This window comes from Salmo salar, chromosome ssa13, assembly GCF_905237065.1.
Source record: "Salmo salar chromosome ssa13, Ssal_v3.1, whole genome shotgun sequence".
In the NCBI taxonomy this organism is placed as follows: domain Eukaryota; kingdom Metazoa; phylum Chordata; class Actinopteri; order Salmoniformes; family Salmonidae; genus Salmo; species Salmo salar.
Window position 1 is genome coordinate 67,553,610 of NC_059454.1, and position 977,198 is coordinate 68,530,807.

The window sequence follows — 977,198 nt, forward strand, 5'->3', positions numbered from 1 at the left end:
AAATTAAATTACTATAAATATTTAACATTCATGAAAATACAAGTGTAATACATCAAAATAAAGCTTAACTTGTTGTTAATCCAGCCGCCATGTCAGATTTCAAAAAGGCTTTACAGCGAAAGCAAACCATGCGATTATCTGAGGACAGCGCCCCGCATACCAACACATGAAAAACATATTTCAACCAGGCAGGTGCAACCCAAAAGTCAGAAATAGCGATATAAAAAATGCCTTACCTTTAATGATCTTCTTCTGTTGGCACGCCAAAAGGTCCCAGTTACATCATGAATGGTCCTTTTGTTCGATAATGTCCTTCTTTATATCCATAAAAACTCAGTTTAGCTGGCGCGCTTCAGTCAATAATCCATCCAGTTTCCCTCCATCAAAATGCATACAAAATGAATCCCAAACGTTACTAATAAACTTTTCCAAACAAGTCAAACAACGTTTATAATCAAACCTTAGGTATCCTAATACGCAAATAAACTATAAAATTTAAGACAGAGGATAGTATGTTCATTACCGAAGATAAATAAGAAAGAATGCGACTTCCTCCACGCGCTTGGAAACACTACAGCCAAAATGGGAGCCACCAAGAAAAACTACAATTTCTGGGTCATTTTTCCAAAAACCAGCCTGAAACTCTTTCTAAAGACTGTTGACATCTAGTGGAAGCCCTAGGAACTGCAATTTGGGAGGACTTGGGCTTATAATTATAGTACTTGCCATTGAAAACAGTGATAAGGTGAATTTTATTTTTGGGGGGATAGTTTGTCCTCGGGGTTTCACCTGCCATATCAGTTCTGTTATACTCACAGACATAATTTAACAGTTTTAGAAACTATAGAGTGTTTTCTATCTAAATCTACCAATTATATGCATATCCTAGCTTCTGGGCCTGAGTGACAGGCAGTTTACTTTGGGCACGCTTTTCATCCGGACGTGAAAATACTGCCCCTTATCCCAAATAAGTTTTAATGGTTACATTTTTCTGCGTCGGTAGACCTACACTGTCTGGGGGTAGAAAGGTAGGCCTAACTTTTGAAAGTACCATCCTCAGATTCCTAATGACATCTCAGAATTAATTATTTGCAAACAGGGACAGTTTAGTTGCAAACAACACTCACAGATTTGGCATTGGAGAAATATGATAACATAAACAAATAGGCCTACAGTGCCTTCAGAAAGTATTCATAACCCTTAAATTATTCCTTATTTATTTGTGTTACAGCCTGAATTCAAAATAGATTAAATATATTTTTTTCTCACCCATCTACACACAATACCCCATAATGATAAAGTGAAAACATGTTTTTAGAATATGTTGCAAATGTATAAAAAATGAAACAGAAATATCTAATTGACGTAAGTATTCACACACCTGACTCAACTTTGTAGAAGCGCCTTTGGCAGCAATTACAGATGTGAGTCTTTTTGGGTAAGTCTCTAAGAGCTTTGCACAGCTGGATAGTACAATATTTTTTATTATTCAAACTCTGTCAAGTTGGTTTTTGATCATTACTAGACAACCATTTTCAAGTCTTGCCATAGATTTTGAAGCCGATTTAAATCAAGGCTGTAACTAGGCCACTCAGCAACATTCAATGTTGTCATGGTTTTATATATTTTTATTTTTATTTAACCTTTATTTAACTAGACAAGTCAGTTAAGAACAAATTCTTATTTACAATGACGGCCTGCCCCAGCCAAACCTGAACAACGCTGGGCCAATTGTGCGCCGCCCTATGGGTAAGCAACTATTGGTAAGCAACTCCTGTGTATATTTGGACTTTTGTTTTAGGTTATTGTCCTGTTGAAAGGTGAATTTGTCTCCCAGTGTCTGTTGGAAAGCAGACTGAACCAGCTATTCCTCTATGATTTTGCCTATGCTTAGCTCTATTCCGTTTCTTTTTATCCTAAAAAACTCCCTTGCCGATGCCTAGTATACCCATAACATGATCCAGCCACCACAATGCTTTGAAATATGAAGAGTGGCACTCCGTGATGTGTTGTGTTGGATTTGCCCCAAACCTAATGTTTTGTATTCAGGACAAAAAGTACATTTCTTTGCCACATTCTTTGCAGTCTTGCTTTTGTGTCTTTTTGCAAACAGGATGCATGTTTTGGAATATTTTTTATTCTGTACAGGCTTTCTTCTTTTCACTCTGTCATTTAGGTTAGTATTGTGGAGTAACTACAATGTTGTTGATCCATCCTCAGTTTTCTTCTATCACAGCCGGTAAACTCTGCAATTGTCACCAATCCATGAGCTGCTTCCTTCCTCTCCGGCAACTGAGTTAGGAAGGATGATAAAGTTATTAATTACACTTTGGATGGTCTAACAATACACCCATGTCACTGTAGTGACATGCTCAAAGGAATATTCAATGTTTGCTTTTTCTCATTTTTATCTATCTACCAATAGGTGCCCTTCTTTGCAAGGCATTGGAAACCTCCCTGGTCTTTTTTGTTGAATCCATTTTTGAAATTCACTACTTGGCTGAGGGACCTTACAGATAATTGTATGTGTGGGGTACAGAGATGAGGTAGTCATTCAAAAATCAAGTTAAACACTATTATTGAACACAGTCAATCCATGCAACTTATTATGTGACTTGTTAAGCAAAGGTTTGTTTAGGATTGCCATAACAAAGGGGTTGAATACTTGTTGACTCAAGACATTTAAGCTTACATGTTTAATTAATTAGTAAAAATTTCTAACAACATTATTCCACTTTGACATCATGATTGTATTGTGTGTAGGCTAGTGACAAAAAAATCTCAATTTAATCAATTTTAAATTCAGGCTGTAACACAAAAAAATGAGGAAAAGTCAAGGGGTGTGAATACTTTCTGAAGGCACTGCATATCTCTGTTCATTCTTAGCCTGTAATTTTGGTAATTTGTGTGGTATTAAAAAATATTCTGCTAATATGTAAGATGACGTAGAATTGCATAGCATTTTTTCTCGGACCTGCAAATACGTTGATAGATTCATGCAGTGCTTATACTATAAAGGAGATCTTTCTACCCCTACTCTTGTCCACAGTGATCTGCGAACCCACAACCTTCTGGCCCGCAACCCTGTGCGCTATCAAAACTCCTGTATTGCCATGTAATGCTTACAGGATGAAGAACAGTTTCTAAAACTGCATATCTAAGGCTCTGGTCTGTCCAAGAAGTGACGGTAAACCTGTAGACATGTTCTCTGCTATCCACTTTGTTTTAATTATTATTTTGGGTATAGGGGAGGGTCACTTTTTCAAGCATTCAGGGAGGGTTTAGGTCAAATATATTTTGCTGAAGGGAGGGCCATCCATTTTCATTACAGATAGGTCCGATTTTCTTCATGTAACCCCTTTTATAAATAACGTTCCCTCCCTAATCTGTCAAAACAGTCCACAAAATACGAGTTTATAGTATTCCATGTCCACAATTTTATGAATTTCCATTTGGTTTCATTATCACCACCTGCGGGCAGACACCCTTAATACGCAGCTAATACACGATTAAGTCTTGTCCTTCCATTGTATGCTGTAGTAACAGAATCTGAATGAAATCACAGACTTGTACTGTCTTATATGTGACTTTGTCCTAATTTCATGGATATTTGAGTTCATAAAATGATATCATACATTGATTATCTTATTGTATTCAAATGGCCATGAGTGCCTTCTTTGGGCTGCATATAATATGGTTCCTAATATTCTTAAGTGTCTTTAGGTACCTCAACTCTTTTCCCTCATTATTATCCCATATAGATTAAAGGGCAGAAGAGGTTTTTTCAACATGTTGCTTTTAGTGTTCTACTTCCTCCAGATTTGCAGTTATGTACTGAATGAAAGGAGGTGAGGAGAGGAAGATATTTGGGACTGTTGGACTGCATCACAATTCTACACACTTCTCCCAAAGTGGTCACTTGCACACTCCCTCTCATGGATTTAAAAGCATTGGATTGAGAAGAGCATTGGCTGGAAAGGGTTTCCACCACTTTTAAATCCATTAGGCAGAAGCACCTGATGAAGAGAGACCACATATAAAAGGAGAAAGTGTTGCAACACTACAAACAGTTTCATCATATGTACTTTCAACAGATCACGTGTAAGTTGAATTCATAAAAAGCAGGACACCTTTTGCATTTCTGTCTCCTGTAATGTCTTTTGACATCTATCTAACATACACTATATATACAAAAGTATTTGGACACCTCTTCAAATTAGTGGATTCGGCTATTTCAGCCACTCCCATTGCAGACAGATGTATAAAATCAAGCACACAGCCATGCAAAAAAAGAAAAGAAACGCGTGTTTTTTTCTTTGTATTATCTTTTACCAGATCTAATGTGTTTTATTCTCCTACATTCATTTCACATTTCACAAACTTCAAAGTGTTTCCTTTGAAACGGTATCAAGAATATGCAGATCCTTGCTTCAGGTCCTAAGCTACAGGCAGTTAGATTTGGGTATGTCATTTTAGGCTATTTTTTTTTTTTTTAAAGGGGCGGATCCTTAAGAGTTTGTACGTAAGCATTTTACGGTAAGGTCTACACCTGTTGTTTTCAGCACATGTGACAAATACAGTTTGATTTGATTTTAAATGCATGCTGGGCTGGACATGCCCTGAGCTCGTGAAGTGAGCGATACTGGAGCCTAATTGGAGTGGGTGAGAAAGCCTATGCTCCAGCCCAGTGGTGGATTTAGGTAAAGGCGACATGGGTGGCATTTTGCCGGGGGCTGCATGGGGCGCAGCACAAAAAAAAATGTGAATGGTGACATTTGCGTGATCGGTTTTATATCGCTCATTTGCACGTCACGTCAATGATATCATGTCACCATGTGGAACTGTGGGTCAATTAACCTTGTCGGAGTGGGCGCCCTGATTCTAGTTTGTGAGCTTAGCAGGCTACTGCCTGGGAAGGTAACCCACTCAGAAGTACGAGATGGGGAGGGGGGTGGGGGGTAGGTTGACCTCAGTTCTCCCCACTGGTAGCCCGAGGTAGAGGGGGCAGGGCAATCTATCAAATAGCGCACTTCTAACTTTGTACAGTACTAATGCAATTAGTAAAATCAATCACTAAGTCTGCTGTCTCAGTTTGTATGATGGCAATTTGCATATACTCCAGAATGTTATGAAGAGTGATCAGATGAATTGCAATTAATTGCAATGTCCCTCTTTGCCATACAAATGAACTGAATCCCCAAAAAACATTTCCACTGCATTTCAGCCCTGCCACAAAAGGACCAGCTGACATCATGTCAGTGATTCTCTTGTTAACACCGGTGTGAGTGTTGACGAGGACAAGGCTGGAGATCACTCTGTCATGCTGATTGAGTTTGACTGGAAGACTGGAAGCTTCAAAAGGAGGGTGGTGATTGGAATCATTGTTCTTCCTCTGTCTACCATGGTTACCTGCAAAGAAACACGTGCCGTCATCATTGCTTTGCACAAAAAGGGCTTCACAGGCAAGGATATTGCTGCCAGTAAGATTGCACCTAAATCAACCATTTATCGGATCATCAAGAACTTCAAGGAGAGCGGTTCCCCAGAAATTCCAGCAAGCGCCAGGACCGTCTCCTAAAGTTGATTCAGCTGCGCGATCGGGGCACCACCAGTACAGAGCTTGCTCAGAAATGGCAGCAGGCAGGTGTGAGTGCACCTGCACGCACAGTGAGGCAAAGACTTTTGGAGGATGGCCTGGTGTCAAGAAGGGCAGCAAAGAAGCCATTTCTCTCCAGGAAAAACATCAGGGACAGACTGATATTCTGCAAAAGGTACAGGGATTGGACTGCTGAGGACTGGGGTAAAGTCATTTTCTCTGATGAATTCCCTTTCCGATTGTTTGGGGCATCCGGGAAAAAAGCTTGTCCGGAGAAGACAAGGTGAGCACTACCATCAGTCCTGTGTCATGCCAACAGTAAAGCATCCTGAGACCATTCATGTGTGGGGTTGCTTCTCAGCCAAGGGAGTGGGCTCACTCAGAATTTTGCTTAAGAACACAGCCATGAATAAAGAATGGTATCAACACATCCTCCGAGTGCAACTTCTCCCAACCATCCAGGAACAGTTTGGTGACGAACAATGCTTTTTCCAGCATGATGGAGCACCTTGCCATAAGTCAAAAGTGATAACTAAGTGGCCCGGGGAACAAAACATCGATATTTTGGGTCCATGGCCAGGAAACTCCCCAGACCTTAATCCCATTGAGAACTTGTGGTCAATCCTCAAGAGGCGGGTGGACAAACAAAAACCCACAAATTCTGACAAACTCCAAGCATTGGTTATGCAAGAATGGGCTGCCATCAGTCAGGATGTGGCCCAGAAGTTAATTTACAGCATGCCAGAGCAGATTGCAGAGGTCTTGGAAAAGAAGGGTCAACACTGCAAATATTGACTCTTTGCATCAACTTTTGCCGACTTTGTGAACATTAATATTTGTGTCATTCTCAAAACTTTTGGCCACGACTGTATATAATTTTATATTTATTTAGTTTTAAATGTTATGATTATTTATTTGTGTTGTTCCAAATGTCTGAATAAAAATTGCAGTTAGTGCAGAACGGTGCTTTTTTGGGGGGGGGTTGCCCAGGGAGCCATACAAGCTAGAACCGTCACTGCTCCACTCAAATTGGGCACGCTTTACTCATCGCTCCGCTCACTTACTGTGAATAGAACACGACACCGTATACGTCTGTCTTCTATATATAATATCGCAATGCAGAGCCATGTGGAGTTCGGCGCTCTTGCTATTGGACACTTGAATGGTGAAGTTCATCACCATTGGTTAAAGCGTTTCCATCCTATCCGTCCAATCATAGGGACACTCGAGGTATATTAGTACAATAATCCTCAACTGCATTACGTAAAGACAGAAAAGTCGCTGTATAGTACTGTTGGTATTTGGATTGATAAGTGACAATAGAATAATTAACATGTCTGGTAGAGGCAAAACTGGAGGAAAGGCCAGAGCGAAGGCAAAGTCCCGTTCATCCCGCGCCGGCCTTCAGTTTCCCGTAGGACGTGTCCACAGGTTACTGCGCAAAGGCAACTATGCGGAGCGTGTCGGTGCCGGTGCTCCTGTCTATTTGGCTGCTGTGCTGGAATACCTAACGGCTGAGATCCTCGAGTTGGCTGGCAACGCTGCAAGGGATAATAAGAAGACCAGGATCATCCCTCGCCACCTTCAGCTTGCTGTCCGCAACGACGAGGAACTCAACAAGCTCTTAGGTGGTGTCACCATCGCGCAAGGAGGAGTATTGCCTAACATTCAGGCGGTCCTCCTACCCAAGAAGACTGAAAAACCAGCAAAGAGCAAGTAACCAGCTAGCCAGAGATCACAAAACAAAACCTGAGCTCCGTTAAGAGCCACCCACTTCTGTATAAAGAGCCTCCTTTTCAAATTAATGCCAGCGCAACCTGATACTGGATGCTTGCAGACGGACAATGCTTCATGTTATTGGTTTGCACGATGCGCAGGCACCGTCATTGGACTATTCATATAAATGTATGGACATTTTCGTAGAACATATACCAAATTTGACACGGTCTCTTTGGATATGAGCTATAAATGGTGGTTCATTTGAGGGTGGGGTGAATAACGCAGAGATTTCATTGTGTTTCTATTTAGTAGTGCTGTATCAACACATTTTGTGTTAAAGTGATGTCATGAGGTCAGTCATGTCTATTTGACTGAAATTGTTTATTTCAATAAATGTTCTGTACTGATACAGGGAACGCGCACAAACGTCATCACCAGTCTGTTGTTTTCACAATCCGGGAACTTTCCATCAGGGAGCTCATGAACAAAGGACACAGCGCATTGAAATGAATATAGAATTGGTTCTTTGAAGATCTGTGGGTAATTATGCAGTGCAGTGTTTTATTATAGATAAGGTATTTATACAAGGCATAACTGTACACGGAACAAAAGCAGCCAAAATAATTTGTATACAGCAGCCAGTGTATATTCTTTATTTATTCCCATTGAACATGACAAATTAAAAAGGCCAATTCCACGGAATCAGAATCACATTAACAACCAAATGCAAAAACACTTTCAATTGCATGGTTATGTTACTGCATTTCAAAAAAAAAAAAAAAAGCATACTTTACTAATCAAATTATAAACATATTGATTGCTTTGTTTTAAATAAGATCTCACTTTTCAACCATATTGTGCTCAAATATCAAAACTGCAAGACATCGGTCCTTGTGAACTTCAGTGAGGGCAAATGTCTCATTAATTTCCAAAGAATGCATTGTTTTTGTAAGATCAACCCTTCTGCAGAAGTCCTTACTCCTGATAGCCCTCTGTCTTCATGTCATTCAGACCAAGGTCTTCGTTCTGCTCAAAGGTCCTGGCGTACTTCTCAGTTGTCATCTCTGGGTCTGGGTCAGGCGCATAGATGTTCTGCAGACAAACATGAGAAATACATTCCAATTCGTTACATTAATGAACAAGGGCGGGAAATGAAAATGTGATTAATGAAAAATGACATTTATCCAGTGGGAGGAGACTTCATGTTTGAACCTTAAAGGGATAGTCCTGGATTTGGGCAATGAGGCCCTTTATCTACTTCCCGAGTCAGATGTGGATACCATATGTGTCCAGTATGAAGACCATTTCTAACTAGCATTAGCGCAATTGCTAACTAGCATTGGTGCAACGACTGGAAGTCTATGGGCACAGCATGCTAGGTGTTCCTGTAGACATCCAGTAATTACGCTAACACTAGTTAGCATTGGATTGCAAAACCTCTTACTTCCTTCATCCTGGATGCATTGCCAAAATTCCAAATGATACCATTAAAAGACCTGAGTAAGAGAAGCGTCCTCGTACCTGGAGATAGCTGTTCCCTGCAGGGTCATCGAGAACAATGTGAACATCCATGTCTCCCGCCATGATCTACAGATTTTTCAAAAGAAGAGGCGTTTTAAAGTCCCACTCCAGCCTCCATTTCACTTTTAGATACAGTTTCAGCATGGGTGCCAGACTGTCCTGCATTTAACAACTACTTACTTTATTGTCTAGCCAAACATACTCAGGTACAGCATATGTACCCTAATAAGCAGTTCACTCAAGTTTGATCAATCAAATGTGAAATTCTTGCATGAGATTTTCTAAAGTCTAAATAAAATATCTGCAGGGCAGGTAGCCTAGCGATTAAGAGCGTTGGTCCAGTAACCGAAAGGTCACTGGTTCAAATCCCCGAGCTGACTAAATCTGTTAATATGCCCTTGAGCAAGGCACTTAACCCTAATTGCTCCTGTAAGTCGCACTTCATAAGTGTGTCTGCTAAATTACTCAAATGCACAACAATGTCGTACTAACAGTTATTTGATGATTGAGGGCCAGAATACACTTACTGTATACAAGTGAATAAATGCCTCCTAACTATAAAAACTAGTTTCCCAATACATTAAATGTCCAAAAAGCTCTATTTACATGGTAGTTACAATGCATTTACAGTGTAGATAGACATTGTTAGTATTTACAACTGTTATGCCAGTTGGTAACATTCAGTTTCAAAGAATTGCAATAAACTCAAAATGGGAAAAAATGGATCTTAAACAACAAGAGTGAGACAATAGGCCAAAAAGATCGCCTGAGAAAGTTACGAAAATCAAATGCAAAGAAATGTAAAAACATTTAATTCCACACATCACTAACAGTTGTAAGTACTTTGGGATGTGTAATTACACTCAAGTTATAGATGTAAAGTGGAACCAAAACAAGATCCAAACAAAACAGTAGTGAGACTTATTCAATAATTTTATGCCTCCAACCTTGTCAATCTTCTGGCCAAAAAGCTTAAGCTTCTCTGTTCGATCTGAAGTGGAGCTGTCGCCACAAGTGAAGGGGTTTTTAGAAACAATCTGGAGGAAAACAAAAGTGGTGGAGGAGAAACATTAATTAAAAATAACAAGTCCACAGTGAAAGCGAATGCAGACCAGGGGTGCACAACTCAAATCCTTGAAGCAGGCCTGCTGGTTTTGGTTTCTACATAGAAGTTAACTAATCAATTAATGTAAATGATTGGCCACACCTGGCTTCACAGGTCTAAATCAGTCACTAATTAAAAAGGTGAAAATGAAATCAGCACACAGCATCCCTCAGAGTGGAGTTGTGTACCACTGTCTTGGAATTACAGTACATCAGCCTTGGCAAAAGTATCCACCAAGCCAAGTGCGCCCAGGTGCAGAGCCAGTGGACTAGAGCGAACACAAGCGGCGTTAAAACATATACAACTCTCCAGTGGAGACTGGAGTTCAATCCCTGTGATCACCCTTCATAATGCATCTTCCCTTCATCCATTTCCCCCTCTACTTCTCAACCGACTGAATAAAGCATTAAAAGGGTTTACCAGATCTTTGATGTCTTTGAGGATTCCCTCCAAGGTGGTGAATTTGCCACCGACAGCCGCCATCCCCAACTCAAATTCCAGCTCAGGTATGAGGATGCTACACGTCTCCGACTGCACAAACAACCACAACATGACAAAACTGGCATGGTTGAGTCAACTCCAACATGATTCAGGAATAGGATTGCTCTCCTGTGAAAAAGTTCCATCTTCCTCTTTGTATGCTTTATTCGAGGACCACAATGGAAACAAGTCCTTTGACTTTATTATGTTTATATCCTCCACAGTTTTTGGTGTATGTCAGGGTTCCCCAATTTGGGCCGAGGGTGTCCAAATAAAAATCACCCAAGTTTTTTTATTGTTGCAAATAAGACTGGAAAAACACCAGCAAATCAGCGCCAAGTGACTTAAATTTTGGAAATCTATTCCAAAGTATTCCCATGCATAATAGAGCTATACTGTATATGTGATAGTATAGAAATGTAAGCAAGGTTTGAAATGATTATGTTTTTTTGTCAAATATATCTGTTTGGGTTTCTTACGGTCAATTTTTTGCCAACAAATTATTTATAATTATGTTCTGTCCCCCTGACCATCCACTCAAGAAAAAAAAAAGTGGCCCGCAGCTGAATCTAGTTCATGATCCCTGGTGTATGTATTGTTTGGCTTGACAATGGCAGCAACGGAGTTGGAAAAAACACAAACAGACCTGGGACAAGGCTAATGCAATGATACAGTAAAAGGAAACTAGTGAATGCCAGATAAACAGGCAGTACAATGGAGGGGGCTACCTTGAGAAGATCTCTGGACATGTCAGACACGTCAGTGAGGTGAAGGGTTATCTTCGTGCCCAGCTCTTCTGTGGCTCCACCAGATTTCACCTTAACCACAGAATAGATAGTCATGCAGTCATATTAGCAAATTTGCAATCTATGAATATGCCTTGAAAATAAAATGTGCCTGACAATGAATTAATGATAAATATATATATATATATATAAAAAAGAAAAGACAAAAAGAGGACACTTACTTCGTTGGTTCGATGTCCACAGTCATCACAGTTTGTTGCCATGATAATGACTTCTTTAAAATGGGGGATTTCTGAGGAATTGTAAAGGAGGACACCTACACCTTGCAAATTGAAACTTTAAACACCACCTTAATCATAGGACACTACTGAGGACCAGTGATGTAGTGGTAAAATATAGATGGTAAACCCTGATCGCCATTCGCAGTGATTAAAGTAACGGTCCCTATACTTTCAATGTATTTTTCTACAAAAGGAGAGGAATGCTTGCGCAAAATGAAAAAGGTGCGTAAATGGCTTTTAAGTGAGTGAACTAGTTTTCGCGATACCCACATTTTGACTTCGATACCGCTACCAGGTTAAGCATCACGATACTCAATACCGAAATGATACCACATCAAAAAAAAGAAAGCGTATTAGCTAGTCACGGAATAAACATTGAACCAAAACAGTAGAAAGCCAAAATATATTCTATATTTAATTTCCTTAAAATAACAATATTAAATAACAGAAGAATATCTTGCATTTTCCTTATGCAAAACCATATGAGATTCTGAGCATACAAAATAATTGTACAATATATCTAAACTATTGTAAAATGTATTTGATACATAGGGTTAATTTGCTCGTCTATGGCCATAATATTTGGTCAAATTACATTTATTAGACCTATGATTAATTACAGCTAAATATTCTTTAATACATAAAATTATTTTAGTTCCAAATCGACATAAAACATTAAGCTTCTATAGTGCAAGTCTCTACAATGGACTTTACACAGCATACCACGATTCCCAGAATGCATTTAAACTCTGAAGGTAGAACGCTCCGCCCAGGCCTGCTGGCTGGCTACTGCTAGCAAGCCCAGACAAACGGAAAGCGGGTTTAGTCTAAATGCATTGCTGTCATAGGTGCATTTCACATTACCTTTGGGTTGTATATTATAAATCTCACATTGTCATGCTGAATATGTTGTCATTGTCACTTAAAAATCATTTGAATTGCTAGTAGAATAATGTTACAAAAATTGTTTTGATATGTCGTTTGGGAACTAAACCTCCCTTTCCCTGCACTGCTTTGTAACACTTTCTGCTTAGTTGTTTCGGTGTGCTGGCCCTCATCTGCTTCATAAGCAAAAAAATCCCATAGTTCGCTTCTGGAGGCAATTTTGTAAGCGAGCTGTGGACACAGAGGCATGATTTTTTTAGTTAGAAGCCATGCTGTCGGCACTGTCACTCTCCTCTTGTTTGCTTCTCAAAAGTGGCTTGCGCTGTGGCAGCTGCATCCGCAAGCACAAGTAGCCTGGCTAGCTTGGAAAGATGGCACCGGAAGAAATGGCAGCCATTTTACGGGCACCTAACCAATTATGTGTTTTCTTTCACGTTATTTGTAGCTTATTTTGTACATAATGTTCCTGCCACCCTATCTTACGGCAAAAATGAGTTTCTGGATATCAGGACAGCGATCACTTAACCTCGGATTAGACTAAGTTTTTCTTCAACAAGCAGGACGCACAGGATTTACTTCAGACACCCAACAAGGCTAAAATCCCCGTCATTGGCAAGAGAAAGAGACGCAGGTAGAGGACACAGGGCGAAGTGCCTTGTAAGGATACGCTGACGTTAAGGGCAGATTTCCCACTGGCCATCAATATGAATTGCCAATGTACAATCACTGAACAATAAATTAGATGAGGTACGATCACGAATATCCTACCAACGGGACATCAAAAACTAATATCTTATGGTTCACCGAATCGGGGCTGAATGATGACATGGAAAACATTCAGCTGGCGGGATATACGCTGCACCGGCTAGATAGAACAGCACACTCCGGTAAGACAAGGGGGGGCTGTCTGTGTATATTTGCAAACAGCTGGTGCACAAAATCTAAGGAAGTCTATTTTGTCTATTTTGCTCGCCTGAAGTAGAGTATCTCGTGTTAAGCTGTAAACCACACCATTTTCAGAGAAAATCATTTTTTTTCATGGCTATTTATTTACCACCACAGAGATGCTGGCACTAAGACCACACTCAGCCAGCTGTATAAGGAAATAAGCAAACAGGAAACCGCTCATCCTGAGGCAGCGCTCCTAGTGGCCAGGGACTTTAATGCAGGGAAACTTAAATCAGTTTCACCTAATTTCTATCAGCATGTTAAATGCGCAACCAAAGGGGAAAATTGTAGATCACATTTACTCCACACAGAGACTTGTACAAAGCACTCCCTCCATTTGGCAAATCTGCCCATAATTCTACTGATTCCTGCTTACAAGCAAAAATTAATGCAGGAAGCACCAGTGACCCGGTCTATAAAAAAAAGTGGTCAGATGAAGCAGATGCTAAACTACAGGAGTGTTTTGCTAGCAGACTGGAATATGTTCCGGGATTCTTCCGATGGCATTGAGGAGTACACCACATCAGTCACTGGCTTTATCAATAAGTGCATCAAGGACGTCATCCCCACAGTGACTGTTCGTACATACACCAAACAGAAGCCATAGATTACAGGCAACATTCTCACTGAGCTAAAGGGTAGAGCTGCCACTTTCAAGGTGCAGGACTCTAACCCAGAAGCTTATAAGAAATCCTGCTATGACCTCCAATGAACCATCAAAGCACCAATACAGGACTAAGATTGAATCGTACTACACCGGCTCCGACGCTCGTCGGATATGGGAGGGCCTACAAACTATTACAGACTACAAAGGGAAGCACAGCCGTGAGTTGCCCAGTGACAAGCAAAATCACTTCTATACTCGTGTCGAGGCAAGCAACACTGAGGCATGCATAAGAGCATCAGCTGTTCCGGACAACTGTGTGATCAATCTGTCCGTAGCTGACATGAGTAAGACCTTAAAACAAGGTCGCTGGGCCAGACGGATTACCAGGACGTGTGCTCCGGGCATGTGCTGACCAACTGGCAAGTGTCTTCACTGACATTTTCAACATGTCCCTGACTGAGTCTATAATACCAACATGTTTCAAGCAGACCACCATAGTCGCTGTGCCCAAGAAAACTAAGGTAACTTGCCTAAATGACTATAGACCCATAGCGCTCACGTCCATAGCCATGAAATGTTTTGAAAGGCTGGTAATGGCTCACATTAACACCATTATCACAGAAACCCTAGACCCACCCTAATTTGCATACCTATCAAACAGATCCACAGATGATGCAATCTCTATTGCACTCCCACCTGGACAAAAGGAACACCGACGTGAGAACACTACTCATTGACTACAGCTCAGCGTTCAACACCATAGTGCCCTCAAAGCTCATCACCAAGATGAGGATCCTGGGACTAAACACCTCCCTCTGCAACTGGATCCTGGACTTCCTGACGGGCCGCCCCCAGATGGTGAGGGTAGGCAGCAACATCTGCCACGCTGATCCTCAACACTGGAGCCCCTCAGGGGTGTGTGCCCAGTCCCCTTCTGTACTAACTGTTTAGCCACGACTGCATGGCCAGGCACGACTCCAACACCATCATTAAGTTTGCAACAGTGGTAGGACTGATCACTGACAAGACAGCCTATAGGGAGGAGGTCAGAGACCTGGCCGGGTGGTGCCAGAAAAACAACCTATCCCTCAACAGAATCAAGACAAAAGGAGATGATTGTGGACTACAGGAAAAGGAGGGCCGAGCACGCCCCCATTCTCATCAATGGGGCTGTAAGTGGAGCAGGTTGAGAGCTGCAAGTTCCTTGGTGTCCACATCACCAACAAACTATCATGGTCCAAACACACCAAGACAGTCGTGAAGGCATGACAAAACCTATTCCCCCTCAGGAGACAAAAGATTTGGCATGGGTCCTCAGATCCTCCAAAGGTTCTACAGCTGCACCATCGAGAGCATCCTGAATGGTTTCATCACTGCCTGGTACGGCAACTGCTCGGCCTCCGACCGCAAGGCACTACAGAGGGTAGTGGGTACGGCCCTCTGTAGTGCCTTAAGGGGGTTAAGGGGTTAAGCTGCCTGCCATCCAGGACCTCTATACCAGGCGGTGTCAGAGGAAGGCCCTGAAAATTGTCAAAGACCCCAGCCAGACTGTTCTCTCTGCTACCGCATGGCAAGCGGTACCGGAGTGCCAAGTCTTGGACCAAAAGGCTTTTCAACAGCTTATACCCCCAAGCCATAAGACTCCTGAACAGGTAATCAAAATGGCTACCTGGACTATTTGCATTGTGTCCCGCCACCCCCTCTTTTAAGCTGCTGCTACTCTCCATTTATCATCTATCCATAGTTACCTTAACTATACCTACATGTACATATTACCTCAATTAGCTCGACTAACCGGTGCCCCGCATACTGACTCTGTACCGGTACCACCTGTATACAGCCTCGCTACTGTTATTATCACTGTCATTTTACTTATTTTTTTCCCTCTTTACTTATCGTTTACCTAATACCTATGCTTTCCTTATAAATTGCACTGTTGGTTAGGGCTTGTAAGTAAGCATTTCACTGTAAGGTCTACACCTGTTGTATTCGGCGCAAGTGACAAATAAAGTTTTGTTTGATTTGACTTAGTACTGCCCCCTTGAGAAGATTCACACAAATTACTAGACAGACTCGATCCTCTCAATCCGTATAGCACGAGGCACATTTGACAGAAGTACTGAAAGAAACAATTCTCATACCAAACTGTTTTTCATGTTCTAGTAGTCGAAAAAGTACAGAAGTTTCAGTGTAGCGTGCAACACTAGCGTTAACCCTCCACTACACCACTGCTGGGGACAACCAAAGAGACTGGAAAGGATACGGACAAGCTTCATGTTTGTCGAGGCTGGGGCATTGCACTCTGGACAGTTCGTATTAAATGTCAACACCTGAGGGAGAAATTAGATATATTACTCAAGGGTAAATTGAGGAAAAATGCAATCTAAATTGATGCATAAAGTCTGGAAATCCCACCTCATTTCTCATACTCTCAATGTCATTACTGGGCTTTTCCTCTTCCTCCTCGTCTTCAGCCTGAGCAACAAAAAAAAAAAAGAAAAAAAAGTAAGTCGCATTATTCTTATGCTAGATAAGTTTATTGGTGAACATGGGTCAAATTATAAAATGGCGTCCGCAGTCTATTGTTTTCTTGTACCCTGTGAGGATTCCACACGCATTGGCACAAGACATGAGGACAGCAACCGAGGCACTGCCTTTCTAAAACAGATTTGTCCCCTTACAGGAGTAGTGATGTGTCAAGTCAAACTACTCGCCTTAATTCCTAACTGGGCGTCCTGTTGGGGAGTTCTTGTGTAGTTGCAGACCGAGAGAGCCTCATCCTTCTGCGGAGCAAAGGGGTTCTCCACAAAACTGTTCCCAGATGGATCATCAATGACCTACAATAACAACACACATACTCATGTATCTTAAACAGAGGATCATTCTGTAAGAAATCCAGAGTAAAGAAAGAACATTGTACTTTTATTAAACCTGTGCCTTGATTGTATAGCTAGAAATGTTTAATTGTATGCAACTTCAATCTTGTACACAGATGAGAGGCTGGAGCGATACAAATGGACATACCAGTGTGAATCCACTTTCACCTTCTTTCAACTTCTTCAATTTATCAATGAACTCACTGATCTTCACAGCAACTTCTGGTGCAGTTTCCTTCAAGCATAAACATGATTTAGTCAACAAGAAACAGTAAAGTACACTACCGTTCAAAAGCTTGGGGTCACTTAGAAATGTCCTTGTTTTTGGAAAGCAATTTTTGTCCATTAAAATAACATCAAATTTATCAGAAATACAGTGTAGACATTGTTAATGTTGTAAATGACTACTGTAGCTGGAAACAGCTGATTTTTTATGGAATATCTACATAGGTGTACAGAGGCCCATTATCAGCAACCATCACTCCTGTGTTCCAATGGCATGTTGTGTTAGCTAATTCAAATTGATCATTTTAAAAAGGCTAATTGATCATTGGATAACCCTTTTGCAATTATGTTAGCTGAAAACTGTTCTGATTAAAGAAGCAATAAAACTGGCCTTCTTTAGACTAGTTGAGTATCTGGAGCATCAGCATTTGTGGGTTCGATTACAGGCTCAAAATGGCCAGAAACAGAACTTTGTTCTGAAACTCGTCCGTCTATTCCTGTTCTGAGAAATGAAGGCTATTCCATGTGAGAAATTGGCAAGAAACTGAAGATCTCGTACAACGCTGTGTACTACTCCCTTCACAGAACAGCGCAAACCGGGTCTAACCAGAATAGAAAGTGAGGCCCCGGTGCAAGAGGACAAGTACATTAGAGTGCCTAGTTTGAGAAACAGACAGCTTAAATCCTCAACTGGCAGTTTCCTTAAAAATAGTACCCGCAAAACACCAGTCTCAACGTCAACAGTGAAGAAGGCACTCCGGGATCCTTGCCTTCTAGGCATAGTTGCAAAGAAAGCCATATCTTAGACTGGCCAATAAAAAGAAAAGATGGGAAAAAGAACAGACACTGGACAGAGGAACTCTGCCTAGAAGGCCAGCATCCCAGAGTCGCCTCTTCACTGTTTACGTCAAGGCAGGTGTTTTGCGGGTACTATTTAATGAAGCAGCCAGTTAACCTGTTGGGGCTAGGGGGCAGTATTTTCACGGCTGGATAAAAAAACGTACCCGATTTAATCTGGTTACTAATCCTACCCAGTAACTAGAATATGCATATACTTATTATATATGGATAGAAAACACCCTAAAGTTTCTAAAACTGTTTGAATGGTGTCTGTGAGTATAACAGAACTCATTTGGCAGGCAAAACCCTGAGACATTTTCTGACAGGAAGTGGATACCTGATGTGTTGAATTACCTTTAAGCCTATGCCATTGAAACACACAGGGGTTGATTAATGTTTTGGCACTTCCTATTGCTTCCACTAGATGTCACCAGCCTTTACAAAGTGTTTTGAGTCTTTTACTGTGAGATTTACATTTACATTTAAGTCATTTAGCAGACGCTCTTATCCAGAGCGACTTACAAATTGGTGCATTCACCTTATAATATCCAGTGGAACAACCACTTTACAATAGTGCATCTAAATCTTTTAAGGGGGGGGTTAGAAGGATTACTTTATCCTATCCCAGGTATTCCTTGAAGAGGTGGGGTTTCAGGTGTCTCCGGAAGGTGGTGATTGACTCCGCTGTCCTGGCGTCGTGAGGGAGCTTGTTCCACCATTGGGGTGCCAGAGCAGCGAACAGTTTTGACTGGGCTGAGCGGGAACTGTGCTTCCTCAGAGGTAGGGAGGCGAGCAGGCCAGAGGTGGATGAACGGAGTGCCCTTGTTTGGGTGTAGGGCCTGATCAGAGCCTGAAGGTACGGAGGTGCCGTTCCCCTCACAGCTCCGTAGGCAAGCACCATGGTCTTGTAGCGGATGCGAGCTTCGACTGGAAGCCAGTGGAGAGATCTGACCGAACAAGAGCCATGGAACGGTGATGGCCGATTAGACTCTGGCGCGCGAGTTCATGTTGGGTACCCTCGTTCCAATACGTTATAAAAGAGAATGCATTCGTCCACCTTGAATATTATTCATGTTCTGGTTAAAAAAGGCACTAATGATTTATGCTATACAACGTTTGACATGTTTGAACGAACGTAAATATATTTTTTCCCCTCGTTCATGACGAGAAGTCCGGCTGGCTTAGATCATGTGCTAACAACACGGAGCTTTTTGGATATAAATGATGAGCTTTTTTGAACAAAACTACATTCGTTATGGACCTGGGATTCCTGGAAGTGACATCTGATGAAGAGAATCAAAGGTAATGGATTATTTACATAGTATTTTCGATTTTAGATCTCTCCAACATGGCCGTTTGTCTGTATAGCAAAGCATATTTTTCTGGGCGCAGTGCTCAGATTATTGCAAAGTGTGATTTCCCAGTAAGGTTATTTTTAAATCTGGCAAGTTGATTGCGTTCAAGAGATGTAAATCTATAATTCTTTAAATGACAATATAATATTTTACCAATGTTTTCTAATTTTAATTATTTAATTTGTGGTGCTGACTTGACTGGCGGTTATTGGAGGGAAACGATTTCCTCAACATCAATGCCATAGCAAAACGCTGTTTTTGGATATAAATATGAACTTGATAGAACTAAAAATGCATGCATTGTCTAACATAATGTCCTAGGAGTGTAATCTGATGGAGATTGTAAAAGGTTAGTGCATCATTTTAGCTGGTTTTATGGTTTTGGTGACGCCTGGCTTTGAATTGACAAAACATTACACAGCTATTGTCAATGTACTCTCCTAACATAATCTAACTTTATGCTTTCGCCGTAAAACCTTTTTGAAATCGGACAACGTGGTTAGATTAAGGAGATGTTTATCTTTCAAAGGGTGTAAGATAGTTGTATGTTTGAAAAATTTGAATTTTGACATTTATTTGGTTTCAAATTTGCCGCTCTTGAAATGCACCTGCTGTTGATAGGGTGCACCACGGGTGGCACGCTAGCGTCCCACATAGCCCCAAGAAGTTAAGGACTTGTGAGGCGTCTGTTTCTCAAACTAGACACAAATGTACTTATCCTCTTGCTCAGTTGTGCACCGGGGCCTCCCACTCTTTCTTTGCTGGTTTTAGCCAGTTTGCACTGTTAGCCTTTTAAAATTATAAACTTGGATTAGCTAACACAACGTGCCATTGGAACACAGGAGTGATGGCTGCTGATAATGGGCCTCTGTAAGTTTATGTAGATATTCCATAAAAAACCTGCCGTTTCCAGCTACAATAGTCATTTTCAACATTAACAATGTCTACACTGTATTTCTGATCAATGTGAAGTTATTTTAAATGGACAGAAATGTGCTTTTCTTTCAAAAACAAGTATATTTCTAAGTGACCCCAAACTTATGAACAGTAGTGTACGTATGGCATTTAGTAAAATCAAAGAAAACAAAGCTTATACATTTCTTAGCGGCTGGTCTTGCTCCAACCCTGCAACTGCACGGTCTAAGAGGCCTTCGATGGTAGAGAGTGCTAGGGAGCAAGAGGAAAAGTTAATGGCTACTGTACAACTGTTCTTCATCTCCTAAGTGCATGAAGATTCATTTACTACAACAGTTGGATTAATTAAATCAAGTTTAGCCTACGACACTATGCTGCCTTCGGCAAATACCTGTATAATAGGGATGTGCATCTTTCTCTTTCCAGACAATTCTCCGATACAGGAAAGATAGGTTTTAGATTGAAACGATTCAGTGGAATTTGGTTTGATTAGAGAAACGAATCGATGCAACTTTTGTTGCATAAACACATTCATTTTCCAATTTTAAAATAAAATCTGATGCCAATGGAGCTCAAGAGCTGGGCCTGTCTGAGCTGGATCTCTGTGTGTGAATTATGTACTGTCCAGGTCTTTGGTTTATGTAGGCACCTGAGAGGAGCCCTAAGGGAACCTGGGCAACTAACAGAAAATTTTTTTGCACTAGTAATGTATCAATATTTATCATAGAAAACTAGCTATGACATAGCCAATGAATATATAGCACAACTTTGGACTTCACCCCCATCTCAAATGGTTTAGACCGTTTGTAAGTTGACAGACTTAGAGCGACCTTTTCTTCTCAGATTAGACCATACAGTGTGTAATGTTCCCTCTCCCCCCGGGACTGCCTCACAGAAGAAATAGCAAGAGAACTTTCTAGTTAACACTATCAACGTTTCCCTTTACGGTGGGAACTGTGATCGAGTCAATGCAATATCTGCCACCTTCAATGCAACATACAGAAAATAAAATAACTATGCAAGAGATGTTCTTGTACGCAGAGCGCATTGGAGTCGGATTCTATTACATTGACAGGCACGACTAAGGCCCATACGCTACACAGACCAGTGTGCTTTAACCAATCAGAGCTGCAGTACCCCATAAGCAAATAGACCATTACCATACATGGATCTGTGCCATTCACTTTGATCTGGACTGTCTTTACAGCATAAGTGGTCACGAGTAGATGCACTTGTTTTGAGATCAAAGTGAGAGCTGCATGTAGTCACGTGTGCACATTTGTTCATATTCTTTGCGAGTAAGTGAGCTATTAGCCCAGTTATAGCTAATTGCGTGTCAGCAATGGTGGAGTGGTTGCTTCCTACAAGAGCACAACACATGTGCATTTCTATCCTTTGAAACACAAGTCTGGTAAAGAGCTTTTTTCTGTCTTAAAGGGGCAGTGTTACAATTTGAGACAGGCTTGAATAAGTCAAGTAGCCAATAAGCAGATGGTAGCATCATTTGTCTGATTCTTTATAATAAATAGTATGGGAATAATAATGTAAAGTGGTTTCTTGCATCAACCATCACATCCTTTTCAGTCACCTTGTCTGAATGACCAGTGGATAAACAGGTTAATGTCAATCCCTACAGGTTTTCTGTCAGCCTTATGAATGTAGGCCTACATTGGACACCACACATTGGCTTCTACTGCAGGCTGAATGATAGAACCGCTATTTCAATGTTCAAATTTGATGGGATGCATTTGGCCACAGTTTATTTTATGATAGGCCACTCTGATCAAATAGCCACAGTAGCCTTCTTGGCCAAAAACGGGTACAGCCTCAGTGTTGGCAGTAGAATTTTCACAACATTGAAGTGTGCGCTCAGACCTGAAATTTGCTCAGTGCCGAAAAATAATGGAGGCAACATTGACTGCCGGTAGCAAAAGTGACTGCTGTCCTCGCTATGAAATTGCTTATCTGAAAATGACCATATATACTGATTGTTTCAAGCAAAACTATTGCTGATGGTGAACCTGAACAATCAAAATAAAATACAATGAAAGCCCCGATCAGCATGTAGGCTACAGTACAGCCAGATGAGTTGCGTCTCCAGGGGTAGCGTGGGCTACATTTATTCCTGTAAAACACAATTTAACAGTACATTTGATTTAAAAAAATTACATAGCAAATGACATTGGTTGCCACTCAACTAATTAAGCAGAAGCCATTTAACATATATTTGAATGGTGAAGGTGATGCACAGATGTGCCAGATCAGGAATAAGACTACTCTTCATTGGTCAGCACACAAAGCTGCACAGTTTGACTAGGCTACTGATATTGCCTGGGGTTGTTATGCGTGCAAAATGACTTGGAGATCAATGACTGTCAACATGATTACATGCTTAGTTCCACACTGAAGGAGTGGATGCAGTTGTCACAAAGTGAGGTTTTTTCGGAAGGTAGAAAGTAATTGGAGCCAATTGTTTTAGTGAATCAGATTTTGAAACGACTTTCTGACCGATGCATGGTACATTTGAATTGGTTGGATTCCCAGACTGATGCACTCATATCTTAAACATTTGAACAGGGGACCGATGCATATTGGTGAATCGTAACATTCCTACTGTATAAACAAAAAAAGGATAAAAATTATTCCAGTAATATTGCTATGAGGAATCTCAGCAGTAAAATACAGTATTATTGGATGAACATACGAGGCAATTCTCTAGATCTGAGACCAAGCTAGCAATTCTCAGGCCGACAACAGGTGACCCTAATTTCTGGAATCAGTGGCAACCTGACATTGGTACGTATGCCTGAAAAGTGAAAATTGTTTTCCAAATCAACAAAAACTTGAGGGAGTACTTACAGCCCTTTTGTGTGTATGGAGGTATTTCAAAATCCAGTTCAGGGATTCTGGTGGTTGCACTGTCTGCTTTGACAACTTCTCGATTCATATCCTACAAAACATGATAACAAAACAGACTAAATATAGAATAAAAGATAATCAAATAAAGTTAGCTAACTAAGAAGAAAACAGTATGGATCTATATAAAATCAACAGTGTGCTGCATCTAGCCTGGGCCTAGGTGGACCCTCTTGGGTTCTCATGGGAAGCATTGACGACGAAACGGCCAATATGTACAACAGTCCCGACGCTCTGTCTAAACGTTAACAATTCTCACTTGTGATACAGTTTTAGATATGAAAGTAACATTCCAAAGGCTTCCTATCATCGAGAAATAATTAAAAAAAAGGTACAATTAATATAAACCTTGTTTTACATGAAACCCACACAGCCATACTGTTGCACGGTTTTTCCATTACAGCACCAGTGATTATGTTAATGTTAGCTCGTGTGATTTTTTTTGGGGGGGAACTGTGTTTCCGTCACAAAGTGTGACAACACTTGTGATGAACAGAATCAACCACCTCTGCATTATCACCATAGCTGCTTTGCGAGGTGTTAACAGTGGAAGGGGTTAACCAAGTTTAAGAGTTAGCCATTGTTATGTAAATACAAGCTGAAAAGTACCAGCTGCCTCACCATGGCCCCAAGTCAGAGCAGTTCCAGAGGACATGGCCCGGTGAGACAGAGGTGAAAACAAAAGTCGGAGGCCTTTTTGTTAAAACACTTGAGTAGGCCTAAATCCTCTGAAAATTCGACAACTTTTCTAGCATCTCTTAACACCTTTGTGTAAAGGAAGGACGCTAGAAAAAAAAATACTAAATCAGCTGCAACTGTGTTTAACAGTGTATATTTCAGATTTGTAAAATGATTTTGATGTGATATTAAAACTATTCATAGACGTGTTTCTAGAATTGCTTCACAATTACAAATATATTAGAGTTAAGACTGAGTATCAGGCTGTTTCAGCTGCCAGAGCCAGTTTCCCTCTGAACATAATGGTTTATTTCTCATGTGTTTTTTTCCTTATTATTTAACTCTACAACAGAGCTTGTAAGTAAGTATTTCACTGTATGGGCTACCTACACCTGTTGTATTTGGTGCATTTGACAAATAACATTTGATCTTGGACAGTAAAGGAATAGGCTAGCCCACACTCCTTAACAGCTCATCTTGAGCTAGTCTAGTCACAGATCTGTTTCTCCTCTTGCCAATGCCAACTCCATTGACGTTTGGCATGCCAATGTGTGACATGACAGCTAGCACAGACAGGCACTCAGGCTAGCTAGTATTCCCAATTATTGCTAGCCACGCACATTTACATAGAAGAAAAAAAATACCTCCCTTGTTGGTCACAAATGTTGAATAAAATTATATTTCAATTTACTCTGCGGATTGTATGTGGGGTTTGTCCTAGAGGGTCGAAATTCTTGCCAAAATATCTACAGGAAAGTATTATTAAACAGACTTCAAAACAAGGGTCTCTGTGTGGCAAATAAGACTTCTTTGCTCGTGACCAAAAGCATATGCACAAGACGCAAGTAAATGCACACATACTAACAGAAGTCTTGCAGGTGTTTATGGTTTTGCACAAGTGTCAAGTGATTGAAATTTCAACAGCAGTACCAGTGCTCTAAAAAGTTGGGTAATAATACTTTCCTATAGATATTGTGTCTCAAATGATTTCTACTTACTGAAGGACCAACCTCACAGACAACCAGTAGAGTAAGTTAAAGCGTAATTCTAAACATTCTGGCTTGTAAGGAAACTTACAAGCCAGCCATTTTTGCAATGCTTTGTTTCAGACTGTATACCACAAATTGGTATCACAGGCTGATTTATTAGGCAAGCCAGCTAGCTACATCTTAAAGCCTACCACATGTCAGTGGTTCAGCATATGCCTGGGAAAGTAACTGCATCCTAGCTAGATTACATAGGACAAAGTTGTTTAAACGATTTTTGGTATATTATCAAAATAAATCCCAGCACATTTTTTAGACTCATTCAGCAGCTTTTCGCTGATTAATTAGAAAACTACTGTTGAACGTTACATTTTTACTCCTAAAACAACTTGAAAACGATGCTGTCGCTGTTTCCTCTTGAGAAGTGAAAATAAGGAATCCGGTATAGAATACAAATATTCCAAAACATGCATCTAGTTTGCAACACAGAACTAAAGTAATATTGCAAAACATGTGGCAAAGCAATTTACTTTTTGTCCTGAATACAAAGTGTTATATTCGGGCAAAATCCAATACATTACCGAGTACCACTCTCCATATTTTCAAGCATAGTGGTGGCTGCATCATGTTAAGGGTATGCTTGTAATTGTTAAGGACTGGGGAGTTTTTCCAGGATAAAAAGAAACCGAATGGAGCTAAGCATAGTCATATTCCTAGAGGAAAACCCGGTTCAGTTTGCATTCCACCAGACTCTAAATGAATTCACCTTTCAGAAGGACAATAACCTAAAACAAGGCCAAATCTACACTGGAGTTGTTTACCAAGACAACATTGATTGTTCCTGAGTGGCCCAGTTACAGTTTTGACTTAAATCTGCTTGAAAATCTATGGCAAGACTTGAACATGGTTGTCTAACAATGATCAACAAGCAATTTGATAGAGCTTCAATTTTGAAATGAAGAAAACGGGCAAATGTTGCACAACTCAGGTGTGGAAAGCTCTTAGAGACCCAGAAAGACAGCTGTATTCACTGCCAGAGGTTATATTGACTCAGGGCTGTGAATACTTATGTAAATTAGATATTTAATTTCTAATTTTTTTGCAAAAATGTGTTATTATGGGGGTATTGGGTGTAGATGGCTGTGAAAAAAAATATATTGAATCCATTTTGAATTCAGGTTGTAACAACAAAATGTGGAATAAGCCAAGGGGTATGAATACTTCGAAGGCATTGCATATTTCACTAGTTTAACCATTTTGAGTAATTTTTTTTGCATAAAAACATTTTCACTGGCTCTAGAAAGAGTTTCCATACATAACTCGTTGATTGTAACGGGCTAATGTAATGTTCCATTAGCTGTTACAAGATAGTCAAATTCTGTGCTACGCCAAACAGTACCTATCATGTAACGGCTCATGTAACGGCTAATGGAGCATCACAATAGCCCATTACAATCTGCTAGCTAGTTCCCATATATAATGACTGACCGTACAGCAGTTCGTTCATTTCCCCTCCCTAGTTAGAAAGGCTACCTGTTTTGACTTGACATTGAGTGTGTAGGTGATGCCTTGATCCTGTATGCGACCAGCTGATTGGATTTCAGTGTTTGACCAACTGCAGTTGGGGCAGGTGAACGAGCTGATGATAATTTCTTTGAAGAAAGGAATCTTCGTAAGAAGAATACGTGTCATCCCCTACAAAGAGTGAGAGAACACATGTTGGATGACAGTCAATCATACAGCGATAGACAATTCCATACTTTCAATTAACTGGTCTGTGTGTTAGCTAGCTCGTTAACGTTACCTAGCTAGCTACTTACATTTTGGTAACAATTCATGCACAGACTCTCGATTTCGGTGGGTTGGCTGTCTTCGTCATCAGCATTGATCTCCTTGAAAACACTACCGCCACGGACATTTTCTTCTGCGATGACGGACATTATTTCACTTCACGAGAGTTGTCGATAAAAAATGAACTGTTATTTTGCATATGCCGCCTGCTGTTTCTGGAACTTTCTATTCCAACCGAAGGTGCGGTTCAAAACGCACGTTTCAACTCTGCGTTTCTCCTTGTCCCAGAAATAAACGTGAAATACGTCTACTTCGTTGGTGGAAAATGTCACATGTTTTGTGCGCATGCGTAAAATCCAATGAACGTGTCGTCATTTTGCAGGGAGTGGCTTTGTTAGTTATTTAAAGTGTCTAAACGGGATCCTTAGAACGTCCCAATTTTTGTAATGTTATTTACTTATTTAACTAGGCAAATCAGTTGAGATCAAATTCTTATTTACAATGACACCCTACCCCGGCCAATTATGCGCTGCCCTATGGGACTCCCAATCACGAGTTTGGGGAGTTTCTCCCATTCTTCTCTGCAGATCCTCTCAAGCTCTGTCAGGTTGGATGGGGAGCGTCGCGGATGTGATACAGCCTGGATTCGAACCAGAGACTGTAGTGACGCCTCTTGCACTGAGATGCAGTGCCTTAGTCTGCTGCACCAATCGGGAGCCCATACTGTAATGGTCATGGATTGTTCAGAAAGTCGTTTTGTTCATTGAATTGTTTGTATCAATCATTTAAAAAAATTATATCAATAATGGGCAAAAACGTAGCGCAATGGTCATCAAGCCAAAAACGTCATAAAAGGCATCAGGCAGAAGTAAATTAATTCACAAACACAAATATAATTTTATATATAGCTTGAATGACCACTTTTTCACGAATGTAATGATATAATCATCAAGCCCATTCAAAAGATTAGGGGACATGACCCGGAAGTAAAGTGGAAGATGTCATCACGAAAGATGAGGGATCAATTAAGATGTCCCACTCAGGCTGTTAACCATTTTTTTTTTTTACGTCAGTCTTCTTTAACAGGGTGGCTCTCCCATAGGCACCAATGTGATAGCAGCTGGGTCATGTCTGCTTAGTTAATTGATTCTATATGAACCATTAAGAATAATCGAGTAGGATGTCTCCCTTCCGTTTGATGTAAGGGACGCAACATTGTATCTGTCCCATTATGGTGTCTGTGAGAACATGGACAGCGCCATTGAGGCCATCTCAATTTTGAACAGATATCCTGGATGGAATTATGTGATCCTTCCTTAACCCATAGGGAGTCCCACCCAGTTGACTACTTAAAAATTGTGAAAGTCCTCAATGGTGCTGTCCATGCGAAAACAGACTTTTTGGCACTAGAGTCCTATCTAGCTCTATGGTATATCAAGAACTAGGGCAAGTTCGTTTTGCATAGCCTGATACCCCAGGTGGGGAGAGTAAGCACATTTTAGGCCTTCTGAAGGCCCTCGGATCAATTCCCCCACTTAGTCTTGGTCTCAACTTACTGTTGAGAGTTAGAATAAACAAGGTTCCATTTAAAAATGTGGTTGTGCATCAGCAGTTTTCCTCATGTCAGTCACTGATAGTCAATTAGCCCATGTCAGCAAATATTTTTTAGATTGCTAAATTAGCTGGCCACTATCTAAACTTGTCAAGATCGAATTACTGGGCGGGAGGCCCCATTGATTTTGTTAGCCAGTCTCACTCAGATATATTCAAAACTGAAAACATTTCTCTCCAACCTACGGCAAAATGTGTAAAATGCAGGTAATTTGCTGTAAAACAGCTAATTTTCCTCCCCGCCCCATGGCAAAATGAGTAGAATCGCATGAAATTAGTAATGCAATTGCAGAATCCTCTGCCCCTTGGCAAAATTGAAGCAAATTTGCTTTAAAACTGGAACATTTTCTCTACACCCCATGACAAAATATGGAGAATTGCACAACCTTAACTCAAAAAATGTCTCTCCAGTAACAAGCGGGGGTCCACTAAAATGTTTCGCTTGCAGTATGGGGGAGGGTGAGGTATGGAAGTGGGTATGTGGCATGGAGGTTTGGTCTGTACCAAACCTCCATGGGAAAACTCCACTTATTTCTGGCAGACCTCAGACAAGAATATAACCAATGGTCTACTCACTGCATCTTTAATGGAAACTGTTCATATGGTAAACTAAACAAAGCAGTTATTTTGTGAGATTTGGGCCTCAAAATGTTGTCAGTGGGTCATCTGAGTGTTAGCTACGATATATGCGACTTCGATGAGTCACCGGATTCCATTATCAGACACTAGGAGGAATGTGCCTTGCACAAATTTGACATATGCACACCCTCTTATTTAGATAATTCCCTCACAAAATATAAAATAACTGTCCTTCTCAATCTGTGTAAAAGGTAAGTCTACTTAAATTCCCTTCATTGAATTGGGGAATTGGGAGTGAAAAACACATTTAAAAAAAAGTCAAGGTCAATGACAAATAATTTATTCTCCAGGACTCAAAATGTAGACAAACTTCTCTTCCTTAAAATATCACCATCTCAGACAGTGTACATCTTCAAGTATCTAAAACAGACATAGCAGCTATTTTCAGTTCAAATTACTGACCAACCTTGGCTTTACAGATTGGGCCACTGGGGTTATGTGCTTTGTGTTTACATGGTAGTGAGATTGGACATTGGGTTTAATCGACTTCCTCAATGGTGGGGCCAGAGGATCCACCACCTCCAGGAGCAGCACCGGCACCACCAGCACCTGGGAAGCCTCCAGGCATTCCTCCGGGCATACCGCCTGTCATCCCACCGGCACTCTGGTACAGCTTGGTGATGATGGGGTTGCACACCTTCTCCAGCTCCTGTTGCTGGTGCTCATACTCTTCCTTCTCCGCAGTCTGAAACAAATATACAGGTTACGATTAATTGATTTCCCTTCTTGACACGTTATGGGTAATAACTTGTTTTTAAATTAATGATAGGCACATCAATATACTCTACCTGGTTCTTATCCAGCCAGGCAATGATCTCATTGCACTTGTCTAGAATCTTGGTTTTGTCCTCGTCGCTGATCTTGCCCTGCAGTTTCTCATCCTCCACGGTGGATTTCATGTTGAAGGAGTAGGACTCTAGTGAGTTCTTAGACGAGACCTTGTCACGCTGCACATCATCCTCACACTTGTACTTCTCAGCCTCCTGGACCATGCGCTCAATGTCCTCCTTGCTCAGACGACCTGGTCAGACATTTTTTTTTTTTAAAGGGTTAAGTTAAGGATACATGCACTATCCAAGTGGGCATATTGTAATCAAATTTCACTTTGGTCACTTATGCGGTTTACCTTTGTCATTGGTGATGGTGATCTTATTCTCCTTGCCAGTGCTCTTATCAACGGCAGAGACATTGAGGATGCCGTTAGCATCAATGTCGAAGGTGACCTCAATCTGAGGAACACCGCGAGGTGCAGGGGGGATTCCAGTCAGCTCAAACTTGCCCAACAGGTTGTTGTCCTTGGTCATGGCCCTCTCACCCTCATACACCTGGAGGATACAGTCAATATTAGCAAAACGTACATTTCACTAAAATAGTCACTCAAGACATCCAAGGAATGTATTGGGCCATCTTCAGTCTTTCAACCTCTGGTGGAAACTACAAATAGCAGGAGTAAACGTCACAGATAGTGGCCAAAGGAAAGAGGAAACATTGCCCTGAAATGGACAATTCATGCAGGCCCCCCCTCACCTGAATGAGCACACCAGGCTGGTTGTCTGAGTAGGTGGTGAAGGTCTGGGTCTGCTTGGTTGGGATGGTGGTGTTACGTTTGATCAGGACGGTCATGACACCTCCAGCGGTCTCAATACCCAGGGACAGGGGTGTGACGTCCAGCAAAAGCAGGTCCTGGACATTCTCAGACTTGTCACCTGAAAGTATGGCTGCCTGGACAGCTGAAAATGAGACTGGAGGTTAGATGCATGGAAAAACATTACTGTAGACCCACTGTGCCATTGTCGCTCAGACATCCAAGGAAGGTATTGGGCCATCTTTGGTCTTTCAACCTCTGGTGGAAACTACGAATGGCAGGATCAAACTTCATCACAGCACAACTATTGAGTTAAGGCTCATTATAGAAGCCCATTGGCCACAGAGCGAACACAAGATGATCAGTGACCCACCTGCGCCATACGCCACAGCTTCGTCGGGGTTGATGCTCTTGTTGAGCTCTTTGCCGTTGAAGAAATCTTGGAGCAGTTTCTGGATCTTGGGGATACGAGTGGAGCCTCCGACCAGAACGATGTCGTGCACCTGGGCTTTGTCCATCTTGGCATCGCGGAGGGATTTCTCCACTGGGTCAAGGGTGCCACGGAAAAGGTCTGCATTGAGCTCCTCAAAGCGAGCCCTGGTGATGGAGGTGTAGAAGTCAATTCCCTCGTACAAAGAGTCGATCTCGATGCTGGCCTGGGTGCTGGAGGACAGGGTGCGCTTTGCCCTCTCACATGCGGTACGGAGACGGCGAACAGCCCTCTTGTTGTCGCTGATGTCTTTCTTGTACTTGCGCTTGAACTCCGCGATGAAGTGGTTGACCATGCGGTTGTCAAAGTCTTCTCCACCCAGATGGGTGTCTCCGGCAGTGGACTTGACCTCAAAGATGCCATCCTCGATGGTCAGGATGGACACGTCAAAGGTGCCGCCACCCAGATCAAAGATAAGGACATTCCTTTCAGCACCGACCTGAAACAGAAGAGAACATTTAGTATTTGCACTTATAAAAACCCAATGGCTATGCATTCCAGGGCTGGGGTCAATTAAAACTTAAATTTAACAAACAAAAAGGCATCTATTACCAATGATTTGTCAAAAAAACTGGGTAGAATCCATTTATTTCATAAAGTTATTCAATTGAGTTTAAACAATAATTTTTTTTTAAATAATAACTTCCTGAATTAACCGCCATCAAATCAAATTAACCCTAGTTGATGTATTCACTCCGACATCCAGGAAGGTGTTGGGCCATCTTTGGTTTTACACTATGAATGGCAGGCATAAACTTAAATCATAGGGACAAACTAGATTTAATGTGCCATCAACTTTATTTGAAATGAACATATCTTTAAAGGATCATTATTATTTCAATAAAACATAACTAGACCTTGACCTCTAAAAGATATGGGTCTCACCTTCTTGTCCAAGCCATAAGCAATAGCGGCAGCAGTTGGCTCATTGATGATTCGCAAAACGTTCAGACCAGAGATTGTTCCAGCATCTTTGGTTGCTTGGCGCTGAGAGTCATTGAAGTAAGCTGGCACTGTTACAACAGCATTTGATACAGTCTGCAAAAAAATAAAAAAAATAAAGTGGGAATGAATAGACTTACTGTCAATAATACCCCGAAATAGACTGAACCCACTGGGCACACCACAATTTCAAAGTGGAACATTTTGGATGAGATCGATTTCATTTCAACCTTTATTCACCCACTCAAAAAGGACAGCCAGAAGTATGAATTCCCAATGTATTATCACTATGCTTTCAACCATCTAAGGCTGCATTTACACAGGCAGCCCAATTTCGATCTTTTTTCCAATAATTGGTATTTTGTCCAAACAGATATTTTTGGGAAAACGTCAAATTAGTGAGACCCCCCCCCCAAAAAAAACTATTGGGCTGCCTGTGTGAAGTCTTAAAGCATAACCAAATTTCAACAGAAAAAGTGTGTCTAATTTCTGGTTAAATCGTCATCTTAATCTGTCATCACTGCACATTCAACCATTTTAAAGTTCAAATGGGAATAAAATATGCTTCATATAATAGCACAACCAAATGACCTGGATTGCAGTTGAGATTACGAGTCATCAATGCTGATCTAGATTCTGCACAGATTATTATAGCGATTGAAGATTGACCTGCAACCTTTGTCCACTTTCTATGATTACATAAGACATTTATAGTTAGTAGCCTCAAAATGTGGCCATGGATGGGTTACTCATTTAAGGTTGAATAAATACTGTTATATTTGTTTGTAAAATGGCCTTAATTTCTGTTAATAGGCCATTTACTGGATTCAAAAGTGATATTGATTTGTGTTTGGTTGTCAAGGCAAAAAATATCAACATTTGAAGGAGATGTATCTTTTGTGCCACTGACAGTCTGGCTTTAATTCCAGTTTGTCTGCAAATGTATAAATGTTGGATTCACATCTCAATTAAAAGTAAGGAATCTGACTAAATCAAACTATTTAAAGTTTGATTTAGTCCCATTCTTTATCTTTTTGGTTGAGATGGAGACGAGAATCCAACAATTGTTATCATGACTAAATTAGAAATGAACCAACGCTTGAAACCCTAGGACTATATGCATTAGTGAAAATATATATACACATACACAGTTGAAGTCGGATGTTTACATACACCTAGGTTGGAGTCATTAAAACTTGTTTAACCACTCCACAAATTTCTTGTTAAACTATAGTTTTGGCAAGTCTGTTAGGACATCTACTTTGTGCATGACAAGTAATTTTTCCAACAATTGTTTACAGACAGATCATTTCACTGCATTACCAATTCCAGCGGGTCAGAAGTTTACATACACTAAGTTGACTGCCTTTCAACAGCTTGGAAAAAAACAGAAAATGATGTCATGGCTTTATAAGCTTCTGAGGGGCTAATTGACATAATTTGAGTCAATTGGAGGTATACCTGTGGATGCATTTCAAGGCCTACCTACAAACTCAGTGCCACTTTGCTTAACATGGGAGAAAAAATCTAAAGAAATCAGCCAAGACCTCAGAATTTTTTTCCCCTGTAGACCTCTACAAGTCTGGCTCATCCTTGGGAGCAATTTCCAGATGCCTAAATGTACCACTTTCATCTGTACAAACGCTAGTACGCAAGTAAAAACACCATGGGACCACGCAGCCGTCATACCGCTCCTAAAGATGAACGTACTTTAGTGCGAATCAATCACAGAACACCAGCAAAGGACCTTGTGAAGATGCTGGAGGAAACAGGTACAAAAGTATCTATATCCACAGTAAAAGGAGTCCTATATCGACATAACTTGAAGGCCGCTCAGCTAGGAAGAAGCCACCGCTCCAAAACAGCCCTAAAAAAAGCCAGACTACAGTTTTCAACTGCACATGAGGACAAAGATCGTACTTTTTGGAGAAATGTCCTCTGGTCTGATGAAACAAAAATAGAACTGTTTGGCCATAATGACCCTCGTTATGTTTGGAGGAAAAAAGCGGGAGGCTTGCAAGCCGAAGAACACCATCCCAACCATGAAGCACGGGGGTGGGGGTGCTTTGCTGCAGGAGGGACTGGTGCACTTCAAAATAGATGGCATCATGAGGTAGGAAAATTATGTGCATATATTGAAGCAACCTCAAGACAGCCAGGAAGTTAAAGCTTGGTCGCAAATGGGTCTTCCAAATGGACAATGACCCCAAGCATACTTCTGATGTTGTGGCAAAATGGCTTAAGGACAACAAAGTCAAGGTATTCTGGCTTTAACCCTCACCCGCCGAGCCAACAAGTCCTAGACGTGCTCAATGGGATTGAGAGCCGGGCTCTTCACTGGCCATGGCAGAACACTGACATTCCGGTCTTGCAAAAAATCAAGCACAGAACAAGCAGTATGGCTGGTGCCATTGTCATGCTAAAGAACGTTCACGCAGATGAGCAGGGACCCTGGGCATCTTTTGTTTCAGTCAGGATAAAGGCCTCTTTAGTGTCCTAAGTTTTCATAACTGTGAACTTAATTGCCTACCGTCTGTAAGCTGTTAGTGTCTTAACGACCGTTCCACAGGTGCATGTTAATTGTTTATGGTTCATTGAACAAGCATGGGAAACAGTGTTTAAACCCTTCACAATGAAGTTATTTGGATTTTTACAAATTATCTTTGAAAGACAGGGTCCTGAAAAAGGGACATTTCTTTTGCTGAGAGAGACCTATATATACACCCAGTTACATATCAGCATAATCTTTTTTTTAAGACATAGCGCATCATTTGCACAATACTATGGTCGGCTAGACCAAAACTCCAGTATTTTTTCCCCTTCATAGCTTGTTCTCAATCAAGTTAATTAGGAGCCTTTTTTCAGCACTTATTTCCATGACTAATCAAAACTCATGACTGGCTCTTGTCCCTCTGCAGAAGACACTGTGTGCAATATGTTCAGAACGTCAAATCGCAATACAATCAGTATCGAATTGCATAGCATATAGAACTGAGAGTCAACAATACATATTGTATCAGCACTTAAGTATCATGATAATATTGTAAAGTGAGGTTCCTGGCAATTCCCAGCCCTAATATGCATTGTCAAGTTCCTTTGTTGAACCCTGGGTTGAATTTTAAATCAGTAGCTGTTGATGACTTTGCAAATGCTATATAGGCCTAAATAGTATCATTAATGATATGTAAAGTATGGTTATATTTGATTTGCTTTGTTAAATCTACCATTTGGAATGACTTGGACAGCAACAGTACATCTATTTAGTTAAAAGATCTCCAAATCTCACGATAGCACATTGGTAGTAATTGTCTGACAATTATCAAAGCTAAGCGTTGCTTGTTTAAAAGCCTAGATGGGAGACCAAATGGATAGCTGTAGATGGATTAACTCACCAGTAGGAGGTGCTGCCCAGCCTACAGTTTTTTTCTGATAGTGAATAAAACGTTGAAGATCTGACATTGTTTCAAATCAAATTTTATTGATCACATACATGTTATTGTAGCGAAAAGCTTGCGTAAAAAAAGAAATCCTGGCTGTATGTAAGAAAACAATTCTGGTCTAATAATTTAAGAAAAAAAAAGAAAAAAAACTACTGCAAAATTGCCTAGGGGCTAGAAGCATGGCAGCCCTCTCTCCCGGCACCATTTTCTCAAAAATACAAATTCAACATATTTTATACAAGGTTTGTCTATTTGAAAATTGGTTACCATAATCCTGTGGTTGAAATTTCACCATGAAAACAGTTGATGACTTACTTCAAATCCAATGCATTTTCCACATCACAATACATTGACAAATTACATTGAAAAGATGTTGATTCAACCAGTTTGTGCTCAGTGGGCAATGCATTTGAAACTCACCTTTCCGAGGTAGGCCTCTGCAATCTCCTTCATCTTGACCAACACCATGGAGGAGATTTCCTCAGGGTAGAAGCTTTTGGTCTCGCCTTTGTATTCAACCTCCACTTTGGGGCGTCCGCTGTCGCTGATGACGTTGAAAGGCCAGTGCTTCATGTCGGATTGAACCACGGTGTCCTCAAACCTTCTGCCAATCAAACGCTTAGCATCTAGAATACACAAATAAAGTCTTAATGATTGCATTATATACATACTCCAATCATACCAACTGACCTTTGGTTTCTCACTCAGACATCCAAGGAAGATACTAGAACCATCTTTGGTTATAAAACCTCTAATGGCAACAACGAATGTCAGGAATCAACTGAATCTGAGTGAACCAAGTTAGTCAAATTTAACCATAATTAAAACACACACCTTCACTGACATCTAGCAATAACCACCTTTGCAGAACAAACTTACCAAAAACTGTGTTACAGGGGTTCATGGCAACCTGATTCTTAGCAGCATCCCCGATTAGCCTCTCAGAGTCAGTGAAGGCAACGTAGCTTGGAGTGGTCCTGTTGCCCTGGTCGTTGGCAATGATTTCAACCTTGCCATGCTGGAACACACCCACACAGGAGTAGGTGGTCCCGAGATCAATGCCGACCGCTGTTCCCTTAGACATGGTTACTGTGACAAGAGAAATAAATATGTAATGCTGAGAAGTCTTTCCAATAGGTGGCAGTCATGATCACTCAAGGTAAAGCATGAGACTTGGACTGTGGATTAGGAGTCAAAGATCAAAGAGCAACTTCCTTTATGGGGAAATACACTGACTCATTCAATTCATAAGAATGGTGACTAATCCTGTTCGAGGAAAGGTAATAGGCGTTCAGTTTCATACCTGGGCTGGCATTGGATGGGCCAGACAGACATCTTAGGCAGGGCAAGAGGCATATGCATGGTGCCCTGCCAGGCTGAATCCCAAGTCACCCCCTTACCCCTCGCCTCCCCATCTGCACATTCACCGGCGCCATTTGCACAAGCGTCCCAAAGTTGAGGGAGTGAAAATTATCAAGTGTGTAGGGGCCAATTGGACACTCAGATGGCCAATTCGAGCAGAGGCAGCATGCCTCAGAGCGAAGTGCTATCCCGACAGGCACTGCAATACATTAGGATTTTCATTAAAAAAAGGGAGATATGTGCCTAATTATTTGTCACGCACATTTGTTTATGTCTGATTTCGAGACTTGACACATGTAACCGATGAATGATGCTCCCGAGTGGCCTAAGACACTGCATCTCAGTACAAGAATTATCACTGCAGTACCTGGTTTGAATCCAGGCTGCATCACATCCGGCCGTGATTGGGAGTCCCTTAGGGCGGTGCACAATTGGCACAGCGTCGTTCGGGTTTGGCCGGGTAGGTTGTCATTGTAAATAAGGATTTGTGCTTAACTGACTTACCGAGTTAAATAAAGGGTAAAATGAAATACATCCCAAATTAAATGTTACTGAGGTTTATAGTTTGTAAAACGACAGGGGGATTTGTTCATATGAATTTCATGCTCGTTTTATTATTGAAAAGTGGAACATTAACTGTATCATTCAAGTCAGGAGTATGTCCCAAATTTGATGGGTTTCTTGTTCCAATCGCCACTCTTTGGAAGTCACCCTCAGTTTCATCAGCCACACCTTCCAAGCGAGGGGGTGGTTTGGAATTCCAACGGACTATTGTAAAGGCTAGGCATCTGTTAGCCTATTCATAGATACTAACTACCTTTAGCGCCGAATTGATGAAGGTATCTTCTTCCTGGAGGACTTTTGTTAAGAGTCCTGACGCTTGCTCTAAACATGCACATACGTCAATTGCGGAAAATATATATTTCATATCAGCAATAAATAATTTTCATAAAACAAGTGACTTACATTGTTTTTTGTAATTACTACAACTTCATAGGGTGTTCACCCACAGCCATAGCTCCATGTTACACCGATTGTTTACGGAAGACAGACGACCACAGCTATTTAACCATCTAGCATGCTCAAGCACCTGTGTATGGTTAACTGGGAGGAAGTGTAGCGGAAGTGTAGTTCGTCGGCTGGAGGCAATATCATTCCTTCCTGATATGAAAGATAAGGACCATACGTTTCAAAAACTTTCGCAAGCGATGATTGACTTTTCTAAACGTTGAAACACAGCATCGGAATTGTACTTCACAAGTGGCCAGCAGCTGGCGCTGAAAACCCTATGGAGAGAAAGGTTTGCGAGAGCTCGGCTACTGCAGTTCCGTGGACGAATTCCGCATGATGTTCATATAATGTGATAGCAGTTGGAAGAGTAATAGCCAATGGCATACAAGCCCGTAGGGTAAAGACTGTGCGTAATGGCGCACGTACAGGTCTCCATACAACAGTAAATGGCACTTTATTTTTTAAATATATGAACCTAAACAAAATGTAATAGAAAAACTTCACAATACCAGTGAACATAACACTATTCAGCCTAATATTATTATCTGTTATTTTGAATGCCTTGGCATCATTCCCCTTTCACCCAGGTTGGCATGGTTCGTCAACGCGATTAATCTAGGATGATCCCTGACCATCTGGGAAGGGGGAGGCACGTGTTTTACACCCTCCCCCAACCCGGCTTCTGAAGGGCAACGCTGAGTGTGCTGCAGTACAGCTGGCTCCGCAGCCAAGCGCATTAAAATTGCGGCCATTTCACTGGTAGGCTATAACATTTTCTAGAGACTAATCTGGCATCTCTTAAAGGCTGTCGTCTCGTAGAATTGTTGAATAGACCTATAGTGAATACAACAATATTAACATAACTGATCGTAATCGACAAATGTTTATTACATCTAATAAGGACACACTGATACCGAAGCGAATATAGAAACAATTGTAGGAAAAATACAATATGTTACATATGCCTATAACTGGCAATGACGTAGGCTATAACATATTAGATTATGTTTCCTTGTATTACCTGGATGTGATGTTTGCAATTCTGTGTGCGAGCTGTTCACCGTCTCCGCTACCCGATGAATGAGAAAAGAAGATGCCGGCGAAAGCGTTCATGTATCTTCCGGATAACTTGTGAACCAATCAGCTTCCAAGAACTCCTCTCTCACCTGCCTGTGAAATTCTGCACTTCTAGTACGTTCTAGCAGTCAAAATGATCTACAATCAGAATTTAACCACTATTGTTCAATGCGGAATGCGTTATATGGCCACATGTAAGGAATCAACCAGCACTAGGATCAGTTGTAATTTTCTTTATACCCCTCAACGCATTGATTGGTTGAAATCTAGCTCGTGCGTTGCATAAATCACTTGAAAAAAGACGAAGGTCGGTTGAGGATTATAAAACCCCGGAAATAGCGAGAGAATATTCTAGAGCTGTCCTAATCAATTTACTGGCACTGTGTCAAAATAGTCTGACCCACTGAACTGTAGGCCTATATTTAACTAGGCAAGTCAGTTAAGAAAAAAATATTATTTTACAATGACGGTCTACCCAGACCAAACCCTCCCCCAACCAGTACGACGCTGGACCAATTGTGCGCCGTCCTATGGGACTCCCGATCACAGCCGGTTGTGATACAGCCGGGATCGAACCAAGGTCTTTAGTGACGCCTCTAGCACTGAAATGCAGTGCCTTAGACAGCTGTGCAACTGGGGAAGCCCAGGTGAATAAACACTTAATTTTTATTTAACACTTATTTTAGATGTTAAGTCATTACATCCAGCTGTTTTTATCAACAATATAGTTAATTATAAAATGGGTTGTTTGGATCCTGGATGCTGATTGGTTGATAGCAGGGAGTTATAGTGCAACAATCCCCACATTCTTCGGGTAATGCCTGTTAACAGTTCCATTAGATGTATCGATGCGCATCCACTGTCCCACAGCCGAGCCTGTCAATTTATGAACTTAATCCCCCCTGGAAAAAAATGTCTAGACAATATTTCCCCATGCTAATAGACTGGTTGGTTGTTTAGCAACAAAACTGAAGTGTACACAACTATGGGGCAGATGGTGTTGGCTTAGACTGTGGATAACATGTAAACTACACTGCTCAAAAAAATAAAGGGAACACTTAAACAACACATCCTAGATCTGAATGAAAGAAATAATCTTATTAAATACTTTTTTCTTTACATAGTTGAATGTGCTGACAACAAAATCACACCAAAATAATAAATGGAAATCCAATTTATCAACCCATGGAGGTCTGGATTTGGCGTCACACTCAAAATTAAAGTGGAAAACCACACTACAGGCTGATCCAACTTTGATGTAATGTCCTTAAAACAAGTCAAAATGAGGCTCAGTAGTGTGTGTGGCCTCCACGTGCCTGTATGACCTCCCTACAACGCCTGGGCGTGCTCCTGATGAGGTGGCGGATGGTCTCCTGAGGGATCTCCTCCCAGACCTAGACTAAAGCATCCGCCAACTCCTGGACAGTCTGTGGTGCAACGTAGCGTTGGTAGATGGAGCAAGACATGATGTCCCAGATGTGCTCAATTGGATTCAGGTCTGGGGAACGGGCGGGCCAGTCCATAGCATCAATGCCTTCCTCTTGCAGGAACTGCTGACACACTCCAGCCACATGAGGTCTAGCATTGTCTTGCATTAGGAGGAACCCAGGGCCAACCGCACCAGCATATGGTCTCACAAGGGGTCTGAGGATCTCATCTCGGTACCTAATGGCAGTCAGGCTTCCTCTGGCGAGCACATGGAGGGCTGTGCGGCCCCCCAAAGAAATGCCACCCCACACCATGACTGACCCACCGCCAAACCGGTCATGCTGGAGGATGTTGCAGGCAGCAGAACGTTCTCCACGGTGTCTCCAGACTCTGTCACGTCTGTCACGTGCTCAGTGTGAACCTGCTTTCATCTGTGAAGAGCACAGGGCGCCAGTGGCGAATTTGCCAATCATGGTGTTCTCTGGCAAATGCCAAACGTCCTGCACGGTGTTGGGCTGTAAGCACAACCCCCACCTGTGGACGTCTGGCCCTCATACCACCCTCATGGAGTCTGTTTCTGACCGTTTGAGCAGACACATGCACATTTGTGGCCTGCTGGAGGTCATTTTGCAGGGCTCTGGCAGTGCTCCTCCTGCTCCTCCTTGCACAAAGGCGGAGGTAGTGGTCCTGCTGCTGGGTTGTTGCCCTCCTATGGCCTCCTCCACGTCTCCTGATGTACTGGCCTGTCACCTGGTAGCGCCTCCATGCTCTGGACACTACGCTGACAGACACAGCAAACCTTCTTGCCACAGCTCGCATTGATGTGCCATCCTGGATGAGCTGCACTACCTGAGCCACTTGTGTGGGTTGTAGACTCTGTCTCATGCTACCACTAGAGTGAAAGCACCACCAGCATTCAAAAGTGACCAAAACATCAGCCAGGAAGCATAGGAACTGAGAAGTGGTCTGTGGTCCCCACCTGCAGAACCACTCCTTTATTGGGGGTGTCTTGCTAATTGCCTATAATTTCCACCTGTTGTCTATTCCATTTGCACAACAGCATGTGAAATTTATTGTCAATCAGTGTTGCTTCCTAAGTGGACAGTTTGATTTCACATTAGTGTGATTGACTTGGAGTTACATTGTGTTGTGTAAGTGTTCCCTTTATTTTTTTGAGCAGTATATAATTAGTCTCCAAATGTTTATTGAAAACAAATACATTTGCAAAAAGGGCACATGTTGTCTCTCATATACATCGTTACAGTTGTTAGTGAGCTAGCTAGCAAATTTGAGCCATAATAGCATAGACATGACATCAGTCAAAACACCTCAAAACAAGACATGATATTAATAAGATTCTACAACTGTTGAAACGAGCCACCTACGATTCCCCACAAGGCAGCTTCTTGTCATTGTTGCTAGCTATCTGACCAGAATCATAACAATGCACACCTTCCGGCCACGTCGATGCTTGCACATAATTTGTGACATTTACAGCCAACCCATCTATAGAATAGCATTTGGTTTGCAACAGTTGGGGTTTGTCTAAAACAGGGGTAGACAGCTACACTGAATAAAAGTGCATTCCGAAAATATTCAGACCCCTTGACTTTTTCCGCATTTTATTACGTTACAGCCTTATTCTAAAATGGATAAAACATTTTTTTAAATAAAAACAGAAAAACCTTATTTACATAAGTATTCAGACCCTTTGCTATACAACTTGATTGGAGTCACCTGTGATAAATTCAATTGATTGGACATTATTTGGAAAGGCACACACCTGTCCCACAGTTGACAGTGCATTTCAGAGGAAAAACCAAGCCATTAGGTCAAAGGAATTGTCCGTAGAGCTCCGAGACAGGATTGTGTCGAGGCACAGATCTGGGGAAATTTCCACAGTATTGAAGGTCCCCAAGAACACAGTGGTATCATTCTTAAATGGAAGAAGTTTGGAACCACCAAGACTCTTCCTAGAGCAGGCCGCCCGGCCAAACTGAGCAATTGGGGGAGAAGGGCCTTGGTCATGGAGGTGAGCAAGAACCCGATGGTCATTCTGACAGAGCTCCAGAGTTCCTCTGTGAAGATGGGAGAACCTTCTAGAAGGACAACCATCTCTGCAGCACTCCACCAATCAGGCCTTTATGGTAGAGTGGCCAGACGGAAGCCACTCCTCAGGAAAAGGTACATGACAGCCCGCTTGGAGTTTGCCAAAAGGCACCTAAGGACTCTTAGACCATGAGAAACAAGATTCTCTGGTCTGATGAAACCAAGATTGAACTCTTTGGCCTGAATGCCAAGTGTCACGTCTGGAGGAAATCTAGCAACATCCCTACGGTGAAGCATTGTGATGGCAGCATCATGCTGTGGGGATGTTTTTCAGAGGCAGGGACTGGGAGACTAGGACCTCAGACTGGGGGGAAGGTTCATCTTCCAACAAGCCAACAACCCTAAGCACACAGCCAAGACAATGCAGGAGTGGCTTCGGGACAAGTCTCTGAATGTCCTTGAGTGGCCCAGCCAGAGCCCGAACTTAAACCCGATCGAACATCTCTGGAGAGACCTTAAAGTAGCTGTGCAGCGACGCTTGTAATCCAACCTGACACAGCTTGAGAGGATCTGCAGAGAAGAATGGGAGAAACTCCCCAAATACAGGTGTATTTGTTTTTGCAATCTCCATCATGCCATACATATGAACGTGACGAGACTAACAGCTGAGCCAGGCAAATTCATTTATCAGGATGATTAATGGATATATCCAAAGAAATGGCAATAGAAACAAAGGAAAAACAAACAGAAGTGCACATATAGTTTATAATTTCAGCTGATTGATATGATTGTGTTAGCTTTAGTTGGCTAGCTAGCAAAGGCAAAGTAGCTAGCCTGCATAGCTAGCTACATGCCAATGATTTGTTTAGCATAGCAACCATTGCAAATAGAATAGATAGAACGACCAGACCATTTGGCTCGGAACTTCAGAATCTCTGAACTAAAACAAATTTATTTCGATATAACGTTTTTACTAAAAACATGTCGTTAATCTTTTTAATATGTTCAATCATTTTATAAAAGATATAAGGCCCTCGAACACGGGAATTATTGTGCGATAACTCCCTCCTACGGGCTGTTTCCCAACCCTTGGTTTCGCCTCAGGCCTAAGAACAGCCAAGAGTCTGGATGATAATCCCCGGGTTCTCATGCCTTGTTGCTTAATTATACAATGGATGGGTCTAATCCTGGATGCTGATTGGTTTTATGCCAGTGTCTATTCTACAAGTTAAGGCTATAAAGTTGAAATGCCTATTTACTGTTCCATCTCACTGCACAATCCATTGTCTCATCAGCCCAACCAGGCAAGTTAAACTTGCGCTCCACTGTAAAAAATGATCTCCCCTTTCTTTTAGACTAGCATTTGGCTTTCAACAGTGGAGATTTGTGTAAACCTTGCTGTCCGTCTCTCAGAACTTTGCAAAATCGTTTCAATATTGAAATTCGATCTCCACTGTCCCATTGAGGATTGTGTCAAATCTAGACAGATAACTTTTCTCAGCCAGTCAAAAAATGGATAGATACAAATAAATGTCAATAGGAAAACATGAGAAACAAAATTAAATGCATATAGTTTGCAGTCTTTCCAGTTTCAGTGTGAAGTGAAAATGCCCTTTTAGTATAAGAGCTGTTTGAAAAGACCGCCTGAAATATCCGACTGTTTTGGTGGGAGGGGGTTTTGGCCTGTGACATCATCAGGTGTAAATTAGTTAATAGACCAATACGAAAGAGAGTAAGAAACCTCTCTGCCAATAACAACTCGTTTTCACTTCCTCACTCAGACCACTCCCAGATAGTCCTAGCAAAATTCTTGCTTGATAAATTGATCTTTGCTAAGAAGCTATTTGTTTGTTTTTGACCATTTTAATTGAAAACAATCACAGTAAGGTACTTAATTGTTACCCAGAAGCGATTTGATATTAAGATGAAAACGGCTGCATTGGACCTTCAAAAAAATCACATTTTATTTGTCACATGCTTTGTAAAAAATAGGTGTAAACTAACAGTGAAATGCTTAGTTACGGGCTCTTCCCAACAAAGCAGAGAGAAGGAAAACATAAATAATAGAAAAGTAAAACACGTAATAAATACAAAAATGAGTAACTACCAATGAAGTTAGTCCGGTTAGATACTTGGTTACCTATTTAGCAGTCTCATGGCTTGAGGGAAGAAGCTATTCAGGGTCATGTCGGTTCCAGACTTGGTACATTGGTACCGCTTGCCGTGCAGTAGCAGAGAGAACAGTTTATAACTTTATGCCAAGCAGTTGACATACCAAGCAGTGATGCAGCCAGTCAAAATGCTCTCAGTGGTGCAGCTGTATTACTTATGTATCTGAGGGCCCACGCTTCATCTTTTCAGGCTCCTGAGGGGGAAGAGATGTTGTCGTGCCCTCTTCACGACAGTGTTGGTGTGTGTGGACCATGATACATCCTTAGTGATGTGGACAGCAAGGAACTTGAAGCTCTCAACCCACTCCACTACAGCCCCATCAATGTGAAGAGGGACATGCTTGGCCTTCCGTTTCCTGTAGTCCATGATCAGCTCCTTTGTCTTGCTGATGTTCAGGGAGAGGTTGTTGTCCTGGCACCACACTGCTAGGTCTCTGACCTCCTCCCTATAGGCCAACTCATTGTCATCAGTGATCAGGCTTACCACCGTTGTGTCGTCCCCAAACTTGATGGTGTTGGAGCCATACGCAGCCATGCAGTCGTGGGTGAACAGGGAGTACAGGAGTGGACTAAGCACACACCCCTGCGAGGCCCCGGTGTTGTTGCTTACCCTCACCAGCTGGGGTCGGCCTGTCAAAAAGTCCAGGATCCAGTTGCAGAGGGACGTGTTCAGTCCCAGGGTCCTTAGCTTAGTGATGAGCTTGGAGAGCACTATGGTGTTGAATGCTGAGCTGTAGTCAATGAACTGCATTCACACATAGGTGTTCCTCTTATTCAGGTGGAAAACAAGCAATAAAACAAAAAATGTCGCTCAAACAGAAGGGTGAACTAACAGAGTCACAGACCAACAACCAAAACGAAACAGGTGGGGTTCTGAAAGACAGTCATGGGGGTGTCCACTGAAAGTTGACTAGCAACAACAACCAGAAACTAAAAGACACCCACCACGAGCGCCCAATAAACTTGCCTAAGAGGCAAACAAAAGGAAAAACCCAAACTTAAAGACAGGAAGCAAACCAAAAAGGTGGAGCAAAACGAAATCAGGGAAATCAGACAAAGGAATGTTTGAGAAATCAAATAGGGAGAGCCAACTAAAGGTGTTCTTTCAATAACACTCTTAAATAGCACCTGGGCCAGCACATGTGAAACACCTTCCCACTAAGGAGATGACAACCAGCACAGGTGTAACACATACTGACCAATGAGGTGACACCAATCAGTGCGCCGTACATGCTAACGAGTTATACGTGCTAACCTCAAAACATAAATGGAAAAACCAAAGCCTGTAACAAAGGGCAGTGTGGAATGCAATAGACATTACATCATCTGTGGATCTGTTGGGGCAGTATGCGAATTGGAGTGGGCCCAGGGTATCTGGGATGATGGTGTTGATGTGAGCCATGACCAGCCTTTCAAAGCATTTCATGGCTACAGATGTGAGTGCTATGGGGCGATAGTCATTTAGACAGGTTACCTTGGTGTTCTTGGGCATAGGGACTATGGTGGTCTGCTTGAAACGTGTGTGTAAAGAGTGTAGAGAGTATAGGTGTCACGAAATTCGTCGTGGTGTTGCAGGGAAGACCAAAATGCAGCGGGTATATGGATACTCATTCTTTTAATAAAAAAATGTAAAGTATCCACAGAACAAAAACAATACTCACGACTCACAACAGTGTAGCAGGCTCAATAACGCAGTGCTCACAAACAATTCCCCACAAACACACAGACAAACACACCCAACTAATATAGGACTTCCAATCAAAGGCAACACCACACAGCTGCCTTCAATTGGAAGTCCACCCCAATTAACTCTACATAGAAACACCCAACCTAGACAGAACATAGAAAACACAACTTCTTCTGCCACGCCCTGACCAAAACTTATACACCTACTCCACCTGCTGGTCAGGACGTGACATTACCCCCCCCCCCCCCCCTAAAGGTGCAGACCCCGAATGCACCTTCAAAAGAAAAAACACAGAACACCCAAAACAACCCGAAAAAAAATCCCCCTAACTACAGGAAGGGAAGGGAGGGTGGCTGCCGTCAACGACGGCACTGTGCTACACCCCCAACCCACCTATGTTGGAGGCGACTCAGGTGCGGGACGTGCACCCCGCTCCATCCTCGTCGTTGCCCACTTCGGTAGCGCCCCCGGCTGCTCCGGAAGACTAGTAGGCGCACCTGACTTCGCCCGACTGGCGGGCGACTCTTGCCGTGACCGGCTGGCGGGCCACTCTGGCTGATCCGGGCAGTCTGGCCAGTCTGGCAGCCCCGGGCAGTCTGGCCACTCTGGCAGCCCCGGGCAGTCTGGCCACTCTGGCAGCCCCGGGCAGTCTGGCCACTCTGGCAGCCCCGGGCAGTCTGGCCACTCTGGCAGCCCCGGGCAGTCTGGCCACTCGGGCAGCTCCGGCGACTCCTGACTGACGGGCAGCTCCGGCGACTCCTGACTGACGGGCAGCTCCGGCGACTCCTGACTGACGCGCAGCTCCGGCGACTCCTGACTGACGCGCAGCTCCGGCGACTCCTGACTGACGGGCAGCTCCGGCGACTCCTGACTGACGGGCAGCTCCGGCTATTCTTGACTGACGGGCAGCTCCGGCGAGTCTTGACTGACGGGCAGCTCTGGCGAGTCTTGACTGACGGGCAGCTCTGGCGAGTCTTGACTGACGGGCAGCTCCGGCGAGTCTTGACTGACGGGCAGCTCTGGCGAGTCTTGACTGACGGGCAGCTCTGGCGACTCCTGACTGACGGGGCTGGACTGACGCACTAGAAGCCTTGTGCGTGGGGCTGGTACTGGACGTGCCAGCCTGGAGACACGCACCTTCGGGCTAGTGCGGGGAGCTGGCCTGGGGCTCCATTCTTGCCCCGCAAAACTGCCCTTGTGCCCCCCCCAAAAAAAATTATTGGGGCTGCCTCTCAAGTTTCCTAAACTCCTCCATAGCCCTGGAAACGCTCAACCTTATTTCTGTCCATGTCCATCCTTCCTCCTCGTTCCTTTGCTGCTTGGTCCAAGTTTGGTGGGGAATTCTGTCACGAAATTCGTCGTGGTGTTGCAGGGAAGACCAAAATGCAGCGGGTATATGGATACTCATTCTTTTAATGAAAAAATGTAAAGTATCCACAGAACAAAAACAAAACAATAAACAGTACTCACGACTCACACCAGTGTCGCAGGCTCAATAACGCAGTGCTCACAAACAATTCCCCACAAACACACAGACAAACACACCCAACTAATATAGGACTTCCAATCAAAGGCAACACCACACAGCTGCCTTCAATTGGAAGTCCACCCCAATTAACTCTACATAGAAACACCCAACCTAGACAGAACATAGAAAACACAACTTCTTCTGCCACGCCCTGACCAAAACTTATACACCTACTCCACCTGCTGGTCAGGACGTGACAATAGGGATATTGTTATCCATGTCGGCACCAACGATGTTAGGATAAAACAGTCAGAGGTCACCAAGCGCAACATAGCTTCAGCGTGTAAATCAGCTAGAAAGATGTGTCGGCATCGAGTAATTGTCTCTGGCCCCCTCCCAGTTAGGGAGAGTGATGAGCTCTACAGCAGAGTCTCACAACTTAATCGCTGGTTGAAAACTGTTTTCGGCCCCTCCCAAAAGATAGAATTTGTAGATAATTGGCCCTCTTTCTGGGACTCACCCACAAACAGGACCAAGCCTGGCCTGTTGAGGAGTGACGGACTCCATCCTAGCTGGAGGGGTGGTCTCATCTTATCTACAAACATAGACAGGGCTCTAACTCCCCTAGCTCCACAATGAAATAGGGTGCAGGCCAGGCAGCAGGCTGTTAGCCAGCCTGCCAGCTTAGTGGAGTCTGCCACTAGCACAGTCAGTGTAGTCAACTCAGCTATCCCCATTGAGACCGTGTCTGTGCCTCGACCTAGGTTGGGCAAAACTAAACATGGCGGTGTTCGCCTTAGCAATCTCACTAGAATAAAGACCTCCTCCATTCCTGCCATTATTGAAAGAGATTGTGATACCTCACATCTCAAAATTGGGTTACTTAATGTTAGATCCCTCACTTCCAAGGCAGTTATAGTCAATGAACTATTCACTGATCATAATCTTGATGTGATTGGCCTGACTGAAACATGGCTTAAGCCTGATGAATTTACTGTGTTAAATGAGGCCTCACCTCCTGGTTACATTAGTGAGCATATCCCCCGCGCATCTCACAAAGGCGGAGGTGTTGCTAACATTTACGATTGCAAATTTCAATTTACAAAAAAACCCCAACGTTTTCGTCTTTTGAGCTTCTAGTCATGAAATCTATGCAGCCTATTCAATCACTTTTTATAGCTACTGTTTACAGGCCTCCTCGGCCATATACAGCATTCCTTACTGAGTTCCCAGAATTCCTATCGGACCTTGTGGTCATAGCAGATAATATTCACATTTTTGGTGACTTTAATATTCACATGGAAAAGTCCACAGACCCACTCCAAAAGGCTTTTGGAGCTATCATCGACTCAGTGGATTTTGTCCAACATGTCTCCGGACCTACTCACTGCCACAGTCATACTTTGGACCTAGTTCTGTCCCATGGAATAAATGTTGTGGATCTTAATGTTTTTCCTCATAATCCTGGACTATCGGACAACCATTTTATTACGTTTGCAATTGCAACAAATAATCTGCTCAGACCCCAACCAAGGATCATCAAAAGTCGTGCTATAAATTCTCAGACAACCCAAAGATTCCTTGATGCCCTTCTAGACTCCCTCTGCCTACCCAAGGACGTCAGAGGTCAAAAATCAGTTAACCACCTAACTGAGGAACTCAATTTAACCTTGCGCAATACCCTAGATGCAGTCGCACCCCTAAAAACATTTGTCATAAGAAACTAGCTCCCTGGTATACAGAAAATACCTGGCTCTGAAGCAATCTTCCAGAAAATTGGAACGGAAATGGCGCCACACCAACCTGGAAGTCTTCCGACTAGCTTGGAAAGATAGAACCGTGCAGTATCGAAGAGCCCTCATTGCTGCTCGATCATCCTATTTTTACAACTTAATTGAGGAAAATAAGAACAATCCAAAATGTATTTTGATACTGTCAAAGCTAACTAAAAAGCTGCATTCCCCAAGAGAGGATGGCTTTCACTTCAGCAGTAATAAATTCATGAACTTCTTTGAGGAAAAGATCATGTTCATTAGAAAGCAAATTACGGACTCCTCTTTAAATCTGCATATTCCTCCAAAGCTCAGTTGTCCTGAGTCTGCACAACTCTGCCAGGACCTAGGATCAAGGGAGACACTACAGTGTTTTAGTACTATATCTCTTGACACAACGATGAAAATAATCATGGCCTCTAAACCTTCAAGCTGCATACTGGACCATATTCCAACTAAACTACTGAAAGAGCTGCTTCCTGTGTTTGACCCTCCTATGTTGAACATAATAAACGGCTCTCTATCCATGTGTGTACCAAACTCACTAATAGTGGCATTAAGAAAGCCTCTCTTAAAAAAGCCAAACCTTGACCCAGAAAATATTTTAAAAACTATCGGCCTATATCGAATCTCCCATTCCTCTCCAAATTTTTTGAAAAAGCTGTTGCGCAGCAACTCACTGCCTTCCTGAAGACAAACAATGAATACGAAATGCTTCAGTCTGGTTTTAGACCGCATCATAGCACTGAGACTGCACTTGTGAAGGTGGTAAATGACCGATTAATGGCGTCAGACCGACGCTCTTCATCTGTCCTCGTGCTCCTAGACCTTAGTGCTGCTTTTGATACCATCGATCACCACATTCTTTTGGAGAGATTGGAAACCGAAATTGGTCTACACAGACAAGTTCTGGCCTGGTTTAGATCTTGTCTGTCGGAAAGATATCCGTTTGTCTCTGTGGATGGTTTGTCCTCTGTCAAATTAAGTGTACATTTCGGTGTTCCTCAAGGTTCCATTTTAGGACCACTATTGTTTTCACTATATATTTTACCTCTTGGGGATGTCATTCGAAAACATAATGTTAACTTTCACTGCTATACGGATGACACACAGCTGTACATTTCAATGAAACATGGTGAAGCCCCAAAATTGCCCTCGCTGGAAGCCTGTGTTTCAGATATAAGGAAGTGGATGGCTGCAAACTTTCTACTTTTAAACTCGGAGATGCTTGTTCTAGGTCCCAAGAAACAAAGAGATCTTCTGTTGTATCTGACAATTAATCTTGATGGTTGTACAGTCGTCTCAAATAAAACTGTGAAAGACCTCGGCGTTACTCTGGACCCTGATCTCTCTTTTGACGAACATATCAAGACTGTTTCAAGGACAGCTTTGTTCCGTCTACGTAACATTGCAAAAATCAAACATTTTCTGTCGAAAAATGATGCAGAAAATTTTATCCATGCTTTTGTCACTTCTAGGTTAGACTACTGCAATGCTCTACTTTCCGGCTACCCGGATAAAGCACTAAATAAACTTCATTTAGTGCTAAATATGTCTGCTAGAATCCTGACTAGAACCCCAAAATTTGATCATATTACTCCAGTGCTAGCCTCCCTACACTGGCTTCCTGTTAAGGCAAGGGCTGATTTCAAGGTTTTACTGCTAACCTACAAAGCATTACATGGGCTTGCTCCTACCTATCTTTCCGATTTGGTCCTGCCGTACATACCTACACGTACGCTACAGTCACAAGACGCAGGCCTCCTAATTGTCCCTAGAATTTCTAAGCAAACAGCTGGAGGCAGGGCTTTCTCCTATAGAGCTCCATTTTTATGGAATGGTTTGCCTACCCATGTGAGAGACGCAGACTCGGTCTCAACCTTATTGAAGACTCATCTCTTCAGTAGGTCCTATGATTGAGTGTAGTCTGGCCCAGGAGTGTGAAGGTGAACGGAAAGGCACTGGAGCAACGAACCGCCCTTGCTGTCTCTGCCTGGCCGGTTCCCCTCTCTCCACTGGGATTCTCTGCCTCTAACCCTATTACAGGGGCTGAGTCACTGGCTTACTGGTGCTCTTCCATGCCGTCCCTAGGAGGGGTGTGTCACTTGAGTGGGTTGAGTCACTGACGTGGTCTTCCTGTCTGGGTTAGCTAGTACACCCGAGTAGTTTATAAAGAATTTAGCTTGCCAGCAGTAGCCTGCCTAGGCTATATGCCTATGATCTAAATCAACACATGTAAGCTACAATTGTTATAAAATATGTAGCCTTAACTTACAACCAAATACAAGTATACTTAGCATAGGGAAGATCATAACAATTCCTCTAATTCCTTTTCTACAAACGACCCATGCAATTGACAGTATCTGCTTATTTTACCAGTATTGCTCCGTGTAGACGCAAGGAAAATAACTTGCTTTCCAAATTGAAGCGCCATGACGCCGTAGACTCCCTTGGCGCTCGAGGCCCATCTGTTTTCTCTCCTTCACTCCTGTACAATCTAATTCAAGCATGTACAGTGCCTTCAGAACGAATTCACACCCCTTGACTTTTCCCATATTTTGTTATTTCAGACTGAATTTAAAATGTATTAAATGTAAATCTTTTTTCACTGGCCTTTACCCAATACCCCATAATGCCAAAGTGGAATTATGTTTTTTGAAATTCTTACAAATGAATTAAAAATGAAAAGTTGAAATGTCTTGAGTCAATAAGTATTCAACCCCTTTGTTACAGCAAGCCTAAATAAGTTAATGAGTACAAATGTGCTTAACAAGTCACATAATAAGTTGCATAATAGTGTTTAACATGATTTTTGAATGACTACCTCATCTCTGTACCCCACATATACAATGATCAACAACCAACTTGACAGAGCTTGAAGAATATTAAAAAGAATACAGGGCAAATATCAGAGATTCAGAGTGTTTAATAGTCACATGTACAGGGTTGCAGGTGTGATTGCAGGGTAGAGTGAAAATAGAAGGCTTCAAGTTCCAACATGCAGGACTAAGTGAAATAAAATAATGGTAATAAAAAACAACAATAGAAATAGCATTATATACATAATAATTCACAACGGCAGTGATGAATCAATAAATGTCCATTGGGGTGGAGTGCAGAGTAAAGACTGTTGAGGTGGTGGGGTGGAATGACCATAGTGGGAGCAGCAGCAGGACCATTGACAGAAATAAAAACAATACACATTTTTATAAAAAAGATAATAATATACATATTAACAACTGCAACTGTGATGAATGTCGTTGGGGTGGGGGCAGAGTAAAAGTCTGTTGGGGAGGGGAGGTGGAAAGTCCATAGGGGGAGTAGCATGGGGAGGGGGAAGCAGGTAGCTGACTAGCGGTGGCTATTCAGCAGCCTGATGATCTTAGGGTAGAAACTATTGGCCAGTCTTTCAGTTTTTGCCATGATGCTCCTGTACTGCCCACGTCTGAGTGATTGAAGCAAGGAGAACAAAACATGACTGGGGTCCCTGATGATTTTCTTGGCCTTCCTGCGACACCTTTTTTTAGTTGTCCAGTAGGGCAGGCAGTGTGCACCCAATGGTGCGTTCGACTGCACGTATCACCCTCTGAAAAGCCTTGTGGTCGGCAGCAGTGGAGTTGCCGTACCAGGCTGTGATGCAGCCCGACAGTAGGCTCTCGATACCCTGCTCCTTGTCGAACACTGTGTGCCCTCGGGGACAGGACAAATTTCTTCACCATCCTGAGGTTGAAGAGTCACTGTCATGCCTTCTTCACTACGGTGTCTGTGTGATTAGACCATTTCAGCTTCTCTGAGATGTGTACGCCAAGGAATTTGAAGTTATTGACCATCTCCATAGCTCTCACATGCTGGTTTTCTATCTTGAAATGTTGTGCGTCCATTGAACATAACATCTACATATAGAATCAGATGTGTACACGTGTGTGTGTGTGTGGTGATGACAAAGTGTATAGTATTGGGCTTCAACATCAAGTTCTGACAGGACAACACTATAGTGGGCAGATCTTAGTGAATCAGCATAAGTTACTAGTGGGTGAGGCATATCCAGCCAATCGCTCAGACGAGCTCCAGGTAGCCGTTTTTGCAGTCCGGATTAGCGTTCCACTCCTCGAAAGTGGCAGCTCTAGCCTTTAGCTCAGTATGGATGTTGCCTGTAATCCATGGGATCCATGGGATATGTACGTAAGGTCACTGTGGGGAAGACATCGTCGATGCACTTATTAATGAAGTCGGTGACTGATGTGGTAAACTCCTTGATGCCTTCGGATGAATAATGGAACATATTCCAGTCTGTGCTAGCGAAACAGTCCTGGAGCTTAGCAACTGCTTCAATATATCAATTTTGTGTTGAGCGCGTCAATGCTACTTCCTGTTTGAGTTTTTGCTTGTAAGCAAAACAGCAGTCTCAACGTCAACAGTGAAGATGCGACTCCGGGATGCTGGCCTTCTAGGTAGAGTTGCAAAGAAAAAGCCATATCTCATACTGGCCAATAAAAAGAAAAGCTTAAGATGGCCAAAAGACCACAGACACTAGACTGCCTAGAAGGCCAGTATCCCGGAGTCGCCTCTTCACTGTTGACGTTGAGACTGGTGTTTTGCGGTTATTATTAGAACTTGTGAGGCGTCGGTTTCTCAAACTAGACTTGTCAAATGTACTTGTCCTCTTGCTCAGTTGTGCACCGGGGCCTCCCACTCCTCTTTCTATTCTAGTTAGAGCCAGTTTCAGCTGTTCTGTGAAGGGAGTAGTACACAGCCTTGTACGAGATCTTCAGTTTCTTGACAATTTCTCGCATGGAAAAGCCTTCATTTCTCAGAACAAGAATAAACTGACAAGTTTCATTTTGAGCCTGTAATCGAACCCACAAATGCTAACGCTCCAGATACTCAACTAGTCTAAAGAAGGCCAGTTTTATTGCATCTTTAATAAGCACAACAGTTTTTAGCTGTGCTAACATAATTGCAAAAGGGTTTTCCAATGATCAATTAGCCTTTTGAAATGATCAACTTGGATTAGCTTACACAACGTGCCATTGGAACACAGGAGTGATGGTTGCTGATAATGGGCCTTTGTACGCCTATGCAGATATTCCATAAAAAATCTGCTACAGCTACAATAGTCATTTACAACATTAACAATGTCTATACTGTATTTCAGATCAATTTGATGTTATTTTAATGGACAAAAAAGTTGCTTTTCTTTCAAAAACAAGGATATTTCTAAGTGACCCCAATCTTTTGAATGGTAGTATATATAGTAGAATTGGTCAGGAGCCTGTAAAACAGCTTCTATAAATTGCAACGCCATTCTAAAAATGCAGCTACTTTGCTGTTATTCTGGCTGCACTGTTTGATGTGACTGTGTTAGGCATAGTTGGCTAGCTAGCAAGCAAGGGATAAGAACATTGCCAGCCAGCATGGCAACGGAACATTTAGAACAAACTTCTAGGTCGTGTTCTTAGATATAGAACAAAAAGACTTCACGACTGGGTTGCATCTCTGGCAACCTTACCAATAGAATGAACAACCAGCTGGCTTGGGTAGCAACCGTAGATTTGTGTCGGGACATTATCTTGTGGAAGGATGAAATAACATTTTAATTAAAATATATCAGTCATTATTTGAATACGTTGGTAACCTGTTGTACAAAAGTAACACTACCCCCCCCCCCAATTTGAATTGATGAAATAGGTTGGTCAAAGGTTGACATGCAGAGCCACCTGTTTCCATTAACTTGTCCAGTGATTTATTTTGTACGCGTATAGAATGTTTGCATAGAAAATGCAGTGCGTTTCCATTGAAATGATAATGCCCTCGAATCCACTGTGAGGATATCTTGCCACGGTTTTCTGGCCCTTGACTAACTAACAGCTGTGCCAATATATCCTCCGAACACTGGCTTCTTGGGCCTTATCACTAAAATGAAAACATACCGCAGTAGGATATTGTCGCATCCATTTTCTATGCAAACTTTCGAAATGTCATCAAAATATATCACTGGAGAAGTTAATAGGAACATAGCTAGTTTCACATGGTACTGGTGGCTCTGCATGTCAAGCTATTTCATCAATTCAAATGGGGGGGGGGGGGGGGGGTTGTGTTACTTTTATATAACGGGTTACCAACATATTCAAATGGGGGGGGGGGTGTTACCATATGGTTGTGATATAACCAATTAGATCCCAGCAACTACATTTCTGATTAGTCAGGAGACAATAGAAAAACAAATCCAAAATAATTTAATACATTTTTTATTTTATTTTAAGCCAGCCTGACTGGCTGAGTCAGTGTTCAATCAGATAAAATAAAATGTGTAGTTTTATTGGTCACATACACATATTTAGCATATGTTATTGCTGGTGTAAAGAAATGCTTGTGGAGCCATAAGTAGAGCTGTCTGTCGGCGCCATCTTGATCAATCTAGGGTCGGGTCCTGCCGTGGCTTCGCCTCTGAGTTTGTGTCATAAACATTTCAATTTTCTGCTAGTTTCTTTTTTGATGAGAATGTCGACTTAAATGAAATGATAAATGATTCTCAGATTAATTCCATTAGTATGATCTAGAGCTATTTTCGGCTGGCGCTAGGGCGGGGCTATTGTGAAACGCATCAGTTGGCAATTTCAGCTTGTAAAAACTGTCACTCTGGCATTTTCCACCCCTTGCACCAGGTTCAGCAATTTACCTGTCTAATACACAGTTCAGATGCCGAATTTATGGCGAGTTGAAGTGAATAGGAATTGATAGCGGGCTGGCATGGTTAAAAGCTTTGCTTGACATACCGATCGATTTCATACAACCGCTCAACACTGCAGCAGACTTCACCTACGTAACCGAGGCCATGATTGTGCTTATGTTGTGGGTGTGGTAGAGAAGAAACCTTTATTTGCATGCAATTGACATACTGTATATTAACATACAGTGCCTGCAAAAAGTATTCACACCCCTTGACTATTCCACATTTCGTTGTGTTACAGCCTGAATTTAAAATGGATTACATTTAGATTTTTGGGTCACTGGCCTACACACAATAACCCATAATGTCAAAGTGGAATGATGTTTTTGGACATTTTTGTAAATTAATTAAAAATGAAAAGCTGAAATGTCTTGAGTCAATAAGTATTCAACTCCTTTGCCTTTTGTTATGGTAAGGCTAAATAGATTCAGGAGTAAACATTTGCTTAACAAGTCACATAATACGTTGCATGGACTCACTTTGTGTGCAGTAATAGTATTTAACATGATTTTTGAATGACTACCTCATCTCTGTACCCCACATATACAATTATCTGTAAGGTCCCTCAGTCCAGCAGTAAATTTCAAACGCAGATTCAACCACAAAGACCAGGCATATTTTCCAATGCCTCGCAAAGGTCAAATATTGCTATATGGGTAAGAATAAAAAAAGCAGCCAATGAATATGCCTTTGAGCATGGTGAAGTTATTAATTAGACAAACAAAGAGGTGTAATGGGTTTGCAATAAAAATATGTCGCATAAAGCTCACTTCAATATTCAATGTTTTTCATTTTTTTACTGCATCAGTGATAGCATACACAAGACTTTTAGGCTTTACAGCCTTCTTCAGTGTGTAGGTACAATTTTCTTTAATTCAAAACAGCATTTGTAAACCTGTCATGGTTCCACCTGTCACCAGAGCGCGGCAGAGACTGTCCTAGAAACATTAATGACACTCAGGTGTGTCCTACTTACTAAGTATGATTTCCCTGTTAAAAGAGGTGTTTTCTGTTGTTCTTTGCTGAAGCTTGAATTATGTGCCGTGTGCAGTTGTCTCCTGAGTGAGTTGTCGAGACTTAGTGTTTGTTGTTCTCAGTATTACTGTGATCCTTCCTTAACTGTTTCTCAGTAAAGTATTATGTTTATCCTTAACCGCTGATTCCTCGTCTGGTCTCTTCTCTACACGTAGGTCCAACCTCACCATGTCACAGCAAGCTTCAGCCCACAACATGGACCCAGCAGAGATCACCCAGATCAAGAATGTTGTAACCCACCAAGGTTCACTGCTGGGGAGGCAGCAAGAACAACTCTTCCAGATATCAGAAACCCTCCGGGCACTTAACGTCTCCCCCCAACCACAGTCCAACCCAAGAGGAGCCAATGCCCAAGTCTCGTCATCCAGTGCTACAGGCTTCGCCGTAGTTCCCCCAGGGAACCCAAGATCCCAGCCCCCGAGCGGTATGACGGCCACCCGGGAGGAGGCAAGGAGTTCTTCACCCAGTGCTGTCTGGTGTTCGAGCTACAGTCCTCTCATTCCACACCGATCGGCCCATGATCGCCTACATAATTTCTCTACTCTCGGGCGAGGCCCTGGTGTGGGCAACGGCGGTGTGGGAACAGCAGCCACCATCCTACAGCTCCATATAAGCCTTCACTACCGAGCTGCGATGAGACTTCGACCACCCTGTCGGTGGAAGAGAAGTGGCCAGCCGACTGTTCAACATCTGCCAAGGGGCCAGACTAGTGGCTGGCTTCGCCATTGGCTTCCGCACCCTCACCGCCGAGAGTGAGTGGAATACAGAGGCACTGATCACCGCTTTCCACCAGGGGTTGTCTAACTTCATCAAGGATGAACTGGCCTCTCGGGAACTGGGGAGAGGACCTCGAGTCCCTGATAACGCTGGCAATCAGGTATGACAACTGCCTCCGAGAACGTGTGAGACAGCGCTTTTTTGACACCATCCCGGTTTCCTGAGCGCCCCAAGCCCCCTGAACCCAGCAATGAGGAGCCCATGCAGCTGGGACGCACACGTCTGAGACCACAGGAGCGTGACACGGGCATGCACAAAGGCTGCTGCCTCTACTGCGGAGGTCTCTGTCATCTTCATGCTACATGCCCAGAGCTGACGGGAAACGCCAGGGCTCACCAGGACAAGGGGAGATCCTGACGAGCTGTGCAGTTACCCCCCGGCTACCCTGTCACCGTCTGTCACTATCCGCAACCCTCCACTGGGACAACCATCAGCACCAGATTCAAGCCTTTGTGGACTCTGGGCCACAGATAATTTAATTGATCAGGACTTCGCCAGAGAATTACAAATCCCCTGTGTGAAATGTCCCATCCCTCTGCAGATTCAAGCCCTCGATGGATGCTCCGGCCAGGTGGAATATCAGACCAATCCCATTCTACTGCAGGTTGGTGTGAATCACTCAGGCTCTTAGTTTTTTTGTTGATCACAGCTCCAGAGAACCTCCTTATCCTAGGGTACCCCTGGCTAGCGTTACATAACCCACTACTCTCCTGGTCCACGGGACACCTACTAGACTGGGGTAAGAACTGCCAGACTGTCTAAGACCCCCACCTAGAGCCTCACCGCATCCCCCTGCATCCATTGAAGACCAAGACTTCTCTGCTCTCCCTCCTGAATACTTTGACCTCCGGGAAGCCTTCAGTAAGAGGCAAGCCACCACCCTCATAGTCCGTACGACTACGCCATAGAACTCCTACCAGGAAGTAGGAGCTGCAGTCATGGACAATTACGTCCGTGGAGTCACTGGAGGAAGATTTAATTCGCTCTTCAACATCCCCAGCTGGTGCAGATTTATTCTTCGTGGGAAAGAAGGATGGAGGTCTGCGTCCCTGCATTGACTACTGAGGGCTGAACAGGATCATGATTAAGAACCATTACCCCCTATCCCTGATGTCCCAGGGAGCCCGATTCTTCACCATACTGGACCACCGCAACACTTACAATCTGGTGAGAATCAGGGAGGGAGATGAATGGAAAACTGCCTTTAACACCCGTAGTGGCCACTATGAGTGTTTAGTCATGCCATTTGGATTATCCAACTCACCGCCAGTCTTCCAAGCATTGGTCAATGACACTCTTCGGGATACGTTGAATCGGTTCCCCTTTCTTTACCTCGACAACATTCTGATCTTCTCCAAGGCCCTTCTGGAACACATCCTGCACGTCCGCCAAGTCCTGAGACACCTTCTGCAGAGTCAACTATACATCAAGATTGAGAAGTGTGAGTTCCATGTATCCCAAGTCGCTTTCCTGAGCCACATTATCTCTACCGCTGGCATCCAAATGGACCCTGTAAAGGTTAGGGTGGTCACTGACTGGCCCCGTCTTGCCTTACTCAAACAAGTCCAGTGGTTCCTTGGGTTTGCCAATTTTTACAGACGTTTCATACGGAACTTTGGTGCGGTGGCAGCGCCTCTCACGGCCCTAACCCACAAGTCCCAGACCCGTTTTGGCTGGACTCCCAAGGCCGACAGGGCATTCATGGGGCTCAAGGGCCGTTTCACCTCCGGACCCATCCTCGTTCATCCGGATCCTACTCGTCCCTTCGTGGTAGATTTGGATGCCTTGGACACTGAAGCAGGGGCGGTCCTTCACAGCAGGGGGACAAGAGAATGCACCTATGTACCTTTCTTTCCAAGAGGTTCTCGCCAGCAGAACAACATTACGATGTAGGCAACAGGTAGCTCTTGGCAGTCAAGTGGGCTCTTGAGGGGTGGAGACACTGTTTAGAGGGGGCACCTCCTCCTTTCGTGATCTGGACTGACCATAAAAACTTGGTCTCCAAAAACTTGGTCTCCATTCAAGAAGCCAGGAGGTTGAACGCTCACCAGGCTAGATGGGCTCTGTTTTTTAAACAGTTTCAGCCTGTCGCCCGGAATCCAAGAATCAGAAAGCAGATGCCTTGTCCCGCCAATACAATGTCTCTAATGAGGAAAGGGACTCAGAGGCCATCATCCCCAGCTCCCGCATTGTGGCTCCCGTGTTATGGAGTATAGAGACCACGGTATGACAAGCCCAGACCGGAGAACCTGACCCTGGTGGGGGTCCCATTAACAGACTTTATGTTCTGCAATCAGCCTGTTCTCGAGTGCTACAATGGGAACACTCCTCTAAATTAACTGAGCATCCAGGGGTTAATCAGACACGAGTTCCTTAGGCGGAAATTCTAATGGCCCAACATGATTGAGGATGTGAGATACTTTGTTGCGGCCTGTTCCACCTGTGCCCAAAGCAAGTCCTCACGACAGCAACCGGCTGGGTTAATCCAACCTCTGCTCATTCCCAGCCGGCCCAGGTCCCACCTGTCCATAGACCTTATCACAGGGTAACCTCCATCCCAAGGGCTTACCACTATCCTGGTGGTTGTTGATCAGTTCTCCAAGGCAGCCCATTTCATTGCCTTACCCAAGTTGCTCTCAACAAAGGAGACTGCTGATCTCATGATTACACATGCATTTCGACTACACAGACTTCCCTAGGACATTGTCTCGGATCGTGTGCCCCAGATCGTTGCACGGTATTGGAAAGCCTTCTGCTCCCTGTTGGGGGCATCAGTGAGTCTTTGTCGCCACACCTGGAACAGAGTACGATCCTCCTTGTTCCGCTCATCTGCCCAACACCAGAAAAACCGGCACCAAAGGCCTCTTCGGCTTCTCTGACCGGGTCAATGAATGTGGCTGCCCACCCGTGATCTTCCCTTAAAGGTGAACTCGCGGAAGCTTGCTCCATGCTGCATAGGACCATTCAAGATCCTGAGTCACATCAACCCGGTCACCTATCGTCTCCAGCTTCCCAAGTCTAGGGGTCTGTCCATCCTTCGATGTCTCCTGTCTCAAACTGGTAAGGTCCCTTCTCTCCCCCCACACCTGCCCCCTCGACTTGTCGATGGTCGCCCGGCCTACGCTGTCCAGCGTCTGTTGGAGGCTCGTCGGGTCCGAGGCATCCTGCAGTACCTGTTGGACCCGGAGGGCTATGGCCCGAGGAATGGGTGTGGGTGCCTGCCCGGGACATCCTGGATCTGGGACTCGCCCTGGCTCCGCGGCTAGAGCCGCTCCTGGAAGGGGGGGGGGGGTACTGTCTTGCTTCCACCTTTCACCAGAGGGTGGCAGAAACTGTCCTAGTGACATTAACGACACTCAGGTGTGTCCTATTTACTAATTATGATTTCCCTGTTAAAAGAGGTGTGTTGTCTGTTGTCCTTTGCTGAAGCTTGAATTATGTGCCATGTGCAGTTGTCTCCTGAGTGAGTTGTCGAGACTTAGTGTTTGTTGTTTTCCCAGTGTTACTGTGATCCTTCAGTTTTTTTTAATTTAACCTTTATTTAACCAGGTAGGCTAGTTGAGAACAAGTTCTCATTTACAACTGCGACTTTACCCAGTAAAGTATTATGTTTATCCTTAACCGCTGATTCCTCGTCTGGTCTCTTCTCTGCACCTGGGTCCAACCTCTACATTTGTCACAAAACCACTTAGAGTAGGTGACTATGTGTCACGGTTGTCGTTGGAAATGGAGGACCAAAACGCAGCAGGTATGTGTATGCTCATCTTGCTCTTTTAATAAATACAAAATGAACACCAAAATAACAAAGAACGAACAATCGACAAAAAACTGTCTGGTAAGGCACAAGGCTATACACAGAATAATCACCCACAAATCACACACACAAACACACCCTAATATATGGGACTCTCAATCAAAGGCAGATAGACAACACCTGCCTTCAACTGAGAGTCCCAACCCCAATTAACCAAACATAGAAACACACACACCAGACTAACCATAGAATACAAACACAGACCATCAACCAAAAACCCGGAAATACTAAATCAAACACCCTTTACACAAACACACCACCCCGAACCACATAAAACAAATACCCTCTGCCACGTCCTGACCAAACTACAAAAACAATTAACCTTATACTGGCCAGGACGTGACACTATGACAACAAATTACTACAAAGAGAAGCCATGTCGATATATAAAATCATTTCTGTATCTCCACTCAGTTTAAACGTAGAATTAGATTTCACCTCTTTCCTATAAGCCACATTTAGACCACAGTCCATATCAGATTTTGCATATAGTTTATGAGTTGGCTCCACATATTTATGAACGGCTTTGCCTGATTTCCTTTGTAGTGGGCTATCTCATGAATTGATGTGATGTATTTAGGTGAGCGGATGCCTGGGGTGATTAATTAGTGAGTTGCCCTTTGTGCCCACTCCCATACCCTCTAATTCTGTGTCTCATTGTGACTAATTTGTATACAGGTAGACCAGAAAAGCCACGTCCCTGATTGGAATATGAGTGGCAACCCTGATTAGAAGCACCTGCTGCTCATCTGTTTTTCTTTACAAATGCTGTTTTGAATTAAAGAAAATTGTAACACACACTGAAGAAGGCTGTAAAGCCGTAACGTATGTGTACAGTATCCCTAATGCAGTAAAAACAAAATCTAAACATTGAATAATTAAGTAAGCTTTATGCAATTTGAGTGTGAACCCATTACACCTTTTTACTTTATACTCCACAATGCTAACCTAATTGACAGTGAAAAGAAAAAAATATTCTGTATTCCAAAACAAGCATCCTGTTTGTAACAAGGCACTAAAGTAATACTGCAAAGAATGTGGCAAAGCAATTCACTTTTATGTCCTGAATACAAAGTGCTATGTTTGGAGCAAATCCAATACAACACATTACTGAGTATCACTCCATATTCTCAAGCATAGTGGTGGCTGCACCATGTTATGGGTATGCTTGTAATCATTAAGGACTGGGAAGATTCAGAATAAAAAAGAAACTGGATGGAGCTAAGCACAGACAAAATCCTAGAGGAACACCTGGTTCAGTCTGCTTTCCCACCAGACACAGAGATGAATTCACCTTTCAGCAGGGCAATAACCTAACACACAAGGCCAAATATACACTAGAGTTGCTTACCAAGAATACAGTGAATGTTCCTGAGTGGCCGAGTTACAGTTTTGACTTAAATCTACTTAAATCTATGGCAAGACCTGAAAATGGTTGTCTAGCAATGTTCAACAACCAATTTGACAGAGCTTGAAGAACTCTGAAAATAATATTGTTGCACCATCCAGGTGTGGAAAGCTCTTAGAGAGTTACCCAGAAAGACTCAGAGCTCTAATGGCTGTCAAAGGTTATTCTACAAATTATTGACTCAGGGGTGTGAATACTTTTGTAAATGAGATATTTCTGTGTTTCATTTTCAATACATTTGCTAAAATTTCTTAAACATGTTTTCACTTCATTATTTGGGTATTGTGTGTAGATGGGTGAGACAAAAACATATATTTAATCAATTTCATCTGAAGGCACTGTACATTACCATTTCTCCTGATAGCGGAAGAACAGCTCTGACATGCTGCATGAAACAGAGGCATTCTTAACCTGCAAAAGAGCTCAGAGGCTGGCGAACTATCGATAAAAATTGTCGTCACTATTGTTTCAGACAGCACTCTATACTCGCTCTTCAAAAGAGAAAGTTACTTTTTTTTTGTTCAGTGCAGCTATAGAGTCATACGCATTAATGAGCGAGCTTGGACAGACGTAGTCAATATAACTATTTGCTCAGCACTTATGAAATGTACAGCGACAGAATGCAGAATATGGGCTGTTCTTACAGTATTCTCCCTGTTCACAAAATCAGAACTACTGTCACGGTCGTCGTAAGAACTGGACCAAGGAGCAGCGTACATAGCGTTCCACATCTTTATTATAAAGTGAAACTTCAGCACAAACAAAACAAAGAACAAACGAAATGTGACGTTCTGGAGTGCTCACAGGCAACTACACAAAAAACAAAACACGATCCCACAAAACACACTGGGGAAATGGCTGCCTAAATCTGATCCCCAATCAGAGACAATGACAGCTGCCTCTGATTGGGAACCATACCAGGCCAACATAAAAATAGAACAACCTAGATTACCCACCCTAGTCACACCCCGACCTAACCAACATAGAGAATAAAAGGCTCTCTATGGTCAGGGCGTGACAGTACCCCCCCCAAAAGGTGCGGACTCCAGCCGCAAAACCTGACTCAATAGGGGAGGGTCCGGGTGGGCATCTAGCGTTGCTGGCGGCTCCGGTGCAGGTCGTAACCCCCGTCAAGACCCCGGATCCGGCCATGGCGCCGGGATGAACGTCGTGCCTGGACTGGGCACCGGCACAGAAGAGGGCTCCGGCCACGGAGCTGGGTTGGACGCCGTACCTGGACTGGGCATCGGCGCAGAGGAAGGCTCTGGCCATGGAGCTGGGCTGGTCGCCGTGCCTGGGGACCGTCGCCGGAAGCTCCGGACTGGGGACCGTCGCCGGAAGCTCCGGACTGGGGACCGTCGCCGGAAGCTCTGGACTGTTGATGCGCACTGGAGGCCTAGTGCGTGGAGCCGGTACAGGTGGCACCGGACTGGTGACACGCACTTCAGGGCGAGTGCGGGGAGCAGGGACAGGACATGCCAGACTTTGGGGACACACTGGAGGCCTGATGCGTGGGACCGGCACAGGTTGCACCGGACTGGTGACACACTCTTCAGGGCGAGTGCGAGGAGCTGGCACAGGACGTACTGGGCTGTGGAGGCGCACTGGAGACCTGGTGCGTAGGGCCGGAACAAATCGTACCGGAACGATGACACACTTCGCACGGTGAGTGCGGGGAGCTGGCACAGGATGTACTGGGCTGTGGAGGCGCTCTGGAGACTTGGTGCGTAGAGCCGGCACACATGGTACCGGACAAATGGTACGCTCCTCAAGGCGAGTGCAGAGAGCTGGCACAGGATGTACACGGCTGTGGAGGCGTACTGGAGACCTGGTGCGTGGAACTGGCACAGTTGTTACCAAACTGCTAGCACGCTCCTCAGGACGAGTACGGAGAGCTGACTCAGGTGGCATCAAACAAATAACACACTCCTTAGGGCGAAGGTCGTGCATCATACACCAACACAACAACTCTCCGTTCACTCTCCTCCAATTTCTCCCTCTTCTCCCAGATTGGCTCTGGTTCGCTCCTCAGCTCCGCCGACCACCCCGTGTGCAATTGGGGGGGGCTGTCCTTTGGGCTTTCCTTGTGGCCGCGAACCCCGTCGTCGTCGCTGTCCTCCCTTATCTCCTTGCGTCTGCTTCCATGGAAGGCTTTTGTGTCCCTCCATGATTTCCTCCCATGTCCAGGATATCTTCTCCTCCTTGATCTCCTCCCAAGCCGAGGATACCTTCTCCTCCTGGACACGCTGCTTGGTCCTGTTGTGGTGGGATCTTCTGTCACGGTCATCGTAAGAACTGGACCAAGGCGCAGCGTACCACATCTTTATTATAAAGTGAAACTTCAGCACAAACAAAACAATAAAGAACAAACGAAACGTGACGTTCTGGAGTGCTCACAGGCAACTACACAAAAAACAAAACACGATCCCACAAAACACAGATGGCTGCCTAAATATGATCCCCAATCAGAGACAACGATAAACAGCTGCCTCTGATTGGGAACCATACCAGGCCAACATAGAAATAGAACAACCTAGATTACCCACCCTAGTCACACCCTGACCTAAACAAACATAGAGAATAAAAGGCTCTCTATGATCAGGGCGTGACAACTACAGGATAAATAAAGGGGGCATATACATTGCATTCGGAAAGAACATTTTGTTATATTACAGCCTTTTTCTAAAATGAATGATTTTTTTTCTCATCAATCTACACACAATACCACATAATGACAAAGCAAAAACACATTTTTAGACATTTATGCAAATGTATAAAAAAAATACAATGAAAATATCACATTTACATAAGTATTCAGACACTTTACTCAGTACTTTGTTGAAGCACCTGTCTCGTCATTGATCAGGCCTACCACTCTTGTGTCATCAACAAACTTATTGCTGGTGTTGGAGTCGTCCCTGGCCATACAGTCATGAGTGAACAGGGAGTACAGGAGGGGACTGAGCACGCACTCCTGAGGGGCCCCCGTGTTGAGGATCAGCGTGGCGGATGTGTTGTTACCCACCCTTACCCCCTGAGGGCAGCCCGTCAGGAAGTCCAGGGCATAGCGGGATTTCTTATAAGCTTCCAGGTTAGAGTCCTGCTCCTTGAAAGAGGCAGCTCTACACTTTAGCTCAGTGCAGATGTTACCTGTAATCCATGGCTTCTGGTTGGGGTATGTACGTACAGTCACTGTGGGGATGACGTCATCGATGCACTTATTGATGAATTCAGTGACTAATGTGGTGTACTCCTCATTGCCATCGGAAGAATCCTGGAACATATTACAGTCTGTGCTAGCAAAACAGTCCTGTAGCTTAGCATCTGCTTCATCTGACCACTTTTTTATTGACCAAGTCACTTGTGCTTTCTGCTTGTAAGCAGGAATCAGGAAGATATAATTATGGTCAGATTTGCCAAATGGTGGGCGAGGGAGAGCTTTGTATGCGTCTCTTTGTGTGGAGTAAAGGTGGTCTATAGTTTTTTCCCTCTGGTTGCACATTTAACATGCTGTTAGAAGGCTGTTTACCTTCAAGTAGACTTTAGTTTTGCTGGGGTGTTGTGGATGGGGATGGCGAATGGGCGTAATCAACTGCCTCTGGTTCCACGGAGCCAAAGGTTGCATGTTTGAATCCAGCAATAAAGTTGTTTTTGATATTTTAGTTTTAAGCCTATGTCAAACCTTAACCCTTACCTTAACCATTCAGACTTAATGCCTAACTTTAAGATTTCGGAGTTAATGCCTAAACTTAATCTTAGAACGATAGAGAAGTAACCAAATACTTTGAAATTTGACGTTTATTGGAACAACTTCGGAATTTTACATTTAACAAACATAGATGAACACCTAATTCTGACATGATACAGAGCTTGTTGCGCATACTCCCTTAAAATACCTTTGCTTTACAAAGAGAAAAAAAGAGGCAATATTACTGTTTGTCCCTCTTGAGACGCCGTAGCCAGTACTTCCTCAAAAAAAGTACAAATGTGTATAAGATAACTTTGTCATATTTTTACCAAGGAGGTCTGAGTTGCGCACTTTTACATCTAACTAAGATGTTTGGTGTAGTATTTCTCATGCTACAACATTTTTATGAAAACTAGTCATCTGTTTTTGAACAACAACAAACACTTCATTGAGAAATCCCAACTGTTGACCAATCACTGACGAAGGGTAGTAGACTTCGGCTACACGAATTTCAACGAGGCTCAACAAAAAATCCAATGTGGTCGAACAGCCCCCCCAAAAAATATGTTGAACACTAAAACGAACAAAATGTCACAATATATGAGCAAACTGTTTTGACTGGGAAGCATACGGTAAGCTTTAGTAGGGACCCACCAAAATCAGCCCTTAACGCAAACGCAGAGATGGGGCATGGATTTTGTCAGCAGTGACCATGGCATAATGCCTATGTCAAGAAAAATATCTGGTCACTGTTCTGCTGCTCTCCAAACGTGATCTTTAAACAAATCTTTATCACTGAAGTTTTATTGAAATATCACGTTTATGAGCAGCGAAACAGTGAGCGGACATTCCCTTTTTATCTATGTATATGGGACATTCTTTTACAAAACTCGGCATTTCTTTGAGATGTGTGTAAAATCCCCTCCATGGACAACCTGGTATCAGAGCATTTCGGATTATTCTGTACTTAAATCCGGGACTCAATATTTAGTATATGTTACATTTTTATATGGTATGTATTAATTTGCGGATGTCCATCACCCATTTATATGTATATGTTACGAATTACAATTTGTATTATTTTAATCTTCAAAACGTACAATATGTTACGAATTTCTAAAACTTAGCTATTCTAGCTAGGCTGCTAACGTTAGTGTCGTGTCTTTGGGCACCATTAACTTGAAGACATGTTTATCAAATAACTCCCTGTAATTATTATTATGCGATTAAACTGATTAATCGTTTAACTGTAATTAACTAGGAGATCGGGGCACCAAGAAAAATATTCAGATTACAAAGTTATAATTTTCCTAATATAACTTTCCTTTATTATAACATTATATATTATATTATAGGCTGATTATCTTCTGGTTTAAATGGTGTATTTTACCTCGCGTCCAGTCTCATTCCAAACGTCGTAAATTGTTGTATCTGCATGAATCCAGCCTTTACTAAAGTCATCCATACATCAATATTCTTAAAATCATGTATTTACTAAACTAAGTAATTCACAGAAAGCATACAAACAGTAGTTATCGTTACAGGCATGGCGGCCTGTTAAACAAAGGGTCATAAAGGGCAGCTGAGAAGACACTACAGAGTTGATAAATATTAACAATTGATATGCTAATCCTTTGCACATGAACGCTCACTCATTCGGGAACAATTGCAATCAATATATATTTATGCTCAGTGTGTCATCGGGATCCTTGTTGGAGAGTTTTTGTCCTGTTCTCTTTCTCTCGGTTAGAATGGATCTTTCAAAGCGACATTCATTAATGTCGTTATAGAATGAATGTTTCGTCGGTCTTCGCGTTCAATTATACAATTTCTAGCTGCAGACTATTAATTAATATCAAAGACTTGTTATTATTCTGTCGGTCTTGATAGTCTAAAAGTTTAACCATGTGGTATAGTTAACTTTCAGTAGAGGAATTGGATGGTCAAACCTTGGCTCTCTCTTCTGAGGTAAGCTGGTCTCAAGAAAGTAAATCAGGGTGGGGTTTTATACATGAACATAGAACAGGCTTGTCACATGACACCTGGTCCTGTCTGTGTCCCTGGGGGCGTGCCGATGACTGATTTAAGCTTTGAACAGAAATACATTCTATCACATTAACCTCTGTGGGCTAGGTGGGACGCTTGCGTCCCACCTACTCAACAGCCAGTGTAATCCCGTGGCGCGATATTCAAATACCTCAAAAATGCAAAAACTTCAATTTTTCAAACATATGACTATTTTACACCATTTTAAAGACAAGACTCTCGTTAATCTAACCACACTGTCCGATTTCAAAAAGGCTTTACAACGAAAGCAAAACATTAGATTATGTCAGCAGAGTACCCAGCCAGAAATAATCAGACACCCATTTTTCAAGCTAGCATATAATGTCACATAAACCCAAACCACAGCTAAATGCAGCACTAACCTTTGATCTTCATCAGATGACAACCCTAGGACATTATGTTATACAATACATGCATGCTTTTTACATTAGCATGTGACTAGCATGTGACTAGCATTACCACCGAACACTGCCGGTGAATTTACTAAATTACTCACGATAAACGTTCACAAAAAGCATAACAATTTTTTAAAGAATTATATATACAGAACTCCTCTATGCACTCGATATGTCCGATTTTAAAATAGCTTTTTGGTGAAAGCACATTTTGCAATATTCTCAGTAGATAGCCCGGCATCACAGGGCTAGCTATTTAGACACCCAGCAAGTTTAGCACTCACCAAAGTCAGATTTACTATAAGAAAAATGTTATTACTTTTGCTGTTCTTTGTCAGAATGCACTCCCAGGACTTCTACTTCAATAACAAATGTTGGTTTGGTCCCAAATAATCCATTGTTATATCCAAATAGCGGCGTTTTGTTCGTGCGTTCAAGACACTATCCGAAAGGGTAAATAAGGGTGACGAGCATGGCGCATTTCGTGACAAAAAATGTCTAAATATTCCATTACCGTACTTCGAAGCATGTCAACCACTGTTTAAAATCAATTTTTATGCCATTTTTCTCGTAAAAAAGCGATAATATTCCGACCAGGAAAGCGTGTATACGTACAAAGAGAGAGAAAATAAAAACATCTCGTGCCCGAGCCTGAGTCTCAGAGTACTCTGACCGGCCACTATCCAAACGCGATAATGTGTTTCAGCCTGGGGCTGCCTCGATATCATTCAGCTTTTTCCCGGGCTCTGAGAGCCTATGGGAGCCGTAGGAAGTGTCACGTTACAGCAAAGATCCTCAGTCTTCAATAAACAGAGACAAGAAGAACAAGATCTTGTCAGAGAGGGCACTTCCTGTAAGGAATCTTCTCAGGTTTTTGCCTGCCATATGAGTTCTGTTATACTCAGACACCATTCAAACAGTTTTAGAAACTTAAAGGTGTTTTCTATCCAAAGCCAATAATTATATACATATTCTAGTTACTGGGCAGGAGTAGTAACCAGATTAAATCAGGTACGTTTTTTATCCGGCCGTGTCAATACTGCCCCCTAGCCCTAACAGGTTAACATCAGTACATAGCATCTCAACGTATTACAAATAGCTTTATCCTTATTAATATATGTTATACGACCATTTAGATGCAAGTCCCATAGCTGAGGCTATTATATAAAGTTATGGTAATATGGCTATATTGTCTCTTCTGAGTATCACAAAATTGTACCAAGCGGACCAGTTCGTAGCTGGATTCTTCAATCTTTTATACCTTCTCCAGAACATAAATGTCGTTCGGTTCCCCAATTCTGTGAGTTGGAAGAATTTCCTTGGTCTCTCTATGAAACCCCTCTGTCTCAACTGGGCCATGCGGCAGGACATTCTCCTCTAGAATTTTACCACCCCTTCACACAGGGCCTGGGTGGGGGAGGTAGGTTGGGGGATGGTGCAAGGGGTCAACTGTCCTCCCTGTACTCAAAGAGGGCAACGTCATGACATTAGCTAGCTGGCTAATGTTAGCTAGGCTAGGAGTTAAGTTTAGGAGTTAGGTTAAAGGGTTAACTAAAAGGGAAAGGGTTAGCTAAAATGCTAAGTAGTTGCAAAGTAGTAAGTAGTTGAAAAGTTGCTAATTGGATAAAATGCTAAAGTAGTGCGTGATGAGATTTGAACTCACAACCTTTGGAATACTCGATGTTCGTGTTATACACCCACCCATCCATCCTGACAAACCAGCCTAAAGTAACCATCTGTCTTATGTAACCATACCAAACATAACATATCATACTAATTTGAGTGTCCAGGATTTACTATGTTATGTCTACTCTATGAGGCCAGGCTTACTATTGCTATTATCCATTACTTTATGCTATTTAATTTAGTAAATAAGAATTTGTTCTTAACTGCTTGCCTAGTTAAATAAAGGTTAAATAAAAGTAAATACAAAATAAAATAATAAACTGTTCCACCAGGCTACAACATTGGTGCATGGTGATGTCTTTCAAGAGAGATGTCATATTGAAAATTAAATAGACATTCCTAAAATGTGTCAATTCATGATCCAATCAACATTGTATTATTTTTCTTCCCATGATATCAACATCCTATAGATATATGACCCGGGATGCCCTCGAAACTAAATGTATTCAGTGTTGCGTGGAAACCCCATGAATTGTGCTGTGATGTCACGGAAGGCCCCTTCCTGTAGCCAGTGTAGTGTATGTAGCATATAAAGACACGAGAGTAAGTGGCTCTGAGAGTCCACATCTGAATCAAGATGGCACTAAAGCTGCAGCTTTGCTTCCTAGTCTTGTTTGTAAGGGGTGAGTAGGCTACTTCTCTGAAAGTAATTGTTTCTAAGACAATGAAGTACAAAGTACCCAGGCAGGGTACATGTATACAATACAGCTTGACAGAGTTATATGCCTGATCTGTTTTGATCACAACTTTGAAATTACATTCAATGTTTTTGTTGTAAGATATCACAAATCAATGTTTGCTGTATTTATATTTGTATATATATGTTTTATATGTTTCCTCACTAATTCTTTACATCTGTGTGTCAGATCAATTAGAATGGAACTGCTTTTTTCTTGACTGATGCTGTGATGCATTTACAGTGGGGTCCGAAATGATTGACACCCTTGCTAATACTGAGCTATATTGTATGCTCAATGGGTTTCAAGTCCGGAGACTGATGGCCACTGTAAAATGTTGATTTCGTGGCCAATGAACCATTTATTTTAGTTTTTTGATGAGTGCTTGAGGGTTATTGTCTTGCTGGAAGATCCACTTTCGGCCAAGTTTCATCTTCCTGGCAGAGGCAACCAGGTTTTTGGCTAAAATTTCCTGGTACTGGGTAAAGTTCATAAGAACAGACCTTAGCCGTGGTATATTGGCCATATACCATACCCCCTTATGGCTAAAATAACCATCTTGTAACCAGACTGAAAGTTGTGACAACACAAAAATAATAGACATGATCAAATGCTCTGAGGATTGTATCACAGTGAAAATGTGTACTTATTGCTTTGTTGTGGTCTTGTTTAAATATGTTTGGCGGCTGACATTGAAATTATTGTCTTTGAATAACTAGACAAATGCTATCAATTTGAAAACCATCCTATATGATTAAAAAGTCACCAAATTGTGACTTATTAATCATATCCTGTTAGGGCTAGGGGGCAGTATTGACACGGCTGGATAAAAAAACATACCCGATTTAATCTGGTTACCACTCCTACCCAGTAACTAGAATATGCATATACTTATTACATATGGATAGAAAACACCCTAAAGTTTCTAAAACTGTTTGAATGGTGTCTGTGAGTATAACAGAACTCAAATGGCAGGTCAAAACCTGAGAGATTCCTTTACAGGAAGTGGCCTGTCTGACCATTTCTTGAACTTCTTTTCCATCTCTATCTTTTACTAAGGATCTCTGCTCTAACGTGACACTTCCCACGTCTTCCATAGGCTCTCAGAGCCCGGGAAAAAACAGAATGTCGTCATTCCAGCCCCAGGCTGAAACACATTATCGCCTTTCTCAAGTGGCCGATCAAGGGACTCTGGGCTTATGCGCATGACCCGACCGCCCCCGCCTTTGTGATTTTTTTCCTCTGTTTGCCGAAAAGGAGATTCCCTGTCGGAATATTATCGCTTTTTTTCCACGAGAAAAATGGCGTAAAAATTGATTTTAAACAGCGGTTGACATGCTTCGAAGTACGGTAATGGAATATTTAGAATTTTATTGTCACGAATTGCGCCATGCGCACGACACTTCTTTACCATTTCGGATAGTGTCTGGAACGCACGAACAAAACGCCGCTATTCGGATATAACGATGGATTATTTTGGACCAAACCAACATTTGTTATTGAAGTAGCAGTCCTGGGAGTGCATTCTGACGAAGACAACAAAAGGTAATCAAACTTTTATAATAGTAAATATGATTATGGTGAGTGCTAAACTTGCCGGGTGTCTAAATAGCGAGCCCGTGATGCCTGGGCTATGTACTTAGAATATTGCAAAATGTGCTTTCACCAAAAAGCTATTTTAAAATCGGACATATCGAGTGCATAGAGGAGGTCTGTATCTATAATTCTTAAAATAATTGTTATGCTTTTTGTGAACGTTTATCGTGAGTAATTTAGTAAAATGTTAGCGAATTCCCCGGAAGTTTGCGGGGGTATGCTAGTTCTGAACGTCACATGCTAATGTAAAAAGCTGGTTTTTTATATAAATATGAACTTGATTGAACAAAACATGCATGTATTGTATAACATAATGTCCTAGGGTTGTCATCTGATGAAGATCAAAGGTGAGTGCTGCATTTAGCTGTCTTCTGGGTTTTGGTGACATTATATGCTGGCTTGAAAAATGGGTGTCTGATTATTTCTGGCTTGGTACTCTGCTGACATAATCTAATGTTTTGCTTTCGTTGTAAAGCCTTTTTGAAATCGGACAGTGTGGTTAGATTAACGAGAGTTTTGTCTTTAAATAGCTGTAAAATAGTCATATGTTTGAGAAATTGAAGTAATAGGATTTTTAAGGTTTTGAAAATCGCGCCACAGGCTTAAAGTGGCTGTTGAGACCTAGCCCATAGAGGATATAGGATGGTTTTCAAATTGATAGCATTTGTCTAGTCATTCAGTTTTTTCAGAATTGTCAAAAAGGAAGACTCAGCATACTTCAAAACATGCTCTAAGAGTGTTTATTATCACAACGTTTCAACCATTAGGTGGTCATCAGCTCTCATTGGGATTCAAATACCTAATTAAATAATTAACTTTGAATTCAATAATTGCAGCCAGGTCTAAAAATCATTATGGTTAATTATAAAATACACTATTTCCATGGACCCCCATAGACCACCCACATGGAATTTATTTTGTTCAGTCGGTGCTATATACAGCATGACCCTATCATAAGGTGATATTCTGCTAGCCCACACAATGTATGAAAACAGTTAACCTTTAAAACATTTCAAGCCCACCAACAAAATTGGTGTAAATTTGCCCCCACAGTTAATTTTTCCAAATAAAGTAGGCCTATCACTAGTCATCATACCAGTAGCATAGGAAAAAGGAACACATGATGTTCACACAGACAGTGTGAAGAAAACCACAAACCCCTTGCTTTCTCTTTTACACCCCTCATGTTTTCGGTGACTGTCCACACTATATTTGATTTCCTGTCAGTCGCAGTAGAGAAGGTTGGCTGCATAATCTGTAGGTGTACGTGCAGCGGAAATGCACCCCCCTCATGTTGTTGTTTGTCACACCTCCCATAACCTCAAGCCTGACAATGGTAGCTCGACCTCCTTCAGTTTCCCCTGTAGCCCCCAGTGGTAGAGTCTGAGACCAGGGGAAGACCGAGAAGTAGGACAGTGCTGTGAGTCAGAGCTATGACAAATGAAGAGTCTGACTCAGGTCTTATCCAGTTCATTTACACTGCCCACTTATTCATCTGTCTACGACCCCTAAATCTCCTCTTTATGATTGCTTTTCAATACAGTCCATCCATGATCATATTATGTTCATGGCATACTGTGCATGTGTAAGAAAGAGGAAAGGGCTGTTGAAAGGTAAGGTGAACTTGAAATCATGTGTGGTGGTTAGTTTTAGTATTATCAAATGAGGAGAGACAAACTTTCTCACAAGTCAGAGTTATACTTAAACAAAATCTTTATTCACGTATTTATAAGGAAAGCATGTCACACCACACCCACAAGTGAATGATGTGAGTGCTCTACAATAACGATGGCTGGTCAACGAATCACTCTTATATGATTCATTGAGAGCCCCGACACAAAGAATACAACAGCTTTTTATAGCAAAGATACACCCCCTTAGTCTACATGACAAACAGATGTGTGGAATGGGTCACAAGGTTCGGATTCCTATGAAAGATACTAATAATTCACAGCAGACAGTATCTTCTGTTAAGACTGTTCTCATTGTGTAGAAACCAGGGCCTGGCTCCCAAAACAAGGTTCCTCTCATAATTATCCATACTGGAGTCATCTCTACCCGGTACCTCCCAGCACACAAACACCAACTCATGCTATGGAATGCAGTCTTGTTAGGTTTACCACCTAACGCATTGTCCATCTTCTGTCAGCATTAAGCCCCCAGAGGCCCAATCTCAGTTCACACAGACACAATAGAGTTCTAAGAACCCCCTATTCTGTTGCATAAAACAACCATTTGATGCAATAACAGTATTTATAACATAATCTTGTAATTTTGCTCTCACACATGTTGGAATCTTCCATCATGTCAATCAAAGTATGTCCTATACTAAATCATTGGTATTTGCCACTGCAGGATCCATTGCAGTGCAACATTTGACCGTGATGGAGGGTGAGACACTAACCATGAAGTGTCGCATTAGAAATGCCGAAGGGAGCCACGTGGAATGGAAGAATCCTGATGGGCATGTTATGTTTTTTAATAACCAGAAGGGTGAGGATCTTATAATACCACCTATAGATATTTATTATGATGTATTTTATATACTAAAACAAAGCAGTATCTTAATTTGAAAGTAGACTGGATGCCCAGTAAATGAGCCATACAGGATTTGATTTTATTAATGTCGACAGCTGAATCAAATCAAAATAAAATTGTATTTGTCATGTGTCGAATACAACGGGTGTAGACTTTACCATGAAATGCTGTCTAGAATGATAATAGTTGTACATGATACAAGTAAAAATGTTTGTTCCTACTCATATTGTAACATCTTCGTTCAGATCTAAAGTAGTTGAGTTATATTGTGACATGACTTCTCTCTCCCCCAACTTCACTAACAGCCCTGAAGGACAAGCGCTACAAGATAATAAACTTGTCTGAGTCCGTTTTTTCAGTCAGTGTGTCTGATGTCACCTTCAAAGATGGAGGCCTCTACACATGTTTACATTACATTCACAAAGTGCCTGTAGTGAAGTGGGTTAATGTGACAGTTTTAGGTAAGTGTAACATATTGTAATAGCACTGTTTTATAGGGATTAAGAAAGCACACAGCCTTACCCTTAATTTAGTAGAATATTCATATTGGCACAGGAGGTAGAGTGCTTGGCTTGTTCCCACTTCCAACTAATTAAGTTGAAACCAAAAATCATAACATCACTCATTTTGTCATTGTCAAGGTAAGCCAAAATTGGAGATAACAGAACACAATGGAAAGACTGCCATAAAATGTTCTGCAGTGGGAAATGGCCATCCTCCCAAAATCTCATGGCTGTTTGAGAGTGGGTTAGAAATGTATGGTAAGTGTACATCATTCTACATTTATTTCATAGATTTTATGATGCCAAAATGACAAAGGATTATGTTACGAGACCACCTAGCTAGCATACTGATTTTGATACACTCGCCAATTCTGGGGCCCTAGGCCTAGCTAAAGGGTCTGTAGGTCTGTAACCTGATTTGATGTGTGTATTAATGTGAAAAGGTGTTGAATGCATGTGCTCCAGGAGACGGCAAACTTAAAGTTCAGGGCCAGCTCTGTCTTGACCCCTTGGTCGGCCAGCCCAAGTGATTTATGTAAAGAAAAACGGTGCATGACCAACAAATAATAGTATACACAAAAAAGAAAACAAAACATGGCATGCCGAAAACTAAAGACTCAAACCAAACCAAAGGTTCACATGGGCACTAAACTCCAGCAGCCTCATGGCTCTGCCAGATGCCACACCTTCTTCGGTGGAGTTTAATGACAGTTGGCATCCAATATGTTGTATTACCGACTAGAGGTCAACCGATTATGATTTTTCAAAGCTGATACCGATTATTGAAGAACCAAAAAAAGCCGATACCGATTAATCGGACGATTTTATATATATATATTGTAATAATGACAATTACAACAATACTGAATGAACACTTTTATTTTCACTTAATATAATACATAAATAAAATCAATTTAGTCTCAAATAAATAATGAAACATGTTCAATTTGGTTTAAATAATGCAAAAACACAGTGTTGGATTAGAAAGTAAAAGTGCAATATGTGCCATGTAAAAAAGCTAACATCTAAGTTCCTTGCTCAGAACATGAGAACATATGAAAGCTTGTGGTTCCTTTTAACATGAGTCCTCAATATTCACAGTTAAGAAGTTTTAGGTTGTAGTTATTATAGGACTATTTCTCTCTATACCATTTGTATTTCATATACCTTTGACTATTGGATGATTGCCAACCTAATCTCGGGAGTTGATAGGCTTGAAGTCATAAACAGTGCTGTGCTTCAAGCATTGCGAAGAGCTGCTGGCAGACGCAGGAAAGTGCTGTTTGAATGAATGCTTGAATGAATGCTTATGAGCCTGCTGTTGCCTACCACGGCTCAGTCAGACTGCTCTATCAAATATAAAATCATAGACTTAATTATTATAAACACACAGAAATACGAGCCTTAGGCCATTAATATAGTCAAATCCGGAAATTATAATTTCGAAAACAAAACGTTTATTCTTTCAGTGAAATACGGAGTCATTCCGTATTTTATCAAATGGGTGGCAACCCTAAGTCTAAATATTGCTGTTACATTGCACTACCTTCAATGTTGGAGCGGCAGGTAGCCTAGTGGTTAGAGTGTTGGACTAGTAACTGAAAGGTTGCGAGATTGAATCCCCAAGCTGACAAGGTAAAACTCTGTCGTTCTGCCCCTGAACAAGGCAGTCAACCCACTGTTCCTAGGCCATCATTGAAAATAACATTGCTTAGTTAAATAAAGGTAAAAGAATAAATGTTATGTCATAATTATGTAAAATTCTGGCTAATTAATTATGGTCTTTGTTAGGAAGAAATGGTCTTCACACAGTTCGCAACGAGCCAGGCGGCCCAAACTGCTGCATATACCCTGACACTGCTTGCACTGAACGCAAGAGAAGTGACACAATTTCCCTAGTTAATATTGCCTGCTAACATGAATTTCTTTTAACTAAATATGCAGGTTTTAAAAAATATAGTTGTGTGTTGATTTTAAGAAAGGCATTGATGTTTATGGTTAGGTACATTGGTGCAGCAATTGTGCTTTTTTCGTGAATGCGCTTTTGTTAAATCATCACCCGTTTGGCGAAGTAGGCTGTGATTCGATGACAAATTAACAGGCACCACATTGATTATATGCAACACAGGACAAGCTAGTTAAACTAGTAATATCATCAACAATGTGTAGTTAACTAGTGATTATGTTAAGATAGATTGTTTTTTTATCAGATAAGATTAATTCTAGCTAGCAATTTACCTTGGCTCCTTGCTGCACTCGCGTAACCGATGGTCAACCTGCCACGCAGTCTGAAGTCAAATCACGCACCCCCAAGTACTTCTCTGCATCTGCCACCACAACATCTATTTTCTGTGACTTAAGTTCCATCTCTGCGGTACAGTTGATAACTATTGCTATGAACACTAAGAAGCCAACCGTACTGAAACATAGATCACTCATTGGCCTATCCCTTGTCTTTATCATCACCATGTCCATCAATGCAAAGCTCGAGCTCCTTACAACACCTTCTACCCCTTCCATTTTTGCCTCCAGAACGCGAAACTGGCATCCGGCTCACTCTGTTTGATCTTGACACAAATCTTCCTCGACATACCCTCTCCCTTGTTATTGCTAGCTTCAACAGATAGAAACCTATCCTCTGCCTCCCTCAGTCTTTTCAACCTCCTCTCTTTCCCTCCAATCCTCCTCCCTTAACCAATTACCGACTTCTTCTGAAAATATTCAACTTTTCCAATCCGAAACCTCTTTTTAGCTTACTTGAGAGACCTGCTAAGCCCTGTACTCCCTCCACTTTAAACTCGAACTATCGCCAGTTCATAAAAAATCTATGCAGCTATCAGATTGTTTAGAATCGATTGCCACACCTGTGCACAACCAACACTTAACAAGACTTCCTGTCAGAGCACACCCCCTGACCCAGTTGCTACTGCCACCTGGGGATGGAGTGTGGAAGGGGTAGTGTAGTGTCTAATTGTGCTCCTAAAAACTAAACTACCTAACCTATTCCATAACATATTAGTATTATGGCGATCCTAGCTATATGGGTCACGTTTCCCTACATTGGTGTCAGAAGTGCAATGACGGTCGTGAGGCTATCGGAACACACGGCCTGGCGTATGAAGGGTTAGCGGCAGGTTGAAGCACAGAGATGTGCCTTTCCGTTCGGAGGGGGCTGTGTAGCAACCCTTGCTATATGAGCCACAATACAATGTCCCACTAAGTGGATTAACCATGTTGGCACGATGTGTAGGGTGTTTGCCTTTCATGCCACTAACCTGGGTTCACTTCCCTGCCCATTCACTACCGTATTTGACAAATAATAACAGCCATTGTCGTGGCTTGCGTGAATTATAAATATAAGACAAGTGAAAAATAGAATAGGAAAAGACTAGTAGACTGAGAATTTTAACAAAAAGAGGAAATGCCTTCAAATGGTTTAGACTTCCCCTGCGAAACCAAATCCCACACACATTCCCCTTTATCTCTTCCAAAATAAAGGGAAGTGAAATGTCTGTATTTTCCTGTAAAGTGCAGTCAGCTATTATAAGGATGATGGTTGTTGACGTTCTTTTACATATTCAATTTTTACACTTTCAGTCAAATGTTAATTGAACCTCTCTGCTGTTATTTAGCTCAGCCTCAGTCCCAGTATCTGTTGGACAAAAACACATATTCCTCCCTGGATATCTTGCATGTTCAGTCCTACAAGAGGAGAGTCACATTGAAATGCATTGTTCGCCATCCAGCCTTACACAATTCATCCCTGATGAATTTTGTGAAAATTGGACAGAATCGTAAGTACCACGTTTATTGTTCACACTTTTGACCTTTGATTTGATTAGTTGTCGAGATGGCATCCACACTATGGGAGGTTTAATTTATAAGGGTATGATCAATGACAATACATAAAGCTCAGATTACCTCCTTGAGAGTAAGGTGGAAATATCCAACAAAGAATTAAAAAAGCAAGTCTACCTTAATTTTAAATGTAGTTCTGCTTGCAATGGTCTATTTGAGGAACATTGAAAGGAAAGTGTTTACTTTTGTGGTTTCAGTGCACAGTCACACTGTTGGTACTTTCCTCACTTTAAAATATGCCATGAGAACGCCACACTAGGGTACCTTGACCACACAAACATTATAATGTGATTTACTCTCTCTGTAGGGAGGAATACACTGACATCCCAAAGTCACATTTCTACAAAAAATATTCAGATAGATCGTATTATTCACTTCAAGTTATTTGAACTGCACTATAACTATATATACAAGCACTTCATAATAGTGACCAAAAGTCTTGGCAAGATACAATTGTCATTTGTGAACATGGTTTGAATTGTACAACAACTGAAATTCCCTTTTGTCTTATAGCCACTGAGGAATCACACTCCACTACGAGAGTCTCTCATTGGCTCAGTACAGGTCTAACAGAGGTACCAACAACAACAACAGTCTCCCGTTGGCATAGTACACAGGGGTCAACAGAAACACCAACAGCTACAGCCTTAGATTGGCCCAATACAGAGGGATCACCAGCATCAACCCCTGACTTACAACTCAGGACTCACAGTAAGTAAAAAATATTAATATTCATTATTAAAAACAAACTATACGGCTTCCTGATCGTTTTGACATGACAAGACTGATAATGCATATACTGAAGAACAGAACAGCCATGGTGCCTTGAGGTTGAATCTACACATCTTCTGTGAATTGGTTTTCACCATGTTTTGTGAACACTGGTTAGGTGCAAAACCACAGCACTTGGTTCTCATACCACCAAGTCTGTTTCCTGAAATGGGAGTCAATAGCAATATTAACAAAATACAGTCCGTTCGGAAAGTATTCGGACTTCTTCCATATTTTGTTATGTTATATCCTTATTCTAAAAATGATTAAATCGCTTTTTTCCCTCATCAATGTACACACCATACCCCATAATGACAAAGCAAAAACAGGTTATAAGAAATTGTAGCTAATTTATACAAAATTAACTGATATTATATTTACATGCAGTAAGTTGCCATTGGCAAGGAAAACCCAGAGTTACCTCTGCTGCAGAGGATAAGTTCATTAGAGTTACCAGCCTCAGACTGCAGCCCAAATAAATGCTTCACAAAGTTCAAGTAACAGACACATTTGAACATCAACTGTTCAGAGGAGACTTCATGAATCAGGCTTTCATGGTCAAATTGCTGCAAAGAAACCACTACTAAAGGACACCAATATGAAGAGACTTGCCTGGGCCAAGAAACACGAGCAATGGACATTAGACGGTGGAAACCTGTCCTTTGGCCTGATGAAGGTTCTCCCATCTCCACAGAGGAACTCTAGAGCTCTGTCAGAGTGACCATCAGGTTCTTGGTCACCTTACCTGACCAAGGCCCTTCTCCCCCGATTGCTCAGTTTGGCCGGGCGGCCAGCTCTAGGAAGGGTCTTGGTGGTTCCAAACTTCTTCCATTTAAGAATAGTGGAGGCCACTGTGTTCTTGTGGACCTTCAATTCTGCAAAAATTGTTTGGTACACCTCCCCAGATCTGTGCCTCGACAAAATCCTGTCTCAGAGCTCTACGGACAATTCCTTCGACCTCATGGCTTGGTTTTTGCTCTGACGTGCACTGTCAACTGTGGGACCTTATATAGGCAGGTGTTTGCCTTTCCAAATAGTGTCCAATTGAATTTACCACAGGTGGACTCCAATCAAGTTGTAGAAAAATCTCAAGGATGATCAATGGAAAAAGGATGCACCTGAGCTCAATTTCAAGTCTCATAACAAAGGGTCTTATGTACATTACCTTATACTTATGTAAATAAGGTAATTATGTTTTGACAAGTTTTATACATTTGCAAAAATGTATAAAAACCTGTTTTCACTTTGTCATTATGGGGTATTGTGTTTAGATAGATGAGGAGGAAAAAAATATTTAAATCATCTTTAGAACAAGGCTTAATGTAACAAAATGTGGAAAAAGTCAATGGGTCTGAATACTTTCTGAATAAACTGTAGGTCCTCAATAGTAAATCTCAGTAAAAGTTTCAGGCAGAACTTCGGCTTGTGCTTTTATTTGTAGTTAATTTAAGGTACCGGTAATTTGTAAGTCGTTGTTATACATATTGACTTGAATTAGAACACTTTCATCTGTGGTACAATCAGTGAGTGAAAATGACATACACTGTAATGGGGCGGCATGTAAAATGTACAATAAATGAATTTCCTCATTCAGGTCAGCCAGCCCACTCAGTGTTTGAAGCTACAGGGTACACACTTGCTAATGACAGCAGCAGCGGCTAAGAACAGGACTAATCATAGCTAGCATTGTATGGGAAAAAACTTAAGTATCCTCGCCAGCTAGGCTTAATAGTTACTCGGTAGGCTGCTTCTCCACCTAGTGGTGACTCTCCATCACTACAGATGGGCATCATACCAGCATCCAATAGTATTTTATTAGTTCCAATTCAATTCAATTGAATCACTATCATTTTATCCACAAATACACTCCATATCCTCCCGAATAATGTGACTGTACTGTCTAGATCAGCTGTCATTCATTCCCCTGCAATTCCCTGTAGATTGGTCGTCAGTGTCCCAGACAACAGAGAACACACCTCATAATGGCACAGGACACAACTCCAGCAATGCTAAAGGTAAGACAGTCTTACTATTTTTCTAAGTGCATACAGATCCGGTTAAGTGAGTCATGTTCAGGTGCTGTATAAGCCAGACATGGATGTAAGGCTACAGTAGAAGAGGCTAAAGTTGCACTGATGGTCTCATTCACAGGAAGTTTCTTCAATGATACGGAGACGCAGAAAGGAACTGGAGGAAGTGCGCTGTTGCTCATCTTCCTTGTGACATGCCTCATCCTTGGTCTGCTTGTGGTTGTTTCGCTCTTCGTGATCAAGCTGAGGAGGGCTCACATACTCTGGAAGAAAGGTAACTAGAGGCTAGGACACCTCCCACTGTTTAGGATCTTCTTATGACTTGGCATGTTTGGTCATCTTTACCTATCATCTTTGGTTTATGGCAGGTGTGCACAGCTCTAGTCCTCAACTGGAATTTTGCTCCTGTTGGTTGTCCTTTCTCCCTGGCACTTGGATCAGTTGATATTAACCAAACACATAGACCTGCTGCCCTCAAGAACTTGAGTTGTGCGCCCCTGATTTATGGCTTATATGTATGCCTGCCACTAAATCTTAAACTTTTAACAAGTAATTATTCTGAAATTATCATAGTTTTGATCATTACAGAAAATGAAGACTCGGATCAATCTGTGGAAAGCAACAAATCAAAATCAAGCAATGAGGAAAAACAATCTCGAGGAAGAAGGGGCAACGGTAATAATTTATGTGTGATTTCTTGGACATGCCATATAAAATAAAGACTGCAGCCAATGAAACAACACAATGACAAAAAAGCCCAATTATAAGGCCTATGTCTAATACGTGCTCAAATGGTAGGACATTTTATATGTTCCACATGGTAAAAATGCCTGTTTTTCTAGGACTCTTTAACATCAGATTCACAAAGTATGTCGTTGAGGAACCCATGGCAACAGAGACGATGACAACAACAACAAACACCAAAACAGAAGAGGATCCTGAAATTCAAGTCATCCCACAGACAAATGGAGCAACCCAAAGCCCTCAGATCAAGGAGAGGGAACTGTAACATTTTCCAGTGTTATCATATAGAGATTTCACATTGAATTCTAAGTCATCATAAGCACCTTGATGTTACACCATATTTTGGGATGGAATATTGTTTTAAAACATGTACTTTGATATGGTGGATTATTCTGTGTGTACACAGGCTCATAAGCTGCTATTATGTATGATTTCATTGTTTTAATCAAAGTTTATTTTTATACTGAAAAACTATGAAGAATATACAACATAAGGATATGGATTTTTTTCTGTAAATATTGTATAAATGTATTGTATTTACACACTATCTTATCACAAACTGTCTTTGTTTTGGTGATTTCTCTATTGGGCCACATTGCTTTGAATAACAAATACCATGAACTGTCTCCTGCCAGTTGAATGCTTCGCTAGAACAAAACATGCACCCTCCTGGGGGTCTCCTAAAATCAGTTTAAGAGAAATACTGCTACCGAGGGAAACCGTTTAGTACTTCACAAATAAATTGACTGGAAAATTGCGTGCTACACTGTGGTATGTGTAACAAATAGTCAACTTGTTGGAACAGTAGTCACAGAATGACAACACAAGCTGTTTCAACAGTTTGCAACTGATCCATTTCATGCAAAATCAAAGAATGTTGTATTTATTGTGTCGACCCCACAATAGTATATGCATTGGTTGAAGCTCAATGTTAAATTCAAATCTCCCTACTAAGTCAATTTGACACCAATGTCGATGAAAATGTGAAAATCAACTTGATCAGAGGTACACAACACTCCCCTTACTCTTGTCATGAGCTATCCAGCCGTTACCGAGAACCATATACCAGATTTTTAACAGGGTTGTTAGCATTAGGAAGAAAATACAATTTCTTGCCCAGACCTAGCTCAATATCTAGGTATGGGCAAGAAATAAAAACAAGACTACAGTGTCCATAAAGTCACCATTAGAATTGCCACCTTTCGGGCTAAATAAGTTTGTAGGGGCAACAGTTTTGATTACATTTATAATTGATCCATTTTGTCCATTGAGAACCAATGATGTGCTACCTATTTGTAGCATTTCTGACAATGTTGACATATTTTCAGCTGAATCTTTAGAGTTCTAAAACCAGAGCAACAGCACTAGTAGCTAGCTAACACCAGTCAGATGAGGCAAGCTACAAGCAAAGGAAGCTAGCTATATTTTGCTATGGAAAGTTTGATAACACTTCATTTTAAGGGGCCATTAGTTACAGTAATTATATATGTAATTATAAAATTAACTATAAAACATGTCATATAGCAAATATGTATTACATTATAGCAACCAATAGACACAATCATATAGCCAGGTCTAAACAATTAATAAGATTGTCATAATTTGTCTACCACAAATGATTGCCACGAAAGAAAAAAAGTGTTGTAGGTCAACAACATCCGCAAAGGAGAGAAAGTAAGATTTAGTCCAATATTGGGCTAGCTAGCCTAGTGTTGGCTAGACAGCTAACTGTAGCTGGCTAGCTAGCAAATGCTAGCTGGCATTATTGTTGGGCCTACCATCTAGGCTAGCGAGCTAGCTAGTTACTGTCTAAAGAATATACTTTCCATGCAATCTGTTTTTTGGGAGAGATTAGCTAGCAAGTTATTTATTTTTACCTTGACTAGCTAATGGTGGCAAATATGCTATGGTTGCTACTCGCTAGCTAACTAGCTAACGTTAGCTGGGCTCGATGATCTTATCTTCCCTGAACCTTGTTCTCATGGTATCTGTTACCCAAGGGTATTACGTAAGACGCACCCAGCATGTTAACGTGAGCTAGCTAGCTACTTGTGTCAACACACTATGAATAACGTAGTTCCTTTTCAATGTAGCTAAACACTTGCTAACTTAGTGTTAGCAAGTACTATTAATGCCAGCTGGATAACACAACAACTAGCTAGGTAGCTAGCTAGCTAGGCCTAGCTACCACAGATTCTCACAAGGTCTCAGACTCCAGGATGGGAAAGTGCTTACAAGAAAGAAACATATCAACAAAGTCAGAGTTATCAATTTCCCTTGTTACTTGTATTGTTAAAAGGGGAAGAAATAGACAATCCCATTTTTCTAAATTAGCTATCTAGGCTACTCTTACTATAGGCTACAGATTTGAGTCACCACTAGAATAGTTATTTTTATGTTATTGAGTAGGTCTATATCTTTATTTAATAAAATTAATTCATCTTAACAATAGAAATCTTTATTATTTTGTAAGAAATGTACTGTATTTTTACATGTTGCATCTTTTGTTTGTAGGTATAATATTTTCACTTGGTAATGAGTGATAAGTAATTATATAGAAATTGCTCATAGGTAACTATAAAGTTATACACTTCACTTTAAATAGCTAAATCCTGTGTAACAACTTGTGACAACCTTATGCAGATATTACAGATATGTACTCTGGTGTATTAGTCTGTTAATTTTCTGACTTGGATGGCGCTTTCAGAAGCTGACAATATCTCCCACATTCTTCCACAAAGCACAGCTAGCTAGCTAAGTAAAGTTCATAGTCAACACCAAACTTTGGAAAACTGCCACGCTGCTAATGTATAATACATGCAATGGGCATTGTTTATCTTACATTACTCCATACACTAGTCAACCTGGCTTGCTTAGCAATGTAGCTACCTAACGTTGCATCCCATTGATTCCTGTATAATAATAATACATTTGATTTGTCACATTTGCCAAATACAACTGGTGTAGACTTTATTGTGAAATGCTAAAATTGTAACACAAGGAATCAAATGAAATACACAAGAATGGAGCTATATACAGAGAGTACCATTACCAGATCAATGTGCAGAGGTATGAGGTATTTGAGGTAGATATGTACATGAAGACAGAGTAAAGTGCCTAGGCATCAGCATAGATAATAATAACAATAATAATAAGAGTAGCAGCAGCAAATTATGAGTGTGAAAGTGTATGTGGTTATGTGTGTGTGTAATTTGTATGTTTTGTCGATATGCACGTGTGAGGGAGAAGAAGAAGAAGAAGAAGAAGAGAAAGGACTCCCGTATAGTTGGGGACGGTTGCAGAGGTATGAGGAGGGAGTTCAGTTTTTGTGCCCAATAGGATACAGCAAGACCCAGAAGACGGTATCCCGGAGAGGGTCTCATGGGGGAGACCTATCCTTTTCTATTTATTATTTAAATAAACACCCTTGAAACCGAGCTAATCCTACTCTGTCCGTGTCTGATCTGTGTAAACTTCTTGACCAAACCCCCTGGTCTGCCACAACCATTAGCAACGTCATGGTGCATTACTGCCCCCTACTGTACTGGAGCGCTCCCGCCTGTGTACCAGAATCCTAGATGAAAAAATGTACTAATAGAAGTATAAAGAGGGGTTCCTGCTGATGTTGGGCATGCCCATATGCAGGAATGCCCCGAATTGCGGGCTGCAATTGAACCCTTCTTAGTCTTGCTACTATGGAGGAGAGAACAGTGGAGACTGGAGAGATCAACTCTCAAGGAACGTCATTGCCCTCATCAGTCAGATGCACTCCACCCCTACAGTACATCCCAGGGACACACTGCTTAATGGCAGGGTGGCGGATTGTGTTCCCTAAAATGCATACACCAGGTGATTGACGCAACACCAGGCCCTCTATATGTTTATCTTCTGGTACCACTGGAACATCCAGCTTCTCCGCTGCACAATATCAGAGAAGACCACCGTTGTGGATTACCACCTCTAATTTGGATGACCACCTCTAAATCCACACTTGTGCAGCACCAGTGCCATCCCCTTGGTGTATCCTAAGTCGTTTTCACTGAGGTAGATGACTCGGATGGCACGGGGAAAAGTAGCACAGGCCCTCTGTTGTCGCAGAACACAGAGCAGTTTGTGCCACTTCATGCCTTGCTCTCCGAGCCACCTAATTGAACAATCAATAATGTATGTAAATAGTTAATGGGTAGGCTACATGTTGATTATTTGTGTATCTTCCAGGAGCTTGCTCGATTGTCTTGTTAAAAGAGATCAGGGATCCCCCCCAGTTTACTCCATATTGGCTTAAAAGGGTTTCTGGTTTTTCGCTTCTCTCTGGAAAATCATCTGTTAATATTAAATAAATTCTAACTACATTATTTATGTTGCCATTTGTCATTATTGTGTATTTTTACTTTACTTGTATTGCACAGTTATGCTGTATTATGTTGTATAATAATGTTGCATAATCCCCTTCCAGTGTAAAAACCATTGAAATTATGCACTGTTTTGTCTAGGTTTGAATCCTAAACAACCTGCATACACATTGTTTAAGTACAATAGACCAACACAGCTAATGTAGTAGGGCAAAGCTGTGTGCTGGAAAACCTTGGTAGGCATTGTGGTGCTGTGAATTTCCTTTCTTTTTCAGCTTCAGACAAATGCCTACTTCTCACTTAACTTAGTTTATTATTATTTATATATGTGGCTTCGCCTCATCCTTTCTCACCAGGGTGGAAGAGGCGAAGCGAGAGGTTTCACTCTTGGCAAAATCTGTCCTAAATAAACCCAATGCATTTATATGGGCTTATTTTGTACCTAAGCTTGTCACCTGCCTTCCCGTCTTTGGGATGACTCCCATTTTTAGGGCTCCCATTGTTAGGGCGGAGACATGAGCATCTCCTCATTATATACAGATCTCTCCTCTGGCTAAATTTCGCATGAGGGGTGCGTTCACTTCGCTTCAACATTTGCTACATAACAAATAACCCCTTTTACTGGTCAGGACGTGACACCCATGGCAGATGATACTGACTTCACATTTTTCACATCCAGCCACAGGTACTGTACGATGCAATTAAGCATGTATCAGTATAAGCTTTGTGCCCTTAGCCATTAACACACTAAAAACATACTCCACTGACTATTGCTAGGACTTACTAGTGATGTTGTTTCCATGATATGTTGGCTGATGTGGTACACTATTGTTATGTTACCGTGTTGCTATTGACATGGTGATTTTGCTTCTGTTTGTAAATAACTTTGTAACAACGGGCTGTAAAATCAGAACAAGCTTCACCAAGAACATTTACATGTACCAGAAATTTGACCTGGTGACATGGTGCTGATATACAGTAGATGGTTATACAAATATTATAATAATATTACAATAATATTACAAGGGCTCATGTATTCAAGTATGTTGTGCTGGAATATGGTGATGTTCAGCTTGTCAGTTGCACCAAAGAGCTAGAGAAGGAGCTTGAGCCAGTACAATGCAGATTGCTATATTTTGCCACCCTGCTCCCCAGCTCTACCCTCACGTTTTTGGCCATGGATGGTGACTTTAACGGAATGTAGATTGGAAGCCATAATTTCACTCCTCAAAGACAGAGATCCATCATCCATCACCCTTCACGACCTCCCTCAACTCAGAGAGCACTGACAGTTCACAGCTTCTCAATTCTACATGCTAAGACAAAGACATTCCGACTATTTCCTACATTATGCTATCAGCCTCTATACTGTAAAGATACATTTAACGTCTACATAATTCTATGATATATTCAAATAAAATTGTATTGGTTGCATTCACATATTTAGCAGATGTTATTGCAAGTGTAGCGAAACGCTTGTGTTCCTTGCTCCAAACAGTGCAGTAGTATCTAACAATTCACAACAATAGACACAAATCTAAAAGTAAAAGAATGGAATTAAGAAATATAAAAATATTAGGATGAGCAATGTCAGAGTGGCATTGACTAGAATACAGTATATGTATATGAAATGAGTAAAACAGTATGTAAACATTATTAAAGTGACCAGTGTTCCATTATGAAAGTGACCAGTGATTCCATGTCTATGTGCATAGGGCAGCAGCCTCTAAGGTGCAGGGTTGAGTAACTGGGTGGTAGCCGACTAGTGAAAGTGACTAAGTTCAGGGCAGGGTGCTGGCTAGTGACGGCTATTTAAAAATCTGATGGCCTTGAGATGGAAGCTGTTTTCCAGTCTCTCGGTTCCTGCTTTGATGCACCTGTACTGACCTCGCCTTCTGGATGATAGTGGATGAACAGGCCGTGGCTCGGGTGGTTGATGTCCTTGATGATCTTTTTGTCCTTCCTGTGACTTTGAGTGCTATAGGTGGCCTGGAGGGCAGGCAGTGTGCCCCCTGTGATGCATTTGGCAGACCGTACCACCCTCTGGAGAGCCCTGCAGTTGCGGGCGGTGCAGTTGCCGTGCCAGGCGGTGATACAGCCCGACAGGATGCATCTATAAAAATTTGTGAGGGTCTTAGGGTCCAAGACAAATTTCTTCAGTCTCCTGAGGTTGAAGAGGAGTTGTTGCGCATCAACACACTGTCTATGAGGGTGGCCCATCAGATTGTCAGTGATGTGTATGGCGAGGAACTTGAAGCTTTTCACCTTCTCCACTGCGCTCCCGTCGATGTGGATGAGAGTGTGTTCCCTCTGCTGTCTCCTGAAGTCCACGATCAGCTCTTTTGTTTTGTTGACGTTGTGGGAGAGGTTATTTTCCTGGCACTGCTGTATAATGTCTGGGTTTTTTTCATGTATTTTTTGCTGTTTTATATTTTATTTTTTTGCTGTTTTATATTATTTTGTCTCTTGCCATTTAAGAGTCAATGCAATTCACACTGTGCCTTAAAATGTTCTACTTGTCGACTAATACATTCAAACTAAAACCTTGTGAGAATTTTTGCCTATCATGCTGTACCAAATCAATTACCACCAACTCTGATTGTGTGGCAATAAAGAGTTTTGCTGCGACCAGTGTAACAGACCAATCTAATGTCACTACACACAGATTAAATGTGAGACCACGACCAGTCCGTCACATCATTCCTTTTTATCTTTCCCATGAGCAGTGGCAGTCTTTCTGAATTCATAAAGTAGAATCTGTGTCAGCCATCGGTCACCGACCAATGCGTGAGACTCCTCTCTACACAAAAACAAAACTATAGAAGAGCAAATGAGCCGTAGTGGGGCAGTGTGTCCATAAAAGCCTGGGACTTGATTGGAGGCTGCAGTACAGGGTCGTATTCAATAGGCACCAAACAGAATGAAAATTGACTGAATCTGCCTACCTGAACTTGTCCTATAAGAAACACTTATTTTGTTTTCCATTGAAAAAGGGAATTCTGCTACAGTCCGCACCAATAAATATGACCTAGTACTTACATAGGTTACAACAGATCTACCGAACTCTCTTCCTGGAGATCTACCATCATGTGGGTATTCAGTCCAACCCTAACCTAACATACCTGATTCAGCTAGTTGAGGGTCATGTTCCAGGCCCGGACCAAATTGCAGATAATGCATTGCATCAACCAATAATTAAATAGCACGTAATTTGCATGCCACGTCATCGACTGCGCAGTCGGGCATTAGATTGTTATACCACTCCGCTATTTCATATAGGTGGCCTTCCTGCCTGACTACATTGCAGATGCCTGCCAGATCTCGCAAAGCTTGGAGAGGTGTTTAACATATCAGCTAACTAACATCATATGATATAGGAATGTAATTCACGACACTTGACGACGTGGCGCACAACCATTGGTTTATGCAATGCAACGTCTTCAACATAATCAGGCAGGAACACCAACCGTATGTGGTTAGGTGATATGTTCAACACTAGCCTCGTGTGGCCATCCTTCCAAATATTGTCTTGGAAGTCTATAGAAATCCAGTAAAGAATTCTGGGTTTCAATGGGAGTGTAGGTTTTTGTTCAGATCCTTATCTAGCGCACCTAACTAACTGGTTGATAAGTTGAATCACGTTAGTTACTGCTGGGTTTGGAGCAAAAACCTACAGGATGGTCGCTCTCCAGGAATACAGTTGGTCATCCCTGCAATAGTGATTTGGGATTTGTAAAAAATAAATAAAAGTAGAGGCCAATAAATCATAAAATAATCTGAACCAATTATGCTAATCTGTTATGTTAAATATCCGTTATAATACACCCAGAAATGTTTAAGCCAAAAGACCACCTGGAACGCACCCATGTAGACCTGTGACGCGGCTGCGGGCTAACAACGTAACCACAGCCTAGCGATGAACGCACCCTTGTCGACCTGCACCCTGGAACGCGCCCGAGGGCTAGCAATGTCAGTAAAGCTAGTCAGCTGGGCCACGAGTTGCCGAAGCTCGTTCAGAGTTTAAAACTATGTTTTAAATAATTTAGGAACTGCAAATGCAATGCTCACTTATAATTTAATAATTAAAATTTTGCTTCCTATGGCGGGCAAGGGAGGTCTGGTTGTCGGCCATGCTGGAAATGTGATCTCGCGTTATTGTGTCATTGTCAATATAGTACATCTACACCACGACATGAAACGTTGATTTGAACCTTCTGACCCACTTGTGAATCAGGCGGGCCCCATTGTCTGATTTAAATCGCATGATTTCTGATGATAGTTGTCGAGTACATCGACTGATTGCAGTATATCGACTGATTGTTGTCGAGTATATCGACCTCATCCCCATACTGTATTTATGAATTTATCTTGCTCCTTTGCACCCCAGTATCTCTACTTGCACATTCATCTTCTGCACATCTACCATTTCAGTGTTTAATTGCTATATTGTAATTACTTCGCCACCATGGCCTATTTATTGCCTTAACTCCCTTATCTTACCTCATTTGCACTCACTGTATGTAGACTTTCTGTTTTATTTTTTTTCTACTGTATTATTGACTGTATGTTTTGTTTATTGCCATGTGTAACTGTGTTGTTGTAAGTGTCGAACTGCTATGCTTTATCTTAGCCAGGTTGCAGTTGCAAATGAGAACTTGTTCTCAACTAGCCTACCTGGTTAAATAAATGTGAAAAAAAAAAATGTATCCGGTGCGAACGCAACCCGACGTCTTCATAGGCAGTGGGAGGGAGCAACAGCCTGTGTTTTTATTGGTATTTTGGAATGTCAAGATGAATCCTGAGCTATGATTGGTTGGCTTGCCGTTTATATAGTAATGGTAGACTTATCCTTCCTTCTTTCTCTCATAACACACAAGGCGAAGAAAGGGAGGCTTCGCCATTGTTCAACTCCGATCAACATCAGCATCACCTTCGGTCAAATAATTAATTCGGTAAGTACAAAATAGTTTAATTTAATAATAATGTAATAATCATTTTTTTGTTGTTGTTCACAGCAGTAATTTATTTTGCTGGCAACAAGCAGATACATTTTATATCCGGAAGACAAGGCTGGATAACGTAAATTAACCAGTTGGCGTTGTAGCTTTATCAAATATCACATAGTCGACAAATTAAACCTTGTAAAACCTACCTAACTGATCTAGTTAACTCGAATTACAGCAACATATTTACATTATCTGATTTTATATAATTTAACTGTTAACGTTGGGTAACTTGTTAGCTTTTAGCTGACCTTTGCTTGCTAACCAGTCGGTCGACCTTTGTAATATCGTGATTAATGCATAACAGTTAATAATTAGTTGACTACATTCGATCGACAGTTTCAAAATGTTTTTGTCACTGCGCTAGATAACTGAAGGTTTGTATGCGGTATACCAGGATATGGCGCGCGACCACCCTCGTGGTCGGCCTAGTTCTAGAACGTTCTAGAAACTCAGCACCTCGCGTGATGTGACGCACATATGGACGTCGATAGTTTTTACTGAAGTGTAATACCGGTACTTACCGGTATCTGTTGCTTAACTTGGTGTAGACATGAGCACTATCTTGAATTAAACAGCTTTATTGGTTAGTCGTTACTTTTGTTTTTACTTATTCTCATAGGCTGTTCGGGGGACAAATATTTAACTTTGGTTCCTGTTATACTTTATGATCTCTTTATAGCGATCAGTATTTTGAGCGTAGGACCTAAAATGGAGGACGGTCGCTGTGGTATCAATGGTATCAAACCACCTGAATCAACTTTTTGGGCGACCTGACCATAATTCACATGCGAGTTATAGACCTCTCATTGAAAGTCTTAAGAAGCGGTAGATCTGATCTAGGTGCGCCATTTCTGTGCTTCCGGTTCTGAAGTTTCCTTTCTGTTTTTACTTTTTTTTTGTACACCAACTGATAATATCAAATTTTTGGCTTTGGACAAGAATTCAGTGGTTTCGCTGGTACGACCATTCTCGCATAAACTGAGATAAGGCGAACTATTAGTTTCAGCAACCAGGAAATGGCTGCGGTTTATGCTTAGTGGCACTTACCATGTGTTGTCCAATATCTTAAGATGTGGTGGTCATATTGTTAGTTTTTTCAAACCACTAATTGACTTGAGTCAGTAATCCCCCTGAACTCAGTGCACTCATTGCAGCTTATCAAGTTAAATCAGTTTCAGCCTGAACTGTGCCATGTAGTAGGTAGTTCGTCATTTCCAACGGGTCAATTTTCTACACTTGAGAGCATTGTGGTAATTAACTACAGTGACTATAATTGCTCATCTACTTTTATGCCTGCTCCTGAAGAGGCAAACGTGCTAGGGAGTGCCCGAGGTGGGAAAATATACATATGGATTTATCCCTGACAACCCATGTCAATGTAGCTACAAGGCTCTACTTTGTAAAATAATTTTCTATCCTGTCTCAAACATCAATGACAGAAGTGGGGATGTTTCGCGTTGTACGTCAGTCAAGACGTCCAATGACCATAACACCACCGGACTCGACCATACACTTGACATTACGTGTCACATCAATCTTACTCTAGTTAGAGTAGGTTGAGGAATACCCATTGCAAATATGAACACTAATGTAACAGTTTTCAAAGGCCTGTCCCACATTTTAACATTCCTAGGATGGTACTTGGGGCTCATATTGTGTAAATATCACAATGTACAGTCTGGGGATTCTTAGAGGGGTAACTAATGTTTAAAAATGACCGATGTATTTTGATGACCATTGGTTTCTAGTGAACACTGATTTGTTTACTGCGTTTGTTGTATTCTTGCATAGTATCCATTTGTTACCTAACACCCAGCCGTTCTTCATTCTCTAGGTAACATGTCTAAGGGACCAGCAGTCGGCATCGATCTCGGGACCACCTACTCCTGTGTGGGTGTGTTCCAGCATGGCAAGGTTGAAATCATTGCCAACGACCAGGGCAACAGGACCACTCCAAGCTACGTTGCCTTCACTGACTCTGAGAGGCTAATCGGGGATGCTGCTAAGAATCAGGTTGCCATGAACCCCTGCAACACAGTATTCGGTATGTTTTTACATTCTGGTAATGTCTTGTAAAATTAGTAGATATGAATGGTTAAATTTAATTTTTGGCTTGTTCACTGTGATGAAGTTTATTCCTGCCATTCGTAGTTTCCACCAGAGGTTGAAAGACCAGAGATGGCCCAAAACCTTCCTTGGATGTCTGAGTGACAAGCCATTTAACTCACTTGACTCCATGTCCGCCGTAGAAAATGTTAAATCTAACTGGTTGTCTTGTTGCAGATGCTAAGAGACTGATTGGCCGCAGGTTTGATGATGGAGTTGTTCAATCGGACATGAAGCATTGGCCCTTTGAAGTTATCAATGATTCTACTCGGCCTAAGCTCCAAGTTGAATACAAAGGCGAGACTAAGTCATTCTACCCAGAAGAAATTTCATCCATGGTTCTGGTCAAGATGAAGGAGATTGCTGAGGCCTACCTTGGAAAAGTAAGTGTTTAAATTGGACTCAAATTGTGTTGTGGCTATTTTGTTCTGTCCAGGAAAGTGTCGTTTTAGTTTACCATGAATGGTCTATTGGATTATTCAATGCGTCATTGACATTCTCTCCCTAGACTGTCAACAATGCAGTTGTTACCGTACCTGCCTACTTCAACGACTCCCAGCGCCAGGCAACCAAAGATGCTGGTACCATCTCGGGGCTGAATGTGCTGCGTATCATCAATGAGCCAACTGCTGCTGCCATTGCCTACGGCTTGGACAAGAAGGTGAACTCCTTTTATGATCTTTTTCTGTTGAAAAGGACTGCAATGCTTATTTGCTGTGATGAAGTTTATTCCTGCCATTCGTAGTTTCCACCAGAGGTTGAAAGACCAAAGATGGCCCAATACCTTCCTTGGATGTCTGAGCGAATATTTAGCCATGTCATAGATCAGGCATGGCTTGTACTCCCTCATTGCAAATACTGAATGTTCTCCTCTGCTTCAGGTCGGTGCTGAAAGGAATGTCCTTATCTTTGATCTGGGTGGCGGCACCTTTGACGTGTCCATCCTGACCATCGAGGATGGCATCTTTGAGGTCAAGTCCACTGCCGGAGACACCCATCTGGGTGGAGAAGACTTTGACAACCGCATGGTCAACCACTTCATCGCGGAGTTCAAGCGCAAGTACAAGAAAGACATCAGCGACAACAAGAGGGCTGTTCGCCGTCTCCGTACCGCATGTGAGAGGGCAAAGCGCACCCTGTCCTCCAGCACCCAGGCCAGCATCGAGATCGACTCTTTGTACGAGGGAATTGACTTCTACACCTCCATCACCAGGGCTCGCTTTGAGGAGCTCAATGCAGACCTTTTCCGTGGCACCCTTGACCCAGTGGAGAAATCCCTCCGCGATGCCAAGATGGACAAAGCCCAGGTGCACGACATCGTTCTGGTCGGAGGCTCCACTCGTATCCCCAAGATCCAGAAACTGCTCCAAGATTTCTTCAACGGCAAAGAGCTCAACAAGAGCATCAACCCCGACGAAGCTGTGGCGTATGGCGCAGGTGGGTCACTGATCATCTTGTGTTCGCTCTGTGGCCAATGGGCTTCTATAATGAGCCTTAACTCAATAGTTGTGCTGTGATGAAGTTTGATCCTGCCATTCGTAGTTTCCACCAGAGGTTGAAAGACCAAAGATGGCCCAATACCTTCCTTGGATGTCTGAGCGACAATTGCACAGTGGGTCTACAGTAATGTTTTTCCATGCATCTAACCTCCAGTCTCATTTTCAGCTGTCCAGGCAGCCATACTTTCAGGTGACAAGTCTGAGAATGTCCAGGACCTGCTTTTGCTGGACGTCACACCCCTGTCCCTGGGTATTGAGACCGCTGGAGGTGTCATGACCGTCCTGATCAAACGTAACACCACCATCCCAACCAAGCAGACCCAGACCTTCACCACCTACTCAGACAACCAGCCTGGTGTGCTCATTCAGGTGAGGGGGGGCCTGCATGAATTGTCCATTTCAGGGCAATGTTTCCTCTTTCCTTTGGCCACTATCTGTGACGTTTACTCCTGCTATTTGTAGTTTCCACCAGAGGTTGAAAGACTGAAGATGGCCCAATACATTCCTTGGATGTCTTGAGTGACTATTTTAGTGAAATGTACGTTTTGCTAATATTGACTGTATCCTCCAGGTGTATGAGGGTGAGAGGGCCATGACCAAGGACAACAACCTGTTGGGCAAGTTTGAGCTGACTGGAATCCCCCCTGCACCTCGCGGTGTTCCTCAGATTGAGGTCACATTCGACATCGATGCTAACGGCATCATGAATGTGTCTGCTGCTGACAAAAGCACTGGGAAGGAGAACAAGATCACCATCACCAATGATAAGGGTAATATGTTTGACATTGTAATGTAACACTGGAAAATGGGCTATGGTTACTAGCTCTAACCCCAATAGTTTTGCTGTGATGAAGTTTACTCCTGCCATTCGTAGTTTCCACCAGAGGTCGAAAGACCAAAGATGGCCTAATACCTTCCTTGGATGTCTGAGCGACAAATATAGTGCAGTTGATTGTAGTTTTGGTCAAACATAGGTTGATTTGATTATTTTTCCCTAAGGTCGTCTGAGCAAGGAGGACATTGAGCGCATGGTCCAGGAGGCTGAGAAGTACAAGTGTGAGGATGATGTGCAGCGTGACAAGGTCTCTTCTAAGAACTCACTAGAGTCCTATGCTTTCAACATGAAGTCTACTGTGGAGGATGAGAAACTGCAGGGAAAGATCAGTGATGAGGACAAGACAAAGATTCTGGAGAAGTGCAACGAGGTCATCGGGTGGCTGGACAAGAACCAGGTAAGAATTTATTTAGGGTGACTTATACTGTCTTGGACCACTTGCTGTGATGAAGTTTACTCCTGCCATTCGTAGTTTCCACCAGAGGTCAAAAGACCAAAGATGGCCCAATACCTTCCTTGGATGTCTGAGCGACTTAAGTGAAATATATTGATCTCTTCAAGTCATGTATGTTTTGCTAATGTTATCTGTTTGCGTTTCTCAGACTGCTGAGAAGGAAGAGTACGAGCACCACCAGAAGGAGCTGGAGAAGGTGTGCAACCCCATCATCACCAAGCTATACCAGGGTGCAGGTGGGATGCCTGGCGGTATGCCTGAGGGCATGGCTGGCGGATTCCCTGGAGCTGGTGGTGCTGCTCCTGGAGGTGGTGGATCATCTGGACCAACCATTGAGGAAGTCGACTAAACATTCCATTGTTTCTGCAACTACCTCCCCCTAACAAGCAAAGTTTGAAATATGTTCTACCCTCTTGTCAAGGAGTGAAATTTGAATAAAGGTTGAGGGATCACATATTTTGCAACTTTGTTTGCTACACAACAGAACAGTAATTTTCTGTTTGCACAACTAAGCTGTCAAATGTATTTTCTCAGTTGTCATCTGCCTTTGTCACAATGCCTTTAGGACAAAATAAAATACAGTGACCTTCCACCTTTACTTATGAATGTTTGAGTGCTTTACAATACTTTGGATAAGGGAAGATGTTAGGAAGGACCACATTTTGGTAGACTTCGTCATGCCACTTTCCACAAACTTCCAGCTGCTAGACCAGTGTAGGAATGGTTGTCTTGACTGAACAATTTTTCCAAATATCTACCCAAGTAAAGTCTGAAGGGAATATTACACATCTAAAATGTGATCTTTGGTAAATTATCCTCGTGTGCCTAACAAAAGGCCCATGGAAATATAAAATTGAGTAGATGAATACAAGGACTGACACTGCATGAGATCAAGTTTTAATAAACATGCATTCAAACAATGAACATCACTGCTAGACAGCTCCAGGCTGTCTCCTTAGTAAGCAAAATGCAGTTCATATGGTGTGGTTGCCAATTATCTTAAATGTCTCCATTTCTGTGTTTTGCCGATTCCCCTGCCGGGTCAGAGGGAGCTCATCATCAGGGTGACAAAGGACAGCCAAGCGCTAGTAAAGAAATATGGAATGCTTACTTTAACAAATTCAGCTTTGTTTCACACTTTCATTCACATCTGTACTGTTGGGGCTCGGCGCCTGATGAATTTTCACGAGCCAACGCTAACTAGCATTAGGGCAATGTTACCAAAAAGCACAACGGTATCTGACTTGGTAAGTAGAACAAGTGTTTAAATGCCAGAATTGGTGTCCCTTTAAGAGTATAGTTCTCAGCATCCCATTCTCTCTATATTTAGAATTTTACAAGAGCGGCTGGTTGGCCTGGTATCTGAGAAATTGCTTGTTTGAATCCCGGAGCCGACTTGGTAAATCTGTTGTGACCTTGGATAAGGCACTTAGTCAAATACACATGCTCTTATCCAGAGTGAGGGCCATGGCCCAGCCCAGGAGCAATTAGGCCTAAGTACTAACCTGTCTGAGGCTGCCTGTGCCAACGCAGATCTTGCCAATCCCCCACAGTGGCACCAAGAGGATGGAGGAGAGGGCCATGGCCCAGCCCAGTGCATAGGCCCAGTCTGGGTACATGTACCAGCGGTTAAACTTGAGGGGCTTATAGTCCACCATGTGTAAAATGAAGGAACTCTGGGATGATATGATGGAAAAGAAACACCCAATGAGTAAGACCTAGACTCAAGCCATAGCATGGAAGATCTGCGCGATTTACATTTGAAGGCTGTATACAGTAATGTTGGTTCAATCAGAAATTAACTTTAAATGTCAATCTTCTGCGCTACGGATTGAGTCCAGCCATACGTCTACTTTTATACGATGTACAGCTTTCAATATTTACCGCAAGCACCAATCTAACTCACCAGAGACACAAGTGGGGTGAAGTAACGCCAGCACAGTCTGAAGAGGACACATGGTCTCTGTGCAGTCATGTCCTTAATGGCATCCTCCATGTGATCTGCCCCTGGGGATTTTAAAACCGATTTACTGACAACTCACGCATAGCCACGGGAAGTAGTTTAGGGGTGGGGGTGCTGCAGTCCTTTTTAGTAGCCGCTCGTATCCAGAGCAACTCACAGTAGTGAGTGCATACATTTTCATTCTGGTCCCCTGTGGGAATCAAACACACAACCCTAGCCACATATCACAAACCACTTGATGTTTCAATGTACTCAATTGCTGTATTGTGCATTGTTTTCCTTCATGGTGATGGACCATCTACTACAGGTACAAACCTGGATGACCAGCCTATGTACAGACATTATATCGGTCCGCTAATACTAGTAAAGGCCCAGTGCTAGAGGGACACATTTTTTATTCTGATTTTATTTCCCACGGCTATAAACGCAAGTCCAGGAGACGAGAGAAAGACAGTTTACAAACCAAATGATTACAAAAACAGAGTGGTTGTGTATAGTATAATGCGTCTTTTTCACCACTACAACTCCAGTGCTTGAGATGAAGGCTAAGACTCATGTTTTTCCACCATCGTGACCGGGGTGAAAAAAAAGTCTGCGGTCACAGTGGATTTACACTTACCAAAGATCCATCCCACTGCCAGTGACTCAAACACAGCCACAAAGAGAACACACGCTCCGCTGCAGCCGTAGTAATCAATGAGCTGGAACACAAAGATCCCACCCTGTAGATTAGAAGAACCAAAACATGTCCTTTAGAACTCAAAACTGGATGGTGTTCAGAGATAGATGGGAAGGGTTGAGGGAAGCTGAAGGATGGGACTAAAAACAAACAAAAGATAACTATTGTAAATTTACTGTTTCCGTAAAATATATATATGAGTATAAACTGGAAGTAGACGCCTAACTTAACATCTATGAACATAACAAGATTCAATAACTGAGACATAAACTGAACAAGTTCCTCAGACATGTGACAAACAGAAATGGAATAATGTGTCCCTGAACAAAGGGGGGGGGGGGTTAAAATCAAAAGTAGCAGTCAGTATCTGGTGTGGCCACCAGCTGCATTAAGTACTGCAGTGTATCTCCTCCTCATGGACTGCACCAGATTTGCCCGTTTTTGCTGTGAGATGTTACCCCACTCTTTCACCAAGGCACCTGCAAGTTCCCAGACATTTCTGCGGGGAATGGCCGTAGCCCTCACCCTCTGATCCAACAGGTCCCAGACGTGCGCAACGGGATTGAGATCCGGGCTCTTCGCTGGCCATAGAAGAACACTGATATTCCTGTCTTGCAGGAAATCACGCACAGAACGAGCAGTATGGCTGGTGGCATTGTCATGCTGGAGGGTCATGTCAGGATGAGCCTGCAGGAAGGGTACCACATGAGGGAGAAGGATGTCTTCCCTGTAACGCACAGCATTGAGATTGCCTGCAATGACAACAAGCTCATTCAGGTGATGCTGTGACACACAGCCCCAGGCCATGACGGACTCTCCACCTCCAAATCGATCCCGCTCCAGAGTACAGGCCTCGGTGTAACGCTCATTCCTTCAACGATAAATGTGAATCCGACCATCACCCCTGGTGAGAAAAAAACGAGACTCGTCAGTGAAGAGCACTTTTTACCAGTCCTGTCTGGTCCAGCGACGGTGGGTTTGTGCTCATAGGCGACGTTGTTGCCGGTGATGTCTGGTGAGGACGTGCCTTACAACAGGCCTACAAGCCCTCAGTCCAGCCTCTCTCAGCCTATTGCGGACAGTCTGAGCACTGATGGAGGGATTGTGTGTTCCTGGTGTAACTCAGGCAGTTGTTGTTGCCATCCTGTACCTGTCCCGCAGGTGTGATGTTCGGATGTACCGATCCTGTGCAGGTGTTGTTACACGTGGTCTGCCACTGCGAGGACAATCAGCTGTCTGTCCTGTCTCCCTGTAATGCTGTCTTAGGAGTCTCACAGTACAGACATTGCAATTTCTTTCCCTGGCCACATCTGCAGTCCTCATGTCTCCTTGCAGCATGCCTAAGGCATGTTCACGCAGATGAGCAGGGACCCTGGGCATCTTTCTTTTGTTGTTTTTCAGAGTCAGTAGAAAGGCCTCTTTAGTGTCCTAAGTGTCTAGGAAATTTCTCGCATGGAATAGCCTTCGTTTCTCAGAACAAGAATAGATGAGTTTTAATAGAAAGTACTTTGTTTCTGGCCATTTCGAGCCTGTAATCGAACCCACAAATGATAACGCTCCAGATACTCAACTAGTCTAAAGAAGGCCGGTTTCATTGCTTCTTTAATAAGAACAACCGTTTTCAGCTGTGCTAACATAATTGCAAAAGGGTTTTCCAATGATCAATTAGCCTTTTAAAATGATAAACTTGGATTAGCTAACACAACGTGCCATTGGAACACAGGAGTGATGGTTGCTGATAATGGGCCTTTGTACCCCTATGTAGATATTCCATTAAAAAATCTGCCGTTTCCAGCTACAATAGTCATTTACAACATTAACAATGTCTACACTGTATTTCTGATCAATTTGATGTTATTTTAATTGACAAAAAATGTGCTTTTCTTTCAAAAACAAGGATATTTCTCAGTTACCCCAATATTTTGAACGGTAGTGTATATATACCCCAAAAATATATGAGCGATTGGAAATGTTGCAGACAATTATATTGATGGAAGCCACAATCTATCTGCAATATTAAAGCTGATCCTATTGATATTCAGATGTGAAGTGTAGAATCAGAGATCGAGCACACGGAAGCAATCATACACAATATCACTGAAGATAGCTAGATTAATGAAGTCAGTAAATCAACACTGTGGTCATTACAAGACTGCCAGATTTTTTTTATTTCTTATTTAACTAGGCAAGTCAGTTAAGAACAAATTCTTATTTACAATGACGACCTGCTGTTATGGAACATTCTTTACCCTGCAGTCTGGGCCTAGACACGCCAGTGTGCAGAGGGCACGACTTTATTTTACCTCACCTGCACAGAAGTTCTATTTTTTCTTTGACCTTTTCCTTACACTCTATTCTGTACAGTTAAACTAAACTCATTATCATTCTGGGCAGTGTCTAAAACAGTTGATTAGGAGCTAATTCAATGTCTCACCTCTGTGATCAGAGTCAGCTGTATAAGGAAGCAGGAGAGACAGAAGAGGAGCACAAAGCCCTCTCGATATCTCGGCCTTCGCAGTGTAACAGGAAATAAGTCTGTGAAAGATGTTATCACTCCCTCCATTATGACAAACTAAAATAGAAAAGGAAGATAAAAGTGACATCAAGATACAGTACATTGTGGGATCAACACAACCCATTTTTGATTAACTTTTGCATGTAGACCACATCCAGCTAACAAAGTTTGGTTCCCAGGACGTTGTGGGAATGTTATTTGTCAAATAACCAACAGAGAACCTTAAGGGAATGTTACAAGAACATTCTGTGTTAGCTGGGCATGGTCTTTAGGTATGGTAAATAACCTGTGTGTCAATTCCCAGCAGAAGAAGCATGAAGAAGAAGCAGACCGTCCAGAGCTGTGGCAAGGGCATCATGGCTGCTGCCTGGGGGAAGGCGATGAATGCCAAACCAGGACCTAGGAGCAACAGTAAACAAGAATTGGAGGAAAATAACTTAATAACTATGCTCTTAGCATATGATACAGATGCAGTTTTTTTGTGTGCATGTCATGGCACAGTATGCTACAACATTATGGATCGTTATCAGTGCCAATTCTAAAATGCAATAATGAATTGGAATGTGAAAATTCTAAATGTAAATGTTTTAAATGCTCAATTGGAATGTGAAAAATTAAAATGCATTTATCATTTTCGCATTCATATTGAGCATTTAAGCATTGCATTTAAAACACAAATTATAACCCTAAATAATGCTGTGACATGCTGAACTGACTGCATCCGTAAAACATTTTGATACGTTTTTAACAAGCACAGAGCTGTAACAGAAGGCCACTGTGACGGCCACACCATACCTGACTCTGCCACCATCGCGACAGAAACACCCTGTTTCTGTGCCATGAATCCCAGCACCGAGAAGACTGCAAATCCGGCCACAAAACTGGTACAACCATTCAGCAGACACAGCCAAAAGCTGTCCCTGAATGGACATAAAATATGCTAATTATAACTGCGGTCAAACTAATAAAATTGGAATAAGTTGTTCTGTATTAAATTCTACATATCCATTGAAGTATAGATGCTTTAATAAAAAAAAAGTATCCTTTCAAAATGTTGGGGTAACTGAGAAATATCCTTGTTTTTGAAAGAAAAGCACATTTTTTCCCCCATTAAAATAACATCAAATTGATCAGAAATACAGTCTTACATGTAGCAGTTATTGTTGTATTTGTTGAAGCTTCCCAAAACAGTTTGACTTCCCCGTCCAATACAGTAGGAGAAGAACACCTGAGTTCCTGCTTCCATCCAGACCTGGTTGGTGAGAGATTCATTAGTGCATGTAGAAATTCAACAGCACAAAATTGAGAAGTGGAATGCAAAGACTTGATCATGTTTAGCTTGGAACTTGTTCTTCAATGATGTGCAAATGAAAAGGTGCAAATGTTTACTTGGGGGTCTGCAAGGCGGACTGGGTCTGGATACAGGTAAAACTGAACCCCCTCCCAAGCTCCAGGTAAAGTCAACCCTCTCACCAACAACACCAAGAGCATCAGATAGGGAAATGTGGCAGTGAAATACACCACCTAATGAAATGGGGACAGTGTGGACAAAAACAAAACTTACCACCATAGCACAATTACCACCTGTACCTAAACAATCAGATTTATGGTAGTTCCATGGATGTGTGAAGTAATTTAACATTTACTGGTGTAATCATGTATACATAAACTCTTATACAGACCTTTCCTGAGTACCTGATTCCTTTCCAGATACAGAAGTAGCAGACAGCCCAACAGGCAAGGAGACAGAGCATCAGCTCCCATCTTACGCTGCCCACCTCGTCAATGCCTCCAGAGATAGCCAACACACGACGCCTGGGGGAGGGCAACAGAAGCCCCATTTATACCTGTCAAGCCCGTGCTCTCACTTTTGTAAGTGTTACATGGAACAGTGTTGCAAATGTTTGTTTCCTAGATAGATTGTGTCCACAAAAGTATCTGCCATTTTGGAAACAGTGAGTAGCCTAGCCACAGTTTATATTTTGAAGCCTTTGCCAGTGCCACACAGTTAGGTTGGAGATTCGTAACTGCGTCGAGAGGTCGCCTACACAAGATAGTCAGCAATGCAATTCATAGAAGCCATGCAAGTAAGAGATGTTTTCTATTGGGGACTTTATGTTGAGTCAATATGGTAGACTGCTAGCATTGTGATGTCTGGTCTAATGTATGAATGAAGCCAGAGAGTTAATGTTTGTTTGATACAGCTATTCGCACCTGATTATTTTGTGTTTTTGCATTACTGCAGCATATAAATTGTTATTACTTGTCCGAGTTCTCATATTATAATTTTTTCTTGGGAATTGTGAAATATCGGGATTCTGGTTACCGGCGAACATGCGTCCTTTGCTCTGATCTTATCCACATTCTGATTGTGCCCACATTTTTAGACATGCGTCTACACATGGTATAGTGTGCTGTCCAATGTGTCCAAATTGTGAACAGATTTCCTGGTCCCTCCCTGTATGCAAATTATTTGCCAGATATTACTTCAAATTGTTTATTTTATTTTAGGACACAGGCCTATATTGATTCCATAAATGGTGCCACCTGTCAATGATTTTACAGGTCGGGATAATGATGATTTAAATGGTTTCACTGTCCATATCCATCTACACTTGTAAGAAATCCAGAAACAATGCCTGATTACCTCCGGAGGTGGTCATAAAGATCAATGCGTCTTTTAATCATGTACATCTGTCTAAAAATGTGGGCACAATCAGAATATGGACAAGATGAGGACAAAGGACGCATGTTAGCACCAGGTGTAAACAGGACTAGAGGGAGACTTTCAGTTCAAGCTACATTAAGTTGCATCTGAAATGTTACCCTATTCCCTATATGGTGTAATACATTTGACATGCAGGCACTGGACAAAAGTTGTGCACAATTTTATATTCTAGGGAATAGGTGCCATTTCAGATACTGTACATCATTTTAGTGTAAGATAATTATTAAAGGGAAGTCTTGCAGAGTTTTCCTATACAGTATTATCTTATGCTGCTTTGTGTTGTGTGGGGCAGGCTACTTACTCCCAGAACTCAGTGGCAGCAGAGGTAGTGGTGATTTTGGAGGTCCAGTTGGCAGTATGGTTTAGTGAAGTGAAATCCACACATTGATCTAATAAAAAAGTAATTCAAGTCAAATGGAATTCTCTCCCAAAAACATATATACAGTAACTTTGTGTGTCATTGTTTTCTGGTAAAATGTAACCTATGTTTTACCCCTATGCAGAGAATGTAGGTCTACCTACCTGTGTTCCAGGTGTTGCCACAGCTGGCCCAGGGTAGCTGAGAACTGAAAGAGAACACCAAGTAGAAGAGAGTCCAGGCCAGGATCACGAGGTAAATGATAGAGTCATAGATCAGGATGAGAAGCTCTGCCCTGCCAACACCTGTGGAGAATTAACAGGTAATATGAGGTGGGACATTAAAGGGATAGTTCACTCAAATTACAAAATTAAATATTGTTTCTTTTCTCTGCATAAGTCTTTGGACCAGGAAAAAGTATGGATTGCTTACAGGGTATTGATAACAATGTGTAATTTGGTAATTTGGGTGAATTATCCCTTTAACCTTTTGCCTGTAGTAGAATGAAGGAGTATGGCAACATCTCACCTTCAGCAAGTGGACATAAGCTCCTCCAGCATGTGACAATGCCCTGTTGGGTGTACTGACCGATTGATGTCTCGAGAAGGAACAGAGGAAGACCACATAGCCCAACGTACAGCAGGTAGGGCACAAGGAAGGCACCTAAGAACAGACATATATATGTATGTATGTTGTGAACTCGCAATATAGGCAGGCTACTAGTGATTTTGTGCCCTAGAGACCCTAACCAAGCTCCCTTTTTAACTTATATTCATACTGGTAACTGGTATCTTCACTTAACCCACTTTTTAAAGCAATATAGATCTTCATATTAATAAAGGGGCCAATGTGTGATATGGGATAAACATTTCAAAATGGTTTAAACAAAAATAAAAACACTTGTTATGTAGTTTCAAGTGTGTGCTTACAGGAATAAAATGAAAAATATGGCAAATTGGTCAATAACTCCTAACAACGACATAGGCCTGGGACTATACAGTGCCTTCAAAAGCTATTCACACCCCTTGACCTTTTCCACATTTTGTTGTGATACAGCCTGAATTAGAAAAGTATTACATTTTGATTTTGTGTCACTGGCCTACACACAATACGTCATAATGTCAAAGTGGAATCATGTTTCTATACATTTTTACAAAGTAATTAAAAAGGAAAAGCTAAAATGTCTTGAGTCAATAAGTATTCAACCTCTTTGTTATGGCAAGCCTAAATAAGTTCAGGAGTAGACATTTGCTTAACAAGTCACATAAGTTGCATGGCCTATGTGTGCAATAATAGTGTTTAACATGCTTTGTGAATGACTGCCTCATCCCTGTGCGCCACACATACAAATATCTGTCAGGTCCCTTAGTCGAGTAGTGAATTTCAAACACAGATTCAACCACAAAGACCAGGGAGGTTTTCCAATGCCTCGCAAAGAAGGAAACCTATTGGTAGTTGGGTAAAACAATTATCTGCGATTTCACCATGAGGCCAATGGTGACTTTAAAACAGTTACAATGCTCAATTGCTGTGACAGAAAACTGAGGATGAATCAACAACATTGTAGTTACTCCACAATACTAACCTAAATGACAGAGTGAAAAGAAGTAAGCCTGTAACAGAATAAAATATTCTAAAACATGCATCCTGTTTGCAATAAGGCACTAAAGTAAAACTGCAAAAAAAAAATCTTTATGAACTTTATGTCAAGAATACAAAGCCTTATGTTTGGGGCATATCCAGCACAACACATCACTGAGTACCACTACTCATATTTTCAAGCATGGTGGTGGCTGAATCATGTAATGGGTATGCTTGAGATAAGCAAGGACTAGGGAGTTTTTTTTAGGATAAAAAGAAACAGAACTGCGCTAAGTACAGGCAAAGTCCTAGAGGAAAACCTGGTTCAGTCTGCTTTCCAACAGACGCTGGCAGACAAATTCACCTTTCAGCAGGCCAATAACCTAAAACACTTGGCGAAATATACACTGGAGTTGCTTACCAAGACAACATTGAATGTTCCTGAGTGGCCTAGTTATAGTTTTGACTTAAATCGGCTTGAAAATCTATGGCAAGACTTGAACATGGCTGTCTAGCAATGATCAACAACCAACATGACAGAGCTTGAATAATTCTTTCAAGAATAATGTGCAAAGACTGTACAATCCAGGTGTGCAAAGCTCTTAGAGACTTACCCAGAAAGACTCACAGCTGTAACTGAGTGTGAATACTATATTTATTTTTCAATTCACTTGCAAAAATGTTGAAAAACATGTTTCCATTTTGTCTATATGGGGTATTATGTGTAGATGGGGGAGAAAAAAAATCTACTGTGACAAAAGAAAATGTGGAATAAGTCAAGTTGTATGAATACTTTCTGAAGGCATTGTGTCCTTTTATATTCCAGGTGTAACATGGACACAAATGTATTTGTCCTGTCATTTCATTGCCTGATCACAAGATAATTTTGTGAATAATCACAGGCTACTGTGTCATGGGGTTGTCATTCTAAATATCCTGAATAATGGAAGCAAAAAGCGTTGGGTATGCTGCACACAGGTTAGCGTTTCTCATCATGAATCTTGATCTTGAGGAAGCTTGGTAACTAGCTGCCACAGCCACAGTCATAAAATCTGATTTTAAACCTAACCGTTAAATTAACCTTAAACACACTGCTAACTCCAATGCCTAACCTTAAATTAAGACCAATAAGCTGATTTTGGTTTTCATACATTTTTACGATATAGACAATTTTGACTTTGCAGCTGGCCGCTCAGTTCTGCCTCCAGGACAAGACTCATGACAATAGACGTCAACCTGCGACCTACACAATTGCACACAGCTAGACTCTGTGTCCAAGCCGACTCATAGAAACATGAAAACATTACCTCATTACCTTTATGCTTTCTCTGTAAAAATCTATCTAGACCCTGCTATAAATCAAGCAGACAATAGCAGATGATCAACTTCAATGATCAAAATTACGTTGAAAATACGTATTTTACGGACGTTAAACTCGCGTTCATTTTCGGTTGTAAATGAAAGTTGAAAAGTACAGTACCAGTCAAAAGTTTGGACACACCTACTCATTCAAGGGTTTTTCTTTATTTTTACTATTTTCTACATTGTAGAATAATAGTGAAGATATCTAAACTATGGACTCATGTAGTAACCCAAAAGTGTTACACAAATCAACAAATATTTTATATTTGAGATTCTTCAAAGTAGCCACCCTTTGCCTTGATGACAGCTTTGCACACTCTTGACATTCTCTCAACCAGCTTCATGAGGTAGTCACCTTGAATGCATTTCAATTAACAGGTGTGCCTTGTTAAAAATTCATTTGTGGATTTTTTCTTCTTCTTAATGCGTTTGAGCCAATCAGTTGTGTTGTGACAAGGTAGGGGTGGTATACAGAAGATAGCCCTATTTGGTAAAAGACCAAGTTCATATTATGGCAAGAACAGCTCAAATAAACAAAGAGAAACGGACAGTTCATCATTACTTTAAGTCATAAAGGTCAGTCAATCCAGAAAATGTCAAAAACTTTGAAAGTTTCTTCAAGTGCAGTTGCAAAAACCATCAAGCGCTATGATGAAACTGGCTCGCATGAGGACCACAACAGGAAAGGAAGACCCAGAGTTACCTCTGCTGCAGAGGATAAGTTTATTAGAGTTACCAGCCTCAGAAATTGCAGCTCAAATAAATGTTTCACATAGTTCAAGTAACAGACACATCTGAACATCAACTGCATGAATCAGGCTTTCAAGGTCAAATTGCTGCAAAGAAAGCACTACTAAAGAACACCAATAAGAAGAAGAGACTTGCTTGGGCCAAGAAACATGAGCTATGGACATTAGACCAATGTAAATATGTCCTTTGGTCTGATGAGTCCAAATTTGAGATTTTTGTTTCCAACCACCGTGTCTTTGTGAGACGCAGAATAGGTGAACAGATGATCCCCACATGTGAGATTCCCACCGTGAAGCATGGAGGAGGAGGTGCGATGGTGTGGGGGTGCTTTGCTGGTGACACAGTCAGTGATTTATTTAGAATTCAAGGCACACTTAACCAGCATGGCTACCACAGCACTCTGCAGCGATACGCCATCCCATCTGGTTTGCTCTTAGTGGGACTATCATTTGTTTTTCAACAGGACAATGACTCAACACACCTCCAGACTGTGTAAGGGCTGTTTGACCAAGAAGGAGAGTGATGGAGTGCTGCATCAGATGACCTGGCCTCCATAATCACCCGACCTCTACCCAACTGAGATGGTTTGGGATGAGTTGGACCGCAGAGTGAAGGAAAAGCACCCAACAAGTGCTCAGAATATGTGGGAACTCCTTCAAGAGTGTTGGAAAAGCATTCCAGGTGAAGCTGGTTGAGAGAATGCCAAGAGTGTGCAAAGCTGTCATCAAGGCAAAGGGTGGCTACTTTGAAGAATCTAAAATATTAAATATATTTTAATTTGGTTAACACTTTTTTGGTTACTACATGTTTCCTTATGTGTTATTTCATATTTTTGTTATCTTCACTATTATTTTACAATGTAGAAAATAGTAAAAATAAAGAGGTGTGTCCAAACTTTTGAATGGTACTGTATTTTACGGATATATAAGACGTCTGTTTTTGGTCATGGTTTCAATGGCCAAATTTCTAACTTTAAATATTTTCAGACACGTTGACTTTTTCCACATTTTGTTATGTTATAGCCTTATTCTAAAATTGATTAAATAGACCCCCCCCCATCAATCTACACACAATACCCCAAATGACAAAGCAAAAACATGTTTTTAGACATTTTTGAAAATCTATTAAAAAACAACAACTGATATATCATATTTACATAAGTATTCAGACCCTTTACTCAGTACTTTGTTGAAGCACCTTTGGCAGCGATTACAGCCTCAAGTCTTTTTGGGTATGACACTAAAGCTTAGCACACCTGTATTTGGGGTTGTTTCTCCCATTCCTCTTTGTAGATCCTCTCAAGCTCTGTCAGGTTGGATGGGGAGCGACACTGCACAGCTATTTTCAGTACTGCAGATATGTTCGATCGGGTTCAAGTCTGGGCTCTGGCTGGTCCACTCAAGGACATTCAGAGACTTGTCCCGAAGCCACTCTTGTGTTGTCTTGGCTGTGTGCTTAGGGTCATTGTCCTGTTGGAAGGTGAACCTTCACCCAAGTGTGAGTTCCTGAACTCTCTGGAGCAGGTTTTGATCAAGGATATCTTTGTACTTTGCTCCGTTTAACTTTCCATCAATCCTGACTAGTCACCCAGTCCCTGCCACTGAAAATCATCCCCACAGCATGATGTTGCCACCACCATGCTTCACCGTAGGGGTGGTGCCAGGTTTCTTCCAGACATGATGCTTGGCATTCAGGCCAAAGAGTTCAATCTTGGTTTTATCAGACCAGAGAATATTTTCTCATGGTCTGAGAATCTTTAGGTGCCATTTAGCAAATTCCAAGTGGGCTGTCATGTGCCTTTTACTGAGGAGTGGCTTCCGTCTGGCCACTCTACCATAAAGGCCTGATTGGTGGAGTGCTGCAGAGATGGTTGTCCTTCTGGAAGGTCCTCCCATCTCCACAGAGGAACTCTGAAGCTCTGTCAGAGTGACCATCGTGTCTTGGTCACCTCCATGACCAAGCAAGGCTCTTCTCCCCCGATTGCTCAGTTTTGCTGGGCTGCAGGCTCTAGGAGGAGTCTTGGTGGTTCCAAACTTCCTCCATATAAGAATGATGGAGGCCACTGTGTTCTTGGGGACCTTCAATACTGCAGAAATGTTTTGGTGTCCTTCCCCAGATCTGTGTTTCGACACAATCCAGTCTCAGATCTCTATGGACAATTCCTTCAACCTCATGACTTGGTTTTTGCTCTGACATGCACTGTTCACTGTGGGACCTTATATAGACAGGTATGTGTCTTTCCAAATCATGTCCAATCTATTGAATTTACCACAGGTGGACTACCTGTTACCATTGCCTCATTTTGTATCACATTCCAATGATAAAACTTGTCCCCCCCATCCCCAGTGAAAGTGCGCCTCTGGCCTATGTTATGGAGCATAGCCAGATAACATAGGTCATAGGCCTACAGTAGGCCAACTCATATTCTGTTCTTCTAAAAAACATTTTTTTGTCATATCATAATGTTTTTTAGACCTGATTAAAATCAATTATGGATGTATTGTGACGGTGTATATTAAATAGATTTATTATACTTTTTTAATTGTAGATGTTCCAAAGGTTCGCATCAGCGGCTTGTATGCATTGAGGCCTGGAGATGTGAAACATGTTTATGTTAATTAACTGTCAAATGCCGTGAGACCAGCAGTAGAGTACAGTACAGTAGAGTATAGTTCAGTACAGTACAGCACAGTACATTGTAGACGTCTACGTTTGGGCCAAATCAAGGCCAGACCGGACCAAATCTGAACCAATCATAGAAGTCTATTTTTGGACCGGACCAGACTTAAAATCAACATATGTGAAAGTTGAAATCAAAAATCCACTTTTGAACGTCCATGGATGTCCTGTGACGGTCGGAGCTTACTGGATTATTTGGATTTGTGTGCCCATGAAAACCGTTTTCACGGTGTAACATAAGGAGACACTAAATGTTAAGTAGTTACAGTGCATTTCTGAGATCTCCATATAATATGCACAACTTGGCCAGGACCTAGGATCAAGGAAGACACTCAAGTTTTTTAGTACTATATCTCTTGACACATTGATGAAAATAATCATGGCCTCTAAACCTTCAAGCTGCATACTGGACCATATTCCAACTAAACTACTGAAAGAGCTGCTTCCTGTGCTTGGCCCTCCTATGATGAACATAATAAACGGCTCTCTATCCACCGGATATGTACCAAACTCACTAAAAGTGGCAGTAATAAAGCCTCTCTTGAAAAAGACAAACCTTGACCCAGAAAATATAAAAAACTATCGGCCTATATCGAATCTCCCATTCCTTTCCAAAATTTTAGAAAAAGCTGTTGCGCAGCAACTCACTGCCTTCCCGAAGACAAACAATGTATACGAAATGCTTCAGTCTCGTTTTAGACCCCATCATAGCACTGAGACTGCACTTGTGAAGGTGGTAAATTACCTTTTAATGGCACAGACCGAGGCTCTGCATCTGTCCTCGTGCTCCTAGACCTTAGTGCTGCTTTTGATACCATCAATCACCACATTCTTTTGGAGAGATTGGAAACCAAATTGGTCTACACGGACAAGTTCTGGCCTGGTTTAGATCTTATCTGTCAGAAAGATATCAGTTTCTCTCTGTGGATGGTTTGTCCTCTGACAAATCAACTGTAAATTTCGGTGTTCCTCAAGGTTTCATTTTAGGACCACTATTGTTTTCACTATATATTCTACCAATTGGTGATGTCATTCGGAAACATAATGTTAACTTTCACTGCTATGCAGATGACACACAGCTGTACATTTCGATGAAAAATGGTGAAGCCCCAAAATTGCCCTCCTTGGAAGCCTGTGTTTCAGACATAAGGAAGTGGATGGCTGCAAATGTTCTACCTTTAAACTTGGACAAAACAGAGATGCTTGTTCTAGGTCCCAAGAAACAAAGAGATCTTCTGTTGAATCTGACAATTAATCTTGATGGTTGTACAGTCGTCTCAAATAAAACTGTGAAGGACCTCGGCGTTACTCTGGACCCTGATCTCTCTTTTGACGAACATATCAAGACTGTTTCAAGGACAGCTTTTTTCCAACATTGAAAAAAATCAGACATTTTCTGTCCAAAAATGATGCAGAAACATTTATCCATGCTTTTGTCACTTCTAGGTTAGACTACTGCAATGCTCTACTTTCCGGCTACCCGGATAAAGCACTAAATAAACTTCAGTTAGTGCTAAACACGGCTGCTAGAATCTTTTATTTTTATTTATTTCACCTTTATTTAACCAGGTAGGCAAGTTGAGAACAAGTTCTCATTTACAATTGCGACCTGGCCAAGATAAAGCAAAGCAGTTCGACAACATACAACAACACAGAGTCACACATGGAGTAAAACAAATATACAGTCAATAATACAGTAGAAAAATAAGTCTATGTACGATGTGAGCAAATGAGGTGAGATAAGGGAGGTAAAGGCAAAAAAGTCCATGGTGGCAAAGTAAATACAATATAGCAAGTAAAACACTGGAATGGTAGATTTGTAGTAGAAGAAAGTGCACAGGAGCAAAAATAAATAAAAAATACAGTAGGGGAAGAGGTAGTTGTTTGGGCTAAATTATAGATGGGCTATGTACAGGTGCAGTGATCTGTCAGCTGCTCTGACAGCTGGTGCTTAAAGCTAGTGAGGGAGATAAGTGTTTCCAGTTTCAGAGATTTTTGTAGTTCGTTCCAGTCATTGGCAGCAGAGAACTGGAAAGACAGACGGCCAAAGGAGGAATTGGCTTTGGGGGTGACCAGAGAGATATACCTGCTGGAGCGCGTGCTACAGGTGGGTGCTGCTATGGTGACCAGTGAGCGGAGATAAGGGGGGACTTTACCTAGCAGGGTCTTGTAGATGACCTGGACCAGTGGGTTTGGCGACGATCATGAAGCGAAGGCCAGCCAACGAGAGCGTACAGGTTGTAAATGACATCGCTGAAGTCGAGGATCGGTAGGATGGTCAGTTTTACTAGGGTATATTTGGCAGCATGAGTGAAGGATGCTTTGTTGCGAAATAGGAAGCCAATTCTTGATTTAACTTTGGATTGGAGATGTTTGATGTGAGTCTGGAAGGAGAGTTTACAGTCTAACCAGACACCTAAGTATTTGTAGTTGTCCACATATTCTAAGTCAGAACCGTCCAGAGTAGTGATGCAGGACAGGCGGGCAGGTGCAGGCAGCGATCGGTTGAAGAGCATGCATTTAGTTTTACTTGTATTTAGGAGCAGTTGGAGGCCACGGAAGGAGAGTTGTATGGCATTGAAGCTCGTCTGGGAGGGTTGTTAACACAGTGTCCAAAGAAGGGCCAGAAGTATACAGAATGCTTTCGTCTGCGTAGAGGTGGATCGAAGACTCACCAGCAGCAAGAGCGACATCATTGATGTATACAGAGAAAAGAGTTGGCCAAAGAATTGAACCCTGTGGCACCCCCATAGAGACTGCCAGAGGTCCGGACAACAGGCCCTCCAATCTTGACTAGAACCCAAAGATTTGATCATATTACTCCAGTGCTAGCCTCTCTACACTGGCTTCCTGTTAAGGCAAGGGCTGATTTCAAGGTTTTACTGCTAACTTACAAAGCATTACATAGGCTTGCTCCTACCTATCTTCCCGATCTGGTCCTGCCGTACATACCTACACGTACGCTACGGTCACAAGACATAGGCCTCCTTACTGTCCCTAGAATTTCTAAGCAAACAGCTGGAGGCAGGGCTTTCTTCTATAGATCTCCATTTTTATGGAATGGTCTGCCTATCCATGTGAGAGGCGCAAACTCGGTCTCGACCTTTAAGTCTTTATTGAAGACTCATCTCTTCAGTAGGTCCTATGATTGAGTGTAGTCTGGCCCAGGAGTGTGAAGGTGAACGGAAAGGCACTGGAGCAACGAACCGCCCTTGCTGTCTCTGCCTGGCCGGTTCCCCTCTCTCCATTGGGATTCTCTGCCTCTAACCCTATTACAGGGGCTGAGTCACTAGCTTACTGGTGCTCTTCCATGCCGTCCCTAGGAAGGGTGCGTCACTTGAGTGGGTTGAGTCAGACGTGATCTTCCTGTCCGGGTTGGCGCCCCCCCCTTGGGTTGTGCTGTGGCGGAGATCTTTGTGGGCTATACTCGGCCTTGTCTCAGGATGGTAAGTTGGTGGTTGTAGGTATCCCTCCAGTGGTGTGGGGGCTGTGCTTTGGCAAAGTGGGTAGGGTTATATACTGCCTGTTTGGCCCTGTCCGGGGGTATCGTCGGATGGGGCCAGTGTCTCCCGACCCCTCCTGTCTCAGCCTCCAGTAATTATGCTGCAGTAGTTTATGTGTCGGGGGGCTAGGGTCAGTCTGTTATATCTGGAGTATTTTTCCTGTCTTATCCGGTGTCCTGTGTGAATTTAAGTATGCTCTCTCTAATTCTCTCTCTCGGAGGACCTGAGCCCTAGGACCATGCTTCAGGACTACCTGGCCTGATGACTCCTTGCTGTCCCCAGTCCACCTGGCTGTGCTGCTGCTCCAGTTTCAACTGTTCTGCCTGCAGCTATGGAGCCCTGACCTGTTCACCGGACGTGCTACCTGTCCCAGACCTGCTGTTTTCAACTCTCTAGAGACAGCAGGAGCGGTAGAGACACTGAATGATCGGCTATGAAAAGCCAACTGACACTTACTCCTGAAGTGCTGACCTGTTACACCCTCTACAACCACTGTGATTATTATTATTTGACCCTGCTGGTCATATATGAACATTTGAACATCTTGGCCATGTTCTGTTATAATCTCCACCTGGCACAGCCAGAAGAGGACTGGCCACCCCTCATAGCCTGGTTCCTCTCTAGGTTTCTTCCTAGGTTCTGGCCTTTCTAGGGAGTTTTTCCTAGCCAGCGTGCTTCTACACCTGTATTGCTTGCTGTTTGGGGTTTTAGGCTGGGTTTCTGTACAGCACTTTTGACATCAGCTGATGTAAGGACTTTATAAATTTGATTTGAATTTGAATTGAACAACCTGTCAGACAGCAAGGTCCATGATTCATTCAGGGTTGAAGTTAAATGTCTAAGTCAATTGTTAAATGCTCAACATTTCCCTAGTATCTGTGCGTTGGAGATTTGTCGACGATGAGTGTCTCCTCTCTAACGCCCACAAAGCTCTAATTCAAACTCCCATTAAACAGCTCTGCAAGTGTTATAATGTCAAGATACGTTTGTTACTCACAAAATATTACTGTTACTCACTATCTTCATTTACTCCAGTTATGGCTGGTATGTACCTCCAAAAAAGTTCTTAATAAAAAGCCTGAAAATATTCGTAATTGCTCAGTGAAGCTCCATATTTGGTGAGTAAGGAACGTATTTTGACATTATAACCCTTGCAGAGCTGTCTAATAGGAGTCTGAATCTGAGCTTCCTAGCCATTAGAGGAGACACGCCATAGTCATTGTCGACATCTCTAACACAGATGTTGGGGCAACTTAATGTATAAAAACGACAAATAACACTGTCAAAAATGTAAGGAAAGAAAGGTAGTCTTTTATGTCACATGATTTTTGTCAATTCTGTGAAATCTCCAACCGTGAGAAAGGGTGTAAACATAGGTTTTGATTCAACTATGTTCCCTCTTTAAATCTTAATGTTGTAACATTAAACAAGTTAGATTTTTATCAATGACTTTGTAACAGCCCTAAAAATATGTCCACTACAATAAATCCTCATTGCCACCCTAATTTATAGAACGACCCATATGGGGGATTCCCCAAATATAACTCACCTCCACCGTTCTTATAGCAGAGATAGGGGAACCTCCATACATTTCCCAGGCCGACCACATTACCACAAACTGTGAGGAGGAACTCTGTTTTAGAGCTCCACTGTTCCCTCTTCCCTTCTTGAGTCTCCACGTTCATTCTCTTCTTTTGTCCTGTAGTATCCACTGATCTCTAACTTGGTGTTTGCTATTCAGAATATACTGGAACTCGTTGTGTCACCACCCTACCACTGGATCTGTAGTAAGGAGGAGGATATGCTACTCCTGGGTTCTCTTCCAGTGGACTCGGTTCAACATCTCACCATGGGACATACCCTCGTGCAGGTCATTCGCTGAAGCCTTATTCAATCACGCCTAACAGGCCAATTAGGGCTTTGTGAGTGTAAGCCCCACCGGCCTATATAACACCATGCAATGCCCTGGTTCCCCTCATTTTTCAACTCTGTTGAATCTGAGCCTGTTTAAGAGCTTTTTTTAAGAAAACCTAGCTCTCAGCTTAACTGTTCCATTTGGTGTGGGTTACCACTTCACCTACACAGAGTGAAGTTACCCAAGGTAGCTTGTTAGCAGTATTGTTTGTTGTCAGCTAGCTACTGTACCTCTGTAGCCTAGCCTTCATGCAATTACTGCTGTTAGCTTGCTAGCTCCACTGCTAGTATCCTGCTAATATCAGTTTTCCACTAGTTTTAGCAACTTCTACTAGTGGGCTCTAGCTCTCCGTCAGTTCCCACCTTTCAGAGTTGGCTAGCTGAACTGGCGAGTGTCCTAGTTAGCTAACGTCACCACACATGGTTATAGATAGCAACCTTTGGTCTACCCCCCCCATTCGGTTTGTTTGGCTAACACGAGAGGTGTTGTTTCTTTTACACTAGAAGTGCAGATAGAATATATTAATTTAAAATTGTAATATCTTTGCCATTTTAAGAGCCATGTACCTGACTTTTCTTAAAGTCAATTTAACACACTGATGTTAACATTTTTGTTTGATAAACAGTTTTAGCAGGACATGTCATCCCCCTGCCCATCTGATAATGGCCAATTGAAACTACAATTAACTACACTGAGTGTACAAAACATTATGAACACCTGCTCTTTCCATGACATAGACTGACCAGGTGAAAGATATGATCCCTTATTGATGTCACCTGTTAAATCCACAACAATCAGTGTAGATGAACTGGAGGAGATAGGTTAAAGAAAGATTGTTAAGCCTTGAGACATTTGAGACATGGATTGTGTGCATTCAGAGGGTGAATTGGCAAGAAAAGATTTGAACGGGGTATGGTAGTAGGTACCAGGGGCACCGGTTTGAGTGTGTCAAAAACTGCAACGCTGCTGGGTCTTTCACGCTCAACAGTTTGTGTGTATCAAGAATGGTGCACCACCCAAACTATGTAAAGCATTGGAGTCAACATTGGCCAAGCATCCCGTGAAACACTTTTAACACCTTGTAGAGTCTATACCCTGATGAATTGAGGCTGTTCTGAGGACAAAAGGGGGTGCAACTCAATATCAGGAAGGTGTTACTAATGTTTGGTACACTCAGTGTATATCGAAACAGATTTCACATATATAATAATAGATGTAGCCTAAAAACAAGATTAAATTGACAATAGTCTGATGGGTGGCAATATTTACAATTGTTAAACTGTGAATGAAGAGACATCTATTGCATAAACACATTCATTTTCCATTCCAAATGAAAACCTGCTGCTAGTCGAGCTCATGAGCTGGGCCTATCTGAGCTGGATCTGTCTGAGCTGACTTATTCTGTAGAAGACTTATTCTGTAGCAGCATGGAGTCAAGGATTCTGCGTGCCACTGCAATCATGCGCTCCCAGGCACCTCCCATGTGAGAAGAGTTGAATTCCCATGTACAATCTTGCTCACTTAGGTAGCTCTGGACTCTAGGCCTCTGACGCTGCTCCTTTCCGAGTTCCAACTCCATACAGCCTCCTATGTTCCACAATCTGATCTTAGCTGTTTTGCTGGTCCAGAGATGGCGAAGAACCTCCTGAGGGTTTTGATGCAGCTGGAGGTGTCCATGGACTCTATGATTTCGATGTGCACTGCCCGAGTGCTCATGCAGGTGATAAGCACTGCCTAGCATTTGCTTTGAGCTTAACCTCCTCTGGTACGGCGAGCAGTGACTATCCAAGGGCCAAAGACATCCAAGCCCACATATGTGAAGAGTGGGGATGTCCTGAGGCATTCGGGTGGAAAGTCTGCCATTTTCTGTTCTTTCTGTTTCCCATGGAGCTTTTGGCATGTGATGCACTTGTGTAGGACAGAGCTGATGAGCGTCTTACCCCCGACAATCCACAGGCCTGCTGCTCTGACGGTTCCTTCTGTAAAGAGACAGCCTTGGTGTTTCACCTGCTCATGGTAGTGCCGTATTAGCAGTGTGGAGATGTAGCTGTGTCTTGGTAGGATAAGTGGATTCTTCTTGACACTGTCCAGCCATGCATGTTTTAGATGGCCTCCTATTTTGATGAGACCATCATCTGACAGCTTTGTGTACTGCTCTTAGAAATGCTTATTTTCTCTTTGTGTCCAGTGAACACTTCATGGTAGGATTCTCTTTGAACTGACCTAAGGATTACATTATAGGCTTGAGACAGCTCTGCTGGGGTGCGGAGATTGTTGCACTGACGCCAACCTCTGCATTTGTTCGGCTGGCCTGTCGGGTTTGGCTTGAGAGAGCGAGCAACATGGATGAGGAATGCAACAGCTCTCAGTATGGATTTCCAGGTGGAGAAGTGTGTGAAGCACTCTGAGGTAAGTGGTTTGTCTTTGACTTGAGTGATGTAGCTTTTCACCTGGGGGTGGATTTCCACATCCAAGTCTGGACTGACCAGCTCAAAGGGAACTTGCATCTCTGGGTGAGCTTGGTTAGGTTTGTACCGGAACGCTGGTCTTGTGAACCATGATGTACTGGTGAGCTTGGATGGAGGAACCGACCTTGAGGCGTGGTCGACGGGATTGTGTTCTGTGGGCACGTAGTGCGCAGCAGTATGGTCTCTCCCTCAACAACATGCGGCTCACAGGCCCAGACCTAAACAGTCTTCTGGGAGTTCTCATCCGCTTCAGGAAAGAACATGTAGCAATAATGGCAGATATCCAACAAATGTTTATTAACTTGTTGGGGATAGGGGGCAGTATTTTCACGGCCGGATAAAAAACGTACCGATTTAAACTGGTTAATACTCTTACCCAGAAACGAGAATATGCATATAATTAGTAGATTTGGATAGAAAACACTCTGAAGTTTCTAAAACTGTTTGAATGGTGTCTGTGAGTATAACAGAACTCATATGGCAGTCAAAACCCTGAGACAAATCCTAACAGGAAGTGGAAATCTGATTTGTGGAATCACTTTCAACACTTTCAACACTTTGCCTCACACCGTGAGTTAGGATTCATTTAGCACTTCCTAAGGCTTCCATATGATGTCAACAGTCTTTACAAAGTGGTTTGAGTCTTCTCCGGTAAAAACTGACCGAACGAGAGGCCTGGAAAGTTTGTCATAGAGGGAGGGCCATTACTACTATGATGCGCGTGCCCGTGGGTACTCTTTCGTTCCCGAAATGTTTAGTAAGACAATGCAATCGTTCGCCTTGAATATTATTGAAGTTCTGATTGAAAAAGGCCCTAAAGATTTGTTATACAGCGTTTGACATGTTTGAACGAACAAAATACATTTTTTTTTTCACATTCGTGAGGACAAGTCCCGCGCGCTTCGTACATTATGAGTAGCCTTTGGAACGTGCTAACAAGAAGGAGCTATTGGGACATAAATTATTAACTTTTTTGAACATAACTACATTTGTTGTGGACCTGGGATTTCTGGAAGTGCCTTCTGATGAAGATAATCAAAGGTAAGTGAATATTTACAATAGTATATTTGATTTTAGATGACTCCAAGATGGCGCTAACCTGTATCGCCTAGCCTATTTTTCTGAGCATAGCACCTCGTTTATTGCAAAGTGTGATTTCCCAGTAAAGTTATTTTTAAATCTGGCAATGCGGTTGCATTCATGAGATGTTAATCTATAATTCTATGAATGACAATATTATATTTTACCAATGTTTTCGAATAGTAATTTTGTAAATTGTAGCGCTGATTCACCGGAAGCATTTGAGGGAAAATATTTTCTGAACATCACGCGCCGATGTAAAATGCTGTTTTTATATATAAATATGAACTTTATCGAACAAAAAATGCATGTATTGTGTAACATGATGTCCTAGGAGTGTCATCTGATGAAGATTGTCAAAGGTTAGTGCTGCATTTAGCTGTGTTTTGGGTATTTGTGATACGTGCTAGTTGCTTTGAAAATGGCAGTGTGATTATTTTTGGCAGGGTACTCTCCTAACATAATATAATGTTTTGCTTTTGCTGTAAAGCATTTTTGAAATCGGACAACATGGTTCGATTCAGGAGAGGTGTATCTATAAAATGGTGTAAAATAGTCATATGTTTGAGAAATTGAAGTTATAGCATTTATGAGGTATTTGTATTTCGTGCGACGCGATTCCACTGGCTGTTGACTAGGGTGGGACGCAAATGTCCCATGGTTCCCAGACAGGTTCAAATAATAGTCCAAAAGAAAAGAATAGATCTCCCTCAAGAGACCCTCTCCTGGATACCGTCTTCTGGGCTCCGGGTCTTGCTGTATCCTGTAGGGATCAAAAACTGAACTCACTCCTGTTACCTCTGCAACCATCCCCAACTATCTGGACATGGTTCGTCAGGACTTCAAACAGCCAAAGCTAAGTAACATTAACATGGTGCCTTCTAATTGCAGTCGTTGTACTTATAATATACAGGAGAACGATCGCCTTACGGCAAGGATAGCTGTGCTGCAAGCCCAGCTTCAGACGCAATCGTTAGGCAAGGGTAATTTCAGTGTAGGAAAGGATGAAACAGCATCTGTGCCACGAGTAAGTACAGATAGTAACGTTAGTATAAACCCCCTCGCACGGTCCCCGCAGCCGGACAACTTTCTCATGGCTTCTGGAGGGAAACGCTGTAGGAATGCTCAACCAGTGTCGCTTATTCAGCCGACAGAAACTTTCAACCGGTTCTCCCCATTAAGCGAGTCGGAGGCCGAGACTTCTCTGGTCTCTGCTCCTCCCGTTATGGGGTCTGAGACGCCGACGGCTCCCACCATTAGCTCTGACAAATTGAAAACCCTAGTCATTGGCGACTCCATTACCCGCAGTATTAGACTTAAAACTAATCATCCAGCGATCATACACTGTTTACCAGGGGGCAGGGCTACCGACGTTAAGGCTAATCTAAAGACGGTGCTGGCTAAAGCTAAAACTGGCGAGTGTAGAGAGTATAGAGATATTGTTATCCACGTCGGCACCAACGATGTTAGGATGAAACAGTCAGAGGTCACCAAGCGCAACATAGCTTCAGCGTGTAAATCAGCTAGAAAGATGTGTCGGCATCGATTAATTGTCTCTGGCCCCCTCCCAGTTAGGGGGAGGGATGAGCTCTACAGCAGAGTCTCACAACTCAATCGCTGGTTGAAAACTGTGTTCTGCCCCTCCCAAAAGATAGAATTTGTAGATAATTGGCCCTCTTTCTGGGACTCACCCACAAACAGGACCAAGCCTGGCCTGTTGAGGAGTGACGGACTCCATCCTAGCTGGAGGGGTGCTCTCATCTTATCTACGAACATAGACAGGGCTCTAACTCCTCTAGCTCCACAATGAAATAGGGTGCAGGCCAGGCAGCAGGCTGTTAGCCAGCCTTCCAGCTTAGTGGAGTCTGCCACTAGCACAGTCAGCGTAGTCAGCTCAGCTTTCCCCATTGAGACCGTGTCTGTGCCTCGATCTAGGTTGGGCAAAATTAAAAATGGCGGTGTTCGCTTTAGCAATCTCACTAGTATAAAGATCTCCTCCATTCCTGCCATTATTGAAAGAGATTGTGATACCTCACATCTCAAAATTGGGTTACTTAATGTTAGATCCCTCACTTCTAAGGAAGTTATAGTCAATGAACTAATCACTGATCATAATCTTGATGTGATTGGCCTGACTGAAACATGGCTTAAGCCTGATGAATTTACTGTGTTAAATGAGGCCTCACCCCTGGTTACACTAGTGACCATACCCCCCGTGCATCCGGCAAAGGCGGAGGTGTTGCTAACATTTACGATAGCAAATTTCAATTTACAAAAAAAAAAACAATGCCGTTTTTGTCTTTTGAGCTTCTCGTCATGAAATCTATGCAGCCTACTCACTCACTTTTTATAGCTACTGTTTACAGGCCTCCTGGGCCATATGCAGTGTTCCTCACTGAGTTCCCTGAATTCCTATCGGATCTTGTAGTCATAGCAGATAATATTCTAATTTTTGGTGACTTTAACATTCACATGGAAAAGTCCACAGACCCACTCCAAAACGCTTTTGGAGCCATCATCGACTCAGTGGGTTTTGTCCAACATGTCTCTGGACCTACTCACTGCCACAGTCATACTCTGGACCTAGTTTTGTCCCATGGAATAAATGTTGTGGATCTTAATGTTTTTCCTCATAATCCTGGACTATCGGGCCACCATTTTATTACGTTTGCAATCGCAACAAATAATCTGCTCAGACCCCAACCAAGGAGCATTAAAAGTCGTGCTATAAATTCTCAGACAACCCAAAGATTCCTTGATGCCCTTCCAGACTGCCTCTGCCTACCCAAGGACGTCAGAGGACAAAAATCAGTTAACCACCTAACCGAGGAACTCAATTTAACCTTGCGCAATACCCTAGATGCAGTTGCACCCCTAAAAACTAAAAACATCTGTCATAAGAAACTAGCTCCCTGGTATACAGAAAATACACGAGCTCTGAAGCAAGCTTCCAGAAAATTGGAACGGAAATGGCGCCACACCAAACTGGAAGTCTTCCGACTAGCTTGGAAAGACAGTACCGTGCAGTATCGAAGAGCCCTCACTGCTGCTCGATCATCCTATTTTTCCAACTTAATTGAGGAAAATAAGAACAATCCGAAATTTCTTTTTGATACTGTCGCAAAGCTAACTAAAAAGCAGCCTTCGCAAATGGAGGATGGCTTTCACTTCAGCAGTAATAAATGTATGAACTTCTTTGAGGAAAAGATCATGATCATTAGAAAGCAAATTACAGACTCCTCTTTAAATCTGGGTATTCCTCCAAAGCTCCATTGTCCTGAGTCTACACAACTCTGCCAGGACCTAGGATCAAGGGAGATACTAAAGTGTTTTAGTACTATATCTCTTGACACAATGAGGAAAATAATCATGGCCTCCAAACCCTCAAGCTGCATACTGGACCCTATTCCAACTAAACTACTGAAAGAGCTGCTTCCTGTGCTTGGCCCTCCTATGTTGAACATAATAAACGGCTCTCTATCCACCGGATGTGTACCAAGCTCACTAAAAGTGGCAGTAATAAAGCCTCTCTTGAAAAAGCCGAATCTTGATCCAGAAATTATAAAAAACTATCGGCCTATATCGAATCTTCCATTCCTCTCAAAAATTTTAGAAAAAGCTGTTGCACAGCAACTCACTGCCTTCCTGAAGACAAACAATGTATACGAAACGCTTCAGTCTGGTTTTAGACCCCATCATAGCACTGAGACTGCACTTGTGAAGGTGGTAAATGACCTTTTAATGACGTCAGACCGAGGCTCTGCATCTGTCCTCGTGCTCCTAGATCTTAGTGCCGCTTTTGATACCATCGATCACCACATTCTTTTGGAGAGATTGGAAACCCAAATTGGTCTGTGAAGTAAATAAAACTGTGAAGGACCTCGGCGTTACTCTGGACCCTGATCTCTCTTTTGAAGAACATATCAAGACTGTTTCAAGGACAGCTTTTTTCCATCTATGTAACATTGCAAAAATCAGAAACTTTCTGTCCAAAAATGACGCAGAAAAATTAATCCATGCTTTTGTTACTTCTAGGCTGGACTACTGCAATGCTCTACTTTCGGGCTACCCGGATAAAGCACTAAATAAACTTCAGTTAGTGCTAAATACGGCTGCTAGAATCCTGACTAGAACCAAAAAATGTGATCATATTACTCCAGTGCTAGCCTCCCTACACTGGCTTCCTGTTAAGGCAAGGGCTGATTTCAAGGTTTTACTGCTAACCTACAAAGCATTACATGGGCTTGCTCCTACCTATCTTTCCGATTTGGTTCTGCCGTACATACCTACGCATACGCTACGGTCACAAGACGCAGGCCTCCTAATTGTCCCTAGAATTTCTAAGCAAACGGCTGGAGGTAGGGCTTTCTCCTATAGAGCTCCATTTTTATGGAATGGTCTGCCTACCAATGTGAGAGACGCAGACTCAGTCTCAACCTTTAAGTCTTTACTGAAGACTTATCTCTTCAGTAGGTCCTATGATTAAGTATAGTCTGGCCCAGGAGTGTGAAGGTGAACGGAAAGGCTGGAGCAACGAACCGCCCTTGCTGTCTCTGCCTTGCCGGTTCCCCTCTTTCCACTGGGATTCTCTGCCTCTAACCCTTTTACAGGGGCTGAGTCACTGGCTTACTGGTGTTCTTCCATGCCGTCCATGGGAGGGGTGCGTCACTTGAGTGGTTTGAGTCACTGACGTGGTCTTCCTGTCTGGGTTGGCGCCCCCCCTTGGGTTGTGCCATGGCGGAGATCGCTGTGGGCTATACTCGGCCTTGTCTTAGGACGGTAAGTTGGTGGTTGGAGACATCCCTCTAGTGGTGTGGGGGCTGTGCTTTGGCAAAGTGGGTGGGGTTATATCCTGCCTGTTTGGCCCTGTCCGGGGGTATCATCGGATGGGGCCACAGTGTCTTCTGATCCCTCCTGTCTCAGCCTCCAGTATTTATGCTGCAGTAGTTTATGTGTCGGGGGCTAGGGTCAGTCTGTTACATCTGGAGTATTTCTCTTGTCTTATCCGGTGTCCTGTGTGAATTTAAATATGCTCTCTCTAATTCTCTCTTCTCTCTTTCTGTCTTTCTCTCGGAGGACCTGAGCCCTAGGACCATGCCTCAGGACTACTTGGTATGATGACTCCTTGCTGTCCCCAGTCCACCTGGCCGTGCTGCTGCTCCAGTTTCAACTGTTCTGCCTGCGGCTATGGAACCCTGACCTGTTCACCGGACGTGCTTGTTGCACCCTTGACAACTACTATGATTATTATTATTTGACCATGCTGGTCATTTATGAACATTTTAACATTTTAACATCTTGACCATGTTCTGTTATAATATCCACCCTGCACAGCCAGAAGAGGACTGGCCACCCCTCATAGCCTGGTTCCTCTCTAGGTTTCTTCCTAGGTTTTTGGCCTTTCTAGGGAGTTTTTCCTAGGGAGTTTTTCCTAGCCACCGTGCTTCTTTCACATGCTTTGCTTGCTGTTTGGGGTTTTAGGCTGGGTTTCTGTACAGCACTTTGAGATATCAGCTGATGTACGAAGGGCTATATAAAAATAAATTTGATTTGATTTGATCGTCATGCAGATTGCTTAAAAAATTCTGAGTTCATTCTCATTTTAGCGTACATGGCTGATATCTTCGCAGCTCTCAATCATCTCAATCAACAGATGCAGGGCGGTGGAGTCAACATCATCGAAGCGGAAGAAAACCTGAAGGCTTTTCAAAAAAAGCTACCGTTATGGAAACGACGAACAGAGAACGATAACTTCGCAAACTTTCCCCTGCTGGACGACTGTGTAAGTAAGATCGAAGATGTATCTGGAACGGAGACATTTCTGTACCCGCGGAACTGAAGCAAGCAATTGCCACGCACTTAGATGAGCTTGCAAAGTCTCTCGACGGATACTTCCCTACAAGAGAGTCATATCCAGCATGGGTGAGACAGCCGTTCACGTTTAGTGTTGAGACAACAGATGTCAATGATGAATACCTCGATGAAATCATTGAAATTCAGCAGAGCCAGGTTCAACAGCAACTCTTCAGAACAACAACGCTCTCAACGTTTTGGTGTCAACAAATGGTAACGTACCCTGTTATTGCTAAGAAAGCTCTGGATATTTTCATACCGTTTGTTACAACATATCTTTGCAAGCAATCCTTTTCTTGGATGCTGGACATAAAAACGAAGAAAAGGAACAGACTTTGTTGCGAAAATGACATGAGAGTGGCATTTGCCAAGGTGAAGCCGCGCATTTCTGAACTGGTCTCTGAAAGGCAACAGCAGAAGTCACACTGATTTGCAGTAAATATTCATTATTATGTTTTTGTTTTTGTGTGAAAATCATGTTTTTTTTTAATGGTTTTGTTCTTTGAACACTGATGTTGATGCACGGTTCATTTTGTGCACCAGTAAAATATATACCTATGTTTTGAATTTTATTTTTCCAATTAAGAAGGGTTCGGTGAATGCGCATATGAAACTGGTGGGGGTCAGTACCTCCAACAAGGTTAAGAACCACTGTTCTAGTTACTGGGCAGGAGTAGTAACCAGATTAAATCGGGTACGTTTTTTATCCGGCCGTGTCAATACTGCCCCCTAGCCCTAACAGGTTAATGTTAGCTAGGCTATAACTAGCAATGCAAATGGCTCTGCGATATGAATAATAAGATCATACACGTAACGCTAGACTGTCTTACCTGTATACATCATTCATGGATGGACGCGTCTCCCTGTCACGAATGCCATGGTTGTCCTTAGTTTGAAGATGTAATCCAGAGACAGGTGTTTTCTCCATCTCCTTAGCTATCATAATCGAATTCCACTGATTTCAAAACTCAGTCCTTCAGAATGTGGAGAGCATACAAGCTAGAACCGCCACTGGGGAAATCAATGATAAAAAAATATATATTTTGGAGTTATTTTCATGAAATAAACACACACTGTGATTTATTAGCATATAGTGATGTTTTAAAAATTAAATGAAAAAGACTGAATGGGGGCTTTAACTAGTTCATGTCTGATTCATGTCAATCAAAATATGATTACTTTCTTTACTTTACATGCATTTGGCAATCCTCTGTCATCCTGATCATAAACTCCCCCCTGGCCAGAAAGCAGAGATGGAAACTATCATGACATAGTAACCAGGCTAACAGAGTAATATGAAAATTTGTAAGCGGACTTACATGGACTTCAGTATAATAAAGGTTCTGAAAAGTCAATTTTTTTGTTCAATGAATGCATTTAATTTATAGCGGAATTACAACAGCGTTGAACCCTTTCAGTCATCTTAGGGACAGTGAGGAGACAAGATAAGTCAGAGAAATCTACACTAGTGTCATGGTCTTGATGTGCAGTTTCAATGGGCATGCCGACCCCGAGTGTCAACCCAAATTAGTAACACTGTCACACTTCAATATTTTGGTTTGAAACTTGGATTGCAAATCACTCACTTATTGGGCAAAGTTCCTTCCACAGTACGAACACAGTGCAAATTCACAGGTTATTCATAAAACTTAGGGACACATAATATATGCTAAAAAAAAGGTGTTTTAATAGCTTATTAATCTATACAATATATAACTTCCCCTTTAAACAATACCATTTACTTCTGCTCCATATCTTCCCAGAGTTGCTTCATCTTCTACTTGGTGGACTACAAGCCCCTCAGGTTTAAATGGTGGTACGTGTAGCCAGACTGGGCCTTTGCACTGGGCTGGGCCATGGCCCTCTCCTCCAACCTCCTGGTGCCACTGTGATCGATTGGCAGGATCTATGTTGGCACAGGCCGCCTCAGGCAGGTTAGTAACCAGTCAAATACACACCAAGTCAAATGTATAGATGAAAATGATGAGAATTTTACTCTTAAAAGTGTTCCTTCTGCCAGTGACGTTTAAAGATTTTTTGTAAATGATGGTGCCAGTGTGAAACAAAGTTGAACATTAAAAAGGGTCCACTTAATTTATCTTAAAATGGCAGTACAGTCAAAAAACAGATGTTCCTGTGTTTTACATAGTACTATTTCAACCTCATAGAGTGGAAATACTATGAAATTGTGAAAATTATGATAATGCCCTTTTAGAGTAAGAGATGTTGTTTTAAAAACGCTTGGAATTTAATCTTGTTTTGGGCATGTCATGTTTTGGCCAGCCACGTAACTTCACCCGCAATCTGATTATAATAGACCAATGACAGTTCATATTTTATTTGCATAGGTATCCTCTTAGAACAAGATAGAGGCCTCTCAAAGAACACGTCCTGCCCTAGCCTACTAATATTACCATAGATACTTAATTAATGACAGATCTTTGGATTACTCATATTTTTCATCATGGACAACATGAAAAGTAAAGCTACAGTTTTCAACAATGTGTTGCACTGAATTCAGCTAGTGCCATCAATGCAACTCAGTCAAGAATGTCAGAAAAAATGTGAGAATAATGTGTTTCACTTTCAGTCTTCTGCCATGAATCATTCATCCATAAACAGGTAAGAGACTGTTAGTTAAATTGGCTAGCTAGCTACGTGTGCATACATTTTTAGTTCAACTGTATCAAGTCGTTTGATTTGCTAGCTATATTGTTAGCTAGATAGCCAGCTGCATATTGGTAGCTAGCTAGCTATGTAACTACTAGCTCTTGAGAAGGGGGCTTACAGCCGGCCCCCCTTTTGGGTTCTCAACTGAAGGTATGGACCACAGCTGGCTCCATGTGAACTACAATCACGACGCTCTGTTTTAACGTGTAGAAAATCCTTGCTTGAGAATACCATTTTGTAAACCTTTGGAACTTAACTTTCATATCAGCGCGAAATGATCTTCCAAATCCAAAAGATACACGTACTGTATCTAGTTTAGCAAAGTTGCTTCTGGCTGTAACACTGCCTCCTGCCAAATTATGACACATCCTCTCACCTTGCGCTTGCATATCCATTGGACTTTTTCCATTAAACATTTTTGATCGTAAACAGTTGTTACTCAAAACACAGCCAGGTGCAACTTTGCTAAACTGCGTACAGTAAGTGTATCTTTTGTATTTGTGTTTAGACAGAGCATTTGGGCAGCTTCAGGGCATTTCCCTCACAAGGTTAAAGGGGATGTCCAATGGCCCATTGTAATGCAATGGAATTGGAGTCAAGAATAAGGGCTAGGTAATGACTAACTAGCTGCATGTACTAGCTAGCTGGGTTAATGTTGATTGCTCATGCGTTAGCTGCCTAAGATGATCATCTTTGTCATTATTGTCAGTTTGTCATGTTCACTGCCTAAAATATTCACTGTGATTCAAATGCTAATCGATTAGCATGCTAATCGAAGTCCATGTTGAGTCAGTGATACAAACTGTCTCTCCGTGTATTCACAGTTACCTGATGAAATTGCTGAACAATATGATGTTTTTGGCATCTGATGCACAGTCAAATGTCATGAAAAATCAACACTGCAAAAGTCTCCCTGAAGTCTTTAGAAACATATTCCATTCTTATTTACAAAATTACGCTATACATTATTTACGATTCACTTATATTGGTCACAAAATGATCTGAAACACAACCACAACAAACAGTAAATGCATCCAACAAGTTTGTAGAGTCACAAGATTGATGTAATTACTGCGTCATCACAAATAATTCCATTGAATTTTTGAAAAGTACCATCAGTCACAAAAACACTGGCAGACTGAGCATTTCAATGGCAAAAGGAGGCTCAGGGAAATCAATGATAAAAATATATATATTTGAGTTATTTTCATGAAATAAACACACACAGTGATTTATTAGCCATATAGTGATGATTTAAAAATGTAATTAAAAATACTGAATGGGGGCTTTAACTAGTTCATGTCTGATTCATGTCAATCTAAATATGATTACTTTCTTTACTTTACCTGCGTTTGGCAATCCTCTATCATCCTGATGAACTCCACCCTGCAAACACCAGGAAGCCGAGATTAAACATTAATGACATAGTAACCAGGCTAACAGAGTAATATGCAAATGTTTAAGCGGACTTCAGTATAATAAAGGTTCTGAAAAGTCTATTTTTTTGTTTCAAAAAAGTCTCAAGCCAAATTAGTAACACTGTCACGCTTCAAAATTTTGGTTTAAAACTTAAATTGCAACTCACTAACTTATTGGGCAAAGTTCCTTCCACAATACAAACACAGTGCACATTTACAGGTTGTTCATGAAACTTAGGGACACATAATATATGTAAAAAAATAAGGTGTTTTAATAGCTTATTAATCTATACAATATATAACTTCCCCTTTATCAATACTGTTTACTTCTGCTCCATATCTTCCCAGAGTTGCTTTATCTTCTACTTGGTGGACTACAAGCCCTTCAGGTTTAATCTGTGGTACGTGTAGCCAGACTGGGCCTTTGCACTGGTCTGGGCCATGGCCCTCTCCTCCATCACCCCGTAGCACTCACTTCCGTCATCATCAAGTGCTTTGAGAGTGCTTTGAGAGACTAGTCAAGGATCATTTCACCTCCACCCTACCTGACACCCTAGACCCACTCCAATTTGCTTACCGCCCCAATAGGTCCACAGACGACGCAATCGCAATCACACTGCACACTGCCCTAACCCATCTGGTCAAGAGGAATACCCATGTAAGAATGCTGTTCATCGATTACAGCTCATCATTTAAAACCATAGTATCCTTCAAACTCGTCATTAAGCTCGAGACCCTGGGTCTCGCCCCAGCCCTGTGAAACTGGGTCCTGGACTTTCTGACGGGCCGCCCCCAGGTGGTGAGGGTGGGGAAAAATCTCCACCCCGCTGATCCTCAACACTGGGACCCCACAAGGGTGCGTTCTCAGCCCTCTCCTGTACTCCCTGTTCACCCATGACTGTGTGGCCATGCACGCCTCCAACTCAACCATCAAGTTTGCAGACGACACTGCAGTGGTAGGCTTGATTACCAACAACAACGAGACAGCCTACAGGGAGGAGGTGAGGGCCCTCGGAGTGTGGTGTCAGGAAAATAACCTCACACTCAACGTCAACAAAACAAAGGAGATGATCGTGGACTTCAGGAAACAGCAGAGGGAGCACCCCCCCTATCCACATCGACGGGACAGTAGTGGAGAAGGTGGAATGGTCCACCCACACAGACAGCGTGGTGAAGAAGGCGCAACAGCGCTTCTTCAACCTCAGGAGGCTGAAGAAATTTGGATTGTCACCAAAAACACTCACAAACTTTTACAGAAGCACAATTGAGAGCATCCTATCGGGCTGTATCACCACTTGGTACGGCAACTGCTCCGCCCATAACCGTAAGGCTCTCCAGAGGGTAGTGAGGTCTGCACAACGCATCACCGGGGGAAACTACCTGCCCTCCAGGACACCTACACCACCTGATGTCAAAGGAAGGCCAAAAAGATCATCAAGGACAACAACCACCCGAGCCACTGCCTGTTCACCCCGCTATCATCCAGAAGGCGAGGTCAGTACAGGTGCATCAAAGCTGGGACCGAGAGACTGAAAAACAGCTTCTATCTCAAGACCATTGAGTGGCTGCTGCCAACATACTGACTCAAATCTCTAGCCACTTGAATAATTAGAAATTGGATGTAATAAGCGTATCACTAGTGACATTAAACAATGCCACTTTATATAATGTTTACATACCCTACATTACTCATCTCATATGTATATACTGTACTCTATACCATCTACTGCATCTTGCCTATGCCATTCGGCCATCGGTCATCCATATATACTGCTCAAAAAAATAAAGGGAACACTTAAACAACACATCCTAGATCTGAATGAAAGAAATAATCTTATTAAATACTTTTTTCTTTACATAGTTGAATGTGCTGACAACAAAATCACACAAAAATAATCAATGGAAATCCAATTTATCAACCCATGGAGGTCTGGATTTGGAGTCACACTCAAAATTAAAGTGGAAAACCACACTACAGGCTGATCCAACTTTGATGTAATGTCCTTAAAACAAGTCAAAATGAGGCTCAGTAGTGTGTGTGGCCTCCACGTGCCTGTATGACCTCCCTACAACGCCTGGGCATGCTCCTGATGAGGTGGCGGATGGTCTCCTGAGGGATCTCCTCCCAGACCTGGACTAAAGCATCCGCCAACTCCTGGACAGTCTGTGGTGCAACGTGGTGTTGGTGGATGGAGCGAGACATGATGTCCCAGATGTGCTCAATTGGATTCAGGTCTGGGGAACGGGCGGGCCAGTCCATAGCATCAATGCCTTCCTCTTGCAGGAACTGCTGACACACTCCAGCCACATGAGGTCTAGCATTGTCTTGCATTAGGAGGAACCCAGGGCCAACTGCACCAGCATATGGTCTCACAAGGGGTCTGAGGATCTCATCTCGGTACCTAATGGCAGTCAGGCTACCTCTGGCGAGCACATGGAGGGCTGTGCGGCCCCCCAAAGAAATGCCACCCTACACCATGACTGACCCACCGCCAAACCGGTCATGCTGGAGGATGTTGCAGGCAGCAGAACGTTCTCCACGGCGTCTCCAGACTCTGTCACGTCTGTCACGTGCTCAGTGTGAACCTGCTTTCATCTGTGAAGAGCACAGGGCGCCAGTGGCGAATTTGCCAATCTTGGTGTTCTCTGGCAAATGCCAAACGTCCTGCACGGTGTTGGGCTGTAAGCACAACCCCCACCTGTGGACGTCGGGCCCTCATACCACCCTCATGGAGTCTGTTTCTGACCATTTGAGCAGACACATGCACATTTGTGGCCTGCTGGAGGTCATTTTGCAGGGCTCTGGCAGGGCTCCTCCTTGCACAAAGGCGGAGGTAGCGGTCCTGCTGCTGGGTTGTTGCCCTCCTACGGCCTCCTCCACGTCTCCTGATGTACTGGCCTGTCTCCTGGTAGCGCCTCCATGCTCTGGACACTACGCTGACAGACACAGCAAACCTTCTTGCCACAGCTCGCATTGATGTGCCATCCTGGATGAGCTGCACTACCTGAGCCACTTGTGTGGGTTGTAGACTCCGTCTCATGCTACCACTAGAGTGAAAGCACCGACAGTATTCAAAAGTGACCAAAACATCAGCCAGGAAGCATAGGAACTGAGAATTGGTCTGTGGTTACCACCTGCAGAACCACTCCTTTATTGGGGGTGTCTTGCAAATTGCCTATAATTTCCACCTGTTGTCTATTCCATTTGCACAACAGCATGTGACATTTATTGTCAATCAGTGTTGCTTCCTAAGTGGACAGTTTGATTTCACAGAAGTGTGATTGACTTGGAGTTACATTGTGTTGTTTAAGTGTTCCCTTTATTTTTTTGAGCAGTGTATTTATATGTACATATTCTTATTCATTCCTTTACACTTGTGTGTATAAGGTAGTTGTTGTGAAATTGTTAGATTACTTGTTAGATATTACTGCACAGTCGGAACTAGAAGCACAAGCATTTCGCTACACTTGCATTAACATCTGCTAACGATGTGTATGTGACCAATAAGATTTGATTTGATTTGATCCTCCTGGTGCCACTGTGGCGGATTGGCTAGATCTGTTTTGGCACAGGCCGCATCAGGCAGGTTAGTAACCAGTCAAATATACACCAAGTCACATTTATAGAGAATATGGTGAGAATTCTACTCTAACAGTGTTCCTTCTGCCAGTGACATTTAAAGTTTTTTTTGTGTATGTTTTGGCACAGGCCGCCTCAGGCAGGTTAGTAACCAGTCAAATACACACCAAGTCACATTTATAGAGAATATGGTGAGAATTTTACTCCAGCAGTGTTCCAGTGATATTTAAAGGTTTTTTGTATATGACGGTGCCAGCGTGAAACAAAATTTAACATTAAAAAGGGTCCACTTAATTTAATTTAAAATGGCAGTGCAGTCAAAAAACAGATTGTCCTGTGTTTTATATGGAATTGGAGGCAAGAATAAGGGCTAGGTAATCAAATCAAATCACATTTTATTAGTCACATGCACCGAATACTTATGCGTTTACTTACAAGCCTCTAACCAACAATACAGTTTCAAAACAATATGGATAAGAATAAGAGATAAAAGTAACAAGTATTAAAGAGCAGCAGTAAAATAACAATATGACCAGGGTGGCTGGAGTCGCTGGAGTCTTTGATCATTTTTAGGGCCTTCCTCTGACACCGCCTGGTATAGAGGTCCTGGATGGCAAGAAGCTTGGCCTCAGTGATGTACTGGGCCGTTCGCACTACTCTCTGTAGTGCCTTGCGGTCGGAGGCCGAGCAGTTGTCATACCAGGCAGTGATGCAACCAGTCAGGATGCTCTCGATGAGGATCTGAGGACCCAACCTTTTGAGGATCTGAGGACCCATGCCAAATCTTTTCAGTCTCCTGAGGGGAAATAGGTTTTGTCGTGCCCTCTTCACAACTGTCTTGGTGTGCTTGGACCATGTTAGTTTGTTGGTGATGTGGACACCAAGGAACTTGAAGCTCTCAACCTGCTCCACTGCAGCCCTGTCGATGAGAATGGGGGTGTGCTCGGTCCTCTTTTTCCTGTAGTCCACAATCATCTCCTTTGTCTTGATCACTTTGAGGGAGAGGTTGTTGTCCTGGCACCACACGGCCAGGTTTCTGACTGTTGTTGTCGGTGATCAGGCCTACCACTGTTGTGTCATCGGCAAATTTAATGATGGTGTTGGAGTCGTGCCTGGCCGTGCAGTCATGAATGAACAGGGAGTACTGGAGGGGACTGAGAAGGCACCCCTGAGGGGCCCCTGTGTTGAGGATCAGCGTTGCAGATGTCTTGTTACCTACCCTTACCACCTGGGGGCGGCCAATCAAGAAGGTAACGACTAGCTGACCGGCAGCTCCATGTACTATCTAGCTGGATTAATGTTGATTGCTCATGTGTTAGCTAGCTAAGATGATCACCTTTGTCATTATTGTCAGTTTGTCATGTTCACTGCCGAAAATATTCACTGTGATTCAAATTGTAATCGGTTAACATGTTAATCGAAGCCCATGATGAGTCAGTGGTACAAACTGGCTATTAACTAAATCGACTAGCTAGCTTGGATTAACATTACACAATTCGCTTTAGGTCATTGTTTGCATGTTCACCGAGGTGCTAGCTAAAATTAGCTTGCTGGTAATTAGCTGGTGATTTTTAGTGCAGCTGAACCAGTCAACAGGCAATGAATGAATACATGTTTTAACTCTTACCTATTTTTCATTATAATTATCATAATATTTAAGTATATATGTTACATGCTTTCTCAAATGTTAGAGTCAAAGCCTTAGGATTATAAAATGTAACTTTGCAAACAGATTGATAACTTGTAGCTACATAATTCCTTTCCATTCATGATCCCCTTTATTATGTGCTTAAGGGTCATTGCTGAGGAAGGTCTGCAGGATGAGAAGGGCCATGAGATCATGGACTTCTTAGAGGAATATGCTTTTGGTGAAAATGAGGATGAGACACACACACACACACACACACACACACACACACACACACACAGGACAGACAGGTGAACATCGACTGGCAGAGAAGCAGCTGATCTGGTTCCCCCCTAACCCTCCTAGGTTGAAGCTGGTGGAGGTGGCTGTTGTACATACCAAGCTAGTGGTGTAGGTCTTAGAAATGCTCTAGCCTGGTCCCAAATCTGTTTATGCTGTCTTGCTAACTCCTACTGTATGATAGTTGTTCTTTGTTGACTGTTGCTGGGTATTATCGTCTACCATCAGCACCGGCCTGTACCGTCCTTGCCCTAAGCTCTCTCCTGGCCACTTACACTAAGTCTGAATTTGTCCTGCTAGGTAATCTAAACTGGGACATGCTTAAACCATTTAACCAAGTCTTAAAACAATGGGACTCCCTAAATCTCTCTCAGATTATTACCAATTCCACAAGATATTACTCCAAACCTCCAGAAAAGGCTACGCTTGCTGAAAAACTTTAATGTGCAAGCCTTCATGACCTGGCCTCTGTAAATTAATATAGAATCAGCTTGATCCCCTCTGTCGAAGATGCTTGGACCTTCTTTTTTTTGTCTTTTCAGTGGTATTGTTAACAAGCACGCCCCATAAAGAAAATTATCATTAAAAACAGGTTCAGCCCCTGGTTTGATCATGATCTGGCAGAGTTATTCCACCTTAAGAACACCATTTGGTGAAAGCTTGGCACACAAACACTCAGGCTGATTGGCAGTCATCCTAAATGATGTCACCATTGCCCTTGATTCTAAGCAATGTTGTGCTGCTATTTTATCGACTTGGTCAAAGCTTTTGATACGGTAGACCATTCCATTCTTGTCAGTTGGCTAAGGAGTATTTGTATCTCTGAGGGTTTTTTGGCCAGGTTTGCTAACTACCTTTCTCAAAGAGTGCAGTGTGTAAATTCAGAGCATCTGTTGTCTCAGCCACTGCCTGTCACCAAGGGAGTATCCCAAGGCTCGATCCTAGGCCCCACGCTCTTCTCAATTTACATCAACAACATAGCTCAGGCAGTAGGAAGCTCTCTTAGTCATTTATATGCAGATGATACATACTTATACTCAGCTGGCCCCTCACCGGATTTTGTGTTAAACACTCTACAACAAAGCTTTCTTAGTGTCCACCAAGCTTTCTCTGCCCTTAACCTTGTTCTGAAAACCTCCAAAACAAAGGTAATGTGGTTCGGTATGAAGAATACCTGCCATCGATGAGCACAAGGCCATTCTCAAAGAGAAGGGAATATGCTTAAAGTGCTGTACTTCATCCTCTCACCTGGAAAAAGACTGCACCATAGCATTGAAAAGTAAAAAGTGTGAACGTAAATGGCACAGCACAGCAATAAAGGCCCTGCCCCCTGGACCAAACAGCCCCCCGGCTCTATGTCAGAGAACGGCGGGGAGGGGGAAAGAAACCCTACCATTCCACCCACAATCAGCTCCCAATGTACTAAGGTATGTGGTAAGGGTCTTACAGCCTGTTCATGCTCAAAGATTTGCCTAGTGTGAGTATATCCCAAGGTGCACCGTAAAAGCGCTGTCAAGCTGTACGTTATAGTAGACGTCATAGCAACAACTCGTTGGCATAGATCAGACTCCTTCAATCTGTTCAGTATTCAAGGCAACCCATCTCCCTACTCTCTGAGGACCTGAGCTGGAGTCATGGAAATGGCAGGAAGAAATGAGGACAGCTTCCAGATCGAGGGAGTGAATAGAGGGGTAAGCCCTTCCTTCCCTCATCGAGTGCAATGAGATCCTCAATAACAGATGAGAAATACCAACCCCAGAGGTAACACTTCACCACGCCTACCTCAAGTCTGTGGCCACCCCCATTCCAGAGCTCAGTCAAAATGCCCAGATCCTTCTGTTGCTTGGGAGAGACATCGTCAGAGTGCATAAAGTGAGACAACAAACCAAGGAACCACACGATGTCCCTTTGCTCAGAGACTCGACTTAGGCTGGGTCCTAGTAGGCAAAGTATGCCGGGGAAACGCACACAAGCCAATCGTGAACAGCTGCAAAACGAATGTGTTGGAGAACGGACGGCCCTTCTTCCTCACTCCGTGTCAGAACCACATTCATCTGAAAGAAAAGGTGATCTACGGTGGGGAGCAACAGGACAAGAGAAACAGCTGTGTAGCTCCTATCCCCTTCAGAGTATCCAGGCCAACTCTCCCGAACAACCGCACGCAGGCGCTCCACCCATCTCAACTCTCTACACCGTGGCCTGGACAAGAAGCCTGAGATGAAAGAGCAGTTTGTTACCTTCATGGAGAAGATATTCGTAAACAACCATGCAGAGCCCCCACCGAAGAACGGGGAAGACTGTTGGTACCTACCGACCTTCTAGGTGTACCATCCACAAAAGCCGGGAGGTTTTGAACTCCAGTGCGCAGCAGTATGGTCTCTCCCTCAACAACATGCTGCTCACAGGTCCAGACCTAAACAACAGTCTTCTGGGAGTTCTCATCTGCTTCAGGAAAGAACCTGTAGTAATAACGGCAGATATCCAACAAATGTTTAGTTGTGAGAGGAGATCACAGAATCTACCTGAGATTCTTATGGTACAAAGACAATGACATCACAAAAGGCATCATCGAATTTAGGATGAAGGTCTTCGGCAAGAGCCCATCTCCTGCCGTCGCCGTCTACGGGCTCAGGCGAGCCACTCAAGAAGGTGAGCAAGACCACAGAGCAGACCCTCGACAGTTCATGAAGAGACATTTCTATGTGGATGATGGGCTCAAGTCTCTGCCCACAGACACAGAGGCCATCGACCTGCTATGAAGAACACAAGCATCACTCGCAGAGTCAAACCTATGACTGCACAAGATTGCATCAGACATTGCGACTGTGATGGAGGCATTTCCCCCAGAAGACCATACCAAGGGCATAAAATATTTAGGCCTCTAGGGGAGAAACCACACTCATGCAATGCAGTCTTGGTTTATGCTGGGAAATAGCAACAGACACCTTCACCTTCGGAGTATCAGTCAGTAACCATACAGTACAGAGTCATACTGCGGGAACTGAAGAAAATCTGAAAGAATGGGAAGCATGGAAGGCCTCACTACAGGATCTGAAGCAGCTCCATATCCCACACACCTACAGTGGTTGCTCAACTAAAAGTGGGGGAGGGGAGTTGGAGGGGGAGTTAGAGCACTGATTATGCTTTTGGGTCTCAAGGCGCTACTGTGTCTCTAAAAATACACTTCTTTTTTGTTACTACTCGTCAGTATTACTTACTAAAACTGTTGTTACACTAATGTTTTTATTCTAAGAGAAACTTAGACTACAATTAGGGTGTGGAAATGTTAGGATTATTTTGCTCTGACTGTAGTACTGTAGCCTACTCCCGACCGGTCACATTGTACAGCACCTGAGTGCACCGATGCTGGTTCAATGCCTGTGCCGGCCACGACCGGGAGACCCATGAGGGGATGGTAGGCTTGGATTTCTTTCCCTCAAAAAACAGAAATAAATCATTCTAAATAACAAACTGGCTTCATTTACAAATGAGTAACAATGTCTCATCCCATGTTCAAGAATGGCCTTTGTCTCGCTCACTTTACGTTATTTGAAAACGAAATAATCTCCAAAATATTGTTATTTTTTAAAACAAAGCTATTATAATTATTATTATTATTAATTCATTTAGAATTATATAGAAGCCACTTAGATATTCTCACAGATATATTATTAACCCTTGTTTTTCACAAGGGTAGCAGGTTGTGAATTCTGTAAACAACGTTTCTAGCAGGACAATATATATGGGTCATATTGGTCATGGCTCCCGAGTGGCGCACAATGGGATTACTTTGCAGTTCTCCAGCTTTATCCACTGATGTAGCGGTAAGCGCACAAGGTTCAAGGCACAAGGGCAGGAGGCACAGGACAGGCCGCAGAGCAGCACACAGAAGACAGACCTAGACCATGGGGAAGGGAGGAAGGGGGTGGACCCCCACCCCACTGGGTAGCACAGAGCAACACTATAAGGGGCATTGCACTAATAATGGCGCTGACTAGGGAAACGTTCCCGCTGTTCTTAGTGCCTGTCTGCACGTTCAAACTAAAACACTAAAGGCGTCAGTCAAAAGTTATACTTAAATCCAAACTGGATTTAACGAAAAATGGCATGAAAAGCGCACATTTGTAAATCCCCAAACCAGACATTTGTAAATCCCATATACAAATTATTTGTGACATTGTGGTTACAATAAAGAATGTAAACAGGATGTAAACAAGATGCTGTGTTTTTATATACAGTAGTGATGGACAGAGGGAGGCATTTTGAAAACAGGTTTTCAAACGCCTATTTTTCACAAGTATACTGTAGTACTGTCCATGACTGATGCAACCTGAAAAAGCATTAAAGACCGAGTTAATGAGTACTTGAGGTCACCGAGAAAGTCTGGACATGGCCTGCTCTCCCTTATGTAAGGAATTAGGCACATGTTTACTACAGTATGTACTGTAGGATATGTTTACTTGTCAGACTGCACAGTAGCCTAATAAACAAATGCAGGCGGCTTCTATCTTCAAAATGCTTTAAATTATTTATTACCAAAATGTTTAAAGTACGTGTGGGCGACCTCATGCAACCGCAAAATGTCGGATAAAGCATATACTGTACAGTACTGTATTTCTTCATCAGCATCTTTATGCTTTCGTTAATAAAATAATGATAAAAATATTATTTAAAAATGCAGATGTTTATTTAGTTATGGATCCATAATGAATTACTATGGGAATAAATATCACTGAATAACAGAAATATTGGGAAAAAAGAAGGCTAATGAAGGTAAACAAATTGTTGCTTACTGGAAAATACTCTTCCAAACACACATGGTCACGTTGTACAGCGCCATTATGGCTATTAGCAGGCCTATTAGCAGGACAATAGACTTGCCTAGAAGGAGGGTAGGGGGAGAATACTATCATCAAATGCATTTCTTAGTTAGGTTGGCTGTATCACAACCGGCCGTGATTGGTTGCAAGTTTTATCCACCAGAACAAATAATATAACAAATATTGTGGGTAAACTCAAATATACTAATTGATAAAAAAAACGATCAATTGGAACCTTTAACATGTGGAAGAGGGAAAAGTATCATTATTATTAACCCTGTTTTTTACATGCGTAGCAGGTTGTGAATTCTGCAAACGTTTCTAGGATGGGCTATTAGCAGGACAATATATATTAGTCATATTGGTCCTGGCTCCCGAGTGGCACAGTGGTCTAAGGCACTGCATCTCAGTGCAAGAGGCATCACTACAGTCCCTGGTTTGAATCCAGGCTGTATCACATCTGGCCGTGATTGTGCACCGCCCTATGGGACTCCCAATTGGCCGAGCGTCATTCAATTTTGGCTGGCCGGGATGTCCTTGGTTTCTCTCCCTCTAAAAAGCATAAATAAATATTTTGGCATTGATAAATATTATTTTGACCTTTATTCAGATTACAATCATTCACTTTTTTTGTTGAAAATTAAACAAGCTCCAAAATATTGTTATATATAGCCTACCTGCTGTGGTCAACTATTTAAGCACCGTTTTGTGCTGCTCTGAGAAAAGCATGGAGAAACGAACATTTTCAATTATATTCCATGATATTCTTAAAATATAAACTCGGCAAAAAAAAGAAACATCCCTTTTTCAGGACCCTGGCATTCAAAGATAATTCGTAAAAATCCAAATAACTTCACAGATCATTATTGTAATGGGTTTCCCATGCTTGTTCAATGAACCATAAACAATTAATGAACATGCACCTGTAGACACTAACAGCTTTGCTTAGGCAAATTAGGTAGGCAATTAAGGTCACAGTTATGAAAACTTAGGACACTAAAGAGGCCTTTTTACTGACTCTGAAAAACACCAAAAGAAAGATTCCCCGGGTCCCTGCTCATCTGCGTGAACGTGCCTTAGGCAGATGTGGCCAGGGCAATAAATTGCGATGTCCATTCTGTGAGATGCCTAAGACAGCTCTACAGGGAGACAGGACGGACAGCTGATTGTCCTCGCAGTGGCAGACCACATGTAACAACACCTGCACAGGATCGGTACATCCGAATATCACACCTGCGGGACAGGTACAGGATGGCAACAACAACTGCCCGAGTTACACCAGGAATGCACAATCCCCCCATCAGTGCTCAGACTGTCCGCAATAGGCTGAGAGAGGCTGGACTGAGGGCTTATAGGCCTGTTGTAAGGAAGGTCCTCACCAGACATCACCGGCAACAACGTCGCCTATGGGCACAAACTCACCGTTGCTGGACCAGACAGGACTGGCAAAAAGTGCTCTTCACTGACGAGTCGCAGTTTTGTCTCACCAGGGGTGATGGTCAGATTTGCATTTATCGTTGAAGGAATGAGCGTTACACCGAGGCCTGTACTCTGGAGCGGGATCGATTTGGAGGTGGAGGATCCGTCATGGTCTGGGGCTGTGTGTCACAGCATCACCGGACTGAGCTTTTGTCATTGCAGGCAATCTCAACGCGGTGCGTTACAGGGAAGACATCCTCCTCCCTCATGTGGTACCCTTCCTGCAGGCTCATCCTGACATGACCCTCCAGAATGACAATGCCACCAGCCATACTGTTCGTTCTGTGCTTGATTTCCTGCAAGACAGGAATGTCAGTGTTCTGCCATGGCCAGCGAAGAGCCCGGATCTCAATCCCATTGAGCACGTCTGGGACCTGTTGGATCGGAGGGTGAGGGCTAGGGCCATTCCCCGCAGAAATGTCCGGGAACTTGCTGGTGCCTTGGTGGAAGAGTGGAGTAACTTCTCACAGCAAAAACAGGCAAATCTGGTGCAGTCCATGAGGAGATGCACTGCAGTACTTAATGCAACTGGTGGCCACACCAGATACTGACTGTTACTTTTGATTTTGACCCCCTCTTTTTTCAGGGACACATTATTCAATTTCTGTTAGTCACATATCTGTGGAACTTGTTCAGTTTATGTCTCAGTTGTTGAATCTTGTTATGTTCATACAAGTATTTACACATGTTAAGTTTGCTGAAAATAAACGCAGTTGACAGTGAGAGGACGTTTCTTTTTTTGCTGAGTTTATGTGTTGACTCAATATAAGAAAGTGATGTCTGCTAAATAATCAAGTTAATGGCATAGTCATATAGCCTCGGCACCTACATAAAGCTGAGTGACTCACTCATTCATGGCTTTAGATCAAAATAAATAAGTACCAACATTCTTTCTGATAGTCTTTAATAAAGTTTTGGTTATCCTGACCTGGACACTATGTACAGTATTATAATAGCCTATTATGGTCTATTAGCAGGACAATATACGCTTACCAACACCTCTTTGTATTTTGATACTTTGTGCAAGGCAATTGACCAGCATTAAAAACTTTCTGGATGGGGTCTCCCGAGTGGCACAGCGTTCTAAAACACTGCATCACAATGAAAACTGCATTGCTACAGATGCTGGTTTGATACCCGTCTCACCCCATGTTCAAAAAAGGCCTTTTTCTCTCTCACTCTAGGCTCACAGCATCGTTTCCAGGCTGCGTCACATCCGGTCATGATTTGGAGTCCCATAGGGCGGCGCACAATTGGTCCAGCGTCGTCCGGGCTTGGCCGGGGTAGGCTGTCATTGTAAATAAGAACTTGTTCTTAACTGATTTGCCTCGTTAAATAAAATAAAAAGACACTGCATCGCAGGGCAAACTGCGTTGCTACAGATGCTGGTTCGATACCCGTGCCGGCCATGGGGGACCCATGAGGCAGCTTTTGGTTTCTCTCCCTCTAAAAATAGAAGAAAATTATTCTAAATAACAAACTGGTTTTATTTAAAAATAGGGAGAATGTCTCACCCCATGTTCAAGAATGGCCTTTTTCTCACTCACTCTAGGTTTAATGAAAACGAAATCATCTCCAAAATATATTTATTTTTTAATGAAAGCGATTATTATTATGAATTAATTAATTAATAATTATATTTAAAAAAAATACATTTTCTCACAGATCAGATTTGCCCTAAAGAAAAATGCCCCTTAGATATTTATTTAGAATCCTCCTATCCTCTTATGCTCTTAGTACTGTAGCCTACTCCGGACCGTCACGTTGTACAGCGCCATATTTTCCGTTCCATCTTAACGGAAACCCTGAGGGTTTTGTTTTTCGGTTTTCTTGGAATAGAAACACCATAATATTAATCAAATTAATTAAGCTACATTTCTTAAAATCAATCCAATATACAATGTTCTTACAAAAAAGGTTTTAAATTCTCTACTAATGCCAACATTGAAGACTATCAAATGCTTCTCAGAGATGCCCTCTGGTGGTCAAACTAGCACTAACTAGCATTAATGGTAAAAATGTCTGCCAATTAAATAACGTGCCATAGAATTCTGCTGCAGCCTGCAAGGTGTGCTGCAGTATGACGCAACTTTTAAAGGAAGAACCACTGTACACTAAGAATTCCCTCTCAAAGGCAAAATGCACAGAACTATGTGTGGTTTCAGATGCTTCCAACAAAGTCATCGATGCAGTGGTGTACCACAGAGCCACTGATAAAGATGGACAAAGTGAAGTGGTCTTTGTTTTGGGAAAAGCCAAGTTAACCCCTCAATCTGACCCTAGCATATCCCGCCTCAAACTATGTGGAACAGTGTTGGCAGTAGGAATAGCAGAGCTCATCCTAGACTAAATAGACCGTAAACCAGACATTGTTAACTTCTACTGCGACAGTAAAGTAGGTCAGCCACCAGGGGGAGACTCGTCGAGGCCTGGTGACAAACGGACTATACATCACGAGGCGATGGCTCCATCTGCTGGACGTGCCAGGTCTCGACGGGCTCTCCGACCAGGACTAATTGGGGCTGATTGGGAGTTTGTGAGTAATCAAGGGCTGATTGCTCACCAGCTGTACAAGTCCCATAAAGTTGCCAGAAGGGCAGCAACAGGGGAGCGATTGGGGGAAGAAAGGACTCCCGTATAGTCATCAAATCAAATCATCAAATCAAATCAAAATCAAATTTATTTATATAGCCCTTCGTACATCAGCTGATATCTCAAAGTGCTGTACAGAAACCCAGCCTAAAACCCCAAACAGCAAGCAATGCATGTGAAAGAAGCACGGTGGCTAGGAAAAACTCCCTAGGAAAAACTCCCTAGAAAGGCCAAAAACCTAGGAAGAAACCTAGAAAGGAACCAGGCTATGAGGGGTGGCCAGTCCTCTTCGGGCTGTGCAGGGTGGATATTATAACAGAACATGGTCAAGATGTTAAAATGTTCATAAATGACCAGCATGGTCAAATAATAATAATCATAGTAGTTGTCGAGGGTGCAACAAGCACGTCCGGTGAACAGGTCAGGGTTCCATAGCTGCAGGCAGAACAGTTGAAACTGGAGCAGCAGCACGGCCAGGTGGACTGGGGACAGCAAGGAGTCATCATACCAGGTAGTCCTGAGGCTTGGTCCTAGGGCTCAGGTCCTCCGAGAGAAAGACAGAAAGAGAGAGAGAGAATTAGAGAGAGCATATTTAAATTCACACAGGACACCGGATAAGACAAGAGAAATACTCCAAATGTAACAGACTGACCCTAGCCCCCCGACACATAAACTACTGCAGCATAAATACTGGAGGCTGAGACAGGAGGGATCAGAAGACACTGTGGCCATATCCGATGATACCCCCGGACAGGGCCAAACAGGCAGGATATAACCCCACCCACTTTGCCAAAGCACAGCCCCCACACCACTAGAGGGATGTCACAAACCACCAACTTACCGTCCTAAGACAAGGCCGAGTATAGCCCACAATGATCTCCGCCATGGCACAACCCAAGGGGGGGCGCCAACCCAGACAGGAAGACCACGTCAGTGACTCAACCCACTCAAGTGACGCACCCCTCCCATGGACGGCATGGAGGAACACCAGTAAGCCAGTGACTCAGCCCCTGTAATAGGGTTAGAGGCAGAGAATCCCAGTGGAAAGAGGGGAACCCGCAAGGCAGAGACAGCAAGGGCGGTTCGTTGCTCCAGCCTTTCCGTTCACCTTCACACTGCTGGGCCAGACTATACTTAATCATAGGACCTACTGAAGAGATAAGTCTTCAGTAAAGACTTAAAGGTTGAGACTGAGTCTGCGTCTCTCACATTGGTAGGCAGACCATTCCATAAAAATGGAGCTCTATAGGAGAAAGCCCTACCTCCAGCTGTTTGCTTAGAAATTCTAGGGACAATTAGGAGGCCTGCGTCTTGTGACCGTAGCGTACGTGTAGGTATGTACGGCAGGACCAAATCGGAAAGATAGGTAGGAGCAAGCCCATGTAATGCTTTGCAGGTTAGCAGTAAAACCTTGAAATCAGCCCTTGTCTTAACAGGAAGCCAGTGTAGGGAGGCTAGCACTGGAGTAATATGATCAAATTTTTGGGTTCTAGTCAGGATTCTAGCAGCCGTATTTAGCACTAACTGAAGTTTGTTTAATGCTTTATCCGGGTAGCCGGAAAGTAGAGCATTGCAGTAGTCCAGCCTAGAAGTAACAAAAGCATGGATTAATTTTTCTGCGTCATTTTTGGACGGAAAGTTTCTGATTTTTGCAATGTTACGTAGATGGAAAAAAGCTGTCCTTGAAACAGTCTTGATATGTTCTTCAAAAGAGAGATCAGGGTCCAGAGTAACGCCGAGGTCCTTCACAGTTTTATTTACTTCACAGACCAATTTGGGTTTCCAATCTCTCCAAAAGAATGTGGTGATCGATGGTATCAAAAGCGGCACTAAGATCTAGGAGCACGAGGACAGATGCAGAGCCTCGGTCTGACGTCATTAAAAGGTCATTTACCACCTTCACAAGTGCAGTCTCAGTGCTATGATGGGGTCTAAAACCAGACTGAAGCGTTTCGTATACATTGTTTGTCTTCAGGAAGGCAGTGAGTTGCTGTGCAACAGCTTTTTCAAAATTTTTTGAGAGGAATGGAAGATTCGATATAGGCCGATAGTTTTTTATAATTTCTGGATCAAGATTCGGCTTTTTCAAGAGAGGCTTTATTACTGCCACTTTTAGTGAGCTTGGTACACATCCGGTGGATAGAGAGCCGTTTATTATGTTCAACATAGGAGGGCCAAGCACAGGAAGCAGCTCTTTCAGTAGTTTAGTTGGAATAGGGTCCAGTATGCAGCTTGAGGGTTTGGAGGCCATGATTATTTTCCTCATTGTGTCAAGAGATATAGTACTAAAACACTTTAGTATCTCCCTTGATCCTAGGTCCTGGCAGAGTTGTGTAGACTCAGGACAATGGAGCTTTGGAGGAATACCCAGATTTAAAGAGGAGTCTGTAATTTGCTTTCTAATGATCATGATCTTTTCCTCAAAGAAGTTCATACATTTATTACTGCTGAAGTGAAAGCCATCCTCCATTTGCGAAGGCTGCTTTTTAGTTAGCTTTGCGACAGTATCAAAAAGAAATTTCGGATTGTTCTTATTTTCCTCAATTAAGTTGGAAAAATAGGATGATCGAGCAGCAGTGAGGGCTCTTCGATACTGCACGGTACTGTCTTTCCAAGCTAGTCGGAAGACTTCCAGTTTGGTGTGGCGCCATTTCCGTTCCAATTTTCTGGAAGCTTGCTTCAGAGCTCGTGTATTTTCTGTATACCAGGGAGCTAGTTTCTTATGACAGATGTTTTTTGTTTTTAGGGGTGCAACTGCATCTAGGGTATTGCGCAAGGTTAAATTGAGTTCCTCGGTTAGGTGGTTAACTGATTTTTGTCCTCTGACGTCCTTGGGTAGGCAGAGGCAGTCTGGAAGGGCATCAAGGAATCTTTGGGTTGTCTGAGAATTTATAGCACGACTTTTAATGCTCCTTGGTTGGGGTCTGAGCAGATTATTTGTTGCGATTGCAAACGTAATAAAATGGTGGCCCGATAGTCCAGGATTATGAGGAAAAACATTAAGATCCACAACATTTATTCCATGGGACAAAACTAGGTCCAGAGTATGACTGTGGCAGTGAGTAGGTCCAGAGACATGTTGGACAAAACCCACTGCGTCGATGATGGCTCCGAAAGCGTTTTGGAGTGGGTCTGTGGACTTTTCCATGTGAATGTTAAAGTCACCAAAAATTAGAATATTATCTGCTATGACTACAAGATCCGATAGGAATTCAGGGAACTCAGTGAGGAACACTGCATATGGCCCAGGAGGCCTGTAAACAGTAGCTATAAAAAGTGAGTGAGTAGGCTGCATAGATTTCATGACGAGAAGCTCAAAAGACGAAAACGGCATTGTTTTTTTTTTTGTAAATTGAAATTTGCTATCGTAAATGTTAGCAACACCTCCGCCTTTGCCGGATGCACGGGGGGTATGGTCACTAGTGTAACCAGGGGGTGAGGCCTCATTTAACACAGTAAATTCATCAGGCTTAAGCCATGTTTCAGTCAGGCCAATCACATCAAGATTATGATCAGTGATTAGTTCATTGACTATAACTGCCTTAGAAGTGAGGGATCTAACATTAAGTAACCCAATTTTGAGATGTGAGGTATCACAATCTCTTTCAATAATGGCAGGAATGGAGGAGATCTTTATACTAGTGAGATTGCTAAAGCGAACACCGCCATTTTTAATTTTGCCCAACCTAGATCGAGATCCTGGCCACCTCCTCCTCAAGATACATTATGACTGGATGATGATTAGTTTCCATTTGTGTTTTGAACCCGTGCAGTTTTCCTTGAATATCCTGCTTCAGAGAATCTTGTAAATATTTCTGTCTCTGAACAACTTGTTGTTGGTTTTCCTCCATTTGACAGGGCAGGTAAGCCAACCTCTGCTGCACATCTGTCTGATAAGCGTCCACACTTTCACTGAGTTTGCGAATGTCATTCTCCTGCATTGTCAAACTATGATTGGTGTGTGTCCATTGATGTTCCATTTGTCCAGTGATCACAGAGACACCTCTCCCAGTCTCTCTGGACAGGGTAACAGGAAGAGGTTGAGGGGAGGGTAAGGGTGGAGATGTTATAGGTGAGCAGGAAGCCTGGGGATTAGGGTTAGTGCTATCCAACTCCATTAGTCCATCGAGTCCTTCCACAATGAAAGAATCCCGAACATGATTACCATTAGGTGTGTCCACATTGACACAGTATAGGGTTCCACCAAAAGACATGATTCAACTTTGTGTGGATGGTGTCATGGGTGTTTCTCTTCAAGTTCCTATTCAGGTGCCAATTCTGTAGCGGTATTTATTAGAGAGGGGTAAAGATAAAGATTTTGTTCGGGCGCCAGGCAGGTATTAACCATGCCGAAAGGAAAACTGTAGAATAGAGAGATTACCACTACCAGACCCACACACATCAGCAGAAGACACTGCTGGAGTGTAGCCTGTTTACCAGATAGCCAGTGGAGAGAAAAGAGAATACACACCATATATAACCCACGTCACAGCACAGGAGTAACCCCGCCAATAATACCTCATACAATAATAATGGCAGAGCAATTGAACGGCAACTTCATAGAAACAATTTACAAGAAAGAACCCAGTCATCAACAGAGGATTTGCAATAATCTGTATTACCTTCCAGTGGAGGAGTGCAGAGGGTATGAGTGTGGAGGGTGTTCATAGACAAAACAAAGGCCTTAAAATGTCCACAATCTTCCCGGCCACACGTCATTAGTACACACCACCTCAATACAGTTCAACTAACAACACACAACTTGTAAGCAACCTCCCTTTTAACTAAAATGTCAACCCAAATAGTTCTGTCAGGGCAATAATAGTCCAGCGCTAATGAACATCAACAGGAAATGCATTTGAAAAATAGAAAGTCTGCTGCAGTGTAAAGCAATGGAACGATAGAGGGAAGAGAGAGAGAGAGAAAGAGATCTTAGCTGTTGACTTAAGGCTTGCACTTGTACTATCTGACTGTCTGATGGTTTGTTGGCTTGTATGTCAAAGCTTCGCAACAATGTTGCTACTAATCCATGCGATCCATATCCGGTGCAGTCCCAAACGATAACAACCACGACCTAGAGCGGTCACACGATGATTGAGTTAAACACTTTATAAACTAAACACGCTGAAAATAAACAAGGACTTCTACAGCATAGCACACACAATCAAACTGTCGCGCCAACCAATAGCTCCTTCCCAGAGAGCTGAAAGAGCTGTCTTTATCTCGTCCTTCCTTACTGCTGATGCGCTCTTAATGTGGCAGCGCATGGTGAAGGCTCCGTACAGGATTTCGCCACAACTGAACTAAATGACTATCGCCCCGTAGCACTCACTTCTGTCACCATGAAGGTCTTTGAGAGGCTAGTTATGGATCATATCACGTCTACCTTACCTGACACCTTAAACCCACTTCAATTTACTTACCGCCTCAATAGATCCAGAGACGATGCAATCGCCATCGCATTGCACACTGCCCTATCCTATCTTGTCAAAAGGAATACCTACGTAAGAATGCTGTTCATTGACTTTAGCTCAGCCTTCAACACCATAGTACTCTCCCAGCTCATCATTAAGCTCGGGCCTTGGGTCTGAACCCCGCCCTGTGCAACTGGGTCCTGGACTTCCTGTCGGACTGCCCCCAGGTGGTGAAGGTAGGAAACAACACCTCCACTTCACTGATCCTCAACACAGGTGCCCCACAAGGGTGCATGCTCCGCCCCTTCCTGTACTCGCTGTTCACCCATGACTGCCTCCAACTCAATCATCAAGTTTGCAGACGAAACAACATTTGTAGGCCTGATTACCAACAATGATGAGACAGCCTACGGGGAAGAGGTGAGGACCCTGGTGGAGTGGTGGCAGGAAAATAACCTCTCCCTCAACGTCAACAAAATAAAGGAGCTGATCGTGGACTTCAGGAAACAGCAGAGAGAGCACGCCCCTATCCACATCGACGGGACCGCAGTGGAAAATGTGAAATGCTTCATGTTCCTCGGCGTACACATCACCGATGATCTGAAATGGTCCACACAGACAGTGCGGTGAAGAAGGCGCAACAGTGTCTCTTCAACCTCAGGAGGCTGAAGAAATTCGGCTTGGCCCCTAAGACCTTCACAAACTTTTACAGATGAACAATTGAGAGCATCCTGTCGGCTGTATCACCGCCTAGTACGGCAACTGCACTGCCCGCAACCGCAGAGCCCTCCAGAGGGTGGTGCGGTCTACCCAACGCATCACCAGGGGCACACTGCCTGCCCTCCAGGACATGTACAGCATCTGATGTCACCTAGAGCTGGGACCGAGAGACTGAAAAACAGTTTCTATCTCAAGGCCATCAGACTGTTAAATAGCCCTCACTAGCTGGCTTCCACCTAGTTACTCAACCCTGCACCTTAGAGGCTGCTGCCCTATATACATAGACATGGAATCACTGATCACTTTAATAATATTTACATACTGCTTTACTCATTTCATATGCATATACTTCTACTGTATTTTAGTCAATGACACTCCAACATTGCTCATCCTTATATTTATATATTTCTTACTTTAGATTTGTGTGTATTGTTTTGAATTGTTAGATATTAATTCACAGTTGGAGCTAGGAACACAAACATTTCGCTACAACCGCAATAACATCTGCTAAATATGTGTATGTGACCAATAACATTTGATTTGATGTATGTAGCCTACATGAAACAGCCAGCATAAATGTGATATTGACACTAGAAGGCTGCTGGTCTCTTATCCCATGTAAGCCTACTATCTCCTGCCGTTGTGCCCTTGATCAAGGCACTTAACCCCTCCACAAAGTAGAATAACTGCATTGTTAGGCTACTGTATAAAACAACCCTCTATCTGGAGAGCTACTGGGTGTGCAGGTTTTTGATCCAGCCCTGAAACACACCCGAGTCTGCATTATCAAGGTCCTGTTGAGTAGCTGATGTTTAGGCTACAATTCTACTGGGCACAGACGTCAGTTTAACTACTATTCCACGTCTGTTCAACATCATTTCATTGAAATGACGTGGAAACAATGTTAATTCAAGTGTGTGCCAAGTGGGAATGTAGTGTGTTAGAGCAGGGCTCAAATACAAGACTGCACACCCAGTAGCTCTCCAGGAGTATGGTTGGCCACCCTTGATATAAAATATTGCAAAATTACAACCAAATACTTGAATGTCTTTATACAATTATTCCCTCATTCAATGAATCAGGGATACAATAGATAAGGTAGGCTACTCCAAAGCAAGGTAGCTAAGACATTTATCTATAACCTTACAAGGTCAAAATATTCATGTTTCAGTGGAGATCTATGCACGCATGGAAGTTATTCGTCAATTAGGCTATTCAATATTTGTTTACGTTGTCAGAATTACATAGCTAGCCTACTGTTTAATAGAGGGGAATCCCAGCTTTCCAAAAACAGTGTCAGATGTATTTATCAACAGTGCCGGTGCAAAGGTGACATTTACATTAATGCTTGTAACTAAATAGTGAACTAGTGAGATAGCTTGTAGATGGCTAGTTATGTTTTGAATTGGCAATATAGTCTACCATTATTTTATAGGTTACCTGTTGCTGAAATGTCTCTCTCTTCGGGCAACGGCCTACTCTCGCACTGGCAAAAATGCAGATGATGCACAGAACACAGAGACACGCTAAAGGTTATAGGCCTAATTCTGATAATTGCAGATATGTTGATTTTTAAAGCGGCAATCAGCAGAAGAAACAATAACAAAGCGGCATGGAGCTGGATAAATGTAATCACTCTCAAATTCATAAACAGAGCAATGGATGTATGGATTGACCATCAATGATATCCAAATGATAGATTTAACCATGTTTTGAGGCTATATTGTGTTTGTTTACATTGGAGTAAAACAAGCTTAGCCTTGCAAAAGTAATAATCCCCCTTGGCATTTTTCCTATTTTGTTGCATTACAACCTGTAATGTAATTTGATTTTTATTTTTATTTTATGTAATGGACATAAACAAAATAGTCCAAATTGGTGAAGTGAAATGAAAAAAATTACTTGTTTAAATTTTTTTTATTAAAAATAAAATACTTAAAAGTGGTGCGTGCATATGTATTCACCCCCTTTGATTTGAAGCCCCTATATAAAATCTGGTGCAACCAATTACCTTCATAAGTTACATAATTAGTTAAATAAAGTTCATCTGTGTGCAATCTAAGTGTCACATGATCTGTCACATGATCTCAGGAAATATACACCTGTTCTGAAAGGCCCCAGAGTCTGTAACACCACTAAGCAAGGGGCACCACCAAGCAAGAGACACCATGAAGACCAAGGAGTTCTCCAAACAGGTCAGGGACAAAGTTGTGGAGAAGTACAGATCAGGGTTGGGTTAAAAAAATATCCAAAATGTTGAACATCCCACGGAGCACCATTAAATCCATTAATAAAACATGTAAAGAATATGGCACCACAACAAACGTGCCATGAGAGGGCCGCCCACCAAAACTTACTTACCAGGCAAGGAGGGCATTAATCAGAGACGCAACAAAGGGACCAAAGATAATCCTGAAGGAGCTGCAAAGATCCACAACGGAGATTGGAGTATCTGTCCATAGGACCACTTTAAGCCGTACACTCCACAGAGCTGGGCTTTACGGAAGAGTGGCCAGAAAAAAAGCCATTGCTTAAAGAAAAAAATAAGCAAACACCAAAAGGATTGTGGGAGACTCCCCAAACATATGAAAGAAGGTACTCTGGTCAGATGAGCCAAAAATTGAGCTTTTTGGCCATCAAGGAAAACGCTATGTCTGGAGCAACCCCAACACCTCTCATCACCCCGAGAACACCATGCCCACAGTGAAGCATGGTGGTGGCAGCATCATGCTGTGGGGATGTTTTTCATCGGCAGGGACTGGGAAACTGGTCAGAATTGATGGAATGATGGATGTCGCTAAATACAGGGAAATTCTTGACAGAAACCTGTTTCAGCAGGCAGCTGAGGTCATGAGGATTTTAGAAACTGCTGATTGCCCCTTTAAGTGATTGCAAATATATTTAAAAAGGAAAACACAATATAAAAATGTTCTATGATGTTCATGACCATAAGAAACCTCATTTGACAACTTGAAACAGCATCCTGGGCATTCAGTTTGGCGCGTTCTTAATTTGAGCGCTATCAAACTCGAACAGTCTAGCTGGCATGCATAGGCTACACCTGATTCACAGACTAGCAGCAAATAAACTTCAACAAAGCGGAATCAGAATATGAATGCCAAATCTCCATTGCTATTCAATACTGATCCCGCGCAGCCTTCATTCCACTTTGAACATCCTTTTTTTATCAAACTAATTTTGACGGTGTGTGCGAATCCGAGCCAGTAATAGGTACACATTTCCCAGAACATTTGAGGTGCAGGTTTGGTGCTCCAGACAGCTCCGGCCCAAGTCAAGCACTGTCCGAGACACAAATCTTGTCTTTTCAGTCACATTTCTTGAGGTGGAGGAAAACTGAGGCGAAAGCAGCCAGCAACAGTGCATTTGGAAAGTATTCAGACCCCTTGATTTTTTTCCACATTTTGTTACATTACAGCCTTATTTTAAAATAGATTAAATTGTTTTATATCCCTCATCAATTAAAACACAAAATATTACATCTACATCAGATGCTTTACTTAGCACTTTTTTGAAGCACCTTTGGCAGCGATTACAGCTTTGAGTCTTCTTACAGGCACACCTGTATTTGGGGAGTTTCTCCCATTCTTCTCTGCAGATCCTCTCAAGCTCTGTCAGGTTGGATGGGGAGCGTCGCTGCACAGCTATTTTAAGGTCTCTCCAAAGATGTTCTATTCTGGGCTCTGGCTGGGCCACTCAAGAACATTCTGAGACTTGTCCCAAAGCAACTCCTGCATTGACTTGGCTCTGTGCTTAGGGTCATTGTCCTGTTGGAAGGTGAGAGCTCTGGTGCAAGTTTTCATCAATGATCTCTCCTTACTTTGCTCCGTTCATCTTTCCTCGATCCTGACTAGTCTCCCAGTCCATGACGCTGAAAAACATCCCCACAGCATGATGCTGCCACCACCATGCTTCACCGTAGGGACGGTGCCAGGTTTGGCATTCAGGCCAAAGAGTTCAATCTTGGTTTCACCAGACCAGAAAATCTGATCTGAGAGTCCTTTAGGTTCCTTGCGTTAAACTCCAAACGGGCTGTCATGTGCCTCTTACTTAGGAGTGGCTTCCGTCTGGCCACTCTACCATGAAGGCCTGATTGGTGGAGTGCTGCAGAGATGGTTGTCCTTCTGGAATGTTCTCCCATCTTCACAGAGGAACTCTGGAGCTCTGTCAGAGTGACCATCGGGTTCTTGGTCACCTTCTCCCCCGATTGCTCAGTTTGGCAAGGGGCAAGCTCTAGGAAGAGTCTTTGTTGTTCCAAACTTCTTCCATTTAAGAATGATGGATGCCACTGTATTCTTGGGGACCTTCTATGCTGCATATTTTTTTTGCTACCCTTCCCCAGTTATGTGCCTCAACCAATCCTGCCTAGGAGCTCTAAGGATAATTCCTTCGATCTCAGGGCTTGGTTTTTGCTCTGACATGCACTGTCAACTGTGGGACCTTATACAGACATCTAGTTCTGTTTTTTAAATTTTATCAATTTAAAAACATTTCTGAACCTGTTTGATGAGGTAGGTAGTTTGTTGAGGGAAAAAATGTATTTAATCAATTTTAGAATAAGGCTGTAACATAGCAAAATGTAGAAAAATGGAAGGGGTCTGAATACTTTCTGAATGCACTGTAGACCCTCTTTAAGACTATGCACTGTACTCACTGCAATCTAGCTCTCTGCGTAACATCAGTAAACTAGCCTAAACTAAACAGAACAAAAAAAAAAGATATAGTGGGTAAGATTTGGAATTGGTCCACTCATTTTAATACAAACATAATTTACGCAGCTCAACTAAAAAAAAGACGACCTGGAACGCCCCTGGCCCCAGCATGCCTGATCAGGCCAAGGTTGCCATGTTCGCAGTTTTCTAGACAAATTGGACTATGAAAACAATGTCACAGGTGAAAATATATTGGTCGCGGGTAGCAGGTTTTTGGCTGCTTCTAAATTGCAACATCATGATATTTCTCTTAAAAAATGTGTTTTTATATTTCAATTTGACCTGCTGCTGACTATCAGGCAGTGAAGATGCTGTTACTAAGTGAGTGAGTGGGGAGGGCCGGAGGGATGTGTGTGTGTTTGTGTGTTCAGAGCAGTGGTTGAAAGAGCTCTGCAGCAGGCAGCTAAGTCATGGAGACAGAGCAGCATATGTACACCTTGTGACAACTGTGCTATCGGACCACCATTTATTCTGTTTGCAATCGAAACAAATAATCTGCTCAGACACCAACAAAGAATTATCAAAAGCTGCGCTATAAATTCTCAGACAACCCAAAGATTCCTAGATGAACTTCTAGACTCCCTCCACCTATCCAAGGACGCCGGAGTACAAAAATCAGTTAACCAACGAGGATCTAAATGTAACCTTGCATAATACCCTAAATGCAGTTGCACCTCTAAAAACATTTGTCACAAAAAATGTGCTCCCTGTTATAAATAAATACCCGAGCCTTGAAGCAAGCTTCCAGAAAATTGGAAAGGAAATGGCGCTCCACCAAACTGGATGTCTTCTGACTAGCTTGGAAAGACAGTATCGTGCAATATCGAAGAGCCTTCACTTCAGCCTACTTTTCCAACTAAATTGAGAAAATAAAAACAATCCTAAATGTATTTTTGATACTGTCCCAAAGCTAACTAAAAAGCAGCATTCCCCAAGAGAGAATGGCTTTCACTTCAGCAGTGATGAATTCATGGACTTCGATGAAAAGATAATGATTATTAGAAGGCAAATTACGGACAGTGATAGTTCAACTACAACAAAGCTTTCAACTTTGTCCTCAGCACAAAATGGAAGGTAAGAAGAGACCTGAGAATGGAAAGACTTATGTCAGGTTGAAGGATGAACACAGGAAACCCTCCACAACAAATCCAGATGTTGGTTTAAGCCTGTGGGACTCGACTGAATCAGACACAGAGAGCCTGGTCCAGGAGAGGGCCTACCACCTTGAGCTTCAGAGGCGAATTGGTGGCGAGTCTGGCGACAAAAACATAACACAACCCGAAGAGGAAGACACAGACAGGTCATGTCTGAAAGAGGAGGATGAGGAAGAAGAGGAGGAGCAGGATGAGGGGGAACATTCATGTCTATGATAGTCTCGAGGTATCAGCACTCAGGCAGGACAAAAAGAACGCCAGTCCGAGGCCCATTGAAATCCAGCAGCAGAGCAGAGACAAAGAGTTGTCCAGGTAGGCCCTAAAACGTTGCTTTATTAGCACTGCTCTATGGTGATGGTTAGGCTATACCAGGGGTATTCAAATCTTACTCTACAAATTGTGCCCTGTAGTGTTGCATGGAAGCAGGCTTACACAAAGCTTTATCTCTCATGGACAGACTCTTGTAATATAAATGGTATCGCAGTGTCTGTCAACAGACTGTGAAATGCGACGACTAAGAAGGAAATTTGTTCTGGTGACTTCATCACTGATCTCTCTCTCTCTGTCTCTCTCTCTCTCTCTCTCTCTCTCGGACCATGTCTCAGGACTACCTGGCCTGATGACTCCTTGCTGTCCCCAGTCCACCTGGTTGTGCTGCTACTCCAGTTTCAACTGTTCTGCCTGCGGCTATGGAACCCTGACCTGTTCACCGGAATTGCTACCTTGTCCCAGACCTGCTGTTTTCAACTCTCTAGGGACAGCAGGAGCAGTAGAGATACTCTGAATGCTGAATACTTTTTTTCCTTCCAAGATGGCGTAGCAGTTCAGACGTCCTCTACCCTCCTCTTGTCGTGTCCCGTGTATATATATATTTACATTTTTTTTTTCTTCACTTATCTTTATATATATATATATCTTTTTTTTTAAATTCTATATACTCAACCTCAAAGCACTCTCCTGCAACCCGCCTCACCAATTAAAAAAATTAAGTATTATTTACCTCATCTGAATTCCACAACAGAAGCTAGCAAGTGTTTAGCCATTTTCACTGGCTAACGTTGAAGTTCAGCTAGCCACGGTTAGCTGTCCTCAGTTATCCATTAGCTCGAAAAGCTATCGCCAGTTTTTGTACAGCGCGACTCAGACCAGAGCATACCGGACCTATTCTCTCTCCTTTCCCCGATTTCTACCGCAGGCTCTGGACATTTACACCTGGATCTTGCAGCTAACTAGCTGCTACCTGAGTGACTATTGGCAACGTCGGTCACGGAATTAACACACATTATTACGGAGCTAGCCAGCTAGCCAGCTGAAGAGTTCCGTCAGCCACTCCTGGGCTATTCCTGAGCTAGCCAGCTGAAGTGTCTCCTGGGCTACAACTCACCTATCCTGACCCGTTTTACTGCCGATCGCGGAGCCCCATCGGGTCTTCACGACTGGACCACCGACGTTATCTGCCCGAGGGAGTTATCCAACTGGCCCCTCCGTCGCGACGTAACCTGATCGCCCATCTGCGGCCCGCTAATCGTTAGCTGTCTTTTCGGCTGCGATCTGAATAGGTCTATCGGACACTTTTCTTGGGCCACTATAACTAACTATTTTGCCAACTTGGACTGGTCCCCCCTTCCACACGGAACCCCACTAACCCACAGACGGAAACGCACGAGGTGGCTAAAAACAGACCTCCCTCCCATCTTCCACCAGCTTGCTACCTATGGCCCGGCTAGCTGTCTGAATCTCACTGGACCCTTTGATCACTCGGCTAAGCATGCCTCTCCTTAATGTCAATATGCCTTCTCCATTGCTGTTCTGGTTAGTGTTTATTGGCTTATTTCACTGTAGAGCCTCTAGCCCTGCTCATTATACCTTATCCAACCTCTCAGTTCCTCCACCCACACATGCTATGACATCTTCTGGTTTCAATGATGTTTCTAGAGACAATATCTCTCTCATAATCACTAAATGCCTAGGTTTACCTCCTCTGTACTCACATCCCACCATACCTTTGTCTTTACATTATACCTTGAAGCTATTTTATCGCCCCCAGAAACCTGCTCCTTTTTCTCTCTATTCTGGACGTCACAGACGACCAATTCTTATAGCTTTTAGTCGTACCCTCATACTTATTCTTCTCTGCTCCTCTGGGGATGTAGAGGTGAATCCAGGCCCTGCAGTGCCTGGCTCCACTCCTACTCCCCAGGCGCTCTCTTTTGATGACTTCTGTAACCGTAATAACCTTGGTTTCATGCATGTTAACATTAGAAGCCTCCTCCCTAAGTTTGTTTTATTCACTGCTTTAGCACACTCTGCCAACCCGGATGTCCTAGCTGTGTCTGAATCTTGGCTTAGGAAGTCCACCAAAAACTCTGAAATCTTCATCCCTAACTACAACGTTTTCAGACAAGATAGAACGACCAAAGGGGGCGGTGTTGCAATCTACTACAGAGATAGCCTGCAGAGTTCTGTCCTGCTATCCAGGTCTGTACCCAAACAATTTGAACTTCTACTTTTAAAAATCCACCTCTCCAAAAACAAGTCTCTCACCGTTGCCGCCTGCTATAGACCCCCCTCGGCCCCTAGTTGTGCTCTGGACACCATATGTGAACTGATTGCCCCCCATCTATCTTCAGAGCTCGTGCTACTAGGTGACCTAAACTGGGACATGCTTAACACCCCAGCCATCCTACAATCCAAGCTTGATGCCCTCAATCTCACACAAATTATTAATGAACCCACCAGGTACAACCCCAAAGCCGCAAACACTGGCACCCTCATAGATATCATCCTAACCAACGTGCCCTCTAAATACACCTCTGCTGTTTTCAACCAAGATCTCAGCGATCACTGCCTCATTGCCTGCACCCGTAATGGGTCAGCGGTCAAACGACCTCCACTCATCACTGTCAAACGCTCCCTGAAACATTTCAACGAGCAAGCCTTTCTATTCGACCTGGCCCTGGTATCCTGGAAGGATATTGACCTCATCCCGTCAGTAGAGGATGCCTGGTTATTTTTTTAAATGCCTTCCTCTCCATCTTAAATAAGCATGCCCCTTTCAAGAAATTTAGAACCAGGAACAGATATAGCCCTTGGTTCTCCCCAGACCTGACTGCCCTTAACCAACACAAAAATATCCTGTGGCGTTCTGCATTAGCATCGAACTGCCCCCGCGATATGCAACTTTTTAGGGAAGTTAGAAACCAATACACACAGGCAGTTAGAAACGCCAAGGCTAGCTTTTTCAAACAGAAATTCGCTTCGTGGAACTCCAACTCTAAAAAGTTCTGGGACATTGTAAAGTCCATGGAGAATAAGAACACCTCCTCCCAACTGCCCACTGCACTGAGGATAGGAAACTCTGTCACCACCGATAAGCCCACTATAATTGAGAATTTCAATAAGCATTTTTCTACGGCTGGCCATGCTTTCCACCTAACTACCCCTACTGCATTCAACAGCACTGCACCCCCCACAGCTACTCGCCCAAGCCTCCCCCATTTCTCCTTCTCCCAAATCCATTCAGCTGATGTTCTGAAAGAGCTGCAAAATCTAGACCCCTACAAATCAGCTGGGCTTGACAATCTGGACCCTTTCTTTCTAAAATTATCTGCCGAAATTATTGCAACCCCTATTACTAGCCTGTTCAACCTCTCTTTCGTGTCGTCTGAGATTCCCATAGATTGGAAAGCAGCTGCTGTCATCCCCCTCTTCAAAGGAGGTGACACTCTTGACCCTAATTGCTACAGACCTATATCCATCCTACCCTGCCTTTCTAAGGTCTTCGAAAGCCAAGTCAACAAACAGATTACCGACCATTTCGAATCCCACCGCACCCTCTCCGCTATGCAATCTGGTTTCAGAGCTGGTCATGGGTGCACCTCAGCCACGCTCAAGGTCCTAAACGACATCGTAACCGCCATCGATAAGAAACAATACTGTGCTGCCGTATTCATTGACCTGGCCAAAGCTTTTGACTCTGTTAATCACCACATCCTCATCGGCAGACTCAGTAGCCTTGGTTTCTCAAACGATTGCGTCGCCTGGTTCACCAACTACTTCTCTGACAGAGTTCAGTGTGTCAAATCGGAGGGCCTACTGTCTGGACCTCTGGCAGTCTCTATGGGGGTACCACAGGGTTCAATTCTTGGGCCAACTCTTTTCTCTGTATACATAAATGATGTCGCTCTTGCTGCTGGTGAATCTCTGATCCACCTCTACGCAGACGACACCATTCTGTACACTTCTGGCCCTTCTTTGGACACTGTGTTAACAACCCTCCAGACGAGCTTCAATGCCATTCAACTCTCCTTCCGTGGTCTCCAACTGCTCCTAAACACAAGTAAAACTAAATGCATGCTCTTCAACCGATCGCTGCCTGCACCTGCCCGCCTGTCCAGCATCACTTCTCTGGACGGTTCTAACTTAGAATTTGTGGACAACTACAAATACCTAGGTGTCTGGTTAGACTGTAAACTCTCCTTCCAGACTCACATCAATCATCTCCAATCCAAAGTGAAATCTCGAATTGGCTTCCTATTTCGCAACAAAGCATCCTTCACTCATACTGCCAAACATACCCTCGTAAAACTGACCATCCTACCAATCCTCGACTTTGGCGATGTCATTTACAAAATAGCTTCCAATACCCTACTCAACAAGCTGGATGCAGTCTATCACAGTGCCATCCGTTTTGTCACCAAAGCCCCATATACTACCCACCACTGCGACCTGTACGCTCTCGTTGGCTGGCCTTCGCTTCATAATCGTCGCCAAACACATTGGCTCCAGGTCATCTACAAGACCCTGCTAGGTAAAGTCCCCCCTTATCTCCGCTCACTGGTCACCATAGCAGCACCCACCTGTAGCACGCGCTCCAGCAGGTATATCTCTCTGGTCACCCCTAAAGCCAACTCCTCCTTTGGTCGTCTCTCCTTCCAGTTCTCTGCTGCCAATGACTGGAACGAACTACAAAAATCTCTGAAACTGGAAACACTTATCTCCCTCACTAGCTTTAAGCACCAGCTGTCAGAGCAGCTCACAGATCACTGCACCTGTACATAGCCCATCTATAATTTAGCCCAAACTACTACCTCTTCCCCTACTGTATTTATTTATTTTGCTCCTTTGCACCATATTATTTATATTTTATCTCTGAACTTTCTTCAAACTACAAATCTACCATTCCAGTGTTTTTCTTGCTATACTTTATTTACTTTGCCACCATGGCATTTTTTTGCCTTTACCTCCCTTATCTCACATCATTTGCTCACATTGTATATAGTCTTATTTTTATTTTTGTTTATTTATTTATTTATTTATTTTATTATTTATTTATTTTTTCTACTGCATCATTGATTGTATGTTGTTTTACTCCATGTGTAACTCTGTGTTTTTGTATGTTGTCGAACTGCTTTGCTTTATCTTGGCCAGGTCGCAATTGTAAATGAGAACTTGTTCTCAACTTGCCTACCTGGTTAAATAAAGGTGAAATAAATAAAAAAATAAAAATGATCGGCTATGAAAAGCCAACTGACATTTACTCCTGAAGTGCTGACCTGTTGCACCCTCTACAACCACTGTGATTATTATTATTTGACCCTGCTGGTCATCTATGAACATTTGAACATGTTCTGTTATAATCTCCACCCGGCACAGCCAGAAGAGGACTGGCCACCCCTCATAGCCTGGTTCCTCTCTAGTTTTCTTCCTAGGTTCCGGCCTTTCTAGGGAGTTTTTCCTAGCCACCGTGCTTTTACACCTGCATTGCTTGTTGTTTGGGGTTTTAGGCTGGGTTTCTGTACAGCACTTTGTGACATCAGCTGATGTAAGAAGGGCTTTATAAATACATTTGATTGATCATTTGGAGAAATAACGATTTCTCAGGTGCACACATCTTTCAAATTTCAGAAGGGTTGAGGACATTTGACTCATAGCCTTGTCACGAATTTGCAGAGAGAGGAGAGTGGAGCTCCTGCCCTATACCACTTCTCATTCTAGTATCTTTTCTAACACATCTCCCTCGAGAACTTAATCGAGCATCACACAATTGCGCAACATTTCTGTTCTGGGTTTCAGAGATTAGTCTACACATAACAACAACCATAGTAGGCCTAGACAATACACATGCAACTACAATGTAATAGCTTTGTCAGGACCATTTTCATTTTCCATATCAAACATTAGTGTAGAGATCATGTCTTGAACCATGTTGTTAAAATTTGCATGACTCTGCCTATACTTAATAACCACATGTGTAAGTGCATGGAAAGTAATGAGGTTTGAGATCCAGAAGGGGGGAAATAATAGATTTCCCTTAAGACATTTTGCTGAATATCAATGTGACTCTTCAACAAATCTGTTTGCCATGGTCTACTGAGCTACATTCGACTATTAGTCTAATGTTCAAAATGTATTTGCAAAGCAGCACATACACAATTTAATTGTAAAATATTTTATTAGTCTCGTGATGCAGATACAATGAGGCAAAGACCATTCAGAAATGGTCTGACTAAGAGATTTAGTCAATCTGCCAAGTTCATACAAATTCTATTATGTATTCTGACAGATTCTCAGCCACTGGAAATAGGCCAACAGTTAATGTGACCTGTCTAGATGCATGATATCACTGGCATTAGGCCTAAACATTGTTATCTTATCTTTTCCCAAACTAAACTTCAGGACATATTCAGTTTGGTCAGTAGGTGGCAGTAGTAGATCATGCTAAGTGGCACCTCAAATGTATTTCTTCTTCACTGTGGTTGTCCATCTCAAAGGGTAGTGTAGCCTATAACATTAGTGTATGAGTGTATCCTTTTGCCTTTTGTAATGTATGAAGAAGCTGATCAGATTTGGGTTTAGCTTAGCTAGATATGCAAAGTATTTATTACAATTTTGCCTGGAACATGTTATGCTGTACACTAAATCAGTGTTTCCCAAACCAGGCCCTTGTGTCCCCAACAGTTCACATTTTTATTGTAACCCTGGACAAGCACACCTGATTCAACTTGTCAACTAATCATCAAGCCCTCATTGAGGTGCGTTTGTCCAGGGCTACAACAAAAATGTGTACTGTAGGGGGTACTCGAAGACCAGGGTTGGGAAACACTGCACTAAATAATAACCAGAAGTGTCCAAAATACAAAAAGGCTACAGGGGAAGTACAGGACAACATTTATTGATAATTATGTTACAACCAACTGTGATTGTTTTAAAATGAGCCAAGGAATTCCCTTGAATTTAAAAAAAATAATTAAAAACATTACAACATTTTAATTAGGCCTAATCTGATTATTGCATTGGAAACCGACGGTTTTTCAATTACACAAATTAATCAAAATTAAGAAGATAATACAGTGCTTATGTAAATTTAGACAAGGAAAACTCCTTTTCCTCACTAACAAGCACAAAAAACTAATCTGTGTTCATTCTTCACTCAACAATGGTACAAGGCAGGTAATTGAGCCTTATTCACACATTGGAAAATTAATTGTGCTGTCAGCAGACGACTAGGCTAATTTTGGTGCTTTCCGAGTAACTGCCATCGTAAGGCAAATTTAATTTCATTATGTTGGGAGGTTATCACAATAAGCTGTCGCTCTCCTGTCCATTAACTGGCTGGCGCTTAATTGTCAACACGATAGAGACCTCCCTGATGTAGGAATCTGAAGAGAGGACCCCCACATCTGTTTTTCACTCTCCCCATCTACTCAAATTGTTTCCTCACTGGCCTCACAATAATAATTTCACCCTAAACAGAGACAGGCTATCTTCTCATTGTTGTTTCGGGGTAGATTGATGCCTGCCAAGTGATCCACTTCACCATGTATGCCCACATTGTTTCAGTGAAAATTACCATGGCAGATCCTCACAAAAGGGTCAATTTCAGATTGTCTGGCCTGAGAACAGTCCCTATTTCCCAGCGTCATAGTCTCATAGCCTCACAATTGACCGGCTCTGTCCTCAAAGCCGGGCTTCCCCTTTCACAACAGTGGGCATTTTACACCCATGTATAGCCTACTTGTCATTCAATCAAAAGCCTCCCCAATGTCCCCATTCAAACACCTCTATTCATTAAGTGCAATATGTTTCTATGTTTACCTTGCAATTTCTTTAGAATTCTGATGAAGAAACACATCATCTCTTTTTACTTCCCACACAGTTCAGTTTTTAGTCTAAACTGTTTCATGAAAGCAACCGAGTACCTATTGTGCATGGTGGTAGTGGTTGTGTGGCTGGTCTGTATCTCGGCTGCCATATAATAGCCAATGTGTGTTGTTTTGTGCACGGTAAAGAAGGTGTCGCCCAGCTGTATTGCATCCATAAAACATTCTCCAGCTTGTTGCAGTTGAGTCATTACTGAGCCATCCCTTACCCTTTTGGCCTCATTGAGTGAAGTGCCCTACACCTAGGAAGCCCCACGCAGGGGCATCATGAGATGAGGAGTATGATTCCCCTCATCTGCAAAGCAGCACAACAAAGAGGCACTCTGCTAATTATTTTAATGAGATCTTTTCATCACCGTTAGAAGGGGCACATTAGGTAGCAATTCCAGTCCATTTTATCAGCTGAAAATGTCCATTTGTGAACCATTCGCCAGTAGTAGTCTTCAGACACTCCCTCATTAGTGGATAAGGAGGTGAAAATACGGAGATTAGGTAGAAATACAGGCAGATAATGTGCTGATGTCAAATTCAATTTGAAACAGCGGCTTGTCTGTTCAAAGTAGGACTCACTCGCATTGTTTAAGGACACCATCAGTATCATGGCGGTATACAGTAACACCTCTTGTACTTCTGACCTTTCAAAGCTTGTTGTGTTCTAGTTTTCCCCAAATCTTTATTTCAGGGATGGTGGCCTACTTGGTCCTAATACTTTTGAATTCAATGACAATAATAGGATCTTCCATTTCTATTTTATTTTAACAAAGGCCAGCCTATTGTACCTTTGATGTTTTAATCAGTCACATTGAGCTTTGACATTATAGTGTTCTGATTGAGGTTGGTAACTAAAGAAAATTCAAATTCCACTAGTTACACTATTTATACAAAGTATGTGGACATCGCTTCAAATTAGTGGAATCGGCTATTTCAGCCACACCCATTGCTGACTGGTGTATAAAATTGAGTATACAGCCATGCAATCTCCATAGACAAACATTGGCAGTAGAATGGCCTTACTGAAGAGCTCAGTGACTTTCAACATGGCACTGTCACAGGATGCCACCTTTCCAACAAGTCAGTTCATCAAATGTCTGCCCTGCTTCCCCAGTCAACTGTAAGTGCTGTTATTGTGAAGTAGAAACGTCTTGGAGCAACAACAGCTCAGCCTCAAAGTGGTAGGCCACACAAGCTCACAGAATGGGACCTGTGGGTGCTGAAGGGCATAGCACGTAAAAACCCCTGTCCCTGGTTGCAACTAGGGCTGTGGCAGTCACTCAATTTTGTCAGCCGGTGATTGTCAAGTAAATAACTGTCAGTCTCATGGTAATTGACCCGTAATTAACATAAACACATTTGGCATCTCCTGGTTTCCACACATAGCCTACAAGCAACAATACCTTTGGAACATCTACATTTTAAAAAGTCCAATAAATCCATGTACTATAGCTTACACCTTCACAATAAATCCATTATTTATTTTAGACAGTTCTAAAGAAGCATGATATGAAGAAATTGTAGTCTATTTCAGAAGAAAAGAATAGCATACTCTGAGTTGTTCTTACGTTAGGTCCTGACGTGGCTATGCCAAATGGCTGTGGGCTACACTAGTTCATTTACCAGACAAGATTTGCTTAGAATTCGGTGGCATTATTTTATATTATTTTATAGTATGAAGAATACAATTGAACAAAGCTGAATATAATATAAATATTTTCTCCAAACGATTTGAGGGAGTGCGCACATGTGGCTATTCTGTGTTGAGCAGTTAACAAAGAAATCGCTACTCCTATATGCTTAATTTAGAGATATTAATGTAACTTTAATTGTTCTACAAACGTTGGGCTATATGTTTTGATTTTAAATACATTGTAAGGCTGCATGATGAGACTAATGATGATTTGAAAATGTTGCTTGAAGGGCATGAGTCTGCTTTATTTTTTGCGCAGTCTGTACACACTTCAATAGTCTCTCATTCACAATTTCACAGCACTTGATAATGCCTCGAATTTCCCGGTGGCATCCCCTTTGTGGCCGTAATGCAAACTAAAAAAATCCATGTCTTTTGAGGCTCGGTGTGCTGGGTTGTGCCCTTCTCTCTGAGTGCTGCGCAATCCGAAGCGCCTCTCACTCACATGGCCCTCCATCAGGTGATCAGGTCTTTCTACTAGGCTACAAGTGAAGACAGACACATCAGGGACGCAACTGCGCGTGTCCTTATCCAATTCCGAGGTGCATATTGAAGATACTGTACACATTTACTTTTCATCAGCCAACAAAATCAGTAGGCCTAACGAACAGCAAAAGCACTAGCCTTTGTCAATCTACTATCTCCCATAGTACAAAAGTCGACCTATTCTATTCTGTGCGAGAAATAAATATTACAAACACAGTCTGGGACAGTTGTGGTGTGCAATAGATCCCAAATTAATACAAAAAAAAGTTTTTTATGCAATGTGGCTGACGCAACAGATCAGAACGTTTAGCTTAAAATGTTGATAAACTATTAGGCTATTTCTTCACATTATAAGCGCAGCAATACACACATGGCAGTAGGCTATAAGCGTGAATGTTCCATTAGAGGGAAAACACCATAATCAATCACCGCTGCTTATATATACCAGTTAGGCTCTAAACCCCTTGTAAAGTGGATTAATGTGCTTAAATTTAAGAAGTTATTTGGCCACTTTAGTTGTGATACAAACCTTGTCAAAACATATAGTCCTATGGGCTAGGCTACATGAGGTGTGTGACTATGATTAGAAAAAGTCGCAAAACAAGGCAGTTCCTTATGCTGGGCATCATTCACAAATTATAATATAGAATTCACAAGCGATGGGCTTATATTGTCACCCAACAGACTGTTCTTGATTTAATCTTGTCTTTACATATACTAAATAATATGTTTGAAATTTGTTTTGATTCAGAATGGACCATAATCATGCACCTGTCTCGAAACCTGGGCAGCGGGAAAAAATACATGTCATCTATGCACTTAAATAGCAAATGGAGGACGCTTTTCCTGTGGTTCATTATCATGCCAGCCAGGTAGGCTATACTCCTGTTGTAAAGAGAAGCAATGTGCTTAAATATTAGGAAAGTTGAGAAATAAATATAGTAAACCTAGTCTATAGAAATCTGATGGGATCCTCCTCTTTTTAGTTGAGGTCATCACTCTGTTTTCTCACGCAATTGCATAGCTTATAGAAATGTTGCGCAACATGAGCTCATGGGCCCTCATGAAGTGTTTGATTAGATTTTCCATAACATTTGCATTGATGTCAGAGTGATTAGAGGGACAATAGAGTGCTGAGTACCAGGCAGTTAGCAAGTTTGGTAGGCTACTAATGACCATGAGTCAGAGCTTGGAGAAGCCTAATTACCATGACTAAACGGTCACGTGGAATTTGACTGCCTTCATGACTCGTGACCTCCGGTGTAGTGGTAATACGGTCACTGCAACAGCCCTAGTTGCAACACTCACTAACCGAGTTCCAAACTGCCACTGGAAGCAACGTCAGCAGAATAACTGTTCATTGGGAGCTTCATGAAATGGGTTTCCATGGCCGAGCAGCCACACACAAGTCTAAGATCACCATGTGCAATGCCAAGCGTGGACTGGGGCAGTGGAAATGCGTTCCTCTGGAGTGATGAATCACGCTTTACCATCTGGCAGTCCAACGGAAGAATCTGGGTTTGGCGGATGCCTGCCCCAATGCATAGTGCCAACTGTAAAGTTTGGTGGAGGAGGAATAATGGTCTGGGTCTGTTTTTCATGGTTCGGGCTAGGCCCCTTAGTTCCAGTGAAGGGATATCTTAACGCTACAGCATACAATGACATTCTAGATGATTCTGTGCTTCCAACTTTGTGGAAACAGTTTGCAAAAGGCCCTTTCCTGTTTCAGCATGACAATGCCCCCGTGCACAAAGTGAGGTCCATACACAAATGGTTTGTCGAGATCGTTTACATTTTACATTTAAGTCATTTAGCAGACGCTCTTATACAGAGCGACTTACAAATTGACATCATTGAATGCAACAGAGTGACACTGGGGATTAACTCAGCCAGAAGGAGGTGAAATCAGATAGCTCAAATCAGTTAGATTTATTTGGTGAGTTAAGCTGTGTTTTTTCATTACAAGGTTTCTGAATTCGTGGTTTTGTATGCAGTTATTCTAGGTTGAAGAGAAATAAGACCACATGTGGGCTCTCCTGCTGTTCACTCACACCCTTGCAACATTATTTTTGCCTCTCTCTGTTTGAATAGGTTGCAGTTTTAAAATCTGTCACTAGGAGCTGCACAAACATAGTGATAAATTCACATCCTTTCACCCAATCTCTACTAAACCCACTCACTACCTGATGTGAGCGCAGTGTAAATCAACAGGATGTTTAATGGTTTGTTCCGTACTCCAATTTAAACGAGCTGAGAGGGATTAACCAACAGACATTTACATGTGAAATGTACTTTTTTTTCCCCTCAGGAAGGTGAGAAGATATACACACGGCGAATGGAAGGAGAAAGTCTCCCATGTCTCTCATTTTACAAGCTTCCAGTTCCCTTAGATGTAGCAGCAGAAAATGGTGTTGTCCTCAAAGGGAGTTTTTGTTTTTGCACAAGACATGATTATATACAAAATAAACACCACTTACACAAGAATAGACAATTATTTAAATTTCTTTAATAAAATGACAGTTTCAATAAGTCACACAATCTCACCGGTATAGTGAAAAACAAGTCATATTCTACTCATAGGCCTACAGAATGAAGACATTTTACTGTTGAAAATGAGAGAGAAAATGTTTGTTATAAAACCCCACTGTTCACTGTAACCTATTACATGCCCTTACGGACTTAGGCTATTGGATAATGATAATTTAAAATGGTTAGGATAGTTCACACTCTCACTGGATTAGTGAAGGCCATGTCCCATACCACTCATACACTAAGGCATTTTTTATTGTGGAAATTAACATTTGGGCTAGTCGTTTTGAAATTCTTGTGGTAAGGTGCTGTGTCTCTGTATAGGGCAATGGCGAAAGTGTGTTGTAGATATTGGGGTGGACAAACAATAGACGTTGAGAAAAGTTTGCAGTTTTATAGCTCATCTCGTGCTATTCTTCACATTTTGCTATAAGGATGAAATAAAATTTAGCAGTTTTAAAGCAAATTTCTTGCTACTTCACACATTTTGCCATGAGGCTGAGAGAAAATGTTGCACTTTTAAAGTAACTATCCAGTGAAAATCTCACTTTTAAAATTACATATTCTGTTATCTTATTCCCAAATAATGTTGCTGACTCATCCTATACTCGCATTTGTGGCCAAAGCATAAATTGGATAAAAAAAACACTTAAAATACACTGAGGAGAATGAGCTGGCCAATCAGCGGTCTACTCGGATGAATATTTTTAATGACCGGTATACACCCACACCATTCTGTTGTTGGGGTACGCCCATTCCAACACAGGAAGCTGCTTTTTAACATACTTAATTAAAAACTTTTGGAAGGAAAAAATATTTCACTCATATTGTAATATTGTAATAAGTTATATTTAATAGAAATCTGGAAACACTGGACAGTTAGTTTAAAGGTTGACTTTGGGCAAAAAATCAAAAATAATGTCTTTAAACTGTATAACTGATCGATGCACCATAATAGCAGGTAATTTTAATGCTTAGAAACAAAATAAAATATGAATACGATATTTGGCTACAGAAGTGCCATTTCTTATCAATCTCTACAGCTTCCTTCCAAAAACAAATCCTGTGAAATTACATATTTGTATTTATTAAGGATCCCCATTAGCTGCTGGCAAGGTAGTTAGATCCAATAAAAAATATTACATGACATTACATTTCATAACACTTTTCACAACACATTAAGTGTGTGCCCTCAGGCCACTAATCTACTACCACACTAGTCATATTTTTTTATTTATTGTAAAACATAAAAAAAAAAAAAAAAAATTTGATAAAACTATACTAAATATAATCACATCACCAAATAACTGATTAAAACATACTGTTTTGCAATGAAGGTCGACAGTAGCCTCAACAGTACTCTGTAGGGTAGCACCATGGTGCAGCCGGAGGACAGCTAGCTTCCATCCTCTGGGTACATTGACTTCAATACAAAACCTAGGAGGCTCCCTTTCCATAAACCTACACAGTAATTATGACAACTTGACAACTTCCGGAGGACGTCCTCCAGCCTATCAGAGCTCTTGCAGCATGAACTGACATGTTGTCCATCCTATCAAAGGATCAGAGAATTAATCTAGTACTGAAAGCACTAGCGGTTCTGGGGGGGGCAGAGAGTGAACGTGGCTGTTATGAGAGTGAACTCTGTTTACGTGTGATCAGGGGTGTATTCATTCCCGCCGATTCTGTTGAAAAACTTTTCTTAAACGGAAGCAAACAGAACAAAACGGGGATAAACATACCTGCATGTGTACAAATAGCAACTCTTGTTTGCAACTGTTGGACTAATGATTACACCCTACATCAGCTAGATGCAGGCAAGAGTGTAATGTGCAAGGCGGTATTGAATGTCACTGTCTGCCACCTCAAATTTGTTTCTCGACATGTGTGCACCTACTTTGTAAACTTTCATTCATAGACTAGGTTGTAGCAACCTCATGATGAGTATTGGGAAAATTTGAGTATTATGTAGTAGCTTTAACCTAGTAGCCTAAATCGCTGTTACATTTGTCGTGTCTTTGGCATCATTAAAACGGAAGACATGTTTATCAAATAACTCTCTGTAATTATTATTACGCGATTAAACTGATTAATCGTGTAACTGTAATTAACTAGAAGGTCGGGGCACCAAGGAAAATATTCAGATTACAAAGTTATAATTTTCCTAATATAACTTTCAGATATTATAATATCTGATCGATTAGTCTCCTTTAATGATGTGTTATTTACCTCACGTCAATCTCATTCCAAACGTCGTAAATTGTTGGTTATCTGCACGAACCCAGTCTTCACTATGAGTCATCCATACATCAATTGTCTTAAACTCATTTATTTGCTAACTAAATAATTCACAGTAATGCACAACAGATATGGTTACAAGGAAATGATAGGAGAATGTGCCCTAGTGGGCTAAACAGGCATGGCGGCTTGTTACACAAAGAAAGGGGGTTTGGCTTGAATGAAAGAGCGGGAAGACTGAGGAACAGAGAAAGCAGCTATGCCATCGTAAATACATTATCGTATGCATTCTAAATTACCGCCCATTTGGAAAAGGAAAATGCAATAAATATTTACTCTGAGCTGCGCTTCGGTAGGTTGGTCGTAGATGCTGGCCGTGTTGGCCAACAGAGATCTTCCTGTCCTCGGAAGAATGTCACTGGTGGTAAAATGGATACGTTGTAGTATCTTCGTTGTGTTAGACTGAATACGTCGTCCGTCCTTTCCTAGCCCACGTCTACAGCGGCCGCTGCTAATTCAACGGCTAGGAAGTATCACTTCTGTAGTGAATCAGAGTTCAAAGTTCATACCATTCGCAACCAAAGCTCACGCTGAGGTTGGCTTAGTTCTGTACTTGACATGTGTGTCCTTTTAACGCAGAGGCTGCAGACCTCACGTACCCGGAACAGACTGTTTACATTTTGTCACTGAATTATATAGTGGCGAGGGGAGAAGGGTGTGTTTCATCGTTTATAACCCCTGTCTCTTCACAGGGGCGGGCCACTGATTGGTCAGGGCTCTTTCCTTATGAAAACCCAATTCTCTCATTTGGAAGCTAAAATTACATTTAATCTCCTAACAAACAGTTTCAATATCAAACATTTAAATTGCACAACAATTCCATGTGAATCTGATAACTAGAATGTGTAGACTTTCCCAGGTACAGTTTATGTCGTCCTGTCATCAGTCATAATGTCTCAGATGACAACCGAACTGACATCCATACTCATTAAGTACCTGGTATATTTCCAACTGGTTCTATTACCAAAATATGGTTCCTTTACCCCCACTTGTTTGATGTTCCCAGACTCACTATATTTAACAAAGGCTATTCAAAAGTCCTTCAGTAGGGTCAAAGAGAGAGGGGAAGGGAGAAAGGTATTTATGGGGGGTCATAAACCTTACCCACAGGCCAACGTCATGACTAGAGGTCGACCGATTATGATTTTTTTTTTTTTCAACGCCGATACCGATACCGATTATTGGAGGACCAAAAAAGCCGCTGACGATTAATCGGCCAATTATTATTTTTATTTTTTTGTAATATGTATATATATATATATATATATATACACACACACACACACACACACACACACACACACACACACACACACAGCTCTGAAGTGACAACGATACTGAAGAGTCTGCTTAGGAGACAGAGTTTAAGTTACCTGTGATGAATGCTGAAAACAAAAACTGTAATTTCTATATGCAGGAAATCTTATTTTAATAATGGGCATGGTAAGAATTGACTACCAAAGTGCGAGTCACAATTCCCATGACACCTTCTAGCAAAATCTGAAAAGCGGTTCCTTCATTTATTCCATAGGATATTTTTAGATTTACTTAAAATAAGGTCTGTGTTTGGTTTAGGCTTACACCACCTTGCCAATTGTATAACTGTGTGGATATCCATAGGATATAACTCTGATCAATATAAGCGAAGATAATTTTTTTTGTAGAGTGGATTTATGAAAATATGTTGACAAACGTTACCTAGTGACATTTACACGGGTATCAAAACGCCGAGGCGGTTTAAGCACAAAACACAGACCTTATTTGAAGTAGATCAAGACATTCTCTATTGAAGACATGAACGGTAAAATAATGAAGGAACCCCTTTCAAGTTCAGCCGCAAGTTATTACAAGAATTATGGCGCGTCGACTATTTCTCTCTAAACCATATATCTTTGACTATTACGAGCCTGCTGCTGCCTACCACCGCTCAGTCAGACTGCTCTATCAAATATCAAATCATAGACTTAACTATAATATAATAAACCTTAGGTCATTAATATGGTCAAATCCGGAAACTATCATCTCGAAAACATTATTCTTTCAGTGACTTACGGAACCGTTCCGTATTTTATCTAACGGGTGGCATCCATAAGTATAAATATTCCTGTTACATCGCACAACCTACAATGTTATTTCATAGTTCCATAACATTCTGGCAAATTAGTTCGCAATGAGCCAGATTCTGTATACCCTGATTCTGCGTGCAACGAACGCAAGAGAACTGACACAATTTCACCTGGTTAATATTGCCTGCTAACCTGGATTTCTTTTAGCTAAATATGCAGGTTTAAAAATATATACTTCTGTGTATTGATTTTAAGAAAGGCATTGATGTTTATGGTTTGGTACAGTACAACGATTGTGCTTTTTTTGGCAAATGCGCTTTTGTTAAATCATCCCCATTTGGCGAAGTCTGCTGTCTTTGTTAGGAAGAAATAGTCTTCACAGTTCGCAACAAGCCAGGCGGCCCAAACTGCTGCATATACCCTGACTCTGTTTGCAAGAGAAGTGACACATTTTCCCTAGTTAAAAGAAATTCATGTTAGCAGGCAATATTAACCTGTTAGGGCTAGGGGGCAGTATTTACACCGCCGGATAAAAAACGTACCCGATTTAATCTGGTTACCACTCCTACCCAGTAACTAGAATATGCATATACTTATTACATATGGATAGAAAACACCCTAAAGTTTCTAAAACTGTTTGAATGGTGTCTGTGAGTATAACAGAACTCATTTGGCAGGCAAAAAACGGAGGTTTCATGCAGGAAGTGGCCTGTCTGACAAGGTGTCGTTCTTCTTGTCTCTGTTTATTGAAGAGTGAGGATCTTAGCTGTCCCGTGACACTTCCTACGGCTGCCATACGGTCTCAGAAGGCGGTAAAAAGCTGAATCGTGGCTTTGCAGGCTCTGGCTGAAAAAAAGTAGCGCGTTTGGGTAGTGGCTGGTTACAGTACTGTGAGACTCAGGCTCGTGCCCGCGTCGACCGAAAGCTTTGTTTACTTTCCTCTGTTTAGCTAAATGGACATTCCCGGTCGGAATATTATCGCTTTTTTACGATAAAAATGGCATAAAAATTGATTTTAAACAGCGGTTGACATGCTTCGAAGTACGGTAATGGAATATTTAGATTTTTTTTGTCACGAATTGCGCCATGCGCACGACCCTGATATACCATTTCAGATAGTGTCTGGGACGCACAAACAAAACGCCGCTATTCGGATATAACGATGGATTATTTTGGACCAAACCAACATTTGTTATTGAAGTAGCAGTCCTCGGAGTGCATTCTGACGAAGACAACAAAAGGTAATCAAAGTTTTATAATAGTAAATGTGATATTGGTGAGTGCTAAACTTGCCGGGTGTCTAAATAGCTAGCCCGTGATGCCTGGGCTATGTACTTAGAATATTGCAAAATGTGCTTTCACCAAAAAGCTATTTTAAAATCGGACATATCGAGTGCATAGAGGAGTTCTGTATCTATAATTCTTAAAATAATTGTTATGCTTTTTGTGAACGTTTATCGTGAGTAATTTAGTAAATTGTTAGCGAATTCCCCGGAAGTTTGCGGGGAATTTGCTAGTTCTGAACGTCACATGCTAATGTAAAAAGCTGTTTTTTTATATAAATATGAACTTGATTGAACAAAACATGCATGTATTGTATAACATAATGTCCTAGGGTTGTCATCTGATGAAGATCATCAAAGGTTAGTGCTGCATTTAGCTGTCTTCTGGGTTTTTGTGACATTATATGCTAGCTTGAAAAATGGGTGTCTGATTATTTCTGGCTTGGTACTCTGCTGACATAATCTAATGTTTTGCTTTCGTTGTAAAGCCTTTTTGAAATCGGACAGTGTGGTTAGATTAACGAGAGTCTTGTCTTTAAAATGCTGTAAAATAGTCATATGTTTGAGAAATTGAAGTAATAGCATTTCAAAGGTTTTGAAAATCGCGCCACAGGATTCAACTGGCTGTTACGTAGGTGGGACGAATTCGTCCCGCCGGTCCCATAGAGGTTAACTAAATATGCAGGTTTAAAAATATATACTTGTGTATTGATTTTAAGAAAGACATTGATGTTTATGGTTAGGTACACGTCGGAGCAAAGACAGTCCTTTTTCGCGAATGCACACCACATCGATTATATGCAAAGCAGGACAGGCTAGATAAACTAGTAATATCATCAACCATGTGTAGTTAACTAGTGTTTATGATTGATTGATTGTTTTTTTTTATAAGATAAGTTTAATGCTAGCTAGCAACTTACCTTGGCAACGTAAAGCAGGTGGTTAGAGCGTTGGGCTAGTTAACGTAAGGTTGCATCCCCAAGCTGACAAGGTAAAAATCTGTCGTTCTGCCCCTGAACAAGGCAGTTAACCAACCGTTCCTAGGCCGTCATTAAAAATAAGAATGTGTTCTTAACTGACTTGCCTAGTTAAATAAAGGTTAAAAAAAATATATACATTAAAAAAAATATTTTATCGCCAAATCTGTGGCCAAAAATACGGATTACCGATTGTTATGAAAACTTGAAATTGGCCCTAATTAATTGGCCATTCCGATTAATCGGTCGACCTCTAGTCATGACACATTGAACTGGGTGAATGGAATATGAATGACAGTCATCCAATATGCTGTAATAGAAGTAAGGCCACTGACCGCCTCTGGTGTACATGTGTGTAGAGTGCATGTGTCATCATGTTTATGAGTATACATGTGTCTGTGCCTGTCTGTGTGTGTCTCTTCATATTCCCCACTGTTCAATAAGGTGTATTTTTATCTGTTATTTAAATCTGATTCTACTGTTGCATCAGTTACTTGATGTGGAATAGAGTTCCATGTAGCCATGGCTCTATGTAACACCATGTGCCTCCCTTAGCCTGCTCTGGACTTGGGGACTGTGAAGAGTCCTCTGGTGGCATGTCTTGTGGGGTATGCATGGGTGTCCGAGCTGTGTGCTAGTAGTTTATACAGACAACTCCTTCTTACATAAACAAGTAGTGATGAAGTCACTCTCTTCTATTTTGAACCATGAGAGATTGATATGAATATCATTAAAGTTAGCTCTCCGTGTACATTTAAGGGCCATCCCTGCACATACTGGAGGAGTTACTTGATAGCTACAAGTGGCTATTTTAGCTAACAAACTAGATACAGATGGTCACAACACGCATGACCAGAATGACACATCGATGAAACACCAAAGGCACACCCCATTTCTGTTTGAAAATTGAGAAAGAGAAGGAGTTGGACCGTTTTTCAAACCCAAAGTCAACCGTTAAAGCTAATATCCTGCAATTTTACACATTTTGCCATTGCTTATGACGTGTTCATATGCAATCTGAAGGAAATGGGACCCACAACCCCCCCACCCAAATACTGTATATAAAAATTATATTATTTTAAAGAAATGATTGGGAGTACGAATCGACCTGTTCTGAATATTGGGGGGACATGTCCCCCCATACCCTGTGGCAATTTCGCCTATGGTATAGGGGATGGGAGGGGGTTGTCTTGGTCTTGGGTCAATGGCTATTTTATTTACATTTTATTGCACCGTAGTATACTGGTGTTTGATACCTATGATGATACCTGTTATGTGTTTTGTAATTCCATAATACTGACTTTAAATGCTGCCCGGCGTCTCTGGAGAGAAGTAATTAAAACGTGCTAGGTCAATATTCAGTCTTGTTAACGTCTGTAAACTTACTTTGCCGTTTAAAAAAATATAGATATTACGCTGAGTTTGGCATTTATGACGCAGACGAAGGCTTTGACATTGACCACTGATATTCCATTAGAAGGATTGCAGAGTAGACTGCACCTCACTGAAATATATAATATATGAAATTATTTTTTTGTCACTGGTTTTTAAATTCTTATGAGAATAATAGACACTCGTTCAGGCAACAACAACAATTGGCTGTTGAAGATAAAGGGTAAACAGTGTCTTAACATTACATGATCCAACGCCGTAGTACTCACACTCTCCTGATGTGAAGATTGTCAGATTCTTTGGAAATAGCCTTCTCTAAACGTATCCATTGTGTTCCTGAATATTAAACGTTGCCATTATCAATAGTCAGCTTCAAATTTCGATTATCTTTTGAATCCTCTCAATGGCAAATATGAGCAAAATGATAGACTGCCTTTCCTTAACCATAATATTTGAAAACATCTTCCTAGTTTATCCTAATATCCTTTTAAATAAAAGAAAGCACAAAGCAAAAACTTTTATCTAACCAGACTCATGCCCGTCCATTTCTATCATCCAAAACATGAATATGTAATTTTGGCTCACATGGAAACAAGAATATGCAGCAGCGGTCTATGACCCAGTCTGGAAAATTAATTTGGCAGGAGCAATGCTGTTTTCAATTGCCATCCACTCTGAGAAGGGAAAGGGAGCCATGTCTGGCTATGTAGTGCCTATTATGAGTTGATCTGTACAACAGTAGCTATTAAGAACATCAGAGAGGCATGGTTACCAATAGCCTCTTAGATATCCCCCTGCACCTGGCACAGGGGCATAATTGGCTGAGGACGGTAACCTGCTCCCTCTGTGCTGGGGTATATGCTTCTCTGGTAGCTATATCTCCAAACCCTTTTTCCCCATCTACCATCTATCCATCTGAGCCCCTAGGCCTGTCACAATGTCTTGTATCATCCAGATTAGCATAGTCAAGAGCCGTTAGCATTGTACAGCAAAAAGAGCCAGGCCTTCTCCCTCCCCAAAACAGTCTGTTTTTCCAGTCTCCTCTGACTTAGCTTGTTAGTTTCAAATTGCTACTACTGACTACACAACATATTTTACTCAAGGGCTGACATTGTGGATAAAAGTTTCAGTCAACCATTTGCATGTAGTGTAGGCAAAATCCTATTTTAGTGCATTCGTTTGAGAATGATCCAGCTTGTGGCTGTTACCGCATCCTTGATGAAACCCAGCACCATGAAATGAAGCAGTCCAACATTCTTAGAACATTTGTAGAAGGATTTGTTGTTGTATAATTTGTATAAGGATAGCCATTCAGCGAAGATGGAGTTGCACTCTTCAAACAGCCAAAACAGCAGAACAAACACAAGTCACAATTACCAGGCCTACTCATTCTGTTCTGATATCATTTTAGGTTTGGATACTTCTGCTGCACATTTTGCGCTTCCTTCTCTTTGTCCACAATGTCCTTCAAAAGAAGCCAATTCCCTAGCCAAATCGCATCAGTTTCACCACCATCATTATCCGAGCCCAGCTAAGCATGCTCCTTGGGCTCTCTTTAAAAGGCCCAATTTGGTATTTGACCGACGAGACCGTTGGAAACCAACTTGCGATAATTAGCAGTGTTATTAAATGTACACAATCTTGTAATGCGCCAACTTTGTAGCCGGCGAGTGGCAGGAGCAACGATGGGCTCCAGCAGTGGCCCCCTTTGATAAAGACAGAAGTAGCAGCAGCAATCTTCAGCTATTGCACTCAGCCCGCCGAGTCCCTCGCCTGTCTCTCAGGCCCTCACTTCAAAGCCATGGGACATAATGTACAATCTCTTAATAGCTTTAGACCAAAGCCTCCCGGGGGCTCTCTGCCACTATATACCCTACCTCAGTGTAAACACCTAATCAAGATTGCCTGGGCCTGGCCACAATAGCAAGCAAATAGCAATCCAAGATCCGCGGCCCTTTGAAGTCTTCATTGCAAAAGCTGATATTTCCTGGGCGGCTCGAGATAAAATGGCATGCCGCGATTGCCTGGACTTTGTTGTGGCCCATCTCGCAGAGAGGAGGACAATTACGACCCCAATTTAGCAGAATAGATATTACACAGCTTACGATGCTCAAAATGCAATTTGGCTTAGATCATTTGGCTCCAATTGATTGGGACTTTTATAATGGGTGACAAAAGGCAGTGGCAGGGGGCACGGGCAGAGGTTGTGGCCTGTCTTGCCATAGGAGAGCTGGGGAGAGAGAGGTGGGTGGGTGGGTGGGTGGGTGGATGGATGGATGGTGTATGTGGTGGAATCATTGACACCTGTTACTGATCTATACACAAAACAGCTGCTGCTCCAACAGTGTCACATCTGGACACTGTTAGGATCACCTTGAGTTTGATGTGCCAAATGACCAACAGCAAACTTTGTTACATAACCAATCTTTAAATATCATAATTTAAAGTGACCTGTTTTTCAAATATTTGCCATTGAAATGTAAATGATACAATATAGGCCTAGTTTTCCCTGGTTTCACATTGAGAAGTTAGGCTACTACTCATAAAATGTATTTCTATGGATTTTTTTGGTCCACCTAGATTATTAGCTGGCAGCCATTTTAGCACCGGTTTCTGTTAGAGGATAGGCCATAACGTCATATGTATCCTGCACTAAATCCCACCATGATAGTAATCCAAAAATGTCCCTCTTCAGACCAAAATAGAATATCATTCAGTTACTTCTTTCATTTGCTTGTTATTGCAACACTGGCTCTGCTTTTTTCGCCGCTTAGCTATCATCTGTGTGCCTTCTTGCCCAGATAGGGAGGACACTGCATCGTGTTATCAGCCCAGCTCCCCGCATACCTGGCCTTTCAGCAGATAGACAGAACAGTTTGACGCCACACTTATTGATGGATATATTACAACTCCATCCACTCACTCTCTCTGACCTTCGCCTATTCACTCTCCCAGAATTAGTGGCATTCAACAAGGAACTCCTCAGTCTGTCAATACCATCGATCCTCTCAGATTGTCCTTCGGATGCCAAGGGAGGCCTCCAAGTTAACTAAATGATTTTCATTACGGCATTAGCTGAAGACATTCTCTCTCAAAAACGGTGCATTATAGGACAACACGAAGGAGAATGGATATAATGTGAGGGTTTGTGGAAGGTTAGGCCGAAACGTGAGGTAATTGATTGTTGTGCAGGTTACTAAAATATATATATATATATATATATATATATATATATATGGTTAGGCCTATGCTACAGATTTGACAGAGTAGAGTGGGTTTGGTGGCTAGCGAAGCATCAATACAATGTTTTTGCCCAGTATTCTTGTAACACATTTTAAGCATGCAGTTTAGTGCCTCAAAATGCATTCTCTCAAAATAGTATTTTTCTTTGGAGTGTTTTTGTCATTATTTGGGGAAAATAAGGGATATATTGGGCGGTTTTGAGTATTGTGCACCTGACTGGACTGTCATTGATTAACTCGCAGTTTATCGTGCCTTGAAATGTTTACCTCCAATATGCTTTGCTCTTACGCAAACCATGTATTCATACAGTGTTACACAGCACAGACAAAAATGTTCCTATCTAGATACCTGATGTCTTTCAAGCTGTCCCATGAGGGGCTCTTTAATTTTGAATGACACTTTTTTCCCCACTCTCCTTAATCTTTTCTCCATTTCTATCCAAAGATTTAGGATACTACTGAGGAGATTACCATTGTGGGAGCCAGGAGGAGGAAAGCCAAGAGGACAATTCAGACCCAGAGCTGAGGTGGCTCCAAAAAACCCAGCAACTCAAGGTGGGACCCTCTCCACTCCTTTTCACATTATGATCCCATTGATTTTCTCTCCTGTGTGTGTTTTTGGTGGGGGTTGCTTACAAAAACATCCCCATTGCCTTATAACGCATACATTCCAGCGCGGAGCTTTCTGTTCAAGATGAATTGTGTCTGCACAGTAGGTGCACTACTGTCACCTGGGATTTTCCTTTTACCCCCACGACAGACCCAATCTCTGTCTGATAGAGTTGTCGAGGCACAATAGGGCCTTCGCCTGAAAACACTCCTGAAACGGAGCCTCTACAGGCGGGGAAAAGCGAGGGGGATGGAGAAGCATCATTATTTTGAGCACTTGAGCGGTCACCCTAATGCTGCCTTGGCAGAGGAGAGGAGTGTAAATATTTTCCCATTAGAATGAGGGAAAGCTGGTGTTTGCTAAATCAGAGGCATTAGATGCTGAGGCACACAGCCTCGGAGCCCAGCAGAATAATTTGTGAGGGCCATGCTCAGAGGAGCTCCGACATTACATGAAAGGCCCTCTACGGCCATGGCCACGACAATAGCCACAAAGCATCAGTTACATAAGGAAAGAGGGGTATTTTTCTGCATTTTGGGTGGAATCTTCCATCCATTGTCCCACTGATATGTTGAGTTAACGAACAGATGATACCCCTCTTATGTTGTTCACAAATTGAAAATGTGATGGTTTAAAATAATAATTTTAAGTGTATTTTTTGTTTTTCTCAATCATGGGAAGTACATTTAGAGGTTGTATTTTTCAAAATAATAATTTCAAGTACTTTTTGGTTTTTCTCCATCACATGAAGTACATTGAGGTTGCATATCAATTAAAGAAAATGTCCAGTACATTGGCATCCTCCTGGTTCTTGAAATATTTGGTTATTATTACCATATTTTCCTTGGTCAGATAGGGTCCTTCTTAGATGCATTACAGACTGTAAGACTCATCGATCAAGCGTTATTTTAACCAATGCAGGAAGTCCTGATTTCCTACATCATTGATATTGACCTAACCCTGAACTAGTATTTTGTTTTTTCATTATTGTCGTTGTTGAGCTGATTATATCACTGTTAGCCTATTGGTTACTGTGATGTTATTCCACATGTGTGTTCTGTTTTTTACAACCCCTACTCACAGGTTACTCAGATCTACAAAGACAATAAAGCTCAGTGGACAGTCAATCCCAAACTCAGGGGGGCAAAGCCAGACAGAGAGACTGCTACCTGAGCCCCCCCCCCACCCCCACTGACATCCCTAGACCCGCAGCCAGGATCCAGGCTCACTCCCACTCCTACTCCTACTCCCACCCCCACTCTTACCCTCACCACCAACCACAGCATCTACAGATGGATACAGGCCTAATGCTAACGTACCGCTTAGGAACGCTATCCGCGTCAAACCTGACTCCCACCCAAGCACTCACTCGTTCCACCAAGACGGTTCGGTACAGCTCGCTTTGGTTCCACAGGCTGCTGTGTCTCTACCAAGCCCAGGTTGGGGCTCTCGCTGCAGGCAGGGCTTCCAAGGGATGCCCCTCTCTCCCAAGGCAGCAGAGAACCACTGCACCTCTGGCACCAGGAGAACGCCCTATGGCACAGTGAAAACCGCATTGTCCTGCAGTATGATGATGAGGATGGTCACACGTCTACTTACACCTCCTAGACACAATACTCCTCCGGCTCCTACACAGTGCTGCCCTCTATAGGTAAAACAATGACGGGAGCTGGGCAGTGACAGAACCACAGAGATTTACCTCCATGCAGAGAAGCAGCTCTGAGGGCTACCTGGCACAGATGAGGAGAGAGAAACAATTGAAATGAGAGAGTCACTTACAACGTGTGTGTGTGTTAATCTTTAATTGCCACACTAACTAGCCAGGCTATTGTTACATTTCTCAATACGGTTACTGGGCTAATTACAGTACATGACAGCCATTTGCCTAATCTCAAAGGGCATAATCAGTCACACAAGTCGCACAAACAATGTGCTTTGACGACAGATGATATCCTCACATTCTCCTTTACAAACAGAACAACTAAAGGAGGGGCCCTTTAGTGGCAACGAATGCAAAACAGCAGGTTAATTGTCCAATTCCTGTAAGATGCACTTAAACCTTTTACTGCAGTGGAATAAATCAGGGACACGTAGAGTGTTTCTTGGTAGTCTTAAACAAATCTACTTTGAAACAAAAGTATACACCTCTCACACATGGTTATGGGCTTAAAAAAAGAAGACACCTGTACCATGTCAGATATAGTTGAAATGTGTTCAATTTGGGGTTTGCATCCCAATATTACACTTTATATACATCACAGAGAAGACTGAAATATAACAAAACTGTTTGACCGGATTTTCTGCTGTAAAAAATAAATAATGTTTATATTAAAATAATGTGCTACCAGCACTGAGATGATAAGGTAAGAAAACCATTTTGAGACGTGTTAGAGCAGGGGTGTCAAACTAATTTTGCCCCGGGGGGCGCATTCGGTCGCATTCGGTCTCACACGGGGGTGGGGGGGCGCACTGAAAATGAGTTATATTTCTTTGCGTCATAAAGATTGTCCTCTATTCTTAGTTTTTTAAATTTTTGATACTCACTGACTGTCTAGCTTTAATTTAGGTGATTATTAGCGAGCTGGACACAGTCAATTTGGTTTTAGTCATTTTAAAGTATACTGAGTTTGTTGTCCCCCCACAGTGGTTTTATTTTTTAAATCAAACCACCCGCTGTCCAGATTTAACCCCCTCACAGGCCGGATCCAGTTGTTAGAAAATAAGGTGAATAAAAGAGAGCAAGTGAGTCAAAGACATCCAGCCTCTTTGTCGTTCACCAGCTTGAGCCCTGCTGAGGAACAGAGAAAGTCAGCCCGGCTCCCATAAGGTAGTGTAGCACAGACTGCAGACATCCACATACAGTAGTAGACATTCACTTTCTAAGACAAAACACTCAGTTAATGTTACAATGTTACAACGTAACCTACAATTTTTATTTAGTAGGTAGCTAACGTAAATAGATACACTACTGATAATTGTTAAGGTACCAATTAGTCTGAGAAAATGTATTTTATCACATTATTACCATAATTTAAGCATAGATTGGAAACCCAGTGATAGTAGTAAGGGCCAGTGTATGAAAGGATATAGATAGGTAATTGATGCTCTTAAGATGGTTACGGTTGCCAAGTTTTTATCTGACTAGCTTTTTTCCCTAACCAATCAGTGTATGTGCATTTAGAGGTCACTTTACACCACAATAGCCACTAGCCTCTCCCCCTGCCCCTTTCCTCTCCATGTATCCCCACTTTGCCATGTTCACCATCATCTGACAAGATTACAGGGTAGATTTGTAAAACATCCCAATGTGGAGGGTATCACAAAAGTAAAAGCGGATGAGGGTGGGGAGGGGGTTGAAAAGAAAGAAAGATAAAAACAAAACAAGAAGCCGTCCCACAGTGTCCATGACCAATGGCTAATTCCAAAGTGGCCTGAGCCCCTAAAAGGAGCCAGTCCGATCTGGAATGATTAGTCCCCTGTTGTCTGGGGCAGCTTGTGGATTGCTTCTCGAGTGCACCTCAGACGTACATAGTGGATTAAGGCGCTTACCCTCTCTCTGCCTAAGAGAGAGAGTATCTCTCTGTCAACCTGTCCCTGGGACTCCACTCCCCAGGGTGCAATACACACTCCCTCTTTATACTAAAAGACCCAAACATACAGGCACTTAGGAATGACCAGTGTAAAGGAAAAATGTTAGATTTTTGTACTTAGACAGGTATCATTTCCGGAACCAAGTCTAATGTATGTGTGTGTTTCTCAACACCTGCCTGTATAATAACTATTCTCTAGTAATATTTAGCAGTTACCTGTGTGTGTGTGTGTGTGTGTGTGTGTGTGTGTGTGTGTGTGTGTGTGTGTGTGTGTGTGTGTGTGTGTGTGTGTGTGTGTGTGTGCGTGTGTGTACGTGCGTGCGTGTATGCGTGTGTACGTGCGTGTGTGTGTGTACGTGTGTACGTGCGTGCGTGCGTGTGTGTGTGCGTACGTGTATTGTCTTAGGCCTCCTCCCTGAAGGACTACAAGCAGCTGTTTCAGGACGTGAATCTTGGCTGCCTTGGGCCTGATTACACCACCACAGAAATTACAGTGTTCCTCTTCCCACCTTATAACCAGTATCAAATCAAATGTATTTGTCACATACACATGGTTAGCAGGTGTTAATGCAAGTGTAGCGAAATGCTTGTGCTTCTAGTTCCGACCATGCAGTAATATCTAACAAGTAATCTACCAATTCCACAACAACTACCTTGTACACACAAGTGTAAAGGAATGAATACGAATATGTACATAAAAATATATAAATGAGTGATGGCCGAACGGCATAGGCAAGATGTACTAGATGGTATGGAGTACTGTATATACATATGAGATGAGTATTGTAGGGTATGAAAACATATAAAGCAGCATTGTTTAAGGTGGCTAGTGATACATTACATCAGGATGGCAAGATGCAGTAGATGGTATAGAGTACAGTATATACATATGAGATGAGTAATGTAGGTTATGAAAACATTATATAAAGTGGCATTGTTTAAAGTGGCTAGTGATACATCTAATTACATCAAGATGGCAAGATGCAGTAGATGGTATGGCGTACAGTATATACATATGAGATGAATAATGTAGGTTATGTAAACATTATCTAATATAAATAATATAAAGTGGCAAGTGATAAATTGATTACATCAATTTTCCCATTATTAAAGTGGCTTGAGTTGAGTCAGTATGTTGGCAGCAGCCACTCAATGTTAGTGATGGCTGTTTAACAGTCTGATGGCCTTGAGATAGAAGCTGTTTTTCAGTCTCTCGGTTCCAGCTTTGATGCACCTGTACTGAACTCGCCTTCTGGATGGTAGCGGGGTGAACAGGCAGTGGCTCGGGTGGTTGCTGTCCTTGATGATCTTTTTGGCCTTCCTGTGACATCGGGTGGTGTAGGTGTCCTGAAGGGCAGGTAGTTTGCCACCGGTGATGCGTTGTGCAGACCGCACCACCCTCTGGAGAGCCTTCCGGTTATGGGCGGAGCAGCTTCCGTACCAGGCGGTGATACAGCCCGACAGGATGCTTTCGATTGTGCATCTGTAAAAGTTTGTGAGTGTTTTTGGTGACAAGCCGAATTTCTTCAGCCTCCTGAGGTTGAAGAGGCGCTGCTGCGCCTTCTTCACCACGCTGTCTGTGTGGGTGGACCATTTCAGTTTGTCCGTGATGTGTATGCCGAGGAACTTAAAACTCTCCAGCCTCCACTAGCCATACCATCATAATAATATAGCCGTATGGATTCCAGCAATCCTGTACTCTATGGTTTACTTCATTCAGCAATCTTAAATTGAACATCTGAAGAAATTATTTCTTGTAACACATAAACTTGAAAGACTTATTTAACTTTAACACTTAAAAAATAACTTTGTTTTAATAAAACAACAATGAATGTAGTTCTAAAACAGACAACAGCAATGACTTGATGGCCCATAAAACCATTTACCCAGTTCATTTTATTTCGCTGATGATCTTCAATAGTCTCTTTGTGCTTCCATTATCCCCCGCCCCTCTGTCCCTGTTTCTCATTAAAGACTTGCCTCATTCTGAACAGATTAAATTGGATTTACAAAGCAAATGAGAGTAGCCCTGGAAGGTTGAGTGGTATTTGGGGTCTGATGTATCTTTTGTTAATCCCTGAGAGTAAAAAGTGAGCATGTATGGCCAATTTGCACTAGATTGAGGCTGCCTCTGTCTCTAGGGCCGGCCCTATTAGTGAATGATATGTGTAAATGTTGATAGGCCCGCTGAATGGTTTGTTGTATTTGGTTTTGTCAGGCGGTGTGGAGAGGCTCCGCCAAGGTATACACAAAGAGAATAGGGCCTTAAGGGAGAAATGGCTCAGTTAATTAAACCCAGTCTTTTGTAATCTCCCCCTCTGCTCTCTCTCTCTGTTCTTTCACAACATGGCCCAGGACAAGAAAATGAGACGACAGAAGCTGTATTCAAATGTGATCCGTGAGCAGAACAAGAAGATAAGTAGGATTACCTTTCTGCCGGACGCCAAGAACCCATTGGGCAGTGACAACAAGGACAACATGGTTCCCAGAAGGGATTCTCTCTCTGATTCTCTCTCTGTCTCTCTCTCTGTCTCTCTCTCTGATTCTGTCTGTCTGTCTGTCTGTCTGTCTGTCTGTCTGTCTGTCTGTCTGTCTGTCTGTCTGTCTGTCTGTCTGTCTGTCTGTCTGTCTGTCTGTCTGTCTGTCTGTCTGTCTGTCTGTCTGTCTGTCTGTCTGTCTGTCCCTCTCTCTCTGATTCTCTCTCGGTCTCTCTCTGTTACCTTCCTTCTGGCAGATAGACAGAGACAGAGAGAGAATTAGAGAGACTCAGAGAGAGAGAGAGAGTGGGGGTGAGAGAGAAAATGACTTAGAGGTGAAGAGACAGAGACAAAAAGAGAGAGAGAGAGAAAGAAAGAAAAAACAAAGAGAAAGAGAGAGTACATTGCTTCATAACAAGTGCATCCATCTCATCCTGGTTTCCTCAGTCAATTTGTCCATCATCGTCATCTGTCAGCTTGAGTGTATTGCAACTCCAGTCCCCACTTTTAGTTATTTACAGGACCAGTCAAAAGTTTGGACACACCTGCTCATTCAAGGATTTTTCTTTATTTTTATTATTTTCTACATTATAGAATAATAGTGAAGACATCAAAACTATGAAATAACACATATGGAATCATGTAGTAACCCCCAAAAAATGTACTCTTAATGATCGGCCCCCTTTTTTAAATGTTCACCTAAAATGATGTACCCAAATCTAACTGCCTGTAGCTCAGGACCTGAAGCAAGGATATACATATTCTTGATACCATTTGAAAGGAAACACATTGAAGTTTGTGGAAATGTGAAATGAATGTAGGAGAATATAACACATTAGATATCGTAAAAGATAATACAAACAAAAAAACATGCCTTTTCAACAACAAAAATCATCTTTGAAATGCAAGAGAAAGGCCATACATTCAGATAGGATTTTAGGTGTAATTTATGTGTTGTCCACAAGATGGCAGCAGTGTCTGTGCAAAGTGTCATACAAATCCAGTGAAGAATTACAACACTACACAACATTTTGTATCAAGTCTGCCAGGAGTTTGCCCAAATGTGCCAAATTGGTGAATTAATACATTTTCAAGTACAAAAAAATATAAAAAATGTAACTAGGCATGTCAGTTAAGAACGAATTATTATTTACAATGACGGCCTACCCCGGCCAAACCCTAACCGGGATGATGCTGGGCCAATTGTGTACCGCCCTATGGGACTCCCAATCAGGACTTGTTGTGATACAGCCTGGAATCAAACCAGAGTCTGTAGTGACGCCTCTAGCACTGAGATGCATTACCTTAGACCGCTGTGCCTCTTGGGAGCCCAATTATAGAGAACATACAAAAATGCTATGGTAATATAAAATTTACGTTTACACCTCCAGAAATGTCATACATGAAGGGTCATTAGCTTTCCTACAGAAAATACACTAACCTACACACATCTAGATGGCGGGGGCGGGTGGAGCCAGCAGTGGGGTCAAACTGTAGAACCCAGTTCCAACATTTGAAAATAATTTTATTTATTTTTTCAAACAAAACTATGCTACATTTTATCTCTGGGACCTCAGGATGACAAATCAGAGCAAGATTACTGAATGTAAGTACATTATTTACCTTCAGAGGTAAATGTAGCAAACCAGTTGCTGTGATAAAAGTGCTTTGTTGTTGTGCACTCAAACAATTGCATGGTATTTTTTTGTTGTAATAGCTATTGTAAATTGGACACTGCAGTTAGATTAACAACAATTTAAGCTTTTATTTTTTATTTTACTAGGCAAGTTAGTTAAGAACAAATTTGTATTTATAATGACAACCTACCCCGGTCAAACCCTAACCCGGACGATGCTGGGCCAATTGTGATTCCAGTTGTGGTACAGCCTGGAATTTAACCAGGGTCTGTAGTGACACCTCTAGCACTGAGATGCAGTGCCTTAGACCGCTGCGCCCCTCGGGAGATTTCTGCCCATATAAGTTATGTCTATGTCCTGGAATTGGCTGTTGGTTACAATGTCATTCTAGTGACATTATCGCATATTGAGCAACAACCATCCCCTATTAGGGACACCGATCCCTTAGAGGTTAAACAAATCAAAATATATTTTATATTTGAGATTCTTCAAAGTAGCCACCCTTTGCCTTGATGAGAGCTTTGCATGCTCTTGGCATTCTCTCAACCAGCTTCATGAGTAATGCTTTTCCAACAGTCTTGAAGGAGTTCCCACATATGCTGAGCACTTGTTAGCTGCTTTTCCTTCATTCTGCGGTCCAACTCATCCCAAACCATCTCAATTGGGTTGAGGTCGGGTGATTGTGGAGGCCAGGTGATCTGATGCAGCACTCCATCACTCTCCTTGGTCAAATAGCCCTTACACAGCCTGGCGGTGTTTTTGGGTCAGTGTCCTGTTGAAAAACAAATTGTAGTCCCACTAAGCGCAAACCAGATGGGATGGCGTATCGCTGCAGAATGCTGTGGTAGCTATGCTGGTTAAGTGTGCCTTGAAATCTAAATAAATCACTGACAATGTCACCAGCAAAGCACCCCCACACCATAACACCTCCTCCTCCATGCTTCAAGGTGGGAACCACTCATGTGGAGATCATCCGTTCACAAATAGTCTCACAAAGACGCAGCGGTTGGAACCAAAAATCTCAAATTTGGACTCATCAGACCAAGGGATAGAGTTCCACCAGTCTAATGCCAATTGTTTGTGTTTCTTGGCCCAAGCAAGTCACTTCTTGGGGCAGCAGGTAGCCTAGTGTTTAGAGTGTTGGGTCAGTAACCAAAAGGTTGCTGGATCAAATCCCTGAGATGACAAGGTAAAAGTCTGAACAAGGCAGTTAACCCACTGTTCTCCCGTAGGCTGTCATTGTAAATAAGAATTTGTTCTTAACTGACTTGCCTAGTTAAACAAAAAATATATATTCTTATTGGTCCTTTAGTAGTGGTTTCTTTGCAGCAATTTGACCATGAAGGCCTGATTCATTCAGTATCCTCTGAACAGTTGATGTTGTGATGTGTATGTTACTTGAACTCTGTGAAGCATTTATTTGGGCTGCAATCTGAGGTGAAGTTAACTCTAACTGTCACGTCCTGACCAGTAAAGGGGCTGTTTGTTATTGTAGTTTGGTCAGGGCATGGCAGGGGGTGTTTGTTTAGGGTGTTTCGGGGTTGTTTGGGTTATGTTCTATGTTAGTGTATTTCTATGTTATTTCTAGTTGGTTTATTTCTATGTGGTGTTTATTGGGTTGACCTTCAATTGGAGGCAGCTGCTTCTCATTGCCTCTGATTGAAGGTCCTATTTATAGGGGTGTTTGTTCTATGGGGTTGTGGGTAGTTATTTCCTGCTTTAGTGTTTGTTGCACCTGACGGGACTGTTTGGAGTCGTTTGTTTTGTATACGTGTTTATTTTGTTTTTCCTTCTTCAAATAAAAAGAAGATGAGTATACATTTTCCCGCTGCGTTTTGGTCCACTCCTTACGACAATCATGACAGAACTACCCACCACCAACGGACCAAGCAGCGGAGGAAGGAGCAGCAGCAGAGCTATAAGGAATCATGGACATGGGAGCAGATAATAGCGGGAGAAAGACCATGGAGGAAGGCTGGAGAGGACCGGGAAAGTTATGTGGGTACACGACTGGCAAGGAAGCCTGAAAGGCAGCCCCAATAATTTTTTTGGGGGGGGCACACGGGAAGATTAGCTAGGTCAGGCAATAGACCTGAGCCAACTTCCCGTGCTTATTATGGGGAGCAACGGATCATGAGAGCACCGGTGTATGCGGAAGTGCGCACGATCTCGCCCATGCGCACGCACAGTCCGGTGCGAGCGATCCCAGCTCCTCGCAAGTGCCGTGCAAGAGTGGGCATCCAGCCGGGTAGGAGTATGCCTGCACAGCACATCTGGCCACCAGTGCGCCTCCTAGGCCCAGGCTACCCTACGCCTGCTCTACGCACGGCAGCCATCAGGCCTCTGCACAGCCCAGTTCGCCCTGTGCCAGCACTCCGCTCGTGCAGGGCTGCTGTTACCATCCAGCCAGGGCGGGCCGGTGCCTACTCATGACCCAGTGTATCCAGTTCCCGCTCCTCGCACTAGCCTTGAGGTGCGTGTTTCCAGTCTGGCGCCTCCAAAGCCAGCACCAGGCCTCCAGTGCGTCAGCCCAGTCCAGTGCGTCCTGCTCATGCTCCTCGCACATGCCCTGTGGTGCGTGTCCCTAGTCTGGCGCCTCCAAAGCCAGCCCTACGCATCAGGCCTTCAGTGCGCAGTCCTCGTCCAGAGCTTCCGGCGACAGTGCCCCATCTAGAGTCGGACCTCCAGTCCGGAGCTCCCCAGAGTCGGACCTCCAGTCCGGAGCTCCCCAGAGTCGGCCCTCCAGTCCGGAGCTCCCCAGCGACGCGCATCAGCCCAGAGACTTTGGGAGGGGTAAATAATAATAAGCAGTTAGCGGGGGTGGACAGGTTAGGTTGGGGAGTAAGGCCGGAGCCTGAGCCACCTCCGTAGTTGTGGGGGGGGGCTGTTTGTTATTGTAGTTTGGTCAGGGCGTGTTTGTTTAGGGTGTTTCGGGGTTGTTTGGGTTATGTTCTATGTTAGTGTATTTCTATGTTATTTGTAGTTGGTCTATTTCTGTGGTGTTTATTGGGTTGACCTTCAATTGGAGGCAGCTGCTTCTCGTTGTCTCTGAAGGTCCGATTTATAGGGGTGTTTGTTCTATGGGGTTGTGGGTAGTTATTTCCTGCTTTAGTGTTTGTTGCACCTGACGGGACTGTTTGGAGTCTTGTTTTGTATACGTGTTTATTTTGTTTTTCCTTCAAATAAAAAGATGAGTATACATTTTCCCGCTGCGTTTTGGTCCACTCCTTACGACGGCCGTGACATTAACGAACTTATCCTTTGCAGCAGAGGTAACTCTGGGTCTTCCTTTCCTGTGGCAGTCCTCATGAAAGCCAGTGTCATCATAGCGCTTGATGGTTTTTGCGACTGCACTTGAAGAACTTTCAAAGTTCTTGAAATGTTCCGTATTAACTGACCTTTGTCTTAAGTAATGATGGACTGTCGTTTCTCTTTGCTTATTTGAAGTGTTCTTGCTATAATATGGACTTAGTATTTTACCAAATAGGGCTATCTTCTGTATACCATCCGTACCTTGTCACAACACAACTGATTGGCTCAAACGCTTCAATTAAGAAGGAAATAAATCCCACAAATTAACAAGGCACACCTGTTAATTGGAATGCATTCCAGGGAACTACCACATGAAGCTGGTTGAGAGAATGCCAAGAGTGTGCAAAGCTGTCAAGGCAACGGGTGGCTACTTTGAATAATATAAAATATATTTTGATTTGTTTAACATGATTCCATATGTGTTATTTCATAGTTTTGATGTCTTCACTATTATTCTACAAGATAAATAAACCCTGGAATGAGTAGGTGTGTCCAAACTTTTGACTGGTACCTATAACAAACGAATCCCCATGCACTGAGATTGCGAGTCTGAGAACGATTAAGGACACGTCAACATTCTGTCACAAAGTTGAATCGCCAAGTTCACTCAGCTATATGAAAGCCTAGTTGTTTTTCAGCTCTTGCAGGTGTACCTTTCCCTCCCCCTCCATCTCCAAACTATTCTTCTGTAAAACTTTACCTGAAGCCTACAGGTATAATGCTTTATTACATGTTATAAGCATGAGCTTTTATGTCATCTTAAGTCTTTATAGCAAATGTTCAATTGACTCAAGGTGGCTGTTATTTAGTCAAGAGGCATGATATAGGAAATTACAAGAGCATCATACAGTCTTACAATTAATTATAATGGTACTGTACTGCATCGTCATTATACCTGTCAGTGATAAATAAAATGTTACCTTTATTTCCATTGTGTTTCAGGCCCTGGAGTATGCCAGGTGCATCCTGCGGCCCAAGGTGGCGCCCCTGCCTCAGCAGACCAAGACCAGACAGCCAGAGTGGGCCCAGGGGCCACACTCGCCTCCTGGAGGGCTTCGACATATCCCAGCTGGCCACACTGGAGGCCCTGAGGAAACGGCGAGAGCAGGAGAAACAGACCGTGGCCCACTTCAAGGTGGTGCACACCATCTGACACTACATCGGCCCAGTTACTTTATAACACACAGGAGTCACGCAACAACAGGTTTCCCCTTACAGCTGACACGGCCATTAAACTTTTGGGGAAAGGCAGTATATGGACTATATAGACAATATGGAGGAATAAGCAGGGAAATATTGCAGCAATCGTTCATTCATGCTTGTGTCAACTGCAATTTGGCGTGTTACAGAGTAGCCTGTCTGTATGTGGTTGTTGACATAAGCATTTACTGTATGAATGCATTTTTACGACCAATGAAGTTGTAGCTTGCGCGTTTGTTCATATGATTTGATGTACTTAAACCATAGGTAAACATGGTACTTATACCATACCGTAATTTATACTATAGGCAAACATGGTACTGTAATCCCAAACCAAGTGTTGTTGTTTTTTGCTCAAAGTTGATAAGGTATTGTTTGAATAATATGCAAATGTTTGTACACATTTCAGATAAATAATGCTCTGGCTATTGATAATGATTCCACAATTCCTTGAATATTCCTCTGCTAATATTCCTTACAATTGCTCATGAGTCATGACTTGAGTGCACATGACCTGAAAATGTTTAATACAGCTGCTCAAGTCAATTCAGGCATAACACATATGGTTTGTGGTTATACAATATTACACATACAGTGTTAATAGTACAATACTATATACAATCTGAGAGAACATGTAAACCTTCTAAAGCTTTGTGTAGGTTGCTTGATGACAAGGAATCGGCAACTGAGTACAAAGACCATGGCTAGACCATTGGTAGAGATCTAATGGTCAACTTGTTGTCATAATGACAAAGGACACTTATGGAAACACTAAAAAACATAGTGCGCTCCGCCTTTTCTCTTTTTTTTATAGTTTTGATAGCACTCGACATTGAAACATCCTTTGTAAATTCAACAATACATCATTAAATCGGAAAGCTTTTGGTACTGCGGGCTATATTGTCTCATTTTTGGGGGGTACTAGTCGGTAATTCACACGTTGGCATTTTATCCACATTTCCAATTTGCCCCCTTTCACCCTCTCACGCACCTGGTTGCTGCTGTTAATCTGAAATAATCTGCTCTTTTTGTTCCGTGCCTGATTATTTTCTCCCTGTATCCCCCCCGTCTCTACTTCCAGATACAAATGAGTCAAACAAAGATGACCCTTTGAAGCCCACCTGATTAGGGCTCCGTAAACTAGTGATAATTTTCCCACCAATAAAACAAATCTCAAGCACCCCCCATTTCTTTAATAGAGCCGTCAGATCATTATAAAAGAGCTATTTACTCCTATGTAATATTTTAATTTGATTATAGTCTCTATTTAACCCATCATGGCGTCTTTGATGCACTGTGTTTTTAGTGTTTAAGCCTCAGATGCGTGGGGGTAATAATAAATACCGGACCTTTTGAATTAATGAGAAACACTGCCTATCCAGACCAACTCTCTTTGCATCTTTCCCCCCACCCCTCTTTTGCCATAGAAATCCAGTTAATTGAAGGAGTCTCTCACCACCACACATGAAGGGGGCTAAATTAGCATCCCTTTCTGCCGATTGGAATAGCCGGGGCAGACGCGCACGCTTTGATGTGAGGACAGCGCCTAAGTAGGCGGCAGGCCCCTGAAAATGAGCTGATGGCCCCACTATTAGGCCCAAATGCAGATGCATCCATGTGTTGCAAAACGCTTAATCTTTTAATTGATCACCTTCCGCACAGCCTATTCTCTTCAACGCTTTTTATTTTCTCAGTAAATCTGCATCACGTTTTGAAAACGACATGATTTGCTTTTCAAAGGGCGGGAGAGTGCTACATATCCTGTTTGGATGAGCCTGTTAATGTAAACCTTCTAAATTGATGGGGAGCTGCCTCATGGTGCACATTTAAATGACTGAATAAATTAAATAATAGCTGGTATTGATGATTTTGGCCTGTGCGCGTGTGTGTGCGTACGTGTGTGTGGGTATGGTGTGAATGCATGTGTGTGTGAGTACACATGTGCATGCTTTTAAAGGCTAAGGCCCAGAAGGCTAACTGCAAGTGTGACTGCAACTGCAAGTGTGGGTATAGATGTGGGTACATAGACCCGCTAGACACTGCGGCCCCTCATGATAAGTTCTGATTTTTTGTGGCCATCAAAGTTGCCCATGCCTGCTATAGATGATCACAGTTCACTAATTGAGCTATGACCGATGACAATTGAAGTTCCATAACATTCTGATCAAACCAATGTGTTCCCAGTGGTACCCTGAGCAGTGCTCTGGCCAGGTTCTCCATGATTAGGTTTTTGGTCTCAGGGATAACCTCTATGGATTGGAATCCACCCACTCACTCTTGTTACACTACTACTTTGGGTGTGCCAGGTCATCTAGAGGTTAGAGAGGCGGTCCAGCAGCCGGAGGGTTGCCAGTTCGAATCCCAAGTCTGATAGGAAAATCTTGTGGCAAGTGGCATGCCATCTCCTGCCATTGCACCCTTGAGCAAAGCACTTAACCCATAATCTGCCCCAGGGGCAGACCCTGGCATGCAACTCCTTGGTGTGTGTGTGTAGGTGTTTGTGCTTCTCTGGGGTTTGGGTTAAAAGGCAAATTGTCTGAAAATAAAATGGATAAGAAAGTATGTTTCTACTAGAGATGATACCTAAAGAAAAATGTATCACTCATTGCCATAGCAGAAGAAATTAGCGTAGTTACTCAAATGGAAACCATTATATTTCTATGTTTACTCACCTGTAGGCCTAAAGGGTAGCGTTTGCATGCTACTGGTGAGTGTTATCTAAGGTGAGTATCTTCTAAGAATGTGTACAAACAACAAACCAATTCAATGGGCCAAAGGCCCTACTGATCCTTACCATATTCAGAGAAAATGAAAAATGGGTGTGTTACGAAGGAGTTACTTTCACCAAGACATGGACATTATTTTCAATATTGTGATTTAAACTCCCATCAATTACTGTTGTGTTTTGATTAAAACATGCTATGCGTTATTACTGTAACATCTTTGTGTATCATTAATTATACAATGAAGAGCTATCAAATCCCTTAGCCTAATTTGTCCCAATTCGTTTCTGTTAAAGGTCCAATGCAGCCATTTTTATCTCGAATATCAAATCCTTTCTGGGTAACAGTTAAGTACTTTACTGCAAAAAAAGGAAGCATGACAGAATATGATGCATTTGAACAACAGCATAAATACAACTAATTCACTTGTGCATGTCAAAAACAGAATGAACCCTGCTGCACATGCTGCCACTGTTTGGAACAGATTGATTATAACATTTAGAATGAGCAGTCAGCTCACAAAGGAAAAAGTGCACCAGGGAGAACGCAACAAGCATGCAGATGCAATAAGTGAAAACACATTATCGTACTGGGGATATGTCGCTAATATAATGTCACAAAGCATGATGTGCTAGCCAGTGAACGTTCATTCTGAAATAGCTTAATCTTTATGAATTAGTCAGATATTAGTTTAGATAGACTTGAAATTGGCATGGGAGCTAACATCAGCTAGCTGTAGCTTTCTAGCTGTTTATCAAAGTTAGATAACTGGTTAATTTGACCCCAAAAAATCTACCAAACTATTTCTCAATGTTTCTCAAAATTACTGTAAACTAGCTGATTAATTTGATCGTGCTTTGTGATACACCCTGTTTTATGCTGTTTTAGTCCACACAAAACGTCACTCTGCCACCTACAGTACAATATAACCTAATGAACACCATGGGAGAAACAATCAAATTGACCAGCCACAGTCATGCTTTTTTTGTCCTACCAGATCCGCGATGAGAAGGTTCAAGCTAGTGTATCCCTCTGTCCTTTGACTCTTGTTGGATGTAGATGAATGTTATGACAGGCTTCAATGACTGTTATAATCGTTTATTTACAAGTTAATTACAACTTGCTTTTTGCTTTAGCGCCATCGGTACCGGATAGAGCAGATCTAGCCTCACGTGCAGAAAGAAGTAAGCCATCTGGCTCTAGAGACTCATTGGGAGTGAGACTAGAGCAGACCCAAAAGTTATGACTGAGGGACAGTCCATTTACTTTAACTGTTACATTTTATGCTATGAAATCCTGCAAAACAATCCAAGCAATATTCGCACAGCCTATGTGCTCATGGAGCTGCTGTTGCTGGCAGAGTCACTGAGGGGCAGAGTAGTTAGTAACATAACAGCTTGTTGTGAACAATATATTTTGCAAACAGAAAAATGTACACATTTACTGCACTCTTGAGCATTTAAAACATAAGCCATGAATTATATATAGGAGTTTTAATAATACAAAAATATCAAATCGACCTAATGGGCCACACTAAGATTTCATTAATCAATGCATATTGTTTTCAAGTGTGGCAGTGGTGTGGAAGACCTGACAAAATTCCAGGACTGTAGGCTACTGAATTACTTGCTTTTATCCTGAAATATTTCCTTACTTCCAGAAAATAATTATGTTTTACAACATTCCTTAAATGTTCATAAAATTCTCTGAACAAATCAGCTGACTTGGGTGTCAAATGTTGTTTGTTTGGAGCTGGTGGCCTCGATTCATATTCTACCATAGAGAGGCAAAGACCAATGGTTGGTTTACTTGTAATTTCACCAACATTGTGCACACATTATTTGAGTTAAATATCTGTCCAAATGTCTCCATTAAGCTTAGCATTCCAATTTTCCAAATGTCCCAAATTAGCTTACTTTGAACGCAATGTTTTTGTGACAAACCCATGTTTTCTTGAGCCGGCTGCTTGAGTCAGTGGGCGGATTCTATTATGCTGAGCCGCTGGGCATCGGTCTATGGCCCTTGACGTGAACGGGCAAAAGCGGTGAGGGAGGAGCACCTTTCCAAAATCGAAAAGTAATCTGCACAGCTTGATCATGTTGTCAACAAGGCAGCATTGTGTATCTTCCAGAAACATACATCTCTTTTCCATAAAACGATTGTTTTCCTTTTCTGACTAGTTTTCGTTGGGAAGACAGATAAAGCGTTTTTATCAAAATCAATCACTTTTGCATTGTGAAAACACAGAATCCTACTCATGAATCATTGTGCTTAATTACGTCACTTTTGTTTTGAGCCGATTTCGCCGTGGGCTTTGAAGGGGGCACTTTGTTCACGCCAGAGATTAAGCCCTTTCCGAAACGAAAGCAATCATCTTTCACCCGGTGCAAATCACGCCTACCCGGGCGCCCGGGACAGATTATTCGAATCCCCTCACTGGTGCCCGTGTGCTTCATCAGCCTTTTGTGCGCGTCTTCTCTTACTGCTCCTTTCAAGACATTTGGTGATCCAGTAGGCCTAGCAGTAACCAATAATAGCCTAACTCAAGTTCAATAAAAGTCATGACAATGTTTATGAATAGCTACCGCTCTACGTTACATGCAACAACTATTTGTTATTGTATGATGAAGTATTTATTTTATTCCACAGCGGGGTCCCAGCTACCAAGGCGTCTACCACAGCATGAGCACATTTAACAGATAGCCTCCGATTAATATCTCCTCCACTGCTAAGTGACTCCTGTAGTAGTGGTTCTGGTCCATGGCCTCGTTTCCCAGAGCCTTCGTAGTGTTAAGATCTGAAGATGTATCTTTAGTAGCCGAGCTGTTTAACATAGCCTTTGTTAGTAACGTGATTCTTAATTTAAAACCTTCACACATCTATGAGTGATCCAGACTATTCGTAGAGCAGCCGAAGTGCCTCGTTAGATGCTGTTTTGCCCTTCTGCATCACTTTATTCACATAAGATCTCCGCTAAACATTGAATCAAGATTCTTAAATCTGTCTGACTGACCGCAATAACCTCAGAACGAAGTTGACTACAATTAAAAAGTTCAAAGTATTTGCAGTTGTTGCAAACAAGTGAAAGATAAAACGATGCTTCAAATAAAAACTGACTTCGTTAAACGACAAATAGGCTACATGTGCCTATTTCAATCATATTGAGTTATATTTTGCCAATAGGCTACTGTCTGTAATTTTAGCTTCAATACGGTTCATGATGTGTGACAAGATATGCCAAACTGTTAGTTAGTGCATTAGTATTGGGTAAGCATAATAAGCCGCCTCAATATTTGCAGCAATAGGTGGTAATATTTCTCAAGGAGCTGATCCTTCGTCAGTAATGTGGAATAATTCTAATGTTAAGGTAGATTTGAATGGAGAAAGCTGATCTGAGAGCAGCGCTACTTTTCTTTCGATCCTATCAATATCGACACATGGTCTAATAACGCACTTAGCGAACGGCTTCTCAACGTGCTTGTTTGGGAAACAGTAGTTGGCTCGTAAATAACAATGCATTGGGTAGCCAACGATCATCGCAATTCTTAAGTTACATCGCAACTGGGAAACGAGGCCCTGGTTCTTCAAGCAGGTGGGGTTATTTTAGTAAAACGCTATTACAACTGACCTCTCAAGATACGGCCGGGGAATTTTCTGTAAGCTTAAGGTAGGCTATGTGAATGTCGAAAGGCCTATGCAAAATAATCGTCTACTTAAAAATATTATTATAACCATAATTCGTAGCTATTATTAATTAACTATCATTATTTGTATAATATTATTAAAGTACAAAGAGGTCGTAGAATCGGACTGCCAGGAAATAATCATTGGCTATAATTGCTTTTCAAAAGTAGGGTTAGGCATACTTCCGAAATATAATTATGAGTTATGAGTAGGTATTCCAAGAAACTATTTCAATTAAATACAAATATATCTATTCAAATAATTAAATCTCTAGTGTCCTATGAAGATTGATTTATTGACTAATAACTAACTAATACTAAAGTGTTAATGGCATTAAATTGAAACATTGGTCAGTTCATCCAAGTTTATAGGAAAATGCAACTGCAATCCCTTAGCCTAATAATAAACCGACAAATGTACATGATAAATGGTACAGGCTAAACAATTAGTTATGTTTATCATGCACGTTTTAATAGTAACGCAATAACACTTCAAAAGGCATATGCTGCAACATATTTCGATTACCAGAACGAAAGTGCAAAAAGAAAGGGTAAAAATGTGACTTGCTGAAATTAAGAGCTAAGTTGTTTTTGTTTATCAAAGTAGGAACATACAAATGTATTTTCTCACAGATTGTCTCCAAAAAGAATCAACTGGTCCTGCATGGGTCAACGTAAGTCGTCTGCATAACTGGTGGCTTCAAACATTCACCAAAAACTATCTTAAGATGAAAATGACTGTTTTTTGTTTGATTCGAAGATGATAATAATAATAATGATAATAATATCCTAATAATGAACATGGCTTCAGATTATATTTTGTAGGCCTATGTACAATTGTTTGACATGATGCATTTTACACAGCCACGAAAAATATAAATATAGACAGCCTAAAGGGAATGTGTAGTGAGTGACATATTAGGCATATACGCTTGAATAAATAATACTTTGCATTATTGTCATTGATTTGTTTAAAAAAAGCAATATATCATTTCATATGTAGCCTAAAATACACGATTCAATATTGACATTTACACTGGGTTATGGCTATTTGTTTTTAAAACAACTTGCCACTTGCACTATAGTGAACGTTCTGGCGAGCAAATATCATCCTCGATATCAACATCGTCCTCATTTTCCTCTAACATGTATGAGTCTGGGTCGATTCCACTGTTAAGATCATCTGTGTTTTTTTCGTTGAGTTCACTCTCACTTGAGTTCTCCATGGATCTATCTAAGTCATTCGGATTTTTCTGGTCGTCTTGTGTTTTCCTCAGTTGCTTTTTATGCTTCATCCTTCTGTTTTGAAACCATGTTTTCACCTGTGTGACAAAGGTGGAATATTTCATAAACTTGCTTTGCAGCACAATGCGACCATCCCGAAAGGTATGATTAGTGTGATGTAGTTTAGGTTTCTTACCTGGGTTTCCGAGAGACTTAACGCTGTTGCCAACTCCACTCGTTCTGGTGTGGATAGGTACCGTTGTATCTCAAATCTCTTTTCCAGACCAGATAGTTGCGAATCCGAGAAGACCGTTCTCGCCTTCCTTCGTCTGCAATGCTTGCCCGGTAACTCCGGATGATGCTGAAATAACCCCGGCATTTGCATCCCTGTGAAATATATAAGGCATTCAGAATTGAAATTTCAACAACTTTTGCAATTATATTAACAGTTTAATTGTTGTAAGTTAAATTCAATGTACTCCATGCAATTTCTTCACACTGTAGGATATTACTTTAGGCCTCGTTATATTTAGCACACCATTTTATAATGGAGTATGATTTTTTTCTTCTGATTGAGTTGGATTTTTTCGAGAACGTTTTGCACCAACTTTTACGCACGAAAAGGCCAATATACCTGTTGCAAAACGCCCAAGACCACTCCATCGTTTTGTCAGGCTGTTAGGATTGGTAGACTACTAAAATGGAAATTATACATGCACCAACATTATGAAATAACATCCCTTTGGAATTAAATCATTATAGTCCTAATGAAATGTCGACGTTGTCTTAAACTGTTCTTGCACTCTGTAACTGCCTTCGCTTCACTGAATGCATGAACCAATCCAGTGCCTTCCAACTTACCAGACGTGAAGAAATACTGGTGATGGTCCGGCTTGTGTAGATGATGGTGCGGGTGAGGCGCTAGTATCGGAGTGGGCATCAGTGGGTATCCATATTCTAGGAGAGGCATCCGGGAAGCCAGAGAACTTGAGAACGGCAAGTGGAATACCTCTCTCAGGGGCTTTGGTTTGTGTAATAAAATATCTTCGATGAAGAACGACGTTGACCTCTGGGCTGGCATCTGAGGCACCGGGGACGTGTAGTTCAGATTCATCTTATATCTCTGAAAACACCTTCACAATTGAGTCCGTGTGGTGTTGATTATATGTGCACCCTAACAAACCAGGGAAGGGAAGCACTAAACTTCTTGCCTCCGTCTCCTCAGTCTCAAACGCAAGAATGGTCGTCTGTGTGAGATACGGTTGTGTGGCAGCCAGTGAGTGGTGCCAGGTAGATTAGCCTACTATTTATTCAGAGGGAGGTAGATTACTATTTATCCAAGTGGAGCGACTGTGGCAAATTATAAAACTGATATGTAATCAGCCAATAGCACGCCGGTGGGGCGGAGAATGGAATTAGTTGTGTATGGATTAATGACGGTGACGACGGAGAGGGAGGGTCGCTCGCCATGGTGCTGAAACAGCCTTCCCACCGGAGCCCTGCAGTATTTCCCTCCTGCACCTCAGTCAAACTTGCTTTCATTCGTCCCTTTTCCAGTGAATATAAACTATAGACATATGTCCTACTGTTTTAGGCCGTTAGACTATTATTTATATTGTCATATTACCAGTGTGTGTTTTTGATAAACAACATCAACGTTTATAACAAGGCATATGCTACACAATTAGGCAACACTAATGATTAACAACTGGAGGTGATTTGTATCGTGTTTCACTTTTTACATGTAGCATATCTTATCATGTTTAAATGACCTCAATAGGTGGGATTGCTGTTGGCATCCCCAAATATACGACAGAAAACTAACATTTACTGATCTGAATAGCATTTTATTTTTGTGCAACAGTTCCTACCTGTTGTTTCCCTAATACCTGTGTCTGTCTCCTACTATCTTTTCATAGTCATCCCCCGGATCACTGATGCGGGGGATGACAGGTGTATTTGCTAATTCCGCCATAAATTGGCTGTAATTGTTGGTATTAAAATCTGGGAGAGTACAAGTGGTGCTCCTGTGCCATTTAAGCGACGGAAGCCTTAATTTGTTGATATCGTGTTGTCATCACATTTCCAATCACGCTAGCTAATGTGAAAGTGTCTTAATGCAGGCAGTATTCTCGCTGCAATGCTATTAGGCAATTAGGGGAGATGTTAGAGCGGAAGTAGTAATCCTTGGGCGCGAGGACAGGATTTCCATTTGATCAGGTAGGCATAACAAATTAATTACTGAATTCAATTACTCATGAAAGTGCATTACTGCGCCAAATCTAAAACATGTCCTCCATATGCATGAGCTTATATAAGGAAAATGGATGTAGACCTTGCAATTTACTCAAAATGTCAGTTTAAAGAATATGGAAATGTGGCAGATTTAGACACTGTTTTAGTTTGTTTCTTTCCCTGAGCACAGAGTCCATTCATCATTGAGTACACTTTTATGTCAACCACACAATTAGACAGTTGAATGAGTGAAATGGAAGAGTGAACAGAGAAATTAAGTGATGTAAATATGACTTGAAGGGCTTAGCTCACTTTGGAAATGCTCTTGAAGCCTATTTTATTTAATTTTTACATATGGCCTATCTGTAGAAGGCTATTTGTATAAACATTTGTTGAAGATAATTGGCCAACAGGACAAATGATCTGTCTGAAAAGAACTTGCAAAGCAGATTAGGCCTATTATTTTAAATGTCAAAGTCTTTCCAGATAAATTGTGGACTAATGCGAGAAGGCCTCAGATGCACGTGCATCTCCTCTATCCTTAAAGGAACATCAGAGTAACTAGTTGCTTTTAGATGAAAATTAGAAAGTAATTGAACAAATGGCAATTACATTGTCTTTGCACGGATAGTCAATAGGATCCGTTCCGTTCTTAAGGTGGGGTTAAGCTGCTTTTAACAGCCAACTTCATCAAGTAAAATGTGGTGCCTGGGAGCCATTGCGTCACTCTAAAGTAAGTGGCGTATTATTTTCGTTCGATAAGAGGCTTGCAGCATTGCATTTTGTAATACGTCGGTTAGCTTCAAAGACGACGGGTCATTGTTAGCAGTTACAATATTTATTGATCTGGTAACAAGAGAAATCAAATTCAATCTAGTGGAAATAAGTAGTTTTTGATGTTGCAATTCATCTTTGTTTCATGTCAAGGTTAACATCACGCACCAGTGGCTCGGGCACATGGATAGGTTCTATTAGATCATTACGTTTCAGTGACTTTTTGGCATCAATAAGATGATTGATTGTGAAACATTGTTATGTCATATTAATTTAAATATGTGTCAATTTTTCCAACACCTTTCTCTCAAAACATGGTCCTATAGGCCTAAACCAGCATTTCCCAAACTCGGTCTGGGGACCCCAAATGGTGCACATCATGTTTTTTTTTTTTGCCGTAGCACTACACAGCTGATTTAAATATTCAACTCATCCTCAAGCTTGAATATTTGAATCAGCTGTGTAGTGCTAGGGCGAAAAACGAAATGTGCACCCCTTGGGGTCCCCAGGATTGAGTTTGAGAAACGCTGGCCTAAACATTTCTGACATCCATCAATTAACTCCGGTCAATGTTTAACCAATCGAAGTGACATCTTCACACAAATTCTTCACACAGGCAACCCAATTCTGATATTTTGCCTTAATTATTGGCAAAAGAGCTGATCTGGTTGGTCAATAGATCAATTACTGGAAAAATAATCAGAATTTGTCTGCCTGTGTAAACGCAGCCTACAGTATGTGTTTTGCGAATATGTATACCTGGCACCAGTGCATCATCTTGCATGCAATATATTTGGTTTCCTTGTAAGCCTATATGACATCTGGGTCTTCCACTTAACCAATCCTGTTAGTCTGGACAAAATATAATTCATCATGTTGTACAAGAATGCCTGCCACAAGAACACAACATTGGTGTATGATCCAAACACATACATAGTTCATTTTACATAGTTCAACATAGCAACTTGTTGTGCATCCCCTACATACTATACTAAAATAATTTGAATGATATACACATGAAAAATACTATGTTTTTCTGCTGTAGGCTGGCCCTGGACAATAATGTTGTATAATTTCTTGATGGCTCATTAACTCTGCTAAAGCGCTAACTAGGTTGTTATAGCTATTCCACAATATGGATTGTCATACCTGGAGACAGTGCCAAAAATGTTGTATTTTTTTTTACCAGATCTGGGATAGTTTGTCTGTATATAGCATATCAGACCTGTAAGAGTCAAAATGGCCAATATGTCTGACGTGTAAAAATGGGCCCGTACAAATATAAAAGAACAAACATTTAATCATTGAAAAGGTGACACGTTTACCCCCAACGTCCTTTATTCATATCATTTAAATTCTATAATCCATGTTCCAAAAGTAAATAGTGGGTTGATCCATCTTGACTCTCAAATTCAGGGAACAGCCATAAGTCAGTGGCTCTCAAAATCATAAGATATTGATGATCATTTCTGAAGTCTTCTAGTGAGAGTTTGAGTTTCTGGGGCATTCGTGCATCCGATAGGCACACATATAGAATATACCTTTATAAAAAAAAGACAAAGACATCATGTTGTACTTTTGCTCACACACACATACATTGAAGGACCTAGACCAAAATGATATAAAACACAATTCAGCTGCCATTAAAGACTCTATATTCCAAAAAAGCAGATAGTCTGTAAGGAGATTAAAGCATGTTGAAGTAAATAGGAGCTGTACATATTGAGTCTGGAATCGATGTAGCACACATTTGTTCTCAATGAATTACCTGGCTGAATAAAGGTTAAATAAATATAACAAAAATATATTGTTCCTTTATAATACTCTTGGGTCCGTATTCACAAAGTGTCTCAGAGTAGGAATGCTGATTTAGGATCAGCCCCCACTTTTATTCATTATGATTGAAAGGCAAACCTGATCCTAGATCAGCAGTCATTTGCTCTGAGACACTTTGTGAATACGGGCCCTGGATTGACCATTGACTATAATACATTTTCTTAAATAAAACATTTGTTCACAACTTAATGTTATGTGGGGAGTGTGACCAGTGATGTATTGGTTTTACCTGAAAAGAAGGTTAGCACCACTGACACCCAGCCGATGATGTAGGACCAGGAGAACCTCCAGTTGCCATAGCGTTTACCATAGTAATTAATCGTCACACCAGTGTATACTGCCATTGCTAGCAACACGAAAAAGCCTGGAGAGAAAGAGGAGAGCAAACTACTTAATGTAACATTACATCATTTAATGATGGTATCCACAGGCATCCATGTTTTTGCATTCTTTGATTCTTAAAAGACTTTCATGCATCAGGTTTTAACATGGAAATTATTATGCACAATCATTTAGTGAACAGTTTGCATTGGGGGAGGCCCTGTGTTAAACTCACCTCCCTGTAATTCTCACAGAAACCACTTTATGTCACCTCATAATTCATCATTTTCTGTGATAGATTCTATAAATGTCCATATTTTGGAATCAAAGTTTGTTTGTTCACAACAATATTATTGTAGTCCTCCATGGTTTTGCTTTAATATACATGTATACTTAGCGCTACCAATAGGGGGAGACATTCAAACTGTTAGCTGCAGGCACGCACCTCATATGTTGGAAGAAGAGAAACAGGATGAGAAGCCCAGTGGAAAATGTTTAATTGTCCATGTCTCCTTCATCCTGTTTTCAAGTTTATAAAATTTCTCAACATTTATAGCGATAACATGTTTATTAAAATTGTGATGAGTTTTCTCATCATTTTGATGGAAAATGTAATAAGTGTTTTGACAGTGAAAATGGAGTGAGATTTTCCACTTCATGTGAATGTAGCCAAGTAAGCTAGCTAACTTTGTATGTAAATCAATGAGACAAGATGACGTCTCGGATTAAATGTGTTTTCGTTAAAACATTTTGGCTCTTAAATGGTTTTATTTTTTGACAAACGATGGCTTGTATTAACTGTATTTACATGAGTACATATGAACCACGCTAATGATATGTATTTAAGAAGGTTACTTTTTATGAAATGTGTATCTAACGGGGGTGCTGAGAGTTATTTAAGAAGTAGGATTCTAGAAGTTTTGGAAGATGGGCAGGGACTCAGCTGTCCTGACTTTAAGGGGAAGGTTGTTCCATCATTGGGATGCCAGGACACAGAAGAGCTTTGACTGGGCTGAACGGGAGTTGCCCTCCCGTAGTGGTGGGAGGGCAAAGAGACCAGAGGTGGCAAAACACGCTCGGGTTGGGATGTGGGGTTTGAGCATAGCCTTAAGGTAAGGTGGGGCAGTTCCCTTTGCTGCTCCGTAGGCAAGCACCAGGGTCTTGAAGATGATGGAAGCCAGTGGAGGAGCAGGTGACATGGGAGAACTTAGGCAGGTTGAACTCCAGGCGGGCTGAGGCATTCTGGATAAGTTGCAGGGGTTTGATGGCACAAGCGGGGAGCTCAGCCAACAGAGAGTTGCAGTAGTATAGATGGGAGATGACAAGTGCCTGGATTAGGACCGGCGCCGCTTCCTGTCTGAGGAAATGTCGTACTCTATGGATGTTGTAGAGCATGAACCCACAGGAGCGAGACACTGCTTTGATGTTTGCAGAGAATGACAGGGTATTGTCCAGGGTCACACCAAGGTTCTTTGCACTCTGTGAGGGGGACACTGTGGAGTTGATGGAGAGATCTTGGAGCGAGCAAGCCTTCCCCAGGAGGAAGAGCAGCTCCGTTTTGTCGAGGTTGAGCTTAATGTGGTGAGCTGACATCCAAGCTGAGATGTCTGCCAGGCACACAGAGATGCGTGTCGCCACCTGGGTGTTGCTGTTGTTGTTGTTTTTTTGTCATCGTATTTATTATAAATTGTATGACACTGTCACTTTACCATCCTGTGTCACTTTACTTGAACTAAGAAAATACACTTTATGACACTGTCATGAAGCATTATGACCAGGGTTGGTGAGTAACAGATTACATGTAAACTCTAACTGTAATCTGTTACTTTACCTGCAAAAATATTGTAATCAGATGAGATACTTTTGAAAAACGAGTTGATTACCTCGAGGATGACTTTTGAATCCCTATAGGATGTTTGCGTAAAAAAAATCTTTGACATTTCTCTGTTTTCTCAATGACATTCAAATCAGCATTGAAAAAATGTGCAAGTTTAAATTTGTTCAATGTGAGCGAGTCTGACCATAAGTCAGAGACCACTATGATGACACACCAAATGTGTTTGATGGGTCGCGGGAAAAGAGCAGGAATAGGCTTTTGTAGGATACAGTCAAAGCTATGTCTTCCAATGGTGCGACTGCTGTTGGCATCCAAAGATCATCCAACTTGAATAAACTGGCAGCTTCATTAAATAGTACCCGCAAAACACCAGTCTCAATGTCAACAGTGAAGAGGCGGCTCCGGGATGCTGGCCTTCTAGGCAGAGTTGTAAAGAAAAAGCCAAATCTCAGACTGGCCAATAAAAAGAAAAGATTAAGATGGGCAAAAGAACACAGACACTGGACAGAGGAACTCTGCCTAGCAGGCCAGCATCTGTTTCTCATCTGTTTCTCAAACTAGACACTCTAATGTACTTGTCCTCTTGCTTAGTTGTGCACCGGGGCCTCCCAGTCCTCCTTCTATTCTGGTTTGAGACAGTTTGCGCTGTTCTGTGAAGGGAGTAGTACACAGCGTTGTACGAGATCTTCAATTTCTTGGCAATTTCTCGCATGGAATAGCCTTCCTTTCTCAAAACAATAGACTTGACGAGTTTCAGAAGAAAGTTATTTGTTTCTGGTCATTTTGAGCCTGTAATTGAACCCACAAATGCTGATGCTCCAGATATTCAACTAGTCTAAAGAAGGCCGGTTTTATTGCTTCGTTAATTAGCACAACAGTTTTCAGCTGTGCTAACATAATTGCAAAGGGATTTTCTAATGATCAATTCGCCTTTTAAAATGATACATTTGGATTAGCTAGCATAACGTGCCATTAGAACACAGGAGTGATGGTTGCTGATAATGGGCCTCTGTACGCCTATATTGATATTCCATAAAAAAAAGAATCTGTTTCCAGCGACAATAGTCATTTACAACATCAACAATGTCTACACTGTATTTCTGATCAATTTGATGTTATTTTAATGGACAAAAAATGTGCTTCTCTTTCAAAAACAAGGACATTTCTACGTGACCCCAAACTTCTCAACGGTAGTGTATATCCATTGATTCTTGAAGAATATAACTTAAAAATGCCTCATGAGCTTAGTTCCATGAGAACCCAAAGTATAAGCTTGTTTTTCTCCAATGTTTGTAAACATTGTAAATGTAAACAAACATTGTATAGTCTCATAACATGGTTAAAACAACAATTTGATGTCATGGGAAGGTCTTTTAATCTGAACAGAGTCAGGGGCGGCCATTTTGCCGTTGTTTCATCTGTGGATTTACCCTTTAAACAGCTGCATATTATCAAGATGTCAAAGTGTCACCAACAAAAAGGTAAACAATAGGTCTATAGCAAATGCAGCATATGGCATACATTTTTCACATGTAAATAGCATGTTTCAGTAGTGCTCAAAGCATGCCATTCCATGAGCGCAGCATTTATTTTTCAACTCAAATCAATGAGCCCAATCAGTCCTCCATGACAACAAAATCATAAACAACAGAGTAGGGCTGGCTAATAAGTCCTTAGTTTTGGGGTTATGCTCAGGTAAAACAATATGGCTAATCTATACTTCCATATTTCCAAGTCCTATTCTTGAAGATCAAGGGGTCATTTATCAGAATGACTGGAATTCAGATAGACTTTGGTTTTTAATGTAAATATATCATTTCATTATTATATCTAGTAAAAAGAGATGAGTTAGAAGAAGCCAACATAACCAAACCATAAAGTAAAATTTAACATCCATATATGGCCAGCTATGTAAACTTAAACATTGATTTATCCTGCAATAGATGTCGTTCAATTGGTAACATATATTTTTGTCTTCTTCTAATGGCTCTTTAGGGGAAAGTAATCTGTAACTGAATGTAATCAGATTACGTTACTGAGTTTGGGAAATCCAAAAGTTACATTACTGATTACAATTTTGGACAGTAACTGTAATGAATTACATTTAGAAAGTAACCTACCCAACCCTGATTATGACCATCTTGTGTCACTTTACTTGGACTAAGAAAATACACTTTATGACACTGTCAAGAAGCATTATGACCATCCTGTGTCACTTTACTTGGACTAAGAAAGTACACTTTATGACACTGTCAAGAAGCATTATGACCATCCCATCCTGTGTCACTTTACTTGGACTAAGAAAATACACTTTATGACACTGTCAAGAAGCATTATGACCATCCTGTCACTTTACTTGGACAAAGAAAATACATTTTATGACACTGTCAAGAAGCATAATGACCATCATAATCCTATAAGCCAGATAGGTCTATCATGTACATGCCCAGTCACAAAGAGGGTGTCTTTTCCTGCTCCTAAAATCTGCTCCTGCATTCATCCCAATCATCAGAAACAGAGCATTGGGGTAGGTGCATGTCTGACATCAATGTGTGCGCAATTACAATGATAATTTAATATGGTACATTTCAGAAAATGTTATATAACAATCATACTGTTTACAAGTAGGCTATGGTGTAATGGAAAGGTTTGCCTTGTGTGGTAGGTTTTGTGGGTTTTGACAGTCTTATGTACAGTGGATATAAAAAGTCTACACACCCCTGTTAAAATGCCAGGTTTTTGTGATGTAAAAGAATGAGACAAAGATAAATCATGTCAGAACTTTTTCTACTGTTAATGTGACCTATAATGTAAACAATTCAATTGAAAAACAAACTGAAATCTTCGAGGGGGATAAATGAAAAATATAAACCTTACAATAACCTGGTTGCTTAAGTGTGCACACCCCCTTATAACTGGGGATGTGGCTGTGTTCAGAATTAACCAATCACAATCAAACTCATGTTGAATAGAAGTCATTACACACCTGTCATCATTTAAAGTGACTCTGATTAATCACAAATAAAGTTCAGCTGTTGTAGCAGGATTTTCCTGACATTTTCTTCGTTGCATCTCAGAGCAAAAGCCATGGTCCGCAGAGAGCTTCCAAAGCATCAGAGGGATCTCATTGTTGAAACATATCAGTCAGGAGAAGGGTACAAAAGAATTTCCAAAGAATTACATATACCATGGAACACAGTGAAGACAGTCATCATCAAGTGGAGAAAATATGGCACCACAGAGACATTACCAAGAACTGGATGTCCCTCCAAGATGTATGAAAAGACGAGAAGAAAACTGGTCAGGGAGGCTTCCAAGAGGCCTACAGCAACATTAAAGGAACTGCAGGAATTTCTGTCAAGTACTGGCTGTGTGCTACATGGGACAACAATCTCCCGTATTCTTCATATGAATGGGCTATGGGGTAGGGTGGCAAGACGGAAGCCTTTTCTTACAATGAAAAACAGCCAAGCCCGGCTGAAGTTTTCCAAAACAAACATCAAGTCCCCCAAAAGCACGTGGGAAAATGGTCTGATGAAACCAAGGTTGAACTTTTTGGCCATAATTCCAAAAGGTATGTTTGGCGCAAAACCAACACTGCACATCACCCAAAGAACACCATACCCACAGTGAAGCATGGTGGTGGCAGCATCATGCTTTGGAGCTGTTTTTCTTCAGCTGGAACTGGGGCCTTAGTCAGGGTGGAGGGAATTATGAACAGTTCCAAATACCAGGCAATTTTGGCACAAAACCTTCAGGCGTCCGTTAGAAAGCTGAAGAGGAAGTTCACTTTTCAGCACGACAATGACCCAAAGCACACATCCAAATCCACGAAAGCATGGCTTCACCAGAAGAAGATTAACGTTTTGGAATGGCCCAGCCAGAGCCCAGATCTGAATCCAATTGAACATCTCTGGGGTAATCTGAAAAGGGCTGTGCACAGGAGATGTCCGCGCAATCTGATAGATTTGGAGCGCTTTTGCAAAGAAGAGTGGGCAAATATTGCCACATCAAGATGTTCCATGCTAATAGACTCCTACCCAAAAAGACTGAGTGCTGTAATAAAATCAAAAGGTGCTTCAACAAAGTATTAGTTTTAGGGTGTGCACACTTATGCAACCAGGTTATTGTGAGTTGTTTCTTTTTTTATTTTTCCCCCTCAAAGATTTCAGATTGTTTTTCAATTGAATTGTTCACGTTATAGGTCACATTAAAGGTGGAAAAAGTTCTGACATGATTTATCTTTGTCTCATTATTTTACATCACAAGAACCTGGCATTTTAACAGGGGTGTGTAGACTTTTTAACTCCACTGTAGGTGTCATAACCAACCATAAAATAATGCAATATATGTCACAACAGGTCTAAATATATGTGTCATGACAGTGTTATCACAATATTGTGACAGGTTATGTTAAGTTTTGTCAGCTGTTATGGCATATTATGACATGGTTATGACCATGCCATAACGTGTTGTAACGCTAGGAGCAAAATAAAGTGTTACCAAAATCTGCTTAACAAGTCACATAAGTTGCATGGACTCACTCTGTGTGCAACAATAGTGTTTCACTACCTCATCTCTGTACCCCACACATACAATTATCTGTAAGGTCCCTCAGTTGGGCAGTGAATTTCAAACACAGATTCAACCACAAAGACCAGGGCACCTAAAAAAAAGGACACCTATTGGTAGATGGGTAAAAAAATAAAATAAATTGAATATCCCATTGAGCATGGTTAAGTTATTAATTACACTTTGGATGGTGTATCATCAGGCATAAATATCATACCCCCCCCAAAAAAATGTATTGGATGCATGTCCCTGCAAATACATCACAATGTAATGGTCTGGCTATGACGTCATGGTCTGGTAGTATACTGATTGAAAAAAAGGTTAATTTTACGTATCATTTAGGTGACCATAATAAAAATACAAATAAATTACACAAAATATATGACATTTTGCGTAGTGGACAAAAATACCCAGATAACAACCAAAATATTGGCTTTTTATAGTCCTGACATTGCTTCAACCAGAAACATATTTAAACCAAATAACATCATTATGAATTTTGTCTTTTGAGTTTAAGTGGTTCATAAAAACAATTTGATACCATTCCATTGCCAAATCTTTGAAAAGAGAGATAATTTGAACTAAAAGTTGTGTTCATCCTCCAACAAAGTACTGCATAGATCATCAAATAAGGACAACAACATTACATCACTTCTCATACAGTTACAACAGTTGACATGGAAAGAAAATCAAGCAATAAAATGTGTAAAATAAGTGAAAATAAGTAAATTAACCAAACTTACATGAGATGAAGAACAATATGCCTGCAGCAAAGGTTTTGTCAAACCTGTCGAAGGACGAGTAGTGGATGAAGGCCATGATGCCTATGATGATGCCCATGAAACACGCCAAGAGGGAGAGGATCATGAGTGCTCGGGTGGCATCCATGTGGGCTGCAGGGGTCAAAGGTTAACAGGGGTGGGGTTGTCAGGGTACAAGAGTGGCTGACCCTGGCCTGTTCTGACCTGACAAACTACCCATATTGGTAAAACATTTGGATTGTGCTTGGCAAATGATACTCTTATTATGGAAAGCATGCCTTGATGCTTATGCTGTGACTATGATAACGACTCTTTTGTGCCAAAATCACCAATTCAAATGCAATTGTTCACTGATGGATAAGGCGTAAATGCCGTTTAGATACAAAGCGTGATATAAAAATAGTTTTAGTCAATGGAAGTTCAAATCAATCCTTTCTGGGGGTTTTCGGGTTACACTTTGCTTCCTGGACTTTGCCTTTTTATAAACAGATGTGGTGTGATTGACATAGCTTCAATCACAACATATGGTGATTCTTAAGTGACAAGCCGTACCAATGACATGGCACAAAAAATTGAAATAACACCTCTCATTTGTTATGGCTTGTTATGAAATGTGTTGGGTGTTATCACAGTGTTATGACATCATTGTGTGCACTGGCTGTAGTCCTCACCAATGCTGTCATTGTGTGTGAAGCATTTCCCCGGCATGCAGTACCGCCACAGGCCCTGATGCATGTAGTTGTTGGAGTGCCGGTACTGAATCCAATAATCGGTTGCCGTGGAAACAATCAGGAGGATGTTCCCCACGCCTGCACAGAACAGCCCTCCGCCCATGAAGCTGTACATCCTGCACCTGCAGACTGGCAGAAACACACACACACACACACACACACACACACACACACACACACACACAGATGAGAATGAGGTCACTTAGCATACGGGGGTCAGCTGCGGCCCCCTCTCAACATACACACACACTTCAGGGAGAGAGGGCCAAAGTGTCTGTAATTGCATTGTAATGAACACATCATTTCCACTGGATTGAATCGAGGGGTCGCAGGCATGAGTCTACTCTGAGGTCCACTTTGTTCTCTGGGAGATCAGTGGGAAAGGATGGGCCCTCACAGGCACCTTTTATATTATCGAGCTTCACTCAGGGCATCTGCCCAGGATAACTTTGATATTTGATACATGGATTGTCTACTTGTTCCACCTGAAAACAATATTGTCTATCAAACCCTAGTCGTTCTCATTTAAATTTCCCCATTTATTTCAAATTCAATAGATTTACATGGCAGGTTATATCTGGTAAAATAGTTTTTATAAACGTTGCAAATATAGTATATCCACATTTTAATGCAGATTTTTTTGTGGCTCTATGTATTGTTGTTCTAATAGCAGAATTTGGAAAATTCATTAACATTAAATCTGTCATCCCTCTCAAATTCAGCTTCACTTTTCCTCTTACTGTGAGAACAGACACTAATTTGCCACAGATACTCCTATCAATCAGCTATCGGTTTTACACTCGCCAGAAGAGGGCAACCTAGTTGTTTTTGGTGTCACCCATATGGATTAAATCCATATTACCCTAATATTCCATCCATACCCTATTTACACCAACAAAATGGCTGTTTATGATTTGGTGGGGATTTTACAAAGGTCTATAACTGATTCTACAGGCTAAATATTTGGTAAATATTTCTCACCATGGTTCAATAACCAGAGTATTCCCAAACGCAAATAATTGTAGTGCTCTTTTTTCAATACAGCAGATAGCATGTGCCGATGTTATCAATGCAAGTTGGTGATATCAACATGTACATCTATATTCTCATGAATTTATGTAGTATAGTCATTCATTTGAATATTTAGAATATAAATCTACATTTATACTGGAAAGAATCAGAGCTTGGCTGTCACACACAAACACACAAAATAATTATTTCCAAGATGTCATTATTGCATAAATTCAACCACACGCTGACGAGCTTACCTTTATTGACCCCTTTTATGAAGACTAAGTGACTCTGTATTGAAGTCGAGTTGCCTGACAAAATACAACAAGGCCCCTATAATGACAAGACAGGCAGATTTCCAGCAGGCTAATAGCGCTAACGTTTGAGTCGGTGAATAGGGAAACGGCGGATAGAACAAACGGAGAGGTCAGACAAAGGGACCGGCGGAGAGCTAGCCAATCAGCGCGAACTAGATTTGTCGTTTGGGAATCTGCTGAAAAAACAGAAATGTCTAAAGCTGGCAGGTTGAAGTTAATACTGATGACTGGATGGTTTCTATTGAAAGTGGAGGGCTGAAGCAGCTATAGTGAAGGGCAGGCCAGGCGTTAAATCAGAGACTCTGCCTCAACCAGTAGTGCTTATTTTCATTTCCAAAACAAACAAAAGTCACAGAAAATTCAGCAAATATTCTCCCAATTAGTCTTTCCTTGTCCGATTTTTGATTCAAAGGTATTTGTTTATAGATGCAAGCTGTAAGAGATACTCATATCATTTTGTGAGGCATACTCACAATTTCCAGAGATTCTCTATGATAGTTTACTATGATGGGTTCTATATACAGTCAGGACCATCATTATTTGCATCCTTGATTAAGATGAGCCAAAAAGACTGTATAAAATAAATAATACAAACAAATACTGAGCAATATTTAATGCAATTTTTTTGGTTTAAATTATATTATTTTATACAAATACAATTGCTTAGAGAAAGAGATTTTGTTTAACAAGTAATACAAACATATTAAAGGGGGGTAAAATGATTGTCATCCCTGTTTTCAATACTCTAGCACCTTTCCCATGCGAGGTAACGACGCTGAACCTTTTTCTAAAATGTTTTACGAGATTGGATAACATACTGGGAGGGATCTTAGACCATTCCTCTATACAGAATCTTTCCAGATCCTTGATATCCTTCGTCTGTGCTTATGGACTGCCCTCTTCAATTCTAACCCATTTTGATTAGTGTTTGGGGTTATTGCCTTGCTGGAAGATCCACTCGTGGCCAAGTGTCAGCCTCCTGGCAGAGGTAACCAGGTTTTTGGCAAAACATTTCCTGGTGCATGGTAAAGTTCATGATGCCATTGACCCTAACAAGGGCCCCAGGTTCAGTGGAAGCAAAATAGCTCCATAACATCAAAGATCCATCACCATATTTTACAGTAGGTATGAGGTACTTTTCTGCATATGCTTTTGTTTTTCAACACCAAACCCACCACTGGTGTGCATGGCCTATGAGTTCTATTTTCATGTCATCTGACCATAGCACCAATTTCAATCCAAGTGCCAATGTCGTTTATAAAACTCGAGGAAGTGCTATGGTCAGATGACATGAAGATAGAACTCTTTTATCCTCTCAAGGGGAGGGTGCTAGAGTATTGAAAACACGGGTGCCACTCATGTTGACCACGATCAATTTTTTTAAATATAATAATAGTACATTCTCTGAGCAATTGTATTAGTATAAAATATAAAATAATATAATTTCCCTTTTTTTAGCATACAATATAGCTATTTATAATATAGCCATTCATTGTATACAGTCTTTTTTGCTCATCTTTATCAACGGTGCCAATAATAATTAATGTTCAAAAAAGTTGCACCACTAATAGGTTTGACAACCAGATATAGCACTAAAATGTCAAGCTATGTTGAACTAAAATGGTGCAGAATATGTCCAAAGTGAACCAATATGTCAGAGAACCATGGTCCCCTAACCCCCTTTTCTGGAAATTCACCAATAATTTGGCACCCAACATCCTTTTATCATCTATAGAGGGCCCTGGGACACCCTCAACACAAAAGGGTATTTCCTGAAAGAAAGAATGTAACCCATGGCAATAAAATGTATGTTTTAATTTGCACACTCAAATGTTATGAATGTCTGTGGCTGTAATAAAAACAGGATTCAAAACTTTGGTTTGATTTTAATTGGCTTTACTTTAAAGTTGTAATGCAACCTTTTTTTCTCTCAATATCAAATCATTTCTGGGTAACAATGAAGTACCTTACTGTGATTGTTTTCTTAGCAAAGAGCAATTTCTAAAGCAAGAATTTTGCTAAGACTGTCTGGGAGTGGTCTGCGTGGGGAGGAGAAAACGGATAACTAGCTGTTATTGGCAGAGGTTTGGAACTCTTTCTTATTGATCTATTAATTAAGTAATTTACTGCTTGATGATGGCAACATGGAAGGCCAAAACTACACATCACTAAAACAGGCTGACATTTCAGGCGGTCTTTTCAAGTAGCTCTCACACTAAAAGAGCATGATCATAACTTTCACAATTTCACAGTATTATTCCAACCTCATATTGTGGAAATATATATCAAACACAGAAAAATCTTATTTTTGACTGCACTGTGCCTTTAATGCACATTTCTTTAAATTGTACTCTTAAAAACAAGAGAAAAAGCATCAGACTGCTATATCGCTCTCCTCAACCACTGAAGCTCTCCCCAAGTGAGAGAATCAATCATTTGGTAACTCTGCATCGAAAAGATACAAACTGCCCCAGCATCAAAACATTTCCTCTGTATCATTCACCATCACGAGAGATTACAAACAAACACAAACTAGCTAGGCTAGTTGATTGCTCTTTTTAGAATAAGGGTTTGTTTTTCCCTCATATATCCATGCATGTCCGTTACGACTGATGGGCCTTCTCCTGTTGGGCCTTCCCTCGCCTCAGCACACACTCACCCTGAAGATGAAAGGAGAAGAGTAGCTCCATTACCTGCATTACAGCAAGTTGCACGGACCAATTGACGACTACAAAATGTCCTGGGAAAAGGATTTCTCCTCCTCATAGATGTGAGTGGCGTACTTACTTCCAACTTCATTTTTATAGACCCCCGCCTATTTTTCTTTCATTTCAACTCAGCAGCCAGGATGGTATTTGATATCATCCTGCACCATCAAAGTGGACAATATGCCTCTGTGCTGGAAGAGAAAATCCATCTTCTACAAATCCATCTAGCTTTTGACAGATGAATGTTGTTATGGAAAGCACACATTTATGCAAGCTGGGGAATGATCACACAAAATGTTTTAGGAGAGGTTTATAACATTAATGGTTTCATGAGAAATTAGAAATTATAATTTTGGAAAGCTTTGACTGAGAGTTACAGGCACGTGTCCATTACGATGCCATTGGCTTGTATCTCTGCTTGTTGCGTAGTCTTTTGGCTTGCCTCCCTCCGCCTAACATCACCAGCCATATACTTACCTGGTCTGACCAGTCTGTCTGTAAATCACCAGTGGCCATTCTACTGGTACTTGACATAGAGCCTCCTGGCCACTGTGTCCATACAGGACTGGGCCCAGATTCACAAAACACTTCTTAAGAAAAAACTTACCAACTTCTTAACTATCTTCTTAGATGATTGTCGCTAGGCAACCAATCTAGTTAGCTATCTAGCTAGTAATGGCAATCAAGCTTGCATATTTATTACTGAGATTACTGTTCTAAAACATGTTCTTGGGTTTAAAACAACCAGTACTGAAACTTTCAGATTAAGTTTGTTAGTGAATTAAACATGTTCAGTGTATTCCATTGTCTTTCACTGCCCTGAGTTTAAGACCGGCTATCTTTGTCACATCCTGACCAGTAATAGGGGTTATTTGTTATTGTAGTTTGTTCAGGACGTGGCAGGGGGTATTTGTTTTATGTGGTTCAGGGTGGTTGTGTGTTTAGTGGGGTGTTTGATTTATTATTCCGGGTTTTGGGCAATGTTCTATGTATTTCTATGTTTAGTCTAGTCATTTGTATTTCTATGTTTAGATAATTGGGGGTTGGACTCTCAATTGGAGGCAGGTGTTTTCTTGTTGCCTCTGATTGAGGGTCCTATAAATAGGTATGTGTTTGTGTTGGTATTTTGTGGGAGATTGTGCTTGGTATAGCTTTGTTGCCATACCGGCCTGTTATTAGTCGTTGTGTTTTTGTTGTGTTTGTTTTGGTTCACCTTCTTGTCCGTTTAAATAAAAAGAAGATGAGTGCACATTTCCTCGCTGCGTCTTGGTCCACTAAACCCTACGACAACCGTGACAATCTTGGAATTACGAACATTTCCAAGAAGAAATCCAAGAACATTATCAATAATCAAATTTCTATGTAACTTTTAAGGAATAGTAATTTTTCGTAAGTCTCTTCTTAAGTATAAACTAAAGGTTTTGTGAATCCGGGCCTAGTGTCAACATCACTCCCATCTTTCGAGCTCCTTTTTTATACCGACAAAACGTTAAGCTGCCATAACTATCTTTAATAAGTCAATATAGATTTAGTGTAAATTGGGATAATTTAACATTTTAAGTTGACTAAACTGATGCAGCAAAAAACGTGAACTAGTAATTTGAGACTACAAATCATTTTGCACAGTGTACTTTGCATATATCAGATTTTCTTGGCCTTTTTTCCCCTTCTGGATCATGACAACTATGGGTAAACATGTTGCAGCCTTTATCACAACAATATTATGCACTGCTTATTGACGAGAAAACGTAGGAAGTGACACACAGGCACTTCCTACGTTCCTACGTGCAGTCAAAAATGTTGATTACAAAATTGGATGATGTTACATTATTGTAAACCGAAAATATATTCAGTGTAGGCCTATACAATTACCAGGGAATAAAGCCTAATATTCTATTGTTATCAAATAGATTTGAAAGGCTATGATGATATTATATTTACCTTATTATACAGAGCTGGGAATACATATTAAATAATTTGACCTCACTCTATGTTCACTGTCCTCACTTTGCATTGCATTGCACAATAACAAACCACCAAACCTCTATGCTAGCCATGACATGTAAAAGTTGTTGAATGCAGCCGGGAAAATGTTTTTGAATCCTTTAAGTTGCCAGCCGTATTCTGCTTAAATGCTTAAATCAACTCTTTCTAATTGGATTTTGAAGCCTTCGGATGGCTAATTTGGACGGCAAGTGCTTTCAGCGTTTTCCTCAGCATTTAAGTGGTGGCTTTAATCAAAAGAGCATGCAGACGATGCTCCCCTCATCCTGCTAGACAGCGCCGTGGATGGGGAGATAAACCCTTCCACTTAACCACTTAAATGAATATATCAAGAAACTAATTTGCCATTTTAATTGCGTGATTTAAGGAGACGCTGCTTCACTCTCCCTCTTCCATTTTGGTTGATTTCCAATGTGAGCGCACATTAGATTAATCTAGGAAAGACTGCAGAAATCACAACACTTAAGTCTTTTCATTTCCCCCCTAATGAAATAATTGAAATTCCTGTCACTGTCTGCACTTTAGCGACACACATACACACACCGGAGGCAAATGGATCGTGAAAGGTTTTTGTTTTTCCTTTTTTCCCCCTTGCTTGTTTCCTTTTCTTTCCTCTGTCTATCTATTTTCACCCTTGCAAGAGCCAAAGATTCATTCCCTCTGTCAAACCCCAAAATAGCTCAGTGCATGTCCATTTTGTCAACATTTGCTGGTCCCATTAAGTGATTGCTTGCAGAAATTACAGGGGACATTTCTCCTGATACGTTCCCTGAAACACCGCTGTGAACATTAAGGAGACATTATTGGGTCCCATTTTCTCCCGACTACAAGGTTATCCATTAGGGTGGCACACAGCCCTAAATTTTTCAATTTTCTCTCTCACAAAACTTGACTTCGCACATTATTACTGCCTCAAATTATATCCGAAAAAAGCTCTCTCGCTCCATGTTGCTCCTCTTCCTAGGGCTATTTGCCCACAGTGATTCTGGAGTGTCAAAATGGGGACATCATTAGGCCTAATAATGATTGATAGGTGGATGCTTTAAAGGGTAGGAAGCATGCGTTTTTACTCACCAATGTAGCAACACAGTGTGGTCAAACAGTTGTAGTCACAATCTGGTTACCTATACTACAAACATAGTTATGTTTTTGGGTTATTATATATTTATTAACGGATATCTTCTAAACTACCCACAATGCACTATTTCTCAACGTCATATGGAGGATCTACTCTGTACTACCGAGTTTATATGCTAGCTTGGTAGCTAGCTCAAGCTGGCTAACGTTATCCACTAGCCATGCTAGCATGTAATTACATTCCAGACCAAGCATACTCTTCACAGACTTTGTGACTGTGTTATCTAGTGGGAACCTGTTAGCACAACAGGCTCTGGTGACTTCTTCCCTTGGGCTCAAAACAAAAGAGAAAATCCTACCTGCTTGCTCTAAGTTGGTACTCTCTCATCTCATCTCGGCTTTGTGCTAGTGCGCTAGCTGATGGACATCTGGACTCTATTTGGGATTTCCCTGACCCTCCATCGGCCGGTGAAGCAACCGCCTCCCCCTGGGTTTGGTAGCTAACTCAGCCTGCATGCTTTTACAAGTTTTAGTTGTGTTGTGTTAGTTAGGTTCAAACTGTTCTCCTTTAGTTGAGCACTAGTTTGCTGACCATAACTGTGGTTGTTGGCTAGGCTGGCTAGGCTAATAGCTAGTTGGCTAAATAGCTAACGTTAGATAGTTGGCTAGCTTGCTGGCTAAGATAATTGCATATAGCTAACATTATTTAATAACTGGTTAGATGGCATTATGCATTTCCAAATCGTTGGTTTACTTTAACCCCCTAAGGTCAATGTCCGCACCCCCGTGGAAATCTAATTAGCATTTTAAAAAATCCCCATAAAAATCTGCCAGTTTAAGATAGAGATATCTGTTTTTTTGCATTGGAGGTGTCTCAATCCACCGCATCCGCCGTCGCACTTCCGTATCTGCAGTGAAAGATGACAGAGCTAGAGCGGTGTTTGTCAGACCATGAGACATCCCGAATATTGGTCTTCTCACAAAATCGTCTGTGGCCTCTGAACGGTTTGTCCTACAAACTATTATGGAAAGGCAACAAATAAATACTTTGCCTGAACTAACCCTTTAATTAAATGTGTGTAAACCTTTGGGCTGTGAATAAGGAACCTTGAATATAGGAGTGAGCAGAGTTCAAGTGATGGCTTGATGGTTTTATTGTAGAATAAAGTAATTTCCGCTTACCTTATGCTGCTCCCACATGTGATCTTTTCATAAAGCTTTTAGTGAGACAATTTTGACTGACAGTCTGGATTTCTATCTCACTAAAAGCTCTATTTTAAGATCACCTTGTGAGAATGCCAAACAGTAAATGAACATTACTTTATTCTACAGTTCTTTTATGTTCAGCTCCTGTGCTAAGATGGCTGTACGTAAAACACTCTCCTTTCATTTATAGTTTATTACCTATGAGTCGTTGCAAAAACATATTACCATAAGAATGTACTTTGTTTGGTACAAGTGTTTTTGTCGTCTTCATACATCATATGACACCCTTTTTCTTAAATGGTTTTACTCCCTTCTACCTTTTGAATGCATAATGGCCTTCCAACATGCATCTATATGCATACGTGGTACCCTTTTTTACTGCACAATCCCACAGAGTGAGCAAATGGCATATTACAGTAGTAAACATCTTGATACACTGTGGGTGTGTTCCTTGGACAGACTGAAAAGATAAATAATAAATAGAGATACATTTAAACGGCTTAATCTTGGATTATGGAACTAAACCAATGAGAATTAAACCAATGAGGAACAAGGTTTATGTTATGTACATATTCTTATAGACCTGGAGTTATTTTTAATAATAATACAAAAATCAATTTTCAAAGACTGGGAATGTGTTCATGCAACCACTTTCAGTAGTTTGGTTTCGATCAGTTTAGGCCAGGAGGCTGTGTAATCTACCTAGAAATTATGTACAATTTGGAAGATCACTTGGTCAGATAAACATCTGAATAATGTTTTTTTTTTATTTTTACGATCAGCAAACACATAGTTTCAATATGCGGTTCTTATTATAGCAAGCCAAATCAATGATATGCCGAATATTTAACTACATTTGATAAAATACTCTGCACTAATATTTTGTTATTCAAAAGATGACCTTGATGTGCGGGTCACTGGGTAAGCGACCAAATAACCCAAACTGAGAGAAATTGTCAACCCTATACAGCAACTTACGCATTCAAAACAAACAAGTAAACACACAAACAAACAGGCCAAGCCTCGTCAAAGCGCTTTGGGAGAGCGCCATCGTATTGGCGGTGGAGGCAGGCTCAAAGGCCACACACGCCCCCTGTGGCGCTGACATTCTCATCGTGCCTTGCCCATTAATTCTGCCATTGTTGATGCCCCGGTCTCATGGGGTCCTATCAAGGACTCAATAACCACTGCTTATCCAAAGTCCACTGGCAATTCCCCTCTCTCTGTGTGTCTGTCACTGGCTAACCCGGGCCAGCTGACAACACATGGGAGTACATTGCAACTGCCCGGGTTGCAAGCCTTTCACTGGCACTATTCAAAAGGCATTATTACCCTTTAATTGTAAGAGTCAAACTCAATTAAGCAAATCTGTTTTGGGGCAGATGCCACTCTCTGTATTTCCCTGTTGCTCTGCATGACCAAGCTGATCGCCGAGGCCTCCTGAAACAAGCCTCTGCATCGACCCCCGGCCGGGGGGGAGACATGTTGCTAATTGAGTTATCGCTGGTCATTTGCTCCCCTTAAGTGAGCAAGAAGAAAAAGGAGTTCGCTGCCTCCTCTGGGGAAGTGAGGAGTTTCCCAGCCATGGAAAGGGAGGGAGCGAGCACCACTTAATCCACAGGGATGGGACGAAGGAGAGAGGGGTGAGGGGTGAGGGGGTTTAGGGCAGCTCACCGGCAGCCCCGTTTCAGCAGGGCGCCAGACAGCCATGGATCACCTTTCTTTCTGCTCACACGACGGGACCCGCCGGCCCACTGCTCCTCAAGCACTCTAACTGTGTGAAAAAAAGAGTCAACTGCTCCCATCTACTGTAAATGTATTGTATACGTGAAACAAAAACTCTTGTGGTTTGAGATTATAGTCATGTGATTGTTAATGCTATAATGCACAACTCAATGCCAATGTTCATTAGGCTTGTGTCCAAATTGTATATGGTAGCCTAAGTATTATGATTGCCTTCAATGAAAACAACCACAGAAATCGATGACATAGTGATACGACTAGCAACACGTATCTTAATCACTTGTTATATAGCCGTCACTATATCCTTCCCATCACTTTACAATAGTGGCAGGCACACAACTGGCATATTGTCAGTATTCACCCCGGTGGGGATTGAGTGAATGAGAGCACCCACCCAGTTGATTTAAATGTGTGTGATATCATGCTTCTTTCACTCCCACCTTTGTTGCTGTCAGAATGGCGAGGTCGTCACGGGTCAGCAGAGACACATCCCTTGACGGGGGCTGTTTTGTGTGTGACTCTGCCCCTACTGAGGGGATGGATGGAGTTTGATCTTCCCCAGAATGTACAATTGTTTAAGCAGCCACGCAAACATGCCCCCCTCCCGACCCCTTCCACATTCACAACCAGGATGACCAAGACCCAGGGAAGTACAAGGGCTCATGTTGGGAGGATTACCCCTGAATTGGTGAGAGAATCTGGGGGGAAAAGCCTCACTACGCTACTCCTTCCTGCCTCCCGCCAGCACCTTTAGCTTAGCCTAAAGCCCCCTCACTCTATCCAGTCTGGCCGTTAAGCAGATGAGCAAACATGCTAGACAAATGGTGGTGGAGGAGGGGTTAAGTGAAACAAGTGTTTTGTCACCTTCAACATGTGTGCTGAGGCTGCTCCATTTGGGGCCCACCACATGGTACATCTACAGGTAACTTCCAAAATAAAGGAAACACCAACATAAAGTGTGTTAATAGGGTGTTGGGCCATCACGAGCCAGAACAGTTTCAATGCACCTTCGCATAGATTCGACAAGTGTCTGGAACTCAAATCGGAGGGATGCGGCACCATTCTTCCATGAGAAACTATATAATTTGGTGTTTTGTTGATGGTGGTGGAAAGCGCTGTCTCAGGCATCACTCCAGAATCTCCCAACTGGCAACTGGCAACTGAGACGGCCAAGGCATATAGTTTACATCGGTTTCATTCTCATCAAACCATTCAGTGACTACGTGTGGATGGGGACATTGTCATCCTATAGGGCATAGCAATGATAGCCAAAATAATGGCCTACCCAGCATTTTTATACATGACTCTAAGCAATGGAGATGGGATGTTAATTGTTTAATTACCACACCTGTGTGGAACCACCTGCTTTCAATATAGCCTACTTTGTATCCCTCATTTTCTCAAGTGTTTCCATTATTTTAGTAGTTACCTTTGTATTGCCATTGAAATGTTGCATATGGCTTCAGAAAAAAAACACTTTCAAAAAGTGAAAAGTTACCTTTATGTCTGAAAGTAATATGCAAAAATAATTTCAAATAATTACAAATGTAGTGTAATGAAGCAATACAGTAAGTTACCATGTACTAATGTTTAACACTTTCGACATGATTAAAAACATTTCCCAAGAAAGAAATTTGAATTTAACCTTTATTCCGTGCCAAATACATAGCATTTAATTTCAAAACTACTATCAATGCTTTATGAAGCAGTTACAGAAGTAGCTTTTAGAGGCTCACTTTTTGTCAAGAACTGAAATGACGACTAATTCAGAGAGACCTCCATGTTGTTTTTGCAGTCCTCGATATAAGAGGCTTGTTAGTGCCACTGCACTCTGACTTTCCCTTGTAAAACGGCTTAATCATCACCCACATTAATTAACAACTTGTTTTGCGTTAGTAAATGAAACCCACAGTTAGTGCATAATTGAGTGTGCATTTACGTTTTTTTTCTTCCCCAGCCCCCCTCTCCCAGTTCCTCCTCCGTCAATCACGAAATGATGGCGACTAAAGAACAAATGTGCCACTTTAGGGAGAATCGGGGCCAACAGTCAGCAAAGTAATTAACTAGATCATAAGGCAATCTTTTTAATTATCCCCTTCAGTGGCGATGGCAAACTCTGGACTTCCTGATTACATGCCTATTGACTCTGAATCCTATAACGAAATGTTCAGCTCGTCGCTCAACTTCCTAATGGAGTCTAAAAGAGGAGTCATTTACAAATGTTGGGCGGCTATATTAAAGCAGAGTGCCTGCATAGGACCTTTAAAATGTTACCGCCAATCCAATTTAGCCTGTCAAGTAGGCTTTCATGTACTTAAGCTGGGGTTATCCAAGCATCAATGCAATTAGCGAACCTACATTTTATGCCCAAGTACAGTTGATGGTTGATTTTAAACATGTCACACACCTGTTCTGCCTACTCCTTTAAATCATTAGGCAATTATTTTTCTGAGGTGGGATTTATGGCTTTGAAAGACATGTTATTCAGGCTGGTGTTGTATTGTGGACACTGCATGGGGCTCTTTGAGTGGTTTTGTTTGCCGTGGACATCATGGCAGGGACATAGGAAGTAGTGTGGCTAGTCTAAAACCCAGATGGTTTAGTTCAGATTGATTGGCAGCCTTCGCTAGACAACATGCCAATGATCATTCCAACTCACCTATTTTGTTTTATAGTGGGGTTTCTCTGTAGCCCAGCCTTCCCAGGTTCACAATGTGTGGCTTGATATGAGCAAAAAGCTCATCGCTTCCTTCATGTGTTGCTTTTCCACATGAAATGTGTTTAGCAGTGGAACAAAGGGGAATCAGTTGGCATAATTATAAGCACAGAACCAGGTAGCATTTCTACATTAATTTGGACACCATAGTACAAGTATAGATGTGGTTATTTAAGACAAAATATTGGTTGAATCCACAGCCACAATATCCACATTCTCAGTTTCCCCTCTTACAACATTGCCAAAAATCACTCAATATTACCACATTAAGTATTGTAATTTATCAGTAATGGGCATATAGTATTCCAATAACTAGTTGTAATACTAGTAGGTATAAGTATATATCCTCCTGTAAATATCAAAAATATCTAAGCAAACTCTAAACACAGAAAGCCATTGAATGAGCTTCCATTGGTTTTTAAACAATAAGTGCCTTCGGGCACAGTAGCAACCTGCATGAACCTCCCCTATTGCACTATCAAAAGCAATTAAAAACAACTTACTAGTCCATTGTGAAGCAGCTAGATGAAATGGTAAATGCAGGCAGGGCTGAAGTTTCTTGAAACCCCATCGAGACACTCAGTGTGACTCTAAATGCAGATAATGAAGAAATGGAAAATTGAGGCCAAATTGACCCTTTCACAGCATGTTAAGTCTGTTTGTATGGGTACCTGTGGAGGCCATCCCCTTTCCCATCAATAAAATAATTTAAGAACACATTATACTTCTTTGAAAGGCCCCATTTGTCTGACCAGGTGACTCCTAAAAGACCTGTTGGATTAGAGACACCCTGCATCAGGTACTTTTAAAATCAACACACAAGCAATGACTTAGCAAACCATTGTGTTCGAGTGAATATTAAAGAAAAAAAATAGAATATGCTGGTTGAAATGTTTTTAATTTGGATAAGAACTAGGTCAATGGACAGATAGGGGCTTGTTAATGCTGTGTGCAACAAACACTCAGACTAACTGAGTACATGGTCAGGAAACAGATGCCATAATTACAAAAATATAACTTAAGGTTAATAAATAAAGCACAAAAGGCTGATGTGGTTCACACATTTCTTACTGTTACACAGAAGCTAGATCAATTACACCAAATGTTCAAAATAAAGATAGTCAGGTCTAAAATAGACACCCTTGATAAAGATCAGCAAAAAAATCCTAAAATAAATTAAATATTGAGCTATGTAGGGGTCAAAATAATTGACATCCGTGTTTACAATATCTCACCCTGTGAGGATAAGGGCACTGAGTCTCTAAAACGTTTGAGTTGGAGAACACATTGGGAGTGATCTTAGACCCTTCCTCCATACGTGGACAAAGAACTCTACTTTCAATTTATCTTACAAATGTAAACACCTGTAGTTTGTCTAAATGGCATTGGCATCGATGCTTTAATCATATGACATTAAAATAATGCTCTTTGGTCACGCACACTAGTTGTGGTTTTGGAGATGAAATTAGAATGCATAAGCAGATAACCCATACCTAGTGTAAAATATAGTGGTGGATCTTTGATGTTATGGGGGCCTTGTTAAAAAAGTCAGTGTCATGAACTTCACCCATACCAGGACATTTTAGCCAAAAAACCTGGTTGCCTCTGCCAGAAGGCTGAAACTTGGCCACAAGTAGATCTTCTAGGAAGACAACCCAAAGGGCACATCAAAATGTTTAATTGGCCACAAAAATGTACATTTTTGTAATGGCCATCTCAGTCACCAGACTTGAAGCCCATGGTTTAAATTGAAGAGGGCAGTCCATAAGCGCAGATGAAGGACACATGGATCTGGAAGGATTATGTATGGAAGAATGGTCTAAGATTCCTCCCAATGTGTTCAATTCATAAAACATTTTAGAAAAAGGCTCAGTGCCGTTACCCTCTGAAGGTGAGGCATCTTTCTCTTAGCAAATGTATTAGTGTAAAATAGATTTAAAGAAAGGTTTGCATACAACATAGCTCAGTATATGAATTATTTAAGAACCCCTGGTTTAGAGAGTAATTTTTTCTCATCTTTATCAAGGATTTCAATCATTTCAGACCCTACTATAACACAGCACTCAGGTTGGGCTTAATTAATACACAGCAAACTAGCACAGCACACGTGAGGATGCCACAAACTACAATACATTTAACACTAAGAAAAGCTACCAACGAATCAGACTGAAGTCAAAAACAAAATGGCAGCCTTGCCCTTTAAAAGGTAAAACTACAATACAAACATTGAAAAGAGAATCTTATTGGGCTCCAAGCTGCAATACCTAGTTACAAACAATACACTTTACTTCACCAAAATGGTCCAACAACAATTCACTAACGCTCAACCATCATTGGGGCCGCTACCTCTCCCTGGTCTGGTCTGGCTTGCGCCTAGAATACACCATGGGCTCCTCATCTATAGGAAGGGGCACAGGTGTGCTCAATCACCTCCTTACCTGGAAGCAAGCACACACAAATAATCAATCCCAGAGCACATTCAATACAATAGCAACAATGCAAATGATGTAGACGTTCCGAAGTCATATTGTTTGTGCCGAGGCCTATCTATCATCCATCCATCCGTCTATCTGACAAAATGTGCATATTTATTTCTTACCCTGTAAGGACAATTTCAGACAGCTTTGTTTTTGTTTCCCTGCCTGCTGCCACCCTTTAAATTACCTACAGAAATCATCTTAAAGCAGGGCTGCCCAACCCTCTTCCTGGAGATCTACCGTCCTGTGGGTTTTCAGTCCAACCCTAATTTAACACACCTGATTCTACTAATTAGTTGCTCAACAAGACCTTAACTAGCTGAATCAGATACGCTAAATTAGGGTTGGACTGAAAACCTACAGGACAGTAGATCTCCAGGAAGAGGGTTGGGCAGCCCTGCCTTAAAGTAATCCTTGAGCTAAAGAATACATTTTCCAAAAATGTGGGATATGTGTGCTGCTCAATATGCTTTATGGGGGTTATTGACTTGCCCTGTTTTGTTTCATTTGCACATTTTGGAGAAGCATAGTATTTTAGGATTGGACGTGTTATTTGCACATATCACAAGTTAGCTCATTTTGACTATTTCCAAGCAAATACTTATCAACGACATGCGGCATTTGTCATGGCACATCTCCATGTCTCCACCTGTCTGGCGTCAAGTAGAACCCTGTGTTACCTCGCCTGTCTCCCCCAATTGGAGCTCTCCGTGGCCAAACAAAGCAGTGATTTGGCATGTTAGCGTGCGTGTTGAGGCTAATAAGACAGAGGAGCCGCCGTAATGGACAGAATCTGGGCGGAATCACAGCTAGCCCTGTCGCAGCAGGGAACCAGTAATACAACTAATTTCTCCTCTGTCTCAGTAACCGCACAGACTGAAACGGGGTCAGCAAAGGTGCAGGCAGCACCAAATGAACAGCTGTTGCTTTCACGGAGCGAAGAAGCGACACATACCAAAGCACAGAGACAAGACAATACCCCTCCCTTTCCCTCTCCCCCTTTTTCTATAAATGCAGAAGTTTGTATGTTCAAATTAAGGTCAGGACCTGTGCATATTTCTTTCATACTTCGGTAATCATTTTACAAAGCCTTCCCATATCACCCACACTCTGTTTTTGAAACACTCAATATGGGATGTGCAATGAAATGTAGGCAGGGGTCATGGTAGATTGCTTGGCCAAGGTTCGGATTGTTTGTTGGGATGTGGAAGCAATTGGTTATTACATAGATGGCTCTCGTAGGGAAATAAGGGACAAGAGTCTACATTGGAAATCCTTAAGGTGGCTACATGGAGCAAAAGCCATGGTGGTAAGAAGCCGTACATACACTAATGAAACAATATACAGGTAAATTTGTAGGGTTCTGAGTGAATACAGTGTTCATCTTGCTGTTTGATTGGAATGTATTACACAGAACATGAAGATATGAATTTCAATTTTACATGGTGATTGCTACAGTATGTCATTGGAATACTGGCAGCTGTATACTTGAATGTGTTGTATATACAATTGTAGTGCTGTAGTACTAGAGCAGGGGTTGCCAAACTTTTTCACTCAGCCCCCCCTGCGCGCACCACATTTATTTATGTTGGCACAAACAATGTTCATGACACAGACTGTTCACACCCCTCTTGCGGGTGAAGAGAAGATGTTGCAGGTTTAAAGCTTATTTCCTGCAATTATACACATTTTGTCATGGGATGCAGATCATTTTTTTTCAGTTTTACAGCTAATTCTCTTGCTATTCTATACTTTTCCCCGTGTCTGATGTGTATTCATGTGATATTTGAGTGACTCAAGCATTACAAGAAAATCTATGGGCTAAAAAACCAAGCTAAAAACACGTTATAAATAGCTGTCTAAGGAATGTAATGACTGACATGATAAGAGAAAAACTGGTGATGCACTACCCAATTTCGAAATTGCACCTTGTGCATCGTACCATTACAACTTTCAAGAGTAAGTTTAAAGCCGGACCGCACCCCCACCCCCCTGCCGACCCCACATTTTGGGAACCACCGTACTAGAGTATTTGTGCTTTAAAAAACGAATTCAACACTGTAACTAAAGGTATTGATCAGAATCACACTGCCAAGCTTGGTGGTACGTATCATTCAACACTGGCTACATCATCATACATACAATGCCTTGCAAAAGTATTCATCCCCTTTGGCGTTTGTCCTATTTGTTGCATTAGAACCTGTAATTTAAATGTATTTGTATTTCATGTAATGGACATACACAAAATAGTCCAAATTGGTGAAGGGAAATGAAAAAAATAACTTGTTTAAAAAAATATATATATTTAAAAGAAACAGAAAAGTGGTGCGTACATATGTGTTCACCCCTTTTGCCATGAAGCCCCTAAATAAGATCTGGTGCAACCAATTACCTTCAGAAGTCACATTATTAAAGTTTTTCAGAAGTCAACTATAGATTTTAATTTTAAATTAATTTAATTTTAAATTAAAATCTATAGTTGACTTTTGAAAAACTCGAAAGGAGGTAAAAACAAGTGGTGACAACACTTTGAAGATGCTAAATATTTTGTATTGTGAAACAAACAAGAAATAAGACAAAAAAGCTGAAAACTTGAGCGTGCATAACTATTCACCCCCCAAAGTCAATACTTTGTAGACCCACCTTTGCAGAAATTACAGCTGCAGATATCTTGGGGTGTGTCTCTATAAGCTTGGCACAACTAGCCACAGGGATTTTTCCCATGTTGTGTAAATCAAATGATACAAACCCCCCAAAAAGCTATGTTAATTCCAGGTTGTAAGGCAACAAAATAGGAAAAAATGCCAAGGTGGGTGAATACTTTCGCAAGCCACTATAAATCCTTACAAATTATGGTAACATACCAGCATCATAACAGGACATAATAAATGTTATAAGATGGCATGACATCTTGTGCCTACGTGGGTAAGTGACAAACTGTTATGTCATCATATAATATGTCACCTGTCATATCTGTTTCCGATGCATGCACCATGACACGATCTTGTCACTTCAGACATTCAGTGAAATAAGTTTTGTTCCTTGACATTTGGGGACATTTACAACATTGTTTATGTCTTATTTGTTTGTGTCAGTTAAAATAAAGTGTTACCAAACTATTTATGTCATACATTTCCTGCAGCTTAACACAAATGTATCCACTTAGGGCGTGAAAACCAGGTGAACACGACAGGAATCAATTAAAGCCTGTTCGTTCAGTCAGGATACAGCGCTCTCATAGCAACCAACCACCAGTTCAGCCCGAGAGCGAGGGAGAAAGGGGGATGAAGGAGGTAGAGAGGGACTGAAATGCAAATACAATCTACGCTGGTGACGCATTAGGCCCTCCCCGTTAGGAGCTGTAATGGATTAAAGGCCGCAGTCGCTCCACAGTTTGCCAGTCAATGTTCTTTATTTTCTTTATTTTCCATATCGTCCCCAATCTCATCCCCTTCCCCATTCGTTTGGATGCCGTTGGAAAGAGTCGATTTGCCGTCAATCGCCATCTCGGCCAGCGGCATTAATGCGCGCCCACAAAAGGATGACACGTCGCATTATCACCTCACTTGCTTTCAAATTAGAGGGGCGAGCAGCGCTCCGGCGCAGCTTGTGACTGGTTAACACTATCAGCTATTTGTTGGGGATTGGCCCTAATACAGCACCGTCTAAAGATTTCATCAGGCATTTGATGACGGAAATAAACCACTGCCCAGAGGGAAATTGCTCTGATTAATGGAATTAGGAGTTGGAGGGGAATCAATAAGGACAGGGCCCACTCACATGGGGGACGAGCCTAGCTGCAAATCATGGCAGAGGGAGACGAGTGTGGCTGCTCCAGTCCAAGGAGCTCTGCCCAAGGCCCATGGCAGCACACGGTGGCCCACCGGCACACGGCCCCCTCGGCTCTAATAGGGTCGGGGCACCACCGTGTGCGCCTCGAAAAGCCAGGGATTAGCGCCGGGCCCCGCGCCATGGTGGCCACTAGCAGCCGGTTCCCTTCAAATGGCCGACCATATGGGTCCTTCTAGATGCGGAGCATTTCAATACAATGCAATCCATCTCCCGAGGAAAAAATATACTGTAAAGCTTTTAAAGCAGGAGACAAACAAGCATAAAAAACATGTGCCTATTACCCAGGCATTGTACTCGCGGGGTACCGGGGCCCATCTCCACCCCTCTCTCGTCCCAGCATTCTTAGCCAGTTAAGTGCTCTCATGGTGGAGCCTTCCCCTTAATGCACCTCTGCCCCTCACCCCGACTCCCCACCAACCCCCTCACCCCGACCGGCTTTGTGTCCAATTCCGGTCCTTTGCATGAACTGCTGCTGGCGGGTGACTAGGGGCAGATAGGGGTGGAGGGGGGGTGAGACTCTCTTTCTTCCCTGCCCCCCTGTTTGTCCATGTGATTCTCCCATTACTGAGTGACAATCAGATGAGAGAGTCATCATGCCCATTGAAGGCCATACACTTGTAGCTAGACATTAGAATATTAGAATAGTTTGTGTTATGTCAGTCACAAAGAGGGTTGTTTTTGAAAGTACTACTGCTGCAGTAAATTTACCACCACACCGGTCTTTTGAAAACTGTTCTGGAAATTCACACAGATTGGGTTGATGCATGGGCTGTTCTCAGAAAACCACTGTTCACATACCATAGTTTATTATATAGTTGCTATCTAAATAAATAGTATAGTAAATAGTTGCTATTTAAAAAAAATAGGCTACATATTCTGTAGTTCAAGTCTGAAGAATAACTGAAAAACAAGGGAGTGTTTGCACCCCTAGAAATTAGGAAGATCCTGTGTGTGTGTGCGTGTGCGATCACGGATCATTGATATCAGTCAATTGGCTTGCTTCTTTCTCTTTCAAAATGATTCAGACAGACCTCTTACCGTTCCCACCCCTTACCACTCAAACGCTGACAAGTTTTTGTTCGAGGTCACTTTCCTATTCCAGGTAGCTAACCATGTTTGACAGGTGTTCTAAGACCTGTGTGAATGTCTGTAGAGATCTTTCACCATAAACTATGCATCTTTCCTAAAAAGTTATAGAAGTAACAAATAACTTTGGATGACTGACATGTTATTCGCTGTCTACTGGGTTCACATAATACTAGTTTGGTTACAAGACTACAAGATTAAAAGACTACAACTACAGACAGCGACTCTCGGCTGTACCTGACTGACACCATGTAAGCTTTCTTGAGAGACTTTTCCACGATAGTGAATGCAGTTAATGATGTTTGATGAACTAATAACTACTGTGACTTTTCTATGTTGGTGAACTGAACACCTCAGTTCAGGAGATCCACAGAGTGTGCAGTCCTTTGTTCAATCTCAGTACTTACGGACTAATACAACTGATCAACAAATCATCAAGCCCTTGGTTTGTTAAGTCTGGTGTGTTAGTACAAAGCCTACACTCCATGTCTCTCCAGGCTCAGGTTGAAAAACACTAGTTAAATGGTTTGTTTAATCATTCTCAAATCTGCAGCAGTAGTGACCCCTGCTGTCTACTGTTTGTTTTCACACTGTTTTATCAATGTCTTATTACAGTGGCTCAAAAATGTCGACATAGGATTACAAACTGTACAACAAGGTATGTAAAATAGAAACAGAATGGACCCCAGAGGTTACAAATCAGCACCCATAGGCCAGGGTATTTGGTAAGAGCATGGGCTGGATCATTTAGAATCATTCGTGGTTGATGCTGGTGAATGTTGGTGATACAATAACCTAGTGGAATACTGTCAGTACCAAGAACACCCCTCGTATACTACAAAACAATTTAGTGGAAAACTTTAGGAAATCTTGATTGATAAAATTAGTATGGTTACAACATACAAATGTCTTTAAAAGAATTGTAGCTAATAGCCTACTTACCTAACTGTACATTATCCAATACAGTAACTAGCCTAATAGATGCAAAACATCTTAGGACCCTAGAGATCTGCAGCTGATCACACTACATGGAAAACATGCTTTGCTTATTAAAATGGTTTAACGAACAACCAATTGTAGCAGAAGGATAAGATATATCTATCTCTAAATCCCTTTAGTCAAGGTTACTCCAGAGTGATCTGCTTTGCTGCAGGATCCGGCTGAGCCTGAGGTCCAGCATCTCCAGTTTGCAGTCAACAGGAACTTTCACCCATGTAAACCCCAACTGCCCTGCTCTTTTTCAACATGGGTGTATTTACTAGGAACCAAACGGAAGCAAATGGGCAGAAACGGGGAGGGACTAACCTGAACTTGGCGTGTACTAATGAATACACCCCAGCATACTGTACCCAAGCTTTCCAGAAGCCTCAGAGAGAAGAGATGGGGCTGAGGGTATCCACCAATGCTTGCTAATCTGGAATTAATGGTGAAAACCTGCAGGGAACAGAGGACTGCATTGTGGGAGTTTCTGGCAGGTGCTTTGAAATGGCTGAAGGGGAAGAAAGGGACTACGAGGTAATCACTGCAGATTTGTTCCTCCTGGTTTCATCCCTCCCTATGAAGATTAGACCCGTACGCTCAAATGAGTCCTACCAGCAACATGACACACAGACATATTGCACATGGACTTGACAAGAAGAATAAAAGAGAGTCTTAGCTTTTGGCCTGTAGTGGTTAAAGTGAGACAATGTGAGAAATAATATCACTAACTGGGATAGCCCCATGGCATTGTGTCTAAGCCCCTCATGGTGTATTCATCAAATGCATTAAAGTAATCCCATTGCCAATAGCGTCTCCACAATGAGCTTACACAGAGGCTCTTTGGAGATTGAAACGAGCAAAACAACGCCACAATTTGTCATGCTCAAAAATATAAATGATGTCAAAGAGAAGTAGAAGACCCGGGTTTGATCATGTTTCAACATCAAAGAAAACTAAAGCATGTCACCAACAAAGGACCAAATGAATGCAATCATATGAATACACAAAAATCTTGAAACTGTAAATGTAAACTCTTGGACTAACGAATGTTGTTGAATATGATATGTCGACAAACTATCCACTCAATTGCAACAAAAAGAAATCTGACCAGAGAGGATTTTTACTAAGTATAGCTACAGATGTAGAAATAACCGGCCAATATCTCCTGAAATGTAACTGATAGATGAAGGCTCTCTAAGATCTTACTCTCCTGGGAAATTAGTGTCATATCTGAGCATAGCGATAGTCTGCTGTCACAAAAGATCTTTCGCTTTTTGCCTTGAAAAGGCCTTCCCATGACTCCCCTCAGGAACAGAGACGACACCCCACTGTTTAAGAGAGACGACGCAAGCAGGATATCACACTAACCCACAGAGACCTCCTCAAAAGCACTTGTTTGATTCAATTCTCCCAATTCTCCAAAAATGGGTTGACAGGATTTCTAAATCGCTAACCACTGTTGAGGAGCTTGCGAGTCAACTCCACTTTATTTATCTTCCATAGCTTGTAGTTTAAAGAGGCAAACTGGGATTTGTACATCCATTCATGAAGAATCCTTTAAGGAAGAGGAACAGGCAGAATAAGAGTTGGTGAGGGACATATATATATATTTTTTACTTCATGTGAAATAATACACTGCCTGCTAATTGAACCTTAGAATTGAGAGGGCCATATGTTTAAGGCGAGGAATATACAGGGCTGAATCACAATGACATGCTCTCCAAAAGAAGGGGATTTTGTACTAGTGACGTTAACCCAACATCTAGCAACCTGAAGAGGTTTGGGTCATTTGGCATAACGGCTAAGTTGGTTGATATTTGCAAGGTCCTGGGTTCAAGCCCCACTTCGGACTACCTCCTGACTTCTCTACAATATTGACAAATACAGTAGGCAATATATAAACTCTATTTCCCATAGGTCATCTCCTTCAGTAAATTCTTATAGCATCCCATTGAAGAACATTGCTGCCACCTACTGTACAAATGTGTAATATTCTCCATGTTCTAAAACACTAAATATTGGTAAATCCAGCACCTGTTTCTATGCTTACCATTCTCCATGTTATGTCAGGGACTCCCTATCTCTTCCAGAAACAACCCCTAGCCTCTTAACCCCTAGCCTATCCATTTGACTAGTAGATCTGAAAGGATTAGATAGGTATGGCCATATGGCTCTAGGTATGGCAAACATTTAAACTGGTTTACGCCTATCAGAGGAGTAAAATAGAGCTATTACCTATCCATAACTAATTCTTTCAGGTCTACACAAGGGGCTAGTGGTTGCTTCTGGACATGGTCCTCATGAATAGTCCCTTGATATTGCATCATAAACCACCTTGATTCAAATACAATAACAACTTACCACCAGCAAAAAAATTATTGAGAACATTGTGCTTCATGGAATTAGACTATTGAGACACACAAAATAAGTATAGGCTACTCAACAATATATTAAAATACCATACTTTAACCTACTTATGGATAGCCATTTTAATGTACTGTACTGTATATTCATATCACAGCAGGTCGATGGAACCTTAATTGAGGAGAACGGGCTTGTGGTAATGACTGGAGCGGAACCTTTCCGGCCATTATTATGAGCCATTTTCCCCTAAGCAGCCTCCACTGATTCATCATTTTAAAAATATGAATAATTCAATTATTTGATATAAATAATTGTTTGATATAAAAAAGGAAATATCTATATAAAACATTTTAATGTGTCTATATAAATCATTTTAGAGCAACATATCCATTGTTTTTGTCAAAATTACACAAGCTCAGTAAATTTGGTTGTGAATCATTGATGGACAACAATATTCTATGCTTGTCACTGATTTTCAAGCAGATTTAGCAGACTATGGCAGGTTTTCCTCCAACTTTAGACCTCTCCTTTGCTCCTTTAATATTTCTTTTGACCATATTATACTCCCAAGCCCCTGCCGGTAACATGGTGCTGCCACCACAATACTCATCTTATTCAAAATTATTCACACCTGTAATGACTGCCAATGGTTCTTCCACCAAGTTCCCCTATTCTATTCACACTGTATACAAACGACTGCGTCTCCAGGCACCCCAACAACTACATGGTTAAGTTCTTGGACGACACTGCTGTCCTCAGGCTCTTAAACAAGAGCTCTGACACCAACGGCTACAGTGCAGAGATTGAAGGATTTATCAGATGGTGTAATGAACATCACCTATAACTGAATGTGGGAAAAAAACAGAGGTTATGGGAAAAGCCCCATAGTAGTACACGGAGAGAACGTTGAGCAACACCATAGTACCCTCCAAGCTCATCATCAAGCTGGAGGCCCTGGGTTTCAACTCCTCCCTGTGTAACTGGGTCCTGGACTTTCTGAAGGGCCGCCCCAGGTGGTGAAGGTAGGAAACAACATATCCACTTCACTGACCCTCGACACTGGGGCCCCACAAGGGTGTGTGCTCAGCCATCTCCTGTACTCTCTGTTCACCCACGACTGCATGGCCATGCACGCCTCCAACTCAATCATTGAGTTTGCAGACGACACAACAGTAGTGGACTTGATCACAGCAGTGGAGAAGGTGGAAAGTTTTAAGTTCCTGGGCGTACACATCACAGACAAACTGAAATGGTCCACCCACACAGACAGTGTGGTGAAGAAGCTGCAACAGCGCCTCTTCAACCTCAGGAGGCTGAAGAAATCTGAAGAAAACCCAAAACCCTGACAAACTTTTACAGATGCACAATCGAGAGCATCCTGTCGGGTTGTATCACAGCCTGGTACGGCAACTGCACAGCCCTCAACCGCAAGGCTCTCCAGAGGGTGGTGCAGTATGCACAACGCATCACCGGGGGCAAACTACATGCCCTCCATGACACCTACAACACCCGACATCACAGGAAGGCCAAAAAGATCATCAAGGACAACAACCACCCGAGCCACTGCCTGTTCACACCACTATCATCCAGAAGGCGAGGTCAGTACAGGTGCATCAAAGCTGGGACCGAGAGATTGAGAAACAGCTTCTATCTCAAGGCCATCAGACTGCTAAACAGCAATCACTAACTCAGAGAGGCTGCTGCCCACATTGAGACCCAATCACTGGCCACTTTAATAAATGGATCACTAGTCACTTTAAACAATGTCACTTTAAATAATGCCACTTTAATAATGTTTACATATCTTACATTACTCATATCACATGTATGTACTGTATTCTATACCATCTATTGCACCTTGCCTATGTCGCTCAGCCATTGCTCATCCATATACTTATATGCACATATTCTCATTCACCCCTTTAGATTTGTGTGTATTAGTTAGTTGTTGGGAATTGTTAGATTTGTGTGTATTAGGTAGTTGTTGGGAATTGTTCAATTATTTGTTAGATATTAATGCACTGCTGGAACTAGAAGCACAAGCATTTCGACTACACTCACATTAACATCTGCTAACCACGTGTATGTGACCAATAAAATATGATTTGACTTGATTTGAAGTGAACTCATATAAGTACCTGGGGGTCCACATTGACAGCGGGCTGTGCTGGCACACCCATGTGGAGAGCATGCACCACAGGAGGTTGGTGGCACCTTAATTGGGCAGAGCGGGCTCGTGGTAATGACTGGAGGGGATTCAGCGGAATGGTATCAAATACATCAAACACATGTTTTCTAGGTGTTTGATACCATTCCATTTACTCCGTTCCGGCCAATATTATGATACATTCTCCCCTCAGCAGCCTCCACTGGCGTGTGCTCATGCATCCAACAGCGCTTGCACTTCTTGCATTGACTCAGGGTCTATGGAGTCAACCAGAAGATCATGCTCCTCTTGTATAGATCCACCAGAGTCAATCTTACACTACGGCATTGTTACATGGTTTGGTAACCTGACAGTGCAGCTCAAAGCCCAAATCTTGAGACTGACGAAGACATCAGGGAAGATTATAGGCATGACACTTTTCAGACAGGCCAGAAAGGTAATATCGGGCCCCACACATGCATTGAACACAGAGTTCCAGCTGATGCCATCGAGGAGGCATTACAGGGTGCCTATATGCGGCTGAACAGATATAAACATTAGTTTGCACCACTGTCAATAAAACTGCTAAACAGCAGGGGGATCCTTAATAAAAAATAAATACATACTGTACAGTCACCGGACAGTTTATAAGGTACACGACCCCATTCACGAAAATGTATCGCTATATAAAGCAGGCAGACAGGCATCGAGGCATTCAGTTACTGTTCGATTGAAAGCTAGAATGGATCCAGTATCTCAGAGACGGCAACCCTCCTGGGCTTTTCACGCACGACTGTCTAGGGTTTACCGAGAATGGTGAGACAAACAAAAAACATCCAGTCAGCCGCAGTCCTGTGGGCGAAAAACATATTGTTGATGAGAGCAGTTGTAGGAGAATGTCAAGAATCGTGGAAGCTAACAGTCAAATAATGGCAAAGTTTAACAGTGGTGTGCAGAACAACATCGCGGAACACATAACTCATCATCAATCCTTGTCATGGATGGGCTTTTGCAGCAGACGACCACACCGGCTCCACTCCTACCAGTTGAAAACAAGAAGAAGCGGCTCCAGTGGGTATGCGGTCACCAACACTCAACAATTAAGGAATGGAAAAACATCGCCTGGAACATGACAGCGAGTTCAGTTTACTTGAGTGGCCTACGCAGTCCCCAGACCTCAACCCAATAGAGGATCTTTGGGATGAGATGAAACGGGCTGTTCGCAACGTGAATGTAACGCCGTCCAATCTGCAGCAACTGCGTGATGCCATCGCTTTAGCATGGACCAACATCCTTGTGGAACGTTTCCGACACCTTGTAGAATGCCACAAATAATTCAGGTTGTTCTGGTGGCAAGACCCAGTACTAGATTGGTGTACTTAATTAATAAACTGGCTGGTTTTTCACCTAGTCGGCTCAAGGATTCAAACCAGCAACCTTTCTGTTACTGGCCCAACGCTCTTTACCTCTAGGCTACCTGCCGACAGACATGTACTTAACCTTTTGTGTGGGGAGGGGGGTGTATGATGGGGTGTTATTCTCAGTTGATTCTATAATTGTATGTATTTATGTGGAAGCAGCAGCACTTTCTATTGTCCAAGCCAAATATCATATTAGCTATGGGGTGAGAAGACAGTACTTAATCAAGACACCTATGCATTCATTTTTTGAATGAATTTTGAAAATGTTTTATAATTTTTCTTTCACTTTAGAAATTTGCAGTAGGTTGTATACAGCTATACATATTGTTGCGTACAGCAGGTCAGCCACCGGGGGAGACTCATCGAGGCCTGGTGACAGACGGACTATACATCACGAGGCGATGGCTCCATCTGCTGGACATGCCAGGTCTCGATGGGATCTCCGGCCAGGACTAATTGGAGCTGATTGGGGATTGGTGAGTAATCAAGGGCTGATGGCTCACCAGCTGTACAAGTCCCATAAAGCTGCCAGAAGGGCAGCACACTTGGGAGAGACTGGGGGGAGGAAAGGACTCCCGTATAGTTGGGGACGGTACCAGATGTAACAGGAGGGAGTTCAGTTTTGATCCCCACAGGATACAGTACGACCCGGAGCCCAGAAGACGGTTTCCCGGAGAGGGTCTCTTGGGGAGACCTATTCTTTTCTTTTGGACTATTATTTGAATAAACACCTTTGAAACTGAGCTAATCCTACTCTGTCCCTGTCTGATCTGTGTAAATGTTTTGACCCAACCCCCTGGTCTGCCACTAATAAATATAAATATATATATATATATATATATATATATATACACACACACACACACAGTTGGAGTTGTTTTTCAACCACTCTACAAATTTCTTGTTAACAAATATAGTTTTGGCAAGTTGGTCAGGACATTCACTTTGTGCATGACACAAGTCATTTTTCCAACAATAGTTTACAGACAGATTAAATTCACTGTATCACAATTCCAGTGGGTCAGAAGTTTACATACACTAAGTTGATTGTGCTTTCAACAGCTTGGAAAATTCCAGGAAGTTATGTCATGGCTTTAGAAGCTTCTGATAGGATAATTGACATAATTTGAGTCAATTGGAAGTGTACCTGTGGATGTATTTCAAGGCCTACCTTCAAACTCAGTGCCTCTTTGCTTGACATCATGGGAAAATCAAAAGATTTCAGCCAAGACCTCAGAAAAAAATGTGTAGGCCTCCACAAGTCTGGTTCATACTTGGGAGCGATTTCGAAACGTCTGAAGGTACCACATTCATCTGTACAAACAATAGTACGCAAGTATAAACACCATGGGACCACGCAGCCGTTATACCGCTCAGGAAGGAGACACGTTCTGTCTCCTAGAGATGAACATACTTTGGTGCGACAAGTGCAAATCAATCCCAGCACAACAGAAAAGGACCTTGTGAAGATGCTGGAGGAACAGGTACAAAAGTGTCAATATTGTCACGTCCTGACCATAGAAAGCTGTTATTTTCTATGGTACAGTAGGTCAGGGCGTGACAGTTTTTTTTCTAGTTTAGATTTTCTATGTTGTTATGTTGTAGTTTTTGTATTTCTATGTTTGTTTTTTTGGGATGATCTCCAATTAGAGGCAGCTGGTCATCGTTGTCTCTAATTGGAGATCATACTTAATTTGTTGTTTTTCCCATGTGGGTTTGTGGGAGATTGTTTTTGAGTTAGTGTATGTTTCACCTCTTCGTCACGGTTTGTTGTTTTTGTTCATTAGTTTATGTGTATGTATTGCATAGTTTCACAGTTTAATAAAGAAAATGTGGAAAGATACACACGCTGCGCTTTGGTCTGCTCCTTCATCATACGACAACCGTGACAGAATCTCCCACGACCAAAGGACAAAGCAGCGTACCCAGGAGGAGCAGGGATCCTGGGAGGAGGTAATGGCAGGGGACAAGACCCTGCCGTGGAAGCAGGCGGAGATAGCGAGAGAGGAACGGCGACAATACGAGGAACTAGCACGGCAACGACGGAAGCCCGAGAGACAGCTCCCCAAAATTGTTTTGGGGGGGGCACACGGGGAGATTGACGGAGTCAGGTTGTAAACCTGAGCCAACTCCCCGTGCTTACCGTAGGGAGCATGTGACCAGTCAGGCACCGAGTTATGCTGTGATGCGCACTATATCACCAGTGCACATTCATAGCCTGGTGCGATCTGTGCCTCCGCCCCGCATTTGCCGTGCTAGAGTGGGCATTCAGCCAGGACCGATTGTGCCGGCTCAGCGCTCCTGGTCTCCAGTATGCCTCCTCGGTCCAGGATATCCTGCGCCAGCTCTGCGCACTGTGTCGCCAGTGCGCCTTCACAGCCCAGTTCATCCTGTGCCAGTGCCCCACACTTGCCAGGCTACACTGAGCATCCAGCCAGGACGAGTTGTGCCAGCCATACGCTCCAAACCTCCAGTGCGCCTCCACAGTCCAGTATATCCTGTCCCGGCTCCTCGCACTCGCCCTGAGGTGCGTGTCACCAGTCTGGGGCCACCTGTCCCGGCTCCACGCACTAGGCCTCCAGTGAGTCTCTCCAGTCCAGTGTGTCCTGTTCCTGCTCCCTGCACTTGCCCTGAGGTGCGTGTTACCAGTCTGGCACCACCTGTGCCAGCCCCACGCATCAGGCCTCCAGTGCGCATTCCCAGTCCAGAGCTTCCGGCGACGTTTTACAGTCCGGAACCTCCTGAGACGTTTTACAGTCCGGAGCCTCCAGCGGCGTCCTCCAGTCCGGAGCCTCCAGCGGCGTCCTCCAGTCCGGAGCCTCCAGCGGCGTCCTCCAGTCCGGAGCCTCCAGCGGCGTCCTCCAGTCCGGAGCCTCCAGCGGCGTCCTCCAGTCCGGAGCCTCCAGCGGCGTCCTCCAGTCCGGAGCCTCCAGCGGCGTCCTCCAGTCCGGAGCCTCCAGCGGCGGTCTGCAGTCCGGAGCATCCAGCGGCGGTCTGCAGTCCGGAGCATCCAGCGGCGGTCTGCAGTCCGGAGCATCCAGCGGCGGTCTGCAGTCCAGAACCTCTGGTGATGATCCGCGGTCCGGGTCCTTCGGCGACGATCCAGGGACCGGTGACACAAAAGCGGAGGGATCAGCGGGTGGAGCGGGGGCTACGCCCCAAACTGGAGCCGCCGCGGGATGTGAAGGTTCTTCGTCCTGCACCAGAGCCGCCACCGACATTAGTCACCCACCCTAACCATCCCTTTCTTTTTGATTTAGGTTGCGTTCGGAGTCTGCACCTTTGGGGGGGGTACTGTCACGTCCTGACCATAGAAAGCTGTTATTTTCTATGGTAGAGTAGGTCAGGGCGTGACATGTTTTTTTTCTAGTTTAGATTTTCTATGTTATGGGGGGATGATCTCCAATTAGAGGCAGCTGTTCATCATTGTCTCTAATTGGAGATCATACTTAAGTAGTTGTTTTTCCCACCTGGGTTTGTGGGAGATTGTTTTTGAGTTAGTGTATGTTTCACCTCTTCGTCACGGTTTGTTGTTTTTGTTCGTTAGTTTATTTGTATGTATTGCATTGTTTCACAGTTTAATAAAGAAAATGTGGAACGATACACATGCTGCGCTTTGGTCCGCTCCTTCATCATACGACAACCGTGACAAATATCCAAAGTAAAATGAGTCCTATATCGACATAACCTGAAAGGCCGCTCAGCAAGGAAGAAGCCACTGCTCCAAAACCGCCACAAAAAAAGCCTAACTATGGTTATCAACTGCACATGGGGACAAAGATTGTACATTTTGGAGAAATGTCTGCTGGTCTGTTTGGTCATAATGACCATCGTTATGTTTGGAGGTAAAAGGGGGAGGGTTGCAAGCTGGAGAACACCAGCCCAACCATGAAGCACAGGGGTGGCAACATCATGTTGTGGGGGTGCTTTGCTGCAGGAGGGACTGGTGTACTTCACATCATGAGGCAGGAAAATTATGTGGATATATTGAAGCAACATTTCAAGACATCAGTCAGGAAGTTAAAGCTTGGTCGCAAATGTGTCTTCCAAATGGACAATGACCCCAAGCATACTTCCAAAGTTGTGGCAAAATGGCTTAAGGACAACAAAGTCAAGGTCTTGGAGTGGCCATCACAAAGCCCTGACCTCAATCCTATAGAAAATTTGTGGGCAGAACTGAAAAAACATGTGCGAGCAAGGAGCCCTACAAACCTGACTCAGTTACCCCAGCTCTGTCAGGAGGAATGGGCCAAAATTCACCCATCTTATTGTGGGAAGCTTGTGGAAGGCTACCCAAAACGTTTGACCCAAGTTAAGCAATTTAAAGCCAATGCTACCAAATACTAATTGAGTGGATGTAAATGCGATGAAAGAAATAAAAGCTGAAATAAATCACTCTACTATTATTCTGACATTTCACATGCTAAAAATAAAGTGTTGATCCTAACTGACCTAAGACAGGGAATTTTTATTTTGATTAAATGTCAGGAATTGTGAAAACTGAGTTTAAATGTATTTCACTCAGGTGTATTTAAACTTCCGACTTCAACTGTATTTCTTAAAAAAATTATATTGCCGATATCAATAATACGTATATTATCAATATACTTTTCTATATCGGAAATATTTTTTATAGATATTTTTCCTATTTCTGATTTCCATAATAATTGTTTTCATAATATGAATAATAAAAAAAGCATATGATGATTCAATTTCGGATATATAAAAAAAATATTTTTTAGCATCCTGGAGTTGCCTCACTGTTCACGTTGAGACTGGTGTTTTGCAGGTACTATTTAATGAAGCTGACAGTTGAGGACTTGTGTGGCGCCTGTTTCTCAAACTAGACACTAATGTACTTGCCCTCTTGCTCAGTTGTGCACCGGGGCCTCCCACTCCTCTTTCTATTCTGGTTAGAGCCAGTTCGCGCTGTTCTGTGAAGGGAGTAGTACACAGCTTTGTATGAGATCTTCAGTTTCTTGGCAATTTCTCTCATGGAATAGCCTTCATTTCTCAGAACAAGAATAGACTGACGAGTTTTAGAAGAAAGTTCTTTGTTTCTGGCCATTTTGAGCCTGTAATCGAACCCACAAATGCTGATGCTCCAGATACTCAACTAGTCTAAAGAAGGACAGTTTTATTGCTTCTGTAATCAGAGCAACAGTTTTCAGCTGTGCTAACATAATTGCAAAAGGGTTTTCTAATGATCAATTAGCCTTTTAAAATGATAAACCTGGATTAGCTAACACAACATGCCATTGGAACACAGGAGTAATGGTTGCTGATAATGGGCCTCTGTACACCTATGTAAATATAGCCGTTTCCAGCTACAATAGTCATTTACAACATTAACAATGTCTACACTGTATTTCTGATCAATTTTATTTTATTTTAATGGATAAAAAAAAATGCTTTTCTTTAAAAAACAAGGACATTTCTAAGTGACCCCAAACTTTTGAACGGTATTGTACATGTTTTAATTATTGATATCAGAAATTCCAATTCAAAAAATATATTAAAACACCTTTCCATTGCCTACAAGGCTACTCATGCCCTAACCCATTCATAGATGCTGTCTACCTCTAAACGCATCACTTGAGGTACGGTTCTGGAAAAATAAGGAACGGATCTTTCATATCAGATACGGTTTTGGAAACACAAGGGATGTATTTTTCATATCATTGCGAAATAATTTTCAAAAAATAAAAGGTTAAATGACTACACACCTTTATAGTGTTCCCACATGGCCATATTTCCATGTTACAGTGCTTCTTCACGGAAAACAGATGCCAAAAATGTGTTGTCACTGAAAAATACTGTTGACTGCAACTGTGTTAAAACTGGTTAAAATACTGTACAGTAAGAGTATATTTTGCAGTTGTGAAATTATTCTGATGTGATATGAAAGTACAGGGCTTTATGTTTCTAGAACCGTACCGCAATTGAAAATTGATTCACATTTAGATGGAGAGCTTTCAGTACTAGATTCATTCTCTGATCCTTTGAATGGGTGGACAACAAGTCAGTTCTTGCTGCAAGAGCTCTGATAGGTTGGAGGACGTCCTCCGGAAGTTGTCATAATTACTGTGTAAGTCTATGGAAGGGGGTGAGAACCATGAGCCTCCTAGGTTTTGTATTGAAGTCAATGTACTAAGAGTAGGACGGAGGCTAGCTGTCCTCTGGCTACACCCTGGTGCTACCCTACAGAGTGCTGTTAAGGCTAGTGTAGACCTTCATTGCAAAACAGTGTATTAGAATCAGTTATTTGGATGACGTGAATATATTTAGTATAGTTTTATCTACAGTAAAAGGATAACTTTTTGAATGTTTTACAATTTTTATTTTTATGAAATTCACTGAGGAGGATGGTCCTCCCCTTTCTCCTCTTAGGAGCCGCCACTGGAAGAGAGAGAGAATGACATTGTGAAGGAGCGGATTCAAAGCTTCAAGGTGTGGAGGTTGATGTATCTGTGCAGAGTGGGAAGAAAGAAAAGATGGGGATTGAAAGGAGCGACATGTCAGTGATTCTTTGCTGATAGGAATACGATTCAAAGAAAAAAGTAAGGTATGGGGATTTGTCTGACCTGTATGAGGTATCAATGTAACAGTTTAGCTTCCGTCCCTCTCCTCGCCCCTACCTGGGCTCGAACCAGGGACGCTCTGCACACATCAACAACTGCCTCCCACGAAGCATCGCTCCACAAAAGCTGCGGCCCTTGCAGAGCAAGGGGAACAACTACTTCAAGGTCTTAGGGCGAGTGACGTCACCGATTGAAACGCTATTAGCGCGCACCCCGCTAACTAGCTAGCTATTTCACATCGGTTACATCAAGGTAGGGTGAATGTAGGCTATCAAGAATGATTCTTTGCTGATAGGAGTATGTTTAAAACAAAAAAATCAAGCATGGGGATTTGTCTGACCTGTATGAGGTGTCAGTACGATAAAAAAAAAGTCAAGCAAATGGATTTGTCTGACCTGTATGAGGTATCGGTATGATAAAAAAACGTCAAGCCTAGAGAAAGTGCAGTCTATCCAGGTAGCAGATTCATTATGATAAGGTGTACCTCTATCATGAAGAGGGACTGAGCATTGCATTTGGTTCGACTGGGGGCACAAGAGCTAACTTGTTTTAGCCTGAGGAAAAGGGCTCCTCTCAAGAGGGTGATAACAGTGCCGTTAAGTATAAAGGTTGAGCAGCTTAAGAGGAAGGTTCCCGGTGTGTGTGAGGCCAGATGGCTTAGCCGCAATGACGACAGAGTGAAGGAAGAGAGCATGGCTGTGTTGTTGTGGTAATTGTGGAGGTAGTCATGGAAAAAGTGAAACAGATAGCTAAAGCAGAAGCAGTAAGACGGGTTGAGGGTAGAGAATGCTCCCTCAGCCTCTGTTACAGCAGGGCAAACGGCAACAGTGAATGTTCCCATTTCAGTGTGTGGACCTCAGAAACTGTGCGTTGACAAATACCTTCATCGCGATGGTTGTGAACTGTGCAAGTGGAACACACCTTCGGACACACCTAGTCATTCAAGGGTTTTTCTTTATTTTTACTATTTTCTACATTGTAGAATAATAGTGAAGACATCAAAACTTTAAGAACACATGGAATCGTGTAATAACCAAAAAAGTGTTAAACAAATCAAAATATATTTTAGATTTGAGATTCTTCAAAGTAGCCACCAGTCACCTGCCTTGATGACAGCTTTGCACACTCTATTTCTGGCGTCCCACTATCTAAGGCAAAAAAATCCAGGAGTAGTTAATGCACGTTGCTTCACTCGTATGGAGAAGGGGAAAAAGGACACCCTATGTAAAGTTGGGATTATAAGATACGCCGTAAGAGCGTTCATGCAAAAACCGATGCAATGCAAGAAGTGTAAAAAGTTTGGCCATGTGTCAAGTGTTTGCAGACGGAAGGAATATGTTAGTGAAGAGTCTGTGAATGTAAAATGTTGCAACTGTGGTGGGGATCATATTTCCCGAACTCCCTGAGTGCCCTGTTAGGGTGAAAGCGGTTGCGGTGTCAAGGATCAGGGCTGTACAGCAAATCTCCTATGTGGAGGTTGTGAAGAGCGTTGAAGGAGCAAGAGGCCACAGTTCTGAAGAAGATATGGTGGTGGATGCACCACAACTAGTAGCAATTGTTTTTCTTCAATCAAGTGATCTGGATACACATTGTGAAAAAGGTTGATTTTGTAGCATTTATAGCCACAGTTATTAATTATACTGCCCAAGTGTCCAAGAAGTCCAAGAAACTGGACATCGTTATATATGCACCCGAGAAGTTTTTGGGCCTCCAACATTTAACAGCAGAAGCACTGCAAGGACTACTGTCACCAGGAAATGTCACAGGATCCTTCTGAGCCTGTATAGGGACCTGATTTAAACAGAAAAGCAAGCTGATTTAGTTTAATTAACTTTTCGTTATTGATAGTTTGAATGACATGTTTTTTTTATTTATTTTTTACCCCAAATGTTTTTCCTTTGTGGATCCTTATTATCCACCTGTACAGTAGGTGGTGGAATGCACATATAATTTTTGCGAACACCATTATACTAAAGAAGAAGAAGAATACAGTAGGTGGCAGCAATACACCTTATCGGATGTAGTCAGCCAAGAAGAAGAAGAAGAAGAAGAAGAAGAAGATGAGCATCTGCAAACAAACAAATAATAATCACATGGTTATAGATTTTTTTGCAGTTGTATTTTTAAGGGGGAAATGCTTCATAAGAGTTGGGTAACGTTAAAATATGATTAGGTAAAACAGTTGTTGCTGTAGCGCAAAGCATTGTTTTATTCTTTTCTGAAGATAGTAGGCTAGTCTTATTTGCCGAGAAATTGATGTTTGGCCCGCAAACTCACCTCCATCCCTGTGGTAAGTTGTTATGTTCACATAGCATCACGTGACACAACACACTCTTCACGTCTGATCAAGAGTGGTGGTGTTGTTGGTCCATGTCATGTCCTCTGTGATGTGGACGCCAAGGATACTGGAATCAGAGACGGGGGGGGGGGGGGGGGTTGGGGGACACTGTAGCGTCGTCCTACAATACCCCCGGACAGGGCCAACCAGGCAGGTATAACCCCACCCACTTTTCAAAAGCACAGCCCCCACACCACTAGAAGGGACATCAACAGACCAACTTACTAGCCTGAGACAAGGCTGAGTATAGCCCACAAAGATCTCCTCCACGCACGAGCCCGAGGGGGCGCAAAACCGGACAGGAAGATCACGTCAGTGACACACCCCTCCTAGGGACGAGATGAAAGAGCCATACTAAGCCAGAGACTCAACCCCCATAATAGGGTCAGAGTCAGAGAATCCTAGTGGAGAGAGGGGAGCCGGTCAGGCAGAGACAGTAAGGACGGTTTGTCGCTCCAGTGCCTTGCCGTTCACCTTCGCTCCCCTGGGCCAGACTACACTCAATCATAGGAATTCGACTTAAAGGTCTCAATATATTGCCAGAGGGCTGTGGACACACCACGTGGGGGGCCCTGTGTTAAGAGATAGTGTGGAGGTGTTGTTGCCAATACTCACAGCCTGTGATCTGCCCGTCGGGAAGTCCAGGATCCAGTTGCAGAGCGTGGTGTCCAGATCCAGGGCTCTGAACTTGGTGTCGAGCTTGGAGGGAACAATAGTCTTGAATGCTGAACTGCAGTCAATAAACAGCATTCTCAGATAGGTGTTCTTCTTCTCCAGATGTGATACCGCCGTTTCAATACTGAATAACAATGGAGAAGGCACCTATCCCTCAATGTAACCAAGACTAAGGAGATGATTGTGGACTACAGGAAAAGGAGGACCGAGCACGCCCCCATTCTCATCGACAGGGCTGTAGTGAAGCAGGTTGAGAGCTTCAAGTTCCTTGGTGTCCACATCACCAACAAACTAGAATGGTCCAAACACACCAAGACAGTCGTGAGAGGGCACGACAAAGCCTATTCCCCCTCAGGAAACTAAAAAGATTTGGCATGGATCCTGAGATCCTCAAAAGGTTCTACAGCTGCAACATTGAGAGCATCCTGACTGGTTTCATCACTGCCTGGTACGGAAATTGCTCGGCCTCCGACCGCAAGGCACTACAGAGGGTAGTGCGTACGGCCCTGTACATTTCTGGGGCTAAGCTGCCTGCCATCCAGGACCTCTACACCAGGCACTGTCAGAGGAAGGCCCTAAAAATTGTCAAAGACTCAGCCACCCCAGTCATAGACTGTTCTCTCTACTACCGCATGGCAAGCGGTACCGGAGTGCCAAGTCTAGGACAAAAAAGCTTCTCAACAGTTTTTACCCCCAAGCCATAAGACTCCTGAACAGGTAATCAAATTGCTACTCGGACTATTTGCATTGTGTGAACCCCCAAACCCACTTTAATGCTACTGCTACTCTCTGTTTATCATATGCATAGTCACTTTAACCATATCTACATGTACATAATACCTCAATCAGCCCGACTAACCGGTTTCCTGTATGTAGCATCGCTACTGTATATAGCCTCGCTACTGTTATTTTTCACTGTCTTTTTACTGTTGTTTTTATTTCTTTACTTACCTATTGTTTTTGTTTGTTTTTTGAAAATTGATTTCACCTTATTTCCTTATTTCACCTTTTATTTAACCAGGTAGGCTAATTGAGAACAAGTTCTCATTTACAACTGTGACCTGGCCAAGATAAAGCAAAGCAGTTCGGCACATACAACAACACAGAGTTACACATGGAATAAACAAACATACAGTCAATAATACAGTAGAAAAAGTATATATACAGTGTGTGCAAATGAGATAAGGGAGGTACAGTGGGGGGAAAAAAGTATTTGATCCCCTGCTGATTTTGTACGTTTGCCCACTGACAAAGAAATGATCAGTCTATAATTTTAATGGTAGGTTTATTTCAACAGTGAGAGACAGAAGAACGCATGTCAAAAATGTCATAAATTGATTTGCATTTTAATGAGGGAAATAAGTATTTGACCTCCTCTCAATCAGAAAGATTTCTGGCTCCCAGGTGTCTTTTATACAGGTAACGAGCTGAGATTAGGAGCACACTCTTAAAGGGAGTGCTCCTAATCTCAGTTTGTTACCTGTATAAAAGACACCTGTCCACAGAAGCAATCAATCAGATTCCAAACTCTCCACCATGGCCAAGACCAAAGAGCTCTCCAAGGATGTCAGGGACAAGATTGTAGTCCTACACAAGGCTGGAATGGGCTACAAGACCATCGCCAAGCAGCTTGGTGAGAAGGTGACAACGTTTGGTGCGATTATTCGCAAATGGAAGAAACACAAAAGAACTGTCGATATCCCTTGGCCTGGGGCACCATGCAAGATCTCACCTCGTGGAGTTGCAATGATCATGAGAACGGTGAGGAATCAGCCCAGAACTACACGGGAGGATCTTGTCAATGATCTCAAGGCAGTTGGGACCATAGTCACCAAGAAAACAATTGGTAACACACTACACCGTGAAGGACTGAAATCCTGCAGCGCCCGCAAGGTCCCCCTGCTCAAGAACACATATACATGCCCGTCTGAAGTTTGCCAATGAACATCTGAATGACTCAGAGGACAACTGGTGAAAGTGTTGTGGTCAGATGAGAGACAAATGGAGCTCTTTGGCATCAACTCAACTCGCCGTGTTTGGAGGAGGAGGAATGCTGCCTATGACCCCAAGAACACCATCTCCACCGGCAAACACGGAGGTGGAAAAATTATGCTTTGGCGGTGTTTTTCTGCTAAGGGGACAGGACAACTTCACCGCATCATTTGACGGGGCCATGTACCGTCAAATCTTGGGTGAGAACCTCCTTCCCTCAGCCAGGGCATTGAAAATGGGTCGTGGATGGGTATTCCAGTATGACAATGACCCAAAACACACGGCCAAGGCAACAAAGGAGTGGCTCAAGGAGAAGCACATTAAGGTCCTGGAGTGGCCTAGCCAGTCTCCAGACCTTAATCCCATAGAAAATATGTGGAGGGAGCTGAAGGTTCGAGTTGCCAAACGTCAGCCTCGAAACCTTAATGACTTGGAGAAGATCTGCAAAAGGAGTGGGACAAAATCCCTCCTGAGGTGTGTGTAAACCTGGTGGCCAACTACAAGAAACGTCTGACCTCTGTGATTGCCAACAAGGGTTTTGCCACCAAGTACTAAGTCATGTTTTGCAGAGGGGTCAAATACTTATTTCCCTCACTAAAATGCAAATCATTTTATAACATTTTTGATATGCGTTTTTCTGGATTTTTTTGTTGTTATTCTGTCTCTCACTGTTCAAATAAACCTACCATTAAAATTATAGACTGATCATTTATTTGTAAGTGGGCAAACGCACAAAATCAGCAGGGGATCAAATACTTTTCCCCCCCACAGTAAGGCAATAAATAGGCCATGGTGGCGAAGTAATTACAATATACCAATTAAACACTGGAGTGATAAATGTGTAGAAGATGAATGTGCAAGTATAGATACTGGGGTGCAAAGGAGCAAGATAAATAAATATAGTATTGGGATGAGGTAGTTGGATGGGCTATTTACAGATGGGCTATGTACAGGTGCAGTGATCTGTGAGCTGCTCTGACAGCTGGAGCTTAAAGCTACTGAGGGAGATATGAGTCTCTAGCTTCAGTGATTTTTGCAGTTGGTTCCTGTCATTGGCAGCAGAGAACTGGAAGTAAAGGCGGCCAAAGGAGGAATTGGCTTTGGGGCTGACCAGTGAGATATACCTGCTGGAATGCGTGCTATTGGTGTGTGCTGCTATGGTAACCAGTGAACTGAGATAAGGCTGGGCTTTACCTAGCAAAGACTTGTAGATGACCTGGAGCCAGTGGGTTTGGCGACGAGTATGAAGCGAGGGCCAGCCAACGAGAGTGTACAGGTCGCAGTGGTGGGTAGTATATGGGGCTTTGGTGACAAAACGGATGGCACTGTGATAGACTACATCCAATTTGTTGAGTAGAGTGTTGGAGTCTATTTAGGATGGTCAGTTTTACGAGGGTATGTTTGGCAGCATGAGTGAAGGATGCTTTGTTTGCGAAATAGAAAGCCGATTCTAGATTTAATTTTGGATTGGAGATGCTTAACGTGAGCCTGGAAGGAGAGTTTACGGTCTAGGTAGACACCTAGGTATTTGTAGTTGTCCACATATTCTAAGTCAGAACCATCCAGAGTAGTGATGCTGGACGGGCGTGCAGGTGCGGGCAGCGATCGGTTGAAGAGCATGCATTTAGTTTTACTTGCATTTAAGAGCAGTTGGAGGCCACGGAAGGAGAGTTGTATGGCATTGAAGCTCGTCTGGAGGTTAGTTAAAACTTCTTACATCTAGGGGTTCCGCTAGCGGAACGCCTCGCCAATATCCGATGGAAGAACGTGGCGCGAAATACAAAAATGCAATAATTTCAATTTTTCAAACATACGACTATTTTACACCATTTTAAAGACAAGACTCTCGTTAATCTAACCACATTGTCCGATTTCAAAAAGGCTTTACAGCGAAAGCAAAACATTAAGATTATGTTAGGAGAGTACATGGCCAAAAACAATCACACAGCCATTTTCCAAGCAAGCATATATGTCACATAAACCCAAAACACAGCTAAATGAAGCACTAACCTTTGATGATCTTCATCAGATGACACTCCTAGGACATTATGTTATACAATACATGCATGTTTTGTTCAATCAAGTTCATATTTATATCCAAAAACAGCTTTTTACATTGGCATGTGATGTTCAGAACATGCATTCCCATCCAAAACTTCAGGTGAATTTACTAAATTACTCATCATAAACGTTGACAAAATACATAACAATTATTTTAAGAATTACAGATACAGAACTCCTTTATGCAATCGCTGTGTCAGATTTTGAAATAGATTTTCGGCGAAAGCACATTTTGCAATATTCTGAGTACATAGCTCAGCCATCACGGCTAGCTATTTTGACACCCGCCAAGTTCGGTGCTTACTAAACTCAGAATTACTATTAGAAAAATGTTATTACCTTTGCTGATCTTCATCAGAATGCACTCCCAGGACTGCTACTTCCACAAGAAATGTTGTTTTTGTTCCAAATAATCCATAGTTATGTCCAAATACCTCTGTTTTGTTTGTACGTTCAGGTCACTATCCAAAGGGTAACGTGCGAGCGCATTTCGAGACAAAAAAATTCTAAATGTTCCTTTACCGTACTTAGAAGCATGTCAAAAGCTGTTTAAAATCAATTTTTATGGTATTTTTCTCGGAAAATAGCGATAATATTCCAACCGGACAATAGTGTATTCATTCAAAGAGGAAAAGAAAAAACAGCATGGTCGAGGGACCGCGCATATCCAATCTCTTTGTCACCAGGCAGACCACTGACAAACTGTGCTACTATACTCTGCCCAGAGACAGGAGACGCCTCAATCCGCTTTCTGAAGGCTTTAGAGAGCCAATGGAAGCCTTAGAAAGTGCTACGTAACCTCAGATACTGTAGTTTCGAAAGGGACTAGAAAGAAGAACTACAAATTCTCAGACAGGCCACTTCCTGCTTGGAATCTTCTCAGGTTTTTGCCTGCCATATGAGTTCTGTTATACTCACAGACATAATTCAAACAGTTTTAGAAACTACCGACTGTTTTCTATCCAAATCTACTAATAATATGCATATTCTCGTTTCTGAGGAAGAGTAGTAACCAGTTTAAATCGGGTATGTTTTTTTCATCCGGCCGTGAAAATACTGCCCCCTATCCCAAACAGGTTAACACAGTGTCCAAAGAAGGGCCAGAAGTATACAGAATGGTGTCATCTGCGTAGAGGTGGATCAGAGAATCACCAGCAACAAGAGCGACATCATTGATGTATAAAGAGAAGAGAGTCTGCCTGAGAATTGAACCCTGTGGCACCCCCATAGAGACTGCCAGAGGTCCGGACAACAGGCCCTCCGATTTGACACACTGAACTCTATCAGAGAAGTAGTTGGTGAACCAGGCGAGGCAGTCATTTGAGAAACCAAGGCTGTTGAGTCTGCCGATAAGAATGTGGTGATTGACACAGTCGAAAGCCTTGGCCAGGTCGATGAAAACGGCTGTACAGTAATGTCTCTTATCGATGGTGGTTATGATATCGTTTAGGACCTTGAATGTGGCTGAGGTACACCCATGACCAGCTCTGAAACCAGATTGCATAGCGGAGAAGGTACGGTGGGATTCGAAGTGGTTGGTAATCTGTTTGTGAACTTGGCTTTCGAAGACCTTAGAAAAGGCAGCGTAGGATAGATATAGGTCTGTAGCTGCTTGGGTCTAGAGTGTCTCCCCCTTTGAAGGGATGATCGCTGCAGCTTTCCAATCTTTGGGAATCTCAGACAATACGAAAGAGAGGTTGAACAGGCTAGTAATAGGGGTTGCAACAATTTTGGCAGATCATTTTAGAAAGAGAGGGTCCAGATTGTCTAGTCCGGCTGATTTGTTGGGGTCCAGATTTTGCAGCTCTTTCAGAACATCAGCTATCTGGATTTGGGTGAAGGAGAAATGGGGGAGGCTTGGGCGAGTTGCTGTGGGGGGTGCAGGGCAGTTGACTGGGGTACGGGTAGCCAGGTGGAAAGCATGGCCAGCCGTAGAAAAATCCTTTTGAAATTCTCAATTATAGTGGATTTATTGGTGGTGACAATGTTTCCTAGCCTCAGTGCAGTGGCAGCTGGGAGGAGGTGCTCTTATTCTCCATGGACTTTACAGTGTCCCAGAATTTTTTTGAGTTTGTGCTACAGGATGCAAATTTCTGTTTGAAAAAGCTAGCCTTAGCTTTCCTAACTGCCTGTGTATATTGGTTCCTAACTTCCCTGAAAAGTTGCATATCACGGGGGCTATTTGATGCTAATGCAGTACGCCACAGGATGTTTTTGTGCTGGTCAAGGGCAGTCAGGTCTGGAGTGAACCAAGGGCTATATCTGTTCCTGGTTCTACATTTTTTGAAAACCCAAGAAGACTCAATGCTGTAATTGGTGCTTCAAAATTGTACTGAGTAAATTAGCAACAATTTCTAAAAATATGTTTTTGTTTTGTCATTATGGGGTATTGTGTGTAGATTGATGAGGGAGAAAACTATTTAAATACATTTTAGAATAAGGCTGTAACGTAACAAAATGTGGAGAAAGTCAAGGGGTCTGAATACTTTCCAAAGGCACTATACAACAACACAGGTACGAGCAAGCAGGTATTGTTCGACAACTCAGACTCGCAACAGATGTGGCAAGGACTACATCACTAATCTTTTTGAATGGGACATGCTTATTTAAGATGGTGAGGAAGGCACTTTTAAAGAATAACCATGCATCCTCTACTGATAGGATGAGGTCAATATCCTTCCAGGATACCCGGGCCAGGTCGATTAGAAAGGCCTGCTCGCTGAAGTGTTTTTGGGAGCGTTTGACAGTGATGAGGGGTGGTCGTTTGACCGCAGACCCATTACGGAGGCAGGCAATGAGGCAGTGATCGCTGAGATCTTGGTTGAAAACAGCAGAGGTTTATTTGGAGGGCAAATTGGTTAGGATGATATCTATGAGGGTGCCCGTGTTTACGGATTTGGGGTTGTACCTGGTAGGTTCATTGATCATTAGTGTGCGATTGAGGGCATCAAGCTTAGATTCTAGGATGGCCGGGGTGTTAAGCATGTCCCAGTTTAGGTCACCAAGCAGCACGAGCTCTGAAGATAGATGGGGGGCAATCAATTCACATATGGTGTCCAGGGCACAGCTGGGGGCAGAGGGAGGTCTATAGCAAGCGGCAACGGTGAGAGACTTGTTTCTGGAAAGGTGGATTTTTAAAAGTAGAAGCTCAAATTGTTTGGGTACAGACCTGGATAGTAAGACAGAACTACAGGCTATCTCTGCAGTAGATTGCAACTCCACCCCCTTTGGCAGTTCTATCTTGTCGGAAACTGTTATAGTTAGTTGTGGAAATGGCAGGGTTTCTGGTGGTCTTCCTAAGCCAGGATTCAGACACGGCTTGGACATCCGGGTTGGCAGAGTGTGCTAAAGCAGTGAATAAAACAAACTTAGGGAGGAGGCTTCTAATGTTAACATGCATAAAGGCTTTTACGGTTACAGAAGTCAACAAATGAGAGTAACTGGGGAATAGGAGTGGAGCTAGGCACTGCAGGGCCTGGATTAACCTCTACGTCACAAGAGGAACAGAGGAGGAATAGGATAAGGGTACGGCTAAAGGCTATAAGAACTGGTCGTCTAGTACGTTCGGAACAGAGAGTTAAAGGAGCAGGTTTCTGGGCGTGATAGAATACATTCAAGGCATAATGTACAGACAAAGGTATGGTAGGATGTGAATACAGTGGAGGTAAACCTTGGCATTGTATGATGATGAGAGAGATATAGTCTTTAGAAACATTTAAACCAGCTGATGGTTTAAATGTATGTGTGGGAGGTGGAACTAAAGAGTTGGCTAAGGCATATTGAGCAGGGCTAGAGGCTCTACAGTGAAGTAAGACAATAATCACTAACCAGAACAGCAATGGACAAGGCATATTGACATTAGGGAGAGGCATGCGTAGCTGAGTGGTCATAGGAGTCCAGTGAGTAGTTAGGCTGGCTGGATACGATTCAGACAGCTAGCAGGCCGGGGCTAGCAAGCTAGCAGAAGGGCCTTAGAGGGACGTTGTGACAGAGGAAGTCTGTTATAGCCTCATCGTGCAGTTACGTCGAATAGACCAGTCGTGATGGAGTAGTAGGGTTCCGTGTAACAAAGGGGTTCAGTTCAATTGGCAAAATAGGTATAGTGGCCCAAGAAATTGACCGATGGATCTCTTTAGCTAACAGTCCAATATGCTCTAGGCAGCTAGCGGGCCGCGGCTAGCAGACGGGCATCCAGGGGATGTCGCGACATAGGAGCTGGTTGAATAACCCCCTCGGGCATATTACGTCGGTAGTCCAGTCGTGAAGGAGCTCCGACCGGCAGTAAAAGGGGTCCGGGCCAATTGTCAAAATAGGTATTGTAGACCCGGAGTGGCTGATGGACCTCTTCAGCTAGCCGGGAGATGGGCCTAGCATGGGCTAGCTCCAGGCTAATTGGTGCTTGCTTCGAGACAGAGATGTTAGCCGGGAGTAGCCACTCGGATTGCAGCTAGCTAGCTGCGATGATCCAGGTGAAAAGGTTCAGAGCTTGCGATAGGACTCCGGAGATATGGAGAGAAAATAGGTCCGGTATGCTCTGGTTTGAATCGCGTTGTGCAAATTGGCGAGAGTTTTCCGAGCTAAAGGTTAGCTGATGACCGCTAGCAGTGGTTAGCTGACTACTAGCTAGTAGCTGGCTAGCTTCTGTTGGGGGATTCCAGTTCCGAAGTAAAGAAAAATACTTTAGAAAAAAGCAGATCTACACCACATTGGGTGAGGCGGGTTGCAGGAGAGTATTTTGAAGTTGAGGTTTAGAAAAATATAAAAGTTTATGCGAAGAAAAAAAAAAATATATATATATATATATATATATACATATTGGAATATATATACACATGGAACACGACAGGACGAGCACAAAGACGTCTGACTGCTACGCCATCTTGGAAGTGATGTAATTGTTCACCTAATACCTTTTTTGCACTGTTAGTTAGAGCCTGTAAGTAAGCATTTCACTGTAAGGTCTACACCTGTTGTATTCGGTGCATGTGACAAATAAACTTTGATTTGATCTTGTGGATTTGTTGGAGCAGTATGCAAAGTGTGCCTGGCCTGCAGGCCTTGATGTGGGCCATGACTAGCCGCTCAAAATATTTTATGATGACCAGGGTTAGTGTGACGGGGCGATAGTCATTTGGGCGTGTCACTTTGTTTTTCTTGGGCACTGGGACGATGGTGGTCTCCTTGAAGTAGGTGGGGACAACAGCCTGGGACAGGGACAGGTTGAAGATGTCCAAGAAGACAATCACCAGCTGGTCAGCACACACTCTGAGGACTTGGCCAGGGATTCCATCTGGGCCGGCGGCTTCGTGAGTATTCACTCCTTTGAGAGTTTTCCTCACAGCAGCCTTGGAGAGTGATTAGTACCTGTTTGTCCGGAGTAGCGAGAGTCTTCCTGGATGGCTCAGTATTGTCTGACTCGAAGCGAGCATAGCTTGTCTGGGAGGGAGGCTTGTATTAGATTTTTTTATTTATCTTTCTTTTAACCAGGGGAACCCATTGAGACCAGGGTCTCATTTTCAATGTTGCCTTGGGAACAACACTTCAAGCAATGTGAACAACACATTTAAAGATGATCACTACAAAAGTAAATTTCAAAAAATTACGTTACATTCAAAATGAATATATATACAATCAATCAAAACAAGTGCAGTTTCATTGGTCACATGTTTTATCACAGCCCTAAATTCACCTTTTGTGACCAAAGAATCACATTTTAAAGTGAGCTGTAGGTCATTCCAGGATAGTGACAGAAAGCAGTTTTTCCTAACTCAGAGGAGACTCATGGAACCTCTAGTACCAGCCAGTCTTGAGAGCGTGTCTTATAGTTACTAGATTTCCAATGCAGAACTTTGTAGACAGTGATGTAGTCCTTGCCACATCTGTTGCGAGTCTGAGTTGTCGAACAATACCTGCTTGCTCGTACCTGTGTTGTTGTATAGTGCCTTTGGAAAGTATTCAGACCCCTTGACTTTCTCCACATTTTGTTACGTTACAGCCTTATTCTAAAATGTATTTAAATAGTTTTCTCCCTCATCAATCTACACACAATACCCCATAATGACAAAACAAAAACATATTTTTAGAAATTGTTGCTAATTTACTCAGTACAATTTTGAAGCACCAATTACAGCATTGAGTCTTCTTGGGTTTTCAAAAAATGTAGAACCAGGAACAGATATAGCCCTTGGTTCACTCCAGACCTGACTGCCCTTGACCAGCACAAAAACATCCTGTGGCGTACTGCATTAGCATCGAATAGCCCCCGTGATATGCCACTTTTCAGGGAAGTTAGGAACCAATATACACAGGCAGTTAGGAAAGCTAAGGCTAGCTTTTTCAAACAGAAATTTGCATCCTGTAGAACAAACTGAAAAAAGTCTGGGACACTGTAAAGTCCATGGAGAATAAGAGCACCTCCTCCCAGCTGCCCACTGCACTGAGGCTAGGAAACACTGTCAACACCGATAAATCCACTATAATTGAGAATTTCAATAAGCATTTTTCTACGGCTGGCCATGCTTTCCACCTAGCTACCCGTACTCCGGTCAACTGTCCTGCATCCCCCACAGCAACTCACCCAAGCCTCCCCCATTTCTCCTTCACCCAAATCCAGATAGCTGATTTTCTGAAAGAGCTGCAAAATCTGGACCCCTACAAATCAGCCGGGCTAGATAATCTGGACCCTCTCTTTCTAAAATGATCTGCCAAAATTGTTGCAACCCCTATTACTAGCCTGTTCAACCTCTCTTTCGTATTGTCTGAGATTCCCAAAGATTGGAAAGCTGCCGCGATCATCCCCCTTTTCAAAGGGGAGACACTCTAGACCCAAACTCCTACAGACCTATATCTAACCTACCCTGCCTTTTCTAAAGTCTTTGAAAGCCATGTTAACAAACAGATTACCGACCATTTTGAATCCCACCGTACCTTTTCCGCTATGCAATCTGGTTTCAGAGCTGGTCATGGGTGTACCTCAGCCACGCTCAAGTTCTTAAACGATATCATAACCACCATCGATAAGAGACATTACTGTGCAGCTGTATTCATCGACCTGGCCAAGGCTTTTGACTGTGTCAATCACCACATTCTTATCGGCAGACTCAACAGCCTTGGTTTCTCAAATGACTGCCTCGCCTGGTTCACCAACTACTTCTCTGATAGAGTTCAGTGTGTCAAATCGGAGGGCCTGTTGTCCGGACCTCTGGCAGTCTCTATGGGGGTGCCACAGGGTTCAATTCCCGGGCCGACTCTCTTCTCTGTATACATCAATGATGTCGCTCTTGTTGCTGGTGATTCTCTGATCCAGCTCTACGCAGACGACACCATTCTATATACTTCTGGCCCTTCTTTGGACACTGTGTTAACTAACCTCCAGACGAGCTTTAATGCCATACAACTCTCCTTCTGTGGCCTCCAACAGCTCTTAAATGCAAGTAAAACTAAATGCATGCTCTTCAACCGATCGCTGCCCGCACCTGCACGCCCGTCCAGCATCACTACTCTGGACGGTTCTGACTTAGGTATTTGGAGTTGTCCATATATTCTAGGTTTCTGGCTAGACCGTAAACTCTCCTTCCAGACTCACATTAAGCATCTCCAATCCAAGGTTAAATCTGGAATCGGCTTCCCATTTCTCAACAAAGCATCCTTCACTCATGCTGCCAAACATACCCTCGTAAAACTGACCATCCTACTGATCCTCGACTTCGGCAATGTCATTTACAAAATAGCCTCCAACACTCTACTCAACAAATTGGATGTAGTCTATCACAGTGCCATCCGTTTTGTCACCGAAGCCCCATATACTACCCACCATTGCGACCTGTACACTCTCGTTGGCTGGCCCTTGCTTCATACTCGTCGCCAAACCCACTGGCTCCAGGTCATCTACAAGTCTTTGCTAGGTAAAGCCCAATTTCTCTCAGTTCACTGGTCACCATAGCAGCACACACCAATAGCATGCATTCCAGCAGGTATATCTCACTGGTCAGCCCCAAAGCCAATTCCTCCTTTGGCCGCCTTTACTTCCAGTTTTCTGCTGCCAATGACAGGAACCAACTGCAAAAATCACTGAAGCTAGAGACTCATATCTCCCTCACTAGCTTTAAGCTCACAGATCACTGCACCTGTAAATAGCCCATCCAACTACCTCATCCCCATACTGTATTTATCTATCTATCTTGCTCCTTTGCACCACAGTATCTCTACTTGCACATTCATCTTCTGCACATCTATCACTCCAGTGTTTAATTGGTATATTGTAATTACTTTGCCACCATGGCCTATTTATTGCCTTACCTCCCTTATCTCATTTGCACACACTGTATCTACACTTTTTCTACTGTATTATTGACTGTATGTTTGTTTATTCCATGTGTAACTCTGTGTTGTTGTATGTGTCAAACTGCTTTACTTTATATTGGCCAGGTCGCAGTTGTAAATGAGAACTTGTTCTCAACTAGCCTACCTGGTAAAATAAAAGGTGAAATAAAATAAAATAAAAAAGTATGACAGTACAAGCTTGGCACACCTGTATTTGGGGAGTTTCTCCCATTCTTCTCTGCAGATCCTCTCAAGCTCTGTCAGGTTGAATGGGGAGCGTTGCTGCACAGCTATTTTCAGGTCTCTCCAGAGATGTTCGATTGGGTTCAAGTCCGGGCTCTGGCTGGGCCACTCAAGGACATTCAGAGACTTGTCCCGAAGCCACACCTGCATTGTCTTAGCTGTGTGCTTGGAGTCATTGTCCTGTTGGAAGTTGAACCTTTGCCCCAAGTCTGAGGTCCTGAGTGCTCTGGACCAGGTTTTCATAAAGGATATCTCTGTACTTTGCTCCGTTCATCTTTGCCTTGATCCTGACTAGTCTTCCAGTCCCGGGTGCTGAAAAACATCCCCACAGCATGATGCTGCCACCACCATGCTTCATGGTAGGGATGGTGCCAGCTTTCCTCCAGACGTGACACTTGGCATTCAGGCCAAAGAGTTCAATGTTGGTTTCATCAGACCAGAGAATCTTGTTTCTCATGGTCTGAGAGTCCTTTAGGTACATTTTGGCAAACTCCAAGCGGGCTGTCATGTGCCTTTTACTGAGGAGTGGCTTTCATCTGGCCACTCTACATAAAGGCCTGATTGGTGGAGTGCTGCAGAGATGGTTGTCCTTCTGGAAGGTTCTCCCATATCCCAAGATATGCAGTTGTTTCCGAGTGACCATTGGGTTCTTGGTCACCTCCCTGACCAAGGCCCTTCTCCCCCGATTGCTCAGTTTGGCCGGGCGGCCATCTCTAAGAGGAGTCTTGGTGGTTCCAAACTTCTTCCATTTAAGAATGATGGAGGCCACTGTGTTCTTGGGGATCTTCAATGCTGCAGAATTTTTTTTGTACCCTTCCCCAGATCTGTGCCTCAACACAATCCTGTCTCGGAGCTCTACGGACATTTCCTTCGACCTCATGGCTTAGTTTTTGCTCTGACATGCACTGTCATCTGTGGGACCTTATATAGACAGGTGTGTGCCTTTCCAAATTATGTCCAATCAATGGAAACAGGATGCACCTGAGCTCAATTTCGAGTGTCATAGCAAAGGGTCTGAATACTTATGTAAATAAGGTATTTCTGTTGAAAAAAAATTGTACATTTACAAAAGTTTAAAATAAATCTTTTTTCACTTTGTCATTATGGGGTATTGTGTGTAGATTGCTATTTTTTTGTTTGACTCAATCATTTTAAGAATAAGGCTGTAACGTAACAAAATATGGAAAAAGTCAATGGGTCTGAGTTCTTTCCGAAGGCACTGTATATGATCAAATTAGGCCTATTTGTGATTTCAGGTTATATACTGGAAATTGAAATACTGCTACCTGTATCATCCCATTGTCTCTCCAGTAAGACAACAGAAATCAAGCAAAGCAGAACATTTTGAACACACAACATTATCTGCTCTCATAAGCCCATGCAAAATATTCTGTGATCTATTGGCACATGCAGTCAACGTCCAGCAGAGGGCACCATGCAGCTGCATAAAATAATTTTGTTCAAAGTAGAAGTCTCTTATATTGACCTAAAGTATGACCCTCCATAATGTGACAGAGATGTTGTTGGCAATATATTGTTCATGGATAAGTTCTTAGTTGCTCTGCTTAAATATCTGGTTGATAGGCCTACTGTAGGTCAGTTCAGGGGTGCACAACTCTGGTCCTGTTGTATCACTGCCTTCCTGTTGGATTTCATCCTTGCTTTTTGACTAGACTTCATCCTTGCTTTTTGACTCAACTGATTTCTTTTACCCATATTTCCATTTTTATCCCAGTCAGCAAAGGCTATTGTAATGCAGTTCTCATCTTTTGTTTCATGAATGTAGATGAATGTCCTCGCATTAGGATTCAGCAGTACTACTATTATGCACACTGCAATACTCTGTTCCAACCAAAGCCTTTGTCGAGATCTCTATTGAGTACTACCGTGTTCAACTGGGAGAGGTAAGTTAATTATTGATGAGAACGGAATATGGTATAAGTGGGGCCACAGTTTAATGGTTATATGAATAGTGTAGTGCAACCCACAGATCTGCTATGGCATAGTTATTCCACATCAGTGGAAAAGAGTCAGTCTTTGTGTGTCTCACTCTTAGCTTGCATGAACCTCCGTCTTAAGCCTTTTTTCTCATATTCGCTCTGTATTTATATGGTTATTTTCATACTATATGGCGTCTATTAGATTGCCCAAGCTGATTATCATGCCAAAGTCCAAAGAAAATAAATGTCAGAAATGTCAGGCCATTCATCCATCTCTCTGGGACCGAAACGCTGTGTCATTTACCATAAAAATGATTAATTATGACTGGGACCGCCAGAGCGGGGCACCCATCAACAGCCCGAACGGTAGCACACCTCGGCGACGCAATTCAAACTCACTGTGTGATCAGCTTCTCAATTCCGTGTCCAATTCCATAACCCTCTCTTTCCCAGTACAGTAACACATTCCCCGCCCTCTCATCTTCAACTCTCGTCCTAGAGTCACTCCAACACATACAGTACCAGTCAAAAGTTTGGACACACCTACTCATTCAAGTGTTTTTCTTTATTTTTACTATTTTATACATTGTAGAATAATAGAGAAGACATCAAAACTATGAGAACGTGTGTAACAGTGTAGGTTCCGTCCCTCTCTTTGCCCCAACCTGGGCTCGAAACAGGGACCCTTGCACACATCAACAACTGACACCCACAAAGCATCGAGTACCAAGTCGATGTGCAGGGGTACGAGGAAAATGTAGGTAGATATGTACAGTACCAGTCAAAAGTTTGGACACACCTACTCATCCAGGGTTTTTCTTTATTTTTACTATTTTCTACATTGAAGAGTGTGCCAAGAGTGTGCAAAGTTGTCATCAAGGCAAAGGGTGGCTACTTTGAAGAATCTCAAATATATTTTGATTTGTTTAGCACTTTTTTCGTTATTACATGATTCCATGTGTAACCGATGTGAAATGGCTTGTTAGTTAGCAGTGGTGCGCGCTAATAGCGTTTCAATCGGTGACGTCACTCACTCTGAGACCTGAAGTGGTTGTTCCCCTTGCGTTGCAAGGGCCGCGGCTTTTGTGGCGCGATGGGTAACGATGCCACCATGTATATAGCCAAGCTATCATTGTGTATTTAGTCCCTGTGTTACAATTTTTTCCCTATTACTATTATTATTTCTTTGTAAAATGTGTATTGTATTCTGCATTGTTGCGAAGGGCCAATAAATAAGCATTTCACTGTTAGTCTCCACCTGTTGTTTACAATAAAAGTTTGATTTGATTTAAATATGCCGTTTTTCTCCCTGCAGGTCCCCACAGCGCCGGCCCCTTGCCCAATATATCTGCTTTTTTGGGGGGATGCCCGCACTCATAACTCAGTAGGGAGAGTGGATGTCTACTTCTCCTTCTTTGCTTCAGCACACAAGATAATTTATCAACATCTGACTGTCTCATTGCAGATGGGGGCAAGATGAGGTATAAAATGCAAACTGGTGGAAGACAACTTGAAATATGCATGAGGGACTGCGTGGTGTAGCCTAGTTGCCTGCCTGCCAAGTTCCTCATATTTCCCTCTTCATAAAGTATATGGGCAAGTGGTGGGGCTCAAACCAGTGAATGTAAAAATTAAATGAAGGGATCACTGAGCCAAGCGGGCGGCTCAGTGATCCCTTCATTTAATCGGTACATGCACATTCATACTGAGTTGCCATCTTAGAGCAACAGCAACAAGGAAACAGTCGGTTATTGTATTTGATTAACGTTTTATAAAAAAGTATGGATTTCAGCAAACAACGAAAGGCATGCAACAAGAGGACAAACATAGGTACACGGTAAGGGTAGAAGTAATTGAAAGGTGTACATTTTGAAGTATCGACTGCACAGCAACCTGAAGGAGTCGGAGGTTCACTCCAAAAACTTTTGTCTGCACTCACCTCCGAGGACGTGGTGTCGTGAAGTTGAAATATACTTGGCTAGCCGCAGCATGATCCCGGCACCATCCTATTTAACCTCCAAATCTATCTCCATCACATTACACCTGTAGTAGTAGAGACTGGAGCCCTATCCTTATCTCCTTTACTCTGAGTCCTTTCAGAGTATTTGTGTCAACGGATATAATAATAATCCTTATGGCTTGCTTTGACGTGTGGCGCTAAACAGGATTGTCAAATAATCTATTTTTTCCGCATGCCTTATTTTCCGCTGCAGGAGCAGCATTCCTATTGGGATGTGACTTCAGATTTCGACAATTGATCTTGTGGACTTCATTGACACTTGGACTTGACTGCAGTTGCATTTTGCTGAACCTGACTGGAGTTGCACTTGCCCGAGCTGGTTAATATTTTTTTAAACATTTGCATTAAAAACATATTTACCCTTACAAAAATGAATTTGTTGCTGCAAAAAGTTATGCAAGTTTGTGGCAAATTTGCTGCAAACTAAATAGTGTGGCACAAAATGTTGTCAGAAGTTCGCAAATGTTTTTTCACTAGTGGTGAATCTGCGGCAAACCTTTGGCAACAATAATATTTATTGCCACTAGTGGCAAACAATTTAGCAGAAGTTGTTTCAGGTGAATACATGAGTTACAAAACCAGTAACCATAGATTGCCAATCAACCAACCTACAGTTCTTACCAAAGTTGTCCGGTGAGTGTCTAACTAATTAAACTTCCTAAATGATGCCTAGTTAGTAATGTCATGTGTTATGGGATAGAGTGAAACACATTTTGTTGATAACAGTTTTAATCTGTCTGCCCTACTGACTGATTAGCGCTTATCATATTTTTGGCACAGTTCATGTGATTGGAAGCTAGTTAGCTAACTAAAGATATGCCTAGACACTTATTTTTAGGTGAATACGTTACTTTCAATTAATACCAATATGCATGTCAATATGATAGTGTCACAGTTCAGTAGCATGTTAGCTAGCACAACAGCTAAGGTAGGTAGCTAGCAACAATATGAGTTGATCTGCCATCAAAGCAAAACTTCACTTGCAGATGAATACCCTTCCCTTAGCCGTGGTGATGGAAGAGGCTGTATTGGGAGGAGGATGCATAAACACCCTGGAAATATATTTGTGGTGCACTCAATCATGACACTTTGTATAAAAGAGCCTATCGTCTTCAAGAATGATAAGGTACAGTTGAAGTCGGAAGTTTGCATTCACTTAGGTTGGAGTCATTAAAATTCCTTTTAAAACATCTCCACAAATGTCTTGTTAACAAACTATAGTTTTGGCAAGTCGGTTAGGACATCTACTTTGTGCATGACACAAGTAATTTTTCCAACAATTGTTTACAGACAGATTATTTCAATTATAATTCACTGTATCACAATTCCAGTGGGTCAGAAGTTTACATACACGAAGTTGACTGTGCCTTTAAACAGCTTGGAAAAATCCAGAAAACGATGTCATGGCTTTTGATAGGCTAATTGACATCATTTGAGTCAATTGGAGGTGTACCTGTGGATGTATTTCAAGGCATACCTTCAAACTCAGTGCCTCTTTGCTTGACATCATGGGAAAATCTAAAGAAATCAGCCAAGACCTCAGAAAAAGTGTGGTTCATCCTTGGGAGCAATTTCCAAACGCCTGAAGGTACCACGTTCATCTGTACAAACAATAGTACGCAAGTATAAACACCATGGGACCACGCAGCCGCCATACCACTCAGAAAGGAGACGCTTTCTGTCTCCTAGAGATGAACGTACTTTGGTGCGAAAAGTGCAAATCAATACCAGAACAACAGCAAAGGACCTTGTGAAGATGCTGGAGGAAACAGGTACAAAAGTATCTATATCCACAGTAAAACGAGTCCTATATCGACATAACCTGAAAGGCCGCTCAGCAAGGAAGAAGCCACTGCTCAAAAACCGCCATTAAAAAAAGCCAGACTACGGTTATCAACTGCACATGGAGACAAAGATTGTACTTTTTGGAGAAATGTCCTCTGTTCTGATGAAACAAAAATAGAACTGATCTCAAGAGATCAGTCAGGAAGTTAAAGCTTGGTCACAAATGGGTTTTTATAATGGACAGTGACCGCAAGCATACTTCCAAAGTTGTGGCAAAATGGCTTAAGGACAACAAAGTCAAGGTATTGGAGTGGCCATCACAAAGCCCTGACCTAAATCCTATAGAAAATTTGTGGTCAGAAATGAAAAAGCGTGTGCGAGCAAGGAGGCCTACAAACCTGACTCAGTTACACCAGCTCTGTCAGGAGGAATGGGCCAATATTCACCCAACTTATTGTGGGAAGCTTGTGGAAGGCTACCCAAAACGTTTGACCCAAGTTAAACAATTTAAAGGCAATCCTACCAAATATTAATTGAGCGTATGTAAACTTCTGACCCACTGGGAATGTAATGAAAGAAATAAAAGCTGAAATAAATCATTCTCTCTACTATTATTCTGACATTTCACATTCTAAAAAATAAAGTGGTGATCCTAAGACAAATAATTTTTACTTGGATTAAATTGTGAAAAACTGAGTTTAAATGTAATTGGCTAAGGTGTATGTAAAACTTCCGACTTAAACTGTAAGTAAATGCATGTATTATTCTCATAAATGTAGCCCATACATTGATTCTTTGTAACAATTAGATATTTAACCTGTTTGGAGACTGGTTTTTGTTCGGAATTTCGGATGAATGACGTGCCCAAAGTAAACTGGATAGAAGACACTGAAGTTTCTAAAACTGTGAAAATGTCTGTGGCTCAGTTGGTAGAGCATGGTGTTTGCAACGCCAGGGTTGTGGGTTCGAATCCCACGGGGGGCCAGTACAAAATATATATATAAAATGTATGCATTCACTACTGTAAGTCGCTCTGGATAAGAGCGTCTGCTAAATGACTAAAATGTAACAGAACTGATATGACAGGCGAAAACCTGAGGAAAATCCATCCGGAATTTTTTGTTGTTGTTGAGGTCACAGGCAATTTCAGTGCTAGCCTATGGTTAACACAAATAGATAGGACCCAGATTGCAGTTCCTATGGCTTCCACTAGATGTCAACAGTCTTTAGAAAGGGTTTCAGGCTTGTTTTTTGAAAATGAGCAAGTAGTTGGAAAAACAGTCTTGTTGGTGCGTGAATGAGGTGCGCGCTCTTCATTATTTAACTTCCCTATTGAACATACTGTTCTCCGTCTTAAATATGATTGTTTATTTAGATATTAGAGTATCTGAGGATTAATTAGAAACATCGTTTGACTTGTTTGGACAAATTTACTGGTACATTTTGGATTTGTTTGTATGCATGTTGAACGAGTGGATTACTGAGATCATTGGCGCCAACTAAACTGACTTTTTGGATATCAGGAAGGACTTTATCGAACAAAACAACCATTCATTGTGTAGCTGGGACCCTTGGGATTGCAAACAGAGGAAGATCTTCAAAGGTAAGTGATTTATTTAATCGCTATTTGTGATGCCTGTGCTGGTTGAAAAAGTATTTTGATTTTGGGCGCTGTCCTTAGATAATCACATGGTATGCTTTCACCGTAAAGCCTTTTTGAAATCTGACAATGAGGTTGGATTAACAAGAAGTGAAGCTTTTAAATGATGTATGACACTTGTATTTTCATGAATGTTTAATATGATGATTTTTTGTATTTTGCATTTCATGCTCTGCAATTTCACCGGATGTTGTCGCAGGTTTTAATTGCTTTAAACTAGTAGATAGCTCATCTTGATCATGTGTTGTTCCTTCTCTCTTTCTAGAAGCGATCAGTTACAAGGCAAACATACAGATTGAGGCCCTCAATCAAACTGAGGACAGAGAAATGTGTGCACCAGACATGTCAAGACTTCTTACATGCATGGCTTTGTGATGTAAGTTATACAAAAATGTGAGTTGTTTGGATGACCCAGTTGCTGGGTTGCAGGCATTGGGTCAATAGTTGGGTTGTTTTCTGTAAATACAGCAAGGATAGGTTGTTGGTGCTGGGTTAACTTCACTATGGCAGCATTCGGAATTTTGGATGGAAAGCGTGCCCAAATTAAACTGCCTGCTACTCAGGCCCAGAAGCTAGGATGTGCATATAGATTTGGATAGAAAACACTCTAAAGTTTCCAAAACTGTTAAAATAATGTCTGTGAGTACAACAGAATTGATATGGCAGGCGAAAACCTGAGGAAAATCCATCCAGGAAGTACTATTATTTTGAAAGGCTGTTTTTCCATTGAACGCCTATCCACCATACAAAGACTTAGGACCCAGTTCAAGATCTCTCTATGGCTTCTTCCACATGTGGCCAGTCTTTAGGCATTGTTTCAGGCTTTTACTCTGAAAAATGAGGGAGATACAGCACTTTCAATGAGTGGACAATAGAAATTTCCAGACATGAGTCCAGCATGTGATCGAGAGCGAGCCTTTCTTGTTTCTCCTTTTCAATTGACGAAGTTTTTGTCCGGTTGAAATATTGATTATTTATGACAAAAACAACCCGAGGTTTGATTTTTAAACATCGTTTGACATGTTTCTACAAACTTTTATTGTACTTTTTTGACTTTTTGTCTGGATGTTGAGAGCGCACTTTGTGCCTTTGGATTACTGAACTAAACACGCCAACAAAACTGAGGTTTTTGGACATTATCGAACAAAACAAACATTTATTGTGTAACATGGAGTCCTGGGAGTGCCACCAGATGAAGATCAAAGGTTAGTGATTCATTTAATTGCTATTTCTGACTTTTGTGAGTCCTCTCCTTGGCTGGAAAATGTATGTATGGTTTCTTGTGATTAGGCGCTGTCCTAACAATCGCATGGTGTGCTTTCGCCGTAAAGCCTTTTTGAAATCTGACACTGTGGTTGGATTAACAAGAAGTGTATCTTTAAAATGGTGTATAATACTTGTATGTTTGAGGAATTTTAATTATGTGATTTCTGTTGTTTGAATTTGGCGCCCTGCAATTTCACTGGCTGTTGTCGAGGTGGGACGCTACCGTCCCAATGATACCAGAGAGGTTAATAAGGTAGGGCTATGGATATTCTCCTACAACCAGCGTGTGAAGTCCACCAGAATACTTGCAGGTATTGTAGTTCTAGTACGACGAGTGGAAAACAGCTAACGTTATTTTGACAGACTAAGCCTTCATTTCACCATACTTGCTGTATTGGTAATTTGCACAGATATTCTGTCATAGTGACCAACCTGACACACAACACACACACATCACAGGCTGGGAGCAGGTCATGGGCACTTTGGGGTAAAGTACCGTGCTCAAGGGTACAACAGAAGTAGGTATTATACCCTTTTATTATACATTTGAGTTCAGCCATAATATTTGTTGTATCTTTTCAGGGGGATGCAATTGAAATTGTAGCCAGCTCTGCAATGCTTGTTTGAAAAAGAGGGATACTTCGAAAATGTAAAAAAAAAAAAATTTAAACAATGGATGAGCTTTTCTTAGTAATCTAACTGAGAACCATTTAGGGTTCCAGTAAATCTTTTGAATAAGTTAAGCTTTGAGAGCGGTTTAGTGCTTTTATATTTAACAATCTCAACCCCCCCCCAATTCATATTATGTAATTATTATATTTAACCTTTATTTAACTTAAGAACAAATTCGTATTTATAATGACAGCCTACCCCAGCCAAACCCGGACGATGCTGGGCCAATTGTGTGCCGCCCTATGGGACGCCCAATCACAGCCGGATGTGATGCAGCATGGATTTGAACCAGGGACTGCAGTGATAACCCTTGCACTGAGATGCAGTGCCTTAGACCGCTGCACCACTCGGGAGCCCTATCATATAGATAGGCACGCTTTATCTTGTCTGGTTTAGCGTCCTCCCAGGTAAAGCTAAATATTTTTTGCTCGTATGTTTTGAAAAACAAATCATCAGGAGTACAGTAGGCAGCGCCATAAGTAAGTGATTAAACTGAGATATGACTAAGAATATAATAATTTTTCCATAAATAGGCAGGTATTTACCTCTCCATGGTTGCAGGATCTTGTCTATTTTCACAAGTTTTCTTTTGAAATTCGTTGTGGAGAGCTCACTTGGTATTCATATCATAGAATATATAAATATGTCTACTTCACCGTCAACCCATTTTATAGGTATACTGCAGGGTAATGTAAAAGTAGTATTTTTTTTTAAAGATCCAATACTTAATATTGTACACTTATCATAATTAGGTTTTAGTCCAGAGAGTACAGAAAAGTTATCTAGATCTTCTATGAGACATTGCAGGGATCTAGCTTGCGGACTTAATATTAAACTTGAGTCACCGGCATGCATGGACACATTTTTTTTTTTTAAGCCTTTCTAATCCTCTAATGTTATTTGATCTGATTTTATTAGCTAGCATTTCAATCGCCATAACGAATAGATATGCAGACACCCTTGATTAACTCCTCTTGACAATTCAAAACTCTGAGAAGTATCTGCTATTTACTATTTTACACCTGGGGTTGCTATACATTACTTTTATCCATTTTATAAGAGAATCACCGAAATTGAAAAAATACAGGCATTTAAAAATAAAATCCAGTCTACTTTATCAAAAGTATTTTCAAAGTCTGCTATAAATATCAGGCCTGGTTTCATGATGTTCTATTATTTCTAGTAGTTGTCGTATATTATCTCCAATGTATCATCCATGTAAAAAACCTGTCTGATCAGGATGAACAATACCTGGTAAAACCTTTTTAATTCTGAGTGCTATGTATTTCGCTAGTATTTTTGCATATAGATAGACTGGATCTTTATATTTGCCATCTGGGTCTTGTTTTAATAATAGTGAAATCAGACCTTCCTGCTGAGTACCTGACAGACTACCATTTCCATAGGAATAGTTAAAACACGCTAACAATGGAGCTTTGAGTATATAAGAAAAGGCTTGATATATACATCTACTGGTATGCCATCAAGCCCTGTGGTTTTTCCAGACTGAAAGGATTTAATAGTCTCAAAGTTATTTCTGTACATTTCTTAATTTTTAATTTTTTTTATTAGTTGGATAGAATTCCTTACAGTAATCGTCATTCAGTGGGTGAGGATGAGATGGAAAAGAGAACATCTGCTTACAATATTTAACTTCCTCTTATAAAAATATTAATTGGATAATCATAGATGTCTCCCTCTTCAGTAACGAGTTTCTGCAAAAAAATTTTGTTAGCGTTCCTGTGTTGAAGAATTTGGTGAATTCTTTTTCATATTCCATCCAGTTTGCTTTATTTTTGTAATAGATTACATTAGATCGTTCTTGAATAAGTACCTCCAACTTATTGTGTCTCTGTAGTATCATTTTTATTGCTATCTAACTGTACTATTAGTTCATGTATTTCCCTTGTTAGTCTTGTCTCTTTAGCCAGAAACTGCTTTTTTATTACTGATGAATATTGAATGACCTCTGAAGGTACATTTCAAGATATCCCAAACAATAAGGGAATTTGCTGAACCTATATTGTACTGGAAAAATTCAGTTATAAATGATTTTGTCTTAGTTAAAAATAAATTGTCCTCCAGTAAACTTCCAGTAAATTTCCAATATCCCTGTCCACGTGGAAATTCTATACGATTTATGTGAAGGCCAATTAGATGATGATACGGTCGCATTCTGTCTCCTATTAAAACTTATATATATATATTTTTTAAATAGAAACGTATTTTGACTTGTTTTAACAAAGTTTAGCAGTAGCTTCTTGGATTACTTTCTCTGCATGTTGAACGAGTGGATTACTCAAATCCATGGCGCCAACTAAACAGACTTTTGGGGATATTTTTTATTTTACTTTTTTTAATTTCACCTTTATTTAACCAGGTAGGCTAGTTGAGAACAAGTTCTCATTTACAATTGCGACCTTGCCAAGATAAAGCAAAGCAGTGGCACACAAACAACAGAGTTGCACATGGAATAAACAAGCGTACAGTCAATAATACAATAGAAAAAGTATATATACAGTGTGTGCAAATGAGGTCATAGTGGCAAAATAATGACAATATAGCTATTAAACACTGGAGTGAACGATATGCAGAAGATGAATGTGCAAGTAGAGATACTGGGGTGCAAAGGAGCAAAATAATAAAATAAATAACAGTATGGGGATGAGGTAGTTGGATGGGCTATTTACAGATGGGCTAGGTACAGGTGCAGTGATCTCTGAACTGCTCTGACAGCTGGTGCTTAAAGCTAGTGAGGGAGATATGAGTCTCCAGCTTCAGTGATTTTTGCAGTTCGTTCCAGTCATTGGCACCAGAGAACTGGAAGGAAAGGCGACCAAATTAGGAATTGGCTTTGGGGGTGACCAGTGTATATATATATACCTATACCTGCTGGAGCGCGTGCTACGGTTGGGTGCTGCTATGGTGACCAGTGAGCTGAGATAAGGCGGGACCAGCCAACGAGAGCATACAGGTCGCAGTTGTGGGTAGTATATGGGGCTTTGGTGACAAAACGGATGGCACTGTGATAGACTGCATCCAATTTGCTGAGTAGAGTGTTGGATGCTATTTTGTAAATGACATTTCCAAAGTCAAGGATCGGTAGGATAGTCAGTTTTACGAGGGTATTATTGGCAGCATGATTGAAGGATGCTTTGTTTTGCGAAATAGGAAGCCCCCATAGAGACCGCCAGAGGTCTGAACAACAGGCCCTCCGATTTGACACACAACTCTGTCAGAGAAGTAGTTGGTCAACCAGGCAAGGCAGTCATTTGAGAAACCAAGGCTGTTGAGTATGCTGATAAGAATGTGGTGATTGACAGAGTCGAAAGCCTTGGCCAGGTCAATGAATACAGCTGCACAGTATTGTCTCTTATCGATGGTGGTTATGATATTGTTTAGGATCTTGAGCGTGGCTGAGGTGCCCCTATGACCAGCTCAGAAACCAGATTGGGAAGGTACGGTGGGATTTGAAATGGTCGGTAATCTGTTAGTGAACTTGGCTTTCGAAGACCTTAGAAAGGCAGGGTAGGATAGATATAGGTCTATAGCAGTTTGGGTCGAGAGGGTCTCCCCTTTGAAAAGGGGGATGACCGCGGCAGCTTTCCATTCCTTGGGGATCTCAGACAATACGAAAGAGGTTGAACAGGCTAGTAATTGGGGTTGCAACAATTTCGGTGGATAATTTCAGAAAGAGAGGGTGCAGATTGTCTAGCCCGGCGGATATGTTGGGGTCCAGATTTTGCAGCTCTTTCAGAACATCAGCTATCTGAATTTGGGTGAAGGAGAAATGGGGAGGCTTGGGCAAGTTGCTGTGGGGGGTGCAGGGCTGTTGACCGGTTGTTGGAGTAGCCAGATGGAAAGCATGGCCAGCCGTAGAAAAATGCTAATTGAAATTCTCAATTATAGTGGATTTATCTATGGTGAGTGTTTCCTAGCCTCAGTGCAGTGGGCAGCTGGGAGGAGGTGCTCTTATTCTCCATGGACTTTACAGTGTCAGAGAACGTTTTGGAGTTTGTGCAACAGGATGCAAATTTCTGTTTGAAAAAGCTAGCCTTAGCTTTCCTAACTGCCTATATCTCACTAGGTCGTTTTTTAAGTCTCAAAATATGCACTATTTGTAATACATAATATTTGTGATTTCCTTAAGGGCACGGTAATAGTTTGATTTTCTTTACAGTCCATTGAGGTACTAAACACTGTTATAGTCCCCCATCATAATGATTTGATCATTTTTAGCCTGTAAATTTAAAAATTGGTATAAATATTTTTGAAAAAAGGACTGATCATCCTGATTTGGACCATATAGATTAATGAGCCAAATTTGTTTTTCATCCACTATCATATTCAAAAAGATCCACGTTCCTTGCGAATCAATCCTGACTATTTGCACATTCAAATCAACATTTGTTGGTTAATGTCATCACACCTTTTCAGTTCCTTTGTCCATGACAGAAAATTATTTTACCACCCAATTTCTTTTTCAACACAACTTCATCTAAGGATGTAGTGAGTTTCCTGTAAACAGTATATGTTCTATTCCTTTTCTTTTAGCCACGTGAAGTCTGATCTTTTTTATAATCTGCTAAACCATTACAACTAGCTATATTTATTTCACCCCTTACCTAGCAATATTTCTAGCAATATTTGTTTTATTCCCTTGCCTGTTTGCGTTTAAGCCAATGCCATAGATGTTCGAAAATTGAGTCAAGATATTATGTGTGTAGTAAATCTGAGTTGGTTGATCTGTATGATACGCTCACAGGTGTATATACTCATACTCATTAGTGGACCGACATTGGAGCAAGGTACACTGCTTGGGGCACTGAATGTGTGCTTCACGTCCTATTATGTGTATGATATTAACTTTCCCACTGTGCCCCAGCATGTGAATTCCTACTGACCACGGTGTATCAGCTGCTAGAAACAGAATCCCCTGCAGTAATACTGTTGCGAGCATTTTTTTCTTCCACTGAACAATAGTGGATAAGTATCTGCTCTTGTATGTAGTTTGAGAAGTGACAGGAGGAAGCACAGCCCTTCGGCAGATGTGTTCCTGTGAATTAATAGATCAATGGATGAGCCATGAGTGTCTCATTCCAATGCTAATATTCAATTCCAATGCTGTTGAATGGACATTGTTTTTTTATGCATTTGTGCCTGCTTTTTGCCTACAGTACAATATATAGCTTGTTTGCCTTTAGTTCAACTCCTGAAGCACGGTCTGGTATGTTTTCATTCTATAACAACAATTTATTTTAAATACAAATGTTACATTTTGGGGATTGTGAAGAGTGCTTTGAGTGAAATACAGTTATCAAGTAATGACTCATTAGTCCATGTCCTTAGTAGAGTCACCTTGACATATTTTACACTTGTTCTGTGTAACAATGTTTTAACTAGACCCAAATGTAGACCATTATTATATGGCAAAGCAGCATGATGTGTATGTGTGTGTCAGTGGTGGTCGGTGCCGTTTAAGATGAGGGAGGCCGATCAATGTTTATGAGCATGGTATTGTGGATGAAAATGTTATGTTTGTGCTTTTCTAATAACCAATTCGACTGGGTTCATGCAAGTGACCAATTGATCGTGCCTGGGAGGAATCCTCACTATAAGTATCTGCAATTTGGCAGTGTGCCCAGAAAATTGTTCTGAGAACTGAAAGTGTCCGTTTCAAGATCTCAACTTGGAGAGAAGAGGCCTTGTGAGATATTGGCCATTTGATAAATATTAAAGCATTGTATGACTGTCTAAAGGGTCTGGGAAATAGTCTCCGACAAAGATTGGCACATATACACTTTTGGTAAAAGTACGGGACCTGACTTACCCCTAATCAATAAAACTAAAACGGTTATGGGATTTTTTCCACCCTGGTAATACATTAAGAAATAAAACCCATGTCCTGTTAAATAGAATAAGAGCCTTGGGACTGATATTAAATTAGAGGCCGCCATCTGGTGTTTGGGTTAGAGAAAAGCTTCCTGTGGACAAATAGATAAGCCTCCATTAGATCCGAGTGGTACTCACTGAACTTAAACAGGCTGTAAGCAACACGGGGACATTTGGGACAGAGGTATGAATAATTGAATAAGAGACGTTTTTGACAATTTGGAATTATTATTACTAAATTCTATAGTTCGGGTAACACTAGTGATTAAAGTAAGAAGGTAATGTCATCTAAAACATTCTGTTACCATTACGTGGAATGGTGTCCAAAATTGAAGTAAATCCAAGTAAATGTTTTTATCATCGAATACTGAGCTGATAAGTCAGCACCAACTTTGAGGAACCTAGCAGATTTGTTAAACAACAAGTTTCATATTTTGACTAGTTAATGTCACAAGGACAGTCAGTACAGGACATATGTCAATGCAACAGGTCAAAATGATAAAATTATAAGAAAGGGGCTCTGGCATTGTTTTTACTTTAGAAGGTGCCTATTCAGCTTAATGGGACACTATCATCTGATGTATGATTCTGGATAAAGTATGTGAACCCTTTGGAATGATCTGGATTTCTGCATAAATTGGTCATAAATCTAAGTCACAACAACAGACAAGCACAGTCTGCTTAAACTAATGACACATAGTATTTGTCTATATTGAATACATCATTTAAATATTCACAGTGTAGGTTAGAAAAAGTATGTGAACCACTAGGCTAATGACTTCTCCAAAAGCTAATTGGAGTCAGCTAACCTGGAGTACACTCATTGAGACAAGATTGGAGATGTTGGTTAAAGCTGCCCTATAAAAAACACTCACAAAATGTGAATTTGCTATTCACAAGAAGCATTGCCTGATGTGAACCATGCCTCGAACAAAAGAGATCTCAGAAGACCCAAGATTAAGAATGGTTGACATGCATAAAGTTGAAAAGGGTTACAAAATAATCTCTAAAAGCCTTGATGTTCATCAGTCCACGGGTAAGACAAATTGTCTATAAACTCTCCCTAGGAGTGGCTGTCCTGCAAAGATGACTGCAAAAGCAAAGCACAGAATGCTCAATGAGGTTAAGAATCCTAGAGTGTCATCTAAAGACTTACAGAAATTTTACATTTACGTCATTTAGCAGACGCTCTTATCCAGAGCGACTTACAAAATCTTTGGAACATGCTAACATCTCTGTTGACGAGTCTACAATGCGTAAAACACTACCGTAATTTCCGGACTATAAGCCGCAACTTTTTTCCCAGACTTTGAACGTCGCGGCTTAAACAATGACGCGGCTAATATATGGATTTTTCCCACTCTCAAAATTAAAAAAAAAAAAAACAACACATTCTGTGACGTGCTCAGTTTTTTGCCGGCATGAAGCTTTCATTAGACCAATGAAATTGCCAAACGGGTTAAGGTCAAACAACTTTTTTGTTTACTGTTTAGATTAAATCGAGCGCTGTCAAACTTCCCATCATTCTGATTACGGTAGTCATTTTGTCACCCTGATTCCTGGGGGTACAACAAAGTATTTGCAGCCACTCGACATCAGTGTAAATCGTGCATTTAAGGTGGCGCTCCGTGTTCAGCGGGAGGCTTGGATGACAAGTGGGGAGAAATCCTTCACTAAAACGGGCCGCATGCGAAGAGCAACTTATGGTCAAGTCTGCCAGTGGGTCCTGACAGCGTGGAGCATTGTCAAAAAATCCACTATCATCAACGGGTTTCGAAAGGCTGGACTGCTGCATGTTGAAGAGGGCTCAGCGGGGGATTTGCCTCCGGATGAAAGTGACGAGAGCGACAATGAAAACGATCCAATATCGGATGAAGCAATTCTGAGGCTATTCAACTCCGACACCGAAGGAGAGGACTTCAGTGGTTTCAGTGCACAGGAGGAGGAAGATGGTGACCAATAATTTTCTTGGTAGGCTACTGTTTACTGCTAATTTTTTATTTTTTGTTACAAGCCATGTTTCGTTAAAGCCTGTGTAAAGTTAATTTGTTTCAATGTACCGGTAGGCACCTGCGGCTTATTTATGTTCAAAATATTATTATTTTTTAAATTCAGTGGGTGCGGCTTATATTCAGGTGCGGTTAATAGTCCGGAAATTACGGTAAACAAGAATGGTGTTCATGGGAGGACACCACGGAAGAAGCCACTACTGTCCAAAAAAACATTGCTGCACGTCTGAAGTTCTCAAAAAAGCATCTGGATGTTCCACAGTGCTACTGGCAAAATATTCTGTGGACAGATGAAACTAAAGTTGAGTTGTTTGGAAGGAACACACAACACTATGTGTGGAGAAAACAATGGCACAGCAGATCAACATCAAAACCTCATCCCAACTGTAAAGTATGGTGAAGGGAGCATCATGGTTTTGACTTGTTTTGCTGCCTCAGGGCCTGGACAGCTTGCTATTGTCGGCGGAAAAATGAATTCCCAAGATTTGCAGGAGAATGTAAAGCTATCTGTCCTCCAATTGAAGCTCATCAGAAGTTGGGTGATGCAACAGGACAACGACCCAAAACACAGAAGTAAATCAACAACAGAATGACTTCAACAGCAGAAAATACACCTTCTGGAGTCCTGACCTCAACCCTATTGAGATGCTGTGGCATGACCTCGAGTGGTTCACACCAGACATCCCAAGAATATTGCTGAACTGAAACAGTTTTGTAAAGAGGAATGGTCCAAAATTCCTCCTGACCATTGTGCAGGTCTGATCCGCAACTACAGAACACTTTTGGTTGAGGTTATTGCTGTCAGAGGGTCAATCAGTTATTAAATCCAAGGGTTCATACTTTTCCCATCCTGCACTGTGAATGTTTACACGGTGTGTTCAAAAAAGACATGAAAACGTATAATTGTTTGTGTGTTATTAGTTTGAGCAGACTGTTTGTCTAATTTTGTGACTTAGATGATCAGATCAAATTTGATGACCAATTTATGCAGAAATCCACATACCTTTTCTTCGGATAGTGTCTTGAACGCACGAACAAAACGCCGCTATTTGGATATAACTATGGATTATTTGGAACCAAACCAACATTTGTTGTTGAAGTAGAAGTCCTGGGAGTGCATTCTGACGAAGAACAGCAAAGGTAATCAAATTTTTCTTATAGTAAATCTGAGTTTGGTGAGTACCAAACTTGGTGGGTGTCAAATTAGCTAGCCCGTGATGGCGAGCTATCTACTCAGAATATTGCAAAATGTGCTTTCACCGAAAAGCTATTTTAAAATCGGACACCGCGATTGCATAAATGAGTTCTCTATCTATAATTCTTAAAATAATTGTTATGTTTTTTGTGAACATTTATCGTGAGTAATTTAGTAAATTCACCGGAAGTGTTCGGTGGGAATGCTAGTTCTGAACGTCACATGCTAATGTAAAAAGCTGGTTTTTGATATAAATATGTACTTCATTGAACAAAACATGCATGTATTGTATAACATAATGTCTTAGGAGTGTCATCTGATGAAGATCATCCAAGGTTAGTGCTGCATTTAGCTGTGGTTTTGGTTTTTGTGACATTATATGCTAGCTTGAAAAATGGGTGTCTGATTATTTCTGGCTGGGTACTCTGCTGACATAATCTAATGTTTTGCTTTCGTTGTAAAGCCTTTTTGAAATCGGACAGTGTGGTTAGATAAAGGAGAGTCTTGTCTTTAAAATGGTGTAAAATAGTCATATTATGTTTGAAAAATGGAAGTTTTCGAGGAGTTTGTATTTCACCTTATCATTGGATATTGGAGCAGGTGTTCCACTAGCGGAACGTCTAAATGTAAGAGGTTAACCATGGAAACTTGACTGGGAATATGGCCTAATATAGTAGTCATTCACTCCGCAAGGCAATCAAACAAGCGTAATGTCGGTATAGGGACAAAGTGGAGTCGCAATTCAACGGCTCAGACACGAGACGTACAGTATGTGGCAGGGTCTACAGGCAATTTCGGACTACAAAAAGAAAACCAGCCGCGACGTCTTGCTTCCAGACAAACTCAACACCTTCTTTACCCGCTTTCAGGATAATACAGTGCCACCGACATGGCCCACTACCAAGGACTGCGGGCCCCCCTCTCCTTATCTGTGGCCAACGTGAGTAAAACATTTAAACGTGTTAATCCTTGCAAGGCTGCTGGCCCAGGCGACATCCCTAACCGAGTCCTCAGAGCATGCGCAGACCAGCTTGCTGGTGTGTTTACGGACATATTCCATCGCTCCCCATCCCGGTCTGCTATCCCCACATGCTTCAAGATGGCCACCATTGTTCCTGTACCCAAGAAGGCAAAGATAACTTAACTAAATTACTATCGCTCCGTAGCACTCATTTCTGAAGTGCTTTGAGAGACTAGTCAAGGATCATATCACCTCCACCTTACCTGCCACCCTAGACCCACTTCAGTTTGCATACCGCCCCAACAAGTCCACAGACAACGCCATCACACTGCACACTGCCCTATCCCATCTGGACAAGAGTAATACCTATGTAAGAAGGCTGTTCATTGACTACAGCTCAGCATTTAACACATCATTAAGCTTGAGGCCTTGGGTCTCAACCCCACCCTGTGTAATTGGGTCCAGGACTTTGACGGGCCGCCCTCAGGTGGTGAAGGTAGGAAACATCTTCACTGATCCTCAACACTGGGGCCCCACAAGGGTGTGTGCTCAGCCCCCTCCTGCACTCCCTGTTCATCCATGACTGTGTGGCCATGCATGCCTCCAACTCAATCATCAAGTTTGCAGATGACAACAGAAGTGGGCTTGATTACCAAAAATGACGAGACAGCCTACAGGGAGGAGGTGAGGGCCCTCGGAGTGTGGTGTCAGGAAAACAACCTCTCACTCAACATCAACAAAACAAAGGAGATTATCGTGTTCAGGAAATAGCAGAGGGAGCACTCCCCCTATCCACATCGACGGGACAGCAGTGGAGAAGGTGGAACGTTTTTAAAGTTCCTCGGTGTACACATCAGGGACAAACTGAAATGGTCCACACACACAGACAGTGTGGTGAAGAAGGCTCAACAGCGCCTCTTCAACCTCAGGAGGCTTAAGGAATTTGCCTTGTCACCAAAAACCTTCACAATCTTTTACAGATGCACAATTGAGAGCATCCTGTCGGGCTGTATCACCGCCTGGTACGGCAACTGCACCGCCCTCAACCGCAAGGCTCTCCAGAGGGTGGTGCGGTCTGCACAACGCATCACCGGGGGCAAAATACCTGCCCTCCAGGACACCTACAGCACCCAATGTCACAGGAAGGCCAAAAAGATCATCAAGAACAACAACCACCTGAGCCACTGCCTGTTCACCCTGCTACCACACAGAAGGTGAGGTCTGTACAACTGCATCAAAGCTGGCACCGAGAGAATGAAAAACAGCTTCTATCTCAAGGCCATCAGACTGTTAAACAGCCGTCACTGACACAGAGAGGCTGCTGCCTACATACAGACTTGAATCATTGGCCACTTCATAAATGGATCACTAGTCACTTGAGTAATGTAATATGTAAACATTATTAATCTCATATGTGTATATACTGTATTTTATACCATCTATTGCCTATGCCGCTCGGTCATCACTCATCCATATATTCAGATGTACATATTCTTATTCCATCCCTTTAGATTTGTGTGTATTAGGTAGTTGTTGTGGAATTGTTAGATATTACTGCACTGTCGGAACTAGAAGCACAAGCATTTCGCTACACTCGCATTAACATCTCCTAACCATGTGCATGTGACCAATAACATTTTATTGGTTGAAAGCCATGGTATATCAAATCAGCATTTGGGGCTCAAACCACCCAGTTTATAATTGTAAATAAATCCTGTTTGCGCTTGTGCGTAACTATAGATAAATCCGACAGGAGAGTTTGAGTGATAAAAGTTGGTCAGAGGATCTCAATATCTGTGCAAGAAACACTTGGACGAACTTCAAAAAACGAATGTTGGGCTATTTTCTGGCAATTGTGCTGTTATTATGTGCCAGATGTTAAGACTACAAACCCTTGTAAATGGCTTATTTTACAAGATTGACTTGTTATTCAATAGGCATTGGCTACTGACTAAAATCTGGGTTTATAATTGCAATTCAACTTTGCCATGATTTGCTGAGCTAGATGCAGGTAGCGTATAGCCCATGATAGGGCAGCATCTCATTTAAGGGAAAGGTCTACAATGAAACTGACATTTAAATGTGGAGAGTGATACATTCGCGATAGAGCGGTGACTACGATCACAATTGATACTGTGGCAGACCAGGGGGTTTGGTCAAGACGTTTACCCATATCACACACGGACAGAGAAGGATTAGCTCAGTTTCAAGGCTGTTTATTTAAATAATAGGTCTCCCCTATGAGACCCTCTCCAGGATGCCATCTTCTGGGTCTGGCTGTATCCCGTCAGGCACAAAACTGAACTTCCTCTTCTTACCTCTGCAACCGTCAACAATACCACAGGAGTCCTTTCTTCACAGGTTCCTCCTGTGTGCTGCCCTTCTGGCAGCTTTATGGGCGTTGCACAGCTGGTGAGAAATCCGCCCTTGATTACTCACCAGCTCCCAATCAGCCCCAATTAGTCCTGGCTGGAGAGCCTGTCGAGACCTGGCACGTCCAGCAGATGGAGCCATCGCCTCGATGTATACTCCATTTGTTACCAGGCCTCGACGAGTCTCCCCCTGGTGGCTGACCTGCTGTACGCCACAATACCTTCCAATCTAATTAACTAAACATGGCCATTAACAATTGCATAATAATATAAGGCTACAACAACAAACTGAAGTTATAGGCTATTTATTAAATCCATTTGCCAGCTCCAGGTAGGGTAGGCTACACAAGTGGACCAAATCGATTTACAATGACTCCAGTGATATCGTAATTTCAACATATTTATTGTACTGTATGAAATGGTAGGCTACAATGTCAGTCGCCTACAATGGCATAGAAATGAATAGCCTACTTGATGGCCAACAAATGCAAATGTAGCCCATCACTCTCCAAAGTTAATGTCATTTTCCTTGTGGAAGCATGTGAATGAGTTCCATAACTTCCATTTCAAATTTCCACTCTCACAGCACTCCAGACCCTAGAACTGAGCATGAGTAAAACCTTTCGCTTGATACAGACATCCATAAGAAAAGTTGACATTAGAATGCAGTTTATTTTAAACCACCTCTGAGCAAATGTATCTAAACAGTTCTAGAGCGCCTTAAGTCTTTTTCCATTGCTCTGTCACCGTTATTTAAGTTCCAATGTGTTAATATGTTTTATGGAAAAGGGGTGTCTCCACAATGACCAATCGAAATAGACTACCTACAACTAGTTAAATGGTGTCACAATGTGTGTGCCTGCTGCTCTGTCTCCATGACTCAGCTGCTTTTTCTGCAGCACTCTCTCAACCAGTGCTCTCAACCCACACATAACCCTCTGCCCCTCCTCACTCACTAGCCCAATTTTCCGGAAAACCGAGAACAGGCAACCTTGCACATAGCTTACATACCCACGCCTCTACTGCAGCTTTTTTTGCAGTGAGAACATGCAGGGAGGTATTTTGCCAACATCTATTTAGGCATATTAAAAGACTTCCGTTTTTTCAGATGACGAGTAGTATCCGATCCAACAATCAACTGTCAGTCATGTGCGGTCTAAATAACTCAACTGGCTAGTTTGCCTGTCTGTAAAGAGAAGGGCGGGCTGTATGTTGATCCTACTGCTCTGATTGGATAGAGTGAAGCTGTATTTCTCGTCCACTAGCTTCAAAATTTCACCCATCACTTTTCAGTTTTCGGTCTGATCATTTACATTGCTGCTGCCTGCTAGTATGATAAATCACATGGTGAGGGCGTTTGCTATCAAGCTATCAATGTGCATAATATCTAATAAATGGGACAAGGGTAGGGAAAAATAGGAAACAAACCCAGGTAGCCCAAACATCTAGCCCACATCTGGCCTGATTCCGGCATGCCAGATCTAAAACTGCTGGGCTGGGTCTGGCAGCCAGATTAGGACTGAGTCCGAAATGAATGATGGTACAGACTAGGACCAAGTCATTCGGCCCAGATCTGGCAGCCTGAACTAAGCCAAAACTGCCATTTTAGGGCCAGAATCAGCCCAGCAATGGCCCAAATCCACTCGATTCCCTCCCACCACTCCAAATGTTATTATATTAAATGTAAGGTAGTAATATTGCAGCTATCAACAGAACTAATGACAACATAAACATAAGTTCTCATTTTAAAACAAAAATATAAACGCAACATGCAACAATTTCATAGATTTTGCTGAGTTACAGTTCATATGAAGAAATCAGTCAATTGAAATACATTCATTAGGCCCTAATCTATGGATTTCACATGACTGGAATACAGATATGCATCTGTTGGTCACAGATACCTTAAAAACATGGGCCTCGCAATGGGCCTCAGGAACTCATCACAGTATTTTTTTGCATTCACATTGCCATCGCTAAAATGCAAATGAGTTCGTTGTCCGTAGCTTATGACTGCCCATACCATAACCCCACCGCCACCATGGGGCACTCTTCACAACATTGCCATCAGCAAACCGCTCGTCCACACAACGCCATACACGTGGTCTGCGGTTGTGAGGCTGGTTGGACATACTGCCAAATTCTCTAAAACTACATTGGAGGGAGCTTATGGTAGTGAAATTAACATTCAATTCTCTGGCAACAGCTCTGGTGGACATTCCTGCAGTCAGCATGCTAACTGCATGCTCCCTCAAAACTTGAGACATCTGTGGCATTATGTTGTATGACAAAACTGCACAATTAAGAGGTGGCCTTTTATTGTCCCCAGAACAAGGTGCACCTGTGTAATGTTCATGCTGTTTAATCAGCTTCTTGGTATGCTACACCCGTCAGGTGGATGGATAATCTTGACAAAGGAGAAATGCTCACTAACACGAATATAAACAAATTATCTGGAAGTAATAAACTTGGGTAGTACCAAGTCGTCCATAATTTCCAGACAATGTACAAAGCGTCAGTGTTTATCCCTTACATGTTGGTATGTATGTAAATGTATCTATGTCTCTCTGGGTCTGTCAGCCCTTTCCTTGCAGTGTTCGGTCCTCTCCTTTCTGCCTCCATCTCTTTCTGGTGCAAGCTGCAGCCACCGTATGACTAACTTCTCCTTCTCTTCATCTGTAGGCTTAAATATGAAAGTGTTTCTCTTGACAGCACCTTTTGAATAACAGAAAAAAAGAGCAAAAGAAGTACTTACAACAATTAGTCCGATTTTGACACCACACAAAATCCTAGGAATCACAATCCAAACCTCAAATGGGAAGCACATCAACACAATAACTACAGAGGTTTTCAATTTCAACACTGAGTCAAGCAGATCAAGAGATATAAATATGTTATTGTTGTAGCGCCACCGTGTGGTCAATCTAAATATGCTTGCATATGTTGAATGTGGACAGGGTTTGGAACATGTGTACCAAGTTTGGTTACAATACAAATATATGTGTCTGATTTATGTGCCAGACCACGCCCACATGAATGCTTATTGGTCAGTTGTTTGACATGGTAGTCTGGAAAATATTGTGTTGAAAGACATTGGTCCATAACATATATCAAGTTCTGGAGGAGGTGTCATTTAACCTGTTGGGGCTAGGGGGCAGTATTTGCACGGCCGGATAAAAAACGTACCCGATTTAAACTGGTTACTACTCTTGCCCAGAAATGAGAATATGCATATAATTAGTAGATTTGGATAGAAAACACTCTAAAGTTTCTAAAACTGTTTGAATGGTGTCTGTGAGTATAACATAACTCATATGGCAGGCCAAAACCTGAGAAGATTCCATACAGGAAGTGCCCTGTCTGACAATTTATTGTCCCTCTTTAGCCTCTCTATCGAAAATACAGCATCTGTGCTGTTACGTGACATTTTCTAAGGCTTCCATTGGCTCTCAGAAGGCGCCAGAAAGTGTAATGAGATGTCTGCAGTCTCTGGGCTAAGTACAGCAGCAGAGTTTGTTACTGGCCTGCCTGGGGACAGTGACACTGGAGATGCGCGTTCATGTGAATTCTCCATTTTGTTCTTTCAGACTTTGAATGAATACAACATCGCCCGGTTGGAATATTATCGCTATTTTACGAGAAAAATCGCGTACAAATTTATTTTAAACAGCGTTTGACATGCTTCGAAGTATGGTAATGGAATATTTTGAATTTTTTTGTCACATAATGCGCTCGCGCGTCACCCTTCGGATTGTGACCTGAACGCACAAACAAAACAGAGCTATTTCAATATAACTATGGATTATTTCGAACCAAAACAACATTTGTTGTTGAAGTCCTGGGAGTGCATTCTGACGAAGAACAGCAAAGGTAATCAAACTTTTGTAATAGTAAATCGGAGTTTGGTCAGGGCTAAACTTGGTGGGTGTCTAAATAGCTAGCCGTGATGGCTGGGCTATGTACTCAGAATATTGCAAAATGTGCTTTCACTGAAAAGCTATTTTAAAATCGGACACCTCGATTGCACAAAGGAGTTCTGTATCTATAATTCTTAAAATAATTTGTTTTTTGTGAACGTTTATCGTGAGTAATTTAGTAAATTCACCGGAGGTTTGCGGGGGGTATGCTAGTTCTGAACGTCACATGCTAATGTAAAAAGCTGGTTTTTGATATAAATTTGAACTTGATTGAACAAAACATGCATGTATTGTATAACATAATGTCCTAGGTGTGTCATCTGATGAAGATCATCAAAGGTTAGTGCTGCATTTAGCTGTCTTCTGGGTTTTTGTGACATTATATGCTAATGTTTTGCTTTCGTTGTAAAGCCTTTTTGAAATCGGACAGTGTGGTTAGATTAACGAGATTCTTGTCTTTAAAATGGTGTAAAATAGTCATATGTTTGAGAAATTGAAGTAATAGCATTTCTAAGGTATTTGAAAATCGCGCCACGGGATTACACTGGCTGTTGTGTAGGTGGGACGATTTCGTCCCACATACCCTAGAGAGGTTAACACAGAGGCTGCAGGCCTTGCGTACTAGCCCAGAGAGGTTAATATTGCCTGCTAACATTAATTTCTTTTAACTAGGGAAAATGTGTCACTTCTCTTGCAAACAGAGTCAGGGTATATGCAGCAGTTTCGGCCGCCTGGCTTGTTGCGAACTGTGAAGACTTTCTTCCTAACAAAGACAGCAGACTTCGCCAAACGGGGATGATTTAACAAAAGCGCATTTGCGAAAAAAAGCACAATCGTTGCACGACTGTACCTAACCATAAACATCAATGCCTTTCTTAAAATCAATACACAGATGTATACATTTTTAAACGTGCATATTTAGCTAAAAGAAATCCAGGTTAGCAGGCAATATTAACCAGGTGAAATTGTGTCAGTTCTCTTGCGTTCGTTGCACGCAGAATCAGGGTATACAGAATCTGGCTCGTTACGAACTAATTTGCCAGAATTTTACGGAACTATGAAATAACATTGTAGGTTGTGCGATGTAACAGGAATATTTAGACTCATGGATGTCACCAGTTAGATAAAATACGGAACGGTTCCGTATGTCACTGAAAGAATGTTTTCGAGATGATAGTTTCCGGATTTGACCATATTAGCGATAAACTGAAGTCCAAACTGAACAGAACTACACTCTCTTCTACCATTGTCTTAAATATATTTAATGGTCTCGTTGCAAAAGCTAAATTGTCGCAAGGGAACTTTTATTTATTTATTTATTTTATTTCACCTTTATTTAACCCGGGTAGCAAAGATTATAGCAAACACCACTGAAACTGAATTGGTGCTCGCTAGCTTTGCAAATTCAGCTATTGTTGGAAGCCAGACAATATGAAACAAACTATTACAATTACAAAAGGTTGCAGCATATGTTGTGTAAATGGTGAACTCATACAGCTGTCAACTCTTGTCATTTTAATCCGTTTCACATTTGCTAGCTACCTTTTTAGATCGAAGCCCAAATAGAATGATAGAAGATGATAGAAGCCCATCTCCTACTGTAAATAACCTACACACTGTGTGTGTAGCCAGCCAGCCAGCCAGCCAGGTAGAAAAATGGCAGAAAAATAAGACGGACATCAGAGTATTTTTCAATACACCAAAACGCATAGTAAGAACACTAGTAGCCTAATATCTCAAAGACTAGTTGATAAAATGTTCATAAGAAAGAAATGAAATTCTAATGGAAATGTTTCACAATGTCATTAGGCAGAGCAGGCAACAGATGGCACACAGACAGCAGAGTTGGGGACAGATATGCAGGGACAGACTGGCAGAGACAGGGAGTCTCAGGTAAGTTTGTTGAGTCTTTGTTTGGCAACATTATGAAAGGTTCTCAATTTTTGTTGACTTGTAAAATAGGAACATAATTGGAAAATGCCATGGATACCCCCACTCTCAACTTAAACTGGTGACCTGAACTAAGATTTGTTAAAGGCAATGGTATTGCTGTTGTGATTAGTTGTGTAGTTTTGGGTACCGGTAGTTAGGAGTACGGCAAACACCTTATTTCTTTGGTTCCTCAATATACATTTACCATATTACAATGTAGGCTATGTGTTACAGCACTACTTTTGGTGTCCCCCTCAGGAATTGCTCTTGAGAAAATTTCATGTAATTGTCCCCTCCAAAGTTTATCAGATTTTCGCCCCTGCACTGACCATAAACATATAGGAGCTATGGATGCTAGGACTAGCTATCCATTATATACGAATTATAGTTTTAACCATGCTTTGAGGTGTTTGTTTTCAGTTAAACATGCCTATGTTTGGTTCTGATGGGGAAGAACAATTAAACTCAGTTCAACAAACATTTCTAACTTATTTTCTTCAAGAATCAACGGGTATACAGTGCCTAGTGAACGTCTACATACCCTTGAACAGTTTTCACATCTGAGATTGACTCCTTTAATTGTCCAGCCACACCATCTCAGGCTCAAGGTGCCAGCCTTCAGATTCACAGTTTGAGTATTTTGAGCACGGTGGTGGAAGGTGGAGACAGTCCATCAGAGAGGCTGAGGGTGGAGAGACAGAGTCTGCTGTTAGGGAGACAAACAAGAAGACATGTATTGTAGAGCACATCACTTTACATGGGGTTCAAGTAAGGAATGGGGTCAGCTGGAAACATTCATCTTTCAACCTATAGAATGTTGTTTTACATTATACTTAATAGTTATTATTAGCGGAAAGTTAAAATGTATTGTTAACCAGAATGGATGGACTTTAATTGTTGTTCAGCAAACAATATGTTATTATGAGTGATAACTGTTGGGTCACATACGTTTCTGGCTGTGAACTGTCTATTTGGAGCATGGTGGTCTAAGGTGGAGACAGTTCGTCAGAGAGGCTGAGGGTGGAGAGAGCGTCTGCTGGCAGGAAGACAAACAAGCAGAGGTGTGGACTCGAGTCACATGACTTGGACTCGAGTCAGACTCGAGTCACAAATATGATGACTTGCAACTCGACTTTGACTTTAACACCAATGACTCGTGACTTGACTTGGACTTGAGCCTTATGACTCGACCTGACTTGATACCCTCCCCAAGCCCAAATATAAAAAATTATGCTATTAAAAAAAGTGTGCAGCGCATCAACTCTGCATTTAACGGACTAAAGTTTGAATCGGACAGCAGCCAATCAAATTGTACCATCGGAGAAAAAGTTGTGCGTGGCAATGCAGAGGAACGTCGGCGGGTGAATTCAGATTGAGCCATTGGAACAAAAAACAGATTGCAACTTGCCAAACATGCGAGAAGAAAATTACAGATGGAGGCACAACAACTTCCAACTTTGTTCGACATTTGAAGCTGTGCAAAGAACGGTAAGTCGTGGCTAATATAGCCGACAGCTATATATAACTTTGCTAGTATAGCATGTAGGCTAACATAACGCTATATCAATGAGCCTCCACACAGTCAGTCAGTGCGGGAAAGTGATCATTGCACTCAAGATTGAGACCAGGCAAGATTGTGCTACTGCCCCACATTTTTTTTTATATGCTTACAGATTTGAACAATACCAGATGAACAAAAGTGTTACAAGTGAACCACGACAGTCTCCAATCTCACAGTTCATGGAGACCTGTGTAGGGCAGTACAGCATGAATAATCCACAGCAGAAAGCCATCAACAATGCAATACTGTCCGACCCGGTTATCGATTGCAACTTGCCTCTGTCTATTGTGGAAAACAAGAGTTTTCGTAACTTTCTGTCAGTGGTTGACAGTAAGTACAGCCCAGTGTGTCGTAGAACATTGACATCAAAAGTAGAGAACCTCGTAACAGGGAGACGTTGAAAACTGAAAACTCAGTTGAGCAACACTGACCATGTTTCAGTCACAGTGGACATTTGGTCCGACCGAAAGATGAGGAGGTTCCTTGGTGTCACTGTGCACTGTATGGAGAAAGATGGAGAGAGGATACAGCTCAAGTCCAATTTCTTGGCTTGTGACCGCTTCAAAGGCCAACACACAGCCAAAAGAATCTGTGAGCAATTTGAGGCCATATGTGGTGAGTACAGCATTAAAAATAAATTGGACTATATCATTAGTGACAATACTGCCAACATGAGAAAAGTATTCACGGTGTGCTTCCCCATTGAACAAGAAGAAGTACATGACAAAGATCACCATGATGACCCAGAGCTCTGGAATGACCTAACCCTGGAAGACCAGCAAACAGTGGATGCTGCTATTGCAAAAAAACAGCGCTTGCAATGTTTTGCCCACACTCTCCAGCTGGTGGTGGGAGATGGCTTGAAAGAAGCAAAAGTGATGACTCCTTCTCTTTCAAAGTTATCAAAAATCAGCTCACTGCTACATACAAGCACAACATTCAAAGAGGTGTTTGAGGCTGAATTTGGGGAAAGAGGCATCCCTGCTGCTGTCAACACAAGATGGAACTCAACACTGAGACAAGTGAAGGCAATTATCCAATGTGACCATCTAAAGCTCAGTCATGTTCTAGAAAAGGCTGGGCACAAGGAGTTGTTGTTCACAGTACGGGAGTGGAATAAGTTGAAGGCGTTGGTGGACATCCTGAAGCCATTTGGAGAAGCAACAGATATGACACAGGGGGAGAAGATGGTCACAATCAGTTCTGTTGTTCCCTCGATTCTTTCCCTGAATCACCACCTGGAGCAGCGGAAGCCTCAAGTCCATTTCCTGAGCGGCCTGGTCAGAAGTCTCCAGGCATCCCTGAACAAAAGATTTCTTGGAATCTTCATCAATGTAAAAATGGCCAGGACACAAGATGGAATCACTGCCCCCTTTTCAGATCCAGTCTACCTCAAATCACCTGCCTTGGATCCGGCTTTTTCTCTAATGTGGGTGGAGCACCATGTGCTGGTCAAGGAGGAGGTGGCACAAAGAGTGAAAGGTAAATATTATTGAGTTTAATGTAACTTTTTCTCATAATTTAATCCAATTGACTGCAACAATAATACTTTTTTACTTTAACCCACTGCGTCACCAATACTCTTAATACCGGCCTTTTTGTTTCTGCTATGCTTTTACATGTTTTGCCAGAACTGATTCTGCAAGATGCTACAGGGACTGAGCAAGCTGTGCCTCTTGTTGATGAGGAAGAGCGAGAGGACCATAGTCTTGGACAAGTAGAAGCTCTGTTTGCAGCATACTGTAAGAGGCAGAAGAAAGCTGTTGGGACCACTCCAGCACTACAGCCAAGTCACTACCTTGACATATGCGAAGGACAGAATGCCCTCTTGTTCTGGGCAATGAACAGGAAGGCTCTTCCTTCACTGTCCCGAGTGGCCATCAGGGTCTTGGCAGTGCTTGCCTCCAGTGCTCCGGTGGAGCGTGTCTTCAGCCATGGTGGCATCATACTGCGGCCACATCGTGCACAACTGACTGACAGACTTTTATTGAATTTGGTCTTTTGCAAATGCAATGCATCATAGGGCGCTGAGATAAGAGAAAAAATGTAACTGTTTATGCATTACACACACACACGTAGTCTCCATGTTCTGGTTTTATCTCCCATCTTTGGGATCTGTATTTTTTCTCAGACTTTAAGGCCAGTGTTCAAATCGTAGGCCTACTTGAAGTTCAGTGTCAGTTGTTTTGATTTACCTTTTAATAAATGATTAACTTTATGGCAGGATTGTTTTAGGTGTCTAGAGTATATCTGGAAAGAGAGCACTACAATGTTTTTGTGTTGTGATATTGATATTGATGTGTCTTTCTCATGGCTACCCATGTATTTCCATGGAAATATAAAGTTTATTTGGAAAGTAATATATATATATATTTTTAAAAGCATTCATGATTTGCGTAAATTTAATATACTATTACTCTTGTTAAATATGAAATGGTATTACAATTGGTGAAGAGCACATTATGACTTGTTTAGGACTCGAAACTCAAAAGTTTAAGACTTGAGACTTGACTTGATATTTGACCATCTTGACTTGAGACTTGACTCGGACTTGCCTGTTGACGTGGGACTTGACTTGGGACTTGAGTGCTAAGACTTGAGACTTACTTGTGACTTGTAAAACAATGACTTGGTCCCACCTCTGCAAACAAGAAGACATGCATGTATTGTCAAGCACATCGCTTTATATAGGTTTCAAGTGAGGAATGGGATCAGCTGGAAACACATCATTCAACCTATAGAATGTTGTTTTACATTTTCCTTATAGTTTATTTTCTTTTTGTTTAATATATTTTCTTTTCAATGAAGAAGACAGAAGCTGATTCACCATTGACTGTGTAGGGTCAACCATGAACAGTTTCGCAAAACTATTTATTGTTTTGTGGTCGACCAGTAACTATATCCAAATAATTTAGGTAGCTAACGTTACACAGAACCACCAGGACCATAAATATAAAAACATATATATTTTATGTGTTACTGTAATTTAGCGTTTAGCTTCCATAGAACACATGAAACGAAATAAACCATTGTCATCATAATTGAATCTTGAAGCGCTCTTTGCCATATCAGCTCGTGACCAGTAAGGGTCGCACGGTTCCTTTTGTGACACACTGGACATAGCTAGCTAGCTAATATTAGCTAGCTAGCATAGCTAACTGTGACTGTTAGCTAGCTAGTTATGTTAACAGGGGGAGGCGCTGGAAGATGGCGGCGAGTGTAGACGAGATTTCAGCTTGCTCCGAGTAACCTTAACTTTTATCCCTCTCAAACTTACTTAAATGTAACGGAACTTGGCTTATAGTAAACACAATAGAGAACAACACTTAGTTGACCGATAATTTGATTCATAACTTTGAGAAATGGAAGGAAAAAATGTGCGAAAGAGCAAAGGGAGGAGAAGGCAGTTGCTAGCTGAGCACTCATACGTTGGAGAAAAACCGCCACCTGACTCCTCAGGAGAAGAAATGGAGGATTCTGGACATTCGGTTGATTCTGAAAATGCAGTCAATAGTCCTGCACCCAAAAAGACACATAAAGAATTATCTTTGCGCGAACTACAGATCAACATAATCGATGCTGTAAACGAAAGAGCCGACGGTCTGGAGAAAATGATACGCGAAAACACATCAAAAATAGTTGACCTCGAGACCTCTCTGAATCATGCATACAAGAGTATCGAAGAGCTTAAACTTGCAAACACTGCTACGTCTGAGAAATGCATTGCTCAGGAGAAGACCATCGCAGACATGCAAGAGCGCTTATCGGAAGCAGAGCGATACCGGAGAAGGTGGGGGCTACGGCTTTACGGTGTCCCCGAGGACCAGGATGAGAATGTGAAGCGCTTAGTAAGAGACATCTGTAACCGTGTGGCACCGGACTTTCCCGATGGATATATGGATATGGCTGTGGATGTCGCTCATCGTATTGGGAAGAAACAAGATGCCATCGTCAGCCGATCGATCATCATCCAGTTTGCTTTTTGCACAGCGAGAGATGCAGTTTGGAAGAAAGCAAAGGAAAGCGCCTTTCTGAAAGAAAGAAAACTTAGATTCGGTGAGGACTTGACTGCAGCAGACAAGGCAGCAAAGGCAAAATTGTGGCCTCTCGTACAACAGGCCCGAAATCAAGGAAACGGTGGATACTACAGGGGAATCAGAGCTTTTTTCGCCAACAGTAAAGAAATACGACCGGGGTGATTTGATTTGTTCTGTCGGTAGGTTTACAAGGTAGTTCCTTCCCCACTGCAAACTGAACGTTCTACTTTTGAAACATGGTGTTACTATTTTACAAGTTAAGAAGTCTGTTAATACATATATGAAGCAACTTTTTATAGAGAGGGTAAAGTTGAGATTGCATAGGATTTTTCTTTCTATTCTATAGATATGGACTTGAAGTTTATGTCAATCAATGCCAGGGGGATACGTAACCTGTTGAAGAGAAAAGCTTTTTTTTTGTTTTGTAAGGACTGCAACGCAGATCTTGTATTCGTTCAAGAAACACATTCATGCAAAGAGGACTATAATTATTGGAAAAATCTGTGGGGCAGTGACATTTTTTTGGCCCACGGGACAAATCATTCAGCTGGGGTTGCAATTTTAGCACACAATTTCAAAGGGAAATTTTTGTTTACTCAAATGGACTCCAATGGACATTGGCTAGTAGCGGTCATCAACCACATGGACAGATTATTTGTGTTGTGTAATGTATATGGATACTGTTCTAGTCCTCCAAATAACTTACTTCTAGAGGAAATTGAAGAAATTCTTAAAAATCTTCTGAGAAAATACCCATCCAGTCAGATAATAGTTGGTGGAGATTTTAATATGGTTTATTCTAATGAGACTGATAGATTGCCTCATAGGCCTAACATTGGTGTGAACAAGTTGGTGAATTTCTGCCAAAGCCTGGACTTAATTGACATATGGAGAGTAAAAAACCCTGGAGAGATACAATACACATGGAGTAATAGAGATCGTTTCTTACAATCAAGAATTGATTTGTGGGTGATAACCTCTAGTCTTGTGCCCAACACTGTAGAGGTAAAAATACTGCCTGCAGTCCTGACGGATCATAAAGTCATATGGTTGACTGTAAGAATATGCAGTAATGATGGTAAGAAATACTCTGGTGGTTACTGGAAACTAAATAACTCATTGTTATTGCATGATGATTTAAAACATGTGATTAAGAATCTAATTTCTGTTTACTGGAGTTTAGCCACATCTAATGCAGAATATGGGAAATATTGGGAACTGCTGAAATTTAAAATCCGCTCAGCCTGTATTACTTATGGAAAACGGCTTGCTTTAAGAAGGAGATGTGAGGTAGCTGAACTCTCTAAGACAATTGCCGTTATCACAGAGATTGAGCATCTTGATCTTAATGAGAAAGCTAAATTGAATGATTTACAGAATCAACTAGATACATTGTATGAGGAAAAGGCTAGAGGAGCTTTCATAAGATCTAGAAAACAATGGCTTGAAAAAGGTGAAAAGAACAGTAGATACTTTTTTAATTTGGAGAAGAGGAGAGGGGAACTCAACACACTTCGGAAACTTAAAATTAATGGGGTTACCACTGAGGATAGAGAGTTGTTATCAGAATTTACCACTACATTTTATGAGAATCTTTACTCCTTAGATAACAATTTGTGTGACTCTAAGGATCTCCTTGATTCTATAGAGAATGTTAATTCGATTAGTGAAGAACTCAATCAGTCTTGTTGCCAAGATTTATCCATTATGGACATCCAGTACGGGGTTGCTCAGTTAAAAAAGAACAAATCTCCAGGTTGTGATGGATTAACCTCTGAATTTTACAAAACCTTCTTTGAAGAAATAGCACCTTTTTTACTTGAAACCTTTAAGGAGGCTATAAAGAAGGGAGAACTACCTGCCTCTCTGAAGCAAGGGGTTATTACTCTTATACCTAAACCACACAAGGATCTCCTAAGTATTGATAATTGGCGTCCAATCACACTCCTAAATAACGACTACAAAATTATAGCCTTAATCTTTGCAAAAAGGTTAAAGTCTTGCTTAAATGATCTGATTGAGGAATGTCAATCAGGGTTTATGAAAGGGCGCCATATATCTAATAATCTGAGGCTGATATTAGACTTGGTTGAGTATCGTGATCTATTAGATGACTTCGCTGTTATCCTATTTCTGGATTTTCAGAAAGCATTTGATACAGTAAGTCACAATTTTATCTTTGATTGTCTTAAGCATTTGAAATTTGGTCGTTTCTTTGTTGATGCTATTAGAACTCTGTATAATGGTGGCAATAGCTGTATCAAACTCTGTCATGGAACATCCTCAAGATTTAACATTTACAAAGGAATACGACAAGGTTGTCCAATTTCACCTTTTTTATTTTTGTTAGTTTCTCAAATGTTATGCTCATTAGTTCATAAAAGTCCATTTGAAGGCATTACATTCCAGTCCAGAGAGATCAAGATATCCCAACTGGCGGATGACACCTCACTTTTTTTGAAAAATGTATCTCAAGCTAGATTAGCATTGGATATCGTGAAGCAGTTCTCCAAAATCTCAGGCTTGACTTTAAATCTTTCCAAATGTGAGTTGTTTGTTGTGAAAGGAGCTGTCAACCCAGCAGATTGTAACATCTCTGAAAAAGATACTGTAACCTACCTCGGTGTAAAGATCACCAAAAATCTTAAGGCTATGAATGATCTTAATTTGAACCCTGTAACTGAATCTGTCCAAAAAAATATCCTCATGGTTAGGGAGGGATTTAAGTCTTCAAGGAAGGGTGCTTTTATCCAAAGCTGAGGGGCTATCTCGTGCATCCTATCTTTTTTCATCTATTGACATTCCCAAATCCACTTGCTGTACCTTAGATAGGCTTTTGTACAACTTCATATGGAAAAACAAGCCACATAAGATAAAAGAGATGTTATCACCAACAGGGTTTGTGATGGCGGTCTAAATGTCTTAGATTTCACTCTCTTCAATCAGATATCAAAGGTCAACTGGATTAAAAGGTACATAAAAAATCCTCATAGCTTCTGGAATATTATACCTCATTTTGTTTTTCAGAAGTTCGGCGGTCTTAATTTTTTACTACAATGTCCATATATTGTGGGTAAAATTCCTGTGAAACTGGCGGTTTTTCACAAGCAGGCTTTAATGTGCTGGGCTTTGTTGTATAAACACAACTTTTCACCTCATAAATGTTTTATTTGGAACAATGGGTCAATATTACAAAGAAATAAGATGTTATTTAACCATAAATGGTTCTCGAAAAACATTGTTCTTGTCAGCCAATTGGTTAATAACAGTGGGAATCTATTTACACGGAGAGAATTTATGGAAATATACAACTTTGAGGTTTCAAGCAAGGAATATGACACTGTTATTAAAGCTATACCTAGTGGGATAAAAACTTTACTTCAGAATAATGCATATTTTGGAATATCTCCGATTGTAAGCATTGGTCTACTAGATACGAAATTCAACAATCGTTTAATAAGGGATATTTTCTACAGGAAGTCTATTCCCTCTGCGATATTTTGTTGGGCTTCATCGTTTGATGTAAACTGGCGCCGTGCTTGGCTCACTCCACACAGATTTATGGTGACCAATAAAGTAAAGGAGATCTCCTTTAAGATAATCCATAGATGCTATCCGTGTAATAGCTTGATTTCTAAATATATATTTGACGTTACCAGTGAATGCAGTTTTTGTGAACTAGAAACTGAATCTATTGAACACTTATTCTGTAATTGTTTATATAGTGAAGTATTTTGGACTGATGTAAAACTATATCTTAGCCGTAAATTGCATACAACCATTGATATTACTAAGTTTGACATATTATTTTACTACACTGATTCCACAATTGAACGTGAGTATGTCATAAATCTCTTTATTTTATTAGGAAAATCTTTCATCCACAAATCAAAATTTATGAAGAAAAAGCCCCTTTTCTTAATTTTTTTATCTGATTTGGAACAGTACTTAGAATCTTTAAAACGTATACAAAACAATATGTCAAAAAAATGTATTCGATATATGTCTGTATTTGATTTGATATAATAGTTTTTTTTTTTTCTCTAATTTCTTTGGATTCCCTCTGGCTGTTATGTTATGTTTATGTTTTGCATGTTACTGTTATTTACAACAAGTTAAATAAAGATCTGTGCAAACTAAATTAAAAAAAAAAAGTTATGTTAACAGGGTGCTTTCTTGCCTAGTCTTAGCTAGACTACCGATGTTTTACAAACTAAAACACTAGCTAGCTAAATTAGCTACCTAATATCACACAGGCTAGACCCTAACTAGCTACCTTTGCTCTAACAGTTAGCTAAGATAGCTAGCTAACATTAACGTTAGCTGATGTTAATTTAGAAACTTTGACAACAACCATGACCAGTCCCGAAATGAAGCTAGCTACAGTGTCACAAACTAATTAGCGATAATATAATAGTTACAATTACCTATTTTGAACTTTTTGGTATCTTCTAAGGCTGTCCTCGACTGTTAACCAACTGACTGACTCTCACAACGACCATTGGAAAGTCAGGCGCCGAGTTCGGCTCGAGCAGCAACTGCTGGATCGTGTGTTTTTGGTTCCTTTAGGGGTAATGTTAGGTACCTATTAAGGATACTTCAGAAAGTATTGATGTTGGCAATTGACGATACATGTATGCTGCTATTTGCTATGTTGAAAATTACAATCACAGATTTGTAAAAGACAAGAAATAGTAGCCTATTTTTGACTTGGTGTCAGATCTCAATCCCAAATTAAACCTTATCTATGTTTAGTTTCAGCAAAAATTTGGCATGCAACCTTGGGTTATGACAAAGAAACACTAGAACAAAGTTACACAGTTGGGGATACAATTCCTGACTCATCCGGTTTACATACGTTGTTTTATTTTCTTTAGTCTTCTCAGAATGTGCAGGCAGCCCATAGCTACTGTCAAATGTTCTATGCAGAAAGATTGTCGATGTCTCACAAATATGAGGTGTTCAAAAATAATACATGTGACATTATGCAGATGCTTTTTTCCAAAGCGACAGTATGCATGCATTATTTTTCCGTTCGTGGCCAAGGGAATTGAACCCACAATCATGACGTTTCGAGCTCCATGATTTTTTTCATTGACTGTCATGGTCGTTATTTATTTAGCTATTATAATAGGCTATAGACTAAATTTGTAACAGTTTAATAGGCTATTGAAATAATTCAACATGCATGGTGTTGCGTCACTCCTTCAGCCTAGGTAGCAGATGATCAAATGGAAGATATAGGCCTATGTGTGCCTCCAGGCTGCGCTCTGCGTTCTCCGGGCACGCTCCACTATTGATATCATTAAGCCTATGTTTTTCGAAAATACAATTATACCACAACTGTCAGGTGGATGAATTACCTTGGCAAAGGAGAAATGCTCAATAACAGGGATGTATACAAATGTGTGTGTAACAGTGTAGGTTCCGTCCCTACACTCACCCCCCTTTTGACCTCCTCCTTTTCTGCAGCAACCAATGATCCGGGTCCCGGCACCAATGTAACAGTGTAGGTTCCGTCCCTCTCTTCGCCCCAACCCGGGCTCGAACCAGGGACCCTTGCACACATCAACAACTGACACCCACGAAGCATCGTTACCCATCGCGCCACAAAAGCTGCGGGGGGAACCCTACTTCAAGTTTCAGAGTGAGTGACGTCACTGATTGAAACGCTATTAGCGCGCACCACCGCTAACTAGCCATTTCACATCGGTTACATGTGCACAAAATTAGAGAGAAATAAGTTTGTTGTGCATATGTACAATTTTGGGGATCTTTTATTTCAGCTCATGAAACATGAGACCCAGACTTTACATGTTGTGTTTATATTTTTTTCAGTGTAGATACATTTCAATGTTTTTTAACACACAGTAACCAAAAACCTGATATAATTTGCAAACAAAATGTTCGCCACAAGTTTCCCAGAAATTATTTTTCTCCAGAAGTTCACAAGTTGCCGCAAATTAACCGCAACAGTTTGTCACAAAACTCATTAGGCATGTGAAAATATGAGCTTGCTGCAAATTGGCTGAAGGTTTGCCACAACTGTTTGCCAGAAGCCTGTTTTTCCGGTTAGGGTACTTCTGTGGCTCCCCTTTTGTTGAGGCTTACATGCTGACCAAACCGCGCGTGCGACCACGTGCGCTATTGTGTGCAAGTTGATTTTGTTCACCCACACCAGAAGGGATCAGGACATACAGGTTGAAATATAAAAACAACTCTGAACCAATTCTATTAATTTGGGAACATGTCAAAAAGCATTACACATGTATGGCAATTTAGCTAGCTAGCTTGCTGTTGCTAGCAAATTTGTCCTGGTATATAAACATTGGGTTGTTATTTTACCTGAAATGCACAAGGTCCTCTACTCCGACAATTAATCCACAGATAAAACGGTAAACCAAATTTGTTTCTCGTCATCTCTCCTCCTTCCTTCAGGCTTCTTTTTCTTCTTTGGACTTCATATGGTAGTTGGAAACCAACTTTACAGCATTACTACAACTGACCGGAGTGTGGACCTAAGTTCATCTTTCAATCACCCACGTGGGTATATGCTCCTAAAAACCAATGAGGAGATGGCATGTGGGTATATACTCCTAAAAACCAATAAGGAGATGGGAGAGGTGCATTGCAGTGCATTGAGCGTCACAAATAGAACCAATTTCTATTTTAGCGCATGGCCACGCAGACAATGATTGAATAACATGTATGTGTACATTTATTTTGCAACGGCGCAGTGTGGTCAGCATGTTAGATGAACAGGCGAGAAAAGAGAATGTATACAAGAAATGTCTGACAGACAATTCTGTTTTCTTTGCCAGGCCAAAAAAGGCAAGTTTCCCTTTATGTTCTTTTACCTGTCCCTTAGTCCCTCTTCTGCTTTTTCTATTACCAGAAAACTGCCCTGCAAACGATGGTGAAAGAAATTATAATCAAAGTGAATATTTTGGACAGTAACCATAGTGTAGTGAAATGGCACAGTTTTTCAAAGCAAAAACATATAATTAGAGTGCATTAGCAATGCAGTTGATGGCCTCTCGAGTGAACTGTTTGGTCGTCAAAGTGTTGGACCGGGCAGGTTTGTCAATATGGAATTATTTTAATGGATTTTCACAGGAAAGGGGCTCATTTAGGACAATTGTGTGTTCTGAGTGGGATCTGCTGAGTAGGTGCTGATTTAATGCTTTACGTAATGTTGTGTTATTTTACAGTCTGACACACACAGTCCACCCACAAGGATATTGATGGGATTGCACAACATCTTCATTGGGCACACGTTTAACCCATTGCAAAGGAACTATACTTAAAGTAACTTTTCAGTGAAAATCTACTTTTAAAAGTTAATATTCTGATAATACATACCCAAATAATGTTGCTGGCTCATCCTACAGTGTATACTCGTATTTGTGGCAAAAGCATACATTGGAGAAAAAACAACATTTTTAGATCCCCAACTTGTCTCTCAAACAGACCGTTTAAAAAATGCTTGCTATTTCCTTATAGAGGATTGAACTGGCCAATCAGCGGTCTACTTACATGAATATTTTTTATGACCAGTATACGCCCACGCCATTCTGTTGTTTGGGTACACCCACACCATTCCAACACAGAAAAGTTGCTTTTCAACATACTTAATTTCTGTTTTTGGAAGGAAAACTATTTCACTCATATTCCAATTAATTATAGGTCATATTTCATAGTAATCTAGAAACACTGGACAGTTACTTTAATGCTATTGTCCCAACACTTGGTGCACCACAGAAAAGTGTACAGTAAGCATGGATATGTTAACACTATAAGTGTCACGTCCTGGCCAGTATAAGGGTTAATTGTCATTGTAGTTTGGTCAGGACGTGGCAGAGGGTATTCGTTTTATGTGGTTCGGGGTGGTGTGTTTGTTGAAGGGGCATTTGATTTAAGTATTCCGGGGTTTTTGGGCACTGTTTGATTTTCATGTATTCTATGTTTAGTCTAGTGTGTCTGTTTCTATGTTTGGTTAATTGGGGTTGGGACTCTCAGTTGAAGGCAGGTGTTGTCTATTTGCCTGAGTCCCATATATTAGGGTGTGTTTGTCATTTGTGGGAGATTGTTCTGTGTTTAGCCTTGTGCCTTGCCAGACTGTTTTGTTGATCGTTCGTTCTTTTTTTATTTTTGTACGTTCATTCTGAGTTAATAAACGTCAAGATGAGCATACACATACCTGCTGCGTTTTGGTCCTCCTTTACCAACGACAACCGTGACAGAATCTCCCACCACCAAACCAGGACCAAGCAGCAGAGGAACGAGGAGGAAGGATGGACGTGGGCAGAGCTAAGGAGGAGCGTTTCCAGGGCAATGGAAGAGTTTAGGAAACTCGAGAGGCCGCCCCAATAATTTTTTTGGGGGGGGGCACAAGGGCAGTTTTGTGGGGCAAGAATGGAGCCCCAGGCCAGCTCCCCGCACTAGCATGGAGGTACGTGTTCCCAGTCTGGTACGTCCAGTACCAGCACCACGCACCAGGCTTCAAGTGCGTCATCCCAGTCAAGAGTCGCCAGAGCCGCCCGTCAGTCAAGAGTCGCCGGAGCCGCCCGTCAGTCAAGAGTCGCCGGAGCCGCCCGTCAGTCAAGGGTCGCCGGAGCCGCCCGTCAGTCAAGGGTCGCCGGAGCCGCCCGTCAGTCAAGAGTCGCCGGAGCCGCCCGTCAGTCAAGGGTCGCCGGAGCCGCCCGTCAGTCAAGGGTCGCCGGAGCCGCCCGTCAGTCAAGGGTCGCCGGAGCCGCCCGTCAGTCAAGGGTCGCCGGAGCCGCCCGTCAGTCAAGGGTCGCCGAGCCGCCCGTCAGTCAAGGGTCGCCGAGCCGCCCGTCAGTCAAGGGTCGCCGGAGCCGCCCGTCAGTCAAGGGTCGCCGGAGCCGCCCGTCAGTCAAGGGTCGCCGGAGCCGCCCGTCAGTCAAGGGTCGCCGGAGCCGCCCGTCAGTCAAGGGTCTGCCCGGAGATGCCAGAGCGGCCAGACTGCCCGGAGCTGCCAGAGCGGCCAGACTGCCCGGAGCTGCCAGAGCGGCCATACTGCCCGGAGCTGCCAGACTGCCCCATCTGCCCAGAGCTGCCAGACTGCCCCATCTGCCCAGAGTCTGCCGATGACCAAAACCCAAGGGAGTCTAGCAGCAACCTTGAACTGAGTAAGCCTGACAATTCAGAACTTAAAGAGATTAACTGTTTAATTGCTGAGTCTGCATACAGGGTGGAGAGACCGAGTCTGCGTCTCTCACATGGGTTGGCAGACCATTCCATAAAAATGGAGCTCTATAGGAGAAAGCCCTGCCTCCAGCTGTTTGTTTAGAAATTGTAGGGACAGTAAGGAGGCCTGCGTCTTGTGACCGTAGCGTACGTGTAGGTATGTACGGCAGGACCAAATCGGAAAGATAGGTAGGAGCAAGCCCACGTAATGCTTTGTAGGTTAGCAGTAAAACCTTGAAATCAGTCCTTGCCTTCACAGGCAAGGAAGCCAGTGTAGAGTGGCTAGCACTGGAGTAATATGATCACATTTTTTGGTTCTAGTCAAGATTCTAGCAGCTGTGTTTAGCACTAACTAAAGTTTATTTAGTGCTATATCCGGGTAGCCCGAAAGTAGAGCATTGCAGTAGTCTAACCTAGAAGTGACAAAAGCATGGATACATTTTTCTGCATCATTTTTGGACAGAAAGTTTCTGATTTTTGCAATGTTACGTAGATGGAAAAAAGCTGTCCTTGAAACAGTCTTGATATGTTCGTCAAAAGAGAGATCAGGGTCCAGAGTAACGCCGAGGTCCTTCACAGTTTTATTTGAGACGACTGTACAACCATCAGGATTAATTGTCAGATTCAACAGAAGATCTCTTTGTTTCTTGGGACCTAGAACAAGCATCTCTTGGCTCCAGTGACACAATCCCTCAATTGACTGGTCTACTGGTGCCATCGTGGGCTGGAGTCCATTCTGCCATGCTCATTGCCTGAAATCAGCTCTGCCTGCCCCTGGACGTCTTCCTGGGGGCTTGGAAATTGCCCCAAACCTCTCCGCCATTCCAGCGTAGTACCAGGACTTCCAGGAGGGGTTCAGTAAGGCCCAGGCCACTTCGCTTCCACAATACCAACCGGTGCAGCTACACCCCCGGAAGCCAAGACCTTTCCACCCTGCTCCAAAATCAATAGCCCCTCTGCTGTTCATTCTCTGTTGCCCTGTACCCTCCGTATACTTCCTACTTTTCATGTGTCTAGATCTAAACCCATGTCTCACAGCCCTTTGTCTTCTGTCTCCACCCCCCTCCAGGTGACGCCCATCTTCCCCACATATTTATACCTGTGTTTTCTGTCTGTCTGTGCCAGTTTGTCTTGTTTGTTCAAGTCAACCAGCCTTTTTTTCTCAGCTCCTGCTTTTCTCCAGTCTTTCTTTTTCTCATCATCCTGGTTTTGACCCTTGCCTGTCCTGACTTTGAGCCTGTCTGCCATCCTGTGCCTTTGCCTCTACTCTGGATTACCGACTTCTGCCTGACCTGACCCTGGCCTGCCTGCCTGCCTGCCGTCCTGTACCTTGGCCCCACTACTCTGGATTATCAACCCCTGCCTGCCTTGACCTGTCGTTTGCTTGCCCTTGTTGTTGCAATAAGCATTGTTACTTCAACACAGTCTGCACTTGGGTCTTACCTGAAACCTGATGAAGGCAGTGTTGAGCATGTCAAAATACTGAACCAGAAAAAAGGGAACAATACCTTGAGAGAGAGCATCAGAGATGGAAAAGGCAGGGAAAAAGAAAAAGATCAGTGATTTAAGTGAGAGACCAGAGTCAGAAGCGTAAACAGTGGAGTGGAACAGCATACAAAAGAAGCAAGGAGAGGAAAGGAGTACTGAGGAACTTGACCACTCCTCCACAAAGTCCAGATCATGTTCCAGAGCAGTCAGGAACATTGAAGAGTGTGGCGGACAGGTTGGTGGCTAAGGGCCGTGACATCAGTGATGCACAGGAACTTTACAAACACATCAGTGAAGCTGTTCTTTGTGAAGAGTGCCAATGTTGAACGTGTGATGGAGATGATGCCAAGCCCAATAATAGCAGTGCCCTCCGCATGAGAATACACCAGGTCATCACCCTTGCTCCTGGTGAGCTGTTGTCTCGTGATGTCAGCTGCCTTTGTTCAACAAACAAGGACCTAAACTGTACATGCTTTAAAACACAGCACTTCAGTTTCAGGCAGAAGGTCCTGGCTGCTCCAGAACAGCCAGCCAATGAGGAAAATCAACAACCTAGGGACAAAATCCAGTGGGGAAATCCAGGTCTATTTGGGCAGTGGTGTGTAGTGGAATATGATGATGACCTTTATCTAGGCATCATCCTCAGCACGGATGAAATGAGTCTACAAGTGCAATGTATGCATCGTGTAGGACCAAACCGTCTTGAGACGACATCCACTGGTTTCAGTTTGATGAAGTCCTTGCGATGATTCCACCCCCACAGCGTGTGACATCCCACCACGTAGAGGTTGAGAGAGATGTGTGGGCCAGACTCTCAGGAAGGAAACCATGAATTAATGAATATGGTGCTCCTGAGAAGAAGGATAGCCATGCTGACACTAGTGCTGTAGTTACAGCTGTTCTAGCATTCTAAATGCCCTTGGAAAATTGTCCTACAGTTTGATGACACGTTGAACTTTTCTGAAGTTAATGCCTTGTCATTGCTGAATTGTAATTTAGCTATACAAATTTGAATTAGGAATTAGAATACTAGAATGGACATTATCCTTCTGATAATGGTCTAAAGGTCAGCCATTTTGGTCAGGGAGTTGGTCAACCATGTGCTATTATAAGATAGTGTAAAACTAGATGGTAACTTTACATGAATTAAAGTTGTGGGGCTTGCTTTAACTCTTTAAAAATATGTTTGTGGTTGTGGAAGAAGTTCAAAAAGTTTTACTTTACTATTTAAAGCAAAGCAGTTACATATAGTCAAAGTTCAATTTAGTAAAATAATTGGTCTGATCACTTCAAGACTACTTTATCAACCTTATTACTTTGGACTGTGGGGCAGTTAAATGACAATGTCTAAACTAATGTCATGACTGTCATGTGAGGATCAAATTGCTCAGATCTTCTTGGCAATGGTTGACATAGACTTTTGCCCGCCCAAAACTCTAACGTCCAAAAAGTTAATACCTGGACAATATTTCTAACATAACCATTTGGGGAATGGTCAGTGGGGAACTATGGAAAACAAATGTAATATTGGTTTTCATTTTGTGATTAAAAAAAAATTAGATGGACAAAATACTGTAACTTGGAAAGTACATCCCCTTTATCTGTCAAGTTTCCATCCAATACGTTGTGCATATAATATGAACAATTATGAAAGTATTTTTGTTAAGATATTAATCTGATTTTAGGAGGTATGATATAATCTATCTCCTATAAACTGTGCATAAGTAAGTAGCCACATCCCGAGTGAGGTCGGAGAGAGTGTCAGTCGGACAGAGCCGTCCCCTTTGGCGAGAGTGTATAAAAAGCCTTGGTAACAAAATTAATGTTAGACCAAAAAAGCGTGGTGTGATCGCTACACGTCTGAAATGGTTGGAACTTTGAACCCCAACACGAGGTGAAGAAAATGAACTCACCTACCAGACCAGGACATCACCAGTCTGCAGCTGTGCGTGTAAAGTGGTTCAAACTCTGGTTATCCACACGAGGTGGAGAAAGGAGAAAGAAACTGAATGTTATCTAACCTGTTGGGAAAGTGGCCAGAAGTTTGAAAGAAAAGAAAAGCAGAAAGGCATGACATTTTAGCATGAGCCCTGCCCATTCCGGCGATGTTCAGGCCCTACCCTTCCCAGGCCCAATTGCTCAACATGAAATTAGAAATACAGTAACTTCCTCTGTTAGTATCCATAGCTGATTGTCTCTGTCTGTTCCTCACTCCCTGCGCTGCCCCATACGGTCCTCTGAGTATCCATAGCAATGGCTCCGTTTGGGCTGCTCAATGACGAGACATGATAGCACTGTTAGCTGATGTTAGCTAGCTACTTTTCGTTACTCTAAACTCTGACAAACAGCTGTAACTTTGATTGGTAGAAAACAATTATGTTCTGATTCCAGATTGTAAAAGCAGAGTAGACCAAGATGTCATGCCCTCTTAGTGTTTGTTTAAAGTGAACCTCTCTAGGGTAGGTGGGACGTTATCATCCCACCCACCGTGCACACTATTCAACAGCCAGAGTGCCAAATTCAAAATGTCATAATTCAAAGTTCTCAAACATAGGACTATTTTACACCATTTTATAGATACACTTCTCCTGAATCAATCCACGTTGTCCGATTTCAAAAAGGCTTTACAGCGAAAGCAAAACATTAGATTATGTTAGGAGAGTACATAGACACAAATAACCACACAGCCATTTTCCAAGCAACTGGATGCATCACAAATACCCAAAACACAGCTAAATGAAGCACTAACCTTTGATGATCTTCATCAGATGACACTCCTAGGACATCATGTTACACAATACATGCATTTTTTGTTCGATAAAGTTCATATTTATATCCATAAACCCCATTTTACATTGGCGCGTGATGTTCAGAAAATATTTTGCCTCCAATACTGCCGGTGAATCAGCACAACAATTTACAAAAATACTCGTCATAAACGTTGATAAAATATTAAACTGTCATTCAAAGAATTATAGATGAACATCTCCTTTATGCTAACGCTGTGACAGATTTTAAAAAAGCTTCAAGAGGAAAGCACACTTTGCAATAATCTGAGTACTGCGCTCAGAAAAATACACTAGGCAATACAGATACCCGCCATTTTGTAGTCATCTAAAATATTAAATAGCATTAGAAATATTCACTTACCTTTGATGATCTTCATCAGAAGGCACTTCCAGAAATCCCAGGTCCACAATAAATGCTGCTTTGTTCGATAAAGTCCATAATTTATGTCCAAATAGCTCCTTGTTGTTAGCGCGTTCAGTTAGCTACTCCAAGTGTAGGAAGCGTGCGGAAAATGTCACGACGAAAAGTAAAAAATAAAATCTATTTACGTTCGTTCAAACATGTCAAACGTTGTAAAGCATCAATCTTTAGGGCCTTTATAACTTGAAACTTCAGTAATATACCAACCGGACGATTCCATTGTCTTGAAAAATGTTTTTGAACACAGCTACGTCCTCACGTGAATTCGCGCCAATGAACTGATGTCCTTCCCTGGGTCACCAACTTCCCCACCTTCTTGTTCGCTCTCTCTCTGTTCATCATAGACGCCTCAAACAACCTTCTAAAGACTATTCACATCTAGTGGAAGCCTTAGGAAGTGCAAAATGAACCATCACTCACTGTGTGTTCGATTGGCAATGACTTGAAAGGACTACAAGCACCAGAATTCTCACTTCCTGGTTAGATTTTTCTCAGGTTTTTGCCTGCCATATGAGTTCTGTTATACTCACAGACATCATTCAAACAGTTTTAGAAACTTCGGAGTGTTTTCTATCCAATATGCATAATAATATGCATATTGTAGTTCCTGGGCCCGAGTAGTAGGCCGTTTAATTTGGGTACGTTTTTCATCCGGCCGTGAAAATACTGCCCCCTACCCTAGAGAGGTTAAAGTGCTGCGAAAGTTGTAAAAATGTCTGTTGTTTTGGAAAAGTAGAAAAAACACATGTTAATGTCCTTACTAAACAGCTGTATTGTTAGAATGGTAGCAGATATGTTTGTTCTGATTTGAATAGCAGAGAAGTAGAGGAAGATTTCATACACTTACTTTTTGTCTAACTTTTGGGAAAGTGTTCAACATTTTGTTCAATGCGATTCGTTAAACAGCTGTATCGTTTGATCGGTAGAAAATATTTTTGTTCTGATTTCAGAATTGAATAGCAGAGAAGTAATTTAAATAATTGAGTAAAACACTTTCTAAAAGTCTAAAGTAGTTTCTGCGAGCTGCCATGTTTGTTTTTTCGCATCAGCCAAAGATAAGAGGTGACTAGATGAATTGCAGTATGTTGAAGGGGTTTGTTGTCTGCCATCATTCACTTCCCATTATTCTCTTCCAAAAGTTTACTCTAAAGATGAGTGAACCATCCCTTTACCTAGATTTGTTATAACATCTTTGGTTTGACAGATGTTTACGTGACACCCAGAATGCATTGTGTGATATCAACAAACATGGCTCCACAAATAGTTGGCAGTCAGTACAACCTTCAAATAATATTTTTTCACACATTATACGTGTCCATTACAATCTATGCAAGAATTGGAATGCATGATTTGTCACCAGTACTTGAAAACGTGAATAAAAGTAAATAAATAATGAATTACTACACAAACCATTTTCTGATAATGATTTATTGATACAAGTGGTGCGTGCCAGCAGTCAATCACGTAACCTCTGACGCTCACTTGGAGCCATTCAGTGTTGTTATTTATTTATGTAGCTAGTGGGCTAAACTGTAGCGTTCACGTCACAAATGCAGAAATTCTGGAGATTAAATTTTTTTTCTGACAATGAGTCTGAATATGAAAGTGAGGAATTAGATTCTGACAGTGACTGTGAGGAGCTGCCCCCCAACTTTGTGGCCATTGAGAACACTGAATCTGAGGACCCCTTGCACACTGACGAATTCCCAGGTTCCTCGAAAGATGGTGGAGGTGATGGAGGAAGACCAACAGTAGGTGAAGTACGAGAGGTCTGTGGTAGCTTGAAGCCATTTTACCCCTCCTGGCCCCGTTGTTGCTTTGAGTCCCAGTCTGGAGTGCAAAGCACCTTGCCATCTCCCTCTGAGGCAGAGTGCTTCAAGCTGTTTTTGACAGAGGAGCTGGTGGGAGACATAGTGGATGAGACCAATCGCTATGACTTGGAGCTACTAGGCTGGCGTTCCGCCAATATATTCCCTCCAAAAGGCACATTTTTGGGGTCAAGTTATTTGTTATGTGTTACTTATTGTCTATTTATTCTTCGTTTTATTAGCTTTCTATTATTTTTCTCTCTGCATTGTTGGGAAGGGCCCGTAAGTAAGCATTTCACTTTTAGTCCACACCTGTTGTTTACATTGCATGTGACAAATAACATATGTTTGATTTGTGAAGACAAGATTTGTCCAGGCCATTATAGTCTACAGAGGGTCCACCCCTGACATCCAACATTATGAGGGGCTTGGGGTATCCAGGTCCATGGTGATGACCATGCTGGCTCCTCATCTCGGGAAGGGCCATGCTTTGTATATGGACAATTGGTACTGTAGTCCCAGACCCTTCCATCATCTGCTCTCCAACAGCACAGGGGCTTGTGGCATAGTCCAGTTGAAAAGGAAGGGGATGCCAGCATTCTGAAGATGCAGACGGGGAGTTAAAGTTCATGGAAAGTGTCATGACAAATGAGATGTCCTTGTCCTCTCCACTGTCCATACAGCAACCTTGTTGGCCACAAAGAAGGTGGGCCACCTGATGGGAGAGAGAAAGATCAAACCAGACTGTGTGCTTGACTATAACCTCAAAATGGGGGCAGTGTCATTTTTCCTACACTTTGAAGGTGGGTGAGATTGTTGGCTTCTACTTGGCAGGTCAGAAGGACATTTTTCCCCTTGAAGGCTTTGACAAGGTTGTACATCTGATGTGCCAAAAGGTCCTTTCCTTGTAGTTTGGAATTCAGTTCATTCATGAGGGCCATGACGTCCATAGTGAAGGCAAAACCAGCCAACCAACCATTCTTTATCTTGCAGTTGAGGGAAATCTAGATATTTTCCTTTCATTTGCAAAAACTCAGCCATCTCCTACTTCAGGTACCACACCCTTTTAAGCACCTTCTTCCCCAAATTCAGCCATCTCACGTTTGTATGGTAGGGGCAATGACGGACTGGCCATCTGGAGCACTGGGAGTTATCCCGGTGGGCCGCTTGACAATTGGGGCCAATGCAATGCAAAATATAAATAACCCCAGCCCCCACTTAAATAAAAATAACCAAGTGCTGTGTGTCTGACTGGCCCAGGCGAGAGTGCTGCCGGCCCACTGCCACTGCGGTTGGGTTTTACATCTGTCAGCCTCTCTCTCCCAGCCAATTACTTTTGGTCCAGTCCATTCTAACTTACCTGGGCCCCACCCCTTTCCCATCTCTGTTAAGTGGTGACATTTGGATACATAGTGGAGTGGAGCAAGATGGACAACAAAAAGAGAAAAAACAAAGGTGGTGCTGAAAAGCAGAGAGAGAAGAGATTAAAGTCCCTTGAGGCTGATGCAGCCAAATGTTTTATAATAACAAATAATTAATTTGGTGCCGTTACCAGACAATCATCTCAGCCTAGTGAGCCTGAAGGCACTGGCAACAGAGAGGAGAGAGAGCAGAGAGAACAGCCCATTGAGCTCACCGATACCAGTTCAACTGTTAGTCAAGGTTTTGCAGCTGAAGCGGTAAGACAGAAGACAATAGGGATAAGATAAGCAATGTTTGGGTTTGGCTAGCTGGCTATTTAGCTACAGTATATCAGGTACCTTTTGTTGAAACAAGTACTCGTCAATGTCACTTTTTGTGAACCAACCAATCACAGCCTGGATGGGGCGGGACATTAAAAAAAGGTTGACATGAACAGCAACCTTTTGAAAAGTTGAACTCATTGTTATGCACGAATGGTTATGATTATTGACAAGTTAGTACTTAGCATTAACAAATTAGAGACTAACCAGCAATGTAGACCATCTATCTTGGAGGATTTAATGATGGACCAAAATCTGTAAAAATTCTAAATGTTGGTTGTGTATTTCTTAAACTGCTGCATTGTCCAATTGGAATTATTATTATACTAATGGTATATAGTATACTATTATATGAAATTATATGAATATACTAACATTATATAATTAATATCATACTAACATTATAATATTATATTAACATTATACTTTTTATTTAATGTAATACTATTATACTAATATACTCATTTATACTAAATACTCATCCAGGTTGAGGATAGTGCATCTGCAGTGGACAGATGTAGATTGAGCCAGAGTCAGGATGCCATTGCCACCCCAATATTTTATTATTTTAAGAGGCCGAAGTCAGGGGACCTAGATATGTTTTTTAATTTCCACCCCCAACAAAAGTGTGAAAAGTCTGTGGTGCAGAAGATGGGACCAACAGGAAGTGGCTGTCATACAGTGAAGAGAACCATGCTTTATTCTGCTTCAATGGCAGACTGGAAGCATATCCATCAGAGAGTGGAAGAGCATGAGAAGAGCATTATGCATAGAGATTATGCTGAGGCCTACTTTCTAAGGTCCTCCAAAAGGTAACATTGAGAGCCTGTTCATCGGCAGTCAGATGTCTGCTCATAGCACTCACTTCTGTCATCATGAAGTGCTTTGAGAGGGTAGTCAAGGATCATATCACCTCCACCTTACCGGCCACCCTAGACCCACTTCAGTTTGCATACCGTCTCAACAGATCCACATACGACGCAATTGCCGTCACACTGCACACAGCCCTATCCCATTTGGACAAAAAGAATACCTATGTAAGAATGCTGTTCATTGACTACAGCTCAGCATTCAACACCATAGTACCCTCCAAGCTCATAATTAAGCTTGAGGCCATGGGTTTCAACCCCGCCCTGTGCAATTGGGTCCTGGACTTTCTGAAGGGCCGCCCCCAGGTGGTGAAGGTAGGAAACAACATCTCCACTTCACTGACCCTCAACACTGGGGCCCCACAAGGGTGTGTGCTCAGCCCTCTGCTGTACTCCCTGTTCACCCAGGACTGCGTGGCCATGCATGCCTCCAACACATTCATCAACTTTGCAACCGACACAACAGTAGTGGGCTTGATTACCAACAACGACGAGAAAGCCTACAGGGAGGAGTTTTGGGCACTCGAAGTGTGGTGTCAGGAAAACATCCTCTTACTCAACATCAACAAAACAAAGAGATGATTGTGGACTTAAGGAAACAGCAGAGAGAGCATCTCCCCATCCACATCGAAGGGACAGCAGTGGAGAAGGTGGAAAGTTTTAATTACCTCGGCGTACACATCACAGACAAACTGAAATGGTCTACCCACACAGACAGTGTGGTGAAGAAGCCGCAACAGCGCCTCTTCAACCTCAGGAGGCTGAAGAAATTTGGCTTGTCACCCAAACCTCTGACAAAATTTTACAGATGCACAATTGAGACCATCCTGTTGGGCTGTATTACAGTCTTGTATGGCAACTGCAGCACCCTCAACCGCAAAGCTCTCCAGAGGGTGGTGCGGTCTGCACAACACATCAACGGCGGCAAACTACATGCCCTCCATGACACCTACAGCACCCGATGTCACAGGAAGGCCAAAAAGATCATCAAGGACAACAACCACCGGAGCCACTGCCTGTTCAACCCGCTATCATCCAGAAGGCAAGGTCAGTACAGGTGCATCAAAGCTGGGACTGAGAGATTGAAAAACAGCTTCGATCTCAAGGCCATCAGACTGCTAAACAGCAATCACTAACTCAGAGAGGCTGCTGCCTACATTGTGACCCAATCACTGGCCACTTTAATAAATGGATCACTAGTCACTATAAACAATGCCACTTTAAATAATGCCACTTTAGTAATGTTTACATATCTTACATTACTCATATCACATGTATATACTGTATTTTATACCATCTATTGCACCTTGCCTATGCCGCTCAGCCATTGTTCATCCATATACTTATATGCACATATTCTCATTCACCCCTTTAGATTTGTGTGTATTAGTTAGTTGTTGGGAATTGTTTGATTAGTTGTTAGATAATACTGCACTGTCGGAACTAGAAGCACAAGCATTTCGCTACATTGCGTTAACATCTGCTAACCATGTGTATGTGACCAATAAAATTTGATTTGATTTAGAGATCAAGTGTGCAGAAGAAGGCAAGTGCTAGAGTGCATTATAGATGTTGTTAAAGTCATAGGCAAGAGGGGTCTTAACATGACACAAGGCGAGACCCAGATGCAGACACAGGAGGTAGATGGTTTGAGCTCTGGTATTTGTTATAATCCAAGGGACAGACAAAAGGCAGGTCGGGGACAGGCAAGCGTTCATAGCCAGGGCAGAGTCCAAAACGGTACAGGGCGGCAGGCAGGCTCGAGGTCAGGGGCAGGCAGAGTGGTCAGGCAGGCGGGCTCAGTGTCAGGACAGGTAAGGGACAAAACCAAGAGGATGAGAAAAAGAGAGACTGGGAAAAACAGGAGATGAGAGAAAAATGCTGGTTTACTTGGCAAACATGACAAACTGGCACAGACAGACAGACAACTCAGGTATAAAAACCCAGGGTAAGAGTGGGGAAGATGGGCGACACCTGTAGGGAGTTGGAGACATGCCCTAGGACAGGTGAAACAGATCAGGGTTTGACAGGTCTGAGCTACAGAGGCATGCTGTCTGAAGCAGCTTATATGCTAGATGACAGCAACATTGACCATGGCAACTTTTTAGAGCTCATTCTGCTGGGAAAGTACGACCTGTGTATGAAAGAGCATCTCATTGCCTGCATTGAGAAAAGCAAAAAACTACATGGGTCTGGGGGGCAGAGGCTCTTTAATCCCTATTATCAAAGACTACCATCGATAACATCATTACCACCATCCAATACACAATGCAGGCCACCATAGCAAGTGAAATCCAGGAAGCTGGTATGTTTTCAGTCCAGATTGACACTACGCAGGACATTACAACACAAGATCAATGCTCTGTCATAGTCAGATATGTGACAAACGTCATCCATGAGAGGCTTGTGGCTGTGGTGAAATGCGAGGCATCCACTGGACAATACTTTGTCCAGGTACTGAGTGAAGTACTGGAAAACATGGAGGTTGACATCAGCAAGTGCATTGGCAATTCCACTGATGGAGCCTCCAGTATGGAAGGCCAGTATAAAGGCTTCTCTGCCCTGCTCTCTGCAAAGTCCACCAATCAAGTGCATGTGTGGTGCTATGCACAGATTTTTAACCTTGTTTTGACAGACACAACGCAGAGTGTCTTGACAAGTGGGTCAATTTTTTGTGCCATGAACAACATAGCTGTGTTTTTCTGTGAATCCTACCAGAGGATGAACATTTAGGAGAAGGAGAGCAAGGACCCAAGACACAGACATCTTGCTCCAATTGGAGAGACACGCTAGTGGGCTAAAGACAATGGCTTAAAGAAGGTCTTCGGAGCTTTTGGAAATCCAGATGAGGGTCTGTATGTTGATGTCCTTCTCACGTATCTTTCAACCATACAAGATCAGAAAAACATCAACACTACTGCACGGGTCAAGGCACGAGGATACATTGAGGAGTTGCTGAAGTATGAAACAATACTTACAGCTCAGATATTCCTTACAATCTTTCAGGTCACCTCACCAGTCTCAAATTATCTTCAAACAACTGGAATGGACATTCTGTCTGCATATCGTATGGTTGTGTCTACAGAGGAGCAGCTGGAAGGAATTGCAAGAGATTTTGAAAAAGTCAAGGCAGCTGCAGACACATTTGTTTAGTAGGCCAACTGGAAGTTGCAGCAACGGGATGAGGAAACAGTGCTGGATTTAGAGACCACTCTGCCAACGAAAAGGGCACGAAAGAAGAAAACCATGCCTGGAGAGATGGCACAAGTTGAGGCTTTTACTGGGGCAGATAATTATGGTGTCCATAATCAAATTCTGGATACAGTTATAGATGGCATCAATCTGCGATATCTGAGTAATGGCACTTTGTATGCCGACATGGCTCTTCTGGACCCTTAAAACTTTAGTCAGCTAACATCCAGTGCCAGTGACCTTCCACAGACAGCCCTTAAAGAACTAAGCAAATGTTTGATCAAATTTGACAGCAGAGCAATAGTGGCCAATTTATAGAGTGAGCTCATAAGTCTGGCAGAGCAGTGGACTAGGTTAACCTGTTGGGGTGTAGGGAGCAGTATTTTCACGGCCGGATGAAAAAACGTACCCAAATTAAACTGGTTACTACTCTTGCCCAGAAACTAGAATATGCATAATATTAGTAGATTTGGATAGAAAACACTCTGAAGTTTCTAAAACTGTTTGAATGGTGTCTGTGAGTATAACAGAACTCATATGGCAGGCAAAAACCTGTGAAAAATCCAACCAGGAAGTGGAAAGTCTGAGAATTGTAGTTCTTCTTTTGATTCTCTATCGAAACTACAGTTTCTGTGGGGTCACGTTGCACTTCCTAAGGCTTCCATTGGCTGTCACCAGCCTTCAGAAAGTGGTTTGAGCATTCTCCTGTCACTGGGCAGAGTATAGGAGCTCAGTTACTGAGTGGACTGCCTGGCAACAAAGGGATTGGATATGCTCGATCCCGCAAGCGTGCCGTTCTTTCTTTTTCTTCTTGAATGAATATGATATTGTCCGGTTGGAATATTATCGCAATTTTTCGTAAAAAATACCATAAAGATTGATTTTAAACAGCGTTTGACATGCTTCTAAGTACGGTAATGGAACATTTTGACTTTTCGTTTCTGGTTCAGCGCTCGCGCGTTATGCCTTTGGATAAGTGATCTGTACGCACAAACAAAACGGAGGTATTTGGACATAAATATGGATTATTTCGAACAAAAACAAAATTTCTTGTGGAAGTAGCAGTCCTGGGAGTGCAGTCTGACGAAGATCAGCAAAGGTAAGAGAATATTTCTAATACTAATTCTGAGTTTAGGTTGCCCCAAACTTGGCGGGTGTCTGTATAGCTCGCTGTGATGGCTGAGCTATGTACTCAGAATATTGAAAAATGTGCTTTCTCCGTAAACCTATTTTAAAATCTGACACAGCGGTTGCATCCAGGAGTAGTCTATCTATAATTCTTTAAATAATTGTTATATATTTTGTCAACATTTATGATGAGTATTTTTGTAAATTGATGTGCACATTCACCGGCAGTTTTGGTGGGAATACATTTTCTGAACATCACGCGCCAATGTAAAATGCTGTTTTTGCATATAAATATGAACCTTATTGAACAAAACATACATGTATTGTGTAACATAATGTCCTAGGAGTGTCATCTGATGAAGATCGTCAAAGGTTAGCGCTTCATTTAGCTGTGTTTTATGTTTTATTGACACATGTCCTTGCTTGGAAAATGGCTGTGTGATTATTTTTGTCTATGTACTCTCCTAACATAATCTAATGTTTTTCTTTCGCTGTAAAGCCTTTTTGAAATCGGACAATGTGGTTACATCAAGGAGAAGTGTATCTTTAAAATGGTGTAAAATAGTTGTATGTTTGAGAAAGTTGAATTATGACATTTTGTTGTTTTGAATTTGCCGCCCTGATATTTCACTGGCTGTGTCCCGCAGGTGGGACGCTAGCGTCCCACGTAGCCGATAGAAGTTAAAACAATCAGGATTTGAAGAATACACAACCAGGACTATGGAGGATCATGGACCTGAAGGAAATGAAGACGAGGTGGAGATGGTGAACAAAAGCTGTTCATCTTGCAAGGACTGTCCAGTGTGTTGCTACTGTATTCTTAGTCTGTACAACCTACTGACCGACGCATACCACATCCTGGGCCTTGCTTACAAGTTCCTACTTACCCTGTCAGTAACCCAGGTAGCTTGCGAGCGGAGCTTTTCTACTCTGAAGTTCATCAAGAGTAGGCTCAGGAGCATTCTATCTCAACAGCACCTGGAGGCTTTTATGCTCATGGCTACTGAGCGAGATGTTTTAATGGCCCTGGACAGTTACCTGGTTATAGATGGCATTGCGGAGATAATTGAGCTGCTGCAGAAATCACAATTTAAAGATGTAGGAAATATGTTTTATTTTATTCTATGACTTGCCTACTCACCAGTCTTTTCACTACCAAATTTATTCCGGTATTATACTCAGCAAAAAAGAAACGTCCCTTTTTCAGGGCCCTGTCTTTCAAAGATAATTCATAAAAATCCAAATAGCTTCACAGATCTTCATTGTGAAGGGTTTAAAGATTGTTTCCCATGCTTGTTCAATGAACAATAAACAATTAATGAACATGCACCTGTGGAAAGGTCGTTAAGACACTAACAGCTTACAGATGGTAGGCAATTAAGGTGAGAGTTCTGAAAACTTAGGACACCAAAGAGGCCTTTCTACTGACTCTGAAAAACACCAAAAGAAAGATGCCCAAAGTCCCTGCTCATCTGCATGAACGTGCCTTAGGCATGCTGCAAGGATGCATGAGGACTGCAGGTGTGGCCAGGGCAATAAATTGCAATGTCCGTACTGTGAGACGCTTAAGACAGCGCTACAGGGAGACAGGACGGACAGCTGATTGTCCTCACAGTGGCAGACCACGTGTAACAACACCTGCACAGGATTGGTACATCTGAACATTACACCTGCAGGACAGGTACAGGATGGCAACAACAACTGCCCGAGTTACACCTGGAACACACAATCCATCCATCAGTGCTCAGACTGTCGGCAATAGGCTGAGAGAGGCTGGATTGAGGGCTTGTAGGCCGGTTGTAAGGCAGGTCCTCACCAGACATCACCGGCAACAACATCGCCTATGGGCACAAACCCACCGCAGCTGGACCAGACAGGACTGGCAAAAAGTGCTCTTCACTGATGAGTCGCAGTTTTGTCTCACCAGGGGTGATGGTCGGATTCTCGTTTATTGTCGAAGGAATGAGCGTTACACCAAGGCCTGTACTGTGGAGCGGGATCGATTTGGAGGTGGAGGGTCCGTCATGGTCTGGGGCGGTGTGTCACAGCATCATCGGACTGAGCTCTTGTCATTGCAGGCAATCTCAACACTGTGCTTTACAGGGAAGACATCCTCCTCCCTCATGTGGTACCCTTCCTGCAGGCTCATCCTGACATGACCCTCCAGCATGACAATACCACCAGCCATACTGCTCGTTCTGTGTGTGATTTCCTGCAAGACAGGAATGTCAGTGTTCTGCCATGGCCAGCGAAGAGCCCGGATCTCAATCCCATTGAGCACGTCTGGGACCTGTTGGATCGGAGGGTAAGGGCTAGGGCCATTCCCCCCAGAAATGTCTGGGAACTTGCAGGTGCCTTGGTGGAAGAGTGGGTTAACATCTCACAGCAAGAACTGGCAAATCTGGTGCAGTCCATGAAGATACTTAATGCATCTGGTGGCCACAACAGATACTGACTGTTACTTCTGTTCAGGGACACAATATTCCATTTCGGGTAAATCACATGTTTGTGGAACTTGTTCAGTTTATGTCTCAGTTGTTGAATCTTGTTATGTTCATACAAATATTTACACATGTTAAGTTTGCTGAAAATAAACGCAGTTGACAGTGAGACGACGGTTCTTTTTTTGCAGAGTTTATTTATTTTACTGGTCAGATGGTTCCAGAGATTCTTGCCACCTTGCTGCCAGTGCCATTGTGCCAATATCTGCTCATTCTAGCCAGCCTCCTCCTAAGAGCAACACGTTCCCCTTGTTCTATTTTACATCTATTTTAGATGTAGAAATATTGTTAGAAATATTGGTCAGTAATCTTGTTCACATAAAGTGTGGCGTGGGTTGTGTGGGTGGTGGTGGTGTATCGCTGGGGGGGGATTTGGTGGGTCGGTCTGAGTCAAAAAGTCCAGGGCCATTTTTCATTCCCAGTCCGTCCCTGGGTAGGGGAGATCTACATGACCCAACTCTGTCTCTTCCAACAGTGAGACAAACTGCCTGTGATTTAAAGATTTTGCTCTTATGAAGTTAGTGACTGTAGTGACTTTAGTGACATTAGTGACTGTATCCACAACATGACTCATTTTCAGAACACATTTACAGAGCACCTCCTGATGAATAATGCAATGTAGGAAAATAATTTTCTGATCTGTGTTCAGCTCAGCTACTTGATCTTGTATTCCTTTCAAAAGGCCAATGTTTTTTCCTGTCAAGTTTGGGCACCCATCAGTGGTCCCACTGGATAACTTTTCAAAACTCAGTCCCAGCTTTGCCACACACTTATTAACCTCCTCCAATAAATCTTTCCCTGTGGTTGTGCTCTTCATTGACTGCACTGAAGCAAGCTCCTCTGTAATTTCAAAGTCTGGGGTTATGCCTAGTAAGAATATCAACAACTGCGCTGTGCATCACTGCTCTCATCCAGGGCCAAGGAAAAAAAGGTGAAATCCTTTACCTTGTTCATCCAAGTATTCTAGCTACATTTTTAGATATTATAATTTTATAATTTTGTCATAAACTAGTTTTCATTGCAAGTTAAAGCATACTATTAGCTAGCTAGCTAGCTAGTTATGGTTAGCTGGCTGGCTCACTCGCTAGCTAACACTAAGTGTATGATCTGTGTAGGCGCTCTAGAAAGATGCCAGAGTTTTTTCAGTCTTGAGTTTTAATTTTTTCCAGAGTTCCCAGTTGGTGGTCTAAACAAAAGACTCCACTAAGCAAGTAACCATTTCATTGTACAGTTTACACCTTCTGTATCCTGTACATGAGACAAATAAACTGACATTTTATTTGATATAGTGGGTGTTACCCAGATACATTAATGTGAAGAACAACATGACCTGCACCAAAGTCAGATTAGGATATAAGCCAAGGACCTGATTAAGTTTATTTTTAGTACTACTTTTTGCTACTACTTTCACCACTTTTAGGCTTGAAATCTGTGGTTGTTTACTACACTGTGAATTCTTAAAGAGATGGGTGGGGCTAAGGCTTAAGAGGGTGTGAACGATGTTAAATGTGTGTAGAAAAAGTAATTCATGGACCATTTTCTCAAAAGTGGGGTTACAAGTTTATCAACTTTGAAAGCAGAATTACTTTCTCATTGTTCCTCAACTGCAGTGTATGTTATATTTTATTTTCTAGCTCGGAGTGTCTAGCTTTATCCAATGTAAAAAACACAATTTCAAATTTCGCTACATAGGACCGAATCCAGGTGGTGGTTCACAAATTAATACACAGGCCATGGTCATGATAAGGCCACGGCAGCTTCAAAGGATACAGCACAAGCTAATACTTCTCTGATGCCATTCACATTGTTTTACAGAGCTAATAGAATAATGTAGCTTGCTACATAAGCACAATTGAGTATAACACCATAAAGGTTATGAAATTAGTACCTTTCGTGTCCGCGGTTATAAAGGAAAACACACAGAATACATTATGCTCCATACATAGCTACATACGGTGTGCTACAGTAGAAACGACAACACAATATACAGAAACTATAAGGCATTTACTTTAAGGCATTTACTTTAATAGGAACACACACATGCCCAAAGAAATTGACCAGTTGAAACGTAGCCTATAGATAATTAGCATGCAGCATGCCTTGATTTAAGGACAGCGTTATGGAACGCCGTTTGGGTCTTTGCGTGTCAAAAAAGATACACTCCAGATAACACTATTTCAGAAATATGGCACGTCACATAATAATTCATAAATGAATGTTCATCATTTTTTTACATAATTATTACACATTGATTACACTATCACTTGTATTTCATATGTCACAGCGATTCACCTATAAGTATACTATGAGTAATAGATTTTGTTGTTAACTGTTCTTCTGAGGTAAAAAAATCTAGCTAGTTAACAATGGCTGCCCAGTTTCTCAAAAAAATTGTATTTACCATCTCTGATTGCACCAGACTGCTGCTCACAGACAGAAGAGAAGGACTTTAACCATCAATAGCCAGGTAACGTTAACTTAATGTGTTGAGTGAGAGTGGTGTAACAGCTGTAAAGAAAGTAGCTAGATAATATAATGTTACCTAGCTACCAACGTTAGCTAGCTAGATCTGCCTGCCTTTGACATTAAACTAGTCGTCTATAAATCGTTAGCCAGCTATTGTAGCTAGCTAGCTATAGTGATGTTTGTATGAAGAATCTTCTGGGTTTTGTTGCTAGTTTGTTAAAACTGCATCGCCTGTCAATGCACGATTGTCATCATACAGTAGGGCGGAGGCTCTGAGAGTTGGAACAGATTAAACAATTTAATTCTTTAGGGGTTGTTAGCTACATAAAAATTAAAATGTCACTGGAACAATCGGATTGGAAGGTATATCTTCAGCGCCACTCTTTCCTACTCTCCAACCTGACTTACTACACCCCTGATACTCCCCTACTGAGACGACGGATTGGACGCTATATCTTCAGCGCCACTCGTTCCTTTGAATCAGTTAATTTTTAAATGTTGACTCATGTTTTTTCAGTCCTTGAATCAGTTCATTTTTATATCACCAATAATAACACCACCAATTAGGACGCCACCATCAGTGAACTTTTCTTCAACCAGAGCTTTGGAAACCCCCTCCTCCTTGCACAGAAACTGTACCCGAGGTAACACTCCCCCTCTTTCACACACTGTATGATTTGGTCTCTAGAAAGGTACTACAGACATCTTCAGTCCTTAAAAAAGAGTCTCAAGGTTTATGGCCCCTCAGTGCGTTCAGAGACATATCTATGTGTTTAGGTACTACTGGAGTTGGCAGTGCGAGGTAACTAGACAAATCGTACTGTAGCTGAACTGGAGCGGACCTTGACCAGAGATGAAGCTATGAGAGGAGACCTTCCCAAAAGCAGAGTACTTCTCCATTCAACATATACCCCGCCTCTCCATTTACCTTTGATTTTGAATTACATTATCACGCTTTGTTGATTTCCCTATTGGGTTGTGGATTTATCTACTATTATTCATCATTGTTTTTTGCTTTGCCATTACTGTATTCCCTGCTTTTGGAAACACCTTCCACCCTCCCCCCTATACACACTGTATGATTTGGGTGTCTAGAAAGGTACGACAGACATCTTCAACTCTTAACGGACTGGGACCAAAGATTAGAAAGAGATGGCCATAACAAAAGTTAAGTACTTCTCTATTCCATCACGACTTATAAAATAAAATTTGGAGAGAGCCCGGTGCTTTTAAGATATACGACCTATGGTTAAGGTCTATTGTATTTTGCTCTATGGCACTTTAGCACAACAGTGCCATCTGCTAACATAATATTTGTCTTCCACTTAGTACAACACGGACCCAGGAGAGGCCTACTGCAAACACTGGATTGGAGCCTTCAGAGCGTGCCTGGCGTGGGACGGCAACAGAACATTCTGAATGGAAATTAAAACAGAACCTTACCTTTTGGAATGCCCAATCGGGACTTTTATAAGTTATTAAAATTAATAATTGTGTGGAACACCCTACAGTCCTCATTTTAAAAAGAAATTCTAAATAGGGATTCTAATGGACCGGTGTTTTGGCTCCCGTACAGCAGCCTATTACAGTTACCAACATAACTTGTTGACACATTGTGACAGCTTGAATAATGTGGTTGAAGCTGGACTGGTGCCGAGCTCTCCAACCCTGTTCCTGGAGAGCTACTGTCCTGTAGGTTTTCACTCCAACCCTAATCTAGCGCACCTGATTTTAATAATTACCTGGTTAATAAGTTAATCAGGTTAGTTACAACTGAGGTTGGATCAAAATCCTACAGGAGGGTAGCTCTCCAGGAACAGGGTTGGAGAGCCATGGACTAGTGGATCTAGTTCTTATATCAATGCATTTGGAATTTGATAAGTCACTACAAAGGTGCAATTCCCAGAAGTGGAGCTGCCACTTAATGCAATGGATGGGAAGCTTTATCATTGCATATACACTGCTCAAAAAAATAAAGGGAACACTTAAACAACACAATGTAACTCCAAGTCAATCACACTTCTGTGAAATCAAAATGTCCACTTAGGAAGCAACACTGACAATAAATTTAACATGCTGTTGTGCAAATGGAATAGACAACAGGTGGAAATTATAGGCAATTAGCAAGACACCCCCAATAATGTCACAATGCCTGCTCCGCTATTGTTGGCAATGAGACCTGCTCACGATGTTTTATAGTTAAAATGTAAACAACAAAAATAATATTGGAACTCTGCGGTCTTCCCATTGTTTCTTATGGGGGAAATATAGGCATGTCTGTCTATTTCACGTAATATCTCGCAATGTGTAGATTTATAGTTTTTGAAGTCGGGTGTAACCAGTGTGAAATGGCTAGCTAGTTAGCGGGGTGCGCGCTAATCGTGTTTCAATCGGTGATGTCACTCGCACTGAGACATTGAAGTAGTTGTTCCCCTTGCTCTGCAAGGGCCGCGGCTTTTGTGGAGCGATGGGTAACGATGCTTCGAGGGTGGCTGTCTGTGTGCAGAGGGTCCCTGGTTTGAGCCCAGGTAGGGACGAGGAGAGGGACGGAAGCAAAAATGTTACGCAGGCACCATTTTAATCAGGAGAATTTCCTCTTTGTAATTATGTAAGTCTGGGCAGCGAGCTCGTTTGTCATCGATCGCTAGACCAGAAATAGTCCGTTTTAATTTTTTCCCTACTTTTTCATTACACAGACATAACCACAGTTGACACCATCGAGGTGCAGATGTTTACTTTCTACACAAGTTGATTTTGTCCAGTTTCGTCTGATGAACAGATTGTAGTGGTAAAATAAAGAGATACATTTTTTATGGAATTCTAAGCATCACTCCAGTCAAAACAGGCTCTGCGGACGTTCGATTCCATTAATTTGCTATGGGCTCACGCTAGTGTTCCAGTTTAGCCAACGTTCTTAAGCCGTTTTTCAGCCTTGGGTGAATTTTGACTCATTCTATTGTCCAGCCTATAGATAGCCAGAGCGAATTTACGAAAGCACCCGAATGTCCATTGAGAAAGCACAATGACTATACTATTTAGCTAAGCTAAGAATGATGAGAATAATCAAGTCAATAAATGTTGGGTAGTTAGATAGCCTATAGTTAACCTGTTAGGGCTAGGGGGCAGTATTGACACGGCCGGATAAAAAACGTACCCGATTTAATCTGGTTACTACTCCTGCCCAGTAACTAGAATATGCATATAATTATTGGCTTTGGATAGAAAACACCATAAAGTTTATAAAACTGTTTGAATGGTGTCTGTGAGTATAACAGAACTCAAATGGCAGGCCAAAACCTGAGAAGATTCCATGCAGGAAGTGGCCTGTCTGACAAGTGGTGTTTCATCTTGGCTCTTTTTATTGAAGACTGAGGATCTTTGCTCTAACGTGACACTTCCTACGGCTCCCATAGGCTCTCAGAGCCCGGGAAAAAGCTGAACGATATCGAGGCAGGCTCTGGCTGAAACACATTATCGCTTTTGGCAAGTGGCCGCTCAGAGTACTATGGGCTTAGGCGCGTGCCCGAGTCGACCGAATGCTTTATTTTCTTTTGTCTGTTTACCTAAACGCAGATTCCCGGTCGGAATATTATCGCTTTTTTATGAGAAAAATGGCATAAAAATTGATTTTAAACAGAGGTTGACATGCTTCGAAGTACGGTAATGGAATATTTACAATTTTTTTGTCACGAATTGCGCTATGCTCGTCACCCTTATTTACCCTTTCGGATAGTGTCTTGAACGCACGAACAAAACGCCGCTATTTGGATATAACTATGGATTATTTTGAACCAAACCAACATTTGTTATTGAAGTAGAAGTCCTGGGAGTGCATTCTGACGAAGAACAGCAAAGGTAATAACATTTTTCTTATAGTAAATCTGATTTTGGTGAGTGCTAAACTTGGTGGGTGTCTAAATAGCTAGCCCTGTGATGCCGGGCTATCTACTTAGAATATTGCTAAATGTGCTTTCACCGAAAAGCTATTTTAAAATCGGACATAGCGAGTGCATAGAGGAGTTCTGTATCTATAATTCTTAAAATAATTGTTATGTTTTTTGTGAACGTTTATCGTGAGTAATTTAGTAAATTCACCGGAAGTGTTCGGTGGGAATGCTAGTTCTGAACGTCACATGCTAATGTAAAAAGCTGTTTTTTGATATAAATATGAACTTGATTGAACAAAACATGCATGTATTGTATAACATAATGTCCTAGGCGTGTCATCTGATGAAGATCATCAAAGGTTAGTGCTGCATTTAGCTGTGGTTTTGTTTTTTGTGACAATATATGCTAGCTTGAAAAATGGCTGTGTGATTATTTCTGGCTGGGTACTCTGCTGACATAATCTAATGTTTTGCTTTCGCTGTAAAGCCTTTTTGAAATCGGACAGTGTGGTTAGATAAAGGAGAGTCTTGTCTTTAAAATGCTGTAAAATAGTCATATGTTTGAAAAACTGAAGTTTTTGTATTTTTGAGGAATTTGTCATTCGCGCCACGCCTATCATTGGATATTGGAGCAGGTGTTCCGCTAGCGGAACGTCTTGATGTAAGAGGTTAAGGTGTGTCTTAGTAACATCTTGAGGAAGTTAGAGTTAAGTTTGCAGAGAGTAATATGAGCCCTGCTTGGCTGCAGTGAAGGCTAGCTTCGTACTGAGAGTAGCTGCCATTTTATGTCGATCGTCAATGCATGTGCGTTGTTAATAAGATATTTTGCGGTGTTTGTATAATGGTTTTTCAAACACATTATTGACTGTTGATAAATTGAGTTATGGTTTACTGAGTTAAAGCTTTGTGCTTGACAGTTATATTGAAATTAATATATGTTTCTGTGAATTACAGTGTATACTGTTGTGACTTGAATAAGCCTTGTACCCTACAACACTAGCTCTTTCCTGTAGATCTGTTGTTCTGTAAAATGTGTTACTTTTGTAAAATGGTTGCACTAAAGGTTATTGAGGAAACAATACCGTATCACTCTCGTGATTATTTCTCCCCTTTTTCAGGGGCGTAACAGAACCACTCGATATGATTGGTCATATAAAAACCTTGGGACCCAAATGTATAATGAGTGCTCTCACTCCCCCTTGTCGTGGTCTGGAGCAATGAAGCCGTGATGCTGGGTACCTCTAAGTCCCGCGGTGCAAGCTCATAACTTTTAAAGGAGGAACCACTGTAAAGGAGGAACCACATGGTGGCATGTCTGGTGGGATAAGTGTGTGTGTCAGAGCTGTGTGTAAGTTGACTATGCAAAAAAAGGGATTTTCAACACATTAATGTTTCTTATAAAAAGAAGAAGTGATGCAGTCAGTCTCTCCTCAACTCTTAGCCAAGAGAGACTGGCATGCATAGTATTTATATCAGCCCTCTGATTACAATGAAGAGCAAAATGTGCCGATGCAGATGGTGTCGTTGATTGGCTGAGATAATGGATGGACTGGACATGCCGAGAGATGTCGAGAGATGAGTTCAGATTGGTCTGCCATGTAGCATGCTTCTGTCTGAGCTGCTACGTATGTGTGGATAATCCTGTCTGCTGCAGCTTTTTTAAGATATCATGAAGAACTGAAAAATAGCGCTATCGGCAAAGCTCAGTGGGAAACGTTGTGATGGACTTCCCCCCAGTCTAAGGTCCTGAGCGCTCTGGAGCAGGTTTTCATCAAGGATCTATCTGTACTTCGCTCCGTTCATCTTTCCCTCGAGCCTGACTAGTCTCCCAGTCCCTGCTGCTGAAAACATCCCAGAGCATGATGCTGCAATCACCATGCTTCATCATAGGGATGGTGCCAGGTTTCCTCCAGACATGACACTTGGCATTCAGGACAGAGTTTAATCTTGGTTTCATCAGAACATAGAATCTTGTTAACTTCTTATGGCTTGATCCCTTCTTCTCAATTTCCGCCTGAAGACATACCCTAATCTAACTGCCTGTAGCTCATGCCCAGAAGCAAGGATATGCATATTCTTGGTATCATTTGAATGGAAACATTCTGAAGTTTGTGGAAATGTTAATTGAATGTAGGAGAATATAACACAATAGATCTAGTAGAAGAAAAGAGAAAGAAAGAGCATACGTTTTCAGTTTTTAATTGTTGTAGCATCATCTTTCACATGTACAAGAAAAGCCAAACAGTCAGATAGGATGCTGGGTGAAAATTTAGTTGGAGAACACAAGAGGGCAACTGTAGTTGTGCAAAGTTTCAGACTGGTAACTTCAGGAATGAGTGAGCTACATGACATTTAGCATGAAGTCACCCAGGTGTCCCACACAAGTTGCCCAAATGTACCCAAGTGGCCGAATTGGTGAAGTGATATATAACTATATACAACAGTGCAAATAACTATATACAGCATAACAAAATGCAATTCTAACACACACATTTTTTTTCAAGAATTTAAGAAAAAAAACACAAAAAAAACAGGGGTAGACCCTTGGAAGACCCTCAGTCCTCTACACAATATTTTGCTGCTGATGCCATGTCCCATAGCAGTCTCTTTCTGCTGTAAAGCAGAGGCAAACCGAGCACGTGGTGCAGGTGATGGGGGACTTCATGCGGCAAAGAACACAACGACGCCTCCATGCTGTGCCCTTTTGGCCCTGAGGCACATTCATGCCTGCAGTTATGAATTTGGGCATGTGAACACCACTGGTGGCAGGAGTAGAGGAGGCAGAGGTAGAGGGGGCAGAAAGTGATCCAGTAGACTTTGTGCTGTAGCCAGCAAGCTCCCGGATGAGCAGCTCTCTGAAGGCTAGCTGTGAGATGGGGGGCTGTCCACAGCTCTTGGCCAATTCCTTCTGGTGGATGAAGGAATTCACCACAGCAATGTCAATGAAATGATAAAACAATGTCTTGTACCATTTCTTTGTCTTGTGGAGAACATTGTAGTAACCTATCAGTGCATCTGACAGGTCCACACCTCCCATGCCCTTGTTGTAGTCCTTGATAGCTGCAGGAATGGGGACATTTTTGGTGGTCCATGCCCCAGTAGCGCCCTTCACACGCCTGACGACGTGATTGCCACTGAAGGACTTGTGGATAGTGCTGCACATGACCACCTCTCTGGTATCCATCCACTTCACAAAGAGCAGGCCATCTTCACGAATCCATCGCATGGTACCCCGCTCAGCCTGCTTAGGCATGTCGTTTACCTTTTGTCTTTGGAAAGCCCACTCTGTTGGTACGAATGGTGCCACAAGCCCACACATTCAGCTTCAACAGGTCTGCAAACAGGGTAGGGCTTGTGTAAAAGTTGTCCACAAACAGTTTGTAGCCCTTCCCCAGCAGTTGAAAATCCAATAACTCCATGACGGAATCATAACCGAGTCCCTTACCGGTCGCAAAAATGCTTTTCCCCTCATAAACAAAAAAATTGCAGGTGTATGCACACACAGAATCAGCCAAAACAAACAGTTTGTAACCCCATTTTGTCGGTTTGTTACGCATATATTGTTATAAGCCAATTCTGGCCATTGAGGCTACCATCCTCTCATCAATGGACAAGTTCTGGGTGGGCTAAAAATAGGTCTTGCAGTCCTCAACCACACTGTGGTAGAGAGGTTTGATTTTGCAAAGCCTGTCAAACCTTGCGGTGCCTCTCCTCTTGTCATTGTCCTCATCAACTTTTGGGTCACTGATGTGAAGTGCCTGTGAGATAGTTAGAAACCTTGAACAGGACATGACAGTGGGGGGGGAAGGCAGTTGATAGAGTGGGGATGTTTTCCAGTAATCCTTGAGGGTTTTTAACTTCACCAGCCCCATGTAAATGACCAGTGAAAGGTAGCAGAAAAGGTCTGACATGGAAATGGGCTTCCATGCCTCTTTTCTGCTTGCTTCTTAGCCCCATACTTGTTTGTATTAGACACCAGGGAATCAACAACTGACGGGGTGAAAAAAAGTTGAAAAAGTTGCTGTACTTCACAGTCATGTCTAGTTGCGGTCCTGGCTGCGTTTTCGGTCGAAATACTGGTGGAATTGGATCTACATCCTCCTCCAGCACAGAGTGCCAAACCCCATCTACCTCTCTGCTCGCAGGTTACACACTTCCCTTCCTCCGCTTCTTTGTTAGCATCTTCACACCTCTAGATGGCCGGGCAGGGGTAGGTGTGGAGCCGGAGACAGCAGGGGTCCGGCTGGATGAACCAGCTTCAGTGGGGGATGGGCACCTTGGCACCGGGGGCTCCCAGTCAGAGTCGCTATCACTGTGAAAGAAAACATTTCAAAAAATATTTGTTATGTACGAGCCTTGTATCATCACGTAAAATAAACATATGTATTATATAGAGCAGAGGGAACACAGTCACTATGGTGAAGTGCTGTTCCATTCAACTCCGGCAATTGTTGTGGGCCTGCCCTCCCCCCAACAGCATCCAATGGCTATTTCATATGGAAATGGGGTGGAGTGGAGCAGCAGGCGCACGCATCTCGGCACAGTGGCCGTGTGTGTGTTTACTGTTCTACTCCATTCCATTGTAATAAAAAATTGAAAAAAATTATATATATATATATATATATATATATATATATATATATATATATGCACTGCTCAAAAAAATAAAGGGAACACTTAAACAACACAATGTAACTCCAAGTCAATCACACTTCTGTGAAATCAAACTGTCCACTTAGGAAGCAACACTGATTGACAATACATTTCACATGCTGTTGTGCAAATGGAATAGACAACAGGTGGAAATTATAGGCAATTAGCAAGACACCACCAATAAAGGAGTGGTTCTGCAGGTGGGGACCACAGACCACTTCTCAGTTCCTATGCTTCCTGGCTGATGTTTTGGTCACTTTTGAATGCTGGCGGTGCTTTCACTCTAGTGGTAGCATGAGACGGAGTCTACAACCCACACAAGTGGCTCGGGTAGTGCAGCTCATCCAGGATGGCACATCAATGCGAGCTGTGGCAAGAAGGTTTGCTGTGTCTGTCAGCGTAGTGTCCAGAGCATGGAGACGCTACCAGGAGACAGGCCAGTACATCAAGAGACGTGGAGGAGGCCGTAGGAGGGCAACAACCCAGCAGCAGGACCGCTACCTCCGCCTTTGTGCAAGGAGGAGCAGGAGAAGCACTGCCAGAGCCCTGCAAAATGACCTCCAGCAGGCCACAAATGTGCATGTGTCTGTTCAAACAGTCAGAAACAGACTCCATGAGGGTGGTATGAGGGCCCGACGTACACAGGTGGGGGTTGTGCTTACAGCCCAACACCGTGCAGGACGTTTGGCATTTGCCAGAGAACACCAAGATTGGCAAATTCGCCACTGGCGCCCTGTGCTCTTCACAGATGAAAGCAGGTTCACACTGAGCACATGTGACAGACGTGACAGAGTCTGGAGATGCCGTGGAGAACGTTCTGCTGCCTGCAACATCCTCCAGCATGACCGGTTTGGCGGTGGGTCAGTCATGGTGTGGGGTGGTATTTCTTTGGGGGGCCGCACAGCCCTCCATGTGCTCGACAGAGGTAGCCTGACTGCCATTAGGTACCGAGATGAGATCCTCAGACCCCTTGTGAGACCATATGCTGGTGCGGTTGGCCCTGGGTTCCTCCTAATGCAAGACAATGCTAGACCTCATGTGGCTGGAGTGTGTCAGCAGTTCCTGCAAGAGGAAGGCATTGATGCTATGGACTGGCCCACCCGTTCCCCAGACCTGAATCCAATTGAGCACATCTGGGACATCATGTCTCGCTCCAAACACCAACGCCACATTGCACCACAGACTGTCCAGGAGTTGGCCGATGCTTTAGTCCAGGTCTGGGAGGAGATCCCTCAGGAGACCATCCGCCACCTCATCAGGAGCATGCCCAGGCGTTGTAGGGAGGTCATACAGGCACGTGGAGGCCACACACACTACTGAGCCTCATTTTGACTTGTTTTAAGGACATTACATCAAAGTTGGATCAGCCTGTAGTGTGGTTTTCCACTTTAATTTTGAGTGGGACTCCAAATCTAGACCTCCATGGGTTGATAAATTGGATTTCCATTGATTATTTTTGTGTGATTTTGTTGTCAGCACATTCAACTATGTAAAGAAAAAAGTATATAATAAGATTATTTCTTTCATTCAGATCTAGGATGTGTTGTTTACGTGTTCCCTTTATTTTTTTGAGCAGTATATATACACATACACATACATACATCCACCCAAACATACATACATACATACATACATACATACACACGCCTACATCCACCCAAACAAACAAACACACACGTTATGGGACACACACACACACACACACACACACACACACACACACACACAATGTATAGCCAATGTGTACTTTGCACATTTCATCACACATTTCATTACTGATTATATTTCTATAAATTGCAACAACAAAAAAAATATTGCCAAAAAATATAAAATTAATTATATTTCAAACAACGGCATTAGCACTTATCAGTCCAGAATTATGTCCTCTCCTTGCAGAAACATCTGTTCGGTCTGTGAGTCAAAACTATGCTCACTGAAAGATTCATCTTCTAGCAACAATTCTGTCTCACTTTCCCTATCTATTTCTTCTATAATTTGGTGCAAATCTGTACACTTAGACTTCGCTTTTCCTGATTTATTTGCCATAATGCTTTCAAATTTTTTTGTTGAAAATACTCTTCACAAAATACTGCTGTGCGTAACGCGTGTGCCTGCAACAAGTCTGATCTTCAATGGTGAATGAAGCTCGTTACGTGTGCGTTTACTAACAAGAGCTGGTGTTCCAATCCATAACCATCACATACTGGCGTTTACCTCAGCTCATTGGCTATCTACCAAGCTAGATATCAAGAAGATCAGTGGTCATTGGGCAGAAATACAGTCAATCAACAAAACTTCGCTAATATTATTGGTGCGCAATGAGGTCATTGCTCGTTGTCTTCAAATCAGTTCCTTATGGTCAATACGCCCCACAAAAAGAACCATCAAGTATGGCTGTGTTACAAACATCCAGAGGATTGGAATGAAACCAACCATGACTAGATAAACGTATGTTTAGCATGTGTAATTACATCGAATGCTTCGTCAAAAGTTGATCGAGACGGAATTCACGACACAAGCGGTTTACAAAATGTTTTGTGTTAGGCTATAAAAATTGATTTTATCAAAGAAAACGGCACTTCATTTGATAACTGGGACTCTCAGGAGGAGAAATAAGAGCAAGATATCAGAATGTAAGTCATAATTTTACCTTCAGATGTGATTGTGTCAAACCTGTCATGGTGGAAAAAGTTTGTTGTTGTTGATCGCTCTTCTCAAACAAAAGCATGGTATTTCTTCTCTGTAATAGCTATGTTAAATCGGACAACGCAGTTTGATTACCAAGATTCTAATCTTTTGAAGGATGTAAGACACTTGTATTTTCAAGAATGTTTAATGTTACGATGTTGTATTTTTAGTTTGTCGCTCTGAAATTTCCCCCGGATGTTGTCAAATCGATCCCGATAATGGGATTTCTTCCATAAGAAGTTAAGGTGCCTTTTGGCAAACTCCAAGCAGGCTGTCATGTGCCTTTTACTCAGGAGTGGCTTCCGTCTGGTCGCTCTACCATAAAGTTCCGATTGGTGGAGTGCTGCCGAGATGGTTGTCCTTCTGGAAGGTTCTCCCATCTCCACAGCGGAACTCTGGAGCTCTGTCAGAGTGACCATCGGGTTCTTGGTCACCTCCCTGACCAAGGCCCTTCTCCCCCGATTGCTCAGTTTGGCCAGGCGGAGGCCAATGTGTTCTTGGGGACCTTCAATAATGCAGACATTCTTTGGTACCCTTCCCCAGATCTGTGTAATGACGCAATCCTGTCTCTGAGCTCTACAGACAATTCCTTTGACCTTATGGCTTGATAGTGCATGTAAGAGCAATAACCAGCTGTGGGACCTAATATAGACAGGCGTGTGCCTTTCCAAATCATGTCGAATCAATTGAATTTACCACAGGTGGACTCCAATCAAGTTGTAGAAACATCTCAAGGATGATCAATGGAAACAGGATGCACCTGTGTAAATAAGGTATTTCAGTAAAAAAAATACTAAATAGCTTTTTCATTATGGGGTATTGTGTGTAGATTGATGAGGATTTTTTAAAATGTATTTAATTCATTCTAGAATAAGGCTGTAACGTAACAAAATGTGTAAAAAGTCAAAGGGTCTGAATGCTTTCCGAATGCACTGTAGCCAATCTAGTAATTTACCCTTCACTAAGACCCACCTCCCTCTTGGGTACTGTTGCAACCTCGGTCAACGTGTTCCCGGGAAGCCCATTTCCCCATATGTACCACTGGCGAAATCCCCTCACCATGATCTCAAACTGTGTTTTTAATACACAATGCAATTAAACACATACTACCCCTTGTTAATCAGCAGACTCTCAGGTATGTTGTGGTGGACTGTCATTACAATTGCTTCACAGGAGCCTGGTAAAATGAAGGTTGTAGTGTGGGTAACCACTGCTGGATGGCTCTGAATGAATGCACCGTTACTCTCAGCATGCAGCCAAAGTTACTAACCACTTTTGGAGCTGACTACTGCTCTCAAATTGTACCTGATGTCGACAGCAGATGAGAGTTGTATTCAAACATGAGTATCTTACAGTAGCTAGTTAACATACTGTACATTTTGAGTTATATTAACTGGCTAGCTAGCTAGTGTTAGCAATGTTGTGTGATCAATGATACTGACTGGGAGCTAGCTAACCAGCTGAGCTGGCATCAACAGGCTCAGTATTTCAGGAATCACAAGAGCCAGTACCCCATTTAAACATTTTGATTTTGGATGAAAACTGTTTTTTCAATATCCTCAATGGCTTCTATGCATTTAAAACCTGAGCTTGTTGGAGGTGTCAGACTCGACAACAGTTGCTATGCATTGGAGCGCTGCGATTGGTTGCCCCAAATTCTGTGGCGGGGCTTAGCGAAGGGTCAATTTAATAGGATCTCTATGTATAAAACAGCACATTTTTCTCTCTGTCACATGGCAAAAAATAAATAATACCCCACCCCTTTTAGGAACACCTGCTCTTTCTATGACAAAGGCTGACCAGATGAATCCAAGTGAAAGCAATAATCCCTTATTGATGTCATCTGTTAAATCCACTTCAATCAGTGTAGATGAAGGGGAGGAGACAGATTAATTGAGGATTTTTAAGCCTTGAGATAATTGAGACATGGATTGTGTGTGCCATTCACAGGGTGAATGGGTAGAACACAATGTTTAAATGCCTTAGAACGGGGTATGGTAGTAGGTGCCAGGTGCATCAAGAATGGTCCACCACCCAAAGGACATCCAGCCAACTTGACACAACTGTGTGGAGCATTGGAGTCAACATGGGCCAGCATCTCTGTGGAATGCTTTTGACACCTTGTAGTCATTGCCCCAATGAATTAAGGCTATTCTGAGGGCAAAAGGGAGTGAAACTCAATATTAGGAAGGTGTTCCGAATGTTCTGTACACTAAGTGTATATTTTTTGGGTTGGGCTGGGACCTTGCTCGGACCTAGCAGGGCCCCATGAAACTGTTCTATGCCACTGTTTACATACTGTTCTCCACTAACACAAGTAAACTCAGGAAAAAAGCAAAGCTGTTTTTGAGCTGTAGGGTTATAAGTAGGTCCATAATGCTGAGTATACACTACATGACCAAAAGTATGTGGACACCTGCTTGTCGAACATCTCATTTCAAAATCATGGGCATTAATATGGAGTTGGTCCCCCTTTGCTGCTATAACAGCCTCCACTCCTCTGGGAAGGCTTTCCACTAGATGTTGGAAAATTGCTGCGGGGACTTGCTTCCATTCAGCCACGAGCATTAGTGAGGTCAGGCACTGATGTTGGGCGATTAGTTCCGGCTCGCAGTCGGCATTCCAATTCATCCCAAAGGTGTTCGATGGGGTTGAGGTAAGGGCTCAGTGGAGGCCAGTCAAGTTCTTCCACACCAATCTCGAAAACCATTTCTGCATGAACCTCGTTTTGTGCACGGGGGCATTGTCATGCTGCAACAGGAAAGGGCCTTCCCCAAACTGTTTCCACAAAGGTGGAAGCACAGAATCGTCTATAATGTCATTGTATGCTGTAGCGTTAAGATTTCCATTCACTGGAACTAAAGGGCCTAGCGCGAACCATGAAAAACATCCCCAGACCAAACTTTACAGTTGGCACTATGCATTGGGGCAGGTAGTTTTTTCCTGGCATCCGCCAAACCCAGATATATCCGTCGGGCTGCCAGATGGTGAAGTGTGATTCAAGACTCCAGAGAACGCATTTCCACTGCTCCAGAGTCCAATGGCAGTGATCTTTACGGTGAGCTTTATTTTAGCCAACTCTTGGTATTGTGCATGGGGATCTTATGCTTGTGTGCGGCTGCTCGGCCATGGAAATCCATTTCATAAAGCCCCCAACGAACAGTTCTGGTGCTGATGTTGCTTCCAGAGGCAGTTTGGAACTCTGTAGTGAGTATAACAACCGAGGATTTTGGTTGTAATACAGACATTTTATGAACTGAATTGTTGGACAGGTGGCGTCCTGTGACAGTGCCATGTTGAAAGTCACTGAGCTCTTCAGTAAGGCCATTCTACTGCCAATGTTTGTCTATGGAGATTGCATGGCTGTGTGCTCGAGGGCGAATAGGTTTTGTCGTGCCCTCTTCACGACTGTCTTGGTTTGCTTGGACCATGTTAGTTTGTTGGTGATGTACACGCAAAGGAACTTGAAGCTTTCAACCTGCTCCACTACTGACCCGTCGATGACAATGGGGGCATGCTCGGTCCTCCTTTTCCTGTAGTCCACATTCATCTCCTTTGTCTTGATCACATTGAGAGAGAGGTTGTCCATGCACCACACGGTCAGGTCTTTGACCTCCTCCCTATAGGCTGTCTCGTCGTTGTCGGTGATCAGGCCTACTACTGTTGTGTCATCGGCAAACTTAATGATGGTGTTGGAGTCATGCCTAGCCGTGCAGTCATGAGTGAACAGGGAGTACAGGAGGGAACTGAGCACGCACCCCTGAGGGGCCCCGTGTTGAGGATCAGCGTGGCGAATGTGTTGTTACTTTCCTTTACCATCTGGGGGGGCGGCCCATCAGGAAGTCCAGGATCCAATTGCAGAGGGAGGTGTTAAGTCCCAGGGTCCTTAGCTTAGTGATGAACTTTGAAGGCACTATGGTGTGGAACGCTGATGTCAGAAGGTGAGTGTAGCTGGTGCATGAAGTCAGGTGCAGGAGAGCAAAATGAGTGAGCAACGTACTTTACTCAAAATATAAAGGCACAAGGTAAACAAATACACTTGACCAAGAACCAACGGTAAAATAAGCACGGGTGAACACAGCACCCATTGAAATAAACCAGCCATAAAGAACCGAACTGAACATAGAAATAATCACACACAACAAACATGGGGGAAACAGAGGGTTAAATACATGAACATGTAATTGGATAATGAAAACCAGGTGTGTAGAAAATAAAGACAAAACAAATGGAAAATGAAAGATGGATCAGCGATGGCTAGAAGACCGGTGACGTCGACTGCCGAACGCCGTCCGTACAAGGAGAGGGACTGTCACGTCCTGACCAGTGAAAGAGGTCATTTGCCATAGTAATATGGTCAGGGCGTGGCAGGGGGGTTTGTTTTGTATGTATTTTGGGTTTTCTGTTTCTATGTGGGTTTGTTCTAGTTGTCTATTTCTATGTGTTGGTTTTCATGTTCGGCCGGGTATGGTTTCCAATCAGAGGCAGGTGTCTTTCGTTGTCTCTGACTGGAAGCCATACTTAGGCAGCCTGTTTTTCCTTTGGGGTTGTGGTAAGTTGTTTTCCGTTTTAGGGACTGATGGGACTGTGTTGGTCGTTTTTGTAATTTTGTCAAGTGTCATCATTAAAAGATTGAAAATGAGCACTATCCACACTGCGTCTTGGTCTCCATTTCACGACCCCTATGACAGAACTACCCACCATAAAAGGACCAAGCAGCGTGAGAGGAGGTACCTGGATTCATGGACGTGGGAGGAGATCCTTGATGGAAAGGGACCATGGAGCCAGGCAGGGGAGTACCAGCGCCCGAAGGAGGAACTGGAAGAAGCTAAGAGGGAACGATGGTATTACGAGGCGTTGTATCCTCCAATTGAGGAGGTGAAGAGGCAGCCCCAAACATTATTTTGGGGGGGCATAAGGGGAGTTTGGCGAGGTCAGGGGGGAACCCTGACCTAACTTCCCGGGCATTTTGGAGGGAACCATGGAGAAAACCAGAGCCAGTTGGGGAATCAAGAGCGGATTACGATGCTAGATTCCGGAGAGAGGGACTGGCGGAAAGGGCACGACGGAGCACACGCACAGAGGGAAGAGCTTTGCGGTATGGAGTAATGCGCACTAGGTCGCCCATACGCACTCACAGCCCGGTGCGGTCGAATACAGGCTCCTCAACGTAGTCGTGCGACAGTTAGCCGGCAGCCAGGTAAAAGTGCGCCGGCTCAACGTATCTGGCCACCGTCAATGACGGCTCCTGCGCTACACCCAGACCTTCCGCCAATCCTCCAGCTCCGGAGGTGGCTCTGCTCCGGGCGTAGCCCCCGTTCTGCCCGCAGATCCCTCTGCTTCTGGAACCCTGACCTGTGGATCATTACCAGAGGTTCTGCGCTGCCGACCCCTGCTGAAGGCTCTGGGTTGCAGACCACCGCTGAAGGCTCTGGGTTGCAGACCACCGCTGGAGGCTCTGGGTTGCAGACCACCGCTGGAGGCTCTGGGCTGCAGACCACCGCTGAAGGCTCTGGGTTGCAGACCACCGCTGAAGGCTCTGAGTTGCAGACCACCGCTGCAGGCTCTGGGCTGCAGATCACCGCCGAAGGCTCCGGACTGAGAGGCGTCGCCGGAGGCTCCGGACTGGGAGGCGTCGCCGGAGGCTCCGGACTGGGAGGCTTCGCCGGAGGCTCCGGACTGGGAGGCGTCGCCGGAGTCTCCGGACTGGGGGGCGTCGCCACAGGCTCCGGACGTACTGGGCCATGGAGGCTTACTGGAGGTCGGTGTTACAGAAGCGGTGGGATCTGCGAGCGGAACGGGGGTTAAGCCCGGAGTCGGAGCCACCTCCGCTGCTGGAGGATCGGAGGGATAGGAGGGTTCTGTGTTGAGCACCAGAGCCGCCATAGACTTTTGTCGCCCTCCCTACCCTCCCCTTGTGCTTTGGTTGTTGTGTTGGGGCGTTTGTTTTTTTGGGTTTTGTGTGCAGTCGGGGTCTGCACCTTTGGGGGGGGGGGTACTGTCACGTCCTGACCAGTGTAAGAGGTCATTTTCTATAGTAGATGGGTCAGGGCGTGACAGGGGGGTGTTTGTTTGACAGTCTGTGTTGTTTGACAGTCTATGTTGTGGGTTCTAGGTTTTCTGTTTCTATGTCGGGTGTTGTTTGGGGTTGATCTCCAATTGGAGACAGCTGTTTCTTGTTGTCTCTGATTGGAGATCGTATTCAGGTAGGGAGTTTTTTTATTGTATGCTGTGGGTTGTTAATTGTGAGTAGTGTGTTTTCCTGCTCTGCGTCACGGCTTTATTGTTTTGTATTTTCAAGTTTATTGTATATGGCATTTGGTTTCACGATTCAATAAAAGATGTGGAACTATGAACACGCTGCGTATTGGTCCGATCCTTCAGAAAGCCCTGTCAGGGACTGACCTCGGCGGAAGTTGTGACAACTGAGCTGTAGTCAATGAACAAGATCAGTTTAGTCCTGAACCCTTATGTGAAAAAGTAAGTCCCTGTGATAAACTCTGCAGATTCTATTGACATAAATCTGATTTTGAAGTAAGATATATTTTGACCAAATGTGTCTTTGTGATGGCACGAACTGCTTCATAGTTCCATTCACAAAACTTCTATCAAGTTTATAACTAGTCTGTGTAGAGATATTTCATGCAAGTTAGTAGTGCTAACGTTTTTTTGGTTGTAAGGGTCAGGGTTAGTTGTAATAACTTGCACAGTTGTATGGCATATGTCATGTGACTCTGTACAGATTCTGTAAAGAGAGAAAGAAGCTACTGGAGAAGGGGTCAAGAGAGCTTCCTCGTGTATTATTTATGCCCACTGTGCCCACTGCTCTCCAGCTGCCTCTCAGCCCACCTCTCCAGCTGCCTCCCAGCCCACCTCTCCAGCTGCCTCCCAGCCCATGTTGGCGGATTAACCTGTCAAGCAGGCATTGGAAGAAGTGCATCAAAAGTTAAGCACTCAACAACAACAAAAATTGCCCTGCCTTAAAAAACAGCTGGAAAGAAGCAAGCCAAGACAAACCACACTGAACAAAAAAAAATAAAACTGTCCCGCTCAAGAAAAAAGCCAAAACAAAGCAGATTGGACCATAAGATTCCGATTCCTCCAACGAGGAAAACTTCTGCATTGTATGCATGGAGCACTTTAACAATTCCAAGTCCAAGGAAGTCTGGTTGCAGTGCTGGGAATGCATATTATGGGCCCACCAAGCCTGTACCCCAGGACAGCCATACAGTACCACTGTCACAACTGTGGTACTGAATGTGAACATGTCCAACATTCAGTCACACACACAGACACACACACGGACGCACACACACGCACACACACACACACCAGAAACGTCCAGGTTTTTAGTTTAGCCTAGTTGTTTGGTTGAGAAAGACCATTTAGTGGAGGGTAAAAAAATAAACATTTTATTATTTATATATATTTTTTTCTTCTGCCAAACAAAATGTTAAACATGGCAATGTTGCTCTCTTGGTCTCAATAAAGGCTTCTAATAATTTGTTGAATGTCATGATTTATGCACTTTTTCATTATTTTACAATTCACCCCACTGTTACAACTAACCCAGACCATGGGGTAAATTGTAACACTTCACTCCTTGTGTTTAAGACAACACTATGCATTTACAGTTTGATTTACATATATAATAACCACACCAATTTGTAAAGGACATATGTAGATTGTTTGTATCACGTTTTGAATACACTACCATAAATGATCTCTGAGAAACTGACGAAAAGGTGAAAAGCGTTACCATCCCCAGTCTCCCCTAGTGGTGCAAGGGTCAGCTGCGCCTGCAATTGCTAATAACCCATCTGCAACCGCCCAAATATATATGATGAAGTGAAAATCTGAGGCCATCACCCGACCCTAACCGACAAATATAGAAAATGCGCTGTACTGTAGGCTACAGTTAGAGACAGCAGAACGATTTTTTGACAAGGGGTGCAGCATATTATTTTGCCTAATTTCGATATGTTTCTGTTAATAATTTCAGAAATTTTGGCAGGTTATTTGTTAGTCAACTTGTCTATAATTAAATACATGCAGCTTATTTTCTGTCATATTATATGTTGCCACAGAAGACTAAATAAACATTTGCCCAGCAGAATAATATTATAGAATGAATGCTTCAAATTAGTTGACATCAGTAATGTTTTCGCTGTCATCTCTGTTTATTTCTTGGATCAAATACGTGACAGTCGAATTTGTATAGCACCTCACAACCATCACACATAGGCACTGCAATCATCATCCTCTTTTACCACTTCACCAAATCATTCTCAAACATTACTTTTCTGGGCCTCTCTTCTCTTTGTTTTCAGCTCTCCTTATCGCAGCTTTCCTCTTATTAAATGAAACTCCGACATTGTCCTTTTTGCCTCAGTGTAACTACGTTAACTTTTTCTGCCTGTTTCCAAAAGCGTTTGGATTGTAGGCTATTTGGGGCGCGTAAAGGTAGGCCCCAAAGCTTAGGTTTACGCACTAATGCCAGATAGCCTAAAAATAATGAAAGAAAAACCTCAATGTAGCTTATAGATATATAGATTTTTATGTATTGTTTTTTCTTTATTCAACCCCGACGGATATATATTACCGTGGGGAAAGCCAATAGCAAATGTGTGTGGTGTGGGAAGAATTGGGCAGTGACTTTTCCCAACAAATAATGCATGCCGCCTTATTGTGCCAAACACTGGCCGCGCATTCTGCTAGATTGATTGTCCTTCAGAACAATTTAAAAGTAAACGCTACACTCTACACTTCTAAGCAAAATACGAATTGTTGTTCAATATTTTGTTTATCAATACATGATTGTGTTTCTATCTCCTGCCTTGGTAAGTATACTTTAGGCTCTGAAATGAAACAGGCTAGGCTATGATGTCGCGCTCCTAATATCGCACAGCAATTCTGTAGCCTACCCATATTGTCACATAGGCTACTGTCTAGGCTAACGTTACCCGTATATTTACTTCAATTCTGTAGCCTACCCATATTGTCACATAGGCTACTGTCTAGGCTAACGTTACCCATCTATTTACTTTAGAGCATGCTTGGGTATTGAATGACCAATTAATCAATTTGTTGTGTATCCGGAATAATTTAAACCAATTTTGTCAGCAAAGGAGAGACATGTCCTGCAATATGTTTATGATTTAGACATATAGGCTGTAATAAAAGTAAAATAAATATTAGACGACATCCTGCTATGCGATTTACCAATGTCGAATGCATCTGTTTAATCATTACGCCTACGTTTTAATGTTTTTGCCTAAAATTATTATAATTCCCTGTCCATCAAACACCTCCCATTTCCCCCAAACGAACAATAAGCATATTTGCTTGCAATACAGCTGATAACCTTCTAGAAGTTGTGCGCACGAATGGTGTGAGATTGGCGTGGAGATATGCACACTTCCCGTCAAGTTCAAAACTAATAAATACCAACCTTTGCGGGAAAACTGGCGCACACAAGATTTAGAGTATTTTTGTGCGCACGCACCTTTGATAAATGAGGCTCCTGGACAGCAGCGTCTTTGTAAGCCACTGGAAGCCTATCCAAGCAGCCTCTTACAAATCACGACCAATACATTAGTGAAGGAGGGACTTGGTACTGCTTGTGTTGGTGGCTGCTTTACAGTCAGAGGGACCCGGGACTTAGTCTGGTACACTTCACTTTTCCCAGGATTTGCGTTTGTAGTAGCCTATATCTGAGCGACAACACCATCTTCTACTACTACACAGATAAACGACCCGTCAAATCACCATGAAGAATCCAATGTTCTGGGTTTTGCTGACCGGAATGACCATTCTTCTGATTCAACAAGGTAGGCTATTTTAATTTTGCTGGAGAAATGGCAGGTGCCATTAGTTTTATAGCTATTGCATTATCATGTAGCATATATTAGGTGAGCGCGCACCTATTCTAGAGATGCGCGCGCTTTTTATATAGGCTATTGTAGACCCCTTACATATTGCGTGGATCCGAGATTTGACATCACATGCCAAAAAAAGTGGCAGCGTAGACCAAGCGATTAGTGTGAGACTTGACTGTCATGATGTTGGTGGCCTTAGTTATCAAGGGATTTCGAGGTTTGTCTTACTAGTATAGCTCCAAGTGCTTGTAAACCCAATTAAGGCTACATTATGAATACGTCCCCTATCATTGCTTCTGATGCAGCAATTTGTCTGTCTCTTGATGCACCTTGTGACTCTTCCCGCCGAGCTTATTGACGCATTGTAAATCTCACTCTGACAGGAGGACTTTGCGTAAAGTTGATTAAGTATTAGTGGTTAATCCGCATCAACAACGTGTTCAGGCCATCGAAGTTAAGCCAGGCAACCCCCCGTGATTGGAAATGCGACATTTGCTATTGAGGGAGTATCCTAGCCTACTTCATTAGTGACATGTGGCATGTTTCTAATGTTTTCTCTGTAGGCCTAAGTGTTGTGGGCAGCTTCACTGAATGTTTTTCTATTAGCCAACAAGTTGCTTCTTCACATAGTCCATATGTTTTAATATTTTAGTAAATACAGTAGAATCTTTTTACCTGGGGCGGTAGGTAGCCTAGAGAGTGTTTGGCCAGTAACCGAAAGAACGCTGGTTCGAATCCCCGAGCCGACTAGGTGAAAAATCTGTCGATGTTCCCGTGACAAAAATGGAAACGTTATAGACTCCATCAATCAAATTTAATCACCTGTCTTGTTATGCGCCATCATGAGAATGCCAAGGCAAGTGAGAATGGGATACATTAGGCAATGTAGCCTTGTAGATGAGCAGTTTGGTAATCAGTTTTTTTTTGTGTAAGTGACATACGGTATGCCACTTACAAAAAAAGCAGATTACCAAACTGCTCATCCACTAGCCTACATTGCCTAATGTATCCAATTCTCACTTGCCTTGGCATTCTCATGATGGCACATTAGAGAGCCACAACAATGTGTAGAGGACAGGGATGTCCTTTGTGGAAATCAGCCCTATGACAATTTCCCCCTCCAACCACTCGGCTCTGTGTGTTGAGAATTGAGTGCATTAGATGAGCACAAGTGGCAAGGCTGTGCCTCGTTGTCTAGGAGGCTGAGCAGGCTTGTGTTTTCCTCCCCTCTACCCCCTCCCTCTTCCCCCTCCTCTCCCTTGAGCCTCTCTGTGTGGCTCCGAGGCAGATCTGGCCGAGCGTTGCCAGGATGCAGCACATATTCCTGTGGCGCTCCGGCCAAGATCCTCGCAGGTCCTGTCTATTGTGTCCCCCAGTCCTTCCACCAGCCTGCCTCAGCCAAAGGCGAGAATTATTGGTGGTTAAATCGAAATTTGGAGCAACAGCTGTTGTTCGACTTCCAACCGAGAGTGCGGGGGGGGGGGGTAAGCATCGTGAGGGTGTTAAGCTTCCCATGTGAAAAGACATGAAGATCATTGCTGATGAGTAGAGTGTCCTTTTCTTATAACAAGGCTACTTAATAGAGATCCCCTCCCCTGGCAAAATATGCTGTTTTAGTGCGCCCTCCCTGTGGAAAGTTTACATTTGTACATTTTAGCAGACGCTTTTATCCAGAGCGACTTAGGGTTAAGTGCCTTGCTCAAAGGCACATCTACCAATTTTTCACATAGTTGGCTAAGGGATTTGAACCAGCGACCTTTCAGTCACTGTTCCAACGCTCTTTCAGTCACTGTTCCAACGCTCTTATCCACTATAGGCTACCTGCCACCCTGTCAGTCTATGCCCACTGTGCCCATCTCTTTGTACACAATGCACATAATACCTTATAGTGCTTTTGAAAAATGAATCAATGAGCATAACACACAGATGGAACACTATTACTAGCCAAATCTGACCAATCTGCATTGAAAAGTGATGTTTAAAATTTGACGAGAAAGAGGAACATGACCAATTCACATTGAAAAGTGAGGACGTTATACTATAGAACCCCAGAAATGACCTATTATTTTCCTTTGCTTTAAGTTGTGCAATTTTGTTGCAAGAAAGTGCCATTTTATTGGGTTCGCCCTCATTTTTCCAAAGTGACACTTCCCCTGTGCTTCCCAGCACAATATGTTATTAAGCAAATTAGGTGCATTAGGTGCAGATGAGGATCGTGAATAATTAAACACCGGTTACTACCCAGATGTGAAATTGCCACTTTGCCCGTTTCATCAAAATAACAACAGGGCTTGCTCATTTCCTGAAGGTGCAAATTATAAGTGAGAGGTTTTTAGAGGTCATAGTTATATTAGTGGCACATTTGTCACTGTTGTTTGGGACAATTTATTGTCGCAGCATTACAGTATTATAGCACAATATTTCAACACTCATACATGTTTGTAACTTGTTGATGTGCTTGTGCTCTGTAGACACTTCTTTGTCATTTCAATCCAATCATATATAAAACTGTCTATTGAAACACCATCAGGTGTGCATCAGAGGTGGTCTGTAAACCCGATTGCATGATGAGCAACCTTGTCTGAGACCTGACTTGTGTTAGCTCCCCGAGTGAATGTCTAAGCTTTAGCTCAGGGGACTAACACAGTCTTGTGGCACGCAGGAGACAAACCCTGGTTGGTCACATATAGAATCTGCTAATTATCAGGAAAAATATTCACAATGCTTAAGCCTACCCTTTGGCATGACATTGCCAATGCTATTGACTGCCATAAAAGTATACTCACTATTCAAATGGGATGTCGATATTTTATCAGTAAATAGCTAAGAAATATGATGCGAAAAGATTCCAAATATTTGCTTCTTGCAGCTTTTCCAAACCAAAGACATTTAATTAATTAACATAAACTCTTCACCTCAAATCCATATTAATTTAACGTGTGCACAAATTGCATTCTAAAGCCGTTAAATGTGTCTTCCCGGGAATATCAATGTGCTGAATTAGCCCCGTCCTCGTTGCAATTGGCTCTCTGCTTCCTTGAAAGAAAAAAACGCTGCACTGTCATTATGCCACATTATTATTATTATTATTAGTGTTATTGTTATTATTTTTATAATTTTTTTTGACAATTAGTTTTTTATTGTTTTTCCACAGCGCCCCACAAACAACACAAAACAAAGACAAATCTACCACTGTACAACACATTCCCCAAGGTGATCAACATATGATTTCCAAATTTTGGGGGTTTTGTTTAACTTTATAATATACACTGAACAGAGACTTAAACGCAACATGTAAAGTGTTGGTCCCATGTTTCATGTGCTGAAATAATAGATCCCAGAAATGTTCCATATGCACAAAAAGCTTATTTCGATCAAATTTTGTGCACAAATGTACAGTATATACATCCCTGTTAGTGAGCATTTCTCCTTTGCCAAGATACTCCATCCATTCTATTTATTTATCTAGGCAAGTCAGTTAAGAACAAATTCTTATTTTCAATGACGGCCTAGAAACAGTGGGTTAACTGCCTTGTTCAGGGGCAGAACAACAGATATTAGCTTGTCAGCTCGGGGATTTGATTTTGCAACCTTTCGGTTACAAGTCTAACGCTCTAACCACTAGGCTACCTGCTGCCCCATTTGGCAGGTGTGGCATATCAAGAAGCTGATTAAACAGCATGATCATTACACAGGCGCACGTTGTGCTGGCCATGATAAAAGGCCACTCTAAAATGTGCAGTTTTGTCACACAACACAATGCCACAGCTGTCTCAAATTTTGAGGGTGTGTGCAATTGGCATGCTGACTGCAAGAATGTCTACCAGAGCTATTGCCAGAGAATTGAATGTTAATTTCTCTACCATAAGCCACCTCCAGCGTCATTTTAAAGAATTTGGCAGTACTTCCAACCGGCCTCACAACCATGCATGGCGTCTGGCGAGTGGTTTGCTGATGTCAACATGCCCCATGATGGCGGTGGGGTTATGGTATGGGCAGGCATAAGCTACGGACAAAGAACACAATTGCATTTTATCGATGGCAATTTGAATGCACAAAAATACTGTGACGAGATCCTGTTGCCCATTGTGAAGCCCATGTTTTAAAGATATCTGTGACCAACAGATGCATATCTGTATTCCCAGTCATGTGAAATCCATAGATTAGTGCCTAATGAATTCATTTAAATTGACTCATTTCCTCATATGAACTGTAACTCAGTAAAATATTTGAAATTGTTGCTTGTTGCGTTTATATTTTTGTTCAGAATACAAAATCTAACGGTATATAGCTAGATTGTTCATTTGAAATATAGTATCTGTGACCAATGATTTTCCTCAATTTCTTACTTTAGATCTGTTTCCCATTTTTTCCTTGTAGGTTCTGAACCATCAGGTAGAGTTTCAATCAACCCTTGATATAACTTGGAAATCATCTTCTTTTGGTAATTCAAAAATATTTCTGAGTTGTATGATAAGACAGATAAGATGACGCCGACAGATATGCCAGCTCTGCTTCTAGCTCTTAAGCAACTTTGCAGTATTTTTTGTGTGTGTTATTTCTTACATTATTAGCCCAGAATTTGTTTTGTGTTATTACATACAGCGGGAAATAAGTTTTGGATATCAGCGCGCCAGTAACTCAGCAGAATTACAACCAGAAATACAACTTTCCCGAATTGGATCCTATGTTCGTACCCCCCAGGGCAATTGAAATTATTCCAGAGGCTGCTCTAAAACACCCCTGGTGGAGATAAGGTATTCGGAGTGGATTGTAGTCTGACTCAGGAGGCGTGCACACCATCCACCACTTCCGAGTATATGACTCGGTAATGTTCAGTCTCTGGATAATAAAGTAGATGAGCTCAGGGCGAGGATCTCCTTCCAGATTGACACCAGGGATTGTAACATACTCTATTCCACGGAAACATGGTTCTCTCTGGATATACTGTCCCCGTCCATTCAGCCATACTCCATGTTGCTGCTCCCTTTCTATAGGCAGAAACTCATACAGGAAGTACCCATGCTAAGGTCTATTCAATGCTGCTCTGACCAATCGGAATCCATGCTTCAAGATTGTTTTGATCACGCGGACTGGGATATGTTCCGGGTAGCCTCTGAGAATAACACCAGAAAGTGTATAGCGGATGTTGTTCCAATTGTGACTATTAAATCCTACCCAAATCAGAAACCTTGGATAGATGGCAGCATTTGGGCAAAACTGAAAGCGCGAACCACCTCATTTAACCATGGCAAGGTGACTAGGAATATGGTGGAATACAAACAGTGTACTTATTCCCTCCGTATGGCAATCAAACAGACAAAACGTCAGTACAGAGACAAAGTGAAGTCGCAATTCAACGGCTCAGACACGAGACATATGTGGCAGGGTCTATAGACAATCACGGATTACAAAGGGAAAACCAGCCATGTCGCGGACACCGACGTCTTGCTCCCGGACAAGCTAAACACCTTCTTCGCCTGCATTGAGGATAACACACTCCCAAGGACTGTGGGCTCTGATTCTCCATGGCCGACCTGAGTAAAACATTTAAACGTGTTAAACCTCACAAGGCTGCCAGTGCAGACTGCATCCCTAGCCACGTCCTCATAGCATGCGCAGATGAGCTGGCTGGAGTGTTTATGGAACATGCCCCTATTCACATCAGCGGGACCGCAGCGAAGAAGGTGGAAAGCTCCTCAGCGTACACATCACTGACGGCAAACTGAAAAACAGCTTCTATCTTAAGGCCGTCAGACTGTTAAATAGCCATCACTAGCCGGCTTCCAGCCGATTATGCGATTATGTTAAGACAGCGCCGAGCCACAAGAAACCATACAGACATTTTCCAGCCAAGGAGAGGACTCACAAAAGTCAGAAATAGCGATTAAATGTGGCTCAGTTGGTAGAGCATGGTGTTTGCAATGCCAGGGTTGTGGGGTCGATTCCCACGGGGGACCAGTACGGAGAAAAAAATGTAATTAATCACTTACCTTTGATCTTCGTCTAATGGCACTCCCAGGACTCCATGTTACGCAATAAATGTTCGTGTTGTTCGATAATGTCCCTCTTTATGTCCAAAAACCTCCATTTTGTTGGTGCGTTTAGTTCAGTAATCCAAAGGCACAAAGCGCGCTCTCAACATCCAGACGAAAAGTAAAAAAAGTACAATAAAAGTTCGTAGAAACATGTGAAACAATGTTTAAAATCAATCCTCAGGTTGTTTTTGTCATAAATAATCAATAATGTTTCAACCGGACAAAAGCTTCATCAATAGAAAAGGAGAAACAAGAAAGGCGCACTCCCGATCACGCGTTGGACTCATGTCTGTAAATTTCCACTGTCCACTCATTGAAAGTGCTGTATCTCCCTCATTTTTCAGAGTAAAAGCCTGAAACAATGCCTAAAGAGTTGCCGTATATAGAAGAAGCCATAGAGATCATGAACTGGGTCCTAAGTCTTTGTATGGTGGATATGCTTTCAATGGAAAAACAGCCTTTCAAAATAATAGTACTTCCTGGATGGATTTTCCTCAGGTTTTCACCTGCGATATCAGTTCTGTTATACTCACAGACATTATTTTAACAGTTTTGGAAACCTTAGAGTGTTTTCTATCCAAATCTACTATTATTATTTGCATATCCTAGCTTCTGGGCCTGAGTAGCAGGAAGTTTAATTTGGGCACGCTTTTCATCCAAAATTCCGAATGCTGCCCCCACCCTAGTGAAGTTAAATAATGTATATACTGTATTCTATTATTTTTGTCAATTCCACTCCAACATTGCTCAATCTAATATTTATATTTCTTAATTCCATTCTTTAATTTTTAGATTTGTGGGAATTGTTGTGAATCATTTTTAGATACTACCCCACTGTTAGATACTACTGCACTTTTGGAGCTAGGAACACAAGCATGTCACTACACCCGCAATAACATCTACTAAATATGTGTATGTGACCAATACAATTTTATTTTATTTTAAGGACTTAAAAAATGTACCTTGGATAATCCAAATCTTTTTTGTAATTGATTGAATAACAGTAGAGATCCTTCATAAAATTCATGATGGCACTTTGGAACCAAGACTTAAAGGTGTTGTCAACACTGCTGGTAAGGCAGGGTTATTCCAAATAGGGGTATCTGGCGATATCGATTCTCTCCACCTCATTAATTTATTTACATTTTCCCAAATACGGATGGAATTGAGAATCATTGGATGGTCTGTTTTTTTCTTCAACACCTTGGACCAAAAGTAGTGAAAATATTTACGATCATAAGGTAAAACATGTATGGCTTCAATATTCCTCCATGCACAAGGATAGTCTGCTGTCCATTGTTTAAGTGAACGCAGGTGTGCAGCCCAGTAATACATCTTTACGTGAGGTAGTTCAAGACTTTCAGCTTTATAGGGTAAGTCTAAAACAGTCAATTTGACTCTTTAGATCTTTCCATTCCAAATAAAGTTGGGGAGCGTTTATTTATTCAAACAGTTGGTTGGAATTTAAACTGGCAGGGCCTGGAATAAATACATCAACCTTGGTAGTATATTAATTTTGATTATTTTTACCCTACTTAACATAGAAATAGGGAAAGGTCTCCATCTCTGAACAACAGATGCAATTTGATCTAAAAGGAAAATGATAGATTTTATATGCCTCTTCCAGAATGCATGGTATCAGTACACCCAGATATTTCACATGTCTTTGTCCATTTCCACTTAAATTGACTTTCTAAACTTGAGAAGTCATAATTAGAAATGGGAATTATTTTAGTTCTCCCAATTCACTTTGAATCCTGATACTGAACCATATTTGTCCAACAGTAGTCAAATAAATGACAGAGAATGTTCTTGTTCAGATAAATAAAGTAAAATGACATCTGCATACAATGATATCACATGTTGATCACCAATCTCTATGCCCCAGATTGAGACATGAGTTATAATGATTGACGCTAAGGATTCTGGCAAAGGAAATAAATAACTAGACATAGAGCATCCCTGTTTTGTCCCTCTTGATAACTTAAATGATTCAGAGATCTGTCCAGTTGTTCGTATAGATGTTTCAGGGATTTATACAATAGCTCAATCCAGGAAAGAAATACAACACCAAAACCAAACTTTTTTTAAGGCAGCCACCAAATATGCCCATTCCACCCTATCAAATGTTTTTTTAGCATCTATTGATACTGCCACTTTTGGAAAGTTTGCGTTCTTAGCATGATGAATTATATGGAAAAACGGCTGAAGCTGATTGAAGACATCCTCTTCCGTATAAACCCTGTTTGATCTGAGTAAATTTACTTTTGTATTACTGTTTCTATACAAAAAGCCAATACCATAGCAATGAATTTGTAATCCACATTCAAGAGGAATAATGGTTGGAAGGATACTGGTTGGAATGGATCCTTATCTTTCTTTTAAAGTAGGGTGATTGTAGCCAAACATAGTGACTGGGGAAGTACATTTTTCTGTCAAGCTGCTATGAGCATAAGTAATATAGGCTTTAGTAATTTGGGATGAAAGTGTCTATACAATTCCACTGGGAATCCATCAGTACCAGGAGATTTCCCATTTTGTAAATTATTGATGGCCTCCAACAATTCACCTGGGGTTTCTATCAATATACATTTTCTCTTGTTCACTTATTGGTATTATTATTAAGGAAATTGTCTATATCCTCCTTTGAACTTCTGTTTTTTGGATTGATACAGTTTGTGATAAAATGTTTTATTAAAGACTGAGTTGATTTCAGAAGGATCCATTGTTATGCTACCATCTTGGATTTGAATGCTATGGATGGTACGTTCCTCTTCCTCTTTTTTAATTTGCTAATAAATTAAAGGTGAACTTACACCTTGTTAAACGTATTGTTGCTTTGATTCTATGGCAGCAATCTCTGCAGATCAGGTGTTTATTGTGTTATATTCAAGCTTCAAAGTATCAACTGTTGAAGTGTGCTAGCATTTCTATCTAACTGTGTTTTCTTTCTAAGTTGTGAATTTTCTGTTCTAGTATTTTTAATTCGTTATGGGTCTTATTTTTCTTTTGTGAAGAGCAAGACATCATACAACCTCTCATATGTGCTTTGAGACCTTCGCAGACAACAGATGGGCATACTAAATGATCAACATTTATTTCCAAAAGCATCCCGGAGTCGCCTCTAAACTGTTGACATTGAGACTGGTGTTTTGCAGGTACTATTTAATGAAGCTGCCAGTTGAGGACTTGTGAGGCGTCTGTTTCTCAAACTAGACACTCTAATGTACTTGTCCTCTGGCTCAGTTGTGCCCTGGGGCCTCCCACTCCTCTTTCTATTCTGGTTAGAGCCAGTTTGCGCTGTTCTGTGAAGGGAGTAGTGCACAGCGTTGTATGAGATCTTCAGTTTCTTGGCAATTTCTTGCATGGAATAGCCTTCATTTCTCAGAACAGGAATGGACTGACGAGTTTCAGAAGAAAGTTATTTTTGAGCCTATAATCGAACCCACAAATGCTGATGCTCCAGATACTGAACCAGTCTAAGAAGATCAGTTTTATTGCTTAGGGAATCATCACAACAGTTTTCAGCTGTGCTAACATATTTGCAAAAGGGTTTTCTAATGATCAATTAGCCTTTTAAAATGATAAACTTGGATTAGCTAGCACAACATGCCATTGGAACACAGGAGTGATGGTTGCTGATAAGGGGCTCTGTACGGCTTTGTAGATATTCCATAAAAAATCTGCCGTTTCCAGCTAGAATAGTCATTTACAACATTAACAATGTCTACACTGTATTTCTAATCAATTTGATGTTATTTTAATGGACAACAAAATGTGCTTTGATTTCAAAAACAAGGAAATGTCTAAATGACCCCAAACTTTTGAATGGTAGTGTAAGTATTCAGATCCTTTACTCAGTACTTTGTTGATGCGCCGATTACAGCCTCGAGTTTTCTTGGGTATGACGCTACAACCTTGGCACACCTGTATTTGGGGAGTTTCTCCCGTTCTTCTCTGCAGATCCTCTCAAGCTCTTTCAGATTGAAAGGCGAGAGTCGCTGCACAGCTATTTTCAGGTCTCTCCAGGGATGTTCGATCGGGTTCAAGTCCGGGCTCTGGCTGGTTCACTCAAGGACATTCACAGACTTGTCCTGAAGCCACTTCTGCGTTGTCTTGGCTGTGTGCTTAGGGTTGTTGTCCTGTTGGAAGGTGAGCCTTCGCCCCAGTCTGAGGTCCTGAGCGCTACAGAGCAGGTTTTCATCAAGGATCACTCTGTACTTTGCTCTGACAGGTCTCCCAGTCCCTGCCGCTGTAAAACATCTCCACACCATGATGCTGCCACCACCATGCTTCACGGTAGGGATGGTGCGTGATTTACTCCAGATGTGACACTTCGCATTCAGGCCAAAGAGTTCAATCTTGGTTTCATCAGACCAGATAATCTTGTTTCTCATGGTCTGAGAGTCCTTTAGGTGCCTTTTGGCAAACTCCAAGCAGGCTGTCATGTGCCTTTTACTGAGGAGTCGCTTCCGTCTGGCCACTCTACCATAAAGGCCTGATTGGTGGAGTGCTACAGAAATGGTTGTCCTTCAATTGTAATTTACCACAGGTGGACTCCGATCAAGTTATAGCTCAGAGTCATATCTCCAAGTTATAGCTCCAATCAAGTTATAGTCTGGCTCAGAGCCTGGGGAACATGAGCCGTGTGTGTGTGAGTGTGTGTGTGCCTGAGTCACCAGCACTCTCTACCCCGTCGACTCCAACACCCTGCAGATTGCTGAGGTGGACAGGGGCAAATACTGGCGCAACCCCTTCAACAGCCTCGTTAGCCCACGGCAACTGGAGGAGTTTATTGTCATGGGTACTGACGTCATCAGGAACCAGAAGCTGGGGGCGGGAGCAGGCATAAGGTCCAGTAAGCACAGCCTGGCTGAGGTGTGAGTGCAGAAGATCTCAGAGATGGACACAGCTCAGCAGTACCACTGTCGCAACCACCTGGGCCACCTGCTCAACATGACTTTGCCAATTCCGATGTTACTGACAAGTTTCTGAACATATTACTGACGTGGTGCTGATCAAGGAGAGCTACAACTGCAGCAAGAGGGTGAATGGCAACTATATTGTAGTAGCTACTATATTGTAATCACTACATCCTATGGATTTGGATACTGCTTTAAAACCTGTTGGGGCTAGGGGGCAGTATTTGCACGGCCGGATAAAAAACATACCCGATTTAATCTGGTTACTACTCCTGTCCAGTAACTAGAATATGCATATAATTTGTATATTTGGATAGAAAACACTCTAAAGTTTCTAAAACTGTTTGAATGGTGTCTGTGAGTATAACAGAACTCATATGGCAGGCAAAAACCTGAGAAGATTCCATGCAGGAAGTGGAAATCTGATTTGTGGAATCACCTTCAACACTTTGCCTATGAAACACACCGTGAGTTAGGATTCATTTAGCACTTCCTAAGGCTTCCACTAGATGTCAACAGTCTTTACAAAGTGGTTTGAGTCTTCTCCGGTAAAAACTGACCGAACGAGAGGCCTGTAAAGTTGGTCATAGGGGGAGGGCCATTACTATTATGACGCAGGCACCTGTGGGTACCCTTTCATTCCGAAACGTTTAGTAAGACAATGCAATCGTCCGCCTTGAATATTATTGAAGCTCTGATTGACAAAGGCCCTAAAGATTTATGTTATACAACATTTGACATGTTTGAACGAACGTAAATATATATTTTTTGCACATTCGTGATGACAAGTCCCGTGATGACAAGTCCCGTACATTATGAGTAGCCTTCGGAACGCGCTAACAAGAAGGAGCTATTGGGACATAAATTATTAACTTTTTCGAACAAAACTACATTTGTTGTGGACCTGGGATTCCTGGAAGTGCCTTCTAATGAAGATAATCAAAGGTAAGGGAATATTTACAATAGTATATTTGATTTTAGATGAGTCCAAGATGGCGCTAACCTGTATCGCCTAGCCTATTTTTCTGAGCATAGCGGCTCGTTTATTGCAAAGTGTGATTTCCCAGTAAGGGCTAGGGGGCAGTATTGACACGGCTGGATAAAAAACATACCCGATTTAATCTGGTTACCACTCCTACCCAGTAACTAGAATATGCATATACTTATTACATATGGATAGAAAACACCCTAAATTTTCTAAAACTGTTTGAATGGTGTCTGTGAGTATAACAGAACTCAAATGGCAGGTCAAAACCTGAGAGATTCCTTTACAGGAAGTGGCCTGTCTGACCATTTCTTGAACTTCTTTTCCATCTCTATCATTTACTAAGGATCTCTGCTCTAACGTGACACTTCCCACGTCGTCCATAGGCGCTCAGAGCCCGGGAAAAAACAGAATGTCGTCATTCCAGCCCCAGGCTGAAACACATTATCGCCTTTCTCAAGTGGCCGATCAAGGGACACTGGGCTTATGCGCGTGACCCGACCGCCCCCGCCTTTGGGATTTTTTCCTCTGTTTGCCGAAAAGGAGATTCCCTGTCGGAATATTATCGCTTTTCTACGAGAAAAATGTCGTAAAAATTGATTTTAAACAGCGGTTGACATGCTTCGAAGTACGGTAATGGAATATTTAGAATTTTATTGTCACGAATTGCGCCATGCGCGCGACACTTCTTTACTATTTCGGATAGTGTCTGACGAACAAAACGCCGCTATTCGGATATAACGATGGATTATTTTGGACCAAACCAACATTTGTTATTGAAGTAGCAGTCCTGGGTGTGCATTCTGACGAAGACAACAAAAGGTAATCAAACTTTTATAATAGTAAATATGATTATGGTGAGTGCTAAACTTGCCGGGTGTCTAAATAGCGAGCCCGTGATGCCTGGGCTATGTACTTAGAATATTGCAAAATGTGCTTTCACCAAAAAGCTATTTTAAAATCGGACATATCGAGTGCATAGAGGAGGTCTGTATCTATAATTCTTAAAATAATTGTTATGCTTTTTGTGAACGTTTATCGTGAGTAATTTAGTAAAATGTTAGCGAATTCCCCGGAAGTTTGCGGGGGTATGCTAGTTCTGAACGTCACATGCTAATGTAAAAGCTTGTTTTTGATATAAATATGAACTTGATTGAACAAAACATGCATGTATTGTATAACATAATGTCCTAGGGTTGTCATCTGATGAAGATCATCAAAGGTGAGTGCTGCATTTAGCTGTCTTCTGGGTTTTGGTGACATTATATGCTGGCTTGAAAAATGGGTGTCTGATTATTTCTGGCTTGGTACTCTGCTGACATAATCTAATGTTTTGCTTTCGTTGTAAAGCCTTTTTGAAATCGGACAGTGTGGTTAGATTAACGAGAGTCTTGTCTTTAAATAGCTGTAAAATAGTCATATGTTTGAGAAATTGAAGTAATAGGATTTTTAACGTTTTGAAAATCGCGCCACAGGCTGCCAGTGGCTGTTACGTAGGTGGGACGCAAGCGTCCCACCTAGCCCATAGAGGTTAAATCTGGCAATGCGGTTGCATTCACGAGATGTTAATCTATAATTCTTTGAATGACAATATTACATTTTAACAATGTTTTCGAATAGTAATTTTGTAAATTGTAGCGCTGATTCACCGGAAGCATTTGAGTGAAAATATTTTCTGAACGTTACGCGCCGATGTAAAATGCTGTTTTTATATATAAATATGAACTTTATCGAACAAATAATGCATGTATTGTGTAACATGATGTCCTAGGAGTGTCATCTGATGAAGATTGTCAAAGGTTAGTGCTGCATTTAGCTGTGTTTTGGGTATTTGTGATGCATGCTAGTTGCTTTGAAAATGGCAGTGTGATTATTTTTGGCAGGGTACTCTCCTAACATAATCTAATGTTTTGCTTTTTGAAATCGGACAACATGGTTCGATTCAGGAGAGGTGTATCTATAAAATGGTGTAAAATAGTCATATGTTTGAGAAATTGAAGTTATAGCATTTATGAGGTATTTGTATTTCGCGCGACGCGATTCCACTGGCTGTTGACTAGGGTGGGACGCAAACGTCCCAGGTTCTCAGACAGGTTAAAGCAACTTTCTGCAGCATTAGTAAAGATGTGATCAATACATGTTGATGATTTCATTCCTGTGCTGTTTGTAACTAACCCTAGTACAGTGGCTTGTGAAAGTATTCACCCCCTTGGAATTTTTACTATTTTGTTGCCTTACAAACTGGAATTAAAATTCATTTTTGGGGGGTTTGTATCATTTGATTTACACAACATGCCTACCACTTTGAAGATGCAAAATATTTTTTATTGTGAAACAAACAAGAAATAAGACAAAAAAACTGAAAACTTGAGCGTGCATAACTATTCACCCCCCCAAAGTCAATACTTTGTAGAGCCACCTTTTGCAGCAATTACAGCTGAAAGTCTCTTGGGGTTTGTCTCTATAAGCTTGGCACATCTAGCCACTGGAATTTTTGCCCATTCTTCAAATAAAAACTGATCCAGCTCCTTCAAGTTGGATGGGTTCCGCTGGTATACATCAATCTTTAAGTCATACCACAGATTCTCAATTGGATTGAGATCTGGGCTTTGACTAGGCCATTCCAAGACATTTAATTGTTTCCCCTTAAACCACTCGAGTGTTGCTTTAGCAGTATGCTTAGGGTCATTGTCTTGCTGGAAGGTGAACCTCTGTCCCAGTCTCAAATCTCTGGAAGCAAAAATTAAAGCAGGAACCACCAGTGACTCGATCAATAATAAAGTGGTCAGATGAATCAGATGCTAAGCTACAGCACTGTTTTGCTAGCACAGACTGGAATATGTTCAGGGATTCCTCAGATGGCATTGAGGAGTACACCACATCTGTCATTGGTTTCATCAATAAGTGCATTGATGATGTCGGCCACACAGTGACCATACATACATACCCCAACCAGAAACCATGGATTACAGGCAACATCCGCACTGAGCTAAAGGCTAGAGCTGCTGCTTTCAAGGAGTGGGACTCTAACCCGGAAGCTTATAAGAAATCCTGCTACGCCCTCCGACGACCCATAAAACAGGCAAAGCGTCAATACGTGTGCTCCCTCTCCGGCCTCTAGGTCACCAGGCTGCTCATTAGGGAGCACACCTGTCACCAGTGTTAGGCGCATAATGACACTCACATGTACTCCATAACCTCCTTGATTACCTGCCCTGTTATATATATGTCACTCCCTTTGGTTTCTTCCCCAGTCGTCAATGTTCCTGTTCTATGTCGGTGCGCTGTTTGTGTTTCTTGTTTTGTGAATTTATTTATTTCACTCTCTGAACTTGCTTCCCGACTCTCAGCGTACATCGTTACAACAGGACTAAGATCGAATCGTACTACACCCCCTTTACTGGCTTAAATAGCTGACCAATCAGCCCTTAGTAAACTTTTGGAAAAAATGGTGTTTAACCAGATACAATGCTATTTTACAGTAAACAAATTGACAACAGACTTTCATCATGCTTATAGGTAAGGACATTCATCATGCACGGCACTTTTTCAAATGACTTATGGCTTTACACCGCCTGCTATATTGTGGATAAAGAGTTACCTGTCTAACAAAACACAGAGGGTGTTCTGTAATGGAAGCCTCTCCAACATAAGTAAGTAAAGCCAGTGTGTCTTTGAGTAAAGCCAGTGTGTCTATGTATGCGGATGACTCAACACTACACATCAGCTATTTCAGCGACTGAAATGACTGCAACACTTAACAAAGAGCTGCAGTTAGTTTCAGAATGGGTGGCAAGGAATAAGTTAACTAAACCCTAAACCTCAACTAAATCTTGTGGCTACCTGGGCTACCTGCATTGACCCAATGATTTGGAAATTGAGCAAGTTGAGGTGACTCAACTACTTGGAGTTCTCTTGGATTGTAAACTCATGGTCAAAACATATTGATACAACAGTAGTTTAGATGACGAGAAGTCTGTCCATAATAAAGCACTGCTCTGCCTTCTTAACAGCACTATTAACAAGGCAGTTCATACTGGCCCTAGTTTTGTCACACCTGGACTACTATTCACTCTTGTGGTCAGGTGCCACAAAGATGTACTTACAAATTACAATTGGCTCAGAACAGGGCAGCACAGCTGGCCCCTGTTTACAATTTCAGCATCTTAGGCTGTATGGCATTTGAAATTCTAAATTCTTTTTATCCGCTGTTCTCTGGAGCTTTTCTCGCTTTTCTCATTTTGTTGTTGTTGACATTATCAGATATTTTCTTAATCTGCTTGAACAGTTTGTCATTGCCAGTGAGAATTTCTGTTATTAGTGTCTCTAAACTCACTTTGTCAGCTACTCTGTGGAGATTTCTGGTATGACGACCGTGTCCCCAAGCCATAAGACTGCTAAATAAGCCTGCTGAATAACTAATCAAATGGCTACCCGGGCTACCTGCATTGACCCTTTTTTGCACTAACTCTCTTGCACTGACTCTATGCACACACACTGGACTCTACCCACACATACTTACACTGACACCCCAACACACACACATGAACACGCACACACTACATATGCTCACACACATAACATGCGCACACATGCATACTGTCGACACACTCACACACATGCTTTCACACTCACCACATACTGTCTCTTATCTATCCTGTTGCCTAGTCACTTTACCGCTACCTATATGTACTGTACATGCAGTGGTTCTTCTTGTAAAAGTTGCGTCATACTGCAGCAAATGAAAAACAAAACCCTCAGGGTTTCCATTAGGAAAATGTGGTGCTGTACAACCTGACGGTCGGGAGTAGGCTAGAGTACTAAGAGCATAACATTTCCACACCCTAATTGTAGTCTAACCAATACCCAAACAGACCTTTATTTAGCAAAGCAAGTCAGTTAAGAACAAATTCTATGTACAATGATGGTCTACACCAGCCAAACCTGGATGACGCTGGGCCAATTGTGCGCTGCCCTAAGGGACTTACAATCACGGCCAACCTAACTAAGAATTACATTTGACAATACAATTCTCCCCCTACCCCCCTTCTCGGAAAGAGTCTATTGTCCTGCTAATATCCTGTAATGGCGCTTGTTCCTCGCCCTCTTCAATGCATCATTCTCCGCCTGACTCTCTGCCAATGACGAGTGACTCTCCGCCAATACCGCCTGGCTCTGGACCAATGCATCAGCTGTCGCCCGTATCTCTGCCCACAGATAATGTTTCTCTTTCGGATGTTAAGGGTGGAGTTTGGGGCGGGGTGAGGAGTACTGGAAAAGTGTGACTTTCAGGTTACAATAGGCCATAAGTATACAGCAGATCGCCGATTGTCCTCACTTTAATTATGCTGTAACAACATACTATAGCACCATGACCAGGATCCTCATTTAATTTAAGTGAGCAGACTAGGGCTTTCAGGAGGAATGGGGAAATCTACTGGAGACATTTCAAAAATACTGGTAGAATTGGGGATTTTGGTCACGGACAGTGCTATTCACAAACACTATCATCAGATGCCTGTGTTACGCCAAACGCAAAAGCCTGGGAAAATGAACAGGTACAGTAAGCTACAATACTGTAAAGTAAGCCTAATAATGCAAAACAATAATGCTTACATAAATCGACTGCTGGTATTTACTGTATGCTGCACATTTTTACGTTGTATTCCATTTCCAGCAAGACTATTCAAGCGATCGACTCACTAATGGATGAAGATGCGCTCTGCAAAGGCCATCAAAATTGCTACAGAAAAAAGGAAGAAGATCAAGCATACTGAGTCCCAAGCATCCCCTCAAACTCCATGTGTGGGGGGAAATTTTTCGCCAGGGACCAGGCCCATATTTGATTTTTTATTGTAAGTTTAGCTATTTACAAAGCAAAATGAACATAAAATATAGCAATTTTTCATTTATTTAACCCCTGGTCGGGCACGGGACGGACATCCAGCGAAAAATCCTATCGCCATTAGCATAACAAAATGTAAAACATTTTTTTTTTCAAATATAGGACTATGTTATATCGTTTTATAGATACACCTCTCCTGAATCGAACCACGTTGTCCGATTTCAAAAAGGCTTTACAGCAAAAGCAAAACATTAGATTATGTTAGGAGGAGTAGTAGGAGACTCAAACCACTTTGTAAAGACTGGGGACATCTAGTGGAAGCAATAGGAAGTGCTCAATGAACCATTGCTCACGGTGTGATTTATAGGCAAAGTGATGAAGTTGAGTCCGCAATTCAGAATTCCACATCCTGTTACGATCGGTCTCAGGGTTTTGACTGCCATATGAGTTCTGTTATACTCACAGACACCATTCAAACAGTTTTAGAAACTTTAGGGTGTTTTCTATCCACAGGTATTAATTATATGCATATCCTAGCTTCTGAGTTTGAGTAGGAGGCCGTTTAAAATGGGCACACATTTTTTTCAAAAATCGCTGTAGCGCCCCCTATCCTAGGCGACCGTCAAGAGGTTAACTAGGCAAGTAAGTTAAGAACAAATTCTTATTTAGAATGCCGGCCTATCCCGGCAAAACCCAGATGACGGTGGGCCAATTGTGTGCCGCCCTATGGACTCCCAATCACAGCTGGATGTGATACAGCCTGGATTCAAACCAGGGACTATAGTGATGCCTCTTGCACTGAGATGCAGTGCCTTAGACCACTGCGCCACTCGGGAGCCATAACCAATATGACCAATATATATATATATTTTTTTCAGGACATTAACCTTGTGTGTTCTCTTGTTTTCTACTGTTCTGTAGTTTCGACCCAATGATTCGTCTGACAAACAAAGACATTTGCGTCCTGCAGGCCCAGGCATGGATCAAAGCTGGCGAGAGTATTTGTTTCATTATTTTATTTAAGAAAGCATAAAGATGTTGATGAAGAAGCCACATTTTCCTTGGGATCCATCCTCGTTGGTATTCTGTCGAACCATGCATTTTTTCAGTGCGGCCCGTTGTCCTGCCCTTTGTCCACTGATCTCCACGGATGGTTGTCGGCATGGTTGTACGTTCTTCAAAAACGCATTTACGTTTTTAGTACACAATTATCGATTGTGTTACACAGTATGCCTACACATTGATAGGCAATATACATTTTTTTTTAAGAAAATGCACTGAAAACAAAATACCTTTAATTTTGGTGATCCTCTCAGCTTCGGCTCATAATGGGTGGATGGTTGGCTTATTTTGTATTCCAATGTATTGAATGAATGTATTAACCTCTTGACGGTCGCCTAGGATAGGGGGCGCCACAGCGCATTTTGAAAAAAAATTGTGCCCATTTTAAACGGCCTACTACTCAAACTCAGAAGCTAGGATATGCATATAATTAATACTTGTGGAAAGAAAACACCCTAAAGTTTCTAAAACTGTTTGAATGGTGTCTGTGAGTATAACAGAACTCATATGGCAGTCAAAACCCCGAGACAGATCGAAACAGGAAGTGGAATTCTGAATTGCGAACTCAACTTCATCACGTTGCCTATTAATCACACCGTGAGCTATGGTTCATTGAGCACTTCCTATTGCTTCCACTTGATGTCCCCAGTCTGTACAAAGTGATTTGAGTCTCCTACTGTGAACACTGAATGAATGACACGCTGTGGAACGTGGTCACACGGAGAGGGCCATCACCATTATGACGCCGGCGTCCCTGGTTACACTCCCCTTTCGAAACGTTTTGAAACACAATGCAATCATCCTCATTGAATCTTATTGGCTCTCTTGTTGAAAAACGCCCTGAAGATTTATGTTATACAACGTTTGACATGTTTGAACGAACCTAAATGGGAAAAAAATGCATTTTCTTGAAATGGCTGTCCCGCGGCCGACGGAGCATTTGGATCAGCTTTCAGACGCGCTAACAAGAACAAGCTCTTGGAACATAAAGGAGTAATTTTTTCGAACAAAAATACATTTGTTGTGGACATGGGATTCCTGGAAGTGCTTTCTGATGAAGACAACCAAAGGTAAGGGATTATTGACAATAGTATACAAGACTAGATGTGATATGCGATTGTTCCAAGATGGCGCTGACCTGTAACGTTAGCCTATTTTTCAGAGTATCGCATCCCCTTTCATCGCAAAGTATGATTACCCAGTAAAGTTAATTTTAAATCAGGCATTACAGGTGCTTTCAAGAGATATTCATCTATAAATCTTAGAATGACAATATTACATTTTAAAAATGTTTTCGAATAGTAATTTAGTAAATTGTAGCTCTGTTTCATCGGATGCATTTGAGGGAAAATAGTTAGTCATCGTTACGCACCGATGTAAAATTCTGTTTTTATATATAAATATGAACTTTATCGAACAAAAGAATGCATGTATTGTGTAACATGATGTCCTAGGTGTGTCATCTGATGAAGATTGTCAAAGGTTAGTGCTGCATTTAGCTGTTTTTTGGTTATTTGTGATGCATGTGGTTGTTCGGAAAATGGCTATGTGGCTACTTTTACGATATACTCCTCTAACATAATCTAATAAATATCTATAAAACGATATAATTTGAAGAAAAAAATTGAAAAAAAATTATTACATTTTGTTATGCTAATGGCGATATGATTTTTCGCTGGAGGCCGCACAGGGGTTAATTACAGTCATTTATCATTCTCATTCTCGGACTGGAAACGTTGATTGCAGAGTTCACGATCTCATTTTCAAGTCCTTGTTTAAAAATAATGATATTTTTGAGATGATTTTCTTTTCAAATAATCGAAAGTGAGTGATTGTAATCTGAATAAAGGCCTAAATAATATTTATTAAGGCCAAAATATTTATTTCTGTTTCTAGAGGGAGAGAAACTAAAAGCTCACCATGCCTATTTTTTGGACAAGGACTTCCTGGCCGGCCAAACCCTCCTCTAACCCAGATGATGCTGGGACAATTGTGCGTCGCCTCATGGGTCTCCCAGTTGCGGCCGGCTCGGGTATCGAACCAGCATCTGAAGCAATGCAGTTTCCACTGTAACGCAGTGTCTTAGACCGCTGCGCCACTCGGGAGGTCCCATCCACAAAGTTTTTAATGCTGATCAATTGCCTTGCACAAAGTATCAAAATACAGAGAGGTGTTTGCAATAGTCTATTGTTCTGCTAATGTCGCTGTACAACAAGACCGGTCGGGAGTAGGCTACAATACGAGCAAAATAATCCCAAAATAATCCTAACATTTCCACACCTTAATTGTAGTCTTACCAATACACAAATGGAGATTCAGTGAAAATTTAAAAAATCTTGTTGATTTATCAAGACCAGTCCCCTTGTCTCAAAGCACCTCTGTCTTGACCTCTGAATTCTGTCTTTTCCCCCTTCCATTAATTTTGAAAGAGTACTTTCCAGTAATCAACAATTTGTTTACCTTCATTAGCCTACTTTGTTCCAATATTTCTGTCATTCAGTGATATTTATTCCCATCGTAATTCGGTATGGATCCATATGGAAAATGAAATGCGCAAGAGATGGTGGTAATATTTTTCCTTTTAGAGACTATAATACATGTTGTCCAGGTCAGGATAACCAAAACATTTCTTTATTAAAGACTATCAGAAAGAATGTTGGTACTTATTTATTTTGATCCAAAGCCATGAATACGTGAATTACTCAGCTTTATGTAGGTGCCGAGGCTATATGACTGCGCCATAAACTTGATTATTTAGCAGACATCACTTGCATATATTCAGTCAACACATACTACACTGCCGTTCAAAAGTTTGGGGTCACTTAGAAATGTCCTTGTTTTTTTAAAGAAAAGCACATTCTTTGTCCATTAAAATAACATCAAATCGATCAGAAATACAGTGTAGACATTGTTAATGTTGTAAATGACTATTGTAGCTGGAAACAGATGATTTTAAATGGAGTATCTACACAGGCATACAGAGGCCTGTTATCAGCAACCATCACAGAGAATAGGTCAAAGCAAAATGGTGGATGCCTATATTGAGCAATTGTTATAATCTGTCCAGGTGTTTCAGTATAGATGAAAGGGAGGAGATGAGGGGAGGAAGCCACTTTCGAGATGGCCCCATATGTCTCCTCAGTCCTCATCCACCCTGATAGTTGGGCGTCTTCACTCAATACTTTTCTCTGTCAGCCGAACATCCCTACCAGTGGGAAAAGTGCCTTTTTTGCATTTGGATCTGTCCTAGTGAAGCGGAACTGTAGCGGTGGCCGTTATCGTGGACCAGATGGCAGAGTTAGCCATTTGCTAGCACATGGTCAGTGCAGTTAATCCCTATATGTATGTGATTGCTGGGAGCCTGCCCGGGGCTGGTCCGTTTGGGTACAGGGAATGGGGTAGGGCCAATATTTCAATTAGTGCTATCACTGATTGTGCTGGAAATCTCTTGGCAAAGGCTTTGGCATTGGCAGTCTGCGAGAGTGTCATTAGGAGGCTTTTGAGGCACTGGAAACTGAGAGTAGTGTTTGGATGTTGTGAGATGATGACACAAACCACGTTTCCATCTAGCCATTTCATGCAGATGAATTATCTGAAGCATGAAAAAAGTCACGACTGGGCTGATGGAAACATGAAATTCCGATACAAGATTATAAAGGCCGACAGACAATTAGTTCGCATGACATGGTGGGACCTTTTTCTGTCAGTAAAATTATTTATGCGAGAAAGGGCAGGTCTTATTCTGGTGACATGATGATTGATGCTTGGAATCGTTTGACAAATACAAATAATATTGCTCTTATCCATAATAATCTCATAATGTAGGTAGCCTACCCACCTGTATCTACGAGCTGTTGGCTAGAGCGCATATGCCCAGACCTGAGTGGGCACATTTGCTTTATAATGCAACAGTTTCTGTGACAAAACAATAAATAGAGTTGAAAATGCGATGGAAACCAATTTAATTTCATTTAATTTGACATTCGGTACAATGTGAATGTAAATACATTTTACGGCAAAGGTAATTTTTTTGGTGCACTACGTCATCACGCACAGCCTTTTATCGGCAAAATGTCATATTGTTTGATGCAGATTTAAAAATATTAGCATTAAAATCTGTTGCAATTTGGATGGAAACCTACAGTTGAAGTCGGAAGTTTACATACACCTTAGCCAAATACATTTAAACTCAGTTTTTCACAATTTCTGACATTTAATCCTAGTAAAAATTCCGTTTTAGGCCAGTTAGGATCACCAGTTTATTTTAAGAATGTGAAATGTCAGAATAATAGTAGAGATAATTATTTATTTCAGCTTTTATTTCTTTCATCACATTCCCAGTGGGTCAGAAGTTTACATACACTCAATTAGCATTTGGTAGCATTGCCTTTAAATTGTTTAACTTGGGTCAAATGTTTCGGGAAGCTTCCCACAATAAGTTGGGTGAATTTTGGCCCATTCCTCCTGACAGAGCTGGTGTAACTGAGTCAGGTTTGTAGGCCTCCTTGCTCGCACGCACTTTTTCAGTTCTGCCCACAAATTTTCTGTAGGATTGAGGTCAGGGCTTTGTGATGGCCACGCCAATACCTTGACTTTGTTGTCCTTAAGCCATTTTGCCACAACTTTGGAAGTATGCTTGGGGTCATTGTGCATTTGGAAGACCCATTTGCGACCAAGCTTTAACTTCCTGACTGATGTCTTGAGATGTTGCTTCAATATATGCACATAATTTTCCTGCCTCATGATGCCATCTATTTTGTGAAGTGCACCAGTCCCTCCTGCAGCAAAGCACCCCCACAACATGATGCTGCCACACCCGTGCCTCACGGTTGGGATGGTGTTCTTCCACTTGCAAGCCTCTCCCTTTTTCCTCCAAACATAATGATGGTCATTATGGCCAAACAGTTCTATTTTTGATTCATCAGACCAGAGGACATTTCTCCAAAAAGTATGATTTTTGTCCCCATGTGCAGTTGCAAGCCATAGTCTGGCTTTTTTTGTGGCGGTTTTGGAGCAGTGGCTTCTTCCTTGCTGAGCGGCCTTTCAGGTAATGTCGATATAGGACTCGTTTTACTGTGGATATAGATACTTTTGTACCTGTTTCTTCCAGCATCTTCACAAGGTCCTTTGCTGTTGTTCTGGGATTGATTTGCACTTTTCGCACCAAAGTACGTTCATCTCTAGGAGACAGACAGCTGCGTGGTCCCATGGTGTTTATACTTGCGTACTATTGTTTGTACAGATGAACGTGGTACATTAAGGCGTTTGGAAATTGCACCCAATTATGAACCAGACTTGTGGAGGTCTACATTTGGAGGTCTACAGGTACACCTCCAATTGACTCAAATTATGTCAATTAGCCTGTCAGAAGCTTCTAAAGCCATGACATAATTTTCTGGAATTTTCCAAGCTGTTTAAAGGCACAGTCAACTTAGTGTATGTAAACTTCTGACCCACTGGAATTGTGATACAGTGAATTATAAGTGAAATAATCTGTCTGTAAACAGCTGTTGGAACAATTACTTTTGTCATGCACAAAGTAGATGTCCTAACCGACTTGCCAAAACTATAGTTTGTTAACAATACATTTGTGGAGTGGTTGAAAATCGAGTTTTAATGACTCCAACCTAAGTGTATGTAAACTTTTGACTTCAACTGTAGCTACTGTGATGCAAAACTTTGTAGTGTGTCCTTTTTAGAGGATCATCATTGCCCTCTATGGCAGTTTTATTTTCACATTGATAATACAATTCATTTGACATCGTCCAAACACGCCTGAAGCTGACAGCGCAATTTTTGGAAATGTACAGAACCAGTCAAAAGTTCGGACACACCTACTCATTCAAGGGTTTTCTTTATTTTTACTATTTTCTACATTGTAGTATAATAGTTAAGACATCAAACCTATGAAATAACACATGGAATCATGTAGGAACCAAAAAATGCTAAACAAATCAAAATATATTTTATTGTTGAGATTCTTCCAAGTACCCACACTTTGCCTTGAAGACAGCTTTGCACACTCTTGGCATTCTCTCAACCAGCTTCATGAGGTAGTCACCTGGAATGCATTTCAATTAACAGGTATGCCTTGTTAAAAGTTAATTTGTGGAATCTATTCCCTTCTTAATGCGTTTGAGCCAATCAGTTGTGTTGTGACATGGTAGAGGATATATACAGAAGATAGCCCTGTTTGGTAAAAGAAGAAGTCCATATTATGGCAAGAACAGCTCAAGTAAGTAAAGAGAAACGAGAGTCCATCATCACATTAACACATGAAGGTCAGTCAATTTCAAGAACTTTGAAAGTTTCTTCAAGTGCAGTCACAAAAACCATCAGGTGTTATGATGGAACTGGATCTCATGAGGACCGCCACAGGAAAGGAAGACCCAGATTGCATCCCAAATATATGCTTCACGGAGTTCAAGTAACAGACACATCTCAACAACAACTGTTCAGAGGAGACTACATGAATCAGGCCTTTGTGGTCAAATTACTGCAAAGAAACCACAACTAAAGGAGACAAATAATAAGAAGAGACGTGCTTGAGCCAAGAAACACGAGCAATGGACATTAGACCGGTGGAAATCTGTCCTTTTGGTCTGATGAGTCCAAATGTTTGACTTTTGTTTCCAACCACCATGTTTTTGAGAGACGCAGAGTAAGTGAATGATCTCTGCATGTGTGGTTCCCACCGTGAAGCAATGGAGGAGGAGGTGTGATGGTGCTTTGCTGGTGACACTGTCGGTAATTTATTTAGAATTCAAGGCTCACTTAATGAGCATGGCTACCACATCATTCTGCAGCAATACGCCATCCCATGGCTTTAATGTGACTATCATTTGATTTTCAAGATGACAATGACCCAAAACACACCTCCAGGCTGTGAAGGGCTATTTGACCAAGGAGAGTGATGGAGTGCTGCATCAGTTGACCTGGCCTCCACAATCAACCGACCTCAACCCAATTGAGATGGTTCGGGATGAGTCGGACTGCAGAGTGAAGGAAAAGCAGCCAACTAGTGCTCAGTATATGTGGAAACTCCTTCAAGACTGTTGGAAAAGCATTCCAGGTGAAGCTGGTTGAGAGAATGCCAAGAGTGTGCAAAGCTGTCATCCAGGTTGGCTACTTTGAATAATCTCAAATCTAAAATATACACTACCTTTCAAAAGTTTGGGGTCACTTAGAAAGGTCCTTGTTTCTGAAAGAAACACATTTTTTTGTCTGTTAAAATAACATCAAATTGATCAGAAATACAGTGTAAACATTTGTTAATGTTGTAAATGACTTCTGTAGCTGGAAACGGCAGATTTTTTTTATGGAATATCTACATAGGCGTACGAGGCCCATTATCAGCAACCATCCCTCCTGTGTTCCAATGGCACTTTGTGTTAACTAATCCAAGTTTATCATTTTAAAAGGCTAATTGATCATTAGAAAACCCTTTTGCAATTATGTTAGCACAGCTGAAAACTGTTGTCCTGATTAAAGAAGCAATAAAACTGTCCTTCTTTAGACTAGTTGAGTATCTGGAGCATCAGCATTTGTGGGTTCGATTACAGGCTCAAAATGGCCAGAAACAAAGACCTTTCTTCTGAAACTCTTCAGTCTATTCTTGTTCTGAGAAATGAAGGCTATTCCAAGCGAGAAATTGCCAAGAAACTGAAGCTCTCATACAACGATGTGTACTACTCCCTTCAGAGAACAGCGTAAACTGTCTCTAACCAGAAGAGAAAGAGGAGTGGGAGACCCCGGTGCAAAAAGAAATCTGCGGTTTCCAGCTACAATAGTCATCTACAACATTAACAATGTCTACACTGTATTTCTGATCAATTTGATGTTATTTTAATGGACAAAAAATGTGCTTTTCTTTTAAAACAAGGACATTTCTAAGTGACCCCAACCTTTTGAACGGTAGTGTATTTTGATTTGTTGAACACTTTTTTGTTACACCATGATTCCATAGGTGTTATTTCATAGTTTTGGTGTCTTCACTTATTCTACAATATAGAAAATAGTAAAAATAAAGATAATTCCTGAAATGAGTAGGTGTGTCCAAACTTTTGACTGGTACTGTATGTGTCCAGATATATATATTTAAAAAAATATTATTTCACCTTTATTTAACCATGTAGGCAAGTTGAGAAAAAGTTCTCATTTACAATTGCGACCTGGCCAACATAAAGCAAAGCAGTTCGACACATACAACAACACAGAGTTACACATGGAGTAAAAGAAACATACAGTCAATAATACAGTAGAAAAATAAGTCTATATACAATGTGAGCAAATGAGGTGAGATAATGGAGGTAAAGGCAAAAAAGGCCATGGTGGCAAAGTAAATACGATATAGCAAGGAAAACACTGGAATGGTTGATTTGTAGTGGAAGAAAGTGCAAAGTAGAAATAGAAATAATGGGGTGCAAAGGAGCAAAATAAATAAATAAATAAATACAGTAGGGGAAGGGGTAGTTGTTTGGGCTAAATTATAGATGGGCTATGTACAGGTGCAGTGATCTGTGAGCTGCTCTGACAGCTGGTGCTTAAAGCTAGTGAGGGAGATAAGTGTTTCCAGTTTCAGAGATTTTTGTAGTATGTTGGTCTTGGTAATGTATTTCTGACCTGTCAGGAAAATCAACATATTGTTTTGTAACATTGAGACTTAATTTTGTTTATGTGATGCTGACTTATATGGATCTTCTGCATAATGCAAAATGTGAGTGTATTGCTGAACAGAAATTAGTTAGGCTCGGAAGTTTACAGATTGTGTGTGTGTGTATTCGTATGTGCGCACGTGGATACATACAGTGAGCAAATGTTTTGTTAGTTTGTCTCTGTACTCCAGCACTTTGGATTTAAATGATATAAAGACAATGAGGTTAAAGTGCAGACTTTCAACTTTCGGGTGAACCATTTAGAAATTACTGCACTTTTTGTAAATAGTCCTCCCATTTTATTGGGACAAATTCACTTATATGTGTATTAAAGTAGTCAAAAGCTTAGTATTTGGTCCCATATTCCTAGCACACAATCATTACATCAAGCTTGTGACTCTACAAACTTGTTGGATGCATTTGCTGTTTGTTTTGGTTGTGTTTCAGATTATTTTGTGCCCAATAGAAATGAATGGTAAATAATGTATTGTGTCATTTTGGAGTCACTGTTTTTGTTAATAAGAATAGAATATGTTTCTAAACACTTCTACATTAATGTGGATGCTACTATGATTACGGATAGTGAATTGTGAATAATGATGAGTGAGAAAGTTACAGATGCACTAATATCACACCCCCAAGATATGCTAACCTCTCACCATTACAATAACAGGGGAGGTATGATATTCATCCCTCAGTAACTTTCTCCCTCATTATTGTTTTAACCTCAGTCATTGTATAATTTCAAATTCAAAGTGCTGGAGTACAGAACCAAAACAACCAAAAATGTGTTACTTTTGGAGCTCACTGTATGTGTGTGTGGTGGAATCATGCAATGCAATGCTAGTGATTTGTGTCACAGCCCCAAGAGTGGAGCGCCAGCATTTCTCAGGCAAATCATGTTAATTATATTTTTTATCACTATATCATATCATCATATCAACAGCTGTCATAGATGAGCCCCAATGGCATTTACAAACATAATTAGGCTGTATGTGGGGATGCTTATATGGATGTGCTGTCAATCTGTAATGGTTCCCTCAGCAGGCATCCCTGAGCCCTTAGTGTGTAGGAAGATCTCCTTAAGCTAACACTGTGATATTATGTTGTCAACTGATGGGTTTTACATTCACTGGAAGAGGGACATTGTCCCAATATTGTCCCAATATTGTTATAGCATGTACTGTGTATGGATGACAGATTTAATGCTGTGGTTGCGTGATATCTTGATATGAATAGGCCATTGTCAAAGGTGACCACACTCAATAATCAGCTCTAGTTAATGGTGGTCCTCCTGTGGTAAAAGGGTCATTGGCGGCATGCTCAATCAATACAGAGATTGGCTCATCGAGTTGTTGTCGCGTTGTCTATGGTTTCACATTAGTGAGATTCAACTAATCTTTATTCATTCCTTGGAAATCTTTTTCAAGCTTCTCCGTCTGTTTTGTTAGTAAAATTGCAATGTCTCTAGAGAAATATCAGACCTAATACTGAAAAATATATAATTAGTAGGTGTGTATATTGAAAACACACTAACAATGAAAGTTGAATGTGGATGTTGATTCAGCACCTCATTTGCATCGGAACTTCTCCACAGATCTCTATGCGTGACTTCAGACTGCAATGTCAAGTCAAATCAAATGTTATTGGTCACATGCAGATGTTAATGCAAGTGTAACGAAATGCTTGTGCTTTTAGTTCCGACAATGCAGTAATATCTAACAAGTAATCTAACAAATTCACAACAACTACCTTATACACACAAATGTAAAGGGATGAATAAGAATATGTACATATAAATATATGGATGAGCGATGGCCGTGCGGCATAGGCAAGATGCAGTAGATGGTATAGAATACAGTATATACATATGAGATGAGTAATGTAGGTTATGTAAACATTATTAAAGTGGCGTTATTTAAAGTGACTAGTGATACCTTTATTACGTCCATTTATTAATGTGGCTAGAGATTTGAGTCTGTATGTTGGCAGCAGCCTCTCGATGTTAGTGATGGCTGTTTAACAGTCTGATGGCCTTGAGATAGAAGCTGTTTTTCAGTCTCTCGGTCCCAGCTTTGATGCACCTGTACTGACCTCGCCTTCTGGATGATAGCGGGGTGAACAGGCACTGGTTATCGTCCTTGATGATCTTTTTGGCCTTCATGTGACATCAGGTGCTGTAGGTGTCCTGGAGGGCAGGTAGTGTGCCCCCGGGGATGCGTTGTGCAGACCGCACTACCCTCTGGAGAGCCTTGCGGTTGAGGGCGGTGCAATTGCCGTACCAGGCGGTGATACAGCCCGACAGGATGCTCTCGATTGTGCATCTGTAAAAGTTTGAGTGTTTTAGGTGGCAAGCCAAATTTCTTTAGCCTCCTGAGGTTGAAGAGGCGCTGTTCCCAAAGTCCATGATCATCTCCTTTGTTTTGTTGATGTTGAGTGAGAGGTAATTTTCCTGACACCACACTCCAAGGGCCCTCACCTCCTCCCTGTAGGCCATCCCGTCATTGTTGGTAATCACCCTACCACTGTAGTGTCGTCTGCAAACTTGATGATTGAGTTGGAAGCGTGTATGGGCACGCAGTCATGGGTGAACAGGGAGTACAGGAGAGGGCTGAGAATGCACCCTTGTGGGGCCCCAGTGTTGAGGATCAACAGGGTGGAGATGTTGTTTCCTACCTTCACCAGATGGGGGTGGTCCAACAGAAAGTCCAGGACCCAGTTGCACAGGGTGGGGTCGAGACCCAGGGTCTCGAGCTTAATGACAAGTTTGGAGGGTATTATGGTGTTAAATGCTGAGCGGTAGTCAATGAACAGCATTCTTACATAGGTATTCCTCTTGTCCAGATGAGATAGGGCAGTGTGCAGTGTGATGGCGATTGCATCGTCTGTTGACCTATTGGAGCGGTAAGCAAATTGAAGTGGGTCTATGGTGACAGGTAGGGTGGAGGTGATATGATCCTTGACTAGTCTCTCAAAGCACTTCATGATGACAGAAGTGAGTGCAACGGGGCGATAGTCATTTAGTACAGTTACGTTAGCTTTCTTGGGTACAGTAACAATGGTGGCCATCTTGAAGCATGTGGGGACAGCAGACTGGGATAGGGATCGATTGAATATGTCTGTAAACACACCAGCCAGCTGGTCTGCACATGCTCTGAGGACATGGCTAGGGATGCCGTCTGGGCTGGCAGCCTTGCAAGTGTTAACATGTTTGAATGTTTTACTCATGTTGGCCACGGAGAAGGAGAGCCCATAGGCTTTGGTAGCGGGCCATGTCAGTGGCACCGTATTGTCCTCAAAGCGAGAAAAGAAGTTGTTTAATTTGTCTGGGAGCAAGACATTGATGTCCGCAATGAGGCTGGTTTTCTTTTTGTAATCCATGATTGACTGTAGACCCTGCCACATACGTCTCTTGTTTGAGCCGTTGAATTGCGACTCTACTTTGTCTTTATACAGACGCTTTGCTTGTTTGATTGCCTTGCGGAGGGAATAGCTGCACTGTTTGTATTCGGTCAAGTTTCCAGTCGCCTTGCCATGATTAAAAGCGGTGGTTCGCACTTTCAGTTTTGCTTGAATGCTGCCATTAATCTACGGTTTCTGGTTAGGAAAGGTTTTAACCTCTCTGGGCTAGGTGGGACGAATTCGTCCCACCTACGTAACAGCCAGTTGAATCCTGTGGCGCGATTTTCAAAACGTTTGAAATGCTATTACTTAAATTTCTCAAACATATGACTATTTTACAGCTATTTAAAGACAAGACTCTCGTTAATCTAACCACACTGTCCGATTTCAAAAAGGCTTTACCACGAAAGCAAAACATTAGATTATGTCAGCAGACTACCCAGCCAGAAATAATCAGACACCCATTTTTCAAGCTAGCATATAATGTCACAAAAACCCAGAAGACAGCTAAATGCAGCACTAACCTTTGATCTTCATCAGATGACAACCCTAGGACATTATGTTATACAATACATGCATGTTTTGTTCAATCAAGTTCATATTTATATCAAAAAACAGCTTTTACATTAGCATGTGACGTTCAGAACTAGCATACCCCCCGCAAACTTCCGGGGAATTCGCTAACAATTTACTAAATTACTCACGATAAACGTTCACAAAAAGCATAACAATTATTTTAAGAATTATAGATACAGAACTCCTCTATGCACTCGATATGTCCGATTTTAAAATAGCTTTTCGGATGAAGCACATTTTGCAATATTCTAAGTACATAGCCCGGCATCACAGGGCTAGCTATTTAGACACCCAGCAAGTTTAGCATTCACCATAATCAGATTTACTATATGAAAAATGGTCTTACCTTTCCTGTTCTTCGTCAGAATGCACTCCCAGGACTTCTACTTCAATAACAAATGTTGGTTTGGTCCCAAATAATCCATCGTTATATCCGAATAGCGTCGTTTTGTCCGTGCGTTCCAGAAACTATCCGAAATGCTAAATAACGGTCGTGCGCATGGCGCATTTCGTGACAAAAAATGTCTAAATATTCCTTTACCGTACTTCGAAGCATGTCAACCGCTGTTTAAAATCTATTTTTATGCCATTTTTCTCGTAGAAAAGCGATAATATTCCGACCGGGAATCTCCTTTTTCGGCAAACAGAGGAAAAAATCACAAAGACGGGGGCGGCCAGGTCACGCGCCTAAGCCCACAGTCCCTTGATCGGCCACTTGAGAAAGGCGATAATGTGTTTCGGGCTGGGATGACGACATTCTGTTTTTTCCCGGGCTCTGAGCGCCTAAGGACGACGTAGGAAGTGTCACGTTAGAGCAGAGATCCTTTGTAAAAGATAGAGATGGCAAAGAAGTTCCAGAAATGGTCAGACAGGCCACTTCCTGTAAAGGAATCTCTCAGGTTTTGACCTGCCATTTGAGTTCTGTTATACTCACAGACACCATTCAAACAGTTTTAGAAACTTTAGGGTGTTTTCTATCCATATATAATAAGTATATGCATATTCTAGTTACTAGGTAGGATTAGTAACCAGATTAAATCGGGTACGTTTTTTATCCAGCCGTGAAAATACTGCCCCCTAGCCCCAACAGGTTAATAGTCACAGTGTGTATGACATCTCCGATGCGCTTGCTAATAAACTCGCTCACCGAGTCAGCGTATTCATCAATATTATTGTCTGAGGCTATCCAGAACATATCCCAGTCCACGTGATCGAAGCAATCTTGAAGCGTGGAATCCGATTGGTCAGACCAGCATTGGATAGACCTGAGCACGGCGTTTCCTGTTTTAGTTTCTGTATATAGGCTGGGAGCAACAAAATGGAGTCATTGTCAGATTTGCCAAAGGCAGGGCGGGGGAGGGCTTAACCTCTATGGGCTAGGTGGGACGCTAGCGTCCCCCCCGTGGTGCACTCCATCAACAGCAGGTGCATTTCAAGAGCGGCAAATTTGAAACCAAATAAATGTCAAAATTCAAATTTTTCAAACATACAACTATCTTACACCCTTTGAAAGATAAACATCTCCTTAATCTAACCACGTTGTCCGATTTCAAAAAGGTTTTACGGCGAAAGCATAAAGTTAGATTATGTTAGGAGAGTACATTGACAATAGCTGTGTGTAATGTTTTGTCAATTCAAAGACAGGGTCACCAAAACCATAAAACCAGCTAAAATGATGCACTAACCTTTTACAATCTCCATCAGATGACACTCCTAGGACATTATGTTAGACAATGCATGCATTTTTAGTTCTATCAAGTTCATATTTATATCCAAAAACAGCGTTTTACTATGGCATTGATGTTGAGGAAATCGTTTCCCTCCAATAACCGGCAGTCAAGTCAGCACCACAAATTAAATAATTAAAATTAGAAAACATTGGTAAAATATTATATTGTCATTTAAAGAATTATAGATTTACATCTCTTGAACGCAATCAACTTACCAGATTTAAAAATAACCTTACTGGGAAATCACACTTTGCAATAATCTGAGCACTGCGCCCAGAAAAATACGCGTTGCGATACAGACTAGCCGCCATGTTGGGGAGATCTAAAATCGAAAATACTATGTAAATAATCCATTACCTTTGATTCTCTTCATCAGATGTCACTTCCAGGTATCACAGGTCCATAACGAATGTAGTTTTGTTCAAAAAAGCTCATCATTTATGTCCAAAAATCTCCGTCTTGTTAGCACATGATCTAAGCCCGCCGGACTTCACTTCATGAACGAGGGGAAAAAAATATATTTACGTTCGTTCAAACATGTCAAACGTTGTATAGCATAAATCATTAGGGCCTTTTTAACCAGAACATGAATAATATTCAAGGTGGACGAATGCATTCTCTTTTATAACGTATTGGAACGAGGGTACCCAACATGAACTCGCGCGCCAGAGTCTAATCGGCCATCACCGTTCCATGGCTCTTGTTCGGTCAGATCTCACAGTAAAAGACTCAAAACACTTTGTAAAGGCTGGTGACATCTAGTGGAAGCAATAGGAAGTGCCAAAACATTAATCAACCCCTGTGTGTTTCAATGGCATAGGCTTAAAGGTAATTCAACACATCAGGTATCCACTTCCTGTCAGAAAATGTCTCAGGGTTTTGCCTGCCAAATGAGTTCTGTTATACTCACAGACACCATTCAAACAGTTTTAGAAACTTTAGAGTGTTTTCTATCCAAATATAATAAGTATATGCATATTCTAGTTACTGGGTAGGATTAGTAACCAGATTAAATCGGGTACGTTTTTTTATCCAGCCGTGAAAATACTGCCCCCTAGCCCCAACAGGTTAATATGCATTGCGGAAGTTAGAGTAGCAATGATCCAGAATCTACCATCTCGTGTCGCGCATTTGATATGCTGATAGAATTTAGGAAGTCTTGTTCTCAGGTTAGCTTTGTTAAAATCCCCCGCTACAATAAATGAAGCCTCAGGATGTATGGTTTCCAGTTTACATAGAGTCCAGTGAAGTTCTTCCAGGGCTGACGAGGTATCTGCTTGGGGGGGTACACGGCTGTGACTATAATCGAAGAGAATTCTCTTGGAAGATAATACGGTCGGCATTTGATTGTAAGGAATTCTAGGTCAGGTGAACAAAAGGACTTGAGTTCCTGTATGTTGTTGTGATTACACCATGAGTCATTAATTTTAAGGCATACACCCCCGCCCTTCTTCTTACCAGAGAGATGTTTGTTTTTGTCAGCGCGATGCATGAAGAAACCGGGTGGCTGTACTGACTCTGACAACATATCCCGAGTGAGCCATGTTTCTGTGAAACAGAATGTTACAATCTCTGATGTCTCTCTGGAAGGCAACTCGTGCCCTAATTTCGTCCACCTTGTTATCTAGCGATTGGACATTGGCGAGTAATATGCTCGGAAGCGGTGGATGGTGTGCTCGCCTTCTGAGTCTGACCAGTAGGCCGCTCCGTCTGCCTCTCCTGCGGCGACTGCATTGTTTTGGGTCGGCCTCTTGGATAAGATCCCATGTCCAGGATGGAGGTCCGAACAAAGGATCCGCTTTGGGAAAGTCATATTCCTGGTCATAATGTAGGAAGGTTGACATTGCTTTTATATCCAATAGTTCTTCCTGGCTGTATGTAAAAACACTTGAGATTTTCTGGGCTAACAATGTAACAAATAATACATTAAAAAAAAAATAACTGCATAGTTTCCTAAGGCCCTGTAGCGAGGCGACCATCTCTGTCGGCGCCATCTTAAACTTTGTTCATTGAGTTTCATGGAAGCTTATGGGGGCTCTCGTAATTAATGTTCAACGCTTGAGTGGCAATCTTAATGGTCTTTTGAGGTCAATATAAAAATATGTTTCTCATTAATCACAATCCCATTGTTGTGGTTTCTCCAAAATCGTTTTCTTAGGTAAGTAAAACACATCATTCAATTAGGCCACAAAGAAATCGCTACGCATTGTGCAATCTGAAATGTTGTTTCGTTTTTTTTTAAACAGGTCTCATTTTGAAACAATGAAAAATCATTGTTTTCATCAAAAGCCTTAGACTGATTTTCATATGCAAATGTATTTTAATGATCAACACTCACCAAAAGGGCTGGCAGCATGTTCCAGTTTTGCATACTGAAGCCGCTGGGATGTTAGCCATCCCAAATGAGGGGGCAATTAAAGCCGTTACACATGTGTGGCTCTCTGCCATTATAGTGATGGTACTACAGTAGTCCTGACACTAATTCTGAAGATTCTATTAGCAAAATGCTCATTCTTCCACGACAACAGACATGTCTTTGAAAAACATACGTGAATGGCAGCCCAAATTGAAGATGAGGGCTGTTTTAAAGTCCCTCTCTGTGGTTTTACTCCTGATTATCCAAGATAATTGGACAAAATTAGCCAGTCAGTCAATCAGTTCACACTACAAAGGTTGGATTTGAATAGACTTGACACCTTTCTCTAGCCATTAAATACAGTCGGTGGTAAGTAGTTATCCATCAAGTGAAGCAATTACACTTGGTCATTCTGTAGGCTACTCATCCACCAAGGTGCTTCCATTTGAGTCAGGAGGCAACATTGAAAGATTCCCATTCTTGATTGACCATTAAACAAATGTAAGCTCATGGTTAAGCACCAAATTGTATTTTTTTTTTATATAATATATATTTTCTTTTTGTGAAAAAACCCCTTAGACTACAGTTATACACAGCTTTATGTAATGAAAACCAAGTGTTGAATGGATGGGGTCTGAGTTGAAAATGGGGGGTGAAAATGCTGAAAATGGTAATGCTTTTAGAGTGTATTGGGAAGTAAGAGCTTAGAGCTTGTTTGGGGAAAAATACATTCATTTCATACCACGGTCAAGTTCCTTTTGTTTGAACAAATAGATTAACTCAGAAAAACCATTGACTTCTCTTCACCGTACTGTTCATTTTTTCTGACTCATTCTTATTAAACCAACACAGATTTGACTCGGGACTTTTGTCGATTGGAAATAAAAAAATGCAAGTCATCATCAATTTAAAAAAGTGAAATGTACTGCATATCATCACTCCTGAAAGTTGGATTTATATTATAATTTGATGATATCAGTCTACAATTGGGGGCCAGTCTATAATTCATATGTATAACATTTCTCTGAGACCCTCGGTATGCTAAATATGTAATATATTCGCCCATTCTTCTTAATCATAGCAGATTGCACTTGGCCTCATACTAACTAATCTCATTAAAAGTTGACACGTAAGTGACAAACGTTTGAAACACACTCATTTTCATGTCCCCAATGGATTTTGCAGTGGTGGTTGAACATTTAAAATCTGATTGAAAATGTAATGTCAGCTTTTCAGTGTCCAGGAGAGAGGATGGCAATACATTAAACGTTTGTATTTTTTCTTGTCCTCTGAACTGGTGTTGCTCTGTTGTTTTTTTAATACATGGATGAAAAAATTGTATTTAAAGGTTTGAGACCACTAAGACAGTAAGGGGAAATATGGTCTGTGTTTTTACCACAATCATCAGAAAATGAATCCTTTTCCATGCAGGTATTTCTAGAAAGGCTAGTTCTGTTCTGTGATGGTATCTATTTTTAGTGACCAGGGTATAAGTGAGTTGAATGTCTCTTTCATCCGAGAGACATCAAACATACAGTTTATAGATAAGACTTGAATACAATGATAGCCGTAACAATGTACATTTGTCTTGAGTTGGTTTGTCAGTTTAAACATCAGATTATATTGAACTTCCAACCTCACATATCAGCATCCAACTTCAAAACTTCAAACCTGTTGGCATACATGTTTAGCTTACCCATAAACCATCTTGGGTTCTAGATGACACTTAAGAGTAGTGTTTGTCGCTAGTCTAATCTTTCATCTCAACTGTACTGTAAGTTATGCGCAGAAATGGAATAGTATAAACCTACTTTGGTGTTATGAAGCAAACAGTGGCAATAAGATAATATGACATGGGCACTCTGCTGCCAAACGTGTCAAAGCACTTTTTATTTTAAATCTCACTTCTCATCTACTAGATTTGAATATCTCATTACCGGGGCACAATGAGATTTGTGTAGATCAAGATTAATTGTGATATAATAAAGACTCCAGCATTAGGCTCATTGTACAATTTCAATGAGCTAACGCCGCGCTAATGAAAGTGTCATGTGATGAACCTGTGTGCTGAGATTTGCTGGGGTTTTAAAAAGAGCTAGGGTTGGAAACATGAAGCACTGTCAAAACAGACTTTCACACACTGGCGACTGCTGATTGGCTGAATAAACGGGTCGCGAAGTGTTTGGAGTTGTCAATAAAGCAGCATAACAGAAATATGATGCCAACTTTTCTAACTACTGGTAGTTTCTTTGAGAAGATATACAAAGAGATCTGTGTATTTGAACAACAGCATAAATACACCTCTTTCACTTTAGCATGTCAAAAACCGAATGACCACTTCGGCACATGCTGACACCGTTTTGAACAGATTTAATTATACTATTAAGAACGAGCAGCCAGCTCACGAACGAGCGAGTGCACCAGAGAGAACGGTCGTCACTCGTTATCATACCTTACCGCCTATTTGTACAATTTATCTTCTTAAAGTTGGATTTAAACCTAACCCTAACCTTAACCACACTGCTTACCTTATGCCTTACCCTAACCTTAAATAAATGTTTGTTTTCATACATTTTTACAATATATCCAATTTTTACTTTGTGGCTGTGGTAACTAATGGAAAGCAAGGAGAACGCAAAAAGCATGCATGCAATAAGTGAAAACACATTATCTAACTGAGGATAGCTATTGTAGCAAACAAAATGTCACAATGATGTGCTAGCCAGGTAACTTTCGTTCTGAAATAACTTCTTATTTCTGAGATTAGAAAGACTATGGAGCCAACTAGCAAGCTACCATATATGTGTAGCTCGCTAGCTAGCTGCTTATTTGACAAGCCCTTAACCAACAATGCAGTTCGAGATAGAGTTGAGAAAATATTGACTAAATAAACTAAAGTAAAAAATGTAATAAAAAAAGTAACACAATAAAATAACAATAACGAGGCTATATACAGGGTGTACCGGTACTGAGTCAATGTGCGGGGATACAGGTTAGTCGAGGTAATTTGTACATGTAGGTAGGGGTAAAGTGACTATGCATCGATGATAAACAGCGAGTAGCAGCAGTATAAAAACATTTGTAAATAGTCCGTCTGGGTGGCCATTTGATGAATTGTTCAGCAGTCTTATGACTTGGGGATAGAAGCTGTAAAGGGGTCATTTGGACCTAGACTTGGCACTCCGGTACCACTTGCCTAGCGGTAGCAAAGAGAACAGTCTATGACTTGGGTGACTGGAGTCTTTGACAATTTTTGGGGCCTTCCTCAAAAATTATAGGTCCTGGATGGCAGGAAGCTTGGCCCCAGTGATGTACTGCACTGTACGCACTACCCTCTGTAGCGCCTTAAGGTCGGATGCTGAGCAGTTGCCATACCAGGCGGTTAGGATGCTCTCGATGGTGCAGCTGTAGAACGTTGATCTGGGGACCCATGCCAAATCTTTTCAATCTCCTGAGGGGGGGAAATGGCGTTGTTGTGCCCTCTTCACGGCTGGTGTGTGTTTGGAACATGATAGTTTGTTGGTGATGTTGACACCAAGGAACGTGAAACACTCTACCCGCTCCACTACAGCCGTCGATGTGAATGGGGACGTGTTTGGCTCTCCTTTTCCTGTAGTCCACGATCTGCTCCTTTGTCTTGCTCATGTTGAGGGAAAGGTTGTTGTCATGGCACCACACTGCCAGGTCTCTGACCTCCTCCCTATAGGCTGTCTCATTGTTGTCGGTGATCAGGCCTACCACTGTTGTGTCGTCAGCAGACTTAATGATGGTGTTGGAGTCAAGCTTGGCCACGCAGTTGTGGGTGAACAGGGAGTACAGGAGGGGATTAAGCAGGTCGTCTGCTTGAAACATGTAGGTATTACAGACTCGGTCAGGGAGCGGTTGAAAATGTCAGTGAAGACACTTGCCAGTTGGTCCGAGCATGCTCTGAGTACACGTCCTGGTAATCTCTCTGGCCACACGGCCTTGTGAATATTGACGTGTTTAAAGGTCTTACTCACATCGGCTATGGAGAGTGTGATCACACAGTCATCCGGAACAGCTGGTGCTCTCGTGCATGCTTCAGCAATTCATTGTACTCATCTGGACTCAATCAACTGCTCTCATTACCTCCCCTATATCTGTCTGTTCCCCAGCTCTGTTCCCCGCTTCAGCATTATTGTCATCATGTCGTTTTGTTCCCCCTGTTCTGACGCTGTTCCTGTCCTGTTCCATGTCCGTTCATTAAATGTTTAACTCCCCGTACCGGCTTCTCATCTCCAGTGTCGGTTCTTACACAAATAGACACACACCACAACCCCTCGTCTTACCTGATGTAGCTATTCTGTCCTGCTGATGCACGGACAACCCAGCCAACAGTATATTATCCATGTCGTCGTTCAGCTACGACGCAGTGAAACATAAGCTATTACAGTTTTTAATGTCCCGTTTGAAGGATATTCTCGAGCAGAGCTCATCCAGTTTATTCTCCAGTTATTGCACATTGGCCAATAGAACAGATGGTAGAGCCTGGTTACCCACTCACTGACAAATTCTCACAAGGCACCCCGATCTCCTCCCCCTGTACCTCCATCTTCTCTTCAAGCAAATTACAGGGATTTGGGCCTGGTCTCGCAGAAACAGTATATCCTTCGCGTCGGACACATTAAATAAAACATCTTTGTCCAGTTCGAGGTGTGTAATCGCTGTTTTGATATTGTCACGTTGGTATGTACAGTTCAAGTTGGAAGTTTACATACACCTTAATCAACTACATTTAAACTCAGTTTTTCACAATTTAATCCTAGTAAAAATTCCCTGTCTTAGGTCAGTTAGGGTCACCACTTTATTTTAAGAATGTGAAATGTCAGAATAATAGTAGAGAAGTCCCTTAGGGCAGCGCACAATTGGCCCAGCGTCATCCAGGTTTGGCTGGTGTAGGCCGTCATTGTACATTGAATTTGGACTTGCCTAGTTAAATAAAGGTCAGTTTGGGTATTGGTTAGACTACAATTAGGATGTGGAAATGTTATACTCTTAGTACTGTAGCCTACTCCCGTCCGTCAGGTTGTACAGTGCCACATTTTCCTAACAGAAACCCTGAGGGTTTTTTAATTTTTTTATTTTTTTTGGAATAGAAACACCATAATATTAATCAAATGAATTAAGCTACATTTCTTAAAATCAATCCCATATACTATGTTCTTACAAAAAAAGGTTTTAAAATCTCTAGTACAGCCAATATTGAAGACTATCAAATGCTTCCCAAAGATGCCCCCTGGTGGTCAAACTAGCACTAACTAGCATGGCAACAATGGCTGACAATTAAATAACATGCCATAGAATTCTGCGGCAGCCCGCAAGGTGTGCTGCAGTATGACACAACTTTTACAGGAAGAACCACTGTATGTACAGTTGAAAACAGAAGTTTACATACACCTTAGCCAAATACATTTAAACTCAGTTTTTCACAATTCCTAACATTTAATCCTAGTACAAATTCCCTGTCTTAGGTCAGTTAGGATCACCAGTTTATTTTAAGAATGTGAAATGTCAGAATAATTGTTGAGAGAATGATATATTTCAGCTTGTATTTCTTTCATCACATTCCCAGTGGGTCAGATGTTTACATACACTCAATTAGTATTTGGTAGCATTGCCTTTAAATTGTTGTTTAACTTGGGTCAAACATTTTGTGTAGCCTTCCACAAGCTTCCCACAATAAGTTGGCTGAATTTTGGCCCATTCCTCCTGGCAGAGCTGGTGTAACTGAGTCAGGCTTGTAGGCCTCCTTGCTCGCACGCGCTTTTTCAGTTCTGCCCACATATTTTCTGTAGGATTGAGGTCAGGGCTTTGTGATGGCCACGCCAATACCTTGACTTTGTTGTCCTTTAGCCATTTTGCCACAATTTTGGAAGTATGCTTGGGGTCATTGTCCATTTGGAAGACCCATTTGGGACCGAGCTTTAACTTCCTGACTGATGTCTTGAGATGTTGCTTCAATATATGCACATCATTTTCCTACCTCATGATGCCATCTATTTTGTGAAGTGCACCAGTCCCTCCTGCAGCAAAGCACCCCCACAACATGATGCTGCCACCCCCGTGCTTCATGGTTGGGATGGTGTTCTTCGGTTTACAAGCCTCCCCCTTTTTCCTCCAAACATAACGATGGTCATTATGGCCAAACAGTTTTATTTATTTCATCAGACCAGAGGACATTTCTCCAAACAGTACGATCTTTGTCCCCATGTGCAGTTGCAAACCGTTGTCTGGCTTTTTAATGGCGGTTTTGGAGCAGTGGCTTCTTCCTTGCTGAGCGGCCTTTCAGGTTACAGGACTCGTTTTACTGTGGATATAGATACTTTTGTACCTGTTTCCTCCAGCATCTTCACAAGGTCATTTGCTTTTGTTCTGGGATTGATTTGCACTTTTCGCACCAAAGTACGTTCATCTCTAGGAGACAGAACGTATCTTCTTCCTGAGCGGTATGATGGCTGCGTGGTCCCATGGTGTTTATACTTGCGTACTATTGTTAGTACAGATGAATGTGGTACCTTTAGGTGTTTGGAAATTGCTCGCAAGGATGAACCAGACTTGTGGAGGTCTACAGTTTTTTCTGAGGTCTTGGCTGATTTCTTTTGATTTTCCCATGATGCCAAGCAAAGAGGCACTGAGTTTGAATGTAGACCTTGAAATACAGCCACAGGTACACCTCCAATTGACTCAAATTATGTCAATTAGCCTGTCAGAAGCTTCTAAAGCCATGACATAATTTTCTGGAATTTTCCAAGCTGTTTAAAGGCACAGTCAACTTAGTGTATGTAAACTTCTGACCCACTGGAATTGTTATGCAGTGAATTATAAGTGAAATAATCTGCCTGTAAAGAATTGTTGGAAAAATTACTTTTGTCATGCACAAAGTAGATGTCCTAACTGACTTGCCAAAACTATAGTTTGTTAACCTGTTAGGGCTAGGGGGCAGCATTGACACGGCTGGATAAAAACATACCCGATTTAATCTGGTTACCACTCCTACTCAGTAACTACAATATGCATATACTTATTACATATGGATAGAAAACACCCTAAATTTTCTAAAACTGTTTGAATGGTGTCTGTGAGTATAACAGAACTCAAATGGCAGGTCAAAACCTGAGAGATTCCTTTACAGGAAGTGGCCTGTCTGACCATTTCTGGAACTTCTTTGCCATCTCTATCATTTACTAAGGATCTCTGCTCTAACGTGACACTTCCCACGTCGTCCATAGGCGCTCAGAGCCCGGGAAAAAGAGAATGTCGTCATTCCAGCCCCAGGCTGAAACACATTATCGCCTTTCTCAAGTGGCCCATCAAGAGACACTAGCTTATGCGCGTGACCCCGACCGCCCCCGCCTTTGGGATTTTTTTCCTCTGTTTGCCGAAAAGGAGATTCCCTGTCGGAATATTATCGCTTTTCTACGAGAAAAATGACGTAAAAATTGATTTTAAACAGCGGTTGACATGCTTCGACGTACGGCAATGGAATACTTTGAATTTTATTGTCAGGAATTGCGCCAAGCGCGCGACACTTCTTTACTATTTCGGATAGTGTCTGGAACGCATCGAACAAAACGCCGCTATTCGGATATAACGATGGATTATTTTGGACCAAACCAACATTTGTTATTGAAGTAGACGTCCTGGGTGTGCATTCTGACGAAGACAACAAAAGGTAATGACATTTTTATAATAGTAAATATGATTATGGTGAGTGCTAAACTTGCCGGGTGTCTAAATAGCGAGCCCGTGATGCCTGGGCTATGTACTTAGAATATTGCAAAATGTGCTTTCACCAAAAAGCTATTTTAAAATCGGACATATCGAGTGCATAGAGGAGGTCTGTATCTATAATTCTTAAAATAATTGTTATGCTTTTTGTGAACGTTTATCGTGAGTAATTTAGTAAAATGTTAGCGAATTCCCCGTAAGTTTGCGGGGGTATGCTAGTTCTGAACGTCACATGCTAATGTAAAAAGCTGGTTTTTGATATAAATATGAACTTGATTGAACAAAACATGCATGTATTGTATAACATAATGTCCTAGGGTTGTCATCTGATGAAGATCATCAAAGGTGAGTGCTGCATTTAGCTGTCTTCTGGGTTTTGGTGACATTATATGCTGGCTTGAAAAATGGGTGTCTGATTATTTCTGGCTTGGTACTCTGCTGACATAATCTAATGTTTTGCTTTCGTTGTAAAGCCTTTTTGAAATCGGACAGTGTGGTTAGATTAACGAGAGTCTTATCTTTAAATGGCTGTAAAATAGTCATATGTTTGAGAAATTGAAGTAATAGGATTTTGAAGATTTTGAAAATCGCGCCACAGGCTGGCAGTGGCTGTTACGTAGGTGGGACGAATTCGTCCCGCCGGTCCCATAGAGGTTAACAAGAAATTTGTGGAGTGGTTGAAAAACGAGTTTTAAGTGTAAGTAAACTTCCGACTTCAACCGTATGATTCGGGAGACAGGCGCAGGAATGCGTAATAGTTTTTTTTATTTAGCCCCAAATTATGGTGTGCTGTGTAAAGGCACGGGGACAAAGACCAAACATACACGTAACAAAAACACAGTGTTGAAACCCAAACAAAAGAGCGTGGAGTACCTCTAATAAATAACACTAGCGCACAATGATTATCACACGGGACGAGAAACGTAATCATCTGTGCAAACCACAAGGGCACGAAAGCCCAAAACACACAGCACAGGTATTCACACGCTAATCGACAGCCCAATGGAAACCGAAGGGGACACTTATACAAGTACTAATCAGTGGGAATAGGGGCCAGGTGTGCGCAATGAAAGTTCCAGAGGGATCCGTGACCAATATCCAGAAGCTCTTTTCAGTCGTAAGTAGGGCTGTGGCGGTCACAACATTTCATCAGCTGGTAATTGTCAAGCAAATAACTGTTGGTCTCACGGTAATTGACCGTTAATTACCATAAACACATTTGCATCACCTGGCTTCCACACATAGCTTACAAGCCACTGATGCAGACCTTTGGAAAATCTACATTTTAGAAAGTTTAATAAACCCATGTAATTTAGCCTACACCTTCACAATAAATCCATTATTTATTGTAGACTGGTCTAAAAAGCATGATATGAAGAAATTGTAGTCTATTTCAGAAGAAAATAATAGCATACTCTGAGTTGTCCTGATGTGGCTATGCCAAACGGCTGTGAGCTACACTAGTTCATTTAGCAGACAAGATTTGGCATTATTTTATAGTATGAAGAATACAATTGAACATAGCTGAATGAAATATAAATATTTTCTCCAAATGATTTGAGGGAGTGCGCACATGCGGCTATTCTGTGTTGAGCGGTTAACAAAGAAATAGGTACTCCTATATGCTTAATTTAGTTGATGTAACTTTAGTTGTTCTACAAACGTTGGCCTATATGTTTTGATTTTTAATACATTGTAAAGCTGGATGATGCGACTCTAATGATGCAAAGTCGCTTGAAAGGCATGAGCTCTGCTTTGTTTTTTTGCGCAGGCTGTACACACTCCAATAGTCTCTCATTCACAATTTGACAAGCACTTGATAATGCATCGAATTTCACGGAGGCATCCCCTTTGTGGCCGTAATGCACCCTAAACAAATCCATGCCTTTGTTATGCCCTTCGCCCTGTGTGCTGCAGAGCGAGATTAACGTGCTTAATTCTAAGAAGTTTTTTGGCCACTTTAGTTGTGGTACCTTATCAAAACATATAGGCTACATGAGGTGTGCGACTATGATTCGAAAAAGTAAACACGCAGAGCATCATTCACAAGCAATAATATATCATTCACAAGTGATAGGCTAATATTGTGACCCATCAGACTATTCTTGATTTAATCTTGTCTTTACATATACTGAACAATATATGTGTGAAATTTGTTCTGATTTAGAATGGACCATTATCATGCACCTCTCTCAAAACATGTCATCTATGCACTTAAATAGTGGATGGAGGATGCTTTTCCCATGATTCATTTTCATGCCAGCCAGGTAGGCTATACTCCTGTTGTAAATATAAGAAATGTGCTTAATATTAGGATAGTTGATAAATAAATACAGTAGGCCTAGCCTATAGATAGCTCATGGGAGCCTCCTCTATTTAGTAGAGGCCATCATTCTGTTTTCTCACGCAATTGCATAGCCTATAGAAATGTTGCACAACATGAGCTCATTGGCTCTTATGAAGTGTTTGATTTGATTTTCGATTACATTTGCATTGACGTCAGAGTGATTAGAGGGACAATAGGGTGCTGAGTACCAGGCAGTTAGCAAGTTTGGTAGGCTACTAATGGCCATGAGCAGCATCAGAGCTTGGAGAAGCCTAATTACCATGACTAAACAGTCACGTGGAATTTGACTGCATTCATGACTTGTGACCGCTGGTGTGGCGGTAATATGCTCTCCGCAACAGCCCTGGTCATAAGAGACTGTAGCACTAACATTATGTACAAAATAAGTTACAAACAATGTGAAAAAACGCACAAACTAGCACAGTTTGTTTGGAGCCTGTAAAACGGCAGCCATCCCCTCCGGCGCCATTCTCACCATCCACCATTTTTGTCCTACCAGATCCGCAATAAAAAGGTTCTAGCTAGTGTATACCTCTGTCCTTCGACTTTTGTTGGATGTAGTTGTCCGGTTTATCAGGTCCCAGGCTCCCATGACTGTTATGATTATTTGTTTAGAAGTTAATTACAATTAGCTTTTAACTTTAGCTCCATATGTAGTTGATGGAGTAGTTCTAGTCTCACATGCGAAAGTAAGCTGTCTGGCGCGAGAGACTCATTGGGAAGAGACTAGTGCAGACCCAGAAGTTCTGTTATAATTTATACTATGAAATCCTGCGATTTCATTGGGGCAGTTTCCTCTCATAGCAAATTGCCAGCAAGACATATCCAAGCAATGTTCGCTCGGCCTGTGCGCCCATGGAGGCACAGCTAACGCTGCTGGAAGTCACTGAGGGGCAGAGTACTAACTGACCAGCTTGTTTTGAACAATATATTTTTTTTAAACAATAAGATGTGCACATTTACCACGTAAAGGGATAACAGGTGTGGAGATACATACACTTACTAATGATGCTGCTAAGGGGAGTTTATTTAGCTTGATTGGCTAGTAGTGTCTGCCACTTTCCTTCAATAAACTGTCCCATGTCTCCATATCACCACTGTTAGCCAAAACCCCGTTCAGACCAGACACACAGTCTTAATTATGTGAAATGATTTCTCACGACGGTAGGTTTTGTGTATCCACTCCCACGTGGAGCCGATACGCCGGGTACAAGGTACACGCCGTTTCACTAAAAACAAGCCCACACTGGATCATCAATAGTCTGAAACCCTGTTGTGGAGGGGAGGGGGGTTAAAATAATATCTAAATCAGGAAATCCGGGGAGCCAAGACAGAAATGAATCACTCCTGTCTCTTAGCATATTTTCCTGTGCTCTTCTTTGAAAACCCAACACACTGTATCTCTCTCTCCAGATGGAGCGCCTTTTAGAAGTTTTTTGCTTTGCCGCTAGGTACTGTGTGTGAGAATGAAAGAAATAATATGGCTATTAATTTGCAAAAGGGTGGTTAGCCATTCCCCCCCCTATAACTTGGGCCCATTTACTTTGTAACTCACTGTTGGAATTTACCCGAACAAAATAATCCAAACAAGATCTTTTTATTTTTCCGGGGGCCGCAGCTAGCCTAGTGGTTAGAGCATTGAGCCAGTGATCATAAGGTTGCTGGTTCAAATCCCCTGAACTACCCACTGTTCCCTGGCAGGTAACCATTGTAAATAATAATTTCTTCTTAACTGACTTGCCCAACAATATTGTATTATATCAGCAATATGAGGCTGTTATCATGTTGCTAGTATCTGTGTGGGTTGTTAAATTCAAATCAGAGATTGATAAATTCAATTCAAAAGTTGCTGATGGACGAAACCAACCAATGCTTACAAAATAATGGGGATTCGGGGCCTAGATAGGTAGTGTTGGATGCATTTCCAAACACACACACATTGAAATGCATGACTTTAAATAGAAACTCCTAATAGATTTTTCCTTTTGCAAACTTTCAGCGCAACGGCCCAAAATAACCATGGGATTGATGACCAGTCCCCCCCCCCCGCGTCCCATTCTACACTAACAATTATGAGCCGTTGTGTAAAGCAATTTGTGCAATCACTTTGAGAGGTGCAGCATTTCTTTGCATAAAATCTGATTCGATTTTTACAGTCTGCTCCTGGCACAGGCGTGATTATCACTGAGAGAGGTATTCTCCGTCAATCTCCTGGATTTATTTGCCACTGATTCATGGTCTGATAGCCCCGATTTAATTAAGAAATGCATCAGAGTTTCCAGATTTAGGAAGAGCTTAACAGGGGACGGCAGGTAAGGGCACAGCTAGGCCCTCTAGGCTTAACAACAAACAATGTGCTCTAATGTTGCTTATACTCTAGCCTTTTTTCCTTCCTAATCCCTCCGAGCATTCAGCGAGATATCAAAGCAAGACTAATGGGTGCAACGAGAAAAGGAGTCCCCCCTTTCGGGGAACCTAGAATTACACTCATGTTATATACATTGCTTGTGTAGATTGAAAGTAAACATGTTATTTTCCAATCCAGGCTGTATATCTTTCCAGCTTTAGGAATGTAGGCCTATGTGCCACTGTATTTCTTTGTCAATGTTGTATTTAGTTCCCATAATGTTGCTTTCAGTCAAAAACGTAAGTTCCAGTGTGTGAGAACAGTGTAATTGTGTCCCGGCTCTGTCTCAGAAAATAAATGGAAAAACATTAGGGTGAAAGTAGCCATTTCTAGAATAATGGAGGAAGAAATATTTAATGGGAGCTTTAAACGGCTTCCGGTATCCTTGTCACGTTGTGTTTTCTTTGTAACAAAAGTTTTCTTTGTCGTAACTTGTTTCCGTCATAATTGACAGAGATCTGGACTAAACTTACATAACCAGCATTTTTCCTACATCAAATTCAATGGCTTTCAATTAAATGTTTGGGTAATGTTAAAATGTGAAGGGCCTTTGTCACTTAATGCAGCCCAGCAGTACTTGGACTGTAATTTAAAAAGAATGATAATGTCCAATAGTTTTCCTTCAGAATTAAATGTAAATGAATCTTCTGTTTTGTGATTTCTTGGCATCCAAGACCGCCATCACCTTTTTCTGCCTCAATTCATGCAGAAAAAATAAGTCAACAAGGTATCAAGGTCAATACATTGAGTTGGGCAACAAACACATTGGCAGAGCAGGATGAGGAATGCGTATGGAGCAAGCAATGTGCAAATAGAATTGGTTTTACAGACATTCTGGATGTTTGTCAAAAATAGTTTTATTTCTTTGAAACGGATTCATGTCCCACTTCCTCCAATTTATCTCATATCCATTTGCAAAACAAATGGGCACAGCCAACCTAATGTATTAATATTTGCCGAAGTCAAAGGAAGTGCATTGCTATCTGTATTATTTTATTGGCTCATAGTGTTCAATGGTATAGGGCAAAAAAACTAAAAGTATTAACCAAGCAATGCCACATACATATAGAATTTTAATATAATGTAGTGGCACATAGAAGAAAACTAGTTTTGACGTTAACTGTAATCAATGATGGCTACGACCTTTCTGTTTGAATTAGTTGTGTCGTCCTCCCACACGTTTCCACTGTGAGTGGTGATGTTCCAACCAACACCAGACAACTCTGAGGGCGAGACACTTTGAGCTGACAGGTAATTTTGTCTTTGTCCACGGGGCTGCAGAGTACCACCTGCTTCCCTGAAACATGGTCTGTTCTCTTGTAATGTAGGGCTTTTGAAACGCAGTGCAATAAGACCTTAGACTAGGAGGAACAATGAGTCCAGACTGTCACTGAGAAAATGGACTCAACTCCAGCATTCTGTCTTTTACATCTCCCTATAATGCTGGAGGGTCCTGGAGAGCTGCAGTTTGTGCAGCAAAAGCTTAAATAGTGAATTCTTCCATTAAGTTTTCTCAACGCTCCGTCCGTCGAGCTGCTGCTAAACATACATAAGGCATGTTATAGGACAAGCCAGGGCCTTTTTGTAGCGAATTTGTAAAGTGATGTCCGGCCTCCACCAAGGGGATAAAACCTGGGACCCTTCCAAGTGCGTTGGCAGGCAGTCTGGCACTTGTTTCTTTCCAGCCAAAGTCACAGGTAGCAGTCAGTTGGGCCGTCGATATTCAATTCGTTTACCCAGGAATTCTTTGCATGGGCGCCTGCGGGGGGTGGGCATTCCTCCTTATACTCCACCACTCTCTTTCTTTCTACACTCGCTTATTTCAGCCTCGGCTGGACGACTGGACTGTCTTTATTGGATAAACATCGGAGGATGAGTGAGTGACAAAGGGCCCTCCTGGATCTTATCTCTGTGGCAGGGGAAGAGTACCCAGTGTGCAAAACCTGGTTGATATGATATCATTACAACCAGTTTACAACCCAAACTGGTTGAGAGAGTGGGGAGGGAGAGTGAGAGAAAGCAAGGTTGTTTTATTTTCTAATTACAATCTTATCATCAGATCGACCTGGGTACCCTCAATGTTCTGTTGAAATGGGGTTTGAAATAGCTTTCATACTCCTGCTGCAAAGCTTGTTAGAAGATGCAGGCACTACAGAAAGTTTGTGTTTTGTTATGTGATTTGATTACAGTACTAATTTAGAACATTCACAAGGGGTGTTTCTCAATATGCATTCCAACGTGCTCCGAGCACGCAAATTGGAGCACGGAGAACAGTCGGATTAAATCCAAATCAAAGTATGTGATACGGCGCACAAAGGGCAGTTCTCAGATGCTTACTTCGTTTGTACATATTTCGATTTCCATATACACAAAAATCATATTTCTCTCAAATTTTGTGAACAAATTTGCTTACAGTACATCCCTCTTAGTGAGAATTTCTCCTTTGCCAATATAATCCATCCACCTAACAGGTGTGGCATATCAAAATATATCAACATTATAATGCCACACTAAAATGTACAGTTATGTCACACAACATAATGCCAAAGATGTATCAAGTTTTGAGGGAGTGTGCAACTGGCATGCTGACTGCAAGAATGTCCACCAAAGCTGTTGCCAGATAATTGAACGTTCATTTCTCTACCATAAGCCACCTCCAACGTCATTTTAGAGAATTTGCCAGTATGTCCAACCGGCCTCACAACCGCAGACCACGTGTAACCACGCCAGCCTAGGACCTCCACATCCAGCTTTTTCACCTGCAGGATCGTCTGAGACCAGCCACCAGGACAGCTGATGAAACTGTGGGTTTGCACAACCGAATAATTTCTGCACAATCTGTCAGAAACCGTCTCAGGGAAGCTCATCTGCGTGCTCGTCATACTCACCAGGGTCTTAACCTGACTGCAGTTTGGTGTCGTAACCGACTTCAGTACTCACCTATGATGGCCAATGGCAAGCTGGAGAAGTGTGCTGTTCATGGATTAATCCTGGTTTCAATTGTACCGAGCAGATGGCAGACAGCGTGTATGGCGTTGTGTGGGCGAGCGATTTGCTGATGTCAACGTTGTAAACAGAGTGCTCCATGGTGGCAGTGGGGTTATGGAAGGGCAGGCATAAGCCACGGACAATGAACACAATTCCGTTTTATCGATGGCAATTTGAATGTAAAGAGATACCGTGATGAGATCCTTGGGCCATCACCTCATGTTTCAGCATGATAGCTCCCGAGTGGCGCAGCTTTCTAAGGCACTGTATCTCAGTGATAGAGGTGTCACTGAAGACCCTGGTTTTATCCCAGGCTGTATCGCAACGGGATGTGATTGGGAGTCCCATAGGGTGGTGCACAATTGGCCCTGCCTCGTCCAGGTTAGGGGAGGGTTTTGCCAGGGTAGGCTGTCATTGTAAAATAAGAATTTGTTCTTAACTGACTTGCCTTGGTTAAATAAAAAATGATCATGCATGGCCCCATGTCACAAGGATCTGTACACATGTCCTGGAAGCTGGAAATGTCCCAGTTCTGCATACTCACCCAGACATGTCACCAATTGAGCACGTTTGGGATGCTCTGGATCTACTCGTACGACAACATGTTCCAGTTCCAGCCAATATCCAGAAACTTCACACAGCCATTGAAGAGGAGTGGTACAACATTCCATAGGCCACAATCAACAGCCTGATCAACTCTATGTGAAGGAGATGTGTCGCAATGCATGAGGCAAATGGTGGTAACCTATTTTTAAAGGTTTTGTGACCAACAGATACATATCTGTATTCTCAGTCATTTGAAATTCATAGATTATGGCCTAATTAATTCATTTATTAATTTTCGTTATATGAACTGTAACTCAGTAAAATCTTAGAAATTGTTGCATGTTGCGTAATTTTGTTTGTTCAGTGTTTATATATTTATATAAACATTCAAATACAAAAAGTTATGGGAAGCACAAATAAAGCATCACAAATCACCCAGAAAAACAGGTACATTCCTCCACAAGTAAGTCCCCAATCAATACTTTAAATTGTCTGAACGGCACCAGAAAATCAAGATTTGTTTTGTTTTGTTCCAGCAATAAGGTGCATTTAAACTAAAAACAGATTTACCTAGCTCTGTGGAGACCCTAGCAACCTCAAGAGTTAACCAATCCTATGAATGGGTTAGTCAACTCAGGTGTCCGTACTTCAACAGCAAAGTTGGATAAGACGTAAGTTTAGGAAGTACGGCCTTGTAAATAAAAAGGAGAAATGTAGAGATCTACGGGCCTTTAGCGAAGTCCAGCCAACCTTTTTGTCACGGGCGTCGTAAGGATTGGACCAAAACGCAGCGGGTAAAGTGCTCATCTTCTTTCTTTATTAACCTGTTGGGGGTAGGGGGCAGTATTGACACGGCCGGATAAAAAACGTACCCGATTTAATCTGGTTACTACTCCTGTCCAGTAACTAGAATATGCATATAATTTGTATATTTGGATAGAAAACACTCTAAAGTTTCTAAAACTGTTTGAATGGTGTCTGTGAGTATAACAGAACTCATATGGCAGGCAAAAACCTGAGAGGATTCTATATGGGAAGTGGCCTGTCTGACAAGTTGTTGTTCATCTGGGCTCTTTTTATTGAAGACTGAGGATCTTTGCTCTAACGTGACACTTCCTACAGCTCCCATAGGCTCTCAGAGCCCGGGAAAAAGCTGAACGATATCGAGGCAGCCCCAGGCTGAAACACATTATTGCTTTTGGCAAGTGGCCGATCAGAGTACTATGGGCTTAGGCGCGTGCCCGAGTCGACCCCATGCTTTATTTTCTTTCGTCTGTTTACCTAAATGCAGATTCCCGGTCGGAATATTATCGCTTTTTTATGAGAAAAATGGCATAAAAATGGATTTTAAACAGCGGTTGACATGCTTCGAAGTACGGTAATGGAATATTTAGAATTTTTTTGTCACGAAATGCGCCATGCTCATAACCCTTATTTACCCTTTCGGATAGTGTCTTGAATGCACGAACAAAACGCCGCTGTTTGGATATAACTATGGATTATTTGGGACCAAACCAACCAGCAAAACATGCATGTATTGTATAACATAATGTCCTAGGTGTGTCATCTGATGAAGATCATCAAAGGTTAGTGCTGCATTTAGCTGTGTTCTGGGTTTTTGTGACATTATATGCTAGCTTGAAAAATGGGTGTCTGATTATTTCTGGCTGGGTACTCTGCTGACATAATCTAATGATTTGCTTTCGTTGTAAAGCCTTTTTGAAATCGGACAGTGTGGTTAGATTAACGAGAGTCTTGTCTTTAAAATGGTGTAAAATAGTCATATGTTTGAGAAATTGAAGTAATAGCATTTCTAAGGTATTTGAATAACGCGCCACAGGATTCCACTGGCTGTTACGTAGGTGGGACGATTTCGTCCCGCCGGCCCTAGAGAAGTTAAAGAAAACACTTAAACTGACAACGAAAACAGTCCAGTAAGGTGCACAGACTATACTGGAAACAACCACCCACAAAAGACAAGTGAAAACAAACCCAACTAAATATGGCCTCCAATAAAGACAACGACAACCAGCTTCCTCTGATTGGAGGTCATTGCCAAAAACCCAACATAGAAATAGAAGACTAGATATACACATAGAAATAGACAATATAGAACATAAACCAAAAAACACCGAAACACACAAAACAAACCCCCCCTGCCACGCCCTGACCAAACTACAATGACAAAAAAAAACATTTTACTGGTCAGGACGTGACAGTACCCCTCCCCCAAAGGTGCAGACCCCGAATGCACCTCAAAAACAAAAACCCCACAAAAACAACCACAAACTTAAAGGGAGGGAAGGGAGGGTGGCCACCGTCAACAACGGTCCCTGTGCTACACCCCCCCTTCCCATTCCTCCCACTACGGAGGTGGCTCTGGGCGTAGCTCCTGTTCAGAAGACCCTAGGCTGGGGAGCGTCGCTGGAGACTCCGGGCTGAGGAGCTTCGCTGGAGACTCCAGCCTGAGGAGCTTCGCTGGAGACTCCAGCCTGAGGAGCTTCGCTGGAGACTCCGGCCTGAGGAGCTTCGCTGGAGACTCCGGCCTGAGGAGCTTCGCTGGAGACTCCGGCCTGAGGAGCTTCGCTGGAGACTCCTGGCTGAGGTGCGTCGCTGGAAGCTCAGGGCTGAGGAGCGTCGCTGGAGGCTCAGGGCTGAGGAGCGTCGCTGGAGGCCGAGTGCTCACAGCAGGCACTGGCTGTACTGGGTTATGGAGGCGCACTGGAGGGTGAGTACGTACTGGATTGGGCAGCCGCACTAGAGGCCTGATGCGTGGGGCTGGCTTTGGAGGCGCCAGCCTAGTAACACGCACCTCAGGGCTAGTGAGAGGAGCAGGAACAGGACGTACTGGACTGGGCAGGCGCACTAGAGGCCTGATGCGTGGGGCTGGCTTTGTAGGCGCCAAACTAGTGACACGCACTTCAGGGCTAGTGCGAGGAGCAGGAACAGGACGTACTGGACTGGGCAGCCGCACTAGAGGCCTGATGCGTGGGACTGGATTTGGAGGCGCCAGCCTAGTAACACACACCTCAGGGCTAGTGCAAGGAGCAGGAACAGGGTAAACTGGACCGAGGAGATGCACTGGTGGCCAGATGTGCTGCGCCGGCGCACTTCTCCCTGGCTGCCGACCAACTCTCGCCTGGCAACGCTGCGGAGCCCTTATTGACCGCACCGGACTGTGCACGCGTATGGGCGACACAGTGCATACTGTATCTCCGCATAACAAGGTGCTTGCTTGATCCATCGCTCCCCATAATAAGCACGGGGAGTTGGCTCAGGTCTCATCCTGACTCTGCCCAACTCCCCGTGTGCCCCCCCAATTTTTTGGGGGGGGGGATGCCTCTCGGCCTCATCTAGCTCCCTTAGTTTCCTCTCCCAGAAACATCGTTCTGCCTCCCACGTCCATCCTTCTCTTCGGGCTCCAATCCCCGCTGCTTGGTCCTTGTTTGGTGCTCCAATAAAGTGCTCATCTTCTTTCTTTATTAAAGAAAATGCTTAAACAAAATAAACTGACGACAAAAACAGTCCTGTAAGGTGCACAGACTATACTGGAAACAACCACCCACAAAACACAAGTGAAAACAAACCCAACTAAATATGGCCTCCAATTAGAGACAACGACAACCAGCTTCCTCTAATTGGAGGTCATTGCCAAAAACCCAACATAGAAATAGAAGTCTAGATATACACATAGAAATAGAAAATATAGAACATAAACCAAAAACACCGAAACACACAAAACAAACACCCCCTGCCACGCCCTGACCAAACTACAATGACAAAAAAAAACTTTTACTGATCAGGACGTGACACTTTTGATTCAGGATGCTTAAAACCTGTTAGGGACAGACGTTCCGCTAGCGGAACGCCTCACCAATATCCAATGGTAGAGCGTGGCGCGAAATACAAATACCTCAAAAATGCTATAACTTCAATTTCTCAAACATATGACCATTTTAAAGAGAAGACTCTCCTTAGTCTAACCACATTGTCCGATTTCAAAAAGGCTTTACAGCGAAAGCAAAACATTAGATTATGTCAGGAGAGTACCCTGCCAAAAATAATCACACAGCCATTTTCAAAGCAAGCATATATGTCACAAAAACCAAAACCACAGCTAAATGCAGCACTAACCTTTGACAATCTTCATCAGATGACACACCTAGGACATCATGTTACACAATACATGCATGGTTTGTTCAATCAAGTTCATATTTATATATAAAAACAACATTTTACATCGGTGCGTAACGTTGACTAACTATTTTCCCTCAAATGCATCCGATGAAACAGAGCTACAATTTACTAAATTACTATTCGAAAACATTTTTAAAATGTAATATTGTCATTCTAAGATTTATAGATGAATATCTCTTGAAAGCACCTGTAATGCCAGATTTAAAAATAACTTTACTGGGTAATCACACTTTGCGATAAAAGGGGATGCGATACTCAGAACAATAGGCTAGCAATAGCAATAGGCTAGCCATCTTGGAACAATCGCATATCACATCTAGTCTTGTATACTATTGTCAATAATCCCTTACCTTTGGTTATCTTCATCAGAAAGCACTTCCAGGAATCCCAGGTCCACAACAAATGTATTTTTGTTCGAAAAAATGACTCCTTTATGTTCCAAGAGCTTGTTCTTGTTAACGCGTCTGAAGGCTGATCCAAAACTTCCGTCGGCCACGGGACAGCCATTTCGAGAAAATGCATTTTTTCCCCATTTAGGTTCGTTCAAACATGTCAAACGTTGTATAACATAAATCTTCAGGGCGTTTTTCAACAAGAGAGCCAATAAGATTCGAGGGGGACGATTGCATTGTGTTTCAAAACGTTTCGAAAGGGGAGGGTAACCAGGGGCGCCGGCGTCATAATGGTGATGGCCCTCTCCGTGTGACCACGTTCCACAGCGTCTCATTCATTCAATTTTAACAGTAGAAGGCTCAAACCAATTTGTGAAGACTGGGGACATCTAGTGGAAGCAATAGGAAGTGCTCAATGAACCATTGCTCACGGTGTGATTAATAGGCAACGTGATGAAGTTGAGTTCGTAATTCAGAATTCCACTTCCTGTTTCCATCTGTCTCGGGGTTTTGACTGCCATATGAGTTCTGTTATACTCACAGACACCATTCAAACAGTTTTAGAAACTTTAGGATGTTTTCCATCCACAAGTATTAATTATATGCATATCCTAGCTTCTGAGTTTGAGTAGGAGGCCGTTTAAAATGGGCACGAATTTTTTTCAAAAATCGCTTTAGCGCCCCTTATCCTAGGGGAACGCCAAGAGGTTAAAATAGCTTTTCGGTGAAAGCACATTTTGCAATATTCTGAGTACATAGCCCGGCCATCATGGCTAGCTAATTTGACACCCACCAAGTTTGGCCCTCACCAAACTCAGATTTACTATAAGAAAAATTGGATTACCTTTGCTGTTCTTCGTCAGAATGCACTCCCAGGACTTATACTTCAACAACAAATGTTGTTTTGGTTCCAAATAATCCATAGTTATATTAAAATACCTCCGTTTTGTTCGTGTGTTCAAGTCACTATCCGAAGGGTGACGCGCGAGAGCATTTCGTGACAAACAATTCAAAATATTCCATTACCGTACTTCGAAGCATGTCAAACGCTGTTTAAAATCCATTTTTATGCTATTTTTCTCGTAAAATAGCGATAATATTCCAACCGGGCGACATTGTATTCATTCAAAGACTGAAAGAAAAACATGGAGTCGTCTCGTGGACGCGCATCTCCATTGTCATTGTTCCCTGCCTGACCACTCAAAAAAACTCCTGCTGTTTTTCACCCAGAGACTGCAGAGACGTCATTCCACTTTCTGGCGCCTTCTGAGAGTCAATGGAAGCCTTAGAAAGTGTCACGTTACCGCAGAGATGCTGTATTTTCGATAGAGAGGCCACAGAAGGAGAACAAATTGTCAGACAGGGCATTTCCTGTATGGAATCTTTTCAGGTTTTGGCCTGCCATATGAGTTCTGTTATACTCACAGACACCATTCAAACAGTTTTAGAAACTTCAGAGTGTTTTCTATCCAAATCTACTAATTATATGCATATTCTAGTTTTTGGGCAGGAGTAGTTACCAGATTAAATCGGGTACGTTTTTTATCCGGCCGTGAAAATAGTGCCCCCTATCCCAAACAGGTTAACTACCTTAGACCGCAGGCTAACTGACAAATAATGGGTAGTTAGCTAGCTACCCACAATGGATTTGTAACTAATGTTGCCATCTACCTTTCATAACAACATTCGTTTTAGCTCGTTTTGTACATGTAAAACTAGCTGGCTAGCAAGGTTAATATGATTCACAAAGAACTGGCTGTTAATTATGAAGTTACAAGTTTGCGTTTGCTTTATGTAGTTATCTTGTTTTGTCTGTATTGGTTAACGGTAATGCAGTAGCACGGTAGTTAGTGCGCAGTGCTTCTCAAATGTACATTTCTATGCGTTCTCCACACTCTTGTCCTCACAAGAACGTACTCCAGAGAACGTCCTCGCAGAACGAGCATGAGAGTGTGGAGCACAGTAGCATGCATATTGCGAAACAACCAAGGTCACGTTATAACGTCAAACAGTTAGATCATAAGACAAAAATATACAAAAATGACCCCAAGGCTACCATTTCTTGAGAAAACGAATGCACCTGAATTACATTTTTTTAAACTATAGATAACCCTTCAGCCTCTCTCTGTATCTCCCAAAAAAGGAGAGAGAGAGGTGATAAAATAAGCCACAGAAACAGCATATTCTGTTTGAACCGCTGCAGATAACAGTTCATTGTGGAGAAACAGGGAGATGGGAAAGTGAGAGAAGGCAAAGATGACTCTTAAAGGTAGACTTAGCGAGATTACTTTGCCTGCACAAAGTAAACACAAGAGTGGGTCAATTTTCGCAACAAATAAGAGCGTTAAAGCGTGAGGCTAAACTTCTCCCCTGTTTTGGTCCCATAGCTACCATGGTAAAGTGCACATGTGCAGATACTCTGTGAGACTGTGTGAGAGCGAAGACTTGCATCCCGCTCATCTCAATATCTGCGTTGCTGCTTGTTGCAATGTCATCTCGCTGAGTCTACATATCAACATCCACACCATGCCCTTTGATGGAAGAGAGCTATCAGATTCATTTCTCCATGTCCTCCGTAGCCTGCATATAGAGCAGCAGCAGGCGTTGCCCTCCCTTTTGTTTGCTTGAAGAGCTGGAGTGGCCACTGTAGTGTGTTTGTGGCACCTTTAAAACGCTGAGTGTTAACTTTGCCCCCTCCCCCCACACACACACCCACCGCCCTTTCCTTGAGGTCAGACGACAGCTTAAGAGCATGTAATACATGGTTAAGTCACTCCCTCTGTGTGAAGGTTGGCAAATGAGATTGCGGTTGCCATATATAGGCTACCCACAAAGCATATTTTTTTCTAGCCACCCAAACAAACACTTGATTTTTAATATCTCCTATTGGATTTGTGTGACGCTGATTCATTAACATAAACACATACTTCAAAGTGAACATACATCTTAGAAGAGCATCTGTCAGTATTAACTTGTGCATGTTGATGCTTTGTCTGGTGCACTCAAACTAGACAGCTTATGTGAAGATGATCAGGTTTTGGATGTATTATGCAACACGGTGGTTTACTGCCCATTAAAGATACATGAGAGTTTAGCTATGCCCCATCAACTTGTGACCGGTAGAACCATAGCAGAGGCTGGCAGCAATGATTTATTTAATGCTCAGTCCCCGCAATGGACATGTCGAGCCAACACACACGCAGACAGCAAAGACACAGCCAGACTTCGTTGGGACACATCCCTCACCGCCGACACATTGGAAAAACTGTTGATGACGGAGGTTGAAACGCCTCCCTCTTCCCCCGTTCTGAAAACAGTGCAAAAACAAATACCCATTCCCTTGTGTTAGCATTGAAATTAGCTTTGCATACCACTAGAGCGTCTGTCCGTGGCGGGAGGTAGCAGCCTAATCCTATTACAGGACGCATAGATGAGCAGACTTCTGCCTGCACAATTCTAATCTGGCCCAGCTCCCAGCGTAAGCACTTTTTTCCCTGAGCAAACTTTAGCTCAAAGGAGAATTTAGGTGCTTGTCGACTGCATTTTCTTTCTCTCCTTCGTAGAGAAAGATCATACAAATGAGTTCAATCATTTTTTTTACTCTGCTGTTTTTCCTGTGTGCTGGTGGTTTTTTAAGAGACCCGCCATGCCAAAAGCAGGGCCAGAGGCCCTCCCTGAAAAAGCTTTGTCTGCTGTATAAACTCTGTCAACAGCACTTTGACTATCAGATAGCCCCCTGAATTATTTCCTTCAGTAGGAGAGACTGATTAGACTAGGGTGAGATACCTGAAGCCTGATACATAGTCCCACTGGACACGGAGGATGTCAAATGGATTACACACATATGTGACTCGTTTCAGGAAATGTCGCACTTCACAGGAGAGGTATTTGAACGTAAACATAATTTTTTTAATCAAAATGCATTTTTGGGCAGAAATGCTTTATGGAAAATGTGAACTTTCATGTGCCTTAATAACAAACTTGTATTCCATCCGTAAATACAAATAAAATTGTTAAATTACGAAACCTAGTTGGTTTAGCCATGGAAAAAGTTAGGAACCTTCCTGCTTGCCATGATTGGTTGAGATAATGAATGGGCTGGACATGCCTGGAGATGAGTTTAGATTGATCTGCCATATAGCATGCTTCTGTTTATAACGTGAGCTGATCAGTATGTGTTGATACTGCTTTCTACCACGCCGTTTTTGAAATATGTAACGTTAGCCATCGAGAACTACAAAAGTTTTGAACTTTTCTCAACAACATTGATGCCTTGTATTTAGCAGTTGGTATCGACAGATCAGTTGGAAAAAGTGATTTGCTATTTTCTGCACACACCACGGTCAGTATGATCCGGAGTGACTTGACACAACGCTGGCAAAACAAGATGTAGCTACAAACAAAACAGACTTACTGTAAATGGTCCAGTCAGCTGTGAAGCGTTCATCCAAGTATACTGGTAAGAGTCTAGCTACATTTTCAGATATTATACATTTCTAATTTTATCAGAAAGTAATTTTCATTGCAAGTTAAAGTATACTGTTAGCTAGCTAGCAAACATTAGCTTGCTGGCTCGCTAGCTAACATTACATGTAAGAACTGTGTAGTAATATTATTCTAATCAGAAAACCATTTTGCATTCTTAGTTATAGCCTAATGTTAGCTAGCTAACATTGAACCTTGTTGGTTAGCTTTAGCTACCTGCAGATTCATACTACAGCTATGACAATGTTTCTACTGGTTGCTAGTAGTATGAGTTGGGATTATGCCGGTTCATTGTTTAGCTAGCTAGCTAGCTACATGTCTAAACAAATTACAAAAGTCTATATGTCTAAACAAAACACTTTGCCAGATGATTACATGACTCATCAAGTTAGCCAGGTATGTCTGGGCGTGATTAAGGATATCTATTGTATTTAATGAACATGTGTACATGTCTAGAGAATAGTGACCCATCCACTTAGCTAGATGTGGCTGGGGGTTGGTTATAGCATTTCCTTCACATGACCCATCAATTTAGACAATTGTGTCAGGTAAGCGTCATCTAATACACGTTCTGTTTTTGATATTGCTACTATGCAAGTAACCATTTTACTGTACTGTTTACACTTTCTGTATCCTGTGCATGTGACAAATCAACTTTTTAGTTTATTTGATATAGTGTATGTTTACCAGAGACAGTAATGTCAAGAACAACATGACCTGCACCAAAGTCAGATTAGGATATAGGCCAACGACAAGATAAAGTGAACTTCTACCTGGAATTTTCCATTATTGTAGGCTATCACTTTCACCACTTTCAGTCTTGAAATCTTTGGTTGTTTACTAAACTAATCACTTTGTTTAGCAAATTGCCTCATGTGAATTCTTAAAGAGATGGGTGGGGCTAAGGCTTAAGAGGGTGTGAACGATGCTGAATGGGTTTAGACAAAGAGGAGTGCTCCAGTACGTGTACCAAAACATTCAAGGGACATTTTCTCAAAAGTGGGGTTACAAGTTTATCAACTTTCCCATTGTTTTTCAACTGCAGTGTTTGATATACCATTTTCTAGCTCTGAATCTTTACTTTATCCTATGTAAAAAAATAAAAAATAAACACAATTTCAAATGTTGCTACTGAATGGAGGCGGTCGGTCACAAATTAGCTTTAAAATAAAACATGGTATAAAGTGGTGACCTATGCCTCCGGCTTGCACATTGCTTTGGCAATATTGGGAGCTCAAGGCAGCCAGGTCACCCGTGATGCAAGTCAGTATTCGACGTCCATCCATGTCTGATGACATCAGGAGATGACACGGAAACCGGTGACTAGGGGCAACAGTGAGCACTGTTAGCTCCAAGTAGGTTTCGGTTTTGCTAGGGAGTTGTGGACGGGGATGGCAGATGCATTTGTGTCTGATTCCAAAGGTTGCAACTTCGAATCCAGCTATAGAAATGTGTTTTTGAGAAATATATTTTAAGCCTATAATAAACATTAACCCTTACCTTAACCATTCGGGGTGAATGCCTAATCTTAAGATTTTGGAGTTAATCCCTGAATTTAACCTTCAACACTTCGAAATGTGATGTTTGCAACAACTTCTAAATGTCACGTTTGAGAAACATGGATGAACGTCTAATTCTTATGTGAGAGCTAGTTGCGCCAAGGACTACCAGTGCCCCAGGTCTGGCGATGTGGTTTGTGTGCTGCGTATTTTTTTATGCTATTGCAATCCTTCTTCGACTTGGATTTGCACAGTTAAGTGTTGAAAATGTATGCCTGCATCAGTCATCACTGTGTATCTTTCTGTAATAGGCAATGTCTATGTAACAATAAATCTTTCCTGAAAAGAAATCAGTACAGACGTCAAACATAGCACCTGAAATCCCCTTTTAGCCAAATGTGGATCTCTTGTCATTATCTGGAAAAATATCTTAAAACCTGTTAGGGCTAGGGGGCAGTATTGACACAGCCGGATAAAAAACGTACCCGATATAATCTGGTTACTACTCCTGCCCAGTAACTAGAATATGCATATAATTATTGGCTTTGGATAGAAAATACCCTAAAGTTTCTAAAACTGTTTGAATGGTGTCTGTGAGTATAACAGAACTCATATGGCAGGCCAGAACCTGAGAAGATTTCATGCAGGAAGTGGCCTGTCTGAGAAGTAGTGTTTCATCTTGGCTCTTTTTATTGAAGACTGAGGATCTTTGCAATAACGTGACACTTCCTACGGCTCCATAGGCTCTCAGAGCCCGGGAAAAAGCTGAACGATATCGAGGCAGGCTCTGGCTGAAACACTTTATTGCTTTTGGCAAGTGGCCGCTCAGAGTACTATGGGCTTAGGCGCGTGCCCGAGTTGACCGAATGCTTTCTTTTCTTTTGTCTGTTTACCTAAACGCAGATTCCCGGTCGGAATATTATCGCTTTTTTATGACAAAAATGGCATAAAAATTGATTTTAAACAGCGGTTGACATGCTTCGAAGTACGGTAATGGAATATTTAGAATTTTTTTGTCACGAATTGCACCATGCTCGCCACCCTTATTTACCCTTTCGGATAGTGTCTTGAACGCACGAACAAAACGCCGCTGTTTGGATATAACGATGGATTATACATTTTTCTTATAGTAAATCTGACTTTGGTGAGTGCTAAACTTGCTGGGTGTCTAAATAGCTAGCCCTGTGATGCCGGGCTATCTACTGAGAATATTGCAAAATGTGCTTTCACCGAAAAGCTATTTTAAAATTGGACATATCGAGTGCATAGAGTAGTTCTGTATCTATAATTCTTAAAATAATTGTTATGCTTTTTGTGAACGTTTATCGTGAGTAATTTAGTAAATTCACCGGCAGTGTTCGGTGGGAATGCTAGTCACATGCTAGTCACATGCTAATGTAAAAAGCTGGTTTTTGATATAAATATGAACTTGATTGAACAAAACATGCATGTATTGTATAACATAATGTCCTAGGGTTGTCATCTGATGAAGATCATCAAAGGTTAGTGCTACATTTAGCTGTGGTTTGGGTTTATGTGACATTATATGCTAGCTTGAAAAATGGGTGTCTGATTATTTCTGGCTGGGTACTCTGCTGACATAATCTAATGTTTTGCTTTCGTTGTAAAGCCTTTTTGAAATCGGACAGTGTGGTTAGATTAACGAGAGTCTTATCTTTAAAATGGTGTAAAATAGTCATATTTTGAAAAATTGAAGGTTTTGCATTTCTAAGGTATTTGAATAACGCGCCACGGGATTACACTGGCTAGCCCATAGAGGTTAATAAATGACATGTCTGCACTCTGACTGTCGGCTCACCAATCGGACAAAAGCATAATTACGGCAGATTAGTTGTACAAATGTAGAGGGGAAGTTTGCTGTCTCCTACCTGCAAGAGAAGGGGCGAGAAAAGGGAGTACAGAAAACGTTACTCATCAAATGGTCACGTTTGACCTTTTGGATGTTGACGTCAGTACGTTTTAGAGAGCATAGAATCCTAATGAATAGAACATGCCATCTCTCTCCTCTTTCTCTTTTCCTCTGATTTGAAGTTAATGTGTCACTGGTGTTAGTCTGAGACAACAGATTCCTGCCAAAAGTGCAAACACACTTTCGCAGCCTTGCATCGCTATGCAGGGTTTATCAACCTGTTCTTAAACCATCCAACCACCTCCCACCCCTCCTAAATCCACCGGAAGTCACAGTTACAGGAACACGTGCTCTGAGTGCCTGTCAGCCAATGGAAAATGAAAACCTTTCCGGGGACACTTCGGAGCCGTGATGACTGCATTACGGCGATAACGTGACGCCGGCCTGATGGGTGAGGCAGATTTCCTCACCTCCCAACGTTAACGATATTTTAGGATTGCTTCTGGGGGTGGGGAGATTCTCCCCTCTCTCTCTCTCTCTCTCTCTCTCTCTCTCTCTCTCTCTCTCTCTCTCTCTCTCTCTCTCTCTCTCTCTCTCTCTCTCTCTCTCAGCAATGACACATTCAAGACACACTTAGAGGGAGTGCAGGGGGGAGGTGGGTGAGAGGGGCAATGGTACATTGTGATTAAGTTGGGTTTTAGGCAAGTGGAAGCTGAATTGTGTGGCCCGTGAAGGGTGGCAGAGCTCAGTGCTTATGGCATTTTCTGGGACCTGCGTTCTCCTGGAGAGGCCTGGAAAACATGACCATGGAGCACTCTCTGCGGAATGATAAGTGAAGGGACGGGATTTCGCCGGCATATTCAGTAGCTGTGCTCAACCTTACAGAACGCTCAAGATGGACGCGGACAACCTAGAACAGACGTGGTTCTCTTATCTGGACAAGTAAACCACATTTCCTGCCAAGTCCAGTGGCATTATAGTTTGTTCGTAAAATTTTGTCAACTGTATTTGCCCTCCGGGGGCAGTCCATGTGACCTTGGCTGCATTCATTTGAATTCACTTGGTCTTTCATCTGATTCTAATTCACCCGACCTATCTGATTCTGTTAATTCTCAGAAGCATATTCTCACTTCTTTGGACTATTTTGCCTGCACTCTGAAAACAAGACCAAATTAAAACGGAATGGATTAACCTTAATAAGAACCACAACTCATGCTAAATGAGTCATATCATGATTCAAGTGTATACTCAGAAAGCACCTGGTTGTATTTTTTTTATAACTGTGAATATATAACAAAAGGAGATGTCCTCGCTGGAATTGGACCTTATTTTCTATGATGAATAAACAACAATAACACAATGCTATACATTTGATGAGAGCCCTATTGAATGATAGTTTCTATGATTTCAGGGTAATTGAATGTGGGCTCATGAGCCTTTATGCAAGTCTAAAATAAATAAATAAATACACTTTATTGTATTGTGCTTATAAATCATATTTCCAAAAATACAACACTGAAGAATCAGAAGGAGGATTTTGGTTCTCATACTAGACCAGTCAATCCAGTTAACATAAAGATTTATCAAATCTTTAGTGCCAAAGTCTCGAATAAGGGGTGCAGATAAAGTGGTGTGTGTGTGCGCACAGTGCATATGTGTGGGGGAAAATGGCTTCCTGTAGACAGTTTTCCATCTGCGGAGACCTGCACGCACCAAGCTAATTCACTTTGAGTGTGCAGATGGATCGGAGCACCCGCTAAATCCTCAATAGACTGATAAATAGCATTCACAGTGCTCTTGGCACACTATCATGGCTGCAAGAGCTCTGCCGTGGTCAGAAAGTGGTAGTCTCTGGTTGCCTCTTCTACTGAAGCCTAATGCTTTGCTCTATAAGCCCCAAACTAAAGTCATCTCTCTGCTTTGATAGAGATATGACCCCATGAAATAAAGAGTAATGACTAAAAGGTTAAAAGCAATATCCTTTCAGAGCTGCCATTTGTTTCTTAATACCTCTGAAACTCTGAACATTATTGATCTCTGGTGCTGCATGACTTTGCAAAGTAATTACTAGGTTATATGATGGGATTTTGTTCCTCAAAGGATACCTTTATTACTAGAATATAACCTTCTCCCCAAAGAAATACATATTGTATTCCATACAGCATGTTTTTTTTTTTTTTGCAAGAGAGATTAAGTTAAGAGATTAAGTAATGTCCAATTTATATTTGCAATTTATAATATAGAGGTTTGGAAAATAAAATAATTTCCCCCGTCAAAATCCTTCCTGTAATATTTCTTCACATGAAATTTGGTCCCTCCGTATCTGACGTGCGGCATCTCATACGCAGGAAAGCAAACCTCTATATACATAAAGATAATAAAGCCTCTTTTTATTTCACTGTTTTTGACTTGAAAGTGAGGGGAGAGAAGGAGAGAGAGGCATATACATGGCTGGTCTTGGGGGGGAAGAGAGTGTTCTGATTATTGTGCTCCATGCTGTTGAGCATGGCTCCTCTTCCCAATAGCCCGGAGCGGCCTGCTTCGACTCGGGCTGCCAACCAACCAAAGGTGGAAATCAGTATTCCTCTGAGGCTTTCCCGCCTTTCTTCCCCTCCAACTGTGATGTCGTCCACACAGGAAACTTATTTGGTTATGTGAATTATTTTTCTTCAAGTATAGGAGTAAGATGATGCTCTATCCAATGCTCAAACCAATTGAATCCAAATACATATTCATTATCCTATAGTATCAGTGTTGCAAGTTTATAGTTACCATAGCAACCCCTGTCAAAAAGGGGATGCAGGTGAAATGGGAGCTAAAGAAAATATGGTGTTATAGTGAACAGAATTGTAAAATGTTCTGTTTTGGTCGGACTTGAGCCTAGCTGCTGATAGCGAGATAATATGGGCAGCAAGCTTGACCAGACCCATGCAGATGCCCAAAGCACAGCCACTAATTACTCTACTGCATATTCTCAGGAAACATACATTTTGTATAGGGGAAGGTTCCATTGTTGGGAGGCTTGAACTCACAATTCACAATTATGCATGAGGCTCCCCCGAATAGCATTCAACAGCATTGAGGAGGGTAGGATGGCTGAAAACAGCATAAAACAGTCCTAAAATAACCAGTATCAGGTTGATAATTGTAATAGTTGTTAGCACGAAGACAAAATATATACAGGTCAACATTTTCAGGCATAATAAACTTCACAGGCCTCCTGATACCTCAGGTATAAGTTCTAGCCCATATTCATAATTCTCTGTACAGGTTACATAAACACCTGTGATATTAAAATCTCTGTTGTATAGCCCAGTCAAGGCACACACAGTCAGGTCCAAAATGATTGGCACCCTTGATAAAGATGAGCAAACAATACTGTATAAAATAAATAAAACAAATACTGAGCTATATTGTATGCAAAGAAAAGGGGGAAATTATTTTATGATATACTAATATAATTGCTAAAGAGAAATAGTTCAGTTCAGTTGGTAGAGCATGGTGTTTGCAACGCCAGGGTTGTGGGTTCGATTCCCACGGGGGGCCAGTACGGAGGAAAAAAAATTATGAAATGAAATGTAATGTATGAAATGTATGCATTCACTACTGTAAGTCGCTCTGGATAAGAGCGTCTGCTAAATGACTAAAATGTAAAATGATTGGCAACCATGTTTTTAATACTCTAGCACCCTCCCCTTACGAGGATAATGACACAGCTTTTTTCTAAAATGTTTTATGAGATTGGAGAACACATTGGGAGGGATCTTAGACCATTTTACCATACATAATCTGTCCAGATCCTTGATATCCTTTGTCTGCTCTTATCGACTGCCCTCTTCAAGTCAAACCACAGGTTTTCAATGGGGTTCAAGTCCAGAGACTGACCACTGACCATTGCAAAATGTCTTTGTTGATTTTGATTAGTGCTTGGGGTTATTATCTTGATGGAAGATCCACTTGTGGCCAAGTGTCAGCCTCCTTGCAGAGGCAACCAGGTTTGTGGATAAAATGTCCTGGTACTTGGTAAAGTTCATGATTCCGTTGACCTTAACAAATAATATCAAAAATCAAATCAAATTATTTGTCACATGCGCCGAATACAACAACCTTACAGTGAAATGCTTACTTACAAGGCCTTAACCAACAATGCAGTTTTAAGAAAAAATAAGTGACAAGAAAGTATTTACTATAAACTATATAAACTGAAGTAAACAATAAAGAAATAAAAATGAAAAAATAAGAAAATAGAAAAATAACAAATAATTACAGAGCAACAACAAAATAACAGTAACAAAGCTATATATAGGGGGCACAGGTTAGTCAAGATAATTGAGGCAAATATGCACATGTAGGTAAAGTGACTATGCATAGATAATAAACAGAGAGTAGCAGCAGTTTAAAAATAAATGGGGAGGGGGGGGGTTCAATGCAAATTGTCTGGGTAGCCATTTGGTTAGCTTTTCCGGAGTGTTATGGCTTGGGGGTAAAACAAGGGCCCCAGGACCAGTGGAAGAAAAAAAGATGCATAACATCAATGATCCACCACTATATTTCACTGTAGGTATGAGGTACTTTTCTGCATATGCATCTGTTTTTCAATGCCAAACCCATGACTGGTGTGCGTGGCCAAAAAGCTCTATTTTCATGCAATCTGACCCTAGCACTGGTTCCAATCCAAGTGCCAATGCCGTTTATCAAACTACAGATGGTGCTATGGTCAGGTAGAGCTCTTTGACCACACACACTAGTGGCGGGGTTAGCGTCGAAAACTGGAAGCATCTAAAATATGGTGATGTATATTTGATATAAAAATATTTTTGAAAAAGGCTCAGTGTCATTATCCTCACAATGGTAGAGCACTGAAAACAGGGTTTCCAATATATTTTTAAATGTATTACTTGTTAAATGTCCAATGCAGCCCTTTTTTTTTTATCTCAACGTCAAATCATTTCTGGGTAACAATTAAGTACCTTACTGTGATTTTTTAAAATTAAAATGGTCATAAAGAAACAAAAATAGCTTTTTAGCAAAGGGCAATTGGTCTGAGTGGACAGAGAGGTTTTGAACACTCTTTCTTATTGGTCTATTAACTTTACCGCATGGTGATGTAACCATGGAAAGCCAAAACGCCATCCCATCAAAACAGGCAGAAATTTCAAACTGCTCTTACACTAAAAGGGCCTTATCATAATTGTACAAATTTCACAGTACTTATTATTACAACCTCATACTGGGAAATATATATATAAAACCTAGAGAAAAAAAAATCGCATTTTTACTGCTGTTGGCCTTTAAAAAAATAAATCTGAGGCTTGCAATATAGGTCAGTATTTGTATTATTTATTTTATACAGTTGTTTTTGCTCATCTTTATCAAGGGTGCCAATAATTATGGACCTGACTGTATACACTGAGTATACTAAACATTATGAACACCTTCCTGCCGTTTTGCCCTCAGAACAGCCTCAATTCGTCGTGGCATGGACTCTACAAGGTGTAAAAAGCGTTTCACATGGATGCTGGCCCATGTTGACTCCATTGCTTCCCACAGTTGTGTCAAGTTGGCTGGATGTCCTTTGGGTGGTGGACCATTCTTGGTACACACAGGAAACTGTTGAGCGTGAAAAACCCAGCAGCGTTGCAGTTCTTGACACAAACCAGTGCACCTGGCACCTACAGTACTATGTCTCAATTGTCTCAAGGCTTAAAAATCTTTATTTTAGCTGTTTCCTCCCCTTCATCTAAACTGATTGAAGTGGATTTAACAAGTGACATCAATAAGGGATCATAGCTTTTACCTAGATTTACCTGGTCAGTCTATGTCATGGAAAGAGCAGGTTTTCTTAATGTTTTGTATATCACGCCAACAGTTCACATTCACACTGTAACACACGCCTATGAAGATTAGGCTGCATCTTTTCAGAGGATTCCAATTTTCTGGCTAAAAACTTTGTTCTCTGCTGGCTAATCGTCATAGGCCAATGTTTTCTCTCCACATAATTAGAATGGAGAACACAATTACAAATCCTCCAGTCAACATGATTACCTCCTGTCACTCCCGGCACCTCGTTCCCTAATTTAATGTATTGCTCAATGATCACTCCACAGTCATAAAGGCAAGAGGCTCACTGTCCCCACTTGAAGTCCATTTCATAGCCATCAGCCATCGGCTTGTGCTGTGTGATAAATGCCAGCTCTGGGAGGGCACTCTGTGTTTTGAAGCTATTACTTCACCCCCTGACCCACTCTCAGACTCTAGTGATTAATGCCCAGGCCATTCCCTCTGGGCACACTGGTAGAATCAACGTTGTTTCCACATTTCATTGAAATTACATTGAACCAATGTGGAATAGATATTGAATTGACGTCGGTGACCAGTGGGTTTGCTGTTCACCCCCATGTAACGTACGATACAGGATTAACAAGCCCCTGTCATCGCCAATGAGAGCAATAAATGGCTGCCTGAACTACAGTTTGGATACTGACGAGCTCTGTATATGCAATATTATGTAAGTACTGGTGTTTAATTACGCTGATGGTTGCTCGCCGTCTTGTACTAGCTGATTTGGCTTTCCTCTTAAACCCACACCTGCTCTATTGGATTCTCAGGAGATAAATTTGACATTCAGTTGTAGGTGTTTGTTCACATCCAATATTAATCAAGGGTTGAAGAAAAGTAGGCTACTTTTTTTCAAACGTTAAAGATGGGCTGCTATAAAGTGAATCGATTCTATCAACCGTGTAGCTAAACTAAAATATCCAGATGCTGATGTGAAATGGAATAACAATAATGAAAGATAACAGTTCATAACAAGTGTGAATCATGATAAAAAATCATGTATTATTTTTAAACCTATACCATACCACCTGCATAATTACCTACACAATTCTACAGATCGCAGTGGCTTGTATAATTGAAAATGTGTATGAATAATCTCTTGTAATATGTAAATGGCACACCAGGGAAACACCTTGCAGTCAGTTAGACTGTAAAAAGCAGAAGCCAGAGCCTAATGTAATGAAGAGATATAGGCTTGTATGGAATGACTTTCATACAGCAGTGTTCAGAACAAAAGTGACACGCCTCGTCAGCAAGTACAAGGGTTGGTAATATGTGGAGGTTAATTTCATGCGAGGAAAGTGGAGAGGAAATCAAAATTTCATCCACAAATGGACACCCTTTGAAAGACTCCCTGCAGGAACAGTGTTTTTACATGCTGTGACATTTATGCTGTCTATTCTGATATTTTTTTGCGGGACTGGCTGCTCATTGTCAGTTCTGTCAGGATATTGGTGACGTGGCAGGTGTTGAATGTCATGTCAGCGAGAAAAGTGGATTATATTTGGTCAACAGAAGTAGGTTAGATATTGGAATGCAGCTGCCCAAGCATAGTCCCCAAAAGATCAACAAACACTATTATTTGTATTTTGCTGCCTTGGTGCATAGCATAGTTCAACTGGTGTTTTGCATCATGACCTTCATGTTGCTGTTTGGGGTTTTAGGCTGGGTTTCTGTACAGCACTTTGAGATATCAGCTGATGTAAGAAGGGCTATATAAATACATTTGATTTGATGTTTAGTGCATGCAGTTAATGTATTCAGGCTATTGTACAGTGAAAAACAGTCTACAATAATGCATTAACTGGTTTTAAAATGGTGCAAGTAACTTGTTATATTTTCCTTTAATGGGCAATCTGCCTTTAGAACATACATTTATGGACTTTTAGATTAATGATATTGATGCTGTAAGAATATAACTTATAAATGCCTCATAAGTTTAGTTCTACTGTCATACCCCATCATAACCCCCAAAATAAGCTTGTTTTACTCCATTGTTTGTAAACAATGGAATTGAAAACAAACACTGTATACCCTCAAAACATGGTCAAAACCCTCACTGTCCCTCACTGTCTATGAACTTCAGAGTGGTTACATCTCTCCTTCCCCAAACCTCAGCTGTTTACCAAAACAGTGGTGGGGTAGATATTTTGTATGAATTGCAGATTGCCCCTTTAAGTGGTCTATGAAAACTAAAAAAGTGTTTTTTTCTACTACTACAAGATGCTGCCTGCAGGTTACCCAACTACTCACACAATTCATCAATGCTTACTTTGCTGAATTAGATGAGACATCTGATAAATTTGTCTCAGAATATCATCCATCAGTGAACATGCCAACAGTAAAACCCCTATCCTCACCACCTCCACCTATTCTTCATCCCGCTGTCTTTCTCTCTTTAGTAGCACTCTTTGGTCATATCCTTCATGTGTCTGGCAAGGATTACTGGGCTTGTGGGAGATCTTTGGGGAATGGCTAATTTTCTGACTCAAACCTCTCACTAGATAAACGGCTCAAGCTGCTGTACACTGAATCGGAGAGCTTTCCACATTGCACATTCCGAGCCTGCGCTGAAAGCCTGTTATTAATGAAAAGGTCAAAGCAGGTGGGTGGTTTGATAGTGGCGGGCAGATACTGCCAATTCTCTCTCTTTACCGCCACGCTGCAGAGTAAAGTGAGAAACGAAGGACTGAGCTCATGGGGTGGGGGGTATTACTTAAGAAGCTCACTTAATTCACAAATGGTTTTCTGTTGCAGCCACCTTCAAATTGTAATTCAAAACATGCCAGCCAGCTTTTGTCCATCTCCTTCTAACTGCAGTCATAACCCATCTTCTTACCTCATCTTTTGTCCTTCTTTGGTGTTTGCAGCTAGATTGAGATATTAACATCCCTCAAATGTCTCAAACTCCCGACGCAGACAAATTCATTCATTTGTGTATTTTAATCTATTATCCATCCAAATTAAGGTCAGTTGTAAGGCTACTAATTGGTTCTTGGATTTGAGTATCAGACTATTCTCTGTGGCACTAATGGAAATGAATGGGCAGATCTCTGGTCTGTCTAATTTGGCAATAGAGGAAAAAGACAAGACAATGATATCCCCAGCCCTTTTATTTGCTCCAATATTTGAACTAGCAATTATACCACAGAAAGATAGGACAAGGACCTCCGCAAGTCATTTTGTTGTAGGGGTTATTATAAGTGGTCCTTTATCTTTTTCAAATTTGTTTCAAACGACTTAGTATCACTACAAGATAAGTGAAGGACATTTGTCTAAGACTTAACCAAGAATTTTGATATTTCTTTTATGACTGTTTGTAACTGCTATATAGACCAAAAGATCAATTTCTGTTGATGCAATGCTAACACATTGAGTGGTGATTATAGAATTTGGGGTAACGGTTAATTGTCATGCAAATAGCAAGGTTATTGTCATAATTGTCATTTTTGTTGAAATATGTTTTAAGCTTGTAATGTATCATAATGCATCTTTTAAAATTAGCTTCGACATACCTACTGAATATAACACAGTTTGGTGACACCACAGTCTCAAAAACAAATGGTTTTGACCGCTTTGGACCTTTTATAAATTAAGCTTCACCTCCCGAAGTGTCGTTCTGCTCATAAAATGATTACCAACTTTAACTACTTAATGTAAAAATGTTAAACTGCTTGAGTAAACTGTATCTACTTGAAAATAACGTTGAGACAATTATGCATTAAAGACAATTATGACTGTCCATAATTGTCTGTTACATGATTATACTGTTATTGCGCCAGACCTAACATTGAGGATAAATGAATAAGCAGTTTAGTTACAGGGTTTGGCACAATAATTTAATCAGGACCATGTGTCTTGATAGCAAGCAATACAAACCACTCCAGCCCGGTGCATTCAATAGACCGAAAGTTGTGTATAATTGATAACCAAGGGAAAATACTTCAGCTAATGTAAGACACAAGTTTGCAAGCTTTAATGTAGCTGGTTTTGGGCCCTCACTTTCAAACCTTCCAACAATGTTAGAGTCAGAATTACCCAGACAGTGACTGAGTATTGATAAACCTCCACAATGATCATTGTTTTCAGTATCTTCATTTAATGTCACTTGGACTCCCAGTGTTGGGGAAGCTACTCTGGAAATATAGTTTACTAAGCTACCAATTACTTCACACTGGAAGAAGATAAGCTACACTATAGTTACTCCTAAGCAGCATATACAGTGCCCTTTGTAATTATTGGCACAGTGAAGCATGTGAGAAAGTTACAGATGCACAAATATCATACCCCCACAATATGCTAACCTCCCCTGTTATTGTAATGGTGAGAGGTTAGCATGTCTTGGGGTTATGATATTTGTGCATCTAACTTTCTCACTCATCATAATTCACTATTAATTCAGCACTATCCATAATCATGGTAGCATCCACATTAATGTAGAAGTGTTTAGAAAAATATGGTATTCTTATTTACAATAAAAGTCACTCCAAAATGACAGAAAATGTTATCTACCAACTCTATTGGGCACAAAATTATCTGAAACACAACTAAAACAAACAGCAAATTCATCCAAAAAGTGTGTAGAGTCATATGCTTGATGTAGTCATTGCAAGCTAGGAATGCTAAACTTTTGACTACTTTAATACACATACAGCGGTTCTTCCTTTTAAGGTTACGAGCTTATGCCACAACCGTTAGTGGTAGATGGTGGCATTCTGTCATTGCACCACACTATCACAAGTGGGAGTTACAGTGCCTTGCAAAAGTATTCATCCCCCTTGGCGTTTTTCCTATTTTGTTGCATTACAACCTGTAATTTAAATTGATTTTTATTTGGATTTCATGTAATGGACAAAATAGTCTAAATTGGTGAAGTGAAATAAAAAAATATTCTTGTTTCAAAAAATTCTAAAAAATGAAAAATGGAAAAGTGGTTTGTGCATATGTATTCACCCCCTTTGCTATGAAGCCTCTAAAAAAGTTCTGGTGCTACCAATTACCTTCAGAAGTCACATAATTAGTTAAATAAAGTCCACCTGTGTGCAATCTAAGTGGCACATGATCTGTCACATGATCTCAGTATATATACACCTGTTCTGAAAGGCCCCAGAGACTGCAACACCACTAAGCAAGGGGCACCACCAAGTAAGTGGCACCATGAAGACCAAGGAGCTCTCTAAACAGGTCAGGGACAAAGTTGTGGAGAAGTACAGATCAGGGTTGGGTTATAAAAAAATATCCGAAACTTTGAACATCCATTAAATCCATTATAAAAAAATTGAAAGAATATGGCACCACAACAAACCTGCCAAGAAAGGGCCACCCACCAAAACTCACAGACCAGGCAAGGAGGGCATTAATCAGAGAGGCAACAAAGATACCAAAGATAACCCTGAAGGAGCTGCAAAGCTCCACAGCGGAGATTGGAGTATCTGTCCATAGGACCACTTTAAGCCGTACACTCCACAGAGCTGGGCTTTATGGAAGAGTGGCCAGAACCAAATTCATTGCTTAAAGAAAAAAATAAGCAAAGACATTTTGTGTTCGCCAAAAGGCATGTGAGAGACTCCCCAAACATATGGAAGAAGGTACTCTGGTCAGATGAGACTAAAATTGAGCTTTTTGGCCATCAAGGAAAAAGCTATATCTGGCGAAAACCCAACACCTCTCATCACCCCGAGAAAACCATCCCCACAGTGAAGCATGGTGGTGGCAGCATCATGCTGTGGGGAAGTTTTTCATCGGCAGGGACTGGGAAGCTGGTCAGAATTGAAGGAATGATGGATGGCACTAAATACAGGGACATTCTTGAGGGAAACCTGTTTCAGTCTTCCAGAGATTTGAGACTGGGACGGAAGTTCACCTTCCAGCAGGACAATGACCCTAAGCATACTGCTAAAGCAACACTCAAGTGGTTTAAGGGGAAACATTTAAATGTCTTGGAATGGCCTAGTCAAAGCCCAGACCTCAATCTAATTGAGAATCTGTGGTATGACTTACCCTTTTCACATGTACCAACACATGGGTGTGATCATTCTACAGAGGTCCCTGTAGCGTACGATCAAACCGGTGTGATTAGAATGCTTATTTAGAACGTCCAGTTTCGGTATCACGCAACAATCAGCATTTGAGCTGGCCACACTGTTTTTTCAGAAACATTTTGCACAAACACAGTCCTTATGTCCAGAATGTGAGAAGTTTATTTTTGGATGCAATGTTCAGACATTCACAGAAGTAGCCGGCATAACACGATCATCCAAACCGGAAAAATGTAGGCTACATTTGTCCTACAGCTAACTGAGGAAAGATTGACATAACACAAGCTGACAGAAACTACAATATGAATTAGCTAATAGCAATTACTATTTATAATTATTCACATCACAGGTGAGCTCACCATTGATCGAAATAACTGAGTAAAACACTTTCTAGAAAAAGATAATAAGAGGAGACAAGATGAGTTTGGTCTGTTTATAGTATGCATGTTGAAGGGGGTGTGTCGTCTACGATCATCCACTTCCCTTCATTCATTTCCGGAAGTTTACCCGATAGATGAGTGAACCATTCCTTCACCTCATTATAATCTTTGGTCAGACAGATTACGTGACACTCAGAATGCATTGTATAATGTCAACAAACATGGCGCCACACATAGCTGGCAAATAGCTTAGCTCATTATAATCAGTACAACCTTCAGAAAAGTATTTTACACACATCATAGGTGTCCATTACAATATATGCAATAATCGGAATGCATTATTTGTCACCAGTAGTTGAAAACATGTGAATTTAACTGTAAATACATTATGCTCCATACGTACATACTGTATGTACCTACAGTAGAAACGACAACACAATATACAGAAAATAAGGAACTTACTTTGATAGGAACGCACACATGTCCAAAGTTATTATTTGCAAGGAAAACAACAAGGAAGGCAAAGCATGCGCAGCAAGAAAATGTTCCAATGCGGAAATACAGTTGAAGTCGGAAGGTTACATACACCTTAGCCAAATACATTTAAACTCAGTTTTTCACAATTCCTGACATTTAATCCAAGTAAAAATTCCTTGTCTTAGGTCAGTTAGGCTCACCACTTTATTTTAAGAATGTGAAATGTCAGCATAATAGTAGAGTGATTTATTTCAGCTTTTCTTTCTTTCATCACATTCCCAGTGGGAAGTTTACATACACTCAATTAGTATTTGGTAGCATTGCCTTTAAATTGTTTAACTTGGGTCAAACGTTTCGGGTAGCCTTCTACAAGCTTCTCACAATATGTTGGGTGAATTTTGGGCCATTTCTCCTGACAGAGCTGGTGTAACTGAGTCAGGTTTGTAGGCCTCTTTGCTCGCACACGCCTTTTCAGTTCTGCCCACATATTTTCTACAGGATTAAGGTCAGGGCTTTGTGATGGCCACTCCAATACCTTGACTTTGTTGTCCTTAAGCCATTTTGCCACAGCTTTGGAAGTATGCTTGGGGTCATTGTCCATTTGGAAGACCCATTTGCGACCAAGCTTTAACTTCCTGACTGATCTCTTGAAATGTTGCTTCAATATATCCACATAATTTTCCTACCTCATGATGCCATCTATTTTGTGAAGTGCACCAGTCCCTCCTGCAGCAAAGCACCCCCACAACATGATGCTGCCACCCTTGTGCTTCATGGTTGGGATTGTGTTCTTCAGCTTGCATTATGGCCAAACAGTTCTATTTTTTTTTTCATCAGACCAGAGGACATTTCTCCAAAAAGTACGATCTTTGTTCCCATGTGCAGTTGCAAACCGTAGTCTGGCTTTTTTTATGGCGGTTTTGGAGCAGTGGCTTCTTCCTTGCTGAGCGGCCTTTCAGGTAATGTTGATATAGGACTCGTTTTACTGTGGATATAGATACTTTTGTACCTGTTTCCTCCAGCATCTTCACAAGGTCCTTTGCTGTTGTTCTGGGATTGATTTGCACTTTTCGCACCAAAGCACATTCATCTCTAGGAGACAGAACGCGTCTCCTTCCTGAGCGGTATGATGGCTGCGTGGTCCCATGGTGTTTAAACTTGTGTACTATTGTTTGTACAGATGAACGTGGTACCTTCAGACCTTCAAGAAATTGCTCCCAAGGATGAACCAGACTTGTGGAGGTCTACAATTATTTTTCTGAGGTCTTGGCTGATTTCTTTTGATTTTCCCATGATGCCAAACAAAGAGGCACAGAGTTTGAAGGTAGGCCTTGAAATACATCCACAGGTACACCTCCAATTGACTCAAATGATGTCAATTAGCCTATCAGAAGCTTCTAAAGCCATGACATAATTTTCTGGAATTTTCCAAGCTGTTTAAAGGCACAGTCAACTTAGTGTATGTAAACTTGACCCACTGGAATTGTGATACAGTGAATTATAAGTGAAAGAATCTGTCTGTAAACAATTGTTCGAACAATTACTTGTGTCATGCACAAAGTAGATGTCCTAACCGACTTGCCAAAACTATAGTTTGTTAACAAGAAATTTGTGGAGTGGTTGAAAAACAAGTTTTAATAACTCCAACCTAAGTCTATGTAAACTTCCGACTTCAACAGTATATGCATATTTGATCTGTGCAAGCATGAGTGAAGTGCAGTGGGCTCTCCTCAAAGAGAGAAGTTTGTCCGGCTCAGTAAAGCCTTAAACATAAACTGTCCACAACGCAAGTCTTATTTCTTGTTTGTTTCACAAGAAAAAATATTTTTTTGCATCTTCAAAGTGGTAGGCATGTTGTGTAAATCAAAGCCATAAAAGTTGGTTGCAATTTCAGTTTAATCCACCAGAAAAGACAGAAGTTAGGAACTTGTCTGTCGGCCCTGCATTAAAGACCAAAATTGGTTAAATAAAATTGTGATAAATAAAAACTATATACCAGTTTCATTTAAGGACCAAAAAATTGACAGCTGTGCCATATAGATTGCAAAATAGTTGGGAAGAGATTTTCGATATACAGATTCCATGGCACATGCTTTAGGAAGTCAAATGCTTCTCAAAAGTGCCCTCTGGTGGCCAAACTAGCACTAACTAGCATTAATGGCCACAATGACTGACACGTAAATAACGTTCCATAGAATTCTGCGGCAGCCTGCAAGGTGTGCTGCAGTAAGATGCAACTTTTAAAGGAAGAACCACTGACAGAAAACATTATCTACTATTTCTATTGTGCACGAAATTATCTGAAAGACAACTAAAACAAACAGCAAATTCATCCAAAAAGCATGTAGCGTCACATGCTCGATGTAGTTATTGCATGCTAGGAATATGAGACCAAGTGCTAAACTTTTGAATACTTTAATACACAGTGGTTTTGGAAAGCAATTCCTTCGACCTCATGGTTTGGTTTTTGCTCTGACATGCACTGTCAACTGTGGGACCTTATATAGACAGGTGTGTGCCTTTCCAAATCACGTCCTATCAATTGAATTTATCACAGGTGGACTCCAATCAAGTTGTAGAAACATCTCAAAGATGATCAATGGAAACAGGATGCACCTGAGCTCAATTTCAAGTCTCATAGCAAAGGGTCTGAATACTTATGTAAATAAGGCATTTCTGTAGTTTTTTTGTAATACATTTAAAAAAAATTCTAATAACCTATTTTTGCTTAGTCATTACTGTCTTGTGTGTACAGTACATTGATGAGGGAAATAAATTGTTTAATCAATTTTAGAAAAAGGCAGTAAGGTAACAAAATGTGAAAAAAGGGAAGGGGGGCTGAATACTTTCCGAATGCACTTCATAAGTGTATTTGTTCCAATACTTTCGATCCCCTAAAATGGGGGGTTGTGCAAAAAGTCCTGTCATTTCTAAACGGTTCCCCAGATATGGATGTAAATACCCTCAAATTAAAGCTGCCAGTCTGCACTTTAACCTCATAGTCAATGTAGCATTTCAAATCTACAGTGCTGTAGTACAGAGCCAAAACAACAAAAAATGTATCACTGTTACAATAATTATGGAGGGCACTGTAGTTTACCTAACAAAGAAAATGTCATAGACTACAAATTGCTTTGGAGTAAAATATTAACAGAATGTGTAATTTAGCCTATTAAACACAAGTGAAAATGTGGCACGTCTGATGCCAAAAAAGAAAAAGATTCTTGCCTACTCTTTTCTTTCTGCTAAAGAAGTAGATGTGTAGTTCCAGCAGTTAGTTACACCACTACATGACAAAAAACATTTTTTTTTACTGATAACACTACCAAGATTTGAATTTATCACCAAGCCACAGCAAAATATAATTAAATTAGTCATTAAAATACATGTAGTTCACTACTCCCCAACACGTTGGATTCCCTGTATTTATCTATTGGCACAACATCTTCCAACTTCTTGTTTCTTGGGACATTTATCTTCATTTGCGTCTGTCCTCTTTCCTTTCTTCATTCCTTCCTCCTACATTTCCTGCGTCCTCCTTTTTCACGCCTTGGTTTGTATGTGCAGCACCAGTCAAACGTTTGTACACACCTACTCATTCCAGGGTCTTTCTTTATTTTTTACTATTGTCTACATTGTAGAATAATAGTGAACACATGAAATCTATGAAATAACACATTTGTAGTAATGAAAAAAGTGTTAAATAAATCAAAATATATTTTATATTTGAGATTCCTGGAATGCATTTCAATTAACAGGTGTGCCTTGTTAAAAGTTAATTTGTGGAATTTATTTCCTTCTTATTGCGTTTGAGCCAATCGGTTGTGTTGTGACAAGGTATCGATGGTATATAGAAGATAGCCCTATTTGGCAAAAGACCAAGTCCATATTATGGCAAGAACAGCTCAAATAATTAAAGAGAAACGACAGTCCATCATTACTATAAGACATGAAGGTCAGTCAATCCGGAAAATATCAAGAACTGATGATCTCCACATGTGTAGTTCCCACCGTGAAGCATGGAAGAGGAGGTGTGATGGTGTGGGGATGCTTTACTGGTGAAATTGTCTGATTTATGTAGAATTCAAGACACACTTAACCAGCATGGCTACCACAGCATTCTGCAGTGATACGCCATCCCATCTGGTTTGCGCTTAGTGGGACTATCATTTGTTTTCAACAGGACAATGACCCAAAACACACCTCCAGGCTGTGTAAGGGCTATTTGACCAAGAAGGGGAGTGATAGAGTGCTGCATCAGATGACCTGGCCTCCACAATCACCCGACTTCAACCAAATTGAGATGGTTCGGGATGAGTTGGACCGTAGAGTGAAGGAAAAGCAGCCAACAAGTGCTCAGCATACTTGGGAACTCCTTCAAGACTGTTGGAAAAGCATTCCAGTTGAAGCTGGTTGAGAGAATGCCAAGAGTGTGCAAAGCTGTCATCAAGGCAAAGGGTGGCTACTTTGAAGAATCTAAAATCTAAAATATATTTTGATTTGTTTAACACTTTTTTTAGTTACTACATGATTCCATATGTGTTATTTCATAGTTTTGGTGTCTTCACTATTATTCTACAATGTATGAATGATTAGGGGTGTCTAAACTTTTGACTGGTACAGTATGCTCCGGGTCAAACCCGTTAATTGGTCTCCAAAATATTTCCATCTGAAAGGTCAAATGGGCAGGATGTCTTTATTTGCAGAGCTTTTTGGTTGTGTTAGGCACTGAGTCATTCTAAGAGGCCCTCTTTGATCTCAAGGGGTTCAGCTAATGGATATTGAAAGCATGACACAGTAGTTGACAGCATGATGCCAGGTTCTTAGTTATTAGTGTCAAGGTTTAGTCACAAGGCACTCAGGAAATACCTGGTTCTCTCAAAAATCGATTTTGAAATATACAAACTAGTGCATTGAAAATATTTTTCATTTCAAGCCATAGGCATATGCTGAAATAAAACAGTCCTAAACATATCTTGTAAAAGCACTGTGTCTTTCTGAAATGATTGGCTAACAGATCTGCTCTCTCTATGCCAGTACATTAGTAATCATATTAGGGATGCAGATTATATCTCGGCATGAATGAATAAAATGTTCATGACATTGTAATCTGTTACACAAACTTTGAAGTAAACGCACCCTCCCCCTCTGCAATTTAAATACTTAAATTATGTAATTGGGTCAAGTTGAAAATAATACGGAATTCTCATTTCACAAAGAACCGCTGAAGCTGAGTTTGTATTCATTTATTTGTGATTACTCCACATTTGCCACATATGTTGCTGCTTCGTGAAGACTATTAGCAACAGCCTGCAGCTCTCAGAACCCCTCAAATTACGTGTTCTAGTTGTGAAGGTGTTCCACTCAGGGAAAGCATTCCACAAAGCTTGTTAGGGGCAGGTAGGCTACTGAGGAACAGATAAGCCTTGTCATTTTGCAGCACAGAACCGCTCTCAGGTATTTTCTGCCACAGACTGGCCAAACTGTAAACAGCACATTTGCGCCTTAAATGTAGTTGTACAGTGCACTTTCATGGATGACGGCATGAGCACGGGAAATGGCCTCGAGACTACATGTACCCCATGCAACCTCGTAATTGAGACAAAAAGGGAACCAAGTTGAAGGTGCTGGGTTTATTAAATCGTAAATCACGTTTGGACAGTATAGCAATGATGGATGTGTCACACTGGCTGAAATTCGGGCATGTTGATTTGAGCTACCTTGTGTTGGATACCCTACTGTTTGCATTGCGTTGGCTGTATACGCCCACATCACTCATTTATCTAATATCCATGTCCCTCTCCAACTCTGGTACTAAGATTGTGCCTGCTAACACATTGGACCCCATCTATGGCCACTGAATCACACTTGAACTGAGTGATATATTGTACCAGAGCCCTTAACGTCCACTGCATGTAATATTCATGTCCTCACATAAGAGACGTTTGGTGGCTCTTTCAAGTTCAGTGAACCAACAGTTTATAATGCACTATGACAAGTTTTACAATGCACTTTACCCTCTCTGTGCAATGTATTATGAATGCATTTATAGATTTAAAGCTTTTATAAAGAAAAACGTATGTGCCATGAGCTATAATTAATTGTGTTATACCAAAGTTGTATAGACAGTTTTATAATGCACTAGGCATCATATCTACACTGTTGTTTTCAACAAAGTGCTTCCAGATTATCAGCAGCTCATTTAGTGTAATTCAGTTCCTGCTTAGGGATTGAGGCTATGAGACAAGCATGTTAGAGGAGAGAGAGCTGGACACAACAGCAGTACAGAGAAGGCTGTGCCAAGTACAGCCAGACACACCATTGTAATCAAGATTTACAACCACACGCTCTTGTAAAGAGCGATATGTGGATATTAGAAACATTTATTTTCCATTATCTTTATTTTGAAACAACTCCAATACCTTTATGTTGAAGGTTGAGTTTATAGATGACCTCTCTTGGACACTCGTAGGTATAGTTGATTGCAATTGGTTGGAACCGGAGAAAAATGTTTTTTTTTATGACCTGCTTAAGCTTGAGCAGTTCCTAACTATCCATATTCATTTACAATCCTTGAACCCAACTGTATGCATCAATTGTTTGCCGTTATTCAATAGCATTGAACAGCCTAATTGAGCTGTGTTATCTAAATTTGCATCAATAAGGGAGTATCATATATGCACAATACTCATTAATCTTTAACCCCCTTTGGAGGTTTCCACCTACGTTTGACTGCAGGTATCAATGAGGGGAATGAACAATTGAAATAGGCTAAGGAAGCTAACCGCCACAGCTGTCAATCTACATTAGCACTTTTCATTTCAACCATATGAATGGTCCTCTGGCAGACAGTTTCACTTTAAGCTGCCAAGTAAACATGTTAACAAAATAATTCACGGTTAATTGTCATGCAAGGTGCCACTTTGGTGCTGTTGCTAGGAGTGGAGGCAGCTGGAGTTGGAGGATTGCTGGCGCACTCAAGGTGCACTACACACCCCATTGCCTTGGGAGAGTCTGACATTGTGGTGTGAGCCAAGGCACGGATCATAAAAGCTGCCGGGGCAGTGTTTCTTCACCTTAAAGGGATATATCACCCAAATTACAAAATGACACTGGTTTCCTTATCCTGTAAGCAGTCTATGGACAAGGTATGACACGATCCATGCATCGGTTTAGTTTCCTTGGCACTTTATCCACATACTGAAATTTTAGCATTTTGTGGCACAAATGCCATTCAAGTCATAGGATCAATAGTAGCATTTTTTGCACATCATCATCAATAAGTGACATTGTTGAGCTTCACAATCAATTTGAGGTACTTTGGGATTAACAAATACAAATGCAGTTCTGCACTCTTACATCTGGCTGCCATGTTCATTCATCATACAGAAGCTCAGCTGCTCAGCTTTCTCTATTTTCTTTGCTAAGAAAGTATATTTGAGAGAGGGCCGCAGGGAATCATGGACTGGCCTGGTTTCTGGGTGGAATTTGCTTTTCAGTGCACTGAAGAGCCAAATGACTTGATGGGTGTAATGTTCCACTCACCACTCTAAAGTTATACCAAATGTTATGGGAAGGACCATAAGGGCTCCAAAACATTGGACGACACTGACATGTCTTGATGTTGTGAGCATACTTTACGACTAGCTAGCTGTCGTTGGACTGGCAGCTAAAGGATAAAGATATTTAAACAGCACTCCCATTGAGAGCATGTTGACATTTCTCTAATGGCCCACAGCAAGATCAGCACAAAATAAAATGTGCTTCCCTAGCAGTACAGAAAGTCCTAATTCCCCATTTTGTCCCATCTCTAGTAACGTGTTGCTGCTCTGCTGACTTCAATGCAAAGTTTGAAAATAATCCAGTATTTTAAATTGGTTTTTAACCTTTTTCAAATGCTTGGCCCAATCAATTATTAATCAAAGAACTCAAATTGAACAAGCTCATTTCTGCATATGTTAGCGAGGACCCTGTGGAATTGAAAGCGGTAAAAAAAGCACAGGGGCATCTGCGTAATTTTTTAAAAGAGAATGAATGTTGTTACATTTTGAATTAAACATGAAAGGAGCCATGTTGAATTTTCAACCGTCACAGCCCTCTTATAGTTATTATGTTTATTGTGACAATTGACGGTTGAGTAGCAACACACAGCTCCTCTTATCACTGCTACTCAGGGTCTCTCTCAGCTTAAGGATATGTGTATGTCTCACCGACTGTTGGCAAGTGACAGGACATGGGGAGTGGTTGTTTCCACAAAATTACCATATAAAAGTGTGCCCAAATTGTGTTGAATTGAGCCCTGCCAGTATGATATTAGTATTGTTCTGTAACAACATGGCAGCTGACAATCTAAATGTAAGGACTCGGTCGCTCACAGCACCGACTGTAAAAGTACAACACCCATTGGTTCACAGAGGATGTAATCAAGAATCAGGCGGTGTCAATCAGGGTAAAACTGAAGGGAGGATGTGTCAGGGCATACCCCTCTCTCTGCATGAAGACAGACAGGCCTGGTATAGATCCTTTTCCATCGGTTTGCAATCGGGCAATCCAATTCACAATGAGATCCCTCCGGACTGAGTCAAAGTCCAAGCAATTGGCCTAGCCGAGCCTGTAATTTATATTTGCCAGAGGAAAGGGTGGATCCATGTCAGCTCAGAGACTGCTCTGGCACATTTCGAATGGCAGTACAACGATAGAAGAAACCTGCAATGGTGGAGGTGTCCATTAGATATGCCATCTGCAGGACTATTACGAAATAGTAGAAAAGTCAGGGCCAAGTCACAAGCAGTGTTCAAACTCAATATGATAGTCTCTTGACTTTGCTTTCACTTATCTATGTCAGAAAATATCATTTTCTTGGTGTTTGTCCTTTTGTTCCAAGCACCAGGCCCCCTCTGAAACCTAGACACGCTACAACTGACTCTGAAACCAATGTGGAAAAGCGCTCTGGGAACACGTCAGCTAGCTGAGTGTTTGAGAACAGTCATCATGGTTTCCCCACTGTGTTTGAGGCCCTAGTTATTTCCTCAACTGTTGACCTTGTGGAAATTGGTGGTTGGATCCCTCGTGGTTCAGGTCACAGCAGACTGCATCTCATCCTCTAAGCTCGGCCGTGTGAAGTGCCCCTCAGAACTCTAGCTAGTACTCAACAGACTTCTCACTGCTAGGACCCAAGTGATCATTGAGTAACTGTGAGATGCTTCATGGGCCAATCCCTATATTATTAATAAGTAGATATGGCTATTTTTACAACAGAACAGAAGAGAATAAGCACAATAGAGTTTCATGTATTATTAGCAGTTTAGATGCAATGTGTTTTTGACAATATACACTACCATTCAAAAGTTTGGGGTCACTTAGAAATGTCCTTGTTTTTGAAAGAAAAGTACATTTTTTTGTTCATTAAAATAACATCAAATTGATCAGAAATACAGTGTAGACATTGTTAATGTTGTAAATGACTTTTGTAGCTGGAAACGGCTTATTTTTTATGGAATATCTGCATAGGCGTACAGAGGCCATTATCAGCAACCATCACTCCTGTGTTCCAACGGCACGTTGTGTTAGCTAATCCAAGTTTATCATTTTAAAAGGCTAATTGGTCATTTGAAAACCCTTTTGCAATTATGTTAGCACAGCTGAAAACTGTTGTCCTGATTAAAGAAGCAATAACACTGGCCTTACTACATCTGTCCATAGAACATTCTTCCAAAAGTCTTGATCATCCAGGTGCTTCCAGGTGCTCTTTGGCAAACTTGAGTCAACTATTTGGATGAGATGGGTCCCATTATGTCTGTTGAAAACCAAACACTGCAAGACTTGAAAATGGCTGTCTAGCAATGATCAACAACCAACTTGACAGAACTTTAAGAATTTTTAAAATAATGATGTGCAAATATTGTACAATCCGGGTGTGCAAAGCTTTTGGAGATTTACCCAGAATGACTCACAGCTGTAATCGCTGCCAAACGTGATTCTAGCATGCGTTGACTTAGCGGGTTGAATACTTACAGTATGTAATCAAGATAATGATTTGTGTAATTAAATTTTTTACAAATGTTAGATTTTGTACCACTAGGACATTACAGAGTATTTTGTGTAGATCGTTGACAACAAAATGACAATTAAATCCATTTTAATCCCACCTTATAAAACAACGAAATGTGGAAAATGTTTATGTAATAAAATGATACTTTTTTGATCAGATTTTTATCAACGACTTATCAACAGCTACAACAAGTTGTCCACCACAGGAAATCCTGACACCCTAATTAATAGAAATGCCCTTTTGTAGCTGCAGCTAAAGCAATGGGATGTGCAACAACTTTTAGGTTTAACAAGCCATCCGTCTTTTACGCTCTTTGAGAATGTAGACTTTACTACTAAGATTAAGTGGGTTATTTCTGAATACAATCTCCTGGTGTCTGACCTGTCTGTGTCCCCACTCTACCCCTGAGGGAGATTGTAGTAGAAGAGACTGAGTCTGGTAAATGATAGAGCTGAGGTAAACTCCAAGATGGTGGAAAGCAACCTTGAGGCACGAGGCACGATAGATATAAATGTTATGACAGTGGCAATCTCCCTCTGGCTTTTCTCCTCCCTTGTCATAATTAGAACAGGATATACCATTAGGGGAGTGTAGAGGAAAGAAGAGGGTGAGGCTCTACAGTGCAGCCCACACACTTTTGTTTTTCTCTTGTAGGCTTTGGGAACTGAGAAGGGCCCCCTTGCATTTATTGCAAGTTGCAATCTGTAGTGTCAGTTTTGGTCAAACAAATACATGTTTTTAACCCAGTAGATTGAAGGGAAAGGGTAATTAAGAGAGTGCTGTGCACTTATTGGATTAAATACAACTACATGTAGAGTTGTGTGTGCACAAGTGTGCATGCTTGTGTGTGTGTGTTTGAGCATATAGCCACAATAAGAACGATACATGTACACAATTGATCCCTGGGGGACAGTCAACTTCAATTTGCCTTTGGGCCAACGATAAAGCATTTGTGGAGCATCTCAGTAATGCTTGTACGCTACACCTCTTCTCAGAGACCTATAGTATATGAGACTTGAAGAAGAGTGTGTTAAACACAACTTATTGTTCCCAGCCAGGCAGGCACTACATTAATGGTTGCCTAGGGTGGTATTAAAAATGTATCAGTCACCCAGTGATAACAAGCTGCTGCTGTTCATGAGCTTGCTACTACAGCTCTATAAAGGCTTTCCAAAAACAGATGTGTGAGGTGTTTGGCCCTCGAACAAAACACAGGCTTCAAAATGATGACCCTTTGGGAAGAGAGACTCCTAGCTCTCAACCTGTGTCTGTTTCCCACTGATTGTACTGACTAAAATACTGCTTAGTTTACAGTTCAGTATATTAACTCCTAAATGAAATGAAAACAATTCTTTGATGTCATCGTATCACCTCAAAGTAATTGTAAGACCTTATTTCTGCCTGGATACTGGATATCTCACAGCAAGAGGAAGCCAGGGGATAGACATAGCTACTATTACGGCTATAGTGCCAGTGTCGGTTACATTTATCTGTAGAGAAACTCAAATGGCATTCCTCTTAGGCTCTCTCTTTCCAAGTCCTGAAAGTAATTTCATCTTGGCGCTGTTTTTATGTATTGGCGGTGATGGCTACACCCAGAGTCCAATACCGATATTAAATAAAATGCTGACTGCTTCTGCTGTGCATACTAACTGCTTGTGAGAATATGAAAACCAATTCACCAGAGGGAGCCATGTTGGGGCCTTAACAGCCAGTGGGGCTACCAGATGTCCCGTGACACCGATGCTTTAAACAAGACCAATTACCAACATACAGGAATAAGGATTGCATTTTTTTTTTACAAGACTCTCGGTTCAGGGAGACTGCCGTTTATTTCTCACAGTGAACCTTAAAACTTTTCAGAACATTGAGGTTAATAGCGACAAAAATCGTAGAAGCATACTACCTCAAGATAAAATACTAAGAAATGTTCATGTATGTGAATTTGGTTTTACAAGCCATTACATTGTGCAGACTGCAGTTTTTTTTATGATATGCATTCATCATGTCCTCTCCATTCCAAGACTAGAAGGCTGTAAGCATTGTGGCATATTACATGCAGTTCTTTGTAATCCCACTTCAGAATTATATTTTGTGCACCATGTGAGGAGCATAAAAAAAGAACAATTCTGCTTAATTTAGTGTTCCCCCAGCTTCTGGTGTGGGACTAGAAAAGCATGGTTTGAAAAACAGTTATTGGGTCATAACCCTCTACAAGGGGCACCTGGAGAGGGTTAGGGGGAACTGGAGGCCAGATTCAGGGGACACAGATGGAACTCATGGCCAAATTTCATATCTTTGAATTAATGCTGCGTGAAATGGTCTACGACTTGTATTTTGTATCCTAAATATGGATAACATTTGCTTCAATGGGTATGACACCTTAGACCCTCTCCAATACATCATATTGATTGTCGAGTTTCCTCTTATGACAGACAACACAGTCGTTTCCTTGTCCCATATTTCGAGAGACTGACCTCGTCATACCTGCCAGTGCTGACGAGATAAATTGATACCATGCTGACCTGTGGTTTTGGATTTTCTTCCTTTTCTTGGGGAAAAGTTGCAGTACTTCCTGGTGCAAAAATGATACATCAGTGCCCTAGAAAAACAAGTAATTATATCAGTGGGAGTAGAATCCCAGTGAGAGAAATCTCATCTCGCTAGCATAGCAGCAGGTCCTCAGAATCTGCCTCTCCCTTTCAAAAACCCAGGAAGCAAATTGGGACGGTGACACCGGTGTGCCATATGGGGAGAATATTGTAAACAGACACATTTTTTGAGATTGCAGACTTTAAAGATGTTCTATGTGCATGTTGTTGTTTTGATGGGTGTTTTTCCATCTGAAGTGCTACGCCATTGTATTATCCACTCTGCCTCGAGTGCACAATACACAGAGGCGGCACCCGCATTGATGTTGACTGTCATCTATACATACAATGGGGTCTGAAATTATTGACACCTTTGATAAAGATGAGCAATAATGACTGTATAAAAAAATATTCAAAATCTGAGCTATTTTGTATGCTACAATTTTTGTTTTGATTCTAACATTTTAGACTAATACAATTGCTCAGAGAAGTACACTTTGTTTAACAAGTAATACAACACATTCTCAAAAGGTAAGGGTCAAAGTTATTGATACCTCTAAAGATTCTTATACATAAAGGAGTAAAAAGTTTAGTATTTGGTCCCATATTCCTTGCACGCAATGACTACATCAAGCTTGTGACTCTACAAATGGGTTGGATGCATTTGCAGTTTGTTTTGGTTGTGTTTCAGATTATCTTGTGCCCAATAGAGATGAATAGTAAATCATGTATTGTGTCATTTTGGAGTCACTTTTTTTGTAAATGAGAAAATAATGTTTCTAAACACCTCTACATTAATGTGGATGCTACCATGATTACAGATAATCCTGAATGAATCATGGGTGATGATGAGTGAGAAAGTTACAGAGGGTTAAAGATCATACCCCCACTGTTATTGGTTACAGCCTTGCCTTAAGGCTGTTGCAGCGTAGTGGTCACCTATACGGACTTGTAAAAAGGGCCCGTTCTTTTATGTTGCATGACAGCAGATCCCAGCAAAGTCACATTTTTCCCCATGTTCCTTCAAAGTAATGTCTACAAATGAGGAGTCTTTACATGATGAAGCTGGAGAATAGAGATGTAGGGTGCACTGCATTACGCACTAAAATGGAGCCGTGTAATGGCGTTTCTCCATTGGGTTCATAATGATTTAGTTGTTGAGGTGTAGCTGGCCTTTGTTTGCTTATGGAGTTCTATAGATTGGCCAGAACTACAGTACTTTCATCTATCTACCAATTACAGTACTTTGATCATGTGGATAAAGGCCAACCAGGAACTGGTTGGCATCATGTTTTGTAGCATATAGATCCTCAAAGTATATTATAATTCTGAGCAAGTCAAATAACACTTAGTTTAGGATTACAGAGGACATGCGAGAGGAAAAATAAAAAACGGACTTGACTTTATATACTGCACATATAGGAGCCCCTGTTAGTGGCTGAGCTATGTGGGCTGTAGGCCTATCTTGTTGATATTCCAGGCATGTCCTTGACACCTCCCAGATTTAATTTTATCAGATGCTGGAATTTGAGAACTACCATCTGTGTCCCAATTTACTCAGATGTGGGAGGTGTTCTTTTTTCTGCAGCTGACAAACTACACCTTGAGCTCTGTATTAATATAACTTGTATAACACCTAACCGTATATTTTGTGCACTGTGTTTAGTGGAACCCCAGACAGACTCAGGTGGTAGTGCCGTACTCTGTTGAAGATACTTTTTTGTCAGTAAATGAGGGTCACTTTCCCTTCATTTTATATCGATATATGGATATATCGGTATCATTTTCCGTGTCGTGGGAAGCAGCTGTGTGTGTATGCGTGTGTGTGTGTGTATATGTAGTGGCTTTGGCCTTCTTCAACAGCCGTTTGTACAATTATGCCTCTGCCTCTTTTCCATTAAGGAGATAATGCCGCCCATAACAGCAACAGACTCTCTTACCACTAATTATTTTGGAGTAGTGATCAAACATTGATGAACAAAACTGTTTTGTGTTTTGCAAGGAACAAATGCTAAATAATATTCCTCTTGAGAGTTGTAAAACAAAAAACAAATGGGTGGAGTGCCTAACTTGCATTAATGACACTTGTTCGAACATTGAGATGGCATGTATTCTCAACAAGACGATAATTTTGAGCTAGGTAAACACTATAAATAATGGAATATGATTTGGTACATTAAGTCTCAGTGCATGAATGCGCAGAACTAGGCTATATTCCATATTACTTATTGTATTGTTCTTTGGTGTAATGATGCTTGCTTTAGGGAGATGATACTGAGACTTCTTCTTTTAAGGTTTTAAGTCCTAGGGTTTGTTAGGGGATACATTCATGTATTCCTTTCACCCGCTTTTTTCTTTCATTCGGATGTTATTTACTTCGCAAATACGTATGTCAAATTAGAGATCTATTTTTTTAAGAACTTTGTTTTTCAGCTTGGAATAAAATGATCAGCCAAGCGCAAAGGGGAGGAATCATGATTTGCCTCAAAGATATCTGCACAAGGTTTATCTGTTCATGTATATCAAGCTGTGAGCAAGTCTGTACTGAATAAGAAATTATATTCCTGGAATGTGACCATGTTGTTCTCTGGAGAGGTTACGGCTATCAGTGATATGGAGGAGAAAACAATCACAACAGCACTGATGGTTATCATTGTGATATTACAGAGCTAATGTCCTTTTGACTCTGCGGTAGTTGGTTTGCTACCAGACCTCCTCAGACTAGCATTTCATTGAACAAATACATGTGTCCATATATTCTCTATGCTCCTCTCCTATGGTCTTGGCTAACTTAATTATTTTGGCAAATTAAAATAATTTCTCATATTAAGCTTGAGCGTTCAACACATTATTAAAACTGATTCCAAAGAACTCTATGGATTCTATGAAATTATCATGACTCAGGGTGAGACCGAGATGCAGACACTGGAGGCAGATTTATTGAGTACACTGGGGCAGGCCAAAGGCAGGTCGAGGACAGGCATGGGTTCATAATCCTGGTAAATAGTTGGCAGACGTAGACGGCAGGCAGGGTCAGGACAGGCAACCGGGGAGACTAGAACAAAAACCAGAAAGAGTAAAAACACGGAGAAAAACGCTGGCAAGAATTGACGGGACAAGACGAACTGGCAACAGACAAACAGAAAAGCAGGTATAAATACACAGGGGATAATGGGGAAAATGGGAGACACCTGGTGGGGGGTGGATACCAGCACAAGACAGGTGAAACAGATCAGGGTGTGACAGACCTACTCTCGGCCCAGACGAACATCTGGATCGAGGAGTATGTTGACCTTTTCCTCTACCAGTGGCTGAGCAGGGAAGGGTGTTCTGGGCATACTTCACCCACACGAGTTGCTGGCTCCAGGTGGTGGGGGTTGGCCGAGACGAGGCACCGAAGAGTCGTCAACAGGTTCTGATTGGCACACTCCGACTGGCCTTTAGATTGAGGATGAAACAAGGAGGACAGGCTGGCCGACGACCCAATGAGGGTGCAAAACGCCTTCCAGAATCATGACAAGAACTGAGGACCACGATCGGAGTCTATATCGACTGGAAGTCCATGGATTCGGAAGACGAGTTGGGCTGTCTCCTTGGCTGAGGTTAACGGACGTGGAGAACATGCTCCTGAACCGAACAGGAAAAGACAAAGGAGTTGTCAAGGTTGACAAACATGAACCGGTTCAACATGTCACGGAGTACATCATTGACCAGAGCCTGGAACACTGCGGGAGCGTTGATCAGTCCGAATGGCATAACCAGATACTTGTAGTGCCCTCTAGCTGTGTTAAAGGCCGTCTTCCATTCGTCTTCTTCCTGTATCCGAACCAGATGGTAGGTGTTCCGAAGGTCCAACTTCGAGAATACAGTCGCCCCCTGGAGAGGCTCAAAAGCCGAGGAGAGAAGTGGTAGCAGGTAATAGTTCTTTACCGTGATGTCATTAAGGCCCTGGAAGTTGTTACAAGGGAGACGGGCTTTGTCCTTCTTCTCCACAAAGAAGAACCCTGCGCCGGCAGGGGAGGAAGAAGGATGAATGATCCCTGCCATCCAAGGTCTTGGTCTCTAGACCAGAAAGGGAATAAAGACACATCCAAGGCAGTGTAGTGCAAGGGAGGAGGTCAATGGCGCAGTCATAGGGTCAATGTGGAGGAAGAGATGTAGTGTAGGCCTTGTTGAAAACCTCCCGGAGTTCCTAATACTCTGCGGAAATGGCGGAGAGATCTGAGGCTTTACCCAAGCCTGCAGGAGGACATCCAAGGGTGGGCTGCGCCGCATTGAGGCAATGTGCTTGGCAGAATGGGCTCCAACCCCTGATCGAACCCGTAGCCCAATTGATCAGGGAGTTGTGCCTCTGGAGCCATGACAACCCCAAAACCCCAAGTGCACGAGGAAATACAGTGAGTAGAAACTGCATGAACTCACTGTGATTCACTGACATTCGCAGGTTGATAGGAATCGTACTGTAAGTGATCCTGCCAATAGAGCGTCCGTCCAATGCTCTGGCATCCATGGAAACGGAGAGGAGTTGCATGGAGATACCCAGCTCCGACACCAGGGTAGTGTCCATAAAGCTCTCGTCAGCCCCAGAGTCTATGAGCACTCATTGAGATTTAGTCACCCCACAACAGGATAGCATGGAGAGGAGTAATGGGAGATGGAAGACTCCCTGTATGGCCCACCAGCATACTCGCACCTACTGATGATCCTGGGCTTTTTACTGGACAATACAGACAGCTTTTAGAGCTCAGTCTGCGTAAACATTCCCCAGGGGACAATCTAGCCCTGCCCAATTGCATGGGAGCCGGAGGAGGCGAGTCGATAGTCCTCGATGATTTCTGAGGGAACTCGGGAGAGAGAGTGCAGGTATTCCGGGGTATTCCGAGGCAAATGTAAAAATGTTGACGGGTGCGTGTGGCCAGGAACAGACCTCCTCTCCCTACTGCGTTCTTGTAGTTGCCCATCGGTCCTTATGGTCAAGGCTATGAGAGAGTTGAGGTCCAATGGCAGCTTCCGGGCTCCAAGCTCGTCCTTAACTCCTTTCGATAATCCATGAAGAAATGTGTCGAACAGGGATTCCGGGTTCCAGGCACTCTCGGCGGCTAAAGTGTCTACCGTGTAGTTTGCCACACTACGGGAGTCTTGACACAGTTGAAGTAACTTTTGGGGCACCACTCTCCCATTCAATGGAGAGTCAAACACCTTCCTTACTTCCAACATGAAATCCTCCAGACTAAGGCAAATGGTGGATTGTTGCTCCCACACCGCCATAGCCCAGGTGAGTGCCCTCCCGGACATCAGCGTTATAATATATGCTATCTTTGAACGGTCCGACGGAAATGAAGAGGGCTGCAGCTCGAAAATGAGGGAACACTGGGAGAGAAGAGCCCGGCAGGTTCCGGGATCCCCAGCGTAGCGCTCCAGAAGAGGTAAGCGGGGTTCCCGGGAAGCCGGGGTAGGCTGGGGAGAAACACCGCTAGTACCAGGGTTACTGAGAGTCTGGGAGGTTTCCGTTGTGGGTTGCTGCCTAATAGATAGTCTGCGGAATTGTTCCAACAATGCACTGATGGCATGGTCATGGTGTTACGCCAAGGTGTGGAATCCTTCCATAAGGTTATGTAGAAACTTCTTGTGTCTTCCAATGGTGGCTCCTTGTGAGGAGACAGTGTTGCAGAGCTGGTCTAAGTCTGCTGGGTCAGTCATGGCCAGGTCATGCTATCATGACTCAGGGTGAGGCCCAAATGCAGACATGTAAGGCAGATGGTTCAAGTCTCAGATTTATTGACTACACAAGGGCAGGCCAATGGCAGGTCGACGACAGGCATGGATTCATAATCCTGGTAAATAGTTGGCAGACGTAGTCGGCAGGCAGGCTCAGGACAGGCAAAATGTTGTAACTGGGGTGACTAGAACAAAAACCAGAAAGAGGAAAAACCACAGAGGAAAAACGCTGGCAAGTCTTGACGGGACAAGACGAACTGGCAACAGACAAACATAAAACGCAGGTATAAATATATAAAATGAGGGAAATGGGAGACACCTGGTGGGGGGTGGAGACCAGCACAAGAAAGGTGAAACAGATCAGGGTGTGACAGAACTACTCTCTCTTTTTATTGTTCTTCATCGTCAATTTCATTTAAAGTAATTCTTGAGAAACTTGTTTGTCGACTTGAGTTGTATAACTGCTATTATGTGTTTCATTAGAATAGCTTTGTTTAGCCAATGATATTATGTGTTTTTATAGAAACTGAAATAGATTAACCTAGTGTTGTATAACATCAAGCAATAAAATCAAGTACATCCGCAGAAAGCTCCACTCAACCCTTTGGAATATGTACTTGACTTTTATCAGATAGACACAACATGGAACAAGACATTTTCCCAGAAATGTCGAGAAGTCTATCTGACTGGGTAAGACGTGATATCATTTTAGGATGCATAGCTAGTTTTCTCAATGCTCTCGCACAACACCAATTACAGTTAATTCTCCAGGTCAGTGGGGCTTGTCAAATTTATACAGACTGGACCTGCCTCTCTACTTATGTAGATTTTAAGTTGATTAGCAATCTTTGTGCCTTTCCCTCATTTATTTGCAGACAACGAAGCCAGCTAGGTTCAAGGTGCAAATAATAGCCTGAGAAAAAAAGTTATGATGACGCCAGAGTAGAAGTCTATTGAAGGAAATAGCACTTTGACCTCAGTACTTCAAACATGATATTGTGTATAATACAGATACAGATTTTCTGTATTATTCTTCTCCCTTTACCATAGTTTCTATTCATAACAAACTCTCTATAATCTCTGGGGAAATTAAGCTTCTTAAAATACTGATTATTGATCTAGAAACACATAGGAATTAATGAACAAACATATACATTACATGACCAAAAGTATGTGGACACCTGCTTGTCGAACATCTCATTCCAAAATCATGGGCATTAATATGGAGTTGGTCCGACCCTTTTCTGCTGTAACAGCCTCCACTCTTCTGGGAAGGCTTTCCACTAGATGTTGGAACATTGCTGCGGGGACGTGCTTCCAATCAGCTACAAGAGCATTAGTGAGGTTGGTCACTGATGTTGGGCGATTAGGCCTGGCTCGCAGTCGGCGTTCCAATTCATCCCAAAGGTGTTCGATGGGGTTGAGGTCAGGGCTCTGTGCAGGCCAGTCAAGTTCTTCCACCCCAATCTCAACAAACTACTTCTGTATGGACCTCGTTTTGTGCACAGGAGCATTGTCATGCTGAAACAGGAAAGGGCCTTCCCCAAACTGTTGCCACAAAGTTGAATGCACAGAATCGTCTAGAATGTCATTGTATGCTGTAGAGTTAAGATTTCCAATCATTCCTAGACCGAACCAAAAAACAGCCCCAGACAACTTTTCCTCCTACACCATTTACAGTTGGCACTATGCATTTTGGCAGGTAGCATTCCCCTGGCATCCGCCAAACCCAGATTTGTCCGTCGGACTGCTAGATGGTGAAGCGCGATTCATCACTCCAGAGAATGTGTTTCCACTGCTCCAGAGTCCAATTGCGGCAAGCTTTACACCAATCCAGCCGACGCTCTGCATTGTGCATTGTGATTTTAGGATTGTGTGCGGCTGCTCAGCCATTGAAACCCATTTTGTGAAGCTTCCGACGAACTGCATTTCTCTCTGTTTGAGCCTGGTGTTTGAGTAGGCTAAACTAGCTAGTTGCATTCGCTAGTTAAGTAAGTGAAAGTGAAAAAAAGAAATATAGCTAGCTCTTTCTCTTGCTTCTCCTTCATTTTTGAAGAAATTAATTTGTTTGAAAATGTTTAACTATTGTCTTTCTCTCATTATTATTATTATTTTTTCTCACATTAAGTAGTTGACTCACCACTGCAGTGCTAGCTAGCTGTAGCTAATGCTTTCAGTACTAGATTCATTCTCTGATCCTTTGATTGGCTTGGCAACATGTCAGTTCATGCTGCAAGAGCTCTGATAGGTTGGAGAATGTCCTCCAAAAGTCGTCATAATTACTGTCTAAGTCTATGGAAGGGGGTGAGTACCATGAGCCTCCTATGTTTTGCATTGAAGTCAATGTTCCCAGAGGAGGATGGAAACTAGCTGTCCTCCGGCTACACCATGGTGCTACCCCAGAGAGTGCTGTTGAGGCTAGTGTAGACCTTCATTGCAAAACAGTGTGTTTTAATAAATGATTTGGTGACGTGAATATACACTGAACAAAAATATAAATGCAACATGCAACAATTTCGGATATGTTACTGAGTTACATTTGATATAAGGAAATCAGTCAATTGAAATGTATTAATTAGGCCCTAATCTATGGATTTCATATGACTGGGAATTCTGTTGCTCACAGTTAGCTTCAAAAATAGGTTGGAGCATGGATCAGAAAACCAGTCAGTATCTGGTGTGACCACCATTTACCTAACACAGCGTGTCACATCTACTTTGCATAGAGTTGATCAGGCTGTTGATTGTGGCCTGTGGAATGTTCTCCCACTCCTCTTCAATGGCTGTGCGAAGTTGCTGGATATTGGCGGAACTGAAACATGCTGTTGTACTCATCGATTCAGAGCCTTCCATACATGCTTAATGGGTGACTTGTCTGGTGAGTATGCAGGCCATTCTTCAGCTTCCAGGAATTGTGTACAGATCTTTGCCACATGGGGCTGTGGATTATTATGTCAGTCAGTCTGTGCATTCAAATTGTCATTGATAAAATGCAATTGTGTTCGTTGTCCTTAGCTTATGCCTGCCCATACCATAACCCCACCGCCACCATGGGGAACCATGTTCACAACGGTGACATCAGCAAACCGCTCACCCACAGGACGCCATACACGCTGTCTACCATCTGCCAGTTACAGCTGAAACCGGGATTCATCCGTGAAGAGCACACTTCTGCATCGTGCTGGTGGCCATCGAAGGTGAGCATTTTCCCAGTGAAAATCGGTTATGACGCCGAACTACAGTCAGGTCAATACTCTGGTGAGGACAATGAGCAAACAGATGAGCTTCCCTGTGACGATTTCTGACAGTTTGGGCAGAAATCCTTTGATTGTGCAAACCCAACGTTTCATCAGCTTTCCGGGTGGCTGGTCTTAGACGATCCCGCAGGTGAAGAAGCCGGATGTGGAGGTACTGGGCTGGGGTGGTTACACGTGGTCTGCGGTTGTAAGGCCGTATGGACGTACTGCCAAATTCTCTAAAACGACGAGGCGGCTTATAGTAGAGAAATTAACATTCAATTATCTGGAAACACCTCTGGTGGACATTCCCACAGTCATCATGCCAATTGCACGCTCCCTCAAAACTTGAGACATCTGTGGCATTGTGTTGTGTGACAAAACTGCACATTTTAGAGTGGCCTTTTATTGTCCCCAGTACAAGGTTCACCTGTTTAATGATCATGCTGTTTAATCAGCTTCTTGATATGCCAAACCTGTCAGGTGGATGGATTATCTTGGTAAAGGAAAAATCCTCCTAACAGGGATGTCAACACATTTGTAAATAAATTTGAGAAAATGTACTTTTTGTACGTATTGAACATTTCTGGGATCTTCTATTTCAGCTCATGAAACATGGGACCAACACTTTAGAAGTTGCATTTATATTTTTGTTCAAAATATTTAGTATAGTTTGATCTAAAAATGATAACTTTTTTAATGTTTCGCTTTTTAAAATAATTCACTGAGGAGGATGGTCCTCCCCTTCCTCCTGAGAGGAGCCTCCCCTGCTGTACATACCATTTCATTTTCCAAATTATATTCTGTCAATACACACCTCGTATTTTTATGGAAGTGTTAGGGCCAAGTGAAGATAAACAATTAATAAATGATGATGAGTGATGATACTTGGAGGTTGTTTTTGCACAGATAGTACTATAAAAACTCAAAATACTTAGAGAATTAAGTCATTATATGGTTATTATGTGCTAAAAGAGCAAGTATGTTCTTGTTTGTATTTGCTGCCAAGGCAGCAGCTACTCTTCATGGGCTCCAGCAAAATTAAGGTAGCTATTCAATTTTAAAAACATTACATTACATTCACAGATTTCACCACGTATGCCCTCAGGCCCCTACTCCACCACTACCACATATCTACAATACAAAATCCATGTGTACATGTGTGTATAGTGCGTATATTTTTGTGTGTTTGTGTATGCATGTGTTTGTGCCTATGTTTGTGTTGCTTCACAGTCATCACTGTTTTTTAAATCAAATTTTACTGCTTAAATCAGTTACTTGATGTGGAATAGAGTTCCATGTAGTCATGGCTCTATGTAGTACTGTGCGACTCCCATAGTCTGTTTTGGACTTGTAGCATGTCTTGTGGGGTATGCATGGGTGTCCGAGCTGTGCACCTGTAGTTCAAACAGACAGCTCAGTGCATTGAACATGTCAATACCTCTTATAAATACAAGTGGGGATGAAGTCGATCTCTCCTTCACTTTGAGCCAGGAGAGATTGACATGCATATTGTTAATGTTAGCTTTCTGTGTATATCCAAGGGCCAGCCGTGCTGCCCTGTTCTGAGCCAATTGTAGTTTTCCAAAGTCCCTTTTAGTGGCACCTGACCACACGACTGAACAGTAGTCCAGGTGCTACAAAACTTGGGACTGTAGGACCTGCCTTGTTGATAGTGCTGTTAAGAAAGTAGAGTGACACTTTATTATGGACAGATTTCTCCCCATCTTAGCTGTTGTTGTATCAATATGTTTTGACCATGACAGGTTTCAATCCAGGGTTACTCCAAGCAGTTTAAACACCTCAACTTGTTCAATTTCCATATTATTTATTACAAGATTTAGTTGAGGTTTAGGGTTTAGTGAATTATTTGTCCCAAATACAATGCTTTTAGTTTTAGAAATATTAAGGACTAACTTATTCCTTTCCACCCACTCTGAAATTAACTGCAGCACTTTGTTAAGTATTGCAGTAATTTCATTCGGTGTAGTAGCTGACGTGTACGGTGTTGAGTCATCCGCATACGTAGACACACTGGCTTTACTCAAAGCCTGTGGCATGTCATTAGTAAAGATTGAAAAAAGTAAGGGGCCTAGACAGCTGCTCTGGGGTATTCCTGATTCTACCTGGATTATGTTGGAGAGGCTTCCATTAAAGAACACCCTCTGTGTTGTTAGACAAGTAACTCTTTAACCACAATATTGCAGGGTGTGTAAAGCCATAACACATACATTTTTCCAGCAGCAGGCTATGATCGATAATGTCAAAAGCCGACCTGAAGTCTAACAAAACAGCCCCCACAATCTTTTTATCATCACTTTCTCTCAGCCAATCTTCAATCATTTGTGTAAGTGCTGTGCTTGTTGAATGTCCTTCCCTATAAGTGTGATACTGACTGCAACTTTTGATTTTGACCCCCCCCCTTTGTTATTCCATTACTGTTAGTCACATGTCTGTGGGCCTTCTACTGCACTGTTGGAGCTAGTAACACAAGCATTCTGCTGCATCTGCCATTACACCAGCAAATCTGTGTAAGTGCCCAATGAACTGATTTGATCTAAGATCTTAGCATACCCACCGACCAAGTAAATAAAAACGCTTAAGCTTAGAGACTTAGCATTGACATTTTAATTCAGATAAACACCTGTCCAAATGCTTTATACTTCTTCACATCATATGCATGAGCTTCTCTATCTACAGCAGAGCGTAACCTAATCTACACTATACAGTGCCTTCACAAAGTTGACCTTTTCCACATTTTGGAAAGTTACAGCCTTATTCTAAAATGGATTAAATAAATACAAATCCTCAGAAATCTACACACAATACCCTATAATGACAAACCCTATAATTCCATTGGTCATCCTTGAGATGTTTCAACAACTTGATTGGAGTCCACCTGTGGTAAATTCAATTGATTGGACATGATTTGGAAAGGCACACACCTGTCTATATACGTTCGCACAGTGCATGTCAGAACACAATGGCCTCCATCATTCTTAAACTGAAGAAGTTTGGAGCCAGCAAGACTCTTCCTAGAGCTGGCTGCCTTGCCAAACTGAGCAATTGGGGAGACAGGCCTTGGTCAGGGTGGTGACCAAGAACCTGATGGTCACACAGTCAGAGCTCCAGAGTTCCTCTGTGGAGATGGGATAACCTCCTGGACGGACAACCATCTCCGCAGCACTCCACCAATCAGGCCCTTATGGTAGAGTGGCCAGACGGAAGCCATTCCTCAGTAAAAGTAAAACGCACATGACAGCCCGCTTGGAGTTTGCCAAAAGACACCTAAAGACTTTTTTTTTTTTCTAAGTTAGCAAAAAATTCAAAAAACCTGTTTTTGCTTTTTCATTATGGGGTATTGTGTGTAGATTTATGATAAAAAAAGTGATTTAATCCATTTTAGATAGGGCTGTAACGTAACAAAATGTGGAAAAAGTCAAGAAGTCTGAATACTTTCTGAAGGCACTGTGTATAGAATAGTATGTGTCCACCCCTTCAAATTCATGGATTAGGCTATTTCACCCTCCACATTGCTGACAGTTGTATAAAATCGAGCACACAGCCATGCAAACTCTATAGACAAACATTGGCAGTAGAATTGTATTTATTTACTTTTTTATTTCACCTTTATTTAACCAGGTAGGCCAGTTGATGACAAGTTCTCATTTACAACTGCGACCTGGCCAATATAAAGCAAAGCAGTGAGACAAAAACAACAACACAGAGTTACACATAAACAAACATACAGTCAATAACACAATAGAAAAGAAAAACTGAAAAATATATGTACAGTGTGTGCAAATGTAGAAGAGTAGGGAGGTAGGCAATAAATAAGCCATAGAGGCAAAATCATTACAATTTAGCATTAATACTGGGGTGATAGATGTGCAAGTAGAGATACTGGGGAGCAAAAGAGCAAGAGGGTAAGTAATAATATTGGGATGAGGTAGTTATTTACAGATTGGCTGTGTACAGGTACAGTGATCGGTAAGCTGCTTTGACAGCTGATGCTTAAAGTTAGAGAGGGAGATATAAGACTCCAGCTTCAGTGATTTTTGCAATTCGTTCTAGTCATTGGCAGCAGAGAACTGGAAGGAAAAGCGGCCAAAGGGAGTGTTGGCTTTGGGGATGACCAGTGCAATATATGACCTTACTGAAGAGCTTATTGACTTTCAACGTGTCAGTTCGCAAATCTGGGTTTGGCGGATCCTTGGAGAATGCTACCTTCCCAAATACATAGTGCCAATTGTAAAGTTTGGTGGAGGAGGAATAATTGTCTGGGGCTGTTTTTCATGGTTCGGTCTAGGCCCCTTAGTTCCACTGAAGGGAAATCTTAACGCTACAGCAATGACATTCTAGACTATTCTGTGCTTCCAACTTTGTGGCAACAGTTTGGGGAAGGCCCTTTCATGTTTCAGCATTACAATGCCCCTGTGCACAAAGTGAGGTCCAAACAGAAATGGTTTGTCGAGATCGGTGTGGAAGAGCTTGACTGGCCTGCACTGAGCCCTGACCTCAACCCCATCGAACGCCTTTGGGATGAATTGGAACCCTGACTGCGAGCCAGGCCTAATCGCCAAACATCAGTGCCCGACCTCACTAATGCTCTTGTGGTTAAATGGAAGCAAGTCCTCACACTAATGCTCCAACATCTAGTGGAAAGCCTTTTCAGAAGAGTGGAGCCTGTTACATAAGCAAAGGGATCGGACCATCTCCATATTAATGTCCATGATTTTGGAATGAGTTGTATGACGAGCAGGTGTCAGCATCCTTTTGGTCATGTAGTGTACATTGTAAACTTTAATTTGTAGGCTAGGTTGTAGCAACCTCATGTTGGTATAGAGAAAGTATAAGTATCATGTAGTAGCCTAAACCTATCAATGTTACATTGCGCTGTGTGAATGGAATATGAGTGACAGTCATCCAATATGCTGTAATAGAAATAAAACCATGCTAATAAAAATAAAATCGTCCTCCCTAATCTTAAATATCACCGTTTGCCACTGATCTACAGTAGTAGGTATATTAGGATCAGCTATGTCGAGAATACTGTATATTCGTACTCAGGGAGTAAACAACAGCACTTACTCATCCATACTGAGAGGGTCCTCACTTCTAATCTTCAAAGATTCTGTGGCACCACTACCTGACTTTCAAACAGCATTAAAATAGATCTCAGCTCAACCATTGGCCGTGGAATGGTAAAGCTCTTATGTTGGGAGGGGGTTTAGAAAGAGTCAGTCAGTTTCGTTTTCACGACACTTTCTATCTTTGGTCTTATCCATTAATCTGTCAAAGGAAGAGCATACATATTTCCCAAATAAATTAGGCCCAGTTTTTAGTACCTTAATAATGGGCTACCCTGCCTGTAGACATCTTTGGTATTCATGATGATACGTTGGATTAAGTCAAGCAGCTGCTTACAAGAACATTGCTTTGTGCTCATTCATTTCTGTCGTGCCTCCAAATGTCATTTCACTTTGGAAAGATTAAGAATGACATGTCTTCTATATCATGGTCTGCTTATTTCTCTTAAGGAATATCTGATCGAGGCTCTCCTTTGAGTGTCATTTCTTGCTCGTCCTCAATTCATATTGCACCATAGCAACCATTTGAAGGGACATCTGAGAATTCTGTTTTAAAGGAAAAGGCCTAGAGTATAATTAAAGAGCAAGCAGAAAATAAGAAGGCATCTATGATGAGACCGACCTCAATCTTCATGATATAAACATTCACTTTCAGTCTTCATTTGAGGTGTAACTTTTTCAGTACAGCTAAAACTATTCACTGGATCTAAAGGGCTACCAAGGTGGATATGAAATACATTAGGAGACTGTACAGTTGGTGGGATGAATTGCTGAGAGCTGTACTAAACTTAGGTCTTTGCTTGTGCCAATGATATGGGGCCGCGCTCATACTGTCTGTGATCAACGAATTCAACGCAACATAGACATCAATTAGACTCCAGTGACACATGTCTGAATAGGTTTCTCATCCCATTAATGTATCTTCTGACGTAAAATAAGTTACACACATTCACCACAGAAGCCCTTCAGTCTGGGAGAGGCTGTCACCGCTTGACTCTGAGTTATGGCTTAAAGAGTATCATTGAGCAACAGAACAACGTGGCAACAAAGAAAATGGTACAAAGAGAGTTACAGGCAGCTCTGATATGACTTGAGGCTAATTGGCTTGAACAACGGCAAAAACTTGGTGCACCGTAGGATAAAAGCATGTCACTTAACGAGCGATGAGGAGGAATTCATTGTCGAGTTTGTTCCAGGGCGAGTTCGCTGCACTCCCGCTCATGGCCAACAGACGTTTATTTGACCGTCCAGTACACTCCTCTTTCATGGTATCGCTAATGGATGGAGAAGCGCTGTGTAGCCTGATTACCATTGATTCTTCCAGCGAATTCCCTATTCTCTCACTTTGTTTGCTTTGATAGAGGAAGTGTGTGAAAGAGCCTGAGAAATTGAAGTGGGGCACTGTCTTTCCACTGTTGTCTGGAAGAGGAACCAGTGAGATGGAAATTGAATGTTCTACTGCTGAGCTTTGCAATACCTGGCTGAGACGGTTTTTGTATGTTTCTTGTTCTATAACATATACCCCTCAACTGAAATACTAATGTTTAGTGATGTTGTCCATAACACAGGTTAAATATGTATTTGTATTAATCATCATCAATAACTAATTTGGTAGAAATACGTCAATGGAATATTGTAGACTGTAAGTCATAGACAGCTCTATGAAATACCCATAATCAAGCCAAGAAACACTTTGAGGTGTCATTTTGTTGTTTTAAATAGATGTTCAGTCAGTCCTAGAAAGAGAATCTCCTCGGATTCCAGTAGAAAGCTACCTACCCAAATTAAGTGCCAACTGTAATGTTTGGTGGAGGAGGCATAATGGTGTAGGGCTGTTTTTCATCGTTTGGCTAAGCCCCTTAGGTCCAGTGAAGGGAACTCTTAACGCTACAACATAAAATGACATTCTAGATGATTCTCTGCTTCCAACTTTGTGGCAACCATTTGGGAAAGGCCCTTTACTGTGTCAGCATTACAATGACCCCATGCACAAAGCGAGGTCCATACATAAATGGTTTTTTGAGATCGGTGTGGAAGAACTTGACTGGCCTGTACTGAGCCCTGACCTCAACCCCATCAAACACCTTTGGAATGAATTGAAACACCAACTGCAAGCCAGGCCAATGGAATATTGTAGACTGTATATCATAGACGGCTCTATGAAATACCCATAATCAAGCCAAGAAACACTTTGAGGTGTCATTTTGTTGTTTTAAATAGATGTTCAGTCAGTCCTAGATAAACATACGCAATGATAAGGATGTTCTGAAAATATAATAAAATCATTGTAGATTGGATTGAAGTTAGACAAAGACGATTACACTGTCAAATTGAATAGCATTACACAGTGTCTTCTTATCAGATACAGTGTGACACATTGTTATCCATGGCTTTGAATTATTGTTAATTAAATGAAATGGATTCCTTGTTCTCCATAGCATGTGTTTGAAAGTAGAGCTGAGGGTTGTCATTTTGACTGGTTACCTCGCCTCAAATTGGTAAAGTACATTTTTATCTTCTCTAGACTTTTTTTTAATTATTGAGTAGATGTCTGTGCCAAACGACTTCAAAGTGCTATATTTAGCTTTTTTTTTAACTTGAAGTCAATTATACTTTTTTTTAAGTCCCTCAGTCCCTCAGAATTTCTGTGGTAATTCCAAACACGTCAAAAACATTCTCAAAGATAGTTGAATAACTCCAGTAGGTACATCCAGAATTTAATTAGGGCCCAGAACAGACGAAAACAAAAAGGAACACACAAAAATGCAAAATAAATGCAAAGACAGTTCCAATTTTCCTGTCCTCAAGCTTATTTTGAGAGTGGGGTAACTGCAGAGCTAATTTGTAACACCCAAAGGATCCTTCAATGTATTTGCCAAACCTCTGGAGAAGCCAGTTGGCACCAGTAGTGTCTGCTAGGGGTGTCTGCAGGGGGGGGGGTGCAACTGAGCACACATCATACAAACTCTGCTTTATTTGGGATTATACTGTCTTGCTCCCTAGAAAATATGACAGATTCATGTTCTGCTATAACAAACGCTGGTACGCAGTTATGTTTGACGTCTAAGTAGAGATTGTGGGCTTGTGGAGCTCATCTTGGAGGGATGTAGAAGTGTGAAGAGTAGGCTATAATTCTCCCAGGTATAGATGCCCACTGATGTGCCCTTCCACTCCTACCACTGCCACCACCAGCATCAGTTCTACATAGACTGTCATGGTTGTCTTGTACCCACTTAAGACAAACTAAACGAAACAGAGGCAATAATCAATATTCCCTGTTAATTGCTTTGTTTTTTATGTGTTCATGTTCACTCCATGAAAAAAAATAGCCATAAGCCTACGTGATGATGTTCTGATAATTTGTTTGAATGAATGACCTTTGCATAACCCTTGCATACAAACCTGTTATGGACACACATTTTGTTGTCAGCATCTTTGAAGAGAAATGGCAGAGAAACAGTTTGTGCTATTACAGTGGGCTGTTGTGTATTCCCATGCATTCCCATCCACACACCAGGCCTCCTCCCCTCTCTCCCTCTGTAGTTATTAGGGAGAGCCCTCTCCAGTTCATCGACTGTGGTGGGGTACACACATCATCTCACTAGCTCTCTATCACATGATCTGCAGCACACTGATGATACAGCCTTTGAGACTTTTGACATGAACCCATAACCTCCCCCTTTCCCCATGAACTCCCCACCCTAAACCCAAGGCCCTGTCTCTATCCCTCTCTGAGAGGGATACAGTACAGAGATCTCTCCTCCCAGCCCCACCATACCCCCCTATTTGGAGGAGCAGCGGAGCAATTTCCACCCTCCTGGCAGAACAGCAGGGACCCATGATTGATGTGGCTCTCCAGGAGTCAAGATTTTTTATGAGTTCCAGGAACTTGCGAGAAAAAAAATAAAAAAATAAAAGAGGTAAAAATAACAACAAAAAATGACAAACAAGAGAAGATAAATGAAAACCTTGTGGCAGTGAGCGAGCTTGGCATCCTCTAGGAGGATAAAACTCAATTTTTCTTTACCGTTTGACTGGATAAGGAGAATTAAACGGGGCTGAAGGGATTATTTCTTACGGACTGTACTGTAGAGTTACAGTACCTTCAGAAAGTATTCATACCCCTTGACTTATTACACATTTTGTTGTGTTACAGCCTGAATTCAAAATGGATTAAAAATATATTTTTAAATATATCACCCATACACACACAATACCCCATAATGACAAAGTGAAAACATGATGTAATTTTTTTTTGAAAATGTATTGAAAATGAAATACAGAAATATCCCATTTACCTGCTGTAAGTATTCACACCCCTGAGTCAATACATGTTAGAATCACCTTTGGCATCGATTACGTCTGTGGGTCTGTAATAGCTTTCCACACCTGGATTGTACAATATTTGCCCATTATTATAAAAAAGATTCTTCAAGCTCTGTCTAATTGGTTGTTGATCATTGCTAGACAACCATTTTCAAGTCTTGCCATAGATTTTCAAGCATATTTTAGTCAAAAATATAACTCAGCCACTCAGGAACATTCACTGTCTTTTTGGTAAGCAACTCCAGTGTAGATTTGGCCTTGTGTTTTTGGTTATTGTCCCGCTGAAAGTTGAATTCATCAACCAGTGTCTGGTGGAAAGCAGACTGAACCATTTTTTTTTTGTATATCTTTTTTAGGGGTAGATCAGCTTTAATATTGTGGATAGATTGTAGCTTCCATCAAATGTAATTGTCTGCATCATTTCCAACCCCCAATATATTTTTTGGGGTAAATATATATTTATATATATACATACATATACCCACATATATATAAATATACATACATATACACATACATATACATACATACAAATGCACATATATATATCTTTAAAAATATATATTTTTCTTGATTATTTCCCGCAAACCCTACCATTCACTGTCTTCTTGGTAAGCAACTCCAGTGTAGATTTGGCCTTGTGTTTTTGGTTAATGTCCTGCTGAAAGGTGAATTCATCTACCAGTGTCTGGTGGAAAGCAGACTGAACCATGTTTTTCTTTAGGATTTTGCATGTGCTTAGCTCCATTCCATTTCTTTTTTATCATGAAAAACTCACCAGTCCATAAAAATGACAAGCATACCCATAACATGATGCAGCCACCACTATGCTTTAAAATATGGAGAGTGGTACTCAGTAATGTCTTGTATTGGATTTTCCCCAAAAATAACACTTTGTTTTCGGGACAAAAAGTGAATTGCTTTGCCAATTTTTTTCGCAGTATTACTTTAATACCTTGTTGCAAACAGGATGCATGTTTTGGAATATTTTATTCTGTACAGGCTTTGTTCTTTTCAATTTGCCAATTAGCTTAGTATTGTGGAGTAACTACAATGTTGTTGATCCAGCCTCAGTTTTCTCCTATCACTACCATTAAACTCTATAACTGTTTTAAAGTCACCATTGGCCTCATGAGCGGTTTCCTTCCTCTCCGGCAACTGAGTTAGGAAGGACACCTGTATCTTTGTAGTGACTGGGTGTATTGATACACCATCCAAAGTCTAATGAATAACTTCACCATGCTCAAAGTGATACTCAATCTCTGCTTTTATTTTTGGGATGGCGGGTAGCCTACTGGTTAGCGTGTTGGGCCAGTTACTGAAAGGTTGCTGGATCAAATCCCTGAGCTGACAAGATAAAAATCTGTTGTTCTGTCCCTGAACAAGGCAGTTAACCCACTGTTCCCTGGTAGGCTGTCATTGTAAATAAGAATTTGTTCATAACTGACTTGCCTAGTTAAATAAATGTTTCATTAAAAAAACAATTTATATATAGTTTCCCTTCTTTGCGGGGCATTGGAAAACCTCCCTGGTCGTTGTGGTTGAATCTGTGTTTGAAATGTCCTGCTCGACTGAGGGACATTACAGATAATATTATGTGAGGGGTAAAGAGATGAGGTAGTCATTAAAGAATCTTGTTAAACACTATTATTGCCCACATTATTAGTCCATACAACTTATTATGTGATGTGTTAAGCAAAATTTTAATCCTGAAGTTATTTAGTCTTGCCATAACAAGAATAAGCAGACCACCAAAATTAAATAAATATTCAGAGGCTTTGATTTTAATCAGAAGCTGCTTCTTCTCTTTTGATCCTTTTCTTAGATAATAAATAAATGTACAGTATATTGAACACCTATGTAGCTACATTCATAGCCTACCTGATTGTTGTGCGTAAAGGAAGGCTCTTGATCAAGAGAAGACAGACTATTTTGTTCCCTTCAGATTCTGCTGTGATTGATGTATGCCGGGTCATGGACAATATCACTCTAGTTACTAGAGGGGGTCTGATGTGTGGTTAGGGGTACTTGTGTGTGTGGTTAGGGGTACTTAAAGTGTAGTTTGTTAACTAACTACACTTTAAGTACCCCTAACCACACACACGCACGCACGCACACACACACACCAACTCCATACTGTCAGTCTTTTAAGACAAGAAAAGTTTTTATATCAGCTAAGACTTCCCAACAGATTCAATTCATGGTTACTTAAATAAGGAAAGTGCTGTGAGCTGCACCTACAGTATTTAAATATAAAGCTGAGGATGTCAAATGTTATTAGCCTACTAACTGTTCACTTGTAATGGAATGGTATGTGACCGTGGTACATTTTAAAAGCCACAACAGTGGCAATAAAATGGAAAATACCAAGAAAGGGCATATTCAAATCTAATGTCCTTATCGCAACTGCACACAAAGCACGTTTGACTGTGAAATGTCAATGTTTAAGTGATGCACACATAGATAATTCTTTAGTAATACATTTTTTTAATCATTTGATTCATTGAGCAACAGAAATGACGAAAGCAGTCCTTTTATATTAAGGAAAAGAAAGATGACACATTGACAATGACAATTCATTTTGAATAGAGTCCTTGATCCTTCTACTAAATGGCATTTACAACGGACCTATAAATAAATAAATAAAAAGTAACACAATAAAATAACAACAATACTGAGGCTATATACAGGGGGTACCGGTACCGAGTCAGTGTGCGGGGGTACAGGTTAGTAGAGGTAATCTGTACATGTAGGTAGGGGTGAAGTGACTATGCATAGATAATAAACAGCGAGTATCAGCAGTGTACAAAACAAATTGGGGGGGGTCAATGTAAATAGTCCGGTGTCCTTTTGATTAATTGTTCAGCAGTCTTATGGCTTGGGGGTAGAAGCTGTTAAGGAGCCTTTTGGTCCTAGACTTGGCGCTCCAGTACTGCTTGCCGTGCGGTAGCAAAGAAAACAGTCTATGGCTGGGGTGGCTGGAGTCTCTGACACCGCCTATTATATTGGTATTGGATGGCAGGAAGCTTGGCCCCAGTGATGTACTGGAAAAACCACTATTCTCTGTAGCACCTTACTCTCAGATGCCGAGCAGCTGCCATACCAGGCGGTGATGCAACCAGTCAGGATGCTCTCGGTGGTGCAGCTGTAGAACTTTATGAGGTTCTGGGGACCCATGCTAAGTCTTTTCAGTCACCTGAGGGGGAAAATGTTTTGTCATGCCCTCTTCACGACTGTCTTGGTGTGTTTGGACCATGATAGTTCGTTGGTGATGTGGACACCAAGGAACTTGAAACTCTCGACCCACTCCACTACATCCCCGTCGATGTTAATGGGGGCCTGTTCGATCTGCCTTTTCATGTAGTTCACAATCAGCTCATTTGTCTTGCTCACATTGAGGGACAGGTCGTTGTCCTGGCATCACACGGCCAGTTCTCTGACCTCCTCCCTATAGGCTGTCTCATCATTGTCAGTGATCAGGTCTACCACTGTTGTGTCGTCAGCAAACTTAATGATGGTGTTGGAGTCATGTTTGGCCACGCAGTCGTGGGTGAACAGGGAGAACAGGAGGGGACTAAGTACACACCCCTGAGGGACCCCAGTGTTGAGGATTAGCGTGGCAGACGTGTTGTTGCCTACCCTTACCACCTGGGGGTGGCCCATCAGGAAGTCCAGGATCCAGTTGCAGAGGGAGGTGTTTAGTCCCAGGGTTGTTAGCTTGGTGATGAGCATTGAGGGCACTATGGTGTTGAACGCTGAGCTGTAGTCAATGAATAGCATTCTCACATAGGTGTTCCTTTTGTCCAGGTGGGAAAGGGCAGTGTGGAGTGTGATTGAGATTGCGTTATCTGTGGATCTGTTGGGGCGGTATGCAATTTGGAGTGGGTCTAGGGTATCCGGGAGGATGCTGTTGATGTGAGCCATGACCAGCCTTTCAAAGCACTTCATGGCTACCAACTTGAGTGCTACGGGGCGGTAATCATTTTGGCAGGTTAACTTTGCTTCCTTGGGCACAGGGACTATGGTGGTAGGTGGACATGGCTCTGGCTTCTTATTCTTCACTTTGCCAAGAAGACAGATTCCACTGGATCTTTGCCACTTAATTCATATCAACTTATTATTTTCAATATGTTGTTCCGGATTTTTACTAAATGGAAATGTTTGTGGTGTAAAAAAAATATGGGTTGTGTGTAGAATGGTGAATAGCTTCTGGAAGTTGCTTGGGTACGGTCTTCAAAGAACTACTAAGCCCCTGACTTTATAGCATATTCATCAAAAGTATTTTTTGGTGACATTTCCTGGACCTGAATAAAGCAGAATCTTAGTTTACCGCCATGTATGCTGGCTCAGTTTGCCTACCTGTATGCTGGCTAATTTTGTTTGCACCGCCTCCTCCAAGACTTTAGTTCCAAAGAAAATGTGTTACATCAAACTGAGTATGGTGGAACACATGGGCACTGTCCCAGTCTGGTAACATCAGCCTTAAATAGACATTTCTTAGTCACAGTCCAGTCTCCGGCACACTCAATATGAGATAGTGGAAAACAATGAATGCAAGAAAACGGGGACTTGTAATGTGAATATTTATGAACTGTGTCAAATGCCATCTAATTCAAGGCTTCTTTACTTGCCCTTTCATCCTTCATAATATATCTGTCTAGCATAAGAAGTCGAAGAGTACTCCAACAAAAGACATATCTAGATCATAATGACATCATTACTCCTATAATTAATGCTACATTTCACTTGACATGCAATTACTAGGCTCCCATGAAAATCATCGCCATTTCACCAGTAGCTGATAGTTGACATTATTTGTTGTGTACAGACTTTGTGTGTGCCATTACTTTCAACTGAGTTGTAAAACTTCCCACCATTTTCTGGTTCTCATGAGGGCAGTGCAGGTTACCTTGCCAATCAAAACCCACAGTGCTATGTAGTACCAGTCCAAAGTTTGGAGACGCCTACTCATTCAAGGGTTTTTCTTTATACGTAATATTTTCTTTGTGAAGACATCAAAACTATGAAATAACACATATGGAATCATGTAGTAGACCAAAAAGTTTTAAACAAATGTTATATTTGAGATTCTTCAAAGTAGCCACCCCATGCCTTGATGACAGCTTTGCACATGCTTGGCATTCTCTCAACCAGCTTCAGCTGGAATGCTTTTCCAACAGGCTTGAAGGAATTCCCAAATATGCTGAGCACTTGTTGGATGCTTTTCCTTCACTCTGCGGCCCAACTCATCCCAAACCATCTCAATTGGGTTGAGGTTGGGTGATTGTGGAGGCCAGGTCATCTGATACAGCACTCCATCACTCTCCTCCAAAACAGATGGCGTAACAATGTAGAATGCTGTGGTAGCTACGCTGGTTAAGTGTGCCATGAATTCTAAATAAATCACAGACAGTCACCAGCAAAGCACCCCTCCATGCTTCACGGTGGGAACTATGCATGCGGAGATCATCCGTTCACCTACTCTGCCTCTCACTAAGACACGGCGGTTGGAACCAAAAATCTCAGATTTGGACTCATCAGACCAAAGGACAGATTTCCACCGGTCTAATGTCCATTGCTCATGTTTCTTGGCCCAAGCAAGTCTCTTCTTATTATTGTTGTCCTTTAGCAGTGGTTTCTTTGCAGAAATGAGAGCCAGTTTCATCATAGCGCTTGATGGTTTTTGCAACTGCACTTGAAGAAACTTTCAAAGTTCTTGAAATTTTCTGGATTGATTGTCATTTTGTCATATTCTTCGTCTTCAGATGAGGAGTATGAAATATCGGACCAATACGCAGCGTTTTAAGTGTCCATACTCATATTTTTATTCAAACGTGAACACTAAACAAAACAAGAGAACGAATGACAGTCCTGTAAGGTACACGACTATACAAAGAAACAACCACCCACAAACACAAGAGAAAATACACCCATATAAATATGGCCTCCAATTAGAAGCAACAACAACCAGCTGCTTTTAATAGGAGGTCGTCCCAAAACTAACATAGAAATAGAGAAACTAGAAAAACCCACATAGATATAGAAAACATAGAACATACACCAAAAACCCCGACAACAGAAAACAAACACACCCTGCCACGTCCTGACCAAACTACAATAACAAATAACCCCTTTTACTGGTCAGGACACTATTTTTTTTTTTTACAAAAACAATAACCACAAAATAAGGGAGGGAAGGGAGGGTGGCCACCGTCACCGACGGTTCCTGTGCAAACACCCCCCCTTCCCCAATCCTACCCCCCTACGGAGGTGGCTCAGGCTCCGGCCCTAGTCCCCAACCTAATCTGTCCACCCCCGCTGAAAGCTCAGGGCTGTAGCGCGTCTCTGGAGACCTCGGGCTGAGGCGCGAATCTGGGAGCTCCGGGCTGGAGGGCGAATCTGGGAGCTCCGGACTGGAGGGCGACTCTGGGAGCTCCGGACTGGAGGGCGACTCTGGGAGCTCCGGACTGGAGGGCGACTCTGGGAGCTCCGGACTGGAGGGCGACTCTGGGAGCTCCGGACTGGAGGGCGACTCTGGGAGCTCCGGACTGGAGGGCGACTCTGGCTGCGCCGGACTGGAGGGCGACTCTGGCTGCGCCGGTTCCGGACTGGAGGGCGACTCTGGCTGCGTCGGTTCCGGACTGTAGGCCGTCTCTGTCGGTTCCGGACTGTAGGCCGTCTCTGTCGGTTCCGGACTGTAGGCCGTCTCTGTCGGTTCCGGACTGTAGGCCGTCTCTGTCGGTTCCGGACTGTAGGACGTCGCCGGAAGCACTGGACGGGGAACTGTCTCCGGAAGCTCTGGACGGGGAACTGTCGCCAGAAGCTCTGGACAGGGAACTGTCGCCGGAAGCTCTGGACTGTACAGGCGCACTACAGGCCTGGTGCGTGGGGCTGGCTTTGGAGGCGCCAGACTGGTAACACGCACCTCAAGGCTAGTGCGAGGAGCAGGAACAGGACGTACTGGACTGGGCAGGCGCACTAAAGGCCTGGTGCGTGGGGCTGGCTTTGGAGGCGCCAGAGTAGGGACACGCACCTCAAGGCTAGTGCGAGGAGCAGGAACAGGACCTACTGGACTGGGCAGGCGCACAAAAGGCCTGGTGCGTGGGGCTGGCTTTGGAGGCGCCAGACTAGGGACACGCACCACAGGGCTAGTGCAAGGAGCAGGAACACGACGTACTGGACTGGGTTGACGCACTGGAGGCCTGGTGCGTGGGACTGGCTTTGGAGGCGCCAGACTAGGGACACGCACCACAGGGCTAGTGCGAGGAGCAGGAACAGGGTAAACTGGACCCTGGAGATGCACAAGAGGTCTGGAGCATACGGCCTGCACAACCCTTCCTGGCTGAGTGCTCACCATAGCTTGGCCATACTGAGGAGCTTTCACCAAATGCACCGGCCTTTGAACGTGTCTGGGCAATACAGTGCGCATTTCCGCATAGCTCGGTGCTTTCTCGATCTGTCGCTCCCCGTAATAAGCACGAGGAGCTGGCTCAGGCCTATTGCCTGACTTGCTCCAACTCCCCGTGTGCGCTGACTCTCAGGCTTCCTTGCCAGCCGTGTTCCCACATAACATTCCCGGTTTTCTCCAGCCTTCTTCCATGGTCTCTCTCCAGCCAATATTTCCTCCCATATCCACGACTCTATATAGCTCCTCTGCTGCTCCTTCCTCCGCTGCTTGGTCCTGGTTTGGTGGGTGGTTCTGTCATAAGCTTCGTCTTCAGATGAGGGGTATGAAATATCGGACCAATACGCAGCGTGGTAAGTGTCCATGCTTATATTTTTATTCAAACATGAACATTAAACAAAACAAGAAAACGAATGACAGTCCTGTAAGGTACACGACTATACAAAGAAACAAACACCCACAAACACAAGAGAAAATACACCCATATAAATATGGCCTCCAATTAGAAGCAACGACAACCAGCTGCTTCTAATTGGAAGTCGTCCCAAAACTAACATAGAAATAGAGAAACTAGAAAACCCCACATAGATATAGAAAACATAGAACATACACCAAAAACCCCGACAACAGAAAACAAACACACCCCTGCCACGTCCTGACCAAACTACAATAACAAATAACCCCTTTTACTGGTCAGGACGTGACACATTTCTCTTTGTTTTATTTGAGTTGTTCTTGCCATAATATGGACTTGGTCTTTTAACAAATAGGGCTATCTTCTGTATACCACCCCTACCTTGTCACAACACAACTGATTGGCTCAAACGCATTAAGATTTAAAGAAATTCCAGAAATTAACTTTTAACAAGGCACACCTGTTAATTGAAATGCATTCCAGTTGACTACCCCGTGAAGCTGGTTGAGAGAATGCCAAGAGTGTGAAAAGCTGTCATCAAGGCAAAGGGTGGCTACTTTGAAGATTCTCTATTTGTTTAACCCTTTTTTGGTTACTACATGATTCCGTATGTGTTATTTCTTAGTTGTGATGTCTTCACTATTCTACAATGTAGAAAATAGTAAAAATAAAGAATAACCGTGGAATGAGTAGGTGGGTCCAAACTTTTGACTGGTACTGTATATATATAGATATATATATATATATATATATATATATATATATATATATATATATATATATATTTATTTTTTTGTAATCTTTTTTTTTTTTGCAACTGTTGGTAGCGTTAGCTAGAGCTAGTCGGCTGTACCTGCCGCAAAACCCCTCTATTTTTTACTCTATAGCTTGTTCTCCATCTTCTTTTTAAATATTGGGCATGTATTTCCCTGGCTGTTCAAAACTAGTTTTCTCATGTTCTCTCTTGTTTCTCCAGCAGACACACTGTATAGTGAGCAATATGTTTGGAACATCAAATAGCAATACTTACAGAATCATGAGTATCACAATACATATCATATCGGCACTAAATATCATGATACTATTGTATCGTGAGGTCCCTGGCAATTCCCAGCCCTAGTGCTATGTCTCTGATGTTACTGGTGGGAGGTTGTTCCGGCTAGCATAATCTGTGTTACCCTGTTGTTTCCTGAAAGATCTCAGACTGCTCTTCATCTCACTGTCCATTCCTGTGAATGATGGTGCATGAGGAGACACCCCTGGCATTCTGACAGTCATTCCATCTCCAATGTTTCCTCCCTGTCCCCAAGTGGAATTGTGTGCTGAAAGCCTCCCCCCAAAAAAGGCACCTTTGTTTTATCTCAGCACCATCAAACTGTGAATCCTTAAGTGCGTCTTATAATGGCTCCTCTCACATTCAAGTCAACAGAGCATCCTGACACCTACGATCTGGGGAAATCTAGAGAAAACATGGCTGGTAATGATGAATTTAAATGCAAACGGCAAGTTGACACGGGAAACAAATTACACCCCTCACTTGGCTAAATTGCTCCAAATCGAAGACGAGTCCTGAAACTTTAGCAAATTGCATCCCTGATTTATGAAAAAATTGAATATGGGAAACAAGGCAATGGCTAATTTCTCCCCCTAGTCCAATTGACTGTGGTGGCGGGAAGATACAGGCATCGATTTGATGGATAATTACAGAATCAATCTAAACGTTTTTTGGGGTTTTGAATACGTGCCATTTTTCTCATTCCCTGATCGACATGTAGGTGTTAGGTTAGCTATTTTAGGCCTGATTCATAGATTATGAACCGTTTTATACCCATCCATTATGGCCAACCAGGGTATTTACAGTATTTATTCAGTTTCAGGAAATGTCTCTTTCTGCTCCTATACTAATGCAACTTTGATGATTATTGATGCTCATCAGAAACATGGTAGTCATACATGTAGTTGAAAAATAAAGAGTGAACAAATGTGAAAGATGATGAAGGCCAATGATGAAGATGCATCTAGCGACTTGCTGGCACCAAGGCCCAACGTGATGACTCAATCACGATTTATGGCATTGTGCTGATTGATGGCTGACCATATGTTGGCTATCACAAGAGTCAAACACATCTTATTCGTGGCTTTCTCCGGGGCGGGATATTCCCACAGAACCCTGGGAGCATGGACACCATTCGAGGTATGAAGACAGATTAAAACTTTAATGGACAAAATTAATGTTACCGTGTGAATTAAATTGTCTTGTTTGGTTTATTTCAAGAGTTCACGAAGAGCTTCACATTTTTATATGTTCTATTGTAATGTACGAGTTATCAATGTCTTTTTACAGAGTTACTTTGCTAATCTCTTCGCCAGACGGCAGTTAGTTCAGATGTGCGCTCCTCTCATTTAGATAAGAGTTGTGATGATTAGATTCCAGAATGCGTGTGATGTTTTTATGCCCTTTGTGTTTTATTTTGGCCAAGCAAAGTGATGGTAAATAAATGATGGGGGTTATTGAGTTCCGCCGTAGTCAGGATAAAAATTGAAGTGATATTTCATTCGGCGCGTCATTGTAAACCAATCTCCTGGTAAAGCCTATGTTACACCAAAGTGGGTTTTTATACAAAATATCTAAGTATAAAAGTATCTTTTCACAATTGTAGCCTTCTGGTATGTACCATTTAATAATTGTATTCTTATTGCTTAACTGTAATAAATACCTTGGTTTTTGTGGTAAATGTGAATGAAAAAAACTTGTCATACACATACCTTGTCCATAATGTAGAGGCCTATTGGATTTTTATTGAAAAGGTAAAGGAGGAGGATGGTACATGTGATCTGCATAACATACCAATACTAATTGGCATACCTTTATAGCATACATATTCTTACCTCATTGTTGATTGATATCCATTGATTTGTGCCCATTTTCTCTTTTAGAAAGATTTGCACGAATATGAAAAGCTAGATGGAATCCTCATAAAACAATATACATTTAGATCATACAAGGGACAAATATTACATTTTTTAGTTAAGTGCCTGCACCTGCTGTCCTTTCAAATTCAAATCCAAATGTTTCAGTTGGGCAGTTAGGTTCCTGCAAGAACCCCCACCAACTAAGGAGGTTTCTTGATGAACCCCACCTCCTATGGAGTTCTTGGAAGAACCTTTTGGGGGCAAATTTCAGTGCCAAGAACACGAAGGTTCTTTGAAGATCATAGAAGGACCCTTGTTGAACCCCTAATTGTTTGAGTGTATCCACTTTTCCTTTCCTTTCCCATAGCATATTTGCTTGGCCTCGAACTGTGCAGCTTCCAGCTAAGGTTATCTCAATAATTTAATGCTGGGACATTCATTGCAAGATATTAGCTATTTGTCTCTTAACCTCATAATAATTGTATCAAGGTAAACCTAGACAGGTGCAAGTTATAGTACTCCATGTGGGGACGATAAGACTCGCTATCTTACTATCCAATGGAAATGTGTATTGGCCTATAGCATTCACATGATAATGAAGTCAGATTGATTATTATATTATGGTCGTATTCATCCTACACAAATTTCTGTCATCCTCAGTCGAAGTGGATTTTCCCTAATCTACATACACATTGAAAGGTGTTTCGTGTACTATCACCACACCAAGCAGTTTTCCCACTCTGAACTGGCAGAACAATACAGTCAGCTCTAGCACCTATGGATCTCTGCCGACACTGCTTGCACTCGGTGTAAGACATCCTATTAAAGTGCCTGGACAGAGTAATGGGAAATCATGCTCACTTGTTTATAGCGCTTTCTTTCTTCTGTGGGGCCCGAATAAGAATGTGGCGGGTGTATCAGTGGGATTGAACAAGCACCTCCCGGTTGTCTGATAGATTGATTGCGTGACACAGGGCTGACCTTTAACTTCATCCCATTTGAGCCCTCTTCCATTTCTTTCCCACACCTCCCACTAAAAGTGGCGGTCCATTGAAGAACACTAACATGTAGGAATATTGTCTTACATTTACCCCCATTAAACTGAGGAGGATATAAGAAAAATACAAAAACAACGCTGCCATTACCCCCCTGCTAATATTATCCTCAGAGAGAGACGTGGCTCGGAAATACATAAGGGCAGCCGGGAGTTAACTGGTGCCCAGCCTATTTAGCATACCTAATTGACCTCTAGCTCAACGCCCGTTTCTGTATTCCCCTTTCCTAATATTATTTTCTGACTGCGAGCAGACATTTTTGTGATTCTCAAGCTTAATCACGGTTCAAGTCACCATTCCTGTTTTGCTAGATGTTGATGCAACAAATGCGACACTGTGGCCTTCGGTATTGTGTGTTCTTTTCTTCCTCAGACAGTTGTAGTAAACGGGAGCCAAGTTCACTCAGGCTTGAATGGAGGCACTGTAACTTAAAAGGCCTTGCATAGTTCAAGGGTATGATTTGAAAGTGCCAAAGCAGCAATCACTGTTTAATAAATTGTAAGTTACAGTATAACTATTGCTGTGTTTGGCCATTATACATAACATTGTGTGCAATGGCACAAATCCAATTCACTTTTCCAGATAAATGTAAAACAAAACAATCACATAGCGTGATAGGTTTTTTATTTTTATTTCAAAGAATTAGACAAAGTGCTGGACACATTTGCATGATTTAGCAGAATAACAATAGGCTAATTCTATTTATTTCTTGTCTGCTTCTTGGAATCACCCATCAGATATTGGACACTGTCACATTGAACTATTTAGCGCATGAGTAGTGGCCTCAAATAGCCAGTCTATCACAATGGGATATCTCCGGAGAGACTTAGCATACTAAAAATACGCAGTGATTAACTGCTTACATCGTCCTAATGGGGATTATTAACCTGAAAACACAGAGACATCTTATTTTAAGCATGGCGAGGAAAATGACAGGAAAGAGGTTTGGATTTGCCGATAATCATGAATAAAAGTTCCACAGAATTGACAGATTTTCATACTTGTGAGCCCTAGTCAGTTTTATTGACCTTTCCAAACTTTCCATTGAAGTTTACTTTGAAAGGCCATTTTATTTGCTCATGGTGAAATGTCACCAATAATCATGAGAGGTACAGAGATTTTATGCATTAGACAAAGGCTGATCATATATGCACCCTGCGTGCTGATATGTTTAACTGTTAGTCAATGAAAGGCCTGAAGGTCAGCCACCGAGGCTCAGACCATTTGCCTTTAACAAAGGGTACTGTAATGGAGATCTGAGTGGCTCTGAGTCGGCTCCGTTTATCAACCCGGTTGTGGTTTAATTGATTTGGATTGCTGAGTAAGGCCGGCTGACACGGTAGTAAATGCTCGGCCCCACAGTTGTTTGCCGTTCAGCTAAATGTCCCCGCGCCAATGCTGCTTTGCATGGGCAAGACACCACCTCAACAGCTCTGTTTGGGATTCATAGACTGTGGCCACCGCTGGTTCAATATTTAGCAGACTGAGGAACTCATCGAGAAAGGACTCGCTTTTTGGCCCCCGGCCAACATCCTTCCCCCAAGAAGGACTTGAACCTGTGAGGGTATCGTGGCAACAAACTGCGGGCGAGATGGACATAGGCTGCTAATGTTGCTCCTGCTGCTTAATGAAACCCAGGTTGTACATTTACCAGGTTTCTATATCCTTAAGCCATTACACTGCCTCTGTGGTGTCACAGGTAGTAGTAGCTACAGCTCTGAATTGGCTGTCATGGTACCAATTTAGGCTACACACAGCAGAGGTCGAAGATTGGAACAGATGATATGACTCGTGGGTCTGCACTGCGTCGCCAGATGTATTACTCGAGCGGCTCCATAACCGTCCCATTATCCCCTGATTTAAGCTTCTCAGGGCTAATCTGTCATAACAAGCAGACCGGCCCAGCGGCCCCCAGAGATGGTCCTTGTACAGTCCCCCCGGCTCCCTTATTCCACTTCCCAACATTCACTAGATGTTTAGTACCCCACACCTACTCCCTCCCCCTCTTACACCCATCATCCCTCAGATAGCAGATCAATCAATCTCTGAAGGCCAGCGGGACCCTGGTTGTTGAGGGGAGGAGTGATAAGTTGAAGAGGCACGCGGCCAAATGCATTGTGATTAGCCTAGTATCAGTTAGCGATACTCTGTCAACGCGCGATTCCCGTGCCAGGGAGGGCTAACGTTAGATAAATGAAACAGGCTGGCATAAGGACATGCACATCTGCAGAGGGACTTAACAACAGGCACAGGGCTAGAAGTGGCACCTATCAATCAATATGAAGCAAATGTCCAGTGTGCTTTGTAGAGAGGTGCACCGTGCTTGTCACTGCCAAGATGGATGATCATCCTACATCTCTCTGTGCTAGGGGTCCAGTCTGAAAACAACCAACACACAATGATAACAAAAGTATAAACCACAAGCCTCTGTCTGTTGCATACCGTGTCAGTTGCCACAATGCTATTTATTCATGGTATTTTAACACGCTTCCCCCCACCCCCGCCACAGTTCTTAAAAAGAGATAATCAAATTCTAAATGTCCAACATACAAACCACATTGTGACTGCTACTCCCCCCCCCCCCCCTCTATTGTAGAGGAATATAATCTCCCGGTTTGATCTTCAAACACATCTGAGCAGTGATCACACTGACACCTCGGTGCCAGCCTGTGTTTTTCGCAACGTGTTGTCTGTGGCATATGAAATGAATGCACAGGGGTGATTTATTGGAGCCGAGGCAAAGACTTGCTGCTGGGCACGTGCGGCGCGCCGGGGTGCAGGTAACCCCTTTTGCACACACTCGCACACACACACACACACACACACACACACACACACACACACACACACACACACACACACACACACACACACACACACACACACACACACACACACACACACACACACACACACACACACACACACACACACACACACATCTCTTTCTCTATTTCTCTCTCATTCTCTCTACCTCCCCCCTGCTTGCTGCCTGTGCCGCATTTCATTTGTCATTGCCTAAGTAATCTGAGGAACGTGCTGAATGCACGGCCGGCCGCCCACTGATAACCCTGCCAAACCTGGAGGACCCCAGCTGGCAGCTCTCAGAGGGACGTTGTTCCCGAGTTAATAGAGACTGACTATAGCTCGGCTTCAAGTGGACCCTAATGTGCATCAGGAACAGAATACTTGTTTACACTTGAGAGATCTGTGAATATGAGAAGTAATCAGCACCACCAGTAATCGGCAGTACCACAAGTAGTAAACATGTCCTCCTCGACTGCTGGTTCTTTGAATCATGCTGCCATTGATTAAAAGTCTAATCGGGCTATGGAAATCTATGATAAATATATGGATGTATGTTTTGGTTGGTTGATTGAGATTGAAATAGATAGATTAAGATTGATAAATTGACAGACAGACAGAGACCGGCTGATAGTTTCCTATCATATAAGGTTAAGGAGTGTGGAATCCTTTTCTAAATCTTGAATCCTTGTTTTTGACTTTGATATCTCCCAGGCTCCTCTGCCCTTTGATTTATAACCCATTCATCTTCCATGTAGCGGGAGGTGGGTTGGACGCACTGCCATCCTCTGTTGATTATTCAGTCATTTACTCATTTAGACACAAAGTCACTATTGGAGAAAGATGTTGGCTAAAGGAATGACTGCATAAATAATCCATCTATTTTGTTGACATCAGAGAAATCAGATTTTTAACAGGCCCTCCCACCCAAAAACATACAGATTGGGAGATTGTGTGTGTGTGTGTGTGTGTGTGTGTGTGTGTGTGTGTGTGTGTGTGTGTGTGTGTGTGTGTGTGTGTGTGTGTGTGTGTGTGTGTGTGTGTGTGTGTGTGTGTGTGTGTTGGGGAGGTGGGGGTGAAAAGACATGTCTTTAGATTAGCCGATCATGTGATTAGATGCAGGAATTGAAAAGGCATGGGTTTTACGGCAATGTTGAATGTGCTGTTATGGAGAACTATCCTCAAGGTACGTTCATTTAAGGGAGGGGGGGAATTCTACCTCAAAGCCCAGGCCATCAGTTTTCTTTAACCAACTGTATTTAATAAATTGAACAAGCCATCACGCCTGCTGTTCTCATAACCAAACTAATTTTTGTTGCATACCAAAACCAAGTTGTTATAACCGCCCCCTTCCCAATATGTGATGTCTCATGTGTACATAGCTACTGTATAGCTATGTTGGGGCTGGCAGAACCAATAGACAGACCTATATCGGATTATGTAGATAGCAATTCTGATAGAAAACCATGGCAATCAGATTGTGTGTAGGCTACTTTTTACCAAGTGCCACATGTCACTTACCTTGTATACCCAGGCTTTTGAAAGTGATCGCCAATGTGTTTGTTTGTGCCCTGTGGGAGTTTAGTCTATAAGGGTATTCTTTGCCCCTGGTCCAGGAGGGCAGTGTGTGTGTGTCTGTGTGTGGTCAAGTGTCTGTGTTGGTGTGACCGGTGTAGATTGCCTCTGCGTTGTGTTTTGATCGGCTTACATATGAGCATAGGATCAGCGTTGGTGTCTTTTATTCTCTGATAAGGACAGGAAAAACTTACATAAACAAATGCTGTGCTGCCCTTATTCACCAACTCCTCTCTCTCACATGGGAATAGTAGACAGGGTGCAATAGAACAATAAACTTGTCTCATATAACAGTACAATATAAGGTAAATGCAATGTACAGCATGACATAGAAGTGTACAGTATAGTCTATGGGCCTAGGCTAACCAACTTTCTCAATGACAGCCAGGTGTTATGTACAGTGACATGATATGCACATGCGAACAGCTGTCAGTGTAAGGGGTGCATAACTGGTGGCAGGGAAGTCAGACGCAGGAGAGCAGAACTTTGTAATAGCCGGAGCAGTTTAATAGTAAAACCTACGGCATACAAAATACAAAATATGGGCACAATAACCCGACACGCACCAGTCAAACAAATGTGCACAAACACTTACAAATAAACAATACCACACAAAGACATGGGGGGAACAGAGGGTTAAATACACAACACATAATGAGAAAATGAAAACCAGGTGTGTGGGAAAACAAGACAAAACAAATGGAAAAATGAAAAATGGATCGGCGATGGCTAGAAGACCGGCGACGTTGACTGCTGAAAAACGCCCGAACAAGGAGAGGCATCGACTTCAGCGGAAGTCGTGACAGTACCCCCCCCTTGACGACACCGGCCTCGGGGACGACCCGGAGGGCGAGTGTAATGGAAATTATATGATTAAAGGTTTGACTAAATGATTTCACCCTGAAAAGGTATAACCGAGTGATTATAAAATGAATGTACTAATGTGTGTGTGTCGGAAAAGTTGACGCTTAATGATTTAGCAATATAAGCAAGACATTCAAGGGAAAAGGGGAACTGTTACCAGACAGCAGACAACTTGTGACTACGGTGAAACTGATAACAGGAAGAAGGTCTCCTCACCCAGGGAGGGGAGAAACCGTTAGGCTTGCAGTAGATTATGTAGCATGTGCAGGATATGATCAGCAATGTATGTATTGGAGCAGCATTGACAATGTTAGAGAAGAGGAGGGGCATTTATATGATGAAATTAGTAATATAAATGGCTGTGTGCATTGTATGAATTTCAGAGCTCTCGTGAATAAACATGATTGACTATTGTAAGCTGGGCCTCCGTCTGTGTCATTTAACCAGAATCTTACAAACTCTGGGGTGCAGACTGAGTAGTCTAATTGAAGTTCAGTTTATGAACACTGGGAACAGAATTCCCATAACAGCAAGGCGCAGGGCGATCCGGCCGGAGACGGTGGAACTCCTGCAGCAATGTAGGGTCCAACACCACCTCCACCGGAACCCAGCATCTCTCCTCCAGACCATACCGCTCCCAGTCCACAAGGTACTGAAGGCCCGACGTCTCGAATCCAGTATGGAATAAACAGAGTACGCCGGGGCCCCCTTGATGTCCAGATGTCCCGCACCTCAGACTCCTGGAGCGGGCCAGCCACCACCGGCCTGAGGAGAGACACATGGAACGAGGGGTTAATACGGTAATCGGGGGGAAGCTGTAACCTGTAACAAACCTCGTTCACTCTCCTCAGGACTTTAAATGGCCCCACAAACCGCAGACCCAGCTTCCGGCAGGACAGGCGGAGGGGCAAGTTTCGGGTCGAAAGCCAGACCCGGTCCCCCGGTGCGAACATCGGAGCCTCACTGCGGTGCACGGCGCACTGAAGGTGAACGTGGGTGGCGTCCCACTCACCCGGCCGGTCCTGGCAATAGGACCTCAGAAACCTACCCACATCCTGGTTAACTCTCTCCACCTGCCTGTTACTCTTGGGGTGAAAACCCGAGGTAAGGCTGATCGAGACCCCCAGACGTTCCATGAATGCCCTCCAGACCCTCGAAGTGAACTGGGGACCCCGATCAGACACTATATCCTCAGGCACCCCGTAGTGCCGGAAGACGTGCATAAACAAGGCCTCCGCAGTCTGTAGGTTCCTAGGAGCCTTACACTGGGCGTACACTGAGCAGGAGGAAACATAAACAGATGGTGCACGAGACGGAACCTCCTCCGGTCTCCCTGAGCGCAGCACCTCCCAGCTCCATGGGCATTGGAGTGGTGGTGCTGGGGGATGGAACCGACAGACCCCGATCTGGACATCCACGGGTAGCCAGCAGGTTATCCAGCCGAATGGACAGGTCCACCAACTGGTCGAAAGTAAGGGTGGTGTCCCTGCAGGCCAACTCTCGACAAACGTCCTCGCGCAAACTGCAGCGATAGTGGTCGATCAGGGTCCTGTCGTTCCATCCAGCTCTGACGGCCAAGGTCCGCAAGTCCAAAGCGAACTCCTGTGCGCTCGTTGTCCCCTGCCGCAGGTGGAAGAGCTGTTCACAGCTGGACTTATACCTGAGCACCGTTTACCTGGCTCCCTCGGGAAGGGAGAGGGTGTCCGTCCTCGTTTCGTGCCTCTCGGGGTGAACTCCTCGAAGTCATCCAACGCCGTATCTCCTTCTCCCCATTCGGCATTAGCCCACTCCAGAGCTCTCCCCGAGAGGCACGAAACGAGGACAGACAACCTCTCCCTTCCCGAGGGAGCCGGGTAAACGGTGCTCAGGTATAAGTCCAGCTGTAACAGGAAATGATTCGGCGATGGCTAGAAGACCGGCGACGTCGAACGCCAAACACCGCCCGAACAAGGAGAGGCATCGACTTCGGAAGAAGTCGTGACAGTCAGTAAGTAAAATATCGTAATAGTATCTTAACAAACAAAAACTCATGACCCACCTGATAATGACAGGAAAAACTTCCATAAACAAATGCTGTGCTGCCCTTATATGCCAACTTCTCTACAAAGTTCAAATCAACAATGAAAAGGGACAAGAATAACCATGCTAGCTCAATGATGACATCTACAGACAAAAATACAGTAGCTAGCTAGCATGTACTGTACAACATTTACAAATCAGAAATGACTGAAATGCATACATATCACAATATAATTGTGGGATGGCTGAAAACGTCACAAAAATGATGCAGGTGCATCGATGCGGTCGGATGGTGTGGGTTCTTTTAATTATGAATGGTCAGATGGCAGCTTCTTCTCATTGTTGCTAGCTTTGTGGGGAATCATAGGTGGCTCGATTCAGCTCGGTGTATCTTCTTATTGATACCATGTCTTGTTTTGAGGTGTTTTGACTGATGTCATGTCTATGTTAATACGGCAAAACTTCGCTTGTTAACTAATCAACAACTGTAACTGTAACTGTAACGTATTTGAGAGACATGTGCAAATGTATTTATATTTTCAATAAACATTTGTTGACTAAATATAGTTTACATTACATTTGACATTTTAGTCATTTAGCAGACGCTCTTATCCAGAGCGACTTACAGTAGTGAATGCATACATTTCTTTTTTTTTTTCCCCGTACTGTTGTCAACCCCGTCTGTTTTGCCCCATAGTTGCGTACCCATCTCTTTTGTTGCTAAACAACCAACATGTCGATAGGACTGATTATGATTTTCACATGAGTACAGTGGAAGAGGTTTATGAGGGGAAATGCAGAAGGAGAAGAAATTGTGCTTCATGAAAAAGTGCACTTACAACAACAAAATGAATGTACACTAATATCAGGCAAGGGAACTATTCAGATTGTGTAATTATATAATTATGCTACATGGCCATTCATCCCAATTCAGCACTAACACTGAACAGCCTGTAACAGGTCAACAAGGTCTTGATTATTAATTGATTAGGTTGAACTAGGTGTTTAAGTGTGAAACTGAGACATTAGCCCACACACAAACTCCAGATCTAGAACAGGACACCCAGTTTCAGGATAACTTTCCTGTAATGCAGGACATTTAAAACTTGTAGTGCATTTGAGGTTTAAAAAGGCTTCTGAAGATTGTAATTTCCACTTTGAAATTTCAGACTTTATTTTCCCTTATGAGAAATGTATCTACCCCTACAAAATTGTCCATTAATTATAATCCACATAATAATTTACATTTCCTGTTGCTGCAGGATATTAAAATCCTACATCTGTATAGACCCCTGCCAAGTAAAATAAACATTTATATTTAGTTGGAGAAATTTGCCTTGTGCGTTGTAAATCCGTTACCAAAAACCCACATATCTTAAGATATTCAGTAATTTCTCTCCCTCATGAAAAGGGAGGAGAATGAAAGTTCACAGAGGTAACACGTAAAGGTAGACCTACCAATTAGTTATAGGGCTCTATTTTAGGCTGTCATTAAGGCAGCACTAGTCTACAGTTGTGGCCAAAAGTTTTGAGAAAGACACAAATATTAATTTCCACAAAGTTTGTTGCTTCAGTGTCTTTAGATATTTTTGTCAGATGTTACTATGGAATACTGAAGTATAATTACAAGCATTTCATAACTGTCAAAGGCTTTTATTGACAATTACACGAAGTTGATGCAAAGAGTCAATATTTGCAGTGTTGACCCTTCTTTTTCAAGACCTCTGCAATCTGCCCTGGCATGCGGTCAATTAAATTCTGGGCCACATCCTGACTGATGGCAGCCTATTCTTGCATAATCAATGCTTGGAGTTTGTCAGAATTTGTGGGTTTTTGTTTGTCCACCCGCCTCTTGAGGATTGACCACAAGGTCTCAATGGGATTAAGGTCTGGGGAGTTTCCCCGAGCCACTTAGTTATCACTTTTGCCTTATGGCAAGGTGCTCCATCATGATGGAAAAGTTATTGTTCGTCTCCAAACTGTTCCTGGATGGTTGGGAGAAGTTGCTCTCGGAGGATGTGTTGATAGCATTCTTTACTCATGGCTGTGTTCTTAAGCAAAATTGTGAGTGAGCCCACTCCCTTGGCTGAGAAGCAACCCCATACATGAATGGTCTCAGGATCCTTTACTGTTGACATGACACAGGACTGATGGTAGCGCTCACCTTATCTTCTCCGGACAAGCTTTTTTCCGGATGCCCCAAACAATTGGAAAGTGGATTCATCAGAGAAAATGATTTTACACCAGTCCTCAGCAGTCCAATCCCTGTACCTTTTGCAGAATATCAGTCTGTCCCTGATGTTTTTCCTGGAGAGAAGTGGCTTCTTTGCTGCCCTTCTTGACACCAGGCCATCCTTCAAAAGCCTTCGCCTCACTGTGCATGTAGATGCACTCACACCTGCCTACTGCCATTTCTGAGCAAGCTCTGTACTGGTGGTGCCCCATTCCAGCAGCTGAATCATCTTTAGGAGACGGTCCTGGCGCATGCTGGACTTTCTTAGGCACCCTGAAGCCTTCTTCACAACAATTGAACCGCTCTTCTTGAAGTTCTTGATGATCAGATAAAAGGTTCATTTAGGTGCAATCTTACTGGCAGCAATATCCTTGCCTGTGAGGCCCTTTTTGTGCAAAGCAATGATGACGGCACGTTTCCTTGCAGGTAACCGTGGTTGACAGAGGAAGAACAATGATTCCAAGCACCACCCTCCTTTTGAAGCTTCCAGTCTGTTATTCGAACTCAATCAGCATGACAGAGTGATCTCCAGCCTTGTCCTCGTCAACACTCACACCTGTGTTAACGAGAGAATCACTGACATGATGTCAGCTGGTCCTTTTGTGGCAGGGCTGAAATGCAGTGGAAATGTTTTTTGGGGATTCAGTTTATTTGCATGGCAAAGAGGGACTTTGCAATTAATTGCAATTCATCTGATCACTCTTCATAACATTCTGGAGTATATGCAAATTGCCATCATACAAACTGAGGCAGCAGACTTTGTGAAAATTAATATTTGTGTCATTCTCAAAACTTTTGGCCACGACTTTACAATGCACACATTTTGGCAATTTTGACTTGTAATAGCCAGCACTCTGCTATATTGTAACCCTGACGCCAGGGTTGGTAATTTACCTGTCTTTTATCAGCTAGCTTGCACTGAGGTGGGAGGGGTGGAAATTTCTGAGGTACAGTACCAGTCAAAAGTTTGGACACACCTACCCATTCTAGGGTGTTTCTTTATCTTTTACTATTTTCTACATTGTAGAAAATAGTAAAAATAAAGATAACCCCTGGAATGAGTAGGTGTGTCCAAACTTTTGACTGGTACTGTATGTCTTACAAACATGTGCCAATGTTCCAATTTCAAGAAGCACTACTAGAGATATTTAAGACTCTTAGCAGTAACGCAATTGGTTATGGCATTGATTTTGCCAGTGGAGGTTCACAGTAGCCTATAACTAATGTTTTATGAAAATAGCACAAGCAGCAAAAGTCAACATTTCAGTTTTTTCTTTATATTAGACATTATTTTTGTCCATGCAGCTTCTGTAAACATTTTAGACTTGTTAGGCTTATGAGTGACGCCCATTGGATGAAGTGACTGTAGGAAGTCTGTTTAGGAATATCAAGTTATTACAATATACTGCTTATTGTTATTCCTTTATCATTTAGTAAAAAAAAAGGCATCTTCTACTTTCATCTGTTAGACCGTTTAACTATCAAATCGTGGGAATTCTTGGTGCTGATTATGTTCCTATTTGTTTGTTAACCTTTCACGTGGCAAAGTCACTAACAGGCCATATCAACAGTGATGGTAGGCTAATCTTATTATAAAGTTTGGGCTATGTCCAATTGTCCATGGCTCACACATGGAGTGTATTGCGAATGCAATGTGTATAGACAAATATTTCCATGTTGAAGCCAAAAAAAAACAACTAGATTGGCAACATGTTTGTTATAACTAGGTCTATTGTAGTGTTACTGTATACTTCAATGGATACGACAAACATCCATGCAACCTGACGAAGAGCCTTTAGGCCTACTGTACGTATGCACACATTTGCTTATGCTCATGGAATGAAAGATGCGATTTATGATATCATGCTCCTAACACGATCCTTCTTAGAAATATTGTTGTTGTTTAAAAAAACAGATTGATTGTTTGTTTAATTTGATTAAAAAAAACACATTTATTGGAAAGATTCACTGTCCATGGGTTAATGTTATTACTTTTTCCAATCAGGATTTCAACATCACATTGAATGTTTTGGTTGAAATGATGTATAACCACGGTTGGTTCAACCGATGTCGATGTGCGTCAAGCCCTTGTATGTACAGTGCTTTCGTAAAGTATTCAAACCCCTTCCCTTTTTCCACATTACAGCCTTATTCTAAAATTGATTAAATTAAAATCCTCATCAATCTACTCACGATACCCCATAATGACAAAGTGAAAACAGGCTTAGACATTTTTGCAAATGTATAAAAAAAATTATAAACAGAAATACCTTATTTACATAAGTATTCAGACCCTTTGCTATGAGACTCGAAATTGAGCTCAGGTGCATCCTGTTTCCATTGATCAACCTTGAGATGTTTCTACAACTTGATTGGAGTCTACCTGTGGTAAATTCAATTGATTGGACATGATTTGGAAAGGCACACACTTCTCTATATAAGGTCCCACAGTTGACAGTGGATGTCAGAGCAAAAACCAAGCCATGAGGTCGAAGAAATTGTCAATAGAGCTCCAAAACAGGATTCTGTTGAGGCACAGATCTGGGGAAGGGTACCAAAAGATGTCTGCAGCATTGAAGGTCTCCATGAACACAGAGGCCTCCATCAGTCTCAAATGACAGAAGTTTTGAACCACCAAGACTCTTCCCAGAGCTGGCCGCCTGGCCAAACTGAGCAATCGGGGGTGGTCACTCTGACAGAGCCCCAGAGTTCCTCCAGAAGGACAACCATCTCTGCAGCATTTCACCAATCAGGCCTTTATGGTAGAGTGACCAGACAGAAGCCACTCCTCAGTAAAAGGCACATCAGTTTGGAGTTTGCCAAAAGCCTCCTAAAGGACACTCAGACCATGAGGAACAAGATTCTCTGGTCTGATGAAACCAAGATTAAACCCTTTGACCTGAATGCCAAGCATCACGTCTGTAGGAAATCTGGCACCATACTTATGGTGAAGCATGGTGGTGGCAGCATCATGCTATGGGGATGTTTTTCAGGGACTGGGAGACTAGTCAGGATCGAGGGAAAGATTAACAGAGCAAAGTACAGAGAGATCCTTGATAAAAAAACCTGTTCGAGAGCACTCAGGACCTCAGACTGGGGCCGAGGTTCACCTTCCAACAGGACGACGACCAGCCAAGCCAGCACATAGCCAAGACAACACAGGAGCGGCATCGGGACAAGTATCCGAATGTCCTTGAATGGCCCAGCCAGAGCCCGGACATGAACCCGATCAAACATCTCTGGAGAGACCTGAAAATAGCTGTGCAGCGATGCTCCCCATCGAACCTGACAGAGCTTGAGAGGATCTGGAGAGAAGAATGGGAGAAACTCCCCAAATACAGCTGTGTCAAGCTTGTAGCGTCATACCCAAGAAGAATTGAGGCTGTAATCACTGCCAAAGGTGTAAAAGATCTGCATACTTATGTAAATGTGATATTTCCATTTTCTTTTTTTTAAATGTGCAAAAATGTGTCATTATGGCTATTGTGTGCAGATTGATGAGGACAAAAAAATACAATTTAATCAATTTTAGAATACAGCTGTAACTTAACAAAATGTGGAAAGAGTCAAGGGGTCTGAATACTTTCCCAATGCACTGTATTAAATGCCCACAGGGAGCAATTATGATGCCTGTAACTGTTTAAAACAAGTTGTTGTTTAGTTTTATTTGAATTTGATTAGAATCATACACTGTCTTTTTAGGCCTTATCAATAGCCTAGCGAATGTAATCTTGGTTATTGACTACGTTTGGCATGTCTATGTCCAAACTTTAATTTACAGTAGGCCTAGCCCCAATATCAGTGTAAAGCCTATGTTAACAATGTATTTCCATATTGAAGCAATGTAATTAGAAAGATGTGGACTACAAACATTTAACATATTTAGCAAATTTGGGGCAATCTATTTAACAAACTAGGCTATAACGGATTAACATTTGAATTGGAGTTGATGACAACGCAATCCATAAAATACAGTAAATACATAATTTGAAGCAACCACATATTTAGCCATGTCAAGCATTGACATACCCACAACTTGTTTATTCATGAAAACCCAGCCCTTTCACTCCACCGCCAGCTACTGCACCTAATTTCCAGTTGTGAATATAGCCAGAATATTTCTGACACACCCCCGAACCTATAGCGCTGCTGCTAGAGGTAAGATTAAACATTGCATTGTTAAAATAGACCCCCCGTATTGTTTTTAACTCATATACATTTTTTATATGAATGATTAGGGATTAAAAATTGGTAACAGAATTACAGAAACATCTGTAATGGAATTACTGCAATTGAATTGGCTAAAATGGGAAATCAAAGTAGGACAGCTAGCTTTCGTCCTCCTCTGGGTACATTGACTTTAATACAAAACCTAGGAGGCTCATGGTTCTGTACTCTGTACTGCATAGTTGTAACTGGTTTACTAATGCGTTGGTTCTAGTAGCTATGTTGACTATGGCTTGAAAATGATGAAGGCTTTGTGTAGAGGTTAGTGGTCATGGTATGAAGGTTTGGCTTGGAAAGGTTTTTTCGTCTGGTCACAGACAGCTGATGTGTTGTGCAAGTCCACAAGCGAAAGTTATGTTAGTGATTACAATTTTGGACAGGTAACAAGTAACTGTAACAGATTACATTTTAAAAGAAACCTACCCAACCCTGCTAAGGACGAACCGACTTCAGACGACCATGGACGTTGAAAAGTAGTTGAAATTTGGTCAGTCCGCCCTGGCCTTGATTTCAATTTCCACAGACGTTGATTTTTGGTCGGGTCCGGACCGGCTTTGATTTGGCCCAAACATAAACATCAGTACTGTAGAGTTCAGTACAGTAGAGCAGAGTACAAGAGTAGAGTACAATACAGTAAAGAAGAGAAAAGTAGAGTATAGTTCAGTACAGTATAATATACTGTACTGAACTCCACTGTACTGTGATGTGTTGTGCTGTACTCTGATGCACTGTACTGTTATGGCCAAACTTGTGAATCATAGACGTCTATGATTGGTTCAGATTTGGTCCGGTCCGGTCCGAACCAACCAAATTTGTTCTTGTTTGGGGGCTGAGTTCATTAGAATGATAGCCAGTGTGTAGCATAATACCCATCCAGTATATGCAAAGGACGATATTGCATATTTCTACCTTTGTGTACCTATTGAGGATACATCACCATGAAGAGAATGACATTCTAAGCAAAAAATGAATGCAGTAAGCTAAAAAATATCAGCATACTAGGATTATCATGAGAATGCGTAGTCTAATGTGCAATTGCGTTGATTCCCGCCATTCGTTCATTTTGGTACAGCGTGCCCCTCAGCTGATTATCAGCTGTTGACGTACACACCTGGGTCTCCAAAGACAATTCTCCTCCTCGATAGTGTGCAACGAATTCTACTAGATAAGCCAAAATGAGTATGCCTTCCTGGCATTTAACACTAGAACCGCCATAGGCCAACAGCTACTTACATTTGATGTTGTAAATTTAAAATATCACCCCCAAAAAAGCTTTGTCCTTCTCCTAAATGTTTGTATTTTGCATTGCTAATTTGTCAAAATGTTGAACTCACAAACAGAAAAGTATTTAAAGCCTTTTTACCTGTTTTTTCACACCTATTCTCAACTTAACCTCTCCTTACTCAATGAATGACAAATGGATCATAATTGTGCACATTACTTCACGATTGAATTTAAATTAGGCCTAACTGAATGATAAGGAGGGTGAAGAGGTTGATTTAATTTACAAAGACAATAGTGTAATGATGAGTTTGTGTTATGCCTATTTATCAGCTTTGGCGCTCATGTTTGTAGGAAATAATTTGACCGTGCACCTTGCGAATTGATATCATTTTCTTTTACGTTTTACTTTGTAAAAAGAAGCTGTTACGGGACTGTTATATTCACTATAACTCTATGGTGACTAATCACATTTATTGTAAGGGAAACTAAAACATGCTACGTGTTGCAATAGGCCTTTAGAATAATGAAAAACATCGCTCATCAACTCGGATAGAGTCAAGGCTAAGAGGAAGCATAAGATGCCAGCCCACTGAATGAATGACAAATAGGCGAATGGGCAATAATTGTGCATGTTACTTCACAATCAAATTTAAATTAGGCCTAACTGAATGATAAGAATGGTGAAGAGGTTGATTTAATTTAGAAAAACAATAGTGTAATGATGAGTTTGTGTTATGCCTATTTATCGTTATTGGCGCTCATGTTAATAATTTGACCAAGCGCCTTGCGGGTTGATACCATTCTCTTTTACGTTTTACTTTGTAAACAGAAGCTGTTACGGGGATTTTTTATAGCAAAATTAAATTGACAATAGTGAGTGACAGTATTATCAGTTGTAAAATTGCACATGAAGAGAAGGGCGCATCTTATAATTGACAGATGCAGGGAACGGAGCCTTACTTTATCAAATCCTCCTTCAGATTCACATGCAAGTTAAACATTTTGATTTCTATATGGTATCAGAAAGAGCGTATTCTGCATTTTCTATGACACTTACCATTGTCAAAATTCAAGAGGTGCAGCTGGGCTGTGGCGGTCATGACATTTTGTAAGCTGGTGTATGTCAAGCAAATAACTGCCGGTCTCACGGTAATTGACCGTTAATTAACATAAACAAATGTAGCATTTCCTGGCTTCCACACATAGCCTACAAGCCACTGATGCAGATCTTTAAAAAGTGTAATAAATCCATGTAATATAGCCTACACCTTCACAATAAATCCATGATTTATTTTAGACAGGTCTAAAGAAGCATGATATGAAGACAATGTAGTCCATTTCAGAACAGAATAGCATACTCAGTTCTCTTTATGTTAGGCTCTGATCTGGCTATGCCACATGGCTGTAGGCTACACTAGTTAGTTTAGCAGACAAGATTTGCTTATAATTCTGTAACATTATTTTATAGCAAGAAGAATACAATTTAACACAGCTGAATAAAATAGAAAGGATATGCGCACATGCAGCTATTCTGTGTTGAGAGGTTAACAAAGAAAGAGGAATATGCTTAATTTAGAGTTATTTATGTAACTTCAGTTGTGATACAAATGTCGAGCTATATGTTTAGATTTTTATTACATTCTAAGGCTGCATGATACGACTAATGATGATTTGAAAAACATTGCATGAAAGGCATGAGCCTTACTTTTTTTGTGCAGGCTGTACACACTTCATCAGTCTCTCATTCACAATTTGACAAGCACTTGATAATGCCTCACATTTACCGATTGCATCTTCTTTGTGCAGCCGTAATGCCCCCTAAACAAATCCATGCCTTTTGCGGCCAAGTGTGTCCTTGGGCTGAACATAGCCTAATTATGTTCAGCCCAAGGAACCATGTGAGTGCCGAAGCACCTCTTGCACTCACATGGTTCTCCGACACATGATCGGGTCTTTCTCACAGTCTACAAGTGAAGACAGACACATCCGGGACGCAACTGCGTGGGTCCTTATTCAATTCCATGGTGCATATTTAAGATATTGGAAGAACTGTCCACATTTACTTTTCGTCAGCCAACAAGATCATTAGGCCTAACGAACAGCAAAAGCACTAGCCTATGTCTATCTACTATCCCCCACCGTACAAAAGTTGACCTATTCTATTCTGTGGGTGTCACGTTGTATAAGGATCAGAGACAGGTGCAGAAATACAAAATAGGGGGTTTTATCACTCCACCCAAAATACAACATGTCATGAAAAAGGCACAGGGACGAAGGCCAAAACAAATGCGTATATAAAATACATAGGGATGTAACCCAAACAAAAGAGCGAGGTTTAAACCTATAAAGATTGCACGGGACAAGACCCATAATAACACTACATGGGACAAGACGCGATAAGATAACAAGTGCACAATACACGTCGCATGAAAGCCGAAACAACAAATCACAGGTACTCACAAGACCAACAGACATGGGAAAAATAACCGACAAGGACAGTGGGGAAGAGAGGGCACATATATATCATACTAATCAGGGGGAATGCGAACCAGGTGTGCGTAATGAGACAAGAGTCCGGGGTTGGTGGTAATGAAACCAGTTCAGTCACGCCTAGAAAGCCGTAGACGTGAATGAGCAGCAGTACTGGGGGAATCCATGACAGTGTGAGAAATAAATATTCCAAACATATTCTGGGACAGTTGTGGGATGCGATAGATCCCAAATTAATAACACCACCAGCTTAGAAAAAACTGTTTTAATTAAGCAATGAGCCTGGCGCAACAGATCAGAATGTTTAGCCTAAAATGTTGCTAAACTATAAAGCAATTTCTTTCACATTATAAGCGCAGTAATGCGTACACAGCAGTAGACTATAAGCGCAAATGTTCCATTAGTGGGAAAACACCATTCTCAAAAGTGACCGCAAATGCGATTATGCAAGTAATGCCTTTATTATAAAGGTACATTTTTATGGTGAAATTATCTTTCCCAAACTTGAAACTCAGTTAGGCTCTACACCCGTTGTAAAGTGGATTAATGCGCTTCATTTTAAGAAGTTATTTGGCCACTTTCGTAGTGATACAAACCTTATCAAAAGATATAGGCCTATAGGCTAGGCTACTTGAGATGTGCGACTATGATTTGAAAAAGTCACAAAAAAAGCATGCAATGTTTCTTGCCTTAAGCTGGGCATCATTCACAAGTTATAGGATAATATTGTCACCCATCACACTATTCTTGATTTAATCTTGTCCTTACATATACTAAATAATATGTGTGAAATTTGTCTTGATTTAGAATGGACCATTATCATGCACCTGTCTCAAAACAGGGGCAGGGGAAAAAATACCTGTCATCTTGTCAGATGGTGGGTGTAGCTGGTGCATGAAGTCAGGCGAAGGAGAGCAGAATCAGTGAGCAACGTACTTTACTCAAAATAAAGGCACAAGGTAACAATACACTTGACCAACAATAAACTGTAATCAGTTTATGCACGGGTGAAAACAGCACCCATCGAAAACCAGCCATAACTTACCGAATGAACATAGAAGCAATCACGCTCAAAAACGTGGGAAACAGAGGGTTAAATACATGAACATGTAATTGGGGAATGAAACCAGGTGTGTAGAAAACAAAGACAAAACAAATGGAAAATGAAAGGTGGATCGGCGATGGCTAGAAGACCGGTGACGTCGACCGCCGAACGCCGCCCGAACAAGGAGAGGGACCGACTTCGGCGGAAGTCGTGACACATCTATGCACTTCCATACTTAATTGTCATGGCAGCCAGGTAGGCTATACTCCTGTTGTAAAGAGAAGCTTAATATTAGGAAAGGTGAGAAATAAATATAGTAAGCCTAGCCTATAGAAAGATGATGGGATCCTCCTCTTTTTAATAGAGGCCATCAAAACTCTGTTTTTGCATGCAATTGCATAGCCTATATAAATGTTGCACAACTTGAGCTAATGGGCTCTCATTGAGTGTTTGATAAGATTTTCGATCACATTTGCATTGATGTCAGAGTGATTAGAGAGACAATAGAGTGCTGAGTACCAGGCACTTAGCAAATTTGCTAGACTACTAACGACCGTCAGCAGCATCAGAGCTTAGAGAAGCCTAATTACCGTGACTAAACGGTCACGTGGAATTTGACTGCCATCATGACTTGTGACCGCTGGTGTGGCGGTAATACGGTCACCGTAACAGCCCTAGGTGCAGCTCTGTTTCTAAATGTCACTTTTTTCAAGAATATATGTGCTGTTCATGCATTCAGCACATGACCAATCACATGGCAGCATTGCTCTGGCTACTAAGCAAACTAGTAACATAATACATGTAAAATTCTCTATTCGGTTTTCTTTTAAATGCATTTTCTTATTTCCACAATATTTCTTTAGACCTGCCAAAATGAAATTAAATGGACTTCTTTGTGATGGACTTAAACTCATGGTTTTTAGTTTTTACTTATAGACTAGGGTAACATAAACTCATGAAAATGCTATTATGTTCTTTGAAATAATATTTTTTAGTTTTCAAATGTTACCTAAGACCTTTATAAACACAACCAATTTATTATTGTTCTAAGTGCTTTGGAAAGTATTCAGATCCCTTGACTTTATCCACATGTTGTTACATTACAGCCTCATTCTAAAATTGATTATATAGTTTTTCCCCCTCATTAATCTACACACAATACCCCATAATGACAAAGCAAAAACAGGTTTGTATAATTTTTAGTAAAAAGAAAAGTATAAAAAAACAAGGAAATATCATATTTACTTTAATATTCAGACCCTTTACTCAGTACTTTGTTGAAGCACCCTTGGCAGTGATTAGAGCCTCAAGTGTTCTTGGGTATGACGCTACAAGCGTGGCACAACTGTATTTGGGGAGTTTCTCCCATTCTTCTCTGCAGATCCTCTCAAGCTCTGTCAGGTTGGATGGGGAGCGTCCCTGCACAGCTATTTTCAGGTCTCTCCAGAGATGTTTGATTGGGTTCAAGTCCGGGCTCTGGCTGGGCCACTCAAGGACATTCAGAGACTTGTCCCGAAGCCACTCCTGTGTTCAATCTTGGTTTCATCAGACCTTTGGGTGCCTTTTGGCAAACTCCAAGCAGGCTGTCATGTGCCTTATACTGAGGAGTGGCTTCCTTCTGGCCATTCTACCATAAAGGCCTGATTTGTGTAATGCTGCAGAGATGGTTGTTCTTCTGGAAGGTTCTCTCATCTCCACAGAGGAACTCTTTCTACTATTTAGGACGCAAGTACAGGTATTCGGACATGGCCCTGGTCTGATGTACACTAGGACCTTGTCTAGCCATTGCATTATCAATTATTTCATCAGTTTTTGAAATGAAGTAGGCAAATATTACTTAAGAGATGGATATCTGGTCAATTTCTACACAGTAAATATTTTACTACCCTCTGGACTCTCAATGTGGTGGGTTTTCACGAAACATGATTGATTGTAATCGCTGATTGACAGGAGAGATCCACAGAGTGATAACGCTGGCACGTGGGACCAAGGACCTGACTTTGACTGGAATACAAATAATACATAAAAGATGATAAGGCTGCACTGAGACACAGGGCTGCTGCCTCGGCTCATTCAGTGTGTGTGTGTGTATGGGTGTGTGCATGTGTGTGTGTGTGTGCGTGTGTGTGTGTGTGTGTGTGTGCTGGGACACTGATTTGTGTTTTATTATAGCCATGTGTCTTGTGCATGTCACACTGTGATTGAACGAGAGAAACAGATCATGTTCTCCAGGTTCAAATGGAAAAGAGCTCTGACTTCTTGGTTTAAGTCATGCTATAACCTGTCTGTTCAGTAGCCAAATGTTTAATTTATAAGCCACTTTTTTATAACCACCAAAGGAAGACTCTGCTCTTGCTTGTCAAGCTATGGCTCTGATTTCACATACGTTCAAGCCTTTTAAATACCCTTTAGTTTACAACCCATTTCTAGCTCTTTATTGAAGCACAACTTCAAATAGTATTTGAGCTCAGTTTGAAAACCTGATTGATTTGGTCTCTTTTCATCTCCATTGCCTATGGTAAAAAGCAGTCCTTCTACATTTCAAAATGCATTAATTAGACAAATAAATCACAGGTAGACTGCTGTTCTGTATCTAAGGCCGTCTACAGATGGGATACGCACATCACTATCTGAAGTTGGTTGGTGCGGTGATTGTCTCACTGAACTGTAGCGAAGCTTTCATCCCGCTGATATTCACAAGCATCACAAGGATTGACTTAAATGGGAAAGAAGGCTGGAGCTTCTCGCACCCTTTGTAAATATGCTCTAAAGTGGCAAGAGCATCAAAGGAACTGTCCAGGACTGTATGGGGAAAATGTAATGCTGGGAGGGAATCGCACACAGAAAGCTATTACAGACTACTCGAGCACTCTACTCTCTTGTTTTTTAATCAGTGTGAATGTTTGGGTGTAGATGTTTTTTGGAGTTTGATATTCGACATTTCGACATTGAAAGGAAAGGAAAATGCAATGAGAAACAATGTCTGAGTGTTCTACATTGAGAGATGTCTCCTTCCTATAAGCCTACATCTGGTCGTGGGTTTCTTTGTATCTAGTTCCTCTCTTCTAATCACTGGCTTGGGGGGTGACAGAAGAGACAATGTCACAGCCAGACCCCCGTGGACCCCTGTCACTTGTCATGTGTGAGTGAGCCTCCAGTACACCTTTATTTGCTCCACGAGGTGCCGGTGTGTGTGTGAGATGGTGTATGTGTCTGTGTGCACCAGTGAGCGTGTTTGTAAGTTTTGCACGCCAGTTTGTAAGTGCTCGTCGGTGTGTCTATTTTGTCCTCTATACCCGCCATGCTCCCAGCGCTACACTAGGGCTACTCTCTGGGGGTCCGGCCAGTGCTTCTGCAATAAGAGCCCTGCTGGGTGGAATAACAGAGGGCCGAGACTGAGAAAGCGAGGGGCTGCAGCAGCCACTTTCCCTCTGTCATTTTGGTTTCCGCTATTATTCTATTGACTTTGCTCTCTGAGGGTCACTTAACTAGCAGCCACCCCAACCCTCCAACAATACTGAGTCATCTATGTCATACTGTATGTCCCCTATTGAATCTTCAATCCCCCCACAACCACCCTTCCTCCTTTCTCCTCCGGCATTTTGGAATCCTTATGTACCCAGCCAACAAGACTGATGGTGATCTGCATCGATTTCCTCTCGGCCGGTGAACGACATCATCGGCGGGAAGTTCATCAGAGGCGCAGGTCATGGTGACATTAATGAAGATGACAACAATGCGCCGGCTCAAATTGATCCCTCTCACTCTCTACCCTCTCACTCTCTGCTCTCTCATTCTCTCTCTGCTCTCATTCTCTATTTTCTGTCTCTCTCTTTCTCTCTTTACCCCCTCTCTCTCTGTCCTTTCATCGAACGGCGGGATTATCTCTGCACTGGTTTGTGACCGCTGAATATTTTATTATCGTTGGACATTTTTAAAAGTTGGGATGTCTGGTTAACGAGCGTGCTTTAACCCTGCTCCGTTAAGCGAGTCGAGGAGAATATCTCTTGAGATCTGTGCATGCTTTTTGTTTCTCCCTTATCTTCTCTGGATCTGTTAGGCAGATTGTAGGCCAGCATATATTTTTAACTGTGGAGTGGCAGACTGTAATTTTTAATGGCATGTTTCACTTCAAGTGCCGGTGGCAAAAGTCTCACTTGTTCTATTAGTAACTGATCTGTGAGGAAGAATTGGTCCCAGTATGTAAACCTTTCAATTAGTGTGTGCAATCTGGAGCTTTTTGTCTTTAACTGTAGAACCTAATATCTCTTATATTGATCTCATCCATTAACAAATCCTGAAGAAGGTTTAAAGGGTCATTACATTTCAAAATAAAAGTTTGTCAGATATTTTCAGACATCTAAAGTGGTCTTATTTTGAAAGAGTTTGATTTTGTTTGTATTAAGTGAAGACAGCATTCATTTCTCAAATTGGTTGAATCATTTGTTATTCAACTTTGAACAAGGAATTCCCATTGAGGTCAAAATACTTATTTCACAAGGGAGACCTAGCCAAAAAAAGCAACTAAATAATAAACACACGGATCATTCAACGAATACAGTGCATAATAGGGCTAGGACGATACTCATTAGGATTGTTGCAAGGAAACAAAACACGAAGCGTATTTCACTTAGAAAAACATCCCTAATGTTGGAAACAAACATCATTATGTTGTCAACCAGTCACATTTATTTATTTTCCAAGCTAAAGCACACAATATTTTATTTACAGCAGGCTTTTAAAGGACCAAAGAATTTGGTCTACTTCGTGTTTTCATTTTTTGTACATGAAATATACGTATATTGTTATACTTGTATCGTCACAGCCCTAGTGCATACACAGCAAAAAAATTACATCGATATCAACAAATACCCACCATCATTGTAAAACATGTAGACATCAATACTTTAAACAGTTGCTCACTTGCTGCAATAAGTCTGTAACTTTAGCGTTGAACTCCTCTAAATACAGTTTATTCGTCATTTTCACACCAATATTTTCCTACCAATTCAGGAAGTAGAAACATTCAACCTGAATGGAGGCATCAAACTCAAAGTATAATAACCATGCCCTTTGACATTACAAATATGTAATTGTTGCCTTCTCAGAAGTCTTCCTATAGACATTATCGGGGAATTTGCAAGGTCTATTCATTGAGCCTCACTTGTGTTATTGGCCTCAGTGAGAGGAGAGGAAGCTAGTGTTGCATAGTGTTGCATAGAGCCTTATCATTCAATTGTGCCACAGCATAAGTGGTTTGCTGAATAGTCACAAATGCTTTGCCAAGGGCATTCCCAAGGCGACAAGCCAAATCAATGTCAGTGTATTTGCTGGGGGTTCAACAGGCACTAAGGCAGTCATTTAACACCAACTACTTTTACTGACCCAGGTGGACTCTCAAAGGCACACATTCTCCCACTGTTTTCAGTCAATGTTGCCTGTGGAAAATCCAGACATTGACCATTTTGTCGGGTCACACTGCATGACGGTTTTGTCAAAGTGTTGGGATATGAGACATTTCTCAAGAAGCACAGATGAAATTACTGGTGTATTACACTGCACCTACGGCTGACTGCTGGAAAAATACATTTTGCTTTAGCTGCAATATGTCTGGCCAAATGAAGGCTTTACAGTAATGGTTAAACATTGGAAAAACATGCTTTTGTGAAGCATCTGTATTGGATGACAATGGACTGATGTTGGTCTGATGATGGTGCTGCACCTGGAAACTGGGTTTTGATCCTGATTAGTCCTGGACTAAAAAGCACTTTTAATGGATAATTTCAAACCTGAACCTATAGGGGAGGGCCCGGTTGGGCATCTATACTCGGTGGCGGCTCTGGTTCGGGGCATAGCCCCCACACCGCCCGCTGATCCCCCCCGCTTCTGTGTCGCCGGAGGAACCAGACCGTGGATCAGCGCCGGAGGCTCTGAACTGCCGACCGCCGCTGAAGACTCTGGGCTGCAGGCCGCCGCTGAAGACTCGGGGCTGCGGACCGTCGCTGAAGACTCGGGGCTGCGGACCGTCGCTGAAGACTCGGGCATGCGGACCGTCGCTGAAGACTCGGGGTTGCGGACCGCCGCTGAAGACTCGGGGCTGCGGACCGCCGCTGAAGACTCGGGGCTGCGGACCGCCGCTGAAGACTCGGGGCTGCGGACCGCCGCTGAAGACTCGAGGCTGCGGACCGCCGCTGAAGACTCGGGGCTGCGGACCGCCGCTGAAGACTCGGGGCTGCGGACCGCCGCTGGAGGCTCCGGACTGGGGAGCGTCGCTGGAGGCTCCGGACTGGGGAGCGTCGCTGGAGGCTCAGGACTGGGGAGCGTCGCTGGAGGCTCAGGACTGGGGAACGTTGCTGGAGGCTCCGGACTGGGGTATGTTGCTGGATGCTCCGGACTGGAGAGTGTCTCTGTAGGTTCCGGACAGGGGACCGTCGCTGCAGGCTCTGTGCCATGGATCATCGCTACTGGTTCCGCGCCCTGGATCATCACTGGAGGCTTTGTGCCATGGATCATCACTGGAGGCTCCGGGCCATCGATTATCACTGGAGGCTTCGTGCCATGGATCATCCCTACAGGCTCCGGGCCATGGATCATCACTGGAGGCTTCGTGCCATGGATCATCCCTACAGGCTTCGGGCCATGGATCATCACTGGAGGCTTCGTGCCATGGATTATCACTACAGGCTCCGGGCCATGGATCATCACTGGAGGCTTCGTGCCATGGATTATCACCGGAGGCTTCGGACCACTGATCATCACTGGAGGCTTCCTACGTGGAGCTGGAACCGGTCTCACTGGACTGGGGAGACACACAGGAGACTGGGTGCGCAGAGCAGGCACAGGGCACAGTGGGCCGTGGAGGCGCACCGGAGGTCTGGAGCTCAGGGCTGGCACAACCCGTCCTGGCTGGATGGTCACTGTAGCCCAGCACGGGCGGGGCGCTGGTACAGGACGAACTGTGCTGCGCTGGTGAACGGGGGGTACCGTGCGTAGAGCAGGCGCAGGATAACCTGGGCCATAGAGACTCACTAGAGACCAGATACGCTGAGCCAGGGCACATCTTTCTGGCTGACGGCCAACTCTAGCACAGCAACGGTGAGGTGCTTGCACCGAGCGCACCGGGCTGTGAGTGTGCACTGGCGACACAGTGCGCATCACCGCATAACACTGTGCTTGCTCAGTCACTCGCTCCCCACGCTAAGCACGGGGAGTTGGCTCAGGTCTTAAAACCGCCTTAGCCAATCTACCCGTGTGCCCCCCCAAAATGTATTTTGCCGCTGCCTCTCGGCCTCCTGTTGCTTGCCTAGCTGTTCTTCCCAGTATCACCGTTCTGCTTTTGCTGCCTCTATCTCCTCCGATGGGCGGCGATACTCTCCCGGCCTTGTCCAAGGTCCTGCCCCATACAAGATCTCCTCCCAGGTCCAGTAAGCCTGCCCACGCTGCTTGGTCTTTTTGTGGTGGGATCTTCTGTAACGATCGTAAAGAGGAGTCAACCAAGGTGCAACATGGAATATGTTCATCTTGTGATTTATTTACTCAGAACACGATAAAAAGTAATGAACAAAGGAAATATGACCGTCACGTTCTGTAGGCACTCAAGCAATACAAAAATAAGATCCCACAAACACAGGTGGAAAAAAGGCTGCCTAAGTATGGTTCCTAATCAGAGACAACGATAGACAGCTGCCTCTGGTTAGGAACCATACTCGTCCCAACACAAAGAAATACAAAACATAGAATGCCCACCCCACACCCTGACCTAACCACATAGAGAAACAAACCCTCTGTCAGGTCAGGGCGTGACAGAAACAAGGTTTTCATCACTATTGATGTTTATTGCTTTGAACTGAACAAATTGGAAGGACAAATTTTACATGCTGTACAGTTTTTTTATGGAAATAATAAATGAGCCCCATTGAACACAAATTAAGGCAGGTCTACACACCACACCACGAGTTTTACTGTGTACTGTGTGTGTTGCAAATGTATTTCTTGCACTTGATGCATGTGTACTGTGTCTTCCTGTCCTTCTTGAGTCCACACACCTCACAGCGCTTCTTCTTGTTGCTACCGGCTGCAATCTAGAATGATGAAAACACTTAGTTCAGGAATTTTACTGGCATCTCATTCACTCACTCACATATATAGTTACAGCAGGCCAAGGTAGGAGAGTCAGACACACACACATGCAACAACATCATTCACACTTACTTCTGGTATTGGAGTTGTTGGTTCTGTGGGTCGGGCAGATGGGGCACCAGCATCCTCCTCCAGAACCCTCCTCATGATGGCTGCATATTATTCCTTGGGATATGTTGCCTCCTCTGGATTTGAGGTCTTACCAATGCCTTGCCCAGCTCCTTGAGAAAGAGCCATCTCTTCTGGAGCTTCCCTCTGTTCCAATCTGTGTTCAACGCCATCCAGATGACAAACGCGTTGTGTGCTGAGATGTCCAAGATGTTGAAGAATATCACAAGTGGCCAGCGTAAGGTTCTTCTTTTGCTGCTGTAGCCAGTCACCAGCTTGTCTAAATTGTCCACCCATCCTTTTGTAGCATTGTAATCCATTATGATTTCTGTTTTTTGATGTTCCTGGCCACAGATTCTCCCATCAACATGCAGCGTACGCAAGAGTACCACATTTTTGCCTTTCTTTGACACGTAGGACACTAGGGACGTCTCGGTCGTGAACACAAACTTTGAGGAATGGATAGGCATGTTCCATGTATTCAACAGCTGAGGTGGGAGCTCTGGCTTGTTTTTTCGTATTGTTCCAACTATCGTCAGCTTCTTCTTGAGGAGCTCCAGTCCCAGCTTGTGCGAAGTAAAAAAGTTATTGCATGTGATGTTGTGGTCACGGAGTCCCTGTGTCACATCCAGGACAACCCGCATCCCTTGGTTCATCTCAGGGGCTCCTCCATCTGACTTCTCCATATACACTTGCAAGTTCCACGCATATGATGAAGCAGCATCACAGGCAGCCCAGATCTTAATTCCATATTTTGCAGGTTTAGACAGTATTTATTGCCTGAAGGGGCAGCGGCCCCTAAATGCATAAGCTGCTCATCAACAGTAATGTTGGGCTCAGGGTTGTAAAACAGGGGAAGGCGGTCCACCCACTTGTCCAACACTGACCTGATTGTCCTGCACATGAGTAACCGCCATCCACGTCGGCCCTGGTTGCATCCTTATCACATTGGCAGCCATGCGTGTGGCTCATACCTTGGGCAAGTAGACCATACAATTTCAAAATGTTTTGACATCCATATTTCTCCTCCTGCAGGCTGCTGATGAGATGGTTGCTGACGAGCTGGTCCTGGGGCTGGCTGAGGGTCAGTCTCATCCTCTTCTTCCAACTCACTGTCAGACTCCGAATTGACAGAGACATGATCCTCATATTCGGAAAATTCTTAATCTTCCAAAGTGGAAGACACTCCTTCCACACTAGCTTCTCTTCCTGCAAAAATTATTTCTATGGCCCTCCGAGCAGAGATGATTTTTGCCATACTGATTTATTGTGGTAAGGAGGCGGACATGCAAAGCTATTTATTTGTTGTGTCCCTCCCCCAATTTGAATCTGGCTGGGGTAGAGTGTGGAAAAATACAGAATTTTTCACAATGTATAGAAATCATGTATTGTAATAACATTGTGCAGGTTCATGCAAGACATTGTGTAGTTTCACACACTACAAAGGGTAAATAGTGTGAGAAAAGCGGGAGACAGGCAGACCGGCAGGGAGACAGACAGGTTCTTCGTGCTATGTTGAAACAGCAGGCCCAGAGAGGAGGAAGACAGAGTGAAGGCACACAGCAAACCTTTATTGTTTCATTTTTACTTGTTTTCATCTACACAGACACTTTTCCACACTTTTTTTACCCTTGGCTCTAGTGGACCCGAACACCACATATGTAATATAAATGTGTAGGGGGGTGCACAGTGTGCACTCAATGAAAATGTGTTATTTTACATGTTCTTCACAGAAAATGAGCCAAGGCCAATGAGTCTCAGGTTGAAAAAATGATTCATTGTATTATTTGTCTTTTAGTAAACATTGAAAATGGGTCCCACAGACCCAAACACCACACAAGGGTGAAAAATGTGTGCCAGGTCAAGGGAATATACACTGAGAGTACAAAATATTAGGGACACCTTCCTAATATTGAGTTCCACCCCCTTTTGCCCTCAGAACAGCCTTAATGTTGAGGCATGGGTTTTACAAGGTGTAGAAAGCGTTCCACAGGGATGCTGGTCCATGTTGACTCCAATGCTTCCCACAGTTCTGTCAAGTTGGCTGGATGTCCTTTGGGTAGTGGACCATTTTTGATACACACGGGAAACTTTTGAGTGTGGAAAACCCAGCAGCGTTGCAGTTCTTGACACCCTCAAGCCTGGCACCTACTACCATACCCCATTCAAAGGCACTTAAATATTTTGTCTTGCACGTTTGAATGGTACACATACACAATCCATGGCTCAATTGTCTCCTTCAATTAGGGATAGTGACATCAATAAGGGATAATAGCTTTCACCTGGATTCACCTGGTCAGTCCACGTCATGGAAGGAGCAGGTGTTCCTAGTTTTTTGTACAATCAGTGTAAGTTATTCAGCATGGTGATGCATTTTAAAATCACACTTTTATTAAGTACAGACATGGGTTCAAATATAGTAGGCCTATTTGGGGGTTTTTCAAATACTTTGAGCATTTGATTGAGCCTGCATGTAGTGTGAGAAAAGGTGGGGGTCTCACTTTTGGGACTATTGTGTTGCTTCCATTGATTTAACCTCTATGGGCTAGGTGGGACGCTTGCGTCCCACCTACTCAACAGCCAGTTGAATCCTGTGGCGCGTTATTCAAATACCTTAGATATGATGTTACTTCAATTTTTTAAAAATATGACTATTTTACACAATTTTAAAGATAAGACTCTCGTTAATCTAACCACACTGTCCGATTTCAAAAAGGCTTTACAACGAAAGAAAAACATTAGATTATGTCAGCAGAGTACCCAGCCAGAAATAATCAGACACCCATTTTTCAAGCTAGCATATAATGTCACATAAACCCAAACCACAGCTAAATGTAGCACTAACCTTTGATGATCTTCATCAGATGACAACCCTAGGACATTATGTTATACAATACATGCATGTTTTGTTCAATCAAGTTAATATTTATATCAAAAACCAGCTTTTTACATTAGCATGTGACTAGCATGTGACTAGCATTCCCACCGAACACTGCCGGTGAATTTACTAAATTACTCACGATAAACGTTCACAAAAAGCATAACAATTATTTTAAGAATTATAGATACAGAACTCCTCTATGCACTCGATATGTCCGATTTTAAAATAGCTTTTCGGTGAAAGCACATTTTGCAATATTCTCAGTAGATAGCCCGGCATCACAGGGCTAGCTATTTAGACACCCAGCAGGTTTAGCACTCATCAAAGTCAGATTTACTATAAGAAAAATGTTATTACCTTTGTTGTCTTCGTCAGAATGCACTCCCAGGACTGCTACTTCAATAACAAATGTTGGTTTGGTCCAAAATAATCCATCGTTATATCCAAACAGCGGCGTTTTGTTCGTGCGTTCTAGACACTATCCTAAAGGGTAAATAAGGGTGGCGAGCATGGCGCAATTCGTGACAAAAGAATTCTAAATATTCCATTACCGTACTTCGAAGCATGTCAACCGCTGTTTAAAATCAATTTTTATGCCATTTTTCTCATAAAAAGCGATAATATTCCGACCGGGAATCTGCGTTTAGATAAACAGACAAAGGAAAAGAAAGCATTCGGTCGAAGCGGGCACGCGCCTAAGCCCATAGTACTCTGAGTGGCCACTTGCCAAAAGCGATAAAGTGTTTCAGCTAGAGCCTGCCTCGATATCGTTCAACTTTTTCCCGGGCTCTGAGACCCTATGGAAGACGTAGAAAGTGTCACGTTATTGCACAGATCCTGAGTCTTCAATAAAAAGAGCCAAGATGAAACACTACTTCTCAGACAGGCCACTTCCTGCTTGAAATCTTCTCAGGTTTTGGCCTGCCATAGGAGTTCTGTTATACTCACAGACACCATTCAAACAGTTTTAGAAACTTTAGGGTGTTTTCTATCCAAAGCCATTCTAGTTACTATATTCTAGTTACTGGGCAGGAGTAGTAACCAGATTAAATCAGGTACGTTTTTTATCCAGCCGTGTCAATACTGCCCCCTAGCCCTAACAGGTTAACTACAGGTTGAAGTTTACATACACCTTAGCCAATTACATTTAAGCTCAGTTTTTCACAATTCCTGACATTTAATCCTAGTAAAAATCCCTGTCTTAGGTAAGTTAGGATCACCACTTTATTTTAAGAATGTGAAATTTCAGAATAATAGTAGAGAGAATGATTTATTTCAGCTTTTATTTCTTTCATCACATTCTAAGTGGTTCAGAAGTTTACATACACTCACTTAGTATTTGGTAGCATTGCCCTTAAATTGTTTCACTTGGGTCAAACGTTTCGCGTAGCCTTCCACAACCTTCCCACAATAAGTTGGGTGAATTTTGGCCCATTCCTCCTGACAGCGCTGGTGTAACTGAGTCAGGTTTGTAGCCTCCTTGCTCGCACATGCATTTTCAGTTCTGCCCACAAGTTGTCTATAGGATTAAGGTCAGGGCTTTGTGATGGCCACTCCAATACCTTGACTTTGTTGTCCTTAAGCCATTTTGCCACAACTTTGGAAGTATGCTTGGGGTCATTGTCCATTTGGAAGACCCATTTGCGACAAAGCTTTAACTTTCTGACTGATGTCTTGAGATGTTGCTTCAATATATCCACATCATTATCCTTACTCATGATGCCATCTATTTTGTGAAGTGCACCAGTCCCTCCTGCAGCAGAGCACCCCCACAACATGATGCTGCCACCCCCGTGCTTCACGGCTGGGATGGTGTTCTTCGGCTTGCAAGCATCCCCCTTTCTCCTCCAAACATAACGATGGTCATTATGTCCAAACAGTTCTATTATTGTTTCATCAGACCAGAGGACATTTCTCCAAAAAGTACGATCTTTGTCCCCATATGCAGTTGCAAACCGTAGTCTGGCTTTATTATGGCGGATTTGGAGAAGTGGCTTCTTCCTTGCTGAGCGGCCTTTCAGATTATGTCGATATAGGACTCATTTTACTGTGGATATAGATACTTTTGTACCTGTTTCCTCCAGCATCTTCACAAGGTAATTTGCTTTTGTTCTGGGATTGATTTACACTTTTCGAGACAGAACCCGTCTCCTTCCTGAGCGGTATGACGGCTGCGTGGTCCTATCGTGTTTATACTTGCTTACCATTTTTTGTACAGATGAACGTGGTATCTTCAGGCATTTGGAAATTGCTCCCAAGGATGAACCAGACTTGTGGAGGTCTATAAATTATTTTTTTAGGTCTTGGCTGATTTCTTTTGATATTCCCATGATGTCAAGCAAAGAGGCAGTGAGTTTGAAGGTAGGCCTTGAAATTCATCCACTGGTACACCTCAAATTGACTCAAATTATGTCAATTAGCCTATCAGAAGCTTCTAATTCCATCATTTTATGGAATTTTCCAAGCTGTTTAAAGGTACAGTCATATTAGTGTATGGAAACTTCTGACCCACTGGAATTGTGATACAGTGAATCATAAGTGAAATAATCTGTCTGTAAACAATCTGTAAACAAAGTAGATGTCCTAACCGACTTGTCAAAAGTATAGTTTGTTAACAAAAAAAATTGTGGACTGGTTGAAAAACGAGTTTTAATCGCTCCAACCTAAGTGTATGTAAACTTCCGAATTCAACTGTATATGAACCCAGGCCTGATATGTAGCCTATGCCACCAGCCCGTCTTCAACTGTTTTTATTCAAGTCTAGCTACCCCCGCAGGCGAATATTCCGACAACGAAAAACTCCAACATTGTAACCTCATGAATCACAAAATATACCAATGGCCATACTCAGTAAAAAAACGATTACCGTGTATCTGGGGTTTAATAACAAAGCCATATTTCTCTTCTGCAAAATGGTTGAATGGCTACACATTTGGATCCACATAATCAATATGGATCATATCTGATGTCTGAAACTCAAATAAACACCACCACATATTATTGATACCACTAAACTTACTCACTGCACACTGAAAAATGTATTTATTTTGACATACCCTGGCTGGAAACTCTCGATTGCCAGTTTTGATTGAATATTGTCCAAAGTAAAGGGAATAATTTGTTGTCCTCAAAATAACTGCTCTTGGTCATCAGTCATCAGCTTAGCAGCAACGATTACACAGAGCTTCCCAGAATTACAATGAATAATTTAACAGACAAACAAAGTGGATTATTAGCTAAGCATTGAATTCTCAACCAACTGTAACTGTGATTCTTAGATCAGTGCCCATTTTCCTGGGTAGGGATTATAGCATAAGCTATATCCTAGAAAATGGTTGCTATGCTTGGCAGTAGCCCAGGGGAGCCTTGGCGCACATGTGTATTTGTGTGTCTTTTCTGTGTTTTCTATGTTTGACACATACAAGTGTGTATGTTTGTATGTGTAAGGTTCACATGTGTTTCTGTATTGTTGCCTATATGTTTTTGTATTTCAGTCTTGTGTGCATAGTTTCATGACTCTTTGTGTGTGTGTGTGTGTGTGTGTGTGTGTGTGTGTGTGTGTGTGTGTGTGTGTGTGTGTGTGTGTGTGTGTGTGTGTGTGTCGCTGCCATTTTGCTGGCGCTAAGCAACCCTAACCTTTGTTACGCTATGCCAGATCCTCTGGGAGAGCCTACTCTTTGACACACACTCAGGTAACTAGTTCTCCCCTCAGCTACTGCAGCCTATCCACTTCATGAATGATCTACGGTAGCAACACGGGACACCAGAACACACACTGTAGTCAGCAGGGTCCTTGATATCATGCATTGCTCTAGAGGTTGTGTGTGCTTGTATTTATCCTAATACTTTTATTTCAATCGCTATTTTTTGTTGGGCTATATTGACTCGCTCAAGTTCAATATCGAGACGGTTTACATTAATGTTTATCTTGTATAAGAGCTTATATATATATTTATCAATACACACTTTGTGGATGTCTTACTTCAGTAAACAGGAAATGATAATGCAGTCTATCCAGTAGCCAAAGCCGCTATCGCTCTCCACAGAACAGCAGCGATCTGATAGGGGGACTGTGCTCCAGCCCATGCATGTAGCAGCATAGTCAACATAGTCACGTTATCTCTTTCTCTCTGTTTGGGCTTCTCTAACCTAACGTAGCAGGCATAGAAAGACGCCTGAGCGGATTCCCTCTTCCCATAATGGAAGTTAGGTTGAAAATACCTGCCTCTCTCGGCCCGACCATGGCGAAACCTGCGTCTTGCCACAGGACACGTCATAAGACCAGCTCCTTTTGCCCTGTGTCCCATCCGCCTGCGTGAAGCGTGTCGACAGTGTGGGCCTTCATGGCTCCTCAAACCCAAACCTAGGCTCCTACTGGACATCAGTGTCCTCTGAGCCCATGTAGATTCCTACAGATGTCCAGTCATGCACACACCCGTTTGTTTTACTATCCTTGTGGGGACCAAACGATTGATTCCCATTCAAAATCCTATTTTCCCTAATCCTAACCCTTAACCTAACCTTAACCCCAAACCCCTAACCGTATCTCCTAAACCTAACCCGTAACCCTAATTCTAACCCTAATCCTAAATATAACCCTAAACCTAAACCTGACCCCTAAGCCTAAAATAGCCTTTTTCCTTGTGACATTTTCTTGTTTTACTATCCTTGTGAGGACTTCTGGTCCCCACAAGGATAGTAAAACCAAACACATACACATACCTTCTTCTCTAAGCTTCTCTCTGACTGCTATTTTAGTGCAGTGGCTAAATATCAGAAATAAACCAGGATGATGATGATGGTGGTGTTGGTGGTGGTTTTGGTGGTGGGGAAGGGGGAGGCTTTCCTCTGTGGCTGGGCCTTTTCATACTGATTGATGAGAAAGGCAAGCTGTGTTCTGGGCAGGCTGGGGGTCCATCCTCTGGCTGTGTCTGATATACTTATCTGGGTTCAATGGGGAAATACCATAGTATAGCTGGGGGATTAGCACAGAGAGCATCACACAATCGTGACAGGGGCCCCGAGTGAAACACAATCTGGACAAGGGGGGGAAAAAGCATAGAGGGGGTGGCTCGTGACAGAAAAGCCTCTGGCTTGAGTGGGGGTTGGAGGGAGAGAAGGGGACTGAAAGTCCACGTTTTCTATCTCTCTTGTCAATGGGTTTAAAGAGAATATGGCAATATCAACTGGGTGACAGAGCGGAGAGGGAGAAATGCAATGACAGTGTAACTGGGTTGGGGATTTGCTCGCGATTGATGTGATCCTGTGTGAAATTCTGACTGTAAAGTGTCTGGTCCCTCTGGTAAATTTCATTACCATCTTTGTGTTCGTGACAGTTGTTTTTTCCCCATCATTTTCTAGTCGTGTTTTTCTCAGCAAATTCAGCATAACATGCCTCCCGGGCTTCAAAAGAACAATACAGCTTGTTGCCATGTCACAGAATCACGTTATTTGTCACAGCAACGACTTGCTTAACTACAGGCCAACACGTTATTGCATCAACTTTCATAGCAGAGAGGATTGTAGACAAGTTAAGAAATAAGCTCATCGTATTCCCAGTTTGATATACACGTGTGGTTGGTAATCATGATCAAATGTGGAATTACTTGGGAGTGACATGACCATGCAAATTAAATTATCTGTTACCTTTTTTTGTTTTGTTTTCAGCGATCTATTTATTATTTGGTTCAATGCTATTTCTGTATTCCACATTGACTGCTCTTATAAAAAATGAAGGTTTGTCTCACACAGAGAAGCTTTGATATTCTGTCTGTAAACAATGGAGATTTGTAAGTCCTTAGTGCACAGGATCAAAGTAAGAACTGTTTGGTTCAGTGATGTCATCCACGCTTGCATGCTCGCACAAGCACAGATGCAGGCTCGCATTCTGAAACATGCAGAAACACACACCGACATTCAGAGAAATGCCAACACACACATACACACATGTACACACATTCACACATACGTAAGTGTGAATATTCATAAGTTCATACACTGAGTGTACAAAACCTTATGAACAGCTGCTCTTTCCATAACAGACTGGCCAGGTGAATCAAGGTGAAAGCTATGATCCCTTATATATATCAATTGTTAAATTCACTTCAATCAGTGTAGATGAAGGGGAAGAGACAGGTTAAAGAATGATTTTTAAATTAAGCCTTGAGACAATTGAGACATGGATTGTGTATGTGTGCCATTCAGAGGGTGAATGTGCAGGACAAAATATTTAACTGCCTTTGAACGGTAGTAGGTGCCAGGCGAAACGGTCTGCGTCAAGGACTGCAATGTTACTGAGTTTTTCATGTTCAACAGTTATCCATGTGTATCAAGAATGGTCCACCACCCAAAGGACATCCAGCCAACTTGATACAACTGTGGGTAACATTGGAGTCAAAATGGGCCAGCATTTCTGTGAAATGCTTTTGACACCTTGTAGAGTTCATGCCCCGACAAATTGATGCTGTTCTGAGGGCAATATTAGGAAGGTGTCCTTAATGTTTTGTACATTCAGTGTATACTGCAGTACAGAACATACTTTTGTAATATGGCTTGAGGGATGGGAAAATGTTCATTTAAACAAGTCAGAACAAGAGAGATGGAGAGAAAGAAACTCATCCAGGGACATTATCTACAGCAGAATCATACAGGGCGAAAATATCATGAACCCACTGCATCACCCTAGAGACCTAACCACAGAATAAACATTGCTAGATGTCTTTTTCAATACCTACACGGTCATTCATATTTTATACATCCCTCCTTGTCATCCTGGCGTAGGGCTTCCTGGTCATAATATAGGTGTCTTGAGATTGCAAAGTACAGTACCTCTGAGAGATTTGATGTACCAATATCCTACTTTAGACTCTTCCCTGTTTTACACTCAGCCAGGCTAACAATGTCCCAGTGGTCACTGAGGTAGGATTCAACATCTCAAGAATAACAATGCTCCAAACACTTTCACTACATGCTCACTTGAAGCAAAAAAAATGGCCTTTGTAAAGATTTCCACGCAAACGTGGTTGTCAAGGTGGTGTTCCAACAGACAAGCACCAGTGTTTATAAAGGATTCTAAATCAAAGCAAGATAAATGTTTCATACAAGAATAGTTTAGTATTGATGTTCAAACCTATGCTATAACCTCATGTAGTTTTCCAGATTATAGTTAATTCTGCAATATTTTCAGTAATCATCTTTAGGATGCCTCTAGAATGTCCTTGAAGACGGTAAAGTGTCTTCTACATCCTCAAAACAATCTTGTGACATTTATGACCTTCAGGAACATGGCAGTGTATCTTGTAGTCTGCAGTGTATCTTTAGGATGCCTCTAGTGTACAATGGAGAACATTTTGCATATGTTTGGGTATACAATACAAGGAAAAAAATCTAATATTCCAGATTAAGTGATACATTAGAAAGTGAGAATAGAGGTCATTCAGAAAATCTGCCTTCTGTAATAATGAGTTGTTAGCCCAATTCCCTCAAAAATGTTAGTTGTCTTCTTTAACAATAATTTCTGTAATGGTGTGCCCCAGGGCTCTGTACTTGGTCCCCTCTTATTCACTATTTATATAAATAATTTAGACAAAAATGTGCAAAATTCGCAACTTCACTTTTATACTGATGATACTGTTATTTATTGTGCCTCGTCTCTCACAAAAGCTTTCCAGAACTTGCAAACTGCTTTTTATACCTTGTATCAATTGAAGCTTATCCTCAATACTGACCAAAACTAAATTAATGGTGTTTTCTAAAGCAGGAAATAGATCTCTGAACCTTTCACCTATTACTACCTGTCAGGGCAATGAGATTGAGACTGTAACCTCATAAATATCTTGTAATTTTAATTGATGACGGCCTTTCTTTTAAATTGCATATTCAACAACTTATAAAATAATTGAAGCTGAAGTTGGGATTTTATTTTAGGAGTAAGGACTGTTTTTCTTTTGAAGCCCGAAGGAGGTATAGTATCAGTTACATTTATGCCTTTACTAGACTATGGGGATATTTTATATATGAATGCTTCCGCTTAGTGTTTGAGATCAACTGACACCCTTTACCATGGTGTTTTGAGATTAATTTTAAACTGAAAAACCCTTACTCACCACAGCACTTTGTATACCAGGGTTGGCTGGCCTTCTCTAATCATTCGTAGGCTCCGTCACTGGTATACTTTTATTTACAAAGCCATTTTGGGTTTACTACTATTTTATTTGGGCATTTTTATTGTTCAGAAATGTGGTGGGTGCTCTCTTTGTTCACAGGACTTTATCCTGCTAACTGTTCCAAATGTCCGAACTGAATTTGGTAAAAGGGCTTTTATGTACTCTGCGCCATCGTCTTGGAACGCCTTACAAAATACTTTTAAACTGGAAGAACTTGTCCCGATTGGTGTTTTTAAATCACTGATTAATGATTTTGAGACTGATTCCCTGACCTGTCAGTGTTTTTAATTTGCTGTTTTATGATTTTGTTTTACTCTTGTGAATTCAATGGTTTTTGCTAGATTACTTGTAGTTTTTCATGTTGTCTGTCTGTAATTGTGTAATGACTTGGTGCTGCCTATCTTGGCCAGGACGCTCCTGAGAAAGAGATTTAAAATCTCAATGAGCCCTTCCTGGTTAAATAAAGGTTAAATAAAAATGTAATTACATTTAAGATTGCACTCATTTCTTGTTTCTCTTTATTTTTCTTGGTGCTCTGCCTGGCCTTACTGGACTTCTAAAGGTAAGATATTGTAGCCTTGTATCTCTCTAAAAGGGCTATTCTGGCATGGACATTGTGTACTGTTCCCCTAGCCTCTTGAATTGATCACATGATTTACTTAGAACTGTTGGCGAGATAAGTACATAGGCAGGCATTGGGTATAAAGGATCTAGCCCAGAAGTCTAGAAATACTGTGATACACAGTTTACTGTTGGTATGATCAGTGGCTCTGCTCATCATCATCACGGTGTTGATCCAGAAACAATCAATCAATATACATTACAGGATGATCTTTGACATCGTGTTATTGTTGACATCATGTTAAACCGATTGGAAATTGTACCCTTCACAGTATCTCCAATCAGATTGTGCTGGTACTTGCACAGACATATTCAAATGATCTAGTTATATTCAGAAATTGGCCTTTGTTCTGAAAACTGTCACTCCAATAAGCCACCCTATACATCACAGATGTCTAATTGTTTTCCACCATTCCACAAATGCCTAATGAATGATCCTCAATAAGAGAGCAGAAGTGAAAGGAAAAAATGAAAGTACATTTTTTGGAGCAGTCGGCTGGGCAGATCTTTAATCCATCGCAATGCAAGGGGCCACTGGCAATCAAATTAACATAATTATTCATTAATATGCAAATAAGCCCAGATGTTCAATGAGCAACAGATGTGCTCTTTATGTTTAACAACAGCACAATATGATGAACTGCCGGGGGAAAGCACTACTGACTGGATAGAAAGCATGGGTAATTTATTACAATGTGTTTTTAACGATCTCAAGTTATTATTATTTCAAAGCAGGCATAACATCAGATGCCCATACAAAATTAAACTTCCCTTTCACCACCACACCAAAAAAGCTCATTCTAATCTTCTGCCACAACATCCGGGTGATGCAGGCCCAGAAAATGTAACGCAAAAGGCTGCAAAACAATTACTTTAAGCAGGACTATCAAATCAGTCTTGACAGAGAACTGCCGGGCCAATACAAAAATGAGAAATAAGCGGGCTTAAATAGAGCCATTTTACTCGCCGATGAAGATGTGTCATTAATGTTTTAGAAAAGCAAATTTCACATACAATTACAGTACCTTTGCGATATCCAAAGGAGAAGGCACTCTTGAAGCCCAGTAAGGCGTGGACACTTTTAAAAGTGATTTAATGAAGTAATAGATTTAGGGTTATTTGGGGTGTTAACATGAGTATCCAGCATGTTCTCTCACCATGTGGCTCTCCCAGAAAGATGGAGATGACAGCCAGCTAATTATCCAAAATGATCCAAAATTGTTACCACAGCATTTTCTGAGAAGAATGCAACTCCACGGAAGGTCAGTGCCACTCAGCTGTGCGTCGTGGCAAACACCTTGCGTGTCGTGCATTATTTTCCATAGAAGGCATAAAATGTACAAGATATAATTGACTCAACAACCAATATACAAATGTAGCATTCTTAATCAACCAGAAAATGAAGTCATATGTGGCTGTTTATCAAAGTTAGCTGGCTAACTTAGGTTATTCCAGAAAGCAGGATAATTATGTTTTTGCTTTTGGCAAACCTTTCACCTTAAAGTGATAGATCACCCAAATTACAAAATGACACATTGGTTTCCTTACACTGTAATCAGTCTATGGACAATGTATGGCAGCAATCCATGCTTTGGTTTTATTTCCTTGGCACTGTTTCCAAATGATAATGTTTTAGCATTTGTGGCACAAATCCCATTCAAGTCATGGTGTCGATATGTCCAAATCATCTAAAAGCAGTACTCTAAAATAAAATGTTGGATTGGTAGCACTGGTGCTCCAAACTTAAAAAAGTTAGGAGCGCAACATAACATTTAGGATCACCAGAAAATATGTTTAAATTGATTGAGATACAGCATATATTGGGCCTATAAGAATTCTAGCTACTTTTTTGATACTTTTCCTTTCTTTCTGTGCCCCTAAAGGTTTGGATTTGTATGTATTTATTTAACCTATATTTTATCAGGGAGTCATAATGAGATCAAGGTCTCTTTTACAGATCAGCCCTGAATTACATAAATTACAGAAAATACACACCAATATAAATACAAAATGCAAGCAGAAAGAAAAACACAGTCATAAAAAACAAGCACATTCATCAGTAATAAGGTCCTCAATCAGCTTTCTGAATTCCCCTAGAGGCACCAAAACATTATATGTGTAAACATTTTTAAGATTGTTCCACAAATAAGGTACAAGAATTACCTAACTCAGTAGAGACCAAAATCCTTTCCAGAGCTAACCATCTCTGAGACCGGGTGTGTTAACTCATATGCTTAAAGTTTATTAAAGATGTTAGGTACAGTGAGACTTTTTGTAAAAGGGCTTTATAAATGAAAACATAGCAATGCATGAACATACGTGACATCAGGCAACCAACTTTCACGTAGAGAATGCAGTGATGAGTACTAAAATTGTTGCCCGTAATGAAGTGTACTGCTCGATTATAAACTGCATCTAACGGCTTTAATGAAGTGGCAACTGCTTCATATAGATGATGTAGCCATTGTCTAAAACCGATAGGAACGTCGACTGAATAATCTGCTTTCTATCATGACAAAAGGCGAGACCCAGATGCAGACACAGGATGCAGATGGTTGGAATCTTACAATGTTTATTCATCCAAAAAAAGAGAAGGCAAGAGAATGGTCGTGGACAGGCAAAAGGTCAAAACCAGATCAGAGTCCAGAAGGTACGGAGTGGCAGACAGGCTCGTGGTCAAGGCAGGCAGAATGGTCAGGCAGGCGGGTACAGAGTCCAGAAACAGGCAATGGTCAAAACCGGGAGGACTAGAAAAAGGAGAATAGCAAAAAGCAGGAGAATGGGAAAAACGCTGGTTGACTTGGAATACCATACAAGACAAACTGGCACAGAGAGACAGGAAACACAGGGATAAATACACTGGGGAAAATCAGCGACACCTTGAGGGGGTGGAGACAATCACAAGGACAGGTGAAACAGATCAGGGCGTGAAGGCTTTCTACTATTTAGTGCGAGGCAGCACCTATTTCAGCGAATTTTTAATTCCCAGCTTCTTAACTCACTCATCAATATGCCTTTTAAAAGACATATTTGTATCCATCCAGATGCTCAGATATTTGTAAGCAGGGATACGATCAATATGGACACCATCCAAAGTACATACTGTATGCTTAACCCTTTGACACGTACCATCACACGGGGTGTGATAGTTCTACAGTGGTCCCTGAAGCGTATGATCACACGCCGTGTGATTAGAACACTCATTTAGAACACTCATTTAGAACGGCCAGTTTCGAATGACGCAACAATCAGCATTTGAGCTGGCCACACTTTTTTACGAAACTATTTACACAAACACAGTCCTTACAAAGTTATGTCCAGAATGTTAGCAGTTTATTTTTGGATGCAATGTTCAGATATTCACAAAGTGTATATATAGCACAACACGATCATCCTAACAGGAATAATGTAGGCTACATTTGTCCTAGCGCTAACTGAGGAAAGATTGACCCAACACAAGCAGTCATATTTTCTAACTCTCGGCTGACATAAACTACAATATGAATTAGCTAATAGCAATTACTATGTATAATTAATCACATCACGGGTGAGCTCACCATTGATCGAAATAATTAGGTAAAACACTTTCTAGAAATTGAAAGTAATCCGTCGATTAGTTTCAGTGCGCAGCCATGCATTTTTTCCTCACAGAAACCGAAGATAATAAGAAAAGACAAGATGAGTTTGCTCTGTTTATAGTATGCATGTTGAAGGGGTGTGTCATCTACTGTCGTTCACATCCCACCATTCATTTCCAGAAGTCCTCAAAAAATGAGTGAACTCTTACTCACCTCATTTTGTTATAACATCTTTGGTCAAACAGATGATTACGTGAAACCCAGAATGTATTGTATGTTAACCTCTATGGGCTAGGTGGGAAGCCCACCTACTCAACAGCCAGTTGAATCCTGTGGCGTGTTATTCAAATCCTTAGATATGCTATTACTTCAATTTTTCAAAAATATGACTATTTTACACCATTTTAAAGATAAGACTCTCGTTAATCTAACCACACTGTCCGATTTCAAAAAGGCTTTACAACGAAAGCAAAACATTAGATTATGTCAGCAGACTACCCAGCCAGAAATAATCAGATACCCATTTTTCAAGCTAGCATATAATGTCACATAAACCCAAACCACAGCTAAATGTAGCACTAACCTTTGATGATCTTCATCAGATGACAACCCTAGGACATTATGTTATACAATACATGCATGTTTTGTTCAATCAAGTTCATATTTATATCAAAAACCAGCTTTTTACATTAGCATGTGACTAGCATGTGACTAGCATTCCCACCGAACACTGCCGGTGAATTTACTAAATTACTCACGATAAACGTTCACAAAAAGCATAACAATTATTTTAAGAATTATAGATACAGAACTCCTCTATGCACTCGATATGTCCGATTTTAAAATAGCTTTTCGGTGAAAGCACATTTTGCAATATTCTCAGTAGATAGCCCGGCATCACAGGGCTAGCTATTTAGACACCCAGCAGGTTTAGCACTCATCAAAGTCAGATTTACTATAAGAAAAATGTTCTTACCTTTGTTGTCTTCGTCAGAATGTACTCCCAGGACTTCTACTTCAATAACAAATGTTGGTTTGGTCCAAAATAATCCATCGTTATATCCAAACAGCGGCGTTTTGTTCGTGCGTTCTAGACACTATCCTAAAGGCTAAATAAGGGTGACGAGCATGGCGCAATTCGTGACAAAAGAATTCTAAATATTCCATTACCGTACTTCGAAGCATGTCAACCGCTGTTTAAAATACATTTTTATGCCATTTTTCTCATAAAAAAAGCGATAATATTCCGACCGGGAATCTGCGTTTAGATAAACAGACAAAGGAAAAGAAACCATTCGGTCGAAGCGGGCACGCGCCTAAACCCATAGTACTCTGAGTGGCCACTTGCCAAAGCGATAAAGTGTTTCAGCCAGAGCCTGCCTCGATATCGTTCAACGTTTTCCCGGGCTCTGAGACCCTATGGAAGACGTAGGAAGTGTCACGTTATTGCACAGATCCTGAGTCTTCAATAAAAAGAGCCAAGATGAAACACTAGTTCTCAGACAGGCCACTTCCTACTTGAAATCTTCTCAGGTTTTGGCCTGCCATAGGAGTTCTGTTATACTCACAGACACCATTCAAACAGTTTTAGAAACTTTAGGGTGTTTTCTATCCAAAGCCAATAATTATATGCATATTCTAGTTACTGGGCAGGTGTAGTTACCAGATTAAATCGGGTACGTTTTTTATCAAGCTGTGCAAATACTGCCCCCTATCCCCAACAGGTTAACAAACATGGCTCCATACACATAGCTGGAATTAGCTTAGCTCATCATAATCAGTACAACCTTCAAAACATTATTTTACACACATACTATGCCCCCATTACAATTTATGCAAAAATCGGAACGCATGATTTATCACCGGTAATTGAAAAACGTGAATAAAATAGTAAATATATCAATAATATCACACAAAACATTTTCTGATAGTGATTTATTGATACAAATGGCGCGTGCAGGCAGTCAATCACAGTAACCTCTCACTCCCACTCTGAGCCATTCAGTGTTGTTGTTTATGTAACAATCACGTTCTGGAATGGAGAGAACGTTCGAACATCACTTGCATAAAAAAACTCACGCGGGGGCGACCGTTAGAGATATTTGGAACTCAGGGTTAAATCGTCTGAGTTATTTTTGGGCGCTCTAGAGAAATACATTATACTTAGTTTTACCGGCATTCAATACTAATTTCAGGTCAATAAAGTTTTTCTGTAATACAATAAAGGCAGACTGTAGTTCAGATAGAGCCTGGTCAACCGTGGGGGCAATACCATACACAACAGTATCATCGGCATACCATTTTTTTTTATAGACAAGTCAATATTGTTAACCTGTTAGGGCTAGGGGGCAGCATTTGCACGTCTGGATAAAAAAATGTACCCGATTTAATCTGGTTACTAATCCTACCCAGTAACTAGAATATGCATATACTTATTATATATGGATAGAAAACACTCTAAAGTTTCTAAAACTGTTTGAATGGTGTCTGTGAGTATAACAGAACTCATTTGGCAGGCAAAACCCTGAGACATTTTCTGACAGGAAGTGGATACCTGATGTGTTGTATTACCTTTAAACCTATCCCATTGAAAAACACAGGGGCTGAGGAATATTTTGGCACTTCCTATTGCTTCCACTAGATGTCACCAGCCTTTACAAAGTGTTTTGAGTCTTCTGGAGGGAGATCTGACCGAACAAGAGCCATGGAACGATGATGTCCCATTAGACACCTGGCGCGCGAGTTCATGTTGGGTACCCTCGTTCCAATACGTTATAAAAGAGTATGCATTCGTCCACCTTGAATATTATTCATGTTCTGGTTAAAAAAGGCCCTAATGATTTATGCTATACAACGTTTGACATGTTTGAACGAACGTAAATATATTTTTTCCCCTCGTTCATGACGAGAAGTCCGGCTGGCTTAGATCATGTGCTAACAAGACGGAGATTTTTGGACATAAATGATGAGCTTTTTTGAACAAAACTACATTCGTTATGGACCTGTGATACCTGGAAGTGACATCTGATGAAGAGAATCAAAGGTAATGGATTATTTACATAGTATTTTCGATTTTAGATCTCCCCAACATGACGTCTAGTCTGTATCGCAACGCGTATTTTTCTGGGCGCAGTGCTCAGATTATTGCAAAGTGTGATTTCCCAGTAAGGTTATTTTTAAATCTGGCAAGTTGATTGCGTTCAAGAGATGTAAATCTATAATTCTTTAAATGACAATATAATATTTTACCAATGTTTTCTAATTTTAATTATTTAATTTGTGACGCTGACTTGACTGCCTGTTATTGGAGGGAAACGATTTCCTCAACATCAATGCCATAGTAAAACGCTGTTTTTGGATATAAATATGAACTTGATAGAACTAAAAATGCATGCATTGTCTAACATAATGTCCTAGGAGTGTCATCTGATGGAGATTGTAAAAGGTTAGTGCATCATTTTAGCTGGTTTTATGGTTTTGGTGACCCTGTCTTTGACTTGACAAAACATTACACACAACTCTTGTAAATGTACTGTCCTAACATACTCTAAATTTATGCTTTCGCCGTAAAACCTTTTTGAAATCGTAAAACGTGGTTAGATTAAGGAGATGTTTATCTTTCAAAGGGTGTAAAATAGTTGTATGTTTGAAAAATTTGAATTTTGACATTTATTTGGATTCAAATTTGCCGCTCTTGAAATGCACCTGCTGTTGATGGAGTGCACCACGGGTGGCACGCTAGCGTCCCACCTAGCCCATAGAGGTTAATGTTAACAGATAAAAGTACAGGACCCAGAATTGACCCCTGCGGGACACCTTTTGTAATATCCAGGAAACCTGATTTAACACCATCAGTAGATACACATTGAGTTATAATTGTCAAGTAATTTTTAAACCAGTTACATGCAGCCTGGTCTAGGCCAATTGAATCCTACAGACGAAGAACCATATATGTGACAATTTTTCCATTTTAAGATAATCAGTTATTTTTATATTATTCATTGTGTGTACCACATTGGGTGTTTTATGGTTGACAAATAATTCACCATACTCATATCTTCCAACAACAATTGATATTTTTTTGTTATTTCAAAAAATACTTTTTTTATTGTCGTTTTAATTTTTAGAATGTGGAAGAACAGTATATCTCCAGTGATGATTTCAGTTTGTGGAAGAACAGCATATGTGACATTTTGCATGACACTTGTAAGATGTCCTTTTTTAATACCTGATATGATGTTTTAAGTACTTTCAAGTACAGATGCCCTTCATGTAAATAACTTAAATGCAATATGTAGTTAATTCATTTAATGGAGGTTCATTTAAAGGTGGTCTATCAACTTTAGCACCGATGACTTTTCTTAAAAGTTGAGTCATGAAATCTTAGTCTCATTTAAAATGAAGCCCTCAATGTGAACATACCATAGAATAACTACAAAAATAGAATACAATTAAATTAATTCAATCAAAAGAAGTACAACTTGTACATATCAAATATGGATCAATGTGATGTGCCAATATGCATGTCCATTATGCAGGTCCCTAAGGTCAATATTACAAAACGTTCAGAAAACCATTCTCTTTGCGTTTAACACTATGATCTGCAATTAAGTTTTGAATTGCGTTAAACCCATGCTAAAGGCAAGAAACGTCCTGTACTGAGGTGACAGCTGTAAATAAGTATTAACTGCTTAGAGTTGATGCTAAATGTGGTGACAGAGATGTATATTGTAATGAATAAAAAAGGGAATCATTAGGATATTTTATTGTTAGAACAACATGTTGCATGTTGATGGGATGTTAGTAAACTATTCTCTGTGCAATACATGTGACTTTTAACCACCTCACTGAAGTGGTCTGTAGTCCAGCTGGTCGCTTGAGAACAGAATCTGGGAGGTGACTGAAGTCTTCACATTGCATCCTCATCACCTTGAATGGTTTTGCTGGTTGTGCTTGTTGTTTCTCGTATGGGACAGTGTAGAAACTGTTGAACAGATGCAGCTTGCGCTCATCAATCAACTTTCCACAATCCTTTCTGCACGTCGTGGAACACGCTCTTCCCTGCAGGATACAGTGTAACGTTACATATAACTAGCTAGCTACTGTAGCCATGTCGAATCATCCGGTGGATGGACAAAAAGTAGCTAGCTATGTTTCTTCTATAATCTAGCAATAACATTTGTAACGATAATGTATAAGTTAGTAGCCAACGAACTTTAGCTAATATGTTTTCTCTATAGTTACAAATTAGACAACCCAGAACATACATGTTAGTTACTGTACTCTATAGCTAGCTAGCTTGATTGTTTGATATACGGTTCTTCCACATACCTCTTTTGGACAGCTTTTCCCAGTTTTTTCTTGACCCTTACGATTTGTATAGGGTTTTCCCGCATCCCGTAAGATCTTCCTTTGCCTGTCTTTCCATTCTTTTAGTTTTGTTTTACGTTTCTTTCCCACATTTCGGTGATTTTCATCAGCAACAGAAAAGTTGTGCGCTTGTCCGTCCATTCTGAGTGGTGCACATAAACGGTTATTCCACGAGAGCCTATCTTTAAATTTAAACATATCGTTAATTAGCGCGTGGAAAGCTTGTGAAACCGGTTCACTATAGAAAAAGGGTGTCCAATAATGATTTTTCATGTATATCTCGTTTTTTTGAAAAATGTCACATATACGGTTCTTCGTCTGTAGGATTCAATTGAGGAACTCCTCTGAATAGTTTCTATCAAATAAAAAGCCTGCCGAGATAAAATGATGATTAAAAGCAACACTTATTGCATTCTTCTCAGTTATGATGCCAGCATCAGACAGAACTTGCTTAGGCAGGGAAGAAGAGACATTTGTATGATTCAGTGCATTAACTGTTTTCCAAAATTTAGAAGGATCACCAGCAGAGTCAAAGATATAGCTTAAAAAGTTGCTTGATTTAGTTTTCTTAAACAAGATACTTCATCTGTTTCAGAATTGTCTGAAAGATTGCCAGTCCACTACAGTCAGTTTTCCTTGTTCAGACCTGCTTTCTCATCTGAATGAGCTCAGATAGCTCTGAAGAAGCCCAAGGGTTAGATCTATCTTTGACTCTGAATTGTTTAAAAGGGGCGTGTTTAACTGCTAGAGGAATACATATGGAGGAGAATTTTTCCAGAGCCAACTCAGGGTCATGAATACAGGAGATAGTGGCTAAATCAAAGTAGAAAATGTCATGTAAAAACGCGAGGAGAAACATTTTTTTAAGTTAGCCTCTTAATTAAATAAGGATTAGTATTTTGCTGTTTCGTATCTCTATGCATACTATGGGACAATGATCACTGAGATCATATGCAAATACTCCACTCGACAAATATTTATAAGGGTTATTATTAAGAATTAAATCAATCAATGGTTATACTGGTAAATTACCAGATTGTTAGCTAGCTAGCTAATGAGGTAACATGACTGAATAAGGTGTTAACAAATGGTTAATGGCCCACGATTAGTTTTTGAAAGCCCCACGACATGGTTTATGAATGTAAAATTTGTCCACCAAAGCATGATAGAAGGAAAAAATGTAGTGCTGGTAATATAGGTACAACTGTTTAACAGTTTAGGCTAGAAACAAGCAGTTTTGTCTTTAGTAATGGTGTAACCATGGCAATCATGACATTCACTTTTTTCTCTAAGCCACACGGAAACAGTGGTACAGCGAAGCCTAATCATTATAACAATTATTACATTCCAGCTCTCACAGAAAAATATTTAGGCGCATATGCAACAAAAATGGTAGCAATTTAGAGCCCTGTCCGAGAGTACCTTGTGGTGGCTAATTTCTGCATTACCAAATGAGGAGAGTTACAAACTTCACACACCAGTCAGAGTTATACTTATAACTACATCTTGAATAATTAAGAGCTTTTTGCAAAAGCACTTTGACTTTCAATGATGCGCTATCTCTAATGAACCATTGAAAAGTGATTACACAAAAGTACAAAGATCTTTTATAGCCAAGATACACCCCTCTCAACGTACATGACAAACCACAGATACATAGAATGGGTCACAAGGTTAGGTTTTGTATGAAAGATATCTATAAAACATAGCAGACAGCAACTGCTGTATCAACAGTGTTCATTGTATAGACCAGTGTCTGGTCCTCCTACTCCAAACTGGAACAGTCTCTCTCTGGTACGGTATAGAACAGAACCATTAGCTCATCCAATGGCATAAATCAATTGACAACTCTAGATACTCCCATCTCAAGTAAACCCCCTCTTGACTCCACTCCTGGACAAGCTCACTGAGGGGAGTGAGCCTCTAGGTCATACACTATCCCAAGATAAGTGCAACATCAGAGGGGGGCATACAATGGTCCAGACACTGCTATACACCTTCCCCCAATGCCAAAGGAGGGAGTGACTTGCGCACAGACATTGTGGAGACAAGTAATTGGTTCCCCATTAATCACGCCATCCCTTCACATGGTTTAACAGATACATTCACATATGACAAGTATCTCACATAAGCATATTATGCAAATAAAACATTTTAATTATCTATGTTACCCAACTAATTCTGATTCATCCGCCACATTCCCCTCTCAAGGGACTCCGTCCCTTCTAGAGAATCAGAACAGTAACGTTACACCTTACTAACAGTAGTTGTAGATTATATGAATTATTAAAAAAAATAATACATTATCAAATTTAAAAGAAAATAAAGAATCAAATCCCTTCAATTTCGAGTACCTTAGCTTCATGTAAGCTTTCTCCCTTCGGAAACTGAGTTTACAACCTTGATTCTACAAGACAGACTTGCACGTTTAATCACACAGAATAATACATTGTTGAGGAAAATACAAAAAGAAAACAGAACATAGAAATGCTCCCTACGTTACAGGAGAACCAGAGTCTAAACACAGGCTTCATCACAACAGAAAGGACAGTCATCCCTCTGAGTCCCCTCTGAACTTCAAAGAAAATCACAAGATTTAAGAACATTCATTCACATAGAAAATACATATATTGTACATAAACCAAAAATCATCAAACAATAACTCATTGCATGGGGTTCCTGCACATGTCCAGCTTCCACAACACTAACTCAGCCTCATTCAAACCCCCAACACATTTTCTAAACACTCTAGCAATTTGTCTGGGAAGGTTATGATACACAGTCACCTTCACGAACCCACGAAGAAAAACAAAAAATGCATACAGTTCATGAGATTCAAAGCTATATTTTCCATAGACAGTGAAAAGCACATATTTAATGCATAATGCAGTGCATGCAACAATGGATTTTAATAAAATAATCTTTAGTTATCTATCACACTCCAATGAATCAGCATAGTATGTTGGAAATGACTATTTCCATCCCAGAAACTAAAATTAGCATATCTTGTTGAACAAATCCAGGTAGTGACTCCTAGTTAAAATAAAATGTATCCCCTTGGTACCTAATGAACATGACCCAAGACAAGCATCATGATTCCCATATTCATAAGACAATGCCTATAGATCAAATAGATTAGGATAATTTTCACTCTCCAGATCAGAGTTCACCCATGTCATTCACCATGGCATGCTTATAATAGCGTCAACATCTTTAGTTCATAACAACAATCAAAACAATCAATCCCTATCACATTAATTGCTTCACTCATATAGATTTTAACATACTCAACTCAAATCAATCCTTCAGTTTTAAAAATCATTACATTTCCAAATAAAATCATAATTAGAACCCAGTTAATTATCCAACCAAAATTTTAAAATGACATTGCTCAGTGATTCAAATTGGTCCTATCACTCAATTTAACAAACATCAATATTAGCAGAATGTACATTTATATTAACATCCAGTATAATTATCCCATAATTCTACTATTAACTTTTTTATCACGATTATTATACAGATCAGTATCTCAATGCATTCTTAATCTAGATTACAATAATTTTACGTGGTGTAGACCTCTACAGTCAACCTGATACCCCAAAAGTCTAAACAGTTTTGGGCACAGGTGACCAACCCCCTCCTCCAGGCACTGATTCTTCTGGCGTCCTTTTCGTTCTTCTTCAGATAGCTTTACAGTTCAAAGTGAATGGCCCATTATAATGTCCCAATTTCAATGTTTCACCTTAGACGCCCATTATGTCTTGTCCATTCGTCAACCAGTATAACAGCAACATAAGAGAAGTTTAGAAGAGCACCTTTCCCCATGCTCACTCCACGTGGACTCTTCTCACACTCCTGAGAGAAACATGAGAGAAAAGCAGTTGATAGCTTAGATCAGATACTGTACACCGGTTGCTGGCTCGGCCATTTCTCTCGGTAGAAATGGTGCGGACAGGGCCATATTCAACGCCTTTGTCAGTCTTCTTCAGCCAGTTAGAGAGGGTTTGAGGTACACACACTGTTCGGTCCAATTATCTATTCCATGCATTAAGATTCCGTCTGATGTCACTTTTCATGATAACCTCGAAAGAACAGATCAGAACAACAGTTTAGTTCAGTTCATTAACTACATGATAAATTATTACTTTTACCAATTATTCTTAATACAAATGTCTAAACATATTTCAAAGAGAATAACAACAAATTCTATTGAAACTTTTCTTTCAAATTGGCTTATACTTCCCATCACAATTTCAACTTCATCGCAGAGCCAAAAGATCAGGAAGTTAGATCTATAACCTATCTGGAATAGAACAGAACAAACAACACAACAATACACTCCTTCACATATCCCTCAAGGTGTGTAAACTTCAATCCAAAACCTCAAAGGACTGTATCCTTCCCCATTTTTAACATATAACTCTCCATGAGAGTAATGTATAAAAAAACACTACTACTGGTCAAAAGATAAAACAAAATTTCAAATAACATAATCAAATCAAAATCACTACTCTGAAAAACTCCACAAAGAAAAATCATTGTACCCATATGGTCATAGGAAAATAGACTTAAAGCAGCCTACCCTTAGTTAAAGGCAAAGCGTTCTATCACATTGGTCCAAATAACAAATATGTCTAAGAACTATGAACTCCATCATAATTATCAATTTCACGAATTACCTTGAAATCAGTGTAACAAATGACCTAAAATTCTTTATCCAAATGGCTTTTCAATGAGGGTGATCAAGCCACAATGAAAAGTCATGATACGGGTCATAGGTCATACAAACCCTTCAGAAAGTGTTTCTTACTATACTAGACAAATTAAAGAAAAAAACGTCAAACATTTTCTACATGTTGTATCCCAGGTTCCCGGAACATTTCTTTATGAAAATAATTCACATGTTTAATTAAAACTCAGAAAATAAAAACTTCGAAAAATTCCATGTGTGTATACCCCTTTAAGATATCTTAGCACTAAGTCAAATGGAAAACTCACTAAACCCAAAGGAAAGAGCCACAGGAAACATTCCAAAGAGAGACAATGAAATCCCCATTTTCCCCAAAGAAAAACACAAAACACTTCGTTAGCATTCATTATACTACACCAATTCAGAAACCCAAAAGGTAACTTCAAACAAAACCTAATAATAATTCCACTGTACTCCCTCAAATCATTAATCATTAGTTTAAATCTACATCAATGTATATGTATGCTTAGTTGAACAGGAAAAATTTCTGTTAGGAAAAATAAAAATAAAATAAAACCGTTTCAGACCTTAAGGGCAGTTTTATTTCAACTGTTGTACCCAGACGGAGATAATCCAATAAGCATTTATAGTTACATTGTTAGGGTAAGATAACCAAAAGTGGACACACTCCAATCAGTTTCTAGAGCATCATTTCCTAAACATTGTAGACAGTTTACAAATGCTTAAAACCTCATCTTTATCAAATTATCCATTAAAGATACCAACTCAAAACCTACGTATGTCTGCGAATGGGTGGTTCAAATTGAATCTAACTATATTCTCAGCATTACTTTGTCAAATATCTAGTAATCGATTATACACACATACAATTTATCATATTTTTATATATTCACAGAATCCATATAAAACGTTAGCAATTCTTAGGTACTCACACAGAACTTTAAGGATCACCCACACAGGATTGGCCAGATACTCACACAGAACTGGTCAGATGTCCATACAGAACATCAGAACATAATTGAAAGGTTACCCACACAGAGTGAATCTACCCCGCTCACACAGAATTCTCCTACCACGATTACCTAGTGGTAACGTTAACAAAATACTCACACAGAGTAACCCAGGGCATACCTGGCTAGCACATTTAAAATAATTGGAATTCACTACCTCTGAGGGTCACTTAGACAGTCACACAGACATTTTCAGAACGAGGTAGTTATTCCAATAGGGCTTCACCAAGTACCATGTTTCACACAGAACACACAGTCACCCTGGCCCCTCACCCCCTCAGACTGCACCAATCCCCACTGTGATCAATTCAGTGTCAGGATGGCTCTAGGTCACCCACAACCGACCAGTGGCAGAGTATCTTTGAGTCCGCAAACTCTCAGATTACGCTCCTCTGACTCGGCTCTGTTTACGCCTCCAAGGTGCCCCCCTCACAAAGGAATACACACTCAGAGCTCACGTAACAGAGGCTTTTCTAAAAACTCGACTTCAAGTGTGGTTTGCTCACCTCTTTCTTTAAAAAACTAAGTTCGAGATGTGGTATCCACTCGGCTCGCTACCTCTCAGATCAAAGGTGGGTCCATCTGCTTCGTTCCCGAAGTGTGGTTTCCCTGAGATCCCAAGTTTGAGGGATCCCTCGTGCACGATTTACCTAGGTCGTCAGGAGCGGTCACCAAGTGAAGATTCACATCCCATCCCCGTCGCCAAATGTGGTGGCTAATTTCTGCATTATCAAATGAGGAGAGTTACAAACTTCACACACCAGTCAGAGTTATACTTATAACTACATCTTGAATAATTAAGAGCTTTTTGCAAAAGCACTTTGACTTTCAATGATGCGCTATCTCTAATGAACCATTGAAAAGTGATTACACAAAAGTACAAAGATCTTTTATAGCCAAGATACACCCCACTCAACGTACATGACAAACCACAGATATATAGAATGGGTCACAAGGTTAAGTTTTGTATGAAAGATATCTATAAAACATAGCAGACAGCAACTGCTGTATCAACAGTGTTCATTATATAGACCAGTGTCTGGTCCTCCTACTCCAAACTGGAACAGTCTCTCCCTGGTATGGTATACAACAGAACCATTAGCTCATCCAATGGCATAAATCAATTGACAACTCTAGATACTCCCATCTCAAGTAAACCCCCTCTTGACTCCACTCCTGGACAAGCTCACTGAGGGGAGTGAGCCTCTAGGTCATACACTATCCCAAGATAAGTGCAACATCAGAGGGGGACATACAATGGTCCAGACACTGCTATACACCTTCCCTCAATGCCAAAGGAGGGAGTGACTTGCGCACAGACATTGTGGAGACAAGTAATTGGTTCCCCATTAATCACGCCATCCCTTCACATGGTTTAACAGATACATTCACATATGACAAGTATCTCACATAAGCATATTATGCAAATAAAACATCTTTATTATCTATGTTACCCAACTAATTGTGATTCATCCGCCACAACCTAAAATGTATTGTGAAGCTCAACACATTCACTTATAGATGATTTTAACATGATGCATGAAAAATTATATCTGTACCATGAATTGAATTGTGCCAAAAATGCTAAAATGTTAGCATTTGGAAACAGTGCCAGGGAAACTAAACCAAGGCATGGGTTGCTGTCATACAGGACAAGGAAACATCAAGTTTAAATGTCATAGGACACAACCAGGGCCTATTGTATAATATACAGCCAGACTACCTTTTGTAAACTTTCATTGAGTCCTAACAGATGAAAGACACCTCCACACATTTCCTACTCTGTCATTCCTTTTGAAACTGGCGTTAATATGCATTGTGTGGGGTCTGCTGGGTTACTGTGCAGCATGACAATTGCTGGGACTGTTTCTAATGAATACAGTATGACACCACATGAAATTGAAATAAGCATTGTAATTCTATGGCTCAAATTATATTCCATTTCTCTCTCTTTTTCTCTCATTTTCTTTTGCTCTTCAATCCCCTCTCAATCACCTCACAAGACATTCACCTGTCAGCGAATGTCTTGTGTCTGTGAACAACATCATTATTCATCATTGGCCCTCTACGGCTGAAAAGCAGCTCGTTCCTTCAAAAGATTTTGTCAGCTCTCAGTCTCAATCAACGGGCCTTAGTAGTGAGAGGATGCGTCAAGATCACAATATGATACTTGTAATGGCATGCTCCTGGTAAACAAATGAATAAGGCGGTGATGAAAGATCCCCCATGCTGCTTCGAATCATTTACATCTGATATGAAAATACTGGCTGAGACACCAAAGCAAGCCTTTCAGGCCTGTTGCTCAGAGTCAAACATAGGGTACACTACAGTAACTATAAATCTGTATCTTCCACCACTGGCGGAGAACATGCTCCCTCAGAAAGGATCCTACAGGCAGCAGGCAGACAGTGTTTTTTCTTATGATGGGAAAATAACTAGGTTCAGTGTCATTTGGTGTAACCTCACAGCTCAGTTATATCGGTGTCACTAGGAAGCACCCAGACGTATTTGACAAAGGTTTCTCCTGCAGTGTCGTGAGTTTATAGATGTCAGGTCCAACGATCGTTCCTCTAATGAGATTGTTTCATTGGGTATTTTAGACAGTCGCCACATGGCATGCAGGTCAATAACAAAGATGAATCTTTTAGTAAGCCTGTTGCTAAGTAACACAGTGGTACAAGGCTACTGGTTTTGGCTCCTATACTGCATGTACCTCAGACAACACTGAAACATCACCTCGCACATGCAGTGGAGCTGAGAACAGAGAATGGGTTTCATCGATCCAATTAATTCTAAATCGACAATACAAGATGGCCGTCACCCTTTTGTGGGGCACTATGTCCATAAAGCCTCTTGAAATGCATGTCTGAAAGCACATGGAACTAGCCTGTGATCATCAATACAACACGCTTAATTTCAATTGAATGAATTTTTTTTTTTTTTATATTTAAAACATACAACATACTTGCAGTGAAGCTGCTCAACAACTATATCACATTAGTCAACACCCTGCTCAAGGGCATGTTGACAGATCTCCCACAAGGTCAAAAAAGGGGACCCGAACCAGCGATCCATCAGCCACCAGCCCAAGCTCCCAACCGCCATCCTTCCAAGATCCCCCCCCACAGTTCCCCAAGAGCTGCTCCTCAACCATCCATACTTTTTGTTATATATATATTTTTTACTTTTATCTTTGACCGGCATTCTATCCCCCATCCAGCAACTCCACTCCCACTTGTTTCCAATTTTACATCCCAACACTCAGTTTCCCTCAGCCCATCCCACCTATCTCTGCTGGCCACCCTCTTCAGATTTCTACGCACCACATATCTTTCAAATATGCTGTGATGTTTAACATACAATTTCAATCTATCTAATCGAATAGAATCCACAGATTGTGAGTTGAAAAGAAATTAATATATTATTTTCAGCCATTCCTGAAGCTGAGACTAGAACAGACTACCTGAGGGCAATACCAAAATAAATGGTCTATTGATTCTGTATCCTCACAACAAAATCTGCAGAGCTACGATGATTGTATGCCCCAAATATTCAACATTTTGTTGGTGGCAAGAATTCTATATAATAATTTTAGCTGAAAAGCACGAAGTCTTGAATTTTGCGTTGTTTTATGTATCAACTCATTCACCCTGTACCACGGAATCGGTACATCAAAAATCTCTTCCCAACTATTTTGCAATCTGTATGGCACAGCTGTCATCATCATGGTACTCAAATGAAACTGGTATGCTTTCCTATTTATGATATTTTTATTCCTCTGCCAGTTTTGATCCTTTATATTGGGCAGACAGACCAGTTCCCTACCTTCTCCTGCTGCCACCTGCCACCTCCATTTTTGGTGGTTATATGGTAATCAATTGGTTGTAATCTTGGATTGAGCAGACCTTCCCGTACAATTCTGATAACTCCATGAAATACATATCTGTACCATTCCAATTTACAATATCATTTAAAAACAAAATACCCTTTTCAAACATCTTTCCCATAAATACAGGTCTTTTATTAACTAGCACATTTGAGTTCAGCCATAATATCTGTTGTAATATTTGTTCTATCTTTTCAGGGGAATGAAATACGCTTAATTTACCATTGTCCGTGTGGGGGAATAACACACAAAAGGAATGGCCAGCTTTAAACTCAAAGTACATTGTATGTTGTCTTTAGCATGACCTATATGGTCCCAACCACAGTGCCCACCCTCACACACACATCTTCCTGACACGCAGCCCATTGTGCGACCATTAGAGAACACACAAGGATAGCCATCTCCATTTGTATTGTGCAGAGAGTTTTTTCTTCCCTTTCTCCATGTTCAACTGAATTCAGGGCCGACCTTGCATCCCTCCTGAACACTTTTCCCTTTGTGCCTTTAATTAAAATCATTCTCAACTGTTGAATGAGACCTCGCTTTAGATGTATCACTGATTCCCTCCTGTTTCATAATTGTCTCTCCTTGAAGTGCAATTTGTGTTCTGAAGCCACACAGGGTGTATTTGTACCTGAAAGTGAACACAGTTTTTTTCTTCACTTTGTTGGTTAACAAAAACATACTGTATATTGAAAAAAAACACCCACAACCACCCACAGATTTTTATGTACAGTATTGAAGTATATGGCAACACTGTGGTTGAGGGATTATAAACCCTACATGATGCTGATCTGTCTTGAGGGATCATGGCAATCATATACAACACCATATGAGTTTGTGACTACTCTTCATGGAATTTATCACAAAAAAAAGTTGAAAACATGAGGCTGTGCTCTAGTATGCCTCTGTTTTGGGATTCATTAGTAAATATTTTGGTTTTGACAGTGGAGCCAGGTTGGCTGTGCACTGTCACAGATAATCTGGTAGTTGAAAAAAGATGCCATATTCAGCTGTAGTGTCTCAAGTGACAGAACAAAGTTAGGAAGTGGGTTTTAGTGGCTGTGTACCTCGCAGTTGGGAAATCATATGCTAATATGATAATAGGGAGAAATCCTACAAAACAAACTTCCACAGTACTCCTCACCGTTTAATGGAATGTACTTGTTAATATCCCAACTTTTTCAATTTTGTGCAGAGTATATTTCCAGTAGCATTTCAGAGTTTAGAGATGGTGAGGAACATATTTTGGTGGGACCACAGCCACCGGAATTGCCTGTTTACCGTTTTAGCGAGGCAATGGTAATTATGGTCATTCAACGGCTGATAGCACAGCGCTCTGCCTCATGTCTTCATCCCTAAGGCAAGCCATGTTATTACATGTCAACCTGAATCAATATCGCTGGACACCTTACATTTTCTATTTGCCGTAGATCAGTGCTCTCCCTCAAGACCCCTTTTCTAAATGAGGTCAACCCCTGGCCCTCACCTGGAAATGTATTAAATTAGAGCCATATATTTCAAATGACACTCGGCTGTCGCATTTTAATGAATTACCCAATATGACTGAGCACTGCTCCCTAGACATTTACAATTCTCCTTCTCCTCCCCCTCCTTCACCCCTCAAGAGGTGAGGACTACTGAGAAATGGGGCCTTTGTTTGTCGATGCTGAGGTATGTTGGTTCTTTAACCTACAGTACGAGGCATAACCTTCTCCTGAGGGTGCCTTGAAGGAGGCAGAATTCTAATAACTATGACCTTGCAGCTACCGCTTCTTGGATTGATGGTGGTCTATGCTTGCTGGGTGATGTAATCCTCTGATTTTTTGTCTGGACATTTGCCAGCAGCATGTTATTAAAAAGTGTAATGTATTGGAAAAATCCTTCATCCATTATACATGAAGATTCCAAAACTTAACGTGTGGGTTGGTAGACTCACATTTGGGAAGGATCAAGGGATGGGTTTGAGTGAAATACTTCCAGGAGGGCAAAACAGATCAGAGGGGTTAAGGTTAACCAAGAGGTCTGTCTCCCTTAGAGAGTGCCGATGTTCAATGGTTATTTATGTTTGGGACCTGTGGTAGACCCAGGTTTATTGGCAGTTACTAAGTGGGGTATTGAGTGTTTGTTTGCATTGTCTCTGATTGAATAATTGTAATTTTTTCTCTGGAGCGACCACAACAAATAACCGTCTTCTGCATTGCTATTGATTGCATCTCCTTGACTGTCAATCGATAGCAACTGGTATCTGTGTTCAAGAACAACAAATCACATTATAAATAATATTAAAACATTCCCTTTGTAAATGAAATGGGTCCTGAAAATAACAGAGCAAAATCTGAAAACTTTTTTGGGAAAATCAAACTTTTAGTTACATGGTAGTGAGTCATTCCACAAGTTCTAGTGTATATTTGGAAAACATTTCAGTAAACTTCAATCATAACATAAGTATGTGATGCATTGCATCTGTAAGTAGGCCGTCATTGTAATTAAAAATGTGTTCTTAACTGACTTGCCTAGTTAAATAAAGGTTAAATATATATATATATAGATTTTTTTAATCTGTAAAACATGTGTAAAATACACCAGAATAAGAATCCATCTAGTACAATATCTTAGGATAGCTCGTGGTTATTTACCAAAATACCATAATCTTTAAAGTAGCTTCATGATTGATGGTGCATTTCTTTTGGACTGAACATTGCCTTCAGGGACAGATTTCCTTGATTCATGGCAAGGCATTCTTACCAAACATTCTCTGTTTCAATTCTCTGTATCATACCGCGATGCAATATCTTCTGACTGAATGCTTGTAACATCTAAACAGGAATCTAGTTGTTGTTATGAGGTTATGATTCAACGCTACCAATATAGCACGAGACCTCCAACGTTCCCTTCTCAAAGTGAGTCACGGTGTTTTGCCACAGAAATCGAAGTTGGACAGAACTTCTGTGACCGGGTCAAGTGAAACGACTATTTAGCCCCAGTGCCGGTTTGGGTTTAGCCCTGGTTTACTGGGCCTGCCAAGAGGTGTCACTGTCAAAATCCTGTCCAAAGAGAGAGAGGGGGGCTTCAAGTGACGAGCCTAAGCAGGAGGCTCTTTCATAGAAAACCTCAGCAAAGCCTGAATTAAAAAGCTCTACAGTGTTCCGGAAATTGATTCCCCCCTCCTACTTTTCTCTCCATCACTCGATACTCACCCGAAAGCTTTTCAGCTGTAGTTTTTTGGCACAGCTTGTGCCCATCACTGATCTCTTAAATACAAAACCCCATGGAAACCCACATTGGTGTCATGTCAGTCCATTGTTGAAGCATTCAAAGTGAGAGATTAGAATTGTGAGGAGTCCGTTTTTGTGTTTTAGTGGCTTCGCCTTCCAAAGCTGGCACAAAGCACTGTAGTCACAGCAATTTGGCAAGGGCAAGTATTTAGTGAGCAAAGCCTCCACAAACAGCTGTGATTGTGGCCAATGGCATAGAGTGCATTGTGTTTGGGCTTTGCTCGTATTGCTCGAGTCAATTGTGTAAGCCAGGCTTTAGAAAGAATAAGCAAACTGTACTTATACCACAAAGAATAGTACAATCCAGTGTGAAATTAAAACTTTGAAACAAAAGACGGAAGAGAGAAATTCCAGTGTTCTTCTTCCTTCTTTTCACAATCTTATATTATAACTCATTTGCTGGGCAATGAGCTAATTAGTTTATGTGTCTGTATAATGCAGTATTGTACATTGAGATGTTCGTAGATAAAAATAACAACATACTGAAGAGCACCATTAAGAAAAAAAAACAGTTTTACAGAAACGCAATACAACACTCAATTAATTTAGTCTCAGTCAAGTGCAATATACTGATAGGCACTCTCTCCCTTTTTGCAGACAATATTTGATGTTTTAGTGAGATGTTGTGGTGATGTTTTGCAAACCCCCGTGGACAGAAGATAAACTCGAGGGTAATGTGCTGGTGCTTATCTTATCTGCCAACTCTGCCACACTGCTTACTACAGCTGCGGGCGCTAATACGAATTAACTGTAACACACAACTCCATTCAAACTCATATTATTCTCTCCTCATAACAACAAAGCCATGGAAAATAAGTGTATATGGATTCTCTCTGCACTAGATCTTGATATTGTATCTTTGTCCATGCAATTACCATCCCGCTCAATTGTGCTTAATTCAGTTATCGGCTTGCAGCAGAGTAGCAATAGCATCAGACCTTGGGCCATAATTTGGGCCTTGCACAACTGGATTTGTATTTAGAAAATCAAAAAAAAAAATTGGGGGGGTATATGCCATTTATGCATTATATTGATTTCTAGTATGCTCAGGCCTAGTATGTTTTTTTTTTACATATAGAAAGTGTTTCACTGTACAGCTGCTCATTCTCAATCTGTAGGTGCCCATTGGGACCATTTAGTAACAGAACATCTGACACTTGTACAAAGAACCCTACCTAACTACCTTGTGCAGAGTGAGCACATTTGCCACATCCCAAATGTACAATAAAAAGTCATTGGAACTATGAAATCATGGACCTAAATCATATTATAATCCAGAATCCATAGGGAAGCATTAGGTTAGGTACTCCTTGGAAAAGATCTAGGATTCCTAGTGGCCACATTAGAAACGTGACCTCTGCCAGCCCTGTCTAAACCTTTACAATACATTGGATTTTCTCCATTTGCTGTCTCCCTTTGAAGTGTTTTCCATACATTGATTGAATAGGCCCTCAGCTTCCCCATGCTCCTCATCTCTCAGGGCTGCCAACCCTATCCCTCTATCTGACTGGGGCACCTGAATGTGTGCCAACTCAATTGGGTTTCACTATTGGCAGTGGGATTTGCCACAGTAAAAGGAACTGTCCCCAAAATGGCAGGCCAGAGGCTTGATTAAGTATCACTGGTGCATTAGTTCAGGCCAGGGCATATTGGATTCACACCTATGGCCAAAGTGAGTATGGCCAAATGGGCCATGCGAGGGAAGGTCCATGCAAGGACAGGTCCGTCTGAGCCTGAGCGCCCCCTTGGCTTAAAGGGAATGATAGCACATTGAGGTCCACAGTCCCTTTTCAGGCAATAACAGCTCTTTAATGGCACCTGCCCATTCAAAGTCATTCAACAGTGCACAAAACATCCTGCCTTGTTCATTTGCTCTGGGCCTAGGGACTCTCTAGTATTTGGCCTCAAAGGTTCTTCAACAGATCACTGTCAAAGGCTCCTCGATGGATAGCTATATGGCCTCACTTTCAAGCAGAAGCGTCCAAAGCCAAGTCAAATATATATGATGGCATATAAATTGCATGTGAGGAAAAATTCATGGGACACAGAGAGACTGAGAGCTCACGCTGTGATTATTCTTTGGGGACAGTCAGAAAAATAGGTCACAGACAAACGTAAATCGGAGGCTGCTTTTGAAGGAGAGATGATTGCAGTATTGCTGCTCTGTGGCAATTCAAAAGAAAAGCGGATCTTACATTCAGGAAATTGTGAGGAGACACATAGTAAAGTTCAAAAAGGTCTCGGGAAGAGTGAACTCTTTTAAGATTTTACAGTAGCACTTGTTCTTCCTCATAATCAACGTTGTACTGTGTTTGGAATGGAAATTGCCTCTGCCAGGAGGTTGAAACTTGGACATAAGTGGATCTTCCAGCAAAACAATAACCCCAAGCACTAATCAAAATCCACAAAGAAATGGTTATTTGACCACAAAATCAACATTTTGCAATGGCCATTTCAGTCTTTGGACTCAGACGAATATCAAGGATCTGGAAAGATTCTGTATGGAGGAATGGTCTAAGGAATGGTATTTTTTTATCAAGGGATACAATAATTTTGGACCCCACCTGTACACACTCACTCACATACTGTACATATTTAAATGTCTGAACAGAGCCAATCTGCACTTCCCTCCACTCAAATGTGCAAAACACTCTTGGGTATCCCCCCTTTCCTCTGTGTTGTTCTTTGCCTTTTTAAACCTTTGCCTTGAAGGCTAGGCCATGCTCCCCTGCGAGAGCATGAATAAAAGGAAATCGATGTGTCTGCTACGGTGCGCCTGTGTGTGCGTCCTTCAGGGACGTCCAACTCCAAACAGACACTCTAGTCACTGGAGTTCCACACCTGATCAACTTAACTTTTGATTCATAGAATGTTTCTGCTAGGTAAGGAATAATGCAACAGTATACATATTTTATGTTTTACAGAATGCTATCTCTAGAAACATTGCAGGAGCAGTCCAGTGGGACTATAGTCACTGCATCAATTGAAGAGAATGTTTTTTGTTCTAATAATGTTTCATTCTATCCACTGTCACCTTGCAAACAAGACACAATTTCCCCCCTGTACATTCCGGGACGGTTTCCTGTTAGCTCTGGATGCTCAATGCACTTCCAGCCCAGCATCCACCACAGCACGGGAGCACACATTGTTCCACCTTTCAATAATGTTGGACGGGAGCTTCCACTCCCGTCCAACATTAGCGATATTAGCTCAGTTGTGACGTCTGTGGCGCAGCATACGCCCTACCTGTTAATGAAGCCATTTTATCCATGGCTTGCCATCCATGGCGGGTATGGTTATTTCAGAACTCTCTCAGTGATACGCTCATTAAAGCCCCAGTGTCTCAGAACAATTGTTTCTTTGCCGAAGTGAGTAAATCTCAGTCTTGAATAGAAGCCAGATCTTTGGAAAACATCTTCATATTAAAGCTACTGTGTGTAAAAAAAAGAAGCGTAAGTAGGGCGAACCCTGTTTCTGTTAAGATACGGTATGAGAATGATGTGCGCTACACCAAAACTAGAGTTTGGATAGAATACACCATAATTTCATATAGTCATTTGAAACAACTATGTGGAAATACGCAATGCATTTCTAACTAGGTGAGGCCCATAAATGCATTCATACTCCACCCATCCACTCATTATGGTAATCCAGTAACTCAGTAGCCTTATTTGATCAAAGGAAAAGTAATCAGTGTGACACACACAGACTGACATATACAAACACCGTCATTGTGGCGCACAGACGGCCACACAAAAACACACCTCGAAAACAAACACTCAAGACACCGAAACAAATAAACAAATTACAAAGCCAATTATGGCACGTGGCAGCATTGTAGCAAAGAGAGAGATGGAGCGAGACAGAGACTGCCGACCGTATTACCTCCCGAGAGAATTCTCTATATACATCGTCACAGCTGTGTATATTCCCCCTCAAGCCAATACCACGACGGCTCTCAAGGAAATACACTGGACTGGAAACCGCACATCCTGAGGCCGCATTTATTGTAGTTGGGGACTTTAACAAACAAATCTGAAGAAAACGCTATCGAAGATCTATCAACACATTGGCTGTAGTACTCGCGCTTAAAAACTCTCAGCCATTCTTACTCTCCCTTCCGGGATGGCTACAAGGCCCTACCCCACCCTCCCTTCAGCAAATCAGATCACGACTCCATTCTGCTCCTCCTTCCTCAAACAGGAAGTACCCGTGCTAAGGTCTTTCAACGCTGGTCTGACCACTGATATCATGCTCATGGACAAGGTAAACACCTTCTTCACACGCTTTGAGGATAACACAGTGCCACCGACATGGGCTGCTCCCAAAGACTGTGAGCTCTCGTTCTCCGTGGCCAACGTGAGTAAGACATTTAAGTGAGTTAACCCTCGCAAAGCTGCCGGCATCCCTAGACGCGTCCTCAGAGCATGTGCAGACCAGCTGACTGGAGTGTAAACGGACATATTCAATCTCTACCTATCCCAGTCTGCTGTCCCCACTTGCTTCAAGATGTCCACCATTGTTCCTGTACCCAAGAAAGCAAAGATAACTGACCTAAATGACTATCGCCTCGTAGCACTCACTTCTGTCATAATGAAGTGCTTTGAGAGGCTAGTTAAGGATCATATCACCTCCACCTTACCCGACAGCCTAGACACACTGCAATTTGCATACCGCCCCAATAGATCTAAAGATGATGCAATCACCACTGCCCTAGCCCATCTGGACAAGAGGAATACCTCTGTAAGAATGCTGTTCTTTGACTACAGCTCAGCGTTCAACACCATAGTACCCTCCAAGCTCATCATTAAGCTTGAGGCCCTGTATCTCAACCCCGCCCTGTGAAACTGGATCCTGAACTTCCTGACGGGTCGCCCCAAGTTGGTGACGGTAGGAAACAACACTTCCTCTACGCTGATCCTCAATACAGGAGCCCCACAAGTGTACGTGCTCTACTCCTTCCTGTACTCCCTGTTCACCCATGACTGCTTGACCACACATGCCACTAACTCAATCATCAAGCTTGCAGACGACACAACAGTGGTAGGCCTGATTACCAACAATGACGAGAGCCTTCAGGGAGGAGGTGAGGGCCCTGGCAGAGTGGTGCCAGGAAAATAACCTCTCCCTCAACATCAACAAAATGAAGGAGCTGATTTTGGACTTCAGGACACAGGAGAGAGCATGCCCCCATCCACATCGACAGGACCACAGTGGAGAAGGTGAAAAGCTTCAAGTTCCTCGGCGTATACATCACTGACCATCTGAAATGGTCCACCCACAAAGTCAGCATGGTGAAGAAGGCGCAACAGCGCCTCATCGACCTCAGGAGTCTGAAACTACAGATGCACCACTGAGCGCATCCTGTCGGGCTGTATCACCTCTTGGTACGGCAACTGTACCGTCCCCAACCACAGGGCTCTCTAGAGGGTAGTGCGGTCTGCCCAACGCATCACCAGGTCACACTGCCAGCCCTCCAGGACATCTAAAGCACCCGGTGTCACAGGAAGGCCAAGAAGATCATCTAGGACCTCAGGCACCTGAGCCACAGCCTGTTCACCCCGCTATCATCCAGAAGGCGAGGTCAGTACAGGTGCATCAAAGCTGTGAACAAGAGACAGAAAAACAAGTTTTATCTCATAGCCAACAGACTGTTAAATAGCCATCATTAGCCAGCCTCCACGCAGTACGCTGCCCTGAACTTAGTCACTGTCACTAGCCGGCTACCAACCCGTTACTCAACTCTGCACCTTAGAGTCTGCTGCCCTATGTACATAGACATGGAACACTGGTCACTTTAACAATGAAATACTGGTCACCTTAATCATGTTTACATGCTGTTTTAACCATTTCATAGGTATATACTGTATTCTAGTCAAGGCCATCCTATTCAACTATTGCTGCATACGTATTCTTCAGATATATTACATATTATATCCACATACTGTACATCATGCCTATACATCCCATCACATACACTGTTTATATATTTACAGTACCAGTCAAAAGTTTGGACACACCTACTCATTCATTAACATTTTAGTCATTTAGCAGACGCTCTTATCCAGAGCAACTTACAGTAGTGAATGCATACATTTCATACATTTTTTTCTCTGTACTGGTCCCCCGTGGGAATCGAACCCACAACCCTGGCGTTGCAAACACCATGCTCTACCAACTGAGCCACATGGGACCATTCAAGCATTTACTTTATTTTTTACTATTTTCTACATTGAAGAATAATAGTGAAGACATCACAATTATGAAATATCACATATGGAATCATGTAGTAACCAAACATTTTTAAACAAATTAAAATATATTCTATATTTGATATTGTTCAAAGTAGCCACCCTTTACCTTGATTAATGCTTTGCACAATCTTGGCATTCTCTCAACCAGCTCAACAGTCTTGAAGGAGTTCCCACATGTCTTGAGCACTTGTTGGTTGCTTTTCCTTCACTCTCCGGTCCAACTCATCTCAAACCATCTGAATTGGGTTGAGATTGGGTGATTGTGGAGGCCAGGTCAACTGATGCAGCACTCCATCACTCTCCTTCATGGTCAAATCACCCTTACACAGTCATTGTCCTGATGAAAAACAAATGATAGTGCCACTAAGAGCAAACCAGATGGGATGGCGTATCGCTGCAGAATGCTGTGGTAGCCATCCTGGTTAAGTGTGCCTTGAATTCTAAATAAATCACCGAAAGTGTCACCAGCAAAGCACCCCCACACCATCACACCTCCTCCTCAATGCTTCACGGCGGGAACCACACATGCAGAGATCATCCGTTCACCTACCATGCGTCTCACAAGACACAGCGGCTGAAACCAAAAATCTCAAATTTGGACTGATCAGACCAAAGGACAGATTTCCAAAGGTCTAATGTCCATTGCTTGTCTTTCTTGGCTCAAGCAAGTCTCTTCTTCTTATTGCGTCCTTTAGTAGTGGTTTCTTTGCAGCAATGATTAACACAGTCTCCTCTGAACAGTTGATGTTGAGATGTGTCTGTTACTTGAACTATGTGAAGCATTTACATTTACATTACATTTAAGTCATTTAGCAGACGCTCTTATCCAGAGCGACTTACAAAATGGTGCATTCACCATGTCATCCAGTGGATATTATGGATTTATTTGGGCTGCAATCTAAAGTGCAGTTAGGGTTGTTGCCTTTGGTCACGGTGATTAGGCTTCTCCAAGCTCTGATGCTGCTGCTTATCATTAGTAGCCTACCAAACTTGCCAAGTGCCTGGTACTCAGCACTCTATTGTCCCTCTAATCAATCTGACATCAATGCAAATGTAATCGAAAATCTAATCAAACACTTCATGAGAGCCCATGAGCTCATATTGTGCAACATTTCTATAGGCTATGCAATTGCGTGAGAAAACAGAGTGATGGCCAGTAAATACAAAGATGAGGATCCCATCAGTTTTCTAGGCCTACTAGAAAACCCCCACCTCTTTAAGGAATACCTGGGATAGGACAAAGTAATCCTTCTAACCCCCCCCCCTAAAAGATTTAGATGTACTATTGTAAAGTGGTTGTTCCACTGGATATCATAAGGTGAATGCACCAATTTGTAAGTCGCTCTGGATAAGAGCGTCTGCTAAATGACTTAAATGTAAATGCAAATTTATTTCTGAACTTTCCTAATATTAAGCACCTTGCTGATATTTACAACAGCAGTATAGCCTACACAAATGTCACACATATATTATTTAGTATATTGAAATACAAGATTAAATCAAGAATAGTCTGATGGGTGACAATATTAGCCTATCACTTGTGAATGATATATTATCACTTTTGAATGATGCACAGCATAAGAAACAATGCCTTTTTTTTGCAACTTTTTCTAATCATAGTCGCACACCTCATGTGGCCTAGCCCATAGGCCTATATGTTTTAATAAGGTTTGTATGAAAACTAACGTGACCAAATAACTTCTTAAAATTAAGCACATTAATCCGCTTTACAAGGGGTGTAGAGCCTAACTGACATACACTACCGTTCAAAAGTTTGGGGTCACTTAGAATTTTCCTTGTTTTTGAAAGAAAATCAAAAAAATTGTCCATTGAAATAACAGCAAATTGATCAGAAATACAGAAACTACAGATTTTTTTTATGGAATATCTACATAGGCGTACAGAGACCCATTATCAGCAACCATCACTCCTGTGTTCCAATGGCATGTTGTGTTAGCTAATCCAAGTTTATCATTTTAAAAGGCCAATTGATAATTAGAAAACCCTTTTGCAATTATGTTAGCCCAGCTAAAAACTGTTTTTCTGATTAAAAAAGCAATAAAACTGGCCTTCTTTAGACGAGTTGTGTATCTGGAGCATCAGCATTCGTGGGTTCGATTACAGGCTGAAAATGGCCAGATACAAAGAAATTTCTTCTGAAACTCGTCAGTCTATTCTTGTTCTGACAAATGAAGGCTATTCCATGCGAGAAATTGACAAGAAACTGAAGATCTCGTACAACACTGTGTACTATTCCCTTCACAGAACAGCGCAAACTGACTCTAACCAGAATAGAAAGAGGAGTGGGAGGCCCCGGTGCACACCTGAGCAAGAGTACAATTACAATAGAGTGTCTAGTTTGAGAAACAGGCGCCTCACAAGTCCTCAACTGGCAGCTTCATTAAATAGTACCCGCAAAAAAAACAGTCTCAACGTCAACAGTGAAGAGGCGACTCCGGGATGCTGAGGGTACTATTTAATTTCTTTGCAATTTCTCACATGGAATAGCCTTCATTTCTCAGAACAAGAATAGACTGACGAGTTTCAGAAGAATATAATTTTTTTCCGGACATTTTGAGCCTGTAATCGAACCCACAAATGCTGATGCTCCAGATGCTCACAGGAGATAATGGGCCTCTGTACATCTATGTAGATATTCCATAAAAGATCTACCATTTCCAGCTACACTAGTCATTTACAACATTAACAATGTCTACACTGTATTTCTGATCAATTTGATGTTATCTTAATTGACAAAAATTTGCTTTTCTTTCAAAAACAAGGACATTTCTAAGTGACCCCAAGCTTTTGAACGGTAGTGTATATTGTTGAGAACACTTTGCATCTAAACTGCTAATAATACAAGGTGTAGGCTATGTTACATGGATATATTTGATTATTTTAAATTGCTTGTAGGCTATGCGTGGAAGCCAGGAGATGCTAAATGTGTTTATGTTAATTAATGGTCAATTACCGTGAGACCGACAGTTATTTACTTGACAATCACCAGCTGATGAAAATTCTTGATCGCCATTGCCCTAGGTGCAGTTAACTCTAATGAACTTATCCTCTGCAGAAGAGGTAACTATGGGTCTTCCTTTCCTGTGGTGATCTTCATGAGAGACAGTTTCATCATAGCACTTAATGGTTTTTGCTACTGCACTTGAAGAAATTGTAAAAGTTCTTGACATTTTCCGGATTGACTGACCTTAAAGTAATGATGGACGGTCATTTCTCTTTGCTTATTTGAGCTGTTCTTGCCATAATATGGACTTGGTCTTTTACCAAATAGGGCTATCTTCTGTATACCACCCCTACCGTGTAACAACACAACTGATTGGCTCAAATGTGTTAAGAAGGAAAGACATTCCACAAATTAACTTTTAACAAGGAACACCTGTTAATTGAAATGCATTCCAGGGGACTACCTCCTGAAGCTGGTTGAGGGAATGCCAAGAGTGTGCAAAGCTGTCATCATGGAAAAGGGTGGCTACTTTGAAGAATCTAAAATCTAAAATATGTTTTGATTTGTTTAACACTTTTTTGGTTACTACATGATTCCATATGTGCTATTTCATAGTTTTGATGTCTTCACTACTATTCTACAATGTAGAAAATAGTCAAAATAAAGACATAGCCTTGAATGAGTAGGTGTGTCCAAACTTTTGACTGGTACTGCATATATTTATACTCCGGACTCCAACATTGCTCGTCCTAATATTTTTATATTTCTTAATTCCATTATTTTACTTTTAGATTTGCGTGTACTTTTGTGTATTGTTAGATATTACTGCACTGTTGGAGCTAGGAACACATGCATTTTGCTATACCCGCAAACCCATCTGCTAAATATACTAAATATGACCAACACAATTTGATTAGATTTGATTCGAGGGGGAGAGAGGGATTAGTGAACGAGACCAGATGGCAGAGGGAGGGAGTTCAGATGGCGTCATCTGAAGCCAGGACCTGAGAAGGGCTGAGCAGATTGGAGGATAAGCATATCATAAAACCATATTACTGGTGTTATTATTATTGTAATAATCAGAGTAATGATACACAAGATTAAGCTTGTTATGTCAAATGGTGGCAGTCAAGAGACCTGGGCCACTGATGGTGCTCTGCTCAGGGCAGAGATGAGCTCTAATCCCATTTTTTTATTTGATATACTCTGTGTGTGTGTGTGTGTGTGTGTGTGTGTGTGTGTGTGTGTGTGTGTGTGTGTGTGTGTGTGTGTGTGTGTGTGTGTGTGTGTGTGTGTGTGTGTGTGTGTGTGTGTGTGTAAATTCAATGGAGGTAGAATTTAGTCGAGTCCATAATGGCTTAAAACTGCATTGCAGAAGAACAATATTTTCTCTGATTCTGAAATATTGCTCATATTATTGCTCAGTAGAATGTGTAAATAAAAATAAACCCAGTCCTTTGAAATATTTTGCAACTTTTTACTAAACTTCGCAGACAAAATATTTGCCAGGTCTTTGACATATTTCACAGCTTTTTACTGAACTTCACAGCCTTAAATACTTAGATGGCCTAAATATTTTGCAGACCAAAATATTTTGCTGCTGTGAGATCACTCAGAATGTTACCTGATGTGTTACAGTGCCTTCAGAGGTATTCACACCCCTTGACTTTTTCAAATTTGATTTAAAATTGATTAAATGTAGATTTTTTCACTGATCTACACACAATACCCCATAATATCAAAGTGTGATTGTTTTTATATATCTTTACAAATTAATAGAAAAATTAAAAGCTGAAATGTCTTGAGTCAGTAAGTATTCAATCCCTTTGTTACGGCAAGCCTAAATAACTTCAGCAGTAAGAATTTGCTTAATAAATCAGATAATATGTTGTATGGACTAACTAACTGTGTGCAATAATGGTGTTTAACATGATATTTGAATGACTACCTCATCTCTGTACCCCACACATACAATTATCTGTAAGGTCCTTAGTCGAGCAGTGAATTTCAAACACAGATTCAACCACAAAGACCAGGGAGATTTTCCAATGCCTCTCAAAGAAGGGCACCTATTGGTGGATGGGTAAAAATATTAAAGCAGACATTGAATATCCCTTTGAGCATGGTGAAGTTGTTAATTACACTTTGGGTGGTGTGTCAATACACCCAGTCACCACAGAGATACAGGCGTCCCTCCTAACTCAGTTGCTGGAGAGGAATGAAACCAGTCAGGGATTTCACCATGAAGCTAATGGTGATTTTAAACCAGTTCCAGAGTTAAATGGCTATGATAGGAGAAAACTGAGGGTGGATTTCATTGTATTTATTCCACAATACTAACCTAAATGACAGAGTGAAAAGAAGGAATCCTCTACAGAATAAAGCACTAAAGTAAAACTGCAAAAAATGTAGCAATGAAATTAACTTTTTGTCCTGAATACAAAGCATCATGTTTGGTGCAAATCATACACAACACATCAGTGAGTACCACTCTTCATATTTTCAACCATGGTGGGGACTGCATCATGTTATGGGTATGTTTGTCATCGGCAAGGACTAGGGATTGTTTTAGGAAAAAATAAAAGGAACAGAGCTAAGCACAAGCAAACTCCTAGAGGAAAACCTGGTTCAGTCTGCTTTCCAACAGACACTGGCAGACAAACCCACATGTCAGCTAAAACGCAAGGCCAATTATACACCGGAGTTAGTTACCATGACTACATTGAATGTTCCTTAGTGGCCTACTTACAGTTTTGACTTAAATCGGCTTGAAAATCTATGGCAACACTGGAAAATGGCTGTCTAGCAAAGATCGACAACCAACTTGACAGAGTTTTTAGAATTTGTAAAATAATAATTGGCAAATATTGTATAATCTAGGTTTGCAAAGCTCTTAGAGACTTACCCAGAAAGACTCACAGCTGTAATCGCTGCCAGACCCAGACCCAAGGTGATTCTAACATATATTGACTCAGGGGGTTGAATACTTATCTATTCAAAATATATTAGTGTTTTATTTTCTATTAATTATTAGTATTTCTTTGAATTGTTCTTCCACTTTGACATTACAGAGTATTTTGTGTTGATCATTGACAAAAAAAAGACAATTAAATACATTTTATCCCAGTTGTAACACAACAACATTTTGAAAAAGTCAAGGGTTGTGAATACTTTCTAAAGGCATTGTAAAACTGTAACACCACACAAGCTGTTCACACCACGCAAGCTTGTGGACATTGTGATTGGATATTGATGCTGTTATGTATGTTATGTAGTAAACGTGCAATCACACCAGTTCTGAGTGAACTCTGTGCGCATTCTGTTACCTGCAATTGATTGAATTGGGGCCCAAGTTCTACAGTAATGACTTACTCATTCATCTCCACCGATTACAAAACATGTTTGGCATTTTTTATGGAAGCTAGTAGGTGGGAAGTTGGTGTCAGTCAATGCATTTATCCATAATCCTTTTATTGATATGGACCTGTTTGGGCTAAACATACCAGAGAGGAAAAACAAGCTTGCTTGCTCTCAATATGCGCTGATCTGCCCACAAGGTCTGAACAGAAGCATATGCAGAAAAGTAACTCATTCCTATGGTAAAATGTGGTGGTGGATCTTTGATGTTATTGGGCTATTTTGCTTCCACTGCTCCTGGGGCCCTTGTTAAGGTTGACTTTAGCTGTGTGTGTGTGTGTGTGTGTGTGTGTGTGTGTGTGTGTGTGTGTGTGTGTGTGTGTGTGTGTGTGTGTGTGTGTGTGTGTGTGTGTGTGTGTGTGTGTGTGTGTGTGTGTGTGTCTGTGTGCGTGTTTGTGTGTGATCTGATCTATCTAGTGAAGATTCAGTGTCTCAGTTCTCATGTAATCTGTCACCGTCTATATGAATGTGTGCATACATGCTTGTGCATGCATGCATATATGTATGTATTTGCGTGCATGCGCGAGCAGTCTCTGTCCTGCCAAGTGCATGTTAAAATATTTGTAATGTAATTACATTCTCCAGGCTGCATTGCTTAGCATTAGAGTGGGCATGGGGACATCCTCCTGCACTGTTGAATAATACAACAAGTTCATAAACCACGTCCCAAGAACATACCTCACGTGAACACAAGGAGAGAAAAAAAACTAAAATCTGTGATGGAAATGTTGCAGAATAAAGTGTCATGAATAATTGAAGAGGTTTTTGAAAAATGTATAATTACCCCACTAGTTTGAAGGTCACATATGCACTCGAAGGGGAAATTGAGTGAAAACATTCATTTCTTGAAAAAGTGATCGATGACCAAGGGGGAACAATGATTGAGATTTTCGCTAGGCTCCATAGCTGACAAAGGTTGGGGGAAAAGGATAGTGGATGGTAGTGAATGAGGATGTCATCTATCTGCTGGCTTCTCTTATTAATGACGTGATATATCAGTCATGCACAGCTGGGATGGAGTAAGGCTACCACCGGAGCCCTCGAGACCCAGACCAAGACCCAGACTAGATATTTTGAGACCCAGACCCAACCTCTAAAGACCCAGACCAAGACTGGATCTGTTGAGACACAGACCCAACCTCTGAAGACAAAGACCAGGGCTAAGTGTATCAGGACTGTGACAAGACAGTGACAAAGTGCATAAGGCATCTTTTCCCCAACTGTTAGTCATTGCATGCCCAAACAGCTCTCACATTATACTGACTCTTGTGTTGTGTCATTATTCGGCCAATAATGCTGACACGTGATGCACTGGTACCACATGAGTTGAGAAATGCCTAAGACTGGTATTTTCTGAAACCATTAACCAAGACCAGAACAGAAGGTGCCAAGAACCAGACCTGGGCACTCAGCCAGACCAGGACCACTGTTCTGTGTTCTCAGGACCATATGTATCAAGTGTGGGAGTGCTGATTTATTATCAGTTTTGCCTTTTAGATCCCCATTTTTAAGATTACAAGGACAGGGGGGGTCCTGATCCTAGTTCAGCATTCCTTCTCTGAGAAGCTTGATACATAGGGGCCCTGGACATCAAGACTTTATCCCTGATGCACGTGTTATATAACAAAAGAAGGCACACCAGGCATGTGTTAAGATATTTCAAGGCCAGGGTAACTACAGGGCTCCATAGAAAAACAACCTGTGATTTAATGTATTGGAGCATTTAACCCTACTAACTATGATTCTCATTTGGGCTTTGACATAAGCACACATACATGATATGAAGGAAAACACTGCAGACGTCTTCACAGGAAATGATACCCTTAAATTGCTTTTAGCTATTTTGCCACTTATCAGGCAGTTTTAAAAGGCTAATATGCATCAGGAAGATAACTGCTCTGCTAGTGTATCCAACACGACTTGACAGGTCTCTGATGATGTAAGGGTGGTAAACATAAGGCTAGTGAGCTTTTACGACAAAACAGTAGACAACATGTATATTTCTGTAAAGTACTGTATCTGTTAATATAGAGCCCTTTAAAAACTCTCTCCGGTTGAAATGTTCCTCTGTGGAAGACAGTCAGAAGTAAGCAAGCTGTATGAAATGTGAAGGTAACATTCCAACAGAGAGAATGCTGTTATTTGGCACCTTATTTCCCATTCCACTTTGTTATGGAATCTAAGGTCTTGTCATATGGAGGGAAAATGCACTATGGTGCTCTATTCCACAACTTGTAGTTTGTCTGGTTGGTGACATGACATCCATATGTTTTGTTGAGGATTTGTTAGCCTGTCAATTTTCCACCCTTTGATGGGGAACAGTTTTAACCCTCTATCTTCCCTTCTATCCCCCTCATTTTAATATGAATCGGCTGTTGTGTCTGGGCAAATATCTTACAAGATAATTAGTCTGCCCAAATATGATCAATAAAAGTAATTAGTATGGGAATTTAGCACTGTTTAATTATTGATCACTCTTCAGAAAATGGGATCGGCGCTGCTTATTAAAAATACTTCAGATTGCCATCATCGAGAGTGGAATTCATTTGAATTGGTCAGAGCACCAGCTAATCTCAATGTTTTTTATTAAATCATCAGGATTTGAATTTAGTTCACCTCCAGCGAAGTGAGACAAGAGAAGAATACCAACAAAGAAATGAGAAAAGAGGAGGAGGGCTTTCTTCAAAAACTAATCTTGACAATAGTGGTTATCATTATGAGCCCTTATGTTCTTGGGATCAATTAGAATTACTGCAGATTTTCGCTTTGCCTCACTTTGTTTAGAAGTTCAAATATGGGGTGTGGAGATACGTAAAGAGAAGGGGAGTGTGACTCTCCTTGTGAGCTGTTGCTCATAATCATTTTTTGTTGTTACCTTTGTGGAAGAGGCCTGAAGAAAATGAAAATAAATAGCAAACAGTTTTAAAGTCAAGGCTCCTAGCTTGGAAGCTTCCTCAAATCAAATCAAATCAAATGTTATTGGTCACATACACATAGTTAGCAGATGTTATTGCGAGTGTAGTGAAATGCTTATGCTTCTAGATCCGATAGTGCAGCAGTATCTAACAGGTAATATCTAACATTTCCACAATAAAACCTAATATCTAACAAATTCCACAACAAAACTTAAAACACAATCTAGTAAAGGAATTGGATAAGAATATAAAATATATGGATGAGCAGTGACAGAGCGGCTAAGATGCAATAGATAGTATAGAATAGATAGTGTAGTATACTGTATATACATATGAGATAAGTCATGTGAGATATGTAACATTCTTAAAGCGGCATTATTAAAGTGACAAGTGTTCCATTTATTAAAGTGGCCAATGATATCAAGTCTGTAGGTAGGCAGCCGCCTCTCTGTGCTAGGGATGGCTGTTTAACAATCAAGCTTTGATGCCCCTGTACTGACCTCGCCTTCTGGATGGAAGCGGGGTGAACAGGCAGTGGCTCGGGTGGTTATTGTCCTTGATGATCTTTTTTGCCTTCCTGTGACATCGGTTGTGGTAGGTGTCCTGGAGGGCAGGTAGTTTGCCCCCGGTGATGCATTGTGCCACCCCTCTTCACCACCCTCTGGAGAGCCCTGTGGTTGTGGGCAGTGCAGTTGCCGTACCAGGCGGTGATACAGCCCGATAGGACGCTCTCGATTGTGCATCTGTAAAAGTGAGGGTTTTCGGTGACAAGCCACATTTTTTCAGCCTCCTGAGGTTGAAGAGTGCAGTCCACGCACACTAGGGGGGTAGGGGGGTGCTCCCTTTGCTGTTTCCTGAAGTTCACGATCATCTCTTTTGTTTTGCTGACATTGAGTGAGAGATTATTTTCCTGACACCACACTCCGAGGGCCCTCACCTCCTCCCTGTAGGCTGTCTCGTCATTGTTGGTAATCAAGCTTACCACCGTTGTGTCGTCTGCAAACTTGATGATTGAGTTGGAGGCGTGCATGGCCACGTAGTTGTGGGTGAACAGGGAGTACAGGAGGGGGCTGAAAACGCACCCTTGTGGGGCCCCAGTGTTGAGGATCAGTGGAGTAGAAATGTTATTTCCTACCTTCACCACCTGAGGGCGGCCCGTCAGGAAGTCCAGGACCCAGTTGCACAGGGCGGGGTCAAGACCCAGGGACTCAAGCTTAGTGATGAGTTTGGAGGGTACTATGGTGTTGAATGCTGAGCTGTAGTCAATGAACAGCATTCTTACATTTTTTTATATATTTTTTATTTATTTCACCTTTATTTAACCAGGTAGGCTAGTTGAGAACTAGTTCGCATTTACAACTGCGACTTGGCCAAGATAAAGCAAAGCAGTGCGACATAAACAACAACACAGAGTTACACATAAACAAACGTACAGTCAATAACACAATAGAAAAAATCTATGTACAGTGTGTGCAAATGTAGAAGAGTAGGGAGTTAAGGCAAAAAAACGAGGAAGAAAACTTTATTTACATGGGACAAGACGGGACAAGACAAAACACACGTCCGACTGCTACGACATCTTGGATAAGGTATTCCTCTTGTCCAGATGGGATAGGGCAGTGTGCAGTGTGATGGCGATTGCATCGTCTGTTGACCTATTGGGGCGGTAAGCAAATTGAAGTGGGTCTATGGTGACAGGTAGGGTGGAGGTGATATGATCCTTGACTTGTCCCTCAAAGCACTTTATGATGACCGAAGTGCGTGCTACGGGGTGAAAGTAATTTAGTTCAGTTACTTTGGCTTTCTTGGGAACAGGAACAATGGTGGACATCTTGAAGCATGTGGGGACAGCAGACTGGGATAGAGATTGATTGAATATGTCCGTAAACACACCAGCCAGCTGGTCTGCGCATGCTCTGAGGACGTGGCTAGGGATGCCGTCTGGGCCGGCAGCCTTGCGGGGGTTAACACTAGAGGTCGACCGATTATGATTTTTCACCGCCGATACCGATTATTTGAGGACCAAAAGAGCCGATACCGATTAATCGGGCGTTTAACATTTTTTTTTTTTGTAATAATGACAATTACAACAATACTGAATGAACAATGAACACTTATTTTAACTTAATATAATACATCAATAAAATCAATTTAGTCTCAAATAAATAATGAAACATGTTCAATTTGGTTTAAATAATGCAAAAACAAAGTGTTGGAGAAGAAAGTAAAAGTGCAATATGTGCCATGTAAAAAAAGCTAACGTTTAAGTTCCTTGCTCAGACATGAGAACATATGAAAGCTGGTGGTTCCTTTTAACATGAGTCTTCAATATTCCCAGGTAAGAAGTTTTAGGTTGTAGTTATTATAGGAATTATAGGACTATTTCTCTCTATAAGATTTGTATTTCATATACCTTTGACTATTGGATGTTCTTATAGGCACTTTAGTATTGCCAGTGTAACAGTATAGCTTCCGTCCCTCTCCTCGCTCCTACCTGGGCTCGAACCAGGAACACATCGACAACAGCCACCTTCGAAGCAGCGTTACCCATGTAGAGGAAGGGAAAAAACTACTCCAAGTCTCAGAGCGAGTGACATTTGAAACGCTATTAGCGCGCACCCGGCTAACTAGCTAGCCATTTCACATGGGTTACACCAGCCTAATCTCAGGAGTAGATAGGCTTGAAGTCATAAACAGCGCAATGCATTGCGAAGGGCTTCTGGCAAAACGCACAAAAGTGCTATTTTGAATGAATGCTTACGAGCCTGCTGCTGCCATCGCTCAGTCAGACTGCTCTATCAAATCATAGACTTAATTATAACATAATAACACACAGAAACATGAGCCTTAGGTCATTAATATGATCGAATCCGGAAACTATCATCTCGAAAACAAAACGTTATTCCTGTTACATTGCACAACCTTCAGTGTTATGTCATAATTACGTAAAATTATGACAAATTACCCAGTGTTGCATATACCCCGACTGCGTGCACTGAACGCAAAATGACACAATTTCACCTGGTTAATATTGCCTGCTAACCTGGATTTCATTTAGCTAAATATGCAGGTTTAAAAATATATACTTCTGTGTATTGATTTTAAGAAAGGCATTGATGTTTATGGTTAGGTACAGTCGTGCAATGATTGTGCTTTTTCGCAAATGCGCTTTTGTTAAATCATCCCCGTTTGGCGAAGTCGGCTGTCTTTGTTAGGAAGAAATAGTCTTCACAGTTCGCATTGAGCCAGGCGGCCCAAACTGCTGCATATACCCTGACTCTGTTTGCAAGAGAAGTGACACATTTTCCCTAGTTAAAATAAATTAATGTTAGCAGGCAATATTAACTAAATATGCAGGTTTAAAAATATATACTTGTGTATTGATTTTAAGAAAGGCATTTATGTTTATGGTTGGAGCAACGTGTACCTAAGCGATTATATGCAACGCAGGACAGGCTAGATAAACTAGTAATATCATCAACCATGTGTAGTTAACTAAGATCAGTTTAATGCTAGCTAGCAACTTACCATAGCTTCTTACTGCATTCGCGTAACCTTGTGGAGTGCAATGTAAAGCAGGTGGTTAGAGCGTTGGACTAGTTAACCGTAAGGTTGCAAGATTGAATCCCTGAGCTGACAAGGTAAAAATCTGTCTTTCTGCCCCTGAACAAGGCAGTTAACCCACCGTTCCTAGGTCGTCATTGAAAATTATAATGTGTTCTTAACTGACTTGCCTAGTTAAATAAAGGTTAAAAAAAAAGTTTAAAAAAAGTAAAAATAAATAAAAAAATGGCCAAATCGCCGTCCAAAAATACCGATTTCCGATTGTTATGAAAACTTGAAATTGGCCCTAATTAATCGGCCATTCCGATTAATCGGCCGACCTCTAGTTAACACTTTTAAATGTTTTACTCACGTTGGCCACGGAGAAGGAGAGCCCACAGTCTTTGGTAGTGGTTCAAGTTGGTGGCACTGTATTGTCCTCAAAGCACGCAAAGAAGTTGTTTAATTTGTCTGGAAGCAAGACTTTGATGTCTGCGACGGGTCTGGTTTTCTTTTTGTAATCCGTGATTGTCTGTAAACCTTGCCACATACATCTCGTGTTTGAGCCGTTGAATTGCGACTCCACTTTGTCTCTATACTGACACTTTGCTTGTGTGATTGCCTTACGGAGGGAATAACTACACTGTTTGTATTCGGCCATATTCTCAGCTGCCTTGTTATGATTAAATGCGGTGGTACGTGCTTTCAGTTTTGTGTGAATGCAGCCATCAATCCACAGTTTCTGGTTAGGGAAGGTTTTAATAGTCACAGAGGGTACAACATCCCCTATACACTTCCTTATAAACTCACTCACCGAGTCAGCGTATACTTTAATGTTGTTATCTGAGGCTACCCTGAACATATCCCAGTCTACGTGATCGAAGCGGTCTTGAAGCGTTGAATCTGATTGGTCAGACCAGCATTGGATAGACCTAAGCACGGGCGATTCCTGTTTTAGTTTCTGCCTATAGGAGGGCAGCAACAAGATGGAGTAATGGTCAGATTCTTTAAAAGGAGGGTGGGGGAGGGCCTTATATGCATCGAGGAAGTTAGAGTAGCAATGGTCAAGCGTGTTACTCGCTCGTGTACTGCAATCGATATGCTGATAGAATTTCGGTAGCCTTGTTCTCAAATTAGCTTTGTTAAAATCCCAGGCTACAATAAATGCAGTCTCAGGATATATGGTTTCCAGTTTGCATAAAGTCCAGTGAAGTTCCTTGATGGCCATCTTGGTATCCGCTTGCGGGGGGATATACACGGCTGTGACAATAACGGAGGAGAGTTCTCTTGGGAGATAATATGGTCAGCATTTGATTGTGAGGAATTCTAGGTCAGGTGAACAAAAGGACTTGAGCTCCCGTATGTTGTTACAATTACACCATGAGTCGTTAATCATGAAACATACACCCCCACCCTTCTTCTTACCGGCGAGAAGTTTATTCCTGTCGGCGCAATGCACTGAAAAATCCTGACAGCATGTCCCCAGCTAGCCATGTTTCCGTGAAACATTGCATGTTACAATCCCGGATATCTCTTTAGAAAGCAACTCTTGCCCTAATTTAGTCAACTTTGTTAACTAGGGACTGGGCATCAGCGAGTAATATACTCTGAAGCGGTGGGTGGTGTGTGCGCATCCGAAGCCTCACTAGAAGACCGCACTGGCACCCTCTCCTCTGGTGGCATTGTTTTGGGTTGGCCTCTGGAATCAGTTCGAATGTCCTGTGAGGTGCAGACAAAGGATCCGCTTTGGGAAAGTTGTATTCCTGATCGTTGTGCTGGTTGTGCTGGTAAGTTGACGTCTCTCTGATATCCAATAGTTCTTCCTGGCTGTATGTAATAACACTTCAGGTTATCTGGGATTACAATGTAAGAAAAAATACATTTAAAAAACAAAATACTGCACAGTTTCGTAAGGACTAGAAGAGAAGCTGCCATCTCTATTGGCACCATCTTATTATATTGCTTTTCAAGAGGGTTTTATTGCACTGTAAACTTAGATTTATTTTCTCTGAGCAGTAGTAACAATGACTTTCTGTCAGTTTTAATTACCACAAAACAGTGCACGAATGTCATTGAGCATAACCATGTCAGACTGAGTCTCAGTGGAATTAGAGTTGGGAGGGTTCAGAATTCGTTTAGTCATCACTATGTTTGACATGCTATTCCTTATACTATTCTTCCTACACTGGATCAATTAGACTACACTATTTATGAAGAAAAATGTAAATGTAAGATCTGGGAATCATTATGACCATCATTCATGAATATGATAAGAGACTTCACAATAGTCCAACTGCAATCAAATGTTTTTATGGGCTGCAAGCAACAATGAGAGAGAAATTTAATTGGGCGAGCTGGACATTTTTCAAAACACAGCTAAGTGCACTCCTCTGTATGAAAAAGGAGTACACGTAGCAAGCAGATAATTTGCAGTATGCGTGTTTATTGTACTGGTGTTTGAAGCTGATATTTAAAAAGCAATTTTTGCCTCAATTACATAGTCATGTCTGTTTCAATATGCTGCCTATTATGGTAGGTAGTAAAGTGAACAATGTCATTGACAAAGCAAACTCTTTCAATCCGGGAAATTCCAGGCCCAAATGAGAGGATGTCTAGAACAGAACAAAAGCAAGGGTCAAGGATATTTTTGAAAGTAAAACATTTTCCTCGCTTCATACATTAACGTTGATCAATATTTAATGTGTGGTATAGCAGTGTTTGTTTTCTAAATTAATACATCTGAGGTTATTGTGATTATTGTAGCAATGTATGATAATCATGGAAGTGAAATCGTAGAAATCTTTATCGGAAAACAGTAATTGTCTTGTAAGCAAAATGCAGGTATTTATTGATGTTGTATCGTAACATCTTTCTTACCGTAGTGTATGTATGTACAGTATGATCATGTTCTTGTTTACAAATAAAATATGTTAGATTGAACACTGTTTATTGAAAGCAAGCCTTCTTTACAGTATGTTCAGAACCCAAATGAATTCCTTCGTTTGTTATGTTCAAACATTTCATTTTGCTAATCTTGTAGCCAGAGTTTATACATCACACAACTAACTTTGGACTGAGCTCAAGCCTTCTCCTCATTCTTCTCGCAGTACTTTTGTTTAGATATTCAAACACTTCATTTCTTGTTGTGACAATGGCAAAGTCAGGAATGTCATGAAAATAGAGTTCTTTGGCCACGCACACCAGTGGCGGGTTTGGCGTTGACAAACAGAAGCATATGCAGAAAAGTACCTCATTCCAATGGTAAAATAGGGAGGTGGATCTTTGATGTTATGAGGCTATTTTGCTTCGACTGGTCCTGGGGCCCTTGTCAAGGTCAACAGCATCAGGACTTTACCAAGTACCAGGACATTTTAGCCCAAAACCTTGTTGCCTCAGCCAGAAGACTGCCATTTGGCCGCAAGTGGATCTTCCAGCAAGACAATAATCCCAAGCACTAATCAAAATCCACAAAGAAATGGTTAATATACCACAAAATCATAATTTTACAATGTCCAACTCAGTCTTCGGACTTGAACCTCATTGAAAACCTGTGGTTTGAATTGAAGAGGGCAGTCCATAAGAGCATACGAAAGATATCAAGGATCTAGAAAGATTCTGTATGGAAGAATGGTCTAAGATCCCACCCAACCAGTGGAGGCTCCTCAGAGGAGGAAGGGGAGGACCACCCTCCTAAGTGAATTTCAGGAAAATAAAATAGTGAAACAATAATAAAGTTTACATGATAAGTACATTAGAGTTACCAGCCTCAGAAATTGCAGCCCAATTAAATGCTTCACAGAGTTCAAGTAACAGACACATCTCAACATCAACTGTTCAGAGGAAACTGCATGAATCAGGCCTTCATGGTTGAATTGCTGCAAAGAAACCACTACTAAATGACACCAAAAGAAGAAGAGACTTACTTGGGCCAAGAAACACGAGCAATGGACATTAGACCGGTGGAAATCTGTCCTTTGGTCTGATCAGTCCAAATTTCAGTTTTTGGTTTCAACCACCGTGTCTTTGTGAGACGCAGAGTAGGTGAACGGATGATCTACGCATGTGTGGTTCCCACCATGAAGCATGGAGGAGGAGGTGTGATGGTGTGGGGGTGCTTTACTGGTGACACTGTCTGCGATTTATTTAGAATTCAAGGCACACTTAACCAGCATGGCTACCACAGCATTCTGCAGCGTTACACCATCCCATCTGGTTTGCGCTTAGTGGGACTATCATTTGTTTTTCAACAGGACAATGACCCAATACACCTCCAGGCTGTGTAAGGGCTATTTGACCAATAAGGAGAGTGATGGAGTGCTGCATCAGATGACCTGGCCTCCACAATCACCCGACCTCAACTCAATTGAGATGGTTTGGGATGAGTTGGACCGCAGAGTGAAGGAAAAGCAACCAACACGTGTTCAGCATATGTGGAAATCCTTCAAGACTGTTGGAAAATAATTCCAGGTGAAGCTGGTTGAGAGAAAGCCAAGAGTGTGCAAAGTTGTCATCAAGGCAAAGGGTGGCTACTTTGAAGAATCTAAGATAAAATATATTTTGATTTGTTTAACACTTTTTTAGTTACTACAGTACATGATTCCATATGTGTTACTTCATAGTTTTGATGTCTTCACTATTATTCTACAATGTAGAAAATAGTAAAAATAAAGAAAAATATTTGAATGAGTAGGTGTGTCCAAACTTTTCACTGGTACTGTATATAAAAAAAGAAATAACGTCATGCTCATAAAAAAGAAATCTTCCTCCGTCATCCACTGCTGTCAACATGTTTTTCAATCTTATAAAATATTTTTGAAAAAGGCCATTATCCTCACAAGGGGAGGGTGCTGGAGTACTGAAAACAGGGGTGCCAATACATTTGACACCTGTCTTTTTTATATTTTATTTTATTACTTGTAAAACAAAATCTCTTCCTCTGAGCTCAGTATTATTATTTTTTTCTTTGTCTTTTTTTGCTCATCTTTATCAAGTGTGCCAGTAATTATGGACCCGACTCTATATCCCAGGACCGAATAACTGGTGCCATGTGCAGAAATGTAGGTAGATCATGGAAATTGCTGGATGCAGAAGTTTTCAGTCTATTTTGTAAAAAAATGAAAAATAAAACCACGTGGCTAAGCGGTGTACAATTTATTTTTAATTGCACCACGACAAAGCATAAACGAGACAGAAACATAACAAGACAAGTAGACCACTTATTTTTTGTCTGGCAGATGGGGGGGATGTCTGTGCCCAGTGGGCTGTTTGGTAACTACATCATTTGGGACCTGCACCTGCCCTCTCCATTCTCCCCGAGGAGACAATATACTGTAGGCTATACTATAAGAGAGCTGGGACATAGTTGCCAGAGGCTATGTCACCTTTCTGCCTTGTTGTCAGTTTGCAGTGGCTAAACAGCCCTGAGCTTATTAAGTGGGTGACCAGGAGGTTAGAGACCCTCGGGATAGTAGGTAAGCTGCTAAAAATGGATTTAGCCACCCGGCAATAGGCAGTGATACTTCTTGCTGATCATTGTGCAATGAGTCTTCGGCTCAGAAGTATCCCTCCCATGGCAGCCTCTATGCTCATGTGGCTTCAGGCATGCACGCATGCAGACACAGGCAAGCGTACATGCAAAAACATAGACACACACACACACACACACACACACAAACACAGAATATTGTGTCGAAGCTGAAATAACTTTCACCAAATATCCCGAGAAACTTCAGATGAGGCACCAAATGAAAGCTTAGTGTCGTCTCTGCGACTTGAGAGATGATGGCGCTCATTCCCCATAGATCTCTCTGAGAGTAAGCAAGTCATCATCTGATTGGTTTTAACTATCTTCTCCTCAAAATACACCTCAACCTGTACTAGAAACGTATTCTTGCAGATGGCCACAACGCACAGGTACTGAGGTGCAGTCATGAGGGATCCTTAAATCATATCTCCCCTTCGGCTGTGATGGTAACAGTGTAGCTACCTCTTGCAATTCCTCTTAGTCAATTCATTCAAGTGTGAGCGAAACCTCAAGTAGAGTAATTATTCTTCATTTGTTCTTAACCGGTCCCTATTACAATTTTTACCTGGATGATTTCACCTTGACTTCACCTTGATGGAAGGTTAGGAAGACCAATTGCCTACAAATTAGAACAGTCCTTAGCAAACCCTCCATCAATAAGACGAACAAAATGCCTATCAAGTGACCTTGCTGATATGGTCATCAAACAGGAAAGGCAAAGATCTTTTCCATGTTTGGACTAACAGTAAATGCTCACGTTTGGCTGATTCTGACAGAAAGTACTGTAAATGAACATTGAAAGCATACAACATTTTAAAGCACAGATTGTGGGCATTCTGGTTTCCCTTTTATGAAATTGCCTTTTAATTTCTAATGAGGAATTGCACATTAGAGCATAATAGTCTCTAATTTAAGTAAATTTTGCTCCCTTGAGGGGATTCAAAATCAAGCAGCATCAAACAATATGTGGTAATGGAATTGAAAAAGATTATATGAATTATGATGATATTAATTATTTGTAAAAATATAATTGTGTAATATAATCTTCCACTAGAAAGAGCAGCTAAGTGCACTTTTAACGTTTTGTTATCAGTGATGTTATTTTGTACCACCCACAGTTAACACATTTGAAGATACATCTCTAGGATCCAATAGCCACGTTGGGTCATACTGAACTAGAATGGAGCTAAATGAAAAGACCAGTCTAATGAGGTTAATTGCTATATCAAAGCACAGTTCATTTGATTATCTACATGAATAAACCATGAATTGATCAATAAAAAAGTAAATGCATGTACTGTATACTTGAAATACTGAAAAAAAAGGTTCATTATGGAATAAAAGTGTAGATATACATACATCACAAATCAATGTTCACATTTACAAAATTAGTAAACATATAGAATCATATCCCAGAGGTAACATGCATGCACGTATATTGAATGAGTACAGTCAAAATGTTTAAAGGAGTTTCTTCAGTCAAATTTTTCCTCAGAGGAAGCCTGTGGTCCATTAAGTAGACCACATATCTTAAAACATAATCTCTCCAAATGAATCTTGTATAAGTAGCTAAGTGGAGGTCTGAGGCCTAGGGGGGGCCAATTAATGTGAGGCATTGCCTGAATCAAGCCATAATTCTTGCTAAAAGTTTGTCTTATGTGGCTGATACTTTAGCATGACATTTATAAGGCATTTGTCAAAGTAGCATTCCGTAAAAGGCAGACAGATTTTGAAGTTGAAAATAAAGGAATGCCAGAGCAGTGCTTTGCTCTGTATTTTGATGCACTTAAACGGATAGTTTCTCTAGAATGTAATGTGTGGTTGATGAGGCCTACACATACAGTAAATGTCTACTCTGAGTGCACGAAACATTAGGAACACCTAATCTTTCCATGACGTAGACAGGCCAGGTGACTCCAGGTGAAAGCTATGATCCCTTATTGATGTCACTTGTAAATACACTTCAATCAGTGTAGATGAAGGGGAGGAGACAGGTTCATTAAAGAAGGATTTTTAAGCCTTGAGACAATTGAGACATGTGCGTGCTATTCAGAGGGTGAATCGGCAAGACAAAATATTTACCGTAAATTCCGGACTATAAGCCGCAACGTTTTTCCCAGGCTTTGAACCTCGCGGCTTAAACAATGATGTGGCTAATATATGGATTTTTCCCGCTTTCAATTTTTTTTCTTCCAAAAAAACACATTCTGTGACGTGCTCAGTTTTTTGGCGGCATGAAGCTTTCATTAGACCAATGAAATTGCCGAACGGGTTAAGGTCAAACAACTTTTTTGTTTACTGTTTAGATTAAATCGAGCGCTCTCAAACTTCCCATCATTCTGATTACGGTATTCATTTTGTCACCCTCATCATGGCAAAGACACGGAGAAATGCATATGATGCAGCTTTCAAGTTGAAGGCGATTGATCTGCCTGTTGGAAAAGGAAATAGAGCTGCTGCACGGGAGCTTGGTCTTAATGAGTCGATGATAAGACGTTGGAAACAGCAGCGTGAGGAATTGACTCAGTGCAAAAAGACAACTAAAGCTTACTGCTAATTTTTTATTTTTTGTTACAAGCCGTGTTTCGTTAAAGCCTATTTATTTTTGTTACAAGCCGTGTTTCGTTAAAGCCTGTGTAAAGTTCATTTGTTTCAATGCACCGGTAGGCACCTGCGGCTTATAGACATGTGCACCTTATTTATGTTCAAAATAAATAAAACATTTAAATTCAGTGGGTGCGGCTTATATTCAGGTGCGCTTAATAGTCCGGAAATTACGGTAAGTGCTTTTGAACAGGGTATGGTAGCAGGTTTGACTGTTGAGGCTGTTCTGAGGGGAAAAGGGATGCAACTCAATATTAGGAAGGCGGTGTCCCTAAAGTTTTGTACAGCCAGTGTATACTGAAGTTTGGAGAAATCAGTGTTACTGGTAACTTGCGTATGGCAAGATGAAATCCAACACACTTTTCATGTGTGCTGGGCTGTAAAAAAAACTATGATAAGGTAGAACATGCACACTCAGATACTAAAACAAATGTCATTTGGATCGAAAAATGTCAAATTTAAAGATAAACAAATAACGTTATGGGTTGGAACTTCTGAGTGTGAGGGCCCCACTTTACCAAACCACTACCTTGTCTCCCATATTCCTTTACTTTGCCTTCTATACATACTGTTAACTTAATAGACTCAGAGAAACTATCAATCGCACTCCACACTGCCCTTTCCCACCTGGACAAAAGGAACATATGAGAATGCTGTTCATTGACTACAGCTCAGCATTCAACACCATAGTGCCCACAAAGCTCATCACTAAGCTAAGGACCCTGGCACTAAACACCTCCCTCTGCAACTGGATTCTGGACTTCCTGATTGGCCGCCCCCAGGTGGTAAGGTAAGTCGCTCTGGATAGGAGCGTCTGCCAAATGACTAAAATGTAAAAAAATGTAAAAATGTAACAACACATCTGACACACTGATCCTCAACACTGGGGCCCCTCATCAGTGCGTGCTTAGTCCCCTCCTGTATTCCCTGTTCACCCATGACTGCATGGCCAAGCATGACTCCAACACCATCATTAAGTTTGCTGATGACACAGCAGTGGTAGGCCTGATCACCAACAACATTGAGACAGCCTATAGGGAGGAAGTCAGAGACCTGGCAGTGTGGTGCCAGGACAACAACCTCTCACTCACAGTGAGCAAGACAAAGGAGCTGATCGTGGACTATATGAAAAGGAGGGCAGAACAGGCCCCCATTAACATCGACGGGGCTGAAGTGGAGCGGGTCGAAAGTTTCAAGTTCCTTGGTGTCCACATCACCAACGAACTATCATGGTCCATACACAACAAGACAGTTGTGAAGAGGGCACGACAACACCTTTTCCCCCTAAGGAGACTGAAAAGATTTGGCATGGGTCCCCAGATCCTCAAAAAGTTGTACAGCTGAACCATCGAGAGCATCCTGACCGGTTGCATCACCACCTGGTATGGCAACAAATACCCCAGTCACCCAAGTCATAGACTGTTCTCTCTGCAACCGCACGGCAAACAGTAACGGAGAGCCAAGTATAGGACCAAAAGGCTCCTTAACAGCTTCTACCCCAAGCCATAAAGCTACAGAACAATTAATCAAATGGCCACCCGGACCAGTACCCCCGCACATTGACTCGGTACTGGTACCCCCTTTATATAGCCTCGTTATTGTTATGGAAATATCTTGTGATACTTTTTGATTAGATTTTTTGTACTTACATTTTTTTTGTAAATACTTTCTTAACTCTTTCTTAATTTCTTGAACTGCATTGTTGTTTAAGGGCTTGTAAGGAAGCATTATACGGTAAGGTCTAAACACCTGTTGTATTCGGCGCATGTAACAAATAACATTTGATTTGATTTGATAGACCCCAGGGCAACGTATGTAGCCTAACCTTTTGAAAACCCAATTCATCATCAAAGCTCTAAGCAATCTGAAACAATCTGTGCGTGTTTGGCAATTTTATTTGTGATTCCAAAGCCATCAGCAGCCATTTTCACATAAAAACACTGTTTGAAGTGAGATGACAACAAAGTGAATGACATAAAAGGCTAGCACAGCTACATTTAGTGTTCCATCACAAATCTATTGTTGCGAGTGTTCCAACCCACTGGGAACAGTCAATTCAACATTTATTCCACATTAGTTAAACGTAATTTCATAAAAATGACGTGCAAACAATGTTGATTCAACCACTGTGTACTCAGTGAAGGTTGACTACATTTAAAATACCCAAATGCGGGACAACAGAATGATTTTGCAGGACATTTGCGATACAATGTAACCTATATGCATTTGTTGGGGGGTGGGCAGAAACCGTAATATTCATTTAGATCTTCTTGCAATTGAATTACTGTTTCATGAGCAAATTAGAGCAGATGGTGTTAACAAACTATATAGCTTCCCTGTATTTTGTTTAAATCAAAGCAAAGCAGTATGTGTAGCCCACGTATCTGATGCTGTCTTGACCAAAAGAGAATGACATGTTGCCACATTAGTATTTGATTGATTGATGCCATCAAGCATTTGGCCTCCCTTAATAAAAAATATACAATTATCGTTTTAATACAGCTATTTATTTACTTTTTTAGCTCTTCATCAGAAGCACACTTTTTGTAAGTAGTGAGGCCTAGCTGTCCTCTCCATGTTTAGCTGGAATTTAGCCCAAAAAGGTTTTGAGAAATCTGATTGATTGACGACAGGCCTATGACATTGGCCTACGTTCTGTCTTGCGCTGAAAATAATATAAAATCTCAACAACGATTGGAGAAGTGTTTAACATCACCAGTACCACATCCTTATGATATACTGTATATATCAGATTTGCCATATAACAGATTTGCCATATTTATTAACTCCGATTTAATTGTACTTCCTACTGCTTTCCACAACAGAAGTGAAGTGCAAATGAGCTTGGGAGCGTCAAACAGACAGAATAGCACCGAATTGAAGTTGGTGCCACGAATCAGCGCTGCCAAACTTTGTTGTTTGGCTAGCAGGATGTCTTCGCACACTCGTAATGCTGAGCACCTCCAAAAGTCAATAGCTTCAATGCCTTTCCGGTAACACTTCCTTAAGGATCCCCATCTGCCAAGAAAACTGCACAAACGCTTAGCCCGACTCAGTCGGCACATTGAGTAAATAGCGGCTCTGAACCTTAATAAAGGGACGACAAGCATTAAATTCTTCCAGATTTTTTTTAAACATAGGCCATCATCACATTTCTTTCTCTCTGTGGAAAGCAGGACTGTATTGCAGTTGCTTAATATTCTCCCTTAGTGAATATGAAACGGCGGGGCCTGTCTATTTGAAGGTACCATTTAAATGAGGCGGGGGCCAGTCGGGCGCCCATAGCTGTGCCCTGGCATGACAAGTCACTATGGAAAAAAACTCATCATAATAAACCTGCCAGTCATCTTAGCCACCTAACATTATGTTTTATGTCTTAAAAATAGTTATTTCCCCCTCTCTCCTTTGGAACTCAGGAACCGGGGAACGAGATTAAGCGGCGAATGTTTATAATATCAGCCATAGGTGCACTCATGCGCCGGGATGTTTTAAATCAGGCATGAAATTCATTTTCAAACTCGCTTTCAAAGGAGGCCAATGTAATGAGACCAATATACATTGTGTTTTGGATCTGACGGCTGGCAGTCGCACTAGTAGTCTTCTACAATCTGCGTGAGTTGTACGTCTCTGTCACAAAGGTCCCCCTTGTAGCCAACAACTGCTTTTGATCCAGACATCAGAAGCAAAAAGACTTTGACTTTGCTTGTGTTTATGTGTGTGCAGTCACAGACGGGACAGTTGTGGCAGGACTGTGTTGTGCTCGGGCTTGTCTTTTGGCACATGTGGGAATGCTAAATTATGGCACTTTGCTGTGATCTGGCATTTAGATTAGGCTTGCTTGGAATTGATCATGTGGCTGTCATGGTGTCTATCGCAAGAGCCTTTAGCTAGCTTGTCTGTTTCTTTCAGTCTCGCTCTCTCACACACACTACAGTATCTCTCTCTTTCTTTCTTTCTCCCTCTATCTTTGTCCCTCCCATTTCTTTCTCTCTCTCTATCGTTCCTCACTTGTCACAGCTGCTCGGGCAGTAACTTTAGTTCGCTGCACATCATATACTGTATAATCAGCGTCATACTCTCAGGCATGCTACACTTTGGTTCATGCTACACTCAGGCCCAAGTCCATTACAATGGCTTAGATACAGTGCCTTGCAAACGTATTCAGACCTCTTGGATATTTTCACATTTTATTGTATTACAAAGTGGGATTAAAAATAACTTGTCATTTTTTGTCAACAATCTATACAAAATACAATGTAACGTCAAAGTGGAAGAAATATTCTAATATTTTAAAATATTAATACAAATTGATTAACTAAAATATAGTCGTTACATAAGTATTCAGCTCCCTGAGTCAATACATGTTAGGAACACGTTTTGCAGTGATTACAGCTGTGAATCTTTCTGGGTAAGTTTCTAAAATCTTAGTTTGCACACCTTGCTTGTGCAATATTTGCCCATTATACTTTTCAAAAATCCTCAAACTCCGTTAAGATGTTGGGGCTCATGGCTAGACAGCAATTTCCAAGATTTTAAAGCAGATTTTAAAGCAAAAGTCAAAACTGGCCACTCAGGAACATTCAGTGTCTTCTTGGTAAGCCACTCCAGTGTATATTTGGCCTTGTGTTGTAGGTTATTGTCCTACTGAAAGGTGAATTCCTCTCCTAATGTCTGGTGTAAAGCAGACTGAAGCAGTTTCTCCTCTAGGATTTTTCCTGTGCTTTGCTCCATTACGTTTCTTTTTTTGTCCTGAAAAACTCCCCAGTCCTTAACGATTACAAGCATACCCATACCATGATGCAGCCAAAACCATGTTTGAAAATAAGGAGGCAGTTACTCAGTGATGTGTTGTATTGAATTTGCCCCAAACATGAGGCTTTGCATGTAGGCCAAAAACTGTATTCCGTTGCCGTGTTTTTTTACAGTATTACTTTAGTGTATGCACAACATAGAAATGTACTATATGTTTAGGAATATTTTTACTCTGTATATTTGTATTCTTCTTTTCACTCTGTCGTTTAGGTTATTACTATGGAATCACTACAATGTTGTTTTCTCCCATCACAGCGATTGAACTCTGTAGCTGTTTTAAAATCCCCAATGGCCTCATGATAACATCCCTGAGCAGTTTCCTTCCTGTCCTGCAGCTCAGATCAAAAGGACGACTGTATCTTTGATGTGTCGGGGTGTTTTAATACATAATTCACAGAATAATTATTAACTTGACCATGCTTAAAGAGATATTTAATGTCTGATGTGTTATTGGTACCGATCTACCAATCACTGCCCGTCTTTATGAGGCTTTCGAAAAGCTCCCTGGTCTTTGTAGTTGAATCTGTGCTTGAAATGCAATACTTGACTGAGGGACCTAACATATGTTGTTGTATGGGGGACAGAGGAAGGATTAGTCATAAAAAAATCATGGCAACCGCTTTTATTTCACACAGAGTGAGTCCATATTACTTATTATGTGATTTGTTAAGCCACATTTTACTCCTAAAATAATTTAGGCTTGCCTAAACAAAGGGGCTGAATACTTATGCAACAACTATCCACTGGGTGGACAAAACATAAGGGACACCTGTTTCCACTTATGCAACAACTATCCACTGGGTGGACAAAACATAAGGGACACCTGTTTCCATAACATAGGCTGACCACGTGAATGCAGGTGAAAGCAATGATCCCTTATTGATGTCACTTGTTAAATCCATTTCAATCAGCATAGATAAAGGGGAGGAGACAGGTTAAAGATGGATTTTGAAGCCTTGAGACATGGATTGTGTATGTGTGCCATTTGGAGGGTGAATGGCCAAGACAACAGATTTAAGTGCTTTTGAATGGGGTAGGTGCCAGGTGCACTGGTTTATGTCAAGAACTGCAAAGCTGCTGGGTTTTTCTTGCTCAACAGTTTCCTGTGTGTATTAACAATGGTCCACCACCCAAACGGCATTGGAGTCGACATGGGCCAGGATCCCTCTGGAATGCTTTAAACACTTTGTAGAGTCCATGCCTCAACGAATTTAGGCTTTTCTGAGGACAAAGGGCATGCAAGTCAATATTAGGAAGGTGTGCCTAATGTTTTGTACACTCAGTGTATTTTAGTTAATACATTTGTATTAATCTTTTAAAAAGTTTCTTCCACTTTGACATTACAGAGTATTTTGTGTAGATTGTTGACGAAAAATTACATTTAAATAAATGTTAATCCCACTTAGTAACACAATAAACGTGAAGGGGTCTGATAATATTATCTTGATACTGTGAGAGGGTAATCTTTAATGTTGTTCAATCTTTGAAACATTATTGAATTGGAGCAAACATCCTGTAGGCCTAAACTCTTTTAAGCTCTTTGTCATGCCAGTATGTAAATCCTGTATGGTAATTACACAATGGTTTGAAAAAACTAACAAAAATGTACATTACTCACTTCAGCTATTCAGATTAGTTTCACTTTGACCAGTGGTGGAAAAAGTACTCAATTGTTAAACTTGAGTAAAAGGAAAGATACCCTAATTGAAAATGACTCAAGTAAAAGTGAAAGTCACACAGTAAAATACTACTTGAGTAAAAGTCTAAAGGAATTTGGTTTTAAATATACTTCAGTATGAAAAGTAAATGTAATTGCTAAAATATATGTAAGTATCAAAATTCATTTTATTAAGCAAACCAGATGGCACTATTTTCTTATTTTTTAAATGTATTTCGACTGATAGCCAGGGGGACACTTCAACACTAACATTATTTACAAAAAACGAAGCATGTGTGTTGAGGCAATAGGGATGACCAAGGATGTTCTCTTGATAAGTATATGAATTGGACCATTTTCCTGTCCTGCTAAGCATTCAAAATGTAACAAGTATTTTTGGGTGTCAGATAAAATGTGTGGAGTAAAAAGTAAAAACATTTCTTTAGGTATGTAGAGAAGTAAAAGTTGTCAAAAATATAAATAATAAAGTAAAGCACAGATACCCATAAAAACGACTTAAGTAGTACTTTAAAGTATTTTTACTTAAGTACTTTACACCACTGACTTTGACCAAGTCCAGGAGAGAAATCATTTTGTAAAAGCCCCATCAATTCATCTTGCGTAGCCTACTGTAGCATACACCAAGGGGAGTTAAGAGGTTTACCTGGTTGGAGGTCAGTTAATTTAATGTAAGGTCACATAGTTTCCTTATTATCATCCCACAGGCATAATGACCAAATCCACAATGACATTGCATCCACACAATGCATCCCATTTCCTGTCCCCATGCTATATTTACGGTATATATGTATATGTTTTGCATAAATATGCTTTTACCTCAAGTTCAACTCATCAGATTCCACTCCCCTGTGACATGTTAGACGAATGCTTGAGAGAGGTTTTCCCTGACGTATTTGACAAAACTGACAAGCGGCGGCTGAGCGCAAGCATAATAATGACAATCTCAGGGGACTTCAACTGACGCTGTATCTGACTGCAAACGTCCATGCAGAGGCTAATACTGAGACTTCCTACCCTTGCCTTTGCCACAGACCTGCTATGCCCCCAGAACTACTGATTTCAATGTCCCAACCTCTGTATTGGAATTATTCTTCATTATCCTGTTGACTGAAGTTGACGCCAATTCAGCACAGTATTTTAGATCATGTTTACGTCACAGCTTTGGTTGAACACAATCACTGTATACAAATCACGAGTTCATATTTTTACATTGCTACAGCTTAATGGGAAGGGAAAACATTACAAATGTGATCTATGGTTACTGGCAAGTACAGATTCATGTTTTCTTTAAAATCCACAATTTGGATCGCTCCACAGCCTCATAGAGGATCTAGATAATTGTTCTAACCTCTCTGGAGTACAACTAAATAACTGTAATTTCCGGACTATTAAGCACACCTGAATATAAGCCTCACCCACTGAATTTAATATTATATATTTTTTGAACATAAATAAGCTGCACATGTCTATAAGCCGCAGGTGCCTACCGGTACATTGAAACAAATTAACTTTACATAGGCTTTAACGAAACATGGCTTGTAACAAAAATAAATAGGCTTTAACGAAACACGGCTTGTAACAAAAATAAATAGGCTTTAACGAAACACGGCTTATAACAAAAAATAAAAAATTTGCAGTAAGCTTTAGTTGTCTTTTTGCACTGAGTCAATTCCTCACGCTGCTGTTTCCAACGTCTTATCATCGACTCATTAAGACCAAGCTCCCGTGCAGCAGCTCTATTTCTTTTTCCAACAGCCAGATCAATCGCCTTCAACTTGAAAGCTGCATCATATGCATTTCTCCGTGTCTTTGCCATGATGAGGGTGACAAAATGAATACCGTAATCAGAATGATGGGAAGTTTGAGAGCGCTCGATTTAACCTAAACAGTAAACAAAAAAGTTTTTGGACCGTAATCCAATTTCATTGGTCTAATGAAAGCTTCATGCCGCCAAAAAACTGAGCACGTCACAGAATGTGTTTATTTGGAGAAAAAAAAATTGAAAGTGGGAAAAATCCATATACTTGCCGCGTCATTGTTTAAGCCGCGAGGTTCAAAGCCTGGGAAAAACGTTGCGGCTTATAGTCCGGAATTGACGTTATCCTAAGTATACTATATTACGTACTGGCCCACAAAAGAATAGAACTTAGACATTACCATGTAGTTCATCGATAAAATGGTCTGAAGGTGAAGTGGACATACTCGGTATTCATATCTCGAAAGAAAGACATCTTAGTACAATACATTTTAATAGAAAATTAGAAAAAATAAATAAGATCTTGCTACCGTGGAAAAGAAAATACCTGTTTATTTCTGGAAATATCACCCTGATTAACTCTTTAGTCATATCCTAGTTTACCTATTTGCTTATGGCCTTGCCTTCATCTAGCAAAAAATATCCAATATTATTTAGAACTGCAAGGCAGACAAAATTAAACGGGTCTATTTATAAAATGAATATGCATTCCAAATGTGTTATTTCATAGTTTGATGTATTCACTATTATTGTACAGTGTAGAAAATAGTCAAAATAAAGAAAAAAACAATGAATGAGTAGGTGTGTCCAAACTTTTGACTGGTACTGTATATAGTTTATACAGTTGAAGTCGGAAGTTTACATACACCTTAGCCAAATACATTTAAACCCAGTTTTAAACAATTCCTGACATTTAATCCTAGTAAAAATTCCCTGTCTTAGGTCAGTTAGGATCACCATTTTATTTTAAGAATGTGAAATGTTAGAATAATAGTAGAGAGAATGATTTATTTCAGCTTTTATTTCTTTCATCACATTCCCAGTGGGTCAGAAGTTTACATACACTCAATTAGTATTTGGCAGCATTGCCTTTAAATTATTTAACTTGGGTCAAATGTTTCGGGTAGACTTTGTTGTCCTTAAGCCATTTTGCCACAACTTTGGAAGTATGCTTGGGGTCATTGTCCATTTGGAAGACCCATTTGCGACCAAGCTTTAACTTCCTGACTGATGTCTTGAGATGTTGCTTCAATATATCCACATCATTTTTCTTCCTCATAATGCCATCTATTTTGTGAAGTTCACCAGTTCCTCCTGCAGCAAAGCACCCCCACAACATGATGCTGCCACCCCCGTGCTTCACGGTTGGGACTGTGTTCTTCGGCTTGCAAGCCTCCCCCTTTTTCCTCCAAAAATAACGATTGTCATTATGGCCTATTCTATTTTTGTTTCATCAGACCAGAAGACAACAAGTACGATCTTTGTCCCCATGTGCAGTTGCAAACCGTAGTCTGGCTTTTTTATGGCGGTTTTGGAGCAGTGGCTTCTTCCTTACTGAGCGGCCTTTCAGGTTATGTCGATATAGGACTCGTTTTACTGTGGATATAGATGATTTTGTACCTGTTTCCTCCAGCATCTTCACAAGGTCCTTTGCTGTTGTTCTGGGATTGATTTGCACTTTTCGCACCAAAGTACATTCATCTCTAGGGGACAGAAAGCGTCTCCTTCCTGAGCGGTATGACGGCTGCTTGGTCCCATGGAGTTTACACTTACGTACTATTGCTTGTACAGATGACCGTGGTACCTTCAGGCGTTTGGAAATTACTCCCAAGGATGAACCAGACTTGTGGAGGTCTACAATATTTTTTCTGAGGTCTTGGCTGATTTCTTTTGATTTTCCCATGATGTCAAGCAAAGAGGCAGTGAGTTTGAAGGTAGGCCTTAATTTCTCAGAACAAGAATAGACTGACGAGTTTCAGAAGAAAGTTCTTTGTTTCTGGCCATTTTGAGTCTGTAATCGAACCCACAAATTCTGATGCTCCAGATACTCAGCTAGTCTAAAGAAGGCCAGTTTTGTTGCTTCTTTAATCAGGACACAGTTTTCAGCTGTGCTGACATAACTGCAAAAGGGTTTTCTAATGATTAATTAGCCTTTTCAAATTATAAACTTGGATTAGATAACACAATGTGCCATTGGAACACAGGAGGGATGGTTGCTGATAATGGACCTCTGTACGCGTATGTAGATATTCCATAAAAAATTTTGCCATTTCCAGCTACAATAATTATAATAGTACAATAATTCACTGTATCACAATTCCAGTGGGTCAGAGGTTTACATACACTAAATTGACTTTGCCTTTAAACAGCTCGGAAAATGATGTCATGGCTTTAGAAGCTTCTGATAGGGTAATTGACATCATTTGAGTCAATTGGAGATGTGGCTGTGGATGTAGTTGAATGCCTACCTTCAAACTCAGTGCTTCTTTGCTTGACATCATGGGAAAATCAAAAGAAATTAGCCAAAGATCGGGAAGCTTGTGTAAGGCTACCCGAAACGTTTGACCCAAGTGAAACAATTTAAGGGCAATGCTACCAAATACTAATTGAGTGTATGTAAACTTCTGACCAACTGGGAATGTGATGAAATAAATAAAAGCTGAAATAAATCATTCTCTCTACTATTATTCTGACATTTCACATTCTTAAAATAAAGTGGTGATCTTAACTGACCTAAGACAGGGACCTTTTTACTAGGATTAAATGTCAGGAATTGTGAACAACTGAGTTTAAATGTATTTGGCTAAGGTGTATGTAAACTTCCGACTTCAATTGTATATACCCCAGAAATATATAGGGGATTGGAAATGATGCATACAATTACATGGATGGAAGCCACAATGTATCTATCTTCAATTTTAAATCTGATCTACCCCCTAAATTAAAGAAAGTACAGATCACAGTGATAGCGATGGATAATTTTATGAGGAGTGTCTACTGTATAATGTAGATGTTCCTTGTGAAGCTCTAACAATAGCAGCCAATGATAGTTACAACGATTTGAATTTAAATGCAAATAAAATGTATGACTTAGTCACATATACCATTTTCCATATCAGTGTTTTCTTATGCCTTAGAATAATTTGAATGCCTTTTACCATTCCTGTCCATGCGATAAACATGTTTTATTCTTAATGTAATGCATGTGTTTTTATTTTCTTCTCTTTCTTAGGTAAGTAAAACAAATTGTTCCAACTGATTGAAAGCGGACCACCTCAAGCGATCTCATTCAGCTGACCGCGCCGCCGGTAGAGTATTTACGCTTCACTTTGATGAAAGTTGTATTTATTCTCAATTAATGACAAACAAAGTGAAAAATGTTACAAGGGCCAACATCGGGCATCATTATGCATTTGCACTCGTTTACAACAGGGCGCAAGTGTTCAAAATAGTCCTCTGTAAATGTGAACCTTTCTTAGACTCCGATGCTCTTTCCAACTCATTCTTATTGCCATCTATTACACAAAATGTTTTGTTACAAGCAAAGCAAAGCAAAGAGTAAGCAAAAATTGTGAATGTTGATGTGGGCTTAGCCTGTCTATTGATTCAGTGCCACACGGCAGTGAAAAACTAAAGGCGTTACACAAACATCTTTCAACTGTACCATTGTCAGTAATTGTAGATGTGGTAGTAAGATGTGGTAGTAAATTACATTTTAGGGAAAGTTAGTGCTTTGCCAGTGTGCTGATGTCCCTCTCACATCTGTGTAATGCAGCGTAATTGAGTGCAAATTGCATATCAGCTCCCCATCAATGCAATTAATGCAGGAGTCGATTTTGTCTCATGGGGCATAGGGTGAACGCATATGCTCTGTGATCAGATGGTATCTTCCACATGGGTCCTGAGACAGTGGCATTACAGACACTCCATTTTGACAACTGAATAGATAATTGGCAGGTTGAATCAAGCGCAGACCCTGTTCGAATACTAAAGCATCCTCCCTTCCTCCCTCCATTCACTGATCGGACTTGACTTGATTAGTGCAAGCAAGCTTTTCTCTGCCAGATGTCATCATGTCAGATCAGTGATTACCACAAGAAACCTTGAACGAAGGAAGAAAGGAAAGAAGGATTAATGTTAGGAGTATACGAACAGGTCCGCAGTCTATACACTGGTATAGAGGACTGATAGCATTGGTTTGTTTAGTACTGTAGTTAGAGGTATGGAAATGCATTTCCATGAACAACAGAAACATATGCTGCATTTAATCATGAATTGCATTTCCTGATTAAATTTTACTTTAGTTCATCGGGTCCTTTGATAAATCCCTCCTTTGCCTTATTTAAAAAAATATATATATATATTTTTGACCTTGTCACAGGGGTCGATGAATGGAGACCAAGACGCAGCATGGATAAGGCTCATTCTTAATTCTTTAATGAAAACACTTTGACAGCAAAACAAGAAAACGACCAACAACAGTCCCGTCAGGTACTTACGACTAAAACGGAAAACAACTACCCACAAACCCCAAAGGAAAACAGACTGCCTAAGTATGGCTTCCAATCAGAGACAACGAAAGACACCTGTCTCTGATTGGAAACCATACCCGGCCAAACATGGAAAAACAACACATAGAAATAGAAAACTAGAACACACCCACATAGAAACAGAAAACCCAAAAACCCACACAAAACAACCCCCTGCCACGCCCTGACCATTTTACTATGGCAAATTACCTCTTTACCTGGTCAGGACGTGACAGACCTTTATTTAACTAGGCAAGCCAGTTAAAAACAAATTCTTATTTACAATGACGGCCTACCCTGGACAAACCCGGACGACGCTGGGCCAATTGTGCGCCACTCTATGGGACTCCCAATCACGGCCAGATGTGATACAGCCTTATCTGTGTCTTGTCTGTTTTGTTTTTTGGATGAACAGTCTGGTTATTGATGCACACTGCATATTACAAACAGCACGTGTTCATTCCTGAGCAAGCGCAGTGAGGGCAGCATGATGAAAATGTTTTAATTGTTTGAAAAGATTGTATCAAATAATAACATAACATGGGAGAAAAAGGGAAATTGATTGCCACAGGCTATGTTCAATACGATGCGTATACAGGTCTCTATTAGGTCTCTCTGTATGAAGCTCTTTTGAAATAGGTTTTCAATATCACACTTCCACTCTTTTATAATTTCCCATTGTGCTCTAGCGTGTATCGACAGGCTCCAGCCATGTCATTGTGTTGCTAATTTGGTGTTTTCTGATGTTCCATTTTGGTGTTGCCTGTAAACAAATTAGTATGCACCAAGGTGATAAAACACCCATCAGGGGAGGCGAAAGGGGACATTAATTGAGAAATGTAACTTAAATGTGCTCAAACCAAACAAATCTACCTCCTTCCAACCTCTGTCTCTACTCTCAAAATCTCTAAAAGTCCAATGCTGTCATTTTTTATCTCAATATCAAATAATTTCTTGGTAACAATTAAGTACTTTACTGTGATTGTTTTAAATTAAAATGGTCATAAATGTTGCTAAGACTGTCTGGGAGTTTGAGTTGGGACAGGAAAACTGAAAAATATAGTTATTGGCAGAGAGGTTTGGAACTCTCTTTCTTATTGCCCTATTAACTAATTTACTGCATGGTGATGTCACATGGAAGGCCAAAACTCAATCAAATCAAACTTTATTTGTCACATGTGCCGAATACAACAAGTGTAGACTTTACCGTGAAATGCTGACTTACAAGCCCTTAACCAACAGTGCAATTCAAGAAGAGTTAAGAAAATATTTAGTAAATAAACTAAAGTAAAAAATTATCAAAAGTAACACAATAAAATAATAATAACGAGGCTATATGCAGGGTGTACCGGTACCGAGTCAATGTGTGGGGGTACAGGTTCGTCGAGGTAACAGAACACCATAAATAGACAAAAACAGCTCAAGGACAGAACTACATTAAAAAAATATAAAGGCACACGTAGCCGACATCAATGCATACACACAAACTACCTAGGTCAAATAGGGGAGAGTCGTTGTGCCGTGAGGTGTTGCTTTATCTGTTTTTTGAAACCAGGTTTGCTGTTTATTTGAGTAATATGAGATGGAAGGAAGTCCCATGCAATAAGGGCTCTATATAATACTGTACGCTTTCTTGAATTTGTTCTGGATTTGGGGACTGTGAAAAGATCCCTGGTGGCATGTCTGGTGAGATAAGTGTGTGTGTCAGAGCCGTGTGTAAGTTGACTATGCAAACATTGTGGGATTTCCAACACATGAATGTTTCTTATAAAAAGAAGAAGTGATGCAGTCGATCTATCCTCAACTCTTATCCAAGAGAGACTGGCATGCAGAGTATTTATATCAAGCCTCTGATTACAATGAAGAGCAAAACGTGCCGCTCTGTTCTGGGCCAGCTGCAGCTTACCTAGGTCTTTCCTTGCAGCACTGGACCACACGACTGGACAATAATCAAGATTAGATAAAACTAGAGCCTGCAGAACTTGCTTTTTGGAGTGTAGTGTCAAAAAAGCAGAGCATCTCTTTATTACGGACAGACCTCTCCTATCTTTACACCCATTGAATCTATATGTTTTGCCCATGACAGTTTACAATCTAAGGTAACGCTAAGTAATTTAGTCTCCTAAACTTGTTCAACAGGCACACCATTCATTACCAGATTCATTACCAGTCTAGAACTTAAGGAATGATTTGTAGGAGACACACACATTGTCATGCTTCTGCCAACATATCCCCTTATACCAACAGGATCAGACACACACACACACACACACACACACACACACACACACACACACACACACACACACACACAGATCACAACTGCTGCTACCAGACTCTTATTCTGATTGCAAAATTCTACACAATTTAAACACTTGTCCCCCAATTTCGCTTCCCCAAAACATGTGTAATTTCTGTACTACAAATTGTGCCTTCCTGTATTTTACTTACGCAAAAAAATGTATTCTATTCTACTGTGCCATTTACTTTATGTTCGTATTAATTTGCATTTCATTGGACAGTGTATACCATGTACATATAACTAATACAACTTGAAACTTATCTGTGAAACAGGTAGGAAATTATGCCTTTCTAAGGCCCTTCTCAGTAGTTGGTATTAATACTTATCTTATGAAGGTGCACAATGGGCTTTACAGACGTGGTTCCTTTGTGCATGTTGAATAAATGTAATATAACCACTGAGAACCCTCCCACTTGCTGGCTAACTCATGGAGTTTTCATTCAATAGGGTTTTCAGCAGTAGCGGTCGGTGCCGTTTAAGATGAGGGAGGATGATTTTTTTTCTATTACATCATATTGGATGACTGTCGTATTCCAGTCACCCAGCTCAATGTAACATTGACAGGTTTAGGCTACTACATGATACTTAAATGTAACTGCATCTAGCTGAACTAGGGTGTAATCATTAGTCTAACATTTGCAAATTAGAGTTGTTTAGGTATGTTTATCCCCGTGTTGTTCCCTTTGTTTCCGTTTAAGAAGCGTTTTTCAACAGAATCGGCACATTCTCCTCCTATCACCTTTCCTCTTCTCTTGTGGCAACACATCAGCTGTCTGTGACCAGATGAAAAAAACATTTCAAGCCAGACCTTCATATCATGACCACTAACCGCTACAAACAGCCTACATTGTTGTCACATCATAGTCAACATAGCTGCTAGAATGAACGTGTAAGTAAACCCGCTATAATCATGCAGTTCAGTGTACAGTCAGAAAGCAGTTTAGCAGTTACACTGGTGGGCCCCGGTGGCAATAAATTAATAAAAACAAAAGATTATCTTGACTTGGAAGAGTTCCAGTGTTGGATAGCCATAGCCAGCTAACTATCATAGCATCCCTCTCTGTTTGAGCCGGGTGTTTGAGTAGGCTAAACTAGCTAGCTGCATTCACTTGCTATTTAAAATAAAATAAAATACAACCAAATATAGCTAGCTCTCCCTCTCTCTCACTCTTTTGTTTTTCCTTAATTTTGGAAGAATTAACTATTGTCTTTATCTCTCTTTGAGTCACCTACTCACCACATTTTATGCACTGCAGTGCTAGCTAGCTGTAGCTTATGCTTTCAATACTAGATTCATTCTCTGATCATTTGATTGAGTGGACAACATGTCCGTTCATGCTGCAAGAGCTCTGATAGGTTGGAGGACGTCCTCCGGAAGTTGTCATAATTACTGTGTAATTCTAGAGAAGGGGGTGAGAACCATGAGTCTCCTGGGTTTGTATTGAAGTCAATGTACCCAGAGGAGGACAGAAGCTATCTGTCCTCCGACTATTGTATTTTACATTTTTTTTTCATCTTTATTTAACTAGGCAAGTCAGTTAAGAACAAATTCTTATTTACAATGACAGCATGCCTGCCCCAGCCAAACCAGGACGGTGCTGGGCGAGTTGTGCGCCGTCCTATGCGACTCCCAATCACGGCCGGATGTGATGCAGCCTGGATTTTAACCAGGGACTGCAGTGACGCCTCTTGCACTGAGATGCAGTGCCTTAGACTGCACCATGGTGCCACCCTATGGAGTGCTGCTGAGGCTACTTTTTATTTTATTTAACCTTTATTTAACTAGGCAAGTTAGTTAAGAACAAATTCTTATTTACAATGACGGCCTACCCCGGCAAAACCCTACCCTAACCCGGACAACGCTGGGCCAATTGTGCACCGCCCCATGGGACACCCGATCACGGACGGTTGTGATACAGCCCGGGATCGAACCCGGGTCTGTAGTGACGCCTCTAGAGGCCTCAGAACGCTGCACCACTTGGCCCCCTACTGTAGACCTTCATTGCAAAACAGTGTATTTTTGGTCAGTTATTTGGTGATGTGACTATATTTAGTATAGTTTTATCTAAAAGGGATACCTTTTTAAATGTTTCACTTTTTATTTTTATGAAATTCACTGAGTAGGATGGTCCCCCTTCCTCCTCTGAGGTGCATCAACTGGTTTTCAGTACATTTATCTTAAGCCATCCTTTTAAATAGAGTAGAATACATAGAGAGAATGGGTTCAGAAAATAGCGATCAATTAAAAATGCCATCTATGCATCTTCGTCTCAATTTCAGCACAAACTGGTAGATTTAAAAATACTCTGATCTTGTAGATTATTTAGGTGCATTTTATGGTTAGGAACATATGTATGAATCATTTAAAAAAAAATGGTTTGGAGAGCCTTTGCGCACAAAATACACTGCTCAAAAAAATAAAGGGAACACTAAAATAACACATCCTAGATCTGAATGAATGAAATAATCTTATTAAATACTTTTTTCTTTACATAGTTGAATGTGCTGACAACAAAATCACACAAAAATAATCAGTGGAAATCCAATTTATCAACCCATGGAGGTCTGGATTTGGAGTCACACTCAAAATTATAGTGGAAAACCACACTACAGGCTGATCCAACTTTGATGTAATGTCCTTAAAACAAGTCAAAATGAGGCTCAGTAGTGTGTGTGGCCTCCACGTGCCTGTATGACCTCCCTACAACGCCTGGGCATGCTCCTGATGAGGTGGCGGATGGTCTCCTGAGGGATCTCCTCCCAGACCTGGACTAAAGCATCAGCCAACTCCTGGACAGTCTGTGGTGCAACGTGGCGTTGGTGGAAGGAGCGAGACATGATGTCCCAGATGTGCTCAATTGGATTCAGGTCTGGGGAAAGGGCGGGCCAGTCCATAGCATCAATGCCTTCCTCTTGCAGGAACTGCTGACACACTCCAGCCACATGAGGTCTAGCATTGTCTTGCATTAGGAGGAACCCAGGGCCAACCGCACCAGCATATGGTCTCACAAGGGGTCTGAGGATCTCATCTCGGTACCTAATGGCAGTCAGACTACCTCTTGCGAGCACAGCGAGGGCTGTGCGGCCCCCCAAAGAAATGCCACCCCACACCATGACTGACCCACCGCCAAACCGGTCATGCTGGAGGATGTTGCAGACAGCAGAACATTCTCCACGGCGTCTTCAGACTGTCACGTCTGTCACATGTGCTCAGTGTAAACCTGCTTTCATCTGTGAAGAGCACAGGGCGCCAGTGGCGAATTTGCCAATCTTGGTGTTCTCTGGCAAATGCCAAACGTCCTGCACGGTGTTGGGCTGTAAGCACAACCCCCACCTGTGGACGTCGGGCCCTCATACCACCCTCATGGAGTCTGTTTCTGACCGTTTGAGCAGACACATGCACATTTGTGGCCTGCTGGAGGCCATTTTGCAGGGCTCTGGCAGTGCTCCTCCTGCTCCTCCTTGCACAAAGGCGGAGGTAGCGGTCCTGCTGCTGGGTTGTTGACCTCCTACGGCCTCCTCCACGTCTCCTGATGTACTGGCCTGTCTCCTGGTAGCGCCTCCATGCTCTGGACACTACGCTGACAGACACAGCAAACCTTCTTGCCATAGCTCGCATTGATGTGCCATCCTGGATGAGCTGCACTACCTGAGCCACTTGTGTGGGTTGTAGACTCCGTCTCATGCTACCACTACAGTGAAACCACCGCCAGCATTCAAAAGTGACCAAAACATCAGCCAGGAAGCATAGGAACTGAGAAGTGGTCTGTGGTTACCACCTGCAGAACCACTCCTTTATTGGGGGTGTCTTGCTAATTGCCTATAATTTCCACCTGTTGTCTATTCCATTTGCACAACAGCATGTGAAATGTATTGTCAATCAGTGTTGCTTCCTAAGTGGACAGTTTGATTTCACAGAAGTGTGATTGACTTGGAGTTACATTGTGTTGTTTAAGTGTTCCCTTTATTTTTTTGAGCAGTATACATTGATAAATAAAAAATAGTGGTTTGATTCATCCTAAAAGTTGTCATATTCATGGTCAATCCATTAAATGTTTGAAGATTGATTTTTTTTTATAAATAGGGGTTGAACAATAGTCCTATAAATCTACCCTAATTCTCTTATTAAAATAGGCTACATGTCCCAAATTATTGCACAATGTTAGCCTAATACGATCCACTAATGCTAGCGATATTTAAAACAGAGAAAAGCCCGGGCATAGGCTATAATTAAAACTTTCTAAAACACATACATCAAGCAGTTTCAGTCCTACAGAAGCCTATAGCTTGAGTGTCCAAATTTCATCCGCTTAAATTATGAGGGCATACAATTGAAATTCGGAATAACAGCACAGCTATTTATATCCTATTTTACTGTGGAAAAGGGGCCATAATACATGCCATGGTGATATGATTTTCAGTTTGCTTCCGTATGGCTGGTTTCACATTTTCTCCAGGGATCATAAGGAAATATATTCTAAAACAAGTACTATGTGTATTTACAATCCCCTTCTCCAAACGGATTATTAATTTACCTAGCTCTTATCAATAGGGCTTATCCATTTATAAGATACAGTGCATGGGGAATGCTGTTATTTCAATCAGAAAAAATATTAAGTAGATGCTTTTTCCACTTGGAACCGGCAGGTTTGCTCAACCTTATTCATGGTTTCCTCGCGCGTAAAAGTGGTGGAATTGAGGGAATTAAGTATCAGTAGACACCTCCGCCATGCCATCATTTATTCAATCTCCATCCTTCCTAACAAATAGGATGAATAGCTGGTTATTCTCATGCTTAAGTTCAAGGTCAGGATACGCATAAAGAGAACTAGATAAAAAGGGAATACGGCTCCATTTACACATGCTTAACTTGGGTCGGAATCAGGGCCTTAGTAAATAAATAGCAACATTTAACAGGCGTATGGACAACGCTGCATTGACAGGAAACAGAATGGCTTTTTTTATATATCTCCCTGCTCTGTCTTTATACCTTCTCGCAAAACTTTTGATCGACGTCCCCTTGGGCAAAGGGGGGTTTGAGGTGTTGTCATGCAGCCGGAGTATCAAGTCTCTCCTTGCCCCCACTATTAGACAACAGCAACTTTGAAACGAGAGGAGAGAGAGAGAGAGAGAGAGAGAGAGAGAGAGAGAGAGAGAGAGAGAGAGAGAGAGAGAGAGAGAGAGAGAGGCCTGTGGCTGACAATAATTGCCTGTCCACAAAGAAGGTCGTTTTCAGACGGGGGGGGGGGGTAAAAAAGCCAGCAGAGTAACATACGTCAATCACAGTTACAGCGGTCGGAGTGGATCTCAAAAGAATACCTTTTTGAGGCCTTTCAGATTAAAATTTGAGGCCCAGGAAAAACTGATACAATGTAAGATTATTATTGGTCGAACGAGGAACCAGGGAGCGAGGTCTCATTTGTAGCGGTGCAGAGAGCGACGGCATTAGAGTGAAGCGACCAGCCAGAATTTAAAACGGAGAACCAGAATTAGAGACAATTATCCAGAAAAAGAGAGAAGCCAGCAGACAAGCAATGATGCTGCTATTAAGACTTCCATCGCTCCACACAATGGAATCTCCACTGCAGTAGAAGTCTCTCTCCTCTCTCCAATTTCAATTCCCATCACTTTTTCGTTATCAGCCGCACCACACAGCTTTGTCCTCTTGGTTGATATTGTCCCTGAAAGGCTTGTGTTGTCTCTTCGTCTAGAGCCTGTTCATTGTTATGATATCAGTTAGGCTGTAAGTAACTCTCCCTATATCATATACTGTAGCTTCATGCGCATCCACAACATTATAGACCAAAAAAAAACTTGTGTAGTTGATGATATTGTACTCAGCAATTATACCTGGCCTACGTCTGGGTTCTTGCCCAGACTCTGAAATTACAAAGGCATGAATAATAGGTACAGCACAGTCCCACTTCAGAAGTGAAATGTCATGCAGGTAGTGTAGTGCCACAGAGACAACCTTTCCATTTTAATACTGTATGCTCCATTGGCGGCTCCATTATGCTAATGTTTAAGGCGATGCTGTTGAAATGATTCGTTAACATAATAGCGGGGAGCTAATTGGGCGAATTCCACGCCAGATTACTGGGAGTGGTAAATCACCTGCCATAACCTCCCAGTCATATGTGGCCACACACACACAAACACACACACACACACACACACACACACACACACACACACACACACACACACACACACACACACACACACACAAACAAACACTAGCACGTACACAAACAAATGCATGCAGGCCCCCCCACACACACTAGCATATGCATGCATGCAAGCACGCATACATACACACAATACAGAGTTTAAATTAGAGTTCTACTTGTGGTTACCCGAATCACTCACTCTGGCTGGGTTGTAGCATAGCGAGGTAGCCTGCTCACAGTACAGAGACAGACACAACGTGAGAACAGAAGTGACTGTGAAGGGAGGAAAGTCCATCTGAATACTGAGTCAACGCCTGTTGTGTAGCTCAATCACATGGAAACCTAAGCAAATCTGACCTGACACTTTCAGATAACTTTTTACCTCGCTGACACCGTAATCACAGAACAATCTAACAATCTCAAGGTTTAAAAACAGTTTATCTTCATCAAAGGTGTTAATAATTTTAGACGCCACTGTATGCTAATGTAACATTATCTATTTAACTCACTGTAGTATTTCAACATGAAATCCCATCACAATTATGGAGCTGGAGACTGTTCAAATGACTAATAGGCATCTTTCATCTGAGGCTCTCAAGAGTCAAGGGTGTCAATCATTTCGGAACCGCTGTATATCCTCTTATTGCTGTGCCTTCCATGTTGTGTGGAGACGGGCCCATTGAGTTAACCAACTCCCCCCAGTATGTCTTCCCTGTAATCAGAAGGCAGTCATGTGTTAACCCAGGTCTGATAAACTGTAATACACAAAGGGACAGGTTGGCCAATATGTTTTTCATATGTGCTACATTTGCAGCTGCGTGTGTGTACAGTAACTGTCTATGAATATATGGGTGTGTATACACGAGTGCGCATTCATGCATGTACGTGTGTGTGTGTTCGTGGGTATGTCTGTGCGTGTGTGCATGGATTAAGAAATGATTAATGCCAGTAGACACTGAATCCTGTAATTGAAAATCCTTGTCGCAAGCTATCCTTTGTTGACTCTGCTGCTCTACTATGTTGATGTACAGTATTGTCTTTGAAGAATCAGAATGCATTCCGCCATAATCAAACAAGAAAACTGTCACCCAGAGGCGACGCTCCTAGTAGCCGGGGACCTTAATGCAAGGAAACTTAAATCAGTTTTACCTAATTTCTATCAACATGTTCAATGTGCAACCAGAGGGAAAAGAACTCTGGACCACCTATACTCCACACACAGAGATGCATTTAAAGCTCTCCTTCGCCCTCCATTTGGCAAATCTGACCATAATTCTATCCTCCTGATTCCTGCTTACAAGCAAAAATTAAAGCAGGAAGCACCAGTGACTAGATCAATAAAAAAGTGGTCAGATGAAGCAGATGCTAAACTACAGAACAGTTTTTCTAGCACAGACTGGAATATGTTCCGGGATTCCTCCAATGGCATTGAGGAGTACACCACATCTGTCATTGGCTTCATCAATAAGTGCATCGATGACGTCGTCCCCACAGTGACCATACATACATACCCCAACCAGAAACCATGGATTACAGGCAGCATTCGCACTGAGCTAAAGGCTAGAGCTACCGCTTTCAAGGAGCTTGAATCTAACCTGGAAGCTTCTAAGAAATCCCGCTATGCCCTACGAAGAACCATCAAACAGGCAAAGCATCAATACAGGACTAAGATCGAGTCGTACTACACCGGCTCTGACGCTCGTCGGATGTGGCAGGGCCTGCAAACCATTACAGTCTACAAAGGGAAGCACAGCCAAGAGCTGCCCAGTGACATGAGCCTACCGGATGAGCTAAACTACTTCTCTGCTCACTTCGAGGCAAATAGCACTGAAACATGAATGCGAGCACCAGCTGTACAGGAAGTCTGTGTGATCACGATCGCCGGAGCCGTTGTGAGTAAGCCCTTTAGACAGGGCAACATTCACAAGGCCGCAGGGCCAGACTGATTACCAGGACATGTACTGCGAGCATGCTCTTACCAACTAGCAAGTGTATTCACTGACATTTTCAACCTCTCCCAGTCCGAGTCTGTAATACCAACATGTAAAGCAGACCACCATAGTGCCTGTGCCCAAGAACACTAAGGTAACCTGCCTAAATGACTACCGACCAGTAGCACTCACGTCTGTAGCCATGAAGTGCTTTGAAAGGCTGGTCATGGCTCAGATCAACACCATCATCCCAGAAACCCTAGACCCGCTCCAATTTGCATACCGCCCCAACAGATCCACAGATGATGCAGTCTCTATTGCACTCCACACTGCCCTTTCCCACCTGGACAAAAGGAACACCTATGTGAGAATGCTATTCATAGACTACAGTTCAGTGTTCAACACCATAGTGCCCTCAAAGCTCATCAATAAGCTAAGGACCCTGGGACTAAACACCTCCCTCTGCAACTGGATCCTGGACTTCCTGACTGGCCACCCCCAGGTGGTAAGGGTAGGTAACAACACATCCGCCAAGTTGATCCACAACACAGGGGCCCCTCAGGGGTGCGTGTTCAGCCCCCTCCTGTACTCCCTGTTCAATCATGACTGCACAGCCAGTTACGACCCCAACACCATCATTAAATTTGCCGATGACACAACAGTTGTAGGCCTGATCACCGACAACAACGACACAGCCTACAGGGAGGAGGTCAGAGTCCTGGCCGTGTGGTGCCAGGACAACAACCTCTCCCTTTACGTGATCAAGACAAAGGAGATGATTGTGGACTATAGGAAAAAGAGGACCAAGCACGCCCCTATTCTCATCGATGGGGCTGCAGTGGAGCAGGTTGAGAGCTTCAAGTTCCTTGGTGTCCACATTACCAACAAATTAACGTGATCCAAGCACACCATGACAGTCGTGAAGCAGGCACGACAAAACCTATTCCCCCTCAGGAGACTGAAAAAATTTGGCATGGGTCCTCAGATCCTCAAAAGGTTCTACAGCTGCACCATCGAGAGCATCCTGACTGTTTGCATCACTGCCTGGTATGACAACTGCACGTCCTCCGACTGCAAGGTGCTACAGAGGGTAGTGCGTACGGCCCAGTACATCACTGGGGCCAAGCTTCCTGCCATCCAGAACCTCTATACCAGGCGGTGTCAGAGGAAGGCCCTAAAAATTGTCAACGACACCAGCCACCCTAGTCATAGACTGTTCTCTCTGCTACCCCATGGCAAGCAGTAGCAGGGCACCAAGTCTAGGTCCAAGAGGCTTCTAAATAGCTTCTACCCCCCTGCACCACTGCCACTTTCGGTTGTCACCTATGCATAGTCACATTAATTAATTAATTCTACCTACATGTACATACTACCTCAACTAACCGGTGCCCCCGCACATTGACTTTGTACAGGAACCCCCCTGTATATATTGTTATTTTTTACTGCTCCTCTTTAATTACTTGTTACTTTTATCTCTTATTCTTATCCATATTTTTTGAATCTGCACTGTTGGTTAGGAGCTCGTAAGTAAGCATTTCACTGTAAGGTCTACACCTGTTGTATTCGGCGCATGTGACTAATAAAATTTGATTTGATTTGCGATTGTGGTTTGGTTTCTGCGAAATATCATCTTGAGGCCTACACACAGGGTTAAATGTAATCTGATTACATAAAAACGTTAACTATTATAAATTAAATTACGAGCACAAATATTGTATTCAGATTACAGATCATTTAGAAAAACTAGATGATTTTTTTCTTTGATTACACTTCAGAAAGGATGTTTGCGGGAAAAAATACATTATGACACCTTTCTGTTTTCTCAATGACGTTCAATTCTGCACTGAAAAAAGGCGCTCGATTAAGTTTGCTCCACCTGAGCAAGTCTGACCACAAGTCTGAGACCAAATGCGTTTGATGGATTTTTTTGTCTTCTTCTAATGCCTCTTAAGGGGAAAGTAATCAGATTCTGTTTCTCAGTTTGGATAATCCAAAAATTACGTCACTGATTACAAATCTGGACAGGTAAATAGTAACGGTAATCGATTAAATTTTGAAAATAACCTAACCAACCATGGATACACAGTACAGTATATTGCACAACAGCTATTGAATATGTTAAAAAAAAAGAAGCTATGCGGGCAAGTAATTGGGCAAATATCTTTTGTGGTTGGAATATGTAGACTGGTAATTTGGCAGTAGGACAGGTATTTGGCAGTACTCTGTGAAATATACTTCATTATTGGACAATCATTTTGATGCTGTCGACCAATCGCATGTCTCTCTGTGGTCAGTCTCTCTGGTCTTTACATCTGTGGTATGCTTTCTGCTTGAGTTAGTGGGAGTAGTCAAATGTCAATCAAAGCCATTTACGCCCATTGGGTTCTGCGAATTATGAGACTCCGTGCCCAAGACGTGGGTGAATCTGTTCCTTGATCGACGGTAAGGGACATGTATGTAATCTATTAACGCGGTACACTGTAGCGTGATACAACTCCAGACAGTGGTCACCTTATGGAATGTCTTGCATGTTAATGTCAAAGCCACCATCTCCACTAACCGCCAAACCCTAAATCGACCCTTTATTGAGCCAAACCCCCATTGATAACCATCAATATGCATATATTCTATTCTATTCACACATCTATGCGGGTACTGTAGATCTAATGCCAGTCAATCCATATACTTTTGGTCTGTCCAGCTTTACCCACCATGTCAAGTCATGAATAGGCCATTGTATTCCGTTTCTGGGGCTACAAAAACACACATCAGACCGTAGGAAGTCCATTTATCGACATAACCCATGTACACAAAAGGAGTCATTCAGTGTTTCCCACATAGTCATCATGTGACATCTGATATTCCAGAGACCACCTAGGTCCCTTATTGAATCGATATTGCCTTGTAATGAACTCTGAAAGATTGAGTGTGGGAAGCCAATTTGCAATGTCAACGCCTACTATAGCTAACACATTCTACTTGTATTATCATCAGTGGTGGAAAAAGTACCAAATTGTCATACTTGAGCGAAAGTAAAAATACCTTAATAGAAAATGACTCAAGTTAAAGTGAATGTCACCCAAAAAAATACTACTTGAGTATAAATCAAAGTATTTGGTTTTAAATATACTTACAGTTGAAGTAGAAAGTTTACATACACTTAGCTTGGAGTCATTAAAACTTGTTTTTACACCACACCACAAATTTCTTGTTAACAAACTATAGTTTTGGCAAGTCGGTTAGGACATCTACTTTGTGCATGACACAAGTCATTTTTCCAACAATTGTTTACAGACAGATTATTTCACTTATAATTCACTGTATCACAATTCCAGTGTGTCAAAAGTTTACATAGAGTAAGTTGACTGTGCCTTTAAACAGCTTGGAAAATACCATAAAATGATGTCATGGCTTTAGAAGCTTCTGATAGGCTAATTGACATCATTTGAATCAGTTGGAGGTGTACATGTGGATGTATTTTAAGGCCTACCTTCAAACTCAGTGCCTCTTTGCTTGACATCATGGGAAAATCAAAATAAATCAGCCAAGACCTCAGAAAAAAAATTGTAGACCTCCACAAGTCTGGTTCATCCTTGGGAGCAATTTCCAAATGCCTGAAGGTACCATGTTCAGCTGTACAAACAATAGTATGCAAGTATAAACACCACGCATCCGTCATACCGCTCAGGAAGGAGAGGGGTTCTGTCTCCTAGAGATGAACGTACTTTGGTGCGAAAAGTGCAAATCAATCCCAGAACAACAGCAAAGGACCTTGTGAAGATGCTGGAGGAAACAGGTACAAAGGTATCTATATCCACAGTAAAACGAGTCCTATATCGACATGACCTGAAAGGCCACTCAGCAAGGAAGAAGCCACTGCTCCAAATCCGCCATAAAAAAGCCAGACTACGGTTTGCAACTGCACATGGGGACAAAGATCATACTTTTTGGAGAAATGTCCTTTGGTCTGATGAAACAAAAATAGAACTGTTTGGCCATAATGCCCATCTTTATGTTTGGAGAAAGGGGGACACTTGGAAGCCGAAGAACACCATCCCAACCGTGAAGCACGGGGGTGACAGCATCATGTTGTGGGGGTGCTTTGCTGCAGGAGGGACTGGTGCACTTCACAAAATAGATGGCATCATGAGGTAGGAAAATGATGTGGATATATTGAAGCAACATATCAAGACATCAGTCAGGAAGTTAAAGCTTGGTCTTAAATGTGTCTTCCAAATGGACAATGACCCCAAGCATACTTCCAAAGTTGTGGCAAAATGTCTTAAGGACAACATAGTCAAGGTATTGGAGTCGCCATCACAAAGCCCTGACCTCAATCCTATACAACATTTGTGGGCAGAATTGAAAAAGCGTGAGCGAGCAAGGAGGCCTACAAACCTGACTCAGTTACCCCAGCTCTGTCAGGAGGAATGGGCCAAAATTCACCCAACTTATTGTGGGATGCTTGTGGAAGGCTACCCGAAATGTTTGACCCAAGTTAAACAATTTAAAGGCAATGCTACCAAATTCTAACTGGGTGTATGTAAACGTCTGACCCACTGGGAATGTGATGAAAGAAATAAAAGCTGAAATAAATAATTATCTACTATTATTCTGACATTTCACATTCTTAAAATGAAGAGGTGATCCTAACTGACCTAAAACAGGGAATTTTTACTGGGATTAAATGTCAGGAATTGTGAAAAACTGAGTTTAAATGTATTTGGCTAAGGTGTATGTAAACTTCAGACTTCAACTGTAAGTATCAAAAGTAAATGTAATTGCTAAAATATACTTAAGTATCAAAATTAAATCATTTCAAATTCCTTATATTAAGCAAACCAGACGGCACAATGTTAGTGTTTTTTAAAATGTATTTACAGATAGCCAGGTGCACACTACTACACTCAGACATCATTTACAAAAGATGCATTTGTGCTTAGTGATTCCGGTGGATCAGAGGCAGTAGAGATGACCAGGGATGTTCTCTTGATAAGTGTGTGGACCATTTCTGTCCTGCTAAGCATTCAAATGTAACAAGTACTTTTGTGTGTCAGGGGAAATGTATGGAGTAAGAAGTACATTATATTCTTTAGGAATGTAGTGAACTCGTAAAAAATATAAATAGTAAAGGACAGATACCCCCAAAAACGACTTGTACTTTTTTACGTACCCTTTTCCTGCAGTCAAATGACCTGGTGGCCTCATGGGTGGAATGTTATTCATACAAAATAAACGCTGGTGTTTTTATGTCAAACCGTTTTATTATATTTCAGTCTTCTGTGATGTATATAAAGTGTAATTGTCACGGCTGTTCGAAGGAGCGGACCAAAATGCAGTGTGTTCGTAGTTCCACATATTTATTAAACGTGAAACTGAATGCAATGCACTTAAATACTTGAATATACAAAAACAACAAACCGTGACGCAGAGAGGAAAACACACTACTCAAAAGATAATAACCCACAAACAAATGAGAAAAACCCCTACTTAAATATGATCTCTAATTAGAGGCAATGAGGATCAGCTGCCTCCAATTAGAGATCAATCCCAACAGAAATAGACAAACTAGAACTTAAACATAGAAATAGAAAACATAGAACAACCCAAAACACCCCCTGTCACGCCCTGCACTACTCTACTATAGAAAATGACATCTTACTAGGGTCAGGACGTGACAGTAATATTGGGATGCAAACTCGAAATTGAATATATTTCGACTCTACAGTATATCTGACATAGTGCATGTGTTTTCTTTTTTGTAAGCCCATAACCATGTGTGTGAGGTGTATACTTTTGACCAAGATCAAGAAACACTCTGTGTGACCCTAATTTAGCCCACTGCAGTATAAGGTTTTAAGTACTTTTCACCACTGATCATCATCAACAGGTTGCCTGGTTTCATTTTGTCGACTGGTGTCTATGTAATCTTGTCTCATAGCGTGAATGTAAATATGTACTGTATTGCTTTTTCTCAAGCAGGGGTGGCTTACAATTGGCAATTGAAAAGAGGAGTTTTCGACAGATCAAACTCATCAACAGAGATATTCATGAGGTCTCACAGTGATTTTCAGTGCAGTCCTTGCTATTCATAATATAATGTATTATCTTGATACTAGACAAATTGATGGCACATTTATTTATGACTTAGTCAACTCAGTGGGTGGCATTTGAATGTTCCATTGTTCCAGACTTGTAACAGCATATCAATACATAGCATTTCATTGTAGTCTTCCACAGACTCTCGTTATGAAGCTGTGTGGGCAAATACTGTATTTTGGACTTGTTGGGTTTGGAATATTTAGTAATTTGGCTGTAGGGGGAATTTGGCATGCCTCCAAAGTCACTTTCTTTATTGGACAATAATTTTGATGCCGTCGACCAACCGCATGCATGTGTGTTGTCAGCCACTCTAGTCTGAAAATGTATGATATGCCTTGTGTCTGAGTTAATGGGAGTTGTCAATCAAACTGTGGCTCAGTTGGTAGAGCATGGTGTGTGCAACGCCAGGGTTGTGGGTTCAATTCCCACGGGGGGCCAGTACAAAAGAAATAAAAAGAATGCATGAAATGTATGCATTCACTACTGTAAGTCGCTCTGGATAAGAGCGTTTACTAAAATGTTAAAAAAATATATCATATTTGTAATCTTTGGTTGGACTGAGACACGAAAGGAAAGTGCCCACACAGCATTCTAAAACAATATTATTCTGTTTAGATTACAGGGGAAGGATTATAATGAGTTATTTTGCTGACCTCAAGACCCAGATAGTGACTTTTAACCATTTTAGTTTTATGTCACTGAAGCTGACATTAGTTATATGTCACAAGGATAACAGGAGAAATCTGGTGATAGGGAGGAGGTGGGGATGTATTGGGGGCATTCAACACCGAGTGGAAAACTGACAAAAATGTGGTTTCCCACTCGATGTTGCATGCCCCAAATACACCCCCACTTCCTCCCTAGAACCAAATGTGTCCTGTTATTCTTCAAGCCGTAGCAGTGCCATGATCATGTGTGGCTCAAGTGGTAGACCATGGCACTCGCAACATCAGGATTGTGGGTTTGATTTGCGCTGGGGTTTCCCATACAATAAATGTATTCATACATACTCTCACTTTGGATAAAAGTGTCTGCTAAAATGACATGTAATTGAACTACAGGTGAGGTGACGTATAACTACTATGGTTAAATGTCAACATTCTGACATATTTCTAATGATATGTCTGGATTTTAATACCTCTGTTCTGTCTCAGATGACACAGGTGGGTTTGTGTCTGTAATGTGCTTCCGAAGGCTCACAAAAATATCTGAACTATGCCTCGTAATTTTGCTTGTGTGGACCTGCTTGTGAGTACATACAGTAGAGCACTCTGCAGCCCTTTCTCCAATGCAATTTGAACTAGTTTAACTCAAGTGTATCTAGAATTGGTTCAGTAGCTGATTTCCATGCTGTTTTGCAATTAACTTCTTTTTTAAATGTTCCATTGAAAATGCTTTGACAATTTTGGTCCCCTACTCTCCCAAACTGACTATAATTAATTTCCTCTAAACTCAATTTTCATAACAACTACAATATGCTGGGAAAACCAAATTGCAATGTTGATTTCTAATTTATTTCCCCTCCAAATTGTGTGCAGGGAGACGTTGATGTATTATCAGCAATCCATTAACTAAGTTTCTAATAAGACACCTAATCCAAGGGGCATAAGGAGACTTCCGATAATGAAAGTGATTTAATGTCACTGTATAGACCTGTATATATCCCAGACAATGTGTAGAAAACAAAATAAATCATAGGGAATTGCATTATTTTGGATCGAAATGTACTTAAATGCAAAATTAATTTAAATACATGCCTTCTTTGTTTCCAAAACTCTACGGAAACACGTTGGAATTACATGGAGAGAGAACTGCGTCAACACAAATCAATGACAGCTAATTAAATGGTGAGGACGGAGTAAACAATGTATTGGACCACACCTTTAATGGTGACTGGCATATATTCTGCTGTCCAGGCCAATAGTCCCAACAGTGAACAACGGACTCACTATATTCTCTAACTTTTGTTCTATTGGATTGTGGATATGTTCATTTTATTGGTTGCCTTAAAGGGACATTTTTCTAAATCATCTCCTGCACCACCCCAACATCAAGATATGTGAAAATGGCTCTATTTTATGTTTGTAGTAAAAAGATATAGGAAGATAAGTGTTTCCAATTACTTCATCAACCAAATAGTTGACAATTAGTAGGCAATTACCTGCAATTGCCTACTCATAATTGGTTAAAATCACATGATGCACACCGATCATGTAGTTGGAAACACTTATCTTCTGTTATCTTTTTTATTACAAAACATAGAAAAACACGCCATTTTCACATATGTTGATGTTGGGGTGGTGTTGGAGATGATGAATATTAAGTTGAAACATTTCCCTATCACGGAATACATCAGTACAGTATTCCTTATGGTAGGAAAAAATAAATTAACAACTTAATGAAAGGTGTTTGAGAAAGACTTTTGTTTAACATCGAAAATTATTGAAATAAATCTTACTTTTCTTGACCAGTTTAGGTGCTTTGCCATCTTGTCCAAGGCACACAACTGCTCTACTTTATAAAACTACATTTGAAGTCGATAGTTTACATTCACTTAGGTTGGAGTCATTAAAACTCATTTTTCAACCACTCCACAAATTTCTTGTTAACAAACTATAGTTTTGGCAAGTCGGTTAGGTCATCTACTTTGTGCATGACACAAGTCATTTTTCCAACAATTGTTTACAGACAGATTATTTCACTTATAATTCACTGTATCACAATTCCAGTTGGTCAGAAGTTTACATAGAGTATGTTGACTGTGCCGTCAAACAGCTTGGAAAATACCATAAAATGATGTCATGGCTTTAGAAGCTTTTGATAGGGTTGTTGACATCATTTGAGTCAATTGGTGTACTTGTGGATGTATTTCAAGGTCTAACTTCAAACTCAGTGCCTCTTTACTTGACATCATGCGAAAATCAAAAGAAATCAGCCAAGACCTCAGAAAAAAAATTGTAGACCTCCACAAGTCTGGTTCATCCTTGGGAGCAATTTCCAAATGCCTGAAGGCACCACGTTCATCTGTACAAACAATAGCACAAAAGTATAAACACCATGGGACCACGCAGCCGTCATACTGCTCAGGAAGGAGACGCGTTCTGTCTCCTAGAGATGAACGTACTTTGGTGCGAAAAGTGCAAAGAAATCCCAGAACAACAGTAAAGGACCTTGTGAAGATGCTGGAGGAAACAGTTACAAAAGTATCTATATCCACAGTAAAATGAGTCCTATATCGGCATAATCTGAAAGGCTGCACAGCAAGGAAGAAACCACTGCTCCAAAACCGCCATAAAAAAGCCAGACTACTGTTTGCAACTGCACATGGGGACAAAGATTGTACTTTTTGGAGAAATGTCCTCTGGTCTGATGAAAAAAATATATAACTTTTTGGCCATAATGACATTGTGTTTGGAGGAAAAAGGGGGAGGCTTGCAAGCTGAAGACCACCATCCCACCTGTGAAGCACGGGGGTGGCAGCATCATGTTGTGGGGGTGCTTTGCTGCAGGAGGGACTGGTGCACTTGTATGTAAACTTCCGACTTCAACTGTAGATTTTTATGCTTCATATTCTTCTTATCCTTCCACTATATTGCTATTCCAGGCCTTCTATCCTGAATGGGCACACCATCAATGATGTGTCTTCTGAAGTGTGGTGAGTAAATGCTAATGGTTCATCGTATACATAAATAATAGAGCAGTGTGAAAAGGCAAAAAGTATCTAATTAACCTAAAACGTTGAAATTGCCTCTTACTGTCCTACATATCGTTAAGAGCAAATTTGCATATTTTAAATTCAGTTTGGGCGAGTACACTAACTTCACTAACACCTACGGATCTAGCATCAGTCAAGCTATGGAACTTTTATTATTATTATATAGCTCAGTTATTCCTAGAAGGCTGCCTCTGGATAGAGAAGCGTACAGTATCCTGGGAAAGTGCCACTGCATGAGTTGCTGGCCAGGAACTACTGTATCTGGCTACAGGCTGAGGTAGTGTTTTAATTGGTTAACTGCCATGTAGTATGTTTTGCATACGTCAATGCTCTTCCACGTTTACACGGAGGGGAAAACATGTTTTCTATTCCGTTTGCTGTCAGCCAAAACATGTTTATCCCTCTCTATAGCAGATTATTAACATAAACATGACATACATATGGGTCTTTGAACAAATCACTGCGTCTCTGAAGATATTTCCCCTTAGAAATAATGACTACATTTGTTTAATGATTTTACGTGATTGATGACCCTGGGTGGTTCCCAATGCTCTTCGTAGCAGTCAGACCATCACAAAATGATATTGTATATTACTGTATCTTAGTCTATGGCGCTCTGACATTGCTCGTCAAAATATTTATATATTTTTAATTCCATTCCTTACTTTAGGTGTGTATTGTGTGTATTGTTGTGAAAATGTTAGATATTACTGCACTGTTGTCGCTATAAACACAAGCATTTCGCTACACTCACAATAGCATCTGCTAAACACGTACAGATGAAGTCGGAAGTTTACATACACCTTAGCCAAATACATTTAAACTCAGTTTTTCACAATTCCTGACATTTAATCCTAGTAAAAATGCCCTGTCTTAGGTCAGTTAAGATCACCACTTTATTTTAAGAATGTGAAATGTCAGAATATTAGTAGAGAGAATGATTTATTTCAGCTTTTATTTCTTTCATCACATTCCCAGTGGGTCAGAAGTTTACATACACTCAATTAGTATTTGGTAGCATTGCCTTTAAATTGTTTAACTTGGGTAAAGCATTTTGGGTAGCCTTCCACAAGCTTCCCACAATAAGTTGGGTGAATTCTGGCCCATTCCTCCTGACAGAGCTGGTATAGGCCTCAGGTTTGTAGGCCTCCTTGCTTGCACACGCTTTTTCAGTTCTGCCCACAAATTTTCTATCGAATTGAGGTCAGGGCTTTGTGATGGTCACTCCAATACCTTGACTTTGTTGTCCTTAAGCCATTTTGCCACAACTTTGGAAGTATGCTTGAGGTCATTGTTGATTTGGAAGACCCATTTACGGCCAAGCTTTAACTTCCTGACTGATGTCTTGAGATGTTGCTTCAATATATCCACATCATTTTCCTACCTCATGATGCCATCTATTTTGTGAAGTGCACCAGTCCCTCCTGCAGCAAAGCACCCCCAAAACATGATGCTGCCACCCTCGTGCTTCATAGTTGGGATGGTATTCTTCGGCTTGCAAGCCTCCCCCTTTCTCCTCCAAACATAACGGTGGTCATTATGGCCAAACAGTTCTATTTTTGTTTCAGACCAGAGGACATTTCTCTAAAAAGTATGATCTTTGTCCCCATGTGCAGTTGCAAACCGTAGTCTGGCTTTTTTATGGCAGTTTTGGAGCAGTGGCTTCTTCCTTGCTGAGCGGCCTTTCAGGTTATGTCGATATAGGACTTGTTTTACTGTGGATATAGATACTTTTGTACCTGTTTCCTCCAGCATTTTCACAAGGTCCTTTGCTGTTGTTCTGGGATTGATTTTCACTTTTCACACCAAAGTATGTTTATCTCTAGGAGACAGAACGAGTCTCCTTCCTGAGCAGTATGACGACTGCGTGGTCCCCTGGTGTTTATACTTGCATACTATTGTTTGTACAGATGAACATGGTACCTTCAGGCATTTGGAAATTGCTCCCAAGGATGAACCAGACTTGTGGAGGTCACCAACTCTTTTTCTGAGGTCTTGGCTGATTTCTTTTGATTTTCGAATGATGTCAAGCAAAGAGGCACTGAGTTTGAAGGTAGGCCTTGAAATACATCCACAGGTGCACCTCCAATTGACTCAAATGATGTCAATTAGCCTATCAGAAGCTTCTAAAGCCATGACATCATTTTATGGAATTTTCCAAGCTGTTTAAAGGCACAGTCAACTTAGTGTATGTAAACTTCTGACCCACTGGAATTGTGATTAAGTGAAATAATCTGTCTGTAAACAATTGTTGGAAAAATGACTTGTTTAATGCACAAAGTAGATTTCCTAACCGACTTGCCAAAACTATAGTTTGTTAGCAAGATTTTTGTGGAGTGGTTGAAAAACAAGTTTAATGACTCCAACCTAAGTTTATGTTAACTTCCGACTTCAACTGTATGTGACCAATAAAGTTTGATTTGATTTGAAAACAAGGATTTAGTATGAGGCTTGCTCTATCTTATTTGACATCGTCCAACTGAATCAACACTGCTGGCCTGAGTAGATAGAGATGATTCATTCATACCCTTCAAATAGTCCCGGGTCAAACACATGCAAAAGTAGCCTGCACCATTGGTTGTCTGCGTGGTTTACAATGATTCTTTGTGCTTTATGATATGATTATGAAATGGCCCCCAGTCAGGCCCTGCCGACGAATCAGTATACGTGTAAATTGCTGATGAGTTTGATTAGAATTATTGTAGCGACGATTATAATGCAATTAGCATAAGCCATTTAATGAGTGGCCACGATATTGCCACATTGTTTTATCAGCTGCGGCTTAACACTAGAACCACAGAGGCAGTCATTTTGACTGCATATTAATTTAAAATGGAAATATCATTTTTAAAGTCAAGCCCCTCTCCGTCCTTGACTTTACCTAAATAAGTGTATTTAACAGACGTATTCTATTTGAATTTTTTATAAAGACGTTTTGATTTCTATATAGTATTAGAAAGAGCAGATTCCACGTTTTCTAAAACAATTACCTTTGTTTCAGAATATCACTTTTTCCAAGACTAACTGCTGTTCCATGTGATCCACAAGTGTGAGCACACAGCAGCAGATAGCCTACAGTAACATAATGTCACGTCCTGACCATAGAAAGCTCTTATTTTCTATGTTAGAGTAGGTCAGGGTGTGACCGGGTTTTTTTTCTAGTTATTATTTTCTATGTGGGGTTCTAGTTTAGTTTTTCTATGTTTGGTTGATTTGTATGATTCCCAATTAGAGGCAGCTGATAATCGTTGTCTCTAATTGGGGATCATACTTAAGTAGCTTGTTTTTCACTTGGGGTTATGGGATATTCTTTATGTATAGTTGCATTGTAGTCACGGTTCGTTTATTCTTTATTTGTTTTGTATTTTTCTAAAGTTTCACTTTCTAATAAATTATGTGGAACGCTACTCACGCTGCGCCTTGGTCCAATCATTATTATGACGAACGTGACACATAAGCTAATGAAAATGCTATTGTGTTCTTTGAATATGAATTTTTTTCATATTCTAATATTACCCAATACTTTCAAAAACACAATGAAAGGATATTTTTTTCTGATAGCATATATAAAATGTATTTATTACTGTTAGAATGTTGCTGTCAAAATGGCTGCTCATTGATGTTCTAAGGGGTTAGCGAGGCCCGGCAGTGAAGTGTTTAAGTTAACGTTGCATAATTACGACACTGCATAGCGCCAAGAAAACTCTGGTCAACACTCTGTGGTGCAGCAGGCAAGAATCCTCAAGAAAGTGTGGGCGTTTCAAGGATAAACAAATGTGTAAGAGGATATGAAACAGGAGAATTTGAGTAGAAGACCGTAAGTCTGTTTTGGGATATTTGGGCCAGTTTTACCCGTAATGCCCGACTGTGGGTCCCAGTCATTGGCTCCTGAAGGATGTCAAGAATCCTAAGTAATAAACAGAGAGCTTAGTGCCACCCCGGCTTAATAAATGTTACTTTTGGAATCTTATTACTCCAAACAGCCCCGAAACGCATGATTAATGACACCCCTCTAATTATAGATGCAGTGTTGGAAGGCGTTTGATGATCTCATCTCCAGGAATATTTATAACATGTTATTGCCAGTAGTGTTCAGATAATTCCTTTACCGACCACCCCTCACCCTCATATATGGACACATTCAAAAATGTAAAATGTGTCAATAGAATAAATCGAAAAAGGCAGCAGCATTAACTGGTGGAGATTCCATCATGGTGAGAAGAGCCACTAAATATTAGGCGAGAAGGGACGTTAGGAGTTTATAGCCGTCTATGACAAGTCGTTCATCGTCGCCAGTTGGGTGGCTGAAGGGCAGACTCGTAAATGTTCCCAAATATATGTGACAAAAAAAACAGGTCATCCTTGGAGGGCGAGTCGAGCCCTCCAAGGATGAGCCCTCACATGTCCTTAGCTAAAGCTCTGTGTTGACATTGCAGATTACCTACGGTATTAGGAGAGGGAGAGGCTATTGCTTGCCAATTGCTGTCACTGATTCTCTTAAATAAAATTACACATGATTGGCTGGACTGAGAAAGTTTTGTTTTAACACTGTATTCTCTTTCTACCCTTTCTCCAAACAGAGATTTGCATTCATGTATTCTTCTAACTATGTTTGATTCTTCAGATCTGCAACCTTAAAATGTTACTTTTCTGTTTCTCTGTCTTAAATGTGTCTTGAATATTCTGAGTACTTATTATACATTTGAAATCTGCATAATTGAGATTTAAATGCAAGCTTTCCTCAGAGTTGACGCTAAAACCACACACACTGGATTGTGTGTTTGTGAAGTAATGGAGAGGTGGACTGCTTTGCATCCATCAACGTCAATAGATTCTGTCTCCTCTCTTCCTGTTATCAATCACACGGCTCCAGGAAAAATATTTCCGGCACAGCCAAGGGGGAATGAGTTTGAGAAAGAAATCCATGTAACATTTAAAGGTTGCCCGGCTCATTAATGTATAATGAGGTGTCCTGAATCTTGCTTAGTTGTAGTCCAGTGTTGATTACTGTCCAGGAGTAATGTGGCGCTAAGGGCAAAGTATCTTTGGACTGAGGGGCTCATTTTCTACAAGGAAGATAGTTAGGGGGGTATGTTCCAATATTATCTCCTTTCTCCTGGATTGTGCACTCGTTCATTACTTACCACAAATCTAAAATCATTGGATTGGTGTAGGCATGGGTTAGTGGGAGTTTCAATCATATTTTTAAACCAGTAATATCCGTTAAAATCATTGGAGAGAAGTTCACAAGGGATTAAAGAGAGCAAAGCCTAGGTCTCTGGACAGGAAAAGATTTGTCTGGCACCGTTTGAGGATGCTCATGGGATAGGCCATAAATGTTTGTCTTCTCTTTTAGCATATTTATTTTGTCCTAAAACTCATATTCCCACCTCTACCAATTTAGAATTGCCCTGGAAGACTCCATGAATCTTGCATTTTTGGGCTTTCCATGAAAATGCGTACAGTACTTTAAAAATAGATAACGGTTCCTTGAAATTGAATTGATGCACATGCATACTGTAAGTTGGTCATATCTCGAGGATGTTTCCATTTGCGTAATATTGTGTTTTTTCAACATACTATATGGACAATTTATTTTCATAATCAACCTTCCTGTGTGCTGTTGATTGCGAATTGAAATGATGTGAAATCTCCTTTAGTACCAGTCTCTTTTAGATGTGGTACTTTAGATGGCCTCCCAACAACTCTCCATTTAATGCTATCGCCACTTGGTTCATTGACAATATCATTTCCAGTGGTGGTTCCCCTAGAGCAGTGGTTCCCAAACATTCTATAGTCCCGTCCCCCTTCAGACATTCAACCTCCAGCTGCGTACCCCCTCTAGCACCAGGGTCAAGGCACTCTCAAATGTTGTTTTTTGCCATCATTGTAAGCTTGCAACACACACACTATACGATACATTTATTAAACATGAGTGCGAGTTTTTGTCACAATCCGGCTTGTGGGAAGTGACAAAGAGCTATTATAGGACCAGGGCACAAATAATAATATAATAATAATCAATAATGTAGCTCTTTATTTAGCCATATTACATATAAAACCTTATTTGTTCATCAGAAATTGTGAATAACTCACAACAGGTTAATGAGAAGGGTGTGCTTGAAAGGATGCACATAACTCTGCAATGTTGGGTTGTGCTGGAGAGAGTCTCAGTCTGTTTTCACACACAGTCTGGGCCTGTACTTAGTTTTCATGCTAGTGAGGGCTGAGAATCCACTCTCACATAGGTACGTGATTGCAAAAGGCATCAGTGTCTTAACAGCTCAATTTGCCAAGGCAGGATACTCTGAGCGCTGCCAAATCCAGAAATCTGGCAGTGGAATTTCGATCAGGCTCTCTTGTTCAGATATCGGTAAGTGGACTGGAGGTAGGGCATGAAAGGGATAATGAATCCAGCTGTTTGTGTCATCCGTTTCGGGAAAGTACCTGCGTAATTGCGTACCCAACTCACTCAGGGGCTTCGCTATATCACATTTGACATTGTCCGTAAGCTTGAGTTCATTTGCACACAAAAAATCATACAGTGATGGAAAGACCTGTGTGTTGTCCTCCAACTTCTTCATCGTAGCCTCAATTTTGTACCGCACATTGAATATAGTTACGGAGAGTCACTGTAATCCTAGATTCAGATCATTCAGACGAGAAAAAACTGTGTCCAAAACGTCTTTCAAGCTGTCAAGCATTCCCTTGGCAGCAAGAGCCTCTTGGTGGATGCTGCAGTGTACCCAAATGGCGTCAGGAGCAACTGCTTGCATGTGCGTTACCACTCCACTATGTCTCCCAGTCATGGCTTTTGCGCCATCAGTACAGATACCAAAACATCTTGACCACCAAAGTCCATTTGATGTCACAAAGCTGTCCAGCTATTCAAATATCCTCTCATGTTGTCCTGGTTTCCAGTGGTTTGCAGAAGAGAATGTCTTCCTTAATTGAACCCCCATAAACATTATGGACATATACCAGGAGCTGTGCCAGGCCTGCCATGTCTGTTGACTCATCCAGCTGTAACGCATATAATTCACTAACTTGTATGTGAAGCAGTAATTGTTTCAAAGCATCTTCTGCCATGTCACTGATGCGTCATGAAACAGTGTTGTTTGATGAAGTAATTGTCTGTATAGTTTTTTTGGCATTTTCCCCCAGCATTGTCCCAGCCATATCCGCGGCAGCAGGAATAATTAAGTCCTCCACAATAGTATGGGGCTTGCCTGTCTTAGCCACTCGGTAGCTCACCATATAAGACGCTTCTAGCCCCTTCTTATTAATGGTATCTGTTGCTTTTATACATTTATTTTTGGTCTTATACTCTTTGTGCTGGCCCCGTATTACTCGAAAGTCGTCTTTATTCTCGCTCAAAAAACTCCTGTGGTTTATTTTTCCAATTGTCATGTTTAGTTTCTAAATGTCTGGGCAAGAATGAAGGTTTCCCACGAGAGATTAATGGTTAATGTGATTGGATGTTAATTATTTGACTAGGCTACCTGTATTTGACATTGTGTTGTTATTTCACTGAACACTATTTCATTTTGGCAGTGAAACGAGGCTACTCAGGCGAGAAAATACCTCACCCAAATGTATAGCCCCGTTAGAAAATATAAATGTACTGTTTGAAAATGTGAAGAATTTATTTTTATTTTGTTTATTTTTTGAAAATGTGAATCACATTTTTATTTACCTCCGACGGCATTGCGTTCCCCAGTTTGGGAATATCTGCCCTGGAGAATTAGTCAGAATGTTAAAAAGCTTTCAAATGCAGCTGTCAGCTGCTGAAACACAGACTGAAGGAAAGAATCTTCTAAGCGTTTCCGGTGTTGATATCGTTTTAATAACGCTTTCAAAGATGATGACAGTTCACACAGGCAATTAGTCTAGTTTTATCACGTTTTCTTTGATATACAACACTCTTAAAGATGGAACGTTGCATTGATAGGACTATTAGGCCTACATAGAACTTTATTTTATGAAAAAGTGGTTTCTGTATTTATTGATGCTGTCGTCTAGTGCGAGGCATAATGCTCAGAGTTTCCACATTATGCAACCATTTTATAGAGCTGATATTCCTTTACTTTATCAAAGCTACGGAGTAAAGTGGACCTCTTTACTCTGGGTAGCGCTGTCCCAGATCAAATTGTCGGGATGAGAAGAACTGAGGAGCTAGAAAATTGGGTTTAGTTTTTTGATGTATGTGTAGGCAGATGCTACTATTCTCAGTCTCAGCTCGTGGGGAAAAATCTGTCTTCAAACCCTGAACTAACCATGCTTTAATGAAGGCACATTAACAGTAGGTTGATGTCGAGGGAATATTGGCAATTGAGAGCATGTTTTACCTGTTCTCATTTTATTTTATTTTATTTGACCTTTATTTAACTAGGCATGTCAGTTAAGAACAAATTCTTATTTTCAATGACTGCCAAGGAACAATGATGGCCACATAACAACAAAGTAGTCGATGTGGTGGGAGAACAAGACACACACATTGTGGAAGATGCAGGCATGGGAACAGAGGTGAATGATTTCTTGTTATTGTACAGGCCAATTGTTATTGGGACAGTGAACATAGCAGGGAAGCTACTCCCTATCTAATCCAACTACTGACAGAAGGAGAGATTTCAAATATGGACCGAGGTTAGTCCAGAATGAGCTCCCCTTTTTTGCTTCCCGTCGATCCTGTCAGGACTCCCAGACTCCAGAACCCAACGTCTGGGAGGGTTTTTAAGATGTAACACAAAGAAATCGTGACAGCTATATGTTCCCCTCTTTCTCTTAAAATTGACTTTAACACAGTTATAACTCATGAAAACTACATTTTCCCAATTGATCCATCATCATCTTATGCCCCTAATAGTGACATAGGGTTATCATTAGCTGCCTTATAACAAGTGCTGCATCATTCTTATGACATTGTTATCTATCTTAATGGCTCCCTTGCTCTGGTGAAGTGGTAGCGGACATATGTCACTGGTCCTCAAAATGAAATTGGGTTGTCATTAAATCAAATTATTTATTTGTCACATGCTCCGTAAACAACAGGTGTAGACTATCATTGAAATGCTTACTTACGGGTCCTTCCCAACAATGCAGACAATGCATTAGCTGCCACAATGCCTTATAACAAGTGTCGCATCATTCTTATGAAAGTGTTAGCTGGCTAGCTTCATGGCAGCCAAGTTGAGGTGAAGTGTTAGCTACTAGCTGAGTACCGAGCTAATGGAATGCACAGCATGGAGCCAGACTGTTCAGCTCTGGGCCTCATCGACAGGGAGAAGGAAGGAGAGTCTGGTCCCTGACACAATAACTCAGCGCCGTTTACCATCCGCCTCCGAATGAGGAGTAGAGGCAATAGGGGAGGCATAAATCTTGGCTGATATCTCCTAGATTGCATCCGAATGTCCCTTTAAACAACCGCCGTGGCTGCCACTGCGACACCATCAGAACGATCCATCGCCTTTGGCCTTGTACAATGAGTCTCTCCACTCCAATCACAGATAACAACAAAAACAAGGTGCCCCTGTGCAGAAAATGGGTATTGGCACTTTTCTTCTGTACTCGGAATAGCACGTCCTTTAGTGCACAAGGGAAAAAGAGTACTTACACATTCGAGTGGGGTTTGGCTTGTGTTTGAATGTAAAATCTATAAATGCAGAGAGCTATGTCGGAAGTAAGGTTTTTCAAGGTCAAGGAGAAAAGTGGAGCCACTTCAATCATGACTAGGCCTGTTGAAATGAACAAAGGGAAAAAGTATTGCGCACAATCTGTCAATTTATGAGCAGCCATGCCTTTGGACATCAAACAATAGAAGCAGTAAAGTAGGGATTATGTTACTCAAGGTGTTCGGTGAAACTGAGTAAATAATTTCTGTTCTTTTACTCCCCTTTTTTAAATTGATTGGTTGCGGACCATCCTTATTTTTTTCTACTGTCCTGAAAGGTATATTACCAAAAACCGTCAAGTCAACTTAGCAAAGTCATCATTTGGATTTTCCGTTTTTGCTGAAATGGATAATACCACAACAAAGTATTATTATTTATTCATAAGCAGTTGTTGGCTGAGTTAACACTAAGAATGGGAAATTACTGTGCTGTTAAAAAATAAACTGTGTTGCAATTTAAGGAACACTAATTAAAATTTGAGGAGTGGTTTGATCGTTAGCGCCGGCGAGGCGGCAATAAGACAAAGTTTTATTTCTTTCCTTATTCATGGCTGTTGGGAATGAAAGGGAAACCTATTAAAGCGGGTAAAATGCACACCGTCCGATCCTGGGGAAACTGACGAAGGCATGACCTTTCAATTCGGCAATAAAATCGGAATGTATTGCTGTGCAATGAGGAAATGTTTTTAATCATAACAAAGTTGCTGGGTTGAAAGTCAGTCCCAATGAGGTCGTTTGTGATTTATTATTTATGATGTAAACAATTATGTCCTCGCCATATGGTGTGGCATCTGCGAGGAATACGATATGGCGGCTAAAGTTATTGGATTGCATGACCTGTCACTGACTAATGCAATGTGAAATGTCATGTGACAGTGTTGAGTGGGCAATCAGTGTTAAATATAGGTTTGACATATAGTACATTATATAATAACATTAACCATTTAATGCCTAATAAGATTTTTTTCCCACTACACAGTTCCACAAACTGCATTGGACTGCTTTGTCTAAGTGTTGGGCAGCCTATAGACCTTTCAATTGATTGTTAGTTTCAAGGCCATGATCATAGTTTGGAATGTGAATGGAATAATAGCTAGATAGTTAGACAGGCGGACAGAAAGACAGGAAGGCAGGGAAGTGCACAGGCAGGCAGGCATTGGGACAGACAGGCATTTTTTATTTAATTTAATTAGAATCCCATTAGCCGACGCCAAAGGTCGACAGCTAGTTTTACTGGGGTCCGACACATAACGAAAAATAAATTACAGACAAAATACTTTACAATTTACATACATTTTAAAACATTAACATGTTGTGTGTGTGGGTGTGCATCTATCAGTTACACATACTTGTCAGTACGTATACAGTGCATTCGGCAATTATTGAGAACCCTTGACTTATTCCACATTTTGTTACGTTAAAGCCTTATTATAAAATGTATTACATTGTTTTTTCATTCATCAATCTACACACAATACCCTATAATGACGAAGCAAAACAGGTTTCCAGAAAATTTTGCAAATGTATAACAATTTTAAACTCAAATATTACATTTACATAAGTATTCCTTTACTCAGTACTTTGTTGAAGCACTTCTTGGGAATGACACTACACTTCTATGCAGATCCTCTCAAGCTCTGTCAGGTTGGATGGGGAGTGTCGCTGCACAGCTATTTTAAGGTCTCTCCAGAGATGTTCGATAGGGTTCAAGTCCGGTCTCTGGCTCAAGGATATTCAGAGAATTGTCCGGAAGCCACTCCTGCATTGTCTTGGCTGTGTGCTTAGGGTAGTTGTCCTGTTGGAAGGCGAACCTTTGCCCCAGTCTGAGGTCCAGAGTGCTCTGGAGCAGGTTTTCATCAAGGATCTCTCTGTACTTTGCTTCGTTCATCTTTCCCTCAATCCTGACTATTCTCCCAGTCCCTGCCTCTGAAAAACATCCCCACAGCATGATGCTGCCACCACCGTGCTTCACTGTAGGTATGGTGCCAGGTTTCCTCCAGACGTGATGCTTGGCATTCAGGCCAAAGAGTTCAATCTTGATTTCCCCAGACCAGAGAATCTTGTTTTCATGGTCTGAGAGTCCTTTAAGTGCCTTTTAGCAAACTCCAAGCAGGCTGTCATGCGCCTTTTACTGAGGAGTGGCTTCCGTCTGGCCACTCTACCATAAAGACCTGATTGTTGGAGTGCTACAGAGATGGTCTCCCATCTCCACAGAGGAACTCTGGAGCTCCGTCAGAGTGACCATCGGGTTCTTGGTCACCTCCCTGACCAATGCCCTTCTCCCCCGATTGCTCAGTTGTAGGAAGCTGTAGGAAGAGTCTTGGTGGGTCCACATTTGTTCCATTTAAGAATGATGGAGACCACTGTGTTCTTGGGGACCTTCAATGTTGCAGAAATGTTTTGGTACCCTTCCCCAGATCGCTGCCTCAACACGATCTTGTCTCTGAGCTCTATGGACAATTCCTTCGACCTCATGGTTTGGTTTTTGTTCTGACATGCACTGTCAACTGCAGGACCGTATATAGACAGGTGTGTGCCTTTCCAAATCATGTCCAATCAATTGCATTTACCACATGTGGAAACCAATCAAGTCAAAAAACATCTCAAAGTTGATTAATGGAAACAGGATGCACCTGAGCTCAATTTCGAGTTTCATAGCAAATGGTGTGAATAATTATTTAAATACTTTTTCTTTTTAATACATTTGCAAACATTTCTAAAAACCTGTTTTTGCTTCATTATTCTGGAGTGTTGTGTGTAGATTGATGAGGGGGGGGGGAAGTATTTTATCCATTTCAGAATAAGGCTGTAACGTAGCAAAATGTGGAAAAAGTCAAGGAGTCTGAATACTTTCCGAATGCACTGTACACAAACTAGCGCTACAGGAGATGGAAGTTCCATGCAGTTCCATGGAGTTCCTATCAATCATGGCTCTGTATAACACTGTACGTTTCCTTTATTTGACAGACAGACAGGCAGACATACAGGTATGTGGACAGACACGTAGGCATGCAGACAGGCTGGCATGCAGACAGACAGACAGACAGACAGACAGACAGACAGACAGACAGACAGACAGACAGACAGACAGACAGACAGACAGACAGACAGACAGACAGACAGACATGGGACAGACAGACAGAACAAACACAACAGCACAAACAAAAGAAAAATAACAGATGGAAAATAAGACGGAAAATAACAAACAGAAGAAAACCTGTGCAAAACAGTTGTTGACTGCTGATGATCCTTGATACAATCATTGAAAATGTCTTTGAGTGAGTTCAAAATAACCATTTCCCCACACATCTTGGGCCTTTACACCATGAACATGAGGTGAGTAGCAGACTACTACAAGCCTTTGTATACCATTTCAAACCTTTCAGACTGGATGAGGACTCTCAGAATTTTGTAATGCTCAACACAGATCACATAATCAGAAATATGCCATGTGTACGCACATACTAATGTGTTTGTAAGTGGAGTGTCCCCATGTAGTTCGGTACAGCTGCAGAATAGCGGAATCCCACGTGGGGATGCATGTACATCTGCCCCCCCACTTCATCTAGACAGCTGTGTACCTACCGATGCCATGCCGCAGACCGTGTCAAACGCTCCCACAGCGCCATATGGCACAGGCTCCACCCTCTATATAGTCCTGCTAATTTGTATGAATCAAACTCATTTGACTCCCCATTTTGGCTCCAGACGAAATTGAGTATTCATAATTGTTTGTTAGAAATTAATTAGAGACAAATTAAGGGCTCATTTTTCACATTCAGCAAATAATCTGAAACTGATATGGCTACAACTGATGTATAATTACAATTAGAATTTTGTGGGGAGATTAACCTTTGTGGGGAGATATCACCATTGTGGGGTTTAAATAGTATTTGTTAGCCGCGCTTGATTGAACTTGGCTGGTGCAATGGAGCCAATAGAATAGTCCCAAAAGTGCGAACCTTGCCATCTGGCCGGACAGGTTTTCAAATACTATGAAATAACGATTATTGACAGTGAAGGGTTCAGCCTAGAACATGAGGTTAGGGGTGAACCTAAGTTAAGAAAAAGGAAGTTCAATCAGAGACATGAGGGGAGACTGCTGGGCGGAGACCAACCAGGGTTGAGAAAATGGACGTTTAAGGAAAGGGAAGCTCAATCAAAGATATGTAATGTTAAAGTGGTTTAAAAAAAAAACATCTGTAAAAAAATATATAAAAGAAAGAATATATCTTGATTACATAAGTATTCAACCCCCTGAGTCAAATCATGTTAGAATCACCTTTGGCAGCAATTACAGCTGGGTTGAGCAACATTTGCCCATTATACTTTTCAAAATGCTTCAAGCACTGTCAAATTGGTTGTTGATCATTGCTAGACAACAATTTTCAGGTCTTGCCATAGATTTTAAAGCAGATTTAAGTCAAAACTGTAACTCCGCCACTCAGGAACATATACTGTCTTCTTGGTAAGCAACTCCAGTGTAGATTTGGCCTGTGTTTTAGGTTATTGTCCTGCTGAAAGATTAATTAATCTTCCAGTGTCTGGTGGAAAGCAGACTGAACCAGGTTTTCCTCTAGGATTTTGCCTGTGCTTAGCTCCATTCAGTTTCTTATTTATCCTGAAAAACTCCCCAGTCCTTAACGATTACAAACATACCCATAACATGATGCAGCCACCACTGCTTGAAAATATAGAGTGGTACTCACTAATGTGTTGTATTGGATTTGCCCCAAACAGAGCACTTTGTATTCAGAACAAAAAGTTAATTGATTTGCCACATTTTTTGCAGTATTACTTTATTGCCTTGTTGCAAACAGTGTGGCGAAATCCTGAACGGAGCCTTCACAGTGCGCTGCCACTTTAAGAGTGCGTCAGCAGTCAGGAAAGAGAAGATGAAGATAGCTCTTCTAGATCTGGGTTGATGCTCTTGGTTGGCGTAGCAGTTTGACAGTGTGTGCAACTCTTTGCAGAAGTGTTGTTAATTTTCAGCGTCCTTAGTTTGTAAAGTGTTTATGTCGATCACCGGTGTTACCGCTCTAGGTCCTGTTTGGAATCTTTTGTGACCTCTCCTGTCATTAATCTCATGTATTAGTAACAACATTGTTGCAAATCTTTGACAAACAAACCAACAAACCATCAGGTGTATCAGACGGACAGACAGTGCAACTGCAAGTCTGAAGTCAACAGCTAAGATCTCCCCCACTCTCACTCTCTCACTCTCATTTTCCCTTTATCGCTCCAGTGCTTTACACTCCCTTTGATGTTCAGTGTCTCTGGACTATTATTGCCCTGCCGGACATATATTTGATTTGACATTTTGTGTTCAAAGGAGTGCATTGGAGTTTGTTTGTTTATTATTTGGGATTATTGATTGGACGGGATTGTTTTTTGTGTTGGACTATTGTGATTTGGCCGAGGAGACTAGGGACGTTTTAAGGCCTTCTATGTTTTGTCTATGAACACACAGCCACACACATTCATACACCCCTCACTCCTCCACTGGGAGTTAATACAGAATATTGAAAATTCTATAAGGTTTATGAATGGGTTCTTTCTTGTAAATTGTTCCTATGAAGTTGCCTTTGAATTGTTCTGCCATTATTCTTGTATGAGGTATTATTGGTTGGGTTACCCCTGTGCTGTGACGTGTGTTTTATATGGTGTTTTGTCTTATCCTTTTTGTCTTATCCTTTTTTTGTCTTATCCTTTTTGTCTTATCCTTTATCCTTTTTCTCCACTGGCTATCTGGCTAACAAGCTACACTTCAGGTGGTCTCTTCTGCTGACGTGTGTGCGTCTGGTAGCGGGTCTCTATCTGTCCTACTCTTTTCCTTTCGGCAGGGATAATACCTGCCTGGCGCCCAAACAAAAATCTTTATCTTTACCTCTAACAATACCACTACAACAGGATGCATGTTTTGGAATATTTTTATTCTGCACTGGCTTCCTTCTTTTCACTTTGTCAATAAGGTTAGTATTGTGGAGTAACTGCAATATTCTTTATTTTTCTCCTACCACTCCTATTAAACTCTGTTTTAAAGTCACCATTGGCCTCATAGTGAAATCCCTGAGCGGTGTCCTTCCTCTCTGGCAACTGAGTTAGGAAGGACACCTGTATCTTTGTAGTGACTGGGTATATTGATACACCATCCAAAATATCATTAATAAATTCACCATGCTTAAAAGGAATATTGAATGTCTTATTTTTATTTTTTATCCATCTACCAATAGGTGCCCTTCTTTGTGAGGCATTGGGACTTCCCTGGTCTTCGTGTGTTTGAAATTCACTGCTCGGCTGAGGGACCATACAGATAATTATGACTTGTTTCAAGAAACTAGACGTATGTCGCACGTTACTACTTCACAGTAGTGGCATTTGAACGTGAACATGAGCAGAAATGCCTTCCGGAATGTGCCTTAATAACAAACTTGTATTCCACCCACAATTGTATGTGTGGGATACAAAGATGAGTTAGTAATTCAAAAATCTGAGTTCATGCAACTTATTATGTGACTTGTTAAGCAAATCTTTACTCCTGAACTTATTTAGGCTTGCCATTACAAAGGGGTTAAATACTTATTGACTCAAGTCATTTAAGCTTTTCATTTTTTATTAATTTGTAAACATTTCAAAAAACAATAATTCCACTTTCACATTATGGGGTACTAGGTGTAGGCCATTGACCCAAAAAAATCAGAATTTAATACATTTTAAATTCAGACAGTAACACAACAAAATATGGAAAAAAATCTACGGCGGTGAATACTTTCTGAATGCACTGTTGTTTAAGAAACTGATGACTGTCAATTGTCAAAACTGTCAAGACAGCCAAACTGAAGGGTGGGGAAAGGGTGTTGAGACTAATGTGATGTTCAAAACAACTAGGACCTCGGAAATCTCGGACATACAACTTCAGTGCATTCAAGACCTTGGAACTTGGAAAAAAAACGAGATGGAGTTGCACACACTGTCAAACTGCCACGCCAACCAAGAGCATCAACCCAGATCCAGAAGAGCTATCTTTATTTTCTCCTTCCTGACTGCTGATGCGCTCTTAAAGTGGCAGCGCACTGTGAAGGCTCCGTCTAGGATTTCGCCACAATGTTTGCAACAAGGCAGTAACGTAATACTGCAAAAAATGTGGCAAATCAATTAACTTTTTGTTCTGAATACAAAGTACTATGTTTGGGGCAAATCCAATACAACACATTACTGAGTACCACTCTATATTTTCAAGCAGTGGTGGCTGCATCATGTTATGGGTATGTTTGTAATCATTAAGGACTGGGGAGTTTTTCAGGATAAATAAGAAACTGAATGGAGCTAAGCACAGGCAAAATCCTAGAGGAAAACCTGGTTCAGTCTGCTTTCCACCATACACTGGAAGATTAGTTAATCTTTCAGCAGGACAATAACCTAAAACACAGGCCAAATCTACACTGGAGTTGCTTACCAAGAAGACATTATATGTTCCTGAGTGGCGGAGTTACAGTTTTGACTTAAATCTGCTTTAAATCTATGGCAAGACCTGAAAATTGTTGTCTAGCAATGATCAACAACCAATTTGACAGTGCTTGAAGAATTTTGAAAGTATAATGGGCAAATGTTGCACAATCCATCTGTGGAAAGCTCTTACCCAGAAAGCCTCACTCACAGCTGTAATCGCTGCCAAAGGTGATTCTAACATGATTTGACTCAGGGGGTTGAATACTTATGTAATCAAGATATATTCTTTCTTTTATATATTTTTTTTACAGATGTTTTTTTTTAAAACCACTTTAACATTACAGATCTTTGATTGAGCTTCCCTTTCCCTAAACATCCCTTTTCTCAACCCTGGTTGGTCCCCGCCCAGCAGTCTCCCCTCATGTCTCTGATTGAACTTCCTTTTTCTTAACTTAGGTTCACCCCTCCCTCATGTTCTAGGCTGAACCCTTCACTGTCAATAATCGTTATTTCATAGTATTTGAAAACCTGTCCGGGCCAGATGGCAAGGTTTACACTTTTGGGACTATTCTATTGACTCCATTGCACCAGCCAAGTTCAATCAAGCGCGGTTAACAAATACTATTCAAACCCCACAATGGTGATATCTCCCCACGAAATTCTAATTGTAATTATACTATAGCATCATCCATCAGTTGTAGCCATATCAGTTCCAGATAATTTGCTAAATGTGAAAAATGAGCCCTTAATTTGCCTCTAATTAATTTCTAACATAAAATTATGAATACTCAATTTCATCTGGAGCCAAAATGGGGAGTCAAATGAGTCTGATTCATACAAATTAGCAGGACTATATAGAGGGTGGAGCCTGTGCCATATGGCGCTGTGGGAGCGTTTGACACGGTCTGCGGCATGGCATCGGTAGGTACACAGCTGTCTAGATGAGGTGGGGGGGCAGATGTACATGCATCCCCACGTGGGATTCCGCTATTCTGCAGCTGTACCGAACTACATGGGGACACTCCACTTACAAACACATTAGTATGTGCGTACACATGGCATATTTCTGATTATGTGATCTGTGTTGAGCATTCCAAAATTCTGAGATTCCTCATCCAGTCTGAATGGTTTGAAATGATATACAAAGGCTTGTAGTAGTCTGCTACTCACCTCATGTTCATGGTGTAAAGGCCCAAGATGTGTGGGGAAATGGTTATTTTGAACTCACTCAAAGACATTTTCAATGATTGTATCAAGGATCATCATCAGTCAACAACTGTTTTGCACAGGTTTTCTTCTGTTTGTTATTTTCCGTCTTATTTTCCGTCTGTTATTTTCCGTCTGTTATTTTTCTTTTGTTTGTGCTGTTGCGTTTGTTTTGTCTGTCTGTCCCCATGTTTGTCTGTCTGTCTGTCTGTCTGTTTCTGTCTGTCTGTCTCTGTCTGTCCCCATGTTTGTCTGTCTGTCTGTCTGTCTGCATGTCAGCCTTTCAGCATGCCTTCCTGTCTGTCCACATACTTGTCTGTCTGTCTCTGTCTGTTTCTGTCTTTATGTTTCTGTCTGTCTGTGTGTCTGTCTGTATGTCAGCCTTTCACCATGCCTTCCTGTCTGTCCACATACTTGTTCGTCTAGCTGTCTGTCTGTTTCTGTCTGTCTCTCTGTCTGTCTGTCTGCATGTCAGCCTTTCAGCATGCCTTCCTGTCTGTCCACATACTTGTCTGTCTGTCTGTCTGTCTGTCTGTCTGTCTGTCTGTCTGTCTGTCTGTCTGTCTGTCTGTCTGTCTGTCTGTCTGTCTGTCTGTCTGTCAGCATGCCTTCCTGTCTGTCCACATACTTGTCTGTCTGTCTGTCTGTCTGTCTGTCTGTCTGTCTGTCTGTCTGTCTGTCTGTCTGTCTGTCTGTCTGTCTGTCTGTCTGTCTGTCTGTCTGTCTGTCTGTCTGTCTGTCTGTCTGTCATCCTTTCAGCATGCCTTCCTGTCTGTCCACATACTTGTCTGTCTGTCTGTCTGTCTGTCTGTCTGTCTGTCTGTCTGTCTGTCTGTCTGTCTGTCTGTCTGTCTGTCTGTCTGTCTGTCTGTCAAATTAAAGGAAACGTACAATATTATACAGAGCCGTGATTGCATGGAACGTCCTTCCATCTCATCTAGCGCAAGTGAACAGCAAACCTGGTTTCAAAAAAAGAATAAAGCAACACCTCATGGCACCACACCTCTCCCCATGTGACCTACTTTTTGTGTACAGTGTATTTGGAAATGATTCAGACCCCTTGACTTCTTCCAAATGTTGTTACGTTACAGCCTTATTCTGAAACTGATAAAATACAGCGAAAACAGTTTTTTTGAATTTTTTGCAAATTTATTAAAAATAGAAAGTATTTACATAAGTATTCAGACCATTTGCTATGAATCTCAAATTTGAGCTTAGGTGCATCCTGTTTCCATTGATCAACATTGAGATGTTTCTACAACATGATTGGAGTCCACCTGTGTTAAATGCAATTGATTGGACATGATTTGGTAAGGCACACACCTGTCTATATAAGGTCCTGCAGTTGACAGTGCAGAGAGACGAGTCAGGATTGAGGGAAAGATGAACCGAGCAAAGTACAGAGAGGTCCTTGATGAAAACCTGCTCAGGACCTCAGACTGGGGGGAAGGTTCACCTTCCAACAGGACAACTGACCAGGTCGCAGTTGACAACTGTGTGCAGAGAGATCATTGATGAAAACCTGCTCAGGACCTCAGACTGGGGGGAAGGTTCACCTTCCAACAGGACAACTGGCCAGGTCGCAGTTTACAACTGGCCAGGTCACAGTTGTAAATGAGAACTTGTTCTCAACTAGCCTACCTGGTTAAATAAAGGTGAAATAAATAAATAAAAACAACGACTCTAAGCACACATCCAAAATAACGCAGGAGTGGCTTACATTTACATTTTAGTCATTTAGCAGACGCTCTTATCCAGAGCGACTTACAGTAGTGAATGCATACATTTCATTTCATACATTTTTTTCTGTGCTTCCGGACAAGTCTCTGAATGTCATTGATTGGCCCAGCCAGAGCCCGGACTTGAACCCGATAAAACATCTCTGGAGAGACCTGAAAATAGCTGTGCAGCAACGCTCCCCATCCAACCTGACAGAGCTTGAGAGGATCTGCAGAGAAGATTGGGAGAAACTCCCCAAATACAGATGTTCCAAGCTTGTAGCGTCATACCCAAGAAGACTCAAGGCTGTAATCGCTGCCAAAGGTGCTTCAACAAAGTACTGAGTAAAGGGTCTGAATACTTATTTAAATGTGATCTTTTTTATATTTTAGCAAACATTTCTATAAACTTCCTTTGCTTTGTCATTATGGGGTATTGTGTATAGATTGATAGAATGATGAGGGTAAAACAATGATTTAATCAATTTTAGAATAAGAATGTAACCTAACAAAATGTGGAAAAAGTCAAGGGGTCTGAATACTTCTGAAGGCATTGTAATATGGTCTGAGAAGAACAATATTGTCAGGCCAGGCATGTTGCCAATATGCTAGTATAGTGTATTAGGCCTACTGCCCAAACCACATTCCTACAGATCTTTTTTTATTACGCTGATGATACATTTTTCATGTAATGTTTTAAAAAGATTCAGAGCGGTAGATCTTGGCTTGCTTTTTGACTGCTAAAGTGATCTTGACTCAGAAAAGGTTGGTGAACACTGCTGTACACAATCCAGGCCTTGATTAAAAGGATGATCAGGTGATGGTGTATGTTTCATGATTAACTACTCATGGTGTGATTGTGAAAACGTACAGGAACTCAAGTCCTTTTGTTCACCCAACCTAGAATACCTCACAATCAAATGCCGATTTTCTGTTATAGTCACAGCCGTGTACATTCCCCCTCAAGCCGATACCACAACGACCCTCAAAGAGCTACACTGGACTTTGTGCAAACTGGAAAGAACATATCCTGAGGCCACATTTATTGTAGCTGGGAACTTTAATAAAGTAAATCTGAGGAAAATGCTTCCGAGGTTATATTAACACATTGCCTGTAGTACTCACGCATCCAAAACTCTCTACCATTGTTACTCCTCCTTCCAGGATGGCTACAAGGCCCTCTCCCGCCCTCCATTTGGAAAATCAGATCAAGACTCCATCCTGCTCCTCCCTTCGTATCAGCAGAAACTCAAACAGGAAGTACCCGTGCTAAGGTCTAGTCAACACTGGTCTGACCAATCGGAATCCATGCTTCAAGATTGTTTTGATCACGCGGACTGGGATATGTTCTGGGTTGCCTTTGAGAATAACATTGACGTACAGTATACATTGACACAGTGACTGAGTTCATCAGGAAGTGTATAGGGGATGTTGTTCTCACTGTGACTATTAAAACCTACCCAATCAAAAAATTGTGGATAGATGGCAGCATTCGTGAAAAACGGAAAGAGCGAACCACCACATTTAACCATGGCAAGGTGACTGGGAATATGGTTGAATACAAACAGTGTAGTTCTTCCCTCCATCAGTCATTCAAACAGGACAAATGTCAGTAAGGAGACAATGTGGAGTCGCAATTTCACGGCTCAGACACAAAATGTATGTGGCAGGGTCTACAGACTATCGCGGATTACAAAGGGAATCTGATGTCTTGCTCCCGGACAAGCTAAACACCTTCTTCGCCCGCTTTGAGAATAACATAGTGCCACCGACACAGCCCACTCCCAAAGACTGTGGGCTCTCGTTCTCCGTGGGCAAAGTGAGTAAGACATTTAAGAGTGTTAACCCTCGGAAGGCTGCTGGCCCAGACGGCATCCCTAGCCACGTCCTCAAAGCATGCGCAGACCAGCTGGCTGGACTGTTTACAGGACATATTCAATCTCTCCCTATCTCAGTCTGCTGTCCCCACTTGCTTCAAGATGTCCACCATTGTTCCTGCACCCAAGAAAGCAAAGGTAACTGAAGGCAACGGTAACTGAATACCGCCCCAATAGACCCACAGATGATGCAATAGCCATCACACTGCACACTGCCCTAATCCAATCTGGACAAAAGGAATACCTATGTAAGAATGCTGTTAATTGACTATAGCTCAGTCTTCAACACCATAGTAACCTCCAAGCTCATCATTAAGCTTGGGGCACTGGGTCTGAACCCTGCCCTGTGCAACTGGGTCCTGGACTTCCTGACGGGCCACCCCAGGTGGTGAAGGTAGCAAACAACACCTCTACTACGCTGATCCTCAACACAGGTGCCCCACAAGGGTGAGTGCTCAGCCCCCTCCTGTACTCCCTGTTCACCCATGACTGTGTGGCCACACAACTCAATCATCAAGTTTACAGACAACACAACAGTAGTAGGCCTGATTACCAATACATTACGAGACAGCGTACAGGGAGGAGGTGAGTGCCCTGTCGGAGTAGTACCAGGAAAATAACCTCTCCCTCAACATCAACAAAAGAAAGTAGACTGTGGACTTCAGAGGGAACACGCCCCTATCCACATCGACGGGACCGCAGTGGAGAAGTTCAAGTTCCTGGAAAAGCTTCAAGTTCCTCGGCGTACACATCACTGACAGTGTGGTGAAGAAGGTGAAACAGCGCCTCTTCAACCTCAGGAGACTGAAGAAATTTGTCTTGGCCCTTAAGACCCTCACAAACTTTTACAAATGCACAATTGAAAGCATCCTTTCAGGCTGTATCAATGCCTGGTACAGCAACTGCACCGCCCACAACCACAGGGCTCTCCAGAGGGTGGTGCGGTCTGCCCAACGCATCACCGGGGGCACATTGCCTGCCCTCCAGGACACCTACAGCACCTGATGTTACAGGAAGGCCAAAAAGATAATCAAGGACAACAACCACCTGAGCCAAGGCCTGTTCATCCGCTATCATCTAGAAGATGAGGTCAGTACAGGTGCATCAAAGCTGGGACCGAGAGACTGAAAAACAGCTTTTATCTCAAGACCATTAGTCTGTTAAATAGCCATCACTAGCCGCCTCAACCCTGCACCTTAGAGGCTGCTGCCCTATGTACATAGACATGGAATCACTGGTCACTGTAATAATGTTGACATATTGCTTTACTCATTTCATATGTATATACTGTATTCTACTGTATTTTAGTCAACGCCACTTCAACATTGCTCGTCCTAATATTTATATATTTCTTAATTCCATTATTTTACTTTTAGATGTGTGTGTATTATTAGATACTATTGCACTGTTGGAGCTAGGAACACAAGCATTTCGCTACACCCGCAATAACATCTGCTAAATATGTATGTGATCAATACATTTTTATTTGATTTGAATCCCTATATGAACACTGTCACACACAGGAATCGTCGTATTCTTGCTAATGCTCCAGACTCATGTCATGGTCCGTTATGTGGCAATTGCTTTCTTCTAATGGTAGAAACAGAATCAGGGTTTTCACTTGGAGATTATACTGCATTTGGTCCTCTGTTTGATCTAGAATGTGGGTTCACGCTTGAAAGAATTTTAATTCCAATGTTATACGTCTTTAACATGAATAAACCATGAGGGGCCAAGCTGGTTGAAGTCTTATCCAGTCATTTACTGTTATGGGCTTTTGTTAAAAAATTAAGTCAAAGTCATCTCACGGGGCCCTGTGGATGTGTTTTATGTATCTGTTCATCAATGATGGTGCTAAATGGATTTTGCAGTTATGTATCCTATTCTGTTTTGTCATAGACTGAGTTTGTATAGCTGGAAGACTGGTACAATGTTGCAAATGAGGGGAGGCTAATTAGTGTTTGACAGCAGCACATGCCACATTAAAGGTCCTGCAAAGTTATCCTATTTCCCAAGTAAAAATAGCCTTTGAATGACCAAAACATCACCCATAACATTTGTACACTATTAAAATACTATTGTACCAATGGGCCACATATAATTCTGAGCCTAAATACTATACCTCACCCCATTTTCTCTTCAAAATGCCCTCATGGTCAACTGATAATGGACTGATAAGAGCTGATAATGGACTGTTGGATATCAGACAAACAGCAGTAATACACTATTTAATTTCTATTGTTTTGTAACGAATTACAAAATACAGTTAGTTCACTGATACAATTCTTCATCTTCAGAAGAATTAGTAAAGCTTGAGTCATCTTAAAACAGGGTTTCCCAAACTCCGTCCTCAGGACCCCAAAGGGTGCATTACACAGCTGATTCAAATAATCAACTAATCATCGAGCTTTGATAATTTGAATCAGCTCTGTGGTGTTATGGCAAAAACCAAAACGTGCATCCCTTTTGGTCCTGAGGACCAAGTTTTGGAAACGCTGCCTTAGAAGCTGAGACATAAGGGAATGTATACTAAACAAAAATATAAACACAACACACAACAATTTAAAAGATTTGACTGAGTTACATATGAGGAAATCAATCAATTGAAATAAATTCATTAGGCCCTAATCTATGAACTTAATGTGACTGGTCACAGAAACTTAAAAAAAAAAATGGGCCACACGATGTGCCTCAGGATCTCGTCACAGTATGTCTGTGCATTCAAATTGCCATTAATAAAATGCAGTTGTGTTCGTTGTCCATAGCTTATGCCTGCCTGCCCATACCACCGTCGGGCACTCTGATCACAATGTTGACATCAGCAAACCGCTCGCCCATACACGTTGTCTGCGGCTGTGAGGACGGTTGCACGTACTGCCAAATTCTCTAAAATGATGTTGGAGGCAGCTTATGGCAGAGAAATGAATGTTACATTCTCTGGCAACAGCTCTGGTGGACATTCCTGCAGTCAGCATTCCAATTGCACACTCCTTTAAAACTTGAGACATTTGTGGCATTGTGTTGTCTGGCAAAACTGCACAGTTTAGTGTCTTTATATTGTTCCCTGCACAAGGTGCACCTAGGGCTGGGAACAAAATTTCGTCAGCCAGTGATTGTCAAGCAAATAACTGTCGGTCTCACGGTAATTGACCGTTAATTAACATAAACACATTTAGCATCTCCTGGTGTAATGGGTGCGTACTGGCGGCAGAGAAGTCAGACGCAGGAGAGCAAAAACGGTGTTTCCAATGGCGCAGTTTGATAATAAAAAACCCACCGGATAACAGAACAATCAATAAATGGGTACAAAACCCAACGCACACCAGACATAACGTGCACAAGCACTTACAATACCAGATAAGGACATGAGGGGAACAGAGGGTTAAATACACAACATGTAACTGATGGAATTGAAACCAGGTGTGTGGGAAGACAAGACAAAACAAATGGAAAATGAAAGGTGGATCAGCGATGGCTAGAAGACCGGTGACGTCGACCGCCGAACATCGCCCGAACAAGGAGAGGGACCGACTTCGGAGGAAGTTGTGACACCTGGCTTTCACACATAGACTTTTCAAAAATGGCTAGTAAGCTAATAAATCCACGTAATATAGCCTACACCTTCACAATAAATCCATTCTTTATTTTAGACAGGTCTAAAGAAGCATAAAATTAAGAAATTGTAGTCTATTTCAGAAGAAAAGAATAGCATACTCTGAGTTGTCCTGATGTGGCTATGCCAAATGGTTGTGGGCTACATTAGTTCATTTAGCAGACAAGATTTGTTTATACATCCATGGCATTATTTCATATTATTTTATAGTATGAAGAATACAATTGAACAAAGATGAATAAAATATAAATATTTTCTCCAAATTATTTGAAGGGGTGCGCACATGCGGCTATTCTGTGTTGAGCAGGTAACAAAGAAATAGGTACTCCTATATGCTTAATTTAGAGTTATTAATGGAACTTTAGTTGTTCTACAAACGTTGGGCTATATGTTTTGATTTTTAAAGGCACAGTCAACTTAGTGTATGTAAACTTCTGACCCACTGGAATTGTGATACAGTGAATTATAAGTGAAATAATCTGTCTGTAAACAATTGTTGGAAAAATTACTTGTGTCATGCACAAAGTAGATGTCCTAACCGACTTGCCAAAACTATAGTTTGTTAACAAGAAATGTGTGGAGTGGTTGAAAAACAAGTTTTAATGACTCCAACCTAAGTGTACTGTATGTAAACTTCTGACTTCAACTGTACTTTCAGAGGTAAATGTATACAACCAAGTGCTGTGATAAAAGTTTTGTTGTTGTGCACTCTCCTCAAACAATAGCATGGTATTTTTTCATTGTAATATAGTAGCTACTGTAAATTGGAACGTGCAGTTGGATTAACAAGAATGTAAGCTTTCTGCACATATAAGACATGTCTATGTCCTGGAAAGTTGGATGTTACTTACAATGTCATTCTAGTCACCTTAGCGCACGTTAGCAACAATGGTCCCGGTATAGGGACACTGATCCTATAGAGGTTAACCTGTTAGGGCTAGGGGGCAGTATTGACATGGCCGGATAAAAAACGTACCCGATTTAATCTGGTTACTACTCCTGCCCAGTAACTAGAATATGCATATAATTATTGGCTTTGGATAGAAAACACCCTAACGTTTCTAAAACTGTTTGAATGGTGTCTGTGAGTATAACAGAACTCATATGGCAGGCCAAAACCTGAGAAGATTCCATGCAGGAAGTGGCCTGTCTGACAAGTTGTGTTTCATCTTGGCTCTTTTTATTGAAGACTGAGGATCTTTGCTATAACGTGACACTTCCTACGGCTCCCATAGGTTCTCAGAGCCCGGGAAAAAGCTGAACGATATCGAGGCAGCCTCTGGCTGAAACACTTTATCGCGTTTGGCAAGTGGCCGATCAGAGTACTATGGGCTTAGGCGCGTGCCCGAGTCGACCCCATGCTTTATTTTCTTTCGTCTGTTTACCTAAACGCAGATTCCCGGTCGGAATATTATCGCTTTTTTATGAGAAAAATGGCATAAAAATGGATTTTAAACAGCGGTTGACATGCTTCGAAGTACGGTAATGGAATATTTAGAATTTTTTGTCACGAATTGCGCCATGCTCGTCACCCTTATTTACCCTTTCGGATAGTGTCTTGAACGCACGAACAAAACGCCGCTATTTGGATATAACAATGGATTATTTTGAACCAAACCAACATTTGTTATTGAAGTAGAAGTCCTGGGAGTGCATTCTGACGAAGACAGCAAAGGTAATAACATTTTTCTTATAGTAACTCTGACTTTGGTGAGTGCTAAACTTGCTGGGTGTCTAAATAGCTAGCCCTGTGATGCCGGGCTATCTACTGAGAATATTGCAAAATGTGCTTTCACCGAAAAGCTATTTTAAAATCGGACATATCGAGTGCATAGAGGAGTTCTGTATCTATAATTCTTAAAATAATTGTTATGCTTTTTGTGAACGTTTATCGTGAGTAATTTAGTAAATTCACCGGCAGTGTTCGGTGGGAATGCTAGTCACATGCTAGTCACATGCTAATGTAAAAAGCTGGTTTTTGATATAAATATGAACTTGATTGAACAAAACATGCATGTATTGTATAACATAATGTCCTAGGGTTGTCATCTGATGAAGATCATCAAAGGTTAGTGCTGCATTTAGCTGTCTTCTGGGTTTTTGTGACATTATATGCTAGCTTGAAAAATGGGTGTCTGATTATTTCTGTCTGGGTACTCTGCTGACATAATCTAATGTTTTGCTTTCGTTGTAAAGCCTTTTTGAAATCGGACAGTGTGGTTAGATTAACGAGAGTCTTGTCTTTAAAATGGTGTAAAATAGTCATATGTTTGAAAAATTTAAGTTTTTGCATTTTTGAGGAATTTGAATAACGCGCCACGGGATTACACTGGCTGTTGAGTAGGTGGGTCCCACCTAGCCCATAGAGGTTAAAGAGCTTGGAAAATTCCAGAAAATGATGTCATGGCTTTAGAAGCTTCTGATAGGCTAATTGACATCATTTGAGTCAATTGGAGGTGTACCTGTGGATGTATCTCAAGGCCTACCTTCAAACTCAGTGACTCTTCGCTTGACATCATGGGAAAAATCAAAAGAAATCAGCCAAGACCTCGGGGGAATTTTTTTTAGACCTCCACAAGTCTGGTTCATCCTTGGGATGTAACGGCTGTCTGTGGAAGTAGACCAAGGTGCAGCGGAGTTAGTGTTCATCTTTGAATTTTAATTAACGAACGAACACGATACAACACAAAACAAGGAAACCGACAGCCTAACAGTCCTGTCAGCTCTGGCGGCTCCGGGCTGGCGGGCGGCTCCGGCGGCTCCGGGCAGGCGGGCGGCTCCGGCGGCTCCGGGCTGGCGGGCGGCCCCGGTGGCTCCGGGCTGGCGGGCGGCTCTGGCCCAGGATTCACCAGGCTGGGGAGACATGAAGGAGGCCCTGGGCGCAGGCACAGGACTCACCAGGCTGGGGAGACATGAAGGTGGCCTGGCCCTGGGCGTAGGCACAGGACTCACCAGGCTGGCGGGCCGCCCTGGCGGCTCCGGACAGGCGGGCGGCTCTGGCGGCTCCGGACAGGCGGGTGGCTCTGGCGGCTCCGGACAAGCGGGCGGCTCTGGACAGGCGGGCGGCTCTGGCGGCTCGACAGCTCTGGCGGTCCCGGACTGGCGGGCGGCTCTGGCGGCTCCGGACTGGCGGGCGGCTCTGGTGGCTCCGGACAGGCGGGAGGCTCTGGCGGCTCCGGACTGGCGGGCGGCTCTGGCGGCTCCGGACTGGCGGGCGGCTCTGGCGGCTCCGGACTGGCGGGTGGCTCTGGCGGCTCCGGACAGGCGGGCGGCTCTGGCGGCTCTGGACTGGCGGGCGGCTCTGGTGGCTCCGGACAGGCGGGAGGCTCTGGCGGCTCCGGACTGGCGGGCGGCTCTGGCGGCTCCGGACTGGCGGGCGGCTCTGGCGGCTCCGGACTGGCGGGTGGCTCTGGCGGCTCCGGACAGGCGGGCGGCTCTGGCGGCTCCGGACTGTCGGGCGGCTCTGGCGGCTCCGGCCTGGCGGGCGGCTCTGGCGGCTCAGGCCTGGCGGGCGGCTCTGACGGCTCTAGACTGGCGGGCGGCTCTGGCCCTGGATTCACCAGGCTGGGGAGACCCACTGGAGGCCTGGTCCGTGGAGGAGGCACAGGATAAACCGGGCTGTGGGGGAGCACTGGAGTTCTGGTACTTAGGCCATTTACCCACACTCCAGGCTGAATGCCCACTTTAGCCCGGCACGGGCGGAGCGCAGGCATTGGGCGAACTGGACCCTCCCAGTGCCCTGGAGACACAGTGCGCTGAGCCGGTGCAGGATAACCTGGACCGAAAAGGCGCACTGGAGACCAGACGCGCTGAGCTGGCACAATCCGTCCTGGCTCGATGCCTGCACTCGCATGGCACTTGCGGGGGGCTGGCCTATAGCGCACCGGGCTATGCACGCGCACTGGAGACACCGTGCGCTTCACAGCATAACACGGTGCCTTACCAGTACCACGCTGCCTGCCGTAAGCACGGGGAGTTGGCCCAGAATTCCTTCCTGGTTCCGCCACACTCCCCGTGTGCCCCCCCCAAAAAAATGTGGGGCTGCCTCTCGTGCCTGTTGCGCTCCCTCGCTTTGTACCAGCGCCTCTCAGCTATCGCCGCCTCGATCTCCCACTGCGGGCGGCGATACTTCCCCGCCTGAGCCCACGGTCCACCTCCGTCGAGCAATTCCTCCCATCTCCTCAAAAGTCCATGAGTCCATATTTCCCCTCTCCTGCCGCTTCTCCTTCCTCCGCTGCTTGGTCCGTTTTTGGTGGGGGATTCTGTAACGGCTATCTGTGGAAGTAGACCAAGGTGCAGCGGAGTTAGTGTTCATCTTTGAATTTTAATTAACGAACGAACACGATACAACACAAAACAAGGAAACCGACAGCCAAACAGTCCTGTCAGGTGAAAAACACTAAACAGAAACAATCCCCCACAAAACCCAAAGGAAAAACAGGCTCCTTATGTGTGACTCCCAATCAGCAACAACGAACTTCAGCTGTGCCTGATTGGGAGCCACACACGGCCCAAAACAAAGAAATACAAAAACATAGAAAAATGAACATAGAATGCCCACCCAATGTAACACCCTGGCCTAACCAAAATAAAGAACAAAAACCCCTCTCTATGGCCAGGGCGTTACATGGGAGCAATTTCCAAACGCCTGAAGGTACCACGTTCATCTGTACAAACAATAGTACGCAAGTATAAACACCATGGGACCACGCAGCCATCATACCGCTCAGGAAGGAGACGCGTTCTGTCTCTTAGAGATGAATGTACTATGATGCGAAAAGGAAAATTATGTGGATATATTGAAGCAACATCTCAAGACATCAGTCAGGAAGTTAAAGCTTGGTCGCAAATGGGTCTTCCAAATCGACAATGACCTCAAGCATACTTCCAAAGTTGTGGCAAAATGGCTTAAGGACAACAAAGTCAAGGTATTGGAGTGACCATCACAAAGCCCTGACCTCAATTCGATAGAAAATTTGTGGGCAGAACTGAAAAAGCGTGTGCAAGCAAGGAGGCCTACAAACCTACACCAGCTCTGTCAGGAGGAATGGGCCAAAATGCACCCAACTTATTGTGGGAAGCTTTCGGAAGGCTACCTGAAATGTTTGACCCAAGTTAAACAATTTAAAGGCAATGCTACCAAATACTAATTGAGTGTATGTAAACTTCTGACCCACTGGGAATGTGATGAAAGAAATAAAAGCTGAAATAAATCATTCTCTCTACTATAATTCTGACATTTCACATAGTTAAAATAAAGTGGTGATCCTCACTGACCTAAGACAGGGAATTTTTACTAGGATTAAATGTCAGGAATTGTGAAAAACTGAGTTTAAATGTATTTGGCTAAGGTGTATGTAAACTTCCGACTTCAACTGTGAATAATGTTCTTACATTCAGTAATCTTGCTCTGATTTGTCATCCTGAGGGTCCCAGAGATAAAATGTAGCATAGTTTTGTTTGATAAAATACATTTTTATATTCAAATTTAGGAACTGGGTTCTAAAGTTTGAACCCCTGCTGTTTCTGTAGGCTGTGTGTAGTGGTTAGCGGTCAATGGTAATGATATGAAGGTTTGGCTTGGAAAGTTTTTTTTCGGATGGCCGGGGAAAGTAGGGAAAAGGTGAGAGGAGGAGAGTGCGTAGATATTGTAGTTGCGAGAAGGAATTATATTTACAACGAGCAATGTGATCATGCTGTTATGTGGCTGCTATGAAAGTTAACTGTGTTTACGTGTGGTCAGGGTTATATTCACTCCGCCGATTCTGTTGAAAAATCTTTCTTACTAGATTGTAAGGCTGCATGATGAGACTCTAATGATGATTTTAAAAAAGTTGCTTGAAAGGCATTTGCCCTGCTTAGTTTTTTTGCGCAGGCTGTACACACTCCAATAGTCACTCATTCACAATTTTACAAGCACCTGATAATGCCTCGAATTTCACGGCGGCATCCACTTTGTAGCTGTAATGCCCCAAGAATCCATGCCTTTTGCGGCCTGGAGTGCCGCTTTGTGCCCTTCTCCTTGGGTGTGCTGCGCAATCCAAAGCTTTCTCACTCACATGGCTCTCTGTCACTTGATCAGGTCTTTCTCACAGGCTACATACAAGTGAAGACAGACACATCGGGGACTCAACTGTACGCGTCCTTATCCAATTCCAAGGTGCATAATTGAAGATATTGGAAGAACGTTCCACATTTACTTTTCGTCGGCCAACAAGATAAGTAGGCCTAACGAACAGCAAAAGCACTAGCCTATGTCAATCTACTATCCCCCATTGTACAAAGTCGACCTATTCTATTCTGTGTGAGAAATAAATATTCCAAACATAGTCTGGGACAGTTGTGGGATGCATCAAAAAAATATTTTTTATGCAATGTGGCTGACGCAACAGATCAGACCGTTTAGCTTAAAATGTTGATAAACTATTAGGCTATTTCTTCACATTATAAGAGTAGAAATGTGTGCATGGTAGTAGGCTATAAGTGCCAATGTTCCATTAGCTGAAAACACCATTATCAAATGTGACCGCAAATGCTATTATGAATGATATGCTTTTATTATAAAGGTGCATTTTTATGGTGAAAATGAACTTCCCTAAACTTGAAACCCACCCACTGCTTATTTTTATTTAACCCTTATTCTACCAGGTAAGTTGACTGAGAACACATTCTCATATACAGCAACAACCTGGGGAACAGTTACATTGGAGAGGAATGAGCCAATTGTCAACTGGGGATGATTAGGTGGCCATGATGGTATGAAGGCCAAATTGGGAATTTAGCCAGGACATCAGGGTTAACACCCCTACCCTTACAATAAGTGCCATGGGATTTTTAGTGATCACAGAGAGTCAGGACACCAGTTTAACACCCCACCCTACACAGGGCAAAGTCCCCAGTCACTACCCTGGGGCATTTTTTAGACCAGAGGAAAGGGTGCCTCCTACTAGCCTTCCAACACCACTTCCAGGAGCATCTGGTCTCCCATCCAGGGACCGACCAGGACCAAACCAGCTTAGCTTCAGAAGCAAGCCAGCAGGGGGATGCAGGGTGGTATGCCAGTTAACCTCGATACCCCTTGTAAAGCGGATTCATGTGCTTCATTTTAAGAAGTTATTTGGCCACTTTAGTCGTGATGCAAACCTTATTAAAACATATAGGCCTAGGGGCTAGGCAACATGAGGTGTCAAATCAAATCAAATTGTAATTAGTCACATGCGCCGAATACAACAGGTGTAGACCTTACAGTGAAATGCTTACTTAGGAGCCCCTAACCGACAGTGCAGTTAAAAAAATTGATAAGAATAAGAGATAAAAGTAACAAGTAATTAAAGAGCAGTAAAAAAGAACAATATATACAGGGGGGTGCCGGGACAGAGTCAATGTGCGGGGGCACCGGTTAGTTGAGGTAGTATGTACATGTAGGTAGAGTTATTTAATGTGACTAGGTGTGCGACTATGCTTAGAAAATGTCGCAAAAAAAAGCTTTGTTATGCTGTGCGTCATTCACAAGTGATAATATATAATTCACAAGTGATAGGCTAATATTGTCACCCATCAGACTATTCTTGAAAGAATACATGTCATCTATGCACTTAAATATCGAATGGAAGATGCTTTTCCCCGTGGTTTATTTTCATGCCAGCCAGGTAGGCTATACTCCTGTTGTAAATATAAGCAATGTGCTTAATAATAGGAAAGTTGATATATTAATATAGTAGGCCTAGCCTATAGAAAGCTGATGGGACCCTCGTCTTTTTATTAGTGGCCATCATTCTGTTTTCTCCCGCAATTGCATAGCCTATAGAAATGTTGCGCAACATGAGCTCATGGGCTTTCTTGAAGTGTTTGATTCGATTTCCGATCACATTTCCATTGATGTCAGATTGATTAGAGGTACAATAGAGTGCTGAGTACCAGGTAGTTAGCAGGTTTGGTAGGCTACTAATGACCATCAGCAGCATCAGAGCTTGGAGAAGCCTAATTACGGTGACTAAACGGTCATGTGGAATTTGACTGCCTTCATGACTTGTGACCACCGGTGTGGCAGTAATGCAATAGCCCTAGGTGCACCTGTTTAATGATCATGCTGTTTAATCAGCTTCTTGATATGCTATACCTGTCAGGTAGATGGGTTGTCTTGGCAAAGTTGTACACAACATTTGAGAGAAATAAGCTTTTTGTGCGTATGGAACATTTCTGGGAACTTTTTTATTTCAGCTCATGAAACATGGGACCAACACTTTACATGTTACTATAATTGTACTGGACAATTGTTTTAAGCCTGCCTTTGCATTATAAATGACAATATGAATTGTACAGTATATATTGATCAGACATTTATTTGATCATTTACAATAGGCCATCATAGACAGAATATTGATTAACATGAACACTCTTGAGAAATAAAGGTGAGAAATAATGGTGAACTGTCATCTGACAGAAAACTAAATATTAGAACCATAAGACAAATATATTGTAGGCACCCCATTTGATTCGTACAATTTGTAACCCTCATCTCCCATCCGAATGCTTAAAAACAAAACAAAAAAAACAACGTGATAACATATCATGTAAAAGTGAATTACTTATGCTTCAGGAAATGCAACCAACTACAGAGATTGATTGGAAGGGAGCCGGGAGAGGAGAGAGACCCATGTACCCCACTTCAATCAAGCAGGCTTCAGTCACCCCCAAGATTTAAGAGGGAGACAAATCCAGCATTGGCCTCCTGCTTGTCAGGCCTCTCACACTGGGCAGACGGGTCCTGGGATGGACAGCTTGCACAGCTTCCCCACATATGACGATGGATCAAGGGTGACCTCATTGAAAAGGAGATCCAGTAGCCTGTCTTCGTACCCAGTAATGTTTTTGAAAGGGCAAATGTTTGTTAAATGGGTAGTGAATTGAATTTCCTTGTATCTACTGTTCTGTGTTATGATGCTATCAATTTGTTGATGTAGTGATCTACTCATTCTACAATGAGTTTTCTGGTGTTTTTGAAGTACTCAATGTGCAATATTTGGTTGTGCACGTTTTGGTGAAACTTTTCAATCTTTGTATTTGGAATGTGTGTACCAGAAATTATCAATTGATTTGAAATGAATAACTATGACTTACAGTATGTTGGGTCTGTCTTCACAGGCTTCACAGCATATCCCCCTTATTTGGTCTGTTTTCACAGCATATCCCCTTCCTTTGGGAAAGCTGATTTTTGTATCACAGCATTTCTGCTGTGGTGGTGGCCTGGGCAGCTGTGCAGACAGTAGATGTAACATTTTTGAAATGTCTATCATTACAGCTTGATGATAGTGGAAAGATAAAAGATGGAAAGTGAAACAATAATAACCCCCACCCCATCATCATGATTAGCCCCAATGACACAACCTACATCAACTGTAAGACAACAACCCACACAATGGAATGGCAAAATATGATTTTCAGGGGTATATTACAAAGAGTATACACACCGCAACATCTTTTGTGGACAACATTCATTAGTGTCAGCTGTGTGCTGGCAGTTCTCGGACTCAATGTACAGGGCTTAGGGATGGAAGAACAAAAACCATATAGTGACTATCAAGTGTGCTACAGAAAATATACCATTCACAAGTCAAAGCAGCCACAGCTACAGCCACCGTGTCAGACTCAACAAACTCTGATACTTACGTTATGATCAGTGCTTGCAAGATCCACTGATAAAGATGGTACAGCATCCGTCTTCAGGATTAGCTTCCTGGCAAGACCCATCGAATGTTCTTTCCAATTGATAAAGCAACTTCGCTCGATATTTGCACTGCACACACGTGTGACATGATCGTAATTTCCGGTGCGGCCTGTCCACCCGAAATGAAAAGCAGCCACTGTTGTTGGATGTCTTCATTCTTTGTAAAATAGTGTAATGTTGAATGAACACTATGGAATCCAGTCACAACTCAGTGTGCTGTTTCCGGGTTAGTTACCAGTATTGATCTGCCATGTTCTGCTTGAGCTATCTTACGGTTTGTAAACAAAGCTGTATGATGCGCATATGTGATGACGGTTTTAGCTACCATAGGTGTATAAAATGTATGGCATTGCATGACGTTGCATAATACCTGAAGTAATTGTCTGCCTCCTGAATCCAAGCGTTTGACATGGGGGAAGGGGACCAGTAACTTTATGATCAACTTTGTCAACGTACCAGCTACAGTAATTTTTCATACTTGGGTCAATCCAATTTGATGAAAAACATGATTTTTATCACTTTAAACAAAAAAATTAAGATAAAACAACAACATCCCCAAGTACAAGTGCAACCAAGTTTGTCACAAAATATAATCAGAAATACATAAATACTGCATGTATTGTTCAGCCTCCCCGCTACTCTATGATGTTGAATCGCCCCACTCACAGGGTAGCTAGATAGTAGTTAGAGCCCAGTTCATGACAGCCAGGCTGCTGCTGTATAAAGGGCCTGTGTATCTGTATTGCATCTCCCAGTTGGTTCTGTGTTGTTATCCATCTGCGGGCCTCGACTTAGCCTGCGTCCCAAATGGCACCCTATTCCCTATTGTGAGCTAGTAGTGGACCAAATAAGGAATAGAGTGCCATTTGTGACGCATTCTGAAGCCTTCTCCCTGTGCTCCTTCTGTACGCCTCAATAGAGTCATCAACCCTGGAGCTTTGGTAGGCCATAGACTGACTTATGTGGGTGGATATGTGAGTGTGTTTGTACAGTGTGTATGAATACATACTGTGTGTGTGTGTGCGTGTGTGCGTGCGTGCGTGTGCATTGAGCCTCCCTCCCTCTGATATTCACCAAACAGAAATAAATGCCATTAACTATGTTTCTTTTAAATGCACAATTTCTCTTTTATGTCAGCTGGAGAAAAATGGAACACCTCTATGGGGATGCCTCATTTCCAACCAAATTTGATTTGGAGCAAATTAGGATTCATGAGGAGTGATGAGTAAATACCTGTTGATATTTATCACAACCGGGAAATAACAATAAAAGATGGCATCTGGGAGCATCTGATTTTGCTGATTCTGTACTGGGAGGGAAAAGTTGGTAATTGGAAGAAAGTGAAATATACTATATTTATACTCAATTAATTCCCATGATGTCTCCTAGCAACACATTGATGTTGAATAGTCTTTTAAATTAGTTCAAATAAATTCTAAATACAGAGGATTCCAAGAAGTAGCAGTGTAAGGAGAATGGTTTTGAGACAGATTGATTAAAGCAGGGGTGTAAAACTTCAATTAAATGCAGTCTCTAATAGCAGCCTTTCCCTTTTAGACACATTTCAAATAAAAACCAGGTCTAAATTAAGTGTTTATGACTGAACTTTAGTGAGTACCATGAAGATTGTGCAAAAAAATTATAAAGGAGAGCAACATTATTGCCATGGATGAGACAGCAGTGTGGTTTGACATGGTCGGTTCAACTACTCTATGGGGGATACGGAACAAGATCTCACTTCAGTATTCACCATTTGTCCAGAGAAGGGAGTTTAGGTTGTTAAACGAGAAAAAACATGATAGTTCATTTTAGGCATTAATTCCGACTGAGGGACCAGGACAATCATCAAATACTGAAGTGAGACTGAGATGTTGTTGCAACTATGGGGGATACAAGGCACAACAAGGCATATCGAGTGAGAGAATGGTGCTTACGCGTGAAATCGGGGTGTATGATAGTCTGAGCTGCGATGGATTTGCTGCCATAATAGTCATAAACTGTGTGCTAGTCTTTTCAACATTTTATTGAGCAAAAGCTGTGTGCATTAAGGAAATAGACGCCTGGCTGAAATAGAAGAGTCTCTAAAAAGCGACGTTGTGTTCAGTGATTGAAGCAAATAAACGCCTGGGCTATTAATTCAAGTTTTACCGTACTCTCTCTTTTTCTGGTTGTCCGTCTTGCCTCTGTCATCCAATATGCTCACGGGCCCAACCTAAGCAATTAAAGACAAAATATACCAATACCAACACCAAAACTCTCCCTATCTCTCTCTTTCTGACCGGCAGGTTGTTACATCAATCTAATTTCAACATAATCAGCACTATGTATACATTGATTCAGTGTTGATAGTAAAATGGTATGTTTCAATCATCGTAATTGTCATGCCATCAACCTAAATAAAGAGGTAAATTTAAATAAACTGTGAAGCCAGAGTGCAATGATTCATGTCTGAACATTGACTCCTACAGGTATATGAGGGGTAATGCACTTCAGTGAGAAAACAAGTCGACCATCCAGATCAAAACTTTGTTCGATTCAGCTAAACTATCAGCAGCTTCCATACTTATTTGCGTAGACTACCTAAATAACATTGAATAGAAAGTAACTCCAAAGGACACCATGATTTCAATGTGAAGGTATAATATCATTCATCCATGGTTGATTGGGTTTTTTGAACTTTAGAAGTAGGTACGCACAATTCCTTCGACCTCATGGCTTGGTTTCTGCTCTGACATGCACTGTCAACTGTGGGACCTTATATAGACAGAATTTACCACAGGTGGACTCCAATCAAGTTGTAGAAACATCTCAAGGATGATCAATGGAAACAGGATGCACCAGAGCTCAATTTTGAGTCTCATAGCTAAGGGTCTGAATGTAAATAAGCTATTTGTTTTCATTTTAATACATGAGCAAAACTTTCTAAAAACCTGTTTTTGCTTTGTCATTATGGGCTATTGTGTGTAGATTGCTGAGGATTTATTTTTCATTGAATACATTTTAGAATAAGGCTGTAACGTAACAAAATGTGGAAAAGGTCAAGAGTTCTGAATACTTTCCGAAAGCACTGTACTATCCAAGCAGAAGATGCATCCTTCAAATGTTGATGTTTGTTTGCGTTTACAATTCAATATCCAGTTTGTCTACAATTGTAATGATTGATATGTTGGATTCACGTCTCCAACTTAACCAAAAATCTAAGTAAAAAAATGGCACTAAATCAAATCAAACTAAATGCACTTCAAATAAAGTTGGATTTGATTTTGTCCTATTAACTAACTTAGATTTTAAATTGAGATGGAGAGGAGAATCCAGCACATTAATTACTTGTAGATTAAATTTGAAATCGACCAATATACAAGACAATATCTAAAGGTAAAAGTGTATTATTAATATCATGAATTTGGCATTCTATTTGTAGGGCTAATGTTAACTACTTCTAAACTTCCAAAGATCCAATCAACCAAAGATGAATCATAGTTTACCGAGCTACACGTTGAAATTATGGTGTCCTTTGTTGGGCAAATCAGATGTCAATCACAGAAGGTTGGTGGCACCTTAATTGGGAGGGAAGGACAGGCTCGTGGTAATGGCTGTAGCAGAATGAGTGGAATGGTATGAAATACATCAAACACATGGTTTGATGCCATTCCATTTACACCATTCCAGCCATTCTTATGAGCTGTCCTCCCCTCAGCAGCCTCCACTGATGTCAATGTAGCCTACATAAACCCAACCTCAATCCAAATGTACTTTCACATACAGCTTGTATAAGAAAAGTTTGAGGAGTTACTTTCAACTATACAATGTTATTTATGGAGTCTACGCAAATGAGTATGGAAGCTGATCACTGTCTAAATGTGTTGACACGATAGCTCAGCCAAAATGAACACAGCTTGTTTCCAAAACTAAGCAGGGTACATACAGTTAGGCATCTGGATGATAGACTTGTTCTTGTTGAAGTGCATTTGCTTTCATAATTTTATTTTATCTTTATTTAACTAGGCAAGTCAGTTAAGAACAAATTCTTATTTTCAATGACAGCCTAGGAACTGCCTTGTTCAGGGGCAGAACGACAGATTTTTACCTTGTCAGCTCGGGGATTCAATCTTTCAACCTTTCGGTTACTAGTCCAACGCTCTAACCACTAGGCTACCTGCCGCCCCATATACCAGTAGGAGTCACTGTTCAGGCAGAAATCGTTGAACTGTAGCTGTGCATTTTATTTCAATATACCTCTTTATTTAGGTTGATAACATGATGTTGAAACAATGACTGATTCAAACATGCCATTTTGCTATCAACATTGAAACCCCATACCATTTTACTATCAACATTGAAACAACGTCAAATAAAATATGTCTAATCAAATCTAAAGTTTCAACCACCCAATCAATATATTGAATATAGGATCAAAACGATTGAATGCAATTTCAATGTATACAGAGTTCTGATATTGAAATTAGAATTATGTAACAACCTGTTAGTCTGGTTTAGTCAATGTATTTTTTTTTATTATTGTTTATCGAGATTTTGTCAATTTGAGGGACCTAGGAAATTGTGTTGTTTTGAAGCTCATTTCATGCATTTCTACATGATTTAATAGACTCATGACATATTTTAGGTAGGCTAATTCATAATAATAATAATAATAATAATGAATAAGGAAAATAAAGTCCAGACCTGATTTTCCAAAATTATATTCCGCTACCCAATGTTTTATTATGATCATTTATATGAATTTATTTATACGTATTTTATTTTACAAAAAGTGATTAGATCAATTGATAGCGACAGAGCTATACATTGTATAATATTATTTCCCATGTGCATCAGAGTCACATCTTCATCTGGCATTTTACCACTTGTTTCTAGCCTAAAGCATCATGGATTTATAAAAAAAACATTATTATTCTGAATATTTACTTTTTACTCCTCAATCAAGAAAGAGCAGCAACCCCCACAAAATGTTGGCGCCCCCTAGCTCGTGAACCTATCACTTTTCAGGGAAGACCCAGATGCAGACAATGTCGAAGTAACAAAAGTTTATTACTAGTCCAAAAGGTACAGAACGGCAGGCAGTCTCGGGATCAGGGCAGGCAGAGGTCAATAATCCAGGGTGGTGTGACAAGGTACAGAAACGGCAGGCAGGCTCAGGGTCAGAGCAGGCAGAATGGTCAAAACCGGGAAAACTAGAAAACAGGAACTAGACACAGACAGGAGCATGGGGAAAACCACTGGTAGGCTTGTCGAACAAAAGTAACTCGCAACAGACACTGGGGATAATGGGGAAGATGGGCAACACCTGGAGGGTGCACAACACCTGGAGGGTGCACAACACCTGGAGGGTGCACAACACCTGGAGGGTGCACAAAGACATGTGAAACAGATCAGGGTGTGACAGAACTCCTGGTCTAGATTGAACCTGATTGTCTCGCTCCTGGCAGGGCTGGGGGAAGAGGAGTGCTAACTCGAAGCGCCCTTGCCTTGCTCCCGTTCCCCATGCATTAGCTCCGTGCATGGTGGAAGGTGACTGGGGGCTAATAAATAGATTTTTCATTCCTCTCCTGTGGAGATCCCGTAGCACGCTGGGCCCGGGCTGAGGTGGTGGTGGAGTAGCGGCCCACTCCACTGGCTGTCTGATTCCTTCCCCAATGCCTCGGCCCCCTTTTCTCTTTTTCCACTGGGTTTTAGTGTGGATTGATAAAGGCCTCTATGTTGTTTTGTTCCCAACTATTTGTTGAGATGGGATATTATAACCCTGTGCCATGTCCTGTTATTTAGAAGGGTTGATATATGTTCATATTCTTTGTCAAAATTCTAGATCTATATTGTCGATATTCCTTGAATTGATGCAGATTCTCAATGTTCCTTAAATTGCTATGGCCCTATTCCTTGTTGTACTTTTTTATATTTCTTTTTTTATTTATTTAGCCTTTATTTAACTAGGCAAGTTTTGTGACTCCCTTACCTGACTCTCCATGGTCAGTGGATTGATACTTACTTGTGTGCCACGTTACTTGTCGAGGGGTTAATACAGCTGTGTCATATCATATCATGTGTTCTATTTTATTCTGTCATGTTGCCCTATTTCTTGCCTGTCAGCCTCTTTCGATCTAGACTCTCCATGATTGATGCAGGTGTGTGCTGTGTCACATATTTTGAGGCGTTATTACAGCCTTATGCCACATCTTCTCTATTTAGCCTTAATATGGATTAAGAAAGTAGTCCCCTTCACTTATTTAGAGAGGTATATGCAGTCCTATGGCTTCCCATCTCTTTTCAGACTTACTATGGCTTAAACTAGTCCCCTTCACTTCTTTAGAGAGATTAGTAAAGCCATATGGCTCGATCCCTGTTATGTGAAGTGCCAAACATCACCCCTCCCAGGCCTATGCTATATTAATAGTCATTTTCTCTAAGAACAACAACTGATTTCCAATAGAAATGCAAGTTATAGATCTGTCATTCTCATTGAAAGCATGTTTGATAAGCGGTAGATCTGTTCTATGTGCACTGTGCAGTATTTCTATGCTTCCCCTCTACAAGTTTAGTTTTTGCTTCTTTTTACTTTTGGTTTTGTACATCAGCTTCAAACAGCAATTTTGCAACAGAAACATATATTTTTGGTTATTTAAAATATATTTCAGTGCGGTTTCGATGGTACAATGATTCTCTACACTTGCTTGTTGTGTCACAAACATACATTTTGAATTTTGGAAACAGGAAATGGCTGAGATATTTCTATATATGGCAGCTTTAAGTTATTCTACACTGTATGTAAGTCACCCACTGTAGGCCTTTCTATAGATATACCTAAATAGTTCTAGCTGCAATTGCAGCCCAGTCCTCTTTTTATTAGAGGGGTACATATGGTACTATACTGTACCCGTATTCTCTTTACAGATCTTCACTTAGCTAAGACAGCTTTGCGTTACTGTCACGTCCTTCTACGAACATCCAATGAATAATTGCAGCCCAGTAGCATGTACAACTCTAGTGACGGGCTTTCAGTGGTCAGATACAAACACAGATTCAGTCCACACCTCCCTTCTCTCTGGAGATATTTATGGTTAATGGCAGCTTCACAATATGCCCACGTTTACTCCCCTGCCTTCAGAAGGATGGATTCTGTGGCATGGCACTTGCAACGTCAGTATTGTGGTTTTGATTCCCGGGGACAACCCTACGTAAAATGCATGCACAAATGACTTTAAGTTGCTTTGGATACAAGCGTCTACTATATAGCATATATTATTATATTATAGTTATGCCACTCTTATGGGCCCTGGTCAAAAGTAGTGCACTACATAGGGAATAGGGTGCCATTTGGGATGCATTGTCTGTGGGTGAAACGTTCATATGCCCCTATCTGTTGCCTGTAGATCAGGTTTGGGCAATCATACAGTATCCTGTGAGGGCTGTTGAGGTGCAGGCTTTTGTGCCAGGCAAGCAGTGACACAGCTGACTCTCCTAATCAAAGTCCTGATTGAGGATGGGCAATCTTACCCTGCGAGGGTCAATGTGGTTGCAGGCTTTTGTTCAATCAATGGCTTGATTGAAGACTATGACCAGTTGATGAGTAGAATCAGATGTGCTATCGCTTGGCTGGAACAAAAACTAACTTCGCCACACAAACTTGTCTACAGTGGGATAGATTCTGACTCCTGCCTTATGCTTCATTCCACTCTCTGCCTTCCAGCTCTAAACTGCCCATGTACCCTTCTTTCTACCGCATTTAGAGGGTAAAATACAGCCTTTTACCCAAAGCCTGCCTAACTATCCACTTCCTAAACAACTGTTGTAGACTAACAGTGAAATGCTTACTTATACGTCCTTTTCCAATAATGCAAAGCTAAGATAAATATTTTTTTAAATGATTTAGTGACATGAGGAATAAATACACAGTTGAATAACAGAACAACAATAATGAGTAAAAATAACATGGTACCAGTACTGAGTCAATGTGTAGTGGTACGAGGTAATTGAGGTAGCTACTGTATGTACGTAGGGGTAAAGTGACTAAGCAGCATCATAGATAATAGTAGCAGCAGTGTATATGATGTGAGGCGTCAGTAGCAGTGGAGGCTGGTGACTTGAATCTTTTAGGAGGATGGGAGACCCACGGTATAGGCGCGGAATGCATGGAGACAACAAAGTGTGTTTAAAAAAATTGTCATAGACAAATTTAATAAAGACATAGTACAATATTATGTGGAATGGGAATCAGAGGGCTACTTACATTGTTAGAAAGGGATCACAGTGTAACGATCGTCGTAGAGAGGTGACCAAGATGCAGAGCGGTACGTGTTCATGATTATTTATTTAAATCAAACAAACACTCGAACAAAAATAACAAAGGGACACGAAAGCGCACAGTTCTATCAGGTACAGAAACACAAAACTGAAAACTACCCACAAACACAGGTGGGAAAAGGCTGCCTAAGTATGATTCCTAATCAGAGACAACGATAGACAGCTGCCTCTGACTAGGAACCATACCCCCATCTCTTACACCACTGCTACTCTCTGTTGTTATCATCTATGCATAGTCACTTTAACAACTCTACCTTCATGTACATATTACCTCAACTAACCGGTGCCTCCGCACATTGACTCTGTACCGGTACCCCCTGTATATAACAGTAACTAAGATGGGGAGAAGTATGTCCATAATAAAGCACTGCTCTGCCTTCTTAGCAACACTATCAACAAGGCAGGTCCTACAGGCTCTGGTTTTGTTGCACCTAGACTACTTTTCAGTTGTGTGGTCAGTTGCCACAAAGAGGGACTTGGGAAAATTGCAGTTGGCTCAGAACAGGGCAGCACGTCTGGCCCTTAAAAGTACACGGAGAGCTAACATTAATGACATGCATGTCAATCTCTCCATGGCTCAAAGTGGAAGAGATTGACTTCATCATTACTTGTTTTTGTCAGAGGTGTTGACAAGCTGAACGTACTGAGCTGTCTGTTTAAAATGCTAGCACACAGCTCGGACACCCATGCATACCCCACAAGACATGCCACCAGAGGTCTCTTCACAGTCCCCAAGTCCAGAACAGACTATGGGAGGCACAGAGTACTATATAGAGCCATGACTACATGGAACTCTATTCCACATCAGGTAACTGATACAGGCAGTAGAAACAGATTTAAAAAGCAGGCAAAAATACACCTTATGGAACAGCGGGGACTGTGAAGCAACACAAACACAGGCACAGACAGATGCATACGCACACATGATAACATACACACTATTCACACACGTACACATGGATTTTACGTTGTAGATATGTGGTAGTGGAGTATGGGCCCGAGGGCAGACACTTAATGTGTTGTGAATTCTGTAATGATGTTAAAATTGCATAACTGTCTTAATTTTGCCGGACGCTAGGAAGAGTAGCTGCTGCCTTGCCTACAAATACAAATACAGCAGCGCCATCGTAGGTTTGGACAACGAGTTTCTCTATGAAGTTAAACTCAGACATCTCAAAATTCATAAAGTCAAACACAGACTGCGGTGCATCTTGCCCACTTGACACATCAAAGTATCCCCTGAAACGTTCCTGAATAAATCCCTGATCATTCACATACCTGACAACTGCAAGCAGACTGGTGGCTCCACAGGTCCCAGAGCGGTGGGGCACTTTTTACCCCCTGGGGCCTGAAGTTTTTCCTTATATGTTAACCTATCTAGGAAAACTCTGGACCCTATAAGGCATGTGTACCGGTCGTCGTTAGAAATGGCGGACCAAAACGCAGCAGGTATGTGTATACTCATCTTTATTTACCGGAAAAGAAGGAAAAAACCAAACAAACACGTATACAAAAAAAACAAAACGATGAACGACAAAATGACAGCCTTGAAGGCACCACAGCAATCCAAGAACAATCTCCCACAAAATACAAGACAAACACACCCAACTAATATAGGACTTCCAATCAAAGGCAACACCAAACAGCTGCCTTCAATTGGAAGTCCACCCCAATTAACTCAACACACTCACTAGACTACACATAGAAATACTTAAACATAGACCATAACCCAAAACCCGGAAATAATAAATCAAACGCCCTCCTAACTAACACACCACCCCGAACCACATAAAACAAATAACCTCTGCCACGTCCTGACCAAACTACAATAACAATTAACCCTTATACTGGCCAGGACGTGACAGTACCCCCCCCCCCCCCCCCCTTAAAGGTGCTAACCCCGGAAGCACCTTAAAAAAACAAAAACAAAAAAAACCACAACCCCAAACAACAAAACAATTTCCCCTCTACTAAAAGGGAGGGAAGGGAGGGTGGCTGCCGTCAACGACGACACTGTGCTACACCCCCCCCTCCCCAACCCACCTATATCAGGAGGTGGCTCCGGTTCTGGCAGCTCGGGGCAGTCTGGGCGACTGTTGACTGGCGGGCAGCTCTGGCGACTGTTGACTGGCGGGCAGCTCTGGCGACTGTTGACTGGCGGGCAGCTCTGGCGACTGTTGACTGGCGGGCAGCTCTGGCGACTGTTGACTGGCGAGGCTGGGTTTACGCACTTGAAGCCTGGTGCGTGGTGCTGGTACTGGGCGTACCAGATTGGGAACACGCACCTCCAGGCTAGTGCGGGGAGCGGGAACAGGTTGAGTCGGACTGGGTTGACGCACTTCCGGGTCCGCACGAGAGTCAGGAGCTGGAAACCCAGGGCTATGGAGGCGCACAGGCGGTCTTGATCTTACCTCCTGCACAACCCGTCTTGGCTGGATGGAACTAGTAGCCCCGTACGAGCGGGGTGCTTGTACAGGGCAGACTGGGCTGTGCAGGGGCCTGATGGTAGCCGTGCGTAGAGCGGGAGTTGGGTAGCCTGGTCCTCGGAGGCGTACCGGCGACCAGATGCGCTGCGCAGGCATCCTCCTACCAGGCTGGATGCCCGCTCTAGCACGGCACCTGCGAGGGGCTGGAATAACGCGCACCGGACTGTGCGTGCGTATGGGTGAGAGTGCGCTCCTCAGCGAAACATGGCGCTCTCCACCTCATACGCGCCTCCATATAACCACGGGTAGCTGGCTTCCGGCTCTTCCTAGGCCTAGCCAAACTACCCGTGTGCCCCCCCAAAAATGTTTATTGGGGGTGCCTCTCGTGCTTCTCCCTCAGCGCGTCCATGGCCTCGTACCGCCGCCTCTCTGCCTTGGCTGCCTCAATTTCCCACTGCGGCGGCGATAATCCCCAGCCTGGTGCCAAGGTCCAGCCCCGTCCAGAACTTCCTCCCAGGTCCATTTCTCCCACCAGTCCAACTCGAAGTCCCCTTTCTTCTGCTGCTTGGTCCTTAGTTGGTGGGAGATTCTGTCACGGTCGTCGTTAGAAATGGCGGACCAAAACGCAGCAGGTATGTGTATACTCATCTTCTTTATTTACCGGAAAAGGAAAAAACCAAACAAACACGTATACAAAAAATAAACAAAACGATGAACGACAAAATGACAGCCTTGAAGGCACCACAGCAATCCAAGAACAATCTCCCACAAAATACAAGACAAACACACCCAACTAATATAGGACTTCCAATCAAAGGCAACACCAAATAGCTGCCTTCAATTGGAAGTCCACCCCAATTAACTCAACATAGAAACACACTCACTAGACTACACATAGAAATACATAAACATAGACCATAACCCAAAACCCGGAAATAATAAATCAAACGCCCTCCTAACTAACACACCACCCCGAACCACATAAAACAAATACCCTCTGCCACGTCCTGACCAAACTACAATAACAATTAACCCTTATACTGGCCAGGACGTGACAGCATGACAGTGATTCATCAGTTGTAAAAAGGTTTTATATGGGCTATCATGGGACCAGTTTTTCCTAATCAGGTCACATGGTTTTAAAAAACTCCTGAAAAAAACTCCTGGCCCTAGCGGGGATGAAAACCCTGCCAAACTGCAGCTACCTTATATTTGTTCATATAAATATATTTAGACTAGATTAGGTGGGTGATTTCCTCTACCCAGACACATAGACAACAACTGATAGACAACAGAACTCACAGGGCTGAGCTTGTTTTATGCATGTTTGCATCATGCAGGCCTATGCAACTGTACAGTAGGCCTTATAAAAAATGTACTCACATCTGTCATCACTATAATGTTGATTGAATAATTCCAGTTAATAATTTAAAATGTATAGGCAGCCTAGACAGCCCAATTTTGAATATTAACCGAATTTGATCACATTCACATTTTCTCCAAACACACAAACAGACAATAAATACATAACGTCACCAATTAGTTTACCCTGAACAGATGAACAGGGTGCATAGGCTATATGCAGCTGCTCTTACTAGTAGCCTACAGTTGATCAGACTGAAACATTGTCTCGTTTTCATCCCATACAGCATGTCAGATTTCCAATGTTTAGGTGTAGCCTAGGCTACTGTTACATTTATGTAATGAGTTTTTGCTTGTGTCTATCCGGAGTGATTATGTGTTATCATTTTTGATAAATATATACCAGAGGAAAGTGGAAAGCCTACTTAAGCGCAGGTGAAAAAATGTGCTGCGTCAACCTCTCTCTTTAATCTAACTTTTAATGGATGACGCGATGGAAGCATTCAAATAATTTGGAATTGTTTTCGACATCCCAAAAAAGACAGTCGAATGTTCGATATGTTCAGCAAGTAAAGCAAATGTAACGTGCAATTACTTCTGCAAGCTCCTTGTAGTTGCCCTTGTTGGCTTTCCCTCTCGCCGTGTCCCCTAGTGTAAAACCAAATTATTGCATCCCCAAAAACGCAGTGGTGTTGATAAGCCACTTTGAATACACTGACCTTCGTCATAATCGGTGCAGCTTTATCCCAAAAGCTTGAATCTAATGTGGGCATTTATATTCTCCCTGCTTTTGTTTTGTCGTTTAGCTGAATGATCAATGTTCTTCAGGTCACTGTACCCACCTTTCGACCAAGACTTAGACTTTCCAAAAAGCAGGCAAGGCCAGCAATACAGGCGGCTCGATGAAAGGCTCCCTGTTAACCAGCTATACTTTTGATACCAGTTTGTGTTGAACACCCTCACCTTTTCATCAAGAAACTGATCTCAGGCAAAGGTTGACCCTTGCTTTTAATTCGCACATTTTTCGTGTATCCCAGGGAATGAAAGGAGTTCTCAAACAAAAAGTCCACAACATTTTTGGCAGCATTGACCATTCTGGTGGAGAAACCTGCACACTCGCATTGGTAGAAAATATAAATAAATTGCTCTAACTGGACACAAAAATAAAGATAAAACCAAGAAAACTATTTATAATATACCTCCTCCATCTCCTGTAATTTGAAAAAAACTCATTTGAATTGAATATTATCCCAAAAATGCCTCAACTATCACTCTTCACCTCTATCCAACAATGTCACCAAGCTGCTCAACACATAGTACCCCCATAATGCCCCGTGGCACATTTCCAATACAACTAACTAGGTTTATTCTCTGATCCTAATTCTATGATTGGATGGACAACATGTCAGTTCATACTGCAAAAGCTTTGATTGGTTGGAGGACGTCCTCCGGAAGTGGTCATAATTACCATGTATGTCTATGGAAGGGGGTGAGGCCTCTTAGGTTTTGTATTGAAGTCAATGTAGCCAGAGGAGGACGGAAGCTAGCTGTCCTCAAGCTTCAACATGGTGCTATCTCAGAGCAATGTTGAAGTTACTGTAGACCTTAATTACAAAACAGTTTATTTTAATAAATTATTTGGTGACGTGAATATAGTTTTATCTAAAAAGCATAACTTTTTTAATGTTTCACTATTTGTATTTGTATAATTTTTCACTGAGGAGGATGGTCCTCCCCTTCCTCCTTTGAGGAGCCTCCACTGGTCAGTAGACGTGTTTGAGTGCTGTGTGTGTGTGTGTGTGTGTGTGTGTGTGTGTGTGTGTGTGTGTGTGTGTGTGTGTGTGTGTGTGTGTGTGTGTGTGTGTGTGTGTGTGTGTGTGTGTGTGTGTGTTGGATGTCAGTGTAAGTACTGTATGTATGAGTGTCTGGGTAGAGTCCAGTGTGTGTGCATAGAGTCAGTGCAAGAGAGTTAGTGCAAAAAAGGGTCAATGGACATAGTCCGGCTAGCCATCTGATTAGCAATTAAGCAGTCTTGTTTAGAAGTTGTATGGCTTGGGGGTAGAAGCTGTTCAGGGTCCTGTTGGTTCCAGACTTGGTGCACTGGTACCGCTTGCCGTGCGGTAGCAGAGAGAACAGTCTGTGGCTTGGGTGGCTGGAGTCTTTGACAATTTTTTTGAGGTCCTGGATGGCAGTGAGCTCGGCCTCAGTGATTTACTGAGGGATAGCAAGCAGGCATTCCGAGAAGAAAATGTATTCCACAGGTCATGTCTCCTCTTCTTTCCTTGACGGCATCCCAAATGGCACCTTATTCCTAATATAGTGCACGACTTTTGACCAGAGCCCTATGGGCCCCAATCAAAGGTAGTGCACTATAGTGTATAGGGTGCCATTTGAGACAGAGAACTTCTCTCTCCAGGCTGTCAATGGGTACATGCCCATTTGGGTGACTTTGGAGGGGTAACATTAAAGTCTTACTCTGTGTCCTCTCCAGTTTCCACACCTCCCTGCTTGCTTTCTGAGGGGGTAAATCCAAGACCTGTGCCTGGTCTTCACTGCTGCTTCTTCCTAAAGCTGGGTTAATGCCTAATACCAGGGCTTTTAATCCTCTTGGGTTGTACTGTAGGTTGTGAAGTAGAGGTCTGGCTGAGTGATACACCAATCGAAAGGGAGAGGGTGATCCTGTGTCTTCTTCTCTTATTGTGTTATGGATGAATGAATATGAGTAGCGGAGCATTAGCGCACACTATTATAGCGAGCTTCTACGTGAACTAGAAATGACTTGACATTCGCCACCCTTTAAATAGTGGATGGGATGACGCATTTCTTCCCAGTTCATACAATCCTTTCTTCCGCAACTACATTCAGTCAGTGTGTCATTAGTTGTTTTTTAAGAATGAGCTGTGTCGGTGCCCATGGTCTTATACAGCAATACAAAGGGGACAATCTACATTTTGAAATATCAAGAAATATGTGGGCCTACTTGGCAAATAGACATTTTAACAGACTATAATCTTAGTTTTCAGGGAACAACATAGCCTACAATGCAATTTCAAATGACAGCTACAACACAGAATAGTACATGGAGCTTCTGAATATTACAATAATTAATGCATATGGTGGGTTGGCACATCTACAATACTCTCAACAGTGGTTCAGCTGGAAAATGTGGTTCTATCACCACCTGCAGGCAGACCCAGGGTGGTGCTGTTGGCTCTCACTGACTTTCCTGGCAGGGGAAAACATTTAAATGTTATATTATATTGACTGTTTATTTTTATTTGTTTATGTAAGCTCTGTACTTTGGTAAATTATTTCATTCATTCCTTTCATTGTTGTAAAACCTTTGTACTACTAACAAGGCCAAGTACATTACAGGGTCTGTCATTGAATTTCATGTCACTCATGTTGTGGAGTGCCTCTGTCCCCGACCATTTTCTTTTCAAACTAAGAGGGGACGGAATGTGAGTATAACATAACATCAAACCTGGGTATAGTACTTGAGAAAAAAAAATGAGCTGCGCTTGACTGACTTGCTTGTCTGTCACAATGGAACTAACGCAATAGTCCCCTCACCCATCTGGCACTCCAGGCAAGCTCAACCAAATGTTCAAAACATCTGAAAGATTTCCAATACCATTTGAAACAGGGTTTGCATAAGATAACTCAACACAACACAATCACTTTTTAATCCGAATTGAATGTGAAGAAAATCTGTCCCTAAAAATGCATAGGTAAGGCCCAGTATACGGCCTAGAATGTGGATGAGAAATGAGCTGTGTTAGCCCTATCATCTAAATGTTAATAGCTTTACTACTGGAAAATACTATTGACCTCCCATGGGGAAAGTAGTTAGAACCTGGAAAATACATTCCACCTCTGCTATATTATGGACTATTATGTTGAGCATATTGATAATTCCATTAACATTTCCATGTGTTGACCTGTCCTTTCCACATCACTGTTTGTTGCAGAATAGTTTGTACTCAGTAATGTGTTAAATGTTTTGATCTTTGTGGGTTGGAAAAGGACTTCACATCAATTTTGGGTCAACAACATGTGGACTGCTGTAATGCAGTGAGATACGGCTTGAATGGAAATTGAACTTAAGCCTGAATAATTAAGCTACTTCAGCGATTAGTTATTTTGTCCGGATGTGTGACTACCATAGCTCATGTGGTTTTAGAATGGCAGAGGATATTATTGTAGAATGGCAGAGGAAATGATTTAAGCTTAATTGGTTTAGCATTATTATACAAAGAAACGACTACTACTACGAGGCTGCAGCTACTAATACTAAAAATCGCTACCACTTGGCTGCTACTATTTCTAATACTTGGCTACTTCTCCTTTACCCACTACTACTACTACTACTATTTACTACTTTATGCATTTAAAGGCCATTCCCACAGAGACAAGTGAATAATTGTTCAGCACAAATCCTCCTAAAGTCATAAAATCCACACTGCCTCTGTAACCCTTTCCCCTGCTGCCGTCCACAACTCACAAGCTGAGGCATTTTATTCTCTATATGCTACTTCATTGTCAAGAACGGAGAGTACTGTGCAGGAATTAAAATAGAACAATGTCTTCAACCCATTTGCACAGCTGAGAATCTATCCTACCTTTGGTAGCTTAGCAACCGGCATTGGTATGCGGTATAGAGAGTTTAAGGTTGAGCGGAGGGTTAATGGAACGTATAGAGACTCGTCCCCACATGTTTGCCATTATCATCCCTGATCACTATAAGCCTTGTGGAATCACTCTGTTTAATGGGGGATATCTGCCTGTCTCCCTGTGTCCTAATGACACATGCATCATCCTGTCACTCAGCAGATGTAAATATGGACATGGCCTTTGGCGGTGCGATGGCAGCGTGCTTATAGGATAAACTTAAAGCAGCTACTGTGGAATAATTTGGAAATGCTTCCTTCCTTCTTGAGATCAGTGATCGCATATGTTGGATAGGTTATGTTGGATCGATTACAGGAGATCAGTGATCGAATATGTTGGATATTTTAAAGTGAGGTTTTACAATGCGTTGCTTTCACTAGGCCTAATTGTTTCAAATCAGGGATCTCTTCAGTTTGGGAAGGAAAGAAGGGGGCCATTTGAGGGGACTTGAGAAATATGAATGGGTCCTGTACGGTAACTGAATTTTGTCACTTCAACACGTTCTCAATTGTTTGTTTTTGGTGTATAGAAATAAATAAATAAGGAGATGACGCAAACCACATTTCTTGAGAACGGAGGCAGATGGGTCATTGTCGGCCTTGAACTATCTGAATCAATGACTCGTGAACTGAGTACACAAAAACTATTCCATGTACTGTATTGTTTGTGTACATTTCACTCTCGCAAAACATATTTCACTGGACTTGTATAAGCAATCTGTCATGTCAAGTCGAAGCAACATTCAGGTGTTCGCACCACAACACAAACACACCCCATCCCGCATGTTTTCAATCATTGCGAGAGAGCGCATCGGAAGGCCTCACATACAGTGTACCCTTATTTCCCTATTGTTAAGAGCCCCCCCCACTCCTGTCCATCTGATGTGGGAAAAAGCAATTTCCCATTCAAATACAGTATGCTCGAAATTGCCATTAACTCCCACCACTGCAGCAATCCAAGTTCGCTGAAGCTTGCAAGGCTGCGGCGGCTGCAGTACCCTTTCATGTGGTTCAATTCTGAGAAGGGAAAGGCAACACTGAACACTGAGTGCAATCCCGTAGATGGCCTGTTTCAGGTGTTCACTGTAAATTCCAATCGATTGATGCTATCGAGCGCTGTGCTGCCTGAATCCAACTTGACGGATCCCGCAGAGGCCAAGGCGTCCAAATGGCCCGGTGAATAAGGTTGTTTTGACAGATCCGTTGTGGTTAAAAGGCCCTGTATTGAGCACAGGGAGTGACTGGAGCGCAGGAGCTGCGAGACGAGAGCATTTTAAAGGCACTGCCATCAGGCCGTCAACGCCATTCACTCGGTTCAATGGCATGGTAAACCCATTTAGACCATTTGAAAAGTCACAAACACTCTGGGAAAGACTAGTTCTCCAGCCAACCCTAGTGGGACTACAGATATTGGAGTTTGGCTTTGGCTTTTTAGTAGATTTGGCTTCTCCAAGGTATTCAGAAAGTAACATACAGAAAAGATGGATAACTTGTGCACACGCACACCTTTTCTTATGGCTCATCAGCTTCATCTTCAGACTATGTTAGGAAAAGACAATAGTCATTATGAGAACAGTCAGTTCTCTCTCGGTTGTATGAAGAAACCATATTCTCTTTCACTTGGAATATGCAAGGATTCAGTTCAGTATTCATGTATTCAGCCATTAAGATGTCTGCATGTGTTCACTGCAATTTGCATATTCAGTAGTGGACTCATCGTCATTGCATGTTCCGAATTATAACCACTGTATTGGTTACATGTTAAAAAAATAGCCATTGTGAATAACATCAGTGGTGTATGTGGATCACACAGTGAGCTACAAAAGTATTGGGACAAGTGCCAATTTTTTGTTGTTTTAGCTCTGTACTCCAGCACTTCGTATATGAAATTGTACAATGACTATGAGGTTAAAGTGCAGACTGTCAACTTTAATTTGAGGGTATTTTCATATCGGGTGAACCGTTTAGAAATTGCATCACTTTTTGTACATCGTCCCGCCATTTTAGGGGATCAAAAGTATTGGGACAAATTCACTTATAGGTGTATTAAAGTAGTCAAAAGTTGAGTATTTGGTCCCATATTCCTAGCATGCAAAGATTACATCAAGCTTGTGACTCTACAAACTTGTTGGATGCATTTGCTGTTTGTTTTGGTTGTGTTTCAGATTATTTTGTGCCCAATAGAAATGAATAGTAAATAATGCATTGTGTCATTTTGGAGTCACTTTTATTGTAAATAAGAACAGAATATGTTTAGAAACACTTGTACGTTAATGTAGATGCTACTGTGTTTACGGATAGTCCGGAATGAATCGTGATAAAGAGTAATAAAGTTACAGACACACAAATATCATACCTCCAAAGGCATGCTAACCTCTCACCATTACAGTAACAGGGGAGGTTAGTATGTTTGGGTGGTGTGATATTTGTGCATCTGTAACTTTCTTACTCTTCATTTTTCACAATTAATTCAGGATTACCCGCAATCATGGTAGCTTCCACATTAATGTAGAAGTGTTTAGAAACATTTGAAACAGTTGTTTGTGCTGGGCTATAACAAAAGCATGCCCACCCAGTGTTGGAGACAGCATGCTGAAGCTGGATTACTATAACATACGAAAGACATTGATTCTAAAAAAGCAGCACTGTGCACAGGCAACACTGCATATGTACAGTATGGGCTTATTTGTGGTTCTATTTGTGGCAACAGTGTGAGAAGCTGATAAAGTGGTAAATGTGGAAGTATTGGTAATGCCACAGCAACTGTAGCAGCAGTAGCAGCAACTGAATATATTGAGATTAACTGAATTAAGCTTGCTCCAGCATTCCCATGTCACGAATATCTGACTGGTTATCTTAGACAAACTTCTGGTTCACTAGGGTCAGCGTGAGCAAGACTCTACACATACTTATTATCTGGTTTATAAATCACCTCAACTACCAAACCGCTGGGCATAATCACATCCAAATGATGGTTAGCATCTACGCTCGTTCAATTACTAGAGCATGTCATGGAACATTAAGATGGCGCTGCAGTGGATAGAAGCCCTTTCTGCTATTTTGTGTATTTGTTACGCTGATCTTAACTTTTTATGTACCTAATGTCTCCACCATCATTTCCTATGACCAAAACCAGCTTCTGGAGATCATAACAGCGATCTCTAACCTTGATTTGGATTACAATTTCTAATTCAACAAGTCGGCAGCTCTGGACATTCTGCTTTCTCTGGACCAGGCCCTAATCCTCGGGACTCGAAAAAAGTTTTGTTGAGTCTGTCATGGTCAAGCTCAATCAGGGCAATTTAGTATTGAATGGGGAAGAATGTATTTTTTTTTTTTACCTCAGACGTTTTGGTGATATTTTTCATCACACATGTTTGATCTGATTGAGGAACAGTATGTTTTTTGGGATCGATGTCCATGTCATTGCAAAATAGATCACACTTATTTTCTCTCTCTGCCAAACCATGACTTTGAAACCATTTCAGAGATTGTGTCTGTTCGGTCAGGGTTGTGGATTCATTCTTGTGTCTTAATATTCCATTTTGATGCTACAGTAAAAAAGGCAGCACTTTATTTGGAATACAGTAAACCAGAAGAGGCATATATCTTTGTGGGCAGTTCAGTGTCCTACTACTGCTTAGCCCTACTGTGCACCTTAAATTATTTTACTATTCACAAAAGTCCTACACATAGTTAGTTATTCAAAGTATAATCTACCTTTAGATTACCTTCTCTGACCCAAAATACGTTTATTTGATTATTTTTCAATTTCCACCTTTAATTACACGAGATCATCATTCCACAGGAGTGAGTCTGATGAGCTGAGGGATTGATACAGAGCAAGAAAGCCTTTATACTTTTGACTTCATCAAACGACATTTTTTTCTCTCTTTTTTTATTGTGTCTATCTCGGCGCAGTTTTTTAACCTGAGTAAAATGTAAAATAATGGGCGGGAAGGAGCTTGAGTTCACCAGAGCGTAAGGGAATAGGAATTAGCCGAGGTTGGTTCTAATCAGCCCGTGCCATAGGTGGCTGGGAGACTATCAGCCCGGAGAGAAACTGCTTAATAACAGCTCATTAAGAGAATAGTCCATCACTGATAAGGGGGCCCATGGGACGTGCTAATTAAAAAGAAGGGCTGTCAGGGGCTGAATTGTACCTCGGCAGTACCAGATGAACATGGAAGTTTAAGTGCGAGACAAAAGGTGCTATATGCTCTCAGTTTTCCATTGTTCTACCCACCGTGAAGCGGGGTGACCCCAGATACACTGTGCCAGGTTCCTTTAGCTGTTGTTTAACACTGGTTGTATTAAAAGTTGAAAAGGTTAAATTTGTACAATGATTCCACAAAATACTTTTTTTTTTTCTTTCGTTTACTGTAATGTCATTGTGTGCAGGTCTGCATAGTGTGTGACCGTGTGAGCATGTGTGTATGTGTGCGTGTGTGTGTGTGCAGTGTGTGTGTGTTGCGTTCGTGTCTGTCGGTGTGTGTGTGTCTGTGTGTGTGTGTGTGTGTGTGTCATCCCCCACTTGGTGGCAGAAGAGTTCTACAGAATGAACCTGGTTCTTCCTCGATCACCACCACATTGTTAAATGCACTGCTCCAAAAACACCATATGAGATGATTCAAGAGCACACACTTCAGTCGCCAGAGATCAACATGTGATCATTGCAGGAGTGATGAAGTTCACCTGAGTTTCATGTTCAATTTGAATATGTCCAATGTGTGCTGAGCTCAATATATTTGTTTTTATTTGGTGGTACTTTAATGGAGGTGGTGGACTTCATTGTTATGGCCTCATGTTAGATAACACTTCATTTGACGCTTCCCCATGACATGAACATGACTGTTTCACTTTGAAATGTAGTCTACCATGCTATACTATAGGAAGGTTGTTATGCAGCTGTGCAATATCAGTACAGTCATAATGCAAACTGATACCTCTGTCATGACAAAGGTCATCTGACTTGCGTGGTCATGAATGGACATGACACCCATAGAAATAGAAGCACTAAGTCACACCAACACATTTCTTAACACATTAAGATATTTCCATATTTTCTGTTTGAATATTAGTATTCACTCACAAAGGCCATCCAAAGTGGAGGAGAAAATTCTTATTCCCCTTTATGTGCAGGCAAATGATTAACAGATGACAGAAGAGAGACTTAGAGCTCGATAGAGGTAGAGAGACATTGATCAGGGTTAAATGTATCTCTCTTATCTCTACATTGCCAGAAGCCATGAATTTTATTCCATGTCTGTTAAAAGCATCTGATCACTGGGTGGCACCCACTCTAGGCCACCGCAAATAGATAGGTTGAGAGGCTTGGCAACACTGTCACCGGCACCCAGACCCTTCATCTCCAGTGACCATATAAAAGGAAATAAAATAAAGGTGCTCGGTATTAAGATTCTGTTAGAGACCCACCATTTCCCACACGGAGTTCAGAGTTGGAATATCAGTCTTCTTGATATTCTCTCCTTCAGTGACAAATAGCTGATTTTGCCCAGACAGGACTTAGTTAAATATGATTAGAATGTGTTTACATCTTGGTTGTTTCCCCCTTATTCATTTCATTGGTGCTGCTGCCATTGATAGTAGGGGCAAGGAGCGTTCATACACAAACCATTTCTTTTCTGAGAAGAATTGACTTAATGACAACCTCCTTTGGCCGCAATCGATGGGGAAGAAGGCGGAGGTGCATTATGAAGAAAAGAAGACACATAGTATCAAAGCAAACAGTCATCTCCATCACTCTAAACTAGCGTCCTTAAAATGTCATCTCCAGAAAAGTACCCACCACATTCCTATAATGCATTGTAGATGCCACTACAATATATTTTTGAATGTGCTTCATTATTTAAAAGCAGTAGGTTTACGGCGTTCAAATTCTTCTTGTACTGTCAGAAGATCACTTTTGGATTCATGCACTGAACAAAATCATATTTTTCTAATAAAATGAAATGACTAAATAGTGATTCAAACATGCTTTTCTACTTTGCGGGAAGAGGTTTTTAACTTACTGTATCTTAGAAAATATGTACGCTGCTTTACTTTGAATAGGTCTGAAATAGCACTGTTACCTTGAAATGTCACAGGGTTTTATAAACCATTAATTCAACACAAGTTCTTTCCTCACCACTAAGGTCACTTAATCATATAACCATCAGCAGCTAACCTTTGTGTATTTACAGCAGTTGTTTTTCATTGTTTAGTTCAGACTGTCCGTCACATATTACCTTGACATTTCCTGCCATTTTCAGAGTTCAACAAAAGCCAACCATTACCACAACACTATAACGGTGAGTGGACATTCCCGCTTTATCTTTATATTGTATCTTTATCCAGCTCCTGTGAAAAGTCTAAGTTGCCTTGTATGTATTATACGCCCACGGGGAGCAATTATGGTATCTGTAACTGTATTTAGACAGGCTATTTAAAACAAGTCGTTGTTTAGTTTTTATTAAAATTTGATTAGAATTAGGCTATATACTGTCTTGTTAGGCCTTAGCTATACACTGTCTTGTTAGGCCTTAGCTATACACTGTCTTGTTAGGCCTTAGCTATACACTGTCTTGTTAGAGCCTAGTGAATTTAATCTTGCTTATTGACTATGATGCCCATGTCCAGATGGCAATTTACAGTATGCCTATGTTTAACAATGTGTTTCTATGTTGAAGAAACGCAATTAGAACAATGTGGACTGCAATTTTGCATTTCGATTCATCTTTAAAAAGTGTTGGAATGTTTATTTTAATATCTTATGTTGTTCTTGTCTATAACTGTTCTGTACTTTATCATGTATTTGTACATTGTATGTGGACCCCAGGAAGAATAGCTGCTGCATGTGCAGTAGCTAATGGGAATCCTAATAAACTAATTTAAACCTCATTGTTAAGCTAGCTAACTTGACCATTATATCCAAACATTTAGGGGCACAGAAAGAAAGGAAAAGGGATAGCTTCTTCAGGAAATCAATGATCATAGCAAGGAATGAATGACAGACCTCTTGCATGTGGTCATCACAAACCATAACAAGAGACAATGTACAATTTCCAATTGAATGTACCTCATTAGTAATCTTGTGCTTTTACACAGATAACTTTGTAATTTCAATGACAGGTATTCGTATCAACAATTTAGCTTTTATAATAAGCAGATGTCTTTACAGTGTTACCTATTAGTTTCTAGGGTAGAACATGTGCTTCAAAAGTAGCTAGAATTTATAAAGGCCCAATAAATGCTGTATCTCAATTTAAAAAAGTATTTTCTGGTGCTTCTACATTTCATGTGGTGCACCAGGGCTACCAATATATTTTTTTTAATTTAGAGCCCTGGATGGCACCATTATTTAATGTTAAACATTTGAGGCAAGACCAGCCGTGTTGGTATGTTTGGCTTAAACGTGTATACAAAATTTTGCAATATCAAAATCTGTGTTTTGCTACTGTATGTTGCCAGTGTAGCACATGGGGATGTGTGAAACTTACTCCACAGCCTGAAGTGTCCACACTTGTACCAGTGAATTGCTAGCTTTTATGTGTGGCGCCGACTTGTAAGACGCTTCAGTAGGGTGGTCACGTGTGCTAGCAAGGCAGAGTTCCTGGGTTCGAGCCTCGGTGTGAACTGAATCAGGAGGAAGCAGTATTCACTAAGCAAGCAGCATGACGTCTTTTACACCGGTGCCGTGACCCGGATCTACAGTTGCGATGTTGAGTAAGTTTGAGGGGTGAATGTATCACATGGGGATGTGTGAAGTTTTCCCACTAACTGGTAAGACACTTCAGGAGGGTGGTCACGTGCTAGCAAGGCAGAGGTCCTGGGGCCTCATTTATAAATATTGCGTAGAAACTATTCTAAAATACTACTTATAAACGAAATTTGGAATGTTCGTACACGTATAGAAAAAGTGTGATTTATCAAACCATCCTACCAGCGTCATACACACATCTAGAAGATAACCATAAATAAATACTAATTGTTCACAGCCTCTAGATGAATTTTGAAATGCACATAATTATTCATATGGTCAAAATCATCCCTTTAAAGCCTGTGGGGAATATACAACGCCGAACCATGAAATACAATGTCGCAACCAAAAAAGCTAAGAAAAAAAGACATTTCAGAGTCTGAAATACAGGTGCTAGTGTCAGAGATTGAGTACAACCAAAATGTTTTATTAAGCTCAGTCAGTTGTGACTTGACCAGTAAAAATAAAAACGTAGCTACAAAGAGAGGACCGTTAAGAAAATGAGTTGCTTTAGCTTCAAATATACTTTTAAAAGAGTAGTGAAAGACAGCGACCCGGCTCTATGTGTTTAACTGGTTTGTGACTCACTGACACCACCCCGGTATTAACAAGGGAAAGACTGTATGAAGATGTATATGCTACCAGCGTGTATTACAATACAGCTATACACAAAGGCAGCATACAACAATTGTAACTAACTATTAAGATCAATATTCAAATGTCACACAACTCACTTTCTGCACGCATACCATCCCACAAGTCCAGAAAGATGTTACTGAGTCCAGTTGTTGATGGGCAGAGATAGAGATGTTGCTCTCTGTCACTGCTTGTATTGTGTGACCTGTATAGATAAGAGGATGGGCAGATGTCCATTCTCTTAGTAACATTAGGGTTGTGAGGTACTGATAACAGTCACCGGCAGGGAATTCGTAACAAGTAGGCAACACTCACCAATAAGCCATTAATTCTCAGCATTCTCAGCAGCTCAGTCCTATAGGCGTATAGCCATGAACAGCATCTTTTAAGCATCACCTGCACATTAAGAGTGGAAGCATTTTCTGTTCACAGAGTTGAACTGATTTTGGGATTGTGCTTTTATGGTGATGTGGGTTGCCTTCTATTATTCCGTTTGTATTTGGGAACACATTGTTGGCAAAGAAACCCCTCTTGACTTCAACCTGTAGTGCGATAGTGTATGGCAATTGTATGTTACAGTTTGTTTTGCTGATTGCATCCAAACATTGGCTCATCGCGGTCTGTGAGATGCCGATCGGCAATCTCCCGCTGAAAAGTGTCCGTTGCCAAAAACCTGAGGGTAGATGGCACTTGGAATGGCATGTGTTTGTCTTTCTAAAGTAGGTCTTAAATCCTCACAAATCCACTTAAATCCTATAAGATTGGTTTTGGGAAACAATATCTGATGAGCCAATCTGTACTTCTGCAAAAAGTCTCTAATAACGCGCTCTCTTTGGCATGTGCCAAATCTTCCAACAGAGGAAGATCAGCCTCTCTGTCACGCCTGCTCCCGCTCTTCCCCCCTGGCGCTCGAGGGCGCCAGGCTGCCCTGCATTACGCACTCCTGCCACCATCATTTACGCACACCTGCCTTCCCTTGTCACGCGCTTCAGCGATATTGGACTCACCTGGACTCACTCAATCACCTGTTTATTACTCCCCGTACCTGCTTCTATTCTACAGCGTCATTCCTTACAGAATGCAGCAGCCATCGCACGAAGCATCGGGGAGTACTGGCGTTCTGGTTGGTGGTGACATCGGTCCTGGGTCGCCGCCGATGGAACCGGGGTTGCCTAAGCCAGCTCGTCGGGCGTCCACATCCAAGCTGGCTCGAGGTGTTTCCTTTCCTCGGTTGGCTTGGCAGGTTCCCATCCCACGTCATGCTCCGCCGGATCATCGGGCTTCCACGCCGCAGCGGGATCGACAGGCGTCCATGCCTCAGCCAGCTCGCCATGCTCCCACGCCCCTGCCGGTTAGAGGGGAGGTTACCCCCAGCCGGCTTGCCCAGCGCCCATGTCTCGGCCGGCTCGCCCAGGTGGGATGCCAGGTGGCGCCCCTAGAGGGGGGGGGTACTGTCACGCCTGCTCCTGCTCTTACCCCCTGGCACTCGAGGGCTGCCCTGCATTACACACTCCTGCCACCATCATTTACGCCAAAATAATCCATCCATCTGACAGTTGTGGTATATCAAGAAGCTGATTACAATTTTTATTTTTTTACATTTTTTAGTAATTTAGCAGACGCTCTTATCCAGAGTGACTTACAGTAGTGAATGCATACATTTCATTTCATGCATTTTTTTTTTTTTTTTTGTACTGATTAAACAGCATGATCATTACACAGGTGCACATTGTGCTGAGAACAATAAAAGGTCACTCTAAAATGTGAAGTTTTGTTACACCAGAGCTGTTGCCAGATAATTGAATGTTAATTTCTCTACCATAGCCACCTTCAATGTTGTTTTAGAGAATTTGTCAGGACGTCCAACCGGACTCACAACCGCAGACCACGTGTATGAAGTTGTGTGGGCAAGCGGTTTGCTGATATCAACGTTGTGAACAAAGTGCCCCATAGTATGGGCAGGCATAAGCTACGGACAATGAACACAAATGCATTTTATCGATGTCCAATATCCAGCAACTTCACACAGCCATTGAAGAGGAGTGGAACAACATTCCACAGGCCACAATCAACAGCCTGATCAACTCTATTCGAAGGAGATGTGTCTTGCTGCATGAGGAAAATGGTGGTCACACCAGATACTGACTGGTTTTCTGATCCTCTCCCATACCTTTTTCTAGAGGTATCTGTGACCAACAGATGCATATCTGTATTCCCAGTCATGTGAAATCTATAGATTAGGGCCTAATGAATTTATTTCAATTGACTGATTTCCTTATATGAATTGTAACTCAGTAAAATGGTTGAAATTGTTGCATGTTGCGTTTATATTGTTGTTCAGAATATTTTTGTTCAGTATTTTTCCCCCGTCCACTAGGCTAAGCTTCACAAGCAGTTCCCTTATTCCACAACTTGTAACTGTCCTTACGCATGGTCATGGCTGTGCGTGAATTTACGCACACTCTCAAGCATCATAATGATAAATCTCACACTTTGCGTGGAAGTGATCCTGTGCAAGGTTTACGCACATATTTGTGCCTACGCATGATTGATAAATGAGGCCCCTGGTTCTCACACCTCTAATCACCCTTTGCTGACACCATAACGGCTACTTCTGTGTCAAAACAATGTGTGAGCTCAGTGACCCGAGTGAGTCCTCATTCCTCTAGCTTCGTTGGGGGAAAAAGGAGCCTTCAGACTTTCAGAATCATCTTGAGCACTCCCAATATTGCACGGCAATGATTCTGCCCATCGCTGTCCCTCTGCACTGGGAGAGCACAGGTGTTGGCCAGGAACAGCTTGTGTGTTGGGCCCGTGAAATTGTGATGAAGTGACAGTTAGTAGCCTCTTTGGAATTCCACCGCCTCCATGTGGTGGTGGTGGCGTTCTGGGGTGACATGGCAGATCTTCGGTTCACACAGCTGGCCGTGGCGAGTGCCAACTGTGCCCGCCGACCGCTCCCTCCCACAGATGTCAGTGCCGGGACCCGTGACCGTATGTCTTGACCTTGTTCTCTCGCCTTAATGTCGCTGAATAGGAAGTGAAATGTGGATACTGGCAGGTGTCCCTTGAAAAAGTGATATTTGAATCTCAATGGGACAACCTGGTAGAATAAAATTATCCAAATATTAATGATTTGAGATGCACCAGGCTGCTTCACGACACACGGCAAAGCTGTGGAGAAAAGGAACATATTGCTTTCTCTCTGTACACCGTCGATAAGAATAAGATTATCGACCAAGTAACATGTTTGCAATAGAATGGTTTTAAAGGCTTGAGAGAGACTGTTGAAATGCAGCTCTCTATATATCCCAATCGTGGTTGCGGTTCCTTTTCTATTTTCCTTTTGGACAATGGCATTTCATTTGTCTTCAGTAGACTCTCTATGAAATGTGTGAAAGCTTGCTCAGTTTTGAGGAATGTGTGTGTGATAGGTTATTTCAGCGTGTGGCTTCGGTCATTCAAGATGTCTACAGTATTTCACTCCCTGCTGTTTTTATAGCTGTACACTGTTTTAAAATGGGTCACCTTCATGACAGTCAAATATCTCCATAGTATGAGATAGCATATTCATTCCAACAGCAGAGGGCCCTATTATTTATTGGTTCCAATTCATATTGGCCTTCACATGATGCTATAGCCTACATAACCAAGCTACAGCATCCCTTCATCATTGTAGACACAAGCTCATATCCACGCCATCCACCCCTCAAACTGGTACCACCACAATCACTGCTCTTTATCAGTTAGCACACTTCAGAGTCGACTGAATTAGACTGAGAATCCCCATGGAATCACTGATGGGGAGCAGGTGCTGTAGTGCAGGGTTTCCCAAACTCGGTCCTGGTTTTTGGTTCCCCCTTTGCCACCCCACTAAATAAATCCTAGAATCGCCCCTGACAATAGTTTGTTGCAATACTGTACCTTGTATGGCATAAGTATGGCATAGGTTTTGTCTGACAACTGACAATTTCCTAATATGGATGCTGTAACATTGGACTTAGAAGACTTTGACTTGAGCTTGCAAACTATCTCAAAGTCTTTGCCCGCTGTCATTAAATAGTCATAATGCCACATTCTTAAAGTGGCATTACACCATTTAAAAATAATCTAAAATGCATAACCTTTTGGCTTTATAGGTGCTTGTGAGCAAACCCATAAGCATTTTATGCCATTTGTTTGAAAGGTTTGGTATCCTAAAACAAAGGATATTGTGGTTTAATGAGGTAAGTAATGTATACATATTGTACCTCAACCATACAGAAATGTATACATATTGTACACAAACCATACCGAAATGTATACATATTGTACACAAACCATACAGCCTAAATGTAAGGTAAACAATTATCAACTAACCTCCGTCTGTATTGTACCTTTAAGACCCCTGATACAACAAATGCAGTAGCACATAGAGTTGGTGCTCATTCCTGAATCAATGGCTCTCAAAGACAAACCAGGAGCTTGAAACCATCCGTTGATTCACAGTACAAACAATAAGCAGTTTGGTGGGGTCATTTGTCAAGGTAAACTAATTGGTGGTAAATATACATAATATATTATAAATGCGTCATGGCAAAACATCAACCAACTCTGCCTTTGGAAAACGATCTAAGTCTAAAGTCTTCCTCGTTTCCTCATGTCATCCACATCTGTCTGGCTGTACAAACAACCCAAGGCTGCCAATATGCAAATCCAATGGTCCGTTTTGGAGGAAAGTGTCGACTGGTGTTTATATCAGTCAGAGTACTGTTTGTTTGTTCTCCCCTGCTTAACATTCTGCTAAGGTGCCATTTTCTCGGGGTCTCTCTTTTGAAAGAGGGAGCGACAGCAAACTTTTTAAATCTCTCTCCCTTTTCTCTTCATGAATATCCAGATTTTTTCTCTCCTTTTGCTCTGACAGATTATGCATCATGGTTTTTAATTGATCCCTCTGGGGTGGGATTTTCAATGTTTGTGGGATTTAGCATTGCTGCGGTTTGAACTCCACGCTGTGATTCCCACAGAAAACACAAACCCTTGAATACCTGACTGACTGGGGATGCATCTAATTGTCTATAGGATGATGTATACATCGCTTAAGCATGTTCTCTTTTGTACAATGTTGTTTTTAGGGCTTTTTAAAGGGGAAAGTGAATTTGTGGTGAATATGTAAAGAAGGTGTTGGGTTACGGAGAGAAGGAAAGCGTTTTAGATATTAAATATTAGGTAGGAACTAGACAGCCTCCTCTTCATTTTATCCTCCAATTTTTTATCTAGCGAGAATGAGCTTTATGGAGCGGTACTGGACTTTAATCAGTTTCCTGATGCCAAGCAGCCTGGTGCCCTATTCAATGCCGATGGCAAAGTTGTCTCAAAACAAAGTGACATATGTTAAGCACGTGGAGTAATGACTCAGGATTCAGATGCGAAAGTGTATGCTCTCGTGACAAAAACTCATACAGTGCATTTGGAAAATATTCAGACCCTTTGACTTTTTCCACTTTTTGTTACGTTACAGCCTTATTAAAAAATTGATTAAATATTATTTTATTCTCAATAATCTAAACACACTAACCCATAATGACAAAGCGAACAGGTTTTTCAAAATCTTTGCAAATTCATGAAATATAAAAAACAGAAATACCTTAATTAGATAAGTATTCAGACCCTTTGCTATGAAACACAAATTGAGCTCAGATGCATCCTGTTAACCTTTATCATCCTTGAAATGGTTGTTTAACTTGATTGGAGTCCACCTGTAGTAAATTCAATTGATTGGACATGATTTGGAAAGGCACCCACCAGTCTATATAAGGTCCCACAGTTGACAGTGTATGTCAGAGAAAAACCCAAGGCATGAGACAGGATTGTGTTGAGGCACAGATCTGAGGATGGGTACCAAAAGATTTTTGCAGGATTGAAGGTCCACAAGAACACAGTGGCCTCCATCATTCTTAAAAGTTTGGAACCACCAAGACTCTTCCTAGAGCTGTCTGCCTGACCAAACTGAGCAATTGGGGGAGAAGGGCCTTGGTCAGGGAGGTGACCAAGAACCCAATGGTCACTCTGAAAGAGCTCCAGACTTCCTCTGTGGAGATGGGAGAACCTTCCAGAAGGACAAACATCTGCAGCACTCCAACAATCAGACCTATCTGGTAGAGTTGCCAGACGGAAGCCACTCCTCAGTAAAAGGCACATGACAGCCCGCTTGGAGTTTGCCAAAAGGCACCTAAAGACTCTCAGACCATGAGAAACAAGATTCTCTGGTCTAATGAAACCAAGATTGAACTCTTTGGCCTGAATGCCAAGCGTCACATCTGGAGGAAACCTGGCACCATCCCTACGGTGAAGCATGGTGGTGGCAACATCATGCTGTGGGGATGTTTTTCAGTGGCAGGGACTGGGTGACTAGTCAGGCTGGAGGGAAAGATAAACGGAGCAATGTACAGAGAGATCCTTGATGAAAACCTGCTCCAGAGCGCTCAGGATCTCAGACTGGGGTGAAGGTTCACCTTCTAACAGGACAACAACCGCAAGCACACAGCCAAGACAATGCAGGAGTTGCTTAGGGACAAGTCTCTTCAGGTTCTTGAGTGGCCCAGCCAGAGCCCGGACTTGAATCCAATCCAACATCTCTGGAGAGACCTGAAAATAGCTATGCAGCAACGCTCCCCATCCAACCTGACAGAGCTTGAGAGGATCTACAGAGAAGAATGGGAGAAACTCCCCAAATACAGGTGTGCCAAGCTTGTAGTGTCATACCCAAGAAGACTCGAGGTTGTAATCGCTGCCAAAGGTGCTTCAACAAAGTACTGAGTAAAGGGTTGAATACTTATTTAAATGTGATATTTCCTTTTTTTTCTTATTTTTTTTAATAAATGTAAAAAATTCTAAAAACCAGTTTTTGCTTTGTCATTAATGGGGTATTGTGTGTAGCTTGATGAGGAAAAAACCCGATTTAATACATTTTAGAATAAGGCTGTAACGTAACAAAATGTGGAAAAAGTCAAGGAGTCTGAATACTTTCAGAATGCATTGTATGTACTTATCTGCCTTCCCAATAAAAACTGGTTCGCAAATTCTAACATATAATTTATGGGGAAAACATGTTATGTGTTTATGAAAGATGCACCATGCTGCCTTGTTGACAATATGACCAGGTGGCGCAGATTACTGTTCAATTTTCGAAGAGCGCTCCCCCCTCCCCGCTTTTGCCCCCTCACGGCTTTTTTCACATCCTGGGTCACAGCCCGGTGCACCCCGTTATATCTTAATAAACTCCCTCATTGACTGTATCCATCTTAAGATAGCCAACATCCAACCTACATCCCACCCAATGACTCATCAGATCTTCCAGTGCTCTCTCCCGTGCCCTTTGGTATTAATGTCTTCATCCCTGCCCTCTGGGTTTTTGAGGCTTAGAGGCCAGATGATCCATGCTCATTAATGTCATACGGTCCGAGGTCATGTGTCATTGCGGTATTCCCTCGTCATTACCACTCGTGAGTAACCCAATCTAACAAATCCTCTTATGAAGATATCATTCTCATATCATCCTATCAGTCTGTCCGTTAGCCATCCCCACCATCCCCACGACCGATGTGGTTCTCTCTGTCTCGACATCGATCAGATGGTATAGTGATGTATTAGGATGACAGGCCATATGGATGACTTGTAATACATTATGAATATATTTCCCTAAAGCGTTTTAGCCCGGGGCTTGATGTCTGATGCATGGCGATCTGAGTTAATTTCGTCTCGTTGGCATGCAGATGAAGAGTTGGGCCTCCAAACCATCAACCACAATAATTGAACTGTCGTCCAAAAAGCTGAATTCCCTATTCATAAAATTTGCATTAGCCCCGTATCGGGCGAGTTTTCTCTCCTTGAGTGCATTTTTAAGATATACAGTAACTGACAGAAGACAAGATTCAGAGCCTCAATATTTCAGATAGAGGTGAACAATTTAAGAGAGAGGAAACAAAGTTTTATAATGATGACCCCAAATTTGTAAAAAAACAACAGCAACAATCGTTTCCTGCCTCTTCTAATCTGACCCAGCCGCTGAGTGACTGATGCTGACTGCAGGTCGGTGTGATACTTTGTGGGCACGGGGAAGGCTACAGAATTGGACTACCAGGAGGTGTGAGGTACAGTACATTCAGTGAGAACATAACGTTAGGAGGAAGAAACAGCTCAATGCCTAAAGGAAATGTTATGAAAGGTGACCTGTACGTGGTGGGATATTTTGGGCGACATGTCAGTTGGAAGACTCTATGCGCTAATGGCACAGACAATGCCTGCATTATCAATGACATAACATCAGCATGACCATTCATTTCTACAGTGCCTTCAGAAAGTATTCATACCCCTTGACTTATTCCACATTTTGTTGTGTTACCGCCTGAATTCAAAATGGATTAAATAAAATACAAATCTCACCTATCTAAACATAATACCCCATAATTACGAAGTGAAAACATGTTTTTAGAAATGTTTGCACATTTATTGAAAATTAAATATATAAATATCTTATTTACATAAGTATTCACACCCCTGAGTCAATATATGTTAGAATCACCTTTGGCAGCGATTACAGCTGTGAGTCTTTCTGGGTAAGTTTCTAAGAGCTTTGCATACCTGGATTGTACAATATTTGCAAATGTAAATTTTTTCAAGTCTTGCTATAGATTTTCAAGACGATTTAAATCAAAACTATAACTAGGCCATTGAACCGTCAATGTTGTCTTGGTAAGTAACTCCAGTGAATATTTGGCCTTGTGTTTTAGGTTATTGTCCTGCTGAAAGATGCATTTGTCTACCGGTGTCTGTTAGAAATCCGACTGAACCAGGTTTTCCACTCTGATTTAGCCTGTGCTTAGCTCCATTCCGTTTTATTTTTATCCTAAAAAAATCCCTAGTCCTTGCCGATGACAAGCATACCCATAACATGATGCCACCACCACCATGCTTGATAATATGAAGAGTGGTACTCAGTGATATGTTGTGTTGGATTTGCCCCAAACATAACTCTTTGTATTCAGGTCATGAAGTTAATTTCTTTGCCACATTTTTAACAGTTTTACTTCAGTGACTTATTGCAAACAGCATGTTTTGAAATATTTGTTTTCAAAACAGGCTTCCTTCTTTTCACTCTGTTGTTTAGGTTAGTATTGTGGAGTAACTACAATGTTGTTGATCCATCCTTACTTTTTTCCTATCACAGCCATCAAACTTGAACTGTTTTCAAGTCACCATTGGCCTCATGGTGAAATCCCTGAGCGGTTTCCTTCCTTTCCGGCAACTGAGTTAGGAAGGACGCCTGTATCGTCGTAGTAAATGGGTGTATTGAAACACCATCCGAAGTGTAATTAATAACTTCACCATGCACAAAGGGATATTTAATTCATATTCAATTCATTTTACCCATCTACCAGGTGTCCTTCTTTGTGAGGCATTGAAAAACCTCCCTGGTCTTTGTGGTTGAATCTGTGTTTGAAATTCATTGCTCGACTGAGGGACTACAGATAATTGCATGTGTGGGGTACAGAGAAAAGATAGTAATTCAAAAATATAGTTAAACTCTATTATTGCACTCAGAGTGAGTCCATATAACTTATTATGTGACTTGTTAAGAACATTATTACTCCTGAACTTATTTAGGCTTGCCATAACAAAGCTGTTGAATACTTATTGACTCAAGACATTTCAGCTTTTCATTTGTAATTGATTTGTAAAAATGTCTAAAAACATAATTCCACTTTGACATTATGGGGTACTGTGTGTAAACCTCAATTTTATTCATTTTAAATGCAGGCTGTAACATAACAAAATGTGGAAAAAGTCAACGGGTGTGAATACTTTCTGAAGACACTATATGAACTGAGTACATTCTGATGTGTCACAGTTTATTCCATCATATTTATTTTGTTGGTGTTATAGCTTTGATTAGTGATTACCTATTTCCACTTTTCATAATTTCTTTCCAGGTTTAGAGCAGTTAATCAGGTTTTATGATGGAAAATATCAATGACATTGCCAGACCCAAAATAGAGCCCGATTCCCACTAAGTGTCTGATGTCGGTCCATGTCTTTTGGACGTCTTCTTTTGGTCCTCTGTCTTTTTTCACGTCTTTTTTAGGTGGTCCTAACCCGCCTTGAAATCCTAACCAATGATAGACATCCACAGACATTCGGACGGCCTATATTTGGCCAAAACATAGACGCTCAGATTTGGTCCGGTCCGGACTGTCCTTGATTTAGCCCAAGCATAGACATCTATAATTGGTTTAGATTTAGTCCTTTCCGGACCGGAACAAATCTGAACCAATCGTCAACATCTATGTTTCACAAGTTTGGACAGTACAGTACAGTAGAGCACAGCAGAGTACAGTACATTACAGTATACAGTAACGTAAAATGTAGAGTACAGAACATTACAGTACAATACAGTAGAGCACACTAGAATACAGTAAAGAAAAATAAAGTATAGTGTACTGTATTGTACCCTACTTTACTCTAAATGTACTCTACTGAATTAAACTCTACTGTATTGCACAGTACTATACTCTACTGAATTAAACTATACTTTACTGTACTGTACTATAGCATACTTTACTGTACTTTACTGTACTTCACTTATCTACTCTACTAAATTAAACTGTACTGTACTGTACTGTAGTCTACTGAATTAAGATAACTCAAGCAGCCTTATTTACAAGTTCGAACACTGGAATGTAAGATGTAATCTACACCTCGATTAAGCAGTTAGAAATCCTCAGTATTTAATTTAATGATTTTCTATTTGAGTGCAATAATTTATTTTTAGCCTACACTTTCTCGTTTTGGAGTTCTAACGCAAGTGGGATGGGTGTGGCTTCCTGACAATGAGCAAGGGCAGCTGCGAACCGACTTGACAGCTCCAAAGCAGTTACACCTTCAACATCAGCAAAATGTCAGGGGCGTATTCATTACGCCGATTCTATTGCAAAACGTTTCTTACGCGGAAGCAAACGGAACGAAACGGGGAGGGATATACCTGAATTTGTCAAATAGAAGCTCTTGTTTTTCTCTGTTTGCCTCTGTTTGGTTCTTAAAAGGTAAATGGTTTCTGTAATGCTTAAGTCCCTGCTATGAGGGTGTCAGCTATTGCCGGTTAACGCTTGATCTGATTGAATCTAGGCCTTAAACAGCTGCAAATGATCAAGATATCAAAGTGTCACCAACAAAAACGTAACCAATAGGCCTGTGACATTCATTTTTAACTTGCAATTAGCACTTTTTGGTAGTGCACAATGCATGCCATTCCATTAGAGCATAATTTATTTTTTAACTCATAGCAATGATTCCAAGTCCTATTGTTGAAGATCAAGGGGTACTAAAATAATTGTAATGACTGGAAATCTATATCTTTAATGTAAAGATATATCCTAATCATATTATTATCTGTACTGAAGTAGAAAGCAATGGGGTTAGAAGAAGCTTACATAAGCCATAAAGTAAAATGCAACATCCATTTATGGCCAGCTATGTAAACTCTGACGTTGATTTATCCTGCAACAGATGTCATTCAATTGATAATATTCATTTTTGTCTGCTTCTAATGCCTCTTAAGGGGAAAGTAATCTAAAAGTAACTGAAGTAATCAGATAATGTTACTGTGTTTGAGTAATCCAAAAGTTATGTTACTGTTTACAATTTTGGACAGGTAACTAGTAACTAATGGATTACATTTAGAAACTAGCCAACACCATCACTGTGCACGTTCGAGTTCAAGAGCATCTGTTTATTAATGTTCAAACTTTAAAGTAATAGGACGGAAGCAGTCAATACTGTTTTCTGGAAAATCAAGGCAACTGTCCAAATCTTGAGGTGGTTGATTTAAATCTCATGTCAGAAGAGATAGAGGCTGATTTTACTCATAAATTCCGACAAATCCATTACAAATCCATTATATATCAAGGTTAAAAATAAGGGCTGTCAAGGTTAATCAATTAACTTCAGTTAACTTTTTGTAATTTTAGTGCACACATTGTTTTAAATTGCGATCAATCACATTGTCTGAAAGCGTTGAAAATACACTGAAAACATCCAAAATACGAAATCTACATAGCTAAAATCTACAATGCCATGTAAAAACAAGTTGCCATTGAGGTTATAGAAAGTCTGCTTTCTAAATGTACCTAATTTTGCTAATCATTATTTAGACAAAATCAAGACGTCAATATTCTTGTAATGTTTTTGTATGACATTTTTTTTATTACAGCTCACTTTGAGCAAATTCTGAATTTGCGATTAATCACCGCAAATCCTGCGATTAACTCGATTCATTGTTTTTAACGTTTGACAGCCCTAGTTATAATCCAATACCTTGTAATTATTATAGTGGAAGTTTTAATGGATTCTACTGCATAACCCTCTACTCCTCCACATGTCCCATTTAGTGCAAGAATAAACATGATGTTTCTTTTGGTGAAATCATGTTAATATTGAGTATATTAAAAGTGTTTTCATCAAACAAAGCCTTGTGATTTTCATGACAAGCAAAATGGGCTCCAAGTAGCTTGACTGTCATCAATGTATTGACTTGTTCCAAGTTTTAATTCATAAATATTTATTCATATGTTTGTGCATTTGATGTAGGCCTACTGTGGCATCAACACCTCTAGAGGCGAATGGAATTCTTCATGATCACATTGTTGCATTGATATAACTGAGGCAATTGTGTTTGATACAAAACAAACAAACATGAATACAAACATGAATAAAGGCATGAATAATAGATTAATAAATTAGGGATAGAATGAAAGATGGAATTAAAATGTTCATGAGGTGGGAATTGAATGTGCTTGTGAACAGCTGCAGAAGAGAGAAGAGTTCCAAATGCTAGGTAAACGACACACAAACATATTCTCAATGGACCCTGGCCTCATTTCCCAGAGCCTTCGTAGCATTAAGATCATCGTTAGAACAATCTTATGATGTATCTTTAGCCCAGAGTCTTAGTTAGTAACACAGCTCTTTTAAACCTTGGACATGTACGAGTGATCCAGACCAAAGTGTATTGTCAGACGTCTAATGTAATATTACAAATACAGTACCAGTCACACCTGGTTTGGACACACCTTCTCATTCAAGGGTTTCTTTATTTGTAGTATTTTCTCCATTATGGAATAATAGTAAAGACATCAAACTATGAAATTACACATATGAAATCATGTAGTAACCAAAAAGTGTTAAACAAATCAAAATATATTTTACATTTGAGATTCTTCAAAGTAGCCATCTTTTTCCTTGATGACAGGTTTGCACACTCTTGGCATTCTCTCAACCAGCTTCACCTGGAATGTATTTCCAACAGTATTCAATGAGTTCCCACGTATGCTGAGCACTTGTTGGCTGCTTTTCCTTCACTCTGCGGTCCAACTCATCCCAAACCATCTAAATTGGATTGAGGTCGGGTGATGGTGCAGGCTAGGTCATCTGAAGCAGCACTCCAACACTCTTCTACATGATTCCATATGTGTTAAATCATAGTTTTGATGTCTTCTCTATTATTCTACAATGTATAAAATAGTAAAAATAAAGAAAAACCCTTGAATGAGTCCAATCTTTTGACTGGTACTGTATGTACAGTGGGGGGAAAAAGTATTTGATCCCCTGCTGATTTTGTACGTTTGCCCACTGACAAAGAAAGGATCAGTCTATAATTTTAATGGTAGGTTTATTTGAACAGTGAGAGACAGAATAACAACAGAAATATCCAGAAAAACGCATGTCAGAAATGTTATAAATTGATTTGGATTTTAATGAGGGAAATAAGTATTTGACCCCCTCTCAATCAGAAAGATTTCTGGCTCCCAGGTGTCTTTTATACAGGTAACGAGCTGAGATTAGGAACACACTCTTAAAGGGAGTGCTCCTAACCGCAGCTTGTTACCTGTATAAAAGACACCTGTCCACAGAAGCAATCAATCAATCGATTCCAAACTCTCCACCATGGCCAAGACCAAAGAGCTCTCCGAGGATGTCAGGGACAAGATTGTAGACCTACACAAGGCTGGAATGGGCTACAAGACCATCACCAAGCAGCTTGGTGAGAAGGTGACAACAGTTGGTGCGATTATTCGCAAATGGAAGAAACACAAAAGAACTGTCAATATCCCTCAGCCTGGGGCTCCATGCAAGATCTAACCTCATGGAGTTGCAATGATCATGAGAACGGTGAGGAATCAGCCCAGAACTACACGGGAGGATCTTGTCAATGATCTCAAGGCAGCTGCGACCATAGTCACCAAGAAAACAATTGGTAACACACTACGCCGGGAAGGACTGAAATCCTGCAGCGCCCGCAAGGTCCCCCTGCTCAAGAATAGAATACATATACATGCCCGTCTGAAGTTTGCCAATGAACATCTGAATGACTCAGAGGACAACTGGTGAAAGTGTTGTGGTCAGATGAGACCAAAATGGAGCTATTTGACATCAACTCAACTCGCCGTGTTTGGAGGAGGAGGAATGCTGCCTATGACCCCAAGAACACCATCTCCACCGGCAAACATGGAGGTGGAAACATTATGCTTTGGGGGTGTTTTTCTGCTAAGGGGACAGGACAACTTCACCGCATCAAAGGACGGGGCCATGTACCGTCATATCTTGGGTGAGAACCTCCTTCCCTCAGCCAGGGCATTGAAAATGGGTCGTGGATGGGTATTCCAGCATGACAATGACCCAAAACACACGGCCAAGGCAACAAAGGAGTGGCTCAAGAAGAAGCACATTAAGGTCCTGGAGTGGCCTAACCAGTCTCCGGACCTTAATCCCATAGAAAATCTGTGGAGGGAGCTGAAGGTTCGAGTTGCCAAACGTCAGCCTCGAAACCTTAATGACTTGGAGAAGATCTGCAAAGAGGAGTGGGACAAAATTCCTCCTGAGATGTGTGCAAACCTGGTGACCTACAAGAAACGTTTGACCTCTGTGATTGCCAACAAGGGTTTTGCCACCAAGTACTAAGTCATGTTTTGCAGAGGGGTCAAATACTTATTTCCCTCATTAAAATGCAAATAATTTTATAACATTTTTGACATGCGTTTTTCTGGATTTTTTTGTTGTTATTCTGTCTCTCACTGTTCAAATAAACCTACTATTAAAATTATAGACTGATAATTTCTTTGTAAGTGGGCAAACGTACAAAATCAGCAGGGCATGAAATACTTTTTTCCCCTCACTGTATTTGTAACATTTTGTCAAGCTTAGTTTTATCCAAAGCTGAATCCTATCCGGTACAAATTGGAAACACCTGGAACACTATAAAGGCCAAGCTATTGTCAGAGGTCAGGGGAACAACAATAATACAGCATGCTCTCCAATATAACCGGCGGTACAGTCGGTTGGTGTATATAAATGTGCATATTTGCTACAACTTGAGCCCATTGCAAACTCACAATGATGGAGCTATCCTTAAAAAATACAGGCTCCCACGAGAGGAGATACTCAGACTGCTCGACCTGCACTGACATTCACAGGCAATGTGTACAGGGACATTCTATGGGCGAAAAAAACCTAATCGAGCAGTTAGGATCATACCCTCTGATAGTGAGGACAGTGAGCTTAAGGGCAGTGATAGTGAGGAAGAATGGATCAATGTAATCGCTGCCAAAGGTGCTTCAACAAAGTAGTGCTTAAAGGATCTGAATACTTATGTAAATGTGATATCTGTTTTTTATTTTTAATACATTTGCAAGAATTTCTAAAAACTTGTTTTTGCTTTGTCATTATGGAGTATTGTGTGTAGATTGATGAGGAAAAAAGCTGTAATGTAATTTTGGGGGGGAAAAGTCAAGGGGGTCTGAATACTTTCGGGAATGCACCATATGCTAAAATGTAAATTCTATTCTCCTGACATTTACTTTAACTTCATATTCTTATCTTGTATTATTTCTTATTGATGTTGCATTGTTGAGAAGGAACCTGCAAGTAAGCATTTTGTTGGGTAATGTATACCATGCTTATCCCATACATATAGCTAATGAAACTTGAAACCTGAAATGTGAATAACCGGACACGGCCCTTAGCTCTTAGCTGTCACACTTACAGGTTCACTCTGTTCTTGTTTTGGAAACACTCTTAACGTTTTAATCTCTGTCGCCCTCTGGTGGCATTTTCTGAGCTACACATAAATTGTAAACTACCTACATTAGATACACTTCAATTTCAAAACTAGTCCTACAAACATGTTTAGTACTGTTAGAATGGTAGGAACAGTGGGGTTCTGATTCAGTTCTACATCAACAACGCGACTACAGAGCCAGACCAACAGCAGGCAAAGAAAAGCAAAATAGAAATATTTAAGATATAAAATTGTGGGGTTTTGGTTCCCAAATTGTCCCCTTGTTGGGAAATAAGAGTTTTGATTGTCTCGATTTGAAATAAAATATGTTACCAATTACCATTCCAAAAGGATACAAAAAGGACAAAAAAATAATCTCTTACCTGGCGGTGGTGCTCTAAACAGGCACAAATTCTCATAGGAACACAGCCATTTTAAAAGTGCTTTTGCAATGTGCCATGCCTTCATTGTTCGTCTTACAGGAATGATATACATATGAGGAGAAAGCTGAAGTCGTAACCTTTTCCCTGGTGTAATCAGATCTCCTGTCTGATTTCCAGTTTGTCCATTAGAAAATCACATGACGTGACATGGCCACTGGAAACCAGATGTGTCTGGTGTGATCTGGTTTGGGTAGTACCTCACTGTGCGAAAATGGCACAGTGAGGTACTGAACGTATTTTCAAGCCTAAAAATGGCCCTAGCGATCTGGACTTTTGAGTTATCAAGCAGCTGGGAAACGAGGCCCAGAAATGGATCAGTGCTACCGAAAGCCAGCCAAAAGCCCCCTGTGTGCTCCTTTTGGGCTGAATCTAGGACCCAATTACAAGTCACACAATCACCCGGAGGTGTCCTGTGCACAAATATAGAGATGTATGAGGGAGAGAATATGCCTTATTAATCCTTCATTATGAGATCCACATGAGATCCATTATGAGATCCGCTCTCTACTTATTTCTATTAATCCTCTTTCCTCCTTCTGACTGAAAACTGTCTTGGCACGGTGAGGATGAAACGCGGCCCGCCGCCATCTGCTCAGAACAGCTAATAAAAGCAACGCAGTCAGACTGTTAAATTATGCCTTTTTATGATCATGATGTCTGATGGGAATGTTTGGCTACTATTGACGGCCGAGGCATTCTCTGGTGGCCCACTGTCCGTTGATTCCACCCACCTATTCCCTTTTAGATCATTCTCAGATGAGACATGGTTGACTGAAATACTTTTTTAGGTCAGGGACTCTGATCCTATCAATTTGACTGGGCTGCCTGTTCTCCAGTCACTCCTTGACCCCCCAACTGCCAATTTAAAACCGGTTAATATGCAGCTTATTGTCTGATGTCCCTCGTCTGTAGCACTCAAACATTACCGTGGCAACAAGTCAGGGGAAGACGGATGAGAAAAGGGGGGTGGGGGGGTCAGTTCATCGCTTGCTGTTGTACAGAAACACACCGGTCGACTGATGGTGGCCCGTCTGGTCCGAGGCTGCCCGCAGCTTTCTGTGTGTCTGTCTCATTTCACAATTCATCAAGCAAGCACAACTGTCTTCAGCCCCGGCCATCCATCATGGCCTGTCAGCCAGCCATCAAAACCTGAGAGATGAGGCCCTGGTGTTGGAATTCCATTAGTCCCAGTAGCTAGCCATCCCACCTTGTTTTGCCCTCAATGAGATAATAAAACCATCAGCAAATCAGGAGAGCTCCCGCCTTGGGATGTGATGCAGTATTAAAGCCGTATTGACTTACATTCTTTTTATTTTTCTATCCTTTTGGGTGTTTGCTCATAAATGAAATATTTTTGCTTTTTCCTCCCTCCATTTTTTTTCTTCACATCATCTTTCTGCCTTCTATTCTTTGCATATATAAGGGTTATTCCCACCCCCCCCTCACAAAATGCAGGAATAGTTTGGCTTAGTGATTCTATGGCAGCTCAGACTCCATTACGTGGCTGCTGGGCGTATGTAGAACAGATGACTTAGGCTCATAAACAGATTTTGTTTCTAAATATAACTTTGCGTGTCTGTCAAATGGCAATTTGTCTCATAATGGGGGATGGTAAACAAATATTACAACAGGTGTTTCGAGACGGAAGATGGCACAATGACAGTGTTTAGGGGAGACCGGGTTTGGTTGTCACAGTGCTTATTACTCAAAATCCAGGGGGGCTGTCTAATAATTTCAAGATAAAAATGTGTGTCCTCTATGGGAGAGGTCATCCATGTGGTCAATTCAGGTCAGGATCACAAAACATTTAGGTGAGAAGAATATTTGTATTTGTCATGGTTGAATGTAAATACTCATATGGTTGCTATTTCTTTATTATAATCCATAAACAATTACTTTTATTGAAAAGAGCTTAATTTCAAGCCTATTGTCAAGTTCCTAGGTCAAGCCGTGTGATAACTAGCATCTTAATTAGCGGGGGGGGGGGTTGTCACAATGGGCGGATTCGATTATACTGAGCCGCAGGGCACCGGTCTATAATCTACCCGGTGAGGTAGGAGCGCCCTTCTCAAATTGATCAGTAATATGCACTGCTCGGTCATGTTGTCAACAAGGCAGCATGGTGCATCATCCAGAAACATACATCTCTTTTCCATTAAACATGTTTTGAAGGCAGATAAACTGTTTTTATCAAAACCAATCACTTTTGCATCTGAAAACACAGAATGTCCAGGCCAGATTGTCACAATCTGACAACCATCCCCATTGTAACAATCTACCCAGTAAGCTAAATGGTGTTGAAAAGACGCCTACAGTAGAAGGCTTATTTTCCAGTAGTTGAAAAGATGTCTTTGTTTCACAAGTTGGACAGCACAGTACAGATCAGCAGTGCACAGTACAGTGCAGTTCAGAACAGTGCCGTGCAGTACAGTACAGTTGAATTCAGTGTAGCAAAGCACAGTACAGTTGTCACATGTGCTCCCTCTCCGGCCTCTAGGTCACCAGGCTGCTCGTTATGGCTACCTGGGAGGCCTCAGCCGGTTTATTGGAATCCCATGCCTCGGCGGATTTGACGGGTTCCCCTGCCTCAGCTGGCTCGATGGGTTTCCATACCTCAGCGGGATCGATAGGCTGCCATGCCTCAACTGGCTCTATAGGGTCCCATGTCTCAGCTGGCTCGATAGGGTCCCATGTCTCAGCTGGCTCGATAGGGTCCCATGTCTCAGCTGGCTCGATAGGGTCCCATGTCTCAGCTGGCTCGATAGGGTCCCATGTCTCAGCTGGCTCGATAGGGTCCCATGTCTCAGCTGGCTCGATAGGGTCCCATGCCTCAGCTGGCTCGATAGGGTCCCATGCCTCAGCTGGCTCGATAGGCTACCATGACTCAGCTGGCTCGATAGGGTCCCATGCCTCAGCTGGCTCGATAGGCTACCATGACTCAGCTGGGTGAACAGGTTCCCGTGCCTTGATGAGGCAACCGGGAAGGCCTCAGCCGGCACATCAGGCTCTCACGCCTCAGCCGGTTCGCCAGGTTTCTGTGCCTCAGTGGAGGCGACCGGTCCGCTCCTGATCCCCGGGATCGTCCCTGTGGTTGAAGTCCTGCGGCCGGAGCCGCGCGCCGGGGAGGGGGTACTGTTACATATACTCTCTCTCCGGCGCTCTAGGTCGCCATGCTCCCGCCCCTCAGCCGGATTGACAGGTTCCCGTGCCTTAGCAGAGGTGACTGGTCTGCTCCTGTTCCCCAGGATCGGAATTTTGGTTGGTGTCCTGTGGCTGGAGCCGCGCGTCGGGGAGGGGGTAGTGTCACGTGTGCTCCCTCTCCGGCCTCTAGATCACCAGGCTGCTCGTTATGGCACACACCTGTCACCATCGTTACACGCATCAGCGCATAATGACACTCACCTGGACTCCATCACCTCCTTGATTACCTGCCCTATATATGTCACTCCCTTTGGTTCCTTCCCCAGGCGTCATTGCTTCTGTTTCTGTTTCATGTCAGTGCGTTGTTCATGTTTCTTGTTTATTTATTAAATTATTCACTCCCTGAACTTGCTTCCCTACTCCCAGCGCACACGTTAAAACAGTAAAGCAAAGTAGAGTACAGTTGAGTTTAATTCAGACATTTCTAAGTGACCTCAAATTTTTGAACGGTAGTGTCTGTTGAATTCAAAAGGTACTCGCACTCAAAACCATGAAAATTGATAACCCAAGGAGGTCGAGACGCAAAAGAATACCAAAAGTGTCATGCCCTGATCTTTTTCACCTGTCCTTGTGCTTGTCTCCACCCCCCTCCAGGTGTCGCCCATCTTCCTCACTTAACCACTGGGTATTTATGCCTGTGTTTTCTGTCTGTCTGTGCCAGTTGGTCTTGTTTGTTCAAGTCTACCAGCATTTTAACTCAGCGTAAGCCTTTTCCCCAGTCTCTCTTTTTCTCATCATCCTGGTTTTGATCCTGTCCTGACTCTGAGCCTGCCTGCCATCCTGTGCCTTTGCCCCTACTCTGGATTACCGACCTCTGCCTGACCTGACCCTGGGCCTTCCTGCCGTTCTGTACCTTGGCCCCACTACTCTGGATTATCGACCCCTGCCTACCTTGACCTGTCGTTTGCCTCCCCATGTTGTTGCAATAAACATTGTTACTTAAACACAGTCTGCACTTGGGTCTTACCTGAAACCTGTTAAAGTGAAAGTGCAATGTGGTATAAAACAAAAATGGCGCATACGTTTCTGCTTATGCCTTCATCAGTGCTGTTCAAACAAATTAGGAAGAAACATACTTAAGGAGACACCTGCTGTGCATAACAGGCGCAACAGGTGCAAGCAGATAGTTGATTAGATACTAGCGAATAGGGAGTCAATGCATATTAACAAGGAATATGTAGAAGACTATAAAAAAATTGACAATTCAAATGTCACATATAATTAAAAAAAAGATATCAGAAGGTAATCAACTATCTGCTTGCACCTGTTGTGCCTGTTACGCACAGCAGGTGTGTCTCCTTAAGTACGTCTCTTCCTAATTTGTTTGTACAGCACTGATGAAGGCATAAGACAAAACTTATGCACTGTTTTTGTTTAATAGCACATTGCACTTTCACTTTTAGTATTCTTTTGAGCATGGATTAAATTATGTACATCAAATCAAAAGTTTATTTGTCACGTGCGCCAAATACAACAGGTGTACACCTTACAGTGAAATGCTTACTACAGGCTCTAACCAATAGATTATTAGGTATTAGGTGAACAATAAGTAAAGAACTAAAAACAACAGTAAAAAGACAGGCTATATACAGTAGCAAGGCTATGAAAGTAGCGAGGCTACATACAGACACCGGTTAGTCAGGCTGATTGAGGTAGTATGTACATGTAGATATGGTTAAAGTGACTATGCATATATGATGAACAGAGAGTAGCAGCAGCGTAAAAAGAGGGGTTGGGGGGGGGGGCTCACAATGCAAATAGTCCGGGTAGCCATTTGATTACCTGTTCAGGAGTCTTATGGCTTGGGGGTAAAAACTGTTGAGAAGCCTTTTTGTCCTAGACAAAAAGGCACTCCGGTACCGCTTGCCATGTGGTAGTAGAGAGAACAGTCTTTGACTGGGGTGGCTGGGGTCTTTGACAATTTTTAGGGCCTTCCTCTGACACTGCCTGGTGTAGAGGTCCTGGATGGCAGGCAGCTTAACCCCAGTGATGTACTGGGCCGTACACACTACCCTTTGTAGTGCCTTGCGGTCAGAGGCCGAGCAATTGCCGTACCAGGCAGTGATGCAACCAATCAGAATGCTCTCGATGTTGCAGCTGTAGAACCTTTTGAGGATCTCAGGACCCATGCCAAATCTTTTTAGTTTCCTGAGGGGGAATAGGCTTTGTCGTGCCCTCTTCACAACTGTCTTGGTGTGTTTGGACCATTCTAGTTTGTTGTTGATGTGGACACCAAGGAACTTGAAGCTCTCAACCTGCTCCACTACAGAATGAGAATGGGGGCGTGCTCGGTCCTCCTTTTCCTGTAGTCCACAATCATTGCCTGTTTGATGGTTCGTCGCAGGGCATAGCAGGATTTCTTGTAAGCTTTCAGGTTAGAGTCCCACACCTTGAAAGCGGCAGCTCCACCCTTTAGCTCAGTGCGAATGTTGCCTGTAATCCATGGCTTCTGGTTGGGGTATGTACCTCATTTGTACCTCATTTCTTACCTCATTTGCACTCACTGTATATAGACTTTTTTGTTTTCTTTATTTCTACTGTATTATTGACTGTATGTTTTGTTTATTCCATGTGTAACTCTGTGTTGTTGTATGTGTCGAATGTCTATGCTTTATCTTGGCCAGGTCGCAGTTGCAAATGAGAACTTGTTCTCAACTAGTCTACCTGGTTAAATAAATACAAAAATAAACATACAGTCACTGTGGGGACGACGTCCTCGATGCACTTATTGATAAAGCCAGTGGCTGTTGTGGTGTACTCCTCAATGCCATCGGAAGAATCGCGGAACATGTTCCAGTCTGTGATAGCAAAACAGTCCTGTAGTTTAGCATCTGCTTCATCTGACCACTTTTTTAAAGACCGAGTCACTGGTGCTTCCTGCTTAAATTTTTGCTTGGAATCAGGAATCAGGAGGATAGAGTTGTGGTCGGATTTACCAAATGGAGGGCGAGGGAGAGCTTTGTATGCGTCTCTGTGTGTGGAGTACAGGTGATCTAGAATTTCTTCCCCCCTGGTTGCACATTTAACATGTTGATGGAAATTTGGTAGAACTGATTTAAGTTTCCCTGCATTGAAGTCTCCGGCAACTAGGAGCGCCGCCTCTGGGTGAGTGGTTTTCTGTTTGCTTATTTCCTTATACAGCTGTCTGAGTGCGGTCTTAGTGCCAGCATCTGTCTGTGGTGGTAAATAAACAGCCACGAAAAGTATAGCTGAAAACTCTCTAGGCAAGTAGTGTGGCCTGCAATTTATCACAATATACTCGACTTCAGGCGAGCAAAATCTAGAGACTGCCTTAGATTTCGTGCACCAGCTTACAAATATGCACAGACCGCCCACCCCCCCTCGTCTTATCGGAGTGTGCTGTTCTGTCTTGCCGGTGCAGCATATATCCTGCTAGCTGAATATCCATGTCGTCATTCAGCCACGATTCCGTGAAACATAGGATATTACAGTTTTTTATGTCCCATTGGTAGGATATTCGTGATCGTACCTCGTCTAATTTATTGTCCAATGATTGCACATTGGCGAATAGTATTGACGGTAATGGCAGCTTTCCCACTCGCCTTTTCCGGGTCCTGACCAGGCATCCGGCTCTTTGTCCTCTGTACCTGCGTCACCTCCTTTGCAAATAACGGGGATGATGGCCCTGTCGGGTGTTTGGAGAATGTCTTGTGCTTCTTGCTTGTTGAAGAAAAAATCTTTGTCTAATCCGAGGTGAGTGATTGCTGTCCTGATATCCAGAAGCTCTTTTTCGCTGTAAGATACGGTTGCAGAAACATTATGTACAAAATAAGTAACAAATAACGCGATAAAAACACATAATAGCACAATTGGTTGGGCGCCCGTAAAACTGCTGCCATTTCTTCTGGCTCCTTTTTCTCGGCCTCCTTGGTTATCCCTTTTCATGGTTTTGAGTGTGAGTACTTATTATGTAAAAAATACTGTTCACTAAATAAAGGCTTAACTTTTTTTATATATAAAGCCTTTACTTTTTCAATTGTTGCTGAAAAAAAAGTGGCAAACACTGTGACAATCAAATCTAATTTGATTTGTCACATGTTTTGTAAACAACAGGCATAGACTGACAGTGAAATGCTTACTTACGGCCGGTACCAATAATGCAGAGAGAACAATTGAAAAAATTATAGAAAGATAACATGAGGAATAAATACACAACGAGTAATGATTATTTGGCTATATACACAATCCCATATGTGACAAACCAACCCTGGGATGGTGCTGGTTGTCACAAGTGGACAGAGTGTGTTTAATGGCTTATCACTCCAATGTTGGAAAAGATATGAGGATAAAAATGCTCCCCATTTCAACCCAAAACCTTAGTCTTGTAAGATATACTGGTGCTGAGAAATACACAAATTTGTAACCAACCCCATTCTCCCCTACCTGAAAACAGAGTTGTGCATTTGATTCAATGTTTAATTGTGCAGGATAAGCCTGTTGTTTTTCAGTGTGCTTTTGCAGTGTAAATAGGATGTCAGTCCCTCCATTTATGGCCCACTGTGAGCAGTATTATGTCCCTCTGTTATAGCAAATGTAATGTCTATCTACATTCTTGTAGCAAATGAGATGCACTGCACTGGTGTCCTAGTGAGAATGGAAGGGAAGGTAACATTATGTTGACAACTGAAATTGATTGACACTGTAGACGTAGACTGCCGAACCATGCCCCTGTGTACTGTGCCACACCACAAACATGCCTGATCACAAACATTATGAATCCCCCCCATGCTAATTTCACTCCTCCCCATGGCATAATTATACTGAACAAAAATAAAAATGCAACATGCAACAATTTCAACGATTTTACTGTATTACAGTTCATATAAGGAAATCATTAAAATGTTTAATATTCTTTAGGCCCTAATCTGTGAATTTCACATGACCTGGCAGGGGCACTGCATTTGTGGATGTGGGTACGTAGATCCGCAAGCCACTGCAACCCCTCATGATGAGTTTCACATTTTTGGGGGGCCAATCCCTGCTTTAGAGGCTGAGTAGACTCGTTTTCTATCCACAACAAGAATGATTTTCTATTATTTCTGTCCCTTTTCAAAGAATAGAATAGATCTCATGTGATATAATGATGTTTTAGGATAGCTCTAGGTGTAATTCTTATGGACATATTTATTCACAGATATTTAGTAAAATATTTCCTTTTCACTACAAGAGGGCAAGAGGGCAGAATTTTCAACTCAAGAACATTCCCACTAATAACTTAAGGGACAGATTAAGGCTCACATTTCCAAAGGAGACTTTGGGGAATATTTGACTTTGCGAGGTGAATTTCTGCGCTCTACAGTCTTATATTATACTTGGGGGTTCCTCTTTGCTGCTCACTGGAGAGAAAGTCTTTCTATGGACGTTGTTCCAAGCAAATGTATGCCCTGCCGTCTTTCCCCTCGTCGTCCCCGGTGACAGGATTATGTCCTGTCACTGTGCCTCTCTTTGGCCGAATGGAACGAGCCCCCAATTCTGAAATCACCCACTCTGTGGTGTTTTAGTAGGTAGAGAAGATGAGCAATGTTGTGTCATCTCCCAGCAATGGCATTACTCCTTTTCCTTAATCCCTCAAATGGACCTTCAGGCAGTCAATTTGCAGCCAGCCGAGTGTGAAGCTCATCTAATGATGGGTTATTGACCTGTTTCCTGTTTTGGGCGATGAGAGTAGAGGCAAACTGAAAGAGTTCCTGTTTTCACACATCAGGCTCGTAACGTCAGCCTCCCCTCTTTCCAGTCAAACACGTACATTTCAATAAGGAAGGCTTTTTTTTCGGGCCACATTTCTCCCGAGCGGTCATCTTCATGTCACAATGGGCATGTCATGTAATCCTCCTGCTGTTTTAGTTTTTTTTGTCAGCCGTCACCAGCTAGCCCTGGGTCTGTAATTAAATGCCAAGCAGATGGAATCATCCTTCATAGTTATTTACATTAATTCATGCGGGGTGTAATTGAATCGGGAGGGCAGGGCTTGGATGGAGGACAGGTCTCAAGGAACTCAAGGAAAAACACATGATATCATAGCGGGATTTTTTCCCATCTTCTACATAAATCGTCAGATAAAGATAGACAACCCATCATGGCTCTGTGCTAGTCAATGTTAGTCAACAGATTTAGGTGATTGAGGAATAACACTTAACTCTGGCAGTGCCAAAATGCCACTGGCCATTGCACTTTGCTTTCATTTTTTGATCTGTTGCCAGCAGGTTTACTCACTCACAGAGCACTGATTCAATTAAAATATATTAAGCTATTAGTTATATGCCGCATATATTACTTAAATTCCCAGTGCAGTCAACATTATGTTTTACCTATGTTTTATGTCATATTGTACAACAGCCGATGAAAGTAAGTGTGACTTTTTTTCTCAGTGTTATTTCCTGATAGTTGCTGGTTGAAAATACAAACTACACAGGACCTTCTAATCAGCAGGTTTGAAATAAATTGGTTAATAGACCGATATCAAAGAGAGTTCCAAACCTCTCTGCCAATAACAGCTAGTTTTTAGTTTTCCCCTCCCCACTCAGAGCACTCCCAGACAGTCCTAGCAAATTCTTGCTTCGGAAATAGTTTTGCCCATTTTAATGGAAATCTATTACAGTAAGGTACTTAATTGTTACCCGGAAATGATTTGATATTGATATAAAAACAGCTGCATTGGAACTTGAAATCTCACAGTAAAAAATATATTAGAGGAATTTGGATGCCTTTACCATTCAATTAATTACTGGCATGATGTTGCATTCGAAGATGCAAGTAAATGAGCATAAAGTAAGTTTGTGATTAAATCGCATTCCCAAAGGGGCTTGGGGACATCCTCTGGTAGTAGGCCGATCTCCCTCCCTCTCTCTCTCTCTCTCTGTCTCCCCAATCTCCCTTTAGCTGTGTTTGAATACTCATACTAACATACTGTATACTACATACTTAATGAGTATATACTACATACTATTAGTTCATTTTAGTATATTGTAAACGAACGGTATCCTTTCAGTTGAGCGTACTAGCGCTTCGCCTGTCTAACGGAAGTTGATGCTGTTGCTATGCAACTTCTTGCTAGCTTGTTAGCATAACAAATTACTAGCTAGACATCTTACGACTTAATTAACAATCTCCATTAAGAACGCACAACAACTATACCACTTAGATAAGCTAAGAATGATGTGAATAATCAAGTCAACTGGTTGCGTTCGTAAATTCACTCTGGCTATCTACTCCAATTTCAGAGCACTCTTGTCTGAGTGTGCAAGAGCGCAGAATAACTGACGGATTTACGAACACTCAACACCATTGAATATGGTGGGTGTCAGTAAACATCGGCAAAAAAGCAGAATTAAATTGTTGCCAGGAGCACAGTTAGTCACCAACGCTCTGGATAACATGAAAAAAGCTTAAACAGCTCAGCTAGGGTGAGTAAAATGGTCAGAGTGAGGTGTTCACTAATGTGTGTCTGGAAGTAGCTAGCAAGCTAGCCAACGTTAGCCAATTAGCTTGAGGGCTTGACTGCCATTCTGAGGTCAGAATGCTCGCTCAGATCAACCCTACACCTCGACCAGAGTGTCCAGTGTACGTTCTGAATGCTCCGCGATCAAAACGCAATTTACAAACACACAGTTGGGTAGTTGGTTAGATAGCATATAAACTCAGCGAAAAATTCAACGTCCCTTTTTCAGGACCCTGTCATTCAAAGATAATTTGTAAAAATCCAAATAACTTTACAGACCTTCATTATAAAGGGTTTAAACACTGTTTCCCATGCTTGTTCAATTAACCATAAACAATTAATGAACATGCACCTGTGGAACGGTCCTTAAGACACTAACAGCTTACAGACGGTAGGCAATTAAGGTCACAGTTATGAAAACTTAGGACACTAAAGAGGCCTTTATCCTGACTCTGAACAACACCAAAAGAAAGATGACCAGGGTCCCTGCTCATCTGCGTGAACGTGCCTCAGGCATGCTGCAAGGAGGCATGAGGACTGCAGATGTGGACAGGGCAATAAATTGCACTGTCCGTACTGTGAGACGCCTAAGACAGTGCTACAGGGAGACAGGACGGACAGCTGATCATCCTCACAGTGGCAGACCACGTGTAACAACACCTGCACAGGATCGGTACATCCGAACATCACACCTGCGGGACAGGTACAGGATGGCAACAACAACTGCCCGAGTTACACCAGGAACGCACAATCCCTCCATCAGTGCTCAGACTGTCCGCAATAGGCTGAAAGAGGCTGGACTGAGGGCTTGTAGGCCTGTTGTAAGGCAGGTCCTCACCAGACATCACCGGCAACAACGTCGCCTATTGGCACAAACCCACCGTTGCTGGACCAGACAGGTCTTCGCAAAAAGTGCTCTTCACTGACGAGTCGCGGTTTTGTCTCACCAGGGGTCATGGTCAGAATCGTGTTTATCGTCGAAGGAATGAGCGTTACACCGAGGCCTGTACTCTGGAGCAGGATCGATTTGGAGGTGGAGGGACCGTCATGTGCTGAGGCGGTGTGTCACAGCATCATCGGACTGAGCTTGTTGACATCCTCTTCCCTCATGTGGTACTCTTCCTGCAGGCTCATCCTGACATGACCCTCCAGCATGACAATGCCACCTGCCATACTGCTCGTTCTGTGCGTGATTTCCTGAAAGACAGGAATGTCAGTGTTCTGCCATGGCCAGCGAAGAGCCTGGATCTCAATCCCATTGAGCACGTCTGGGACCTGTTGGATCTGAGGGTGAGGGCTAGGGCCATTCCCCCCCAGAAATGTCTGGGAACTTGCAGGTGCCTTGGTGGAAGAGTGGGTTAACATCTCACAGCAAGAACTGGCAAATCTGGTGCAGTCCATGAGGAGGAGATGCACTGCAGCTCCTACTGCAGCTGGTGGCCACAACAGATACTGACTGTTACTTACCCCCTTCTGTTCAGGGACACATTACTTTGATTTTGACCCCCCCCCCCCCCCTTTGTTCAGGGACACATTATTCCATTTCTGTTAGTCACATGTCTGTGGAACTTGTTCAGTTTATGTCTCAGTTGTTGAATCTTGTTATGTTCATACAAATATTTACACTTGTTAAGTTTGCTGAAAAGAAACGCAGTTGACAGTGAGAGGATGTTTCTTTTTTTGCTGTATTTAGTTAATATACTGGCAAGTTCGATGTATTAGTAGCCAACTAACATTAGGTAGCTAGCTAACATACCGGTACATACTTCTGTAATGATTTCCTATGAGGTTCGTGAGGATAGAGTAGCTAACAAGTTTTCAGCCAACATAACGTGTAAAGTTACTTCTTTGAAAAGTCATTACTTTTTTAGATTGCTTAACATTTTCTTAACATTTGTCATAATTAGTTGAAGAAATTCATTTGTATCTGCTCTCGTCAAACGTCGGCTGCATATTTTCCACCATTTTCTTCAAATCTAGAAATGTTTTATGAAGCCACGCCCATTTTCGGAAGAATTGCATTATGGGCCCTAAAAGCACGGAAATCGTGTCCACTGCTTGTATACTTCGTATTTTGGCAAATGTAGTATGACATCCGGGAACTTTTATCATTCTACCTATATCCATACTATGACCAATAAGCATAATTCATACTCAATTTACTTCACAAATAGTATGGTTAGGGCGGTTAGTATGAGTATTCTAACACAGCTTTTCTCTCTCTCTCTCTTATGCTCTCTCACCCTCTCTCTGTCCTGGGTCATTCCATTTCAGCAAGCCATGACACCCACCTTCTCAGATTGTTCTGAAATTGTTTCTGTAGTTAGAAACAGATAAGTATTCCTGCAACATTATTTTATTGAAAGACAATTTGAACTCTAAGAAATTAAGCTAATTGATTGCACCCAAATTGACCATTTCAATTTATTGGATTCATACTGTATAATCTTCAATAAATATAGTATCCAAAGTCCGATTTGGACCAAAACTGATTAAGGCGTGAGGAGTCCAAATAAATGGTCAAAAGCTACCCACGGACCCCCCAGACCCAACACCAAATCCACCCCAGTGGCCAGTATACAGTATCAGTTCCTGTAAGTTGTCTAGGTGTAGCAGGTAAGGCGGAGTCAGGTGCAGGACACAGAAATGAGTAATTCACGTAACTTTACTCAAAACAACAAATATTCCAAGAAGGAAAATAATCAAGCTCACAAATACAGACCAACTTACAACGAATAAACACGCACAAAACCATGGGGGAAACAGAGGGTTAAATAAGGAACATATAATTATGGGAATGGAAACCAGGTGTGTACAATGAAGACAAAACAAATGGAAAATGAAAAGTGGATCGGTGGCGGCTAGAAAACCGGTGACGTCGACCGCCGAACGAACAAGGAGAGGGACCAACTTCGGCGGAAGTCGTGACAGTTCCCTATGTTTGACAAGTAGTATGAAGCTGCTCTTTGGATAATTATTTTTTCAACCTATGTAATGTATTCTCAGTGAATTTTGTGATGTTTTCCTTTCCCTGTTCAGAGAAATTAGTCATTGAAGTTGTTAGGTTTACAATGCATTTGGAAAATATTCAGACCCTTTGACTTTTTTCACATTTTGTTACGTTACAGCCTTATTCTAAAACTGATGATTTTTTTCAATCTACACACAATACCCCATAATGACAAAGCAAAAACTGGTTTTAAGAATTATTTTAGCAAAATAATTAAAAATGAAATATCACATTTACATAAGTATTCAGACCCTTTACTCAGTACTTTGTTGAAACACCTTTGGCAGCAATTACATCCTCGAGTCTTCTTGGTTATGACGCTAAAAGCTTGGCACACCTGTATTCATCTCTGCAGATCCTCTCAAGCTCTGTCAGGTTGGATGGGGAGCGTCGCTGCACAGCTATTTCCAGGTCTCTCCAGAGATGTTCCATCGGGTTCAAGTCCGGGCTCTGGCTGGGCCACACAAGGACATTCAGAGACTTGTCCCAAAGCCACTCCTGCATTGTTTTGGCTGTGTGCTTAGGGTTGTGTTCCTGTTGGAAGGCGAACCTTCGCCCTAGTCAGAGGGCGAAGTTGGATAGTTGGTTAGATAGCATATAGTTAATATACAGGCAAGTTCGATGTATTAGTAGCCAACTAACGTTAGGTAGCTAGCTAACATACTGGTACATACTGCTGTAATGATTTGTTATGAGGTTCGTAAGGATAGCGTAGCTAACAAATTGTCAGCCAACGTAACATGAAAAGTAAATTATTTTAATAGTCAATACTTTATTATATTGCTAAACATTTTCTTAACATTTGTCATAATTAGTTAAAGCAATGAATTTGTATCTGCTCTCGTTGATGTCGGCTGCATTTATTCCCCCATTTTCCAAAAAAAATCTTAAAACCTGTTTTTGCTTTGTCATTATGGGGTATTGTGTGTAGATTGATGATGGGGGTGAAAAAATCATCCATTTTAGAATAAAGCTGTAACGTAACAAAACTTTGAAAATGTCAAAGGCTCTGAATAGTTTCCAAATGCACTGTAAACCTAACAACTTCAATGACACATTTTCTGAACAGGGAACGGAAAGCATCACCAAATTCACTGAGAATACATTACATAGGTTAAATAAACAATTCTCCAAACCACAGCTTTATTTTACATACTTTTCAAACATAGAGAACTGATACTATATACTGGTCATTTTGTGGGGTTTTGGGGGTCAGTGGGTGGCTTTTGCCCATTTATTTCGATTCCTCACATCTTTGGTTCGAATCGGACATTGTGTACTATAGTTACTGAATATTATATGAATCCTATCAACTGAAATGGCCAATTTGGGTGCATTCAATTAGTTTAATTTCGCAAAGTTCAATTTCTTTTAACAAAATAATATTTCAGGAATGCTAATATTATGTGTTTCTAACTACAGACACGATTTTAGAACAATCTGAGATGGTGGCTGTCAAACCTCTTTTCTCTCTCTTTTTTCTCTCTCTTTCTTTAATGCTGGTTCTTTATCTTGGCGGACCCTACCGATCTGGGAGGAGAGGTCTCAGTGGAGGGCTAGACAGGGATCCCGACTCCATGAGTCCTGGCAGTTCTCTATATCCCCCTGCTGTCACCCTGTGGATGTATACCCGCAGCTAGGACGAAATGCTGTCATGTCACTGTCAGAAACGGTATGAAGAGAAAACCACCACCCATGCAATCCAAGGAGTGTGTGTGTGTGTGTGAGTCCCATTTTAGCTAATGTTCAAGTGTATAAAGCCCCTGCTCATCAAGTTCCTTGCCTGAGCAGTTGAAACCAGGATGTTTCAGTCAGAGCACTTCTCCTAAAAGGTCAACTCCTGCACAGTTTCCGAAGAACCCTGACACACCCTGACCCTGATGCAACATGAGTTATGGGAGAAGAAAATACGCCCTATTGATGGTATTTCTCTCTTCACCTTTGATTCAAGATGGCCAACAGATAGTAAAATCTACCCGCCAGAATGGACCATGGGTTTCTTCTTTGTTTATGGTTATGAGAGGTTAAATGGAAATCAACCTACAGATGAACATTGGCAAACGAATAGGCCAGTGACGAGTCACGAATCCCAAGGCCAAAATTAATAAAACAATGAGCGAGCGGGCTGTTATCATGGGCCACACTGACACATAGGACCATCCAGTCCAGGGCCTGATTATGTATCTGTAGTGTATATGACACTAACGCTTAGATAAAGCGCATATACATAACAAGCCTGAGGGTATTAAGATGAATGTGATAACTGTTACAGATGCTAGTCTTGTATCAGGAGGATAGTCTACTCTCGTGCCAGGTCTATAAAATGTCAGGGTATCTGAAAGATGTCAGAATGGGGCTCCAGTTGAATGAATGTAGATCTCCGCCTAAATAGACATACCTAAACATTATTATTTTTCATAAAAAAGAACTGGTATTGTTGCATAGTTTTACAAAAATCTGAAACTCACCTTTCTGGTGAAAATAGTTATACATTGCTGAGGTGTACTCACATTTGAGGACACAAGCTCAAGTACATAGTAGAAAATTATGAAAATATGAACAATTATATACTTTTTTTCTATTCAACAAAAGTGGGCTTGAAATGACTTAAATGCTTTCTAAATATAGTAACAATCAAATTATAAATGACTTACTATAAGATTTAAAATGTTTTATAACTATAAAATAAATATGATCATACTTAGTGACAGTCATATAACTGTCGACAGATCATTTTCTCCTAAATATCCACCGGGCGGCAAAGAGACATTTTTCAAATGTGTGCAGACTCGTTACAACTTCAGCTTTAAGCACAAAGTGATTTAGAGAAAAGTGGCGAAGAAAAAGTGATCTTAGTTCAATTCTATGAAATGATGTAGTATTTTTTCATGTTGAGAGTTTTAAATCTGGCTGAAAATATAACAGCGAAGAGATTCACACACACAGGAAATAGTTCCTTAGTCTGGATAGGCCAGAGAATGTGACACGTCACTCCCTATGCAAATGTGGGGTTTGAAACCTGACACTTCAAGTCAGCTCCCCTGGGAGAGTGGAAGCTGAGAGCAGAGAGATAGGGCTCTCTGACATTATAAGACATGGGACTTATAGGAACGGTTGCAACTCTTATTAACACTTGGCAACTCTTAGAACTGTTTTCAAATGTATCATATCAAAATGCAACTGATATTGATACCGACTTTCTGTGTTGGTGCCCACCACTTCTGTTTACAGTACCTTATTCAAGACCATGGATTTACCATCTTTAAATTGCATATGGAAAAGAAAGAATTAATTCAAGCGAGAATTGGTCATCTTCTATATCCCCTTAAGCTTCCTGTCTGTAATCAACATTGTGCAATGATATACCAAGAAACCAGTACCTTTGGTCCCTCTGTCTCTGCTTAAAGGCAGTTAGCTCTGCAGACCTTCAGTTCCTTTAAGTCTTTGTCTTGTGCAGGTGAGTGATCACTGGAAAGGTTTTGGTCCCATTGCACTGATGAACTAGTTAGATACCTCACAGCTACACCCTGTGTTTTCGACTGGCGTGTTGTGTATTTAGGATGACAGTGACCACCTCTCTGCTTCTATGCTTTCAAATGTAGAATTGGGGCTCCTGTGCCTGAACTGAGAGAATGACTGTACTTCTGACTATTAGAGTGACAGGAGCAATATCCAATTCAATTACTTTGGGAGACACTGGGTATTGCTGGGATGTGTCTAGAGGCTAACCCCTATAAAAGATCAGCTTTCCCTTGCCCAGCTGTGTCCTCACTCCGCCTCTGGTACCTGCTACTACTAACCTACCTCGCTCATAAATGCAGATGGCAATTTCCTATTTGATCATTTCAAAGTGTTCCTTATGCACAAAATCAAATGGATTCCGGTAGTGTGAACGATATGGAAGAAAAGTTAAGTAACGTCTCTTAGTGTCGTGGAATATATCACAAACGAAAGTGGAGCGAGGGTCAGAGATTGAAGAGTAAGGGGTAACTGAAGAGTCTTGGAAGCAGATCGATCAGGTCCGATGGAATATGTCTCGGGTTATTCAGGTGGTTTTACTATGTCATTAAGACAGTGTTTACTGACAGCGTTGTTAGGGATCAGGTTGGCGAAGGTGTTTGGATTGGACAGGATTGTGGCCTGATCAGAAGAGCATAGCCTGTGACTGTGATATATGAGTTTGCTGTGCTGGACCCTCACCTTGGGCTGACTTTGTTACCATATTTATTGCGCCGGGATTGCTGACGACTGCCTATTTTTTCTTCTAATTGAACATCATCCGACCTAATTCACCTCATTCTCGTGAAAGAACCAGCCAAGAAGTAAAAAAAAAAAACAGGTCAAGGTTGTGGGAAGTGGTGCGCATTTAGCATATTGAGAGAGTGGAGGAAATAGTGCATCTTCTTCCTTCAAGTTATTGCGAGTAATAAAAGTTAGATTTTTAAAAAAAGATGCTGTGGTGCATCTGCAGTTAGTGCTGCTCCCTTGTCAGACAAGAATTGCAGTGTTTTTCTTCGCCCCTGAAGCCTGACATTAAAGGCTCATGTCTGGTATCAGTAGCAGCACCCCAGTGGTAGACCTGCTGAGGTTTATGCATTATTAGTGGGGGGGGGGAGCAGAGCTTGTTATCTTTGCTACATGTGTGACCTCCCCCAGGAAACTCCTGTAATAACTGCTCAGTGTGTGTGCTGTTTTTGAAACATATCCGTGGTGCACCACATCAAAGTGTCTGTACTAATACTTTTACCCCACATTTAATGTTTGATGGGAAGATCTCATGAATTTCCACTCCTTATGTAATTGAAGGGGAGCGAGGGAGGGGTTATAATTCACCAGATAACATGAACACATTAGTATTTTTGTTGATGAGAGGGGCAGTATTTTATCCCTAATCAAAGAAAACATATAGGATTTAGTAGACAAAAATAGGAAAAAAACAAATAGGACAAAATGATTGGTCTTATTTGTCCTGTACAATGTTCTCATACTGTGTCATATTTCGATCAGTCAAGCAGACACTCTACGGTAGACCCATATCGTTACACTGATATGCTTATGGCTGTAGCAATTATTGCACATATGACTTCAACAATTGGTGTACCCTTCATAATGTTGTTTACATTTGCCCTTAAGCATAATGATGTGGGGTAGAATATTCAATTCAATATTTATCTAATGTAATCATTTCAGTAGCTTATCGTAAAGTAATTCCAAGGTTTTAACTGTTTGTATACTGAATGTACCTGGCTGTGAAAAGGGGTCAGAATAAGAGTTGCATTTGAATCCTGAAGCAGCATACGACTCTCGTGTTTCTGCATCCTAATTGGTTCAGTGTTATACTGTTGGTGTTATCAGTTTACACAATGTTCATTGTGAGATGAACGCAAGAGCACTGCTGATCACTGGGCGTCGTAGACAATACGAGATAGTGATGACCATGAAGAGAGAATGAATAAACACTCAATTTTCTTGTTGTTGGATCTCTCCCCAGCAACAACCATATTCGTGGCCACTTCTTATTTGATCTTCATGTAAACATCTTCCAATGTTCACATCCTCCATCTAGTCCAATCTGTACCCAAACCCATGGCTATGTGGCCCGTGCTTTAGCAAATTGATGGTTTAAGATGGGCTCAAATGGCTTAAAGTGCAGACTGGCCACACCACACAAAATGTCCTGTGAAGCAGGACTCGGTCCGGTCTGTATCAGTTGTCGGCAGCTTGTGCTCTATGCAATATGGATTTGAACCATCTGCCGAGGGTTTGAGCTGCTCCTCCCCTGTCTGCCTCTTGGGCTGACATCAGAGGATAGGACACTGGAATGAGCAGGCTATGTAGGCCACTCTGAGCATTCCATCTGAGTATCCAAGGTTGCGAGTACATTATGGAGGCTTTGCATTTCTGGCTGTCTGTTTGTTGGCATATTATGAAGAGCCACAGCCATGCAGTGGGAGATATAAAACAGGGATCAATATGTTTATGATAAAAGTGTGTGCAATACACCAAGACAATTAATTTGGTCAGGATGCTAGCAGGCTAATTTGTTCACACAGTCCTTAGCTACGTTCATTAACTTGTCCAGGGATTTGTTGTTGACATTTAAAAAGTTTGCATAGAAAATAGATGTGAAACTTGCCTGCTACGGTGTGTTTTCATTGGTCTGTCTTATGTCAATAAAAACAACTGGAAATAATGACGTCACAAAAAAAGTGTTTTAAGTGTTTCTATTATCAATTTAGGCAAATTGCGCTTTAATAAATTGCCGACAGCCTGTATGCCCTCCCACCTATCTGTTTCATGTCTCAAGTAGCCCGCAAAAGCCAGCACGAATAGAATGTAGAAATGTATTAATACATTTCATATTCTAATAATTCTCATGTGCCAAAGTATCCTCATGGTCCATGCCATTGGGAAACTTGCTCTCCTGTAGATCTGAAATAATTGGATGGTAAAACTTGCATCCAGCCAACCAGAAATGCAACGTGAAGCAATTCAAGCATTCTTGAAAGTCAACACCATCCTTGTCCTGCAAACAAACATTATTTTTTATAGTTGAACATTTTATTTAGCAAGCAGTAGGCATTTAGAATTAAACGTGGAGTGGAGCTTTATAGTTACGTGATGACATCACGTGCCCCACGGACCTTATTATTTGGCATTCATCATTTATTCGAAAAACACAGTTTTCAACATAATTTGATGCAATAAAGAAAGTTAGACCAAATAAAAATCTATCCGTGTCAAACGGATACAAATGTTATCGCTCTTTAGAACATTTCTCTTAAAGCTGCCATTTCCATTACACATGTTGCAAGAATCTTTGGTGTTGCAACATTGCTTTTGTCGAATAAACCTGGGTCAATGGAAACCTGCCTACTGAGTGATCAATATTTTGGAGCCACTATGACATTCAGGCTTTTGAGCAGTAAAAGAAGCAGGACCAGAAACTATTTTATCAGTCTGTTTTCCATCGAGTGCTGGGTTGATTGTAGGTGGCCATTTAGTCAATTTTTGTGTGTCAATATATTTTCAGTTATTTTTCATGTCCTCTTGGTTTATTTGTGACAGGAAAAGAGACAGGACCAGTTTTGAGAGTATGGATGATGATTTATGTCAATAGATTTTATGTCTGCTTCTTCTAAAGTCTCCCAACGGTTGCGCCAAAGAGCATATAAAGGATAAGTGTCTTCAGTTTTGAACTTTTTGAAATGTAGTGTTATTTATCATTAGCTAGAGATAAGACTTCAAAGGAAATCTTTAAACTACTGAAGGCGTGCATTAGTGGTGAGTAGTAGTATTAGTATTAGTAGTAGTAGAGGTAGCAATGAGTTAGGGTTATATGCATATGCATTTCTTTAGGATACATTAAAAGAAGCACCACTTTGTACCATTTACTACTATAGTTGGCAGTTAACCAAGTAGCCCAAGTACAGGCTGAGGGCACACAATACCGCTATTCTGCAGTCCTGTTTCCGACTGGTGTTATTTACTGAGAAACAGTGAGGTAATAACAGCGTTCAGATTTAATGGAAGATGTTTAGTTGTGTGGGACTTATTCCAGTAGGCTTTCGCCTCCAGATGGGGGTTAGCTAACCTTGGTTAGGTAGCCTCCATATAACCTGCACTGTGAACTGGCATTAATTTTGCAGTAGGTATAGGTATGAAATCGACTCGAGAGTCTGGGCCCACTTGTCCCCTATAATCTTATTCACAGTGGTGAAATGGAACAGGATAAGAAGAAAGTGTTTTCCCTCCAAGGCTTGTCAAAAAGCTCTCTGACGCACAGAAACTTATCAGAGGAGTTTACCACCATGTTTTGTTTTTTACGTGAGAGGGAAAATAAAGGATGCTATCATATGAGGTGAAAGAAAAATTTGTTGATGTGGTATAGACTTAACTAGCCATGGGACACACACCCACGAGTGCGCACGCACGCACACACACACACACACACACACACACACACACACACACACGCACGCGCGCGCGCAGACATCCATGCACACAAACACATACCCAGCCCAGCTGTGCATCTTCCCGCTGGTTCGTCCCCTCCAGAGAACCCAGGTGACACACCAGGAAGCCACGACAACAACCCTCAGGGTAGACATCGCTGTTTCATGTCTGCCACACTTGCACCTAATTCCTCCAGCGCGTAATGAGCCACTTGATCATCATGCCACCTTTGGCTGGATCAATGCAGAGAGAGAGCAGGGAATGGAGTGTATATTTCCCCTGCTGAGGACTCCTTCTTATCAACAAAGCATAGAGTTGCACAATGGGCCAGGCTGACCCCAATGGCTTCATGTACCGTTGTGGATCAGTATGAGAGGAGACAGCGAGAAAAGCCAGTGGAAGGTGTTAAGTGGTGGAATGCAGGGAGAGGTTATCTCTGAGTGTGGGGATTTGAACTTTTGAACACATTTCTGGTTTAAAACATCCTTCATGGTTCAAATGAGGTTTGTGAATCCTCTCAATAGCTCTAGCCAGCATCACTGTATTGCGCATACATTTGCGGTAAGTTGAAATTTGGTTACAGCAACTAAGACCAATAAATATAGTTTTATGACTTTGTGGAACAAATTGTGAATACATAATGGCATTGAGTGTCAACGAAAATAATACATCGTTATGACTCATACTCTTTGTGTTTTGCATATGTTGTCCGTCAGATAACAATGAATCAATGACAGTATGACACCATACTGTCTGCTGTCCACTCTCTTTAAATGCTCCCTAACAGCTATTCAAATTTTCCAGCTGTTTCTATGTCAGACAGAGGGGTCCTTTGTGCTCGACTCATAAGTAAAACATTTCCTTTCAAAAGGGAAAGGTTAACTTTTGATGTCCCTGTATGTAGTTTATTGAAATGGCATGCCAAGACCGCACAATGACAGCTGTAATAAAGGAAAATTAATAGCTGCTGAATATCATAAATAATTGGATGCCTAACAGGTGCTATGACATTTGTTCACTTTTGATTGCCATACAATGGCATTCGTTTCGTAATTGCTGTGCTCACGACTGAACTCGTCATCTAAACAGACTTGCTTGCCAATACTACCTATAGCTCACGGTAAACAACTATCTTACACAGTACACAACTATCTTGATGTGACAACAGTGAACTCTTATTGAATGGAATTCGGAGGAGAATATACAGTTGAAGTCGGAAGTTTACATACACCTTAGCAAAATACATTTAAACGCAGTTTTTCACAATCCCTGACATTCAATTCTAGTAAAAATTCCCTGTCTTAGGTAAGTTTGGATCACCATTTTATTTTAAGAATCTGAAATGTCAGAATAATGGTAGAGAGAATGATTTATATCAGCTTTTATTTCTTTCATCATATTCCCAGTGGGTCAGAAGTTTACATACACTCAATTAGTATTTGGTAGCATTGCCTTTAAATTGTTTAACTTGGGTCAAACGTTTCGGGTAGCCTTCCACAAACTTCCCACAATAAGTTGGGTGAATTTTGGCCCATTCCTCCTGACAGAACTGAATCAGGTTTGTAGGCCTCCTTGCTTGCACACGCTTTTTCAGTTCTGCCCACACATTTTGTATAGGATTGAGGTCAGGTCTTTGTGATGGTCACTCCAATACCTTGACTTTGTTGTCCTTAAGCCATTTTGCCACAACTTTGGAAGTATGCTTGGGGTCATTGTCCATTTGAAAGACCCATTTGCGACCAAGCTTTAACTTCCTGACTGATGTCTTGAGATGTTGCTTCAATATATCCACATCATTTTCCTGCCTCATGATGCCATCTATTTTGTGAAGTGCACCAGTCTCTCCTGCAGCAAAGCACCCCCACAACATGATGCTGCCACCCTGTCCTTCACGGTTGGGATGGTATTCTTCGGCTTGCAAGCCTCTCTCTTTTTCCTCCAAACATAACAAGGGTCATTATGGCCAAACAGTTCTATTTTTGTTTCATCAGACCAGAGGACATTTCTCCAAAAAGTACAATCTTTGTCCCCAGGCGCAGTTGCAAACCGTAGTCTGGCTTTTTAATGGCGGTTTTGGAGCAGTGGCTTCTTCCTTGCTGAGTGGCCTTTCAGGTTATGTCGATATAGGACTCGTTTTACTGTGGATATAGATACTTTTGTACCTGTTTCCTCCAGCATCTTCACAAGGTCCTTTGCTGTTGTTCTGTGATTGATTTGCACTTTTCACACCAACGTACGTTTATCTCTAGGAGACAGAACGCGTCTCCTTCCTGAGCGGTATGACGGCTGCGTGGTCCTATGGTGTTTATACTTGCGTACTATTGTTTGTACAGATGAACGTGGTACCTTCAGGCATTTGGATATTGCTCCCAAGGATGAACCAGACTTGTGGAGGGCTACAACTTTTTTTCTGAGGTCTTGGCTGATTTCTTTTGATTTTCCCATGATGTCAAGCAAAGAGGCACTGGGTTTGAAGGTAGGCCTTGAAATCCATCCACAGGTACACCTCCAATTGACTCAAATTATGTCAATTAGCCTATCAGAAGCTTCTAAAGCCATGACATCATTTTCTGGAATTTTCCGAGCTGTTTCAAGGTACAGTCAACTTTAGTGTATGTAAACTTCTGACCCACTGGAATTGTGATACAGTGAATTATAAGTGAAATAATATGTATGTAAACAATTGTTGGAAAAATGACTTGTGTCATGCACAAAGTAGATGTTCTAACCGACTTGCCAAAACTGTAGTTTGTTAACAAGAAATTTGTGGAGTGGTTTTAAAAACTAGTTTTAATGACTCCAACCTAAGTGTATGTAAACTTCCGACTTCAACTGTAGATGATTCTCAGTGTTTCCTGTTCAGAAAAAATATGATTAGATTTCATATCTACATGGCCATGTAAATACCGTATTTGGGTAATATTGCAGACTAAAAAGCTATACATTCAAGGCGGTTACATATGTATTTCTGTGAGACCTTGTTGTCTTGTCCCGATTCCATCTTGTAGACACTTTAGTCATTACCATTCTCTTTGTACTGGGTGCTGAATCTGACACATGCACAAGGTTAACCACAGTAAATGCATAGCCTTGACCCTGGGCTCGTAATAAGTATGCCCAACATACCTCTGCACACTCACCGGCATCCTGCCTCCACTGCGAATAACCAAGGTTACTGTGTAATAGCTACTACAGTCTGTGTATTACTAGAATTGTATGCATGTAGCGCGAACAGTGCAAGCATCACAAAAATGCCTTTGAACATAGAAGAAATATATTTTTAAAAAACGAATCTATTCCATTGTATATTCAAAAGGCGTGCCAGATGCGTTTTTTATGATAGCACTTCAGCAATCATGTTATGTCACATTCCACGAGTTATTTGTCACCATGATTTTATAAATTTGATTTGCGTCCACACCCACCATTCTGTACTATTTAGCCAAGCCTATTTACATGTATACAACGCCAAGGCCTTAAACATACTCTTGACACTTCAGTCTTTTCAGTTTTTATTAAACCCTTGCGCTTCTCAATTAAATCAGTCAGTTAAAGGAGGTAGATACAAAGGAGAACCATCTAACTAGTGTTCCGTTAAATGCTTGTTTTAGATGTGAAGAGTCCATTCAGATAAGCGGAGTGATTGCGCACAGAAATCGTAGTGAAAATTTAGTCTGCACTTGTTTTTAATGACCAGCAGCGATATATATATATATTTTTTTACCTGTTCCTAGTGCTGAAGAGACAAAGAACTTGAACATTCATGACATTGGCTAAGTTCAGAGAGTAGGGTATTCAATTGCATATTTTGAGTCGGAAAGATAGCAGGCTGAACCTGATAAGCCCAGTGCCCTTGGAGTGTTAAACGATTAGGTGATCAATAAAATACCTTATATTTGAAAGAACTAATCCCAACATTTTAGCAAAAGTTTCTCCCAGGGAAGCAAACATATCACTAATCAATCTATCGCTCAATATTTTCCGCTGCTCGACAAAGGGGCGCCGTGACATTAACATAATCTTAGATGGTAATAAGTACAAGGCATTTCCTTAATTCCAGCAAGATTCAATTTGTCCACACTTAATTTGTTTTAAATTGGTAAAAAGCATGTTGGAAATCGAATCTCCATACCAAGTAATTGCTGCCGAAACTCTCTCTGTGTGTGCTTGTGCATGTGCGCACGTGTGCTGGTTTCACCACATAGAGTAGAAAGACCTACTAGGGAAAACGTAATCTGGCAATTTCATAACTGGAATTTTAAGAAAAACTACTACGTAGATATGTAGGATCTTAATTTCACCTATATTGTAACAGCAAAATAATTCTGAAGCAACATGATTTGAACGTTTCAGCTCTTTGCTTTCTCTGTCTGAGAAAGGTCCGCTTTCTTTGGGAGAGATGGCAAATGGAACTTAATAACGGGATATATGGATGGTGACAAAATAAGTTACTTTTTTTGTACTCACACTACTGTAGGAGTTGAGTGAGTCTGTTCACCCTGGTGGGTGAGGCTGTAGAAAATGGCAAAATGGCAGTAACTAAAATGGACAGAGGCTAAGAAGGGATGAATGAGAGTGGGGTTTAAATGCACCTTGTGAGAGACAAATGTACAGTGGGGCAAAAAAGTATTTAGTCAGCCACCAATTGTGCAAGTTCTCCCACTTAAAAAGATGAGAGAGGCCTGTAATTTTCATCATAGGTACACTTCAACTATGACAGACAAAATTAGAAAAAAAATCCAGAAAATCACATTGTAGGATTTTTAATGAATTTATTTGCAAATTATTGTGGAAAATAAGTATTTGGTCAATAACAAAAGTTTATGTCAATACTTTGTTATATACCCTTTGTTGGCAATGACACAGGTTAAACGTTTTCTGTAAGTCTTCACAAGGTTTTCACACACTGTTGCTGGTATTTTGGCCCATTCCTCCATGCAGATCTCCTCTAGAGCAGTGATGTTTTGGGGCTGTCGCTGGGCAACACGGACTTTCAACTCCCTCCAAAGATTTTCTATGGGGTTGAGATCTGGAGACTAGCCAGGCCACTCCAGGACCTTGAAATGCTTCTTACGAAGCCACTCCTTCGTTGCCCGGGTGGTGTGTTTGGGATCATTGTCATGCTGAAAGACCCAGCCACGTTTCATCTTCAATGCCCTTGCTGATGGAAGGAGGTTTTCACTCAAAATCTCACGATACATGGCCCCATTAATTCTTTCCTTTACACGGATCAGTCATCCTGGTCCCTTTGCAGAAAAACAGCTCCAAAGCATGATGTTTCCACCCCCATGCTTCACAGTAGGTATGGTGTTCTTTGGATGCAACTCAGCATTATTTGTCCTCCAAACACGACGAGTTGAGTTTTTACCAAAAACTTCTATTTTGGTTTCATCTGACCATATGACATTCTCCCAATCCTCTTCTGGATCATCCAAATGCTCTCTAGCAAACTTCCGACAGGCCTGGACATGTACTGGCTTAAGCAGGGGGACACGTCTGGCACTGCAGGATTTGAGTCCCTGGCGGCGTAGTGTGTTACTGATGGTAGGCTTTGTTACTTTGGTCCCAGCTCTCTGCAGGTCATTCACTAGGTCCCCCCGTGTGGTTCTGGGATTTTTGCTCACCGTTCTTGTGATCATTTTGACCCCACGGGGTGAGATTTTGCGTGGAGCCCCAGATCGAGGGAGATTATCAGTGGTCTTGTATGTCTTCCATTTCCTAATAATTGCTCCCACAGTTGATTTCTTCAAACCAAGCTGCTTACCTATTGCAGATTCAGTCTTCCCAGCCTGGTGCAGGTCTACAATTTTGTTTCTGGTGTCCTTTGACAGCTCTTTGGTCTTGGCCATAGTGGAGTTTGGAGTGTGACTGTTTGAGGTTGTGGACAGGTGTCTTTTATACTGATAACAAGTTCAAACAGGTGCCATTAATACAGGTAACGAGTGGAGGACAGAGGAGCCTCTTAAAGAAGAAGTTACAGGTCTGTGAGAGCCAGAAATCTTGCTTGTTTGTAGGTGACCAAATACTTATTTTCCACCATAATTTACAAATAAATTCATTAAAAATCCTACAATGTGATTTTCTGGATTTTTTTTCTTCTCATTTTGTCTGTCATAGTTGATGTGTACCTATGATGAAAATTACAGGCCTCTCTCATCTTTTTAAGTGGGAGAACTTGCACAATTGGTGGCTGACTAAATACTTTTTTGCCCCACTGTATATCCAAGAGGTAGATGGGATGCTTTGAACAAGGTAAGCACAGTTTTTGAAAGAAGTGCTCCAAGATACAGTACGTTATTTCCCTGCCGCACTGAAAAACAACCTTTTCACTTGTTGTTGAATTGGCCTGTTAATGAACTGGATTGCATTAATACACAACTTTCTTATGGTTTCACAATCCATTTGAAGCAATTTGTTTTAATATAAAGTCCTTGATGAAGTGGGAAAAACTGAATTTCAATCAACTGAATGTATTTTAGTACAGTCATAATGAAATAACTTGAATAATAATGTTACACATCCGACTGTAGCTGAGGCGCAGGAGATGACGAGCAATACTGTAATGGAATGAAGTGTCCACGCACTCAGGATCACGGCACACATTTCATTTTATTAGGCTAAGCTTTCGGTCGCAAGACCTTCATCAGAGCATGCTTAGCCTAATTATATGACAGTGTGCATTGCGCCTGCGTGTGTGTGGAGACTTCATTCCATTACAGTATAGTAATAATGAACCACGTAATCAGCTATGATTTTGATCATTATATCACTACCATTGTTTCGTTGATTAGCTAGACCACCCAATTTGGCATTTTACATCTTTGAGTGGCTATGTTTGATATTTAAGCTACCAATGCTAAATATCAGGGCAAAATACATAAAAATGCACCAAATTAAAACTTTTCAATTTAGTTGAACAGGAGTTATAGGTAAAACTATGTTTTCTTAGACTGAATGGATTATTCCTCATTAAAACCATGAATAATGAACGGGTAGCAGCTCATGAAGTTGTCTTGCTGCTATTCTGACATGCAGTAGACATAATGCACATCAGCAATATTACGAATAATAGATAAAATCATAAGATTAAGGCCATAAACATACAGAAGCTCTCATTGTACAGTAAATATTGTATGATACAGTAGACAAGGTAAACATGAAATCTAAGGCACTAAGTCATATTTCCATTATATTCCTTAAATAAATCACTGCAATTAAAAACAAATAAAATAATAATAATAATCTTTATCGGGATGGTAAAAATGTTTCAGTGTAAACTTAAATGACTAAAACCAGATATAAAATATGTAGAACAGATAATGGAGCAATATACAGTTGAAGTGGGAAGTTTACATACACTTAGGTTGGAATCATTAAAACTCGTTTTTCAACCACTCCACAAATTTCTTGTTAACAAACTATAGTTTTGGCAAGTCGGTTAGGACATCTACTTTGTGCATGACACAAGTCATTTTTCCAACAATTGTTTACAGACAGATTATTTAATTTATAATTCACTGTATCACAATTCCAGTGGGTCAGATGTTTACATACACTAAAGTTGACTGTGCCTTGAAACAGCTCGGAAAATTCCAGAAAATGATGTCATGGCTTTAGAAGCTTCTGATAGGCTAATTGAAATAATTTGAGTCATTTGGAGGTGTACCTGTGGATGGATTTCAAGGCCTACCTTCAAACTCAGTGCCTCTTTGTTTGACATCATGAGAAAATCAAAAGATATCAGCCAAGACCTCAGAAAAAAAGTTGTAGACCTCCACAAGTCAGGTTTTTCCTTGGGAGCAATTTCCAAATGCCTGAAGGTACCACGTTCATATGTACAAACAATCGTATGCAAGTATATACACCATGGGACCACGCAGCCGTCATACCGCTCAGGAAGGAGACGCGTTCTGTCTTCTAGAGATGAATGTACTTTGGTGTGAAAAGTGCAAATCAATCCCAGAACAACAGCAAAGGATCTTGTGAAGATGCTGGATGAAACAGGTACAAAAGTATCTATATCCACAGTAAAACGAGTTCTATATCGACATAACCTGAAAAGCCGCTCAGCAAAGAAGCCACTGTTCCAAAACTGCCATTAAAAAGCCAGACTATGGTTTGCAACTGCACATGGGGACAAGGGTGGCAGCATCATGTTGTGGGGGTGCTTTGCTGCAGGAGGGACTGGTGTACTTCACAAAATAGATTGCATCATGAGGAAGAAGAATTATGTGGATATATTGAAGCAACATCTCAAGACATCAGTCAGGAAGTTAAAGCTTGGTTGCAAATGAGTCTTCCAAATGGACAATGACCCCAAGCATACTTCCAAAGTTGTGGCAAAATGGCTTAAGGACAACAAATTCAAAGTATTGGAGTGATCATCACAAAGCCCTGACCCCAATCCTATAGAAAATGTGTGGGCAGACCTGACAAAGCGTGTGCGAGCAAGGAGGACTACAAACCTGACTCAGTTACACCAGCTCTGTCAGGAGGAATGGGCCAAAATTCACCCAACTTATTGTGGGAAGCTTGTGGAAGGCTACCTGAAATGTTTGACCCAAGTTAAACAATTTAAAGGCAATGCTACCAAATACTAATTGAGTGTATGTAAACTTCTGACCCACTGGGAATGTGATGAAAGAAATAAAAGATTAAATAAATAATTCTCTCTACTATTATTCTGACATTTCACATTCTTAAAATAAAGTGGTGATCCTAACTGACCTAAGACAGGGAATTTTTACTAGGATTAAATGTCAGGAATTGTGAAAAACTGAGTTTAAATGTATTTGGCTAAGGTGTATGTAAACTTCTGACTTCAACTGTATTTTTTGAAGAACAATCACCAAAATAAAAAATAAACAGTCAGGGAGAATCAAGAATTCCCAAAATATCATGTCATTTTGTTGGCATTGATTTTGTTATAATGTTTGCGTCACTCAGATTGCATAAGCATGGCAGAATGTGTAGAATTGCAGGAAATTCACTTTAAAACTGCACATGATCTCTCAGCCCCATGGCAAAATCTGTTGAATTGCAGGAAATGTGGTTTAATACAGAAAAATCTTCTATCTGCGGCCAAGAGGACGCCCTTTAAAACCACACCATTGGCCACTTCCACTACCCCAGACAGATGGAAAGATCAACGGAAGTGGGGAAAAATGTGATTTTAATCATTTTCAAATGGATGGCCCGCTGACATTACATTTAGTGTTATTATTGGTTGTCTCAGATTTCCCTAGGTGAAATAAATAGTTCTGACAGCTTTACTGCTGCATAGGCAGGGCAGTTATGTGTGACCTCTCCGTGTTATTGCTAAGGGAGTATAGGACGACCAGTGGTCTAAGATGGTGATATCAATCCAGTCATATTCAGATTTCCCTATTTCACCCGATCGAGAAACATACTGTGCAGCAGTCAAAACATAGGCCTGGCATAGACATGATCCTATTGTGGCCACAGAGAAGATCAAAGGTTGCAGATGATGGTAACGATCATGGATTAACCAACAGATGAAAGACTACTAGAGCCTTGAGTCAAGGCAGTGACAAATACCACCATCCTTTCTGTTCACCCTTGGAAAGAGAGAGAAAAAGAGAGCGAGAAAGAGCAAGCGAGTAAGAGAGAAAAAGAGAAAAAGTGAAGGCAAGCCAGTGAGAAAATTGAAGAGGGATGTGGGAAGCAGGTAAATCAAAGGGGGTTGTGTGGATTTCCTAAACCAAACAAGTTGTTCCAAGCGGTGTGTAATTCACTCCATAGATGATGGGTTTTACAGCCCTTTTGCCTGTATTCTATGCAGCGGTTATCTGTAAATCTGTCAGCGAAATAATAAATTCCATTCCCCCTCTCCATAATCTAATTTGCCTTTGGTGCCAACGGTGCATCAAATGCCTCTGACTTCTTCTCCGGTGGCGGAATCCTGCACTAGTTGCCTTGGCGCTAGCTGCTGTCGCCGCGCCGACGGAGCCCGGGAGTAAATCCCACCTGTCCCACATGAGCCGCTCCGTCAACTGCCCAAAAAATCCATTATCTCGGAATGTTTTATGGGCTTAATGGAGTCCTTATCTTTATTTTGCACTGGGAAAAATATTAATTACACAGCGTAAAAGTTCCTTGGTTATCATCACCCCCCCCACCCCCACCCACCCACACATGTACTGTATCTATCTATGCTTTTCAGTGCTGAATGCAAATGTTTTGTTAAGGCAGGTGTCGACTCGAGCCGATGTGTGTGTTTTCACAGTACTGGTGGCTGCCAATCATTGTGTCTGTTCTTGCACATCGCAACCAACCTCTGAACACAGGAGTTACTATCAACGAGATAAGGGAAAATAATAAGCATGTGAATGTCGCTTCTGTCTGGCAGGGTAGTTAAGAAACCAAGGTGAGGTTTTTTGTTGTTGTGTGTTTTCCCCTTCACACAGCGTGGTGTGACATTTCTCGACAAACCTTTGGAGTGTTGTAAAGGAGAAAAAAACATAATTGGTACTGTATGCTAAGATATCTACGGTGATGTATACATAGGAGATTCAGAGATCAAGCAGTATACACTTTCCCATTGTGTTCCTCTCCATAACAAGCCCTTTCCTACAATCCCTTGGTCTTAATGACTTTGTACTTCCTTTCGCATTTCACTGAAGCACTAACAGGCTGGAGCAGGGAGGCAGGCAGCATCCCTTCAGTAAGGCGAGTGCAAATGAAACCCCATAATTACTAGTCACATTGAGAGAGAGAAAGGACACAAAAACAGCAATGTTTTTGGTTTTTTATTTGTACTGGAAGCATAGCTAACACGTCTGTGGATGCTGTGAATTCAATAGGAGCAGGCTCATTACAGCACAACACTTGCATCCTCTACGTTGGCGGGGTCTCCATGGTGATTAAGGTCTCACAACCTGGTCTCAGAACATTTTGTATTATTCTGTACGTAAATCCAAGACACTCCATTTAGTATGATATGTTCTGTTTCGTATGGCATATATTCATTTGTGGATGTCCATCACCCATTTTGTATGATATGTTATGAATTACAATTTGTATTACATGTTACAAATTTGCAAAACATACAATATGTTACAAATTTGCTAAATGTATGATACTTACAAATTCTAGGTAGGTGACTAGGTGGCTAACGTTAGCTAGCTTGCTAATGTTAGCTAGGCTAGGAGTTAGGGTTAGAGGTTAGGGTTAAGTTAAAGGGTTAAGGGTAGGGTTAGGGGAAGGGTTAGCTAACATGCTAAGTAGTTGCAAAGTAGCAAAAAATGTGTAAGTAGTTGAAAAGTTGCTAGTTAGCTAAAATCCTAAAGTTGTCTGTGAAGAGATTCATCAAACTCGCAGCCTTTGGGTTGCTAGACATTCACATTATACGCCCACCCATCAACCTCGACCAACCACCCTCCTAAGTAACCATCTGTCTTGTGTAACCATATCAAACCTAAGATATCATACTGAATGAATCTACTTGCACATCATCATCTGCTCATTTATTACTCCAGTGTTAATCTGCTAAATTGTAATTACTTCGCTACTATGGCCTATTTATTGCCTACCTCCTCACGCCATTTGCACACACTGTATATGGACTTTATTTTTTTCTATTGTGTTATTGACTGTATGCTTGTTTATTCCATGTGTAATTCTGTGTTGTTTGTGTCGCACTGCTTTGCTTTATCTTGGCCAGGTCACAGTTGTAAATGAGAACTTGTTCTCAACTAGCTTACCTGGTTAAATAAAGGTGAAATAAAAAAATATATTAAAAAATGGAGTGTCTCGGATGTATGAACAGAATAATACAAAATGCTTTGAGACCAGGTTGGATCTCATCACATTGAGGTTAAAAAAGGATAAATATGACACGTGGGTAATTATAGGTAATATTGCAGAAGAGGTGAGATAAAGAAGAGGAAAATGTCGACACACATTGGTTTAGAGCTTAATGAAGGCTTATGGTTTTCTTAGCAAGAAGGTAGAAAAATAACTCTGGGGGTGGGCTTAAGCAACTGCCACCTCATCTTCGATGTTGAGGTCTTATCAACTGACCAGTAAAGCGGTCCATACTTACGCCTCTGTCTTTCAGAAAAGGTGTACTCAGCTGTTTTACTACAGATCAGTTCAGATGAAAATCAGCTGTGTTTTCTGTGAAAGGCATATGGTTGGTTCTGTGAAAGGGTCAAGGTTGGTTCTGGGTTAACTTCTGGACTGACTTATGTTTTCTTTTTTCCTTCTGACTTCTCAGACTACCGAGTGAGCTCATTTAGAATACTTTCATAAACCCACTGTGTTATTATTACAGATAAAGAATGAAACAGCAAGGGAGCTATGTAACAGCATTCAATCAAAAGCACTTTAAAGATGATTGACTAATCAAAGTCGGGGAATTGAATAGGGAAACACAGTGAACCAGATGGCCCTGCGCTGCACATACACTTTTCTACTTTATAAACTGTGAAAGAGATGTCAGATATATATTTTTAGATGCCTTATGACTGTGCTCCCTATTCATTGGAGACGTCTATGTAAGGCCTACTACACATGTTATGAGTTAGCTGACCATGACTCCATCTGCATGAACAAGAATGATGACAAACAGTGCACTACTGTTGGATAATGTATTTTAACTCACAAAATTAAGTTCTAACAAAACCTTACCAAACTGTGTGTTTGTGTGTCTTTGATAGTCAGAGTGAAATGAACTAGGCGTGAAAGCAGCTAAAGTTTATATATCATTATGGGTTCATGATGGTACATTATTAGTGACAGAGAGCAGCTTTCTCCCTCCAGAGGGAAATCTTGTCCAAGAAGATGGTATTATGTCCATGAGAATAGAACCCTATAACGAATAGCCATGTGCACAGTCCCGTCTCAAGCGGACACTTTTACAATGATCTACTGCAAAAGCCCTTAGAACAGCAAAACGTGTTTATTAAAGTGCAATCGTCGAGGGAAACAAACCTTCGAAGTGGAGCAGCTGTTGTGTCGCTGGATGTCGCTCACCCTCGAAATTGCTGAGGTAAAATAATCACACACAACACCACACACACACACACACACACACACACACACACACACACACACACACACACACACACACACACACACACACACACACACACACACACACACATCCTCACAACTCACTCACAATTCTCATTAATCTGTTCCTCCCCTAATAGCCCCAGTATAAATCTCCTATTGCCTCTAAGGCTGCGTTTACACAGGCAGCCCAATTCTGATCTTTTTCTTCTCATTTGTCTTTTGACCAATCAGATCAGCTCTGAAAAAGAGCTGATCTGAAAAGGATCTGATGTGATTACTCAAAATACCAATAAGAGAATATCAGAATTGGGCTGCCTGTGTAAATGCAGCCTTAGACTCGATTAAAGATAGAACAATAAAGTCAATTTTCTTATCAGCGCGTTGGCAACTGCATGTGAATAGATTCAAAACAGTACCAGACTACATATTTATTTTTTCCTCTTTTTTTTTGTGGTGATGATGCTTGCTTGATTGCCCATGCTGGAGACATACAGCACTGCGGTATTGAGTGTTTCAAGAGATATGCTCCCTATAGAATGATATACTGTACAGGGTGCAGTTATTCTCTCTTCCCACATAACTCTCTCGCAGAGACAGATTCAAACGAAGACACTTTAGAAAATACATGTAACTCCCGCCTAACCTGTGGTCAGGTAGAATGTATGTTCATCTCTCAAAACGAGTTGGTGCTCATACTGCCCAATACCTTTACTGCCCCCACACTGTGATGGCTGAATATAGTGTCACTGCAAAGTGCACTTAATCTGCCTTCCGTAATCTGCCTTGCCTTCCAGTCAGGGAGACATTACCAAGGGGTGATAAAGAGGGGTCCATCGGCATCAATCTTTTTATTAGAAACTAATGGTCTCTTCCACTTCCAAGATGTCCACCGGCCACCTTGAGCTATAGGGCCTTCTCTCTTGTCGATTGCTTGAGCCCCTCCTATGATTGAGATCTGGGAGATGACTCATCCCTGTGGGGCGGGGGTACACCATCACATTCCGAATCCCGAGCCACTTGGAGTCCCACTCCAAAGCCATAACCACTGTCTTCTTCAACAGACTCCTTTTGGTGACTGACGCCTCTCTGGCCGTTTTTCACGTCTTGTTTGCTTACTCCTAATCATAGTTTTTTTCCTGGAACTCAGAACTCTAGAGGAGCATATTGTGGTCGTGCACCTTCCTGGACGCGCCAAAAGCAATTCCAGTTATTCCACACTATGGGAAAACTCAGTAAAACATTCAAATTTGCTGTATTGGCTTTTCACAAAGTTCTGATGGGATGCAATTACACTGAACAAAAATAAGCATCATCAGCCGGGCTAATGACCATGGAGGACCTTCCCCTTTTGTGACTGGTCCAGACAGAAGTACAGACTGACATACACTAAGCTGCCACATAAATTACTTGACATGAACTGTGACAGACTGTGCATATGCATGCCTTTTGTTGAGGACCTAAATTAGGCTAGATTAAGCAAATTGCAATCTATTGTTCACTGAGTTTCAATGGCTCCGATGACATATACTGTATGTGGCAAATATGTGTGCGTGTATGACAAAGGATAATTTCTACTTCAGGGAACATTTTGGGTTATAAACATAATCAAGCACACCCAGCTTTTATAAAATGGCTGAAAATAAATATTTTGACTGACTCATAGGACTGATATCAGCAATAAATACAGTAAGAAAGTTGCAATTGTGTATGCCTTTACTTTAGGTGCTAAAACTATATGAAGCCTGTTTTTTTGTTTGTTTAATAATGCATAAAGAAAGACATTGAGCAAGTGGTTAGTTGTTGAATGGTATTGATAATGTACAAAAGCAAACTATCCACCCAGAGGTAATTGCTCATTGCATACCTGCTACAGTAATTGTTCAAGTATGTGCATGTGTTTTTCTTTCCTGATTGGTGGTTGTGTCCATATAAATAGAATCTCATTCTGTGATTGCGTCATTGTGATTGACAGACACAGGGTCATGTTCAGTAGTCACAAAATGGAGGTTGTACCTGCATTTCTACTATAAAAACACTCGTTTTTGGTTTCAAAGTGTTTCCTGTTCCATACTTTTAATAACGACTGCCTATAATTTCATTTGGCCCTACTGAAAAGATGGGCTTAAAGTGTATAGGAGAGTCTTCCACTAAATAGCTGCTGTTGAACTGCCAATTTTTAAGGACCTACCCTTCACACTCATTTAAACTTTGGCTGCACAAATGATTTTTAGGAATCAATAATGGAACTCCTGGAATGATGGCTCGCTTAGGCTATATAAATGCACTGCAATTAGGCCTCCCGAGTGGTGCAGCGGTCTAAGGCACTGCAGTGCTTGAGGCATCACTACCGATCCGGGGTCGATCCCGGGCTATGTCGCAGCTGGCCGCGACTGAGAGACCCATGAGGCGACGCACAATTGGCCCCAGCGTCGTCCGGGTTAGGGGAGGATTTGGCCGGCCGGGATGTCCTTGTCCCATCGCGCACTAATGACTTCTGTGGCGGGCTGGGCGCATGCATGCTGACACGGTTGCCAGTTATACAGTGTTTCCTCCGACACATTGGTGCGGCTGGCTTCAAGGATAAGTGAGCAGTGTGTCAAGAATCAGTGTGGCTTGGCAGGGTCGTGTTTCTGAGAATGCATGGCTCTCGACTTTCACCTCTCCCGAGTCTGTATGGGAGTTTCAGCGATGGGACAAGACTGTAACTACCAATTGGGGAGAAAAAGGGGTACAAATAAAATAAATGCACTGCTATTAGATGATTGACACAAATGTAATAGCCAGGGGTGTGAAAATGCATGCTATGAGTCATGGGCAGTATATTTAGTCCGCATGCCTTTATCCACACCACCGAAACAGTTGAGTCATACCCAGCAATTTCACTTCAATTTCCCCGGTTCAAGGTTTGAACAATATAGTCTATCTGTAGGTCTAGTCTATAGCATCTGCATCAAAACACACACAGTTTATCCATGTTTACAATTGCATCCCTGATTAACAGTAATGTCCACACACCTGTACAGAGCTATTCACCAAGGTCCCTGCTACCATGACAACCTCACCCCCCTCCCCCTTTCCCCCATTCTCCCTCCTCTTGCCAGAGCTCTTACTGTGAGGGGGTTTAGCAACAAACTCAAATTGGTGGCGCATACTTGTAAAGATTGGGGAAAATAATGGATTCAATGAACCTGATACTCGTTTTTGGTTTTGAGTGAAAATAGAAAGGACATTAGTGCTGCTGTGCTGCTATCCCTGCCTATTTGAAATATGCAACAAATCCCAAGTACTGACGGGATGGTGGAGATCACTAAAACTATATTGTATAGAGTCAATCACAAGAGATAATCACGCATGTGTGTTGTTGTTTGTGCTCTCTTCTTCGGATTTGGCACCAGTGGTTTAAGTTTTATCACGTCATCTCAACCGAAATACATATTTTAGGTTTGCTCTGCGTGGTGTCCACGACTGCAACCGTTAATTTTCCATGAACGTGAAATTGCGCACTGTCATCATCAATACAAGCATTTGGACCATTCGGAAAGGAAAAGTAAATATTTCCATGCGAGCTGCGGAACAGAATGGAACAGGCTGCCAATATATTTTGGAGTGCGCAGTAAGGATAGCTACCCTCTTGCATAGACTATGCTGTACCTGGAAAATATATTTGGATTAACAGATGAACAGTAGGCTATTAACTAACCCGCGCTCGCTCCACAGGACCGCTATACGCATTTGCCTTTTAAAACAACGGAAGCATTGTCTCGACAAGCAGTGGGATTTATAAACCGAAGATGGGTATTTGTGGATACTTTACCGTGTCTTGGAAGTGCCTGGTGGTTCTGTCTTTCAGACTGCTATTTCTTGTCCCCGCAGGTTTGCCTGTCCACAGTCAAGGGGAATCCCAAACCGATAGTAAAGTGATGGACAATATTACCGTCAGGCAAGGCGAAAACGTCTTTCTCAGGTAAAACACTTTCTCATTATTCTTACACTCACTATAAAAAGTTGTATTAACTATGAGTCCAACGTTGCTTTGCCAATTTAAAGTAAAAGAAGAGTGGTTTATGTCTGGTTAAATAATACGATTCTAAATGTTGGCTGTGCTTATGACGGAACTAAGGTGCTTATGATGGAAGAAGCCCCTATACAGGCATGTGCACAGATAGGACTTTACCTTTGCAGAGCACATGCTCCTTTGCACTTCCAGTCTCCAAAGTGCTGTTTTGGCTGGTGGTATAATTTCCCCCAAAATATTATTTTAAATTTTTATTTTGTCATTGTTTTTCAGAACCCACGCCCTCAAGTCCTCTTGACATGGTCAAATTCACCCCCCACCCAGTCCATTTGTTACACCTGTTGATTACGCAGGGCCAGCTCTAGCCTTTTAGGGGCCCTAAGTGAGATTTAGTTGGGGGTGCCACCGACTATTGGAAATTTTCCAGTACCTTGCGAATTTTACAGTATCTATACTGTTTTCTTAGAAGTAGTAAGCAGAATCAATATAGGGTTAACTATTAGACATATGTAAGCAGAATGTAAGCAGAATCCATGTGATTGTGCAAAACTGGATCAACACAGGCCTGGTCATTCTGGGTCTTGTGAAGGCCTTTGGATGTCTACCTCACAGCAAATCATTTTATTGGCCCCCCTCTTGATGGCAGAGATAATTTTTTTGTTTTGAAGTTAATTTCCTGCAATTTTACAGAGAGGTGGCTCCACAGGTTCAAAAGATGTGTGGCAAAATGCCTATGTGTCTTTTCTGGGGCTTGGAGTTTTTCCTGATCTCATGACCTGGTCAGGTAAAACTCTGGGTTCTATTCATAGGCTATGACAAAATATTATTATTATTATTATTAGAGATAGCTTCCCTTTTCATCTGTGCTATGACTATAGGTCTGGGGGTTTTCTTGTCGGGTCATGTGAATTCTAAACTCTCCTGACCTGAGGCGGAAAAAAACTTTCAAACTACCACATACCTTGTTGTGATTCATTATGAATCTGATATCAAAAGAGCCAGAGAACAACTTCAATGGACAACATACTCTGTAGTTTAGTGAACTCCTATGGCAGGGCTGAGCGTTATGCAAAGAATGGTTACAGTGTATTTCTAAATATTAATTTCACTCTTTACACACACACACTGTTAAGCAGTTGACTTTGAAAAATAAAAAGACAGACAGGTTTCAGTGTAGAAAAGTATTTACATTTTATGTCATGAAAACTATTAGTTCATCTCATTACAGTGCTCTTCTGTAATTATTAATTCTGAAAGCTTTATGTAAGGCAGGGTTACATTTAACACTATACACAGTAGACTTTGTAGCGAAGTATTGTTTTTATGTGTAAGTAATAATACCACTAACCTTGTGTTGTCCTGATTGGTTCCCTGGCGCTCACTGTAGGAACTGATTGCCTGTTAAATCTATATATTCAATCATTAAATCAACAATTTTCAACATTTTAATTGAAAATAATATCCCCGTTTTAATGAATTAAATTTTATTGAATGTCACTCATTCTATTGCACTCTATTCTAACCTAACCTGCTAGTCGAAAAAGACTGACGCCATGGCTGTATTTGTGAAAGTTATGGTGATGCCAGAATCTACCAATTCTCTCTTTCTGCATTAGCCATCCATTTTGTTATGGTTGGACAAATGTTTTCAATTGATCTGTGCCGACTGCTCTGTGGCGGATTTGGTGATTTTTTTTACTTTTAAGACAGTGAAATTTATGCCACAAATGTGAATAATCACCAGCAGTGGAAATAAAATAATATGACAACAAACATTAATGGACTAACAAACTGGCTGACTAACCCTTTCAGGCACTTCAGTATCCATTGGCCTTGGATAGCAGCAGCAGAAAATTTCATCTTTATCCTGTGCCAAACACATTTATTCAGTGAGTCTAAATTATTAATATTAGCTGCTGGCTGCATGATTGCATCAACCAAGCTAGCTGAAGTTAGCTAGCTATCTAGCTAGGCTACTCTAAAGCTAACGTTAGTAGTTTTGTGACCTAGATATAGATTGGATAATTCTAGATAGTTTTAGAGGATGACTAAACTGCTTTTATTAACACATATAGTGCCTTGTTTGTCATGAACATTTCTGTTCACTCTTTCATGAGGCAGGCAGGAGAGAAGGGTTTCCACTAAATAACACAGCCACAAAGTCAGATTCCGGCAGGATTCCACTTGGTTTCCACTAGCTTCTACAGTGAGGGGAAAAAAGTATTTGATCCCCTGCTGATTTTGTACGTTTGCCCACTGACAAAGAAATGATCAGTCTATAATTTTAATGGTAGGTTTATTTGAACAGTGAGAGACAGAATAACAACAAAAAAATCCAGAAAAATGCATGTCAAAAATGTTATAAAATGATTTGCATTTTAATGAGGGAAATACGTATTTGACCCCTCTGCAAAACATGACTTAGTACTTGGTGGCAAAACCCTTGTTGGCAATCACAGAGGTCAGACGTTTCTTGTAGTTGGCCACCAGGTTTGCACACATCTCAGGAGGGATTTTGTCCCACTCCTCTTTGCAGATCTTCTCCAAGTCATTAAGGTTTCGAGGCTGACGTTTGGCAACTCGAACCTTCAGCTCCCTCCACATATTTTCTATGGGATTAAGGTCTGGAGACTGGCTAGGCCACTCCAGGACCTTAATGTGCTTCTCCTTGAGCCACTCCTTTGTTGCCTTGGCCATGTGTTTTGGGTCATTGTCATGCTGGAATACCCATCCACGACCCATTTTCAATGCCCTGGCTGAGGGAAGGAGGTTCTCACCCAACATTTGACGGTACATGGCCACGTCCATCGTTCCTTTGACGCGGTGAAGTTGTCCTGTCCCCTTAGCAGAAAAACACCCCCAAAGCATAATGTTTCCACCTCCATGTTTGACGGTGGGGATGGTGTTCTTGGGGTCATAGGCAGCATTCCTCCTCCTCCAAACACGGCGAGTTGAGTTGATTCCAAAGAGCTCCATTTTGGTCTCATCTGACCACAACATTTTCACCCAGTTGTCCTCTGAATCATTCAGATGTTCATTGGCAAACTTCAGACGGGCATGTATATGTGCTTTCTTGAGCAGGGGGACCTTGCGGGTGCTGCAGGATTTCAGTCCTTCACGGCGTAGTGTGTTACCAATTGTTTTCTTGGTGACTATGGTCCCAGCTGCCTTGAGACCATTGACAAGATCCTCCCATGTAGTTCTGGACTGATTCCTCACCGTTCTCATGATCATTGCAACTCCACGAGGTGAGATCTTGCATGGAGCTCCAGGTCGAGGGAGATTGACAGTTATTTTGTGTTTCTTCCATTTGCGAATTATAGCACCAACTGTTGTCACCTTCTCACCAAGCTGCTTGGCGATGGTCTTGTAGCCCATTCCAGCCTTCTGTAGGTCTAAAATCTTGGCCCTGACATCCTTGGAGAGCTCTTTGGGTCTTGGCCATGGTGGAGAGTTTGGAATCTGATTGATTGATTGCTTCTGTGGACAGGTGTCTTTTATACAGGTAACAAACTGAGATTAGGAGCACTCCCTTTATGAGTGTGCTCCTAATCTCAGCTCGTTACCTGTATAAAAGACACCTGGTAGCCAGAAATCTTTCTGATTGAGAGGGGGTCAAATACTTATTTCCCTCATTAAAATGCAAATCAATTTATAACATTTTTGACATGTGTTTTTCTGGATTTTTTTGTTGTTATTCTGTCTCTCACTGTTCAAATAAACGTACCATTAAAATTATAGACTGATCATTTCTTTGTCAGTGGGCAAACGTACAAAATCAGCAGGGGATCAAATACTTTTTTCCCTCACTGTACATGGCCTCAAAGTCAGATTCTACAGTGACAAAGTCAGAATACACAGCCACAAAGTCAAAATTGGCTTTTTGGTATTAGTTTAAGGTTAGGATTAGTCATAAGGTTAGCAGTGTGGTTAAGATTAGGGTTAAGGCTAGGTTCAAAATCAGATTTTAAAAATACAAATTGTAGGAATGCGTGTGGTTTATGAGTTTGTGGATTTAGAAGCTAGTGTTAACCTTTGTGACGACTATTCCACAGACTGAAGAGGAGTGTGAGCCAAGAAAAAAACAAGTGCAGAGTGCAGAGTCAAACAACGAGGTGCTGGTGCAACCAAAAGAGTTGTTGAGAGGCGTGGTTTATAGGCTCTGTAAACTGTAGCTAGAAGACTACTGTGAAACCACCTGTTGCAGCGAGCGTGGGGGTTACTGCTTAAAATCCTAGGGACAGGGTTGTATTCACTATACAAAAGAGAGGCAAAGGAAATTGGGTGAGGTGCTATGTCAACCTGTCCAATAAGAAACACCTGCTTTCTTTTCCGTTGCAAAAGTTTTTCTATGACGTGAACTAATGAATAATGGTGCTTTCAAGACAACTTGGAACTCTGGCAAAAAAAAGGTCACATGACGTCAGTGATCTTCAGGTCGGAAAGTCTAAGCTCTAGAAAGATGTCAGAGTTTCCGACATGGAATTCAGAGTTGGTTGACTGCTCAAAACGATTTCCCAGTTGTTTTGAACATGGCATATGTCTGGTAAACACGTTCAGTGGTGCTGCTTTGAAAGTAGTGTGGTGGCGCCATACCAGATTGAAAAGTCCTGGTGCAAATGCTGTCTCGCCACATGTTTTCCGGCAGCTCTTATTCTACAGATTTTTCCATGGGACAAAGAATATTTTTTTGCAGTTTTACAGCTAATTTCCTGCAATTCTACCCATTTAGCCATGGGGTGGAGATAATTATTTTGCAGTTTTAAAGCATTTTTTTTAAAGCTACAACTGCCGCTTTTCTTTTAGGTCAGAAAATAAATACAAGTTACGGTCTCACTCCTACTTACTTTTAACAGTTCCTAAAATCAGAAAGTGATCATGGAAAAAAGTGTTTTAGTTACTCAGTTCCGTGGTCTTGGAATTCTCTCCAGACCAGCTTGAAACTCCAAGATCTTGTTTCCTTGGAGGAGTTTAAAAGTTTGGTTGAGTCACATGTTACTGAGGAATTTGATTGTCATTAGGACTTTCTTGCGGTGGTACATATGATAGATTTGTATCTATGATGCTTGTATGTTTCTGTAATTGTAACGTACTGTATGTGTGTATGTCAAATTTTGTTTATGGTGTGTCTATGTCAGTAAGTTGTTATGTCTGATATTTATCTGAAACATTATTCCCTCCTCCTGCCGTCTTGGTTGGACCAGGTGTCTCTTGACAAATAGTTTTTATCTCAATGAGACTTAACTGTCTAAATAAAGCTTTAAAAAAAATCCCTAAAATGATACATATTTTGCCATGGTTTATGCCATGTTAATATGGTATCTGAGTGAGAATGACAAAAGAAAGTTGGCTAGACTAACTACCAATAAAAATATTGATGCACATTATTCTTTTAATAATTCTTCAAGCTCTGTCAAGTTGGTTGTTGATGCTTGCTAGACATCCATTTTCAAGTTGTTGTGTCTTTGGCTATGCCGGATTAAGTGATATGACATGCTATTCTATAGAATCCTTTCTCTGTAATTAATATTACCTGATTGAGCTAATCATGTAAATATAATTAACTAGAAAGTAGGGGCACCAAGTAAGAGTGTTTATAGAGCTGTTATCTTCCGAATAAACTCTTAAAGACCTAGTAATATTTTACATCAATAGCAGTCAATATTAATCGTCGCCTTATTTCAGTCTCATCTGAAAGTTGTAAATTCTTGGTTATCTTCACGAACCCTGGCTAACAGGTTGAATCAGCAATATAAAATTGGGTTTAATTATTTATTTACTAAATACCTAACTAATCACACAGAATTACATTTCCACAGAATGCAAATTATGTCATACAGAAAACGTCCCTGGTGGACGGAGCCGACATGATGGCTGGTTACACAAAGGAAAGGGGGTTGGGTTTGAATGAAAGAGCGGAAGACTGAGGAACAAAGAGAGAAGCTATGTTATTGTAAATACAGTATTTTATGCATTCTAAATTACCGCCCATTTGGAAAAGGAAAATGCAATAAATATTTACTCTGAGCTGCAATTCGGTAGGTTGGTCGTAGATGCTGGCCGTGTTGGCCAACAGAGATCTTCCTGTCCTCGGAAGAATGTCTCTGGTGGTAAATTGGATACGTTGTAGTATCGTCTTTGTGTGATAGACTGAATACGTCGTCCGTCCTTTCCTAGCCCACGTTTACAGCGGCCTCTGCAAACTCAACGGCTAGGAGGTATCACTTCTGTAGTGAATAAGAGTTCAAAGTTCATACCATTCGCAACCAAAGCTCACACTGAGGTTGGCTTCGTTCTGTAGTTATTATCTGAATCCTTCTGACATCGGACCGTCGCCCTAATGTACCCGGAACAGCAAGTTATTCGCCCTTTTAACCTCTCTAGGGTAGGGGGCAGTATTTGCACGGCCGGATAAAAAACGTATCCGATTTAATCTGGTTATTACTACTTCCCAGAAACTAGAATATGCATATAATTGTTTGATTTGGATAGAAAACACCATAACGTTTCTAAAACTGTTTGAATGGTGTCTGTGAGTATAACAGAACTCATATGGCAGGCAAAAACCTGAGAAGATTCCTTACAGGAAGTGCCCTCTCTGACCATTTCTTGGCCTTCTACACTCTCTTTATTGAAAACTGAGGATCTCTGCTGCAACGTGACACTTCCTACGGCTCCCATAGGCTCTCAGAAGGCGGCAGAACGTTGAATGATGACTTTGCAGCCCATTGCTGAAAAACAGTAGCGCATTTGGATAGTGGTTGATCAGAGAACAATGAGACAGGGGCGCGCGTGCACGAGAAGAGTCCATTTTAGATTTTTAGTTTTTGAACGAAAACAGGGTTTCCCGGTCGGAATATTATCGCTTTTTTACGAGAAAAATCGCATAAAAATTGATTTAAACAGCAGTTGACATGCTTCGAAGTACGGTAATGGAATATTTAGAATTTTTTGTCACGAAACGCGTCGGGCGCGTCACCCTTCATCACCCTTCGGATATTGTCTTGAACGCACGAACAAAACAGAGGATATTTGAACATAACTATGGATTATTTTGAACCAAACCAACATTTGTTATTGAAGTAGAAGTTCTGGGAGAGGATTCTGATGAAGAACAGCAAAGGTAATACAATTTTTCTTATAGTAAATCTGAGTTTGGTGAATGCCAAACTTGGTGGGTGTCAAAATGGCTAGCCCGTGATGGCCGAGCTATCTACTCAGAATATTGCAAAATGTGCTTTTGCCGAAAAGCTATTTTAAAATCGGACATAGCGATTGCATAAAGGAGTTCTGTATCTATAATTCTTAAAATAATTGTTATGTTTTTTGTGAACGTTTATCGTGAGTAATTTAGTAAATTCACCGGCAGTGTTCGGTGGGAATGCTAGTCACATGCTAGTCACATGCTAATGTAAAAAGCTGGTTTTTGATATAAATATGAACTTGATTGAACAAAACATGCATGTATTGTATAACATAATGTCCTAGGGTTGTCATCTGATGAAGATCATCAAAGGTTAGTGCTTCATTTAGCTGTGGTTTGGGTTTATGTGACATTATATGCTAGCTTGAAAAATGGGTGTCTGATTATTTCTGTCTGGGTACTCTGCTGACATAATCTAATGTTTTGCTTTCGTTGTAAAGCCTTTTTGAAATCGGACAGTGTGGTTAGATTAACGAGAGTCTTGTCTTTAAAATGGTGTAAAATAGTCATATGTTTGAGAAATTGAAGTAATAGCATTTCTAAGGTATTTGAATATCGCGCCACGGGATTCCACTGGCTGTTGAGTAGGTGGGACGATTTCGTCCCACATACCGTAGAGAGGTTAACACAGAGGCTGCAGGCCTTGCGTACTTGGAACAGGAGGTTACATTTTCGTAAAGGGCTTATATAGTGGAGGGAGAGAAGGGTGTGTTTCATAGTTTATAACCCATGTCTCTTCACAGGGGCGGGCCACTGATTTGAGCAGAGGTCTAACCTTATGAAAACCCATTTCTCTCATTTGGAAGCTAAGATTACATTTAATCTTTTCACACATAGTTTCATATTTAACTTCCCTGGGCAAGCGTCCCACCCTAGTCAACAGCCAGTGGAATCGCGTGGCGTGAAATACAAATACCTAAAAAATGCTATAACTTCAATTTCTCAAACATATGACTATTTTACACCATTTTAAAGACAAGACTCTCGTTAATCTAACCACATTGTCCGATTTCAAAAAGGCTTTACAGCGAAAGCAAAACATTAGATTATGTCAGGAGAGTACCCTGCCAAAAATAATCACACAGCCATTTTCAAAGCAAGCATATATGTCACAAAAACCAAAACCACAGCTAAATGCAGCACTAACCTTTGATGATCTTCATCAGATGACACTCCTAGGACATTATGTTATACAATACATGCTTGTTTTGTTCAATCAAGTTTATATTTATATCAAAAACCAGCTTTTTACATTAGCATGTGATGTTCAGAACTAGCATACCCACCGCAAACTTCCGGTGAATTTACTAAATTACTCATGATTAACGTTCACAAAATACATAACAATTATTTTAAGAATTATAGATACAGAACTCCTTCATGCAATCGCAGTGTCAGATTTTAAAATAGCTTTTCGGCGAAAGCACATTTTGCAATATTCTGAGTACATAGCCCGGCCATCACGGCTAGCTAATTTGACACCCAAAAAGTTTGGCCCTCACCAAACTCAGATTTACTATAAGAAAAATTGGATTCTACTTCAACAACAAATGTTGTTTTGGTTCCAAATAATCCATAGTTATATTCAAATACCTCCGTTTTGTTCGTGCGTTCAAGTCACTATCCGAAGGGTGACGCGCGAGCGCATTTCGTGACAAAAAAATGAAAATATTCCATTACCGTACTTCGAAGCATGTCAAACGCTGTTTAAAATAAATTTTTATGCTATTTTTCTTGTAAAATAGCGATAATATTCCAACCGGGCGACGTTGTATTCATTCAAAGGCTGAAAGAAAAAAATGGAGAATTCTGATGAACGCGCTTCTCAGTCTCACTGTTCCCAGGCTGACCACTCACAAACAGAGCTGCTGTACTTCGCCCAGAGACTGCAGACACCCCATTACACTTTCTGGCGCCTTCTGAGAGCCAATGGAAGCCTTAGAAAATGTCACGTTACAGCAGAGATGCTGTATTTTCGATAGAGATGCAACTGAAGGACAACAAATTGTCAGACAGGGAGCTTCCTGTATTGAATCTTCTCAGGTTTTGGCCTGCCATATGAGTTCTGTTATACTCACAGACACCATTCAAACAGTTTTAGAAACTTTAGAGTGTTTTCTATCCAAATCTACTAATTATATGCATATTCTAGTTTCTGGGCAAGAGTAGTAACCAGTTTAAATCGGGTACATTTTTTATCCGGCCGTGCAAATACTGCCCCCTAGCCCCAACAGGTTAAACATTTAAATTGCACAACAATTCCATGTGAATTTGATAACTAGAATGTGCAGACTTTCCCAGATACAGTTTATGTCATCCTGACATCAGTCATAATGTTTCAGATGACAACCGAACTGACATCATATTCATTAAGTACCAACGCATATTCTCAACTGGTTGGATTACCGAAATATGGTTCCTTTCCCCCACCTTTTGATGTCCCCAGACTCTATATGTTTAACAAAGGCTTTTCAAGAGTCCTTCTGTAGTCAAGAGAGAGAGGGAAGGGAGAAAGGTATTTATGGGGGGTCATAAACCTACCCACAGGCCAATGTCATGACAAAGTCCTGCTAAAGATTTTCAAGTAGATTTAACTGGGCCACTCACAAACATTCAATGTCGTCTTGGTAAGCAACAGTGTATATTTGGCCTTGAGTTTTAGGTTATTGTCCTGCTGAAAGGTGAATTTGTCTCCCAGTGTCTGCTGATTCCTTGCCGATGACAAGCATACCCATAACACGGTAGAGGCTGTTGACTTGAAAAATTGAGGAGGATGGGAGACCACCGGTATAGGCGCAGACCGCACAGAGATGACAAAGCGTGTTTCAAAAATCACCAAAGAAATTATTTTAACCTAAAGCATTTAATAAAGACATTTATTGTATAATATTATGGGGAATGGGAATGAAAGGGCTACTTGCAGTGTTGGGAAGGGATCACAGCAGTGATTGAATGAGGGTATGATGAATGAATTGAGGTGTTCTGAGGCTTGACTTCAGTGCAGGACAGGGGTTGAGGTGTTCATAGGCTTCAGTGCAGGACAGGCTCATCATGGATGGATGGTGTTGGAGAGTTATTTCAAGTAAGGACTAAGAATGAGTTAGTCCAAGCAAGGACTAAAATCATTGATGCATGTTCATCCCATACAGTATGTCAGATCTCTAATGTTTAGGTATAGCCTGGGCTGCTGCAACATTTATGTAATGAGTTTTTACTTGTCTGTCCGGAGTGATTGTTATCACCTTTGCTAAATAAATACTGGAAGAAGGGGAAAGAAAGCCTACTTGAGCGCATGCAAAAACATGCCCTGCGTCAAACTCTTTTTAATCTCACTTGTAATAGATCATTCTGAATTGATTTCTATATCCCAGAGAAGACAGTAGAAACTTCCATATGCTCAGCAAGTAAAGCATCGTAATGTGCAATTACCTCTGAAAGCTTGTAGTTGCCCTTGTCAGCTGAATTTTCCCTTTTGTTAGCAGTTGATGTTATTCTTCAATAACACAGACCCCAAAGCAAATCAGGGGGAGAAACATATATTTATTCAAAGAGAACAAATCATAGTTGTTATGCTGGAAAGTAGATGGTAGATGGTCATTCTTCCCTGTTCTAAATGTCTTCTCATCTGAACAAAGAGACAGGATGTAGTTTATAACCCAACCCAACCCTACCCTGTAGTTGACCAATTTGAATTCCTTGCAGTAAAATTGGGCCAATGGCCAAATAACAAGTATCCCATTTCAAGCTCAATGTATAGACAATTTGGACCAATGAGAACTTACCACATGTAGCTATGAGTCCTGGACTGAAATTCCTCCCGTGTTCCTGACCCATTAATCTTCAGTTCCCCATTACAGAAAAACATTTTTTTTCCATTTGATTATTAATTCCCTCTTGACCTTAAGTCCTCTACGTTGTGTATTTATCTTTGAATATTCTTACACTTTCTTTGCGCCTCTAAGTAAAAGCCAACTCTTGCCTATAAGCTGCTTGTGACCCTGCAAGTCCCTGCAGCAATGTTCCAACATCTAGTCAAAAGCCTTCCCAGAAGGGTGGAGGCTGTTATAGTAGCAACGGGGAACCAACTCCATATTAATGCCCATGATTTTGAAATGAGATGTTCGACAAGCAGGTGTCCACATGCTTTTGGTCATGTAGTGTATTAAGAGTGGTACTCAGTCCATTAGCGGTTCTGGGGGGGGGGGCTGTGACAACAATTTTGGACCCCCTTGTGGCCCCCCTAAATGTGGATTATGAAATAATTTTACATAACTATCGTTGCTATCGTTCTTTTTTTACATCCATTATTAGACATTGGCAACGCGGAACACTAATTTAACCCACACATTTTCTAGAGGGACGGCTTTAGGCGGAACACAACAGTATCGTACCACATGTATCTGCATTATGAACATGGTCTTTTGCCTGCTAATGCCTGCAGTGCAGTGAAGAAAACGACATGACAACAATAACGTCTAATGTAACTGGCCCCTCTAACAGTACAACTGGCCCCAGCTTGGCCCCCCCAGTTGAAATGGTCTAGAACCGCCACTGACTCAGTGGTGTGTTGTATTTTCCACAAACATAATGCTTTGTATTCAGGACATAGTAAATTTCTTTGCCATATTTTTTTCAGTTTTACTTTAGTGCCTTATTGCAAACAGGATGCATGTTTTAGAATATTTTTATTCTGTACAGGCTTCCTTCTTTTCCCTCTGTCATTTAGGTTAGTATTGTGGAGTATGTAATTGATCCATCGTCAGTGTTTTCTCCTATTACGGTCATTAAACTCTGTAACTGTTTTAAAATCACCATTGGCCTCATGAAATCCATGAGTGTTTCCTTCCTCTCCGGAATTGAGTTAGGAAGGATGCCTGTATCTTTGTAGTGACTGTGGGTGTATTGATACGCCATACAAAGTTGAATTAATAATAACTTCTCCATGCTCAAAGGGTTATTCAATGTCTGCTTTTTTTACCCATCTACCAATAGCTGCCCTTTCTTTGCAAGGCATTTGAAAACCTCCCTGGTCTTTGTGGTTGAATCTGTGTTTGAAATTCACTGCTCGACTGAAGAATCTTAGAGATAATTGTATATATGGGGTACAGAGATGAGGTAGTCATCCAAAAATCATGTTAAGCACTAGTATTTGGCATAAACATAATTCCACTTTGACATTATGGGGTATTGTGTGTAGGCCAGTGACACACAATCTCAATTTAATACATTTTAAATTCAGGCTATAACACAACAATACTCTCTTCCTGTGAGGTGTTAGCCATACAGTGCATTCGGAAAGTATTCAGACCCCTTGACTTTTTCCACATTTGTTAAGTTACAACCTTGTTCTAAAATGTATTAAATTAAATTGTTCCCTCATCAATCTACACACAATACCCCATGATGAAAAAGGAAAAACATGTTTTTAGAAATTTTTGCAAATGTATTGAAAATAAAAAACAGAAATACCTTATTTACATAAGTATTCAGACCCTTTGCTATGAGACTCAAAATTGAGCTCATGTGCACCTGTGGTAAATTCAATTGATTGGACATGATTTGGAAAGGCACACACCTGTCTTTATAAGGTCCCACACTTGACAGTACATGTCAGAGCAAAAACCAAGCCATGAGGTTGAAGGAATTGTCCGTAGAGCTCTGAGACAGGATTGTGTCGAGGCACAGATCTAGGAAAGGGTACCACAAAATGTCGACAGCATTGAAGGTCCCCAAGAGCACAGTGGCCTCCATCATTCTTAAATGGAAGATGTTTGGAACCACCAAGACTCTTCCTAGAGTTGTTGGCCCGGCTAAACTGAGCAATTGGGGGAGAGGGGCCTTGGACAGGGAGGTGACCAAGAACCAGATGGTCACTCTGACAGAGCTCCAGTGTTCCTCTATGGAGATTGGAGAACCTTCCATAACGACAACCATCTCTGCAGCACTCCACCAATCAAGCATTTTATGGTAGTGGCCAGACGGAAGCCACTCCTCAGTAAAAGGCACATGACAGCCCACTTGAAGTTTGCCGAAAGGCACCTAGATACTTTCAGACCATGAGAAACGAGCTCAAGGGTCTGAATACTTAAGTAAATTATATTTCCATTTTTTAATTTTAATATCATATGCAAAATGTAAAAAATAAACAGTTTTTGTTTGGTCATTATGAGGTATTGTTTGTAGATTGATGAGGGCAAAAAAACTATTTAATACATTTTAGAATAAGCCTGTAACGTAAGAAAATTTGGAAAAAGTTTAAGTGTCGGAATACTTTCCGAATGCACTGTAACTACACATACTGAGGGCAGGCTGCATTCAAAATCTGTTATCCTGGTGTTTCCGGGTTAAAGGGGCAGTGCAGTTCACTTGATTTTCCTCTTTTTTTAATGATATTTCAAATCTGGAATTTCAGCATGTTCAGGTGGGATGGAGTTTTTGGCCCAGATCATGACATCACAATCTGATCGGATTATTTTGACCAATGACCAGTCATCTTTTATTTGCATAATGTATGCTCCATACAATTAGGAATTAGAATAGTAATTTAATAGATTATCAATAAAACATCACAACAAGGTGCAGAGTGTTCAATTTGCTTGCTAGTGGGAAAGGTGACCCCAGCTCCGCTAAAACCATTGACAACTGTGTGCCGTTTTCAATGGATTGTTAAATAACCATTATCTATTTGGTTGTAATACTGTATCATCACCTCTTGAAGAGCATAGTCAGAACTACACATTTTGGATTATTCCATGCAAAATAATTGCACACATTTAGCTCTATCATCAGAGTTATACAGCAAGTAACTACATGCTTTTCATGATCAGTAAACAATTGATCATGTAATTTCAGAAACGTGAGAGTAGCCTCACGATATCTCTCAATATTGGCCACCATTAACAGTGGTGGAAAAGTACTCAATTGTCATACTTGATTAAAAGTAAAGATACCTTTATAGAAAATAACTCAAGTGAAAATGAAAGTCACCCAGTAAATACTACCTGAGTAAAAGTCTAAAAGTATTTGGTTTAAAAAAAACTTAAGTATCAAAAGTAAATGTATTTAATAAAATATACTTAAGTATCAAAAGTAAAAGTATAAATAATTTCTTATTCCTTATATTAAGCCAACCAGACTGCACAATTGTCTTGTTTTTTATATTTATGGATAGCCAGGGGCACACTCCAACACTTACACATAATTTACAAATAAAGCATTTGTGTTTAGTGAGTCCGCCAGATCAGAGGCAGTAGGGATGACCAGGGATGTTCTCTTGATGTGTGTGAATTGGACCATTTTTCTGTGCTGCTAAGCATTCAAAATGTAAAGAGTATTTTTGGGTGTCAGGAAAAATGTATGGAGTAAAAAGTACATTATTTTCTTTAGGAATGTGGTGATGTAAAAGTTGTCAAATATATATAGTAAAGTACAGATACAAAAAAAAATAACTTAAGTAGTACTTTACACCACTATCCATGAATGTGATATCAGTGATATAAAATAAAAGTGAACTATACAAGTATGAGTGGTTTAGGTTAATTTCCCATTCTTTGTGGGCTCTGCCTGTCAAGCAGCATTAGGGCTGTTTCTTCAACCAATGTAGGCCTACCTAGCAAAGTTAGCTAACATCCCCTTTTCAACATTGTTTTTAATAGTGTTTAATCACAATTGCTGCTGACAGACATGATAGGTTACATAGCTAGTTAGCGGACAACAGATCACGTCAATATGGCTAGTTAACAAGCTAACTTTCAGTGGATAAACTAGATGGTTATTCAAATATTGTTTGATTTGCTTACCATCTATAGTGGTCCGACTGACAACTTTACCAGGATGAGGACTTGCTGATGTCAAGTTCTTTCCAAAAGCCTATTCTCTAATTAAGCAAACCAAATGACATGTTGTTTGCTTACCTTGCTGGCTACATGCCAAATGAAGTCTACCCTCACGCATCTGAAATGACTGATCATGAAAGGCATGCAGTTACTAGCTGTATAACTCTGATGACATCTAAATGTGGAATAATTGGAATTGTGTAGTTCTGACTATGCTCTTCAAGAGGTGATGATATTAAAACCAAATAGTTATAATATTTATTTTAAAATCCCTTGAAAACGGCACATAGTTGTCAATGGTTTAGCAGAGCTGGCGGTCTCCTTTAGTCTTGCTAACACCAGCCTCTCTACGTCCTTGACTTGAGTCACAGCTCAAGGGTTTCTTTCGTAGAGGGTGGTGCCTTTTATTTTGCACACCCTGCACTCTGTTTTTGTGATTTTCTTCCGGGAATAAACTTTAATAAATATTCGCACGGGAAAAAATCACAAGAACGGAGTGCAAGGTGTGCAAAATAAAAGGCACCACCCTCTACGAAAGAAACCCAGGGACGCAGCGCAAATATAATTCCTCGTAACCCCAAGAAGGAAAAACACAAACCCTCATCAGCAACATGAACCCTGACAACAAACATCCCGCGCACCCCACAAACCTAACTAGCTAGCCTAAATACCCCTCCCCACTAACAACTAATACAAAACAGGTGCGTAACTAACCTAGACCTAACTAACAGAACGTGAAACATAGATCAGTGGCAGCTAGTAGGCCGGTGACGACGACCGCCGAGCGCCGCCATGGAGGTGTTGTGACATATATATCTATATATCTTTATGACTAGGTCTCAGAAGTATATACTTATACTTTTAAGTGATAATATTGCCATGGGTGTTGTTAGGCCCGAGACACCGGGTTCAGGGCGTTCTCACTTTTATGCAACAGGGTACCAATATATTTAAATAATGATTGATATATTTTCATTAAAAACGTTCTTTTGATGAATTTATTCATACTATTTCATCCTTCCAAAAGATATATCCCCAACACAAATCTAGGGTTGCTACTCAACCCGGTTGGTCAATCGAACTATCGGTTCAGTTGCCAGAGACACGACCTAGTCATTCGTTCTAAAGGTTCCATTGCTATACTGGCTGGCAACGTTCTTATCCCTTGCTTGTTAGCTAGTCAACTACGGCTGCCTTATAGTCACTTCAAAAAGAATATCAGCAACGTAGTTTAATTTGCGTTTGATTAAGCTGTTATCTAGGGACATTTATTTGGATACATCCATAACAATGAGCTAATGAGGCGCAATTTTGCCTGTTGTGAAAAAAGTGCTCACTTGTCAGGACACTGTTGTTCAGAGGAGCTAGCCAACAACACAATCACTTCAAACTGAAGCTTTTTTCAATTTACATTTCTTTGTATATAGCCATAAAAATTATGCCAGCTGATTCATGATTTCAACTGGCTGAGAAACACTGCCTGCCTGTCTGTCTCTTCCCGACTTGTTCATTACTATGGGACAGCTGGAGATCAAATTTGAATATTGAAACAATGTTGCAAATGTAGGAGGGACAGACAGTAAGGTTTAGACAAATCTCTGCTGTTGAAAACGAAATGTTAGTCTAAAAGAAATGTGAGCTAATGTCTAGATGATTTTTATAGTGGAGATCAAGTTTATAAATTGCTTGGCTGGGCTGATGAGACAGTGGATTCCGCGGTCAGATGGAACAGAGTAAATAGGCATTTTAACGTCATAGATTTAGCCGGTTGTAAGTTGTGGAATAGACACTAGCTGGAATGTGGTTTTAACCAATCAGCATCCAGGATTAGACCCACCCTTTGTATAAATCAGCAAGAGTGTAAATAATCACATACTTATTGCAGAAAAAATGTCTCTCATTTGGTGGAGGGGAAATCTACCCAGTACTTTGCCTCAAACTCTCTGATACAATCTTTGATACAATTTTTACTCAGCCATGGTGCTTGTCCCTTCCATGTTGTCAGCTAATTTAGCTGCTCTCCTTATCACTGTTTATAGCCTTGTTATTGTTATGTTATTGTGTTACTTTTTATAATTTTAAGGGCTTGTAAGTAAGCATTTCATGGTAAGGTCTACACTTGTTGTATTCGGTGTATGTGACAAATAAAGTTTGATTTCATTTGAAATCCAAAGTTACTGGGCTGTATCAAATCCGCACAAATTTCCAGAGCAGAGGTGCACTGCTCACTTAACTTAAGCTGGGGGTTTTCTCCCTCGTCCTCATTTCAAATATAGCACTAAATAAGTTTTTGAATGACTCTTGGGAGATGTGGATGTACAGAAATTACCAGTGTGGCTGCCTGATGTTTGCACATTTGCAAAACTAAGTGAATGACTAGACATTTTGTGTTCCATCCCCACCTACCTGTAATCTGAAAATGCTGAGGTTAGCGATTAGCACCCAGCGGTGAATGTCACTATGGCGACCGTGTATTGAGTGTCTTCTGAGCTGCTTATCTTCCTGGAGAGATGAGTATAGTCCCACAGCCATGTGACCTCTCTCTGTGGTGGTATCACCATCCTCAATTTGCTGAACAGCAATCGTTAGCCACATTTTTTAGGTTGCGTTAAGCACATACGTAAGTCTTCATATGCTAACTAGCCAAGATATGTGTCTACTACATAATATAGTGCAGTGTCTGCATTGTGCTATGTCTTAAAATTGACATTTTCAGCTTTATTGGCTAGATTGATATTCAATTTAAGGCTCGGCACACAATCATTTTGGTAATCTTTTTCTTGTGTAACAGCCTCTGTCAACCAGTGACATCATTATTGCAATGTAAACCTTGAATATTGTGGTAGTTTAGCAAGGACTCTGGCAATGCCCCACAAGTCGAGAATGATTGTTGGCAACAAGAAATCTCACAGGAAACAATTTATCTTTCTCCTGATTATTGTGTTATTGATTTTCATTCATGCACATTTCCATTTAAAATACTAGATGTAACAACCGTTTTCTTTACAGACAAGCCATCAAATCTGTTAGTGCAGAATAATTAGTTGGTGCATATAACTCCTTGCTGTTCAACAATTTCAAAATGGAGATGTATTTTGCCAGTTCATGTGTCTGTCAGAGTTGTTCAAGCCCTCTTCAAAGAAATATTCAATTTCTCCCCAAAGTTACCCTAGACCAAGGTGATAATTTGATTTCACAGAGGGATGTTAGGGATTCTCTTTGTAATCCCATTTCCCCCACACCTTGCCTCATCTAGTCTTGCATCTATCATCTCCACGATTTCATGCATTGTCCTCAATTTGCAATTAACCTGATGCTGTCATCTGGAGACCAAGTCAGGTTTGGAGATGTCATCAGAGAACACTCAGGGGAGACAAGGAAAATAGTAGCAGAGTGCATGTGGAAGGAAATGGATACTCAAGACAAACTATAACAAGGTTTTGAGAAGCCATTATGCAAATGAATGGGGCAGTGTCGCTGTACATGCACATCCCTCACGTGTCTTGTCTGGCTTACCGTTGATAAGGTACTGTAAACCTGTTATTTTTTACTTTGGCCTTATCAAAGACGAAGCGAGGAGAGGGAGTGCTGTCCGGCTGCCATGGGGTATGTCTTTGAGACAGCTGTTCGTCAGCTATTTCTATCCACAATGTCAGGGGGCTAATGGCATTGTGCTGCCATTCGCCTGGTCTGGCTTGGAACCAAAAAGCTCAATATCAAACCCAGGGCTGTGAATTCGCCACAGCTCCTTAGCTAAGGGGCCCTGGCATGCAGTAAGCTCTGGCATTAACCCACTGCAGCCAACAAACACTGGCAGCTTCTTGTTATCCCCGCAGTGATAGCAATAATCACAAAAAAACGCAATCATAGACTTCCACAAAGGCTCCCCCCAGGGTATGGAATTTGCGGTCAAACATGATTTTGTTTTTGTCATTTCCACGTCTGTGGACAGAATATGATCACTGTCAGAATTGGCTATCTACCTCACTACACCTTTCCACAAGACTTAGGCCTATTCCATTCTGACAGCCACAGGACCCATTTGGCCCGGGCCCTAATGACACAGGACAGTTTTGCTGACTGCAGTTTTGTCGGTCGTAATAAATTGCATGTTTTTTCCTGACTTGTGTCTTTCCTTCCCTTTAAAAGCTCGGGGAAGGCTGACTTGTATTATCAAAACAAATGGGTGAACTTGCCAAATCATATCAACCCGCAAAATTGCCAATCTTCAACAGAGAAAGAGGAAGACACAGTTCGCTGGCATTGGATTTGATTGTATTGTCTCCGGCATATGCAGTGGAACCAGCTTGGCCTACATTCACCAGCTATTTTTTTTTATGGAAATAATCTTGTATTTCCTGTGGATTACAGGAGTGGGGATTCACTAAACTGAGGAACAGGGGCGGTTCACAGTATGATTTCATTTTTTTTCTCTTTCTTTCTCACTCCCCCGATTTAAAGACATTTTAAGGCCTCTGGTAAACTATTCAAGAAATTACCAAGACACTAATGTGGTGTGGGAAATTGAAATTGACAGATTCATGTTTAGCTACCCAGGAAATGTTATAGGATTATTTAGGTTGATACTGTGAGAACAGAACTACTAAGCAAACCCTGAAGCACATGAAGACAGACTCTTCTACTGTAATTTGTTAGCCATTTGTTACCAGTTCCACATAGCTGATAACCCCAGATAAATATGTCATTAGAATGGCCAAGCTTGCTCTTATTTGTTGGGTGTTATGGGCAAAAAGTAATATCATGATAAATTGACACATTTTGCTCGATAACAATAATACAATTAAATAAAATGTAGTTATTTTCCATTAGCGGCAGAGCTGTATGATTCAAGAAATACATTAGCTATTTCATCTAACATTTTCAGGGAATGCATAATTGAAATTGATGTGCTACCTGTCAAAATAGGATCAAGAATGATTAGATTTATTTTTGGCTCTTTAGAAATTAATTTGTCTTAATCTTTTTTGTGCATATTGGCCTAGGCCTCAGCAATATAATTCACCACCTGAGATACAGTGGTGTAAAGTACTTAAATTAAAATCTTTAAAGTACTACCTAAGTATTTTTGGGGGGTAGCTGTACTTTACTTTATTATTTATATTTTTGCTTACTTAACCTTTTACTTCACTACATTCCTAAAGAAAATAAGGTACTTTTTACTCCATACATTTTCCCTGACACCCAAAAGAACTCGTTACATTTTGAATGCTTAGCAGGACAGGAAAATGTTCCATTCACACACATCAAGAGAACATCCATGGTCACCCCTACTGCCTCTGATCTGGTGGACTCACTAAACACACATGCTTCGTTTGTAAATGATGTCTGAATGCTGGAGTGTGCCCCTGGCTATCCGTTAAAAAAAATTAAACAAGAAAATGGTGCCATCTGGTTGCCTAATATAAGGAATTTGAAATGATTTATACTTTTACTTTTGATACTTAAGTATATATAAAACCAAATACTTTTACTTGAGTAGTATTTTACTGTGACTTTTTCCACCATTGCTGAGATAGTGAGAATTCAAAACACATAACCTAGATTGCTAACTCAAAATATTAGTGCTGAGCGATTATTGCTTTTTGAGGTTGATTTGGTTTAGGTTCGTCCTTTGAAAAATAATCACGGTTTTCAATTTCGGTTTCGGTTATTTATTTATTTTATAAATGCATTGTGGGTTGAATGCTGTGACAACAAAGAATAAAACAAATTATGGTAGTGACTGCCCATTTTGTTTACTTATTAAAACCTCTTAAGGATCCTCCCCTTTTTTTCAAATTTTCGCCTAAAATGAGATACCCAAATCTAACTGCCTGTAGCTCAGGCCCTGAAGCAAGGATATGCATATTCTTGCTACCATTTGAAAGTAACCACTTTGACATTTCTGGAAATGTGAAAGGAATGTAGGAGAATATAACACAATAGATCTGGTAAAAGATAATACAAAGTATCTAAACAACTGTTGTTTTGAATTTTTTTTAGTACTATCCTCTTTGAAATGCAAGAGAAAGGCCATAATGTATTATTCCAGCCCAGGTGCAATTTAGATTTTGGCCACTAGATGGCAGTGTATGTGTAACGTTTTAGACTGATCCAATGAACCATTGTATCTCTGTTAATTTGTTTTAATCAAGACTGCCCAAATGTGCCTAATTTGTTTATTAATAGCTGTTCATGTTCAAAATTGTGCACTCTCCTCAAACAATAGCATGCTATTATTTCACTGTAATAGCTACTGTAAATTGGACAGTGCAGTTAGAGTAACAAGAATTGAATCTTTCTGCCAATATCAGTTATGTCTATGTCCTTGGAAATGTTCTTGTTACTTACAACTTCATGCTAATCGAAATAGCCTACATTAGCTTCTCCGAACTCAAAGAAGTTTGCTAATCATAATTTATTAACATTACTTTACTTAATAGGGCTAGGTGTCCCATCAGCGTCACCTGTCGACAACATCCGGTGAAATTGGAGGGCGCGCAATTCAAATAAATTATCTTAATATTAAACATTTATGAACATCTTATATCGGTTAAAAGCTTAAATTCTTGTTAATCTAACTACATTGTCCGATTTACAATAGGCTTTACAGCGAAAGCATACCATGCGATTGTTTGAGTACGGCGCGATTGTTTGAGTACGGTGTGAACTACATTTCTATTCAAGTGTTGATTGACATGGTAATAGACCAATAGAAATGATCAATGGTAGAGTGTAATGGTGATTGTAAAGTTAATTACTTGTCAGTTCATCAATAGTTAATTGAACAATTGTGCGAGCCATCATGACTCAAAAACCATGACAGCCGCAATTTAATTGTGAAGATACATTTAACGTTGCCCTAAAAACCCTATTCAAATTTGACACAAACCTTCAAATAGGTATAAGGACACAATGCGAGACCCAGATGCAGACACGGGAGGCAGATGGTTTGAGTCTTGATATTTATTAAACAATCCAAATGGGGTAGGTAAGAGAATTGTCGTGGACAGGCAAAAGGTCAAAACCAGTTCATAGTCCAGGAGGTACAAAGTGGCAGGCAGGCTCGAGGTCAGGGGAGGCAGAATGGTCAGGCAGGCGGGTACAGAGTCTAGAAAACAGGCAAGGGTCAAAAACCGGGAGGACTAGCAAAAGAGAATAGAAGCAGGAGGACTGGAAAACCACTGGTTGACTTGAAAAACATACAAGATGAACTGAGACAGGAAACACAGGGATATATAAACCAGGGATAATAAGCAACACCTGGAGGGGGTGGAGACATCACAAGACAGGTGAAACAGATCAAGGTGTGACAAATAGGTTCGTAATGAGACATTATATAAACTCTTTATAGTGTTTCATTGACATTTTAGAGGTGATAAGTTGGACAAATCGGGTGAAAACAGTCATTTCCTCACACGTTTCCACACCTCCCTTTCACTATCACGCAGTAGCTTTCGCTTCCCCAACTGCCATTTTTAATAATACTAGGTGGAGCGACATTGCCTTCTTGGTTAGAACATTGGCCGCAGATAGCCTAGTGGTTAGAGTGTTGGGCCAGTAACTGAAAGGTTGCTGGACCAAATCCCTGAGCTGACAAGGTCAAAATCTGTCATTCTGTCCCTGAGCAAGGCAGTTAACCCACTGTTCCCCGGGCACTGAAGATGTGGATATTGATTATGGCAGCCCCCCACATCTCTCTGATTCAGAGGGTTTGGGTTAAATGCGGAAGACACATTTCAGTTGAATGCATTCAGTTGTACAACTTCAAACATGAAGAGCTGGGCAGCATGAAGGTCTTGTCATTGATTTTGCTGGAAACGGTTGAAATTGTGCTTTACAATGGTATTCATATAACAGTTGACCTGGAAGTATTATTTTTTTGGGGCGCTTAAATAAGTTCAAATGTACGGAACAGTGCGATGTACAAAAGTGTGTTAGTTATCGTCAGCTGCCTGCTGTCTGACAAAATCACTATTTCAGTAGTTTTTCAAAGTAGATAAGGCATACTTTTAAGACTGCTGAATAACAACTATCAATCAATTAGATGTATTGTCGGGTAGAGATACCTAAGTAACTGTTCTCTATCCCTCTTGTTTGCAACACATTCTGGTTCTGTTCCTCCCTCTTCATGTCTGTCTGCCGGCCCCACAGGCTTTCCCGACCAAGAACCAATTAGAACAGGCAGCTGTAGGTGCAATGGATTCTAGTCAAGTAGTTCATTACCACATTTTCTGCACTTAACTATGATGCATATTGTAGCCTGTTGAAAAAATAATCTTCCTACAACATCCCACAGTTCATGCTTGATTAGATTTCTGTCTAGAGAAAAGGCATGTTGAGCTCAAACATACCAAAAAATTCTTATTTAACCTATCTGGTATCATTGGGACGCTAGCGTCCCACCTCGACAACAGCGAGTGAAATTGCAGGGCGCCAAATTCAAACAACAGAAATCCCATAATTAAAATTCCTCAAACATACAAGTATTATACACCATTTTAAAGATAAACTTCTTGTTAACCTCTATGGGACCGGCGGGACGAATTCGTCCCACCTACGTAACATCCACTGCCAGCCTGTGGCGCGATTTTCAAAATCTTCAAAATCCTATTACTTCAATTTCTCAAACATATGACTATTTTACAGCCATTTAAAGACAAGACTCTCGTTAATCTAACCACACTGTCCGATTTCAAAAAGGCTTTACAACGAAAGCAAAACATTAGATTATGTCAGCAGAGTACCCAGCCAGAAATAATCAGACACCCATTTTTCAAGCTAGCATATAATGTCACATAAACCCAAACCACAGCTAAATGCAGCACTAACCTTTGATGATCTTCATCAGATGACAACCCTAGGACATTATGTTATACAATATATGCATGTTTTGTTCAATCAAGTTCATATTTATATCAAAAACCAGCTTTTTACATTAGCATGTGACTAGCATGTGACTAGCATTCCCACCGAACACTGCCGGTGAATTTACTAAATTACTCACGATAAACGTTCACAAAAAGCACAACAATTATTTTAAGAATTATAGATACAGAACTCCTCTATGCACTCGATATGTCCGATTTTAAAATAGCTTTTCGGCAAAAGCACATTTTGCAATATTCTGAGTAGATAGCCCGGCATCACAGGGCTAGCTATTTAGATACCCAGCAAATGTAGCACTCATCAAAGTCAGATTTACTATAAGAAAAATGTTATTACCTTTGCTGTCTTCGTCAGAATGCACTCCCAGGACTTCTACTTCAATAACAAACGTTGGTTTGGTCCAAAATAATCCATAGTTATATCCAAACAGCGGCGTTTTGTTAGTGCGTTCAAGACACTATCCGAAAGGGTAAATAAGGGTGACGAGCATGGCGCAATTCGTGACAAAAAATTTCTAAATATTCCATTACCGTACTTCGAAGCATGTCAACCGCTGTTTAAAATCAATTTTTATGCAATTTTTCTCATAAAAAAGCGATAATATTCCGACCGGGAATCTGCATTTAGGTAAACAGAGGAAAGAAAATAAAGCATTCGGTCGACTCGGGCACGCGCCTAAGCCCACAGTACTCTGATCGGCCACTTGCCAAACGCGATAAAGTGTTTCAGCCAGAGCCTGCCTCGATATCATTCAGCTTTTTCCCGGGCTCTGAGAGCCTATGGGAGCCGTAGGAAGTGTCACGTTATTGCAAAGATCCTCAGTCTTCAATAAAAAGAGCCAAAATGAAACACAACTTCTCAGACAGGCCACTTCCTGCATGGAATCTTCTCAGTTTTGGCCTGCCATTTGAGTTCTGTTATACTCACAGACACCATTCAAACAGTTTTAGAAACTTTAGGGTGTTTTCTATCCAAAGCCAATAATTATATGCATATTCTAGTTACTGGGCAGGAGTAGTAACCAGATTAAATCGGGTACGTTTTTTATCCGGCCGTGTCAATACTGCCCCCTAGCCCTAACAGGTTAAATTAATCACTAACCTTTGATGATCTTCATCTGGTGGCACTCCCAGGACTCTATGTTACACAATAAATGTTCGTTTTGTTCGATAATGTCCCTCTTTATGTCCAAAAACCTCAGTTTTGTTGGTGCGTTTAGTTCAGTAATCCAAAGGCACAAAGTGCGCTCTCAACATCCAGACCAAAAGTCAAAAAAGTACAATAAAAGTTTGTAGAACCATGTCAAACGATGTTTAAAATCAATCCTCAGGTTGGTTTTGTAATAAATAATCAATAATATTTCAACCGGACAAAAGCTTCGTCAATAGAAAAGGAGAAACAAGAAAGGCGCACTCCCGATCACGCGCTGGACTCATGTCTGGAAATGTCCACTGTCCACTCATTGAAAGTGGTGTATCTCCCTCATTTTTCAGAGTAAAAGCCTGAAACAATGCCTAAAGACTGGCCACATGTAGAAGAAGCCATAGAGATTGTGAACTGGGTCCTAAGTCTTTGTATGGTGGATAGGCTTTCAATGGAAAAACAGCCTTTCAAAATAATAGTACTTCCTGGATGGATTTTCCTCAGGTTTTCGCCTGCCATATCAGTTCTGTTATACTCACAGATATTATTGTAACAGTTTTGGAAACCTTAGAGTGTTTTCTATCCAAATCTACCAATTATATGCACATCCTAGCTTCTGGGCCTGAGTAGCAGGCAGTTTAATTTGGGCATGCTTTTCATTCAAAATTCCGAATGCTGCCCCCTACCCTAGTGAAGTTAAAAACTGTAAATAATCTGAAATGTCAGCTAATTGCTCAGAACTACCATGATTTTGTTGCTAGATTGCCATGTCATTTATTAATTTAACAGTAAATGTAATGTCCTACAAAAACGTTCCATTGGTAGTAGGGATATAACGATTCGCCAATATGTATCAGTCTCTGATTCAAATGTTTAAGACATGAGTGCATTGGTCCACAGGAACCCAAATTGATCCAAATGTAGCATGTACTGTAATCTGAAAATTGATTCCAACTTTACATCTCACCGGTTCACTAACTTTCAAATTACATTTTCTACCTTCCGAAAAAATAACTAATCTTTTGTGACAAATGACACGTCCTCTTCTTCAATGTAGAACTAAGCATCAAGCATGTAAGTGCTTTATAGTAATTGATCTACAAGTCATTTTGTATGCCGAACTACCCCAGGCAATAACAATAGCCTAGTCGAGCTGCGCACTGTGTGTAGCATCACGTGCTGACTAATGAGAGGTTGGCATATTCCTGATCTTGCACATCTGCGTGGCACCTTCCGCTGTAACGCTTTTGGTTTGGAGACGTAGCTGAGTCAGGCGCAGGACACGTTTGAGTACAAACAGTCTTGTTTACTCAAAAAACACAATCAAAATCTCCAACAGCAAAACAACAGGGTGAGGAGAAACACCTCCTACAACCACTGACAACGAACAATCACGGACAAAACAGCAAGGTAAGGCAGAGGATTAAATAAGGAACATAATAAGGGAATTGAAACCAGGTGTGTATAACCAAAACAAAACAAAACGAAAAGGGAAACATGGATCGGTGGTGACTAGAAAACCGGTGACGTCGACCGCCGAACGCCGCCCGAACAAGGAGAGGGGCTGACTTCGGCGGAAGTCGTGACATCCGCATTTAAATGCTTGTAAAATGGTTTGTGCAATATTAGGCTTTATTAGTTGAGTGACAACCAATGTAATTTGCTAGGTTATTGTTATCAAATGCAATGCATCAAAATTATTTGACCTAAATAAAAGTAAGCTCCCGGAGACACAACTCTCGTCTGGCTATACCTGCTGGTCTGAGCTTACATTAAAATTGACCTTCACCAATAGTTTGGTACTTTGCTTTAAACAATCAATGTATATGGTTATTTCTTAGATATAGTGGTTACTGTGATCATATAATAACGAGGACAGCAATAACTTTTGCGAGCCCCACTACATAGTCGAAGAAGGAGGAGAAGAGAAGCTCACTCCCTAAAAACTTCCAAACGGTCAAAACCATTCGAATGGGTGGTAGATGCCCATTCTACCTTATATGGCTCAGCTCAGGTGCCTACATACAACTTAGACATATTTACACGCACGCACGCACGCACACACACACACACACACACACACACACACACAGACAGACACAGAGAAAAAGAGAAGTCAGCTCAGAGAGGCCCAGCACATGCGTTCCATCAGCAGCAGATTTGAATTTAAAATAAATAAGTTTATGCAAAACAAGTGTGTGAATCAAATTGTATCGCATCGAACCAAATCGCATTGATTTAAGGAGCGTTGTATAGCCTAATCACTGAAAATTACCCTTGAAGCAAAATTCCTTCAGTAAGAGGAAGGCAATGATGGTGACGGTAATTTTCGGTTTATCGTCCCAACTTTACTGTTTCAAGTAGCATTAGCTTTTTTGGCTAATGGCTACATCTCCTTTTTATATGGTCTTCGGTCATTTGCGCTCTGACAGTCATGTCTTTCAGGCTAAGTCAGTGGACAACTAACCATGAACCTGCTACAGCACAATACAGTCAGCATTTCCTCAAGCAGGGCTTCAGCTTTGCTGCATTATTGTGGTAAACTGCAGTAGATTTGTCTGGCCCAGGTGCAGAGTTCAGAGAGCATTTGCAGTGCTGTAATGTTAGCGTAGCCTACTTATCGAAGACTGTAACCTTGCCCAGGTATTAGCTAGCAAGTGTGGAGAGGGAAAGGAAGAGGGTGCCCTGGATAATGTGCTTATGGGACATGCGGTTCCACCTCCCCTTCAGCCCGAATATATTCAGTGTCAATACTGAAAGAAATACAGAGCATGCTGCATACCCGCACACACACTCACTGTAAGCTACTGGTATTCAGAATGACAGACAGAGACTAACAGATGGATGCATTCTGACTAACACAGACACAGTCAAGACACGCGCACACGCACACGCACACCCACACACACCCACAATCAACTGCAAACAAACATACCCAAAGTGCACTGCAGTTTGTAGCCGTGGTTGGAAATTGTTTCTTCATACATAATTAAGTGGCTTTATGGATTGAAGTTCTCACACTTCATTCATACTGATGTTCACATTTATAGTACACGCCAGTCACCACACACACACATCCATAACTTCAGCTAAATGGCTGTCGGATGTCGTGGCAAAGATGTAGCTCATTACAATTTGTCTTCCTTGACGTTCACTTGAGTTCGAAGACTCAAGGGTTTGTTTTATATTTAGTGCAAAGGTCCGCATCGTAATAGTTTCCTAACGCGACACAATTTGAGAAAGAAATACCAGTGCCTCCCTACTTATTGCTCTGGGGAGGCTCCCCTACCATTAACAGAACAGAAGAGGGATGTTAAAGATCCGTCTCTGGGATAAGAGAGAATCAGATGGTATTTAAGACATATTATAAACTGGGTGGTTCATGCCCTGAATGCTTATTGGCTGACAACCGTAGTATATCAGACCGTATACCATGGGTATGACAAAACATGTGTTTTTACTGCTCTAATTATGTCGGTAACCAGTTTATAATAGCTATAAGGCACCTCAGGGGTTTATGGTATATGGCCAATGTATCACGGCTAAGGGCTGTGTCCAGGCACTCCGCGATGCATCGTGCGTAAGAACAGCCCTTAGCCGTGGTATATTAGCCATATACCTCTGCCCCTCGTGGCTTATTGCTTAATTGTATCTTCCCAAATGGCAGTCAGCTTGCTATGCCAACACAACCAAAGTGATACACTCCTCCCCCCCTCCCCCATAGTGGGAACAGAGGGATGAGACTATTGTAAAGCACTGCTGGGTTTAAGGCATCTGGTAAGACTGGAATTTCTTATAGTTCGATATCACCTAATGTTCAAAGGCCAGTCGCTCAGTAGCAAGCGGTTCAATAGAAAGTCATTTACGATTCTGTTTCTTCCCTATACCATAAATACCATGAATATCATAAATAATAAACAGTACATCATATCATAAATACTGCCTATATACTGATTTTAGGATTGAAAATACAATATTTGAAACATACAGTATGTGCCGGTTAAAGACGACTTTCTACAAAATATTTAGATTTGCATGATCATATTTTTACCAATCATTCATGTTCATAAGCAAATTTAGTTTTTTGTTGGTTTTTCCCCGGAAGTGTGTGCTTTGAGGTCCCTAACTAGTATGCCTGGTGATGTAACGTATTGTATTTATGCCCAAGTGTACTGAACCCAATTTTGGACCAAATAAAGTGGCTTGTGAAAGTTTTCACCCCCTCATGGAATTTTTCCTATTTTGTTGCCTTACAACCTGGAATTAAAATGGATTTTTTGGGGAGTTTGTATCATTTGATTTACACAACATGCCTACTACTTTTAAAAAGCAAAATATTTTTTATTTTGAAACAAACAAGAAAAAAGACATAACTATTCACACTCCAAAGTCAATACTTTGTAGAGACACCGATTGCAGGAAATACAGCTGCAAGGCTCTTGGGGTATGTCTCTATAAGCTTGGCACATCTAGCCACTGGGATTTTTGCCCATTCTTCAAGGCAAAACTGCTCCAGCTCCTTCAAATTGAATGGGTTCCGCTGATGTACAGTAATCTTTAAGTCATACCACAGCTTCTCAATTGGATTGAGGTCTGGGCTTTGACTAGGCCATTCCAAGACATTTAAATGTTTCCCTTAAACCACTTGAGTGTTGCTTTAGCAGTATGCTTAGGGTCATTGTCCTGCTGGAAGTTGAACCTCCGTCCCAGTCTCAAATCTCTGGAAGACTGAAACAGGTTTCCCTCAATCATTTCCCTGTATTTAGCGTCATCCATCATTCCATCAATTCTGACCAGTTTCCCAGTCCCTGCTGATGAAAAACGTCTTTATCTTTGGTCTCTTTGTTGCCTCTCTGATTAATGCCCTCCTTGCCTGGTCCGTGAGTTTTGGTGGGTGGCCCTCTCTTGGCAGGTTTGTTGTGGTGCAATTTTCTTTAAATTTTTTAAATAATGGATTTAATGGTGCTCCATGGGATGTTAAAAGTTTCAGATATTTTTTTATAACAACTTATTTTTTTCATTTCACTTCACCAATTTGGACTATTTTGTGTATTACATGTAATCCAAATAAAATTCCATTTAAATTACAGGTTGTAATGCAACAAAATTGGAAAAATGCCAAGGGGGATGAATACTTTTGCAAGGCACTGTATTTGGCTAGAATGTGTTAAAGGGAAATTAAGTCTGGATTTCAATATATTGTCACTGCAATTCCCCATTTTGCAAATATACTGCAATAGTCTACCACCATAAAGTATATTTTGATTAAATGTTTGTGTTTGTCAATGGAAGTGACAATGGTGCCATTAACAATACAGATATTTATGTTCATGGATAGATTGAAAGAAAGAAATCTAAGGCCATCGATTGATTACACAAACAGCTATTCTACTTTATACTCTTTATTGCCATCGCATGAAGAGCTATCGTCAAGAAGGAGCATCGCAAATTACATGCATAACTTCATGACTAATTCCAGGCAGTGTGCTCTCTTCAATGTTAATCATATAGCAGAAAACCCATCACAAACATTTTGAAAGAAGTACTGAAATATAGGATGCATAACAGCATAATGTACATCTAAAATAGACTTCTATGTGCCTCAGTGTCGGTCTATGACACAGAGGATGTCAGCAGTGTTTTCCACTAGCGGTTAAACAGCCAATTAAACAGTCTAATTTTCAGGCAACTACCTTTTCCACTTAAATTAACTAGGCTATTTTTGGAAATCATAAGGAGGGGGTCTACGGAGATAGGTGGGATGGGCTGAGAGTATCAGAGGGCTGGGTTTAAAAAGCTCATGATCGGTAATGGTTATTACTGAAAACTCTATATTGATGTCCGAGTACGAACTATCCCAAATGTTATGTGTATATCAAAAAATCTAAATAAATGTCTTTGTTTTGTAACAGTGTAAAAAAAAGTACCATGTTGGTAAAATGTATGTAAAGTGTGTGTAAAATGTATATGTTACATATATGTAACGAGTGGCGCAGCGTTCTAAGGCACTGCATCGCTGTGCTAGAGGCGGCACTACAGACCCTGGTTCGAATCCAGGCTGTATCACAACCGGCTGTGATTGGGAGTCCCATAGGGGGCGCACAATTGTCCCAGCTTCATCCGGGTTAGGGTTTGGCCGGGGTAGGCCGTCATTGTAAATAAGAATTTGTCCTTAACTGACTTGCCTAGTTAAATAAAAATAAAATAAAAGCTGCAAAAACAACATTTTTAAAACAATATCACTTTTGTCCTCCAAAGCGGGGTGGTGGTGGATGGGCTAATAAAAAATATAAAAATTAAATTGGCTAATCAGAAAAAAAAGTTAGCCAAGCCCTCTCCCGCTAGAATGAACAATCTATTGATAGGACAGGCGCCTCTCCGTCACAAAGCGAGTTATGACATGGTCTATGTGAGTGAATTTGCACTTCCCATACATTGTGGTAACAATGAGTCGAATTGCCTATTGTTTTCTGGCACATTCATTTATTTTCTATCATGTGTTTCATATGCATCCATGTGGTGGTGCACAGGCTATTTACTGTGCTTTGATTGATGAACAGCAAGCTTGACTTGCTTACAAAATGGGTCTAATTTACTGAATAAAGTCTATCTCATATATCCTTGCCATTCATAAATCATACAACTTAATTATATGTCCATGGTAGGGCATCGGGACAACTAAGCTAAAGATCACGTTTGTATTTTTGATATGAAGTCCATTGCCAGACAGTGACTTTAAAGTGATTGTTGCGCCAGTAGCATACCGAATCGCATCGGTAATGCTCCGTATACATTGGCACGCGGTGCCGCGCGGTGAAACACCGCTACCCATTAATTTTCAATGGAAGGAAAGTGGTGAGAAGTGGAGAGGGCGGTGGACCGTTGGGCGGGCCGAACGTGGCGTGGGAGGCGGTGGAAAAAGTTCAACGTTTCCCAACTTTATGCAAATCACCAGAGGCGACCGCTGGGCAATGACCAATCATATCGAGTGGTTCCCATGACAAATTTGACGCTATGCGACCCAAGGCTGGAGACAATCTTCGGCAAAGATGGCTGACAAAAATACGAGGATGGAAGCAAATGTAAGTAATTATAACGTCATAACGAATCATGCAAAAAAAATTACAGTTGAGAGAAATATTTTAGGTAACGCAGAGAAAAACGATTATGCATATTTTTTTGTTATAAAGTTAATTTACAAAAATCGCTATTTAGCAAGCTAGCTGACTAGCTAACAGTAGCCAGATAGCTGACTAGCTAACATTAGCCAGCTAGCTGGCTAACTTTATGGGTGTTGTGACATGAGTATGAAATTGTAATTCTGGGTGTCTAATGTTTTAGGGACTCCTGAAACAACCAGCAAACCAGGCTGTCATCTTGTGAAACAGTGGATGTAAAGAATCTAGCTAGCATTTACTGTACATTGAATGTACAATTTTGTAAGCTTGCCTTGCTGATATTTGCCATGCAATGCAGCTGAAGCAATGTAGCTAGCTAACTATTTTCTTGCTTTTTGTGCAGTGGAGGATAAAAATACCTGTATCAGCAATCATAGCCAGTTGTTTCAACTTCAAAACAGTCTGAATGGCATTATGGATTGAAGCATATGGATTGAGTAGAATATAATATAACTTTGTACTAAGGATGCAAGTCGTATATACATGCAGTTATTACCATGCATGAGAGTCCAACATTGTAGCATGTACATTTAATATATTCACTGATCATGTACTCTGCCTTGTCAAATAAAGGTGTAATTCAGGTATGAATGTCTGCGAGATTCTTTTTCAGTCATATCTAATTCCAGCAGTATCAAATTCCAGTCTTTGAATGATGCTGTGTCTGCATGTATGTATTACAATTATACACTTCAACAGTGTTTACCAATCCTGGTCCTGGGACATTGTAACTATGCAATAGACTAGACACATTATTTAACTAGTTAAAGGCTGATTTGTAATTCGTATATACATAAAAAAAGTTTATAAAAAACAGTACACTACACTTCCTATGCGTCATGTAAATACTCTAAAACCGGTTCATCTCAATATCTCATTTCCTTCATCTGCATTGATCTGATAAACACAGGATAGGTGTAGTATTTCATCAAATGAGAGACTTAATTTCAACCAGTAGAGAATCTAAAATGCTTTATTGAAAGAAGATCATTATCCAAGGGTTATAAATACATAATACATGCATTATAAATTATATAATTGTAATATTATATTATAAATACAAGTTCAATCTCTATTTCAATGCACATATGGTGTGCATTATAAAAACAAAGGAAGAAAGAGGAGGTGGCAATAGTGGTGTAAAAGACAGAAAGGGAAAGAGTTGAGAACAGAGGAGCAGGGAAGGCAGCATATGATTAATGAATCACAAGGCTACCCTAATATTCTCTCAGTTCATCACAATTACATAATAGCGTCTCTAGTGGTGTCTGCTAACCAGCCTTGGGCTCCCAGTCGGCCGAAGGTTATCTTAAGTGCGGGTGAGGTGGCGATGACGGGACTGGGGGTTGGCATCCTCTGTCACATCAAAACATACCTGCAGACGAGAGACAGATTGAGAGAGAGAGAGCATGTTTAAGCCTTGTGTTTTTTTGTCATCATAATCATCAGGAAAACTGACCTTGGATCCTTACCTCTGGGACTACCACATCTATATATGTATTTCAATGTAAAGCATCTCTTTAATAATACTTCCTGTTGAGCCGACCAAGTTACCTCTCTCACCTCTGATCATGCTGTGCCCTCTATGTAGCCAGTTCAGATGCGGGAGGGGTTCAGCTGATATAACCTAGAGGATTTAGGGAGAAAGACTTATTGAGAAAAATTAAGTAGTTAAAGAGACAGTGTTCAACAGGAATCTGTGTGTGTGACCTCACTTGGTAGCCACACTAAGTGGCTGGAGAGTACTTTATGCTGAAAAACATGCACAGACTGTCACGTCCTGACCATAGTAAGATGTTATTTTCTATGGTAGAGTAGGTCAGGGCGTGACAGGGGGTGTTTTGTGTTTTTCTATGTTTTCTATATCTAATTTTAGTTCTAGTTTTCTATTTCTATGTTGTTTTTTGGGGGGATGATCTCCAATTAGAGGCAGCTGGTCCTCGTTGTCTCTAATTGGAGATCATACTTAAGTAGGGGTTTTTCCACCTGTGTTTGTGGGTAGTTATTTTCTGTTTAGATGGCCTGTGTACCTGACAGAACTGTGTGCTTTGGTTTTCTGGTTGTTAGTTTGTCTTTAGTATTCTGAGTTTAATAAATATTCATCATGATTAATCAACACGCTGCGCTTTGGTCCCCTCTCTACGACAGCCATTACACAGACACATGAGGACAAATAATATAACGTAGTTATAGAAATAATGAAATGTCTTACTATTCTCCATGGTTGGCCTTCTTGCCTATTCTTTGAAGGTGGAAGGAGCCACAGTTATACACCTGAGCCTGCATACTGCACAACACAGTCCATCAATCAGATTGATACATGTAGGTGGGGTTATAGGGTATTTAATTGTTCAAATCTTTTTCAATATGGTTGACTTCAAATAGTCTGTTTTTGTTTTTGTACAGACATCACACATTAACCTAAACAGCACCCTCACCTGAGAAGTAGAAACTTTGAATTGAATAACTGCAGTTGACATAGCTAAGTAAATGAAATAATACTCTTATTGCAATGTGGATGGCTCTTAAAAGAGGATTTGGTTGTTCATAGTGTAGTCTATGGTGTTGACAGTGAACACCACCCTCTTCGAAGAAGTAGGAGGTGAAGATCTCCTGCACACGGATTGCCTCTCTTGCTGTATTGTTGGATCCCATCCTTGCAACATCCAGCAGAGCAGCAGACTCCTCCTCTGGCACACGGCGGCGAGCTGCAGATCCTCTCCTGGTTCTTGTGTCCATCCTCATGAAGTTCTGCAGGACACAGTTAGCCTTCACACATCTGAATTCCCCCAGGATGCAGTCCCAGATGGCCCTGGTCACCCAACCATGCAGTGCCCTACACAGTAACTGTAGGCAATTGTTTTGAAGGAATCTCCAGTTACAAAGTATATGTAGGAATATGGAAGATAATGTCATTATTAGACTTTTACATCATCAGGTCATTGTCGATTACTACAGTATAATATCCCTTATTACAAATCATGGATAGATAGATAGATGCATGTGCACACACATGTGCATGTGTAATCAAATCAAATTGAATTGGTCACATACACATGGTTAGCAGATGTTATTGCGAGTGTAGCGAAATGCTTGTGCTTCTAGTGCCGACAGTGCAGCAATATCTAACAAGTAATATTTAACAATTCCACAACAGGAACCTAATAAACACACATCTAAGTAAAGGAATGGAATAAGAATGTATAAATATATGGATGAGCAATGTCAGAGCGGCATTGGCTAAGATGCAATAGATAGTACAGAATACAGTATATACATATGAGATCAGTAATGCAAGATATGTAAACATTGTTAAAGTGACATTATTAAGGTGACTAGTGTTCCATTTATTAAAGTGGCCAGTGATTTCAAGTCTGTATATAGGCAGCAGCCTATTTGTGCTAGTGATAGCTGTTTAACAGTCTGATGGCCTTGAGATAGAAGCTGTTTTTCAGTCTCTCGGTCCCAGCTTTGATGCACCTGTACTGACCTCGCCTTCTGGATGACAGTGGGGTGAACAGGCAGTGGCTTGGGTGGTTGTTGTCCTTGATGATCTTTTTGGCCTTCCTGTGACATCAGGTGCTGTGGGTGTCCTGGAGGGCAGGTAGTTTGCCCCCAGGAGAGCATTGTGGTTGTGCAGTTGCCATACCAGGTGGTGATACAGCCCAACAGGATGCTCTCAATTGTGCATCTGTAAAAGTTTGTGAAGGTTTTAGGTGACAAGCCAAATTTCTTCAGCCTCCTGTGACATCGGGTGCTGTGGGTGTCCTGTTGCGCCTTCTTCACCACACTGTCTGTGTGGGTGGACCATTTCAGTTTGTCAGTGATATGTACGCCGAGGAACTTAAAACTTTCCACCTTCTCCACTGCTCTCCCGTCGATGTGGATAGGGGGGTGCTCCCTCTGCTGTTTCCTGAAGTCGACGATCATCTCCTTTGTTTTGTTGACGTTGAGTGAGAGGTTATTTTCCTGACACCACACTCCAAGAGCCCTCACCTCCTCCCTGTAGGCTGTGTGGTCGTTGTTGTTATCAAGCCTACTACTGTTGTGTCATCTGAAAACTTGATGATTGAGTTGGAGGCATGCATGGCCATGCAGTCATTGTCACAACGTCCACAGGTGGCGCCTCTCCCCGTTCGGGCGGCGCTCGGCGGTTGTCGTCGCCGGCCTACTTGCTGCCACCGATTTCCTTTTCTGTTTTCGTTTGGTAATGTCTGGTTAGGGTAGCACCTGTTTTGTGTTTAGTAATTAGTGGGGTATTTAGTCTGTCTGTTTTGTGTTTGGGGTTGTGCGGGATTGTTTCGTGTCTGTTATTGTAGGTTGGGGGATTTTCTGTTCTGGTCCATTATTATTTTAGCGTTTTGGCGTTAGGGTTGCTGGGCTGCATTCCGATATATTCAGAAGACTGTGTTAGTCTTCCTCTGTTTGAATATTTTTTCCCTGGCCTTTTCGGCTGGATATTTTGGACTGGTTTTTCCTTCATTAAAGTAACTACGTGTTTCACGTACCTGAGTCTCCTGCGCCTGACTTCACCCCTCCTACAGAACTATTATCTGACAGTCATGGGTGAACAGGGAGTACAGGAGGGGGCTGAGCACGCACCCTTGTGGGGCCCTTGTGTGGAAGATCAGTGAAGGGGAGATGTTGTTTCCTACCTTCGCCACCTGGGGGGCGGCCCGTCAGGAAGTCCAGGACCCAATTGCACAGAGCGGGGTTGAGACCCAGAGCCTGAAGCTTAATGATGAGCTTGGAGGGTACTATGGTGTTGAATGCTGAGCTACAGTGGTTGCTCAACAAAAAATTTTGCGATTATGCTGTGGTTTAGTACAGTACCCTGCATCACTTACTTCATAGCTCCAGACCAGCGCAAGGGGGAGTTAGAGCACTGATTATGCTTTTGGGTCCCAAGGCGCTACTGTGCCTCTTAACTGACAATGAATGGGCGACATAAACCAAATAGAAAAGGATAATTGTGCACAACTTCAGTATTATTTACTAAAACTGTTGTTACACTAAGGTTTTTATACTAAGAGAAACTTAGACTACAATTAGGGTATGGAAATGTTTGGATTATTTTACTCTTACTGTACCACTGTAGCCTACTCCCAAACTGCGTTGCTACAGATGCTGGTTCTATACCCGTGCCGGCCACAACCGGGCAACCCATGAGGCGACGGTAGGCTTTTGGTTTGTCTCCCTATAAAAACAGAAATAAATAATTCTAAATAACAAACTGTCTTTATTTACAAATTAGTAACAATGTCTCACCCCATGTTCAAGAATGTCAAATTTCTCCCTGACTTTACGTTATTTGAAAACGCAATCATCTCCAAAATATCATAATTTTTTTAACAAAGCGATTATTTCTAGGATGGGCTATTAGCAGGACAATATATATTGGTCATATTGGTCTCCCGAGTGGCACACAATGGGATTGCCTTGCCTTCTCCAGCTTTATCCACTGAGATAGCAGTGGACACACGAGGTTCAAGGCACGAGGGCAGGGGGCACGGGACGGGCCGCAGAGCAGCGCACAGAAGACGAACCTAGCCCATGGGGAAGGGAGGCAGAGGAAGGGAGCCCCACTGGGTAGCACAGAGCAACACCTTAAGGGATATTGCACTAATATTGGCGCTGAATAGGGAAATGTTCCCGCTGTTCTTAGTGCCTGTCATGAGCGGATGCTTGAGACTCGGTTTGCTTGATCTTCTTCCTTTTTTTCTGTAGCAATTTTGAGCAAATTGCTCAAGGGCCATGGTTGATTCTTCTGTGAAGATGACATCATTGAATGTCTCGCCAGCTTTGATCCATGCCTGGGACTGCAGACACAAAGTTTTTTGTTTGTCAGACGAATCATCTTGTCGAAACTACAGAACAGTACAAAATAAGCAAACACACATGGTTAATGTTCTGAAAAAATATATACATACTGTATATACAGCATATATATCAAATGTCTTACAGAGCCTTTCCATAAGTCCACACAAGTTTCTTCAACTTCTGACTGTGATTAGAGCTATGTTGATGTTGTGCAGTGATGCCAGCAGATTACAGATTGCCTTGCCGATCGCTCATCATCTTCATCATCTTCATTTATTTCAGCTTCATTATTAGGCCTACTTTACATTACTGTACCTATTCATTTTCCTGGGCTTTCGATAGTGTTTGCGAATAGCACTGTCCGTGACCAAAATCCCCAAGTCTACTAGTATTTAGTCTCCAGTAGATTTTCCGGTTCCTCCTGAAAGCCTTAATCTGCTCACTTAAATGAAATGAGGATCCTGGTCATGGTGCTATAGTATGTTGTTACAGCATAATTAAAGTGAGGACAATTAGCGATCTGCTGTATACTTATAGCCTATTGTAACCTGAAAGTCACACCTTTCCAGTACTCCTCATTCCGCCACAATCCTCTTAATTGTATTATTGATGGAGAGCCATATAGATTTCAAAATAGCTGGGAAGCGATTCCATGGCACATGGTTTATGAATTGACAGGCAATTTTCCATTCCTCCTGAAAGCCCTAACAGTCAAATGCATTCTCTGCGTTGCTACAGATGCTGGTTTGATATGCATGCCGGCCACGACCGGGAGTCCCATGAGGCAATGCACAATTGGCCCAGCATCGTCTGGGTTAGGGGAGGGTTTGGCCGGCCGGGATGTCCTTGTCCAAAAGCCAACAGATGGAGAAAACCTACACCAGTCGAGCAATTCATTTCAATAATAAGCTTCATTTTCATTTGACTTTACAAACAACAAGAGGGCTTAATTGGAGTCTCTTTCTTCGGAGCCTAGACCTATATAAAATAACGTAGACAGACGGCTGAGGTAGGCTATGATACTTAACAGCCTTAACCTGTTGAGGACAGACGTTCCGCTAGCGGAACCCCGTTCCGCCTGCAGAACCCCTAGCCAATGGCATCGCACGGCGCAAAATACAAAACCAACTAAAATACCACAATTCAATTTTCTCAAACAATAAATTATTTTACACCATTTTAAAGATAAGACTCTCGTTAATCTAACCACATTGTCCGATTTCAAAAAGGCTTTACAGCGAAAGCAAAACATTAGATTATGTTAGGAGAGTACATAGACACAAATAATCACACAGCCATTTTCTAAGCAAGCATATATGTCACATAAACCAAAACCACAGCTAAATGCAGCACTAACCTTTGATGATCTTCATCAGATGACACTCCTAGGACATTATGTTATACAAATGCATGTTTTGTTCAATCAAGTTTATATTTATATCAAAAACCATCTTTTTACATTAGCATGTGATGTTCAGAACTAGCATACCCAACGAAAAGTTCCGGTGAATTTACTAAATTACTCATGATAAAAGTTGACAAAATACATAACAATTTTTTAAAGAATTATAGATACAGAACTCCTTTATGCAATCGCTATGTCCGATTTTAAAATAGCTTTTCGGCGAAAGCACATTTTGCAATATTCTGAGTACATAGCTCGGCCATCACGGCTAGCTATTTTGACATCCGCCAACGTCGGGGTCACCTAAACTCAGAATTACTATTAGAAAAATTGGATTACCTTTGCTGTTCTTCGTCAGAATGCACTCCCAGGACTTCTACTTCAACAACAAATGTTGTTTTGGTTCCAAATAATCCATAGTTATATCCAAATACCTCCGTTTTGTTCGTGCGTTCAGGTCACTATCCGAAGGGTAACGCGCGAGCGCATTTCGTGACAAAAAAATAGTAAATATTCCATTACCGTACTTAGAAGCATGTCAAACGCTGTTTAAAATCAATTTTTATGCTATTTTTCTCGTAAAATAGCGATAATATTCCAACCGGGCGACGTTGTATTCATTCAAAGACTGAAAGAAAAACATGGCGAGTTCTTGTGGCTGACCACTTGGCTGACCACTTACAAACTCTGCTGCTGTATTTTGCTCAGAGACAGCAGACACCCCATTCCACTTTCTGGCGGCTTTAGAGAGCCAATGGAAGCCTTAGAAAGTGTCACGTTACAGCACAGATGCTGTAATGTCGATAGAGATGCAACAGAAGGACAACAAATTGTCAGACAGGGCACTTCCTGTATGGAATCTTCTCAGGTTTTGGCCTGCCATATGAGTTCTGTTATACTCACAGACACCATTCAAACAGTTTTAGAAACTTTAGAGTGTTTTCTATCCAAATCTACTAATTATCTGCATATTCTAGTTTCTGGGCAGGAGTAGAACCAGATTAAATCGGGTATGTTTTTTATCCGGCCGTGAAAATACTGCCCCCCTATCCCAAAGAAGTTAACAGCCTAATAGAAGTAGCATTTTGTTTTGTTAGGCCTACTTACAATTGCATCTGGTCAAAAATGTAGCATCCTATATAAAACAATTATTTAAAGAAAGAAATGCTGTCTGTGTCGGGGTAGTCTGCTCTTGTAACGACAGAACAAAGAGAACATACTGTAAGCTTGAGATGTAAATATCCCTGGATAACCTCTCACAATAATATTAGAATTTACTAAATACAGTCGTATAGGCCACTAAGTTACTTATTCAATGAGAAAAGTTGAATTTCCCCTCAGACACAATCTTGTGAATGTCGGGTTTGATGGATGGATGTGATTTTGATGTGCAGGCAGTCCTTGATTGACTTATGTGAAAGCCAGTTCCTGTCGTGAGTCTATATTGTGTTCATAGAGGAAAATGAGGTCTCGCAGGTGTATGTCGATCCAAACATTGTTAGCACATAAAATGCAAGTTTCTTTATTGTGCTGTATTCCTCTGAGTATGCCACCTGCAACGCACACAGGGACTCGGCACTCCTGAGCTCATCTCTGATTTGGCTCGATGTCTGGAATTGAATTGCGGCTTCATCCAGCGAGGGTATAGTTTTCTTAGCAAGGGAGGAGTATTCTCCACCTGAGTGGACTGTGAGAGGATCACGTACAAATGCAATGATATCCTTGGGCATGCTGTAGTCTTCAAATCTGGTGGATAAGTTGTCCCTCAGCTGCTTGATAAAATCTTACATTACCTCTGTGACAATGCTGCGGCCTGGTCCAAATCCAACAACTCAAGCTTCCTAGTAAAGGCCTCAAATTACTCCACCATGTCCACAACAGTTTCCCTCTTCCTTGTAACTGCATATTTAACCCGTTTAAATTACAGAATATGTCCGCAAAGAAATCTGTGTGTGCATCTTGCAGTTAACGATTCAATGTTTCTACGTCGTGCTTCTATATGGGGCGGGAGTACCACTGAAAGTTCTATGCTTAGATTCACAATTACGTCTGAGATTGAATTATTTGCAAACGGCGATATTTTCATTACAAATAAGACACACGGGCTTGGCATTGGGAAAAGATGGAGAGCTGAACGCATATCTCGCTGTACATTCTTCTCTGAAACTTCGATTTTCATTATCCACATTTCTTGATACTTTTTGAGAGCGCCATTTTATCTTGCTATCAAGCAAATTATTCTGAACAAATGTTTACTTTAAAAAAAGTAGTGTAGCCTATAGTAGGCTACATACTGTAGACCTGTTTTTCCCCACCAATCAACACACAGAGAAATTGACAAATATAATAATTGAATAGAGACATAGTGATTTTAAGAGAGTAATCAGATCAAAATGATTATCTTATTGTCACTGAATTTATTATGTACTAAGCATATGTGTTAAACATGTTACATTTGTAGTGTAGGCCAATTAATTGTGATAATATTACAGTGGCTTGCGAAAGTATTTACCCATTGGCATTTTTCCTATTTTGTTGCCTTACAACCTGAAATTAAAATTGGTTTTTGGGGGGGGTTTGTATCATTTGATTTACACAACATGGCTATCACTTTGAAGATGATACAAACCCCCCAAAAATACACTTTAATTCCAGGTTGTAAGGCAACAAAATAGGAAAAATGTCAAAGGGGGTAAATACTTTCGCAAGCCACTGAAGCTGGAGGTGATATGATCCTTTGATTAGTCTCTCAAAGCATTTCATGATGACAGAAGTAAGCGCTACGGGGCAATTGTCATTTAGTTCAGTTACCTTTGCATTCTTGGGTACAGGAACAATGGTGGCCATCTTGAAGCATGTGGGGCCAGCAGACTGGGATAGGGAGAGATTGAATATGTCTGTAAACACACCAGCCATGTACAAAAGTGAGTGAGTTTAGCTAATAATACATTGTTTTTTAACATTTTAGAAATGTATTTACTTACTTACTAGAATAGGTTTTCCCAGCCATGTGGACGATTGGAAACAGGGCAGCAAAGTTTGTTTGTCAGCAGAGCGTTTTAGAGCATATTACTATTTACCTCTCAATAAATTCATGAATTGGAGAATGTATTAATCTATTTACCCATTTAATAACCATAACCACCACATCTTCCACTAATCTCATTGCAACTCCCCTCCAAATCTCCGACCACTACCTTGTATCCTTTTCCCTCTTGCTCTCATCCAACACTTCTCACTCTGCCCCTACTCGGATGGTATTGCGCCGTCCCAACCTTCGCTCTCTCTCTCCCGCTACTCTCTCCTCTTCCATCCTATCATCTCTTCCCTCTGCTCAAACCTTCTCCAACCTATCTCCTGATTCTGCCCGACTCAACCCTCCTCTCCTCCCTTTCTGCATCCTTTGATTTTCTCTGTCCCCTATCCTCCAGGCCGGCTCGGTCCTCCCCTCCTGCTCCGTGGCTCGACGACTCACTACGAGCTCACAGAACAGGGCTCCGGGCAGCCGAGCGGAAATGGAGGAAAACTCGCCTCCCTGCGGACCTGGCATCCTTTCACTCCCTCCTCTCTACATTCTCCTCTTCTGTCTCTGCTGCTAAAGCCACTTTCTACCACTCTAAATTCCAAGCATCTGCCTCTAACCCTAGGAAGCTCTTTGCTACCTTCTCCTCCCTCCTGAATCCTCCCCCCCCCCTCCCTCTCTGCGGATGACTTCGTCAACCATTTTGAAAAGAAGGTTGACGATATCCGATCCTCGTTTGCTAAGTCAAACGACACCGCTGGTCCTGCTCACACTGCCCTACCCTGTGCTTTGACCTCTTTCTCCCCTCTCTCTCCAGATGAAATCTCGCGTCTTGTGACGGCCGGCCGCCCAACAACCTGCCCACTTGACCCTATCCCCTCCTCTCTTCTCCAGACCATTTCCGGAGACCTTCTCCCCTACCTCACCTCGCTCATCAACTCATCCTTGACCGCTGGCTACGTCCCTTCCGTCTTCAAGAGAGCGAGAGTTGCACCCCTTCTGAAAAAAACCTACACTCGATCCCTCTGATGTCAACAACTACAGACCAGTATCCCTTCTTTCTTTTCTCTCCAAAACTCTTGAACGTGCCGTCCTTGGCCAGCTCTCCTGCTATCTCTCTCAGAATGACCTTCTTGATCCTAATCAGTCAGGTTTCAAGACTGGGCATTCAACTGAGACTGCTCTTCTCTGTGTCACGGAGGCTCTCCGCACTGCTAAAGCTAACTCTCTCTCCTCTGCTCTCATCCTTCTAGACCTATCTGCTGCCTTTGATACTGTGAACCATCAGATCCTCCTCTCCACCCTCTCCGAGTTGGGCATCTCCGGCGCGGCCCACGCTTGGATTGCGTCCTACCTGACAGGTCGCTCCTACCAGGTGGCGTGGCGAGAATCTGTCTCCGCACCATGCGCTCTCACCAATGGTGTCCCCCAGGGCTCTGTTCTAGGCCCTCTCCTATTCTCGCTATACACCAAGTCACTTGGCTCTGTCATATCCTCACATGGTCTCTCCTATCATTGCTATGCAGACGACACACAATTAATCTTCTCCTTTCCCCCTTCTGATAACCAGGCGGCGAATCGCATCTCTGCATGTCTGTCAGACATATCAGTGTGGATGACGGATCACCACCTCAAGCTGAACCTCGGCAAGATGGAGCTGCTCTTCCTCCCGGGGAAGGACTGCCCGTTCCATGATCTCGCCATCACGGTTGACAACTCCCTTGTGTCCTCCTCCCAGAGTGCTAAGAACCTTGGCGTGATCCTGGACAACACCCTGTCGTTCTCCAATAACATCAAGGCGGTGACCCGATCCTGTAGGTTCATGCTCTACAACATTCGCAGAGTACCACCCTGCCTCACACAGGTCCTAATCCAGGCACTTGTCATCTCCCGTCTGGATTACTGCAACTCGCTGTTGGCTGGGCTCCCTGCCTGTGCCATTAAACCCCTACAACTCATCCAGAACGCTGCAGCCCGTCTGGTGTTCAACCTTCCCAAGTTCTCTCACGTCACCCCGCTCCTCCGCTCTCTCCACTGGCTTCCAGTTGAAGCTCGCATCCGCTACAAGACCATGGTGATTGCCTACGGAGCTGTGAAGGGAACGGCACCTCCATACCTTCAGGCTCTGATCAGGCCCTACACCCAAACAAGGGCACTGCGTTCATCCACCTCTGGCCTGCTGGCCCCCCTACCTCTGAGGAAGCACAGTTCCCGCTCAGCCCAGTCAAAACTGTTCGCTGCTCTGGCACCCCAATGGTGGAACAAGCTCCCTCACGACGCCAGGACAGCGGAGTCAATCACCACCTTCCGGAGACACCTGAAACCCCACCTCTTTAAGGAATACCTAGGATAGGATAAAGTAATCCTTCTAACCCCCCCTTAAAAGATTTAGATGCACTATTGTAAAGTGGTTGTTCCACTGGATATCATAAGGTGAATGCACCAATTTGTAAGTCGCTCTGGATAAGAGCGTCTGCTAAATGACTTAAATGTAAATGTAAATAACCAGACCTTCATACAAATTTGCTATGCTGATTCCTTGATGCACAATCGAACGTGCTGCCATATGCTGCCAGCACGCCCACAAGCGAGCCACTCTGGGTGGCCTCAGCGGCATGCGGCAATTTACCGCGTGCTAGCGTACACGAGCCGTAAGAGAGACATTCATTTAGCTCCCTAATTTGCATACTGGTAGGCTTTTTGGTGAATATCTGCAGATAAACTATGAAAGCATTCAATGAAGATGGTGAACCCTCCTCACTGTAGGAACAATAGGTAGGCTAGTGGAGAGAGAGCCTAACTCTGGTCCAAAATATTATGAAAGAAAACAGATTGAATTGTTTTAAAAGCTAATGCTATATGGTATTTTCAAAATAATGATATAGGACTACTGATTTACTCAAGGTGTTGACCTCACTGTCAAGGTGTGTGTGTGTGTGTGTGTGTGTGTGTGTGTGTGTGTGTGTGTGTGTGTGTGTCTGTGTGTGTGTGTGTGTGTGTGTGTGTGTGTGTGTGTGTGTGTGTGTGTGTGTGTGTGTGTGTATTGTTCACTTATGCCATAAACAGACATATCATAATAGAAACCACCTTTCCTGCCTCTCTTTTTCACCCAGTGTACTTTTTATTAAATATGAAATCTCTAAAATGTTGTTTTTAAATAACTTGAAGCTATGAAATTAAATTTTAAAGTGGAACTGACAGCGATTTAACCACTTTGCAAATATGAAACAAACAGACAATCTTAATATCAGAAAAAAATGTCAAATTCCCAGTTTATGCTTCAAAACCATAGGTTCTATTCGACTCAAAATTCCATGACGTACAGTAAGGAATTGTTGGCAGAATAGATGGATGCAGTTCAATGCATGATTGTTATAGTTCACTAATACGTGTCTTGGTAATCCCCAAAATATTACTATCAGGTTGTAAATCACAGCTGGATGGGTACATTGTTTGCTGCTTCCACCCATTCGGGATGCACTGTTTCAGTTTTAATGACTCAATATTTTGAACAAAAACATACAACTGTAACTAAGGCTGGGAATGTCAATACAATCAAACTAGCAAGGGCAATGATCACAAGTCAGTTATAACGTGGCTAATAGGCTAGCACACATGTCAAACACAAGCAGTATAAATTATTCAAAAGTTGAGTCATCTACTTTATGAAATTACAGCCTGAGGCGCTCTTATTGGTGAATTCAACTTCAACTGCAACTCTCGTTTGCAGCTGTGCAGAGGAGAGAAAGTGTACAGATACATGCCACAGTCCTAGCTAGGCTAATAAAGTGTTGCAATCTGGCTTCGGTTTTTAAAGCTTGACAATGAATAACTAAAAAACTATATCTGCAACAAAACACCATGCAAAGGAGAAATATAGGCCTATTACAGCAATATTTGAGCAGTAGTTTAGGCTGGCTACTCAACTACAATACATTTTGAGTGCACCATACATCAATGCTGCATTTAACTGCACCGGTGATCCATGCAGTGCAACAAAACAGTTAAACATGTTTTAAGTTTAAATGTTCCAACCAGCCTATAGTTCAGTTTTTGTTATTTGGAGTTATTACGTAATGTCATTGGAGGAATGGGTGAGTGACCAACTTTTTCCCCTCATATCGTTTTTTGGTGGCTACAGCTAGAGATGCAGGTGTAATTTGGTTTGCTAGCAAGACATGTTATTACAGTTAGCATATAGCATTAGTTGTTGATCTTGTTGTTGTAGATGTGCATAGGCAAATGAGGACTCTGGGTCCTGGACAAGACAGATGTATTATTTACTGCAGTATCTATTAATTGTCCAAACGCACAGCTGCTTTCCCACTCTGTATTGCTATAGAATTTTAACAAATGCTTTACTATACATCATTCACAAACATTCTATGAATGTATGAAAATGTGAAAATGACCATATCTAAGTGCTTGCTTGTTAAAAAAAAGTATAATTCTTCCTGGTGGTGTATTTTAATACGATTTCATGTTACTAAAACGCTGTCAGTTCCACTTTAACTTTCATTGTCGTGAAACACTTTTAATATAAACAAGAAGTCTATTTTAGAGATACCATCATCTACTCCTCAAACTCCAGTGTTTGTACAAAAGCTGGATTTCACATTGCTGATATGTTAAACCAGTTGTACTCTTCAAAAACCAAACAGTAAATCTCAGAAGCTAAGATTATATGCATGTATGGAGTATGTGGCTCCTTCACAGAGAACTGTGACTACCACTCCACGCGATGGGTTCAAAGGACCCATATTGATTCCCTTGAGCAAATTGGCCCCTCAAATCTGAGTGCTGTTGTCTTTTTGTAGAGTCAAGTGTCTTTTAAGTCCCTGGGAAGCGAGGGCAAATGGGGGGAATTGACAAGCAGACGAATCAATCTGAAGAAATTTCCACATCACAGAGGCTCTCAAGGCTCGCACGGAGAACAGGAGCATGTGAAGAAGATGAAGGTGCTCCAGCCGGGTTCTTCTAATCAGCCAGGGCTCCAAGAGTGACGCCATCCTTGCTCTCCCATGTTCGGCTCTGATAAAAGCATCCTTTCTTCCATAATCAATGAAGAGAGAGAGGGCGAGAGGGAGCTAAGCTGGGGAGCTAGATCTGCAAGCTCTGCATGGTTTTAAGGGGGGGAAAGATGAGGTTTCTAACTTTTCTCTGTAATCATCTCCTGTTTGCGTTGATGCCAGGATGACATCCAGCTGAACGTAACACCTTGGAATAGCATTGATATGGTGTAGTGCAGGAATCGTGTTCCAGCGTAACAGTTAAAAAAAAATAACAATGCTCTCTTATCTGCTGACATATTTTCTGATGAATTCGAGCACAGCTGAGGTTGTAGACTTTCCTCCCCTTCAAAGGGGAATGTTTTAGTCAAATTTAAAAATGGGTTCATTTAGGTCTCTCATGCTGAGAAGGAACTATCTCTACTTTGAAGTTGGCCGTTTTAATATATATATTTATTTTTTTGCCTCTCTGGAAAGTCAAAAACGCTAAGCCACTTAGATAACTATTTTCGTATTTGGAAAATGTATAACCTTCTATAGGGTGTTCTTTATAGCAAGTTTTGACAAGAGCACAAAAGGTTTAAACTTTGAAGAGCTCTTTCAAAGATCTTGTTTCAGGTCAGAGGGAAAATAAGCTTACTGTTAATTCAACTAGTTTATCTTCTCCTGTAACCTTGTTCACTCCCATAATGATGCCGGGAGAACAACTTCCACCAAGGGTTTTATTAATACATTTAATATGGTGCCTTGGTAACTGCTGCACACTGTTGTAGTTATTGCTTTTATTTTTGTCCTGTAATATATCTCAATGATACGTTGTGCGCCTCCATCAAAGCAACATAAATCTGCCATTTGAACATGCATTAAGATGAACTGCCAAACCCATTAAAACAATTACAAGCAACCCAGTCAGAGACATCAACTTGGCTTAGCACTATTACGGCAACTAACAACTCAACTCCTTAATTGAACCTTTCAACCGAAGAACCATATATAGTAGCTCCTTTTTGGAAAATATTGGTGATATGGTATATTTCCAGTTGTATAGTCAATATAAATCATCCAGAGTTTTGATATTGCATACAGACTATGAATAGACAACATGTACAATACATTTCCATGTCAGTTGAGAACTCTGGACATTATTGTAAACTTATAATAAGATACAAAATCAGTAATCATCTGAAAAATGCACATATATGGTTCTTCGGTTGAGGGGTTACATTTGAGGTGTAATCAGTTTTGAGCAGTCGTTTTTTAACAAAAGCCTGAGTGTTATGGCCAGGTCGGCCAACAAAAAAACCTTGCGGTTCAGCCAGCTCTCCGCTGCACCTGGGGAGCCTCCTGGAGAATGATTGTGTATTCTGCTGAGGTAAGCCAGGAGTTGCGCTCTCTCCCTCTGTTCTCTAACTACTCTTGAGCCAGCTGCCCCCCTACATGTTTCATGATCTAAATGTTGGCTGAGCAGCAGCGAATGTTACTTGGTATAATTTGGGATCCGCCAGAGGATTGGCTCTCGCCTCTTTTCCGCCTCTTTACCGCCTTGGCTGCATCTCAATATTTTTGAGGCAGTGTCTGCTTGCCTTTGTAGGGACTTCTAAAAAATAGTTATTTTTACATATACAGCAGGACAGGGTCTGCTTGTGTATCGGTCTATTCATCAATTGGAAAGTGTTATTCCAGCCGGCGACTCCTGGCTGCATGCAAATGCAATGGCGTCGGTGGGAAATTAATTATCACAGATAGGAAGCATCCGATGCGCAGGCTGACTGGCGTGAACACGGCATCCCCATGTGGGCCTTTGCCTTGTCTTATCTCGAAGGTTAAGTGTAGCTTCACACCAACTGTCTGGTCGACTGTTGCACATGGCTAGCTCCATCATTACGGCCCTGTGCACTCTTGACATTTCCATTATTTCTTATCGTGTAACAGGGCCTTTCTCCATAGAGAGCTGCGGATAAGTGTGTCTCTCGGAACGTTGGCAGTGGTTACAAATACAAACAAGCACAATGTGAATCATGTACAGTGCATACAGCATTCTTCTAAAATTGATTAAATTACTTTTTTATCTCATCAATCTCCACACAATAACACATACTGATAAAGTGCAAACAGGTTTTTAGATTATTCTTTAAAAAAAACATATTTATTTATTTACATAATTATTCAGACCCTTTGCTATGAGACTCAACATTGAACTCAGGTGCATCCTGTTTCCATTGATCATGTTTGAGATGTTTCTACAACTTGATTGGAATCCACCTGTAGTAAATACAATTGATTGGACATTTGGAAAGGCACACACCTGTCTCTGTAAGGTCCCACAATTGACAGTGCATGTCAGAGCAAAAACCAATCCAAAAAACAATTCCGTGCCTCAACACAGGATTGTGTCGAAGGCACAGATCTGGGGAAGGGTACCAAAAATATCTGCAGCATTGAAGGTCCCCAAGAACTCAGTGGCCTCCATCATTCTTAAATGGAAGAAGTTTGGAACCACCAAGACTCTTCCTAGAGCTGGCCACACGGCCAAACTGAGCAATCAGGGCGAAAAGGTGTATTGGTCAGGGAGGTGACCAAGAACTCGATGGTCACTCTGACAGAGCTCCAAAGTTCCTCTTTGGCGATGGGAGAACCTTCCAGAAGGACAACCATCTCTGCAGCACTCCACCAATCAGGTTTTTATGGTAAAGTGGCCAGAGAGAAGCCACTCTTCAGTAAAAGGCACATGACAGCTCGCTTGCAGTTTGCCAAAAGGCACCTACAGGACTCTAGGACCATGAGAAACAAGATTCTTTGGTCTGATGAAACCAACACTGAACTATTTGGCCGGAATGCCAAGCGTCACATCTGGAGGAAGCCTGGTACCATCCCTACGGTAAAGCATGGTGTTGGCAGCATCATGCTGTGGGGATGTTTTTCAGTGGCAGGGACTGGGAAGACTAGTCAGGATCGATGGAAAGATGAACGGAGCAAAGTACAGAGAGATCCTTGATGAAAACCTGCTCCAGAGCGCTCAGGAAATCAGACTGGGGTGAAGGTTCACATTCCAACAGGACACTGAACTTGCCTGTGTATTAACTATGCTATCTAACCAACTATCCAACTATCCAACAAATTCCGTTACAGAGAGATCCTTAATGAAAACCTGCTCCAGAGCTCGGGACCTCGGACTGGGGCGAAGGTTCACCTTCCAACAGGACAACGACCCTAAGCACACAGCCAAGACAATGCAGGAGTCACGTCCTGACCATAGAAATATGTTATTTTCTATGGTAGAGTAGGTCAGGGCGTGACAGTTTTTTTCCTACGTTTTCTATTTCTATGTTGTCAGGGTCTAGTTTTGTATTTCTATGTTGGGGTTTTGTTTGGGATGATCTCCAATTAGAGGCAGCTGGTCCTTGTTGTCTCTAATTGGAGATCATACTTAAGTAGGGTTTTTTTCCACCTGGGTTTGTGGGAGATTATCTTTGAGTCAGTGTATGTTTCACCTCTGCGTCACAGTTTGTTGTTTTTTGTTATTCAAGTTTATATATATATGTATTGCGTAGTTTCACAGTGTAAATAAAATGTGGAGCGACACACACGCTGCACTTTGGTCCGCTCCTCCTTACGACAACCGTGACAGCAGGAGTGACTTCGGGACAAGTCTCTGGACGTCCTTGAGTGGCCCAGCCAGTGCCCGGACTTGAACCTGATTTAACATCTCTGGAGAGAACTAAAAATAGCTGTGCAGCAACACTCCCCACCCAACCTAAAAGACCTTGAGAGAATCTGTAGAGAAGAATGGGACAAACTCCCCAAATACAGGTGTGACAAGCATGTAGCTTCATACCCAAGAAGACTCGAGGCTGTAATCGCTGCCAAAGGTGCTTCAACAAAGTACTTAGTAAAGGCTCTGAATACTTATGTAAATGTGATATTTCAGTAATTGTTTTATAAATGTGCAAAAATATCTAAAAAACCTGCTTTGTCATTATGGGGTTTTGTGTGTGTGTAGATTGATAATTCATTTTAGAATAAGGTGTAACGTAACAAAATGTGGAAAAAGTCAAGGGTTCTGAATACTTTCCGAATGCACTTTTAAGTGGCAGGTATAGCAGTTACAGCCGACCATGTAGTTGTTGCTTTTTTCTATGAAAAATCCTGCAGTAGGTTGATAGATGAGAGGGCTCAATGATTACACAGAATCACAGCACAAAGCATATTACAGAAGAACATCCTCAAAAGCCCAAATGTTAACTGCATGTGCCATGTGTCCACTGGCAAAACTTAAATAAACACCCACTCCTTATTGTACAGGCTAACTTGTCCTTGAGCTCATGTTCAATCATTCAGTGTTTTCAATAGCTAATTGCAACACTGGGATTATTGTTTGACATTGTATGACCTCCATAATGTAATGGTTTGCATTTGTAATAAAAACCTGGCCTCAAGGGGCTTAAAATGCTCCATGTTGGATAACTGCAAACATTTAGGGGTTGGGCAACTAGTCAAGTGAACTCTTAAAATAATGTATCTTTTTTGTTAATTTTTACTTTTCCTCATATTCATGGAACTCAACTAGAGACACAAAATGTGGGTGATACCCAAACAGAAACAGCAGGTGTCTGAGTGGTGTTCAGTGTCACCACCTATTGTATGCAGTAATCATGCATCTATGAGCTATACTGTTAGCACTGAGGTGGTTTACCATAGTAGGAAGTCCACTGTGTGCAGCTCACCCTGTGCTATCAGCTCAAACATAAATGTCACTGTCATGTCTACCTCTGATATGCCTCCCAGTAAAGCAATAAAAAAAAATAAGATTCCCAGAAAAGTGCTAAAAATAGCCTAAATTAACATATGTGACTCGTTTCAGGAAACTAGGCATATGTTGTGTGTCACTACTTCACAGGAGAGGCATAAACTTTTTTTTTATCAAAATGCGTTTTGGGGCAGAAATGCCTTCTGGAACATTTGCGTTTTGGGGCAGAAATGCCTCCTGGAACATTTGACCTTTCATGTGCCTTATAAACAAACTTGTATGGCATCTGTAAAAACGAATACAACTGTTAAATAATGAGCCTAGTTGGTTTAACCTCTCTGGAATTCGTTCCACCTACGCAACAGCCAGTATAATCCAGTGGCGCGATTTTCAAATACCTTAGAAATGCTATTACTTCAATTTCTAAAACATATGACTATTTTACAGCTATTTAAAGACAAGACTCTCGTTAATCTAATCACACTGTCCGATTTCAAAAAGGCTTTACAACGAAAGCAAAACATTAGATTATGTCAGCAGAGTACCCAGCCAGAAATAATCAGACACCCATTTTTCAAGCTAGCATATAATGTCACAAAAACCCAAACCACAGCTAAATGCAGCACTAACCTTTGATTATCTTCATCAGATGACAACCCTAGGACATTATGTTATACAATACATGCATGTTTTGTTCAATCAAGTTCATATTTATATCAAAAACCAGCTTTTTACATTGGCATGTGACATTCAGAACCCGCAAACTTCCGGGGGAATTTACTAACAATTTACTAAATTACTCACGATAAACGTTCACAAAAAGCATAACAATTATTTTAAGAATTATAGATACAGAACTCCTCTATGCACTCGATATGTCCGATTTTAAAATAGCTTTTTGGTGAAAGCACATTTTGCAATATTCTAAGTACATAGCCCAGCCATCACGGGCTAGCTATTTAGACACCCGGCAAGTTTAGCCTTCACCAAAATCAGATTTACTATTACAAAAGTTTGATTACCTTTTGTTGTCTTCGTCAGAATGCACTCCCAGGACTGCTACTTCAATAACAAATGTTGGTTTGGTCCAAAATAATCCATCGTTATATCCGAATAGCGGCGTTTTGTTCGTGCGTTCCAGAAACTATCCGAAATGGTAAATAAGGGTCGTGCGCATGGCGCAATTCGTGACAAAAAAAATCTAAATATTCCATTACCATACTTCGAAGCATGTCAACCGCTGTTTAAAATCCATTTTTATGCCATTTTTCTCGTAAAAAAGCGATAATATTCCGACCGGGAATATCCTTTTAGGTAAACAGACAAAGGAAAAGAAAGCTTTCGGTCGACGCGGGCACGAGCCTGAGTCTCACAGTACTGTAACCAGCCACTACCCAAACGCGCTACTTTGTTTCAGCCAGAGCCTGCAAAGCCACGATTCAGCTTTTTGCCGCCTTCTGAGAGACCATGTGAGACGTAGGAAGTGTCACGTTATAGCAGAGATCCTTTGTAATTGATAGAGATGGCAAAGAAGTTCAAGAAATGGTCAGACAGGGTACTTCCTGTACAGAATCTTCTCAGGTTTTGACCTGCCATTTGAGTTCTGTTATACTCAGACACCATTCAAACAGTTTTAGAAACTTTAGGGTGTTTTCTATCCAAAGCCAATAATTATATGCATATTCTAGTTACTGGGCAGGAGTAGTAACCAGATTAAATCGGGTACGTTTTTTATCCAGCTGTGTCAATACTGCCCCCTAGCCCTAACAGGTTTTAAGGCTCTCCACTTTCTGGAGGACCGAGTTTTGAAATCAGCGGTATGCCCGGTGGATGCAGAGTATCATAGCTAAGGAGATTGAGAAAATTCAGGCGTTTGATTGCAAATGCGGAGGGAATCGAACACAGAAGGCTGTTGTATAAAACACCTGTCTGGATTACATCTTTAAACTAAGGGCAACCATGGCAAGCATTCATCCATGTTAACGGGTAAGAGAGTCTAGTTGACTGCATTTTCAGATATTACACATTTCTAATTTTGTCAGAAAGTCATTTTCATTGCAAGTTAAAGCATACTGTTAGCTGGCTGGCTTGCTAGCTAACGTTACGTGCATGATCTGTGATGTAATGTTATTTGTATCTCAGAGCCATTTGCATTGCTATTTATAGCCTAATGTTAGCTAGCTAGCTAACTTTAAACATAACAAAATTATTTAACCTTTATTTATTGAACCTAGCTAGTTGGTTCGCTTTAGCTACCTGTAGATTAATATAGGGTAGTAATGTCATGAGTTGGGATTATGGTTCATTGTTTAGCTAGCTACATAACTCTGATGTAAACATTGTAGCCAACAAACATTGGATTTGTATGATAACTACATTTAGTTTAGTTATTGTTGGCTGTCGTGATAGAAATTAATCTAACTGGCTAATGACACAGCTCTGAGAGGCTGCACCGAGCACTAACACGTAGCACTGCGTAGCAAGGAACAGCCGGCGACCTGACACTCATAACCGACCCTGACATTACTCGCCCACCTGCGCTTCTCTCTCGCTCTTCACATTCAATGAGAGACAGACAACAACACAGTTGTGCAGGGGGCTGGTGGAGGGAGCATCTTAGTCCCAGTGGAGCCTGGAAATGTTTGTTCCCTTGTACTGCGTGTAGCAGTGAAAACTCATTTGAATCTGCTGGGTACTTGCATGCTATTAAATGTATAATCTGTGACATGTTCGTTGTTGTCACGGGGAAGGGTCTGATGGATACCTTAATTTGTGAAAAATGTATTGAACTTGATGCAGCTAAAGAAAGGATTGTTACTCTTCATGAATAAATAAATAATTTGACCAAGCACTTTGAATTGAATAAGGATTCTATGAGACTATCGGCATCTTTAAATGCTTCCTATCAAAACATCCAAGAGGATCATAAAGGGACCTTCCTGGACAATAATCAATTTCTGCCACTGCACCCCTCTACTAGCTTGAACCAGAAAATGGCTTCTCATTGTTCGACTCCAGGTGAGCGTAAATGGATGTGTGTCGGAACCAGAAAGAAGGAGAAGAATCGTTCTCGGTGCTCCTGCCTTCTTCCCCTGCGTCCGGACTTAAGACTTTCAAATTGCTTTGAGCCCTTGTACCAGCTGTCTTCTGCCGGGGGCTTGGGTGTTCCCTCCACTGTTGTGGATGCCCCTCCAGCTACCTCTTCCTGTCAAGGTCAATCAACTGCCTGGGCACAGCCTGGATCACCGCGGCCCCCCTCCGCTTTTCCATGCTCTCTGGATCAGAGCTATGTCCCTTTGGCTGTTAAGGCCTGCATGCAGTCGGTGTCTCAGCAGCCCTCTTCGCAGGTGAGTACTGTGGCTCTGGCCTCGCAATTTGCTTAGAGACATGGCAGAGGCCGGATCATTCTGGCAATTGTGATAGGGAGTTCGATGGTGAAAGATATATCTGTACCTGGGGCAAATACTTTGTGTTTTCCTGGGGCAAAAGTTCAGGATATCACCAAGTTGCTTCCCGAGGCTGTGAGTCAGTCACTGGGGGCTGATACTGTCATTGTTCATGTGGGGTCAAATGACATTATGAAGGGCAGCTCAGAACAGCTGAAGATGGATTTTAAAGAATTGATTGGGTCTCTACTTGACACCAACAAACCCCCCATAATATCTGGCCCTCAGCCCTCCCTAAATCGTCACTTTGAACGGTTCAGAAGACTTTTAGCCCTCCATAACTGGCTACGAGACTATTGCAGCTCTGTGAATGTAATATTTATTGACAATTTTGATACCTTCTGGAAACAAAGCTCCTATTATAAGGAGGATGGGATCCACCCAAATCATTTCACAGCATTATAAGGTGCCGTTTAGACAATGACTTATCAATGACCCAAGCCCAGCTTAGTTCATCCCTACCATTGTTTCGCTGAGTTGTCATAATCCTTCAGCGAATGTACATTACCCTAAGGGTGTTGGAAGACAATGTAAATGTATGTCCCTCTTACTGCCTGGAATGCCTCTGCTGATCCTACAGCTTTTGTTTGAAATAGTCTTATGCCTCTGAACCAGAGTAATACAGTTGGCACTGAGGTGGTGTGCCCTAGTAGGAAGTCCACGGTGTGCAGCTCACCCTGCCCTAATAAAAATAACCTGAGTATGTCTATCTCTGCTAAGCTTTCCAGTGAAGCAAGAAAAATAATCAAGCATCCCAGAAAAGTCTTACAAATATCCAACGTTAACATATGTAGCTTAAGAAACAAGGTTAATCAAATCAATAATTTGCTAGTAACTGATGACATTCATATTCTGACAATCTCTGAAACTCACTTAGATAATACCTTTGATGATACAGTGTAGTAATACATGGTTATAAGATCTACAGAAAAGACAGAAATGCAAAAGGTGGAGGTGTAGCTGTTTATATTCAGAACCACATTCCTGTAAAGCTTAGAGAGGATCTCATGTTAAATACTGTTGAAGTAATATGGCTACAGGTTCATTTAAGCTGGTATAGACCACCAAGTGAGTATCTGTCAGTATCTGGATAACATGTGTAAATGCTGGATAATGTATGTGATATCAGTAGAGAGGTATACTTTCTGGGTGATTTAAATATTGACTGGCTTTCATCAGGCTGCCCACTCAAGATAAAGCTTCAAACTGTAACTAGAGCCTGCAACCTGGTTCAGGTTATCAATCAACCTACCAGGGTAGTTACAAACAGTGCTGGAATGAAACCATCAACATGTATTGATCATATCTTTACTAATGTTGCAGAAATTAGTTTGAAATCAGTATCCAAATCCATTGGATGTATTGATCACAATATAATAGCCATATCTAGGAAAACCAAAGTTCCAAGGGCTTAATATTGTGTATAAGAGGTCATACAATTTTGTAGTGATTCCTATGTTGTTGATGTGAAAAATATTTGTTGGGCCATGGTGTGTAATGACGAGAAACCAGACACTGCACTTGACACATTTATGAAATTGCTTATCGGAGCTACTAATAAGCATGCCCACATTAAGAAAATGACTGTTAAATCCCTGTAGTTTGATGAGGAATTTAAAAATTGTATGGTTGAGAGGGATGAGGCAAAACGATGGCAAATAGGTATGGCTGTACAACTGATTGGCAAACGTACTGCAAATTGTGAAATCATGTTACTAAACTGAATAAAGAGAAGAAGAAACTACACTATGAAACAATGATAAATTACATAAAAAATGATAGTAAAAAGCTTTGTAGCATCTTAAAGGAAATATGGGAAAAAAGGCAAACTCCGCTCCATCATTCATTGAATCAGATGGCTCATTCATCACAAAACCCACTGATATTTTCAACTACTTTAATTAATTTTTAATTGGCAAGATTAGCAAACTTAGGCATGGCATGCCAGCAACAAACACTGACTCTACACAGCCAAGTATATCTCACTAAATTATGATAGACAAGCATTGTAATTTTGAATTCCATAAAGTGAATGTGTAAGAGGTGAAAACATTATTGTTGTCTATCAACAAGTACAGGCCACCTGGGTCTGACATCTTGGATGAAGAATTACTGAGGATGACAGTGGACGATATTTCCATTGCTATTTTCCATCTCTTCAATCTAAGCCTACAGGAAAGTGTGTGCGCTCAGGCCTGGAGGGAAGCGAAAGTCATTCCACTTCCCTAGAATAGCAAAGCACCCTTTACTTTACTGGTTACCAACTCTTAGTAAACTTTTGGAAAAAAATGTGTTTGACCAGATACAATGCTATTTTCCAGTAAACAAATGAACAACAGATTTTCAGCACGCTTATAGTGAAGGGCATTCACCATGTACGGCACTTACATAAATGACTGGTGATTGGCTGAGAGAAATTGATAATAAAAAGATTGTAGGAGCTGTTTTGTTAGACTTCAGTGCAGTTTTTGACATTATCAATCATAATCTGCTGCTGGAAAAACATGTGTTATGGCTTTACATCCCCTGCTATTTCTATATTTTTCGTAGCTGTTGTTAGGTTCTGAACAAACAGAGTAAAAATTCAAATGGACGGCTAGGAAAAGCTCAAATTAAATTTTATTCAACCCACTAGGTGCTTCAGCTGCAAGCATAACATACAATCACCTCCTTGCATGTCTAAGATAAACTATCCGTCTCTGACGCTAGGCAGGAACCCAGTCTGTTCCTCTTAATGGTATTGTCATGGCCCTGCCTAAGTCTAGAATCTTCATGTGTGGAAATGTGTGTGTGCAAGATAGGACTGTAGTTGGAGAGTTGTCCCCCCTCCCAGAGGTTTCTTCTCTTCTCTCTGTTGATCTTATCTCGAGTTGAGTTCCACATCCCTCCTCCTAGTTTCACCGACCTTGGGCTGCCTTATCAGAAACTGAGACTAGACTGTTGCTCTTTACCTCCTTTCTTAGGAATTTAATATTCAGCATAACATGTTTGAACAAACAGAAACATCTGTACTTCCTCTTGTCTTGCTCAGTAACTTTTCATACACAAAGCTAGTTAGAACCAAACAGTCCCCCTTTACTGTTCAACATTACATAAGCTTTGAAATTACTTATAAATTAGACACCTTCGAGACTTAGGGCCTCTGTCTGTATAATCTTCACCCACGGCTTAAGGCCCTGGTCTCAACATTATAATCACACCAACCACACTCTTACTTCCCCCTTTCTGTCATTACACCTCCCATTGTACAACTGATAATGCCATTTCAGCTGGAGCTTTTGACTTTCTCTTCCTCCTTCGGGTTCCTAAGAGAGTGATAGCAAAAGACTTGGAAAAAAGAGAGGGAACACAAAGTATTGCAATTGTTATTAATGTCTTAAGCTTAATAAAATTGGCAAAAATCTAAGTTTGACAACGTGACGATTCCCACTCTCCCTTATCCTGACTCTATACCTTCGCGATAATTTCTGCTGGGGTCCACAAAAATAAAGGCTTTATTCACCTCCTCATGCTTGTACCCAGACCACAGTCCCCCTTAGGCTGCAGGTTTACTGGAGGTGTTCCCAGGCCATGTCATCCTCACTTCGCCCTTTATCTCCCTCCATGGCCACACGATACACACGTGCTGTGGCCTTAATCAGCTGTATCTCTTCTTGAGGCAAGTCTGCACATTTCAGCATTAACGCTTTCAGAAGATGATATCCCAGCAATGCCAACAATGTCACTCCTGCTACAACTAACACTTCCCATGCTGCATACTTCAAGATACTCCTCACTTGTTCAGTGGTCCAATTCCAAGCTGTTACTATAGCATTCTTCACCACTCCTACTGAGTGTGATGAAATAGAACTACGGACGTATTCGAATAGACCCAGTTAATTTAGCTGTCACTGCCACACAGCCGAGATAGATTGCCACTGGGACAGTGACGCGTGCATTTGATGACACTCCCGGAACCCCATGAAAGGGTGCTTCACGTTGAGTCTATCACTCAAATTTAAGACCCTTAACTTAGCACAAACAGACACTGGCAGAATGTACATTTACAGGCAGGGAGTAATACTAACGTTAACATAAACTATATTCATCTTGTGTTTCTAGCATTAACTTTTCTCAGTACGGTCCCGTGTGTCCTTGTCTTATACTGTCGCGAGTGGCATGTTAATGACAGATCGGTATGAATGTATTTTTAGTCTAAATTACTATACATTTCCCCAGTGTGCAGACCTCCACAATCAACAAGATACCCCAAATAAAACAATTTTGAGTAATCGTAAATCAATTACAGCCAATGATGACCCCCCCTCCCGGCACTCATTCTTCTGGCATCTCTTCATTTTCTTCTTCAGATACACTACATTACCAAAAGTATGTGGACGCCTGCTCGTCGAACATCTCATTCCAAAATCATGGACATTAATATGGAGTTGGTCCCCCCCTTTGCTGCTATAACAGCCTCCACTCTTCTGGGAAGGCCTTCCACTAGATGTTGGAACATTGCTCCTAGGATTTGCTTCCATTCAGCCACAAGAGCATTATAGAGGTTGGGCACTGATGTTGGGTGATTAGGCCTGGCTCTCAGTCTGCGTTCCAATTCATCCCAAAGGTGTTTGATGGGGTTGAGGTCAGGGCTCTGTGCAGGCCAGTCATGTTCTTTCACACCGATCTCGACAAACCATTTCTGTATGGACCCCTTCCCCAAACTCTTGGCACAAAGTTGAAAGCACAGAATTGTCTATACCGAACAAAAATATAAACGCAACATGTGAAGTGTTGGTCCCATATTTCATGAGCTGAAATAAAAGATCCCATAAATGTTCCATATGCACAAAAAGCTTATTTCTCTCAAATCCATCCACCTGGTGTGGCACATCAAGAAGCTGATTAAATGGCATGATCATTACACAGGTGCACCTTATGCTGGGGATGATAAAAGTCCACTCTAAAATGTGCAGTTCTGCCACAGATGTGTTTACAATTGGCATGCTGACTGCAGGAATGTCCACCAGAGCTGTTGCCAGAGAATTTAATGTTAATTTCTCTACCATAAGCCACCTCCATCATTGTTTTAGAGAATTTGGCAGTACATCCAACCGGCCTCACTACCGCAGACCATGTGTAACCACGCCAGCCCAGGACCTCCACATCCATCTTTTTCACCTGCAATTCCATGCCCATGATTTTGGAATGAGATGTTCGATGAGCAGGTGTCCACATACCTTTGGTCATATAGTGTATCACCAATAATAAAGTGTTATAATGCCAGGCTTCGCCATCAGCTGTGTCCCTGGTGACATCTGTCTTCATCAATTGCACAGTGATTAATGCTAGCAGCTAGCGCCAGTCGTTGCTACAAAATAATCTCGACCCCATACTGTCGCATCCCATTTCATTTGCCTTGTTCATTAGAGGCGCAAAAAGATGACACAACACTCGATGACCGGCAGTGGATGACTATTACAGTCATTTACTCTATGAGAAACAAATGGTTGTCTATTTTGGCGTGTCGTCAGGCATGTTCCAGCATGCCACTTCTCTGCTCACAGCAGTGGCAATCAGTGGCGTGTGGCAGGCTGGCGCTGCCTTTTGTCCTCCACAGGAAACTCAAAGTGCCAATTCACCCAGGGGGTGTGTGTGGCGAGCGTGGGCACCAGATCAAACCCCCTCCACGGGCACGTGTACCATACCAAACCCAATGCACATCAAAGGCTGGAATGACATGAAACATTTAATACATACCACTACATCATATAGATGTATTATTTATCTGTGTGGTATAAATACAGTGTGACAGAGGTATGGTTGCACATTTTGGGGAATATTCAGAGGTGGAAACTTTCCGTGGGAATTAACGGGGAATTATGGGAATTAATGAAAATATATGCAAATTAATATTAATACCATTTAAATGTAGATGTTTTTTGCATTGGATATATTTACCATATCATATGGAGAAAGAAACATAAACATTTTACCTTATCATAAGTAGACATAATTGCAAATGATTAAATCCTTCCAATAAAAATAAAATAAAATAAATGTAGTTATGAATTGAACTTTAATTAAATGAGTTGACTCTTCACATGGGATGATTTCACTGAACAACAAAAGAAAGAGAATATTGAATGATCCCCAATGATCTCCCAAAAATTGGGTAAAATGTATCAAATGTATTTCAGCTTTTATTTCTTTCATCACATTCCCATTGGGTGAAAAGTTTACATACACTCAATTAGTATTTTGTAGCATTGCCTTTAAATTGTTTAACTTGGGTAAAACATTTCGGGTAGCCTTCCACAAGCTTCCCACAATAAGTTGGCCAAACGGTTCTATTTTTGTTTCATCAGACCAGAGGACATTTTTTATGGTGGTTTTGGAGCAGTGGTTTTTTCCTTGCTGAGCGGCCTTTCCAGTTATGTTGATATAGGACTCGTTTTTACTGTGGAAATAGATACTTTTGTACCTGTTTCCTCCAGCATCTTCACAAGGTCCTTTGCTGTTGTTCTGGGATTGATTTTCACTTTTCTCTAGGAGACAGTACACGTCTCCTTCCTGAGCGGTATGACAGCTGCGTAGTCCCATGGTGTTTATACTTGTGTACTATTGTTTGTACAGATGAACGTGGTAACTTCAGGTGTTTGTAAATTGCTCCCAAGGATGAACCAGACTTGTGGAGGTCTATAATTTTTTTTCTGAAGTCTTGACTGATTTCTTTTGATTTTCCCATGATGTCAAGCGAAGAGGCACTGAGTTTGAAGGTAGGCCTTGAAATACATCCACAGGTACACACCTCCAATTGACTCAAATGATGTCAATTAGCCTCTCCGAAGCTTCTAAAGCCATGACATAATTTTCTGGAATTTTCCAAGCTGAAAAACAAGTTTTGATGACTCCAACCTAAATGTATGTAAACTTCTGACTTCAACTGTACCTATTACGATATTTTTATTTGAAATCTTTTGGGCAACAGAGCAATCTTGAGGGAATCTTATTTGAATCAGAAAAGGATGTTCATATGATAGGTAAGATAATATCTTTCAAAGAGATTATCCAACTGACAATCTCTTTGAAAAAAATATAAACTATTGGAACGAAGATTTAAAAAGAACCGATGTTGGCATGAGATGAAGGGAAAGTTGGGGCATAATTAACGAAATTACAGTTAATGAAAATGTAGGCTTAATCCAATATAAACAAATTTATAAAACAATAGACACAATTCACAAATTCTACAACACAACGGCAGAGTCATGTCTTAAGTGTAAAACTAACAATGACGCAATAATCCATGCTTTCTAGGAATGCAATATTTATTATTGAAATAGCATGGGCAACCGAGAAAAACAAATTGGTACAATTTAAGGACATATAGTAAACAATAATGCATGCACTATGGATGGGGGTGTGAGCAGGCGGGTCTAGGCAGATGAGATGTACAGTGCCTTGCAAAAGTATTAATCCCCCTTGGAGTTTTTCCTATTTTGTTGAATTACAACCTGTAATGTAAATGGATTTTTATTTGGATTTTATGTAATGGACATACACAAAATAGTCCAAATAGGTGAAGTGAAAAAAACTACTTGTTTAAAAAAATGCAAGAAAATTCTAAATGGAAAAGTGGTGCGTGCATATCTATTCATCCCCTTTGCTTTGAAGCCCCTAAATGGGATCTGGTGCAACCAATTGCCTTCAGAAGTCACATAATTAGTTAAATAAAGTTCACCTGTGTGCAATATAAGTGTTACATGATCTGTCACATGATCTCAGTATATATACACCTGTTCTGAAACTGTACATCTGTAAAATGATAGTCTAGAAACGAAAGCTTTGGTTGTCTTCCTCTCAGGCTTCCATGTCTTCTCTCTGGACCTCCTCAATGAACGTCAGACACTGAGGCCTCATCTTGAACGTCAGACACTGTCTTCACTGTCACTTTCCAAAGTTGTTGAGGATGGCTCGTTGTCATGCTCAAAAAGCCTCAAATTTGCCCGGGTGGCCACCAATTTTTCAACCCTTATATTGGTAAGTAAGCCTGTTGCGTGCTTTGGTGTGTGTGTTCCCAAACAAGGACCTGTTGCGCTCTGAGCTGGCTGATATTGGTGGGATTTGGAGGATGATGGAGGCAACAGGGGAAAGAGCCTCGGATCCACAAAGTCCCATCCACCAGGTGGCTGATGAGATATGTTGGCACAACTGCCATATTGCATCTCCATCCCAAAGCCCTTGCTAAGAAGTATACTTCTCCAGACTGCCAAGAACCCTGCCCTCATCCGCCAAGGTGGTGAGACATGGTAGTGATGACACCATAGGCCTTGTTGATCTCTGTACCAGACAGGATGCTCTTGCCAGCATATTTCGGGTCCAGCATGTATGCTTCGGCATCTATGGGCTTCAGGCAGAAGTCTTCACGCGTTTTGATGTATTTCAGAACTGCAGTTTCCTCTGCTTGGAGCAACAGTGAAGTGGGCAGGGCAGTACGGATTTATTTTCTTACATCTGCAAGCAGAGTCTGAACATCAGACAGGATGGCATTGTCTCCCTCAATCTGTGCAATGGCTACTACTATAGGTTTCAGGAGTTTCAGGCTGCTTTCCACTCTCTCCCAAAATACATCATCCAGGAGGATCCTCTTGATGGGGCTGTCCATATTGGCAGACTGTGATATGGCCATTTCTTGGAGAGGCTCCTTCCCCTCCAGGAGACTGTAAAACATGATGACAACACCACCCCACCAGGTGTTGCTGGGCAGCTTCAATGTGGTGTTCTTATTCTCACTTTGCTTGGTGAGGTAGATTGCTGCTATAACTTGATGACCCTTCACATACCTAACCATTTCCTTGGCTCTCTTGTTGAGTGTATCCATTGTTTTCAGTGCCATGATGTCCTTGAGGAGTAGATTCAATGCATGAGCAGCACAGCCAATGGGTGTGATGTGAGGGTAGGACTCCTCCACTTTAGACCAAGCAGCCTTCATGTTCGCAGCATTGTCTGTCACCAGTGCAAATACCTTCTGTGGTCCAAGGTCATTGATGAATGCCTTCAGCTCATCTGCAATGTAGAGACCGGTGTGTCTGTTGTCCCTTGTGTGTGTGCTCTTGTGGAATACTGATTGAGGGGTGGAAATTATGTAGTTAATTATTCCTTGCACATTAACATTTGACCACCCATCAGAGATGATTGCAATACAGTCTGCTTTCTCTATAATTTGCTTGACCTTCACTTGAACTCTGTTGAACTCTTCATCCAGCAAATGAGTAGATAAAGCATGTCTGGTTGGAGGGGTGTATGCTGGGCAAAGAACATTCAGAAATCTCTTCCAATACACATTGCCTGTGAGCATCAGAGGTGAACCAGTTGCATACACAGCTCGAGCAAGACATTCATCAGCAATTCTCTGACTACGTTCCTCCATTGAGTCAAAAAACCTTCTGATTCCAGGAGGACCATGAGCTGTTGCTATCGATAAGGTGTCTGATTCATCATTTTCACTTCAAATAGAAGTAGAGGGACTTTTGTCAGAGGTTGCTTGTTGTGAGCGCTGAGGGAAATTTATGCACTTGGCCAGATGATTCTGCATCTTTGTTTTTTTCTTCACATATGATTTGGCACAGTATTTGCAAATGTACTCAGCTTTTCCTTCTACATTAGCTGCAGTGAAATGTCTCCACACATCAGATAGTGCCCGTGGCATTTCCTGTAAAGATTAGAAGAAAAAAAAGTTAAAAAACCCAAATACAATTCCATGTACAGTTAAATAGTTAAGCAGTTAGATTAAACAACTCCTTTGTAAGATAAATGTTTTAAAATGAAACATGTATTGAAACAGGTGAATTAACATTCCTCAGTTAGCAGTCTCAAGCAAACTTAAACCCACATGGTAGCAAAAACTAAATAGCAGAAATTGTTCACAAGTTAGAAATGATTTAAACACACTTTGCTGTAGGCTACTATTTACTAGTTAACAAAAAATCATGTATGTTATATAAAATATATTCACCTAACCCAGTATTGTAATCAAAACTTACCAGAAAGCATGTAGTCCTTGGCTCAGACAGTGTAGTAGTGTGGGCTCAATAGCATCTCATTCTGTGTGCAAGATATTGAGAATCTGCTGTACATGTGATGTAAGAGTGCACTGCACATGTGATGAAAAAATGTACTGTGCATGCAGAGGGTTGCAATTCCATTGAATGGGGATAGTTTAACCAAAATATGCCACAAGACCTAGAATTGTCTTATGTGTATCCCACAAAAAGGTTCACTGTTATAAGCTAACTTTTTTGATGAATTTAAGCTATATTCCCAAAATTCCAGGGCTTAACTTCCCAAGATAATTTCTGGAAATTTCCCGGAAAGTTTCCAACCATATGCAACCCTGAACAGAGGCCCCTTTCACAACACCACAACCAAGTATTAGAGATAAACCCCCCAAAATACTGTTAAAGGGACAATCTGCAGTAGCTGCAAATATTTTTAGACATATAAATTAATGACATATAAATTAAAGAATATAACTTATAAATGCCTCATGATCAAAGTTCAACTGTTATACCCCATCAGAACTCAAAATATAAGCTTGTTTTACTCCCAATGTTTGCAAACAAAGTAAATGTACAAAAAAAAGTATATAGGCTCAAAACATGGTTAAAACTATCATTTTGATATCATGGATGGTCAATCCTTGCATCCATAGCTCTGTCTATGAATTTGAAAGGGGTTACATTCTTCCAGCCCCGTCCTTCAGCTTTTTACTGAAACAGGCGGGGAGGGTACTTTGTTACTGTTTCAACTTATGTTTGCAGCTTTAAAGGAAAAAAGACCCCCGCGGACACGTGTACAGTACCAAACACAATGCTCATCAAAAGCTGTAACGACATGAAACGTAGTATACATCTCACTACCACATAAAAAGTAAGTACGTCTTGCACCTGCCTTGGCTTGTGCAAGCTTTAATGGCTCATTGGAGCAAGAGCCTATCTCCTGTTTCTGTAGTGTGAGGTATCCACAAGTACACCCCCTGGATAGAACGCTAGTCTATAGCAGGGCCTTAGCGCCAATCTATCATCTCAAGCAGAGACAAATCGGGTCCCATTTTTACTAGGGTATGACTCGGCTGGGAATCAAACTCCCAACTTTCCAATCTCAGGGTGTACACTCTACCTACGAAGCCACTGAGTGTGGCATTACCACGTACTATTTATTTGTGGGGTATAAGTACAGTAACAGAGGCCCCCTTTACGACATCAGAACATAGTATTTCTCAAATCAATAACATCTGGTAAATGAGAAGTAATGAAATTATCCATCTTTCTCAAATTCACGTGACACTGGTTAACATGAGGCATAGCGAAGAATAGCAATAAGGTGCTTTCACATTGACACAAGAATGAGACAATTGCTCTGGGGGAGATCACATTTTATTTTCACTTTAGCAAGAGATTAGTGCTTTCATCAATGAAGATTGGTTAATCACTTCCTTCATAATGGATGCAGAGACATAAAAATGGTATCCACGAGTTCATCTGACTCTGGGGAAGTAGATAAAGTTATTATTATTGCCAAAATCCCAAACTATCCCTTTAATAAATTCTTATTACCATTGCATTCCTCATGTTTTATGTGCAACAGAGTGCATTCTGTTTTGTTTCGAGGGGGGCTTTAACACACAACCTTCTACACAACATCATACGCAACTTAAAGCCAACAGTCTTAGAGACAATTTATTATTGATCCGAAAATGTGGTCGCAGGCACCGTATGGAAGGTGTGACGCAATTGCGAAGCCTCCGGAGGCACGCAGAGGCTCCGTACCGCATCACTGTGCACCTCTCAAACTTTGTAACAATGTGGAGGGCTCCGTATTGCTCCGCATTGAGATGATTGGTTGACAGTAGGTGAGGACGGGATGTCCTGTATAAACAAACTCACTTCCTTGACAACAGCTCTGCGCTGCTCAGCGAAGCGCAAGAAGTATGAATGCCCTGACTTCTGCAGAAGCCATATCACCGTAAATGCTGCACGGCCAATGCAGACATTGGAATGACCATATAGCGCCTTTTATCCAATAGAGCAAGAAACTGGTCTGTCAGCATGAGCGACGGTTGGGTTCAGATCACCAATGTACTCCAGCCAATAAACTGAGGGCGAGTTTCACATCTAATATACAGTTGAAGTGGGAAGTTTACATACACCTTAGCCAATTACATTTAAACTCAGTTTTTCACAATTCCTGACATTTAATTCTAGTAAAAATTCCCTGTCTTAGGTCAGTTAGGATCACCACTTTATTTTAAGAATGTGAAATGTCAGAATAATAGTAGAGAGAACGATTTATTTCAGCTTTTATTTCTTTCATCACATTCCCAGGGGGTCAGAAGTTTACATACACTCAATTAGTATTTGGTAGCATTGCCTTTAAATTGTTTAACTTGGGTCAAACATTTTGGATAGCCTTCCACAAGCTTCCCAGAATAAGTTGGGTGAATTTTGGCCCATTCCTCCTGACAGAGCTGGTGTAACTGAGTCAGGTTTTTAGGCCTCCTTGCTCGCACACGCTTTTTCAGTTCTGCCCACATATTTTCCATAGGATTGAGGTCAGGGCTTTGTGATGGCCACTCCAATACCTTGACTTTGTTGTCTTTAAGCCATTTTGCCACAACTTTGGAAGTATGCTTGGGGTCATTGTCCATTTGCGACCAAGCTTTAACTTCCTGACTGATGTCTTGAGATGTTGCTTCAATATAACCACACAATTTTCCGACCTCATGATGCCATCTATTTTGTGACGTGCACCAGTCCCTCCTGCAGCAAAGCACCCCCACAACATGATGCTGCCACCCCCATGCTTCACGGTTGGAATGGTGTTCCTTGGCTTGCAAGTCTCCCCCTTTTTCCTCCAAACATAACAATGGTCATTATGGCCAAGCAGTTCTATTTTTGTTTCATCAGACCAGAGGACATTTCTCAAAAAAGTACGATCTTTGTCCCCATGTGCAGTTGCAAACCGTAGTCTGACTTTTTTATGGTGGTTTTGGAGCAGTGGCTTCTTCCTTGCTGAGCGACCTTTCCAGTTATGTCGATATAGGACTCGTTTTTACTGTGGAAATAGATACTTTTGTACCTGTGTCCTCCAGCATCTTCACAAGGTCCTTTGATGTTGTTCTGGGATTGATTTGCACTTTTTTCTAGGAGACAGTACGCGTCTCCTTCCTGAGCGGTATGACAGCTGCGTAGTCCCATGGTGTTTATACTTGTGTACTATTGTTTGTACAGATGAACGTGGTACCTTCAGGCATTTGGAAATTGTTCCCAAGGATGAACCAGACTTGTGGAGGTCTACAATCTTTTTTCTGATGTCTTGGCTGATTTCTTTTTTTCCCCATGATGTCAAGCGAAGAGGCACTGAATTTGAAGGTAGGCCTTGAAATACATCCACAGGTACACCTCCAATTGACTCAAATGATGTCAATTAGCCTATCAGAAGCTTCTAAAGCCATGACATCATTTTCTGGAATTTTCCAAGCTGTTTAAAGGCACAGTCAACTTAGTGTATGTGAACTTCTGACCCACTGAAATTGTGATACAGTGAATTATAAGTGAAATAATCTGTATACAATTGTTGGAAAAATTACTTGTGTCATGCACAAAGTAGATGTCCTAACCGACTTGTCAAAACTATAGTTTGTTAACAAGAAATTTGTGGAGTGGTTGAAAAACTAGTTTAATGACTCCAAATAATGCAAAATAGCATTATAAAACTTGCTGTAGGCATTCGTAACAGCTCATGGTTTCTTACAATGTACAGTACACAAGCATTACATTCATAAAACATTTCACATACACAACATGACCAAAAATATGTGGACACCTGCTCGTCAATCATCTCATTCCAAAACCATGGGAATAAATATGGAGTTGGTCCCCCCTTTGCTGCTATAACAGCCTCCGCTCTTCTGGGAAGGCTTTCCACTAGATGTTGGAACATTGCTGCTGGGACATGCTTCCATTCAGCTACAAGAGAATTAATGAGGTCGGGCACTGATGTTGGGCGATAAGGCCTGGCTCACAGTCGGCATTCCACGGGGGTATTGTCATGTTAAAACAGGACCGGGCCTTCCCCAAACTGGTGCCACAAAGTTGGAAGCACAGAATCGTTTAGAATGTCGTTGTATGCTGTAGCATAAAGATTTCCCTTCACTGGAACTAAGGGGACACAACAATGAAAAACAGCCACAGACCATTATTCCTCCTCCATCAAACATTACAGTTGACACTATGCATTTAGGGAAGGTAGCGTTCTCCTGGCATCCGCTAAACCCAGATTCATCCATCGGACTGCCAGAGAGTGAAGCTTGATTCATAAGTCCAGAGAACACGTTTCCACTGCTGCAGAGTCCAATGGCGGCGAACTTTACACCACTCTTAGGCTTATGTGCAGCTGCTCGGCCATGGAAACCCATTTCATGCAGCTCTGGACGAACAGTTATTGTGCTTAAGTTGCTACCAGAGGCAGTTTGGATCTCAGTAGTGAGTATTGAAACCAAGGGCAGATGATTTTTACGAGCTTCAGCACTCGGCAGTCCCGTGCTGTGAGCGTGTGAGGCTTACCACTTCATAGCTGAGCTGTTGTTGCTCCTAGACGTTTCCATTTCACAATAACAGCACTTACAGTTGACCGGGGCAGCTCTAACAGGGCAGAAATTTGACGAACTGACTTGTTGGAAAGGTGGCAACCTATGACTGTGCCACGTTGAAAGTCACTGAGCTCTTCAGTAAGGCCATTCTACTGCCAATGTTTGTCTATGGAGATTGCATGGCTGTGTGCGCGATTTTATACACCTGTCAGTAATGGATGTGGCTGAAATAGCTGAATCCAGTAATTTGAAGATGTGTCCACATACTTTGTATATATAATGTAGGTTGTTCATAGAATGTGAAGAAAAAAACAATAGCAGACCAACCAGGCTATTATTCTGGATTTAAAGTCAATTGTCCTGGCTTGAATGCCAAACATATCCAGGGTTTTCAGAAAATGTTATTGGATTATTGCAACGCTTCTGTGTTTTTAATGCTCAACAGTTTCTCGTGTGCATCAAGAATGGTCCACCACCCAAGGAGATCCAGCCAACTTGACACAAATGTGGGAAGCATTGGAGTCAACATGGGCCAGCATCCCTGTGGAAATGCTTTCGACACCTTGTAGAGTCCATGCCTCGACACATTGAGTGGGGATGTAACCCAAAAGTAGGAAGGTGTTCCTAAAAGGGAGACAAGTCATACATACACTCTGCCCTCTCTCAACTTCTCTTTGATTACATGATAGGCACTCAAGTGTATAGCAGGGAAATTTCATCACTTGACTGCCAACGAGTGCAGTGCTGAAAGAAACCACCATGTATCCAGTCAATTTAGCCTGAGCGTCTTGTAGGGGGCGCCAAATGAATTTCCCTCTGCATTGACCTCTACACTCAAATGTTTCATGCTAATATTCATTTCATGTAACCCCCTGCAATTCTTGACCAAACCTATTGAACAAACTCCACTTGTCTGCTTGACCCATTGTCACGTCCTGACCATAGTAAGATGTTATTTTCTATAGTAGAGTAGGTCAGGGCGTGACAGGGGGTGTTTTGTGTTTTTCTATGTTTTCTATATCTATGTTTAGTTCTAGTTTTCTATTTCTATGTTGGGTTTTTTGGGGATGATCTCCAATTAGAGGCAGCTGGTCCTCGTTGTCTCTAATTGGAGATCATACTTAAGTAGGGTTTTTTTCCACCTGTGTTTGTGGGTAGTTATTTTCTGTTTAGTTATCTGTTACCTGACAGAACTGTTGGCTGTTTGTTTGTTGTTTTGGCTTTAGTATTCTGAGTTGAAATAAATATTCACTATGAGCACTCAACACGCTGTGCCTTGGTCCCCTCTATGACAGCCGTTACACCCATAATATAATTGGATGGATAATATACTTTTTCTAGTAAAGTTTCCTTTGTCACAACAACAGAGCCAATAATATTCCAGCACAGATTTTTAAGTAAGGATTCAACCCATATTAGATTGCAAAAGAGCCAGTTGGAGACCTGAGTTGGACATTAGAGTAGCTATAGCTTATTTCCTCGAGGTGTGGAATGCCTGTCGCTTGCTGTTATTTCCCTCCTCTGTTTTTTATGTGTATTACAGGGCCTTATCACTACCTACATAACAAGGCCTATATGTTCTGTCTTTTTTAAATTTCAAGCTTATTAACAGGGGATGAAACTAACGCGGGGGGGGTATTAATGGGTAGAATTAACATTTGTAGCGGGAGCCCCAACTGCTTCCAACTCTCCCTCGCTCTCTCTCTGTCCCTCTCTTGCATGCAAATATATAGATTGGTTTACTTGTTGGCTGCTGTCAAGGGATCAACTTGCAAGTGAGCTTGTAGATCTGCTACAATAATCTCAGACCAAATCATAGGAAAACCATATTCCTCTGGAAATGTTTGTGTACTGTCAGGTTGTTTACTTATAAGGTTTATGCACTTTCACAGCTACAACGTGGACGCCTTTCCACTCTGAGTTTTTTCAGTGGAATTGAGAGGATTTGAAGTGCCGCCAGTTTACATGCAAACACATTGAGAGCTGCCTTTGTAGGAGTGAAGGACAAATCAACCATCTATTCAGGCTCGTTGATGACGCATCAGGGACAATTCAGCAAACAGCTTGATTTCCTGATTGCAGCCTTTGATTTGTCTGCCGAAGGTATTTTACCCAATTGTTTTGTTCCCTTTGGACTTGGCTGGATCGAGTGTTCTTGGTTCCCTGATCGAAGTACCCCATATAGCCCCACGGCAAATTTATGATTTGATTAAAAGCTGCTGCCTTTTGAGGAGGAAAATTGTTCGAAAATTGTTCAAGGAACCAAAAATTGCATACTTGTATAAATGGTAGGAAGCAAAACAGTACAATAGATTACATCAAGGAGACATGGAAATTGCGGCAAAATATAAATAAAAGAATCCATTCTAATGCCCACAATGGCTATTCACAAAAGAGTGAATCCTCACCAATCGAGGACAAAAAAATACCATGATTTTCACAAGATTTGGAGAAAGGATTGTTGACATATATTTGACATTTGTAATTAAAGCATAATTGAGAACATTTACATTTTAGCAGATGCTCTTATCCAGAGCGACTTACAGTAGTGAATGCATACATTTCCCACATTTTTTGTTGTTGTTGTACTGGCCCCCCGTGGGAATCGAACCCACAATCCTGGCGTTGCACACACCATGCTCTACCAACTGAGCCACAGGGAAGGCCGAGAAAGCATAATTGAGAAATAATTTATCAAAGTTGGTATATTTATGACATTGTGGCCATAATGTTTAATCTGTAGGTGCTACAGATTTGTAATATGAGTAGTATTTTCATTTCAATAACAATTTAAAAAATATATATTATGAATAAATAAAATAAAAAATACAATATTGGTCACATACACATGTTTAGCAGATGTTATTGCGGGTGTAGCAAAATGCTTGTGTTTCTAGGGAAATTATTAGAAAATATAAACATGAATATAGAAAATATAAAAAATGTGATTTGGCAAATGTCTCAAATTACTGTTGAACACAAGTTTCAGAGTTGGATCTCTTCTAGTTTTAAAGATATGGCCCATTTTATACAGAGAAATTGGCATAGTAGGCAATGTAACCAATCACAGCCCTGCTTTTATTGTATCATTGCACATCCTGCAAATTACCAGCAAAGGGGACATTTGTTATCAATTTTCACATTCACTATGTTGGCTTACAAATTGGACTAAAAGTAGCACTCTGGAACTTTGATATGCATATAGAGTATTATGTTCAACAATATATTGACACATTTGCTGACCCAACATTTTTATGTTTTTATGTTCATGTTGATATTTTTCAATTTTCATAGAAAATTTTGATTGATATCAAAATACTACTCATATTACAAAGAAAGAGGTAATGTTTTATATGACACTAAGTTTACATTCTCACACCTTTATTAGGAGAGGAAGTACAAAATGAACAGTGGTGGAAAAAGTACCCAATTGTCATACTTGAGTAAAAGTAAAGATACCTTAACAGAAAATTACTGAAGTAAAAGTGAGTCACCCACTAAAATACTCCTTGAGTAAAAGTCTAAAAGTATTTGATTTTAAATATACTTAAGTATCAAAAGTAAAAGTATAAATAATTTAAAATGTATTATATATGACAAACCAGACGGCACAATTTTCTTGTTTTTTTAAATTTACGGATAGTCAGGGGCACACTCCAACACTCAGACATAATTTACAAATGAAGCATTTGTGTTTAGTGAGCCCGCCAAATCAGAGGCAGTAGGGATGAGCAGGGATGTTCTCTTGATAAGTGCATGAATTGGACCATTTTCCTGCCATGTTAAGCATTGAAATTGTAACAAGTACTTTTGGTTGTCAGGGAAAATGTACGGAGTAAAAAGTACATTATTTTCTTTAGGAATGTATGTGTGTAAAAGTGAAAGTGGTCAAAAATATGAATAGTTAAGTAAAATACTGATACTCCCAAAACGAGTTATGTAGTACTTTAAAGTTATTTGATTAAAGTAATTTACACCACTTGAAAAGGAAGGATAAAGGCTTAGAGACTGTGAACTTAGTTTGTTCCAAGGACCTGACATTTGAAGTGTTTTGCAGTATTAAAGTAATTTCTGCACTACTGGTTCCCTGAATGGCTTTGGTTGATTTGATCGGTGTTTTCCCCGAGGAACTCTACAGGTATTTGAATAGAAGAATGATCATGTTCACCATGGTAATAATCATGCCTAAAGATTCTCCCTGATGTGGAATGAATGCTAAACATTGTTAGTCCTTCTGTAATAGGCTTTCATTGATGGGAACATTTCAAAGCCAAATGAATGGACAATCAGGAGGTCCAAGTTGAAACATGTCCTACTGTGCCCATGTAACCGATGTGAAATGGCTGTGGTGCGCGCTAATAGCATTTCAATCAGTGACGTTACTCACTCTGAGACTTGAACTAGGGTTTCCCCTTGCGTTGCAAGGGCCGTGGCTTTTGTGGCGCGATGGGTAACGATGCTTCGTGGGTGTCAGTTGTTCATGTGTGCAAGGGTCCCTGGTTCGAGCCCAGGTTGGGGCTAAGAGAGGGACGGAATCTACACTGTTACATTGATGCTGTTGACCCAGATCATTGGTTGCTGCGGAAAAGGAGGAGGTCAAAGGGGGGGTGAGTGTAACCGATGTGAAATGGCTAGTTAGTTAGCGGTGGTGCGCGCTAATAGCATTTCAATCAGTGACGTCACTCGCTCTGAGACTTGAAGTAGGGTTTCCCCTTGCGTTGCAAGGGCTGAGGCTTTTGTGGCGCAATGGGTAACGATTCTTCGTGGGTGTCAGTTGTTGATGTGTGCAAGGGTCCCTGGTTCGAGCCCAGGTTGGGGCGAAGAGAGGGACGGAACCTACACTGTTACACCCGATAATAATAAATATGATTTCACAGAAATAAATTATATTGCAACTAATGAACACAAATCAAAGGTAATGCAAGTTTATGACCCCGATTAGGCCAAGGTATGAGGCACATTTCAATTATATATACTGTACCAGTCAAAAGTTTGGACACACCTACTCATTCAAGGGTTTTTCTTTATTTTTACTATTTTCTACATTGTAGAATAATAGTGAATACATCAACACTATGAAATAACACATATGGAATCATGTTGTAACAAAAAAGTGTTAAACCAACACTTTTTTGGTTACTATATGATTCCATATTTGACTGACTGCCTTGATTTCAGTCTTATGTAGCAACATTTGAAATTGTGTTTTTTATGTTGGATAAAAGCAGAGACACAGAACTACAAAATGGTACATCATACACTGCATTTGAGGAACAATGGGAAAGTAATTCTGCTTTGAATGTTTAAATGTCCTTTGAATGTTTTGGTACTAACTGGAGAGCTCTTCTTTGTCTACACCCATTCAGCATCATTCACACCCTCTTAAGCGTTAGCCTGGCCCCGTCTCTTTAAGGGTTGATCTGAGCGTTCTGTACTAACAACAGCAGCCAAGCACCCAAGCTAACTGGCTAACTTGCTAGCTACTTCCAGACACAAATGAGAGAACAGCTCACTGAACATTACTCGCCCTAGCACAGCTGGTTAGGCTGTTTTTATGTTATCCAGAGCATTTGTGACTTTAACTGTGCTGCTGGCAACATTTTAATAACACTTTTTTTGCCAACGTTTACTTACACCGGCCATATTCAATGGGTGTTGAGCGTTCGTAAATTCATAATTTACTCTGCGCATCAGGCACACAGTCGAGAGTGCTCTGAAATCGGAGTAGATGGTCAGGCTTAATTTATGATCACACCCAAAATGGTTACTTGCATAGTGGAGTCTTTTGTTGCAGATAGATAGCTAGGTAAACAATGAACCATAATCCCAACTCATGTCGTTACTTCCCTGCATGAGCTATCTAACATTAGGCTATAACTAGCCAAGCAAATTGGTCTGACATACGAATAAGATCATACACGTAATGTTAGCTAGCGAGGCAGCCAGCTAATGTTAGCTAGCTAGCTAACAGTAGACTTTGACTTGAAATGAAAACAACATTAGAAATGCGTAATATTTGAAAATGTAGCTAGATTATTTTACCCGTACTTAATTATCATGGTTGGACGCATCTCCCTGTCACGGATGCCATGGTTGCCCTTAATCCGGAGACAGGTGTTTTCTACATCTCCTTAGCTATCATACTCTAATTTCACTGATTTCAAAACTTGGTCCTTGAGGAAGTGGAGAGAAACACTTATGAAGTTCTACTAAGCAATATACAGTTGAAGTCGGAAGTTTACTTACACCTAAGCCAAATACATCTAAACACAGTTTTTCACAATTCCTGACATTTAATCCTAGTAAAAATTCCCTGTTTTAGGTCAGTTAGGATCACCACTTTATTTTAAGAATTTGAAATGTCAGAATAATAGTAGAGATAATGATTTATTTCAGATTTTATTTCTTTCATCACATTCCCAGTGGGTCAGAAGTTTACATACACTCAATTAGTATTTGGTAGCATTGCCTTTAAATTGCTTAACTTGGATCAAATGTTTCGGGTAGCCTTCCACAAGCTTCCCACAATAAGATGGGCGAATTCTGGCCCATTCCTCCTGACAGAGCTGGTGTAACTGAGTCAGGTTTGTAGACCACGCACACGCTTTTTCAGTTCTGCCCATACATTTTCTATAGGATTGAGGTCAGGGCTTTGTGATGGCTCTCCAATACCTTGACTTTGTTGTCCTTAAGCCATTTTGCCACAACTTTGGAAGTATGCTTGGGGTCATTGTCCATTTGGAAGACCCATTTGCGATCAATCTTTAACTTCCTGACTGATGTCTTGAGATGTTGCTTCAATATATCCACATCATTTTCCTTCCTCGTGATGCCATCCATTTTGTGAAGTGCACCAGTCCCTCTTGCAGCAAAGCACCCTCACAACATGATGCTGCCACCCCCGTGCTTCACGGCTGGGATGGTATTCTTCGGCTTGCAAGACTCCCCCTTTTTCCTCCAAACATAACGAAGATCGTTATGGCCAAACAGTTCTATTTATGTTTCATCAGACCAGAGGACATTTCTCAAAAAAGTACAATCTTTGTCCCCATGTGCAGTTGCAAACCATAGTCTGGATTTTTTATGGCGGTTTTGGAGCAGTAGCTTCTTCCTTGCTGAGCGGCCTTTCAGGTTATGTCGATATAGGACTCGTTTTACTGTGAATATAGGTACTTTTGTACCTGTTTCCTCCAGCATCTTCACAAGGTCCTTTGCTGTTGTTCTGGGATTGATTTGCACTTTTCGCACCAAAGTACGTTCATCTTGTCACAGTCTTCATCGTCTGACGAGGAATCATCGGACCAAAACGCAGCGTGGTAAGTGTTCATGTTTATTGAAATGACTGAACACTAAAACAAAAATAACGAAGAGAATACTGACAACAGTTCCGTCAGGTGCAAAACACTAAACAGAAATAAACTACCCACAAAAACCCTGTGGGAAAAGGCTACCTAAGTTTGACTCTGGCAGCTCCGGACTGGAGAGCGACTCTGGCAGCTCCGGACTGGAGGGTGACTCTGACAGCTCCGGACTGGAGGGCGACTCTGGCAGCTCCGGACAGGCGGGCGACTCTGGCAGCTCCGGACTGGTGGGCGACTCTGGCAGCTCCTGACAGGCGGGCGACCCTGGCAGCTCCGGACAGGCTGGCGACTCTGGCAGCTCCGGACTGGCGGGCGACTCTGGCAGCTCCGGACTGGCGGGCGACTCTGGCAGCTCCGGACTGGCGGGCGACTCTGGCAGCTCCGGTCTGGTGTGCGACTCTGGCAGCTCCGGACAGGCGGGCGACTCTGGCAGCTCCGGACAGGCGGGCGACTCTGGCAGCTCTGGACAGGCGGGCGACTCAGGCACAGGACTCACCAGGCTGGTGAGACATGCAGGAGGCATGGCTCTGGGAGCAGGCACAGGACTCACCAGACTGGGGAGACATGCAGGAGGCCTGGCTCTAGGAGTAGGCACAGGATTCACCAAGCTGGAGAGACATGCAGGAGGCCTGGCTCTGGGAGCAGGCACAGGATTCACCAGGCTGAGGAGACGCACTGGAGGTCTGGAGCGCACGGCCTGCACAACCCGTCCTGGCTGAATTGTCACTGTAGCCCGGCACGGGCGGAGCGCAGGCACAGGACGAACTGAGCTGTGCTGGAGATTGAGGGCTGCCGTGCGTAGAGCAGGCGCAGGGTAGGCTGGACCTAGGAGATGCACTGGTGGCCAGATGTGCTGTGCCGGCGCACTTCTCCCTGGCTGGATGCCCACTCTAGCACGGCACTTGCGGGGGGCTGGTATCGACCGCACCGGACTGTGCGTGCAGATGGGCGAGACCGTGCGCACTTCCGCATAGCACGGTGCTCTCCATGTCAACCGCTCCCCACGGTAAAACATATTTTGGGGCTGCCTCTGGTGCCTGCTGCGCTGCCTTGCCTCATTTCGCCGCCTCTCCGCTTTCGCTGTCTCTAGTTCCTCCCTCGGGCGGCGATATTCCTCAGCCTGTCTACAGGGTCCCTTTCCATCCAGTATCTCTTCCCAAGTCCAGGAGTCCTGAACCCTCTGCTCCTCCATACCACACTGCTTGGTCCGTTGGTGGTGGGTAGTTCTGTCACAGTCTTCGTCGTCTGACGAGGAGGAATTATCGGACCAAAACGCAGCGTGGTAAGTGTTCATGTTTATTGAAATGACTGAACACTAAAACAAAAATAACGAAGAGAATACTGACAACAGTTCCGTCAGGTGCAAAACACTAAACAGAAATAAACTACCCACAAAACACTGTAGGAAAAGGCTACCTAAGTATGGCTCCCAGTCAGAGACAACGATAGACAGCTGTCCCTGATTGAGATCCATACCCGGCCAAAACAAAGAAATACACAAAACATAGAAAACGGAACATAGAATGCCCACCCTAGTCACACCCTGGCCTAACCAAAATAGAGAACAAAAACCTCTCTATGGCCAGGGCGATGACACATCTCTAGGAGACAGAACACGTCTCCTTCCTGATCGGTTTGAAGGCTGCGTGGTCCCATGGTGTTTATACTTGCATACTATTGTTTGTACAGATGAACGTGGAACCTTCAAGCATTTGTAAATTGCTCCCAAGGATGAACCAGACTTGTGGAGGTCTACAATTTTTGTTCTGAGGTCTTGACTGATTTCTTTTGATTTTCCCATGATGTCAAGCGAAGAGGCACTGCGCTTGAAGGTAGGCCTTGCAATACATCCACACGTACACCCCTCCAATGACTCAAATGATGTCAATTAGCCTCTCCGAAGCTTCTAAAGCCATGACATCATTTTCTGGAATTTTCCAAGCTGTTTAAAGGCATAGTCAACTTAGTGTGTGTAAACTTCTGACCCAGTGGAATTGTGATACAGTGAATTATAAGTGAAAGAATCTGTCTGTAAACAATTGTGGGAAAAATTACTTGTGTCATGCACAAAGTAGATGTCCTAACCGACTTGCCAAAACTATAGTTTGTTAACAAGAAATTTGTGGAGTGGTTGAATTACGGGTTTTAATGACTCCAACCTAAGTGTATGTAAACTTCAGACTTCTACGGTGTATATATATATGTATATAAAACATTTTTTACAAATGCCATATATCTCAAAGGTCTTTCACTAGCAAAAAATTCCCTCAGGGAGGGTAACAGAGTCACATAGGAAGTTTTTAAATGGAGGCTATTTGTTTTGAAGGGTTCCAAGTCCTCAAATGGGTGCAAGTTATTAAGAACTTGTTAGCAGTAAATATTCAATTGCTTTGTTTTCATCACTCTATGTCATTATTGTAGCGCAGAGAAATGCCACGCTACTCACCATTGTTTTCTACCCACAGCTACAATAGACTAGCCTTGTGATTACCAGACTGATTACAGCAGCGCTATCATTCGGTGGTAGCGAACATTCATGTCATCTCGCAAGATCAGGTGGCTTGCGAGTCTAACAATAGACATGCTGAAGTCAGTTTGTGTTGCATGTTGAATGAGCACAGCATCTCCTCCATATGGCTAATTGAAAACATGTAACAGAAGCCATTATTTGAAATTGTGCGATACCTGGAAACAATGTCTCAATTGCAGAAAAGTGAATCCACTCAAGAGCTTCACTTGCAAATGTGTTTGTTTCATGGCAAGTGACTTGAGCACAGCAATCACAACACCATTGTGTCTTAATTAAGTTTTCATAAACATGGGAAAGGCAAGTGGGGCGTGATGAAAAAATACAAATCAGCTCTCTCTGTGAAAGGGATCCAAAAGAAACAAAACCCACGTAACAACAATGTTAGAAATCACAATTTACTGTACATAAGGTCCTATTTTAAAATATAAGATGGAGTTCTGTCAGTGCCTCTGACAAAGCCCACCAACAGAGGGCGACACCAACACTACATAGAACAAAGGGCAATTCAGCTTTCTGTGTTGATGTATCTCACAACCATAACCCTTTTGACTGCAATTATTTTAGGGAATTGGCTGCAGTGGTGTCTTAGTTTTGATCCTCTACACATTTGTGAAATAGTTAGAAAGGACTGGGTGAAAGTGACCTGGCTGTATAGATATGACCATTACCTCAGAGATGTACTGTAGGTCTAGTAGAACTAGCACCAGGAACCAGGAAACAAACACTGTGTCACTTGATATAGGACTGAACAAGTTATTGCATGTCAATAAGTGCATCTGTAATGCTATCTATAAAATGCAGACTGTGAATAAATCTCTCGCTCTCTATCCCCCTCCTCTTTTTCTGTATCTGTCTCTCTATCCCCCTCTCTTCTTCCCTTACTTCCTCCTTTCTTCTCTTCCTCCTTTACTGTCTTCTCTCTCTTTCTCTCTTCTCTCGCTCTCTCTCTCAGATGCTTAAAACACTTGTCATGTGTAGTGAATAATGCATGCTAGCATGCGCCTGCAAACACACATATCCTGTAGTGAGACCACAGCAGTTGCGCCAAACAGGCTACCCCTCAGTCATCTTTTATCAAGTGAGTATTGTAATCATCACATATATTCCACTCAAGAATACACATTGAACTGATAAACACAGGGCTCCATTCACCTGAGTTCTAGAATGTGCGCTGTAGTCCTACTATTATCTTTGGGGTTCATTGTGAAAAAAACAACTATGTGCAGTTAGAGAAAGTCACATTACGGTGATGACTGTTATTCAACATTGAAAATCCACCCCTAGCATTTGAGGAGCAGATTGTTGTCAGCGGGACTGGCTGGTGGAGCATGTGTATGTGTGATAACCTGGATGTTGCTGTGGCAGATCGGAGCGTTAGGGGACCTTAGACAATCTTGCAAGGACATTGACTCTGTTGCCACTCGGGGAGCAGAGCTTGATCCGTGATGAGTATGATGGCAGACACATAGTTATAGCCTAAGATCAGACGATGCTGTTTGATCCTCAAGGGGGAGACATGGGCCCCCACCTCCAAAAAAACCCCTAGCCCCTATAACCCCTAGGCACGTCATAGCTAGATCCAAAATAATTGGATATGTATAAGCAATATAGTAACGGGTCCGCCTTACCCTCTGATAGGCTTGTTGGAATTTTTGCCATATTGCTTAAACCAATTCAATCTTTTCAGATTTACAAGTGTATACAGGGTTTTGGAGCTAAAGTGTTGTCAGAAAGTATTCACACACTGACTTTTTCCACATTTTGTTGGGTTACAGCCTGAATTTAAATTGGATAAAATGTAGATTTTTCTCACTGCCCTACACACAATAACCCATAATGTCAAAGTGGAATTATGTATTTCACATTTTTTACAAATCAATTAAAAATGAAAAGCTGAAATGTCTTGCGTCAATAAGTATTCAACCCTTTTGTTATGGCAAGCCTAAATACGTCCAGTAGTAAAAATGGACATAAGTCACATAATAACTTGCACGGTCTAATAAGTGATTAACATGATTTTTGAATGACTACCTCATTTCTCTACCACACACATACCATTGTCTGTAAGGTCCATTAGTCGAGCAGTGAATTTCAAACACAGATTCAACTACAAACACCAGGGAGGTTTTCCAATGACTCGCAAAGAAGGGCACCTATTGCTTGATGGGGTAAAAAAAATAAAAAAGCAGACATTGAATGTCCCTTAGAGCATGGTGAAGTTATTAATTATACTTTGGATGGTGTATCAATACACTCAGTCACTACAAAGATACAGGCATCCTTCCTAACCCAGTTGATGGTAATGAAGGCAAATGTTGACATTAAAATAGTTACAGAGTTTAATAGGAGTGATAAGAGAAACCAGGATAGATCAACAACATTGTAGTTACTTCACAATAACATAAATTACAGAGTGAAAAGAAGCAAACCTGTACAGAATAAAATATTCCAAAACATGCATCCTGTTTGCAATAAGGCACGAAAGTAAAACTTTATATCCTGATGTTTGCGGCAAATCCAACACAACATATCAAGCATGGTGGTGGCTGCATCATGCTATAGGTATACTTGTCATTGGCAAGGACTAGGGAGTTTTTTTAAATACAAATAAATGGAATAGAGCTAAACACAGGCAAAATCCAAAAAGAAAACCTGCTTCAGTCTGCTTTCCAACAGACACTGGGGAACAAATTCACTTAAAACACAAGGCGAAGTATACAGTACACTGGACTTGCTTACCAAGACGACATTTAATGTTATTGAGTTGCCTCGTTACAGTTTTGACTTACATTGGCTGGAAAATCTATGGCAATATGTGAAAATGGCTGTCTAGCAATGATCAGCAAACAATTTCACAGAGCTTGAAGAATTTTTTAAATAATAATGTGCAAATATTGTACAATCCAGGTGTGCAAAGCTCTTAGAGACTTACCCAGAATGACCCACAGCTGTAATCACTGCCAAAGGTGATTTTAACATGTATTGCCTCAGGGGAGTGAATACTTACACTACAGTTCAAAAGTTTGGGGAGACATAGAAATGTCCTTGTTTTTGAAAGGAAAGCACATTTTTTGTCCATTAAAATAACATCAAATTGATCAGAAATACAGTGTACACATTGTAAATGAGCATTGTAGCTGGAAACGGCAGATTTGTTATGGAATATCTACATAGGCGTACAGATAGCTGAAAACTGTTGTTCTGATGCAAGAAGCAATAAAACTGTCCTTCTTTAGGACTAGTTGAGTATCTGGAGCATCAGCATTTGTGGGTTCGATTACAGGCTCAAAATGGCCAGAAACAATGAACTTTCTTCTGAAACTCATCAGTCTATTCTTGTTCTGAGAAATGAAGGCTATTTCATGCATGAAATGGCCAAGAAACTGAAGATCTCGTACAACACTGTGTACTACTCCCTTCACAAAACAGTACAAACTGGCTCTAACTAGAATAGAAAGAGGAGTGGGAGGCCCCGGTGCACAATTGAGCAAAAGGACAAGTACATTAGAGTTCTAGTTTGAGAAACAGACGCCTCACAAGTCCTCAACTGGCAGCTTCATTAAATAGTACCAGCAAAACACCAGTCTCAACGTCAACAGTGAAGAGGCGACTCAGGGATGCTGGCCTTCTAGACAGAGTTGCGAAGTAAAAGCCATATCTCAGACTGGCCAATGAAAATATAATATTAAGATGGGCAAAAGAACACAGACAGTGGACAGAGGAACCTCTTCACTGTTGATGTTGAGACTGATGTTTTGCTGGTACTATTTAATGAAGCTGCCAATTAAGGACTTGTGAGGCTTCTGTTTCTCAAACTAGACACGTATGTACTTGTCCTCTTGCTCAGTTGTGCACCGGGGCCTCCCACTCCTCTTTCTATTCTGGATAGAGCCAGGTTACGCTGTTCTGTGAAAGGAATAGTACACTGCGTTGTATGAGAGCTTCAGTTTCTTGGCAGGGATTCGTCGGACCAGGTAATGTTTTTCTACCCCTTAATTGTCCAGTGTTGGCGATCGCGTGCCCACTGGAGCCACTTATTCTTGTTTTAGCTGACAGGAGTGGAACCTTGTGTGGTTATCTGCTGCAATAGCCCATCCGTGACAAAGAGCAATGAGTTGTGTGTTCCGAGATGCCGTTCTGCACACCACTTTTGTACTACGCCCTTATTTGCCTTTTTGTGGCCCAATTTTGTTTCACAATTCCTGCCATTCTCCTTCGACCTCTCATCAACAAGATGTTTTCACTCACAGGACTGCCGCTGACAAGATGTTTTTTGTTTGTCGGACCATTCTCGGTAAACCCTAAACACTGTCGTGTGTGAAAAGCCCAGGAGGCTGGCCGTTTCTGAGATACTGTAACTGGCACGCCTGGCACCGACGATCATACCATGCTTAAAGTCACTTAGGTCACTCGTTTTGCCCATTGTAACGTTGAATCGAACAGTAACTAAATGCCTCGATGCCTTTCTGGCTGCTTCTATAGCAAGCCACGGCCACATGACTCACTGTCTGTAGGACCGAACAATGTTCCTGAACAGGGTGGTGTACTGAATAAACTGGCCACTGAGTGTACTTCGCCATGCTGTATGAAGAAATGCAGTGATATATACAGTACCAGTCAAAAGTTTGGACACACCTACTCATTTAAGGGTTTTTCTTTATTTTTACTATTTCCTACATTGTAGAATAATAGTGAAGACATCAAAACTATGAAATAACACATATTGAATCATGTAGTAACCGAAAAAGTAACCAACATATATTTTATATTTGAGATTCTTCAAAGTAGCCACCCTTTGCCTTGATGACAGCTTTGCACACTCTTGGCATTCTCTCAACCAGCTTCACCTGGAATGCTTTTCCAACAGTCTTGAAGGAGTTCCCACATATGCTGAGCACTTGTTGGCTGCTTTTCCTTCATTCTGAGGTCCAACTCATCCCAAACCATCTCAATTGGTTTGAGGTTGGGTGATTGTGGAGGCCAGATCGTCTGATGCAGCACTCCATCACTTTCCGTCTTGGTCAAATAGCCCTTACACAGCCTGAAGGTGTGTTGGGTCATTGTCCTGTTGAAAAATAAATTATAGTCCTACTAAACGCAAACCAGATGGGATGGCGTATCGCTGCAGAATGCTGTGGTAGCCATGCAGATTAAGTGTGCCTTGAATTATAAAATAAATCACAGACAGTGTCACCAGTAAAGTACCATCACACCTCCTCCTCCATGCTTCACGGTGGGAACTACACATGCAGAGGTCATCCGTTCACATACTCTGCGTCTCACAAAGACACAGCGGTTGGAACCAAAAATCTCCAATTTGGACTCATCAGACCAAAAGGACAGATTTCCACCGGTCTAATGTCCATTGCTCGTGTTTCTTGGCCAAAGCAAGTCTCTTATTTTTATTTGTGTCCTTTAGTAGTGATTTCTTTGCAGCAATTTGACCATGAAGGCATGATTGACACGGTCTCCTCTGAACAGTTGATGTTGAGATGTGTCTGTTACTTGAACTCTGAAGTATTTTGCAATCTGAGACTGGTAACTCTAATGAACTTATCCTCTGCAGCAGAGGTAACTCTGGGTCTTCCTTTCTTGTTGCGGTCCTTGTGAGAGCCAGTTTCATCATAGCGCTTGATGGTTTTTGCGACTGCACTTGAAGAAACTTTAAAAGTTATTGACATTTTCCGCATTGACTGACTTTCATGTCTTAAGTAATGATGGACTGTCGTTTCTCTTTGCTTATTTGAGATGTTTTTGCCATAATATGGCCTTGGTCTTTTAAATAGGGCTATCTTCTGTATACCACCCATACCTTGTCACAACACAACTGACTGGCTCAAACACATTAAGAAGGAAAGAAATTCCACAAATGAACTTTTAAAGAATCTGACCCTTTTTTTCACTTTTCGCCTCAAATGACATACCCAAATCTAACTGCCTGTTGCTGGGGACCTGAAGCAAGTATATGCATATGCTTGATACCATTTGAAAGGAAACACTTTGAAGTTTGTGGAAATGTGATATTAATGTAGGAAAATGTTACACATTAGATCTGGTGAAAGTTAATACTAACAAAAAAACATGCATTTTTAATTTTTGGTTTTGTTCCATTATCTTTGAAATGCAAGAGAAAGGCCATAATATAATATTGCAGTTTAGGCGCAATTTAGATTTTGGCCACTATATGGCAGCAGTGTGGGTGCAAAGTTTCAGATTGATCCAGTGAAGCATTGCAATACTGGACAATATTTTGCATGTAGTCTGCCCAAATGTGCCAAATTGGTCAATTGATACATTTTCAAGTAAATAACTATAGAGAACATATAACAATTATATGGTAATACAATTAGGTGCCCCTATACCAGGACGGTTGAGCTAACGTGCTCTCATGTGATTAGTATGACGTTGTAAGTAACAGCAAACTTTCCAGGACATAGACATGTCTTATATGGGCAGAAAGCTTAAATTATTGTTAATCTAACTGCACTGTCCAATTTACAGTAGCTCTTACAGTGACAAAAATGCCATGCTATTGTTTGAGGAGAGTGAACAACAACAAAAAACTTTTATCAAGGACCTTGGTTTGATACATTCACCTCTGAAGGTAAATAATGTACTAACATTCAGTAATCTTGCTCTGATTTGTCATCCTGAGGGTCCCAGAAATAATATTTCATAGTGTTGATGTCTTCACTATTATTCTACAATGTAGAAAATAGTAAAAAATAAAGAAAAACCCTGGAATGAGTAGGTGTGTCCAAACCTTTGACTGGTACTGACAATATATATACTGCTCAAAAAAATAAAGGGAACACTTAAACAACACATCCTAGATCTGAATGAAAGAAATAATCTTATTAAATACTTTTTTCTTTACATATTTGAATGTGCCGACAACAAAATCACACAAAAATAATCAATGGAAATCCAATTTATCAACCCATGGAGGTCTGGATTTGGAGTCACACTCAAAATTAAAGTGGAAAACCACACTACAGGCTGATCCAACTTTGATGTAATGTCCTTAAAACAAGTCAAAATGAGGCTCAGTAGTGTGTGTGGCCTCCACGTGCCTGTATGACCTCCCTACAACGCCTGGGCATGCTCCTGATGAGGTGGCGGATGGTCTCCTGAGGGATCTCCTCCCAGACCTGGACTAAAGCATCCGCCAACTCCTGGACAGTCTGTGGTGCAACGTGGCGTTGGTGGATGGAGCGAGACATGATGTCCCAGATGTGCTCAATTGGATTCAGATCTGGGGAACGGGTGGGCCAGTCCATAGCATCAATGCCTTCCTCTTGCAGGAACTGCTGACACACTCCAGTCACATGAGGTCTAGCATTGTCTTGCATTAGGAGGAACCCAGGGCCAACCGCATCAGCATGTGGTCTCACAAGGGGTCTGAGGATCTCATCTCGGTACCTAATGGCAGTCAGGCTACCTCTGGCGAGCACATGGAGGGCTGTGCGGCCCCCCAAAGAAATGCCACCCCACACCATGACTGACCCACCGCCAAACCGGTCATGCTGGAGGATGTTGCAGGCAGCAGAACGTTCTCCACAGCATCTCCAGACTCTGTCACGTCTGTCACGTGCTCAGTGTGAACCTGCTTTCATCTGTGAAGAGCACACGGTGCCAGTGGCGAATTTGCCAATCTTGGTGTTCTCTGGCAAATGCCAAACGTCCTGCACGGTGTTGGGCTGTAAGCACAACCCCCACCTGTGGACGTCGGGCCCTCATACCACCCTCATGGAGTCTGTTTCTGACCGTTTGAGCAGACACATGCACATTTGTGGCCTGCTGGGGGTCATTTTGCAGGGCTCTGGCAGTGCTCCTCCTGCTCCTCCTTGCACAAAGGCGGAGGTAGCGGTCCTGCTGCTGGGTTGTTGCCCTCGTACGACCTCCTCCACGTCTCCTGATGTACTGGCCTGTCTCCTGGTAGCGCCTCCATGCTCTGGACACTACGCTGACAGACACAGCAAACCTTCTTGCCACAGCTCGCATTGATGTGCCATCCTGGATGAGCTGCACTACCTGAGCCAGTTGTGTGGGTTGTAGACTCCGTCTCATGCTACCACTAGAGTTAAAGCACCGCCAGCATTCAAAAGTGACCAAAACATCAGCCAGGAAGCATAGGAACTGAGAAGTGGTCTGTGGTCCCCACCTGCAGAACCACTCCTTTATTGGGGGTGTCTTGCTAATTGCCTATAATTTCCACCTGTTGTCTATTCCATTTGCACAACAGCATGTGAAATGTATTGTCAATCAGTGTTGCTTCCTAAGTGGACAGTTTGATTTCACAGAAGTGTGATTGACTTGGAGTTACATTGTGTTGTTTAAGTGTTCCCTTTATTTTTTTGAGCAGTGTATATAGAAAAGGAGGGTGTCATTGGGGTAGGTGGGGATGGGGTTTGGAGCTGTTCTTTGTAAAATATAAATATGAAAAAACTGCTGCAAAAGTTTAAAATCGGTAATAAAATTATATTGAAAGAAAGTATAAATGCTATTTCATAAACCTTTATAAGACATATGTACCAGTAAAGTTTATTTTATATTGTGTGGGAAATGACAAAATTACATATTGGTTTGCACCAAAAATGCTATTATAGATACAGTACCCTGACTTGTATAGGATTTGTACCACAAATACCAAAATGTTAGCATTTTTAAACAGTATCAGGGAAACTTAAATTATGGATTGCTGTCACAACATGCACATAGACTGCTTACAGGGTAAGGAAACCAATAATTGAGTAAACCACTACTTTAAGCAATAAGGCACAACAGGCAAACTAGAAAAAAAGTAAAAAATAAATAAATGTATATTTAATTGGATATATGCATAACAATGATGTTGATGCGTGATTTTGCTTGGCTCAGAAAAAGTTGATGTCTCGTCTGGACTCCGTTTACTCTCTATTGCATAGGGGGACTGCATTTCAAAATGGAAACACTGTTTCTGAGGTCGGACAGGCAGACAGCAAGGTTTACTCAAACCCCCACTGTTACAAACCAAATGCTAGGCTAGAAAAAGGGGGAAATAATGTGCAAGTTGAGATATATTCAGACAGTCACTTGAACATAATTATATTCTTATGGAGGCGCAGTGATAATTCCGATTGAACTGTTAGCAGGAACAGATACGCCAATATCGGTGAATACAGCACGGCTTGGAACGCTGCTCATCCAATCAGCATCTAGGATCCAAACAACCCATTTCATAATTTATTTTACTGACATGTATAATCTATCAAATGCATGATACCTATTATTACTGTTGTTCATCATTCAATAGGTTAGTATTGTCAATACAATGTTTCCCAGGGCATTCATACAGTAGCCTATCCATCTCAGCTGTCGAAGTGGAGTAAAGAAAACAACAAGGCCCAACCCAATGGCAAAAAAAGTCCATCCATTTCTATTGCACGCACAAACTCGGCCTGGATGCTTTGCGTGTTGTCTCCTTTACCCTCTAATAATATTACATACATGTCAGTGAATGGCAGATAAACAAGCAGCCTTTTACTGTTCCACTTGTATGCATATTCTCCAGTGTGTGTCCGTGTGTGTGTGTTGTTTACCTGCACCAGGGGCCACTGTTCTTCCTTGCTTCTCTGCCCGAGTCCAGATTGATGTTCATCAGCAGAGGCCAGGCATCACTGTAAAGGCCTGACAATTGTACAGTATTGATTAGGCCCCTAGACTAATTTAAACCGCATATGGTATTATCAATATCAGGTTTCTGCCACGGTTCCGGTAGGCTAGCACATTCAATCACCTGGGTTAAGAGTTGGGGGCGGATTGGAGGATTGGATGGATGAGTGGAGCTCTGCAGCTTGAATATGGGATAATTAAACTGGAGGGAATATCCCAGACACACAGACCTTTATATTTGCAGCTAGGTGCGGTTTATGTTTTTGTGCTTTTTAAATTCTTTGAACTTGTTTTGAGGTTGATTTGAGATTATGGGACTGTTTGGTTCAATGATAGGAATGTGGTTAATTGATGTATGTCAAATGTGAAGGGCTAATCAGTGTCTTGACCAAGTTTAATGGTAAATGTGTATCTGCATTTTAGAGTTATTGTTAATCGTATTTGCTGGGTGTTTTGATAATGGTCATTCATTTGGCTGTGTGTTCTTTCTGCTGAAAGGTCATGCAAAGTTAAACACCGAACAATATGTAAGCTAGTTATACTGTACACAGTATGTTCAGATTCATATGCATTCCAAAATGTAATACTATAATTATCCAAGCTGTTAATTAGCCAAACTTAAGTTCTCAATTTTGGGGTCCCATTATCTACTGTAACTATTAAAACATTGTCTGTGGTTACATTGCCCACAGTGGGCTTGAAAGTTTGAGCATCAAACTGTGGCTCCAAAACGTAAAGGGGCAAATCCGAGGGTCAGGGCTCACATATTAACGAGGATAGCAATTATCCGAGTGAATGAGGCTGCGATTTCATATCCATCAAGTCTACAAAACTCTCCACTGGTAATCCTTCTTAAACTTTTCACCAGCAATTATGTCGTCGCCCGACACATTCTCCTTTAATGCCTCTTTCATCTTTCTTGGCCAACTTTTCCATAATCTTTGGCTGATTAAAAGATGGAAGGGTGAAACTAATTAAAGATAGGTTGATGACAATGGAGTCACTGTTAAAAAATAACTATACTGAACAAAAATATATAAATGCAACATGCAACAATTTCAATGATTTTACTGAGTTACAGCTCATGTAAGGAAATCAGTCAATTTAAACAAATTAATTAGCCCCTAATCTATGGATTTCACATGACTGGGCAGGAGTATAGCCATGGGTGGGCCTGGAAGGGCATAGGCCCACCCACTTGGAAGCCAGGCCTAGCCAATCAGAATTTGTTTTTTCTCACAAAAGGGATTTATTACAGAGAGAAATACTCCTAAGTTTCATCAGCTGCCCAGGTGGCAAGCCAGGTGAAGAAGCCGTTTGTGGAGGTCCCAGGCTGGCATGGTTACACGTGGTCTGCGGTTGTGAGGCAGGTTGAACGTACTGCCAAATTCTCTAAAACGATGTTGAGGCGGCTTATGGTAGAGAAATTTATATGAAACTATCTGGCAACAGCTCTGGTGGACATTCCTGCAGTCAGCATGACAATTGCATGCTCCCTCAAAACTTGAGACATCTTTGGCATTGTGTTGTATGACAAAACTGCACATTTCAGAGTGGCCTTTTACTCTCCCCAGCTCAAGGTGCACATGTGTAATGATAATGCTGTTTAATCAGCTTCTTGATATTATCACGTATACTCCCTCTCCGGCCTCTAGGTCATCAGGCTGCTGATTATCCCGCACACCTGTTACCATCGTCAAGCGTACCAGTGCCTCATGACACTCACCTGGACTCCATCACCTCCTTGATTATCTTCCCTATATCTGTCACTCCCCTTGGTTCCTTCCTCAGGTGTTATTGACTCTGTTTCATGTCGTTTCGTGTTTATTGTTTTGTTTATTTATTAAAACACTCACTCCCTGTACTTGCTTCCCGACTCTCAGCGCACTCGTTACAGATATGCCACCCCTGTCAAGTAGATGGTTTATCTTGGCTAAAGATAAATGCTCACTAACAGGGATGTAAACAAATTTGTGCACTAAAATTGAGAGAAATAAGCTTGTTGTGCGTATGGAAAATTCTGGTGTTGAGTGCGACACAAAGGATATACTGCTTTCCCGAGACCAGGCCCAAATCCCCGTCATTTGCGTGAAGAAAAGACGGAGATACCGGGGGAGGAAGTCGGGGTGCCTTGTGAGAATTCGTTGGCGAGTGGGTAAACCGCCACCACCCTCCGTCCTATTAGCCAACGTGCAATCACTGGAAAATTAACTGGATGATCTACGATCAAGACTATCCTACCAAAGGGACATTAAAAACTGTAATATCTTATGTTTCACCTTGTCATGGCTGAATGACAACAGACAATATAGAGTTGGCTGGGTTTTCTGTATATCGGCAGGACAGAACAGCTACGTCTGGTAAGACGAGGGGCAGGGGTGTGTGTCTATTTGTCAATAACAGCTGGCGCGCGATGTCTAATTTGAAAGAAGTCTTGAGGTATTGCTCCCCTGAGGTAGAGTACCTCATGATAAACTGTAGACCACACTATCTACAGAGAGAGTTCTCATCAATATTATTCATATCTGTCTATTTACCACCACAAACTGATGTTGGCACTAGGACCGCACTCATCGAGCTGTATAATGCCATAAGCAACCAAGAAAATGCTCATCCAGAAGTGGCGCTCCTAGTGGCCGGGGACTTTAATGCAGGCAAACTTAAATTAGTTTTACCTCATTTCTACCAGCATGTCACATGTGCAACCAGAGGAAAAAAACTATAGACCACCTTTACTCCACACACAGAGACGCATATAAAGCTCTCCCTCGCCCTTCAATTGGCAAATCTTACCATAATTCTATCCTCCTTATTCCTGCTTACAAGCAAAACCTAAAGCAGGAAGTACCAGTGTCTCGCTCAATACGGAAGTGGTCAGATGACACGGATGCTACGCTACAGGAATGTTTTGCTAGCATAGACTGGAATATGTTCAGGGATTCATCCAATGGCATTGAGGAGTATACTACCTCAGCAAACGGCTTCATCAATAAGTGAATCGATGACATCGTCCTCAGTGACCGTACGTAAATATCCCAACCAGAAGATATGGATTACAGGCAACATCCGCACCGAGCTAAAGGCTAGAGCTGCCGCTTTCAAGGAGTGGGACACTAATCCGGACACTTATAAGAAATACCGCTATGCCCTCCGGCGAACCATCAAACAGGCAAAGCGTCAATACAGTACTAAGATTGAATCCAACTACACCGTCTCTTACGCTCGTCAGATGAGGCAGGGCTGGCAAACAATTACGCACTAGAAAGGAAAACCCAGCCGCGAGATGCCCAGTGACGTGATCCTACCAGACGAGATAAATGCCTGTTATGCTCGCTTCAAGGCAAGCAACAATGAAGCATACATGTGAGCACCAGCTGTTACGGACGACTGTGTGATCACCACCTTCGTAGCCGATGTGAGCAAAACCTTTAAACAGGTCAACATTCACAAGGCCGTGGAGCCAGATGGATTACCAGGACGTATACTCAGAGCATGCGCGGACCAACTGGCAAGTGTCTTCACTGACATTTTCAACCTCTCCCTGACCGAGTCTGTAATACCTACATGTTTCAAGCAGACCACCATAGTCCCTGTGCCCAAGAAAACAAAGGTAACCTGCCTAAATAACTACCACCCCGTAGCACTCACGTCAGTAGCCAGGAAGTGGCTTTGAAAGGCTGGTCATGGCTCACATCAACACCATCATCCCGGAAACCCTAGACCCACTCCAATTCACATACCGCCCCAACAGATCCACAGATTACGCAATCACAATCACACTCTACACTGCCCTTTCCCACCTGGACAAAAGGAACATCTCTCTGAGAATGCTGTTCAATGACTACAGCTCAGCGTTCAACACCATAGTGCCCACAAAGCTAATCACTAAGCTAAGGACCCTGGGACTAAACATCTCCCTCTGCAATTGGATCCTGGATTTCCTGATGAGCCACCCCCAGCTGGCAAGGGTAGGCAACAACACATCTGCCACGCTGATTGTCAAGACTGGGGCCCCTCAGCGTTGCGTGCTTAGTTCTCTCCTGTACTCCCTGTTCACCCTCGACTGCGTGGCCAAGCACGACTCCAAACGATGAAACAGGACAACAACCTTTCCCTCAATGTGAGCAAGACAAAGGAGCTGATCGTGGACTACAGGAAAAGGAGGGCCAAACAGGCCTCAATTAACATAAACGGGGCTGTAGTGGAGCGGGTCGATAGTTTCAAGTTCCTTGTTGTCCACATCACCAACAAAGTATCATGGTCCAAACACACCAAGAGAGTCATGAAGAGGGTACAAAAATACATTTTCCCCCTCAGGAGACTGAACATATTTGGCATGGTTCCTCAGATCCTCAAAAGGTTCTACAGCTGCACCATCGAGAGCATCCTGACCGGTTGCATCACCGACTGGTATGGCAACTTCTCGGCATTCCGACCGTAAGGTGCTATAGAGAGTAGTGCGTATGGCCCAGTACATCATTGGGGCCAAGCTTCCCGCCATCCAGGACCTATATACTAGGCGATGTCAGAGGAAGACCCCAAAAATTGTCAAAGAATCCAGTCACCCAAGTCATAGACTGTTCTCTCTGTTCCCGCACGGCAAGCGGTACCAGAGTGCCAAGTCTAGGTCCAAAAGGCGCCTTAACAGCTTCTACCCCCAAGCCATAAGACTGCTGAACAATTAATCAAATGGCCACCCGGACTATTTACATTGACCCCTCCCCCTTTGTTTTTACACTGCTGCTATTGTTTATTATCAATGCATAGTCACTTTACCCCTACCTACATGTACAAATTACCTTGACTAACCTGTACCCCCGCACATTGACTCGGTACAGGTCCACCGTGAATATAGCCTTGTTATTGTTATTTTATTGTGTTACTTTTTAATACATTTTTACTTTACATATTACGTTTATACACAGGTGCTTCTTATTTAGCCATCATTATGTCCAGTGTATTACATCCCTTTTGACTTGATGTTGTTTTTATTGACCGCTAAACTGTTTTAACTGCACATAGCATACACTGGGTCAAGTTGTATGTAAAATACCACCTCTTACAAACTCCAGATTTAGAGTTGATATAAGCCAACAATGTAGACAATAGAAACCAGAAGATTAAGCCACAGTCCGAATACTAAAATAGTGATAAAGCACTGAGTTCTTTCTCATTCTAAACCTTTTGTGTTTGAGGATTCTTATTCTCATTCCGAACTCACTCAAGGTTTTTGAATTTGCATTCAGGAGAGACGGTCCTCTGGATAATTCTTCTTCCATTTAACCATCTGGTGAAGCCCTCTCAACTTTTTCCCGCCCATCTGTTGAGCCGAGCAAGCACCGCCAAGACGCTTTGGAATGTTTGTAGATCGCCGCTGTGACTCTCAGTTTCCTTGTCGCACAGATATGAAAAAAGTCTCTGTGACTGTCGCAACGTCCGTTGTTGTGGTTACTGGACTGCCACAGCAACCTGACCAAATCCTCCTGTGACAAGACGATACAGGTATTGTAAAATTATTAGATAGAATTACCTACTTTTATTTTGTCACACTGTGGCAGTAAGTTGCTTTCTGTACGCTCATCATTACCTTGCAAATAATTATGTTGTTGTGGGTTTATTTTCCTGTAATAATTCATAAAACATAGCTGAAGTTAAGACATCAGCTATCGTCTGGTCATTATTTGATTAGCTAACTAGCTAGCAACGAACCTAAACATTGATTCGAAAATTGCTTTTAATTGCCTGGCTTGTTACATTGACATTAAGTGAAAAAAATGTGATTGTTGTTAAAATAGAGAAAGTATGCTATTTGGAGCACTGGGTTGCTGATGTCATGCAGAGTCTGTTGTTTTGTGTTTGTACTTTGTCATAACAACAAGTTTGATGTTGGACGACAATAGAATGTCCATGATGTCGCTACGACAATTGTCTACAGACATGTCGATAGACGAACTGTAAACCACCATAAGACATATTTTTCAAGACAATATCCGATAGAAGGTGGAAAGGTGACGAGGGCCAGGCCAACGTTATTGCACACTGCAGAACCACATTTGAATAATGTGTTACTATTTTATAGACTATTGATAAGCCCACAGGGTTTCCTCCCTCCCACATTTGACCCAGAAAGACCACAGAGCATGAGCTATGCTGAGAGAGGCCTATATCTTTCTAGGGTTGTTAAAATAGATAGGAAATACACAGCTATTAACTCCACTAACTTTTCTTGAAGTTTCACTTTCTTCAGTCATCAAGTTTGTACTTATTTTTCACAAGACATTTAAACAAGATGACCCAGTGTATTTGGGTCTTTCTATAAATAATGGGCCAATGTGTGACATTAGGATAAACATTTCAAAATTGTTTGAAACTAAAATAAAAAAGATTTTTATGCAGTTCCACATGTGTACTTAGTGGAATATATGCAAATTGGCCCATAACTCCATCCAAACAACATAGGCCTAGGAGGACTAAAAATCCTTTAAGCAGGGTTCATACAGTCATTGGCAAGTCACATTCAAGGACTTTCAGGGACTTTTTCAAGCACTTAATTGTAATTTTCAAGGACCTCAATGTTATACAATTGTATACTTTATATAATTGTACATATAGGGCCTAGACACCCCCAAACAAAAACAAAAAACATGCAAAACATAGGCCAATGCTTTACTTAAAGAATAATGCATTTCTTAGGCCTTGCCAATGCATTGATATTAAAATTAAAATGTGAGAATAATGTTGACTTTCTGATTAGATAAATTGGATGCATTAATAGCGATTGTTCTGTAGCCTATGAAGCTGACGCTGGCACACGTAATAAAGCCATGAATAGTGGTAGCATTAATCTCACCATTTGAATGTCACCATCGCTGTTTTTATAATGAGAACACGACCAAAAATCAGGTTCCTTTTGTATTGGAAGGATTTATATGGAAAGCCAAATTGAAGCCAGCATTACACCATACCCAAACCGGCCGTGCGCCATCGTGCATGAATAGATTTTGTCTCCCCACACCAAACGCGATCACGACACGCAGGGTGAAATATCTAAACAAACTCTGAACCTATTATATTAATTTGGGGACAGGTCGAAAAGCATTAAACATTTATGGCAATTTAGATAGCTAGCTTGCAGTTGCTGCTAATTTGTCCTATTTAGCTAGCTTGCTGTTGCTAGCCAATTTGTCCTGTGATATAAATGTTGAGTTGTTATTTTACCTGAAATGCACAAGGTCCTCTACTCCGACAATTAATCCAAACATAAAACGGTCAACCGAATCGTTTCTAGTCATCTCTCCTCCTTCCAGGCTTTTTCTTCTTTGGACTTTATATAGTGATTGGCATCTAACTTTCATAGTTACCATGATGACCAACCGAACTCACTTCATCTTTCAATCACCCACGTGGGTATAACCAATGAGGAGATGGCACGTGTCTACTTCTATAAACCAATGAGGAGATGGGAGAGGCAGGACTTGCACCGAGTTCAGCGTCACAAATAGAACTAACTTCTATTTTAGCGCTTGGCAACGCAGACGCTCATTGGTGCGTGCGAGCACTGTGGTTGCAATATTTGAATAACATGTGTTTAAATGTATTTTTCAACACTCACGCACCCGACGGGAACGGTGTGGTCAGCATGTTAGATGTTGTCCTCATAATAACCACACATGGTTTTACCGCGCAACACCTTTCAATGGAAACGGCGGGCAACAAACAAAAGTGTCCACATCTCACACAAAAATGGATACAAAATGCAATCATGGATAATTATAAGGCAGCAGGGGAATTTATAAATTGGCTACAATAATTACAAGGACTTTTCAAGCACCAAATTGAGAAAAATCCAGATTTTCAAGGTAGGCCTATTACTGTACTTGAATTTCTGAGCTCCAAGCCCCTTGCATTGTTTAAAATTGCAGGTGTAACATGGAAACCAAAATGTATTTGTCATGTTATTTCATTATCAGATTATATTGTGAAGAAGCCCACTAGGCTATGTAATTTGTTGTCATTATATCAAGGATAATTAATAAGAATATGATTGGGTGTTGCACAATAGTCTATCCTTCACAATTGCTCACAGTTGATTCAGTGTCCAATCCTAAGCACAACAACATATGAAAACAACTCATTACCTTGATGCTTTCTCTGTTAAATCTAACGAGACCCTGCTGTAAATCAAGCCGACAACAACAGATGATCAGCATCAATTCACTAGGGATATTTCTAGGTCGTCATTGTAAATAAGAATTTGTTTTTAAATGACTTGCCTAGTTAAATAAAGGTTAAATAAAAATAAAATAATATTTTATATACACATACACACTACCGGTCCAAAGTTTTAGAACACCTACTCATTCAGGGGTTTTTCTTTATTTTTACTATTTTCAGATGATGATGTGTGAAAATATCACTCTATAATTACAGCTTGACACCAAATGTGCATCCAACAAGTATTATGCATAATTATTGAAGAACCACATTAACCCTCCTGCCGTGTTCCGGTTGAATTGGACTGATTTTCTCTGAAAAATGTAGTTCATTTAATCTGATTGTCATAAGGTTCCGTGACTTTGTCCACACAGGGCATCTGAACACACAAAATACATTTTGATGATTTTCATTTGATTTTGGGTGTTTTATTAAACTTTTTTACACCTGTGGTGTTCCCGGTCTTGAGTTTAGGCACATGCCCATTCATCTCACTCCCCTTCTTGGCTTCCATGGCAACCCCCACGGGAACCTTTCCCCAATAGAATCTTTCCCCCACAAGAACCACACCTGGTGGCATTCTCGCAAACAATCGCAACATTGTTTCAATAATATATAGAACTTTTCTGGAAGCTCTTGTATATAAAGGTTTTTTGAGGCCTTGTTCACAATTCATTCTGTGGCTGCACAATGTCCAAATGAGAAACTGTATGTGAGGCTCTTGATCATATCTTTGATCATGACACTGGTGAGGAGGAGAGAGTCGTTGTTAAACTTTGACACAAAGTAGTCTGTGATAAATAGTACAATATGTTTCATCTGAGTATTTGTTATAGTCAAAATAATCCATACATTATGCGTTTTTTTACTCAAAAACGAGTTGTGTGAGCTCTGGTCAATGAGGCCTACAGGCCATAAATAGCAAATATAAGTTCAAAACTTGTAATGTTCACAAGAACTTAAGTTTCTAAAAAGATCTAACACAACAGTAGATGATAATATATGTATTATTATGGATTTATAATCAGCTATAATGGGGCGGTCATTTTGGACCGGGAACACAGAATGAATTAACATGAAACGAACACAACAGGTGGGTTAATGACAGTATAATTTTAGGTTTTAAGTATCAAGGTAAGGTGACTTTTGGTTAGAAGCATTGGATTTTGCAATCACATACTTTTTGGGGGATTTGTGTGTCCATGAAAACTGTTTTCACCCCATAGCATAAGGAGACACAAAATTGTACATAGTTACATTGCATTTCTGAGATCTAGGATCAAGGATTCTTACAGGGTTCAAGTTCAATGTCTAATTTAACTGATTAATGCCTAATATATGATATAACAACAATTTACACAGCTATTAATGCAACGACAGAAAAGTAATGTTTTATGTCACCAGATGTTGGACAGTCTGTCAAGACACCAACCATGAGAAAGGGTCAAACAACGCGTCAATTTGATTGAATATGTTCCCCCCTAATGTTATGACATGAAAAAAATTGGCTGATTATTATCAAGGACTTATCAACAACTGTAACAAGTTATAGGAAATACTCACTGGTACCCTAGTTTATAGGAAGACTAATTTACTGTAATGGAAGTTTATTTGCCTGCTCGGTAACCAGGAAATCATTACAATTTCCAGCTGATTACAGTTAGGGCCATATGACACCGCTTCATTAAGGATGAACAGGGGTGCAGATTGTGTCCGTGGCAGAGGGTATTTGTTTTATGTGGTTCAGGGTGGTGTTTTTGTAGTAAGGGCATTTGATTTAGTATTCCGGGGTTTTTGGGCACTGTTTGAGTTTCACGTATTTCTATGTTGATCTAGTTAGTTGTATGTCTATGTTTGGTTAATTGGGGTGGACTTCCAATTGAAGGCAGCTGTGTGGTGTTGCCTTTGATTGGAAGTCCTATATTAGTTGGGTGTGTTTGTCTGTTTAATTGTGGGAGATTGTTCTGAGTTTAGCCTTGTGCCTTGCCAGACTGTGTGTTGATCGTCCGGTCTCTTTTGTTATTTTGGTGTTTCATTTTGAGTTAATAAACCTCAAGATGAGCTTACATATACCTGCTGCGTTTTGGTCCTCCTTAACCAACGACAACTGTGACAGATTGTGTATATTAGCTTTTTTGTATGTATATCTGGATATTGTTTTTGATTGACTGTATGACACAAGGTGCTCAAATGACTTGTTTTTGCACTGCAGCCCTTGCCTACCAATAGAGGACCAGAAGTCTTTAGACTTTGTGTGTGTATAATCCTCTGCAATTTTGGGATATGTATTTGATGCCTAGTGTAACAATTGTGTGTATTTTAAATAGTCAAATAAAATACATTAAAAACCCAAAACTTTTTGGCCGACTTTAAGTCTTAATAAGGCTCCATTTTAACAAACCTAATGCAATGGTAAAATCGAAGTGCTGTAGGTAGCGCTAAAGGTTCGGTGTTTTGTCAGAAATATGTTTACTATTTTCACAACCAGAATTATGGGTGCAGTAGCTGGCGCTGGAGCGAAAGGGCTGGGTTTTGATTAAGAAACAAGTTGAAGGTGTGTGGGCTTGACCCCTCACTGACCTATTAGAACATGCTCCGTGGCTAAATATGTGGTTGCTTCAAGTTGTGTGTTTACTGTCTTTTAAGTATTGCATTTTCATCATCCCCAATTCGAATGTTAGTCCATTATAGCCTAGTTTGTTAAATACCCTACAAAAACGAAATATGGGGACCACCGCCCTTCCGAAAATACATTTCTATTGTGTTTTAATGCAATTTTTTTCCCACCCTGCCCCCATGTATTCAATGTATTCTATTTCATATTTGGCTCCCAGTGAGGCTCTACTTCTTGGCTATAATGACGCATCTGGCAGTTCCTTCGCTATGTATTCCTAGAACTAGGGCTGTGGCGGTCATGACATTTTGTAAGCCGATTATTATCATGCAAAATACTATTCTCAGTTTAATCTTGTCTTTACTAGTATGTAAAATTTGTTTTGATTTAGAATGGCCCATTATCAAATGGGCAGGAACAGGGGCAGGGGAAAAAAGACATGTCATCAGTACTCGAATAGCAAGTTTTGCCGGGTAGACTACTCCGGTTCTATCTGCTTAATATGAGCAGCTGAGAAATAAATATTGTAGTAGCTGGAATCTAATTATTTTTAGTAGCAACCATCAAAACTCTGCTTCCACACAGGGTTGCATATATAAATGTCTGGGTTTAGTGACTGTACATTATTTATAATGAGTTCATACCTGGAAATGAAAATGGATGGCCCTAACTTCAGTAAAATATATATTTTACCTGACCTTTCTTGAACGCTTGAAAAAATAAAAAAGTGACCCTCCCATCTACCCCAAAAAATAACTAAAACATAAAGTGGATAGTAGAGAACATGCCTACTGTTTACCCTCACGCCTAGGACCGAACAGATCCTTTAGATATGCAGTTTTAGAAACTGTTCTTCGTGTTGTAAGTATTAGCCTACATGGCAAAGTAGCCAGAAGGTTGTGGATTCACATTCCACCCCGGACAAGGGTAGGGGTGAAAAGATCCTCATTATAATAAAAACACTGCATGAATCTATAATTTTATTTGCTGTCCGATTAAAAAATAGCCTTTTACATTTCATTTCATGCAATTCAACATCATTTTACATGACTGGAGACAAGCAGAATCTTTTAATACCACAACGGAGCATGACAACGAAAGGGTGCATGTAGCTCTTTCCAGTAACCACGAGCACAAATGTTCCTTGATTTTAACTGCCGTTTTTATTCTGTAGTTTTAGTCAGAATTATCACCTTCCGTGAGATTTATAAAATAAATCAAAATACAGTTAAGCACACTCTTAGAACTTTCTTGTCTTATGAGTGACTTATTAGCTTGATATAACTCTGAAGTGCTTACACACATAAAACAGTTTAGCTGGAGATAACAGTATCAGATTAAACACATGAATAAAGGAAAAATACCTCATTGGCTGCTTATTTCAGAAGGGAGGAAATCAAAACTTCACACTTCTTATTCCTGCCATGAATTCACGCTTCATCCTTAATTATTATAACGTTACCATCCGAACATACACACTTCAACCTTTACAACCTACACCCGACGACATGAAAAACCTAGCTAACACAGAGTGGGATTGCCTTCACTCAATAAGTGTGTTGCTACGATAATTATCCCCGTTACAACAGTTCTTAGCCACGTGGTTCCGCTTGTCTTACCATTTCCCCCGCATAGCGAACACGAAAACAATTCAAACAAAAAACAACAACATAGACTGACAAGTTAATTGTCAGTTACACTCCCAGCAATCACCTGTGATTTCTGTGAAGGGGTTCTGCAGTTCTGCGTCATTGCCTGAGATCTCTCCCACATTGACTTGTCCTTTGGGATGTTCCTCCTGCCAAAGAAAGTCTGGACCTTTGAACAAGTTGGAAGCCATGAGCTGTTCTGATGTCAGACCTATGGAAGCATGATCCGCAGGATTCTCTTCAGAGGTCACATATCTCCGTTGTTCAGGACCTGTTCTTTGATTAATGCGTTGAATACGGTTAGCCACAAAGATGTGGAATCTTCTGGCTTCATTGTTGATGTAGCCAAGAACTACCTTCGAGTCTGTCCAGAAGTATTCCTGTAGACCTTGTATCTCTAGCTCCTTTTTGAGCATGTCACTTGTTTGAACAGCTACCACCGCTGCTGAAAGTTCAAGTCGTGGTACGGTCGTAACCTTGGAAGGGACGACTCTCGACTTCCCCATAACTAGGGAGCAATGAACTTCTCCTGCTGTGCTGATTGTTCTGAGGTATGAGCACTCTCCATAGCCTGAGGTACTAGCGTCAGAGAAGTGATGGAGCTCATAACTCTGAACTTCCTTGAAACTTGATGACAAGTAGCCTCGTTGGATCCTTACTTCAGACAAGTTTTGTACACCTTGGAGACAGAATTCCCACTGGGAACATAGGTCATCTGTAAGGGGTCATCCCTGTCAATCTTGTCACAACACATCTGCTGCAAGATCTGCTTCCCTGCTAGGACAAAGGGTGCCACAAACCCAAGCGGATCTTGTTCTGAGGCTACTGTGGACAACACTCTTCTTGTGAGTGGGCGCCCCTTGACAACTACTCTGAACTGGAACTCGTCTGATGCGACACACCACAGTACACCAAGCACTCTCTCCATGTGTGGTTCACCCAGAGCCATATCCAGGTCTTTGGTACCCTTGGCACGTTCTTCCTTGGGAATTGTGGCTATAACTTCCTTGCTGTTGGAGATAAACTTGTGCAACTGAAGTTTGCCGATGCTGCAAAGCTCCCTTGCTTCTTTCACCAGCTGAGCCGCTTCAGCTTCAGATGATACGCTGGTCAACCCATCATCAACATAAAAGTTCCTTTCTATGAACTGGATAGACTCCTCGCTGAGCGGCATCTCGTAATGTCCATCGTCCTTGCGTCTGATGCCCACTTTAATTTTTGTCAGGAACTAGATATCCTCTTGAGATTTGAGGTCCTCTTCTGCGGCTCTCTCGTTGAAGTCGGATTCAAGCGTCTTGATAATGTCCAGTGCTGTGATTACCTCTCTTACGTGTGTTCTACAAACATAGTGTACTTGATTTGTGAGGTTGTAAGAGGGTTGAAGACTTGGCATCACCTGTCTAACGATAACCCGATGACTCACTCCAATAGCGTCGCCATAGTCGATACATGGGTTTCCACAGCTGACTATGCTCCAGCCAAGGTCTGTTCTCTGAGCAAAATAATGATTTCCCTTACCAGACACAATTTCTCTTGGAAGGAGTTGTAGCCAAATAAGAGCCCGACATCACAGCTCTGTTGAGAAGCAATCTCCTCTGCAATGTGTTCAAGATGAGAGCATGCTCTTGCAGTCTCTGGAGTGGGAATATGATCAATGCTTGCGGGAATAAACTCTCTCTCATTGGCAGAGGTATTTTCTTCTCCAAGTAAAACCCTCTAACCTGCAAAGTATACAGCTCTGGCAGGGCACTATGGTATTCCTTGAAGCCATTGTAGAGAGTTTCAGTTGTACTGGCTCCTTCCTTGTAATGAGAGCTTTTGTTGTCTCTTCAATGATAATAGTGGTGTCGCTCTGGGTGTCAAGAAGTGCATACATGAGAACTTCACGATCTGGCTCGCTTGTGGTTGACACCCATACTGGAATGATTGTGGAGGTGTGAGTCTTGTTAATGTCCCTTACGATATTTACATTTACATTTACGTCATTTAGCAGACGCTCTTATCCAGAGCGACTTACAAATTGGTGCATTCACCTTATGATATCCAGTGGAACAACCACTGTACATCTATATATTTTTGGGGGGAGTGGGTTGTTAATGTCCCTTACGATATGGCCTCACTTGACGCCCTTGTTTCCAACTGGCAGCTTCATTAAATAGTACCCACAAAACATCAGTCTCAACGTCAACTGTGAAGAGGTGACTCCGGGATGCTGGCCTTCTTTAATCAACAGTTTTCAGCTGTCCTAACATAATTGCAAAATGGTTTTCTAATGATGAATTAGCATTTTAAAATGATAAACTTGGATTAGCTAACACAACGTGCCATTAGAATACAGGACTGATGGTTGCTGTTAATTAGCCTCTGTGCACCTATGTAGATATTCCATAAAGAATCGGAAATTTCCAGCTACAAAAGTAATTTACAACGTCTACATTGTATTTATGATTAATTTGATGTTATTTTAATGGACAACAAATGTGTTTTTCTTTAAAAAAACAAGGACATTTCTAAGTGACCCCAAACTTTTGAACAGTTCTGCCCACAAATGTTCTATAGGATTGAGGTCAGGGCTTTGTGATGGCCACTCCAATACCTTGACTTTGTTGTCTTTAAGCCATTTTGCCACAACTTTGGAAGTATGCTTGGGGTCATTGTCCATTTGGAAGACCCATTGGCGACCAAGCTTTAACTTCCTGACTAGCTTAACTGGCGCTTCCAGAGATGCAGCCTCTCTCATCGTCACCCAATGCCTAGGTTTACCTCCACTGTACTCGCACCCTACCATTCCCCTGTCAGTGCATTATGCTCTGAATCTATCCTACCACGCCCAGAAGTCTGCTCCTTTTACTCTCTGTTCCGAACGCACTAGACGACCAGTTCTTATAGCCTTTAGCCGTACCCTTATCCTACTCCTCCTCTGTTCCTCTGGTGATGTAGAGGTTAACCCAGGGCCTATGTGTCCCCAAGCGCTCTCATTTGTTGACTGCTGTAACCGGAAAAGCCTTGTGTTCATGCATGTTAACATCAAACTCCCTAAGTTTGCTTTATTCACTGCTTTAGCACACTCCGCCAACCCGGATGTTCGAGCTACTACTTTAAAAATCCATCTCTCCAGAAATAAGTCTCTCACTGTTACCGCTTGTTATAGACCCTCCTCAGCTCCCAGCTGTGCTCTGGACACCATATGTGAATTGATTGCCCCCCATCTATCATCAGAGTTCGTACTGTTAGGTGACCTAAACTGGGATATGCTTAACACCCCGGCCGTCCTACAATCTAAGCTAGATGCCCTCAATCTCACACAAATTATCAAGGAACTTACAAGGTACAACCCCAAATCCGTAAACATGGCATCCTCATAGATATCATCCTAACCAACTTGCCCTCTAAATACACCTCTGCTGTTTACAACCAGGATCTCAGCAATCACTGCCTCATTGCCTGCATCCGTAATGGGTCCACGGTCAAACGACCACCCATCATCACTGTCAAACGCTCCCTAAAACACTTCTGCAAGCAGGCCTTTCTAATCAACCTGGCCCGGGTATCCTGGAAGGATATTGACCTCATCCCTTCAGTAGAGGATGCCTGGATGTTCTTCAAAAGTGCCTTCCTCACTATCTTAAATAAGCACACCCCTTTCAAAAAATTCAGAACTAAGAACAGATATAGCCCTTGGTTCACTCCAGACCTGACTGCCCTTGACAAGCACAAAAACATCCTGTGGCGCACTGCACTAGCTCGAAATAGTCCCCACGATATGCAACTTTTCAGGGAAGTCAGGAACCAATATACACAGTCAGTTAGGAAAGCAAAGGCTAGGTTTTTCAAACAGAAATTTGCATCCCGCAGCACTAATTCCAAATAGTTTTGGGACACTTTAAAGTCCATGGAGAATAAGCACCTCTTCTCAGCTTCCCACTGCACTGAGGCTAGGAAACACTGTCACCACCGTTATATCCATGATAATCGAAAATTTCAATAAGCATTTCTCTACAGCTGGCCACGCCAACCCCGGCCAACAGCTCTGCACCCCCGCAGCAACTGCCCCAAGTCCCCCCCCCCCGCTTCTCCTTCACCCAAATCCAGACAGCTGAAGTCCTGAAAGAGCTGCAGAATCTGGATGCTCACAAATCAGCTGGGCTTGACAATCTGGACCCTCTCTTCCTAAAATGATCCGCCGCCGTTGTCGCAACCCCTATTACTAGTCTGTTCAACCTCTCTTTCGTATCATCTGAGATTTCTAAAGATTGGAAAGCTGCCACGGTCATCCCCCTCTTCAAAGGGGGAGACCCTCTAGACCCAAACTGTTACAGACCTATATCCATCCTGCCCTGCCTTTCTAAAGTCTTCGAAAGCCAAGTGAATAAACACATCACTGACCATCTCGAATCCCACCGTACCTTCTCCGCTATGCAATCCGGTTTCCGAGCTGGTCAGGGGTGTACCTCAGCCACGCTCAAGGTCCTAAACGATATCATAACCACCATTGATAAAAAACAGTACTGTGCAGCCGTCTTCATTGACCTGGCCAAGGCTTTCGACTCTGTCAATCACCGCATTCTTATCAGCAGACTCAACAGCCTTGGTTTCTCTAATGACTGCCTCACCTGGTTCACTAACTACTTCTCAGATAGAGTTCAGTGTGTCAAATCGGAGGGCCTGTTGTCCAGACATCTGGCAGTATCTATGGGGGTGACACAGGGTTAAATTCTCGGGCCGACTCTTTTCTCTGTAGTTATCAATGATGTTGCTCTTGCTGCGGGTGATTCTTTGATCCACCTCTACGCAGACGACACCATACTGTATACATCTGGCCCTTTGGACACTGTGTTAACAAACCTCCAAACGAGCTCCAAACGAGTAGGATACCATACAACACTCCTTCTGTGGCCTCCAACTGCTCTTAAACGGCAGTAAAACTAAATGCATACTCTTCAACCGATCGCTACCCACCCGCCCGCCTAGCATCACTAGTCTGGACGGTTCTGACTTGTGTGGACAACTATAAATACCTAAGTGTCTGGCTAGACTGTAAACTCTCCTTCCAGACTCATATTATGCATCTCCAATCCAAAATTAAATCTAGAATCGGCTTCCTATTTCGCAACAAAGCCTCCTTCACTCATGCTGCTAAACATACCCTCGTAAAACTGACTATCTTGCCGATCCTTGACTTCGGCGCTGTCATTTACAAAATAGCCTCCAACACTCTACTCAGCAAATTGGATGCAGTCTATTACAGTGCCATCCGTTATGTCACCAAAGCCCCATATACTACCCACCATTGCGACCTGTATGCTCTCATTGGCTGGTCCTCGCTACGTATTCGCCACCAAACCCACTGGCTCCAGGTCATCTGTAAGTCTGCTAGGTAAAGCTCCGCCTTAGCTCAGCTCACTGGTCACCATAGCAACACCCACCCGTAGCACGCGCTCCAGTGGGTATATTTCACTGGTCACCCCCAAAGCCAACACCTCATTTGGCTGCCTTTCCTTCCAGTTCTCTGCTGCCAATGACTGGAACGAATTGCAAAAATCACTAAAGCTGGAGACTGATACCTCCCTCACTAACTTCAAGCATCGGCTGTCAGAGCAGCTTACTGATCGCTACACCTGTACATAGCCCATCTGCAAATAGCCCATCCAACCTACTACCTACCTCATCCCTATATTTGTTTTTTGTTTTTTCTGCTCTTTTGCACATTAGTATTTCTACTTGCACATTGATCACTCCAGTGTAAATTGCTACATTGTAATTACTTCGCCACTATGGCCTATTTATTGCCTTACCTCCTTACTTAATTTGCACACACTGTATACAGATTTTCTATTGTGTTATTCAAATCAAAATCAAATTTATTTTTATATAGCCCTTCGTACATCAGCTGATATTCTCAAAGTGCTGTACAGAAACCCAGCCTAAAACCCCAAACAGCAAGCAAAGCATGTGAAAGAAGCACGGTGGCTAGGAAAAACTCCCTAGGAAAAACTCCCTAGAAAGGCCAAAAACCTAGGAAGAAACCTAGAGAGGAACCAGGCTATGAGGGGTGGCCAGTCCTCTTCTGGCTGTGCAGGGTGGATATTATAACAGAACATGGTCAAAATGTTAAAATGTTAAAATGTTCATAAATGACCAGCATGGTCAAATAATAATAATCATAGTAGTTGTCGAGGGTGCAACAAGCACGTCCGGTGAACAGGTCAGGGTTCCATAGCCGCAGGCAGAACAGTTGAAACTGGAGCAGCAGCACGGCCAGGTGGACTGGGGACAGCAAGGAGTCATCATACCAGGTAGTCCTGAGGCATGGTCCTAGGGCTCAGGTCCTCCGAGAGAAAGACAGAAAGAGAGAAAGAGAGAATTAGAGAGAGCATATTTAAATACACACAGGACACCGGATAAGACAAGAGAAATACTCCAGATGTAACAGACTGACCCTAGCCCCCCGACACATAAACTACTGCAGCATAAATACTGGAGGCTGAGACAGGAGGGATCAGAAGACACTGTGGCCCCATCCGATGATACCCCGGACAGGGCCAAACAGGCAGGATATAACCCCACCCACTTTGCCAAAGCACAGGCCCCACACCACTAGAGGGATGTCTCCAACCACCAACTTACCGTCCTAAGACAAGGCCGAGTATAGCCCACAACGATCTCCGCCATGGCACAACCCAAGGGGGGGGGCGCCAACCCAGACAGGAAGACCACGTCAGTGACTCAACCCACTCAAGTGACGCACCCCTCCCATGGACGGCATGGAAGAACACCGGTAGGCCAGTGACTCAGCCCCTGTAAAAGGGTTAGAGGCAGAGAATCCCAGTGTATTGACTGTATGTTTGTTTATCCCATGTGTAACTCTGTGTTGTTGTCTTTGTCCCACTGCTTTGCTTTACCATGGCCAGAACTTGTTCTCAACTGGCCGACCTGGTTAAATAAAGGTGAAAAAAAAATGAAAAAAAAAGAAATCATCCTCTGAGCATCATCTGACCACCCCATCTCTTGGACTACACCATGTGCTACATTCTCCCAATCTATGGCTCCTTCCCCCTGGCCACACCAAGTGTCTGGGTCAGGTGCACGATTGGCATGTGGAATGTAAACAAGGCTAGTGTAGTCTGTGTCTGCAGTAACTAAGGGTTCTTTGTTTCTGTTACTACAGGTTCACTGTTGGGTGACTGGACTGTGCAGTGTCCTGGCCTTATGAGCACCGCTCTCCATTGTCTTCTTGCCCTAACATAGCCTTTGCACTGCTTCACCCAGCTCTTGACATCCTTACTCATTGTGGGCCAGTAATAGCTCTGTCTTTTCATTTTAAGGGTGCTTCCCTCACTATAATGCCTTCTGTGGTCAGGTTGTGTCCCATACACTTGGAGACGCAGTGGCTCAGGCACAACTAGCTGCCACACTCTCTCGCTGTCCCTAGGGTTCTTGATGCGTCAGAATAGCACTCTTCAGATGTTTCCACTGATAAGTTAACTTATTCAGCTTCGGCCCCACACCACGCAGCTGATCTCATCCTGGTTAGGCATTTGTCTTCATAGCAGTGAGGACAGGACCAATGGAGTCTTTGGATATCTTTCCAACTGTATCCATGGATTTCCCCTACCACATCAACTTTTTTCATTGCGGCCCCAGGTATGCACGTACCTCTCCTGTCATCGCCACCCATTTAGGCTCTCCCTGAGGAGGGATCCATGACAGGACTTTATTTTGCTTTAGCATTCTGCTTCCTGGTGGCCGTTACCTTGACACAACCAGTATTTCCACAGTCCTCTGTGTATGCTACCACGTGTTTCAGGCTGGCTTCCTCTGAACACTGAGTGTGGCAATCCATCTTCGCACCCTTTGCCTTGATGACGAGATCTTGCAGTTCACTAATCACATTCATCCCTATGTCTGTAAGTACGAACACATAGTTTCCATGGCGTTTTCTCTCCATATATTCATTGTCTGCATCTAAACACCCAACAATGGGGATGTGTAGTCCAATTGCAGCTTTGAGTCTGACCTATTTAGCAGACCCTCTGCCTTTGAAATGCTTCCTGAAGTATGATTATTTGATGGTGGTTACCTCTGATCCAATATCCAATAGAAAGTTTGTCTTTATTCCATCGATCACTTCAACAGTCAGGCAAGCCCCAAATGCTTTACTTTGGTGAGACTGTGTCACCCCACCTTCTGCCCATTCTGCTCTTCTGCTTCTTATCATGAATGAGCCCTGGGTACTTCTGTACATCACATGCAAAATCTTCTGTAACATCAACTTAATCTGTGACAGGCTTGGATTTGCGCTCTGCACCTTTGTCTTGCTGGCACAGCTTACTATTATGTCCTGGCTATCTACAAGTGTAACAGATGAACCTCAAGTCATTGTCTTTTGGAGGGGGCTTTTTACGTTTACCTTCTGGGTTATGTACAACCTTGAAAAGCCCTTCTTGATGAGCAGTCAGCTTCTGTATTGCCTCATGTAGCACTTCCAAGGTTAGGGGAGAAGTGACATCTCCAGCAGCTACAGCTTTCATGGCGGATCCAGCACGCCCACTATTCCTGGATGAAACAGTCGTGTACTCCTCTTCTTTCTCAGACCAGGTGATTGCGGCCTCCATGAGCTCAATGAAACTCAGTTTTGTGTCCTCCTTTTGTTTTCCGTTTAATTTCCCTCCTCAGGAAATTGTCCCTGAATCCCAGTACAAGCTGCTCCTTCAGAGCTGTGTCAGTGTCAACACTGTTGAGTTAATCCTGCAGGTTGCTGGCATACATGCGTATAGTCTCGCCAGACATCTGCCTCCTGTCATATTAGTCTTATACCAATAGGGACATTATCACCGTATGTTTCTTCCAGAATACGGAATATTTATTCTATATCAGCCTCTCCTGCACTGAGCATAGACTTCATGGTTAGCTTGGCTTCACCCTTTAGATGCTTTTTGACTAGCTCTATTGGGTCCTGGCACTCTTGATACTTTGAATGCAGAAAGCATGGAGGCTATCCACTCTTCGACACATAACTCACCAGTCTGGGTTGGGTAACCGCTACAGTCTGGGAATTTTCCGTTTTTTGGGATCTACAGTAGATCGTAGCTGGTGCCTGGTGAGCTGAGGCCTGCTTGTCAATGACAGTTTTCGCCAGTGAGAGAACTTATTTTTTCTCTTCTCTTGCCTGCAGCAAGGCACTAGATTGTTCTAACAGCCTAACCTGTAGCCTTTCAAACTATTTCTTTAAATCTTCTAGCTCGGCCATGTTCGAGCCCTCAAAGACCTTTAACTCATAGTACAGCATTTAGGAGGCTATATTTAAGGATTATTTATAATTTTGTGACGCCAGATTTGACGACGGGTAGACTAGTGCTCCTACTCGATACTCTATTGCTATGAAGTCCATTTTGTTTCTCTCACCATTACATATGATAGCCTATTAGTTAGTTCACATAAACATGAATTTATTTATTTGGACATTGAAGCTAAAACGTTTAATTTGGCTCTACTCCAGCAAATGTTTTATATAAGGTGACAGTACTGAATGTCACTTTTTATTTTATGGTATTTTCTTAGAAATGTCCTTGTTTTTGAAAGAAAAGCAATGTCCATTAAAATAATATCAAATTGATCAGAAATACAGTGTAGACATTGTTAATGTTGTAAATGACTATTGTTGCTGGAAACGGCAGATTCTTTATGGAATATCTACATAGGTGTACAGAGGCCCATTATCAGCAACCATCACTCCTGTGTTCCAATGGCACGTTGTGTTAGCTAATCCAAGTTTATCATTTTAAAAGGCTAATTGATCAGAAAACCCTTTTGCAATTATGTTAGAACAGCTGGAAACTGTTTGTGCTGATAAAAGAAGCAATAAAACTGGCCTTCTTTAGACTGGTTGAGTATCTCGAGCATCAGCATTTGTGGGTTCGATTTTATGGTTTCAAAATGGCCAAAAACAAATAATTTTCTTCTGAAACTCGTAAGTCTATTCTTGTTCTGAGAAATTAAGGCTATTCCATGTGAGAAATTGCCAAGAATCTGAAGATCTTGTACAACGCTGTGTACTGCAGTATTCGCAGAACAGCGCAAACTGGCACTAACCAGTGCCGCTGCGCCACCCCGGACGCTGTTACTTTAGAGAAGCCTAATTGGTATTTTTTGCAAAGTGCACCTTCATTTGTGTGTGTCTGTTCCTCGAGAAGACAAGGTGATTTTCAACTGGGAGCTAATCCGACTGCAGCACGCTACGAGCAGTTGGTCTGTCACACTTCATTTTTAGGCCCTGGCAAATCCAACCGAGTACTTTAATTGTCCATTAATTGTGCAATAATTATTCCCTCCCGCTCCGATTATTTGTACCCTCCCCTTGGTTAGGTGGAAATAAGGGGACTTTCATGCTTGCCGTGGATGTAATTATAACACAATTACTAGTTTGGTCCAGTATAAACAGATGTACTGACATGTTATGCTGCTAAAGAGAAAATGGAGGAGATGTAAGCGTGGACGATAGGGCTATGTATGAACTTAATTGTATTCGTCTCATTTGGTTCCTAGAATTAAATGAATGAGGCAGCCGTGTCTACAGTATGTATTTCCCTATTCACTGTTGGAGCACTCAGTATGTCTACTGTATCTTCATGAAAACATGTATCTGACAAAAACATATTTTTGGGGGATATTCAAAGTCCCTGAGAAACCATTTAATCAAAATTATGAATACCATTATGTCACTGCCTCTACATGTGAACTATTGGCATTCCTTTTTAGATTCATACAACTACACATATCTCACATCTCAGTACATTCTAACGTTTTTGTTGTTGAAAATTGTCTGCTTTTAGCCATCAAAGCGAGTTGCTAGTTCAAGGTAACGTGTGTCTGTATTGCTCCTTCATGTCCTCTTCCTTACTAACTTAAGTGCTGGGAGTATATTCAGACATATAAATGGCTTTGAAAGTCTAGAACAAAACGACACAACTTTTGCCCAGGTGACTTTTACGCACCTTTGTTGCACTAATACTGTACATTGGATTAGTTATTGTTATTCGCTGGGAAAAGGGAAACAAGGGCCTCCGTTGTCTCTGATGCCTTGATTTATTGTATTTACCCTGGTCCTGTGTAAAACATTTGTACAGGCGTGCAGAAGCTAGCGCCCCAGTGGTCTGGCCTCTGTGTGTGGGGAGCTGTGAGAGAGTTAATATGATTCATGTGGGTGCTGGATCCTTGGCTGGGTTTTGTGTCCAGCTCAATTAACCGAAGGTTCATACACCCCCCCACACGCCGGGAGACCGGAGCCCACCAGCCCATCCCAATAGTTTACTGTGTGTGTGTGTGTGTGTGTGTGTGTGTGTGTGTGTGTGTGTGTGTGTGTGTGTGTGTGTGTGTGTGTGTGTGTGTGTGTGTGTGTGTGTGTGTGTGTGTGTGTGTGTGTGTGTACGTGGTTGGTTGGATGGTGTGTGTGTGCACAAGCTAACTGTTTTGATGTGTTAATTTGGGACATGAAAACATGTGGGTGGATGTTTTCTTTCCTTTCTTTCCTGTTTTCTTTTCCACGGTGTCAATTGCTTTCACCCAGTGAAGCCAGCTCCAGACAAATCTCCTATTCCCCAAACAAGTGTACCGTCATCTCATTTAAGTGCCCCCGCGAGGCCCAAAGCAAGTAAGTCAACCCAGCCTATATGACCCGCCAGTGACCCCAGCTAGGAGCGGATATAAAACCAGAGATGCAGTATAGTGCATTCATCTCGGAACACATGGGAAATCCCAGTGTTATTACACAGTAGCATTACAGCTTTAGCAGTGCTTGCTAATTGCAGCTTGTGGTTCTATGTAAGAATTGAACCAATGAACAAATCAGTTTTTACACTCATGCTGTCTTCATTCCTTTTAGGATGGTAATTTGCACTGACTATGGCAAGGCTGTTTCAAATATGGCCTGAAAACATTACTCATACATTACTCGTACATTGTTTTCAACTGTCATGTCACAATGGATCTCACTGAATTGTAAGCTACAGACAAATGTTACCGCCTGCTTTTTTGATTTGTGTTCTAATGAAAGGCTTTGGCCATGTTAGTACTGGTCTATGAGATCACTAGTGAATCGTACTGCATGCGGACATGAGATGTCCCCCAATGTTTTAAATGAGGGCCGGACCCACTCTATTGCCTGCCTGTGTGTGCGTGTGCGTGTGCGTGTGTGTGTGTGTGTGTGTGTATGGGGGTGTGTGTGCGGGTGTGGAGTGTGTGCATGTGGAGTGTGTCACAGGTAATTCGTGTCTATTTCACGATCATTTGTGATAGCGAGTTAGTGCGTCTGTGTGAGTTTGGGGTTGGAGGCTCAGGGCTATGGATCCAGCCGGCACATCAGCTCATTCAAATCGCCAGGCATCCAGAGAAACGAAGCGATCACCATAGTAACTATGGAGGCAGAAGCCGTGTGGGGTTGGTTCACCAGTGTGGTTAAAGGGAATAGAATCAATGAACTCTGACTGACTGAACAGAGCTGGGCTGGGGTGTCTCGGTGGAAAGTCTCTCTCTCTCTCGTTCTCTCCTCCTCTGCCTTTCTCTCTCCCTCCCTCTCTGCCTTTCTCTCTTGCTCCCACTCTCTCTGCCTTTCTCTCTCGCTTGCCTTTCTCTCTCGCTACCACTCTCTCTATCTCTCTCATCTTAACTGAGCCCACTATGTAATCAGAACATAGTTGTTTATATCTGTTTTATAATTAGAATGATAAAGAAAAACTAATTCTAGTGGTAGGATGTTATTGTATTTGTTGTCTAAAAACACATTTCTGAACTGTAGTGTTTGTTTCTAGAGTTCACAGTTAAAGCATTCAGTTATGTAAAAAAAACTCTAAGAACAATTGAATATTGCCTGATAATGGCCACCTGCCTGATAATTGCAGAACCATTATAGAGAACTGTATTCTCAATCGAATGTGTGCGTTGCCCCCCCAGGAAATGGTTCATGGCCACTTCTCACCTTGTTATTACCAAATCCCCCATATACTCAGCAATCATTCAGTCACCATGTTTCGCAGAGTCAACTGTTTGCTTAGGGCAGATTTACAGTGCACAGACACAAACATGAACATTGTGTGTGAGAGAGCACTTTTCTGCCCTCACTAAATAATCAAAACAACAATGGGTCCAACTTGTTTTCATGAAACAAAAGTCTCTATTTGACATTCTGTACTATGCTATCCTAAATGCTACGCTATGCTAAATCATTTTGTGAAATTGACCCGACTGAATAGATACCGATTCATGATCAATGGTGAAACAGTAGACGATAGCAGACATACATATGGCCTAGCAGTTGCGGGGACGACTATTCCAAAGACTAATGTCGCCTGGAAGTTAGGGCTGGGCGTTATGGCCTAAAAATCATTAAACTTATGGGCGATTCACAATATCTTGTTTAAAAAAAACATCTCTAAATAAGTGTTGTAGTACAATTAAAGGTCAAATACAATGCATTTCAAACAGACAGCAAAAATCTAATGAATGCAGGGCTTGTGAAGTTATACCTAGGCTAAATATAAGCCTTCCACAACCATAAGACCCACTGATAATGTAATGTTATTTTATCAAATAGTTTAATTTGCTCTTTTTTTTAGCAATAGTCACTTTTCTGGCTTTCAAGTCTGTCTATGAAAATGCCCTTTTTTGTTACAAATTTAACTAGAACCGGACTAGACAGATAGTATAACAGCTTTTGAAAAAAAATGCTGCTAATTGTATGTGGTACAAATGCCGTTTGCGACAAACTGAGCATTCATTTTCCAGAATCAATGTTCATTGATACTAGAGATATAAAAAGGGTATCGTTTGAAAATGTAACTTCTTTATTAAAGTAAATTAATGTCTTAATGTGTTTTATTGTCCATATTACGGATTATTTTGGACCAAACCTCAAATGAAAATAGCGAGTTGAAACCGTTGGCATAGAGGCAGGGGGAGAGGCTTGGTGTGTGTGTAAACCATTGAGGAAGAGGCGAAGCGCTAAAATCTGTCCAAAATAAGGACAATTTGTTTCTATGGGCTTATTTTGGACCTAAACTTGTCACCTGCCTTCCCGCCTTTGGGACAACGACTCCCATTGTTAGGGCAGAGCGACGTAAAGCTCATCATTATATACAGATCTCTAGTGTAAATTGGGAATGTGCACACAGCCCAGAGGAACGAAGGAGAGGAGACCAAAAATGCAACATGAGAACAAGCGGACATAAACGCTCAGATAAACGAAAAATAACAAAACCTTGATTCTTGCGATACAGGCATTTGGAATATCGCGCAAAAACATACATTCAAAGGAATTTGATCTATCGCCCAGCCCTACTGGAAGTTATCCAGTTATACATTACAGCTGTTTATTTCTCCTGGGTACGTGGAATCTTAATCAATCTAAGCCAAGCAAAAATAAATATATAACTTTGTCGCAAAACAATCAAGGCTGTTTGTTGTAAAACATATTTTCCAAATAAGCTTACTGTAGCCTCTGATGCTGATTCTAAAGTCATTTCCCAGGAAATGCCATTTTACCCCACATGCCATGTAATTGATTTATATGTTCAATCTCAGGTATTTCCACACAAAACAGAATAAATAGTGAGGCTCTCATTATATAGTGAATCTCTTATTATGTTTTAAATGACCTCAACTATTCAGCACTATGGACTTCTTTCTGTTCATTGGCAAGTTTATTGAATGTCATACAGGTATAGCTTGTGCTGTGTATGAGAGACACCTGTATAAGTGTCACTAAACTAGTAGTTTGTTGTACACACAAGTATCCTGCAGAAGGTAACTGTAAGACAAGAAAACACACTGCACATATAGGCACTTGCTCTAAGGCTAATGGATTGACATGCACTTTGGTAAAAACATTATTTTCTCCCTTTCAGGGTTAGTTTAGATCACCGAAAGCATGATGTGTGTTTGTTTGTTTGAGGTACAGTATGTTGTTATTCCTCTTAGCTGTTACCTTGGAGCGCTAACGCTGACAGATACCTATTTGTGTTGGTACACCAAAATAATCCTCTAATAATAATACAGGATTGACCATGACGATCCTGTCATTCCTTTAAAGTGCATTTAAATTACATTAGCGACCTTTTCTACTTGAGAACTAAAGTTCTGCCTCTACATAAACACTGCCAACAAAATCTATTTCAAGGTGCATCATTTCAAGGTTGAATAAACAATCTTTTTTACTTTACTTGCAACAGAGACTCTTAAAATGCACATTTTTTCATACAACAAAAACACATCTATGATGTTGAATTTACATAGGGCTGGGGGCATGTTCAGCAGGGCACAACGTTGTGGACCCTTCTGTTAGAAATATGTTATGTAGAACAAATCTGATATTTTTTCCACTAATTGGGTCTTTTGACCAATCACATCAGATATTTTTCAGAGCTGATCTGATTGGTCAAAAGATGAATTAGTGGAAAAAATATCAGAATTGGGTGGCTTGTCTAAACGCAGCCTCTGGCATGTAGACGAAGCAATCATATCAGTTCTATTTATGACATTTCTATCAGCAACATTCCTGAATGTTTGCCAACTGACACAACTGATGTGAAATAACACAGGGCATCCTTTGCCTTTATATGCAATGCTTTTACGTGCAGATGGACTAAACAAGTAAGAACAGGTTGTGTCAAAGCTTATTATGCAACTTTATTTAATTAATACAGACCCCTCAAATGATCATGACCTCACATTTGTCGTGCAGGGAAGTTCATATGACAAGCGATAGTGTGAAATTTAAGTGACAGCTACTGATTCAAATATAATGGGGTTAGGAAAGGGGGTACCATTCTTATTCAGAGATGGTACCTGAGTTAATGGACTGTTGATATCGTCTCATTTAGCTTCACTTCACCTTGTTATGGTGCTCTCGAATAAGGAAGCAAGCACGTGTGTTTGTGCCTCTGTCTTCTTTCGTCATGGGATGATACTATTTATAGGGATATCATTGATGGGAGACATTTGTGTTTCTTGTTGATTATTGTTTATTTTTGTTTATTTCCTCCAAGATTGAGTGACCGATGAAAGCTCTCCCTTCCTCTGAATGCTTTCACATTTCTTTTTTACATGTTTGAATCATGTTTTTTTTCTTACGACTCTATTTTTCTTTACAATTTTTGTTGTTGTTGTTGATCTAAAAAGGCACGTTTATTTCCTTTTGCTTTCAGTTTGTATTTGTTTGGTTACAGATATTAATAATTTCAACTCAATACTATTGGCATCAAGTTGTCTTCATAGAAGATGACCTCTAACTGATATTGGTTGATCAAAGACGTAAATCTGTGAGTTAAAATAGCTTAATAGAATACGCTGGTCAAATCAATGCCTCTCCCCTGATCTGCAATAACCCACAAGCTGTGCATCTCTGCAATGTCTGATGTTTACAGGCAATGGCAATACATCCCCAGACAGTCTCCTCCTTCAAATTCATGAGAAACCCTCTGACTAATAAGCTTAGTTTAGCACCACATTTTGTTTGATATTCTCCCGTACATAGCCCTTCCATTAACTGCCTGTGGATATTCCAAAATGTGTAAAAAAACAGCAAGACCAGCCAACACCCAAATATAAAATATGTATGTCACAGGAAACCAATATTTACCTTCCTAGTTTTTGTATTTGAACAGTATTAGTTTTACAATTGCATGTAGACTCTTTGCAGAGCCGTCCATATTGTTTAATACATTTCAACCATATAAAATGAATCTTTTGTAGTACTTAAAACATAAATTGTTGTATTCCCTATGAACTAGCCAATGATGACACTGCATTAAACATTAACCAACTCCATTGAAGCTCGCACTGAACAAAGTACACTAGAAACCTCTAATTGTGGGGAAGAGAAATGGCATGCATTTTTTATTATATGCACAGTGCACCAAGGAAGAGGCAAAAGTTGTTTATTTCACTGCTTCATTTTCACTTCTTCCTATGCTGTAGTTGGATCCCTTTCATAGCGCTGAAAGGGTCAACACTTTTTCAGGATTAAATTGGTTTGCAGTCTGTGCTATGGTGTTGAGGGAATAATGCAGGATAAAATATTTATTTTTATTTATTTATTTGTAGGCATAATGGGGATTTGGTGTGGAGGTTGAACACACTGTACTGTATGATGACCTTGCATAGCACATGGTTTGAAAAGCAGGGCTCTTGCTTAACAGCACCCCATAGCAGGCGAGGGCTTTTTGCAAGTCGAGAATAATTTTACCATATAATCAATAACATGCAACATGAGAGCGATATTGTTTTTTCTCAACAGGCTTTGCAATCTCAAGAGACCCAAGTAAGTGCTACAACATAAGGGGACATCTTCCTTATGTTATGTCTATTTTATCATCCTCATATCACCTTGTCAATTACAAATTCTTAACCAATATCTCTGACTTTCCTATTACTTCTCTCCCAGTGTCTCTCAACGTGCTGTTGAGGTATCTTTACATTTATAAGTACCCAGTAGGGTTCTCCAATCCTGCTGTGCTCTCCTCGGTTTTATCTTCTGTAAGGTTTCTGGAATCATAAATAAAATCCTAACTATGGCACTTTGAGCATTTGCAATTCTGAAAAACTGAGACAGAAGGGACTGAATATTAAGTAAATAGTTGACTCTGGTGACATCATTTCTATTTTGAGTCAAACCAGAAGGTCCTGGGAGAGTTGCTAATGCACCATGTGTCTCTCTCGACAACCTTGTACTTTTTGCACCTCGCAATGCATCTCCTTTAGGTATTACTGGTAACAAATCCTTGTAGAGGCTTTGTGGTTACGTTCACCATGGGACACATTTGTCACAGTAGCCAGGTCCCAGGATTAATTCTTGATTCACTGTGGTGCACTTCAGAGCAAGAAGACAAAAATAGTGTCATACTTGGAGAACATAAAAAAAAACATTTTAATGTTTCCATGTAAGGATAGCCCACAGTATATCATAAAAGAACATCCCACCGGGGAAACAAATGATCTTCACACTTTTAACACTCGCCCATTACAATGCATGACCGGCGCTCTACCCAGTTCCTGTGCCCTTGACTGGCAGTCCAAAAAAGGCAAAATCAGCTACACCTCAGCCAGCTCCCAGGTGATTTTGGAGGTTACCCTTTGTGAAAGAAAGTAGTCCAACAGGGTAAATAAGGCAGGAGACACCATTATGCCATCAACTGGCAACTGGGTCAGGGATTCATCAAGATCATTTATATTTCATAATGAAGAATAAGGAGATGTTTTATAGAATGTGTTGTTGTCAATGGCTCTCTACCTTGAAGTAGCGTTTGATGAATTATTACACTTCCTGTCAAAGAGGTGGTAGTCTGTGGATTATGTTAAAGGACCCCTCCAGAGGAAGTTGCCGTCACTATTTCTTCTTAATTCCTGTCCTAGTGTGGTTTAGTTCAACCCTCCGAACACTGAGTTATGGCTCCTTATAAATATTGATTAATCAGGCATGCACATCTCCACCTTCCGTGTGCACGGCCCATATGTTCTCTGGCACAGCCCACACTCCGCAAATTGTAAACAGAGCAAAAAGCCACGGCCAGGGTTGCTTTGCTAATGCTACGGAGCATTACGGTTTTACCGGCGAAGCTAGAGGCTAGCTAACCTACTCCCTGGACCAATAAAGCTATCTAGTTACTAATACAATAGCCCAACTTCTTGCACATTGTTTTGATGAGTCGGTTAAAATAAGGCTGTCACTTAGTCGATTCATAAATCATGCCTATCAATAACCATCTGACAATGTATACATCATGTAATTCTATTGTATGTGCCTTATTAGCACTCAGGACTCGAACCACCCGGTATATTATATAGGTTATAGCCAGTGTTGTAGTACTCCAGACCGGTCTCACATATTGAGTGTCTCGGTCTTGTCTCTGTGTTGGATACCTTTGTACTCGGTCTTGACTCAGTCTCAGACAGCAATTTCTTCCCGAGACCAGCGGAGTAAAAAACTCATAATAATCAGCTTCCATTCAGTCAGCGCATAAAACCGCTTTGCCAGGCTAAATTTATACACTCCTTTCTTGAAACATTATTATCTTAACAAGCTTTATATCTGTCATAGACATGTTTGTGCAGTGAATAACTGATAAGCCTTCAGTGTGTGACAGGTTTGTGATTCTGAAAGGACAGCAACTGTAATACCGGCGCACTCATGTAGGAGAGTGCACTTTTTGTCAAACACAAAGGGCCTGTGGTGTAGTGGAGGGTATACTTTTTTTTCCAGTGAATATTACGTATACTCACTTCTTAATACCTACTGATGCGTATCAAAGTGGTGTAGTGGAGGAATACAACTTATACAATCGCAAAGCATGTGAAATAGCCTAGTTTCACCGGAATATCATCTGCAGGCAGCAAGAGTGTGCAGCTCTCAACTGGTTTTGGCATGGAGCATCTCACAGAAGAATGACATTGGTACCCGGTAGGGTAGGAAAGACGTTTCAACTTATCATATCAACAATGGGTATGCAAACCAGGTATTGAAAAAGTTTAGTCAGAAGTGTTGGTTAGTAAAAGGGGGTACATAGTCAGTTATACAACTGAATGCATTCAACTGAAATGTGTCTTCCGCAGTTAGCCCAACCCCTCTGAATCAGAGAGGTGTGGGGGGCTGCCATAATCGACAACCACGTCTTCGGTGCCCGGGGAACACTGGGTTAACTGCCTTGCTCTGGGGGAGAACGAAAGATTTTTACCTTGTCAGGTCAGGGATTCAATCCAGCAACCTTTCAGTTACTGGTCCAACGCGCTAACCACTAGACTACCTGCTGCTATTTATGATGCGCAATTGTCATCATAACCTGCTTGCTGTAGAGGCGTAGTCATGGATGGGCCTGGGTGGACACAGGTCCACCCACTGGGCAGCCAGGCCCTAACAGGCCCACCCAATCAGATTGATGTGGTTTAAGCATTGTTGTGGACTTAAAACATCACATTTTTGTCCTTTTCTATGAAAAAAATGTATGTGATTTTGAGAGTGTAAATCGGAAAAATCTATAGGAAAACAGGATTTTTCACACAGGGTGCCTTTCCTTCGCTGGGCAGTCCGTTTGGGAACTTTTTGGAAAAATTTGAGTATACCCACTTCTCCAGGCACCACTGCATAGGGCCGATGGAAAGACAGCAGTTACACACAGCATAATGTTAAAGGATAAACAGTCTATAAACTCGGACGTAATAAGCCAGTCGGTCCCAATCATAAGAATACAAAAAGACAACCATCAAGCATTTCCCAATCGAAATGTACAACTATTAATTCCCATTGCAAAAAACATTTCACGTTTAGCACACAAAGTAAATGATGACCTAAAGTTTAAAGTGGAACTGACAGCATTTTAACTACTTTGCAGATATGACACAAACAGACAATCATAATATCAGTCAAACATATCAAATTCCCAATTTATGCTACGAAACCAACTCTAAGAGGTTTTAAAAATAGGTTATATTTGACTCAATGTTCCATGACGTACACTAAAGCATTGTTGGCACAATAGATGGATGCAGTTCAATGCATTACTAATGTAATTCACCAATACATTTCTTGGTAGTCCCCAAAATATTGCTATCAGGTTGTAAATCACAGCTGGCCTGGTATGTTGTTTGCTGCCTCCATTCGGGATGCATTGTTTCAGTCTCAATGACTCAATATTCTGGAAAAAAACTGATGAATGTAAGTAAGGCAGGGAAGGTCAATACAATCAAACTAGCAAGGACAATGATCACAAGTCAGTCATAACGTGGCTAATAGGCTAGCGTATATATTTATGTAGCAAGCTAAAAACACAGAGCCTAATGTTAGCTAGGGTGCGTGACTGACTTTTTCCTCTCATAACGTTTTTTGGTGGCTATACACAGCTAGGGATAAAGGTGTTATTTGGTTAGCTTGATTGAACTTGAACGACTGTTATCCAGTTAGCAAATCTCTTGCATTCGCAAATTCACTCTGGTTATCTACTTCGATTTCAGAGCACTTTCGTCTGAGTGTGCCAGAACGCAGAACAACTGATGAATTTACGAATGCAACACCTGCTGAATATGACCGGTGTCAGTAAACGTAGGCAAAAAAAAGTAAGTTAGTCAAGAATGCTCTAGATAACATGTAAACAGCCTAACCAGCTCTGCTACGGCGAGTAAAATGGTCAGAGTGACCAAGCCTAGCATTAGTTGTTGATCTTGTTGTTGTAGCTGTGCATAACTGAGGGAGAGCGAGACTACCTTTTCATGGTTGTTTGATCAATATCACTGTAAAGTTCCCAAATGTAAGAGGACTCCCGTGGTGTTTACATATTTGCAGGAATCCATTCAGGTGGATTTTGGTGAATGCGTTCTAATGATTTAAAGCCACGCTGTTGCAACTGCCTGTAAACAAACATTCCAGTTCAAAGTGAATGATGGCATGCCCGTGTGACAAATGGCTTGTTTGTATAAAGGCCTACTGTAGCTCTGATTGGCAATATTTGGTTTAATTTACTGCACGGCCGCTTTCCCACTCTATATTCTATAGAATTTTCACAAATGCTTAAGTATTCATAATTCCCAACCACTCTAAGAATTTATGAAAACATGAAAATGACCATATCCAAGTGGTTGCCTGTCTGAAAATGTTTAAAACATGTCATATTCTTCCTGGGGTGTATATGAACCGATTTCATGTTGCTAAAATGCTGTCAGTTCCACTTTAAATGCAGCAATGTTTCACACACATACGTTATTTTTAAAGAGATGGCTAACAGCTGCACCATCGAGAGCATCTTGACCGGTTGTATCACCGCCTGGTATGGCAACTGCTCGGCATCCGACTGTAAGGTGCTACAGAGGATGGTGCGTACGGCCCAGTACATCACTGGGGCCAAGCTTCCTGCCATCCAGAACCTATATACTAGGCGTTGTCAGAGGAAGGACCAAAAAATTGTCAAATACTCCAGTCACCCAAGTCATAGACTGTTCTCTCTGCTACCGCACGGCAAGCGGTTCCCGGGGTGCCAAGTCTAGGTCCAAACGGCTCCTTAACGCCTTAACAGCTGCTATCCCCAAGCCATAATACTGCTGAACAATTAATCAATTGGCCACCTGGACTATTTACATTGACTCGCTGTTTATTATCTATACATAGTCACTTTATCCCTACCTACATATACAAATTACCTCGACTAACCTGTACCCCCGCACATTGACTTGGTACCGGTAACCCCTGTAAATAGCCTTGTTATTGTTATTTTATTGTGATACTTTTTATTTAATTTTTTTAATTTAGTAAATATTTTCTTAACTCTATTTCTTGAACTGCATTGTTGGTCAAGGGCTTGTAATTAAGCATTTCACGGTAAGGTCTACCTACACCTGTTGTATTCGGCGCATGTGACAAATAACATTTGATTTGATTTTAACAACAGCACGTGTGCTGCAATTAAAAACACAGTTCCACTCAGCAGATGATAATAATTTGAAACTTAACTTCTTGTTGAAAGTTATTCTTGAAAAGGGAGAAGCTAACAAATTAGCAACAACATCCGCTTTGATAAGACCTGCTGCAGCCGCTGCAAACTAGTCGACAACAAAAGCTAGCTAGCTAGACCGTGGGAAAACTACTGTTCGCTATTGCGTTGTGACCTGTTGGCATTCAAGAAGGCAGATGTTTCCATACATTTTTGTAAAAACGGTTCCACCCATAAAGCCAAAAGGTGATTGGTTGATTCCACTGTCACTCCAAAATGTTGCCCTAATAGAGTTGAATGGCAGATGCCTTTATCTAGCATCTGATGGCCTAGACAATGGCTGACTTAGCTAACTAGATGCATCCCCCCAGAGACCAGCAAAGAAAAATCCTGATTGGATATTTATTTAGCTTCAGTGTTAACCCTTTCCAACAAACACTAAAGAGGTTAAATCAGATTATTGAAAATGTAATTATAATTATTATATTATAATAATAATTTGATCAATCCTTAGCCCTTCTCTGAAGGCGTAGAAGACCCATTGTTCCCCACTGTGTTTGAGTTATTAATAATTTGTAGAGTGGCTCTATTTTCCCTCAGCAGCATTTTTACACTTCTGAATGTCTAAAGAATCCATATCTTGTTCTGAAAGATGGACACAGAAATACTGGACATTTTGAACTCTTATGATGGTGATGATTTTACAAAATTACAATCATGGTCTTGAATTGGACTGGCATTTTTCTGGTCTCAGTCTAGACTAGGTCTCGGGCCCCTTGTCCCCCCTCCGGTCTTGGTCTTGACTCGGTCTCGCTTTTGGTTGTCTCAAACACAACACTGGTTATAGCCAAGAGAGGAGGAAGTGGTGGCTTGTTAGAGCACAGACATGGTTCTAATTTCAGTGGTGCTCATGAGGACCCCAATAGCAATTAAAATGTCTATGTGGCCCCCCTCAAACATATTGTAATATTTGGAACCTTCAGTAGTCAATGTGTGATTGGTCCTGAGCGCAGGAGTAGACTATAATGAACATGTGGGCTTTCTGTACATTGCAATGATTTATTTTCCTTTGTTTTCTCAGCTTGTAACTGTAGTTGGTTATGTTAACATTATCAGAACCTGTATTGAATGATAAACAGAACAAAACAAGGACCCATTCTGTGATTTATATTTTTTAATGATCCATTTAATCAACATCCTCACTTTATGTCAATATTACAACATTGCTGCTTGCTCAGCCTCTGCCCTTGGTCTGCATCCCATAGCCCGGGAGTCCTCAGTCCTGTATGACACATGAAACAGATAGGTAGGTTATTGAACTGCCATTATGTCTGTCATAGATCCAGTCCTACATTACCATTTCACTGTTTTTAGTTTAGCCCAGAGAACTGAGAATCAGGCAGCTATTCTCTCTGTCTGTATACAGTCAAGACATTGCTGTCAGGTTTCTACCCGCTGTGTACATCAACACCTGGGTCATGCCACCCATGATTGTCCAGCCTTGTTGTAGTCCTGACTATACTCTTCTTCACCTAGGTGGCGTAGGGATTTTAGCAGCGTTGGACAATCATAGACAGTGACCTGACTTGCATTTTTGGGGAGATAATCCTCTGTCAGTTTTCTGGGCATGTGTGAGTTGGGATGTTATTTACAGTGATATAGGCCTACCTTCACAATAAGCTACTCAAATGATTGTAGACACTGCATTCTTCTGGAATAACTTCAGTGAGGATTAAATATTGTGTTCTTTTGACTCTACAAAATAACACAAAGGTGGAGTTAGTGAATAGTCACATTGTCTGTCTGTCTTGGATCAATGTATAGCCTAAATTCTATGAATTTGACAATTACATATTCAAGCGTTCTCCACTTGAATATGTCATGGTTTCACTTTAGTGTCTAAGAGAAAATAGCATGTAGGCAACTACAATATTAGTTCTCACATTTGGAGCCAGTTGAATAGGACAGAATGTTACTCTGCTATACACAAATGTGCAAAATTGGGGGATGAACTAATTTCACTAGCCATATATACCTAATCTCTTTTTTTAAAGCAAGCTAGCTAGCTAATTAAAGATGCTCTATGCAGAAATCACTCCTCCATTTCCTGGTTGCTAAAATTCTAATGGTTAGCCTAATTTCAGTTTGTGACAAACAAGCAAGTGTAGTGTAGAGCATCATTGTACCATCTAAACCGCTGTGAAATAGATTTCCATAACAAAAAATATTGTATTTTCAGCTGTTTAAAGGTGGCGTACAAAATAAAATCATAGAAATAGCGCACATAGAACAGATCTACAGATATATCACATTTCTATGTAAATTTGGTCGTGTCGCCCAAAAAATTACATATTGCAGCTTTAAAACGTAGTTATGTTTTGTCCTTACAACCTTACCTGAACTGTAGTTTGCACGTTTTGATATTACTTTGCAACATTTTGTATCACATTGGCCAGCAAGCACACATTCGCTTTGACAGCTAGGTTTACTGTAGAGACACCTTGCAGTTTTGGAGTCAGCTTTGTGTTTGGTAACATAAAAGGGAAAGGGGATACCAAGTCAGTTGGACAACTAAATGCATTCAACTAAATAGTGTCTTCCGCATTTAACCCAACCCCTCAGAGAGGTGCGGGAGCTGCCTTAATCGACGTCCACGTCATCGGCAGTGGTGCAGTAGTATTAGTTAGTACTGGTAAAACAGTGATTTACTCACTGAGCTATATACACTGCTCAAAAAAATAAAGGGAACACTAAAATAACACATCCTAGATCTGAATGAATGAAATAATCTTATTAAATACTTTTTTCTTTACATAGTTGAATGTGCTGACAACAAAATCACACAAAAATAATCAATGGAAATCCAATTTATCAACCCATGGAGGTCTGGATTTGGAGTCACACTCAAAATTAAAGTGGAAAATCACACTACAGGCTGATCCAACTTTGATGTAATGTCCTTAAAACAAGTCAAAATGAGGCTCAGTAGTGTGTGTGGCCTCCACGTGCCTGTATGACCTCCCTACAACGCCTGGGCATGCTCCTGATGAGGTGGCGGATGGTCTCCTGAGGGATCTCCTCCCAGACCTGGACTAAAGCATCCGCCAACTCCTGGACAGTCTGTGGTGCAACGTGGCATTGGTGGATGGAGCGAGACATGATGTCCCAGATGTGCTCAATTGGATTCAGGTCTGGGGAACGGGCGGGCCAGTCCATAGCATCAATGCCTTCCTCTTGCAGGAACTGCTGACACACTCCAGCCACATGAGGTCTAGCATTGTCTTGCATTAGGAGGAACCCAGGGCCAACCGTAACAGCATATGGTCTCACAAGGGGTCTGAGGATCTCATCTTGGTACCTAATGGCAGTCAGGCTACCTCTGGTGAGCACATGGAGGGCTGTGCGGCCCCCCAAAGAAATGCCACCCCACACCATGACTGACCCACCGCCAAACCGGTCATGCTGGAGGATGTTGCAGGCAGCAGAACGTTCTCCACGGCGTCTCCAGACTCTGTCACGTCTGTCACATGTGCTCAGTGTGAACCTGCTTTCATCTGTGAAGAGCACAGGGCGCCAGTGGCAAATTTGCCAATCTTGGTGTTCTCTGGCAAATGCCAAACGTCCTGCACGGTGTTGGGCTGTAAGCACAACCCCCACCTGTGGACGTCGGGCCCTCATACCACCCTCATGGAGTCTGTTTCTGACCGTTTGAGCAGACACATGCACATTTGTGGCCTGCTGGAGGTCATTTTGCAGGGCTCTGGCAGTGCTCCTCCTGCTCCTCCTTGCACAAAGGCGGAGGTAGCGGTCCTGCTGCTGGGTTGTTGCCCTCCTACGGCCTCCTCCACGTCTCCTGATGTACTGGCCTGTATCCTGGTAGCGCCTCCATGCTCTGGACACTACGCTGACAGACACAGCAAACCTTCTTGCCACAACTCGCATTGATGTGCCATCCTGGATGAGCTGCACTACCTGAGCCACTTGTGTGGGTTGTAGACTCCGTATCATGCTACCACTAGAGTGAAAGCCCCGCCAGCATTCAAAAGTGACCAAAACATCAGCCAGGAAGCATAGGAACTGAGAAGTGGTCTGTGGTCACCACCTGCAGAACCACTCCTTTATTGGGGGTGTCTTGCTAATTGCCTATAATTTCCACCTGTTGTCTATTCCATTTGCACAACAGCATGTGTCTTTTATTGTCAATCAGTGTTGCTTCCTAAGTGGACAGTTTGATTTCACAGAAGTGTGATTGACTTGGAGTTACATTGTGTTTTTTAAGTGTTGTTTAGCTACTTCATATGGATTTACTTCACTGCACTGTTACCTACAGCACATTCGGATAGTATTCAGACCCAATTACTTTTTCCACACTTTGTTACGTTACAGCCTTATTATAAAATGTATTAAATTAAAATGTTTCCTATTTAATCTACACACAATAACCCATAATAACAAAGTGAAAGCAGGTTTTTAGATTGTTTAGCAAATGTATAAAAAACTAAAAACAGATACCTTATTTACATAAGTATTCAGACCCTTTGCTATGAAACTCAAAATTGAGCTCAGGTCCATCCTGCTTCCACTGATCACCCTTAAAATGTTTCTACAACTTCATTGGAGTTCACCTGTGGTAAATTCAATGGATTGGACATGATTTGAAAAAGGCACACACCTGTCTATATAATGTCCCACAGTTGACAGTGCATGTCAGAGGTCGAACCAATTGTCTGTAGAGCTCCGAGACAGGATTGTGTTGAGGTACAGATCTGGGGAAGGGTACCAAAAAATGTCTGCAGCATTGAAGGTCCCCAAGAACACAGTGGCCTCCATCATTCTTAAGTGTAAGAAGTTTGGAACCACCACTAAGACTCTTCCTAGAGCTGGCCGCTTGGCCAAACTGAGCAATCGAGGGAGAGGGGCCTAGGTCAAGAAGGTGACCAAGAAGTAGCTCTGTGGAGATGGGGGAACCATCCAGAAGGACAACCATCTCTGCAGCACTCCACTAATCAGGCCTTTATGGTTGAGTGGCCAGACGGAAGCAACTCCTCAGTAAAAAGGCACATGACAGCCCGCTTGAAATCTGTGAAAATACACCTAAAGGACTCTCAGACCATGAGAAACAAGATTATCTGGTCTGATGAAACCAAGATTGAACTCTTTTCCCTGAATGCCAATCATCACATCTGGAGGAAACCTGGCACCATCCCTACGGTGAAACATGGTGGTGGCAGCGCCAGGGACTGGGAGACTAGTCAGGATTGAGGGAAAGATGAATGGAGCAAAGTACAGAAAGATCCTTGACGAAAACCAGAGTGCTCAGGACCTCAGACTGTGGTGAAGGTTCACCTTCCAACAGGACAATGACCCTAAGCACACAGCCAAGACAGAAGGAAATAAACAATTTAGTAAATTTTAGAATAAGGCTGAAACGTAACAAAATGTGGAAAAAGTCAAGGGGTCTGAATACTTTCCTAATTATATATTTTTATTTTTTATTTAGCTAGGCAATTCAGTTAAGAACAAATTCTTATTTACAATGACGGCCTACCCCGGCCAAACCCTAACGACACTGGGCCACATGTGCGCCGCCCTATAGCACTACCAATCACGGCCGGTTGTGATACAGCCTGGAATCAAACCAGGGTGACACCTCTAGCGCTGAGATGCAGTGCCTTAGACCACTGCGCCACTCGGGAGCCAACAGTATTCTAATTCACTGTATACTATAGTTAGCTAGCTTGCCAGCGAAATGTTTATAGTTAGTGACCCATGGGCCTATTCTTGATGCTGTAGTGCTGATGTGCATAACATGTCTCCAGAAACGATGATGTATCCCAGCTGTGTTGACATTTCACCTGTCCATTTCTTCATCCACTTTTGATGTCACTAGCTAGCTATCCAGCTCATGTTAGCTAGGTGACGTTAGCCATGAGGCTAGCCCCTGATAATTCGTTCACCTAATGTGTGCCTAGCCAGGCTGTTTACTTTAATGTTTGCTTTTTTTTACTCACCGTTTCACATTCAGCCCATTCATCAGCTCCAGATCATGCATTACAGACAGCAGTAAGCTGTAGTATGAGGTTGTAAAAAGGGGTAGATGTTTTGTAGGAGGTTCCAAAGGAACTAAAGCCATCCCTCACAAGACACGTAAAGTCAGATATAAATGTACATAATTTTATCATGAAACACGTGAAAAGAATATGAAGTTTGACTAAAACAATGACTTAAATTGTTGTGCAGCATCACAGGTACGCACTGGGCATCATCTGTCAGCTGAAAAAAGTGGATTTTTGCTGGTGTTGGGCGTTTAAAGACATGATCCAGTACTTTGTCGACTAGGAAGTATTTTATGAACTTCTGTTTTGGGCTGGATATGTCAATGTGTAGTTCATACATGCATAGTCTATGAGCAGAATTACTTACTTCCTCAATTAGCCATTGAATCCATAGTTTGAAAGCCAGTTTTCTGGAAGCTGTGCAGCGCACATTTTCCTTACATTTACTCCCACGTGGGCTAGCCCCCTTGCAATTAGAGTTTCAGCCACTCGCCATTTGAGTGATAGTTAGCCAGACACATGCACAGTAGATTGAGCAATGCACATTTGTGATGTTGTACACAATTTTCGGGACCAGTTTTGGCTCGTGGGTGCTACTTTCAGAACTACTGGCTAAAAAGTATACAAAACGTACCAGAGAATATCTTTAACTTGGCAAACATCGGTATTGTGCAAGTTTTTCAGGAGTTGCTCTTAAAATTGCATTTGCTGCCTTATCTTTCAAAAAAATATACAATTGCCAGGGGTAAAAACAGCAGTTTCTTTGCACTTATACATATATATGACGTTAGCCATGACGTAATATATGTACAGCAGCAAGAAAATGAATGTGATCCCTTTGGAATTAGCTGGATTTCTGCATAAATTGGTCATACAATTTGATCTGATCTTCATCTAAGTTACAACAATAGACAGACTTATAGTAATAACACCCAAATTATTGTATTTTTCTTGTCTATATTGAATACATAATTTAAACATTCACAGTGTAGGTTGGAAAAAGTATGTGAACCCTTAGGCTAATGACATCTCCAAAAGCTAATTGGAGTCAGCTAACCTGGAGTCCAATCAGTGAGACGAGATTGGAAATGTTGGTTAGAGCTGCCCTGCCCTATAAAAAACCCTCACAAAATGTGAGTTTGCTAGTCTCAAGAAGCATTGCATGATGTGAACCATGCCTCGAACAAAAGAGATCTCAGAAGACCTAAGAACTGTTGACTTGCATCAAGCTGGAATGGGTTACAAAAGTATCTCTAAAACCCTTGATGTTCATCAGTCCACGGTAAAACAAATTGTCTATAAATGGAGAAAGTTCAGCACTGTTGCAACTCTCCCTAGGAGTGGCCGTCCTGCAAAGATGACTGCAAGAGTACAGCGTAGAATGCTCAATGAGGTTAAGAAGAATCCTAGTGTCAGCTAAAGACTTACAGAAATCTCTGGAACATGCTAACATCTTTGTTGACGAGTCTCCGATATGTAAAACACTAAACAAGAATGGTGTTCATGAGGGGACACCATGGAAGAAGCCACTGCTGACCAACAAAAAAAAAACATCGCTACACGTCTGAAGTTCGCAAAATAACTCATGGATGTTCCACAGCGCAGCTGGCAAAATATTCTGTGGACAGATTAAACTAAAGTTGAGTTGTTTGGAAGGAACACACAACACTATGTGTGGAGAAAAAAAAGGCACAGCACACCAACATCAACCTCATCCCAACTGTAAAGTAAGGTGGAGGGAGCATCATGGGTTGGGTCTGCTTTGCTGCCTCAGGGCCTGGACAGCTTGCTATCATCAACGGAAAAATTACTTCCCAAGTTTATCAGAATGTAAGGCTATCTGTCTGCCAATTGAAGCTCAACAGAAGATGGGTGATGCAACAGGACAACGACCCAAAACACAGAAGTAAATCAACAACAGAATGGCTTCAAGAGAAGAAAATACACCTTCTGGAGTGGCCCAGTCAGAGTCCTGACCTCATCCCGATTTGAGATGCTGTGGCATGACCACAAGAGAGCAGTTCACACCAGACATCCCAAGAGTATTGCTGAACTGAAACAGTTTTGTAAAGAGGATGGTCCAAAATTTATCCTGACCATTATGCAGGTCTGATCCACAACTACAGAAAACGTTTGGTTGAGGTTATTGCTGCCAAAGGAGGGTCAACCAGTTATTAAATCCAAGGGTTCACATACTTTTCCCACCCTGCAGTGTGAATGTTTACACAGTGTTCAATAAAGACATAAACATGTATAATTGTTTGTGTGTTATTAGTTTAAGCAGACTGTGTTTGTCTGTTGTTGTGACTTAGATGAAGATCAGATCAAATTTTATGACCAATTTATGCAGAAATCCAGGTAATTCCAAAGGGGTCACATACTGTTTCTTGCCACTGCATGTATATACCTATCAGTGGAGGCCGCTCAGAGGAGGAAGGGGAGGACCATCTTCCTCAGTGAATATTTAAATAGTTGTCCTTTTAGTTAAAACTATACTAAATATATTCACGTGACCAAATAATTCATTTAAACACACACTGTTTTGCATTGAAGGTCTACAGTAGCCGCAACAGCACCCTGTAGGGTAGCACCATTGTGTAGCTGGAGGACAGCAAGCTTCCGTCCTCCTCTTGGTACATTGACTTCAATACAAAACCTAGGAGGCTCTTGGTTCTCACCACCTTCCATAGACTTACACAGTAGTTATGAAAGGTTGGAGGATGTCCTCCATAAGTTATCAGAGCTCTTGCAGCATGAACTGACATGTTGTCCAAAAAACCAAAGGATCAGAGAATGAATCTAGTACTGAAAGCATAAGCTACAGATAGCTAGCACTGCAGTACATAAAATGTGGTAAGTAGTTGACTCAAAGAGAGAGAAGGACAATAGTTGAACAGTTTTCAACAAAGTAATTTCTTCAGAAATGAAGGAGAAGCAAGAGTGAGAGTGATTGACATTTTAGTAATTTTTTTTCCACTTTCAGTTTCATTTAGCTAGCAAATGTAGATGGCTAGTTTAGCCTACTCAACCACCCGGCTCAAACAGAGTGATGTCATGTTAGCTAGCTGGCTATGACTATCCAACACAACACTGGAACTCTAAGTCAATGTAAGCTTTTGGTTTTATTCATTTATTGCCACTGGGGCCCAATGGTGTAAATGCTAAACTGCTTACTGACTATACACTGTAACGTTACTGCATGATTGTAGCGGGTGTACTAACACATTAGTTATATTAGCTATGTTGACAAGGACATTACTTTAGCTAATATGGGAACAACGATGTAGGCTGTGTGTAGCAGTTATGACATGGTTTGGCTTGGAAAGCTTTTTTTGCCTGGTCAGATACAGCTGATGTGTTGTGCATTGAAGTCCACAAATTAAGTGAAAAGGTGAAAGAAGGAATACAACGTGGCTGCTATGAAAGTGAACTGTGTTTACGCATGATCAGGGCTGTATTCATTCCGCCGATTCTGTTGAAAATCGTTTCTTAAAAACTGTTGGACTAATGATTACACCCTAGATCAGCTAGATGCAGGCAAGAGTGTGCAAGGCGGTATTTAATGTGCCACTGTCTGTCACCTCAACATTTTATCTCGACCTGTGTGCACCTATGTTGTAAACTTTCATCATAGGCTAGGTTGTAGCAATCTCACAATGGGTATAGGGAAGATTTGAGTATCATGTAGTAGCCTAAACCTATCAATGTTACAATGAACTGGGTGAATGGAATATGAATGACTCTCATCCAATATGCTGCAATAGAAATAAGGTGAAGCTCGTGATAAAATGTTTTGTCCTCCCTCATCATAAACGGCACTGACCACCACTGATGCCTTTGCTTTTCCCATTTCGAAGGAATGGCGTGAATGAACAACTAAGGAAGGTGACCGACCAGATATGCCAATCAGCCAAAGAAGTTACAGTGTGTTCTGTTGGATCTCTTCCAGCAAAGTGCCTAAGGAAGTTCTCAGCTTTCCATTAATTGGAGTTGCATGGGCAGAGATGCACACACACGTCACATGCACGCACGCACACACACACACACACACACACATACACACACACACACACACGTGCACTACCCACGTTGTAAGTCTTCTCGTGTGACCTTCAAGTCAAGTCATCATATAACAGTAAACCTAAGGTTATCCAGGCGTTCCACAAATAGAGTATGATGAAAATTCCATTAGCTCCTACTGTAATTGCATATGATTTAGCATAGTTAACATAATCAATATAGTAATCTATTGACAGATATTAGTGATTTGTCAAACACTTGACATAGATAACCCTGGACCAACACCTCCAAAAAGTTAGCTGAGCATGGGTTAAGGTTCATTTGACTTTGATGAAAAGGATATTGACATTTACTGTATCTCACAGAAGATGTTTGAATGCACCACATGCAGTACATATTTCTAAAGCAACAAAGGTCGGGTTTCTTAGATATCCTATAGAAATCCGTCCACAGAGGCATCACAAGCACTGTCGTCATTTGCTATGACCGCCATCGACATTCGATATCGAGCCTACACAAGCATGTAACTTCTGACTTATTTTTCCTTCATGACACGACAGCCCCCCTTGACACTGTCCTACCACCCTCACTCTCATCGCTGGAACAAAAGTGACGAATGCCATAGAGGGAAAGCTGTGACATCGCAAATAGGGCCTGCTGTGGTCTCTCACCTGCTGCAAAGCAAAGTGTTACTTTCCATTTGTATTTCACCTTGTGTTTGATTTGGCAATGTTCTTTCTTTCTCGTCCTACAGGTGCGCACAGGGGGACATCGTCACACACACGGCCTGGCTCAACCGGTCGAGTATACTGTACGCCGGCGAGGATAAGTGGTCTGTGGATCCCAGGGTGAGCCTGGTCACACTCAATCAGGAGGAGTTCACCATCAAGATTGAGGACGTGGACATGACAGATGAAGGCCCATACATCTGCGCGGTGCAGACGAGCAGCAGACCGAGGACGACGTCAGTGCACATCCTCGTCCAAGGTAAGCCAAAGCCTTAGAATCTAGATACAGTCTGGGCGGATGATGGAAAAAAACATATTTTGTCTGATGTACAGTATGTGTGTGTGTGTGTGTGTGTGTGTGTGTGTGTCTCTCTCTTCTATCTCTCTCCCGCTTTCTGTGTGTGTGTCTTTGTGCTTGTGCCTGTGTCGCTCTCCCTCTCGCTCTTTCACTGTATATGTGTGCATGTGCATCTCCCTCTCTAGTGTATTTGTTGGCCTTCATGCCCCTCAGTGAATGAGAACCTCTTATTACCCCATAGAAAAACAAATTGGTATACTTTCTCTTTCACTGTGGAAGGGATGTAAAAATGAATAAATATATATAAAGGGAGAAGCACATGTAGAACAACACCAGTCTGGGAATGCACTTCACTAAGTCATCCATTATTATCTGTGCAGTTGGTGGTGTACTTGTTTTATTAGCTTTTACAATCTCCCAGTAGATTCCACCTAACTTGTAAAAACGTACAGTATGGAAAGCATCCATCGTGTGGTGCTCGTTCACAGTCTAATCAATTATATACAGCACCAGTCAAAAGTTTGGACACAGGGTTTTTCTTTATTTTTACTATTTTCTACATTGTAGAATAATAGTGACGACATTAAAACTATGAAATAACACGTAAGGAATCATGTAGTAACCAAAAGAGTGTTTAACAAATCCAAATAGATTTTATATTTTAGATTCTTCAAAGTAGCTACCCTTTGCCTTCATGACAACTCTTTGTCACGCCTGCTCTCGCTCTAGGGCACCAGGCTCCCATTCATTACGCACACCTGTCACCATCATTATGCGCATCAGCGCTCATTGGACTCACCGGGACTCCTTTAATTTGTAGATGGACCCATCTACTGTATATCTGTCTGTTCCTCTGTTGGTTACCCGTGTCAGTATTATTGTCGTTTACGTTTCCCCAGTCCAGACGCTGTCCGTGATCTGTTTCATGTCCGTGTTTCATTAAATGTTCACTCCCTGTACTTGCTTCTCGTCTCCAGCATCTGTCCTTACAGAATGCTGACACCAATATGTGAAGCATCAGGAAATTATTATAATTTTTTTGTTGTTGGTGACGGGTCCGGGTGCCGTCGCCGATGGAACTGGGGGTGCCTCAGCTGGCTCAAGAGGGTTTCTTGCCTCGGTTGGCTCGGCAGGGGCCCATCCCACATCATGCCTCAGCAGGATCGTCGGGCTCCCGCACCTCAGCCGACTCCCGCGCCTCAGCCGGCTTGTCCAGCGCCTGTTTCATGTCCGTGTTTCATTAAATGTTCACTCCCTGGACTTGCTTCTCGTCTCCAGCATCTGTCCTTACACTCTTGGCATTCTCTCAACTAACTAGTCTTGAAGGAGTTCCCACATATGTTGATCACTTTTTGGCTGCTTTTCCTTCACTATGCGGTCCAACTCATCCAAAACCATCTCAATTGGGTTGAGGTCAGGTGTATTGTGGAGGTCAGGCCATCTGATGCATCACTCCATCACTCTCCTTCTTGGTCAAATAGACCTTACACAGCCTGGAGGTGTGTTGGGTCATTGTCCTGTTGAAAAACAAATGATAGTCCCACTAAGCACCAACCAGATGGGATGGCGTATCGCTACAGAATGCTGTGGTAGCCATGTGTGCCTTGAATTCTAAATAAATCACTGACAGTGACACCAGCAAAGCACCCCCACACCATCATACCTCCTCCTCCATGCTTCACGGTGAGAACCACATAATCGGAGATCATCCGTTCACCTACTCTGTGTCTCACAAAGACACGGCGGTTGGAATCAAAAATCTCAAATTGGGACTCATCAGACAAAAGCACAGATTTCCACCTGTCTAATGTTCATAGCTCGTGTTTCTTAGCCTAAGCAAGTCTCTTCTTCTTATTGGTGTCCTTTAGTAGTGGTTTCTTTGCACCAATTTGACCATTAAGATCTGATTCACACGGTCTCCTCTGAACCGTTGATATTGAGATGTGTCTGTTATTTAAACTCTGTGAACCATTTATTTAACTCTAATGAACTTATCCTCTGCAGCAGGGGTAACTCTGGGTCTTCCTTTCCTTTGGAAGTCCACATGCACTTGAAAAAACATTCCAAAGGTCTTGAAATTTACCAGATTGACAGACCTTCATGTCTTAAAGTAATGATGGACTGTCCTTTCTCTTTGCTTAATGAGCTTTTCTTGCCATAATATGGACTTGGTCTTTTACCAAATAGGGCTATCTTCTGTATACCACCCCTACCATCGAGGCAAAGGGTGGCTTCTTTGAAGAAATATAGTTAACACTTGTTAACACTTTTGGTTAACACTTTTTTGGTTACTACATGATTCCATATGTGTTATTTCATAGTTTAGATATCTTTACTATTATTTTACAATGTAGAAAATTATAAAAATAAAAAGTATGTGTGTCCAAACTTTTGACTGGTAATATGGATGCGTGTATTGTTATGTATTACTGCACTGTTGGAGCTAGCATTTCACTGTACCTGCAATAACATCTGAAAAATATGTGTATGCGACCGATAAACTGTGATTTGTTTTCATAATGGAGCAGTGGCTAACATCTGTTTTGAGGTAGGCTAGCTATAATATCCTATAGGCTACATGTCTTATCGTTGATGTTTGATGGCAGACTGTAATACTCATGGAACCACATGTAGAAGAAAGGTTAGTTATAAATATATGTAATGGAACTGGAACTGTGCAATAGATTAAGCATATTGTTAACCGGGCCCCTTTGTAACAGGCAGCCAGACAAACGCTGTGTAACAATATTGCAGACCGATTATTAGCTAGTTTACTCTATAAAAGTATCCTCGACTACCGTGGTCTTCCATGCAATAAGAGCTAAAGATATGGGAAGTAGCTATTAACTGATCATAACCCTAATGTTATAACGTTTATGTGTGTGGCTCAAAACTCATTTCTGGGATTGGTTATTAGTGCATTCAATGTGTAGCCAGTGTAGTGTACTGGCTTCAATGCATATAAGCTTTGTTGATGGAGTTTGCCCGAGCAATATTTTAATGTTAAAACCGACAGTGTTCAAGCCATATGTTCTAATGAAGTGGATAATGGTCTGATTTGAGCCCCATTAACGGCATTGCACTCCTGAGATAGTATATTTTTCCTAATCAGCGGATCCTGAGGCAATTTGATTGATGGCGGTGTCATTGCTGAGCACCAGAGCATTAGGGCGGAACAGAAGAGAACTGAGCAGGCTGAGATGCAAGGCTAGCCTGTACAGTGGGGTCCGGAATGCCTTCTTAAAGATGAGCAAGAAAGACTGTATAAAATAAGTAATGCAAATACTAAGTTATATTGTATGCTTATTTTTTTATTTATTATATTAATACAATTGCTCAAGGAAATGGATTTTGTTGAACAAGTAATAATAATAATAAAGATAGGGGTCAAAATTATTAACATCCCTGTTTTCAATACTCTTGCACCTTTCCCTTGTGAGGATAATGACGCTGAACCTTTTTCTAAAACGTTTTATGAGATTGGATAAAACATTGGGAGGGATCTTAGACCATTCCTCCATACAGAATCTTTCCAGATCCTTCATATCCCTCGTCTGCGCTTGTGGACTGCCCTCTTCAATTCAAACCACAGGTTTTCAATGGGATTCAGGTCATTTTGTGGTCATTTAAACATTTCTTTCTGGATTTTGATGTGTGTCTGGGGTTATTGTCTTGCTGGAAGACTCACTTGCGGCCAAGTTTGAGCTTCCTGGCAGAGGCAACCATGTTTTTGACTAAAATGCCCAGGTACTTGGTAAAGTTCATGATGCCGTTGTCCTTAACAAGGGCCCCAGGATCAGTGGAAGCAAAATATCCCCATAACATCAGAGGACCATAACCATATTTTACAGTAGGAATTAGGTATTTTCTGCATGTGCATTGTTCTTTCGAAGGCCAAACCCAAATCTGGTGTGTGTGGCCAAAGAGATCTATTTTCATGTCATATGACCATGTGACTCAATATTTTATACAGTCTTTCTTGCTCACCTTTATCAAGGGATCCAATAATTCTAGAACCCACTGTATGTTCTCTAATAGCTTGAAACTTCCTTTTCTCCCAGCTTTGATGGAAATTAGATTTAAAAACCGCTGTGAGCCTTAAAGGGGGGAAAAAAATGGTATGATGTAGAATACCGGTATAGGTGCAAATTAAGGCTTTTCTGAGGCTTGGTTTATGATGATGTTATGGGGAGTTTTAGGACAGTGATCTTGGATGTTCTTTGGTGCAATATTGCTTACACCTACAGTATTTAGTCTTCTCAGATCTACACAGGTGCATAGGGGCTATAGGGGCTAGGTGTTCTCTGGGGCTAGGGTTTTTCAAGAGATTTAATCATGAACTCTAGAAAGCTCCTGTGGTGTCTGTTTCCAGTTCCACAATATATACACAACATGTATCAAGGCACAAGGCGAGACCCAAATGCAGACACAGGAGGCAGATGGTTGGAGTCTTACAATGTTTATTAATCCAAAGGGGTAGGCAAGAGAATGGTCGTGGACAGGCAAAAAGGTCAAAACCAGATCAGAGTCCAAGAGGTACAGAGTGGCAGACAGGCTTGTGGTCAAGGCACAGAGAGACAGGAAACACAGGGATAAATACACTGGGGAAAATCAGCGACACTGGAGGGGTGGAGACAATCACAAGGACAGGTGAAACAGATCAGGCGGTGACAGAAAGGGTATTGCATATGTGACAAACCGGCTCGATTCAGTCTTATGTAGCAAAATTTGAAATTGTGTTTTTAACATTGGATAAAAGTAGAGACACAGAGCTATACACTATAGTTGAGGAACAAAGGGAAAGTAATTCTGCTTTGAAAGTTGATAAACTTGAAACCTCACTTTTGAGGAAATGACCTTGAAATGTTTTGGACCTACTGGAGAGCTCTTCTTTGTCTACTACACCCATTGAGTATCATTCACACCCTCTAAAGCTTTAGCCCCACCCATCTCTTTAAGGGTTGATCCGAGCGTTCTGTCCTAACAACATCAGTCAAGCACCCAAGATAACTGGATGTGTCATGAATCCCGCTTCCTGAATCTGTTTTCTGCCTGAGCTGACTGTTTTCTGTTTTGGAGTCTGTTTCCTGAGGTTCCTGAACGCACCCTGTCTGGTTGCCAGGCGACGGAGCTAGACGGGAGATCTCTCGATTACCCGCACCTGCATCTCATCAGCGATCTGCACACCTGGTCCTGATCATCACATCTTCACTTTATAAGCTCTGACCTGACATCCATTCCCTGCCGGATCGTTAGCAATGAACAGTATGTTTTGTCAGCGTATCAGCCTCAAGTCACTAGAGTTAGTTTTGTTGTTCTGTACTTTTTACCGGTTACTCACCTCCGTTTACTCTGTCTACAGTCATTCTCCCGGAACATTCATCCCCCCCTGCCTGGTTGTCGGTGGCTTCTGTGACATCATTGGATCTGCCTATTCACTCTTATCAACTCACCTCCACTGCCGGTCCGTCTCCTGGATTATTCTGCTTTCACCTTGACTCTGTAAATAAATACTCAACTTCATTTTACTCACCTTGTCCTGGTCGGCTTCTGGGTTCTTCTTTAGAGAATCGTGACAGAACGATCCGGCCAAGAATGAACCCAGCGGACCTGGACTCCGTTCGCCATGCCATTACCCTTCAGGAGAAGATGTTGGGACAACACAGCATGGCGCTACAGGAGATAGCACTTTCGGTTCGGAACTTTTCTGCCAGTCTGACGAGTATCCAGGCTCAGCTCCGGTTGCCGGCGGATCATCCACCACCTGCTTCACCCCTCTCACCTGTCGCTTCTGGAGATGTTTTCTTCCGTGAGCCCAAGGTTCCGACACCAGATAAGTACGAAGGGGATTTGGGAAGATGCCGTTCGTTTCTTATGCAGTGTGGATTAGTGTTTGATCTGCAGCCCCACTCTTACACCACAGACAAGGCTAGGATAGCTTTTGTTATTGAACTGCTGCGTGGAAGAGCTCTGGAGTTCCGTTCCCATACGGCTGAAGCCCGTATGGGAACGACAGGACACCTGCATGGTGTCATACCAGGAGTTCACGGCAGAGATGAGGAAGCTTTTTGACCATCCTGTCTGAGGAAAGGACGCAGCTAAGCATTTGTTCTCTCTTCGCCAAGGAGCTCGCAGTGTGGCAGACTTCGTTATTGAATTCAGGACATTGGCTACGTTTTTTTACCCGGGGTTGTTGGAGCAACTCAAGGATGAGTTGATCTCCTATCCTGAGCCCGGTGACCTGGACAGTCTGGTAGCATTAGCTATTCGGGTGGATAACAGAAGAGAGAAGGAGGGAGAAGCAATGGGTCACGTCCAAGCAATCAGCTACTCGGTTACCATTCGGGTCAGGAAGTGGACCGGAACGAGTCGATCTTGATTCACCACACGGGATTAGTGGAGGGGTCCTGCCTCCAGATCCTGAACCCATGCAAGTGGGGCGGCACAGGTTAACCAAGGAGGAGCGCCAACATAGATGTGAGATCAACAGCTGCCTCTACTGTGGTAGCTCGGGACATTACATCTCCGCTTGTTTCCAGCGCCCGTTAAACTGCCCGGCTGGCTACGTTTGGGAGGACTTTTAGCGAGTCAGTTTCAAACTCTCAATAGTTCAGTTAGACCCCGTTTTCCTGCTACTCTCATGAACAAAGATCAGAGTTTAGCGATTAACGCTTTTATCGACTCAGGTGCCGATGGCAGCTATATAGATGCCGACTTGGTGGAACAGCTGGGGCTTTCCAAGGAGCAATTACCGGAAGCCATTGAAACTACCTCTCTGAACGGCAGTAGTCTGGCACGTATCACTATGAGGACTGAACCGGTTAAGATGCTGTTGTCAGGGAATCATTCAGAGGTTATTTCCTTCTTCATTTTGCCTTCTCCCCATGTTCCTCTGGTTCTTGGATACCCCTGGCTGAGAGAACACAATCCCACGTTCGATTGGGTGACTGGCAAGGTAACTAGTTGGAGCATTGAATGTCATGCTAACTGCCTTAAGACTGCCTGTTCCCATTCTGTTCCCAGTCAGATAATTTATTCTACCCCCCCCAGATTTGTCCCTGGTTCCTGAAACATATCACGAATTGGGTGAGGTGTTCAGTAAGCAGAAGGCTCTGTCACTTCCTCCCCACCGACCATATGATTCTGCCATTAACCTGTTCCCTGGAGCTGCCTATACCAAAGGACGGTTATACAGTATCTCTCTACCTGAACAGGTAGCTTTGGAGACCTACATAAAGGAGTCTCTAGCTGCTGGTCTCATTCGTCCCTCGTCATCACCCCTGGGGGCAGGATTCTTTTTTGTGAGTAAGAAGGATGGCTCTCTTCGACCTTGTATTGATTATCGGGGGTTGAATGATATTACGGTCAAGAACAAGTATCCCCTGCCATTGATGAGCTCTGCTTTCGACTCCTTACAGGGTGCTACGGTGTTCACTAAGCTAGATCTACGCAATGCGTATCATCTGGTCCGGATCAGAGAGGGGGACGAGTGGTTGACTGGGTTCAATACACCGATGGGTCATTTCAAGTATCTGGTGATGCCGTTTGGACTGACCAATGCTCCAGCAGTGTTCCAGAGTATGGTTAATGACGTCCTGAGAGATATGATCGGTCTTTTTGTGTTCGTTTACCTGGATGACATTTTGATCTTCTCTAAGGAGCCTTCCAGCCACGTCCAGCATGTCAAGCAGGTTCTGCAGCGATTGTTGGAGAACCGCCTGTTTGTGAAGGCCGAGAAGTGTGACTTTCACGCCCACACTACATCCTTCCTCGGGTACATCATCTCCCGGGGAGAGATTAAGATGGACCAAGAGAAGGTTAGGGCAGTTCTGGATTGGGCCCAGCCCGGTACGAGATTGCAGCTCCAGAGGTTTCTGGAGTTTGCGAATTTCTATTGTAGATTTATCCGTGATTACAGCCGTGTGGCCACTCCATTAACTGAGTTCTAGCACCAGGACCTTCAGTTGGAATCCTGAGGCAGACCGAGCATTTTTGGATTTGAAGAGTCGATTCACTAACGCCCCGATTCTCTCTCAACCTGACGCTGCCCATCAGTTTGTCGTTGAGGTGGACGCATCTGATGTGGGGGTTGGAGCCATCTTGTCCCAGCGAAGCTCCACTGACGGTAAACCCCATCCCTGCGCCTTCTACTCTCGTCGTCTTTCGTCTGCGGTGAGGAACTACGATGTGGGTAACCGGGAGCTTCTCGCAGTGAAACTGGCCTTGGAGGAGTGGCGCCACTGGTTGGAGGGGGCAGCGCAACCGTTTATTGTCTGGACTGACCACAAGAATCTTGCTTACGTGCAATCGGCTAGACGTCTCAACTCCCGTCAGGCCAGGTGGGCTTTGTTTTTTGGACGCTTTAATTTTTCCATGACGTTCCGACCTGGGTCTAAGAACGGCAAGGTGGACGCCTTGTCCCGGATGTTCTCCAAGACGGAGGAGAGTGGGGCCAAGACCGAGACGATTCTTCCACAGAACTTCGTCGTGGGAGCAGTTACGTGGAGGATTGAGAAGGATGTTCTGGCGGCCCTTCGGACGTAGCCCGGTCCCGGTAACGGTCCACCCGGTCGGTTGTTTGTGCCTGAGTCTGTCCGTTCTGCTGTCCTCCAATGGTCCCACGCCAGCAAGATGGCTTGTCACCCGGGCGTGGCTCGGACGATGGCATTACTACGCAGACGATTTTGGTGGCCTGCCATGGGAGAAGATACCCGGAGGTTTGTTGCTGCCTGTCCAGTTTGTGCACAGAATAAGAGTGCCAATCGGCCCAGCTCTGGACTTCTTCACCCCCTACCTATTCCCCGGCAACCATGGTCGCATCTGGCCCTGGACTTTGTCACTGGGTTGCCCTCTTCTGATGGGAACACGGTCATTCTGACTATTGTGGACAGATTCAGCAAGTTCGCCCACTTTGTGCCCATCTCCAAGCTTCCCTCTGCCTCTGAGATGTCCGAGATCCTGGTTAGGGAGGTTTTCAGGGTCCACGGGTTGCCCAGTGACATTGTTTCCGACCGTGGTCCTCAGTTTACCTCTGCTGTCTGGAGATCCTTCTGTTTGGCCATTGGAGCTACTGTCAGTCTCACATCTGGATTTCATCGCCAATCTAATGGTCAGGCGGAGAGAGCCAACCAGAAGATGGAATCCACGCTGCGCTGCCTTGTCTCTTCCAACCCCGCCTCTTGGGTCTCTCAGTTGCCATGGGTCGAGTATGCCCACAATACTCTCCCTACATCTGCCACTGCGATGTCTCCCTTCCAGTGCTTGTACGGTTACCAACCTCCCTTGTTTCCTTCTCAGGAGAAGGATCTCTCGGTACCCTCTGTCCAGGCCCACATTCGTCGTTGCCACCAGACCTGGCATCGGGCCAGAAAGGTCCTCCTTAGAGTTTCTGACCGGTATCAGCTCCAGGCGAATCGTCGCTGAATTCCAGCCCCCGCTTATGCCATCGGAGATAAGGTCTGGTTGGGTACACAGGATCTTCCTCTGTGGAATGAGTCGAAGAAACTGTCACCGAAGTTCATTGGTCCGTTTGTGGTGGAGAGAGTGATTAATCCTGTTGTGGTTCGACTCAAGTTGCCTAGAACGCTCAGAGTCCACCCCACCTTTCATGTCTCCTGCCTCAAGCCTGTGCTCCTCAGTCCTCTGCAGCCGCTTCCTCCTCCTCGGATGATTGGTGGTGGTCCTGTCTACACGGTGTGCCGCATCATGGATTCCAGACGGCGGGGTCGGGGTTTCCAGTACCTCGTGGACTGGGAGTGGTATAGTCCTGAGGAGAGGAGTTGGATTCCTCGGCGTCAGATCCTTGATGCTGACCTCCTTCGTGACTTCTACCGCCTCCATCCTGGTGCTCCGGGTAGTCCGCCCGGTGGCATTCATCGGAGGGGGGGTACTGTCATGAATCCCGCTTCCTGAATCTGTTTTCTGCCTGAGCTGACTGTTTTCTGTTTTGGAGTCTGTTTCCTGAGGTTCCTGAACGCACCCTGTCTGGTTGCCAGGCGACGGAGCTAGGCGGGAGATCTCTCGATTACCCGCACCTGCATCTCATCAGCAATCTGCACACCTGGTCCTGATCATCACCTCTTCACTTTATAAGCTCTGACCTGACATCCATTCCCTGCCGGATTGTTAGCAATGAACAGTATGTTTTGTCAGCGAATCAGCCTCAACTCACTAGAGTTAGTTTTGTTGTTCTGTACTTTTTACCGGTTACTCAACTCCGTTTACTCTGTCTACAGTCATTCTCCTTGACTCTGTAAATAAATACTCAACTTCATTTTACTCACCTTGTCCTGGTCGTCTTCTGGGTTCTGCTTTAGAGAATCGTGACAGGATGACCTTTGGCTAGCTACTTCCAAACACAAATGAGAGAACAGCTCACTCTGACCATTTTACTCGCCCTAGCAGAGCTGGTTAGGCTGTTTTTATTTTTATCCAGAGCGTTTGTGACTGCAACTCTGCTGCTGGCAACAATTTACCTTTTTTTGCCAACGTTTACTGACACCGGCCATATTCAACGGGTGTTAAGCGTTCGTAAATTCGTCAGTTATTCTGCGCTCTAGCACACTCAGACGAGAGTGCTACCACAACAGATCCACAGATGATGCAATCGCCATCGCACTGCACACTGCCCTATCACATGTGGACAAGAGGAATACCTATGTAAGAATACTGTTCATCACCCACAAGGATGCAGGCTCAGCCCCCTCCTGTACTCTATGTTCCCCCATGACTGTGTGGCCATGCACACCTCCAACTCAATCATCAAGTTCGCAAACGACACAGGCTGAAAAAAAATCAGCTTGGCACTTAAAACTCACACACTTTTTCAGATGCACAATTGAGAGCATCCTGTCGGGCTGTATCACCACCTGGTATGGCAACTGTACCGCCCGCAACCGCAGGGCTCTCTAGAGTGTGGTGTGGTCTGCCCAACGCATCACTGGAGTCAAACTACCTGACCTCCAGGACACCTACAGCACCCGATGTAACAGGAAGGCGAAAAATATCATCAAGCACAACAACCACCCGAGCCACTGCCTGTTCACCCCTCTATCATCCAGAAGGCAAGGTCAGTACAGGTGCATCAAAGCGGGGACCGAGAGACTGAAAAACAGCTTCTATCTCAAGGCCATCAGACTGTTAAATAACCATCACTAGCACATAAGAGGCTGCTGCCCTATATATATTGCTCAAAAAAATAAAGGGAACACTTAAACAACACATCCTAGATCTGAATGAAATAAATAATCTTATGAAATACTTTTTTCTTTAGATAGTTGAATGTGCTGACAACAAAATCACACAAAAATAATCAATGGAAATCCAATTTATCAACCCATGGAGGTCTGGATTTGGAGTCACACTCAAAATTAAAGTGGAAAACCACACTACAGGCTGATCCAACTTTGATGTAATGCCCTTAAAACAAGTCAAAATGAAACTCAGTAGTGTGTGTGGCCTCCACGTGCCTGTATGACCTCCCTACAACGCCTGGGCATGCTCCTGATGAGGTGGCGGATGGTCTCCTGAGGGATCTCCTCCCAGACCTGGACTAAAGCATCCACCAACTCCTGGACAGTCTGTGGTGCAACGTGGCATTGGTGGATGGAGCGAGACATGATGTCCCAGATGTGCTCAATTGGATTCAGGTCTGGGGAACGGGCTGGCCAGTCCATAGCATCAATGCCTTACTCTTGCAGGAACTGCTGACACACTCCAGCCACATGAGGTCTAGCATTGTCTTGCATTAGGAGGAACCCAGGGCCAACTGCACCAGCATATGGTCTCACAAGGGGTCTGAGGATCTCATCTCGGTACCTAATGGCAGTCAGGCTACCTCTGGCGAGCACATGGAGGGCTGTGCGGCCCCCCAAAGAAATGCCACCCCACACCATGACTGACCCACCGCCAAACCGGTCATGCTGGAGGATGTTGTAGGCAGCAGAACGTTCTCCACGGCGTCTCCAGACTCTGTCACGTCTGTCACGTGCTCAGTGTGAACCTGCTTTCATCTGTGAAGACCACAGGGCACCAGTGGCGAATTTTCCAATCTTGGTGTTCTCTGGCAAATGCCAAACGTCCTGCACGGTGTTGGGCTGTAAGCACAACCCCCATCTGTGGACGTCGGGCCCTCATACCACCCTCATGGAGTCTGTTTCTGACCGTTTGAGCAGACACATGCACATTTGTGGCCTGCTGGAGGTCATTTTGCAGGGCTCTGGCAGTGCTCCTCCTGCTCCTTCTTGCACAAAGGCGGAGGTAGCGGTCCTGCTGCTGGGTTGTTGCCCTCCTACGACCTCCTCCACGTCTCCTGATGTACTGGCCTGTCTCCTGGTAGCGCCTCCATGCTCTGGACACTACGCTGACAGACACAGCAAACCTTCTTGCCACAGCTCGCATTGATGTGCCATCCTGGATGAGCTGCACTACCTGAGCCACTTGTGTGGGTTGTAGACTCCGTCTCATGCTACCACTAGAGTGAAAGCACCGCCAGCATTCAAAAGTGACCAAAACATCAGCCAGGAAGCATAGGAACTGAGAAGTGGTCTGTGGTCCCCACCTGCAGAACCACTCCTTTATTGGGGGTGTCTTGCTAATTGCCTATAATTTCCACCTGTTGTCTATTCCATTTGCACAACAGCATGTGAAATGTATTGTCAATCAGTGTTGCTTCCTAAGTGGACAGTTTGATTTCACAGAAGTGTGATTGACTTGGAGTTACATTGTGTTGTTTAATAAGTGTTCCCTTTATTTTTTTGAGCAGTGTACATAGACTTGAAACCCCTGGCCTCTTTAATAATGGAACACTAGTCACTTTAATAATGTTAACATATTTTGCATTACTCATCTCATATGAATATACTGTATTTTATCCTACTGTATCATAGTCTATGCCGCTCTGACATTGCTCGCCCAAATGTTTATATATTCTTAATTCCATTGACTTTAGATTTGTTTGTATTGTTGTGAAATTGTTACATATTACTTGTCAGATATTACTGAACCATAATCCCAACTCATTACTACCCTGCATGAATCTGCAGGAAGCTAACCAACCAGGTTCAATGTTAGCTAGCTAACATTAGACTATAACTAGCAAAGCAAATGGCTCTGAGAAAATAATATTACTACAGAGATCATACACGTGACGTTAGCTAGCGAGCCAGCTAACATTAGCTAGCTAGCTAACAGTACACTTTCACTTGAAATGAAAATTACTTTCTGCAAATATTGGAAATGTGTAAAATTGAAAATGTAGCTAGCTAGTCTATCTTACCCGTATACATGGCTGGACACTTCTCCCTCTCTGTCACGGTTGACAAGGTTGCCCTTAGTTTGAAGATGTAATCCGGAGACAGGTGTTTTCTCCATCTCCTTAGCCATCATGCTCTAATTCCACTGATTTCAAAACTCGGTCATCCAGAAAGTGGAGAGCAACACTTATGCAGTTCTACAATGCAACATTTTTTTTAAACCGCGTTAGACAGGATTACCTACACATACTGACCAGCTCAAATAGACAGAAGTGTGGCAGACCAATCCGAACTCATCTCTCGGCATGTCCAGCCAACTCATCTCAGCCAATCATGGCTAGCTGGAAGGTTGCTGTCTTTTTCTCTGGCTAAACCAACTAGGCTTGTGTATTAACAGATGGCATACAAGTTTGTTATTAAGGCACATGAAAGTTCACATGTTCCAGAAGGCATTTCTGCCAAAAACCGCAGTTTGTTAAAAAAAAAAGTATGTTCAAATGTCTTTGCTGCACAGGTACAGCACTAGATTACACTTGGAACCTTTCATTTTGACAAAATGCACCATGAACAATAGTTTTTTTTACTTTAGTGCTTGGTGATAACTGCCAAAAGAATGAAACTGCCAGCCCATGACTCAGACAGTAGGAGTAGTTGGCTATTGGCTAACCCTCTGGGTTTCTAGATATTAACAAAAAAAACTGAAGTTGTGTGGTGAAACATATCCTCATAAGTGGAGAGAGCTGTTAGATTTCTACTTCAGAGAGGGATGCTTGCTACTGTGTTGGGAGTAGGATGTGCTCGTTAGAACAGACTTTTTGGAATAATTTATCAGAGAGAGTTATTGTCGTCATGCTTCATTCCAAATGGCACCCTATTCCCTAATAGTGCACTGCTTATGACCAAGGGACAGGTTAAAATAGGGCACTAAATGGGGAATAGGGTGTAATTTGTTTCACAGCATAGTCATCGCAGTCAGTCTTCTTATGTGGGTTTTTAACATGAATAGTCGATGTCTTCTCAAACCTCGCTGATCATAATCTGACATTGTAGTTTTCAGATCTCTGTGTGCTTTAATTGAGTGTGCTCCTGTCAGGCGACTGTGCATGTGTATTTACATTTGTAAATGTGTAAACTCTAATAAAAGGCAAAGAGGAACGGAGGGAAAAAGTAACATGTGGGAGGGAAGCAATGGGGAGGTGTCAGCAAGGGGGAGCAACATGTCAACATCTCCTTGTTTTTTAAAGAAAAGCAAATTTTTTTGTCCATTAAAATAACATCAAATTTATCAGAAATGCAGTGTAGACATTGTTAATGTTGTAAATTACTATTGTAGCTGGAAACTGCAGATTTTTTTATGGAATATCTACATAGGCGTAGAGGCCCATTATCAGCACCATCACTCCTGTGTTCCAATGGCACATTGTGTTAGCTAATCCAAGTTTATAATTAAAAAAAAGGTAACTGATCATTAGAAAACCCTTTTTCAGTTATGTTAGCAGAGCTGAAAACTATTGTGCAGATTAAAGAAAGCAATAAAACCGGCCTTCTTTAGACTGGTTGAGTATCTGGAGCATCAGCATTTATGGGTTCGATTACAGGCTCAAAATGGCCAGAAACAAAGAACTTTCTTCTAAAACTCATCAGTCTATTCTTGTTCTGAGAAATGAAGGCTATTCCATGTGAGAAATTGCCAAGAAACTGAACATCTCGTACAACGTGGTGTACTACTCCCTTCACAGAACAGCACAAACTGGCTCTAACCAGAATAGAAAGGAGTGTAGAATAGAACAGATGCCTCACAAGTCCTCAACTGGCAGCTTCATTAAATAGTACCCGCAGAGCACCAGTCTCAACGTCAACAGTGAAGAGGCGACTCCGGGATGCTGGCCTTCTAGGCAGGACAAAAAAAATGTGTTTTTCTTTAAAAAACAAGGACATTTTTAAGTGATCCCAAACTTTTGAACGGTAGTGTATATTAAGCTACTTTCCATGATGTGGACACATGTGTTACTACAATACACAAGCTGACCAGTATGAAAAAAAGTTTGAAAATGTATGCACTCTGGATAAGAGCATCTGCTAAATGACTAAAATGTTAAATGTAAATATATTTCACCACATAGAATTAGGGGGAATTACACATCCTATAGTTAACACGATGATCAGTTGCTTAAAACAGATGAACATCTTTGGTTTTGTACAGTTGATTTTGTCATACGCGTTGGGGGGGTCATAGGACTTAGAACACAGCTATCATTTTCTTTCTCAAATCGAACAGATATTTCGGGTTGGGCTCTCTATACAAGTAGCTGGCCACACACCAATACACTGATTTGAAAGTCAAACTATTACTTAAATGGCAGCCAACCGTTTTCACTGTTCCTATGGCGGGTTGTGATTCGTTGAAGTTAACAGAAAAAGTTGTTTTTTTCCCTTTTCCATGATGGCAGCCTCCCGATATCAACATCCACCATTCCAAAATATAGATGAAGCCTTGTACAAATGTTCATCTAACCAACCATGTATAGGTTATTCCAAGCTTCAGTGAGGCCTTTGAATAGTGTTTGTTTAAACATCTCTACACCCCAAATGTTTGCCCCCTGTTCTATTGATTTCAGCGTGATATCAATGGAAGTGATTAACAAAAAAAGTGTTGCTTCACACTTACCGTGTTGGCGACCCACTTGAATCAAAATGCAACACTTCAAAATGTAGGTAGCTAGCTGTCTTCTACATATTGCCCTCTAACCAGTGAGGTACACATTATTCCCAGATTCTGTGTGGTTTTTGAGCTGTGTTCATTTTAACAGGACGTGCAATTTCATCTCCCCCCTATATCCAGTTACCATGTGTTTTTTGAGTGGTGGTAGTTTCAAGAGCGCATCCCCCCCTCCCCCAATCGATGAGTGATTGCCACTTAACAACACTACAGGGTTTTTGGTGCATGTGCAGTTTATAAGATGCTTGTTTAAAAAAATTCAAGTGATATGAGTTACTATTGTTGCACATGTATGTGTAGACAGTACATTTTATGTTTATGTTTTCAATATATCACAAACTGTTTCTGCATATTGGTTATTGATTTGGACACTTTAAAACTGTTTTGACATTCGGCTATTTATCAATATGTCTTGTCAACATGAAGCAGCGACATCATTTTCCTCTAAAGTTTTAGTAAAATAAATGTAAAAATGCGTGTGCGCTTTGAAGCCCACAACAGAATGTTTACTGTATTGTGTACACAAAAGGTACGCTTTCTAGTACTCCTTTCTGCCACCTCTGGTCTCTTGCTCCTCCCACCCCTACGGGAGGGAAGCTCCTGCTCAGCCCAGTCAAAATTGGTGGAATGGTGGAACCAGATTCCCCCTGAAGCTAGGACAGCAGAGTCCCTGCCCCATCTTCCCGAAAACATCTGAAAACCTACCTCTTCAAAGAGTATCTTAGATAATCCCACAGCACCCCCGCACCCACACATTTGTTTTGCCTTTCGTGAACTAACACTAGCACTTCACTCCCCCACCCACGCCCCCATACTAGTACTGACTTTGCTAATATCTACTTTATTGAGGAAAAAATTACTTATGAGTGAGATATGTAGTTGTCCCACCGAACTATCTTAAAATGATTGCACTACTGTACCTGTCGCTCTGGATAAGAGTGTCTGCTAAATTAATAAAATGTATTGAAAATGCATTTGGAAATGTATTCAACTTTATCATCTGCCAAAACAAGCCGCTGCTATTTTATAATAACCATGTTTTAGTTGTTAATGAGAATGATTGAGTATTTCATGGCTATTATATTGAATATGTTTAAGAGCTGTGTTTAGCGATCCTCGACTGACTGACATCCAATGGCTTGACCCGTAGATACAGGTGTGATCAGATAACGATGAGATCATTACCATTTTAGAGCGATGCAACGCTGGCAGTCCTAATCAAAGACTCCCCAGACCATCAACGTTGCCAAGTGCTAATTTTGCTGCCTCTAGCGCTATATACCTTCCAGAGCTAATATACTGTAGCTGTTGACATATTCACAATCCTCTCTCCTAGTCTTGTTTTGCCTCCGGGCTACTAGACACAATGCCAATATCCATAAAAGAAAGCGTGGACTATAGATGTGTCTTTACTATACATGCATTCCTTGTCATATTATGCACAAGAGGCCCAAAAAATATATATATAATTCTGCATTGAAACTGTTCTAGATGGCAGAATCTTTGTACAAAAATGTGCGTTGTGTAACAGTCACATCAGCAGAATACCCCTTTCTTTGCAGGGCCTCTAGTTGATGCCAACAAGTCTATTTGTGGAAAAATTACCCTGATTAACTCTTTAGTCATATCCCAGTTTACGTATTTACTTATGGCCCTACCTATGCCTAACGACTTGTTTTTTTTTATTATGAGCAAAAAAATATTACATTTTATTTGGAACGGCAAGACAGGCCTATTTATATAATGAATTCTGAGGGCAGAAATTACTAAATATTAATGCATTGGACCTCTTACTAAAGGCTTTAGTCATACTAAAACTATACTTAAATCCGAACTGGTTCTCTGGCAGATTACAACATCTCCAAAATATCTCTATTTCTAAAATAAGCCATAGAAAGCTGGTTGCAATTTCAGTGTAAAAGACCAGAAAAGACAGAACAAATAACACAATAAATATTATGGTTAAACTTAAATATTAGTAATTGATAAAAACAAACATTATAAAAAATGTTATATATGTATATATACACACAGACACACACACACACACACACACACACACACACACACACACACACACACACACACAGACACACACACACACACACACACAGTATAATCTTTGTAAATTACATCATAAATAGGACTGGTGGAGTTATGTGACACTCCATTACAAATCAAATTTCATTGGTCACATACACATATTTAGCAGATGTTTTTGCAGGTGTAGCGAAATGCTTGTGTTCCTAGCTCCAACAGTGCAGTAGTAAAAGAATGGAATTAAGAAATATATAAATATTAGATTGAGCAATTGTAACGGTTGTCGTAAGGAGTGGACCAAAATGCAGCGGGTATATGTATCATCTTCTTTATTTTATAAAGAAAAAACACTTAAACAAAACAAACGACGAAAACAGTCCAATAAGGTGCACAGACTATACTGGAAACAACCACCCACAAACACAAGTGAAAACACACACAAATAAATATGGCCTCCAATCAGAGATAACAACAACCAGCTGCCTCTAATTGGAGGTCATTGACAAAACTAACATAGAAATAGACAAGCTAGATAACACATAGAAATAGATAATCTAGAACATAAACCAAAAACCCCGAAACACACAAACCAAACACTCCCAGCCACGCCCTGACCAAAACTACAATAACAAATAACCCCTTTTACTGGTCAGGACGTGACAGCAATGTCGGAGTGGCATTGATTAAAATACAGTAGAATAGAATAGAACACAGTATATACACAAACGATATGAGTAAAGCAGTATGTAAACATTATTTTAACATTATTAAAGTGACTAGTGTTCCATTATTAAAGTGGCCAGTGATTCCAAGTCTATGTATATAGGGCAGCTGCCTCAAAGATGCAACATTGTGTAACCGGGTGGAAGCCAGCTAGTGATGGCTATTTAACAGTCTGATGGCCTAAAGATAGAATCTTTTTTTCACTCTCTCAGTCCCAGATTTGATCATCAAATCAAATCAAATGTATTTATATGGCCCTTCTTACATCAGCTGATATCTCAAAGTGCTGTATAGAAACCCAGCCTAAAACCCCAAACAGCAAGCAATGCAGGTGTAGAAGCATGGTGGCTAGGAAAAACTCCCTAGAAAGGCCCAAACCTAGGAAGAAACCTAGAGAGGCACCAGGCTATGATGCACCTGTACTGATCTCACCTTCTGGATGATAGAGGTGTGAACAGTCAGTGGCTTGGGTGGTTGTTGTCCTTGGTGATCTTTTTGGCCTTCCTGTGACATCGGGTGCTGTAGGTGTCCTGGAGGGCAGGTAGTTTGCCCCCGGTCATGCATTGGGCAGACCGCACCACCCTCTGGGGAGCCCTGAGGGTGGTGCCGTACCAGGCGGTGATCCAGCCCGACAGGATGCTCTCAATTGTGCATCTGTAAATGTTTGAGGGTTTTAGGGGCCAAGCCAAATTTCTTCAGCCTCCTGAGGTTGAAGAGGCGTGGTTGAACCTTCTTCACAACTCTGTCTGTGTGGGTGGACCATTTCAGATCGTCAGTGATGTGTACGCCGAGGAACTTGAAGTTTTCCACATTCTCCACTGCGGTCCAGTCGATGTGGATAGGGGCGTGCTCACACTACTGTTTCATGGAGTCCATGATCAGCTCCTTTGTTTTGTTGATGTTGAGCGAGAGGTTATTTTCCTGGCACCACTCTACCAGGGCCTCACCTCCTCCCTGTAGGCTGTCTCATCATTGTTGTTAAATCAGGCCTACTACTGTTGTGGAATCTGAAAATTTGATGATTGAGTTGGAGGCATGTGTGGCAACGCAGTCATTGGTGAACAGGGAGTACAGGAGGGGGCTGAGCACGCACCCTTGTGGGGCCCCTGTGTTGAGGATCAGCGAAGTGGAGGTGTTGTTTCCTACCTTCACAACCTGTGGGCAGTGAAGTCAGGCCCTACACCCAAACAAGGGCAATGCGTTCATCCACCTCTGGCCTGCTGGCCCCCCTACCTCTGAGGAAGCACAGTTCCCGCTCAGCCCAGTCAAAACTGTTCGCTGCTCTGGCACCCCAATGGTGGAACAAGCTCCCTCACGACGCCAGGACAGCGGAGTCAATCACCACCTTCCGGAGACACCTGAAACCCCACCTCTTTAAGGAATACCTAGGATAGGATAAAGTAATCCTTCTAACCCCCCCCCTTAAAAGATTTAGATGCACTATTGTAAAGTGGTTGTTCCACTGGATATCATAAGGTGAATGCACCAATTTGTAAGTCGCTCTGGATAAGAGCGTCTGCTAAATGACTTAAATGTAAATGTAAATGTAAGTCCAGGACCCAGTTGCACAGACCCAGGCCCCTGAGCTTAATGATGAACTTGGATGGTACTATGGTGTTGAGTGCTGAGCTGTAGTCAATGAACAGCATTCTTACATGGGTATTCCTCGTCCAGATGGGATAGGGCAGTGTGCAGTGCGATGGCGATTGCATCGTATGTGGATCTATGCGGTAAGCAAATTGAAGTGGGTCTAGGGTGTCAGGTAAGGTAGAGATCAACTGATCCTCTCAAAGCACTTCATGATGACAGAAATGAGTGCTACGGTGCGATAGACATTTAGTTCAGTTACCTTTCTTTTCTTGGGTACAGGAACAATGGTGGACATCTTGAAGCAAGTGGGGACCGCAGACTGGGATAGGGAGAGATTAAATATGTCCGTGAACACTCCAGCCCGCTGGTCTGCGCATGCTTTGAGGACGCGGCTAGGAATGCCGTCTGGGACGCCAGCCTTGCGAGTGTTAACCTCTATGGGCAAGGCGGGACGAATTCGTCCCACCTACGTAACAGCCACCTGAATTCAGTGGCGCGATTTTTGAATCGTTTGAAATACTATTACTTCAATTTCTCAAACATATGACTATTTTACAGCTATTTAAAGACAAGACTCTCCTTAATCTAACCACACTGTCCGATTTCAAAAAGGCTTTACAACGAAAGCAAAACATTAGATTATGTCAGGAGAGTGCCCAGCCAGAAATAATCAGACACCCATTTTTCAAGCTAGCATATAATGTCACAAAAACCCAAACCACAGCTAAATGCAGCACTAACCTTTTATGATCTTCATCAGATGACACACCTAGGACATTATGTTATACAATACATGCATGTCTGTTCAATCAAGTTCATATTTATATCAAAAAACAGCTTTTTACATTAGCATGTGACGTTCAGAAAAAGCATTCCGGGGAATTTACTAACAGTTTGCTAAATTACTCACGATAAACGTTCACAAAAAGCATAACAATTATTTTAAGAATTATAGATACATTACTCCTCTATGCACTCGATATGTCCGATTTTAAAATAGCTTTTCGGATGAAGCACATTTTGCAATATTCTAAGTACATAGCCCAGCCATCACGGCTAGCTATTTAGACACCCGGCAAGATTAGCCTTCACCAAAATCCTATTTCCTATAAGAAAAATGTTCTTACCTTTCCTGTTCTTCGTCAGAATGCACTCCCAGGACTTCTACTTCAATAACAAATGTAGGTTTGGTCCCAAATAATCCATCGTTATATCCAAATATCCTCTGTTTTGTTCGTGCGTTCTAGACACTATACGAATGGTAAATAACGGTCGTGCGCATGGCGCATGGCGTGACAAAAAATGTCTAAATATTCCATTACCGTACTTCGAAGCATGTCAACCGCTGTTTAAAACCAATTTTTATGCCATTTATCTCGTAGAAAAGCGATAATATTCCGACCGGGAATCTGCAATAAGCTAAACAGCCGAATGAAATTTCTCCACGGGGCGAATCGTGCACGCGCCTCATTCAATGGTCCTCTGATCGGCCACTTGGATAAGGCGATAATCTGTTTCAGCCAGAGGCTGCCTCGTCATCGTTCAGGTTTTTCCCGGGTTCTGAGAGCCTATTGGAGCCCTGGGAATTGTCACGTTACAGCTAAGATCCTTACTCTTCAATAAACAGATGCAAGACGCACGACTCCTTGTCAGACAGGCCACTTCCTGCATGAAACCTTGTCAGGTTTTTGCCTGCCATAGGAGTTCTGTTATACTCACAGACACCATTCAAACAGTTTTAGAAACTTTAGGGTGTTTTCTATCCAAACCTGAACAATAATATGCATATTCTAGCTTCTGAGTTGGTGTAGGAGGCAGTTAAAAATGGGCACATATTTTTTCAAAAATTCTCAATACTGCCCCCTAGCCCAAACAGGTTAACACGCTTAAATGTCTTACTCAAATCAAATCAAAGTTTATTTGTCATGGGCGCCGAATACAACAGGTGTAGTAGACCTTACAGTGAAATGCTTACTTACAGGCTCTAACCAATAGTGCGAAAAAAAAAGGTGTGTGTGTGTGTGTGTGTGTGTGTGTGTGTGTGTGTGTGTGTGTGTGTGTGTGTGTGTGTGTGTGTGTGTGTGTGTGTGTGTGTGTGTGTGTGTGTGTGTGTGTGTGTGTGTGTGTGTAGGTAAGTAAAGAAATAAAACAACAGTAAAAAGACATTTGAAAATAACAGTAGCAAGGCTATATACAGACATCGGTTAGTCAGGCTTATTGAGGTAGTATGTACATGTAGGTATGGTTAAAGTGACTATGCATATATGATTAACAGAGAGTAGCACACAATGCAAATAGTCCGGGTAACCATTTGGTTACCTGTTCAGGAGTGTTATGGCTTGGGGGTAAAAACTGTTGAGAAGCTTTTTTGTCTTAGACTTGGCACTCTGGTACCGCTTGCCATGCGGGAGTAGAGAGAACAGGCTACGGAGAAGGAGAGCCCACAGTCCTTGGTAGCGGGATGCATCAGTGGCACTGTGTTATCCTCAAAGCGGGCGAAGAAGGTGTTTAGCTTGTCCGGAAGCAAGATGTGGCTGGTTTCTCTTCGTAGTCCGTGATTGTCTGTAGACACTGCTACATACGTCTCGTGTCTGAGCAGTTGAATTGCGACTCCACTTTGTCTCTGTACTGACATTTATCCTGTTTGATTGCCTTACGGAGGGAATAACTACACTGTTTGTATTCGGCCATATTCACAGTCACCTTGCCATGGTTAAATGCGGTGGTTCGCTCTTTCAGTTTTGTGTGACTCGTTTTTGGTCGCAGGTTCAGGAATGGCTGAAGAACTGCAACATTTACCTGCAGCTAACTCTTCGAATAGCACTTCTGGGTGATTTGAAAAGTCATAACCAATCGATCAAAATTACTCTTAGCACAAATGTTTATCGTTAATTTATAATCTGTAGAAACTATGAGAATAGAAATGTTCAGAACATTTGTGAAATATCACAGCAAAATATAAGGCAATTAGGAATAAAAACGGGATGGTTTTCAGAGGTAGATGGGAGGGGATGAGGGTAGCTGAAGGGTGAGACTAAAATATACTGTGTCCGTACAGTTTATATAGTACAGTACCAGTCAAAAGTTTGGACACACCTACTCATTCCAGGGTATTTCTTTATTTTTACTATTTCCTACATTGTAGAATAATAGTGAAGACATCACAACTATGAAAAACACATATGGAATAATGTAGTAAAAGTGTTAAAAATATATTTTATATTTGAGATTCTTCAAAGTAGCCACCCTTTGCCATGAAGACAGCTTTGCACACTCTTGACATTCTCTCAACCAGCTTCATGAGGTAGTCACCTGGAATGCATTTCAATTAACAGGTGTGCCTTGTTAAAAGTTCATTTATTTTGCAGACGACACAACAGTGGTAGGCCTGATCACCGACAACGATGAGACAGCCTATAGGGATGAGGTCAGAGACCTGGCAGGGTGGTGCCAGGATAACAACCTCTCCCTCAATGTGATCAAGACAAAGGAGTTGATTGTGGACTACAGAAAAAGGAGGACCGAGCAGGTTGAGAGCTTCAAGTTCCTTGGTGTCCACATCACCAACAGCTGCACCATCGAGAGCATCCTGACTGTTTGCATTACCGCCTGGTGTGGCAACTGCTCGGCCTCCGACCGCAAGGCACTACAGAGGGTAGTGCGTATGGCCCAGTACATCACTGGGGTCAAGCTTCCTGCCATCCAGGACCTCTATGCCAGGCGGTGTCGGAGGAAAGCCCAATAAATTGCCAAAGATTCCAGCCACCCTAGTCATAGACTGTTCTCTCTGCTACCCCACGGCAAGCTGTACTGGAGAGCTTGCCGTCTAGGTCAAAAAGGCTTCTTAACAGCTTCTACCTCCAAGCCATAAGACTCTTGAACAGTTAATCAAATGGCTAATCGGACTATTTGCATTGTCCCCACCACACCCCCCATATTTACGCTGCTGCTACTCTGTTTATTATCCATGCATAGTCACTTTACCTCTACCTACAGATAGCATTTACATTTTAGTCATTTAGCAGAAGCACTTATCCAGAGCGACTTACAGTAGTGGATGCATACATTTCATACATTTCATTTCATGCATTTATTTTTATTTAGAAGAAAAACAATTGTACTGGCCCCCCGTGGGAATTGAACCCACAACCCTGGCGTTGCACACACCATGCTCTACCAACTGAGCCACATTGACTCTGTACTGGAACCCCCTGCCTCCCTACTGTTATTGTATTGTTGCTCCTTAATTATGAAAACTACATTGTTGGTTAAGGGCTTGTAAGTAAGCATTTCACTTTAAGGTCTACACCTGTTATATTCGGCACATGTGACAAAGAAAATTTGATTTGATTTTGAATGAGTAGGTGTGTCCAGACTGGTACTGTATGTTTTAGCTAGAGGTAGAAGCCTAAGTATTGTTGTCCATTAATTTACTCCAATTATGGAAAAGTGGTAGGGTTAGGGGAAAATAAAGGGAAAAAAGTATAATAATAATAATGTTTTCAGTCTGGCCACTTAAAAAAAAGTCAAACGGCATTATTATTATATTAAAACAAAAATTGATAGGTATGGTGATTATCTAATAGCCGAAAAGAAAGGTTAATAACAATCTTTATGTATTTTGTGGTTCAAGATCATTTGTATTTTATCATTGTTTTGAGAGAGATAGAGAGGGGTTAGAAGCTGGAATGAGCTCCCTTGCTCAGAGGTAGTTTAACACAGCTGTTTTTACAAAACAAATTCAATTAATTGCAGATAAAGGCATACTCTGGATCCTGTCAGAATGTTTACACTGTATCTCAGGTGTTAACCATGTTAGGAGAAGACCCAGATGCAGACAGTGTCGAAGTAACATAAGTTTATTACTAGAACAGGGGGCAGGCAAAACGACAGGTCAAGGGCAGGCAGAGGTCAGTAATCCAGATCAGAGTGCATAAGGTACAGAACGGCTGTCAAGGCTCACTAGAGTGATGGGGGTGAAGTCAGGTGCAGGAGACCAAAGATGCGTAGTAGGGTGTTTTATTCCTATGTCCAACAAATCCAAACAGGCTATGAACAAAAAACATTGTCCACCTCAACAGGGTCGGAACACAGTCCAGAAACAAAATAACGTTCGTCCATAAAATAAATCAGGAAAACAAAACAACCCCAAAACCCCACGACAGGCAACAACGAACAATCCCGCACAAAAACCTAAACCTAGACAGCAAGACTAAATACCCCACTAATTACCTAACTCAAAACAGGTGTAACACAAAACCAGACAAAACCAAACGAAAAGGGGATCGGTAGACTTCGTGACAGTACCCCCCCCACCCCCCGACGCGCGGCTCCCACAGCGCGCCGACGCCGGCCTCGAGGACGACCCGGAGGGCGAGGCGCAGGGCGATCTGGATGGAGGCTGTGGAACTCACGCAACAGTGATGGATCCAGAATGTCCTCCACCGGTACACAGCACCTCTCCTCCGGACCGTACCCCTCCCAATCCACGAGGTACTGCAGGCCCCCCACCCGACGCCTGGAGTCCAAGATGGAACGGACTGTGTATGCCGGGGCCCCCCCGATGTCCAGGGGGGGTGGAGGGACCTCCCGCACCTCAACGTCCTGCAGTGGACCAGCTACCACCGGCCTGAGGAGAGACACATGAAACGAGGGGTTAATATGGTAGTAAGAGGGAAGCTGTAACCTATTACACACCTCGTTTATTCTCCTCGGGACTTTAAATGGCCCCACAAACCGCGGACCCAACTTCCGGCAGGGCAGGCGGAGGGGCAGGTTCTGGGTCGAGAGCCAGACCCGGTCCCCCGGCGTGAACACGGGGGCCTCACTGCGGTGGCGGTCAGCGCTCTCCTTCTGCCATCCACCAGCCCGTTTAAGAGATTCCTGGACGGCTCTCCAGGTCTCCTTTGAGCGCTGCACCCAGTCTTCCACCGCAGGAGCCTCAGTCTGGCTCTGATGCCAGGGTACCAGGACCGGCTGGTAACCCAACACGCACTGAAATGGCGACAGGTTGGTAGAAGAGTGGCGGAGAGAATTCTGAGCCATCTCGGCCCATGGCACGAACCTTGCCCACTCTCCGGGCCGGTCCTCGCAATAGGACCTCAGAAACCTGCACACATCCTGATTTATTCTTTCAACCTGCCCATTACTTTCGGGGTGAAAACCTGAGGTCAAACTAACCGAGACCCCCAGACGCTCCATAAACGCCCTCCATACCTGGGACGTAAACTGGGGACCCCGATCAGATACTATGTCCTCAGGCACCCCGTAGTGCCGGAAGACATGAGTAAACAGGGCCTCCGCGGTCTGTAGGGCCGTAGAAAGACCGGGCAAAGGAAGGAGACGGCAGGACTTAGAGAACCGATCCACAACGACCAGGATCGTGGTGTTCCCCTGAGAAGGAGGGAGATCGGTGAGGAAATCCACCGACAGGTGGGACCAAGGCCGCTGTGGAATGGGGAGGGGCTGTAATTTCCCTCTAGGCAGGTGTCTAGGAGCCTTACACTGAACGCACACCGAACAGGAGGAGACATAGAACCTCACGTCCCTCGCCAATGTGGGCCACCAGTACTTCCCTCTAAGGACCCCGCACCGTCCACTCAATCCCCGGATGACCCGAGGAGGGTAGCGTGTGCGCCCACCTAATCAATCGATCACGTACACCAAGGGGAACGTACTTCCGACAAGCAGGACACTGTGGTGGTGTGGGTTCTGACCGTGACGCCCGCTCGATGTCCGCATCCACCTCCCAGACCACTGGTGCCACCAGACAAGAGGCCGGAAGTATGGGAGTGGGATCGATGGACCGTTCCTCGGTATCGTAGAGACGAGACAGTGCGTCGGCCTTAGCGTTACGAGAACCTGGTATATACGAGATGGTAAAACGGAATATGGTGAAAAACATCGCCCACCTAGCTTGACGAGGATTCAGTCTCCTCGCCACCCGGATGTACTCCAGATTACGGTGGTCAGTCCAGATAAGAAAAGGGTGTTGCGCCCCCTCAAACCAATGTCTCCACACCTTCAGGGCCCTTACTACAGCCAGCAACTCCCTGTCCCCCACATCATAGTTACGCTCAGCCGCACTGAGCTTCCTTGAAAAGAAAGCACAGGGGCGAAGTTTCGGGGGCGTGCCCCGAGCGCTGTGACAGCACACCTCCAACACCAGCCTCGGACGCGTCCACCTCCACTATGAATGGCAAAGAGGGGTCCGGATGCGCCAGCACCAGAGCATCGGTAAACAGAGTCTTCAGACGACCAAAAGCTCTGTCCGCCTCCGCCGACCACCGCAAACGCACCGGCCCCCCCTTCAACAGTGAGGTAATGGGAGCCGCCTCCTGCCCAAACCCTCGGGTAATAATTGGCAAACCCTAAAAACCGCTGCACCTCCTTCACCGTGGTCGGAGTCGGCCAATTACGCACGGCCAAAATGCAGTCACACTCCATCACCACCCCAGACGTGGAAATGTGATACCCCAGAAAAGAGACGGCTTGTTTGGAGAACACACATTTCTCTGCCTTGATGTACAGGTCATGCTCCAACAGTCGCCCAAGCACTTTACGCACTAGAGACACATGCGCGGCACGTGTGGCGGATTAGATCAGAATGTCATCGATATATACCACCACACCCTGCCCGGGCAGGTCCCAGAGAATCTCGTCTACAAAGGATTGGAAAACGGCTGGAGCATTCTTCAACCCATACGGCATGACGAGGTACTCATAATGGCCAGATGTGGTACTAAACGCGGTTTTCCACTCGTCTCCATCTCGGATACGCACCAAATTATACGCGCTCCTGGGATCCAGTTTTGTGAAGAAGCGTGCCCCGTGAAATGACTCCACCGCCGTGGCGATGAGAGGTAGCGGGTAACTGAAACCCACTGTGATGGAATTTAGACCTCTATAGTCAATGCACGGACGCAAACCTCCATCCTTCTTCTTCACAAAAAAGAAGCTTGAGGAGACATGGAGGGCCAAATGTATCCCTGCCTCAGCGATTCAGTGACATGTGTCTCCATAGCCACCGTTTCCTCCTGTGACGGGATATGTGACTCTTGGGAAGTGCAGCGTTAACCTGGAGGTCTATCGCACAATCTCCTCGTCAATGAGGTGGTAATTGAGTCGCCTTCGTTTTGCTGAAGGCGATAGCCAAATTGGCATATTCTGAGGGAATGCGCACAGTAGAGGCTTGGTCTGGACTCTCCACCGTAGTCGCACCGATGGAAACTCCCACACATCTACCCGAGCACTCCTCTGACCACCCCTTAAGAGCCCCCTCTCTCCACAAAATATTTGGATTGTGAACAGCTAACCAGGGAATCCCCAGCACCACCGGAAACGCAGGGGAATCAATGAAGAGGCTAATCCGCTCCTCATGACCCCCCCGCCTTACCATGACCAGTGGAACTGTGGCTTCCCTGACCAGCCCTGACCCAAGTGGTCGACTATCTAAGGCATGCACGGGGAAGGGTTGGTCCAACTGAACCAAAGGAATCCCTAACTTACTCGCGACCCCACGGTCCATAAAACTCCCAGTTGCACATGAATCAACTAGCGCCTTAGGCTGGGAATGAGGGGAAAACTCAGGGAAAGAAATCAATACATGCATATGACCAACAGGGGGCTCTGGGTGAGCCTGGTGCTGACTCACCTGAGGTGTCTGAGAAGTGCTCTGCCTGCCATCTCGACTCCAGGACGAGCTCCTCCAGCACCGGTCAGCAGTGTGCCCTCTCCGACCACAGTTGGTGCAGGAGAAGACTCCCCCTCCTGTCTTCCTAGGAGCAGCACCCCGTATCTCCATGGGTGTTGGAGCAGGAGTGCTGGGAGGTGGAACGAAGAGGGCCTGATCGGGACGCCCGCGGGCAGCCAGCAAGTTGTCCAATCTTATGGACATGTCAATGAGTTGGTCCAGAGTCAGAGTGGAGTCCTTACATGCCAGCTCCCTGCGGACATCCTCTCTCAGGCTACACCTATAATGGGCCAATCATGGCCCTTTCATTCCACCCCGAGCCAGCGGCCAGGGTCCGGAACTCCAGCGCGAAGTCCTGCGCACTTCTCGTCTCCTGTCTTAAATAGAACAGCCTCTCACCCGCCGCTCTGCCCTCCGGTGGATGATCGAACACAGCCCGGAAGCAACGGGTGAACTCTGGGTAATGGTCCCTAGCAGAATCCGGACCCTTCCAGACTGCGTTGGCCCATTCCAGGGCTTTACCAGTAAGACAGGAGACGAGGACGCTGATGCTCTCCTCTCCCGAGGGAGTCGGGTGAACGGTCGCCAGGTAAAGTTCCAACTGGAGCAGGAACCCCTTACACCCGGCAGCCATCCCATCGTATTCCCTCGGGAGAGAGAGTTTAATCCCGCTGGGGCTGGTCGCCATTGGCGAAGGTGGTGGCGCAGGTTGGAGAGCAGCTGATGGTGGTGAAGGGAGAGCGCTTCTCTCCCAACTCTTCATTCTTGCTAATACCTGGTCCATTGCCGATCCCAGACGATGTAGAATAGTGATGTGTTGCGCGACATGCTCCTCCGTCGATGAGTGGGGCGCGTCCGCTCCTGCTGACTCCATATAGTTTGGTGCAGGATTCTGTCAAGGCTCAGTAGAGTGATGGGGGTGAAGTCAGGCGCAGGAGACCAAAGATGCGTAGTAGGGTGTTTTATTCCTATGTCCAACAAATCCAAACACTATGAACAAGGAAAAACGAACCAGACAAAAAAAAAAGTCCACCTCAACAGAGTCGTAACACAGTCCAGAAACAAAATAACGTTCTTCCACAAAATAAATCAGGAAAACAAAACAACCCCAAAACCCCACGACAGGCAACAACGAACAACACCGCACAAAAACCTAAACCTAGACAACAAGACTAAACATCCCACTAATTAACTAACTCAAAACAGGTGTAACACAAAACCAGACAAAACCAAACAAAAAGGGGATCGGTAGACTTCGTGACAACGGCAGGCAGTCTTGGGGTCAGGCAGAATGGTCAAAACTAGAAAACAGGAACTAGAAAAAGACAGGAGCTAGGGGGAAAACGCTGGTAGGCTTGATGGATAAAACGAACTGGCAACAGACAAACAGTGAACACAGGTATAAATACACTGGAGATAATGGGGAAGATGGGCGACACCTGGACGGGGTGGAGACAAGCACAAAGACAGGTGAAACAGATCAGGGTGTGACATGTTAGAACTGACACAAGCTGTTCTTCCAATGTGTTCGCATGAAATTGCATCTGTCCTTTCAATAGAACATAAACATTCCTGTTGAACCCACAGTAAGGCATTCTTTAATCTGCAACTGATTGTTTTAAGGCCATAGCCAGACATTCTGAAATGGAAAATGGCTTATGCCTTATCTCCAATTCAGTGTGTTCTGTCTTGGTGGTTCAGTGTCATAGTCCCTCATGACTGTATATGGCACAATGTAGATTTTTTGTTGAAGGGAGATTGCATCACATCATGAAATAGTCTCCTCGCTTCACCACTTCAAAAGAGTAGTCCGCATCACCTGAGCAATGGAATCAGACGTAGACATGAAGGATTTGTTTAGTTGTGTTTTTTGGGGCCGTTTTGAAGAACTGACATTCTGGGGGATTGGATTCTCAACCTGCCTTGGTGCCTTCAATGCCTACAAACTGTTAGGGTTGCTGGGGTCAGGAGATTGTTGATGGGAAGCAATTACACAAATTTACACTTCGCAAGCTTTTGAATGCTTGCTTTGCCGATTTTAAATCAAGAGCCCGTTAACCTGTTGGGGGTAGGGGGCAGTATTTACACGGCCGGATAAAAAACATACCCGATTTAATCTGGTTATTACTACTGCCCAGAAACTAGAATATGCATATAATTATTGGCTTTGGATAGAAAACACTCTAAAGTTTCTAAAACTGTTTGAATGGTGTCTGTGAGTATAACAGAACTCATATGGCAGGCAAAAACCTGAGAAGATTCCTTACAGGAAGTGGCCTGTCTGACCATTCCTTGAGCTTCTTGCCTCTGTTTATTGAAGACTGAGGATCTTTGCTGTAACATGACACTTCCTACAGCTCCCATAGGCTCTCAGAAGGCGGGAAAAAGCTGAATGATATCGAGGCAGCCCCAGGCTGAAACACATTTGCGCTTTTGGCATGTGGCCGATCAGAGGACAATGGGCTTAGCACGAGTCGACCCCATGCTTTATTTTCTTTCGTCTTTTTACCTAAACGCAGATTCCCGGTCGGAATATTATCGCTTTTTTACGAGAAAAATGGCATAAAAATTGATTTTAAACAGCGGTTGACATGCTTCGAAGTACGGTAATGGAATATTTAGAATTATTTTGTCACGAAATGCGTCGTGCTCGTCACCCTTCTTTACCATTCGGATAGTGTCTTGAACGCACGAACAAAACGCCGCTATTTGGATATAACTATGGATTATTTTGAACCAAACCAACATTTGTTATTGAAGTAGAAGTCCTGGGAGTGCATTCTGACGAAGAACACCAAAGGTAATAACATTTTTCTTATAGTAAATCTGACTTTGGTGAGTGCTAAACTTGCTGGGTGTCTAAATAGCTAGCCCTGTGATGCCGGGCTATCTACTGAGAATATTGCAAAATGTGCTTTCACCGAAAAGCTATTTTAAAATCGGACATATCGAGTGCATAGAGGAGTTCTGTATCTATAATTCTTAAAATAATTGTTATGCTTTTTGTGAACGTTTATCGTTAGTAATTTAGTAAATTTTTTGTAAATTCACCGGAAGTTTGCAATACACTAGCCTACTCAAATGGAACACATCCCAGGAAGAGTCAGGATATTTTCCATGTTACTACAAAACTACCACCGATGCAAAGCTGGCATGTAAAATGGTATGCTAGTTCTGAACGTCACATGCTAATTTAAAAAGCTGTTTTTTGATATAAATATGAACTTGATTGAACAAAAAATGCATGTTTTGTATAACATAATGTCCTAGGTGTGTCATCTGATGAAGATCATCAAAGGTTAGTGCTGCATTTAGCTGTGGTTTGGATTTATGTGACATTATATGCTAGCTTGAAAAATGGGTGTCTGATTATTTCTGGCTGGGTACTCTGCTGACATAATCTAATGTTTTTCTTTCGTTGTAAAGCCTTTTTGAAATCGGACAGTGTGGTTAGATTAACGAGAGTCTTGTCTTTAAAATGGTGTAAAATAGTCATATGTTTGAGAAATTGAAGTAATAGCATTTCTAAGGTATTTGAATAACGCGCCACAGGATTCCACTGGCTGTTACATAGGTGGGACGATTTCGTCCCGGCGACCCTAGAGAGGTTAAGTACGTCAATGTCTTTCCTATTCATGTGCTAATTCATTCTCAAGCCGATTTTGCTGATGTGGGAGGAAAACATCTCCACGATGATGTTTGCAGAGGGGGCAGGGAAATGTAACCGTGAGTTTATGCCAAGATGCTAGACGCCCTGATTGAAAGGCCCAAGCTCGAAGTGGTTTAGAAAGGTAAGAGTTACTGGTGGATATTTAACGTATATATCTATATATATATTCTTTAAGTAGTTCCTTGTTGTGTGTGATAAGGAGAGGAGGTCATGGAAAAACAAAGCCAGTTTGTCATAATCCCCACACACAGCTCTTCCGAGCTCTCACCACTGTCACCGCATTTACGAGGGAAGATGAGAATGTTGAGGCTACGGGACTGCACGGCATGTTGTTTGGTCTCTTTTCCCATAGTTGTTGTTTTTCCCTCCAATTCGCTCAGTGCTTGCAGTTCAAACTTGGTCTAATTCCTCCGCACGCTTTCTTTTCTCATCCATATATTATGCTGGAAACTCATTAAATTGAGATTTAGAGCATGAATTAGTCTGAGCTGAATAAGGATAGGATTTGCCTGAGATAATCCCTTTAAACTGTGCTTTGGCTTGAGTTAACATTCTAATGTATTGTCTAACGGTAAAGGGATCATTGACTGTATTTTATGTGATGTGGCCAACCTGCAGACAAAATTATTTAAGGTGTTTGATTGAATGACTTCAGATATGACCTCATTTGAAATACAGTGCCACACCAGTAGATCACTGCTTTATGATGAATAAGATAGAGTGTAAGCCATAACACCTCAAGTATCTACCCAGATGAACCGTTCAAATTAATTTAAAGTAGCCCAAGTAACTGCCACTGTGTTTTGGTTGTTGTCTGCAAGTCTAGTTGATGTACACGCTTAGGAAAAAATAGGTGCTATCTAGAACCTAAAGGGGTTATTTGGCTGCCCCCATTGGAGAACGCTTTGAATAACCCTTTTGAGTTCCAGGTAGAACCCTTTTGGGTTCAATGTAGAACCCGTTCCACCCTTTTTGGGTTCTACCTGGAACCCAAAAGGGTTCCCCTATGGGGGCAGTCGAATAACCCTTTTTCTTGGAGTGTATAGTGGTTAGAGCATTGGGCCAATAACGGAAAGGTTGCTAGATCGAATCCCCGAGCTAACAAGGTAAAAATCTGTCGTTCTGCCCCTGAACAAGGCAGTTAACCCACTGTTCCTAGGCCGTCATTGTAAATAAGAATTTGTTCTTACCTGACTTGCCTAGTTAAATAAAGATTCAATAAAAAAAATTAAGTCCATGAAAATACACCCCTGAAAAAACCCAGACAATTCCTATAAATCCAAATCAATAATCTTTTGCTCTAGTAGCTGCGAGTTTTTTGGATACGCTTTAAGCAGATAACATTTTAAGATCATCAGTACTTATTTAATATGTCTGAGAAATGAAAAGGGAATTCTCTGCAAAGTAGCTATCTCGCTCAAAGGAATGACGCAGGCCTGTTTACGATAGAAGGCAAAGTGCATCAGTGGAAATGCAGATGCCGCAAATATGCTGTGCTTGATTACCAAATGTACATGTTAATCAATGCCTGGAAGAGGTCATCATTTGCATGTCAAAACATCTGACATTTCCACAAGATGCAAACAATGTTGCCGCAGCTGTGGAGCCAACATTTGAGAAGATTAATTCACTCTAAGGGTGTATATTTCTTCACTGAGGAGCAAGAACATCTTGTCTTGTCACATTGGACAAAATAAAGTGGATTGCTTACAACTTAAGTGGCTGTATATGAGATGTTACAGCGTTGGAATTATTGGTTTCACCTGGATGTGCAATGAAACAATATTTTTGTTGGCAATCACAGTCAAGATGACTGTAGTTGTTATTCTGGTGGATATCCTAGTTTGCTAATTGAGATGTCCTGGTTTTAGTAATCTCTACGGGCCTGAGCTTGGAAATAATTGGGTTCAGTGTCTCATAAGGCCTTGTTCAGGTAGGCTTCATTTCATAACAGATCAAAATCTCGAAGACCATACCACCAATGCGCAGGCAGTAGTCTCCATTTTCTGTAATAATATTTTATTTTCCCCTGGCTTCCAATGGTGAAGCAGCTGGGATTCTAGGTTAAGAATATAGGGCTAATACAGCCAGCTAGACACAAGCTAATTATTTTCATTCAGCATAGCAGCCTGCTGACTTAAGAATCCTTTGAAGCTCTGAAATCCTCCATCAAAAGTGAAGGGAAGGGACAGCTCTATTATAAATAAATGTAACATACTTTACCTCATATAAAAGATTGGAGAATTCCAATCTGGTGGCAACACATACACAGAGGTTGCATCCCAATTCACATCCTATTCCCTACATAGTGCACTACTATTGACCAGGGCCCAAAGATTGCCATTTGGGACACATTCACACAGGCCGATCTCTTTATTGGCCGTGTGACAGACTGTGCAATATAAAAGGAAAGACCCTCACAGGAAGCACTTTATTGGCTTTGAAAGTGCTTTTTGTGCACTCGACTGGTTATTCGCATTTGTAAAAATATGGTTGGTAAATAGGCCTATATGACTACCAGTAAATATGCGTATATTTTGAATGATCCGTCACACTCGTGCAGCTTTCTTTAATTGAGGATGTTTTGATGAATAAAAAAAGGGTCCTTTATTTCAGACAGTCCTTTATTTTTAACTGTTGAATTAATTTTAGAAGCACCGTTGATGAACGTTTTTATCGAAATCTGTATGTAAGACCTCCAAAGATAAGAAAATTGAATACAGTCGATCCATCAAAATAAAGATATGATTGTCATGAATATTGATGCTCACTTACTATTCAAAGTAAAACATTGATAGAACGATATGTTTTACCAATTACTTGAAACACGTCATCTACTATAAATGGCTGCCGCTGGTAAAACCCCTCAGGTCATTATAACTAACACACAGAGGGGTAGATAATCACACAATGGAGGGGGTACAGTGAATACAAATATGAGATACATATTTTACATATAGTCAGATTTGGGTTGCACAGTTGGAGAGGGGAAGAGAGTGGGCTGTCTTTGAGCCTCCAGTTGTGTTGGTGTGTTCTTTTCTGTCAGTAGACTGGATAACTCAAATGTTTTAAGATGATGTGCTATTTCCTGCCGGGACAACACCCAAATATATATTTTTTAATACCTGACTGACAGGCAATATCTGCAAAATACAAGCATTAGTACACCAATTTGACAGTATCAAGTGGGTTTAAAATGTGTCACTGGCAGAGGATATGTCACATCCATGTAGACTACAGTCTGTTCGATAGGAGGATTTCAATTGAATATCAGTTTCTATTCAATTTTGACACATGCACTGACTAGAATCTAGGAATAGAAATTGAACGGAGCTGTGCCATGGTAAATGATAAGAGCAGTCAGATGAAGTTCTGCAGTGACATGACAGCTCAAATTTAGTTCCTAAACTGAAGGTATTTTTTTAGCTCCAGAAATATTGGAAGATTCACCCCTAACTCGAAGAACAACTACAGGCCGGGAGAACCAAGACAAACAAAGTGTAGCTGACACACTTTCTGGGCACTTGTCATTCATACGGGAGGGAACTAAGGATTAACTTGACATGTGATACATTATTCATGGCAAATGTCTAGCAAAACAAGCCCAATGTGACAAAACAAGATAAAATAGTGGTGTTGCAGTTTTGATATTTATTCAGTTAGTGATCGTCAAACTTTGTATGATGGGACGCATTACTTTAAATTGTAAATACCAAATCTAGGAAACAGACACTGAAACAGATGCATACAGTCCCAGTCAAAAGTTTGGACACACCCACTCATTCCAGAGTTTTTCTTTATTTTTACTATTTTCTACATTGTAGCCGTCAAAACTATGACATAATGAATATGGAATCATGTAATAACCAAAAAGGTGTTAAACAAATCAAAATATATTTTATATTTGAGATTCTTAAAAGTAGCCACCCTTTGCCTTGATGACAGTTTTGCACACTTGGCATTCTCTCAACCAGCTTCATGACCTAGTCACCTGGGATGCATTTCAATTAACAGGTGTGCCTTGTTAAAGTTAGTTTGTGGAATTTCTTTCCTTAATGCATTTGAGCCAATCAGTTGTGTTGTGACAAGGTAGGGGTGGTATACAGAAGATAGCCCTATTTGGTAAAAGACCAAGTTTATATTATGGCAAGAACAGCTGAAATAAGCAAAAAGAAAGGACAGTCCATCATTACTTTAAAACATGAATGTCAGTCAATACCAAAAATGTAAAGAACTTTGAACGTTTCAAGTGCAGTCGCAAAAACCATCAAGCGCAATGACGACTGGCTCTCATGAGGACCCCCACAGGAAAGGAAGACACAGAGTTACCTCTGCTGCAGAGGATAAGTTCATTAGAGTTACCAGACTCAGATTGCATCCCAAATAAATGCTTCACAGAGTTCAAGTAACAGACACATCTCAACATCAACTGTTCAGAGGAGACTGTGTGAATCAGGCCTTCATGGTCGAATTGCTGGAAAGAAACCACTACTAAAGGACAACAATAAGAAGAAGAGACTTGCTTGGACCAAGAAACATGTACAATGGACATTAGACCGGTGGAAATCTGTCATTTGGTCTGATGAGTCCAAATTGGATTTTTGGTTCCAACTGCCGTGTCTTTGTGAGACACAGAGTAGGTGAACGGATGATCTCCGTATGTGTGGTTCACGCCATGAAGCATGGAGGAGGAGGTGTAATGGTGTAGGTGCTTTGTTGGTGACACCGTCTGTGATTTATTTTATATTCAAGGCACTCTTAACGAGCATGGCTACCACAGCATTCTGCATCGATATGCCATCCCATCTGGTTTGCGCACAGTGGGACTATCATTTGTTTTTGAACAGGACAATGACCCAACACACCTCCAGGCTGTGTAAGGCCTATTTGACCAAGAAGGAGAGTGATGGAGTGCTGCATCAGATAACCTGGCCTCCACAATCACCCGACCTCAAAGCAATTGAGATGGTTTGGGATGAGTTGGACCGCAGAGTGAAGGAAAAGCAGCCAACAAGTGCTCAGCATATGTGGGAACTCCTTCAAGACTTTTGGAAAAGCATTCCAGGTGAAGCTGGTTGAGAGAATGCAAAGTGTGCAAAGCTGTCATCAAGGCAATATATTTTTATTGGTTTACTACATGATTCCATTTGTGCTATTTCATAGTTTGGATGTCTTCAATATTATTCTATTATTCTAAAATGTAAATCCTTGAATGAGTAGGCTTGTCCAAGCTTTTTGCTGGTACTATACTGTAACGGTTTTGGCTTGAAGTTATTGTTTGTAGGGGTGCCAGGTAGGTTGTGCCTACCAGAGAAAATATTGATTTCTCCTTTTTGTTTGGGAGGGAATGAGTCCCATCTGGTCCGTCAAGTCTACACCAATACAAAGGACTCATGTAAAAGTCAGTATGGAAATACACTTTTCATAAAATATTCACTGGATATCATAAGGTGAATGCACCAATTTGTAAGTCGCTCTGGATAAGAGCGTCTGCTAAATGACTTAAATGTAAATGTAAATGTAAATAAACCCTTAAAACATTGGAAATAACTTCAAAACAACTGTTCTTTTGCATTAGTTGTATTACCCAAAATAAATGATCACACACATAATGTAAACAAACAATGAGCTCTGGTTCCTCAAGAAAAACCCCGTACCTCGGGCCCAACAGAGTCCAGCCCGGTAAGGAGTACAGTGAACCCAAGTGACCAATCAGATTGCAATAAACTATTTTACCACACAATTATAAAGTGTCACATCTCTGTAGTCTTCACTACAACTGAACACATAAATCATCACGGTATAAATCACACCAAAACAAATGGAAATACCATATGCAAAAAGTTGTAGTCAGTCAGACAATCCAATCTGCCATCAGATCTCCAGCGGGGAAAGGCCATGAAGAAACAGCAGAGACCAACATAAATCAGTAGTCCAACAATAGACATAGGTAGATCCAATAGTGGTTGATCCTGCGTCACGTTTATAATACACACTTTTTACTACAAACAAAACAAACTGGGTCTCAACGAGCTTCCAAGCTGAGGGTAGAACACTTCCCCTCTCGGGCCAATATCACAATCCCACTTTTGTGCAGCTGATGCTGGCTATTTAATAGGGAATTAAAGGGGAAGCGCCCTATTGGAAGGAGAAGTACTGAGACGGTTCAGACAAATTCAGGGCCGTCACACACCCCCTCCCCTGGAAAACGCCGACCATTGCCTTGGAAGGGACATCTTGGTCTGGGAAACCGAGAAAGTCTCCTCATCACTTTCCTCTTCAAAGATATCCAGGACCTTACGGTGCTCAATCTCCTCCAATTCCTGAGCCGAGGGGTAACAGGCCTTAAGGTGTGAGACATGGACAACGCGCATATCTTCACCTGTGTCCTCATTCATCACTAGGTAGTTCAGAGGGCCCATAAGCTCCACAAGCCTACAGTGGTTGCTCAACTAAAAGTTTTAAGATTATGATGCGGGACGTAGGAGGTAATTTGTGGTTTAGTACGGTACCTTGCGTCACTGCTTCATTGCCCCAGACCAGCGCAAGGGGGAGTTAGAGCACTGATTATGCTTTTCGGTCCTAAGGCGCTAATGTGCCTCTAACTGACAATGAATGGGCGACATAAACCAAATAGAAACTAATAATTGTGCACGATTTCAAAATTGTATTTTAAATATCTGAATGATGAGGACGAAGAAGGTGATTGAACTTAGAACAATAGTGTAAGAATTGCTTTTCCACACCCTGAAAAATACACTTATTTTTTTGTTTTTACTCGTCAGTATTACTTACTAAACCTGTTGTTACACTAAGGTTTTTATTCTAAGAGAAATTATATTCTATGATCATCTTAAAATATATGTGTTGACTGAATATAATCAAATAAAATTGTGTTAGTCACATGCACCGAATACAACATGTGTAGACCTTACAGTGAAATGCTTACTTACGAGACCCTAACCAACAATACAGTTTTAAAAAATACGGAGAAGAATAAGAAGTAAAAGTAACAAGTAATTAAAGAGCAGCAGTAAAATAAGAATAGCAAGACTATATACAGGGGGTACCGGTACAGAGTCAATGTGCGGGGGCCCCGGTTAGTTGAGGTAGTATGTACATACATGTAGATTTATTAAAGTGACTATGCATAGATGATAACAGAGAGTAGCAGCAGTGTAAAAGAGAGGGAGGGGGGGGGGCAAAGCAAATAGTCTGGGTAGCCATTTGATTAGATGTTCATGAGTCATGGCTTGGGGGTAGAAGCTGTTTAGAAGCCTCTTGGACCTAGACATGGCGCTCCGGGACCGCTTGCCGTGCGGTAGCAGAGAGAACAGTCTATGACTAGGGTGGCTGGAGTCTTTGACAATTTGTATGGCCTTCCTCTGTCACCGCCTGGTATAGAGGTCCTGGATGGCAGGAAGCTTGGCCCTGGTGATGTACTGAGCCGTACGCACTACCCTCTGTAGTGCCTTGCGGTCAGAGGCCGAGCAGTTGCCATACCAGGCAGTGATGCAACCAATCAGAATGCTCTCAAAGGTGCAACTGTAGAACCTTTTGAGGATCTGAGGACCCATGCCAAATCTTTTTAGTCTCCTGGGAATAGGTTTTGTTGCGCCCTCTTTACGACTATCTTGGTGTGCTTGGACCATGTTAGTTTGTTGGTGATGTGGACACCAAGGAACTTGAATTTCTCAACCTGCTCCACTGCAGCCCCGTCGACGAGAATGGGGGCGTGCTCAGTCCTCTTTTTCCTGTAGTCCACAATCATCTCCTTTGTTTTGATCACGTTGAGGGAGAGGTTGTTGTCCTGGCACCACACGGCCAGGTCTCTGACCTCCTCCCTATAGGCTGTCTCGTCGTTGTCAGTGATCAGGCCTACCACTGTTGTGTCATCGGCAAACTTAATGATGGTGTTGGAGTCGTGCCTGGCCGTGCAGTCATGAGTGAGCAGGGAGTACAAAAGGGGACTGACCCCTGAGGGGCTCCCGTGTTGAGGGTCAGTGTGGCGGATGTGTTGTTACCTACCCTTACCACCTGGGGGTGGCCCGTCAGGAAGGTGGGAGGTGTTTAGTCCCAGGGTCCTTAGCTTATTGATGAGCTTTGAGGGCACTATGGTGTTGAACCTTCAGCTGTTGTAGGTGTTCCTTTTGTACAGGTGGGAAAGGGCAGTGTGGAGTGCAATAGAGATTGCATCATCTGTGGATCTGTTAGGGTGGTATGCAAATTGGAGTGGGTCTAGGTGTTTCTGGGATAATGGAGTTTATGTGAGCCATGGCCAGTCTTTCGAAGCACTTCATGGCTACAGACGTGAATGCTATGGGTCGGTAGTCATTCAGGCAGGTTACCTTAGTGTTCATGGGCAAAGGCACTATGGTTGTCTGCTTAAAACATGTTGGTTTTACAGGCTTGGACAGGAAGAGGTTGAAAATGTTAGATACGACACTTGCCAGTTGGTCAGCGCATGCTCGAAGTACACATCCTGGTAATCTATCTGGCTCTGCGGCCTTGTCAAAGTTGACCTGTTTTAAGGTCTTACTCACATCGGCTGCGGAGAGCGATCACACAGTCTTCCATAACAGCTGGTGCTCTCATGCATGTTTAAGTGTTATTTGCCTCGAAGCGAGCATAGAAGTAGTTTAGCTCATCTAGTAGGCTCGTGTCACTGGGCAGCACTTGGCTGTGCTTCCCTTTGTAATCTGTAATCTGTTTGCAAGCCCTGCCATATTCGACGAGAGTCAGAGCCGGTGCAGTACGATTCGATCTTAGTCCTGTAGACGCTTTGCATGTTTGAGGGTTCGTCAGAGGGCATAGCGAGATTTCTTCTAAGCGACGTCATCGATGCACTTATTGATGAAGCCAATGACTGATGTGGTGTACTCCTCAATCCCATCGGAGGAATCCAGGAACATATTTCAGTCTGTGCTCGCAAAACAGTTCTGTAGCTTAGCATCTGCTTCATCTGACCACTTTTTTATTGATCTAGTCACTCGTGCTCTGGGTGTGCGTTTTCATGTTTGCTTATGGCGGAATACAGCTCATTCAATGCTGTCTTAGTGCCAGCCTCTGACTGTGGTGGTATGTAAACAGCTTCAAAGAATACAAATGAAAACTCTAGGTAAATAGTGTGGTCTACAGCTTATCATGAAATACTCTACCTCAGTCGAGCAATAGCTCGAGACTTCCTTAGATGTCGTGCACCAGCTGTTATTTACAAAAATACATAGTCTGCCGCCCCTTGTCTTACCATACAACGCTGTTCTATCCTGCCGGTACAGCGTATAGCCAGCTGAATGGTGATAGTGTCGTCGTTCAGCCACAACTCAGTGAAGCATAAGATATTACACTTTTGAATGTCCCGTTGGTAGTTTAATCTCCAACTTAGGTCATTGATTTTATTCTCCAAAGATTGCACGTTTGCTAGCAGAATGGAAGGAAGTGGGGGTTTATTCGATCGCCTATGAGTTCTCAGTAGGCAGCCCGCCCTCTGGCCCCTTTTTCTCCCCCCAAGGGTGTGTGCTCAGCCCTCTCCTGTACTCCCTTTTCATCCACCATTGCGTGGCCATGCACGCCTCCAACTCAATCATCAAGTTTGCAGATGACACAACAGTAGTGGACCTGATCACAACAACGACGAGATGGCCTACATACAGGGAGTCGGTGAGGGCACTCGGAGTGTGGTGTCAGGAAAACAACCTCTCAATCAACGTCAACAAAACAAAGGAGATGATCGTGGACTTCAGGAAACAGCAGAGGGAGCACCCCCTTATCCACATCGAAGGGACAGCAGTGGAGAAGGTGGAAAGTTTTAAGTTCTTTGGCGTACACATCACAGACAAACTGAAAGGGTCCACCCACAGACAGTGTGGTGAAGAACCTCAGGAGGCTGAAGAATTTTGGTTTGTCACCCAAAACCCTCACAAACTTTTACACATGCACAATCGAGAGCATCCTGTCGGGCTGTATCACAGCCTTGTATGGCAACTGCACTGCCCTCAACTGCGAAGCTCTCCAGAGGGTGGTGTGGTCTGTACAACGCATCACCAGGGGCAAACTACCTGCCCTGCATGACACCTACAGCACTCGATGTCACAGGAAGACCAAAAAGATCATCAAGGACAATAACCACACGAGCCACTGCCTGTTCACACCACTATCATCCAGAAGGCGAGATCAGTACACGTGCATCAAAGATGGGACAGAGAGATTGAAAAACAGCTTCTATCTGAAGGCCATCAGACTGCTAAACCACAATCACTAACTCAGAGAGGCTGCTGCCTACATTGAGACCCAATCACTGGCCACTTTAATAAATGGATCGCTAGTCACTTTAAACAATGCCACTTTAAATAATGCCATTTTAATAATGTTTACATATCTTACATTACTCATATCACATGTATTACTGTATTTTATGTGTTATTGACTGTACGTTTGTTTATCTCATGTCTAACTCTGTGTTGTTGTTTTTATCGCACTGCTTGGCTTTATCTTGGCCAGGTCACAGTTGTAAATGAGAACTTGTTCTCAACTGGCCTACCTGGTTTAATAAAGGTGAAATGTGTATATATATATATATATATATATATATATATATATATATATATATATATATATATATATATTAAAAGCAAGGGATGTCTGCTAAATAATCAAGTTCATGGTGCAGTCATATAGCCTCGGCACCCACATGACGCTGAGTGACTCATTCATTCATAACTTTGGATCAAAATAAATAAGTACCAACATTTTTCTGGTAGTCTTTAATAAAGAAATGTTTTGGTTATCCTGACCTGGACACCATGTATTATAATAGCCCATTATGGGCTATTAGCAGGACAATAGACTCTTGCCAACACCTCTCTGTATTTTGATACTTTGTGCAAGGCAATTGATCAGCATTAAACACTTTGTGGATGGGGCCTCCCGAGTGGCGCTGTGGTCTAAGACACTGAATCGCAGTGCAAACTGTGTTGCTACAGATGCTGGTTCGATACCCGTGCCGGCTGTGTCCGGGAGACCCATGAGGCGAAGGTGGGCTTTTGGTTTCTCTTCCTTTAAAAACAGAAATAAATATTTCTAAATAACAAACTGCCTTTATTTACAAATTAATAAGAATGTTTCACCCCATGTTCAAGATCGGCCTTTTTCCTCACTCACTTTAGGTTATTTGAAAACGGAATCCTCTCCAAAATACCGTTATTTTTTAAACAAGCCATAGAAGGTTGGTTGCAATTTCAGTTTAATCAGAAAAGACAGAACAAATAATACAACAAATATTGTGGTTAAACTCAAATATACTAATTGATAAAAAAACTTTATTGGCTGTACTACATTTTCCATTCCTCCTGAAAGCCCTAATCTGCTCACTTAAATGAATAGAGATCCTGGTCATGGTGCTACAGTATGTTGTTACAGCATAATCAAAGTGAGGACAACCGGCGATCTGCTGTATACTTATGGCCTATTGTAAACTGAAAGTCACACCTTTCCAGTACTCCTCTCCCCGCCACAAACTCCACCGGAAAAAACGCATGGTTGCCAAGAAAGCAGTTAGTTTTGCTAGATTGTGTGCTGAAGTCACTTTTAATTCTTAATTGATCTACCATTTCTATCATGGGCCACTGTAATCGATGGGGGCTTAGGGTGGTACCATTCTGCTCATCTGAGGAAGGTGCACATGGATCAGATTCAGCCTTTGAAGACCGAGATCGAGTCATTGAAGGAAGAACAGCAGAAAGAGAATCATTATATGAGGGCAGAGATACGGGCAACAGCTGATGCATTGGTCCAGAGCCAGGCGGCATTGGCGGAGAGCCAGGCGGCATTGGCGGAGAGCCAGGCGGAGAATGACGCGTTAAAGAGGGCGAGGAACAAGATGGAGTCACAATCCATGCCAGACACAGCTGTGAGCTCTGGAACTCCACCACCGACAGGCAGAGTCAACATACGTGGCGGGTTTGTCAGGTTGTCGGTTCAGCCTGACATTTTCATTCCACTTCTTACAACAGAACTTGACCAACTGCTCACCAGGCACAGCAAGGGCCATCCGGACCGTTAGGCTGTTTTGCTATTCCAAGGATGTGCAACCGAAGAGAGATACCACGAGTGGACACAGAATACCAACTCAGATGGATCCCGAGGCAAATGTGGCTTATCAGTGAACCTCCCTATATCAAGGCACAAGGCGAGACCAAGATGCAGACACATGAGGCAGATGGTTGGAGTCTTACAATGTTTAATAATCCAAAGGGGTAGGCAAGAGATTGGTCGAGGACAGGCAAAACGGTCAAAACCAGATCAGAGTCTAGGAGGTACAGAGTGGCAGACAGGCTCGTGGTCAAGGCAGGCAGAATGGTCAGGCAGGCGGGTACAGAGTCCAGAAACAGGCAAGGGTCAAAACCGGGAGGACTAGAAAAAGGAGAATAGCAAAAGGAGTACGGGAAAAACACGCTGGTTGACTTGACTAAACATACAAGACGAACTGGCACAGAGAGACAGGAAACACAGGGATAAATGCACTGGGGAAAATAAGCGACACCTGGAGGGGGTGGAGACAATCACAGAAACAGGTGAAACAGATCAGGGCGTGACACCCTAGTGTTCATCATTAATACTGTGTCTCAGAAGTTTCTGTCCATGACTGATGCAACCCGAAAAAGCATTAAAGACAGAGTTAACCTCCCTGGGCAAGGTGGGACGTTTGCGTCCCACCTAGTCAACAGCCAGTGGAATCGCGTGGCGCGAAATACAAATACCTCAAAAATGCTATAACTTCAATTTCTCGAACATATGACTATTTTACACCATTTTAAAGACTCTCGTTAATCTAACCACCTTGTCCGATTTCAAAAATGCTTTACAGCGAAAGCAAAACATTAGATTATGTCAGGAGAGTACCCTGCCAAAAATAATCACACAGCCATTTTCAAAGCAAGCATATATGTCACAAAAACCAAAACCACAGCTAAATGCAGCACTAACCTTTGATGATCTTCATCAGATGACACTCCTACGACATTAATTATACAATACATGCATGTTTTGTTCAATCAAGTTCATATTTATATCAGAAACCAGCTTTTTACATTAGCATGTGATGTTCAAAACTAGCATACCCACCTCAAATGTACGGTGAATTTACTAAATTACTCACGATTAACGTTCACAAAATACATAACAATTCTTTTAAGAATTATAGATACAGAACTCCTTTATGCAATCGTGGTGTCAGATTTTAAAATAGCTTTTCGGCGAAAGCACATTTTGCAATATTCTGAGTACATAGCCCGGCCATCACGGCTAGCTAATTTGACACCCACCAAGTTTGGCCCTCACCAAACTCAGATTTACTATAAGAAAAATTGGATTACCTTTGCTGTTCTTCGTCAGAATGCACTCCCAGGACTTCTACTTCAACAACAAATGTAGTTTTGGTTCCAAATAATCCATAGTTATATTCAAATACCTCCGTTTTGTTCGTGCGTTCAGGTCAGTATCCGAAGGGTGACGCGCGAGCGCATTTCGTGACAATTTTTTTTTCTAAATATTCCATTACCGTACTTCGAAGCATGTCAAACGCTGTTTAAAATCTATTTTTATGCTATTTTTCTCATAAAATAGCGATAATATTCCAACCGGGTGACATTGTATTCATTCAAAGGCTGAAAGAAAAAAATGGAGAATTCACATGAACACGCATCTCCAGTGTCACTGTTCTCAGCCTGACCACTCACAAAATCTCCTGCTGTTTTTCGCCCAGAGACAGGAGAGACGTCATTCCACTTTCTGGCGCCTTCTGAGAGCCAATGGAAGCCTTAGAAAGTGTCACGTTTCGATAGAGATGCCACAGAAGGAGAACAAATTGTCAGACAGGGCACTTCCTTTATGGAATCTTCTCAGGTTTTGGCCTGCCATATGAGTTCTGTTATACTCACAGACACCATTCAAACAGTTTTAGAAACTTTAGAGTGTTTTCTATCCAAATCTACTAATTATATGCATATTCTCGTTTCTCGTTTCTGGGCAAGAGTAGTAACCAGTTTAAATCGGGTACGTGTTTTATCCGGCCGTGCAAATACTGCCCCCTAGCCCCAACAGGTTAAGGAGTACTTGTGGTCACCGAGAAAGTCTGGACATGACCCATTCTCCCCTATGTAAGGAATTAGGCACTTTACCATGTTTACTACAGTATGTACTGTAGGCTATGTTTACTTATCAGACTGCACAGTAGCCTAATAAACAAATGCAGGTGTATTTCTGCATCAGCATCTTCATGCTTTCGTTAATAAAATAATGACAAAAATACTCTTTCAAAATGCAGATGTTTATTTTGTTATGGATCCATGACGATTTACTATGGGAATAAATATCACTGAATGACAGAAATATTGGAACAAAGTAGGCTAATGAAGGTAAACAAATTGTTGGTTACTGGAAAATACTCTTTCAAAATTAATGGAAGAGACAGCATTCAGAGGTCAAGACTGCGCTACTCTGAGATGAGCATGGGGACTGGTCTTGATAAATCAACAAGATTTTTATTTTTCACTGAATCTCCGTTTGGGTATTGGTTAGACCACAATTAGGGTGTGGAAATGTTATGCGCTTAGTACTGTAGCCTACTCCCGACCGTCATGTTGTACAGCGCCATATTTTCCTAACGGAAACCCTGAGGGTTTCATTTTTCTTGGAATAGAAACAGTATAATATTAATCAAATGAATTAAGCTACACTTCTTAAAATCAATCCAATATACTATGTTCTTACAAAAAAAAGTTTAAATTCTCTAGTGCCCTCTGGTGGTCAAACTAGCACTAATGGTAACAATGGCTGACAATTAAATAACATGCCATAGAATTCTGGGTAGCCCGCAATTTGTGCTGCAGTTTGGCACAACTTTTACATTTACATTTACATCATTTAGCAGACGCTCTTATCCAGAGTGACTTACAAATTGGTGCATTCACCTTATGATATCCAGTGGAAGAACCACTTTACAATAGTACATTTATATATTTTGGGGGGGGAGGGTGGGGGGGGGGGGTAGAAGGATTACTTAATCCTATCCCAGGTATCCCTTAAAGAGGTGGGGTTTCAGGTGTCTCCAGAAGGTGGTGATTGACTCCGCTGTCCTGGAGTCGTGAGGGAGCTTGTTCCACCATTGGGGTGCCAGAGCAGCGAACAGTTTTGACTGGGCTGAGCGGGAACTGTGCTTCCGCAGAGGTATGGAGGCGAGCAGGCCAGAGGTGGATGAACGCAGTGCCCTTCTTTGGGTGTAGGGACTGATCAGAGCCTGAAGGTACGGAGGTGCCGTTCCCCTCACAGCTCCGTAGGCAACCACCATGGTCTTGTAGCAGATGCGAGCTTCAACTGGAAGCCAGTGGAGTGTGTGGAGGAGTGGGGTGACGTGACAGACATGCAGAGATGCGATTCACCACCTGGTTATCAGAAGGAGGAAAGGAGAAGATTAATTGTGTGTCATCTGCGTAGCAATGATAGGAGAGACCATGTGAGGATATGACAGAGCCAAGTGACTTGGTGTATAGCGAGAATAGGAGAGGGCCTAGAACTGAGGCCTGGGGGACACCAGGTGTGAGAGCACGTGGTGCGGAGATGGATTCTCGCCATGCCACCTAGTAGGAGCGACCTGTCAGGTAGGACGCATGCCAAGAATGAGCCGCGCCGGAGATGCCCAACTCGGAGAGGGTGGAGAGGAGGATCTGATGGTTCACAGTATCAAAGACAGCAGATAGGTCTAGAAGGATGAGAGCAGAGGAGAGAGAGTTAGCTTTAGCAGTGCGGAGAGCCTCCGTGACACAGAGAAGAGCAGTCTCAGTTGAATGACCAGTCTTGAAACCTGACTGATTTGGATCAAGAAGGTAATTCTGAGAGAGATAGCAAGAGAGCTGGCCAAGGACAACACGCTCAAGAGTTTTGGAGAGGAAAGAAAGAAGGGATACTGGTCTGTAGTTGTTGACATCGGAGGGATCGAGTGTAGGTTTTTTGAGAAGGGGTGCAACTCTCGCTCTCTTGAAGACGGAAGGGACGTAGCCAGCGGTCAAGGATGAGTTGATGAGCGAGGTGAGGTTAGGGAGAAGGTCTCCGGAAATGGTCTGGAGAAGAGAGGAGGGGATAGGGTCAAGCGGGCAGGTTGTTGGGCGGCCGGCCGTCACAAGTCGCAAGATTTCATCTGGAGAGAGAGGGGAGAAAGAAGTCAAAGCATAGGGTAGGGCAATGTGAGCAGGACCAGCGGTGTCGTTTGACTTAACAAACGAGGATCGGATGTCGTCAACCTTCTTTTCAAAATGGTTGACAAAGTCGTCCGCAGAGAGGGAGGAGGGGGAGGGGGAGGAGGTTTCAGGAGGGAGGAGAAAGTGGCAAAGAGCTTCCTAGGTTTAGAGGCAGATGCTTGGAATTTAGAGTGGTAGAAAGTGGCTTTAGCAGCAGAAACAGAGGAAGAAAATGTGGAGAGGAGGGAGTGAAAAGATGCCAGGTCCGCAGGGAGGCTGGTTTTCCTCCATTTCCGCTCGGCTGCCCGGAGCCCTGTTCTGTGAGCTCGCAATGAGTCGTCAAGCCACGGAGCAGGAGGGGAGGACCGAGCCGGCCGGGAGGATAGGGGACATAGAGAGTCAAAGGATGCAGAAAGGGAGGAGAGGAGGGTTGAGGAGGCAGAATCAGGAGATTGGTTGGAGAAGGATTGAGCAGAGGGAAGAGATGATAGGATGGAAGAGGAGAGAGTAGCAGGAGAGAGCGAAGGTTGCAACGGCGCAATACCATCTGAGTAGGGGCAGAGTGAGTAGTGTTGGAGGAGCGCGAGAGGGAAAAGGATACAAGGTAGTGGTCGGAGACTTGGAGGGGAGTTGCAGTGAGATTGGTAGAAGAACAGCATCTAGTAAAGATGAGGTCAAGCGTATTGCCTGCCTTGTAAGTAGGGGGGGACGGTGAGAGGGTCAGGCCAAAAAGGGAGAGGAGTGTAAATAAGGAGGCAGAGAGAAATGAGTCAAAGGTAGATGTAGGGAGGTTAAAGTCACCCAGAATTGTGAGGGGTGAGCCATCCTCAGGAAAGGAACTTATCAAGGCGTCAAGCTCATTGATGAACTCTCCAAGGGAACCTGGAGGGCGATAAATGATAAGGATGTTACGCTTGAATGGGCTAGTGATTGTGACAGCATGGAATTCAAAGGAGGAGATAGACAGATGGGTCAGGGGAGAAAGAGAGAATGTCCACTTGGGAGAGATGAGGATTCCAGTCCCGCCACCCCGCTGACCAGATGCTCTCGGGGTATGCGAGAACACGTGGTCAGACGAGGAGAGAGCAGTAGGAGTAGCAGTGTTTTCTGTGGTAATCCATGTTTCCGTCAGCGCCAAGAAGTCGAGGGACTGGAGGGTAGCATAGGCATATACAGGAAGAACCACTGTATATGGTCCTTGCAATTTAGGAGTGAGCTTGGCTGAGAAGAATTGTTCAGCTTTTGAGTATGGATGAGAGCGAAGCCACACCCGATCACTAACCTGGAACGGCATGTCTTTTCTCTTCTTATCATAATTTCTCTTCTGCTTGAGATGTGCCTTGATCATGTTCTTTGAGACAAGAGCTCTCAAGTCATGCAGATGGCCTACCTAGTCATAGTATGCAGAGTCTGGAGTAACCTGCTGGGGCTGTAGCACCATATCCAAAGGTTCTCAGAGGCGACGACTCAGGTTCAGCTATGCATGGGTGACTCCAGTGGACTCTTGTACAGCAGAATTCAGGGCAAATCGAAACCCGTGAAGGTGCTTGTCCCAGTGTTTGTGCTGGGTACCAACATAGGAAGCAACCATTGTCTTCAAAGTTCGATTAACCCTGTGGGTGATAGGCCGTGGTCAACATCTGTCTCAGGTTCCATCTTTGGCAGGTCTCAAAGAGATCAGAGACAAATTGGGAACCTCGGTCCAGCGAGTCAGGATCTCTTTCGGGAGGATGTTAGAGACGGTCCTCGCTGTAGCCTGATGAAGGGCAAAAAGCTCCACCCACTTGGAATATTAATCAACAAAAACAAGCATGTACACATTCTGATTGGAGCTTCTAGGAAATGGACCCATCACATCCATGCTCAGATGTGGCCAATATAGTAATGCTTGCAACCGCTTGTAGGTTTGGAACCTGCCCAAATTACTAGCTAACGGGTCTTCATGGAAATGTTGCAGCAGTGGAAGGCGTAGAGGTTCAGGTATGTACATTTGGTAGAGTGTTCTGTGAGGTTGCTGTACAACTCGGTAGACTTTGTCTTCAATGATGGTCAGCATTGTGGTACGATTGACCATCTTTTCTCCATCTTCCAGGATAGTCTGGTACAAAGCCTGTACTTCTGGATCATCCTGTTGGGCCTTCCATATGGCCTCATGAGAAATGGGAAAGTCAGTTTTGGGTGAGTCTTGACTGCTAGACAGGACAGTAGCACATTCACAGTGGTTCGTCCTTAAAAAGTTGAAGTGTACTGCGGTGCAGCTTGCATGGTGCTGCAGAGTTTTATGGCATGTTATTTAAGTGTGAACCACTGGTACCGTTAATGCTAGTTAGTGCTAGTTTGACCACCAGAGGGCATCTTTGAGAAGGATTTGATAGCCTTCAATAGTGGCTGTACTAGAGGATTAAAAATAATAATTGTAAGAACACATGCTCTCAATACTCCTCAAGGAAATGTTGGAGGACATTTATTTGAGTGGGAATGTACTAATCTTTGAAGTTGATTGCTTGTTGAACTATACAGCAGTTGGTGGCAGGTAGAGAGACCAGCCAGCAACGGGAGAGTTGTTGGTTCGAATCCCAGGTTGTTGACAGGAAAAATCTGGTGGGAGTGGGTGGAAAATCAGATGATTGCTGGTATTAGTGTCCTGACCTAGTCACCATCTCCTGCCGTTTTGCCTTTGAGCAAGGCACTTAATACCTAAACTGTGGTTAATCCTGTTCTCCAACTTCTCCGTGGATATGTGTGTAGGTGTGCATCTCGGGGGGAGGGGGGGGGGGACTCAGTGAAGAGTCACCAAATCATTAGACATTCCTCTGGCTTGTTGACTAAAGTGATGGTGTGACATTTGACACGCATTTAGTTCACAAATTTCCCAAAAATTCTAAACGGTGCTTCAGCATTTTAGGGAGTGGCACGGGCTTACGCATGGCATGCCATTCTGTTCCCAGTGACTCGCTAAATAATATGATTATTTGTATATTTATACTGACTGTTTATTTATATTTGTGCTGACTGTTTCCTTTTTGTTCTCTGCAAGGGTTCCACAAAGACAAGGATTAGGTCTTGCACTGCACTCTTCTCAAATATTGTTCCAAGTACAAAGGCAATCAATACATCAGCCATGAGGTGAATTGGGTCTTGTTTGTGTTTTTCTGGTACTGAACCCACATTTTTTGGGGCTCCTCTCAAAAAAAACATACATCTCACTGTCTTCTTGGAAATAGAAATCCTTGATAGTTGAAAAAGAATAAAGAGAGAGAAAACAAAACGTGTCCGTTGACAGGACATATTGGAGATGTCGAAACACAAGGACACCTCTCTTTGGTTTGGCAGATACCTTGCCTATCACTTGCTGGTGGGATGAAAAGCTTCACAGGTGGGGCACATTGTTCTTGGTAAATACCTTGTCAGTCTGCCATTACACTTCCTCAAAAAAAAAGTGGAACGGGGATGGGCAACTCCAGTCCTCAGGCGCCTGATTTGTGGTGTCACACTTTTGCCCCAGCTAACACACCTCCAACTAATCAACTAATTTTCATTTGAGAATGCAATTAGTTTAATCAGCTGAGTTTGCTAGAGATGGGCAAAAAGTGTGACACCACTCCAGTCCCTGATGTGGAACATACAGCGCCTCATTTAAATGTAGCCTACAATATCACTATATTTCCATGTCTCATTCAAAGGAAGTTGTAGGAAATGGATGACATTTTCACTACCTGAAGTGGCTTGAGAGGAATTATACATATTGTTAGTGGAAAAGCACCCAATTGAACAATGTTTATTGCTACCTCACTCTGGTGCCAGGTCCAGAGTGACATTGAGGAGGGACATAGAAAGGGCTATTGTCACAGCTTTTGTCAAAATTGAGTTTTCGTAGCAGGTTAAGGCGAACTTATACAGCAAGTTAGGATAATTAATGTAGCAGGTTAGGATAATTAGGTGAAGGTTAGGAAAAGGGTTAGGGTTAGTTAAAATGTAAAAAAAAAATCCACTTTGGACATCAATTTCACAAAAGCTGTATCCCATCTACACATGACCATAGAAAGGGGAGACATTTTAAGGCTTGCTTGCAGAAGTCCCTTCTTGTATAGTAAGTAGCTCACTGCTCAACTCGCTCCCCTTCACACTTTGACAGTTTTTAGGTCAAGGTGCTATTCCTGGTGCTTCTGCTTTTTGAAGAATAAAAAATATTTCAAAGACTATTTTCCGGATCTTTGCAGAATTTCAGTGCTTTGCACTGTCAGGAGTGAGCTTTTGAGTGAAGAGCAGGTGTAAAGTAAAAGCTGAAATGTGTGTTCTGGTAAGAGACTCCTGAATGTGGCTGGCTGTTTCTCTTTGGATCTGCACTAGCAACACTCAATGTCATAGCTTTCAGATCACATCCCTGGTTTGCGACCATGTTTTGCTCTCTCTGTACCACCTTCTAAAACCCCATGTTTATGATCTGTATAAATGGTTTCATCTGAATGTACTCTAACCAACCATAGTAATGTTTTGTGTACTTTGTTCTTTGTTCTTACATTACGTTCACCCCCAACTTGAGTAGGCCTAGTTCTAGCTGAACTTATCCGAGTGTATTGATGGTGAGCAGGCTACGGTGGCCCTTAGGTGCACCCATGGCCCAAACAACAATCTAAGGCCTATTTAATACACTATCTTCCTTTGAGGTGGAATAACTCCTGTGACACGGTCACATTTTGATTGAGGTTATGGTTGAATAGCTCTGGCTATTTGTTCAGTCCACTGTACCAGCAATGAATGCTTTTAAGGGTAAACTGTAATGTTAGGAAAGGCTATCTTTTTCTGAGTGCTCCTCCACTTTTCGGAGGCTGGCTTATAGGTTATAAGAGACACTGATGTAGCTGTCACAACGCCAACTTGATATCAAGATTCAGAGAACTCCGTTGCTCGCACCTGTCATATTTACAGTATTTTATATTTCAATATTTTGTATTTTATCTTTTATCCAAATTCTTGGTAACAAAGTTACAATAATAATGTTCTATTAAAATGGTCAAATAATGTTTGTTTTTGTTAATTGTCCAAAAAAGTCAAATAAAATATTACAAAAATAAAATGGTCAAACAAAGCAAATAGCAAACAAGTGTCATTTTCTGTTTTGCAGTGCCCCCCACAATCATCAACTTGTCGAAGGACATCGTGGTCAACGAAGGCTCCAACGTCACCCTGATGTGCCAAGCCAGTGGCAAACCAGAACCCTCGCTCACCTGGAAACTCCTCTCTCCCTCAGGTAAGACAAAACCTACAAACCTCTCACCTCAATTACTTGTTTATTTACATTCCCGGTCTTTCTCTCTTGCTCTTTCTTTCTCACACTCTCTCGCTCATTCCCCAGCCCCCTCCCCCCCTCTCGCACTCACTCACTCTCTCACACACACACGCACACTCCCCCTCTCTCTCAACTCTCCCCAGTCTGTCACCTTGACATTAGGTAACCCCAATGACACTTGGTGAACTGCATCCTTTTCCTTTATGAGTATCTCATTATCTGTCTACTACCTGTTCCCTAATCACCATTACCCACTAATCATATGTATAGAAATACATTGCAGTCAATTCATTTGGGATAATTAATTGGAGAAATGTAATATTTTGGAGGCAAGTGAGTGAATGATGGAATACATTTTAGAATCATTTGCATATCGTGAGCGTTGTTGCAAAGAGAAACATGTCACGGTTGACATCGAGTAGATTTAAAGCACTGTGCTCAAACATACCGCTATCTTGTCAAGAGGACCGAAAACCACAAAATAGTCTGCCTATCTAAGAGTCTATGCTTCACTTAATCAGGCGAGAGGAAGCTTGCATTTGTAATGAGCTACATTTCACGTAGATGTTATTGCGCAACGGTTTCCTCCCCTCTCTCTCTCTCTCAATCTCTCCTTTTTTTGTCGCTACAAGGATCGCAGAATTTAAATGTTAATACGACAAGGATGTGACTGGCCCCGTCTTTTAGGAGATAAGTGGCAAGTTGCTTTGATAGGGCTCCATTTCCACGCACTCCAGGATTCTTCTCGACTGGGGGGAGCCATAATTGGGCCCAGTGACTGAAAAAGAGAAACTGTCACTTGTTGTGCCCCCTGAAAACATTGAAGACTTATGCACATTTACGCAATTATCGCCTCCTTCGGTGTCTATACTTTATAGAATGGCTAAAGTGCACAAACAAGCAGTTAGTCTTTGAGCTATATCACTTGGCATCAAAAAGGTTGATGTGCATGCAGTCAGCTGGAGGGACAGGTGGGGATGTACATACAGTGCCTTCATCCAAAGTGTAATTAATAACTTCACCATGCTCAAAGGGATATTCAATGTCTGCTTTTTTATTTATACCCATCTACCAATAGGTGCCCTTCTTTGCGAGGCATTAGAAAACCTCCCTGATCTTTATAGTTGAATCTGTGTCTGAAATTCACTGCTCAACTGAGGGACCTTACAGCTAATTGGATGTGTGGGGTACAAAGATGAGGTACTCATATAAAAAAAATCATGTTAACCTCTCTAGGGTCGGCGGGACGAAATCGTCCCACCTACGTAACAGCCAGTGGAATCCTGTGGCGCGTTATTCAAATACCTTAGAAATGCTATTACTTCAATTTCTCAAACATATGAATATTTTACACCATTTTAAAGACAAGACGCTCGTTAATCTAACCACACTGTCCGATTTCAAAAAGGCTTTACAACAAAAGCAAAACATTAGATTATGTCAGCAGAGTACCCAGCCAGAAATAATCAGACACCCATTTTTCAAGCTAGCATATAATGTCACAAAAACCCAGAAGACAGCTAAATGCAGCACTAACCTTTGATGATCTTCATCAGATGACACACCTAGGACATTATGTTATACAATACATGCATGTTTTGTTCAATCAAGTTCATATTTATATCAAAAACCAGCTTTTTACATTAGCATGTGACGTTCAGAACTAGCACCAACTTCCGGTGAATTTACAAAAATTTACTAAATTACTCACGATAAACGTTCACAAAAAGCATAACAATTATTTTAAGAATTATAGATACAGAACTCCTCTATGCACTCGATATGTCCGATTTTAAAATAGCTTTTTGGTGAAAGCACATTTTGCAATATTCTCAGTAGATAGCCCGGCATCACAGGGCTAGCTATTTAGACACCCAGCAAGTTTAGCACTCACCAAAGTCATATTTACTATTAGAAAATGTTATTACCTTTGGTGTTCTTCGTCAGAATGCACTCCCAGGACTTCTACTTCAATAACAAATGTTGGTTTGGTCCCAAATAATCCACTGTTATATCCAAATAGCGGCGTTTTGTTCGTGCGTTCAAGACACTATCCGAATGGTAAAGAAGGGTGACGAACACAGCGCATTTCGTGACAAAAAAATTATAAATATTCCATTACCGTACTTCGAAGCATGTCAACCGCTGTTTAAAATCAATTTTTATGCAATTTTTCTCGGAAAAAAGCGATAATATTCCGACCGGGAATCTCCGTTTCGGCAAAAAGAGGAAAGAAAATCAAAGCATGGGGTCGACTCGTGCACGCGCCTAAGCCCATTGTCCTCTGATCGGCCACTTGCCAAACGCGCAAATGTGTTTCAGCCTGGGGCTGCCTAATGACGATCATTCTGCTTTTTCCCGGGCTCTGAGCGCCTATGGAGAGCCGTAGGAAGTGTCACGTTACAGCAAAGATCCTCAGTTTATAAACAGAGACAAGAAGAACAAGATCTTGTCAGACAGGCCACTTCCTGTAAAGGAATCTTCTCAGGTTTTGACCTGCCATTTGAGTTCTGTTATACTCACAGACACCATTCAAACAGTTTTAGAAAATTTAGGGTGTTTTCTATCCGTATGTAATAAGTATATGCATATTCTAGTTACTGGGTAGGAGTGGTAACCAGATTAAATCGGGTATGTTTTTTATCCAGCCGTGTCAATACTGCCCCCTAGCCCTAACAGGTTAACCACTGATTCCTCGACTGCTCTCTTCTCTGCACCTTGGTCCATCCTCACCACGTCACAGCAAGCTTCTGCCTCATCATGGACCCATGGACTCATGCGCGATGGCTGCTGCCTCTGCTGTGGCGCTCTCGGCCATCTCCGTTCTACATGCCCAGAGTTGACGGGAAATGCTGGGGCTCGCCAGGACAATGGGAGACCCTGCTGAGCTGTGTAGTTACACCCCAGCTACCCGAACACCATCTGACACTGCCCGCAACCATCCATTGGGACAACCATCAGCACCACATTCAAGCCTTTGTGGACTCCAGGGCTCTGACTTCGCCAGAGAATTACAAATCTCCTGCATGAAATGTCCCATCCCTCTACAGATTCAAGCCCTTGATGGACGCCCCATCGACTCCGGCCAGGTGGAATATCAGGCCAAGCCCATTCTACTGCAGGTTGGGATGAACCACTCAGAGACTCTTAGTTTTATTTTGATCACTGCTCCCGAGAACCCCCTAATCCTAGGGTACCCCTGGCTAGTGCTACATAACCCACTATTCTCCTGGTCCGCGGAACACCTACTAGATTGGGGTAAGAACTGCCTGACTAAATGCCTAAGACCCCCACCAAGAGCCTCGCCCTGTTGCCTGTCATGCATTGAAAACCAAGACTTTTCCGCCCTCCCTCCTGAGTACTTCGACCTCTGTGGAGGTCTTCAGTAAGACGCAATCCACCACCCTCCCTTCTCATCGTCCATACGACTGCGCCATAGAACTTCTACCCAGCTCCACCCTTCCCCGGGGCGGTCTGTACTCCCTCTCGAACACCCTGAAGCAGCAGTCATGGACAATTACATCCGGGAGTCGCTGGAGGCAGGTTTCATTCGCTCCTCCACATCCCTAGCTGGTGCAGGCTTCTTCTTCATGGGAAAGAAGGATGGAGGTCTGCGTCCCTGCATCGATTAGACGGCTGAACAGGATTATGATTAAGAATCGTTACCCCCTACCCCTGATGTCCGCCGCCTTGGAGTTGGCCCATGGGGCCCAATTCTTCACCAAACTGGACCACCGCAACGCTTACAATCTGGTGAGAATCAGGGAGGGAAATGAATGGAAGACTGCCTTTAACACCCCGAGTGGCCACTATGAATATTTCTTCATGCCCTTCGGATTATCAAACTCACCGGCAGTCTTCCGAGCATTGGACAATGACACGCTTTGGAATATGTTGAATTGGTTCATCTTTGTTTACCTCAACGACATCCTGATCTTCTCCAAGACCCATCCGGAACACATCCTGCACGTCTGCCAAGTCCTGAGACTCTTCCTGCAGATTCAACTATACATCAAGATAGAGAAGTGTGAGTTCCATGTATTCCAAGTTTCTTTCCTGGGCTACATTATCTCTACCGCCGGCATCCAAGTTGACCCTGTAAAGGTGAGGACGGTCACCGACTGGCCGCGTCCCGCCTCACTCAAACAAGTCCAGCGGTTCCTCGGGTTTGCACATTTTTACAGGCGTTTTATACACAACTTTGGTGCAGCGCCTCTCACGCACCTAACCCGCAAGTCCCAGAATCGTTTTTCCTGGACCCCCAAGGCTGACAGGGCATTCGGGAAGCTCAAGGGACGTTTCACCTCTGAACCCATCCTCGTCCATCCTGATCCTAACCGCCCCTTCGTGGTAGAGGTGGACGCCTCGGACACCGGAGCAGGGGCGGTCCTTTCACAGCAGAACAAGGGGAACAAAAAACTGCACCCATGTGCCTTTCTCCCCAAGAGGTTCTCGCCAGCCGAACTCAATAACGATGTAGACAACCAGGAGCTCTTGGCAGTTAAGTGGGCCCTTAAGGGGTGGAGACACTGGTTGGAGGGGGCACCTCGTCCTGTCGTGATCTGGACGGACCCTAAGAACTTGGTTTCCATTCAAGAAGCCAAGAGGTTGAACACTCGCCAGGCTAGGTGGGCTCTGTTCTTTAACAGGTTCAACTTCACACTAGCCTATCGCCTGGGATCCAAGAATCAGAAAGCAGACGCTCTGTCCCGCCAACACAATGCCTCTAATGAGGAGATTGACTCTGAGCCCATCATTGTGGCCCCCATGATATGGAGTTTTGAGACCACGGTCCGACAAGCCCAGACCCAAGAACCTGACCCTGGTGGGGGTCCCACTAACAGACTTTATGTTCCGTGATCAGCTCGTTCCCGAGTACTACAATGGGGACACGCATCCAGGGGTTAATCGGACACTGGAGTTCCTGAGGTGGAAATTCTAGTGGCCCAACATGATTGAGGATGTGAGATCCTTCATTACGGCCTGCTCCACCTGTGCCTAAAGCAAGTCCTCACAACAGCGACCGGCTGGGTTGCTCCAACCTCTGCCCATCCCCAGCCGCCTTGGTCCCACATGTCTGTAGACTTTATCACAGGGTTCCCCCATCCCAAGGGCTTACCACTATCCTAGTGGTCGTCGATCGGTTTTCCAAGGCAGCCCATTCATCGCCTTACCCAGGTTGCCCTCATCGAAGGAGACCGCTGATCTCATGATTACCCATGTCTTTCAGTTAGAAAAGCCAAGGCTAGCTTTTTCAAGCAGAAATTTGCTTCCTACAACACAAACTCAAAAAAGTTCTGGGACACTGTAAAGTCCTTGGAGAATAAGAGCACCTCCTCCCAGCTGCCCACTGCACTGAGGATAGGAAACTCTGTCACCACAGATAAATCCACTATAATTGAGAATTTCAATAAGCATTTTTCTACGGCTGGCCATGCTTTCCACCTGGCTACCCCTACCCCGGTCAACAGGCCCCCAACATTTCTCCTTCTCCCAAATCCAGTCAGCTGATTTCCTGAAAGAGCTGCAAAATCTGGACCCTACAAATCAGCCGGGCTAGACAATCTAGACCCTTTCTTTCTAAAATGATCTGCCGAAATTGTTGCAACCCCTATTACTAGCCTGTTCAACCTCTCTTTCGTGTCGTCTGAGATTCCCAAAGATTGGAAAGCATTTGCGGTCATCCCCCTCTTCAAAGGGGGGAGGACACTCTTGACCCAAACTGCTACAGACCTATATCTATCCTACCCTGCCTCTCTAAAGTCTTCGAAAGCCAAGTCAACAGACTGATTACCGACCATTTCGAATCCCACCGCACCTTCTCCGCTATGCAATCTGGTTTCAGAGCTGGTCATGGGTGCACCTCAGCCACGCTCAAGATCATAAACGATATCTTAACCGCCATCGATAAGAAACAATACTGTGCAGCCGTATTCATTGACCTGGCCAAGGCTTTCGACTCTGTCAATCACCACATCCTCATCGGCAGACATAACAGCCTTGGTTTCTCAAATGATTGCCTCGCCTGGTTCACCAACTACTTCTCTGATAGAGTTCAGTGTGTCAAATCGGAGGGCCTGTTGCCTGGGCTTCTGGCAGTCTCTATGGGGGTGCCACAGGGTTCAATTCTTGGGCCGACTCTTTTCTCTGTATACATCAATGATGTCGCTCTTGCTGCTGGTGAGTCTCTGATCCACCTCTACGCAGACGACACCATTCTGTATACTTCTGGCCCTTCTTTGGACACTCTGTTACCTACCCTCCAGACGAGCTTCAATGCCATACAACTCTCCTTCCGTGGCCTCCAACTGCTCTTAAATACAAGTAAAACTAAATGCATGCTCTTCAACCGATCGCTGCCTGCACCTGCCCGCCCGTCCAGCATCACTACTCTGGACGGTTCTGACTTGTGGACAATATGTGGACAGCTACAAATACCTAGGTGTCTGGTTAGACTGTAAACTCTCCTTCCAGACTCACATCAAACATCTCCAATCCAAAGTTAAATCTAGAATTGGCTTCCTTTTTCGCAACAAAGCATCTTTCACTCATGCTGCCAAACATACCCCCGTAAAACTGACCATCCTACCGATCCACAACTTTGGCGATGTCATTTACAAAATAGCCTGCAATACCCTACTCAATAAATTGGATGCAGTCTATCACAGTGCCATCCGTTTTGTCACCAAAGCCCCATATACTACCTACCACTGCGCCCTGTCCGCTCGCTGGTCACCATAGCAGCACCCACCTGTAGCACGCACTCCAGCAGGTATAGCTCTCTGGTCACCCCCAAAGCCAATTCCTCTTCGGCCGCCTCTCCTTCCAGTTCTCTGCTGCCAATGACTGGAACGAACTACAAAAATCTCTAAAACTGGAAACACTTATCTCCCTCACTAGCTTTAAGCACCAGCTGTCAGAGCAGCTCACATATTACTGCACCTGTACATAGCCCATCTATAATTTAGCCCAAACAACTACCTCTTCCCCTACTGTATTTATTTATTTATTTATTTTGCTCCTTTGCACCCCATTATTTCTATTTCTACTTTGCACTTTCTTCCACTGCAAATCTACCATTCCAGTGTTTTACTTGCTATATTGTATTTACCTCGACACCATGGGCTTTTTTGCCTTTACCTCCCTTATCTCACCTTATTTCCTCACTTTGTATATCGACTTATTTTTCTACTATATTATTGAAAGCATGTTTGTTTTTACTCCATGTGTAACTCTGTGTTGTTGTATGTGTCAAACTGCTTGCTTTATCTTGGCCAGGTTGCAATTGTAAATGAGAACTTGTTCTCAACTTGCCTACCTGGTAAATAAAGGTGAAATAAAATAAATAAAAATACATGTAAAAATGAGCTGTCAAATGCACAATTTATGTTAGGCCTAAAACTAACACTGAAGTGGATCTGACAGCGTTTTAACTACTTTGCGATATGAAATATATTAGTCAAAAATATCAAATTCTCAGTTTATGCTTCAAAACCATCTTTATAAGAGGTTTTAAAAATAGGTTATAATTGACTCAAAATTCCATGACGTACAGTAAGGCATTGTTAGCAGAATAGATGGATACAGTTCAATGCATGATTATTATTATACACTGAACAAAAAAGTAGACGCAAGATGCAAAAATTTTTAGGACTTTACTGAGTTACAGTTCATTTAAGGAAATCGGACAATTGAAATAAATTCATTAGGCCCTAATCTATGGATTTCACATGACTGGGAATATAGATATGCATCTAGTGGTCATGGATACCTTGAAAAAAGGTATGGACGTGGCTCAGAAAACCAATCAGTATCTGGTGTGACCACCATTTGCCTCATGCAGCGTGAAACATCTTCTTGAAGAGTTGATCAGACTGTTGATTGTGGCCTGTGGAATGTTGTCCTCTTCAATGACGAGCTAAACTAGACGAGCTAAACTACTTCTATGCTCGCTTCGAGGCAAATAGCACTGAAACATGCATGAGAGCAGCAGCTGTTCTAGAAGACTGTATGATCATGCTTTCCGCAGCCGATGTAAGACCTTTAAACAGGTCAACATTCACAGGGCCAGATGGATTACCAGGACGTGTACTGCGAGCATGCGCTGACCAATTGGCAAGTGTCTTCACTGACATTTTCAACCTCTCCCTGTAATACCAACATGTTTTAAGCAGACCACCATAGTGCCTGTGCCCAAGAACACTAAGGTAACCTGCCTAAATGACTACCGACCTGTAGCACTCACGTCTGTAGCCATGAAGTGCTTTGAATGGCTGGTCATGGCTCACATAAAATCCATTATCCCAGAAACTCTAGACCCACTCCAATTTGCATACTGCCGCAACAGATCCACAGGTAATGCAATCTCTATTGCACTCCACACTGCCCTTTCCCACCTGTACAAAAGGAACACCTATGTGAGAATGCTATTCATTGACTACAGCTTAGCATTCAACACGATAGTGCCCTCAAAGCTCATCAATAAGCTTAGGACCCTGGGACTAAACACCTCCCTCTGCAACTGGATCCTGGACTTCCTGACGCGTCGCCCCCAGGTGGTAAGGGTAGGTAACAACACATCCACAATGCTGATCCTCAACACAGGGGCCCCTCGGGGGTGCGTGCTCAGTCCTCCTTCTTTACTCCCTGCTCACTCATGACTGCACGGCAAGGCACGACTCCAGCACCATCATTAAGTGTGCCCGATGACACAACAGTGGTAGGCCTGATCACCGACAATGACGAGACAGACTATAGGGAGGAGGTCAGAGACCTGGCCATGTGGTGCCAGGACAACAACCTCTCCCTCAACGTGATCAAGACAAAGGAGATGATTGTGGACTACAGGAAAAAGAGGCCCGAGCACGCCCCCATTCTCATTGACGGTGCTGCAGTGGAGCAGGTTGAGAGCTTCAAGTTCATCGGTGGCCACATCAACAACAAACTAACATGGTCCAAGCACACCAAGACAGTCATGAAGAGGGCACGACAAAACCTATTCCCCGTCAGGAGACTGAAAAGATTTGGTATGGGTCCTCAGATCCTCAAAAGTTTCTGCAGCTACACCATCGAGAGCATCCTGACTGATTGCATCACTGGCTGGTATGGCAACTGCATCACTGGCTGGCAAGGCACTACAGTGGGTAGTGCGAACGGCCCAGGACATCAATGGGGCCAAGCTTCCTGCCATCCAGGACCTCTATAACAGGCAGTGTCAGAGGAAGGCCCTAAAAATTGTCAAAGACTCCAGCCACCCTAGTCTGTTCTCTCTGCTACCGCATGGCAAGCGGTATTGGAGCGCCAAGTCTAGGTCTAAGAGGCTTCTACCCCCAAGCCATAAGACTCCTGAACAACATAATCAAATGGCTACCCAGGCTATTTGCACCCCCCCCCCCCTTTACGTCGCTGCTACTCTCTGTTGTTACCATCTATGCATAGTCACTTTAATAACTACCTACATGTACATATTACGTCAACTAACTGGTGCCCCCTCACAATGACTCTGTACCAGTACCCCCCTGTATATAGTCTCGCTATTTGTATTTTACTGCTGCTCTTTAATTACTTGTTACTTTTATTTCTTATTCTTCTCCAAATTATTTTTAAAACTGCATTGTTGGTTAGGGGCTCGTAAGTAAGCATTTCACTGTAAGGTCTACACCTGTTGTATTCGGCGCATGTGACAAATAACATTTGATTTGATTAGATTTTATATTTTTGGATATTGGCGGGAACTGGAAAAACCATCGTACACGTCAATCCAGAGCATCCCAAACGTGCTTAATGGGTGACATGTCTGGTGAATATGCAGGCCATGGAAGAACTGGGACATTTTCAGCTTCCAGGAATTGTGTACAGATCCTTACAACATTTAGCTGTGCATTATGTTGAAACATGAGGTGATGGCGGTGGATCTCGTCATGGTATCTCAGAGCATTTAAAAAGTTCACTTATATAACCCAAGGCAGTGTATGTATGTACATGCTTTTGTAGCCTAGTCCCATACTGTATGTACTGTAGTCAACTCTTCCATTGTTGTCAAGCCTTATGTGTGACGTATGTTAAAGATATAAGAGATGGCAACAGCACACACGGGACTGAGTTCATTATTATGCACTTATGAACCTGCCTTTTCATTTGAAGATATATTATTTGAATTATATAAAAGATACTGCCATTGGGATCCAATGAAAAGTAAGAGTGTGCAGAGGCTCATTGTCAAACGACCAAACAGACGGAGCAATCCAGTCATCTTGAATATGAAGTTACTGCTGATTTGTTAAGTAGGTTAACGAAGTACAGAAATACCCACCCGCACAAAACATTACCAGACAAAAACAGGTTGCACTTATTACAAGATAATTAAACCAAATCACATGACGCCAATTTACGGTAATCAATTTCCATTCCAAATGGATACTTGCCGTATTAAAAGTTTACGGGGGGTGATCATGACGTGTATTTATTTTTCAATTGGTGAAATAAGTAAGCCGATTTGAATAGGTCCACAGCTGGATGTTAAAAACTGTCTTATATTTCCATGTGGGTAGTTTGGCGTTCCAGCTGGGAAGTTAAGAAGATAACATTCTCCCTAATTAGGAAAAGCCGCTTATTCTGTTATTCCCTTGAACAGACCCATCACTAGCCTATAAAACCAACAGAGGGAATATTATGTTTATAACAAGAACATATTCCACATTAAAATCCTATTTCAATTTGAGCTGGAGCATCAAGTGCATCCATTGCTTTAGAATACCATTAACAGAGTGTGCCGCCAGTTGGACTCCTCAGCAGAGCTAACTTTGGAGTCTGATAGATTACACCCGATTTGGCCAAACTCAGGACTTTTAGAGATTCAATTCGTCATAATTGCCTATAAGAGGAGAAGCAGTTTTAAATGTGTGTTGTGGGTTTATGTGTGTACTGTGTATGCTGAATCATGGAGAACATTTTAAAGTGATTGCATAATGGAGATAATAACCATGCAGATTGTATTTACCACAGAAAGGGGAAATTTACAGTACAACAGTGCTGCAGTGGACACTGTACTTGTTCTGCTCTTCTTACTTCAAGGTCCTCTGTTTGATAGTGCTATATTTGTTTATGACTGTCAACTGTTTTTTTGTTCGTAGTGTAGCTGACATAACATGATGTTTACTATTGTGTAAAGCAAAGGTGTAGTCTTTTGTAAAACTAGCTGAAGCATGTGGTAACACCTCTGACACAAACCATACAGTATATTACAGAGCATACAGTATATTACTTTGGCTTCCCCTGCTCTTTATTCCCTGCTATTTCTGTACTGTCTAAATAATAATACAAATACTGAAGGTGTATGGAAGTTTACTGGAATTGTGCAACACTAATTAGTGGACCCATAATTGCACCCTGCTACTACATATACAGTATATTGTATTACGCTTTAGTTGGAATGTGTTGTAAAAATAATCAGTTATGACACAGATAATAAATACTATTAGACCCACATTTGTGACCTACCATAGTGTTTTTACATTGGATAAAATTAGAGACTCAGAGCTAGAAAATGGTATATCATACACTACAGTTGAGGAACAATGGGAAAGTAATTCTGCTTTGAAAGTTGATAAACTTGTAACCTCACTTTTGAGAAAATGGCCTTTGAATGATTTGGTACCTACTGGAGAGCTCTTCTTTATCTACACCCACTCAACATCGTTCACACCTGTTTAAGCTTTAGCCCCAACCATCTCTCTAAGGATTCACATGTGAGGCTTTGTACTAAACAACCAAAGGTTCAAGACTAAAGGCTGGCTTATACTACGGGTGTGTTTGTAAATTTAATCTGGAGTGCCAGTGTGCTCTGGACGTTCGTAAAGTCAGATTGTTTGGCTCTCGGAAAGTTCAGAGCACACACTGGACGCTCTGGCTGAAAAGTAGGGTCAATCTGAGCGTTCTGCCCTAACAACAGGATTCAAGCACCCAAGCTAAGAGGATAACGTTGGCTAGGTTGCTAGCTACTTCCAGACACAAATGAGAGAAGAGCTCAATCTGACCATTTTACTCGCCCTAGCAGAGCTTTAGTAAGCTATTTTTATGTTATCCAGGCATTGGTGACTGCAACTGTGCTGCTGGCAACAATTTAATTACACTTTTTTTGCCAACGTTTACTAACACTGGCCATATTCAACAGGTGTTGAGCATTTGTAAATGTGTCAGTTATTCTGCGCTCTGGCACATTCAGACGAGAGTGCTCTGAAATCAGAGTAGATAGCCAGAGAGAATTTACTTACTTCGTCTATCGACAGTTGTCGTGGTGACATCATTAACATTCTATTGAAATAGTTACTTGCATAATGGAGTCTTTTGTTTAGATATGTAGCTAGCTAGCTAAAAAAATTAACCATAATCACAACTTATAATGTTACTACCCTGCATGAATCTGCAGGTAATGAACCAACCAGGTTCAGTGTTAGCTAGCTAACAGTAGGCTATAACTAACAATGCAAATGGCTCAGATATGATTAATATTACTACACAGATCATACATGTAATGTTAGCAAGCTAGCCAGCCCGCTAACGTTAGCTAGCTAGCTAACAGTTTCACTTTAACTTGAAATGAAAATGAATTTCTGACTAAATTAGAAACGTGTAATACCCATATACATGGATGGACACTTCTCTCTCTCTCTCTGTCACGGATGCCATGGTTGCCCTTAGTTTGAAGATGTAATCAGGAGACCGTTGTTTTATACAACAGCCGTCTGTGTGTTCTCTTTTTGACTCCATCTGCATATTTGCTATCAAACATCAGAATTTTCACCATCTCCTTAGCTATCATACTCCAATTCCACTGATTTCAAAACTCAGTCCTCCAGAAAGTGGAGAGCTACCTTGTGCAGTTCTACTACGTGATATCTTTAAAAAAAAGCTGCATAGTAAAGGATTACCTACACATACTGACCAGCTCATATTATAGACAGAACTGTGCTACATGGCAGACCAATCCGAACTCAACTCTCGGCATATCCAGCCCATTCATTATCTCAGCCAATCATGGCTAGCGGGAAGGTTGCTGACTTTTTCTGTGGCCAAAGCAACTAGGCTTGTAATTTAACAATTTTGTTCTTATTACAGATGGCATGCAAGTTTGTTATTAAGGCACATGAAAGTTCACATGTTCCAGAAGGCATTTCTGCCAAAAATAGCATTTTGATTCAAAGAAAGTTTAAGTTCAAATGGCTCTCCTGTGAAGTAGTGACACGCAACATACAACTAGTTTCCTGGAACATGTCACATTTTTCTTTAGTATGATAGGGAGTTTGACCCAATAATGGATTCAGGATACTATCCAACTGCAAAACGTACAGAATCTCCATCTAAACCTGTTTGATTGAAAGAGCAATTAGCTTGGAAATACAATGAATTCAATTGTTTGTTTTTGTTTTCATTCAACTGAAATCAATGAGCATTATTCTAGATTTCATATTCCCAGAAGGTTGGCATGGAAAGTTAAAGCATTGTCGTTATTAGCAATTTGTGTATCCATCAATACTTAGCTACTTTTAATTCCTCAGAAATGCGAGAACAAATGATAGTGCAATACAAACATCCTAATAGAGACACATTTCCATATGAAATAAACCAAATAAGCCATTTCAGAGGTTTTATCTTTGCCCCCCCAAAAAATTCTCCCAGATGCTCTCCTGTGATCAAAACAGGCACCCTGACAGCTTACTTATTTTTTATTAATCTCTTAACCATCCCCAACTGGGAGCCGCCACTGAAATTAATGGAAGGGATTTGTTATATTCCTTGCACTAATCAAAACCAACAAACTGAGAGATGTAGAGGTCGAAGTCAAGGGCAAGGGGCATTTAGTGGAACAGGGGAAGGGAAGTGTAGATAACCAGCAGTCTGTTGTATCGACTTGAAGTTAAAGTATGCTGTTGTCAATGCTTTGTGTCCCTTAGACAGCACAAGGACGCCAGTGATTCTGACTGTATCCAATTGTTTTTTGTTTCCAACTACGTACTATATGGCACTATTTAAGTTGTTTATGGTTTTGCATTGTCATGGTGTTCAGCCTAAATTGGTGTTATCCAAAGTATTTTGCTATCCAGGTTGGCGTGTTTACTGTAGTTCCATGGCAACTCCAAAATGTGTGTGATTGATAAAGACAGGAGAAATGTTAGACTATTCCAATACTCTGATAATTTAACTGCTCACTGTTCTGTTTCCCTAAGATACAGGCAGTATACACAACCGGATTCAGTTGAATACAGCCAAACCCAATGCCTATTTTCATTGCAGTAGCAGTGCAAGCTTCAATCTCTCAGCCCCACCACCACCATCACAAACAGTTCCAGTGCACTATCCTCTTGCCACGAGGCCATTCAGTGTGGGCCCAGTTATTACAAGGCTTTTCCAGAGTGACAAATAAAGAAGAAAATACGTATCCATCCCAAGAGGGAGAGGAGGGAGGGAGGACAGAGGAGGAGAGGAAGGAGGGGAGGGGGGATTGGTGATATTTCCAGCCCTGTATAGAGCTCTCGATGTAGTCATGACCTAGCTCAGCAGCCGCCCTGCCGCCTCACCGCTTCTCCCCGCTTCATGATAGATAGATGGCTTAGAGGCTTCTGCCAGATCAGAAGGGATCCCTGGTATCTCACACCACCACAGTACTTGACTGGCAATGTTTGTCCGCTAGACCAGGGTTGCATCCCAAATGGCACCATATTCCCTATTTACTGCACTACTTTGGACCAGGGCCCATAGGACTCTGGTCAAAAAAAGTACACTTCATAGGGAAGGGTTTCATTTGGGACGCTGACCTGAAACCATTGGTAGTGGCCTCGGATTAATTAATATAGCCTCTCCTAAAAAGGAATATATATATGATGGAAATCGGGAATGAAAGCAGTAATAAAAAGCCACTGGAATTGACTTGGCGTCCACGGTTTTTTTTTGGGGGGGGGAGGGGGGGTATTTGCATGTCTTGGTACTAAGACTTTGCCAGCTATTACAGACTACAAAGGGAAGCACAGCCGAGAGCTGCCCAGTGACACGAGCCTACCAGACAAGCTAAATTACTTCTATGCTCGCTTTGAGGCAAGTAACACTGAAGCATACATGAGAGCATCAGCTGTTCTGGACGACTGTGTGATCACGCTCTCTGTAGCCGATGTGAGTACGACCTTTAAACAGGTCAACATTCACGAGGCCGCAGGGCCAGACGGATTACCAGGGTGTATACTCCGAGCATGCGCTGACCAACTAACAAGTGTCTTCACTGACATTTTCAACCTGTCCCTGACGGAGTCTGTAATACCAACATGTTTCAAACAGACCAACATAGTCCCTGTGCCCAAGAACACTAAGGTAACCTTCCCTAAATGACTACCGACCCATAGCACTCACGTCTGTAGCCAAGAAGTGCTTTGAAAGGCTGGTCATGGCTCACATCAACACCATTATCCCAGAAACCCTAGACCCACTCCAATTTGCATACCGCCCCAACAGATCCACAGATGATGCAATCTCTATTGCACTTAACACTGCCCTTTCCCACCTGGACAAAAGGAACACCTATGTGAGAATGCTATTCATTGACTACAGCTCAGCGTTCAACACCATAGTGCCCTCAAAGCTCATCACCAAGCTAAGGACCCTGGGACTAAACACCTCCCTCTTCAACTGGATCCTGGACTTCCTGTCGGGCCCTCCCCAGGTGGTAAGGGTAGGTAACAACACATCTGCCACGCTGATCCTCAACACAGGGGCCCCTCAGGGGTGCGTGCTGTCTCCTCCTGTACTCCCTGTTCACTCATGACTGCATGGCCAGGCACGACTCCAACACCATCATCAAGTTTGCCGATGAAACAATAGTGGTAGGCCTGATCACCAACAACGATGAAACAGCTTATAGGGAGGAGGTCAGAGACCTGACCTGTGGTGTGGTGCCAGGACAACAACCTCTCCCTCAACGTGATCAAGACAAAGGAGATGATTTTGGACTACAGGAAAAGGAGGACCGAGCATGCCCCATTCTCATCGACGGGGCTGCAGTGGAGCAGGTCGAGAGCTTCAAGTTTCTTGACATCCACATTACCAACTAACTTACATGGTCCAAGCACACCAAGACAGTCGTGAAGAGGGCACGACAAAACATATGCCCCCTCAGGAGACTGAAAAGATTTGGCATGTTTCCTCAGATCCTCAAAAGTTTCTACAGCTGCACCATCGAGAGCATCCTGACTCGTTGCATCACTGCCTGGTATGGCAACTGCTTAGCCTCCGACCGCAAGGCACTACAGAGGGCAGTGTGTACGGCCCCGTACATCACCGGGGCCAAGCTTCCTGCCATCCAGGAACTCTATACCAGGCGGTGTTAGACGAGGGGCCTAAAAATTGCCAAAGACTCCAGCCACCCTAGTCATAGACTGTTCTCTCTGCTACCGCACGGCAAGCGGTACCGGAGCGCCAAGTCTAGGTCCAAGAGACTCTTAAACACTTTCTACCCCAAGCCATAAGACTCCTGAACATCTAATCAAATGGCTACCCAGAATAGTTGCATTGCCGCCCCCCTTCTACGCTGCTGTTACTCTCTGTTATTATCTATGCATAGTCACTTTAATACGTCTACCAACATGTACATATTACCTCAATTACCTCGACACAGGTGCCCTCCTGAAATGGACTCTGTACCGGTACCCGTCTATATAGCCCCGCTATAGTTATTTACTGCTGCTCTTTAGTTATTTGTTATTCTTTTTGGGGTATTTTCTTAAAACTGCACTGTTGGTTAAGGGCCCTACACCTGTTGTATTCGGCGTATGTGACAAATAAATTTTTGATTTGATTTGAAAGGCCTGATTGGTGGAGTGCTGCAGAGAGATGCTTGCCCTTCTGGAAGATTCTCCCATCTCCACAGAGGAACTCTGGAGCTCTGTCAGAGTGACCATTGGGTTCTTGGTCACCTCCCTGACCAAGGCCCTTCTACCCCAATTGCTCAGTTTGGCCAGGCGGCCAGCTCTAGGAAGTGTCTTGGTGGTTCCAAACTTTTTCCATTTAAGAATGATGGAGGCCACTGTGTTCTTGGGGACCTTCAATGCTGCACAATTTTTTTCTCCTGAGTGTACACTTTTTCTCAGTCTGCGAGAAATAAATGGCGACTGGGAATACAGCGTACAGAAAGCTGTGTTATTTTTGTGGCATCTCGTCTCTCACTGACAACTTGTCCTCCTGTACCCTTTCAGTATCAAGTACTACTTGAATACTTCAGTATTGAGCATTCAGGACTTTCAAGTAGTGTATTGCATTTTAACACAGTGTTTATTTGTTAGATTTTTTCCAAAGTGTAGAGTCTGTTATATTTCAGAGTCCATTTCAGTATTTCTCACACAAGCTTTTTGTGTTCATAGTTGCACAGTAACGCCTGCAGTTGATAGGCAACTCTGCCTCAGCTGAGCTAACATGGCCCCCATGGCCTTCCTCTCTTCTTACTCCACACAGGAAGCGGAAGTCCTGCGGGTGCCCACCAGCGTACGCTGCTGCGTTTTCTCTGTTTTTTGTGGGATTTGTCTCCTCTGTGACTGCAAATATCAGCTAGCTACTTTCCCCCAACGGCACACATATTTTACGGCAGCCATGAAATGGTCTAGGAAACATTGATATCATATGAACACCTCCAACTTGGCAATCATGGCCCCTTCAAACTGTCTGTGTTGTACCGTAAAAAAACATGCTTAACCCAGACACTTTAATGTGCGTTAGATATACTCTTGCTTGTATTTTCTCTTCAAATCATCCTTGTTGGTAATGTCTGAAGAAAATGTCCAGTCTGTACACGTGAAGTTGTGAAGTATATGTTATTGCAGTTTGTCTACTGTTGCCTACACAGTATGTACAGTAGTTGAGCACAAGGTCGGTCTGTCAATTTCTGTCCTCTGATGATCCCTCAGTTAACGGTCAGCCAGGGGCACTGTCTTGAGAATCTGCCATAAGTCTGTCGATAGATACCCAGCCTGCTATAAGGCATATTGTTAGTGTTCATAGGGTGTATGGTATGGATTCAGCTTGTTCTTTGGACAGTGTGGTACACATATACATGTAAGTTAGTTTGTAATTTCTGAGTTTCTGAACAGAACGATAAAGGGGAAAGCCACAGTCTAGACAAAAAACGCTATTTGCAAAGTAGGCTACATAACATTCCTTAGAACATTTGTTTTATTGACGCTTGTCACACAACTGCATGGATTACATGCATGGATTTGAAGATCTAGTGCTCCAAATACGTTTTTTTATGAAGCAGATACTTAGCTTCCTGATGCAGTCTGAATTTGATTTTGCAGTAGTGAAAAAAGTAGTAAGTTAATAGAGTGAGAGGCTAATGAGAATGATGAAAGACAAAGAGAGGGAAATGGAAACGAGGGAGAGGGACACAGGAGAGAGACACATGACAGCGATAGAGAATCAGGGACACGAGCGAACCTGTGCATTCCGAGGGTTCTCCTGACCCTCGTCAGGTGATTCGAGTTGTGAGCAGAGCTGTGATGGTTAAAGCGCAATACTACAAAGGCTAGTGAATCAGCTAGTCATGTTTTCCATAGGAATGTGTCAGTATGTGGAATGGTGACGGGCGTGAAGGCTGTTTTTAGTTTTGGGTCGACATGTTTAAGGAAAGGTGTCACGTCCTGACCATAGAAAGCTGTTATTTTCTATGGTAGAGTAGGTCCGGGAGTGACAGTGGGGATTTTCTAGTTTAGTTGTTCTATGTTGTGGTGTTCTAGTTTTTGTATTTCTATGTTGGGCTTTGTATGGGATGATCTCCAATTAGAGGCAGCTGGTCATCGTTGTCTCTAATTGGAGATCATACTTAAGTAGGTGTTTTTCCCACCTGGGTTTGTGGGAGATTGATTTGGAGTACGTGTATGTTAACTCTTTGTCACGGTTTGTTGTTTTTGTTCAGTCAGTTTATTTTGTATGTATTGCATAGTTTCACAGTGAAAATAAAACGTGGAACGACACACACGCTGCACTTTGGTCCGCTCCTTCCTACGACAACAGTGACAAAAGGATAGAGTGAGGAATACAACATAAATGGGCTGCTCCAAAAGCCTCTGTTGATGTAGTCTTTTCAAAATAGTGTATTTTCATAAAAAACTTAAAAAACTTTTTTTTTACATTTTCAGTTTTCCAAAGACATACAATAACAGTTGAATAAGGACATTTAATATACAAGACATGAAAGGTTTTGTCGTGCCCTCTTCATGACTGTCTTAGTGTGTTTGGACCATGATAGTTTGTTGGCGATGTGGACACCAAGGAACTTAAAGCTCTCAACCTGCTCCACTGCAGCCCCGTCGATAAGAATGGGGGTGTGCTCGGTCCTCCTTTTCCTGTAGTCCACAATCATCTCCTTTGTCTTGATCACGTAGAGGGAGAGGTTGTTGTCCTGGCACCACACGGTCAGGTCTCTGACCTCCCTCCTATAGGCTGTCTCATCGTAGTTTGTGATCAGGCCTACCACTGTTGTGTCATCGGCAAACTTGATGATGATGTTGGAGTCGTGCCTGGCCATGCAGTCATGAGTGAACAGGGAGTACAGGAGGGGACTGAGCACGCATCCCTAAGGGCTCCCATGTTGAGGATCAGCGTGGCAGATGTGTTGTTACCTAACCTTACTACCTGGGGACGGCCCGTCAGGAAGTCCAGGATCCAGTTGCAGAGGGAGGTGTTTAGTCCCAGGGTCCTTAGCTTAGTGATGAGTTTTAACCTCTATGGGCTAGGTGGGACGCTAGCGTGCCACCCGTGGTGCACTCCATCAACAGCAGGTGCATTTCAAGAGCGGCAAATTTGAATCCAAATAAATGTCAAAATTCAAATTTTTCAAACATACAACTATTTTACACCCTTTGAAAGATAAACATCTCCTTAATCTAACCACGTTTTACGATTTCAAAAAGGTTTTACGGCGAAAGCATAAATTTAGAGTATGTTAGGACAGTACATTTACAAGAGTTGTGTGTAATGTTTTGTCAAGTCAAAGACAGGGTCACCAAAACCATAAAACCAGCTAAAATGATGCACTAACCTTTTACAATCTCCATCAGATGACACTCCTAGGACATTATGTTAGACAATGCATGCATTTTTAGTTCTATCAAGTTCATATTTATATCCAAAAACAGCGTTTTACTATGGCATTGATGTTGAGGAAATCTTTTCCCTCCAATAACCGGCAGTCAAGTCAGCGTCACAAATTAAATAATTAAAATTAGAAAACATTGGTAAAATATTATATTGTCATTTAAAGAATTATAGATTTACATCTCTTGAACGCAATCAACTTGCCAGATTTAAAAATAACCTTACTGGGAAATCACACTTTGCAATAATCTGAGCACTGCGCCCAGAAAAATACGCGTTGCGATACAGACTAGACGTCATGTTGGGGAGATCTAAAATCGAAAATACTATGTAAATAATCCATTACCTTTGATTCTCTTCATCAGATGTCACTTCCAGGTATCACAGGTCCATAACGAATGTAGTTTTGTTCAAAAAAGCTCATCATTTATGTCCAAAAATCTCCGTCTTGTTAGCACATGATCTAAGCCAGCCGGACTTCTCGTCATGAACGAGGGGAAAAAATATATTTAAGTTCGTTCAAACATGTCAAACGTTGTATAGCATAAATCATTAGGGCCTTTTTAACCAGAACATGAATCATATTCAAGGTGGACGAATGCATACTCTTTTATAACGTATTGGAACGAGGGTACCCAACATGAACTCGCGCGCCAGGTGTCTAATGGGACATCATCGTTCCATGGCTCTTGTTCGGTCAGATCTCCCTCCAGAAGACTCAAAACACTTTGTAAAGGCTGGTGACATCTAGTGGAAGCAATAGGAAGTGCCAAAATATTCCTCAGCCCCTGTGTTTTTCAATGGGATAGGTTTAAAGGTAATACAACACATCAGGTATCCACTTCCTGTCAGAAAATGTCTCAGGGTTTTGCCTGCCAAATGAGTTCTGTTATACTCACAGACACCATTCAAACAGTTTTAGAAACTTTAGAGTGTTTTCTATCCATATATAATAAGTATATGCATATTCTAGTTACTGGGTAGGATTAGTAACCAGATTAAATCGGGTACATTATTTTATCCAGACGTGCAAATGCTGCCCCCTAGCCCTAACAGGTTAAGGGCACTATGGTGTTGAACGCTGAGCTTTAGTTAATGAATAGCATTCTCACATAGGTGTTCCTTTTGTCCAGGTGGGAAAGGGCAGTGTTGAGTGCAATAGAGATTGCATAATCTGTGGATCTGTTGGGGCGGTATGCAAATTGGAGTGGGTCTAGAGTTTCTGGGATAATGGTGTTGATGTGAGCCATGACCAGCCTTTCAAAGCACTTCTTGGCTACAGACGTGAGTGCTACGGGTTGGTAGTCATTTAGGGAAGGTTAACTTAGTGTTCTTGGGCATAGGGACTATGGTGGTCTGCTTGAAAAATGTTGGTATTACAGACTCAGTCAGGGACAGGTTGAAAATGTCAGTGAAGACACTTGCCAGTTGGTCAGTGCATGCTTGGAGTACACGTCTTGGTAATCCGTCTGGCCCTGCGGCCCTGTGAATGTTGACCTGTTTTAAGGTCTTACTCACATCGGCTGCGGAGAGCGTGATCACACAGTTGTCCGGAACAGCTGATGCTCTCATGCATGCTTCAGTGTTACTTGCCTCGAAGCCAGCATTGAAGTAATTTAGCTTGTCTGGTAGGCTAGTGTCACTAGGCAGCTCTCGTCTGTGCTTCCCTTTGTAGTCTGTAATAGTTTGCAAGCCCTGCCACAACCCAACGAGCTTCGGAGCCAGTGTAGTGCGATTCAATCTTTATCCTGTATTGAGGCTTTGACTGTTTTATGGTTTGTCGGAGGGCATATTGGGATTCTTATAAGCTTCCAGGTTAGAGTACCACTCCATGAAAGCAGCAACTCTACTCTTTAGCTCAGTGTGGATATTTTTCTGTAATACATGGCTTCTGGTTGGGGTATGTACGCACGGTCACTGTTGGAATGACGTCATTGATGGACATATTGATGAAGCCAGTTACTGATGTGGTGTACTCCTCAATGCCATTGGATGAATCCCAGATTATATTCCAGTCTGTCCTAGCAAAACAGTCCTGTAGTTTAGCATCTGCTTCATCTGACCACTTTCTTATTGACCGAGTCGCTGGTGCTCCCTGCTTTAGTTTTTGCTGGTAAGCAGGAATCAGGAGGATAGAATTATGGTCAGATTTGCCAAATGGAGGGTGAGGGAGAGCTTAGTAAGCGTCTCTATGTGTGGCGTAAAGGTGGTCTAGAGTTTTTTCCCTCTGGTTGCACATTTAACATGCTGGAAGAAATTAGGTAAAACGGATTTGAGTTTCCCTGCATTAAAGTCACCGGCCACTAGAATTGCCGTCTCTGGATGAGCGTTTTATTGTTTGCTCATGGCCATATACAGCTCATTGAGTGCTTTCTTAGTGCCAGCATCGGTTTGTGGTGGTATATAGACAGCTACGAAAAATACAGGTGAAAACTCTCTTGGTAAATAGTATGGTCTACAGTTTATCATAAGATACTCTACCTCAGGCGAGCAAAACTTTGCGACTTCCTTAGATTTCGTGCATCAGCTGTGGTTTACAAATATACATAGACCGCTACCCCTAGTCTTACCAGAGGCCACTGTTCTATCCTGTCGAAAAAGCTTAAAACCCGCTAGCTGTATGTTATTCATGTCGTCATTCAGCCATGACTCGGTGAAACATAAAGTATTACAGTTTTAATGTCCCGTTGGTAGGATATACGTGATCGTAGTTTGTCTATTTCATTATCAATTGATTGTACGTTGGCTAATGGGACCGATGGTAAAGGTAGATTACCCTGTCGGCGTGTGATCCTTACAAGGCACCCGACCTTCGTCCCCGATACCTCTGTCTCTTTCTCCTCCAAATGATGGGGATGAGGGCCTTGTCGTGCGGCTGAAGTAAATCCTTCCCGTCCGACTCATTGAAGAAAAAATATTCCTCCAGTACGGGGTGAGTAATCGCTCCTCCTGATATCTAGAAGCTCTTTTCGGTCATAAGACACGGTGCCAGAAACATGATGTACAAAATAAGTTACAAATAACACGAAAAAACATACAAAATAGCACAATTGGTTACGGGATCGTAAAACGGCAGCCATCTCCTTCAGCGTCGGTCTTCATACAACCTGAGTTATTTCATTCCTGCTTTACGTGAGGATGAGGCTTTTATCAGTTCAAACACCCTGCCTTTTAATAAGTTGGTCGGTCTAGAAAATGATGGCTGACCCTTTTCTCCAATGGGAAAACATGTACGATAGGTATTTTGGAGAACAGTGGGGTGAATAATTGGGCCATTGATTTGATATAGGATGGCCGTACACTTCACCTAACCTCGTTGTTGTTGTTGTTTACCTCACATGTTGGGGTTGTTGTTGTTGCTTCTTACTTCACCTATTGTTTACCTCTCCTCTTGTTGTTGTTTACCTCCACAGTTGACTTGGTATCGGAGGACGAGTACCTGGACATCCCCAGTATCTCCAGACAGAGAGCGGGGACGTACGAATGCACCGCCATCAACGACATCGCCACAGATGTCCAGACCGTTGAGATCACAGTCAACTGTGAGTTCAATGTCAGCCCAGTCCTGGCGTGTATTTACTAGGAACCAAACAGAAGCAAACAGGCCAAAACAGGGAGGGGCTAACCTGAACAGTAAGAGAGACTTGTTGCAAAACGGTTTGCTACGATGTGCAGTAAGCATTCTATTCTCTCGCAGACAGTTTCACTGGGTCAATGGTTTCATGAGCAGGGATTTAATATAGACACATGGATGACGCACGTGGCGGCTGCTGATTGGCTGAAAGTGTGGGGTGGTTGGAGTTTTTGAACTACCGGTAGTTTCTTTAAGAAGATATATAAAAACATCTGTGAATTTGAACAACAGCATAAATAAACCTATTTCACTTTTACATGTAAAAAACCGAATGGCCACTGCTACACATGCTGCCACTGTTTTGAACAGATTAGATTATACTATTTAGAACTAGCAGCCAGCTCAAGAATGAACTAGTGCACCAGGGAGAGCGCAACAACATGCAGATGTAATAAGTGAAAACATATGATCTAACTGGGGATATGTAGCTAATATAATGTCGCAAAGCATGATGCACTAGCCATCCTGAAATAATTGAAATATTTCCGAGTTAGTCAGATATTAGCTTAGAAAGACTTGAAATTGGCATGGAAGGTAACTAGCTAGCAATAGCTGATGAACAATACAATTGGCCAGCCACAGTAATGCTTTTTTGTCCTACCAGATCCGCAATGAGAAGGTTCTGGCTAGTGTATCCCACTGTCCTTTGACTCTTGTCGAATGTAGATGTCCGGTTTATCAGGTCCCAGGCTTCCATGACTGTTATGATTATTTATTTACAAGTTAATTACAATTAGCTGTTTGCTTTAGCAGCATCTGTACCTTCTAGTCTCTAGTGCGGAAGTAAGCTGTCTGGCGCGAGAGACTCATTGGGAAGGATACTAGATCAGACCCATAATTTCTGACTGAGCGCACTTTTGAGGTCCCTAGGATCGTCCATTTCCTTTGTGCTGTTATAATTTATGCTATGAAATCCTGCAATTTCATTGGGGCGGTTCCCCCTGATAGCAAATAGCTGACAAAACAATCCAAGCAATGTTCGCATGGCCTATGTGCCCGCGGAGCTGCTGGCAGTCACTGGAAGGAGTGTAGTAAGTAACAACTTGTTTTGAACCGTGTATTTTTTTTACAGGAAAATGGACACATTTACCACACTTTTATGAGCATTTCAAACATAATCTATGAATTATAGTATAATTATAGTATAATTATAGTAAATATATATATATATTTATTTTTATTGACTAATAACAATTGGGCCGCCGCCCCTAACGCACATGTGGGTGGACTGCGTCTGGATGAAGCTCAGTTTGTGTTTAGCTTTATTTTGTTGCAGTTCATCAGAAAAAGTTGCAAAGAGGTTGTGCATGCTATGCATCATGTCTTATTGGACAATTATGGATTACGGTATTTGATGCACTTTGGAAATTATTCTACCCTACATGAAATATGTAGTGTGACTCAGTAACCTAATAAAGTCAAATAAAAGCATTGCAAATTATGCACACTACAGATAATTCAAATGATAGCAGAAATAGATGGGGTACAACAGGGATGTGATGTGGTTTCAGGTCATTTGGTTTGATTCTAATCATTATAACATTAACTGTGCTATACTTGGAATGCAGCCCACATGCTCTGAAGTACCAGCTCAATTAAACGCCACTGCATTTACAAATTTGTTCTCCAAAGAATCACAATTCAACTTGATTACAATTGTTCAACTGTATTTACAGATGACCCCATGTGATACCTTGACTAGGGCTGTTGCGGTGACCGTATTACCGCCACCTCGGCGGTCACGAGTCATGAAGGCAGTCAAATTTCAAGTGACCGTTTAGTCACGGTAATGACGCTTCTCCAAGCTCTGATGCTGCTGGTCATTAGTAGCCTACCAAACTTGCTAACTGCCTGGTACTCAGCACTGTATTGTCCCTCTAATCACTCTGCCATCAATGCAAATGTAAACTGACTATATTTATTTCTCAACTATCCTAATATTAAGCACATTGCTTATCTTTACAACAGGAGTATAGCCTACCTGGCTGGCATGAAAATAAATCATGGCAAAAGCGTCCTCCACCCGCTATTTAAGTGCATATAAGAAAGGTTTTTCCGCTGCCCCTGTTTCGAGACAGGTGCAAGACAATGGTCCATTCTAAATAAATACAAATTCACACATTATTTAGTATATGTAAAGACGAGATTAAATTAAGAATAGTCTGATGGGTGACAATAATATCACTTGTGAATTACAGTTGAAGTCAGAGGTTTACATCCACCTTAGCTAAATACATTTAAACTCAGTTTTTCACAATTCCTGACATTTAATCCTAGTAAAAATTACCTGTTGTAGGTCAGTTAGGATCATCACTTTATTTTAACTATGTGAAATGTCAGAATAGTAGTAGAGATAATTATTTATTTCAGCTTTTATTTATTTCATCACATTCCCAGTTGGTCAGAAGTAAACATACACTAAATTTGTATTTGGTAGTATTGCCTTTAAATTGTTTAACTTCAGTCAAACGTTTTGGGTAGCCTTCCACAAGATTCCCACAATAAGTTGTGTGAATTTTGGCCCATTCCTCCTGACAGAGCTGGTGTAACAGAGTCAGGTTTATAGGCCTCCTTGCTCGCACACACTTTTTCAGTTCTGCCCAAAAAATCTCTATGGGATTGAGGTCAGGGCTTTGTGATGGCCACTCCAATACCTTGACTTTGTTATCCTTAAGCCATTTTGCTACAACTTTGGAAGTTTGCTTGGGGTAATTGTCCATTTTCGACCAAGCTTTAACTTCCTGACTGATGTCTTGAGATGTTGCTTCAATATAACCACATCATTTTCCTACCTCATGATGCCATCTATTTTGTGAAGTGCACAATTCCCTCCTGCAGCAAAGCACCCCCACAACATGATGCTGCCACCCCCATGCTTCACAGTTGGGATGGTGTTCTTCGGCTTGCAAGCGCCCCCCTTTTTCCTCCAAACATAACGATGGTCATTATGGCCAAACAGTTCTATTTTTGTTTCATCAGACCAGAGGACATTTCTCCAAAAAGTACGATCTTTGTCCCCATGTGCAGTTGCAAACCGTAGTCTGGCTTTTTCATGGCGGGTTTGGAACAGTGGCTTCTTCCTTGCTGAGCGGCATTTCAGGTTATGCCGATATAGGACTCGTTTTACTGTGGATATAGATACTTTTGTACCTGTTTCCTCCAGCATCTTCACGAGGTCCTTTGCTGTTGTTCTGGGATTGATTTGCACTTTTTGCACCAAAGTACATTCATCTCTAGGAGACAGAACGCGTCTCCTTCCTGAGCGGTATGATGGCTGCGGACCACGCATAGTATTTATACTTGTGTACTATTGTTTGTACAGATGAACGTGGTACCTTCAGGCATTTGGAAATTGCTCCCAAGGATGAACCAGACTTGTGGAGGTCTACAATTATTTTGCTGAGGTCTTGGCTGATTTTTTTGTTTTTCCCATGATGTCACTCAAAGCGGGACTAAGTTTGAAGGTAGGCCTTGAAATACATCCACAGGTACACCTCCAATTGATTCAAGCTGTTTAAAGGCACAGTCAACTTAGTGTATGTAAACTTCTGACCCACTGGAATTGTGATACAGTGAATTATAAGTGAAATAATCTGTCTGTAAACAATTGTTGGAAAAATTGCTTATGTCATGCAGAAAGTAGATGTCCTAACCGACTTGCCAAAACTATAGTTTGTTAACAGAAATTTGTGGAGTGGTTGAAAAACGATTTTTAATGACTCCAATCTAAGTGAATGTAAACTTCCGACTCAACTGTATATATTATCACTTATGAATGATGCCCAGCATAAGAAACAGCCTTCGAATCATAGTCCCACACCTCATGTAGCCTAGCCCATAAGCTTATATGTTTTTATAAGGTTTGTATCACAACTAAAGTGGCCAAATAAGGACATTAATCCGCTTTACAAGGGGTTTAGAGTTTAACTGGCATACATAAGCAGCGCATGAGTTTCAAGTTTCGGGACAATAATTTTCTCCATAACAATTCACATTTATAATAAAAGTATTACATGCATTACCACATTTACAGTCACTTTTGATAATGGTGTTTTCCGCAAATAAAACATTCCCTCTTATAGCCAACTGCCATGTGCGCATTGCTGCACTTATAATGTGAAGAAATAGCCTAATAGTTTATAAACATTTTAAGCTAAATGTACTGATCTGTTGTGTCAGCCATATTCCGATGCTAGTGGTTATATTAATTTGGGATCTATTGCATTGCACAACTGTCCCAGACTATGTTTGGAATATTTATTTCTCGCACGGAATAGGTCAACTTTTGTACAATGGGGGATAGTAGAGTGACATAGGCTAGTGCTTTTGCTGTTCGTTAGGCCTACTCATCTTGTTGGCTGACGGAAAGTACATTTGCACCTCGGAATTGAATGAGGATGTGCACAGTTGCGTTTCCGATGTGTCTGTCTTCAATTGTAGCCTGTGGGAAAGACCCAGTCATGTGATGGAGAGCTATGTGAGTGAGAGGCGCAGCACGCTCAGGTAGAAGGGCACAACACAGCACTCCGGGCTGCAAAAGGCATGGATTTTTTTAGGGTGCATTAGTATATGACGTTAGTATATGACATTTTCAAAGGGGATGCTGCCGTGAAATTCGAGGCATTATCAAGTGCTTGTCAAATTGTGAATGAGAGACAATTGGAGTTTGTACAGCCTGTGCAAAAAAACAAAGCAGAGCTCATGCCTTTCATGCAACTTTTTTCAAATCATCATTCAAGTCTCATCATGGAGCCTTACAATGTATTAAAATTCAAAACATGTAAACCAAACCAACTTGTCGTGACGTGACTATCATTAATGTGTTGACTGTTATTTATTGAATAATTAACTACTATGTTTAATTGTTACTCAATTAAATGAATCATGTAACAATTAACTCATTATGAATTTAGGGCACTACTGGAAAAGTTGTTTTCCAAGTTACTATCTCCCAACTTAAACTCTAAACTCTAAAGATATATATATATATATATTATGACATCAATAACAGTAAAATCGCGCCGGAGCAGAAGGCAGACATTTACCCCAACCGATTGTGTTTTTTTGTTCGTTTATCTGCATTGTTTGTAAGTTATTTTTTACTATTTTGTACATAATGTTGCTGCTACCGTCTCTTTTGCCCGAAAATAACTTATAGACATCAGGACTGCGATTACTCACCATGGACTAGCAGAATCGTTTTTCTTTTTTCACGACTCTGACGAGCCCGAGGCGGAGGATATATGGCTCCCTTGGGAACAGGCCTGACCCCAGTGATCTGCGTGAATAGGCAGAGAAAGAGAGGCCGGAGGGCGGGCTGCCTTCTGAGGAGTAGGAGGCAATCAAATAAACCCCCACTCCCCTCAATTCTGCTCGCAAACATGTAATCTTTGGACAATGAAATGGACAAGTTATTGGAAGGATTAAACTACCAACGGACATTAAAAACTTAAACATCTTATGCTTCACTGAGTCGTGCCTGAACGACGACAATATCAACATACAGCTGGCTGGTTATACGATATACCGGCAGGATAGAACATCGGCGTCTGGTAAGACAAGGGGCGGCAGTCTATGTCTGTTTGTAAACAACAGCTGGTGCACGATATCTAAGGAAGTCTCAAGTCATTGCTCGCCTGAGGTAGAGTTCCTCATGCTAAGCTGCAGACCACGTTACCTACCAAGAGAGTTTTTCTCTATATTCTTTGTAGCTGTTTACATACCACCACAGTCAGAGGCTAGCACCAAGATAGCATTGAATGAGCCTTATTCTGCCATAAGCAAACAAGAAAACTCTCACCCAGAGGCGGCAATCCTAGTAGCCGGGGACTTTAATGCAAGGAAACTTACATTTATTTGACCTAATTTCTATCAACATGTTAAATGTCACCCCAGAGGGAAAAGAACTCTGGACAAACTATACTCCACACACAGAGATGGATACAAAGCTCTCCCTCGCTCTCCATTTTGCAAATCTGACCATAATTATATCCTCCTGATTCCTGCTTACAAGCAAAATTAAAACAGGAAGCGCCAGTGACTAGATCAATAAAAACGTGGTCAGATGAAGCAGATGCTAAGCTACAGGACTGTTTTGCGAGCACAGACTGGAATATGTTCCGGGATTCCTCCAATGGCATTGAGCAGTACACCACATCTGTCATTGGCTTCATCAATAAGTGCATTGATGACGTCATCCCCACAGTAACTGTACATACAGTACATACCCTAACCAGAAGCCATGGATTGCAGGCAGCATCTGCACTGAGCTAAAGGCTAGAGCTGCCGCTTTCAAGGAGCTTGACTCTAACCCAGAAGCTTATATGCCCTCCGACGAACCATCAAAAAGGCAAAGCTTCAATACAGGACAAAGATTGAATTGAACTACACCAGCTCTGACGCTCGTTGGATGTGGCAGGGCCTGCAAACCATTACAGACTACCAAGGGAAGCACAGCCAAGAGCTGCCCAGTGACACGAGCCTACCGGACGAGCTAAACTACTTATATGCTCGCTTCGAGGCAAATAACACTGAAACATGCATGAGAGCACCAGCTGTACCGGAAGATTGTGTGATCACGCTCTCCGCAGCCGATGTGAGTAAGACCTTTAGACAGGTCAACATTCACAAGGCCGCAGGGCCAGACAGATTACCAGGACGTGTACTGTGAGCATGCGCTGTGTCTTCACTGACATTTTCAACCTCTCCCTGTCCGAGTCTGTAATACCAACATGTTTTAAGCAGACAATCATAGTGCCTGTGAAGAACACTAAGAAGAAGAACACTAAGGTAACCTGCCCTAAATGACTACTGATCTGTAGCACTCACGTCTGTAGCCATGAAGTGCTTTGAAAGGCTGGTCATGGCTCACATCAACACCATCATCCCAGAAACCCTAGACCCACTCCAATTTGCATACCACCCCAACAGATCCACAGATGATGTAGTCTCTATTGCACTCCACAATGCCCTTTCCCACCTGGACAGATGAACACCTATGTGAGAATGCTATTCATTAACTACAGCTCAGCATTCAATGTTTTGATTTTTTTAATTTTATTTTACCATTATTTAAATAGGCAAGTCATTTAAGAACAAATTCTTGTTTTCAATGACGGCCTAGGAACAGTAACTTGTTCAGGGGCAGAACGACAGATTTTACCTTGTCAGCTTGGGGATTCAATCTCGCAACCTTCCAGTTACTAGTCCAGCGCTCTAACCACTAAGTTACCTGCCGCCCCAATCAATAAGCTAAGGACCCTGGGACTAAACACCTGCAACTGGATCCTGGACTTCCTGACGGGCCGCCCCCAGGTGGTAAGGGTAGGTAACAACACATCCGCCACGCTGATCCTCAACACAGGGGCCCCTCAGGGGTGCGTGCTCAGCACCCTCCTGTACACCCTGTTCACTCATAACTGCACGGCCAGGCTCGACTCCAACACCATCATTAAATTTGCTGATGACACAACAGTGGTAGGCCTGATCACTGACAACAACGAGACAGCCTATAGGGAGGAGGTCAGAGATGTGGTGCCAGGACAACAGCCTCTCCCTCAACGTGATCAAGACAAAAGAGATGATTGTGAACTACAGGAAAAAGAGGACCAAGCATGCTCCCATTCTCATCGATGGGGCTACAGTGGAGCAGGTTGAGAGCTTCAAGTTCCTTGGCGTCCACATCACTAACTAACTAACATGGTCCAAGCACACCATGACAGTCAAGAAGCGGGCATGACAAAACCTATTCCCCCTCAGGAGACTGAAAAGATTTAGCATTGGTCCTCAGATCCTCAAAAGGTTCTACAGCTGCACCATCGAGAGCATCCTGACTGGTTGCATCACTGCCTGGTCAGGCAACTGCTCGGCCTCTGACCGCTAGGCACTACAGAGGGTAGTGCGTACGGCCCAGTACATCACTGGGGCCAAGCTTCCTGCCATCCAGGACCTCTATACCAGGCGCTGTCAGAGGAAGGCCCTGGAAATTGTCTAAGACTCCAGCCACCATAGTCATAGACTGTTCTCTCTGCTACCACACGGCAAGCAGTACCGGAGCACCAAGTCTAGGTCCAAGAGGCTTCTAATCAGCTTCTACCCCCAAGCCATAAGACTCATGAACATCTAGTCAATTGGCTACCCAGACTATTCACATTGCACCCCCCTCCCCTCTCCACACCACTGCCACCCCTCTGTTGTCATCTATGCATAGTCACTTTAATAACTCTACCTACATGTACATACTACCTCAACTAACCGGTGCCTCCACACTTTGACTCTGTACCGGCACCCCCCTGTATATATTGTTATTTTTTACAGCTCCTCTTTAATTACTTGTTAGTTTCATCTCTTATTCTTATCCATATCTTTTGAAACTGCACTGTCGGTTAGGGGCTCGTAAGTAAGCATTTCACTGTTGTATTTGGCGCATGTGACTAATACAATTTGATTTGAACAGTAAATTATTAATTAGTACCTCATCAGTCTCATTCTGAACGTCGTGTATTTCTTGGATATCTGCACAAACCCTAACCTAATTGATGAATCAGCAATACAAACATTGGCTTAATTATTTATTTACTAACTAACTAAATAAAGAATCACACAGAAATACATAAACACACACACGGTATAGGTTGTCGATTACTAACTTAATACAATGAAAAGAGGTCCCTAGTGGACTAAAAAAAGCATGACCATTTGGTTACACAATGGGAAAGGAGGGGTAGGTAAGGAGAGGGAGAGACAAAGAGAGTCAACTTATCGTACATACATTTGGAAGCTACACTCACGGGAATATGAATACTTTGCACATGAACGACTGCTCATTCGGAAAATAAATGCAATGTATATATTTACGCGTATGTGAGGACAGACGCTGGGAGACGAGAAGCAAGTACAGGGAGTGAATATTTAATAAATAACCGACATGAAACAAAACAAGGACTGCGTCTGGACAGGGGGAACAAAATGACATTAATGCTGACATGGGGATGAATCTGAGAAATAGACAGATATAGAGGAGGCAATCAATAAGTGATAGAGTCCAGGTGAGTCCAATGAAGCGCAGATGCGCGTAACGAGCGCCGGAGAGGGTGAGCAGGAGAAGGCGTGACAGTACCGCCCCCTCTAGGGGTGCCACCCTGCGTCCCATCTGGGCGAGCCTGACGGGCCGGCCAAGGCTTGTGAGCCGGCCAAGGTGTGGGAGCCCGACAAGCCAACCGTGGCGTGGGAGCCGGACGAGCCGGCTGAGGTATGATGTGGGATGGGAGCCTGCTGAGCTAACCAAAGAAAGAAAACCTCTCGAGCCAGCTAAGGCATGGAAGCCTGACGAGCCAGCTGAGGAACCCCTGGTTCCTTCGGCAGCGGCACCTGGACCCAACATCACCAACAAAAAACTAAAAACTCCCTGATGCTTCCAATATTGTGCTGTCAGCATTCTGTGAGGGCAGACGCTGGGAGACGAGAAGTAAGTACAGGGAGTGAATATTTAATAAATTACCGACATGAAACAAAGCAAGGACAGCGTATGGACAGGGTGAACAAAACAACATTAATGCTGACACGGGATGAAACTGAGGCAATCGATACGTGATGGTGTCCATGTGAGTCCAATGAAGCACTAATGCGCGTTGATGGTGACAGGTGTGCATAATGATGGGCCGCCTGGCGCCAGAGAAGGGGAGTGGGAGCAGGTGTGACAGCGTAGATGTCTTTGTCGTCTCTCTGTTGAACTCGATGGGTGCTATGGGGAAGTTATCGAGGGATGTAAGACTCTAGTTTGTCCACCAGAGGTCAGAATGTCCTTTGTAGTGGAGCTTTTCTCATCTTGGGGTGTTCATTAGACTAGATACTTCAGAGGGATCCGTTCTTCCCCCTCGCCTTTGGTCAAATGTCCTAGACTACTTTACATACAAAGCTGCAGACTGTGAATGTTCTGGTCTAGTCTTTCATAAGTTCCAACCATTTCGTAATGTTCAGCTCATGCTTTCTGTCACGCTGATCTTAGGGTCTCACCATTTTCAGCCGTGTAGCCACTGCCCCACGCTGTCTGGTCTCAATGGTTGATTATTCATCGTTCAGCTGCTGACCACTTTATACGCCAGCAGTAACCTGGCATATTTTGGTCTAATGTAAATTTTGTTAGCGAGCCCTTTTAAGCACTCTGGCCAAAAGGGGCGTTCTGGGCACAAGTTTATATAAAAAGCCATTATCTCAGTTAGAAGGCTAAAATTACATTGCTATCTTCACAAAAGTATTGTCATACTTAATCATATATTTTATACAACATTTAGATACAAATCTGACAACTAGAATGTGTACACCCTCAGAGATACAGTTATTTAGTTGTACCATCCTTAATGACATCACAAAATAATAAAATAATAAACACTTTGACAGGATTGTTCTTTAACTTCTTATGGGCAGGTGGGACGCTACCGTCCCACCTGGCCAACATCCGGTGAAATTGCAGAGCGCGAAATACAAACTACAGTATTATAAATATTTAACTTTCATAAAATCACAAGTGTAATACATCTTAACTTCTTGTTAATCCAGCCGATGTGTCAGATTTCAAAAGGCTTTACGGCGAAAGCAAACCATGTGATTATCTGAGGATAGCACCCCGCATACAAACACATGAAAAACATATTTCAACGGGGCAGGTGCGACACAAAAGTCAGAAATAGCGATATAAAAAATGCCTTACCTTTGATGATCTTCTTCTGTTGGCACTCCAAAAGGTCCCAGTTACATCACAAATGATCCTTTTGTTTGATAATGTCCTTCTTTATATCCATAAAAACTCAGTTTAGCTGGCGCGCTTCAGTCAATAATCCACCCAGTTTCCCTCCATCAAAATGCATACAAAATGAATCTCAAACGTTACTAATAAACTTTTCCAAACAAGTCAAACAACGTTTATAATCACAACTTAGGTACCCTAATACATAAATAAATCATGAAATTTAAGACGGAGTATCGTTATTGTCTTTACTGGAGAAAAATACCAAAGATCACGCTCTATTCCACGCACTTGGAAAACTACACCTTAAATGGGAGCCACCTAGAAAAACTACAATTTCTGGCAAATTTTTCCAAAAACCAGCCTGAAACTCTTTCTAAAGACTGTTGACATCTAGTGGAAGCCCTAGGAACTGCAATCTGGGAGGACTTGGCCTTATAATAAAAGTGATAGCCATTGAAAATAGAGGTAGGCAGAATTCTTTTGGGGGGAGGATGGATTGTCCTCGGGGTTTCGCCTGCCATATCAGTTCTGTTATACTCACAGACATAATTTTAACAGTTTTAGAAACTTTAGAGTGTTTTCTATCCAAACCTACTGATTATTTGCATATCCTAGCTTCTGGGCCTGTGTAACAGGCAGTGACTTTGGGCACACTTTTCATCCGGACGTCAAAATACTGCTCCCTACCCAAGAGAGGTTAACCATTTCCCACATTCGTTATGTTAGAAATATTGTTTCAATGTCCAATCATTTGACGTTTGAGTTTTTAGGCGGACCACACTCTCTCTAGACAAAGCATTCCTTTGGTGGATACTGAAAGGCAGAGGGGGAAAGTTCCCTCCTGCTTACGATCCAGTGTTAAGGTGTAAAGACCGGCACAGTCCCCCCTTTTCTGTGGGAGAGAGGGGTCTGGCTATCTTCAAACATGTGCCAAGCTGATCTGGCACCTTTGATCCTCACCAAGGAGAGAGAGTCAGGACAAACTAAAGTTACATTAATAACTCTAAATTAAGCATATAGGAGTACCAATTTTTTTGTTAACTGCTCAACTCAGCTTTGTTCAATTGTATTCTTCATACTATAATATAATATAAAATAATGACACAGAATTTTAAGCAAGTCTTCTCTGCTAAATGAATTAGTGTAGCACATTAGGACCTAACATAAGGACAACTCAGAGTATGCTATTCTGTTCTTCTGAAATAGACAACATTTTCTTCATTTCATGCTTCTTTAGATCTGTCTAAAATAAATAATGGATTTATTGTGAAGGAGTAGGCTATTTTACATGGATTCATTCGACTTTTTAAAATGTAGATTTTCAAAATGTCTGCATCAGTGGCTTGTAGTGGAAGCCAGGATATGCTAAATGTGTTTATGTTAATCAATGGTCAATTACAGTGAGCCCGACTCTTATTTGCTTGACAATCACCGGCTGACAACATTTTGGGACCGCCACAGCCCTAACCTTGACTCCCTCTCTGGCATGCTGATCCCATGGGTGCCCTCTTGTGTGCCCGTAGATGCCCCCAGTGTGTCAGAGGGCAGAGACGTTGGCGTGACCCTTGGCCAGAGAGGGGTGCTGGAGTGCGAAGTGGATGCGGTGCCCAAGGCGGACTTTGAGTGGTATCGAGACGAAAGAAGGTAAATTGTTGTGGATGTTTGCAAACATGTTGAATCTGTGCTTTTCCAGGGTTTTAGATTTTCCTGGAAGTTGATTTTCAAGGAAGGTCATTGGGTCATCAGCATATAATATATATACACTGCTCAAAAAAATAACGGGAACACTTAAACAACACAATGTAACTCCAAGTCAATCACACTTCTGTGAAATCAAACTGTCCACTTAGGAAGCAACACTGATTGACAATAATTTTCACATGCTGTTGTGCAAATGGAATAGACAACAGGTGGAAATTATAGGCAATTAGCAAGACACCCCCAATAAAGGAGTGGTTCTGCAGGTGGTGACCACAGACCACTTCTCAGTTCCTATGCTTCCTGGCTGATGTTTTGGTCACTTTTGAATGCTGGCGGTGCTTTCACTCTAGTGGTAGCATGAGACGGAGTCTACAACCCACACAAGTGGCTCAGGTAGTGCAGCTCATCCAGGATGGCACATCAATGCGAGCTGTGGCAAGAAGGTTTGCTGTGTCTGACAGCGTAGTGTCCAGAGCATGGAGGCGCTACCAGGAGACAGGCCAGTACATCAGGAGACGTGGAGGAGGCCGTAGGAGGGCAACAACCCAGCAGCAGGACCGCTACCTCCGCCTTTGTGCAAGGAGGAGCAGGAGGAGCACTGCCAGAGCCCTGCAAAATGACCTCCAGCAGGCCACAAATGTGCATGTGTCTGCTCAAACGGTCAGAAACAGACTCCATGAGGGTGGTATGAGGGCCCGACGTCCACAGGTGGGGGTTGTGCTTACAGCCCAACACCGTGCAGGACGTTTGGCATTTGCCAGAGAACACCAAGATTGGCAAATTCGCCACTGGCACCCTGTGCTCTTCACAGATGAAAGCAGGTTCACACTGAGCACATGTGACAGACGTGACAGAGTCTGGAGACGCCGTGGAGAACGTTCTGCTGCCTGCAACATCCTCCAGCATGACCGGTTTGGCGGTGGGTCAGTCATGGTGTGGGGTGGCATTTCTTTGGGGGGCCGCACAGCCCTCCATGTGCTCGCCAGAGGTGGCCTGACTGCCAGTAGGTACCGAGATGAGATTCTCAAACCCCTTGTGAGACCATATGCTGGTACGGTTGGCCCTGGGTTCCTCCTAATGCAAGACAATGCTAGACCTCATGTGGCTGGAGTGTGTCAGCAGTTCCTGCAAGAGGAAGGCATTGATGCTATGGACTGGCCCGCCCGTTCCCCAGACCTGAATCCAATTGAGCACATCTGGGACATCATGTCTCGCTCCATCCACCAGCGCCACGTTGCACCACAGACTGTCCAGGAGTTGGCAGATGCTTTAGTCCAGGTCTGGGAGGAGATCCCTCAGGAGACCATCCGCCACCTCATCAGGAGCATGCCCAGGCATTGTAGGGAGGTCATACAGGCACGTGGAAGCCACACACACTACTGAGCCTCATTTTGACTTGTTTTAAGGACATTACATCAAAGTTGGATCAGCCTGTAGTGTGGTTTTCCACTTTAATTTTGAGTGTGACTCCAAATCCAGTCCTCCATGGGTTGATAAATTGGATTTCCATTGATTATTTTTGTGTGATTTTGTTGTCAGCACATTGAACTATGTAAAGAAAAAAGTATTTAATAAGATTATTTAATTCATTCAGATCTAGGATGTGTTATTTTTGTGTTCCCTTTATTTTTTTGAGCAGTGTATATATACTGCTCAAAAAAATAAAGGGAACACTTAAACAACACAATGTAACTCCAAGTCAATCACACTTCTGTGAAATCAATCTGTACACTTAGGAAGCAACACTGATTGACAATACATTTCACATGCTGTTGTGCAAATGGAATAGACAACAGGTGGAAATTATAGGCAATAAGCAAGACACCCCCAATAAAGGCGTGGTTCTGCAGGGGGTGACCACAGACCACTTCTCAGTTCCTATGCTTCCTGGCTGATGTTTTGGTCACTTTTGAATGTTGGCGGTGCTTTCACTCTAGTGGTAGCATGAGACGGTGTCTACAACCCACACAAGTGGCTCAGGTAGTGCAGCTCATCCAGGATGGCACATCAATTCGAGCTGTGGCAAGAAGGTTTGCTGTGTCTGTCAGCGTAGTGTCCAGAGCATGGAAGCGCTACCAGGAGACAGGCCAGTACATCAGGAGACGTGGAGGAGGCCGTAGGAGGGCAACAACCCAGCAGCAGGACCACTACCTCCGCCTTTGTGCAAGGAGGAGCAGGAGGAGCACTGCCAGAGCCCTGCAAAATGACCTCCAGCAGGCCACAAATGTGCATGTGTCTGCACAAACGGTCAGAAACAGACTCCACAAGGGTGGTATGAGGGTCCGACGTCCACAGGTGGGGGTTGTGCTTACAGCCCAACACCGTGCAGGACGTTTGGCATTTGCCAGAGAACACCAAGATTGGCAAATTCGCCACTGGCGCCCTGTGCTCTTCACAGATGAAAGCAGGTTCACACTGAGCACGTGACAGACGTGACAGAGTCTGGAGACACCGTGGAGAACGTTCTGCTGCCTGCAACATCCTCCAGCATGACCGGTTTGGCGGTGGGTCAGTCATGGTGTGGGGTGGCATTTCTTTGGGGGGCCGCACAGCCCTCCATGTGCTCACCAGCGGTAGCCTGACTGTCATTAGGTACCGAGATGAGATCCTCAGACCCCTTGTGAGACCATATGCTGGTGCGGTTGGCCCTGGGTTCCTCCTAATGCAAGACAAGGCTAGACCTCATGTGGCTGGAGTGTGTCAGCAGTTCCTGCAAGAGGAAGGCATTGATGCTATGGACTGGCCTGCCCGTTCCCCAGACCTGAATCCAATTGAGCACATCTGGGACATCATGTCTCGCTCCATCCACCAACGCCACGTTGCACCACAGACTGTCCAGGAGTTGGCGGATGCTTTAGTCCAGGTCTGGGAGGAGGTCCCTCAGGAGACCATCCGCCACCTCATCGGGAGCATGCCCAGGCGTTGTAGGGAGGTCATACAGGCACGTGGAGGCCACACACACTACTGAGCCTCATTTTGACTTGTTTTAAGGACATTACATCAAAGTTGGATCAGCCTGTAGTGTGGTTTTCCACTTTAATTTTGAGTGTGACTCCAAATCCAGACCTCCATGGGTTGATAAATTGGATTTCCATTGATTATTTTTGTGTGATTTTGTTGTCAGCACATTCAACTATGTTAAGAAAAAAGTATTTAATAAGATTATTTCTTTCATTCAGATCTAGGATGTGTTGTTTAAGTGTTCCCTTTATTTTTTTGAGCAGTGTATATATATATATATATAGACAGAGAGCGAGCGAGTGAGAGAGCGAGAGAGAGAGAGTCTTCCCTAGAAGGACGTTTTGTGTATTGTTTTACTCGCATGGCTGAGGCAGCTCTATATGCATTTTAAATTGGTCAAATAAATTCATAAATGTATTCACTGACTACAGAGCTGTTTTCTTCTCTCTCAAGGATCTTCAACGGTTTAGACGGCATGGAGATCGAGGACGCCGGGCAGCTCTCCAAGCTGACCTTCTTAAACATCTCAGAGGCAGACTACGGCAACTACACGTGCATCGCCATCAACAAACTCGGCAGCTCCAACGCAAGCTTTGTCCTGTATGGTGAGTACATTATACCATTCAAGGTGCAAAAAAATGAAAATATTTTGTTGGTAACACTTTATAATAACTTTCATGAATAAGCTATTATACATGTTTCTAAATGCTTCGTAAATTATTAAAGATGTTATAAATGTTTATTATGAATGGTTACAAATAATGAAATGTTTATTTATTATTAGTTTAGAAATAATTTATGAATGCCTATTCATGAATGTTATGATAAAGTGTACGGAATATTGTCTTGTGTTATTTCTACACAGTGCATGACTAACACAGAACCCAAACCGGCTGCGCGCGTGCTCCATTGTGCGTCATCGTGCATAAATGTATTTTGTCCCCAACACCAAACGCAATCACGACACGCAGGTTAAAATATCAAAACAAACTCTGAACCAATTATATTCATTTGGGGACAGGTTGAAAAGCATTAAACATTTGTCCTGGGATATAAACATTGAGTTGTTATTTTACCTGAAATGCACAAGGTCCTCTACTCCACCAATTAATCCACACATAAAACAGTAAACTGAATCATTTCTAGTCATCTCTCCTCCTTCCAGGCTTTTTCTTTTCTTGACTTTATATTGCGATTGGCAACTTTCATAAATTAGGTGCATTACCGCCACTGACCTCATTCATCTTTCAGTCACCCACGTGGGTATAACCAATGAGGAGATGGGAGAGGCAGGACTTCCACCTCGATCTGTGTTACAAATAGAACTGACTTCTATTTTAGCCCATGGCAACGCAGACGCTTATTGACGCATGCGAGCAGTGTGGGTGCAATAATATAGATTTCTAAATTTATTTTGCAATGCTCGCACATGCAACGCGAGCGGTGTAGTCAGCCTGTCACAGTTCACTTTGAATGGACTATGATATTTCTTTATTTAATTTGTTTGATATAAATAACTGAGGCAATTTCCATGCTTAACATCAAAGCCTCAAACTGATTTTGTGTAAGAAGAACTGCATATACTAATACCCTGACTACACCGCTCGCGCGTAAAATGAATTTAGAAATATATATTATTCAATTATTGCACCCATACTGCTTGCACGCGCCAACGAGCGTCTGCGTTGCCAAGGGCTAAAATAGAAGTTAGTTTTATTTGTGACGCAGATCGCGTAGCAAGTCCTGCCTCTCCCATCTCCTCATTGGTTTATAGAAGCAGGTACCCACGTGCCATCTCCTCATTGGTTATACCCACATGGGTGACTGAAAGACGAACAAGGTCGGTGGCGGTAATGCACCTAATTTATGAAAGTTGCCAATCGCAATATAAAGTCCAGAGAAGAAAAAGCCTGGAAGGAGGAGAGATGACTAGAAACGATTCGGTTGACCGTTTTATGTGTGGATTAATTGTCATAGTAGAGGACCTTGTGCATGTCAGGTAAAATAACAACTCAATGTTTATGTCCCAGGACAAATTAGCTAGCAACAGCAAGCTAGCTAAATATTACAAATTAGCTAGTAAGTGCAAGCTAGCTAGCTAAATTGCCATAAATGTTTAATGCTTTTCGACCTGTCCCCAAATTAATGTAATTGGTTCAGAGTTTGCTTTGATATTTTAACCTGCATGTCGTGATCGCGTTTGGTGTGGGGGAACTAAATAAATGTATGCACGATGGTGCACATGCGCAGCCGGTTTTGGTTCCGTGTAAGTCTGGGAATCTGTGCCTTAATCTAACGCAACATCATCATAATGATTTAGGTTAACAGCAACACCTTTCACATCACTGTATGCCTTTAATACTGCACCCACAAAGCTAAAAACATATTCACCAGCTTGACTTTCACATTGTTCACATTAAGGTAACATTGTCAATGATTGTTTGCTTTTTGTTTGTTTTATATATTTTGCTGTGTTCTGTTCTTCTGGTGTAGAGGTTATTGAGCCTACTAGCTCAACACTAGTGCAAGGTTAGTACCGGTATTCAGCATGAGCATGCGTTTCGACTCACTCTCACCTCTCTGATGCGCTAACAGAATTCTAACAACGCATCTTAAACATTGCCATTTTCACATTGACAACAAACTGATTAGATGCCAATATCACTGGAGTGGCACTCAGTGCTAATACTGAGGTGACAGGAGGAATATGTTTCTGCCACTGGAAGGGGCCAGATAATGTTTGAGCAGTGCCTGACAAAAATTAGATTGTCAGAAGTTTACTGGGCTGCTCCTGAAAACTTTATTAGCTTCTAATTCCATTGATTAATATTGATAACAAGTTAAAAATGTATCTGACAAGTGACATTTCCTGGAAGAGGGCCGGATGAGGAGAAAGTAAGTCAGTAAAATCACTGTGGAAATGGTAAATGAAGAACTCTGTAGCTTTTTTAAATGTTTTGTTAACTCTGTTTTGTTTTTCTTATTTCAACCACCTCTCCGCCTCGCTATGTGGCATGGCTTCATTTTTATTTTGCATGTGCTTCATCTGCTGTGTAAGTATCTATCTGTCCTAAAACTATCATTTGTGTTGTATGTGTTAAAGCTGTTGTGACAATTTGTTAAATAATTTGTCTGTCTGGTTGTGGAATGGTGTCTTTATAGGAATCACAGAGACACATTCCTAATTCCCGTTTTTTAATCAATGCCATGTGTTCTTTTCCAATCCAAACTTCCCTCTAGTTAGTTTGAACTAATACTTGTAATGAACGTTACTACTATAGTGTAGCCCTACAACTGACCTCTTAGCAATGTGTTAGCAAAGCAAATTTTAATGATTGATTTGATGTGTGCTCAACGTCATTGTATTAATTAGACAGATGTTTGGAATTTAAGTGAAACTGGATCATTAACTGTGGGGCCCCTCTTCAGAGATGTATTACTTGCTTTGATTTGGATTGTGGGGGGAAAGGGCACTATTATTGTAATTATCCACATGCAGGTTTAGGAATAATCTACTGTGGCAGCATAATTGGATAGATGTCCCAATAGAATAGCTGGTGAACTCCAAGAAAATCCAAAGGAAATTAGAAATCATTGTATTACTCGGCTTCAAAGTAAAAAAATGCAATAATTTCGTCCCTCTCTCTCTCTCTCTCAATAATGCCCCATGTGGTCCAATATTTATTTATATGGGATTTCGAAAGCCCTTCTGAACCATACGACCCCGCAAGACCAAAGAATGGAAGTATGTTTAACTCATATAAGCCTTATTATATAGATCATCTCGTCAGCCTCCGAAATACAGTATAAATTCACATTCAATATGAGCTTCGCACAAAGGTCATTACTGAGATTAAAAATGTAATCTTGAAAGGTGACATAACACAATAGCTGTGACAATTGTCTCTAGAATTGCACCTCTCTCGCCTTCAAGAAAACTTGTTCCAAATCATATACAATACAAGTGTTCCTTGTCAAGGGCATTAGTTTATGGAGTTCGAGGACTACTCTACTTTGGCCTGGATTGTTGTTGTCTGGCCTGGATTCAATTCTTAATGTTAAGAGCAAATCAATAATACTACATTTTATCTTTAAATGAACAAGTCTTGTACCCTCTCTAGGTGAATAAAATCCCAGACCTTATGGCACCATATTTTTTTATGCAGTACATGATGGATACAACATGACATACTGGTGACAAAACAGTCCTATACATTATTGTTATTAAATACTGATGACAAAACAGTTCTATACACAGTTTATTAGGTACACCCATCTAGTACCGGGTCAGACCACCATTTGCCTCTAGAACAGCCTGAATTATTCGGGCCATGGATACAAGTCGGAAACGCTCCACAGGGATGTTGGTCCAATAGGACCTGAAGGCATCACACAGTTGCTGCAGATTGGATAACAATAATACACCACTGCCACCATCCTAGTTCCGTTGACACCCGGCAGTATGAGTCCAGGAACTTATGCTGCTCATGCCCAATCTTCGCCAAATCTCTGCCATCAGCATGACACAACAGGAACCGGGATTTGACGAACCAGGCAATTTTTTTCCACTCAATTGTCCAGTGTTGGGGATCGCGTGCCCAATCGAACCATTTCTTCTTGTTTTTAGATGATAGGAGTGGAACCCAGTGTGGTTGTGTGCTGCAATATCCCTTCTGTAACAAGGATCAACAAGTTGTGCGCCCCGAGATGCCGTTCTGCACACCACTGTTGTACTTTGTTGTTATTTTTCTGTTTGCGGCCCTCCTGTTAGATTGCACAGTTCTTGCCATTCTCCTTCGACCTCACTCATCAATGAGTTGTTTTCGCCAAAAAGGACTGCCGCTGACTGGATGTTTTTTGGTTGCTGCACCATTCTTAGGAAACTCTAGACACTGTCGTGGGTAAAAAGCCCGGTAGGGCATCCGTTTCTGAAATACTGGATCCGGTGTGACTGGAACCAATCATACCATGCTCAAAGTCGTTTAGGTCACTCGTTTTGCTTATTCTAATGTTCAATCGAGCAGTAACTGAATACCTCGATGCCTGTCTGCCTGCTTTATATAGCAAGTCACAGCCACATGACTCACTGTCTGTAGGAGCAATACATTTTCATAATGGGGTGGTGTACCTAATAAACTGGTGAGTGTACTTTACTGTTATTATATACTGGTGACAAAACAGTACTAAACATTATTTTACTATATACTGGTGACGAGGGTGTTATGGGTGGGCCTTAGGAGCCCTGGCCCACCCTACCATACCTCCTTGCCAATCCAAATAAAATATTGAAATATTGATCATATATTTGAACAAGACGCGAGCGGCAGAAAGACTCATCAATTTCAGTTAAAGCATCCGAGCGAGAGAAACAGCACCCCTCTGTCTCAGTAGGTTTACAAAAAAAATAAAATGTAACCTTTATTTAACCAGGAAGGGCTCATGAAGATTTGAAATCAATTTTTCAAGAGCGTCCTGGCCAAGAAAGGTAGCACCTAGTCATTACAAAATTACAGACAGACAACATGAAAAAATACAGGTAATCTAATAAAAAACCACAGAATTCACAAGAGTATAACAAAATCATAAAACAGCAAATTAAAAACATTGACAGGTCAGGGAATCAGCCTCAAAATCCTTCATCAATGATTTAGAAACACCAATCGGGACAAGTTCTTCCAGTTTAAAAGTATTTTGTGAGGCATCCAAACCAATGGCGCAGAGTACAAGCCCTTATACCAAATTCAGTTCGAACATTTGGAACAGTTGGCAGGATAAAGTCCTGCGAACGAAGAGAGTACCCACCACATTTCTGAACAATAAAAATGCCCAAATAAAATGGTAGTAAAACTAAAATGGCTTTGTAAATAGAAGTATACCAGTGACTGAGCCTACGATTGACAAGAGAAGGCCAGCCAACCCTTGTATATAAAGTGCAGTGGTGCGTAAGGATTTTGCAGTTTAAAATAAATCCCAATGTTCCATAGTAAAGGGTGTCAATTGATCTCAAACACTGAGCGGAAGCATTCATATATACAATATGGTTTAAACCATGTATCTGATACTGTCTGGACTAAAATAGTGTGGCATGTCATACAGCATCAGATACAGTCATGGCCAAAAGTTTTGAGAATGACACAAATATTAATTTTCACAAAGTTTGCTGCTTCAGTGTCTTTAGATATTTTTGTCAGATGTTACTATGGAATACTGAAGTATACTTACAAGCATTTCATTAGTGTCGAAGGCTTTTATTGACAATTACATGAAGTTGACGCAAAGAGTCAATATTTGCAGTGTTGACCCTTTTTTTTCAAGACCTCTGCAATTCACCCTGGCATGCTGTCAATTAACTTCTGGGCCACATCCTGACTGTTGGCAGCCCATTCTTGCATAATCAATGCTTGTAGTTTGTCAGAATTTGTGGGTTTTTGTTTGTCCACCTGCCTCTTGAGGATTGACCACAAGTTCTCAATGGGATTAAGGTCTGTGGAGTTTCCTGGCCATGGACCCAAAATATCAATGTTTTGTTCCCCAAGCCACTTAGTTATCACTTTTGCCTTATGGCAAGGTGCTCCATCATGATGGAAAAGGCATTGTTCGTCACCAAACTGTTCCTGGATGGTTGGGAGAAGTTGCTCTCGGAGGATGTGTTGGTACCATTCTTTATTCATGGCTGTGTTCTTAGGTAAAATTGTGACTGAGCCCACTCCCTTGGCTGAGAAGCAACTCCACACATGAATGGTCTCAGGATGCTTAACTGTTGGCATGACACAGGACTGATGGTAGCGCTCACCTTTTCTTCTCCGGACAAGCTTTTTTCCGAATGCCCCAAACAATCAGAAAGGGGATTCATCAGAGAAAATGACTTTACCCCAGTCCTCAGCAGTCCAATCCCTGTACCTTTTGCAGAATATCAGTCTGTCCCTGATGTTTTTCCTGGAGAGAAGTGGCTTCTTTGCTGCCCTTCTTGACACCAGGCCATCCTCAAAGTCTTCGCCTCACTGTGCGTCCAGATGCACTCACACCTGCCTGCTGCCATTTCTGAGCAAGCTCTGTACTGGTGGTGCCTCGATCCCGCAGCTGAATCAACTTTAGGAGATGGTCCTGGCGCTTGCTGGACTTTCTTGGGCGCCCTGAAGCCTTCTTCACAACAATTGAACCGCTTGCCTTGAAGTTCTTGATGATCCGATAAATGGTTGATTTAGGTGCAATCTTACTGGCAGCAATATCCTTGCCTGTGAACCCCTTTTTGTGCAAAGCAATGATGACGGCACGTGTTTCCTTGCAGGTAACCAAGGCTGACAGAGGAAGAACAATGATTTCAAGCACCACCCTCCTTTTGAAGCTTCCAGTCTGTTATTCGAACTCAGTCAGCATGAAAGAGTGATCTCCAGCCTTGTCCTTGTCAACACTCACAGCTGTGTTAACGAGAGAATCACTAAGCTAGTCCTTTTGTGGCAGGGCTGAAATGCAGTGGAAATGTTTTTGGGGGATTCAGTTCATTTGCATGGCAAAGAGGGACTTTGCAATTAATTGCAATTCATCTAATCACTCTTCATAACATTCTGGAGTATATGCAAATTGCCATCATACAAACTGAGGCAGCAGACTTTGTGAAAATTAATATTTGTGTCATTCTCAAAACATATAAAGGAGCGCTGTTTCGTTCGCTCGAATGCTTTCTCCGTTGATATAGTTTAAGCAGAAAGGAATAGGCGACGCGAGAGGGCTCACTCTCTTCCCAATGCGTTTACATGGGAATAATATGCAGACCTAAGCTTGTCGCCTGCCTTCCCACCTTTGGGACAAAGACTCACATTGTTAAGGCGGAGATATGAGCATCTCGTCATTACATAGGCTACAGATCTCTGGCTTCAGCCTCTTGAAAATTGGAAAGTAAAGTTGGTGGGTGCACTGTTAGGATGGTGCATTGTCCTAAAGTAAAATGTTTCACCAAAATTACATAATTACTCCTGTCTAAATAAAATCTGTCAAAATACTTCACCAGGGAGCATGACGTAGCCACAGAGGATCATTAACTTATTTAAAAATAAATTGCTGTGTATTGTTTCAAATCAGAAGTGTCTAGGCCTATGCCTATTTGGGAAGCCCGCAATTTTAGTAGTGCGTGTGGCAATAGGTCTAGCTGATTGAGTTGCGACTGTCAGTGAAAAGAGTCTTAAATATGTGTGAAGATAATGTGTCTTGAGTATAATTTCAAATGTTGCCTCAAGAAGAAGGGGAGGGGTGTGTGGCGAAGATATGGTGCATCTTTTTCCAGAATGAATGCATATTTATGAAAGTGCCCATTTGGCAATGTCTGATTTCTGATTGTCTTAACTCACCACGTACACCACTAATAAGCTGAGCTTTCAGTCATTTTTTATTCGCTTCACACAAGTCAATGAAGTCTGTATTTTAACACCCATTGCGAATGATAGTTACTCAGTATTTGAAAAATCTTTCCAACACTCCCGGCCTCCACATGGGCGAGGATATTGGAAATTTTATCAAAGCCTATTGGATGATAACTTGTTTTTAACTAGGACAGAATAATTTATGACTGACTTTTTCCAACATAATATAGATACAGCTGATCCCCTTATTGTATGGGACACTTTTAAATGTGCCTTTAGAGGCCATGCAATTCAGTACTCATCTCTAAAACAAAAGCAATTTACGTCAAAATTGTCCAAATTAACAAATTAAATGGAAGGACTATCAGTACAGATAGATGGCAATAAAAACTGTACCATAGAGGCACAGAATAAGTTAGAGAAAAAACAAAAATAAATGTAGGAACTTATTCAAGAACGATTAAGTGTAATATATTATACAAATAAAGTGAACTGGATGAATTATTTTTTAGTCTTCAACATAGAAATGCTATCAAAAATAATTTACTGAAACTTGTTAAAAATGTCAGAGTCACCCATGATTCACCAAACAACATTTTGAAAGAGGAAGCAACATACTTTAAGCATATGTTTTTGTTTCAGTCTCCTCCATCTCTACTAAACAAAGTTAATTGTATGGATTTTTTTTCTATTAATTAATGTAGAATGAACAGCTGTACAGAAAGACTCATGTGAAGGCCAAATTACACAGGAGGAACTTCTTGATGCAATTAAAGCCTTTAAGTCTGGGAAAATTCCAGGGCTGGATGGCATACCAGTGGAGGTATACCAAAACTTTTTTGATGTACTCAGAGGACCGTTATTAGCATGTTTTTACCACTCCTTGAAACATTTTAGATTATCAGATTTCTCAACAAGAAGGTCTGATTTCATTAATACTGAAACAGGATCCAAGGTGTAAATATAAAGGTCCAGTCCATAAAAAAAATTGGAGGCACCTTACACTTCAGTGTTGTCATGCAAAGATTCTCGCAAAATGCATAGCGCATAGAATTAAAAAAGTTATTGTTGAAATGTTAGCTATTAAAATCAGATCCAACAATAATATCAAGTGGTTAGAAATACATAGGTTCTAGATACTTTTTCTAACCTCTCTGGATTACAACCAAATTATGTGTACAATATTACGTATTGGATCACAAAAATATAAATATATTATTGTGTAGTTTACCAATAAAATGGTCTGACGGTTATGTGGACATACTCTGTATACATATCCAGAAAGAAAGAAATTATCTCACTACAATACATTTTAATAGAAAGTTAACAAAAATAGATAGAATCTTGCTATCATGGAAAGGAAAATGCCTGTCTATTTGTGAATAAATCACCCTGATTAACTCATATCCAAGCGACCTGTTTTTTTAATTATATGAGCAAAAGATATTCAATTTTATTTAGAATGGCAAGACAGACAAAATTAAACGGGCCTATTTATATAATGAATATGAGTTTGGAGTGCAGAAATGATTAAATATTAAAGTGTTAGACCTCTCACTAAAGGTGTTAGTCATACAAAAATTGTACGTAAATCCGAACTGGTTCTCTAGCAGATTAGTAAGAATGTCCCAGCCCATGTTCAAAATTGCCTTTTTCCCTTTATTCAGATTACAACCTCTCACTTTTGGTTATTTGAAAATGAAATAATCTCCAAAATATCACTATTTTTTTTAAAAGCCATAGAAAGTTGGTTGCAATTTTAGTTTAATCAGAAAAGACAGAACAAATAATACGACAAATATTGTGATTAAACTCAAATATACTAATTGATAAAAAGAAAATGTTTTGTTTTAATAATATATATTTTTAAATCATCGTTGTAAATGTATCATAAATAGTCCTGGTGGAGTTATGCCACACATGCAGCTAACAAAAATATATGGAAATATCTGCTCTACCCAAAATTACAACCACCTAATTGCAGCATTACCGCAAAAATGGAAGAGGAAAATGGAAGGGGGAAATGTAAGCAACTTGTCTGTTGGCCCAATTGGTTAAAGAACATTGCGATAAATAAAAAAGTTGTGATAAATAAAAAAGTATACCAGTGTAATCTAAGGACCCCCCAAAAATACAGCTGTGCCATATAGATTGCTAAATAGTTGGGAAGAGATTTTCAATGTATCGATTCCATGGCACATGGTTTATGAACTGATACGCAAAACGATGCCGGATTCAAAACGTCAAATTGTTCTATGTAAATGATTATACATAATTCTTGCAACAAATAGAATGTTATATATATGGGGAATACAACCATCTCAGCTCTGCAGATTTTGCTGTGAAGAGACAGACTCATTAGATCACTGTGCATATGTAGCTTGTTTTTGGTCACAGGTCCAGGAATGGCTGAAGAATTGCAACATTTACCTGGAGCAAACTCTGCAGATAGCACGACTGGGTGATTTGAAAAGTCATAGTCAATCAATAAATAATATAATAATACTTTTAGCAATAATGTTTATATTTTATTTACAATCTGTAGAAACTATGAGAATAGAAAGGTTCAGAACTTTTGTGAAACATCACAGCACTGTTGAAAGATATATGGCAAATAGAAAACCAAAATGAATGGTGTTAAGAGATAGATGGGAGGGGTTGAGTGGAGAACTAATGTAAATATACTGTTTCCGTAAAAGGTATATAGGTTCAGAACTTTTGTGAAACAGCACAGTTAAAAATATATGAAAAATAGAACTGGATGGTCCTCAGAATTAGATGGGAGGGGTTGAGGGTAGCGGAAGGATAGAAGTAAAAACAAACAACATTTTACTATTGTAAAATAAATTGTGTCCATACAATGTATGTAGTATGTACAGTAGAAGCCTAAGTGTTGTTGTTCATTAGTTTACTCGAATTAGTGGAGGGGTGGTAGGGTTAGTGGAAAATAATAAAGGAAAATATTATTTGAAAATATGTGTATTTATGTAGAGTGGCTTATGAAAGTATTCACCCCCTTGGCATTTTTCCTATTTTGTTGCCTTACAACCTGGAATCAACATTTATTTTTGGGTGGGTTGTATCATTTGATTTACACAACATGCCTACCACTTTGAAGATGCTAAATGTTTTTATTGTGAAACAAACAAGAAATAAGACAAAAATACAGAAAACTGGACCATGCATAACTATTCATCCCCCCAAAGTCAATACTTTGTAGAGCCACCTTTTGCAGCAATTACAGCTGCAAGTCTCTTGGGGCATGTTTCTATAAGCTTGGCACATCTAGCCACTGGGATTTTTGCCCATTCTTCAAGGCAAAACTAGCAGTATGGTTAGGGTCATTGTCCTGCTGGAAGGTGAACATCTGTCCCAGTCTCAAATCTCTGGAAGACTGAAACAAGTGTCCCTCAAGAATTTCCCTGTATTTAGCGCCATACATCATTCCTTCAATTCAATTCCCAGTCCCTGTCGACGAAAAACATCCCCACAGCATGATGCTGCCACCACCATGCTTCACTGTGGGGATGGTGTTCTCGAGGTGTTGGGTTTGCTCCAGCGTTTTCCTTGATGGCCAAAAAGCTCAATTTTAGTCTCATCTGACCAGAGTACCTGTCACGGGCGGATAGAACAGTTTAAGGGTGAGTCAATCGCAGGAGACTGAGGTCCGTTGGAACAAACGTGATTTAATAAATCCAAAGGCAAAATCCATATAAGGCTAGGAGCACAACAGTCAAAAGACTAAAGGAAGCTCCGCTCAAAAAGGCAGACGGGGCGCAGCCCGGCAACCCTAATGCCTAGACAATAAGTAGTAAACCAACGACATAAAACCAACACCACCTCTACCACACGTAACAAAGAACAATCCCGCACGAATCCTAACTAAACACAGACAGACTAAATACCCCCCCACTAATGACAAACACGAAACAGGTGCAATCAAAAAACAGACATAACTAACAGACACTGAAACACAGATCGGTGGCAGCTAGTAGGCCGGCGACAACGACCGCCGAGCACCGCCCGACCGAGGAGAGGCGCCACCTTCTGTGGACGTTGTGACAGTACCCCTCCCCTGACGCGCGGGTCCCGCAGCGTGCCGACGCCGGCCTTGGGGACGACCTGGAGGGCGAGGCGCTGGGCGATCCGGGCGGAGGCTGTGGAAATTCCGCAACATGGCTGGATCCAGAATGTCCCTCGCCGGGACCCAGCACCTCTCCTCTGGACCGTACCCCTCCCAGTCCACGAGGTACTGCAGGCCCCCCACCCGACGTCGGGAGTCCAAGATGGCCTGGACTGTGTGCACCGGGGCCCCTCCGATGTCCAGGGGGGGCGGGGGGACCTCCCGCACCTCAGCGTCCTGCAGCGGACCAGCTACCACCGGCCTGAGGAGAGACGCATGAAACGAGGGGTTAATACGGTAATATGTAGGAAGTTGTAACCTATAACACACCTCGTTTATTCTCCTCAAGACTTTGAATGGCCCCACAAATCGCGGACCCAGATTCCGGCAGGGCAGGCGGAGGGGCAGGTTCCGGGTCGAGAGCCAGACTCCATCCCCTGGGTTAAACACAGGGGCCTCACTGCGGTGGCGGTCAGCGCTCTCCTTGTGTCGTTCTCCAGCCCTCTTTATACACTCCTGGACAGCATTCCAGGTCTCCCTAGAGCGCTGGACCCATTCCTCCACCGCAGGAGCCTCTGTCTGGCTCTGTTGCCATGGCACCAGGACCAGCTGATAACCCAACACGACCTGGAAGGGTGACAGGTTAGTAGAGGGGTGGCGCTGAGAGTTCTTGGCCATCTCGGCCCAGGGCACGAACCGCGCCCACTCCCCTGGCCCGTCCTGGCAATACGACCGCAGAAACCTGCCTACGTCCTGGTTAATGCGCTCTACCTGCCCATTACTCTCGGGGTGGAAACCCGAGGTCAGGCTGACCGAGACCCCCAGCCTCTCCATAAACGACCTCCACACCCTGGACGTAAACTAGGGACCCCGATCAGATACAATGTCCTCGGGCACCCTGTAGTGCCGGAAGACGTGGGTGAATAGGGCCTCCGTGGTCTGTAGGGCCGTAGGAAGACCGGGCAACGGAAGACCGGGCAACGAAAGCAGACGGCAGGACTTCGAGAACCGATCCACAACAACCAGGATCGTAGTATTCCCCTGAGATGGCGGGAGATCCGTAAGGAAATCCACCGAGAGGTGAGACCAAGGTCGCTGTGGAACGGGGAGGGGCTGTAATTTCCCTCGAGGCAGGTGCCTAGGAGCCTTGCACTGGGCGCACACCGAACAGGAAGAGACATAGTGTCTTACATCCTCAACCAAGGTGGGCCACCAGTACTTCCCCTTCAGGCCTCACACTGTCCGTTCCACCCCAGGGTGACCCGAGGAGGGTAGAGTGTGGGCCCATCGGATCAAGCGATCGCGAACACCCAGCGGAACGAACTTCAGACCCGCGGGACATTGAGGTGGAGTGGGTTCTGACCGACCCGCCCGCTCGATGTCCGCATCCACCTCCCATACCACCGGTGCCACTAGACAGGAAGTAGGGAGTATCGGAGTGGGATCGATGGTCCGCTTCTCGGTGTCGTAGAGACGTGACAGTGCGTCGGCCTTCCGGTTCCGAGATCCCGGAATGTACGAAAGGGTAAACTGAAACCTCATAAAGAACATGGCCCACCTGGCTTGACGAGGATTAAGTCTCCTCGCTGCCCGGATGTACTCCAGGTTACGGTGGTCGGTCCAGATGAGAAAAGGGTGACGTGCCCCCTCAAGCCAATGTCTCCACACTGTCAAAGCCTTGACCACGGCTAACAACTCCCTGTCCCCCACATCATAGTTGCGCTCCGCCGGGTTCAGCTTCTTAGAAAAGAATGCGCAGGGGCGGAGCTTCGGAGGAGCACCCGAACGCTGCGAAAGAACAGCTCCTATCCCAGCCTCAGACGCGTCCACCTCCACTATGAATGGCAAAGAGGGATCCGGATGTGCCAGCACCGGAGCGTCGGTAAACAGAACCTTCAGACGACGGAAGGCTCTGTCCGCCTCTGCCGACCACCGCAATCGCACCGGACCCCCCTTCATCAGTGAGGTAATGGGAGCTGCCACCTGACCAAAACCCCGGATAAACCTCCGGTACTAATTGGCGAACCCCAAGAACCGCTGCACCTCCTTCACCGTGGTAGGGGTCGGCCAATTATGCACAGCCGTAACGCGGTCATCTTCCATCACCACCCCTGTGGTGGAAATGCGATATCCCAGAAAAGAGACGGCTTGTTTGGAGAACTCACATGTCTCAGCCTTGACGTATAGGTTATGCTCCAGCAGCCTCCCAAGCACTTTACGCACCAGAGCCACATGCGCGGCGCGTGTGGCGGAGTAGATCAAGATGTCATCGATGTACACCACCACACCCTGTCCGAGCATGTCTCTGAGAACCTCGTCCACAAAGGATTGGAAGACGGTGGGGGCATTTTTTAACCCATACGGCATGACGAGGTACTCATAATGGCCAGATGTGGTACTAAATGCGGTTTTCCACTCGTCTCCATCTCGGATACGCACCAGGTTATACGCGCTCCTGAGATCTAGTTTGGTGAAGAAGCGCGCCCCGTGAAATGACTCCACGGCCGTAGCAATGAGAGGTAGTGGGTAACTGAACCCCACTGTGATAGAATTTAGACCTCTATAGTCAATGCACGGGCGCAGGCCTCCCTCCTTCTTCTTCACAAAAAAGAAACTCGAGGAGACGGGTGATTTAGATGGCCGAATGTATCCCTGTCTCAAGGACTCAGTGACGTATGTCTCCATAGCCACTGTCTCCTCCTGTGACAGAGGATACACGTGACTTTAAGGAAGGGCCGCGCCAGCCTGGAGGTTTATCACACAATCCCCCTGTCGATGGGGTGGTAATTGAGTCGCCTTCGTTTTACTGAAGGCGATAGCCAAATCGGCATATTCAGAGGGAATGTGTACAGCAGAGACTTGGTCTGGACGCTCCACCGTGGTTGCACCGATGGAAACTCCTATACACCTACCTGAGCACTCCCTCGACCACCCCTTAAGAGCCCTCTGCCCCCATGAAATCTGAGGGTTGTGAGAGGCTAGCCAGGGAAGTCCCAGCACCACCGGAAATGCCGGGGAATCAATAAGGAACAGGCTGATACGTTCCTCATGACCCCCCTGCGTCACCATGACCAGTGGCACTGTTACCTTACATTTACATTTACATTTAAGTCATTTAGCAGACGCTCTTATCCAGAGCGACTTACAAATTGGTGCATTCACCTTATGATATCCAGTGGAACAACCACTTTACAATAGTGCATCTAAATCTTTTAAGGAGGGGGGGGGTTAGAAGGATTACTTGATCCTATCCTAGGTATTCCTTAAAGAGGTGGGGTTTCAGGTGTCTCCGGAAGGTGGTGATTGACTCCGCTGTCCTGGCGTCGTGAGGGAGCTTGTTCCACCATTGGAGTGCCAGAGCAGCGAACAGTTTTGACTGGGCTGAGCGGGAACTGTGCTTCCTCAGAGGTAGGGGGGCCAGCAGGCCAGAGGTGGATGAACGCAGTGCCCTTGTTTGGGTGTAGGGCCTGATCAGAGCCTGAAGGTATGGAGGTGCCGTTCCCTTCACAGCTCCGTAGGCAATCACCATGGTCTTGTAGCGGATGCGAGCTTCAACTGGAAGCCAGTGGAGAGAGCGGAGGACCGGGGTGACGTGAGAAAACTTGGGAAGGTTGAACACCAGACGGGCTGCGGCGTTCTGGATGAGTTGTAGGGGTTTAATGGCACAGGCAGGGAGCCCAGCCAACAGCGAGTTGCAGTAATCCAGACGGGAGATGACAAGTGCCTGGATTAGGACCTGCGCCGCTTCCTGTGTGAGGCAGGGTCGTACTCTGCGAATGTTGTAGAGCATGAACCTACATATGTTACATTATATGTTACTCCCTCACTTGGCCAGACCTTAGTGGTCGACTATCTAAAGCGTGCACGGAGAAGAGTTGGTCCAGTTTAACCAGGGGAATCCCTAACTTATCAGCAACCCTACGGTCCATAAAACTCCCAGCTGCGCCTGAATCGACTAGTGCCTTATACTGGGAGTGAGGGGAAAACTCAGGGAAAAAACAGAGACGTACATGTGGTCGACAGGGGGCTCTGGGTGTGGCTGGTGCTGACTCACCTGGGGGGGTCGATGTGGTGCTCTGCCTGCCATCTGAATTCCCGGGAGAACCTCTCCAGCACCGGTCCGCAGTGTCTCCTCTACGGCCACAGTGGGTGCAGGAGAGGCCCTCCCCTCCGGTCCTCCTAGCAGCAGTCCATCCTAGCTCCATGGGCGTTGGAGCAGGAGGGATGGGAGGTGGAATGAATAAGCCCCGATCGGAACGTCCCCAGGCAGCCAGCCTGATGGACAAATCAATCAACTGGTCCAGGGTGGTGGTATGGTCCCGGCAAGCCAGCTCCCGGCGGACGTCCTCACGTAGACTACACCTGTAGTGGTCAATCAGGGCCCGCTCATTCCACCCCGATCCGGCGGCTAGAGTCCGGAACTCCAGGGCAAAGTCCTGAGCGCTCCTCGTCTCCTGCCTCAGATGAAATAATCGCTCGCCCGCCGCCTTGCCCTCCGGGGGATGATCGAATACCGCCCGGAAGCGGCGAGCGAACTCTGGGTAGTTGTCCTTAGCTGAGTCTGGGCCCTCCCAGACGGCGTTGGCCCATTCCAGAGCTCTACCCGTGAGGCACGAGACGAGGACGCTCACCCTCTCTTCATCGAGGGAGAGGGCCGGACGGTCGCCAGGTACAGGTCCAACTGGAGCAAAAACCCCTTGCACCCAGCGGCCGTCCCATCGAACTCCCTGGGAGCCATGATCCGGATCCCGCCTGTACTGGGTTCGGTGGGTGTCGGTAGGGGCGCAGGGTGATAACTTGGTCCTGGTGGGGGTGAAGGAGCGACTTGCTCCCAGCTCTCCAAACGGGTCAGCACCTGGTCCATGGCCGTGCCCAGTCGGTGGAGGAGGCTGGCATGTTGGGAGACTTGTTCCTCCATCGATGGTGTTTCGGTCCCTGCTGACTCCATATTGTGGTGCGGGATTCTGTCACGGGCGGATAGAACAGTTTAAGGGTGAGTCAAGCGCAGGAGACTGAGGTCCGTTGGAACAAACGTGATTTAATAAATCCAAGTGCAAAATCCATATAAGGCTGGGAGCACAACAGTCAAAAGACTAAAGGAAGCTCCGCTCAAAAAGGCAGACGGGGCGCAGCTCGGCAACCCTAATGCCTAGACAATAAGTAGTAAACCAACTACATAAAACCAACACCACCTCTACCACACGTAACAAAGAACAATCCCGCACGAATCCTAACTAAACACAGACAGACTAAATACCCCCCCACTAATGACAAACACGAAACAGGTGCAATCAAAAAACAGACATAACTAACAGACACTGAAACACAGATCGGTGGCAGCTAGTAGGCCGGCAACCGCCGAGCACCGCCCAACCGAGGAGAGGCGCCACCTTCTGTGGACGTTGTGACAGTACCTTCTTCCATATGTTTGGGGAGTCTCCCACATTCCTTTTGGCGAACACCAAACGTGTTTGCTTATTTTTTTCTTTAAGCAATGGCTTTTTTTCTGCCCACTCTCCCATAAAGCCCAGCTCTGTGGAGTGTACGGCTTAAAGTGGTCCTATGGACAAATACTCCAATCTCCGCTGTGGAGATTTGCAGCTCCTTCAGGGTTATCTTTGATCTCTTTATTGCCTCTCTGATTAATGCCCTCTTTGCCTGGTCCGTAGGTTTGGTGGGCGGCCCTCTCATGGCAGGTTTGTTGTGGTGCCATATTCTTTCCAATTTTTAATAATGGATTTAATGGTGCTCCATGGGATGTTCAATGTTTCTGATATTTTTTTATAACTCAACCCTGATCTGTACTTCTCCACAACTTTGTCCCTGACCTGTTTGGAGTGCTCCTTGGTCTTCATGTTGCCACTTGGTGGTGTCTCTTGCTTAGTGGTGTTGCAGACTCTGGGGCATTTCAGAACACATATACTGGGTCCCCCCACTTAAACATTCCATCAGCAGGAATCGGGATTGGAATATATATATATATATATATATATATATATATATATATATATATATATATATATCACTCTTTTACAATTGTTCTTCCCTTTTGATATTACAGAGTATTTTGTGTAGATAGTTGACAAATAAAATTATAATTAAATCCACATTAATCCCACTTTGTAACACAAGAAAATTTGGAAAAAGTCAAAGCGTGTGAATACTTTCTGAAGGCATTGTATCTATACCGGGTAATAAGAAACCAGAACTTAAAATAACAATAATATCCTCTTTTGAATTGGGTACCTAATAGATCTGGGTGAAAATACATTTGTGTTTGTTATTTAAATAATTTGGCCCAAATCAAGTATTTGAAATGTTTTTCAAATAATTTCCTATACATATCCTACTCTTTCAATGTATTTTCAAATACTTATTTCAAATATTATTTCCAAATACCTGGGTTAAATACATGGGAGTTTATTTGCGTCAATGTATTTGAGTATTTTCAAATACTTTCCAAGTGTATCTCCAAATACATTCCTATATTCAACTACTTGTCTTTTCAAATAAAAAAAACTTCGAAATAATTACTTCCAAACGTCTTTAAAAGTAATAGAAATACCCTAAATAGTATTTGAACCCAGGTCTGGTACCTAATGACACTAGCATCCGTTTGGCCCAGGGGGTAGTTTATTTTGTGCTGAGTGTCAATTACTCAGATAATTTTGCATGTGAGCAGCATTTGCTTGTGAGCTGCTCTGTTGCCATTTTTTTGAGTGCCTTCTTTCATATAATCTCTCTTTTTAGAGGGGTCAACCAATGTGTTATTGTTGACTTCATCTGTGTTAGAAAAGACAACCTCTGAAACCTTTGCATTACCGGCAGGTTTGTAATGAATCCACTTTAAAACCTAACACCCACAAAACTAATTATTAAAAAAAAATGTGATCAACACATGATAAAATACTAACCCGTAGATTAACAGTACTGATACCTGTAGGTGATGTTAGGGGAAAGGGGGATGTAGTTGTATATTGTTGTACTACCACACAAATTTGCGAGTATCGGTGAGACACACCTCTCCTTGAGCAGACAGTGAGTTAAGAGTGCTGGTGAGAAGGTATTAGAGCAGTGAATCACTTGTTTAGGCAAGAGAAAGGGCAAAACCAATCTTGAACGCCTCAAACTCATCCAAATGTTTTGTTCCCTCTCCTCCGCCCTCCACCTTCGCCATGACAGGACCCGGAGCAGTGCAGGATGGGAACAGCGGCTCGATGGGGACACACGTACACACCTACACCTGTCTACTTCTGGTCACCCTCCTTCCGTTTCTGCTCAGGTTTTGATGCAGTAGGCTTTCTGGAATCCGAGGGCAAGGTTGCATGTTTTGTGTGTTTTCTCTCACCTGAAACCACAAACGTGATGCACAGAGTGCTTGGGCTACCCTACTACATCATGTCGAACCGCTAAAAAGTATTATGTAACATATGCTTTTTTTAAATTCATTTTAGTTGAGTTTTAAGGACATAACAAATAGCTTTTTTTTGTTTTGATTTGTTTAGTTTTGTCTCCCATTATGATATGATTCTTAAATGTTTATTCATGTGGGTCTTAAAAATAGACCTGTCCGATGTGGTTTGTCTGTTATTTACATTTCATTTATCTCAATTTCCCCCGACTGACAGTCATCTTAGCCCCAAGAGTCTTAGCGCCAAGAGTTAAATGTATGAGGTGAACTTAACACCTCAAACACAGGCAAGGAACAGAAGGACTGAAATCCCTCTAGGGTCTAAAAGCCTGTAATCATGTTTGTTTTTGCTGTAATTATTTCGAATTCTGATACATTGACAAACCACAACGGTTAAGAAGAAATGGAATTTCGACAAATGTTCTAATTCCTCTCGTCATTGTAAATTGTGATCTTTTCAGTTGTTTGTGCTATGCTATTTTTTGGTTTTTAACACATATATTGAAAGGGGTAAATAAAATATAAAAGTTGTATTTATTTGTGCAAAGACCATGTTTATCTTCCCTTTGAACTGGCACAAGTCTATACAAGGTGGTTTGAAGAATAATTACTTAACTAGTTATGAATGGAAAGGGAGTTTATTTCCATTTTTGTAGACATATAACTTCAACTAATGTAATCACTTGCAAAGTTTATTAATGTCTCTACAGCTGGTGTTACCTTAAGGTACTTTGTAAGTTATACTGTATTTACAATGGTCACTTGCACACTTTGGGGTCAATTCTGAAGTGTTCCCATCTAAACTAACCAGTGCTGGTAGCTAAGGAGTAAGATCGTGTCCAATAGCAACTCTATGGATCCCTCTAAGTGCAAATCCTAACTTCCACTTCAGTCACTTAGTGATGCATTGATGTCAGTGGGAGACTAAGTGAAAATTGGACTGAAGTGGAAGTTAGGATCCACCTCTGAAGGTTCTCAGCTGTTAATATCAGTATTTTTGTATGGTCATTGTTTTGAGTTTGTTCCAAAATACTCTCTCATAACCAATAACTATTAACTGTTTGGTTGTGTTGAACCGGTACGTTTTGATTGGAAATTCAAATAGATTGCTTATATTGTCTCCCAATAGAGTGCAGATACATTAAAATATTATCATACAGAGTTAAATAATCAGGGTTGAGTTTGGATTGATTTGAAATCGGGTATATCTTCTAGTCGACGTCTCTGTGACACTCAGGAGCTACAATAAAACGTTCTATAACCATCCACTTAATTTTACGCAATTAGATTTTGTTTAACATTCAAGCACAAACCATGCTTTATGAAATCACTGAACAAAAATATCAACGCAACATGTAAAGTGTTGGTTCCATGTTTCATGAGCTGAAATACAAGATCCCGGAAAGGTTCCATACGCACAAAAAGCTTATTTCTTTCAAATTAGGTGCACAAATTTGTTTACATCCCTGTTAGTGGGCATTTCTCATTTGCCAAGATAATCCATCCACCTGACAGGTGTGACATATCAAGAAGCTAATTAAACAGCATGATCATTACACAGGTGCTCCTTGTGCTGTGGACAATTAAAGGCCACTCTAAAATTTGCAGTTTTGTCACACAACACAATGCCACAGATGTCTCAAGTTTTGAGGGAGTGTGCAATTGGCATACTGACTGCAGGAATGTCCACCAGAGCTGTTGCCAGATCATTTGTTAATTTCTCTACCATAAGCTGCCTCCAACATTGTTTTAGAGAATTTGGCAGTACGTCCAACCGGTTTCAAAACCGCAGACCACGTGTATGGCGTTGTGTGGGCGAGCAGTTTCCTAATGTCAAAGTTGTGAACAGAGTGCCCCATGGTGGCGGTGGGGTTATGGTATGGGTAGGCATAAGCTACGGACAACGGACAAAATTCCATTTTATCTACGACAATTTGAATGCATAGAGATACCACGATGAGATCCTGAGGCCCATTGTCGTGCCATGCACAGCCCCATGTCACAAGGATCTGTGCACAATTCATGGATGCTGGAAATGTCCCAGTTCTTCCATGGCCTGCATACTCACCAGACATGTCACCCACTTAGCATATTTGGGATGCTCTGGATTGACGTGTACGACAGTGTGTTCCAGTTCCTGCTAATATCCAGAAACTTTGCACAGCCATTGAAGAGGAGTGGGACAACATTTCACAGGTCACAGTCAACAGCCTGATCAACTCTGTGCGAAGATGTGTTGTGCTGCATGAGACAAATGGTGGTCACACCAGATACTAACTGGTTTTCTGATCCACACCCCTACCTTTTTTTAAGATATCTGTGACAAACAGTTGCATATCTGTATTCCCAGTCATGTGAAATCCATAGATTAGGGCTCTATACATTTATTTCAATTGACTGATTTCCTTATATGAACAGTAGCTCAGTCCAATCTTTGAAATTGTTTCATGTTGCATTTATATTTTTGTTCAGTATACAATGATTTTGCAGTTTTCTGTGCAGTGCATCAACTCTTTTTCCCAGTTTATAAACTACATAGCAGGTTCCCTTCTCCATGCTAATTTTTTTTTACTTTATTAAAATATCTGTGCCCATATTCACAAAGTGTCTCAGAGAAGGAGTGATAATCTGGGGTCAGTTTTGCCTTCAAAATGAATGTGTTGACATGTACAGGGGGGAATTAATCCTAGATCAGCACTCATACTCTGAGACTCTTTATGATTGCTGACCATGGTCTTGATTTATTTCAGTCTGTCCTCTAAACACCATGTTTTTCAATAGATACATGTGCTGTAATGTAAATGTAAGCAAGACCAACGTTCAGAGTAGCGTTGACAGATGTAATAAGGGATGGATTACACGCAATGAAAAGGGATATATTTGCTGTGGTATTGCTATTCCACAGTTCTCTGACAGGACATTGCAGAAACACCTGAATGTTCATCTCTCATCGCTGCCTCCTAAATGATTAATTCCTGTGTTGGTTTTAACGTTGCCTATATCAGACAAAGCACTTGTGGAGCTCATGACAAACAAATCCTAATTCAGAGGTCTTAAAGGTAGACTCAACATTATGACATCATCATGAACAGCGGGGAAACTTCCTGCTTTCTCCCAGAAATCAACAACAAAATCTAATCTGCCAGGACTGCCAGTATTGGCTCTTCCTTAAGTGGGAATGCCTCAAGGAAGGGCACAAATTAGGAGTCTGTTTTGTCAGTCTTCTGTTGTTGATGTCAGCACGCGTGTACGATGAAGTCTGACTTTAATATTGTATTCACAAATGTGGAGAAAGGGACACATTTTGATGTTCCAAAATATTTTACTTTTTAATGTTTCAAACCTGTGGTGCTGCCATCAAAATAGGCCATATTACAGCAGATATATGGGTGCATTTATCACACATTTCAAATGGGCTATGTCTGTGTGAGGGTTGCATTGATTTGATAATGATAAGAAATATACATCACTGTAATTTATGATTCACAAGGCATCGGCATTATTGTAAATTATTCTTGAACTTGGATTTCATTTGAATACATTGTTCCATATGGCAGAACACTTAGCTAATAAAGTGAGATAGCGCACCTATTATCCACTCCACACCGGCATAATTGTTTGAACCCCAAATCCATTTAGAAATAAATACCACATGAGTATTACCCTAGTAAAAAAGGTATTCAGACCTCAATGGGATAAATAAAGGTTAAATAAGTACCACACAATTAGTAAAGTGTTCTACTGTGGTAAATGTACTGATAAAACAGATCCCAATGTCTGTTGAAAGATAAGCTCATTCTAGTGACTGAAACTATATAATATGGGCTCAATGAAGGCCATGCTAAGGGTAGATTCAATAAAAGTTGTATTACTTTTTTTGTAGTTGTTTTAAAACATATGTACAGAAAGCAACATCTGGGGCTTCTGAGAAGTCCACGGTATAACCATTGCAGAAACTTATTTCCAATTATTATTTTTGACTGAGCTTATATTGGACCTACCCTATAGTATAGTGTTGTTTGTGACGTGACATTTAAGTATGCATTGGAGTTTGGTATAATTTATTTTTGAATAGGGACTTTAGAAATAGCAGTGAATTGAAACAAAATTGTAGACATTTGCGGCATACGGATGCACTTTCATCTCAGTTATCAAGAGAAATGTCTTTGTTGGTGCCTGACCAAATCTCATGATCAACATAATGTGTATCTCTGGTGACTGGCACACACACATTCCCTCTACCCCAATACAAGACAGTCAAGTCATTCACCCGACAAAAGTCAGTCAATGTCGTCCCTTTATTCTGGTTGATTCCACAGTGAATGGAAAATTACATTCTATTTGACTCCCTGTAATGTAAAAGATTGTTGGTTCATATGTATTTTCTTGTTGAAGACTGTGTGTTCATATTTCAAACTGACAATAATAATAAAAAAGGATCTTAAATGCCCCATGCTTTGACCATCTTTGTTTGATTGCGCACATTGCTATGCTTTGGAATTGCAAGTCAATCATTCATGTGTGTTTCCTTCATTGGGTAATTGAACTAACCTGGTGTCTCCAGTTACTGTGTTGCTCCATATTGTCAGCCATACAGTACCTGTCTAGGACCCACATGACAGACCTGCATATTTTGTATTTTTCTGTTTGGGAGCCATCTCCAATCTGCTAACCTGCATTAGGTAAATCAATCACCTTTCACGCCAGGTGTCTGCCAGAAGGTGGAGAGAGTAGGCAGGGCAAATCCGTTTTTGTGATTTCTGGTATATCATCAAAATAAATAAATCACAGCATGTTTTTGGACTCATTCAGCAGTTTTTACCAGATTAAGTACAATACCATTGGAAATAATGTTGAAAGTTCAAATGATGTTCCTAAATAGCCAAATGTAAAAACAGTTTTAATGTGTCCAAATCAATAACTAATATGCAGAAACAGTTCATGCTATATTGAAAACCTAAACATAAAATGTACTATCTACACATAATGTACATGTGCAACAACAGTAATCATATTACTTGTATAATTTTTATAATGAGCACCCTATAAACTGCACACGTACCAAAAACCCTATTGTTTTGACAAATGGCAATAAATCACTCATATTGATTAGGGAGGAAATCAGGTTGTATACGCTGTTGAAACTACCGCAACTCAAAAAACACTTGGAAACTGGAGATATTTTGACATTATTGGTTAGAGGAAAACCTGCATTAGACTGTCAGCTAAATTTTATAATGTTGCATTTTGATATGTGGATCACCAACAAAGAGAAATGTAACACTGTCTTGTCAATCACTCAAATATCGATTATCAGGTTGAAATCAATAGCGCAAGCGGGGGGAAATGAGGTTGCAGGTCCTGTTAAAACTAACACAGCTCAAAAAACACATGGAATCTGGGAATAATGTGTACATCACTGGTTAGAGGACAACTTGCAGAAGACACCTAGCTCAATTTGTGTTGCATTTCGATTCAAGTGGGTCGCCAAAAATCATTTTTTATATATCCTGAAAACTTGATTGCTGACATGCAAGACATTTTGGGACTAAATCAACAATGGACTAATGAAACTAATTTTCATTTAAGTGATAGTTTGACTCTCAAATCATTGTATTGGTGTGCGACCATCGACTTTTATACAGAGTGGCCCGGATTTTCTGTGCCAGTTGACCTTAAAAATAATTGCGTTGTAAGTCCTACAACACACAGGCGCGTATAAAAAAAATCTACGGTAACAAACCAAATATATTAATATGTTTAAAGCGATCAAATGAATGTATTTGGGATGACTGTTAACTTTTATTTAAAAAAACACCAATCTGAAAGAAAAAGTAATTCCACTAAATGTTGTGCTTTTATGAAAATGGGAGATTGTGTAATGTAATAACAAAAACTGTCGACATTGGGGAAATTTGGGACAAACTCTACTTTTTGTTCACAAATATTTTTCATAATATTTACAACATTTGAAGTAAATATTTTGATAGATCAAAGTATCAGCTATCACAAAATGTATGCAACTAATTGGATTTATCCTCTACGGCATCGGTGTCCCTATACCGGGGTGGTTGAGCTAACATGCACTAATGTGATTAGCATGACGTTGTAAATAACAGCAAACTTTCCAGGACATAGACATGTCTTATATGGGCAGAAAGCTAAAAGTCTTGTTAATCCAACTGCACTTTCCAATTTACAGTAGCAGTGGAAAAAATATCATGCTATTGTTTGAGGAGAGTGCACAACAACCAAAAGCTTTTATCACGGCAACTGGTTTGATACATTCACCTCTGAAGGTAAATAATATACTTACATTCAGAAATTTTGCTCCGATTTGTCATCCTGTGGGTACCAGAGATAAAATGTAGCATAGTTTTGTTTGATAAAATACATTTTTATATTCAAATGTAGGAACTGGGTTCTACAGTTTGAACCCCTGCTGTCTCTGGCCCCACACCCAACCTGCCCGGCCATCTAGATGTGTGAAAGGTAGTGTATAAGCTAATGATCCATCATGTATGACATTCCTGGGAGTTGGGTTGAGGTCGGGTGATTGCGGAGGCCAGGTGATCTGATACATCACTTGAATTCTAAATAAATCACAGACAGTGTCACCAACAAAGCACCCCCACACCATCACACCTCCTCCTCCATGGGAACCATACATGCGGAGAGGCTGGTAACTCTTATTAATAAACTTATGCTCTGCAGCAGAGGTAACTCTGAGGCTTCCTTTCCTCTGTGGCGGCCCTCATGAGAGCCAGTTTCGTCATAGCGCTTGATAGTTTTTGCGACTGCACTTGAAGAAACTTTGAAAGTTCTTGAAATTTTTCGGATTGACTGACCTTCATGTTTTAAAGTAATGATGGACTCTCGTTTCTCTTTGCTTTTTTGAGCTGTTCTTGCCATAATATGGACTTGGTCTTTTATCAAATAGGGCTATCTTCTCTATACCACCCTACCTTGTCACAACACAACTGATTAGCTCAAACACATTAAGAAGGAAAGAAATTCCACAAATTAACGTTAACAAGGCACACCTGTTATTACTTGAAATGTATTCCATGTGACTACCTCATTAAGCTGGTTGAGAGAATGCCAAGAGTGTGCAAAGCTGTCATCAAGGCAAAGGTTGGCTATTTTGAAGAATCTCAAATATAAAATATATTTTGATTTGTTTAACACTTTTTTGGTCACTACATGATTCCATATGTGTTATTTCATAGTTGTGATGTCTTCACTATTATTCTGCAATGTAGAAAATAGTAAAAATAAAGATAAGCTGTCACGGCTGTCTGAAGGATTGGACCAAAATGCAGCGTGTTCGTAATTCCACATATTTATTTATTCCGTGAAACTAAATGCAATACATAAATACTTGAAATACAAAAAACAACAAACCGTGACGCAGAGCTGGCAAACACTACTCAAAAATGAATCACCCACAAATACAGGTGGGACAAACATCTACATAAATATGACCTCCAATTAGAGGTAACGAGGATCAGCTGCCTCCAATTGGAGATCAACCCAAACAACCTCAACATAGAAATACAAAACTAGAAACTGAACATAGAAATACAAAAACAGACAAACACCCCCTGTCATGCCCTGACCTACTCTACCATAGAAAATAACAACTTACTATAGTCAGGACGTGACATCACCCCCCCAAAAGGTGCGGACTCCGACTACACCTCCGAGCTGAGGCTGAGGCTCCAAGCTGAGGAGCGTCGCTGGAGGCTCCGGACTAGGGATGCGCACTGAAGGACTGGCATAGGTGGCGCCAGACTGGTAACACGCACCTCAGGTCGAGTGCGGGGAGCAGGAACAGGACACCCCGGACTGGGCAGGCGCACTGGAGGCCTGATGCGTGGAGCTGGCATAGGAAGCGCCAGACTAGTAACACGCACCTCAGGGCGAGTGCGAGGAGGAGGCACAGGACGTACTGGGCTCCAGAGGCGCACCGGAGGTCTGGAGCTTAGGGTTGGCACACCCCGTCCTGGCTGGATGGTTATTTGAGCCCAGCAAGGGCGGAGCGCCGGCACAGGACGAACTAGGCTGTGCTGGTGAACGGGGGGTACCGTGCATAGAGCAGGCGCAGGATAACCTGGACCGAAGAGACGCACTGGAGACCAGATACGCTGAGCCGACGCACTTCTTCCTGGCTGATGGCCAACTCTAGCACGGCAACGGTGAGGAGCTTGCACCGAGCGCACCTGGCTGTGAGTGCGCACTGGCGTCACAGTGCGCCTCACCGCATAACACGGTGCTTGCTCAGTCAGGACGTGACAAAAACCCGGCAAAAGAATAGGTGTGTCAAAACTTTTGAATGGTACTGTATATATATCTTTTTCCAAACCAGATAGAAACATACACATACGAACATCAATTTACAGATGGACACAAACAACGACTGCAGTGGCTTGCGAAAGTATTTACCCCCTTGGAAGTTTTCCTATTTTGCTGCCTTACAACCTGGAATTAAAATAGATTCTTTGGAGGTTTGTATCATTTGATTTACACAACATGCGTACCACTTTGAAGATGCTAAATATTTTTTATTGTGAAACAAACAAGAAATAAGACAAAAATACAGAAAACTTGAGCATGCATAACTATTCACCCCCCCCTTTTGGAGCAATTACAGCTGTAAATCTCTTGGGGTATGTCTCTATAAGCTTGGCACATCTAGCCACTGCTCCAGCTCCTTCAAGTTGGATGGGTTCCGCTGGTGTAGAGCAATCTTTAAGTCATACCACAGATTCTCAATTGGATTGAAGTCTGGGCTTTGACTAGGTCATTATCAAGACATGTAAATGTTTCCCTTAAACCACACGAGTGTTGCTTTAGTAGTATGCTTAGGGTCATTGTCCTGCTGGAAGGTGAACATCCGTCCCAGTCTCAAATTTCTGGAAGACTGAAACAAGTTTCCCTCAAGAATTTCCCTATATTTAGCGCCATCCATCATTCCTTCAATTCTGACCAGTTTCCCAGTCCCTGCCGATGAAAAACATCCCCACAGCATGATGCTGCCACCACCATGCTTCACTGCGGGGATTGCTTAACGTGTTTGCTTATTTTTTTCTTTAAGCAATGGCTTTTTTCTGACCACTCTCCCATAAAGCCCAGCTCTGTGGAGTGTACGGCTTAAAGTGGTCCTATGGACAGATACTCCAATCTCCGCTGTAGAGCTTTGCAGCTCCTTCAGTGGTCTCTTTGTTGCCTCTCTGATTAATGCCCTCCTTGCCTGGTCCGTAAATGTTGGTAGGCAGCCCTCTCATGACAGGTTTGTTGTGGTGCCATATTCTTTCCATTTTTTAATAATGGATTTAATGGTGCTCTGTGGGATGTTCAAAGTTTCGGATATTTTTTTATAACCCAACCCTGATCTGTACTTCTCCACATCTTTGTCCCTGACCTGTTTGGAGAGCTCCTTGGTCTTCATGGTCCTGCTTGTTTGGTGGTGCCCCTTGCTTAGTGGTGTTGCAGAATCTGGGGCCTTTCAGAACAGGTGTATATATACTGAGATCATGTGACAGATCATGTGACACTTAGATTGCACACAGGTGGACTTTATTTAACTAATTATGTGACTTCTGAAGGTAATTGGTTGCACCAGATATTATTTAGGGGATTCAAAGCAAAGGGGATGAATACATATGTATGCACCACTTTTCCGTTTTTAATTCTTTTTAGCTTTTTTAAACAAGTCATTTTGTTCATTTCACTTCACCAATTTGGACTATTTTGTGTATGTCCATTACATGAAATCCAAATAAAAATCAATTTACATTACAGGTTGTAATGCAACAAAATAGGAAAAACGCCAAGGGGATGAATACTTTTGCAAGGCACTGTACATCTCATCTGCCTAGACCCACCTGCTCACACCCCCATCCCTAGTGCCTGCATTATTGTTTACCATTATGTCTTTGTACCAATTTGCTTTTCTCGGTTGCCTATGCTATTTCAATATTTAAATAATAAATGTAGCATTCCCAGAAAGCATGGATTATTGAGTCATTGTTAGTTTTACACTTAAGACATGACTCTGCCGTTGTGTTGTAGAATTTGTGAATTGTGTCTATTGTATAATAAATTCGATACATTTGTTTATACTGGATTAAGCCTACTTTTTCATGAACTGTAACTTCGTTAGTTATGCCCCAACTTTCCTTTCATCTTATGCTAACATCGATTCTTTTAAATTTTCGTTCCAATAGTTTATATTTTTTTTCTAAGAGATTGTCAGTTGGATATGCTCTTTGCACGATATTATCTTACCTATCATATGAACATCCTTTTCTGATTCAAATAAGATTCCCTCAAGATTGCTCTGATTCCCAAAAGATTTCAAATAAAAATGTTGTAATATGTACTGTAACTTTTAAGTTGCATGTATTTGAAAAAAAATCTACATTGATCAGTCCAAAATTGCTTTTTAATTATGTAATGGAAATACATTTATTTCCTGTTAGCAACTACTTTACGGTTTCTATGCCTTTAATTTTCCTTGTGGACCAATTTATCGGTGAATTCTGAAAAGCTATCCAAGGATTGTTCCATAAGGTTGTGTTTTTATGGGATTGATATTGGTTCTTGTAGAATACATTTAATTTTCTTCTATATTGTTATAGTGTTCTTAACTAGAAAGTTGTTAATGTTCTTAGCTTTGTCCTTTGAAAATATTCTGGTGATGAGCATGCGCGTCTTCAATATGTACCCATTGTATCTCTTTAGTGCATTTAACTATGCAGTGCATTTTGTTACATTACAGCCTTATTTTAGAATGGATGAAATGTTTTTTCCCCATCATCAATCTACACACAATGCCACATAATGAAAAAGCAAAAACAGGTTTTAGAAATGTTTGTAGATTTATTACAAATAAAAACTGATATCACATTTACATAACTATTCAGTCCCTTTACTCAGTACTTCATTGAAGCACCTTTGGCAGCGATTACACCCTCAAGTTTTCTTGGGTGTGATGCTACAAGCTTGGCACACCTGTATTTGGGGAGTTTGTCACATTCTTCTCTGCAGATCCTCTCAAGCTCTGTCAGGTTGAATGGGGAGCATTGCTGCACATCTATTTTCAGGTCTCTCCAGAGATGGTTGATCGGGTTCAAGGACATTCAGAGACCACTCCTGCGCTGTCTTGGCTGTGTGCTTTGGGTTGTTGTCTTGTTGGAAGGTGAACCTTTGCCCCAGTCTGAGGTCCTGAGCACTCTGGAGCAGGTTTTCATCAAGGATCTCTCTGTACTTTGCTCCCTTCATCTTTCCCTCGATCCTGACTAGTCTTCCAGTCCCTGCCGCTGAAAAACATTCCCCAGCATGATACTGCCTCCACCACTCTTCACTGTTGATAATCAGGCCAAAGAGTTCAATCTTGGTTTCATCAGACCCGAGAATCTTGTTTCTCATGGTCTGGGAGTCCTTTAGGTCCATTTTGGCAAACTCCAAGCAGGCTGTCATGTGTCTTTAACTGAGGAGAGGACTCGGTTTGGCCACTCTACCATAAAGGTTTGGTGGAGTGCAGGAGTGCAGCAGAGATGTTTGTTCTTCTGGAAGGTTCTTCCATCTCTACAGAGAAACTTTGGAGCTATGTCAGAGTGACCATCGGCCCTTCTTCACCTATTGCTCAGTTTAGAAGAGTCTTAGTGATTTCAAACTTCTTGGGGACCTTCAATGCTGCAGACATTTTTTGGTACCCTTCCCCAGATCTGTGCCTCGACACAATCCTGTCACAATTCTTTCGACCTAATAGCTTGGTTTTTGCTCTGACATGCACTGTCAACTGTGGGACATTATATACACTGGTGTGTGCCTTTCCAAATCATGTCCAATCAATTTAATTTACCACAGGTGTTCTCCAATCAAGTTGTAGAAACATCTCAAGGATGATCAATGGAAACAGGATGCACCTGAGTTCAATTTTGAGTCTCATAGCAAAGGGTCTGAATAGTTATGTAAATAAGGTATTTCTGTTTAAAAACCTGTTTTCACTTTGTCATTATGGAGTATTGTGTGTAGATTGATGAAGAACATTTTTATTTAAAACATTTTAGAATAAGGCTGGAACATAACAAAATGTGGAAAAAGTCAAGGGGTCTGAATACTTTCCGAATGGACTATACATTGGAGAAAGACTGCCATTTAAGTACTGTGGTCAGTTTGTGTTAACTTATAAACTAAATTAAAGTCTAGTGGCTGGTGGGGGTCTGCTTCGGGAGAGTGGGTCCATCGGGAGACTGAAATGGGATGAGTGGAGGCCCCACTCTCACCTCAGAGAAGTGTCTGATGCCCTCCCAGTCACCCCATCCCAATCCCCCGGATAAAGCCCCTCGCCATTCTCCCCAATAACCACCATTGAATCTTAGTTATAATGACAAACAAGGAATAATAATAATTCGACATCCTTTCCTAATCTCTCCAGAACTCTTATTAATTTTTCAGCGGGTTTGCAAGTCACAAATAAATAAATACAATTACACTGTAATATAATGAAGTCCTTCTCTCTCTCTCTCCCAAACCAAATCCATCCCTCTCCACCACACTCTCACAGTTCCCACCCCTTTACCCCACCCAAGTCAAGCTTATCACCAACTCCCATCCTTGCCCTCTCTTACCCACCCTTGACAAGTGTTTCCCAACCTCCCATCTTTTCCCCCTCCCTTCTTCTCAGTCACATTTACACCCTTCTATACATCTACTAACTCATCTATTCTTATTCATTCATACACAACATATACCTATGCCTCTGCACACCCATTCTCTCCTGCCCTCCTACACATATTCATATTCACCCTCCTTCACTCTCTCATTCATATGCACAGACTCATACACAAACATACACCCACTCACAACCTCTCGCCCACACACACACACATCCATAGAACAATTATTGACAATTATTGACATACATGCTATATTTCTCCTTTTATATTGTCTTTTCACTGTCCATGTATCTCATTGCAATAGACTAATTGCATCATTACTTCCTAGAGGAGAACAGTTACTTGGGGAGAATAAAGTCTAGATTGTATTGTTGAGAGGGGGAAAGAATATTGTCTCAACTTACGATAAACTGGTCTTGGGCATCACTGTATGTAGCCAAGTGTGCTTATCACTTTTTTCTGCTTCTTCCTCTCCTCAGGTCATTGGGCTCTTTTTCAACTGGAAAGGTTTCCTGCAGCCTGTTCAGGGCTACATCGGCGCTTGTGAACTCCATCCTCTGTGTTCCCTTCCATACTGTAACGGTTGTTGCAAGGAGAGGACCAAGGTGCAGCGTGGTACGTGTTCATGATGGTATTTATTAAAACTGAACACTGAATCAAAAACAAAGAGGAACAAAACGCAACAGCTCTGTCAGGCGAAAAACACAAGACAGAAAATAACTACCCACAAAAACCCTGTGGGAAAAAGGCTACCTAAGTATGGCTCCCAATCAGAGACAATTGAGAGCCATACCCGGTCAAAAAAAAAACTGATTGAGAGCCATACCCGGCCAAAACAAAGAAATACACAAAACATAGAAAACGGAAAATAGAATGCCCACCCTAGTCACACCCTGGCCTAACCAAAATAGAGAACAAAACCCTCTCTATGGCCAGGGCGTGACAGTACCCCCCCCAAAGGTGCATACTCCGGCCGCAAAACCTGACTCGAAAGGGGAGGGTCCGGGTGGGCCTTCCTTACGGCGGCGGCTCTGGTGCGGGACGTGGACCCCGCTCCACCTTCGGCTTGGCCCACTTAGGTGGCGCCTCTGGAGTGGGGACCCTCGCCGCCGATCCCGGACTGGGGACACTCGCAGCGGGCCCCGGACAGGCGGGCGACTCTGGCAGCTCCGGACTGGAGGGCGACTCTGGCAGCTCCGGACTGGCGGGCGACTCTGGCAGTTCCGGACTGGCGGGCGACTCTGGCAGCTCCGGACTGGCGGGCGACTCTGGCAGCTTCGGACAGGCGGGCGACTCTGGCAGCTCCGGACAGGCGGGCGACTCTGGCAGCTCCGGACAGGCGGGTGACTCTGGCAGCTCCGGACAGGAGTCAGGCACAGGACTCACCAGGCTGGGGAGACATGCAGGAGGCCTGGCTCTGGGAGCAGGCACAGGATTCACCAGGCTGGGGAGACTTGCAGGAGGCCTGGCTCTGGGAGCAGGCACAGGATAGACCGGGTCCTGGAGACGCACTGGAGGTCTGGAGCGCACGGCCTGCACAACCCGTCCTGGCTGAGTTGTCACTGTAGCCCAGCACGGGCGGAGCGCGGGCACAGGACGAACCCAGCGCCCCGGAGACCCAGTCTGCAGAGCCGGCGCAGGATACCCTGGGCCGAAACGACGCACTGGAGACCAGACGCGCTGAGCTTGCACAATCCGCCCTGGCTGGATGCCCACTCTCCCATGGCACTTGCGGGGGGCTGGCCTATAGCACACCGGGCTATGAGTGTGTACTGGAGACACTGTGCGCTTCACCGCATAACACGGTGCCTGACCAGTACCACGCTGCCTCCGGTAAGCACGGGGAGTTGGCTCAGTTCTATTGTCAGACTCCGCCAATCTCCCCGTGTGCCCCCCCAAAAAATGTTTTGGAGGCTGCCTCTCGGGCTTCTTTGCCAGCCGTGTGCCAGCATAGTGTTCGCTCCACTCTCCTGCTGCCTCCACTCTCCTGGCTGCCTCCACCTGTTCCCAGGTGGAGGCTGGAAGGCAATCCCTTCCAGCCAGGATCTCCTCCCATGTGTAGGATCCCTTGCCGTCCAGGATATCCTCCCATGTCCAGGAGTCCTTCTTACCATGCTGCTTGATCCATTTGTGGTGGGTAGGTCTGTAACGGTTGTTGCAAGGAGAGGACCAAGGTGCAGCGTGGTACATGTTCATGATGGTATTTATTAAAACTGAACACTGAATCAAAAACAAAGAGGAACAAAACGCAACAGCTCTGTCAGGCGAAAAACACAAGACAGAAAACAATTACCCACAAAAACCCTGTGGGAAAAGGGCTACCTAAGTATGGCTCCCAATCAGAGACAACGATAGACAGCTGTTCCTGATTGAGAGCCATACCCGGCCAAAACAAAGAAATACACAAAACATAGAAAACGGAACATAGAATGCCCACCCTAGTCACATCCTGGCCTAACCAAAATAGAGAACAAAACCCTCTCTATAGCCAGGGCGTGACACATAACGACAGCACTGCCGGGAATCAGAGTTGAGATTTGATTCCTTTTTCCTCCATTGACTATGCGATCATAATGAATTGCTCACGTTTTTTTCCTCAGTTTAGCAGAAAAGTCTTGGACGAATCAAATGGACTGGCGATGGATTTTGACTTTGGTCTGATAGTTCCACAGCTTAAAGATTACCATGTGAGGTTATTTAGCGTTCTTCTGTTTCACGCCGATGCGATGGCATCGCTCCAGATCCTCCGGTGATACATCCATGCCAAGCACCTCCGATATCAGCTTGATCATGTGGCTGGAAAGGTCTCCTTTTTCCTCATCTTCTGGTAGGGACAATATTCTCATGTTGTTTTGTCTCAATCTGTTTTCTTGCTGGTCCAGTTCATCTTCTAAAGTTTGCACCTTTGTTTCCAGAAGGCCAATTTTGTTGTCCTGTTCGTCCACATGCCCAAATCTGACACAATAGACTCTACTTTCCTTTCAAGAAAATCTACTTTCTAACAACATATTGTAACAGTTTGTTTTGTTTTGGTGAGCATTGAGAGCCTTTTAGCTATGTTTTCCTGGATATTTTTTAGTTGGTCATTGCTCTCATTTGCATCTCCAATTGTTCTTTGTCTTTTCCTCTAAGGGAAGCCATGACTTACCCACAGATTGGTTCAGTGTTGTATATAACTGACCATTTACTCTCTCCCAGTTGCTTTTGAATATATTGAGCTACAGATTATAGAGGCTTAATTTAAACTATGTTGAAAATATAATCACAGTTTTGACAGAACAAAACAGGAGTTACTCACTCCCTGTCACGATCCTCGTCTTCTGACGATATCGCGAAATCACTGTCGGAGAACGTGGACCAATACGCAGCAGGTTGTGTGCTCAACATCATATTTATTAAACACGTTGATCACGGAAAAACAACAAATGCAGACAACACGACAGGAGACAGTTTCACAGGCTATACCTAGCAGTGCAAAAAACAACTACCCACAAAACACAAAGACAAACACACCCTACTATATAGGACTCCCAATCAAAGGCAACTCAACACACCTGCCTTCAATTGAGAGTCCAACCCCAATTAACTAGACATAGAAACACAGACATAGACCAGTGACGAACCCCATAAACTTACATCAACTCCCCTCTGCCACGTCCTGACCAAACTACAATAACCAAATATATTCTATACTGATCAGGACGTGACACTCCCCATCGGTACGTGCATGCGCCTCTCTTGATTGTTTATTTCTAATATTAGGTTATTTAAATACTGTATGTAATACAAATCTCCAAACTTCTTTCATTTTTGTATTTTATAGCGCTATATAATGCTCCAGGGCTAATTTAGTTAGCATTTTGACATGTTTTTTTTAGTTCTAAAGCGAACATTATCCCTTAGATCTAACACAGCAAATATGTCAATACTTTAAGCATATGTTGCCGAACAGTGATTAAAATATTATTTCATAATATTGACCCAAAAAAATTATCATAAGGGATGGAGTGACAAGCCACTGACAGAGTTGACAGAAAAAACTCAAAACAGACATATTTTTTACTCTAAAAATAAAAATATTGAAAAATATAGAAAATTATTCATTTGAAAATCCCCAATAAAAACAACCATTCCATCAGATCTTTCAGCAATCTGACAGAATTTCTGTTTTACAGTGTTGACAAGAATTACATTCTTCTCTTTCTTCATTTACGTGGTATACAACATAGCAATGTTCCTTTTCCTCAGTTGCGTCATGATTCTATAACCTAATTAAAATAAACATATTTTAACCAGAATTCATATCCTATCTTAATCTATCAGGGAGATGAAGTTGACAGTTTATGGTTGTGACCATGGTGATTTCAATATTGTTTGTTTAAATATATAAAAAGTAGAGAACATTTACTACATGTAATGAGAACATGAAATAGGGGTGCTTACGGTGTAGTTGACCCTGCTCATTCCTGATTAATTTTAGACAAATCTGACGGAGTTCACCAAATCTCCAGACACATATTTTAGGAATCACAGTTTTGAGAGAAACATTCTTTAAAGTTAGAGATGGCTATTGTAAGAAACTACATACGATCATTTTTCAGTTAATATTCATTATTGCCAGCTAAATTTACTTTAAAAAAAAAACTTTGGGGGCTTAAAAATGGAATCCTTTACTCCGGATAAGGGCCTTCCATGCATAGGGCCAACATAGAAATGAATAATATTGAAAATATTTGGACAATTCCAAAACAAATCATTTCCCTCATAAAATACCCCTAAACATATTTTTTTTGCTCAAATAATGCAACACATTTTTTTTCTTTTTAATTCAATGTTTTAATTAGGATGATACTACTCACAGTCACAGTCTTTTACAACTATGACATCTATTTCTTACTGCTTTAGCCATGGAGAGAATTGAAAAATACTGTGTGCTCTAGACTAGAGCTTCCTTCGTGCATTAGCCTGAACATTTGTCGTCTCTAGAGAGGGTGTGTGGTGACTGTCACAATAACCGGAGAGCCCCATTGATTTCTCACTGACCCTGGCCACGACTGACTGTGGCCCGATCCAAATAACAGTGCCAACTCCAGCTAATGGCCATGCCCCAATGACTGGCCTCTTGATTCTGAGTACAAACTGTAGTGGTCTGTTTCAAGTGCTCTCCTCTCACCTATCAATTATGTACCATTACAGCATGGGGACTTCCTTAATAGGTTGAATCTTGTTTCTCTACCCTGCCATACCACCACGACACCGGTTGTTAATTGCACAGAGTACAGAGCGACATTTTCACATTCTCATTCATTTCCCCATAGATTATACATGTGAAAAGAGGTGCAGAGCGCCTAGTGTTCTCCTCCAAGACATCACTTAGAGAATAGGTCATTACCAGGAGGAATGCTATGCAGACAGATTATTATTTAAAGCCAGATTTTTCCATTGGGTGTACGGTTAAGTGTGTAGCACATATTTAGGTTTGTGTTGTTTATTGGTGTCTTTTCCCCCCAAAATGCTTCCAAATTGGGCTCCTCTGCTGCTCTGCACTTGCTACCCTGCTGTTCTACTTCATCCTCAACCGATATTTAATTCATGCAAGCATCTGTTAGCTGCAATTGTGAGAAAGTACAGAACGGCACCATTAAACAGAAAATGGACCCATCGATAAGATTACATATTTAACTGTACGATACTTTCTTTATTTTGCAAAGGGGATTACATTTCTTTAACAGGCAATTTTCCAGGAAAAGTACATAATCAATTAGGGAGAAGTTGAGTAAATACAATGGAAGTCAATGCATGTCTGTCTGGAGTCATGTTGGCTGATAATGAAAGGAGTCTCCACGCTGTAACTTACTTCATGATCGATGCAAACAGTCTATCCTCAGTTGACAGTCAGCACAGCTGGTTGCCATCAATAGCAGATAGCAAGGCAGCCACTTCCCTGCTTGTATAGGCATTGAAGCACTTGTTGGTTAAAAATGTAAGAAGTACATGAATAAGGCAGACAAAAAGAAAACGACAATGTTACACTTTTGAAACCATAATGACTGAATGTTTGTCAGTAATTTGATCAGTTTTTGAAAGTTAAGCGTACAACATGTTGAATGTGAAACTTAACATACATAACTCCAAAAGGGATCCACTGAATTCTGTATATTCTTCCTTATCCCTATAAGTAGATTTACTCACATACTGCATACTGGCAAGCTGAACTCAAGTTGTGTCATATTCAGAATAACATGTTTGATGTGTATTGGGTCTTGTAAATACAAACACATGTATATTCAAGTGTTTACCACTTTATATTTAGTTGGAAATGGCTTTCCCACAGCTTACATAAGTAGTTGGCTCTTCAGAAGCCGAATACGAATGTTAATGTTAAGAGAGTGGACAGGTGGATTGGTTATGCACCCAAACCCATGATAGACATTTAAACACGGGAGAAAAGTCATAGCTGTTTGCTTCCTGGCTCCCCGCAGAAACCATATCTCCCAGTGTTATTTCCCCTCTTAATTAGTGTCAAAATGGAGTCACAAAGTTAGAAATCCTTCCTTACCAACTGTTTATTTCTCTCACCACCTTCCCCCCCAATTGTATCACTCTTCAAGGCAGCCGATTATCTTAATGGCAGGTAAATATCTTTGTTTGGCCCGAAAAATATTGCCTCACAGGTCCATGCAGTGCCGACTGAGGAACAGAGGTTCACAGTCTGGGTATTTGGTGCTTATCAGAACCAAAGTGAATACCATCTGTGCTGAAAGGTACCGGGGTGCAGCTCCTTCCACGTGGGATCTCACTCAGATGGAACATGATTTTCTATACTTGCACTTTCATGTTTTTCTTTGTGTGTGTCAGCTAGACTGATTGTGGAGCGCTAATGATGATTGGGAAACTGTTTCACACTAGCAGCCTTTTGCTCCCCAAAACAGCACGAAAAAAAAACTGTTTTAAAGACAAGGTGGGGTGGTATAGAGAAGATAGCCCTATTTGGTAAAATACCAAGTCCATATTATGGCAAGAACAGCTCAAATAAGCAAAGAGAAATGACAGTCCATCATTACTTTAAGACATGAAGGTCAGTCAATGCGGAAAATGTCAAGGATTTTCTTCAAGTTTCTTCAAGTTCAGTCACAAAAACCATCAAGCGCTATGATGAAGCTGGCTCTCATGAGGACTGCCACAGGAAAGGAAGACCAAGAGTTACCTCTGCTGCAGAGGATAAGTTCATTAGAGTTACCAGCCTCAGAAATTGCAGCCCAAATATACGCTTCACAGAGTTCAAGTAACAGACACATCTCAACATCAACTGTTCAGAGACTGCGAGAATCAGGCCTTCGTGGTCGAATTGCTGCAAAGAAACCACTACTAAAGGACACCAATAAGAAGAACAGACTTGCTAGGGCCAAGAAACACGAGCAATGGACATTAAACTGGTGGAAATCTGTCCTTTGGTCTGTTGAGTCTTTGTGAGACGCCGAGTAGGTGAACGGATGATCTCCGCATGTGTGATTCCCACCTTGAAGTATGGAGGTAGAGGTGTGATGGTGCTTAGCTGGTGACCCTGTCAGTAATTTATTTAGAATTCAAGGCACATTTAACCAGCATGGCTACCACAGCATTCTACAGCGATACGCCATCCCATCTTAGTTGGACTATCATTTGTTTTACAACAGAACAATGACCCAACACACCTCCAGGCTATATAAGGGCTACTTGACCAAGAAGGAGAGTGATGTAGTAGGTTTGAGATGAGTTGGACCGCAGAGTGAAGGAAAAGTGGCCAACAAGTGCTCAGCATATGTGGGAACTCCTTCAAGACTGTTGGAAAAGCATTCCAGGTGATGCTGGTTGAGAAAATGCCAAGAGTGTGCAAAGCTGTCATCAAGGCAAAGGGTGGCTACTTTGAAGAATCTAAAATCTAAAATATATGATTCCATATGTGTTATTTCATAGTTTTTATGTCTTCACTGTTATTCTTCTATGTAGAAGATAGTACAAATAAAGAAAAACCATTGAATGAGTAGGTGTGTCCAAACTTTGGACAGGTACTGTATATAATTTAGATATTTCTGTATTTCATTTTCAATACATTTGCAAACATTTCTAAAAACATGTTTTTTTTTCACTGTCATTATGGGTTTTTGTGTGTAGATGGGTGCTAAAAATTTAAATTCAGGCTGTAACACAACAAAATGTGCAATAAGTCAAGGGGTATGAATAATTTCCGAAAGGTACTGTAGGTACAATATTCAGCCCTGCCATTTGCATGTTCAACCCGACCTTTCACGTCAAATATTTATGTTCAATAGACCTTGATCTAAAACCAACTGTGGTGGATTCCCTGACCTCACCTGTCAATGCTACAGCCATTTGTTTTTTCAAATGTTTCACTTGTTTGATTGTCTACTAATATTCATTTTCAATATTAAATATAGCTATCTGGATTAGGAATAGTGTTCAATAGCTCATAGACCAAATGTTCTAAAGCTTCCTATCTGCATGGGGTGCAGATCTAAAAACCAACTGCAGCAAGTTCCCTGATCACTATTGTCCATGCTACAGCAATTCATTTCTTAAATGTCCAATTGTTTGATTGTCTACATAAACAATGTGTACATACCAAAGGAATAACTACACAAAAATCAGAATCATGTCTACAATTCCCTAGCCATGATTTGTCCCTTTATTACTGCCATAGGCCTACTCACACCCCATCACAGTAGGTGAGGCCCTTGAGTATATCAATTTACACATTTGATCTATTTCCTGGAGTAAAAAAAGGCAGACTTGGTATATTGAACTTGTGAGGTCCTCTTGATATTTTGTGTGACTATCCCATGCCTTAATAACATCTATACGCGTGAAGGTCAGAGCACTGACAATTTTCCTGTGAAATCAGGAGTGGAGTGTTAAACGGTAACATAATTAGAGGCATGGATAGGCATAATTAACTAGCACAGATCACATGAAAACTCATAAAGACAAGAAAATTAATTTTGTAGAGGTGAGTTCATTAACTCTTTCAAACAAGACAATACGTTGTGCAATTTAAGATTTACTGTACGGACTAGATTGTAAGAAAATCCCTTTAGTCTTCATTCCTTCATACAAATTACATTAAATAAAATGTATAAGTTAAAGTAGTTATATTCATATATTCATTATATTAAAGTTTGTGATATCACATCAAAAAAGGATGGTACTGAACATACTGATACTAAATCAACATACGAAAGTTAATTCAATGATCAAGCTACCTAAACGGTTATGAGGACACATTTATTAAAGACGAATCTTCGTACAGTACCACCAAGTCATGGTAATCGAGTATCAATACAATTGAGATGGATTTCAAGGTGATTTGTTGTAAGGATGTTTGGTGGTTGAAGTAGCAGGAATGGCTAATGTACTTTGATGTTCATCCTTGAAATATGGCACATCTTCTGTGTTGCAAAGTCAAGGAGCAAAACAATTACAATGAAGTCTGGGCTTAATTTGGTTTTGCACGATTCATTGGCTACATAGGCCAACACTGCCTCAAAACAAAAGGCGATATGAGCAAAGAAATACACCAGTGCCGAGGCATCCGGAAAATAGTCCCTCTTTGTGGAGGAAACCAAAACATGATTAATGAGGTGACAGTCATCTATCTACCTTCTCATCCCTTTTGTCAAGGGCCAATGAATGTGTTGTCTGAGCACAAAAGACAGAATCCAGGGAATGATCACCCTATGTGCTCCCTATGTATTCCAAATCCCAACCAAACAACTGTGTGTTTAACTATGCTTTCTGGATGATATTCCATATGGAGTTCTTTATCTAATGCCACAGGAGTGACCTATTGGGCCAACTAATGCCTGGTGGTGAGACTGACGAAGCTAAATGCATGCAGAAAGCCAGATAAACAAACAAACAAGCATTTCATTATCTGTTTAGTACATGACATTTATTTGTTTGGCAGGGGCAGTCATGAGTCATGGCCACAGTAAAATTCCATGTAATCTCCTTTTATGCACGCTGGACATGAGTTGGTAGTACCCAACTTGCTAACGATCATCAGGTCGCTAATGGCCTGGTACTCGGGGCTCTATTGTCCCTCTAACCACTCTGATATCAATGCAAATGTAATCGAAAATCACTTTCAACACTTATCATGAAAACAGTATGTCCTTTTAAAACTCACGTCACTGTGATTAATCAATTTGAAGATAGAAGTTCAACAATAGGTTGAGCGGAAAACATGACCATTGTGGATGTTGTTTCAAAGCCTAATGCAACAAAATGGACAGCACTTTCTAAGGTGATGATTGATTCAAAACACACATATGCATATTAGAGCTTATGCATATGCATAGGCCTATATAGTGTATGAGCCTAAGCCTGAAAAAAATTACTGAATTAAAAATAATAATTGTGTCATTATACAATACATAGACTACCTAATATAATGCATGGAAGAAAAACATAAACAACTGATTTATGATGTCTTTGGTACATAATTGGTCTAGCCTATACTCCAAAATTAAACTAATTCAGAGTTAGCCTACAATTATAGTGAATTTGTATTTGATTTTGAATAGCCTATTAATTTTCATAATTAATAATGAATAAATTTACATTTTCATAATTAATACGCTGAAATTACTTTTAGCAGAATATCTCACCTCCGTGCGTTTCCTTCTCCCCTCTCTCCTTCACACCTTTCTCAAGCGCGCAGAGAGAGGGGCTGTCAACAGTTTAATTAAATATTTTTTGTTGTGAAAACAATCTTCCTGAACAGATTTGACTTGGTTTCCCAAATTAAGCACTTGGTAGATGGAGGAACAGGGTTGGAGAGCCCATGGCATACAGAGTTTGGGCGTAATGTCACCTGTCAGGCAGCTGGAGGCTGCATGCTCATGAAACAGTGGTTGATGTGTGGAGTGAAATAACCGGAGTAGCCTTCCCAGCATGAGTGAAAAACGAACCAGTGGAAAAGTGGCCTCCATTCGCTATTCGGGTGCATATGTATGATATGTCTTTTTCCCCCTGTTTCTGCCCATTTGATCATGGACCATTCTAAATCGAAACTCATTTTACATATTAGTAAAGATAAGATTAAATTGAGAATAGACTAATGGGTGAAAATATGATCACTTGATGAGAGAACAACATCAATAGCCTACAGTCACATCATGCAGTCCGTATATTTTTTGATTTCTAAGAGATTCTAATGTTTGTGTCATTCACAACTAAAGTTGCCAAATAACTCTTAATCTAGCATATAGGACCTATTTCAAATGATCACTTTTACGCTGAACATAGCCACTTCATATCTTTTCTGCTAAGCCAGATAAAATACAATAGGCCAACTTGTATTCTGTTCTGAAATACGTTTTCTTCATATCATAATGTTTCTTTAGACATGCCTAAAATAAATAATGTATTTATTGTGATGGTGTATATTCAATTGATTTATTAAACTTTTTTAAATGTAGATGTTCCAGAGGCGTGCATCAGTGGCTTGTATGCTGCTTGAATGCATGGAGGCATGGAGATGCTAAACGTGTTTATGTTAATTAACAGTCAATTACTGTGAGACTGGCAGGCTTTTGCATGACAATAACCAGCTGACAACATTTCATGACCACCGCAGTCCTAATTCTGAATACCGGTTTACTTGCTTGCTGATTATTGGCATTGGTTGTAAGTGGCCTGTAAAGTCATAAATACAGTGTACAATACAAAACATTGCTTCTGAGCATTTAAAAACCCACTAAAGCTGTTTTTTTTTACTTTTCCAGTTGAAAAAGGATATTCAAAGTATAAATACAGTAGTAAAGCAAACACTTAATTGGGTGATCTGCAATTGCTGCATCCATTTTTGGACATTTAAATTCATGACATATACCTATTGATTCTTTAAGAATATAACCATTTTCTTACCCCATCAGGACCCAAAATGTAAGCTTGTTTTACTCCTTTGTTTGTAAACAAAGTAAGTCTAAATAAACACTGTATAGCCTCACAACATGGTTAAAACTGTCATTGTTATCTCATGGATGGTCTGTCCTTGCTTACATTGTTCTGTCTAGGAATTTGAGAGTGGTTACATTTCTCCAGCCCCATCCCTCAGCAATTTACCAAATCATTGATGGGGTGCCACTTTGTTATTGTTCAAGAAGTTGGCATTTCAAGGAGTTGGTCTGAAGTAGTGCACTCTGATATCATCGGCCTCCCCCTTGTGGGATCAATCGAGGACAAAATAGTAAATGTCCAAGAAATGCCTTCTTGAACATGTTTAATTGAATGTGCCTTAAATACAAACTTGTATGGGATCTGTAACTATGAATAAACATTTTAAATGATGAGCCTAGTTTAGCCAAGGAGAAGCACTGAGCTATATAAGGAGAAAGACAGGATGAAATAATTGAGGGGTTGACAATGCTGACGGTTGGCCATGCGTTTACATGTAAATTCTTAAAGAGATGGGTTGTGAACGACGCTGAATGGGTGTAAACAAAGAGCTCTCTAGCATATTTCTATGCTGCAATATTTCAACAACTGAAAAATAGCTTTAAACATTACACATTAAGATAGAACAAAAGGCCTACAACAGCTCATTAATTTACTATTTCAACACAGCCATTGCTTTTTGTTAGTTGTGTAAGGTGCAAGGCACATTCTGTTATCATTTAACAGATTCCCATCAAATGTGTACACATTCTTTCTTGTCTAAGGAATTGGATGTAAAACATTTGGACATCTGTAAATTTAATTAGGCGTCTGCTTGTTGCTGTAAATACACAATGGGTCTGTCTTTGATGACATTGTCGTTTTGTGATATGTTCTACCTTGTGACAGCTGTCATCAGGCCTGTGCTGTGAAACCATTGTCTTCTAAAAAATAAATTTGTAAAGTACTCTAGAGTCATTTAAGTGTTTACAAAGGAAGCACACCGAGAATGACAAATACAAGACAGCAATGCTTGAGTTATTGGTCAGATTGTGAGTAAGGACACTTCCCCTAGCTTCTGTACTGTAGATAAGAGGTGTT

At 41.8% G+C, this 977,198-nt stretch overlaps 9 protein-coding genes, 1 long non-coding RNA gene and 3 other non-coding genes across 22 annotated transcripts; 7 read left to right on the forward strand and 6 right to left on the reverse strand.

Annotated features, from left to right (window-relative positions):
- The first annotated feature begins 6,812 nt into the window (after positions 1-6,812).
- On the forward strand, positions 6,813-7,737 carry LOC106567640 (histone H2A). Its single transcript, XM_014137170.2, has one exon. The coding sequence runs from the start codon at positions 6,930-6,932 to the stop codon at positions 7,314-7,316; it is 387 nt and encodes a 128-aa protein (XP_013992645.1). The 5' UTR covers positions 6,813-6,929; the 3' UTR covers positions 7,317-7,737.
- Positions 7,738-7,952: 215 nt separating this feature from the next.
- Positions 7,953-26,830, reverse strand: zpr1 (ZPR1 zinc finger). Its single transcript, XM_014137169.2, has 14 exons — positions 26,500-26,830; positions 26,213-26,374; positions 22,959-23,049; positions 20,281-20,351; positions 16,913-16,999; positions 16,603-16,725; positions 16,304-16,363; positions 16,152-16,218; positions 11,389-11,459; positions 11,150-11,239; positions 10,362-10,472; positions 9,784-9,873; positions 8,837-8,902; positions 7,953-8,407 (listed from the first exon to the last, which is right to left on the reverse strand). Exons 1-14 carry the CDS (start codon positions 26,617-26,619, stop codon positions 8,291-8,293), a joined length of 1,326 nt encoding a protein of 441 aa, XP_013992644.1. The 5' UTR covers positions 26,620-26,830; the 3' UTR covers positions 7,953-8,290.
- Positions 26,831-28,984: 2,154 nt separating this feature from the next.
- On the reverse strand, positions 28,985-57,964 carry LOC106567641 (heat shock cognate 70 kDa protein). Its single transcript, XM_014137172.2, has 10 exons — positions 57,959-57,964; positions 46,440-46,446; positions 36,057-36,273; positions 35,598-35,803; positions 31,681-31,833; positions 30,679-31,234; positions 30,248-30,450; positions 29,847-30,045; positions 29,509-29,741; positions 28,985-29,405 (listed from the first exon to the last, which is right to left on the reverse strand). Exons 3-10 carry the CDS (start codon positions 36,259-36,261, stop codon positions 29,199-29,201), a joined length of 1,962 nt encoding a protein of 653 aa, XP_013992647.1. The 5' UTR covers positions 36,262-36,273; positions 46,440-46,446; positions 57,959-57,964; the 3' UTR covers positions 28,985-29,198.
- A 13,358-nt stretch (positions 57,965-71,322) lies between these two features.
- Positions 71,323-84,740, forward strand: LOC106567642 (cytotoxic and regulatory T-cell molecule). Of its 3 annotated transcripts, none has more exons than XM_045693497.1 (10): positions 71,323-71,425; positions 75,431-75,568; positions 75,973-76,074; positions 76,255-76,374; positions 79,749-79,910; positions 80,488-80,685; positions 82,686-82,760; positions 82,897-83,049; positions 83,349-83,450; positions 83,618-84,740. In XM_045693497.1, the coding sequence occupies exons 1-10, from the start codon at positions 71,380-71,382 to the stop codon at positions 83,782-83,784; spliced, it is 1,263 nt and encodes a 420-aa protein (XP_045549453.1). In that variant the 5' UTR covers positions 71,323-71,379; the 3' UTR covers positions 83,785-84,740. The 3 variants fall into 3 exon arrangements, with proteins under 3 accessions (XP_045549453.1, XP_013992648.1, XP_013992649.1); XM_014137173.2 differs by having other exon boundaries at positions 71,332-71,425; positions 75,919-76,074; XM_014137174.2 differs by having other exon boundaries at positions 71,333-71,425; positions 75,919-76,074; positions 83,364-83,450; positions 83,618-84,737.
- An 8,018-nt stretch (positions 84,741-92,758) lies between these two features.
- hspa8 (heat shock protein 8) lies at positions 92,759-98,369 on the forward strand. Its single transcript, NM_001139607.1, has 9 exons — positions 92,759-92,823; positions 94,712-94,921; positions 95,161-95,366; positions 95,492-95,644; positions 95,865-96,420; positions 96,649-96,851; positions 97,054-97,252; positions 97,482-97,714; positions 97,920-98,369. The coding sequence occupies exons 2-9, from the start codon at positions 94,717-94,719 to the stop codon at positions 98,118-98,120; spliced, it is 1,956 nt and encodes a 651-aa protein (NP_001133079.1). The 5' UTR covers positions 92,759-92,823; positions 94,712-94,716; the 3' UTR covers positions 98,121-98,369.
- On the forward strand, positions 94,995-95,088 carry LOC123726245 (small nucleolar RNA SNORD14). Its single transcript, XR_006758637.1, has one exon. It is a non-coding gene; the product is annotated as a small nucleolar RNA SNORD14 (small nucleolar RNA).
- LOC123726246 (small nucleolar RNA SNORD14) lies at positions 95,695-95,788 on the forward strand. Its single transcript, XR_006758638.1, has one exon. It is a non-coding gene; the product is annotated as a small nucleolar RNA SNORD14 (small nucleolar RNA).
- LOC123726247 (small nucleolar RNA SNORD14) lies at positions 97,323-97,416 on the forward strand. The gene has a single exon (XR_006758639.1). It is a non-coding gene; the product is annotated as a small nucleolar RNA SNORD14 (small nucleolar RNA).
- A 277-nt stretch (positions 98,370-98,646) lies between the features above and the next one.
- On the reverse strand, positions 98,647-117,742 carry LOC106567643 (sodium- and chloride-dependent GABA transporter 2). 2 transcript variants are annotated; one of them, XM_045693496.1, is made up of 14 exons: positions 117,439-117,742; positions 106,543-106,677; positions 106,179-106,319; positions 105,958-106,045; positions 104,611-104,743; positions 104,318-104,452; positions 104,077-104,180; positions 103,724-103,848; positions 103,215-103,327; positions 102,848-102,985; positions 100,354-100,435; positions 99,678-99,778; positions 99,277-99,447; positions 98,647-98,856 (listed from the first exon to the last, which is right to left on the reverse strand). In XM_045693496.1, the coding sequence occupies exons 1-14, from the start codon at positions 117,572-117,574 to the stop codon at positions 98,746-98,748; spliced, it is 1,713 nt and encodes a 570-aa protein (XP_045549452.1). In that variant the 5' UTR covers positions 117,575-117,742; the 3' UTR covers positions 98,647-98,745. The 2 variants fall into 2 exon arrangements, with proteins under 2 accessions (XP_045549452.1, XP_013992650.1); XM_014137175.2 differs by having other exon boundaries at positions 100,354-100,456; positions 117,439-117,737.
- Positions 117,743-201,510: 83,768 nt separating this feature from the next.
- bsx (brain-specific homeobox) lies at positions 201,511-203,575 on the reverse strand. Its single transcript, XM_014137176.2, has 3 exons — positions 203,146-203,575; positions 202,481-202,671; positions 201,511-202,382 (listed from the first exon to the last, which is right to left on the reverse strand). The coding sequence occupies exons 1-3, from the start codon at positions 203,396-203,398 to the stop codon at positions 202,140-202,142; spliced, it is 687 nt and encodes a 228-aa protein (XP_013992651.1). The 5' UTR covers positions 203,399-203,575; the 3' UTR covers positions 201,511-202,139.
- A 3,038-nt stretch (positions 203,576-206,613) lies between these two features.
- On the reverse strand, positions 206,614-216,907 carry lim2.1 (lens intrinsic membrane protein 2.1). Of its 2 annotated transcripts, none has more exons than XM_014137177.2 (5): positions 216,620-216,907; positions 215,292-215,480; positions 214,603-214,752; positions 207,359-207,493; positions 206,614-206,834 (listed from the first exon to the last, which is right to left on the reverse strand). In XM_014137177.2, the coding sequence occupies exons 2-5, from the start codon at positions 215,464-215,466 to the stop codon at positions 206,773-206,775; spliced, it is 522 nt and encodes a 173-aa protein (XP_013992652.1). In that variant the 5' UTR covers positions 215,467-215,480; positions 216,620-216,907; the 3' UTR covers positions 206,614-206,772. The 2 variants fall into 2 exon arrangements, with proteins under 2 accessions (XP_013992652.1, XP_013992653.1); XM_014137178.2 differs by having other exon boundaries at positions 215,292-215,473; positions 216,620-216,839.
- A 129,218-nt stretch (positions 216,908-346,125) lies between these two features.
- Positions 346,126-952,742, forward strand: LOC106567646 (opioid-binding protein/cell adhesion molecule). Of its 6 annotated transcripts, none has more exons than XM_014137181.2 (10): positions 346,126-346,563; positions 702,143-702,233; positions 837,930-838,162; positions 892,246-892,371; positions 915,954-916,082; positions 928,445-928,565; positions 932,037-932,188; positions 934,077-934,112; positions 950,814-950,891; positions 951,246-952,742. In XM_014137181.2, the coding sequence occupies exons 1-10, from the start codon at positions 346,503-346,505 to the stop codon at positions 951,350-951,352; spliced, it is 1,134 nt and encodes a 377-aa protein (XP_013992656.1). In that variant the 5' UTR covers positions 346,126-346,502; the 3' UTR covers positions 951,353-952,742. The 6 variants fall into 6 exon arrangements, with proteins under 6 accessions (XP_013992656.1, XP_045549454.1, XP_013992655.1 ...); XM_045693498.1 differs by lacking the exon at positions 346,126-346,563 and adding an exon at positions 701,408-701,882; XM_014137180.2 differs by lacking the exon at positions 346,126-346,563 and having other exon boundaries at positions 701,889-702,233.
- On the reverse strand, positions 512,917-513,746 carry LOC123726236 (uncharacterized). The gene is made up of 2 exons (XR_006758614.1): positions 513,500-513,746; positions 512,917-513,229 (listed from the first exon to the last, which is right to left on the reverse strand). It is a non-coding gene; the product is annotated as an uncharacterized lncRNA (long non-coding RNA).
- Positions 952,743-977,198: the final 24,456 nt, after the last annotated feature.

What these genes read in the sequence shown, in the direction of transcription:
- LOC106567640 (XM_014137170.2), top strand. Translation starts at nt 6,930, where the DNA reads ATGTCTGGTAGAGGCAAAACTGGAGGAAAGGCCAGAGCGAAGGCAAAG.
- zpr1 (XM_014137169.2), bottom strand. Translation starts at nt 26,619, where the DNA reads ATGTCCGTCATCGCAGAAGAAAATGTCCGTGGCGGTAGTGTTTTCAAG. An exon ending in AAGACCAGCCGCTAAGAAAT is followed by an intron (nt 17,000 to 20,280) that starts GTATAAGCTTTG and finishes TTATGCTTGAAG; the next exon opens with GAAACTGCACCAGAAGTTGC. An exon ending in GTGAAAGTGGATTCACACTG is followed by an intron (nt 16,726 to 16,912) that starts GTATGTCCATTT and finishes TTGTTATTGTAG; the next exon opens with GTCATTGATGATCCATCTGG.
- LOC106567641 (XM_014137172.2), bottom strand. Translation starts at nt 36,261, where the DNA reads ATGTCTAAGGGAACAGCGGTCGGCATTGATCTCGGGACCACCTACTCC. An exon ending in CAGAGGCCTACCTCGGAAAG is followed by an intron (nt 31,834 to 35,597) that starts GTGAGTTTCAAA and finishes ATTTTTTTGCAG; the next exon opens with ACTGTATCAAATGCTGTTGT. An exon ending in CACCATCACCAATGACAAAG is followed by an intron (nt 29,742 to 29,846) that starts GTAAACCGCATA and finishes ATGTCTGACCAG; the next exon opens with GTCGTCTGAGCAAGGAGGAC.
- LOC106567642 (XM_014137173.2), top strand. Translation starts at nt 71,380, where the DNA reads ATGGCACTAAAGCTGCAGCTTTGCTTCCTAGTCTTGTTTGTAAGGG. An exon ending in CCTAGTCTTGTTTGTAAGGG is followed by an intron (nt 71,426 to 75,430) that starts GTGAGTAGGCTA and finishes TTGCCACTGCAG; the next exon opens with GATCCATTGCAGTGCAACAT. An exon ending in TCGAGGAAGAAGGGGCAACG is followed by an intron (nt 83,451 to 83,617) that starts GTAATAATTTAT and finishes CTGTTTTTCTAG; the next exon opens with GACTCTTTAACATCAGATTC.
- hspa8 (NM_001139607.1), top strand. Translation starts at nt 94,717, where the DNA reads ATGTCTAAGGGACCAGCAGTCGGCATCGATCTCGGGACCACCTACTCC. An exon ending in AGCTGTGGCGTATGGCGCAG is followed by an intron (nt 96,421 to 96,648) that starts GTGGGTCACTGA and finishes TCTCATTTTCAG; the next exon opens with CTGTCCAGGCAGCCATACTT. An exon ending in CACCATCACCAATGATAAGG is followed by an intron (nt 97,253 to 97,481) that starts GTAATATGTTTG and finishes TTTTTCCCTAAG; the next exon opens with GTCGTCTGAGCAAGGAGGAC.
- LOC106567643 (XM_014137175.2), bottom strand. Translation starts at nt 117,574, where the DNA reads ATGAACGTGGAGACTCAAGAAGGGAAGAGGGAACAGTGGAGCTCTAAA. An exon ending in GCTGCCACTGAGTTCTGGGA is followed by an intron (nt 104,744 to 105,957) that starts GTAAGTAGCCTG and finishes GCCCTCCCCCAG; the next exon opens with GCGTCGTGTGTTGGCTATCT. An exon ending in GAATCAGGTACTCAGGAAAG is followed by an intron (nt 104,453 to 104,610) that starts GTCTGTATAAGA and finishes CCATTTCATTAG; the next exon opens with GTGGTGTATTTCACTGCCAC.
- bsx (XM_014137176.2), bottom strand. Translation starts at nt 203,398, where the DNA reads ATGAATCTGAACTACACGTCCCCGGTGCCTCAGATGCCAGCCCAGAGG. An exon ending in CCAGTATTTCTTCACGTCTG is followed by an intron (nt 202,672 to 203,145) that starts GTAAGTTGGAAG and finishes TATATTTCACAG; the next exon opens with GGATGCAAATGCCGGGGTTA. An exon ending in TAAGTCTCTCGGAAACCCAG is followed by an intron (nt 202,383 to 202,480) that starts GTAAGAAACCTA and finishes TTTGTCACACAG; the next exon opens with GTGAAAACATGGTTTCAAAA.
- lim2.1 (XM_014137177.2), bottom strand. Translation starts at nt 215,466, where the DNA reads ATGTACAGCTTCATGGGCGGAGGGCTGTTCTGTGCAGGCGTGGGGAAC. An exon ending in CACACACAATGACAGCATTG is followed by an intron (nt 214,753 to 215,291) that starts GTGAGGACTACA and finishes TGACCCCTGCAG; the next exon opens with CCCACATGGATGCCACCCGA. An exon ending in CATATTGTTCTTCATCTCAT is followed by an intron (nt 207,494 to 214,602) that starts GTAAGTTTGGTT and finishes CTTTCTCTCCAG; the next exon opens with GCTTTTTCGTGTTGCTAGCA.
- LOC106567646 (XM_014137180.2), top strand. Translation starts at nt 702,061, where the DNA reads ATGGGTATTTGTGGATACTTTACCGTGTCTTGGAAGTGCCTGGTGGTT. An exon ending in GAAACTCCTCTCTCCCTCAG is followed by an intron (nt 892,372 to 915,953) that starts GTAAGACAAAAC and finishes TTACCTCCACAG; the next exon opens with TTGACTTGGTATCGGAGGAC. An exon ending in CGCAAGCTTTGTCCTGTATG is followed by an intron (nt 932,189 to 934,076) that starts GTGAGTACATTA and finishes CTTCTGGTGTAG; the next exon opens with AGGTTATTGAGCCTACTAGC.